Raw genomic sequence first — 1,007,726 nt, 5'->3', positions numbered from 1 at the left:
GTGTCCTAGAAGACGTTGCAAGCATAGATAACACAATACAAAAGATGGTATTTTTCTGGCATGCTACTGTGTCATGAACTACATAAAGGAAAGTTACAGGGGATTCCATTAAATAATTCTGTTCCTCGCCTCTCCAAAGTTTAATAGGAATGGCTGCACACTGAAAGTGGATGGGATTCATCGGTGTCTGATACCGAAATGGGCTGGTCGCACAGCTGCCCGGCTCCCCTTCCCTTAACTGCACTGCTGGCTCTTTCACATGCTCAGGAAGACAAATGGAATTAAACCATCTGTAAACATATTCCTCCAGCTCAGGAAGGTCAAGGGTTTTGCAAGTTTATTTCAAGAAATCAGAGGAAATTGGCCCCTTTTTCAACACAGCAGTGAACATCAAAGGCTGGCATGCTCCCCCTTAGCAGCAGGCGGGGCGGGGGGAAGCCCAGGGAAGCAGGTTTGAGGGTTATAGAGGGTACAGCATCCCTTCGATGGGGGCAAGGACCAGCGGGGAAGCCAAGCATCTCAGCTTCCCAGCTTTTATGCCTACTCGGGAGGACACAGAATTGTGTCAGCTGATCTGGCATGAAGAAAAATAACGAGTTTTCAGACTGGCTCTCAGAAGTTGAGCGTGGGGCTGACTTTTGTCAGTGCTGTCACTGGTCTTCAGACCATGGCTGGCGGTTCTTGGCCCACACACTGTGTGCTCCCCGAGGGCCCTCGCTGCTGCCCAAAGCTCAGCCACGCAGCAGCAGAATCTAAAAACATCTAACTCTAGAAAATGGTCAAAAGAGAGTGTGTTGGATTGGAAAAATGTCTGAAAACTGATGTTTCTTCTGACCACACCCAGGGGAAATCCCGGAGGGATGCCAGAACACCAGCCCCTGTGCTCCCCCCCGCCCAAGCCAGCTTCATGCCATGGTTAGCATGCTGCACCCTGGCCTTGGCATGCCAGGCAGCTCTCAGGGTGGCAGAGAGAAGGCAGCCTGACCTCCTCAGCCTGGCAATGCTTTGACCCAGAACATGGACCACAGAGCAGCCCCCAGCTGCCCAAAAGCTCTTTCCTGCTGCCAGTCTTCTAGACTAGCCAGTCCTCTTTCAAGTGCATTTTTAGCATCTTTGCTTAACCACCAGTAGAATTTGAAATTGGCCACCATATGATCATAACTCGTCTCTAGCATGCTCCCACCACATCTTAAATATTCACTAGTCATCCTTGAATCAAAAGGCATGGGCTTGGAGAGAGAAGTTAATATAAGGAGGAGATAAGTATTCTACTCATTATCTGCAAAAAGAACATCTACTTTACTCATTCCTTATGCGTAACCAGTTCAGCAGCAGAATAAGCTGATTATGAAACCTGTAGGTATTTTCTCTGGCAGGACAGAGAGACATACTACTAAATAAAAGTGGAAGGATTTCTAATTATCATTTTATTACCAAATAACTGCTCTTGGCTAGAACCTCCATGGTGGGTACAGTAGAATGCACTGATTCAGCCTGCATTGCACCAGCTAAAGTCCAGGGGAACTGCTCTGAGGGCATCTGAAGTAAAAAAATTCAGAACTGGCAGAAGTCCTGCATAGATTTACACCCATGATTAATTTTATACCACATGCTGTCCTGCTGAGATCCCAGGGATAAAGCGTGTGTATGGTCAAGTCAAGGTTTGAGCTCCAACCTAGATTTACACCAGTGTAAAGGAAAGCACTACCCAGCCCAGTATTTATGTTATTTGGGCCAAGGAAAAAATGTAGTGGCAGCTGTGAACAATTTAAAAATCAAAACCCTGATGGGAGGACCTTCATGCAGAGGTTTGGTTTGTTGTTGCAGCTGACTCTCTGCATCTCCTTTATCTTTTTTTTTCTCCTTTCAGAGATATTTGACCTTAAATGCAAAAGGATAACATGGGTCAGGAAGAGTGTTTATTATGTATGAGCTATTTTTCTTTCATGTTAGCAAAATCCTTTTGTAAAATTTGGCAGAAGTCCCTTTTACAGCTAAATTTCAGACCCATGGGTGATCTGGAATTTAACGTTATTTATGTCTCAGTATAAAAAAAGCAATGAAAAGGAAGCAAATTCAAAGAAAATAATCAGAACATAGCTGAAGTCTGGTAGCTTTACTTATTTAAACTGTTCAAGTCTATCGCCGCCCTTGTCTTCATTGACGCCGGGTAACTGTTTCAGTGGTTTGATTGCTTGCTATGTAGAAACTGGAGTATCTGTAGCAATTACACATCACACTTATTTCAAAGTTGTTTCACAGGCAAGGAGCACGAAGCACTTTACAGATTCAAAGAACTAACCTGCACGGCAGAGCTTCTACGTACAGGCATGCTGGCACTACCTGCTCACAACACTAATGCATTGATAGCGGTGCCAAGATTTTGCACAAGTGAAATCTGTTGCACCACAGCTACAGAGGGGAACACCGAGCGGGGACAAAATCCTGCTGTTACTGAGGTCCCTCTCCAACCTCTTGTCCCCCAGCTCATGTTTTTTAATTGGGCTGGGGTGACAAGCAGCCAGGCTCTGCAATCCTCACTCACTCTATGCGGTACATGGTTTCTCAGCAATTCACCTCCTGGCTCCAAGGAGCTATTTGTACTGTAGGAGTAACTGCTCAGTATGAACCAGAGCTGAAGTTCAGCCAGCTTTGTCCAGACTTACATCATTGCAGAGAAGATTGCAACGCCACCCTTCAGGAGCAAAGGCACTTTAAAGGGTTATTTGTCTTTGCTTACACCCAGAATTGTCCCAGGGACAAACACAAACCAGCTGCTTTTCAAAGCCTCCTTTACTCTCAATTAATATACACAGAAAATGGAGGTACAAGTTCTTAAAATATACAGAAAACTGGCTTGTTTCTTGACCATGTTATTTCACAGCAATCTTCCAACAAAGTTAAAGAAAAAACCACAGTTGCTCCTTAAACAAACATGCACAAGAGAAAACACGCGCAAAAACCTTGTATCGTCACAGTCAGGGGCCAGTCCTAGCCACGGGACAACCTCTGTCTGCACTTCTCCCTTGGCTGCTCCTTGTTCCAGAAGAGCTGTCTTCAAACAGACCCCACTCCCTGACTTAACAGCTCATCCCTCCAGCACACAGAACATACAGGTGACTAAACCAAGGAAGCCAGCAGCACTGCACAGCCCCTCCAAAACCCCTCCCCGGAGCTAGGGGAAGCTGTTATTATTATTGGGGTTGAGATGAGCTATCTGCGTTTTGAAGAACACATTGAAATGCACAATAGTTTTCACTTTGAGGCGTCCTCCCCCTCCAGCGTTAGCAGACATTAAATATGTGCATACTTAATGCCTTGCAAGCTCCGCAGCAATCAGGTTGGATCAGCAAAGGGAACTTGCCTTAGTAATAAAGGTGTCTGTGTAATGTCAGACCCTGGAGGTACAGCTAGGGTGACATTTTCAGAAGTATCTACATTTCTTAGACTCTTCAAGCTCCATTGAAACTCGCTTGAGGTGAATTTGGATGGAATTTAAGCTCCCAAATCTCTTTTCTATTTTAGAAGAGGTTAACTTCAGCTTCTGTCTTTAAATTTCGTAATAAATAAAAAGCAGACTCTGCTTGGAAAGTTGGGAATAGAGTAGGAGTTTGGATAGCATGATCATAAGCATAAATGAGCACATCTCCTTTGAATATTAAAAGTATCTTTAATGCGGTGCTCAAGGTCACACAGCAAATCAACGGGCAAAACTGAATCATAGCCCTAAGGGCATATTACTTACAATCAGATGCAGGAGTAATCGAGTAATTGCACAGACTTAAAAGCAGCATTACATCAACTTAACATATGGCCAGAAAGGGGCTTGGGGAGGTTCAGTGATTTGCTGAAGGGGAGAGAGAGTCAAGAGCAGGGCTGACATCAGATTTGACCAGCTAATTTCATCACACAGGTAACCTGGCACTGGAAAGTCTACAAATAATTTATCCTCCACAAAACTTCTTATTTAATGTCAGTTTTCAGCATCCACTGCTGGAAATACCAACGGCCCCCCACTTGAAGGACACATCTTACTGACTGTCGGCACTATGTTGGGAGAACCGGAGATGATAGACACTTGGTGATCTGGCTCCCACATCCAAGCTGGCACAGCAGCAGCAGCGAGTGCTGAGCAGGTATGTCCCGGTGCACGGCAGTGAGAACATGCCTCTTGGCTGCTGAGCTTCAGCATGAGCTGCTGGCCCAGCAGCGAGCTTACCAGCCCTACCTGACAACCACTTGCCTCCCATTTCAGTTGTCAAAATTATATTTATGCTGGTGCAGTATTTCCCGTTTCCTTTTTTGGATCGTTCTCTCAGTCATTTTTCCACTAAAATGATCAAGAATTTTTTTAAAACATCTAAACAGGAAGAGACCTGACCTCTCCTCCCTGAACATCATGTGCTCTCTTCTGGCAACAGAAGATCACTCCAGTGCCAACTGCTGCAGCAACTCCAGGACAAGCCGAGGGGTGGACCCCATACCTTGGGACCACACGTGGGTTCTGCTGGTGTGTACTAAACAGTGTGCACAGCTTGTCTGGAAATGTTCAGTAGTCTTGGGGTTTCAGTCCCAAGTCCTTCCAACTGACACCCCTGCCTTCCCGCGCGTGCCCCCCTGCTCACTGCTGTGCCTGACCGTGAAGATGGATCCCGGAGTCTGGTTGGCAGCTCATGGAAGAGCCATCCCACGGCTCCGAAACCAAAGGAAAAATGCCCGTTGGCTCAGCAGGCCTGATGTTGTACCAGATACTTAATTCAGGTAGGTACTGGGCAGCTCCTCTTCTGGGCACTGTCACCCAGCACAGAATGGTTTTGGGGGTTGTTTCCACTTGCAGACTGGGGGGCATCATCCCTGCCTCCCCATCTGCAAAGGGACAGCCTCTGAAGCAGAGCCATTGTGCTCCCCACCATCCAACTGCTCCCAGTAAAGGCCCCAGGGAGGAATTTCTCCTTCAACCAGCTCTACACTTCAGGAGCCTCATCTGTGCTTGAAGCCCCTTGCCTTGAGACGACGGACGCGGGTGGCGCAGAAGCAGCAGGCACCAAGCACAGCCCCAGGAGGGCTGCAGGACCCACGGGGGCACTCAGGGTGCTGGCAGCGGGGCCCAGAGGCACTGCCCACCGCTCGGCTCCAGCCCCTTCCCCAAAGGGCGCTGCTGCCCTCAACAGACACTGCTCACCAGAGGACTTGGATGTGGCACGCTGCATTATACCATTAAAACTCTGGGCAGCTCTGAAGGCAGAGCCCAGAAGCAAACTGAAGCTGCAGCTCCCTCCCAGCTGGCAAGAACAGCCTCTTCGGGGGCACTGCGCTCAGCCACAGGGAACCAGCACCAGTGTGTGCATCCAGCCAACTGGGAGCTGGATGAATGGGAAAAAGTCAGGTTCTGCCTTCAGGAGGAGGAGAAGCTAATGCACTTCACTTCCAGGAGTATTCATAGAGCCTTAGGAAAGGAGTGCAGCAATGCTAAAGCCTCTGCCAAACCATCTAGCTGTGCGGGTGACTGCTCGGGGCTACCTGCCGGGACAGTGAGCTACCTGCCTCGCAGCCCCCGGTGCCGGCACTGCCCCTCACCGCCCTCCCAGCAGCTGCCTGGCACTGTGCTAGCCATGCCGCTCTTCTGTTGCGGCACTCTCCAAACTAGCCAGCTGCACAAGGTCTTTTACCATCTCATACCAACATACCCTTCATGCCAGTCCCTCTGCTGCCTTCTCCTCAGCCCTTCTCAGCCAGGACATGCTCTCTCTTCTTTTGCTTCTTCCTTGGCTGCTCTTTCTTCATCGGCTCTCAACCCCTTAACAGAACCAGCCACAGCTGCACCTTATCTACATCGGCCAACCCACAGCTCTATATTATCAATGCTAATTAACCCAGATTCATTACTCTACAATTCCCCCCTTTTGTTTTTAACATATCATACCTTATGTTTTTAACAATCACTCTTCGAGGGACCCCAGGCTTGCCTGGGTGAGGTTTAATTGCCAGGCTGCAGACTCAGCTTTTTCACTGGTGCAGCAAATCAAATGCTGACAAATCTGAGGGTGACAGAACAGCACAAGAGTGGAATAAATAAATAAATAAAAACCAGGTAAAAAACAAGTAGAAAAAAAAAAGTGGAAGGAAACTTGGGGCTCTGCATGTTTCTGTGCCCACACATTCCTCCTGCAGAGCGCCTGGGCCAGCTGCCTCCCAGCCTGCGCCTTAGCTGCACCGTCCTTGAGAAGCCCTAATGTGTCCAGAAATCAGATTTAATATATACACTAGTATATATTAAACATACAGGTGTGAGGGCTTGCAGCAGTTTGGTCATGCTGCAGAATTAATCTGAGTTTGGTAATAACTGCAGAAAATTAGATTTATGTTAATTTTTTAAGCATTGGGGTTTTTCTTCTAAAGAGTTGCTGTTAAGTCCCAGCACCACCGTGCAGAAGCCAACCTGGCTGACCATGCCACCCTCCCACGCCACCCCTGCCCCCACGCAGAAGGCTTCCTTTCTCCCCCACTGGCAGTAACGAGGCTCGGGCAGTGATGTGGGGCTGGTGCTGGGCAGCTCCCGCTCGCTGCAGGGATGCTACGGCCACCAGGCTGGGGTGTTTCCTCCTGGGCAGGGGAACACAGCCCAGGCCAGCCCCTGGGCCCTGCCAGCAGGCCACAGAAAATGCACTGCCTCCTCCGTGAGCCCAGAGAAGCTTTTGCTGGTTTTCTTGGTGTTTCTATGCATCTCACCTCTCTGCATGTACCCTGAGCATCCATCCTCCCACCCCACCGAAACAGGGAAGCGATGCTTTTCTGAGATGGGTGAGGCTACGTCATTTCCCCAGAACTGAACCTGGACTCTGACCTCCTGGCACGGATGGGTGGCCCTTAGCCAACAACCCCTTCTTCTTCTCCAGAGGAACAACCTGGTCTACACAAAGCACTTGTGCTGTGATAGTTGCTGTAGGTGGAAGGAACAATAAAGTGGCTCAAGTTTCATTCTCTAAGGAGAAAGCAGCAGAGTAAGTATTTTGGGACTCCTAATATTAAGGCACAGTCACTAAGTGTGACTATGTAAGATTTGTCCACGTTGACTGCTGCCATGGGCGGTAAGGAAAAAAGAAAAAGGCAATCCCAGACAAAGCAAAATGATAATGTGTTATTGGACAGAAAGATTCATGTGGTGAAAATTAATAGTAGCGAGTGGTTTGCAGCTATACCCCATCCATCTTGTCGGCTGCAGAGAGAACGACTCCTTGTATGTGCAGCACAATGTCTGACATTCAGGTCACAAGCTGTAATTTAAATTTCTCTAAGTTCTTCTTTGTTTAATGTCCTAGCGGTCTGAAAGCAGTTCAAGGAAAATCCCTGTGATTTCTCCTTCCAGCTGCTTTAAACAACTCTCTAGCTTCTGTAATTAGTAGCCTAATCAGTTAAAGCATTGAACATATAGAGCCTTCTGCTACGCTGGTCTGATAAGACACACTGTGTCCACAGCCAAGAGCGAATCTGACACAGATTGAAGGGCAGTGAGGTTCAAAATGAATTTTCCTTCCAGATAACTTTTGAAAACTGCGGGCTTTTTAGGAATGTTTTTATTAAATTATGGACCCTTTCGAAAAACCTTTGCACCCTATGAGAGCATCTTCATGTGCTGACACAGCAGGTGGAGCCAGCATGGGAACAGCTCTGTTTTCTGGACGTGAGAAGGATTGGACCCATACATACACTTTTAAAAAAGCATGATTTATAAAGTAAGTTATTGCTTTACCTTTTCCCTCTTTAGTAGTGGTGTCTGACAGGGAACTGCTCATTCACTCAGAGGGAATGGCCACTCTGGGAGCTAGCTGTTCGGAAATACAAGTCTACTACTCATATGCCCATACTGCCTTAGGTAGCTCTTCACAGACTCTGGGGCACCTAGATTAGTAAACTCTGCTATTTGTGAAGGTCCCCAGATCTGTCCTGACAGCAGTGGCTTACTTCCCGGCACACGTGGGGCACAAGCCCTGCCTCCCCTCTCAGCGTGCCCACATCCACACGACGTTCCTGTACCTATGGAGGGAGCAGGGAGAGAGCACTGTCCTGTCCAGGGAGCTGCTCTCCAGGGCGAAGGCCAGAGTTCAGAGCACGAGGTCCCTGCTCAGGGTGGGCAGATCCTGGTCTCAACATCAGAGATGCTACTAAACACAAGGAAAGAATACCACTGTCCATCCCAGGTAACACCTGCATGTGTCATTTGTTCAGATTGTCAAAACCATGCTCATTTCTGACAGCAAATAGATGCAGAAGAGTGCTGCCAGCATGGCTTCAGAGCTACACTTCACCAAGAGCTGCCCCGGTATGGGTGGTGGTGTGGCCTTGCCAGCCTGGGGCTGCACATAAATCACTTCCACCAGGAGGTTTTAAATGCTATAATTTGTTATTCAGCAAATGCATCACACTAATCGACTTCTAGTCTTTTAACCATACAGCCATTTTTTTACAGAACTGTAACAAGTTTAGAAGATGACTTGCCTGTCCCATCACCAGCCCACCCAACCCTGACCACGCATGCATTCTACCACAGCTCAGCACAATGTTCAACGAAAAAAGCACACAAAGGTAATGGTCCCTGCGCTGCCGAGCTGATTAAAGATTCAGCTCAGATGAGAGGCAGCAGAGAGTCCAGCACAGGTTCCTGTGCACCTATAAAGAGCAGTCCGATATGGTTTAGCAGAGGTCAGTACCAGACAGCTGCACGAACTCAGGCCTCCACTTGCCTCATGCTGGCAGGAACAGGACTGATGGCAAAACGTGTCCCCCTTAGAGCAAGATTTGAAACACATACAGTGTGCTCCTGCTAAATTAACTGAAGCTAATGAGAGTCTGCCGTTTGCTGCCGTGGGAGAAAGGCCACTGGATACACCTGCCAGGGAGGGTGCCGTTGGGGTCACCCCTGTGGGCTGGCAGCAGGCGATCCTCTTCAGTCACCTCTTTAGTCTCTCTGACTTTGTTGAATGACATACAAAATCTAACAATGTTTCCGAAACGCTCTCAAAGAAAAGAACAGACATAAAGATGCTGTTTATGTCTCAACAGAGGGACTGCAGGGAGCAGCTTCGCGCTGCTCCAGGTGGGTGGGTGGGTGTCCCTAGCACCAGTGGCACGCCTGGTCCCTGCCGCAAAGCCAAGCACGCTGTGACATCTAGTGGCAAGTTACCCCGAGAGCCCAGAAAAGCTGTGTTTGACAGGTCTTTCTCGCAGTCCCTGGACAGCCAGGTACAGATGTGCCTGCTTTATTGCACACCCTTCAGACACATCTTTATGCATAATTATATATTTATGCGTAGTGGCAAGTACGACAGCTGTTTCAGCTTAGGCCAAGATGTGCTGGTGAAAGGGACAGGATATCCACCTCAGCAGACAGCTTTCATCTTCCTAGCACTAGAGGCAAAGGTCCCATCCTCCTCCTGGCCCAGGTAGCCATTAAGTGAACTGCTTGGCATCACCTCCCGAGCCACAGCTGCAGCTACACAGCACACAGGAGCTACCTAGGGCTGGACACAAGCTTGGCCATTCACTATTTGATGTGGTTTCCAATCTGTGTCCCCCAGAAGCAACCAGTGCTGGTGTTTGACCAGCGCAGGTGGCCCTGCCAACACTTCCCAGAAGCCGAAGGCACGAACAGCCTGCGTGCAGCCGGAGAGGTGGAGCAGCAGCTGCAGCACCATGTAACCTTATTGCACATTCAACTCCACCTCCTTCCCATCCTTTGGCGAGGTTTATTTAATACTTCACCCTTTTTTTTCAGACTCTGTTCGATTTCATGCACCATCATCAGTGACATATTCCATATTAGCTTGAATAATGATACAGAAATTAAATCAATAGGCTTTGCCTAACAAATAGAAAGGCCCCATCATGCAAGGCCGAGCAGCATGAGTCAGGGATGTCATCTGAATTTGTGAACGAAAGGAGGAACAATTACCAAATACAAGGAGTAAAATGAGGGTTTTTTTCCTAAAAAAAGGTCAAATTTCAAGAGGATCCTTGTTCTTGTGTGAGAGTTTGGAGCTGGGAAGGAAAGCGGGAAGCTGCTTTGCAGCACATGAGCACCGGCCTCTTTGCATCACCGCCCTCTGTGCACCTGCTGCAAATGCTCTGCTCCTGCCCCGTTTCTGGAAAATGGTGGAATCAGCAGTGAGGTCTGCAGGGCCACAGCCCCAGAAAGCTGAAACCAGGTTGCCCAGAACCATTCCTGCTTCAGATACTTAAGGTTACTGAACCAAACAGAGATCCACAAGTGGTCCCCAGGCTCCAGCAGCCAGAAGACACCAGGCACCACAATGAAAACTCACTGAGCTGTCAGCAGGGTTTTTCCTTCGTGTTTTGCCTTTCATGAAGCTTTATTTTAATGCATAAACCAGCTACTTAGTTGATATTATTTATTCACTAGAGAAGCCAAGTTCCCTTCCCACACACGCATGCCTTCCAACAGCTCCAGGTCCTGCCTTTTCCCAGGAGCATCAAGGGAAATGGGAAGCAGCAGAGGAGGGATGGGTGCAGCAGGCAGCCTGTGCGCTCAGCCCATTTCACCGGTCTTACCAGACCCCGAGGACCAGGTTGCTGGCAGGTGCCAGATAACACTGACCATTGAAGTGTTCCTGGATGGTGGACTCCAGAAGCTGGAATGGCAAATTTATACTAAAAAGAAAAGCAATCCATATGAAAACACTCCCAGAACCACCTCCTCGTCTCTTAATAGCTCTCTGACCACAGGACAAGTGCTGGGGACTGGGGGGTACCTCTGCTTATGGCCAGGACTGCTGACCCCAGCAGCCCCTCACTCGGGGTCCTTTGCAGCACCCTGGCAGGTTGCCCCACCACTACCACCTCCCGAACGGGCACTGCTAGGACCTGGGCCATCCCATTGCCTGCCTCAGGCTTGTGCTTTGTGCCAGGCACTTCTATCAGCTTTCTAACCAGCTCTCACCACTGAATGCAATGACCAGGAGAGCAGACAGATGGTGGCTTGTCCTTGCCCAGCACCCCTGTGACACAGCAGCCATGAGGCAAGGTAGGTCCTTCCCTGCCACCAGATGTGGCCAGGTGTGGCATGACCAGCGGCTCAGCCCCCGCTGCCCTCCGGCAGCATCCCTCCGGGTCGCTTCCCGCCACTCTTGTTGTATTATTACTCAAGTGCGTAATATTCTTATGGTGAGTATCTGGCAACATAACCCATCCTCATCTTAGGACTTTTAGCTTGTGTCAACAATTTATTCATTTCAAAGAGACAAGGAATTTTCTACCTTTGAAAATACACCTTTTCCACCACCTGAAAGACCTGCACATACCAACGTATGGATGTTCAGCCCTGGCCTCAAATGCAGCAGACTAATTGTGTTTCTTCTCAGCTCTTGTGCTCGGCGCATTGCCAGGGTGACACAAAGCAATGAGAAATAAATTGACTCAAAACTTGGCCGGGGAGCATCAGCAAACAGAGGGTTGAAAACTCAACTTGATTTATTTTATAGAGAGGCAAAGGACAAGAAATGCAGCGTTATTTCCAGTTGTGGTCCTGGCGAACAGTCCTCAAAGCCCACGCGAGTCTGGGCAGCCCCAGCGGCCGTCTTGTCAGGGGAACATCCCTGGGAAGGGATGACATGACACCAATTCGTTTTTCGAAAATATTCACTGTAACACTTCCATCTCCTGCCCAGAGAATACAAAATGTTTTACAGGGAGCAATAAAATAAAAGCCGGCACCTGACATGCCGACACTCAACACCCTCCGACAGACCCGTCGGAGTTGCTGTAGGATTTTTTGAGCGTTACAAGCCTTTGGCTCCCGCCCAGGGCCCCAGCTCTGCCCCAGGTACCCGGTCGCTGTGCGGGAGCCACGGCGGGGCCAAGCCAGCTGAGACGGGCGGGCAGCTGCCCCCGGCCTGGCCGAGGGCTGGCGGTGCCCAAACCCCCTCCCCTCTCCGGGCAGGCGCGGGGCGCGCAGCCGAGCGCTGCCGTGGGGCTCAGCACCCGCTGCCCCGGCCAGGCCCGGCTGATGGCGGGTGCGGGCTTAGGGCAGCCGCCCCAGGGGTGTCCCCCGGCGTCTCTCCTCCCGGGTCCCTTCTGCCCTGACTGTCGGGAGGCGGCACCAGCGCCCAGGGCAGGATCCCCCCCGCCCCCCCCAGGGCTGACACACGCTGCTGCCGCGTCCCCATCGGGCGCGCAGGGACGGGGCTGCGGCGGCCGCACTGAGGGGCCCGGTGTCACCCTCCACCCCGTGCCCCCCCGGGCCCACGGGCACGGCGAGACACAGAGGTTTTGATCTAAGAAACGACACCCCACCCCCACCTCCCCGCCCACCTTTCTTGGGCGGCGCGCGGAATGTCACCACCCGTGAGAGGCGTAAGGCGGCACCGGTCCCCCCGCACACCCGCACCGGGACCCCGGGGGTCGGACCGGGCCGGCAGCCCCGTGCGGGACCCCGCGGATGGGGGACGGGGGGGTCGGGCCGGCAGCCCCGTGCGGGACCCCGCGGATGGGGGACGGGGGGGTCGGGCCGGCAGCCCCGTGCGGGACCCCGCGGATGGGGGACGGGGGGGTCGGGCCGGCAGCCCCGTGCGGGACCCGCGGCGGCAGCGCGCGCAGCTGCTACCCTCTAGAGGAGCCGCCGGTGCCCAGCGCCCAGCGCCAGCCGCCCCCAGCGGGCCCGGACCCCCGCGGGCAGGATCTGGGCAGCCATACGTGCCTGTGCGGCACCCTCAGGTGCTACAGCATTACACTGCAGATTTTGCGAAAACTACTTTTTCTTTTTTTTTTTTCCTCAATCCCAAATTACATTTACCGCTGTAAAACTTTGTTTTCCGTCTAAACGAGCCCCAGCAGAAGCAGCACATCCCCGGAGGGAACAGCCGGACCCACACCTTTCCCCTTCCATCCCCCGAAACGGCTCACGCCCAGTTTTCTGGTAATAGCGTTAAAGAAATAGAATCATCAAGGAAAGAAAATAAACCTCCTCCAACCTTCCATGGGGAAAGTGAACTGCCAGGTGTCGCTGGTCTGTGCAGAAGTTACTCCCGTGTCCCTGCAAGCGAGCGAGTCCTGCCCAGGGCGGCTGAGCTCCAACCCTCCGGCTGGGCTTTAAGCCGGACGGGCGAGATCCCACCCAGGACGGGGTGGAGAATCCTCCCCGGGAAGGAGCAGCTCGGTCACAGCTCCCCGCAGCCGCTGGTCGCATCTCGCCGGGGCTCTGACACGCCGCTCCCCCCCCCGGCACCCAGCAGCACCCACCGCCCGCAGCAGCGCCGGAGGGGTGGCTGGCACGGGCCCCGGCCGGGGCACCAATGCGGGATACGCGTAGTTTAAACCAGCTGCAGGGCGAAGGTGAACGAAGTGCACAGATGTACTCGAAGCACTGAAATTACGGCAGCGAGAAATCCGTGATAAACCGGAGTGTGGCCCAGCCGAAGGAGCTGGGTGCAGAGCAAGTCGCCACACACTGTGGTGCCCACACCACCCCTGATGCTCTGCTCTAGTTTTGCCGGAGGCTATGGGAAAAGTAAGCCAAATCTAGTGTTTTTACACTGAAACTCTTTTTACACAGTGAAGGTTACTGTCTTTAAAACAATCTATCAGATTCATCCCAGCTGGAGAAGAGGCAGCTGATCACAGGTTGAATTTATTTCGCAGCGAGCAGCACATGGGGGGAGCGTGGCCAGGTGCTGCTGCTCAGGGGCAGGGGGCTCCTACCCAAGGGGCTACAGGAAAGCAAAGGCAGGGGGGTGAGAGGCAGGCAGTGCCCACCTGAGTGCTGGGAGCTTTGGGGGTCCCTTAGGTTTTCAGGTGAGTAGAGATTAGAGGATGCTAGTAGCATATTTGTGCTTTAATGCGTTTATTGCCCACCACGTACATTTATTCAGTTTTGGATCTATCCCCTCTTCGTCTGAGACCGAGCAGCGCAGCACCAGGCAGTTCCCATCGACCCAGGCAGAGCTGCCAGTCCCTGGCTCCCACCACCACTGGCTCGCGTGGGGGAAATTTAAATTCACAAGTACAGGGGAGAGATGGAGAAACCAGGTAGCTACAACAGCAGAGATCACTGCTGTTATTGCTAGGGGACCAGAGCTGATCCCTGCTCTCTGCTTTCAGCTGCTCACAGCACATGGCAGACACCTGATGGGGCACCAGCGCTCATTAACCCTGTGCCGCACAGTGTCGCACCTGGTAACGAGGTTAAGCACTAATGAAGGAAAATCCAAAAATGTTGCAGGCCCTCGTGGCTGCCAGACATACACAGCACACTGAAATAACTCCCGAGGAGGGTTCTAGCTGCAACACACTTCTGTATCACTTGTGGAGGGAGACATCCAGACTCAGTTCCCGGTTACCCTGACCGGGATGCTGTACACTATATGATGAGAACAGAAACTAGCTTTTGACTGCTTCTGAAATAGGATGTCCAAAAGAATAGTCTTTTCTAACTCCAGAAATCAGAGGAAATGGAGACACAAGCCTCACATAGGGTGTCCTTCAGAGAAGGGGCCCACAGGACAGCGCTGCCTCTAGCTGACTGGGGGAGGCAGCGCCTGGAGAAGGCAGCGTTCCGCAGGATACTGGTACCTGCACCACTGACCCCAGTGCATGCAGTGATGCAGAAGAGAGGATCCCTTCAGAAGAGCAGCAAAACCAAAGCCAAGCTTTGCCCCACCACCCCAGACTGTCCTGCACTGGGCTGCTCACCCAGCTCTGGGCTTTCCGAGTCACATCTCCTGCACAATTAGCACTAGCATGAGGAGAGCTGGCACCGCTAACTCGCCAGGGCCGGGGCAGCAGGACACCAGTGCTGTGTCTGGCATGTTGGGACTCTTCTAGCCAGCCCCCATTTCTGCAGAGCTGGAGGGGACCGTCCCGTGGCTCTACGCCCACGTGTGATGCCTGCTCCCCAGAGGCGGCCTGACCCCGGCTTCCTTCCCAGCCTCTCTGAACTCCCGGGCCCACAGAGGAACAGCACCGCGGTATTTTTAGCCTGTTTACAAAGGCAGAGCAGGACGTTTCTGTGCCGCTTGCAGTGAGCAAGCACAAGCTGTGTAGTCGGTGGGTCAGCTGGCAGCCATCTGGGCAACGTGGAGGTGGTTTGCCAGGGTAGATGATGGCATCAGAGAAGAGAATGAGGAGCACCAGGAGAACATGACCATTTTGCCTTTCCTTTAATAAACTTTTCTTCTTCTGAGGGTCCTCCAAGTGCCAAGAGTTGCAGCCTCCTTCCATCAGCAACCTGGCTCTGCAGGAGCAGCAGCGTTGGAGCACCACAGGCTCCTGCTGCTCCCCTCTGCCATTGCTGGAGACCATGAAGCCAGAAGGAACTGCAGGGATCCAGCAGCTGGATCTTTTACATGGTCTCCAGTGAGAACATTATCCACCTTACCAATTTCTTTCTTGAACGGTGATGCTTGGGCTAAACACAGCAACCCAGGAGCAATGGCAACTGATGTCAGAAAAGCAACCAACCTTCCTCAGCTCCTCCTTGAAGTCGCCTGGCGTTTGCACACACAGGTCACATTAATGTTTTGGCCATCGGATCACATGCCAAGCCGGGTATTGTCCTCCTCTTTCTTTGCAGATCTTCCTAGGGTCACTGATGCCCTTATCCTCACATCTTAAGTACTTTTTAATTGAAGCGGTGGTGTCATGTGTGCTGTTTGCATACAGCTGTGCTTCTGTAGCCTCGGAGTCCCCACACCTCTGTGTCTGGCTGGGGTTGGGTGAGGACCCCAGGCAGGTGCCTCCTGCTTGGAGTGCAGTATGAATACCCTGAAGCTCATGCTGTAACACCAGTGAATACCACTTGCCCTTCTTCCAGCACTTACAGGCTGGTGAGTTTTTGTTCCAGTTAGCAGGTTTTGGTATGGACAAAGTTACCGATCCTTCACCAAGTGCCGCTTCAGCCCCATAACTCCCACCCGTGTTGCAAGGCAAGGGGCTGCACGTGGCTCAGCACCAGCTGGTCTTCACCATACTTCCCTGCTCCCCTGGCCTCAGGTCCTGAACCTCTCCTTAGAGCGAACAAAGGGTACCTGCAGGCTTCCAGCCAGGTACACACCAGGCCTGCTGCACTCTGCAGCTGGAGGCGGCCCAGCCCAGTCAGCCACCACATGCTTTTTTTCACAGAGTCCCGGGCAAGCCAAGAAGCAGCTGTATTGGAGCTCATGCATCTGGTGCAGGATAGAAAACACTACCCATGGCTCTGTCCCTTATATCTAGGAAAAATCTGTCCATGCTGCTTTCTGGGAGCCCAGTGTAACTTGCACGCAACTGTTTGTTCTGGAAGGTCGCCCAGGTCAAAATGAGTCAACACAAGATGTTTCATCTCAAAGCAGGGCTCGGCAGAGCCTTCCGTACTTAGCAGAGGCCAGGCTACAGGCAGCCCATAGGTACAGGCAGGGAAAGGGTGTCTTGGAAGAAGGCTTGAGCCAAGACCTGTCTCTGGTGGTGACTGCAAGACTAGAAAGGTGGGGAAATCTCAACCCAGAGAGAGCCAAATCACTCTACATTCCCTAAAGGTGATGTCTGGAGGGCCTGGCTCTAAAATAGCTGGGCAGGTCAGAAGTGCTTGGTGCTGCACAGTGATGAGCAGGAGCAGCAGGGGCTCAGCCCAGGGGAGCATCTCCCCCCACTTGCTCAGCCACCCATAGCAGAGCTCTTCCCTGCTCAGCAAGAGCCCCAGGAGCTCCTTCAGTGAGATGGTCACTGCTGGCAGAGGAGGAGCGACCCGGCTGAGCAGGGGGACAGCCTTGTCCCACTCCTGGGTACAGCTGAGCACTCCAGCCCAGGCCAGCCCTCACCTCCCTGGCACTCCCACCGGGCATGTTCAGAGCTCCATGCCAGGGCTCCGCAACACGCCCTACAGAGCTGCTGGTGTGGCAAACCCCACTGCTCCTACCCCCTGTTTCATACAGACAAGGCAGGAAAAGAAATGCCTGGGGGCCAACTCCCCACACCTAGGGTCTGTCACACCCCCGGAGAGGACCTTGTGCATGCAGCACTGCCGGGGAGCTGCACAGGGGGTAAGCATCTCTGCCTGGCCTAGGTGGGCTGCGTTAGCCCAGGGATGGGGCTGGGCACCGCTGGAGGAAAGGGCAGCAGCACCGCACAGACGGGAGGGACCCCTGCCCTCCCTGCCCTTCAGCCAGCACTGCCTCCCAGCCACCAACTGGCATTGCAGCGGTGGGCAGGGATGCAGCACACACCACTGCACGCTTCGGGTTTTGGGGATTACATATGGCTTCACCAGTCTTCGGGCAGAAAGGCAGGGACTTCCAGCTCACTGGTGCACATGACAACACTGCAAAATAGTTGTCGAGGCAAATGGTGTTCTGGAAAACCTGACAGACCAGGGGAGGAGAGCCAAGGGGTGCACCTGGCCCCCCACTGCTCCTCAGCACAGCAGATGGGTGTCTTGGTCTCTCTGCAAATCCTGGGGACCCCTGGCATGGAGCACAACCTGCCTGCCATCCAGGGAGAGGGAAAGTAGCCAGCCCCAAAGAGGCTGCTACATCTTTACTTCTCAGCCTTTCCTACCATGCAGCAGCTGGACTGGCACAAAGTTACTCATTTCAAAAGGCTCTGGCTTGTCTCCCCCTCAAAATCTTTCGGTGTGATTTATATTATGTCCCAAAATAGAAACAAATGGTTGAAAATGCAGCTTGCTGCAGGAGTTTCTTCCCTTTCCAAATGCAGCCCAGACTTCAAGGTGCAATGGAGGGGCACCAGGACCAAACACTGCTCTGAATGAGGTGTCACTCAGTGCATCGCTGGGCATCCTGCTGGGCTCCCGCATCTTGCTGAAGGATCCCCATGGCTGTGCTTGCTGCAACACCCCATGCCCCCAAAGCCTGCTGGTGCTAGGGGATGCACCCACTGGGAAGGACTGGCACACCTCCCCATCCCACACCCAGACAAAAGCAGGTCTGATACCATCCTTGGGGCTTTATTTTTTTTCTTCTCCTCTGCATAGACTCAGAAATACAAGATATCTGAAGAGTTTCCTAACTTCTTCTTTGGAAAGCCTTATCATGACATTGTTTTTAGAAGAGAACAAATGCAATAATATTACGCAGAAGAAAACGTACATTCTGCTCTACTGAATAGGGTTGCTGTCTTGATGTTAGCTTTGGTTTTAACACTATTAAGTAGAAAAACTAATAGTATCTCAGGCATGATTGAACTCAGTCACAATAACTTACAAAGCCTTTGTTATTGTACAGAAAACAATACAATTAGACTCTGAAGAATTACTTTGACAAAGTCAGAAGCTCGTCATGCCTCATTTCCCCCAGCTTTCTGTAAGTCTATCAAACATACTGTATTAAAAATAACTTTTCTCGTCTGTCAAATAACAGACGATAGTTAATGTCTGCAGAAACCTCAGCTCTAAGCCACATGACCAACAACAGCATACCAGCACAGCCCCTGGGACGAAGGTCTGTGCTTCTGGGGCACATGAAATGGCAGGAGGGAAGAGCTTTGGCCAAATGAAGTGCTAGAATGGCTGTCATAAAAGGCTCAATAGAATTAAAATACCTTTAAGAGCAGAGGTCCAGTTTGCCAAAAGCCCACTAGCTTTGGAATAAGAGATGATGTCTGTGGGTTTTGAAGTACCACCTAAATTGCATCACCCTAGTAAGGGACAGGCTGAGTTCAATCAGAAACATGCACTTTTTCATCAGAAACTATTGAAAGAGTTTCTATTTGTTGAAGCATTGTTTCCTAAAGTAAAAAGTATTTTGATATGCCATTTCTCTCAAGGTCTGTGCGTGCATGTGCATATGTTTTCCAACTAATATCAGGACTACTATTTTACAACTTATTTCTGAGAAACCCAGAATTGCAATAAACTGTGGTCCTGATTTCTGAGCTTTGTGGTATGCCCTGCACCAGAAGTGGGAATCTGTGCTTTTACAACACCCGAGGACAGAGGGATTACGCAAACCTTCCTGAGGGACAGCAAATGCCTGAGCAATGAGCTCCTTGAACGGCTTTCCTGGTTGTGCTAAGCCTTACTCATACCATCCTGAAAGGCTGTAATTTAAATTCTGGCTATTGCTTTACAGAAGAAAGAGACCATCCATCCACCTGGCAGAATTTGTGTTACTTCTGCTCCTCAGTGGATAACGTTCATGCTCAATACTCCTATGGACCAACACATCTGGTATGTACAAATGACAGAACCCTTACCATTTCCAATGGTCTGTAAGGCGTCTGGCACGATGGGCTCCACAACTCAAGCATCCAGCTCAAGGGCCTTAGTGCTCCAATGCGGAGGCATGGAGTCATGACCAGCCCACAAGAATTAAAGCTAGGAGTTTCAAAGTGGTTTGAGGACCTTGGAGAACCCCAAATCATAGCTCTTACACACAGATACAGTTCCCAGTGCCCTATTGCTCCACTGAAAGTCCCCAATGAATCTGACGACCCCTTTGCTCCATCCTGGGAAGGAGTGCATCGTGCCTCACTTGCAGCATCAATAAACTTCCAAACCGAAACATAACCTCAACCCAAAGAATAACTTGCTTCTTATTTTGAAAGAGGAACGGGGATATTCGCAATAACAGTCAAGCCCCTTGGCACCTCTGAAAGGTCTTCTTATAAAAAGCAAAGTACCTGTAGACTCAGGGAAAACATGAAATACCTCAGTTTGGTGGTTGCAGCTTCAACTTATTTTGAACACCATCTCAGTGCTGGAGAGAGGGATGCCCTGCTGGCAAGGGATCGGCAGGTTGCTGGGTAGAACTAATGCTGCAAAATCTCCTGTCTCTGCAAGATGAATGTAAGCCACATGTGGAAAAAGCTATGCGCAGCCCACTGAGCTTCTTAAAAAAAGAAATAAAATACCATATCAAGAAAGCCATTTTCAGTAACTAGAACATGTATCACTCTTGCCCTATCTGGGATGCTGCTAGCTCCCTGCTGGGGATGGGAACCACACGCTGGAGAGAAGGAACACCACGGGCACATTGCTCAGCCAGCCCCCCACCCCCCTCTGCGCTGGGCAGTGCAGGGTCCCCACCATGCCAGTGGCTGTCTGAGGGTCTGCCTGCACCCCCCTGCACCGGCTAACCCACTGCCCAGGAGGGTCTGCCCGTGCGCACCCACTTCGGTAACCCACCACCTGGGAGCCGGGAGGGTAAGACATGTGGACAGGTAGCTGGACAGATTGGGGTATTATTTTTGACATCCTAAACACCCATGCAGGTTCGAGTTCATACTTTTCTGTAAACACCAAAAATGAAGAGGAGCCCAGAACTGACCCTTGGCTCTGCCAGCTGGGGCCGATTCCCCAGACAGCGGTCACCCCAAAATCCCACGTTGCACCAACCACAGCAGCCCCGGATTTACTGACAACGTCAGGTAGAAGAAAAAAGAAAAAAAACCTTTAGGAAATGGGCTTTGTGGCAGTCGTCCTGAAGAGCTTTCCAGTTATGCTTTGGGTTGTAGGTACCGATTACATGTCAAGAAACACCGAGGCAACACTAGCGATGCTGAGATTAAGAAAGGAAATGAGAAAATCTGAAGTTCAGCACCCTGAAGGTGGGGACAGATTCTTGGACCCCAGACACTATCTTGGACCAACCTAGTGTTATTTTGATTTTTAAAATTTTCTAAAAATAAGTAAATGTTAAGGCTAATAAGAGCAATCTGCTGTTTTTATTTATTTGTTTGTTTTTAAAGACGAGACAACACAAAGACAAAAATGTGGATTTAGCCAGGGAAGAAAACTATTTCTATGGGTTTCTGCCATGCATTTGCATCTGTCAAGATCAAGAAATTTTCAGTTCCAGCCAAAGAAAACTTCATGTATATATTTTTGTCCCACAGTTGCAAGTGGCTGTTTCCATATGATTTCACTATGCAGTGTACCAGGAACCTTCCTGCAAAGCACAGGCACCAGACAAGCCTCATGGGGGGTGCAAACCACGTGTGTTCCCAGGTGATACTTGGCACCAAATCCACCTGCCTGCTCCTCCCAGGACTTTCTTACATCCTGGCAGTGCTGACGGAGCCACGCTGCAGCCCTGCCACCCCCAGCAGCGTGGCTCCCACTGGGCGCGCAGCAGACCAGTCTGCCTTTGCAGGGCACCCGGCCAGCTCTGGCAGACATTAAACGCTGCAAAATCCAGGGACCCTGGCATTTAGCTCTTGCTCTAAACTCTTCATGGTACAATTGGAGCAGCCTCTGATTTTGCGCAAATATACAGAACAGCTGGGAAGCTCAGATCTAAAGTTGAAAGCTGACCTTCCCCACATGCTAAAGGTTGGCTTGACCCAGGCTTTGGTTTGGCCTCACAGCTGGAACAAAGTCACTAATGATCATTGTGGAGTGCCAACAGAATGAGCCTGGTCAGAGCTGTGCCCTGCTTTCCTCGGGATCGCCTGCTCCTTTACACCCTCCTGCAGGCATCCGCCCTCAACCCCGGTACTGCGCTGACAGCACGGCTTTCCAGACTGAAAGGATCAAACTAGAGATTTCATGTTTCACTTGTTTTAGTCAAGCTACTCCCCACTACAGACTCTCGTATTTTTGCCCAAGTTGTTCACTAGAGTCCTTGTGAACATCAGCAACACCCAAGAACATAATGGCAAACAAACACCAGCACGAAGAAAATACAAACTGGAATAGCAGTTCCCTGTTTGACCTTACATAAAATTGGCTCCTACTGTAGTCAGTGCAGGCAAAAAGCTGAGTCGTAGATTTTATTTTATTTTTTTAACCCCTGTCCACTAAAAACTTTGGAGTTCAACTTAAAAATAACCTCAGCACTGCCTCCCAGTGCTGAGCTGCCTGCAACACTTGGTTCACAGGACACAACAATACTTTGCGCACTCAGAGATGCTCTGGAAAGGTTTAGCTCCATCATACCTGGGTTTATCCAGAGTTTCAGTATTGACTTCACTCTGAAAATCTGCCAGATCTGAAACCAAAGCTCCTTGTATTCACCTAACTAGTAATCCACACTGCTCCTAAAACCACAATGTACCAGGCTTAAGGTCCCCAAAGGTCCTTCCAGCAACACCGCAGTTCTGGAAGGAGGTTTTATTTACTGTGCGTTTCATAAGCACTGATTTCATCCTGCTATACAACACTCCCCAGGGACAGGCCAGCAGCGTGTTATCCCGTGCACTAACAACTAGTTTCTCAGAACATGAATTTTTTTCTATATTGTCTTGAGTTCTTCATGTATCGTTACCCCAAAGCTGGCATCCAAGGGTATATTCCTTTGTTTACTCCCTCAGGCTTATGTCTGGGCTTGTGCTTGCAACTGCTTGTGGTCATACAGCTTTAAAAACTACTCATGTGCCTTGAGAAGAAGCTGCTGGGCACTGCGCAGCTGACTGACACCTTCCTGTTTTAAAATGTCTACAAAACTCCAACCAAAGAAAAAGCATAAAAATGGAGAGCTAGAAATCAAATTCTAGATCAATCTGAATATTTGCAGCCCCATATACAAACCGTCAGTTCAAAACACCCGCTTGGTCCAGCGAGTGAACCAAGCAGCACAGGCAAAGGCAGGCATGCTGCTGTGCCACGGCAGCACGACACACGACCCAGCGGCATTAAAAGGAGTGCACGTGCCAAAAAAGTAGAGGCATTTCCAGTCTTTCATCAAGGCCATAGCCCTGACCTTTGATTCACACCAGTAAGGGATTGAATACACCTTTGGACTGATCTGTGAGGCGTTTCTCCCTTGCACTTTTCCAGAAGGCACCCCAGGCTCTGCTGATGGAGCCCCCAGGGTGCTTGCCGAGGCAGCGTCTCAGATGGGGCTTCCCCGGCGCCTCCATCCTCGCCCCTCTGGATCCAGCGCCTCGGAGAGAAAAGGCAGCACATTAGGACCAAGGCAAATCCATCCTCCCAGCTTTTTATTCGCCTCTGAAGCTGTACTGAAAAAGTTTCTGCACAGGAGAAGTCTGCGGGGAGTTTGTGAGCATCTCTCTGGCAAAGCGCAGGGGGCAGAGCTAGGGGCAGTGGCCCCCGCCGGGTCCCCACCATGGAGCACGGCCCAGCTCCGGCGCTTGGCAGGGTAATAAATAAATAGTGAGGCTACGCATCCCTGCAAGCGCTGCACCTTGGCGTTGCCAACCGCATTGCACTAACCGCCTGTGTGACGGCTCCCTCCTCCTCTCCCAGCCCTCCAGTTTGCAGTTTCTGCATGGCAGGTCGTGTGCTGGCCATCTCCTTTACTAGGATGCAGTTGTTTGTCATATGGGATGGGCTTTGTTCGGTTTGGATTTTTTATTTTAATTCATTTTTAACAGAGCATCCTGATCTAGGAGTGGAATGGGGCGTTTCTCCTGTGTTATGGGATTAACCTGCAGGAAGGTTTTGTGCAGAGACCACTCAAACAGAAAAGGTCTCCAGGACTTGGATTAATCAATCACCTGAGGACTATCCCCAGAGAAACCCTGCTTCAAAGGTGCTTCTCTTCCATGCTAACCACTCTCTAAGCAGTGAGAGGGACACATGAAAACCCTCTGCCATGCCCCCATTCAGCCACACGCCTGGAAAGTGTCCCCATAAGTATGCTCTTACCAGAGTATGCTGGAAGAAGTAGGGGTTTCCTCCCCATAAGAATGAAACAGCTTCACCGTGGAAGCCACTGCATACGTGCAAAAAGCAAACACCCAACAGATAGGTCGGTCCTGATGACGCTCCTTGGGAAAATCAGTCCTGGGAAAGAAAATAAATTAATGGGGAGGTAACCTGAATGGAAGTTTATTACGGACGACTGCTGGCATTACATACAGGCTTCACACACTCACCATTTCTATTTCTGGCAGCAGGTTTGGGTCTGATATCTGACAGGAACAAGCTTTGATGGTATTTGTAGAAGTTTTCTCAGCACAGAGCAACATTTTCCAGGCTGCTCCAGCACAGACATCAGCGACGCATGCACTCACCGGTACCTCAGCTGATACATCACCCAACCCCACAGATGGATGCTCCTCACCGAGCACACAGCTGCATCCTGGGGAGGTCTGGGAGCACCCGGGGACTCTTTAAAGCTGATTCCTTATGTTGTAGACTGATGCTACAAGCCTGCATCCCAATTAAGACAACTTAATTAACGTCCCCCAGTGGAAGGAAATCCAAGGAGTGGAGACGCAGCTGACGACAGGCACAGCGACTGCTCTGAGGCGGTGAGCTGCAGCATCCAGCATCCCCCCATCAGAGCCACCGCCTGATTCAGACCTGCAGAGCCACAGTAGTGCACTTCACACAACAAACTGATATGCATAGCTGATGGTTTTGGCCTCTAAGACACTTGAAGTTAGTATTGCGATGAAGAGAAAATGGTGAGTAGGCTTCCCTTTCTAGAAGTGTTTTGGGTTTAGCCAAGTGCAATCCCTGGGTATAATTGCAGGAGTATTTGGGTCACACGAGTAGCTGTTCCCCAGTCCCCCCTGCCAGGGAAAGGCCCGGAGCAGTGAGCTCATCCTGCACAGGATGGCTTGCAGACACCTCCCTGGCCACATTCAGGATGCGTGAATGACTTTTCCTTGAAGATGAGACTTCACCTGATGAAAGGCATTTAGGTTTAAAACTGATGTAAGCAGCCACCTGTAGAGTGACGGCAGACACACATAGCACAACTTGTGCAAGAGGCTGGTTTCCATCTGAGTGCCTGGTGAGCTGCATGGGGGGACACAGAGACACCCCTGAGTCCTCCAAGGGTGAAGTGGAGCTCCTCACCACCGGGCCCACCGCCCCTGGGCATCACACAGCCCTAGGACATGCTACTGCTCAGAGGAAGGAAAAAGCATCACGAGCAGTTGGGACAGAGACAGCAAAGTAACCAAATTATATCCAATTTTGTTTGCTTGAGACGTCTAATGTCACCTCTCCCTGTAGCTACGCTGGCGATGCTGCTGACCAAACCCAGGACTTCTTAATATTAAAAGGCTGTTAAATGCATTTTGTGCCACCTGCAGAGCTCTGCTTTGAGCCAGGTCTGGGGAAGCATAGTTCTCCTTCTGCTGATAAGAAAAGGTCATGAGAGTTTGAAAAGAGCAGGAACAAGCCATCAGAAGACTACTGATCATCGCCGACATGCCTGGTCCCCGCAGCAGCTTTGCTCCCAGACCCATAACGTGGCACGAGCTGCCAGCAGCAGCTCTGTGCAGCCCCTCCGCTGCGGGCAGTGCCAGCCATGGCTGCTGCCTGCTCCCAGGGCTGTGTGCCCTTGCATGCTCCCGTGGGCACCTGCCACCTCCCTGGGTGGAGGCAGCACGTGGTGCTCCCCAGAACGCAGTCCCAGCCACGGCAGCGCTGGCATGCTCCTGGCACACCGCACAAGCTCATTTTGCTTTGTTTTATTTTTAATTTGACACCTAATGAGTATCTGGCAGCCACCTACAATTTCACGGAGATATCGCAGCTGTAAAAAAAGAAAATCTGTGTCATAAAGCCAAAAAAAAAATAATATCAAGAATGAACAGTCAGGCTATTCACATAAAGGAACTCAAGTACCTCCCGTTGTCTCCCAGACATGGCCCTTAAAATGAGGCATGCTAAAAATAAAGCTGTGGCTAGGAAAAAGCAGAAAAATTGTTCCACATTCCTAGAAGCTTCCCAATTCACATCTCTGCCTTGGGACTCCTGCAAGGGCCAGAACATCAGGCCATTTCAAGATGAAGCAAATATCCTCATTCAGCAGATGCATTTAGGTAATGCTGGCATTTTAAAATTGCCCAGAATGGTAAAACAACATATTTGAACAAATAAAGCCAACGACTAGCCATTAAAGCCCCAGCAAAAATAATCTGAACCTGTCCATAGTATTGAAGGCCAAGATACAACTGTTTTTATATACCATTTAGCATCTCCCTTGTGAAGAAATTGAGCATTTGGGCATCTGGATTTCATCTGCACCCAAATAAGACCATGGGTGTGATATTTTAGCCTCAGCTGGCTGCAGCTGGTAACCATGTGTTTGGATACTGCCACTCTCTCTCAGAAACACGTACATGGATGTGCGAGCACGTGCATATTGGTATAAAAGATAAATAATGATTTAACAGCTAAGGTTAAACTTGAGTCATTCTTTTGCCCAAAGAGACAGCTTTATGAGCCAGCACGGAGGAGTATTTATTCGTAGTCAAGTAAAAAATATACAGTTTGAAGATAAGTGGCTTATCACGTAGCCAAAAGGCCTCTTACAGCATTCAAGACACACTGTCAGAGCGAGCCAAGAAACACCCTGCGCCTGCCTGCAGCAGGCAGCGCTGGGCATTGGCATCAGCATCAAGATGTGCCAACAGCCTCGAGGAAGAAGGATGTCTGATTTTTCTTTCCATGCAAAATCTAGCTGTTTCAACTGCTAGATAGCAACGTAAAGGCTTTCCCTCCCATCTCCAACTTAACAGCTAAAGCTGTCGTTTCCCAGAACAGCCCGCGCCAAGGGCGAGGTTCCACTAGCAGGGGCAGGCTATAACCAGACCAGAAATCCCCAGTTACCGCTCACGCTCAGGGCAAGGAGCAAACCTGCTCTGTCATCCGCAATATTATATACAAATACCATGATGGTAAAAGCAGCCCATATCTCTTACCCGCCTGGAGGTGGCTTCTTTCTTCCTCAAGAGAAGTGTTTAACCAAGATTTTAGGCTTAAGTATCTAAGGCAGGAGCAAACAGCGCTGTGTTACAGAATGGGGACAGATATATTGGCAGTTGTGTTTTCTTGGGTAGGTCAGATGTCCCTTCCGAGGGCTCCCTTTACAGAGAAATTAAAGTAGCAATTATGTTTTAAACCAGTCTGAAACATCCGTAGGAAGGTTTTGGTCACCTGTTGTAAGCCTATTACACCGAAACGAATACATGTCCTCCTGTGCTGTGGCTGCAACCCCCATCAGCCAGCCACCTCTGGGACACTGGTGCTTGCCACCCTCCGGACAGACCTGGTGTGGTGGCAGGGGCTGGGGTTCTACACCCATCTGATTGCTCATGTCGGTATCTCCTATTTCAGATTCATTGCTTCCAAAAAAATACAAGCCAGCACATGCTGTCATCCCAAAGTAGGGGGGATGGCAGGCATCAGCAGAGAGCCTGTGGAGAGCTGCAGGACCTAACGGCAGAGTCACAGAGGCAGCCACACAGAGGCTATCTTTCCCATTTCTTCCCAAGCAAACACTTGCTGGCAAAGGCAAGAGACCTTCAGGGAGCAACAAGCAAGAACCAAGCTACTGACCACAGCAGTCACAGCCCTCCCAGTTGTGGTACCTCTGCAGGGACCAGATGTTTCACAGCAGGGCAAGGGCAGACCTGCATTCGCTTTATTCCAGGGAACACACAGCCTGGAGCACTGACGGCTGGAAAAATGGAGTCCTGAAAAGGCCTAAGGCAAGATCTGCTAAATGAGGAGCAGGCTCAGCCCATCCACATGAAAGACCTGCCAGCACTGGGAGCTTGCAAAGGTTTGTCTCCCTGCCCCAGGATGAGCTGCTGCCCGTAACGCCTCTCCCCACTTCCTCTGCTCAGAAAAGTTTATGTTACATGTTACATTCCCAACATACAGCACCTGGAAATAGCATAGTTATTCGCAGTTCATATGAACAAAGTTTTAATACCTTTGTGGAAAAATTGTGGAGATCAATGGAGCTTCTACAGTGGAGCCCATTGAAGACAGGGTACTCACCTGATGGACAGGTAGTACTTATCAATTTTTTTTTTTTCAATCAGCTCGTTATTCTGACACCCTGAAGTTATGGATTTCCTTTAAAGTGATAACTGTCACAAAGGTTTGGTTATTTAAAATTTTGCTTTACCATAATTGTCCTGTGGAACATATGAAACTTCTGCACCAGGAGAACAGCAGACAGCCTTCCAATAAGGCTAGGAGTCTGTGCCAGCACAGGGATTTTCACGCTATTTTAAGCATTTACAAGTTGTCTCAAGCCTTAAACGATAAAAACATCAAGTAGTGAGAGTGCACTGAACTCAATATTTTGCTATTCAGCTAGCCTAGTGGGAACACGCTAGTGCAAACATTTAAATGTAAGCACCAGCTGGAGGCATTTTCTTCAGCTGCTGCTGCAAGGCATTAACTGGGTGTTAACCAGAACTGCTGGATGCACGCGAAGGCGAGACCCAGGAGCAGCTGCCCTAGAAGGAAAGGTATTAGCTGCAGCCAGGGTGCCGTTACGGGGAAGGAACACAGATCCGCTTTAATAATAGCACCAGGGCTGAAGGTGACAACAGATGACTTAAAAGGACCAACGGCAGGTTTGGCGGAAACAATGTAGAGGCTTAAGGAAGATTTTGTTAAGCCTAAATCATTAAAGAAAAGTTCTTTGGGCAGTTTCACGTCACCACCTTGCCAAGGGCAGGGTTTGGGAGGAGAGGTAAGTACAGAAGAGCCCATCAGATATCTGCGATACCTCCTGCTGCTCTTCTAGCCTTTTTACGTGCATCACATCAGGCTCACAAGTGCTTTTACTGACACCACTGGATGGATAATTCATTTGTGCGTGATAGAAACACAGACATACCAAGCACATGGGGCATCAAAGGGCATTTAGTCCTGGCTAGACCAGCTCACCCACCTGCAAACGACGCTCAGCCCATCTCAGCCCACCCCCAGGCTCGGCCGCAGCCCGGCTCTGCAGGCACCACTGCAGGTGCTGTGAGAAGCTCCGAGCTCCAGCTGGGCCAGATCTGAAGCCAATAAAATGCGTATGGGCCTGAGGAGCACCAAGTTGTGTGCGCTGTCAGGGCCACGCTGAAAAAGGCAGCGCTGCAGGCGCTCAGGCTTTCAAGGAGTGTCTACAGATAGAGATAAGAAAGTGGAACATACGTGGTGCTCGCCCGACCCACACCAGCAATTCTGCATGCTGAGGAATGACTAGTGACATGCTGGGGGGAGGCTGTGTCCTGCAGAGCCACTCCATGGGGGTGCAAGGGAGTTGGTTGATAAAAAAACCCCACAAAACAAACCAACAAACACCACCTTTTTCAAAAAATAGGGATTGGAAAATAATGTTTAAAAGATGAAGGTATGTTTTCTAGCAGTTTACCAAAGATTATCCATAGCCAAATAGCAGGGGAAGCAGAGTCCAGCGCTGAAGGAATGATTAATTTATTTTTAAAATAAGATGCTCTCAGTTTCCCAGGAGATTCTCTGAAAGGACAACATAGTGCCAAAACCTCCAGCTTTAGTTCTCATAGTCTCAGAACGACCCATTTATAAGCCTATATCAGGATAAAAATTGACAGCTCAAGAGGATCACCACGTCTCTGAAGACAGAGAACGAAAAGCCAAGAAGTTATTAGCGCCTGAAAAAGATATTCTCTTTGAGAAAAATGCTGCTGTATGCATGTGAGTAGGACATGGTAGGACAGCAGTCTCGTGTTTCTTCAGAGAACACACTCATTTCAATGATATCATGAATGATACTGTAATCGTAGTTCAAATAAATATGTAAGTGAAAAGTGTTATTTTAAAATGTCTAGTTTCGTATCTGTTGAAAGAGCCGTTAAGAAGCCTCTCTCAGAGTGCTGGGATGCTTTTGTTCCAACAACACTTCCCACCAGCGCAAGCTGTGACTGGGCAGGAGGCTTTTAAGAGCTACATTTCTTTTAGTATTTTGTTGACACCCTCCGACTCAGAAAAATCTGTTACAAATCCAACGATCCAGTAACTAAAGTGACTAGAGACCAGTGATGTGTTAATCAAACATTGCCAGGAGCAGCCAAAAGCCTCACTGTGCCATCAAATCGCATTGTCCCGTGGGTTTTTATGTGAAATGGCAAGACCTAAACACGAGAGCCCGCAAAGTGTGAAACCCAACTTTAACCTTCAACGTTGCATCTGCTCATGAAAGGTAACCCCGGTGCCAGTGCGTCCCCTTTCAAGAAGCGAAGGCTTAACCTCTCCTCCAGAGCTGCCCCCTGGGTTTATACTCATGCCACGTAGAACTTGCTGACAGCAGGAAGACGAACAGCACCACACACCGCGCTGGCCTGCACGGCCTGCCGCAGCTGCACGAGCCTTCTCTGAAGAAAAAATAAATGCATTTTTTTAAGTCACTTCAGGTTTCTGATCACACGCGCCCGAGCAGGATCATTACTGACCACACGCTGCTGTCGACCGCTGCCGCTCCTTTGCCCTGTGCCAGCGGCGGTGGGTTGGGGGCACAGCCAAGCCCCAAAGCCAGGGCCCATGGAAACGCTCCCAGATTGAGCAGGTGTCCCAGAGTACTGTCTCAGTTGGATAAAACCTAGTTTAACAAAACTTAGCAAATATATTTAAAAATTACCTTAGAACTAAGCCGAGATAGGTTCATGTCTTTAGTGGCTTCAGCCGCCCAGGAACCAACCACCACTTCTAGGAGAAAGAGCTGCCTGCAGAAGCAAGCAAAGACTAACAGGTGATCATTAACAGTGACCAAAGCAGGCTTGGATTTCCCTGCTTCAGAAGAGCAAGATCACCCTCTGCAAGTATACATAGGTGAAGGACACGCACATTTGGAGGGAGAAGCTCTTAGAACTGGGGTTATAGCGGTGACTCCTATTGCAAACGTATGGCTTGGAGTAAAACAATCAATCAAACAGACTCTTGCTCATCAAGAAACTTAAATGTAAGTATTCTTTCTGTACAAGACATTTAATCTTGCATTTTCAGTCCCATGTACCACTATTAGTCATCACCTGCAAAGGTGATGAAAACCCGGGAAGAGGCAGTGGGATTAGCTCAGGCATGTGAGGCTGGCAGCCACCAAACACACAGCCCGGCACTATCACCCTTCCGTGGTACCCACTGGGCCTGGCACCAGGAGCCTGCCAAGGTCCGTGCCATGCTCCTTCAGGCTGGCACCACAGGTTTCCTGTACAGCGCTGCCTGGGCTTCCCAGCAGAGGCCACGGCTCTCGTACCAAGGCTGTATGCCCAGGATCCAGCTTGGAACAACCATCAGCATTGGGCCTGCAGTAGCACCTGCTGCAGCTGCCAGAAGCCAGCGTGCCACAGACCAGGGTTTGTGCTCAAAGCAGAGGCAGCCACCTATGTTTTGCAGCAGGCAGCTAAGCTACTGAAGCCATGTGGGGTTTTTTTTAATATATTTTTCTTAGAAGAACCTCTTGGAGCTATTTGGAGTCACACGGGACTGCTCGAAATAGCAGGGTAGTGACTACTTGCCCTGCCTTGGCCCCTCTCAGGCGTGCAAGCTCTGCTCACACCATCCCAGCTGAGTGCTGAGACCGTCTGCGCTATTTCAGCTGAAAGAGCGCTCACCACAAAGCATCCCATGTCAGGGCCAAGCTCGGGCTTCAATATTTGCTTTAAAAACACACATGCACACATATATATATATGCATAATATGTCTATACAATATTCACTTGAAAGAACATATAAGCTCAGCTCCAATACTTATTGCAGCAGCCTAAGCCCAAAATCACTGCCCTGTTGGTATCAAAGCAAGCCAGGAGATCACACTTATGTATGCAAGACATGCTGCTGCATCGCATCCATTTCCACGGAAGCAGCACGTCAGAGCCTGAGTTAAGATACATCTCCAACAGGAAAAGGTTCGAAAAAAATATTTTATTTTTGATGAAGATGCAGAAAGTCTTCTCTTGCCATCCAAAGTGCTGCCAACTCTGGAGAAGCAGGAGGTACACACTGAGAACACAGGGGAAACTCAACAGAAAAGACTTCGCTTCCAGATTTCACAAGGAAGAACTTAAAGGAAAACATAGAATCATGGAATCATTTAGGCTGGAAAAGACCTTTAAGATCATCAAGTCCAACTGTTACCCTAACGCTGCCAAGTCCACCACGAAGTGCCAATTCTACCTGATAGAAAACCACATGGGATGAGCATCTAGCATCACTGTCACGGGCTACAGGCAAGAGGGGACTCTACCCACCCTGACTAACCGTACCCAGTTGCAGGAGGGGGGGATCACCACACCGAGGCAGCGCCCGCAGAGCCATCGGTGGGAAACGAGCCCTTACTTGTGTGTCAAGGTTAATTTGGGGTTTATTAGTTGATGCAGAGGAAATGGACACAGAGCCACAATGCAATCACAGCTCAGGAACTGTCCCCAAACAGCTTAAGATTAATCCTACACTAATTTCCCAGGCTGAGACGCTGCGGAGTGCTTTGTACTCGTATCTGTGCAAGCGGAGCCTCCCGCACGCTGCGATGTTTGCCTAAAGCTCCTCGCTCAGTCTGGCGGAGAAGCTGTTTGTATTGGCAAGTCTCCTCCCTCCTTCCCCGTGGAAGATCCCAGTCCAAGGAAGGAGAGCAGCTGAGCTCACACACCTTTTTTGAGATGCCCTGAGATCCCGTTCTCACCCATCACCGCAGAGAGCAGCAGCATTCGGTGTGAAAGACACTTATAACTGTTGCAATACACTCATAGCAGAAGCTGGAACTGATTTTTTTAAAACTGTCTCATAGCAGAACTTAGTATCTACTTGTCTGATTTTTTTTACTCCATCCTTCTCCATGTCATCGGTTTTCCTGTGGTAGCAGAATCAAACCCTAATCCATGTGGGAACTGCAGGACTGAAGTGTTTTCCTATCTCGTGTAGGTCTCAGTTTGAGTTGATAAACACCTGCAAGATGCCAGAGACAGCTGGGGGTTTAACTCCCAGGTAGTCATGGATTAACTGAGAAAAGCCAAAACAGCTACGGCCTCCAGCTGCCAGCTCTACAAATGTAGCTGCCAGTCTCGTGCAAATGATGGCTAAAGAGCCTGGCAAGCTTCTGAACTAACCCCACATATAAGTTTATAAGCAAGATGTCTCGTGCTGTTGAAATCCATCACCTTTCCCAGCTGATCAGAAGCTGCTGTCGAGCCTCCAGCGCAGGGCAGGACCCCTGGCCAGCAGGCCCTGCCTGTGGCACCCCCGCTGACACCTGGAGGGGACGCACTGGGGAAGGGGGAGCAGACTGCTTTCCAGGGGACAGTGAATGAACGGTGACTGTCCCAAAAACTGGCTGCTACTAAATACCCCATGATACTGAAAGATGAATGAATTGCCATTTTAAAATAAATAGATTTAACGGCCAGAAAAGTGATTGGCTTATTACATGTTGAACAACTGCAATTCCCCTGGTACCGACTGGCAAAGCACAGAGTCTGGCTGACCACGGGGCTTGTTTTGTTTGGGTTGTGGCTTTTTCCTCCCTTACCCTCTCCAGTGAGTACAGGTGGGCTCTACTCTTGGAGTATTTGCGCACATCATTAGCTCAGCAACATGCCCTTCATGAAAGGTAAATCCTTTACTAAAGTCTTGCTTGACCAGGGGGCAAATAAGTAACAGCAACATACTCGATGGAAAGAAGGAAAAGCAGCATCCATGAGCAGGATTGTGCTGTCCAGCCCCAGCTAAGTCCTACAGCTGGCTTCAAAACAGCAGTTCAGCATTCCCCATACCTGGGTGCAGCTCTCCAACAGTGACCTGAAAAGTCCTCTTCGTTTTACATTACTGATGTAAACCTTTGTACCTCCAACATGTCCCCTGGGAAATGGTACCGTCTGCTATCAAATTGCATCAAAAACTCTCCACAGATAGAAAGCCAGACAAAAACCTGCGATATAAAAAGTACCTGCACAGATTACATCTGAGGCAACTTGATAATTTGCATATCTGGACACACCTGGGTTCCAAAAGACTCACAACCTTTCCTACATTTAATACAGCCCCTGCCGAAAAGCGAGAACACCGTGTTACGCACAGATCGCAGGCTGACCTCCAAGCTAATAAGCAGCCACAGATCTTCATGAAGGTTTTAAATCAGATTCATCCATTGCAGAGTGTTCCTCAAGTGAAACAGAATTCCACAGAAACTAAAGACAGACCTGAGCAAAGCCTCTCAGCTTCCCCTAGAAGAGGTTACACTTCTCCAGTGTACCCACCAGCCTGAGATGCTGAAACAAAAAGTTCTTTCTAGTAAGGAAAGTGACAGACAGGTAGGTGATAGGACTGCTAGGGATTGTCCTGGAAAGAGGTGTATCTACCCAAAATGCGAAAATGCAGGATGCTCTGGTTCCTGTTGTCCTGAGCTGACTGTTAAGGACACATGGCCTCTGGCAGGACCTTGCCACAGAATTCAGGTGAAGTGAATATCTGTAATAAATTGATCACAACAGAAAAGCGATAAAGGGCTATAAACTCAAGCCAAAGTCAAATACTGCAGATGACATCGGTTCTGGAGTTAACAGCTAGTGCTGCTTCCAGGTCAGTGACACTCAGAGTACTTTATCAAGCAACAAACTGAATTTGTGGCATCCAGTTCCTCCCGTGACACCCCTCTCCTACATCTCTAATGCCACTGATCTGGGTATTAGCTCTTTGCATCTACTGGGCAAAGCCCCTCTCCTTGCATTCCCTTGCTGCCACCAGCCTCTGACCAAAACTCAGGGCCGTTCACCTTGACACCCCTCACCCTGATACAATGGTCTCCTTCAACAGAACCACCCTGTTCTGTTGGTTAAGCCTCGTGAACCCCAGTAACAAGAGACACGGAAAAGGCTACAGAAGTTGGCACCTTCTTTGCCTCAGTTTCTCAGTTCTAAGGGTTGCCCTCAGGAGAAGTGGTGGGAGCGAGGCATTCCCCACTGGAGAGGAAAACAGTTGAGGAACCCTGGAGCTGGCTGGGCACACATGATGCCATAGGACCCAACAGGCTGGCCAAAGGCAAGGGTGGAGCTGACCACTGGCAGGTCATGGCTACCAAGGATGGTTCCTGATGACAGAAGAAAAGGCAGATGTCACACTCACCCTCAGGAAGGTCTATGTGGGGTACAACAGGCTGGTCAGCTTCACCCCAGTGCCCAGAAAGGCTCCGGAGCGAGTCTTACTGGAAGACACATCCCAGCGCACAAAGCACAAGGCAGTGACTAGGAACAGCATGGCAAATTCTGCCCGACTGACCTGATGGCTTTCGGTGATACCTGGCTCTGTAGCTAACGGACGAGCGTTGGGTATTGTTCATCCTGAGTTTCGCAAGGCCTTTGGCATCATCTCCCACAGTTAACTTTAGAGCCAAACTGGTGAAATACAGAGTAATAGATGGAAAATTGGCTATAAACCCATGAACCATACTCACGCGCACTATGACAAGCAGCACAGAAACAACTCAAAATTTAATTTGCAAGTAATTTCCTTGGTTTAAGGCTTGCTCTACCTTAACATCACACAGGCTGCAGGCCCTTTACCTTCCAGGACTTGTGGATTCTACAGTCTGGCTATGAATCTTTCCTCTGTATATCCTCCACCTCAGTTGATGGAATGTATTTCATCATCTGCTTGAAATATGCTGTCGCTTTTGATGTCTCCTCCATTTGGATCTCATCATACAAACATCTGCTAGAACACTTCCCCTATTCGTTACTCACTGTGTAAGCAGTTTTGGAGGAGAAAAAAAATATGTAAATCTCCTTTATAACTACATAAAGAAAAACACTGCAGAACACTGCAATAAACCATGGCCAAAAGCTTCTCTCAATCAACACTGCTCAGCCAGAATCTAAAGGGTTGAGAGGATCAGATGTTCGTACACCACAGAGGTATCTGTCCCCACGTTAAAAATTTGCCGAGTTGCTCATCAACTCAGGCACGTTTCTGAGACCTTAAACACGCTCAGTGCACGTTTCCTTTCTGCATGGCATAGCTTTATGCTGTTCCCAAGAAAGGCACCTTCAGGAACAGAAGAGCTTTGTTGCATCCTTGGAAGAGAAACTTTCACCTACAGAACCCGTAACTGCTTATGACCCTGCCATAACGGAGCTGCCCTCGGTTATTGCCCTTTCTGCATCCAGCTCCCAGGGACCACGCGAGGAGCTGGGCCAGTCCAGGAGCTACTGCAGCCGCCCGCAGACAATTTGCCCCATGACCCCGTAAGATTAAGAAGCAGCCACGTTGCCAAGTGGACTCAACTACATACTTACAGGTTGTATAAAAACTGTCTCCCCCTCCTGCCCGCAGACACGGAGCAGCACCAGTGGCCCTGTAGCCCCAGCGATGCACCGTCCCGCGGCAGAGATGCTCGTGGTGCAGCAGACGCAGTCCTGAGCCCCCAGGCAGCCGTGCTCTGTCTGCTCCATCAGACTGGGAAGAGGAGAACCTGATCAGCTGCGCTGGTACCTCCCGCTTGCTGCAAACAAGGTGACTGCTACTACTTTTTCATGCTGCAGCTGCAAAGGCAGAAAGTGGATATGCTTACTGAACACCTGCTGATGGACCAAAACGCCTTCAGAGCAGGGAGGTTTCACTCTGGAACAAAAGGAAAATTTCATTTTTAACCCATAGTTCTAAGAAGAGGCAGGTTACAAAGATTATTAGAGATCTGCATTTCTGAGTCCAATAAAAATTCAAATATATCTGGCTGTAGAGTCTTACAGTAAAAGGATGTCAATTGCTTCATACAAACTTTTTTTTTTAAAAAAAAAAGATCCACAGATAAGATACAACTAAATGAAGCTCACACCCTGTCCCCTGAGCTTGCGCACAGGTTGCACCAGGAAGCAGCGAGTGACCCAGCTGAAATGCAAACCAGCTTCTGCAAAAGGCTACTACAGTTCACTCAAAGAAAGAAGGAATTTCTGCATTAAAAGAGAGTGACAAACAAATACACCCTCCATAAACTTGTAAAGGAAGTTGTGTCTGCTATGAGCTCATTTCCCCTACATAAAAAGAACACTGCGGGGCAAAGCTCCTCTTTGCCAGACTTGACAGATGCAACACAGAATGGAGTTTTCAGGGTTTCATTTTTGACAGTTTAAAGCAAAGATCTGTAGGTTGGATGGCTAAAAAATTTGTACAGTGAACCCTGAAGAACAGCCTCTAACACAGCAAGCTTGTCACAAGAGGCACCACCAACATGCTGCTGCGGCACAGACCTCATTCCTGACGACCTCTTGCCCATTAGGCATCAGATCAATGTAATTTGGTTCTTCCAAAACGTAAGCAAAGATCAATTCCAACAGAGAAGTAATTGCAGTTTACATGTAACATGCAGTTTATACATGGAAGTATTTTATTCAACAGGAAAATACCACTCTGAGTCACCTGTGTGCATGAATCGGCATGTGTTCTGAAGTTAATCTGGAAGGCAAAAGCTTACAGTAGCTTCACTGCATGCTTTCTTCTTCAAGACTACAAAACTAACCCTCTTTAGGGTATCAAATGTTTTTAAAAACAGGACCTGAATCTAAGAACTGTGAAGCGTAGGCTTTTATTAAAGGAGAGGAAGAAAAGAGCATGAAAACCACACCCGTCATGTTATCCTAGTACGAAGTATTATGCAACAACCCACCCAGTATCAAGTATCACAGCAATTTATGATACTGCAGCAGAACACCACACCCAGAAATCCCTACCCCAAACCCAGAAATGTAGGCGAACAATGAACAATCTCAAATTATTTATTAGGAAAGACAAAGTACTGTTTCAACATTCATACAGAACAAATGGTAATAAAACCAGGAAAACAAACCGTAGAAAGTAGGCCCATCACAGAGGAGTTGGGTTATGACAAAGTAAATGAAATCCAAACTTCATGCAAACAAGCAGTAAAGAATTATTTACAGTTTTGATGGGATGAATGACATCATTGGCCATTTTTGGGCCCCAACCAAATTACTCCATGACATATTAAAGGGATCTAATCTGTACATTCAGTAACGAGAATCTATAAAAAGAAAAATAATTTAAACAATTTACAAGAGCTGTATTACAGATGGCATAAAGGTATCATTTACAAGAGCTGTAGTAACAGGTGACACAAAGGTATTAATCAGTAATTTATGAATAAAAATTTGTAGCACGTATTTTTACATCACATCTTCAGTGTCTGACAGTAAACAAGAAAGTGGAGACATAACATGAGTGCAATGCAATAGAATAAGGCAACTTAACCAAATGGCTCTTCGGAGAACTTCCATCCCACAAGGTTTACAATTTATAAATTTGCCCATCCATTTTGCTAAATAAGTAGAACAAATATTTGAAGACAGCAATTGGTGATTACAAGGCCTGCATATGATGAGACAGCAGATGGAAAATTAGATACTCATTTGTTAATGCCAAAACTCAGGAATGTAAAAAAGTGCAGATTATCGAAAGCCCTCTATATCCTATAACATCAACACACTAATTTTCATATTCTAGATGTCAATTTAATGTCTCAAAATACTAATTCACTAGTCTTATAATTCTTTTGTAATGCACCATCTGAACTATCATACCTCCTCCCAAAGCTTGTATTTACAATGTTCTTAAATTGATGCTAGAAGAATTGTGAAATGCTAGCATTTACAGGAAAGATTAGCAACTGACACACCATAGTCCAGTTTATTTTATAGGCAAGACTCACCCAATTTAGCTTTTAAAATTCTTTTAAATGGATATTTTTGCATTTTCAACAACTTCCCCAAATGTTTACAGTAATGGCTGATTTTCTTTAAGTTTTAGCAGAGGACAAATGCCAATTGTGTTTTAGTTGATACTATTTGTTTAAACAGCCACAATAACTAAACAAGATTAAGGATAACCCTGAAATCCAGAAAGGAAAAGTCATCCATATCATAATGCACAACAGGAATGTTATGGGCCTTACACAAAGCAGCACAGGAAGCCAAACCTGCCAACAACTTGCCACATGAACAAAGTCCACATACTCAAAAAACCAAAAGGGATGCTTGAAATAAGGCCATAAAATATTTGCAAATGTTAGATTTTAAGTCTGTGAAAAGGACCAGGCCATAAATATTGTATTTAGAATCTATTTTTAACAAACAATTTAGCATTAGCAGGAATATGCAAAGTGGCACTACTGTGTTCCCCAAGCAGAAGATCTTGAAGCCAAATCTTGCTCATTAGTTTAAAAGTCCCCCATTTAAGAGAATCGTCCACTGATGTAACTGAAGTGGGCAGGATGTGGCATTCAGTTATGCAAACCTAGACTGCTCAAGCATATTCCTTTAGCACATTAACAATTACACATATATTACAGCATCTTTTGAGATGTTTTCGGAAAGTTTGTTTTTAAGAATACTTAATATGGTTTACATGTGTGAAGTAAACAAAACGAATAGAACAGGCTTCTTTAAAGAATTTTATCACAGATGACAATACTGGTAACGTACTTTAGAATGTATCAGTAAAACTTAAAGAATGTAAGCAGTGAATTATCCCTCTATACTGTGATAAGGCTTTTTTTTTTTTTCTTTATCTCCCATGGTCACGTCTGAGGATTTAATTCACCCACTTTATCCACAATGACTGTTAAGTCTGCCTCTTCTCACTGTGCGTTAAAGGGAAATGGAAAAATCAGTACAAACAAAACATTAACTGTATACGTCAAGTGTGTTCCTAGCTCTGCACTGTGACCTACAGACCTTGGTCAAATACTTTTAATGTGACCCACAGATTTCTGTTCACTTTTCAACCTCAGGAAAGCTCTGCTCTGTATTACATTCTTTAAGACTACATAATCCAAAACAAGGGTGTAGAAAGCCCTGTCGCTAGGAAAACACCGATAAGGGAAAGAACTAGTCTTGTTAGGTGCGCAAATGGACTCAGGATAAAAAGCTGACCATAACTAGATCAACAGAATTGCACTGACCTTCATCTCTGTTCTGAACTAAACTGTTTCCTTAGGACTATAGCCATCTAGTATCCAAGACTGTGAATAGTGAAAGTAATGTTGAAAATAGATTGAATGCAAATTTAGGTATTAATGTAAGTTAATGACTGAATGCACAAGACACCATCTAGTCTTCAAGAAGCACAGATTTGCTCTAAATAAGACATTTCAATTAGTTTCAAATGTTAAAATCCCACTGTTACGCTGAAACATTTAGGAATGAGAAGTTATTGCAACTTATCTGGAAGTAGGTATTTCCTGAAGACCTATACTGGATAGAGACAAAGGCTTAGTATTACAACACTTCAAGGCAATATAATTACCTTACACGTATACTACCAACAACTCAAATGAGAGTAGGAATCTCACAGTACTACTGAAGGAGTATTTAATCCATTATAAGCCAGAACGGAACTTCTGTTCTTAATACACAGGCTGAGAGCAAGTGGGATAGCGTGGTCCTGTATTGTTTCCATGTCATAACTCAAATTATGGACAGAGGTGCTGGTAGAATCACAGGTGCTGGCTCGTAGAACAAACACTACAGAGGGGGAAAGATCTTCAAGAGGCAGGTCAGATAACTGAACACCCTTTGAAAATCCTGACAGAACTACAAGAAGACAAAGAAAGTGTATCAGTGCCGCTTCCTTCAGAACTGTTAAACTTACTGAGGGTTTACTAAAAAGAATGAAAAGGTGTTTCTACTTGAACATCTGCTGGCTTCAGTGAAGAATGCTGAAAACATGTTCATTCCAGCTTGCTAAATATTCAAAATGTATTGTAGAAGTTCCCTTCTCATTCAAATTGCAGTTATCCTAAGCAGGACTAGAAAGGTGGAAGCAGTTAATAGCCATACCAACTTGGAACAGCTTCATGTAAAAATGGGACTTCTTCAGCCAGAAATAACCTGTACTTACCTGACTAAGAACCTGTGTGATCTTTCAGGAGATACTTCTACAACAAAACTGTGCGTATTACTTAGAAAGAGACCAAGCTGGAGGGATAAGATCAAGAAATGCAAAAGCATTACACCTAGATAAGGGCTACAGGGATAGGAAGCCAGAAACCTGATGTTGTTTTCCTGGCGGCTCTAGCTACACTGGATTGAAGGGATCATCTCCATGGCCAATAAAATTACCTGCCATTTCTCTGGTAAGCAACACTGGTTAGGAAACCTCATGGATGAAGTCCCAGTACCAGCAAAACTGGCATATGAAAAAATTAAAAAGGCACTCACATGGCTGATTGAGCTGAAAACAATTACACATTCAAAATGAACTTTACATTTTACTTTAGAAGACCACAAAACAACTTGCCTCTAGGGAAGTGGTTCCACTTGAGAAGACAACAGTAGCCCTGAGAAAACCTCAGATTTTCCCTACTGTAGCATATTACATTGAATCAATTCACCCTAAAGCTGCTTCAACCAGTTAGCTTTGAGGAAAAAAAACGGCAAGGGTGAACATTAAAAGAGAAAATCAGGAAAAAGCAAGTTACTTAAGTGATCTGCATAAAGGAAACAAGCCTTTTCAACCTATTTAGATGAAAAGACTTTAAGGCTTATCTTGTAACTGCTTATGATGCCTAGGATGTCTATTTGTGGTAGAGTCAATCTTTATAGACTCTAGTTCTATGTTGAGAGAAAGTGAGATGAAACCCAAAAATGAGGCTTAAATACAGGACCCCTGGGATTTAAAGTAGGGTTTGACAACTTCTCTGGCTGCTCTTGTAATGAAGTAACAATTATGCTGATAAAACTAGCAAAAGGAAGCCAATTGTTTTAGAATCTCAAGGGAAGAGGTAGGGCACACGTTTTGATTCTCACAGTAGTTTCTATACAGCACAGCTGCTCAAGAATTACTCCATTAATTTCTTCTGTAACTCTGTACAATTTACTTAAAACACATCCTAGGTCATATCAACTTCAAATGGTTTAAGTGAACCATGGTCATAAGGCAATCATCTTCTACATGCGCTTCTGGTTAAATATACAAGTAACTTCTAACTACTGCTTCAAGAGCAGCTCTCTTTCCATATCACAAAAAGAGAAGCGAAGTAGCAATAAATACAGTCTAAAGGAACTGTTTCTAATCAAACTGTAGTACATTGTCTTGAAGTACCTCACTTTGCAAGAAAAATATGCAGTTGGTTTGCAAAATTTTCAGGAGGCTGTCAAACCATTCAGAAAGCTTTTATGAAGTTTTATAACCAAATAAAGGTTACTTTCCCTAGTACCTTAAAAGGAACAGTATACAGCATTTATAAAGACATTCTCTAAAAGCCATATTCACTTATTTTCTGAAGTGCTCTGATTTAGCATTAGATCAGTTGAACTGTGAGTGTTACTCTTGTTTGGTTCTTTATGTCTAAGATGAAACATCAAATCAAGCACAATGGAAACGTAGTATGAGTACCAGGAAAAGCAACAATAAATGGAACTGCATTTGCGATTGGCATTGGGCTTAATGAACTGGCTACTCTTAAGTTACTGTACTCTTAAAAGATCACAGAATATTAAAAAACACACATTAATATGGGGCTTTGAATTTTAAGAAAACAAAGAGAAGACTGAAAATAGCACATAGAGGTTTCTAACACACTGGGTGGATGTGTCTGTGAATACAACACAGCCATGCTGTGGAGTACTTGAGCAATCAGTTTTAAAAATGCCTTAAACCCGAGGATATGAATGTGTTCTAGTCTGGTTGTTCCTCATGCACTTATAGGAAATATTTAACATTAAAATGATATCATAAAATTGGGTAGCTCTTTAGTCCACAGTCATACAGCTAATGACTGTATAATATTTTTACAGGTTTAAGATCTCATGCCCTGGCTTCAGGACTAAACTTCCTACAATAATCACAACTGTAAATTTTTAAAGTATACAGAAAACCCCAAAGATCAGTTCCAGAGTATGGATGTTATCCCAAGGCCACAATTTGATGAATGGTTCCATATTGCAAGTACACTCAATATTGGTCCATTTAGTGCTGCAATACAAACTCTGATGCTGTCCTCAACTTTGAAAAACAAACTTCCAAACCCAAAAGCAAGCTAACAACCTTCCATTTTCAACACCTAATTAGGCTCTGATCAACTCTTAAAAAATTAAGGAGAAATCACATTTTCAAATTCGTATGATGGGGCAGAATTTTTCTAAACTTCCACAGAAATGAGCCAAAGCATCAGAATTATGAGGTCCCGTATTTAGTCTATTTGATAAGGATTTCTTCAGTTCTCTCAGACTTTATGGTACCTCTACAAATAAATTCTGACATCATAAGTCATTAAGAGACAAATACCTCCCCCCCACCCCCCCCAAAACAGAAGGCATTTTGGAAGTCATGTCCTCAAACAAAAAAACACCACCACAAATCAACCCCAAAATCCGCCTTCATTAATCACTAAGTTCTTTTCCAAATCCAAAGATGGAGGTGATCTTCCCAAAATACCAGCTGCATCTTCAAACACATGAAGAGGGCAGGTGAGTATCTTCACAAAACCTTCAAAACATCACCTGCTTTATCTGCTGCTTTGGCTGATCTTTTGTGTTTCAAATCTTCCCACTGAAAATTAAAGCATTAATATTATTTCCATTACACATAAAAATGAAACCATTATTCTCATTGTGGGAAGCAAATGCCTACAGTTTCTTCATCTTGTAGACAGTACCTTCCTGTTTTTGAAGTTGTTTTCTGTAAGTACACACGGGAAATTGTGCTTATAATATAGTATAACTAATGAACGTAATTTTTCATTCACTAGTTATATACAAAACTGATAGGCTTAAAACCAAAAAAAAAAAAAAAAAAAAAGGAGTAAACCTGCAACATTTTCATGCCAAGCACTTAAAGGTTCAGCATTCCTTCTTCTGGAAGCTTGTTTTCAGAGGTTGTATTGCATATTCCAAGTTCAATACTGGCCACATGTACCAAAGAACATAACCAGTATCTCAAGTGGTTCGCTTTCCAATGCCCAGAGTGAAAACCCCTCCCTTAAAATGGCAATATTCAGTAGCTAATCACTTCTTAAAAACAGTTACAGAAAATGTGCTATTTGCATCTCCTCGACCTAGATTTAGTTCCCATTGCCGTAAACAAGTGTCATTCAGGTGGAAAATAGTTCAGTACAGTGACATCTGGTACCTCAACTGAAATTTGGCAGACCAAGAAGAGCACCAACAGCTCCAAAGTATCCCTGTTCAAAACAAATAAAAAGAGTATTTCAGGTTCAAGTAGGGTATTGCATTCTGCACTAATCACATTTCAGTGACGACAAAGCATCTGGTGGAGCAATGCTACAGGAAGAACACCATACGCTTAATACATAATCTTTCACAGTAATTTTTTAACCTTCCTGAAACAAACATTTTATCCTTCTTATCCAGCTTAACTTTAGGACATTTCACCCCAAGCCTCCCCATACACTGCAGGACTTTTAAGACACATATCAGTGGCTCCTTAAAACACTGAAATCAGGTTTGGCTTGATTTGTTTTTCCTAGAAGAACTGCATATTTTGGTTGTCAAAGGATCTTCAATATCCATAGCAACGCTATTCCTAAGGTGTAAGTAAAAAATTTCTTACACTGACTTCCCCTCATATTTTCAAAGAATTATGTTCAAGTTTCAACACCATTTCCTGGACTGTATACTTACCTGCATACAAAGAACCACGCTCTCCTTTTGGATTATATTTCCCCTCTGGGGGAGATGTTCCCCCTCCCTATAACTATGAAATAGAGAAGCATTTGGACACTACACTTGACCAAATGCAAGATTTTAAAATTAATCCAAGAAAAATCACAAGGGAGGAGAACTAACAAGGAACCGTTCTGCTGTTACTGCAGAAACTAGCACCAAGACAGGCTACTGTCAGTCTCAGGATAAGCAAGCAAGGAAAAAAGTTGTGAGAATCAACTGAAAGGGAATAGATGTAACATTGTTATCCGTAGTACTTACAAACCAACAGAGAACAAAAATTGCCAGCTCACTGCCAAGAAGCTACAAGCTTCCCAGCTGCTGCAACCTGTAATTAATACAATTCCCCGTATTTTAACCAGAGCAGGTCAACTCTCTCGGCATAACATACTGATCTAGATCGCAGCAGCTGCCCGAAAGCAGGTTAATCTCAGATCATAAAATCACTACAACAACTTCAAGGTGTATCTGTGGTGGTATGAAAGCCGTCCTTGTTAAAAGCAGTCTCCACTTCCAGGATGTTGCTCAAACTCAGTTGAGAACAATTTAAGTATTTCAAAGGGCCATGCTTTAGATTTCTCTGTAATCTTTTGAAATACAATACTTACTATTGTTTCCACCCAAACCCAAGGAAAGACTGTTGAACCTTAGCACAGAGCTTAAGATTTTCTTGTCCCTCTCCAAATACCTATAATGTGAACTGAGATACCCCAAAGCAACCTAAGTATTTCCCTGGCAGAGAAACCTGGCACCAGAGAACCAATACAGTAAAACAAACCTCTCACTTTAATGTTTACTGAGTACTTGGTGTCTCACAGTATCACACATGCAAGAGTTACTCAATACCTGTGGTTCTGATTTGTGGTAAAACAATATATACAATAAATGAACCATAGCATACCTCATGTTCTAGGAACAAGGCCTTCAGCTGCCCTTTTGACCAATAATCCAGTGCATATGCAAGAAGCTTCATTGACAAAGTATTCACACGTAAGAAATTGCCAACAAACACAACTCTGTTTATTTTCTAAAAAGAAGAGAAAACCAGCAAAGGATTAAGTCTTTTTCACTGTTTAACACAGCTTTGAAAAATTAAGCTATGAAAGAAAAGACTGTCTTGAGCAAGAAAAAAAACAACAAACAACCCACAATTAAAACATAGTTCCAAAATTTAAAACGCAGCATGCTTGGGGAAAAGGAAAAACCGTGCAACCCTCAACAACTAAGGGACTTAATTTACAGAGAAGCAGCATTTGTGTTTCAAATTAAGTGAGCATTTTCAGCAATTAAGCCAAAGAAACAGCCCAGCTAAAAGTGAAATTAAATGAAAAATACTTATATTTGGTAGAGAAGACTCAATGCCTTCATAGCCCTGTACAATGCTGCTTGATCCATATGCAACAAGGCAGCACTGTAAAGAAGCCGAAGACAGTAAGACATAACAATGTTCTTTTCATCTTCAGACCTCAACACACCTCAGCGTAACATTAAACTAAGACTTAAATACTAGACGTGAGCTGTGAATTTTAATCGTCACGTTTAAAAAAGTGAGAACTGTGTAATTTTCCCTATTCACTGAAAAAAAACCAACATTAAGTAGAAGCAACAGTAAATACTGGTTTAATGATAATGAAAGCAAGAACCAAAGACAATTTAATTGTGTTAGTGCTTAAATAAATGCCTAATTATGTTAGATGAATATTCATATCAAGTTGTTAAAAAAGCTAGTATGACAATTCAACCTGTAGTCAAATGATTAACATGCAACTGTTTTTCACCATCTTGATTAGTCCACAGTGAAGACAAGTAAACACACTGTTAAGGCATCCAAACATAACTCTGCTCTATAGCAGAAAGCCAAAATAATTAATTCCATTTTATCTTTATACATCAGTTAGATATTAGTTTGTGTATGCCTATTAACCATTTCTTATGATTTGTAGTTCTGTGACATAGTTGGAATCAGACCAAAAAAACTTGGAATAAAGCTAACTTGCACAGTTTATGAGTCCCAATTTGTACTCACTTACTCCACCCTTAAATACAAATTGCATATATTTGGCTCAGACTATTAACATGTACTTTGCATTTCACCCTCAATTTAACTCTTTTGTCACCAAGCTTTGCCATAAAGCAATAGCCAAAATTAACTTTCTCCTCCAAGACAAACATGAGAGAAAGAGAAGGAAACTGAGGGAGAACTTGCAATATTGAATTCAGAAAAATATATTAATCTGGCTCCTAAGCAAAAGAAGGGTAACTGCAGCTCACAAGGCTGTTGGTATTTCTGAGACTATCACATTCATAGATTTTAAGCACAGCTCTAAGTAGTTACCCTTAGCCTTCTCCAAGAAAGCTGTTACTAAACCTCACCTTATCCAAAGTTTTTTGATAATGAATGAGGAAATCCCTGCTGCTTAAACACCCGTATCTTCTACACCTAAATTCAGTATTCTTCCATAGGTTCTTGACTGTCCATGCTAATCGTATCAAAACTGAACGCATACTGGTTCTGTTTAGCAGGGCTTTGAGAAACAGAGGATGACAGGAAACCACCTCTGTATCAACCAGTAAGATGACAGGTGTCAAAACAATCTGAAGTCTCAAGAGCTGGTAAAAATTAAAAATGCTTAACTACAAGCAAGGCTTTCTACAAGCTTTGATCAGAGAATAATTTCAGCTTGAAGAAACTGCTGGAGGCCATCAGGTGCTACATACTGCGCAAAGCACATCTTTCAGCAACTTAAATGTTGAAGTTGTTCAAGTCACACATTTTGAAACATCAGGGCTTAACCGCTCTCATTGTGAGCATCTTTTTCGCCTTATACCAATCAGAATTCTCTCTGTTACAAGTTACATCCATGGCTTCCCACCCTTCTGCTGTGCACAGCTGTACCAGGCACCGTCTTCCCTGTAACCCTCTCTAGGTAAGTGACAACCATTCCAGGCTACAGCTTCTTCCTCAGGATTAACTTGGATCCCTCAGTGTCTGCTCATACATTAGGTACTCCAGGGCAGCACCCTGCCTTGGTAACCTGTTAGACTTGTTCTAGTTTGCTAGTGCTTCTCTTTTGGTGATGGTGGTGGCTGGGAAAGAGGGGGAAAAGTGAAGCCTAAAGTATCACCTCCTCTGACCTGCTGCCCATGTTCTTGCTAGTGCATCTCAGCACAAGGCCAGCCATCTCGACGGCACATGTACACTGCTGGCTCACGTTCAGCTCAACTGCACGCACCCTCCTCTCTTCTACAATGCTGCTCCCTAGCCAGACTGTACCCCACCTTTTGCTTTTGCTGTCAGGATGCTATCCTGGAAGATCAACAAGGTATTCTGGACTCCTTATGCCGTTGGGACAGCCTTCCACAAGATCCTGCTTCCTAAATTCCCCCCAAATCAGAGTCCTGTTCTACTCAAGCCTATCTAAAGTCTCTATTCTGCTACTTGCCTTCACTTTCCTCGGAATCTCAAACTCTATTGTTTCAAGGCTGTCACTGAAATCCCTGACCAGTTCTTCACTCATGAACTGCAGGTCCAGCACCATGCTTGCTTGGTCAGCCTGCCTAGCACTTGTGTCAGAAAACTGTCCCCAGCACACTGAGCAGTATGAATTGCTTGTGCCTGCCACATTACCCTTCCAATGGAGGTCAGGATAGTTCCTCATGAGACCCAGGACTTACAAGTCCTCTTGTATCCCATGCTGCATGTGTTTGTGTAGAGACTTAAGTCAAGCCCACAGTCATCCTGTTCCTGCAAGGGGACTTCAAGTCCTTACATCTCAACATCCTGCACTCCCCTCTCCCTCACCTGCCTGCAGGCTTTAGATTCCATTCCCTAACAAAGCTAGTTTGAAGCCCTTCTCACTAGATTACCCTCCCCATTGGCAAAGATATCTTTGTCCCACTTTTCCCAAGGCAGTCAAAATATTCTGAACCAACTTCTTCATTTCATTTGGGAATGTACTAGAAGGTTTAAAATGATACATCATTTTAGCAGACGTTTAACTGGAAACCAAATAATAAACCTATAGCTAGATCAGAAGCTTTTACCTCATTTACTGCACACATCCGGGCAATAGATCCAATGTTATTGGTGATGGTGACCAATATGGCTCTTGCAAGATCTTCTTTGCTAACAGACTCTCTCTTCTCTTTGTAGATCATATTCCCAAAACTAGAACAAGAAAAACTTCCATTAAGTACAAAGTGATTCATATGCATTTGAAGTAATTTCAGAATGTAATTTTTATGCTGTAACAGAACTTAAGTCTCACATTTGTTCTTACGGAGCTCCCGTTTTAGATCTGTATTAAATACAGCAATTTGACTACTAACACTACAACGTGCCTATTTATTCCTTCACAGGAAGCAGTCAATCTTGTTACAATAATGACCCCCAATCAAATATTTTTCTTTAGACTGACTTCCATGAAAAACCATCTACAGCAAAAAGTAGTCTTATTCTTATGCAAGGCTACACTGCAAATCTAGTCACTGTAAATTAAATCGATGCATAAGTCTGACTGGTGAATCTTCCAACTTGTCGTGCTTCCTTCCTCAATCATCATATCTATCCAATCCTCAGTTCTCGAACCAGAAGTAAACCAGAGATGAGATGAATGGTTTTAGGATGGAACGCAATCCTCAGGCAGAAACAGCTGACAGCCTGCGGTGTAGGCCAGGGGTCCTCAAACTTTTTAACCAGGGGGCTGGCGCGCGGATGAAGTGGCAGGCAGTCATCTGCGGCTGCTCGGTTCCCCCCCCAACCCCCGGGGGGGTGGGGGGTGGCCAGGGGGGGTCTGTAAATACTGGGGAGTGGATTGAGGACCCTGGGGGGGCTGTATCCAGCCCGCAGACCATAGTTTGAGGACCCCTGGTGTAGGTTATATAAATGAAGAGTTCTACATGAGAAGGACATTTCCATTACTATACACAGTAGATAATTTATTACAAGTTACAGAAGAAGAAAAAGCAAAACAAGAATCCATAGCTATGCACGATATTTTACCACTAAGGACTCTGCCATATTTAAGTCAGTTCAGAGAGCCAGAATCCTGATTATTCTAAAACTCAAGTAGTCCTTAAAGATCCTAACAGTCTTAAAAAGTAAACGAGAATAAAAAGTACCTATATACAGAGCGAGTTAAGATGTATTGACCGAAAGTGTAAAGTTTGCACATATTAAAACCTCTCAGTATATGCTCTCTCAAGAGGCTTGAGCTCAGCTGGCCAGAAAGGGAGAAGAATTAAGTTACTGTGAATTAAGACCTCTTACTACTGAATAAGAATAAAGATTTAATGAACTCTTACGCACATATTAGTTTCACTCCCAGAGTTTATTCTTCTTACATTTCTTAAGGCTAAGAAGCTGTAATATCACCAATAATCTTCCCCAACGGAAATAAAAGTTGCAGCTATGACAAAACCCCTCTGTCACTGGCAGAAAATTACATTCATTCTCATGGCACAAACTGTTTGTGTTTGACAGCCTTCATAAGTGAGAAAAGTAGATAAAACATTATGCCAGGTGTGTGTACTGACAACTATGTACCAAAAAAAAGCAGTCTTTCCAAAAATATGAAGAGATACTACGTAAGAGCAATACAAATGTCATCTTCCATTCACCTTCCCTCTGGACAACAGTCCTACTAAAAAGATTCTAGGAAGTCAAAAAGTAATCTGCTTCGTCTTTTCTCTTGTCCTGGATCCGGCTGGGATAGGGTCAGTGTTCTTCCTAGTAGCTGGTACAGTGCTGCATTTTGGATTTAGGATGAGAACAATGTCGAAAACACACTGATGTTTTAGGTGTTGCTAAGCAGTGTTTAGACTAAGTCAAGAAGTTTTCATCTCCTCACCCCACCCCACCAGCAAGGAGGCTGTGGGGCACAAGAGGCCGGGAGGTGACACAGCTGGGACAGCTGACTCCAACTGACTCAAGGGACATCCCACACCATATGACATCACGCTCAGCGTATAAACGAGGGGGAAAGGCAGCCACTGCCTGGGAACTGGCTGGACATCAGTTGGCAGGTGGTAAGCAACCGTGTTGTGCATCACTTGTTTTGTATATTCTGATTTTTTTATTGTTATTATATTTCCCCCTTCCACTTCTGTCCTATTAAACAGGTCGGGGAATGAGCGAGCAGCTGTGTGGTGTTTAGTTGCTGCCAGGTTAAACCACAACACCTCTGCACTTTGTTCTTGCCACTCCTACGATGACCTCACATTCTCTCTGACCCATGAAAGCTGTACGCGACATAAAAAAGAAATCTTGTGTGTTATCTAGCAAGCAGGCACCTGCAGCTGCATGTGGCTTTGAATCTTAAGGATAACAGAGTACATACACTTTTAGGATAAGAACTCGACTACAATAGTTTGCAAAAAGCAGTTTTATCTGCATTAATAGTTCAAGTCTTGTTTTTGAAGCCTCCCAAACCAGCAAAAGAACCAACTAAAAGATCTCTTGCTTACCTGGATGCTACAGCCCATCCTGGCAAGCCAAATCTTTCATAGTCTCCTCCATAAATATCTCGAACCAGTTTGTCAGCATGTGTGCTGTCTCCTTTGGATGCCATTTCCAGAGCTTCTTCAAAACTTTCACAGCCCGTCAACAAACTGCATAAACCAAGAAAGGTCCCTCCACCTAGACTAAGAAGAAAGAAAACTAGTTGCTTTTTCATAGGATTTCCTCACATCAAAGATTCTTACATCTGATTAACAAAATAAAACAAATAAAGCCCTCCAGCTTAGCTACCAAGCTGTCTGCCTTCTTGCTCAAGTTTCACTACACAAACAGCTGTCAATCAATTTAACATTTATATAAGTCACTTACAGGAAGAGCTAACAAATAGTTACACACTCTCACAATATAAGCTGGAAAACTTAATCAGAAAGAAACTCCCTGAACACCCACATCATGTTACTGACTCTGATCCTTGATCATTTACTTCAAGTTGTGTGGACACGTTTATTCTTATGGAGCAAGAGAAATACAAGTTTGCTGGACACATTATCAAAACTTCAGATACAACCTATAAAACTCACTACAGAGCACTTCTAGCACTCCTTGGTTGATAAATAACATACTAGTTAAATCTCCTCATTAACAGAACTACAGGAATGGACTTCAATGAATGCAGTTGTAATAAAGTAAAATACTCTTCCATACCATAGAGTGAGGGAAGGGATAGGTGCGGGGAGTCAGGGAGAGGAACCCCTTTGGAAACAGAAGGCTCATTGTTCCATAGACTAACAACTCCAACATGGGTCTTTAAGTTACCTTGTTCCAGTTACTCTTTTATAGTTGTCTTTGGAATGGACTGATAAAATACTGACTCCTGAACCAATGTTAACAACCAGCAACGGGTATGGATCATCCAGGTTAAAAGGCATCTTTTGGCATCTCTCAGGATCTGAGGCATTTTCAAAATAATAGCACTCTGCCTGGCCATTGAAGCTGACAGAGTCTATATACAATAAGCCTTTGACAAGGCAGTCAAGCTCATCCAGTTTGTGCAGCTGGAGGTTTCCAATCTGTGTTCAAAAAGAAAGACAGTGTCAATGTGTTCTAACATTGCTTAAATATACTACAAATTTATGACTAAGCTTCTTCAAGTTAGGCAGTACGAGTAATCTCAGGTGACTAATTCAGGAACTTCAATCCCACTATAAAGCCAACAAAGAATTCAGGATTAAATTCTGAATACAACAATTAGCAAGTTACTCTGACTATAAATCTAGATCTCAGACTTGAATCAGGAATAGGCAGGTGATATAAATATCTGCTGTGGTAACTCCAAAGATAACTTCTGAGATACTCAGACATTAATCCATCAAAAATTAGCAACATTTTTCATCAATCTAAGTAAAAAAAAAAAAGGTCACCAAACACCCTAGAGGCCCCACTGAGCATCATCTCAGTGAAACTTACATATCTGCACATCTTTTCAAGGTTTGTGGGTTTCCTTCCCCACCTTAGAAGTCCAACAGTCATTTCTAAGATGTCAGCAGATAAAAGCCTAAGGTAAAAACCTCAATGGCATCATACTAACTCTCCTTGCAACTTTATTAATGCTCTAAAGGTCATAAGAAGAATACAGGTCAGAAATTCTACAGGACTTCAGGGTCTTTCTCAGTTTTGCACAAGACATTTAAGCTGCCATTCTCTCATATAGCAGAAATACAGTTTAACAGGTGCCGTGGATTGCAGGAAGGCTGTAATTTCACAGCATAGTTAATCCAATTTAACTCTGGGCTTTCACAAAAAAAGTGATCATGCTCTCTCCCTTACTGCAGCAGGGGGTTCCATTAGAGTCCAAACAGGCAGCTAACCCAAAAAAAAACACCCCTGAAGTCTATCTCTGAATCAGAGGAGCTCACATTTAGAAAGCAACCCACAGTTAGATTATGAAGTTGCACAATCAGACCAGACTGCACACTACTGACTGACATCGGCACAGATTACAGCACCACCAGTCCCCTCCTCTTCCCCCAGGACCCTTCAGCTTTTCTGGCCGTGGCACAACTGTGAAGCTTCACTGTTAAGCACATATCTCTAAACAATGCACTGGACTAAATTAATGAGGATAATCCTACCCACAAACATTGAAAACCTATCATTAAAGGCGGCTTAGGAAAGAAAATCCGAAGTGACTCAAGCACCTCACTGGTTTAAGCACATCTCCCATCACAGAAAACAGATCAGAAAATAGTTAACTTCCACAAAGGCGTCCTGCATTTCGCTGCATTAATGGAAGCTTTTAATTAGCTGTTAGCAATAGATCTTTGTGTTTATGATGATGTCAGAAAGTGTATTTTTACATTATCATACTTAAGATTGAAAACCCAATGAATAAATAATAATTTTTGAGCATGCCCCTGTTTTTCAAAATACTGCTTATTTTAACTCATCATCAGCAATGCTTTTAGCATTGGCTTCAGTACAAGGAAAGACAGGCTACCTACTGTGCGAAAGTCTTCTTCAAACTTGTAAGCGCCACCACCAGTGGCACAGAGCACCGTATGTAGTGTTGAGAAGTTTTTATTTCTTCCCATTTGGATAAAAGTAGGCAAATCATGAGTTGGGAACCGAATAAAGTGCAAGTTTCCTCTTCGAGCAAAAATTGTTAAGTCTTTCAGCTCAAGGTGGACATCTCGAATGCCAGTGGATCCATAGGCTACATTGGAAGTCAGGTATTTGCGGATGCTCTTCAAGCTTTCAACTTCCTCCTGCTCCTCCTCCGCAGTGATATCAATAGGTTCAAAGTATGCAAGTTTCACCAAAGTTCCCCCAATGTCCATGCCAAACCATGGAAAAGCTGTGAAGATACAAGAATTAATTGATTAGCTTTGTTAAAGTGCAAAAGCAACACATGTAACTTAGGACTAAACCAATGCTATACTTTTTAACAAGAAAGCCATTAACAAAAAGTCCTCACAGGAACAAAGAATTAGTGCTCATCTCCATGGCATGATCTTAAATACCCCTCTGGCCACAGGTAAAAATGCAAAAATGAGCAGCTCTATTTACATATTTAAATGCTGTCACATGTGCTCAGGAAGTCCATCTAAGAACTCCCCAAATCATACTGTATTTTTCATACCAACTAAAGATTCACCCACTTTTTTTTTTTTTGATAACAAAGGATTGAAGTAACCTTCACTCCTAAAATAATAGTTTTGACATAGTTTAGCACAAAGACTGCAATGCAAACTCATGAGAAAGCAGGTGACACATTACAGCTGACAGCAGCAGGACAGGTATTCCTCCTCAGTTATCTTTTGCTCACATAACTTGCTTCATTTGAGAGGGAAGCATTAATTTATTTGCATGTATTTTAAAAACTGACAGAGTGTTAAGATGCCCAAATTATGGAGCTGAAGAGAGCTCTTCATATAACCTCTGAAGTTACAAAGGGCTCATAAAAAGTACTATTAATAAGTACACATAAGGTAAAAAATATTACTGAATCTAGGTTCTGTTTTTCTTCCTTTGTACCTTGGAAAGGAAAGGATTTCTGTAATATAGAACAATACTAAACCGCAAGCATTTTGTCTTTGTCACTTTTGTAGGATGACTGCAATTCCTAACAGGGATTCTACGGTTTATGACATCTAGAACCATGACTTGGATATGCCTTTATCAATAAATCTTCCTAACTGTGTTGTGAAACAGAAACCCAGCAACCCTACGGCAAAGGCAACATCTTCATCAGAGTTTCACCACTCATCTCTCAGAATCAGTGTTTAAAACAATTTGTAAGTTTAAGAAAATCCTGAACAGCCAGCTGGGAAGCTCATATTTTTATGTCCTACCTGACAGTATAACTTGTTAGGTTGATTATTATTATTATTTTATCTATATTCTGTAGAGTTCCAATTTATTTCTTCAGATGCAATTCATATCCTATAGAAGCATGAAACTTAGGGACAAAACCGAGAACACGTTAACATGTTCATCATGAGTAGGATGCAGTTATGTTGGATTTACATTACCAGTGGGATCTAGCCTTGAGAAGAATGGCCTACCGAAACACTTCAATGTATTTAGCCAAGGTTGGCTATGTGCCAGTTCATTTATGACATGAGTATAGAAGCTAAAAACAAAACAACACAACACACACCCCCACCCCCCCAAAAAAATCAAACCACATCAGAAGAAACTTACAATGTTGCCTCAACTCCCAGGAAAAGATGTCCAGAGAATATTGTCAGATATTGACAAAAAACAATTGACTCAGTAACCTTACTCATTTTGAAAAAAAAAAAAAATAAAAATTAAATACAAGGATAAATTCTGGGAGTAGACTCTAGCCCCAAGCAGGAATAAAGATATTCTATAAACCTCCTGTCTGTTCAATAAAGCTGAGATCTAAGCATAAGACTAAGCATAAAGTCACACACTAACTGACTTCACAACTGCATACCTGACTTCTTTGCACTGTGACTCTGGACATCAGAAAATCTGTCATGTTACTGTTTGACCACAAATAACTGATGTTCTATTAAGCAAGCTCACAAGTTTCAGCCTCTTGTCATCAACAAAGTAACAAGACCAAAACCAAAGAAGGGTGGTTGATTCACCCAACAGGCCAGAAAGTGTCTGTGGGAGTCAGTCCAACCCATTAAGCACTTAACTAGGACACAGCAAGCCAAGAACTACCTAAAATACTTGGGATTTTTCCTGCTCAGTGGACCTACTGAATACCTAGGATCTCATTTTCCATAACAAGAAAGAGGGGGAAACCTCTGAAAGTTCAACTGATGACCTTAAGGAAGACTGGCGCAAGTAATGCCTGTTTGTCAGAAGATCCACTGCATCCCATGTTAAATGACCCAAAAGGCTTTCGCAAATATAGCATTAGCCACACCTCTTAAAATCTCAAGGTTTATATATCTCGTACACCAAGTAAAAACCAGCAGCAGTTGAACTGTTAAGGGAGTTTATTCCATAATCAAAATGAGAACATATTTTATGTTGAAAAATAGGATCATGCTGTAGAACATCAGTTTTCTGGATTAACTGAGTGATCTTAACAGCAATTCAAGGATTTTGAGACTGAGGAAATAGGTCACAGTTTTCACCTCTGTAACAAACCCCAAGAAATTTCATATTTTTCTATTGAAAATTTGTCAAGATTTGGCTGGTATGTACGTTGCTCGGATTTAGTTTACAAGGTGGAGCAGTACTGACAAGCAACCGGGCCCACGTACTGTTGACTTACTCCTCATACCAGCAACCCTGAAAAAGATATTACACAAGGATTCTTGTGTACATAAGCCACTCTTGATTGATTTATATACAGGTTAAACCAGGAAAATTAAAGCCATTTTGTTTTCCAAACACAGAAGGGGATACACATATGTATATATCTGGCAAGTGCATAATCAGTTGAACTGTAGCTATGATTTTGGGACTGCAAGGATACAAGATTTACCCATGCATAAGCTACCTCTAAACATTAGAAATACCCTGACAAGTTAGAACATAATTGTACATGGATGCAGCATGGAAACCTTGTGAACTCCCCTCGTATTGCTGCAGCCTTCAAACCTGTTTTGGGTGGATCTTGGCTCAGGATCCATCCTATCCTGGATGCAGGGGGAATGATGAAAACAGCAACCCACGTGAAAGCACCAGTTCCTCTTCCAATTACTGAAAAGTGATTTCATTTGCAGGGTTGAGATTTCAGGATGGAGAACTACTTAGAAAATGCACAATGCGCTCAAGTTTCCTACAAGGCTTCCCCTCCAGAGGGCAGCCAGGCTATTTGTGGCAATGGCTGAAAACACCACTTCTCCTTTAAGTCAAGCCATACATCCATGGAACCTGTGCATCACTTTACACCACACGAGCACTCTGCTTAAAGCAATGTTACTACCCTTTGAGGCATGTTCACAGCATTAGTTTTCAATCTTACATATGCAATCTGCAGCATATACCAGCACCTGTATAGTCTCTCAAATCCATGAAAAATTTAATTCTGAGGTACTCTTGTATTTGAAAGCTGGCTTGGAACAAGACAAAAATAGCATGGTACCTTGGGCTGAAAATATACAAAATAAATATATAAATGATTCTATAAAAATTATTTTTATAGTCTTATCTGTGGGTCCTGCTTCTTTGAGTGAGAGATTTAGGAGCAGAATGACGGCAGCACAATCTTTTGAAAAAAAAAAATCCCCAGACATTAGCTTGATCCTTACAGCAGTCATAGTTAAAGAAACATGCCTGGATAAGATCAATACCAACTGCACAACCTTCATTCCAAGCTTCTAGCTCTGCAGATACCAGGTTTGAGGACTTGTGCAACTATAAGCACCATTCTGCAGCTTCAATTCCTAAGGAATTGAATGCACCTGCACTAAAATGGGCCTTTTTCTGTTCTTTATGGGGATTTGGTCATTAGATGACTTTTATTGGCTGTTCCTCTTTGTAAGTGTTCTTATTCCTAGGAATACTCTACCAAGTGATGCACAGCTCAGGTGTATTCCTGGCTGAGAATTTAACTGCTGTTCACAGAAAAAAATCCAGTGCCCCATCTTTTCAAAGTTTAGCTCCTCTATGCAGAGGTCAGCTCCAATTTGAAAAAAAGAGAAGCAGGAACTGAGCTTTTTACTCAACGAGCCCAACTGCCTTGGATAGACCACATAAAACTGCTTCAAAAACATGCATTCTGCTTTTAGGAAGTCAAGCCAGGCCCTGTTTAAGAGTACATAAAACATGTATTTTCACTATCTCAGAAGAAACAAATATGCAAAGTAGAACACAAATGGGAAGTCAAATCCCGTACGGTTTAATGTGACACACTGCACCACACTGAACTGTCTCCAACCGGAGAAGAGCAGCATCACAACGTCCAACCTCCTGAACTCCCAATCCAGATTTTCTTGCACCTCCCAGCACTGCCAGGAGCCACCGTGGTCCCTATGTAGACACAGCAACCAGGAACATGCCACGAAGACAGCTTTGAGGAATCACCTGCTCGGAGCTAAAAAACTCCATGATGTTTTAAGAGGGTTCCATAGAAATTGCTTCCTGCAATGTAGAAAAGCATTTCCCGCATGGGAGGAGTGCTGTCACAAGATGCTGTGGTCAAGGAATGATATAGCAGTTCTGCCTAGTAAGAAAACCCACGCTGACGGCTGTTGGTTGCTTTTTTAAATTATTTAGAGCTACACAGGGAGGCCTTATTCTCTTGTGTTGGCACTGCTCAAGTTAGTGGCGTACTTAGTTTCTGACAGCAATCTTAAGGTTACTTGTATCTTATCATATAAGGTCTTTATATGCCAAAAGGAAATAATTACAGTAAAAAGTCTCTCCCGTGCCAATACAAGCACAAAGGTTGAAGTATTTTCCTTTTCTATGGGTTCTGCTGCAGCACAGCAGAGGACCTTCAAAGTTCTCCACCTGGACCACATACTAGTAATTTTACTGAAAAACAGATTACTGGTAACCTCTTTCCTATCAACATAATGACACATTTGAAACAAATACCTTTAAAATATCTCTTTCTCACCGTAAAATAAAATAACAGTCTGAATCAACCCTGCATTAAATTAACAAGAACTAACCTTTGAGGAAAAGTACCTAACTCCTAACTCAAGCAGGGAGCTTTGCACCATAAAATATCCCAATAAATTCACAGCTGTCAGTGAAGCAGACAATAGGCTGCCAGATTTTGTGTCATCCTTGGAAGAAAGCTTACGTATTATTAAGACATAAGAATGTCGCACTTTGAGTATAAACACATCTTGGGGAACAACAGCCAAAGTGTGCTGCAGTTTGTGATTCTATACTGGCTTAAAATACAAGGAAAATGATCATGAAATCACGTGAAAACTTAAGAAGTTCACTTCTGCCAGCACAGCAAAAATTCTTTATGAGTGTATGCAGTGTTATCTGTTCTGATGCACAAAACTTATCTAATTTAGCTTGGTACGTAGTCTTCGGTAAGAATAGGATCAAAGTTAGTTCTGTTATCTGATTACTGACAAACAAACAAGTTAACTATACAAAAGTTATACTGAACTATTACACTGCATTTGTAAACACAGCAACTTAAACTAAATGTATCTTGTGGTTTCTCCAAATGCATTTTCCTCTATGTACATGCATACATCGTTATGTTTCCATTATTTCCCTAAAGCATCTGCATACAGCAGAGTAAAAATTAATGGTAAACTAACACCTAAATCAGCTAGCAGTCTAAGGTAGCTAACATCTAATGGGTCAAATTAAGAGAAAACACACCAAAGGCTGCTGAACTGCTAAATCAAGTGGGATTAACCCGATAGCTAGGCAGCAATGTGCCTTTGCTGTACCTACGTTACAGATATGTGTCAACAAGCCTCTACAGAGCAAAACCGCACATCAAGTGCCCTTAGCCCTGGAGACACAGGCGAGTTCCTCTAACTAGTTTTGTAACAGGTTTTTGGTTAAAATATCTGGAGTTCAGCTCAACATAGATTTGGGCTGGACAGAATTAACACCTGAATTAAATGTCATCTGACACATCTGTCTCATTCTCTCACTTCCCTCATGGGAAAACTTCTCCATCCAAACTCACCACACTTTCCCACTCGGTCATCTCTAATCACACTACGTTTACCAGTGGGAGGACAGGTAGTAATTGGCAATTACTGTAACTGCTCTTCATTAGGTTTATCACATCTACAAGTGGATACCATCTAAAGCTAATACAAGACAAATATCACTGCTTTCATCTTCTCCCTCCTTGCTCATCCTGTTAATTTTGTTGACATTTCAGCAGCAATCTCTTTGGGGATAGCTGTTTTTGTTATAGGAAGATACAGCATGCAGAGGCATAACCTAACACTGACAGATGCAAACACAGTATAAACTCTGCCTGGCAGTATTAACCCATTATTAGAAATACATTTTTCCAAGTGCACTGGAATGAGAGCCTATAACATCTGCTATAGGCTAATAATCAGCTTTCAAGGACTAATAAGAAAATACTAGCATACATAAGACAAAGCAGCAAGTTCTATGAACAGAAAAATCAGTTTAAGAGAGTCCTCAGCAACCTAAATGGATTTTTCATCAGTTTACTACACAAATCTTGCATGGGATCACTGTGTCCACAATGACTACAAGTCTGTAGAGAGAAAATAAACTTAAGATTTTCATCTTTTCTTTATACTGGTACAGCATTTTGAAAATCTCTACTATGTACTTTCACGCATTAATGCGTCTCAATTCACCTCAAGGGAAATGCAGACATTTGTTCTCAAACTATTTTTAATAAACAATTTAAAGTGGCAAACTGTAACAAGTAACATATACTGCATACTAAATACTAGATTTCTTTGCCTTTCCTTCAGCGGTCCGTTACACTCCAGAGCCAAGATGAAGGACTCCACCTCCCCTGAAGAGCACAGCATGCTGGCACTTCCCTCCTCTTGGTGCCTTGCCTTCCCCACCAACACCAAGAGCTCTCTGAATGAGCAGCTCCTCTTTCGTTTAGAGGAAGACAGCCTGTTCCTCTCTCGCAGCAGCAGTTCTGTGAGACTCTGCTCTCACATTTATCATAATCTCCACACCCAAAATAACCTTTGCAAGTTTCTCTTGAAATTGCCAGCCATTCTTCCTACAGACATTTCCTCAGAAGAGCCACCACGCAACTACTCATTGGAAGGGTCCTCCAGAGGTCATCTAGTCATACTAGCAGGAAAATTGCCAACTCTAGATGAGGTCAACTACGGTTTTTTCCAGGTAAGACCTGAAGATCTCTCAAGTTTTTCAAGAATCCTCCAAGGATGGTGACTCCACAACCTCTTCAGCTTCTACTGCAACACTAACTACTTAGTAGAAGGTTTGCCTAATTCAAATTTGTTATCCTCATTTAAAATGCCTATCACGTCCCACCACCTGCACCAGAAATTTAAATAGCCCCTTACTAGCCTCTTTCAGAACAGTCCATCTCAGAAGCCATGTTCCGTAAGTTCAGCTGCATTTCTCAGGTTTTACAACAACAAAGTAGCAACAGCACTAGTCAGGTAAAGATTTTTGAAAGGGAGGCCTGCGCAAAGCATGTCTAGACAGTTTATCCACATTAGAAATTCTGAACTTGTTAAGTGTCTTACCCTTATTGTTACTGTCATTTCTCTTATGACGGATATGGCGCTTAGTGCAATTGTGCTTTCTGTCATGATGCTAAACATCACAGATAAAAAGTACCGGTAGGCTAAAGCAATCTTCTCAATTCCAGTTTGCAGGCTCTTACAACAGTGTAACAAACTCTTGTTAAACAATGATCAACCATTTTCCCCTTTCATCAAATCTGGCTCAAGCACAACAATAAAATACTCATTTTGCCTAAGAAACGTATACCCACTCTGCAATTGTACTGAAAAGTGTCTACGACTGCCTTATCTAAATAATTTTTAACTAGACTGTCTCAAAGTGGTACTTTAAGTCCAATTCAGCTTTCACGCTGAGCATAATAAGCCAAATCACAGCAGTACAGGGCATCAAAGCCCCTGAACATCAGTGGCCTTTTCCATCCTCAGTGCTTTTGTGGGTCTGCTCCTCTTCAAATATTCAGCTGCTCTCCCACTGCAGTGCGTGCGACTAACCAAGACAGACATCTGCACAATGGGTCTGAAGTTCATTGCCTAAGTGCTATTATTTTTAAAAAATCCACTAGCTTCAAAATAGGTTAAAAAGTCAAGATGAAATAAACAATGTAGTTTGACACTGTATTCTTCCCTTCCACTGCTTGTGCAGTTCCAATTGTTACCAACTGACTCCCATCATAAAACCAACATCAAAGTTCAGGTTCAAGAACTGGAGAAGTCCAACTACAAATTTAACATATTTAATCAGTTAAAACTTCTTGATAACACTTGGCATTATTATTAGAACATGAGGTTTAAACCCACGACTACAGAAAACAAGTCTTCGAGGCCCAGCAGAGACACTCCTGAAATTAGCAGGTTTCTTGCAGCAGAAGCAGCCATACTGTCACCATTTTAAGTTGCCAAACCACTAGAACATCTTACAACCAACTGCTGCTCCAGAGTCTTGGTATCATTCCTCTAATGCTATACCAGGGGGAAAAAAATGCTGTCTGAACTGTATTCTTCATAAACATGATTACAGTCAATTCAGCAATTTCCACACCGTGGCACTAATAAGAGGTGACAGCTATAGTGTGCTCCAAGATGCGTATTTAGGGTTTTCTTAGCACACAGCACAAGAAACAAAGTATCTCCACAGCCAAACTCAGTTCCATGTTTATAGCTATTTCAAGAGCTGCGCTAGTTCCTCCTGTGTTAAATACACCTTTGCTGATGATGATCTTGTTGGGCTGCTCAAACAATATATTAAAAACACACACTTCCAATATACTCTTAGTTGTATGCTCTTCATGAGACAGGCATGTCATATGACTAACAGCAGGCCTAGCTCTTTAGGACTAGCCATCTTTTCCACGCAGTAACCCACCCTGAAATAAGTCTTCAAGTATGATGACAAAAACCAGCCTAACTCAGCAGAGTAACCCCTGCATCCCTGCCAGCTCAGGTACACCCACGCAGCCCAACAGGTGTGCTGACTTGCACAGCTGGATCTGTTACACTGGGGAAACACCACTCGTATGGAACTGGCTGTATATGATCCAATTCTCTCTTCCCACAGAAAAGCAGTGGTAGCCTCAGACATCTGGTTCAGACCCAGGTGAATACAAACATTTGCGCTCTCCGAAACAAATATGGCAGTCCGCATAATAAAATAGTACGAAATATTATTACAACTGTGCTTACTAACAGGGAGAATTCAGCACATTTTAATGAAAGACATACACCCAAGTATTATGAACTACTGTCTCTAAAAAAAATTGGAAGTTAATTAGCCCTTAAAAAATAAAACTGTAGCAACTGCAGACGCCTGCGCAGGTGCTCAGCACACCACTTAAGTGCCATCTTCGTCAAAAACAGCACCCAGCCCCAAAACACGGGTTCCGTTACTCTCTGTTCAAAGAGAAGCCCTTCCAACGCCAACACCGAGGGTCGCCCGAGCCCCGACCCTCACTGAGGAGGGGCCGCCAAGGAGCGAGCAGAGCCCCGGCAGGCAGCGGCCGAACTCAGGGCTCAGACCCGCCCGCCGCCCCCCGGCCCCGCCGCCCCCCGGCCTTACACGGCTTCTTGGCATCCTTGATCTTCATGGTGCGGCGGCGGCCCGGTTCTCCAGCCGGCTGGGGCGGGCGGGGCGCGGCGCCGCGCTCGGGGTGCGTCTCCTGCCCCTCGCCTGATGGGGCGGGAAGCGGCGGCGGCTCCGCGGGGCTGGGCCTCGGTCTCCTGATCCGCGGCTGGTGGGCGCCCGCCTCCTCGGGAGCGGCGCTGGCAGCGCCCACCGCTATGCCCGCGGCCCGGGCAGGGGCTCGTCCAGCGGCGGCATCGGCTTTCGCGCCGGGGCGGGGGGACGGGGACGGGGGCGGCGGCCTTCACGCCTGGCCCGGCGCGGCGGCTGCGGCCCGCCGCGAGGTGCCGAGCATCAGCCCCGGGGCCGCCGCGTAGCGCCGCGGAGGGCAGCCCTTCCCGCCGCCTCGGGGCACGGCAGCAGCCGGGGAGAGCGGCCCGGGACGGCCCCCGGGGGCGGAGGCGCGGGAGGAGGCCCCGCTCGGGTGCGGCCGAGGGCGCAGGGGCTGCCCGCCGCCGCCGCCGCCGCCCCTCTCGGCAGGAGGGCGACCCCGGGCCCCCCGCGGAGGCCCCAGCCGAGACGGACACGCCGGCCGGGCGCTGGACCCCCTCCTGCACAAGATGGCGGCCGGCACCGGGGAGCCGCGGCCGCGCCACACAATGGGGCCGAGGCGGCGCAGCGGCTCCTGCGCGCCCGCTCCGCCGCTGCCGCAGCGCTGCCCCCCGCCCCGTCACGGGGCGGCGCGGAGCCCGCCGGGAGCCGCAGTCCCGCCCGGCCCGCACCGCCGCGCTCTGCCTACGGCTCCCGGCGTGCCGTGCCGCCCGCCGCTCACCCCACGGCTCCCCCGCCAATCGGCGCCCGCCACCGCCGGGCGGGGGCGGGGGCCGCGCCGGGCTGAGGGGGGCGGGGGCGGCGGGCTGAGGGGACCGCGCCGGCCCGGCTTCAGGTGCCGCCCCGCCCGGCCCGCTGCCGCCACCCGGCCGCGCGTGGAAGCGGGACCCGCCAGAGCGGCCCCCACAGAGGGTCGGGGCGGGAGGCGCCTGCGCTGCCGCTGTGGGACTGGGGGGTTGCACTAAGCCTGTGCCGCCCCCGAGTGCGGCCGCTGCCTGGCTCATGAGGGGAGTACATGTACCGCCTGAATGCTCGATGTCAGCAGATTATTCGTCAAATAAAAAAGTTTGGTTTGGTTGGGGTTTTTTTCACCATTCTGTGACTGGAAGCACTCATGCAATCACACACATGAAGCGGTTTAGGAAATGGCTCTTTTTATTCGCTGCTGCTTGGACTCCCAGTAAGTGTACGGATAACTTCAGTCCTCGGCAGGTTGTTCCCTCACCCCGTGCAGACAGGCAACACTCAATGCCCGGCTGCGAGGGCTGTGGCGAGTCCCTCCGCGCTGGGGGCAGCGAGGGGCAAGCCTGCTGGGGGCACGACAGGGCAAGGCCTGGTCTCATACTGCTCACAACTCCCATTTTCCTGCAAGAAGTCCTAGTGGAGCACACAGCCACCCACACCCCGTGCCCCGCACCTTTGTGATAAAGTACCAGGTAATTCTAGATCGATTGCTGTGATCTAGGATGGATCCAAAAGCTATGGTGCAGAAGGAGGATTTGGGCATCATCTTGTCTTGGAACTGAAACCCCCTGATGTGTCTGGAGTTTTGCTGTGGCAAAAGTCTGTTGAAGCCACCCTTCACAAAGCACACAGACTAAACCCTCAACTTCCTGGGCAAGCGGTTTACTCACGAACCAGTTGTGTAGAAACAGGAACCACTGTCTCTTCACCCTCCATTCCCCTGCAGCCCCTAAACACGTACCAAAAAAACTTTTTACCTCATACCAACCGACCTTTGCTTAGTCCTGGTCACTACCTTCCTTCAGTAAAGGATTTCAAATGTCGGAGCCCAGGAAAGGACAGCGTTCACTTACAGCCCTACTACAAGGAAAGATTTCAGACGTAGACCTGTCCTCAGTCCCTGCTCAGTAGGTCCAGCAGAACTTTGCTGCCCGTGCTGGCCATCTTTGTGCACGATGAGGAGCCCAGCTGCCTCATTTTGGGGTTTTGCGGCTGCCCTGAGCACTGGTATTTGTTTCGGGTGTCATTCTAAAACCTGTCATAAAAGAATTTCTTCTTCATTTTTATCCAGAATCTTACATTTAAAAAGCCAAAATTCTTACATGGATGCCAGCTCCCATTTATCATGGTTCCCTTCTGAAATGTCTGTATTTAGAAAACTTACTCCGAAGTCTTCTCAATATTTACTTCTTGCCCTTTAAAGGAAGCTCAGAGTGTATTAACAAGGCTGCAGAACTTCTCTCTTCCTGTAAGTTACATGTGATTGTGGAAATTCCCATATGATATTCTTAAAAGAGAGGAAACGTTGGTGTGGATTTGCAGGTTTTCACTGCAATGTAGTTCACTACTGAAATTTTAAACACAAGTATTTACATACATGTTAGGCAATACAAGAATTTAGCTGCTGCCTGAAAGTTAACTTGTGCCCATTCATAAGTATGCACTGTGATCATAAAATAGAGTCTTTAATTTCCTGCCCCTCACCAGACTATGCAGTGTGGAATGTTTCGTGTAAAATGAGCTATCGGTGTCAAGCAGCCATCTCAGATGGGGCTGGGGAAAACAGATCTGCAGTGAGATTTTTCAGTACCTTAATCCTGAGGCATTTTTTCCAGCGCCTGCATTCTGATACGTTTCCCACACACCTTCTGACTCTAGAGGAAATGAAATACCATCCCTGGGAAGTGCCAGCAATAAACATACACATGCAACCCAGAAAAACAGGAAAAATATAGTCTACGGTCTGACAGCCGCCCAATGCCTGCTGCCTTGAAACGGGGACAAAACTGCCTGACCCAGCCTTTCACTGAGGAAATTATAATTCCGTCTTCCCAGCAATACAGATTTGGTGATTGCGTTCCTAGCCTCTTTCAGTCAGGGACAAAAAGTGACAAGTTCTGGATTTGAATGCACTGGATGCCCACTTTAAGCTATTCGATCTAGCAAACCCTCTTAATTCATCTCCCCAGTGTAAAAAAATGGGAATAAATAAAAGGCTCTGTGATAACTAATGAACTGAGGGCTGTTCATTTAAAATCAAGATCAGCAAATCTGAAAGTTGTTAGATACTGCTTCACAGGAAGGTGAAATGCCTTAGCTGAACATCATCAGCTAAAACAGAATATACGAAAAAACAAGCCAAGCTCAACTCCTAGATATCTTTAGTCCATTCTGAGTAGAGGTTTAGCTCAAGCTTCAACTTAGCAGAAGTTTAACACAGACCTGTGAGAGTCTCAAAACATTCCTTAATATGCAGGTCAAGTTGATTTACAGGTTGTGCGCGCTTTTAGATTGGAGTTATTTGTATTTCAGCCAGCACACTGCTTTGAATAGCCGTCCTGCTTTCAGCTGGGATAGACTTAATTTTCTTCTCAGCGGCTGGTGCGGTGCTGTGCTTTGGGTTTGGTGTGAGAACAACGTTGGTGACACACTGATGGGTTCAGTTGGTGCTGGGTGATGTTTATACTAAGTCAAGGGCTTTGCCGTTTCTCGGGCCCTGCCAGCGAGAGGGCTGGGGGGCACAAGGAACTGGGAGGGGACACGGCTGGGACAGCTGGCCCCAACTGGCCAAAGGGATGTTCCACACTGTGGGACGTGGTGCTCGGTGTATAAACCAGGGGGAGTTGGCCGGGGCTGCCGACCGCTGCTCGGGGACCGGCTGGGCATCGGTCAGCGGGGGGTGAGCGCTGGTATCGTGCATCACTTAGTTTCTTTTCTCCCTTCCCTTTGGATTGTGTTCCTCTCCCCTCCTAGCTCCTTTTCATTATAAGTAATCCGGTAACTAAAAATAAACATATCTGAAGGTGAATGTATGACTTGCTATATAAATGTGCGTATATATATATTTATATAACCAATTCCAAGTGACAGTTGTTAACAAATTCTCTAAAATACTATATACAGTGCTTGTGTGGGATGAAACCATGTGAGAGGATTCTATATGAATAATATACTTGAAGGCAAGAACTTTTTTTAAACCAGTATTACTTACAAAGATGTTTTGGGGCATGACAAACATTGGTTTATTGCTATATTAGAATCTCATTTATTTATTGGTATGACCAACTTGATTTCTCTGGGTCTTAGTGCCTTAAACCATATTCTGGTATTTACCTTATAGTAAAAATGAAAAAAAGAAGAAAAATTAAAAAAAAACACCGTCCCAAAAATTCAATGACTGCTTTACCCAGAAGAAGCTAGGGCAGTTCAAGAGATGCAAAATGTGCTGGCATATAACTAAGGAAGTTTAAGGTCCTCTATAGTAACTGTCTGTTGCGCATGCTCTTACCACATGCTAGGTGAAAGCATGATAGTATCTCATGTGTTGTAAAATCCCAATGTAAATTACTTTGTGGTATTTGGTTGCTGTAACCTTGTTCTGCATGCAAAGTATGTCTAAGGCAGGGCTAAGTCATTTGCCTGTCATTAACAACCCTCCCAGTGGATGGCCATGGCTTCAGTGGCTTGTCACTTCACAAAAATTCAGTTTCCTCAAGTGAAAATGTCATGTTTATTGTCTGCCTTGTGCAATTTCTTCTGCCTTATTTTTAAGTTCCAGATGTTTCCAAGGGTGAGGCTAGGGAATAGCCCTGTGCTAGATCAAAGCCTCTTGCCATTTTGCCAGGGTGGTGAAATCTGTGACTAATTTCTGGCTTTTTCTGTCTTTGCAGAAATTCATCCACTGTGGTAGTGCAGGATCTGGGTCTGAGCGTTGGAGACAAGGCGGTGGGGCAGGATAAAGGTGCTAATGCAGGAGGACGGGAGAGCAGCTCATGGCCAGCAGCCTGGAGTGGTGCAGGGCCCACGTTCACCTCTCTGCAGGTGATGCATGACAGAGGAGCTGCCTGGTTAAATGTTGCTGGTGGAAGATTAGCTGGAAGACTGGATGACTGAAAATGTAATGGACGGATCCCCCGTGAGTTTTGAGCTGTCCCCTGAGCACAAAAGCCGTTGACCCTATGAGACTCACATAACCCTCTTTCCTCACTTCCACACATCTCTGAGGTAGGATGTGTACTCTTCCTCCCCAGGTAAAACAAAACAGTTGTAAAAGATTATTTTTACAGAAAAGGGGTGATCCTGGTGCCATCGGGACAAGCGTCATAGACAGTAAGAGAAGGCAGTGCCATCCCAAGACTACCCTGAGCATCACTTTGAAAGCACAGAAACCCTGAGAAAGGAGAAGGTCAAAAGATCACGTACAAACAAGATGCGAAGCTATGCAAGTCTCACACTGACTTGTGTTCCTCCTTGTGAGACTGTGGGATGCCCCTGTGCATCATGGTGTAAGTTTAAGCTTCCTCATACTAATAAGCACTGCTTGTACGGGGTGTGCCCTCTGTTACGTGCCCAAGGAGGTTCTTGCTGTCTGCAGGGCTCTCTGAGGGCTGGAGGTGCTCGGAGGAACAGCTGTGCTTTCTTGCATAGACAAGAGGTATTGTGGGCTGCAAGGGGTGTGCACCTACCAGCTCGGAGTAGAGCCCTGTTGGGTAATAAACTCTGTAAGCAGCAGAATTAAGGTAGAAATAGCAGAATCATTTGTTATTCCAAAAGGTGCTAGCGCCAAAGTAACAGTGGTACCATTAACAGCGGCCTTGTGACGCTGCCGTCATGACACTGTCCCGAGACCACCGCAGGGCACAGGCACAAGCTGTCCCTATGCCAGCATGCGGAGCCATCGCAGCCATGATGCGGAGGGTTGGTACTGGGGAAGTGTCGGACACCCTTGGGTCTCACACGTGTCCTTCCGGGGCTCGCCAGGGTCATCTTTCTGCTGCTGGTTCCTGCGGATTCCTGGGATAAGCTGTAGGCTCCTGACCACAGTGACCCCGTGCCAAGCTCATGGGGATGGCAGGGGCTCCTTTCCTCACAGGGCCAATGTGAACAACACTAGGAAGCTGATGGCGTAGGATAATAAAACCTGAGAAACTGTCATTTAAAACTCTCCAGAAAATCCATCTATCACATACACAGATGCTCCTGTGGAGCAGCTGAGGAATTTGGGCTTGCCTGGTTTGGAGAAAAGGAGGCTGAGGGGCGACCCCATTGCTCGCTGCAGCTCGCTGAGGAGGGGACGTGGAGAGGGAGGTGCTGAGCTTTTCTCCCTGGGATCCAGTGACAGGACGCGTGGGGATGGTTCAAAGCTGCGCCAGGGAGGTTTAGACGGGATGTGGGGAAGCATTTCTGTACCGAGAGGGGGGTCAGACGCTGGCGCAGGTGCCCTCAGGAGCCGGCCGATGCCCCACGCCTGCCAGGGCCTGAGGCACCTGGCCAGAGCCCTCAGCAGCGGCCTCGGGCCCGGCCAGCCCTGCCCTGCCCAGGCAGGGGGCTCGGCCGTTGCTGTAGGGCCCTCCGATGGGAGCAGCCCGTGCCGTGCGGTGTGCCCTGCCCTGAGCCATGCTATCCCGTGCCGTGCCGTTCCTGCGCCCTGCCCCCCTCCCCGCCCTCCCGTGCCGTGCCCCCTCCCCGCCCTCCCGTGCCGTGCCCCCTGCCCGCTCTCCCGTGCCGTGCCCCCTGCCCGCTCTCCCGTGCCGTGCCCCCCTCCCCGCTCTCCCGTGCCGTGCCCCCTCCCCGCCCTCCCGTGCCGTTCCCCCTCCCCGCCCTCCCGTGCCGTGCCCCCTGCCCGCTCTCCCGTGCCGTGCCCCCTCCCCGCCCTCCCGTGCCGTTCCCCCTCCCCGCCCTCCCGTGCCGTGCCCCCTGCCCGCTCTCCCGTGCCGTGCCCCCTGCCCGCTCTCCCGTGCCGTGCCCCCCTCCCCGCTCTCCCGTGCCGTGCCCCCTCCCCGCCCTCCCGTGCCGTGCCCCCTCCCCGCTCTCCCGTGCCGTGCCCCCTCCCCGCCCTCCCGTGCCGTGCCCCCTCCCCGCCCTCCCGTGCCGTGCCCCCTCCCCGCCCTCCCGTGCCGTTCCCCCTCCCCGCCCTCCCGTGCCGTGCCCCGCCGTGCTGTTACAGCACCGCCGAGCGGAGCGGGCCGGGCCGCGCCCTGCGGCGCCACCTGCTGGCGGCATCCGCGCCGCTGCCTCCGCCCGCCACTGTGGCGGCGGCCCGAGGGGACAAGAGCGGCCTCCGCCGGGGACCCCGGCACGGGTGGTGGCGGCCACCCCAGCGGCGACTGTGGCCGTGCCAGGGCGGGTCTGGCCCCGGCGCGGGGCAGGGGCGGGCGGGCGGCTCAGCGCCGGCAGGGCTGGGGGTGCAGTGGGCGCCGCGGAGCCGAAGGCCGCTGCCAGCAGGACGCCATGTGAGGTCACCCGGCCGTCGGTGAAGGCTGCAGGGCACGTCCTGGGAGGCAAAAGAGATTCTGGCCCAGGTCACACGGTGCCCACCACCCAGTGGATCCAGTCTGACATCTCACTGAGCCTTAAGCCGAAGGGATTATTACTCATAAGTACCTTGGGCTGGGGAAACGAAGGCACTTCTGGGAGTCTGGCCTGCTGAGCTGTGGGGCTGGCTTGTGTCAGCTGCAGGAGGAGCTGGGCAGTAACCCCTAAGAGAGGTCACAGAGACCAGAGGAGACAGGACCCCCAGAGAACAACATAAACCCCACAGCCAACACCCTGCAAACGGCACCACCAGCCAGCCGTTCCCTGCTGACTAGGAAAACTGTAGAGCAACGTGGGGTCGGCAGCGCTCCGCACTGTTTGCCTCAGAGCGATGGCGAAGAAGCGATCCCTGCAGCGCTGTGCGCTGGAGCATGGGCAAGAGCCTTTCATCCCTGGGCTGCGGTTGCTTGAGCGGTGGCCGAGGAGCCTGCGTGCTGCGAAGCCACGAGCAATACAAACAACTGTTGTGCAAAGCCATTACTTCAGCCAGTACCTAGAAAATTTTGACCAGTTCCCGCTGGCTTTTTTAGTAGGCTCAGCTCAGTTTGCTTTAGGTGAAAATGCTACCATCTGCTACAATTATATAATTAACCTTCATAGTTCAGGCTTAACGATGCTCATTAAGGTTGAGTGTTTCTATTGGCTGGGTGCTGTCGCTAGTTTTGCATGGAATGGCAAAGGCAACTCTAAGGGCTGTAGTTCGAAGCATAATTAGCGCTATGTGAGCGCTTTGCAGGGGCATGGGTGAGGGAAGGCTAAGGAGTAGGTGGGAGCTTTGGTTTACTCTGTGCTAAGGCTGGAATGTAATGAGCAGAAAAGGCCTGTTGCACCTGGGTCACTAATAATAGCCAGCTACAGAGGCGTGGCAGCAAATTTGGAATGCATGTCAGGAGATCACACTGTCATCCACTGTTGGCTAGGTGACTTCCATTTCCTCAGCCAGACCTCCTCTGACCCCAATTCCCAATACTTCTTCATTTATTGAAGAAATTTCATTTCTTCTTTATTTCTATTATTAATTAAGTAGTGTACTTTTGCTGCAGGCCTTCCTCAAACAGTTTATAAAAAAAAAAAAAAAAAGCTGCAAATAAAGTATTTGATTGAAAAAAATGCCCAGGCTCAAAACCTATGTAGCTTAGTTCATCTGTGTGTGTAATACTCCTAAAAGATTAGGTTGTGATGCCATAAAAATAAGTAATTGCTGTTCATACTGTGTTTAACTACAGCCATTCTCTGACTAGATTTGTCCAAGAGGATCGCGTGTGGTTTCCCCCATCGTTTCCCATGAGCTACCTGACATACTCTAAAAGGTCAGACTCAACACCTCAAATACACGTAGAAATAATCTGCATCACAAGGTATGTTACAATCTTCCATAACCCAACAATTTATTTAAACTTACATCACAATGAGAATCTATTAATAAAATACATCAGTTCACACCAGTCTGCATTGCCATTTTTTAAGGGTAGGCATCTTTCTTCACTTTATATTAAAACTTTATAGAGGTAAAAACTACTGCATTGTACCCGCGGTTCTTGAAATTTATTGTAACATTAGGCAGGTTACAGAGGAACTTTCAGAGCTAATTACACTTCAGTTTACCTCACATTTTTGGCACATCTGAATGCTTTTTATTTTCTTCTTAACATAAAATAATTCTATAGCAAGTCAGAGAATCATTGACATAAAGCATCACTATCCAATGGCAAGTGCTGCCTAAAAGCGTACAAAAATTGCATCATTTGGTTACAAAATAGATATTCTTAGTTCTTTATCCCAGCGCTTAACAATGAAGTGCCATGACAGAAAAGGGCCAGGAACAGGGCCAGCCTCGCTGAGCTGTTGCTGGTCACTTTGCTGCAAGGCTTTGCTTAAATAAATCCCAGAGTGATGTGTTAATAAGATGTTGATGGCTTTGCCCGGCCAGTCAAAATCATTCCTTTTAAAGCACCCTCCAGCAGGTGCGAGGCTACGAGTAAATGTCACCTTCTCTCTCACACACGTTGCTGCTCAAGGGACAACGTGAACACTGCTTTGGGTGTTGTTCAAGAGCGGCCGTGTTTCTGCAGGCCTTGACAGTTCACTGGTACAAATTGTGCAGTAGAGCACACAGAGGGCTTGCAAGCCACTGCTTGGTCTGGATCTCTTCCGCCTGGCACCATAGCAGCTGCTTCTTCAGAAATTAAAGTGTTTTAAGCAGGAATGAAATATTAACGATAGTGGTGTGCCAGGCGCATATTTGCACAAGTCTCTTTGTGCAGTTAGTTGCGTGGATTTTTAAAACCTGTAGGTTGTGGATTTGGGTGATTTTGGTTGCACACTGCAAACACCAGCTGCTCCGAGCTTCTGATGTGATATCCAAAATAAAGAGCAGTTCACAGTACTTGCAACTAGCATTAGTTTTTCCCTGGCTCTTGAGCTGTACAGTTTCAATCAGTTTGGTACATTTAACTAGCAATTGTTTTATGTTTCACTGATCGCAGGCTCCACAAACTGATACTTATTTTGTGGGACGGCATTATATTGGCAATGTCCCTTCTGCTCAAGTTGCTCTGGAAGTAACAAAGAAATACGAATGAACTGCTGCAGTTAAGGAGAGACTGATGTAGCAGAATGCTAAGCATGTTGGAGCCTCCCGGTTGCACGATGGCTAGATGGTCACTTATCTTTAACGGGAAGCAAACATTTATGCTTGTCATGGCAGGGCTGCGTTCTGTGTAGCTTTCCCAAGCCCCAGTCAACAGCCCTGTTTGCTTGATTCCGCTTTCCTACTCACCCTTTGCCGAAGCGCCTGATCCGGAATCTTTTTTGTGAGACCAATGAGCATTCTCAAAAGGAGCTTACAGCTGCTAGGAATCATCTCTGGCTACCTCTCTTAAAGAAAGAGGAATTGAAGAAAGGACCATAGTACTTGCTATTGTAGGGAAAGAAAGAAGTTATGCTGATAATGGAACGCTTGATGGGGATGTTTGGAATAGAACAGTAAGAGAAAATTCAAGGTATCCACGGTGCTTTTTGCATGTACTTACTGACCCTGAAAGGCAGCCCTGCCAAAAACCCTCCAAAAATCAAACTCGCTCCCAGAGTCAATTTTTGCCTCACATTCACAGTGAGAATTTATCCCTGCATTGATTTCCATTTCCTGTTCAGCGCTTGCTCTGAACACAGCTCAAGTTAACGGGAGTCCTTTGGGAGACACAAGTGTAGGATACAAAGCAGTGCAGAGGGAAAAGCTTTGGCTGATTTGGTCAATCTGCACCGAACGTCAGAACAGGACAGGATGGAGCTGTGATGGCTCTCCTTGTGCAGAGAAAAGAGTGCTGCTAAGGTGGACAAATGTCGGCTGAACACCTTCACATGGATATAGTGCAACTTCTGCTCATTTAAAAAGCTGTGGAAAAGTAGCCGACTGCTCGGCACCAGCGTGTGGATGAACAGGCAGCTACAGCCCAGCTTACACCCATGGCTCAAGTGACAGTGGGAGTCAAAGCCGTTACGCTGCAGGTACGTTCTGGCACCTGCAATATTTTCGTGCGCTTTACAACCTTTGCAAGTTAAAGTGTCAAGGCATGACAAACTATGTAGCAGTGCATTCCTTATATTTCATATACAAAAAAGGGATCAAGGCTGGGAGCAAGAAGGCACAAACTTGGGAAATAACATAGCTGAGGAGTTTACACAAAGGTACTACGTCATTTATTAGGCATTACTTAGCACTTATTTCACATTTTGCCCCCAAATTTCCCAAAGCGACATATATTTCCCCACTTCCTTTCCCTTTGTCCCCTTCTTTTGGATAAAGCTGCCTGTGCTCTATAGGTACAGTTGCTGCAGAATATAATGTGAACACAGATAAACACAACATACACAGCAGAAAATGTATTATAGTATTACAATAGTCAAATAATGTAGTTAGCCTCAAGCTACGGCAGTGTCTACGTGCTATAGGGAACCAGTTCAAGAACAGCAAGCGGAGCCACTGTACAGGAACAAAACGGCGTCGGCAGTGTTAGGCAGAGCAAGGGACCGAGGGGGAGGCTTTCTCAGGGTGCCCGAGCAGGCGAGATGGCTGTCAGCCGGGGGGATCCGCTCTCTTAGGAGACCCACCCAGAGCTTCAGAGATTTCTTCAGCCTGTATCGGTTCTGTGGCGGGTCCTTGGAACACCTTTACATTTGTTCATTGTGCATACACATAAAGTCACCCCCACACTTCTCCCGTTAGGCTATGTTTTCTTTATATATTTTTTTTTAACTTTTAACTTTTGATTTTTTTTTCTTACAACTGTTAAAAAAGTTTCATGGTAAAAATAACTCACTATATGATACATATACCCAAAGTGGTGCGATACTTTATATAATAAAAGATGAAAATAGTCACTTTCCATAATAAAAATAAGTTCTATTTTTTGCTTATTTTACAATATACTTAATAATTTTCTTCTTCTTCACTCTGAAAGTAAATAGGTCCCATTTTGATAGCGCTTCTGAGTCGATTAAAGTGGCAAGAGACTGGAGAATGGCTTATAAGCATTTCGAGCAGCCGCATTCCACGTGTCTCTCCAGTTCTTCCGTGAAGGTGGAGCCATCCACGCATTGGAAGAAGTATTTCCGCCTTTTGCTCCGGAGAGGAACGCAGCACTGCCCGTTGCCACAGCTGCCGCGGCATTCCAGGCGGGGTACTTTGGAGGCAGTGGCACACGACGTGTAGCCCTGCTGCTTACGGACTACTTCTCGAATTATGTCTCCTTGGCAGAGGTTCTCTGGTAAGACAACAGAGACGTAAAGGAAAAAAAAAAATGTGGTAACTATTTTGCCAGATATTCCCCAAATGCCAGTGATCAGCCCTGTACTTGTATGATATTCAAGGCAAACAGATGGCATGAGAAGGACCTTAATCTTTTACTGCTTTGTACCTGCCATCAAAACAGAGCTTGTGTTACACAAATGTGTAATATCCGCCACAAGGCAGAGGCCAAGCAGGCCTGCTGGCTTTGATCAGCAGTTCTGGAAGTGCTTTAATGAATGCTGAGTGTTGAATCCTGCAACACTCCTGCAAAATATGAATTACTTTTACTGTGTCTGCTTCCCAGGATCAAAGGTCAGGCTGCTCTGCATGGCATTAGCAATCTGGGATACCTGCACGTGTCTGTGCTGTTCTGCAGTCACTCTGAAGCAGCCAGATACACTCTGGTGAGGCTGTATATGTGTGTAATTCGGAAAGTCTGTGATTCATTCACAGGAAAGGCACAACCTAAATAAAAATCATACAAGCCAGCTCCTTCCTTCTGTACAGCAACAAAAAAAGGCAGAAGGGATGAAATTAGACCTCACTGAGTTTCCAGCCAGTCTTTTGAGGTCAGGGCGGAAGGATTGGGCCCCTGCCCTAGCAGGCAAGTCCAGCATGATCTGTGGGATTCCCCAGGAAACCTGCCCAGCTGCATCAGAGGGAGCAAGCTGAGAATCTTTACAGCCACTTCAGATGAGCAGTACCTCCTTGGTTTGCAGGGTGGGACCTCCTTTCCCAGCACTGCAATTAACAGATTATGGCTTGCTCACGGTAAACCTTGCAACAACTTCTCCTTTAAGCATCCCATCACAAGCCTGGGAGCAGCAAACCTTACGGATTCAGGAGACAGAGAAAACTCTGCTGCACGTGTCCCCTTTTCTGTATGTTTGGATAATAGCTAGCTAGCTGTCGTGTGGTTTGTTTCTCCTCCCTGTATTGCTCTGTAGAGGCTGACTTAGCTTTATCTTCTACTATTTGCCATTTACCCCCAAATACAGGTCACATGGAAGAGACATCAAAACAAAGGTGTAAACTAGCAGACCAGCATCCTGGGCCCCAGCCAAGCGTACCTCTGTCACAATGTTCTCCGCTATAGTTAGGATCGCATTCGCAGTAGGGTTCCCCATGCTCGGAGATTTTACACTGCCCATGATTGCATTTCAAAATCCTGCAGGGATTTGAGGAATTGTTCTTCTTGTCACAATACATGCCGGTGTAGCCCTCCATGCACTTACAGGTGTAAGCCACATTGGCCACCATGCACTTGCCATGCAGACACCTGGAGAAAAACGAAGCATTTAGAGCTGGACTGTGTTCGACGTGAAAGTTCCCTTTCCCCAGGCACATTTCGTTTTGGCACTTCTGCCCATTATTTCCAGGATACTAACCCTAAACCCAGCAGTTCAGTGTCAAATGCTCTGAAGAAACTGAGTTTTTGGTGAGTGCTGGATAATGTTCAGAGAATACATTTAGAATTTGCGATCCTAAGTGATCTCTTTGGAAAACATTAGGCTCCTCCCTGAGCATGGACCAACACTTGGCATCCACACAAGACAGCTCACATTTACAGCATCAGCACATGGAACTAAGTGCCAACAATCAAGCTGCACGCCCAGGCTTCCTTAGCAGAATTACTCTACAAATAATACCAGGTGATGAAAACTTGTGTGATAAATGAAGGTGTTTGTGGAAAAGTTATGCACAGACTTATTGACAGGCAGCTGTAGTTGGGTTCACTGGCTCGTGGCCTGCAGTGAGCTTTGGTATTTTCTGAGGAGTACCACAGGGAGTGGTGTTGATCCTTAGCAAGTTCTCTGACACTATCCCTACTGCTGGGACAGGGACAGGGTTGAAATAGACTGATGACAGGCAAGAAAGCAACACTGTCCAGCCAAGGAAAAACTGCTTAGGGATTATAAACCTTTGCTATATCAGGTCCTACTTGGCATAAACCCACGTCTTTCTCTTATTTTTATTCATTTTCTTTCTGGTACTTTAAAGTTGTTCCCTGCTTATGTTGAATCCTTGTAATTTTATTTTTAAGCTTTGAACTAAAACCCATAAATAATAAAAGCAGTTTCAGTCAGGTCAAGATATGCAAAATACTGTAAGAAAGGGAGTTACAGTCTAGATGAAGCAGTATTTTCTGCCCCACTAACTACAGCTGTGCTTGGTGACTCCTGTTATCATCAACTACCTGCTCTTTATGCTTTTCCTCGCTGAGATTCATCTGTGCGTGTTGAAGCAGACACCTGCCAGAAGGCCACCATAATCCCCTGGACACAAAGGGCCTGGCTTTAAGGAGGCAACTCCAAAAGTGAATTAATGAAAGGTGGGACAGTACGCCAGCATCAAAAATATGCTTAGCTACCTTCCTTAGCAAGCGGGCTGCGCTCAAGATTGCATCACCCTCCTTAGACTATGAGAGAAACAATCCCTCATCATGTAAACATCTGGAACTCCCTTATTTTTCTCTGTCCAACCATAACAGCTTCATGTTGATGTTGGAAATTCAAGGAAACATTTGGGTCTCTGAGTGTTTCTTCACTTGGGTCTTCATACCTTTGGTCTGTAAACTCTCAGGTGCTTCTCAACACCTTCCAGCGTTCAGTACTTTGCAGAATTAGACCCAGAAGCAAGTTTAAAATGGTACCTCTGCCAAGTTAAATTTCTGCCCTTCAGAGAGTGATTATTCACTGTGTCAATTTACCTGTCAAAAGTATGTGCTTGTGGAAAGCCCCTTCCACAGACAGAAAAACCAAAGTAGCTTCTAAAACAAAAGTACTTCCATCTGCTCATGAAACAGCACCAAATTATGCAGACTGCTGGTCTGCGTTGGACTGTTTCCTTGTGTACTTGCCATCAGCAAGCTATTTATCCACTGTTTCTGATAGAGATGTGGTTATTGAGCCTTTGAACTGTGAGTGCTTTACACTCATGCTCCCTTCGCGTGCAACTTTATGCTATCCTTTAAACTTGCACTTTAAAGGGGTGTTTCGGAATGTAATATTTAAGTCATCTATTGGGGAAATTTAAAACTGTTCACATCGGTGTGCATAACGGTCTTCAGGGAGTCAGTTTGAATACTGGGTCCAATGCTGCTGTGGGCATATCCCTAAAATGCGTACGTCCTGCTCACAGGCAGCTCTGCTTTGCTCTGGGTAAGTGCAGGCACTCACCACCTCAGAGGTAAGCCATACCCGTTAACAGGAGTTTTCATATTTTAATGTGTAGAGTCACAGCTGAAAGTATGACCTGCAGTATCAACACCATAGCTCCTCCAGAACAAAGACCTCATTTGGAGAGCGAGCAACATCAGAACAAGGAGTGGAATTTGAGAGTTGCCATGGATGCTGACTCATGACTGTCAATAATTTTGTGTGGGAGCCCAGCACCTCCAAAAATAGTCAGATGTGGTTTTACAAGATGAAATGTGAAATATGCATTAGCTCTAAAGCTTCCACCCTCCCACCAGCATTCGTTTGAGCTTACTTGTGGTTAAGACATGGGTCTCCCATTTCCTGGTCACACAGGGGGCCCGTCCAGCCTGGGTGACATTCACAAATCACACTTGTTTTCTCCAGGGACCGGCAAATACCGTGCTTGCAGATGTTACAGGATTTGCAGCCAGGAAGGACTCCTAGTGACTGCTGTGGTAAATCCTTGAAATCCTGCAGCTCGTTATTGATGCGGACGTCGTGAATACATCCATGAAAACCGTTTGGTGTCTTATCTGCACCCTGGCGCAGTGAAGATAATCCAGTAGAGGTCGGGATCCCTTCAGATAAAACCAAAAAGGGAAGGTTTACTCACAGTTACAATGATAATACATAAATTATAATTGCTAATGTTTCTTTTGTCACAGCCCCTTATAATCTTTAAAGAATTAATTTACATAGGACCTTTGTGAGGCAGCACAGTCTCATTGTCCTCATTCTGGAAACGGAAAGAAACAAAAATAAAATCACTTGCTCAAGCTTACGTAAGAGGTATATGACAAAAATAACCCCACCAAAACCCAACCAGTGTTTTTTCTTTTTGGCTGATGACCATGTATTTTTGATGACCTCAGATGATGCTCCTCCTGTCTATAGTCTAATAGCAATTATCCTTCTGAGAGGTTTAAGAATATCTTTACTTGCCAGCAGGTAGCTACCACCTCTGGGAACCAGCAAGATAGTTAGGCGCTACTAGATCACAGTGTTAGGACAGGGAGTGGTAGCAGTGCACTCCATCAAAACCAATGCAGAAGAACTCTAGAGACAGGGAACAGCAGTTCAGGAGGCCAGGCCAAGTCTTTGTGGCGAGTACCTTCCACCTTGTTCAAGCGCTCGGAAGAGTTCATACGCTCAGATGGCCAGCAGATTCTTTTGGATGTTGTGTTATACCCTCCCCACTGACATCTGCTTGGGCTGTACAGCTGGTAGCATAGGCAAGTGCTTCCATTTTCAGCTGTGTAAGGCCTCTGAATTTGCTATCCATAAGTAACTCCACCGTTAAAGATGGTCTTAAAACAAAACCAGCATCTTTGTTTAACGGTGCATTAGGAGGAAAGTTGCTAGACCAGGTGATGTAGTTGGAGAGATGGACAAAAATTGTGGGCACATGAAGGCTCAGGTCTATCTTAAAGCTTAGTGCAGGTTAGGAACAATTGCTCTGGGATGATTTAATCAATTACTCTAACTAAACAGTCTGCAGTGGAAGGGCAGCTGGCATCCATGGGAATGCTATGTGCAGAGACACGGGATGTGCAGAACAGTGAAGGTTTAGAAAGAAGCAAGAAGAATTTTAATGGGCAATAAAAAAAGTCTCCTCTGAGCCCATGCCTTCTGGTATTCAATAGTCCTTCGTTCAGGTCTCAGGTTTGTCCTGTGAATGCTGTTTTGTAGGTACCTTTTGAGAATTAGTATTGATCCACAATGCTCATCCATTAACAACTTTTCCATGTGATTACTTCCCAAGCTCCCTGTGTATAAATTGCTGTGGGGTTGGTATCTTTTATGCTGTGCTAGAGGGAGAAATTGTGATGTCCTCACCAGCAGATTATCTTTGATGTGTAATGCTCTTTAATAGTCTGTGACATTCTTAATAGGAGCCAATTATAAAAGTTCAGCTCTGTACAAAGCAAGATTAGCCAGTTTTCTGATTTACAAGGGCAATATTCAGGGTTCTTTTAGAAAAGTGTTATCAAAGGGAATTATTTACAAAAGGCTTGACCAGCACCAAGTGAAGTTAAGAGTTTCTACTATTGGCTTCAATGATCTTGTTAGAAAAAGCTCAAAGACTTTCAAAGTCTATTATTGTTCTGCTGACTTTTGTATTTAGAATAGGCTGACTAAAAATTCAAGAACTCTGTGTCACTGAAAGGGACAGATTTCAACATTCAGTCCAGAATAGAGCTGAGGGCGGTTCTGGCAAAAACAAATCTGTTGGGTAGAGTACAGCCTTCATTCTGTCTCTCATATCCAGACACCTAATTAGCAGGATACTCATTATTCTGGGCATCTGTACCCCACACCACTTATCCCCTCCTTCTCCCAAAATTCACTACTGAATGTGAAAAAACTTCTTAACTGAAGTTTGGTCAATTTTAATATCTTTCTAATACTGAAGCTCTGGCTTCAGTTTCCAATAAGAAAACTATTAGCCAAGAAGTTCTAAGTCAGCTTGTGTGTTAATATGGTTTGGATGTTTTAATCTCTGTCCCAGACCCCATACCCCTCCCCCTCTCCCCCCCATTTTTAGCATTTCCAGCAGAAATACTGCTCATTTATGGTACATTTAAACCTACTGACTATTGATTTGCTTTTTTGCTGTGACTGTGACACTTCCATTGTATTCTTCAACCATGACATTTTGGTGCCAGCCAGTTCTGAAAGCTTTAGAAATTACAAACTGATTGTTCTTGCCGTGGCTGTGTAACAAACACAGAAGCAGCCTGTGCTGTGCTGAGGTTAGCTTCCTCACTCTGGCGTGCGCGGCAGTGCTGGCCGTGCAGTGGGGTGCTAGTGGGCTGAGGCGCACGAAGCAGAAGAGCAGAGGTGTGGTTTCCCGGCTCTCTGTTGAGCAAAGCAACCTCTGGCAGAGGGGGAAGGCAAACTGCTAGTCATTGCCCCCCCGGCCCTGAGATTTCTCTCTGTAGGATGGAAGATGATTTGCTTCTGAGAACACATGTCAAAATCTCAAAGTTCAGCGCAACTCACTGTACCTCCAATGTAGAGGGGTGTATTGAGGCTGACAGAGGACTGTTTCTGGAGTTTTCCTAGACTCTTGGGAGTCCCCTTGTCCACCACCAGGTTCAGAGTTTGGTTCAGCATCATGAGTTCCACACTATGAAACTGCCCATCATTTACTGTTTCCACACTAAAAATAAAATTTAAAAAAAAAAGAGAATTAGAAGGTGATGTTAACAATGAACAGTCTCTGCTGCTGTGACATCCTATGTCCCGGTGTCACACCTTGTGAGGCACAGTTCCCATTCCATGCTCCTTTATGGTCACTGTGTTCTCAACATTTCCTCCAGCGTGAGCCTCCAAGGCACAAATTTAAACACTGCTGATGCCTGTGCAGGCAGTACCTACACATATATGACACTCGACAAGACAGCTAAGCAGGGTAGTGCTACTGTAGTTGTGTTTCCCAGGGCAGAAAAGCAAGGGCGTAGTTACATGATAGATTTGCTTTGGTGACAAAAATTTTAAACCCCCCATTCCGTGCTCTCTGCAGCTTGCAGCCCCTCTGTCACACTGCTTGATGCTTATGTTGCAAGCCAGATCACTGAAATGATTTCTTCTTGTATGGTTAGTTTAAACTCGAATTATTTCACAGGGCAGGGAGGGACTGCAGTTTGGGGTAAGAGACAGCAGGGGCCTTTGAAACCAGCATTTCCTCACAGCAGAAATATCTTTTAGCTACATGCTGAGGCATGAGGACAGGCTGAGTTTCTCAAAGCCAGAGAATAAGTTCAGGAGTTTTTGGCTTACAAACGACTGGGGTACTTTGCTCGACACAATACAGTCCTACCTGAACGCAAGGAAAACTGACACATTGCTACTCCTCTTTGAGAAGCACTTACGTGTTGATTGAGGCTTGAGAATAAGGCAGCAGGAATTTTGGGGGTGGACAGGGAGCAGGTAGCTATCTGAGCAGTCAAGATATTAAATGCACCATGTATTTATTGCTCATGTGTTTTTAACACTGATTTTTCAAATGCATGAAGCCAGATAACTTAACAGCTCTTTGCTAGTCTGCACCACACACAATCTTCACCTTCAGCTCAGTCTCCCAAAAATAAAAAGGTGCAGTCATACAATTCAATTTGGATCACACCATCACTTTTTATTTTCAGGGCAGCTTCAGTTCTCAAGGCTTTATGCTGCATGTCGAAATTCTCTAAAATGGCCCAATACCTTCATGCACTCCTAAAAGCAAGGAGGGACAAGGGTGGGATTACCTGCTCTCGAGCAAAGAGGGTTTCAAATTAGGCTGGTAGTTATAGACGTGATGGGACCTTTCCACGGCTGTAGATGTAATTAAATGGTACAGCCTCTGTTCCACATGCATGCAAACACCCGTGCATAATGAGAATCTAATAGCAGTAGTGGTTACAGCTGAAATTAGACTGCGGGCTGTGTAAACTGCCCACATGCACAGTGTTGCCAACACATCTTAAGCTTGGCCTGCAAGCACCCTTTTCCAAATTCCTGCTGGCAGGATTGCTGGCTGGGTAGTGGTTCTGTTACGTACGGATAAAGACAGGAAACATCAACTGTGGGATTTAGGCATCTTGAGATACTGCTTAGCCAACAACCTGGATCTGCGATTGCTACACAAGTGGTAAATACCGTATTAAAATGTAAAAGGTTAGTTTTAAGAATGGGTTTCTGCTCATTCAAATGGCCCATAAGCTCAGCATCCTCTCTCAGCAAGTTACAAAGTCACAGGTCAGATTCCTTTCAGGTGTTTTGTAAATCCACAATGTAGATGTCTGAGCTATTTAGCCAGGTTTTCTTTATCATCAGTGGAGAGGAAGAGGCACACTTAAGAAGTGACTCATCTCTAAGGATGAATCACCTTTTAGATGTGTCCACCTCTCAACCTGGATGACGTGCTGCCCATCTTTAGCAGCCAGTCCTGCATAACTGATGTGTAAGGCCCTTGTAGCATAGAAATTGGACCCCAACTTCAGACATAAATTACTTGACTTGGAAATTACCAGAATTCAGTTGTCCCTGGAAGAAGTTTCATTTTTATAGTGTTTTACAGTAGAGCTGACATAACCAATTATACATGAACAATGTCAGGCAGAAAGTCAGCACTGCAGGCGTTTCTGAGGATGTGCTTGTTTAAGAAGAGCACACCGCTGTTTCCAAACTGAGCTAACGTGCCTCTGCCGTGCTGCTGTCCCCACAGGTTTTGGGGATTGATCACGAACACATATGCCTTTAGAAGTTCATGTAAGATTACATGGACCTTAAAATGACAGCAGTATATGAGCACCTTTACTGCGTGGCTTTACATAAAGATGAGGTAAGTTAGTTCTGCCACAGAATGGCTCCTGGGAAAGCTCTGCTGGCTGAACCGCTCATTCTGGACCTGCATGAAAGTGGCTGGGTTCCAGTTTGTGCCCATCCTCAGGTTGGCGAGAGCACCCCGGGGAGCCAGGTCTCAAGAACCTGGAGCTGATGACACTGTTTGAAATGGTTTTAAGAAAAAAACCATAAAGGCTTGACATTGTCCAAAAATCCAGATCCAGTTGATCCAGTAGATGTTCTGGCTCAAAATACTGTTACGTCAGGGCCATTGCAAGGGCAGCGAGCGGCGTGTCTGGGGTAAGAGGCTGAGGGCTTACGCTACACTCACTGCTGAAGGTGATGCAGTATGTGCATCTCAGAAAAGCAAGCCTATCACCACGGTACCCGAGTCTGCTGTATTGGGGCCCACACCTCTAGCAGACTCCTTTACGGATTACCAAAAATAAGTTTGAAAACAGCTGGTTTAAACTTTCTGTTCAGATATTCTTGATTTCTGCTAAGTATCTGCCACATTACAAGAAACAGCTGTGTTACAGCAATGTGCCGTCTGGGTGATCCCTCTGTACTCCCTGCATATCTAGCTGTTGTGTTGCAATGCTTAATTTGTATGGGTAAAGTGCTTAGACTTCCAGCTGAAAGGTGCAAGATAAATAGAAATGCATATTTGTAATTGTTAGCGGGTGCAGAAGTGCCAATGAAAAGAAGAAGTATAGCCAAACCCTGTCAGCTCTGAGAGCTGAGTATTGAGGTGGGATGGATGGCTGTGTGACAGGGAACCCTTCCCTGGTGGGATCAATATCTGAAGCTCACACACAAAACTAAATCGTTATCTGAAGAAGGCCAAGCTATGACCATTTGTCAGAGGACAACATTATCGCATCTGGCAGGGCTGGCTCTTCCCTGGGCCAGGATTTCGCAGGCATTAATCACCTACTCCTCCACTGCGTGTGCTCCTTCCAGACAGCGCCTTGACTAGCAGGCAAAGTCAGTGTGTCCTGGCGATTGAAGCAGCCACCCCAGATGGTGCTCACACCTTTCAGCATACCCAGGGCTGGGTTTTTTTCTGGAAAGGGAGTGAGAGGTCCCTTATTGTAGGTATGTGTGGATGAGTAATCCTCAGTTCTAACTCTTTCACTTTTAAACTTGGAATTAAAATGCTCCATGCCTGGGCTTTGAGAAACAAAGTAATGTACAGTCATCACCCAACACTGCAGTTTTGTAAAAGCAGATAAAGTCAAAAGAGGGAAAGCACTCATTTTCTTTTACAGAAGACACAAACATATGATAGAAAAGCTGACTGTGGACAGCTGGGATGGCAGAAAATCCCTGGCCAGGAGGTACTTGTGTTAAAGTACTTATTGCTGCTGCTGACAGAAAGACGTTAAGATGCCTTTGGATACTGGGAGAGATGGAGACAGCACTGGGGGAGAAACCAGCAGTGAGAGAAATGCTCATGAACTCTCCTCAGAGCCTCTTACGCAGCCGGGCCTTTAGGAGACTCAGCAATCGTCTGAGACAGCTGGAGACAGTGGCTTGGCTGGAGATGAAGGGAAGCAAGCCACAGGCGCTGAGCAGCGCATCACAACGCAGCTCGCAGCACAAACTTGCTGCGCTCGGCTTTTTTTCAAGGGGCCTCTTCTTGACCCAGCTCTCTGCAAGGGTTTTATTAAAATCTTAATTGAATTCTTATTGGGGATCAGGTGGCCTTACCGAGCTCTTCCTTCTGAAACAGCCTGCGGTACGTAAATACCTGCCCCGGAGTCAGGGATTTACTGCGCTTCACCGGGGCCCTGCGCGGTGCCCCGGGCCGCGCCCCGCACCCGCGCCCCGCACCCTGTGCGCAGCGCTGCGGCGGGGACACCGGCCCGCCAGGCAGCGGCCCCGCACCGTGCGGGCGGGGCAGGGCGGGGCAGGGCAGCGCCGAGCCACGGCGGGGGCGGCGGGCGGGCAGCAGGGGGCGGTGCAGCACCGCCGAGCCCAGCGGGCCGGCCCGCAGCGGGCACGGATCCCTCCGCGCGGCCCCGCCCGGCTCCTCGCCCCGCGGGCACCCCGGCTGCGGGGCCGGCGGGCACCCTGGCTCCAGCGGGCACCCTGGCTCCAGCGGGCACCCTGGCTCCAGCGGGCACCCTGGCTCTGGTCCTCGGCGGGCACCCTGGCCCCAGGCCCCGGCATACCGAGTGAGAGAACCCCGCGCGCCCATACAGCAGGTTGATTTTGGCTCGCTGCTCAGAATTTATTTACTGAAACAGATCTCGGCATGTCACACACCTGCCATCTGACCTGACCAACTCCTTCGTTTCCGCGAAGATTTTCATGCTTTGCGGTTAAATCAAGCCGTACGTCTGCCCAGAGCGGGCGGAGGGGCCGGCAGGAAGGAAGGGGCCGCAGGGCTGCTCGGCCTGAGCCAGCCGCTTGTCTCAGGGGCACCAACAAACCGCCGCCCCGCTCCGGAGATTTTTTCCAAGCTATTAAAAAAGGCAGTCACGAATTTTTAGCCAACTTCCAACTGCAGTGCTTTGGGCCACCACTACTGGGTATTACATAGTTTACAATATATTCTTATTGAAGAAAGGGAGGAATTGTTTGAAGTGTAAATATTGGGAGTGCAAGCAAGGATTTTCAGGAATTTACTAATTAAACTTGTGAAAAAGTAAGCAGTAAAAGGAATCAAAATCCCCTTCAGGACCCAGGAACAGCTGCTCGTCGCCTGCTGAGGGCCCATCTCACCAGACACTCGATGGCCGGTGCTCACAGCCCCCGCAGGACCCTCACTCCAGTCCGGTTACAGCCTGCGTGCTGGGGCACCAGCTCGGTCCCCTTCCGAGAGAAGGATCTCCCACCTCAAAGCACGCTTCCTGAGGGAGAGGCAGCAGGGCAGAGCCGGGTGCCATGGGTGGCGGGGGCACTGCTGCAGGCAGCGTCGCAGTGGCAGACCCATCGGCTGCTCCGAGCCCCTGGGCACTGGGCAGGGACAGCCACCAGCCCGCGGTACCCGGCCTCTGCCTCCCCGGCAAGGGGCATGCGCTTGCTGCTCCTCACCCAGCAGCACCCCTCGCCTTTCTCCTTTGCACTCATTTTTTCACAGCCCAGGTTACGTGCCTTGCATGATCATCACTCTCATCAAGGTTACCCTCACTGAGAGCTAGCTGGCCGTGGCGTCTCATCCCATTTAGCCAAGAAACCAAAGAGGAAAATAGTATGTGTGTGAGGAGAGCCCAGCTTCCGAAGCTCGTGACAAGGCCTGGGGTCTGGCACCTTCTGTTTCCCCTGTGCGCGGGTGGGAAGCTCAGAGCTGCCCTCACAGGGAAGGGAGGCAACTAGAGAGGGCTCTATAAAAGTCATTAAAATTTCATATTGCAGGGAGCTGGCCTCATCTGTCAGAGCAATTCCAGCAAGATGAGCCAACAGACCCATTGCACAGGGCACTGTGCACACACCATGGGCATGGCCTCCCCTGAGGGCTTAGACTCCAGAACACAAAGAAATGAAGGGAAAAGGATGTGTATTAAACATAACACCCGAGGGAATATATAAAATAACTGATTTCCACTCTCATTTTTGATCTATTTCTCTTCTCCCTGCTGTATTTTCTTTCCCCACTACTCCAGCCCCAAGCACACACAGATGTTATAAACACTGACTCCCCTTGCTCTAATATCCATGAGAGATTTAGAGCTGAGCCACTATAAATATGCCAGTGAACAGAAATGCATTAAAGGATTAAAGCATTCAATTTGAACTTGTAAAATTTGGGCTTTGGGGTTAGTTTTTTTCACTGACATATAATATACCTTTGGTGTAGACAGCAGAGAACAGCAGGACAGATAACTCAAAAACCAAAATAGCTTTAAGTATCACAGCAAACCATGTCACTGAGGAAATGTATAACCATCAATTATGCAAATGAGGACATCAATTCATTAGCTACAGTCTCCAGACTTTCCTGACCTCTGTCTTAATGGGGACATGCCTCATTTGAAGCACAGAACAAAGCAAACACAAGGATGGTAAGCGACGGGGGAGTGAAGGCCATGGGGAATACTGAACTTGGATAATCTCTGAAAACATTCAAAGTAGAAGGGAATAAGTGGAAGTACATGTCCAAGAGAGCCTAAAGAGCTTACAAGACATGAGAAGAGCAGGCACCGGAGAAAAGGTACCAAAATCAAGAAACACAAGGTGAGACCTGCAGGGAACCGCACCAAGATGTTAGCAATTTGGGAGGGGTGAAACCCATTCTGTGCCAGGCTGACTTCAGGTATCAGTGCTAATGGTTTTTCACCTTTCCAAGTTACAGTTACCCCCTGCCCTTAGTTCCAGTTGTAATCAGTCCTTGGCCTAAAATAGATTTAAACTTCTCCATGGCAACAAAGGCAAAATCATAATTGGAGTAGTGTTTGTGCTACCTCTACAATAATACATCACTTCAAGCACTCTATCTTCAGAAGCCAAATAAAAACCACATGTTGAGAAAAAAAGTATGAAAAATGCTAATGAAACACAAGACTAGGGAAATAAGAGGTGAAAGAGATATTAAAACACTCAAGTTCACTTTCAGCTTAAAATATACTCTCCTTTGTTGTGTTCAGTCCTGTTTTACATGACTCGAGCATTAGGTCTCCTAGGCTGAGAGCACTGACAGTAAGATTTTTTTCCTTGATACCTCCATTTTCATTTGCTTGGTTTTATACCTTTTCTCCTACTTACAACTCTGTAGACCACCCAAATAAACCATCTTTCTCTTCTTGGTGTTTACAGCCCTTAAACACTGGCAGCTGATTACCATATCTCCCTTAATGATCGTTTGGCCAGGCTATGCATATCTAATTTCCAGTCATAATTCAATTCCTGCAGCACCCCTGCCAACAGTGAAAGTTATTGTATTACAGACCTTCTAAAGGAAAAGCAAGAACCTTTTTTACACCACTACAACATGCAATTAACACAATGCTGACCTCTTTCCCTATATTATTCGTAAAAGGGTCAGATTCACGGCCAGGGTAAACACCCCTTGTTTGCAGCAGATTCTCACAGTGCCCCTGACATGGGCAAGAGGTCTGACACCTCCCTCCGACCCCACTGTCCAGGAGTGAAGCTGCGCTGCTCTCCTGCAGTATCATCATGTCTCTGCAGAGCTGAATACTTCATTCTGCTGAGAACTTGTTAAATGCAAGCGTAATGGCAGTAAAACCAGCCTGAATGAACTCTTCAAGTCCAAGGCCTCTCCTGAGTGACGGATCACAGTGTTCCTGCCTCCCCATCTTACTCCACCAGAACAATTTTGCACATCACGGCACACAGTGTATCGCCGTGCAATGAGCTATTGCATCTCAGTGTCTTTACTGTAACATGCATCACATAAAATAAAAAACCCAGTAAATACAGAGTATAAAACCAATCACATATAGATTCTGCAATGCTGGCAGGACTCATTAAATCAGATAGCCTTAAAGAAAATGGCACTGCAAACAGCCCAGAGGAAGGCAGTTGCTGGCAGAGCAGCGAGTGCCATGTCCTGCCCAGCACAGGGGTGGTGCTGGTGTACGGCTGGGTGGCACACACCAGCACGTGCTGCAGCACAGCCCCCTGCCCCACCAGGGCTAGGAACAGAACAGGGTTCTGGAGTTCTCTTTTTAGCATGAGCATCAAACACTATTGAATGCAGCTCTGCCATTTAACTGGGTATCAAATCTCACGTTCTGATGAGGAAATCCATCAAGTGTCTTCACAGAGTCATTTCATCAGGGGGAATACTTTACACCATCTATCCCCTTTTCAGCTCTGGAAAATATGAAGGTATCTGCTATTTAGCAGCAGGGAGCACAGCCACTACAGAATGCAATTAAAAGGCTTCCAATTAGAATGACAGAGAATGATGGGTTGTATCTGAAACTGCAGGCTAAGCCCCAAGAAAAAAAAAAGAGCTGTGTCTATTTAGAAACCTGATACATGGCCAGGAAATGAAATTGTTTCCACCTCATTTGTGGCAACACACCTCCAGTTGTATGCCTCTTCTTCCACAAAAATAAACAAAATCCACTGCTCTGACAACCAGAATAGCAGCTGCCATACCCACCTTTTCCAGCAGCGCTGGGGCATGCTGGCGAACGCAGAGCTGTGGGTCACGTTTCTCTGCTGGGAAGAAGCAGTGAAATAATTGTGCACAGAACCATGCCACACCTCTGTGATTGCCCTCGGTGCCAGCTCTGCATGCACTTCTAACAGAGGCTGTATCTATTGAATCCAGAGCCTGGCGCTTGGTATAAATGGGATATAAATCCATCACACATGGTACACATCTAAACTTTGTGTTAGTCATCATGTTTACAAGAAATTTACAGGCAGAAAAAACCCCCACTACGTTATATTAGCTTTGCCTTACAACATGCAAAACCCTCACAGTTCAAGACATGAGCCAGTCATTAGCACATAGGAAGTTTATAAAGTCATTTTGACTACGATTAGATTTATTGCAGCATTGTCTATTATGAGCATATTTCAACCTTCCTCTGGTGTAATCAGTATTAACCAACTCTGGCAATATACTGCTGGACCAATGACCTGAAAATACCATTTAAAATCCATCCGCACACCTTTCTTCCAGTTACTCGCTGGAAACAGAGTGCAGAACAAGAGTGTGTTTCCAACATACACCAAACTGATTGCTCAGAAGGTGGACTAACTTTAGCACTAATTTATGAGGGCTTGGGAGCTGCCAGGACCACTCTCATGGTTTCACTGATGCTCTCACTAGAAGAAACAGTAAGACCATGTTATGGACAGCCAAATGACTAAATCAGGTTATCTGCTGGGGTGGAAGAAATAGTTATTTCAGAATTACTTTTGGTTTGGCTGAGCATTTTTAAGGTTTGAACCGAACTGGCTAAATCTCAACGCAACTACTAAATTTAACAAACAGGTGAAAACCTTAATTTATAATGTCAGTTTCTTTTTTTCCAGCAGCAACTTTCTTTTGATGGTAGAGCTGTATTAGTCACAGTCAAATCACTGTAGAGAACAACTTTTAGTTTCACCATTAATTTTTACATAAACCCAAGACTACTTTGAACATGAAAACCAATAATATCTGCAAGGTGCTGAACTACTTCTAGAGCTCAGCAAACTTCTAAGCGCAAACATCTTCCTTCTTGATGCTCTTGAAAATCCTTAATGGTATTAACTGAATGGTTAGCACTTTCTACTGTAAAATGTTGTAACTGTGAAGGATTTGCTTTCTATCTTTAGGTGTAATCCTCTGACATGTCTGATACAGTCAGGAGAGAGAGGAGCTGCATGGGGCCAATATGTCATGAAGTTAAGACTCTAAGTAGAGGCTGACCTCAGAGTATTTTAACACATTGATTTATTTTGTGTTCCCACCTGCTTTTGTTTAGTTATGCACTATCCCTATCTCATCACCTCTCATTTCTTCTTGGGATTAATGCTTGCATCTTGCTGACTTTATTACATTTTTATTATTATTCTGTGCTGAAAGAAATCAGCATTATAGTGTTATTGCACTAAAGTTCCATGTACATATGTGTCCTGCACTCCTCTGCTTTGCGTAAGTCTTCCTAAAAGGCTGCTGATCAACAAAGCAACCAGTGGGGTTGGACACAGCATATCCACTCTGGCTTCCCTCCTATCCCCTTCAGATGGGAAAGAGCTGCCAGGAGGTAGAGGTGGAGCTGTGCAGAGGAGAAGTACACAGTGACTAAAGTAACAGGGTACAGACCAGCTAATGGGTGTCTGTTTTAGAAAATAACAAATCAAATTGCTTAACAAAATACATAGACTAGTGACAATTCACTCGTATGCTGTCCGTGCATTAAAGCCAGCACAGTCTGCTTAAAAAGTGATTTGGGAGGAGGAGGAGGACTGTCTTCTGCCATCTGCTTGAAGTTGATTTGGGTCTGCAGTAGTATTGTGATTTTTTCAAACAACAATGATAAAGGTGACAGTGATGGTGTGGATGGCCACATTCCCGATGAAAAGGATACAAATAACATCTCTGCTTTAACTTCGAGGGGTCACAATACAAGTTAATTCGAAGAATGAGTTAAAATGGCAGAAACCCTTTATGGCAGGGGAGCAGCTACTGTGTTTATTGCTTTCACAGACTGTGGCATAAGTTCTTCAAACTTCAGTGGTGCATGCTCAGGGGGAGCCAAAGCCAAGCATGCGCCTGCCCCAGTCATGGGTTTGCGGGCAAGCCAGCAGCCTGGGCACACTGGCAGCACCTGTACGTACTGGTGCAGCCTGACCTCAGTTGACAGGGGACATATGAGTGTCACTCAGACTGATAGCCCCAGATTTTGGGCCCTGAAGGTGGTGACCTGGGAGTCCGCAAATGTAACTTCTATTGCTGTCACTACTACCGGGCAAGTGGCTTTAGATAACCTGTTTAGATAACCTGTGTTCCCCTACCTGGAACACAGACACACCGATGCTGACTTGCTTTGTGAAAGGTTTTGCCACCTTCTGATAAAACATCTTACCCTGAAGCACCCTACACATAGGTATAAGGTTAGAAATAAGGCTGTGGGTTTGCAGCGCAGTGTTTCTGGGTACTCAGCTATTACGCTAAAGAGAATGAGCAGGGCAGAGGTGAGGAGAGAGGGGAGAGATGAGGAACTATCATTCTTGCAAGAGATACTTGCAAGAGATTTACAAAGAAAAAACTTTAATTCAGCTTAACAAAGTTTTGCCTGCTAAGTCCTCAGGCAGCCTAAAAGACAAACCTTTACCCTTCTTAAACTTCATCTCAACAGAAGGAAGTTTCTAAATTTCATGAAAACACATACTTGATTCCGAAAAATAATGACAAAAGTTAGATGATATTTTAAGGTCTTGGCCTTACATTTTCACACAAAAATCCAAGAAAAACTAGGGAAATGCAATGTCTGTAGTTTGACAAGAACTCACACACTTGTCTTTTTTGTCCTATTTAAATACACCAGAGCCTTTTATAAGGCAAAAAATAATTCATCTGTCCTTCACCTTGCCTCATGCAAGATGTATAAGTACATTCAAATTTTACAACTTTTACTGTGCAGGTCAGAGATTAATACTGGGTCCCTTCATTATATTTGATGCAAAACCCCTAAGGAGTACCTGAAAAAATAAGTGTGTGTGACAGAGAGAATAAAATGAATTGCAAATATGCAGAATTGTTAGGAGCTCAGTGATGTCTCACAGGAATCTCTGAAAAACAGTTTGTGCAGAGCCCATCCAGAAGTATCAAACAGCAATCCCACCAAGGACAGGCACAGCACAGGCTGCAGACTTGGCAGGTGTTAGGAAGAAAAGGACCAGTCATGTAGTGAGCTCTGCAAAGAGACTTTTGGTAAAAACTGAGTTTGACAAGCTCTAATAATGTTCCTAAGAATAATTAATGCTTTCACTCCTCCAGCACATTCCTCCCTAGAAGGCAGTGAATTAATGGTGAAGCCTCACCGGCTTTTTTGCAGATAAGCAATTGCAGCTAAAGAGAATCAGTTACACAAAAATCCCATCTCCCATATCTTTGGAAGATGTGGAAATTCTTCCATCACCAAAGCAACTGTTCAACCTCAGCACCAGAAGAGTGGAGAGAAGTCTATGAAATGTCAGTAGAGGACCAAAGTCCTTGAGCACTACTAAGTTCAATTTGGGAGCGCCATGGCCAGGAACCTGTTTTTGGACGATGGGTGCCAGTAGCCACCCGGGCTGCTCCCCAGGCCCCGCCACGGGCAGAGGCTGTGTTGGTGGAATGGCACAGGCAGTCTGCAGATGCTGCTGGGGTACAAGCCTTGTGCTGCTCCACAGCCTGGAGGGAGAAGGAAGCTCACCCTTTGGTGACCCGCAGCACATTTCTGAAACACTTTTTTCTGGGGTTTTTTTGTGCATTTCTGTACTTTGTGTGCACAGACAACCAGATTTAATTTGTCATCCCACAGTCATCACATAAGAGGCAGATACAGTAAGAATTTAAGCTCCCTGATTTCAGGCCTTTTGCTTTAACCACAAGAACATCCATCTATGCTATGCAGGAATAAGCCAAACCATGAGAACTGCATGATACAATCTATGAGAAATACCTCTAATAATGTAGCATTTTTGAAAACAGATTCTGAAATGATACTTTTAAAAGGAATTATAACGTAATCTGGGTGTAGGCTCTCCAGAAAGACAAATACAATTAATTCTTTTCCTAACTGCATCCTTTTTCACTGCTGTCAGGAAGCCTGCGTGAAAACATGATTTTACACCAATGACGCCTGCATCTTGCCCTTTACAAGGTATGACAGTCTGTATGCAACATGGCAATCTGGGAACTCTGGAGGGAATTACATCAGTAGTACATGTCAAATTTCTATTTTCCATTTCTATTAGGAAGGATTAATTTAGCATCCAGATCAATATGACTGCATAGTAGCATAAAACTTACCAGAAAAAAAAATAATTACAAGTAAGATCTTATCTCTAGTTCAAGGAACAGATGTAGGAAAAAAGGCTGAAAATAGGAAGTCTCCCTATAGAGTACAGTTACACAGATACCAGTATCAATGGCTGAATGCTGAAACTGCAGAATTTTTAAAATTTATTAATTCAAAACTTTCAGTGATTAGAGCATGGTGATAACTAAAACCAGCACATTCCTCTTCAGCTGGCATATTTAAATTAAAGTAAGGTATCTGTGTAAATGATTTACTTTATTTCAAGAACTCGCCGATGGCTCTGTACTAAGGGCTGTCATGGCATTGAAGAGTAACTCTCAACAGTGCAGAAACCAGGAGGTCAATAAAGCACTCGGAAACAGATTTCTGTTCTCATTTGTGCATCTACAGAGCAATTAAATAGAATAAAAGAAGCAACAAATAGGAATCCTACTTCACAAATGGATCTTCTGTAAGGTGTTTACTATGACATCCAAGAAACTGTTACTCTGCAGCTTACAGGTGAGGAGTTCCAATAACAGACCAGTCAGCTTTTCTTTTAAAAAGGTGAGTTCAATCATTGCATATTCATGCATTAACTTGTATTTCTTTCTAACTTAACAATAAATGGCAACGCAATTTAGGTAGTCTTCCATTGGACATTTGCTGACCTTTACCTGACTAGGATGAAAGAAAAGTTCTATGTCAACTTTAACCTTTCTATCCAAACATACCACAGGAATGAATACATGTGACATAAATCTGAATGTACAGTGAGTTAATCTTGGGCTTTTCCAGGAGTCTGCAGCTCTACTTCAATCTACTCAAAGGAGCAACTAAGATATAAGAAGAGGTCCACTCCAATAGCCAGAGATGACCTACTTTCCCAGAGTACACAAAATGCTTTTGCCCGGCACGCCAGCAGTCGGGTATTATGCCACATCCTTGCCCTCTGTCTCCTACAACAGTTTTGCGAAGCAAGGCCACCCGCACAATACACTACAATAGCGAGTTCAGAGCACGCACATCACAGGGCTGGTGCAAACCTTCACCCCGGCTGTATGCTGAGGGCGAGTTGTGCAGTGTAACACACTGTGTACTTCGTCCTTCCAGCACCCTTCCGCTAAACACTATTGAAAACTACCACCAAGTACGCCTTGCTCACTGCTGGCTTCCCAACCTGCCTGACAACAGGTTTTATCTTATCCCTACAGGATATTACCTGTATTAGCCAAGTACTTTGCTAATTTTACTGTTCTGAAGTACTGTTAATAAATCTTACAGAGACTCTGACAAAGGATTACAGATAATGTGGCTTGCCAATGACTTCCCACATCCCACCATGGGAGTACCCATATTTCATAGCCAGCAAAACATCTCAGTTACAACACAGGACCAGGTCAGTTACAGATTTCCTGCAGCTGTAGCTGGCAAAGCTCCCACCAGGCAGAATTTTAAGGCCTCCTCCTCTTTTGGCAGACTCTTCTGAGGAAAAACAAGAGCCAAAGCAGTGCTCATCTCTTCCGAGAAGTGGACCCCTTTGGAGGATAGCAGCACCTGATATTGCCTGTGAAAATTAATCTAATAGTCTTTCAACAGAGCTTCTCAAAGGCAAACAGTCCACTTTTGCTGAGACTGAGATTTAAGTGAGGCATCTAAACAAGACAACAAGGAGTAGGCAACAGGGAAAGCAAACTTTTTACCAACGGCGAGGCTAAGATTTGAATGTTACAGGTGCTCCAAGTAATCCTATTTTAATGGAAAATCGTAGAAGTTGCAGAAAAGGGTTCCCCAAATTCTTAAGGTTTAGGGAAAATGCATCACATGAATCGGCTGTTCATTTCATCAAAGTGCAAGTTAGGAGACAATGCAATTAAAAGGACAGATAAAACTCATGGGAGCCAGTACCAGGTGTAAAAGGACCTTCATTTCCCTGGAGGAAGCCTCTAAAGCATCCAAAAGGTATTAGTGACACAACTAGGAAATTATGGCCAGTGCCTGAATAACGGAAATGATTGACCACTGTCCAAGCGACTAAAGGAAATGGGGTATTTTCCATTATTTGGTGTTTTCCTGTCAAAACTCGGTGCCAAACTGGAAGTCATGCCTTAGCCAAACAGAGTTTATGCTTTAGCTAAAAGTCAAACAGGATATACAGGGAGGTCAAACCAGATCCACTCACACCTTCTACCCTTAAATCCCGCGACTGTAAGGAGAGAAGCAGGTTCCCTCCCCCTTCCTCAGCCCTTAAGGAAAACAAGTCTTTTAATCTATTTAGAGGCCCTTTTTGACATTCTTTAGCTGCAGTTTTTCTCAATCAACCTAATCTCTTCCCATCAAGCTCCATGCTAATCCCATTTTGCTCCACTCCTTAAACCAATAAAAGACTAGAGTGACATTTCAGAAAGGGCATCGTATTAAGCAGCTTCTTTCCCATCTCAACAGATCACACAGTACAAAATGTAGAGAACACGCCATTAATCTTATGGTAATGAGGTGTCAGTCTGAATGGAGACCTCCTCCTTGATCAATATGAAGGGCGCAGGAATAATGAGGACACTGCTGCTTGCCATCTCTGGCAACTTTGCCAGACGGCAGCAGATCCATAAAGTGTTGTGATGATGGCAACAGCTCTCATCACCCCACCACTCTGCCCTTGACAATGCAGAGCAAGCATCCACACCGACCTGTCACCCCTTGCACTGCCCACACGTAATGAGCTTTTGCCTATGTTCTAATTATTGGCATAAAACTGTTTAACAACTTCAGCTTTGCTCAACCATGAAATCAATTAGGATTAGCAGCCACACACAGAGAAATTTTTCACACCTATCCAGCTGGTGAAAATCACTAACAAACTACTTTCATCATTCCTACAGTGGACAAGCCATTGCTTCTCCTGGTATCAAGACTGCATTGGTATTATCTAATTTGCTTTTATACAGAAAGAATTTTTTCATTTTCTTAAACAAGTCACCATTCCCCTTAAAGAAAACTCAAGTTTTACCAAGTACTGAGAAAACTTTCCATAAAAAGTACAAGGCCCATCCTGGCTGGTGATACTTGGTGGCATCTTTTCACTTGCTCTAATAGGATGCTCCTCCTTAAAGAGCAAGGTGGGCTGGGAAATCCACCTCTTCTGCATCCACAATTGCCGTGAAACTACACTGAATCCAAAAGGGCTCATGGTGGTCACAACTGCATGTTTACACAAAAAGAACTGGAGTAACAGGGCTTTAATCAGAAGGGAGTTAACCCAGGGAGAGGGCTGCTAAAGGGGCAGGGGAAGACACGAGCAGCAATTCTCTCTTTCCTAGGGAAACACCTCTGTGCATGGGTTTCACTTTTACATTTGCTTTTCTTTCTTGTGACTAATGAATAAAACCTGTGGGTCTGGCATTTCCAAGAAGTCAGGTGTCTGAAGGTCAAATTGCCCTACAACTTACCTTTGTAATCTGTGCTTTTTCATGGTTGTGTAGTTACTACTGATATAGGTAAGAGTTCTTCCAAAAGCAGTCACCCTGTAGAGGAATTCAGCCCTTCTCCTCCTATTTGACACAGTTTAATCCTGCAGTTGCACAGTCCCTGTTCTATCTTGATTCAGTAAATTAATGCTAAATATCAACATCAAAGAAAGTGATTATTTGGAACTATTTGAAGGACGACATTCACCAGAAACTAAATCTTTACAGTAGATAAGAAAGGACAACAGTATCACAGTAGGACACAGTATCACTGGCATTGCCAAGAAATGCCAATTTTTAACCATGCAGCCTCTAGCTAAGTCTTTATTCTGATTTTCTTACCTAATTACAAGAGATACCTTGAAGTAAAATAAAACATCCTTCTCCCATGCACGTTTCTTAGAAAAATCCTGCCTCTCCATCTTTTTTGGAAATCAAGCTAAGCTTGGTACAGCTTAGCTCTTTACCTGTATACTGTGGTAGGTGGAGAATTCAGCGTGTCATAGATGAGCCTCACGTGTCCTTGGTACAACTCCAGAGCCAAAGGATCATTGTCTCCTTTGTATAATAAGATGCCATTGTCCTTGTCTGTTGCTACCTGTGAAACATTAATAACCAGGTGAAGTTGCTTGAGAATGATTGAAAAAGAAATAAACCTATATTAAAAATCAAACCAAAATAATGCATGCAATTCAAATATGATTTAATAAAACATATATATGAGTAACAACGAGAGCAAGAGCTATGAGACACAAAAAGGTCTTGGTGACATTGAGTGGGCTCTTATACAAACCAGTTGGCCTCCCACTAAGGGCTGCCTCCCTTGTTTCAAATGAGAACTAGTTTCCAGGAGGTGAAAGCTGCAATTTATATGATCCCTGTCAATAGACTGTTGCTGTATTTTTGGTGACACGTGAATATATTTTTCAGCTACTACACCAGCTTGAAGTTGAGGTTTAGAAAACCAGCTCTGGCAGTGGGAAGAGTGTGTGTCACAATTATAAGCAAACAAATTTCAGCAGGCTCTGATCTGTTCACAGACTCTGTGAACACAATGAAGGAAAGAAGGACCTGTCCCCACATCCAGCATAATCATGAGTTATGCACTCAATCCAAGTTATTAGCAAGTCACGCTGGTTTCAAATGGGACATTTAGAGAGTCAGGCAGAACAGAGTAGCCCTTGTCCCTCTAGCTTTGATGTACCTCAGGGAAAAATAATCTTGGAACACTAAATCAAAAAACAAGGACTCTGCTTTCCCAGTCTCCAGGTCTCAAATATCCCTATAGTACAAAAGAAGAAAAGAAAAACAACAAAAAAGAAGGGACAAAATGGGATTTTTGGATACAACCTTGCTGTTTACATTTGTATTTATTGAGATTTCTTGGTTATTCTTTTATAGTGGCTATTAAATGCCAAACTAAACAGTTAATTTAAAAATCTGTTTGCATTTATATGTATTTAAATACTATCCTTTTGCCCTTAAAAGTTTTTTTTCTTGAACACTTTTTAATAAGATTTCCTCTCTCTGTTCTCAATAATCAATGTATTCTAATTTTAATTCACTAGCGATTAATTACTGGATGCAAGAATAATATTCAGCCTGGGAAACAAGAAGTGAGAACATCATCTGCATGTGCTTTCTGTAATAATCAGTTTTATTATACAAGCTATGGCTGATGTAATGTGTTTTGTATACTTAAGAAGACAATGTCCACATTTTCAGCTTTAAAGTTGACCTATAGCATTTGGAGCCTTTGGGGAGCTGTATTTTAGAGTGCCCATATTTAAGAAATCTCTTTTGCGATATTAAATAAAAGGGGATTTTGAAGACAAACCAGAGCTTTGAATATACATGAACCAGCTTCATTTTCATGTGAACTGTATACTCAAGCTATTAAAGAAAAGACATAGTAATTAAGGATTTTTTTTTTCATTAGAATGAACTTTGCAGGAACTACCCTTTAAAAATCTATTCCTAATGTGGAAATTTGGTCCTCTTTCCCATGTCTTGACATCGGTATTTTAATTACAACCAAACTCCATCGAGTAAGTCTAGGATATGATTTCCAACTGTGGAATACAATCTTTTCAAACTGAGAAAATAAATGCAATAAAATAAACATACAAGGATGATTTATCTTCTCACAACTTTTGAAATGTTATGCTTCATTTGCAGGGTGAATCTAGCATAGAAATAGTCCAGATTAACAATTAGTGGCCTAAGAAAGAGATGTATCATGTCATATATGTGCTCCACACATATCTCTATTAGAAGACATACAAAGCTAGAAATTATTTCCTCATTTCCTTTGAAATATTAGGGGAAAAAAATTATGATCAGTTTAATGCTTATTTTGTGATTGCGAATGCAAATAACTTCCAAATCACTTAAAAATCATCACTTAAAAAACATGACTAAGTATCCAAAATACCTTAGATCCACAGCCACAAGATGACAGTAGGGGCATGGCACCTTTGATACCTTTTTTCCATTGCCTTCTGAACATTAGACCTCAAACCAAATTTAGGGGTACCTACAGGGCTGTAACAAAGTCCCAGGCCTTTTATGCAGTGACTATGCACAGTAAAAGAGTAAGCAAAATACTGTCTGGAAAGGCCATTTAGACCAGCCCTTTCACTAAGTCCTACTATTAAGCACTACTTTCTACAGGATGAAACACAATGCTGTAAATCAGTAAGAAGACAGGTTTCCTGAATCATCTCTAGTTACATTGCCAGCCTGCGAATAAGACAGTGGTGAGATTCTGGAGGCAGGATATGTGTCAACAAAGGCACAGTGGTGCCTTAGTTGCTCCTCAGCGTTTCAATAACGTTAGAGCAGACAACTGGCTCACAAGTTGACTCTATCTTTGTCAGCATCTTGGCCAATAGGTCCTGTTCCTTCAGAATGAAAAGATATATATACCTGTATATGTGTTATTGCTTAGAAGAGCACTAGGCTGGCAACTGATGTTCTGCATGACATACCTGGAGGGAGATGTTTGCCTGGGGGCGAATTTTGGCTGATGGCAGCTCCACATAGGAATCCTTCCCAACAAAGTTGACTGTGATGAGCTTCTCACACTTCTGCCCAGCAAAGCCAGCGAGGCAGCGGCAGACAGGCTCATGGTGCACAACAATGCACTGGGCTCCATTCTGGCACTCGTAGTTATCACATGGGCTCGTCTGGAGAAGAACCATTGGTGGAGGAGTTTCACAGAAAAGCCCACTGTAGAAGGTAAAGGAAAGAAAAAGCGGTCTTAATTATCACTATTTTTTAAGCAAGCAAACATTTTCAGATGCTGACATTATACTGCTGCTGTGGTATGGCGACTGTGAGATTCAGCTACCACGTGCCTGCTTTACTGTGTGAAAGCTATACAGCGCCGTGCTGTACAGAAATCCCCATGCTGGGTCTGAACGAGCCAGTTTGAATACTGAAAGCAATTTGTACTGCACTTTGCACTGTGATAAAAAGGGATAAATCCAGATTATTTAGCTCTGGAAAGTACAGCAGTCTGTTTAAAATAGCTTCTGTCCCTCCCTGTGCCATGCAGAGGTTCCCAGCAAAAACCTGGAGCCATTTAAGCCCTAACCTGAGATACCCCATCCTAGGCTTCGTGATTTGAGCCTACCTCTGCTGTTGTAATTGGCAAGCAAGGGGAAAATTCTGTATTTTTAGTGTTTTTTACAGCCACCTCACTTGCTTTACTGTCCATCAGAGAATGTATCATCAACAGATGGGCACCGCTAAAAAGTCTCAGAAGCAGTGCACTGGTACCACACTAGTTGCTGGGCAGTTTCCCTGAACTGGTTGTTTCTAACAGCATCAGGATTGTTAACTTTATTTTAGCTGTGTTTGTGGTGGGTAATGTCCTGGATGAGAAGAATGCAAAGGAAAGGAAGCTCTCCTGCAGTCAGAGGTAGCTGAAAACCAAGTGCCAGATCTGAGTTCTTGCAAACTGAAATCGCATTCAGATCTAGAGGAAAGTGCTGTGGTTTAATCTTAACAATAGGAGAGGCTTAGCAAAAGGCACATGTAGGAAGAAGCTCTGACTCCTGAGGCTTGGGCCATGTCACCCAGGAGCAGCGAAGGCTCAGTGCCCAGGCTGTCCTGGGTTCAGCAGGGCTGCACGCTTCACAGGTTATTTGCTAGAATGACTCAGCTACACGGAAATAACGACATCAGCACAGAAGGAACAGGGAAAAGGGAGAAAGTGCAAAAAGCTGCAGTCACCTTCCACAGCGATGTCATGTGTCAGACTAAACTGTAAAAAGTAAATGAAAAATCTTTGCCCAGTGCACCCACTGGGCCTGTGCAAACAATGGGTACTGCAAAGGGACCGGGCCAGGCTCTCTGGCTGGCTGTGCACGGTACGACCCTGCACCTATACCCCAAATTTCTTATTACAGCCACTGTCCAAACCCAACAAAACTTTTTTTTTGTACTGATGCAAGAAGATAAACTCTCTTCGCATCAAGTTCTGTGACAGCTTGAAAACGCGTAGACAGTAAAATGATGAAAAATTGGTAGTTGGTGAGTAGGGAGCACGCACCAGGCTGTGCTGCGGGAAGGGCTGCGGGCTCAGGCTCCTGCACCACCGCTCGGTTACACAGTGCTTGTCAGCACAGGGGCAGGGGGCTGTCTGGGAGAGGATTGTGGCAGACCCAGTCGTGCATTGAATAACCCGCCAGCCCAGTCCTAGAACAGTGAAACCCCACTTGTCCTGCTAGGAATTTCCTGCCATTCAGGGCGCACTTTGTGGAATAATAGCACTCTTATAAAAACAAAGCAAAAAAAAAAAATGCTAAAACCCTCACTCCTCTCTAGTAAAGCAGGTGAGACTTGGAAGCTCAGTAAATTTCTAGGCAGCCTTCTTAGATACAATTAGAATAGAAACCCAAGCCATGACCCTACATGATACCACATGTGCAAGAACAGCAAATAAAACAGCCACAACATCCTCAAGACCAATATCTTGCTTAGCCACAGCGACCAGAACCTGCTGCGTCTGTAACAGAAGGCAATGGAGATGATGGGTTTCCTTTCCACATTTTCTCATGTGCAATTTTGCACAGTGTACCACAGCTCTACCTTCAGCACTGTGTGGAATGAACTGAAACCTCTCCCTGTCCCTGTTCTCCCAACACGCACCACTCTCTGGTCTGCCTCTGGGACACACGGAGAGAGAGAGAAATACGTAACAAAATATGGATGGGCTAAATCCTGAACTGCATCAAAAGCAATGGAGTTGCTCTGTTTTTCAGTCATGTCTGTGAAGACACACACAGGGCTTTACATTATTACTTTTATAAAAGGAAAACTTGAAGAATGCCTTGAAAGATGCAAATGTTTGGGATTTGTGCCTGGGAGCAGGTCAGAAAAGCTCTCCTTTCCTCACAGCCACCATGCAGCATGGAACACCTTAACCAGCTTCCTAACTTTGCAAAAATCTGTTTGTGGGCCTTGCACATGGTGATGTGGGTATTGCAAACAAAAATCTGTTCTGGAGGAATAAGCACGAGGAGGGTGATAATTGCTGCTGGGAATTTCCAGGGCCTAAAGCACTGTCCCGCTCCAGTCCCGCAGCACTTGGGGTCAGCTGTGCTCACATACACAACCAAACTGATGTTTCCTTCTCAGCCAGAACCACCCTTTGGTACTTTCCAGCATAAATTGCGTTTCAACACTTCTCTCATTGCATTGCCCTAAACTTCCTTTATTCACTGCAAGGATGGCATTTCACAGCCAGGCTCCCCACGCCCATTCCATCACTACCTTGCTGCTCGGAGGGCAGGGAGCTGTGGTTAACTGGGACCCCTTATTGCCCAGGTGACACTTAGTGCTGTAAGTGGACACAGTTGTAGGCTGCTAAGACTATCAGCAAAGGGTTTGGGGAGTGGAGAGCAAACTACTGCCTGTCAGCCAGGTGGTAAATACCCTCTACCAGAAAAACATAATCTTGCATTGGGACAAGCCAATCTATTCATTTAGACAAATGTATCTCAAAAGTGTAATCTGGCAGGCAATACTGCTGGCAATCAATAAACCCCATTTACTTTGCTCCAAGGAGTATTTGGAGGAGTTGCACAGGGTTAGCATAGCAGGCAGCACTGGAAATGGGAGCACAGACAGCAGCAGTACAGTGAGGGGGAATAACAGCATATGGGTCTATTGGATTTGCATCGCAAGGTTTTGGTAGTGAGGGGCTACAGGGGTGGCTTCCGTGAGAAGCTGACAGAAGCTTCCCCCATGGCCGATGGAGCCGATGCCACTGGCTCCAAGATGGACCCACTGCTGGCCAAGGCCATCATCGGCAATGGTGGTAGTGCCTCTGGGAAAACGTGTTTATGACGGGGGAAAAGAGCAACAGCAGCCAGAGAGAGGAGCAAGAGTATGAGAGAGCAACAACTCTGCAGCCCCCAGGTCAGTGCAGGAGGGCAGGGGGCCCCAGGCACGGAGCAGAGACCTCCTGGCAGCCCGTGTGGAGCCTCTGGCCAGGCAGGCTGTGCCCCCAGCCCATGGAGCTCCATGGGGGAGCAGCTCACCCCGCAGCCCGGGCAGGGCCCCCCCGGGGCAGGGGGTGCCCGCAGGGGGCTGTGACCCACGGGCAGCAGCGCTGGGGCAGCTCTGGGCCGGGCCTGTGGCCCCGCGGGGAGGAGCCCGGGCTGGGGACGGGCTGGGGACGGGATGGGGACCCCCTGGGGCCAGCTGGGCCTGGGGGGCTGCACCCCGTGGGGGGACCCACTCTGGGGCAGTGCGTGAAGAACTGTGCCTGTGGGAAGGACTCATGTTGGAGAAGTTTGTGGAGAACTGTCTCCCATGGGGTGGCCCCATGCTGGGGCCAAGCAGAGGGTGAGGACCCTCCCCTGAGGGAGAAGGAGCAGCAGAGACAGCGTGTGAGGGACTGACCCCAGCCCCATTCCCCATCCCCCTGCACCTGGTGAGAAATTAAGTGAATTTCCCCAAGACGAGTCTGTTTTGCTCATGATGGTGACTGCTGAGTGATCTCCCTGTCCCTATCTCAGCCCACGAGCCTTTCACGGCATTTTGTCTCTCCCCTGCCCAGCTGAGGAGGGCAGTGCCAGAGCGGCTCTGGTGGGCACCCAGCCAGGGCCACCCCATCACAGAGGGAAATGGTTATCTTTGCTCAGTCTGTATTTCTCGAAGTAAATTTGTTCTTGGGAACATTTCTTCGTGAGCACACCTGAACCACTGGTTACAGACTGAGAGACCTTCCCTTCCAGAGCGAGACCCTTTGCTGCAGCTTCTTGGCAAACACCCACAGGCCAGCCCGTTCTGGAGGGTGAGCGCACACTTTGGAGGGATAACACCACTCAGCAAGCAATGGTCTGGATCCCCCTTTCCAAGAAAACAAGGGAATATTAATAAAAATAGCAACAACCTCATAGGAAGATAGATCACAGAAGGAAATTCTTGCCAGTTTAAGGTGGTTACTGCAGATCAGCACAGCAGTCAGACCCAGGCAGATGAGGACACAGCAGCACCACGTCCTCAACTGCCAGCCAGGCACTAAGTGGACTGTCCGACTGGAGCACTCTCCTGTTCAAAGCTGCTTTCATTAAGCGTGTCATCTCTCTCTCCAGTGCAGGGCTTCGCAGCTGGCTAGCAAACACGTCAGGAGAGCCAGCAATGGGATCAAACTAGGGTTGAGGCCACAGATGACTGTCACCCCTGGCCTAATGTCAGGTGTAATCGTTTTCCAGAGGTGACCAGCAGAAAGGAGCACTGCTGACCCAGCCTGTTAGCTTTGTTCTACCTAATGCAAATCATTTTGTTTTGTCTGTGAGCAACAAGTAGAAAGCAGGAGGAAAATCAGTGTATATAATTCTAATTTCATGGAAGTTAAAAATAATAATAATAAAAAAATCCATGCGACCCGCAACAGCCTCCACTAACAGAAAGCAAATGTTGCAAGAAGCCAGTGTGTCTGTGCTTGGTGCTGCTCTCAAAGACTCCCTACGCTCCCAGCAGAGCTTGTGCACCACCCTGCCTTGTGGAACCCCTTCAGTGGGTGGCTTTACAAATGCAGCTGTCCTGCTACTGCCATCTAGAAGTCATATGAGCAACACTGTCTGTCAAGGCCTTTTCTTTTTTAATTTAAACATTTCTTTTTTAATTAGAAATAATTAATACTATTTAGTTCCCTGGCAGTGGAGTGTGGACCACAGCCTGACTTGCATAATTTGGCCAGGTCCATTCTGCGTGGTACAATCTCATTTATTTTAATAATCACTGCAGAGTTTCTTGCAGAAACTACCCCAGTGGAGAACGCTGAAGCATCCACACAATGAAGGAACAGTGCTTTCTGTCAGGCTCAGCAGCCTTAATGTGTGCTTCCCCCCTAGAGCAACATTTATCAGGACAACACTACTGTGAGGCTGATGGCTAGAGGGAAGGTTTGAGAAGTTAGGTTTTATCCAATGGGGCTCACAAATTCTCAATAATGTTTTCATCTGCATGGGGTAAACGGATGTTATTTTGGGAAAAATACACTGAAAACTTTCCAGAATGAAAGCACATTATGGAATTGGAAAGGTTGCTGAGTGATAACGAAAGGTGCTATGTGGGGCAAAACTACACACGAACAGGGACTAGGAAATGCTAAGATAGGAAAATGGGTACAGTGCACGTTAGTACTATTGCTTTTAGGAGCTGACATCAGAGGTGCACTGTTAGGGTGCACAACCCTGTTGTGCATATGAGGCCCTACGTTATTATTACCAGAGTGCCATTTGTTCAACCGTGCAAGGATGTAAGTTTTAACACGTGGCTTTGACATACAGCATAGTGACAACCACAAAATTGTTATAGGTCTTTGCATTTATTACAACAGCATAAGCTCCAGATAACTGGCAGGTCACTCTGCACACTCACTGCTGGGAAACGATTCCTGATACTTAGCCAAAAAATTTTATTAATCAACATATTAGGTCTCCTAGTTACCTTTGTCAGACCACCCCTTGTGCTCTCTCCTGTTCATCAACACTTGCAGTCTTCAAACACTTGAAAAGTTACCTCCCTGCCACACAGCCCAGTGCCTGAGGCACGCTTCGTGAACAGCTGAGTCTATAACCCTGAACATCAGAAGGCTGAACTCTGTCAATCACCATCTTTGCAGTTGCAATGTTAAAAAGGGGGGAAAAAAATATATCAGAACCCCCTTCAGAGCAGCAGGCCTTTAAAATACTAAAGGCTGGAGTCATGGAAAGAATGATGAGCAGATCATATTTTGTTAGCAGAATTCTAATTCTGAAATCAAACAAGATCAGGGACTATTCTGCACGGAGAACACAAGGGGCTCCAGCTTGCTTCCACCTTAGCAGAGGGAGCCTGTTAGTGCTCACTGTGGTGTTTTTCTCCTAAACAGTCCTTGCTCCCTTGCATCTTGAACAGGAAATTTAGGGAGGTGGCATAGACTAGTGCAAAAAACCAGAAAGAAAATGGTTAATCCTGCTCTGCTGTTGTCAGGCAGTGGGATTACTTTGCTTGCCCAAGTCCACCTGGCACTATGAATAACTAGCTAGTAGTTGAGTTTTGGAGCCTTGTGTAGAAAGATGTTTCCTCTTCTTGGAGGACATTTAGTGGGATGAACCCCCCTCATCTAAGCAAGGGAGCAGGCTGAGCTGTTCCAGGTTCTACTCTTGAAGTCCCTGGTGTGAGATTGGCCAACTAGGGATACTGCCTACATTGCCAGCAAGGCTGCTTGGTACACAGGAAGAGACCCAGAGCAGTTTCCCACCTACCCCTGCTGCTCTGCTCAACTGTGTCGCAACTCTGATCACCTCTGCCAAACACTATGACCCTGCCTTCCTGGAGAAAACCCTCACATTCATCACTACCTAATACTGGCACGCCTTAAAAATCAGAGGACCTGCAGCAGAAGTCTCCCAGTCACTACCATCTGATGACAAGCTCAAGTTAACCTTAGACCCCAGATATGGCTTTGCAATCCCATTTCTCACCTCTAACATTTAGAAAACATTGAGCATTTACAATTCCACTGTGGGACAGCCACTTGTTGTCCTTACTGGTCATGAATTTGTAAGATCCCTAAGGCCATCAAAGGGATTGAAGCAGAGAATGAAACGTGGAGAAAAGGGTACGACTTTGAAATTCAGCGATATTTGATAGCCTGTAAATAACACGTCTGATTCTCTGAAACCACGGGCTGACATCTTGTTATGTATCAATGCCTATTCAGGGAAGGCCGTCTGCTTTGCAACAAAAATCTATGTTGAGAGGGAAAAAAAACCCCAAAACCAGCAAGGATGAAAGCAAGAAGAATGAAAACAGTTGCAGATACAAAGCAGAGAAAATGATTTCTAAGTGTTCATGCAATTTCTGCTTTGTCAAGACTGATCTTTTTAGGTATTCCTTCTTTGTCTCGTGTGTATTTCAAACACAGAAAGGTTTAGCTGGAAGGAAGCCAGTGTCCAGCCTCAGGCAATGATTAGTGAATCCATTTGGAACAGCACACTTATCTTTGACAGACAGAGAGATTTCCAGGAGTCAGATATATTGGCAGCTGTCAGAATGAGAGACTGGACATGTACAGCCCAAATCATACTGAGACCATCCACCAACAGGCACAGAGATATTGGCACAAAGTCTTCAAACTCGTGTTTTCTTGCAGCCAGGTCTGAGGGTTCATATATGCATTTCCATTATCCTTTGCCCACGCTTGTGCACGCAGAGCTTATCTCCATATAATTAATTGGGTGTATTACCTAGTGTTTTACCAGGAATGGCTGAGGCACACATACTGGCAAACGAATGCAGCACTGCACATAAGGCAAACTGCTGTTTTCAAAGCAAGAACTGTCAACCCCCTGTATTCAGTTCATTTGCTAAGACCTACTTCAGGTACAAGATTTGAAGCACTGAGCCATCTGTTCAGGCAGGACTGACAGATCGATACCATATCCAGAGGCTGATTAGCTCTGCGGACGAAAGCAGTTAAAGAAGTGCCCCAACACTACGTACAGAAGACGGTCTGGGGGAGGAGCTGACTCTCACGTACCTGAACCCCTGAGGACAGATGCAGGTGTAGCCATTGACTGCATCTACGCACACAGCTCCATGGCGACACTTATGGCCCACACAGTCATCGTCATCTATTTCACAGTGTTTTCCACTGTAACCTGGCAAGCACTCACATCTGAAATACAAGAAGATCACTGTTAATAGCTTGTTTCAACATTCACAACAATAGCACACACAGGCAGCCTTGCACCGATCTGTTTTGAGATGGAAAGGTGTTAGCAATTATTCCTGGAAACATCAAGCACAGTTCCTGCCATCAGAAAAACTCAAGTCGCTCCTGTCTGTCTGCAGCTGAGGTTCTGCAGTGTGCTTAAATTCACGCAAACCAACACCATACTACTGCTTTTCCTCAGCCAAGTCTGTGGAGAAGAGTCATCATGTAGTGGTCTACCAATTATGCTAAAGATGACGACATCGTCCCTAACCTTACAGACTCAAAGGGCAACATTCTGCAAGAGCAGTTGCTCTGATGCCTCAGACGATGATTTTGCCAGTGTCTGAACACTGCTGAGTGTCTGAGGTTGGCCCTGCGCAGCTACACAGAGCACAGCAAGGTTCCACCTTCCAAATGGAAGCAATCTGCAAGCAAGCTATAAAACTCAGCAAATCTAAAGAAAAATACCATCAGTTTTGAGACCACCACCTGTTTGCCATTCATTTGCAAGGCACAGCAAACCTTGCTGTGGCTACAGAAAGCTGCCTTTGAAGCCCGTCCTTTCCTATGGTGACAAAGGCGAAGCGTGTACCTGCTGCTATGGGGTAACACTATTCGCAGGAGCAACACAATAGGATGCATCCGAACCTGCAGACATTGGCTTTTTATTGTGTTTTATACAATTCTCAAGTTTGTTGTACGAAGGCTGCATCAGCATTTCTATTATAAGCCTCGCAGAAGTTTATAACCTGACAATAGAAAATACATCCCAAAGTCTCTGACTTGGAACAGATCTTCTGGGATTGCTCAACAGCCCTCTTTTTGAATCTATAGTGTAGACTATGTTTAGTCATGAACATGCTTTAGTCCATAAAACACGTTTTACTCCTCCCAGCTGGATGTTAGTGCACATCTGGAAAACAAAAGGCATATCACTTCAACCAAAACAAGGGAAGAGCTACAGTTAACTTCAGCAATAAAAAAAGAGGTTTGTGCTCTTGCTAGAGACTCTAGTTTGGACCCAGCATGCTTGCTACTGAGGGCTGAAAGAGGAGAGACGTTACAAAGCTGAGGCAGGCAGCATCAGGAGAGAAACTACTACTCCACCAGCCTGGCTGCCACTACCTCCTCCCTGCCAGCAGCCTGGTGGGGTAAGTGCAGGAGGAGGCTCCTTGTGGAAAGCGTCTTCAGAGGAACTGGACACATAGAAGCCGATGAGAAGAGGTATTTCCACTTTCCAGGCAGCAGTCACTGTGCTGAATTTGGTTCCGAGTGACAGTGTATTTCAGCTCCTGGCCGCTCCCCAGCAAGCTGGGTGAAAGTTGCCTGAGTGCAGCAGCAGGTCCTGTGTGTGCTAACAAGCAGTGAATGGTGCCACAGCACCAGGGCTGCAGCAACCACCTAGCTCAAGCAATGAGAAGAATATGACCTTCAATCTCTTTTTCAAAACATGGCTTGTGACTGGCTAAAAAAGGAGGAAATGGGGCAAAGTCTATTAACCTGCAGGGCGCAGGATGGATAACATTATGTAGATGCATATAATTTCTCTCTCCATCCTCCCTACAGGAGAGGCCCCCATCATGACCCTCTGCAGCCACAGGATGGTTGATGTTCCAGCTCTGCATGCCTGAATTGCTTTTTTACACCTTGGTGGCTCAGGGAATACCATGATTAACATAACGGAGATTGCAAAACAGAGCAAAAAGCCAAAAGTGCTCCTTCCCCAAACCATAAGAAGCGGGCAACATTTTCTGGCAACATTTTAGTCACACCTGCAAGCAAATAATGTCAATCAAAAGACTTTGTGGAGGGAATTGGCAGCATTTAATCCTGTTGCTTTTTATTGATCCCTGCAGTCCTAATATAAAGTGATGTAATAATGAACGATGTGCAGTTCCTTATTCAGGGCTGCCATGCATCAATTTTATGATGTGCATTGGCTATCTCAGTAATGACAGAACCACCACTTTTCTCTGCAGGGCTGCATTAAATCAGCATTTTAAGCTGTCAGGTAATAATTCCAAGGTTTAGAATAATAAAGTATATTTTATACCATGCTCCAACATCAATACAGTGAATGGAAAAACATGCTCCTTTCCTGAAATTATTTTTTTTAGAACTCATTTCATTGTGTTAAATGGTATTTTTTTTTGTTGTTTTTTGTTTTGTTTTGTTTTCTGGCATACAGAAAACTACTCTTCTTCTATAGTAACAGCACAATAAAGATGTGGAGGCTGGAAGTGAGGAAAGCCACCTGCAATTTTAGCTTAGAAAGCAAAGAGTTCTGTGCAGCCAAACACACACTGAAATAGTCCAGTTTGCTTCCAAGCTTGGCTTTTCCTTTAGAAACATGGAATTCCTTTTGCGTCAGTCATCTCTGAGCTCTTCGTGTGTCACATGTAGGCTGAAGCTACCTAAAAACACATGCGTGGAGTATAGCAGGTGAGAAACCAGCCACGTGAGTGCCTCATCCAGCCTCCTCCTAGAAACCCAAGGTGTCCCCAACCAGGGAATGATGGCATGTTAGCTCCACCCCATCCCCCCATACTGCCAGCAAGTGACTGAGTATCAGTAAAAATATGGTGCAGTAAAGAAGGTGGCAAAGAAACTTTCCTATTCAAATTGTGGTAAAGAGTAATTTATATTAGAGCAGTTATCCCTTTTCCCAGTGACCATCTGACATCAGTACAGTTGAAATCTTGTTTTCTGCTACAGCCTTGTAGTGATGGCAACATTCCTGGTATCAGAGAGAGCCTAAAAACATGTCTACTAATATTTAAAATGCTGCCTTATCCAAGGGGATTTGCATCTGCATGCACTCAATGTCTATTGTATTAAAGCTGTGAATCATAGCTTCTACTGCAGGGCCAGAATGGAGTCCTCCCCGTATCAATAAATAACTTGGCTTCCTACTTTTTTTCCCGTCCTTGTCATCTCTTCCTCCCTCTGCAGAGTTTCAGACTGACTATTGCTGACGGCAGGACAGACTGACTGGTGTCCATGCTGACGTGATGTTCTTCACTGGTGTGTCCTATGCACATACCCAGGGCACAAACCCAACAAGCGGATGGTCAGTTCAGGAACAAGCCTGAATCCTGCCGTTACCACTCCCCGCCTCTGCAAGTGGAGCGGAGGGCTAGTGCGAAAGCCTGACTCATTCTGCGCGTGGCGTCAGGCTGCACAATTACCTGCTAAATGCATGGTGCATCACAGGTCAGGAGATCACACTGCTCCAGGGATCAGCAACAGCAGAGGACCAGAAGCTGCTGTTTTTACTGAGACCCATCAGCAACCACACATGACTGCAAAATTTGCCAAGGGCTTCCAGCCCATTTCTGAATGGCTTGGTGCAACTGAAGTATGAAAGAAAAAAGCAGTATTTTGACGAAACTACGTACAGGGCTGGGCAGGCTCCTTCACCTATGAAGTCTGGCCTGCTAGAAAGCAAAATGGGACAGAAGTAGTAAAGAAATTCTAGATTTTTGTGTAGCACTCTGTGAATACTGGGAAGAATAATGCAACAAACAGTAGCAGAAAATACTTACAAGTAGTTATTTAGGCTCCCCCTCAAGGGTTAATGGCCCCGCTGTGAAGAACACTTTTCTAGCAAGCAAGCATCTTATTTACTCAAATTATTTGGGTAGCAGGTATGAAAATGCTTCCAGCAAGGGTAAAACCATTCAGGACCACAGCTGTCTCCATTCCTTCATACATCTAGCAACATACGGTAATTTGAGTTACAAGCCTTTGCCTCATAACACGGTGCCTCATAGCTACTGGATTAGCCGAATGATGGATTAACTAGGAATGAAAGCTGGAAAGAACATCAGGGACTATTTATGTACTGGTACACACCTCCTTATCCAGTCCCTGTGCATCGTTTCAGTAACTGTCTGAATCATGTAGAAGTTTCCTCTTCCTCTATAGTTGGAAACATTTCTGTCTGGAGGTTTTTCACCCAAAAGGCAGGCTTGAGTTGTACAGACTGACTGTCTAACACAGATTCTGCTCTCCTTAAGATATCTAGCAGCTCTAAAATTTTGGGTCACTTCCTTTTAACTATCCTGAAATGTTCTGTATATTATTTTGCACTATCCTTACATGCCATTGCTTCGCAGGACACAACCTGACCCCACCTGCAAGTTACCAAGAAGACCAAAGACTGCTGCCATCTCTCCCCTGTGACATGCTGGGTGTGCTGGGTGAGGGTGTCCCTTGCCAAAACCACAGCCCTCCCTCCCAGGAGGGAATCGGTGAGCATCCAGGATTGCACTGGGGCTCTGAAAACAACCTTAGGGGAAAGTGCAGAACACAGCTCACCCTGCACTGAACTCTCTTGAATTTGTCTTGCTTTCTTACTTCTTTGATTCAAAGATCTTTTCTCGACAGGCTTTTCATAGAGCTTGACTTTCCAACTGCCTGTCTCTATTTGCTAAATTGCTCTGAAATTCTCTCTTCAGACAAGTGATGAACAGTGCTACTGTGCACCTCTCAAAACACCCCAACCTCCAAATATCCAGATGTTTCACTGCCATTTAAAACACGAGGCTTTATTTTGCCCCCGCGAACAGTCAGCGTCATTCCCAGGATGCAAACGCAAACACAGACTTCACAAAACCTAACAGAAGCCAAGCGAGACGTGCCTCTGTGGCCAGCAGAAGACTGCAGCTCCCGTGTGAGAGCCATCCAGTTCAGCTGGCTGCTGCTGCTGCCCAGGAGAGGAAGCATGGGGAGAGTGGTCCCACTGCAGCCAAGGCTGGCCTCTGCCAGCGCACCCCAAGGCTGCCAGCCATCCCAGAAGACAACAGCTACAGTGGGAGTACAACAGAAAACTCCTGCCCTACAGCTTTATGCGCAGGCCACAGATTTATCCTTCCTACTCAGCAGTTAGAATGGGGACTGGATTTTAAACACTGAGCCAGCATGGGCTGAGGAGAGCCGAGTTACATCTGTTAATGTCCCTGTTATGCTGCCTGAATTGATGGATGTCCTAAGGAATGCATAAGGAACCTGTCCTTAGTTTCCGATGCAGGATCACATACTTTGCAGTAACTGCTCCAGAAGTACTCCTTTTGCCATGCTCTATCCCAGAATAATTTCTTTGCTCTGGGCGTACGTGCATTATTTTCAAGTAAACCACAGAAAGCCAGAAAAGTATGTATGGTTGTATTAAAATCAAACTGTGACATGGTCTGAAGTAATTTAGTCTTGCACTATTTGTGTTAATTTCGATGACTTTTACCCCAAACTCACTGCCAGTTCAACCCTAGTCAAGGCAATGGATGGATCTGGCCTGTGTGTGGAGACCAACACACACACATGCTTACCTGGTTCCTTTGTCAAGGGGAAGACATTTGGACTCATGTTGGCATGGATTCAGATCAGGAACACAGTGGTTAATCACCTCATCGCACAGTTCACCTGAGGCAAAAGAAAAGCAATGAAGCTATAACACTTCTTGGACAATCCTGATGCAGCTTCAACCACGATGTTCAGGGATGGCAAATCTCCCTAAATGGAGAGCGCTCGGTAGTTCAGAAGGAAGCGACAAAATTGCTTGTGAGGGCACATGAGACTTCATTAAATCGGGCTCCTTTGCCCTATAGTGACTGTACTGTTTCTGTTACATGAATTAGAAAGGCTGGTATAAAATGTACTGACATATAGACTCCACTTGGAGACAGGCTAAGGATCAAATGGGCAGTTCCTGACCCAGAACCTCTTCTATCAAAGCAAGAAAGTGACACAAAATCAAAGTGGCTCATTAGACCATAACATTTTCACACTGAAAGATATTTTAGCCATAGTTAATACTCTGCCAAAGCAGCTGATTGGACATCATTCTGGAAAAGAACAACAACCCACAAACCCTTCCCCCCAAAACCTCTGTGACTCTCAATAATAGGAACCAGCTTTAGGACTGCATGCAATTATAAAACATTCACTATTTATAAGAAATGTACTAGCTCTATTGTGCTCGCAGGAGATGATGTCTTTTCAGAAAATAATCCATCACACGTAAGCTCAGCTCAGCTGTTTCTAGGTATGGTGCGTTACGTGCCACGCACCTCCCTGGATTTGTATAAATTTTAATAATTAATAGTTTGAGAATGTTCAAACCCAGATAGTTTATTAAAATACCACCCTTCTCTGAGTCCTAAATTATTAGGTCACACTTCAGTACCCCAGGATTTGAGATGCAGCCAAAGACCACAGAAATCTTTGCCTTCCCAAGAAACCAGAAGAAACCTACCCCACACCTCCCAAAGCCTTGCAGGAAAAGCAAAGGTCAGCTGCTCTCAACATGGAAACCCCCAAAAGCTACAGTCACAAAGTCCCCTATGCAGCTTTATCAGAAGACTGCATCTACAGGGTTTCAAGGTTATGCATATTTTGTGTGCCTGTACGTGATATATACCATCACATGAGTACCAAGCCAGTGGATAGTGTGAGAAAAGAGATAATGTGGGAGGCATGGGTGGGCTGGCACTGTTTTAGCAGTATTTTTATGAAGCTGCAGCTCCACCTGCCTTGGAAGAAACTCCATTTTCAAACATCCTTACATTTCTGACTCTAGTGGCTACAGAGAAACACTTGAAAACAGAAACCAAGCAAATTACAAAGATCAAAATTCAGATGGAAAATGCAAATCAGAACTCTCCGTCTTTTACCAGCTTGTGATCTGGCAGGGATGACAGAGCACAATTTTGAGGATGACCCTGGTGGTGACAGGTATGGTTTAAGTTGTTAACACCCCCAGCTCACTCCTTCAGGTTATTTCTCCCACATCTCCAGCCTCCTGGCAGTACAAGCTAAACAGCTCTTTATTTGACTCTTCACATTAGAATAGAAGCATAATATGTGATTGCAAAAATCACTCAATTTTTTTGTTTGTTTCAAACACAGAATATCTAACATATCTGCTTTTGAGAGCTGTCAAGCACACGTGAGAAAGTGAAGCAAGAATAAAAGCCCTAGAGGCATGAGAGAGGGTACTACCAGCATAAACCGTGTATTCACGTGCCATACACATCCTCATGGCTTTTAGGGGCTGGGTTTGGCAATACCGGACAAGTCTGGCATGGCCATCAGCAGTGGACACTTTATTGTTCATAGTGTCAGTTATAAGACAACCAATTCCATCTAGAGCCAAGGAATCCCAGGAAGCCACCACTATTAAATACTCCCAAGTCTTTATATAGCCCTGCACAAATCTTGGGCAAATGCAAGGAGTGTATCCAGCTCAGGAAGGGGGGCATGCCAAGGAAATTGAATGCCGCAAATCCATGGGAACCAGGGAAACAGATCATTCACTGGACTTGAGGTTTGCCATTGTACTTTGTTAGTTCTCAAAAGCAACTAGAGACGCTCAAGTCTTACAAATATGAACACAGTTGTCATTGGGGACGGCTATTAACGCATTTTTGAGGTGGCAGAACTGGAGATAGGTCTGCTTACTAAGCAATCCGCAAATCCACAGCCCACCAACCCTCCCAAATACTAACAAAGTGATTCCCTCGGCCTTTGGGCAGACATGAACGTGAGCAGGTCAGAACTTGCCATGACGCCTGGACAACTGCCAGTTCATCATCTTGGTATTCCTCATGTCCCTTGTGTGCTACAAATCTTATGTGAGAATAAGCATGGAAAAAAGTAACTGGCTGGTGACATTAAAAGAACTCAATGATCTAAAGCTGGAAATATTTTTGGAAGACCATTTCATAACTGAATACAGTGTAGATAGATGCCTTCAACTACTCTTTCACTAAAAATGGTCAATAATTACTTTTGAAGTTTCTATTTCTTTTTTTTTGTTTGTTTTGTTTTGAAGAAAAGGAAACAGGCTTAAAAAAATAAGAACAGTTTCATTAACTCTCAAAGGAAACCATCATTCTTCTCCACAGTCTTGACAAGTGCTTAGACATCCAGTAAAAATCTCCCCAAATGTCAAATATTATGACTCACTGTGTCACTCTGAAGGCACCACTATCAAAAGGTAGGAGAATTCTAGGCTAAGTACCAAACATAGCATCCAAAAAAATTTATCATTTTTTCATGCAAAACTTGGAACATTTAAGGATCCTTCCTGTTATTTTTCTCATCTATCACTCATTAGGGAGCTCATTTGGGAATGCCTTGGAACTAGAGCAGCCTCATCTCAGGAAGAAAATTCTTCTTGATACATTATTTCAGGCCCCACCAATGTTCAGTAGACGTTGCAGAAAGCATGCCAGGGAAATAAAACACTTTCTGAAAAGCAAAACCCAAGGCACCAGCTACACAAAGACTTTCTCATATTTTATTCACTCAGAAAGTATCTGGGCCAAAAAATCTGCCCTCAGACCTGAGTGTGCAATATTCATTGGACGCTTTAATGTCAGTATCAGAGGAAAAATCTGATCCTCTTTTCTTAGAGTGACACAGGGCTACTTCTCTGTGCAGCAATTAAAGGTCTAGTCCAAATTTCTCATTGAATAGCTATGTGAACCTAAAACCAAACTGGACATTAATGTTAGGCCAACTTTTAGCAGCACTGATCTCTTTGTGGAAGGTATTTGATCATGCTAAAACAACAGAAAACTTCAGGGTAGTGCTTTCCCAATTGTAGAAAACAATCCAACCTCCCCATTTTCCTCTCTCCTATATATTCTCAAATCAGAGCTCCAATGTGGGTACACAGGGGTTTCTGAAGTGCTTATATAAAAGACAGGAAAATAACAACTATATTTCCTTTCCCGTCATTTTTTTTTTAATCCCAAATGATATTTTTGCTTTCATCAAGGCACATGTATTCTCTTTCATCAAAGATGAAGAGAACAGATCGACATGCAATGAAGAACAGGTTAAGACTGTGTCAGATTTACAAGAGAAAAACCACTTGTGCCAACAGATCCTACTTTTCATAGTAGCCAGAGGTATTAGGTCTACAACGTCCAGTGAGCGGTCTGTAGAACTGAGGTATGATATGGAGAGGGTACCTTCATAAAGGTAGGCACATCCTCAGCATTTCAAACTTCTTAAGGCTGGTGGTAATGTGCTAGTAATTAGTGCTTGTTTAGGAGAGGGAAGCATTAGACAGATGAAGGAAGCGGTCTGATCTGCTGCAAAAAATGCAACTTTCAGATTAGAATCAAGTTATACTGACAGGTGGAACAGTAACAGGTGGATCTCCCATTGCTGCTGTCCCATGCGTTAAAAAATAACTCCAAGCCTAAAAAAAATTAAATAATTAAAAAATTTTCTCCAAACACTAGAAAAGCTATCCTGCCCCTTTGAAATGGCTTCCCTTGTCCCCTTCACCAGCACTGAAAGCACAACTTTTTTTTTTTTTTTTTTTGTCTCATGCAACATTTTCCTGGTCTTATTTTTTCAGCAAAATCATTAATTTCATGGGGTTTTCCACATTCACTTTTCACAGGGCTCACTGCTTATGAAGAGCTGCCAAGAAACATGCTTAGGCTTTTCTGTAGCCTTCCACACATCTCAGAATGAAGCCAAAACAATAATAGAGCAATAAAGATGACTTTTACACACCGTTTAATAACCATCTTCCTTTTTTTCCGTTCTGTGCTGTCATGAGAGCTATTTATTTCATGCCACATTAGACTTTTAAAACCAGGACCCAAGTTACACTATTTCTCCTGAATCAGTAAAAGAGATTGCATGCAGTAACAGTATTTAACCTATTTATCTGTAAGGAAAACAGCAGTTCTGAAAAGACAGTCTAGATCACCAATTTACAACCAGTAAGTTTGATGATTTTTCTTTTGTTTGTACATCCGTTGGGTGACACTTTGTTCTCTCATTCAGAGTACTCATGAAATAATTGATAATGAAACAGAGAACATAATATCATCCTTAATGCGAGAGAACTTCCGTGGGTCCAGGAGGGCTAAAAGCAAAAATGCTGTCAGGAATTTCACAATATTACTTGAGAAAAGGAAAGTGCTTACAATGAAGAAAGGATGAAGGAAGCCTGGCCTTTACCCACGGAGAAAACTTTTACAGGCTGTGCAGGGAGAAGATATATATATTTGAGTAGTTAAACAGTATGTTGCAATTTTCTGAACATTGCCAGGTAAGTCAGAATAGAACTCTTCTCTTTATTCCTAATAAAAAAAAATACCGTACTGTTTTTCTCATAAAAGATTACTCTGTATCAAATAACTTGTATCAGAAGAAAAGGTTTTTTGTATTTTGTTTTCCTCTTCTCTCCTTTCAGTTATTAAAAAGAAGTCAGTGCCAGTTGGAAATTTCAGGAGAACACTGAACCTAAAAATGGTTGGGTGGAACAGACATAGCATGTTCCTCCAAGAAAATAATTCAGTTAGGAATGTTGTTGATGTTTGATGAAAAAGATTTGAGGCTCATCTTAGAAAATAAAAAAAAATGATTTTTTTACTTCTAAACTGTTTCAACTTGCAATGAAGAAAAGAGAAATGTGAAAATCCTTCAGAAGCAAATGCACTCAGCTGCCATGTTAGATACCAAACCATAATAAATTACCTGGAATACACAATAGCAGAACTCTTTCTGCATTATTAATGAACTTTGCTGTTGTTTGACAAACACTGCCCACAATACTTACTAGGCAAAAACCTAAAAGTTACTTTATGCTTTTTATTCTTTATTTTTCTTTTTTCTTTATTCTAATTTTAAGCATTATTGTTAATGCTTAAAACCCTCACATTTAAGTCTTCATGTATTAGGTTTTTGCCTATTAAGTGGGAACCTGAAGCTACACTCCACACTGAGATTCCCAAAGTGGCTTGTTTTTCAGAATGAAGGAGCAATTATCTCTAATCTTGAGATTAAACAAAGGGGTAATGGATTAAACAACATCTGGGTAGAGTAGTAACGATCCTTTCACTATTTCTGAATCTTGAAGGAGGAGTAAGTTTCAGATCTGTGCACTGCCAAAGTACAAAAAATAGTATTCAACATCACAAACACCACACCACCACAGTGTGTAAAACGTGAGCTAAACCAGCTTCCAGTGCTCACCTGCATATAGCATCATCCCTCAGAACCACTGTGTCTGGAATAGAACCTAATTTTGCTGGACCCCCTACATTTTTGAGCCATATTACTTCATATGGATGTTTTCCAGTTATGTGATTTGTCTGGAATCTATTAGGGATCGATTTATTTATTTACACAATCTAGTGCATCCAGTCACATCTGAGATGCTATACATTTTCTGAGACGTCCTTTCAGGGCTGGCAGTAGGACACTGGACACGCTGTAGACTCACGTGTCTGAATCTGAACTCTCATGGTCTGAACGGAGAGATGGGGAATGGGGGTTGTGGTCCATTCATAACACTTTATCTCTGCCACTCCTTCCTCCTCATGTTGGTCCCCTGCTCCAGTGTGGGCTCCCTCCCATGGGATACAGTCCTTCATGAACTTCTCCAATGTGGGTCATTCCCATGGGCTGCCGTTCTTCAAGAACTGCTCCAGCGTGGGTCCTTTCCATGGGATACAGTTCTTCAGGAACAGACTGAAGGGACACTGTTCCTGCCAGAAAAGCTGCTCCTACACGGGCACCTCCTCTCCATGGGCTGCAGCTCCTGCCAGAAGCCTGCCCCTTGCTTGGGCTTTCCATTGGCTGCAGCTTCTTGTAGGGCATATCTACCTGCTCTGGCATGAGGTGCTCTGCAGGCTGCAGTATGGGTATTGGCTCTGACATGGTCCTTCATGGGCTGCAGGGGAACAACCTGCTTCAGTGTGGTCTTCCCCATGGGCTGCGTGGACATTTCTTCTCCAGCACCTCAAGAACCTCTTCCCTCTTCTTCTTCACTGACCTTGGTGTTTGCATAGTTGCTTCTCTCATGTTTTGCCATGAGTGCTGCTGACAGGCTCAACTTCGGGCAGCGGCAGGGCTGACAGGAGCAGCTCCTCACCTCTTCTCACAGAAGCCCCCCCTACAGCCGCCCTCCTCCCCTTCTACCAAAACCTGCACGCATGAACCCGTACAGTCCTTGAACCAATAGAGGGCTCCAAAGAATACTTTATATGCAGAAAGATTTACTTATTTCCTACTGACAGTTGTGCCGTGGCCACCACCGTGCTGTCGGAGTGCTGAATACACCAATTGCCCATCGGTGGACTCAGCTCCTCCCAGCCTGATTAACTGTGCAGTACACACCACCTGCCCATAAGCAGGTGAGTAACAGGCTTGTGGTTAACGTCTCATCCCCTGAGGCTTTTCTTCACAGATTGCATTTAATGATCCAATTGAGGATGATATTCACTCCACTCATCCTTTAAGACAATAGTAGCTGATCCATTTTCTTAGAGATACACTGTGGTCCTGGTGAACAAAGAGAAATTCTCCAGTTGATCTGGTTCCCCAAACATGACACATTACATTTTGCAAATGGAAATATGACCAAAGGAAATCCTGGAGCTGAGAGCTCCAACATGACAGGACACCCATACTGAGACTAAAGACAGGCTGCAGCGCTGCCAGTTACTGTGCTATTTCCTTCTTCAGTCCCAGTACAATGAGATAAGAGAGTCCAATCTGATAGCAATGACATGTGGTTCTCTCTTAATAAAACAGGGCTGGAAATGGGCTTAGGCTCCTAAACATAGCTAAAACTTCCAGCTCTTCCAGCACTTCTCATTCATAGTTAGGCAAGTGGGAAATGTGGGTGCCTTTTTATTTTTTGCACTGAAAGCAAACATACTTCACATTTGTCGAGTAACTAAAACTGAGAAACTTCCATGTAAGGCAGAACTCCTTCAAATAAAAGGAAGAAAATATCCAGACTTTGACCACAATTTTCTCTGCTTATCTTGAGGAAGTTATGGCTAAAGTTCCAGAATTTTAGAAGAGGCAGATAGCTAAGCTTTCAGTGTTTATTAGGCAGCTAATAGCCTTGTGGAACCACAAGGCTGAACCACACTACCTAGAACCTTCCTGTTCCTATATCAAACATGTAATTAAAAAATCACAAGGGGGAAAAAACAACCTACAGTGCAATGATCAACTGCAGCGTCATTCAGCTGTCACTGGTGCCCACCTCAGGGACTGCTGCAAAACAGTCTCACAATGGTTAGCGATGGGAAACGGGTGGGAGAGCTCCAGCAGAAGAGTGTCAGCCACAAGTCACCACACAACTTCTTTCTTCCAGAGTTCGTTTGGCTTGACTAAGTGCTTGGCTTTTGCCATGCAACATTACCACAATCAGATATGCCAGAAAAAGAGACCATAATCACTAACAGTGAATAGTGTTCTGTCTAAAAGTAGCAAAACTGCAAAAAATCTCAGATACCATCTACCACAGGACACCACAAGGTCCCCTTAGGTAAAATAGAGCTTAGCCTTCTCTTCCAAACACATAAAACCAGAAATAGTTTCAAGCTTTTTTTTTGATTGAGAGAGATATTTTTTTTCCCCCTTGTGATACAAAATGCTTGCAGCTTTTTCCCAGGGAAACAAACTATTTTAAACACTTGCTCTCCTCTCTCCCTGCCATGGGATGCAATGTATTTTAGAAAAGACCTATTTTCAGTAGTAGAAGCCACTAATTTTTTATTGTTTCAGAACAAAGAGGTCTGGCTATTTGCTGAGGCTTTTTAGGATCCTTAGCAAAACCTGAAATATTTACCAGTTTTGTTGTGTGTAAGCACTACATAGTCCTGCTTCTGCCTAAAATCAAACAGATGGGAGAAAAGGAAAAATTACAGCAAACAAAACGAAATACACCAGCAAGTAAAGCATAAACCCCTTTAAAGTGTGTAGTATATGTTTGGTACAGCCTGTTTGGTCCTTTAGCTATGTTTGGACACCTCTTCAAGTGAAAGCACAGAGGACAGCGGGACGGAGGGAAGGATCTCTTTTTGGAGGTACAGAATCCTGTATTTGAATCTAGAACTATAAGCAAAGCAGTGATGGCTCTCGAGAACACCTATGACAGTAGTGAACAGAAAAAAACGAATGAAAGGGAGAAATGGTATGAATTTTGTCCTACATTTCTAAGCCACAAAGCTAGGGAGACAGTGGAATGTTTATATTGATAGCTGGAGATAGAACATGTTAAAGCCAACAAGAGAAAAACTAGAAAAAATACAAAAAAGGAAATGAATTGGGGTGACTGACCTAACTCATAGCTTTCTCTTTCGAGGTTCTTATGTATGTTTCTTTTTTAAGAGAAGGAAAACCTTCAAAGCAGTAAGAAGCAGCTGTAATCTATGAAGGGGTCCCACCAGGCTGTAAACCAGCCCACAGACTGCTCAGGCTTTACAGCTGGCTGGACTTTGGGTACACAATTTTCCTGGAGGAAATACATGTTTATAATTTAGCTTCAGGATTAAAATAACCAGTCAGGGAGAGGAAAAAAATAAGACAACAGCTGACAATAAAAGCCATCAGGACTCTGCTACACAGTGTAAGTATTGGTTTGGTTATGTAAATACAACCAACAAACATTGAAAATACTGACTTTTAAGAATGCTGAAGAAACCTGGTGGTGCAGGTAAGGGCTTGAATCTTTTTTACAGCAATCAGCCATCTGCCTATCCCCCCTTCCCAGTTTCACCTTCTTTAACTTATGCTTCATAGAATCCATTTGTATTTCCACAATGTTTTAAAGTTATTACATGGAAAGGAACTAGGAAGGATGTTACTGTGACTGTGGGTCATTTTTTGGTGTGTTGTTTTTGTGGGGTTTTTTATATGAGAGTGAAATGGAGCTGGAGTGTGGGAAATTCGTTGCCTCAGCAGTCACTTAACAAATCGGCCATTTTTTACCTACTTTGAGTAGGGGAAAAAACTGTCAAAGAATTTTAAAGGAAAACACTACAAAAACTTATTAATTGAAGAAAGATCTTTGGCTTTCACTATTCCAACCAATGAAAGCAAAATTTATGCATCATTATTGGGGATATTGTTTCCTAAAAAGGCTACAACAAGTAAAGCTAGACAGACAGAAGATAAAGCAGGAAAATACCAAGGTACGGAAAAAACCCAAACCCTGGATACTGCAACTCTGTCAATAGCCAACATTTCCAACACATGCATTTTTAATTTGCATTTCATTTAGGAACATAAGATTTACTGTCATGATTTAACTATTAGTCAACTAAACCAAGGGGGATTCTAAATATTTCTTACAGGACAACACACATAAATGTGTGTTGTAATACACAAGAGCATTTATTTCATACATGCAGTGCTTACTGTAATATCATTGCATTCTTACAAGTATTATGGCATCCAAGACCAAAAGATTGATGAGGGATTCAGATTACCTACTTCACAGTGCTACCAGAGCCTGCCTGCCTCTACAGTCAGGAAAAGAAGGAATCTGCAAGAGCTGTGCTGGGCACCTTTAACTAACAGCCTGAATGTTGCTCAAGACATCACAGATTATCAGTACAGAAACATCTAGTCTGATCTTCAGTGTAACACAGACCACTCTAGAAGTAACTTGTGTTTTAAAAAAGCATCTGCCAAGAAACCACATTTGTATCTAGAAACAACTCTTGTATAATTACAATGATAAAAATGTATGGTCTGGATTTGTTCAGCCACTAAGGTCAGCCAACGAACCTTTTAAAGAAATTTCTATTCTCCATACAAGCATTTGTGGAAAACAAACAAACAAAAGTTGAAAAAAAAAAGAAAAAGCTTGCTCTGTCTGCCTACTCTTTGTTAAGCCAGTTAAGTTTTTTCTTGAGATCTTCAACATGTATTCTCAATTCCACAATGTTTTTTTTTTTATGTTTCACCTCTAATCCTCTTTCTCACCTCTCAACTTGGTCCTTGAATTCTGAACAACAGAACTAAGTATAATATTTGGGCACAAGAAGAAGATATATTACCTACACTTTCTGTCCTGCTAGATACACCCTGCCTACGGATAGCACAGCCCTTTTAGGCAAAACACCACGCTGTGAGCTCATTGTCCCCCAGACTACTTCACAGGAAAAAGGTTACCCTGGAAAGTACCCTCCACGATCCATTCTTTGTTCATATAAATACAGATAAAATCCATGAAGCAAACACAGTTTGCTAACACAACGTTCAGCACAGCCAGCACCTGACAGGGGGGCAGGCACCTCAGTGCACAAGTCTGAGTACAGGAATAAGTATTCCCAACTCCTCCAGTGACCCGCTTTCTCTCTGAAATATTAACATTCACTATTCTTAGTACATTCAACACCATACTAAAGTAATCTACTTTTTTTTTTTTTTTTAATAGATACTGCCGTAGTAATTTCAGTATTGCTTCAGTATAAAAAGGTTTATTTGAAGACAATATACACAGAGATGCCTTGGACATCACAGGAGACTTCAGTCAAACTCTTTGGTCAATAGATCTCCCTCTTTTCAGGTCAGGCACGCATATCTTTTCAAAGTGCTCCTTCATGACTTGCCTGTTTGCTTCCATGGCATTTCCTTAGCTGCTGTTCATTCAATCAAGCAATTTCAGCTCATGTCCAATTTCTTGTGTTTGGATTCAACTCTTAGAAGACCCTCAAAACCATGGCTCAGATTTTCTTAGCTTATATGTAACTTTTGGTTTGCTGATGACTTCAGTTCTTCCAGCCATTTTCTGCTGTTCCCTGCCTTTCTGCTCTGAGAAGGCCAGGTGTATCTCTCAGGGGTATTTCAGCCCAGCCAGCTGCACTGCAGTCATCCTTCCAGGTGACTGATCAGGTTTGATGAAATATCCCTCTCCAAAATGGAGGCAAAGCAGGTTACAGCAATTCTTTTATCACAGTTCACTAAACTCTTCCCATTTTTAAGCAACACAAACTATTGCAACCCTTTAGATTTCTAATTTAAGCAACACCCCTATTTTTCAAACCTTTTTCACTTATAATTCATATTCTATTTTCCAGAAGTACTTCCTGCTCTTCTTCAAAAATGCAGTTTGTTTCAACTGTAGTCAAAGCTATTGCCTGCACTGTGATAGCAAACGCTTACTGTATGGTATATACAACAGTGTGTATCTCACATTGCAAGACTGGGGTCTAGTATTCAACAAACTCCTGCTCATAACCATAAGCACAGCATGAACAATATTCAGGTTAGGAAAAAAAAAGCGCTGGAAGTCGATTACAAATATTTCAAAACTGATTCTAAAGTATCATATGAGTTCTCTGGCCCCTAGGCAGACTGCCATTTGAGAAGAAATCCCAATCTTTCCTGCCTTTTTGGTCTGGAAAAAAAATAAAACTGCAATATGCCTGAGAAGAGGAAAGCACATTTGCATATATACTGGATTCAGTTCCCTACTAGACATGTCTTTTCTTGGCTGGGCAAATATATTTCCTCTTGTAAATGCAAAGGCTCTGCCTCCTTGTATAGAGTTTTGTTTGAAACCACCCAAGAACAGCTGACATAAATAGTGCACAAGTAAGCACAATGGGCTCAACATCCTATAAGCAAAACTCTTTACTCTGCTAAGCTGCAGTTTTTCAGTTTTTGGCAGAAAGATCATTTTAGGACTCCAATAAATGTACATTCAAGCCATAAGGCTTTTCTCAGCTAAAGATTTACATGGGCCTCCTTTGTATCAGCCACAAAAGTATTTTAAGAGTTTGGAAATTCTAGAAGCTTTCCTCCTGCCTTACTCAGCCACTCAAGCTTGATCCTCATTAAATCCCCCGACATGTAATATATTCCAGTGTACAAGAAGCCCTTCATTACTTCTCCATGCTTAGAAGGTAATAAACCCATTTCAAAGGATGGGAGCAGGAACTGTTGCAGGTGTTTCCTTACCACTCCACGCTGGGCCAGGAAGGCTGTGCTAACACAGTTTGAATAAGCCAACGGTACGCTCCAGTAACGGCTTGGGAAATGGCACTTTTAGGTTCCAGTTAGGAGGGTTTCTGCTCTCGCAGAAGGCTTAGGAAGGAATTTATCTGAAATGCAGGATGGGTGCTGGAGATACTAATTCCGTTTCTAACTCAGTTACCAACTTCTGTCACTGTGGACTTAGCAGGTGACTGCACATCTGCTGGGCTGGGCTCACTGCCATGGGTGCACACTGAAGGCTACAACTGAGCTCACGGTTTATTGTACAGCCTTTGCTTCTTCGCTTGTGAAATGGAGATAATGAATTTAAAAAGCGCATTGTCAAGCTAATTTTCTTTAATAAACGCAGACCTCTGAGATCTCAGGTGAAAGCCACACTCAAAAAGCTATTTTCCAACCATTTGAACAGAAACTTTTCTTTATTTTCCAGGATTCAGAACTGATGTATATCAAACTCAGCTCATGACTGGGAATATTTCTGCAATACATTTTGAGAATGCGCGTGCAGAAGTACAGATTTCTCTGACACCTCAGACCTATGTTTTAATGCATTCTAAAATGAAGCATCAGTATTTTGACTCAGAGAAGTGGCCATTTTTGTGACATGTATGGCAATATTGGTAGAACTAACATCTTGCCAGTAAGACATCCAGGTTGCTTTAAAATGGGACTAGTTTCCTGGTTAATTATATGCTCATGGATAAAGTAAACATGCATTTGGATCCTTCCCTTCAGGCACTGAAGGAACTCCTCATGGATTCCTGTTCTTTGGTTGTGGCCCTTTCTTACCTGTGTAATTAGGAGGGCAGAGACAGACGTAGTTGTTGATCCCATCCACACACGTCGAGTTATTCTCGCAGTCATTGTCTTCACAGTCATCTGGGTTTATTTCACACCTCTCCCCCTCATACCCAAGGAGACAAGAACAGCTTTGGAGAAAGAAAAGAATTAATAAAAAGTTAGCATGGATCTGAAAGGGCAGGAGGTTTGAGGTATAAAACTGAAATTAAAAAATATGAAAGCGCGTTGCTGGAGCCCAATTCACTGCTGCTGTGAAATACAGAGCGCTTTAATCCTATGTGTTTGGTAAAGGATGCAGCCTGATGGTTCATGGGGTCATGTAATTATTTACATGAGACATAAAAGCATCAGCAGGAGACAGCCTCTGTCGTGCTTCCCTTTGCTTTCTTTGTCAAGAACCCTCGCCTTGAACTGAAGTGAGCAACTCCAGGGCAGGAGAGTAAACACTCATCACAATATTCAAATTCTTGGCTTCTCTCTTAATGACTTTGTGAGTATGTGGATACTTGCCTACTGAGGGCTGCACAATCACAGGGCAACTTGGCAGCTTTTAGATAGTTCGCTCTCTTTAAAGAACAACGGCTTGAATTGAATTTACAGACATGAACATTTTCTTCTCATTACCACTTTGTCACTTGTCCAAACAAGAAATGTTTGGGAATGATTGCTTTTACAAGTGCAGTAAGGTTTCAGTACTTCTGCAGCTCCTCCAACATCTATTTGTAGAAGAGCTGATGATGTCTAGATAATTCAACTAAAACACAAACAAACAATGGCAGAGCTAGTAATGGTTCTGTGATGATGTGGACACTAGTGAAGAATAATTGCACTAAATATTTTATCTCACAAGACTCTGATGTATGGTCCCTAGAGGGAGTGTAAGAAACTAAGTGGTTGAAGAATGACTTCAATTTTTTTTCAATCTCCATTTCCTTTCCAGATCTAGACGTTATGGTTGCTAAGAGAACCTTTATATTTTAAACTAGCTGTAAGTGATGAAGAGGTGGAGGACACAATTTTCTTAAAGAGAGTCTAAAAACATGTGTTAAGTGCTCCAGTCATTTCAGTGGCTTCTAAGAAGCCAGCAATGATATTTGAAGTGTCAGTTTTGAACTGTCAGTATTGCTGTTCACTAGTCACAGAAAGTGTGTGCACGGAAGGGAAGGGTTGTTTCAAGTCCCAGTCCAAACTACACATTCACTCAGCTGTTCATTTCCTTTCCCATACAAGTTCTGATGGCAGAAAAGGAACTGAACAAATATAAAGCACTACTGATTGATGAGGATGAAAACCAGAAAGCACCACAGCAGTCACACTAATTGCCATCCATTGATTTCTGGAAACAGGAGAATTTCAATGCAGAGATAGCTGCAGGGTACTTTTTTCAGGTCAGATGGACAAAGTGAACATGGGGTCGTTATCCTCCTTTATGTAGGTGTCATGGAGATGAGGTTGGGAATGCTCTGGAGAAATAGGAGAACTTCAGAATCTGTGAAGAAAACTGCAGCACTTCTGGGCTGGTTGCTCTCAGCATGACATTTGCTTTTCTTCCTCCTGTGTCCATAGACTGAGCAGAGCACCAGGGCTCCCAAGTGAGGTACAGCACAGAGCTCTGCATCTACCCTCAGCAGATCCTAGGTTGGACCCTGAGGATAAGGTTAGATTCTTCATGACATGTGCAACCTCAGAAACTAAGGGAATAACAACTAGGAACAAAAAAGGGTAGGCAATGTGTCTTGAGCCACCACAACAGTAAGATCTTCTAGATGGGTACAGAACAGGCATACAGGTCACATGCTAACAGTCATCTTCACTGAGCTCTGCAGGCACCACAAAAACAGGTCATGAGAGTTAGAAAACCTTCACCATGAATAACCAAGACCAAACTGCCCAAATAAATCCAATTTAGGACACAATAAATCAATAAGAAAGATCTTATTTTCCTGTCTCAATCTCATTATTGCTAATAAAATATGTCCTCTTGCTGACCCTGCAATGATCCAGAGGATCACAGGAGGCAGATAAGAAAGAAAAGCTGGCACACTATCTTTTGTGGCAATGCAACTGTCGGGGAGGGGGTTAAAGACATCTAATTAAATACAGTGACACATTCATCATGTCTCCCCTTTTGATTACAAACCCCCATTTTCAGGGGTTTATAACTCAGCCATAAAAATATGCTCCAGGCTGCAACTTGGCATCCAAGGTCTTGGTTTGGGAGCACAAATTTTTCTCTCCATTTAAAGAAAAGCAACAAGAGTGGCTTTGTGCTGGTTATTTTTATGTGAATATAACACCATTTTCCTTCCACAAAAGGATTGGGACAGCTTGGATGTATGCAATTAAAAATGACATTATTAAATACTATCACAGAAATGGTTCAACTCAGTAGAGTTACCATCAGTAACAATACATATGGGATTGTTAACATACAATTGCTCAGTATTAGGACACATTCCATACTGAAGGAAATGTCAGCATAATTGATGACATTTGGCTACTGGTCCCTATGTATTATAGGGAGTCTTTACATTATTGCTTACATATGATTCTTGATTTTGATTTGCATTCAAAAGTGCCAAATATGAGTACTGAAATTAAAAGATAAAACATACAATTTGGGACCCGGATTGAACTGTATGTTGAAAGAGTTGCAGTTTGGGACTGTTTGTATGTATTTTCCCAGAAAAAGCTTAGAAGAAAAATGAAGTTTGCAGAGTGACTGGAAGGTCATCAAACTTGGGTTCCAGCTGACCGAGAGAGAAAATTAATTCCAGAGACAATGATGAAAACTTTGTATTGACTAAATAGTGAAGCAGTGTGAGACAGCATTTCATTTGGACCTCAGAAACAATGGAGCCATGCAGGAAAGAGCTATTTTCTAAAATGCTGTGATCACATAAAGGTCCAAATTCCCTGTTCCTCCAGTTTAGGGATTTTCTGTTGTGTTGTGTTTTCCTAAAAATAAAGAAATAAATAACTCCTCACTATGCCCATGAAGGCATAAGGGAACACAGAAATTAATGACAAAATTTTGGGGGTAAACTTTTGGAGCTGAAGTATACTAACAGTTTTGTATGATTACTATATTAATATTTTTTTTCATAAACTAATGAAAAAGTTTAGCATCTGTTTATTAAAATAGGCATACATACAGTGTATCACATTTCAAAAAAATCAACTTTTAAATAGAGATAGTAAATTCTTTCAGGAATATTACAGTTTCTCTGTAAAGGAGCTTTTTACATATACATCCCTATGGAGTAGCCTGTAAGTCTGGAAGTGCAATGTTTTTCCTTGAACTAGGCAGAATTAACACCAGGGAGTTAATCAGTTCCAGGATTTTACATTTATAGGGAACTTAAAGTTTGTGCAAAATGCTAAAGAAAATGCTCTGGAAAATGGAGGGGTTTTTATATGGAGAAAAGTTAAAATAATCCAGAGACTTCGTTTCCCAACACTGTAGGTTCTCAAAGATCAGCTGGTTGCCTGTGGCTAAGTGAAGCAGAGCTGACAGCTCTGCCTCCTTCGTCAAAGTCTCACTCACAGACATGCTAAATGTCCAGGACATGCCTGATTGACTATATATTTTTTTTTTATCAGTCTCAATAAGCACTTTTTTTGGCAACCTTTTGTCAACGAAGACAGATCAGATTAGAATAAGCAATTCAAAGGGAGGAAGAACTTAATGTTTCTAATCCTCTGAGCCTCATGATGTCACTTAACTGTTCTTTAATACAGAAGTTGCCCCTACCTGAAAAAAGAGAATGTGAATATTACTCTGAATTGAAAAAGGTGCAAGGATAAAGGATACCACGAAGGACTGAAGAACTCCAGCTGAACCTTTGCCCTTTGCTGTCCCACCAGGACCTGCTATTACAAGAAATCCGTGTGCCTCAATCCCCTGCTGCTGCAAGCCCTAGTGGGTACCAGGCACAGCAGGCGAGTCAGGCTGGAATCTCAGTCATAACTATGAATTTCCTGTCTTTGCCTCGGGACATCACCCTCTTAGCATTATTTAAAAGGTAATTTTCTTGTCTAAGGCTACAGAAACTTGAGAGTTAAACTGCTTGGCATTTCATAGGGAGAGAGCTTTGGCTTAAGTTTCCTTTTTACAAGAGTAAAGATTTGACAAGTTTGGCAGCAGAGCTTGTGTATGAATTTATTTCCCTAGGGAAGAGAATATACAGAAGATATAATTTCTTTTACAGGCCACACAACAGAAGAATCCAAGGAGGCCTCTGATGAAAAGGTTTTTGACATCCGCTTCCTCACAGCATATAATCTAAGGCAACATTTTCCCATCTTGATGAACATAATTTATATGCACGTAACTCTGACTGCTGCCATCCAACGGAGAGGAGATATCTCACCAAAAAACCTCAAGCCAACCAACCAACCAACCAACTTCAATCTCAAAATGTTTCTTTTTCTTTCCTGTTTCTGACTGTTCCATCCCCACACCACATTTCTCTACAACGTGCTAAAGCTCCACGCCCTGCTTCTCCACAGCAGCTGGGTCTATGGTCTGACTGAATTAAAAACACAGAGAGAAAACAGAGCAATGCACAAGCTGAACATTGAATTTTATAAAGCAAGATTTTGACGAGATATGGGTTTTCGGGTCTTTTATTAGACCAACTGAAACTATATAAATAACTATAAAGGCAGAAACCCTCCCTAAAAAGCCTCAAATGTTGTTAAGCAACAAAACCACCCCTGCAGTTTAATAAAGGATCTCAAAAATGACGTTAATTTGGAACTGAAGCAAAGCCTCTGAATTTGTAATTGAGACTTCATGAGAACAATGCAGAAGTAGTTTTCATTTTAGGTCATTCAGAACTTTTTACTTTCTACTATAGAAGAAAACAAAAATGCTAAAGAAAAACCTGATCTAAAATATAAGCTGAAGCCTTTCATTCTATTATTATGGATATTAAATGATTTACTAGCACATTTTTAGTATCAGCTAGATTTTTGAAAAATGAGTACTGAGTGACAAAACTCAGATATTCTAATGTGGTACAATTTTGCTTTGGCATAAGCTGGGAAAAGTTATCTAAACAGTATTACATGAGGGTGACCAGAAGGGAACCTGAACTGAAGACCACTAAACCTTTATTTCTCTCAAGCAGAAACTGAACCTGAACTTTTACTCCAGAAATTGCTGGGCCTGCTAAAACACGAATCAAGAAGAGGCATGTCAGTGGTTGGAGCAAAACCTAGGAGTTCTGTCAAGCAGCAAGACCAGTTGTGCATGCTGAGATCTGCAGAGCCTCCTCATCCTCTCCCACCACCACGCACCAGCATGACCCTACAAACACATCTCTACTCAGATGCGCTCTTCTACTCTGCTCACAGCCTTGGCAAAGGTGCTCAAGCTGAGCTCTAAACTGTACCTCATGGAGACATGGCTATGTGGTTTACTCCTGTTCTCCCTAGCTGGAAAGCTTCAGATTGTTACTCATAACAGAGCCTGACAGTGTCCCTTCATCCCCATCAACCTCCATTTCTCCATTGCAATATCATCAGTGTCCTGTATCCAGCATGTGCTATTTATCTTTCTGTAAGGGGGAGATTCTTGGGGGTGGGCGGGCACAGAGCCAGAGAGAAGCTTTGGGGCATTTCTTCCATTGTTTGCTTCCCCAGTCATCCTACCAACAGGGCAAAATGGAAGCTCTTCTGTGCTTCATTCCTACACGAGGGATTTGGGGAGTCAAAAGGAAGCCACAGTGTTTTTCTGGAAATATCAAAGGCATCCTACCACTGGTCGGGGAACAGGAGGAGGGTGCTAACCTCCCACTGCACCTGAAGTCCTGTCAGTCACCCAGACTTTCACCTGGTCCTTTCTATTTTGAAAAAATCCTATTTTCTGACATCAGATGATATGGGTTTGCTGACTTGGTTAACAAACAGTTAACCTCAGTTGGAACGGTCCTAATCACAGCTGAAACCAAACTGGAATCAAACTGAAAGAATGTACTGGTTTGACTCCCAGCTTACACCATTTATAAACCTTGCAATTCTTTGTCTCCATCCAGCTGTCATTGATAAGAAGCTATATATATCAGAGAAGACAAAACAGAAGACTCAGTAATGTGTAAAAGCTTTTAAAAGTGAGGCTTTCATATATGCAATTGAAACAACAGCATGGTGTACTTTTGTATGTATTTTGTTCAAGAAACAGCATAAATACTAAGGAGCAAATCTATGAAGGTTTCAGCAACTCTTTTTTTTTTTTTTAAATTTTCTATCAATTTTAATGACAACTAGTGGCCAAAGCCTCAAACTTGTATTTTCTTAGCTGTAGAACAGTGTCTGTGCCAGCACAAATCTCCCAGTTACCGCACGAAAATTTCTGGGCTTCTCTTGGAGTATCCCCACCTATACTGCGTCTTTCTTATATAGGAAAACTGAAATCCTTAATGTCCAGCTGCAAAAGTTATTCTCTTGCAGGCACAATGCTCAAGATGTGGCAATCTCTTCATGTCTTTTAATTGTTTCTTTAAAGCCTGCTTGTCTACAAGATTCTTCAGTATAAAAAACATTTTGCATCTGGTTGTCAAGCAACAGTTGCTTACTTTACTAATACAAGAAAGGGTCTATGTGAGTTTGAAATGCCCCAAGGAAAATTAGCATACAGATAACACAGTGCAGATCAGGGAGACCACTCAAAATAGTTCTTAAGGGTATATTCCATTATGAGAAAATAAGGAGGCCTGTTTCAGAGGAAACAACATGTCACACGAATGAAACCAGATTAATAAGTTTGTATGGCAAATAGAAGTGTCACATGCAGCAGCTTCTATAAAGTAGCTATTACAGTTCATTAATGCAAAGTAGAAACATTTAATTTTACTATCTCATTTAAAATGAGCTTTGGGTTACTACCTGAATCCATCTTTATTTGCCTCGGTGAGGTGGCAGGTCCCTCCATTCTGACATGGATTTTGAATGCACGCATTAATGGGCACACTGCAGTCTCGGCCCTATTTGGGAAAATTCAAAAGAAACAATGTTAGTAAGACTCACATCATCTGAATCAACTTCTCTTGCTCCCTCTCCCTACTGGTGGCACCATTTACAGGAGGTCTGTGGTCTTCAGACCCTTTGCATCACCTTATGTTCTTTATTGATGGTCAGACATTTTTATCATTTAGGTGAGAATCTGGGCAGGGCAACTGTTCTGACCAACGGGACTGGTGGGTACCTTGGTATCATTCCATTTTCAAGATTTTAGTTGCCTCTTTCATTTGGCTGTTTTAAAGAAACACCTGGTTTCATCATTACTCTAACACACTTTAATCTCTAATGTTAGTTATAATGAAAAGAATTAATCATGACCAAAGGTAAGTAGAAGGCCACACACAGTCAGGACAAGACCACAGTCAGCACTCATTCAACCGCATTTACCAGGTGCTCAGTTAAACACTGCAACAGTACACCATCACCATACTCATTACTACGCTTCGTCCAAACCTAAAGGGGAAAATTCGTTTTTATTGTGGGAACTGAGTTTGAATTTCTGTACAGAACACACCGAATCCTGCTTGAGATGTCATCATTGAGTCAGTCCCCTTCTTAAAGATTGCCCTAAAATATACATCAGTCCCAGCTGACCTTCATGAGCTTGAACAACCTCCACTGTTACAAACTGAGTTTTTATTGGCTCTTCAAGGCATAGAGATATTTCTCTGGTCATTATATGCTGCTGATTATAACAAGCTATTTGCAAAATCAGCAAATATATCAAAGAGCTTGGTCTTGCTTTTCAGTTACTCACACAGTAGGGTGGAGTAAAGACACCTGAAAGCCTCAATACTCAAGGGATCTGTGCAATCACAAGAAGTTCAAGAGATCGCTCTACTCTTCCTACAGAGGATCCCGTTAGCAGTGGCCCTCTGCCAGCTCACCTACTGGAAAGCTGATATATGACTGCAATCAGGATGAGAAAAATATCTCAGGAGATACATTAATTTAATCAAGGTCTCTGGGTTATTTTGCCTTGGCTTAAAAAACATTATTTACATTGTACTTTAGAGGAATAACAATGGCAAACTACTTGTACGTTTCTAAAAAAGAGGGCAGATGCCAACCCATGACATCGCTTCCTAACAGCTGTAACTTTTCTGCGTCGATATTGAACACTACCCTACCACCGCCAACTTTCCTTGCTGACAACACTCATCAGAAGTCATTCCTTTCTCCACTGAATTTTCAACAGCTTCCAACCCTTTTCAGACTGAACCTACTCAGTGTGATGTACTGGAGCAGTGGCACTCAGACAGATTCTATAGTCTCATTTTTTTATGATGGCCATGTTGCCAAAATGAAGCATCTTGATGCCTCAGCCATATGCTGCACATGGCAGCATCTATTGCTAGTTGTTTTTCCACCTAGCTTTGAGACTTTGTTGCTCCCACTTCAGATATACTATTACATTTGAATTAAGAGTGGACTTTGAGAAGCCTAACACTGTACCTGGCAGATACCTGACAACAATTTAGTTGCAGCAGGATGAATGCAGTGGGGTTAGAAAAGGCATAGAAAAGGACTACCAAAATGTTCAAGGGGATGGAGCAACTACTTTAGAAGATGATACTACAAAGGCTAGGACTCTGTAGTCTGGAGAAAAGAAAACTGATGGGGGTGATATGATTGAGGCTTACAAAATCATGGAGGTGGTGAATGCAGAATTGGTCACACGCTAAATCCCTCAGCAGTAGAGGGACACTTAGTGATGTTACAAGACAAGCTTAATACTGCTAAAAGAAAATCCTTCTTCCAAAGCATGAACTTCTGGGATGTTTTTGCCACAAGAGGTTGCAAAGTCAGACAGTATAAAAGCCATTAGACAAATTCATGTACAACAGATCCAAATCAGGTATGAAAGGCAATAGGCAGACATTGACATCTCTAGTTGGATGATTGGTGGGCATTGGGAGAACTGGAGAGGAGCGGTGGCCAGGCTTGTGTACTCTCCTCAAACAGCAAGGATTTGCTGCTGCTCCTTTGAGAGACAGAATGCTGCAGTAAATTCACTACAGCCAATTATGGCATTTCTCATGGTGTTATGTCAAGTTGTCTGAAAAGCTTATTAGGCTCTCAAGAAGGAAAAACATTCCCTACCTGTTTTTCAAAAGAACCTAGCTGCTCCCTGAACCAAGACTGCACAGCTTTGTGCATTAGAAGGGAACACATCTCTCAGAAAACCCACACCAGGATGGGCTTGATCAGTCTGTCTATGGCTGCATACCTGTTTGGGAAATCCTGCTCTTGAGCGAAGGACACATAGGCTGGTGACCTCTATCTAACCCTTGTTAATCATTGCCCGCCTCTCTCTTACCTCCCACATTGATCAGAAGTGCATGCTCAGCTCTTGACTAGTGTGCTCATTTCCAGCAATGTGCCCAGCCTGGAGGTGACAAGCCAGCAGGACAAGGAGTGTGTGGGTTCTGTGACAGCTCAAGCTACATTCATGATTTAAGTACTGTATAAAAACTAGAAACAAACTTAATTTGTCTCTGGAGTGCTTATCTTGAACTGGTGCAACCTCAATTAAGCCTAATCAAGGCATTAAAAAACCCAGGCCAGCTTCTAAGTGTGAACTTTGCTATAGAGTTCATTCAATCTGGTCTGTCTGCTCACGGTGCTAGGCTCGTCCATTCACACCATACAGTTCAGTCCTCCAAATACCACTGAAAGCTTCAGTATTTTGTCAGGTAGGACATATTGCCATCGTACTGTGAGAAGAACTGAGACACACAGTAATTATATTTCTGTCCAACACCACAGAGGAGCTTTGTTACAGAAATGGGAAAGCTGTATTTCTTGAGGCTCTGTCCCCAGCCCTCCCCTAAGAGAGGAGCACCAGCTTTGCATTTTAAAATCTGTGCAAATACAAGGAAACAGGGACATCCTTTTCCTTGGTTGAATCAGAAGAGAAACATTTTCAAAAAGCAACAGAAATACCTGGCCCCCTGCCTCACTGTGAGTTCATTCCCCCAACAGCAGTTCAGGCAGCATGCAAAGACCTCACCCAAGACCTGGCAGAGAGGGTTTCTGCTTCATCCCCGCGGCATTTGCCAAGCAGCCTGTCCTTCTCCATTTGAAATCCTGAGCCCCCAAATGTCTCTGGGAAGAATTGGGAAAGCGCCGAAGGGAAGCTCATGCAGGTTTTATTTTGGCACCATGTGGTCCGCAGCACTTCACGGATACGAGCCATGCAGCATTAACACTAATCCGCTGCCACCCTTCTGCAACATTGCCTGTGTTCTGTCCATCTGTGTTGTGAAGCCTGTGTGTTTACCATGTTATCCTAGTGAAGCTGGAAGACGTAATTTTTTGTATTTCCAAGATCACAAATACTTTTCCTGTGTTCCTGTAGTATTGACTATTTTATAGATACTTCACTAACATCAGTTACTTCTGTTTCACATGAACTCCTCATCCCTGTATCACTAAAATATTAAACCCTCTGCAGATAAGCAAAGCAGAAACCACAGCATCTGTTTTTCTGAAGGTTTTTGTCACAGTTGAACACTGTTTAAAACAGTTACATCACTTCTACTGTTGTTACTTGGATAATTTTGAATGTTCTTGTAAAAATTTAATAAAGATAAATGTTAAAATAAGAGCAAGGCATTTTCAGTCTCTCTCATGGCACATGAAATTTCTCATGACTTAGACACAGCTCTCATTTTTGTACTGAACATGGCTGAATTATTGGCTTCTTGGGCCTTAGGCACCATGGAAACCAATTAGTATGTGTTGCTGAATCAGACTTAATTACAACACTAAGTTGCTATGTGGCTTTAGGAAAATGAGAGTCTCTCTGACTCAGTTTACTCATTGTAATAAATGGGCAAACAGCACTTAATCCTTCTCTGAGGATTATCTTCTCTGAGTTGACTTTATCAGTAACACACTGAGAGCCAACAAAACAAGTACAATTTCTTGAACACAGAAGACTGTGAAAAACAAAGAATTGTGAAAGGAGAGAAGCTGCATAAAACATTGGTACTAATTAATCTACAGCAAAGCAAGGCCATTTTATTTCTGTATAAGACTGTCACTACCCAGAAGAGCCTAAAGACATTCCAGAAACATCTTTCAAATGAATAATGCAATTCTCTAGTCTCAATTTACAGTAAGACTGTTCTTACTGGAAAAATGGAATTGCTGTCAAGCATCACTAACATTAATTTATCTGTGAGTTGGGAAAAACTCTTTGAATTACATTCCCTGGAAATAACTATTGTTACAAAGGAGAATATTGTACATTTGCTTCAAGACTAAAGAGCCTTTTAATGAAGGCTGAATCAGAAAAGGAGGTGCAGACTTTGTTTCAAGGACAGGCGAGAAGACACAACTGTCTCAGCAATTCACAGAACGAGGATGAAGGTCCCTTTGTGTGCGATATTTTATTTCTAGAGCTTTTTTAAGCTGCAATAAAATTTTCTCTAGTTCAATAGGAAAGCATCAGATCCAAAACACTTTTATACATTTTCTCTCATCTTCTGTAGAAGAGGAAAGGTTTAGGTGCTGAAACAAAATTTCTGCAACTAATCAGACGACATGTACGTTCAGAGTCCAGCTGCCTTTTTAAATCTGAAGTACCTCAGCTGGTCCAGATTTTATTTGGGCTGCTCCAGCTCCATATTTCAGTGAATGAGAACAGAAACTATCCACCATGCTTAGAAAGTGTCAGTTCTTCATTTCATACTCAACAGTAATTAACCGTACTGGGCATTAGTGTATATACAAGCTGTTCCTTGGTACCGCTGTGCCAAATTCCAGCCTTTACAAGTATCCAATACTGGAAAACATTACATCATCATTAGTAAAACACCCAAGAACAAGTAGCAAAAACTAGTAAGACCCTCAGCAGGAAGAACAAAGGACAATATGATAAAAAAAGCACTCATCTGTTTTGACACCATTTCAACCACTGCAATGATTTTTTTTTTAATTAATTTTCACAAATCAGTATTGTCTATGGAGACTGAAAGCTTCATTCAAGATCACATGGCACATATTTGACCTCTGACCATTTTAATGTGTTCTTTCACCTGTTTCTAATAGGAGTGGGCACCTATTAGAGGTGGCAGCATGGAGCTTGCCACAAGCACAAGGTATAAACTCCCTGGTGTATAAAACTATCCCTGCTGACTGCAGCAGAAACATGATCCAGCCCATGATGAAGGCACCTGCAGACACGCAGAATTCTATCCAAGTTTGATGGTTTGTGAATAAGGAGACCTCTTTCCAGCCTTGTTCAATGACTACAATGTTTTAAAGCATGCTGGAAAAATGAGCTATACAAAAGAAATACTGAAGTTTATTCCTGTTGAAAACAATATACGATACATTCATAGTAAGATTTATTTAGATGGTATATGTAGAGAACAGATGGTAGCATTCATGTGTTTAGTAAAAATACTAGATGAAGACAAATGTAGTTGATAAAGACTTTAAATTAAGAACTAGGAAATTTTCATAAACAACTTAATTATCAAGCTCTAAATAACAGCTAAAGCTTTTCGGGAAATCAGAATTACCAGCTACAAAGATACTATATTGCAAACCTAGTCCTTTACCTTCCTAATCGTGGAAGGAATGTATCTGCATCCAACTCTCAGTCTCACAAACATTTATACACTTGTCTTATGGGTGTCCTGCTTAGATATTAATAAGCGGTCATTAAGGGAAAAGGCTAGGTAAATCTTCCACTTCATGCTAGGCTTGAAGGAAAATTCACAGAAAGAGAAACAGAGAAGTACACTGTGTTCCATAAGTGTGTATTCAGGAATGATATTCAAACCTACAAGTATCTGCCAGCTTTAAAATTTTAACCTCCTAATGTTAAGAAATTAAGAAAAATTGACATTTACAGCCACTCTGCTTCCACAGAGCTTGGGAAGTATTTTATTAAACACAGTCTTCTGAAAAATTCTGGCGTATGCTGATTTCTTGAGTATTAAAAGTACATCTGTGCATGCCAGTGGGACTCGTTCTTATATTCAGACCTGCAAAGGACTAATAGCAGAGTGAAGGGCTAAATGTGTGTAAACAAGTTGTGATTCCTGATACTTGTTATAAAAGAATGAGATGAGAAGAGGGGAAGAAAAAACATACAGAAATAATAGAAGACAGACACTCAGCACAGAAAAAGAATTCAGTTGGAACTCCTGAATAGATTTTTTCACTTTAGTTTTGCTTCTTTCACGCTTAGTGAAGTGAGAACTATGATCAAAGGTTTTCCTAAAGTTATGGCATACAGCTATCCAATAAGGTATAAACTGATGCTACAGTCTTTTACCTAGTGGCATCTTTACCAGTGTCTTCCTTCACCTTTTCAAACCTTTATCTCTTTGTCATAAATAGTGAAAATTGGAGAGTAAACTGAAATATTTCCAGGGCAGGAAGGGAAAGAGATGTCTCATGAACAAAGTTTTATCACATAAGCCTCAATTCCACTAGAAAATTAAGCTAGGAAGTAAGCACGAGGTATTCAGCAACTCGTCTATAATAAATATATTTAGCAGCCATAAATACAAAGGAGAAACAAGAATAATTTTGCATAACTGACCAAGGAAACACTCGCCACGAATTCAGTTACACAGCCCATACACCAAGTTAAAAGTTCATTAGGAAAAATTCTCTCAAGTGTATTTCAGAGCCTTTCATTGCAAAGAAACCCAGCATTTGCTATAATGACATTGTGAAAAGTAAAACATTTATGTGTACTGCAAAACTTAAAGCAAGTTACAAATGTTAGGACACCATTTTATGCTAATTGCGGCATGAAGGACTTGATGGATACCTCGGTGATAACTGCAAACACAGACAACTTTGTGAAAGGGATACTTCAAACAATTAGAGATGCTGCAAACTGAGTGAAGAATGAAACTAACCTTAAAATATAAAATTAATCTAAAATCCTTTTGCAAGAAGGGCTAAAAAATACGGCACTTGGAATTTACAATGGAACCATTTTAAACTCATTTCCTAATTGATTGCACTGATATTAAGAGATACGTAGACAGCTTACACACTGATATCTATATACAGCAGTCTGAAACTCTTTAGTAGATCCAAGTGATACTGTTCCCTTGTTTATGCTCTTTCTGGCCATGGACATAATGGCTAAGCCTCAATCTGGAAAAGATGTAGATGACGTTCATTGGCAAGGTCAAACAACTACAAGAGCTGGCAGGGTGTATGTTAGATCCATCTGTTTAGGCATATATACAAATTATTTGGCAAGGCATGGATAATACCACAGTAATTTTGGATCAGATTGCTTTTAGATTGCCAGGTGGAAGTTAAAAGATTTTGATCATCTGTTGTTCACAAAAATGTTGTGACTCCTCCTTCTGAATGCAGACCTTGCTGCAGACATCCATGCCTTGGATGCCTCTAGGTCAGGGCACTCACAGTGATGATGAATTAACTATTTCTCTTTAGTCATCTGCCCCAATGGGGTAATAAAAATGTACTGTCTGAGGATTGCTGTTCACAAGCCAATTAACTTAACATGAAAAAGTTATTAATGTCATCCATTTCCAGTTGTGAATAAAAGTTTTAAAATAAATTTGAACCTACCTAGACAATTCGGATTTCTTTTTTTAGTACAGTATTGATTGCACAGCTGTACTTACATTGACAAAGTTGCCTGCTGCTCACAGGTGTCATGACAAATACTATTTGCTCAATGGCATAGAAGCTAGATTATGAAAAGAAGATACATTGATATTGTTTTTGCTGCTGCCCAGCCCCCCACCCCCAGCCATTAAGTTGATTTAACTCCCTCTGAAAACTTGCAGTGTTAGTCTCTGAAGTAAAAATACAGATAATGGTTATTTATACCCCGGCATCTTCAGCACTGCACAGTTATCTTCTATGCCAGTCTAGCTTCATCTGGCACCTGATTAAACAATAATTGGGTATGGCAGCAGCACTTCTTAGTGACTTCCTTGTCCTTGTTAATAAATCACAATTGTCAATTTATACCAAATTAGGCAAACTCTGCTCTCTTAAGCCTCATTTTATTTAAATCAGAAAGATTTATGATCCTCCAGGGTATAATACACCTTCCATTACCTCTGTAGCTAGTAATCAAGAATATGCCTGTCAAAGTCATAGTGCAAGGATTCATCATATTATTTTTTAAAAACTAGTTCTCCTATGAGTATGAAAATTTAATTCTCAGTGGACATCTGAGGTTTATTTTGTAATTATATTAATTACCATGTAAATCCTGATTGTCCTTCTAAACCTCTCCTTACATATGCACTTCGGGTTTCAATGGTATTTTGGGCTTTTAATCAATGGCAGAAGATATGTCATTAATCTATCACAGAGTCAATTCACACAGCACATATCTGAACTGAGCCAAGAGTGCCAAGCTTGATGGGGCAGGTGCTCTAGAGCTTCCAAGGTTACTCGATGAACTGGCTGATGCAGACCATGGTGTGAGTGTTTTGGGAGATGTAGAAGAAAATTAGTGACACTGAAAATAGTTGATTTTGCCCAATCTTGCCTCTGTACATTAAATCCAACCCAAAACATTTGATGTAAAAAGGACATTGAATAGTTTGTATGTAGTTGCTAATTCAACCAATATTCATGAATGAGTAAAACGTTTACAGTAACTTCAAAACACTTAATGGGCCTATTTATTTCAGAAAACATGTTGCCCTGACAACGAAACTTTCCCTCTTAAGCTATCAAAAGCCGGTGCCTCTTTATTTTTAACATGAACACTGTAGAGAAAGCTATGAAGACTGGACATTTGTATAGAGAACACAATTCTTATTAATAAGAAATAAAGAAAATATAATTGTTGTATTTTAAACTTATTGCTCAAGACAATTAAACTATGCCTATTACTTAAGCTATTGAATGCAGCCTACACGAGAGAGGAGGGACACATTACATGCAGGAACCCCACGAACCCTAACATGAGACAGGACTTACGTGATTATCTCTCCAAAGAACTCACTAGATTTCTGAAATAGAGCTAAAGATTCTGGAAGAGTCACAGTCCATTTGAATAAACTTTTGCTGGTGCATTCCTGTCTGTTAAGGATGCAGGCTTTTGGTTTGGAAGAGTTCTGTACTGGTAACAGGTCTCACACCAAAGTACGTGTTGTATCAACAACAGTGCCTGGATCATCTGTTTTGCTTGTGGAAGCTCTGTAAAGCTTCCCTACAAGGCTGGCCAGCTCAGAGATACCAGCAATCCTTTCCAGCATATACCAAAACCATAATTTGACAGTGGGTTGAACCGTGTGTGACAGGTAATCCAGACAGGGAGCAACGTTTTCAGAATCAAGCATGCAAATGAATTGTTCAGACTAGTGAAGAAATCAAACATGCACACATGCCCGCTACGATAATGAGCAAGAGCACAACACATACTCCAGAGATGTTCAGTACAACGAGGGGACCCCCAGGGGGCTGTGGAGGCAGGTGCCTGCCCTGCACCAGCTCAGTGCTGGAGCCCGACACCGTCAGCAAGGGAGTGCCAAAAGCTTTGCTACAACTTTACCTACAGTGTACATGCACTTACCCCCACACAGTAACCTACTAATTCTCAAGCTGGTCTGGTATTATATCATTTCTATTAACAGGCAAGGGTTTAGTCTCACATGATAAGGTTTTCTTTTCAGCTCAGCCTGCTTACAGAAACTTCACCAGCTCCATCACCCCCCAAAGGAAAGGGGAAAATAAGGCAATTAACCTCCTAGGACAACCACTGTTCATGTTCCTGAACAACAAAAGAAACTCCAAAGCTGTATCATCAAGTATAGTCAATGCCAAGAAAGCCTCAAGGATAACAGATGACAGACAATCACAAGAAAATCTAACAATGACTTTCAGCTGTAACCAACTACTTCAACTGATTCAATTATGTGGAAATGGTGGGATGCAGAAAATTAAGAGCTGGTTAAACAGAACTTGATTAAGCAGAGTTATAGCAACCAGCAATCACCTGAAAGACAGACAAACCACAGAGGAAGAAAAATTCCTATTTAGCGTAACAGGACCAGGCAAATATAAGAACAAGAGCCTGAAATTCAGACTAAACACTAATAAAAAGTTCTCCTTTAGCCTGGGAAAAGAAAGATTGGGAGTCTTGTCTCTTAAGGCATTTAGAACTAAACCAAAAACCCAGTAGTAAAGACAAAAGGGGAATAATCTACACTGACAAAAGAATGAGTATGACAGTGCCCACCTGTGGGTATGGCTTACTGTTCACCTTAACTGCTCATCTACTTCTTCTGACGCAGCACTGAACAAACACAGCACATGCCTGAAGCTGCTCAACATCTGCTTTCTTGTTGGCCTAACAAAGATGGAAAAACTCCTTCAGAGTTCTTTATTGTTAAGAGTCCTCATTAGGGCATGCCACAATACATTACTATGTTTTTTATAGGACTTGTGGTGGGTGCACGCATGCCTCACCACCTTCAGCCAGCAACTGTGGCAGTAATCCCTCCTTAAGCCTTTCATTTTTATGCTCTTCTAGATGTAAATCTCCATTTTCTTTAGACCTACTATAACAGAAAAAGCAAAAAGAAAGAAACGCAAGTCTGACTGATGCATGGCAAGTTTTGTAGAATAAGCATATGCAGGAAAATATTGTGATTTCTGCAGTTTTTTTCTGCCCTAGGAGCATTATATGAAATTACAACCACCTACTGCTGACACTGGTGTTTGTCCTAAAAATCCATACATAAATATAGGTCTACTCATTTTACATGGCCACCCATTTACCTCTCATCCCTAAAGGCTTTCTGCTTTATTTTACTAGGAGTGGAAAATGCTTCTTCAACATTCATTAATAAGTATTTTAAGATGGTTAGAACAAACAAAAACCAAAACACCCCAGTATGCATAAACACATGCTCCAGCAGAATTTATTAGAATGAAAGCACAAGGCAGAATCACCTCACACAAACTATTTTTTTTCTGCGCTGATTTCTTCATAGGAAAACTTGGCATTGAGCTTACATTCCACTGCCTGTCCCCCCAACCCTGACACTGGGGGAGGAAAGAGGCCAAGACAAAGTAACACATGAAGGCAGAGATGTTTGCTTTCCTTTCTCACGTGGATGAGGGCAGGCTGGTTCGAGGGCTCCTTCCAGTTTCTCCTCCTTTTGCACTTCCAGCTCAGGGATTTATTTTGTGCACTGAATGGTGTATATGGGGACTTACATGCTTATGTTAATAGATCCAAAGAAACAAAAGCATGGAGTCACATTTCCAAACACTATTAGCCTAACGGTCTAGGCATGGACTCTCACACAGCTTGCATGCAGCGGCAGCCAAACTCTACACTCGGTTGCATTCATACAACCCCACCCAAAGCAGCATAACTGAGAAACTGGCCCATTGGAGTAAACTTGACGTTCTTGGCCTTGAGCTGTAAGAGCTGCCCAGAATATTTGTACATGAGGAAACACTACCCTATCTATGTTTTAAGACCAGTTCTGTGCTGAATATTCATCACACAACCATCGTTCTAGGACTCTGACAGATTATTCATGTGACGCTACAGAGGTATAGCTACATGGCAAAGCGCAAATCCAGCAACTTTCATTTCCCTGTGCTCCAAGCAAATGCAAGCCCCTGTGCACCCTCACGAACAAATGACCCAGTCAGCAGAGCCCCGAGTCATGCTAATGGTATAGGGCCCATACCGATATAACCTGCTTATGAGCCCTTATGAGCAGTCACAGCTTCTGCTTAGCTGCATCCATCCACTCAAGTGCTGGCACATCGGTTTTATCTGTGTACAAGATGAGACAGACACAAAACCCATGTGTCCCAGAGACACTCTGCTCTGAGATTCTCAAATTCTAACACTGTTTCCTGTTCCCAGGGCTCAGAACCTGGCATGGGGGGCAAGGAGGAGGAAGAGCCAAACTCGTAGCAGAACTTTGGAGCCAGCTTCCTCACTAAATATCATTCTGGCTTCATGATAATGCCTCCCACCACAAGAGTCTGGCTGCAAAGAATACCGTCTCTCCAAAGCCCAAGAGCTTTACCCAGGATTTTTGCGATTCTATCTGTCATTCTGGGTGACTGGTGAAACTGCTTGAACCCTCAAGATACTGCAGTGCTGCTAGAAAAGTCAGGACACTGGCTGAACTCAACAGGGAGGTGAATAGAGATGGATAAAATTTACAGAGTAACTCTACCACAGACATGCACCGGTACCTGTTGCTGAAGTGTGGGATATGTGCTACACTAATTATACCTCTCTTCACTTGCCACTTCAGACAGCTTTCGGTAGCAGCAGAATGCAGAGCTGACAAACACCCTGCAGCCCAACAGCTCAGGCTCCCATTTATCTGAGCAAGCAAAGAGGCTGCGGCGCTGCCTAGGCAGGTACCACATTTCATATTCCAGGTTGGCAATGGTCTTTCATTTCAGATAAAACACAGATGTATTTGAAATTCTCTTTCCCCAGTTCTACAACTATTTGGAAGAAAGAAAATTATTCTCCTTCATTTGTTGTTACCTTGGTTTTAAGGAAAAAAAATGTATGAAAGACAAAAATCAGCCAAAAAATCCCAAAGGGCATTTTCAGAATACAGCAATGGCAAAATACACGAAGTGTTGGTTTCCCTCACTTTAGTTTTTACTTCAGCTATTTCAGTAAATTCTTTCTCAATGGCTTATTGATTGCAAGTTTGATTATTCTCTTGAATTCTAACAGCCATAGACTCGATTTTACAATATCAATGGGAATGCATAAAAGCCACACACTCTGCAGGATAAATGAATTAGTACGGTACCGTTATCTATTTACCAGCCAACAGCTGCACTCTCACACACTTGCACTGCAGGTGGCCAGCAGCATTTAAAGCAGAAGAAAGCTTCATTTCTCTGCCTGTAATCATACTTCACAATCTAAACCACACATATTATTTAAATAATCTTTCAAAGAATGCTATGGAGAAGAGAGGAAAAAAGCCGCTGGATAATTACACCTATGTCTGTGTTTAATATGAAAACACAAGTTTCATAGCATTAAGAGACGTTTCCTGCCAGCACTGGTGACACCCTGGAGCTCAAGCTAGTGCAGCCTGCAGCCGCCGTAGGTGGCACTCTCACACCGCCTCCTGCCGTCTCTGGGGCTTTGTCCCCAAAGAACATCTGCAAAAGCACTGTTTCAACCATGGCTTATCTATAGCAAACACATTCATCACCCATTTTAAGGAAAGAGCAGCAGCAAAGATAGCTATCAGCACACAGCCTTCCCTGTTCCTAAGTGAGTAATCTGTATCTCTGTCCTCATCAAACACAACTGCTCGGCCCACTGGCCTCTCAGCTCAGGTGGTCCATGAGTTATCTCACTTTTAAGTTTACTCAGAGCCATCACGGGCAACATTACAAATTGCTAAAAGCCTCATAAGGTGTAAGTTCAGCAGGAAAAACATTTTTGTGATCATGAAAAATAAGAGACTGAGTCATCATCAATGTGATAGTGAAAAATAAGACTACAGGCTTTTGTGACTACAGTTAACTGGTAGAAGTTCCTGATTCCATCAGGTACCAGTATGGCAACTGGTAACTTAGGTGGCTTTCTGCTACTTGGCCTACTTTTTTTTTTTTTTCCTGGAAGACTAGCGTGAGCATAGGAAACCAAGAAAGCAGTGTGTAACTGTCTGTCCCTTTCCAGGGAACATGATAAAGCCGTCAGCTCATTTGAATGAACTTCCATTTGAAAAAAGGGTGGGTTTTTCACTTTATTGATGCACTCTTCCACACAGGATTTTTTTCAAAATCTACATCAAACAAGGAAAAACAAATGCTGAGAGGGCAGATTTAGGGCAATTTATCAAGGTCTAGGAAATAGCTTCCAGATGGATAGAGCTGTTTGGTGCTGGCTGGTGAGAAGGAAGCAAGGTATTGTTATTGAATTAGCATGAATCTCTGGCGGAGAACTGCATGGTAGATAGAGTGCTCCTTTCATATGGTTTGCATTTGGACCTGTCATATTTCATTTTTACTCAAAAACCTGTGGTAAAGACACACAGTTCTTTTTTGCTTATTAAATTTCCACCAATTCTCCCTGTGCTGTTATCCAGTCAGTATTTCTAAACTCTGCTCTAAGTGGCATGCTTGGGTCTGTTTGCTCTTTGCCATGCTTGGATGACAGCTTGGTGCTTACAAACTCACAAGTGGTTTTAGGTTTTACATTGACACAGTGAAATTAACTGAGAAAGTGCGTGAGGGAGGAGAAAAGCTGGATGCTCTATGAGATGCATAAACTGAGTCACTTGAAGAGTTTATCACACCTTTCTAAGTAAAACCATGCATAGAGGTGTAATGCACACTAGAAAGTGATTGCTAGTATAACTAAAGGATTATTCTTGATTATTCTTGTTAATAAATCCCCCCTTTGTAAACATGTCTTCCAGCAGTATAAATGCATCTATACTAGTGCATTTGCTAATACAGAAATACTGTAAAACCCAAACAAATTAACAAAACCCAAAGAACCTAAAGGCAGAAAAAAAGATATGCTCATAACCAACAAATTTCTACTTTGAATAACCTGGATAGCTATTCCATGATACCTGCCTTATAGAGTAAAACATACACACGGAGTTGTGTATTTTTCTGCTAGTTTTGAAAGCATTTACTTTTCAAGTTATCTTAACAGCCCCTAGTACCATCTGAAGAATTTAATCTAGTCTGTTAAACATCAAATTAAAATGACTGTTCTTCTATTAACCTCAGAAGATAAACAGCCACAGTTTCCCTCTTTGCAAAGACAAATCAATTGTTACCAAGTACTCAGTTTCAGTTAAATGAATTTTTGACAATGTGTTCTTTTAAGATCCTAGAAAAGTTGCTGGTTGATATGCCAATGGTAGAAGGATTTTTAATGAGAGGAAATTTCCAATAGCTTATTTGATTACTTAGGAGAGTTTTGTTATTCTTGAGTACTAGGTGTGTGGGCACTGAGGTGAAATAGAAGAAATAAGCTCTACATCTTCCCTTTTCCAGTGTTTCAGGGATCTACAATTACTCTGTTACCATCTGGGATGTATCCTAGGCAAACAGAGAGGGGAAATGGTGATATTATCAGAACCAACATAATTCCTAAATCCTACCTGAAATGTAAGACATGGATAATTGTACTTACTTCCCACATGTATGTCTGGTTTTGCCCTCCCCCCCCCCAGTAGCTCTTATTACTCTGTCTTTTATAAGCATCTGCTTCAACTGACCAAGACTCTGTAACAAATATCCAATGAGGCAAATAAAATCACAGTCTACAGGATGCAACCTACTTCTTTGGCTGTAACATCCGATCCCCCCCAGGCTATGAACAGATCATATGCCTCATTTATTACTTATACTTAATCCTTCAGCTACTGAGTATTGAGCTAGGTTTCCAGTTATATCAACTCTGAAAAAAAGCCTTGGTAGCCTTAAGCTCTCATGAGGCAGTGTTAACAATAGGAGTTATACATCATAACCGAAGAAACTGCATTACTCAATGACATGAGTTTCCAATTTTCAAATGTGTTATCAAGAAACTGACACTGCATGCTCACAATGCTTGGCATCTACAGGATTTCACATTTGCAGATCACTCCATGGACATGAGTGCTCAGAAGTTGGAGACAGCTGAGCTAGTGGTTGTGTTTGATCAGTGATCACCTTTCTGCTGATCAGTCTGTAAGATGTATGTAAACCAGCAGGTATCAACATTCTGGCACTAAATCGGCCCTTAACTCTCATCGAAACCGCCTCCTCTTTGGCTTGGCAGCCTATGAAACAGTTATCTTGTTGCTGGCAAAAGAAAATAAATTAAAAGGAAGATAAAATCAACTTGCCATTTTGTATGGATCTCTACATCACAGAATCAGAGAATGCCAAGGTTGGAAGTGACCTCTGGAGATCACCTAGTCCAACCACCCTGCTCAAAGCAAGGTCAACTAGAGCAAGTTGCTCAAAAAATCTGTATAGTCACAGCACAGAGAGAGAAAGAAATGCCTTTCCAACTGCACAGGATAAAATCTGTAGCAGGGCACAGCTGAAAGGTCACATACAACGTGCTTGAGTAAGGGATCTTTTGAGCTCCATTCCCTGTAAAATCGACTTCTCATGGTACAACAATTAAGAAAACAGAAGGGATGGGGAACGCTATTGCTTTTCATGTAGTTAATTTGTAGTCATACCTTGAAGCCAAAAGGGCAAGTACATTGATAAAACTCCACTGGATCATTGTTGCATGTCCCATTGTTCTTACACGGGTTGGAGAGGCAGGGGTTACACTTGGACATGACACTGATATCTACCAGCTCTGGAAAGGCAAAACACAGTTTATTAATAGAGACCTGGATTACAAAATTAATACTTCCCACACTCACACGTACATTTTTTCCTAATGCAGCATTCGTCCTGTATTGGCACAAACGCACATGCTGTGGGTGCGACTTTACACAACAGCATGGGATTCCCAGGGATCAGAGAAGTTTTAAGTACTTAAATCAAGTGCTAGGCAAGTCTGATGATGCTTATATTCTCCTGGACATGCAAACATCAGCTCTGAACAAACATGTTGGGAATCTCCAGAGAGTGGGCTTTCTGGATATATATATATGGCTTTCTGCAATTTTTCCTTCTCTCAGTGCTGGAAATTCTGCAATAGCAACCCCCAGGGAACTATAAAATGACATTTCTATGTTTCTATGGCTGGTAACAAGAATGAAAGTGCAGATGCAACAGGAGAAATAAAAAACATGCCTAAGAAAGATTTAGTCAGAGGCTTATGGGAATATTTAGGTGCAAAGTGTTCTACCATCCTTTATTTTAACAGAGTTCAAAACTTATTTTCTTCCTGTTCTGCCCAGAAAAATGACTATCAACATTCACCTATCTCAGGAAAATGCAACAAAGATAAATATGCAAAGATTTAAAGTAAATACATGTTACCATATTTAAACTATTGAATAATCCATGTTTTTTAACAGAACTCTTCCAGAGAAATAGTGATATTTGTGGGCGAGCAGGAAAAAGAACACAGACCAAAGAATATTAAGTATATTTGGAGTACCAAGTCAATCAGTATTATATTGTTGAGATTTTACAGAAAGCTAACTTAGACAGTTATATTTACAGTTAGAGAAATGGGGATTTTGAAATGGCTACATTTTGCATATTAATGAGTCAACAGCTCTTACACGTAAAAAAATAAACCCTAACATTTTCAAAGGGCTTAAATTATATCAGGCAGTAAAGATCCTAATACAATTTTATTTCATTTTTAAGGAAATACATTTTAAAATAACTTAAAACAGGTCCTGTGCTAATCAGAAGTGGGCACACAGCTTCCATTATTGCATGATAAATTATGAGATGGAGTAAATTGTGAAACATCCTGAAAGTGAAGAAAAGAAACTTATACTTGATGTTAGAGAGAAGGTGGAGCTCTAGAAGGTTACCAAAACTAGGGATTAAAAAAATCCCTTTCAGTCAAGGATTTGCTTTGGATCATCCTGTACGAGATATAAACCTTCATTATTAACTCTGAATGTCTGAACAGCACCAACAGGGGGTAAGAATATGACAGAAATGGTTACCAAGGAGTCTTAGCTGTAAAGCACCTGTAATGTGAATGTTATACCCTTACCCTTTACTGATGGTGGTGTTATCAGGGCCACTGATTGCAGTGTGACATGCAATAAAGAGTGAAAAACACACAAGAAATACCAAATCCAAGAAATGAAATGAAAGACTGTTGTGGTTCTCTTCTATCTTTGCATTTATGTCTGTCTAAATGCCATGCATGTTTTTAACTTGGAGTTAGGACAGCAAGACAAAATAACATCTGAATTTCTGGCACTGACTGGGTGGAATGTGACATCTCTGAGCTACTTTTGTCTTGAAGGTAGAATACATGAAGAATATATGAAGGTAGCTCCTCAGAGAGCTCATGAGACAGGCAGCAGTGCTGCTTTTCTAGATTTAGAGGTCACTACGCCAGATTTTGTTCTATTATTTATTTATTCCATAATACTCACGTACATTTTCCATTTATTCTTATGGCGTAGATCAAAGCTAATCAATGTAGGAGCTAATAAGAACGGTGTTAGTTCCTAGCAGTTAAGTAGTTCATTAGTTTGCCCTTGTGGATTTGATTTATAAATCCATATAGCAAAATGCCCTCAGCCCAGCACATTCCTTTCCTCTACTGCATAACTAGGAGGACAATTTAATAAAAAGCAGAGCTGAGTGTGCATGACTTGCACATTACATACTTTTATTTTCTTGGCTCTGCTGAGACACAACTTTCTGCGCAGTCACAGGCTAAGAACATAATTTTAACAAAAATAAGTGAAACTCGACTCTGGTTTTTTATGTAAAAGTTACTGGAGGTCACAGAGGACATCTATGGACTACACTTATAGAAGGATGTCAAGGTACCAAGCCCAGCATGGGCTCACTTCTGCAGCAATGTCTCAGGCTTTCAGGGAGATGGGGGGTTCAGCCCACCCTGAGCTCCACACTAGCAGTACTTGAGCTAGGACTGAATCTACACAGGCAGAGTACAGACATACCCTTGGACACTCCGTGTCACCCCACAGACAGTCTCATTCTGCTGACAGGCACATGTCACAGCTACAGCTCAGCGGTGAGAGGGCAAACAGGTGCAGGACAAACCCAGGCTGCACCGTGCCCTGTCACAGCCATGCACATAGCTCCAGCCCAGGGGAAACCCGCACTTGAAATCATCATAAATCCTTTTGCTTTACCATAAAAAAGCATCACTGATACACAGACGTAACAGTACAAGGCACTGGATCTTAAAGATGCACATGGGAAAAGGATTCAGTTACACTACCAAATCATGCACTGTTTTTTCAAAATGTGGGTGTTCTGATGAGAAAAGGTGAATTTTTCTAGGGCCTGGAGCTTTTCGCAGTATACTGCCACTCATCCAGACCGTTAAAAGCTTCTGCTTGTCCAAAGGCCACCTCCAAATCAACACTTTTTTCTCCTTTCCTATTCAGATAAGGCAAGCCATGGAGACAGCTGGGATAGTAGAAAACCCACCACCAGCTTTCTAGTGAACCAAACTAATATTTACATAACAAACAATACAGCTGGTTTTAATAGTCTGGATCATAGGTTTACTTATCTCAAGCCTAAGAGTTGCTTGCTTAGTTTTGAGAAAAAGAATCACAGTTTCAGAATGAAGAAGTCATCTAGCTTCCCTTTTTGGATTAATTTTCAGACCCTGTTTAATATGTAAATGTGATTATTTTCTTTGTTCCACTTTGTGTGAACAAGTACATTATTCTGTATTTTTAGTATTTAGGGTATATTTGTACTTCACATTTGAGAGACTATTAGGAAGTCTGTAGTTTTGATAATTATAGAGTTCTGTTAGTTTTGAGACTGACATTTCAAAGTAATTAAATTATAAGGTTACAGTTATTAAAGATGTATTTGAAAAGACATAAAATTCAGCTCAGGCTTGGGAACCTCTGTTCTAAACACACCTCAACACCATCATTTGTTTGTTCAGCAGTTTAATCCCAGCCTCTATAAAATCATGCTGCCAAGCAGTACTGTAAATGTGCACGGCACTCTGAGACACATAAAAACAGGCTTTATGCCCTCATTTCCATTTCTAAGAGAGGCTACTGACCCACCTTTTCCACCTTAAATATAGCTCCATCATCACATATTTGCTGGTAACCTCAGTGAACCTCCAAAACTTTTTTTACAATGAGAACATACAGGTATATCCTAACCTACATTCAGTAATAAGCAACTTTATCCATAAAAAAGTGTGCTCCTTATCACTTGTCTAACTGCTCTCTAATGCAGCATACTTCTGTCATTGACTATGCTTCATCGTTAACAGCTGCACCTCAACCCCTTCCTGAAGGAATGTACACTGTATTCAGACATTAAACATTTTCCATAATGTACAGTTTCTGATACAGAGCTGATGAGGAGAGTTTGGAGATATTCAAATAAAACTGTACTTTTGGTAAATACTTGCTTTCCAGAAGAATTCTCAGTTTCTCAGTTTTCAAGTAAATGTACATAATAACTAGGGTGCTCTATATTTTCAAAATAACTCTTATTTTACCAGAGTTTTCTTGGGTAGGTAGACGGCCAAGACCAATTTATTTGCTCAAATAAGTTCTAAAAACATCCTATATGCTAACTTGCCATTACATAATCTGGTGCGAGCTACAGGAATACTAATGCTTTTGAGGTTTGCTGGTTTTCCTTCCAGTGGTGCAGTTAACTGCACTTTGTGGAAGAACACTTGAAAATGCAACTTGAATTGTCATCATCACATTGTAATGTGATGGTTCGGAGAATGAAATCCAAAGCCAAACCCAACTCCCTCCGCATACTCACTTTAAAACAAAACAGCTTTCAAGAATATGAGAATGAAGCACTGTATATGTGGCAAAGCAAGAGGACAGACCCAAGAGCCTCCCAGCTCGCTCCTACCTTTGCACTGGAAGTGGTGAGTTGGTGTTGTAAGCAGCAGCCTGTCCACCATGGTGTCCGGCCCGCTGCAGCGGGCTATCCCTGGCTCTTTGTACCCTGCCTTCACCCACTCGGAAAGCCAGCGGAGGTTGCAGTCACAGTGCAAAGGGTTGGTACCTAGAGCCCTAGTAGTGTAAAACAATTAACAGCAGTTATTTTGACTTGCAAGCAAGACAATATCCCTGATGTCATTCAGGCACATATTATTCTACGTTTTTACAAGAATGCTTTACTTGAAAATGTTGGAAAGATCTTCTGAGTATTTAGGAAGTTTTTTAGATTTATCTCCTCCACTTTTCCCACTCTTCTCCTTTCTTCCCATCATTAGTTAGGGAGGTTGTATAAATACCGAACAACCAATCACTTTTTCAAACAATAAATCACTTTTCCAAACAATTGTGCTTGAGCAATGTCACCGGACATATTGCTTTCTAAAAATTTATCACGCTGGTTTCTTTTATTTAAGTCTTTGGCCTTCAGGAGCATAATCTAACAGTGAATTGTGTAATTTAGTTTGGATCTGATGATCATGTTAATGCCTCCTCACCATGAAACATACACAGAGGATACCCCTAATTTTGAAACTGCAACCTGGTGTCTGAGCAGCTTGTTTATGGCTTTGAAAACACATTTGCTGGTTAACCCATCACTTGAGTTAGGTCATATGGTAGAATTAGATGCATTCACATAGTGTAATTATAATTCACAGAAATTTTCATTATTCAAGGAGATCTATCCAAAAGAAAACAAAACTTATTACCTTAAATTTAGGTGCTACCTTGGCTCATTTATACTATTTTTTCTGTTAAAGAAAGTGTCTTTACAGGCAATCAGCCAATTACAAAGTCCAGACTTCAGAAAACTCTGTTTTAAAATGATTTTTGAAGGTGTGAAGAAATGCAGGTTGGAAGTCTAAATTTATTTTGCTGAAAGTAAATGTAAAGCTTTAGCTGTAAAACACCTGAATTGCCATGGGAAGAAAATTAACTAAATAAATATTAGCATACGGAAGAGATACTAAAGAAACCAGTAATTCAAATTTGGTTTTAGACTTTACTATTTCTGCATATGTTATAAACTATTTTAAGATGGCATTTTAAACTCAAGCTTCTTTCAAATAAAAACATATTAGACAGGATATTAAGATAGAAACCCCAGTAAATTTGTTGATAGATTTCTATTGGAGTGACTAATGAACCCACTGTGCCCTAGACAGATTCATAATGAGAGTTCATAGGTTCAAACCCTGTCTAGGGCTCATTCATCAAAATTAAATGTGTGGTACAGCACAGTATTAAAAAAAAGCCATCCATTCCTTCTGTAAATCCATTGCTTACAATGGAAAAAAACTACTGGGTTGACTTTTTGACCCTGTAACTGTGATCAACTGGCTCACTTGTCCAAGGTCAAACATAATCCAGCAGTGAAAGTTGGACCGAGAAATTAACTTTAGCGTTGAGTAACTACCATATATAAAAAGGGAGTGGGAGGACAATGGAAAGCTAGTAACCATGTTAATGAATTTTTGTAAACTACATTAGCTGCTGTATAGGCACTAGAAATGATTACCAATACCATTATTGTACAACTGCAGAAATTATCACATGTATCTTTCCGTTCTTTTGTTTGTGGTTTTGTTTTCGTTTTTTTCTTCATTTCTAGGAACTACAGTGAATTCTTGTGTTTTCATTCATGAGTTCTAACATACTGTCTCTACTTTTTTGCCCATTATAGCAAAGTATTTCCAGAAGGTAAAAATATCTTGTGCTGTAATAAAATACCACCACAAGCATTTTCAAAATGTTGTGCAGATATTTCTGTTCAGACCATTTTTTTTTTTGAGGCAACTTAGAATAAAGTGAATTAAAATAACGCTAGCCATGATAATGTGGATAAACAGAGGAGGGGACAGCTTATTTTTATAGGTAACTAACATAAATCTGAGTAAAGATGAGATGATTTAACAGGATTAGGAATCTGAGCTGTTGATCGAAAATATATTTGACAGAAATACCTGTTGTGCCCAGCAATACTCTAGGGAGTCCCTGGAGGGCTGAGGAGTCAGTTTATGTGTGGGCAGTGTCTGGGAAACTGAGTCAGTTACAGAGTTGTGTGTAGCAGTGAACGGAGAGGGCAGCAAATTCAGGAACTGACTTGAGCAGTCTCGGTTCTACTCCAATGGATTTGGGGTTCTTTTGAAGTATTGATATATGTGATCCTTCAGTAGTGCTGTAACATTTTTATCATTGCCCTGGACTAAACGAGTTAGTAGAGTCATGGCTTAAATAGATGACTGTATGACGGAAGTAAATAAAGCAATACATAGTAAGCAAAACTAGTGTGTGTATACCACATACAAACCTTCCGCTGTCTTTAGTGAGGTATACGAGCTACACAGTTTGTCATCATAGTTACATTACAACAATCTGATGTTTACAATGCGAAGGAAATTTGGTGAACATTTTCTTGTAGGCTTTAAACAGTTATGGAAAAAGTGATTGAAGTAGCTAGATCTCAGTTTTGTTCTTCTTATTACAGACCAATTTAAAGCTACTGCAAAAGACTCAACTAAAATCAATAGTTTTGTCAATGCTACACAAATATTTCTTTGCCATTCTAGAGGTTAATTTGATACGCTCCCTCTTCCTCTCCCCCCCACCCCCTGCCAAACTCTACTGCTGCAGAAGGCTCAGGCTGATCATCCTGCTCAACACCTTGGTAGTATCGGCTTTCTCCAGACCTAATACCTATCCTACCCTTAGCCACACAGCTTGTAAATTTATCATAAAAGTTTGTTCTCCCATACATTAGAAGTTTGATAAGTAGCAAGCCTTGTATCATTTTCAAAATTATTCCAAGAGCATGCTTTCTCCTTGAAGATCTATATATCAGGAAGAGCTCAAAATGAATTTTTCATTATGTATGACTTTGTTTGAATAAGCATAGCTTTTTCTGGAATGTGAAGAGCAAAATCACTGTTGTTGCTAAAAGTTCCAGAATCCTCTCTAAGAAACTGGAAAGCACAATTGTACTGTAAAATTCAATTGTTCAACTGTGCAAATTACACCCCAGACAGGTCTTATTTATTTTATGGATCCTATTTATTACTGTTCATTTGAGCTTTGTGTATTTTACATTTCTGGCAGCACATATATCTAAACAGATAGACTGCAGTGATTGTATTGGGCCAAAGGGGTTTTTATCACTCCCTAAGGTGAACAGTTTACCCAGGAAAATTGTATCTGCACTTCATTTAAAGTAAACCCCGAGGAAAATCCAAACAAATGGGGCATGATATGTTTATCTCTTGAGTTCTAAAAATACCCTCAGAAGCCAGATTGCCAGTATGGAAGGTGCCACAGCACTTCCAAAAGGAGGTATGGGACTTCAGCTCAGTTAGACTTTTATTCCAAAACAACACACAAAATGACTATACTGGGAAAATGAAGAAGAAATAAATTTTGTGCAAAACGAATATTTTCTCTGACTTAGATACCAAGATGTAAGCTTGAAAGAGAGAAGGTTATTCCTCAGCTGAAGTTGAAATTGCCTAAGTCGCTCACATATGATTTCTGTCCCTACCCATCTGAGATATCTTTCTTTTTTATTGCCCAGACAGAAACGGGGACAGAAAGCTGTTACACAGAAATAAGCAGTCCAAGGACATATTTGCTGTCCAGAAAATATGTAAAATATGAACTGAACCTTGTGTTCAGGTAAGTATTCTGGAGGGCATGTGTAAGGTTGTAAAGAGAGAAAGTTAGGTATAAACCTTAGGTTAAATGCACACATATCTGTCTGTATGTCTCAATGTGTGTATACATCAACTCACATGCACAAGGGCAGCATCAGAGCAGAAAATATCCGTATCAGCTTGTGAAACTAGTCACTTCACAAAATGACCAAGACGCACAATCTTCTTATTACTTGAGGACAATAATCAAGAAACATGCTACACAAAATCACTTTTTCTTTACATTCATTGTCTAATAATGTGAAGTATCACACATTATCTCAGTGAAAAAACATTTTCTGTTCACTCTTTTGGCATCAAGTGTTTCACTTCAGGTTTATATTGTAACAACTGCAGTTATTTGTCTTCACAGTTCTTTCATCAACTTAATTGCATTTAAAAATATCCTGGATCTACACCAATACAACAATAATTTCCTGAAATGTCTGAAATGTGTAATAATTTTTGCAAATTATGGAATGAAGTATTAATGCTGTGAAATGACCAATTTCCATATGATTAAATATATATGTCTGAAGTAGTGATTCATCAACAAGTTCATATACTGACAACATTTCAGTATGCAAAACATATGACACTTATTAGGCAAAGAATTCACATTTGCTTAATATTTGCTTTTTGTGGGAGGTTTCCTGTCTCACTCTCAGACCATAACACACTCTGCATTTCACACAGACAATGCTGAAAAAAAGCCTCAAGCACAAAGTCCACAGAAGAGGAAACTGTCACAGTTGCTCATTTGGTTTTCCTTAAGAAAATATTTTGGTAACTAGTAACAACAGGTTCTAGTATTTTTTTATTTCCTTTGAAGAGATGCACTATGAATATCCAGAGCATAATATGGAAAGTGAGCAGGAAAACCAGAAAAGCCATACAAACTTAAATTTGTGATAATATTTACTGTCTTATAAATCTGAAGCCATCAATCAAACAGATGAGCTCAGACAGAAGTACTTACAGGTGGGACAGGGACACCAGGTCACTGAAAGAACCTTCAGGAACACTGGAAATATCATTTCCATGGAGTGTCCTAGAAGAAGAGAGAAGCACAGTATCATCAAACATCAAACCACAGCAGTTTATCTTCTTTCCACAAGTGAAAGAATTGGTGCTTAAGACAGACATTTAATTTTGCTTCTTTGGGAGTTTCTGCATGCTTCACAACTCATGAGCTTCCATGCTTTATTACTTCTACTTCTAGATGATGGCATTTAAAATAATGATACAATCAGAATTGTTGGTGACTAATGTTTTAAATTAAAAAGGTGACATACTATTTATGCTGTTAAAAGTGTATTGATGACAAGCAGACTCGCACATATAGATGTATATTCCTTTATAGAATTCCATTAGCTGGAAACACAGAAAAAACAGAACAGGGAAAATAGGAACCGTGAAAGTTAAATTAAATATTGACTTTACAGAGATCCTAGGAGAGAACAAAGGTCCATGAGGGCATATATAGCTGCACTTTCACATTCTAGCTTCCCATTCAGTAGGAAATTCCCTTTACAGTAGGAAACACCTATTCGTGTGGTATTTTTAAAATCTGTTTCAGAAATACATTTATGCTACCAGGGAAAATGCTTGAAAATAGCTGGTATAGGGCATTATTCACCTGGCACAAAGAAACTAATGTTCTTCTAGCAGGGTTTTCAGGATCCTTGTGAAAGGGTTCTTCACTGTTTCCAGGACAATTTAAGCAGCCACTTTCTCTCTTCTCTAAGAAATACATTTATCTATTGTGTATTAGGTATGTGTTACATAGGCAAGCATAAATGGAAAGATTTTTCTTGCACCTTGTAGAGCACAATACTTGTATTCAAAGTGGCAGGCAGAAGAGTAAAAGATCATTATTTCTGATTACCTGTGGTTTTCATTGCAATTGCAACTGAAGGCCCTGCTACAAAGCAAGGCACCAGCACTAGAGGTTGTGACAGACAAATAGAGAGGAAGATCACTTCTTGCAGCACCAAGGCTATGATCAGACAGGAGAATATGCAGCAGCAAATGAGTGTGCGGGAGGGCACAGGATGCTACAGGTGACAACTGTATAAAAACTATCCAGAAAATGTACCAGAGAAGACACACCACTGTGTAAAGTTTTATTTCATAAATAAAATCAGCTATTCAGCTTCTGCATCCTCTGCCTCACTAGAAAATCATGTGGCAAAAAAAAGCACAGATAAAAATATTTATAGTTTATTCTAACTTTTCTTGTTTGCGTGTCACTGAATACTAGTTTGCTACTTCACATAGTAACAGACAGAAAGAATTTGTAAGAGCCAACAGGAGTTGATTCCACTGCATCTTACTAGCCGTTTCTTCAACAAAAGTTGGTAGAAAATGTGCAAAGGAAAAAGACATCAATATTTTAAAATTACATTTTCTTTTGCACTTCTCCCATGAGCTGGTTAAGTTATAGAAAACTGCTGTATTCTTTATATCCTCTTTCCCAGGTCCAGGAATTATTGTCAGTGCTCCAGATGTGGCAGAGGAGGGTGGAAAACAGAAACCTGCTGTGTGTCAGTTTTGTAGCAGCTCCTTCCCTCGAGTCATTTATTTTCCAATTTACCTGGTGATTTGCAGAACACAGCAATCACATCTTATTTTTCATTTCTGTGACTGTACAGATTCTCAAAATGGTGCACACTGAGTTTATTTAAAACAAACCAAACGTCTGGGGCCACAGAAATACACAACAGCTCCAGAGGAAAATGAAAGCATCTCTTTTTGCACCCTTTCTTCCCTAACACCACTATAAGCTTCACCAGGATCTACATGACGCCTTATAATTCCTAACAATTCTACCTTTACACACCCTTACACCAGCATACACACAGCAAGGAAAGCCTAACTTGCCAGGGGAAGATATACCTTTGTGCTGCCTCCTACGAGGCTGGCCCTACCGTGGGCTGTGAACTATCTGAGCATAAGCAATGTTACTACGATCACATTTCACAGCTGCTCACTGCAGCTGCACTTTCTATCTTATTGTACTGCAAAGTTTTTCTGCAGAGCATGAAATCACAAAAGCTACAGCAGAGTTATCCTGCTGGCATCTGTCTCCAGTTCCTGATGCCAGTATATTAAAAACTTCCTCTTCCAACATCCTGATTCTGAAATTTTCTTTTAATCATACCTAGATTTTGGCTATTAGTAATAATACTTGGCATATGTAAGGATGGATCTCCAAGCAATTAATCCAAACAGGAACAGGAAGGATATGAGCTCCCACACAGTAACTCCAGATAAAGCACTCACTAATTCTATACAGAATGACCAAATGACTGAGACATACCCCACAGCTATTAAATAAGTATTTTTGTTGGTATGAGGATGCAAGATCAGACCTGGTCAATAACTTGCCATCAAACGTTCCCTCCTTCAATGCAATGAGCATATTTAAATTAGCAGCCACTCATAATGACCTTAGATTCTGATCTTTTAAATTACTTAAAGACATGCAAGACTATTCTCTCTGAACTGACAGCAGAACTTGTATTTATCTTTATGTCATATCAGTTGTGTTTACACTTTGAAGAGATGCATTTCCTTTCTAGAAGTCTTGGAAACTTCTAAGAGAAGCTGGAGAATGAAAATGTCATTTGTTTGTAAGAAGGTAAAACCATCAAAAATAAAAAAGCATTTGGAATTAATGGCTTGACTACATATCTCAAACACTGAGGTATGTTTCCTGGACACAAATGCCTGCACCTTAATAAAAAAATCATGTCAGCAACATCATCACCCATGCAGCTAAAATGAAATGATGAATGCTAAAAAACTCAAAATCCATGATAATAAATAGTGGCAAGAGAATTCAACAGTGCAATAAAAATGTTTCTCCTCTTGGATCAACAACAGGAACACATTTTTATACCAACAATCCTTACAAGCAAATGGTCAAATAAAATCCTAAACATTTGGGCAGTTAAAGTACATACATTGATCATAGAATCATTTAGGTTGGAAAAGACCTTTGAGATCATCAAGTCCAGCCGTCAACCCAGGACTGCCAAGTCCATCACTAAACCATGTCCCTAAGTGCCACATACATGTCTTTTATAAACACTTCCAGAGATGGCTGTTCCACGACCTCTCTGAGCAGCCTGGTCCAGTGCCTGACCACCCTTTCCATGAAAAATTTGTTCCTAATATCCCATCTAAACCTCCCCTGGTGCAACTTGAGGCCGTTTCCTCTTGTCCTGTCACTTGTTACCTGGGCGCAGAGACCGACCCCCCCTGCCTACAGCCCCTGTCAGGCAGCTGTGGGGAGCGATAAGGCCCCCCCGGAGCCTTCTCCAGACTAAACCCCCCCAGTTCCCCCCGCCGCCCCTCCCAGCACTTGTACCCCAGCCCCTTTCCCAGCCCCGTGCCCGGCTCTGGACACGCTCCAGCCCCTCCATGTCCCTCTGGCCGTGAGGGGCCCAAACCCGAAGCCAGGGTTCGAGGGGCCAGCGGGATGTGACTCCATTCCCCACCGCTCTCCGGCCCGGCCGCCCAGCCAGCTTTGACCCCAGCGCAGAGCCCCCCGGGCAGCCATGAGCAGCCGGTGGCTGCAGGAGATGCTGTGGGAGACGGTGTCAGAGGCTTCACTAAGGCCCAGGACACACCAGCCACAGCCTCTCCCTCGCCCACCAGGCCGGGCAGCTGCTCATAGCAGGAGATTGGGTTTGTGTGTGATCTCCCTCGAAAGCGCAACTTCTAGGTATCTTCTTGTCTAAATGCTGTTAAACAGCAGAGATATGAATTTAACGTGACATGGGTCTCCTCTCAGAGCACAGAGTAACAAAACACTTGAATTCTTGGAACAAAAAAAAATTCTTCTACGTGTAATGTCACTAACTTTTTACTTCGTTTTCAGGTAAGGAAATGAATAAAACATACCCTTTTGGGCTGGGCTTTTTGGGTTGGTTTTTCTTTTACTAGCTGTTCCCAAGTCCAGCCTCCTAGCCTACTGTTTTATAACATTATGTTACTACAGATACAAAGGGGATGCTTTTTCAGTCAACAATGATCTACTCTGTAAAGGCAGAAATGTGGCTAAGAGCTTGGCTGAGCTTAGAGCCACCTCCCATCAAGCAAAAACACCTACAATGAACCCCCCAAAGGATGCCAAACCCTGCAGGAACCAATACAACCCAGGTGTCACAGGAAGACACCGTGTCACTGCTCAGTGCTCCTACGAATAGCACCTTTTACAGATTGACTGGGCAAATACAAGTAGTTGTTCTGCAACGAAAAAAAACAAAATCAAAACCCCACCAAAAAAAAAAAAAAAAAAAAAAAAAAAAAGCCAAAGAATATTTCTGTCAGGTCAAATCAGTCCAGCATCCAACAATGAAAGTATATTGCACAACTTGGTTCCAAGGTTGTGCCTGAAGAGTATTAGTGTGAGTTTTATCATCACACATATGACTATGTCTGTGTGAGCTTTGAACTGTAGTAAATAGCAATCAGCTTTTAGTAAAACTAGACTATCTCATGTTAGTAGAACATTCTGTAGCTCATTTTAACTTTTTTTTTTTCACAAACATAACACGGAAAATTTGTTTAGTGATCTAAGAAAGTATTTTTCTTTCTGGACTTTGCTTCTTAATTAAATCAGGACAAAATATCAGTAGTTACAATATCGTCACCAATAAAAATAATGTTAAAAATAATCAGTTCAGGCATACCAGAGAGTTCTAATATTTATAATTAATTTGTGTCAATCTCAGCTTTTTAACTTGTTTACATTTATCTTCTAAAAAAACCAAGCTTTGGACAAATAAACCCCCAAACCAAAAAAACCCCAACAAACCTACAATTTTTCACTGCAATAATTTTGGTGCAAAAAACTTCTGATATTGACTTTTGCTTATTAAAAAAAATCCTAAGGCTCTACATTGAAATTGCTCCCCAGCACACTTTGGCTGCCGTTATGAATAAGCCACGTGAAGACTGAGGATTAAAAGCCTGATTATGTAAACACTGATATATATTCAGGCGTAAACATAAACATGTTGACTGTGCAGTTTTCAGTTGGGCTTGTGCTGAAAAATGTAAGAGAGGGAGGACAGAACCAAGTATCTGTCAAGGATCAACTTCATCATACATCTATGATTATTCTGATTTTCAAATATGTATTTTATTTACTATAGAGGTAAAAAGTAAAGAAAACATAAGGAATTTGGCAGACACAAAAGCCTGTATGAGAAGGGTCTGCTACCTTCAAAGGCATGCACAGCCAAAGGTAATGAGACCTTTATATTCTTCCTATTTAGAAAAAAAAAACCCCAACCCACAAGGAAATTGTTTTGCTGATGTTTTCTCTTTTAAACTCCCCAAAGAATATGGATAATAAATAACTGACAATAACAGATTGCACACTGTCACTTGGAAGCCATTTTCTCTCTGGAGAATTGATTTTTAATAACAACATAGATGACACGTGGCAAAAGTTGTAGCTGATACCAGAGTTTTGTGGGTCGTCATAAATCAAATCTATTTGGAGGCTTCCAAATGCATGAAGCAGAGGCAGAAATTCCCATTTAGGCTTCATGTCACTTGTGCTACTCTGTGCAAGACAGGAAAGGCTTCTCCCTTGAAGGAGAAAGGTTTTTTTTTTTTTATTTGATTAGCACATATTTTAAAAAGCCAAAAGATAATAGCTGTTATTAAAATACTGCTCTTTGTTTCTGTCTATACATGGCCTGCGAGAACAGAAGTGAGAAGACAAATTGTAGCTGTTGGAAAGAGTGAGGCATGGTATATCTACACTGCAATTCAGGGTAGAGAGTCCCAAACTAGCTTGAGTATCAGAAGCAGGCCAGAAGACAGCTCCATATGGAATAATTTAATTGGCCATGAAACAGAATATATTAATCCGTGGCAGAATTTCAGGACCCATGTAACAGCTCAAATGTGACCATCCTAGTGCACTAGAAATCACAGTCTCAAGCCAAACTTAGAACACCAAATTCAAATCATGTACCTTCCTTGGGTTTACTAATGAAAACTGGGAACCTAAAGCTGTCTTGTAAGGAGGTTGAAACCTAGATATCTATTTTACCATTAAACAACTGCGGAAGAGCTCAGAGAAACAGCATTGCCTTATTGCTTCTGCAGTTGCAATACTGCCCATGTCAACACCTTAATGCCACACTTGGGGAGTCAACACACAGCAACCACTTCACATACAGAAACTTCTGCATGTGAATGACACCTAAGTTTTTAAAAAAATAGAAATTACTCATAAGAAGTTTCAAAGCACTCAGGACATATTATTCAGCTCCTCTGTCCTGATCTTTTAGTGTTCAAAGCTCTTTCTCCTTCAGTGGACTGAACAATTGCATCACAGATAAGCTATTTAATTTATGTGCTTCCTGTTTACTGTGCCAGTAAGGATGACCCACTTGTGTTGCTGGGCCATGGGGAGGAAGATGGTTTCTCCACCTTGCCCTGACAGCTGCACATGGTGTCACATGTCCACACAAACAACTGAGCAAACTCAACTCAAGGTTTGGTTCTGATGGGACAGATGGGGAGTGAGGGACAGTAAACACAAGACTGAAGCAGGAAGCAGAAGGTGCTTAGGAAAAGCTGGGGTGGGGGTGGGCACTGCTTACTGCAAGGAACAGGCCCACAGCCCACACTCTGTGGCAATGTAAAGAAGATGACTTTCAGAAGAGTTTGTAAACAAATTGTTCAGTCCAGAATGCTGCTGAAAGCAGCTACACTGGAAATAAAGAGTGCAGAAAAGAATTTCCACAGAAAGAAATCACACATGGACATCTCTCAGTGTGCCACCATCTCAGCGTTACTGGCGCCCAGCCTCTGGCTTGACTTCCTCATTGTTTTAGTGTGGGGACTTCTAACTTCTCTCCAGATTGCATTCTTTCCTGTAAAAATTTGCTCACAAATCTAAATTAATAGAAAATATTATAAAAATACACAAGTTTTCAGTAAAGACGCTCTTGCTGAAGCATCCAGTGGGAACTTGCACTGTAAAATATTATCAAGTTTTTACAGACCAAGAGAAAAGTCCTTTATTGTGGGGCACCCAAACATTGTTCAAATAGAAGAGACAAGCAGACTCTATGCAGTCGCTCGGAGGCCTGTTTTCCTGATAGTTCTTGTCCCTGAACTATCAGAAAAGTCATTCATCCTGCAAGTATGTAATTGGTTCTTTTCAAAGTTTAGCGTTCACCTGCTCTAGTCATTACTGGACATATTGCACCTAAATACAAGTACATTGAAGCTAATTGTGTGAAAATATTTATGACTACTGGATCAAGTGAAAGCCATCTGCTCATTAAAAACCTCCCTGCCACCAACAGCATTCTAATAAGCTGCAACTCAGCTGCACTGAAGTGGTACTTACAGCACTCGAAGAGACCTGAGCCCATTGAACGCGTGGACTGGAATACACCGGAGTCTATTGTAACTCAAGATGCTGGGAGAAGAGAGAACAGTTACAACATTGTATTTTCTTTGATTATTTCACTACTATTTCAACCACACAGAAGCATGGTAAGCCACATTCTTAAGTAACAAGACATATACTAATTGTTCAACACCAAAGATGGTGCCTGGAAAGCAATCAAAACTGTTACCAAAACGTTGGACTACTTACAGTGTCGATAACTGAGTCATGTTGCTGAAGGTGTAATTGGCCAATACGCTTATGCTGTTGTTGCTCAAATCACTGAAGAAACACACAGATAAAATATAATTTATATGTAGGAATTGAGAAATGTGGTTTTTAAAAAAATAAATAATATCTGCAAAATGCTTGAATCAATTCAAAAGTCACATACGATCAATTGATATATTTTCTAATCAACTTTGAAAAAGCTCTAAAAGCAAAGCACATCAGACTCCCCTAAAAAGCTTCAGACTCAGAAATACTAAGGCATATTTCCAGCATACAGCATTAAAAAAAATAATCAGTGAATACAAGCAAAATTTTTGAAGAGTAAATTATTAAATAATACAAGCACAGCTGAATATTTACTGTACCAGCTTGCTTTGCAATATATTATAGGCATACCATTTCCATGTGCCCTTCACATTGACAGCTACTAGAAAAAAAATATGTAATTTTTCATTTTAAAAAAGTTTTTTAGGCTCAAACAGAACATTTGTTTTTGTTGTTGCCCTCCCTTGAAAAAAAAAAAAAATTAGGGATATTTCCAAATAAAACAGTCTCTTAAAACAGAGGATTCCAGTCTCCTGGTCCATGTTGGTTTTGTCTGTGGTTGTTCTGCCTATTTGACTTGAGTATCTACACAGCTGACTCAAACAGCATTTGAAAATTTCTGATAAATAGTTCAGCCAAGAAATTTTGCTCCTGCATACTTCAGGGAGCAACTTGCTGAACAGTCTAGTTGTGTCCCGATCTGTATGACTGTTCATAGCAGAAAAACAGCTATGCAAATTTTCATTGCCTTAGCATTATAAATACTGCCTCACCTAGAACAAATTAATGCAGCCTCCTCTGTTAATGACCTTTACAGGTTCACACAGATAAATCTGCCAAGCGAAACTGTAGCAGCCTGCAAGAGTTTAGTCCTTTTGCAGAGGCTGGAGGCTCCTGCAGAGGAAGGGTCTCTGGTGCTCTCAGTCACCTCGCTCTTTCTCCACTCTTTATGAACACTTACTGGCAGCAGTGGCCACTGTGAAATTCTTTCCAAATTCAAATTACATCAGGTTTTTCTGTTTTGTGGGTTCCACACCCCCCCAAATAGTAATTATTTATGTTCCGCCTACAACACAGTGCAGAAAGTCATGTGATTTTCTTGATATGAAACCATGTGTGTCTTACATCAGTGTCAGGTGTCTGAAGGTGGACAGCCCTTTCGGCACAGCAGTCAGATGGTTTCCTTCCAGGTATCTGAAAAAAGTCAGATTTGACAGTTACACAAACATGTTAACAAGAACTCCTGTCATTCAATCTGCACCATGAATGAGGAAAATATAAAGGCAGTCACTAAGGAAATTATTTTTGATTTATTGCTTTGAAACTATAACAGTTTGTCCTTTATAAGTGAAATATCCCAGATGCAAAGCATAACAGTAGCTTTTTTTTTTTTTTTTTTTTTTTTTGAAGGCTTGGGAGCAAATAAAGGATTTCTGGCCTACAGCAAACGGAAATGGCCATTTGGTTCTTCTATGACAGTAACTGAAGAAGGGGAGAAAAATTGTATGGCTTGTGCCCTGAACGTAAAGTTACCTGTAACAAGTTTCTATAAGAATGCTGAGTGCAGACTGACCTGTTTGAACAGTTTTTGTCTTGTGCGTGTAAGTTCCTCATAGAGACAGAACTGGAAGAGGAGCTGCACCACCAGGTCTCTGTGTTGCAAAAAGTCTCACTTACTCCAGTGTCAACACAGACATCCATGACTTTGATGCCACATCCATTACAGCAATTCCTACCGTGGCATATATACCCTCCTTACCTTTCCTTTTCAAATTATGCTGGTACAGGAGGAAAATTAGGTACAAATCAAAGACCAAAGACCAAGTTCTCTTTGAATACAGGCTCCTCCTACAAGCACTAAGTGTATTTAATAAAATAGCTTATGTTTCCAGGGTGGAAGTTTGAGACACCACTGAATGTGTCTCTATTCAGACAGATGTACAGTAGGGCTAAAGTCTTTTGGGGTAATCCTGTGTCCTCACACAGGCATATAGTACCTGTATTTTTCAGTTTTTGTCCACTAAGGAACATGAACATTCAGTAAACCAAGTGAAAAATCCTGAACGAATATAATACCTTCCCAAAGTTTGCCTAGAAGAGAGCTTGGGTACTCAAGACTCCACAGCTATCTGTGGTAGCAATGGGATATGGTGATTTTCCCGCTTACTATAAAATAATAGAGACAGAGCTGGAATTCTTTCCCTTAACCTTGGGTTTTGGGTGAAACTGCATCCCTGGAAGATACAAGTCTGCAATGGAATCTGACCACTGTGGTGCCACAACACTGTCAAAGTAATCCTCCAGACATCTGCCAGAAACCATATCCACCTAGGACACAAATCCAACCTCCTCAGAAAGTACTGTGTAGGAGGAAGGCACTCCTCCCTCCACAGGTGAGGATAAAGTGTGAAATGGTATTTCCCTTCCTTACAAGATATTTTGGGGGATTTTTCCTAAGGTAGACATGGGCAAATGCAATCGACGTGGTGTGTTTTGGAAGATAATCAAGCACATCCAGAAAATGCAGCCCACAGACACCAGAACACTTAATGCGCTGCCTCTACTACTGAAAATATAATCTGATAATAATTTTAAGAATTTTTATTCCACACATACAATTGCCTTTTCTTTGGCAACAGACCTCCTTATTCTGCATTTACTATAGCAAACAACAACAATAATAGATTGTTACTGTGTTGCATGTTCCCCCTCTGCATTAACTGTAACAACACAGAGATACTTGTGTAAACTAAATCCAAGAAAATTTTCACACAAACTTTATTTTTACATTATTTAAAAATAAAATCTGTAAACACTAACAGAATTTCTTACATAATACATTTTAAAACCAACACATTTTTTTTCCCCCTCTTCTATTTCAGCACAATGCCCTCTCACCATTTTCTGCTGCTTCAGCTCTCTTTTCAACTAGATTACTCCAACTAAACTACCCCAGCCTCATGGTAACCCATTCTGCCTGTGCACAGGATCCCATCAAGGCAGAGATACTTAGCATGCGTTGGAGCTGACCCAGCTGCTGCTAGGATAAGGTTGGACAAGTGGGACTACAGGCTTTTGAATTTTTAACCAAAAGAAAAATCCTTCCCTAATGAAAAAAACCCAAACTATTGAACAAATTAATCTCTCCATTCACAAAGATCACAAGCATCGAGTGCCAGTGTTGCACAGTAAACAGTCAGCCCTTGCAAAGTAGTGGCAGCTGCTCTGCTGATGCAGATTATCACAAACCAGAGTACAGGTTAGTTACACTGCATTTACACCTCCCATGGATATTCATACTCAGCAAGTGTAAAGTCACTTGCTTCATTTTGACTAAATTTGTTATAAATTATTTTGAAAATGGAGGTCCTTAGCAAATTCACACCATAAATTGTTACGCAGAAGACCCTCAGAATTCAACCACATATGTTACTATTTAAACAGGGCAAATCATGTCTCATTTCCCCAGACATGGTCTGCTATGGGTGCAACAGGCCACTGGGAGCCTGCGCCTTCTTTTTCATCCCAGAAAGTCACAAATCTTAAACCCGTGCATAAGGGTAGGTTAAGGTTCCAGTCTTTATTCCAAATGTAAAATCCAAAGGATTTTCAAAGGAAATCAAATTCAGGTCATGTATTATGCATTTGGAAGCTATATATGATTTTCCTTTAGGAAAGGAGACTCAACTCTTGCAATGTGTTGAAATCTTCAGAAATACATTTTGAGGGTATTCTCTTGTTGATCTCAGTATGAAGCAGCCTGAAATTTGAACAAACTGATGATGGCTAGCCAAGGTTTTTCTCCCCTGTTTTGCTTTCTGGTGCAATCAAAAGTCAAAGGTGCACATTTTAATCCAGTGCTTCATTATTCAGCCTAACATAGACATGCAGACCCCTGGGGTTAAACTCCTACAGAAGATCCGCTTTAAATAGCTTTGGATTTGTACTGCAAGCTATTTGATGGTTATATAAATGTGCTAGCAGAAAGCTGCAGTACTTACACCAGTGGTATAACTTCTGAACAAACAGAATTTTACACTGAAAAATTACTGATTACATACTTTTCATCCATGCCCAAGAATAATTCACCACTGTTAAACCTTTCACCACATTATACAAAGAACAGCAGTATTTTCTAAGCAAAAGGCATTCATTTCAAAAGCACATTTAGCTGCAATGATTTTGAAATAACTAGAGCTTTTAGGGTGTAAGAGCATGCCAAGAATCAGGAGGAACTGAGGTGCAATATTTGGAGAAACCAGTTGCTGCAGGTGAACTGTTGCCCACTGCGGGCCAGGCCTCTGTCAGAGCAAGGAGGGGACGTGGGGACAGCAGCTCTGCACCTTGCTGGGCTGAAGATGACATATGGGGGCTGCAAGAGGGCTGGAAACCAGACAGAGTGAATGAAAGAATTCATGAGGGTGAAGGGGCAGAGCCCAATTACAAAACTCTGTGTATTTATGTATAAGCATACATAAATAAAAAAAACATGGGTGAAGCTACAGACCCCCTGCCCAAACAAAACAAGCCATAAACAGAATGATGTGGAGGGAATATTGTACTTTTAATTCTTTTCAAACCTTAGCCAAAGGAAGATGATGTACATGGCATCTGGTATGCAAAGAAATTCTGGCATGAATGAAAAAAATGTATGTCTAATTTTAATGTTCAGAGTCAAGTTATTAATATACAGACAGAGTCAAGAGTGGGTGTCAGCTGCCTTAACATAGATACACTGACTAGTATCCAAAACAACCACATTTGCTTCCTAAAATCTCTAGACTCTGTATTTTAAGTATCAAATTTGAAATTGGTTTTTGCTCCATGAACACTGCTGGGAATCCTGAAGTCTCAACAATGACTTGTAAGCAACAAGCAATCACCAGAGCCAAAACTGAACAAAAACCCCAAACCCATGTGTTCATGTTCTCATAAAATGCCACCAAATGCCTACCAGGAAAGGCTTCTTCTAGAACATGACTGAATGCTGCAGACAGGTAGCTGTTTGGCCAGGATGGCTGGCGCTGCGGGCCATGGCCATGCCTTGCTCCATGCCTGCACCAACCACGCCCGCTCTTGGAGCCCAGTGCCTGCAGCAGCCCTGGGGCTCATCCAGCACCTTCCACACACACTAACATCACACATAAAAAATTTAAAACTATGCATAAAAGATGACAGCTGTTCCTTTTCCAACTTGTCTATTTTTATACTGAAACCACTTGGATTGGAAGTGATATAACCAGCACAAGGTGCCAAAGCATCATGTAACGATTTGAATCACTTGGAACCTTTTTTGTACTGAAATGTCTATTCAGCCATAAAGTCAAGCTCACAGCAGCAATCTGTGCTAAGAGAAGAAATTGGAGAGAGAAATCAGTTCTTAGGCAGTAATTGAAAAGGCACAAAGCCCTTCCTTTATTTCTTTAAATACTTCATCTAGAATGTTACATTACAAAAAAAAAAAAAATAAAAATAGAATATACTTTACAATTTTATGCAGGTCTAAATTAAGTTATAGTCTAAACTTCTTAATGCAGATACCCAACATCCTAAAATTTTGAGGCAAGTTTCATTTCCTAAAAATGGTGGTCTAGAAGAGAACTGAACAGTGACAGATGAAACATCCACAAAATGTGAATTTTAAGAGCTTCAATTACAGTTTCTTGAGAAGAAACAATATTCAACTATGTATCTAGATACAAATCTGGTTCTTGAACTTTCTTAAGTTTTGGCAGATTTGGACTCTGGATTTTGCTGCATTTGTATGCACGACAACAACCTGCAGGTTTGATGCACAGGACCATGGCTGTGTTTGAGAGAAAAGTGAAGGCCCTAAAGTTAAACTTACCTTTAGTCTCTATTAGTGCTGAAGTCGCCTTTCCAATATGTACTCAAACGTCATCAGTCACAGAACACATTCTTTGATAGTATTGATACCATTTACTTTTTCTAAACCATCAGATTTGAAACACAGATCAGCTGTAACTAAAATAGCCTTCTACAGAACTACCCATTCTCTCAACGGGAGGATCTATTTTCTCAATGGGAGAATTCTCTGCGGTGAATTAAGCAGGCTGTAAAACCTTTTATGATATAGGACCGTGTAAGCCTAAGCTTTGATCCAAACTGTTTCTCTCCTTTATTATGAAACAAAAATTCACTGAAGTCTGTGTTAACGGTCAATGTGTAAAATAGCGCAGATTGCCAGAGAAGCCAAAGCACTTCCATACTCAACCAGATGATTTCCATCAGATACCTCACTTCAGTTATCCCTTTGATCAACAGCAATACAGGCATACTGAAAAATGCAACTAAATTCTTACAGTATTCTACATGTATCATAACTAACTGCTTAGAGCATATTTATCGCAACAATTTGCACGGCCCAGGTATGAGCCACCATTTTTTGTCACAAGTCAAGAGAAATCAAAAGTGCCTTTGAAGACGGATAGGAGGGTTGAGATTGGTGGTAAATACCTCCAAGCAAATGTGGCAGCAAACGTATGGGAGGCAACTGTCAAAATCATCTCGGCAACTGGACATTCAGCTGAATGAAGGTGCCATGCTAAGGCTGAGGAAGAAACAGGCAGCAAGCTAGGGGGGGGGAACAAAGAGCTACAAGTTCAGTGGGATCCCTCTGCTAGTAAGCAGGTCAGCTGCTTGTGGAAACCATTGTGCCAAGTTCTGAATGAGCTTGCAGGCTAAACGAACCTAACACTCAGAACAAAAAACACAAATGGGAGAGAGAAAGTCTGTGAGGAGAGAAAGAGAAATGGCAAAAGTAATGCAAATATTAATATATATATTAATACAAATGGAAGAAAATAATCACTAACAGTGATGTATGGATGCAGGTTTTCCCATCAGTGCTATCATATAGCTCAGTGTCATGACATTTGGAGTCTAGAGATGACATGATTAGTACATATTTATTCTAAAATACACCATGCTCATTATGTTACAGCTTATGCACACGCCATCCACATAATTGCCTCCAGTGTTTTTCCCCAGTGCAAAATATTATTTGCTGTAGGTCCATAAAAGCAGCTGGATGCTGTCAGATAAGACTTTATTAGAAATAGACTCTGGTTTTGTGAAAAAAAAAAAGAAAAAAACTAGTGTTCACACACTGAGATAATATGCAAAAGGAAAAAGAGCATGGGAAACTTAGTTCAAACAGATTTGGGGGTGGGTGGGGGGAAAGAAGAAGAAAAGGAAAGCCTAAAACACTAAACAGCAGCAAGGCTAAGTTCCAAACTAGCTCACTGCATGAACATTTTACTTCTGAACATCTGGATGAGAAAATTGTGTACGTTCAAAAAACCCAAGGCTTCTCTTTGGAACAAGCAAACAGTAGGAAAAAAAGTAGGGAGTACGTAAATATACAGCAAAGGAATTTGCAAGAAACAGCATAATATTTCCATGTTCCCAAGAAGCTGAAAGAAGGCTTGCCCATGATGATGGGGTTTTGTGAAGGAATAGCTGAGAAACAGAAATTTGTTGCATCATCATCCTTCTTAAAAAGCCAGGAGACTTAGTGATCTTTTCAACTCTATTTTAGATGGAAGCCTTCCCTGCCAAGGTAATCCCTCCTCCCAGGGGTGGTACAAACCAAACACAAGGATGTCTCCTGTCATTCCAGCCTCTAAATAAGAAGGAGATAATGGCTTTCACATGTTTTGTGTATATACACATCCAAAACAGAAACTCATGAAGAAAGTTGGAAGGAGCGAGCTTATGTCTCCAGTCCACCATGCAATAAAACATTGCTGGTGATCTTTTTTTGCTGACCTCAGGTACAGTGAAATTCGACCCAGCAAAGGGTAACATTTTCCCTATGTGCCTGTGCAAGATGTATGTTCATTTTTGCACATTGCTATTTAATACCTGTTACAATGAAAGAATTCCTGGTTTAAGACTACTTTAAGACCTCTAAAAGAATTTAAAAGAACTTCTGTGAAGGTTATATTCAGCTGTAACATATTGGTTTATCTAGATACATGGCAGTTATTTTTCTTAAACCATATTGTATAAAAACACACTGCAGTTCAATAAAAAGCACTGCAGCTAACATGCCTTGTAAATTAATATATCAATAATAGAAGTTTATAAATGTCAGACCGGTGCATTTTTAAAAATGCCACTAAAATGCTCCCCCGTATCATATCACCGTTCAGGCATCCCTGAGGGAGGGAGCTGTGGGCTGCCAGGACAAGGGGCTCTTTATGCCCTTGTCCTCTCCTTGGCATGACCTCCATCCTTGGCGACTGTGGCTTTGTGCAAGTGCCTGGCAGGAGCACGGACACCCCCGCATGCTGCCGAGAGGTCTCTGACATGAGTGTGGAAGGAGAGAAAGGCAGCATGGGTTGCGGTAACACAGGGAAAGGGTTTTTAATGTATTTGAGCTCCTGTGACTGTGGTAGCAGTGAGGAAGGTGAAGGCACCCCTGCCCTGGCAAGTGCTGCGGCCCTCTCTAGCCAAGCAAAAGCCGTGGTATCTTCTGCAGCAGATAACTTACGCACTCTCTGGTTTCAAGTGCTACACAGGTATCAACTCCTGCCACAGAAAGAAAACAGCTTTAGGAAGATACTCCAGCCTTAGGACATAGTTCAAGGGATCCAGGATCGTCCAAGGAAAATGGGGGTATTTTGGTGTGAGGAGTACAAACAGATTGAACAAGATAAATCTTTTTCACCCTGTGCCCAGAAAGCTATGGGGTTCTCCCTGCCAAGTTTCACCTGTCCTCAAAATGAGGCATGAGGTGGGGTTCCACAGGAGATGCTGTTTACCACAGCAGCAAGGACAATTCTCAAATCCAGAACAATAAAAATACTTAAGTTCACATGAGCAGCTTGGGACCCAGATGATATAGTCCTTTCTAGATTACAGGCAACATCTTTATCTTAATTGGGAAGCAGAAGGAAAACAAGTATGATTGATAAGATTTATGTATGTATTTATTTATTGACACAGTTTCCACAAAAGTGAAATTTTTAGCTTCAGTACCTGCAGCTCATCTTTTGGTATCGATTAAAATAAGGAGCTCAGTATATGTTGGTTAAGAGGAGAGTGAGATCAGGATTGAATTTTGAGACAGCTGGGACAGATTCAAGGTTATATTTGCAGAACATGAAATATTCAGAGCCAGCCAGCCCATGGCTGACTCTGTTCTGCTGACACATTTCTGGATTGAAAGCAGAAAGCCGAAGTAGAGGCTTGCACAGCCAAGAGGCTCCTACTGAAGAAGACAGTCACGTAAACTCCTATGAACTCAAACTGCTCAATTCCAGGCTATTGCCTCATTTGCCAAGAAATAGCTTAAGAAATATAGCAGTTTTCAAGAATGTGAGATTAGTTTCACTCTTTTTGTGAAAGTTATGTCGTCAGTGTATCAGATAGTATCAGTAAAACTCAATATGCAAAATTCAAACATAAGAATTCCTTAGTGTGGCAGTGGAAATCAAAGTAACATCTGTGATATCTTATTGTCAGCAAGACACATTTGAATGCAATGAAACCTGAACAAGAACAGAGCAGAAATCACCTTGCAGACTTTTTATCACTGATAGCAATATATAAGGGAGTAAAGGCCAGGACTCGGCTTTTAATTCAAACCACTATTATCCATGCTCTGGTCAACAGCATTTCAAGGATGCATTCACTAATGCAAAATTTCCATGTTAATTTAAGTTACCACATGTGCTTTCAGTACACTCCTCATTCAGCAACAAAGTCTTGGTTTTGACTACAACACTGGTAAAAACAGTGAAAACTCCTTTCTCCCCCTGTGAAGGGTGTAAAGCACAGCTAAAACCAGGACAGGTGTGTATCTCATTCATTAGCTGCCTTGTTACTAAACAGTAAAAATAGTACTAGATACTAAAAAATAGCAGAATCAGATTTTAGTTCATTACAAAATTCACTGAACATACCAACTAACTCAACCAATTACTTTCACATAGAGATGTTGATGAGATTGTAATAAGTTTCAGTAACAACTCACCTGGGATAGATTTGAATAAAGACCTAAAGGGGAAAAGCTCAGTATTTCTACTGCCAACTGTTTAAGCCAAACAGTTCCACCAGTGTATTTTATTTCCTTGGAAAGAACCAAAATCCAGTATAAAGTCATAGCGAGGGGTAGATGGAAAGACAACTAGAAAGATGGTTCTCAAGTAGGATGAATTTACTTTACAATTTAATCTAATTATCTGTTATTTTAGCCATTTCATGAGGTTTGGAGAAAAGAATTCACTGTTTGCTTCCACCACTGGCTTTCTTTTTCTTTTTTTTTAATCTCCTCCGAGGATAATTAGCTCACAGCTGTGTAAGTCAGGAACATATTTTCATCATCCTTTCAAACTGCCTGTTGTGAGCTTAGGCTTCTCAGAAGCACTATAGGATTATTTGATACTAATATATGCATTTGTTCCCTACACACAGAATTAATGGGTACAAGGATAGATAAACTCTGTTCCCATTACAGAACAATGTATTCAGTCAAGGGAAAAATAAATATAAAAATAACAGTCAAAACATATGGAAAGCACCAAAGCACAAAACACCAGTCACTAAACTCAAAGGCAAAACCCCCAAGGACCTACAAAGCTCCACTATGATGTAATTTCATGAACTTCTCATGAAAGGAGCTATGTAAAAGGTAACTCACAGCTCAGTCACGTCTTTGGGAATTCCTTTGGGCAATATCCGCAGCCCTTTGTTGCTGCAACGTACCACCGAGTCCACACAGGTACACTGGGAAGGACAAGGAGGTGAAAGCAAGCAGCTGCTTTCATCATTACCTGCAGAGGGAGAGGAATGGAGTAAGGAAGTCAGCTTTACAGCCCAAAGTCACACACTTTGAAGATAACTGCTTACAAGGACTAAGGAGAGACATCCCTGAATCCATGGTAACCACCAAAATATTCTAAAGTAGATCCAGTGTTCTAGATCAACCTGCCTTCATACAGGTTCTTTAGGCAATATGAACAACAGTTCAAAACCTGAAGAGCAATATTTTTAAATAAATATTTTTTCTTAGGAGTATCTACTTCTCTGTAATTTTGCAAATTACAGTAAAATTAGTTATGTGAATCCCAAACACTCCCCCACCCCTACTGTACCAGCTGAAACAGAGAACTTGACCAGAATACTGCCCTTAAATTCACCTAGACAGATGATATTCACTATCCACTCTGCTTTAGGAAGATTTTTTTTTTTTATTATTCAGTTTTTAGATGTTATTTTTTTACTTTTTTTGAGTCAGCCTGGCACTTCATTTATCATCTCAATTGTAAAACCTCATTGTTTTTGACAAGGATAACCAGGCATACAACAAAGAGAACAGCATACTTTTAACTGCTGATGATCCATCTGTGCACACATAAAAATATCTACTTTCTCCAAAAACGGTTTCAAAAGTCCATAAACAGCAGATTAAATACTGTAATTGAAGAACAATAGGGTTTCTGCGCAAGGAACCAAACTCTTTGAAGTTAAGAACATTAAAGCATGTATTTTCCCCAAAAGCAACAGGCTTTGTAAAACATCAGGCAAATGCATGCTATAGTCTCATGATGCATATGAAAGGAGATACTTAATGGCACATTCTCTAGATGACAGTGAGAGGAACCACGCAAGTGTTTGTGAGTGCAGGCAGCCTGAGTTCACCAGCACGGAGACACAGTGCTGCAATCCAAGAGCACACAGTCAGCTGTCATTATGTGCCTCATTTTTATTTTTTCTGAACTGATGCAAGGACTAATTGAGACAGATCTGTTGCTTTCTTCTCTCTGCTGGATGTACCCATGAGCATTGAGACTAAAGAATAAGACTGGAAATCCTGGTACAAGATAACAAAAGTACCCATAAATGTATGGGTAGGGAATAATTTATATTCAAAGGGATGGAGAAGCACAACCAGCCAACAGAAGAACACCGAAGGGGGTTGTTCTTTTTTTTTTTCCTCTCCAGCTGACCTTAATGACTGGAAATAAAATTCAAAAAATTTCATAATCCTCCAGAAAAGCACGTTTCTTCAGCATATTCAATTTTCCTGTGCTGTGTTTTACACCCTGCCACCATCTACCTTCCATTCACCACAGTTGTCTCAGTGACTATGATAGAGAAAGCTCCCAAGCATGGAATGTCATTTTGTGGACCAGGAATTTATTTTTTCCTCCCAAACTAAAAGCGAATTATTCTTTAATGACTAAACTTGGGTCTCTTGAGCTCTGAGCCCAAGCACCTGGGCCTTTTGCCAGATTGCTTGACTAGAATAGGAACAAATTTCTACTCCAAGTAGGAAACTTCTATCACTCTTAAGGTCTCTTTAGAGCTATGACTAACTGCAGCTCCAGCATATCTGGTCTTAACAGGCAATCACAGCCTACAAGTCAAGTTAGCAGTGGATTCATCAGTCAATTTTTATCCTTACTATTTTCTCTAAAATGTGCTTGATCAGAAGACAAAGAACTACCTGAAGAATAAAAGAGATGTCAGGATTATATTTTTTAAACCTATATGGACCCAGCAAAGCATTAAGCATCACTGAGACGTTTCAAATAATATCTAAGGTTTTTTTATTCCCCTGTATTCACACCTGTTATTGGTGAAACTAGACAGTATCCAAAACTAAAAGACCTGCCGAGCAAGCACCATTCCCACTGGCTTCAGAGTGATACCTAAGTGTATAAATAAGGAAGTGGGAGGAAGGGCCGGGATTATACTAGGATTATACAAAGCAGAGCATTTGTCTGTAATAAATTCATTCTTATATTTAGGTGAAGACAGTAGAAATTCAGAAACTGGAAATCAAGAATAAAAATAAACTCCTGTTAGGGAACAATGATGTTCAACTCTAGATGGCTCTTCCTCATCACTAAGCTGAAACATTTACATGGAGTATTGCTTGATAGGAAGGGAGGCTCTCACAGAGGTGCCAACATCATCATAAATCCCAAACTGAATTGGATTGTCTTACCATCACAGGTGAAGTCCTGGATATCTACATCTTGGATTGGAATATCCTTTAAGAAAAAGGGTTTCAAGCAGCGTGGATTTCCACTGACAATTCTTTTCTTCCTCAACCATTTTCCCAACCAGGCCAAATGGCAGTTACAATTAAAGGAGTTAGCCAGCAAATTGCTGAAACAAAACAAGACATAATCGCATCAAACATGAACATAAAGAAATACTTAAATAACTACAGAAATATGCTGGGTTCCAAGTCCAAGCCCTTTCCTACCATCTGTTTCGGCATGATCCTCCTCTGTTATACAGATCAGGGAAGTTCTATGCAGGTTTTGTACTAGGACTAGGGTTGCAATTAAAATATATATATGCACATGTATATATGTATAAGATTATAAACCAAAGTACTTACTGCTACAGCTATTATTTAAACATACTTACATGACTACCAGGGCTGTATTTGTAGTGGATTTCAACCCAAGCTACAGCTCACACCCAAGTCTAAACTCACCTCACACACTGCACTCACATATGCACGATCTTCAACGTGATTACTTCAGGCAATGCCATGGAAAAGTTTCGCACTGCTAGCCCTTCGCACAGACCTCCGTGTAACACCCACTACGTGTAGCCAAGCTGGCTTAGCACGAAAAAACCCAAAGCTTTTTTCTGGAGTCCTGTACTGAAATGCCTATCCATAATTTGTGTGAAACCTTATGACTAAACTTCAGATGAAGGAAAGAGGCTGATATCCCTGGTAAAAACCAAGGCTGACTATCCTATGTACAAAGACAGGGAGAATCAATAGCTTCAGTCTGAGGTTCCCTCACTGAAGAAAAACGAGCTGTCAGGGCCCCCCGTATGGAAAATGAAGTATCTAAACTAACACTGATGGAATTCTCACATCATATGTGAGTATGTCTGAGAGTCTGGTAGCACAGAAAAAAAGATAATGAGATTTCTTGAAAGCATAGTGTATCTTAAAGACAAAAAAATTCAGGCCTTAAAGAATCAGGCACTTCAAATGTAGGTATAGTTGCTGAAGTCCTTGTAAGTCTTCACTTGCAACACGCTTTTACAAACCTAAAGAAGTAGTCAAAATCACCTTAGGTTTTCAGCCAAGCAACTCCTCCAGAAAACACTACTGAAGACTAAAACATATGGCACAGTTGAGGTGTTGCAGCAGGAAAACAAACCCAAACCAATTCCTCAATTATATAGGTTCTAGGCCAACATCACATACCCACAATATGATTTACAGCTGCTCTCTGCATTGTAAGAAAACCCCATACTTCAATCACTGCACTACCCTGGAGCTCTGAGTGTGTAATTACATGTAGATCTAGCACAGGCTGTTGTACATTCTGTAGGAGGAGAAAACTCAGTATAACGTTCAATAATAAAAACAACCTATTTCATGTTGTCTAGGACTCAAAGGCAAGGCTAACTTGCTGTATAAAGGTGAGTAAACAAACAGGTTACATAGGAGCTTTCAGACAGAACGTGCAGAAAAGCACTGACAGCATTATTCTAATTCTAGTTAATATCCTTCTGAAGCGTTTTCCATTTTCTTTAATCCATAATGAGACCACATGCAGGATGCCTTGTATATTTTCCATACTGACATACTTTGGCATGAACATAGTGTTTAAACCAAATGTTTAAACCTCCAACGCTAAGTGAACCAATGCTTCAAAGGCCATTTGTTCCACTGACGGAAGAGGGTGAGATCATATTCACAGAACAACTTCCGTGACACAAATCCTTAGAATGAAATAATCCACAATTGGAAACAAACAGCAGGTGTATATAATCAGGTTTCTGGAAAAAGTGGCTCTGAATATAAAGAACATTTTGCACATCTAGAAAGCATCTTACTGGGACATATAAAAAGAACTTTCAGAAACATTTAAACGTTCAGTCTACAAAATGCTCCCATCAAAATAGTAATTATCCCTTCCTACAGGGGAGAGGTTGCTTTGACTTAATGTGCTACTGCTCACTAGCTGAGCAGCAGTAACTATCCACAAACGCCCATTTACTTCTGGGCAAACAGGTTAACATATGGCCTAAAATGTATTAAATCCCTGGATTATGATTTTTTTCTTAAGAACTAAAAAAGAAATAAGTTGTTACATACAAAATTAATAGAGAGAAAAAAAATCTACTGTTTGTTCAAATAACTCTGTGTAAAAAAGGACAAATTTACCTTGTCACACATTATACACCTGCTCCTGACACTGTATCAACACCTAAATTTTATCCTTTCTCCAACTTCAGAGCAGTGATTTTTTGCTTTAATGTAGTATGAAGTTCATACATGTCCCTACATATGTGTTCTTTCCACAGCAAGACTGTGATACAGCTTTTGGGAAAAAATGTGAGATCAAGGCTCTCTATAAAGTATCACATCAGACAAGAAATTCCCTACTTTACTTGAAAAGCAACTGTAGGTCTGGGAAGGCAAATTATTTGCAAAAGCTTCATTCTGGAATCTGGCTATTCAAGTGGAGTTCTCAAATCACAAACAGCAATGTTGGGCAGCCAAATAAAAATTCATAATTAGTAATCAGAGTTCTCACACATAAGATTGTGATTTAACCACTCAAACAGAAACAAAGGAATCAAGCTTTTAGCAAAGATGTCGTATTAACATTAAACTCAGAAGTGTTTACTCAAGGACATAGACATGTTTTCAAAATCAAAAGGGAATAGAAGTCTTGAGGAATGAAGTATGTATATCCTACCACAAACGCTTCTTAAAAATTGCAAAGAAGCCATAGAATATTAACTATTAGAATGGATTCTAGTGGCCTGTTGGAAAAACATGCTGAAACACATCTGGATATTGTTGAAATTAGGTTGAAAATATATCCTGGAATTCAGGTTAAAGCTATACTAGAATAGCTCCGTGTCATTCTGATGAACCAGTTATCATTCTGGCATTAGCTCCATGCAACTATTGTAGTAATAATTCATGGGAAATCAGTTCTGCTTGCAAATACACCCACTTGACTGTGTAAGGACTGCAACACATGACTGAATTCTCTGTATGCAGAAGTGCACTTCAAATTAGGATGCTACAGTACCTAGTTTGACTAGTAACAAATAAGAAACTGCTATTTTTTTACCAATAACTTACAAACTAGATGTTCTTCCCCTTCTGAAAACCATTAGGGCATTATTTTCAGAGCTGTCTGTGTTTCGATAATATCAATGAGGCTGACTCAGAGTAATAACAAAAGCAGCAATATTTTTTAATGCCGTAAATATGCCAAGATGAAAACTGAAACCTTAAACTTTGTATGAATTTCTGGCTCATATTAATAGATGTAAAAATAAGTAATTACAATACCCGATTAACTCACAAAGTGTGGGCTGAACAGGAAAAGCAGTCATACTATCTATCTTCAGTAGTGTTGTCATATAATATATCCACCTACAATGGAGTACTGCTAGGAAATTAACACATCTGAATTTTGCATTTATATGCAAAATACCACTATGGCCTTAAACCAATGTCTAAGGAAGTCAAAAGCACACCTTCTCCTGTCTGCAGGTCAAGCACAGAATGAAAATGTGTCACATCACAAACTTTTTCATCAAGACACAGCTAGGAACCTGCCATGACCAACATGATTATAAGTCAGTGCCAAAGCAATGCATTTTAATTAGCAGCAGCTTTAACTGCTGTTGTTAGATCCACAGCAGAAAAAAAAAAAGGAAAATGGGCCTTCTGACAAAATGTGACAAAGATGCTTCTATGCAAACAAGGTAGGGACTTTACAGACTGATTCAGAGAGTCACAGCTTTTAAGGGATCCATGGAAGGAGACAAATGTGTGAGAAGCAGGCAGGCATTGCTTGCAGCACAATAAGAACAAGCTTTCAGCGACTACCACTCTCTTTGACCAGTGACTTGAAAACAGTCAATAAAAATAATCTTGTAATTTTTATCTCTTCGTCCATCAATTTCAAGGAGGCTTTTGGGACTACAGAAAGTAAATGGAAGAAAAATCTGGGTTCTTTATGCTGCATGGAGCTAATGCCAAAATAGTGACTGATTTGCTGGTGAAAAGTTGTAACAACAAAATGAAAGTGTGAGCAACAAACCAGCTGAGATGCAACACTTCTTTCTTTCCCAAACATGATGGAGAATGCTTTCAAAATCTGAAATGCAATAGCACCAGTGGTTTATTTTGATTGGACAATTAGGGTGCATTTTCAGGGCAATTTCCATTAACAGCAACATCAGGGTCCCATTCACAGATGGAAACAAAGAGCAGACCTTCCATATCTATCATTCTGTACTTTATTACAATGGACACGCTACAAAAAGCATGTAAACATATTTAAGAAGCAAGGGAAAAACTTCAAAGAAAGATTGAGAAATATAAGAGAATTATCAGAAAAGCTTATGTCAGGATTTTCACATTCACATTCAGCAGGACTTGAGTATTTTCTCCTCTTAGGCTCCTCTGAAAATCTAAGCATTAGCTACTAGATTTCTTCTGATATTTAACTAACTGAAATCCAACTGAAATTCAGATATTGACTGAAATCCAAGAAGCCATTCTTAACAAAATTAAGACTATACTGAAACTAAAGCAACTTCAGGGAGCTAAAGTGTAATAGGCTATGCATTTGTGAATCCACAGAGATTGTTTTACATGAACTTCTGCTGTGCATTGCACTAGGTTACGACACGGCAAAACATACAGTCCCCCTGTCTGAGGCTGGCAACCTCAAAGTTTTTTCAGCCACTCAGCTGAAGCAATTCAAATATTTCTTTAAAGCACACCTTGAATCCTCCAAACCTGCGATTTCAGTAGGATGAATTTTTCTTTCCCTAAATGATATTTTCCATATATGAGCAGTAAGTAGTTTGATTTTGAAACCCATACACTGTGTTCTTAAAACAAAAGCATGGAAGAACAGCATCATAACATGTTCATACCATAAAAAGATAACTTACATTGTAGACAAAGAGACCAATGTGCTGAAGGCTCCAGGGGTGATAGTGCTGATGTGATTATCATACAGAGAAAGAAGCCTCACTGAGCTCAGTCCGGCAAAGGTGTCATTGTTTATACAGCTGATAGAATTGCTCCTCAGCATCCTGCAAAGATTAAAACAGGGAATTAGGAACTACTGGGAGAAGGTATAATTTCCAGATAGGAGGTCCTTTATCTAGGGCATCAACAGATGTTTTGGCAAGCACTGTACTCTGTTTTTATTGATTGCTGAAGTACAACATGGCTATAGGAGGGCTAGATTTGTATAAACATTGTTTCATGAATTTAAAACTCATTTCTTCCACAGAATGTTAGAGGCTGATGGGAGCTCCACATCTGAAAGTAGCATGCAATCAAAAGTGAGTAGTGGCAAACTTGAAATAAAAAGTAGTCTTAATTTAGTAAATATGAGAGTAAATGAAGACTTATTTCAGAGGCCAATTGAGAAAGACTGCCAGAAATGTGTGACAATCATAGGATGGTTTCAGTTGGGAGGGACCTTAAAGAGATCTAGTTCCACCCCTCCTGTCACGGGCAGGGACACCCTCCACCAGGGCAGGTTGCTCAGAGCCCCGTCCAGCCTGGCCTTGAGCATCCACGGGATGGGGCACCCACAGCTGCTCTGGGCAGCCTGGGCCAGCGCCTCACCACCCTCACAGTGAGGAATTTCTTCCTAATACCTAATCTAAATCTCCCCTCTTTCAGCTTAAAGCCATTCACCTTGTCCTGTCCCTACAGGCCCTTGTACAAAGCCCCTCTCCAGCTTCCTTGTAGCCCCTTCAGGCACTGGCAGGCCGCTGTAAGGTCTCCCTGGATCCTTCTCTTCTCCAGGCTGAACAACCCCAACTCTCTCAGCCTGTCTGCACAGGAGAGGTGCTCCAGCCCTCTGAGCATCTTCATGGCCCTTCTCTGGCCTTGCTCCAACAGGCCCATGTCCTTCTTATGTTGGGGGCCCCAGAGCTGGATGCAGTACTCCAGGTGGGGTGTCATAAGAGCAGAGTAGATAAGCTCGACCTGCTGGCCATTTTTCTTTTGATGCAGCCCTGAATACGGTTGGCTTTCTGGGCTGCCAGCTCACATAGCTGGGTCATGCTGAGTTTCTGGTCCACCAACAGCCCCAAGTCCTTCTCCTCAGGGCTGCTCTCGATTCATTCTCCACCCAGCCTGTATTTGTGCTTGGGACCTTGCACTTGGCCTTGTTGAACTACATAAGGTTTGCACAGGCCCACCTCTCAAGCCTGTCAAGGTCCCTCTGGATGGCATCCCTTCCCTCCAGTGTGTTGACTGCACCACACAGCTTGGGGTCATCAGCAAACTTGCTGGGAGTGCACTCGATCCCACTGTCCATCTCACTGACAAAGATGTTGAACAGTGCTGGTCCCAGTAAGGACCCCTGAGGAATGCCACTCGTCAGTGGTGTCCATTTGGACATCGAGCCATTGACCACAACTCTTTGAGTGCAACCACCCAGCCAATTCCTTATCCACTAAGTGGTTCACCCATCAAATCCATGTCTTTCTAATTTAAAGAAAGGGATGTCATGCAGGACAGTGTCACATGCTTTGCTCAAGTGCAGGTAGATGATATCACTTGCGCTTCCCTTATCCATCAATGCTGTAATGTCGTTGTAGAAGGCCACCAAATTTGTCAGGCATGATTTGCCCTTACTGAGGCCATCCTGGCTGTCACCAATCACTTCCTTATTTTCCATATGCCTCAGCATAGTTTCCAGGAGGATCTGCTCCAAGAGGTGAGGCTGACTGGCCTATAGTTCCCCAGGTCTTCCTTATTTCCCTTTTTAAAAATGGGGGTTATTTTTCCCCTTTTCCAGTCAGTGGGAACTTCACCAAACTGCCATGACTTCTCTAACATGATGGATAGTGTCTGCGCAACTTCATCTTCTGGTTCCCTCAGGACCCATGGATGCATCCGGTCCGATACTAGCTGCATTACCTCTAGTCCTGTCATGGATGTTTTTGTAATCCGCACTGCATAAGCACGGAAGGAAACAGCATCCTCAGCAGAAATCAAGGAATACTTTAGGAAAGATTTCCAGACCTATCACAAGCTCTGAAATGTTATTATAATCATTAATTGACAAGACAGAAATCAGTAACTATCCTATAAAATGGTCTTTGCTCAGTGTTTGTACCAGATGAATCAGTGCTGTGTTTTTGAAGATACATCTCTGAGTTGTTATGGTAACAATGAACTCGACGATAAAGCCCAATTAAACTGAAAGACTAGTATCTTGTTTCACTTCATAGCAAAAAAAAGGCTCATGTGTATTTGTTACGCTGCATGCCAATCAACATCTGGGTCTGTAAACATCACTACACAGCTGCAATATTCCTACTTAGGTGAAAAATTATTCAGTAATTAAAGCATACTACCAAAAATCCACCAAATATATGCAGCTCATGCTGCTGTTCCAGTGAACTGATCCTCCAAATAGAGGAGGGTTAATTCCTTGGTATCAAATTCATGCAGTGAGCAACAAAAATTCAGACTCCCTTAGAAGTCTGGATTTAAATCTCAGATTGGTATCCACCAGTTGGGTGTTTAGATGCTACATCGATAGACGCTCGAAAAACACCAAAGAGAGATTAGATATGGCTGGGAAGAAATTCACAGTGTAATCACAAACACAGTGTTGGACACCTGAATGTTACATTGCTTTTGCATTACTGTTTGCTACGTAAAGTTACTGTCACAGGCACTTCAGTCTTCAGAGTTTTGGTGTTGCAACTGGGGTGAAACTATGTCATAAAAGAGTCACAGGGCACAGAGACTTACACATGGAGTACGAAGTTGCCTGAAAGCCAGGTCAAGACCACAAGCTCTAAAATTAATAGAGTAGTAAATAAGAGAAGTAAGGCCCTTACTGGCTTAGTTGCAGTTGGAAACATTTTCTCAGTTCTGTATGTAAAGTATCAGGCAGTCATACTTCAAGATGTGGTGACTGAATTTGGATGTCAGTATGTCTTGCACAGAAATTTATTACATTTCAGGAAACATATGGTCTTTTAAAAACTGGACCATGACCTTGTCCAATGTGGCATCTTTGTAAAAGATCACAATTCTCATGTTCAAAGTCAATTAATGGACAGAAATACATGTCCCTCAAGCCAAAACCTTTGGGTTTGTATCATGGTTCGCCATGCAACGTGTGCCCTTCCTGAAGGAATACTTATCCTTACAGATCCTCATATCATGCTGTGTATATTTAGACTGCTTTATCAGCTAGGGGGAAATGTAAATCAGGTCAGCAGGATAGCTTGAATGTTAAGCATCTTTTTATTAAAAAATGCTGATTTTTGTTTAGGAGCATTGCCACAGGCTGCTTTACAGTATAAAAATTAATTTAGTATCTATAGACGGTATTTTCAAACCCCTTAGTAAAGTGCGTACATTAAATTAAAGAACAGATGGCTACAGAAAAAAATTGTTGAAGGAACAGCAAAAGAAAAGGTCTGTATTCACCATTACAGGCCAAAATTCTTGAAGTGAAACTTATTTTTACACTTGAGTAAGGACTGAAGTAATTGTGCCATGATACATTGTAACATAAGAAGTATTTGCTGCTAATGACTAAATTGCAGATTTTGAATCACATTTTGATTCCTAGGGTCTGTGTACTAACAGCATCCACACAGTCAAGTGCTTGCTTTCTGTATCAGGGAGGACTGCAAGAGAGATTTTTCATGTACAAATCATACGTATTGCCTGGCACAAGTCTGTTGCAACCAGAAGCCTAGTCCCTGACTGCTTCTCAGGATGGTGGATTGGACACCATCTTGAAGTCTTGTCTGAGATCCTTCTTCCAATATAACTTTTAACATGAAAATAAACTAGTATTAGGTACTATGAGTTTATGTACAAGTGTTAGTTCTCAGAAATAAATTACAAAGGTTGGCTAAGCACAAAAGTAATACCAAACTGATTTCTTATGCATGTGGGCTCTATGTCTCTTTCACACTCTCCCCAACCACAACCCCATTAATACTATGCCCAGACATAACTTTTATGGTACTTGGTGTGGGCAAGAAAGAGCATGCTGTGGCTAGTCCAAAGTGATGCCTGTGCTCATGGGCCACTACACCTGGTGCATAGTGAGTGGCCAGTTACCTTCTGTCAGCAGGACCTATCACAGTTTGGTTATACCTGCCTTAAAGTTGCTTAGCTATGCCTGTTTTGTTGGCAGCAGTAACTTGAGTGTTTCTTCACTCCCTACCTAATCATTTCATAAAGTTGTAGGGTATTAAAAAGCTTTTAGGCTCCTAGCCTAGGCTGAGGTTTGGTTTAAGTAGACCAACAATTCCAGTTTGGGTGGAGATGGAGTGGGATGATGGACTAATAGATAGTAAACATGTTCCTACATACCTTCTTTCCATAGAAAATAACAAAATATTAAAAGTATTAAATGATTGAAAGTGTCTAAATTTGACCCATGACAGGTTCACCATCATGTTACTCCCGAAATTCTTTAAAATTTGTTTTTTTCACAGAACTAGCAGATAAATCTCAAACCTACCCAGGACTAGAAATACATTGAAAACATCATGATAGTGATACAAGACTCCGCCTTAGAGCTCGTTGTGTAGTAACAGATATTTTAGCAGGCATTGCTGAACTTGAGCACTGCCACTCAACTTAGAGAGGAACAGAGAAAGACAAGTGTGGGCACTTACAATGTCTTTAGCCCTGTGAGGCCTCTGAACATTCGTCCATGCACTGATTCCAGTTGATTCTCTGTCAGAATCAGTTCCTGCACTCCTGAAGCTCCATCAAACGTGCCTTCTCGGATTTCCTTGATCTTATTGTTGCTTAGGTTTCTGGAAGGACACAACCAGTCACAATAATAAAATTATTAGCATTTTATTCCAAACATACGTCATCACACTGGGAGGAGGAGGATGGGAAGAATATGTGCCTTTTAGTGCTTATCTAGAGAGACATCCCTTCAGCAAGGAGAGCACACAGAAGTTCAAAAGTACACCTACTGAACTTACAAACAGCTCCTCTTCACTCATCAAAACCACAACTATATCAGATATATCAAGAGCATTGAAATTAATAGAACTACGAGGTCTTTAACAAATCATGTCATTCTTGCTTGTAAGGGTCTCAGGGATAAAATAAGTGGGGGGTTTCTAAAATCTGATTTATGTCCATGAAGTTATGGACCATGCTTGGGACTCAGTGCTCATCTGGCAAGAATTGGTTAATGCTACTACCAGTGAAACAGGTACCACACACTGAAATGCAGACCACTTTTATTTAGTGTACCAGGACATTTACTCTTTTTAAACTCAACACTGGAGTAACATCCAAAACTATGTGACTGCATGTACCTAATATAAATTTTAATATGTGCATTCATGACCTCCCAGGCACTTAAATTTAACACCACCACTCAAAATGAAATGAGTATCACTTAATTCCCAATTCACAGCTACTGCAATATACAGCATTATTTTCTAAATATTTACTCTGCCTATACAGTCTCAAGATGTTTGCTTATAGATCAACACTGGAAAACGTCAATCTACAAAGTCAAATGAAATTCTGATGAAATGCAAAATTAACCTTTTGAATATTTCATATTTGTGAAAAACCCAGTGAACAGACAATTTCTGAATGATAAAATGCCATTAGAGATGCATAAAAATAAATGGCATTGAATTATTTAAAACATTTTTATAAAAGGCCTTAAGCACGTGAAAACCTTGGGCCTCAGTCCTTCAAGCATCTCCTATGATGACCTGTATAGTTTATGATGAATAATCTTATTTATTTAAGTTTATAACAGGAAACACTATTCTTTGTTTTACTGTCTACAACAAAAAAAGAGAAAGTAAAATATATGCTCTTGCTCCCAAGAAGATGCCAAATTCCAACACTATTACTCATACTGAATAGCACATTATTCCAGAAATGATCCCAGTCCACACGCAGCATGAGTAATAGTTTCAAAATCCAATTCCAGGTGATATAAAACAAATGACAAGGTATCAGATTAACACCCGGGCTACTCTGCTGAGAAGAACAGGCGATCTTGTTGGGATAAAAGTTGACAGAAGACATGGCAACAGGACAGCTTGGCCTTAGATAGAAATAATGTGGGTCTTGCTCTTTGCAGAAGTCATCACTTAATAAAAAAAAAGTTGAGTCATGGAGATATGTTTCATGTGGGAAACTTGAGTACGCTGGTTTATGTCTGCAGAACAACTGTCAGATAGTGGGCCCTAAAGCATGTGGCCCATCACCTCTTGTGCATTCTGTGATCAGAAAGAATAGGAGTATGCCAGCAATCAGCCAAAAATAACATGAAAACATATAGAAATACTTACATGCAGATTTTGCTTTCCAGAAGTTTAGTACTTTGTGCTAACGCTCACAAGAAGAGTTTATGTTCAGTGTCAAAGCAAGTCAAGGAAGGATATTCTGACATATGCATTTAATTTTGGGGCTGAGCTATTGCTCTAGTGGAAATGTTTAGAGCTCAGCATCTCTTTTGAATGTTGGCATAAATAAATGCTCCCAGTGACCCCTTTCCCAGTAAAGATCATGCCATGATGCATATTTGCACAAAAATAAATGAAAAAATGAGTTAATGTTTGTGGTGGGAAGGGAGGGTAAGTTACTATAATAAACGAAGTCTTTGACTTTCAATTCACAGATTGCAAACTGACCTATATTTGTAGTTACAAAGCTTTATTAGTTAGTTTTTACCATCTAGAAGATATTTAGTCACATATATTAAAACATCTGTACAACTTACAGATGATTAGATACTCAAGGAAGAAGAGAGCAAATATTGGAGAAAAAGGCTGGCTGTAATTTGCAAAGAAATTGGCACCTTTATACAATCCAAACCATCTGAATTTTAATTGCTGCCAAAGAACTTCTGTAGATAGGGAGCTTCACTCATTTGAGTTAATAATGCCTGATCATTTCAACAATTTCAGTTATCCAAAAATATGCCAGCAGTTTCAGAAGAAGCCAGTTATATATATATTTCCCATGCAAAAGATCTGAAAATCCAAGATTAAATGCTATGATGAAATCAAAGTTGCAAGGCAGAGAAAAGACAAGCTTTACAATAATATAGGTAAAGATGACACTGCCCTGCAATCCCCTCTTGGGGTATTATCAAAGCAGATGTTTTGCAAGCCTGGATTTCTTTATTTGTCTTCCTTAATGAAAGCTTCCCATACCAGAATGCAACAACAACAATAAAAAAAGGTAGATGACATTCACTAAAAAAAAAAAAAAAAGTATCCTCCTTAAAGTCTGACCTACTAGAATAATAAACACAAGAAATAACATACTTTTCGGTCTAGAATTCCCAGCAAAGACAATCAACTGATACAAACCTTGAAAAATGAAAGCAGTGAAACTTTTGCCTGTTCTGCAGCTCAGAGAGCTCTACCCCATCCTTCCAGTACTAAAAGATTCTTTCATACATGATCACAGAACTTGAGAAGGATTTTTTTTTAAATCAGAAAAAAAATTTCTGACAGACTTTATAGCAAACTCCCATTATAGAAAAGCCCCATCCTCTTGCAACACTAAGCTTCTATAAGGAATTCTTCTTGAAATACTGGAAGACAGTGGAAAATAAAACGAGTCTTGAGGATCTCCCAAGTTATCTATGCCCTCTGGCAGGACCCTAATGGGAGCCTATAGTCAACCTGGTCATTCAAGAAAGGGTATTGTTTCTGTAAATACTTCCTGATTTGTCTTGGTAATAACATTTAATCCTATTTCCAGACTTTTATTTTAGGTAAGAGGTCAAAAGAAATTTTCAGCAAGCCTAGGTCTACTTTATGTGGGGCAGTGAATAGGAAATTAACAGATCTAAGAAGTTATCAAGGTGACACTGTTCACACAGCTCACTTTTCAGTCAGATTTTATTTACTTTATGGCTAAAGTTTATAATAATATTATTTCTGAGCACAGAACAAGCTGGACTCTATTCAGGTTTAACAGAACCATTCATCCTGCTGTACCTGCTGGGTCAATTTTAACATTCCAGCATGCAATTAATTCATCACTGTGTTACCAACACACCTTCCCACAAGAATGACCACCAGTGTGCAGTCCGAGTGCAAAGGCTCTGCTTGGTCTCACCTTGAACTTTGTAGTTTTATCATACAAACAGCCTGAGTGGGAGTTTCTCTAGAATATTTCCATCTGTTGGTGAAACGTTTGGAATTTTTAAGTGTATGTTAGGAGGAAAACCCCAGTGCTGTTGCATTCTTCTGCAGGATGCTGAGAAGGTTTTACAGCTTTTACCAACAGTCTAGCTGGCTTATGTAGGGTGAGTTGTTCTCAGCAGCAGGATGGCACTGAAAGTCTTAAATATTACAGACAGACAGGTATGCCCAGTGACACTCCTACATGCATTCAGGAGAGCAGAATGATGGCCTTACTGGTAAAAAGGGAGAGGCACACAATAAGCCCAAATGCTATGTACCACAACACTCTTTACAATTTAATTTCCAAAACCAAAGTCTGTTTCTATATAACAAGTGACACATGACTGCAACCTCAATTGCCATCGCAAAATTTATGCTTAGGGGAAAGAACAGCAGGTAACAGCTGTTTCCAAGGACACAAACTACTTTTACCTCCCCAAGAAACTTGACATTCTCTATTTGAAACTGACTTCTAGTCTGCAAATTTCATCATGATTCAATTTTATTTTGCATGTAAAATGTGTTAAATCTTGGGCTGACACTCTATACAATTCAACATTGGAGAAATATTTACAGACAAATTAAGCCTCCAAAGGCAATTATATACTAGAGGTGGGGTTGGCAGTACCAGCTATTGCCAAGACAGCCTGACGCTTCCTATTACAAGTCCATATTTTACGTTCACTTTGTAACTTTGGCAAGACTTAACATAATGAACTGTTAGATGTCCCTTTCAGGTTTTGAAGTAATTTTTTTTTTATTGTTCTTGTTCTCTGAGAAAAGAGTTCAGTCCCCTTTCTCCCCAGCAGTGCATGTAGTATGGCAGTTCACCTTTTATTTTGAATGTGAGCTCATTGCCAATTTTTCCTCGCAGAAACAGCTGCTGGGACCTGAGTGGGAACTGCGAGTCCCACTGATTTCATGTAGGCGCTGGGGAGTGGGCAGGCTCTGGAGCTGACATCTGGGAGCTGCAGGCTCTCCTTATGTGTCAGCATCCCACTTCAGCAGGCAAGTGCATCTCTGTGCTCCCACCGAGATAGGTACCCAGGGGGTTTTGGAGCTTAAACCTGTCTGCCATGGCCAGAAGACCCCTCCAGGCTCCCACTGCCATGGAAGTCCCCAAGCACTGGAGGGTATTTTCACTGATTAACAACTTGAGGTAGTCCCAGTGTTTGCTTCATGCTGAATTTGTTAGTTGTTGGGAGCAAAGAACTGTTCCCTTCCACAAAAGTGTCAAAACCTTACCTCTGCCAACAGTAATGTCACCCCTCATCCCTGCCTTATGCAAGATCTTGCTGTGTTGAGTGAGAAGAACTTCCACTAGCAACTTCCACTTCCTCTGCACAAAGGCAGAAACCTCCAGCTCCCTGTGCTAGGGAGCAGCAGGTCCTGGAGCCTTTCCACCTGACAGGGATAGGATACCCCAAAAAAACCAAGTCATGGAGCTGCTCCCACTCTAATGGAGCTCAGAAACACATCCTCGTATTTCTTTTGCACTTCAAGCAGATTCAAAATACTCTTTTCTAACCACCCTGAAAAATACTAGCAACATAGGTCTTGGGAGCGTGGAAGCCACTGTAATGACTTTAGCTTTCAGAAACAAGTCATCCCTTTACACTTGCAAGATCAGGTGAGGTAGTACGGTAAGAATGCAATGAAAGCAACACAGAGGTCAGGGCACTTTGCAAAACCCACTAGAGATCCCAGTAAATTACTTCTCGACCGGGTTAGATCTGTCTACAGGAATCTACATCAACCTCTTTATTCCACTGTAAAAGCACTAAAGATGGATTAAAATTTAAGTTATGAAAATAGCATTATGTATATGGGATTCTGCAGCTAATTACTGAAGTCGAATTTTTTATTTTAAAGGCACATGCAGACATGTTAACCATACAAACCAGCAGGGCAATCTTAGCAATTTAATTCCTAAGTAAAATATGGCATAACTTTACATTATGGATCTGTGACCTTCAAATTTCTATATCAAGACTTAATTTTGTTTTGCAGTAAAATGGGTTAAATCCTGGGCTGACACATAGTACAATAAGATACAGCTTAGGAGGAATATTTAAAAATGACACTCAAAAGATAATTACATATTAGAGGTGGGGTTGGCAGTACAACCTGTTGCAAAGGTGGTCTGACAGTACCCCTTTCTTTTTTATATATTTACTTTATAAAATTGGCAAGATTTAGAAGAATTTTAAAAAATAAAAGAATAAAAAATTTAAAAGAACTGTCAGGTGTCCTTTTCATGTTTAGAAGTAGATACTTTTTAGTTTTGTTTTTCTTTTTTTTTTTTAAACAAAAGAAGGAAGTGCTTCTATTCCAGGAAATAAAGCTAACCAAAATACCATTTTCCTCATATCTCAAAACTCTAATATTTTTTTATGAAAAGCCTGAAGCACTCAAATAAATTCTGAATTCAAATTTGTTAATTGGTAACTACCATGTAGGTGTTCCATTCAAAGGATACAACTTCCCTGACAAAATGTTGGGATTTAGCTGAATTCTTAGTCTTTAACAGAGATATTTATGTTTCCTACCACAATCCAAGGAGACTGCAAGACATATTTTTTGGAAGATTTGAATTTTAGACACTAATTTTACAGAGATTTTTTAATTTGGATTCTTCTTTGAATGACATCTTCCATTGTCTCATAAAACAGTGCATGACACCAAGCTACAGTGTCTGTGCCAAGTTTGGGGCTGGGCACATTTCTCTAAAGTACTTACTCTACCAGTCCCAGGCAGTATTCGGAAGTAACGTCCTTGGCTGGATGGAGAAGGGGCCCCAGAGACATCTGTGAAGGCTATAAACAAACAGCTCAAGGCAAGGCCGTGGAGTAATTGTGTGTGAGGGCTAGGAAGGGAACCTCAATAAGAAGAGTAGTTTTGTCAGTGGCTAGAGAGAAGTACAGAGAAGAGGGACAGGACACTGGCCTTCTGGTGAGGCAAAGCATGGTGAGCATAGGAACTGCACCGAATCAGGAGATGAGGAACCTAGCAAGGGGCTGGAGCAAGGGTCCAACTGAAAGCTATTATGTGAATATATAATTAAAGACTATTTACACATATACACACTGAAGCAACCCTAATATGTCCATGCCAAATCTATGACTACTTCCCTTTGGAATCTTATTAGAAAACCCGAGACTGTGATACGCCACAACACACGTACAGACACAGACAATTGATGGAGCTTGAGTGACAAAAGAACAAATGTGAGCATACATCTAGAATGCAAGTAAATTCTCCTTAAGGTCCAATTTGCAGACCTCCTCACAGTGTTTATGTTATAAATCAAAGCTACACTTAAGCATAATGTAAGATGAGGAGGTACTAATATGAAACACTCATCAAGAGGAAGGAGGAACTAATCCCTCTATCTCTGGAATTATGCTGGAGCTTTACTAGCCACTGGAACCACAATACTCTGCAAGTAGTTTCTTTGCAAATTTCCTTGACAAGGATCTGTCACTAGTCTTAAACTAAAGGACATTCAGAGAGCAATCATTCAAATGCCTATTAAGATATCCAGATTTCAGATATTCAGATTAATTTCAGAAGAAAGAGAATTACAGAGATTAAATAAACAAAAAACAAAAAAATCAAAAAACCAAACCAACAAAAAAGGTGATTTAGGCTAACAGTCCACTACTTGAAGCTCTGAACTGTTTTCTCAAGCCTAGGAAGTAATGAAATTTCCAGAAAGGTTCCTCCACCTGCTGTTTTCCTTTAACATTTGAACAGACAAGGAATATGATGAGAGAGAGTCAATATTGCCAATCAAATAACAGTAAAATTTCTTGTCCCTTATACACACTGAAAAATGGGGGTTTGATCAGCATTCTTCCTCCTTAATTTAATAGCAGCAGTAAGACTTAATGAAGACCACATGCATCATTCCTGCCACACACACAGAGCTGCTGCATTAGGGCCATTAGCAGCAGCAATCCCATCCGCTGGCATTTCCCTTCATTTTCCTTCTTGCGTGATGGAGAGGTGCCTATTATTAGCAGAAGGACACTTAGTAAAGGCCAAATAATAACATAGAAGGAAAGGGATGTTTGTTTGCTCATTTTGTTTTTCCTAGTAACTCCTTCCCTTCACAAAATGGGACTAGGAAAAAAGAAGTCTCATCTGGCTTCTTAAGGATCAAGCTACTGGGCAAGGTTATGGTTAAAATGTTGTTCCACAAAAAAACTTCCTTTTCAGAAAATCCCTTTATTCAAATTCAGAAATGTCTTCACAACCTTAGGTAGAACAAAAGAATTAGCTCAAATACAAAGTTTACCTAAAGAGCCTCTGCTTGGAGGCTGTCACTAAAAATCCATGAGACACACATTTTATGAGGTATAGGGCACAACTTCTTTTTGCCATCTGTTTGAACTCAACCTGTGCAGTTCAGTTCTCCTCACCTACCAAGAACAAAGCAGAAAGATTTTTTTTTTTGTTTCACAGGAAACAAATGCCTAAAAAATCCCCAAAACTCTGTTTCATGCTGCATTTATGCCTAACAACGCAGCCTGTCGAGGCATCCCTCGCACCTGAGTGATTGATGGGAACAGGAAGGACAGCACCATAACTTGACTACAGTAAGTATTAAATAAAATGAAAGAAATTATTTCAGCTATCACACCTCTCCAATTTTCAAAACATAAACCCTGAAGGTTTGATGAGGACAGATGCTTGCAATTTGTGTACATTTTTAATATACCATGCATTTTTCATTCTCATTTGCTGTCTACTTACATAGAAAACGGAGTGCTTCAACAATCTCAACAACTTTTTCTAAGTGCACCATAGCTACAACTTATGGTTCATTCACAAAATACTAGGCCAATACCAATGTACATAATTAATTCCCCAAGTCTGGTGGCCTGTGCTTGCACATACAACCCCCACTCCCAAACCTGCAACGCTGCACCTGAAAGTCTTGCAGAAATAAAACTAACATAAGAATCCCACTACAGTTGTCTCCAAAGCCCCTGGGATTTTACATGGGTACAAATGGCCAGGAAGCTCCAGATGGCAGAAGCCATGTGAAATGAATGCAGAACAAAATGCCTGGTTGGTTGGTTTTCGTAAATTACCTTGACTCTAGCAATAAATTCTTACTAAAAGTAAACAGTTAGATGAGACATTAGCAATAGGGCCAGAGGGTTAAAACTTTAAATAACTTCAGAAAGATCCATTTAGAAGACTATTAGGAGGTATCTAACAGATTACTCACTTTCCAAAACACAGCTCTTATTAAATACATACATTGTACAGTGCCAGGAGTCAGGCTGTGGCACAACCACGACAGGCTGTTCAACAGAATTATACAGATATAATTGAATGACTGATCTCTAAATTAACTAATTGATTCTCATCTTTAAAACAATAATGATCAAAAGAAGCTGCCATCATCTATATCTTATACTATTTTCCTTTGACTATTTGAAACAATCACACTAGTTGGAGTCACACAACACATTCAGAAGACAAAATCAATATGCTAAAATCTGTAGCCATCTCTAGCAATAAGCATACATCTGAATGAATTCTGGGACAGAATTCCCTTCAGTCTTCATAAGTCAAAGACTTTAAGAAATACAGCCTAAAGAACACCGAAATGTCAGCCTAGGGATCTTCATCTGTCTCTGTGGTTTACCTGGGCCTGTCCATCTAACAGACAACTCATTCTGTTTCCTTCAATTCACATTAAAAAAGTGATTTCAGCTATTACAGTACTAAACTAAAAAACCTCCATCCTTCTTCATAATCCAAGGCAGCATGTATTCTAACAAGCAAGTGACTCAAACTTACATTTTTCTGAGGTTGGGCAATTTCTTGAAAAGTCCGATAGCTTCCAAAACAGAAATATCGTTGTCATTCAAACGCCTGAATAGGAACAAACAAAAAGATTTGTAATACTTCACAGATGTCTATAGATATACCTCTGTGACATACAGGGCTGCCACACAGAGAACTATGACCTTTGTTAAACAAGACATTATCTGCCATCCCTCTCAGACTCCTAGAGTGAAAAGAGTTTAGCTTTGAAGGAAAGGGAACATAGAAAAGTATCTATAGTAAAAGCTTAGGATGCCTTTAAGAGTGTAATGCCAAGGGACAAGGTCAGAACTCCTCTTTCTTCCAACGCACAGGATAAGGGAATATTAAATTTGACCATTACACAGCCTCGTTTGCGTGACTAAACCTCCCTCACACATTCTGTTACGGAAGACATGCAATTGGAGATGTGGTCCATGTAAGCAGAAGGGATCTGATTTCATAACTGATTATGATAAATGATTACATAAAGTAGACTTTCCCATAAAAGTCTACTGGTCTTCAAAATTAATGCAATGGCCACTGCCTTGGCAGGCTTGGAATGCAGAATTCTTTCTCTGATTACATGTAGCTCCATTTTCCTGTGTAGAGACTTTGCAGTGTTTCTGGATGACACTCATATTTTTCTATCTTAACTTCAGATCATCAATTTTTATGGTTTAAAGAGAACACTTTAAGTATAATAAACAGAATGCTAACACAAAAGGAGAACTGTGTTTGAAGGGGCTGCTGATATAACAAAAGAACCAGATTTTTCAGTTACCAAGTAATAAACATGCTTTCTCCTACTCTCTTTAGCAGTATATGTTTATAATTTGTAAGAATCTCTAAAAGCAAGCAAATTTCATAAAATCACTTACCATACATTCAGAAAATCAGCTTAACCATACATTAGTTTTAGTGAGAGCCATTTCACCCAAGTAGCAGGCACTGCTGAGATGGAATGAGTTCCTGGTCACAGATTTAACTCTAAAGGGTTAATCCAGCTCTTAAAAATGACCAGATGCAAAGACAAAGGACTCAAAGGGAGAATGGAAAGGAACCACACAGCCTGGACCACATAACAGGTCAACACTTCAAGAAGACACACAGAGGCAGCTGATGCACAGGGCCATGGCTCCTTTCTCATTCCCACAGTTGGCATGAATGCTAAGTAAATAAGGGAGTTGTGGTGCTCCTTTGAAATAAAATTAACTTCCCCCTTTTCAAACAGGGATTAAAGTAGAAGGTGGCTTGAATTGGTTTGAGTCCCTCTTACAGCCTTTAAAAACTCGGAAACGCAACATGCCTTGCTAAGCACATCTTGGAGAGCCAGCACTTACAGATCAGTAGTATATTCAGGAAGGTGACTGGGTAGTCGGGTGAGTTTTTGGTTAGAGCAGTCTACAATTGTTCCCTCGCAGCGACACTTCTCAGGACAGACAAGGTCCATGAAACACTTCCCGGTGAATTTACTTCTGTAATCCTCTGACCCTGCAACAAAAGGAAAATGTATTCCAGCAAACAGTTCCTGATAACTGCGGCAATCGGAGATTTTATGGAATCTATACTCAACATTGCCTCCTGTCAGCTCCCCACCCCTAAACACAATTTTAATACTTGCCAAAGATTGCTGTTCAGCAATTTCTCAAATTACCCCCAAGACTAGCCTCTGTTTTTTCACTCTTCCCTTCATAGATTAATTCCTTGTCTAACAAGCCTACCTGTTGAGGTATTTTTGGAAGCACATCTAATTAGCTGCTGGAGTCTGCTTCAAATGAGCTCCAGCATAGTCACTTTTTCCCCTTTGGAACTTAGTCCAGCAACAAGGAAAAGGGATCTTATGAAAGCAGGAGCTATCTTGGTGCATTCAAATGACAAAGGATTTTTAAAGGTGTCATTAAAAAGGCCAGAATTTTCAGGCCTCGGACATAAGAGTTATTTTTGAAAGCAACCTTTTACGATAGAACCTTGTCAAATATCCAACAATTAGATACCTTTATTAGCTATGTTAAACAAACACCAAAGGAAAGTAATAGCAGTTTAAATCATTTTCATTTTAATTAAGGAACGGGTAGACCATACTTAGTGAGAAGCACTCCCTAACGTACCATTATACCATGATTGCCAGACCTCTCTGACTAGTTTTTTGACCCGTTCTAATGAAATGCTTTTCCAATTAGGCTCAGTGAACTAATACGTCCTTTTCAGGTTTGGTTTTTCTCTTTTAATAACAGCAGGTTGGAAACTTGATCTCTGTGCTTCAAGGAACCAGGAGTATTAATAACTGTGTATGCAAGCAAAGTGTTGCCAAGACCCCGCCATGCAATACCTGCCCACACACTTCATATTTCATAATGGAAGCACCAGAATTGTCTCAGGAACTTTGTCCAGTGCCCAGTGATCATAACTACCAACAAGTATTTTTTAATGTTTCCAGAGTTTTAAAAGTTGATTGAAAAGCTTTCTCAGGAATGATCTGAAAAAAGTTTAGTTTTTCAGAACCTGAAAACATCAATAAAAACTTAAACCTGAGCTGAGATTTATTTTTAGAGACTCGATGACATTCATCACCTGCTTCCCCTTCCCAGACTGATAAATACACTACTGCTCATTTTATGACTGCATACGATTTTCTGCAAGAAAAAAAAAGTCACCTAAACCCACTATTATTTTAATTTATGTTACACATTACCTCCACAGGGTGATGCAGTGAAAGCAAGCAGTTCTGCAGGCAATCTAACATTTTGATTCCACAGACACACTTCGGTTTAGTTTGGTAATTCCGAACTAGATTATGAGAAACATCACATACAGCTTTGTACATTACCACTTCTGTGGTGCTAAATACTTTGCAGGTTATCATGTTTATTGTAAATTATACATCTAAAGTGAGACTTTGCTACTGGTTTTTAGCTTGACAGCACATCACTTAAAATATTAGGACCACTGGGCATTTTAAAGTATTATAAAAATACAATTTAAGACTTTCCCCACACAGCCATCATTTAAAATCTTATCCTTTAAAAAATACACAGAATATTTCCAGTCCTAAAAATTCCAGTGTTGGTAGTCAGGCTAAAACATCAAGTGATGATCATGTTCTAGCTTGACCATAAGAACATACAGCTATTCTTTCTTAGGTCTATGAGACATTACCTTTGGTTGTTTATGATTCCTTGGAAATAATGCCAAAGATGAACAGTTATCAGGACTAGAGTTTATTAAAACTGCTATAATTACAGTACACCTTGAAAAACCCACCAAAATTTTTCAGCTATCAGAAAATGTCTCAGAAATCCCCAAATTAACCCTTGAAGAAGTACTTCTAATCTTCATTGTAAAAGCTTTCTTTGAAAGAACAATCACAAACATCGTGAAGTTACACAGGGGAAAAAATGAAGTATAATTTTTAGTCTAATGATGGATACAAGATTTATCTTCCTATGGGGAAAAAAAGATGGGAAAGCAAGTAAAATGCTTTATGAAGGAGAAGAGGGAGTATGTAACATTAGAGGGTGAAAATCAGTTTTTGGTTTTCTCTTAAGCTTTCTGGCAAAGTAAATAAAGATTATTTACCACATTATGACAGCAGTCTCACTCTTGATGGCATACAACTTCCCACATTGCATCAGCTATAAGAAGTTGATCTTGCCTGGGCATCAGCACACTGACACCACACTTGCAACAGCGTTAAGCCCTGTCAGTTCAGCAGGAGAGGAAGGGAGCAAGCATCACCTTTGTACTTTTCTTTCTCTCTCTCTTCTTCCCCTTCCTTTTTTTATTTCTTCTAAAGTGAGTTTCAGTAAGAGTTACTCCAATAGCATCTACATGCTCAGCAAGTACTTGGTTATCCATTAGACTGTGAGACAGCAGGAGTCACCTGCCAAAGACTGGATAGGATTTACTATTTGACCTGAGCCTTGAGATCACTTGGGCAGGTGGCTGCTCTATTAAGATATTCCCATCTGGGATATTGATGTGAAATTCAGCCATCTGCTTACAGAACCATTTAAGTGCGCATATCCATTCCTACACACAGGGCTTTATCAGTGTGCTGCTGCAGGGCTCTGAGGGAACATGACAGGATTCAGGACGTACAACTAGCCATCACATGCATGTAGTACTTCTTGCACACTGTAAAATCACCTGTGGACAGTTATTGAAAAGAGATGGAGGACAGGCACAGAAGAAACGCTTGGCTTCATTTTACTATTCCAGACCAACCATTTGGTCATTTTCTTATACCTGAAAGCATGTGTGCACTGTAGCTGAGAACTTTGTCAAGCTTGGCTGAATGTAAAACATGACCTGGGAGTTTCTAGTAATTTCCAAAGTTAGGAAGAATTAAGTTTGCTGTAAAATGAGTAGCCAAGGCAACAGCAAAGCCTGTGTTTAACTGAGGCAACTGTGTTTATCTGAATTGCTCATTACTCTTGATAGCATTTTCATTTCATAACCTATGTGACACCACTATCAGGTACCAGGGCATTGCAGTTCCTCAGTATCATAAAACAAACACACACCATTCTACAAAACAGCAGTATTGAGACCACATTTCCTCAAAAATTTTAGGTGCCTTTCTAATACCCACATGGAAAAATTAAGCACCCGAGACAAATACCTTTTTGTCCTATTCTTCTTTTCAAGCACTGTTTAGCAAACTGGATTTCAGTTTTTAAAACTTGGCTTTGCCTGAAGGACTTAAAAGGAGTGATGTTCTGGACAAAAAAACCAATTTGTCTCAACAGGGGCTTGAATACTGACCTGATATATTAATTCTAGAAAAGATGGATGCAGCTGCCTCAAATTTGGGACCAAAAACATGATCACAGAGATCACTTAATCTAAAACTTGGACAAAACCCCAGAAATCCCAACATTTCAAGTAACCACTAGATCACAATTCTCATAGGTTTTCAGGAAAAAAAAAGAGGTACATTGTTTGTCATAACTTCACATTGCTTGTATTAACTCTCATCAGTAATTACAGATAAAAATCTAAGTATCTTAGATGTTCTTCTTCTGATGGCTCCACAACAGATATATAACAAATTTACAAGATGAGGTACTATTTCCATACAAGAAAACTTCTGTATGAGGCTCTCAAAGTCATTCACGAATAGGTGTAATTATCTCTACTTTACATAGGGGGGAAGTTAGGCAAAAGTATGTCAAAGTTCTTATTAAGCTGTCATAGCTAAAACGGCCCGTTTGGGTACACTGACTCAGCTTTGTGCTATGTAACTATCTGATAATACTATTTTCATACAGGCCATGTTACCCATGTCATTTCAAGAGACAAAAGATAATGCTTTGCAGATTCTTCTGAAGTTCTTTTGTAGGATACTTCTTCATAATGAAATGCCAGCACGTTCAGATTGCTCAGACCAGGTCCAGAGTTACGTTAAGTAGCAGGCACCTTGTTATAGAAACAGCATCCAAAGTGTACCTCAGGTAGGAGGACTCACTGGACAGCTCATACAGAAAGATGTAGCTTAGATTATTTATAAGGTAAGATGACAAAAAATGACTTTTCATCTCTGTAGGTATGGCTGGAATCACCCTTGAATCATATTAAATCAACAGGATGCCTAACATCTTCATTCTAAGAGCAATTAAACAGATTAATTACTTAGAAATGGTTATTCTGCATGCAAGCCCTCTGGAAAGTCTGTCGCAAACATCACTAGGGCTGCCCCCTGCAGTGACCAGGAATCTGGTTAAGCAACACTTCACCTTTTCCATTTTTCCTGTGAGGAAATGGGAGTCTCTCACCTTTTGATGCTTCTGAAAACAGCAGAAGTATCCCAGCATGCCATGCGGCAGGGAGTATGCAGCCTTCCATGGTGCTTGACAGAACCATGTTCAATTTGTATTGTTCTACCACATGGTTAGATCAAGCACAAAGGAAAACCCCATGAACAGCCAGAGTCAGAGTTAGGCAGCGCCAAAGAGAGAAGAGCGTTGAGAGGAAGCAGCATGGAGAAGCACAAGCTGAAGATTCACGGAGAGCTGCTCTCCACTCCACCCATGCAAAAAGGTGCTGGATACAAGAGGTCATCCTTTACGCTACAACTGCAGGAACACCCTGGAGCACAATTGGGGTTAGTGTACAAGAACAGAGCCCAGGCGAATTCAGAGACAGAACCAATATGATAGAAAACACTACCAAAGGACTGCAACCAGCTCCTTCCAGGAAGGATGTGCAACTTCCACCACGTATTGCATGCCCAGTCTACGCTACTCTTTGTTAGGTACTTACTCTCTCCTGGTGTCTCCTTTCAGTATGAATGACATTTTGCTTTCCTCCATTTATTTAAATGCAATCTTAGAAATACCGCAGCTTATATTAACAATAGTAGATTCTGAGCTGAGGGCCAAGATCTGGCATTAAATGCTCCCCAAGCCCCCTTTGAGCCTGATTTCAGTTCCCAGAGGCTTTTCATGCTGGTGGCACTTACACTGACAGTCTGTTTTTCTTTTTTTTTTTTTTTTTGTTTGTTTGGGTTTTTTTGTTTCAACCGCACTTTACAGCAAGGTAGCACACGTGCTACTACAGACATATTAAGGCAAACAGGAGTATTTTGTTATTCTGTTTCTTCGCACAATATTTGTTGGGTTTTGTATATAATTTGCTGATGGAAGCATTCTCTATTTCCAACACTCTGCATTATTTCAAACAGCTTTACTTCTTGTAACTCATTCCTGCAACTTTGACGTATAAAGTAGGGCATTCAGTTTTGGTTTGACTGGTCCCTCTGAAATAAAACTTCCATTGACTTTAATGTCTGCAGAGCTATGCCAGTGGAGTGTGTTTTTGAAAGTCACATCCCAAATGTTCTTGCAGGCTTCATGAACAAGAGAGGAAGTGGCTGTCCTCTGCAACTGCTCAGAACATTTTGCTGGGCTTAGTGAAGGTCAATGCTTGTGCTTTAATAAAAATAAATAAATAAACCACTTTCCTTAGTAAGGGGTTTGCATTGCCCAAAGAACGAAGTCAGCATCAAGCAGATTATTCATTGTCTACATGGAGAACAATGCAAGTATTTGAGCAGAGATGACAGATAATACACAAGGGGCTCTGCTTCACCATTTTGCTATGAACCAGCATTATTATGCAGAAAGTCAACACACAATTACTCGGGAAAGTAACTCCAGAAAATAAGTACAGTATTAACTTAGTCACCTCATACTGTGGGTTTACGTACAGCAACAAAAGTAAGACAATTTGATTTACTGTCTATTTTTACAATATAATAAAGAAATGAAAACAGCTTTTTAGGGAACCTAACACAATAAACCTTCAATCCCCACAAGCTGCCAAACTAGCCAGAGTCCTAACTGATACAAAATTTAGATTATTAATTTTCTTCTGTGACTCATGCATCATGACACAAAAAGGCATTAATTTTCTTCCATGATTCATTCAAAATATGCATAATGCTGCAATCCACACCTCATTTATTTAGAAATTATACCTATAACTAGCATTCCTGCCAATAATTTTGGATGGCTCTAGTGAAGAAGGATGCAGAGTTCCGTATCCTTATTCCTACACTGGTTTAATAATGCAGCAATTCTGGCATGGGCTCTTCAAATAAATTCATCCACAGTACTCTGTTAAGCAATGAGAAGTAGTAGTTCATATCTTCCAAAGACTTTTATATTATATACTGATTTACAGTATTAAGTGGACTATCTGTCATAAACTCAGTAGTTTCACTGTCAATGAACTCTTTCAGACCTAGTAGAAACAAACGCAGTCAGAGCCCTGCAAACGTCTTCCTGAGAAACCCTTGGAGAATATTTTGAGCAAGTCTCTATTCCTCTGCTGCACTAATTAAACACCGCTCACAATAACTGCCTAAGCTAATCATCAACTACAATGAACAAGAGGTACCAGTACACAAAGAAAAGTCTGGCAAAACCCTAATTTATGTCCCCAGAATACATGAGAAGCAAAATACTCCACAGGCACATTCTAGGGCCTTTCTGCTTGTTGCAGACTATTACAAAAATGTGCAGGGATATAGCCTTCTGCTTTGGTTTTTTTTGTGTGGTTTTTTTTTCCCCTCAAGTTGAATAGGAAAAAACAGGGAAGCAAGGTATTTTGTAAATTATATTAAAAAAAATATTCCATAAGCCTTTGGAGGTACATAAATCATTCTGCACAAATGTTTGCAAAAAATGAAAAAGTTGAAAAAGGAATTATTATATCTCCAGGTATTTGCCAGTTTTCACAAAGAACCCCACCCTTTAGATATCCTGTACATCCAAGCAGCATTGTACGCTTTGCTCTTAGTATTATTTCACCTCTGGTAATCCAAAATCTGTTTGTTTATCACTCACTGAATCTGCAGTTTGCTAAGAGTTTGTATATAGGACCCTATTTTTAACTGTCCCATCAAGCTGTAACACCTCAGGTGACTGCCGCAGTCTCAGAACAGTCGATGACAATTTCTCATCCAATTGCCAACTCAAACCTTCTTGCACTGGTTTTAGCTGACTAGCTCTCTTCATGCCAATGCCTTTCCAATTATTTTCTTTATTCTATTCAAGTGATCACTACACACACAAAAAAGTACTAACTTTGCATGTCTGATAAGCATTGCTCAGCTTAATCTCAACAGACGTGATAGCAATGTGAGAGAAAACAAACTGTCATACCTTAACTTTTGAGGTATCTTCGTTACAAGAGTAATCACTCAGCTTTCTGCCATAGCTAATGAAGACACCTCCACAGGACAGCTCAGATCTCAAGTGAGGAATCTATCCATCTCCCTACTCTGCCTACATGGGGAATCTAGGACAACTGTGTTACTTGGATGCATAAGTGATATGAGTGCATCTTTGACTCAACATTCATTCCCCCTCTTTTCATTGCCTCTACTGTAATTGCAAATAAGTATGTTGGCTGGTAACAAAGCAGTTCAGATGTTTATTTTTTTTGAAGACTGCTTCAACTTAAAAGTAAAATGAGACACAGCCTTAAAATAAACTTTTTAACTGGAACATGACAATTTACTTTCTTATTAAGAGCCATACTCTGCCAAACAGACCCACCTGCTTTATGTTAAGCTTATGCTTCCTTGAGTAAAATGACTTCCATACTGCCTACGTTTCCCCTACTGCAGCGCAAGAAACCGTCATCATAGTGTTCATCAAGAGCTAGTGAAGGGTTAGGGTCACTGACACAAATATTAACATAAAGATCTGAATTGCTATCAAAGATTTACAGAAAAGGGAGGGCTACAATCAGTATACAGTACAGCCAAATTACTTTTCAACAAGAACATTTCTACAGTACAAGAGAATTCAGCTCCATTAATATTAGTCATAGCAGTTGTGTTGTGTTCTCTAATGACTTCAACTTCAGAAAAAAATAATGCAAACTCAAGCTCAAATATATTCCGTTATAGTGTATGGTGAAAACTTCAGGTTCGTAATTATGACTTCAGTCTAGGACTTAATCTGCAGGTGATTTGAGGCTGTTAGACAACCTTCCATTCAGACAGAATTATTCTTACACACAGCAAATGCATATGCATATCCTTAGTTTCTCTATATTCAGAGAGTTTCTGAAGGTACTTTTGCTGAGTCTGTCTTTTGCAGGTGGGGGGGTGGGGGAAGTAAAGCAAACAGCATTTAACTGAATAAAACCAAAACAAAACATGCAAAAAACCAACCAACCAACCAAAAATAACAAACCAAAAAACAATCCCCTCAAAACACCCGCAGAAATAAATCTGAATACAGTTAAACTTTCCAGTTGTCCAGATCATAGGCAGTGTTTCATAGTCCTTTCCCTCCCTCTACTCAAGCAAAAGCCCTGGTGAGCAGAAGTGGTGGAGCTTGGCCTCAGACAGTATTTCCTGCAAACCTGACCAGGCCTATAGCAGCCTGTGCAGGTCTGCCAATCCCCACCACTGTCACCTCCAGTGTGGACAAACCCACAAGCTGTCAGGGCTTGGTGCCTGCTCAGGCAGGAGGTGCTGGAGACCAGCACGCTAAGGGCAGGCATAATCGCAAATCCCGGAGCACATGTGTCACTGCAGCTCTTGTATGAACCAGACAGGAGCAGGTGGATATCAGTGCTTTTCATCAAACAGAAAATGCTAAGGGCAAGAATATGAATACATAACTAAATAACTGTTCACTGAAAATGGAAGGAATTTGCAAAGTTGTCATCAGTGACTGGCAAATTATGGAAACAACTGAAAAGTGTTTCAATCAGATAAAATTATGTAAGATCTGAATTAAATTCACTTGCCTTTCATGACATTTAAACACTAGCTGAGGAGTAACAAGACATTACATGTTTCATTTTGAGAGCACAAAGAGCTTAAGTAGTGTTTACATGCCACTAAGAGCAGAGAAGGGGATAACCTAGGGGGACCAATGGACAGGGAACGTGTAAACTGTAGGGACCTGGCAAAAAGCCCCGACGTGCAGCCTGTGTTCTCCTGTCTAGGAACGCTCTGTCCACTGCAGTTCTGTGCTTCTACAACTGAAACAACGCAGAGAAGAGAGAAGGAAATTTCAATTGATGACAAGCAGTAGGAACTCTGTTCTGAAGTAGACAGGTAACCCAAGAAAGGTGAATATGTATGAAGACAGAGACTGGAAAAGACACATAAAGTATTAGAAGGAAAACCGCAATTAGTAAGAAGAGTTTTTATTAAATGCCTTAGAAAATGATGAGTGAACAAAGAGCAACTACATTGCTATCTAATAAGAGGGGATAACACAGGAGACCTGACACTAGCCCTAAATATCCAAGTTCTGGATCCATATGTACTACAGAAGCTGGCTTTGATTTGAGTTGGGTTAACAAGCAGCAGCGTCCAAAAAGGACAGAATTGTACTGGCAGATGGTTCATTGTCCTCCTCCTGTTATTCCCTGTGCTTTTGATTTGCACAGTACTGTCTGGAACTGAAGTAACTAAAGTCAGTTAGATACAATGCATGCCCCAATGCAAGATGAAGCAGGAAGAAAGGGTTACTTCATGATATTTCAAATAGCAACCTTATTTCTAAGAATCAGGAGATAAAAAGCTTTTGTGATGTGTTGCTTGTAGATATAGACACTCTTCGATCATTAGCAGAAATGGTTTGTGTCAGTACAGCAGGTAGAACTTTCATTGCTTTTGAAAAACACAATATACTGAAAAACACAAACATATCACAGGGAAAATAAAAAGATACACAGCTGAATACAAGGGCAGCTCTCTGCAAAAGCTATTTCATACACAGTGTCACACAGCAATCAAGGATCCTGCCAACTCTTGAAGTGACAATACGCTACCACAGAGACAACACAATCTGCTCATAGAGTCATTTCCCTTCCTCCTGAAGCCCAGTGCTCCTTTAGAAAACAAAACTGCTGTGTAGTGAACTTAATCAAATGCTACGGGGCAGAAGATTTTTGTTGTTCTTTTTTTCCCCTATTCCTACTAAGAGTGGGAGCCTCCAGTGACCTAAGACTGGCAAATACCATTGGATCCTTACTTTGGTGTTCATAATGGAGAGATGCAGCCAAAACCAAAAATGATCAACAGAATATCACTGTTGTCACTGAAAATGACAGTATTTCACTTTTCTAAACAGGAGAGGTAATTAGTCACAGCCTATTCCACCAATTTCTTTTTCAAGAAAAAAACTTTTTTAGTCTCAGATTCTATAGCTGTGGGGAGAGAGCTGAGCAAGAGGGAGGTTTATTATTATTTTGGTGCATCACATTACATGAAAGGCAGAAAAACACTGGAAATTGTATCTATTGCAATCTGAGGCTGAAACATATTTGATAGCGTATATTCAACAGCTTTGCTTGTCTCACAGCCCCGGGCAAAAACATGCCCCTTTCCCTGCTGTTCCTTCATTTCATGCTATAATGCTTCCAATTCTCCTTTTAAAAAGAATTATGTACATTATCTACCTGTTGCACAGAATCTCTTTCTTATGGCCACTCATAACCTTTGCAGATGTGTCTCCATCATTATCAGTAAAAGCCTGAGTCATTTGGTTCAGGGAGGAAATAGCATCTAGGAAAAGTGCCTCAATAATCAAAAAGGCGGCGGCAAGTTGTTCTTGCTAAATAACTATCTAAAAGGGTGGTGGGGAGCTGGAATAAAAACTGGAGGAAACAATATGCAGAACAAAGTTTTCTAGATTTGACTTTTTTTTTTAATTATGCTGCATATTTCTGTCTTCACAATTTCACTTTATCAAATACAGTTCTATCTGGCCCATCCACATGTCTGAATGTGACATTACCTTCCTGATGTTCCTGTACCATTTCAGACTGATGAAACTTCAAATATCTCAGCTTTTCTTCCCCATTCCTGATAACCACTACTCTCTCCTATCCTTGCACAAAAAGCACTTCCCTTTCCTCTCTCTTAATTTTACTGAATCACATTTCTTTTCATGCCAGGTCCTTCCTGACAAGTCCTCTTTATGATACTTTGTAGACTCCAAATCAGAGTGGAAAACACACATCACTTCAGGATGACCTCAGGATTTTACAACTTCCAAACTGGTCATTTCCCTGACATTGAAGTATTAAGCTCACCTGAGTTTAACTACTCATGGGTGTGATCCTGATACTGGCTGTGTACCTCTGCTCCCACAGAGCTCACCCTTTCCATGCATCCTCATCACTTGCCAAAGGTCAAAGATCAGGTCATGATAAAACGCCTCACATTGCTTCCTTAACCAACCCCTCACATTCAGTGTGCTTTCCCCCACAAAATCATCTTTCTGACCACTGACATGTACTATATGTATTAAAATGAAATGAAAATATGACTACATGAAAACATCAGGATCCTGAAACAAGAACCCTTTAAGAAAAAAGATGCATATTTACAAAAGGATTAAAAATAAAAATTCTTTTCTCATACACTGAGCAAAAGATGAAAAAATAGACAGGAAGAATCCCACAGCTAACAAGGACACTGACAAGTTACTAAGCTCTGCCATCCCAGTGGGATTGTGCAGGCTCATCCCTGGATAACACAAAGCACTGCTCAACTGTCTGACTTTGAATGATGAAGATTCATACCTCACGGACTTTTCTGCAAAGAGACGTGCTGTGTTAAATCCTGGGATGAAACATCTTCTTCAAGATGAAAACATGGAAAATTCCTGCTAAATGCCATGTCTGAAGCAGCCATGATTCAAAGGGACAACTTGAGTAGAACAGGTGCCAAGGATGTCTGTTCTCTTGATTGATTTACAAACTAAGAGTCTTCTAAACCATTAGACGTTTCCCCTGTCTCATGTGAGCAGACAGTGAGTCGAGTTCAATGTATCTCATTGCCATCTGGAAACTCTACAGGCAAGGATATCTTCTCTATTGAGCTTTTGAATAGAATTAGTTTTCATCCAGCTGAAATCATTGTTCTGAAGCTGTGCAATCCCTGCTCTCCTTCATAAGTCAGGTTTATGCCTTTTCCATGTGGTTTTGATATACTCGTAGAACAGGAGACCAAGGGAAGAACAGCCTAATGCCTCAAGGAAAGGACCCCCAAGATAAGAACTCACACAAAATATTATTCTCAATATCACCAGGTACTGTGTTCTGCATTGTTGCCCTTCTTAGCTATGACCTTTCATAAATGATATCAGATGGTGTTTGCGTTATCCAATAGCCTGTACCATTGTTCAAGGCATGCATGCACATACATAACATTAATTTCTCTAGCCTATTAATAAAAGCAGAAGAAAATAACAATGGCAAATTGGGTACAGATTTATACTGATCTGTTTTTTCAGTCTACTTTCCTTTCTAAATTATATTTATGCATTTTCATTTCCAGTTTCTTTAAATACAAATATTACTGACTAATTATCTTGTTACTATGATGGACACAATCCAAAAACCTAGATAAAAGTATGTCATAATTTCAGTTCTGGTTATAAATTTTGTGGCTTGAATCACAAGTGATTGAAGACCTTAACAAGCATGCCCAAGAAAACCTCACTGCAAATGAAGTTATCTTTATTTTATTTTCCCCAGAAAGAGAAGGTTTAGCTCAGCATATTGCTTGCAGAGATACACAAAGCACAACGGCTTGTTTTGGGTTGCTGCCATTCAGTTTCATGCTGCATCCCCATCTAGAGTCATTAATCTTTTACCACCAGGAACACAATTAATCACGGTTGAGGGTTTTTTTTTTTTCAGAGGAAAAAGACAAAAATCATAGTAATTTTTATAGAAAACACTGCAAGGTACTCCATCAATAACAGTAATTTTTCTTCTCAGTACACACCAATAGATTTGCTCACCGAAACCTGCTTGTCTTTACAGTATAGAAACATGCAGTAATCTAAAATACATACAAACAATAGAAAAAAACACTTGAAGAAGCAGTCTGCTTAGTGGTGCTGTGTAAGGCAATGAATGTCCTTTTACTGATAGCTGGACAATAAAGAAAGAATGGATAGGGTTGAGAAAAAAGTGTTTACATTACTGCAGAGGTTATTATTAGGTGGAAATATTTTTCCACCTAGCCCATAACACAAGATCTTTGTCTAAACTATGATACAAGTTTTGAATCAAAACTTACTAAAAACAAATATCTTACCAACTTCGATGGTAGTTTTACTTAAATTAGTGCATGCTACATGTGGATATATATAAAAAACAATGATCTATGACAGTATGTGATTCGATGCCATCCCCTTACCCCAGCTGCATTCACATCCTAGGTCAGAAATACCCACTGCTAGTTGTATAAAAATCTCACTCATACTGTTCTCAGCCTTTTAGGTCTGAGAACTTACCTGAAACTCAGCTCTCATTAAGGTCAGTAAGAGTTCTGCCTGAATACAAATGAAGATCCATCCACCTTCTACCCCTTCAAACTATGTGATTTGCTATATGGCTTCATATACTTTTTCACTGTCTTCCTTTGACATTTATAACCTAGTAATTTTTTAAAATTAAATGTCACAAGGCTTTCTCTTTTTCTTTTCTTTGTTTTTAAGACACACAGAAGACAGCTACAGACTGCCACCCCTCCCTCTTTTTTTTTTCTTTTTTCTTTTTCTTTTTTTTTTTTTTTTATCCATAATGTAATTGGCTTTCTGGAGAACTAACTGAATTTTCCAAATTTAATTTTAAAAGATGCTCTATAATATCCATTATAGCAAACACTGTCCTGCAGATTCAATTAGTAGGCTCTCTGGACCTGCTTATTTCTGAATTGAAAGTGCAGTACAGCCTGGATAAATGAATTACCTGAGCAGCGGAACTTCTTGCTCTTGATCTGGCTGATTCGTTTGTTGGCAAGGCGACGCGGATTGCTGCATCGAGCGCCGCTGGTTTCTATCGGATTATCCTGCAGGTAATCAGCCAGCCACTTCAAATGGCAGTCGCACACAAATGGATTCTGAGCTAAATGTCTGCGAGAAGGATGGGATGTTTAATCAGAAGTGACCTGTGACACTGTACTCCATCACTGTTTTTCACAAACGCAAAACTGAAGAGTAGAGTAATTGAATAAGCTTCCAAAAACCCAGGCCTGGCGGAAACCACACAGAGCTGCACATGAATGGGAGAATTCTGTGAGTGATCACATTTCGTAGCTCATTAAGCCTGCTGCAAGTCCTTTCACAGAGGAAACAAAAATTAAGATAGCAAAGCCTCTGTTAAAGGACACAGACCTCCTGTCTACAAAGTCCAGTGTTTTCTCCTGAAAGCTTGACATGTTGCCTTTTGAAAGAAATGCACCTTTTTAGATGCACCTGACCTGAAGATCATTTTGTATCCTAAAATATATTTTCTTGGCAAGCTCAGTTTCCTAGGGATTAAAATGTGAATTAGTAAGATGCCTTGGATCTGTGGGCAAAGCCAGAAGTGATCTAGAGGTCTTTTCTCAAGAGTGAAATTGATATCTGCATATACTCATCATGCCTAATAGTAGTACCCTTCTATGCATTTTTTCCTGGAGCAAAAACTTTTACTACTGAGACTGAACCGTTCATGCAAGGTAGAACTTGACTTTATCCTTCACCAAAATTTGCACAACTTATTTCCCACACAATTGGAAAGAAGTATTATAGCATGATTTTAACTGGGTATTTAGACTTGTTGATAGAAATCTGCTGGAGTATCTTCGAGAGAAACAGCATTTCTCTGCTGCTGTTATGATTAATTCTGCTTGACAAAGTTGAGCACTATTATCAAGAGAATTTGTCAGGTCTTTCTCAGAGCCTGATTCTGATCTTAGTTAAGTTTACTTGCAACAGTCCCTCTAACTTCCAATCCCTCTTGTTTCCAAGGGAGTAGGACACGGCTCTCCTGTAACTGCAAAGACCATTTAAAAAAAAGACAGATGTTTAAATTTGGTTTGAACAGAGGTGTAAAATTATAGTCTCACAAGAACTGTGCTCTGTTACTGTTAGTGTGTTATTTCCACCTGTAGAAACTTCTTTTCTTTTCTGTTTGTGGTTATATTTATGAACGGCCACTTAACAGAATAAGTATAAAATAATACAGGGCAATGGTTGTCAAGGACTGGGAAGTGAAAGCATCCATAGCAGCAAGTGCCTGAAGAAACTAGATATTACTATTGCAGTAGAGCCATTCCTGGTGTGAAAGGTCCAAAGAACAAGCAAGCATTATAGAGATAGGATATGGGACTGTTTTTGTAGCTCTAGAAAAAAAAAAAAAAGCAGAAAATAGCACTCACTTGCAATACTAAAAATGGGAGAATGATTCAAAACATTTAATGAAAAACTGTCTTGATGTGAAGCAACAATTCCATTCTAAGTAATGGCCACCAGGAGTGCCAACAAAACCCCATGGAAACCAAGGAGAAATATTTATAACGTAAGGGTGTTGCCTATTGTTTAACTTGACAAACCTTCTATACCTCTGTAAATGAACCTCTGTGTCACCCTTGTTTACACACACACACATATATATATATATCTGTACATATATAGCATGCTGCAGCAGAAGAAAGCATGGTAGAGGTGTGGGGGGCAGGACTGTGAAGAGCAGTTATACATGATTATTCCAACGCCTTAACGGTCTGTAGCAATACCTACTGGCCTAAGGTTGCCTGAGGAGGTAGCAGGTACCCTGCTGCTAGAAAGCATCCTTATTACTTCATCTTTATATGAACTAGAACATTTAAAAACTAATTTGGCCAATGCATTTCTACTATTAAAATATATATATGTGCATGTGTATATATATATACACATTTCCATGACTACAGTATGTATATGTGTATATATATACATAATGTGCATATATATTGCAGTGTGTGTATATATGCATACACGTTTTAATAGGGAAAATGCATGTATTTACATACTACATAAACCCAGAGCCTTACATCTATATATGCGCGAACAAATATATATAAACACACATACACAATATTGGGTGAGGGGTTCTTCCTTGTTTTTCATTTTATCAGGCTGCCAGCTCCAGCTCTGAAGTATTTACTTTATTATCTTACCATTCACAGCTTTAGGATGAAACCTTCTTCTCTAAAATGTTGAGTAATTTCCATACTTTTGCTTCCAACTTTGCTTCTGATCCCTTTTTAATGCCTCCAATTCAAAGACTCTCAGAAAAATATTTAGTGGGTTTTCTTAATGGATCAAATAATACAATATATCATTCTCCTTAAGTGGAATGTCAGCTGAAATATGGTTTCAGAAGTTATGAACTATACAGCAGGACTCAGAACCAGTAAGGAGAGATACCAACTCACTAGCTCATTATAAATTGCTAGGCAATAGTTTTAATAGAATTCTGCTGTATTCATGTATTCTTAAGAGTTAAATTTACATATAATCTTCCCAAGAAACAGTATTAATTAATTGTTCTGGGAGCTTAATACACATGACATTTATGTCACTGTGGGCAGGCTGTATCAATACCTGGCTGTGCTGAATTTACACAATATTTCTTTTTTTTTTTTTGCTCCTTTTATTTCTGTCAGAAAAGGAGGGGCTACCACCTTGAGGTCTCTTCCAAATTGTCTTAACGTCAGATGCAAAGCCTTTGCAAAGACAGGCAACATCTCTGGAGGAAAAAGAGAGAGCTGTCATTTATGATATGCCTGCATACTCACAGGGTCTGGATCGATCGGAGAGGTGCAAAGAGCCCCTTGCTGATGGTCTGCAGTTTGTTGTCATAAAGAGATAGCAGTTTGAGATTATGCAGACCTTGGAACGTGTTTACTCTCAGACAGTTGATCTTATTGGCATTGAGAAGCCTGAAAACAGAGGAAAGGTTTATAATTCATTAATCTTGTAATAATCAAATAAAGATAGACTGAACTTTGGGGTTAAAACTAAAAAAAATATTAACCCAGTCAGCAAAGCCAACTCACGTTTAAAGGTCTCCATTTGCCTGTTACATTAAAAAGGTGAAAAAACCACAGTCAACACTAGTACTCTCATAGCTGTGGAATATACAAACATATAACAGTGCCAACTATCTTAAAATAGTTAAGAGAGATTATTTTTATGCCCAGCCCTCCCATTTTTTCAGAATTCTACACAAATGTTTAAAGAAGCCTACCTCAATATACATAGAAATAGCAAATATTACCCCACCTTGCTATTCCATGCACACACTCACACAAAGTCCACAATGAGAAGCACATTCGGTTTTGTGGTTTTTTTTTTTTTTCCCAATTTTCTCTGCCAGCAGCTGTCTTAAGTCTAACTGAAATACCTGGAAGTTTGACATCTTTTGATAAGTAGTGCAGGGTTAATTTGATCAAGGAAAGAAAGAAAACATGATTCTCCTCAGAGATAAGAAGAAAGAAGTGTAGGGTTTGGACTAAAACATGCGGAAAGGCAAGCTCACTGCATACCTAAGGATAGTCAAGCAGTGGGCCAGGTTGCTCAGAGGAGTTGTGCAGTCTCCATCATTGGAGGTTTTGAAGATGATATTGAACAAAGCCATGAGCATCCTGCTCTGACCTAACAAGGGGACTCTGCTTTGAACTAGGATTCTCCAGTCTCACGGCTACTGATCACCAGCGGTCCCTTCCAGCCTGCACTGTCCTACAACTCTACCAACCCACACCATTCCAGTTACAACAGGCTCCTGTGCAGTTGTGGAAAAGCAGTACAAAGACAATTTACATCCTTTTTTTTTTTTTTTTTTTTTAATACATTTTGCACATCAACACAGCAACCAGTTGGCTAATCAGTTCAGCCAGAAAATCTTGGACAGTACTTCTGCAAATTCTCTTAGATTACCCAGCCAGAGTTCTGTCATGTATAACAAGTATATACAATCCCAACAACAAGCTGGATCTCCCTCTGAGACAATCAAACCAGAGAACACTTAAAACTGTCATTGTCATCTACATATGTGGTATTTAACACTTAGAAGGAAAACAGGCAGGAAATGACCTATTCTTACAAATGCCAAAATCCATATCTTTTGACTACTATCTGCCTGAGAAAAAGGGTACATTGCAAAAAATACATGCTGTTAACTCAGTTCTCTTAGTCACAAAATTCTTGCTACTTGTCAATGAATTTGAAGGGCTTAATATTGCAATATTGTGGCTCTCCGAGAGGCACCACACTAATACTAAATCAGAAAACAAATGTGTTTATAGGTAAAAAGAAAAGACACCCTCATAGCAAGCAAATGTACCATCTTAACACACCTCTAACAGCACAGGGAGCTTCCATTTTCAAAAAGCTGCACATACACTACTACAGACATCAGGGCAACCTATCAGGGAAGAAATGCATGCATAGTAACTGCACATGATGCTCTTCTTTTGCTCCAAAAAATAACTTCAGAAGGTGCTTCCCCTGCATAGCACCCTGCATTTGCATTCCTGAAGCCTTTGGAACACTGGGCACTAATCACAGCTCTCTGCTCCTACTGCCATTTTGGCAGAGCCTCATTACTGCAGTAAATGGCTACAGTAATTGTGATACATAAAAGATGGATGCATACTTGAGTAGAGCCCTTTTCTCAAGAAGAACAGGAATGCAGTGCTTTGGATTGGGAGTGTGTCAGAGCAGAACTCACCTTTCTAGCCTATAGAAAAGTAAACTATCATTTTACCTTTTTTCTTTATATGTTTTGGAAAACAAAGTTTGACATTAGATAAGAGGAAGTCCTATGGAAGGCAATGATGGATAAATGAGGTCACATTTTTTAATTAACTAATAGCTAAAATAATTTTATGAAATCATAAGCAGCACTACTATGACCCCTCTGGAATCTGTATTTCTTTATGTGACACCTATTCCACACTCCTGTTGACTCCACTAGAAGTAACAGGGTAATTTTCATATTAGGCTAACAGGAACAGTTCCTCCCATGAATTTGACTTAGGAGATTTTTGTCTCAACAGTAAACATCAATGTTATCCCTTTCTACTTGCTTCTTACAGCCATTTGTATGTCCAAACCAAAGCAATCTTCATCCTTTCTCAATTCTCATGAATTATGCATTTCTTTTCAAGCTTGTACATTATATTTTCCATAAAGAATAGGTTAACAAGTTATCAGAAGGCAGAATTAGCCACTGACTTTTGAACAAAATCCCCAGACATGCACTTAGGCATTAAAAATCCTTGGGTTTCTACTCCCTGTCCTTGTGCACTGGTCCCAACATTATTTTTAGGTAACGCACATTAGCTTAGACTGGTTGTTCCATGACAGAGACTTGGTACCTGGAGTTACACAGGAAGAAAACAGAAAGCAATTATGTACTTTGATTTATTTGGCTAGGTTCTAATTTTTTTCTAACCTTATAGTAGTACTTTATGTTGCAAGCAGTACTTGTAACAAAGTATAAAGCAAAACAATCTCCACAGTAAGAGAATTACAACTCAACTACAGTTGTATTTGTATATGCAGACAACCAGCATGTCTTTTTGTGATGCTTAGAAAAGCACACACAACAGAGCTGTGTTGCACAGATGCCGTTCACTCCTGTGCAAAGAGTGGGCTTGAAGTTTAACCATCATTGATCCCACTTAACAAACCCTCAGAGCAAAGCTGAGCTAGAACTGCCATGAACACAGGATTCAAATTCATTCTCTGATTAGTTTCAACAAAACATGAATAAACCCAATGCTGGAAATTCGAACTTAGAACGTGACAAGTCTTCCTGGCATGAATTTTCAATGACTAGATTCATGGTGATATAATCTGTGACATTTCTGTGAGAGCCAAATACCAAAAATGAGAGAAAATGATCCTATACATAGTCACAAATACAGAGGCACACTCTCTCCCTTACATATTAGAGAAAGTAATTTGGAAAAAGAAAGTGCTTGTGCAGACTGTTTAGAAGTGGGAATTCAGGTTCTACACAGCTTTTCTGAGGTGACAACACCTATTCTGTACGTCATCTATGCATATATGTGCAGTACCTACATCTAAAGAGGACAAATAGTGTGCTCAATACTAACATAGGTGTAGCCATACTCAGGGGACCATGAGATAGACTAATGTCCTATTTCTGATCAGAATCAGTGAGAAGAGGGGAAGGGGGGAGGAGTGAAAAAATTTGAGAAAGCAGAATAAACCATCCCTAAAATTTTTTCCTCCTACTTCCTGTGAGTTACAGGATGATTCCTGCCAGAAGCATTAAGGTCTATATTCCTTTCAAAACTCTCAGTTATTTTAAACTATCCACTCTATGGATATTCTCCAACATAAATTCTAATTTTTTGCTTAATCTTTTCTCACTATCACAGCCAACCTAATGACATCTAATTATTAATTAGGTATACAAGGCTGGCCTCACATAGAGTTAAAAGTGGTTACAAGAGGGTTCTTTTTAAAAACTAGGAAGAAGAAACACTGATCTTCCTTAAACACTGAACCAGGCTGTAAAACATACTAAGGGTTCCTTTTATTGGACCCACACCAAAGGAAGAGACAATATTAAAAGCTGAGTCCTATTTTAGCAAGAATTACATGGTATTTATTCTCCTCCAATTTATGGTGAAGGTAAATTCCGCTATTTTTCCTATTTTGTTATCAGCTTGATTGGATGAGATTTACACATGACCTCCAGATGTAGTGCAGCATTCAAAAAGAGGTTAAAAATTCAAGTAGAAATAAAACCTCCTACTACCCAGAGGAATGATGGATTATTAACTCAAGTCTCCATTTTCATCCCTCTGGATATGTTATAAACATGAAGAAATCTCTTGCAAGTCCAGGACCACCACAGAATACAGGAGAATGGTTAAAGACCTTGTGGTTTACACGCCATCGAGAGTAATGAGCAGAGCAGTATTACAATTCCATGAACCCATTTCCCGAAAAAGTGAATGTGTCCACACACATTGAAATAATAATGTGTTTTTCAGCTAAGCCCTTTGAATGAGTGTGTACTGAATTGGCACTGTAATTGTATCAGATGCTCTTAAGCACCGTCTGCATAATTAAGATGGTCCCATAATTGAATTATATGCCCGAACATAATTTCAAGTGATTAACATTTAAATAACATTTTGAACTCCAAAACCGAAATGATTGAAAAAATTGGTTTTTAAGGGCAAATGGGGATGTTTATATGGCTTTTACCCTTAGAAATGTTTGTATTTTCAGCTCAGTGAGGTCAAGTAACCAAACTATCAGCAAATAACTACACAACTCAGAGAATGAAACAGCAGCCTCACAACCTTAAGAGAGGCTGGAGACTGCAGGTTGATTTCTGTTGTGACAGGATGGTCCAGAAATCATTCTAGGTACATTAATGAGCCAAAAGGAAAGTGTCAGGGAGAAAAGCTGCACAGAGCCACTGGAAAAATTCTCTTTCTTTTTCACTAGCTTTGTGTTTTGACAGTGACGACAACATGATGAGAATAAAAACGTCTGGCATCCCATGAACTGGCTGGCACATCCCACATGCCAGACTCCACTGGGGAAAAACGAGAACTCATCAGAAAAAGAAAGATATAAAACGCATAGGAGACTTACATGGAAGAGGAGAACTGGGTAACAGTTTTGTATAAGTAACAGCAGAATACAAACTCAATATACATGACTCTTATAGAATATCAATACTCAAAGACTTCACCCACATTCAAAGGCACTATAGGGAAGCAAAGAAAAGACTCTTGGCAGAAAACATTCCTTAGGATAGACAATACCTCTTAAGAAAAAGTCAAAACACTTTTTGGCATGCTTTTTGTAGCATTTTCTCTTGAAACATATAGGGAACCAAGCATCATCTTTGATTTAACACAACTTATCACATGAGAACAGCTGAAGTGCCAGTATGGAAGTATCCAGTCAAGTACTCCATCATCCCAGCAGTCAAAGACAAGGAACATCTAACGACAGAATTGTGTATGCCTCTGCTTACTTATTGGCAAAATAATTATATTAGGTTCCAGGAATGCTTTAAAATGGCCTGGAGTGTAGGGAAGCAATCTGATTGCCTCTCACTGTGTCAAGATATTTAGACATCTACTAAAATTTACATTTTCTAATGTGATGACTGACCACTGAGGAGTCTGTCAGTGCTTCAATTGATAATAACCAGCATGAAATCATCATCATGCTTGCTTGAACCAGCTTCTAATGTTTCCCCATGTTCAAGAAAATGGATGATGGTGATGACAAATTTATTCAATGTAAATTAAAATGGAAAATTCACAAGCTGATAATGAGTCAAGAAGGAAGCACAGAGCACAGTCTGATGGTCCTGTTTTGGAGGTGTTAAAGGCCTCCTTTCATTTCTGATCCAAAAGACTGCAACTCCAGTTGAACACCCTCCACAAAACAATCCTGTGGTACTAGTGTTACTACCTGTAGAATTATAAGTACATGTTGCCATAGCATCTGGGCATCTGTTATTCAAAATTCAATATTGTCCAACTTAATGGCTGCAGATAAGGTTACAGCTAATTTTAGATAACCGCGTGATAAGTCAGATGCACAAGAGAATAAACACAGTTTCTCAGCTTCCTGTGCTACCAGGAAGTTAGCTCCTCGTGTAACAACAACTAGGAGGGTTTCTATCAGGTGAGTTCAGCTTGGAGCACTGGCGTCAGACGAGCTAATAAATCACACGCTGACGTATGAACTGGCAGTTGTTGTGGCAAGTTGCATGCAGACAGGCTACAGAAGTGACACAGAAAAGGCAGATGCTGTTGCAGTCTTTCATTAGTGCTTGACTGTAATTGTGTTTCTGTGTCTGGCAGATGCTGATCCCTCACTTTAACAGCAGTTATTGAGTTTAGTAGTATTATCACAATAGCAGCCTAAATGGAGAAATCTGAAGGAAAAAAAGCTTGAGGCAAATGGCTTGAAAACAATTATAAGGCTATTAAACAGGTCTGTGCAGAGTGTATTGTGTCCCGAACTAGAAGGATGAGGGTTGTGTAGTACGTCTGCTGTAGCCAGAAATATTTTGAGTAACCCAAGGGAAAAATTCATATGTTATTTTGCTAAGAATTCAGAATCACAGAACCCAGAAATGACATAGGTTGCAAAGGAGCTCCAGAAGTCATCTGGTCTAAACCCTACTCAAAGCATGACCAATTTATAGATATTTAATGCAGATATTTGCTTTATCTGAAAAATAATTACTTAATCAGATCACAGGATAATTCAGAATGGCAGGAAGCTTGAGCAGTTTCTTGTCCTGTTAGACTGCTCAAAACAGGGTGAGCTATAAGGTCAGATCAGGTTGCTTAGAGTTCTGTTCAGTCCAGTCTTTAAAATCTTCAAGGAGAGAGAACGCACAACTTTCTGGACAGCCTGCTTCACTGCTTGACTTGTCATTGTGAAAATGTTTCCCTTCACATTTAGTCAGAAGGTCTCTTTTTTTAGTATCTGTTGTCTCTTCTCCATGAGAAAAATCAAGAAGATTTTCTACATCACTCAAAGCTCAGAAGATTGCTGGGGCAGGGGGGAGGAGAGACTACTGTGCTATAAATGACCTGGAAATGGAAAACTAATTTCTTTATTCTGACACTGATATAATGTTTGCATCACTGTTTAATGATACTTATGCATATAACTATGTAATATATACAGTACAAAAATATTTGAGCTAATGTACATTCTTTGTAATAATTTTGTATTTTTTTAATACTTTGTAAGGGTTTGTGCTTCACTGGATTTTCTTTGAGCTTCTAACAAGCTCAAAAAGTATATAATAAATAATTGGTAGATCCTATTTTAAGGTCTTAAGCACCTGGAGTCAATTTTCAATTACCAGTCAACAAAAGCACTTCAAACTTGGCAAATTTGCCACGGAGATATTTTCCAACAACCTCACCAAAGAACTATGGGAGTATCTCACTATTCATCCAAGGAGAAACAGCATACAAAGCAGTTAAAAAGGAAAAACTCTCAAAGGAAAATTTGACTGGTTGCATTTTGGGAAGACTGATAATAGCAGTTTCTGAAAGTAAACACACGATTTGTCACTTCATACAGGTCTATTTTAAATAAAGGTCAGTTGAAGTTGTAAATACTAGATCTAGTTCTAATTTTAATGTGGGTTAGGTGATTGGATCTGGAAGTATAATTTTTCACCACTTTTGAGGTTACTTTATCTGTCCATATGTCAAACTCCAGGCACCAATATGATTATTGGTCTTTTCCAACTCCAATGCTGAGTTTTCCCTAATGATCACACATTAGGAGGAGGACAACAAAGCTGTAAGCTTTTGGCTTCATTTTACGAGAGTGGAATACAACAAACCTCTGATTTCAATATATATGCACCCCAGGAGTGTATCTACTCAGAACATCCAAACAGAGTCTACCATAGAGGTACTTTCTTGCCCAGCAGGCCATGGGGATCTCAGTCATAAGATATAGGATCAACATGCCTGAGCACCTGTATGATCAGTAACTTTCCAAAGTAATTTTCCTCAAGGAAAAGGATTTATTGAAAACTGATACTTGCCAGGCACTTAAGAAATGAGATTTCATCGCCCTATATTATTTTGCTATACAATCTCTTTAAATAGTAGAGATTTTATGATACCTTCTTGTTCCAGGAAGTAGAGCACTGTGAAGCACACAGTGTATAACTGTAACAAAAAGCCCCCCACAACGTTTGTTTTAACACCGTCACAGAGAGGATAGTGTATTACTTAGACATCAAAAATACTAGTTAACAAACTTGGTGCCCCTTATCCACGGCTCACGTCTTGAGCCACCTGACTCACTGTTTCACTGCAGACTGGCTCTGCACATTTGCCCATTCGGGAGCAAGCAGAGCAACCATTCGGTTCACCTGCCACAAGGCTGCTAAAAAAGAGGGAGCTTCACACTGTTATGTTTTGCCCCCTGTGCAGTGACTGGCAGACAGTTTGGCAAAATCAAGTGTTCCTGAGCGAGCTTGTCCACATTCCAGGAAAACTGAAAGACAGGTGAGAAGGACATTTAAATATATTCCAACATCTAGATGGACCAGGGTTAGTCGAAGGGCTCCTGGACCTGAGTTCAAACTTGCCACAGCTAATGGTTACTTGAAAACTTCCACCTTAAATTGAAACTCCTTCTATTCTTTCGATATTCAAATGCAAGTTACACAAACAGTGATAATGAAACACTGTTTTACAGCTTGGATGGACTGTTGCCCCAGTGAAGTAAAAGTTTCAGTTAACTGGTAAAAAAAAATAAAAATATCAGACTTCAGTTATCCCTTTCTGGAAAACTGTAAACCATACAGCTCTAAAAATCCAAACTGACCTAAAATTCTCAGAAGACACTTGATCCAGCCTCCTTAAAAGAAGAATGTATGAGGATAGCGTACAGTAGCTTTCTAGCATCCTCTCTCCTGGCAACTTCAAATAGGATAAAGAAAATAACATGGTCCAACAAAAGCTTCTTCTCCACAGAACAGATGTGTAGTTGGGCTTCTATAATATTGTTTGCTGCTGTGTTGGTTACAGTTGCATATTTAGGAAGATATAAGATTTGTGAAATCAGCAATTTAGAAATTCAATTGTGATTATTTATATGAAGAATGTTAACTACTTACGATAGCTAATTGAAACAAAGTCTTCAGATGCAACATTTTAAATTAAAGCCATAGAGGTCAGAAAAAACCACAACACACACACTCCAACAAACCCCCCCTTGTTATCTAAGCCTGCCTGATTATTTTCTTGCCAGATACAACATAATATTGGCTTACATATCTCTGTCTTATATGACAGAAATACAGAATTCTAGTGCTAGCCAGGTTATCTAAAATTTGTTCCGATTTCTTCACTTCCCATAGACCAAAGTCAAATGGGGCAGTTGAAGATGCTGTCATGCCTGGGCTGAGCTTACTCTACAGTGCTTCTGACAGCAGTGGTACTGTCTGCAGATATAAAGCACTTCCACAAAACAATTCTGCCAGAATAAAAGCAGTATAATCTGGGCCTATACTATGACAGTATATTTAGAGAGAAGGATAATGACATTTCTGAGAAACTCTGATGAGTCTTATCCAAACCAGTAAATAATATTATCTACTCTGCAATTAAACAGTAATATTTTTTTCCTTCTAAATACAATCTCAGCGATTTTATACAGGACCCACAATGACTCCCTTTTTCTGATCATGTCCTGCTTTACCATAATGCCAGTGCATTTTCAAAAATGCTCCAGCTCAAGCTTAGGAAATTATACTGGCTACCAGGATACCTTAATCAGAGCGTTCTTATCAGTGTGTCTCCAGACTAATAAGAAGAAATCCAATCTAGTGCCCACTGAACACTAAATTAGATCTAATCATAGGGCGCTCTTCCAAACGTTCAACAGCAGGTCTAAAACCAACGAATGCCATTTATTTTTTTGGTATCCATTAAAATACTACAAGCAATCCCCTAATAGCTGTTTCAAAGCCACAATCAGAAAAGTGTGCAGACATTTGTTTGCATTTAAAACATGATCATTCAACACTCTCCTTGATAAAGCTACTTTACATTCAAACAGTACTCTGCGAATCCCATAACAGGGGATAACCTTCTTACATCTTCTCAGCTTGAGAATGTTTAAATTGTTGAGTACAATACCTTTTAATGGTTCTTTGGCATATAGATTTTTCCCCTTTAACAAAAAGGCATCACTTGACCTAAATCAGACTGGAAAACAACTGCATCTCACCTTAAATATGCCATTTATTGAAAGCCTGCAGTACATGCACACAAGGACTATAGTATAAAGGTGTTGAAACCTGCTTAAAGCTTTATGCAAAATGTTCTAGACCCACATTTTTATAGGACACAGTGAGCCATGTGTTGAGTGATTTTTTTTTTTTTCCTACTGGAAAAGATCCTTTCTGTAAAGTGTCCTGGTTAGACGGAACAACTGTGTATCACTTTGAATGTGTACCCATAAATTTTTTGGGGGGGACGGATTATGATAAGGCTCAGATTTCTTTCATATAGTTTCTTTCTCAGAGGTCAAAGTGACAAGTTAAGTTTTAGCTCTCCTTTTGCTTGCAGCATCTTCATTGTACTGAACACAACCTGAGCCTGACGACTAACATGCCAGTCACATCACTGTGTACTGAGTCCCAGCTTCAAAGTACTTTCATGCTTATTTTTCTCACATATGGCAAACTGCCTTCCCCCTAAATACACAGTTCTCGTACTGCATAGGTTGGCTGTGAAGACACTGAAGTACTAACAATCTTGTGAGTTATAAGACAGGAGAGAGGAAGGGAGCTGCCAGAACAAATATGTGCAAAAGGTGACGACAAAATAATTGGCTGTGTGCAGGAGATGAACAGCTTCCCACCATTGCAGCTCAAAGACTGTACTCTTGCTTGTCCTTCTCTAGAATACTGTGGTCCATGTTTGAAGTTAAGGTCTTATGGATAAATTACACATCTGAGTAGTCCTTCACTCAACATACAGAACAATTTCAACTATTTCATATTTTAGTTCCTTGGCTGTGCTCATGGATTTCTAATCCAAATCCATGCTTATTTTTATGTAGCACACAACTGCAGCAAAGACTGTACCCATTTCTGGTTATGTCAAGACAGTCAGAAAGGCCTAAAATAACATGTCTAAAAGCCATTTTTAAATATTATATCTTATCTAATTTATTGTTTGGAGGTGGAGGGTTGTGTGTGGTACAAACCAGAACTGCTGAATTTATCATATATCAGCTTTACTTTCCGAGTGCATCATCTATGGTGGTACTCAGAACACTAGGAATACATACTAAACTCACTTCTCTTCTGGTCCCTCTACTGACTGGCTGAAATAGCTTATTTGCTTCTCTTTGAAGGAGTTACTGGTTCCCAATGTGATTATGGAGATAAGAGTGAGTGAAATTTGCAATTTCACATTTGGCTTCAGAAATTTTTTATGCTACATTAACAAATACTGATGAGTGTACAATATCTACCTTCCCCCCGATCATGACTGACTGTCTGTTAAATCACACACAGCGTAAAATACTCAAATGCACAATATATTGTGAAGTCATTTCTCTTGCAGCTAAGCCACATTTGGCATAATAAGAATATGGAATTAAGCATGGCTCACAACAGTAAGATCTTTCATACTGCATTTTGCTTGCATGTGCATGTACTTGCAACACAGTAGCCCTCAAGGATCTACGTATTCAACCACAAATGCTAAATGTGTAAAAACAATCAGATGGCATCTCCACCCGCACATCAGCCGGTGACCAAATTTCCTTTCTTGGACTTCACCGAGCCTCTCATTTCCTCCCCACACCTAAATCCTCTGTGTCTATTATCCATTATACACACTGTGTTATAAAACTGTTGGCACCTTCTTTTTTATTTTTTTCCCCCCAGCCCTTTGCCTCCCTCTTGCCTGACACAGAAACAACAGACTAGCACATCCCTGTGAGTTTTCAGTGGAAGAGGTGATTATATTAATGTCAGAAGCTGAAAAAACAGTAAATCTAGCTAGTCTGTAAAATAAAGAAGAGGAAGGGATCATACTCACAGCAGCTGCAGAGACACAAGATCATCAAAAAGGCCCTGGGGAATCTCTGTGATCTTGTTTCCATAGAGCACTCTGAAAGATTCAGGAAGACAAAATAAATCTTAAATAACAGACCAGTTTAGTGTCCTCCCACATCTCTGCATTATCATCTTTATTGATCCTGTGCACCATGCCCAGGATCTGTGGGCATTTCATTTAACTACTGATCTCATTTTCTTCTCAGAGAGCACATGGTATTAAATGAGTCGTTATGATTCAGGCTTCGTCTGGTGTTGGAAAGCATTTTTAATGTAGAAACTGGACATCATCCAAAAACTGTATCTGAAATATTTTTCATTCTGTTGAGGGATTTTTTTTCTATCCTTTTTTAGAGATATTTTAACCATTGAATGGCATATTATATGATGCACAAACCTAGAATTCTGCTCATTGATAGTGAATTTAAAAGCCAGGGAGCATAAGCTGGCTGTAGATTAACTTTCATATAACTGAATCTCTTAAGATATAATAACTGGCATGAATGTGACACAGGCATCATTGGATAAAATATTATGGCTTCACCAGCTGCTGTTACCATTTCAACTAGGTAATATAAAGAAAGTCAGCCTTAACTGGAAATAGAGATATATTTCAGAAGCTCAAAAATAATTTACATATAGTTTAGTCATAAAAATCAGTAAACATTTAGTAACACTAACAAGATTCACTGCATATATTTATTCAAGCATAAATATATATGACCTGGTATCCATGATTCAGTTTTTAGATTAAAAATGCTTCCTTTTTTAATGGAAAAATGCACATATAGTATCCTCAGAAGTTGAACTAAAGGGAAAAACAGATAAAACCACCATTATGCTAAGATGTGTTACCTAGGGATCAGAGCAAAACCATATATGACAGGAATACATGAATTTCAATCATGGCTAAACTATTTACTCATGTCATTTCTGCAAGCTGATGAAATTTGTCAAAACCAGAAAGTGAGTTAGGACCTTATATGGGTCCTGGTAAAAGGGAAGAAGATTAGGCTCTCTCTGAAAATTTTATGCCTTACCTAAACATTTTGATAGACATCAAACTGGGAAGAACAGTATATATGTAAATTCTATGCTCTACATAGGACACAGTAAATGGTTATAAACCAGCTCATGCCAAAACTTTGTTGCTTATGTGTCACTAAACTGGTTAATTCCCTAAATTTTTAATGTGGAATAATATGCTAGCAATGAATCAAATAGCTGTATGAGGCTTGGATGGCGGCTGAAATTCTGGCTTACCCTGTCTTTCAACATTTAAAATATTATGGTGAATTGAACATACTGAAAAACAAACACTTAGCATGATGGACCATTTACAATACCCTCTGGCCTTCCCAGAGTATCGCTACTTCAGTTCACTCTTCATCAGTCATTGGAAGTATATCACCTCTGTGGGAGAGTTCCCAGATCAGCTCATTTCTGAGCCTAAATAAAATTAATCTAAATAAAATAACAGCACATAGATATGAAAATATAAACTTGAAGCTTCATTTTTCACTACTTTTATAGTTTAGCAGGAACTGAACTGCTACCCAAGAAACTAATGATATCTAGCATTATATTTTCTCTAAACAAATGTAACATAATTTCTCTTTATCTACTGCAGAGTCAGAAGGTTGGCTTTTAATCTGCTGTTACAGTCAATGTTTTCTGTGAGTATTGAATGCTAGTACCACTGATTTTTTCTAATTGTTTCCTACTTCCAGCTTCAGAAAGCACCCACAATTTCCTACTTCAAGAAATTTTCATGCAACATACATAGATTTTTATACTTTACCAAAAACTACACAGAAATGATGGCTGAACTTTGAAAGGCCTAGCAGGTCCATTTAGATAACTGTTTCAAATATGAGCTAATATTCAAGTCACTGAATTTCACTGGGCTCTAAACCAGCATCTAAAACAGCATAAAATGGCTGACTCACAGACTTCTTTCTGAGCAAAGAAACTGATGTGAGCACCTGTATCAGGAAGCAAAAGCTCTGCAAACAAAGTATTTATAAAAGGTTAAAATAGTAAGTTGATGCCCACAGAATCCCGTATATTTCCATTTCAATTTCCACTCTTTCTTAACAACATTTCTTTGGCAAGTGCATCATTTGTATACAAAGTTTAATTATAAGCTCTGTGATGTTAGATGAACATCTTCCTTAGTTTTGTGGAGTAGCAGGATCATCAATGCTGATCGATAATGCATAATACTATAGCATGTAAGATAGAGTTCAGAAGATAAGCTTTACAAAATGCCTATGGAAAGAAGTAAAAAATCCCCACTCCAGACTAAGGGGTTGTTCTGGCTGTAGAGGTAAAAACACTTATGTAAAGTAAAACTTTGAAGAGTTCAACACACACCCAGTACTGTTAGTTATGGTACCACTAAATGCAAATATCAAAATAAGACATTAATTTTTCGTTTTCTTTTAAGAGTCAGAAGGTCATAGTGCAGCATTCCACTGAATTTTAAGCCTTGGATGTGTTTATACATACTCTTTATTATTTTGAGTGAAATAAACCAGATTAAAAGAGCTTATAAAATAAAACAAAGCTTCCAATTTTTAGAAGCCATGAAAAGAAAATAAGCATTTTCAAACCTAATTGGGCTTATGTGCATGTGGCACATTAACATTCGAACAAATTAACAGCTAAACAAAAGTCAGTATGAGAGCTCAGGCACTTGTCTCTAATTCATATTCATGTTCAGCGCTACACTGAGCCAAATTAGCTAATGCCATTGTCTGCCTGCCACACCAGAGCTGGAGTCAAATGGTCCTCCAGAAAGAAGCAAAGAGGAGGGGAGGGGAGATACATAATGCATTTCATCTCATTTCTTCAGTTCCTTATTTCCATTTACTCCAATAAAAAGCACAGAAACTTTTGCTTTCCTCAGAGGTCTCACTTTTCCTGTTTAAGTCAGGAAAGGATACCCCACCAACAAACATGAATATTGGCCAGGTTCTCAGTCTAAGATGCTTTTGTTCTGAATGTACCACCTGCTGCACTCCTAACAGTACTAAACACGAGTCAGCCTGCAGAAAAGGCTGCCCAGGTTAGGTCCACCCCATTACCGCAGCCACTTTCCTCTACATCCTGTCGTTCAGCCCATCTCACTAGTGCGCACCACAATGTTTCCAGGATAGTGGCTTTGAGGAAAAAAGAAACCAAACAAAACCCCCAAACAAAAGAATAACTTTAAAAGGCCTTATAACAGGAAACTCAGCCAAGTCAATTAATGAACTTAATCTAAATCTCCACTGCTTTTACCAACAGAGATAAATTTCAGGAGATTTGCCTATGGCATTACAAGTTCTAAAAACGTATGTTCACTTGCATCCCTCATGTATGTTGCAGGACATGCAGGTGTCCTGGCTACTGTGCAAGCTTGGCACAGGCATACAACCCTCCCTAAAATTTTAGGCCCAAAATATTTTTTCTTAAAAATACACTAACAAGGTTAATATGTAATAAAAATGAGATCAGCTCATTAATTGTTGCAAATAGATAGTGAATCAGTGAATTAGAATGATATTTATTAGAACATAACAAAAGTAATTACTGTAATTCTCATTGTGTGCTCCTGATTTTTCATTTGCTTCTCAGCTTTGCTGGGACATCAAGTTAGCACAGGTCTGATAGATACCATTTACTGTCAGATGAGGATGATATTACCATACATATGCTGTACATTATTGGAGAAAGAGAAGAGAGAGCTACAGCTTAATCCTATATTCACAATGTTGATCTTAAAAGTAGCAACCAGAGACTAAGCCAAAACTGGCTGAGACACCAATTGGTGTCCTTTTGCTTACTGTTCCTTTCTTTCTCTTCTCATCAGACACGGGAGTCTCTTTTAGAAAGATGGTAACAGTTGTAAAGATGTGCAAACACAGAAGACTTTATCGCACATTAATTTTATTCTTGTCTTTTTACAAGGCAGGTATATCTAATACCAGAATGACCAGTGTGAAGAATCACGTACTGCATTTTTAACTCAAGCAAACTTTTCTCAAATGTTTTGCAGGTGGCTTTCTAACATCAGCAAGATGCTGTTACAGCACAGGTGCAGCTGAGCCGTCTGAAGGCTATATTCCTAGCAGCACACAGAGCCATCAGCTTGCTAGTTCACAGCTAAATGCTTTCAGCATGGCCACAAAACACAAGCTGCAGTTCTTCAGAAGTACTTGGCAAACTGACTCATACTTGGAGCAGTTTTCAGGCTGCCATCAACTTTCCAAACAATGGGAAGGGCAACACACGTAAAGCACAGACCCCCGGCTGCACTGCAAGCATTGGAGGAGACCCCTGGAAGAAGCACCCTATTCAGCTAAGGGTTATTATGGATCTGCAATAAGAAATTATACAAATATATAGAGTCATAATGAGCGGTTATGTTTCTTCAGCCCGATTCTGGCATGATATTTTAATATTCCCCCCCAAATGTATCTATTCCAAGACACAATTAAATAGTAAACCACCAATCAAAAAATACTAAACTTCAAGTTTTGCAGATCAACCCACCTGATGTTCTAAATAGTTAAAAGATTAAACAGTGAAAATAGTCACTGCATAGATTCATCTAGAAGCTTGGGACATACCAGACAAAGAAAGCACTGGAAGCACACATAGCAACAAGTATGTCATCTTGGGTGAGAATGTAATTAATCATGTCACAAACCTTCAGTGGCAGGGTCTTGAAACATCAAAGTCTCACAGATTCTTCACCGTCTCTATACACAATGACTTCTTGCATAATTTTAAAATTAAGGAATTTGCAAAGACTTTACTAACACATGGCCTTTCATATGCACTGAAGTTGAGCATACCACCTTCTAAGGACGTGAAACAATAATTGGTATCTTGTCTTCATTTTACAGTTCATCGGCCCACCTTACATGCAAATGTAGCTGCAATTTAGCCGCTTCGTTAAGTCAGAATAAAGATATTTTTCCCTGGAAGGTGACACAGACCTTTTTGGGGGTATGGAAGTCTAGCACAGAATCTCTTGCCCTAGACCATATGGTTTTGAGCTAAGTGTTCCCTTATTTTGGCTTGACTGAAACCTTTTTACTGAAATGTCAAAATTTGACTTTGTGCAATGTCTTTTTCAGTCCTCAGGATGGTTTTAGCTTTCCTTCAGACTGTGAAAACAATTCTTGCTAGGAAGAATTATGTTTCCCAAGCTATGTACAATGGCACAGGCTCAGTAAGTATTCAAGTTTTCAAAAGACGAGGAATTGATAGGGGTAAAAACAGCAATAAATTTCTAATATCTGAAAGAAACTTAGACATGTAATCTTTTTCCCCTGCACTATTTCATATTTCTTCAGAACAAGTTAGGTTAAATAAATCACAGTAAAACTATCTAAAGTAATTTGTTACCTTAAAATAAGTTTGGCAGTTATTGCAATAGACAGTGTTTTATTGTAGATTTCAAATCACCATGAATGACACCACATACATCATCACCCAGGAGATGATGGTCTAAATGGGACTGCTGTGTCAAAATCTGTCTCTTGTCTTTGTGCCCAGGCTGATCTAAGCTTTTAAATTGTTCACTAGCTTAATTCAGTATATGAACAAAAGCAAAGGAATTCTCCCTCTGCAGTGGTCTGAAATTTATTCATTCAGTTTAATACACTGAAGGCTTAGACTGTTTTGTCATATCTCATAAAATATCCCCAGACAGTCTGGATATGGCCTTCCAAACCTACATTTGTGGAAAGTTTACTGACCCTAAAAATAACATTTATCTTTGATACTATTAACAATAATCAAATGCTGATACAATCCTCTCACTGATATTAGACAGATTTTGAGTTGCTTAAGTGAAAAATTAATTTAATTCAGAAAGTGCACACAGCAACCTTGAAACGTGAAACTGCTCATAACTTAGCCCCCATGTTATGCACTGAGTTATTAACCACTCCAACACCAAAGTGCGATTCTAGCTCTGTAAAGTAAACACCACATACTACAAAGAACATTTCTCAAATTTTTGTTTAAAATTAAGATAACGCATTCTTTTGCAATCAACCAAATTTGCAACACTTCTCAATGCAAGGGTACTATTTGTTCCCATGTTTATACGGAAATAAGTATTGGATGGCAAGACTAATCCCTCCAACACAAAAGCCACAGCTACATTACCACAGCTTACGTACACCTGTACTGCTTACTGGTTTTTCGATTCAAATAATTCTGTTTGTTTCTCATCTTGGATATTTCATATGGTCCCGAGTACTGCAGTGTCACTACATCTCACAGCCTTCAAAGTATACACCCTTGTATCATCTCTTTGAGACAGAGAAAAACTTCCACATTTTTCAAGAGGGGAGACTTCGGTATAGATAAGCAGTTTACTTGCCCCATAGCTGTCACTGAAATTATGCATCATAACTTCTTCCTCCCAAATCCCACAGCAGCATCTTTAAAACTAAAGACCCTTTACCTCAGGCCTTGATCCACAACACCCTCCGTTCTCCACAACAGCTTTATAGCAAGCTCTCCACGACTGCGCTCGCTCAAGACCAGAGGCTGGATCTTACTGTATCTTCAGTTTTATCCATAAATATGTTTGAAGTTTGGTTCATACTAAAAATATGCTAGAGGATCTAAGACCTAGTGCCTAAATATTGAAAGGCAACTTCAGACACTATAACAGAATTAAATCCACAGAACATACAGACCCAGAGCTGACCAGTGACTCACAGTGCCACCTGCATCTGACACAACAAGGGGAAAAGAAAAAGCCAGAAACCTCTAGGAAGAAGAAAAAAGTTTTCTTGAAGATGAATGATTCTGGTTCCTTAACTGTTGTCACAAGCAGGGGTGGGGGGAAATTACATACATGTCCAAATATTTCTTGAGGAAAAAGGAGTAGCAATTCTTTGTTCCACACAGTCATTGTAAGCATTGGGAACAAAATCCCACTGAAAAATGGGCATGGAGAAAACAACATTTTTTTCCCCCCCTGTGTTTGTGTAAATGGAAAACTCTTAAGTCCCTACAAGGAAATCGCTTGCCTTTCTTTTGCTAAATGCAGAAAAAACCTAAGGTAGAAAAGGTTTATTTCAAGTGTTAAGATTTTGTGATCTGTTTGACTCCCAAAGGTGGATTTCTTGTTAGAGAAAATATATAGATTTAAAACATAAGCTTAGAACCTGCTAGCGTATGGATAACTTTAGCACTTTTAAAAGATTTACGTTTTATACATTTAAGAGGAAACTGCTCCTGTAATAAATATTTCTGTGCTTCAAAAACTATAATAAACCATTTTTTCCTTCCATCTCTACATAGGTACAATAGGCAGAGCACTCTGAGAAACAGTTCTGCCTGGAAACACTAACCTAAGTTAACTTCAGAAGAAAGTAGAGTAGCAACCCACTATATATAGGTCTCCATTAGCCAGCTATACTAACAAAGTTGGCTGTCTTCCAGATAAGCACTCTCGCTCTCTTAGACCCATAGGGAGCACTGCAATTGCATGCAAGCAGGGAGTAAAGGGAGGAGCAGAAAATGGGAATAATGCAGAGGGGGGAAAAAAAGCAACTATTTTAGGCAGTACAGCAGTACTTCATTTTTAATGGAAACAAAGTCGCTTACTTTCACTTGTGCATTAATATATTCCCGTGCTTTATTCTTGTTTTAACTCAGCTGAAAAGTCCAGCTGCTCTGTGCACAGATTAAACCCCAATGGTGTCTCATTAAAATGTACACCACCAATCACATTTGACTTACATACATGAAAAGTAAAAGTTACTCTCTGCTGAGCTGAAGCATTCTATGCAGAGCGGTGTTCCTTCAGGGCATGCAGCTGACTAAAGTTACTGGGGCCTCAGGCACCAAAAAGACTGAGCTGCTTAGAAGAGAAAACACTAGTAAAAGAACTGTCTTACTTCATTTCTACCTCCTTGTTCCCCTTTGATGGTTTCATTGGGAGGGCTGGCACTTCAAAGGAGTAATCTTCTGTTGCACTTACTCGTCCTTCTGTAGTTGACAGAACTGGACTGGTGGCTACAGCAGAGATCACACAAAAGAAGATCCTCTACTTCTCAGAAGTAGAAGCCTGAGGGACAGTTCTTCAGAGAAACCCAGATTCCACAGAACAGCAGAGAACCTTGCTCTATAAATATTCAGAAACTTGAACAACTACAGAAGCGACCAGCAGGGAAGAACCTGCCAGAGGTCTGGGTGACAGGTCATGAAACATCTGGGAACTAACTCTTGCCTAACAGACCCACCTGCAATGAACAGCAAGAGCAAAACAGAAGAGCAAGAGCAAAAAAAAAAAAAAAAAAACAGAAAGTAAAAGCCAATGGCAAGTACAATGGACAACTGAACCTAGAGGAGGCGGCTGACAGTTTCAAGGCTGAAGCTGATACTGTCCAAGAAACCATCATGTCAAAGAGAGGAGAAACAGACTGTGTGTTCCAACAGCTTTGTGTGGCTGTGGTAGAAAGAAACTGAGGTAGAGACAAACACTGAACAAAAGAAAGACTCCTCAGAGGCAGCTCCCTTAATGTGGCCTTTCTGTGCTGCAACTCACCTCTCTCTCAGCCATCTCTCTTCCCCCCTATAACCTCCTAGCTTTAACTTCAGCACTCTTTTACCCACTTGAATATAAACATATTTAAACATCACTTACAATATAATTTTGGATGACTGGGCAGAGAATACAGTCATTTCACTTGCTTCTGTGTGCAAGTCAAAACACTAAATTCCTGCTCAGTTTATACTCTCATTTCCTGTCTGTCCACTCTGATAGGTTCTGTCCCACTTTTGAGGCCACCTGGGGGTATCTGAATTAGCTATAGCTAAAGCTGAATAACTTCTGCATTAGGAAGTCAACTCCAGTAGAAATGTCTTGCCTGTCCAGCTTGCTCCTAGCCAGAAGGTTTGCCAAGAACAGAAAGCTGTAGCATTGCAGCATCAGCAGCAGTTTCATACTAAGCCAAAACCTATAGTGTTCAGTAAATGTCATTCTCTTACTGAATCGTTTCCAGGCAGCATTGAGGGATTTGACCATTTCCACAGCATGTTGAATAACACCACCCTAACTATTCAACAAAGGCTAGCAACACTTAATATATATTTCTGGCATTCTCCCAGCTGGATTCAGGGCACAAAAAAAGGCCCATCCTTCTGCATTTTGGCTCAGAAGTTCACTGCAACATATAAGTCTAGTACTGAATAATCTTCTAATATTAGCACTAGTCAACAAGTTATACAGATGTTAGAATTATCTGGTATTCAGAGAATAAAATTATGGCATCTTTTAGAAATAAACTACACTTTAAAAAATATCAAGCTGCTTTATATGAATATTAATGAGCTAAATGTTTTAAAACTGTAAAATTAACACAGGTAAATATCATTCCAGTTGAGCTACCCTCTCCCCTCAACCTGGGGCTCTTTCTAACACTCTGTTCTAGTTCATGCTCCATATGCAGCTTCTGACCTTGTATTGCTCCTTTTACCCATATTAAAAGCTCCATCGTTTTAATAGTGCTGTGGGTAGCTAGGTTGAAATATAGCTGCATTTAAATTCAACTTGGTGCTAAAACAGTTTCTGTGTTCTATAAAGATAAACAAATGGTTGTGAAGAGATCCTACCTTCCTTTTATCTCCTGTATGGAGTCACATTTTAGTCCCCTTCCAGCTTAATAAAGTAGTAATTACAGAATTATACACATTACAGAAATATAAAAATTTTCTTAAGAGCTTAAGTTCTTCCCGAACTAGTTTGAAAAAAAAGTCCTAAAAACAAATAAGCCAAAAAACTCACAAGAGAATGCAATTTCAGTTCTTTAATAAAGAAGAAAAATTCAGTATAGAAGTATTTTCCCTAACCCTTCCCTGATTAACACCACCAAATACTGCCTGAGCTATGATGAGGATTTTGTGTGCCATGAGTTGAGGGGCATGGATTAGCCTGCAGGCGCACAGGTACAGTAGAACAACAAATGCACTGATTTGAAGAAGTGAACAAGTCCATAACCTTGGGGGTATCCATATATAAAAGAATATACTAGAGATGTGTAAATAGTTCCTCCTCCTAACCTTCATGACCAATTTTTCATTTACAAAAGACCAGATGCTTCACGCACGCTGGCAATTGCACACAAACCTAAGTTCTCCCAGACAGCACATTATCATTTTTATTTCTCTTACATGAAAGCTCTCCCCAAATGCCCATTCAGTTCTATTTTCTACTTACAATGAAATGAGAGATTTCAAGCCTTTGAATGCATCAGGCGCAATGTCAGATATTTGATTCTTGCTGATGTCTCTGTAAAGAGAAGGGAAGATTAAAAAAGTATTTGTAAACAGGAATCTGAAGAAAAGATTTTAGCTGTATTAGAAGAATATACTGGGTACAAAAACAGAATTAAAAGATCATATTACCTCAGAGAAATTATGAGCTATGTAAGGACAAATTCCAGGAATGAGCAGAAAAACATCGGTCAGCACAACAGGCCATAGCCTCAGTAATTCAGCAGCTCCCCTGTTAATAAGGTCTTTCATTTTATGGACATTGAAACAAAGAGTTTTATGAATAGCTTTGAATAACTACAGTGAGGCAGCCTATCGAATAAACACAGTTGATAAAACTATGTGTTAATAAGTGCTATTAAGAATGGACATCACATTGTAACTCTGTGGGGTGGCCATCGAGCACGAGGAGCAGCCTGTGACAAAGCATAAAGGTTCTTTGGAAGAACCTCTATCACTCTTATGATGATGACATTCTTCTGACGTAAGACTTCCTGTCGCAGCGCTCTCCAAACTATCAAGCTGCGACAAGGTCTTTTACCATCTCATACCAGCATACACTACATACAGTCCCTCTGCTGCCTTCACATCATCTTGCCTCATCCAGGGCCTGCTCTCTCTTCTCTCTGCTTCTTCCTCTCTCTCTTCTTCCTCAGCTGCTCTCTCTTCATCGGCTCTCAACCACTTAACAGAACCAGCCACAGCTGCACCTTATCTACATTGGCCAACGTGCCGCCTCTGGCGCCAACCCACAGTTGTATATTATCAATTATAATTAACCCAGCTTCATTCCGCTACATTTTCCCACACTATCTCTTTTTAATACCAGTGGGAAAGGATGGGAAACAGACTACGCAGCTCCCAATCCTAACGCAGGCACCAGTGTCACCGAGGAGTTTGGCACTGTACCAGTGGTGGCTGGGTTTTAGTGGCCTAGAGGAAAGAAGCAGCATCAAATTCTACCAGGACCTTGCTCTGGTGAGGCAGGCAAGAGGAAGATTGACACAGCACTGGCAGGTCTGCCTACACCAGGGGTCCTCAAACTACGGCCCGTGGGCCATATACAGACCCCCAGGGTCCTCAATCCGCCCCCCGGTATTTACAGAATCTCCCCCCCCGCCCCCCCCGGGGGTTGGGGGGGAACCGAGCAGCTGCAGATGACTGCCTGCCACTTACTTCATCCGCGCGCCGGCCCCCTGGTTAAAAAGTTTGAGGACCCCTGGCCTAGAGCTTTCAGACACTAGGGAAAGCCTTCAAGCATCTGAATGGAAATCATGGACCTTTCTTTGAAGCCAGCAGCACTGTGGGGAACACTGAGCGCATCGTGGACCCTGTCAGGGAACCCCAGCAAGATTCCACCCTTTTCAGCCACGACGTGAGTGGAATTCAGCTACAGCCTGCTGTCATTTTCAAGGCAAAGTGTGCTCCTGGATTGGAAAACACCCTTCAATTTTAATCATAACCAATCAAGTACACAAAAATAAATATAGACTATGCCACTATTTCTTTATACATAGAGCCACATTTACTACACTTGGGACCCAGATGCTCAGAACTGGGTGCCCTATCATGACTGTCACTGCAAAGTAATCTTTCTGTCAGTCAGTTCAATCAGGTGCTTAGCTACAGGCGTAACTTTAAGCCACCTCGTTGCATTCACTGACAGTTGGTATCAGCTTGTATCAGTAGTATCAAATCTTTTCACTGATAGCTGAAGCTGGAGTAAAATGTCAGGTACATCTTCACTGTTCCTTCTCCTGGAGCACATGCTGAGGATCCCAGTCAGACTCTAAATAAACGACACATGAACAATAACGTAGGAATTGGAAAGTAAGAAGGTTTCCCATTCTATACATGTTTTGAGCTACAAATTCTGCTGGTTAAAATTTTAATGAAGTCCTCTAACTGTTTTCAAATCTAGCCACATAAAGTGGGATTTTCTTTGGTTCTTTTATAAGGCTCATGAAACAACTGCTCTGCAATCTACTGATGTTTTCTATTACAATATCCTGCCTACAAGGAGAGCATTCAATAAAGGTTTCTGGTTCTTCAGTTCAACTCACGGCAGCCAAATTTGTGACAACGAAAGCAGGAATATTTATTTTTATACTGGGTTTTGTGAAACCTATTTAGACTGCCTGGCAGCATTTGCTGTTTTTTATCTACTAATTCTTATCTAAGCAGAAGTCTGATGTGAATCTGTGCTATCTATTTATTGAGGAACATACTAAAAACTGTTACAGCCCATGAAATCATCAGTTTGATGAACAATGACAAGCATCTGTAAAGGGGCATCTAGTTTTTGAAACAAGTATTTCAGCACTATTTTATTGATTTGCTGCATTTCCACTTTTCCACCCTTTCTCTCTCCCCATGTCCGGACGCTAATGAGTGTATAACTAATGGTGCCTGAACGTGCATAAATGCCATGCTGGGTGATGACACTCACTCACTTCATGCAGATGCACTACAATCAGCATTAGAAGATAATTAGACACGTTATTTCCTTTCCATTAGAGCCCAAGCTCCACTGCTGTTGGATAAGGAGGCTCCATCTCCTTCTGACTTGACTGAGGCAATGGCATTCAATTATGTCCTTGTACTTTTGTTCCCTTCATTTGGTCTGCTTTGGTAAGATCATCTTATTCTGTGCTTGATTTACAGCAAGACAAAGAGATATGGTTTTTTCTAACCTGCACAACTAATTCGATTTACATCACATAAGGCTCATGTTCATAGTTTAGGGCATCTCTGAATCACTCAGTGGAAATGTGGCTCTTTAGCTGAAAATGTAAAAAACCTATCAGGATTCCACCCAGGCAGGGAATACATTAGTCAGCTCATACTAGTCTCCCTGCACCTTTGACAGCACAGTAGAGATCTTTCTCCAAAGGCTGTTGAACACACTTTGGAGAGTGGCTGTGCTGTTACCAGTTAGGGACATAAACTGTTTCTGACTTTGCATCAGGGGAGCAAGGATACCCTGTGAGTCACTGTAGAACATATAACTGTATGGCTTAAATGTCTTTACTGTAAAAGGTTTTGAAACAAAAGAGACTTATTTTTAGATACAGCCAAATGCAAAACTATTAATAGTATTAGATGAATATCCTCTGTTGACTAACATTATTAGAAACAGATTACTTGATTATCTTAAACATGTAAAATGGACCGTTCTCACTTGACAAGCGTACTCAGCAAAAATCCATGTCATATATGGTTTCGTTTTCAGAAGTTGCTTAACAAAAGTAGCAGTGCTACAGAGCTACTGGGAAGGCTGTGAAATCTCAATGTGTTTTCTTCTAACATATGGTAAATTAATTTGACAACATGAAATGTCACTACAAGCATCAGAGCTAGAGAGGCACAACCACATCTTTCAAAGTGGCTCCATGTACTTGGCTCTCGGTCTTGTGCTACAAACTTATTAGTTAAGAGCCTCAGAAAAGCAAAGACAAAATGAGAGGTAATGCCATAAGCTTTGGAACTCACAGGCTAGAAGTTAAAGAACTATGGTACAAGCACAACTGCTATGTAAATGGATTCAAAATGGCATGTCTGGGCTTGGACTCTTCATGCAATAATGACAACTTCTATCTCTGGAGATGAGACATATCTCCTTCAAGCCCCTCAAACCTCTTCTAAAGCCCTTGAATAATTGAGCACAGAGCTAGGTCCTGTTACATTTGCCCCAAAATCAGGGGAACCATCATCCCAGATTGTATAATTCAACTGCATATTTGAAGTCTACAGGTGCCAAATTTTCCGAGACAGATAGATTCAGCTTTACATAATTAATTGTGTGAGAAGACGTGGGCAATTATGATGAAGTCCAAGACATAAAGGACTTCAGCTCTTTTGGTAAAACTCAATCACCAAAATTACTGTCCCATCCTGGAAGCTATTAAAAAGACATTCTAAATAGCAAACTTGAGCTAGATGCAAATATGACTCTTGGATTAATATACATACATTTTCTGCTACCATCTTGACCTATTAATATCAAGGCATATAAAGATTATCTTGGACAACTGGCTCTTACTTAAAAATTAATCTCAGTTATCCATTTATTTAAGAAAACGAAACTGCATAATCTTGCAGGAAATAATCAGTAAACAATCAAAATACTGAGAGTGCTCCAAGTGAGCAGTCTATTATTCCTAACATTCTTGAATATTTATTTACAAGAAGGAGAAAAATACAATACAATTAACAATGTTATGCTAGTACTATCCTCTGAATTTTATTATTATCATTATTATTATTGTTGTTGTTGCTTCTGCTGCTGTTGCTGTTGTTCTTAATTTGTACCCTGGGTAGGGCATAATTTAATTAAATCAATAATCTTCATGCTATTGCACTGCTCACTGAAATCAAAGTGAAAGAAATTAAGAAAGGCTCATGACTTCCGTGACTTCAAACATGTCTTTCCTCTATAAGGAAAAGGATGGATAATTTTTTTGTTTTAAGAGGTTGTCCTTGGCCAAAGTATAGTTTTGTGTTAACAATACTGTCAATCTTGCACATTGAAAAGATGATGTCAATAATCTCTTCAAACAGTGGAACAAATGTTCTCAATTAAACTTTATGTAACAATAGTGATACCCAATTTAAAGCCTCACTGTCCAGCAGGAATAAAACTTTAACAAGGAGACAGGTCAATAACCAAATGGCAAAGCATCATGTTTCTTACGGGACATTCTGCAGCCTAACTGCCTATCCCAAGTTTTTCCACAAAATGCTGTCACATTAACTAAGCTTTGATACAGATCATCTGGCACAATAACTTACTATTTAACTATGAGTTCAGGTCTCAATGAGTATGCCAATTATACTCCAGAAAGCTGTTAACACAACTTGCTAATGGAATTCTGCTGTGAAATTCTAACATTAACCATTTCACATAGTAAGTGCTGCATTGGGTTGAGCAGCTAGTCAAGTTAAAGAACATTTTTTTTTGGTCAACTCCCATAAAACTAGAGTTCACCAATCATGAAAAATGAAAAGACAGTAAAACATTGCCAAAATCTAAAATTAGTCATACCTCAGAAAGAAATAAGTAGTGACTTTAATAATGAAAAAGTTACAAGTTAGATCACTGAAAAGGGATCTATCATTTTTCACTGAAATTACCGTCTTGCTATCTAATACAGTACTTCTTTAAAAATACATACAGCTATATTGAAAGTGAGACAGAAGAACAGAGACTCTGTAAGATTGATGATTTGACCTGTTAAATATTAACATCCATATTTACAGCTCTCCAGCTCTAGGAAGTTGGTAAATTTGAACTGGCAAACACATAATTTTACCCTTAAATACAAAGGTGTAGCACAAGCTCATTTCAGTCCCCCCAAAAATTAGCTATCTGATAATCCAGTGTCTTCTGTGAAATGAGCTGACCGTTTCTTATTTCCAGTAAGTATTATTCACATCAGAAAACAAGAACTGTAAAGGCACAAAGCCTGAATGACGTCTGGAGGTTACTGGTCCAGTGGTACCCATCAACATCATGATACTACAGTGAAGGAGGAGTAACTTGTTTTACCATTTTATTGTTGTACTACTGTCACAACTTGTCTCATATATCACTTAAAAATGAAAAGAAACACTGACCAGGGATTATGCCCAGGTTATCTGCATGAGAATGCTGCTACAAATTAGGATTATTTTTTTAAAATCCAAAGAGAAAACACAAGAACTATTAAGAAAAGAATTATCTGGGTGTCTACTGGTGATTAAGAAACAGAGAAAATAAGCTCCAGCAGGTTTCTTTGTTTTCTTGTAAACAATCAAACCAATTCAACATCAGGACATTGAATGCACTACAGAAAAATCCTAACTACTTCGCAAGAATACACACTCCTGCTGTGGCTGGGGCAACTAAACTGAAATGATACAAACAGATACCAGAATGAATGAGAAAAAAATATGACTTAAAATCTTTTCTGAGGAAGTAGATTTGAAGTTTGAATAGACTAGCAACTAATTAGTTCACATTGTTTATAAAAGGAAGTGAAATTACGCATTATTAAGGATTTCATGCACTGTTAGGCATCCTGAACCAAATTCCACTATTGCTTACACTTTGAAGAGATTATTTGTGCAATCCCCAGTGATTTCAACATAGAAATTGCCAATATGTTTCTAAAATAAAGACACTGAACTTGAAGCTAGAAGATCATGATTGCTCTTGCACATTGGTCTTATTAAAACTTACATTCTCTTAAGCTTCTTGTACTGAGTAAAAGCTCCAGGGGGAATGATTTTGATGAGGTTTTGTTCCAAACGTCTGAAAACAAACAAAGTAATATATGTGTTAACTACACAATTATAGGACAGGAATAACATTAAACATGATAGCAATATTTTATATAAATATAAAACAAAAGAGTTTTTATGTGAAACAGATTTTTCTTTTGAAAGCCAGTAAATGGAGAAAATTTAGAAAATAAACTTAGAGACTTAGAAAATAAAATCATCTCACTGATTACACTAAATCTGTACAGAAAAAAGTCTCAGGCTATAGAAATTTCATCTTTAAAGCTCATGGAATTAATAAAATTAGTAGACATATTTTTCTTACTACTTAATCGAGGTTAAGGTAGAAAAATCAGATGCTTTTCTTGACTAGCTGTTGTAAATAGAACATAGCTATCCAAACTAAAAGCTAAAGTTGTGAAATTTTAATAAGCAGATTAATAGTACTATCAGGGTGACTCAGGAGCAAAAATCTGTAGGAACATGCTAAAAACCAAACTTGAATTAACTGTAATATGAATCCAGATTTTTAAGTGAGGGGGAGTGTCTATGTTAAAGCAAAGCAAAAAGATCCCTGTATCTTTCCATTTTAAATACAAAATACTGAAGGTGTTCTAAAATATGGTCCAAACTACATGTAAATGCTGCTGTTTTCATTTCTAGGTTTGGTTTGAAAGAAATATTCTTTATGAAGTATCATAAATGCATGTATCACTAACATAAACCGTAAGCAGCTTTAAGATACTGCATACAGTATCCACTAAGATTAATTTCTGTTCCTTCCCAGAAGTATTTTCAAGTCTTTGTCAGCAAGTTCCCCAAATTCCTGCTAAAATGACTGTCTTCTCCTCAGATGAACCCTAAATATTAATCTCAATTAGAAATGTAAAAGTGGATCTTCATACAACTAATTAAAATTACTATGGCAGCTAAATTCCTACAATCAGAATTGGAACTAAAAGCAAAATCCAACTTTACCTAGCTTTTACTTGTTATTCAAATGTTGTGTATTTTTTCCAAAAATGTCATAAAAAGAAACAGTTTCAATAGCAAAAATCTGTGGTTGGAAATGGTTTAGAATTGAAATACAAAACCATACTGGAATGATGGAATAATTCAGTCTAGTCATTTAGAGCTGCTGCAGCAATGCAGAGGGAAGAAAAAATGTTAAAACCAGGAATGGAGATAAAATGAGATGCAGAGAAAACTAAATCATGATTTTTAAAGGATTTGGGAATAATGCAGAGTAAATGTGTAAGGTCCATCAACCCTCTGTTGTACAGTGTATTCCTCTGTTGATCTGTGCTTTCAATCCACAAAAAAAACCCCAAACCGCCCCCTTGAAAATAAGATATTTTGCCAGCTCAGTTATACTCTACGTAATGAATATTGTAAAACTTGCATAGTCAACTTGAACAGTCTATGTGCATGCACTCTTATTTCTCTAGCAGTCTATTTTAAAGGTTGTGATCAGAGTTAATTCTATCCCTAGTTTTGTGATTTGAATTAGTGTCTGAGGTTTCCTTTCCAGTTGGTCTAAATATAACGTGCTTCATTTCTGGCAAGTCCACAGCGAAATGTAAATTGCTGTAAGCTTCAGCACGCTACTATTGTTGGGTGTTTGTCACCAGAATTAGCAGTACACATACTCTTCCCATAAAGGCTTTTTGTCAGCTTGCCAGTTTGGTGTTTAATTCCTCCCAAGTATTTCTGTGCAGACACTTCTAGGAACAAAAGGGCCATGCCTGTTCAATTTCTTTGCATTATGGATGCAAATTGGGGGTTCACACATGCTGCACGTAAGCATAGCATAGCAGTCCTCACAGGGAACCTCAAATACAGTGGGGGGTGGGAAGAACATGACTCCGTTTTATTAGCACTTAAAATTCCATGGAAATTTTAGTGGCTCAAGAGTGGAAATACGTACACAGAAATTTTGCCCTCAAAGGGCAAAAAAAGCCAAAATCAGAATAGCCACAGAACCTGACTGATAAGAAAAAATGAAATTTCTAGAAAATGTGGAGAGGAATGTAGAAAGAGTTGATTCAGAGAGCTACCTTCTGAAGCAGTACTGAATTCTTCACCTTTTCCTACTAAATTTGCAGCAGATGGCCTGTACAGAAATAGATGGACAAGGCTGTTGTCATCTGCTGCTATATTTTCACCTTAACACCTTACATTTTTTTATTGTATGAAGCTCTTTGTAAATGAAGGACTAAAGGCTACACATACCACACTATGCTCATTGTACTACATTGTGCAGATGCTACCAGAGAAGCAACAAAGCAGTACTGCGTGCTCTCATCAGGGTGTGTTTGTAGGTGGATTGCAACTTGGGCACAAAATGCAGCTGGTCTTGGAACATTAAATAAAGTGCAGCATTAAATAAGCAGGTATTTTAAAAATACAAAGTACTCATTTGACTTTCATTTATTTTTTCACAAATGCATGTTACAGATTGGCAGACATAGGCTGAAAAACACAATGCAGTTATATGAAATAAATAACAGAAAACAAATTATTTGTACTAATACTTTGTGCGTTCACCTCCTCTGAGCTCATAAATGACACGTGAAGGGCAGTATAGCATTAAAAATCTCTAGGAAACACTAGGTTTTGCCAGAAGGGGTGCTGGCAATTTCTAGGTGATGAAAGCTTAATTATAAACCAGTGTTATTCATGATATAATAGGAAACTGCTGCTAGAGGTGCCATCTTCCAAATAGAGTGACAAACGGAGTTCTTATCTAGTGTTGTAATTTTTTTTCTCAAAAAAGTGAAAAGCTAATCTAAATTTTACAGCCACATTTTATTTCAGAGAAAATTACCTGGTTTACCTAGAACATGACCCCTGGAAAACTGTATTTTTCATGGTCTATCCCTGCATGCTGTGAAGTGCTGTCATACACTATAAAACTACCTGTGCTAGTGCAAAGCAACCTCAGCGAGTTCGTTTTTTTTGTGTATACCCCATGTTTAAGATTTCTCCTATCTCAGTAAAATTTTCCTCGATTTCCCTCTGGTACTTCATAATAACATCTATTTAAAAGACTCCACAAGTACAATTCAGAAAACTGATAAATTGGCCACATTCAAACCTCTCAGGGGCTTTTGTTCCTCCTTTCAGTTACCCATTTCACTGTACCATGTCACCTGCTGCCAGCTGTATCACTTAGATGAGCTGAAGCATATCTCCCCACTTCTGACACATGGCAATGCTCTGTCTGCCTCTCAAAGCTTTATTTTAGAGTCTTTGACATCAGCATCAAAGGACAAGAACAATTTCCTTTCTCTCCTCTAATATATTATCAGACATCGGAAAGTATGAGGGGCCTAATGGATTCAGATGCATTTTTCTTGTAATAACATGATGTAGGACAGGATAAAGCCCTCCTTCTTCCCACTCTCTTTGAATGACTTTGCAGCAATTAGAGTAAAAAGTAAACATATTGGAGGAAAAAAAGAGAAAAAAAAAAACCAAACAGGGGGAAACTGCCATCAAATATGAGAAACTATCCCAGAGTAAAGAGTAAGCACTTGAATTCCCATACTAATCCATCTCAAAGTTCACTGAGGTGCAAATCCTTTCATCACCTCCTCATCTGGTGCCTGTACTGCTCACACCCAGGATGGCAAAACACAAAGGATAAAAAAACTCTGCCTAATGCAGCCTTAGCAGAACCAGCCCACGCTCTCACGAGTGACGAAGCCATTTGTCTTGAAGAGTGATTCCTCCTGCAGAGTGGGGCAGACAGACGTATTAATTTAGGCCTTAACTATATCTCTCTTTCATTGAGGGAAAGAAAGAATTTGTTATTTGCGTCTCTAATGGAGCAGTTTGCTAGCAATTTTCCCATTTGAAACACCGTCTCAGCTGCTAATGTGTAATGTTTTGTCAAGCTTACCTACCCATAACATAGACAAATCACTAGCTTGGAGAAAAAGAGAGGGAGTGAAGCATCAGTACTGGTAATTCTTAGCTGTCAGATGAACAGAGCCTACAAATGAGACAGCCATGCTCTACTAACAGTGCCACTGAGCTCTTGCCTGAGACGTGTCAGAAACATCCCTTTGCATTGGGCAGCCATGAACTTCCCTGCTGGGAGACAGCGAAAGAAGTGAATGAGCCAGATTGCTCCCTGGATTGTGTCACTCTGTTCCCAGGGCTGAGGATCTTTCAGGCTTGTATCACTCAGGCAGCCAGTAACCAAAATAAATCGAGAGAGAGAAAGCATTAGATTAGATTAGTGTAGCAGTAACCTGTAGCACATTCATGGCTGGCAAGATGTACACAACCTGTGTGAAGGTTTTTGGGAAGGGCAAAATCCTCACTTTTCTCCTGTCCCATAAGCAGGGATTTGCAGGGAGCTGGTTAAGGATTGTTTGCAGGAAATAAACAGCATGCACATTCCCCACAGTGACAAAGCCAGGGCTTGGGAGAGCCATTTATAATAGGAAGGAGGAAAATTTCTATAGCACATACCAATCCAGAGAGAGACTGTTCCTCCCTGCCAAGGAGTGAGAACAACTGGATTATAAAAGCTGCTTGGACCATTATCTTACATTCCGCCTGGTCTAGTGGAAGGTGTCCCTGCCCAAGGCAGGGTTGTAGATGATCTTAACTAGATGATCTTTAAGGTCACTTCCAACCCAAACCATTCTATGCTTCTATGATTTATCTCATATTTTTGGACTTACACCTCTTATTGTACATTTTGGACTCTGATGGAGAAAAGTCCACAGATGTATTTTCAGTATTTAAGACGAATAAACCATACTTAAAATCTGGTCTTCTTACTACAAATATAGGCTAGATTTGATCCCTGTCCTGACCCAAGTCTTGCCTCTTCATTTGATAGATAAGCTTTACTCTTTACTTTTACCATGCACAACAGCTCTGGGTAACTGCACTGAAGTATTTACCCAATGGCAGCCCTGGACAGGAGGCACCCTTGGTGGAAAGGAAGGAATCCTGCCCTGCTGTGGCTGATTCTGCAGTGAAAAATGCAGAAGCCACAGTATCACCCTTTACACCACAGCACTGCAGCACCACGTAGGGCACTTCTCTGCGCAATGCAAAGCAAAAAACCTGCAGTCCTGTTGCTTCAGAAAGTGTTTACGGACCTACATGACCGAGGAATGGCCTTCTTGTTGCTCTGCCTCTCACCCCTCAGTTCTCTGACAAGTAGAAAACAAAGTGTTTTGGAATGGCAGGACGTTCAGCATTTTGAATATCTGTGCAAACTGCTTGTTTTAACAGACAGTTAAAGCCTTCAATCTTTACATCAGCCAAAGACTCTACTGCCACTATAAAAACTGGACACACATATGGTTCTCCAACACTTTTATATGGCTGCCTTTCATCGTAGTACCTGAATGATTTCCAAACAAAATTAATAATATGTATTATAAATCCCACTCATTGAGTTTGCCTCAGGAACTCGAGAGCTGAGAGCCAGTAAACTGTCTGCCTATATTAATACGAGGTGACAACTAGAGTCTCCCTTCATATTCCAATGTTTGCTGTTGATTTTCAGGGTCTAGCTGTCAAGCTCCTGCTGTAGTTTTGAAAAGGACTGCTTATTAATTATTCACTTAAGGTCAGATCTTCAGTAGACAAAATTCTATCAAGAATGAAGTGACTTTTCAACATAAATATACCTAGGAAGCTACAGAGGTAATTCTGCCCACCAAAAGACATCTTTGAGAATGAAACCAGATGTTTTGATATGTTCCCTGACAAAACGGCGTTCATCTAAAAGTTGTGCTAGTGATACTGAATCCCACAGTGAATTTAGTTTAAGCTGCCACAACTCTGTATTTGAGCAGTTGGTCAGGTATCTGCTGGTAAATGCTGAATTTGTAATGGCAGTCACATTATAAATCTACCAGCTCTGTTGTTGTATGTTAATTTTGAATCAAATGTGGTACAGACAAACAGGAAGACATCAGAAAAATCTATAGACTGGCATTTTGCAAAACAGCTTTTAGCATAACATCAATTTCTATATTAACATAAACAGCCAGAACGCAGTCATATACTGCCAGACCTCGAGGTTTCTCCATCTACCACTCAATACTCTACATTCCCAGCTGGAATTTTTGGCCCTTCTCATCACCTTTCACTGCTATTTCTCCAGCCAGTCTCATTCATTTCTTTCCTTGCTTCACTCTTGGAGTGAGCATGCAGGCATCACTGAGCATGCTGCCAGTGCTTGAGCTCCCTCTCACTGCAATGCCACAACTGCATGAACTGTTTGTGGGTTGTGCCCAGATGTAAAAGTGGGGACTTCAGGTGAGCTCCCCTGTGAGCCACCACCAGTGGGTACAAGCGGTGAGGATGTTAAAGGTTAAACAGAAGCTGTTCTAGGGCAGAATACAAAACAATGTCTCCCAGCTTTTGTTCTAGATCAGACAATTTTCCATCTCAGCAGACTGCATTGGGTCACGTGGACATGGGATCAGAGTTTGCAGAAAGAATTCCACCTGTATACAGGCATGTGGCTGTGAACATAAATGCAAGAAAAAGAGAGAATCATTAGGTTGGAGTGATTTGGCAATTTCCAACTCCATACTGCTGAAATGCAGCCTAATTGCATCCTTCATTCAATCAGTATGCACGTGTTCAGGCGCATTTGCTCTTCCAAGATGATGTGGTGTACCAAAACCAGTGGAAACATGGACTGCACTCTTGGATTTTTTAGACATCCAGTGATTCCAGTTCAGAAGGCTCTAAGGAGACAATTCCACAGGGTGCTGCATAAAGGATAAGGTTCTTGTATTTACTTCAACAATGCAGCATCTGCTCTGAGCCTCACTCAACCTTAGACCTCTGCTGAGCACTTTTTCTTATCTTTTTGATTGTTTTTTGGGGGGGTTGTTTTGGTTTTTGGTTGTGGTTGGGTTTTTTTTGTTGTTTTTTGTTTTTTGTTTTTTTAATCTGAACCTTGAAGTCTCCTCCAGAGACACACAGTTTCTACAATGTCTATTGGAAAGCAATAGTTGGCCCATAGTTATATTTCATAAATGTAAACAAGTAGGAATGTTTTTTAACAAACAAGACTCTGGATATTTGCTTTACTGAGAGTAAGTTTTTGTTCCATTAGATCCCAGAAAGACTAACCCCTTAACAAGTCACATTGCTATTTATTACTTCAGTAGGTCAGTCCTGCCACTCTCTATTGACTTCCATTTACTTCAAGAAACCTCAAGTCCAGATCACTCTCCACATTTTCCAACAATGCAAAACAACTAGCTCAGGGATCTGAGGATGTCAAGTTGGTTTGCATTATATTTATCAAGTTGCAACACAAAATTGTATTTTTAGACTTAGTGGAAATGGAAGCAGAAAAGGAAGGAAATTAATTTTTTAATCTATAATCTATTGTGAAGAGCTCCATACATCCTGTAACATCAATTTTTAACATACATTTACAAATACTGACAAGGAAAAGGTAAAACACAAGAAATAAGTAGGAAAATTAAATAGCTTTCTGGTAGCTGAAATTCTGCCTGTAATATTTGTCAACAAAACAGATTCCGTCATTTTAATATAAATATTTCTCAAATCCTTTGTTCTTTACGTATTTTTTTTTTTTAGCAAAATAAACAGAACACCATACGTAAGCCAAAAGACAAATAGTGATTCAGTAAAAAATCTGATTAGTCTATTTTATTTCTATTTTATAAGTTATGAATTTATGCTCCGTATTTTATTTTCTGTGATTCCTTCTACACTTTCAGAATTGGCCTTCAGGATGTATATACTCATTATACATTACAATGTCCTCATTTTTCTTGCCAAAATAGGAGCTTCTGCATGACATTTGTATTAGATAAAAAAAAAAAAGATATATGCCTTTTTGTTAATAACAACCATTTTTATTAATAAGGCTAAACTTCTGTTCCTGCTGGACTGATTTGATGTCTCTGGAAAAAAAAGAACACACACATAAAACCCCAAACCAAAAAAAACTAACAACTCAAAACCTACAAACCTTTTAAGGTTACTAACTCCTACACAACTTGCCTGAGTAAAATTTAACCTGCACACAACTTTTTTTTTTTTTTTTTTTAAAAAAAAAAGAAATCTCACAATTATAGAGAGGAGAGAAGGAGGTAAAAAATTATACAGCCAAAATGAAATTTATCATGTGTATGAAATCTAGGTTTATAAAACCAAAACCATCATAGGTTTATAGATGACATTAGTTACACTCAATTTTACAAATAAAAGTAAAGATGTAAGAAATAAACCTTGCCTTGATCTTACAGTAGAAACACCCTGCAGTTATAGCTTGTTTTTAAAACCCTGAAACATAAGTTCCTGTTTTCCTTAATGTGTCTTAGCACACAAAAAAACTTTTATTCTTAACATTTACCTTATATTTTCTCTACTAACTAAAATATTTTTATTATTTCTTCATTATGTTTGTGTCACCCTCATAGAATAGAAGAATTTCTACATATTTTTGGGCTGACAATAGAAACTTTTTTATATTGAATGACACAGTTTCCCTAGTGAGATCCAGAAAATAGCAGTCAGATTTGACATGTGAAGCTGTCCAGAGCCAATCTACAACAGTGAATGAAAATCATATTATATGATTAAACTACAGGAGCCAACCTGATTCCCTAGCCAGAGAACTTGCCACCAGAGGCAATTACAGAACATTTATTACAGTGTTCAAAAATACTGTGCTGGGTTCAGCTAAAGTATTTACTGGAAGCCTGGGAAAATTATTATAATTTTCTTCTAGGAGGAAGAACAAAGTTAAATGCAGAACTGTCATTCCTCTATCACCAAATTTTAGTTTCTACACACTTATATTCCTGAAAAAAGAAAACTTTTAAGTTTTTAAGTTAAGCCTTTAAGAAGCTGAGAACTTCAAAACAAATCGTTAATATACATGAAATTGTTATGGGGCAGTTAATTTATAATTTATATCATAGAATCATAGAATCATTTAGGTGTGAAAAGACCTTTAAGATCATCAGGTCCAACCACTAACCCAGCACTGAGAAGTCTGCCACTAAACCCTGTCCCTCAGCACTGCATCTATGTCTTTTTAAACACCTCCAGGGATGGTGATTCCCCCACCTCCCTGGGCAGCCTGTCCCCAGGCTTGACCACCCTTTCCATGAAGAAATCTTTCTTAATATCCAATCTAAACCTCCCCTGCTGTAACTTGAGGCCATTTCCTCTTGTCCTGTCACTTGACACCTGGGAGAAGAGACCAACCCCCACCTTGCTACAACTCCTTTCAGGTAGTTGTAGCAACAAGGTTCCCCCTAAGTTTCCTCCAGACTAAACAATCCCAGTTCCAAAGTTCTCATAAGACTTGTGCTCTAGACCCTTCACCAGCTTCATTGCTGAAAGATATAAGAACTAAATAATTTTATTACAATAAATCGATTACCAATGCTCAAGCTTTTTATAATAGCTTTTCTGACTTTATTTTAATCAGTGGAAAATTCAATATACTGGTAATTTAAATGCCCAGAATTTGTTGAGCACCTTCCTCAAATCACAAAAGCTTCATCAAGATTCAGAGCTGAATTCCCAGCTCTCCTATAATACACACTCCTACAAGTACTGAAGAACAGAGAAAGTAATTTCTTCCAAAAAGAATCATGGAAGCAACAAAAGCAACAACTTGTCTGTCTACAGGTCTGTCTGCAACACTGCCCAACACAGTGGTACCCTCATGTCAGCAGTTCTCAAAGTGATTCTCTTGCAGAAAAGTATGTTTGTTTCCATTTTGACAGAACCATGAGAAACCAACAGTTGAGTGCACTAGATTTTTCCTTAGTGCTCAGACTCTAGCATTTTTCCTGTGAGTAGAAATTGTGCACCAAAATCAAGCACTACTCATACCTAGAAAAATATCAGTTACCAATTCAGCTGTCAATACTGAGAATGACAAACCAAGTGACTCAAAACTGACCTCAAACCAAACCTAGATGCTGGTAGAAGGGCTGCCATCCTATTTTACTTTGCTCAGAAGCCAGACGGGAAGTTGTGCTTATTATATCACCAGATACGGGTGCCTAAGCATTTTTCCTTGAGGGACTATCAGCCTCTTTACACTGTCTGGAGGAATTACATCAGCATTTAAACAAAAGGTCCTAATTTCTGATTTAGATACATCCTATCCAGCATTACTCTGGGTTTATACAATTATATTTCTCTTAATCTCACTAGACAGAGAGTATTGTGAAGTAACAGTGATAAAGGAAGCTTGATATGAAAAAGCACAGGTTTGAAATCTAAGATCAGTTTAAAGGTCTAAGGATATACTTTAGATTCTGGAGTTTGATTTACAAGTCTGCAGATGACTGAGACTTGGCTTTTCAAAGTAATTAGCGTTGCACAGCACAACGTGTTCAAAGCATAGCTGCTATTGACTTTTGCTGCAGCTGTGAGTTCTCAGCTTTTCTGCATATCTCAGCTGAGTCAGCCAGAAACCGAGGATTACATCACTAGTGACTGACCACCCATGAAAAGTTTGTGCAAGTCACTTGCCCAGAATCAATTAATAAAACCACTGGCAAGAAGAGATACAACCCAATTCTCTGAACAGCATTCACAAGATTATCTTCCCCACAGTCCCCACTTCAGAATTTTCCTGTTTCTGCAACAAATAAAACAGATCCTATATACATAGACTCCACCACTACACAACCTTGATGCATCCCTAGACAACAAGAAACAAACTCACTCTTTTAACAGCAACATGAGACTATGCTGTAAATAAAGTGCATACCACAGCAAATATATACAAAAGCACTGAATGAACACTGCAGCTACAAACATGACCATTGGCATTTTCAAATTTTTTTAAAAATTTTTTTATGGTGGATTTAAAAACAAAAGCTGAAATAACTGATTCCATCACAAGGAAACTCATGTAACAAAAGTATATTGACGTCTAACTGGAACAGCAGGAGTTAAAACAGTAAATCCCTGTCTAGTTTATTAATCTCTGCATAGATGGTCACTAGTTCACAGGGACAAAGATAAGCAAATTGTTGTTGGATTTCTCCAGTACACAGTGACAAGGCAAAAAGGCTCTGGAAGATATGTGTGGTTTCTGGTGGGAAGAGATTCCTCAGCTCTATCTTTACTTGCACCCCCGTGTCCTGGCCTGACAGCCTGCCCAGCCCTGCTCCATGCCACCCAGTATTCCCAGCCCTCCTGCCACATCCCCAAAGCCCACCCTGCATGGCTTGTGTCCCAGGCTCACTACCAGAAATCTCGAGCCTTATCACCAATTATTCCTCAATTTCTCAGACTTGCAGAACTTCTACCAACCTGACTAGATTTCCTTTGTTCCCAATCTCATCATACTTTTTGTTGTTTCCTCATTTGAGTTCAGCTTTCTTTTCTAGACAGTTTCTGTACTGGGCCCAGCTAGTCTTTATTCCCTCAAGTTTCTGTCCCAACCCACAATCCAGCCCTCAGCATTAGCAATTAATCAAATCCTTCTTTTACACAACCTGAAGATCCTTCAGAAAAGCAGTGCCTAGTGCCAGTGCTGGTTGCTGCTCGGGCAGCTCAGGAGCCTGCCTGGCTCTGGGCATCCCAGCCTGAGCACCCTCCACCACGCACCCCAGGACAGACAGCAGGACAGACAGACAGACAGCCAGCCTTTGGTGTGCTCTTCCTTGTCTTCGCTCAGGAAGGTCCTGCACACGTTACAAAACAGTAGTTTCAGTAGAACAGAAATAGTAGTGCCTGCTCCACTTTTTTAAGGTGTACAGAAGGCACAGAAAAACAAGGCAGATAAAAGCTGCCCAGAATTAATATCCTAACATACAGCCTTGTTCGTGGCAATCCATAAAAAATAAAATAAAATAAGTAGATCAGTCTGAGATAGACAAACAGCATGAAAACTTCATTCTAGAGAAGGGACAGAGGAAAAGCATAGTAAGGTGGAGAAATGAGTAACGGGGAGTTACTGATCACTCTCCAGCACTGGGAGGCATCAAAAGAACCTGGCAGGCAGCATGTTGAAGCAAATAGTGTTTGAAACAATACAGACAGGGCTAGCAATGCCATTACTCCTAGTGCCCCACATCTGCAAGTGCAGGAAAGCTGTCCTTTCCCTGGCGTAAAACCAGCCAAACACTAATGACTGAGCAAGGGCAGAGCGTGCCAGAGCTCAGATCCACCCAGCCCAATGTCCTGAGCCAACAACAGCCCAAACCACATGCTGAGTGAAATCCGCTGTTGTGGCAAGCCTGTTTCTCACAACACCCTTCCAGGCTCCCACAAGCTGCAGGGTAGTGACTCTCAGAGACACAGCTGGTAGCTTTTAGATTTAACAGGTCTGTCCTGGCTTTGCTGTCTTTACAAGCTGGGCTGTCATCAGTCTGGCAGGCACTGGTTGCAAGCTTGCAATCAAGTCTGATCAGAAAAACAGATTCTTTGGAGACTTTGTCTCCTACTAGTTTGTACGTCATCCCTCCCTCCCTATATTCCTCCAAGGTCAAGTCCATTCTGCATTCACACTATGTTCCCTCTTTACCTTGCATGCATTTTCTCTCACCGTTTCTAAATAAATGCAAACTTCTCCTTTTACTGTAGATACCATTCCAATGTAGTGAAATGACTATATTGTTCATTTACCAGTAAACCATCAAGCCATATTTGTTTTGGCATTTCTTTTTCAGCAAATGCCTCCAGGTGCTTAATGAGTTTTGTTTTCATTCAAGTATTCATGCAAAACTTTTCTGTGCTTATTCTCATGTGTTTCTCTATAACAAACACTATCATTCCTCCTCTGAAAAACACAAGAGAACCACTTTACAAGCAGAGAATCTTTTATAATATTCAATACACAGTCTGTATTCCTCAGCTTCAATTTCTTGTAACTCGTTTTTCCTCAGTCAATTTGGCTGCTGATGTCAGCTTCCCCCTGAACAAGAGGCTTTATAAAAAAACATGAATTGCATGTGTAAATTCTAGCTACCTATTTTATGAAATTATGAAAAAGCAAGGCTGAGATATGGATTTCAAGTTTTCCTAAATTTCTTTATTTAATAATAAAACATTCTTGCAGTGAGGGCCTTCAGGATGATGCACCTCAGGGAGAGGTGTCATAAAGTAACACAACAGACTTCTAACTCACATGTGGAGGAGGTCAGCAGAAAGGGAAAATTAGCATCATATGATACTTGGTTTATGTTCCATGACAAGCGAGTTGCCTGTTTTGTGATAGGTTTTTATCATCAAAAACAAATTTAGGACTTGTTGGCAGCTTTGTCAGAGAAGGTTCTGCCTACCCATGTTAATGAAGAAACGCAGGAAGGCTGGGTAAAAGATCTTTAATTAATACCAAAACACAGAGTGAAATGTAGGTCACCTTTAATAACCGTGTTAGAGTAACAGCTGTGTGTTTCATTTTTGTTGAACAGTTTGTCAGTCAAGGATTCTTACTAGATACAATTTGGCTTACAAAGAAATACTGAGTTAAGGGGAAAGACAAGAACTAGAAAGCTGTATCTGAATGCAACTAATAACCAAGCAAAGGAATTTGGAAGTGCCCCAAAAGGAACTGAGGAAGGCACAGCATTTTAATACTATCATATAAATATTATGAATGGACTATAGCCTATGGGGGAAATGTATTTTAGCAGAATGATTATTTACAATGCTAGACAGAAACAGCTGAATGAAAAATACACCATTTCAAGTAATATCCTTCAGGATTCTATGTCATAGCAACCTAGTCACATAGTTTGTCGGTACCCTATATTCCATAGGAGGAACATCATTTCTAGTAAGAGTCAGACCTCCGAAAGATTACAAGGATCATATCATAGGATTACAGAGTCCAGAAAGAAGTGTTCAGGCAGCACCAATACATAGCCACATTTTGTATCAGGGGTCTGAATAAACGTCAGTCATGGGGGATAAATCCCAAGGGAAAAACCCCAACAGTACTGCTGTGTGAGAGCAAGGGATATGGGTTGCAGCACGGAAAGAGAATTTACTTGGTCCCATTGCTATAACACTACAGCAAAAGAGTATTACTCTGCCTATCATATAAAATCAAAAGACAGTCATTCGATGTGTAGATGGAACCAGACCTCTGGATGGCTTTTATATTGAATAAGCTGAGAGCAGCCTCAAACAAACTGAATTTCTGAGCAGTATGACAGACTTCTGCATAAACCAGAATGGCTATTTTGGTCAAAAGAATTTATGCCCGGAATTTTCCAGGAAAACACCGTGGCAGCTTCTTCCATCTTTCCAGAAACAATTTGCTATGTGACTATATCCTTTACTTTATATGAGAATATGTATTACTTCACCCTTGTGTATAAGGTTAACCGTTCTTTTTTACTAGTACTTTTACCAAATGTAAATACCATTTTACCAGTAGGAAAAAATGTATGTAAGTGATGTCACTTGCTAAGACTTAATCTGATAGAATCATGGAATCATTGGAAAGTTTGGGTTAGAAGGGACCTTAAAGGTCATCTAGTCCAACCACCCTGCAATGAGCAGGGATATCGTCAACTAAAGCAGGTTGCTCAAAGCCACATCCAATCTGACCTGGAATGTTTCCAGGGATGGGGCATCCACAACCTGTCTGGGCATCCTGTGCCAGTGTTTCACCACCCTCATCGTAAATTGATAGAAGTTCTTCTATTTATTTTTATATATATATCTATTCCATAAAAATGAAGTCTTCACAGGATTGATCCACAGAAAGTGAGCGATAAATATTTTGATGAGGGTTACACTCTGAAGTTCTGCAGAACTACTTCCATGTGAGGTGCCTCTGAATTGCAAAGCATATGTGTAGGATTAGAGTGATGTAAGAGGTTTATCTACAGACAAAGACTCAAATAAGTACTGCCTAAAATGCAAGACGTCTGACAGATCTAAATCATTAAATAGTGAGCTAAGAGCTTTGTATGTGTTCTATGGATCTAGAAGGTTTATAACCTCCAGGTTATGAAAGTTTCTTAAAACATTAGATGCATCTGGATTCGCTACGTCATTATCTAACTTAAAGGTTCTCCAAGCCTTCCTTCACTTTTTGCTCTCCTAAGGAGAGTTCTAAGTTGCTTTTACCACAAGTTACAGGGACTAGATTTGTGGGCTACAGCAACCAAAAAGGAGACAGGACTTGGATACTCGATGCTATTATAACCACACTAAAGGTGAACAGTTTCACTTGCTTTCTCACACTGAGGTGCACAGCTGCCAGGGGGATGCTGTAGCACACCAATCTCAGTCTTCCTGCAGATACTGCTCTCTGTGTGACTCTGGCATGGAGCCACAAAGATAATTTGATTTTTGCTAGCATCTTCAATGCTACAAAATAAAATTTTACAATTCTCCTAGCCCAACTCTAATTTCTGAGCAGGTCTGGCACAATTTTATCTTCTGCATCTTATTATTGAACCATTTCAGCCACTCTTGAAAACTTGTACTCCATCTGACAGAATCTGACACAGAACTAAACACTGAATATTCATAGTATGCCAAACACAATCTATATTTTCAGGATAACTTTAACTGACTTTCAGGCACAGAAAAACAAGTATGACATGCATATTTTGTGTGCCACAATATACCAGAAATGAACCCAAGCGATACATTCTTAACTTTGTCAGAAAGTAAGCAAGCAGGTAATGGGCATTCAGAACAGCTTGCATAAGAGTTTGTATTTCCTGTAAACATTTTTACATGCTCTACATACATTCTAAATAATGTTAATTTTAAGACGTTGTTTATTCTTTGGTTTTTTTCATTTCTAATAATTTTTTTTCTGTGAAGATGCACAATCAAGTGCAAGCCACCCCTAAACTGTTGTGCTGAGGTAGCAATCCAAACAAATTTGAGTTGATTCTTAAATTATAAAAGCAACTGATAAAGTGACTTATAAGAATGGCGGTGTAGATCAGATCACCAGCAAACAACATTGCACATCATCTTCACTGGCCGTAATCGTCACACTCCTGGCACATCACAGTGGGCCAGGCTACATATGAGCAATTCAACTCAAGCTTTATCCTACTCAATTTTGCTATGTAGCCGTATTTCTATAGCAACAAGAAGCTGAATGAGTCCAGTTGCTATACAGATACTTGAATCCACACTATGTAGACTATAATAGCTGGCTGGATCTCAGTAACCTCTGTATGACAAGCACCTAAACAGGGAAAGAAGTGATCGTCATTCCCTATGGACTAACCAAAAGCAACTTTTTTTTAATGTAACATTATTTCAGGACTACAGTAGTATGAAGTCATGACCACAAAAATAGATTCAGTTCCTAAAGGAATTACAAACCAGTCTATAAAATCACCATCTGATCTCACAACACAAAAAACTTAAAAAGTTTTAAAGAATATAATAAAATGTGCAAGAGACAGAAGGTAAAATCAGCAGGGACAATGTGTCCTGATGTCGTACTTCCGTTCATTACAAATGCATCCTACCAAGCTAACAAGAAATCCCTCCATCTCTTGGGGAATTCACCAACTAAAACCTAAACAATTCAACTAAACAACAACAACAACAAAATAAACGCCAAAACCCAAACCTGTGTATTTCCTTTTTCTGGCTGTGGAACTGTAATCCCAGTTTTGTGACATGTAAACACAATCTGAACATAATACACCAAGAACGTCATCTTGCTTTGCGGTAGGGACTTCAAACAACATCTTAATTTACATTAAAGAATGGTTTGAACCTTTGAACCCTTAAATCAAAAGAACTAAAGTGGAGGACAACTACAATATACCTGACAATTGCTCAGAACAGTTTTCAAAATGTGCCTTTCTTCCATACAGGAGGCTATGACATGGAGTAAAAATGGACACACATGGAAAAGAATGGTGCATAACATTGGCACTTACATTTCCCAGATGTCCTCTGGTAGGTTAGCTGGAATTTCTGTTAAGCCCCTTCCTCGACAATCCACTACATTGTTGCTGCAGGTGCAGGCAGATGGGCAAGTGATGGAACTGGCACTGCATGATGGAGGTTCAGACTGGGAACCTGAGACATAATGAAAACATTAAGTGTTAGTTTTGAAAAATGAGCACCTGAGATTTTAACAACAAAATACATCAGCCTCTGAGTTTTACAGATCCTTTTACTATATTAAGTAATAATTTATTTGGATTCAGTGAATCTAATGTGCTACAAATCAACTGCAGAGAAAAAGTGCAAAAGATTATTGTGTTCTTATTCTTGCTCAGTCTCGACTCTATCAATCTCTTTCTCTTGTGAATGCTTCTTTGGTCCCCTCCATGATCAACCATATCAATTTATTCAAAGTTTTAAAAATAAGCCTTAAGATCAAATAGTATTTCCAAAACTTATCTTTAACACAAACATTCCTTGAGTATTCTTCCATACTGAGAGAAGACTGTCATTAGTGATGACTTATGTTTTTGAAATGAGGTAACCTGTTATGGCATAAAGACTTGAAATATAAAGCTAGTTTTTTTCAATATAAGACAATGTTAATGGAAACACATGAAGAATTCAGAAAAATGTGAATTCAAACCTCCAAATCCTTGCTTAATCTAGTAATTCCTGTGAAAGACAATAAACTACTTACAGAGCAATGGTTTAGCATGATGACATTGCTCTATATACGTTCTAGTCAATCCATTAAATTTAAGTTTAATTGTCATTAAGTTTTTTTGAAAATGTAGCAATTATGTCAATTTTGCTCAAATGGTTATGATTCTTACGTTTAAAATTTTGATATATACATACACTTAGACACAGGAAAAATGGTTTTGCTACACTAATTGAGGTTATCAAGATGTAGCAGTTACTGACTTATTTATGGTGAGTCATATTTCTAAAGTACATATAACACAAGAAACCTCAAGTATCTTTCTGACCAGATACACAAGGCTGAATGTGAAGGCTTGTGTTGGTAAGAAGCGACAAAATCTTAATAGAAACAGGAAGAACTGGTGTCTTTCTAGACTTCAGTAGATTATAATTCCAAAACATATTTGGTTTTTTTGTTGGAAAAATTAAAACATCCTAATTGCCAAATCACAAATACACGTGAAAACACGGAAACCTATACACAAATCTGTGCATTCTTGGGGTTTGTCTTGGAAAAAGACCCATGATTCATACTTCCATAAATTATAACTGCAGGTGAACAAAAGTTCAAAAATATTTGCTTGCACGAATTTGCAATCCAGTATCATTATGGCAATTAAAATTTTATAAAAATGCAACATTCTTATGAATTTTCTCTCTTGATTTATGTCTACATATCCCTGGTGTAACCCTTAACTTTGCACAACTTCAACTTGTATGGCAAGCCTACACATTTTTAAGGACTTGTAAACAGCAATGAAAAGTCAACATCAGAAAGACATTCAGTGGCACCTCTATCATTATTTTGAAAGGCAGATACAGTTTGAAAAGATGTCAGCTGAAAACTTCTACAGGCTGACTTTACACTTGCAAAGGCACCCTCCTGGAAAGCAAAAGACAATTAGTACAAAATCATGCCTTTCATTAGAAAGGTATTGAATTCTAATGTGAATTTGCTTCTGTTTGTCTGATTTTCCCTTAGTTCATACAGGTGGTCATCCCTTTGAAATATTATTTTGTAGCCAGGGATGACAGAGCTGCCTAATATTAAAGTATGCTGTTGAGTTTCAGTATAAGAACACCATTTCAACTGGGTACAAAATGTTGCCAAATTAAAGTATTGGGTTTGAATTTTATTTTTTTTTATTGGGTCATCACCTGACTTTCTGTCAGGACAGCAGGAGAAAAATATGGCTTTCATAGCACTGTATGTTTTAAATATAGCTTTTTTTGATGACAATCAGAGCTGTAAGTGACTGTATTTTGGTAGACTAGACCTTGCAACCCCCATTCAGGCATCCAAAATTAGTATTTTCTGAGGTAGTGACCATCTTGGAAAAAAATGGATCTCACAGGACATCTATGGCATGGGTAGAAGTCAAATTCATTCTTTATGAGTGTGGGAAGCTGCTTTCATCATGAGATGATCTTAATGATCCTTTCTCATTGATAAAATACACTTATTTATAGCCCACTTTCCAACTTCTATGGCAGCTGCAGATAAGGAGTTTACCAGCAACAGACTTTTATCTCAACACAGAGCTGGTTTCAGTATTAGAGCAGCTTCACCCTACATGGAATCAAATTGGTAAAAATCTACTGTAAAAGATAGTCCAATAATGTATTTAACTTCTAAATCCTAACACATATGGCCCAAAAAATCAAACCCATATTTAACAGGCAACTTGAACTTTGACTTGTTCCAGTTTCAAAATCTTATTAGACATTGTCTTGACATAGTTTACATATAAACCCAGGTGTGTAATACAGTATTTAAGTTGCAGCTATTTGAACAACACCACCACAACTTCACTGTTTAAACATGTACATGTGTAACAGGTAGGACAAGCAGCTCTCTTGGGTCTGTCTTCTGACTACAGAAATGCAGGGCAGACATACCATCATTGCGAATTAATAGAATTCCTTCAAAACTAATGGAACTCTGCTGCATACCACCAACAGCATTGCCAGCTCTGCCTTTCACAGAGTTTCTGTAAGATTTTAACTTTATTACTTCCAAAAGTAGTTTATATTTCCTCAAAATGAGACAGGCCTCTGTTGTTTGCATAAGAACAAGAGGTTTGTTCTTACAACCTGATCACAAGTGTTTTAAATTTTCTCTTTGTCTGCCCACCCTGTGGTGCAAGTCCCAAAACAAAATGAAGAATGAGGGAAGTGCAAACGGGCTATTGCAAGCTCTTAGGGATAAGGAGAAACTATCAAACTGGGAAGAAACACTTCAGAGCAATCCTTGCTCCCTGGGAGGCAAAAAGAAAGTTGGTAGCAAGGTCAAATCTTCCACGCACCCTTTATCATCACATGTCTGATGTGCTTTCTGAGAAAGCTTTGTATGAGGGGAAATTCCATTTTGCACAGTTGTAACACTACAACATATCACTGTGGGTTAGAGAAGCAGTAGTACACTCCCTTTTCATTAGGGCACAGCATCAAAAAACATATTGCCAGTTGGAGTTTTAAGAGGCTGTTCCTGACTCTACTGCATCTAAATCAGCAGTAGGTGATTCAGTGGAACCCAGTTCATCACCTCCACATCTTGTACGATGCAGTGTTGCAGAGCACTCTAATAATAGTTTCTGCCACTTTTGACTGACATTTTGTGCTTAAGAGTAATAATACTTCTGATTCCATGCTGAATACAGGCATCTATATTTGGTGCAATTCTTTCCTCTTAATGAGCAAAAGCAGGTCTGTCCTGTGGATTTCTGAAAAATTTAATGAAATAAAAACGCTGTCCATAAATTGCTGTCATTATTAACAAATGTTTTTGGTTATGTTTTGCCTTTGCAAAGAACAAAATACTGTATTACACATGGACACTCAACAGGCATCTAGCATATATTCCATCATCTCTTACACAAACAGTCATCTGTTAAGGTAAAGTTTTCTTGAATAATGCTATAAACAGAATTTCAAATCTGATTTTGATTTAACTGCTTCAATTAAATGAGGATCCACTGTTAGCTCCATAGCAGATCTATAGTGTTAAAGCACAAAAAAATCCAAAAGCACTTAATCAGTTTATTGTTTGTATAGTTGTGGAGAGCTGGTGAAGAAAGGACTGGTCAAGAAGACAAGACTAAGGAGGCTATGGAATTTAAAGGTCTTTAAACCTAAAATTTGGGTATGATTTTTGTAGGTATGCAGAGTATAAGCATACAGATAGATCAAAGACCCCAAGGCTATACAGCCTCTAAAGAAGAATATCTGACATCTAAAAATTAATTTTCCTTTTACTGCCAATACTTCTTCAAAAGAAAAGACACAGGAAAAGCAAAAATATTTCAGATTCCCATTTGTATCTTTCACAAGTGCAGTAAACTCCTCAGCGTGGATGCAACAAAAGGAAATGGCCATAGACAAGCCAGCTGCATTTATATTCTTTCTCTTCTGAAGTTCTTACTATCTGTCATCTTGTCATTTCAGACTTTCTGTTACACAGCAGCACTAGTTCACCGTGTTAATTATATTTTTCTCTAAGAGAAAAAATCATCAAATCAATTACACATTTGGCTATTAAAAAACCAACACTAACAAAACATGGAAGCTAGGATAGGAATACGATTAACCAAAATTACTACACTTTTTGTTCCTGATGTGATGGAATGACAGCCTCAGTGATTATGGTAGTTAATATATGGCCTGACATTGGCCTGCACCACTTTATTTTACAGTGTCAGACTATGGGTTAGAGTGACAGAGGAGACTGGGGAGATACTTAGGACCCAGCAGTTTAAAGAGAAATTAAGCATTTTTTTCAAATAAGCATCTCATTGGCCTCTAGCCTTTTAAGAACAGCAAATAGGCTGATATTACAATTAGGATAGAATGGTTATGGTGTATAATTGAACAGTTCAAATCTCACAGGCATTTAAAATAAATTTTGCAATGACTAAATAAACTAAATAATCTCATTTGCATTGACACCCAATTACAGCATACTAAGTAGTGTGCTTTATTACCTCCTTACCTATCCAATTTCCAATTGCTTTACAGGCCTTTTCCACCAGGAAAATGTTAGTTATTTGTGCAAATTATTAATGGTTTTTAAGATAAATCTGACAGAATTTACCAGTTCAAAATCTGTGGTGGCTTTGAACAATTTTAAGTGTAGCAGACATGAAATTATTGATCAATAAACAAAACACTACAAGTATTGCATATCTGTGGATATATTATGAGCTTTTGTGGTTCAATTAAATAACCCATTGGAACTTCTTACAACGCTGGGACACATGAAACCAATTACTACTACATGAACTACAGTTTCCACTAAACTCAGTCTCAAAAAGACACCAAAAGCAGATACATTGCTCTTGAATGGTGTTTGCATCCCAGTATTAGAATACACTTGAGTGTGTACAGTCCTGCAGAGAGGTATGTACGGGCAAGTCAATCACAACTATCTGCAAAGTTAGCATCCCTTGTTGATGGCAAATATTCCATTGATGGAGAAAAATTTGTACAAATATGTTTATTCTACAGGAATGTGCAGCAAATGTTTTTTGTAAATATTTCCATCTATAGTTGTTCAACAGCTTTTTGCTGAACACAGCAGTAAGTATTTATGATTGGTGACTTCAGCCCCTGGCTGATGAAGTTAATACCATCAAGTTCATGGTACAAAAAAATTAGCTAGTCATGAATATTCATTATTTGGTTCAAGTTCACTGTTTTGCTGAACATTCCCAAACAGTAAATTTATCTGATAAAAATTCATGGCATACGAGCACAACTGCTCTGTAGGCAAAGCCAACACCAATGGGCTTACAAACAAATATTGAGGAATAAAAAAGGAAATAGCCAACTGCAGTGAAAGGAAGGTCTGGCATAATGAATGAAGCCTACTATATTCTACAAAAAAATATGTTACATGTGTCAAAAAATATCAGTAAAGTAACACCATTGAAAATCAGACCTTACTTCACATTGTCTTATCCTAAAGCACTAAAATTAGAATTATTTAATTAACAATAATAGTACAAAAATTGTATGGGATACTTCTAAACAAAATGGAAGCAAACAGAACAAAGAAGCAGGCTCACCTATAACAACTGAGGCTTAATAGGTAGATTTGTTCTTCTGAAGGATTAATAAAACAGAATCTTTGATACAACTTAAGTCCTTTCAAAACTATGACAAAGTTGGTTTCCTCTCAGGAAATTTATTCCAGCTACGTCTTCCATAGGAGGGATTGAAAAGTTAAGAGTTTGAATGTCTCCTATGGCCTGGGCCCAGTCTGAGCCTTTCTTTGAAGGTCTTTCTCCAGCCTTGTCAACACATGGATTACTTCCTAAAAGCAGGCAGAATTTAACTTTCTGACCACTGCACCACAAGGAAGGCTGTCAGCATGTATTTGGTTCTTGGGGTTTGTATACTATTTGTTCTTCCAAAACAGGCTAAAGACTAAAAAAAATATAATGTTGCCAGATAAGTCTTGAAAGATGTTCTTCTGCAGTTCAAATGGCATCTTGTTAACACCAATTCCACAATTGGTAACAGCAGTCTAGAAGGTGCCATATGAAGTGACATTTAAAAATAGGTCCAGAAATAATAGTGACTTATAAATATATTCAAGCTTAAAAATGAAGAGGAAGATAAATTATTTAAGTGAAAGGATGCCACCTGTACAAGGTTAAATGATAGATCATGGCCATGATCAATTGTAAGCCTATGAAAGAAGTATAGTTGTGGAATGGCCGTCTAAACAAATTATCCATTAAGGAACCTCACCTGTTTTATGATGAAGTTTAATAAAGTTACAAAAGGGATAAAAATAGTTTAAGATTATGCTTTGAGTCCCTGGGGATTGATTTGCTGGTATTGGAAAAGGGCTTTTTAAACACAATTCACTTTGTTGTTTTTAAAGTGTGCCTGCCTCCTGCTGCAGCCAACACAGGACTTGACCTGCCTCAGTACAAAAGCTGGTGTCCTTAGGAGGAGGAGGAAGATGGGATTCACTGCAGTCAGCAGCATCACAGACTGACACAGCTACGCAGGTGACGCCTGTCAGAATGCGACATTTCTACTGATAAGGACCCCCATGGGCTCCGGCCTGGTCAGGAGCTCACTCAATGGCCAGATCTGCAGTGAGGAAGCACTTTTGTCCAGATGAGCAGGCAAGGACTGATGTGAGGCGCTGCACCCTTCCCAGAGCTTCCACAGAGTTCCTTGGACCAAATTCTTTGGCATTTGGAACACGCTAAGGAATGCAAGGCAATAGTGACCTTCCTTGTCTTTCTCCTGGGACAGCCTGAGGTTGCTGCCTTTGGTCTTTTGCAAGAGACCTCTGGTATATCCAAGCTCTTTATGGTATCTGGAACTTACAGAATAAAATTCTTATGGCTCTTCTGATCTAATCACATTTGCCTACAAATACAAGGAATTAATTCAACAAGTCAGGAGATACTTTCAGTTTGGGTACGGACTGCTGGTGCAGAGGGGCAACAGGGGCCTCTGTGAGGAGAGGCAGGTCCTGCCCCGTGCCAGGCACAGCCGGTTCCCACCGGTTCCACAGCGGCCCTGCTGCAGGGCAAAGCTGGATCCCACCGGTTCCACAGCGGCCCTGCTGCAGGCCACAGCCAGTTCCCGCCAATTCTGGCCAGTTCCACAGCAGCCCTGCGGCCCTCAGTGAAGCTGGTGCTGCCTCTGTGAAAGTGTGTTTCAGAAAGGGTGAAGCGGTGCCAAGCAGTGAGGAGTGAAGAAAAAAGTGTGAGGAACAGCCCTGGGAGCAGCAAAGTCAGAGACCAAGGAGCGGGGAGAGGCTCTGGAACAGGCCTGACCTTCTCCCTAGTCCTGTTGAGGAGGGTGAGTGAGAGCAGCTGGGTGTCTGGCAGTCATGGGCAGCCCACCATGGCTGTAATGCACCTACATCACTAAATTTCACTGGCAGTAAACATTTATATGAATCTGATATTGACTGTACGCAACTTTGTATTTGCCACCTATTCATTTATGGAATTCTGCAGTCATTTTATAAGCAGCTCTATGCTTTTTTTTAATTACTCTTATTGAGTGTTGTCCTAGTTGCATCTGGGATAGAGTTAATTTTCTTCCTAGTAGCTGGTACAAGGATCCATAAACGTGTTGCCAGTTACATACACGAATCAAACAGAAAAAGTCTGCAGATTCCATACAAAGGGTCAGCCACATACTCTGAGTCAGCCCTGTTTCTTCGCGTTGAACACCGCTGCTCTGGGCGCACTAGCTCAGAACCAGGCTGTGGTACCCATCTGTGGCAGCACAGACCACCATGACGCGCATCCACTGCATACCAAAATACTACCAACCTACTAGTAATAAAACAAGCCACTGGTTTTGGACATTAACATAAACCCCAATTATGTTATTTTTCTTACAGCAAAAGTTCAAAAGCTCAGTGGCTGGATAATTATACCCCAACCTGCCATCATTAAATAAGCATTAAAGAGCTACACATACTGCTCTGGGGAAAAGCGAATTCCAGAAAAAAGGTAATTATACTAAAAAAGGTAAGACATCATTTTTGGACATTAAAACTAAGTTTGTTGTAATTTAAAGCCAATTTTCAGCTTTGGCGGTGCTTGAGTAAATACATATTTATCCCTTGGATTTGCAAGATGGTCCCCCAAATGAAAACACCTTATGTGGCAACTTACATATGAAGCAATTCAAGTACATTCTTACAGGAGAAAACAACATAACTGCTAGTGCTGGAGTAAATTTACATTTGTATTAAGACACTTAATAGAAACAGAAAACTAAACTCTGATAAACAGCGATTACTGTCTCTCCAAATGTCCTATAGGAGGAGTCATTTGAGGAGCAAGTAACAAATACACAGTATTTAAATGTTTCTTTACATGAGATGTCAGTATTAAATTTGTGGTAGCAAATTATAACAGGAAGTAAAAATTCTATCAGAGTTCAACAAAAAAATTCTAAGACCAAACTGAAAGCACAATTTTTACCAAAAGGCTTTTAAGTCATACAACACTGAATGTCCTGCACAGACTCCATTGTAAGAGGAGTTGTTGGGTCTCTTGACAGCCACAAAAAGCATGAACCTACTCAACAGTGAGAAAATATTATTTGTCTAGAATGACTCACAGGTCACTCTTTTGGAAAGAGGTCAAAGTTAGATGAAATGGTTAAGCTCACTTCTAAAAGCAATAACACAGCTGCAGAATGAGGGCATCCCGCACAGCAGAAAGTGACCATTCACCCACACAGAGAAAAAGGCCTCCTCCTCCGTCTGCTCCTCCCACTTCAGCTACCCAGCTTCCTGTGACCATTAAAACTGAGGGCCAGTAGCAGCCCTTCTCTGCATGAACAGGAATGGACTGCATGGAGAGAAACTGCCCTGCTCCCTCAGGAGCAATTGCTACCCCCCAGCACTATCAAAATCTGCATCATTAGCAAATAGTCATCCCTGCTCTTTAGTTTCCAGGGAGCACCAATCTTCTGTGCTGGCAGCACCTCCTTGTCCCATGTTGAAAGCAGCAGACCTGCTGCTAGTTATGCAAATACACTATTGCACAGTCTTTTAAATAGCAGCAGACTGGGGGGAGTTCCTCTCCCTGCACACTTTTCCTTTGGTATCTTCTGAATGTTCTCATTAAGAAACTGAGCTTGAGGAGTGCTATTTTATTCATTACTCATTGTTGGTTGTCTCCTCAATAATATGCTATGAAGTTATTAGGAAAAAAATGGAACAAGACAATTCACTGAGTTTTGTGGTCTGGGACAGAGTAACAGCTATGTTTTAAGATCATTTGACCTCACCTAAACAAACAAATCTGCTTCCTCATTACGGCTTCCAGTCTGCATTAAGCAGCAGGAAGCTAGCATATATTCCTCTTTATTATACCTCAGCTGCAGTAGCAGCGTATGAATCAGAAACTCTAGGTCTTCAACCGAGATTTGAGACGATGAACTATTTTCTTAAAATCAGTATCAGTTTATTTAGCCAGAAATCACTAGACACTTGGCTCTGCTAGTGATTTCTTACATCAATTTCAGACTGAATTTTAACTTATTTTATCCAAATTATATATCTTGATTTTCATGAGATTCTTGTAGATTCTCCAAATGGGAATGAAAGATCAAGAATCAGAGAAAATGCTTTCTAATGAAAAAAAAAAATGATTTATGGATCCAGCTTCTCTCTCTACAATGCTTGTTTAATTATTTAAGAAAACTATCTTAGGAAGGTAATTAAAAATCACATATTTTACATTTAAACTTTGCTAAATTTCATATTGCAAGGCATACAGGACAAATCAGCTCCAAATTAATGTCAGGTTTTAGAATCTGGTGCGACTTACATGAAAAAAACCATGAATTCATTAACTATCTGCTCTGTAAGTGTCTGGTCTATTCTAAGAAATTTCATTCAATCTTTATACTCCATTGTAAATGCTGTCCACTGAAGAATACCTCAAGCTACTGGCCAAAACTGTAACAAATCTGTATCAACCCGCACCTTTAAATGGGCAGCAACAGAAAAAGAGAAAAATCAACTTCCTTCCACCACCCGGTGCAATCAACTCACTGTCTCTGCCTGCTTACCTACCAGATCATCTCCTCTGCAAGCAGCCAGTTGAGAACTGATGACGTTTGAGCTGTTCTGACAGCAGCTAGCAGAGAACAGCAGCAGCTGAAGTATGCTACACATCACACTACAAGACACAATGCTCCTGAATGCTTCTGCTTTATTCTAACACGCAGTTCAGATGCATATATATTTTCTCATGTATATCCTTAGGAAACCCAGAATGATTCATATAATCGTAAAAAAATCCAAATAGGGTCACTCGGTGGGCCCTGCACAGAACACTGAAAAGACCAATGTGCTACTGATGGTATAACTTCATGAACCCACTGCATCAGTTTGCAAAGGTTTACAGCCACACTAACACAGGTGAGAAAACACATTATGACTTAACTGATCAATATGTAAATTAATTTCAACTTCAATAAGAAAAAGTAGAAGAAAAATCAAAGAGCCATAATAAAACTTACATGAGAGGAAAATGAAATAAAATTACTCTCCTAAGGAGGTCAGAGGAGGACAAGAGAGACAAATAGGCAGAGAGAGAGAGAGTCTACGTGTTTGAGACAGACAGAGTTAGAGAAGCCAATTCAACAGTGAAACATCTGAACATGGAAGGAATCTGGGTCTGATCCAAGCAAAGACTGGAAGGCTCTAAGAGGTACCGAGCGTTAGTCAGCACCCCCAGATGCTTCCCTGCTAGCTACGGGAATATAAAACAGTTCCCAAGGATCAGAGTGCACATAGTGTTTCAACTGACAAGAACTCTTTGCTTAGTATACTGTTTTCTCTTGTCACAGCAATGTAGCAGTGAATTGTAAGGTCATAGTGGAGAGAGGAGAAACGCACCTATGTGCAGCACATCAACAGGGGCACTCATCCTCTGGTGCCACACAATTCCCCCTTCTGCAACATACTGTCTTGTAGGAGACTATCTCACCAAACATCCCAGAGCTCAATAAGCAGCTGTGCAGGAGGAAATAAATGTCTGTTTGGAGATTTCTTTGGGAACAGGTGGCTTCAAGGCAAAGGTCCAGGAAGGCTGCCCTGTCAGGGGTGGCTCTGGAGGAGAGACTCTCCTATGAGGAGAGGACAGCTTCCTGAAGAAGCTGTCCAGAAGGCTCTGGTGGGTGACAGGACTGCCAGCAGTTCTCAGCACTCTCCCCCAGCGGTGAGGGGCCCTCTAGTCCCAACTCGGCTCAGTTCTATTAATGCCTTTCCACAAATGCACAAATGCAACTAGACGATATTTGAAAACCTCTCTCCAGGCAACTACACACTATTTAACCCTACAAGTTCACCTACAGTTCTGAGCCAAATGCTCATGGGCATGAACAAGTGAAACCTGGAATTGCTTTTCCACTGCTCACAATTTGCACACAAGTGCCATTTCAATTAACATTTTTATAATTTATGTGCACAAGCTGAACAACATTTTTGAAAGACTGACTCTCAGTTGACATTAAGTATGACTCAGTTTACACAGATATATCTGCACATAAGTCTGACTTCAGCAACATTATCTTGAGAGACTCTGCACCTAAAAAGAGATAAACAACACTGTGCAAAACTGGTAGCATAGTGTCCACAAGGAATCAAGCAATTTGGGTCCAGTTATGGCACCTCTCTAGCAGTGTTTCACTTCTTCTTTTTCAACTTAGGGTATTCCTTGGTATATAGCATTCGAAATTTGTTTTGAAAGGAACATTTGTCATAAAATTAGGAAAAAAACCCTATTCTTGCATAGGGTTCAAAAAATAACCAGAAGTCAGTTTTTCAAGGATGTTTTTCTTCTTTCTCCAAATTATTTTATTTTTTTTCTTTCTCCAAAATATTTGATTCTATTCTTTCTCCTTTGAAGCATGCAACAGCACAAGTTTTGAACTGGAATGTTCTAAAGAAGCCCATTTTACAGTGGAGGAAAAGCTGCGTTTTCTTTTGCTGTGATGATATTACCACTGCCATAAAAACACAAGTGCTTGAAATGCTGAGCCTATACTTAAACTGAGTAGTTCACTACATTGTATTTCAGCTCTTCATAAATACAATGCAAAGGCAGCTTTCACTGCCAGCTTGAGGTTGGTTACAGTGATTCATTTAAGCTTAAATCGTATAAAATTCCTGTGCAGAGGGACAAGTTCAGTTCACTATTCACCTCCTGTCCTGGTTTGACTTCATAGTCAAACATGAACAAATTATGCTGTAAAATCAGGAACAAGAACTGTAATAAGGAGCACAGAAGATCTATATCCTCTTTAAACTAGCTGTCCATGTAGCTTTTTGTCAAACTAGCACTCACTGAGTTCTCTGCTATATTCTACACTAAAATGAGCTCTTCAATACATTTCTTTTTCAGTGTATTTCATTTCCAAAATGATGGTTAGGAGATACAGTTGATGGGACTGTCTCACTGAAAGTTTCCTTCCTTTAATTTTTATTATTTAAAAAAAAATGCAGGAAAAACTTGAGAGTTCTATGTTCTTGGTACAACAGGCAAGTGTTTAAAACCCTTTTCTTTTTTGGAAGTCATAGTCTGCACAGAAAATTCTGATTAGATAAGTACTGTCCACATTATGTTTCTCATTTAACAATTATTATCTCCTGTCCTGATTTAAACAACTCTTTTTCCCTCACTTCACTGTATCATGAATCCAAATAGCTGAACTCATGCCCCATCTGAAACTTCATTTCATGAGAAAAAAATACTGCGGTTGCCTCTTTGGTAAAATTAGATTCTGCTAATAGCTTCATTCATTCATCCATTTATTTTATCTTTCCCCTCCCAAGACTGTCAGATTTCTAAACTTTTAGTTGAACTTCTGATGTAATTATCAGATATTCTGGGCATCATCAAATCTCCACTACTGCGTAAAAGCTGCTCAGCACTCCTGAAAATCACGTCACAAAAATCACTGCTGCACAACTTCATTTTCCATGTGCCCATAACATTTTCTGCACACACGCAGGGCTGGCTGGGCATTAATTTACCATCCATGGTATAGTTAAGGGGATCATACCCTTCTTCTCTAACTCCATTTTTTTTTTCTTTCTTTGACACATATAAGTGAAACTGCAGAAAAAAAGGCATTCCTAAAAACATTTCTACCATGAGCACTTGTACTGTGTTTCCATCAGTCAGCCCATGTACCATGAGGATAAAGCTTTAGGGCTCACAGGCTGTGAGAGATAAGGACACAACACCACAAGACTCACAGTCTATCAAGATTAGAACTCTCATCGGCTTCGTAACAAGCTCCCTGTGTTACTTAGCATTTGGCCTGCAAAACTATCTCCAGACTTCTGTCTGATTTCATCCTTATTTTTTTCCACACCATGCACCCTGCCATGTCATATCTCTTCCTTTATTTCAGAGATTTCCTTCCCCAATTTTTCCATTTTTCTCTCTCTCTTTTAGTCTTTCTTTCTTCTTCTTTTAAGGCAATGCATTTCTATCACAAAAGTGCAGTTCCAGAGACGTGATGAATAGGCCCAATATATAGGCACGTAGTTTGTGAGTTGGCCGTGTATCATCAGCCTCATTTATCAGTGCGGAAACCTGTAGAACAGCGAAGTGCACTGGCTCCTTAAGAATCCTGCTTCAGTCCCTGGGATGAAATCTGCTCCTCATGTTCTATAGCCCAATCATTTTTCAACAGAGTCAGATTAGCATTTTCTATTTCCTTTCTTTGGTATTCCAGTCAGCTATAGATCTCTTCCCTTGAGAAATACCAAATTATCCACACTTAATTGATTTCTTATGCTGGTATCATTGGCAATGCTAAAGTAGAAAAAATAATTGGAGAACTGATATGTTAACTGGAATCCAATAATTCTTATAAAGCTGAAAAAATTAACTATTTGATCTACTCCCATACAGCTTAGCAATGATAAAAACAAACAGGACTGCTAGAGAATGGCACTTAAACACAACATAGTGATTTTCCACCCATAGTTTCTATGTGAATATCAATATAGGTAGATATTGACTGATAAATAAATGAATAATTGGCATCCTTACCAGAGCAGACAAAGTCCTTTTTCTGAACCTCTGACACCAGAAAGCCCCGCAGGTTCACAGGTGCCAAGCAGAAGGTGAACTGCCCGATGGTACGCCTCTGCCGCAGCCAGTCAGACAGCCAGGCCAGGTGGCAGTCGCAGTGCAGGAAGTTGGAGTGAAGCCGCCTACAAAAGGCAGAACAACCCTGAAGTCAGCGGTAGGGTTTTAAACGTAAGACACAATGAAGTACAAGTCTGCCTGGCTCTTCGCTGCCATTCCAGTAGGATCACTGCAGGTTATTGGTTACAGCTGAGTCAGGTCTTAACTGTCTATATTGCCATGTAATATACAAATGTCCACATATAAATTAGTGTTATTATTTATAATGTCTTGGAAGAACAAAGTTAAATAATGACCTGCCTACAGGTAATCATGAGCTGGCCATTCTACACAAAAGAGCATGCAGAATTTAAGGTCCCTCCCAGTAATCACTTTGCCTGTGATTTCATATCAGAAATAACTGCATAAATGTGATATCTTTGAGGGAATTCAGAGGATGGTTTGTATAAGCACAAGGACTAGGCTGAAACACAAGGTAATAGGTGATTCTTCCCTCTTTTCTTTCCTTAGGGGGTGGGGGAAGAGACCTCACACACCAGAGGCTATTGATACCTTGTACGTTCCTGTGTTGCCTGTACAAATTCATCAATGCCTTTTTTACTGTGGCAATTTAATGCAAGTACACAGGTTCTAGACAGGAATTTTCAACTCATAACAAAGAAGGGGTCTACAACAGTGTCATGCCTCACAGCAATGCCAGGGCCATTCTTTGTAATGGAAGATGTAGCCACACAGCTCCCTTCCCAGCCTGCTTCATGCCTGGCACTAGAGATCTGCAGCATTATCACATCACGGGGGGGAGTCTGCAAAATGATGATGCGTTCAGGAAGCAATGTGGTGATTTTAATAGCTACCAAACTTTAGGTCAAAACAAAAGCCCAGGATATTAATTATTTCATTCCTTGTAACAAGTCATATATTTGCAGTGTTCTAACGAAGCTGAAATGATAAACCAGATTGAAAATCCTGTCAGAAATGGTTAGAAAAAGCATTACTCACTAATATTACAGGCATTACATTTTAAAAACCCTACACAATTGGTGTGCACAGACTTAGCCTTGTCCATTCACCGTAGAAATTAACTTTCTATCTGTGAGATCTTCATATTGCACAGCAGTAGTGCAGGTCACCAGTGGCGCCTGGGCTGACAGTCCCCAGATTTGTACGTCTAGGGTGGGCAGTCACAGTAAAAGACCACAAATCTGGAACTAGGAGTTTATCCTGTAGAGATGGAAGATGCTAGTCTCCTGGGAGCACTGTAAAACGTAATTGTTTTAGAAGAATGGTGAGAAGATCTTGTGTTTAGGGATTATGAAACTATTTAACTGACACTGCAGTAAGTTAGATTGCTAGTAAAACGTTTTGTTATTATGAACCATTAATCTGCCTGTAACACTTTTTGTTTGAAAAAAACAAATAAATACATTTACAACAAAAAGAGAACAAATGTCCAGTCAGAAATCACACTAAATAAGACTGTTCTAACTCAGACAGTAAGCATTTCATTTAAATCCCCAATGTATTATCCCTTTCCACCACAACAGTCAACAACGACACTCAAAATCATCTTTCTCCAGGAACTGAAGTGGAGCTCATCCCATGCCATTCCTTGCATCCCCCATATGGATGTAGGCAAGCAGGAGTAATTTCACAAAAGGGGGCAACTTTCCAGTTCTGTGAGTTGGGGTTATTTCCTCATTAGGTTCATATAGCTGGTTTCTGGGTCTTCCCATTTTGCTAGTGCAAACTGTCACCCCCCTGTCAGCTCGCCCGCCTCAGCAGAGCCCTACCTTGTCATTTCTTCAAGTTTTTTTGCGTGGATATTCTAAGTTTGCTTTTGAGAGGAGACTCTTTTTAGAGAGCCTATCAAGCTTAACAAAGCAGCTTATTAGAATATATTTTTGATAATTATATCAGTGAATATAGCCACAAAAAGACTTTTCACAGTACTTCATACACCAATTCCCTATGAACATGAAAAGCACTGAAGTGACTTGGTACACTTTCAGTTTACCCTTAAATAAAAAAAAAAATTAAAAGAAATTATGCAATTACCTCTCTCAGCAGTCACTCATACATGTAGAGACAACAGGACACTTACCATTAAGTAAATAGGTATGGGAGACATGCTTTAACATAAATAAAGCTGTTTCAAGCAAAGGAAAGCAGATCAATAAAAACTAATTCCTGTCACTTCCAATCACGGCTAAAAGATCAATGAAACTTAGCAACAGAAAAGACAGTTAAATAAAAAAGGTTACCACAGAACTGATTTCTTTAAAGAATTCTTCAAGTGCTTCAAACCTTAGTAGCACTTCTTTTTTTCCTGTTTGGTTTTTTGGTTTTGGGTTGTTTTGGGTTTTTTTGGTCTTTTTTTTTGTTGGTTTTTTTTGTTTGTTTGTTTTGTTTTGTTTTTCTTTCCTTCCCCTGAGATGTCATGTTCAAGTTGAATATGCTTTTTATTTTTCCTTCTCTGTTCTTTCATTTTTCCTTTATTTTTCCTTCTCTCTTCTTCTTAAATGAGAAGATTGTTTTGAAAGCCATGAAGAAAAAGCTTATTATCTACAGAACTATCACAGCAGATGCAGCTGTGGCACAGGCAGCCCCAAATGTCCTGCTAATGGATCTTGCTAGTGTGTAAAAGGGACACATCGGGAAAACACTATCCACACTGCACTGAGCCTCAGCTGGATGGGAAAAAGGGCTTGGCCCTGCTTAAGCAACATTCAGGCCAAAGATTCCCTACAAGAGCTTCTCAAAAAAACCCCCCAGCATGTCCAAGTATGAAGCTATTTGAGAAGGTGTACAAACTAATGATGATTTTTAAAGAAAACAGCAGAGTCACCAAACTATAATGAACATGGTCCACTTGGACTAAATTTGCATTAACAACCTAGAGATTAGATAGTAGGTCTTACTCAGCCATCACGCCTCAGACAGCTTTCTCCCTTTTTGCAAACTATTCACTGAGGTTGTATATTAATGCAGGAGAAAAGGTTATCAAGGGCAACAAAGCTCAGGAAACTAGAGAGAATATTAACATTTTCCTCCAAATAATACCTTTATATAAATATTTCACACAGGTGAACAATCACTGATCAGTTTTACATGTGCTCAGATGTATGTTAGTTGTTAGGGTATTACTATGCATTTACGCAAAACTTGGTTAAATCAAAACAGTATTAGCCTAAATTCTGAACAGAAGATAATCAGAAAATTCTGTGTAATATGTAGCTATGCAAATTTTTTTGTTAATAATTATAATTAATAAATTATTTATTGTGAATAGTGCTAGGATGACTTGGAGATAGAGGAAGAATTTTTAATATGAAGAATCAGCAAAAGAAATTATGAAATGCTATTTGATTCCTGTATTTATATTAATTGCTGTTTTCATGACTTTTCTGCATCTGTTGAAACAGATGGAAGGAAATACAGAAAACTAAACCATTTTACTGTATTTCCACCTGTCTATGTAAATTTTTTTTATTCTTATATTGAACTGCTAAGAAGGGTACTGCATGTTATTTGGCAGTCTTTGGAGACTGAAACATGCCACTTGATATTGATGAAACTGCCTTTACAGAACATGAGGTGAATGAATACGAACGCAAGTTTGCAAAGGTGCCCTTTTAGCCATAGACCCTAAATTAAATTTCCAGCAAATCCTTTTAGAGTGGTTCAGCATTCATGTTCTATAAAATGTGGCTCTCAGAATTCAATATAAAAGCTTCCCTTTATAAATCCTATTTATGACTTCCTTCCCTTTTCCCCCCTGCCCCCCCCTTAATTACAGCAGAGGGGGATTAGTCAGCGTAAGTCTCCAGGGAGCTATATACAAAGCCATCTCTGAAATTAAACTAAAAAGAAAATGACAGAAGGCATTGAGCTCTGGTAACAGACAAGACTGACTAATCTGAAGAAGCCAGGCAAATGTTCTAGACCACTGTGACTGAATGAGAAAAGACAAATCTCCAGGAACCTTAACCCTACACACTTTATCTTCTTTATCCCTTCTCTTGTAAAAGACAAACATCTAATATCCATTTAATTACTTACATTAAGATCCATGAATGTCACCATTAATGAAGAATGTAAATCTAAATCACAGGTTATCTTACATAGATTGACATGAGTAAGAGCCATTTTTCTTCAGTTCTGCTAACTTATTTAATATGATTTTACACAGACGTATGTGGCATCCTTGAAGCATTTTATTTTTTCAGTGTCACAGAAAATTTTCAGGCTAGCTACTATTTCACTTTCTTTGCTTTTAGGACTAAATACATCTTGTTTGGGTTTGAAATTTTTGAGGAAAAAAACCCAGAGATACTTTGTTTAAACATGACTTCTCCTGAAGTTGCATACTCCCTAAAAGAATTCAAAGGAATAATTTATTTAAATAAAATGTATTTGGTAGGCTATGCCTAAATTATACAAATGCACACAGTCTAATTTCACAGTCTTTGTTTTTGGTCTACCAAAGTTGATCAGAGCTTTTCCAGTGTAATGATGCCCAGCTATAGAAAAATGGATTTGACATAAGAGAAGCTTTTATAAAAAATACATCAATATCAGTGACATTTTGTTTCAGAAAGTATCTGGAAAAGAAGCTTTTTTCAAGTTCTTAAAAAAATTTCTTATTTCAGAAATTAGTATTCTGAATTTGAAAAGAAGAAACTGGATTTAAATACAGGATATTAACAAAATTAAATAACTTGATCCATCTGAGCAGTTTTCACAGTTTTGATGATATTCCAGCTTGGATCACATTTCACATTATGGATTTTTCCACAGGAAAAAAAATAATGCCAGTTTTGTTTCCAGGTAATTTCAAGAGCTTGATAAAACTGTGTCATACTTAACCCTGGGTAATCCCCGTGCAACCACTGCCAGGGCCCTGGGGGCCCCAGCCGTCTTCCCCACCTTGCCTGGCCTCACCAGGGGCTCCCCGGGCTGTCCCAGCCCTGCGGTGGCCCAGGACTTCCACAGAGCCCTGACGGGGCTTGCAGCCCAGCCCCCGCCCCAGCCCCCCAAAGCCGTGGGGTCCCCGCGTGGTTGGGGGCCCGTCTGAGCTGCTGCCCGCTGTCCCAGCCTGGCCTCGGCTGTCCCCGTCCCCACAGAGGTGTCTGAGGCTTCCCCTGCTGTCGGGTGTCCCTGAGGGACAGGAGATCCTGCCCTGCCCGCCATGGCCCTCCCAGGGTCAGGCTGCTCCAGCCACCGGCTCCTCAGGAGAGCAGGGTGGACTGCTCACATCGGGAAGAGACTGAAATAAGAGTATCACAAGAAAACAGATATCCAAAGAGTTGGCTTACACCATTATTATCATTGTTGTTATTAGTATCAATATCATTATTGTAATAATTCCTATTATAGTTATTATTGTTGTTGTTATTATAATATACAAAGATATTACTCACAGAGTCCTGATCTTGGGCATGTGATTGAAACTGGTAACGGGAATGCGCGTGATGTTGTTGTTGTTGAGAGTACTGTTAGGAGAGAAAAAAAAAAGAAAAAAGAGAATAATAGATTGATCAATTATTTACATGTCTTCAGGAACACACTGTTTACAGAAAGAAACTGCTAAAACTCTTGATAATAAATCTGCCAGGCTGCGAGCAATAAGACATGCTGACCAACACCTGATACAATTTGTGTCGTATCAAGGAAGATACTGCTAGGGCAAATCAACCAAGCTGTGTAAGAATGGATGAAGGTTACTATTTGCCATGTCTGAGTACCAAGGGGTACAGGAGGTGAGTTTTTATCGGCTACTGGAATGGTTCATACTTTTTGGTTAAGCTGCCATGTTGCTTGAAAACCTGGTGCAACTCAAGTGGAGGAACATCAAACTTGCACACTGCAGCATGAAAGCTTTGCACTTGAAGTGCTCACTCTCACACAAAAGGAGTTGACTTTCACAGGCTTGTTAGTGCAGCCAGCTTACACAGACAGACAGCTCAAATTGCCCTTTTGAAAACACATGGATGGATGGGTACCCTTTCTTTGGTTTCCTTATGAAAAAAATTTATGGGTAGTGGAACAGCCCATAACACAACATGTCATGACCCAGGCATGTAAGGATTTCTGCTGCTCCATCAAAGCACAGCTTAAAGGGAATATGATCTTAGCTACTGGTAGGGACCCCCTTAGCACTTCTTATGAAAAATGAACTGACTCGATTATCATCAGCTGAGCGTGCTGCTCCCATTTATGTAGCTCCTAATTATATCAATGACTCTCTAGCAAATTAGAAGCTAAAAAGTTTACCAAGATGGCACAGGAAATGGAAAACACTCCGACAGAGCATAACTGCTGTGCTCCAAGTGCATCAAACCTGCAAATACAGTAGCCCAGTTTGTCATGAGAATTGATGGTGCCAGTGATGACTCCATGTCCTGGTGTGGCCGGTCCCACCACTGGCTGCAGCTGCCATTTGAAACCCGTGGTGGCCACAGCACCATGGCATGGAGCAACTGCTGCTTTATACAAGGAGCCCAGCGCTCCACAGGGCCACTTTGGCAGGAGACAGTGCTTTTGTATGTTTGTGTATGTGTTGAAGAAAATACCTGCTGAAGCAAGCTAAAGGCGCATTACATTTCTCCAAACTATTTAGTTGTTCCGATGTTACGTATTTACATAGAACTTTTAATCAAAAGCTCTCGAAGAGTTTTACAGAAGTTAACCAGCCCTCTTGGTCATCTGCCAGTTTAAAAACATTTTTACAATTCTGCCTAGAAATCCCTTGGCAAAACCATCATTTACAACATGAGCAGATTAAAGCTAAATTAGATTATACCCTATTAAGACTGTTTTTCTGGCATGCAGGAAGACACACACGCATACTGGCAAAGCCAGGAGTTTGCAGAGTAACGTGGCTGCACACAGCCACGCTGCAGAGAGGTGTGTGAGCAGGCTCTGATGCTGGCAGCAGCGTGTTGCTGTTGCTGCTGCACTGCATCCCAGCAAGACGGAACGTGACCACTTCGTTAGCAGGATGGTAGCTGGTATTTCAGCACAGTGCTCTACCAGACGGATGCACTCTTGATCTGGAGCCAGCTTGGGAGCTGACATACCCATAGCAGCAAACTACACCAACAGAGCAAAATTACTCTTCCTTTCCAAATCTGCCAGCAGAGCAAGTTGTGTCAGTAAAAGCAAAGTTTTGGAAATCTGGAATCTGCATGTGAGATCTGTTGCCAGAGATCTATGTCAGTTAAGTCACATGTTCACACACCAGGCTGGTAAGAGCTATAGGCCTCAGTGCCTTATGGCTTATAGTATAAAATACAGTGTTCATTCCACATCCTCTGGAAAATTTGACGCTGCCAAAAATTGCACAAGAAATACATTGCTAAGTATTGGAATCAATGGGTGTACAAAATTACAGATTTGTGTATTTAATTTCTCAATATACAAAGACTCAAACACATTCTATTATAAATTCACTGGCTAAGAAGAAGAAGGAAATCCTGTCAACTTGAGAAGTAAACCTGAAGGCAAGGTCTTACAGCTATCAGCCCAGTCATTTCATCAGCTGTGTATCACAGCCTGCACGTGCCACTGCCTTACTGCGGCTTCTGCGCTGGAGGTGAACGTAATTAGTATCGCTGTACAGCTGCAGGCCTGGAAAGCTCTACCTTTGAATTCCTGCCGATGTCATGATGACAACACAAATGCCCCACTGTGGTAGTTTATACGGTGCAAAATGAACCTCTCTGTCCTACAACTGCTACTGCTGGATCACCTTATTTAGCCAGTGATGCACACTGAAGTCTTTTGTGGACAGTTAGCAAAAACACGCATGCACAACAGTTTCAGAAAGTGAACAAAACCTCCTGCAAGGGTGCATACATATACATACATCAACACACCCAGCCCTCAATATCTATATTTATTTGCTATCTGCATTTGCACATGCATGTTGGGAAGTTCCAACAAGGCTCACAAATAGAATTTCTAATTGCACCATCATTTTTTTTTCTGTAAATGTAAAAATATAATTCACCCTCTACCTCAGTTGCCTGTTACCTAAAAATGAGCTATGCACTTGGTTGGAAGATTTTAGGTATACACTGATGAATAAAAGCCACATGTAAAGCCAGCTGACAAAAATAGCTGATGCCTGTATAGGTCACACATGGCACTACGGGAGCCAAACGAAGCCATAGGAGTTCCAGGGAGACTTTCAACTGATTTCAAAAGGATGTGGATTGGATTCAGGCAGAACAGGATGTGACAAGGAGCTTCCTTCTGCATTAACTGAGGGTAGAGTGCAATTTTTCACCTGGATGAGGAAAACTGTCTGATTTGATGAATCAAAAATATTTTTAAACTTCTTAAAATATTTCTGTTTAACAGACAAAGCATTACTCCAATTGCACAGTATTTCTACTCACAAAGTATCAGATGAGAGCGGCTCAGGTTTTGCCCCTAATAAGCAAACGTTTCCCATAATTCATCAAAAATATATAACCCTCCTTCTAAGAATCGGTGCTGAATTAATATACTCCTTAAACACAAATTTCAGGGATAACTAGCAGATGGCTGTTGCGCAGATGACTTAGTAACATACTATTTCATTGATATTTAAATGTTAACCATCACGACATGAAGGCAATAAAGCATCTAAGATAACAGCAATTATTTTGGAACAAAAAAGGGCAAACACTGCAAAGGGCACTGACTGACAGTCTTACAGCCCGGTTGAAGCTGCAGGGATGTAACCCTGCTGCTCTGGCTGGGCAGAGCACACAGCTCCCACAGTAGGAACTTTTTGGTTTTCAAATGGGGACACTTTCAGGTAGAGCTGTGTGCTAGAGGCATTCTGCAAAGCCTTCTGTCACAGGTATGAAGCTTTCCCAGCAATGATTTTTTAAGAGTATGTGTCCTGAAAGGGGTAAGCACATGATACAGTGGCATTTTTAACACACAAAGAGTGTGTTAAATAAATCCTGCTCCAGTGGTCTGCTAGCTGCTCCAAGGCCATAGACTCATTTTGATCCAACTAAGATCCAAATCCATAGAAACAGATGCAGAAACACCATGAAACTGTGAGAAACAGAAAACTTCCAGAATATTCTGACTCTCCAACATCATATGGGGAAGCTTGTATTCTGCTGGGTTCTCCTCAGCCTTATACCTCCCACCTCTTCCAGAACCCAATATACCCTTCCCCTGTGAAAAGGCACTGTCCTCTCATTTAGAAGTCCTCTCCTTGCAAGCTATTCACATCCAAAATGCTGAATCAGGAAACTGAGGTTACAGACAATATTATTTATACCAGCAAACTTCCCACCTTGGGCTGTGATCCTTATCAGATCTTGCAAGCTAAGCAGAAGCAGACTGCAGCAGGTCTAAGGATCCTCCAAGGACTACTTGGAAGATGCATAACGTGGGATCAGCAATCTTCGAGGTGGTACATCCTCCACTGGAATGAACTGTCATAGTTCTACTGCCTTCAATTTACAACCCCAGAGGAACTGCTCTACTAACTCACAGCTCTGCCGGTTGCCCAAACTGGTTAGAGGCACGCATGGAGCTGCTTTCTTCCTTCTGAAGAATAAAGCTGATTTATAGCCACTACTAATCTGATATTTTTTTTAAAGGAAAGAATGCTCGTTCTGCAATCCTGTCACGATTTGAAAGCAGTTACTTTTCTCCTTCCTCAAACTTCTTGTGCAAATTTAACTACATGCAGTTGCATTTCTATTCTCTTCTGACTTGCTCCAAATTCATGTTCACCACTGTAGTTCTCCGACAGAGAGTTGTTATTCCAGACTCAATGCAACTACATTAAAATCATTAACCTGTAGAAGTTACTGTTGTGTGTGTGTTTTTAAATAATACCTATGCACTATTCTTTACCCCCTTCTCCACCCTCTCAAATAGGAATACAGGTATTCAGGACTAGATGAGAGGCAGAAAAAACACCATTATATTCCTAATGCTAGAAGAAATCATGCAACTGTTATGGAAGACACTTTGGGGAAAAAAGGAAAGGATTTAAATTTTGAACACTACTAAGAATACGAGTATTTTATTTTAAAAACTCAGGAACTCTAAGCAGCCTTTCATGTTCCTTGGAGTAATTCAGAAAGCAGAAATCCCAGGCTGTCAGATCAGTAGTGAAACACTCTCGGTTCTGTAAATTACAGAGTACACAGAGATTTTGTTTCTCTTACTTGGAATTCAATTAATGATACAATTAAGAGCATATAATGAATATCAGAATGCCTGGTGACTTATTCATCTGAAATAATAACACTTTCATTACAATTTATCTCCCTGCTCTGTTCCAGTTAAGTGCTAGACATGAACCAAAAGGATCTTCTGGCAATGATGTTAGAAAAAGTTATACAACCCAACAGAATTATCTGAAATATTAACTATTTCATGTCTTCAAATAGTACTTCAAGAAGTACATTGTAAAACAGTAGCTGTCTTAATGTTTTCCAGTCACATTTCAAGTGGAAAAACACATAGAAATTTTGAGGGTTTTGTTAAACACATAAAATTGATGGCAATACCACCTTCTACATCCCAGCCTAAAAGAAGTTAGTTTCCTATTTTATCAATGGTGAAAGGAAAACCACTATGCAAATGTCCATTTTTCTAAGTACAAGGCACTTTCATAATGTGCATACATTACTAGTTGTGCATCAGCACAATACCCACAGCGATGCTTCTTGTTTACAGTCTGAATGGATTAAAATGAAAGGGGAAGGGGAGAACATGTCGTATGCTGAAGATGCCCTTTTTTTTTTGATGGTAACAGAGACTGATTTTCTTTCACATGCCATTTCTGCAGCTGATTAGCACAAACAGCTAATCAAATTGAGAAATAATATGGTACAATATTTTTTTGGATTAACACTTTTCCCCAAGTCTTAGTAAGTACCTACCATAGTTACTAGAGGTCTGCTGTGCTAGCCATTCAGCTTTCTGAGGCACACCAGGCTGCTTTTATGTCACATTTGTCTGATCATGGGACACTCCAGCATTTGCAAAATTCTCAGTTAGAAAGAAATATTCAGACATGTTTACTGACAGGTAAATGGAGAATAAGATCTGAAAAGGCAACAGCTCATTTATTTTATTTCTGGGTTTTAATACCTTTTGCTTTTGGGCAATGGAGATGCATTACAGGCTTCTGACAGAACCCAGTCTGATAGCAGAAATCCTGCAAACAACAGTCCTCATTTGGCAGCACGTACTTCGATGAGTCTATGGGCTTCACTGCAAGTTAAACAAGAATGTTCGTTTCCTTTTCCTGCTCAAAACTTGCTCAACGCACTGCAGAAAGAAGGTGCCAAGTTACCTGACTCTGTGAGAGTGAGTTTTGTGAAGTGAGACTTTGAAACCGAGCAGAAAAGCAAACAGGCCAGGCTGGTGGGGAGCAGCCACATCAGGCACTGCAGCACGGGTAGCACTAACAAGTCTAACATTTCCTCTGTCTCCTTCAATTACGCTGCCGCTTTATCACAGTGTGCTCGTTGGCTCTGTATGTAATCCGTGTGTTGTGTGTCCACAACACCATGTAATTGGGCCTAATGCAAGATTATTATCTATGTGCATGCAATGGATAGCTACAAATGGTGCATCTGCAGGCTTGTAACATTCCCAAGAGTGAATTACTGTCATACTCCCTGATTACTGCTTCTCCTACAACTGCCATGGTTTCCAGGCTTCCTATCCGCAGTGCAACTATACATCCAGTAAATGAGACTGGAAAATTTATTAAGACTTAACCAAGGCATCTCCAAGCATCATTAAGCCTCTCATGTAAATAGTCTACTTGATAATGTTATTTCTGTTCAGAAGTGGGTGAACTGATGCAAGAAAAGATGAGCAGCTCACCCCAACTTGCCAGTGGAGCTCAGAAGGGAACACAACAGTCTGGCCCTGACAGAACGACAACTTCTCCAAGACCCCAAAGCTTTGTGAGGAGAGTGGAGTGTCGGTAACTAAAAATACCTGAAGGAAGCTTTTCACAGTGTACATATGGACTGAAGCCGTTCAATCCATGCAGGATTAGACATCTCTCCATCAGAGTTTATGCACATGAAGAAGAGGACCTTGGGATCTGTCTGAAATACTAGAAGTGAAACATGAATTTGGGTGTCTGCATTAGCAGCAAAATTTAACACTAAGAGAGGCAGAACCTTAGGCCTCTGTGTTAGCAGATCTGTATCACTTACTCTTAAACCACTCTCCAACTACATAAAATGCCATTGCAAAAGGAAAACAAATTCTATGTTTCTTGTATTCCACAAGGGTTAAGCAAAGCAGTAACAGTTTAAATTTCAGAAAGAGGAATTTGATTAGATATAGGGGAAATGTTTCTTAAAATAACAACAGGAAAAATACAAAAAAGAGCTTTTATGGGGTGTGCAGCCATCAGCAGCGGAAGCCTGTAGTAAAAAGACTAAATGAATCCCTGGCAAGAGTGGCATGGGACTTGATGGTCTTGCCCTTGGGTACGAAAATAGGTGACAACTTCAGACCCCTTCCAGCCCTTATGTACCACCTAATATGACTAACAGAAGGGGCGTTTCATCAATTCCAAAAAGTGAATCTACATCTATCTTTAGTAATAAAACCAAGACTTGAACTTTTTACAGTGCCATAATTAATGTTTGCAATTAACTTTGAAATTGTAGGGTGAAAGAAGCTATATTTTCAATAGCTGTTACGAGCTATTTTTCACACAGGTCAGAAAGAATTTGCATTAAATTAAATATTTACTGCTTCTCATGGCCTCTGATGGAAAAACAAAATGGCTTCGGCACTCCATCCCTCAGCACTGAGCACTGTCCTCACCCTTGGCTTTCAAGGCATCCAAGATTTGCTCATTTGGCAAGGTCCAACACTCAACTGGATCTCTTCAGAGTTCTGGTGAGCCCTGAGTGCCTCTTGTACTCAATTCTTTGATCTCCCCACAGACTGTTTAAGTTAAAGCCCACAACTACCATGTGGGCATATAATGAAAGCAACTGATGCTGCACTGATTAATCCATTACTCTCAACTGTTAGAAAACATAATGATCTCACAAGGGGCCTTATTCACTGACATACAGCAGTAGAGCTCTGATCTGACACCTCAAATTAGCAGCAAAAGCAATAACAGCTGGGTTTTTGTCTCAATATTTGTACCCAACTCTAAAATGAGTTGGCACTATACAAGCGCTATTTTTAAACACAATGTTAGCCCAGGCAAATAATCTTCTAAATAGTCTCCAGGTGACACGTAAAATCCACTGAAATAAATAAAAATAACTAGTTGCCAATTTGTGGTTTCTGTTCTAGTATTAGTCGTTTGCAAATGTTCTCACCACAGCAACATGAGAGGCTCTAGTGCTGTTAACTTGGGAAGCTGACATCAGAAATATGACTAGTTGCAAGGATACAGAGGAAAGAAAATGTTCTTCTTCGAAATGTACGAAAAAAAACACAAATAAGCTTAGCATGGAATTATGCACAGAACTGTCAGCAGTGTTTACTCCTTCAATTGCCTGATTCTTCCCATTCTGTGGCTGATTTTAATTTGCACATAACTGTCAGATTCAGATTTTAACTATTTAAGCCTATTATAAAGGCCAGATGTTTATGACAGGGTTTTTTTTCCCTTCAAGGACTGAGATTACTTTCAAGAACATCAGGCTTTGGGGAAACTGGGTTATTATAATAACAAGTTCTTTGTTTAAAAAGGCTGTTTTGTCACATTTCCCTATAGTGATAACTTTAGGGCATATTAACTTAAATCCTGTAATTGCTGCATTAGCTCTCCCTAGAGACTGGCTGTGCCTTGGCTGGCGTCTGGGACTGGTGAGGTCAGGAGCTCAGGAGAGGGAAAGACAGGACCCGCAGCTAAAAAAATGGTTGGGCAAGCTGTTTGGGTAAAGAGATTGGGACTAGGAATCAGTGCAAATGAGTAAAAGAGGCCAGAAAAAAATATCGTAGGGGCTTGTACAATCAAAGATTGTATTGTCATATGTACACAAGTGAGAGCAAAATTAGGGACTCCGGTGACTTTTATGTCTGGTGACTGATGCTCAAAGCTCTCTTGTGTTATCTTTAGCCCTGCATTTATGTTGTATGCGCACATACGTATCATTATGCCTGAATCTATTTACTTACACCAACATGCAAATTAATAAAATATGCTAAACCAAGATAAAGTAGAAAACAGTATAAAATAATAGAATAAAATAAAACAAGGTGCGCTAAGCCAAGATAAGGTAAAATAAAATACAATAAAGTTTATACAGTGAATAAGGGTACATAATTAATCTACGGTGTGAACTTTGTTAGATATTAAGTCAAGAACGTCATCCACATGATCTTACATGAAACATCTTACCGCTTCCCCTTTAACAAAGGCTGCTCTTCTTATATACAAAAAGAGATATCTATTTTGTGAAACAATCAAATCACCTTTATTAGGTGTACATAATACAGGTACCAGTTGCATCCTCCAATTCTTTCTAACACCTATGCTCAGTGAGAGCTGGAAAAGCTTTTTAGAGAAATTTCAATCAGCTTTTAAATCTTTTACATGACATTTTAATTCTAGGCAGAAAATACAAATTCAATTCAGCCTGAATGGAAATTTTAGTTATAAAAGCATTGGCACGATGACAAAAGAACGCAGGCTGAAATTATTCTGCTACCGCTTTATTTTTAAATTAAGGATTCTCCACTGAGTTATTTTTCTAAACTTAAAAATGGCACAAGAAACACTGCCTTTACTTTTTTCTGAATCAAGTAATTTTCTCAAGTCTTTGCCCAAAGGCTACACATTTTCAGTACACTGTATTGGGAATGACTGCTGTGGCTCTAAGTCCCAATTACATCCATAATTATCTGTAAGTATTTGAACTCAGAGAAAGAAGAGTGTTTCTGAAAACACTGAATAAATGTTTTACATCATCAGGGTGGTTTTGATGTTTCTCTATGGTACCCAATTTCTAAGGCTGGTATTATTGCCTAGAACCGTTGGGAACAAGTCCAGTTATCATGATACTTAGAGCAATGTCCACTGAAGTCTGTGCAAATCCCCTTGCTGACTTCAGCAGGGAGTGAATCTAGCCCCTGCAATCTATTTATTTAGGTGCAGATTTTCACAGGAGCCACAGCAATCAGAAATATAATTGTATTCAGTTTCAGCTAATCAAAATTTTGTTTTGGAGATTCATTTGAAAATCTCTTCTTCTACGAATTAATATAATTGAATTAATAATTATTACTTTATTAAAAATTAATTTTTAGATAGATACACTTTATTGTTGTTTGTTTGGAGGTTTTTTTAGGTGATACAGAGATGTCTCTTACTAAATATGGCTTTGGTGTTACCCAAGTGCATGCATGCGTGTCACGTACTGTAGTTTATGGATTCTGTGCTACTCCTGCAAAATCAATGGAAACTGGATTGGGTTCTTGATGCATACAGAGGCCTGAAAGCCTTCAGGAGTGTATTTATGGAAAGGATGAAAAAGAATCAACAAGACAGAGTCAGATCATACAAACCTTAAGTTTGATGCATCTGTATTTCAGCAAAATAAAACGGTTTTCCAGGTTCTTGCCCGAACAGTTGTTTCTGCTTAGTACTTTCTGACGGTAAAGCAGTCTTATAAAAATAATCCAATTCAAATAACACAGTCCAACTCTATAATTTGAAAGGAGCAAGCAAATTTTGCCATTTATTCAGGCTGAAGGCATTTCATGATGGAGATTTCCAAGGTAAAAGGTTTCAACACTCAGTCAGCTGAGTGCTGTGGTTTTCTTATAGAACTCCACCAAAAGAAATTCTAAAAAAAGAGATTAAACTTGGATCATAAAGGAAAAGTATCATTCCTCAAAACTGAGGAATACACTACAAGCTTAATGCTATAACCATATGGTTCAAGCCTCTATTTTGATAGACTTCCCTACCGTAAGGAACATACCCTTTTCATACTTGTCAGTGTAACACACCCAGGAACAGAAAAGTCATTCCAAATGGCAGACAGAAGTTGTCTTTTCGGAGCTAGAGAAAGTAACAAAAAATGGACTTGTGCATCCATTGTTAAGGGGCTATGTGACAATATTCAGTCTCTTTGGGACGGTCATTGTGCCACTTCATCAACTGCCGCAATGCGGCACTGCCTGCAGGGCTGCGGATTCCTGCAAGTCCCATGCTGGCCACTGGGACCAAAGGAGGGACAAGCTGGCAAACCCCACGCCTGCTGCAGACCGCTGCTTAAGAAGTAGAAATATAATGACGAATAGCAATGGCACCGGCAGCAGTTTAGCCTGAGCGTCTAGGTGTCAGCACAAAAGGTTTTACAAAAGCCTTTTAGGAGGCAGGCAATTGGCATCGAAGGAGATCGGGCTGCCAGAACCCCTGGTTTCCATTTCCCTCCAATAGCAGAGCTACCAGGTCCTGTGCAGGCAAAATAATGTCCCTTATTCCTCTTGCCAGAGGACCTCCCCTGATTTCAGGAGCCCAGTGTCTCAGCTGCGCCTCAGCTCCCAAGGCCACTGGCATTCCCACTGGGAGAGGGCAGCGGGAAGAGACCTTGCATAGCTCCAGCAACATGACAACGGGCTTGGTGTGGCACGGAACCGCAAAAGCAATTCTCAGCTTTTGACAGCAGAGGAAGGAATAGAAGCAAATCTTTTAAAGAGGGAACTTCACCTTTACTGCCAGAAGTACCTCCCCAAAATGCAAGAGACGCAGACCATACCTGTGGAATGACTTTATATTCTAACAGTACGTGATGCCCCTACCTGCAATTCATACATGCTGAAAATTAAGGCTAATACATAGGCTAATATAAATCCATATTAATGAAACAGAGAATGGGTGATAAACACATTCTGTAATTTAGACTTGCATGTATGAACAGTTGTTAAGGAAAAGTTACGTTTACAGAGGAAAGAAACGTTTTGAAAGGACAAAGACAACACCTAGTTCCTCGACAAGGGCAATTACATGTTTCTTGGTGAAGCTGGAAAGGGACCTGCTTTCCATCAGGATTTTTTTTTAATAATACATTAGACAGCATTTGTGTACATCACACAAGAAAAGGTCAACATGTTTAAAAACACCTACCTTTCCCATTTTTAAATTTCTCCCGAACACCACCTGCCCATGAGAAGCAGCAATACCTGCTTATATTGATGCATGCGTATGCAATACAGCTAAGAAACCATAACAATTGGAATAGCAAATACTCACAGTGTTTCACTTGCGTTCAGTCCACAGAGTGAAAAATTGCAAAATAAAATACACACAGAAAAAAATTCGAAGCACTCACGATCTGTTCAGGAATATTCTACAAGCGCAAGAAGTAGCTAAATAAAAGGAGTCAATCGTTCTCCATACATGGCTGTTTCTCTGTTACATCTGCATGCACACAAAATAAAATGTAACTGCCATTGTGGACGGTCTGTCCTAACTATTTCAGCCTAAGTATTAGCTGAAGTGCCTCACCTGATTTCTAACGCCCTAGCCGTGGATGGGAAGACAGGGTGTCTCGCAGATAAAATGGACCCAACCCTTTTAAGACATCACTGAAATTGCCCAAGGAGCCAGTAAGAAGCTTGGGTGCTTGCGGAGTGGACTACCCCCTCCCCAGAGCCCGCCCAGCCCGCAGCCTCCTCTTGCACCAAAGGGGGCTTCTCAGCGGCCTTCAAGTGTCGTCGCAGAGATGCTGCATTGCGGCAATTTATCGATCACTAGCCAAGTCCAAAGCCGAAAGCCATGAACGAGAGCTGCTTTCCCACCGTCCCTTCTCCCAACAAAGCGCTTTCCGTGACGGATACAACCTCAGATTCTAATGGCAAAACACGCAAAAACAAACCTAAACTACCAACCTGGTGAACAAAAAAACCCCAGATTGTTCAGTGCATGCCCCTACATCCCTTTATCACAGCCATCAACTGGTTTTCCACAATGTTCTCTTCTATTCTACCCTCAATAAACCCCAATCTCAGCCACAGTCTGGCACTTGCAAACCATAGATATCTCACGTCCTCTAGTACTGTGGAAAGGAAGAAGGATTCACACAATTTTTGAAAGTTAATGCCACTACTGTTCATTGTTTGCTTCAATGGCTTCATGTAGCCACCTCATTTGATGCTCTTTCAACTGACCAAGCTGTTTGCTGAGGTATCTCTAACATACTCAACATGGTATATCACAACAGAGGTTTCTGGATGACCTTACAGCCATTTAAAATTTGTTTCTAAGGATCTGCAGATGTCCTAAGCGTGGCCATCCATCACCCATACACACTAAAACAAGGCATTCAGATTATTCATCCCAAAACAGAAACTTAAGAAATGTAATTCTGCTTCAAAAGCATTGGACTAGTTAACATGAAATTGGTTCACTTATGATAATGAAATTAACATAGAAATTGTGGTTGTTTGGCTTCAAATAACTTTAAAATTGTTTCATACTTCTACCCTTAATGCAGCTTTTAAATTTTCTTTTTTCTTAAACATAGAACTGGATACGCTATGCAAAGAAAGCCTAATTTATGCTAATCATATGCCTTTCTTTTTAACTTTTTTAAAAATTGTCTTCCCTGATTTAACCATAACATACATGCTCTTTTCATCATATATACTTACACACATACATACTTACATTACATGCATAACCTTGTGAACAGCAGGTCAGAGGAAGCTTCTACCTATGCATTTTTTTCAGGTGCAGATGTAATTACCTACTTCACTCGCAAGCTATCTACATATTACTATTTTGATTTCTAGGTTATTATAGATACAATATTATTGCCCCAGTTAAAAATATTGGATAATGCTAGTAATAAGTAATGCACAGTACCCTGATCCCAGCAGCTGCAGTTTAAGGCTAAATATCTGACACAAGGCTTGAAGTAGTGGACCAACAATTCTGGTACACAAAGCTCCCATCATAATTTTACTCTCTCTTTCCAGAGAAACCAGGCTTTTCAGTCTTCTCTTGTACAAAACCTGGCTACAACACAGAGTTTTTCTCTGTGTTGTCCTACCAGCACAGCAGAAGGACAAAAGCAGCCTCTGAAAAAGACAGCTTATACCCCTGTAGGTCATAAACAATACCTTTAATTGCACACAGAAAAAAAGAAGGTAACCGTTATGTGTTTTGAAACATCTTTTAAAATCATCCATTTGTTGTGATGACTGACCCCAGAACAAGCAGGAGTTCCCGCACTCGCCACCAGTTTTGGGCCCCAGCTGGTGTCACAGAAGGGCTGAGGAGGTCCTGGTGTTTTTGATATTGATATCACGGAAACCTGTGCCACACAGGCATGCAGCTTCCTCCCCCAGCCAAACAGGCCTTATTAATGCCGAGGGGATTACATCCAGCTACCGTAGTATTGTCATCAGCTCCTCTGGAGAACAGCAAATTGCAAATTATGGCATAAAATGACTATTCATCTACCTTGAACTTGGTACTTCCCCTCAGAACTCTGCCATCACCTCAGCTTTATCTGCAAAGAGTTTTTTTTCCAATCATAACCAGAAGCTGAGAAGAAGACTAAGGTGTTGAGCCGCATGTCTGCATTAAATATACAGTTGAGTGTCCTCTGGATTAAGTCATTCACATTCATTTGACTTTCAACAGTCAAAATGCTTGTTCTACATCTTTTATATTACTGACAAAGAAACTATATTAGTCAAAGGAGAGGCAGGGCAGGTCACAAGATGAGCAGAGCATGCAAATGAAACAATTAATATCATGGGAGAGAAGGTTTGCCAGATATCTGTGTCTCCTGGAGTTTTGACTTTGGAGTCTCTCAGAGCAGTGACTGCAGCACTAACCTACACAAGCCATAAACGTGGGCTTCCTCAAAAGGCATATTGGTCAGTGATTCATGAAACTAATAATTCTAACCTGGCACTGTTCTTATCTTGACAAGTTCTGCAGCCTGCACGGCTCCAGGCTATTCTTAAAGGGAAAAAAAACCCTTCAACCTAATGGGAGCAGGAAAGGAGAAAGAGCACAGCATTCAACTGCTACATATGCTCCAGGAAGGGAAAAATCCATCTTTTCTAAATATGTAATATAATTAGGCATCCGCACCGAGGACTGATAGAAACGTTCATCAATTTGCTGGGACATGCCTGAAATATTGCAGGATTAGCAAAATCATTGATCAATGAATTTATGCAAATATATTCTCCCCATAAAGAGAGAGTTACATTACATCTGTAACAGGCATCAGTGATTTTCAGAGGCCCTCTCTTGCCCGCTCTTATTTTATCTCAGCTGGTCTTTGATATAAAGCCTGTCACCACGGTGCCATCTGGATAGTGTTCCTTTCACTCTGCTGTACTTCAAACCTCACATTTTGTAATGTTACAGAACAGAGGTTATCTCAGATTTCATTTCCATATCTTGAGCAATGACACCAGATCTCCCACCGACATGTATCAGCAACAAAAACCATTTCTTATCAAGCAACCATGAAAGCACCTCATCTTTCCTCCATCAATCCTTTATGCTAATTACGCATCTCATTTCACTAGGGTCCATTGGGGATGCAGTACCTTTCTAAAAGTTCTCCAGAAAAAGGCATTGCTGTAGGTAATTTTATGTCCAACTAATGTATATAACAGAAACCTTGTAATAAAACCAGTCAGGTCTTCAGGAGCATTTCTCTTTCCCTTGAAGACCTACAGCAATACAGGAGGCAGGAAGAATGGGAAGGTTATAAACTACAGGACAGTCTAATAAGTCATGGAGTAAAGAAAAATCGAGATGAACATTTGTCCACTGATACCTCGGTGCTCTGGGTGCACCATTTCTCAATTGCCAACCTGACTTTTGGTCTTCCTCCAGCATAACTTGATCGTCTGTGATGCAAGGCTGACACAGAAAACTGAGGATACTCTTTAGTAAAGCCATACTCCTTGTTTTCCACCTAATTTCATGTAATTAGTAGATACTTCAATTACTCATATACTGCTTACTCTCTTCAGTTTTGTTTCTACAACACGTATTATGTACATGCTGACTGATACAGTAACTAAAGGCTTTAAATTAATTTTATTTTTATATACATTTGAGCTAAAATATAACCTTGAGTTAAAAAAAACCAACAAAAAACCCCCAAAAACCCCAATCATTTTAATGTTACCATACTCAAGTATGACTAAGTAAACCAGCTATGCACAACATTTTAAATAGAAATCTAATTTTCATTATTGTGTTTAGGTATTTTGGTATCAGTTATAGGAACACAATTTACAGAGTTCAAATTTGATCCTGATTGCCTCAACTGATCATAATTTCCAGCAAAATAGAGAAGGAAATCACATTCGTGTGGCATTTTCAGGCTTTCATTAAGAAATGACATCTCATATATTTAGAATTATGTCATGACTTTCGCTCCCTGACTCTCCAGGTTGGGAATGCAAATAAAAATCTTCTATCTAGTTAAGACATGCCCAGAATAGCATTTTGCAAATAAGTAAAACTGACTATATAACTGAGTGTTCAGCATACAGAAGACAACTCTAGGAACAATTAAATCCTGGCTGCAGCACCAAAAAATAATAATAAAAAAAAATCATGTTGAGAAAAGTTGTTAAAAGTTTGCTAGGACAAAAGGTAGTGTATTATAAGCACACTCATCCATGACATCTCTATCAGAAATTGCGCAGATTACTCTTTTTTTTTTTTTTTTTTTTTTTTTTTTTGTGAAACAATCCTTTATAACAGGAATATACTGGATTGAAAAAAGGAAAGCATGAATAACAGTATTCCATTTGTAAAATGCTTGCAATGACTTGATGTCTCAGATAACGTACAAAGAGCTGGGGGGTGCAGACCGCAACTGGTCAAACTGACCATGCCGTGTCCTGCTGAACACAGCTTGGTGCCAAATCCCAGTTCGAGAGAAGCCAGCACGTGGCACTGGCAGCTCTCTGATTCTCTGGGCTTTTGTCTTGGAGCAGGAAGAGTGAGGCACAAACGTATGGACAGAAAAGGTTATATATACAAATGCTGATAGAACAATTTTAATTTCTAAGACTCCTATTGTTTTCATTTTAAGTTTTCGAGGATGAAAGGGTGGTGTGTTTTCATTTATGTTTTACAATTTGAAAAAAACCAACTTTTTTTTTGTTTTGTTTTTTTGAAGATTCAGTCTTAGGGTTCATTTGGAATTGAAGTTGCGACTTAAAATTGCTGTGAATATTTGCATGACGATACCTGCACTTCTTCAGTATTGCTTGTGAGTGAATTACCATGATTTTTCACACTAAAGCACCCAGAGTTGAATGGTGGGTTCCTGCGTGTGTCGTTTGTTGCTACAGGCTCAATGGCAGAGTCAGTGCCCATTCATTTCAAAAAGCAGGTGAAACTCAGCAAATAGGATTTTCAGGCTCAGAATTACTATGTGAAACACCTGCCACAATGAACAAGACTAACAACAAACAAAACCCAAACTCATTCCGTCTTAGCACTGTACAGTAAGAACTCGTTTGCCTTCTTTAATAGAATACTATCCACAGACCTCCTAAATGTAGCTCTCGGTAGGATAAAATCATTTGGGTTTGGGAATATTTTTTAACAGAAAATCTGCAATGAACAAAATGTGTTCAAGCTCCATTCCCTCTGGCTATCATTACAAAGCAGGATGAAACCCAGCTTTTACAATATAGAACAAGGAAAACACTACACCTAAGTTGCCAACGGTGCCTCGTGATTCTTTCCATCCTGTCCACATGGCACAACTGCCATGTCACTGCACAGTTTGAGCCACCCCAGTGAGGCAAAACAATAATAAATAAATTAATAGGGGGTTTTGCTAAATTAAATTCTGTATCTTACTGAGAAATGGATCCTAAAGACACAAGTATTGTACAGCACTTCCAGTCTAATGACAACCGCACGCTCATTCACACAGTATTACCAGTTCATCCAGTTTGACTGAGCTTGTTGAAATTAATTCCTTTTATTCGTGTATCCTAAGAGACTGAAGGTGAAATTCTGAGCTCTGAAAGAGTTTTTCTCCTATACTGCATAGTTTTGGACATTTGGAAATAAAGGTATGGACTCATTTCTAAGCTACAAAGAATATGAGCATCGTATTGCCACAAATCATAAAGAATCCTGGATTATTATTTTGGAGACTTCTTTGGTGTTGTTTTTTTTTTTTTCTTTTGTTTTGTGAAGTTTTTTTTTTTTAATAATCTTTCAGTGTGCTTACAGCTACACTAACATATTCTCAATAATACTGTTATCGCCAGTTATGGCCACAGGACATAACTAAAAATTAAGCAGAGCAGAAAACCTTCTCCTACTAAAAATGACACTTAATGAAAGTTTCACACCAATTTCCTTCAACTTTTCTGTGCGTTTCTGTTCCAACAGGTCATAAGTAACTTAGTAACCTTTGTCACCACTTTACAAATACATGTCCCTTTTACATTTTGTTTCAGTGGCTGCACATACGTTTTTGTGTCTTGGAATGCAAGAACAAACCAACTGAAATATACTTTATCATGTTACAAAAAGGGGGAAAGGAAGTATGCCAACAAGAAAAATCCCTATTTTAACAACAGGTTAGAACCAAAACCTTTATGGGAAGCCATACAGAAAATCTGACACAAAAATGAACTAAACCGGCCCCAGTGCAAAACTACCAGGAAAGGATGTGTAAGCAAGCACGTCAGTTCTGCATGCCATTTCTCAGACATTATTTTCACCTTGCTGCAGGGGCAAAGACAATCAACAAAAGGCACATCAAAGCAGTTCATACTCAACAATTTTGCAGCTTTTTAACCCAAAACTCAGTCATCAGTAGCACTTGACACCTGCATTATGGTCTACACAGGTCAGATCATAGGACCAGGAACACTTTTGGGGACATTCAAAAGATGGAAGCTCGTAAACAAAGTGATCAAAAGACAGCGTTTGTGTTGGGAGCCAAAGCTAGTGCCTTGGTCTGATCCAAGCTTCAGCTGAAGTCAGCACCTCATTGCACCAAGTCAAGTACTGAAATCAGTCACAAACTTCAGTCTTGTTTTCACCTCTGTCTCTGTGCTATTTGTTAGTACAGGAATGTATTCCTAACTCAGAAAAAGAAAAGTAGTAAATGAAAACAGCTTATTAAGGAGGAGAAATAAGTAAGGTGGACCAGGGAGTGCTCTTCATTTTGAAGGATAACCGCACAACTTCTTTCTCTTCCTACATCTACCAAAGCCCCAAGCTCCTTGCACTCATGGTTTTTTGAATTCCAGGTGAATGAAGTGCAATCCAGAAATCAAAGTGCTTTTAAAGAAAATGCTCTTTTTTATCTTTTTTCTTTTTTCTTTTGTTTTTGAGTAATGCTAAGCATTTTGTCTCTGCTCAGAGTTATCTACAGAATTTAGAATTCTGTAGACAGGCGGGTGCGCAAAGATGCAGAAATGTAAATGTTTCATACCAGAAAGTTCGCAAGATTTCAGTAAGATAAAGAAGAAATACATTTTTGATACCCTTGCAAACTGTTCACACTGATCATTAGATTAATTTTTGCCAGAATAATTAAATATTTTCTACATATTGCATTGCAGGTTAAAATATATCTGCATAAAATACATAGTGGGTTTGAAACTATGAGATTTGATTTCACTTAATATTCTTTGATGTTTCAAATCACTCTATTTTTTAACATTTAAGACTGTTTTACAGCTGAAGATATGATATTCTCTGGGGCGTTAAGCAAATTTATTTTGATAGAGCAAGTAAATGCTCAAACTTTCTTTTAAGAAAAACTTAGAAAAAATTCCGATTAGGCTGGAAGTATATATAACACATTGTGTGACTGCAAGAAAAATACCTTTAGAAATAGATACTATCAATGTATTTTCTTATCTTTTAGACTTAAGATTGATTTTTCTTGCAGCAGTATTTCTGTGTTGAAAATTAAAAATGCATTAAAGAACTGATTAGGGTGCATTTTATATATGCCCCTCTTCTCCTACCATCTTCTCTATAACTGGCATAGAATTAACCAATTAAAAGCAAAGAGGTAAATAAAGTAAATTCAACTTTTACTACAACCTGGGGAGAAGGAATACATTCCCACAAACTTTTTCAAAGCCTGCAGAACTCAGTATATTACAAAAAAGGCTCCGTTTACTGTCCAGCCTATTTTAGGGAAAGTTATAGCACAGACTACTGCCAGTGGAGGACTGATTCACTCTCTGTGGATATGGAAAATCAGTCCATCCAAAAAAAGAAAAAAAAGTCACTTTTATAGGAGTTAATGATTTTTTTCTTTCCTTCCTTTCTTTCACCACACAGTAGACTTTCCAATCTGAAACAGAAGTAAAACTTTGTAGTGGCAACACATTAATTTTTCTGAAAAGTGCTATTAATATAGGATTCAAGCAATACTCTTGATAACGTAAATTCCTAGGTAAGAAACCCTGCAGATACTTACTGTTAGCTCAATATGAACAACACACACCATCTGATTAATATCAACATCCCAGCCTGGGAGAGAGAGGGGCCAAAGGTAGCGCAGCAGGCTGTGACAGGCAAACACGCAGCGCCACCCCCCCAGGTCCCTCAGAAACCTGAAGTCGCTTCTGCTGAAACCGATGGCAAAGCTCCTTTGAGCATCAGCGTATAGTGGGTAGATCCCCTGGGGAAGAATTCCCTGTATTATCACATGTGTACTCAAAACCACCGTGGCGCGCGGCACAGCGCTGTTCGCAAAGCCCACTGCTTCGCCGGCTCTCAGAAGCCAAAAGCCATGTCTTGCTTCTGCTGCATTTCAGGTGCCCGGACTGTGTGAGGCAGGTACTTGCTTTAACCATCTACCATTTGCTGTTTCCTACCCAGAAATTTAAGGGCAGGCTTTCCAGCACTCTGAGCAGGCCTTCCCTGCTGGATTTAAGCGTATACTATTTCTGTGCTGGACCAGCATTAACTCCAGGTCAGATGTTGCCGGCTGGTGCCCCCCCCCCCCCCAGCTCCCTCTCCATTTTGGTTCAGGACCGTGTGCTTTCAGATGTATTAACACACTCTGCTTTGCAATATTAACTTTCAAGTAACAGGGAAAGCTTTGTATCAATACATATGGTCAAAACCTATGCCAGAGAGGGTGTCTAAGTGACCAAGTAACTATTAGCAATAAGAAAATTATCTGCTCAGATGCGGAGTTCTGGGTAATATTGGATTTTACATTACAATGATGGTGCTCTAAATCTAATGTGCTTTTTCTCTGTTAGAGTCCGTTTTCACTGTCAAACCCTTTTTTCCTCTTTTTCTGGTTTGCGCTGCAGCTTTAACAGCCGATGTGTAAAGTTTGTGGTACATGAAGAGCACAACGTGGTGTTATTTCAGCCCTCCGAGAAGGATCCTCCCCAAAAGCCAATGACTGCACTGAACAAGCCTGCCAAACGCCCGTCTCTCCTCCCTCTTACATACCAAACACCTTTTAAACAGCTTTTTGTCTAGGGCGATGGTCAGATATCTTGTAATATTGCTCCCCACAAACCTGTTACCCATCCACGACTCAACGTTATGCAGACCTGGCCAGCTTTCTGGCTGCAGAGCACACATCGGATGCACTTTGCATGCTGCTGAACCCCATCTGTTCCGCGCAGCAGCGAGCACGGCAATATCCCCGCTCCTCAGGAGCGGCAGCAGAGAAGTCGTCTATTGTGGTTTAATTAGCAGTAACCCCAGCCTGGGGGAAGTGCGAAATTTCACTTTGCTCCCTACACCACGGGTCTGAGGTGGGAAGGGAGGGTGCCAAGCCCCTGGCTTCACCCAGCACTGCAGCACAGGGAGAGCCGCCCCCCGCCGCCCCAGCACAGCACCAAGTCAACTCACAGGATCTCCAGGTCGCGCAGGGCTCGGAAGGCTCCATCTTCAATGCAGCTGATCTGGTTGTTGTCCAGTTGCCTGCAGAAAGGAAGGGAGAGGATGAAGGCTGGCCGGTACGGGCAGAGCTGCCTCGGAGCGCCAGGTTGGGGGCTTCCCTGTCCCCGAGGTGTCCCTCCACCCCCTCGCAGCGCCTGCTCGCCACCCGGCGCAGGGCTGCTGGCTGCCACGCTGCTCCGGCTCCGCTCGCTGCTGTCTGACAGCGCTGCACGCTACCGCACACTGAAGCCTGTCAGGTCTCAGTAAATATTAATTGCGTCTTTTTTTTTTTTTTTTTTTTTTTTTTTTTAAAGGCAGAAGGGAGTAATTTCATTACATTAGGGCATCCAATCCATTATGAGCTTTTACCGTCATGTCACTGAAACAATTTCATTAAGCTAAAGGCCTGTAAATCATTGGAGGTCACTGTGCTGCCCTCCGTGACCTCCCAGAATGCCTCTTTTTCTTTTACTGGAAGTTGGAGTCCTCTGTCCTGACAGTACTAAATCTCCAGGCTTTATCTGCCCAAGAGCTGTGAGAGTGCATAGGGAATACACCAATTCCAAATTAGACTCCACTAATCTAATTTTATAGTCTTTTTATTATTCTAAGCACCAAATGTCTGTGGTGGTTCGATGCCTCTCTGCATTGTTACTGGCCCCATCTGGTAGCCCATTCTATTGAAAGATTTCTGACTAAATACAGATTCTGCCTAACTGCATCAGGGAGGGCAAACCAGTGACAGAAAGCATTATGCACACATACACTTAAAACACTATTTTGTTTCAAAACGTGTAATTTAATATTTGGATGGTGGAGTTCTCTCATTTGTCTCCCTGCATACGCACAATTTAAACATATTTTACAATATATGTGGATACACCACTACAGCTACACTGTTTCTTTTGCTTAGAAAATTAAAGTTGTAAGTTGTAATTTAAAATTCAGTGATTATATTTTCTGACATCTGATCCCTTAGATTTTACACATAGGGAAATAAAACTATGTGCCTACCCATGGATAAGTAAAATACCTGCATTTCACAAAAAAAGAGATGCAGGCTCCTGACTCTACATTATACTGTCCTTTGCACAGCATAAACTTTAGATTTGGTGAGGCAAGGACTATTTGACCAGTGTGTGTAAAGTATCACGAACAAAGATACCAAGGTTGCATTGTAGTTTCTGGTTGGTATTAAAAAACAATACATAAGCAGAGATAGCAAACATATTACACCCATGTACTTGTACAGTTTTACCAACTTTCCAATTATTTGCTGTACCTCATTCTTGGTCTGAATAGACATTAGTCACAGATTTCTTGTTATACAATAATAAAGTACAGACAAAGCAAATATAATCTTTATGCACCCTCTTTAAAAATTGAGTTAAATCTACTAATTTTGAACATACTGAAAATATATCTATTTGACAACTATGGGAAACCTACCCTTTGCAATGTAGTCCAGTCTCCATGAACATAACTTTTTTTTTTTTTTTTCCTATCATTTAAAGTACATGAAAACCCAGATACACTATAAGGACTACTAAGAAGCTTAGCAAGTATAAAGCCCGGCAATGTTTTCTCATAGCTCTCATGACTTTGGAGAACATGCTGAATTTGTCAAAACTTCAGTGATGTCTCCTATACTGACAGATACAGGGATGCAAATTATCCAAAATGGATTTTTCTCTACCATAAGAGTTTAGGTACAGTAGATACACCTACATATATAACTATATTCATGTGTATTTATTTATGTTCTCTCTATTTCTCCCATCACCTAGCAAAGATGCTAAAAACTGTATTTTTGACTGCTGGGAGGACCAGTGGGTGCTGGGTAGCTTCTCCTGAGATCCCTGTTTAATTGTGTGGGTTGTTAAAAACTTGTTGCTGCAACAGAAAGAATGCTGCATTTCAGGAGGAATAAACTTTTTGAGTTAAATATAACACTGGTTGCACAACTACGTACTTTACACTTGGCTTTATTAAACATAAAGTTGGCATGTGCTAGCATGATGAAGAGAAAGCAGATGCAACTTGAGAATCGCCTCTCTTCTATGGGAAGTACTATATTCCCTATTTTTATTTTAGTTATACTATAATATCGATTTTTCTGCCAAATACACTAAAATAACCAAATAAACCCAGCGTGCCAGTCACAAAGCCTTCTGATTAAAGGGCTTCATAGGCAATGTATTGGCTTTTTTAAAAAACGCTACTCTTATAGATTGATTTTTGTTGAAAAAGCATCACGACAATCTTAATCATATTTCCATAGGTCCAGTCATGCTAGCGCTAACAACCTGCTTTAGCCTGTGTGATTAATCCACAGGCTCACAGCAAGGGAAACCTCTGGACGCCCAGAAGGCATGCACTTAGAAGGACAGTCCGTAAATAAGGAGAATATTCTTTAAAGCTACACCCCGATTCTGTGTGCCCCATAAACTAAACCTGTACGGCCTCTGGGAGCCATCCACATGTTTAACGCTTCTCTGTAACAGAGCTCATGTCTCCCACGCCGAAGCACTCACATCTGTGTTTAACCCTAAGCATGAGAATTTCTTCTCAAAAGGAATATAACTGTTAGTTGTCCTAAAATTAGGCGTGAGTGTTTTTAAGACCCTTCACCTCCCCATTTATTTCTCTGTGTGTAAAGACAGAAAATCTGTTTCATTACATCCGTACAGCACTGCGGCGAGCGGCTAAGCAAAGATGTGAGATCTGCGCTCGAAGTCTAAACAACATCTTCCTGCCAAGTGAACGTGTTAGTTTGAAGTCTTGAGAAAACTTCATGTAAAGCCTTACAGAGAGGCAAAGACAGGTGTTCAACACATATTTCTATACCTGTGAAGACAAAATAAAATTCCTGGGATGTGGGCTAGCAGCCACATCACATACTCAAGGTGGATGAGCTGTGCATGCAACTCTTTAACACGCAGAACAGAGAGGCCTAACATTTGTCGGGAAGAACATCTTACTTGCATAAAACTAATCATATGAAAAGAAAGTCAAAATTCAAATTTAAAAAGAAAGAGGAAAAAAAAAAAACATTACTATTTCAGCAGAGGTGACACATAAATTTCCTTGAGGAGCATGTGACGCTGCTCTCATTGCTTCACCCCTGCCCTCTGGATGAGGCATGCACGCACACCCCGGGCACCGCCGCCAGAGACAGGGATCAGCTGCGCCGGGCTTACTGGTAAATTTAAACAATGGTCTCAGCCAGCAAAAGCATTTATTCAGATCCAAATGCCATCTCTATTCTTCAGCATTCATACCCTTTCTAGAAGATATTTTTCTCCTCAATATTACGAAAAGGATGTTATGCATGTAATGGCCTAACATAACGGTGGGGAAAGGTCAGACAACACAAACTCTGATTTAAGACACAATTTTAAAATGGGCAAAGTCACTTTTAATATCCCTGCTGACTCCTGCCTTTTGAAGGAATACAGCACTAAGCTCAGACTTTTTCTATAACTACCACATGATTTAACTGCCTTGGAAGAAAATAAGGGTTCTCAGGCAGCAAAAGTGAGCCTCTGCATCTGAGAGGGGCTGCAGGATGAATGAAGCCACAATAACTGAACTGTGTGAACACAATACATATGGCACATTGTAAGAGCTACAAGCCAAGGAATGAACAGACATCACCAAACTTTGAACTTCCACATTTTTGTTGTTAGATAAAAGTTAGACCCCTAACTTTTATCTGTGTTAAGGAGTTTGGGTTAAATGCCACCTCTCTCATGCATGAGACACAAAGCACTGGACTTGGGCTGGGTGACATTGTCAGCAGGGCTCTCACCGTTATGTCAGTGAGCTGAGATCCCAGCCTGGGAAACCCAGCAGCTCGCCCGTGATTGAATTACCTCCTCTGACCTCACCTAAGAGGCTCCAGGGATCTGAGATCTCCACAGCAGGCAACTGGCAACCAGACAATACAAACAGGTACAAAGAGCAATACCAGAAGGTCTCAGAGTACAGAGCAAAATACTCGAGCAAGGAAAATGTTGTATGGGTGTATGGGATTTAGGTCAAGCGTGACACAGAAGAATGCTTATAAACGATGCAAGAATTTATAAAACTATTCGGAGAAAAAGGCATCTTTCATATGGTAGAGCTATGATACATAATGCTTTATGTATTATTATAATCTGACTCTAACCATGACTCAATAGATCGTCTCAGTTTTTACTAAAAGGCAGGAAAATTATATGACTAAATTACATTTGATTGATCATTGTCTATCTTTAAAATTGGTGTTCTAAAAAAAAACAACCTGAGACATAAATCACTTCTCTATGAAAAGAGAAGTAACACTGCATCTTAATAGATTTATATCACTGGACAGGCTATGGCTTGGCTAAGACACCACTTTTAACTGTTTAAAACACAGTTCCCCTGGTAGTATATAACTCTCGTTTATCCACTTAGATTTATACATTATCTATCATACATGAGAGTTAAATTTCAAATAACATTTGAAAGGAATAGGATTTTACAACATTGATATTCTTTTGCCATTTGAAATGATCTTTTAAACACTAAGGTTTTGAGGTTTTGCTCACAAAAATAGGGAATATTTAGTTTTCAAATACATTTGAGAGATAAAAAATTCCAGCAACAGAGCTGATAAAATTTTTATCATGCTACTAGATTTAAGATTCTTTTCTTAAAAAAAAAATATACCTCAAACTGTTCTAAAATATTAAATAATTGAATTCTTCCAGGGTGAAATTTTCCAAAACCAAAATAATCTAACCCTTTACTAACAGTAGAAGTTAAGTCATGTTTAAAACCCTATGTTTACAGTACTAACAATGTTTCTTCATAGTACACCAAGCAACCTCATGCTGTACATAAAAGCTTTCAATATTTTTTCTGCAATTACCCATACTCACATTCATGAAGAAGAGGTCCTTCAAGAATCAACTTTTCACAATAATGAGCTGTATAATCAGCATTTTGTACTTTATTTGTTTCAGTGAGGGATTTTATTTTTTTTTTCCATTTACAAACCCTACTGAGGCCACTGTAGAACTCAAGTGTTAATCTGGGTTTTAATTAGACTGCGTCAGTAGTTTAATTACTATAACCTCATTCTATATTTTGGCCAGGAACTAGTTAAATATTTGAATAAAAGCCTGTATTAACAAGTGCTGTAATAAATACTTCTCAGATTTCTGTTTCTCATATTTTACTTGTTTAGCATAAGAAGTGTTAGAATAGTTACATATTTAAGGAAGTTCTACTGTTACAGATACAAAATTACTCTCCTCTTAAAGATATCTACTGTTATAGACCCGAGATTAAGCAAAAGCCTTTTCCTTGTTAAGAAAAGACTTGCATTTAACCAGAAGTATCCGTATTAAAGGTGTTATATTATTAAAGTATTTAAAGGAATTTTCAATAACTGTTTCATGGGAAGGTAAATTTGCTGTAGCTTAGAATTGTTGTTAGAAAAAAAATGAATCTTGTTAATTACATCTCTAAAAGAACCTGTTTGGACAATATTTTTCCCAAACTCTTTCCATTTTTTTTTCTTAATACAAACTGCTGGGTCTATGCCACCACTTTCTGGTACTGTTTACACCCTGGCACTGAAGCTTTTCAATAACCTGTAAGAATTAGAGACACACTCTATAACATTTATTGTCCAGCCTCCGATCCAGTCCTCATAACTTTGAGAAAGTTAACATTTCAAAGGACAGTGACATCCATACACCTATGTAAAATTTCTCACATACCAAACTGAAGACCTTATCCTTAAATTGAATGGATAGGCACCATAAATGGTGTAAGATGGTCCTTTGAAGTTACACTAAATTCAATTATATTGAAATAATAAAAAGTTTTTTCAAAGATGCGTTTAATGCATTTTTCATGTTTAATTTTTACTCTTTATTGCTGGTTTACTAAAATTTTTCCATAAAATCTTGTTTGTATTAGAAAATTTAAAGAATTGGTCCATTACATTCACCATTAAAATAATTCTCAAGTGGAGTAAATCGGTGGTGCAAAACACAAATGACAGAGCTGCTGTGATCAAGCCGAGATCTCCCTCCGGGATTTTTACAGGTGTTCCAATTTTCCTTTTTCTTTTTCTTCCAAAAGAAATGGTATTGCCAACAGCTACGGTTGAACATCTGCATGAAATAATTGTGCACAGTCATATTCTCTGCCTTCAGTTTTCATACCCGACCTATGTTGCCAGTTTGTCAAATAAGGAGGGAGCAATGTCTGATTTGGAGGGGAAGAGTTGCTTATAAATAATTACTCCGCAAACTATTCAAAAGTATTCAGTATTTACTCTTAAGTTCTTTTATTACATTAACTCACAATTCAAAATCTTGCTGTCAAAAAACAGACATCACATTAGCATAATGCAAAACTTAAGTGGCAAATGAACATGTAGACTGCTCCTGTCTCTTCCCACAAGGATAAATACACACAAATCCAAGATTTCCTTTCAATGTCGGGGGGTTTAGAACAATTTTTTTTCTTTTTTTCTTTTTTTTTTCTTTTTTTTTAACTCTGGTTGCTGGTGTAACAAATAGTGCATACCAAGCACAGAAATGGCTGTCTCCATAGCAATTGGGGCAGGTTTTGCGGTTTCCCTAGTTACTCCTGACTGATAACCATCTGTTGTTCTCCTCTGCCATAGCCCCAAAGGGGAAAAGGGGAAGAAATAAGGAAGATAAAGTAGGTGTTAGAGAATATGAAAGTTATTTACTACAGTGGTTTTTACATTTTCAGCAGGGTTGCACTTAGTTAAAAATCTTTGGTTTATTTGTTGTTATTTTCAGTCGACAAGTATCAAATACCATATGTAAAGAAAAGTTCTAATTCCAAAATGTTACTAAACATTCACCTTATTAATAGGAGCTCATGCTAGGGAATCATATTAATAATATTAATAGCAAATCATATCATTAGGGACGTTACTAGGAAACTGTGGAAAATCTGAAACTAAGGCACTTATATATATGCAGATATTTAATCTAGTTAATCCGTAGAAATTTGTAATGCACACAGAGCACAGGGCAGAGAAGGTGCAGGTCAGCATCCACCTAGCTGCTGCAGGTAGAATCGGATCGCTAAGTAACTGCTGCTTTCCACCTTTGATCTTCAAGGATGGCTGGAAGTTACCTCTGTCCACACATCTGCGGCCACCATTTCCATCAAATCTTAACCCCTGTCCTACCCTTCAGCGTGCCTGTGGGGTGCTCTAGGGGAGACACTGGTACAGCTGGTCCGCAGGGACCAGGCTCCCTGTGCCCGCATCCCTCCTTGAGGACCGCAGCACTGCTGAACCCATGCCATGGGCAGCCCCCTGTGGTCCTGCTGCCTGAGACGCATGTCAAGATGTGTGCCATAAGCTCATGTACCATCACGGTATGTCATACCATGGTGTACCATACTGACATGGAACTAATAGCACATAAATCATGCTCATTTTGGAGGAAAACCAAACAAGCCCCCAGAGGCTTGCTGTTACAGCAGACCCATACAGCAGCATGCAACTGGGGTTTGTTTTTTTTTTTTTCCCCCTGAAAATGATTATGTCCGTATGGTCCATGTAGCAACAAATTCATTACAGAGCCAAAACTTAGCAAATAAAGACACAGAATGCTTCATCCCTTAATATTAAAATTTCTATCAGGGTCCGTTGTCAAAGACAGATGACACCTTTGTTTGGAGCGCCCAGCATTTCCAAACCATGGCTTCAGCAGGACAGGGGACTGCAAGAAACTATAGAGTGACAGCATAAGGCAGGGTTATTGCTCTGCTGGTTCTTACCCACAGTGCAGGACAGGAGACGTTCTGGACACCAATAACTACTGCTGCCCCGAGGCCACCACCAAAGGGCTGCCCTGGAGCTGGCCCTGCGCTGCCAGCAGGAGCTCAGCCAGCGCGTGGCTTGGCGAGGGAAGGGGCTACAGATGCTCGTGTGTGCTGCCAGGGTGAAGGGTGGGATGTAGCAAAGCAAGGTGGTTATTTAACAGGGCTGCTGAGGGGAAATCATATTAATTCTGGTGTCTCTTTGTTTACACATTTTTATTATTAATAATTTACTAAATTCAGCTTTGAGAGGAAAACTAGGGCTCTCATGCCTTTAAGAGGCTTAGACTTTTTCAGCAAACATGAAAATTACATGAAGAGATAGAGGCTGTAGCAGAGAGCAAATGTAATAGACCTCGGCAACTAAGCGAAGGTAAATGCGCCCAAGGGCCAGACACCAGAAGCACCTCTTTTACAGAGTTAGGAAGATGACAGAGCAAAAAGGAATCTTGACATTCAATCTCCAGACATCTGTCCCCTTTGAAATCACATATTACATTAGATTAATTCTATCACCCGCAGTTATACAATGATTTGAGAGATGTTTTCTAGCTCTTAAAACAAAAATTAGGAGGAAATAATCCCAAAAGAGTAAATGCTGTGAGTATAGTCACAGCAGAGTGTCAACCTTGTTACAGGGCTGGTAATTTTGGGCAAAAAAATAGAGTTCTTTTGTTTTAGTGACTTTTTTATTAATTACAAAATTAATATTAATACCTAGTGGATGCATACCCAAGCAATTAATGTCTTGCACTCATGAACTGTAGTATCTTAGGATAACACACCAATAATTTTTTTGAGTCAGGTTTATCCTGCTGTTTTAAAAAACTAAAAATGGCCAGTTAAAGCTGGAGAGAGAAGTAAAGTTTAGAATATCTCAGTCCCCCATTTTGGTTTGGGGGAATTTTTTTTTTTTTTAGTTTGGTTGTATCCATTTCCTCAACATCCAAGAAATGCCAAAATAATAACTAAAACCCACAGTCACTGGAGTATAGTCAAGGAACACTACATATTTCAAGACGATGCATTCATTTTAAAACACTTTGATATGGGTTTCCAGTACTGATCCTGCTTAGCACAGGCTCAGAAACTTTTATACAGTATTCCAAAGAGCAGGCTATTTCATCTTCAATACAGCTGTGGGCTCCACTTTTAGGATACATGCCACTCCAAATGATAAAAGGTGTGGGGGGGTGCTGCTTTCATTTTTTTTTTGTTTGTTTTTACCTCTTTTCTCTTATACTGATCAGGCAACAGCAACTCACCTTTGAGACATGAAATTTAAATTATTATAGTAATTTCCACTCTAAACTGGCCACTGAAGAATAACCAATGAAGAATAAGTGTTTTCAATTCCTTTAAGATGAGAAGCCACTTAGCTTAGCTACAGGTCTGCCTTGTGAGTGAACAAGAGTGTTAGCCTACATCTCTGGGCATTGTCAAAGCCAGGGATTTTGTTTATAACGCACAAATGGTCCTAAATGGCTGAGGTCCACAGGCAGCTGCAAATTCTGACTCCTCCCTCTGACTACACGTTTCTCTGCTTTGCAGGTATGTGACTTCTCATGCCTACTGAAAAAGAGCAGCAGAGCCAAGTACATCATGTAACTATGCTCCTAAGGCTGTTCCTCTCTTACTGATATAAAACAAGGCCAGCAACAGATACTATACAAATATTTGAAAGCTGTTTTCCAGTGGTTGCTTCAATGCACACGCAATGTCATCATCATCTGCTTTTAACAGTCTTTATAGCTGTCATTTTTTAGTATCATATCTCATTTTGCAAGTCAGATCTGTGGCTGACTGGTAATCAATACCAGCTAAGCACACCAGCCAGTTTAGATGAGTCGGTGCTGGGGCTGGGAGACAGACATTAGAATTCCGCCTGGGGTTTCTGAGCTTTTAAGGCATTTACATCAAACTTCATTCTCACTACTCAAGGCAATGAATTCAAGTTCCACATCCAAATTCCCACTGGAATGACTTCTTATGGTCTGACTCTATACTTCAACGCTCCAAATTTGCTTGTTCTCCCATGTGATTTCAAAAAAATACGTTAACATAATAAGTGCTTTGGATTTCTGAATTATCCACTTACCCTACAAAAAGGTGGGTTCTTGCTGTGCATTTTTATACGTTTATTTATATTTGTACTATGTTCATAAATATAGTACTCTGCACTTCTCTGGGCACTCTGTGTGTTTATATATGTAACTCCTGTAGGTACGTAAGTACATTTGCTTACTCGTATATAAGTACTTAGATATGTCCTTATATATGAGTAAGCAAATAACATTCCTGTTTTCCTGAGAAGACTGGTAAAGGCTTCAAATAAGTACTAAAATCTGTTATTTTCCTACTGTTACAAAGTGGGATATCCTCAGCAAATGCTGTGTAAAAAAGAAACCATCCTTTCCAGATCAAAGAAGATCCTTCAGTTAAAAAGCAGCCCCGAGAGTGGCTTCAGGACTGGGAGGGTGCTGGGTCAAGGAGACTAGTGATGTGAAAGCACCTTTGTCACAGAGACCCCAAAACAAGGAAATAATTTCTGTATGGAAGGGGATAAGCTGGGAGAAACTGCAGAATGCAAGACCTTTGACTAGAAGCTGCTCTGGGCCATACGCTTGTGTGCACTTAGGTTTAACCGCTGGACTTTCACCAAACAGCCTGCTCCACACTGACTGCCTTTCATTTCACATATGTGTGTAGTGTTGTCTAGCCTTGTCGTGCTATATGGTAAGGTCCATGGGGGAGGAACCTCATTTCTGTGTGCATTCAGAGCCTCATGCAAGAGTCCAGAGCACGCCAGCCTAAAGGTGACTTCTCATTATCAACACTGTTGAAGACCACTCATAGACATGGAATATCTGTTGGGCAGTTACACATGACTTTGAAGACCGCCCTTCTTTCTCCAGTAGTTGTCTATATTCAATTTAATAACCTCATGACATATTTCATAAAGACGATGTCACACAAGTTATGTCTCTGTGACTCGTGTTCTCCTCCGCCACCCACTCCTTTGCCCAAGTCTACACCAGGCCTGGACCACTAGCAAAACTCACCTGTGCTGGCAATGAAATGCCTGCACATAAGAAATGAAAACCCAAAACACTTAACAGGGCATGTACAGAACAAGAAGGGTTAGGAAATAATAACATGTTTCTAGACAGAAAAAAAAGAATTTTAAAGAAAAGTAAATCACAAGAAAACCCAGAAAAGATTGCAGGAAAGGAAAGCAAATAAATGACCTGATATAGTAAATGGGAACCAAAAAGAATGATGTGCTTAGTTATCTGGGGACTTGGTAATTAGATCAATTTTTAAATACTTTGAAAAGTGCTATGAAAATACACAGTAAACTGGATTGCAGTTGACAAAAATGCCATTTTGTTTTATTGTTTTCAAGCCAGCCAAATTCACGTCATCTGTGAAGTGTTTATCACCCAGGGTAAGGACAGCAATACATCCTGCAGATCTACGTTTACAAGCATTTTGGAACAAATGTTCCTATTTGAACACCCATATGAACCATAAGCATCCAATATATTTGGATCACTACATTCAGTTATGTTAGAAGATCTTTAATTTTCTGAACAATGTTTTACCAAATCATTGTGGCACTACTATATATCCTGCAGGAACAGGGAACAGAGCATACGTGACTACTCTTCTGCATATTCACCAGGGAGTGTTTTTTTCCACCTACATGAAACCATAGGTCTATTTCTTTTAATTCATAAAAGCAAATGGCATCAATCTATTTTTGGCATTTGTGCGATTGCTGTAGTATTCGAGTCCCTCACCCTTTAACTTATTTATGCATCCGCCCTGCAGATGCACAGCTGTCAGCAGCATAATGAGGTCTTACAAAATTTCAGGAACCGAACACAACACTTCCAGTCCCACTAACCTACATCATTTCTAAATTAAAATATGCCTCCCTGGCCTCAGGACACATACAGTATCAACGTAACCACAGAACAGGGAGAGTTTATATCAGAACTGCTGAACACCCCCCACTGCAATAGATACTTACTGACAATGTTATTGTTCTTATGAAGTAAATTTATAAAGATATAGGTAAAACATGCGTAACAGCACTAAATTTTTACCGCAGTACTTGAAAGTAAAAATATTTTCAAAACCTGTATCGGTAACCGATATCTTCACATAAGCTTAGTTCTTTGGTAGAACTTGCAAGCAGCATAACAGGTGCTGAAGTCTTTCAGCTTTCCTTCTGGATCACTATTTGCTCAGAGAGATTAACTGCTGGACAAGGAATAACTTGACCCTGGATCTGAAACGTCACAGTTTAGAAATCCTAGTACCAAGGGACAGCCATGATCTCCAAGACAACACGCATTGCAAAACCAGGACAACAGGTCACCTCCAAAGGGCTTTATTCCACCTTGCAGGAGACTTGAGTGAGGGAACTTGGAAGTCTGCCTTTATGTGTAAAAGAAGGACTTCTAATGAACAGCAGTGTAAAAGAATTAGTCCATTAAAACTGGTAAAAAACAGCATCATGAAACAACTGCATTCCCAATTTAAAAAGAAAAAAAAGATATAGAGGATGGCTTATTAGAAGATATATGATTAGCATTATTCACTAATTTTTACACCTGACATCTAACATCAGCAGGAATATTGAGAGGCAGGCTTATCTAGAGAATTTCATGGATAGACAAATAGTTATTATTACAGTTATATTTTTCTCATCAAATTACTATGTTTTAATTTTTTAAAAGAAAAATATTTCATTTTGAAATTAATAACAGCAACCTGCAGATGACCTTAGATATTGTAGATTCTTAAATATAAATGGCTACATGTCTAAACTCTTCTCAGAGTTTAGTTTTCTCAGTAGCCACTGAAGAATGATTCCACAAGCCTTACAAAACTGAAGCCATTAACAAAGAATCTTAAAAGTTAACTTAATCCATGAAATTTTCTTGCTAGGTGGTATTTTTTTATTAGTATTTTTTTTCTGACATTAGTTGATAAATATATTCCTAGAGGAGACAGCTACTTCCTCTGCCAGGACTGTCATAACAAAAAGGCAGTCATGTGCAAGAAAACTTCTACTCCCTAGTAGGATTAGGCAGCAAGTTTGGATCAAAAGAGCATACCAGTAACCTTACCTGAGCCTTTAAACAAAATTTCAGACATCTAACTCATACTAAAATGTGACAGCACTTCAATAAAGAGGCCAGAGAAAAGCCCTACCCCAAAGTTTTCCTCCTCGCAATGAAAGCAACAACTCTTTTGTAAGTAGGTAAAGCGGATACCTGCACAACTGGCTTCACAGGACATTTCTCCCATCCTTCCGTCATTCTCCTGAGAGTGCTGCTTGTCTAACTTATTGGCAAGACTTTACTGCTTATGCCCCCGCCTGAACATTAACCCTTAATTATGCCTTCCAGCTGCTCCACAAGAAGTGAGAGCACTGCACCTTTGAAAAGCAACGTGAGCTCAAGGAAGAGAGCAAAAATCCAAACAACCCCTCCACCAAAATGCTTCAGATAACTGCGAGTCCCTTTATTCCGTGAATAATTCCAGGCAAACCACTTGACCTCCTTGTAACAGTCATCTTCCTTATAAGACTGTTTTTAAAAGCAGGACCTAATCAATAGCTGATGCTGCGTATGACCTGAGCTTGAGCATATAAATTAAATACAAAATAAAGCAGGTTCAGGGGTGAAACTCATGTACAGGGCTACTGAGGGGTCACAAAAGAAAATGGAAAGAAGATGAAAAAAAGAAGGGGGGGGGGGATCAATCTCATTTCTAAAGCTAATTTTTCATACCAGAAAGATCCATTTCCCACCACACATCGTGACAAGTAATTTTTAATGTGTGTGGAAAGTACACCGTGTCACTGCATTCAGAAGTAGACTGGATGCGGTGACTCGTGTGTTGTGCACCTGAACATGCAGCAGGAATTGCTTCTGGGGATCCTAACACAAAATGTTTGCTGTAAGAAAACCTGTGCACCACGTCACTGTTTCATATAACCCGTTAGCTTATTCATTTACATGAGTTAAATTCTAGGGTTTGGTGGTTTGGTCATTTGATGTTTGTTTGGGTTTTTTTGGTTTTTTGGTTTTTTTTTTTTTTTTTTGGGGGGGGGAGGGTGTTGGTGGGTTGTTTTTTTTTTGGAAAAGCATCATTCTATATTCCAGTATTGACATATCATGACTGCCTTATAAACAATTTCTGATAGACTGGATATGGAGGCAGAATTATATAGGGAAATAATCTTGATCATTCCTGAAAGTCTCATGCTCCTTCAAAAGAACAATTAAGAAATTGTCACTTTTTCTAGTAAAACAAGAGGAAGAAGAATTCTAAATGTGAAAACAGCACCTTGGACAAGCTGTGTATGCATATTATCATAGCATTACTGTACTACTGTTCAATGATTTGGAAAAATAACTCCAAAAAGAGCTTTAAAAAAAACCACAAAAGACTGGAGCAGAGGTTACTTCCACACGAAGATAGAATTCTTTCATTTGTTTCTTTGACATTTATGGGACTACCAAAGGCTAAACAAAAGCAAAATTAGATCCCACAGGCTTTTCGTAGGAAAAAAGAGTGGAGGAAAATTATATCTGGTAGTAGAAATCAGTTGTACAAATGAGACCATCATCTAACAGCCCTTTCCAATGCTGCTGTCTCATATTCACCCCATGTCGTCTGCTCTTAAACAAAAGGGGTTTCATTCTTGCCTACCTCAAAGCTATTTTACTAAAGACATTCTCAGATTTGTACCTAGGTAATCAACTTTACACTACTCCTGTTCATCTCATAACAGACATTTGAGTGCCGGAGGATTCCCTCCGTGCTTCACGTAAGAGTTAGATCCTTATTTTACATTGGAAGACAACGCTGCAGATCCAGACACAAACATGATTTTTTTAAAAATAAAATGAGGATACTCCACAGGATCTTGTTCACATCCATGTAGGATTTAGATGGCCTGAGCTTCTTTTGAGGACACTTTCAAATGAGGCAGTGATTTAGCTGTGTAAAAGGAACTGTATAAAATCCCTTGCTGTACATACACAGTGAACATATGTTCATATAAAACCAATTTATGATGAAAAGGCTAAAAATACAATGATACCATTACAGTTTTATTTTTTTTCCTCCAAAAATGTTTTCCTTTCAAGGCATAACAATTTTGGATTGAACTGAATTGCAGGTGGCTTCATTTTCCTATGGCCACTTTATCTCCTGGAGCCACCCAACTGCAAGATAGCAAAGCCATGTAACAGACTGAATCACTGAATGAGAAACATAATCATTCCCTTCTGTGCTCTAAATGTGGCAAGAAACTATACAGGCTTTGTTGTCGTCATCGTCATTTTAAATACCCAGTTCGGCTCTCGCACAGAAAGCTGCAGCTGAGTTGAGGAGTGACAATAGCCAAGCTGCAGCCTTGCTGAGGTGGGGTCAGGGAGGGGGGACATCCATCTTATTTTGTGGTCAAGGAAGAGCGGTGCAGGAAATCCAGTCCCCCAATCAATTACTGAAATTAATTTTTGAGCCTAACTCCGTGCCTCCTGGAGAAAACAAGAATCCAGTTACTTACCTGATTTGCACCAGGTTCTCATCACTTTTCTTTAAATGAAGTTAGATTTAAAAGTGTAATTGTGTTATCCAGAAAAAGTGATGCAGTATTAATTAAGAACTGAGGGAGTTTTTTTAACTTTAAAAAGTATAACAAATCCAGGAATACTGGTGCCTATTTACAAAATGAAATATCAAAACTCAATCCCAGTGAAATGGTAAAACAACTGGAGACTCCAGAGACCCACAGCATCTCTCCCTTGAAAGCCAAAAAGCACATTGGCTCCTCAGAACCGATTCTGAGCAGCAGGTCACCACTCCCGCAGATCCCTTCACTGTAGGCAAGATCTCCATTTTGCACGGAACTGGCCTGGCCAGGCAAGTCTGGCAGCAAAGGGTGGCACTGCCATGGAACGAGAGGCACTGCCCAACTCCTGCCAAAAGACCCCTTTTCTCTCTAGCTGGAAGTCATGAGCTGCACTGACTGAAGAGCCAGGCTGCAACACAGGGGGGAGAAATTATTAAAAAAAAAACAAACAAAAAAACAACAAAAAAACCCCTACTCAAGCTATGGTTTTAACTTTGTCCAGCTGTAAAGGTCAAGAGGAGAAAACAAACTTTGTTCTGCTGGTGGACAGTATTTACAACCCCCATTTATTCATGAAGTCTGTACTAAAATGATATTGCAGTGCTGTTTTGGCTAGAGACTGCATACGCTGACCCCTCCGTGCCCAGCACAGCACCGGAATAATTCTATACAAAAGGTTTGCATTAAATGTAATGAAGCAAATGACAAAATCAATAAACCTGGAATGGTGTGGCTATCATAAAAATGATGTAAATTCAGAGTTCACAGTGGTTATGAAGCTATTTAGAATTATAATTAAAACCAGTGGTATCTTTTTTTTGTCAGAATAAAAGTTCCTTTTGACAATCATAGATTAATGCTACAGGAAATTTTCAACAAATGTATTCAAAATTAAGGTATGGCACAAAGACAGCATAAATTACACAAAGATAAACTATAGGCAGAGGAGAGCCTAAAAAATATAAAATAAAGAAAATTTGATTTTCATACTTTTTCAACTGATGTCACATCCCATTTTAATCAAGTTTTATATCAAAAGGACAGTAAGAATACCACATAGCCTGTTTTTAAATCATGGTATTTTCTGGAGTTTGTTTCTGTCAAAGAGACTTTTGTAAGACTATTAAAACAGAAAAAGGGCCAAATCTGCTATTCATTACTCTCTGTACAAAAGCAGTGCCGCAGCATGGGTGCCACATCAAAATTTATCTATGCTTTGTTAGGATAAAAGAATAATAAACCCAGAAAGCTGAAATGAGTGAGCAGACAAGTAATCTCTGGGAATATCAATAGTCACCCAGATTTTTTGTAGCAGATTTCAAACCCCATGTAACGGATCCCATTCCTTTGCCAAGCTCTGGACATGGAGCTTGTAGCCTCACTTAAAAATTTGCACCAATATCACATTTAGGCAAGTGAATTATATACAACTTAAATCTCTAGATTCCCCAAACTGATTTTTCAACCATTTTTCACCCAATCAAACAGAAAAATCACTACAAATTTTAAAAGTGACCATCAAGACTGGGGCTCTCCCACCCAAACATTGGACTTTTTCAGTCTCCTGTGCAAACAGTTTGCATCGCTGTGTCAGCTATGCTGCTTCCCTCACGGGACACAGCACATCCATGTCACTGTTCAAAACCCTCACTGATGGCCAACCTGCAGAGCTGCATTACTAATGGCTACAGAAGAAGCCCTCTTAGGCAGGAGAAGGCAATAAATTATGCAAAATACAAAGCATAAAGAAGATCAGAACAGAATTTGAAGTAGATGGAAAGGACGACTTAGGGTTGTGTGGTACACTTCATCTTTCTTGCTATCAGCATTAGGATTTTTTACAAGGATTTTATTTTTTTTACAAGGAAGGTGCATCTTTTAAATGGTGTTTGAAATATATTTCCAGAAAAGGAAAAAAAAAAAAAATTGGTGTTTAAATTTGTCTTAATTTGCAATATCTAAAAATCTATGGTTTGCCCCAAAATTAGTATTAAATACAAGATATATTGCAGTGAATATACCAAACACAGAAACAAGGTAAATCAAAACTATGGAGGTAGACAGCTCTGATTCACATCAGAAAAAGGAAAATTTAAAAAATATTAAATGCCACCAAACATATATTCTCCACTACTAAATACTGCTGGCTTATGTACTTCTATTTTATAGGTAGAGCACACTTAAGAGCTATTTCAGCTTTTATTTATCTGACATTTTACTGGAGGGAAAGCAACCTTTACAGTGAGGAAATCTGTTTCTCAGAAGTGACAGTTTGGCTTTTAATGAGTTGTCAGTGACAGATCCCTTGTGGCTAGTTGAGCCCACAACTATGGGCATCCATGAAACAAATACTTCCTGAAATGCAACTGGACAGAAAAACAGAGCTGACATCCACTGTGCTTAATTCAGATGTTTTCATTTAAAATAAAATAATAAAAAAAATAATCAGTGGTGCATTTTCAATCTGTGAAATCAATCTCAAGTAAAGTACAAGTGGTAGTTTAGCACATTCAACAGATTTAAGATCATTCTATGCTGCTTAGTCCACCTGGAGTTTTATTTATTAGCGAGAGACATGGGAAAGGGGATTACAAATCTGAAATGTATTTAAAAAATGCAAGTATAGTTTAATCACATTACGGAATATGACATACGTTCAAATACTTCATGAAATGGTTCTGGAGTTTTCCAGTATTTATCACGTGTGTTGCAGAATTTGCAGGTTATTAGTCTGCACATGTTTCTGCCATTGCTCCCCGATGCATTTGGAACCGTCCCAGGTTGCTCAGGAATAAAGCAAGGAAGCAGCATTCCTCTTATCAGCTCTTCTCACAAAATACAGGAATATCCTGCAGGTTGGGACCAAACCCTGCAGTTCACCATGTGAAGGGCTGACATAACACTACTGCCGAGCATTTGCAATAATGCACTATGCAAGGCTGAAATTAGCTCACCAGCTAGCAAGGTTACTGCTGAAGCAGCATCTTTTAGCATCAGTGGACAATGCAAAAAACCCACAAAACTTTCCCAAGAAGGTAATTTTGAATAATGACTACTCCTCACGATGTTAAGAGAGATATATGCAAAAGTTTCAGGATTGTAATGACACTTGCAAAACACTTGCAAAAATTTTCCTGACAATCATGATAAAATGGTAGAGAGCACAGCTAGTCAGGAGGCAGTACCCACATGCACCGTATTCTAGAAAAATGCAGATTTAACTCTATATTCAAGACAGTTTTCTCACCCTCAGATCCAGCACAAGGCTCTTCGGCAAGGGAAGGGGTTTAAGGGCAGCCTTCCCTCGGGACAGGGCACACACCCTTGCCCCCAAGATGCCGTACTTCAGGCTGCCAGGAAGTGCAGCTGGTGAACGCGCTGCCTACCCTTCCTACAATACAAAGAGAAAATGCTACGCCTATTCACCATAGGCAGAGAAGAAACTGTGATTAAAAGCATGCAATTTCTGAATTAAATGTAAAGTTTTAACCTTTACGTTCCTAATAGGTTTACTTTTAGCTATGGCTGCAGCAGCTACGATGGTCCTGATGGACAAAGACAGGGCAGCTGGGGACTAACGAAAACACAATTCCTCCCTACACCTGCCTGCCTGCCAGAAGCCAGGCTGCACAGCATTTCGACTTTCTTGCTTTTTTTCCCTCTGATTTTTACTGTAAGATAGACAAGAGAAGTTACTTAGAAAGATCAGGGCAGGTAGATTTTAAGGGTTACTAATTCAGAAGTGGATAAACTAGAAGACAGAAAAGCAAAAGGGTAACATGCCAAACTGTGCTCAGGCAGTACAGCCAGCAGCAGCTCCCCAAGCAAAACTGTGACACAGCCAGTCAGTCCTGCAAAGGAGGGGCACAGCTCTCAAGGGGCAAACGAAGTAACCAACTTCTCTGCCACCTTCGCGTGAGGCCAGCTGAAGAAGTGAAAACATAAAGATTACTCTATTACAAAATGTCCACTGCTGAGACTTACACTCTGCTTGGTTGGTTTTACATATCTCACCTTAAATGCATTCTGCATTGTGTAGGGAACATGCACGTGCATTTTAATCAAGCATGTATTTTTAATGATTAACTGTGAAATATATTGGCTGCTCATGGCTGCCCGGGGGGCTCTGCGCTGGGGTCAAAGCTGGCTGGGCGGCCGGGCCGGAGAGCGGTGGGGAATGGAGTCACATCCCGCTGGCGCCGGGCACTCGGGGGGTTCCCAGGGCTCAGGGCCGGGCCCGTCCCTTTAACATCTTTACCGAGGGGCTGGGCGAGGGGACGGGGCGCACCCCCAGGCGGGTTGCAGGGACACCAGGCTGGGGGACAGCTGATGTGCCGGGGGCAGCAGGCTCTGCAGAGGGACCTGGGCAGGCCGGGCCGAGGGGCCCAGCCCAGCTGGAGGAGGTTCAACAAGGCCGAGTGCCGGGTCCTGCCCCGGGGGCACGACAGCCCCCCCAGCGCTGCGGGCTGGGGCAGGGGGCTGGGAGCTGCCCGGCGGGGAAGGGGCTGGGGGGGCTGGTGGCCAGCTGGGCAGGAGCCAGCAGCGTGCCCGGGTGGCCAAGGAGGCCAGCAGCACCCTGGCTCGTAGCCGGGACAGCGTGGCCAGCAGGGCCAGGGCAGTGCCCGTCCCCCTGTGCTCGGCACTGGTGAGGCCACCCCTCAAATGTGTGCTCATTTCTGAGCCACTCACTTCAAGAGGGACATTAAGGCACTGGAGCATGTCCAGAGAAAGGTGATGGAGCTGGAGCACAAGTCTTATGAGGAGTGGCTGAGGGAACCAGGTCTGTTTAGCCTGGAGAAGAGGAGACTCTGGGATCTCGCTGCTCTCTGTGCCTACCTGACAGGGGCTGTGGGCAGGGGTGTGTGTGTGTGTGTGTCAGTGTCTTCTCCCCAGTAACATGCAATAGGACAAGAGGAAGCAGCCTCAAGTTGCACCAGGGGAGGTTTAGGTTGGGTATTAGGAAAGATTTCCTCACCAAAAGGGTGGTCAAGGCCTGGAACAGGCTGCCCAGGGTGGTGGTAGAATCACTATCCCCAGAGGTGTTTAAAAGACATATAGATGTGGTGCTCAGGGACATGGTGTAGTGGTGGACTTGGCTGTGCTGGGTTAATGATTGGACTCTGTGATCTTAAAGGGCTTTTCCAACTTAAATGATTCTATGATTCTATAATACTGTATGCTTTTTGCATTTTTTATATGGGCTAGAACAGATGGCAAAAGCTCAAACTAATAAAACTAACTCATGCTGCAGGTGATATTTCTCCGTAGAAGGTGGGAAGATGGTAACGTGTTATTTTAATCGTATAATAATGCTGCACTACAACGGAATTTCTAAGAAGGCAAATGCGATGGTCACAGAGATCTCTCTTGAATTCGTTATGGTCGCTATCACAATGAATATCAATTACAGGAGATATAAAGGAATATACTATTGGAATACACTGAGTGCAGTATGAATTTACAGATAAGGAGGAGGGAAATTATTTACAAATTTTTAAGATTGAAGTAGTACAATCTTTTCACCCCTAGAGAGTACAAAAGGCTTGTTTCTAATGAGTGTCTTCAAATAACTGTTTCATTACCTCTGACCTGTTTTGCCAGCTCTGAAAACACTCAAAAATACCAGCTGAGATCAAAGCAACCTGAAACCTGTTCCATAATAGAAGTTCATCCTTTCTTCAAATTTTCATGTATTCATATTTGAAATATACTGTGCCTTTCATGCACAACATCAAATGCAGACACATATTGTTCAGCCCATTGAAAGATACATAAGCAAATACACAAGCCAACATATGATAATCAATTCTCCTTCAGCCATTTCATTGCTTTTATTTGAGGCCAACCACTGACTTCAGTAGACTTATTCCAGATTTTACACCAAATGAGTAGAAAATCTGGCCAACAGTTTGCCTTCCTCCTTTTGTTTTATTTTACTGCAAACTGCAATAGTAACATAGAGTACTGTACATGAATATCAAGAAACTACGGCCAGGAATTTCAGAGGGCTCTGGATAATAGCTTCCCTTGAGAAACCAGACTAAAGGAGTTAAGTTTTCTAGTGCAACATTTCATTGAGATATACTGCATATTTATGTACAGCAAATAACTCACAATCACTTGCTTGATTTCTGCTAGTGAAATGGCTACACACAAATCAATCATTATTTCCTTGGGTTTCTTCATTATTTTAACTTGACAGGTACGTTTAATTATTTTTATTCTACGGCTGAATGGCAAAAATTACAAATATCCTCTGCACTGCTGTTTGTGATAGATAAAAAAATGACGCAGGCACATTTTTATGTTTTGTGTAAGTGAATGCAAAATACCCCTCAGCGTAAAGAGCAAGTTCAGCTTTTTCCAAAACCTGAATGTGCAATCTAGATGTTTAATTTTTGTAAAAGTCACATGGATCGATGCTAATAGTAGATTCATGCAGAAAAAAGTAAGAGTATCTTCCAGGAAAAGCCATTTAAGAAATAAGAAACTGAAATTAATAGTCACAAAAATATTTTACAGTACTCACATAGCTCTGATTTTTTACGTTGCACAGGTAATGCAACCACTAAGAAATTAGATGTGTACTAACTTACAGAAGTGTTAAAAGTTACATATGTGCTGACGTATTTCTACATTTTTTTAAAAAATCTAAATGCTCAATTTCTTCCTCCAAAGTAACTTTTAGGGCTATAAAGAAGGATATTACCCACAATTTCCTAAGTGGCTCCAGGATGCAAGAAAAGCGGCTTGCAGTAATTGTTCTAGTAATAAGAGCTATTATCTTACGTGTGGCTAAGAAATATTTAGACAGAAATGCAATGAGCCTGTATTATCATGACAGATGAACCTGTTAGCTTGTGTTTTTCTGAATCCCAATGCTACAAAATTCTATTTTACAGTCAAAGCCTACAAATAGTAAAAGGCAGAAGCTGAATATGCACAGAACTGAGTTCCAGTGAATGAAGAAGAAACGGCAGCAACTCCTCACACAAAAAACAGTAACTGTGTAATTTCATGTGGCACTAGCTCTGTGTGGTGTTCCAGCGGGGTATCTGCACTGTCGGGTTGGCTCCCCCTCTGCTCTGCTGCTGTGTCCCCACACATCCCCACTGCATATGTATTCATTTTCCTTTCCATGAATCATGCAGTTTCCTGGGCTGGGAGATGTTGATGTGAAAGAGCTTGACCTTATAGATAGTATGGAGACAGGACAGTTCCTACCCCTCAGCCCTGCCACCAGCACTTGCTCCTTGATGTGATCACAGAGGATGCACAGACATTTCCTTCTGTGAGCAGCTGCCCGGCCTGGTGGGCGAGGGAGAGGCTGTGGCTGGTGTGTCCTGGGCCTTAGTGAAGCCTCTGACACCGTCTCCTGCAGCCACCGGCTGCTCATGGCTGCCCGGGGGGCTCTGCGCTGGGGTCAAAGCTGGCTGGGCGGCCGGGCCGGAGAGCGGTGGGGAATGGAGTCACATCCCGCTGGCGCCGGGCACTCGGGGGGTTCCCAGGGCTCAGGGCCGGGCCCGTCCCTTTAACATCTTTACCAAAGGGGCTAGACAAGGGGATGGGGTGCGCACTCAGTGTATTTGTTGATGATGCGAAGTTGGGGTTTAGTGGTGGACTTGAAAGACCCAGTAACCCAGGTTGGACTTGATGATCTCAAAGGTCTTTTCCAACCTAAATGACTCTATGATTCTATAGACACTGACACCAAGACTGTGCACTCTGTATATATGCAAGATGTATGTTTGCACTCTCACTGCTTACACAAGAGGCTTTTCCTTCTGTCTGAACGGTGCAAGGTAGGGATGGGTGACAAAGGGGCAAAAGCTTAGGGAAATACACAGCCAGAGTCTTGCCATTTTACTTGCAGAGAGATCTCTGCTTGCTGTTAAGTCTTGGGCTATTGTTTTTCCTCACTGCAATGCTACAAAACAAAGGAATAAACTTCTGTCAAGAGATGGCAAAAGAACACAGGACAGCAGCTTGCCAGAAAGAGTAATTTTTTTAAATTTGTCCTGTGCATTTCTTATGGAGGAACGATCCCTGCAACACAAGCTTGGATATCATCATGCCTCCAAGAATCCCATTCCTACGCTGCTTTGCAATCCCCACGCAGCTCGATTGGTTATGCTCAGCTTCACAGTCCTGAAGAGAGGCACAGCAAGAGGAAGAGCTGGGAGCATCCTGCCAATAACCACAAGAAACACCTCAAAAGAATGGTTGCTACAGTTACAGGATCTTTACTTGAGTCAGCCTCTGCATATTCCTATTCTGGGAATCTGGCTGCCCTTGACAAGGTGGGCTGGCCAGGCTAATACAAGAGAAACTGCAGGAATGCCTCACCAGAGAACTCCCGTCTGAATGCCAAGATGTGATACAAGCAGGGTAAATGTGCAGCAATCCAAGAAGCGGCTCTATATATTTTTTTGACGGAAGGCCGTGGCTGACAGTGCTGAGTTAGCCAAAAGCTCAACAAGACCCCAAAACATGTACTTTAATTCTTAAAATAAGTGTGCTTACTTGGGGCTAGATTCCTGCAAAAAACATTTCCTGTTCTCTAAGTAGTAAGTAACAGAAATTGAATACAGGTGCGTGCCGCAAGCTGGCCCTCTCTCGCCCTTTCTTGTTCAATTATTTTAGGGCCACGGAGCAGCATTTATGTGTCTATTCCACAGAATGTTCAAAGTGCTAGTTTACACCAAATTTCCTTGCAAGTTCACTATTGGTAATGGACATTATGTGTTCATGAAACTTTCTAAAAGCTGTATAATTATATATATATTTTAATTAGAAATAGACTTACTAACATATTCTTTATGTGCAGATTCTTCCTTTGATTTTATAGTCAAACAGCAGAAAACACTTCATATGAAAATAATTCACACAGCTACATTTCCCCCACTCGGGAGTTTTAAAACCTCATCTTGGCAGTCTCTGCTTTGGCTTTGTCTCATGCAAAAATGTTGGCCTCCCTGAGGTTGAAAAGCTCTTCTTTAGCACAGCCCTTACACAAGCCCATTTTTCGGGGATCACTGCTTTGCTAAGGAATTACTAAAGCTTTTACCATTTAAAAGGAAAGGTATGGTGAAAACTATCCCAAAACACTACTTTCTGTAACACCTTTCTTTTTTCTTTCCTTTTATCTTAACCTTTTTTTTTTTTTTTTTTTTAAATGCCCAAAATCATACCAGTAGCAAGCCAGTTCTGCAGCCCTGGTGCTCAAGGGACGTCACCAAAGACTCTCATCACTTAGCAAACGCAGCAGCACCTCTGCCCTTAAATTCAGGAACTCTTTTTACACCATTATGCTCCAACTGGCTGCAATCTGCCACTTGGTGTTGCTTGCTGCTGTGGCCACGCTGAGATAGGGTAGTTCTCACAGGGTTTCCAAATGGCACCCACAGTAATTTATGTTAAGCCCAGAGATGGCATATTTCAGAGTTTGTGTCCAAAAGGAATTCATGCCCTGGCTTAGGCTATTGCATCAACGTCTCCACATTTTTTCCTGAGGGAAGCTTTCCAAGCTGCTGTTAAAGACAGCATTAATCTGGAGACTTTCATGTGGTCTAGCACTTGCTGTGTCCCTATTACAATATCTACAGAGCTATTACTTTTTGCCATGGCATTTAGAAACTATGTAGAAACTGGAAGAATTCGAGGCCATGTTAGATGTCAAGTGACAGAAAGAGACAATTCCATGCCAGCCCTTCCCTATGTGAATTTAAAAGATAAATTGGAAAGCCTTGGGGAGGGTAGGAGAACATGTAACTTTATTTTTAAGTCTAAAAGTCTCCAAGATCCCTCAAAAACATACTTTGTAAGGAAGAAGAACTCCGAGAGAGTACAATAAACCTGCAAAGGGATAACCATAGAAATGGCCAACTCTGTCGCTATCACATTGGCACATGTGTCGGAGAGTCACCAGGCGATCAGCAGTGCAGGTGTTTGAACAGCTGAATGGCACCGACAGGCAAAGACTCATTCTTTTCCTCTAGCTGCTCGAACACTTGTGCTCATTGGCATGGTCATTTCTGTGACTCAGAAGGGAGCAATTTGGCTGCCAAATCTAGACTGAGAATGGGAATTGGCATGCTTAAGCTTACTGCTTAAAGCTTTAAGAGCTTTAAATATTAACTTGGTTCAACTTGCATCACACCCTTACAGTTACTGCTGCAGAAATTTAGATGCCAGCAGCAAGTTGGCTCAAGATTTTGTCCCATTTTTCTCAGCAACTCATAGGCCACTACTCTGTGTCTGGAAGCAACAGTCATCTGATCTAATGAACCACTCTGGGCACAATTCATCCATTCCTTATCAAGAAAAAATTACTACAGATCTGAGTGAAAAGTTTGCTTCTTCTGGTATTTATCTGAACAATCAGTACTTGTGGCTTACATCAGCAAAACTATTCATTAGACTAGTAAGCTTTGTGCTCCTGCTGAGCCAGAGGTTGGTCTAGATGACCTCCAGAGGTCAATTCCAACCAGAATTATTCTATGATGCTGTGATAACTACAGTATTCCTGAAAGACAGAAAAGGGGGCTGCAAGGAAGCACTTCTCACACTGTATCTTTTACGTCAAAATAATAGATACTGCCTAACTTAGCAGTCACATTTTTTGGTTAAAGTTTTAGGTCCCAGCATTCCTGGAGTTCCTGTAAGCACTCCAGCCAGCCATGCCTTGATACTGGCTCATGCAAAAGTGAGACTCTGGTTCCTTCTGCACTGAGATTGGGTGTATAAATCAAAGAATACCTGTGATTTTTGTGACAGCTTGCCAGCAGCAAATGCATCTCTGAATGTAAACTTTGCTATTTTAAATTACGTTAGACAACTAATGGTGAATTACAGTAGGGAAAGCTAGATTTTCTGAAACAAAACACCATCTACTGTTGCTCTAGATTACATAACGTAAGTAAAGTTCGTGCTAACATGACAAAAGAGCGCTGTTTCTGTCTAAAATCCACAAACATCTTCCCATTATAATCTATATTCTACATTTTTTCCTGTGTCTTAAAAGCTAGGCCTGCTCACACAGGTCCTCTGATTCTCCTCCACTGAAGAACAACATTACCGTACAGACTTAGATGAGTTTAATTGGCTCCTCAATTTTTCTCATGTTTTCTCAGGCTGATGTTGAGGTAAAAAAGCCTTCACACCTGAAAAGCTAAAGTCACTGTTGAATATGAAGGAAGGAAGCAGCAAACCATTGAAGAACACAAGGTTAGCATGCTGATTGCCTGCAGAAACAGCTGCAAACGTTAGACAATGTGTAGAAGTCTTCACATTCTGTCTATCCCAAAATCTCCAAAAGCACCTTGCACAGTGCTTAGAAAGCAGGGGGCATTTCACAGGGTTGCTCCTGTGCCTATCTTTTCCAGTTTGGGGGAAGTCCTCCTTTGGTCTTTTGCAGTACTGTCTCCCTAGCACAAACCCCAGTGATGTGATAGTCCCTGCAATGCAGTATCACCAGAGAAAGTACAAGAATTGTGCTTTGCCCTTGAATGCAGATGTGGCCGTGCTTTGATACATGTTGACTGACTGCCCTTAACAGTTTCCATGCTGCTTGTAGAAAAAAAAAAATAGTCTGGACACTAAATAGGTTGTTCATTGGGGCAAGAAATGAAAACACGTGTATGTTGCAAGACTCTTTGTAGAAAAGTGCTTCTTTTTAGACCTCCTCTAGCTAATTCTTCTACAACATAAACACACAAAGGATAAATCCACACTATTTACACTATGCTGACAATATTTACCATGGTGGGGTATCAGATTCCAGCTACTGGTGTGGTAACACAGTGCTAATACTAATGGCTCTGAAATGGTTCTGAGAGTGGCTGCAAGTCTTCTCAGGAAATCCTGACTCTCTGCCAACTTGTTGGCTGTTATTTCCTTTTTCAATTCACCTTGTGTTGACTCTAACAATGCCAACGGTGCGTTAGCGTGTGGGCATGCACAGAAATATATTTCTGGTTTGTAATATATAAGAGCCTTTAGCAGCTCTGGAAATACAGAGCTGAAAGTCTTCATTTACATGTATTTCAGGCTATATGTTATAGAAAACGGCTAAGACAGACTAGCTTCATTAGTACAAACAGCAAAACCTGATTTTCTTTAATGGCTTTTAAAAGTTATTTTCATTTTTAATACAAACTGTCAAAGCATGCACAGTTAATTTCTCACATTATCTTTTCATTTTCTGATAATCGTGCCCAACTACTGTGCCTGTATGCCACGTTTTGCCCTATTTACTTCCCACCCTAGCTGTGGGACAGAGAATTTAATCAAAGTGAAATATTTCAATTTCATCCCCAAACTCTACCAGTTCTTTTCCTATGCATATCTTGCTTCAAGGCTTGGACCATGACTTTGCAGGACTACAGTGAAGGGTGGGGTAAAACCCCTACGTATACATTTTTCTTTGCCCAGGTACGTTGCAAAGTGTGCACACAAGACCAAAGCAGCATGTGAGGCCCTTGACGACAACCTGCTGCACACAGCAGGGTCCACAGCTCCCTTTTTGTGCTGCACCGAGCTAACTACATGGTACTCAAACCAATAGTAACAGGCAGATGTAACCCAGGGAGAATGTTTTTCACCACTAATATTAATGAAGTTGTCACTTACAAGTTCTTCACATCAATGATTCCTCGAAAGGCTTTTCTAGGGATTCCTTTTATCTGATTTTCACTCAGGTCTCTGAATAAGGGAAGAGAAAAAAAATACATCATATTAACAAAGAGAGCACATTTCCCAAATCTACATGAGATAACGGAACATACACATGCTCAGAAAAGTAAATGTTTCTGGATTTGTTACGCCATACAATGGTTTCAATTTTCTTCATCTCCTCTGTGGCATAAGCTGAAACGACTCTCCAACAAAACCCACCAGAATTCGTGATACAAATGATGGAACTTCCAGAAAACATCACTCAGATGTGGTCATGACACTGGCAACAATGCCATGATTCACTGTCAGAGCATCTGCAGCCAAATATTATCCCTTGAAATTGCAACCCTGTAGCGTAAATATAATTTTCTTACCATGTTCCTGTTTGTTTAATGACTGCAAAAATACTTGGCTACCCCTGCTCAGATTACAGCCTCTTATTTAAAATTAGTATTCAGGAAAAACATGACAATCATTTTCTTGTGAGTTTTGCAAATTTACAGTGAAAATATCTTGATGCACTGCATTAAAAAAGACCACTGCATTGCGTATCAATGGGAAGGAGAGCATTTCTAATGTCATTTAAAATAAACAAAACCAGCAGCAATTCATACTGTCTTCCTAGTACTTAAAACATTACAAAATCTTTCAATTTAAATCATTAGATCTGCATTGTGAGTGCAGTAGAGCAATAAGCACTGCAAGTTGCACTTTTATCTTACACAAACTGCATTCAGTTGCTTTTTCCTTTGATGTCCTATAAATGTTTCCACCTCAGCCAGTGCCAATGGAGGCAGGAAGGAGGGCATCAGGAATGGGAGGGAAACAGACACAAAATCAGAAAGTTGGGATGTTCTTGGTCTTAGGAAAAGCAGGACTCACAATGCTTTCTTTGCTGGTACCCTGTTAGCATGGAAGAGAGGGACTGATTTCACTCCAGTGCAGGGTATAAAGTGGGGGGAAGAGAAAAGTGTAAGATGACAAAAGGCAGGCAGAAGATTGAGAAAGAAAAACATAAGAAATAAGCAAATGGAGGAAATGGAAGGCACAGGGATGGCTGGACAAAAGGACAAAGAAAGGTGATGCCACAGTGCAGGATATTACACAGTGCATGGTTTGGTGTGTCTGTGTCCCTGTGTTATACAAGGCCAAGACTTTGCCCCATTTTCAGGAAGAAACTGTGGCTTTCTAATGGCTATTAAGACGGAACGGCAGTCATCTGTACTCACCACCAGATACTCTTTTCTGTAAGTACATTTTGTGTTGCAGCAAGCCTTCTTCCTAGTCTCCACCAAATTGGCTTTATCAAATGACAGGCCAGAAATCAGAGCCTGTCACAAAAGCCCACATTGACATTGTGGGTCAAGACGTGTCACGCAGGGCTTTCTTCTGCTTTCCATCAGACAGATAGAAAAAAGAGGGGACTATGTCCTTGTCATGAGACTAATTCAATTTATACCAGTCATGCAGTCTACACCAAATTCTCAAAGTAGCCACAATTGTCCATTCAGACTATCGCAAACAAAAATGTGCTGCTGGATACAAGTCTTTCTTTCAAGCCAGATTAAAATTCTTTGTGACCTTCACAATTTGTTTAACACTGATCCACACCCTGACCCTTCCTTCACCTCCCCTTTCTTTTGCCGGCAACAAAATATTAGTTCTTTAAAGACAGACCTTCAACCCAGACAAATGATCAGGCAACCCGGATGGAGAAGAGTCGAAAGTAAAGTGTATTTCAGACCTATAAAAAGAAAGTCTTATCCTGAAGACCGACTTCATGACAGGGAGTCACTTTGGTGTGACAGTGAGGCACAGCAGAGCTACGGACAACGGTAAAAACCATGACAAAATGGCTTAGGAAGGCAAAAATTAGGAAGATATGAAAGCCACACAAAGCAGAACAAAATGGGCTTGAAAAAGTAAATTGTGTGATCAATTAAAACCACACTACACCCACCAACACCTCAAGCTGCATTTGTCTAGCATTCTATTGTGCACTATTTCAAATCAGGTTTCAAAATAAATTAGGTTATTAAGCTTTTTTTTTTTTTTTTCCTAATATCATTGTGGTCTAAATGGCTAATTTATATTTTTGCTTTCTACTTTGTCTTTACGCTCAGCTCTCAGTTGCAGTCAGGCAAAACCAGACGACTTTAGGAAATTCATCCATTTTCTATGACAATCTTTTTATAAATACTATTACTATTATTTTCCATTTAGGCACTCTCCTCCAGCTAGCAATACTGCCTTTCTAAATCTCCAGGATCGTGGACTGATTTCATAAATATCTCTAGTGGTCTGAAGAACTGATGGCCTGCATGGCATTAGTGATGCAGCATGGAAGAAAATTCACAAATGCATGCTTCATTTTCCGGAACTGCTTTCTCACAATTATAATTGTCCCTTTCTGAGATGGTTAGGTATAGTGTTCCTCTCTGCTTCCTAACACTGTGCCAAACTTTCATTAGGTGCCTTTTGTAAGGAAGCACCCACCAACCAGGCTCAGCCCGGGCACTTCACAAAATTTGCTCTGAGGGAGTAGAAGGCTGTAACAAGCAACTTGTCCACGTAGTTTATCTTAAAAGTTTAAGCTTTTTGTTCCCTGCTTCTCATACCGGACGTAATGGGAATCTCTCATTGACAGTATGTAAAATAAATATTAGTTATTACTAGTAACTGCAGAAAACCAGATTAAATTAATGTGAGGCCAAAACAAAATCCTAAAAAAAAAACCAGACAGAAGAATTTTGGTATTCAAGAAAAAATAAACAATAAATCTGAAGAAAAATAAATTATAATTACTAACACATTTCCTATTTCTTAGACAGAGGTTTCAAGCCACCTATTTCTGTAATGAAAGACAAGTCCAATGCATGGGTGCATGATGGATCCTAAGGAGGAAGTCTAAAAAATTCCAGCTTTAGCGAAACATACAATTTCAAAAATCCTCACCCTAATAGACATGTTAGAGAGCTGACAAAAACACTTGACCTAAGGACAAAGTAAAATGTGCTAATATGTCAGCAGCACCCTCCTTCACAAAGCTTCCTCTGGATAGAAAGCAGGAAGCCCAACAATGGAAACACGTTCATTTGCATCTGATAAAACAGACATGTTGAGCTAAACTAATATTTTTAAATTAAATTATTCTTCCTCTTATTTTGATAAATATAGGCAAGTTTCATCCAGTTCAATGGGCCACACAGCTTTCATGCAATGTAAATGTCACCGAGATTCTGCAACCAGCCACAGCCTTGGTAAAATGCAGTCTCTTCTGGAAGTGTACCCCTGCCTCCTTCATACAGGGGTCCTGTTCGATAGAAACACACTTGAAAAGCCCTCGGCAGTAGATCACAGAGGAACAACTAGGTGAAAAGCACAGCAGGTGACGGTACTGGGTCCGTTTGACCAACAGCTTCCACAGCCAGCAGCGTGCAGTGAATGTCCCTAAGGAAACAGCACTCTCATTCCGGAGATGGGGAAACAGAGCCACAGAAATATTAAAGAACTTTGACTTCAAGTTTGCATAGATGAGAGACACAGGAGCTAACAAAATCCAGCAGCTGTGGCTCACATGCCCTCACAGCACAGCAGACCACACATTAGTCTAACCCAGATTCAAACAAGAGTTGGCACAAGTAGATAGATTTTTTAGTTTTTATTTTAATTTAGCTAAAGTGCTTTGGACACAGATTAACTCCCTCTGAAAGTCTAATATTGTTTTCTTGATCTTCAAATGTGAATTGCAAGAGTCTTACTGATAAAAGGATTGGAAAGGAAAAAAACCCACCCAAAACTGCTGACGTTTTCTAAGTGCCTCTGCAGTCTTTGCTATAATGCTGGTTTTAGCTTCCTGCTCTAACGCTGGTTTTTGCATCCTAAGTGAAATTTCAGCTATCTAAGATAGCAATAAAATACATTAAGACTATTTTTTTTCCCCGTGACAGAACATAAATCAGTTAATTGGAACACAGACCCTATGAACATTCATAAATCAAGTCTTCATTTGAACTACAGATCTAAAACATTAAAATAGCTACTTTAATACAACTTGCAAAGTTACAATGGTACTGAAAATAAGATGTATTATATGAAACCCCCCAAAATCAACACTGAGAGCATTATGCTTAGGTTGTCTCCCTTTTCAGAAACAAAAAAGCCCTTTGAGCATTTACCAGTTGTTTCCCAGATCTTTTTTGGCATACAGACTCTAAAATTTAAAAAGACTATTTTTTAACAAAGAACTTCCTGAAAAGTGCTTTATTAAGAAGTATTTATTGTGGTTGAACACTACTTTTTTATTATTTCTCCCGCTCAAATGGGCTAAAAGAGAGATTGCCATTCAGTGTTAGCCTACAAAGAACTAGACTTGCCTTTGATCTCTAAAAAGTTTAACGCAAAGACTTAAAGAACTAGTTATCAAGAGCAGATGCTTCACAGCCAAACATGTATCTTTCCCAGTATGTTATTGTATGTTGATCCCATAATAAAACTGTAAATTCACAGAGTTAACCATTAACACATGGGACCAATGTTCAACTGAAATGAAGGAAACTCCAGAATAACTAACCTGATTCCTTCAAGTACCTTCTAGCTTATTCACAATTCAGTTGCTTCTTGGAATAATAATGTAGAGCTCACACACAACTCTCTCTGTAGCAGCTGATACAAAACCATAAGACAATAAGTGGTTGATTCAAGTGTATGTGGGGCTTGAAAGTGCAAAATAAGCAATTGTTTTCCATCACCTCTTCCTGACACAAGCTTGTTTTGCTTACTTTGCAAAATAAAACTAACAGAAAGGTATGAACACTGATTTTAAGAGCCAGCTGCCACCAATGTTAAGAAATAAATACTTTGCTCACTATCTTCACTCCAGCTACAGAACGCCCAGCCAAGAAAAATGAGAATTAGTTAATCCATCTCGGTAGCCTTGTTCACATTCTTTCACCAAATAGGATTTCTGGGTTAAAAACATTTCACTCATGCATTTACCAAAATAAAATAATAATAAAAAAGAAGTTCTTGAGGTTTTGTGCATTACTGAAGTTCAGTGACTATTCTTCAAACCAAGATTACTTTACAACTGGACTAAAACCAGACTGAACTACTCTGCAAAAGGTCACATACTTAACACAAACTGGTCAGTGCAATTTGTCTCATTAGAATGAGTTTTCATTTGTACAGCATGTTACACATAAACTCTATCTTACAATGTTTTACTGAATTAAATACCACAGTTAAGGAATTAAAGAGTAACAGATGGGGGAAATTAGAGAGTATAAATCAAAGAGAATAGGTATCTCTAAGTAACACATAATAAAAGATAAGCAAGTCAGTGAAGTGGGGAATGATACAAGTCAGCTTTTTTATAGAGCAAGAGCTGGAGAGAAGGTAACTTCTACAGCCAGTGAAGAGAGAGTGCAAAGGGACCAATACTCACTATGGGAAGACTGCAAGACAAAACAGATAACATGCAAAGAGGTAGAAAGACCAAGAAAATCCATAAGGAAAAAAAGTTTACTTAATTATATCTGTAACAATTCCAGCACAGAATATTCCAGCACATTCACAGTGTCTTTTTCTTTGAACTAAAGGCTTGACATTCCCCAGGAAGCATTGCTGTCTCCCACAGTTTCTATTACAATCCACAGGTTGCAATGCCTCAAACCCTGCTTAACCTCAAGCACGGCATAACTGGGACCATCAAACCAGCAGCAGAATGGCTGCAGCACAGATTCCCTTCCAATTGCTACCATTTCTTCTTGCCCATCAATACAATTCCCCTTCAAAGTGAGCAACAACATTACAGCTAATCTGCTCACATCCTCCTATGCAGCTCCAGCCACTTACTCTCAGTAAGCAGTACAGAAGGATGCAGATGTCTCCTCTGCAGTAAGCGTGCACTTGCAGAGGCTGCTGTGCCTTAAAAATGTGTTAAGAAGACTGAGCCAAATGAGTAATCACCATGCTTGAGGTATGCAAGAAATGGAACCGAATTACTTGCATGGTAAATGTATCTGGAGGTATAAGTGCCAGTACACACAAGCTCAAGGATGCAGACATTGAAATCAGATCAACACAGACTCTGAATATATTCAACCACATTTTTCTAAATGTCTTTGTATCACATTAAGCTACCATTTACAACAAAGAACAGAAGAAGAATTTTTCCTGCTCTGTCAAAATTGTGGCAGTTTTTTAATGGTTAAAATTAATATTTGACATTTTCAAATGCTAAAAGCTATTCTTGTCTAGGAGCTATTGTCCTAATATTTCCAGAACTGTTCAATATTACGAGTTTTTCCTGTTCTATAGGTGAATTAACAAATAACTGAGTGAGCTGTTGAGGAATGCGAGATAAATTCAAGATATTTATCATTTTCCAGATCGGAAAAGCATTGACCAAATCAGCCCACTACAACAGTAATAAGAACACGCTGTGGCAAGTCTGACACTCACATCAGCACCTCTATACTCAGGAGGGGCCTTAGGCACTCGGTGAAGCAATGGCTTCTCCTTTTCTGTTAAGTAAAATACGGTATTTACCATAAAGCAGTAGCTATAGCTCTGTCTAAAAGGAAAAATGGGTACGTCTTTGCTGCCGACGGGCTACAAGGCAAGAGCTTGAGAACAATTGCGCTGCATAGCATTACTCTGTGGAACTTGGCATAGCTGCTGATTTTCTAAAAGGAAAAAAACCTCCTCCCTGATACTCCTGCAATGAAAGTATGATGTTGACAGCACCAGAGTTCTGCAAAATGAGCAGGTCCTACAGATGTTTTGTACACTGAACAATGCAAGGTGAGTGGTTTTTTGCTAAATATAATACAGCTGTCTGTCTGGCTATCAATTAATGCTCTGGGAAGCCACTGAGAAACTCTTGTTTGTTTTAAGTGAGGGAATTTAGCTCAAAATTTCCAATTAAACCAGTCCTTACTGCTGTCACACACTACTGTGCAAGTATGACTGCCAAACTTCCAGAAGATAAGCACCTCGATTTCTTTGCTGATCTGGTTTTACTGTGAGGTGATAGATGGTAACTTTATACTTCACCATTCACTCAAAGCTTCACGTAGTCTAATTAACCCAAGTCACACACATGTACCTTCATTCTGAAGAACAGGACACTGAACAGAGCCTGAGCTTAAAGATTCGGGAAGGGCGTTCACCAAGCAATCAAGAAGGGAAAAGATCTCAGAAGCAGATAATTATTTTAGCACCATCTTGTACCCTTCTCCAAAGCCAAATTAAAAGCCATCTGTTAATTAAGACCCTTCAAGGGATCCGACCTGCATTGACTTTTACAGATTCATGACTTCTGTCCTGACACAACTACAGGGATCACTCAGTATGTGATGAAGTCTTTCTAAATGTTTAAAAGTACAGAGCACACACATTTGTGCAGGCTTCGTAAGACGTTTTTAAAATTTTCTTAGTCACTTCAAACAAAAAAAAGTCCCACCCTGTTTCACTAAATTAGACACAGTGCTACTACATTTGGCTGTCAACGCACCAAACACAAAACCAGTAAAAAATAAATCTACCAGGATATCTCTTTTAAAATTTGTAAATATTTTTGCATTATTTTAAATGAACTGTAAAAATAATCTGTGTGTCAATGCCCAATTAAACGCAACATTTGTATTTATGACTTCAACAATTCTTCCTCCCGCCTCCTGCCATTTCCAAAATGCCAAGCAAATAGCGATCAGACAGCATTTACGAGACTTATTTTAAACCCACCCATCTTCAGAGAGATCAGAGTTTTCATTTTGGAAAGCTGCATCTGTTTTGTCTATTGGAACATATGCATAAAAATTAAATTTTACCTCAATATCTTTATACTCAACTTTGGATACATCCATGAGCAGGAACTAGAAAGTGACTGACAGTGGACTCAGAAGAAACACTTGAAGACAAGCACTCCTCTAGAAGTAAGGTCAAGCTTCTGACTAATAAATGACAATAAGGCTTCTTTATTTGTAGATTTTATGTAGGTTTTTAGTCCTTTACAAAATGGCAATATAATTAATCCTTCCTTTTTTATCAAGGGGACAATGAGACACAATGAGAGGCAGTATGTGGCTACAGCAAGTTACTCGAGCAGAGTGCAGGAAGAGACAAAAAAACCCCCAACCTTGAAAGTCATATATATACCTTAGGTATTCCACTTTATGCAATTTATACACTGAGTCCTACCGCGTGTGGTGAGACTGGCCTGCCAGCAGAGAAACAGCATGCACAATTCTGACTGTGTGTTTGAGAGAGATTCATTTGGATAGAAAAATCTTTTACTGTGGAATTATCCAGTACTACTACACATGTGCCACTGGATCACTGACAAAACAAAGCGATCCCAACGTGATGTTGTCCCTACACAATACCAACTTCTATGCATTCATTTCTATTACACTTCTCTCCAGCTGAGATTACAATACAGAGGCACTAATATGATTTTGTAGGAACAACATACACCTCAAACAGGTTAGAGCAAAGTCTGACATCAGTGGAAAGAAATGATTCACCCTGTGATTTTGGGGTTTTGTAAATATTGCTTGCCGCTAAGACAGTATGAATTCAAAAATTACTAACTTTAATACTTTCCAAAGCAGACATCCAGCTATATGGAGGCTCCTTCAATTTAAGTTAATTTAAAAAAAACCCCAAGTTTCATACTGTTGACCCATTTTCTGTTTTATATTTTTTTTCTGTTGAACCGTAATGGAAAGAAAATCTATGCATTTGCAAATTCTAAACATCAGTAAGCAATATTACCCTCCTCTGATCTCCACGGACAAAAACTAAGCCCCTGTTTAATCCCAGCCTGATCACTAAGCAAAAAGATATTTGTAGTTTATTGGCTGTATCTTTTAAAAAATATGGTGAGTTTTTATTTTAGGAGATAAACATGTGAAATCATACAGTTTGAAACATGAGCTCATAATCTGCACCATCACTGGATAACAGACCAACATCTGGAGGAAGACTCGCTCTTTAATGATCTTTCTTGACCTTATTCTGCCTTTGTTAATGATAAGTATTTTTACAGTGAACAATTTTTTGTAATTGACTGATCTATTCAGAAAAATACCTTCTTGACCAGTTATATTCTTGTGCACTTAACCATCACATAGCAGAATGAAAACAATGGTTATAGTAGTATTTATTTAATTGAGGCTGTGATCCTCTACTTCAGCTATGAAAATAGATTACTTTCATAGCAGTAAGTAGCAATTGCATGTGTAAAGATCTAGGCTTTATTTTTTACGAATTTCTCCTGAAAGAGGCCAATTATTTGATTTGTTTGCATGATCACTGTAGGCATTTCTCTGGCTACATAAAAGTAATAAAAATTACACAGAATCCATGGATAGTAAAAACAGCCACAGTGACATTCCATTTCTTCCAGTGAGGTAGAAATGAATTGCAAATTATTTGAATGCACTGCAGTGAGAAAAACAACATTCTGTTTATAGCTAAGCCCTAGTTAACAAGAGGCTATTATTCTGTGGTAAAAAGTGTATTGGTGTAAGAGAGGCACACTATTGCTTTAGCTGTAGTAGAAGTTTTAAAAATAAATTATAATATTAGACCAGTGATATCTATTGCAGTGATATTCAGCAGTCTGTACTCATTAATAGGTACTAAAGCCCCAGACAAAGGACCAAAGATTTTTATACATCTTGTCCCTTCTTTCTTTCATAATATTTTGGCTTCTATTTTTCTTACCACAACGTCACCTTTATGTATCTTTCCTGCTATGAATCGTTTAGTCACTGAAAGCCCCTGTGAAACACTGCAGATGTAAGGACACACACTACAGACTGGTTTGTTGCCTTAATTCATTTTTCAGTGTGGATATGACATCTAGATTTATTAGACCAAGACGTAATACCACAAAGTGGTTAACTCTATTGGGGATATTCATGCAAGATGCAACTGTTTAAGTAATACTAGTTTCTTTTTATGGTAGGCTCCACAAACCCACATGCTATTCAATTATTTCAGAGCAGGTCCACCCTGACCAACACAGCTGAATGATATCTACAACCCTCATTCTGCTACCTTATACACACATACAAGGAAAGATTCACTGAAGCATAACCAGATCATTTCTTTTTTTCAGTGACTGTTATCCAGGTAGTCGAAGCACCTTCAAGCCTCCAACTCCATCAAATGAAGAAATTTCGTCATTCAGCAGTGCTATGCTATAGAAAAAGGCATAAGAGTAGCATAAAGGTATTTAAAATACAGAAAATAAAGTATACTGTAGAGGAATGAAGCTGGGTTAATTAACAATATACAGCTGTGGGCTGGCTTCAGGGGCGGTGGGTTGGCTGATGTGGATAAGGTGTAGCTGTGGGTGGTTCCTGCTATGTAGTTAAATAGCTCTAAGGGGTATGGAAGAGGAGCAGCCAAATGGAGAGAGACCTGGAAGAAGCAGAGAGAGACAGAGAGAGCGACAATATACTACTAGAATATACATGCTAACTAATGTAACAGATAGAAACACAAACAACCTTTCAGCTAATGTGCCCACAAAAGCATAAATTCCTCAAAAAAAATATGTTAAACTTCTAATCATGTCACTCAGCCTATTGAGTGTTTTGTTATTTTAATACTTTAGTAGATCACCTAGAAGGAGCTAAAATCCTACCGAAGTCTAAGCTAAAATCAAGACAATTCACAAGAAGTAACAAGTCTCCCTACGACTTCACTGCACTTATAAACAAGCCTGGCCTCACTAAGTTACAAGCTGAGTTAAGTTCCTTGAAGTCAACCTAACACTATATTATGAAAATCTACAGGCTCTACTTTGAAAACAAATTCATTTTTTTTATCCCCAAACACCAAAAATACTCATAGGGAGATGTGGGCATGTATGAATTGTTTACAGCAAATCAAAGATTCTTGTGGTACATTTTGAGCTTTACTCCTGAAGACAACAAGGAATCAAGGGCACCACCGATTCATCAGCAAATGCCTTGCTTCAGCGATCTGCACCAGGATCTATTTGCATAAAGCCACTTCCAAAAATGAATTCAGCTTTCCTCCAACTCACTGTCAAGCACGTTGCTGAATTTCAGATTGACAATGTCAGCTCAGAAAATTAAATTAAATGTAAAAAAGCTGACCAGGGAGAGGGAGGAGGCCCTCCTGCTCGACAGACTTCAAAGGGAAGCAACAAGAAGTCTACACATTGCTGGTTCATTGTTGAAGCACTCTCAAATCAAATAATATCAAATTCCACAGTGATTTAATTTCATCAGTGCTGGGAATGATGATGATTCTCTGAAGTCCACTACAGCCATGCAAATCTCCAGGAGAAACTATACAGTAATACTTGTCTTGCAATTATCCCAAAAGTTTCTTCAATGTATGACACCTCTGTTCAAAAGCTTGCTAAAGTAGTTGAAAAAACATTAGTAAGGGGGTTTTGCCTCATATGACACAAATAGACCTATCTGATAAAAAAATATAATTAATTTCATTATAAAACTTGAAAAGTGTACATCCTGATATTATTTATGCACATCATTACTTCCAGATGTACATACACAAAACCAGTGATCAAGAGGCAGAAACTAAGAGTCAGTCAAAAAAAAAATACAATGATTTCTACATCACAGTTCCAGACACAAAGGTTTTTGTTTGGTTCCAGAAAGGAATTTGTGGTGGAATCTGATTTTATCCCAGCTCAGATGCAATCACTTTCCCTTTCTTTGAACAGTTAATTTCTGGGAAGAGAACTCTAAATACTGGGGAACTATGTCTAACTCAGAAAGTGGTTTTCTAACTACACCTATCCCACCCTGGTAAATTCATATGATTATGATATAGATTACATACAACTATAACACATATGGTTCCAATGTTGTTTCTAGCTTGCACTCTTTGCTCAGTCTTCCTAAATCATAGAACAGAAGAGTGACATAAAAGAAGAAAGGCAAAACAAATACTAAACGGTAGGGTTGGGATGCATTACCAGCACTATACCAAAGGCAATAATACAGCAGAAGCATAGTTTTATATCCATTAAATATTTTGAGTTTTCACACGTAACATACATGATTTGATTAGCAATATTACACAGGAGCCCAAGTATATTTCTCCGTATATGAAGCATATTTTGGAAGTATTAAGCACACCAAACATATGTCTTATTCAGAAGGTTCTATATTAATACAAAAATACAAACAAAACCAAGAATCTTCAGTAAATGCTGACATGCTAAAATTAGCTAGTAGAAGACAAAAATCATTGTAAGACAGAGGAGACTATTCCTTCAGCTATTCCACTGAGCCTGGTAATTAGAAATAATTTAACCATGTGAAAATCATACATTACAGGAAAACATCAGTGCCATTTTCCTGCAATAGCCCAAAACTATTCCTGATTTATATTTTAATAAGTTCTATACATTAATCCATATGCTACGTCCCTGTGGGTTTACATGATGATTTTTGTTCTGTTTGTATGGTAGACAGCACCTCTCACAGAGAAGTCAGCAAAGAATGGCCTCACTGAAATCATTCAGATGCTGACCCCAAGGTTATGGCCGTGAGACATTCAATAATCACTGCACGCTCAGCAACGACTGCTGATCAGCCCAGCACATCTGAATTCTTAAAACTGAGAAGGCCCAAATGAACATGCTCTAATTCCCTCAGTTTTAAGTCATCACCTTTATACCCACCCCGAGAAGTGCGAGAAGGGAGCAGGAAGGTGCCCAGTCCCGGCCAGCAAAGCCCACGAGCGGGAACGCTCCATGCTCTACCTGCACTGAGGGCTTTGGCGCACAACTGCTCGCCTCTGGACTAGAGGTGGCAGCATTTTTAGCAATGCCGTGGTGCCCCTGGCTAAGCAGATGGTAGCATATTTACACAGAACTAGTTCTAAGCTGACTGAATAACCTATTAATATTAAGATTTTCTTCACCTTGCACGCATCTCCTTTGGTTATCAAAGTCAGGAATTCTTTTAAAGCTGCAATACTATTTACAGAAACATTTCTCGCTTTATTGCACGGAAGCCTTAAAATGTAGATAAAAGGTAGGATGAAGCAGGAACAGCGCACTGCAGCAGTACCTGAGGGAACTTCCTTCCTTCAAAGGCCACCTGCATGTTACAGAAATAACATCCATGCCACGAGGTCAGCAGTTTGCTTATCAGAGGTAAATAACGATGTGAATCCGTGACTGAGATCTATGGTTACATTTCTAACAAGTCACACACTCTTGTAGAAACCCCTCTCCTGGCTCTGTCTGCGAGGGTTTTGGCAAAGGCCGGGCAGCACGACCCCTGCGTGCTCCACCACTCGCCCCAGCATTCATGGTGGCAGCTGCAGGCCACCCTGCTGGGAAAGGCTGAGGAACAGTTGTCCTTTTGGCTGAAACATGTAATACACTAGAAGTAGATGTGTTCACGAGTAGCCAACTGCCTTCAAAGGTAATTTTGAGAATTTCTTCAGGGTATTTTCTTCAAAACCAAAACAGGTGACCAATGACCCCTCACTATCACTGAGAAACCCTTACTTGGTAAGTTACATGCGCTCCTTCTCTGGCAAGGCTGGAATGGGTCAGGTGACTGCGAAAATACCTACTTGACTGGGTCCAGCCCCAATCCAAAAGGAAGGATTTCCAATGTGTTTGTAGGAATGAAGTCACAGAAGCCAAAGAGATTCAAGTTTTTCTGTATAATTGTTTTTCTCTGACTCGATAAGCAAATCCTGCACGGGACGCTTAGGGGCTTTCTGCACTGGGAGTTTCTGTGCATCTGAGACTTCCGCACCGCAACCGTCTTTGCTAAGATAACATAAAATTTCAAAGCACATAGTTAATGTTCAAATGGCAGCATATATTGATTCTCTGCCCATCCCCTAGTATCTTCAGTTTACCCAGAAGATTATTTTATTTAATTAACTGGGTGCTTTATTAATATAAATATTCCACTATTGATCATAAGAGAAGCTGACGCATGTTTGAGTCAGGCATACATCAGATCCATTTAATGGAGCTCCACTTAGAAGAGTAGTTGGCTCTAAATCAAGGTAAATGGTAGCAAGTGCTCCTTTGGGATGACAGGGCTTAGCTGAATCTATAACATTTTTACGGAGCTAGTTTTTTTAAAAGCAGAAAGCATATGGAAATTAGATATGAAAATGGTCTCTCCTTGCACGTATCAATTAAGCATGTCAATACCTTAATTAAATTGCTCAACTTAATGAGATTTATACCAATGAATATGTTTTATAGTTATAATAGCTTTTTTGGCTACTGTTCAAGATGTCAAATAAATTGTGAAAAGAGGATTAAAAAAGTAGTAATTGACATTCTGAACTGCTGCCAGTATTTTTTTCTCTCATTTTTTTCCTCCATTCATGTGATTTTGGAGAACATATAAATAAAGTAATGAACCCTGTAATAGCTCTGCTTTTAAAAATGTCTTTCTTTTCCAGTTCTAATCCTTCTTATCAAATTCTCTAAGTAGCACACCATTTGAATTAAGAAGCACTTCAACCTAAATGATTATAGGCCTTTTTCCCCTTTGAGGCTCACTATTATGCCTTTTCCTCCAAATAAAAATGAAGCAAAACTTTTCTGTCCAGACATGCAGTTACTATAAAAACTACCAGACTACGGTAGCATAACCCCTTCAATTGCATGGTTCTTTCCTCACCAGCAATGGGGACTTCTACTCCCATCCTGGACTTGCTTCAATTTTGTATCCACCACCTCAGGCCAAACATAACTTTCCAAAATCTAGACCACACCTGAAGAAGTTGTGCAGAATTGTCAGAAATATATTTTGGAGAAGAAGCTCTTCCAGTCCTTTGATGCTTCACAGTGCTCTGACTCGATATTGCAAGCAGCAATAAAACTAATAATAAAAGAAAAAAACCCCAAAACCTAGCCCACTACTACTAAAACATATCTCCAAAAAGACAATTATATTTAGTTTGCAAGCTGCCACCCAAGCTGGCCTCACTAGCTTCCCAGTGAAAGGCAAATCTAAGTAACATTGACCAGAAATACCTGCTGTACTGGAAATTCTAGAATAATCAATCCCAATTTTGCATGTTGCCAGCTCAGAAGTACCAAAATACACAACACAGCCTTAGAAAAAAACAGAAACAAGTGTCTCTTGCAGTCAGAAGGATGGACAATCCTCATCTAGGGGTTAAACAAAAACACTGGATGCCCCGTTTCTTGGCATAATTCCTGGCTCCATCCTAAATATGCTTTTGCAATCTTGACAAAGGTTCATCATCTGTGTCAGTGACTCAGTTCCTTAGTACATGACAAGGAACATGTGCCTTTATAGGTGAGAAATGCCTGACTCATGTAAAAATGTATAAATATTCTGAAGTGAGAGGTGTTACAAAAGTGCCTTCCTTGTAATTGCTAGCAGACTCCCCCAGCAGGTCTGCAGGTGATCAGACAACACAAAACGCCCCTTCCTGTGCCAAAAACAGACTAAGGAAAAAGTTCTGTTCAGATGCGATTCTCTCTGTCATTGCCTAGTAACAAATACAGGAAAAACTGAAGATAAAAATCATCCCAGGGGAGTTTCATATACAAAGACCCTAAGTAAAATAAAAGCATTTACTACTCTTCATCTTTCCTTTCAGATGAACAATTTACTGAATTTTATTAGAAAAAGAATGTCCAGCTCAAGCCTTTGCATAATTTAAATTTCAGGTTTCTGTATTTTACACTCCAGCTGGGAGATTTTGCCTATTTTACAGTCATTCTATGATCTGTGATGGGTTTTGTAAAAACCCTTACTAAACTGTAATTAAAAGCCAAGTATGACTTGACAGTGGTCATTCAGAACTAAGAAAAGTAGCAGCTATACACTTTTTCATGTCAAGCAACATCTTAATGTCTGGTCAGCTTCCCCAGACTCTCCCCACTCCCAAGTTGCCGATAGTATTTTAAAAAATACACTGGAACAACAGTAAGAGACATGCATTGTGCTTTGACTTCATTTCTTATCCTTATTAAATGCTTCTCTGTAATGCCAATCTAATTTTTCTCCTTTGTTGAAACACTAATTCAATTTCTTTAGCTGAATTCCATGGCAGCATCTTCTGTGACAGTGAAGGATAGACTTGATATAAATCAGTTTGTTATGTTAAATAAATAAAAAAAATATCTTAAGAGTAATGGCTGATATGTCAGGAAAAAAGGAATAATTTATATAAACCTCATCTTACCTCTGTCCACTATTCTTATAAATATATAAGATCTGAACTGATTTTCAGTTGGCTAACACAAGCAGAATTTGCTGTCTTTATAGAAATGTTTCTCACATACTGAAATACCATCATTTAAATAAAGTAAAAAATAATTTCTTATTTCATCAGGGCACCTACCCACTGTTTTCTTCATGTAGTTGAACTACAATCAATTGTTTTCTGTTGAAATGGCATTATTCCACTTAGAGCATTCAATTACACTCTGAATATCGCAGCTAATCATTTCTGTGTAGCTTCTTATCCCCATACTGTGGTAGTCAACAGGTAAGGCTAAGGGAATATCAAATGCTAATTCATCATACGTTTCTAAATTTCTATCTAATAAACCACATTTCAGGAGAAAAAAACCAAACAACATTCCAGCCAGCTGATGGCCTAAGTAAGATGTTATAATACAAAAAAAGCCAGAGCTTTTCCACCTGATTGATCTGCTGTGATCTCTCCATAAGCAGAGTCGCTTCGTTACAATACGTGTGCACGTGTCCACAGCTGCCACCATTGCACAGCTAACCAGAAACGAGGGACCACTGTGTTAGAATTGGTGTCTTACACTGTTGCTTACTTTCAAGGCCATTTCTCTGCAAATGAAGAGCAGCTTTGTGATATTCTACTTGCCTAGTTAAATGCAAAATTTGACAGATGAGCAACGTGTCATTAGATTTGTCAATAGCAGCAACAGTCTATGTGCTATGCTATTGCTGGAGGCTTTTGGCTAGGGAATGAAAAAAAATTACAACACTCACTATTTGTATATAATGCAATTCATGCTTTATAACGGAAAAAAAGTTCATTCTTTTCTTTAATGGTTGACTTTAAGCCCTAATATACTATTTTATAATAGTAATATTATAAACTGCTTCCAATTCTCTGACCATGATGAACACGCTTTTTTCTCAATATTCAGAATTGCATTTTTTTTTCTTTTGTCTGCACTGATGACATTAAATTGGTTTGTTATCTCATGGTACATACTCACTTTTATCTGTCCCTCTTTGATTTATTCCTAAATTTAATTCTCATGGTCATTCGTGAAACTGCAGATACATGGGTACTATTTTTAACTTAAATACATCATTTAAGACTAAACTTCATTTCATGCAAACATGGCTGACAGACGTGACATCTCAATATATTGCTATTAGGAGGCAGCAGTATCTATGTGATTATCAGAACTTACTTTAATTTCTAGCTTTCCTAGGGGAATGTCAAACCCAAGAAACAACGAAACACGATACAACAAATTGACAGGTTGTATGCAGCTTTTAAACAAGCATTTGTTTCCCAAGTTCTTCATCCACTAAAAATGAAAGGCAGCACTAGTTTCAGCTTAAGCAATACCATGAAGCAAAGCTGAAACCCCTGGTAATTACCAAAGTGTTCCACATTTATGAATTATGGGGGGGATTTGATTAGTTATGAGAGAGTAAATTTAATTTTTCTTCATTTTATTTGCTCTATAGCCAACTATACAGGTTTGTTATAAAATATGCTGTGTTCTGCTTGGAAAAGGATTCACAGAGAGGTACATGTATTCAAAGAAAAGAGAAACACCTAATCAAAAGAGCTAATGCAGAACCAAACCATCAGTCATCCTTAACAGGAAAGTCATATTAGACTATTTAAATGTCTGACTGATTATACCTAATCATTTGAGAGAAAGATTGTTTTTTCCTCAGTGTAACGAGACCAAAGATTTGGTAGCTGACTGCAAATCACAGAAATGACAGAATCAAAGCTGAAATACCCTAATGAGCATATTTTCTCATTACTAGAGAAGTTGTTCAGGCTTTTTCTTTGGTTTGTTTTGGTGTTTTGTTGTTTTTTTTTTAAAGTGAAAAAAGAAGTTACAGGGTTTTTTTTGACAATTTGAATGGCAGACAGGACTGCATGAAACTCACCTACTTAGATGTTACAATATTTTATACCCGTATCTCAAAGGCAGTATTCTCTGAAAAAGACAGATTGCAGGAAACCTGGTTTTGCTGTTAAGTCCAAAATACCTTGGTTCAGAAGCGTCAGAAAATATTTTCTGGGTAAGTTCTTCCAGGCCTTTGATGCTTCACAGTACTCTAACTTGCAATTGCCAGCATCAGCAATATATTAAAAAATACTAATACACCTCTGTGAAAACATATCTTCAAAAAGAAAATGATACTCATTTGCAAGCTGCTCTCACTGGCCTCCCTGGCTTCCCCATGCACCACTGCTCATACCACTCCATAACTTTGCTGCAGTAAACTTGAAATTAAGACCTCAGAATGAACAATTCAATTTTATAAACACAGAACACGGTTAATTTACTTTAAAAATAGGCTTACAACACATTCCAAAAGAAATAACTGTTCTTCAAATAAAACAGAACTACTACTTTAATTAGTTCTTACTTTCAGTTTTACAAGGTAAAGAGGTGTATCTTACTTAAATGCCGAATTATTATTAAAAATATACTTGCCAAGGGAGAATAATTAGAGAATACATATCTTGTGAATACATTTATATTTAAAATAATAAAGATGTTTCTTCAAATCTAAGTGTGCTATTATACAGAAAAGAAAGTCGCAGTAACATACAGGTTGTTAGCATATAATGCTCTATTATTCTTTCATTTACCTAGTATTCTGTAGGCTAAAAGAGAAAACCTATCACAAATATTGTCTAAAACTAAGAAAATATTTTTTATGTGTAATAGTAATAATAAATACTTTATTTTTAATCAAATCAGCTAAGATTAAATGAGCCAAGGATGCATACAGTCGATGTCTATTGGATAAGGGATTGACTTAATGCTTACAAATGTCAAAAAGAAGATTACCCACCGAGTGCCACCCCTCTGGTGTGTCTGGTCACAGGCACTACATGTAAAAGAGTTTCTCTGTGTGTAATAACTCTTGCCTACCTGTGCCAAAGTGTATTCTGCCTTACCATCACAACAGCAGCACAGCACATCGAGAACTCGGATAGCATCTCTTGCTTTCCACTTCAAATGGGAACCTTTAGCATTTAAACCAGAGTCAGAAGTACAAGGCCGAGGCCAGTACTACTCAACCTGCATTAGAGCAGTATATGTCAGGGTACCTTAAAATTCAACATGTCATTTTTTCAATGTGCAATACAGAAGTTACAAAATACTAAGATACATCTAGTAGTTATCAGAGTCCTTTTCTTCATGAGCTCCTGGTTATAAGCAGAAAAGATTTCCTTAGATCCTTCCAGCAGGTCTAAATTTAAAGAAGTTCAGCTCCTCCTGTGAGAGAAGGCATAAAAAAGTGCACCTAATTAAAAAAAGAGGTCTTTATAGCAAGTTGACCTGCCATGTTCCGCTTTGCTGGGGAAGGAGAGGTCAGCATCTGCCCTTCTTTCTGCCTCCTCAGCTTTTCTTCCACTGTGCTTACAAACCAACCAACGCTAAAGCAGACCGAACATTTTTGAAGGGCAAGGCTGTCTACCGCACTGTGATCCTAACACCAGAAACCTCCATACGCTCCAGGCCTAGTTTAAAAATAGTGTCCTTTAAGGTCCTGAGCTTTGTTGTCTTATGGGCAGCTTAGGCTTAGGCAGTTTCATCCAGCTCCCCTACACACCAGCAGTCCGCTTTCAGCAAAAGCACGTCACATCAGGAATGCCGCAAAGACTTGAAAAGTAAGAGGAAAAGATCCCCATGTCTCAGGAAAAAAGATTTTTGGAGGTGGCTGCTGGAGAACAGAACATGGGTATAGTTTGCTGCTTGGGTGGCGGCAACGTTTCTCTCCCCCTTCTGTTTGGAAAGGGAAAAATATGAGTCTGTAGGGGGTTCACAATTGCTTTTTCAGCTTGGTATAATGACAAAGGTTGGCAAGCCTCATTTCCAAAAGCAAACTTTCTTTTCTCAAGGAAACAGATGATTTTCAGGTGACTTTACATTTAAAAATAAGACTTATCCAAAATGACCTATAAAACCTCCATACTTTAGCCAATACTGCCACGGCTCAATGAAATCTCAGCTGTCAACTTTTATTGGTTTTATTTGCAACATATTATCTTAAGAAAACAACGTACTTTCTAAAGTCACAATGCCAATCATCTTTATGGTTTTAATTTGCTAGCAATGCCAGTTGTTTGAGTCTTCTAGTGATTTACCAAAAACCTATGGTTTAATTCTAAATGACTATTGCATAGCAAGGATGGAAAGGAGGGCAAGAATAATCTATTTTCTTAGGTGAATTTACCAGGACTATGGATTTATCTATTATTTTAGGCTAAACAAATTTTTGCTGAAGCTATTTTCTCTAGGCAAATATTATCCAAGTGCAGGCAGGAGACACAAACAATGAATAGAAGTTACTCAGATATGAAACTTATAACTTCATTTGTTCTCCATAATTTAAGAGCAGCTTACATTCTCATGCTTAAATCAGGTTCTTGTATCATTTCAAAGAAGATTAGACTGAGATGTTATCTAGTCAATTTTCTTTGAAGTACATGTAGCTATACATACACCATTTTTAATAAACCGAAATTAAATAAGTGAAATTTCATGTTCTGGGACACAGTAAAGAGAAATATTTCATTATATGAGAAAACAACAAAAACATCACCACCTACACACATACAAACTCTCACTGCCATGTTAATAAGAAAGTAATGGGAGTAAGGAAGAAAACCAAGAGAATTAAACATTGTATCAGGTTGAATCCAACTATGACGACCAACAAGGATTTTACTCTCAGTGACCATTACCATAGATTGAATGTCTGCAGCCTTGAATATACTTTTTTTTTTCCCCTCTCCTGTGCTTTTGTCACATATGAACCAGCCCAATTATTGCCAGTATCACTTTTAACTTAAGACACTGGGACTTCTCGTTATAAGAAACCAAACAATATAAAGGGGCTGAAGAAGTCATAGGAGGAGGAAGCAGATTTCATTTGTTTCTAAAGTTCTCCGGGTTGTAACCAGCCTTCACACCCCATCACAGAGAAATAACCAAGAGACACCGGGATGGCTCTCTTAGTCCCATGCCACACACTTGGACAGCATGTGTGTATTCCTCTCCAGTCAACTTCCCCTGCTTCCATCTCTTGTATATGTCTTTTTTAGATTTGAGTTTTGTCAGGAACTCCTTTTTCCTTCTTGTCACTTTTGCTTGAGCTTCTGCTCATTGGGGTGGACTAGTTGAACATGGAGAAGATGATCCTTGAATCAATACATTGTGCTTCTGATACACTAAACGTCCCTCGGAGCCATCTGAAACTTTTTGATTAACTGGAGTTTAAAACATTTTCATGTAAGGGTGCTCTAGAAACATTTTATTGTGTTTTATTTCTTGTTAATATCTCTTTATGACAGCAGTCAACTAAACTCATGTGACTAGGCAAAGAGTGTTTGTCCTTTTTTCTGTAGAAAATTAGAACTTTTGCCTTATGAACTTACTAACGAGAAGAGGGAGAAGAGGGAGAGAAGGGAAGAAGGGTAATGGAAAAAGTGGAATTCCAACACACTGTAAACTAAAAGTATTTCCAAAGCAGTCTTGCTGCTGTTAGTATCACTGCTTCCTTTTATCGTTCTGGAACTACGAATGCAGTGCCAGTGCAGTGGTATATCCCAACACAGCATGGAACAGGCGACGTGTTCTCATCTATGTATATGCATCATTTACTGTACTCTGCACAAAGCATTACTGGCTGCCCTTCATTACTGCTAATGGAATCTCAAGGTCAATGACCAGTCATAAATGTCCATTCTAAATAAAATGTATTGAAGACACCCTGCCCAATGTCTTTTACATAGGTTTCTGGTGAGAATAGGAGTGTCAAAAACCAGTTGACCTTTCAAGATAAAAAACACTATAAAGTGCATGGATTTAGATTTTAATCTGTTTCAATTAAGTGTACCCACTGAGATTATATATATGTCCTGTGGGCTATTCACAGTTTGTGACATGTTTTATCAATATTCACTTCTCTCCCCCATGCTTATAGTATTTCTCCCACGTGGTGGTCTCCTATCATGCATATGTATGAGGCCTCTGGTGGGAGTACTGGTATTATAACAGTGCTTTAGCATGTTGTTATTAAAAAAAGATATCTTTTCTATGTTTAGTTTGCATGTCTCTCCCTTCTCACACAGTACAGCTGTAAATCATTAAGAATAACCCCAAAATCCTCATTGGGCAGGATGAATTCATGTTTGAATGCTCGAATTCATATTAAGTAAAGGTTTTTTTACTTTTGTAGAGAAAGTAAAAACCCAACCAAAAAAACCCCCAACAAACAAACAAAAAGATTTCTGTCCCCAAACTCTTCTGCTCAGAAAGCTGCCACACTGAGTAGACTCAGAGCACGAGCAGTGATGCAGCAATGTGTCCTCTGCACTAGGCAACACGGAAACTCAGCCCGAGGTCCTAGCAAGCACTGATTTTGATGACATTCAAAATGAACTGCTAACTCAAATATTTCATAACTTTCTGTTATCATAGAGAGGAGCTGGTTTTCCAAAAGAGGGAGAAGTAGAAGGAACTGAACAAAGTTACAGGTTGCCAGGACAGAACTATATGTTGGTTTTCTCCACTTCACTGAAAATAAGTAATATGAACATAAATTTTTGTACCCAATAGAAAGTGATCTTGAATAGCTATTAGATCTTCCCTTCATAAGAAAGGAACTTTTAATAACAAGTTGGTTTTAAACTCTGAAGAAGGGAAGCAGAGGAGTGGGAAAGCACCAGATGATGGAGCATGTGAGGCCATTACAGCAAACAGCCAGTTTAAAGAACAAATGAAGAAGGGATATCTTACCAACAGCAATCACAAGATTAGGAAAAAAGACAGGTTTACAAAAAACCAAACACAAAACAAAACAAACTCATCCAATTAAGAGGCACATCCTAGAGTTACATGGGAAAACTCCCAATGCTATCTGCACTTCTGAAGGGAAGGCCAGCCCAGCTGTAAGCCATTGTTATGCTGACACATTACTTTATGTATTTATAAAAGTCCATGAGATCACACATGTAGAACTTTCTATGCTCTGACAATAGGATAAAGATACTTCTGGTATAGTTCTTTTAGCCCATTTGAAGGCCAAAGAGCAATCTGCTAGCAGAGGTTGCAACACTGGTTGTGGAATGGCTGGGAACAGGGATCCTAGCTGACAACATGGGAAAGGAAAGCTGTTAATGGACACTGAATTGAATGTAATCTTGAATTGTTCCTGAACGCTCATTTGTCAATTTCCAGCTGTTCTGAAGAAGCTTTAACTAAACAAAATAACCTCTTTCTATCATCTTCACTATAAAGATTATAAATCTTTACCCCAAGGTCGGTTACGTTACTTCAGAGAAAATAACGAAGGTCCAATTCCAGATCATGTAACAACTGGGAATTAAAGGCCCTAGCACATTTGTGCTACTTGGCTTTTAATCACAGGTATAAATACTTAATTTCATATAACACTAGTTACTTCTGCATAAACGTACTATATTCCTCTACAATACATTCAGAAGTCTGACCAGTTTGGGTGAGACTATCAGCAGTTGCATAAGGATTTATAACTTCCCCTAGAACATTAGTTATAACATAGGGATTTACAACTTTTCCAAACAAGACCGAAACTGCTTTATTTATATTGCAATCTGCAAAGGTTTTTTTAGGCTGGGAGGGTGGGTGGGGGGGTTAGGTTGTTTTTTCCCCTTCAGTGTAAGACAGAAGCTTCATTTGATAGCAGAATGTACTGGAAGATGTAAAAATTCTGAATTTAAAAATGTTTTGAAAATGTTGTTAAACATTTCATCCACTGAACGGGAGCAGGTTAACAAGAGAATACAGAAAAGTTTTCATTTGGTGAAGTAATTCTTACAAAGCAAGAACTACAGTCATACTGTATTTGTACCAGTCTGTCTACACCATAAGGGTTAATTTTGTAGGTGTTTGTTCAAGCATAGTGTTTGTTTCAAATGAGCTATAATAGCCAGATGCCAAGCTGATACAATAAACAGCCATGCCAAATCTAATGAATTAGAGAAGAAGAGAACCACATGAAGAAATTTTCACATGACATCAGGTAATGACAGGAAACAAAAATTAAGATATATTAAAATAAGTAAAAATGTCCAACATTCCAGTTGTAGAGAGATTCTAAACATGAGGACTGATATAACGCTGCCTTTATCATGCCTATAAATTTTGCTTTAGAAAGTAAAAAATTATTCATTTTAACATGGAAGCACTGGAGCTTTAAGCAAATCCATACAGCAGTAAATATTCCAGAAAAAGGTTTCATTGACAATATTAATTAAAATTTTATCATACCTTTTCTTAGAACAAAATTTTGCATTTAACTGCATTGCCATGTGATTAATGCTCGCATCAAACAGGCCTGCAGAGGTTTCTTCAATACAGGCAAGAAAAGAGCAGAAAAGGGATACCTGGGCTTATTACAGAAGCCAATACAGTTTAATGGCCAATTATATATATATATATATATTTTTTTTTAACCAGGTAAAAGTGATGTATCAGTTCAACCACGTTGCTAACAGAAGCTAAACGAACCACAAAACGATAGAAGTGTCGTGATGTGAATTGTTAACCCAGTGCAAGACAAGTCTCTATCAAGACAAGTATTAACGCTTCAGAAAAACTTACTACTCTTTCAGCCTGAGCTATCTGAAATTATTTGTGTTTTCAATCCCTGTTCCTAGAGATTAGTTAGAAGTGGGTAAGTATCTGAAAGAAACTAGCCAATGAAACAAGATATACCATATATATTGCAAGGAGCAATATATTTTTTTTCAAACATTGACTGCACGGCCATGCTGCTTGTTACAGAGGTGGCTCTGCCGAATGTTACACTGACGTATTCTGCCAGCTGGGGTTGATCCAGTATGGGCTTTCTTGACTCAACAGCCCCGCTGCTAGTGTGGCAACACTAAAAGGGACCATCATTGCCACCGCAGTAAGCAATGCTTCAAATGAAACTCAGCAGCAGGATGAACGATGACACCAACATATAACTCCCTCCTGCTTTACAAGATGCAAGCAGAACTTAAAGTGTCCCCAAACTCAATAATCTGAACTTTCCACTGTATGTTATAATGTTATTAAATGGTGACAAGATGGTTAAAATTCAGGAAGGATTGGAGCAGCTCAGTAACACTAACTCCCCTATCTTCCCTCTTTAATTGTAACATAGATGCATGTGTAAGTACACATAAATGGAGCACTAACTATTAGATTGCATATATAAACTATATATTTCAAATGCTATCATTAAAGCACAGACCATATTTGATTAATCAGTTGCAGAGGCTCTAAAAGACACCTATAACATATTCAAAATTAACATGGAACAGCTACATTTCATGAAGAAGCAACCATTATTTAGAAAAACTAACAGCTCCTTACTAACTTTGCAGGTTTAAACCTAAAGATTCTATGTTCAAATTATTACTATCATCAGATAAAAATTTTAAAAATCAAAAATAATCATACCACATTATGTGGTATTTTAAGTTCAGAATAGCTATGACTATGTCTATGTAAAAATTCAGCTCTGCTATACTGGAACCACTGGGTTATTCAGAATTTTGATTCCTGAACCATCCCCTTTGTAATCAGATTTCATGCATATGAATCATTCAGGCTTTTTCAGATTTTGTTCATATTTTATACTAAGCGATTAAAATAACATGGGTAGGAAGGATATCTGCAGTTGTAGTGGGACGAAAATGTGTATCAGTTTGGCTCATGTACTGTAAAACTATGCCCAATACGCTTTTAAAATATGTATGTATTTTCTACCTTGCAAACTTAGAAATCAACTAAAATATACTTGCCAGAATGAGGCTTCTTTTCCACAGAGTGACTGATCTCCCAGCTTTCAATGTTACCATAAAAGCCCTATGAAGTTAAGCAGTGGTTGCACAGTGCTGTATTTGAAGAAACAACCTCTTCTCTGTATTTAAGTGAACTTAGAAATATCTCATGGAAAACAGCTCGCTCACACCTCAGCATTAACAAAGTCGTGTGTCTTGCAAGAATTATTTTAAAAGCTAATACAAGGTCTGTATGAAATTTCTCTGTTAAAGATTACATAACTTAGCAAGAGAAATGGCTTTGTCCTACATGACAGCACAATATAGATGGTTTAGAAGATTAATTTGAAAATTTCAATGGAATCACTCTTTTCCATCCTAGCAAATCCATACCACAAATGTCAGCTAACAAACCTACTGTAAACCTACCTGGTTTTCTTCAAGGGAGGCAGCCAAATTACTAATGCTCCATGCAGAAGTCACTGCACTGAAATACTTTCTTAATCTGCAATACCACAACACTGATAATGAAGTATATCATTTATGGTTTTGATATTAGACGGAAGATAATAAAAAGTAAATTGCAGCACACGAAAGGAAAAATGGTATCTTCCCAAGGAGCAGATTATTTTTAAATTCAATACAGTAATAAAGGGTACTTGTGTAGCAAGCAGGCAAGTCCCTAGTAAATATAAAAAATGAGTCCTGACACAAGTCCATTTAATATTCCCTCTCTATACCTGCTCTTTCCACTAAAACTCCATTGTGCCGATCTACCTCTACTTCAATATTACCTTGTACTGAAACTACTGCCCTCGCTTCTGTCTTCCAGATAATTCTTAGGAACTGGGCACTTTGGTCATCTGCCTCTTTGCTACTAAAGAATAAAAAATAAAACATTTTTAAAAGGTGATTCCAGAAATATTAAGGTATAGGCATAATCCAATCTGTACTCTTTAGTGTTTGAGAAGGCTGCCTGGGGATGTCATGAAGGAAAATAAAGACACACTTTGTAGACCAAAGATGTGTGAGAAAGTACATTCACCTGTTTTTTGAAAAGAGGTAAAGTTCCTAAAATAAATGGCCACTCTTCCTCTGTAAAAGACTATTATATAGAAGCCACCAAGAAGTCTGCTGAAGTAGAAACTGCTGCCTTGCAAAAGCCATGATCTTTACCCACGCCAACATCCTCTGCCCTAGCACCCTTTGCTCACAGGGAACGTGAGGAAGCTACTGAATGCAAATGAGATGAATAGAAGAAAATGACCTCAAGTTCAAATTCTATAAAATACCTTTAGCTACATTTTTACAAGCTCTTCTTCCAGGCACGTTTAATTAAAATAAAAGCATGATATATGCCACTGTGCAAAGCTATTCTGATAACAAGAGTAGCTAAGAAATGACATAAAAGTTCCCCTTAAGACAGTTATTTTAGAAAGGCACACAGATTACTGCATCTGTGGCTTGTGGCCAATTTATCATATGCCTACTAATTTTTCTAACACTTCAAGCGTGTTTCAGGAAGAGTTTATGGGAAAAGATAGATAGGGCTTTCTTTCTAATCTTGGTTTCACTGAGAGACAGAAAAAGGTATTATTCATGATACCTTTTTGTTCTGAGGAAACTTTGAAAAGGCGCATCAGTACTTGAGCCTGCTGGACTTTAGCTGGTGTTTTTAGTTAGACAATATACATTTCATATATGTTGGATTTTTGTGAGTTTGCCAGGACAGGCTTGACATGACATATTATTTATTTTCTAAATAAAGAGTTTGTAGAGAGGTAGTATATGTCACGCCAGATACACCAGTATTCACTCCTTATCCAAAGGCTGTAACAAATACTAAGCACACAGGAAAATGGAAAGACCCTCAGCCTCCTTGTGGTGATAGCAAAGTACTTCATTGCCCGGTTCCCAGACATTTCAGACACCTTCTCTTTCATCTTTTTTTTGAGGGGAACATGGGAAGAAGATGGATTGTATTAACATAGATGCTATTTTTGTAGACAGAAAATAGGTTGAAAACCAAATAATTTTCATCTAAACTATTTAACTTACTAACATACTGCTTTGGGACGGTAAGCAAGCTCCTGTCTGGTTGGTAGGATGGAAACGGAGCAAAGCCATTGTGTAAATCAGCAGATTTTCTTCCAGCAGGGTTTGCAGGCCATGGGGATCCTTTCCATCTTCTCTCCCTGCAGTGGATTTTCAAGTCCTGACTTGGTGTGTCCTTTCCATATTTTGCAGTCACTGCAGGGGAGAGTTAATTCTTTGCTGCTCCCTATGCTACCTGATTATTCAAGTCCCATATCTTCAGCATGCCTTCAGGAAATCAGGCTGCACATAACAGTCCCTTCACAAACACTGCAAGAAGGATTGCTTTACGAGACTATTATGGATTGCCAACTATTAGATGTAGTTTTCCAAACAGGGGTGGCCCCTGACCCTCATAGCCCTGGCCACACAACAACCTTGCAGGCTGTCACCACCTCCTGGCAGTAACTAATGTGCTGAAGTCACAGCTGGAGTTCACAGGTTTAAGCAGCCTCCTTTGCACAACATAATGATGTCCCACAGTAACTGTAGTGATGTATTTTTTTAGAGCAATGCTTTTAATACTATGAAAAATCATTGCAAAGGCATAGGTCTGAATAACTCCCACTGAAACTTAACAAATGCAGAGGTACTAATTAATAGCACACAAATGCACAGGCTACTGCCAATCTCAGCATTAAGAATCTCTCCTTTGTGTTTTGTCAAAATTTCCAACTTGCTTTATGACGGTTCTGACCTCTGTAAATTTGCCATGATGACTGCACCTAGTTATGAGACAGTTAAGCAGATGTTTTTCTGCAGCAATTACTGTTGTGGTGAAGATGGACACAGGGCGAGGTTGGTTTTTCCAACAGCAGCAGTGCTGCTCGCCATTGCTGTCCCATCAGAGATTATTGTCCCTACTGGAATGCCACTGGGGTGGTTCAGGTAAACTCACCCAGACCTGTGCCCATTGAAACGAGCCAAGTTAGCACTGCAGTTATTTATACAGGTTAAGCTAACAGTGCTGAATCAGGCAATAGACAAATTCCATGAACAGCTTAACCCAGTGGACTCAGATGCACCCTAATGGGCATCTGGAAACAGACCTTGAGGTGAAGACTAAGCAAGGGTCATAAAATTGCTACAAAATTAGGATTTATATTTTTACAGAAATCTTAGGCAATCAGCCACGCTTATACAGCTGGTGGCTGTCTGAACACCGTTCTTGAACTCGCAGGCCAAGCTTCCCACTCTTCATCAAGACCACAAAGCAATAAAAATATTTAGAGGATGACTCCTTAGCAAAACAAGCCTTTGAGGCAGGAGATATGGATGAACTCTGATTAGCAGCATGTTACTACAGACTTAGGCAAGAATATGATCTCAACCCATTTTTCTATCTAAAAATAGCACTGAAAGGTGAAGAAACAGACTAGGTGTAAAGGGAACATAACAATCTTACCAAGTACCCTCACATTCATTACAAAGGGCTGCATACAAATCACAGAACAGAGAATCATCTCAGTCACAGGTGAGTTTGGAAGGAACCTCTGGAGACCATCTCGTTCAAACTCCCATCTCAAAGTACGGTCAACTTGAACAGGTCGCTCTGTTTCCAAGTAGCTACATTTTCTGTATTTCAGTTTGGACCCATTGCACCGGGCACCACGGAGAAGAGCCTGGCTCCCCTGTCATTACTCCCTTGCACCAGGTAATTATACACAATGATAAAACCCCCCTCTGAGCCTTCTGTTCTCCAGGCTGAACAATCCCAGCTCTCAGCCTTTTCTCTTAAGTCACATGCTCCAGTCCATCATCTTCGTGGCCTTCTGCTGGACTGTCTCCAGGAAGTTTGTGTCTCTCTTGTATAAGGTCACCCAGAACCCGACCCAGCACTCTATCACACCACTCCTTGCATCACCTGCAAGCTCACTGAGGGTGCACTGTGTCCCACCTTCCAGGTCATTAATGGAGATGTTACACAGTACTGGATCCAGTAATAACTCCTGGGGTACCACCATCAGCTGACCACTGCCAGACAGATTTCATGCTGCTGGTCACAACCCTTTGAGAGCCTGGCAGTTCAGCCAGCTTTCATGTACTTAACTTCCAGTTCTCTAGCCCATACTTCACTGGTTTGTCTGTGAGGTTGTTATGGAAGACAGTATTCTGTTACTGGTAGGAATGTCCCTTAATTTTCCTATGCCAGGACCTTTGAACTTGGGGCAAAGTTTCATAAGCTACAGTAAGAGCAAGGGCCAGCCCTCTGAGCTGATGCTGAACACAGGTGTGTGTTTTTAACCGGAACCAGAGGTCCCAGTTTCTCTCAACAACTAAAGACCAAGATATCTTTGCTGTCCTCTAATCATACGTTTTCTGCATGTATAGATCTCCATGTAGGCATCCAACTCTATCGATCAAGACAGCAACAGAGTGCTAATGCTCAAAAATTTATTGCACATGTTCTGTCAGTGACCCTGCTGATCTTGGGAATTGCCTTCTCTAAAAGCCAGATAAATTTCACACAATTTTCCAGTTTGTATGGCCTTAGGAAACATACTCTCTTAAAGCCTCAAGCAGAACTCAACATAGTACACAAGCACAGTACGTGTATAGTACTTGTGTTCCTAAACTTACTCAAGTCTGTACTCAACAAAATGTGTTGTAATACAGAGATGTTGATGCATATTCCAGGCAACATGCCAGGTCAGATTTTAATTTTAGTTAGATTTTGTCTTAGTCATTTGAAAAGTTCTTCTTCCACAAGTTCTGGTGGAGGCAAATATCAAATTTAATCCCCAAGTATGCCAGTGCCACTACCAAAACCACTCTGGAAAGCTGCTCACCTCCTACAAAACTGTTAATAAAGTTTATATCACATTGATGTAAATATACTATTAAACATCAGTTAAAATGTTATAATGGTTAAGTTACATTGATTAACTCAAAACAAGAGTGTCTTCAAAGGCCCCAAGTATTTTTAAGGAAATAGAGGCTTTTAATACAGGTTCTCTAATACTGTTGCTCTTAAAGCCTGACAGATTATTCTACAAATTGCATGTAATTAGCCTTATTAAAACCTACAGATTTTAGTAATAATAATTAATTAAATTCATTTAATTTAATTAATAATAATAGGTACACTAAAGCAGTTACATGAAGGAACTCATTACGTTAACTGTCTTTAGCACTCTTAAGTCATAACCCATACTTTTGCAGAAGATATCCTGGTCTGATACAACAATTTGAGTATGCGCAGTCCTTGTTTTGCAGGAAGACAAGAATCTGCCCACTGAGACAGTCTGTCACCAGTTTTATATCAAATCCTTTCTGCTGCAAGGCAAAACACATGTATTGAACAGGATTGAAAAACTACTCCAGCAGAATAGTCAGTTTTTAAGCACCTTCCATACTCAATGATGTTTGAGAGGAGTCAAGAATAAACATACAGAATAAAATTTCCAGAGTTCATATGCACTGAACAACGTGTGTATACATTATTAGAAATTAAGATACAAAAAGATTTTTCATGAGGAAAGGAATGCTGCCTCTCCCTCCAGCGTTTTGACAAATGAGGATCATTAGCCAGCAAGAAATCAAGAGAAACCTCTGCTCTTACAATTATTCTCTGTGCTCCCTTGGGTGTGGCAGCCTCACACAGAACATCTCAAATACAGCAGTTTTCCATTCCCCAGTATCTAAATGTAGCACTATTTCAAAGATCACCTGTGAGCTAGTTTATAACGAACCAGTGGCTTTTTACCATTATTGATAACATGCCAACAGAAAGAGGTGAATAACAAAGCCTGGTTAGAAATTCCAGCTGTGCACCACGTTTTCTTTCTTTTACATTTACCCTCCATGTCTTTCCTTTCAAACAGGAGCAAGCACTCTTTCAGCCAAAGGAGAAGAAAAATTCAGCTTTCCACCCTTCCTTTTTTGTCAGATAGCTTAGACAGCAGGCAACTAGCATCAGACATCCTCTTCTGTTTGAGAAAACCTGCCTTTCTCGGTCAGAAGAGGGAGTCATTAGTGGCTGTGCCAGGGACAGCAGTCTCTCAAGCCTCCCTCTTACAGTTGTGCCATTGACAGAAAGAAAAACAAACTTTCCAGAAAGGCAAAAACAGAGAGAAGCAGGACTAGAGAACAGCAGTTAAAAGGGTTGCCTGATGGAAGTAAAAGCTGGCTTGCCAATCCTTGCTGTAAAGCTATTTATATACTTTATCCAGCGACATACATGCAAAGGTAAAATGTGAAAGTGCTCTCTTGGAGCAGAGTAGGAGTGGCTGGTTTCACAGGCGCTGGCTTTAGCCCTCATCTCCCCACTACCACTATAATGATTTCATACAACTGACTTTCAAGATGAATTGCTTCTGATTCATGCCTTCGTGAAGTCAGAGTAAACCACTTAATTAGATTAACTGATCTAATAAGCAGGGAGCTGCATAAAGATCTTAAAGTTCCGGTTTTCCTCCCCCAGGGACATTCTTCACACCCGCACCCATAATGACAAATAAATTCTCTCAAAGATGCACACAAATCACCTTGGCAATACCTCTGTAGAGGTCTTAAAACCCTTTGGCATCAATATTCACAATTAAAAAGTAAATCCCCCAGCCAGTTACATGTATTAAAACATCGAATGTGTTTCATTGTAGGTGAAATAGATAATCCATTCCTTTAAATGAAAACAAAAGGTATTTTCTTCCCCTCCTTTCCTGTTCCCTCTCCCTTTAAAGAGTAGGATAGGGCATGCTGCTTTTTCCTTAAGAAGCACACCAGATTTCCTGTCTTAAATACACTCTATAATTAACAACCAGCAAATAATGAGTACCCAGGATATATAAGTCTATTAGAGTGCTGGCAGTGCTAAAGACTCATGCTGTTTCACTGTGGGCTCCACTTGAAGAGGTGATTTATGGAGGACATTTTTTCATTAAGTAATAGCAAATGGTTTCCACCCTCACAGTACCCAGCAATCTTCTGGGAACAGAACAGCAATATTGAATCCTTTTCTGGAGAGGCACATTTCAAGGACTTTGGCTAGAACATAAAATGACAATCACACACTGAAGGTCAGGAAAAAATAAGGGCAAATACTAACAGAGGTTAAGCATAAAGCGCTTGATTGCATAAAAACTGTCAGTTGGAGAAATAATACAGTTGCTTTGAAAACTACAAGGGTTCTAACTGTACCCTTGCAGAAATAAAAAGAGGGCCAGATTGTCACCAGGTGTCTCAAATTACCGTTACTATTGCTGTTTCTACTATAGTTATTATTACCCCTAAACAGCTAAGCCCTTATTCTCCTTAATTACTCTAAATACTTCTACCTTAAGTAAATCATATAGAAAGCTCCACTATAAAGTGACAAAGGTTCAAGTGCTGCCTGTGTGCCAGCTAATACCACAATAATATTGGTACCTAATCATTTCAATTACCGACTTCCTTCTCCCCTAGGAGTAACCATACAGAAGAACAAAATATAATTACATTGGCACTCCTGCTATTGCACATCTACTTTCTCTGCAATTCTCCAGTGCTATTTACTACAAGACTGCGCCTGCTAATAGGGATTTCTCCAGTGTACAGCCATGCCAGAGTTAAATATCATCATTATAATATCTTGCCTTCCTAGGCAACTAATTTAAAGCATTCAAATATTGTAATAATATTAAAATAAGCTCTATGATATTCATGGGAATTGCTTTTCACATATCATGGATACAGATGCTGAATTATCAGTGACAGCACACCAAACCACTGGCAGAGGTAGGAAAAGTACATTGGAGTCTTGGCTCCCAAAGATCCGACACCAATTTTCTCAATTTTTTTCTCCCCGTTGCATTAATTAAAAAATGCTGCCTACACTGAAAGGTCTCAGTTCAGGAGTCCACATCAGTACGCACATCTTAATTTTCTGAGTTGCCAAGAACACATTTTGTGGTGACTTGGTCCCACAAGACAGGAACACCAGGCAAAAAATCACTGCCATATATTAAATGCATTTAATACCCCTTTGTATTATAAGACAGGTTTTCCTTATGAATCGGTACAGTCTTACAATAAAGTATGACAACAGGACAGAACATCTTAAGTCCCTATGTAATACAAGGAGTGAGCTGAACACTGGAAAAGTAGTTTATGTCAAACACCCACCAGAGCCTTGAAAGAACCTCCCACCCTACAATACCATTGTATCATGGCAAAGGGGAGAATGAAAACAGTGTGCAGGCAATACCAACACACAGAAGCACAGTTACAAGGTTGTTCTTTGACCAAGGACATGTGCTCCTGCAGTACTCACTGGAAACACAGGCAAAGATATAGATTCATCACACTCCTGAAAGCACTATAAATTTGAAAATATTGTTGATGTGATGTGTATACACACAATTTTCTCTTAACATACATAACAGTTGGCTATGTGCTTACTTTTCCATTTAAATTCAGTTTGTAATAGCCTGAAGAGAGGAAAGCAAGTACAGAGCCCACCAATTTGTTCAATCATCATCACTTTACTACTTCTCTTAATTTCTTTCCTTCAGTACCTCATATAATGGAGAAGATTTTGCAAAAAACTACAGCTCCACTCTGGAACAAAAGCTGTTTTCTTAGAGTTCAAAAAAGCATGAATGCTTAGTTATAATAGAAGAGGGGCTCTGCTTTCTGAGCTTGGTGAAGAGGGTGAAACTGGAGGCGTTCCATATTTGCGCTCACTTTGAGAGATGACAAGCAGTTCCCCAGGGGTCTCTGAAACACATGGCAGGCAGGGCTCCCACGTGGGGCATGCCTGGGTGTTGCCTGGGAGATACAACAAATACCATGAATGTATGTATTTTGTGGATGTTCTGATCCCAAGAGCTCTTTGACCAGTTCTACACACTGAGTGTCATCTCCTGCCTTCTGGATATGATAACATAATCCTTGGAGCAGAGAAGCACTCTGCCTGTCACTGCTATAGCCGGGATTTGCTGTTGAAATCCAACAGACCCAAATCATACAAAACCCTCGGATGATTATTATAAATCTTACATGGCAGAACATGCTTTGCATAACGTATCTGTGAAAACACTCCCAAACTCTTCAGTGAGAACCTTAATCTGTCTCTCTTAAAAACACAAAAACTGCTCTGTGTGGTCCCTAATAAAAAAGGATCATATTTGTCGTTCTCTTCTGCTCATTTTCCCACTTGAAAGGAGGCATACCTTCAAAAATCCAATGGATTTTTGAATCCTACGGGAGCCAGAAAACATGCTGGCTACTATTTTTACTCACGTGAAAGCGCTGGGCTCTCTCTAACATCCCCTGTATAACACGTTACAATGTGCCATGCATACAAATCACTTCCCATGAGCAGCATCAACAATCGGCTAAAAATCACACTACAGCAATTTTAACATTAGCATTAATGTACACATACAGTTTACACATAACAATGTTTCCAAAAAATCACAGTGTTTAATAAATAAATTCTCACTTATCTAGTAAAACTTTTGTTTAATGCCACCACACTTTTCTGTCATCTCTCCACTCCTGACATTTTCTAGAAATTTGTCACCACCTGTACTTTGCCATGCATGTCAAGGGATACATTTTAGCTAACAAGCAACAAATAAACCTTCCACCTGCCCAAATTTCACCTTAACACTACAACATGCTGATGTTAAGAGGCATTTGATAATTTGCTAAAGAGAAAAAGATATAATTTTAAAATACATTAAAGTTGTCCTGCAAAATAATCAGTTGGCAAAAACAATTCTTTCAGTTTTAATACATTCATTAATATCTTGCCCTTCACAGTAATTTCTGTTAGCACAGTCTGTGCTGCTCAGAAAATCTCCCAAAAAGAAGCAAAGGAGTAGTTAGTACAACTTCATGAGAATCCATGTAGTGCTCTTCATACTCCTTAAACTGGACAACTGGAGATACAAGCAAGAGTTCAGAGTCTGCACGCCTTGTCCTACTCAGAATTGAATTCTATTAATCTTAATTACTGTAACTGATGATGTTTAAAGCTAAAGTGTAGATTATTGAGTGAAATCTCAAATGTTTCAGCAGTCCCATACTGTAATGCTATCCTTGAGTTTTAAAAAGAAGGAAGGATTTGGGGAGTTCACTTTTAGTCTGAGTTTTCAGACACCCGAGAAGCCTGGATTTCATCCTACCAAGAGTCTGCAGTATTCCTTTACTTCAAGAAATATGGAGATCCCCGCTACTAAGAACACCTTCCAAGTTGAAGATTTCCACTTACACTGTTATTATAGTACAAATACTATTTGTATTATTTAATATAAATACTAGAATTAGTAGCCAAGTTAATAAATGCTATTTGTTAGATTAATCATTAAAAAAATGCAGCTTAACTAAAGTCTGGTGGAAAATGTATTTCCGCAGAGTTCCAATAAACAGTCTGTCTTCCCAACATCCACAGCTTAAGAATTTTCCTAGTATTTAGCAATATTGCAAAGGGTAGAAGAGGACACGAGACATCATTTTGCAACTGCCACATAATTCTTCAGCATTACCACTCACAACCTGATTCTGCCTAATGTTAAAGATTAAAAGAGCAAACCCATCCATTACCACCTTCGTTCACAATTTTAAGTACTTTTACATGACACAAGTGCACATGGGCAAAAAAGTTTACTTCATTTCCACTTATGCTGGTACATAAACATTTAAGGTCTTTTTCTCCCTATTACTCCTGGGACAAAGAAAATGAAGAGTTTGATTGGGATGTATCATTTAGGAAGCATTATTTGATGAGAAATCACTAAACTGTATTTGCATATTCACAGAGGGTGGACCAGTCCCTCCAAGCAGAATGACTGCAGGTCATTTCAAAGTGGGGCACTTTCCATGGTGGTAGGAGGTATACTTTAAAACTTGCTCAAAGGGAGGTCTGATGTGCATGTCCTACTCCCTACATTAGTCATTAGTGCCCTAGCCACTTGACTTTTGCTTAAAAGGAAGAACTAGTCTGAAAAATTGTGCTAAAATGAAGTTGAATTCTTAAGCAGTTTCAAATGCCTCAATAAAGCTGGTGACTTAAAAGGCACCGTTATGGTGAGTTGACATTTGTTGACACAACTGTACACAAGAAACCGCTGGAGCCATTCTGAGGGAGTCATGTGTCATTGATCAGGTATCAGGTCTGGGAGGTGAGCCTCACTCAGCTTACAAAGATGTTTCCCCATAGAGCCGTTGACAGTGTAATGTGTCTATATGTGATTGACATATTTAATATGAAATTCAAATTATAAAATAATATAATTGTAGTTTTATTATTTAGCAGCTATATGATTAAGCTGTTCTGCTGCAAGATTCTGCAATGTATTTGGTTTCCATGTACAGTATCTGAAGAAATAATTTACACAATGCTAACAAAACAAGGATGCTGGTCTAGCAGAAGACACATTACATTTAAGACTTCCCAGCATCTCAGATATTTTTTTAGCTGTCTGGATACTAAGAATCCATCAGGTAAATAGAACTTAGTACAGTTTGGAATGGGTAGGGTTTGTCGATAAGGGAATCCACCTCACCTTGGAGCAATGCTGGGCTTAGGTACTCTCAGTTCAAGGAAATTAAAAGACAGAGCATGCTACTAAGTGCCATGAGAGGCATGGTAAAGAAAATTATAAATTCTATCAGGAAGCCAAGTAACAACATTGAAAATCATCAACATTGGTCTCTTTTTTTAGTATTCATCTGCATATTATTAACCTGAGAAACATTAGTATGAGCAAGGGGTTTAGACACAGCATCAACAGTGAAGCTGTCAATACAGCACTGACTGTCCCAGCTGACTAATGCAAACACTGTGTATGAGCTACAGGAAACCAAGAGACTGGTCACAGGAAAAGGCTGAAGATATGAGGCTTTCACCAAATCAACACAACTGACTTATAAAAATCACAAAAAAGGCTTTATTACTGTAATGGAACCGACTTGATATTCACCAGGAGCTACACTACCAAATAACCTGTACCACATTTCCAGCATGCTTAACAAGAGAACAGTAATAAATAATGACAGTGTCAGACATTTAGCTGGAGGTACAGGAATGAGTTGGTAAACTTGCAAACATTTGAATTGACCCTGAACAAGAGACAGCAAAATAAATGGCATTATTACACATAGTAAAACATGATCTGCAGCCTGTGAACTCCTGGATTAAAACCTCAAACACTTAGAGTGAGAAAACCAAATAAATATTAATAAGATAGTTTGCTTTATTGTATTAAAATACACTTAGCTTGCTCATTAACTATCAGTGGTCTAGTTATTTAATAGTGTTGCCTTGCCCATTTGTCATGCATAACAGCATTTCTTCTGTTTCATTTCCTCTTTAGTGCCCTTAGGAAGGGACACAAACAATTACTTAATAGTTTATGTCATTCTCTAAAAATTGTGTATATCTTGAGAACTAAAATCACGGTATTAAATCTATGCTGGATGATGGAACATTACTCTCAGTATGCACAAAGTTTAAAGCAATATTGAATGAAAGCTGTTGGTAGGAAAAATACAAACTACTGTCTCACAGAAGTAAGTCTTAGTCTTGATCAAATCTATCAAGTTTTATTTGTTATTTTAAGTAAAATAAAGATGCAAAATACTACAGTGATGTTGTGCTGGGAACCTGTGAGGTCGAGTACCACACGTTAGATAGGAGGACCTGTTCACTAAAGCCTTTCTTCATGGGTGGAAAAAGTCTTTTCCATACATTTACAGATCATAGAGCATACCAACAGCTGCAAAATACTGCATCCAGTTTGTCCATATAATAGCATTAAAAAAGTAATATAAAAACATCCTAAAGTAGTTGGATGCTTTGGGGATCCTTCAATATTTTTGATTTTGAAGGAAAATCTCTACAAGCCAGGTAAATAGACGGCAAATCCCATTGACACCTCACAATCAGCCTACTTCCTCTTCCAAAAATACCCCAGAAGTCCCTCACATAGAAAAAATATGGAATGTCTTAATTCAGTGCTTAGCCATACAAGAAAGGTTTTATGAAAATGAAACTGCTGAGATACAAAAAAGAATTAAGCAAAATTCTCAGTAATAAAAAGTTACTTGATTCATTTCTTTGATTTAAGCATTTCAAGTTAAAAGTCTTTACTCTTCCAAAAAGTTTTGCTTTTGTATAAACAGCAGACTGTTAAATTGTCCCTTTAACTTCATTTCTTTGTATCACTCGGTTAACTTCCAGAAAAATCTCATTAGAGATGGATTTTCCAGTAGTACAATATGGTTCAAACATTCAGCCATGCAGCGTATTTAATACAAGAGCCACCCTATTAAGCCAGATGATTAAAACATGTACATATCCACTAGATTTTATGGCAAAGCTGCTTTAAGACCTGCAGCAAAACCAGCAATGGAGTGAGACAGAGCAGTTTTAGAACATGCTTTAATGACTCCCCAAGAAAGCAACCTTCTCCGTACAGCTGGCTGAGGCCGGGCAGCCTGAGAGGATGCCTGCTGGCAGGGCTCTGGCGCTGGCCGACAGCGAAAGAAAAGACAGCAACGCCTGTTCTGGAAACAGGCATATTCCCTCCTCATTCATTACTTTGAAATTTAGGGAAGAGATGAATATTAAATCACTTCATTACTAAAGAAGGGGGGGGGGGGGAGGGGGGGGGGAAGGGCAGGGAGATGAAGAAGGATTTCAAATGCATAAAATTATACCTGCTCCAGAAACATCTAAGTTGAGGAAAAAGTTACAGAGAAATAGCAGATAATATTGTACCACAGAATACTGCAGTAATGTTGTGCTGGGAACCTGTGAGGTCAAGTAGGACACATTAGATAGGAGGACCTGCTCACTAAAGCCTTTCTTCATGGATGGAAAAAGTCTTCTCCACACATTTACAGATCATAGAGCATACCAACAGCTGCAAAATACTGCATCCAGTTTGTCCATCTAATAGCTATTACAAAAAAAAAAAAAAAAAAAAAAAAAGGCTTGTTTTATCATAGAAATGAAAATTCTTCACGGAGATGGAAAATTTATAGCTAGTAGAGAGAAAATTAACTGATACATAAGAGTCGAAATGCTACTCCAGATTCTACTAAGGATGCCCACCCCTTCCCCACAGAGCCCTGAGTGCCAGAGGAGGCAGTGAGAAGCCCAGGAGTCTCCCTCAGGGCTTCCATCTTCACTCAACGCCTCAGGCAGCAGGGGCTTCTGCATTCCCCCAGCTATTCTGTAACACAGTCACAAGAGGATAGCAGTAAGATTACATGGCGCAAGACAGCCAGAAGATAACATGAGGTGTGGAGGGGATGGAGGAGGCCTGCCCCACACACCCAGCCCAGCAGCAGGAGTGACAGTCAACCTGCAGCTGCTCCTGACAACAGCCTGGGTTTTAAACAAGCACAAATCCATGTGCTACTAATAAGGTGGAAAGATCCTGCTCTGAATGCTTTGTAATCCACACACTGGAGACATCCAAATAGTGTTATCCAAGGCGGCATTTTATAATATATTTTAGGAATAATAAAAGCCACTATGTGTTTTTCAGAAGATGGGATTACTCAAAAAAAAAAAAAAAAAAAGTTAAAAAAAAAAGTTTTACAAAAAATAACATTTTATAGTCAGGACATAACAAATAGAATTCAGACTTTCAGCTGGCTGGGCAAGCAGCGAGCTGTAGCAACTCCATTAAATAAAATCCATTAAGTACATCCTTGAACAAAAACACTCCTGGAAACACTGCTCTCTTGAATAAGCATAAGGTAATACTTTGTGTTTGCATGTAGAAGTGATATTTTCCTACTGGCAACAATACTACTGTAGAATTTCAGATTTTTATTTTTTTTTAAAGCATTTCCAAAGTTGTTTTGTTTTTTTTTTTTAAAAAAGTTATTTTCTAAAAGTCAAAGGTAGTATCTGTTCATATTTAAAATATAACTAAGCCAAAATAAATTAGGGAAAAGATGGCAAGAACTCTTTCTAATTCTAGTTACTTTTTGTGATACAGCTAAAATTTAACCCAGCAGGTGATACCATTCGCACTTCAGAATCAAGGAGCTCTTTTAACACAAGGATAATCTTTTGCATTCAGCAAAAGTTAAAAAAATAAATTAGTTTTCTGTACCAAGTACAAAGATTGACAATCTTTGCATCAATGAATAAATCCAGTTCTCACAACAACAAAAATCCCCTATCAAAAGGTATATGTATTCATGTGTATTGTTTATTCTGCAACTAACAAGAACCTGGTTGTTAACCAACTATAACGTTATGTAATATCTCTGACATCCTGTGATCAAATATCTCTGAACATGACAACAATTAAGTGATCCCAGTGGAGAACTTTTACCTTTCTCCCACTCTAGTGGGTCATTCCAAATTTTTTTTTCTGTATTTTCAAAAGAAAAAAATAAATACCATTGGTCATTATATCGTACATATGTAACTGCACTGTATATACTGAAAACTAAAGTGGCATACAAACAGGGAAAAAAAAGGAAATCTGATTTTCATGTCACTAGAGGAAGGTTGACACAGATAGGTTTGGACTTTGCTTTGCAATGGTTTTGTAAACTTAAAAAGCACCACTGTTTTGAGGAAATAACTAGCACTGCACGTGGGAGAACTGCAATGTGCACGTGGAGTTGGACTCTGCAGTGCAGCTCTTCAGGCTTGCAGGATACTGAAAGTAACAAGAAGGAAAATAACTGCTTTATGAAAAGTTGCTGCAAACTTCAGAGCAAACATAGCATTAAGTAAAAATGCAAAAGGACAAGAAAGAAAATGTGGGGCACTGTTTCTTTAAAACAGGATACAAAAGCAGACATGCTACTTGTAGCCTGTAATTTCAACATGAATATTAATATAAGTTTTGGAGAAAAAAAGAAAAAAGAAAAAAAAAAGGAATCCCAAATAGCTCCACAATGACAGATTTCTATCACTACGTAATAAAACAGGAAACTTCTTAATATATAAAAAGCATTCATGCAGTCCTTAAATAATAGGGTTTGCACATCGTGTCTACGGAAAACAGTGCAAATCGATCATGTTGTAAGACTTATACTGCCTAAGTATTAATGCTCCAATAGCCTGGGAAGTGCTGTGAGCACCACTTTGTTGCTGTTTTGAACTGAAAATTACACAAAGGAAAAAAAAGTATCACATATATGAATTTACTAGTATCAGTCATACTGCAGATGAAATCACCAACACCTAGCCAGGCTCATTAGCCTACAGAGCTCTAATACAGTATTTTAATTCTTTATATAATTTGTAGGAAGTGAATACAGTCCTTTAATTTCTTTGGTTTATGACTATTCAGTATTAGTTTATTTTAGAAAGACTGGAGCTTAGAGGTGTGCAATAAAAGGTATATTACTCATACTGCAAATTAAATCAGCCCTAGAATGCTGCTTCTGAATTTTAGCAGACATTAACTTTTAGAGCAAAGTTTGTGATTAATTCTAATTATCTTTAAAACATTAACATCATATATGGTTCAGTATAAGCATCCAATCCAGGAGCAACTAAAAATCCTGCATAAAATAACTACATCATGTTCATACCCTCATAAAAATATTTTAACATCAAGTCAATATTGCTGAAAAATTGTAGACTGAGCATAGAAATCAGGAAGATGTGGCCTTACTCTTAAAGATGTAACTTCTTTTTATGTTGCCTTGGACAAACAATGTATCACCTATGCCTTATTTAATCCTTCTCTAATAATGATCACATACGTCAATCACAAATGCTGTATGTTATACATCTAAGCCAAAAATACAGGGTAAGAAGTGTCAACGTATTTCAAGAAACACAAAAGTATCATCACCCCATGTATAAAAAAATAATGCTAGAGGAGCAGGGAATAAAGTACATTATGATTTTTAATTAAACCAGAAAATATTCATTTTTGAGATGAAAAGTGTTCATTGTAAAGACATAAATTTGAGAATAGGTGCAAAAGTACCTGGAATTCTGAGACCTCCCAAACACTGTGTTTTCTTTCATACACTCTTAAATTTACGTATACTTATGCTAACCCTTCTCAGTTTCAATGAAAAAAGGATTAAACTTCAAGTTTTCCTCCCTTGAAATAGAAGACCTGCAGAACTGAATTACTACCCCCTGAAAACAGAGATTTAATAGAACCATCAAAGGACCACAGCTGCACTATTGGATACCACTCTAATTAATATTACATAATCCATACAACACATGTGATCAATTTAGAGGTCCCAGGCGATTCTTAAGTGAATGAATGCAATTTGTAAGCTCTGATCTGTCACTTCCACTTAGAGCAGAAGTGTCTACATTTCATATTACATTGTAATGCATGCTGTAAGCCTGTATCAGAACTCCAATTACTCATATAATGATCAAGTTCCACGGACATAATTAGGAAACAGGGAAGACAGGACCTGTAAAATCATGGGATGATGGTAGAAGAAAGGTAGGGAGAAAGTTAAGAAAGCGTCAAGTCTAACCTGCTGGGAAAGGCTACAATTATTGGCCATTGGTTGGCACTTCAAGGAGGAATTTGTCAAAATCTGCTTTACTTCAGGGTTATTTTGCACGAAGTGGAAAAATGCAGCAGCTTAAGCTGTATACTTTAAAGGAAAATTAGGTGCTGAATCTGGGAAAACTTAAACTGAAAGCTTTCTGTATGTCTTATTTCCTGCACCTATTCTATTACAGCAGTGAAAAGGAAGTAGTTTCAGTCCTTTAGCAATTCATCTAGTAAACAGAAGAAATATGTATAAATTCAGTGCTGATTGGTTCTGATTGGGAAATGAACTTGCCTTACTAAAGCATAAGCAAGAGCTGCAGTTTTCACAGTAAATTTTATAAATTCCAAAATTTGAACTACTGACCTATAGCCCCATTTAGAAAGACTAAAAGGTTACGCTTAGTTAAGCTTGAAACCTGGCTCCATAGCAGAAATTGGAAAACTGCAATGTAATAGAACCGCAATCTTCCTAATAAGCTTCTCATTTCAAAAAACAGATACAACAAGAATGGCTTTGTTTTGGCAAACCTGTTAATTAAATAACAAAATAAGTGTTGAAGCACTTTTAAAGCTTACTTAGAAATTTCCCCAAAAGTATAAGGAAAGAAAGATTTTGAAATATCTAAATTTCACAGAAAAGAAACCTTACGAGCTCTTTTCCCTAGTGAATCAAATCCAAACACTACCACCAAGGAAATTTTCTAAGACTATTACTTTTTTTCCCATCCAGACTTCACATTCAAGTGACTTCTTGTTGAACTAAAGCCAATTCCAGCATAGGTCTGCGAAGGAAGACTGTGAGCTCGCAATTCTGGCTGTGGTAAGTGCACGAAAATCTCGTGCACAGGTATTAACCTTTTTTTACAAAGTATAATACTTACTTTATAAAATGCTGAAACAGTTAATGTATTTTTTTAAAAATTAACTAGTGTTGCCTATAGAATAGTAAATCTCATCCACAACTAAAATAAATCAGATTTATCATTTTATAGTAAATATATATGAAAAAATATACAATAATTACGCTCACTAAATATGGCTCCAGATAATTATTATGCTGTCTTTCCTTGAAAGAAAAAAATAAAAATGAAAGAAGGGAAGAAAACCATTTTAGCAAGTGGAAGGGAAAATCCAGGGTAGTGATGTTAGCAATGTTCCATTATGTCCTTATTTAATTCTGTAGCAAAGATCCCATTGACTTCAATGAGAGTATGATTTGACAGGAAAGAAACAAGCAGAATGAAATAGTTTGAAAAAAATGTTAATACACTGTTTTCCTTTCTCAACTCTGACAAGCTCCATTTCCTTTTTTTATTATTGTTGTTGCAGCTCCTGTACCGCAATACAGAAAGTGGTTCTCCAGCAGCCTCTGAAATGCTGGAGTTTGTGTGGAGAAAACGCATCAAGGCCCATCATGCATGGAAGATCATAATAATCAAAGTAAAAATGTATTTAGTGACAGTGTGGTTAATGTGAGTGAAGTGTAAGATTGGAAATGGAAATCTGCAGTCTGACTGGTTAATAACGACCATCACTCATAATGTTTATGCCGATCCAAATGGGAAAGCAAGAAGAGAGAAGACAAGAAAAAAATGCAATTGAAAAACTGTGTTGTGAAAGTAACAAACCTGCTGTGAAGGAAATAACTGAAATAATTACTAATTTTTAAGAACCCATCTTTCAGAGAGAAGGCATAGCATTGCACCAACTATTATACATTACATCAATTCCAACATCTCAAATACAAAAAGATTTAGGATGTTTTGTTACTCTAGAAAACGGACATTAACTACTGTGGCAACGTAGACAGCAATAGGCAGCAATTACAAAGAGAAAATGGGCACAGAAACACTTCTCTTTTCCACTACCCTGAATTATTTATTAGAAAAATCTGTCTCAAGGATGCACAAGATTTCCACAACACTGTCACAGATTTAAAATACTTTGTGTTACTCCGTGTAATGAGTTACTTCACCCCCGGGGCACGGCTGGGAGCTGCAAGCAGCCACCCCACCGCCCAAGCCCCTTGCGTCCCCACCGCCAGGCCCGTGCCATCCAGGCACCTCGCTCCGTTACGCTCCGTTCTGTTCCACAGCTAATCTTTTTACAATGAACTTAATCCAGTTAACGACAAAGAATGGTGAAATGTCAGAGTAATTGGATAACAGCCTGAGATTCTGTAATTATTTCATTATGGCAGCAGACACTGTTTGACGCGGGGGACGCCTACCAGCACCAATGGGCCGCAGCAGCCCTTGGCCGCTCCCTGCCCGCACTCCCGAGGGCGACTGGCATAACGACACCAGAGGCCTCACAGAAATTAAAACCATATTTAGGACAAATTTAATTTGTGTTATGTTTTTGTTAACTGCAAGCCAAGTAGCTCACCTACTTGGGATACCACACAGTATCCCAACAGACCTGTCTTTCCCTTGCATATTTGACAGTCTCTTCCAGCTCTGGTTCCTCAGCAGCCCTGGGACTGCCCAGTCCATCTTCCATCCTTTTTGTCCCCTTGCTCTCAGCTGTGTTCCCTCAACAAAGAGGTGAGGAACACCCTGGCTGCAGTGCCAGATGGGCTGGGAGCCAGCACGCTGCCACGGTCAGGCACCTGAGGGGAGCGGGGTGGTGGCGCAGCCTCCCCGGAGAGGAGCAGCTCTGCACGGGGACACAGCAGCCATGGCAGTGGCTGAGCAGCTTTGGGCCCCGCTCCACACCACCCAGTCTCTGAGGACAAAGGTGAGCGCACTGCCCTGTGTAGTGCTGCCCCGCAGCCGCTTAGCCACGTGAGGACATCGATACAGGAGAGTAAAGATGGCCTGGGCACAGCCTGGTATGTGAGGTCCCACCTTAGACTCACACACTTTCCTATGGCTCCTTGATCCTCCTACCAGCTTTGTCAGGAGTTCAGTTCTGGGGCAGATGGACAGCAAGAGTGTTTACGAATGGCAAACAACACTTCTATCGAGCAGGAGAGGAGTGTTGTTTCAAATGCATAGTAAACAAGCCTGTGGTATTTCCTTGGCTATCACCTAACACTGACCACGATGTCAACAGACAAAGCAGCCGCATGGCCACAGCTGCCCCTGTGCCCAAGGTCCAGCCCAAGGTCTGGCCGAAGTGATGATCCTCCTCCCATGGCCCAACAGTGACACCTTGGGGAGAGCATGGCGGGAGGAGCAGAGCCTCCCCCCTCTCCTCAGGGACCAGGAGCAGCTGAGCCCACCATCCCTAACCGACCGCTCACCTACACACCCGGCCTGTCACACCTCCACCAACCCCTAACGTGTCTGAAAATCAACTGGCACCTCTACACGCTAAGCTCTGGCTGGCCATTCCCTGCCAGCGGGTCTGGGCACCTTGCGTTCCGCTGCGGGGTGGTGCTGGCTTGCCGTGAGCTGCTGGGAGGTCACCCAGAACTGTTTCACAGCCAAAATAAGAAAAGCACACATTTGCATTTGTTAATGCCGATTTTAAACTTTGCTTACTACAGGTGTAAGATTCTTCTCACAAAAACATTTATATTTCCTTAAAAGGAAATAAGGAGCCAGGAGAGGAATTATCATGTCATTTTGGACTAAAATAATAAGATTTTACAAAGAAAAAAAATGAGACTTTTAAAAGGCTTTTTGGGGATTTAAACCTCCTTGTGAAAAACTCTGCAGTTTGTGTTAACTACAGAGCGAAAATGCAAACTTAATGGTGCACTCAACAAAGAAATAACAGCCTCCCACACGTTCGTCTTCCCTCCTCCCAGTGTACACCAGCTTCTCAACTCCCACGCTCGACTTCTTGCCTCCCTTCTGAACAACCTGCCTCCCTGACCACAGTGTCACTATTTATTTATTCATTCTTATCTTAAGGGCAAAGGGCTGGAGAGGGTTCCTGCCTGCACTGAATTATCGCCCCCACTCTCCTCCACTGTGACAGACGAAGCGAAGCTGCTTCAGCGGACGATTCATTTGGCGATGGGAATCTCCACGGTGCTGTTGAGGTTGGTGCAGGCTGGGCGGCTTGGTGGGGCAGCAGCAGCTTCTGTGGCCTCACACACATTAGAAATAAGACAATGAATGAGCAATCCCCGTTAGTTACTGGAGCTGCTTTGCTCTGTGGGTGGCCCTACCGATAAGACCTGAAAATAAACTGTAGATCTTGAACAACTATTTCAGCATACCAATGAATTGCAGAGATACTTGTGATAGCACACTGTCACCTCAAATGTTTATCTTGCATTCCTATAGATCTGATTAACAAAAATCATAGCAAATTGCTCAGGAGTAAGTTCACTTGACAACAGCAGTTTCCTTCCCTCCGACTGCATTTGTTGTCCATAGCTCAAAGCTATGTTTTTTTCAGAGGTTTGGCATAAAGCACTTCATTTTCTTTTCCTATTTTCACGTCGATACCAAATGGCTTTCAGGAGCCATTACTTTTTTCAGCTCAAACTCTTCTGGAGAATATATTTGTACAAGCACTTGAGAGAAGTGGTTCATTATAATCCTGTAACAATTTCCACACACCCCCTTCCAACACCTATTTCCTCTCCCTTATATGACTATTCTGCAATTCCCTCTCTGATGAAATACACTTTATTCTGCAGCTTCAAACCATTGACTCTTTCTAGACGAACTCATGAGATCAATACTTCAGGGAAGGTTTATGGTGCTGCTCAAGCTGCATTACGTGACATCAGATGGGATTTAAGCAGAGCACCCCTCCAAGAGCAACAACCACAGCTAGGAGACAGTGTTGCAGCTCTGCCCCTTCACAGCCATGTGAGTTGGACACAGAGGAGGTGAGCCTGACCACGGGTGCTTCTGACACACAGGGCTTAGTGAAAGGAGGAGGCCATGGCACATGATCAAGTACGAGCAAGATAAGTGCGAGTATGAAGCTACTGAAATATCGATGCTTACATACTGTAGGAAGTACCTGCTGGGTTGTGCTTCTTATTGCTGTAGCAGCAACATGCAAAAGCTTTTGCTCTTTCTGAAGATAATTTTCCTGTTTTAAGACTGCCTCTTCTATATACTTAAGGTTAGGAAGCAGAAACCAACGCAGGTAGTTGCAAAGTTTCCCAGACAGAATTAGTGATTTTATTTTGCATGAAGTAGTAATAGCAAGGAATCTCAAATCACTAATAAGAAAATTGGCTGTTTCTGAAGCATGACTCAGAAATTTGAATTACTGAACACTTCATGTAATCAGTGTAGAGGAGAGAGAATAAGGAAATCTATTTGAACTGATGTATTGATATACCTGTAGAAATCACAAATTTCAGATCTTGTTTCATTCTTAGGAAAAAGTATATCTCAGAAACAGTGACCGCATGGTTACTTGTAGCAGCAAATCAAACTGTCACAGGCAAAACCAACACCTAACACACACACACACACAGACAAGCAAGCAGATATAATCTTGCTGCTCTCTACATCTCTTCTTGTCAGCAACGCTTCTCACGTACTGCAAGAAGGAAATCCTGCTGCAGTCATGCTTGCGGTACACAGTCATCTCAGCTAATACAGCCAAAAGCAAAGCTGAATCCTTCCTGATGGAAACAATCATAATATTTTGCCTTTACATTAGGATATTTCCCACTTGAATGCAAATAAATGATGTAGTCAACAAATCAGAAGAGAAGAAGACAGGAAGATTTATGCCATGATAATGACTGGAAGAATACGTGAATGAAATGCTGAAGCTGAGTGGAACAACATCTGTCAGATAACAATCTTACAAGCTTCCTTACTAAATAAGGAAAAGACTGAACAAGACTGTATAATAATGAGGACTGGAAATTCCAAGCACTATTACGATGCATCCACTCCCCCTGTAAGTTCAGAGAATAGTTCTACAAAACAGCTTATTAAAAAGTATTTCCCTTTAATCATATATATATATATATATATGTGAGCCCATAAAGTGCGAGAAGCGTGGTGCAAACTTAGCGAGTCAACACCACAAACCACAAAAGGTCATACTTTTTTGCACATTTACATGCAAAATTTACAGTTCTTACAACAGCCAGATGACTTACTAGCCATTCACACTCAGGGTGTATTAGGGCTGCACTAACTCACGAGACTGATGTGTTGTAAACATTAGGGAGTCCCAAAAAACTACTGGTCAGGGTACAACTGAAAGTCCTGAAAACTTTCATCATTAATAACACATGATCCAAACACTATTGCATTATTAAAGCTAGGAAGAGTCATGGGATCAACAGAAAACAAATCCTAATTATCCAATACTGAATCACTAAACTCATAAGTAGTGAAAAACAAAGGCATGGATCACTCCATACACCCTAGGAATACACAAATTCAATGGTGTTTTGGAAAATTATCTTCGTGAGGTAGAGCTGCATATAAAAAACAAACTAGAAAAAGAAAGGACTCCTTGTTCCTACAGTCAATAAGAAAATACGGTTTGCCCTTAATATGCTCACCCTGTTGTCAACAAGTTTTACAGTGTTGTCAGGGCAGAGTACTGCATATTTTGAATAGAAGACAAGCGATTTAAAGTCTTAGCCAGGTAGACCATGGGAGCCACAAATCCACTGGAGCAAGATTCACGGGCAGGCTCGTGGCCTCCTGGGTGGCCTACATCTACTTTGCCAGCATTTGTGGACACTGCAGATCAAGCAACTGTGACATTGTAGAGAAGGAGAGACAGCACATGCATGCACATGTGTTTGCAGGGGTGCACAGATCCAGTCTTAAGCCTTAAGTTTTCCTTAATTGAATGGGATGAATTTTCAAATGTTTCCACGCACTTAGAAATTTAATTGGTTGTGAAATATGCTGAAGAGTTCAGAAGTGTTCTTTGACACAAATAGTTGCTTAATGTGAAAAACGTAGGCAGTATTGTATTCTACTTTTATAAAAAAATGTTAGAAGTGGTCTCTAACAAATTTTAGTGAAGATGGATCACTATTCTAAAAGGATGAAATGGACAAGGGGAAAAATAAATATAAGTAGAGGCCAGAGCCTGATATAGCTGAAGTTAAAAAGAGACCTCATTTTTCTTTCCATCCTGAACATTACAGCTGTAACAGCTTTATTACTATAGCTTTATATATGTTTACATTTTTTGCTGATTGTTGGCATTACAGCCACATCTGGTATCATTTTTCTTAACTTGCCTTATTACCATTTGTAACATGTTTCCCTTCACTCCCTGAGCCTCTCAAGGATCAATCTTGCCTTGCCATTCCACCCCATCTTGCCCTCCTACCTTCTCCTCCAAGTGTCGTACTTAAGACCTTCTTTCAAGAGGTAATGACAACATGAACATTTTTTTTTTCTTTCTTAAATAAGGAAGAATGTAAATACAAGGGCTGATTTGACAGCCTGACTGTTTGGCTGTGCTAGCTCCACTCTTATAATCCTAATTCCAACTCCCACTCTGATCTGCTAGCCAAACAACATATTTAATTATATCATGCTGGTAGTACCAGGCCCAGATAACTCTTTTGCTGGCAGCGTTTTCCTAAACTGACCCTACAGCCAATATCTCAGCTTCCACAGCTTAAAATAAATTTCAGGCTAGAGAGTACAAATTTACCACCTGGGAGACACCCCCCACCTTCACTCAGCCCTGAGTTATGGGGAAACTGCAATCCTCTGAAGCATGTCCACATCAAAAAAAAAAACTGCAGCGCCTCCTTTTCTTCTTCCACATTTCTAGTTTCAAGTAATTAACAATCTGTGACATTTGCACATTTTCACACTAATTGAGAACATACAAACCAAATGTTTATCTTCAGTGCAGTTTTAAAACCTGAGGAAATCTTCCACTCCTGCTATTATTGAAAAACAAAGTTCTGGATTTTGGGGGGGTTGGAGGAATCAAGTTTGTCATGATAACAAAATAAAGTTTACTTACAGGCTAAAAAATAATAATAAAATAAATGGTTTAAACTGTCTCAGTTAATCATAAAATATTTGTTTCACACTAGCATTTATATAGGAAAATGAAATTAAATCTTACAGAGCAAAAGGACACTTACAGAACTGCCAAAGGAACTGTCAGGGACAGAGCGTGGGGAATGTTACTGTCAAGTAGGAAACAAATTAAGTTTGGAAAAAATTATTCTTCCACTGTCCTTTTAGGCATCTAATAGACACTTATTCCATTAAGGAAAAAGGGATCTAGTTAAAGCCACTGTGTAGGAAAATAAAATCTTCTAATGCTTTCTAGCAAGACTAAAGAAAATGGAATGCTTTCTTCTGGAATGGTTGTGGCACTGCCTAAAGAGAACTGTCACTTTGGGGTGCTCTTGTAACTGTTGCAGCAGGTTGAATTTGCTGGCTGATGGAAGAAATCATAGCATCGGCATGTGAAATCAGTCATCCCAGCCTAAAACCAAGTATGGATATCACAGTGGCAGTTTGGAGCTACAGTAAAGGAAAAGGACTCCACTGTGCCTTAAGCACCGAGCAGAAGGACCCTGTTCCAAAGACATTTCATATGAAGAGGTACCCTGTCAAGGCAACAGTTGCTGAGCCCACAGAGTTTTACAAGGACTTGACTACAATGCCAACCTCCCCCATCAGCTGCCCATTACAGATAATTTACTGAGTGGAGAGTAGGGCCATAAATTAAGAAAAAAAAAACAACCCACAACTGAAAGTCTAATGGTTTTGATAATACATTTGGTTCTAGTCTATCAGAGTGTTTAAAGGTCAAATAATAGGAATATTTTTAGGGTCACTGAAAAACACAGGTGTGGTTCCTTACACAGATTTACTAAAAATGGGTTTGTTTGAGGATGTCTTGAAAGGTGGAGAGGACTCCACCTGGGGAAGCTGCAGTATCTCTTAGCATTCACATAACAATCAATGCCTACATTTTGGGTTTCCTCCTCCAAAGGGTGGTAGGTAATTCCAACGCAGGAAATTACAGATGGAGAGGTCTTTTCAGCACAGATTTGTTGACATTTAATCCCACTGGGAGTGCGCTACATGAAGTTTTAACTCTGACATTCTATTTACTCCTGCCACTTAGAGGCACTCACGGTCTTTGAAAAGACGTGTCAGAACAGGCAGGTTTTTAATTTCATTTTGACATGCAGGCTTTAAGAAAAAGAAATCATGGGAATGACATTGTCTCTGCTGGTACGTATGGTTACTAAAGTTGGACATGTGCTGCCAAAAAACCCCCAGATTTCAAAGAATGATGCTTTTTCTTCTTTACATACAACCTAATTATGATATTTGGTGAGAACTCAGCCCCAAGCATTTTCTGTTCTCCCTACAATTATGTCTGTCTAATATTTATGAAGAAACATTCTTTTGGGCACAATATATTGAACAAGAAGGTGCAAAAAGCATAGTGGTCACTTCACTTTCCGGTGCCAAGGTTTAAAAAAATTACATTTTAAGAAAATGGCAGCTGTGCCCCTATCCAAAGGTTTTGCACTGGAACAGGACTTTCAGCTTTTCCTGCTGGAACAACAAATGTTTGTAGACTCCTACAACATCTTCAGCTACCTATTTGCTTCCTTGTACCTGCGCACCTTTCACCCTAGCAGTACTGAAATGGGGGAGAGCTCAGGCTACCACTCTTGCACTGCACTGAAGTCACTTTTAACTATGTCAGTGCTCATTTTCAACTGAGGAGTTTCACCAGAAAATTGAACATTCAGAGGTCTGTTCTATAGATTTTGGTTTTGAGTAAAATATGTATGTTTACAGATAGATATTATATGTAAACTACATATAATACAAGCTGTATATTACCCTTGCTAATATGATTAAGAAAAAACCCAAGCAAGTAGAAACCCTGCATAATTATCTATTTCACACAGCCTCCAAGAATTTTCAGTGGAGAAAAGGTGGTTCTATGTAGAACTAAGAGAAATCATTTTTGATTAAAATTTTCTTTACTGCCTTTTTATCCAAAATGTGTTTTCTCTTCTCTAACTCTATAATGCTTTATTTACACAGGGATATGAAAAATCATTGGCAAGTCTACAAGAAAGTAATTATTTCAAATTAAGATAAAAATACGCATATAGCTGATTAAGAGGATATATTTCCATTTCTCCTTTCTATCCTGCATTAATTACCTGGATACCTAGAGACCAATCAGTTCTCAAGAAAACGATTAATTATTATTAGATAGAACATAAAATCACCAATACTGGGAACAAGTACATAATTTTCCACCTCTGCTGTTACAGGTAGCAAAGCCAGCCATACCATACAGGGGACACTGTGTAGCCCAGAAGATGGAAATGGATGCTAAGACCAAGATAAATACAATTGCAAGAAATGTGTTCCATTTTTCAAGGTTCAAGTTTATGGGTTTCCTGTGACAAAAGAGAGACAGTATTTTTTGTATATTTTATAATTTACTGTGTTTTAGAGTGGGCATTGGACTTCATGACCTCCAGAGGTCCATTCCATCCTAAATTATTCTATAGTTCTAATTAAGATTGTTAGACATCTTTGTCCTTTTTCCAGCTTTCTAAATTTCAACACAGACAACTGCTGTAAATTCTAACCTAAAATAAAACAGTTTTAATGTTTGTGGCAGTATAAGAACAAAGGTAAAACAAGGTTTCTAGACAGATAAAATATCATTCATTAAACCAATTATCACAGTCAGGAAAACAAGAAATTTTTTCTGACCTGAAGAAGGGTCTGCATTCTCCAAAACCTATCTACTTCTAGCTTTACCAGTTAATCTGAAAATAACAAACCTAGACGTGCCTTAAAAAACTCACATAAAGGATTTATTTCCAAGATCACACCTAAAGAAGCACAGCTGTACATGGCTGTGTTGAGCAGCTCTGGGTCAGTACAATCTCAAAACACCACAGACCAGGTGCCTCAAAGCACAGTGACAGAGCCACTAGCCCTGTTAAGAGTCAGCCCGGACTCACCTGACCTTGCATTAAAATACTGAATGTGCAAGCTCCACTTAGTTTGAAGCATCAAAAAAATCTCAGTTTAAATTGACATGGTTTCATAAGGCAGAAATTAAGAAACAAATCCAGTGAAACTTTTGAAACTACCAAGGAAATAGGGAGGCACATTTTTTCCCCTCTTCCTCCCCCCCCCCCCCCCCCCCCCCCAAATACACAACATTTAGAAAATTTAGAAAAGAAAATCCAGGGCTATCTAGTTATTATTATGCAGTGAGTATCCAAATCAGTAAAAGAGGAGAGGAAAAAGAACAGAGAGGAGGAGGGCAGCTGGGACTGTTTTCTCTATGAGGTGTTTCATGTCTCCTGCCTCGGCACAGGTGTCAACAGAGGTGGGGGAACCACAGCACTACAGCTGAACACAGTCATTCATCTTGCAATGTAAAAATGTGCACAGTTCTGACTCCTTCAAATGCCCCTCCTCCCCTTGCTTTGCAGCAGATATGCAGTGAAATTTTCTGTTTTACTTTTAACCTTTTAATGAAAATAAAAATTAAGTTTCCCCAAAAACTGCAGACACATTTCAGAAAGTCCAGTTATCAAGAAATCTAGAAGACCACTGTGGGTTAGACTAACTGTGCCAACCCTATAAAAGGCAACAGGTGTTGTAAATAAAAAAAGCTTGGCCGCAGTTCCACATGCCTTGATTATTTATTCTTATTTTCTGAATTAGTGTCTAGAGTTGGACAGATAAAGGACTGGGACAGCAGACAATATAACTGGCTAGTGGTAATGACAGCTGCTATCCATATGCTAACAGAAGGATGACTTTGTTTCTAGCAGCTGGGGCCAAAAAAGGTGTTTTTCTGTGAGTACCTAAGGATGGAGAGGTAAGAATTAGTGGTCCACTGAATAGGAAGTTTCTTTAAAGCCCTCACGGCAAAATGAGGTCAAGATGTTCAATGAGATACTGTATACAATTTCATCAGGAATATAAAGGGCGGGGTTTTTTTGGTTGGTTGGGGTGGTTTGTTGTTTGGGGTTTTTTTGTTTTTGTTGTTTTGTTTGGTTTGGGGTTTTTTTGGGGGTGGGGGGAGTCTTTCCTCTTATAGATGAAATGTTTTCAATATCTTAGTAATTGTGCACCCAGGGGAATATGAATGTTTTACTGACACAGTCCCAACCGATCATGCAATCTAAAGAGCATGCCAAGTCTGGAAGGCATATTGAACATGTTCTTTGACGATGATATCATAAAGGTTCCCGCAATGGGAAACACATGGCACCAATTCCTCACATTCCCTAACCTGTACGCATGAAGCTTCATTCAACTCTGATCACTTCCGTGACAAAAATCAAAAGACATCAGGACCTAAAATTAAGAAAATAACAAACTTGGGGCGCCTGAATTTCACACACTAATCCTGCACTGGGATACACATTTTTTCAAAAACCCAGGTGTAATCTCAACTGATGAATAGCGTTAAGTCTGAAATTCAGCATAACATTTTGAGTTCACTCCCCATGCGAAAAGGTAAGGCGTGATCTGGAGTTGTTTATTACCAAGTATGTCTCAGAAGGGATGACATTAAAGCAAACTGCTTTCTCCAATATAAACATACATATGTTCATTGAAATACTGAAAAATCTGGCAAAAGAACTGTATAAAAGCTAAGTTACCAGATGTAAGAGCTATTGTAGCTGCTACAGCTCCATGGAAGCACTTAATCATGCTGAGAAATGATGCCTCTTCCTTGTGAGCTGAAGCGCTATCTCCTTTGTCTTCCTGTGTGTTGTACACCCCCAAGAGCTATTTATCGTGTCTTCTGCTACTCATACTTGCTGCACTTTGTATGATTTCACATTCGTCTTTGACAGAATTAATGGGAATTGTGCTGTCATAGGGAGCCACACTAGATGGAGATGGAGACATATCTGAAATGGCAGAGAATGAATCCCTAACACCGATCTTTTTATTCCAAGTTGCTACATTGTGTTTTGGAAAAGCTTATTCAAAGAAAGCCAGCCATGTCTATGATGTAGAATTATAGAGTAAGGGGGAGTAAAAGTGTTTGCTGGCAGCAAAAAGGTTTGCTGGCTGCAACATATGAAAACAGCTTCCATCGATGTGGTCAGATAATAAAATTCTCTCTTCGCTTCCTGCTGAGAGAAATCACACATCACTCAGGAAACTTTCAAGCTTTTTTTTTTTGTCTCTGAAATATAAAAAATATCTTCAGACAGCATTTTTCACTATTTTGACAACAAGATATCTGATACTTCCACAGGCATCTTAGTCAAGTTGAGAAGAAAATCCTCAAGACAACTTATTTAAATAAAAACCCACTTATTTAAATAATTAAAGAAACAAAAGGGGGGGGGGGGGGAATGCACCTTAGTTCACCAACATATGAATTTTACTTTTTGATTTTGAGGAAGCAATTTCTACTTTATTTCAATGGAAGTAACGGTATCGTTATTCCCACTTTATACAGGAGATGAACAAAAATGCGGACAGATAAAGTGACTTACTCAGGAGAAAACCAGAAAAGAATAAACTAGGGATAAAACCCAAGCCATCACCATGATGATCACATGAACCAATGTTCAGTGTGCTGACCCCAGGGAATATACCAACATCTTACAATTTACAAGAAAGGAATAAACACCATTGAAAAAACAAGAAGCAAGCCCCAACTTTCCACACCTTTCTTTAACATAGAAAAAAGAATTAGTTGAAAAAAGTTTCACTTGAAATTTAACTGCAATTGGTTAGTATATACACTGTTCTCCTGTGAAGTATCATACTGTGTCATTCTAAATAAAAGCTCACTTGATTCTTAAAAATTTGTAACCCAAATGAAAGTCAAAACCAGAAAAATCACACAGCAATGTATCTCAGAATCGTCACTATCATTTAAAAAAATGTGTCATACAATTTCAGCTTGACATATGTCACCTTCTACAGGTCCAGATGTGCTGAGAACACAGCCAGTATTTCCTGAGTACTGAACATGCTTTGCAGATGTCACTAAACAATGGCCTCTTCTTCAGGGACAATTAATGATCCTGAAGAGCAAAAAAATTTTTTGATGCCTGACAGATACAGCACAAGAGAGAACCAAACCAGAACTAACCAGCACAGAGCTAATCTGCAGCGTCAGCAGATTGCAATGAAAAAGTTGCTATCTGCCACAAATTAAAATTTGTGATCTCCTGAAAACCTTGAAAACGTTCTCAGATTGCTCAGAAACCTTTAAGATATGAACCAAACGTGTATTTTTTCATATTGAGATGTATATTTTTGGCGTCACTTTGCTCCATCTGGCAGCCTCTGCTCAAAGGCTTTGGAGGACTAGGAAAGCATGTGTGGGTCCAGACAGAGGCAGAGCGGGAAAGCTCACATTGTGTCTGCCTTCAATTGCTTGGCTCTAGCCAGAGCTTTAAAGATATTTAGATCTAAATTTATATGTATATATGTACATTTAAAAAAAAAGTATGCTTTTATATAGATGCATATGAAATTATGCCTTTAGAAAAGAAATCTAAAACCTTTTTCCGAAAGCTCTGTTTTAATAAAAAATACGTATCTCTCTGCTCTTCCTTGCTAATATCAAGAAAATACAGGAGAACAAAAAAGTATGTATCCCTCTTGTGGAACTTGAACAACTCCTTTTTCCTTTCCCTTTCCTCTCTTTTCCTTCAGTTTTTTTCTTCAATGGTTTATGTATAGTTTCCCATAAGAAAGAAATTACTATGAGACAAATGCTCACCTTTGTATCTGGAAACATGTTACCAGGATGCTCGTTCTCTTAGTGTGCCCCACTGGTGGATGCTGCAGCTCCAAGCCGTTATCACTATAATTGCAGTATTTATCCCGACAAGGAGCTTCTTTACTGGCAAATCAAAATGGTGCCTAGATAATAAATACTGCAGACTTCATCTTCTAGAGATGTAGTGATTTATGACCTGTTTTCTCACATGCCTTTCACTTTAGAAACACTTGCCATGTGGTTTTACGTAACCTGACATTTTTCAGAGACTCTCCTTAACCCTTGCTTTGGTTGGTCATATCTGACAAATAAAACATGCCTCAGGGCTTTCTGCTTTGAGTAGTCATAGAAATTGATTAAAAAACATACTACAGTCATAAAAAAAAAAAATCTCTAACAGGAAAATAAAAATACCAAGTCAGAAAAATTTCCTGTTCCTCAGCTGAGCTTTGTAAGATGAGGTAGTTTTGAGAATTATTTTTTTATTAAATGAGAAAGACCGAGATCATTCTTTAGTTCCTAAATACATAAGAAAGAAAAAAAGCCCACAAAGTTTCCCCTTTTAACAGTTTCACAGAAGAAAAAAGGAAATCCGACTTTTGAAGACCCTTTGGATGCAAAGGCAAAACTGTAGGCACCATTAACTCTGATGCATGAGGCACACATTAGTGCTTCAGCCATAACAGCAGCTAATGACCCTCAATACTCTTCCTGAACCGATTGATACTGGTTCCTAATGGACAGAGGCATAAGATCTGCTCAATTTCTCTTTAAAATTTCTTTATGACAGATGGCAGAGCCCTGGTTAACGACTGATCAACAAAGCGTTTGAAAAGCCTCCTTTTTTATATATAACAACTATTTATCAAAACTTCCACGTCATTTTAACAGATTAGTACCAGCGTGGAAGCATTCTAGAAAGCTCCGTTTTACCTGGTGTGAGGGTTTCCTTTCGGTTCTTTAGAGACAAAACCCCGTGAATCCCAAGGCAAGGGATTTTTCCTGACTTTATAAATGATTTTAAGTTACCTAGTGAATAACCAACAAAATCCCACCTGAAAAATATTTAGAACAAAAGTATCTTATCAAAAACGAAAGATTTTCCCTTTCTCATATGTGATTCTTAAGTGAGAGGCTCGCATGCAGGGATTTGAACTCCCAAGGATCAGGTTCCCCTATATCAAGACTGCAGTTTGCTCTTGTTACTGAAGAGATTGGGAAGACAAATGTACGTTGTGGGATGGAAATATAGCTTCTGCTTCACGACGGCTTCTCACACTGACAGATCATAAATTGCAAATTTTAAGGAAACTAAGTGATGAACAAGACTATGCAGAATTGAAAAGATATAAATGACATCTCCAAATTGTTTTCCTCCCAACAGTTCTAATGTGAGTAGAGGTTGGTGGTGTTTTGTTTTTTTTTTTTTAAATCTCAACCTCAAGTTTTAAAATCATCCATATTTATTTATTTGTTTGATCCAGCATAATTAAAAAGTAGGTGAAAAAGTCACATATCAAATAAGGAAATACAACCAAAGTTTAAAAAAAAAAAAAATACATTAGACACCCTTACGTTAAATGAAACCTTCTACACATTGTGAATGTACGCACACCAAGTGAACGTACAAACACGAGATGGGTGACGTGAGCCCTTGTAAAGTCTGACCTCCTCACAAACCAAGCACTTCAGGAACTAGCAGAGATCTCTAGCAAAGGCAAATGGGACCGAATGTGGTTCTGCAGGGATCTTGAGGGGACCACACCATGGAAAAGCAACACTTATTGCCGTGATTAAAAACAATTTAGACACAGACAAGGCTTCATAATCATGAGCTTCTGATCCATAATACCAGAGGAATTCAAGACCAGGATCTAGCAAAGGCCGGCTGAATATGCAAACATCCCTCCCAGGATCCTGCTGGCAGCTGAGTGTGAGTTGTTATACCTGAGCATATACAGAAAAACAACGGGATTTCACTGTCAACGTATTTGGTCTAAAATGTTTCAATCAATTCCAATTCCAAGACATGTTTTTCCATAATGTTGGAATACAAAGGAATTAAACCAATGCTTCGTTTCCTTAATGCCTTGTCTAGATTTCATCTTGGATTTATTTAGCACAGGGAAATCCCATAATTTATAGTCAGCATAATAACTTCCCATGGCAAATTAAAGCACTGTTTCAAGACGTGTTCACACCTTGACATTCACATTATCTATTCACAGCATGTCTGATGAAAATGCCTGTCTATATCAAAAGATTTAGGAAGAAAGTATTTCTTTAAAGATTCAATTTATATGTTTCTATGAAAGATTGCATTTTATATTAAATTCAGTCCTTGAAATACTATAAGTACTGTATAGGCTATAGTTTCCATTCTGTAACCCCTAATATTAAATTAATATTTGTTTAGCAAAATGTCTTTAAGGTGTAAGAATTCTCAAGTCTGTAGTTCGAGCCAGCAGTCTAAAGAAAGAGTAGAACTGCAGTATAGTAGTTGGTAAATTACTTAAATAACACAATTTTAATCCCATGTCTAGCCTATTGCTCTCATGACAGTCATCAGTGGGTGTAATATAAGGAAAACTGTATTTCAATTGTACACTTTTCAGCATTAACTTTTAAATTAAACCAAAATTTTTAAATGAGATTTTTTTTCCTGCATTCCCCTTAAATTTGTTGACATTTTTAACTGACACTAGCACTTTTCAAAGCAACACTGATTTTTAAAATATTTTATAGTGATGCAGTGATATACCTGGATGATTTAGTTATAGCTACCTGATTTATCAAAATTGTCTCTATAATTATGCTATAGAACATGCCATAAATTATTAACTGGATTTAGCATTGTCATAATTTAAAAAATATAATTTGATGGGAACAATTTGCATGGAGTTATGAGACTCATTCAGACAACTGATAAGAACAAACATTAGCAGAAGACAAACTCGCTTAAAATAGTTCATTACATTAGTAAGTGCATGGCAAAAAAAAAGAGTTAGTAATCAGAACTCTGTTAGGAAAAGCAGCATATTCATTGAATGCTTTCAGATAATTCAGAAAAGAGTTAAAAAATCCCAACCCTAGTAATATCAACACATTTACAATGCATTAATAAAAATAAAACAGTGCACAACTATTCCAGGTGGTTAGACTAAAACATCTAAGATTAAGTCAAGGTGATGGAGCTGTAAGTCTGGACAAAACAAGTCACTTAAAATCACCTATGTTAGTCATATACTGAGTGGGCCTGAAAAGACGCAGGCTCCAGGAGATGCAGAAGTCCACATAATCACTGTCCAGTTTCTGGCTCCAGTAAAGAAGGCTACCAGACTGTGTAAACATGACCAAATATCACTACTCAAAGCATGGCTTCCCTCCTATGGGAAATACTATCTACACATTCATGGGACAACATTTTGACACCTTTACAAGAACTTTTCCCTTAGAGACCTAAAAGTAGCTGCACCAGACTAATAGTAGGATTAAAGAATATCTGTAGAAAAGACTAACCTCAGCCATCTTAACATAACTGGAGAGAAGCAAAGACCCTAGAATCACCAGCTGGAAGCATTCTGACTTGAATTTTCCAAAGGTAGATGGATATTGATTCCCTCAGATTCCTACAGAAACAGCTGCTTTTAAAAAATTATACAGGAATTTGAACAGGTGAAAAAAACTCTCGAGCAGAAGCCATAGAAGCAGAAATATAAGAACAGTTTGGATGTATGGAGTCAGAAAAAGCTTTAGTGACCTGAAACATCTGCCTCTTACTGTGGCCCATGGCACATCTCTAGAGAGGAACGTACAAGCCCGGCACACGTGCAGTGGTGCTTATCCAGCTAACACACAGTTGCCAGTAAGAAACATATAAGATAAATAGTCCAGTGACATCAACACTTCATTTAATTAGACGTAAGAATGAAAAGGGATTAGTGGAAACAAAGCAGATTATTTGGACAGAATTCAGAAGCTCTCTTGAAGACACTAGAGCACTCCCTGCTCTTAGTGTGTTTCCTACAATCCTAAAAACAAGAAGTGAAAATCAGTATCTGCAAAGCACAGCTAAAATTTGCTTTAAAATACACCAAATATCTGGGAGTTGGTTGTTCATTTTAAGGTGGATTTTGAGTTTATTCCCTATACCATCTTCAGTTTACTCAGAACTAACTTATGTCAGTGAGATAATCCCTATGCCAAATGAAAATGGCTGGAACCTTGGCTTTGAAAAATTTATGGCAATATGCAGCAGCTGAAGCCATGCCAAAAGGTGTATCTTTGGCTTGGATAATTAATTCTGTTTACCACCCAGCCAAAATGAATTACCATATATTCTTCCAGTGCAGCAGAATATCTTCCTTTTCCTTTTTGCACTGGTGCAAATAATAAATTTATTTCCAAAGGGATCCAGATGCAAACCTTCAACATTTCTGTAGGCAAAATAAACTACGACGTATGTTCTTCTTGGCAAATACAACATGCAAAAGGTGCCTGGAGATATGCTATACTGATTATGAGATATTATTGTGAGGTTTTATTATCCTTTTAAACAATAAAACAAGAAAAGAAACCAACATAAAAGCAAGCAGTTCTGTGCCAGATGTAAGAATTTAATGCTATCCATCCCTGACTAGCATTTGGAACATGTGCTTCAAATATGAAACTTTTGTAAGTCTCCCCAGGTGAGCAGTTGATCTTATCTTGCAATTTCTGCTTCTTTTCAAACAGCGCACAGCACAATTTAGCAGCTGAGTGATCCTAAGAAGGTTAAAGCTAAAATCAAGGGGGGGATTTTTTTTCTTAAATACCATCTTCCTGAAGTAAACATTAGATTCAGAAGAAAAATTTCACAGCAGTGTCAACTCTGAATGTTAGCAGGGAACAAAAGGGTATGGAACAGTCTGGGGCTTGGCCCCTCCCCACCCCTTCCATTCTTAAGTGATCATTCCTATGATCCTTACTGCAGTTAGCGTAAAATCTTCACTCAGTCTTAAAATCCTAGAATTTAAAAATACTTCTTGGTCACACATGGCAAGAAAGGTTTTCAAAGACGTAGTATAACCATCAATCCAAAAGACTGGGGCCAAGCTCCTCATCTTCAATAGGTCTGAATACATTTCTTGCAAACACCTAGTTCTAAAATTGGCCTTTTGAAATCTCTGAAGGAGACACATAGACAAACTGCCTGCTGTATTTATGGTGACTTTAACATCAACAAAATTATATGCAAATGCATGAGAAAAGAGCATTGCCTGGAAAATTCTTTCAGATGTACAGTGCCTTTCCTTTATTAGATTCTCTTGCATAAGGTCCACCTTGAGCACCTGCAGAAACTTTTTTTATTTTAGAATCTCAGCTTACTGGTTTTTTTGAAATGGACATGATGAAGGCAGTTAAATGAAAGTAACATATACATGAACAAGTAGCAAATCAGCTTTCACTTGTGATAAATAAATTATGAAGATGTTTGTTCTCCTCAGCTGACATCTGTAAAGGCTTAACTGCTAAAAGGAGCATTTAGCTCACTTCAGAGAAATCTGAAGTATCCTGCTACTAAATTCTGTTTTCCAACTGGTTCTTATTTACAGTAGAGTTATTAAATATTTATTATAGCAGAAGGCAAGTATTTTCAGTTGTCCTAACTCAATGTCTTTCAGTGAAGTAATAGGTTGCTTGGATTTTTAAAACGAATCTACAATGTCATTACCAAGCAAAGATACAAATGAGCCTCTACCACTTGACAAGGCCTGTATACAAAAAATACACTTGCCTGATTTTCTGACAATTTTCTGGTTGACAGCTTGCTAAAGGAGGAAGAGCAACACTACCATAATAGTTGACAGATGCTGTTTCCACTAACTACCAAATTCCTTAAACCTTTCCAAAAACACATGCAGAAACTGATCTGCTTGTCTGTCGACTTTGGATTCCAAGTGCCAGTGTTCTGATACCACTGCCCTACCGGTATACATGAGCTATTTTTAAATTATTCAAATGCACACAAACCGCCAATGACAGAAAAAAAAAACCAAAAACATTTAGCAGAACTACTTGTATTTCTATTTACAAAACTTCAAAGCAACACCTGTAGAGTCTAGAATTTATATCTAAATTGTAAGCACTGTGTTAAATTCCACTTGCCAAATAATCAAGTCTCTTCCATTTTCTGGCACCTGGTTATGGGAAAGACTGCACCATCCCATTTGTTATTCTGTGCTAATTTGTATCTTATTCACATGTTTGGTTTTTTTTTCATATTATATGGACTAGCCATAAGAGAATGAAGGGTAGAAATAATTACGTGCCTTGTCTAATACCCTTCAATTTCATAAAATGCCACAGGACACAGAAGTCATGCTCTTTAATAATTTACGCCACTTGCACAAGCTTGTTGGCAAAATCTAAAATGTTTGTCTTTAGCAAAGATTTTTTCACTGCTCATGCTTTAACCTTGAAACTGGAATGCTGGTAGATTTTTCACTGTTTATTGGGAAGCCAGGAGCAAGAATGGAACCTAAACTGTGTGCTCAAGCTTATGAGCTCTCAATGTAACTCCTTTCTAATGAGTCATTAGAATCCAGTACAGAGAGACACGATTCATCTCATCTGAACTATGTAAATGGTGGGCACTTAGGAAATAATACTGATTTTGGGGATCCTAAACAAAACAATAAACCTCTCAATTTTGAATAACTTCTGAGGTACTTGCTGACCTGAGAGTCCAGGTCTGTAAAGATCTTAATACTTTTAACAAAGAAAGAGAAGATCCTGGCCTCACTATACCAAACTTGAGATGCCCAGTGACGCTGAAATGTCATGGAAAGGCTCTGTCCTCAAAAGCTGCTCATGTCGCACGTTACTAAGATAAAAAAAAAAAAAAAAAAGCACAGCAGCTGAACATGTGGAGAGGGTGATTTTCATTAAAACCTGTCCACACAGGCAGCTGTGCTGCGAATTACTCTAGCATTGGATAGAGTAAGTTTGAAGTTTAGTTGCCTTCTCCTCAAGTCTAGGACATACACACCTACAGTACATGACACTCGCTTTGAACAAACAGGTATTTTTATTCATCTTACTCACCAACTTGATTTTTCTTCTACATCACCACCCCCTACAAAATCTCAGTAGTACCATACATGGAACTGACAGTCCGGGATAGGAAACTGTACCCCGGGGGGGGGGGGGGGGGGGGGGGGGGGGGGGGAATGTCCTCTAGGAAACATATAATATGGATGCTCTGATATTCAAAACCCAACTGACTTCTACATAGATGTTCTCTGCTGGCACATGAACCAGGACATGAGTTACCAAAAAAGTAAAAATACCCTGGAAATATGAACAAACCTAACTGTTATTCTCCACTGAAAATCACAGTGTGACTATTTTCTCATGCCATCCATTGCTAGATAAGTGGCAAACAAAAAAGAAAGAAAACAAACCAATCAAGAAATCACAGAATTTAAAATATCTTTTCCTTGTTTTCCTCTTCTCATGCTGATACTGTAAGCACATGCATGACTGCGCTGCATTTGCTTTTCAGGCTATCTGAAATCCTTTCTTCTGGGGGACTGTTAATCATGGCCCAAAGGTAAACAAGGTTTATAGGTAAAGTAGTTCCTTTGGGAAGGCAGGAAATAGTTTTTAATTTGATCTCTGGCATTCAGAGCTGGTGTGCAGACTACAGCAGAAAATAGCTCAGTGCTTACCTAAACAAGTAGTTCATAAAACACAAAAGGTCTGCGAGTCTTAACACTCCATAGCTGCTCCACAGAACCCTTTTGAAGAGTAAAATTTAGCACCTGATCTGCTCCATGTGGCTCTACTGATGTTTCACAAGAAACCCCAAAGGATATGGTCCCCCAGTTACTTTAATCATTGTTTAATTTCATTGGGCAAGACTTCAATGGTCTGGCTGCTGTAGGTAGGCAAATATTAATTTTTAAGCATTATTTATATAAGGGAGGTGGGGATAATGGCACAGGTATCTTAGGCAGCTTACATATTTCAGTCACTGACTTGGTTTAAAGCAGTCAGGGAAAAACAAATAAAATCATTTTAGGATCTATCTAGAAGTTCTGCAGATACAGCACACTTGATTGCTTAATGGCCAGTGTTACACGGTAAGATTTTGTAGGCTTCAGCTTGCCATAATCCCCCAGTGCCAACGCCACACGCATTAGGGATGCTCTCCTGTGCCAGGACTCAGCCCGCGCTTCCACATCATGAAACATGATGCTCCATAAATCCTTTATCAATCCATGCCAGTCTACTAAAAAAATATCTCCTCAATTGACAGCAGTGAAGGAAGGGAAGCTGACAACGTGTGCTTCCCACAACTGAACAGAAAAGTTCTTGAAAACACCTAGTTTACATGGGGATTTTTAAATTCCTGAGGCCTTAACCTTTTGAAAAATCTTTTGAGAGCAACAAAAGGCAGAGTAGAAGCTAACCTATAAGCAAAGAAGGCTGATCCAGGACAAAACCATATTTTCATATTTACTATAATTGACAGCTGGATGAATTACACAAATCATCTGTCTCTATCCATTTCCTTCTATCCATCAGACTGTATTTATCCATCTCTTCTGGCTGTCTTCAGCTTTAGAAAATACATACAGTACAGCTTAAATTATTAATTTTCTGTTCAGTTCCTTCTAACATCAGTTTCAGTTCATTGACCTGTATAACTCATTGATTTAACTAATGCATTATCTACAACATTATGTATTATTAACTGAGTTTGGTGTCTTAAAACATTTCCATGACAACGTATCAAAACAAAAATACTCACATTTTTCTGGCATATAAAATGATTTTTTCCTTTCAATATCATCAGAAAAAGTAAATCAGATTATTCTTGTAGCAGTAGCCTGATTAGCAACTGATACCCTAATCTCGTTCTCTCTGAATAAACTGCAAATCTCCCAGACTCTGTATTCTCCCTGCCATACATGGCATTATTTTCAGGTTTCTGCCACATTGACATACACTACTAAAAAAAATGTAAAATCTCTAAGGATACAAAATGCTTTCGCTAATTCCAAAAAGAAAGGCAAGAAGATTTCATGCAAAGACTAAATAAAAGGCTTTTTGCAGAGTCACAACAAAGACAGAAACGCCCTGAACCACTGCCAGGAAAAACTAGAAACCCTTTGCCCTCTCTCACCTAACTAGAGCAGCTCGTACCTCCAGGGAAGGGAATCCTGGCCAACATCATATTCTACGTTTTCTGCAAAGTCATCACTGAATCTAATGTGTAAGACTGCAACAGATTATACAAGAAATGAGAACATCATTAGCAAAGCTATAAAAAGCTTGAAGAATTATGTGGGGTGATGCACTCCGGTGAAAACATTAAAGCTAACGTATAGTTTGAAAAACAGTTGATATTCTGTAGCTTCACTGCCTACTCTTCCTTTCCTTTCTTGTATTAGAAAAACCCCAACATTTTGTTTCACCAAAATAGTAATTTATGTCAGTTAAACGCTTGCATGGTCTTTAGGAATAGTAAGGAGCTGAGGACATTTTGCCATACTGTGAGAGGGAAGGAAGCATCGTGCCACTGCAGGCACCACGTGCCTTCCAATAAAACCTGTGAGCATTTCACTAATTAAATACTTGTTTTGCTAACCAAGCCATTCATTTTCATCAGTCTTTCTTCCTGCTCTTTCAGGGGTTAGTGTCAATAAACTGAACTGCAAGTCTCATGGAAAAGCAAGCCAGAAGCTGGTGTGATTTTTAGAACAGCTTTGCTCATTCATTTTCGGATACCTTTCCTCAGCAATATGGAATCAATAACATCTGTCTCCAAACAAGCATCCCCTGTTGGTCTGCGGTGAAATTCCTCCATCAAAAAACAAACAAGCAAGCAAACAAAAACCATAAACCAACCAACCAACCAGACGTTTTTTGTTGGTGTTAGAATTCCGAGCCCTGTGAAATGACAGCACAGATCGGCCGAGCTCCCGCATGCTGCGAAGACAGAGCTCGATGCTGGGGCTGGTTACCCAAAATCTTCTTTTTAACACTAGACGGCAAGATTCCAATGATGTTTACAGTCCCACGGCCTTAAAAGAAAGCATGTACACTGAACTTCGATCTCTGCTGAGGATCAAAGTCCTGATGCAGCTCCTCAAAGGCAGCAAGGCAAACCTGCAGGGGCCGGTGTGCCGCCCAGGTAGGAGCCGTGCCGGCGGGATATGGTGCCCTCTGCTGATGGCCGAGCCTCCCAGCCTAACAGCATCCACTCCATTAATTGCTTTTCTAGTTGCTTCAAGCAGCCCATGGATTGCTGTCCTTATAAACCCGGGTTTAAGGGCCCAGACGAATGCCCCCGCATCGCTGGGCTGCTGCGCGCCGTGCTGCTTTCATGGTGAGAAGGATGGAGACAGCAGCAGCAATCCTCCAGGACTCCCCACCAGTCCTCCTCACTTTCAGAGGCTGCTGAGCAAAAGCAGATTAAATCAGCCCAGTTCCAACGACCAGGACAGAGCTGCCTATTTTTGGAGCAGCGCTGGCCTCCTGCAGCTATTCAGAGAAAGAACGTCCCCGACTTGCTGGTGTATCGCCACTTCTTGTCTGCCAGCAAAATGCTGGGGCTCCTTCCCCAGTAATGAACTGGGATGAAGTCTCATTGCAGTACAGCCCTGCAGACTGCTAAGGACAACTTATCAAATGCCAACCTCGTAGTTATGTTCCGCTCCTGAAATTTGGACAGACACACTGGTCACAGCCACTACTGGCACCCAGGGTGTGAATTAAAGATACCAAAAGCTGAAAGCCGTGAACCAACATTCTTTTAAGCTCTTCCTCTACCCTGCAGATAATTCTGCTTCCTGAGGCTAAACAACCAAAATGCAAATGACCACATTTACGGTATCAAACCAGCAACTTCTTCAGACCTTGTGACCTACAATGACCTGACTCCCATTTTCCAGAGCAAACTGTTCCATTACAGTAGGTTATAAAGGTTCCTATTGGCCCTGACAACAAATAATTTTTCTGATCTATTTCATTTATATATGCCCAGATTATGAAACAGAAAAGAATTTGCCAGCCACATTCCCTAAAGAACAGTTTTGACACTGACGCTGTTAAATGCTGAAAGCATTTCATCAAGTGCACTTGAACTATTAAAAATTTGATCCATACATCATTCTGGCTGGAGCCCGTGAATGGCTCCATGGTTGAAAACTGGAGTATCTCCTTTAAAATTAGGTTCTCGGAACAAATAATCCCATTTATAAATTCTTCAGTATTTGTCTTTAGGCATTTTCTAATTTGGATTAACATCTGTTCTTCACACAAATATTCACAGTATGAATTTCAGTCTAAGAATACTTCTGTAAAGCGAACACCTCTTTTTCTAATTTTCATATTAAGGCTTCTACAACATCTTGGTTGCGGTTAAGAGAGGTATTCCACATGTATCCTCTGTCACAGCCATTTTAAGAAAAAGACTGTCATACACTGTCTTGACCATTGGTATAGTTCAAAATAGGTTTCTAATATATTTTGGGTTTGCTTCTCTAACTAGAACACTTAAATATGTGAGATTATTGTATAACTATTTGTCTGTATCGTAATAAATACAGAACTTGGTTATACGCAATCTCACTCTGAACAAAACACAATGTTTATCTACCTACATTGCCTGAAAAAATTTACAGTATGTGGAACTTCACAGAGAATTATTTGCCTTGTCACACCAAGGAAAGAACTCATGCTTCTTGCAAATAACTATATGAGTTTCATTTAAAACCATGTGTATCCAAAACGGTACTTAGATTCATCTTCTATTATTTCAGGTTCTGCCAGTGAAGGAAGCAGCCTTGTTCTGTCAGAGAAAGCTCATACCCAGGTCTCACCTCACCCGTTTCAGCTCCCAACCATGAGACACTGTTTATCCCACCAAACAAAGCTCATAGCTGATGTCTGATTCAGACCTAGCTACAGACACTGCTGTACCAAACCATCACAATACAATTTACATCATTGGTTTATTCGGGTTTTTTTGTAAGGAGAAGGGCACCCCCTCCCTCTCCAGCAGTGACAGAGGCTCAGCCACACACCTGCTGGGACACCAGCACACTGAGAAGCAACTGAGCTTAGGTCACGCTGGACACTCTGTACTTGCTATATGAGTCGGTGCCCACACACTTCCATGTCGTACATCACACATTTTGGAGAAAGCTCGGTCCAATGTACCATCATTCAAATGAAACATGATATTTTCACCACCCAGTTTGTTAAAGAAAGGCTCTGAGATAAATGAAGGGTAAAATCCTTGGAAAAATAAACTCAAGTCTGTAAAATATTAGCCAATGTTTTCATAACTTTTCCAGCAACTATAGCTTCTAATAGATCAACTCTAACCATGTAAAGCTGCACGGAGAGGTCTGAGTGACAGAGATAGACATATTGCAACTTTTCCTATAATGCACAGATATCACATCCTCCAAACTTGCTGAAAAGTACTACTTCGGTTATATTTTATAGACTTGAAGGTGAACCACAATGGGAAACTTTATATCACCTTTTTCAGCTGTGTTGTTTCTAGGAAATTTATTGACTCCTGTAGTTGTGAAGGTATGAAGCAAACATATTTTTCCCACGTTAAAGCAGCTAAAAGCATCTTTTTCATGCTAGTGACTGCGATACACAGTTAAAACTGATTATTTTTTTTTCAGGCAGTTCTCACAGAGAGCTTCACAACTCACTGCAGAAATGATCTATCATCTACAGCAACTATATGAAGTTACATGCTATTTGTGTTGACTTCTCTTTTTTTTCCTAATTCAGATTTTTTTGGCACCAAGAAAGCATTTATTCTCTGCCTGCCTTGCACTGTTGACTATAGCTTCATCTTTTTCCTTCCCCTCCCTAAGTTATTACATATCCTGCACTATGTTTCCCATTATTATTATAAACGTAGAATCGTGTTTTAACAAAAATAATTTAAATTAAGTCCATGCAGATTGCAGTCCATGGCCCGCAAAAGACTGGAAAGACAAATTCAATGAAGAAAGTTGAGACTGGCTGGATGGCTAAGAGTATCAGCAAAAATAAGGTCGGTCGCTTCTATGTACTTTCCAAACTTGCAGATACCTTCTTCCATCCATCTGAAGACAGCTCTTCAGCTTGTGATAAGAAGCTCAAGAAAGAGAACATGAGAATTAAAGAGCCTGTTGCATGCAACAGTTACTGCTCACAAACCTAATGGTCCCTGTTTATCTACTGAACAAAACCACAAACCATTTATTCTATAATTCAAATAAGAAGTCACACTCTGAATATTATGCTTTGATTTCAACCACGTTTACAGTGCTTAAGATGTGGCAGGCACTGCAAATATTGTCACAAACACATGTGAACTAACACAAAGCAAATCGGACACGCATCTTACAGGGCTCTCGACATTACCTTGTCGAAGCTGAAAGACCCTGTAAAGGAGACCAGCTTCTCTGTGACAGCGAGCGACCACCTTTACCTTTGCAACATTGCTGGAGGTAGGCAATTTATTTATTATTTTTATTCCTAGAAAGTGAATATTCAGCAGCTGTCTCTTCAAATGTGGTCATTTCACACGGCACAGAAAAAACTCCCACATTTGGGGGCTTAATTTACTATCAGACTAGGATCCCTCCACATTGCCATAGAGTTCTGTGAGAAAACTCCTTCTTATGGGTAACTTTGTCAGGGACAAAACAGGACAAAAATCAAAGTGAAAGAGGAGCACCCAGGTCATCTAATCCGCAAGTATTATTTAACAGGGTGAGGACCTTAACTACTGCCAGAAAAACTCTTTCCAAGTGGCACTTGGAAGTGAGTAACAATCTTTCTTAGACTTTCAGCTTTATTTAAAATTCTAGCCTTAGACATCAAAACATTAAAACCTCTTCAGCTGTTAACACACCCAGAATACAACAAATAAACACTTTGGAAGAAAATGTTTGCAAAGATATTCAAAACAGTTTACCATTCCAGTTCTGCAGTTTAGCCCATGACCTCTTAATTCTGGCCAGCCTGAAGAATGATTTATCACTATTTAAACAGTTCCACTAACTTAAAAGTTTAGAATAGCGTAGCCCAAAACTGTGTCTTACAGAGAAAATCTTAGCAAAGCGACATCTAGCATCAGGAAGACATCAGCCTACTCTGCTTGTTCTGCTCCCTAGTAAGGGGAAGAACGTAAAGCATAAACCACTTTGCTCTCCCCTCCTGCTGCAGAATCAGTCAAATAAACCTTCTTAATGCTGAAAGGACACCCTAGCTAAAGAAAATACACTGCATAGTATTCATAGTATTCGTAGGGTACATCAGGAATGCTGAATCCCTTGCATTTCTATTCCTCTTCAAAAACCCCACGTGCTTCAGTGCGTTAACTAGTAAATTACAGAAGACCAAGCACAGGAGCAGAACAAAATCTGCCTGAAGGTTTTAATATTTTAGCAAGTTTGCTTGACTTCTTTTGCCTTAAAAAGAATTTAAGAAAAAAAGGAAACAAAAGACCTGCTTTTTCTGTTAAGAGATTGGTTTTGATTTTGTTTGGATAATAAGAATTTATAATGTTGCTGGAAGCCCCTGGAGACAGTCCTGGAGACTGAAGTCATTTATTTACTGATAGAACAAGCACAAACTATACAGGCACCTGCCCCAGGAGCCCATTAAAAGCCCCTTGGACCTGACCTGGAGAGACAACTCAGAGGTGAAACAGGGTCCCTTGCTTCCCATTCCACATGTGACTTTTCTTTTTTTCTTCTTCTTCTTTTTTTTTTTTTTTTTTTTTTTTAAGAAAGAGAGAGACTGTGTTTAAAGTAAGTTTACCATCTAGCAACAGTTCAAAGAATTCTTCAGAAACGTGACTGGAAAGTCTGCCTACTTTGAATGAAGCACCAGACCTCTTTGAGGTGACTGATGTGGCTTTAGGTCTTTGTTACTAAGCAAACAGATAACTTTAGAACCTTAAAAAAAATCAGGGGAAAAAAATAGAATATGAATTCACAGAGAGACAACCAACCCAAAAATAATAGCTACATTCATGAGAATAGCAGTTACTATTTAGATTTATGGAGTGTGATGTGCTAATGCATATAATGAAGCAGACAATCTAATGACTCAGAGTGCTAAAAAAGCAGGGGGAAATAAATCCACAGAAGTCACAAGATTGACTTTCAAGATTAATGGGGATAAGCCAAACATTCCAGATGTTCCAATCCAGTGTTCTTGTCTCTATGCTACAGAAAATCACCTTTCCCAGTGAAAAAACCACCATCTTTCTTTCAACCTGTGCTTTTGTTCCCATTACCGCTCACAAATAATCATTTCTCATCTATCTGCTTTGTCTTCCACTTATACAATCAAAATGAAGGAGCAAAGGTAGTTTGTGCATAAGACATTTTAATAAGTCTGTCTGAAAACAAAATACTATATAGTGGAGGCATCCATAATATGTAGTTTATCAAGATGAAGCAAAACAGGTGTGGTTTTTTACATAATTGCTGTTTAAATTATACGAAAATAATAGTATCAGTTCTAAAACTGCCATTGTCACCCATTTTTCTTCTGCTATGAAAACAGCAGTATCACAGCTAAGTACATGCTCTATTTACTGGACAAAATTTACTGTTCTAATTACCGGACCTGTTACAGCTAATGGAAAATAAGAGTTACTGGGATTTGCTCTGAAGAGGAAAGCTGTTCAAAAACAAGTTAACAGTGGGATATAAAAGAAACTGGGGAATCTGATGAGTCTATGACTTGCTGTTACTATGGAAATTGGTTATTATGACAAAATATTCACATTTTAATCATGTTCCCTAGAGGACTGACATTCCTAAATTAATTCTGGTTTTAAATCCAAGATTTTGTTAATTTACTAATCTAATATCAACCACAAAAAAAGTCACCTAGGAAGTCAGAGAAGAGCCATGCTTGCTCCTGCATGCTCGATACACAACGCTGAGCAGCCCAGTATCAAGTAGCACAGTTCCACTTCAGTTACTGCAAACCCTTCACCAGCCTCACCGAGCAGCTGGACTCCAGCATACCAGTATGTTGAATTTTGAGTTCCAGTTTTTCAAAAAAGAAAGGACCGTCTGCTATGTTATTACTAGTACTTTTAACTCTCCAAATAATGTGCTGTATTACCTATGCCCAGGTTTTCTAAAATGCCTTTTTGAAAAGGACTGAACAACATACTGCATGAACTGTGCAGACTTCACCTCCCACACCTCAGCGTTATCGACATGGCAAACTTCAGTGTCCAGAACATGAACTGGACACAGGATACAGCAACCTGGAAAATTAAAAAGAAAGTCACCACTTCAATACTTAATAGTTTCAAGAGATGCCTGCTTAGACTTGAGCTTCTGAGAGGGATGAAAATGAGTTCTCAATCACTGTCAAGACCATACTTTTATTTTTGACAGAAATGTAAAAATTTGGCTGCATGGCTACTTGCAAAGCCTGCATTACTCTCTCAAATTCAGTCTCTAAAATTCACCGTGATCAACTTGAAATTCATCTCCTGCCACGTTCAGTCCTTTTGTAATATGTAAAAAAAAAAAAAAAAAAAAAAAAAAAAAAAAAAAGTAAAAACTCTGAAGCTAAAAATAAGTTATATGAAAAAGCTTTTTCTAGAAAGAGTACGGTAAACAGGCTTATGTAGGAAGCAGAATCTCAGAAGTGCTTTGAGTATCTGTGATGAGCAGGGACTGGGCTTTTGCACTGAAGGAGCTTGACTGCTCCTGGAGACATCCACTGGAGAGAGGTCCTTAGGAGATGCCAGTCCCTCACACTGATTTAACACAGACCTAAATTTCAGGCAGACTTTTATGGAAAGGACTCGGGTTCTGTTCCTTTTGTATTTTGTTTCTAAATCTGCAGCTGGGAGGCCAGCCTTGCACTTGGCTATATTACACCATTTCTTCCTGAATCAGGTACCGCAAGAAGAGAGATCTCAGCGTGACCTGCCAACATGTTCCTTGGCAGTAACAACTTTTCACGGGCCCACTGAGTGATTTATAATCAAAGCCTGTTTCAGAGCTCCCCAAGAGCTGAGGAGCGCTTTTTCCAACAAATGGCACCGGACTCAGTGGCTTGGCAAAATCCATGGGTCAGGGCAGTGGCGCAGCACTTCCACAGCAGCTGCAATCACTGCCACAGGAGAGGCAGTCAGTTGGAGGAAGGAGGACAAGTTTTGTGATTTTATAGCTAATTATGCATGTGGTTACCACATTTGAAACCCCACTCAGCTTCCCACATAACGATCATTCCCTGCTACAGAAAGTCACACGCCAGCTTTAGGTCTCCCGCCTCTGTCTACCCCAGTCGGATGGAATCCGGTGACGGTGCGGAGCCAAGAATGTGCAAACAGCTTGCCTGACTCTGCTTCTCATCTCTGCATTTCAACAGAGATGCTAAGAGATAAACAACTGTGCTCTGAAACCAGGACTATGAAAATATTTTGCAAGTACAATGTCCCCAATTAAATAAAACCCTAATTCCATTTTTAAAAACCTTCAAATGCAAAATCCTGAATGGTGTTTTTCAGAAGAGCGGTAAGAAAAAGTTTAATAAGTTAGCTTCCAAATAAAATAAAGAAACCAGCCCTTTATTAAATTATATGGAAGGGGGTCAGAGATTAAAAATCCTCTGCCTCTCATTATTAGACTTGAGATGACAGATTCATTCCAGAGCACAGAAGGAAATATATTATCCCAAAACAGGATATGAAGTTCAGTCCCAGTAGATTAGTCTCTGTTAAGTAAATTTATTGTCTAATCTTTTAACTCTCCCTGCAAACTGTGGCACAAGATCCTCTTCTCTATCAGTATTAAATTCCCTTTCCTTCCCTCTTCCCTCTACAACGCGACAACCCCAAAGCTCCCCAACATTGCCCTCTGGCCTCATTCCCACTAGGACTTCGATGGTGCATGAACCTCATAGAAAAACAAGAATTGATGGCAGCAGAAGGGAAAGGACTTACAACTGCAATCTACCAACTAATAAAACCATGCTGTGCTCTGAATTGTTAGGCAGAAGAGAAAAGCTGGATAAATGTTATGCTTGCTTTAAACAACAGCAGAAAGCCTGGTGGTGAGCTGGTTTAGTGTATTTGTGTGTGTGCCTAGTAACCACTTTGTAATTTGGACACAGACATTGATGAAAACCTTCAAAAGAGCTTTATTAGTATGAGGACTTTCTGGGAAGAATTAAATGTACTATGCAAAGCTAGAAGGCACATCAAACACAGAGCAACTCTATCCCCCTTTTGTTTACCAAGGCAAAAGCAATCTTCCATACAATGATACATTTCTAATACACTGTTTAGTCTAACTTTAGACTCCATGAAATTATTCGCAAAGACAGGGATTCCCAAAAAAATTCCAGTAGAAAAAGGCAGTCTCGCCCCCATCCTCCCTTTCCCTCCCTTTAATTGCATGAAATTTAATTGTATGATTTAATTGCATGAAAGAGAGACACTATGACAAAACCAAAATAACAAGAAGAGAATGCACTTCCAGAGAGGTTCAGCGAGAAATATTTCCATATGGGCTCTCAGATGGTCCTAGCACCAAGGAGGACAGATATTTCACAAATATCACAAGTACAATATGCAATAGCCCTAACATCACGGACTGATTCAATCTGTAAGATTGCTCATGTTTTCTTCCTTTAACAGTAAATTACAGAAAGACTCCTGTCAGGTACTTAACCTCAGCCCTTCGCATGTTTTCATGTAGAAGAGCTGCAACGTACCATCTTTATGCATAGAAAGAATTGCAAAGAGCTTGCTTTCGCCAACAGAGTGTGCTGTCAGTTCATTATTAAACTGAGGGCAACACCATTAAGAGAGACAATTTTAATTGTTTTATCTGGAGATCTGTTGCAAACTCACAGTTCTATAATAAGAAGTCTAAATAGCTTTAAAACAGCTGATTTTTTTACAGCATCTGCTGCAAAATACCATTCTGGCCTACGTCTTGCATTGCTGGTGCTGCACAGTCCCGAGCTGCACAAGCGTGTCTTTGCAAACCCTTCTCTTACTAACTTTGGGGGGTTTCTGTTTCTTTTTAGACTCTGCGTACAGAAGGCATGGGAATCACAAACCCAGGTTTGTCAAGTCTTCACATTACCAATGGTTAAGATAACCATTCCTAGGTATAAAAGTATCCTTGCTTAGTCTACTTTTTCCTCATATTGACTAACTCTAAGATGGTTACGGCCTCAACTTGCACCCTACCATTTCAGTTCACTATATTTTCACAGTGTACAACACACTATTTTTTATTACTGAAATTTATTTCTAAAACAGCCACTTTGGAACAAATTCAGGCTAAAAAGAAAAAAAAAATCATTCAAGGAAAGAATCCTGTGCTATTTTCTGTATAGGTCTGGTTTTGCTTTAATCCCCAACTTCTTTTTAATGTTTCTACTGATCCTTGATAGATTTAATGTTATCTCAATGACAGACAATGAACTCTTAGCACTGCTCCCCAGAAAAAGAAAGCTCTGTATTTTTCTCATTGCACCTGAATGAAAATAAGACAACACACATACCGCAAAGCCTAAAGGTCTCCAGCCAGAAGCCTGCATAACCCATTATACATCTATTCAACTTCCCTTTCTTTGGAAATTCATTCCTCAAACAGTTACATGTTTGTAAGTAACCAAAAATAAATTTGTTTCTATTGATATAAGCCACACAGCAAGCAGCTTCCCTGTGTTTTGTGTACTCAAGCATCACTTTGAAAAGAGGCTCCAAGTCATCTGGTGAAAGAGTATATGGGGCTACAAAGTAAACTGATCTACCAGACATCTGTAAATTACTCCCAATGCAATATACAGGAGACGCTTACATCTGCACAGAAATATTTATGGGGACATACAAAAAAGGCACGCGCACACCCTGGGCAAGCTCCAGCGCTGCTGGGGTGCTCAGCTGAGCAACTTTGTCAGGATCTTCTTAGCACATTGCTGATCTCCTCCAATAAGCCTAACGCTCAGTGGAACAAGCCACATAGGCTCTATCCAGAAAAATTAACGGGTATTCACAGCACAGGAAGAACTGAACACATCTACTGTTAATGTAAATAAGATGACATTAATACAAATCTAAAGCAAGCTACCCAACTGGGCCTTTTGGGGGAAGTATACTATAAACAGGGTCTATCCCTACCCAGATGTCTCCAGCAGCACCACACAGTTCCAACTAAACTACAAAAAGGCTGAAATATTTCTTCTTGTCAGTTAAAACAGGAATACTAAGAATCATCTACATTATGTAACAGGAAAAGACAAATGAGGCCAGCAGTCCTAGGGCCTGCCTGACTTCCTCGGGACCTCCCAGAACCAAGTCCCTCAGTCCTATTTCATGGGCAGAATCTGTGAAAAGAATCATAATTTCCATTAAACACAAGCAAATTAAACTATTTTTCCCTTCTATTATAAATATTTGGCTAAACTGATCATTTATTGCAAGAATTCTCAGATTACAAGGGCGGGAGAAAGGAGAACACACATTAACACTACTTAAGTCAAAATTCAGATGCACAGTATGAGCCAAAGCCCCAGAAACCGAATGCGAGTCTCTCCATAGATTTCAGACCTGTGCTCATGTCTGATCTGTTGTATAACACACGCTAATCTACTGCTAATTTAGATGAACTATTAATACTACAACCTACCTATTCTGAGCCTTTTAAAAGGATATACATTCTATATTAAACACTAAACGATCATTCGCACATGCAGGACAAACAGTGTATGATCACTGATACTTTTACACTGTATTAAACTGTACCCTCAAATGAGCACTGCCCCATGGCTCAGAGGCGGCCAGAAATACTAAACAGCTAAACTACTGAAAGCTTTAGTCCAGCCAGGTTGAAAGGTCTCGCTCATGGGACTGGCTGCTTTCAAAGGTGATACTGGTGCCAGTAGCATCACGCTATCATACAACTTAGGTGCCTGAAATAAAGCCAGGGTCTTGATGCCACCTGCACATTACTGAAACTGAAATGGGATTTTCTGTGGAACTGTCCCCATCACCTCAAGCAAAAACAAAAAGGAAAAAACCCAAAATACTCCCCCAACAATCAAACCAAACTGCCACTCCAATGAAACCGGATTTTTAAATCACTTCTTCTACCCTTTTCATTAGACAAAACTTGATTTTAAAGCCTCCTCTTGATCTTTACCTATCATACCAGAATAACAGCAATGTTTTACAAGTGAGTGCAAATAGGTTTTAAGGTGACAAATTAACACACATGAATCTGGCCCAAATACAACAGTCACACATCTCTCCATTTAATCCCACTGGATTTTCTGAACATACAAACAAGTAAAGAAATTAATCAGAATTGCAATGCTTGGAATTATTTATTGTTCTCTACTTTAAATGCAATCAATCACTGAATTAGATACTCATTTGAATTCCAAATTACTGATATATTCTAAATGATACATACCGCACTGCCCCGATAAAATGATCACTTTATAAAGTACGACGTTTGCATGCTACGTGTGAGTGCTCAAACATGCCGTTCTAACGGTGTAACCCCCAGCGCGAGTGTTCCTTCTAATCGTGTGCCTGTGCATTTGATACTCTGACTCAATCAGTCAGAACAGATAATCATCACGTATTTGAGTAATTCTTTAAACAAAATTTCACAAAACAGATGTAGACAACTTACGGAAAAAGTGAAGTTTATTTTGGAAGTATACTCCAAAAAAGAAGCTATCATCCTACTAGGTTTGGATTAAAAAATTAAGAGTTCTGGTTTCATAATGAAAGCCAAGCATACTGAGAAGGCAAGAGAGAAATCCTTAGTGAGGATTGCTTTAGAAATCAGGTTCTGAATTCAGAAACTAATTTAAAATACACTGCATTATAAATCCAGATTCACTGGCCACTTCTCTGATTCTCTCAGAAAGAAAATGTGTAATTTCAGAAGGGTCACAACAAAAAAAGCAAAGGGAAGTATAAGGAAATCTCTTCATACAATAAAAATGGAGTGACTAATGTGGATGACTCAGTTAATTGCATGACTTTCTACGAAGCGTATTCACAAGGACAGAAATAACACTAAATCACAAGGAATAGATGGGAAAATAATTTTGGACCAGTAAAAAAAGTTATGCCAGAACAAATGTCTAGGTTTTCAGAGCAGCATCTTCTTCTGCGTACTCCCAACTAGCAAGAGTAGACATAGGGCTGCTGTCCCTCCCACTCTTCACCCAAGACCCTAGAGTCATGGGATAATTCGTTTTGGACGGGAAGCCTGCATTGTTCCTCCTCTAAACCAGGGCCAGATCTCAGCTCAGATGTGGTTGCTCATGATTTTGTCCTGTCTGGTCTGCAAAACCTCCAAGAATGGAGACTGCACCATCCGTCTGGGCAGCCTGAGGACCACTGATGTCTCCTTGGAAAACAAGTTCCTCCTTACATCCAGACACAGCGTGTAGCATACAGGACAACAAAGCATCCTGAAGATGAGCCTATTTTTGTAGCAAAATTGAGAAGTTTATTTTTAAACTCAAGACTTCACTTAGCATCTAACAGTATTTATGCTACGTTGCTTACAGACAGTTATTGTTTGCCATCTTTTGTAGGTAACAGCAAGAAAAGCTGCTCACATGAGTCTGTGGGTGCCAGATCTAAGTAAAACAATTTGGGACTGAGAACAGTTGGTGTAGTAAAAAGAGCTGAATTAGCACTGATTTGGGTCTACTTGACTTCTTCACATGGCTTAATAGATGAGTGTAAACCCCAGATCTGCTACATCTGTCCATTCCCAAGTACCCAAGAGATTTCAGTGCCATTAGGAATAGCAGAGTTCCCTGAGGAATATCATATCCTTCTCAGTCATTCAGAAACACAGACAATTCTGAACTAGCACTAAGGAGAAGGAAGCGGAAGTAAATTCAGGAGTATGTGGTTATTGCTGCAACATTATACATATGTTTATAAATCTATGTCATATATAGTTGTATATATAATAAATGTGATTAAATAGGGTTCCCGTTTCCTTTCAAACTTTTTCAAGATACTAAAATATTTGATAGCCAAATGAATTATGAAGCAGCTCTCCCTTCTTCGCCTTAGTACCTACCAACACCTGGAAGCATTTACCATTTTTGAATTAATAAATAAAATTATTAAAATACAGCAAGATACTAGAAAGCCATGACCATAATTTCACAATCCTTATAGCTATTGCATTTGGCTGCATGTACTGTGATGTGAAACAATTAAAGCATGAATTTTATCATGAATTTCCTAACAAATACAATTGCTAATTCTAGAGAAAACTATTAGAGTGGTAACTTGATTTTCTTGTCATCCCCATTCATTCTGCATTAAGCAAAAGAAAGAAAAAAAAGCAATCGATGTAATGTTTTTTTGCAGTAAGTATCTAATTGATTTTTCTGCCACTACTACAATTTACAAATAGCCCTATAGTAATTTTTTGGTTTAACTGAAAATAACACACAATCTTCCCGTAGTGATATTTTAACCACAGGGAAATTATTCAAATAGAGTGGGAATTATTTAAGTACAGTAGGAAAACAGTGCCAAATAATCTATTTTAATTTTAATGTCACTCTTGCCTCACTAGAATTTAAGAGAGCATCAGTAGGCAGTACTAATCAGGTAGTGGATGGGCTCAGCGTGCTTTCAGGTTATGTACTCTTTTAGGTTTCAAGAGACGATTTTCCTTACTAATGTAGGCGTGCATAATACAACCCTCCATCCATTTTATCTCTCTTCCAAGAAGAGCCAAAAGATTGTAGCATTGTTGATGTCTTACGAGGATTTTTGCATGAGAAGCTGGGGTAGCCTTCATGGTTACCCAACTCTACAGCAGCCGAGTGTCCATGACCAGTTAATAAACCGCTGAAGCAGTCGGTTCCTGTGTTCAGCCCTTGCAAACCAGCACCCCGCACCCACCTGCCAGCCGTGCTGCCCTGCTCCCCGGTCCTGCTGAGTGGAGCTGCCCTGCTCTCCCAAGGGTAACACTCAGTCGTCATCATCCCCCGCCACCGTTTGTCATGGTCTGAAGGACATATTTCCTGTCCTGAGCCTCAACATGAGTAACGTTCACGAAGAATGGAAATTTCTGGTCAGTGACCAGAATACAGCTCTTCAGAAAACTTCTCTCACAACCACATGAAGGAATTACCTTTCTCAACTGGCTGAGAATTATTAAGTGAATTGAACCAACAAAACATGAGGTTTTGGTCTCCATGCAGAGCAGTGCTGGTGTCTAGTTTCTTTCAATATTTATCTAGTGAGGCTATTGCCATTGCTGAAAGCGAAAAATGATACATGGGGTTTACCTCCTTGTTCTGTCACACAGCGGTCCATGACACAACGTGGGCAATACACCATCTGATCAGCAATGACTACAAATGTTGGAGGCCACCTGTTAATTAGTAACATTTATCACTTCACAGCTACCGATCTCTCTCTACTGGAGCCCCTCTGGAAGGAGCAAACTGCAGTGTTTCGCATGGAAAAGACAGATGGCGTCTTTTCGATCAGAATCAGAGGCCGGTGACTGTTTAGTTCTGCTTATTCAGCATGTCGAACACTGGACCTGCTAACCCACTGTTAGGACCTGAAGATGCCCAATTCAGGTGCTTACACTGTGGCTGTAGCAAATGTACATGTTCCAAGAGAATGATTTAAACAGATTTTGCTCCAAAAAATCTTGAAACAGTAGTCGTGAGGCATTTATGCTCACATATAAGTAAGAAGACATGCAACAGAACACGGCGCTTGATGCTGACCTGTAAAACGACCAAGTAACTGCCTGCAAGTCCAACAGAAAACCATCGGTAATTACATGAGCAGACTTGCTATCTAAGCTTGGCTTGGCCTTTGAGTTACATCATTTATTATGTCAAGAACATCAACATCTTTCTAGTTTCACATTTCTCTGCTTTTCAATTGAGGCAATAACATGAAAGAACATTGAATTTACCAAACAACTGGGGCAATCTCAAGGAAAAATGATGACTCTGAGCCTCAGGCTAACTAGAGATTTGGTTTTGTTTGTTTACCTTAAATGCATCTAAGATCCTTCTCATGATACTTTGCTATAAACAAATAAGTTTTCCAATTGCATTATGTTTACAACAAAATGTTGACCCCTTATAGCCTATAATAATTACAGTACTAATAATTACAGAACTACAATAATTACCATACTCCATCTTAACTTCTCAAATGGGTAAAAAAATATCAGCCAAGTGCAGACCACATTTGTAGAAAACACCTGATATAAAACATGTTCAGCTCTGGTTCTGCAAGGGTTTTTTTGAGAGAACCCTGGGGGTTCTGCATGCCAGATCTGCTCCTGATACACACTCGCATATGGTTGCACAAACAGCCAAGCCCGTGCAACACTGAGCAAAATGCTTCACTGGCAGCAGTGCCACAGAAGGTGAAATCACAGTGTCAAAATTACTTTCATGGTTCATATGATCTGATTTTTTATATTCAGAACCACATTTTATGTTTCCTTTAGGAAAAAAAACATGTAATTTTAAAAACATATTCCTCAAAGAAACTATTCTGGCAAACCACAGCTTTCCTGACTCAGTTTTCTTAAAACCAAAGCACTGATGTTACACCTTTTTCAGACAGCGAGACAGATAGAAAAATGCAATAAAAGAATAAAAGAGTTGTTTGTGAACACAGATCCACTTCTCTCAGGGAACACCCTTCCAACACATCTGTCGATCTACTTGCACAAGAAGGAGATCGAAACCTTCAACAGGTGCGGAGAAAAACATTTTATTAGATTAATCTGCACATTTTAGAATTTTTTTTACCACTTCTTAAACACAGGAAGGTAAAGAACTGTCCCTGAACCCTCTCTGGGATCCAATTTTTAGTTGCCTCAGCAGCCTGGTAACTGATAGTGACTGAGAGCAAAAGTTCTAAATTTTAAAACAAGGTCTGGCAGTGATTTTCAACAGCCAAGTGTGCTACAGCCAGTACTCACTTTAATTGCTATTGAAAAATCCTTGGGAAAACTACATGGACTCTGGAATAAAGTATTAGGATGTTAAAACAATTTTACTGAATGTTTCTACCCAATAAAAACACACAATTTCCCTCTTTTTAGAAAAGTTGTCTCATCAGTTCAGAGCATGTATTTTGCCAAATGCAGACTTTAATCAGAAGTCTTCCCTTTTGTTTAAGTTTAACTAACGTTGTTAATTGTCTCACTAGAAAGCAAGCATTACTGACGCCTTGCAGAGCTTGACAAGTGAAATACAGCAAATAGGCTCCTGCTCCTCAGTAGAGGATGATCAATATAAATGAAGTTTTCCCAATATTTTATTGAAAGTGTAACAGAGGAGGGGAGAAAGATGTTATTAAGGTGGAGGATTGCTGAAACAGTTACTGAACAATCAACTGTTTGCATTTCCTAAGCTAAATAACTACTGCACTTACATTTTAACAAATTCTAATTGCATGTTAATTATACCTGTCTGTTTTGCATTACCCAGTTAACATTTTCTTCATGCGCATCAGCTGAGCAGGCCATAGATGATTCATAATACTTCACCCACAAAAATCAGAGCTTACATTCAAAAACCCATATGGACATTATTCATCAACTTCCATTTCACCCCTCACTGAATGCCTAGGTTAGTGTCTTCATCTCCTCTACCTGATTAACAGCTAAATCAGCAAAGTCTAGACACACACAGCAGTTGCAGTGCTGAGAAGCTGCCCTACAGCTATGCTCTCAGTGGCTTGTTCCCTTTGATAGCAGCATGGCACCACAAGTTATCCCACCAAAGATCAGCTTATTGTATTTATATAGTCTTTCTCTTTCCAAGCCAAAGTTAAATGAAGTTGAAGGCAGCATCTACAGGACAAACCATAGTCACAGCCTTAAAGGATTAGAAGAAGCCATTGTTTTCATGTCAGACATGTTTTTATAATATAGACCATGTCTATTCTTGTTATTTCATTTTCATCATCACACCAGCTTTTCAACAGTCAGCCGACCCTTTCCCACACCACAGTTTTAAAGGCTCATAAACATTATCTTTATTATATTAAGAGAGATTCAAAAATTTTAAACCAGATGTGAAGTCACTCCTGCCAAGAGCCTACACACAGTGTGATTCAATAGGATGTGGGTGCTGTAATGTACTCAAGACAAGTCATTTTAAAACTCTGAGCCCAACTTGCTGAACAATTATTTTCATCTAGGAAAACAAAAGCTTAAAATAAACTAAGAGCTCCCATCTGCCTGGGACTACGAGTGATCTGATGACCTGGCTATGGACGCTCCTCAAAGATGCTTTCATTGACAGCATCTGTGGACACAGGCGTGATAAAGCAAACGAGTAATTTTTTTTCTTTGCTTCTGAAAGAAGCAAACAGCCTGCATCACACATCCACCAGCATCCCAGCGAAGAGAGACAACAGAAATTCCATCGCTCACTGCGGGTAGCTATAGGTTGGCCAAGTTTCTCCTTCATGCCACTAGCAGGCTCACGGGGGTTGAAATTACTGTCACATACCTAACAGCCATGAGTGCAACTGCAGATCAGCTTTTCCCAGGCCATGTGATGCTCAGATTTCCCCTGCCTCCCTCCCTGGGAGTTGCTGTAAGCTCTTTCCTTTGGCGCCGCAGCTCCTGGAGCGCTCATGGCTTTTTCTCCTCACCATTTGGAGCTAAGTCAACGTTTTTTCCCCACAATGCAAAGTTGATCCATGTGGCATCAGTATTTCTTTTTCCCATGTCCTCTAGGCAGCCGCTAGCCTTGGTTTTCTAACTTTTCACGTAAAATCTCTATGTGGTGATACCTGCAGGAGTTTTGCTGCATGTGTCTCTTGAAATTTACCACGTTCATCTGTAGGCAGGCAGCTTAATTTTTTAAACAGTTGAGAAATTTATATAAACCAAACACAGGATAGTCTCAAGAAACAGCCTTTGATCAGATAAAGATCAGGTCTGTCTTGGTTATTGGGTTGGAGTTTTGTTGTTTTTTGCCCTACTCCCATATAATCCTGTGCCCTGTTAGCAGACAGTGATCACCTATCATTGGTGTCCAGCAGAGGGGACCTGCCACAGCTGATGCATCTGGGGGGTCTCGAGACAGAGGTGCCACAGCTCTGCTCTGAGACACCTCGCTTGCATGTGCACTGGCACGAAGGGAAACTGAAGAACAAGGAGCTAATTAGTGCCTTCTGAAATTGGTAAAGACTTGAATTTTCCAAGCAACAGCGTACAAATGAGATACTAGACTAATACTGAAAAGTGATAACAATGCAGTTATTTATAGGTTATCGTAAGCAGCATTTTGTATTTCAGAAACAAAGATCAAGTACTTGCGAACCTTCTCCAAAACCAGCCAAGGTACCTGGCCCTCAGACCAGTCAGTATAACTTAAACCACTTCAACTAGGGAAGTTAAACGCATACAAAACCGTTGCAGCAGATGGTCTGCTCTGTGGAGCACCCTCCAAATATCATGTGACACCAAAAAGCAGCTTCATTTCTTATTTAAAACCAAAGTAAACAGCAGTATAAAAATCCCAATATAACAAAGTCACTGTGCAAGTAGGGATGTGCCTGGAGCAAAATTTCCTAATTTTCCTGAAAACATGCATTTTGCTCTTTGGACTAATGCCATCTCTTTTTCTGTTGGCTCTGCCCCCTCAGGGCCATGCACTACTCAGCTGAATAACTGTAAGGTTCTCACTTGCAGGCAAATAGGAAGGAGTTTAATGAATCACAACATTTTGTTCATATTTTGCTTGGAGGAAGCATTTTCCACATTTTCTCCCTCTTAGTGAAGTTCAGAGAAATTCCAACCAAACCCTGTATAACTGCTTTATTGAGACCAAAAGTTCACTGACAGATCCTAGGGTTTCCCTACCAATCAAAAAGAAAGAGAAGAGGGGGCAGGAAAAATAAATGCTTGTATGGAGAGAATTAACTAATGAGCTTGCTGAGGCTTACTTACATCCCTCCGGAGACCTATGAAGACCAAGGCTGTGAACGGTGCTTGCGCATACGTACAATCACAGCTCACATGCTGTGGAATGCTCTTTCAACTATAAAAAAATTCTTTTGAAATTCCTTCTCAGTGATACAGGATTCATTGGAACTCAAATTCCCATCGTTGTTCAATGTCAAAGAAAAAGATATGTGGGGGAAAACAGAGAAGATTTGTGCGATAGAACATCTGACTTTTGGCAGGCCTGCCAGCGAAGTAAAGGACGCAGCCCTTGCCCATCACTTTTCTCACCTCAGGTAAAGGTTGGCCAAAGGGAAATCAAGGCATGGTTAGTCACTGCGGCTGCTTCGATTCTTGGGCTGCGCCTTCTCGGTTCAAAGAAGTGCAAGGGGTTGAGGGGAGAGCTGCCATTTGTGGTCCCCTCCTCAAACAGCCATTTGGGATAAGCATGGCCGATGAGGCCAGCGTGGAGCAAAATTACAATTTGACTTCTAAACTGGGAACTAGAGTGATGGAAATAACTTTATAAAACAAAAGAATCGTTTCAACAGCAAGAGGTCCCTTACTTTGACTCCAGGGAGTTGCAAGAAAAGCTAGATGTAGTGCCAATTCCCTGACGAACTACTGTACCACCCCTGCTAACCTGGGATGGTAAGGATGCGGAGAGGTGTACTACTTAATATTTAGATATGCATTTGTTCATAGAAAATTTACTTATATTTTTCAAACTTTTGATTAAAAGTTCAGCATTGTGGGATTTTAAACAGAGAAAATTATCTTGAAGGCACATTAATTGGTAATATAAAAGGGTCTTTCATTAATCCCTAAGTAAATATTTCTCTACAGTTAAATCAGCTAGACATTCAAATACAAAGGAATGAACACACAAATAATTTCCAAGGAAAAGCTTTATAAAGCTCAATAAAAAAAAAAAAAAAAGTTCAGTTTTACTTTTCCTTCTTTTTTCCTCCTCTAATACCTTTCCTTCCAGGCAACTGCTCCTGAAAGCCCTGACGAACAATTTACTCTCATTTCCAAAAGACATCAAAAATAAAACAAGGGGATATTGGCTATTTTAGAAATAGCTCTTCTCTCCAAATTTACTAATATACTTTCAGAATAAGACCTCAGACTGAGGAAGAACAGGCTATTACAGATGTATGTGAAAAAATATAAAACCAAAGCTCTAGACAAGTAGAACAAAAGCTGCTGATGTTTATACATCATTCATATATATATATATTTTTTAAGTAGTGAGAATAAAGAAGCTAAAAGAGGTAGAGGAGCTGCCAGAAAATGTGTTACTAGCAATTTTTTTCAGGCATAGCTTTTCTTAATAAAAGCACAGTAAGGGCAAATTACATTCAGTAGCAAAGAAGATTAAAATACCAACCCTTCTTTCACATTCTTCCATCTTGCTTTTACCTCAACAGATCAAACAAACTACATTAACAGCATTATGAAGTTACTCAACAAACAAAAAGCATGAAAAAACATGTTATAAAGAAATACATTTTATATTTAGAGAACACCTTAGCATATTAGTGGGGTAAAGGAAAATCATTTTTGCAAAAAATTTGATGCAAGGAAAACTGACAAGTATAAAACAAACGTAAAAACTAACGAGATGTACAGACATCTTCAGCATAAGCCTCATCTGTCAGCTTCTTTTCTTGCTTATGGGTTGGGTTTTTTCCCTTACAAAACTTTGATCTGGTACTTCAGATTCATGATATGGATTTTATTAACCAGCAAAGCATTCTATGGCTGTTGCTTGCTCCCGTTGATGCTGTTAGGCAAGGCAGGCAAGTGTCCTGGCAGTGACCAGCAGACCTGCCTCTGCACAATCACTTAGCAGTAATTATGCTCTACAGGAAAATATGATTTTAGATTTTGTCTTCTTTTTAAGGAAAGCTTTCAAAAAGAAATACAAAGCTGAGCTCATCAGGAACAGAAAGTGTAAATTTGTTCTGGTTTTAATTGCAAATTACATTCTTCAGTTCCTTCATCTGCCCATGGAAGAAAACCTGTGCTCAGTTTCTGTGTTTTCTAGCCTGTCCCTCTTGAAGTTTGTCCAACTTCAGAAAGAGTTGCAAACAGCAGAGAAAAATAAGCCAAGTAAATTACCACTCCTATCTTTTATGCAGGAATACAAGGCAAAGCAGAAGCAAAGGCAGTGCATTTCTGTGAGTAACAGACGTAAAACCACCTCTTCTCTTGGCCATGCCTGTGCCCCTCCTGACTGACCGTGCTGTGTTAGCAAGCCAGACCCAAACTTCATTGCATTGTAGCAGTTAAACAGTAGATCCCTCATTGGTTAAGAAAATCAAGCTCATGATAAAGCCCTGTCCTTATTCTGGCCAGCCCTGAAGCCTGTCTTCCAGCTATTTCCATGTTCTCAGGCTATTCTCTATCAGAGGTGTCAGTCCCTCCAGGAGATGATCAGCATCAACTCCTGTCCCCCCACATGAGTGAGGGTATAGCAGTGTAAGCTTGGCTTCCACAGAAAGCCAGGTTACCAAAGGTAAATCAAAATCCAGCCACAGTATTACACGTATGCAATATTTTCACAAATAGGTAGTAGAAATGTCATTTTTTTAAAAAAATAATGTGACAATTAAACAATATCCTATGCAGTACAAACTGCACACGTGCACCCATGGGTGCACAGCACAGACAGGAGGTGGCTCTACACCGTGCTCCATGCTCCCCCACGTTCAGGGAAATTCTCCTCCTCCTCCATTCATCTCCCTCCCCATCCTCATCTCTCCTGCAGCACACTTCTATTAACTTCTCTGTACATCTCTAACGTGTCTTATTTAGTGGCTGGTACGCAGCCTGCTGTCACATCACCCACAGCTCACAAGACAAGACTGAAAGGGAAGGAGGCTCTGCTTCCCCAAACCCACCCGTGCACCCGGCACCGCTGCAGGGTACTATTACAGGAAACACTTGCTGGCAGTCGCAGTGTTCGATAATGCTGATTGACAAGCAGTGACAGCTCTTTTCAGAGTCTGGTGCACATGGACATGCAACAACAGTAGAATGTGATTGGGGAAGCACAGCAGCAATCACTCTTTAGACATGAGTTATCAGATAATTCTGCTGTTTCCTATGTTAGGGAGAATGTGTGAATGTGTCCTGTAATTTAGCTTTAGCTAATGTGCACCCTATCTTACTTAAACTTAAATCTTTTGAAAGCTCCTTGAAATGCGAGCAGAGGTTGCACCAGAGGTTCAAGTCACATACGGCTTTTACTGGATATGTTTTAAAAACATCTGACATCGCTGTGCCAGCGGTAGCAACAGCAAGCACAGAAATAGAAGCGTGTAAGTAAATACAGGAAGAAGGCAGAAATGTTGCAAAGGATGAAAACACAACAGTAATGGGAGCCTTCCATTACCTCCATGGAAACTAGATAACGTCACATCAGGAGGCATCGCAAAGCCTACATCCAAGGATATGATTAGAGCAGCTTCACTGAGCAACTAGGCAGGAAACCCACAAAGAGAAAAGCAAGAGTTCACTTAACCCTGAGCAGTCCGCGGTACCTGGGTAAGTGTCAGCATCATACAGTACTGACCACGGCACATTCAAATGCAATATCCCTGTTGGAACAGCAAGGATGTAGCTTAGTGGATTTTTTGTTTAATTTGAAAAGCATAAACTACAGGAAAGTAAGAAAAGAAGTTTCTTAAATTCTTAAAAAGGAGTTAAAAGAGGCTGCTGACACACTAAGCCCGTGGTGGGCAGCACAAACTATTTAAAGACACCACACTGAAGATTCGGAGAAAATATCATTTATCAAAAAGAACTTTAGAAAGACCAAGAGAAAGCCATCGCAGCTGGAAAATATAGTAGTGGATACCACACAAAAAAAGGAAATATTTTTTTCAAGAAGCATCAAAAGGTCCAAATAACACAAGAGGGATCATGAACTCCAACAGGTTAAGTATGAAAACACAGTTAGGTGGGGTTAAAAAAAAGAAAAACAAACACAAAACCAACACTCACAAAAGAACCCACAGAAGTCCTTAAAACCAGTAATATACTCTTTTATCAAAAGCCAGAACCCTGCCAGAAGGCCTAAAGGACCATGAGATTATCAAAGTATACAAGTAACATTCAGAGATAATGCCAGTACAAGACAGAAAAATTTTTCTTTGTATCCATGCTCCTGCTGAGGGAAGTTCTCCTTGCAGGCACCTCAGTTTGGGGAATGCCTCAGAAGCATCATTAGACTATGGAAGATACCAGTGAAGTGAACCATAGGATACTGTCAGGGTGAGAGGTTATCCACCTAAAATTTGAAAGGGTTTCTAGGACTAAATAAGTCAAAGCCACGCAAACAGGTCAATAGCGTTTTATTTAGAAAAAAGGAAAAAAAAAAAAAGATATTATCGGGAGTAAAGCAAAACACAGCGTAAGTCATTTTATCAATCTTTAAATCCCAGGTGTGCTTTCCACCTTCGATGTAACGTTTAGCATTGTTACACTCGCTACAGAAAGAGCTGAAAAACAGCTGGGCAAGTTCCTACTGGTAGAACTGGGAAAGGTTCAGAGAAGGGCAACAGGGAAGAAACAGCTGCCACATCAGAACGCCGAAGCGAGCCAGGACTGTTAAGAGAAGCAACTGAGAGGGGCTGCCACAGAGGCGTATGAATTCCCGTGTGACACAGCCTGCCAGGCTGCAGGCACTCACTGCTCCTTACCCAACGAGCTAGCTGCCATCAAAGCAGCAGGGCAAAACCACAGTGGCGATGGTGCTTCAAACACGGTGAAGCTGTGACACCTTCTTCCCAAACTAGATCTAGATGCAAAAGTTAACACGAATTCAGACAGACACTGGTCAAACTAATGGAAAAAATTCTCCTGGGATTATTATTAACCATCAAGACACCTGCTGCCTCCAGGAACCTGGGACACAGAAGGGCTGGAGGCTGGCAGCATACGCAGGGACTGTAGGCACTACACTGCTGCACACCCCTTCCACGTGTCCCCAAGCTCCTACCGTGACCACAGGCAGAAACATGATGATGAGCCTGACCAACCACGGATCTATTCTGATCTATTTTTACAGAACAGTCATTAAGTTAGAGTGGAGTGGCTGCTGCTGCTTTACATACTTTACTGGGAAACCTCTGAAAAGGACAAAAAAAAAAATATCTTAAAAGCATCCAAGGCCTTACCTCTCTGCTCTGAAACATTTCACACCGGAGGCTTAGTTAGCAAAGAAGTAGTGACAAAGACTGCCCTACATTACCTACTCCATCAAAGTTGGACAGAACTGTCACTTCAATGTTCCTGTGATCTTGTTGCATCACAATGAATAGCAAAATCTGTACAGAGAAACTTAATCTTTATCCCAAGCCAAGTAATTTAGCACAACTTTAAATCTATGGTTACACAGACACACCACATACTTCCTTCCATAGTTCTTAAAAAAAAGAAAAACACCCATAACACCAAAGAAAAAACCCAACAGGGCTAACCAAATATTGAGAGGAGATTCAAATAAATACATGACCCAAAAATCAACTCTCACTTGCTCAGGATTCTAGGTGTAACCCCATTGTATCCTGACTATGACTATAGGTTTAGACACAGTAGTACAAGTCCGAGTTCATACGGATAATATGCACTATATGAAACCTCAGGACAGCTAAGGTCTTCAAGGACAAAAGGTGCTTGCATTTGCAGTCCCTCTGATGCTCTCAGTAGTGTCTTCACACCACAATGAAAGGCAAGTGGGAGGAGGGAAGTCCACTCAAAGTGATTGTAAGACAAGACAGATTGACCAAGTCAGAACGAAGGGCAGTATTTCAGAGGAGAATACATCAAATGCAGTGAAGACAGCAGGACTGGCAAAGCACCTTGTACGATTTGGTAACTAAGTTCCATTGATTTTTAATGCCATCTGTGTTCCTCAGTTGTATATGAAAAACCCATGAAATACAGGAACAGAGATAAAGTTGGAAGATTCTGGGAAGAAGAAACCAAAAATTGTTGTGATAACAGGTTCAGCCAAGTAAAGCAGATTTTAAGTTCAAAGTGAAGGAGATTTAGCTTGACTACACTTGAGATACTTAAAAGAACTGGCACTTTAGATGAGAATTAACTGAAAAGCATTTGTTGAATTTTACATTTGACTTCAAAAAGAAAAAAAGTTCTAAAAATATTAAAAAGAGATGAGTTAAAAGCTCACTCAACAGATATTTCACCATACTTAAAATAAAAAATCAAAAACACCACAAAACAAACAAACCACACACACAAAAAAGAACTTCCTTTTTACACAGAGAAGTTGACCTCAGTCAACCCAATCCAGCTGGGTTTTGACTGATAATATCATTTGAATGACATCTTCCTGCAGGTTTTGTAACCCAGGATTACCGAATTATTATACTTCCAAATCAACACTGCTAACTACTTGAGTTTCACTGCCCAAAATCAATGGAAGAGTAAAACGATGACACAAAAATATCTTCCTAATATGAATGAGTATTGTGAGTTTTGGAAATATTTCTTCTCCTGTAGAAACCAACCTCGGGTGTTCACTTTTTCCTGCAACTAGTTTCTCTCACACCATATATGCAATGGAGGTGATACTACTTCTCCGTAAACATCCTTGCAGCCAGTGATTCAGGTGCAAATCGATCAGAAACTCATCTTACAAATCAATATTTACAAAAAGCTAAGCACAGTGAAGCACACAGGAAAATACAGAACTGCCAAATGAACTGGGCCGTAAGGTACATGAGAACCATGTGTGTCATTTAGTTTTCATTCCTCCTTTCTTTTGCAATTTAATTTCCTAGACTGTATGAGATGCATGAGAGGAAGTGCCAGAAACCTTACGCGCCTCTTAGGCAAGGGAGATGGAAAAATAATGATAACACACACATATTTTTCTACAGAAATGATTAAAAGTCCAAACCATAATCCAGTATTTTCTACAGATCATCTTGAAACCATTTCATCATTCCAAAGCAAAGGTGTAATTTTTCTTCCACTTAGAATTTAGGAAATTTTGAGAAAGAACATTTGTTTGTTTTACATTCAGCGGGGACTTACACCACCATTGTGTAACATGTGTACACAGCACACGCTCATTTGCACATTAACAACATACAGCGATGAGAAAATAAAGCGAGCAACTGGGAGGCTGACTGTCTTTTTTCCTAGCGACATGTTTTGCTGCTGAGAAAACAGCTCGGTCTGGCGTTAGCCCTGTCTAACCCGGGCCTGCCCAGATCTGTCAGATCAGTCAAAGGAACCGTAAAGATACCGGAGTTGAGCAGCACCAGCGGGGGACTTCTAAAGGCCACTCGCCAGACATAACAAGAGTAAATATGAAAAGTTTAATATTCCAGGAATGAACGAGGTTAAAGTTTGCAACCAGTAAATACCCAATACCTTGCCAGCCCCAGGGCTACTGCCCCCTCCCTGGAGGCTGCCTCCACGGCAGGCAGCACATTGTGCTCCCAGGAGAGACGTCTCCATCATCATACATCATCAGCATCCATACAGCCACAGGAGCCTGTAACGAGTCCCTGCTTTAACGAAACTGTGGGGCCACAAACATAACAAGGACTGACTCCTTTTTGCACCCCAAAATCCCATTTCTTTATTTGTTCCTTTCTGTCACGCTGTAGCTCTGGTGTTCCTCCAGGCATAGTGCTGGCATGGAGACTGTCACCAACATGAGGAAGAAAGGAGAAAAGGGGTTGGACCCGATGGCAGCCCCACAGCCCCTTCCAGGCTGAACAGCTCTGTGTGATCCCTTTACTTCTGATAGCCACATCCTGATTTCGTGATCTTATTGCAGTTAACAAATTGATTACCTTTCAGCTGTCCTTCAGAGCCTGGGCTCACCCTGCCTTTAACAGGTATATTTTGGCTGGTCCCACATCAGTCCAGACCCACCTCACTGCCACTACCATAAATCATTGCCACAGAACAGGAACAGGTAAGACCTGCAACAAAGCAACACCTTCAGTAGGCTTCATAGAAAATCTTCTTCACTTTTAAGCTGTTGCCCTAAGTAGTGTTCTAAGTGTGACAACTCTAAAAAGAAAAATATTATGAGAAAGAAACAAACCAAAGCTTTAAAGAAAAGCATAGCTTGGAGAAAGATACCACTGATTTAACTGATGTAGCTCTGGACAAAACCCAAAGGGACCCAGAGCTGCCAGAGGCTAATGGGAAAGCAGGATGCTAGCAGCCCACTGATGGAATTACTGTGCGCTGGACCAGCTGTGAAAGTGGCCTTCCTTGTTCATGGCCTGTTCTTCTAAGCTAAAATCTGTAATTCTCTTAATTTAAACTGAATTACAGTCTCATTCAAATACTCAAGCCCCAGATAAAGACCTTAGAGTAAGCAGAAGTTCTATAAAGATTTCCATCACTTTACATCAAGGAACTAGGAAGATTTTCTTAACAGTGAAGCCAGTCACCCTTCAATCTCAACTGACGTACAATCAGTCCACAACCTACTCCCAGCACCTCCGCCAGTCTTCAGTTAAGGAATGGATAGCAGCATTGGGTACTACTTGCTAGGGCAGAGGGTATGTCATCACTGAATGCATACAAGAGGAGAAAGGGAATCAGAAATGACAGCAATTAATGACATACGCATTTTTAAAGAGACAAAATACATTTTTAATACATTCTTAATACATTCTTTAATCTTGGTCTTTGGAAGTCTTACAGAGGATGATCTCAGAGAACAGGGAGTGGAATTCAAAGGTGCTGGCAGTCCTCTCCGAGATCTATTACCTGGGAGCCCAGTGAGATGAAACGCAGGCACTGTCTTCTAATATCACAACAAAAAAGCTTATGTGCCTGTTACAGCTGCAGTAACACAAAACAGGGTCTTGAGGAGCCTGAGGGGATTAAACTGCATGGGGCTACCACCTCCAGGGGCTAGTGACCCCAGAGGTCTCCTGGGCAGATCTAACAGGCTCTATGCCTCCCTCAGAGTTTGCCGTTAACTAGCATATCCCTCCTTACCACTGAGATACACAAAACCTGCAGTCTTACCTGTTTCAAATAAACAATTTCACAGTTACTTTTGTGAAGGTACAGCCTAGTTCAGCCACATATATAAGTACTGAGTCTTCTCAACAAAAAAAATCAAACCAACCAGATACTACAAAGATTTCTTTTGATTGCTCAGTCATATCTGTAATTCAGAAAGTATCCATCTCTATCCCTGCTTCCAAACGAACCTTCCCTAGCTAGGAACGAGCTACCCAAGCTTCTGCCTGCCATCTGTCTCAAGGCCTCCTACATATCACAAGTTACAATGACAAGCAAAGGAGTGACCACCTCGAAAGCTCCAGCTCATTACATCTTAGCCCTAATTATGGCCTATGATAATACTTCATTGAAGTCATGTTTATAGAAAAATACAGTATTTTACTAACTGAAACAACTGAGGAAAAAAACCGAAACAACTTTTATCCTCCAAAGTATCTGAAGTTCCAAGCTTGTGTTTTTCCCAGCTGTACTACCTCCCAGGCTTGTATTTTTAAACTATCACAGTTATAGCACAGTAATAGTTCACTAGGATAACATTAATCATTTGTTTTCATACATTTTTTTTTTCATTACTTTTCTAGTAGGAATACAAACATACACAACTATGGGAGAAAAAGATTTACTATATTATGCAGTCAGTGGTGCAGAAACCCGACAATAACACAAAACCAGCAGGGATCAATCTCTTTCCATGCAAACTTTAAGCATTCCAGTTTCAGGAAGCGCCCTAATCATAATCCATATAATACTGCAGGAGTACAAAAGTGACATTAGAAGGGATGTACACAGACTAGCGTTAAATTTTGGTCTAAAATATGCTGGGATATCTACCATAAAAGCAGTAACCATCAATTAGATTTACCACAAATGTCAAACATATGTTTAAACCAAGCCAAATCCTATCATAACTGTATAAAAACTTGGGAGCAAACCAGTGCAATTTTATATAAAACTTAATTCACATGACTTGCGTTGCTGTCTGCAGGAGCTTTGTAAAGGAACATCTACATTTTATAGAAAGCAAATTCCCACAATCCCAACTCTCAAGTCCCTCTCCACAGAGGAACTTTAAAAATCCACATGTTTTCTCAGACAGAACCCGTGTGTTCTGGTGCACTGGTGTTTGTAGTTTTTTTGCACTGATGCGTGTATGTGCACTTTACAGCCAGGCACTACCATATAGGAAGAGCAGCAGCTATCAATCCAGACCTAAAGCAGTATCTCAGGTTTACATACAGACATGTTGGTGTCATTACACCCACTTACACACTCACGATTGTGAGGCCACATACTACTAAATTTTACCTGTGCTTTCACTGTCTGCCAAATAGCATTTTCTCTGTGTAAAAGTGAACTAATCTGATGATGTATTATTTCAGTAATAGCACAAAACTATTGCAAAAATAGCTGACAAAATACATTAGCAATTTTATTAAGTTATTTGTGAAAAAAGTTTGAAAGTTGCGAGTCATCAACATCAGCTGCTCAATTTTCTTGTTTTAGGAAGCATTAGAAGTATTTAGTTTCCATACCATTCCCACTGCAAACCAACTATTTTCTTTCTCAGTGCCAGATCCAACATTCCTTGCAGCCTTTGAGGATTAAGTCACTTTTACTCTTTATCCCACGCATGAAAAATAAAGCCAAAATTAGTACAGCAAGCCAAGCAATCAATATTTTAGATAAAGCTTTATGAATGATGCAGGGAAGAAATAAAGTGCAAAACAGATTCCAATACTGCATTAAAATTACATTTCAAAGTTCTTGTAATTGCGTATTCATGGTTAGCAAACATTTCTCCTAGATACTCTTCCAAATCCCGTTTTGCAATCAATGTGAAATCCTGGTTTAGGAATCTCCAAAGTCCCACAAATGGGGACTTGGCTTCGTGTACTGTTTATCAAAGATAATAACAGGCACCTAATAGTTCAACAGTATCAAACGCAGGGCTGAATATATATGAGACAGACCTCTCAGAAAAAGTCTTAGTATTGATTTTATTACCATCTTTTTCACCAAATCATTTTTTCAACTTTGGCACATGTAAGCATTCAGGCTTTCAACCTTCTTATATCCATTAGAGCTTTAAAGCTTCATTTTTTCTTCCAAATGAAAGCTTTATTCATAAGTAATGATTTGAATCTTGTAACAAGAATTTTATGAAACCTCCTCCTGTTAGATTAGAATTAAGAGTACCAAATGGCTTTTAGCAATAGCTAACCTTTTCTACTCAAATGCAGAGACAGTTGTGTCTATATCTTACGGAACTAACGTATGTCACCCAGCCAGGCTGCAGCAGGATGGACATCAGACCCGAGGAGATCCTGCTCCAACACTCCTAAACTCCTGGCTGGCTTTTGCCATTTCTTTCTTCCTTCTGTGGCCACGAGTGGAAAATGACTGCCTTCGAGCTGCATTCCTGGCAAGATAGCGGGGATTAGTTCTGAAATCAAGGGCATGGGACTGCGATAACACGGTCACATACACCTGTATTGTGGGAGTCATCACATTAAGAACTCTGACTCTGGCTTCATTACTTGGTATCACAAACACTTTTCTCTATTTTTACTTGGAAATAATTGCAACTTTATAACTCTTAACTACAAGACCGTTTCAACTGCACACAAACATATGATGTTAACATAGGATCCTGCATTTCTAAAGCCTCATTAATGTGATTTACCAGAGTGCAAGCTATGTCTTGCCACTTAGCACTTATGGGTTACCATTACAAGACTGCAATAAGTGTTTATAAAAGAAGGAAAAAACCCACCTCAGAGCACGTCAGTTCTGAGGGACCACGTAGTGCTAATAATCCTTAAATTCAAATAGTTCACCCAGTGTTTTTCCATTATTATCTAAAAAAACATAGTCCAGAAACAAACCTAAACTAGTTATATAAATAGCATTTGCCAGATGAAGATCTCAAGAGCAGGCTGCACAGGAGATGCTGAGGCTGCTATTCTGCTATGAAAACCCAGTGAATGCAGCAGCTCGGCAGCTGGAAGACACCTCTGCGTCAGCTGAGAGAGTGTAATGAAGCTATTGAGCGATGTGTATTCACTGGGCTGAAAATGCAATGATTAAGTAGCTGTATCACGGCCACTGCTCACCCATGTTCATCAGTCCAAGTTGCTAAACAATTTGGGTGGGCTGACTTCAAAAGGAAATCATAAACAGATTCCCTTTTATCTGAAGAGGAGAGGCTGCTCATCTTTCCCGCCACCAAACTGAGCAACCTGCTCAGAAACAGGAGGGGAAAAAGCCTGGGACCGTGAGGGTAGCAGGTGCCAGAAGGGCTCAGACCGATTTCTGACCTTTGTCTGCTGCGGGTGACTGATAGCACGTTTTCACTGCAACAACTGTCTGAACCCTGAGTGTGTTACTGGGCTCCCTGCAAAGCACGTGTCGCCACAGGTAACTCTCGGGAGCCACACTGCTCAAGCCCCGCAAGAGACAGGCTTAAAATGTGCAAGATGAAAAGCAGCATTCTTGTACGGAGTTTAATGTAAGTATCTGGAGAAAGGGAGAAAGCAACACTTTTTTTCCCCATAAATCACCGAACCTAACTTTTTGAAATTGCCACTGCTTTAGCATGGATTATCGACTCAACAGATTTGTTGCCATATGCTCAATGAATCACTGATCCCTTTAATAAGGCAAAGGACCTGTTGGAAGCAGGAAGGGAAGAGGAAATGTACTTGCAAATCACTTTTCTCTCTCTACGTTCCTATGTAAACCTTTTATTTTTGCTCATGAACCTGTGGTTTCAGGTTTAGTGTCTTTTGCTAAGACAACTGAAGTCTTCATCGTGGTAACTACTGTCAATGAAAGCACCAACGAATGTAAAAAATTTCTTCATCCAAATGTGTTTGCATCTGATCACTGAAGAGACTAACGCTGTACAAACAACAAACACAGGCCACTGCACAGCACTTACAGGATCATCCAAACCTAACCTACCATCACCTATAAGCTTTCGGTCTTCAAGACTCATATAAAGGAAAAAAGGTCTAGAAGCATGCAAAGAGATGAGCAGCAGTTTGCAAATCCCACACTGGTACCTAGGCAGGTATTTGACCATGCGTGACTGCACTGGCATTAATACTGAAACCTTTCCCAGGGGCTGATGAAGGCGCTGCCATCACAGCCGAGCGAGGTAAGATGCGCTGCTCAAAGGAGGTGGAAAGTAATTAGAAAATTTAAAAGGCACAATACCTGCAGTGACAGTTTGATGCTTAAAAATTAAAGAAGAGTAAACTAGCTGATGAAATCTGCTTGAGGCACTGCTATAGATGATGCTGCTTTCTCAAAAGGGCTGCGAAAGCTGCCAGGAGGAGCCAGGGCAGCCCCCGCCGGCCCTGCTGCAGCGTGGCTGCTGCCTTTCCTCAGGCAGATGCTCAGCCTGCGGCTGTGGGGCCAAACCACGCAGCCAGACCCAAGTGGGCCTTACTGCTTGTCAGCCACAGAGCGCCAAAGCAGCTCCATCAATCACAACCTGCCCATTGACTCAGAGGTAATATTCTGGTATTTACATGTTTCGATGGGAGATGAGCAAACGGAAAAGAGTGAAGATGTTGCTTGCTATTACTGCAATTTCAGACATCCCGCTCTGAATTTAAGGCAGCGTACAAACTCACTTCTAGCCACTTGACTGCACGCATTTTCATTTAATCCTGAAAGGTTAATTTATTTTGCCAGAACTTCTGCAGAAAAATTCTGAAAATTATCATCTTTTTCCCCTCAGCAGAAATGCTCTGAGATTACTTGGAAAAAAAAAACATCAGTAAAAAAATGCATTGCTCCCTGAGTAATTACCATTCCCTGTACTTGTTCTATATGTGTATCCATTAAAGCGCCCAAACTCATCTGGCTATGGCAACAAAGTTTAAGAAGATATTTAGAAAAATATTTCCCTGAAGGCAGAGGTGCAAATGACCAAAACAAAGGGCTTCAGTATAAATATTTAATAAATACAAAGCCACAAAAAACAAGACTTCATTCGCCGTGTTTTTTTCTGTCAATTTGACAAAGGAAAACAAATAAACAAATACATCTTTTCAGATTTAAGTATCAAATGCTGAATCATCCAGAAAATGTACAGCAATTTACAGGATATATTTGTAACTGAAATAATCATTTTCCATCAAAATGTGAGGATTGTTTTAGGTAAGAATGTACACAGATTTCTCTCACTAATTCCATCTCCACTCAATGTTTCTTTCTCCCAATCTCCCCCAATGTACTTTTACATACTGAAAAACTCAAAATTGATTTTAATCCAAAAGAGTGCTCATCTTTAAAGTTGGTGTGAGATCAATACAGCTCACCTACTCCTGTAAATGGAAGAAGGGGAACATAAACATTTGCCACTTAGAGAAATAACACTCCTTTAATATTAAATATTTACTATTGGTATTCTAAGAGGCTTGCAAGCTGAATTGCAGTGGAAAGTATTTTTATTACTGACCAGACAATGAAATATTTTCATTGACAGATCCAATACTTGCCATTAGATATCTGTTGCAATTAAAAAATGGCCTCTCCTGTTGGTTCGTTGTGATGTGGTGTTTTATTTGTGGGTTTTTTTTCTCCTTTGTACTTTGGTGTTGTCTTTTTTACAAGTTATACAGGTTTTGTTGTTTTTTTCTTTTTTTTTTTTCCTGTTTCTGTTTTGCTTTGCTTTCCTGTGTTTTGCTTTTTTTTGTGTATGTGTTGATTTTTTTTTGCTTCAGGGTTTCTGTTTTGTATTTTGCTCTGCAGTGCCCCTTGCCTCCATATTTATACCCAACTGCGTGACACTTACTGAATGCTGGACCAGCACTACAACCTAACCCTCACGCAACATCACAACTACATCAGAGTATACTGGAGCATCAGTGCGGCTGGACACAGATGCTCAGGAGGTCTCTAGTCCAAGCTGATGCTCAGAACAAGGTCAGCTCCACAGTTCAGCCTGGTACGGAAACCCTCTAAGCTGGGGGATTCTGCTGCCCCCCCCCCCCCCCCCCCCCCCCAGGCTGTTCCACCTTAATTATCCTCATAGTGACATTTTCTGTCCCTGTATTTAGTTCACATCTTCCCCCACCTCAATTTATGACTGTTGTAGTATTACACTTGGTCTAAGTGCCCAATACAAGCCAAGAATCACCTCAATTTACTGATTATGTTGCTCTTACAGCCTTCTGCCCCACGGGGCACCCCGATTCTGCAGCAGTTCTCCAGCAGAACTGCTCCCCAGGCTGGTCCCCAGCCTGTGCTGGGCATTACACCATCCCCGGTGCAGAACTCACCAAAATCAAGGTGGACAATGTCTACTGCTCACCGCTCATCCACAGACCCAGTAAGTTCAGCACAGAAGGCAGGCAGGGTGGGCAAGCGTGATTTACTTTTGGAGGATCTGTGGTGGCCACTCTCCCAAACACATTTTCCTCTTCCACATGCCTAGAAATGCTTGAAGGAGAATGACGGCTCCTCTGATCCAGACCTGTGCAGCTCACAGTGAGCCTCCCACCCAGTCACACAAGCTCCAGACGTTGCAGACTGTCCTCCTCCCTGCCCGTCTATATACAGGAACCCTCTACCCACCCACCACCAAACACACAAGCTACCCTCCCTCTTATTTATGCCATGCCATCCTAGTTCTACCTCCCCTGGCAGACTTTGTTTCACAAAAGAAAGCAGTGCCAACCTTACACCTCACGTAGGCCAAAGGAATTGAGTCCTTATCTCCATTTGATACCTCTAACACCAGCTGCACATATAAGCTCAAACCCAGTACATCCGTAAGTTAAGAAACCTGAGATCTGGGGATGGTACACCCAGCTTAGTGTTCTGCTGGTGGTGTACTCTGCAGGCCTAGTGGGTGAACCAGAACCACAAATAAACCTCAAAGCCTTTAGATCCCTAGAATATCTTCATTCCTCATTTCTGGAAAAAGCATCACATGTTGCACTACTTTTTTTTTTTTTTTTTTTTCCCTTCTTCATCATTTTTTCTGTACCATGGACACCCACTAAGAAACAACAAGCTCAGCTGGTTGACAAGCCCCTAAGTTAAAACGCTGACACTGATTTATGAAGCAGCAAGCCGTGCAAAGAGTGAGACCATCCCCTTGTGAATTTTCTGTTAAGCCATGGAAAAATACAATTATGAGGAATATATGTTAGTAGGAAACTGTGGTCTGATGGTTCAGTTATTGCTTTTACTACAGCATGTTACCACAGCACATCATCATACGTTAAAATTTCAGCAAGAGGATCAAAGTCATATGACAATTTTTTATTTATACATTCTATTTATGCAATTAATAATCTTGATAGAACTGTTTTAGTAATCACCACAGATATTGCCATATGGACACCAGGGGATCACACGGAGAAATTTTAACCCTATAGGAAGCAGAAAACACCTTTTTGCATCTATAATGAAAACACTGAAATCTGTCTTAAGGCCATTTCATGTGGTCTGTGCAGGGGATGGCGATGGCAAAACCAACACCACAGCTTCGTGTCTCATTACAGCCAGTCGCCCACCTGAAATTAAAGGGAAATGACTATTGTTCTTCGACATCCCCAGTTGTTGGTACTTCAGTTACTGGTCAAAACGAATGCGAAAATACAGGAAAGCACAAACCTGCTATTTTTAAATGTTGCTTGGAGCTGGTTTGAGCATCAGGTGGAAGAACCCACTGAGCTCAGTAAATAAAGAGGAAAATTGTAACAACACTGCTTATGAAACTCAGCTGCTGACCTCATTTATTTGACAGGCAAACAACTACTTTTTGCACAGTTAAAAATAAATGTTGACACAGCAATGAAATTTTACCTGTATATTACACAAACATAACCTCCAGCATAGGAGATATAAAGATCAAACTAATCTGAACTTAGCAAAGGTCAACAGGTAGTAACATAGCACAAGATTGAGACAAGCTGTAGCTAGAAGCCAAGGCAGCAATGGGTAACTTTTAAATGAAGAGCTATTACTAAAAAAATACTCGGGTTTTGTTAAGAGTTTCATTAAATTTTACATCAGCTACATCAAAAGAAAGGTAAAACCAGCTGAAAAATCTTTTTCACAATTTATTTTTAAACCAGAAATATCTACAGGATGCACTGAACCAAGCAGTGGCACTTGATTCAAATTTACTTTAAAATATTTTCTCTTGGTACTAGACATCAGCAGCAGAATAGCATAAAGCTGACCCTCACAGACATTTTCCAGAAGCTTTGCAGCTCATGGGTAGCGTGGTCTAGGCACTTATGTGCATATGATCCTCAAATCTGCATGTGCTATGTTGATAGAGCCCATATAAGTATTATTTTACATACACTGCTAGACTGCATAGATATTTTAAAGATAATTTTGTTTAATGAAATAACAAAGATATGATCGTGAAATTATCTAAATAAATAATTATACACTCTTCAATTTATTTTAAATGTTAAGCATCCTAAATTAATAGGTCCTGAAATTTCAAACCACTGCAACAATTTCTTTGACCAACGCACATCTCGGCTAGTAATCCTGCAGAATCCTAATCTAATGCGTATCAAAAGGAATAAGCAGCAGAAACTGGAGGCAAGTACTAGTTCATCGCTCCTTTAAGAAGAGCAAAATTACCACAAGCAACCAGACCAAAATCAAAAGCATGTTCATATGTGTACTGGCAGTAGAAATTATCCCAATATAGATCAGGTACATTTTGTGATGGGAAGTAATTTTTAGACACTATACGTTTTTAGATATCATAAATTGAAAAAAAAAAAATAAAAACAGATGTTTCAAGTAGCATAAGGATTGATTAAAGACATATAAGGATCTCCAAGAAGAGAAATACCATTTTTCCAATAATAAATAAAAATTAATGAGACAAGCCCAGCCAGATTCTGAGAAACAACTTGCTAAAGGTATAAAATGTACAATTACATTCATTTTCATAGCGCTCAAAAGCAAGAAAACTGCCATAGAGAATTAAGGGCAAAAAGATGATAAAGATACAATAGATATGCCCCTCTGATACTTAAGGCCACAGCAGAAAAGTTAGTTATAAATAATTACACTGGAGCTCAGTGAGTTCCCACTCTGGAGCTTTTCCTTAAATGAGGTGAGAGTCAGAGGAACTGTCAGAAATGAAAGAGGCTGGGGAAGAGGCTTTACAACAACTGACAGAATTCACAGAAAAATCACCTGCAATAGGTGTCATTCAAACAGCACTTCTGACACAGTGACAAATATATTTTCTTTTCTTTTATGCTCATTATAAGCTTCAGATGTTACTCCACCCAGCTGCTATCAGGTCTTTAGCGTAAAATTTCTCCATTAACAAGTACAGAACAAGACTGACTTCAGCAGAAAACAAACCGAGGGCGACAAAGGCAAAGACAGTATTCAGAAGCAGTTTAAAGAAAATAAAATGGAGTCCTGAAATCTTCATATTTAATTGGGATTAATATGAATAGGAATTAATGGACTTAGATATTGACTTAATACAGTGCAGACCTGTTAGCACAGCTTCTATCGAGTTGTCTTACCTCAAACTAAAAAAATTATTTGAAGTAGCTAGCAAGTGTATTATTCAGGGTGACCTTGTTGTTACAGCATATTTTAATTTCTAAAAAGCTTTTTGCAAAGTCCTTTACCAAAGGCACCTACAAAGACTATGTAGTCACAGGATAAAAGGAAAAAACCTGTGTGCATTAATAAAATTAAAAAGGCAAGGCACAGAAGATGGGAATACCTAGGCAGTTTTTGCAATGACAGCTAGTTCGCAGTATGGTTCCAAAGGCACTGATGCTGGTCAATGTATTCATGAAACCGAGAGTATGTGAGGCAGCAAAGTTTGCAGATGATTCAGATTTTTTCAATGTTGTAAAAACAAGTTAATTGCAAAGGGCAGCAGGAACCCTCCTTGAATGAAGGATAGAGTGGAAGATATTTATCAAAGTTGAGCAGGGTAATGTAACCACATCCAAACCCAAGATAATGATGAGAAAACTCAGAAAGATGGAACGTTCCCTGAACAAGGACAGACAGCTGTGGACTTCTGGCTCAGAAAATAATTCAGGAGTGGATATATTGGAATTGCACGAAATATTAAGCAGAAAACAAGAACAATTTTTACCGTTTCTTGCATGAGAAGAATTAAAAGTATGTCAAATAAAATCACCAAGAAGTGCATCTGAAGCCAAAAATGTATGTTTCGATACAGCATACAGTAGCATGGTGCTTCTTGCTGGAACACCTTGTGAAGATAAAATTAAAAAATAATAATTGTTTTCAAAACCAGGAATGAAAATATTTGTGGGGGGAAAGGTATACCAATGACAATTAAAAAACAAACCCAAACGAAACCAATGAAACTTGCAGCTACTATTTGTGAGTACAGAATATCTTCAGTATCGTGCTTGTGGACACTGGTGAAGCGATGAGCCGGGTAAGCACAGTGCTCACGTGCCCATTCTGACATGCTAAACACATGGTGCTCAGCTTGCTGGACCAGAACGATCTCTGGTCTGACCAGTTGGACAATGCTTACAGTTTTGTTTGCTCAGTAAAGCCTTAGCCACACAAATCATCCCTGATAGCAGTATTTCAACAGGATCAATTCAGCAAAACAAAATAAAGTTCAAATCACTGGCTGATTACTGCATACTTTGAAATATAATTAAGGTTAATATTTCAAAGTCAGCACTTGAAAAAGATTTTCTAAGTTTCAGCTGTGTGTTTTGAATGCTTTATTCTTGAAGCAGCTATTCTTGAGACACCATTACAGTTTTGATAACAAACCAAAATACGTGAAGATTTAACCAAGCTAACACCTTTTCTGCTTATAGTTTGTATGTAACACAAAACAAAGGAAAAATCTCTAGGATTTTTCTTACTTGCAAATCACCTCCACGGTGGATTTACAAGCAAAAGAAATGCACAGCAGAGGGAAGATCACATTAAAAATTTGTTTTTTCATGATGGGATGAATTATTCTACATATTATAGAAATGAATAAAAGGTAGATTCAAGGTTGAACCGTGAATCAAAGGAGACTCACTTTCCAGCTGAAGGTCACATGGGACAGATGTTGTTACACCTTAGAACTGCACATAAATCTCATGATGTGGGAGAAAATGAGAATAAATGATTTTCCTATCAGTTTTTATTACAGCACCATTCTGATCTCTTGGATCTGAGGTGCAAAGCTATTCATCGCCACTGTAGCTTAAAAATTGTAAATTATACACCAAGACTTCAAGCAGCTAAAGATAAAAAGGGGGACAAAGATGATACTCAGATAGCAAAAGACATGCCATACCACAAGTGAAAAAGAAGACGGATCAAATGCATACAAGCACAACAGTTGAGGGACTTCTAAGGAAACAACAGATTTACACAGGTTAGTGTGACAGCAAGTATTTTTGGCATATTATTGGACATCTGCAGGCACGTTTTTATCAAGAAACATGACAAGAAAGAATTTAAAGGGCAGATGTGGGGGAGAAAAAATTAAAAGCTCAGTAGGTGTTTACAGGGAATCCAATTCCCTCCCAGTATAAAGACAGTGTAGAGGGGGGAAAAACGTTCAAAACTGAAGGAGACAAAGTCTTGCACTGGAAGCAAAGTGAATGATGGATCGCACCCTCAGTTTTGAGGACGAGTTCTGCAACTCTGAAGACAAATAGCTTCTGTATCACACACGTCCAGGGATTCCGCCTCCCTGACACAGCAAAGTGACACGTGTGAAGCAACAGACTTTGAAAATGTCCTTTGCAGCATCATCCTGGATTGACAGCAGAAAGCAAAACTGCATTCTTTAACGCTAGAAAAATTAATGATGCAATAACATACATGGAAATCTCAGTCCAAATCAGTATTTATGAATATGAACCTAAATAAAAAGTTGAATTTAGTAATAATACATGCACATAACCAGGCTTAAGAATACTGCAGGCACAGCACCCAAGTCTTCTTTGCACTCTTCTTTTGACTTTGTAACATAGACAGCCTAAATCCTGAGCATGTACTACTTACACTGCGGACTCTTTAAAGAAGTAGGTCAGTAGCCTCCAAAACAACGGTTTTAAAAACATTTTTAGATCTTTGCCTTTTTAATCGGTACCTGAAGGATATTCTCACATCCAGAATCAAAGCTGAACACAGCTTATTATACCTTCCTACAGCTTACAAAACCAAAGGACAGAGGTCTCTCTGGTTTCGTAATTAAAACTGAAAGACGAACCCTTTCTTTCTGGAGTCTCAACTCCCAGCTCCAATTTCAAACCATTTACCTTGATGTTTATTAAAATCTCAACATGTCCAAAGTATTGAATTACTCAACACTCAGCAGCTGCTTGACCTCTCTCATTTAGTCTCCTCCCTAGGTGAATACCCAAATTGAATTAAATGTTTACTAAATACATGACTCAGGGTGGAAACCTATGCCAGTTCTGAGCCTTATGCTATGAAGGATGTGGATGGTGACCAGCAAATAAGGAATGCAGTTTTCTTTACATCAACAGGCAGTGTCGTTGCAAGAAATACAAAACAATGTGCCAAATTCATGGCAGAACAACCAGAGGAGAAAATACTTCAACAGATTTACTTAGAATGTATTTAACTACCACATTGCTATGCTTTGTCCTTTTGACTTTATGTTAGCACTCTTCAGCACAGAAATGCCTGTAACTTCAATACCAAACCTTCAAGAACATATCAGCATCTTTACGTAGCCTGCTCCTGTTAAAAGTTCAGGTCCCAGTCATTTATACAGTTATTCATGCAATTAAGGCTCAAGACCTCTGCCTCAGCTTTTCTGCTTTTGTTTTAACCTTTAAAATGTAGAAATACCAGCCTCGTGACCTTGTGATTCTTGAGCACACCAGCTAAAATTTGTTCATTTCATCTACATCTACACGCTTAAACAGCAAACTTCAGAGATGATCTCAGACACACTTCCCTCCCAATACGCTGAATCAAGAAGACAAGAGTAATCCAAAGAGTTACTTTTATGTTGTATGTTCCTACAATGTGTTCATCACATAGAAAAACTCAAATCAGGAGAGCTTCCTTCTGTTTGGATTCATTTTGCTGTCTGTAAGATCCCCAGCGAGGTGCTGCATTCGGGAAGGGCTGGGCCACCCTTCAGCTGCCCTTGGCTGCTCCCCGTTAAACGCCAGGGAACACGAAGTCCCTCACAAAGCTACGTGCTTTGGCAAACCTTATTGCTTAAGGTCAGACAGTGCCCATCTATATCACACCTCTAAACCTGTACCACGATAAAATTTTTTGTTTCATTCTTCATGTATTGTTTTATGCACGTAATAATGTCCTATTTCTTTACTCTTTACATTCTCAATTGAAATATGTTACTCCACTCATTTTTTTTCCCCAGACTGGCACTTGTTTCAAGTGCAAATACGTCATCCTACCATACCCTTATCCATTCCTCCACTGCCATTAAAAAAGAACCAGTAGCTACATAAAAAATAGGCAAGAAGTAATGTGATATTACAGAGGCGGACCGAAATCTCAGACCACATGCATCTACTCTGGCAGCTAACGACAAGCTACATGCTGCCGTGTATTACGTCCTTTATTCTCTGTATAGGCCAACGGCTATTCTCAGATAAAAGCCATGGTTCTACCCAATTTTATACCCTCAGACCAAATGCAATAACTGTTCTGTCCTTTGGTTTGTGAGCATTTCATACTCACGAGGACGAAAGCCATACTTGCAGTTGTTACCCGAGTCAACATGCTTAGTTCCTTTCTCCAAATCACATTCCAAGCTAGCTTGCACTCGTCAGTAGCTTTATTTATAACACTGACTTGTAAGTCATGGCAAAAACACAGAACAGAAAATGCTACAAGAAGATAATAAAACAGACTACACGCACGCCAACTAAGTTAATTTTAACAGAAAATGGATCACTGACTTCAGAGAATTCATATGACAGCCCCTCCCAGCGAAATATTAAGCATCCATTTGGTACACAGCATCCCAAAATTCTGTAAGGAAATTCACAGCTCCAGTCACAGACCTGCTGAGATCTTCAATGTGCTTGCACATTTCCCATTGATTAAATTTAAATTAACAAAGCAATGCCATTTACCCAACATTTAACTTTTGAAGAAAGTTATATGCTACATGAATTCTGAAATAAGATTAGGAACACAGTAAATCAAGCTAACAAGAAGTTCAGTAAAACATGGACAAGAGGAAAAATCTTGGAATCATTACACAGAAGTGCAGATGCTAAAAAGCTTATACCAGAAGAGGAAAAATTAAAGACACTGACAAATTCTAATAAACAAAACAGATTTAATTCACAGAATTATAAGTCATTTGGAAGCAGCCACTATATCAGAGCATCTTTATAATCCAGACTTCAGCTCAATCCTAGTTCTATTACCAAAATTATCCAAACTGAATAAAAGGGTTTCTCCACCTCAAAATGAGTAGGAGGAAAACATTTACCTACCATTTTTCTAGTTATACTATTTCTTGAACTTCTAGTTCTCTCATTATCAGGCTGCTAGGTGGATAAGCAAGCACGGGCATTGAGAAAAATTGGCCTCCCAGAATTTCTTAAACCATGGGGAATCTGGTACAGGGAGCTGCTCTGCAAGCCCTAGCAAGGCTTCTGCTCCTGGCAGCTCACTGTCCTACGACATCTCTAAATGCAGAAACCCTTATGCTTTCTCTCACTCTCCCTGTGTCTGGAAAACAAAATATGTAAATGTGAGGCAAAGCTGGTCACAAATTTGAAAGAAGCCAGGACCACTAAATATAAAGTTGAACAAACACACCTGCATTATTTAAATAAAAACATCACCCTCTGAACTATATTAAGTCTGTCAAAATGGTGCAAGAAATAATAAAACACACGGAATTTCAGATGCTTCCATGCAGAGGAAGCATCAGTTTAGTGCGCAGCAAAAAACCAGATTCTAAAACTGTGAGATTAAATCCCCATGTATCTAACTAGCAATTTATCTTGGCATAAATCACCACACGAACGCTCTGTGTTTAATATATTATAACAATATTGAAAGGAAAGAAGTAACCCATGGGATGAGATTTCAGTATTGTGAACTGGGCTAATACAGAGGTCAACAGTTCTCAGCAGCAGTCATCACTAAAGAGATGCAAATCTATTTGCTTTCCTCTCAGATTGTATCAAAGGAATAACTTGTGCAAAAGCAGTTCCCTGCCCACAGTCAGGAACAGGAGAGGCTGACCCCGCCAGCCCTGTGAAGGTGCTGGCAAAGCAAAACCCGGCGTTACTGGGGAGGGACACGGAGCACCTACGGGCAGACAAGAAATACAAGGACATGCAAGGCAAGAGAAAGCTGCAGTCACACACAGCAATGCCAGTACCTGACCTTTAGCCATAGGCTCCTCCCGGTGCAGGGCCAAAATGCAGCAGGACAGCAAGAAGGCAGGTCCCCAGGGTGGCCAGGTAGGATCCAGGCTGCGCATCAAACCGAGCCCAGACTGCGTTTTGCCAGAGCAAAAGAGAGCACAGCTCACTGTGGCATAACGAGTGAGCCCCACGATGTTACGTACACCCTGCCACCCCACAGTGACCAAAAAAGCGTACAGGAGACATCATTAACCTGATTTGCATACACGTTTCCAAGCAAAACCAGCCAAATTAGTCTATGCTCCACAGAAAAAAGGGAAAAAAAAAAAAAAAAAAAAAAAAAAAAAAAGGTTACCATCAGGTATCTGTCTCCTCTTCTACAGCCATGGCAAATGTAACAACACACCACACCTCTCACACGCAATATTATCTAAGCTGTCTGCAAAAAACATTAGGTATCAAAGTTAAAATACTTCTACATTTGAAGCAGTGACTAACTAAGCATATGCTAGATTATCCCACAATGCTTAAAACAGAGCAACAGACAGGGAGGCTTTAGACTTGCTAAATCCTCGGCTTTTTTCATCATAAATTACGCTCCAGGACACAGGCTGTTATAAATTACCATTACCAACAGTTGCTTTTCAAGCTATAACTTTTAAATCTAACCGAGAATGGGCAAGAAGAAATCTCACATACTTAACTAAAGTATACATCCCAGATAATCCCACAAACCATTTCAGATTTGTAGAAGTCTTCTAGCAGTTTGCTGAAGTATGTTTAAGAATAACAAGGCTGAGAATGGAGTGAGAGCCAAAGGAAACCAAGCAACACCACTTCAAGTTTTCTTTTCAAGACAAGCAGCAGGCACAGTAGTAAAAAGCACCCTGCGAGCTAACAGATAAACATAATCCAGCCCAGGTTTGGAGCACGGATGCTATCTGACGTGAGAAGCACTGAGAAGTCCCAGGGTTGCCCAAATGACACTCTTCATTTGTCTAACACAGGAAGACACATCTTCATCAAATGCATGTACAAACATTTCACTGCCGAGGACCAGAACACAACCTCGTGGGCCATACCAGGCTCTCCCTGCAACACATCATCTGTTACTTGTGACTGCACCAAATAACACGGTGGGATACATTCCCCGCTGAACAGCAGGAAAGCCTTACAAAGGCCTTTAAGACCTGGGCTACTAGGGATATTTAACAGCACTTCCATCTGGCCTTACTTCACTTTTCATCTAGGTTTCATTTCACCCGAAGAGTACACGTGTCAGCCTTTCCACCGCTTCTCTCTCTTCAGGCACACACAAAAAAAGCCTAATTCAGTACCAACTGCAGTGAAGTCATAAACTGCTCCTATATAAAGCAGCCCAGAACTGAAGGTAAAAATCCACACGGAATTAAGGTGAAGGGAATTAATTCTTAAGAGCTGAAGAACACCATTTGATATAGGGAAAAGCAACATAACACAGACGTAACGCATACCTTGAATCACTTGAGTGACTTGCTCTGTGGGCATCCTTTCTGCTTCTGTTAATCCTATAGGCTAGGAACACTCTGGGGACAAAAGCCTGTTCTTTATATGTGGTCAGAAAGTACCTATGGCATAAGAAATACTATTTCTATGCAAAAACCACATAGAAATAACATCCACCTAGTAACACCAAAAATAACATACGCTGATCTATCTTGCTGGACCAAAGCACATCTTAACCACCATCTTTTCTCTTATGCTGGCCACACGCAGCTGAATCAGGAAGAGACAAAAGCAGAGCAAAGGAAGTTAGAACAAAGTCAAAGATTAGAGGATCGGTACAAAGAACTATCCTATACAAAGCGGTACAAAGATTGCAAAGATCAGAGAGCCGCAAAGTCAACAACGGAATTTTAACTTAAGAGAAAAGTGGCGAGGCACCAAAGCATTAGTAATCATGAAATAATTACAAAGTAAATTACTTTAACAAATTGCCAAGTAAATATGCAAAGCTATCAATGCATGAAATCTGTACACTCACTGTAAATAAGATGTTAGAACTTACTGGCTTTTAATTAAATTTATTCTGTAAATTTAATAAAAACCTACTCCAACAAAAATCCCACCTCTGCAAATGCGGCAGTTGGCTGGAATTCTTTAATGCTGTTTAGCAGTATAATCATAACAAATTCAATGCCTTTGCCAAACCTAAGCAAAATTGCTTGAAAGCAAATAGCACCATTTTCAACTGCAATAAACCCACGAAGAGTTAAAAATCATATGCGATGTTAGACCACCCAGTGTTAAACAACGCCTTTTTCGGGAAATGCTTGCCTAAAATCCCATCAATGCTAATACAAAGAAGGTAAAACCCAAGTCTTTATGAATTAATTTTGATGGCAACAGATTAGGACTGATTTTCCCAGGCTTGCATCAAGGTGAGGACACTCCAGCAGACAACTGGTGAGGGCCATGGAGGATGCACTCAGGTTAACGCTCTCCCCATTGAGTGAACCGTGCTCCTTTACAACATTATCAGTTTGCTCAAGAAATCTTCAACAACCACAGAATAACTCAACTCCTCCCTAAAAAGCATAAAGCCACCCTGACACAGGACCTACTTAAGCTCCCTGTCATGGGATGTATTTTATTAGGGATTTTTCCACATGTGATACTCCAAAGACAAATACAGGGCTTTGTTTGCTCGGAGGAGGAGGTCAGAAATTAAGTGCTGGCCCAAGACGTGAATTCAGGTGCACAAATAAACAGGGATCTGCGACTTGCCACAGTCCAGCCTCCTGCAAGCAGCCTGGTGACCCCTCTAGTGGGCATCTTGTGACCTTGGTGCATTGCAGGGCAGCAGTGGATGAGGATGTGGCAGGGTGTGTGTGCTGGCTGCACAAACTGAGCGTGTAAAGGGGGAGGAATAACTTGTTCACAAACATGATGCTTTTAATTTCCATAGCTGCACTTTAGTTTCAAGCTCGTTCAATGCAGCGAGAGTTCAACGCTATTTGATACCCGCATCTGGACACATCATTATCCCTATGTCAGATGATAAATTCATTTTCCAATCGATGCAGCAAGAACATGACTGCACTTTACACTCATATACTTTATAGGAAAACACATATTCGAAACCCCAGTGAAACCAGCATGGTTAAAACACAACACCCAAATATTTAGGCTGTTGTATAAGTTCAAACACAGCGAGTAGATTAAGCACTGAATTCAGAGGCAGTTGTAGATTCCTAGAGGCACATCTAGGTACATCAAAGCTGAATTGCTTTGCTATTTACTCATTTGAATTCCTGTGCTATGTAGTGTTGGCTTCATAATGCATCTTGAAGCTGTTTGCTATTTAGCAGTTTAAAAGAATTAGGACTGATTCATCAGGAGTAGGAAGAACCCCCAGCTAGACTGCATGCACCGAGACCTGCTGGTTACAGACAGCAATTCTACTGCAAGTCCCACAGCATTTGATGGCTTAAACCTTCCGTTTCAGGAGTCATGAATTCACATGAAATTCTTGGCTGTCATTTCAAGAAAGATTCCAGGAGTGGTTGGGTTTTACATGGAAAAGCTGAAAATTGAACTAAATCATGAAAAAAAAAATAAAAGGAATGAGAAATAAAGGAAAAACACATTTTATTTTCAGTGTTTGACAAGCCAATTTTATGTCAGTTCAATGAAATGGTAATTTTTCATTTTATAAAAGACTGCTTATACACAATGTGCTAGGAAATTCTGCAGCTGTTTTTCCTATCATTCTCCTTCAAATTCAGAATTCGGTTCCCTGCTAACTTTGCCTCTAAAGGGCTTTGAAATCCAACAGCACTTCGATCACGAGCTCTCTCGTCTTAAACCTTCCGTGTAGCGTAACCATCGTTTTTAGGAAGGCAGCTGCTACGATGATCAGCAGTGAGGCTGTAAACGCCGAGCCCCAGAAGCCGGTTTCAGTCCTACCTGTGACCGATGGCTCCGAGAGCGAAGAACGCTGCAAGGCTGGGCTGGCGAGAGGAGAGCTTGCTAAACAAATGTTAACAAGTGGCATTCCTCAGGGGTCAATACTGGGACCGGTGCCAATTAATATCTTTGTCAGCAACAGGGACAGGGGGATCGACAGTGGGATCGGACAGCGCACCCTCAGCAGGTTTGCTGATGCCCACAGGCTGTGTGGTGCAGTTGATGTGCTGGAGGGAAGGGATGCCATCCAGAGGGGCCTTGACAGGCTTGAGAGGTGGGTCCGTGTGAACCTCACAGAGTTAAGGCCAAGTGCAAGGTCCTGCACGTGGGGGGGTCAACCTCAAGCACAAGTACAGGCTGGGCAGACAGTGAGAGCAGCCCTGAGGAGAAGGACTGGGAGCTGTTGGTGGACCAGAAGCTCAGCATGACCCAGCCATGTGCCTGGCAGCCCAGAAAGCCAACTGGATCCTGGGCTGCATCAAAAGAAGCGCAGCCAGCAGGTTGAGCTTAGGAACTAGGTGATCTTTAAAGTCCCTTCCAACCCAAACCATTCCGTGATTCTACAAAAGTTCAAAAAACTAATCAAGGCATGAAGTACTTAATTTCAAGACAATCCCAGTGGCAGCCTGGTTACTGAGAAGCTTTACTGATAGCCAGTAAGTCAAAGAGGGGTTTATTTGTTTCTTTGTTTTGTGTATACAGCAAATAGCAATTTTGTTCTAAACATTTGGAGATGTTAGGACTGTTTCTGAGGCACACTGGGAAAAGGGAACAGAAAACAGTTGCTAAATAAAAGGCTATGAATGTAATGCCAGCAAGAATGTGCCAGAATTGCTCCTGTGATTATTTTGTGCTTAAGTCAGCAGTTGTGGAAGCTGCTGGGGTACTGAAGAGTCAGAAGACCTGCCTGACCCCCTCCCCTGGACCTTTCATGTTTTGTTACACCTATGTGAAGTGAACTTCTCTCACCTCCGTCCCAGGCTGCCCCGCATCCGTCACACGACTGCGGCACCCCCGGGGCTGCGCAGGCGTGTACACAGGTGCAGACCCCAATTCCTTTCTTATCAGGTTGCAGCACGATGATGGGCAGAAACGGGAATGTAAACAGTCGTTGGTCTCTCTCACGAGTATTCAGAGCACAATGGCATCATTCTGTCTAAAAAAACCTGCTAAATTGAACCCTTTTTCAAAATAGGTTCCAATATCAATGTTATTATAAAAACAAAAAGTAAAAAAGTAAATACTCAACATTTGTTTCACGTTAAATGGCTATCCTCACATGAAGAAAATTTTCCATTACTGTCAGTAGGAAACTTGATTAAAGGAATCAAATCCTTAGAAGACACAATTTTAATTATTTCCAATAATTAAGTGTATTTTAAAATGCAAAAGTTGTTTGTTTTAGCGGGAGAGAGACTTTTAAAACTCTTAATTTATGACCTTAAATGGAATTTACTACATGAAAAAACAGCCCCCTCATAACAACAAATACTAATACTGATGCTAAAAAAACCCCATATTTCTAAAATTAAAAATATGGTTTTAAAAGCTGTGTGGCACAAGCAAAGCCAAAGAGCCATTGGCAAAACAGAGCATGGATCACAGCAATTCCCAGCTCTTTAATAGTTGCATTTGAGGTTTTACTTCCTTTTTAATACCAGTCATTTTAATCTCCATGTATAAATTCAACAGGCAACCATGAAAAAAAATAATTAAAAAAATCCTTGCACAAACGCCAGCAGTTGTTCCTGACAGAGATAGGTTAGTGCGCTCAAACACGGGGATGTACTTTGGAGCAAGGGAAGATGTCTCTTCAGCACCGCCGAGACTTTCCAAGACAGAGACAGAGGGGAAGAAATGAAATGCAGAGTTTTTTTTTTTTTTACTATGCATTTCAGTCCTCCTGGTCTTTCCAAGTAAAGTGAAGTTTAATATTTTCTCTGGACTGCCAAGTAACTCGTGTCAGAAAACCACATGCGCTTCGACATAATAAGCAGCCTTTGCTCAAGATCTCTGCTCTGAGAAAGAATTACACCCCTCACCCACGGGCAGGGTGGTCTGTCACATTAATGCTGAAGTCTTTTTGGCAGGGCAGAGAGCATGGACGGCTGCCTGGTGCACAGATAAAAATAAAAGTAAGAATTCTGCAGCACTTCCAGCACTTCATAGCCCAAAGCTAAAAACATTAAAAAGCCCCTCCCAGAAACAAACCCTCTCATCTCTGGTGCCTGCAAACCCCCACTCGCCCCACTGAGTATCTCTAGAAATGGAACATCTTTCCTAAGCTACATGAATCCGAGTGAATGCTGAAGTCAAGATAGTATTTGTGACTGTAAAGAGAATATATAAAGCTTAAAAAATATCCAGCTGTGGAATACATCCCAAACTGTTGCCTTGCAAAATCCTGGCTCAGTTATCCCACCCTGGGAGAGCCCCTCAACTGGGAGGCTGCCAGCTCACTGGGGCTGTTCCCCACGGATCTTTGGTGATACAGATCGCCCGGGCAGGTGCTGTAGGGTCTTCCAGCTGCTCTCCCCGCTGCACTGGTACAACACAGCTCTGATGGGCCAAGGCACAAACAGCCTCCGTCCTTAGCAGGTCCCAGCTCTCAAAGGCACTGACAAACCCCAGCAGCCTGCCTGCTCCCCTGCCTGCTGCCGCTGGTCCCTGCCTGCCTGGGGAGCACCGCCAGAGTCAGGCACGTTCAGAAGATCCGTTTCTGAATGTGTGCTACCATGAAATGTTATCACATCCCCCTCAAACAAGGGCTCCAGATGAATAATGTATCTTTGTGGCATTACAACCGCTCTCAGAGGCGGAATGAAACAGGGTTGGGTTTCCTTTGCTTGCTGAACATAGAGGTGTTCGGGTTGGATTTAGTTTCAGAAGTCTAGTTCTTCCTTTGAAATAAATGGATACAAGATGCTACTTAACTATTTTTCTTTTAAAAAAAATATTGTGCTTTCTTAAAGATAAAATTAATATAAAAATCCAGTATTCATAATTGATAATATGATTCAGGATACTCAGGGGCTTGTATATATCTGGGACCTACAATGTTAAGCCTGCTTAAGAAGAAAAGCAGTTTACAGATCAGCTGTTTACAGATTCTCACTAATAAGCTGCATAATTTGGGTTTAGGTTTGTTTCTACACTTAAACAGAGGCTTCAGCCGAAATGTGGCTGTTCATATGTCTGCATCCCACCACAGAAACTGGGTGACCTCACGCCATTCTCTGAAGCAAACGATTGCAGCTTCTGTGTTGATCCCTCGCGTGAGCACAAGAGTGCTGTTGTCAAAGACACCGATGAGACTTCTTACAGAACACTGCTTCCAGTTCTTGTCACCACACTGCTCGGGAAAGAGCAGCTATGGGCCACTACAGAAAGCTGGGGAACAGGGTATTGTGTAAGGGAAAACTTAACGTGGCTGGCCTGAGTAACAGGGGCTACATGAGTTACACAGCCATCTCACACTCAACGCCAAAACAGCAGAGGGTTTCTGTTAAGAGATCAGAACGTTTATCCTAAATTTGGTGGAATGATTGAAGGAAAAAAGGAAGAGGACAGAAGAGGCAAGATTACATTCTAAGCTTACTGAAGGAGTGAGCACTCCCTAATGCTGCTGCTTTGCAATCTGCAACCACACCAGTCCTGCCAAACGCTCCATCACCTTGTGGTCCCTGACCTCTTGCAATTTTACCTTGCTCTCAACACCTGTATTTCAAGTCTCCTGCCATGTTTTTAGAGTGATGCAATAATCCGCAGCATCATCTGAATGATGAGAAAATTTCTCACAGAGAACTAGATCTTCTTACCCTGTTACACTTCCAGGCAATCAAATCGGAAACTTTGAGCATCTTCCACTCATTTACATCTCTTCACTCAGACTCAACACTTGCTTCTTGCATTTTTCAGTCAAAAGCATATAAAATTACATATTCTAATGTATCATTCACAAGTGATATTTGGAAGAAGGAGATGCAGGCAATTGCTTTATGGGACTAGAAGCTCTCTACGCCAGTTGGCTAAGAAAGCAAAGTACTCCAAAGAAAGCCCCTGCAGCAGGCTAGAGAGAATCAGCTGGGGAAGTAGGACTTCAACATCATCTGGAAAATGATTTGTCCAACCAGCTGTCCAACACACACCCCATTTGATCGGAGCTTATCAGAAACTTCCATATAAAGCAAGCCTTTGTTAAAGAAAACCACAGTGGGTTGAGTTACAAGCAACTTGGTTAGAAACCCTGAGTTCAGGATATGTTTCTGAAGCCCCAGGAAGAGTCCCAAAGGCTTGGAAACCTGCTTAGGTCACAGCAGGCCCTGGGATCCTGCAGCACCCACCTGCTGAGAATGACGCTCACTGACCCTGCCAGGACCTGGGAGTTCCCAGCTCATCAGGCATTTCAAGAAGGTATTTTTTGATCAATCTGAAACATCACTTTTTAAGTGCATTTTATGAAGTATCTATAAAAGCTTAATAAACAGCAGCTATGCACTGTATTCTGTGATTTCTGATAACTTATGGATAGCCTGGAGCCAGAGTGAGGGCTCCCCAGGAAACAATTCTAGCTGACCTCAGGGAAGCCCCTGGCTATGCTGGCTATGAGAAGCAAAACTGGAACAGGAACAGGAAAGGAGAGCACTCACCACCTCTCAACAGGAGGAACACAATCAAAAAATAACAACCTAAAAATATTTTTTAACGTGCATGTAACAGAAAATCTGTAAATGTTACTTTCAAGAGGAAGAGAGTGCCATTGCAACCATGTACTGCAGCATGGTGGACTCCTGACTCAAAGTGCAGGAGGAAGAGTTAAACTGGTCCTTCTATGAAAAAAACCCCCACATTTCGGCATTTGCATGCATAACATTTTGATGACTGCTAACATATGGATGTATAGGCACTTCAAAAAACCTGGAGTCACCATTTAAGCATTTGTCGATACACAGCTGAGGATTCTTAATATTGGTAACAATAGAAATTTTTACCTGCCACGTGCTACAGAAGGAAAAGACAAAGAGAAAAGCAAACCATTACCCTTTAGTTCTCATTACTTTTGTTGTATACTCTGACATAGGTACCTTTCTATTTAGTTGTCTTTGTTCCTCTATATTCCATGGTAAAAAAACACAGCTACACTTGTGCAGGCATCGCTGGTTGTTCACTAGCACTTTTACGAGTATTGGAAATACACATAACTTCTAAATTAAACACACTCTTTCTACAGTTAAGAAATGAAAGCTAGGAGCCCATTCTACCCTATTTCCCAGAAATATCCAGAATTTCCTAAAATATCCTCCAATATTATCAGTTAATTTTTTGCAGCCTTCTGGCCTTTATTGATCAAATAAAAAAGTTGTGCTTTCTATTCTAAAACATGTTCCAACACAATTATTCAATTCTTATATAAATCCACATATTTAAATACATGTGTAGATATATGCAATTAAGATATTCAAATATATATGATTAGTTTTATATACACATTCTTATATAATTATAATAGACAGGAAATGATAATCTAAATAACACTGTCTCATGGCTCTGTTAAATAGGAAAGGAATTATAAGCATCTCATGGAAATCACCACAATTCGTGAAATCCTAACGAGCACTGAAATTTCCTCAAATACCGCAGGAAATAAGCAGTCCAAGACAGTACTCCAGACTACTTCAACAGAAAAACCAATTTCACCGTAAGACTTCCTTCATATATATTTCCTTCTCCTTCTGTTCAAACTACGATACCAAGAAGGGATCAGAAGAGATACATATAAAAGTTTTGTTATACTTTTATCACCATTTCCAACAGAAGCACTTCTGTGCTGTGCAAATATTACTATCTGCACAAAGGCAGCTAGCACTGTTATTCAGTTAGATCCTTGGATATTTTTCATTCAACCTTTTTTGACAGAAAGCCTCTGATCTGGCCAGATGCTACAAAAATAAGCAGAGAGATCCAAATCCAAAAACCAGGTGTTTTTTTCAGCTGCTGTTTAACTGCTGTAAACACAAGCAGCTTACAGCTGGTTTTGTGTTGATTGTACTTCGGGCATCTCTTCCCAATGCTCCTAGATTCTCCAGCAGAGTCAGAAACATTTCAGCTGCTTCTTCCAACACTCCTGTTATGTTACACATTTCCCACTCCGTTGCACTGAGGACTCTGTCCAAAAACTAGCACTAATATTTCATTTTTCTGTTCTTGTATTTCTGCAAGAGAGCTCTATAACGTGTGGCCACACAAACCTCCTCCATGAAAACAGGACCCATGTCGCAGAGTCCCTTCTTCCGTCTATTTTTACAAATATTGATGCATCGAAGCAAATCATTGTGTTCTACAATGGTACCAATTCATTTTAACTTTCTCCAAGTACGTACGGAGAGATAGGATTAGACAGGGATATATTACTACAGTCTAACCAAAATATGTGAATACAGCAGAAGAAAGTTTGTACTTATTTCTCATCCTATTTTGCAGCATCTAATTGTAGAAAAGAAAAAAGATAAAACCCTTCTAGTGTGTGAATATTGATTTTCATCTATTTTTTCTTTTTTTATGCTTCTATGTAAACCTCTTCAGATTTAATTTCTTTATGTGATTTCAAAAACTGTAGCTTTCTGCAATAGAAACAATAATAAAATGATTCTGCACATAGATGAATTATTTACTCTGCATAAAGTTCCTCCAAAGAGGCTAAGAATATTGTGCTCCCGGTTCACCAGAGGAAATGACAATAAAATATTCTGAAATCATCTGCAATCATTTATGAGTAAGGTTTGCCGAAGGCCCTGTGAAGACAGCAGACATGAAGATTAAATATATCAGAAACAAGAAAGCCTCCCCTTTAAAATATGGTTTACGAAATAACAAGAGCTTCTACCCAAATTCCAGGCTTGGGACGTAAGTAGGAATACAATAAAGTTGTTTAAAGTCGGCCTCTAGCCGTGGTGGTGTCAGCTTAGTACTGTTGAGAACCCTCAACACTCGTTTATGTCAACAGGCATTAACAGCTCTCAGGCAGGATTAAGTGCTTTCACTTCTGGCCCCCACCATTCCAACCCAATTGCAGGGTGCTACGGACTGGGCTGTGGGCACACCTGGAGGAACACCATGTTCATCCCCGGGGAAGCAGAACAGCTCTGCTATCCAACACTGCAGCGCTTGCGTCCTTAAAAAAAAACACAAGCCTTCCGATGTAGAAAAGTGGGGCTCTGCACTGTCATGCTCGCCCCCCTTCTGACAGTCCTGATCTAAAACAATAGGTGCAAACATATTTTTTAATGCAAAAACATATCCTCCCCAACATAAGGACCAATGGAAAACACTTCCCATGGAGGGGGGAGCTAAAGAAGGAATCGGGGGGGGGGGCTTTCCCAGCCTGAAATGCAGTTGCTTCCCAGGTTCTGACGCTGTAACTGCTGGTCTGGGCTCCCAACTATTTCAAAACTATGCATCCCAGGCCTCTCAGAGACCTTGCCTAGACACCGCTACCAAATTTCTTGGCATAACAGAGATCAAAGTGCTTTACAACATCTGCTTACGCTCCCTTTGTGCTCCAATTCAAAGATGCTGGTCTAAATCGCTCTCAAAGCCTCTATTTAGTGTACAGTTTGACACAACTTTAAAGTGCACGTAAGTAAAACCCTACAAAAATAAAAAATCTTGACTGAAGAGTCTGTAACAGGAAAATAACCAAATCAGAGATTAAAAAGAAAAAAAAAGGGGGGGGGGGCAAAAAAAACCCCAGTCAACCCTTGGCTGAAGATCCAAGGGAAGCAATGGATTTTAAACATGCAAGAGAAAACAATCTCTTTTTATTATGGAAAATAAAACTCATGAGTTGACTAAAGAGTGTGAAATCAAATGTCAGTCAAGCAAAAGAGAATGATGCAGTGGCATTACTTCATTCCTTCCCGTTTCATAAAGAAAATGTAAATATAGAGAATTTAATTTCTGAATAGAGACATGTTCTTTTTATTGAAATGTTAAGCAGGGATTAAAGATACAATAGGTTATAACTCAATCCTTAGTTATGTCTGATTTTCTTGAAGCGTCATGGGATAGTTTGGCATGAGCATTTTTTTTTCTCGGTTACCTCCTCAAAATCAGGTTCCTTTAATCATACACAGTTTTTGTCACTCAAAATAAATTCAGTTTATTACTGTCTTTTTAATGCGACTTGAAGTACAGTTGAACAATACTCAGAAATAGTGAAAATCACAGCTCTGAATTGCTAAATGACATGTTCTCACAAAAGATCCAAGGGTGCCAGAGGCCACATATTCAAAGTCCTAATATTAAAGATAGGCATCTTAGTCATATGAGTCTTTATAGAGCTTAGTTTTCTTTCTCTGAGAAAATATTCTCAGAGGCAAAGTTATACCCTAATGCAACATCAGACATAATACGAGCCTTTTCTGTAAAAACCTGTGTATCTGAGCAGGATTTCAGGCCTGCACTGAGTTTGTATTGCTTGTCTGGCTGGTCCTGACAAATGGTACCGCCAACCATTTGTGTGCCTCCAACCCAAGTAAACACATCAACAAACGAAGTAGAAAATAGCTCCGGCGAGTTTGCTGGTACCGCAGAACATCAAACAAATCGCCCGCTTGCTGCAAACATCGACCTGTCACAGCAAATCATTTTTTTTTCCTGTTAAAATGGTCATGCAAAACACACTTTGCAATATTTCATGAGCACATCCAGGCCAGACAAAAGATGGGGGCACGGATTGAATATGGAGACTTTAATTAACTTGTCGCAGTAAGAGGAGAAGGGCTGTTGCTCCGAGACTCAGTGGGTGCAGTCCCTCTCTCAAGCTCCCAACGCAGCAAGCCAACGTGCTCCCACAGAATGGGGGGCTGTGATTAAACAAGCCACCTTCCAGTTTTTTGGTTTTTGTTTTCACTTTGGCAGCACCAGGCGCGCACAGACCCCACAGATCACCCGGCAACTTCATCTGGGCTCCACATGAGCAGGGGGAGATGTTCCCGTGCTCACCCCAGCTGCTCCAGCCCGGGATCCAGTACCGGCTCCCGCTGGCCTCCATCACAGACTGGTGCAGTGGTGGGTGAGTGTGTCTGTCCAGGTCTCTGCGTAGGGCTGGTTTTATTTTACAGCTTCATCCACAACCCTGTAAACTGGCTCCTGGAAAAACTTTCCATGAGGGAATTGTCCAACCCTGAAAACGGAACTGCAACTCGCACTCCAACCTTGCCGTTCCAATGGGAAATGAAGATTAGAGAAAGGTTTTCGGTTTCAGATGGCGATCCAGAGTAAATGAACACAAGGCTGAGTATTTGTGCCTCAGATCAACCTCCCCCCAGTCCCTGGTGGGACATACAACAGGTATGCAGCCAAACACCGCTCCTGTTAAGAATGTCATCTGCACAGAACTGCCCCGTCAGGTACACAAGAAAGGTTCAGGACCTTTAATGTCATCCGACAAACACCTGCCAGCATAATTCCCTCTGCAAAGAGACTCTCAGGAGCACCATGCGGTGCTTCCTCAGAGGGATGTACTTATCAGGCAGGTGAAGAGACCCCCAGGACCTCTCACGCCGACCACCATGGGTCCCCCCTGCCTCCCATACCCACCCACCAGCTTTAAGGAGACAGAAGCACGGCAGGACACTGCTAACCCTGGTCTGGCTGCACCTACAGAAGAGGGGTAGAGAGATGCTGCAAGAAAATTTAAGCCTCTCTTTGCTGAGCCCATGCCAGGCAGCAGCCTTGCTGGGACAGCCCTGTGCCAGGAGCCACCATGGAGCCCCAGCCCTGCACCATAAGCCACCATGAGCCAGCGCGGAGCCCCAGCCCTGCACTGGGAGCCAGCGCGGAGCCCCAGCCCTGCGCTTCCCACCACAGTCGCCTGCCCCTGGACACAGCAGCTTTCTAGGAGCTTTAACAGTTACTGTTAAAGACTGTTTCTTGTCATTGGCTTCAGTAAGCAGCTATGTTCAACTTAAATCTTGAAAAGTTCCAACCTCAGCATCATCCACTCCCAAACCTGGCACATTTGTGAACAATTCCCAAATTCAATGGTTTCCAAAAGTCAAGCCTCATAGTTACTACCTTTGGGCTCAGAAATCCTGTTAGTGAACTGAAGGCATTTGCAGGCAAAAATACCTTCTGTGACTACCACTTTCTGGTACTTCAGTTATTGCTGAAGTGGCTAAAATCAAACAAAACTCCTGTATATGTCCTACAAAGGATTGGAGCCGTTTAGCAGAGTAGGCAGCTACTTGGTGGCTTCATGATTACACCGCATTATTTGCAGATACTTTTCTCTGAAAATTAATCTTTAACTACACTAACAGTGAAAATGTTCAATAGGAAATTGCTGTCACAGGTGCGTCATTATGAACACACAATTTTGTGATCAGAATTCAGGTGGTTCTCAAGAGTTAAACGACTTTTATTATTCCACTCTATTGAGTGAAAGATAGGAGATGTCAAAAGGACAGCGGAGTAGTCAATCTGAGTAAAGCCTCAGTAAGGAACCGGAAAACCCATACATCCCAAAATTGTAAATGTGTGTACAAAGAAAACAAAAAATAGCTCGCAATAGTTCTTTGAAAGACATAGATAGCCAGGAGGAAAACCAAAGCTCCCCTCGCATCAGTAACATGTCTCTTCTAATGGTCAGGAGCACTTGCCTTGAGTATTTCCCTGCAAGTAAGAAAAACATGGAACATTCTCATCTCTATGCTAGAGGTTAGATCTAAACTACTATAATTACTAGCCCCTGACAAAGAGAACAGAATCACCAAGCTAGTATTTAGAAGGTAATAAATACACATAGAGACCCAGAAATAGTTGAACAGCATATGACCTATTACATCACCTATCAAAGACATGCAACTAAATATCCAAAGAGAAAAGGACGGTCAACTTAGACACATTTCAGGTGTTGAAAATCCAGAGTAATCCTTTGGCTGTAAGCACAGTTCTAATACGCTGTTCTAAGGACAATACTAAAAATAATCTTCAGCTTTACTTGCCACATTTTGTGAAATACTGGAAATTACAGACAAAGTAACACAGGTGGAAAACAACACCCAAAATTTTGAATAAGACGATCCTATTTTCAGTTGCTTTTCTTTTTTGAAAAACAAGCTAAAAACTTCAGAAAAAGTTATTTGACGATTTCCCAGCAAGTTGTTAGACAGAAATAATTTGCCCATGTGATGCATTCTTCTTCAACTCTTTTGATGTGAACCAGTTGGACCTGTGCAGCCAAAAGACCTGTGCACCTCCAGCAGTAACAGAACCATATGAAGAAAGAGCACATACTCCATCAGTCACATTAACAACACATTTACGTCCTGTCACGTCCCCCTCACCCCATCCAAGTTTATTCTCACACTAGAATCCAGAGCATAAAATACGAGAGAATCTCTGCCTCAGCACCAGCTTTTCTCTTTACCTTTAAACTTAGCAAATACAAGACAGAACTGAGCCTCAAAAAGCTCTCGGCGTACACGTGTTCACACATCTGTTTGGAGTTTGTCTGAGGAATGCTCTGAAGGCTGTTTGCATTGGGCAGTCTTTAGCCAAAGGATGCTAAAATGAATGGGATTTCTCCTGTGACTGATGTTTAGTTACCAGGACCCTGGTCCTTCTACTCTCCAGTGCCTGAGAGCGCTGCGGCAGCATCGGCAGGACAGGTAACATTTGCAGACAGCGAACACACTTCAGTTGCTCTTGTTCCAGGGTTCGCCGCTGTGACAGATTAACTCTTACTGTAGTTGGCAGCCATATGGAATTCAAAAGAAATGTAAAGGAAAGAACGCCTTGTGTATCGAGAGTGTTTCTGCATCTTCGGCAGAAATCTTCAAACCTGCCTTTTAGTGTATGTGACAGTTCTCTAACTAGGCCACTCATTTTAATATGTTTTCACATAACTAACACTAACTAGAAATTATGTAAAGCTCAGCTCTTCCGAATGCATGTAACATCAAAAATGTGTCAGGTAGTTCAACAACAATCTGTTAGGAATAGCAGAATCTATATATAGTTTAATATCTCCTGAGCTCAGATGCATATTAGCAGCCTGTTTTAGCTGTAACTACCACAGGATTTATCATACTGTCGTCAGAAAGTTTGCCCACTCTTTACATATTTGGAATTTTATCTGCTCTCTGATATGATGTTCAGGCAACACTGGATTTTATACACAGTGTACACTGCATCACACTTAACAATGCAAGCTGCTATAGTATGGCCTATTTCAAAGTTTAAAGAGCAAAACGTTACACATTCAGAAATGAATACTGACTTGACTTGGACTATTTTCACAGGACATCACTGCATAAATCTTGGAGCTGATTTACAGAGACATCCCTTCCACACAGCACCTATCAAAACCAACCAAAACATAAGCCTGCTTTGGTCCACACTGTTTATATTAATTTCCAGTTTGCATCACAAAAATAGATGATCTGTAATCATGGCCTGTCAACTTGGTTCAACAAAATGCATGTTTCTTTTAGCTTGTGTATACCTCCAGCATCTCTGTATACTGGTTTAATAAAACAGCAGTTAATCTGAATAAGAATGTTACCTTTCTGTCTCAAAATATTATACCCAAGTTTCGGGAATGCTTAATTTTAGAACCTATATGGATGATGAATGACACAAATATTTACAAGTTTCAAAATAAATTAAACTGGGCGGGGGTGGGTGGGAATACTTTGCAACTAGAGCTGTTTCATCTTCCTCACAGAGCTCCAGTCTGTGTTTTGGCAGGTACACACATCCCCTCCATGCAAAACCTCCTTTCCCTCGACACCATAATTTCCTGCACACTTTGAGACAGAAGATGAATGTTTATTGTAAAGCATGACCGTGATTAAGCTTTCAGTGCATTCTTCATCTGTAGTCCAGCTGGTAGAACATCTCCACTGCTCCTCTCTGCTCTGAGGAAGAAGTCTCTAGATGTTTAGAGTTTTGCAGAAAGGTGTTGGATTAAAAAGCTCAAAAGACCCTACGAAACTGAGGATCTCTGTGTGCTGCCCCTTAAGGGATAAAAAGTGAATAGTGATGTGACTCTGCCCAATCTCAGCAATTGTCTTTTACAGAAAAAAAGCATTAAAGGAAATTGAGCTTTACTTGTTCGTTATGTTTTGATATTTATTTCATAGTTGACCAAACTGCTTCTCTGAACTTTACAAACCAGTGAAATATGGTTTTATAAAGATGAAAACAAATACTTACACTTTTACCGCCTCTCACTAAAATCCTCTGAAACAGGCGCCACAGCTACATTCCCTCATGCAAAACTCAGCAAAGCACAAGGAAGCTCTGTTTCTTTTCATGCCAGTATTTACCCTACCACACCACAAACAGAACAACTTTTACAAACAACTGGTAGCGCTCAACTCTCCCGTGCACTCATCACAGGGTGGCAGTAAGGAGTATTAAAGGCAGGGTGGACCTATTTAATTATTTCAAGAAGCACAGGAGAAACAAGTCCCAGTTACAAGTCCCGGTCCAAGTTCTCAAGAAATTAGCTCATCATCCCGTCTCCCTGAATTACAAGCCTTTTACAGTCTCACACAAGTGGATTACAAATTGCACTGAAACATCAGTTTTCAAAAGCTGCATGTTTTTTAACCTGTGCTGCCCAAATATCAACCATCTACCCAGCTGTCTACACTGAGGACAAAGGGTACCCAAGAGCAAAGTGTCTCTGCTATCTCTGTGTGTCCAGCAAAACTGAAGTCCCTTCTCAAAAATCTCTCAAGTAGCTGCACATTCTCAACTTCAAATGGTTTTCTTCTAACAGTTGTGCCTGTCACACACTCTCTTTTCTCCTGCTGGTTTGGCATCCTTGCCAATTTCCACAGAGTCATGGGATGGGTGGCATTGGAAGGGACCCCTGGATCTGTAGCCCAGCACCCTGCTCAAGCCAGGGCAGCTGCAGCGTGTTGCTCAGGACTGCGTACAGTCAGGTTTGGAATACTGCCAAGGTAATCTCCATCACCTCCCTGACAACCCGTCCCAGCATTCTGTAACCCTTGTAGATAAACAGGTCTTTCTTTCGCATTTAAATGGATTTCCTTGTGTTCTATTTTGTGCCCATTGCCTCCTGTTCTGTCCCTGGGCACCACTGGCTCTGCCTTCTTTAGTCCCATTTGTGAGGTATTTATACACACTGGTAAGATCCTTGGAGCCTTCTCTGCTCCAGATGGGACGGTCTCATTTCTTGGAGCCTCTCCCCATGCATCAGACACTCCAATCCTTTAACCAACACCACAGCCCTTTGCTGGACTCATTCCACTAAGTTCATGTGTCTCCTGTACTGGGCACCTCAGCATTGGACAAAGCCCTGCAGGATAAGTCTCACCGCTGCACAAGAGTGGGTAAGGCTCACCTCCCTCAGCCCTCTGGCGATACCGGTGACTGCCTTTGCCACAAGGGCATGTTGCTGGTTTACAGTTGTCTTGTCCCCCAGGACCCTCAGGCGCTTTTCTGCACAGCTGCTCTCCACCTGGCCAGCCCCCAGCAGGTACTGGGGCAGGGGGTTACTCCTCCCCAGATGCAGAATGCTGCCAAGCGCCATAAATATGCTGGCCTGTTTCTCTAGGCTGGTGAGGTCCCTCTGAATGGTAGCAAAACCATCTGGTGTACCAACCCCTTCTCTCAGATCTGTATCTCACAGCTTTCACCTTCTGAATTTGGAAGCTAAAGAAAAATTAGATGCACAAACTAGAGGGACATTCTCTTAAAGAAACGTAAATCTGTAGTTTGTATCTCAACATATTTCCCTTCCACACTACCAGAATGTCTTTCACAGAAACGGAAGATTTCCTTAAGGTTAAATTCACTTGTATAACCACCCAACTAGAGTGTAATCACTAGCATAAGATTATGCTGAGAAGTATCCCTTCAGGTCTAGCTTCCATCTGGGATTTTTGATTTTCATTTTCCAGTTGTCTGCAGAAGGAATATCTGTTATACACAAACACGACATACATCTAGCAACACCCAGTTATTCAACTAACAGACTTCTGCTTTGCAGGGAAAGAGGTTAGTGGCAATCAATATTTACTTTATGACTGTCTACAGCATTCTCTATGCAGAACACAGACTATCAGACACGCGTTCTTGTTCCTCAATTAAGCTCTATGAACTACTCCTTTAAAAAACAGACAACTTAAAATTTCACCCATCCAGTCTTGATTTTCCCTCCCCCTCACTCCTGCCCTATTGCTAGCATCTGCTAAAGTGGTCAAATATTTCCTTTCCTGATGCTTCCCAACTTCACAAACTCCTACTGTCTGTAATCTCCAGCTACTTTCCTTACATTTGCAGCCATGCATTGCTACACATGTTCAGGCCTTACTTTTTAAGCTATCAGTTTATGCATGGATGTCTTGCAAAAAAGTTTCCACATTTGCACCCATCTGCTAAAGGGTCTACACTTACCAAGCTGGAGGTTTTCCTCCTTGTACAAGCATATACCCAAAGCTGCGGTACAGCAACATTGCAACACAACCTAAATGGACACTGGGGCAGCCCAAATCCCACTCCATAGCAGAAAGTCCTATTTAATAAGCCAGAGAAAAATTTCTCATTTAGGCAACCCATAACAGACAGCAGGATCACCAAATCACAAGTGTTTCCAGCAATACTGTAGAACTTGCAGCAGGAGTAAGCTACTGTGCTAGAATGCAGTCAACTTTTCAAAACCACTATTGCCTACAAAGTTTCTTCTCTTTTTTTCACACTGCCTTGTGTGGTTGCATAAAATCCTTCTGTGAAACTGAATCTAACACCCCTTCCATCCACCCGTTAATTAAGGAAAAACAGAAAATGTGGAAAGATTGCATTATGTTAAAGCAGAATGCACCCGTTGTATAAGAGCCTTTGGAGAATTTCCAACTCTATTGAAACTTCCCTCTTCAGAGGAAGGGGGGGGGGGGGGGGGGGGGAAGGGGGTCAGAAAAGGCCTAAATTACCTTTCTGATTATGGAAAAGCTTTACACAATTCACATCACACATTTGAAAAAAAAAAAAAAATCCTCAGAAGCTAAGCGAGGTTTCACAGGAGCCTGAAGCACTGTGAATTCATGAAAAATGAATTTAATCGTCAAAGCTGAGTCTAGGAAGAACTGTTCTACATAACAAAAAAGTTCTCAGCTGCATTATTAAAATCATTGCTTAAAAGATCAATTTATTTCAAAGGGTTGGCTCCCTGCATTAGAAGTTATCAAAGACACATGACCTAAAAGGAGTCTTTATCAAGCACAGTACCTGTCTGATATAACCGCAACTGTGTTATAATTGCAACACTTATGATCATTTTATGTATTTGTGGTTTTATTTTTATCTAAATGTAGACATAAGATGGCTGCAAAGCCTGTTAAAGACAGAAAATGACAGGACTGATAATACCAATGAGCGACTTGCCTAACTGTAATCATGTTCATATTTCTTTAAACTTTTGATACAAACCATTAGATTCCATTTAGTCCCCGTTCTAAGCCAAAAACTGTAACATGAAGCACACAAAATAAACTGTACATACCTAACAGCTTTAACCAAAATACACTCTTCAGCGGATTCAGGTAGGTTCCAGAAGACTAAGACCAAACATGAAGGTAGATCTGAAAGTGAAATATCACTCCTCCCCTTACCAGCAACAATTTCTCCCCCACATCGGAAGAAGCCTATGCTACATATGCCATACGTTCTGCACAATCCTTGTGCAAGAATGAGAATAATTAAGACTGAAGCCGATTCCTACACCTCTTCTCAGAAAGCATACAGAAAATCAAAGAATCAGAAGGTGTAAGTGCTTTGCTTCTCAGTACCACACTGCTTTCCCCCCTCACTTTTCATGTCCTGCTGATAAAAGGTCAAATTCAAAAACGAAAAAGAAAAAAGGAAAAAAAAAAAAAAAAGAGAAAGAGGGGGAAAGAGCCAAATTTAAACAACTATGCCCAACTGGAGGAAGAAATAAATGTACCACTAAAGGAAATACTATTTTTTTTCCCCCTCCTTGACTCGACCATAAGAAGATTAATGTAGATATTTGTCCTATGGATCCTGCTTATATGTAACCTACATGACCAAGAAATGCAATCTTATTTTGTAAGACCATACTGCCTTACAGTATCTACCATGTTTTCTGACTCTGCTTAAAAATAGTCACCACTCAATATGATTTATGTCTCCCCAGTTTTCTGTCTTTTAAAAGCACATCCAGCTACTAAGGCACTCGACAATGGCCTGCCCAGCGCCTTTAATATCCCACCGTCTGCATTTGCCTTTGCTGAAAAGACTGAGAGTCTACTATTTGTGAAATACTTTGATATAAATCTTTACAATGAGGTTTTGGACCTATAAATAGCAGAAGACCTCCCCTTGCTGCTTTGCTAACTGCGCTATCGCTTCCCAGTAACTATGGGAAACCAGATGAAATCTGAACTCATTCATCAAAACACAGAAAATACTCCTCCTCTCAGTTAGAGAGATTGTGCTTGTAGTATCTAATGTGCTTGGTAAACAAAATGTCATTTCCCCCTTTTACAACGTTAGATCATTTATTACACCTGCTGATAGCAAGCCAAAAACAAGAAGAAAAAAAAAAACCAGCTGCCCAATAATGACAATAAAAAAGAAGTCTCTTTCTCCTTCCATTTAGGAAACATCAGCATTGCTGAAATGGAGTAACAAGCGTTTGCCACAACAAGCCCTGCTATATATGTTGTTTAACGGGGAGTAACTATTAAGATGAAGTTTCCAATACAATACAATCTGGTTTTAATATCTGGTTTTAATATCTGGCAATAATCTGGTTTTAAAATAGAAAAGGTATATACCTGAAATGTTTGATAAATTTAAGGTTATTAATTTGGAAACGTGTGCACAAATCTCTTTATTTTGGTATTTCCATTTCTTAATAATTAGCTACCACCAAAATGCTAGGAATGCAACAATGACAGGAGACAGCAAAGTTTTTACAGAATGTGGTTTTAATTGCAATATAGGCTCTCAAATAAGTATGCAGATCTAAACATGGAAATGACAAGTGTGTTAATATCTAGTCATTTATAAAAAAAAAAATCCACCTAAGTTTGTACTGAACACCTGCATCTTCTCCAAATACTACCAGTCTGTTTCTCCTGGTTCCCTGGTAGCTACTCTCTGAATTGGAAAGTTCCAATAAAGGCTGCCTTGATTTCAACATCTGTTATCCAATTTTGCTAGCCATAATAATTGCAGTCATGCTCCAAAAATAACAAGGAAAAATGTAAGGCTAACTCCCCATCTTCACTGTGCTACTACTATGAAATACATTGCTTGGATAAGCCACTACAGACAGTGCAGTACCTTCTGTCGTGAAATACTATGGCGTAAACTAGAAACTTAAATAAACAGCTGGACTATAAAGACTTCCAGTTAAGCACAGAGAGTGCTTGAATGCTTCAGATTCACTCCTTCACTGCTCAGTGACTAAGAGTAGCAATTGCAACCAAAGGGCCAGTGATATTTTCTGCAGGGTTGGCTGTGAATATCCAGCTTTACATTCAGGAAGAGGAAAGCCTTTCATCTCCCATCTCAGCATTTAATTTATGAAGGCTGATGCAACAACCATTCAAGGTTATGCATAAATCTGGTTTCAAGATAAATGATGTCTTTGTTCAATTTAACCTCAGTATTCAACCGGGAATCACAAAACTTAAAATTTATGCAAGACCACACGTAGCCCAAGTAAACAACTCACCTTGTATTTCACCAGCTCTTGAAACACAAAGACCATTCCATAACCTATTTTTTGCAGCCAGGAGTTTTCACATGGAAGTTGGAGACAATCGGGCTTGAGGCTAATAAATCTTTCACAATTTATAACAACTTTGCAAGAAAGTGGAAGACAGAGCAGACGACTTAGTTAGCAAGACTCGGTTTGGAGACAGATTGTATAACGCAGTCCTCATCATACTTGCACAATAGTTTATTACACACCTGTTACACATACTAAGTATGGCCAAGAAGGAAAAACAAGCCAAGTAAAATTACTATGCTTGTTGCTGTTGTGGATGTCATGATGTGATGGGAAGACAAAAACATAGCAGACATAGCAAACTAAAATGTATAAAACCAGACCAATGGCAACTAGGTTGTTAGTACATCCTGGATTTGTTTCTCACACAGTTGCACTTGGCTCAAGATTTATGAAACTGTGTAAGTAAAGTAAAGGAAAAAATCACTTGGAAAAAAAGCATTTTCATTGACAGATCAGTCCTACAGTAGCGAGCATCATTCTTACATGAGTACACCCAAGCTATGTGGTTAGAAAAACAAACAGCGCATATTTGTAGCTTGTACAAGGAGCTGAGCTTTGTGTATCACTAGGAAATTATTAAGCCCCAGCAATTTTTACCTCCAGAGGGGAGTATCAGCCTTATCTGTGGGTTCAGCAGTGTTTTCTTTTTATTTGCTGCTTGTCACAATTACAAACTTTCAGTAAGGAACTGGACCACTCGTGGTAATTTAGTACCAGATACAGATCTGTGAAGCCAGATGGCAGCTCGCATTCTAAGAGCTACAAATTGCTACATTGGCATAGGAAATCAAGATAGTTATCAATTCACTACTCCTATTCCAGGTTTCCAATTCCTTCTCTATTTCTGTCTTAACTATTTAAGCCAACCTAGACCAACATCTTAGCCCATGGCTGCCAACTTTCACAGCTCAAGCTAGGGCCAAATGCAGTGATCTACGTAAGGACGGCTGTTTCAGACAATCCGAAAACGCGCTGAACACGTACTGCTGCCACTTGTAACTGGTTTGTACCCCATAGGATACTCTGTCATTTCAACTACAGTCACCAATTCAGCCTATGAATGTAAACGTTTTGTCCATCATACATACTAATGACTTGGAAAAGTTTCTGCTTCAGTAACCTTCATGTTTCTACTATCCCCAAAATAATTTTCTAAGACATTCAATGTTTCACATCGAATGCACAAATATAAGAACCGATGCCACCGTCTGTGACAAAATCTCCCATTATTTCATTGCAGCTACTATTTAGCTGAAAAACATATCTGCTGAAATTTGACCAAGTCTGATGACCTCTTCCAGCAATCAATAATCAAGGTAGAAGGAAAAGGTGGCTTGTTTGACCTTTCAAAAGTGTATCAACTCTGTTTGGCCAGGTCAGCTTTTAAAAAGCTATTTTGGTTTCCAACGCTTAGACTTGTTGCACAGATTGGACATGTCTGTGCAGTGTCTGCATTAGTCTCTTTAAATGCTCCACTAAGCAGGACAAGCTCAGAGGAGGAAATGAATTCACAACAGGAGATCCTCTAGTTGATTAACTTCACCCTCAGTGGTGGATGTCAGTCATGTTAATTGGAATCAATACACAGCAGTTAAGGGGGCACAGCGATAATCAGGCAGGGCAGGGACAGGCCCATCAGTTCTTAAAATAAGCTATCTGTTAACGACTTACAGTGGCATGTGACAAACCTTCCCTCCAAAGGAATGCAAAGCATCTCCAAAATTCCAATTTAACACACAAATAAAGATAATTTGGCAACACTTAGCTTACAATCTAGTAATAAAGGAAACAGTCATTATGAATTAAATCAATGTTAAATTGATCAAAGTAGTAAAATGAAAAATTAGGCTCCCAGAAACACTTATAGGAAATCTTTGGTCCAGCTTTTACACAGAATAAAAATGGAAGCTGAGGTCTTCAAATCCTGTCATAGGTAATTTTAATTATGCCTGGCTGCAACTTCATTGTACACCTAAAGCTGAAAGTCAATGCAGTTTCAAAAGTGGTAACACATCACAAGAAGAAAAGGGAATAAAAACCCCAAAGATTTTCTACTCTGTATATGAGAAATCACTAGGGACACCCATTTAGAACAGCCACATCCTAAGCATCTCCTTCTCTGTTCCATCTACAGTCTAGCACCATGCCTTCCTCCCACTCCGCAATCCAGCACGCTATCCTGATCTGCAAGGCCAAGACTTAAGTCTGACACACGGGTTGTTGGAACAAGACACATCTTAAGTGTTACGCCATACACAGAAAAACTTCTCGGATGGATGTCACCAAACATTCCTGAAGAAAAATACAGTCCTGCCTGGAGCACCATGAGTTAACCTTCCTTGCCACAAGGTCTGGGGTCTGGTACTGGCACACAGGTATGAAACACCCAATCTCAACCCCTGCTGCACATGTTGACGTTGAGAAGTCTGTTTCAATACAATAGTAAGACAAATAATCCACCTGTAAGAAAATGTATTGTCATTTATTTTAGAACACAAAATAGCACTGAATTTCAGCTTCACAGGACAATTTTTTATTAGCCCTTTAAACACAATGCAATACAAAAAGGAGCAAATTAACCTTTGGCCAAAGGCTTTTGTATCTTGCCTCTAGTCCTTTAGGGAGTGAAATGAATGCCAGATGTTTTATTGCAATGTCTTCATACTCTAACTACAGCAAATATCTCCAAGGCAGGATCAGGGTATTTTATTTGTTATTACAAAGGCATCAAATCATATTTAACAGATTTATATAAAATCTGTAGCCATCTACATTCCATCATCCTTCCCATTAAACTTAACCTAGCCTAACGAATTAGGTGCACAGATTAAGATCACAGGTTTTTTCCTCCTCGGACCTACACAAAGTCTTTGTGAAATCTGGTTAAGCGCTTCAAGGTGGGAGGTTTTCTGTTAGCCTCCTTAGCCATTATACAGTGTAACAAAAGGAAAGGAAATAAAGGCATCCTATACTTCACTGTCGCTATCAACTGGTCATCCCCTCCGCAAATAAACATGTTTTAGAGTCCAAAGTTGTTAAAAGAACTCTGAAGTCAAGAAAATCAACTATTTCCCCTTTAAAATCTCAGCTCTGCCTTCTGGGTTTCTGCTGTCTGTCAGTGCTAAAATATCAACCCTGCCATGCAGCAGGTCACTCCTGCCACTGTGGACGACAGTATCACGCCATCCACCACAAGCTCCCTAGGATATCAAGGGAAGGATAGACATTCAGTTTGCTAATGCAGAGAAAGCGGCTTTCTCAAGCTACCAGGCTCAAAGCTGTGTGCACGCTGCAATGAAACCTTGTTTTAAATTAATTACAAAGAGATTACTGATCTCACTCTGCAGCCTGAGAACTCTAAAAGCATCATCTCCCAGTTCACTGGGGTTAGGCATCAATTGTCTCCTCTTTCTCTAAAACTACCTATCAGAATAAGTAGCCTTCGGAGATAAACCCAGCGCATGTGAAAGCCATTCCAACCAACTGAAGGTTCTCAAGCCTATTCTTTGGAATTAAACTTCCTTCACCACTTTATGAAAAGCATCAGATCTATTGTTGAGGTTTTTGGGGTTTGTTTTTTTAAAATTATAATATTTCTTTAATTTTTGGTGCCAGTGTGTTTTTCTGAAAATGGCTCTATCTTAAGTAAGAATGTGAACACAAATGCGCCGGCTCAGCACCCATGAGGACTTCCTCAGAAAAGGGTTTCCATTCCTACGTTACACCAAGTGCTCTGGACAGAATAACCCACTACACGATCTAGTGAAAGCCCATACTCTCTTGACTTTCAGTTTCTTTGTCTACAAAAACACTAAAACTACCACACCCGACTGAATAATTTTTTAAAGTTTATGATCTTCAAAAGAAATGTACTTAATACATATCTTACCAAAAAAGGTCTGTCCACACAACAGTAATATCTGAACGCAAACCAGACATTACAGCACTGTCTTTCTTTGAGCAGCTAGCTTAATTTTATTCACGTTCCCACAACAAGTACCTCAACAACAGACACACTCATCACTTGCCAAGGGAAGACTCAGATGTCAAACCAAGAGACGTGCCTATACAGGCTATATAATAGCGCTGAATGTACAGGGTATAATATACCAACGCTGACTTGATTTCATCACCTCACTACAGTCCTAAAATTCCAGCAAACAAAGCAGATAGTTGGATACTTCTCAAGATTGCTGTTAAGTTACTGGCATTGCTGGTATGACTTTTTCCCTAGTTAAATGAAATACAAATGAAGAAATATTGGCTTCAGCAAATCATCCATTTTCGCACAAAATTCATATGGGAGAGTCTCAATATTCACACTACTTACTCCATCCTTTCAGTTTAATAACTGCCCTCATCAACTAGTAGAAGTGATCTGGTAAGTTAAAGTAGCCTGGCTGATGCTGTTAGCACTCCTTCGGGTAAAAAGAACAGTAACAACAAAAAAAGTATCCTTTCTTCCTGTAGAAAGTTAATTTATTTTCTTGTATTTGCCTAATTTAAAATCTTAATATCTTAGAATCATTAAATCATTTAGGTTGGAAAAGACCTTTAAGATGGCACTCAGGATGATCTGCCCTGTAACTTTTCATGGCACCAAAGTCAGGCTGACAGGCCTGTAGCTCCCCAGATCCTTCAGGGAAAAAAAAATACTTTCAGGCATTTCACTCTAGTAAGACCACATGCAAAACACTACATTACATCCTGTACCCTTTTTCTTTATCCCAGGAACAGGCAAAGCAAAGGACGACAATGAAGTGCAGTATGAAAATTGAAGTAGTGTGCTCTATGGTGAACATGTTGAAATCCCTACAGCAGTTATGCTGGCCAGATATAATCCTGGATGCAATTGGTACTCTATAGGCTGGTAAAAGAATCAAACGCCTTCACTTGAAAACATCTGTCTGCTCCTGTGCTAACTACTGGTGGCCACACATTTTCAAGCTGCAGAACCCACTGAATATCCATTTACATACTTCTGTGCCCAAACGTAGGCCCCCTGCCCCTCCCATGTTATTTTCTGAAAGGGCAGTCACTGCCAATACAAGTCAAACGAACTTGATATAAACTGAGTAACTCAAGAATATTTGTACGAATGAGGGTTAAACCTCCACTGAAGTCCTTAGACCCATGCCAATTCAAGCATCAAATTAACAGAAAAAAATAGAAAAGACCCTTTTTTTCCAATGGTTTTACATTAATAGTTCCAAACAATATCAGTTCAGCTAGAAACAGAGAACAAGGACGTAGTCTTGACACAGCACAGCAGTACAGATGAGTTGAATATGATATACTGTCAAATTTAATAGCTTCAGAAATAACAAATTAGAGACATAATTGGAATTTCAGATAGCTTCTGAAGCAATGCTCTTTTAAAACAAATCAAGACTAAGGGAACGTTCTGGCATTTTACTCCTCAACTTGGAATACTTGGATGAAAGAAAACATGAAACATAACATTTGTATATTTTGAGTATAGCATGTTTTTTTGTATTATTTTCATCCTTTTATCACAATTCATTTCTAGAAGAGATATTTGAACTTAAGGGATAATTGTCAACTTAACAAAAAATGGTAAGGATTCTGGTTTCACAATCACAAATGGTTTCCATCACTTGTGTCTTGTTTTGACAGCATATGCATTCTTATATTAGCTGTATCATACCTCTATGTTTTGTATCTAAACCTTAGAACTATTTCTATAGTTGCTTTCCATTAATACGAAGCATTTTATTATTACAGCAAGCCCAAGTATGAATGTTTTATGCACAACGAAGACAAGCTGGTTCCAACAAAGTACAGTTTAACCCCAACTGCACAGACCGAGTTTGCCTAGGTCAGCGTTACAGCTCTCGACCACCTGGAGAGATGTGAAGAGACTCATGGGGTAAGCAGTAACATGGCTCCTTGGGACTGGAAGAGTGAGAATTAGCTGTCATTACTGACTGCAAACATTTAAATTACCTTGGGAACTGTTAAATGCCTCTAATTGATGGATGAAGCCTGTTTCTCCCAAGGCTAGGGGCATTTGCACCTCTGGCCTATAATTGCATTGATGTTTCATTCTGCAGGAACTGAGCCTGGTACTGACATTAGGAATCACACAAAAGCATTTAACTGAAAAATTCCTACTCGCAAAACCAACCACTTGAAAAGCACCTGATGAAATAAGCAATGTTTCTTATGAAGTGAATCCATACAGTATGAGCCGTCACTAATGTAAAGTACGTTAAGCATTTAACTAAAAATTGACAAAGTTATTTTAAGTCATTTCACACAGTCAAAAGACTGCAAAGGTGAACAGGGGCAGAGTCCCCTAACAAGAGCACACTTGATCCTGATATCTCCTAGAACATTAAAAGGGCTGATTCTGGCACCATGTGAGTAAACTACCAAACACAACTTAGCGTTGCTGCTGCAAAACGCTATAACCAGGCAGTGTTTCTTCAGAGGTTCCATATAACAGAAGACTACATTTAATTCAAACTAAGGAAGCTGAAAAATCGTGATGTTCCTTTTTTTTTACTCAACAAAATGAACACAGGATTGAGGTCTAAAACTGAAAGGCACAAGAGCCTTCTCATTGAAGCAGTTGATGGGAGGGCTTACTTGAGGACTTTGGGTTTTTTTCCTAATTTATTTCCTTGAGACACAAACCATACTTTTATTGAATACATATGGTTCTCCACTCTTCATTAGAACCTCTAAATGTTATTGTAACAAAAGCAATACAGCTAAACCCAAATATGGTTTTTGTAGTTCTCTGAAATACGTGAGAAAGCAGCTCAAGTATGAAAGCTGCAAAGTACAGGATTAGCTGAGATTCAAGCACACACCATTCGCAATCTTACAGATTACAGTGCATCAGCATTACAAAGATCACATGCCCTGAATTTCTTTTTATCTCAGCATTAATGTCAGCTATATATTTTAATAACAAAGTAAATCAATCAACAGTAAAGTATTGTCAGGATTTCAGGGCTTGTCTGTTGTCTTCATTAAATCCCATCCTTAGCTCTTCTTTTGGGATTATGAAGTTTCAATTATTTTTGCCTTACCCCATATTAAGAGAAGCTAAACACAAACAACATCAACTGATGGTCCAGAATACAACAGACTCAGCCACTCCACACCAGTATCAGGTGTCCTACACCCTCTTTCTCTTCTGTCAAGATGACAAACCAAGTTTTACAGAGAGGAAACTGCAAGGGATAGTGGCCTAAAAAGAAAAAAAAAAAAAGACATACAGGCTTCTCCTCCGTCAGGTAGGTCGTATGAGTTAGACAAAACAGCCTTCAGGGAAGGGTAAGGTACCTCAAAGTAAAAAGCTGAACACGTTTCTCAAACAGGGAATGCAGCAGGAAGAAGTGATGAGGACTAGCAATATTCCATGTAAAAAGCTAATTGTGCCTGCACTGTGAGCTGGTAGGACAGAGACAGAAGAAAAGTAGCAGCAGCTCCTCAAGCTTGTCTAGTCAATGAATCCACAAATGCAGGACATCAGCAGTTAGAACACCAGTCCTAACCTCTGTTAACAATTCTTTATTAAGAACAGGAAAATTGAGAACAATGTGTCTGCAAGATAATAACAGACAGCAGTCAGTCCCCTTCCTGCACCCTGAAGAACTCTCAGGCTGGCTCCTTCATGCTGCAGGACAGTGGGGCTCCAGCGCACGCACACGCCGGGGCTCCAGCGCATGCACCGGAGCTTCAGCCCCTGCAGGGATGTGGGGGCAACACAAAGAGGATGGAGCAGCTGTCTCCCACCAAATTCAGAAATTTTCCTGCCAACACCACGAGGGCTGGGGGGTTCAATACCTGGTACAAAAGAGTGAAGCCAACGGCTGGAAACACAGACTGGAGAACTGTCAGGCAAAAAAGAACCATGCGCATGTGACAAACCCAGTTTCTACATGCTTTGGGTCTGACAAATCCTAGCTTAGACACTGTTTCGTCTCCTGTGGATTAGTGAATCAGACAAATGCTCACCCTGTGACAATGAGATCTAGTTTTGTTATCTCTAAATATTCTCCAAGTCCAGCCAGCCTGAAATAACACATATTAGGGTTGTGTTCCCTTTAACATGCACATTTTCTCTGTGAAAGATGGATTGATGGCAAAAATTGATCCAGAGCATCCTAGGACTACATCTGAAAAGTGTTTAACTCCAATACCAGGATTAGGATCCCTTACAGTCAAGACATGAATGTCTTGTAGGAGCTGCTTGGCCAAAACCACAATAATTACGCATTGTGTTTAAAGAAGGAACTAAAAGAGAAAAATGATGCTATCAAATTACTGATGCACTCATCATCCAGTCAAAACCAGATGCCTCCTCCTTACCTAGATGCAAAGGCCTGAAAGAAGGTTAAAAAAACAAAAAAAGTTTTCAGTGTGGCTTAAGTAGTCACAGAATTCTTGCATGCACATCATTATTTTATTAGCTACAGCTCAACCACAACATTAACTGTTCATGTCTCTACCTGGCTATTCATGACAACGTGCAACTAACGATTAGATTTTACTCTCTGCCTGCTTTCATTTCTGTACTCTGCTCCCACCAATTTAACAACGACAAGTTAGTTAAGAAGCAAGACACAGCAGGCTGAGCTGGACACGAAACAACCATCTACAACACTTTGAACCTGTAACAGAGGAAAATGGCTAAACGAGGTAAGTGTCATTAGAACAGCCCAAAAAGCTATTTTATTTCTTTGAGTCAGATCGTGGTTCTTAAAGCTTACAAATTTGACAAATACGGAACACATGCCCTCTCTCAAACGACTAGCAAATTTGGGCCTCCTAAATAGGAGTAGTGCTCAACAGCTGTATTCATAGAAGTCCCAAACAGCTAAACTCCGGAAAGAGTTGCACCTGCCACAAAGGTGGGCAGGTGCTGTAAATGACATTAAACCGCTGCTGAATCTAGGAGCCTACTGACAAAGGCAGCTGTTAACTCCAGGGCTTTGAAGCTTTGAATAACTTTTATATCAAACTGAAATATTTTAAATCAGATGAGTGTTGGTGGTTTTTTGGCAGAAGGCTGGGATATTTTGGGGTTTTGTTGCTTTATTTTAATTTTAATCAGCCTACAATTTATTTTTATTCAAGTACTTTATATATTTATTATTATTTAAAGGTAAAACTACTTGTATTTACAATATATTTGCCTAAGAGTAACAAGCACTTTATTTTGGAAAGATCACCACTATCAACCGCAAAGATTGAGATACAGTGAAAACTGGAAGGGTTCAGCCTTACTACTAATTGAAGTTCTTTAAATAGTTTTCTTACTCCTCCAAACACTTTCCTGGGGCAAGCAGGGGGTGGAATTTCTCATGCGATAAGTACTTCAGTATTGTAAACTTCAGGAAATTGTTACTTCCCTCTCCATTTGATGCCCAACCCTATTAGATATTGCCTTGGACTTCTTGTTTTACAGTACAATCCACTTGCAGCCAAACTGGATACATATGGCATGCAAGAACTAGGGAGAGTATTGCAATGAAAGTTTTGTGTGATGTCTTGCATTGTAAATCTGAATCCCTGACAGTGTTTAAACCTGTGAAATGCAGAGGGAATTTAAATAATGATTCAGTTATGGAAGCAGGTGGTTGTTCAACTTGCTGAATGTTCATCCTGCTGTTAACAGCTTACACATTTATACTACAGTACATGAAACAGTAAAGCACTAGAAAGAATATAAGGTGTTAACAACCACTACAAAATATTTCTGTAAGGTTACATTTCCTCCATTTCCCATCAGCATAAATTCTGACAACAAAACCCAATATTAATCCATGCATTCATTCATCTTTAGCATCTGCTTTTAATTTACACATTAATAGAAAGCAACATTTCATTATTAAGTTTTTCTTATTAGTGATTGAATCAATATTTCTGCCCCTTTGGTAGTGTCAGTTCATTAATTTCCTGAGGCTGATTAAGTTTATTCAGATATTTCAAAACGAGACCATATTCTGTTTAAACAAACAGAAAACACAGAACATGCTGCTTCACAGAGACTTCATGGCACATCTGCATCTCCTTAGTGGAATCACTTCTTCATTAGCAGCATAGCCTTCAGTTCCCATCTAATAGGCTGAGCCACATATAATCCACAAGTAATCACACCGTACTGGTGGGTACTTAAGTACACTCGTATAACCAAAGCCCATTTAATTGGAAAAACCACACAATAGCCATGGTAATAAAACGGTCCATATTCTGACACCCCAAATAATATTCTCTACCCCTTACTGAAATAAACTCTGCAAACTTCCATAGTCATAAAGTCTTTGGTAATACCAAGTAGCACATAAATTTGCAAGCCTTTCAGATAACAAACACACCAAACCACACAGGTTTATATTTATAACACAGTGTAAACACACGGGTGTTCATGCTAATGCATTTTTCATCCAAATCTGAAATTAGCAAAACTATCACAAATAGTGGAGAACAACCCTGACAGCAGCATTCCTTACTAATGCTCAGTGTGTACTGGCAAAAAGTTAACAAATATAAATAATAAAAAAAAAAAACCACACCCAAAAAAAAGGCTGACTTATTTTGCAGCCAGAAAGACTTTAGGCAGCAGCTTTACACTTAGGGGCACACAGAACCGTGCTGAAAGATATGTTTCATTGACCAAGGAAACTTTTGGGCTACCCCTAAATTCCTCTGCAGTTCCGTGAGTTAGGAAAGAAGTTTAAATACAAATTCACAATGATGAGAGGGACTGAGCACCTGATCCCTTTGGAAATCATTTGCAGCAGTTAGACCTACTGTCTTTTGCTTCTGCCAGAGATTAGAGCCCTGACAGCAAAAATTATCGTGGGAGCACCCCAGAATTCCTTCCACTGCACAAACAACCGGGTTTGCTCAGGTTCTCCGTATGGGCTGACTTTCCACTGAAGCACGGTAGGGAACACACTGGAAGTCCTGCCTCTGCTGAGCCTGGCACGGCAAACAGAAATTGTGATGCCTTAATCAGGATGGCTGAATGCTGAGGGCGGGGTGCGTGGCAGCACAGCAAAGCTGCCTCCCCACGCTGCACAGGAAGCGCAGGAGCTCCCGCAGGCAGGCAGGCCGGCCGGCCTCTTTCCCTCTCATCACAGGCTCTGCTATTAGTAACCTCCCAGGGACAGCCATCAGGTGGACACTGCATTGCATTTGGGAACATGTAGATGCCGCGGAGTATTATACTGTGATTATCTATTTACCTCTTTGTAGACAGTTTTTCACCTAGCATTCCATATTCAGGATTTCTGAGGGTTCAGTTTGGTGTGGGTTTTTGTTTGTTTGTTTGTTTTTAAAGAATTTCCCCAGATATCTAAGTGCAAGTTAAAGTAACAGAATTATTGCAGTTGTTAAGCGAAGTCAAGTGTAAACAATGAACAATATTCTTCAGTAACTTTGAAACCCAGGAAATATATGAAAGGCAGTTTATACAAACAACAGCTTCTGTAGCTGCATAAAGGGAGTGAAACAGCTGACAGAACCGTATCACTTTTGTTCTTTCAAATAATCTGTTTTGACAATGTCACAGTAGAACACATACATTAGTGATTTCTCATTTGTATCAGCTTCACTGGTGGAGAATCAGAGTTAATTTCCTATCTAAAGAAAACCACATGCGTGTTTTACCACTTCCTGCCTTTTGGAAAAGCCCAAGTCCACCTACGATTCCCAGCTCATGAACCAGCTTCACTGTTTCCTTTGGAAGATGACAGGAATCCACTAATGATGTTAATGACTACAAAGTTTTTAAAATTGAGACAATTACCTCTTTCAGTCTCTAAACAGGTAATCAGTTGTGACCAACTTTTCTCAATTTGCTAACAATCAGTAATTCTTAACTAAACATTTAAAAGCATAAGGACTTCATTTAAAAGTTTAAGTAGAATCAGTATAAAACTTAAATGACACCATCTGTTCTTAGCAGACCACATTCTTTAAGTGTTGTAACTAGAAGAGGGCTGTATAGCTCATCAAAAGATAGAAACCTGCGTGCTAAAATTAAGAAAGTCTCTTGAAATTCACATCCAGAAATAATCTGAGGCACCTTCTTAATTATTATCTACCACCAAAAGGCAATGCGTTCATTCATTTAGTGCCTATCACAGATGCCACTGAAGGGGCACAGAAAAATAAATCCCACTGGGATTACAGAGTGAGAAGAAGTACTATAAAGATGTACAGTAATAAGAAATCATGCTTTAACTCCAACTTGTTCTGTAAAATCAGAAAAGGTGTTCAAGGATTTAACTATATGAATATATAGACAATGTTTTAATAAGCTGGTAAGGTTTTCTAATAAGCTACAGTGAAAAGAAAAACATTAAAACAAAGTATTACTCTAAAAGTAAAAACTATTAATTAAGTTCAACATGATTTATTCAAGTTCCATTTTAAAAATTACCTTCATTTTTTAAAAAACAAATGAACGGTTTTCAAGATGACATTATCCTTCATGTTGACATTGCAAAGGGTGAAGGAGTTTTTCACAAAATGAAGACACTTTACAACATCAACCATACGAAGACGGACACACTAAAAATGAAAGTTGTGCACGTTTGTACTGCAATCGTAATACAAAAACATGTGGTGTATTCTATAACATCACAATTTGGTGTTTTGAAAAATAGTCCTGTATAAACCACAGTGAAAATAAACTGCAGCATGTGTCTCACACGAAGCAGTCACAAACTTGCACGCCTCCTCTATTGTGGTGAAAACTCATGTGCACGCACCACAAACAGTTCTGCTTCTACTCATAAAGATTTTACTTAAATGAGTATGGAAGTTTGAGTTCTAATACCAGCTATATGCTTGTTCTTTGTCACACTAGTCAGAGTCACTCTTCCATAATGCAGAGCACTTCCAGGAGAATACCTGGATTCCTTTTCTCTGTAGGATTTCTTTCCTTATTTACCAAATTTGTTGAAGCATGGTTTCAGGTGGAGGTGGGAATAACACAACCACACAAAATCATTCTTTGCTGAAAGTCTTTTAGAAAGACTGCCAAGCAGAGAACATAAACCACCCAGCCCTTACCTGAAATCATCACGCTAAATACTTGAACTCAGGGAGACTTTGCAGCTGATGATAGCACACAATGTCTTTATCAAAAATACAACCCCCTGGCCCATTCTTTCAGTGTTTTAGGGAGAGCTTCTGAACAGAGTAAACCACGTAAATCACAATTTAGGAGGCTGGGGTGAGAGGGGTGGAAATTGCAACCCTCCCACTGGAGCAGCAAAACATTCCTGGGTAGTTTGGGGTGATGGCAGGGCCAGGGGCTGCAGGTGCTGCCTAATTCTAGAGGCTCGGGAGGCACGTCGTTTTATAAACCTTTGCTCTCACTCTGTCATCTGTAAAATTTGTACAAAAGCCTAAGTGATTTTCAGTTCAGTGTTAGGATACACACTGCATCCTGGTCACAGCAGCTGTTATTTCTGCATAAATGGAAGATGATGACACACCTGCAACCAAGAGGTGGTTTGCTTTAGATTATGAACCTCCCTTACACTACTCCAAAACACTACTGCATTCACATGTATAAAGCTTTCCAGGAGCACAAAGTCTCAAAATCTGAATAGGTCAAAAAAATTGTGCTATAAATGTGTATTTAATATTATGGGTTTGATACTAACTTAGCCAGTTTGCGTTTTTCCAAGTTAAGCTTTCTAAGTTTCCACTGTATACTCACGCTGGAAAACCACCCGTACCAAAATTACGGAGAATACAAAATAGACATGAGTCTATTTTAAATCACTGTTACATCTACTATCATAAAGAACTACACACTTAAAATATGTTAACACCAGCACTCCATATCCACCTAATAACACTATCTTTAAGCACATCAGGGAAGCTGGAACAGGGAGAGGTTTATTAACCTCAAGTAAGCAGCACCAGCTTTACAACCAGATCTTAAAACTACAAAATCTCACAAGGAAATTATTCTCAGAAAATATGCAGACTACACAAATGTGGTACCAACGTGTTAACGAGCCATGTCCTCAACCTTCAGGTGGCAAGTCTGCACACACACATACACACAGACAGAAAAACCCAGTATCAGCAAGGTGGGGAAACTAGCAACAGCTCTTCCATGACTAAGATTCCACCCTTTTCCTGCTCTCACTAGTTATCCATGAAGTATCAGTTTCATCCCCCTATCAACAAATGCCTTCCTTGCAACCTCAGACTTGTCTTCCCACTGGACAAGAAATCAGTTCTTGCTCAGTTCACATGTTTCTTTTACAAACATGACAATCTATTACTGAACTCTTTGTAACGATCACATCAAGAAAAAAAACATTGTCATCCCCACTTTTTAAATACTTTTGATTTTCCTATGGTCCACTGTATGAAATTTGAATCATTTAATCTCTGCCTTTGTTTGCCATTGTGTACCATACAGACTTTGGGAGTTCTGAGATTGACATTTAATTCTACCAATTATTGTTGTTTCTTGGGTTTCATTCCAGTAAACCTGAAGGGATCAACTGCTACGGAATAGTATTACATTCTCATTCAGAAATGGACAAGAACAAATTTCATAGTCATTACACCATTTTCAATGGTGGTACACTTATATTCTTTACAGATGACTATTGATTTTCACTTTTATGGAGAGGAAGGCATTTCAGTTACTATCACTTCATTTGTAAAAAGGCTATAAACGAGACACAAGTAAGATGCATTGTCGAGAAAACTGCTAAAATGAGAATCAAAATGTGCTGAAATACCTGCATGTAACTATTCAGCTATGATTGTAATTAGCTGCTTTAAAATCATAGTAATGAGCTAATGGAGTAGTACTCACACAGAGGAAGTCAATGGGAATCCATTATAAAGCTAATTAAAAGACAATCTATAAGAAGAGTCATGGAGTTTTTTCTCCCTATCAGGTCACACAAACTAGTGAACATGCACTTGGAATATTTCTGCCAGCAAGGCTGGGAAGCATCACTCCCCTTGTGCCTGTAAAACCACAGTACGTTTTGCTTTAAGGGAACCTTCTACTTCACCAAGGGACAAGAAAAGATTTTGTTCTATTTTATGTATGAATAGAATGAAAATAGGAGAGGTGTAAATAAGAGTATCTAGACACACACGGCACTCATGCTCACTGGCTGAACATCTGTGCTGCACTAGCAATGAAGCTAAATGCCAAACAACTGGGTAAGTGAGAAGTTGGCCAACCCTTCCACCGTTACTTCAGCGATGCTCTTCCTCCAGCCCCAGTGGCCCGTTCATACCTCTTTGCCAGCCAGAAGGAAAACCTCAAGAAAGAAAACAATGTACAATTGTTCACAGTTTAACAATACTAACTTTACTGAAGCCTATAATTAATTATTTTAGTAATGACTTGTAATTAGCCCAGCAGATAAAGATTTATGGAAGATTCAGAAAGAAAAGTAGAAGCAAATACCTGAGAAAAATAGCATTGCTATTCTGGTGGGGGGAAGAAAAAAGAAAAAAGATGCCTAGAAGGAAAACATAACTCCTAACACACGGGTTACAGCACCAAGCAGAATGATGAATGACTGTGCTGTGCTGAAAGGGCACATGACAAGAGGATATTGTTCTCACCTGTGGACCTCTACTTCACTCAGATTTTAACGAATCCTGGTCTTTTCAGCTCACTTACAACTCTCAGCTCCTTACTCTCTGTACAAGACTTGAACATTTCTGTTCCCAGCGTTTGTAGAACTACTGTTGACTAAAAAATTTACTACTCAAGCCAGTTGACAGTATGCTGGAAACAGGAGAGATTTAGTCTGTCTTTCTATACATTCCCAACAACATCTCATTTTTCTCAGGAAATATTAATCATTTTCCAAAATCCCACAAACACAACCCCCCACCCCACTCCTTTAGCTGCAAAACACTCAAGGAGTCAAAGAATCAAACTCTGCTACACATACAAAAACACATGCTTATTGAAAGGTTTTATTTAGAGCTTTTATTATAACTGTAGTCACAGCATGAAAAGTAAGTTCAGTGTACCATCACTAACGCAAAAATTCTGTTTCAGGGTGCAATAAACACTTTACACACCTCTCCTTTAAACTGGGTTTAACAGATACATCTTCCTGCACATACCAAAGTCCTAATATCTAATGGGGATGTTTAATGTTTTGCCATTCTACTGCCCTTGACAAATACGCAGTTGTCAGATAAACCAACAAACTAGGTGTAGGTGCTTAACCAGCCTCAAAGGTTAAAGACAAAGGCTAAAGGCTGTAAAGCAAAAGCTGATTTAATCTTTTCTTTAGTTTCCAATAAGTAAAGAATTGAGTAACTACTGCATCATCAATGCAATAAAAACATCAATTTTTTATTTAAAAATATAAATCTGTGCAGCAGTATACAGTCAATTTTGTGCTATTCACAGAAGCAAGGATTTGCTTCCAGGTATTTTGCTGTATTCTAGCAGAAAAGCTGTAGCTTTGCAGCAATTTGCAGTGTTTCACACTCAGCATTTGTTGCCAGCAGTCACATTTTATTATCACAGTAGAGATTCCAATTAAAAATTGTATCCACTAAAGAAATGCTGTACATTGATGTATTTGATAGTAAAAAAATGATGCAAAGACAATCAGTAACAAATATTTGCCTGTGTCCACACAGCTAAATACCAGCAAATCCATAAATACAGCAAGTTTTCTGAATCCCAGTACAGTGCCTTGTGTTGATTCAAGTTGCTTCCTACTTCATATTCCAAGACTCGTAACTCCTAATACCTTTTACATTGGTACTGGAAGGTAAGTACACCTTCCTGGTGGAAGCCAGGCATTTTCCATAATAAACCCCGGCTTTTAGAAGGTTAGAACTCCATTAACCCTGAAAGGGTAGGTTCAGACTCCAGAAATTAAGCTTTACCAAAAAAATTCAGACTGAAACATTTCAGTTTGAGAGCTGACATAGTACGTGCAATTACAAAGCAGGTGCTAACGTGCAACTTTAAGTGATTCTTTTGAATTTAGTTTTTACTTTTTGAATAGAAAATACAGATCATTCTAAGTCATCAAATGAGACATCTTTTCTCTTACCTGGAAACAACACAGTGGCTTAATCAAAAGTGTGTGTGGTGGTGGGGGTCTTCAACCTTTACACTCATCGTTTTATGGTTTTATATTTTAAAGCTGAAGACATTTGTTTTAACCTAACTGAAGCTTTTGGAGGCAGGGAAGAAGGGGATAGAATTGAAAGACCAAGTTCTCAGTAGTGGTAATGTTAAAATATTTCCACTGCTCACGCTGAAGCAGATTTTCAACAATCTTTCACATACAACTAGAGATACTCGCAGTATAAACTGTACTTTGCAATGGCCATGCTAGTTGATTCCTTGCGCAAAGGACTTCACTTCAATGCCTACAACTCATCTAATAACAACAGACCTTCAGGTTACCAACCTACATGTGGTAGTTTTCAATTTACAGACCACTCATACAAAATATATTCATTTATTATAGATTTGCAGGATGGAACAATGATCAATATTAGATATTTTTTTTCCAAGTAAATACTGCAGTCATTTTGGATTTTATTTTTATACCCCAAAGGCCTTAACTCGGTGTTACACTGGGTAGCAATGCTAATGGCCTTAATTCTGGCAACAAACTGAGCAAAAAACCCTACAGCAAAGGCAAGTGAAAGAAAATAATCTTCAGCTAAATGTACCTGGGAAGAAAAGGAATTTATGTAATGGTGAAAAACTTTTTCCACAAAAGATTTCACCACCAGTGATGCCTGTACTACAGTCATGGCCTGGTTTCCTACCAATCATCCTCTAATTCATGTTTTACTTTCTCTTGAACATCAATCCAAACAACTGATTTGGAAAGAGGAATTTCTGGGGAACACACTGGTTCGTAGGGTCCAAATACCTGTAACAAAACCTGACAATCAATATTCCCTTCAGATTTTTCTTTTTTAAACTAATATTCACAAACACTTCCACCTACCTTAGCTTAAAAAACGATGGATTTTTAATTCAAACCATGCCAAATATTTGCCCATCGCCAAAATAATGCCACTCAAAGACTTTACATGTCAGTTCACACATTAAATATATAATGTATTTTCATGCTGCTACTGACACTTTAAATCAATAATCTGAATTTAAGTTGACTGGAATCGCTGCTTTGTCTGACACTTCTAGCATCTGGACTAGCTTTGGCAATTGAAAGAAAAAAACACAAACCACAGAACAAAAAAATATCAGAAGCAAAACCATGCGCAACATGAATATATCACTTAAGCACATCTAAAGGCAGGATCAGGTATCAATTTTTTTCTTAACAGATTTATCTCCCTTTTTCTTTCCACCATACTTTTAACTGCATATATGATGACTATGATTCAGATCAGACAGTCTGATAACTGCAAGGCAATGTTTTTAATTACTCTTAGATAACTACATTCCCAAACCTGAAATGGCATTATATATATATATACACATATCATCTTTACATGTCCTAGAATTTCTTAGTTCTCCTATGCACCAAATGGAAATGCGTCAAGACATCATTCACTTTTAGCTTCTAGTTCCATTGAAAATTTCATTAGAGGATGGGGAAACACAAAATTACTGTGTTCTTAATTAATTTTACTAAAGAAGTCATGTATCTGAGATCAAGTTTCCTGTGGACAAAGAAATATTCTCTCTTTAAAAATACCGGGGAATAAAAACATTTGCAAGATGTCCTTCTGCAATAAGAAAACCCCCAGAGACTACAGAATTAATAATCACATTTTGAAAACATTAATATCATCTCTGAATTAAAGCTCATGTGATCACATATTCACAATAGCCATCATACTAGTATCCTCCAGTTTTTGAAATGCTCTTAAACATAGCAAAGTTTTCCACATTCTGAACAACCTGCACCTCAATGCTGCAAACTGACTCAATGCTTTCAGCAGTCTGTATCCTCTACAGTCTTGAGTTTCAACATCATTCAATTTGGCATGTACTGTAGTCAAATTACTATAAACGGTAAAGCTAATGAAGCTATCGATATGAGCAATGCAAAACAAGCGTTGTGAACAGGTAGGAACTTACCCATGCATGACTGCTATTTTTCCTAATACAAAGTAATTCCAGAGCCTTTAAGCAGTTTCAAAGATTTAATCACTGAAACAACCAACTGCACTTTTATTTCTGAAGGGTGTTATTTAGGGTGGAGTTAAAAAAAAATAAATATCCATCTATCAATCTGGTATTCCAAACGATTTTGTTTTTTTTTCTGAGAACAGTCTCAAAAAGTAATTACATATACTTTCCTAGCATAATTTGGAAACACTTTATACTCAACCTCATAAAACTCTTTTCATGTTACTAAACCTGAAAAACTGCTCTATTCTGAAACCCCAGAGTTACAGTTCACTACAAACCATTTAAGCAACTGAACGAACTCAAAAATATTCTGACCTTTGCATTTTCTCGACTTGAATAATTAGTGCTTTTCTTTTGGACCTATCCACGTTACACAGTGCCTTTGAAAGGACAATGCTTTGGTCTACTTACTCAATAGGTGAGCGGTAAGTTGCTTGTGTCTGTAATCTCTCCTATCGCCACCCAAGAAAAGGCACAGATGGGTAATGCAGTACGTTACCACCTCCGCCATGTGCTAAACAAAGGATCTCTCTTTCTTCTGCCATCCTCAAACAGTAAGTGTATGACAAGGGGCTATGCCCTGTTGTTTTTTGACTTGCAGTGGTTTTGCTAAAGTGGAGAGGGGAGGATTGGGTCTGGCCAGCAGAAAACACTCTCTCTTGTGTATCTTGTCTTGGCTGCCATATTCTGGTTCAGCTGGAACCTTCCAGGGAAGGTGCTCGGCCTCCCGTAGACAAAGAAAGGCACGGCAAGACAGCACAAATCTGGAGCACAAATGCACGTTAAAACAGTCCTGAAAGGACCATCTAAATCCTCGCTAACCCCCCTGTCTAACACAAAAAGTAAACTGCAAATCTACTGTTAACGCTGACGAAGAGAAGGAAACTTTTCCAAAGGATAACAAGTTCCACGACATTTGTGGAAAGGCAGTTCTCTGACAGAACTTCTGAGGAAAAGGATCCACTCGGCTGGGAATAAGAAGTGGCAGAAGGAAAATACCTTGGTCTGAATGTGAAACGGAGCTCTGGAAATACGATGCTAGGGTATATTACTGGTTATGTCAGTGAACCTTAGTGTGACCTTCACAACATTCCAGGCCAAACGTTCAGGTCTCCTGAGCAGCTGGCATTACCAGCAGCAGCAGCAACCAGAGGGGCACACAGATCTGAAATCAGGACCACCATTTCTTCAGTTCTATAAACGGAAAGACACACATTCACCTCATTTTCTGCCTTTAACTCAATCTTGGAAACACCACTGCAGTAAAGGATAATAAATTATCATGTCTACTACAATTACTTAGATGTCTCAATAACATTTAAAAATATATTTTTTTCCTACTAAACACATTCCTCAGTTATCAAAAAGTAACCATGCATTAAAACAAAAGAAAAAAAATATCTTTTTCACAGTGAACTTGGACAATATTGCTATGCTCAGCTCCAAAAGGCGGCTTATGTTATGGCGAAGCATAGTGATGTGTGTGCATGTGCAAGTAATTTACTCAGAGTATCATACCATCTTTGCTAACCTTGTAATACTAGATTACAGCTCAAAACAGAAAGTCTGCAAATTTGCGTTCCAACACAGGGACTCCTACCAGGCTAAGGCACTCCAAGATCTAACACAGCGTTGGACTGCCAGCATTACAGTAGAGCAGCGTCCCAGGCGCTGGATGAAGGCAAGTAGGGATACCTGCCGGAGAGTGTACCAGCCCTACTACTGGAAAAATACGCAGAGTTTTACAGGCTGCAAAAGCTAGTTATGTATAGGCTGCACATTGTAAATTCTTTTGCTGGTATGGAAATTCCTACTGCTGTGTGGCCCTGAGAACTAATATGATCCCCTTTCAAAGGCCTTTCTTCAGAGTTTCCAGCTCTGACTTTTTCCTACCATCTTTCCCAGCTTTTCCGAGTTCACCTTTGCAGAGCTGCAGGACTTGAGGATGGGGTGGGGGGAAAGAAGGAAGGTGTTCTCCCAGAGTAATGCATTCCATTCATTTTATTTGGGTAATGGCACTGTAGTTTGCATTTGGGTTTAATTCCCTTCCACCTCATTTAAAATACCAATTCTTAGCCACGTCCCTACAGAAAACTTGCACTGTTTCATTGTCAATTCCCTCAACTCCTATTTCTCCTGAGCACCAAAGGGAAAAACTCTTAACTGGCTGGTTTTAATCACAGCTTTAATATTTTGTGAATTCCATCAGCTGTGTAAGGCAAACCTAATATTTTATAAAGAGCTTGGGAGAGGGTTGTCAGGTAGCAAAAATCCACTCAGTGAAAATCACATTTCTTCCTTCCCTTTCACCACCATTTTCTTCTTGCTCTCTCTGTTAGAAGGGTGATCAGTGATTTAAAAATCTGTTGTTTCATTATGGTCTTCAGACACCCCGCTTGTGCATGAGACGTGATTTCAAAATACCTTTAAGAACAAACCCCAAGAACAGAGCAGATACATTAGACACACACTCAGAAAGAGGTGCCTTTTATACAAATCCTGTGCTCAAATTCAAGCGGTTGAACAGCTGATATTTTAACATCTAAGAAGATGTTTCACTAAATTTCTACATTCTGATTCACAAATTATTCTTCCTTCTAAGACAATCTTATGCCCAAAGCAAGGTAGAGGACAGTGTGTTAGGTCCTCTGAGGACTTAATAATAACAGACTTTGAAAACCTTAGGGTTTATATGTTAAGTGGTTCACTTTTTGGGGGGTTCTGATCCTTGCTACGTAACAGCATGTTTATCCCCCATTCATACAGACAAAGTAAGAAATTTATATTACACTAAGAACCTGTCTCTGAAAAATTGCAAAGGAACTTTAACAGAAATCACATACTGACCAAAGAAACAAAAATCTAAAGAACTCCAAACCTTCATCTGAGTGTCCGTCATCATCTCAAAAGAATGAAGTTGTATTTAAAAAAACTTCAAAAACTTTAATTATCCAAGACACCACTGCTCTATTAAGTGAGGTTTCTTACTTTGATCTTTGAAAATATTAATTTTAAATTAAGTGTCTGGATATATTTTTTTTCCTACTGGTATTTTCGAATGTCATGGATGATAGATACCTCTGCAGTATTCACAATTTGACCCATATACTGAGTGTCACAAAGTAAAACCTAGGGATGCATTTCTCTTCAGGTCAATTAGTATCTGCCAGTAAATTGCTTTTTAGCCAAAAAGGCGCTCAGAGGTTAAAGAGTCTTTAGGCATTAGGAGGTCACATCTTGCCTTGAAGTCAAAAAGGAAGAAACAAAAGAGCGAGCCCCACTCAGCTGGGGTATGAAATTCTCTCCTTCCACCCCAGATAGCAGACAATTATCTCAGCCGTGTAGTGAAAAACCAGATACTTAAATCAACCCTTAAAATGAAACATACTGAAGGTGCAGTATGGCAAGTGGGCGCTGCTGCAAGCTCATTTTGAGCCCAAGACATTTCACATGGTACAATCTCAAGCCTGTTAGCATTGTCACTCTCATGCTGCCTGCCTCCTTTCTCAGAGTGGTAACACTAAAGACATTTCCAGCCACCACCACCCACCTGCTCATTTTCTGAAACAAAACATCTCAAGCTCCCTCCGCGCTGACTTGCTAATTGCCAGAGGGCAAGGGCAGGCACAGGTTTTACACTGAAGCCACAAAGAATTTCAGGCCACATTCAAACAACAAAGGGTCAGCCAGGTGTTGTCCCATACAAGAAAACAATCTTCTGGTTCTGAACTTTATCTTGTGCTCTCAAGTCCTCCCCAGGGATATTGTTTCTTTTTGATTCATTATTAAAAAAAAAAAAAAAACCCAAAACAAAAACAAAATTCAAACAAAACCCAAACCACCCATGGAAGGGAGACAGGAGACGAGAAAAGAATATGAACCAACAGAGCAGTGTTAAAACAAAGAGATTATTCTTATCTATACACCATAAATGTGAGCCAGGAAACTATAAATTCTTAAATAAAGTTTACTGTGTACCCTGAAATTCCTTTACAGAGTCAGCAGGAAGCATGTGTTCATCTATAAAGACACTTCTTTCTACAGCATATTTCTAAAGGAGGTAAAAGAATTTCTGACAGTTCTATTTATTACTTGGAGAATGATCTTCCTGACGTTCGATAACACAAAACTTTGGTATAACCTCAAAGTTCCAAATAGTAAACAAAAATTCTCCACTTGGATCCAAAAACAATCTATAGTGTATTTGCGCTGAGTGGAGTACCCTTCAGTACTAATACTTTCAGTTCAGAGATGTTACATGAAGAGTGTGTGTGTGTGTGCATGCATGTATGTAAATACAAATATACACATAGTGTATATGTATATCTGAAGGTGCAATTTACTGTCTCTACAGAGAATCACTTCTATGCAATGACTCTGTTACCATGACAGTATGAGAGAAATATTAGAGGTAATGAGTTCTGGATTGTAGATAGTCTACTTTGACAGAGATGATGATGTTACTTGCTAAGTGACTGTTGGGCAACATTTTCACATATGAAGCTTCATTTGTATGATGAAAGTAGTTCCATTAGTATCAAAAAGTAAGACTGCATTCTAATATTTTTTAAGTCTGATTTGCTCCTGATTTTGTCCAAAGATAAAACAGTGAAAGGGTATGGCTTCTACTAACTATGAATTTAGAGGTGTTAATCCTAATGATGGCAAATTTAATTTTATAATCTTTGCAAAGCATAAAAAAAAAAGAACACTGGAAAAGGCAGTATATTACATTGTAGTACAAATCACCCCATTTGATTTAGGAAAAATCCTTCATGAATTTGAGCCGTTACAGAAGGATGATAATGTGCGCTTATGTGTCATATTTGCCCATCGCACTGCAAACAAGCTGCTGCTGGATGCCAGGAGGGGGCTTAGTGTAAGTTAACACAGTCGAGCCTCCACACTAAGCTGTAGCTGAAGCAAAGCAACTAACAGGAAATTGTTCTTATGATCTCTTCCTCTTCAAAGCACCAGTCTCTCAAATCTGTTTATTGGTTCAAAGTTTAATTACCCATCTATGCGCACTCAATCTGTGCACAGCAGGGAAGACAAAACACTGTCAGGATTGCATTGAACTGTCCCAGGCTGCTGGAGAACACAAAGCCTGTTGGATGGAGTCAGCCCACATTCCTCAGCTATTCCACAGATACCTACAAACTCTTCCAACCTAGCCACCACGCTCCTCATCTTAAATCCATCATATCCATTACAATTAGAATGCCAACTGCTTATGCAACAAATGGAACCAAGGGAAAAGAGTATTTTATGCAACCATAAATTTTACTAACCTAAGAGCTCTAATATACTAATTGCCAGGTATTTAAGCTTCTGTCTCCGTTGCCCTGGAAGATTTTGCAAAGCAGCAGCTCTGATGCCTTCTCAGCAGTGGAAAGAGATATTAAGTTCAGAAATTAGCTGATAAAGTAAAAAACAATTTCATATCACTAAGAGAAATTGAGCTGAAAATAGTTGTACTGGTACAGATTAATTTGGTGGTAGACAATACTCCAATAACACAAATTTATTTCAGTGGATTAAAACATACAAAACTTTTGAAAAAAAACCAAGTAAAATCCTAAAAGTTTTTTCAAAGTGTCTGGAAAGTCATACAATTTATTTGCATGTTACAGATGAGAAATGTTTTCAAAACTACAGAGAAATTAATCTTAAAAGTAGCAGCAAAACAAATTTACTAACAGTTTTGAAAAATTTCCTGTATGCCAATGGCGAGGGTGAAAGAGCAGCAAAATCTACAGACTCAAGTTCCATAGAATTAGAAAAAATTAACTACTATTTTGATGGCATCACCTCAGATAAATAAAAAACGAACAGCATGTCCTGTATCTTATCTGCTGCTATTTTTAGGATTTCAACAGATCTGGGGACAACTACCCCGAGCAAAGATAAGGACAACTCCAAATCAAGCCCATATTTATGTAACAACACATTTCCAGGTCAAGATTAACAGAATTATTGCCCTGAGTTTATTAATTCTTAAGCTGCAAAAGGGACACCAAGGCTGTTAGCAGCTTCTCTGCAGAGATATTTCTACCTCCTACACTCATTACCTGGCTTCTGAAAAGAAAAAAAACACTAGCAGAGGGCTGTGGAAATAATTTGCTAACCTAGGTGTCTCACAAAAGTGTTTCATTTAGTACTGAAGCTCACTACTGACAGCGAAGAGATTGCTGTCTAGTTGCCCTAGTCAAGAGAGATGAAGGAAGCAAAACAAATTAATTACATAGCTCTTAGAGGCATTGATGCACCATCTGGCATAACTGCATCCCATATATAGAGCACTTATGCACATCATTGTGCATGACAAAAGTCCTATTTTTTTCAAAGACCTACTTGTAGTCTAACACTCAAGTCACCTATTTTGGGAGTTAAAGTCACCTATTTTGGGAGCTAACTCAATTCCTTGCAGAAATAAGAAAAGTAAAACTTTAGAGTAGGGAAGGAAACTTTCTTACTAGACTGCCTGTGTACTTATCAAGCAACAGATCCAGAAGGTCTTGTCCTCCCACAACCTGGTATCAGGTTTTGGGATGCCCTATGTGAGGGCAGGGAGCTGCATCAATCCTCAGAGTTAGCATTACGTCCATGAGCTTGCTAATGGAAAGAAACACAAAAAGCAACTAAAGCCAAATTAGTTGGAGGTACCTGTAGCACACACAAGAAAAGGTAACTGAATAATCAAAAGTTCAGCGAGTACTGACTCCCATGGGATGAAATCATAAATATGGTGACCACAAAAGAGCACAAATGTAGTAACACACAGTGAAGTTACACACAGTCTCAGCTGCACCACAGTGCTAAGGGTAACAGGGCTTCACCCATCCACTTACTAAAGACCAACAATCACTACAGAAAAGAAAAATACAGTTTTAAAATTTATGTGCAGTCCCTGGCTTTTTTCCCCCTTGTATCCTCAACTTATATTGTCATTTACATACACAAAACATTTTTTGCCATCACATCAAATAACCTTAAGATGTGACTGAAGCTAGTACCACGGAGCACTGGCGTACATCCCACAGAATTGAATGGATTAGTTCCCAAGGAAAAGAAGGGAACAAGGCATTAGGTCAGATGCAACAGCACACACATGGCTTTTCCTCCAATTTCCCTTTCCAGTGGCTTTCCATTTTTAAACTAAGGACCATTACTTTACTTCATGTTTTAGTTATTTTTAATCAACTCTAAATCAGTCCATTGGTGTATCAACTTTTTCCCAACTTGCAGATGCATAACACCTCATAGGTTTGATAACTGGAGACGAGCCTGGGGTACCTGAACTGTAATTATTCAACAGCCATTGCACTGGCCATAGGGCATAATGTGTGGCAGTCCTAGCGAACAACGCGCTGGAAATACGCACCAGGCTCAGTTTAAGTCCTGCTTTACCACCTGTTAAATTGCACTGATAACACGCAAGCTGAAATGAAGCTAGTATGCATTTATTCACATTTTAACCCATGGGATTTCTGATTAGCCAGCAGAGTTTTTGCATTAAACAAGAACATAAAACCCCCACAAACGTACAAATATTTTTTGAGTCTGTAGACAGCATCTTAAAGGTTTATCACCTATGTAAGCTCTCAGGGCTAATGGGAAAAAAAAAATCAAAATAGAGATAACATACTTCTGAATGCCAAGGGAGGAAAACAAGAGAGTTTTACAAATGATATCCCAGAAAGGCTGCATTCCTGTCTGAAAGACCACACCTGTGTCACTGCTCTGCTGTGCAAAAGAAACTTAGTGTAGAAAAGGTCAAGAGGCACCACACAAACACTGGAGGTAAACCAGAAGGCAATTTGCCACCTCCACTGGGTTGTAGATTTTCTAAATTCATAGCATACTTAGTCATCAATAAGGCCTGGAATAAAGACCAGACACCAGAGTGAGTCAGTGCAGATAGCATTCTTTCCCTACAGATTTCCAATTTATAAACTAAACTTAGCACCTTCGGAAAAAAACCTGATACTGCCCAGGAAAAGCAGAAAAACAGATTGAAAGACATTACAAATTATAACTTATGATTTCACTTAATCACCACTAAATTTACACTTGGCAATTTATGAGTACATTTACATATTTTTGAGCAACATGCTATAAAGATTAACTACTTTGCAAAGGAACAGCCATTCAATGTATGGCTAACTTTTCATTGCTGTTTTGGAAGGAGAGAAGTATTTTCCAGCGCCACTTTATTTAATCCAGCTATCAAAAACTTCTGCGGCAGTGCTACAATTTAAACCTTGCCAAGCTGGAACACAACTCTGGTATACTTTCAAGCAGCTTAAGAAATTGTGAAATTGCAAAAGGAGGATCTGCATTACAGAGCAATGTTAAAAAGAAAAAAAAATTCAAGGAGCAAAAATTCTCTAGAGCAGGCCATCATCTCTATTAGTAATTGAATAAATATACCAGCATATTGATACAACAGGCAAACATCTGGGTGATAATCAGCTACCTGCACAGTACAAACCCGAATTCACCAGCTTTAGAAAAGATCCTAGACTCCACTGCCTACCAGTATCTTCCCATTTTGTTCAAAAAACAGGAAATTTGGGGTGGGGCCTTGGTTTGGTTCCAACAGAAAACTACAGGCTTCTGACAGCAGGAAGTTCATAATCCTTCCTTAGGAATCCCATAGAAACCTCTATGTAGAGCCTCACAAACCAGAAGCACGTTCCCAGTCTCTTGCATTCCTGGTTCATTACCAGAGTACACTGCCAAAGAACTGTTAATTTTTTAAGACTATGATTCCCCAGTTTTGTAGCAAATCTTCCTAGAGTCCACAGCTGTGAAAATAAAAATATATAAATACGTCTGAAATATGGACGTAATTTCTCGAAGCATTGTTCCTCTCTCGCTGTCCCACGAACCCACCGACCGCGGGGAGGATTGCTGCAGCGGGCTTAGGTGTTTGGTACCTTGCAGCGGGCTTAGGTGTTTGGTACCTTTGTAATGCCTGTTTTTCCAGGGAGAAAATCCATACTCGTACTCATCTCACTTCTAACAATGCTTCCTTCTACAACTAGGAAGCCACTTGGGCAGGGTACCATGGCTGTTGGATTTTGTTTTCCTCTTCAGCCAGAAGGCTTGATAGCCAACTGTGCAAGCCAAGGACGACCCAGCTGCATACATAGTACCTCCTTTTCTGTGGGAGACATGACTTCAGATTTATTTTGGAAGGGAGTGCTCAGTTACACCAATAAAAGACATCCCGTATATTTTTTTGCTGAACCGGTTTCATTCTGACAGGTATAAACAGCAGAAGAAAGATGAGGGAAAAAGCAGAGTTTTCTTCTGTGACCCTGTGTACACAGTCTTCAGAACAGGATACAACTGCCACTTCAGTGTTTTTATGGTATTCTAGAGACTAGTCTGAATTATGAAATGACAGACTTTCATAACTTGTCACATATCCTGTTTCTCCAAGATCCTCTTCCAAAAATAACACGTCTTACCATATAACCCTGCATTGTGCTTAATTCAGCTATTACACATGATGCTTTGAATTCCCATCATTCATTTTGCAGCCTTTAACATCCGATTTGTTGAATTACTGTTCTGTACATAAGGGGTTTGCTGCAAGACTAAACACAATATGAGGGGAAAAATACATAATAAATAAGAGCTTTTTGTAATTATTTTCATTTCTGAAAGGAAAGTAACAGATAAAAGAAATAATTCAATATATTAACATGCTTATCAATTTTAAAAATACTTAAATACTGCTAAACTATATTTATTCATCCTTTGCACAATTTCTAATTTTTTTTAAAATCTCTTTTAAAGCTGTAAGCAACTACACTTTCATTAAGCTTCAAACATTTATTACATCAATTGATGTTGAACTAAAAATGTCTTGCACCGCGATTTCATCTTGGATAAATATGGATAATTAAAAATATCTGGTTAAATTTCCAATTGTACTTAGTTCATTTAAAAGGGACAGAATCTGTACTCTACTTACTTCATCATAAAGTTGCTAAAAAGTCTGGTCTACAAACAAACTCTGTACTCTCCTAAATAAACCAGCAATAAAGTAAGCTAGCTGCTGTCTGCAATGATAACAAGATGTGGTAAGTGTTCTATAAGCAAAGAAAATTTGCCCATTGGAACGTCTCCCTCCCCCCCACACCCCACCCCACCTTCCCCACCCCCTCTTTTTTCCTAACTATGCCATTTCTGGTTCTAGAAGGCCACTTGTTTGATCTAATGCACAGAAGCAGCCATCCTGTGTCCTCCACACACACCCCTTTCCCCCTCCCCACCCCACAAACATCGACCGGGTTGCCCGCAGAGGTTAGAGAGTCTCCTTCCTTGGAGATGCTCAGACCCCAGCTGGACATAGCCATAAATGCCCTGCTCTAGCTGATGCCACCTTCTGCAGCCAGGTGGGACCAGATCTCTGGGGGGGCTGCCAACTGCAGCTATTTCGTGATTCTGAACTGCTGAATTTCCTCATATCTAATAGTCTTCCCATCTTCCCATGTAACAATATTATTTCCACAACCCTCACAAAAACATTGTGTGACATGGAAAAAAGAGGTATTTCTTTTTTCTAATTTTATACTCGATTGAATATAGTAGTTTTGAAAATTAAATTCTTTCACTGTACTTGCATTCTGCAAAGGGGAATCAACAGAACATTAAGAAAATACAGAAAAGACATGGAAAAGGCAGAGAAATGTTCTGAAAAAAATAAAACCAACTACTCCAGCTGCTATGAAACATGACATATCTCAGAAATTTGTGCTAGCACAAGTCTCAGAGAGATATGATATTCTCAATCATTCCTCTTCTGTTCCTTCAGGGAAAGCTCTCTGGACCACCATGAACAATACGTCCCTCAGAAGACTTTTCTTCTTTTTAGTTAAGTAGAGCCACGCTGTATGTGTCCAGATAATGTCTTGCATCATTCCACAAAACACAAACCCACACAATAAACTCTCCAGTAGGACAATGAGAAAACATTTTGTCGTCTTTGCTTGCTCTTAGCGTATTAAGTGCAACCTAAGGCTCAAACAAACAATATCGTATCTCACTGCTCCTACCACTGGGTTGTTTGAAAAGAGGGGAAAAAATTTGCAATGTCCTACAGTCAATAATTCCCTCCACAGAGAACTGGGAGTGAAGCTCAGAATCTTGGTCCTGACTTTCAAAAAGCTCTACAAAAATCCTGTGTATCTTTAAAGTCTACATGTAATCCAAAGCGAAGCCCGTAGTCAATGTATTTTCTACTGTAACACAGTGGAGCTCTCTGATTCAGAATGAGAGCAGGATCCCCGACCATGAAACAAACTCAGGATGAACGCTGAACTGCAATCACTGCCCAATACAATGCACACTACTGCTAACATACAGGATTTAGTTGTTTAAAATATTCCTCACAAACACCTGTGCTAGACTGTTTCAAGACAGATGTTGGCAAAATAACAATTCAAAGTCTCATCCTGTTTTCTCAATAAAATGGGAAGATAAGCAGTGGGAAAGCTCTTCAAGACTGGCAGTTCAGCTCAGACTTGCCCTTTAATTTATTTCAGTAAAGTTCTTTACATGTCTATGAATTAAAAGACACTTCACAGATTTAATTTATTTCAGAAGTTTGGCCCTTCAACTTGACTTCAGAACCTATGAGCCAATAAACTGTTCCTTCATTCCAAGAGGATTTCAGTTCAAACATTTCTTAAAAATTTTATTAAAAATGAGTAACTGAGCGTAGGAAATTCCATAACTGAATACTCAGCTGAATGATAAATTTCCTTTTTATTACACTTCAGGAGGCAAAAAAGGAGTGCTGAATGCTAGCTGGACAACTTTGGCTCTAGATTCAAGTGAAGCAAAATAGTATACGTGGAAAATGAACGCGGACCCTAGCAATCTGTCAAGATGCATTTAGAGTAGCTTGACAGAGGCGGTCTGAAGAGAGGCATGTAGGCTCTGTCCTTCGTTAGCTTCTGGATCCTTGCAAACCAAGCTAGCTACAGCTACCAACCCGCTGCAGCAGGACTGCTCTGTAAAGCTGACTAACAGGCCAGCTAGTAATTCTTCTAGAAAACCAGCAGTAGTTTGGAAGGAAAGTGTAACATGAACAAAAGAATGAATGTGCACCTTCTACGAAGCACCCATTTTGTCCATAATAACTTGCTTAGAATTACAAGTCAGGCTCAGCCTTCAGAATATAATAAACAGCAACACATTTCAATGTATGTCATGCTAAAAGCATTGGAACGTGACTATCTGGGTTGGGGTGCTACACAGAACATTTCTGCCTCACTGTTGCACTCTCTCTCTAAAGCTGATGGCATTGCAGCCTGAAGCAAATATATTAAACTTTCATATCCTGACAATCTTGACCAAGCTTGTTTTTACGTTATGTATATGTGCCTGCATTAGCCAAGAATTTATCTTCCCCTTCCCAAAAATATTGGAACAGAACTGTCAGCTGTATCAAATATGCTTCTTAATCCAACTACAGTATGTCAAACACAGTTCAGCAGGTAATTATCACAGGTTAATTTATACAGTTCTACACAAAGTGGCAATTTTTTTTCTTTGCTCTGAGTCTTTTGCTGATTTGCTGCTGCACAGAATTAACAAAAGTGATAAAACCACAAAAGAAGCAAAATGTATAGACACACTAATCTGCTTAAAATTAATACTATGAAACTAGAAATAGGTACCAATATGAAGCACACTATCTGCCCATTCTGCAACATACTTTCAATATATTAATCATATTCTGAGCAATTAAAAAGAAGACTGATAATCTGGTTCAATCATTCACATTCCCACCTCAGTTTTAAGTATTCTGTTTTTTTATTTTTATAGCTTACATTTATATTCACAGTCCCAAATATACCCCTCCATACCTTGCAATGTGCAATGCTATGATCTTATGACAGAGGACTGTTTTTTTGGTGGGTTTAGTTGTTTTGGATTTGTTTGTGGGTTTGGTTTTGGTGTTGGTTTTTTTTTGGGGGGGTGGGGTGGGGGTGGGGGGTGGGGGTTTGTTTGGTTTTGTTTTGTTTTGTTTGGGGGGGGTGGGTTTACAGTAACATGAGATCTTTTTAATTCTTTATCCCCTAGAAGTTACTTAAAGCATCACTGCCTTCAGTGTTCGCTACAGTATGAGCATGAAATGCAGCGACTGAAGATCATTCCTCTTTTGCACTAGTAGCAAGAACGATGTCAGGAATCTTTCACTAGAAGACGTTTTTCACTTCCTACTCTGTACATTTGCTTGCTAAGAAGGAATTTTTGGGAGGAAATCTGAGTGCTACCACATCCCGGGATGCATATCTATCTGATGTTGTTTAGGAGAATGTAGTATTCATCTGCTGCCAGAGCTTAAGATCTCATGTCATATTTAAGGGAAACGCAAACTGCAGTTAAAAAAATGGCTAGAACATACGGCAAGAGTTTATTCCTCCAAATTATACCCCTGTTATGCCAGAAATAGTCTTTGCCTCTAACTACCCTTGCTTGGTGACCGAACAATCAAGGGAACAAGCTATCAGTGCTCGCAGCCTTTTTTGCCTGTGTGGTTTGTGATCACAGGGAGCTTGGTTCCTTGCCTAACCACCTGGAAGGGAGACTAAAACCAAACAAACATCTCCCAGAGTACAGAGATGCAAAGCTCCAATTAAGCCACTGACACGACAACTGGCAACCACTGCTCCCGGCACTCTTTAAAAGAGCAATATAGCAATTTTACAGCCAAATTCTCCCAATTAAGGAGTTTGGAGAACTTCGTCCACCTCAAAATCTCAAGTGCTGGAATAGGTGGAGAGGTTTATTTTACTAGATTAGCAGCATCTGTGTCCTGTCCAAAGCAACTGTAGCAGCTCCAAGGGCACATTTAGCATTATATATGTATATAACATCAGCTGAGCGCTCACCCTGAGCACCAGGCACGGCGATGGCAGAACAGGCGCGATGGGGAGGGGGCAGGAGGCCTCTAACAGCACTTCAGGGGTGCGTTGCAAACACCCTCATCGTTCTCAGAGACAATGGTGTCAAATACTGCGAGAGCAGTTTATGAAAAATCACTATTTTTTTCTTTTTCCTAAAACCAGCTGCATGATTTATCCTTTTTCACTTTTGCAACTCAAGATTCACTCTTCCTACGTTTTCAAGGATCATGCAACCAACAAGGGTGGAGCTGTGTGTGGGGAGTAATTAATATTCTACAGTGTAGCCAAGGTGACACTTCAAAATCCTTCAGGATGTTTTCCAGGATTCATTATAGATGTTCCTACAAGCACTATGCTAACTCCCGAGTACCGCTGTGGGTAATGAGAGTATCTGTTTCTTTATTTTCTCAATGAAGAGTCCAAGCAACCGGTGAAGAAACCAGAGCACAAAATTATAAACAGAATGACTGCTCATGGATTTCAGCACCAAGTAAAATATTTTGTATTTTTATGTTATATAGCACTGAAAAAGTTCTTACAAGAAACATCTGTCTCCTCGCTTAAAACAAACAAAATCCATTTAGAAAAGCCTGGGTTGCATAATGATTACACAAACTGAAGAATCATTTTATCAAAAGCAGAAGAACAAAACACTCAAAGAACAAGCATGGAAATTCCCCCTTTTTTGTTTTTTACATATCCTGCACAAGCCGTTTACTGAAGCTGACAGTGATTTGAGCAGTACAAGTAAGGTTGCACTCCGTGGGGACGTCCTCTTGGATTTATGCTACTAAGGCATTTTAGCTGGCACACCTGACTCCACGCACCTACTAGCACGCACTGACCAACACATACTGACACTACATTCTATGTCAGTGCCTACTTTAAGGTATTTTACATCTTTTAAACAGAATTTCTAAAAGGAATGAGCAATCCAAAGCTACCCAATGACCTAGTCCACAAGTCACATAGTCACACGGCCAAGTCATGGGAGGAGAAAGTATCTCCAACTTCTAGTGCCAGGGAAAACAGCAGAGGTGGACCAAGGAGGAACAAATGGGGGAAAAAAATGAAATGCATGATGCTTTTGCTGAATCAATTTGTTTCCTTCCCGGAGTTGAAGAACCCCCACTTTGCCCATTAAAAAAAAAAATAAAAATCATTATTTTAACACATCACAGATTTTCGGAGTGCTGCACTAACATCTACCTGCAGATCTTCTGTTGCATCCAGGCAGAAGTGATTTTATGCAAGTAGCATACAATATCCACATTATTTACTACAGAATCAAGCTATTATCTCTGCTTTATGGAATGACATCTTTGTTCACTGGAGAGTGAGGAACTACTCAGTCAAGCAGCATGGATTGGAGGTTTGGGTTGGGTTTTGATTTATTTTGGGGTCTTGTTTGGTTGGTTTTGGGTGGGTTTTTAATTTTATTTGTTTATTTATTCTTATTTTGCGGTGAGGGGGAGGCAGTGAAGGGCAGAGAGAATGGTGCTGTTCGTTTTTAATCCATAGTCCTGAAATTACATGAAGAGACAACTTTCACAACCCTTTAAAGCCTGAATGGCAAGCTTAAGAGGATTCTATGCATTTTGAGCACTGTCTCCATGTATTTGTAAACTTGGATTTCTATTGACCGAACTATGTGACTTACAGGTTTTCAGGCTACATTGAGCCTTCAGAATTGTGCTTTTTGTGACACAACTGAATTCTTGGAAGACTTAAGTGCCCTATGCATTATCCTTTGGGATATGCCTGATATTCAGCACCGATAAAGACAAACCTCAGGGACCCATCTGTTTCACAGATACTCTCGTATATTACATGATGCTGTCCTCTCACAAAAACATTACTTAGGTATGGATGCAATGCCCATTCTTCCTCCCAAAACCAGAAATCCTCCATCACAGAGCTAAAAGAAGAATATTTGAGATGTTTGTACCTAAATGTAAATAAAGGGGGGGAGAGGGGAAAAATTAAAAAAAAATGGGAGAATTATACTCTAAAATTCACTCACATCTCACAGAACTTGCTGCTTCTCCTAATGCTTGCTCTTTCCAGAAAAAATCATTCATTCAACAGATTTTTTTCATCATTTGCATCAGTTTTCTCATGTAGATTGCACGTATTAATTCTGATGGAACAATCTAAAAGACTTATGAAGCAACTCAGCAAGAATGTACATCAGAATAGCAGTTTATATGCAAATACCTAAACTGGAAAAACATAAATTGTGTTTAGAAAGTGAAAGACTTCAAAATATTTTCTTCAGGGATCACCCCTGCGGCTCTGTATGTCAAAAGTCCTAATTAACAGCTGGACACAGATAATAAAATACCACAGAATAACAAGACTTAAATCAAATAACAGTTGTGAAATAAAAGGAATGTTTACTTTGTAGCTTCTTCAATATTAGATTTATATTTGGCATCTACAAAGCATAGGTATGTGTTCAAGCATAAAACTAGCACAGGTATTAAGGGCTCCATCCTACGTACCACAGAGCTGAACTCTAGGCAAACATTTCATTTTGTGTAAAACCTAGTAATCACAAACAAAACTGTGCTTATTTTATAAAAGGTAATAGGCATTAAAAAAAATCACACAGATGTGTGAAATACACAGACTAAAGCTGGTTTAAGCCACGACATGCACTAGTGAGCCTTCTGCCAAGTTTTATTTACCAAGAACACTGCTTGTTTGATTGCCTTGGCAATGACACTGGCTAAACATGATTTTGACATTCAGGGCCAAATTTGACAGCCATTAAATTGCAAAACAAATCAGTTAATAGAAATCAGACAGGATTAGATTTATCCCAGAGACACTTTACAAACATTTGATTTCAGTTAGTGATACGTTGGTTTACTCAAGTTAGAAACAAATTTCATACCATTTACATAAATTTTCTTCTTAAAAACAGATCTATCTTTTACACATTGAAGTTGAAAAGATGCCTTCAACAAGTGGGGGATCTTTCGGAATGGGTCTGTGCTGAAAGGCGATTGGTAGAATTTTCTACTAACTAATTAGTGGCACGTCCTATTTTCTTATTGATTTATAGCTTCTGATTAGGCTGGTTGTGGAATGCATTACCAAAGAGCATCACATCTGATGTTTGTTTTATTTTGGGCTAGCCTGTTACTCATTTTCAGATACAGAGATCCTCTTAAATAGAACGTAAAATGAAGGCTGTCATAAGTATAAATTTGTGTACAATCGAGTTCTATTACATGCTTTCATTGCAGAAACAGAGGTCTTACCCCACAATTTTCCCAGCTCAACTCAGACTGCCTATTTTATGCTCTTTACGTGGTTATTATTGCAGGCACTGAAATTAAAACAAGCCTGCCTTAGCATTCAGTATAGTATTTTCAGGAGCTTCCTTTCTTCAGACTCAAATCTCTCACACACACATGCATGTCTTCCTTTCTTTGGTGAGTAATCTTTGCAAAATGCGATAGCACAACCTGGGTAATGTTTTACTATCCACTTTTGCAAATAAACTAGAGCTCCTAGACATTCCTCTTAGATTCTGGTTGTTCCAGTGAGATTCTTCTCATCATCATAGCTTTGGATGAACAAGACAAATCTTAGAGAAATCTAAGGCTATGAGAATTTACACAAACATGCCATTAACATAGCAAGCCACAAACGTCAGGGATCAACTAACATTGCCATTGTGCCAAAACAGAATAAATTAATATCTGCAAGCAAATAAGTTTTCCCGATATTAGTCATAAAGTCAAATGAGAAGTGCACAAACATTTAAAAAGGGGGGGGGGGGGGGGGGGGGGGGGAAAAGCATCCTCTGACTGTATAATCCTCAGGAGGCTTCCAGGCCACAGAATGCAGGATAACTGCATTCCTCCCATACCAAACCCTGGCCTGAAGAAATCAGGCCTGGAATCAGTTTCTGAAACTCGTTTAACAGACCTGCTTTTCCCAAACTGGAGAGAACACATTAAAATTCAAAGAAATCTTCACATGTGAAAAACAATAGATGCTCCTAATTAATCAGTCACACCCCAAAAAGGTTTTAACATCTTCCTATTTTAGAAGTATTTCTTAAACTTTTGTAGATGCTAAAATACACTCATTTCACATGCATAATACTAAAGGAACTTCTTTTCAGAAGTCATTAACTGTTAAATGGTTCATAGTTGTTTAGCTGGAAAAGAATAAACGTGCACAAATAAAACTCATCTCAAAGACAGGAATTTGAGTTCTGGAACATTACATTTTACCCAAATGCACACACAGTATGCTTCTGTCAATCGCAGAGGAAAAGCATGGTGGGGAACCATACTACACACAGGAAAATATATTTTAAAGTTTAGTGGAAGAGGGAAAGTCCATTTAGAAAAGGACTTCAGTATCTTGAAATTAACTTCTGTTTAAAAGTAAGTGAAACTTCTATATATATTTTGAGATCCTCCAAAATCCCTATAAATCATAATTTTAAAATACTAGTACATTTAAAGAAAAAAAACAACCCAAAACTCCAAAAAGCAACACCATTTGAAAGCAAACAACCCTCCAAAGAGCACATAACTGATAAGAATGTCAAAACATGGGCAAGCGGTGATACCGAAGTATCCATCAACATTCCTTTCAGAAGCAAAAAAATGCTGGTGAAATCAAGGCCGTTTCACAGAGTATTTAATTTTGCCAAATCTGACAAAAGTGGTTTATCACAATTATTGTCCATCCATTCATAGCAGTCATTTTCAAAACTATTTGTAACCTGAGCTTAGGTGTTTTCCATTTTACTAAATGCTCTCTTCTCAATAAATAAATAAATTAATAATAATAAACCAACTCAAAAGCAGCTCATCATACCTGGGAGTGATTCATGTGCATATGCATGGCCTGATGCTATGACTCCCCTTTTTCAAAGATGTCTGTGTGTACTTAAGGAATACTACAAATCGTACTTAATTGTATACGTACAAAAATGTGTGGTGGTGTTGCAGACACACAAGCCAACTAATTCACTCGTTTGGGCTTAAAGTCTGTAAATGAACAAAGTATTGCCCCCCCCAGGCCTCTCCTGGTAAGTCTGTATTTAATACTGGCTGCTACTTAGATAGTACAAATTCAACTCCGGAGAATATGAGTTTTAGTTTGCCTGATAAACCACAGTTAATAAACCTATCACTCTTGCGTCCATCTTTTAAACTGTCATATATCATGTTTGTTTCTACATAATCATCCCATATTGTTAATTGATGAAGTGCTTGCTTCATATTGGCCTAGTGAAGGCTATCTAACAGCTTTAGAAAAAAGAAATAATTTGATATTTTGCTAAATATTAATTCAAACAGACAACATGTTGAGTTTTTTCATAAGAATCTGCTTATGATTTCATTCCTTTAAAAACATTTTATTCAATTGGCAAGAATTACTACAAGCAGCTTTTTTTTTTTTTTTTTCTCTCACCATTCTTAGTTGCTCTTACAGATGGACAAATTTCTCATGCCCCTTAAGGGCTTCATCTGACCAAGTCACTGTTCAAACAAATCAAGATAAATCGCTACCATTACACAAGGCAAATTCTACTGGGCTTCCTCATCATCTTGCACTGTTTGCTTCAGCCCTTGGAGCGCGGTACGATGCCCTGCGCTTGTACCAGCGCTGCCGTCTGGAGAACTGTGCTGCAAACTACACCAGGTGTAGGCTTCATGGTTATTTTACTAGGAGGACATGAAAGTCAGTTCCCCACTGCAGCTCATTGTGTACCCCAGTAAATATCACAGGGGAACAGTGGAGGTAGTGGCCCCGTAGTCAGAACCAGCTTTCCTAAGTGCCCAGCTCAGAGACACTCCTGCCTTCTCCTGCCCATGCCTGGTGGTTTAGCACTCCCTCAGCTGCGCCAGTATGACTGCGGGGGGGCGGGGGGGTGGGGGGTGGTATTCAGCTTTAATTCACATAATCAGATTGATAGAAGAATCTGTTTTCCAGAAGGGAAAAAAAAGTCTATCGGTAACACAGATGACTTTAGCAAGGCCCACAATCAAGTGTATCAACAAAACCTGGAGAGCTCCAACCCAGCAGAAATGGGAAATCAAAAGGAAGGGGGATGATGATGTATGCAAGCAGCTTACTTGCTCTCAAGCCAACATCTCAAGAAACTGCATCCTTAGACATGAGTTGATCAGTCCCCAAATAAACCTGCAGGAAATTAGTACTCCTCCTCCTGCTGCTCACTGAACGACTTTCAAGGATCTGATTTGTGAACTTCCCCTCTATGGCGCACGCATTTCCCATCTGTGCTACGCGCAGCCTGATTCCACAAGGATTTTGCACACAAATAAATCAGAGCTATGTTTTGAAGGTAGCTTTATATTAACATATGTAAAATGCCTTGGGGAAAAAAAAAATAAATATATAATTATGTAACCGTGTGAACCACACATCCATGTATGGAGAAATCAGCCCAAATGTGCTTTCCTTGAAATGTAAAAACATTTGTCGGCAGACACCACTTTGGTGCAGAGATTGTAAGGTGAGTGAAAAGAAGAGAGGGAGAATTATATTCACCATAACTTCCTTGTCAAATCACACATACCACACCTGTGAGCACGGATCCAACACTGGATCCTCTCAGGCCACCGCATCCAACGCTTTTAGGTGGCGAGCCCAACCAGAAGAAACCTACATGCCCAAAATCAGAGTTCAAATTTTTCACCTAAGGACCCATCAAAAAGCCCAAATAAAGAACTGAATATCTATCTAAGGCTAACTTTCTGGGGTTTATCATAAGAAACATTTTATTCTTATATATTCATTTGTAAACATTGCTCGTTTTCTGTAAAACAGCATCAGTTTACCTAACGTAACAGAAACATTTGAATTCATTTTTCTACTTAGGTCTCTGTGTTAATGACGTATTTATCCTAAACAGGAACTAAAGCATCCTTTTCTTGGGGGATTGGCTTTACAAAAAATCGCAGCCACATCTCACCTCACCAGGTCCGACCTGACTGAAGGCAGCTATCCCACTGCCTCATCACTGATGACATCCGAAACGGTGCCTATCACCACAGTGTCTGTGAATACCTTATATATAGCAGATCCAAAGGAAGGTGTAATATCTGCAAAAGCAGATGGTATAAGAGGTCTGGCCAGTTGGATAAAAGCCCAGGTTTTCATACCTTAAACTCAATTGAAAGCTTGAGCAAAATGAATACAGCAGCTTTCTGAAAATGTCCACATTTGCACTTCAGCATAGTTTTTGCATGAGCAACCTTTCTTCACAGTCTGGAACAGTGCTTAGCAAGATAAATGGAGAAAGCATGTTGCCATGTAATGAAAGTAAAACCAGAATCTAGAATACAATCTGATGACTGGTATATATCATGGTTTTTTTTTTTAAAAAAGGGGGAGTGGGAGCAGAGAGAGACGCATACAGCTTCAAAGGATAAAATAGTCCCCAAAAATGTCACAGTTCAATCCATGGCAGGGAACATTTATTAAAGGAATTTTCCTGCAGCATGCTATTTGTCCTCCTACAACCTGAAATTTGGATTTGTACGTTTTCATCCACCACTTCACACTCAAAAGCCTCAAAGGAACATTCAGATTAAACAGCAGCCACAGGAGAAAACCCTTATGACCTTAAACACTATAATAGACTTCAATGTTCATCATTTGAGCTGTAAGCCTGCAGCAGGGTTCCTCAGAGTATATCAGCACACCAGTATTTCTGGCAGGAAGAGCCTCTCAAAAGCATGAAAGAACTTATCACAGAAACTGGATTATTTATTTTTTTTATAATTTTCCTTAACACTTGCAGTGGGACTGCTATCTAGAGTTAGCTATTTCAATAGAAATACTTGCTTTTTCAAGAAAAAGAAAAGGCACTTTGCGATGTGTTCATATAAACAGATTACACCAAAGAGGAGTTCTTTTACATCATGGATTTCTCCAACCACATCAATCAGCTAATTTTCCCATTTGACCAGGAAAAAAAAAAGTAAATACTCTTCTTGTATACTAAAAAAATGCTACATAACTTTGTACAGAAACTTGTTTGTAGCACCCAGAGACAACTGTTTAACATATAGCAGTCTATATGGAAGCATGATACAGCTAAATGTTCAACATAACAAATAGCTGTCAGCACTGGCTCGCCTGCACTCACACAACGGCTAAAATCAAATCTCACACTCTGAGGCTTCAGTTGGTCATCTGGAAGGTAAGCGGTATCTTTGAACCCCAATTAGACCCGACTTTTTTATTTTTCTTTTTAGTTTATTGATTTTATTAATTGAATTTACTTAATTCTTTGGGGGTTAGGTTTTTACTTCTCCTCAGTTATTACAGATTAGCCAGAACTAGTGGCAGGATAACAGCAGGGGTGTGTGTACATCACTGCTTTGAGATCATGTCTGACAATGTTTTTCCATAGATGATCAGAGTTAACTGACAGCCATAAAGAGCGGGCACCATTTCTGAATCATTTCTCCTGCCTGTAAAATAAGAATTGGACTATTCTTCATTCTACCTCTTACTGCAACTAAAGACATAACTAGTTCAAGGACGATGCAGCACTTTTTGTGCAGGTCTCTGAGGTCTCACAAACTGGTGCGGCAGTGTTCTCTGCCTGTGGCATGTGACTTGCTTCTCTTGATCAATAAAACATTTAGCTGCAGCAGCTTGGGGTTTAATTAAGTGGGATTTAAGTGAGTTGTAACAGCATGGCATATATATATATATATATATATAAAAATAAAAACTTAAATAAAGATGGTTAAATAGTATACCTCATGGTTTCAGGCACCATAAAACTACAAAGCATTCAGACAGGGAACAGTGTCTCCTGGGAGAGGGTCATCCTCATAGAACATTATTCTGTTACATTTCCTATCTCAGCATCATCTCAGCTTTTAAAAGTCATCCTGAAACATGTATTCCCTTCTTTACGAAGTGCTGTCTTCACATAGAATCACAGAACGGTTTGGGTTGGAAGGGACCTAAGAGCTCAGCTAGATCCAACTCCCCTGCAGTGGGCAGGGACACCAACTAAAGATGTCCTCTGGATCCTGCTCCCGTATTTCGATACTGCTCCCTTCAGTTATCAAATACTTCAAACATTTGCAGGCTAAAACCTTGACACTTCAATAGGATAATCTTAAACATCCAAAGTACAAACTACTTGAGCACAAAGTATCACTGTTTTTCTTTACAACGTCATTTAAACAGGTTTTCTCACTCAGTGCAGTATTCTTAAATTTCTGAAACTTAAGGAACCATAAAAATGTATAATAAGAAGAAAATTATATGTTGTATTTAATAAACACACTTTGGAAATAGGATATTTGAAAGACACCAAATTTAATTAGTTAACGGTCTCAGTGATCTAAAGAAAAAGCTGTAGAATTTTTGAAGTGGTGGCAAGCAAAGTGAGAGAGCGCCCTGCGGTCTATTTATTTTCTGAACCAACTTGAGGTCTATTCACATGTAATTTGCAAACCCAAATAACAAAAATAAACATTATTTCGTTCACAAAAATTACTTCCTAACAAAAACATAAAAAAAAAAATTACATAGCCAACCTCCAAGCTAATTAAAAAAATAAAAAAGGGGGGGGGGGGGGGGGAGGGGGGAAGGAGATACTCCGCTCTAGCTAGAGCTCTTTAACAATGGCTTCATTTCTTTGTCCCTGCACACTTTGCCATTTTCCTCACCACTTAACTTTTACCTAGGCAACCTTCATGTTTTCTGGCTTTCTGACCAACTTTTCTCTCTAGACTTCAGTATTAAGAACTTTGTGCCTTTAATCCCTGCCTCTACCCTGCTCCCACCTGCTGCTCAAAGTAGGATTTTATGCTTACTACTATATCATACCATAAACTTTTGAACTTAAGCACCAAGCGAGGCTCTATCACTAAAATGTTTAACCTACAAAGTCTTGATGTTGTAACAATGCATACAGATACTTCATTAAAATCCTTCTGCGGAAAGGCAAAGAACATTTTTCTTTTAGTTAAACCAACTATACTTGGGATTTTTAACTACTGTTGGAATTATACTACAATTTCTATCAACTTGAACGTACCTAAACAACCTGATTTTGGTTTAAAATTAAGGAAGCTTCACTGCCAAAACAGTTATCAATAATATTTTTGTAAGTTTTATCAAATTCCTTTAAAAACTTGTCACAAACAAAATAAAACACTACATATTTCATAACTCTAGTTTCTTCTCATATTACTGAAAATATTTTAAATAAGGCTTTCTGACAGAACCCTCCTTCAATATTAACTCCAGAACTGGGATATTCTGTACACAAAAGTAATGTCCTACATTTTATTAAGCACAGAAACCCTACTGCACTATGTCAACTTAGTGCTCTGCTATAACATCACTATCTCTCGAGTACCACAGCATCTTTCTGAGAAGTTTTTTAACATCTTTCATTCATTTTTGTAGCATTAGCTGAAGTTTCCGACATAAGAAGGTTATGATCCTTCCATGTCAAGAGTGAGATTTTGTAACTGTGTGGATACTTTTTCCTTAGAAACAGTGAAGTATAATTATCATATCTCTACAATAGACTTAATTCTTCCCTAGTCCCCTCTCAATATAAGGCACTGAATTGTAACATTTTCAAGATACTGGTTTCCAAGAGTCTTTCCCACTCTATACTAACCTCTTCATCTACTACAGGCAGCAGCTACCGGAAATGTAATTACCGAACAGCCTTGTATGTTTTGTAACTTGAACTGAAGAGCTCTAGTCATCTAAATTCCCCCTAACCAACCTTTAGCACAAGAAACCCTTCTAATTGGAGCCACCAAAAAAAAAGGAAAAGTCTCCTATTAAAAGGTAGACCACACAACAGAAAAGGACAACGTATGCTGAATTTGATTACAGTTATAGCATACTATTGATTTTCAACCGCTGCAGGTTTGGGGTTTGTTTATTTTTTTTAATAGATTGCAGGAATTTATAAATCCCTTAAAGGAAATTCGTAACAGTTTGTTAAACACATGCTATTTCTCTGCTATTCAGTATTTCTCTCATGATCTACAAGTTTCTTTGATTTAAAAAGATCATCCACACTTTGATCCCCAAGCAAGAGGCACATTTAAAGTCATGTATGAGAAGAAAAGAAACTGAAGATGTCACTAAGGTCTTCCTAGCAATATGATCACAAAAGACATTACACTTCAACTTAAATATGTTACAATCTGTTGCTATAACAGGGAATAATCAGCTAGTACATAGTACTAGTAGAGCACATCATGAAGGCACATACATGTGATATTTGCAGATGCAACTACAGCTACTAAGTCACTAATAGTCACTACTTACACAAGTACGTTACAAAACTTGTAGTCAGTGCAATGCTCAGGACAATCAAGATGCCATGCTCAGACCATAGGCGGCTCAATTTCATACCTGCCTGCAAAATATGACCTAAATTTATACCTTTTTCCTTGGTCTTAGCACATTTTTGTTGTGTGGAATTTCAGCAGCCAGATGAAACACAGCCTTGTAACATCTAAAAGAAATGGAGCTATGAAGTCAGGTTTCACGCCTGCAAGCACCTTCCTGACTTCACAAATTCATCAACAGCCAAACGTGCACCTTCTCAGAAGTTATACTTCAATTTACAACCCAGCTCTTCAGGAACATGAATCACCACCTTCACTTTTCTGCTTTTCCCACAATTTAACTAGATAAATGTACAGAGCTATGCAAGTGTACCACCCCCCACGTGCCCTCCAGCCATCGGATCACTTGGCTGGGGAGTTAGCGGCATTCGAGGTTCCCCTTAGCAAACCGTTTCTCTTGCTGCAGCTGCCTTTCTCAGCACCTTCAATACACAAGGCAAACGCAACTACTCAAACACCATTGCCTTCCAACATTTGCTCACTCACATGCCAACACCTCAAGGACCTCTTGATGTTTTGAGTTGCAAATTTTGTGTTGCATAATATGTAATTGTCAAATGAACTTCAATCAGCGATGTCCAAAAAGGCTTCATGGTCTTTTACAACTATGTCAGGACAATGGTAAACACGGAGAGCAACTCAATGAAAAGATGGCTGTGCGTCAGGCTGAGGCGGTGTAATCAATGCACGTTACAAATTAAACCCATCATGCCCTTAATTACTTTGCTGGGTTTTTACTGTCACTCTACATTTCAGGTTATTCTCCAACTAGCTAAAGCCTAATGACAACAGAATTTTTACATGAGCGCTTTCCAGGCTTCTCATGTTTGACAGTGCAATACTCCTTCCAAAACATAAAATATCTTGAATCTACAAAAATAAAAGGCTTGAGGAACATTCAGTTATTTTATACACTCCAAAAAGCAGCATTCTGATGTAATACAGTACAGTCTTTTAAAACTATGCTTGGCCAAAGTATTCAGTGACATAATATGGATTATTTTTTTTTTAATTGGCAATATAATATGTTAGCTCACAGAATACTTCATTTTCTTCAAAGTCCACAGACAAAAAGGAAAAGCTGTTAATTCTACTGCAGCACTTAAAAAATCTTCTGGTGTTTAGGCTCAGAACAACCATAATTACAGTGATTTTGAATAGAACAGCTCGGGCTTCCATGTCAAAACCTTTTCTCTGAACTAAAAGGACACTTAAAAAAGACTAAAATGCTTCAGCTTTTATCCAGACTGTGGGTACTGTTTTCATTTCTTTGCAACCAAAATGTCCTACAGCACCAGCTGTAACGCCTATAGCTCTACTTTAGGACAGCATCTGGTAAATAATGGTGTGTTAATATGTTGACTGACAACCAAACAAACCTCACGATCCTGGACAATTTTACTACTTCTTCATTGACAAAATAACAGGCCAGTTGATCAGACCAACAGCTCAGTCCTGACTCATGTTTTTCACTCGGAAATGACTGCCACTTGGAAAAGAACTTGTCTCCCTATAGCCTCAAACAGCAGAAACCTGAAGTAGAGCTATTTTCTCATGAACATCAGATTTAGACTGCCTTTGACACTGATCCAAAGTGATCACAAACAAAAGAGAAAAATACATTCCTCCGACGGCAGAGTAAAAGGCTCAGTGAAAATCAGACACTTGTTTTATCTTGCATGGCACTTGAATGTCAGACTTCATAGGTTCGATTCTATATAGCCATTATGGAGAGTTACACTGGAAAAGTTGTACGTTCCACACAAACTTGAATAAATGCCAATATATATCCTCTCATCCATTATGTCATCCACAACTTCAACTGTAGTACAAAGCTGGAGAACATCAGCACCTTTTTAAGAACCAGTATCTAACAAAATAGCCTAAATTTATCCTGACTAGCTTGAGTCTAACAACACATCATCTCTTCTGCACGATTACACGAGAGTAGTTCAAAGACTACAAAGAGTCTGAGACATCTCCAAAAGCACTCAACAGCACCCAGAAAAACAAAAGCAAAATAGCTAATCAGTGAGGTCAGGAAAAACTTATCTGAGATTATGATCAACTTGTAAAATGACTCCATGTAGAAACAGAGGACATCATCATGTGCCACACAGATCTCCAGATACACTTTACAGCTTTCCTTCAGCTAGAGTATTTAATCTGAAATTCAATACTGCAAGGGAAAATGCAACATAATAACAAAGATTAAAAGCTTTCATTTTCTGAGAGCTTCTTCACCCCAGAGATTACCACAGTTTAAAACTGTACACAACGTGTCATGTTTTAAATGTTTAAACTTGTCTTCTGATGATCCGTTTGTATTTTAACACGCTTCAGTGTGTTAGGTCTTAAATTTAGTAAACTGACTATTTTTCTCTATGCTGTGACACTTTATGGCTTTAGAAATATTTTGACTCTAGGAAAAGGTACGGAGAAGTAATTCCCACCCACTTTATAGAATTGCATAAAAGTGCCTTTCAGCAGACCCCATGCCCGCACCCCGTGGCAGTCCCAGGTACGCTGCTCTCCGCACGGGCAGGAAACCCCAGCAGCATGTCAGGAGCCAGCCCCACGCACACACTAAACAGAGAGATGCTTGAACACAGCAGCTGTCCGGGAAAATGAAAAATGTCTCAGCGGTACTTTCTGTTTTAGCCTGAAGAAAAATCCATAACCAAACCAGTGTTTCTCGCACGTGCATTTTACTCAGTTGTGCCCTAACTCTCCCACAGGTGTGCCCTGGAGCGCCCGTCCTCTCGCTGCCCCTTGCTGTGCACACCAGGCGCGTCGCCACCATCCACGTGCGAACCCCATGCAAGGGCAAGGTCCAGCAAGCGGTTCTAGAGCTACCAGTGACAAGCTGCAAAGGGTCATGCATTACAGCTTTTCCTGTGAGCATCCCGTGATAGCCCTTCACGCGATATAAAGCCCTGTCTCTCACAGGGTTGGATGCCAAAGTGACCAAGTTTTACAGTCGCAGCAAACCTTCACTAGGTAACTGCTCTGCTCAATCATACCAGTCTGTGCTTTAAACAGAGGTTTCAGCTGATGTTTCTACCATTCAATCTAATGCTTCGTCCAAATTTCCAAACCTGAAAATACAATTTAGAACACAGTATATAAATGGTATTCTTGGGGGGGGGGGGGGGGGGGGGGGGGGGATGGGGGGGGGGGTGGTGGTGGTGGTGGTGTGCGATGCTTTTGTGGGATTATTTTTTGTTTAATATCTGCTTATGGATTCAGGCACATCATAATAGCTGCTGGCGAATGGTAGCATTAATAACGGTAGCATTAATAAAAAGATTGTTTCCATGGAGAACAAAAAAGGTCAAATCATAATTTATTGGAAAGAATTCAACGCTATCAGTTACAACTACTACACACACACACACTGAAAAATAATAAAAAACCTGGTGCCTATGTCAACTGTTTACATTGCTTATCATCTGCAACTTGACGGGAACATCTCAGGTAAAAGCTGTCATGGAAATACATTTTTATTGCAAATGAGAAGTTGACAGGAAGATAAAGCAGGTGAAAAATAGCTAATGGAAAGAGAGCTACATGTCATGCACTCAGGAGGTGAGGTGTGCACGTAGAATTTAATTTCTGTAATTAAATGTCAGGTTGCATAAAGCAAGAATATAATTAGTTCAGCATAATTTAGTGCCATTCAGATGGAACTGGAGCCTTGTGTACTCACCAAACAATTTGTACTAAAACAACACAAGCTGTTCAAACAAATTGACATTTTTAATTCCTACTTATAACAGACCTTTATTATCAGTTTCTGAGTTAGGATGTTTATTACGAATACAAAATAATTCAAAATACTTTGGGAAGGATGAATCTAGAAAATGCCACAGCCATTTATCACAAAACCATCAGGTCAAGGTAACACTGCAATAATATGTATCCACTTATTAGGATCACCTAAAGAGAGGTAACACTATATCAAAAAAAGGCAAATAAATTCTGAACTTAATGAATCAATCATTCTTAATTGATTAAGAATTAATTCAAAATTTTCTGCACTGAAAAGAGATTTGGGTGTTTCTCTATATGGAGGTGGAAAATATACGGGAAATCTGCTGGTCTTGATAGCTTTACCTTCCTTCTTGAATTATTAAAACATCCTTTCCTTCAAGCTACTCAAGAACTGAACTTCTTAACATTTAAGCCCAAAGTATTTCTTATCAGTACTTGTAATTATTAGTAAATACTTCTGTAAGCATCCTTATGTTCACAGAAGATGCACAATGTACTAATGAGTTACTATCTGAAATCCAGAAGAAAAAACCCTTGAGTCTTCAGAGGCAAGGATTCAGCCAAGAAAAAAAACCTCTGTAACCCAAGCTGCAAGATCCACTCCTACAAAACTGAAAATGTTGTTAACTGTTGCAAAATGTGATCAAGTTACCATTAATTGTTCTTAGCTTCACTCAAAGCATTTCTGCACCAGAACATATTCCAAAATTTGCACTGACCCTACTCTAAAAAAATAATCTTATTCTTCATTGCAGTTGAAGCAAGTAGCCCTGCATTTTATGCATTTATCTCTAATTATATTCAGAACCTGAGTCATGTTGCTACCTATCTTAATCTCATTTAAGAAAAGATTAACCTTTCTTGGCTTTTCACCACATAACCAGCTCTTGAGAATTACCACGTGAGAACAGACACATGACACTCAAGCATCCTGTGCCATTAAAGCACGTTTCCAATTACTCTTATATCGCCTGTATCAGACTACATAAACTATTTACAAGAGAAAATTTCTGTATTTCATGCAATTCTAATTAGAAAATACCAAAGGATGTGTCAGAACAGTCAGTTTCTGTACAAAACAGAAAACGTTTTGATTGCCAAACACAAACTAATTACTTCAACTCTACAGTAAGGGAAGAAGCATAAACACTCCTTTAGCTGAGGAACTAAGGTTAAACCTGGCTACAATATTAAAATAATTTAAAATACATGTATAGCAAATGAGCAGTGTGGAGAGTGAACATGACTTAGCTGAATCAAGAAGAGTACTGTTCCCCTCCAGAATGATATTCCCAAAGGAGTCATTTGAATTTAGGCTTCCTATCTGACCAATACTTAGGCCCCACATATATTCATATATTTTTTAATAACCCACAAAGATTCTTAAGCTTCCCACTTCAAGACTGAGGTCATTTTTATTTTTAAACATCTACATGGGGGAAGGGTGCAAAGGAGAGTTGAGAGCTTCAAACTGGTTACACAAGCATGTTAATAAAAAGAAAGGAATTCTTCCAGAAAACAGTTTATGCACAAATGCCATAGCCTTGCATTTACAGGAAACCTACAATCACCGGAGTGTTACAGAGAGCCACCAATGGTCAGAATGTGCAATGGTATATCACGAGTGATACAGCGCACTCAGGTGATTTCATATTACAGGAAGGAACTGGTAAACCACATACTGTTAAATGCATGCAAGTCTGCTTCCTCCTCCTCACCCAGCTTCACCTATGAACCAGTTCCAGCAGCAGCACAACAATCTTCATTCTAACTGCATGTAATGGAGACACTAAACACCATGGCTTCGCAAAAAATAATTGTGAAGAAACCTCTTCTTTAGAGCTGCATATAGTCCTGGCAAGCTGAAGAGATTAAGGTATATCCATATGCTTAAAAGTGACTTGGTGATGACCAGTGAAAAGCACCTAAACACACACGCACAAAGTAAGGTAACCAGTTGTGTTTTGGATTCTCTCTCTGCCAAATACTTTCTTAAGCTAATATTGATATTTTAACCACAGCTCAAATTCTCTGACTGAAGTAAATATGCCTTTATAGTGGATTGCTTTTTCTGGACATTTGCCACTCCAGACATTATCCTTCGTTAATGGCAGAAATGGGACTAGCCCTTGTCAAGAAACTGCTTAAGAACACACATTCTGTTTTTTCTTTTTTTGAACATAGAATATGGAAAGCATTAACTTATTGAACTATACACAGCAAATATTCCTTTAAAAAGTAAACATTTGAACTTCTTTTAGTACAATTAATTCTCATCTCCAGCTATTTTTTAAAGTATTATTTTTACTTGACTTTTAATTCAGAATTTCATCTCTGCAGAGCTACCAAGCAGATCTTGTCAGATAGTTGTTTCATCATGCTACAGTGAGTGAAATGCATCATACCACTGATTTTACAACACTGTGGGAAATGATTTGTTTTCTGCACATTATGAAACTATATATCAATACTACGTACAACCTCTGTGGTTCATATACTTCATATACAGATAGTCCATGGGACTCCTTCTAGCCTTTTACTTCTCAACTTGAGCACTTCCCTTGAAAACTTATTATAAATAAGACCTGAGTCACCTAACTACATATATATTATAATATAAAGATCCATTACCTGTTTGTGGGGTTTCAGTTTTTTTTAAATAGAGCTTTTTGCATGAACAAGAGTATGTCAGCTTCACTAACTGTATGCAAACAGTGATGTTGATGCAACCATTTAATCTCCAATGATTCAGCTAAGAAAACATGCAAATACAATCACGGCTCATCTGAGGTGACATCCTAACAATGCATCAGCAAAGAAAATTAAAGAGATCATGGCTACAAGCAATTCATGGTGATGCCAAGGCAATCACAACAGCTGTTAGTAAAGCCTTGAAGGACCATTTTTCTTCAGTAGCTTTTATTACACATTAACATTAAAAAGTCTAAAAGTGAATAACAATTTTTCCTTCAGAATACAGCACAAAAGAATAGCTCATTCCTAAATTTTTTAATTAATTAGCTGTTGAGGACTCTACTGCTATTTCTTTAAAGGCAATTTGTAATATCATGCATTTCAAATATCCTTATACTCTGTTTTTTGTTATTAAAATTGGTTGACAAAGATATGTCAGAAGCAGTTCCTATGACAATCATTATGAATAAGCAGAGTCTTGAAGAGCAGACACTAAACTCTGGATGGGAGACAAACTCTTCCATCCAGTTCTGCCATGTCTCTATGATACAGAGCCAACACCGTTCATTTGAGTTCATTTTAATTACTCAATATTTATCTTTTCTCTTTGGACAGTACCTTTCTATGAGCATATGTACCACCTGGCAAGAAAGCCAAGCCATCACGTACCATATAATACAAAGTCTAAGAGAGACCAAGTGAGATCTCCGGCCAGCAGTTAACTGTCAGCTCCATTTGAACAGGTTTGTAAAGCTGTGGGTAGTTGAGTCCTACTAAAATGATGGGGATGTGCAGCTGGCAAAATCCACATGCAGAAGTTTCACCGTGTTTTCAAGATTTTTTTGCAAGCCGTCATGAACACTGAATTTTCATTAATTGTAAAACTTGCTCAAGATTCAGAACCTTCATGGAGTTAATTGTATGATTCTTTGAAAAGGGAGAGAATAAAGAAAGATGAAACTTTGCAATCCATAGGTACTCTCTAACAGCTATTAGTTAATTTCCAAAAATTTGTACTGGCTATTTAAATATCAACCAATGCACACTGCAGCATCTGTAACTATAACTGCAAGGTATTTTAAAACAAAACAAAACAAAAAAACAACAACAAAACAAACCAACCAAACCAAAACATTAGGAAGATATACACACACAGCATGGGGCTTGAATGAGAGATAATCATGCAGAGATCATTTTCCATTGTGGGATTTGGGGGTTGGTGAGTGGTTTTGTTTTGATTTGTGGTGTTTTCTGTAGTTTTCGGTTTGTTGGTTTTTTGGTGTTTTTTTTTTTTTTTAATTTGAGACAACAGTTGTAAACACAATACTGGGTAAGCAAAGTCACTAGTCACTCCTGTTCCCCTTGCATTATTTCTAAGGATTATTTCAGAACAGCCTTCTGCAAATTGCTAGCTGTCGTTTCAAAAACAATGGGAATAAACCTAATAAAACTCATTCATGTATCATTTTCTCCTTTACCTTTTGCTCCCTTCTATTCTTTCACATACAACCTGCAGTGAAGTGAAAAAATCTCAAAGTACTTCTAAATTTTGGTTCATTCAATTAGTATTTAAATTTTATAGGTGGCAAATGACAGTATTACATTCACAGTCTTCTGAGGAAAGAAAAGGCAGTTATTGAAACTATTCACACAGAGTATAGAGCTCAACAAGTAACTCAGCAAGCAGCCAAGCAACAGTTCAACACATAGAGATGACTTAAATACAAGTCCTGTTCTGCACGTCAGGCAGCCAGAACTTCCACTACATGGGAACAAGTGTCACTGTGCAACCTGCGGTCACAGGAAAGCACCACCTTCTGCATACCCCAACTTCCTAAACCCTATACTGTATTTCTGGATCTCACTACCTGAAGAAAGTCAGGGTACACCTTACAGACCTAAAATATTAAGCGATGACTGATATTTTGAAGAAGAAAAAAAAAAGGGGAGGGGGGGGAGGGAAGAAAAAAAAAGAGATTTGGTTTGTCTGCAAATAAGAGGAACTAGAAAAGGAAGTTATTCATTTACAAAACGTTTACATAAAAATTCCATAAAACAACAAAAAGTTGGATCATGTAATCAAATGGTTCTATATGATAAACAAAAAATAAACAAAAATTAGTCTTCAATGGAATAAAAATTCAGATTACAAACAAGTACTGAATTCGCATAATGGCCCAGATATCAGTCCTACCTATTTCCTAAATGCAAGCTTTCATTTCTCATTCAGAGCCAGATTCTCATTATCTAATTTTCAAGGAGACTTTCTCTTAACTCTATCCTACACATTAGTTTATCTTTAAATAAGTGTCAGGTTTTGAATTTCACTAATAACTTGGACAAAATGAAGACTTTTCTTTGTGGTTGAACTGACGCTGCAAAATCTTATGGATTATCTGAAAATTAATCTTATTATTGAATTATTTGAATTATATAATAATTGTATTCATAGAAAAAGACAAGTAGAAATATTTAGAAATGTAAAAATTTGTTATGTGCTATTCGTGACATATATCTGAATTCACAATTCAGATCTGTCAGATATTACAGACACTGCTTTTGAAATATTCACAACACCCTAACCAAGAAAAAAAATAATTTTCAGTAAAATGCAAACTCAATCAACTAAAATACATCCTTGTTGCCTGATAAAAGTAAACAAAGTTTGCTGAAGCCATTACACAGTATAAATTGTTCTTCGTACTTTATCCAAGGACAAGCAGGTTTTATATATCAATATTTCACATGTCATATAACCCAACAACTAAAGTAAATTGAATACAATCAGCTGAAGTAGCTGCTTTTCAGCTTGTGTGAGGTTATAAAGAAAAGTCCAAATCTTCTTAATGGGACTGGTCTGCATAGCTCAGCACACCAGCAGCTGAATCTCTGGGCAGAAGCTCGTATGACAGCAAACCAAAAAGTGAATTTCTCTTACACACAAAAAAAACCAAAACAAAACAAAACAAAAAAAACCCCACACAAACAAAACCAACCCCAAATAACCCCAAAGAATAAAAACAGAAACAGGAAAAAAGAAAAGCCCAGAGGAACTAGCTGCTTATTACAGCAAATTATATACTGAATATTGATCTCCCAAATACTATTACTGCTGCAAAAATCACTCATAAAATTGTGCTTGCCTATATGCCTCCCGCTAAGGCAAGTTTTGAAGGATCAAAAGAACCCCCAAACATAAAGTAGTTAAATATACCCACATGCATTTATAACTCCAATATTAGAAAAGAAACAAGCAAAACACCATTTCCTCTCCATGTGACCTGTGCCCATCCTCTCCATGCATTCATTTTGTTTGTTAGGGGATTTGTAATCTTCTCAAACCTTGAACACTGTTAAGCCACGTCCGGCAACTCTTCCTGCTGATGTGGCAGAGAACTGCCAGCAGCAGGCCAGTGCACATCCTGCCATTGCTGCTGAGTAAGAACGTGGCAATTCCCTCACTGCCGTGGTACACCCAATCCCCTCACTGCCGTGGTACACCTGTAAGAGTATCAAACAAGCAGCAGGAGCAATCTTCCATAGCAAAAAAAGAGATTTAACTATTTAAATGACAGCACCTCATGCTAACAAGAAAACTAGCTGTGTATTTGTAGAAATTACTTGTACCTAAATCAAGAAGCTTAATAGCTGTCACTTTACAAACCTTTTTCAACTATTTACCTGTTCACCTAACAAATCATTGAGAATGAACATCTATTATACCTGTAGTTTATCTGTTCTACATTCTGTTATTTCTTATATTTGAAGCAGGATTTGTGATATGGCAGTATTCCACAGCTTATAAATTGCAGTGTATTTGTGGCTAGAATTTTACATGTAGGTTACACAGCTGCCCTGTATTAAGCAAGTAGCTGTAGTTATTACCTGTCATTAGGCAGCCAAAAGTAACAAGTTCCACTTCAGGGGATCAGCCACCCCTGTTCTAGCAATTCTGTTAGACAGAAAAAACATAATGACAACTTCCCAAATGCCCCCCGCTCAGGCTCCAGGACTGCTTTTCACCCCTTCCCCTTCCAGGCACGAAGAGGAGGCAGACGCATCCTGGCCTTCTGCACCTTCTGGAGCACACCAAAATAAACAGCTTGAGCACCATACTTACCGTCCAAATAAATAACTAATAACTCTACCCTTTTATTTGGGAAAGATTTTTATTAAGTCAAAAGGTGACAGAAGTAGCAGCTTTTGTACAAGAAAGGAAGATGCACTGAACTAAGAGCTTTGAAAAACAGTCTAGGAAAAATATTTTTTTTTCCTGCTCTCCATAATCAGCAAAAGTTTGTGCATCTTTACAGTCAAAATAATTACATTTAATCAGACACTTTTGTCCGAAGGTTACAATTATCATTGATTTTCTCTGAGCCGCAAAATTAATCGCCCTGTAATGAGACAATTTTCAATTAGAAATTATTGATCTATACACAAAAGTAAGTCTAACTTAACACTTAGAGGGAATTAGTTTTTAACATACTTGGTACTTCACAAGAATGAAAAGTACCTAGAAAATGTATTCTTCCAAATTCTCAGATAGTTAATATAGACAACTTTAACAGCTGGCATCCTGCCTAAATAAGTAGAAGAAAATTGTTTGGGTTATTTGGCTAACGGGATTTTAAAAACCCCGGAAGGAAAACATACATTGGTTTCCAACAGCAAGTATTCAGAATATTTATATTACATAGCGCAACATCCCGACTCACCTCTAAGGAGCAGTCATTAACTTACCATTCCCCACTTTAACTACCCCTGGATGCCACTATTTTACACCCATCTCTGCAGTTCTTTGCTAGCGTTGAACAAGAGTCATTATTCTACACAACTGCTAGCATTTGCTTAACACTTACTAGGACAAGCTCATTTATCCTCATTGTTCAGCCAGCAGAGGCAAGATTTCACGGCCCACAGGCACTCACAGAAATGTTCTGTAACTGTGCATAACTTGTACAATTGTATCCAAATACTTCCTATTGTAATTTCAGAGGAAATGCCATCTGTCAGCTATTTCAAAAGGGCATATAGGCTAGGTGTGGGTCACAGAAGTGTGGGTCACTGGTAAGTGGCACAGACAAAACCCATTCTTGTCTGTCCCTCTCATACTTCTGCGAACAAGGGAGAAGCTGCAGGACTGGGCTTTAAATCCTGTCTGCCTTTTTAGGATAACAAAAAAACCCCACCAAACAGCTGTACGCTCTTTTCTATTTAAAGAATGACTGAAGCCTTCTGCATCACAAGTTCGCTAACAGCATAAATCCATTCTGAAGTAAAGCTGATGAGAAGTCCTCTTCCTAAAATGACTAAACATAATTCTGAGATTTAATCTCATCTCCTGTATAAATTTATATTTACTTTTCTATTTCTCTGCATAATCTCTTTTTGCAGCAAGCTAAGAGGCTTTTTTATCATACAGTCAGTATCCAAAAATGCAGTGATTACCAATGCATTCTTCTATCAGATGAAATTACAATTTAAAAAAAAAAAAACCACAACACACATTTTTGGGGAAAAAACAATATCAGACAAATCAAGTAACAGATTGTATAAAGAATGTTGATTGATGCAGATCTATATATATTCTGTAAAATTCATATAATAGACACATGACAATAACTTTACACCAAATTACGTAAAGTAAAATGGTAAATTTATCTGGTCACAAATTACATAAAAATTATGCAGTCAAAATAAATGTTGTGCACTCCTCAATCCAGAAGTGAGAGACTATGGTAACCGCACCTTCGACTTAGCATTTCTATGGTACAATCGATGCATACTTTATCTCAGAATCCAAACTAAACAGTAGAAAAAAACCAACAAATAAATATTACCAACCAAGTCAAAGTTAGGATAAAGAACACTTACAATGGAAATAGCAGAGATAAAACTCATACACCCAGCTGAAAGAATAGACTTATTTCTTACTTCTGCAAGATATAGTCTTACAAGCTTGCATCTTAACTGTGAGAGCTGGCTCCAGTATAGAACAGCGCTTTTTTTATCACCAATATAAATATTTTCCCATTCTCACATATATATTTGAGAACATTTATAAAAACAGGTTAGCTCTAAGCTGTTAATAACCAAAATTCTAACACTTTTGACACTACATATTTCTTCATTTCAGTTTTGCATTTAAAAACAAAACAACAAGCTAAAGTTATTTTAAATTTCCAAAGTAATAGGCTAATTCTTTAATCAGTCTGTTGCAACAAATGCACATTTATCTGTTTATGATTTTGCAAAGTTCAATGTTTTAAAGCTCTCTTCACAAACAAACATACTTAGGACTCCATAACTTCTTTATACACATCCAGTCAATATCCTATGAGAAGTCACCACCTTGCTCCTGACTTGAGGTCTGGAGCTTGAGGGAGTACCATGCACCATTTGAGACTACAGTCCTGGTCCTAAATGTTGCAACCACAGACATGAACCATAACTACGACAAAATGCTCCACAGGAACTCCTAATCGCCTGCAGGCAGTCAGCCCTACAAACCAAACCCAGGCAAGGGAAGTTCTACACAAAAGCCACCTCTCCTGCTCAATGTCATTTATCATCCAAACTCCTGATGTATTTCCAAAGAATTTTCCCACACTTAACCAAAACTGCCAGTCGGTTTATCTCTGATTTTACATCTACTGACAACTATTTCTCCTCTGCCACAACAGTTCTGCTTCACAAGATTTTCTCAATGTAGACTGATGAATAGCATCACATTCTCATTACCCGAACACATCGAAACAGACAAAGAAAACTATGAGCTTACTAAACTCTAATTTCACAGAACATTTACTGAGACATAGGACACAGGCTCACAAGCCTAGCTTTGCTAGCAAGAAGCCAACTGAGAAGAAAAAAAAAATACCCGAAGTGACAAGGAATTGACAAACACATGCATTTTATTCAAAGGTAGCCAAATTTTTTCCAAAGCTTTAAATGAGTCTCTTGACTCAGCTCAGCTTCTCTCAGAAAAAACATCAGAGGCTATAGCTAAGGTTTGGAACTGGGCATGTTACCTGCAGGCACAAATGGTAGCACTTATATAAATCCACTTATACAAATTACAAAAAACACTTATACAAATCCAGTGTATAATGCACAGGTGAGTTTAACATCAATGGTCTGTACGGTACAGTTGAAAGCATCGCGAACATAAACAGGAAAGCAAGTTTAAGCTCTAATATCATATCTACATATAAACATGGAAAATGTGATTTTAAAATGAACTGGTTTTAAAGCAGGCATGCTATTTTTTGTTACTGCTGTTAAGCCTATGCTCTATTGTACTTGTACTGTATATGCTCCTAGTGCAAGAAACGCACTGCATAAAGGCAGGTATGACTGAACTCCTGCCCAAATGCTCGTGTGAAGAGATTTTCAAAACATAACAGTTAAGACTAATCGATATAAAAGTTAGTAGAGTAGATAGATAAAATCAAATCTAGAATTAATAAAGAAGCTTCATTATTTCCCAAAACTCAGTCACTGATTTTATTAGAAACATATTTCAAACCTTTACTACAAAATCAGGATCACTTAGTGGGATTAAATATCAATCGGTTCAAGCCTTTGCAAAATATTACTCTACTTACTAAATTTTCTGATTGCCTGAATAAAAGACTAAAACCTGAAGCACACTTCACCGCTAATCCTAGGCCACGTTCTACATCAAAGGAAAATCAAAATTTACTCCACTAAAAAAATTCTACTGGATTGCTACAGTCTGTTTCTCCTCCTATAACTCACGTATCACTCAGAAAATATTCACATAAATTAAATACCATGTTTGATTATGTGTTGTTACTATAAAAGCAGCAGACTTTTCTCTGAATTCAACCTCACAGTCCCCACACTCAGGAGATCTTTTAATCAGCAGAGAGAAAATTCTGCATGGAATTCCATGAGACAGCTAAGAGTCATCCGAGTGCTAAATTCTCCTCCTGATCCTGTCTGTCAAAGTCATCCCCATAGCTTTTACGAACACCTTAGTAAAGTTCCATCCATTCTGTGGCAAAACGGCAGAACTTCACCAGAAGCACTTTAGCCAAGTACTATTTTGGCTTTAATCTGCATGTCTCACAGCTCACCTTAGTTTAGAATAAGGCCACTGAAAACCCACCTGAATACCTGGCAGGTCACTACAGAAAAGTGGAGGCAAATGCACTTAGATACCAAAACCTCACCAGCTTCTCTCTTTACCCCTGGCTGTCCTCTTTCTGCTGGCTGTTGGATAGCAGCCCTGATTTGGCAGCCTTAGCTACCTTGTATAGGTGGCAATACAAAAACCATACATAGCAATCCAAGTAACTGTGTGCTAAAGGGCAAGGTGCAAAGCAAAAACCAGCAACAAATCAGTCCCAGAAAAATCAAGACAAGGTTAGAAAACAAGTAAAAGTATGAAAAAAACCTAAATGTCCAAAAATATATATCTAGTGCATCCTCTTTACAGAAACACAATTCCATAACAAGTTGATTTTCCCAGCACTTAAGAACATCATCCAGGTGCAAATCACAAACTCTCTCACCATTACGAGTCTTCTACTCCATGCTCATTCAGCAGTCCTGTTCCATCAATCTCAGAACGGAATTTGGCTCTAGCCTTTCATTTTAAGGTCCTTCTTTAATATTGTCATCTTGGAGGAGCAGGGAAGGAATCTCTTCCTCATACAGTGCTCTGTGCTGAAGAGCGGTTCCTCAAAGCCACACAAGCAAAACAGTTCTCATGATTTGCAGCAACTGCCATTGAAAATTAATTATCTTTATGAGGCTTAATATGGAAGTAGGTCATGAACTGCAACAACAAGCTGTATATGTTTTCAGAAGTGATTAGAAAGAGTGAGTATTTGAAATGACTATGCCATAAAACGGCAGGGTTTCCACGAGGCAGCTGATGGACACTGACAACAAGCCTGCTGAGCAGCCGGGCTGGGAAGTACTGCGTGCTGCAGCGACAGTGACAGCAGGGTGGCTACAGTGGAGTCAGACTGTACTTAAACAAAAGCAGATTTTTCTTATTTTTAACCGGTATGCTATCTGTTTGCTATAGGTCTAGTTCTGAGCCCAGCATGCAATTTCATTAAAGGTGCAATTTCTAGCCTATCTCTCTGTGAACTACAGTCACTCCTTCCCATTCTTCCTTTTGAAACTTTTCATTCATTTCAAGCCACGTATTTTCACATCAAATAGTTCCTCAAGCACACCTCTCCCTCCAGCAGCTGAACTTTAGTAGTCTTGCTACTTTGAAGACACATTAGTCTGGAATTTTAGCCTCACTTTAATAAGTCAGCCAATAGGAAAAACATGTATGTTTTGCTATTAAAACAACATGATCCAATCTCTGACAACACAAGCCTTACCCATCAGTTCAGACAGTTCTTTACAGATAGATTTCTAGAACATTAGCTGTTACACTTCCGGCGTGTTAATTGCCAGAAGACAGACCACACAGGTCACAAAACGCAGCTGGACAGTTTTATAACTATGCTAAATTTTGACAGACAGTAAGTTATTTATGCATTTGCTTTATGATTTGTTGTGTGCTGTTAAACTGTTGCCAAAGACAAGCCTGCTAGATACATCCTTGCATTCCTCCTTAATACCTTCAGGGATCCCAAGAACCAAGTCATCTTCAAAACATGCGTGAGTACATTACATATGGAGATCTTCAAAGACAGAAGATTTCTTACCATATTCTTTGCACAACTTTCAGCAGTTGTACATTTCCTTTTCGCATCTGAGTTGATGACAGGGAACAACATGCCAGTTTTTCCAGGCACAGAAATACACTGAAAAGCTCTCTCACACCATTCACGCAGTTGTTACAGACCTAACTCTTCCTCCTATGTGAGATCAAAATATTTCACACACAGTACTACATGAAAACAATGTAATTAAAACCATACTTCAATGTCATTGTGTGCGCCAATTGTTACAGTATTCATACATTTAAACTACAAATCTTTTTTACACATCTGGGCATTTTTAAGTTTTCATCTTAATAACGCAGAAAACTTAGACCTATTAATATATACTGCCAGGTGGCTCTGTTACGTCTCCATCCTTTGAAGGCTGTCCAGCAATTCCTACCTGTTCTTCCCTTCACTTCACACCCCAAAATTTGCCTCAACCACCAGTATTTTTAGTCATTGGTTACACTGGAACACATTCATCTCCACAGCATAGCACTGCCTCATCCTCTGACTGCAGTATTAAGTGGCTAGGAGTTCTTGTGGTGGCCTCTTAATCCCTGCATTAAGATTTCTTCTGAAATACCTTTCAGATCCTGCATATCGTTCTATGCAAACAGAGTCCACAATGGAGGACACTGGTGACAATATAGAACACACCTGCATTTCATGCTCATCTATTCTGTTCATCCTTCAGGAATGAGACATGACCAAAATCCTGTTTCCAACCAAACCAGAGACTCAGATGTCACCACAGGTGAACAATCTTATTTCACTGCAGCTTCTGGCTATCACTTCTAGTTTCGCTACTTCTTTAGTGAAAAAAAATCTCATTTAAGAAATTCACATTTTTCATGAGACAACACATGAATTTCAGGCAGTAACAACAGCTTACAAGACTGCAGATATTACTTAAACCTAACCTTATAAAAATATATGAAAACCAACACAGATTCATTCTGAACACTTTTTATATATTACTTACACTTTCACAGGTTTGGGGGGTTTAAACAGCATACATGCATCAGTATTAGCACTGTGAAGACCTAAAGTGTCTCCTCCAGCCAAGCGCTTCATGTAAGCTCTCAGCTGGTCAGCAAATACTCCCTTATTTAAAACTCGGGCTGCGGCAAACACAATTCTGAGCTTCCACAGCAGATACTAAGCTCTGTGTCGTGAGTCATGGCCGATACTGCTCCCTCCCCTTGTTCTGCGCAGAGAAGTGGGAGAAGGAAAGTTCCACGTGGGAAAGAATTCCAAGATCTAGGCAGCATTTGGCAGAGAAGTCTGCAAACCTCTCCTCATTGACAGTATTATTCTTGAAACATTAACCAGTAGATGCCATGCAATTACTAAAGAAATAGGCTGGACAGATTAATTCAAACAATCAGAGTAATACAACAAAAAATAATCACTGACATGTAAATTGCAAGGCCTCACTTTTAGGGAAAGTTTTCTGTAACTTCCATATGAGTAAAGAATAGAACTGTATTTACTGAAAGTTGAAACATGTAAGGAAATGAAAAATCAGAAAGATCAACTGGAAATGTCATTAGTATTGTGCGAGGAGGAACAAGAAATAAATAAAAGAAGCCCAGTCATCAGGAAATAAATCACAGTATTAGGTAAGGCCTGACGCAGAGGCTCTTTGGAAACAGTTTGGTCAGCATTTCTTTCAGCTGCGGTTCTGGCGTAACCAGCCTTCCCCATTTCAGCTGCCCTGCCAGAAGTGCCTATGCATGTGATGGGGAAACAAGGCTGGGTAACTTAAGAGTTAACCCAGGTAAAGGGATATTATTTCCCCCCCACCCCAGTCAATTCTGGTAATCAGGCAGAGGAGCAAGTTCCACCAGCAGCTCCCAGCACCCTGATGCTCAGCAAACGCAGCCACTAAGAGTTACCGCAGGGCACAGCGGGCTGACTCAGGGCAAGGGCAGCAGGAACGCAGCCATTTAGACTAAAACTTCAGATAGGAAGAATGCCAGTGAGTCTAGAGCTCTGGCAGCTCTTTGGGATGCTTAACAGAAAGCACCCACGCATTTCATTGTTTTTCAGGGAAGTGATCCAGGAAGGGCCTGCCTAACTCCTTACGCTGTGGGTTCCTATGGTGAAACAAGCTGGCACAATCAACCCAATGTACAGCCTGTTCCTGGAGTAATTCAGAAGCAATAGAGAAATGGGGTGAGGGGTAAATTAATGGTTTTGACTGTGGCAAGAAGCATGGTCAGCCACCACCTGTCTCAGAGACCCATGGCCCAACCTCATTCTATTTATACCTTCACAAAAGAGCTGTTCCAAGATCCGTAACACTGTGGTTTGGGAAGCAACCACAGAAGTGCAAAACAAAATGCCTCTGTTTATTTAACTGAGGTGAATGAATAAAGAGGTTTGACTTGGAAAACTGCAATGTCCCAGAACCAGGAAACTTCTACTTGAGTACGCTCACAAATCACACCCACAGCAGGTCTAACCAATATAGCAGGTATTTACGACAGCTTGCCTCACACAAGAAAAATTTAATGCATGCTAGTGTATTGAGAGTAGGTTCAGTTTTCTGCTTGGCTTTTAGCCTACAGTCGTAATTAGTGTCCTTGCAGAATATTTTTATATTTGTAAAGAAAAAAAAAAGAAAAAAGAATCTTTAAAATATTTCCCCCTATTCCCTCAATATGCCACACAATTTCTTTCAATTTAGGATTCAGAAAAATCACTTCAAAACCATTTTGGAATTGCTAATACGTGAAAACTACCCTTGCTGTAGGTAAATTTTGTAAGACAAAAATCAGTGTTGTTTCATGAGAGAAATCTTTTAGTCCAAAGAAAAAGCAGCTGAGTAGCTATTAAGTCCTCAGATTCCCCCAATATCTTCATGATTTAAATGCACTTGTTCCAGCCCATTTTTCCCCATGCATTGCTTAGGATGTACATGGCAGCAGCATTAAAATGATGGCACGCTTGACACCAAAAGAGAAATCTGCTTTTTTCTTGGGTTTTTCCTTCCCCCCCCGCCCCTTCTCTTTTAAACAAAGTATGGCAACAATTTGATAGCCCAGCAGTGTTCTGCCCTCCTGAACCCTGGCAATGACCCAAAGGATTTGCACTCTACTGCTAATCAGAAGTCTGGCTGTGGCCATTTCCCATGACATAGCTGAAATTCTCCAAAACTTGCCCTTTCGACTTCACTAGCCACACCATACTGAAACTATTTGCTGTATCCTTAGGCTGTCAATCATAACACCCATTCCCCGGACTCTGCTGCAACAGCACAGCCTCCTATAGCCCACAGTGTCAGGGCTGGAAACCTTCCACACTTACTACTGACCCACAATCAGAGCAAAAACTCCCTCGGGGAAGCAGTTTCTTCTGCAGACCTGCATTTCAAACTGCAAAATTACAGCAAAAGTAGCAGGTGCCTTTACCTGATACACACTTTAAAACATTTGATTTTGAAATGTAATAAATAAATAAATATATGTATATATATATACTTTGTGCACATAGGTAAGTGAAATCTTAACATTTCTCTCTCAAGTTAAAACAACAGCCTGGCTGCCATTCCAGGCTCACCTAATAACCTATCACACATTCTCTTCAGTGGTGCACAAAAATAGCTCCGATTTATTTTCTTCTTTTGTATTAATATAAGAAACCATGGGAAAGATACAATCCATGTCATTTATGGCATAAAAAGTGGATAGTATTAGTAGCTTTGAAGAAAATTACAACAAAAATTGAAGGTGGTTAGATCACTCATTCAGGTTTTACCATTTTAAGTTCATAATATTTAAACAAGAAAATCCATGACTTTTCAAGGCAAAGGACAGCTAAACCCTTTGTTTCCTGCCTATACACTCAGAGAGTATTTAAGCACTGTATAAAATTAAGTTTTATAACTGCTGAAAAATCATCAGTACTTCAGGAACAGTATGATCACAAATCAGTATTTTTAAAATCTTCTTATTCTTCAACAATTTAAGACAAATTGAGTAGTGTCTGATTTTCCTAATGTTCCTATGGAAAACCAGAAGAAGCAATCTTTAAGCCTACGAAAGCTTTCATTCAAAAACTCCCGAGAATCTCACGAGTTAGCTGTTTATATAATAGCCCAGTAATATGACAATCCCACGGCAAATAGTAGCGTTATTGTAACACTTTAATGAAATCTACAATAGTGTGCATATTTATAATGTGTTTTGGCTGTTGCACTACACACTGTTTTCATCAAGCATTACTTTTTCTTGAATAAGTCTGAACGTCCATATTAAAAAAAGGTTTCCAAGAGCAACTCAGCATTAGCACAACATACAACATCAGTGATGGAAAAAAGTAACTCCTAAGAGAGTCAGTAAAATATATGCATACATGAAACAACCATTACATAAAGATGTTTGGCTACCTAAAACCAAACCAAACCAAAAAAATCACCAACTCTTAACACCAGTAGTGTCTAACGGTAAACTGATCCACACAAAGTTACCCAATCAAAAATATCATCCAATTATTTACAACACAAGCCATTGAAATAATTCACGTGAAAATTCCAATCAGGATACTGAGTCTTGCTCACCACATTCCAAAATTCTTTGCCTTATTACCCAATAATTAATATTTGCCAACATTACTTTAAAAATCAGTCCAAGCACTCGACTGGTAGCTTCTGAAGAAAGAGTTTTTCCATGCAAGATTTTTGTTTTCCCAAGTTATTACCTAACAGTTAGAAACGCTAAGCAGAAAATCATGTAGATTTACAGGAGATGGACTCCGCAGACACCTCAAACAAATCCCATGCTATGACACGCGATCAAATATGCAAGTATAAAGGCACCTCTGCACAGCAGAAGCATTTAAGCCCCAGCTGCTCTTCTGACTGTTTGCAACTAGGTATATTTAGAACATGGAGTCTAAGCTCTGTAAAAACATCATAATAAAAGACAATTATTTATTTTTTTTAATTGTCTGGGTTGAGGGGATTTTGTGTGGTTGGATGGGTTTTTTTAACAGTCTCTTGGTAAGAGCTTCAAAAGGACTACGTGTCTTCTCAAACTTTTATAATGATACCATTTATTGCTATTTTTTATTTCAGGTAGTTAAGAAATGCATGTTTTCATATTAGTTTACAGTGTGACCCACAAATGTGGAGCTGCAGTAAACCAGCAGGCGCTATCCCAGACTAGTAGTAATGGAAATCCGCACTACATGGAGCCTCCTGCTCAGAAATCCAGCAGGCCCCTGACCAGGCTTCTGTCGGCTATTAGTCAGTCTGAAGACACCAGAATTGCAATACTAGAATAAAACGACTGCCACAAGATCCTCCTGTGACTGACTTGTCCAGGCTGTCACACCCTGGTTCTGCCTACTGTCTTCAGGGAATGGATCGCTCTTTTGTCCTCTAATATTTTATGTCCAGGCACAAGTGAAATAAAGCTACTAATTTTCCATACTTCCATAAAATCCTGAAAAAAACCCAGCCCCAATTCCCACAAGAAGTCTCTAAATATATTTTTCAGTAAGCAGTTAGAGTCGATGATAAGTAAAAAAGACATTACCCATCTTTTTATTCAAATACCGAAGTACAATAGGGATAATCAAAGGAAATAAAAGCACTGCGCCTCAAATGCCATTTCTACATTTTCTCTTCTGAACTATAAAACGTATGACCCTATGAAATGTTAAGAAATACATAAATGCACTATTTTCAAAAAGCATCATAGTTGCATGCTAAAAACTGGGATGCATGGAATCATGAGAAGTTACTTGGTAAAAATAAGGACTCACAAAATTATCTGCAGCCCCTTAAAAGTAACCAAGTAAATAATAATTTAAGAATTAAATAATTTAGGCTAATTATGCTATCTGGAATTATTGACGATAAAAATCAACATTAATTAGAGTTTCTGAATTATCAACACTCATTTTTCAATACCTAGTCATTCATATGCTGACACAAACACAACTTGTCTAAGATCTAACCCAGGTCTGTAACAGAGATATTGAATTCTGTTAGAGGGAAATGGAAGCACAAAACAAAATTTTTGTAAATCGAGCAGAATAGTTCAAACCTCTATTTTTGTTTGGTTTCTTGTTTAAAAACAAAAAAAAAAACCCCAAAACCCACAAGAAAACAACAACAAAAACCCAAACAAGACAGTTCACATACATGCCCTGAAGAAAAGTAGAGTAGCATAGCTTTCAACCATCTTGACAATTACCCACTTCTCTTTGTGGGCAGGAGAGCTACACGGCTCTGAAACGATGCCTAGCTTCAGACTATAAATACGTAAAATGACGAGCCACTAAATAATATTAAATGGCTTTAGTCAACTCACAATCTGACTTTCTCTTTTATTTAAAAAAAAATAAATATTAAAAGAGAAAACCATTTAAGATATTTTTTCTTCTAGAATAAACCTTCCTAAAATTCAAGTACTTGTCTCATTCAGTTAACAATTAATTCACATATTACCTGTCACTGACATACCAGTCTAAACAGCATTTCTTTTGCTGACCAGCTGAGAACGCTAAAGTAATTAGTTAATCCGCATGACAAAAATGTTAGGATTTTGGAGTATTTCTTATGATTCTGTACACACATGGCTCCCACACAAACTCCGTACCTTATTTTTTAATTATTTTTAAAATTATTTAATTATTTTTTAAAAGAATTATTTAAAAAAAAAACAACACTACTTGCAAAGAAAAAAAATCTTTTGAGTTAGACATTTAATTAAAAGGATGTAATTTAGTAACTGAATTAAGTTAAGTAACTAACATAACTTGAGCCTTTCTGGAGGCACCACCAAGGAGTCATTCCCTTCAGTATCAGATGAATTGATAATCATGCGAGAAATAGTATTACATTTTCCTTAGCTGGAGCTTTACCACAAGTTTCAAAACATGCACGCTGTAACATGTTTATCTCCAAAACACCATGGAATACACTTCGTATTTTTAAATAAGCACACATGATAGTAAAGATTACAGACTCATTTGGAGACATTTGTCTTCACAGGGTCATCCCAGCTCTGATGCTTCACCATCTCATTTTACATATTGTTTGGGCCTATTTGAATCTATTCATTTTGCTTCACTTACCAGTCGCACTTGTGACATAGGCATAATTTTGTAGTCGATTAAAACGTGTCTGAAATTCAACATAACCCAGTGGACATTAAGATAACATCTCCCTTTAACCATGCTTTTAAAATAGTTGGGATTTTTATGTAATTTAAATAGACTGCTGACATGGTAGTAACATTACCTTAGAGGCTGTTTGGAAATAAATTTGAAAATTAAATCATCAGATTAAGATCAGAGAGAGAACAATCCTATTTCTGTAGTTGCAAACTGAAACTAAGTTAATATCATTTAAATTCAAAGGCTATGTTCTTAGATATCATAAGGTTGAGACCAATTTGCCCTTCTTACAAATTTTACCATCAGATACACACACAAAAATGCCACAGAGCAGAACTGTAAAACTTGGCAGCATCAGTAATGTGTGTTCTCAAAAAAAATGGATACCCACATTTTTGATATAGCCAGAAGTGCCCAGACTGCGGCCAGGAACGAAAACGGGCTAGTGGCCAACCTGCAGCTGCCATCTTTACTGCAAGACCCACAAGACTGGCTACAAATTTTATGAGCAGTACCAATCCCAAACTACATCTTTCTGGGGATCTCATAACTTTTCCTCTTGCACAAAGCAGGAAGACACAGGTCCTCCAGAAAAAAATCCTGGAAATGTCTGCTCTCATAGGAACATTTCAAGCTACCATGCCACATCCACTCCGAAAAGGCTCTCAGGAAGGAAAACTCTGAGGACATGATATAAGATCTATACCCGCCCCCCCCCCCCCCCCTTTTTTTTTCCCCCCGCTTTTTTAAAAATTTTTCTAGGAAAAACTGGGAAGCGCTTATATGTGCATATATTACATAATAATCCTAAAAGAGCCTACTACCTAAGTCATTCTGTTTTTATAAGGTGGCTTTAAGCACAGCAGAACGGGGTCACATTCAGCAAAAGGACCTAGCAAATCACCTTCTCCCACTGTGAGCTGTTGCGGAATAAAATGTAAAAATACTGAACACCAAGGTACACCCTACCTCTGAAAAGGATACCAAAGCCAATATTACAAGCAGATCCAAACAGCACAATTTAGGGTAGAAGATAGCTAAAAATTACTTTCTTTAGCAGCAGTTCATCAATTCTGGCTCCTGCTGACTTTCAAATTTTGTGGGAGTTGAAAACCCTCATCTCACACTCCCGCAAGATCCTGGTGATGAGTGCAATCTTGCACCTCTTAAGCACAGTATCTTCCAGCACCCACAAAAATCCTGTCTACTACATTTAATCTTAAATTCAGAATAGAATGGGGGAACGAGAAAAGATGGAAAAAAGACTGAGAAAAGACAGAGAGAAAAAAGAAGAAACCCACCACAATCTAGTTTCCCATCACAGTAACTACCAAACCTTGAAACAGCTAAAAGCTTCCAAACCCTAGCATTAAATACTGTAAATATATTTAACCACATATTATTTCAGGTTGTAGGGGACCTCTGGAGGTCATATGATTCAACTTCCCACTCAAAGCACAGCCAGCCTCAAAGTTAGATGAGGTTAATATGCTCCGTTCTTTCTTAAATGACAGCAAGAAAACCAGAAATATCTCCTTCTACAGTAAAAAGAAACAAATGAGCTTGCCAATATAATACTAAATATGAAATCCTTAAAAGTTAGGCACATTAGTGGGGAAAAAAACCCAACTCTTAACAACCTAGGGACTGCTGACTCACACCAAGCCACTGTCTCTATTTCTACAACCAATCTCCACAACCTGTACAGATAAAGTCCATTGTGTTTCATGGAAAGTTACTTGAAAAAAAACAGTCAAGTATCTAACTGTTGCATAATTTTAAAAGTGCAATTTAAAGTTATACAGAACTAATAAGACAATGGCTATGCAACTCAGCAGAAATTTTCAGTGTAGTCACCAATGTCTCTAGCATCTGAATACTCACTGGTAAGTGAAAGCGCTTGTTTTAGTACAAATATCTGAAATTTTCATAAATAAAAATTGCTTCCCCACAGTTTTTAACTGTGTTTTCCTTTCAGGTCACCTTATGTAAGGGACATGGCAGGCTGAAAGCCTAAAGGACAGCTTGCTTTGGCGTTCTTCCTTCCAAACTGACATTCAACCACTGGTATACACACACAGAAATAACGCTATAGAAATTCTCTGCTAACCGAGCTGCTTTCTCATTTTTGTGACAAGTCTACAGTGTCATGTTAGAGTCATAAATCCTCACTTTTCCATACATCTTGGTATGCTCAATGTGCCTTAAAGGAAGACAGATATCCTTCTCCCCTTTTAATTTCATTATTTTGAAGGAAAGGACTCTATGAAGTGAATGAAGAGATATTAAAAACCAAACTGGTTACAAGTAAGTCTCAAATTTTAAAGGTATATTATTTACACTTTCCATAAAATTGTATTAATTTACATACCCAATTTCCAAGCTTTTAACTCCAAAGTTTAAAATAACCTAGCTCGTATTTTTGGAAAGTTTGATGTGAGACACAAGGCCTGTTGTAAGTCACTGCTATCCACAGGCCAGACAATCTAGCGATCACGTCTGTGTTCATGCACTTACTTAAACACAATGAAATTGGTTTGCCTCATTAAATAGGAGCTGGAATAAGCTGCAGCTGCAGGAGAGTGAGGTGGTCCTCATTTTTAAAAACTAGCAATGACATTTGGGAAAAAGAGTAATAAGCAGTGAATAATGCCCTTCCAGCAATTGAAATACCAGTTTTGAAGATAAAATAGTGAAAAACCTGAGGCCAGTAAAAAGAAACATTGTTCGCCTTTGAAGTCCACCACCAACAGGGGCAAGTGGCTTGTTGCATTCCCCAGGCTTATGGGAAATTTGTTTCCTGTCGTGTCAGGAAAAAAAAAAACAAAAACCCAACATTATTGCTATGGTCCCTCTGGAGCCTGTAATTACTGATGCATATAAATTACACTTTATCAAAACACTTGATAAACGTTGCCTTGAAAGTCAAAACTAAACCGTCTACCTGAGCAATGTTAGTGCAGTTCTGTTCTTATTATAGGAAGGGTTAGTATAAATGGGAACGCTGTACCACACGCATTTCCCAGTCACAGAAGTCATGACAAAAAAGAACGATGGAGATCTAGTGGATAACAATTGCTTCAGGTGAGGCACTGTCTTCTGGAGCAATACTCTCCCTTGGACACCGATGTGCCACTATGTCCTCTCAATAAACCCAGTAAAATGACATTGCTAGATTTACATGTTTTATCACAGCCAATCTTATTGCAATGAAAAAATCCTGGGACTGGTATGTCAAGTGTAGTTGTTGGCAGTCACAGAAGTATTTAATATAGCAGAAGAAATATGAGGCCTCTAGAGTAAAGGAAGGGAAGTTAAATGAAGTACCTCCAACTGACCAACAAGTACCCGGTTCAAATAACGTCAAGATCAGCCACTGGAACAGCTGCCACTTCTGGAGAAAAAGCCTAAGTGCTAAAAAAAGCCTCACACAATATCCCATCAGATCTGCTCCCAGTAAGGGAATATAAGGTACGGGGTTATCTGAGCAATTCTTGGGAAAAAGTAGAATAGGATGGTATGAGCACAAGTGAGTCAAGAAAAAAAGCAGAAATCCTGTTCTAATGTTTTCAAAGATACAAGTAATATGTGCATAAGCTAGTTATAGAAAAATTAGTTTAGGGCTTGGAGACTGGTAACATTCTAGTGCATTCAGTAAAATTCTCCACTTCCAGCAGTACAAAAAAACAGATGTTGAGGCAGGACTGACCCAGTGATGATTATCAGAACTAACACAACAGGGAGTTCTATTCATGTGATTGCATGGCAGGACACAAGATTATTCTCTCAACAAAAGAAACCAACTGTATAATCATAACATTTGGTCTCGTATTGGATGCCTTCTTTTTCAACATTTCCCCCTCACAATTCACTAAGCGTTGACATTGTACCTTGCATGTAAACCACTCAAAACATTAAACTTAACATTCCTTCATATATCAATAGGGATGGAGTAAACCCGTATCAGCTGTTTCCTGAAGAAAATCTTTCATAAATACATCTCTAGTAAGAGCCCATCAGGGAGTTTAACAAAGCAAAGCAAAAGACAGGTACTTATTTCAAAATATGCTTTGTTAAATTTTCTCAATAGTATTTGCATTTTCCTTGTAGAAAATCTCAACAGCAGCAATCACTGAATAATCTCACTAAGTTCCAAAGTATTAGGTAAGGGAAACATTAAAAATCAACTCATGGACTTTTTATAACACAAGGTGCTAAACACCTTTGTTTTCAGTGTGTTTCACTGAATTCGAAAATAAAAGCATCTTAAAGGCACACCTTGTATGACATCCTCATCTTACTCATAAGACTGAGATGATAATAAATGGCCCTTGCCAATATATTCTTGTAGCACCATAACATTTAATGACTTGCAAGAGTTATTTTAATTTTGTTGCACAAATAGTTTCTACTCCTGTAAGTTTTACAATGTACTGTGCTTGGGACATGAAACTGCATCAGGCTCTAGATCAAATACCTCCTGCTTCAGCTCCACATTGACCCTTTTGACAGGCACACATATGCCTCAGGCTACAATCCCATGGCTTCTCTCAACTGACGGAGATTTGAATCATAATTAAACCCTGGATCATTTATGACTGTATTTCAAAAGCAAACCTAGTGCATTTAAAAGTAATACCAGTATTCATTTTGGTGACCTTTAAGTGTCTGAAGTACTTTAAACAGGCATGCCCTATTACCCCTGTGAAACATATTGAAAAGCTCAAGCAAGCCTAACTTAAGCTTCCCATTGTACACATTACAGACCTCAAGAAGGAAACCAAATGAGAACTGAAACTAGGAAATATTTGGTTTTGCATCATTTTACCCACAATAACCTTAACTCAGGAGGTACTTTGAATGCACAATAAATCTCTGCAGGTAAAAGAGTTCTGCTGCTGTGAAAAAGCAGGCAGCAGAGCTAGATGCCAAAAAACGGGTGATGGGAAATGGCCTTTCATTTTTAAAGTCACTGATCAAAATCAAGACTTCATGTGCAGCACTTCTAATTTAACCCTTGTTAGTACCTCTAGAATTATAATCGTGTGCCCTATTTCTGTTATGCACTCGCACACCAAAAGCAATTCTTATTCGCAACTTATTTCCAAAGTATCTGAAAGGACTTTTACAAGACAATGAAATGCAAATTGATCTTTAACCTCAGGATGACAGCCTATTATAGAATACAATGGAAGTATTTACATTATCATTATTATATTTTTCCTGTTATGCAGATAAGTCTGTGCTTCAGGTCACCAATTAAATCTGATCCTACATTCACCTTGTGTAAGGAAATGCCCTCAAATGTGAAAACAATGCTCAACACTCCTACTCTAATCCTCTGTTAAAAAAAAAGAGGGGAAATAAAAAAAGTTATATTTGTTCTGCATTTTATCCTAGTTGCAGTAATGAAAATTTATAAGTGAGTTTCCATTGCTCGTTCTAAACTGTAGGCAGGACTCTAGCAGCTCTGGGCCATTTACAAAACTGAGCTTTCAGCAAACCCCTTTTCAGCTCCTTTCAACAACCAGCCAATGGGGAAAGTACAAAAAATACTCACATATGAATTAATCAATTAAAAGTAAGTTTATAAACAAGAAAAGCAATATCCTTATAGCAATAAATTATGGGCAAGTACACCATGACGTGTGGACATTTGCAGACTAGCTCTAGTAAGCAAGGCCAAAAAGCCACGTTAACATAGCAAATGCAGTAAATCCGACTCTTGACAAACTTCGAGCACACACAGTCAGACTAACAGGGCTATTGAGTTTCCAGAAAAGAAACTGCTTATAAACTATCAGGTCAGAATACCTGCAGTACTAACAGACTTGCCGATAAAACCTAAGTATTTTCTGAGTGCCATCTACACAGCTATTCAATCCACTGTCACGTTTAGTAAAAGCAGCCCCGTGACTTTCCCACTCTGCAGAGGCCACCAGCAACAATGCCTCCCAGCCTCGCCATCCCCACAAACCAAGCCAGAGGAACCAGAATACAATGCTGTAGGGAGCTACAATACTTCAGCTGGTGCTAACAGAAGCAAAGGAACAAAGTTCTAAAGGGTAATGTCAGAAAATGGTAAGCCAGTAACGCCCACCCACAATTATTGTATTCTGAGAACTCTGTAATAGCTCTCAGTCATGTGAAAGCCATCATAACAAGAAGCTGAGTCACTGTGTTTTTCCCCCCAGTTTTAACTTGTCACTCTAAACACAGAAGTTGAAGCCTGTTAAAAAGGATGCACTTCAGAATTGGCACAGCACTCATGACCACCCTCAGAAACTGTGCTTCCAGCTATCTAGGTGATGACTAACCATGGAGTCCCGATCAAATTGTCTTTGCTATAACTCAGCTGAAGCAGCAAAACAGCCTGTGGAAACTCAGAAAAACTAATTTTTCTGAACATCTCCAGCATGTTCTCAAATATTGGTTGTAGAGAAAAGAAAAAACTCTCATTGGAATTAACATCTAATTGGATGTACTGACAACATACTGAATTTTATCAGTATTTCTTTTTTGATACTAAGAGTAAGAAGAATCTTAAGAAGCATCAGGAACTATGTACAACAGCCCTGTTGATGTAAAGTCCCAAGCTGGACTTAGTAAGTTTACAAGGCTGCTACTGGTGTTAGTAAAATAAACGAAGCATTTTCCAGTTCAAGATTGTTTTAAGCAGGAAATAACAATATAATCATTTTTAATGTTATCTACAAGACACGTGATTTGAAACTTGAATATGCTTGAGTGCTTTAAAAAATCCTACATTCAGAAAAACTGACACTCAGCAACACTGTAAGACTACCAAACCACTTAGTAGCAAATCAGTCTAACAAATTAGGAGCCTCCTGACTTCTTGAGCTAAACACCAACCAAAAGAGCATGTTACCTTTCTAAAAGCATTGGAAAAAACAGTGAAAATGAAAGTCAGCAGTTACTCAGCTAATAGAGTAAAACAACTCATCTCCAAAGCAGACTTATCCTTAATCTGCATGTGCGGTATTTCTTCTGGAAATGGATAATCCTTTTCCACAAACTACCTTAACTAGCTTCGTGATAAGATGACCTGATCACAAAAGTTGGCAATAGCTGTCTCCTTAGAAGACAGATGCCACTAAAACCCAGGATTAATATTTGCAAGGAGCATCCTTTCTTCTCCAATCATGCCTATTTCCCCTAAGAGGGGAAAGAAGACATCTGCACAGTATAATTTTACATAACTGATTTCACACAGGGGAAAAAGTAGCATTGAGGAGGGAGCTTTCTGGCTTCTTGACATGTCTTCATTTGTTTTCTACTCTCACAATAATTAAAAAAACCCGTCTATTCATATTTGTTTTAAATTAATCTTCCGCACTAATTTAGACAGGAAAAAACCTTGGACTCTCCAAACAAATCTGGTCTATTTGTATTAAATTTGCTATACACATTATTTACAACTAGAGCCAAAAAGAAGATATAAAATTACTCTAGCTTGATAAATGGTGTAAATGTCATCCAGCTATCTGCAGCATAAGCCTCTGACCTAATGCACATCTTTCTCAATCCAGAAGTGCACCCTAGAGACCAGCAAACACTTACTGTAATTATTTACTGTCTTCTAAAAAGACCTGCTGTGATCTATACACAGTAAAACTACAATTATTGGATGTGGATAAAACCACAAAAACACACTGTTACGAGCCCATGCTATTTTGTCATGGCAACGCCATAACTCAGACTCATGTAACAATTGAATTGTCAGGATCCTGCTTTAATGTAAAATGATAATGGTGCTCTAAGTCAGCAGTCTGTGAGATCTTTCTTTCTAGAAAGAGAACAAACAGAAAATAAAAAGGACACTAAGGAAATTTATGAACCGGTTGCTTTTCCAAAGACAGCTTCTGCTGACATCCATGAGATAAAAGGCTCTGAATTTGATCAGGAGTCATGATATGATACGTAGCTTGCTAAGGATCAGGCTGGAAAGGCACGTTTACAAGTGACAGTTCTAGTAAGGCTTTCAGCAGAAAATTCTTGGCACATCATACACATGTGAAACAACCTCCTAGGTACAATAAACATTTTAGCTATAAATGCATTCAAAGGAAAGCAGACTTGGTAAAATCTAATACACACTACACTTGTCAAATACAAACCAGGAGACACTGACTTACCTGAGCCAACTTCTGACTGCAGGCACAGTGCAATAAAACGACATGGTATCGCACAGTGAATCTAGAAGTAAACCTTCATATTTATGTTTAACAAGGTCAGCTTCATCAGTAAAGCAGTAACCGAACAGTTCCAGCTACTCCTGCTAGGAAATACCTAATGCATGTACTTACACAAAATTAAATATACACACTGCACAAACACTAAAATCGTAAGGAAGCAGACATATCAAGAAAAGAGAGAGCAAACAGTAACATGTAAAAATAAAACTAAAAGACAATATGGTAAACAAACAGACTACATAGGTTTTCAGTGTCTAATAAATTTATCATTAAAGCCACATTTAAGCGTGCACATCGACACAATAATACATACCTCCCACTAGTACCTTCAAAGTATATGAATTACAGGGTAAAACACTGTTTCTAAACAGTTTTAGTGTGGTTTTGACACCTAACTCAAGGAAAAGAATTGATCAATGAAGGTACTAAAGCCAGCAAAAATAATAAAAGCTTGCCTGAAAAGTCTTCAGAAACATTCAGCACATTTTGTGTATGCTTGTGTAAGCATCCTTTCTTGTTTCTAATCTACCCTTTAAAAAATAACAACAAAGGTCAAACAGATACTCAATTCCTCCTGGTACTCCTCCAGGTACTGTACTTACATTTACTTATGTGAGTCTTTTACGGAATAAATTAAATACAAACAGAAAAAACACAATTTAAATGTCATTACAAATGACAGTGGATCAGTGCAAATTAACAAAATCTCACATACTCTCTTCTTTCATCCTTCCAAAAGCAGTTGTATATGGAGGCAGATGCCAGATAATCCCTGACAACCATTAACCTAAAGGAAAAGCGATACATCTCCCTTTTCAATTTCTTTCAGTGAAGTATTACCTAATTAATGTTTCATTAGCACTTTAAAAAGCAAAGCATAATTACTGATAGTTACTGACATGTCCCTGGGAAACATCAATTTGCAATTAAGAGATACATACATCATTAGGAAACTATAATACTTATAATAAGTATCCTATGTTTTCAGGACTGAAGCTGTATGACCTCCAGCTTAGAAATCAAATAACAGCACCCAAGCTTCGTTCCTAATGTATTTACTGCAAAATGTTTTTCTCCATCTAAAACTCAGTTTGCTTCAAATCACCCGAGTTATATGGTATGACATATTGTAAACATATACCACAAAACAGTTTCCTGAACATAAAGAAACACTTTTACTGTGAAGGTGACTGACCACTGGTGCGGGTTGCCCCAGGAGGTTGTGGAACCACTATTCCTGGAGATATTTGAAAGCCATCAGACATCAGCACAAGCCTGCTCCAGCTGACACTGCTTGAGCAGGGGGTTGGCTGGACAAAGTGACTTCCAGAGGTGCCTTCCAACTGGCACTGGGTTTGCGTGGCAAGCAGTGGGGGAGCTACATGGGTGGTTTCTGTGAGAAGGTGCTAGAAACTCCCCTGTATCTGATAGAGCCAACGCCAGCCAGCTCCAAGAGAGACCTGCTGCTGGCCAAGGCTGAGTCCATCATTATCCCAGCATTCTGGGATAACCTGTTTAAGACGAAAGGAAATAAATATCTGTGCAACAATTGCAGTGGAAGAGAGGAGTGAGAATATGTAAGAGCAACAACTCTGCATACACCCAGGTCAATGAAAAAGGAGGGTGAGGAGGTGCTGCAAGCACTGCAGGAGCATGTGGAGGACCCTATGCCATAGCAGGGGGTGCCCAAAGGAGCCGTGACCTGTGGGCAGCCCACGCTGGGGAAGCTCCGGGCAGGGCCTGTGGCCCTGTGGGGAGAAACCCAGGCTGGGGCAGGGCTTGGGACCCCCCTGGGGCTGGGTAGTGTGAGGACCCTTCCCCTAAGGGGGAAGGAGCAGCAGGGGCAGTGTGTGAGGGACTGACCCCAGCCCCATTCCCCGTCCCCCTGCACTGCTGGTGGGGGTAGAGGAAATCAGGAGTGATGTTGAACTTGGGAAGAAGGGAGGGGTGGGGGGAAGGTGTTTTAAAGATTTTTTTATTTCTCATTATCTTACTCTGATTTGATTGGCCACAAATTAAAATAATTTTCCCCTAGTCGAGTCTGTTTTGCCTGTCACGGAAGCTGCTGAGAGATCTCCCTGCCCTTATCTCAATCCATGAGCCTTTTGCTGCATTTTCTCTCCTCTGCCCAGCTGAGGAGGGGAGCGATAGAGCAGCTCTGGTGGGCACCCAGAGCCCAGCCAGGGTCAACCTACCACACAACCTCAAGCATTCTGTCGTTCTGTTAGAATTGAATATTGCCCCTTTTTAAGGCTACCCACAGAATTCGTATTGTACGCTACGAGTACTTACTCACCATTTCCCCCCATCTGTCATAACCACCATTCAAAATATTCCCCTATACAAGAAAAAGCAGTCCCGCTAGTGCAGCTTTATTGACAAATCTCACTGTGCTACAAATACTTACACCACATTAACAAGCAACTTGTTATAAAGTGGCTATTGCTGATATAAGAGGCTGACCCATTTTAATAAAACAAATAATTTGTCTACAATATCTCCATTCTTTGATTTTGCTACTTTAGTCTGCTTTGAAAATAACCATAGATATATACAATAACATTAGGACACCCATAACTACAAAGTTTTAACACCTTGAGATTCAACAGGCATTATGCATGCACAGCCACGAACTGGCTCTGCCTCAGTTCAGGATCCCAGGGCTCTGCTCTCACTACAATACTCAGTTTTAGGCTGAATTCTAGATTCTGATACATTACGCTAAAAAGTAAATTACTCAATTTCAGAGTCTAATGGATACGTCCACTAATCTGATACTTTTGGTATCAGATTGCAGTATCTTTAAGTTTCCAGAACCTGCTTTGTTTTGTCAAGTGACAACTAAGACAGTTCATTAGAAGTAAATACACCCAACAAATGTTCCATGGCTATAAATTCAGTGGAGGCATTAATTCTTGCTGCAAGACTTGAGTTCAGAGCACTTTTAATTTTTCTATCCGCCAAAGGAACTTTATCTTGACTACTTAGCAGCTGGCTTTAGGTATGGAAGTTTCAACAATGAAACAAATATATTCTTACATGTTGGGGTGTTGGGGGTGGGTTGGGGCGTCCCTCTTCTGTTTTGTTTTTATATATATTTTAGGATCCCATGGACCACTAGCATACTTGGCTTTTACTGAAAAGCAGATGCACTATGATCATTTTGTACATCAGCTCTGCACACAAATGAAACTCATGATTCCAGCATGCACAAAGCTATATTTACAAATGTTGCTGATAAATTTCACAGTTGTTTTGGATATTATAAAATAATTAACTTGGAATCAAAACCTGGGTTTATAGTTATTAAATGACATGCTTTTGTTTTCTCTACTTTTTCTGTGCATTTAATCACTTGTATTAAGATTAATTTACCTTTTCCTTTATGGCTAGATATTAGTAAACTATATCTGAAACCACAAAAAAATACCTTTCTTGTTTCCATTTCTCAATTTATCAAAAGTGCCTTTTCCTTGGTTCAGTTTTCTCACTTAAAGTGCCTGCAGTTTGAATTATTAGTTACTTAATCATTTACCCCAGATAAAACATTTAAGGAGCTTTAAAACCTAGGAAATCAAGGCAACAGAACAATGGCAAACATTTCCAATAGAGAATCCAATCAAGAGTTCATTCCCCATCTGAAACTCTATTTAAACTAAAAGCAAACAAAATCCATGAGGCTCAAAGCCACTCTTTCTAGAAGAAAAGGCTCAAAACCTTACAAGAAACTAGTTTTGTGGGACATTTCACATTCCATCTAAGGTTTATTCCCCTATATATATATTCCTGCTTCTAATATCAACCAGATGTGACAACGAAGTCTAAGTAACACTGTAAAAGATACAAGGATATCCTGTAGTTCAGCATTTCGAGAGAGGCTTGGAGGAAAAAGGCAAAAGGTACCTGGAAATTAAGCAATTGACTGAGGAAGTAGTTATAATCTGAGAAGAATTCTAAATCAAATTTTATTAGTTATCAGAAAAACCTCATTTCAGTGAAAATACACACTGCTCTGACATAAGTATGCTATGGTGGCAAACAAGGAAACCATCAGGGACACAACAGCATGGCTGTCCCCAACTGTGCAAAGAGCGTGCACAGGAAACAAAAGAACCCAACATCCCCAAACAGGTTTGTTCTCTAGCTTTTCAAGCACACCACTGACAGGAAAATTTAATGTTCCACAATATTATTTTCCAGCAGCAAGAAGACTGAAAAGATTCTGCACTGAAATACATTTAAAAGTTTGTTTCTCCAGTAAAGTCACTGGCAGATTCCAGCCCAGCTGACGGAACAAAGAGAAAAATCCTCACGTCTGTTTTGCAACCTTTAACTATTCCTGAAACATTAACAGGTTTTCCCTGAAACTGGCCAGCACACAAATTCCTGCATGCTTAAGCAGGTCAGTCCATCTCCACCAAATTATATTAATGCTAATAAATATGCCCAACTTTCACATTATCAAACTTAAAATGTCACCGTCGTGCTTAGTTTAACAGTTTAAAAAAAAATGAGTTTGGATCTTCATTAACCAAGTTGTAAGCTGTTACGGTTCACTGCATCCCTGCCCAAGAGAGCAGTGGTAGGAATCACTGCTGAATTCATCTGCATTTGCTATGTGGACAAGATTATGAGCTCTTCGTTTCAACAAATAAAACAAAAATGTACATTATGGGCGTGCTGCATGGCAGTATTTAGTACTTAAGATATTGCATCATTTGAGCTGTAGCAAGCTTATACAATTGAAATACTCTGTTTTGGACTTTGTAGATCTCATCAGGATTGTAACTATTAAAAAATAATGTAATTGACTAATAGCTTAGTAGCCCAGAGTCAACAGTTTGAAAATACGGCAGCAGAAATAACACGCTTATTCTATGGAAAATTAAGATCAGTATTATCTACACTTTTCAATATTCATTTTAATTCACTCCTCAAATTCCACAAAATCCACATCATCCATACATCCATCCCTCTTTATCAATTTTTGCTTCACTTTTTTTATTCCCTTTCATCACTTTCTCAGCTATGCTTTCTTCTTGAAAGGCGAGGTCAAAGCAGTTGTGGGAGAGGAATGCAAGCATCATGCCTCTGCACTGAAGCGTTTTACCCAGAAAGCCAGTTGCGAACACAGTAGACAGGCATGGCTGGATTTAAGACAAGTCATAACAGAAGTGAGAAAGCTCAACTCAAATCTACTAGCAGTAGGACCAAGACATTAACACCCCCAAAAAATAGAAAGTAACCACCTTAGACACATATTTTAATTTTTCCTCAAAGTACATATAAAAATAAAAATGTGTGATTTTTACAAATTCTACTAGGTAGCAAATTTCTTGTTCTTACCCCGTCACTGGAAAACATGGTTCCAAGTACAGTTCAGTTGTATAACAGTTCAATTAACTAAGATATATTTACTTAAAATATGCAATATATTTATATAATATTTGTATCTTCAAAAGAAAAAAGAAAGTCACTACAGTCAAACTGTGCTAAAGTGATCTATCTAAAGCACTATTAAGCAGTAAGCAAGACTCTGAATGAATGTCAGTGAATAAAGACATGTTTCGACAGCATCCATTGGGAGGCATTACAGAATACAGTATTCATATTAATCATTCTATTTTATGTGTTTTTATTACAATTTTTATATTCTAAAAGCAAAATTGTTACTCTTGCTGTTAAGGACTATAATGTATCTTGATTATATCATGTACTAAAAAATACACACTCAGGTATTGAAAAGCATCAATTACTTTCACTCAGTTTCTTTGTGCAAGGTTCTTTAAGACAGATGCACACAAGTTATCAACACACAGCCTTCCCTCAAAACCACAAAGCACCAGAAAGCTCCTTTCAGCCTAGTGATAGCCATATACAGTGTGACCAGTCACAGGGGAAGTTTCAACGTGTTCAAGTGGATTTTGTATTAGTGGATAATGTAAACTGTATTAAAATTTTTATCTTGAAAACACCACCATCTCCTTAGACAACCAACCTACATGAAGCAACTCTTCCATGAAATAAACACATGTGGTGTCTTCTGGAGACTATATTAGGGTATCTGCAAGTACTGGCTTATGCTTTATACTCAAGAGGAGTTTCAAAATACACAATTTCAAAAACATGCAAAGAACATTAGGAAATACAGCCAAATCGCTCAGCCCTAGCAAATCCACTGAGCAAATATTTTCTAGTGCATGCAAAAGCTGCAACAAAGCTTGTAAAAACAAGTCCAACAAAGATTTCTCAAGCAGATTTTAAGATGAAAAGACAACTATAATTGTAATTATTTTTTTTAATCTCCAGAACAATGTCATTCCCTTACTTGTACAGTTTTTCATGAGCAAATCTGAACAACAAAGTTTATTACAGAAATTCTCCAAAACTGAATCAGTATCACTCACTGCACAACACTGTTCAATTTCCCTGCTTTTAAAACATATATAAAGAGGCTACCTTCTTAAAGTGTCAACTGATTCAAAAATCATTGTATTTCCACAGAAAGAAAAATTTACTGCACTGCCCAAATGTTGGGGTTGGGGTTTTTTGTGTTGCATATAGAGGTATTAAAACAATTACAAACACTTTACATGGATGTAGCAACGTTTCAGCCATCCTGTAGTAACTTTACAATCTCACTAGCTATTTCATAAGTCTTACTATCTGGTCTTCCATAAACAAACTCAAGTATATTAAAAAAACCAAAACAAAACAGTTTTACCATATACAACATCTTTCAAAAACACTGTCTGGATCAGGAGTTTAACTTGAGCAGGATCTAGGAAGCAATTCCAAACAGCTTTTCACTACTCCTTTAGAGAGGCAGACCATTCTTTACTTGGTAATAACTGTGCAGGCACCTGCTCATCCATTTTATTTCTATTCTTTTTTAAAAATGTATTTTATAAATCATCCAGTTATTGTGCTAACACCACCCTCTCCACCCCATCACCGCCCCCATGCCTTCCCCCAAAAAAGCCAAGCTCATGTTAGTCTTCTCTTGCTGTTCAAGCTGGTCTTGATGCCATCTAAACATCCTATAACACACTTTTAAAAATTTCAAGATGAAAAATTCTTCACCTCTCCTTATTTCCTCATCTTCCCGACTGTCGAGGCAGCTGCCATACTTTGCTAGTCTGCCTGGCAATGCCTTGCCTTAACAAAATAATTTTTAAAACTAAAAAAAAAAACTTGATAACAATCTATATTATGTCAACATGCTCATTTTTAGATAAGAGTATGCAATCTCTCTTCGTAGACATCTAGACTACACTAGATATAAGAAGTTGCCACTTTTCACGGTTTCTATAACTCTACATACAAAGTTGAAATAATTCACCTTTAAGTCATCATAGTGAATATATAAGAAACAGAAAAAAATTGTTGTTTCTTTTTCCCTCTGATATTTATGCTCTACTGAATTACAACTACACACATGTAAATTTAACACATCATCTTCAGAATACTTACTATCTAGCAATTCTAATATCACAAAAATTAAAACTCTCACCGCAGTCAAAACACAGACATGCAAATCCATGTAATAAGGCATACAATAGAAATACAAATCAGATTATACTTACAATCTAGTTAACTTCTGTGTGTTCTGAAAAAGCAGCTCTGGAAGAACTTGCAATTTATTCTTGTTCAGACGCCTAAACGGTTACAATTAGAATTAAAAAAAAAAATTAGATTATCTTCCAGTTTAAGCAGCTTATTCTATTACGCATAAACACATGAAGGTCCCTTTGTATTAAACCTCATGCTGTGAGCTCAGCATAGAATGCATTGTGTACATAATCCATACACAAGCCAAACAGACCATGCCATCTGTAGACCACCTGTCTACATTCTTGAGGTAGGGAGTCAGGTGAACAGTCACCACAAACTTTGAATATTTTAATATGCATTAGTATACAAATATATTTTTAAAATATTCCTCTGGATGCGTACTAATAATACTGAATCATATGGCCCCATGGTCAGCTTTCACAGCTCTGAGGAACAGTTACCGGGAAGTACCTGGGTTTTCTTGACCAACTGAGATTATTTCCAGATTAGCTATTATTTCTACAGGATATACACAGTAATTTGTTCGGTTGTTCATTTTTAGAGTTTTCTTAAAACTTCACTTTGAAAATATAAGCACTATTATAAAACGTACGCACAGGTAACCAGACATCTACATGGTGATTTGGAACAGAAACATAAAGTTTAAGATTCTTCCAGAAACATTTTAGAGAACATTTTAATGTTTTTACATTAGCCCATTTTACTCAATTACTGTGTAAAGTTTTAAACTGATGACCACAACTGGCCAATTGTAAGAAATAGGCTGTAACAAGTTACTTCAGCCTAGCCTAAGCTTTCTCTTCTTCGTAAAATGCGCAACTCATAAATAGAACTGCTTTTAGATTCTGCAAAGAAAAAAATTTTCTACAATCCTTTTCCTGTTGTCTGACAATAAATAGTTGCTTCCTTTCACAGTCCTAATGAATGTAATTTACATCATAAAGTTGACCTAATTAATTACATACACCTCCACTATTCTAAATAGGAAGCTGACTTCACATATACGTTCATATACATACCTGTATTTATGCCCCCTATGTTCCCAATCTACCTTTAAAGTTCACTTTGATAACAGATCTATTTTTGTTAAGATTTTGATCTCAGAATACGCCTAGAACTTTTGGAAATCTACTGACACTTAGCACCCAATATCCAGTTTCCAGTCTTCTTCCATACAGAGTAACTTGACTATCAGAATTCAAGATTACTTTTTTAAATTCAAGGCCTTCCTCAGACAACAAACTAATGTTGTGGGGTTTTCATACAGCAGACTTTTCATCATATGAACATGTCTTGCAAGATAAAGGGCTGACGGTGAGAGGGGAGTATTAACTTCTCTTTCTGACACCTAGAACAGATCAAAGGCTGCTTTTGCAAGCTTGCTTAGAGAGCCTAAATGTTATGCCACACGCCACATGCTCACTTAAACAGCTACAAAAAATGGTTATTCTACAGTGCTTTTACCAACTACCCAGTCACATTTCTGAGATAAACGAACAAACCAGTACATGAAACACTCAACAACAACATGAGAGATATTAAGCACTGGCTTACATTTGGGAAAATGCATGGGAAGATTTTTAACCTGATTCCCTTACCCATGTGAAATTTCACACTTTTATAACTAATTAAACTTAATCTTCACCTTGTTTAATTTAAAGGTTTATAGTAATGTGCTACTTAATCCTCAAATTCACTTTTTCAGGTAAGTATGTTTATATTCTAGAATAGTTATCTACTGAGCAGGATGAAATACAACAAAAAACATTCTTATGAAAATACAGGGCTTAGCATTCTTCAGTTCCATCCTCATTCAACAAGAGTACCACTAATTCTTGAGAAACAATAAACATGTTGAACTTGTTTATCAATTGGAATGAAAAAACTGCCAGTGAAATGCATCTCTTCCACAGTTGCCTAACATTTATTACCACATCCGATAATCATTTAAGCTCTCACAGTGTACATGCACTTATCCACTGTCAATCCTAAAGTTATCTGACTTATCTCAAAGCAACATCCAAGGAATATATTTTAAGAATATTCTTATGTCTACTTGCAAGGCTTCCACAAATGTTGACTTCATCCTCATTGTTTTAAGCCACAGAAACTAAGCAAAATCAGAATGCTTCTAGAATAAGAGGCTCCACACCAACAAGCAGACAAGACAGCCTATGTATTAACAGAAAGTTGTATTTTCAGTGTTACAGTTTGTAACTTCAGAGGTCTAACATTTACAATTTGCAGTGAAACAAACGACTTCATTGAGGAAAAAAGCTAATATAAAAAAAAATCCCTAAATTATTATCAAAATAATCCAGATGATCAAATATTATAAGTTATTTCCTATTATTTGTATGGGTTAACATTGCCCTACCTGTGATGCATAAAGAACCGAGTTCTCAGTTGCCCTTTTAAACATTCCTAAGCATTTTAAGATTTTCTCCTGACACTACCATAGTACTGTTTTTCTTTCAAATATCATATGAAGTCAAGTTCACACAAGGATGCTTTTGAAAAGCCCACATTGAGACCTACTGTTCACTAGCACTAAGTATTTCATATTGGTCTAAACGAATATTTTTAATGTTATATTGTTACAAATGACATGTTGATGTTTTTATACCGCAGCAGTAAGCAAGCAAAATCCATCTAACAAGACCAGTAACATAATGACATTCTTCCTTTGCCTTAACTCATGTAAGCTTGATTTTCAAAATAACCCATCAATAGAGGTTAGTGCTCCTGCACTGCACTGCATCTGATACTGTCTCAAAACATTATTAGTGCACAATACATGTGCCACAAACAAAGGCTGCTGCTAGTAAAGGAAGGCTACGTTAGTAATTTATAACTAAGCAAATCTGAGGTAACAAGAAGCATTTGAAGAGCCCATGACTACTGATGTCTTGGTTCAAGCTATGGGACTCTCCCAACACCCCTTCTATCACTTCCTAAGATCTACTTCAAATTGGAATCTGCCAAAAGTAATTTATACATAATTTGACTCACAGGGAAACTCTGGGAATGAACAGGGGTTTGCTTCTCTTGAACATCACCTACTGTATTTAAATAACTTCTACTGCAATACTTACCTAAACATAAGACTAGATCACCTCATATAAACTTAGACATACTTGATATAGGATACATTTAATATGCTTATATTTATTTTGTGCAAGAAAGCCACCAACAGCCTAGGAAAAAATCCCAATTACTTCTAATTTCTCTTACTTGGACTTGAAAGAAAGGCTGTTAAGAAAAGTCTCAATACAGAAGTACAGGACTGGATGTGTGTAAGTTTTGTAAAAAAGACATAGAAGTAATTAAAAATTATTTATTGAAAAGAGCAAATGTTCTGAATGGCCATTTATGAGCACTGCTTCCTCCAGTTTGACAGAGAAGTACCAAACACAAATGAGATGTAGTGGAATAGTTCCACCACACCATTTGACAAGAACTTCTGTTTATCCTCATCTATCGGTAAACTCTAGGACAGATCAGGAAACTTCCAAGTGCAAGGTGAAGCAAACATTAGAAATGCCACCACAAGGCAGGGCAAGCTCTAACATAGCTGTTGCTAAGGGGAACTTCAAAGCACAGGCTGAGCACACTTTAAGAAATCTGTTGTGCAGCAGCCCCTTCACACAGGAAAGGACCCAAAAAGCAGTATAGAAATACCCTATGCTTGCCTAAGCCTGTTACCTGTAAGAGCCTTTCACTATCATGTTACTGCCTAAATCTTAATCCTGCCAGGTGTTTAATTCTAATTAGAACTGTATTTCTGATTTCTTAACAAATACCTTGGAAAAGGTAAGGCCATATATTATTACAATAAAACAAAAATGGTCTGCAAAAAGTTCATAAACAAAGTGAGCCAAAAATCTTGTAAAATGATTTTGTGGACACTGTTCTTATGACTGCACTATATTAACAAAACCGGATTTAAAATTAGTGATTGGAAATAGAAATAACATCAAGATGTGATATCTGGAAATTGGATATAAAAGCCAAGCCATTTTTGCAACTACAACTAGCTACGTCGTGATGGAATGACACATTAGTTTTGTGAACCTGAACAGCAGACTAAAAATAAAGAAAACATAATTTATGTTTTCTCATGAGCAAAATCAGTCAGATTTTGATTGTCACACCAAATCCTTTGCACTGTTCAAACTAGGAATGCCACCTGGGACTCATAGCACACTACAACTAAAAACTCTGATCCTCTTCTTTTGTGTTAGAAACACATCCACCATACAATCAGCACATGTCTGCACACACAGCACCAACCACCACCATACCAAGGTATGTACTGAGGTACACCCAGAGGAAGGAAGTAATCTGGAGCACAGAGCCAGACAAGATCTGGTCCAGGTTATTTGACCTGGGACTGCTGGATGAGAAAGCAGCTGTTCAGTCTCTGAAGTATTTTGAACTGGATGTTTTACAGCTAATAAGACCTGCAAAGTATTCCAGGAATTCAGAGCACTGGGCGGAATGATGCATAATCATCTAATGCCACAGAACAAATGAGCTCCAGCGCTGGATCAGAAAGAAGCAACCCTGGATGTGCACAGCATGGAGTCCAGACCAATAAAACCTCCTGGAAGCTGAAGAACTGTGCAGAGAGGCTCTCCAGGAGTCATATCAGTTCTGGCAATACCTGCATTGAGTAAAACTTATTAAGTCTGATTAGACACATGCTGACTCTACAGTCAACAACCTCCACACACTTCAACTCCCTCCATCTTCCAGATTACTTTAACCACGACTATGCAGGGGAAATTAAACTTTGCAGATTCTGTTTTCTTAGTCTGTTCCTCAAGTCCCCCTAAGTGATGCATAAAAGCTGACCAACCCGCCAACCGCACACGATAGTTCTCAACATGTAAGCAATGGGCTTCCAGGAGTCCGTACATCAGTCACCTCCAAGGCATCCACACAAGCACAATGTCCTCTCGCTAGACTCAAATGCATATTCACCTATGCTTCTGTTGGAGAAAGTTTAGGGAGCAGTAAATGGTAAAGGCTAAAAAACTATTTCTGTATGCAGGAATTCACTACAGAAGTGAACTACTATTTCTTCTGAAATTATTATAAAACATTCAAAGAATCATTTAGGTTGGAAAAGACCTTTGAAATCATCAGGTCCGACCATTAACCCAGCACTGCCAAGGCCACCACTAAACTCTGTCCCTAAGTGCCACATATATGTCTTCTTTAAACACCTCCAGAGATGGTGATTCCACCACCTCCCTGGACAAGACTGGTCCAAGGCTTGACCACCCTTTCTGTGAAGAATTTGTTCCTAATCTCCAACCTAAACCTCCCCTGGTGCAACTTGAGGCCGTTTCCTCTTGTCCTGTCACTTGTTACCTGGCGCAGAGACCGACCCCCCTGCCTACAGCCCCTGTCAGGCAGCTGCGGGGAGCGATAAGGTCCCCCCGGAGCCTTCTCCAGACTAAACCCCCCAGTTCCCCCCGCCGCCCCTCCCAGCACTTGTGCCCCAGCCCCTTCCCCAGCCCCGTGCCCGGCTCTGGACACGCTCCAGCCCCTCCATGTCCCTCTGGCCGTGAGGGGCCCAAACCCGAACCCAGGGTTCGCGGGGCGGCCTCACCAGTGCCGAGCACAGGGGGACGGGCACTGCCCTGGCCCTGCTGGCCACGCTGCCCCAGCTACGAGCCAGGGTGCTGCTGGCCTCCTTGGCCACCCGGGCACGCTGCTGGCTCCTGCCCAGCTGGCCACCAGCCCCCCCAGCCCCTTCCCCGCCGGGCAGCTCCCAGCCCCCTGCCCCAGCCCGCAGCGCTGGGGGGGCTGTCGTGCCCCCGGGGCAGGACCCGGCACTCGGCCTTGTTGAACCTCCTCCAGCTGGGCTGGGCCCCTCGGCCCGGCCTGCCCAGGTCCCTCTGCAGAGCCTGCTGCCCCCGGCACATCAGCTGTCCCCCAGCCTGGTGTCCCTGCAACCCGCCTGGGGGTGCGCCCCGTCCCCTCGCCCAGCCCCTCGGTAAAGATGTTAAAGGGACGGGCCCGGCCCTGAGCCCTGGGAACCCCCCGAGTGCCCGGCGCCAGCGGGATGTGACTCCATTCCCCACCGCTCTCCGGCCCGGCCGCCCAGCCAGCTTTGACCCCAGCGCAGAGCCCCCCGGGCAGCCATGAGCAGCCGGTGGCTGCAGGAGATGCTGTGGGAGACGGTGTCAGAGGCTTCACTAAGGCCCAGGACACACCAGCCACAGCCTCTCCCTCGCCCACCAGGCCGGGCAGCTGCTCGTAGCAGGAGATTGGGGCTGTCAGGCAGGGCCTGATCCCCTGGGTGTCCTGCACGTGCCGTGTGATGGTGCTGGGGATGATCTGCTCCATCACCTTCCCGGCACCGAGGTCGGGCTGACAGGGCTCTGGTTCCCTGGATCCTCCTTCCTGCCCCTCTTGTACATGGACATCACGTTGGCTAACCTCCAGTCTGCTGGCACCTCCCCAGTCTGCCAGGGCTGCTGGTAAATGATGGGGTGGCTTGGTGAGCTCCTCCACCAAGCTCCCTCGTTGGTACACTTTTAGTAACTTAGATTGCTTAGTAAAGTGAAAAATTCAGTCCAGGGTATAAGCTTATCTAGAATTTAATTATGTCTGAATACAATATGATTTCATGGCCTTAAAATCCCTCATACTGAACCAGGCATGTAAGTGCTTCAGCTCTTCTAATGCTCTTACACAGGAATACACACTTCAGTGTATGAAGTGCTGGGGTATTGCAGAAGAACTTCTATAAAACTTTTAACATGATATATAATAATGCCTGTAACATCATATATATACATAATCTCTCTGCCCACTACAATAGTTACGGATTACAGCTTTAGGTAAGAAAACTTCATACCTGCTAAATGTGCCCATGGCTTTTTCATAAAAGAAGAGTAACTCCTCCCTTTAATGCTGCAGAAATGAAATAATGCTGATGTCTTGCTAAGATATATTTCTCAGGTTACTTCTTGACTATTATTCTGGATATTGCATGACATTATTTTCAAGGCAGACATAAAATAGACATGAAACAAAACAAATACAATGATAGACTGCCTCCAAGAAGATAACTAAATATTTCTTTGAATGAAACTGGTGAGCTACACACTGAGACTTACCTGCTGTTAACAGTCTGGTTAAAAGGGCTACTTTTCTGAAACAGTACTAAACTACTAAAAAATGGACAGGGGAAAAAAAAAAAAGAGAACTTGGATGGAGAGAAAAAGCTGCAAAAAAGACCAAGAAATCACAAAACAAAAAAAAAAAAAGAAAAAAACAAACAAAAAACAACCTTCAAATCCAAGAGACTTGCCTATTCCTGCCCAAAGATGACCAGAGTCTTCCACAGCATCATCAGGGACTGTATGTTGCAGCTAAAGTCACTCAAGATTTTTACAGGTGCTGGGCTGCAAGCTGGATTCAGGCACACAAAAGCAAGTATTTTTAACCCTTCCTCTGCTTTCTAACCTGTTAACTGTACTTCACAGGAGCAATCGGAATCGGTTACTCAGCTAATACTTAGATCTGCCAGATGCTGTTATTACAGGTATCAACTACAGTTGGAACCGGAAAGACTAAGAAGCTTACCATCAGAAGAAAAAAAAAAAAAAAAAGGTACTCCTATGAGGGCCCAAACTGTTCAGCATACTCATAGGTGACCTGAAAAGCTGGAGGTGTAAGGGATGACACAATTTGTTGGTGATACGAAGGCTGATGACAAACTCCAGAAAGAACTAATTGTATTTAGTGCCCAAATGGCAAACTGACATATGTAATTCATTACAGGTAAAACTTAACATATATTCAAGGAAACAGATTTTTAAGTTCATGCATATAACAGCAATCTCCAACCTGAAAATCACTTCCCAGGAAGCAGACCCATGAAAATATCAACTTACTGCTCTGTAGCAGTTCATAAAGCAAGTGTTAGAAATTATTAGAAGAGTAACAGATAAGATGACTATTTGTGTAAATCCATGGTGTATGCACATGTGGAGGACTGAAAACTTTTGGAATTTCCACCTCAAAAAGGATCCCATAAGGTTCAGAGAAAGATGGCAAGGATGATCAAAGCTAAAAAGTAGCTTCCATACTGGAACAACTTAGTAGACAGAGACTCCTCACGAGGAAAAGCGCAGAGGGAGAATACAGTAAAGGTCTGTATAATTATGAATCAAGGGAAGGTGATAAGAAATAGTTGTTCTCATCTTTTGTAATACCAGAAAAAAAAAACCCAACTTGGAAATAATGAATGTTGGTGGTGGTACCTTCAAAAAACAAATGGACTTAATTTCCCCAAACAACATGCAGTTAAATTGTGTAACAACTGGCCGTGTATCATTAGTTGCTAGTTTATGTGGGTATAGAAGAACAATAATTAAGAAAAAATATTAAGTAATATTCATTACAAAGGCCCAATTAATGATTGAAGTGATCTCTGCCACAATGCAATTTATGTATTTGCTTTTTCTTCCTCTGCTCTTCCTTAGAGAGTGTCAACTGGAGACATGATACTGGCTTACTCACATTTCGGGTCCAAGCTAATATGGCCACTATCTTCTGGCTTTTGGTACAGCTCTTTTTTCTGTTCAGTTTCACCAGGAAACAATTTAAATTCAATACTAGAAAATTTATTTTATACTAAACAATACAAATGTAGATTTTAAGCTTCTGTTCAAAGCATTCCTGCAGCACCTCTTTAGACTGTGAGGTTTGCCTGCTGCACAAATTCAACGGGTTCCCAATGTAAGGCTTAAAAAGCCTATTTGTACATCAAGGAGCAAAGTAAAAGATTCACAATTACAGTTGCAATCAAGAGATAGGTATATAAAGACATATGTATATGGGCAATGCATGCTTTTCCACATACCTATGCATACATTTCTATGAACATTACTTCCTTCTCATTTTGTTTCAGCCAAAGCTCTTGTGCCCCAGCTGATACCCTCATGTCTCCAAGTAAGCTCTTTTGCTCCTCCCAGTTACATCGGATGCTGACTTCGATTCTCATATAATATAAAGATACATGTCTATACTTCACAGCTTTATCATCTTACAAACTGTATTTTCTTGCTTTAGTATTCTGATGGCCTAAAATGAAGACATCAAGAATTTCTGACCTTTACAAGTCATGAGAAGTATACATGCAACATTGTCCTCCAGTTTATTGTTGTTTTCTTTACAGCAGCCACATATAGCATCAAACACACTGTTTCAACAAAGGAGAAACACTCCCTTTCACCTCCCAAAAATATTTTGCCCATATATATAACAAGTGCCAGTTTCTCCCTTTCCTCCCTCAGCCTACTTCCCATTTGAGGGTTCCTATGTCCTGAAGGCAAAAGGATAGAGGGAAACAACCTCAATGTCAATCACAGACTATCAAGGGCCCCTAAAAAAACAATGAAGTTATTAACTGTGAAATTCCTACCTTCCTGGCTCCAACCAGACTAACAGTATTTCTTCCTCTCTCTGAAGCTGGGATAGGAGAAACTTAGCTAATAAGATTCCCCTGACTATTAAAAAACAGAGTAAGAAACAACCACTGGAGCTTGGAAAGAGACAACGCTACCAGCCTAAAGGTAGGCTGAAGACTTACCAGGATCGTTCTATGAAATAAATGGAGGAAAAGACCTACACTTCACACAAGTTATTTTTTCCTTTATTATATTTTCGCTTTATTCCTTTTCTTGGCTTATGAATAACTGCTGGATAAGTAAAGAACCTTGATTTTTACAGGAAAACGTTCAAGTTGTTTTCAGGACAGAGATCATGTTTTCCTGGACAGAAAACTTTCTTTGGGGTGCTGGCTTCAGCTGCATCCCTCATGTTTACACAATTGGAAGGGTTGCATCCAGCTTGGGTACTGTTGTCTCATGAAGTTCCACTCGCAAGAAAAGCAAACAGGAGCTAAATCTAATCTATATTAAAGGCACGATCAGTATAGTTGGAAAAGAGCCTCCTTTTCTGCAAAGCTACAGTGAGGACACAGCCACTAACTACATGAGAAATTTCCTCCATGCTCTTTTCAAAGCCTCTGAGAGTCACTCACCTCCTACCCACAGAGTATTAATCCATATAAAAGCCCAATGTAAAAGCAATGCAAGTTTTATTTATTCAAACTTGGGAAATTGTGCAATTTTCCAAGGCAATTTGATTTCTCATTATGCTACTGACTTGGTTTGAAAATTTTGAATGCCATAACATCAGTAAAACATGCTTCATGCAAATGGCAAATATTCAAGGCATGAGCAGAAATCACCAGATTTACATAGCTATGGAGGAAAAAGGAAGGGACCTGGCTTCTACTAGAAGATCTCACAACAAAAAGCTCTTACACGCATCTTCACTTTCAATTGAAAATGTCTTGCAGTATTATATTTACTAACAGTATTCTTGCATATTACTGAACACACACCACCACCCAGAAATTTAAGTTGATACACAGGCTATGATATAAACTGTCAGTTTTATTACTGTCTCTCTGAATGTAGCAATTACCTAGTTTTAGCCCCATGAATGTGTGATACCCATTGGCCTCCACATTCTGTGTCTGCTTTTCTACTGAGCATCGACAGCTTTACTACCAAATCAAAGTACGGCATATTTGTCATGAAATAAATAGCACTCTGTTCGTTTCCACAGAAGTTCAACAACTTTCAAGTTTGATTTAACATCTATATTCACATTACTACCTATTATACAACTCATTCTCCAACAAAAAAAACAAACCAAAAAAATATCAAAATTACAGTGTTCCTAAATTTTTAAACCAGGTAGGTTTAAGGGAGCAGTCCTGGTATGCAGCCTTTAATATCCAGAAATTATCCAAGTAACTTTGGGTTCACTCTCCAATTTGGTCATTTATTTTATTTCACACTAAGAACATCTGGTTCTCATTTTTGGCAACAAACAAGATAGCTTTTTCTCCTTTGTTATTAAGAGCTCTATAGCATTGTCCTCGGAGAACAGCCTCAGGGAATATGATGTAGTTGAAGTAGTTACTGAGAGCTACTTTAAGGGAGAAGCGGTTACATCACAAGCTTGGGTATAACTAAGAAGCAAAAAAAATTAATTAATGCATAACAGGACACTCAGAAAGACAGGAGTTACTGAACTCTAAGGAGTTACTAAGTTTACTCTTTTAAACAGCACTGGCTTGGGAAGCAGTAAAGCAGAAGCACAGCCAATTTCATTCAATGGTTTCACCAGTAAATCCTATTAGTATCAAGAAATATGTTGTGGTCATTAATGTAACTTCTTCCTTTGCTTTGTATCACTTCCTTTCTATAAGGGAAAACATTCAAGATGCAGCAGCCATTAAAAAAAGTCAAACTCATCCATTACTTTCTGTCAGCACCTCTTTATATTACTACACTAGGAAATAAAGCCAGACAATATATAATGGAATTTCAATAAGGTTGCTAGAAGGAAGTCCAATACAACCATATTACAGGATTACGGTGTCGAATACATGAACTACTTTATTTACGTGACATGATAGTACAGAAGCTTTTCCAAAACCTGTGAGAGATACTACTCCATGTCACTAAGGGGCTGTTTTTTGAAGGAAAACTGTTTACAAAAGCTTGAGATCCTTTATTACAAACATAGCAGACTGGGTGGTCCTGGTTCACGTTTTCAAAGCTGTCAGAAGTAATAACCTTTATTAGTAACCTTTCATTAGACTTAAAAAGATTATCTACCCTCTATGAGAAGCAGGACTACATTGCTTTGTACAAAGAAGCAGCATACAAACTGGCAGCTCTATAATACCTTTTTTTTTCTTTTCCTTTTTTTTCCTTTTTTTTGTTAGAATCTCTTCATACAAAAAACCCAGACATTAAGATGGAGGGTAAAGGCAGTATGTAACCATTACACACAGATGTCCTCAGGCTAGGAAGAAGCTAATAACATAGGCACAAAAAAAAGAAGTATGAGGAACAGATCTAAGTGTCAACATTTTCCCAAAACCAACATGAAGAAACAAAAGAGGCCTAATAATTTAATGCATAAAACGTATGCATTAAAGACTGACATCAACACCTTACATCAGACAGAAATGGACAGAAGTCTTGGTACCAACTTAATTGAAGAAAGGAATAGAAAATCTTAAGTATCAGAGAGCATTTATTAATGACAATGTCAACAGCAAGTAAATCCTGTAAAACCAGACATAGCAAGCAAAAGTATACGGACAATCTCTTAACCCAGTAGCATACTTATAAAACTTATCAGTGACATTCATGCAGGATAGTAGTTTATATCTGCCTTTATCAGCCTTTAGTGTACAAGAATTTAATTTTTTCTTAACTATCATTCAAAACTAAAAAAAAAGCTTAATCAGTAAACCGTCAAACATAGAGAAGGTCTCTGCAGAAGTCATCTGTTTCTGCTCTCTTTTTTCAAATATATATATTTAAAAAATCAGGAATTCACATAAAATCTTCCTATTTTTTATATATTCTAAACCATAATACAGAATGAGAAAAAAAAAATAGTAACTTTCTCATTATTTCCCCACAGACTACATGAAAACAATAGACTTTTACCCAAGGAATAAAATCTATTGCAGTATCCCTAAAACATCCACCATTTTTAATAGTTCATCAGTTTTCATACAGGCAGTAAGAGTAAAAAAGACATGGTAAAACCATTTTCTTACACCAGAGAGTAATCTCTCCAGGTCAAGGCTGAAACCCTAAGAAGAAATCACAAAGGAAATTTTAACATTCACATCTCCATGCCATGTTGCCCCTGCTGATTAGTGTTCAAAGTTTATGTGAATCAAACTAACCATTTCCAGAAGTCAGAAATAGCTGTGAATAATTAGCAAGAAAACTTGCAAGTGTAACTATTATTGCAATTTTTACCCGAAGAAATAGAATGCTCTTCCTATTTGATCTGTTTTAATAACTCGATACCAGCCTGGCTCACCACGCCTCTCCATATACAGTAAAGAATGCTTCTGTGGTGATGTGGTGCTGCTTCCTCCCCAGGACACGTGCCAAGCAGAACTATTAAAAAAGGAAGACTAGTGGAATCATCTCTTGCCTGAAATCAAACTGGATGCCTAACAAAGGGTAAATCCTCCAAAGCCAACAGAATGAATATAAAAAAATAATTAAGTGGAACAAAAAGCACACTATACATTTGACTTAAATTTGAGAACAAAAATGCAGCTCTTGTGACTGCTTTGTCACAAGCCTGTGGGAATTACCTATAACAACTCATTCAAAAGACATTTTCTAACTAGGAAGCTACAAGGGGTAAACAGCCACAAAAATCCACTGTCATTAAAGCAGCTCTTATCTAAAAACTAGGCACACCCAATTTCTGTGATAATTACCTCTGATCCATCTCCACTTTCCCAGCAAGTTTTCAAATGCCAGGCATCAGTTTTTCTGAAGTGCAGTTCCCATATCTCTCTTGTATTCCTAATATACTGCCTCACACCTATCCTGCTCAGAACTCTCAAAAACAAAAAATAAAATTCATATGTAATATCCATAACATCTGCATGAACCCAAGAATCTTCTCTCTTCTTCCTGTGATCTTCACGCTGTAACACCCTGAGACCAAGGGGAAGATCTAGATAAGAGATCATCTCCAAGCAAATGAAAACATAATGCTAACAAAGTTAACAAGCCAACAGGAATTTGCTCTGTTCTAGATGAAAAGCTGCAGCTTCAGGTGAGATCCAGTTCAATGGACACAGTTAAAATGCAATTGTGCCAGAGGAAAAGCAAGATCAAGACTGCACTGGTCTGACCAATGACAGAAAAGCTTCAAAAACTACATATTCATATACTGTCTGAGAATCGAAAGATGTTAAGTACTTTGAATTCATCATCATTTCACTCAGGAACAAGATTATTTAAGGATTGCTGTGCTCCACAGCATGAAATTCAGCCAATAACACTTACAGTATTTCTAAGATGGCAAGCAGTATAATCCTTCTAATATGAGGAAGCTCAAAGAAGCCAAACCTTTTTGATAGAATTATTAAAGCTAAACCAAGTTTATCCAAACTATTCCAGACCAGTGATGCAGCAGTTCTTACCCAACAGTAACACAGGCCTTTAAGTATTTCCTACAGATCCTGGAGCAGATGACTGCTTAATCCTTAAGTGTTTTGCTTAAGCAAATACTCCCATAAATCTTCATCAAGTATAAAAAACAGCTAAAATCAAACAAGACACAGGAAAGAATAATGTTTAAAAACTCGGATGTAATGTTAGTGCTGATCAGCTATTCCAGCTGAATTATGGTTACATTGTAGTGGAAGTGTCGTTATTCCACTCGCTTTGTAACCATTGCTTTCAGAAGCTTAAGAATCCTGTGGTTACAGAACCTCTTGTCTACATAAATGAGACCCAAATTTGTTTTTCCATGAGCTCTTATGGGTCAGTGACCTACTATGAAAATGTTTTTGATGAAGCCAGGCTCGTTTATTTTCATGTTGTTAAAATAAACCTCTTTGTTTTGTAGCCCTGGTCAGAAGTACTAATGCAAACCAAAACCAATTCACTGAAGCATGCATCCTGCTTTCTTGCTAGCTGCCCTTTGCCTCTCTTGCACTTCTGCGTTTGGATTCCTCCTGTGCAGACCTATTGACAGAGCTGCTAATGGCTTCCTTCAGAAGAGGGGTGCCAATGTTTGGGGTTTTTTTAATATTTACAAAAGAAAAAAAAAAAGTTCACTCTTGCATCAGCAATAACAAAAGATGTCTGGCTGTCCAACAATGGCTGAGTAATACGTACCTATATAATTACATGCTACAGACAGACATAGTAAACTATAAAATTTGAGGATATTAGTGCCCTCTGGGAGTCCACAGTACATAAACACAGTTATTGGGAACTATCATTTTCCAAAATGCATATACCCAATTAGGAGGCATAACCACTATACATCCTCAAACCTACACACCTTCAAAGAATCATTGTAAATGGTTTCCCATAACTACTTTATTCACTGAATAGTCCCCAATAGCTAAGAAAGTGACAGCTACTGTATCATTTAAAAATTTATTCCAACAACAGTCCCATTTAAATAAACATTTGACTGATGGACGAGAGAGCAGGAGGGATTAATCTTTGAACTAGTTTATCGCTACTACAGGCTTAAGAATTTTTTTGCTAAATAAAGATGGTCCAGTAGAAACACAGAGCAGCAGGTAGCACAGGGGACTCACAAACTGTCAGTTGATCAAGGCATACACTTGTTCCTTTTTACCTGTTCCTTCCATTTTATCTCCAGATTGTGGACAAAAGATCTAGCTCATGCAAGGTGCTTATTAACAGTAAAAGGCAAAGGATGAAATTTCTATCGTTTATGTTTCTGCCACTCACATCAACTACTGTTCCAAAAAAAAAAAAAGTGTCTTTCCGATGTGCAAGGACACACACATTACTGAACCTACTGTTGATAGATATGGAGCAAGTTTTACCAAGCTGACCATGGATTTATTTCCTGAATCAATCTGCAGCTACTTTTTCAATCCTGCACCTTCAAGCACAGCAAACACAGAACTTTGTGGCAGACAGGTGCCATGATTTTAATACGGTAATAGAAAAGGACAAGGCAATTTTTACTTGTTTCTTGAATGATCATAAAAAAATATGAACTATTCCCAAGCATATAACCTATATGTGTGTCAAACAATAGCTCATCTGTGTACCAAGAAAATTTCACATATTTCAATACCTGAAATAATGCTTGACTAATTTCAATAAAAGCTAAATTTACGTGCTTTAAAACTGGGGAAAAAAAACCAACATCAAGGTCTGAATTGCAAATGCTTCTCATCCGAGGTAATACCATGATCAGGGTACATTACATGGATAAGCACTACTGTTTTTCAAGTATGCAATGCCCACAGAATGACAAAGTATGCCTCCAAAAAAAGCCCAAACGTATTTTTTCATATTAAAGACTTTTCCTACTCTTCTGTAAGAGTAATGTTTCCAATGATGTTTCTAAAAATTATCTGACCTTTTCAAAATGTGGTTTAAACTACTTGAAATAGAAATGCAGTCAGCTTTATTAAGACACTAAAGAGGAGACTGACTTTTTGCATAGGCAAAATGTAGACTGGGTACCTCTCAGAATTAGCAGGTTTTGCTTCTAGAAGTTGTTTCATGCTTATTACTTTTTCCACCCAAGTCTTCCTACACCAGTATTCTACTTACACTTGAAGCACTGTCTCTCCTCAAAAAACACAAGTTCTATGTGCAAGCCCCAACTGACATGAGAAGATGAACACTAATTAATCTTCAGATACTGACACATGGACATTACAGAAGTATGTGTGTGTATATATATATTGCATGCTCACTATGTGTTACATACTATGTATGTGTTACATACTATCAAGTTTAACCTTGTGTATAATATATGTTCTGAGGATTTTCGTAGCTTACCCCAAAAACACTTTCTATTTTGCCTTTGTGAAAAATAGCGTGAATTATTTAGTTTCAAAGTTATACTGCTATCCCAGCCCTGTTGTACGCCTTTCAAAGAAAATTCAGTAAATTCTTATGAGTAGCTATTGACCAAACTTGTGGCTACAGGTTTTTTTGAACACACGTTGTCCTTTCTTGTGCTTGGGACCAGACATTTTTCAGAGTTGTGAGAAATCACACTGGTATCTAAGGTGGCCGATACCTAGTTGTCTAAATGCCTCGATGGAGCGGGGCCACAGCAATCAGTAGCACACACAGCTGGACTATGCTGCAAAAGTTAACAACAAAATATTTTCAAGGAAAGGCCAAAACTGAAAAGTTGCACTAGAGAAGAAATTGACAAAATTCTAAAGGAAATTCATGTATTTTGGACTCCAAAAAATGTTAAAATGATCTTAAAGTTTTAAGTACATTTCACTTTGGGTTATGCATTTACTGGTCACACTACATATGAAAGTTGATTTATCATTACTGGACAGTGTCATGCTACTGTAGCCAAAACAAAGTAACATTTTCTTGAAAATTTAATACGAGTGACAGAATACATTATTCACTATATGAACTGAGTATGTGCATGAAATAGGCCATACTTGAGTATTTTCTTCAGTCCTTAACTGCTGCAAGAAGCTTGACTCTATATGGAAATGTATGTTTTGGAGATCTTACAACATACCTTTCCAACAAAAGTAACTTTTTGGACTAATAGTTCCAAATCCCCCTCCCCCCACAACAATTTTATATTGACTGTATGTTTGGATTCTGGAAACAGCAAGGAGTTCTTTTAGATTTAAAAAAAAATTAAAACCAAGTCTTTCGCAACCACATCTAGTGTGTCATTTACACGAACAACTAACATATCTCTAAATTACTGGCAGTAGTGTAAGAAAAAAAAAAAAAATCAGTGAAATCTTCCAGAATAACCAGTGCACACTACTGACAGATAAGTGAAGTATGTAAGCCTTATCTTGGGAACAATTATTTTGGCTGTTTGAGCCAAGAGCAGCACATAAAGCTGAATCAAAAGCAATACAAAATTAATGAGCTTCCTTCTTTCCTTCCAAGAATTAAAAGGTGAGCTGTCAGCTTGAGCCAAGGTGGGACTTGATAAGACATAGTACTTACATTCCTCCCCAATGATTTACTGAAATTTACTATTCACACTCAAGCTGTCAATATCTATTTTACTATTTCATTTTTTAATTTGTAGACACACATTCCCCCATATATATACCAAGAATTACCAAATTCTTGCTACTGGCTTTGTCCTGTGTGATTCTAAAGGTAAACTGAGGTATCGACCACACAGTTATGTAATCCACCATTTGCATCTTATATAGCAGTTTCCACCATATCTCATTAATAAAATTTGTACCCATTATTTTATCTTCTCTCTATCGTTACATTCCTTAGGGAGGCTACTAATTTTGCCTGGGGTTTTGTTAAGCAAGTCTTATAGGAAACAAGGATTCCTTATGGGTGAGTTGGCAGCACTCCTTTGAAGTCAGATACCCAGCGTGAGCTTCCTGCAGTGAAGGGCAGCTGGAAGCCCATTAAATACCTCTGTTCTAGACAGGAAAAAGCAGCAGAACTGTCCAAAGTGTCTCAGTCCCCTCGCCATGAAAAGGACAACATACCCGTAGTACCTAAACTGCAGACAGATAAATCAGTAGAAGCAAAGTAAGATTTGGAAAAGATGATAAGCAGTTTAGTTTCTTGCAACAGATGAAAACCAGAAAGCATCCAGGCCTACAACTGATTTAAAATCTGCCTAAATCAGTATCTTGTTTCCCACAGTGCCAATATGCAGATGCATACAGAGACATAAGAACAGGGCAAGAATGTATGACACTCCTCTACCAGCTTTGCTAGCTTTCAATGTTTTTCAGCTAGACTCCTTAGCTGGATGAGGGTTTTGCATATTTAGTTGCACTCAATAGATACCTCTTTCAAGAACACAGCCAACCTCCTGATGACCACCTGTGAACTTCTATTTTAGTCTTTTATGAGCTCCAACATTTCAGGATTTCCCCACACACACATGCGCTGCCATTTCCCTATTCTTCAATGCTGAACCGCCTGTACTGTATTATTTCACAGTCACTCAATCTCATAAGGTGCTTCTACAAATCTTCAGAGTGGGCATTTGGATTAAAACTGCCCATGAAGCAGTTTTCTGGAAGGCTGTATAAATATGATGAGAGATGGAGTGGCCTGGGTCTAAGTCACTCTGCTAACAGAGTTAATTTTATTATGCAGGTTATTTTACAGTTAATTCCAACAGCACGAGAGGCAAATTCATACAAGTTGCCCTTTCAAAAGGAAAGGACAAAGCCTGAGGTCTTGGCTCATAGTTTAGTCAGTTAAATAACTCACGGCAGCTCCAAAAAGTTTCATCTGGCTGGAAATGATACCAATGCTTTGAAGGACTGGTGAATCTAGGTACCAGTAAGTGGAAAGATTTCATGGAGAGCTCCAAGATTATATCCAGGGAAAAGAACGTCAGCTCCAAGAATGAGTCATAAACATCCCAGGTTTCAAGTGAAGGTGTTACCCAGTCCACAAGCAGAGAAGACTCTTTCCCCTTGGAAGAAAGGAAGCACATTCCTGCAGACTAGCTCTGCTTTGGCTACACACCAAAGACGAACAGTTCTCTGGCAAGACACGGCTGTGCGGGGAACAGCAAGTCACCCCGTTTTTACAGTACATGGAAAGATGACACAAGGCAGGAGATCATGGCACTCAAGACTAGCACTGCATGGTGCAATAAGCGTGGTGGAACAATGAGCAAGTAGAAGTAATGACAAAGACTAGTAAACCTGTAGTAATCCACTCTCAGAAAAGCAACCCAAGGCGGCACCTCTCATGTTGATGCCCAAAGAACCGCACACCACAGGAAGATGCAACATATCCCTGCAATGAATTTGTACACCACCTCAACACATGAACACTTAGAGACTCAACTTTATCCTTCACATGGACATCAGAAACCAAGAGCTTTTGTTTGGCTTTTGCCACACAGGATGAACTAGAACTCAAAGATGGCTCTCATGATGTTGCTTTGGGCCAGCCATTCTCTGAGACTAAGACAAAAGAGAGAGTTCTCCAGAGCACATACGACTTCAAGAAGATTTAGTCTTCCTCCAGACTCCTGGCTCTGAGTCTGAAGCAGGATCAAACTGTGGAACTCTTTTTGTGCAATAAGTTGATGAAGGAACTCGTCAACTCAGCTGCTCTTTGAGGGTGTTGCTGCTCCTCTACTGCTATCGGGTTGAGAAAACTACACAGATGAAGGACTTCTAATAATGTCGTCCTCACTTAAGCAGTAAAAATGACATTATGGCTGTGTGAAAGGAAAGACCCACACTCCAAAACAACACAATTCTTGAAGAAAGGAGTAATGATGTACCCATGCAAGCTGACCCAAATAGTCACTCCAAATAAATGCATAATTTTCCTACATACTTTACGAGAGATTCCTTCCGAAAAGGAAGCCTTGGCCAAACCCCAAACTAGAGAGTAAAAAGGAATGGAAGTGACTCAAATAATACTTGGAAGATTCTGCGGTACGGCATGCTCCATTCTCCATGACTGCCCCATTGACACACGGGAGTAAAACCAAAAGCACTCCTTCAGGTATGCACACCAAAAACATTCTAGCTCATCACATTGGACTTCTCACAATGTAAACAGTCACACGGACACTCATTGGAAAGGCAATGCTAAGCTTGAAAATGCAAGGTAAAAAAAAAAAAGACTACTTTTTCAGACATTGGTTATAGAATTCCTTTTTTTTTTTTTAACTAGAATAATTTCTCAGAAGATATGGGACAAACAGTATTAATAATATTAATTAAATGTTAACCCAACATGAAAAAATATTACTTGAACTTTCAGTCATCAGCCAATGCAGTAAGGAACTTCATATTGCTAGTTCACAGGTGCAGGCAGCACCAGAACTATTCTTCAAATCAGGAGAACAAGAACACACCTGAAAGTGTCACGAACTGAATTTCATTTGTTTTATATTCTTTGCCAGCTCTCACAGAGAGTAGCTGGTCTCTGTTAGAAACTGGTTTCCCCCATTTACAAAAGATCACGTCACCAACACAGGCTGTGGTCTGGGATTAGGCAGCACAGGTTCATCTGGCCCTGCCGATGGGGGGTTGCTGCAGCAGTATTTTTGCCCAGTGTGAAACAGTAACTGAAGACTTGGCAGATGCTACACCCAGTTTCTCAGGAGTGAACCGGGGATGCTACCACCTTTGGTTTGAATGCAAAGAAATGCACCCCTCTGAAATGCAAAGACACCATAGCCTCAGGGTGACTCTAGCAGCCACAACTGACCATTCCCACCCTCCGCAGATGGGGAAGGCCAACTGTGAAGAGCTGGCTTGGTAGCAGAATACAGGCAAAAGGTTATCGTTTCTCTGTCCTAAAGCAGCGCCTGTTCTTGGGGAGTTTGGTAGCAAACCTGGTACTCCACCAACTCGGGCGTGGTAGCTTGAAAAGGAAGAAGGAAGTATGCAAGTAATGAAAGTGATTACACGTCAGATCACAGGTCTAAATCCATTTTAGTGTGTCTTTGATCTCCAGCATTTCCAGATAAGCGTTTTATGATTGCCGATTTCCAATTAGATTAGATACGTTATTCATAATGTCATAGGGAAATGGAGACACAAAACAATAAAGCTTTTTTTCTGGAAGTTTATATTCAAACTGTCTTGCATACTTACAAATCTACATGGCTTCATAAACGTTTAGTGTTTGCAGTTCCAGAAAAACATCTAAACTGCACGCACTGCAAGCCTTGCCTAAACACTATAGATTTGTCCATGCTGCCAAAGATTTGCAATAAGCTTTTGTTTACAACAGCAAAGAACTGTCCAACGCTTTTATTATTTTGCCCACTACTCTGAAGCACTTAGCAATCTTTCCACTCAGCATGTTAATTATGGAAGATGCTTTTTGTATTACATGATTTATTTAAAGCCTGTTCAATCTCCATTTATGAAATCCAGATTGTGAAGCATCACATAAAAATTTATTCTTCTCCATAGCATCTTTGGTCACTTATAGCAATTTTACAGTACACTATGCCAAATAAGCATACTTTAATACCTTAATGAAGCATTTAGGAAGCTACTTACAAAGACTCAATGCACAGTAGCATCTCTGCAGTTAAAGGTAAAAAAAAAAATAATATTCTATTTTGACCTCTGTCCTAGCACCCACAAGACCAAACTCATACATGTATACGCTAGGGTTAAAATCTGGATCGTAGATTTTTCGTTGGTTTTGTTTTGGGGTGTTTTGTGTTTTGTTTTTTTTCCCCAAAAACTAATTCTTTTTCCCGACTTTGAAAAGATTTGATTTGGCCATGCTTACACATTTCACCCCCCCTCCTCTAAACAACAAAAACACATTTTTAGTGTTTTCAGATGTTGAGATCTTTTATGCTAGCTAAAGACGCTAATTTGAGTAGAAAGAACAAGCCATCAGCCAAAGTCCATTCTTTTGAAGATAATACAGTTACGTGACAATTTCTGGCAGATGGCTGTGGAAAAAGTCAGGATTGGTTGGTGTCTGATATCCTGCTTCATTTTTCACATAAATGTGTAATGTATATCTGTCTCTAGAAGAAATTTTGGTTCATCTTTTAGGCCCACTACTATGCTTCTTTGGTTTTGATCCTCTTTGCACATGAAATTTCATAATAATTTTCTCTTAAAATCATATGCTGTGTTAATAGCAAAGCATACAGGTGAAATGCTAAAATCCAAAATAAATTTGGGTATAATACATCGTGCCAGTAGAGCTTTGTGTTTGTATGGCCATACGCATGCTACTTCAAACCACAGCGGAAAAAAGAGAGAAAAAAAAACCCATGAGGAAAGAGGATGAAGGTCAGACCTTTTGCAGTTAACTATCAGGAAAAAACTGCAGAAAGCAACTAGAAAAAAAGAACTTCGGTTTCTGAAACCTTCCGTACATCAACAAGCACAGGTGTTGATCTGAAACTGTTACCCTGCTACTGGCAAGAAGGGCAGACCTATCAAAATTTACAACTGGCACTTTCAAGTTGTAGCAGAACTTTTCCATAGCTTTTTACATGCTTATTGAACAGATGCATGCTGCCCTGCAAATCCTATCACTCAACATCAATTAGTAGTATTTTTTGGAAAGAAGCACTTCAGAGCTAGAGGAAAGGTGATAGCTAGAGAAGCCCGGGAGAAGCTAACAATCCTGACAGGCGACACACCGAGGTGGTGCTAGCACCTCAGACATCCAAGTCACACTGTCACACAGGCTCTACAGCCTTTCCCCTGTTACACTGCGTATGAGCACTGCTGATTTGCCTGACACTCAACAACAGTGCAACAAGTAGAAGGCAGTACGCTCTGTGACCAATTAGATACATAGATATATATTAATGTTGTCTCTTAACTGCTTGACCTTTTACGGTCAGCTACCTCACAACTAATCTTTATGTTTTGGGATAAAACTATGGAAACTTATTGGAATAAACCCACTAGAATAATTTCTGGTTTTCCACTATGGCAAGCACCACTAGACATTCTCAAGAATTCCAAATCTTAGGATTCAGCTGGACAACTTATACTAAAACACACTGAATTTTATTAAAAGCCAATGGTTACAATTCCTGTATATTTGGGAAAGTTGAGTACAAATAGGCCAAAGTAGTAAGTGGCTTCTACCATCTACCATCACTTCATTTCTCAGCTTTGTACTGTCTGCCATTTTAACGTACTTTGCATTACGTGCTTCCTTCAACTGATATTGCCCAACTTTTATTAATTTAATATACAATTTTTACAATATCCTGCTCTATATCTAAATAATGCCTGTAGATGCTCCATTGGAATTGTGAGCATCAATCTCACACATACACACACTAATATATATATAAAAAAATCTTAAAAAAGAGAATAATCCAAGCAACTAGAGAGCCATCATCATGGTGCTTTCGGCAGCAGTGTCTAACATCTTCACCGATATTTTATTTAAAATTTATTAGATGGTTATCCAGGACATTTCAAACAAAGTTCCACTGATTTACTCAGTTAATAACAATGGACTTGCTTCAAATAGCCAAACAAGTGAAAATACATTGAGCTAAAATAATATTCACTTCAGGTTATGCCCTTTGAATGATTACCATGGGGTGGGGAGTGGAACAATATACTTCCACAGTTACTTTGAATGAAAGACCTTTCTATATGGTATTTTGCCAGAAAGAGAAATTACTCCTGTTTTTTAAAGTCTGAACCAATGCAGCTGCTTTGTTTAAAAAGAAGTAAATGATTGCTTTTGCATTCACTTCAATAGATCAAAAAAGAACATTATTCCAAAATTGAAGCAATATAAGCAATTTTTATTTGTTATTTGAAAGAAATTAAATGGAAAAAAGCCAGTTTTTTAAAATCCAGCCAGCATGCTTTCTTCATTAACATTTTGCTATGTTTGACAATACTTAATAAAATAGCTTTAATATTACCTAAAATGTTGCAATTTAGCCTTTATAAGTTATGCCAAACTTTCCACAGTTCATTCTCCAAAGCCTACTGACTCATAGCAAACCCCCCCCCAAAAAAAAAAAAAACCCTAAACCAACCAGATTTATAGTTTTGTTCTAAAAATGATTTAAGCTAAAATACCAAAAAGTTGCAAGTTTCCAGGCCTCCCTTTCATACTACATTAATTTAGGAAATATTTTAATGACAGGCAATCCTAAAAGAGAAGCAGAGATGCAGTACGTTTAACAGGCCAAGTTAAAAGTTTGCACGGAGAGGGAGGGGGGAGAAGAATAAAAAGGCTTTCAAACATCACACACTTAAAGAGACACTATTAAAGGTATCATATTTCCTAACTTTGGGTTTCACAAAATACATTATGGTCATTTGCTAACAGAGCAGGCTGTACAGAAAAACAGCAAACCGAGGTGACGCTTTCTGGTTACTAATAGCTTGCCCTTCTCCCAGATTGTTTTCAAAACTCATTTCATAGTCCAACTAAATCTATCTTTATCTAAATAGATGAGAAAGATTTATCTGTACACACACATGCACACACATAAAATGAGCTTAAAACAAGGACTTAGCAGCTAGGATAATGACTCTCAAAGGTGAGCTGTAACATGAACAAACTCTTCTACAGTATTAAGCTATGGTTAATTTTGGAAAATTAATCTGATTATATTTTTTTACTGCCCAAGAAGTGTGAAATCAATCAGATATGGCAAAACTCTTTCCTGAATGTGTTTTCTAATTGAATATAGGTAAAAATGGGTTATAAGCAGAATTTAACTCATCTCCCTTATTGCCATAAATGGAGCTTTGTAATTCAAGACAAAAATCCTGAGTAAACTGATTTTAAAAGTTCAACGCACTAGTTAAACAACTTCAATGCAAATCTGATCCTGAGATCATCTGAAACAGTTTTAGTACGGCATATGCTCAATACTCCAAACTTCCCTTGAACAATTGCTAGCGGGAACTTAACTCTTGAAACGGCTTTAGAAAATATCAATTAGAAAGCATCAAGTCCTACAACTAATGCCTTGCAGATAACCAAGTTAACATTCAAACATAAAACCCCTGCTTCTCCATTTAACAACCAGGCATTCCAAACCAGCTTGCAATTTTGTTCTAGTCACCTACCTCTAAGAAAGAATAATTCCCAGAAGTATTTCAGTATTACAGAGATTTTGTTCTGCTCCCACCATAAGTAGATAGAATTAACCTAGCTTTATGATAATGCTAACCAGTACACCCAAATAAGGAGGAGCAATTGGATATAGGATTACTTTTGTACTTTTTGATATATAAGCCTATACTCATGGAGGGCCAGTAATTTTCTATAAATTGGATTTTGGATTAAGAGATATCTTATATTCACCCTTTTCAAAAAACAATGACTTTAATGCTATCAAAAGCAAAGGAAATCCACAGCCTTTTTTCCACTAAGTCTTGCGTGATATCCTGGAATCCACTGCTATCAGTGGCATTACACAACTTTAAAGGAAATTAAGCTAATCAGAAAATTAAGTCTAAAGGCAGTTGTAGAAATACTGTGGTTCTCAAAGGAGACACCGGCAACTTCCACTAGCATGGATTTTTATATATATATATATATTTATATATATATAACCAAATATGTAAAAAATATATTATAATGTAAGACTATTATAAGCAAATTTTTTTTCACCTACAAATCAGTTTTAAGAGTTGCCCAGATAACATCCTTTTGATAATGTTATGAGGATTCTGGTGTCACTGACAGTTCTATTTTCTTGGCAAGCAACTGTACATTTTATTTCGAGCATTAGCTATCATGAAATATAAATTCAACTGTGTTTAAAAGTATACTTTAATTTAGGTAGATGCCCACCACTCTTTCTTAAAGGAAGTTAATTTTATACACATGAAATATTATGAATTACCATTAACAGCGAGGTAGAAAAAAAATGTAGATCTTCCATCAGTATATAAATAGAGATACTTACAGCCGTTCAAGTTGTTTTAGGTCCTGAAATGCTCCACGTTCTATCACACTAATCTGATTTTCTTCCAAGTGTCTGCAATTCCAAAAATATCAGTTAATTTTAAGACAACAGAATAAAAGAGCTTCCCTGCTTTTCTTCACATAGGCTACAAAATTGCTTTTCACAGAAGTACCAGTAACAGTTATAATTAAGAGATTATTATTAAAAAATCTGGACAGAATCGGTCACTAACTGGAAAATGATTCAAAAATTGCTTCCTGACCACCAGATTTAGTAAACATTTTGGTACCTGAACTTTTATAATCATAAACATGCTGAGAGGTTACACTCTTAGTATATTACTCTCGCTTTTTGTAATCTAATTGAGATAACTGACTCCTACAGCCCATAGCAAGAACCCACTCAATGTCAACATATTTTTTTGTCCAGCCTTGACGTTCTGCAAAGATTTCAGACTTGTCCCAGAGTAAACCATTTGTAAGGAATCCAAAGGAGTTGAATCCCTCCAGAAATACAGCTACGGCAGCTGTGACAACTGTATAGAGTCCCGCTGTACAACAGTGCGGGAACACAAGGGAGAAGTCCCAGGCTTCTGCTGTGTCCAACCCTGCTTTTATTCACCCCGAGACCGAGACTAGGAGAAGTTATAAGCAATGGAGAATGACTTCTCTTTGATTTACTCTGTGCAGGAAACAACTATTCATTTACATGGCAGAAATGCTCTCTGTAGGTAAAGTAGAAGCCAAGGAACAGAGACACCAATAGCCCAGCCTAAGCAGACCTTTTCCCTCTCTCAGTGCTGTGCTCCAGCACACACCCATGCTCTGCTTCTGTAAGAGCACTTAGACATGTGGACTAAATCTCCAGGCTCTCTGAACATTTTATGTGGCTTTAGCTAAAACATGGAAAGGAAGAACTTAACAGACGGTAAGTTTGGGCTCAGCCAAGACTAACTAGTGAAAAAGCACTAGTATTGCCTGTTCTTAACAGCCACTCCTCACGCTCCATCCTATGAGGATGCTCAGAGCTGTTCAGTTGGACAGTGGTTGAGAAAACAGACAGCAAGAGAGTATTCCACAGCTAAGACCACATCTGAAGATTTAAAAGAAATAAATTTGAAAAACCCAAACGTGAACCAGAGAGGCACATTCCTAAAAGCAGGGGGAGGAAAAACTGCATGAGGAAAAGGAAAAAAGGTGAAGTTATAAGGGATAAGTTAAAAGGACAAGGTGCACAAAGTGTGGTGTCAGTTTGATACTGGAAGTTTTCTTCTGTTGTACTGTTCTATCACTTGCTTGTTGTCTTCACTCTGATGTCTGAAAACAGGACTACACCACCTTTCTAGGAACTCTGGGACAGGCTTCACACTTCTGTGCTTCCCGCTATGCCCCCCTCACCCATGGGGGGAAAAAAAGTGGAAAGAATAGGGTGTCAGCAATGTAGAATAGCCAGAATCATGAAGAGACCATAAAAGTAAGCAAAGAAAAATCTGAAGGACTTCTAGAGAGCAGAAGTGCACAAAGTAAAAAAAGCTGCATCAAGTAAAACAAGGAAAACGTCAAACATCACCAGAAGGGGAACATGTAGAACAGGGAAATATGCAACAATCAACAAAAATTAGTATGTTAAACAATGAAATGGCATGTCTTGAGTTTCAGACGGTCTTCCTAAGTTGGAAGACAAAACCAATAGAATTTTTATTTTTTTGAATAGATGTATTCTGGTTTTAATCCTGACTACTTCTCCTCACTACTCAAAGGCTGAACAAACAAGTTACATAAACCTGTACTGAACACAGAACAAAAAAAATTACATAAAGACAGCAGTTGCATATTTTGCTTATTGTTAAGGGCATTCAGTGTAAATGACTGCAGCGGCATTAGGCAATGTCTGACACCATAAAAACCCAACCAAAGCAAACCAACTGCTGACATTAATGATAGTATAGTACATGTATTTTAATAGATTTCTAAAATGGTATTGACAGTTGGGATGGGAGCCAAGGAAATCTAAATGACTCCACTACTAGAGATGAGAGAAACCAGAGCAATGAAAGTCTTCCAATAGATTTGGAATGTTTTCTTCGTGTATGACCACTTGTTTGAAAGTATTAAGGTAGTAGGAAAAAAGACTTGCCCTTTCATCAGCAGGATTCAATAAATATATTGATTGAATTATCAACTAAACGGTTGTAACTTCAACAGTTGCAGTTTTAAAGACTTATCTTAGAAGATACTCCAAGGAAAACACTGACTGCAGAGGGCAGCCTTAAGAATTACAGAAAGGAATTTTCAGGGGAGTGCTGGTGACAATACTTGCGTGTTCCTTAACTTCTGACAGCTGCTTGTTTCAGAAAAAGGGGTGAACGGAGTGAGAAAACCAACCTGCCTCCGTCAGTGCTGGGACCAACTCAAGGTCAGTTTTTTATTTTAGTCACTAAAACTTGGAATTAAGTGCAACAGTTTAGTAAAATACTGCTATGAACTAGATGGCACACACAGAATGCCGTCACTATTGCATAAATGGCACTTGAGAAACAGAACTAGATAATTTTTTTTTCCAAAGTAAAATTAGAAACTGAACTTTACCATTGGTTACTGTTAACATCAATAAATACCTTTTTTCACATTTCAGAAACATTTTCAATAAAAATATCTTGGCCACTGCTTTTAAACATACAGCTCTACACATAGGTACAATTTCCCCACTGACATGGCAATGTTTCTCACGGAGAACCTCGCATCGCTACCGTAGCGCTCAGTGCCCAAATACAGGGCCAGGGAAACAGAAACCAACAGTGAACTTGAAACAAGAGCTCCAGAAACACTTAAGAACCCAGGAGCACAACCTCAACTAGCTCAGTACAGTACATTCAAAGCTATTTGGTTCTCTTGTCTGGCTTTTTTTTTTTTGCCCCCCACCCCACCCCCCATATACACCCAATTTAAAGCTATATATTTGATTTTACATATAAAATGAATGCAATTAACTTAATTTCCACAAGGCAAATACCAGATCCTCACAGTATTTCTGCAAGAGGCCTCGATATCTAGGTCTGCTTCTATGTTGATGTGAAAGGGATCTAAACTACCTGATGTAATTCAGACAGCGTTAGAGCAATTTCAAGAGGAAAAATGAAATCACTTTAAACAGAAAGAATCTCCAACTTTTCCTGAAAGGAATGAAACAGTTTCAGAAATCTGTATCTTGGTCTTTTAACCCAAGATTATTTTCTTAAGAAAAAAAAAAAAAAAACCCTCTATGTATGACTACAATAAATATCTGTGAAGTAATCCTAATTTTCATCACTAAATTAATGGTGTCATTTGAGGTTCATAGAAGAGAAAACAAGAAAAAGGGAATGACTAGTGCTATAGACTGTTTCCCCTTTTGATGTTCAAGGCTCATTTAGAAGTACAGTTAAGCACCTGATTGATCCTTCCAAATCAAGAGACAGCACCATCTAGAATTTTTTTACTACTTCAAATTAGACTAAAAAAACATCACAGGTGTCCTTGTGTCCAACTTCCACGGGTATCCTTAATCAAGTTCTGCTTCATCTTCTGCAAAAGTGCTATTAATGGGACTGTACCTTAAAGCAACCAAGTTCTGAAAGTCTTGTTTGCTAGTGTTTCAGAATAATTGATTTATGCACAAGTGATTGTAAAGTGCAGCAGAATTTTCACCACAGTGTTTATTAAAAGCCAGTGAGAAACACAAACAATCAAATAGCTCTGAAACGACATTCAGACTTTAGCATGAAAATAAAATTAACTGACTCACATCACAAACAGTTCCAGTTGCCTGGTTTAAGATACTACTAATAACTGAATAACATGCAGAAATTACTAGCATTTGATCTCTAGAATTATGGACATTCTTAGTACTAGCACCCCAAAATAGTCTTTTAAAGAAAGGTAAGTTTTGTGTTATACTCACAAGACGCGGAGATTCTTCAGTCCTGTAAAGTCCGTCTTTGTGATTCTTGTGATATTGTTTTTTTCTAGATCACTGCAGAGGAAAAAGAAACCAGCATTCAGACACTGTAACTGACATCCAAAATTCTGTTCGCAAAAAGTATCTTTACCACCCAGAGCATCTATCTATCAGCTGCGCAAATTGCACAAACTAATGCTTCCATTAAAATCTCACAAAGCAAGTCATCAATCCTGACGCATTTTTCCTCTTCCTCTGAGCACACTGCTCTCATACAAGCAGCTTCTTCCATTTTTATTTCTAGTAGTGGTGGTCATTATATGCTTCTTGCTCCCTCAAGACCACAATCTTGTAAGAGGCTAAATATATTCAAGACACAATTGGCGTAATACAGCTGAAACAGAGTACTTGGCCCATAAATGAAGATCACACTCTGAAGATCACAATACTAACCCCAAGTGAGTCTACCCTGTCACAGAAACACCTCAGCTACACAAACCTTAAGCAGAGAATGACTTAACTTTAGTCTCTTAAGCGTGGTCCTACCCAGATGATTACAAGACTTGTAAAGTTATAGAGCAGTTAAGAGGTGGTTTTTTTCAAAGATCCTAATTGGGCGGCCTCCCAATCCCAGCTTTTCGGAAATGATCGTTTTAAGAAGATACTGTTAATCACACTGACCTGTTTCCCATGTGTGTTCACCCTTTGCCAATTCCTACCTTCTGTCTTTAAACTCTCAATTTCCTAACACCTCTGTTATGCGCCAACACATTTTCATCATGTGGTCACATACCAAGTATTACCTCCTGCACACTCTTGCAGTCTGTGCTAATTTACGCTCTAAATTCAAAATTAATAAGAACTGCCAGCCTTTCCATGACAGGGAAAACCCACTGTAACCAGACCTTGAGCTGCCCACTTTTCTGCAGCTTGTCTTTGCAGTCGGTGCACCAAAAATACAGAATTTCATCTAAGTCTAAACTTACATCTTAATAGAACAGACATCAAAATAAATCACTCCACTTGGAGACAAAAATCTATGTAGTTCAAAGTCGAGTCTAATCACAAATAAAGGAACTTATAAACCAATCCTTCTTGCAAGACTGATCTTATACTTACAGAGAGCTCTCTGTACACTAACTGTGGTGCCTGCAGAGTCACAGCAAACCAAGAAAAACTCCTTTTGTTTCCCAATGTAAAGAGATTCTGTCATTTCGCAAGGTCATACCGAATACCTGCTGATGCTATAGGTCCTGGGTTGCTGTTTTCTCTCCTCTAGGCTTGCCTTCGGTAGGCATCCCTCCAGCTGTCCCAGCTGGGCATGTGCCATTGTTTGGGGGTTGGGTTTTGGGGGGATTTTTTCTGTCCAGATTGTTCTGCCTTGCCTAGTGCTGTCCAACAGGGACAAGGCAAATAGCTAATCTTTCTTCCTTATCTTCTGCCATGCTTATTTTAACATAAGCAACATGCCGCAAACTTAGAATTAACAAAAACAGATACACTCTCCATCATGTCACCACAAATTTCTTCTGAGTATCAGTTTCCCAGATACAAGAAGCCTTTTATAAAAAATACATTTTCTAATATTGAAGTAAACATTTTATGTCTACCAAAAGCTGCTAAACATAAAAAATACAAGCCTTTTGGCATACAAACTGTTACCCCAAAAAGCATTTAGTATTTTTCTACATATCATGAGATTGCAAACAATACATTCTGACAAGTTTTGTTGTCTACTGCCATCAAATGAAAACAATCTAATATGAAAAAATAGCCATGAGGCTAGACATATTTTATAGAAAAAGAGAACGTGAGATCACAAATCCAGTTTTTCCTATGCAATTGATTCTTCCCATAGTTCTTGTATAAAAGTGCACTGGGATAACCTCTTGTATTTAGAAGGTTCGTGTTCTCTCCCATTTCTAATAAAATTCAGTAACAAAAAGCAAGAATACAGTATTATTTTTAATTATATTTGGCTAGCAAGGAATACTGCAAACAAAATGTGGAAGTTCTTAAAGTGCTGAGAGCAGTTTAATCACTTGTAATCATTCATATACCATCCTACAGAGTGAAAACGTGCTTCTGGCTGGCACAGTTTCCAGAATTTTTTTATCAAACACGCACTCCCATACAAGCCTTTCAGTATGGCTGCTACTTAAGCCTGACTTTTTTCACCTTACATGGGGTCCTATCAGTAGGATAGAACTACTAAGAAACACATGAGTGTTCAGGCATAAATGATTATTTCTTTTCAATCAAGATATTATTTTTTTCTGCTGACATGAAGTAATATTTTCCTAAGGCATCGAATGAAAAAAATTGTCATGGTAACAAATTTAATTTTTCTAGTATGAACCACATTGCCAAATAAAGGCAGTTATGTATTTTGAAGTTTAAGCTTGTTAAAAGGTACCTCTTCAATATTCAGAGAAGACACAAGACTGATTTTTTTAGTGTATCTACCAACTTCTCCAAATGCTTCTAACAATGAAAACAAAAGATTTTTTTCCTAATGAGAACACTATCCTTCACTTATCAAAATTATAAGCATTTAGATGACTACAGGTAATTGTATTCAATTAACTGAGGAAATAATTCTTCATATTCCAAAATATATATAATTGTTTTCTCATGTGCATGCCCAAGATCTCAGATGCAAACAGATGTGGAATTAAGCTCCTTTTAATGTCATTTTAACATGTTGGTGCATTCACTTACTGGAATTGAAAAACTGGGGGGAAAAAAAATCAAACCAAAACAAAAACCCTACACAACTAACCACACAAAGAACTAAATTCAGTACAGTATAAGGCTTCTTCATAACTGAGGCTAGTCTGTCTGCAATGACAACGATTATGCTCATGGTTCTTACTGACAAAAACCCCAGCCTGAATTTCTACAGGTTTTGCACCAGGGACAAACCAGCTACAGTTTAAGATCTCCATCTTTTCCACAGACAACAGGAAGAACAAACACATTAAGGACTATGTAAAAAAAAACAAAAAAAAAGAAAACAAAAAAAAACCCCAAAAAACAAAAAAAAACCCCACACCCAACAACCCAAACTTTACAATTTGGACCAATAATTCTATACATTGTCCATAATGAGAATTTTTCACTGAATTCTGCCATTAAAAATAGAAGCCATATAGGCACAGAATACATAATATTTTTGCATTACCTTTTCCAAGCATTTGCATCAATCTTATAGTGAATATTTTTAAGCTATAAGCAAGACATCAGCAGGAGCCAAGCAGTATGAGAGATGCAGCAGGAGTAAGATGTTTATAATATTGAAATTTAATTCTGATAGTTATTGATAAATGCAAAAATAATACTAAAAGAATTCTTCAATCATAAAATGGTTTAAAAACAAATAAACTTTTAAGAGTTAGTTTAAGCATCTTAGCACAGGACATAAATAATAGAAGGAACATATTCTCCTGTCAGGAAACCTTTTTCTTTAGCACAGATGAGAACTAAGGATAAGGATAATGATAAGGAGATGAGGGGCGTGGGAAATCTGTTCATTTCAATTTACGAACAAGGCAGAGGGTATTCTTCCTTGACTTATGCCATATTTAAAAGAGGTCCATTAAAGGAAAAACCCACAAAACAACTACAGGGCACTTTCATCCCATGTACCAGCCATTCTTTTCCATCGGCCTTTATCGTGTTGATCGAATCATGCTTTTCTCCAAGAATACCTTTCAATCACTGCCTACATTTTTCAGATTTTCCAGCTTAACTTCCTCTTCCGTTCTCAGTTCAGTTCTTCCACTCTGGTGCATCATTAACTACTCACTGGTGCATCAGCGTGACCTGATTGCAAGAGGCATTGGAAAGCACTGACTCTGAAGTAAGCAACACATAAGTAGCTTGCATTTTACTGCATGTTGTTTCCCATTTACTTTTGATGTCAGTCCTTCAGAAGTGTCCCCTTGCCTGTACCTCAGAAGAAGTCTAGCAACACACCACGCACTACGCAGGTCAGAATTCTCCCACGCTGGTAAGAATCAGCTGAGGTATATGGGACAGCACAGTGTCCTGTTTTTCATCTGTTTTGATAAGACTTAATTCTCCGCACAACTTTACTCAGCTTGAACAACTGTATGTAGAGCTGCATTCTTATCCCATACATAACAAACTCTCTACCACACCACTGCTCCTACCCAGTCCGTAAGACCAGTCCCACACACACCAGCTCCATTCCTCTCTCCTTCCAGCCCCAAGAACACTCCTGCTGTTCAACATTCTTCCCCTGGTGAAATGTGCAGCTCCCCATTCCTTAACGAATACATATCTTGAGACAGCTTTCTCCCCTGCTCCTGCAGATGGGCACAGCCTCCATTGTATACATAACATCCATCATCCTATTAAATCCCTTCCGAAGGTTAGTATCTAGTCAAAGGTTTCCATCTCTGTAAGTAAAACTGCTTGGACAATGCTCTACAAAAACCGTTCTTGATGAAGTTCGCTTTCCTCAAACGATTCCAGACTGGTAACTGCCATCTCTGCCTCTGTTTTAGAAAGCAGTATTTACCTTCCAAACACTGGCGTGCTCCAGCATGCTCTCCCTCGAAGCTTATCTGCCATTTGAAGAAAACCAGACTGGAACCTTGATGAACCCCTATGTAAAACTTCCTCCTCCTGTTCGCAGCAGGTCTAACACTGCTGCAAAGCTGCAGATGGCCACAGGTTACCCCATTAGTCAATTAAACTTTGTGACTGCGAAGTTACTGAACTAATATGCAGACATTAGTGGTTTACAGCTGGTATTTGTGGGCAGCATAATATTTTATGTTTCCTTTATAAAGTTTGGCAGCTGATTATGGGCTCACTAGTGGGTTTCAACTACAAAAAGCTAAACCTTAACATCTAGTCTTGGTTGGCTTTCAAACACATCAGCGTTCAGAAGAACTGTTGGAAGCAAACGCAGCTCTGAAAAGAAATCATCTGGGTCAATTGCATGAGGAAAATTATACTGTAAAGATGAATTTAATTTATATTTAACTTCAAATACTTACATGCAGATACATTCATTCTACATAAGTTCTCGCTGAGCAGAATTCCTGCATTTTGCATAGTATGTCGGGCCAAGCAGATCTTAGACCTTACACAGTGCATCTCTCTCAGCCCACGTGCACACAAGCCCAGCTACTATCCTTTGTCATTTTTTATGTTCAGATAATATTGCCCCATCGTCCAAAAGCAACTATGAAAACTACATTAAGAAATAAAGGTCTCTCCTGGTGTGTCAGCAGCAAAGTTGATACCACTCACTTAAAAAGACACTGAAACTGTCATCTACACCAGCTTTGGTGAAGCTTTTGGTATTAGGTCTCTCTTGTCAATCTATTTTTATTTTTAGCCTAAAACATGCCACTACACCCACATGACAATGCAGGTGTAGTGGCACCTTCAAGCAAACAGACATGGAAATAATTGTTTCAGTGGGAATAGAAATATGATTTGGATTAGAATGGTACAAGACATCATTAAAGAGACCTTTACTCATAAACATGTCCTGCTATGTTCTAATAACAATTTAATTCAATACATATTTTGTTAGATGTTGAAGATTAAGTCACACAGAGTACATACACACTTGTTACAAACAGTGATGCTTGGAGCAACTGGAGCAAATCCTGCTTCATTGCAAGAATTCCTCTGAATTGCTTCCTCTTTCATTCTTCCTTAAAGACAACCTAGTAAATTTAAGACAGACTTTAAAATATTTTCAAGCATCAACATTCTCTGTAGCGTTCCAGTACGTAGCTTCAAAGAGCATTAGGAGTGCATGTTTCCTCCTTACATTACTTAGATTTCAGTTGATAATTACTCTCCTTAGCCACTCAACTCTTCCAAAGCATCCAGACATCATTCTTAATCTCCCCCTTCTTTCTCAGACTGTATCATGTTTATGACTTCGGAAGTGCACCCACTTGCCACTTCGCACTACAGGCTGCTGTCTTCTAGACTCACACACCTTGCAAAATATACACACTCATCTTAGGCAGCTCTGAGCCTGTATTTCTCTAATACAGAAGATCAGAACTGGGTTTGACAACACATCACCACCACAGTAAAACACAACTCTTACAAAAGAGCCAGTAACAAAGGCAATGCTGAAGTCTTGCAACAATCTTCAAATCAATAATTCAATACTTACATATAAATAAAAAAAAATCCTTATGCAAAATTCAAATCCTTTCATATAAAATGATGCAAAAATTCCAAACAACACTACTAGATTGCAGCAAGTTCCTACTACTCAGATGTCATTTTGCTGCCTGCTGAACCCCCTATGCATTATAGTCTCCAAGATAATTCAAAGCTTGGGCCCTCATCAGAGTTGTGAGTTTTGAACGTACCCAGGTGAATCCCTAACTTAATTCCTTAATGCTTCCAAGACTATAGTTTGTTGGGGTTGGTTTTAAATCAGCTGCCCATTTTGCAGCCAGCTCTGCTTGCCTCGTTATGCTTTTCCAGGCACATCGAAGCCAAAGCCAGCAGCACAAGGACCAGTTCACTCCCAGTACAGCTCACTAACGGTTTTGTTCGGGTTTTGAGCGGGTGAGGTATGGGCACTGTATGAGTTCACAGGTATACAAAAAGACTCTCGGCCTGATGGTCTTACTGCAGGTGGTGTGTTTGCCTTAAGACAAGCTTCTACTTAATGCATTTTTTTAAGTTACGCTGTTTTCTGATCTGGAAAACCACCAGACTCCAGGCCTAACCCTGTAAAGCTTTTGGTCAGAAAATAAGTCACTTCAAGTTGGTTCTCCTTCTAGAAGAAACAATTATTTCGTTTGGTTAAAGCTAGTTACTGTCAGTAAGAGTTCCAGAGCAACAACATTTCCCCCCTTTCAGAGAACCCTCAGGTGCCAACCTGGCACACACAGTGGCATTCCTAACCACAAAACTGAAGATCGCCTCTGATGTCCAAAACTTTTATAGCAGTAGCCAATTTTGCAGGTCAATGACAAACACAGGTCCTAGACGGGCAGTATTTGGGAAAATATTTATTGATCCATTCGTCTTTAGTGCAGGAAGACATGAACACAAAATGAAAAGATGTACAAAGTGAAAATAAACTGCAATCTACGTAGAAGGAAATCTAGAGCACCAGTTGCAACTTCATTCAAGTCATCAGATGTTTGTTCATTTATATTAATAGAGAATTCAATAAGAGCAGTAGAGAAATGCATACTGTATTTAGGAAAAATTAACTGCCATGCACTTCAAAAGACAGCTGTTACCCACGTTAGACAGCACTAGGATTTGTTCCTGTCCAACTGCTTTGTAAGGTAAGTATGTATTTCTAGTCATAGAACCTCAAACAAAATTTAGTTTCTGTTCCTGCTAAGTCTTCAAAGTGGCCACCACATACCAGCTCAAAACTGTACACATTTGTGTCACATGTGGGACAAACAAATCAGCATAAAACCCAATACTCTGAAAAGAATCTTAATTAAACCAATACCCCATGTAATCTACAGGGAAGGTGCGTTTCTCTTAACCTCATTTTTTGGTATTTTCCAACAAGGGATGCATAACATTTTTATGTCACACAGAACAATGCAATTACGAACTAACAAAAATACTCTTGTCCCCCAAGAACCAAACAGGTCAGGATCCAATACACCATTTAGAATTTACATCAAAAGCTAGGACTCAATTCATGAAATGTCCAGAAGTCCATGAAGAACAGAAGAAAAATAATTTCCCCACAAATTTAAGAGCAACTGTTTTGAGGATATAGCACACATTCTTTGTTAAGATTAATTTGTAATACATTCCAAAGGATTTATTTTATATGTTAAATCAACTTGGCAGTACATTCAAAATGTGGAGCTAAAATTCAAGTGATAACAATTGAATATTGATTCCTGAAACTAAAGAGTTACTGATATTTTTCATTAGCCCAATTCCTCCCAATAACTCAAGCAGCACACATTCTTGGGAAACAAAGCTTTTATTGTTTTGCCATTACACTGTTTGTGCATTTTCGCATTCAAACTGGCAACGGTCATCAAGAAAAACTTCTAGCAATATATTAGCTATAAAAGCAAGATAGGATGGTTTAGTGACAGACGGAGGTGCTCAATGCCTTCTTTGCATGAAGCCTTCAGTGACACAATACCCCAAATCTTTGTGTCTACAGACAAGGTTCAAGAAGGAGAGAAACAGCCAGCGGTGGCAGAAGATCAAGTCATCTCTTAAGAAATACTGACCCGTTCATGCCTGAGCGAACGGGCAGGATGGATCCGTTGGTGCAGAGACCTGGCTGATAAGGTGCACCCTGCTGTGACATCTCTGATACAGGTAACTATTATATTTGTCTTTAAAAACATCGAAAAGAATGATATGGCAAAGTGCAGGCTGGCCAGCCTCATTCTGGTCCCTGGAAAAGTCAGTGCAAACACTACTGGAAGCGATTTCTGGGCACACTGAAGAGGAGATGACTGAAAATAGCCAACAGATTGACCAGCGATCAACCACATTTGACCAGCTTGACTGCCTTCTATGCTGAAACATTGTGGATTAAGGGAGAACAATGTCTTTCTCTACACAAGGAACACTGTCCAGTTTTGGGCCCCTCCATCCAAGAAAGATGCCAATAAACTTGAGCAAGTCCAGTAAAATACTACTGAAATGATCAAGGGACTTGACCACATCAGCTGAGCCTGAGGAAGCTTGGCTTGTTTCATCTGCAAAAGGGCAGGCTTTGGGTGATGGATGAGCAGTCTTCCAATACGTACCGAGGGGCTACTCTGACCATGGAGCAAGGCTCTTCACTGAGGTATGCAGCAGAAGAGATAAAATGACCACAAAATGAAACAGGGGAGATTGTGGCTGTTTATAAAAAACCCCAACAAACCTGTTATTACCAGCAGAATCAAGCTGTGGAACAGGTTGCATAAAGATGTAGTCGTTTTCAAGACCCAGCTGGACAAATCCCTATGTAACCTGGTCTGAATTCCACGTTGGCCCTGCTTTGAGCCAAGGGTAGACTACAAGACCTCCTGAAGTCCCTTCCAACCTTAAAGATTTTAGGATTCTACATTTTATACAAAGAAAAAGGTAGAACATTTGTCGGTTTCTGTTCTGGGGGGAGGCGAGGGGTTCATATGAAGCTTTAAAATCTGAAGCACAAAGAAAACTACAGCAAATATTTTAAAACACAGTTGCTACAGAAACATGATTTAGTATGAAGAAACCAGGATGTGCATATTATAAAAAGTACAGTACTGTGTCATATTAGCCCAAGCATCGTTTTATTCATATAAAAAAACCCAGCCAGGGTTAACAGCCGCATATACAAAAACTTCATTTTTTTGCTTCTTTTCAATTCTGCATTTTATTTAACCATTCCTACTTAATTCCTCTAACTGTACCAAATCTTTCATAACCAGCATGCACCAGCTGGCCGTATGGATATTTGTAGCTCCATCAGTTCAGTGATATGCCAAAGACCAAGCAGTCACACAGGTAAAAATCAGACAATGTCAAACATGCTTTGGGCCATATTTTTATTCAACTATCAAATGGACAATCTCATCAGGATATGAACAGATATGTGCCTGCACTTCAATCTTTATCGCTTTTGGACTTTAAAGGTTACCCAAATGAATTTACATTCATTATTTCAATTAGTAATACCTTGTAAATCAGAGTAAAACACAACCTGTGGACTTCACAAAAATCTTCCAAGAACAATGACCATTCTTAAGAGTTAACATCATTAGTACAATTTATGGCAAACACACTTTCCCAAAATTTTAGTAATTTCTCCAGTGTGCTTAACACTAGTGTCAACAAAGGACTTCTAGAATGCAATAAATGAATTGGGAAACAAGGACTGACAAAATTTACTATTTTTCTTTTTGTTTTTTACCCTGACTCTTCTACACACTTGCCTTTTTTTATTGGTTTTTATTTTTTAATTCTATACACTATCAATCACAAGAGGCTCGGGGGGGGGGGGGGGGGGCGGGGCGTGGAAGAACTGCATATAAACCTCAGCAAAATTCATATTACTTTATTCCACAGAGACGATACCTGATGTTTGCATTTAAGTCTGCATTTCACTTAACTATGTGGTATATGACTGAATATAATGCAGTGAAAAAACTGCTACTTGTTAAGTGCTCTTTATTAACACAGACAATTTGATGCTTCAGACTTGAAATATTTCCTACCTGCCTCTGACTGCTGTCATTCTTGATGACTTAGGGAAAAGTTCTAGCAACAAATTGTTTTAGTGAAGCCCTACATGAAAATCAAGCCTTGATTTCATCTCCTTGCTCACCTTCAGACATGCACAGACTAGAAATTCTTCCCAGATCTTTTCCTGGAAATGTAATGGAGGTCCTTATGTTTTTTCTTCTGGGTTTCTTTTTGTTGTTGTTCAAGTTTTTTGTTAGTTTTTTTTTTTTTTTTTAATTTAAAAAGCATTCGCTTTCACCAACTCCATCCCTTCCAGAAGTACCACACTGAGCGTGTATTGTAGCTACTAAGGAGCAGATTAAGCCAAGAAGTGCAGTAAAAGATGCAGAATAGATTTAAAAGCAATATGAAATCTTGAAGAAATTTGTGTATTTGACTTGACCAGTTAGTATCCACATGTTACAACCACAAGCAGTTTTCTATACTCTCAAGTAGATTCCTGCCTTCCCTGTTCCGCCACCCCCAACCCCTCCACCTCCAACTTTTGGTTTTCAACAGGTCACTTGCTGGAATTGATCTCACAATATTTGTAAAATGAACACAAAACATAAGTTTTTCTAAACATGACTTGGGACACATATTTGGTGTTTCAAGTTACTGACACTACTTATGCTTATAAAACCACTTTGCACTAAGCTTACTGCATACTTAAGAACTGTCAAAGAACAACCCTGGAAAGTTAACATCAACTGAGAATAATTCATTTTCAACTTCTAAAAAAACAAAATCATAAGCAATTAGCTAAGAACCCCCTAGGACAAAAAAAAAAAAAAACTGGAAAACCACCCACCCCACCCAAAAAAAAAAATCCATAAAACATTTTTGATTGCTCCTTATCTTTTGCTGCTTTTTCATGTGTTATCTATTAAAACACAACTCCAAAGGAGCATTGGGCTGTTTCTTATTCTTTCACATTCTTATCTGAGAAACTTATATCCAGATGTGTCTTTTTGTCTCACTGTAAAGAGCCAGCCTTTGCCTTCGGGCTTTATTTCTCAATATCTATTTCCACTTCTGGAAAATTACTTTTTTTTGCTCAAGAAGTTTTCTTCCATGATTTGTGTCACCACTTTATTCTTGTCTCCAGCTTACCTCCCTACTGTATCTATTTAGGCATTTTGGAAATACAGAATTGCTTCCCTGTACTATTTCCTTACAATGAGTTCTCTTTTGCACTCCCCAGCTATATTTCTAATACACCATCCCTAACCAGCTCTACCACTTCAAGAGGATGAGGCTGCCAGCCTCTTCTCATCATGCTACAACTGCTTCAGAGAAGCTTGTGACCCAGAACTTCCCACCTCACTAGGTAATGCTGCAACTACTGCCACCCTCACCAAGAAAAAAACGTGTTTGGGTTTTTTTTGTTTTTTCTTTTTAAATGCTAATTTTGGAAAAATCTGGATGAAACAACTACTTAATATAATGCCTCCCTAGTCTGCCCAAAACTACCACACAGACAAAAAATACATTTGGGGAAAATGTGTAAGTTAAGGTCCCACTAAAGTCCAGGCAAAACGTGCTTTACAACTAACAGGAAGGTACAAGACATTTAAACTGCTTTTGGGCTACAGCTTTTTCTTGCTAAAATTCCTCAGTCATATATAAAGAATACAAGTGTTTTAATTAAACATTAGTGTTTCCATAAGTGTGGATGACCAGTACATATATGTGCAATGATTCATTTTAATGGGCTTGATATCATGTCATCATATTTGTTATATGAGCTTTATATGCTACATAAATACTAAAACAGAGAGAACGGACAATCAAGTCTTTGGTAGATGAGGATTCTGTGCTGTTTGCTATTTTCTTATTGTAAAGGGGGGAAAACAATCATTAATGCAAAACTAAATTATATTCTTACATACAGCTCTGAGTAACAATTAAAAATTTCTTTGGTCATCCATCTCTTACAAGAGAGTATGTCCCAAGGAACATAACTACAAAATTCTAAGGAAATGTCTTCCACTTCAGGATGAGCTTTTTGGAATCTCTAAAGAAAACCTGAAGTCAGGCATTTAAGTCTTTTCTACTTTGGTGCACATTGACTTGGAAAAGCTTTTTCCACAAACAAGTTTTTGTATTAAGTCAGTATTATGCAATATATGAGACTATCTACTGCTAACTCTAATAACCATTTTTGCCAGACAGACAACCGAGTGCTTCCTCAATTTTAAAACTACTGAAATATGTAAGTGCTCATTATTCACCAGCACATACCCAGAGAAAACGTCAGTGAAAACAATACAGCAGGACAGTTTGGCTTAACTGACTTAGTTTTGACTATAACCTGAGAAAGTGCAAAAGGCTCAACTCGTCGTCTGCATCTTTTAAAACCTGTAAAGGTCATTTATTAGAGTCCCAGAACAACATACACCAGTAATACCTTACAAGCTACTAATTCATTTATTTTGTACAAGTTAACTAACACATTCCTTTCTTGCCGCAGGAATAAAGGAAAAAGACCAACTGAAAAAACAGGGATTAAGAAACAGTCCTCCGAACTATTAGTATGCACAACAATGCACCTGTGCCTCTGCTTTCGGCATGTTATTTCCATAACAGTTAAATGCTTATCTTTCAAAACATTTCATGAGAATGTTCATTCACATACGCTTCCCCTCCACGCCACCCCCACCCCCCACCCCCCGTCAAGCAGCCAACCTTGACGGAATCTAGCTCTTGGAAAAAAAGTGTTTGGAGCCAGACATTAAAAAGTGTGGTTTATAGTGCTGTGATTTTGGAGATCAGGACCTCAGATTCACCAATATGAAATGTATCACCATTTCTTTTATCATGCCTAGGAGCACCCTTAGATCAAGATTTCTTTATATTAAACATTGCACAAAAAGATCCCAACAAGCTTTCAGCAAACACAAGAGAAAAGGGCTGAAGACAAGCAGATGAAACAGCACTGATGGGTACAGCAGGCACTGCTCTCAGCTCTGATGTACCCTGACTTGCATTACATGTTTTTAACTGATACAATGAAGATGAGAGTAAATTTAAAATTTTGCAAAGCAACCTTTCTTTTTATTTTTAAATGAGGACAGCTCCTCCAAAGCAAGGGCATTAAAATGGAAGGAAAAAAAAAAAAAAAAAATCAGAAACGCAGTTCATCACCATCCCCCACCACCTTCTACAAGGACGTTCACAGGCTGTTAAAATCGGTTACTGATCTCCAAATCATTAACTCCAGAGTAGTTTATCCCTCCACTTACATCGAGTCCTGGTTGAAAAAGAACCACCGAACTTCTGTCTACGTGGACAAAAACAACTGCGAAGGTACACAGAGAAAACATGCTGAAAAATTACAGGCAACTGATTTGTCTTGTTCTTTTGGGTGATTGCCTGAATGTACAGTCACAGCATAATGTCACTACAGTATCCCCGCACAACAGAAGGAGGGTTAAAGTCTCTCCAATAAAACTCCTAAATATAGCATCGCTGCTAAAAGCCTTGCTGCTCAAACTGGAACGAGCACAGGTCCACCTAGCAGCTAGTGAGGCATCAACAGTAAGAACGTTGTCTCCCAAAATTCTCAGTGTTGCTTGGACTCAAAACGCATTTCATAGGCATTTGAGGGTCTTCATTAGTAACCTGATGTAATTCCAAAAGGTGGTTTCCTCACCACAGCTGAAAGCAGGAATGTGGTTACATGGACCCACCTGCAGGAAGAACAGAGGCCTCTCCTTAGGCCATCCCTTTGACATAAGAAGTTACGAATAATTTTTGCAACAGTACACAAATTCTGAAACCAATTTAGAAAGACATTACAGATAGGTTTTGCAGGTTGCTTGATGGGAAGTCAAGACAAGACCAGCTTTACAACACTGAGTTTCCTTCCTCATTTCAGCCAAACTGATGTTTATTGAAAATGCTCCCTTCATCAGTGGAAGAATATCGCCGTCAGTTAAAATGATTTCCACCTGAGAACAAAATTAAATTAAGGTCTCAGAAAAAGCAGCAACTCACATATAGAAAGGTAAAAATCTAATTAAAAGCTCCAGAAATCTATCAATCATAAGATTAAAAACATATATTGCAGCCATCAAACAGATGGTGTAAAACTGAAATACAAGACAAATTTATTCTGAGAGACAACTGACAGACCAGATTCAGTTGGGGTGAAAAAACAAAAAAAAAAAAAGAAAAGAAAAGAAAAGGAAAAAGCTGAAAATAACTGGCAGAGAGGTAAAAATCAGTCTCTTGAAGTCTCTTTTCTACAGAGAAGGCACTCAAGCCATGCTAAATTTACTCCGAGTACAAGACCACAAACCTGTTCCCCTCACATAAATAGGTAGGTAGATCTTTTATGCATTTAGTACCGTTAGAAAAGACCGTCAGGTGCTTTCAAGGCCATTTCTCGATGGGGAAGAATAAGTTCTTGCTGTTCATGAGAGCCATACACGGTCTTAAATGATATGTCTGACTGGACAGCATTGAAAACAGATTTGAAAAGAAGCAGAGCATTATGGATCTCTGAGGAAAGACTTCAAAAATACTGACAACAGAAGAGCTTGGGCCATGTTGCAGCCCAAATATTACTAGAACCCAGCCCTTTCTTACACTGAAAATTACTTAAAAACAAACAAAAAAGTCAAATTGATATAGCCTCACTCTAGCAAACAAAACCCATTAATGAACTTACAAGGGATGGAAGTGACAACAGCAACCCCAAGCCAAAATCCATACAACAGCAATGCACTTGAATCAACAAAAAATAAGAGAAACTCCCTGTCACCCAAGAAGCAAAAAAAAGCCAAGGACAGGGCGCACACTCCACCAGCCTATCTCAAAGACTTCACAAGATGGGGCACAAAATTTACCTCTATCATGATAATGTTCTCTGAACACCACTGCTCATCTACAGATATATACATCTATATATTCTGTAATAGAAGCATATGGATAGACAATCACCTGAAGAAACCATTGCCACACATTACTCCTCACCATTCTCCATGATGTCGTCAACATCATTTTTCTTCAAAAAGCTTTGCCATTTGAAGTTCGCTTTAGTTTTCTCCCCCAAATTATCTTGATTCCTTCCTCACCTGAAGTTAGAAACTTGCTTTGTCTCAACTTGAAGAGGACAAATGGCACTGCTTTGTCTTGCAGGAGCAAAAAATAAACCAAACAGGAAAAGAAACGTTAGGGAACTGTGGGACTGTAAGACAATGGGTGTGAATGTTGAGTCCTACCACTGCCTTCATCAAAACTCCACCAGAAAGCTAAATGTTCGTATGTTAAAACTAACATATGATCTGCTAGCCCTGGAGAAGCATACTTGCTCAGAGTCACACTTTTTCTCCAGCTACAGAAGATCAGCCACTGTTGAAGGGTGTTTCAATACCAAGCCATGGAAATTCTTTACCTGATCCAGTGTCTATCCGTAGTCATAGAGAGCAAACAGGTGAAAGAACCAAGAGGTACTATGTTACTCATGAAAAACATCCATAACGTCTTCCTGAGGTTAACACAACATTTGAGATAATTCTGTGGCTATAGTATTACAAGACAGTGAGGCTTACATCAAGAGCAAAGTCGAGCAGCAGACCAGCACTTCATATAAAGCACCCAAGTGTTCCAGGTTAACTTGGAAAGAAAAAAAATCAGCCCTTCAGCCACGTTTGCTACAGCACAGCACCTCAGGGTGCTCACCTCACAAGACAAGAGGCTCCAAAACTTGCAAATTCATAATCATTCCAAATTGGAAATAGGTAGTTATGTTACCTCAGTAGCAAGATAACTTATGTTTTGTAGGTTCAAATTTAGAGAAAGAGAGGCAAGTAAGGCAAAAAGAAAAATACTAAGGAAATCAGGAATTACGGGGGGGGGGGGGGGGTGTTGGGGGGAGGTGATTTACTTCTTAACTTAATCTGTAGATTATTTTTTTTTAAATGTATCTATTTATTTCAATTGCTTGAAAAATTACTTGAGTGGCCAACTACAGCCCTCAGCCAAAGGTGAAAGAAAGCTCAACTCAAGTTCAAACTTCGGAAGATTTATCTGAACGTTACACCATCTTTAGCAGGTGTACTATGTGGGAAACAAAGAGCAACACAGTTATGACTAGGAAAGGATCCTGACATATTTCAACCTGAACTCAAAGAAAAAACATTTTCCATTAATTTGTAGTGAATCAAGTGTAAACCAACATAACTACAATATTAATCCATGGCTTCTATTCTCCATCTTTGTCCAGGAATAATTAAATCTTCTAATCAAGGAAAAATTGATTCCACTAGACCATCATCAGACAAAACGTTATTCATTTTAAAAGATCAGCTGCAGCAACAGGCAGCACATGGAAAGGAGCACCGTGGGCACCAAAAGAACTATAGCAAGAGTTCTAGAAGTGTTAATCTTCAAGTCATTTGAGCTATTAGTTCCTGGGAGGGACACATCCTCATTTAAGGCTTGTGAGCAGCCTCTCCAGTAAACAGGCTCAATTCTTAACAGGCAATGGCTGAAACTTACTCCTTGAATACCCTTATCAGAGCCAAGTTCTTTTCCCCACCATCCTTATAACTCCCCAAGCATCTTGGGAGATTTCGGGGGGAAAACCATTTTCTTTCTGCTCTGTGGAAACCGAGGAGTAACTTAGATACTAATGAAATGCACAAAACAAATCGTATCAGATGTTAACGTCCATGCAGGACAGGTTATTTTTGTTTCCAACATAACTGTGAATGGTTGAACTAAAAAACAAACAAAGAAATGCTTGGCAGTGACATCCCAAAACATTACCCATACTACTCTACTACAAAGGTCAAACAACTTCAGAACAATCAACATAGACAGTGTACAAGAAGAAATTTTATACAGATTACTGTACAAATAAAAAAGTATCAGGATTTACTTATTTTTGGCCTTGCAATCCACCTATACAGGTACGCTATACCAACTTTGATACACACTTCCCCAAACTCATGCCCACACAAATTCTGAGGGACAAAAGCAACACTTGTAATCTATATTTTAGGACTTCCCAAAAGACAACGGCTGTTCTTTAGAGGGCTAACTTTCTTTTCACTTAATTCTTTTGCATGAATCAATACTCAGCTGCCAAAGTAAGAATATGAAAGTAAATAGTCTCAGAGCAACTAATTAAAAAATTCTGCAATAAGTAGCCTGGTCTCTTTGATCTCAGACTTCGATACAAATTTGTGCAAACAAATACAGACAACAGGACAACGGCCACTATTTATTTCTGTAGCTTCCAAATTACAGCAGCTAATTTCATCCTCCGTCCTGTTTCCATCACTTCAAAACAAGATAACAAATTTAATAGTGCAAGACTGACCTTATACAAGTGCATGTCAAGCACAAGTACTCAGCTTTAAATTAGTAAAGGGACATATCCATATTAAATTAAGCAGCTCAGTCAAGTTTTCCTAGTATCAGTAGCTCTAAGAGCAAGCTCTTCAAAGCCAAAGCCATGTATGTCTACTTTCTGACACATGACCTAGGGAAAGGGGGGAAGGGAATAAATTAAAAATCTCCATGCAAGGTTTTGGAGACTATTACTACACAAACAAATGAGTGGTAATCCCTAGTGGGAAGAACTCTAGAAAAACAGAATGTCAATGTAAGAGTCAGTATAATTATATTTGCATGTGTTTAACATTGCGTTCTGCCGTAATATGGAAGCATTCAAGACAGGAGCTTAGATTTAATTTGGAGACAAAATTGAGGAAGTTGAAGACTTATTACAAGCCAGTGCAACTTCAGCAGCTACATGCACCTAGGCCAAAAACACCATAATAATATATTTGTATAACAGAAACCCCAGACCACATGAAAACTCCAGAGTAAGCAGATGACTAAGCTTCTAAATTGCACCTAAATGTGGACACACTCAATTTAGCTACTCAGACAAAGCACGGAACGGATTAGTCTTGCATACGTTATCGATTTAGCAAGGTAAAGAACTCTTCAAAGTTAAAGACAAAACAAAACAACAAATAACACTGGAGAGCTATCATAATTGACAAGATTCAAAGCCAACAAGTATAAGGTCATCAAGAACTCCAACATAGCTAAATTCTCCAAAGAAACATTTATACATATACACAGACAGGGAGATAGCTAGACACGAATGGAAGAACACCACAAAGGCTCATATATTAAAACAGAAAGCAGGTACTGACCCAGAAGACTTCTGAGCAGTTTCTCCGTAACACTTATTGCTTTCAGAGCCAAAGAACACAATGGCCAAGCAGGTGGCTTTGATCTGCTCACTGCATTTACACACCATCTCAAACTAAATTTGACTATCAGCTTTAGTAAGTGTTACAAAAATCCATGTGTGTAATATTTTACATTTATAGAAAACATTTCCACTGAAGACAATTACATAAATAATCACATATAAGAACTGAGGCACTGCTAAGCAAAGTCTGATTAAAGGAGCTTGATGAAGCAATCCTAAGGAACTTTTCAGAAAGGTTAAAGATTCAAGATTTTTATGGATGTATTTACATATTCTGAATTTCTCAACCCGTAACTTCTGCTTCCTTTATCAGCACAAAACATCTTATCAGTTGCATAGCTTACAAAAAGAAATCACTGTGCCCACCCTCAAAAGTTAACTATTCCATTATTATTTTTCTCCATAAAAGGACTATAAACTTTTTCTGGTAGGATGTTAAGCTACTTAGCAATCACGGAATGGATCAGTAAATACTAATGACAATCCACAAGGTCAGCTATATCATTCTGCTCACACACAAGGTCCTCTGTGGAACATCCATCTTGCAGTTTGAGGAAAAGTCTCAGACCTCCTTTCGTATGACATGATGGCTATTCTGAGGGTTCCTTCTCTAGAACTAAGGCAAATAGAAGTCGCTCCTGGAAGCGACAAATATTTGTTTCACCCCTTATTTTCTCCAGACTGCATAATTTCTTTGTGTAGTAGTATACAGCATTCACCTCTTTTTAGATCTTCACAAAACCTAACCGAGCAAAAGCTTCCATCTATACCACACAATTAGAAGACTATCATAGAATGTAATAACAAGGTAGACTGCAACACAAACCTAATACTACTTGCTATATTTGTAAAGCTACTATTACAGATGAATGTGTAAAAAAAAGTTTAGGATAGATTTACAATTCTGTTTCTGTGACCACTGGTTAACCTGTGGATTCCCCTCAAAACAGAAATCACAGGTACAACTCTTTACAAAAAACTACACCTTCAAAGCACTAAAAAAAAAAAAAAAAAAAAAAAAAAAAAATGCAGCAAGAAAGTAAAGAAAGCAAGCATCACATTTCTCATGAAGGACCAGTAATCAAAGCTCTGGTGATGCCCATTTCTTCAGGTGTCAGGAGATGATCAGTAGTTCATTTATTAAAACTGCTCAATACTCCCTTCCCAAAGAGCTTTCCCATTTTTTTTTTCCTTAGTGTTACACTTCCAGTTTTCCTGGGGTTTCATATTAACATGAATTTAAATAATATTTAACTTGGCTCCACTAGCCCAAACAATCTCTAACATTTATACAAACATAACTCAAAAACCTTAATGGCAAAATATTTTAAGTGGTGCCATTAGATCTCTTATTAATTAAAGCAAAAAGTTTCCAACTTGAACAGGTATGCAGAATTTTTAGCTCAAGAGAATGCATAAAGAAGCGAAGACCTTTTCATAGCACAAGACTCTAAAAAGTCACTTGGTGTGTGGCCATCAAGAAACCTGTTAAAATTATATCTCCCAAATATAAATATTTATCCAAGATTAAACACATCTTTGTCATTTCAGATACAATCTATTTGGTTTTATTTACACGTTAAACTAGTTAAAGACTACGCATCAACCCGGTGTTGGGTCATAGTCACAGGTTGCCATGGACCACAGACAAAAATTAGGTACTCTGATATATCCAGTGCTGACTGATGTTTCACTTACGAGCAGAATTTAGACTCTGAGGAATACGAAGTCTTTTTCTCTCTGCTGCTCACATTAGAAAATTCCAGTTAGTGCAATTAGAAATGTAGATTTGAAAGAACTGATACAAGCTTTAAAACACACTTGTAATAAGGACAATAGCGAACACTATAAACACAGTGACAGGCTCACGTGGACTAACAGAATGAAAAGTGAAGACAGTATTTAAAAATATGGAATGATGTGTTACTATGTGATCCTTTGTATACTACTTCCAGAATGTTTCAGCCACCGAGTACTCCAATACAAGGATTTAAACACCAAACCAAACAAACAAACCATCCAACAGGGCTACATTTCATATGTATCAGTAGTGTATCTCTGAGGTTAAGTATTCACACCGAATATTGTGAAATAGCTACTATTGTTCTTCACACAGCCATTAATCTCAAATTTAAATCTGTAAATAACAGCAAAAATTATCAGGACCCAGAGCACACTGATTACACTCTCCCTCATTCTGTTTATCACTTAACATACCAATGCCAAGCAACTTACTCTTTTGGTTTAACTGCTTACGGAAAGCAAGGGAAGTTAACATCTCTATTAAGTAAACTCTCACAAATGAAACCCAGTAACAAAACTAATTCAGGCCCCCTAAAGCTTAGGCAGTAATAAATTACCATTTTTAAGTTCTTCTCAGGTGGCCAACTAACCTTACATTTGCGAATCGTTTTAGCCTGAAATTTGTAAGTTTAGTTCTAGCCTTTGACTCTTAAAACCATGCAAACACACCCCACCAAGGAGGCATACAAAACACTGCATTACCACACGTACTTACTCTGGCTGGCTAGGAATACTACTTCGGTAGCGGTTTGTTGTGGTACTTGTTGTTTTGGGGTTGGGTTGTTGGGGGGTTTTTATGTCTCTAAATTGCCAGGTTGCTACCCATCAATTTTAGAGATACACAGTTTCACGCAGAACTTAACCTTCCCATAACGCTCACATATGAGAAGTGTTGCTCACACAGCTAGGGTTACAAGGAAGGCTGATATGGCCACAAAACATTAAAGACATTAGAACAAGGAAGCAAGAAATCTGCACAGAGCTATCATTTAAGAGCTCTCAGCACTATAAAACACATTTAGAAACATTCAAGGATGCTATAAAATTTCATTTGGGGACAGAACTCAGATTTTAAGAGTGCTCTATGCACAAAAACTTTGTTAGCTTAGTAACTCCATCTAGCCTGATTTACTAGAAGAAAAACTGCTTAAGAGTTTGCAGTTTCCCCAAGTCTATGACCCAGAAGGAAATAAAATAGGAAGTCTGGCCATACAAGCTATGGCATTTGCTTACAAGTTCAAAACCGTTTTCAGTTATCAGCCAGTCCACATCAGGCACAACTGACTGCACTGCCCTGGGGTCATCTGCAGAGCTGTGCTGAAGCTCTGCTTAACATTCCGGTCTGGACATCTTCATATCTAGCACCGGGCATTCCCTGAAGTGTGCCACATGCCATGTATTAAGCAATGTCGGAGATGCCGTCCGCTGCACCACATGAGGGCCAGAACTGTATCAGAGGCCTGAAGTTTGCCTTCGTGAGTGAAAAGTAAAGTAAAACCTCATGAGAACTTATGATACAGAAGATTTACTCTGAACAAACGCATTACATTCTCCCGTGCTGACGTTGGAAACACTCTGCAACATTGCACTACTATCATAAACCATGAAGTAAATGAAAAATTGAACAGCCAGCTTCCCTGCAGCAGTTGAAGACAGAAATTAGAGGATGCTTTAATGTGACTTCTTAGCCATTTCAATTAGTTTACGGCAGTAGTTGATTTTTCCACGGTGTTGAAGTCACCGTGTTGAGAAAGTAAGGAGAAACTGCTACCAGCCACCAGGTGAAAACATCCAGGTTTCTAATTGCATATTAAACTGGCATTTGCATTGACAACGATTATTGCTGGGAGCACTCCGGGTAGAGCCGTAAACTCCATTACAAACAAGTCACTACAAAACCCGATCAGACAGTAACTGAAACTGAAAAAAACCATGAACCTGACTATTTTTTTAAAAGCAGTAACAGCAGCAGGGCAGCTGTAACTGCTGAAAAGCTCCTCCCCTTCCCTCCTGAAAACATTAATCCGTGTCTGATCACTGAAAGTGCTGCTGTATGTGCCCTGCACTCATAGGCAGGTGTTGCCAAACTCATCCCAGGTGCTTCTACAAGTACTTGAGGAGCTCTTAAGGGTTTGTACTTACAGTCTCTCTGCGTTCCTGGGAATATCCCTCGGTACAGTTTTGAGTCCTAGTCCGTGACAATCCACGTTGGAAGCGATACATGTACATTTATGCGGGCATCCTCCCACAGGCATCCAGCTCCCAAAGCTCAAGATCGTTCCAAGGCACAAAAACGCACTTCTTCCACCAGGCGACATGGTTTCTTGATGGCTTCAGCGGGTATAAAAGTGTGTGCAAGCGGCCGGCCCTTAAAGATGAAACGCCTCTAAGAAGAAAAGGAAAAGAAAACAAGAGGCTTTTAGCACAGCCCAAGGGAGCCCACCGCTGCCATCCTCGCCGGAGCTCCAGCAAACCTTCAAAGCGCCTGAAAGGGTCACGTTAGGTGGGAGAAGGTGGGGAATTGCCTCTCGGGCTCGGCTTTCTCTCTCTTATCTGCAAACGGTACCAGAAGGCAGAGAGTTCAACAGAGCTTGAGCCAGACGCGTCCTCAGATGAAAGCGAAGCCGCGAGCGGAGGCGAACGCACACAAAACATCCATCAGCGGCGGCGACAGCCTCCCAGGCAGCCTCCCCCGCTCCGCATGGCCCCACCTGGGCCGGGCAGGTAACCCGCCGGGGGCTGGCGGCCGCGGTCTCCCCGGGCGCTCCCTGCCACCGCTCGGCTGCTGCCGCCGCGGGCCCGCGCCCCCGCGCTGGCGGCCGGCGGAGCCGGGACCGGGAGGCGGCGAGCGGAGGCGGCGGAGGCGGCGGCGCTCCCAGCCGCTGCTGCGCTGCCCGCCCGCTCCCCATTCACTGGGCATGGCAGCCGGGCGAGCGCCCGCGGCGCGGTGCCACCCCTCCCCCCTCCCAAAATATCACCCGCAGCGCCCATTGGCTGCGGGCGCCCTGACGTCACCAAACTGCTGAACTTTTGGAGCGGAGGGAGGGTGAAAGTTCGGGGCCGCGCCGGCCCCGCCGAGCGCAGCGAGGCAGCGGGCTGGGGCAGCGGGGCCGGGGCGCAGCGCAGCGAGGGACCGGGGCGAGGCAGCCGGGCCGGGGCGCGGCCCAGCGAGGCAGTGGGGCCGGGGTGCCGCGCGGTAACGCAGCGCGGCCGCGGGGGCCGGGCGGAGCGGCACCCAGCGGCCCCCCGTGCCCCGGTTGCGCCCCGCAGCCCCCACCCCGCCTGGCGCCGCGGCTCCATTGTCGGGGCGAGCCCGCCCCCTTCCCCGGTTCGGGTTTCGGCCAGGAATGTGCGGGCCGCGGCGCGGGGACCGGCGCTCGCACGTTCCCCCGCGGAGGGGACTCGGCTCCTTTTGTTCCCCGCGTTCCCACTCCCCGAGTACCCCCTGGCGGCGGCAGGAGGACGCTCAGCGCCCGCCGGGGACGCGCCGCGGGCAGCCCGGTCCGCACCGGCCCCGCTCGCCCCCCGCACCGGCCTGGCCCCTCGCTGCGGCCGCTGCTGCGCTCCCAGCCCGGGAACTCGGCCCCTGCTTGAACTCCGGCAAAAATTTTAGGGACTAAGTAAAGGGGGCTGCCTTCCCGTGGCTGTTCCAGCCTGACTCGGTTCAGTTTGAGGCGCAGAACGTTGTACCTAAAGCCTACTAAAGACAGCACGCAAAAATGCAGCACAGCCTGAAAACTTGCTGGTGTTGAGTTCTGGGAAACACACGGGTAAGGTACGTGGTAGCCCAGGAGCAGGCAGGTTCTCCCTGCAGTAGCACACACAGGGATAGAGAGGGCCTGACCCAAAACAAAACCGGTGTATGCATGTCATGAGAACCTGTTTCAAAATACCTAGTCCCTTATTTTGCAGACTTAAAAACAGATGGAAAGGCACATCTATGCATCACATACTTCAGGACACTGATAATCTGTTCTTCATCTGCATCACAGACCCTTGGTTCATGGCTATGGAGTCTAGGCTCTGCTCCTGCAGGCAGTGAATAGTTTTCCTTTTCACGGTTCCACAATGATCATGGCCAGCATTACCACGAAACTCTCAAAACCCCTCCAAAAGATTTGACAAGGCTGCGTTACATTAGGGTTCAGCTGCTTGGGTTGTGCTCAAAATTGTTCACAGAAAATAGCTGAGAATGCTAAAAATTTGGTATCTTAAGTGAAGGGCTTGTACAAAAAAAATCCCCCCTGTAAGATGCTCACCTTATGATACAGATGTACATTCCAGTGTGCAGTAGCACATTGTAAATACCTGTTCACCGTGTTTTGATTACAGAAATTTGTAATTTTCTGAGGCATTCCTGCCCACCTTGTAGCTGGTTTTGCCCAAACCAGTGAAATGTCCCCCCGTAAGGCCAGCCAAGCAGCCACCTGCCCACTGCCCTCCCTAACAAGCAGACTCAATGTTCCAGAGCATTTCCCTGCAGAGAGAAATTTACCAAAGAGCACATTCAAGAACACAAGTTAAACTTCACCTCTCCTGGTCTTTGTCTGAAAAAGCAACAGTGATTTTCTCATTTTATAGTGAATTATTTAGATGAAAAATTTCATTTTTATAGAGAGACCATTTTGATCAAGCCTTGAGATTGAACCACTTACATGACTAGACCCCAGGCGCAGTTAACTGGTCCTTGTATAGCAGTATCCAATGCGAGAATGCTCAGTGACAAATGACACAAGGTTTGAAAATGCACAGAGGGACTTGGCCGTCACCCCTTTAAGTGGCTGCTTATGCTGCTTCAGGAAAGATTAGAAAATACTATTCTCCCACCTCTCCTAAATCTACAGAAACCAAAAGTTTGGGAAGGTGTCATTCTGCCTGGATCCCCAAAGGAACCCCTCCTTTCCCAGAGCAAAAGGCAGAGGAAGATCACTTCAGCCTCCAGCATTAACAGACGAAGTAAGGCACAAAAGCCACAACTAACCCCTCTCCAGCCTTAGGTACCCAAAGCAGCAATGATAACTGTAGAAGCTTGAACCGTGTCCCTCTCCTTTAACCCTCTTGAGAGGGCAAAAGCACGGACAGCTCCAGGCATGTCATTGACACTCATCGCTATCTATTTTGAGGCAAGCACCCTCCATCAAGTGTTAGCCTACAAGACATCAGCTCTTGAACAAGGAACAGCTGGTTCAGACCAGACAAGACAGAAATTACACTGCTTCGGAAGACAAAGTACTCTGAAAGCTCTGAAGTCTCCTCCACACAGACTGAAGGTATCCATCCTTAGCTCATTCAAGCAGTGAAAATACTTTTGTTGGAACCTAACTTTCCTTGGCAGCCAGACAACATCATTCCAAAGAGAGACATTTTTTCCTGTTCTAGTTTAGTAGCAAGCAGCTTCCCAGCTACAAAGATAGCCATATGGAGAGGCACACCTTGCCTCAGGATGGCAGTACAGAAGCTGTTGGATGGTAAGTAAATATGATTGCAGGTAATGCAAACATTGTAGCCTAATGGTGGCTTTTTTTTTTTTTGTTTTTAATTACAAATGTTTAGCTGTGATGAACTTCAAATTCTAAGAAATGCTGAACTCACTCCCCAAAACCTCTTCAACACTGTCATCCATGGCAGTCAACATATTCCATGCTTCACTGCTAATCCCTCACAACAAAATTTCCCTGGAAAGGGCAAGTAAACCAGACAAAATGGCAGAAAAATAGATGAGCCAAAAGCCAAGCTTATCCTTGAATTACGTTTAATTATTGTAAAAACTAAAAGACATGTTTTCCTATGCTCCAGCTAAAATAGCTCTTAAAAGGAGATGGTCACATATTCTCAAGACATGCCACAGTGAAGCAGTGTTGACTCTGCTGTGTTTCCTTCACACATCAACCATGGCTTCTGGCTCCTGGCAATTGCTAGAAGCTGGCAAGCAAGTCACTGTTCATCTCTTAGCATGGAGCTGGCAGAGGTCAGTGCAGCATGTGTTACACAAAACTGCACAAAACAACAGATTATGGAATAATTGGAATCTATGAAGTGTTTCTTATTTTTTATTTATACTGATTTGAACAAGGGGCTTTTTAAGCTATCTAAAGCTGGACAGTTTTTATCCATACTATTTTCTGAAGTGTCAGAAGCTACCAACATTTCCATATATGTAAAACTCCTTACAAACAAGATTACTATCAAAGGTGTGCTGTCTACTCACAGGGATTTAAATCTTGCCTGCTGCTTCTGCAATAAGAAATATAGTAGCTTCTTTTTGAAAATGAGTACTACAGTGTATTTAGAACATCTTTGCATCAATTTGAAAACTAATACATAAATATTTTTATTTAATCTATTTGTTTTCAAGTAAAAGAAGAACATTTGCTAAACAGATGCTCAGAGTATATTTACATTCAAGCAGTGCTGTCACCTAAGCAGTTCTGTAGCTGCCTTCTCTCTTGAACCTGTCATCAATATCCCCACCGACTCCTCCACCACCTCCACCTTGCAGTAGCACCCTTGATACCACTTACAGTCTAGAAGAGAGCTGAGTTCTGGCAGCAGTGGAAAGGCAGGATGGACAAAAACGGATCATGGCAGCTGCTTGGGAAGAGTTAAGTGAAAGAAAATCACTTCTCTAGAAAACTTTGAACTTCCAACACCTTCACAAAACATGCAAGCACAAATGTTTTAGAGTTAATTTCAAGATAAATGACATTGTGTGGTATGTGTAACGTCACCATATTTCTTGTCAGTGTCTTCCTGGGCAGTTACGCATGCACACACACTGTGTGGCAAGTGTGACATGCCTAAGAAACATAGGACTCACTGCACTTGTGTTGTCCATGTGGCCTACACATGTGCAGTAAATCTGATGGCTCCCAAATGCTCATACTTTCTGCATGCACAATAGTCGGTTGTCTAGAGACTTGATGGGAACTGTAGCAAGGCCTGGTCAGCTGGCTGAAGTCCTGAAATCTGAAAGTTTATGGGCAAAAAATAAGACTAATTTAAGGAATCTCAACAGATGGTACTCTGGTTCAGGCAATGACAGACCCTCACAGAACCTTATGCTGCAGGACTTCCTGCACAACAGAACAAAGCCTCCACCGTCGCCAGCAGTAACTAGGAGGGTGGAGAGGACATAAGTAATTTTGATTGCTTCAAAGGCATCATGCCCTGAATCTTACCATTTGAGTCACAAGGCTCCCGAACAGCTCTAAGAGGAGCTCTCAAGCATATCCACCACATCACTTAATGGGTAGTCACATGGTCAATCTGATGTGTGCATTTTAAACATGCTAAGTTCAAACTCCGCCTAATTTTAAAGCCACTGATGCAATCATTTGGGAAGCAATGACATATACCAAGTTAAATAAAGTATCTCAGTACATTACCTAAAAAGGACATAAAGCTGACACTTGAGCACCCTGTCAATGCTAAGGAATTTGAACTTGATTTTTACTGGAAGCTCGAAATAGACTGTAGGTTTAATCTGACCAGTGTCAATATTGCTACGCTGTCCTAGCGCGTGTAGTCCAGCCCTGCAGAAGCACGGCTGGAGCCACGGCCCCATGGCGGAGGCAGCAGCAGGGCTGCCCCCTTCCCGGCAGCCCACCAGGTGCTCCCACCCTGGGGCTCACCATCCCGGGCCCACCAGGCTTTTGCAGGGGTAAGACGTGCTTTGTACATGGGGAATTTGAAGATGCATCCGCAGATATTACCAAAACTACAGTCAAAATAAACAGCAGGAAGATGATAGCGCCACAGAGAAGAAAAATAGTGTCAGCTGATGTTGAATCAGACTTTTTCACTAGAAGCTTACCCGGGCCCTCAGAAGCTTAATGGCACAACTCTCATAAACTAGTATTTTCTACTCCAGTTTCAAGAGGAAAATCAATTATCAATTAAACGGTGAATATTGGCTGGTATAAAGATATTTTCATATCAATTATTTTTGGTTTTATCTATAACGTGTTTTATTTGTATTTGCTAGGCTGAGCAAACAATGTTTTCACCTGTGTCTTTGCTTTTAAATAGTATTCTTAATGAAATAAGCATTAGCTGCTCTTAAAATAGTCAAACTATAAAATGAAAACAACCATCAAGTCTAAGACATTACTACAGGCTACTACTTGGGATGAAACATGAGAGGGATTAGAAAATCTGGCAATGGAAGCTAGTTTTATATTCCCCGCAATCATAATAAACCCATGAATGTTAGCAATCTGTACATCTTTACTCACGAATCATTCCCATTTTGAGATGGGATAATAAAGATGATGATTCCATGCAAGAAAACTAATGTCACAGCATCACCTGGCATACCACCATTCACCGCACATTATGCAAAAAGGGCAGTAACTCTGAGTGGCAAAGAACTGAAACAGAATTTCTTCCACTTAGATTGGGGCTCCCATACATAGTAATTACATAGAAGATCATGAATAAAACTTAATAAACCATCTTTTTTATCTTTTGCTTAGATTCAGGGACAGAATTGTAATTGTCCTTGAAATTAGTTTATTTGGTCAGTTTAATTCTAATAATGGATGGTACGGAATTTACCTGCTCCTTATTCTGGTTCCTAATATCCTATTGCTCAGGTGCTTCAAGTCAAACTGGGAATTACCAGAAAGCCAACTGACTAACATCAAGGAGGGATCACCCACCTTCACCATGGCTGAAAACATTTTAAATGTGTTAAAGAATTTTAAATTGTAGCTTATGAAGAAGACGGGAAAGTAGTTCCACTAAAAGCTTAGCAAATTAAATTAGGTTCTTTTGTATTAGATTTGTATCATACAACAGAAACAACCTAGAAAGCCTTCCATATTATGTTCCTTCTGTTACTTATGGTGCCACATATTCCATCAACTACAGAGTATTAACTGTTGTGTTACCTTTGTCTTATGCAGTTTACAGCCACACAGAACTTTCTGTAGCTTTTTCTACTTCATACTCAGCATTTAATTAAATACTAGAGAAAAGGAGAAAAAAACCCAAAACTAGACCTATCATTACATGCTTTTAGCGCACAAAACCTACCTAATATATATGAGCATTTTGTTCTCAAAATAAGGTCTGTAATCAGTAAGAACACAGCTTGCCCATAGCAGGCAACATGCAATCCATTTCATTCTGTTTCAAGGGCATATGGCTTCTGTAAGAAAGTACCAAATTGGTTGGAAAATCCAAATAATTTAAATATTTGTGGAATATATGAAAGACTAAGGAGGACACAACACAGCATCCTTTCAGGCTGAGGGTGTTACTTCTGATGCATGGATAGCAGATTTTGGCAATGGTTACAGGAGAGTCTGGAGAGTCAAAATGTATAATCTGTGACCTTCACCACTGTATGAAATAGTATTTCCTTAGCTTTATATTGCTTCGTTTCAGCCAAAATCTGACATTAAGCAGTTTTGAGAGATTCTGCGTAAGAGGAAATTTAGGGTTTCCTTTTTTATTATTCAGGGCATAATAATTCATAATTCATAGCTGTCTACACTGGCAATTGTTAAAAAAAAAAAACCAACAACCCAACACAGTTAAAGGGGCACGATCATAGCTACACTTTACCATCAATATTAAGACAGTCTAGAAATGCTGTTTTCATATACAAGGCATTACCAGTTTCTGGTATAAAAATGCTTTCTCTCTTTGGACTTCAACATACAGAATACTAACAGTCTTTACACATAAGCAACAATGTACAGTAGTTTCAGTGGTGGAAAATGATTAAAAGTACTACAATTTAGGAGCAAGATTAGTGGATCAATATGCTGAAGATGTACTGTTCGTAATAACACAAACTTGCAGCACAATAAATCATAATAGTTTCTTACATTTAGAGGCTACTTGCACATAGTTCCAAAACAAAAACTCACCACAAATAAATTCAGAAAGAAGTCATATCCATTTTATCACCCCAGAAAGATATTTGAGAGGTAAACAGGGAAGGTACCCAGAAAACCAAATTCAAATACAGGCTTCTAGCTCAGCCACTGAAGTGTATTAAATGCAAAAGTTTTCAAAGCAGTAGGCTCAGAGGTGAATACTCCTCTTGAAAAGAGCTAACTCCATACTTTGAGACCAAAGCAATCCTTTAGATAAAGGCTATCATCTTCATAAATAAATATTTAACATTTTCAAGATTTGACTAGTTCCTCAGCTTGGAGCCCAGATGAGAAGGATGGGGCAATATATACCTATAACCCTAAAACAGGCCTTTTCACACTGAAAAAAAATATTTAATTACCTTACACTGTCTTGGAGGATGAAGCTAACCTGAAAGTCTTGGCAGCTTTGGAGAAAATAAAGCATTCAAGGCTGCTGCTAATAACTTCTGTATTTTGATATTTTCATTGAGTATTATTTACACTTGCACATAGACTGAGCAATGCCATTGTCAGAATGTGAAATATTTCATTATCTCCACTGTGGATGGTTCACATTGCTCAGTGTGTCCAAAGAGAACAGTCTTGTTTTGAAGCATAAGTAGCTTCCTAGAATTTTGCCTTCAAAGATGCAGCAACAGAAGTATAATATCATTTACCATGTGCTGGCCTCAGAGGTTCATGTCTTCATCTATTCACAATATAGTGCTTCCCAAACCCCGACACTCAAAAGTTTTTAATAACATATCAGAAATTTAAAAGTATGTTCAACGTAAAGCTTAGGCAGCTAGATTCCCATTATGTCAACACACTAACATTAAAAAATTCTTTTGACTACAGAAAGGAAATATCTAGTGCTTAAAGCAGGAACCAGAAAACCTGGATTTTGTTTCTGTTACTTACAGGCCCTGACCTTGGCAAGTCAGCCTTCTGGCCCCCATTTACTAGTTAATAAAGATTTATAATACACACAAGGTTATATAGCAGTCTGAGCTTTACAAAACATGTTTCAAGTATTATTTTAAGTCTAAGTTAAAGTCTACATTAAATATTGAAAACTAGAAGTATTTTGTAAATATGCAATATTTTTATTAACATGAACATTTTGTGGTCTTTGACAGTAGAATTTTTCCCCCCCATTATGGATGTCTTTAATAAATATGGTAATTGAAAGCAAAGTACTAGAGAAAATTCCAAATTTCCCCTGTGTTCACGTATGTATGTATGTTGATCTGGATTGCTGTAGAATAGTATTGTTACCAGTACTCTTCAATAGCTACTCTGCATATTGTGTAAAAGGGATGGAAAGCCGAACAAGGAGAGGTCTGAAAGTGTCGTATGCCAAGTTTTGAAGTGAAAAATTTAATATTAGTTCATAAGTTGTGTGGGTTGTTTGGTTGTTTGCCCCCCCCCAAAAAAAAAACCAAAAAAACCCCAAAAACCAAACAAACGAAAAAAAACAGTTGCAGAAATTTCACAATAAAACTGTAAATGTCAGGACAATGAGCTGACCAGCAATGAGCTGACTAGCCACACCGGACAGAGAGCAAAAAGGATGTGTCTGATTTCCTCAGTCGCAGAGGTCTGTCTCACAGAGCTTCTTTCAAGCCAGCTCTTGGAAAGAAAACTGCAAAACTTCCTGATGGCTTATTACAAGGTACTTTGTGTTGACGTTTTCAAGCTTCATCTTTCACGTGCTCTAGATTACTGGACTCATTGGAATGAAAGCAGTCTTTATCCAACGTGCTTACTAACTGGAAAGCCAAACGCTGTTAATTTCATGAACTCAGTGGCTACAACAGACTCAAAAGTTACTTGACACTTGTTTGTGCTTTCAGACACAATGAACGATCTGCTCAGACTTTCAGAATTTTAGAAAAGTTAAAACATTTTAAAAGCACAAATGAAAGCCTTGAATTTTAACAACATTTCTTGTTCTAAAAAAGATGGTTATTTCTAAGCTGAACACATTATTTGCCAATCTTTCTGTTGGTTATATTTGTCTTTTCTCAAGAGAAGTCACTTGAAATTGTTGAGGAACATTGGTGTTGAAGTGCAACTTGTTTCTCTCAATCAAAAGAACAAATCTAGAAAATAATGCTTCTTTCTTTGGTGGCAAGTCTTACAATTCACCTCGGTAGTGGCGGAAAAAAAAAAGAACCTTATGTCCTCCTGCCAGCCCCTCTCAGATATGTCAGACTTGGAATTATTGCAAACATGGCTTGAGTGCATTCCGGGGTCAGAAGCTCCTAGCTATGTTCCACGGAAGCAGTCCTGGGTGTCACAGCCATACTTTTCTTACATCAAAGAAATGGAGAATGTATACAAGTACAACATAGGACAGGGGGGGAGAAAATGACAGAATGAAGTAGCAACGTTAGGAATCTAAATATCATATCCCAACAAAGGCCTAGCACGTCGGTGACACTACAAAAGACATAGTCACTGATCACTGTCAAAGCGAACCAATACCTCACGTTCAACTCATCCACTAATCCAGGAGTGTTACGATTGATCTCCAAATCCTGCAGTAGTGCGGGATGCAAAGAGGGTAGAACACCTTTCAAATTACCATATGCCATGATCCTACCTCTGCAACACTTTCAGAGAACTGCGAAAGATAGTGTGCATCTATCATGTGTCTAGTAGGCCTGATTTCAAACACATTTGTATTCATGCACAACTGACCTCATTCACTGTCATGATGGAAGAAATTGCAGATAAATCCTGAAATCATATAACTTCATATACGAATTGTCTCAGGATTTCATAATCTATTTCCCTTTTCTATCATTTTCTCTTCAAGAGGTACTGAACCATTTTATGATTCATCTTCAACAATCCCCTTCACAAATAGAATACAAATGACAAAAAAAGGCCTTAGGCAGTTAACCTTTTGATTCTTCACATTATTAGGAAAAAATTTATCAATGAATGCCAAAATACCAATTTAACCTACAGTCACTCTAAAACCTGGCTTCATATCCAGGATGATATCTAAGCTTGAGGTTTTATGCCTTAGAATAAATACCCACTATATATAATTTAAAAGAAGTCTAGTGCTATTGTAGGTTACCCTTTCAATAGAAATAATCTAATAAATTGACTTTATCATCCCCTTTCTTTAAAATGTCTTTTACTGGACCTTGTGCCTTCTTTACTGACTGTCATATATAATCATACGCCTTTAAGCATGAGGAAAAGCAAAATTCACATCACAGATGGTATGCTTGTCCAAGATGCTGTGCAGAAAGTGTATTTGTCCTTTGCCAGACCATCATCCTCACAATTAAGGGCTAAGATAGGAAATTATGTTAGTAAAGGTCATACTTCAGTTTCCATGTATGTTTAAAAATAAAAATTAAAATTTTGTCTAAAAAAGTATAAAGAAATATAAGTTAATTAATACAGTCCAGTAGATTAGAATTAGTATTTGCTGGTTACCTTAAAAGCAATATACATGCACACAACAGAATACCACAAATGAAGACATAATCCAAACAAAAACCCAAACCCAAACCATACACATGCAAAACTGCTGATACTAATACTGAAAACAATGCTGTTTGTACGGACTCAGCAGACACTTTATCAAGATCATTTTACCAAGCCATAGTTTTATTATAAAGCGACCTTTTTCCCATTACTTTTATACTGTCAATCTTAAACTCACTTTTTAATAACAGTAGTCTCTTTCATTGGATTTATGCAAATTATTTGAGAGTGACTTAATATACTTTTTTCTTCTGGTTTGGATTTTTCATTTTATTAATCCAAGTAATTTCCCAGTGAATCCAAGTAATTTCCCAGTGATTTTCTGGGTTCATTAAAAGATTCTTTAGCACTCTGAAAACTGGAGAGTAAATCTGGACTCAAGGCAACTTTGCTATTATAGAATCATTTCATCATAAAATGATTGTTATCCTAAAAAATCATAACCCAAAAACATCTATCTGTCTGTCTTGTGCTGGTTAATCAATTATTGAATTTTAAGTTTCAGTATGATTAGAATTGCTGAATGTCTGGCAAAAACCTTATTCCTCCACAATCACTGTCAAACAAACAAATATTTGCAACTTTACCAATCATGATTTTCATTTGCATTGTTAGTCTGATTTTTAGTTATTCTTCTCTCTCATTTTATCTCTGCCAATGGAAATTTTGGTAACATGCTGCAGGATTCATTGCACATGCCTCCCATACTATTATGTGTTTTAGTGAGTTCACTGATAAACAGCCAAGCTAGGATACTACACAGCTCCAGGATTACGGTTACTTGTGCCATAACAGCTTTGCCTTTATTTTGCACCAGGTGGTGAGTACAAAATACCAGCTGGTCCACTTGTTCTTGATATTTAACTATCTGAAGTAGATTGAACAGGAAACCATAATCAAGACAAGTGACTAAACAAGCATTAACCAGTTGAAGGTTTGAGGGAGCAATAGCAAGTTAGTTTTGCATCTGGGGAGAACATATAAAATATATGACCAAAAAAAAAAAGCAAATGAAGTTATTGTGTTACTGGATTATAAGATGAACTAAGCAGGTGGAAAGTATTTGCTGTAGGAAGCTTGGATTCCTGCTCGCTCTTTATCAGCTTGAGTTTACGATTAAGACTTCTCCACTATTTAGTTGTGATACAACTGCTTCCTTGTGCCAAAATGTAAGTGATTTCAGGAATTAGGACAGCATTTGTCTTTTGTAAATATGTAACGTTGACTGGGTTCAAGCCCAGGCCATCAGGTGCAAATTTACCTGGCTAGTGTGAAATTGTATGACAAGCTATTTTATGACAAGTAGCATTTCTAGAAGCAAAAACAGCCAAGAGACAGATTTAGCAAATTGGCAGACAAAAGCTTTTAAGTTCCAGTTGGAAGTCTAAACTATTCCCTTCTCAGTTTCACACAAATACATTAATTTTTTTACATAGCATTTTGAATTTGAAATCTTTGAACAAACATGCAGGGGAAAAGGCTAATTCATGGAACAGAAAAGGGTGGTGGTTTTGTTTGGTTTTTTTTTAATATCAGAACAACATAGACAGCTGGAATATTTATCTTGACTATAGCTATGACTGCCATTTCTGCTTATTTACACCTTAAGTCCATTCCTTAGAACATAGGTTGTTACTGCCCAAGTATAAAAGGGCAAGAACTCTGGCTGTTACTTTTCAATGCTGTGTTATTGGCCTCCATTCTTAAAACTAAAACATTATCTTTACTTACCTGTCCCACGTCACTTTTCCAGTTTTCAGCTAACATCAACTCTTAAAATATGTGAAAAGTACATACTAATGTCAAAATTACACTTTATGTTAGACACATTTGAATTACACAACTATACAATCTGGTTGCTATTATGGCAATGGCTTTCTCTTAAGCATGCTTTTATAGCCAAGCAAACTTTCTATGTTAAGATGACAAACTTTTCTGCAGAGCCTAGCATCCACCATCATATTTTAATACCATCAGGTTTTTGTGGTGTCAAATTTACTATGTTGCATAAAGACAACAGAAAACGTACCTTTTGTAGGCATGTATGTTTTGAGACAGCACTCAGGCAAGTTGCACAGTAAGTTTTCCCTTGCTGTGTGTTCACCTTTATCCTCACTGTTGCTCTAAGGTGCTTGCTGTTCTGCCATTTTAGGACATTCTGAGCAATGCTAGTGTGTCTCTGCATTCTCACTCACCAATCATTTGGTAATTTATCTCCTGTAGATAGGTCAACCAGCACAATCACTGCTATTACCTACTTTATAAGCTGTGTATTTAAAGCCATTATCAAGTAAAGACTCAAACCAGGTAGTCAGGGGCTCACTTACCCCTGCAAGTTTTCCTTAGTTGACATCTATTAGTGTCTGACTAAAATAAGTTGGTCTTTAATTCTGAGCTGTTGTCAGTGTATTGTTTTGTCCTGTAACATCTGTGACTTGATGGATTTTATGAAAAGAAGTTATTGAAGACTGAAACGAGATGCAGGGGGAAAAAAAGGGGGGGGGGGCGCTTCTGAAAACTGAAATAAAAGGGAAACCATTAAACCATTTTGGAGAGATATATGACTACTATAATGCCCTGCTGTACTTCATGTTTTTATTTTAGAACACATGAAATCTCTCTCAGAGAGCAAAGTTTTACTGTACCAAAGTTACAGAAAACCAGGTAAAAGTAAGGGAAAGGTCACAGCAGAATGTGCTTCTCATTGAACTAAAGCTACTGTATTTTAAAAAAGTTTTCATTAAGTTAACCATGATGATACCATGCATTGCTTCCTCGAAGGTGTATTTTCAGATTTTAAAGTCCGTTTTCCCTAAGCTATTCAGCATCGTACAGTTGGTAGGTGTTTTTTTTTTTTTAAATCTGACCTCCAGAACAGGCTTTAGGTGTTGTAACATCTGGCCCAGTCTCACATTTTGCAGGCTGCAATCTAGATGAAGAAGTTACAGAAAATAAAGACACAACAGAACAATGGGCCACCATGAATTTTCAGCATCAATGAGTTGCAGCTCTGAACCAATCTGTATGGGTTTTTTAACAGCTCCATGGCAGCTATCAGGATGCTGATAGGCTCCAAGAAATGAGTAAGGTTGAATTCAATGCAATTAGTGTTGGAACTTTCAGCTCTGAAGATAACTTTAGTGTCTTACTCTATGCTGTGGCAAAACTAAATACCAAGTAGATCATAATCCTCTGACTATACGGACCATTTGTCAACATAAACTCCCCCATGAAATAAAGTACAAATTATTCAAGTAATGTTAAGGTCAAACAACAGACTGGGGAACAAATCAGTGCCATGACAATGATATCTTAATAAGTTAGATCTAGGCAACAGAAGAAAAGACTATCTTTTTTTAAAAAAAATATTTCTTTATCATATGCTTGTCCAGATCTTCAGAAATGGTTGCTTCATGGTTGACTTAGTGTATGCAAACTTACTCATCTGTTAAATCTCATTTGTCCAAATTTAGCATTGTAATAGAGCAACTGTTTAACATTATAGAACCCTTTTGCTAGCAATGCAAAACAAGAAAAGTTACTGAAGTTGAAGCTGTAGCAACTGTAAGACTGTTAGACAGGTCTTACACAGTACAGATGCTTTTTTTTTTTTTTATGCTAGAGGAAACACTCCAGTTTTGTTTATTTCCATGGCAGAGCGCTGTACTCTTTCATGTACATCCTTTTTTAAATAGTAAATTAATCATCTATTTAAACCTGAAACATTGTACATACAGCACTGATTTTCCATATGTAAGATAATCATAATGTGCATGAAATATTAAGGGCAAGTAGAAAATAACCAAAAAAATTACAAGGGTAGGAGTACTATCCTTGCACCAAATCCAGTTACCAGTGGGGGATTAAAGAACCATCAGATTTTTGAGTTTTCACAAACAGGCACAAACACTAATGTTTTCAAAGGCTTAGAGCACAACAAAACCTCCAAAACACTTCCCTAAAGAAAAGTCAAATTACTGCTCATGTGCTTCAACTGGCAAATTTTAAGAGGCACAGAACAGCCACAGAAAAAAACCCCAACCAAACAAACAATTTTCACCAGTTATACTGAGAAGAGCATCTTCTTCTTCCCCATCCAAGGACAAGAGCAAAAAACTTGCATACACACATGCACACAGTAACACGAGAACAGTGTTGAATAAAAGCCTGCAGAAAATGGTACGATTAGTACAAGTGGCATCACCCAATCTAGTGAGACCACTTCCCCGTAACAAGGCAGGCAAAGCAGTCAGTGAGCTGTGACAACACGTCTCTTCCGCCAAGAAAGGGTCTACATATATTTTTACTTCTGCTTGCTTTTTTTTTTATATTAAAACCTAATTGAATTCCTATGATATGTTTGTTTCCAGTGAACGCCAGAAAACCCTCGTGGTGGCACGGTGAGTTCACTTCAGTGGTGAAATGAACGTTACAGCTTTTCCTCCCAGTATAATACATGAGCACAAGGACCTGGTGAATTTATTTCCATACTGAGAGCAGACACTCATGTCTTAACAAATCGTGCTCAAAGCATGCAAAGTACTTGGTACACAAAAGCTAGTAGCCAGATAACCAAGAAACAGTAATAGGTAATTGGTGAATATTCATAGAAGACTTTAGAGAGCAATAAGCTGCAGAACACGCACAGCCAGTCATCAACGCGCAACATTCCCATAGTCCACAGCTCTCTCCCTAATGATCTTTCCTGAGATCTCCTGGCACCTGAACAGGACTATGGGAATTGTTCCACTGGCCCATAGTGCTACAGTGTTCCATAATAACCTGGATACTGTGATTTAATTTGCCCCCTCTGGACAGGGGTTGGATGTGTTGACATCGATGGATCCCTCACCACCTACACTATTTTGTTACTGTAAGAGCCTTGATAGCCTTTGGAGAAAACTCAGAAAGATAAATGAAAATTGCACAGTATATTCTGTATGTACACAAATATTAAAGAGGAATCATCTAGACAGCAAGTGCACAAGACATCATAGCCAAACTCATAGATTCAGAGATTTCTTTTTACTATTCTAACCATCATCTCCCAATAAAGAAGGAACAGATGAATCCTCCCCTCAAATCTGGGCAACTGGATGAAGGCTAAATTTATAATCAACAATAAAATTACAATCAATAATGTTTGGAAACATTGTTCAACTATCTTATTTATTAATGCTTGTTTAGCCCCACCTCAAAAAGCTTTGTAGAAAGGAGAACTTTAATTGTGTAAAATAAACTTCTGAAATCATTCCTCCAATTAAATATGCATTAGAGCTGTAGAGATTTTTTCCTAACCCTAAAGTGTCTGGTGTTATAATCAAGTACAAGACTTGTTCTTGTTGAAATTTATTACATATTAAAGTCTCATTTAAAATTCTCAGGCACCCTGGCAATAATAAAACTGCTCCAAGAAGTCACAAAGAATGTTTTAAGAGAGCAGCACAGTTATGAGATGTAGCCTAAGAAGAATTTAACCATCATCAAATAAGTTAAGCTGTATACTTTATTACTTGTGTATACAGATACAGAAAATCCCAGATTTTGTAGTAGGCCTTCTGACCCTTTACATGGAATTATTGCCAAAATCTCTCTTAAGTATTCTGGATCTACTTAATACAAACATTTTGGTTGTAGTTACAGACTACTTGACTTTTTTTTCAACTCTTGGAGACACATTTTCATTAAACATCTTTAAAATTATCAAGAACTCTTACATCCACAAGATTGCCTTTATCCAGAATGTAAATACTTTTAAGAAGCAAACGAACAGTTTTTAAAAGTTGTGAGGGTTTTCATGGCATTGTGGGAGTTATTTTTGGTGGTAGTTTTTAGCTTTGTTTTTTAGCTACTGAAGTCCTATTCTACTTCGTTAGTTTCTTTAGCTTAATTTAATTACCAGTTCACTGTTCATTTGTCAAATTAAATGCATTCTTACAAATTTCTATTCAGATAATGAATACCAAAAGTATTCCTTAATATATTAAAAGTTCATTGCATCTAAATTACTTGCTTCATAAGTATGTTGGGTTTGACAACGTTAGGCTTAAACTAATGAATTCCTCCCTATGCTTTCCAAAATTGGATAACAACCACTTATGATGTCTACTGAATTGCAGAGAAAGCTATCAGCCCATTCAATACAATAACACTAACCAATATAAATCTGTACAGTTATTTAAGCACCCATCAAGATTAGCTTTCAAAGCCTCTATGGATGGAAAAAGTCTAATGTAATTTTCACTACCTATTGCTAAACTAGCTTTTAAATATTTACTGTTCTATTTATTCACTGTAAAAACCAAAGCCCATAATCAGTGTAAAATAAGGGGAAAAAAGTATCACCTGTGAGAACAGAAGTCAATACCTTAATTAGATCAACTTGTTTTCTGAATTTATGCACCCACTACCCTGATAAAGATAATTCTGATCTATTTTATTATGCTCAGTACAGACTGTTTATGGTCAGTGCTAACCACAGTGATACAATATAAGAAATTTAAGATTATTTTTCTTCATGCTATAAGACCCAAAACTATATATATAGACTAAAAGCACATGGCAGCTGGCTTTTAAAGGCTTATGGAAAGGAATGACAAGACACTAACAGTAGTAAACAACTACCACCCTTCACAGATTTTTAGCAATCCATCTGGTTACCAACAATGCTCACTGAACTTAAAAATAGTTGTTCAAAGTCCATTTCAGACCTGAGACCAACAGCTACTCTCACCACAGCAGAGGTCCCTCCCAGCTCAAGCCCATTCCCTTGCTAGCATTTTGATAAGCACAAACTCCAGGAATGAATGCAGCGTTTGATATGCTGCCAACAGCGTGTTTCTCTTCTCTGCTTACGTTTGCTAATTCCTTAGTCTTACTGCCGCAAACCTTTTTGAGACTCAGTTCACCAGACATAACTCTCCATTCTGATTTTAGAAATTACAAGGTTAGTCAATCACCCACTAAGGTACTGTTATAAAATTTCTGTTATTATGACACATTATGCAGCTATTGCTCATAGAGTGCGAGTGTGCACATACATGCCCATCTGTCTCTCAGAGCTTTGGAATCACTATGCCTTTGCAGCTCCTTTACATCTGCACAAATACTAACACAGTTCAGTCCCAAAGTACTTAGACTGTGTATCAGGAATTCAGATTTTATGTGTCATGAATTCAGATTCTACTAATCCTTTTTTTGGAACAGGAAATTTCTCAAAGTTTAGCTCTCAATATCTTCCTATCACAAGTAAAGATTATGATTTGTGCAACTGTGTGCATCCCATCTATAAAGCTCTAGCCTGCAGTCAGAAGAATGTCATGGCTCCATGAGCACAAGCTGGTTTGACTGATGTCTTCTTACACCACTCCAGCTTCGTATTGAAGAGCAACACATGTTACAATAACACAGAGCTCTTTTATACAGCCTTATATGATTTCATCATGTTCAGGGAACAACTGGTATAAAAAAAACCTGATGCTAAACTGCTTTAGTGTGTAAATGCTGTTTAAACCAAAATAATCTGTCCCGATCAAAGCTGCACAACAGTCAAGAGCCTTTTCACTTCTTACCTAGGTAGTACACCAATAAGGTTAGAGACTTATAAAAGTTGGAAGTGCCTCAAAGAAAGAAAGTGGAATAATAACATGCAGAATGACAAATTCAAGCATCACACAGCAGGAGTTTTGCACATTCATTCTCTGTAGCAACTACCACTGGAAGGAAATCTATCGTACAAGGAGAGACCTTCAGAATGACACGATTCTTACAACTGAGGATCAGAACTAAGTAACAGAAAACAGTTACTCAAAGGTTCAGATTTGGTGCTAAATCCAGGCCCAGGATTAAATTAACTGAATATATTAATGAAGGCCACATCTTCTGTAATAACAGCTCCACCAAAAACAAATCATGATGATGACGTTCTGAAAGCGAACATTTGTACTGGCTAAATATTGCCGTGAGGTAACTGCTCTTGGAAAAAATGTTGTGGTAAGGTGTTTTCTTTCAAAACACTCAAGTCAAAATAGATTAGATACATGCTACACATTCATTATTCACACACATCTTTCAGCCTAGGCTCTGATGTCTTTAGATGTATTTACTTATCCTTGTACGAAAAACTGACCAGGAGAAGGAGCTATCTATTCAGTAGGCCTTCACCTAATGATATTAAACTTGGTAGAGTAGGCGTTGGAAATTATAAGGTAACAAAAGCACTTTTTCTTGTGATTATTAGTAGTTCATTTGTATGCCTGTGAAATGAAGACTTATTTGCTTGAATACATGTTTGAATACATTATCCTGTTATTCAGAATATATGCAATGAACCCTCTGGAGGCATTCAGGTGGTGACATCTTCTTCATTTACAACTGGCCTCGCCACCATGAGTTTAACTGAAAATAAAGACACTAAGATTAATGTTGAATTCCAAGGAAGACATGAGAAATCTTGAGGTAGCTAACTAGCATGAAAGGATATCAGGCATGGAATTTATCCAGCTGTATTTAACAAGCCATTTATTAATGATTAATACACCCGAATGACCTATCATAACAGCTCAGTGTCTGTCATTGTTTTAATTTGCTGCCGTGTGATATGCATTGGAACCGGGGTATCCTGAAGCACATCCTTATGTGTCGGATTCCAAAGTGTAATGCTAAGAGATATATGAGAAATTGCTTATCTGCTTACTCTCCAGTAGACTAAAGGAAGGACAGAAAGATGTCCGAGTCACACAGCGCTGAACGTGTTTTCCAGGTGCATGTTGTGTTTTACCTCAACTTAAATGTTGGGTTTAAGACAAAACCACATTTCTCAGTGAAACAGTCACATGCCATAACTTTTCCTGAGCTCCTCCTACACTGTTTCTTAAAACCACTTCTCAAATGTTCCTCTAGAAATATCCTGAAATCACAGACTTATTGGTGAAGTGACAAGTTCTTCCAGAGCTCTCCAAGGCCCCAGGTTCTTCTATGCCTTTCACCTTACTGTCAGAACTTGGTATACCCAATATAATCTAAAACCAGGTAATTTTGGAACAAATACTTCACATAAAAAAATAATAATTAAATACTACTTTTTACCATGCTAGCTTCATCTGTGTACTGTTCACGGTTTGGCATCAGCAACTACACCACTTCTACTTACATTCCAACGAAAGCTTTTGCTTGCCCTTGAATGCTTTGCTGTTGTTCTGGGGCAATGGCATTAGCTGGCCTCCAGCTCGGTCACTGGGCTATTGACATTAAAAATTGGGCCATGCCTTTCCGTCTGCCCCATCTTTCTTCACTTGTTAGGTATACAATCCAATTGTTCGATGTGAGCAATCCTTCAGAGCAGTTGTAAAAGTTCACACTGTAATATCTCATACTCCATGAAGTGCAAGTTGTAGCACAATGAGCTGAAGTTATAGTTACAACACAGCTGAGTGTTCTACCAGAAGTTACATGCTAGACCATCAGGAACCTTATGCCACAGAGCTATCAGCAACGTGTAAAATGCCCTGAGTATTCACTGGTACCTGAAAAAAAAAAAAAAAAAAAAAAAAAGCTCTGATTTCCACCAGGGAAGAAAAGCTAAAAAACTAACAAAGATGGGTAGTTTTGGTTTGTTTATTTATTTATTTATTTATTTATGGTTGGTTGGTTGGGTTTTTTTGGTTGTTTGGTTTGATTTCTTCTTTTATCTAATTCATTTAAAGCCAAGTTCATTTAATCAAGGAGATCTCTGAAAGCTCCTCTGGTTCTTTAAATTATTCCATTGTTTGACCTTAGTTATCTCAGTAGTTCCAATTATGGCAAAGTTCCTGGATGCCATACTAACAACTCTACAAAATTATGACTGATACTGTGCAAGCAGAAGGAAGGCTTGCAGCTCTGGTAAGCCTAGGAGAAGAGACATTTTTTTTCAGCGAGCTGTAAGCATGTGTATTTTTACAGGAAAGTACTTTGTATTCTCAAAACACTTTATGGCAACCTGTCACCTTCCTAAGAGAAAATAACCATGCCATTAAAGCAGCAAATATTAGGAGAAATACTCATTCTGGTTTTGACTCTTAAACCAAAGAACTAGTCAGAGCTGAAATATATAGGACTCTTTCATACTGATTTTGGCCACCAGAAATTTGATCTGCTGATTCACTGTCATATTCCAGGATTTGGCCAACAGCTGGCTATGAAAAATGAATTCTGTCATTCTGTCTTCATGGGTTTCCAGACTTGACATATTTTTCTCCCATTTCAGATGTGAATTCTTTTGTAGACATAAATGAATGTTTGGCATAATCAAAAACGTAACTTGTATTTCTGACAAGACTTAAATATATACATGAAATCTAAAACAATTGTTACTGACAACCCATAGACATATCAGAAAGACAAGACTGGGAAACACTCCAGAAACATCCTTATGAAGTAGACAAAAAATATACATTAGAAGGATGAACGAGGTACACACATTTGCTATAGAGAGGACAAACTTGTCAGAATATTTTGACTTTCCTTTTGAAGCCAGTTATTAAGCCACTAAGGTATCAGACTTCACCCCCTAAAACAGCTAATTCAAAACCAGTCATCAAGAAGTATGTTTAAATATGAAGCGTGTTTGCATTGTCTTCAGTTTTGTTTGTTAAAAAGAACTAAAGATAGGAAATGTTTCTTATCTTGCAAATGTCTTAGCCTTAAACTACTTCTACGCATCACACCAAGTCAAAATAACTAACTGAAATTCTAAGCATCATACACTTAAAAGGCAATCCAAAATTCTCATTTTGGACAAAAAAAAACTAACAACAACAACAAAGATCCCCAAGAACAACAACAATAAAAACCACAGACCCCACACTATTTTCTTGTTAACCCATGATAGTTCTTGTTTTACTGAAAAATTATGTGATCATTTGTTATTGATGCTATTGCAGACTACTCTTAAAATAAAATTGTGCTTGGTGTTCCTTAAAAATATTTGTCCCTTCCTGCACTGAAAAACCATACTCGGTGTGCTTATAAAATCTAGGGCCAAATTATGCAATGTAAATATTTAATAGGATCATTGGTGTCATTTATGGAGAGAGATATTCTGCATATGGAATTACATCTACATTAATTCTGAAGTATATCCTTAGGAGTCCATTATATTTTAAAGGTTCAAATACAGTGGAATTTCAGCTTAAAATTAAAACCAGTTGGGTTACTATAGACTGGAAAATGCTTTTGAAGTCAATACTATCATGTGACATTGCAGGATGTGCACCAACCCTCATAAACTTCCAATGCTTTAAGATTTAAATAGATTCTAATTAATTACTAGGGAAAATAGCTTAGTTTTGGCTTTTAAAAATGTCTAGTAACACCTAAATAAGTAATGATTGATGGATGTTTCCATCAAAAAGGTTCATACAGTAGTCTGGGTAAGAAAAATTCTACCAAAAGGTTGTAGAGGAAAGTGACAGCAAGAGCTATTGCTTCAAGCTTGTGAATAGTCATCCAACTCCTACTAGTAACATTATAAATGAGTGTCTCTTCCGTCAGTAAGTATTCCATCTGAATTATGTGCTTCTAATCAAAGTAAGGAATGAAAGCACCTCCAGAAATGCTGGACCTAAAATTCCTTTGGTTCCACACCTGCTGGAACTAACAATGGGGGAATACAACAGGTGGTGACAGTGGTCCAAAATATGACAGTTAGAGGTGTTGATGTGTTCTGCATACTGTGAATATAGTTTAGTGTCTGTACCTAATCCAGATGCTTGACAACCTGCTCCACAATGAGATCCCACTTTTGTGCACGCATCTGGCAGTCTCCACTTTGTAGCAAGAAATGAAATTTGACTCTTATTCAGAAGAAACTAAACTTTCGGCTAACGCGATACATCCATACAACCTACTGCATGCAAAGTTGGTTTGTTGACTGGCACAATCCCTCCACAGATACGTCTCCACTCGTCACTTGGCTCAAACTGTTTTATTTTCAGACTAAGCCTGTGCAGCTGCCTGAGGGACAGGCTCCTCCTGCCTCACATCACGTCTGACAGATCTGCAGATAGCTTCACCAGCTGGTTAACTTCCCAGAACCAGCACTAGCTTTCCAAGATGGGTCCTGAATTAGAAGCAATGGCCATATAGGTGGCTGCACTTACATCTTAATCTAACATTTCACACCTGTTAACAGTGAGCAACAAGGAGAAGCAATCACTGCCTACTCCTCCCCTTTCTCTATTGCAGTTGAAACATAACTGTATCTGAATTACCTAAAAGGAATTCCGGTAAAAATTGGAATTTTTATTCCCCAAGCCTTACTACTATGGAATGAACATGCCTTTTAAATCCTACTGCAACAGAGACCAAGATGTACCTGCTAGATCACTGTTTGGGTTTCCCCTACGTCTTCCCCAACAACCATAGAGTGATACGGGGGTGGGGTGGGGGTGGGGGGCTGCATCTCAGTCTCCCATCCATGCACATTCTGTTGGAGAAACTTGAAGCACCTTCTGTAACAACAGTACCCATGGAGGTTTCAGAAGGCAGACTAATGCATGATTTTAGCTCATCGTTCATGATGCAGCCATTACCTGCTTTGTGCTCTTACCTGCTTTTTGTGACCTATCAGCTTTGCTGTGTTTATGGTGGGTGCAAATTCCATCATTTTTGCTGTGGAACAAGACTGCACACAGGGGGTGGGGAAGCATGAACTGCTTTTAGTTTAATAGTGGAAATGAACATGGAAAGTCATAGAAATTCAGAAACTATAGGTGGCATGAGGTATTTATAGCTCCTCCAACCCCTCTGCTATCCATTTGGCACTAATTGATGAAACCATTCATTTGGTAACATATTTTGGGCAATACCCCAAAACAGTCAAACATCTGAAGCATCTCTTGGACTCCCACTTTATGTGTGTGTTATTTGTAAGCGTTCTTTGTAATTGTTTTAGCATTTACATTTCAATATAACTGGCTAATACACTCTTCCATAAACAGGGAATAACTTTAAGATACCTAGCATTCCTGTCAGCTTCAGTGGTGAGGGGAAGTAGTAAAGTTCTCCAATCATTAAATTTCTCTGATTACTGATGAACTTGTTAATGGTACATCTTGGTTAAAAATAATAATATAAAAAGCCCCTCAAGATCATCTTGTTTCTTTCAAGCTCCCTTTCCTTTCTGAGGAACTCCCAGAAAAGCCAGCTGGCACTCACAAACTCTCACTAGTTATTTCAAGACAAATGTTTACTTCCTTTATGGAGTGTTAAAGTAGCACATCAGTGACAGTTTAATACCAGGACCAAAAGCAATTTCCTGTAGAAATCAAAAAAGTAACCTTGATTAAAACAATCAAGAACCAATTTTGAGACACTAAGTTATCAGCTAAAACAAGAAAGTCAGTCTAGAATTGAGTTCTGATTTAATTTTTCCTTAGGTATCGTGCTAAATTTCACTGAACAGAAAAATGAAGTTTCTGTTAATTAACTACTTGACAATTTTACTACTGTATTGCAGCTAAATAACACTCAGTGCTGTTTCAGAGGTCAGTGTGGTATTTTTTTTCCTTCTAACATTATGTTGTGAACAATCAATCAATCTACTCACTCTAATAGATGTAGGCTTTTTTGTTTTTCTTACTAGTCATGAAGCAATAATTTTCACCTATTGTTGCAAAGATTTCTAATGTCCTGTCCGTTACTATAATTGGGAGTCTAATTTTGAGAACCTTCTCTTAGCCATCTTTAAGCTCATTAGCTGCTACTCCAAGCCAGCTATAGGAACTTATGTTCCATGGAGATGGGGAAAAAAAGAGAGGGAAAAGAAAAAAAGGACTTTTTGAGTGTAAGACACTAACAAAGAATAGATTCTACTAAGGTATACCCAGCTTAAATATCATATCTTATAACTGATATACACATACACTGCAATCCATTTTCCCAGCTCTGACAGACTTTCCCTGTACCAGAAAGAGTAAGCCTACATCCAAAAGTAGCTGCCAAACAGTCTGATTTTATATATATTTCAAGATAATAAATTTTCGAAGTCAATAAAAGCATAAGTACTCCAAAATATTAAACCCTGAACTATTCACACTCACTGTTTCTTCTGTAGCTTTCTGACAGTTTAAGGCTAACAGTTCTGAGAAACTTTGATCCCTTGCCAATTGCTTCCTTTTCCCCCTGATACATGCCAGCTTGCTGCAACAATTTCCTTGGGCTTCCAGCACCTCCTCTTTTCTTAACTTCCTTACCTTTTCAGTTTAGGGCTTGCTTTGGGATATAAAGACACTGTATATACATATATATGCTTATATTCTTGCTCCATAGCAAAACTATTTAACCACTTTTTCTGTAGTAAATTTTTTCTTTCATGCATTTCATGTTTACAGCTGTTAGTCATGTCTTCCTCTTCTATTCACCCTGAAAATTACTTGGTTTTGATATATAGGGCAACACTAGATGTATTCCAACTGCATGCAGCAATATCATCCTTACAGTGTCACAAGTTCATCTGGAAATATTCTAATAAATGAAATAAAGATATCTGAAAATATGAAAACTTTCCTTTCATTTGTATTACTATATTGCTACTTTAAAACAATTCCAAGTAAAAATAGAATGGACCTTATTGAGTTAACTTCCCCTTTATTGCTCTCTTGTGATTTAGGATTTCTATCAACTAAGGAACCATATAAAACAAGATTAAGAGATTTGTGGGGTTTGTTTGAATGTGTTTTTTAAATAACTGAAGGTATGCCTAGATAGCTGTCTCTTACAGTCTGCTCAAGACAGTGAGAACTATATTAAATTTTTTTCTCAGCTGATCTTAATTTACCCATTTTCAGTTGACTCAGTAATCAATTCTCTTCTACTCAATACAGGCTCATCAAAATCCCAGGGACTCAGTACTGACAGGATTATGTTTAAACTTGTAGGATGTTTTAGATATTAGAACATTAAAGTAAATTCATCAGGGAGAGTTTAAGGCTTCAAAACATTGTGTGTGTGTGGTTGTTTGTTTTTTTTTTAAAAGGTATTTTGTCCATATAGAATAAATTCCAGGTACTTCACAGAAACGTGGACTACGTTACCAGCTGTGTCACTAACTACCAAAACTAGACAGTAACACATGGTTGGTAGCAAATGTTTTAAGGGCCAGCCACCAATATTTAGTGAGGGTTGACAGCATTTCAAATGTAAACCTTAACAGGGACCTAACAAGACAAAAAAAACCCCCTGACCATTATTCTAAACCTCAAATCTTGACCAACAAAGATAAGGAAATGGCCATTGTTTCAAAAAGCACCTTAATAGGATCACAAGTACAAGCACAATATTCCATTCTGAGAACTTAACAACCAGGAAGGTAACACAAGAAAACTCATCTAAATCCTCAAATAGCAACAAAAATGAATCAGAGGAATAGCAAGTTATCCTACAATCAGTTGAATAACTGACATATGTAAATAGGTAAACTTTGCTTACACTTGAGGGTGTAGGCTAATCAGCAACCAATAAATTGATTCTTAAGCACTTCTTCCTGTGGCCTCAGGACATGAACTGATCCAAGCTGAATTTTTTTTTTTTTTCAAATCTAATTAACTCATTAGCTTGAAGTATATATAAAAAAAAAACCATCACAAACAGCTGTACAGGTCACAAGAAAGCAAACATGTATGCTTTTCTAGAACTCTCCAAATTCCCTTAGATTTCAAGGATCCAAGCCTGTTAAACCCATCCATTTGCTCTCCCACTATCACATTTTATGGTGACAATTCACTTTTCATGGATTGTAGTTAAATTACGTGCTACTGGGGAACACCTAACTTTACATCCTTTAGTAAGACTATGTGGGATAGACCTTGAAAACCATAAAGCTTTGTAAACTGTAAAAGAAATTAACATTCTTGCAATACCATTTCATTCCTAGAGAACATATTTTTAGAGATAAAGAAATTGCATGAAGATAGGGGAGTATTTATTAAGATTCAGCCTGGGCATCGGACTGCAAAACTACTAAGGCACAAACTATCCTTGAGGAACTTACCTTGGACAGTAATTCCTATAGATTCTTCTCCTAGTTCAAGGATTTTGACCTTGTACAATTACGCCTACAGCCCCTAGAACTCACCTAGCTACATATTGCTCCACTAACATTGTAATTTCTTTATTTCTGTTTTTTAGAACTCTAGATAGTTCCAAGATTATTCAATATAGTAATTATTTTTATTTTCATCAACCATTTATGTACACAAATACACTTCATAAACGTGCAGCTGACAACACCTGGGATTAAGTAAAAGAACGCGGAAGAACAGTACCAAAATTCAAAATTAATCAGATATTCTTCCAGACTATAATGGCTATTCAGAAATGATGAGTCCAGATTCCTGCAGACCATTAATCAGGAATTCAGGCAAAGTAAGGGAACAATAGCTCACTTTGGAATGGTTTAGAAGTAGAAATCTGCATTTATCTAAGGAGCTTTTAAAAGTTCAAATATCCGCCAAATCTACATAAGATTTTATTAGTAGAGGCTTGCTATTGCTGACTTCCCACAGAACCTATCTTAGATAAACATTCCAGCAATGGATCTCCTGATGAGTTTAAATATTACAGTAGCCTGTCATCAAGGAAAGTCACTTAATGCCCTCCTGTTTACTAGAGTGCTTCTGAGAAAAAAACCCAAACAACCAAACAACCAACAAAAGTATAAACAAAAAGAAAAACTGGCAGCAGCTCCACAGAAAGGAGTTCAACAAGTCAAGCTGACGCCCACGTGAAAAGTAGTTTGATGCCTGGTAGAGCAGATGATGTAAACTGGCCATAAAGCACAGACTGGTTCTGAACTGTAGCTGTCCAAAAGCTTTTAGGAATTTTATTTTTTTTTTTTTTTGTTAGCCTCCCCCCCCCCCCCCCCCCCCATCAGATTTACAGTTGCAGTATTTGTGTATCACATGGCAATTCTCTAGTCACAGCAGGCAGCTTAATAAAGCTAAATCCAAAGTGTTATCCTTTTAGTCAAAACGATTTGTTAGCTCAACTGGAACAAAAATGAAAGAACATTACGGCACCTTAGCTGGACAACTCATGGCATTCAGTTGGCAGATAACAGCCAAAAGACCCAGTAGGAAAGCAAAGATTCTTTCTGTACTGGCTTGCAGAAAAGCTTGAAGTACTTAGGATTGACCAAATTCCCTATTATGCAGACCCAGTATGTGTCTTTCCCCCGTCTTGAATACGTAGCTGCTAAGGCTAATGAAAATCTGCAGTCACAGTAAACATAGCAAGGTAGAAAATGGGAAGCAAGCGCGTGCTCTAAGCAGAATGAAGGAATTAAATAATATTTTTTGCCACCGTTGTCAATGGTAACATGTCAAATGGATGGTCTATCTAATTTTTAGAGATTCACTGTGAAACAAATTACTGACAATATTTTAATATTAAATTAATGTTAAAATTTAACAGTGCTAATGGTGAATATTCCATAAGGAATGGAATATATTAAGATTAAAATTTATTCTTTATTATTGAAATTATTATTAGTTTTCAGAATATGATGTGACAGCATCCTAACTTGTAGCTATTATATTTGTACAACTACAACAGTCAATTATTTTTTTTAAAAACACTACTGCATAAGGGCAGGTTCATTTAATTAAGGGTTTTTTTTCTAGATTATGTCACTAAAAGCACTTTGGAAGTTAAAGACCACAAGCTCAAAGATTTCATACTGATACTGGTATGAATTTAGTAGAAAAACTCTTACATATATTTTTTTCAACTCAAACTATCTGTTTAAAATACTGATTTGTCTCTCTTGATAACTCATTTTTATTTATTATTAATGTGGTAATAAATGTTCAATAATTCATTCTTAGTCTGTCTCTTTATCTAACATCCAGAGTATACTATCAAAGACAAAATGAGAAAGATTGGCTAGCATTTGAAATGGCCATGTATTTTTTATGAAAATTTTTGGTGTTTGCATTTTAAGTTTAGAAAAACCTACCTGAACTTTCAGAGATAAAAGGTGGGAGCAGACCTCCCAAGTGGAACTGTGTACATTTACGCCCAGCTGAAAAAGTGAATTGAAGTTGAATAAAATAAAATAAACGCCAAATCTGCAGCTGCCCCATGTAGTTTTTACCTATGGAATCTGTGTTACACAAACTAATTTTGTATTTTCCTGGCACAGTTTCAAAGCAATTTTTCATCTGTGGCAGATAACAAAACCTTAGACTTGTAGTTCGTTCCTCCTGGGGTAATACTAAACACTGAAATTATGGTAGATGAAAAACCATCTGTTGTCCCTTAAGCAGAGCCTGGTTTTGCCATCAGAAACGGTTTAATTTGGTTATTCTGTATGAATATTTTACTTCTATATTGCAATGTTCATTCCACAAAGTTTCTTAGTGCACCATTGACATCAATTATGATCGCAATAAAATATTTTCTGAAACAGAACGATTGAGTCGAAGTTTGGCTCACCATTTGTTCAAAGTTTCAAGGCTTAGAACTTCAGAGAATATTGCCATAATGCTTTGTCACTGCCCAGAAGCAAGTCTTCCTTTTTTTGCACGAGCAAAATAGTAGAATGATTAAAACCTTTGGATAAAGAACACAAAGGTTTTGATGTCGTTTTTAATAACCTAAATACTTTTTTATTTAGCACTGCATTGGGCTTGACAGTGAAATTGCTAGCTACTTATTGACATGGTCTATCAAATCCCAAGATAAAGAATTTTGGTAATCTTTTGAAATTTCACCTGTACTACTTTATGATTTATTCTAATATGCTAATAACTAATCTGCCAAATGGCAATAATCTTCCAGATACCAAGTATCATATTTACATCTTTGCTGGAAGTACACATGTTTTCATCTGTGTGTGTCTATGTTAAATGAAATTTGATCAAATACTGCCTCAGCCGTTTCACACTGTCAGGCTTCAGTTAGTGCCATTTAAATGGGCCATAGTTCAGAGCCTTCCAGTCGTTACAACTAAGTCTCATAAGAGCATTTTTGCTTTCTATGTATCTTAAACTAATTATAAGACTGAACTGGTGTAAGCGCAGCAGCACTGAACTGTTTGACTTATGGATAATTTAAAAGATGAAACAAAGATTAGTTAATAATGCTTTTTCTTCTAGGGTAATATCAACAGATTACATGGTTTGCCACTACTTCAGTAAAGCCAATGATCTAAAGTAATGCTACTATCAATAATCAGTGGAGTACTAAATTGGCTTTTCAAAATATTGCTCACATATTTACAAAAAAACTTAAAAGCTCATAATTCACTGTTCTTTGTTTGCTGTTATGTTCCATCTATTAAGTCACTGAGTCTTCCACAGAAAAAACAGGGCTGGATATCATTCACATACAGCTATTTTACTAAAATATATTTGGTTCCTATGTAGCATCGTATGAGCGTGTGTCAGCTGTCATACAAGGCAATCACACCGTGCTGCAGCTGAGTTGTCAGACACTGTGCCCGTACAGTTCTTTTGCAAACTGCTAAGCATTTAACTTTCTATATAGGAAATTCTGTATTCGTGAAGTTATTTAGAAACCTGACTCCCTCTGGACACCTATAGACCTTCGCTGATCTCTTTAACTAGTCCCAGGTCCTCAAAGAATTTCCTCAAAGAAATTTCCCTCCCAATTGAGCCAAATATTTCAGTGTATATCTAGTCTTCTGCTGCGTTTGGCTTATACGTGGAGCCAACCCAAAGCTGTGTAACCACAGTTAGTACAACACCGAGCCCAGCGAACATGCCCAAACTCTCCGCAGAATCGATCTGAATTCAGCTCTGTAGTAACCACAGCTACACAGCTTGCATCCAGCACACCAGAGTTCATACACATCTGCTCAGAAAGCAAGCCAATGGATGTATGCACAACCATTTTCAAACTGATTTCTTAGTTCTGGCTCACCCTATGGAAGTGCCTCTATCCATTTACTATATAACTCACACTTCACATCTTCTGAATTGTGCCTAAGTACCCATGCTTAAAACCAGGTACTGTGCAAGAACCAAACATAAGGTTGCCTCTGCCAGCTGAAGACCACAATACATAAATGTATATAAAACCCTCACTGAGTTTCTCAGATAATCTCTTCATTTTGTTAACTATTTAGCAAGCTTGGATTTAGGGATAGAGATCAAATTCTACAAAACCATGAAGCAAAAATGTCAAAGTATATGGTGAACTTTTAGTACTGAAAATAGCATCAAATATCTTTAAGTTTAGCAGTATTTGCACTGAGCATGACTATACCACACCAAAATGGAGAAATGGAAAATGTAGGAGATAAGGTACCTTATTAGTCAGTTTAGTGGGAAAGCAGCAGATTCTGTGACAGCAGAATGTGTATTTTTTTACTTAGCAATTGTCACTCCCCAGTCCAAAACTAAAAAGTTAAAACATCTAAAAGAAGGACCACCAGAGAGGTTCAGAGGATGCAGTTTACTTCCCGCTACTACTCTCAGAGAAATCTAAGAAGCCAAAGACTTCTCTAGATGTGTGAGGATTTTTTTGGTTGGCTTGTTGTGTTTTGGTTGGGTTTTTGTGTGTGTGTCTTTGATTTGGTTTGGGGTTTTATTGTTTTGGGGTTTTTTTGTTGTTGTTGGTTTGGTTTTTTTTTTAAAGGAACAGCTTATATTGATAGACCAGGTGTTATTTCTGTTAAGCCATTTCCATTATCTATGGAGTTTTCCAGATTTAGAGACATTTAAGTCAGTCTTTTACAAGCGTACTACATAGGGCTGGGAGCTAAGGAAAAAACACACTGTCTTTCTTCAAGGAATTGTCATAGCATTACATGTGTCTCTTGTAAATGTATCTTTTCTCTAAGAAAAGATTTAAACAGCAGCATTAAGCATCTCCCAGAAAAGTATTTAAATAGAAAATGTGGATGCTAGGTTTTATTAAAAATGCCATCAGTGGCTGCATCTATCTTCAGGCAGGCCCAGATGCTCCAGCCCGTACAAAACATCCGTTTAAGTCAATAGCAGCTTTGAGCAGCAAACAGAAAATTAACACCTCTAATAAAGCTTGAGAGTTGTGCTTCCTGTAACTGTCATTGTGTTTCTCCCATTTTGGGTCCTCTTGAAAGCCACAGGATAGACTAAGCCATCATTCAGCTGAACCAGAAGAACACACATATAGATAACACTAATGCACAGGAAAAAATGAAGGGAATATATCGCTAAAACCTATGCCTGGCTACAGGTGGGGCCCTTGCTGAACAGGCAGAAATAAAGTAAGAAAACAGGGTTTCAAAAGCAACAGATGAACACATAAACCATAAACTAGTTGTCTTTATTGACATTATTTGCAAGAGCGACAAGAAAAGCTTCTATAGGTACAGCAGTGATAAAAGAAAGACTAGGAAAAATGCGAGCCCTCTCCAGAAGGAAACAGGAGACCTGGTTACCCAGGACCCAGAAGGTACTCAACAACTCTTTTGCCTCAGTCTTCACTGGCAAGTGCTCCAGCCACACTGCCCAAGTTGCAGAAGGCAAAGGCAGGGACTTGGAGAATGAAGAACTGCCCAGAGTTCTTCTGGGAGAAGATCAGGTTCAAGACTACCTAAGGAACCTGAAGGTGCACAAACCATGGGACCTGATGAAATGCATCCACAGGTCCTGAGGGAACTGGAAGACAGAGGTTGCTAAGCTACTATCTATCATATCTGAGAAACCATGGCAGTTAGGTAAAGTTCCCACTGACTGGAAAAGGGGAAACATAACCCTACATCAGTTGGGGCAGTCCCAAGCACAAGTACAGGCTGGGCAGACAGTGAGAGCAGCCCTGAGGAGAAGGACTGGGAGCTGTTGGTGGACCAGAAGCTCAACATGACCCAGCCATGTGCCTGGCAGCCCAGAAAGCCAACTGCATCCTGGGCTGCATCAAAAGAAGTGCAGCCAGCAGGTCAAGGGAGGCAATTCTTCCCCCTCTACTCTGATCTCGTGAGACCCCACCTGGAGTGATCCACTTCTGGGGCCCCAACACAAGAAGGACATGGACCTGTTGGAATGAGTCCAGAAGAGGGCCACAAAGGTGCTCAGAGGGTTGGAGCACCTCTCCTGTGAAGACATCCTGGAAAAGAGAAGGCTCTGGGGAGACCTTATAGTGGCTTCCCAGTACCTAAAGGGGGCTACAAGGAAGCTGGAGAGGGGCTTTTTACAAGGGCCTGTAGGGACAGGACAAGGTGAATGGCTTTAAGCTGAAAGAGGGGAGATTTAGACTAGATATAAGGAAGAAATTCTTTCCCATGAGCGTGGTGAGACACTGGCCCAGGCTGCCCAGAGCAGGTGTGGATGCCCCATCCCTGGGATGCTCAAGGCCAGGCTGGATGGGGCTGGGAGCAGCCTGGGCTGGTGGAGGGTGTCCCTGCCCAGGGAAGGGGGATTGGAACTAGATGATCTTTAAGGTCCCTTCCAACCCAAACATTCTGTGATATACAGAGGAAATGACAAAGGACTCATAGAAGAGGTTGTTTAATTCTAAGGCAGTCTGCTTTAAATTCTGTTTGCACTGTAGGCTCTGACTGATTCGTCCCATTCCTAGCTTCACACTAATTTTAGAGAGCCAACATTACAGAATTTGAAGAATCGTTGCTGAATCAATATTTGAAGTGAAAGTTAAAGCAAACTAGAATAGAACTGAAAACTAAGTAGATCTTTGCAAACCTATCCACAAGTTTGTAAGATGCAGCTGTTAACTGGTAGTACCAGGCTGTCACCACTAGATGGCGCTATCTCAGTAACAACCGAGCACCACGAGTCGGAGGTGTATGAGCAGCCGGCGGTACACACGGTGACCCCAAGTCCTTTGCTCAGTGTGTCAGATCGTGTGACACCGTTGCAAGGAGAGCTGCGACAGCACCACTGCGCAGCAAAGCCGCTTTCCAACTACTCCTGGTGGTGAAAATGGACACCCCGGGATTTAAGAGTTCCATCTGCCTTGAGCAGATTGCAATCATAGCATGACACAGAAGACTGATCTCAGCTCTGCTAATGTCTTAAACAGTGGGCTTAACCTACCTACCTATCATTCTCTGTTGCATTTAATTCATAATTTATGTGCCTCAATGTTTACTGGCAATATTATATCTTGAAGAGTGAAAGGAAGAATAACCACCGAGCCTTTACCTCACTTTACAGTAGTTCCAATGCCCAGATGAGGGTAAGCAATTAAGAGTAAGAGGTCTGATGCAGACTGGAATAAATAAATATGAAAAAGATGCTGATAAAGCTGGAATCATTAAAAAATAATAATATCCGGAGATTTCTATCCAAGTAATTACAGAGTTGGGGGAGAAATCTAAGAATACCCTTCCCTGAAAGAAATACTCATGACAAAAGTGCTGCTTGGGAATAGGAGCTTAACTACCAGAGAAAGCATTCTGAGAGCTGTTTTCTTGATGCACATTTAATATAGGGATGGCTAAATTTATATTTGATTCAACCTATCCTCAATAGTGATCATCAATCAATAGATCCTCTTCTAACTTTTAATTTAATATTTGTTATTAAAAGCAATTTCCCCCCATTTACCATGAAATCATAAAGCATTCAGTTCATATGATACTTCCCAAATTTTTAAACCCAAATATTTGGTTACCCTTGCAGAACACAGTGCAATAACATGAACAGCCCAGAGGCAACAGAGTTGCTCCCTCAGAGGCTACAAAGGCCACTTGAGAGGTCAGTACAAAACACTATAAAAAAGCAGGAGTTAGTGTGGAAAAGTTATTCTTCAACAGAGGGAGATTTTCTTTTTTTGCATGAAAATAGCATGAAGAACATCCAAATGACTTGCACCTCCAAGTGAGTTGCAAAAACATTTGTAATTGAAATGATACAAATTAACACAACTTCATCAGAAGTATAACCCTTGTATAAAATCTACTGTAAACTAATGTACCACCAGAGAATACGGATCACTGTAGAAAGCCTACTAGCTTAGCCTGGCAACCATTAAACATAGTATTAGTATGATAGAGTGCATTCTGGTTTGGAATAGATTTGATATAGTCTTAGGTTTTTCTTAAAATTCCTTATGTTTACATTGTAAGCATCTATTTCAAAGACTATGATGATCAGAAAAGCAAATGTAAAAGTTGATTTCTCTTGAGTGGTTTTGACATCATCTCACTTGATATACATAATAGACACAAAAGTTGAGAACTGAGCTGTAAATCAGAAGCAATCCATTCACTCTAAAGGTGGAAACCTCAAGATCATAAACAGCTTAAAAAAACCCCTGTAAAATTACAGTTAGGATGCTATTAAAACCTCTGAGTATGGCAGTATGGCATAACTGCAGAAAATAACTTTTTCATTGCCTAACTGTAGTGGTATTTTGCAGATGCTTTCAAACACAAAACCCCCCCCCATCAAATATGTGAAAGTTCTTCTGTCGTCTTTATGTGATATAGAAAGGTTTAACTCCACTCCATAGGTCTTTGGAATAAAACCCCATGAGATCACTGAAGCTACAAAGGAGGAGCAAATGGTCAATTTCGCTTTTTTTGATGGATTTGCCAAGTGAGGCGGAATAAGACTAATCTACAAGAACCTGAAATAAGCAAGATCACCATTTCTCTGTCATTTTCCATCTCTGCTTGAAAAAAAACACACCCAAAACCAAAAACCAACCAAAGAAAAAACAAACACGACACACAAAAAACCCTAAAAAATTTGTGAATTTCAGTGGTCAATTTACCTGGAATTTTTATTATATACTTGATTTAAATTGCTTAAAACATTTCTTCATTTTGTTCTTATGCTCTAAGATGTAGCAAATTTTGATTTAAGTATTTGCTGAGTGCTGAAATCTGCAAAGACACAGTTCTTCCATCACTTGTAAGGGACCACAGCACGTACAGACTTCAGTGAAAATTAGGATCTTCCCAACTTCCATAAATCCAAGTGCCTTCATGAGTTTCAACAACACCTGCATCTCATCAGTTCTCTGAGCAGGTAAGAAAGAACATATCTGGTTGCATCTAATGTGATTGTGCTTCAGATACGCTTTCTAAGAAATGAGCAAAGAGAAAGTTCAGCTTTCAGTAACGCAGCCCAATTCCCTTGTATTCGTTCAGTTCACTGCTGACAGTTATGTATGTTTGGTTTAGAATCTGCTTAATTTTTCAACTTTTGCTAGGAAGCCCACCTAGCACTCTCATACAGTATTTTTCTTTCTGACGGTTTTGTTATTTTATTAACTGCTATGCATTAAAGCAGCAGACTGCAAGAAAACAAATAGACACAAAGGTGAAGCACAGCCAAAATTCTGGAACACTGACTAGTTTGTTGGAGGTGATGAAGGAAGAGGGGATTGCAAATGACTCTTCTGCAGAGAAGCACAGCCATAGCTCAGTGCTGAAATCCAAGGATATTACCCAGAGCCATCAGCAGCAGACTCCTTGGAGGATCACTTGATCAGATATTTCTTCTGAATGGGAGTTACCGACACCGCAATCATCGTTACAGTGCATGTGGCAGGCAGTTCTGAAATACCTCCTTGACAACTGACCAGTGTGCACTGGGTTTCGGTCAGTGACTGAGAAAATCAATTTCAGAAAAAAAAAATATGTGGGGGATATGTGGGGATAATTTGCCCACAGAACATATCTTAAGAAAATCTTTTATATTTTACCCAATTGCTTGAACTCAGCAGCTGTTGAGAGTGTGGAACGAGTTTCTCATTCCTTTCAATATGAAAAACTAAGCTTAGCAGTTCATAAATTGCACTGCTAGTTACAGAGAAGAACTTCCTGTGATAACATTTTTAAGCTCCAATTCACATCGACTAAACCTAAAATGCTTCTAGATCAACAACATTTTTCACAGAAAGAAAATGTATGTATTTGGTTTAGGCATAAAAACATACATTGAAACGGCTAAACAGAACGTTCCGTTGTTAAACGTTGTGTGGAAGCCTAAAAGTACAAGGGCATGTAGAGATGGTGCCTCGGCTGGGAGGAGGGAAGGGGAAGGACCATCTGTCAGCACACGTGGCGAGAAGGGAGGTTATGAAAGGACTCAACTGTCTTTCCCTGGTCCCTCCCAAAAGAAGTTTCAGTTATGTGTAAACAATGGAAGCAGTCAATAAAGCTCCGTTTTATTGGCAGTTAACATCAGAATTTAACTGCAATATAATTACAATATAATTCTGTACATAAGTTCATTTTATAATAGTGAAAAGAAGATGCATCTCTGCATTGTAATGCAAAGGCACCCAGTGCAATGGCACGTTCTCAGACCTGAGAAAGACATTTAGGAGCCTATCGAGTGCATGCGATAAATCACGTAAATATTTTGATTTTCTGAGAGCAAATAAGTCAACCCAAGTTTCTTGAGATGAACTGCAATATTCAGCTACTCTAAACAGCCGTAAAGACTGGTAATTAAGTGCTCAGCATTCAGAGCACTGTGGCCAATTGGATCTATGTCTCTATTTTTGGATTTAATTTGGACTGATTTCACCAACAGTACTCCAAGAATCACTGAAGGAATTTCAGACTTCTGGAAATAAGGCTTCACAGCTGAACTTTTCAATGTTAAACTATTTTAAATGAATTCTCTATATAGGTACGAGTTAACTGCAGTAAGTCCAATGATCTACTAGCGTTATAAAGCATATCATGCCCAAGTCTTGGTACAAATTATTTTTAGACTCTCTTACTAAGAGCAGGAGGAGGGGAGCAATATCAGAGAATGCTACCGTCAGTAAGTTCCACAGAGCTACTAGCGCCTATGTATTTTTCTGTCGATTTGACTTATGTGTATTAAATGTATTCAGCCGATGCTCAAATTCTAGCAGTTAAAAACTCCATCTTTAGTGCTGCTGAAGTTTTACTGTTACACAAACGCACTCTTCTCCTGTGACATTCCTGATCAAGCTATAAATGACTATCAACTACCATAAGAAGAATTTTAGTATTTTACTGCCATTCTTGTAGTTCACAGAAACTGAGAACAAAGCAAACACTCCACATACTTTGCCTAAGTATAACTTGGGGGGTGGGCAGACAGTAAGGAGATGTATTACAACGCACCCTAATTCCAACTAAATCGTAAGGGATATATTTTTCAAGTATTTACATACATTTTTATCCACTTTGACTTTCCCCCAAAAAAGTTTGTGAGCTCAGAAAACACTTTTCTGACAATGCAACATATTTCCATTTCAGCACTCTGAAAACTACACACAACCTCTGAAGCCAATGTACCAAAGCCAAAGAAAATAACCTCTACTGTCACTTTAATTATCTGAAAAACCTCAGCTTCTTAGCATGGGAAGTGATGAGCACTGATAATAACGTGCAAAACAGTCATGAAGTCTCGCTGGTAAACACAGAAAGAATTTTTGCATTACCTTGTAGTTCATTTTTTCACCAGCTCATATTCCTACCTGCAGCATCTATTGCAGTGCAACTGATACTCGGAGGAAAAAAGTCTCTATCAGTACTCACACAGAGGCTCAGTAAATACAAATCAAACTTCATAATGGTGCAACTAGGGGCACAGAAAACAAAAGGAGAAAATTTTGCTCAATGTCTAGTACAGAAATTTAATAGCACAGTCCAAGCCCTAGCTTACTGTGTATCCAAACCAAATAAACAGTAAAAATGAAAGACAGGAGCTGTTTATGTTGAAGAATAGCTTGCTACAACATGGGACAATAAAGCCATGGGTTGTTTCTAACACTTCTACAAATGAATTTTCAACATCAGCATTCTAGCAATGCTGTAGTTGATGGATCCATACAAGAGATAACATTTTGGTATTTGCAAAACTAACGTAAGTGATGACTGTTGTACAGTGTGCAGGGAACTAAGGCCTCATAAGAAACAACTGCAAGTAATTCTTTAAAATTCCACATTATTTGTACAGTTCTCTGACTCAGCATCAAAGCTGGTATACTTGTTATCTTACATTAATAACTAAAGAAGACATAATGGAATTAAAGTATAACTCATTTAAAAGATGTACTGTTTTACCTACTGTCATACGTACATCCCTCAAGTGCAGAGCAAGAGTTTGCAAGTGAAACAAGTGAAGATGAAAGGTAGTTTCCTACATTTCAAGCCCAGTGCGCCTAACTTTTGTTTTTATATTGGTGCAAACTAAGTGACAGAATTAGCAGCAAAGGGTATTAGAATAGATGATACTTTGTTACTCCTATGAGGATAAACAGCTTTCACCGCTCCTTTTCTACACATTATACAGGGTTTGTTTTTTGGTGTGTTATTTTGTTTTGGGTTTGTTTTGGTGGGGGTGGGGTGGAGGGCAGGAAGAAGACTTGCCACAAACTACATTTTAACGCCTGGATATATGCACAGACTTGCTGTGCATTTGATAAACTAAAATGCTTACTAGAGGTTAAAAAAAGGTGTCAGTTTAAAAAAAAAATAAATCTCATGGTAAAGACCAGGCAACAGCCAATTCTCAGGCAAAAAGCAACTACTGGAGCCAGTATGATGATTTTGATTATCCAACTACTATCTGCCAGTGACATCATCTGTCTAGATTTTATTATGCCTGATAGTTATGGAAAAGCACGCACTTCTGTCTTCCAAGCAATGATTCTTGAGTATTTTAAATCAGCCCATCAAACCTAAGGTAGAAAGTTCATAGCTCTTTCTTTCCATAGTTGAAATCTATGTCGTAGTGCAGCATGAATAACTTTCAATACAGCAGCTTTCAAAATAAAACAAAAAGTAAGGAAGATTTCTATCTAACTTTCATTTAATTTGGGGATTGCAGTAATTCAAACACATTCTTCTATATCAACAAACTCTTACCTCCCTCTACCACTATTAGTCTTATCAGAAACTGAAAATGCCTGGGAATTGAGTAAGTCAACAATTATGTTGAATATTTCAGTTATGGGAATATCCCTTTACCATAGCTGGTAAATCCGTGTGGTCAGTTGTTGACTGTTTTTAGGTCAATAGCTACTTTAACTGCTGTAATAGCCCCATTATAGCCGTAAGATATACCTAGATTAAAAAAAATGAAAGCAGATGCTCTAACAGGTGTATTACTTCTTTCTCTCACTATCATCCCTGGATAAGACTGTTATGATGCTAATGGAGTCTCCTTATGACTGTAAATGGCCACCTTCTCTGAAAGCACAAGGCAACTTGTTTCATCCTGCAATGGAACTGACTAAGCTTGCTCCCACTCAATTAGAGTCAGTTACAGGAGTGGTAAATGAAATACATTTCTGTTTGCTTTTCATTAGTTTTCAGAGATTCGAGTTAATTAAATTACCAATTATCAGAATGAACAAGACTCCTAAGGCTAAGATTTTATATGAGTCATCTCACTTTCAACCCAGTGAGCCAAAAACTGTGGGGCCTACATATTGTTCCAGCTAGGAAGATAATGGAATCTGGCATCTTTGATGCCATCTTCTTCTTTATAATTATAGCACACCATTGTATTTCCCTCAACACAGCAGAAACCAAAAAGGGCAATCTTTGTTTATAGTTCCAAACCACTTCTAATAAGACCTTGAACCAGAAAGCTCTTTTATTTTTGGCAGTTAGAAGTGGTGGGGAGGGTGGGAATGGAATGTCACACTGAAAAGCTTTGCTTAAGGTACATCTACGGATTGCTTGATCCATCCTTGGGGCCCTTTTCTGCAGCAGTTCTTCCTGTTGATCTCACATCCCTCCTGTTGATACAGTACCTCCCAGAAGGCAAGTCTCCCTCCCTTCAGTTCCTTGAGGGCTCTACTCTTGGAGTTACAGTCTTCTAATTGAAGCATTTGAATTCTTTTTTTCTTCAGAGAGAGGCATGCTAACAGCTTTTGGTGCATCGTATATGAATCTCTATAAAGCCATGGAGTATCACATTTTCCCTCTTGTGCAGGATAAAAAACAGCTCCATTAAAATTTTTTTGGGGTATGTGCAGGACTCTTTACATAGATGAATTTCCTGGTTTAGTACCTAGCATGTTGTACAGACACCACGGAAAACAAGACAAGAATGTGACCAATGTTTTCCAGGTAAGAGTGCTCTTAAGACAGCAGTTGCTTTCAAAGAGAAGTAACGCAAGGAGCCATGCATCTACCTTGGCCAAACAGCCTGTTTCATTTCCTAAACATGTAATTACCCTAGAAGCGATACAGGTGAGAACATCTTAGACATTCCTCTCAAAAGCATAAATGAATGGTGGCTTAAATACTATCTTATTAACAGATATGTAGGACAAGAGGCAAAACTCTTTTCCACCACCCCCCTCCCCCAAGAGTGCTGGCCCCAGGGAAGAAACAGTTTCAATCCTATAAATTCCTCAAACCACCGAGGTGAAGAAATCCCTACCAGACATCTGCAATCACTTAGTAAAAAATGATCCGCAAGAGAACTGAGCCAAGCTGTCATGGATGATGGTCATGTAGTAGTCACATGCTACTTACCCATGACTACTTGACTGTCCAAAGAGGCTAACACGCTGCAGCCACACTTGTTGGAATACAAGTTAAAGAACTGTTCAAAGCATTTAAGAAATAAGTGAACTCCTTTCTAATTTGAGCTAGCTAAACCTAAATCAGTCATGTTATATCACTGCACAAGCAGTGCACAGACAGAAACCAGGCTTGCAATTTATTTTTTGGTCTTAACATTTGCTATTAGCACTTTCTCTTCTAAGATTCAATTGTTTACAATCATTTGGTGTTCAAAATTGGAAAAGTTGGCGTCACCTGAAATAGACATTCTATAGGACACAACATGATACATATCAGGATATTAATTTGGCAAACTAAGGTTTACTACATCTCTCTGGCACCAAGTCACAGCACTACATCTTTCTGTGGAGAAAAGACATCATGGTGAAACTGCCTATCTATCCTTTGATTTATTTAGCAACGTTCTTTCCATTGTTTTCATTGGCAATAACACAGAAGGTAAGAGTTCTGCCTCCCCACTGAATGGAGAGCTGTAAAGAAAGTAGCAAAGAATTCAAACGTTGAGCACATCCCAGAGCACTGTCATCACTGCATGACCAAGTCTTCTGATGGTCTAGATTAAACTAAAACATAGCACACCACTCCATAAAAACCCAGCATTGCCACGTTATGTCAAACTCTGTTACCCACATAACAAAAAAACCAGGAGCATCACTAGCCCTAACTGCTTCATTAAGTGCAAGCTTAATTTCAGTGGTCAATTTACAAAGTGATTCTGATTTGACACCATTGTGTTTTTCATAACTTTTTTTTAACAGGTTTCTTTTAATTTGCCTTCATTCTGTATCTTCAGACTAAACTAGTTTCACATTCAAGTTTTTAACCCCAACCACAAAGGCCAGCAGTTTTCCCTGAGATCTGATTCTCAGTCTTTTAATCCCAGCAGCTCCAGGAAAGCTACCGATCAAAATTCAAGCAGTCCCAGTCAGAAGGGTTAAAGTAAGATTAACAGATTTTTTTATTTCTTTATTTATTTATTAATTAAATATAAGAATATTTGACCAGCTTTCATTACAAATCAATTAATGGAATATTGGGATCACCCAGCTCAATACTATCACATGCATTTTATGACCATTTTTTTCAGCCAGATTTGCTAATCTTTATGAAGCATCAAGTTACTGTACTTCAAACAAAAAAATACATTTCCTAATGGTATATAAGAGTGCGCCCTCACAGAACTAGGATTGTACAAGCTTTCCCTACTGTAGAACAACTAATTTCAACACTGCTTCACTGATAGAATTTTCTAATTTCTGAAAGACAGTTAATCCAGTAAACGGGGAAATAAACCTGTTGATCTTATTATCTGCCTTATAGTTTTGGTATAATCTATATACCTGTAGTACTTAAATTATGGGTCATTTCTGTGTTTTTCACATCGTTTATATTAATGGATAGAGAATTAGCAAGCACTTCAAGGACTAGAACTGGTATTCATGTTTATTTAAGATTCAAAGCACAGGCGTTTATTAGGAGTTCACCTGGTCAGCTGCCCTGATATCTTGTATTTAGTGCATTATAACCCGAGATAAGTGATGGTAAGAAACATTGGTTTGTGCTGTAGTCTGTACGTGAACCACGCTCTATAGTTATGAAAATAATTCTCCATATACCTGAAAACTGGGAAGCACAAAGTAGACAAGCCCTTTCAGACTATGGTTCACTCTGGATCACTGCAGATTAATAAGCAATCAGCACTGCTAACCTCTTGCTCCAAGATTTCTGCAAGTGTATTGATTGTTCTGGTGACTAAGAGCTTGATGTGACCAAAGACATTATCTTTTCTGGAAGTGATTTCTCTTTATATGTCCAGACACTCCTAGTACATACGTAAAAGTCCCAGGAAGCCATGTACGTAACAGGTCACAAAGCCTGATCTGCAAGCACACTCATGTGATATGAAATAGCAAACAAAAACATACATCCTCCAAGTATTCCACAAAGCAAAAGGCTTCTTTGTGGCTGGTCAAGACAAGAAGATTATGATCACAGGCCAAATAGAATCCCTGAAGTTGCCACTGCAATGTGAAGAACTCTCGGGTATTAACCCCTTTCAAGAAAGCAAATTGCGAAGAGAAACAATCACCTCATCACTTCAGTTTCATATCTTCTGTTTTCTTTGAAGGTTTACTAGTGAGGGCTTTCATGTGTCTGGAGAACTTCAGTTTGTTTAAGTTTCCAGTCTTAATGTTTGTTTAATAGATACTATTTGTAAACTTAGAGCATTGCCATGTCCGATCTCTATTTGTATTTGTTTCTCCAGCATTTTTCCTCCCTCCTGTGTTTATTTCTGCATTGACACATCAAGGGAGGGCCTACTTTTGGCACACACTCTTGCCAAAACAAATTGGTTTATGCACAATTTCCTTTCATCAGAACTTCAACATATTAACAACTTGGTATATTGCATATAAGTGTATATCAAGATTAAAAAAAAATTATGGGAGGAAGAATGGGACACATGTTGAGACAAGAAAGATTAAAGCAAAACATTTCTCTGAATTAAAACCCTCTTAGCAGTGCAGTTGAAACTACACCCTAAGTTTTGTTCTGTCCTTAGACAAGTTCAACCTTCAACCCTTGATTAAACGATATTTACAAATAATGTGGGACCAATCCTCCTCTCCTGGGGGAACAATCAACAAGAATTTTAAAGCAAAACACTTTCTCTTTTTGGCAAGGGAGGGAGACAGTGTAGGGGGCAGCGGCTGAAAATTAAAGTTATTAGAAGAGTAGAACTAAAGCAATTAGCTGTTAACTGTCTGAAGTTTGCCTATGAACTGGGAAGTAAAACATATGGCAGCTTAAGCAAATGTACTTTGGTATATTAAATAACATTGATCCAGGTCAAAACCCTCCACAGAGTTCAGTTAAATGTGCACATTAACTTCTATGATTATTTTTCCAGATACAGATTTGCAGATGTTAACTAGAATAAACAACAAAATGAGCTTGGCACTTCACATTCAAAATTGAGATCTAATACAATATATTACGTAATCTCTATTGGACCATTTAATTGGTATTTGGCAAAAAAATCTTTGGTAAAGGGTAACTGTCAAAAACATTTTCTTTCAGATCCTGATCTAAGATAGTCCACTCTATTTTAAATTCTGTTTATTGTCAACAAGTGCTGCACAGTAAAGACGACAGGCTTCATGTCACCTAGATTATTTTGGAAGATGTACTCCTTAGTAAGTAGTAATTGCCATGTCAAATAAGCTGACACATTATGAAATCAGTGTTGTCACACAAGGTTAACCTATACCCAAGCAGATAGGAACTGCCCTCAAACATATTTGCCTACATGTTCTACCATTCCAAAGGCATCCACTGTGAACGATTAGCCAGTGCATATCAAATAGGCTATGGAGAAGCAGGCAGTTTCTATGTGGCAAGTTTACCTTGCAACATAAGTAGCTTGTACGTTATTAATAATTTTTACAACATTGATATTTACTAATCTCATATCACCAGTACTATCCTTTAAGGACAGGACATTTTGAAGAGAAGCCACAATATCATTCACATCATAGCATTAGCATTTCACGGCTGTCTGTCAAACACGTGTAGCATGCCTTTCACTGCAATGGGAGCACATTTTCCAGACATAGCAGGACAAAAAGGGGATCAGGAAAACAAAGGGATGTTGCATTGACAGGAAAGCTGACCTGTGGGCTGCTTAAAAACAACTGAAAGGTTTGCTTTCTTTTGCTAAGTGATAAGTTTATGAATTTACATATGAGTTAGCCGGATGTTTGCAGATGGGTATCTCGCCATCCCCCCCCCCCCCCCCCCTTGTTTATATTAGAACTTGTTAAGCAGAACTTGACAAGTGCTTGACCAGCGTGGAGGTTGGTTTCAGGTTCTTATTATTACTGAACTTAAATTAAAAAAAAACACAATGAAACCAAACAAGTGTCATGTCAATGAGATCTTGAAAGCAAAGACATCCAGTAACGTAAAGTGAGGAAAGTCAGTGATACAGGTACCAAATGTTGGGATGAATTTGGCTAGCTTACCTACCTCCAAGATTAAAAAACCCAAACACATCAAAGAATTTACTCTCCGCTTCTTTAGATAAATGTTTGCCTTGATCATTCAAGTGTGTGCAGGACTATTTGCTTGGATATCACTAAAGAATATTGATAGTATCCCCCACATCCCTCCTTCTTTAAACCTAAACCTATGACAATCTACAAAGTCCAACTGGACGTCTTTATGTATTGATCACGTTCCAGTCAATCAACTTCATTGTTATTTACAAAGCACCTCTACCTTCAGAAGCTACAGATGGACAACATTAATGCTTCCAAAGATTTCTTGGCAACTTTCCGGTTTTAGACAAAAATGACATTTGAATGATGGTCACACCAGTGTGCCAGAGTAAGAGGAAAGCTCAGATTATCAATATCAGCAAGATGTAAGGCAAAAGGCTATAAGCACTGTTCCTTACCACCCATGACACTGACCTTTCTCCTTTAAAAGAGAAGTCTATCTTTGTAAGACAAAGAATCAAGATGATGCATCAGCCTGTGTTTGACAAAATGTCTGAATTAAGTAGGTTCATTTAGGAATATGACCGTTTGAAAATATGGCTTAGTTTCAGATCAAAGTGATCCTACTAATTGTAATAAAGCAATTCAAGTAAAATCATTTGGCTGATACAGAAGACTCCACACAGAGCCACTGCCTCACCCTGTTTCTCCTCAGTGCTGAGGATACAGCATAGACAGATGCATTGCACTCTTCTTGCAGCATAACACAAGCCAAGTTCTTGTCATGACTTGGCAGTATTTAAGCCACAACCCCCCTTTATATGTATATCCAACGCAGGAGAAGTTAGCAGAATTAGGAGAAAAACCTTTAGAAAGATCATAGCAAGCTCAGAAAGCGACCCACCTAGCTGAAGGAAGGTTATGTAAAACCAACATTGTGAAGTAACTAACCACAAAACTGAGTTTAAATGAAATGCAGTCCTTTTTCTTTATGGAATGACTCATTCTCCTGAGATCGCAGATGACCAGCAGATCATGTAGCTACATTTCATAAACAGATCCATCCCCTTGGGCCTCACGACAGTCTTACAGGAAAATGGTCAGAGAATGGTCTAGTCAAAATCTTCACATAATTTTAAGCCAAAATTAATCTATGGATAGTTTATATCCATGTGATGTAGAATTTATACACCTCTTCTTTCCCCCTCAAATACCTGTAGGCAGCAGCCTTCACCCTCACTGTTCAAGCTTCAGTTTAGTCTCCTTAAAAACCCCTAACAAGCTTCTGTGGCAATGGGTTTACCTTGCCTGTGGGACACAGCGAGGGAGGGCAAGAGAAGATGGTTTGAAGCTGGAGAGATTTTTGAAAGGAAGCTAGACATTAATCAAACCAAACAGCTGTAGCATTTCCATCCTTTTTCAAGGAAAAAAGTTAGCTTCTCCCCACCACCAATTTTATCAATACAAATAAACCAAGGAAAATTGATGAACTACACAGGGAACACAAAATATGTCCAGTTGAAAGAAATAGAGGACTTCCACAGTGTCATCATGTATTTAAAAGAGAATAATATTAACATTTTCTTAACTTTGCTTAAGTCCCACAAATATTGGTGGTTCTCTCATTAATCCTAACAAAGGGACATTTTTTTTCCTTTTGATTTGCAAGGAAATTTAAGAGTATAATCATAACAGTGCAATATATTATATCAAAAAATCCTGTTTGATGATATCCAGTGAAATAAAAGTTATGTCCTCATTTTCTTTCCCTCATTTCTGAATAATCGTCTGTTTCTTACAGTGTTCAGATCATTGACTCTTAACATGACAAGATTGTAGCTGAATGCCTTAACAGTAAGTCTTAACAATCGCAATTTGCTTTAACCTCTTTCTCTGCAGAATTCATCCAGCCATCACGATACTGAACTGCGTGTGTTATGACAGCTATACACAGCAGCAGAGCACCCTAACCTTTTCAAGACTGCAAGGTTAGATACTAGCAAGATTAAATTAAAAAAAAAAACAAAACAGATTAAGAGATATTATAGTTCCTCCACAGGGTTTAATATTTGCAAAAGAACTACAGGTTATCCACTGCATAGCCTGAAAAAGAGGATCTGCGGAAAAAACAAGTCTTAGAGGGACTATGTTATTCTTCAAATTTTGCTGAAAAATCTGTCTGTAAAGTTCAGGTGATGCTAGCAAAACTTTCCAGACTTAGACAGGTATAATGTACAGAATTATTTTCTCATCCTGTTTCCTATTTGTAAATACTTTCTCCATGCACAAATCCACTCCTGAAACACGGAACAAACCAAAAAGCTTGCTGTGAACAAGCATGATTAGAAGATGTTAACTTTTTTTAGTAATTGCATTGTGGTACATGCAGTGTTTTTGACGCTATGTGTTGGGTGTGTCCAGTTTGGGAGAGAAATTGAAGAACCAATGATAAATTCTTAGTACAGCTCTAGAGTGAGGTACCTGTTCTGAAGTTAATACAATTCATGCTATCCTTTTATATGATCTTGTTATTTCTATCCCAAATTTTTCCCCACCCTACTGTCTCTAGGCTGTGTCTGCAGGCTCCATATTGCTGCTTATAATCTCTGCTTTCTATCGCTGTCCTGCCCATAAGGATGGCATTAATTTTGCACATGGTCAAGGCTTCAGTTTCACGAAACATAACGATCAGTACCTACCAACTCTGATGGAAAGATCTTTCCACAGACAAAGCTAAAAGGCTTTTGACCCCCCACTAACAGCAAAGGAAACTTGAAGGGAGGAAAATTCAGGAGCTGGCAGACCTAATTAGATTTTTTATAATATGGATAAGATCTTAAAAATTCATAAGCATTGGAACACTTCTGTATGATATGTTTAAGACCCCAGTCACACTTGCTATGATTAAAGAGTCTGTGAAAGAAAAAACAAACAACAACAAGAAACACAACACCACCAACAACAACAACAACAAAAAAGAGGAAAAAAGAAAAAGAAAAATCCCACCCAGGCCCCTAGAGGATCAAAAGACATCGGTCAGTCAGTGGATCTCTGGCCGTGAAAAAAAATATTTTGATCTTGCCTGATTTTGATTAAACAAGATAAAGGTTCAAAAGCTTAAAAGTTCACATGCACGAGACACTGTTGTCTCCAGACTGGCTTTCACCTACTATGCAAGAATTGTTCCAGTTCCATGGGAGTTGATCACATTAAAAAGTAATCAAGAAGAATACAGTCTGAAAAAATAAAAATAGAACTTGCCAGAAATACCAAAGATCTCCTATTTCAACAGTTACACATGCTCTAGCTTTTTAGTTTGGGGAACTGGCAAATAAGGGTTGTTAAATGTAACAGCAGCCCAATATCAGAGTTGTTAAGCTATTCTGCCATTTCCCCTGAATTTCACTTCAATGAAAGAGAGATCTGGCTGTGAAAATTAGCACAGAAGCACAGAATGCAGGGCAAGCACAGAGATATTGGTGGTGCAACACCACAAATTACTTCGGAAATATGAATGCAATGTAAGTTTTCCTTTAAAATACAGCTACTTATTTTGTATCCCATAGAAATATAGCAGATAAACAGTTATAAGCAAGGTAGGTGCTAGTGATATTGTCTTCATATTTTTCTACTCTAATCCCTTCTCCATGATCGCACATGCTTGTAAATAAGCCAGGACAGAAACAGCTGACGTAAACTTTTTGTTCAGTTCAGGATGTGGTAAACTGCTTGATCAGTTATTATACCTCAATTTTGCAATGCCAGGTTTTCAGTAACTCAGCAGCATAGCATTGAGTATTGCTTTCAGAATCTGGAAGAAGCAATTTTTGCCAGAGGATAGTAATATGACTTCATTGCTGGAAGAAAAGCTTTCATTGTTTAAGTTACTGGCAGAATTTCATAGAAGAAAATGCAGAAGATAAGCTTTCAGCAGAATTTTCCATTCAGGCACATATCCATATTTTTACCTGTCTTTGTTTTAGAAACAGCAGTTCATCTATGATTCACCTTTCAGCTCCTATAGTTTAGTTCGTTTGAGAAAAACTCACCCCATTAACGACTCAAATAATTGAAAGCTCCTAGGTGAAAAGACTCCAACCCTTTAAGATCTATACCAGATCTGTATCAGATTCAGCAAAGGAGACTGGAAATAATGTAGTGAACTGTTAAGAATAGACAGCTAGTCCTCTTGGGAAAAATAAGGATTGCTGTATCCTTAGAAAACACGTTTAATGATTCTTGAATGAAGATTCAAATGAACTGGTGCTTCTAGATGGCTCAGGAAGAGCTATGCAGAAATAATAGCTTAAGGCATCCTTGTGCACTATTTGGCTACCCTTTATAGCAGTACTAGGACCAGTCTGGGTAATAATCTTATGATTTAGCTGTACTTGCTCTAGTCCAGAAAACTAAGCTGGTTCTGAATCAGCACAGACACCACTATAGAAAGCAGAGTCAAAAGAACAACTTCAGGAGATTTAGGATGAGAACCGTGACAGATACTATAAAGGATCAAGGATGTTTTTTAAACTCAGAATTTACGTTTTAATCCAGTAATAAGAAAGAAAAGCAGCACTTGAAAATTTTATTCTAGTAACAAAAGGAAACAGCTGAGACTAGACAACCACTAGCTAAGGTCTGACAGACACCCTGGCAAACCCTTACAAAAAAAATGTAATGATACCTTTATATCAATTTAACATTGTTCTCCTGTTCAAGTTAATGTTAGAGTGACACAAGATGCCAGCATTATGTGGGGGTCCAAGGTGAGGCTGGTCTGAAATGTCGAAGTCTGTTGATGCCCTGAGGGCCCTGGCTTTCTTGAGTAGTTCTTGGTGAACCCAGTTTAATTATTTACTGAAATACAGCTTCAGTAAAAGAATCAGGCTGTAGAAGACGCTTACTTTTCTACCACTAACAGCCAAAGTTCCAGATGTACATGCAAGACAGGATTTACTAAGATTCTAATTGTATTATCATTACAGAAGTATTATTCCAACCCAAACTTCAGTCTAAATTTGAGAGCAAGAAGGTCTGGTTTTCAAAGTTTACAGGCTATGAAACATCAGCAAAGCCCTCACCTTGAAGCATGGGAAAGTTAATGCAAAAAACATGATTCTGAGTGGACTGATTTCCCCTAACTGCAATTGATAAGTTAATTGATTTAATGAACAGCACATCATCAAAAAGGGAAATACCAAGGCAAACCCAAACATGATTTAAAAAAAAAATCATTTACCCCCTCTGTTTACAATTCTCAGATTTCTTTTCAATCTCACAGACAACTGCTTGAGTCCCAGCCGCTGCCTCATGCATGACAGGGCAGATGTGAATTACCTGCGCTGTGAGCCTGCCCTTTGCTCTCTTCCCTTCCTAGCCTATCTTCCCACCAGAGGTTCGTATCCCTTCCTTCTGCCACCCATCCCCTGGATCTACCTAAAAAAAAAGGCTGCTTTTCTCTTTTGGGCTTGAGTATGTTCTGTACATTTTCATTTTACTTCTGTTGCCTGGAGTGGCTTCTTGAGGACTGCAAAAAGTTAGTCAATTGGATGTCCGTGTACACAGCTTTGTTGGGCAGGGTTATACGAGCACAGCTGGAGTGGCATTCACAGTTTAATGCCTACTAGTACAATTTTGGCTTTTATGCAGGCCCTTCTTTGCATCCTTTTCGAAGACAGACAGTAAGCAACTCCAGTATATACAGAGAAATTCAACACAACTTCACGATTTCTTTTACTTAGCTTATTACAACAAGGAACATTCCATACCATCAGTATCTGCATTATAGATACAGCCAGTTTTGTAGCTTCAGGCAGCAGCAGCCCTAGAGAACCCACCACATACCTTGAAATCTAAAACCAGACATAGTTAACCAAGGAATAAAAACCTCCTAATAGATTTCAAGCCTGATAATTTCTATAAACACGTGCTGCAACAGTGATGTCACTACTACAGCTGTCCAAACCAGAAATATAAACATAACCTTCACAAGATGACACAATAAACTAAGGTAACTCTTAAATCCAAACAATAAAAACTCACAAGCATACAACAATGTGAATTACATTTTTATCCAAGTTATAAATCTTTGGTTTCCAACCCTTAAGTCCAACTACTTTGTTTAGGTAAATTCACAAGGCATTTCGTTACCTAACCTCAATCACTCAGAACTCTATTTTGTCCCACATTCACCATTGTTGCTAAGAAACTGTTACTCAAGAGCATTCAGGACAGTGAATATCCTGCACAGATCAGACCCACTAATCCACCACTTCTGAAGACAGGACACATGAAAACTTACGAGTAGGTACACCTCTTGCTGCAAGGTCTCACTGTAGAAAGCAAAACAGAAGAGTTAGATGACAGCAGTATCTTCCTACAGTAAGAAACAGCATATAGATAGTGATTACTGTTTAATCACCAACATTGGAACTCCATAGTTCATAGTCCACAGGAGAGCCATTAAAGGAAAAGGGACCATTATATTTCCTTTTGAGACTATTCCCAGACACAGAGGTTAGAATGTTGTAACAAAGCCTAAAAGAGATTATTGGTCAATACCACAAACAGCAAACTGCTTGATGTTTCGATTAAGATTAACTTTACTACAACTCTTCCTCTCCAGCTTTTATCGCAAATGTTCTTACTACTTCAGTATACAACTGCAATTTGAAATGTTGACTCTTTTATTGCAAAATACATCTATGTAGAGACATGAAAAATAAATAGTGGATTTGAAGATGTCTTTCCTGTCCATTATAGAAAACTCAAACATATCAATCATATGAGGTTCTACATGCATCTGATTAAGTGTATAACACTTAATAACCCATTGTACACACTGTATCCATTCGGCAATTGGTACAAGTTTTTAGATTTAGTTTAGAAACGTAAATTTGTGCAAATATTTGCATTTACTAACAGTTTTGGTGGCCAAATTTGGTGAGCAAATAGAATCAAAACAGGTCAAAACCTTATTCCCTTTTGGGAATAAGTGTGTCAAATATTTTCCCAGATTAATAAACAACTGTAGCAGAATTGTCTGAAAGCTGCATTTGTTTTCCAAGATACTTTGTGATTGTCAAGAGGAGTTCCCACGACCTTTGCAGTATAGTAAGGGCACACTGCAGGTGCATCAATGCTGGTAGAGGCAAACAAAATGTATAAAACCTGCTATGGTTCAGGCATGATGGATAGTAAATTGCTAAATGCTGTCAAGACTCCAAAGGTTCCATCCATGTACACTAACAAACACTTCGCTAGTAATTTTTACTGTTAGAGACCTTGATATTTAGAAATTTAGGTTCGCAGTTCTGGATCTGTGGAAACTCAAAAGTCTGCTCTTCATGTGCCACTTAAGTGGCTACTATGTGTCCTCTCTACTCTTGTAAATCTTAAGTTACAGTAGGAGTTTTCTGCTTTACTGAGGAAGCTTTAAAGTAGTTTTTCATAAATGTGCCATTCTACAACACAAGTTTATCCAAGGATGGGACAATTTTCCTCCCAAAGTTGACAGGTAAACTCATTATCTGTAACAGGAATCTTTGATCCTAAACATTTATAGTAAAAATGGACTTAATACACCCACTTTAACAAAAAAAAAACCAAACCACAACACAAACAAAACAACCAAAACTAACCAAACAAAACAAAAAAACCCAAACAGAAAACCAAGCTCTACAGGGCAAAGTAAGTTGCAGTTGGTCAGTAAATAGTAGAACCACACACCCCTTAAAATTAACTATTTCAGGACTAAGTTTTTGCTTGTTTGCTCCCATCATACTACAACTGATTTCTTCTCCACCGGAAGATATGTCCCAAGTCTTGTTGCGAAATTGTGGTCCACTTGCTAGGATTAATTATTTATACCTAATCATTTGTTGTTTGGCTATGTATCATTCAGGGAAAATCAACAACTAGATAATTGATTAGTTACAAGCAGAACTTTTACCTTCACAGACAATATATTCTCGCCAAACCCAAAGAAAACTAATATGACATTTCAACTTCTAAAGGAACAACAAAGGGTCTTCAGCACAGACACATGTTGGAGAGGCAACATTTCGCAGTGGTGCCTTCTACTTACCAGAGAGAAACCCAGCAAGATAAGTTTTACTTTTCTCTGGAACAAGTTACAATCCATATTCTTTAGCAACGAATTGGTGAAATTAGCTATTGTCAAATAGTGGTAGATGAGGTATCAGGCAGAGTACTAAAGGCAACATTTTCCAGATGAAACAGTCCTCTAATTAGAAATAAAAAGTACTTTTTTCTTCCTTTTTCAGAAAAGACTGCTGTGAGGCAAGACAATAGAAATGGCACCATCTGCTAATAATCCAATTAGAGAATTTCAAAGCAACAGCTAAAAAAGCTAGCTGTTAGTGATTTATTTTTCTAAACATATTTTTCAATTATACCACATGGAGGTCCACATGCTTTCTAATTACATTTTACTTAGAAACTACAACAATTCACGGGATCAAGGAGAAATCACATCATGGGGTAATGCAAAACACTAGCTTCTCCCAGTTATACTTTTGTCTCCAATTGTGACAGAATATATCTATGGCTTCACCATTTTTTTTCCATATTCCCCCATGATAGGTGATAGTCACACATGTCTCAGCTGTCACTTTTAGCAGAATATTCTCAGAAATGATCCTAGATCTTTTCTTCCCATTTGATCCACGCTCTCTTCCCATTTGGTTTATGGTCAAAAATACTATCAGATGCACAAAGACAATGATAACTTGCCTCCTGTGACTAAATACTCTGAAGTGTTGTATTTAGGACACAATTGCTGCTTATCATTCAAGATTACTTCAGAGGTGGGAACTTGGGTGACACCATTTAGGTGCGTCATGTATTTATCAATGCCAGACAACTCACTGGCTTTTGGCCTTTTGCTGGAGATAGCCAAGTCTGAGATCACCAAAAAAAGAAACACTAATGTTTGAATATGTCTTCAGAAGATACTGACAACTTTGGGAAAAAGAGTTTTGCCCCAGTAACAGGAAATGCACAAATTAAATTACTTGGTCAAGGCTTCACAAGTATATCAATGATGAACATACAGAATTAAATGTATATGCTGAAGTCTTACTACCTAATACCACAGCAACTCATTCCATTATAAGTATAGATATGGCCAGTGAACTGATATTGCTACAGATGACATGAAACATAAAATAGCAGCAGTTACAAGTGCCTAAGGGCTAGAAAGAACTTATCTCGACAAGAACTGTGCTGAAACTTGATGTTTTAGTTCTCATTCAGCCTTCAGGTCATCCTGTATACCTTTTCACACCTGTCTCACAGATGCTTAAAGAACCCCATCACAGACTTATGCAGGTTGATACCACCTTCAATAGGATACAGCTGAAAACTCAACCTGGACATTTTCAGTTTCCTGAAGTCAGCTGATCAGTTTCTGCCCTTCAGTGAATACACGATGTTTTATTGCTGCAGTGGACATACTGACAACACGGAAAAGGGCCCATCGTCTCAGTTTGACATCTCCCCCCGTCATTTGATTAACTCTTTTAACAGCCAATTATTTTAAGAAAACATAAGATTTGATAAAATACAATGTGCTCCTTCATATTCCTGGTACATAACCACCCATGAATATAAGCGTCACCTACATCTAAACATAAGCACAGCCAACTCTTTCTGCCTAACTTGCACTTTTAGTCATCCGGTGTTGCATTTCTTGAAAATAAGCATACTGGAGTAGTTTCTTGTACACATTAGACACTGTTAATCAAATAGAGGGTGAAGTTTCTCAGAAATGTCTCTAATGCAGGAGCAGGCTGAGAAAGAATAGTTTGTGATGTGAGACTTCAGGTTTTACCCCATCATCAACTTGATAGCAAACAAGCATAACCCAAAGCCATCCTGCATATTTGCTTGCATATCCTCTCCTTAGAAGAAAATTACAGACACAGCATACCTTACATAAATGTCCTACATAAAATTTTATTCCAAAAATATCAATGTTACATGCACCTTTTCAGCAAGAAAGAAAAAAAAAAAGTTTGCATTGGAATTTGTTAGATAAAGCACAGTCACTTCATATAGAAAAATACCACAGTCAAATGACAACAAATTTTTCAAGGGAGCACTGGTCAATGACCTGTTAAAAGCAGTCTTGACGAAGGCTGCTCACACTGAAGAGAATTTGTGAAAAATTCCTTTTGACTTAGAATCCATCTGAATAAATAATTCAAACAAAGCTATCTACTAGCTGGAAGTAAAAAGATCTGTTGTAGGGAATTAAAATTAATGACTATGATAATAACAAACCATTCAAGTAAAGATGCTAAGCCTCCATTGCCCCATCCCACGTGCAGATTAGCTTACACTGCAGATGCTGGTAACCAGGATTCTTGACCCACAGAATCTTTTGGCAGGATTTACAATATCATGTTACAAAACCCCCCACCAAAACCCCAAACCAAACCACATGTGACAATCAGACTTGGCTTTCAGTTACACCTGCTCCAAAGGAAAATTAGATCCAAGTAGAATGTGAAGCAGCATCCTGATTTAATAAAGCCAAAGTTCTTCCAAGCTGTAGAGATTTTGATCCAAAGGTGATTTTATGGCCAAAAAAAAATATAAAAAAAAAAATCTGTTAAAAGAAGCATTTTTCTGGAAATGCTTCAATAGTTACATGTTCTCCTGTGGCAAACAGCTGCTAAGCTACAAATCATATGTCTACCATAACTGCAGTATGTCAAAAGCTTTAATTTTTCCTCTTGCTTTCCTTCCTCCAGATTAGCCTCCAGACAAAAGCACAAAACATTAACAAAAGTTTCAGCTAATGATCTTAACATGGTTTTATTAGACATTCAGAGCAAGCAAACTGCTAGCTAAATGTTTCTCTGCAACATATTGAACACCTTGTTGGTGGCATTATGTAGCCACTTGAAAAAAAAGTAGCACATGTGTTTGAAAGATAACTTGCCATGTGCACACAACAGGTTTGAGTGGTGGTGTGTTTTTTTGCTTAAAAAAAAAAGTAGAAGAGGTGATAGCTCAGTTATCCATAATAAGCATTACATTATTTTGGGCACTGAACCACCATTTGCTACTATTATGCATGTATATTCTCACAAATGAAAGAATCACAAGGTGTTTTCTGGGTCCCGTACTGTTAGAGGGTCAGAAAAGTCACTTTATTGATGTTGAGCTGTCAGTTTTTCTGTAAAAGCAGCCACTGGTAGCCACAAATAACCACTCCCTGAATACCTGACTTAACATGCCAAGCCACTTAAGTGCAATGACTTGACAACAATGTCCGAGTTCTCCTGATTTTGATAAATATAGGGCTATACTTCACTGTACAGCAGCTCTTGAAGAGGTATCAAAGGCTGCACATAGGTTACGGTTGCACAAAAAGCCACCACTAAACGCCCAGATTTGTGAGGACAACAGAAAAACCTGACAGCATTTGCTGCTCCCACTCCAAGAACAGACTCACTTGTGTTGTTCTACAGAGAAAGTTTTCCGACTTTTTTAAAACTTAGAAAGCTAAAAATGAAACTTTTGGGGGTTGATTAGTCCCCCAATGTTGCCCACTATACAGAATCTATGAACAACACTACCTTCCTTGTCAGTCAGTTCTAGTAGCCCTGCAGTGTTGTAGAGCACAAGTTTTGCAGGTAGTTTCATGAAAAATTAGAATTTAATCACAGGTGGTCTTTCTTTGTTTCTTTTTAAACTTAAGGTGCCTCACTTATGCCTGGCAGTAGCTTACAGCTGTGCCATACCAAACCAAAGGATAGCTAAGCTCATATCTTGTTTCTAACAGTAGCAAATATCAGATGCCTGAAGTGTGTCCAATGAGACTATTCATGTAGTTACAGTAGTGTAGATATTTCAAAACCATCTTTAAATTGGTTCATTTAAAGTAGCCACAGAACAAAGCTCAGTGCAGGCTAGCCTGCTGTGCGACAGTAGGCAAGTTCAGATATTAACAAACCTTGGGTTCTTCACCTCCTTGCCTGACAATATACCTTCATTGAATAACATACAACAAAAATGTTCTGCAATTACATCCAAATATTCCTGAGTTGCTAAGTAATAACTACATTTATTCAGTCAAAATCACATGCGACCTATTTACTTCATGAGCAGTCTGACCCTATGTTACTTCCCATTTCTTTCCTACTCAGATGCTCTGGGCCAGTTAATATACAGCTTCTTGCTCCTGCCACTTGCTGAAGAAAATCAAGGCTTGTCTAGATAGCATCAACACTACTGACATAGTATCAAGACTCGAAGCAAAATGACTCTGACTACTTTTTCATGTATTTCTGGATGCTCCCATGAACTTGTTTCAAGTACAGTTACAAGAAATCTTAGTTATTATGTTCTTTCACTCATGAAAAGTAAGGAAGTTTTTCATTTTTATCCTATGAATACATAAGCTAACTATTAAACCACATCCTGTATGAAGGGTTAATACATCATTAATAAATTTCAAAGTGATAAAACCAAAAACTTGTGCTCAGAGTATTTTTGCACTGTCATTGTATTAAACTTGTCCTTTTCAGCTTCCCCAAGACTGATTTCTTTCATTTGTTCCCAGGATCAAAGCATAGGCAAAAATTCCAACGGATTCTAAGACTAATTTGTTGAGATTACTGACTTCAGAGATCTTGGGTACATGCCATGATGTGCATTCATTTATAACATAAATTGATAACCTCAATTACCTACCATAGCAAACTTTTAACAGTGTCCACTTCTAATACTACGCTCTGCTGCATCAAGTAGCTAATGAGGAAAAACATGAACTGGGCAAGGCAAAAGTCTACTGGGACACGAACCGCACAAATAAGAAGTGATTTATAGGGTGGGTGGCTATACAAAATCAAGCTTGCATTACTGACAACTGCAGGAGTTCTGTGGAAACTGATGCCCTCCTAGCTGAATTTATCATTAATAAATCCTTGATGAACTCCAATGCTGTAACTGGTATGAACAAACTGTTTTCGGTTTTCAGCTTAACTTGGTCACAAAGGCTAAGGCAGAACATGAACCTGAAGTAAGCAGACTTGATCACTACATTTGGAGACACTTGGAACTGTGGAAATCAGTCCAAACCTAACAAGCTGCAGATGAGCCCTGTATGGATGAGAAGGTTGGGATATCCCAGCAAAGCCTCCTACTCCTCACAGAGTTCTAAACAAGTCACCATTTGATATATAGTACAGATACTGAATATTAAAAGTAAGTTAACTAAATTGTTGTAGTTGGAGTCCAACTCAGTCAGTCTCACACAGGGCACCAATTGTTGCAGCACAAACAAACTAGTAGGCTGCAACAAGGCTTATACTGTTGGTCAGATTCTACTGTCTGTGCTGTATCTCCTTCCTCCAGAGGCCAGACCACACTGCTCCTCCTCCAACTGACCCCAATTCACCCAAACCTCAGGGCTATTTAACCACTTAGTGGGAATGAGCTAAAGCTGCACATCATCCATGTCCATCAACCCACTGCCTCTGAGGCCAGGTCTCAGCTGCACATTATCAATGCTAATCAACCCACTGCCTGCATTCCTCTACAATTAATAAGCAGGCTGTATGGATTGAGTGGCTGACTACTGTCAGCCTTATGTCATCCATTTTCAGCTCTTCATTGTTCCTGTGGCCTTCTATTAAAACAAAACCATCCCTTTCAAGTAATTTATCCATAATGGCAGCACTTCCATCCACACCACAGTAATTAACCCCCCTATCACCTTAATGAGCCAACTAGGGCATTTTATTTGTCTTTTAATGTTTAGATTTCTTCACACAAAAATAGGAATCCATCAATTGCCTTAACTTCAACCAATGGCATGTCCCAATATATAACCACTGAAGAGATGAACATCTGACCTTATCTATTGGCAATTAATAGTGGAAGAATGTCAGGAGATCACTGATAGTAAGCTGGTACATAGAAAAGTGGAAGTGGATTGCTGAAGGCTTAAGCAATAAGTTAAGAATCAAACGAGTTACACTCAACAGAGTCCTTTTTTTCTAAATGGCCGTCAGATAACTTGATACCATTACATTCGGGAAAATAAAAGTCATCTTCAACTCAAAGTTGTGTTAAGAAGTCCTGAATCACAATAGTCCACAAAACAGTCGCCATACTTGTCTTTCTGTAACTAATGGGCAGAAAGGCTCCTCCAGAGACTGATTTAGGGAACAAGTGTAACTTAAACTGTTAATAAAAAATTGTCTAAATCAGTCTCTGTAGGAGCCCATTGTTTTTGGATGGAAACTGAATAGACTAACATCCCTTATGATGCTCCTGCTCTTGCATCGAGCTTTCTTTTGACAAAGCTGATTAAACGAACAACTGCCTTCTATGCACATCCCACATTGATCTGTATCAATTCTTGGAATGTTTAATACTGAAACATTGTATTCCTACTTATTTCTGAAAAGATTGAACTAAAAAGATATCAAACAGCAACTTTATGGGATAGCTCCCTAATCTGCATCAATTCTTCAGAAAGCAAATGCTTGCAGTTTTGTGGGTTTAATGCTTGTGGGGCCACACATTATCTGCAAGTTAGTTGAATGTATTGTGAAACAATGGTAGAAGAGGAAGCAATTCCAGAAAGATTTAACAATCGGCAAAGGTGTCTCAGCGTCCATGGTGGGAAAGGTCAGGGGCACGGTGAAAGCCTGCAGCCCCCTCACAGCAGGGGAAGGTGGCTGGGGGCAATGGCTTCCTGGGCCCCCAGCACCGCAGGGAGCCAGCCCCCAGCCCGGCTGGCACCCCTTCCCTGCAGAGCAGCACAAGGAACAGCATCACAGGCAGCTCTGCTGTGTGCCTGAAAGCTAAGGTCCTCTGATGGCGGTTTAAAGCCTGTTTACAAAACCGAGCTTGGTTTACATCACTTTTGTAGTTTAAAAGGCCCAGGCCCAGAAATAAACCCGCAGGTCAGCTCAAAGCAGTCATTAAACTGCATTTGACAGTGCTTGGGAAGATGATATCCCTTAGTACAGTATACATTAGGGAGTAACACATTTTCTCTGCTACAAATTTAACTGCTATGTGCCCCTTAATGTTTTACCTAGATTCTTCCCTCTGAAACCTATTACATTTGAAAAAGCTAAACAGAGTGGTACTCAGATTAGTCTTGCTTTGTTTGTTTCCAAATTTAACTTGTTTTTTCCATGGCAACTGTATTCCCATTCCTTGCTTGCACGTGCAGTATACAGAGATATGAGGTCACAGTGATGTTTTAAGATCAAGAAGGGTCTTCATGACATGACAGTAAGATTGCATTTGATGGACAGCTATCATTTCTGCTTATAGCACGTAGCTCAAAGGAAAAGTTGTCTTCGAGCAGTTTAATTTCAGTTTTATTCAGCTTATTTGCTGAAAAAATGAGATGTGTGATACCACAATATTTTAATGCAATCTATACATTCAGTATGTGATAAGTAAATATGTGATCACATATCACAGAATATTTAATATTCACTTCAGGCTTGGACTTCCATTTTCCATAACTAAACTATAAAGGTAAGGAAAAGCACAGCACACAAATTCCTGATGAAGATACACTTCAACTGGAGGTAAAGAATAAAAACAACATCTCCCTGCTCCCCAAACAAACCCCCAGAAAACAGCAGCACAAAGATACTGGATATTTAATATGGTTTCTTCTGCCTTGTTTGCACATTTAATGTTGAGAACCAATTTATTTTAAAATCCGGTATTTGTGAATGCTTGATCAAAAAATCATCAAATTCCACAAGAGTTTTATTTTAACATTAGTTAACTAGAGCTATACCATGTCCTGTAGGATAGACAATCAATTACAGACACTGCAGACAGCTGAGCTGCTGCTTCAGGTGGTAACTATTTCTGTGTTCACTGGGGAACACAGGCACTTCACTTCCTATTCTGAAAATTCATCACCCATTCCAAGTAAATCCTTCAAATAGACTAGGACACAAATATCGGCTTTCATTCAGAATCCTCTATTTTACAGTAGTTGAAAACTAGAAGTTTAATTTCCCATCTGTAGTGTTTACATTCAACCAACCAACCGAAATCTAGACTGCACATAGACTGTCATTATGAACTGATCCCTAATGCTTCAGTACTTGTATAAATATAAACACCATAGAATCACAGAATTGTTTATGTTGGCAGAGACCTTTACAATCACTGAGTCCGACCATTAACCCAGCACTGCCAAGTCCACCACTAAACCATGTCCTGAAGTGCCACATCTACGTGTCTTTTGAAGTACCTCCAGGGATGGTGACCAAAGCACTTCCCCAGGCAGCCTGTTCCAATGCTTGATGACCCTTTTGGTGCAGAAGTTTTTCTAATATCAAATCTAAACCTTCCCTGGTGCAACTCAAGGCTGTTTCCTCTTGTCCTGTTGTCGTAGGACTCCAGAAAAATTTAAAAAAGACAGCTTTAGCACATGCATATAGCTATGCTTCCCTATGTAACTGCAGCTATCCATTAAACTTTTGGTAACACAACATGCTTGAGGAAAAATATTTAAGAGCAAGTATTAAAAATATTAGCAAGAACTAGGACTATCAATACAGGCCTTATACGCAGTGTAAGCACAGTATTTCCCAGCTCAGTATTGAAGTTACACCCAACCTATACATGCATTCTGGTCATTCAAGTCATATCCCAAATGCCTACAATCTGAAGTACATCTTGATTTATTTCAAATAGAGGTCTGTTGAAACCTGTGTTAAAGCAACAGACCGTTCTGTACCTGAAAAAAACGGCGTAGCAAATTATGAATGGTAATTTAAATACAAATTCTCCTCTTATTCATTCTCCACTGTAAATTAATTGCTATTAATCTGAATGCCTTTCACTGATAAGTCTGCCTTATTAGTCATGTTTTAGGTCCATATTTTCAGCAGTTCTATCCCCAAGAAAAATATGTTTCTAACGGAGCTAAAGTCTATCAGCTATTAATGTCTGCCTTCTGCATTGTATTTTTAAAGCTTGCTTCACTCACCTGTAATTCCAGAAGCAAGGTGACTATATGCAAGGACAAAGGAGGAGGCAGCTCTAAGACCTAATGCAAGTTCTATGCAGGAGATCAGTTGCACATAATGAGCTAGAAAAAAATGATAATAAAAAATATCAGAAACAAACAAATTTTCTGGCAGCCCAAATATGTTAGGATCTACATGACTATACTAAAGGCTAGTATCTTCGGGACTCCTGAGGAGAGGCAGGTGCTCAACATGTAACTATTTCAAACACTTCACTTCTTTGAAGATGCCAGCCAAAGAAATTAAACCCAATGTGCTCCAATTCATTTTAATTCATATTCAGTTGGAAGAAGTATTAATTAAATAAACTTTTGCCAGTTTTCCGCATAAAAATCAAGCATATTTGATTTATTCCCCTGAAGGAAAAATAGGAATACAGTAGCTCTGTCATTACAAAGGTGTATAAGGAGTCAGCATAAGCACTCTCAAAGAAAATAAAACCTGTGGTAAACAACTGACTCAATGGATGATTCTTCCTACTCCTCCCATCACATTTAAAGTTTGCCTAAGGAAAAGCCTTAACTGGAGCTTGCTTTCAAACTGGGAAGCAACTGCCAAAACAGTTTGTGCTAAAAATTAAAAAAAAAAAAAAAAAAAAAGAAAAACGAAATGTTGGCAGTACCTTGTGTAAGTAATTTGAGATCAGGGAAGCTGTTTAATTTAAGGTACAGCCTAAGTATTACTTCAGTTAGGCAATTTATGTTATTCTAGTTGGTAGCATACTGTATTTGTGTAACACAAGAGGACAGAAGTGGAAATAATATATCCAATACCAACTCTGTGAGAGTTTTACAGTGAAAGTGTAGCTGGCCCTAGAGACTTATCCTATTCTGTCACTATAGGAAACAAAGCAACAGTCAGCAGAGCAATTGCTTCAATTTATGTGCTGTATTTCCAGAGGCATGAATCCTTTAGAATTCAAGCCAACTTTAAGCATAGTAACTCTTCCAGTTCAGGTTTCTAATACACTGAACACGAGCTAAAAAATAAATAAATAAATCAGTAATGTCATAGGTACAGTGGAATATTCATAGCTGTTCTTCTATTAGAGTTTCACATTTTGTGCTGAGAAATTTATGAATTGAAGTTCAAGCTTCATTATACTTTTCATTAATTGTCCAGCTACTGAGCAGCATTAGAAAACCTCGTAATCATAAGAGTATAACAAATTGAGAATAAGCAGAAGATAGCCAATAATTTAATTTTAGGATCATATATAGTGATATGGTTAAATTCAGAAAGATCAGATTAGGTTGTCAGTCTTCCAGAAATATGGCTAGGGAGCTGAGCAAGAAAACTAATGACAAGTGAGACAGTAGCAGGGAGATGTAGCTCAAAATACAGTACAAAAGTAATCAAAGTCATAGGTAAAACCCCTGAACTGCATTTTCCTGTTAGAAATTGAAGTATGAAGAACTTCTTAAACACATCTGTTTCTTCAAGCCTCAACTTTCTTGCAATCACTGAACATTGATATGGTACAGAGAGTGAACAAGACAGCCGGAGCATAAATTCAGATATAAAACACGCAGGGTTTCAAAAGAGCTTTTGTGCTCCAATACAGGTTTTAAAAGTCTTGTAGTCAAAGGTAGAAAAATAGTGACTAACATAACTAGATAACAGAATGCAGTACTCTTAAGGTCACACTGTCTTGCTAGTGAATTGCTTAAGGAAATGAATGTTGTCAAGGTAAGGACTCTGTGCCTTAACAGTTATGTTAATATCTTAATGTTAAATCTGCTAAGTGTGTAAAATAAACAATCTCAGCAGAAGGCATTAGGTAATGGATGCCTGCCCTAATTAACTACATGACTCACACACTTCTCCCCCCCCCAAGAAGTGATATGAGCTTTTCAATCAGCGGCTTCCAGGTCGGGTAGTTCAAGCAGCCAAATGAATCATCTCTTCATCTAAACCTGGTAATCGATTATGATTCTTCATTTACAGCTGGCTTGAATTAGTTTTTGCTTTCAAAGTTGGCATACAGCATAGCATTCAATGTCACTGAAACCCAAAGAAGCAAGACATAACCCCCTAAGTGCAGCAGTTGGCATCTGTAGATATGTAAAGATCTTATGTTGGAACAAGTCAGTGGCAACTACATTATTGTCAGATTACCCACTTAAACTGTGAAAAGCATGTGTGCGTGTCTGTGTATGTATAATGCTTTATGGCTGAGTAACAGGTTTCCTAGATTTAAGGTTTTAGCAGTCTCCTCAGTCAACATGTAATTCAGGAAATCAGAAATCTATAGATAGAGAATAAGCAAGGGTCGAGTTTGATTATGTACAATAACTTATCAGAATTATTTAATTCTTAACTAAGAAAGTAGATTAAGATTTCAAAAATGATCAGTTACTGATAAGAACATAGGTTTTGCTGAGATCTGAAAATGCTGAAGGTAACTACAGAAAAATTTGAGATTAGCAATGTTAATGCAACTGGTAACATCCAAAAGGGCCTTTATTCAAAAAGGCTTTATAGAAACATTTGGGGATGAAAAACTTTTATGAAATTAAGACTTGGGTAAAACATCCTAGTTGATCCATTGTCTTCACTTGGAATAATTACTATCCTGGGTATATGGGAACAACATGACAATATTTTATAGCATGCAAGTGTTAGCTTAGCAATGTAATTTTGCTTCTTACCCAAGTAAACAATTCAATGTCCTAAATAAACATAAAGAAGCTGTTGAATTTCACTCCAGTGTGGTAAAACCAAAGTTTGACACCTTGAAGGATGCTGCGCTCGGCAAGGTGAAAGGTGCAACCAGCCCTACTGTATGCTGCAAGTAAGTATAATTTAGTCACAGTAATAAAGGTGTATTTACAGCAAGTAAGCTGTCATATACTTCAGTACTCACTCTAAGGCTAATCACACTTGCAGGAAAATATAAAGGGAAAAAAAATATACTACCACCTTTAATAAGAGAAAGTAAATGGCCCAAGGCAATGTAATACTATGCTTTAAAGAAGAAATCACCCTAAAGGAGCTTATCCTCCAAGGTGTTTGAGGAAGACTAAGATAGCATGCCTCATTTCTGTTTTGACAGTATTTGTATAAGTCACCTCTACCTCTGCAGAATCTATCTCTATTATTATAATAAACTGCTGGATGGAGCAAGTACAATATTTTAAATCAGCCTGGTTCCAGTGGGTTTCACACAGACAGGCATCCTTTACTGGATGTTTAACACTCTTCTACTTCCAGTAGAGAAGAAGAAAACCTCACTGGATAACATTATATTGATCACCTGAAACAAACAGGCAAGGTAGAGCAGTGATGCCAGTCTATATTACAATAATACTATACCCGATTTGATTGTGTGGACCCATTAAGTCTGAAATGGAATTTAGTTGTAATGCAAGTAGCTTAACTAGAGATGTATCTACTAATTAATAAGCAGTTTTCAAACATTCTGTGAAAACATGGTTAAGTCTTATTTTTTGGCTCTGTAGGTTCCTGCCTTAATAGGAAACGAGTGAAGGACTTATCTTTCCAGAACCCTGGATGACCTGCAGTTGTATGCAGCTCAACAAATTTAACTCGGAGGGTCTGACCTACGGAGGGAGAACTTTGCTCACACAAGCATCTGGTTCAACTTTGGTTTAGTGAAACTCTTTTCCACATCTGTTTGCTCTTTGAAGGAGTGAGCAAGTATATTAGCATGTCAAAAACTTAAACGTAAACAAGCCTCTTCAACTGATAAGACATAGTTTGTTTTCATATAAAAGCTTTAACTTCACAGCATGTAGCGATTTTCTGCTGTGCCACACTGATCAAATATTACTCAGCTTGCACAAAATACTTACATACCACAACTCAAACCCCCCCCACAGCATACTGCTCAGGAAAGTTACTATTCTATGTATCTTGGATTTAGAGAGGGTAAAGATCCTGTATGCAAGAGCTTTGATCTTCCATTGTTGAAGCTCAAATTCACTTGAAACATCATTAGAATATAAAAGTCAAAGGAAAAATTTCTAATAGGTTTATATGGTATGTAATTAATGTGAAAACATCACCTGCACTGTATTCCGATTTCCTGCAAGTAATTTAATTAAGTCTAAATGATATAGCAGTGAAGGTACAGCTCAAAAAGGCATGATCCAGAAAAACCATTATCTTTGCAATCAGTCATTCACTCAGAAAGGAGTCATTACAGTTACACAGAACCTGACACTGTATTATGATTAAAACTAATCCAGCCTGAAGTGGTAATGAGGAACTACAGAAGTCTTTTTCTAATATTGTTGAAGAAGCAAGGAAGCAGGAACAGGAGAGAGAAATGACCAAGTCATTCAGTTGCGGCTCAGGTTTATGCTGGTTTAAATTGTTCAGAACCAAAGCACTAGCATCTTTACTTCCCTCGCCTCAGCTACTGACTATAACCTCAGCTGACAGACCAGTAAAAAAACCAAGTCTGCAAGTTCCATGGAAACAAGCATCCAGCTGAAAGAGAAAACACCTGCCCTTGCTGGGGAAAACCAGCTCTAGATCTGTACAAGAGTATGTCCCAAACATAGACAAAAAAGCTTATAAGCCATCAAAACATAAATATTCAGGAAATGGAGGTTCAGGAGTTTTGTTACTCTGCAAATAACATTGCTTGTATTTGTAGCTGTCAGCATTTAAAGGCACCCAGAAAAATCCCAAGAGAAAAAGAGGCCTGTGGGCAGCTGAAGCATCTTGCCCGCAGGCCAGAGAATATGAACACAATACTTGAATTGTCTTCATCAAGCATTTCTTCTGAAGTTAATACAAGAATATACATATATAACACAGGTTAAAAGCTGGTTAGGCTAACAAAGTGGAGGAGTGTATCAAGAACACATACAAGTTTCAAGGAGCTACACAGAAGAGAAACTGCAACTAGAAGTAATATGGAAACTATTAAAAAGTTAAATGGAATTAAATTTATTCAAGAAGAAATGCTACCAGTTCTACTAATCCACCCTGTCAAATTTTCATAGCAGAGGCACAAGGGGGGTTAAACAATATCTTCAACGTGAGGTCCAAAGCATGCTGAACTTCATTGTAATTTGTGGAAAGCACATCTGCTCCACCATCTCACATAGATAATACACTCTGCAGCAAAATAATGGCGCCTTTGATGCTTCTTTCACAATTACACCTGTTTCTATGGAATTTAAACTGTAGTAAGACTTCAGGTGGCAGTTTGTTGAAAATGTAGCCTAGTAGTAGTTAGTCATATAAATCAACACAAAGAAACAAGATTTAACTTCATTACCATCAGTGGGCTATCTACAAAGACTTATTAAGAGAAGCTTCCCTTTGAAATTACTGAAAACTGAGTAGCACAGAACTACACAAGCAGAACATGCTTTCCCCATCCAACTCTGAGTAATAAAAGAGAAAGAAAGAAAGGTAAAGCACAAACCTGTTACAAAACCAGTTCATTTAAAAGGTACCCAACATACAATAAATACCAAGATATTAAAAGACACTACAGTTGTAACTAAACAGTATGAGTGCAAACCTCATGAACAGAAGATATACAAAACTATGTTCATGATAAAACACAAACAAGTTTTCAGGAGAGGCTGAAATAGAGCAGTACTTGTATTCTAGTTTTAGATTACTCATAAAAGAAATGGGGAAAGCTAAGGTCCAGTTCAGGAATCAGCCTCTCCACAGAAATCTGCCCCACTATTTCCTATACAGTCTCTAGTTTCTTCACCAGGTGCCCTATATGGGGGACTTCAGGTCAGATGGCATGAATGGTTCTTCACTGTTTTGCCAGTTGAAATGTCTTGTCTGTAACCATATTGCCTTTTTCATAAGCCCTTTGCATGTAAAGCCATGCCTGTCAGAAAAGTCAAAGCCACTAATTGCCTACCTTAATACTTTATCACAGTATATTAAAAAAAAAAATAAAAAAAGAAATTCAGCTTTGCACTTGGAGAAAGACAGTGACATCCAGTGGTTCATTACTTAGTCAGTGATGTGTTTTAAAATAGCTATTTTCAGGAATATTTCTCAAGTCCTATTACTCATCTAAATAGGATCATTTAAACCTTAGCCAGATCCCAGCTGCTCAAATCAGCACACTTGATTTAAAACAGATCTGAGACATTACAAAGACATTCTGCATACCTGAGGAAAAAACAAGCTTATTGCAATCTTAATATTTCTATTCTTCAATATGATCAGTGTGAAAAAAAATATCTGTTACCACTTCAAATACAGAGCATTTGACCTCAAATGTCTAACAGAAGTTAACTACGTTCCCCTTGCTATGATCAGGAATAAATTGTTATTTAATTAACATATGCATGAAAGTTTCTTCAATTTGTAGTTCAGGTTTTATATGTGTATATATTATAGGAATAATTTAATAATATATCAATTGTCACTAAAGGAAGAGACCAAATAACCAAAAGCTTTTCACTGTGCTGCTTAATAATACTGAAAAAGACAACTTCAGTGCCGTATTTTTGACCACATGAGGAAGGGTGTGATACTCTGTCACAAGACCGTTACCATGTTGGTAGGGTTTACGAAGACCAAAAAGTTGAACAAGTAGCTTCAAAATACATATTTACATGTATTTTATGAATACAGTACTACCTGAAATGAAAATACAAGCAAAGCCATAAGCAAATACTACAAAAGCAATAAAAACTCAAGGAAATAATGTTGAAATCAACCTTTTGATAGTACTATTTCCTAGGTACACAAAGCACACTATCATGTTAAGGAGTATATGAGAATTTAGGTAAAGCACTCAATTTTAACTTTCATCAGTTTGTTGCTTTTCCCCCCATATTTTAATTTCTCTTTCACCTTATTCTTCATTAGTGAAAATCTTTGAAGTGGAACTACTGCTTCCCTTCACACTGAACTAACTAGCAGAAGAGAACACCCTGGTAGTTTCTGTTAGCAGATATATGTCTTAAGACATTCTGCAATGGGCAGACTCAGTCCACCAAAAAACTCATCCCAAGTACTGAGCAATATAACTGTTTTGCTGCTTTCCTAATACTGAACTAATCCCTAGAAGGAAGCCTGTATATTTAAAGAACAACATTTCAGTGCTGAGAACTGCTTGCATTTCTACTTGAACTGAAGGAAGCATTTACGTGCAATCGCTGCTGAGATATTTTATGGCAGTTTGTCCAAATTCACACTGACATTTTCTAGTAAACGTTGCCCAAGTTAACATGTAGGCAAGAAAATATATGTAACTTCATATCTTAGTATGACATCACAATTTGTATAGAGTGTGATGATACTGGTTTTCTGAAGAGGTACATTTGAATCTAAAAACCAAGATGAATCCACCTAAGTCTGAGTAGATTCTAGACTAAATTCAGTTAAGGTAGGACTTTGTAAAGGCTGATGTTATGTCACTCACTGTGAAGCAGTTTAAGTTCCATGGTCAGAAAGCTTTGTGCACCACACATTTCAGGCCATTCAGTAACGTAATTTGTTTGCATCATAAACACAAAGCAGCAAATATGGTTACAGGCCATCTTCACCAAGGCACGTTGTGAGATCTTGCACTCAAGATTAAATGGTTCTGTATTTTGAGAAAGAGCGTGAACATTTAACAATGAAATAAAAAAATCAATTGTGTTTAGAATTTTATAATTAAACCTAGGCTCTAAGCTGTTGATCTGCCAGGAAATCTATTAATTACTGTAACTATGTAGCAAGTGAAGTTTGGACTAAAAGCATCAGAATATTTTATCAGGCTAGGCAAATACACAGACAACATATTCAAATGATTAGACCCTTCATTTCATCTTTCCAAGTTGTACCATCTTAGGTAGTACTGCTCACTTCATTGCTTTTAGTTCTCATTTTGTTTACAAAAGTAAGTATAAAGGGAAAACAATTACACTAGAAAAAAACAAAATATCACAAAAAGGTTGGGCTCAACAGGTCAAGTCATTTTCACCCTCCCAGTCCCAGAATGAAGCTATTCAGTTCCTGTGGTTGCTGATAATGCTTGTAAACTGGTAGGCAAGCAGGCAGCTGAAAATAAAATTAGTTAGTGCATAAAGTACCAAAAACCCCCTCAAATCCAACAACTTTTAGTCTCCTAATTCTCTATATGAACAGGCAAATATCACATACCATTAACTTCAAAAACATCATTTTCTGATTCATGCAGTCTCATGTATGTTATGCAGCTCTACAATCAAAACAGGACCACTTAATTTTAAACAATATAATGTAAGTTTTCTTAAAAAAAAAAAAAAAAGCATCCATTAGTTTTACCTAATAAAGCGTTTGTTTGCCTTTTAAGGAGGATGAAGTAAAACAGATTAGCATTAAAAATAAAATCACAAGTATATACTGTTTAACCAGTAAAAGAACTGGTTAAAAGCAGTCTTAAAAATGGAAAACCTAGAACTGAAGCAAAACTAAATAGCTACAGCTCAATTCAATACTCTTTCCTATTACAAACTAGAATAGCTATACTCAAACTTAAAAAAAGTAGAGTGACACTCCACAGTCCTGGTTCCAGCTAGCTATTGTACAGTTTAATATTTCCATTATTTCCATTAGTAATAAAGCAATAGACATCAATCAATAAAAACATGACTGATTATGTTTGTTGCATTCCCACATAAAGTTGCTATGTTACCCATGTATCATATAATTTGTAACAGTAGTTTTACACCTAATAAGGGAACACATTTAGAGCTTCATTTACACCCTTTAGGAACAATTTTAGCCTGAAGATTTCATAACAGTATGTGTAAGTAATAACAGCTCTTAAAAGTAAAAAACATTTCTTGAACCATCAACTATTTATGAACTGAAATACAACTCTTATAACTAATTATTTCATATTTCCTTTTGTTTCTGTTGCTTTTTGGTTATCATAAGTACTAGAACTACATAATCCCTAGTTAGCATTTTCAAGACTACTTAGTAGATAATAAATTGATGAAACATAAACTAACAAGAAATCCAATATAAGCATAGCATCCAATGTCTTGAAACATTGTGTAAGAATAGCTAAGATAAAAAAAGGCTGGAACATAATGTACTTTACATAAACAAACATGACATACCATTAACAAAAAAGGTTAAATAAAACCCAAAGAAAAAGACCTTCCTAGAGTTTTCATAAACACTTACACAGAACACCTAAGCTTCCATATCCTTAAGGAAAGTGAAGATATTTTGTGGCAGGCCTGAAATAGGGTCCAGGTGAAAGCTAAATTGGTTTTATTAGTGAAAAAGCTAATGACCTCCGGCTTGCAAGCTGACTAAACTTTTTACTCCATTTGACTGGAAACACACAGCAACAGTGCTAAAATTATTGTCCAGAATGTAGCTGATGAGCCGTATACAATTAAATTTAATCCAAATTAAAAATAACTACCCTGTCCAACTGTTCTTTGAAAAAAAATACAAGCATGTAAATTAACTTGAAACATATCTTTTATCAAATTGAAGCTATAATACTTAATGAAATAATATTTTCTCATTAATATCGAATAACTGTTCCCTGCTTTGGTAATACTTGGGTTTGATCCGCACGAAGAGACTCCCATGGCAGTGGAAGCACGCCTGCCCACCCGCCGGGCCGGCCAGGAACCCGTAATGAAGCGGGTGGCCCGCCAGGTGGCGCTGGTGATTTGCAACAGCTGGGTCTTACAAAAGGTACGTTTACGGCAAGTAAACCGCTATTAGCGCTCGCTTTAAGACTGTGCTTGCAGGAAAAAATTAAATAATAAAAAAAAAACAACTATTCCTTTTAATGAGTGAAGGTAAGCACCCCACAACAATGTCATGCTATGCTTTGAAGGAGAAGTCACCCTTAAGAGGTTTGTTCTCCGAGGTGTTTGAGGAAGATTAAGGTAGTGTTCTTAATTTCTTGTTTTGATATTTGTTGTAGTCATTTCTACCTCTGCAGAATCTCTCTCTGTTATAATAATAAGCCACTGGATGGAGTAAGAACAATATTTTAAATCGGCCTGGCTCCATTGGGTTTCACACAGGCAAGCATCCTTTACTGGAAGTCTAATATTCTTCTACTCCACGTTCAAAGGAAAACAGGAAAAAATAAAAAAAGGACAGCAGTTGCCCAGTTCAAGTGAGTATAAGCGGCCATTATAGCATAGTCTTTTGTAGCCCTTCCCCGTCTCTCATTAATTTTGAAGGAAAGAGAATCAGAATTGCAAAAGCTGTATCGCTAGAAGCACACTGGCTATGTTAATTACCCTAATACCAGGGATCTTAAAAAGGAAGTAACTGCATCAGGGAAGTTGTGCTGTTAGCAAGTATTTAAAAATCCTGAAGTTATCATAATTTATAAGAAGTTTTAGAGAAGAGTAAACTGAGTTAATAATTGTACAATTAGGAGTATTAATGATAATGTCTATACATACCTTTCTATATCACAAAATGTGACTTCTAAATACTTATTTGATGCTGTTAGCAAAATGCTTTCCTATTGAAGAGGAATGTACCGTTTAAATACTGAATTAACCATATATTAGTTGAAGTAGGTTGAATGAAAACCTGTGTCAACTACATAAATTCATACCGTGTGTAAAAAAGCAGTGGGGGTTCTGAACCGCTGTTAAACTACAGATTGGTGAATGGATATCTGAATTTATACTGGGTGTGAAGTTAGCTATGTGTCTAGCTACCTTTTAAAGAAGGAAAAATCACAATTTATTTGAGTTACAGCATGCTTCCAGGTTCTAATACATGTTGATTTGGTCAACCTGTTATTGGATTGACTCAGCTCTCGAGCTCTCAGGTATAAAAAAATAAAAAAACCCAACTCATTGAAATTAATATAATAAAGCTTCTATCATTACCTTGTTGTTTTTAGCAAAATTTTGTAATTGTGACTTTAACCATGGATATTTGGAAAATTTGAAAGACACATCCAATTTGACCTGATATTTAAAAAAAAAAAAAAAAAAAATCGGGAAAAAGGAAAGTATAGCCTACAAGATGCTCGTAGAGTCATAAAGTAAGTTTCTACTATGTCTTGGCTGTGAATTTTTATACTGAAGAATGTATATTTTCATAATTGGACCCATTGATTACATAGATCCAGGAATCTTATTGTGAAGCTTCTGACCCTTTCAAGAAAGTAGTAAAAAATGTAACAGAGCTAAATAAAAGTAACAGTTTTCATAAGGCCCTACCTGGAAGTTTGCATTTGAAAAAGGCTTTCAAGCCTACCTGATAGCTTTTTACCAAGTAATCATGTGAAGCCACAGAAAGCCAGATAGTTAAGGCTAGATTGGTAGAGAAAAACGCAAACTGTATCTTTCTTTAGCTAAGATGACTGAAATGGTGAGATGAGGTGATTTGGATGAGGTCAGTCTCTTAATAGTTTAGAGAGGATTAGAAACAGTATGTTACTGGCTCTCAATCTGTTGCTGTCATTATTGAGCTACTTGAGTTCCTTGAAAAAGAATGTAGGTTTTAGTATTACTGCTCTTGGAATTCACAGGAATAAATTAAAACATACAGACTTGTGAATTCTGTTTAGTTGAAGGTGAAAGTATTTCATCTCAAAAAAAAAACCCAAAACGCCAGAATATTTTCATGTTTACAAACTGAAAAATGTGGCTGAATTAAATCTGGGCTTTTGTGAAGTTACACTAGCAAAGAAAGTAATGTGGCTTTAAATTGTGCAACATGTAGCGTTCCTAAATAATGAAGAATATGCCAACCCCCTACCCAACCAATCAAAAAAAAAAAAAAACCCACCCAAAAAACAAAGTAACTAGTGCTCCAAGTGTTGACTGTACTGAAACCTGGAGGAGTTGTGCCAAAATGACTTCCCTAGCCTCTCAATAGGCTGCTGTAACTCACTTGCTTTGTATAGCATTTGGGATCTTAAGCACAGCTAGTAAAACAATTGTCAGCTCATATGTTACACTGAGCAATAAGCAGGGAAAGAGTAAGAGGGCTTTTCAATGTCATTTGGTTTTATGTAGATAAGGGCTACAAACCTCCTCTTCGGGGCAGGGAACCCAACACATCTATTTGCTGTAATTACTCCATTACTTATATGGAATTCTTGCCTTCTAGCATAGATAAGCCTCGAAAAACATGCATTTACATTTTATACAGGGTCAGCAGTGCACAGATTTAATTAAGTTTAGTGATCTAAAATGTCAATAAACAGAAGTACACAAACTACACGCTTAGGAAACATTTATGCTTCAGTAACTGCTGGATTGTAGAATCTCTATAGGAAAATAGTTGTTATTGAGGTCATAAACAGGAGCAATGTTTCTAAGAGCAAATACAGTTACAGTGGCAAGCTAGGGACTAAATACAACCTAAGCTGAAAAGAAACATGAAAAGTGAGTGTTCTCATAACTAAGTGGGACGAAAGTGTTTGTCTCCATAAAGAAAAATTTACTGCAAATGATGGACTTAATGACCTCATCATTCTATATTCTTCTACAACCTCTTAAAGCAAAATCTAGCTTCAAGGCTGAGTACAACTCAAGGAATCCTGGTTAACAGACAAGCTGTAAATAGTGGTATTATGTAACTATTAGATATTACAACACTGGTGAATGATCTTACAGCATTCTGACGAGATGGTCACACCACTTGACAAATCTGTACTGCTAATAATCACAAGCGAAGTAGATGTCATCTGTAAAACACTACCCTAGGGAGTGCCAGTTCAGCTAGGAAAAGAGAACAGTTCTGAAGATATGGCATGTTTTAAATAATGAATCGGTTACCTTGTGTCTAAACTCCTAACCCTGTTCTAAAGGCATAATTGGAAATTCTAAGCTGAGGAAAATATTATGGACTTTGCTAACATATTTCATGTATTAAACATCAGCTGTTACACATGACTGTGGAACTGAAGGATGGGGGAAGCAGCAGCAGCTATTTTAACTGTTTTATGTTTTAATATGCCAGGACAACAAATAACTGATCTGCTGGAGTAATCGGGTTACATTTACAATGTATCTTACATTTTTCCAAGATGTACTCACTGTCAGGAGAATTATATGGATTTCTAAAATCACCATTATCTTTGTTTTAAAACAAGTGGGTTTAGCTGTGAGTATTTGCAGTGGTTAATCACACAGTGAAGGCAGCAGAATCAGGATTAGAGCAGGATTTTCTTCTTTCCTGTCCCGGTTTTAATCAACTTGGCCTTCTTGCCTGTCTAGACCATTCTGTATTTAATTTTTAATCCCATTACTATTGACAAGTTAGACTCATATTTTGATAGAAGAGTAGAAGTAGTATCATTTTGGCAGACGAAACAGTAGTTTTATTGGGTTTCTCTTTAGAATTTCACACTATGTGCTTATTTTCAAAGCCCCTTTTATCCTAAGACATCTATTTCTGTCCTGGTTGCTCCAAATAAGGTTGTTATCCTTGCATCTACTTACAGCCTGTTGCTTGAATTTAACCTTGCATTACTTGAAGCATGTTTCTTTAAAGGCAGAATTCACTTTTGCATGTTCTTCTGTAGTGGTTTTTGCTAGGTATGTCACATGAAATGTGAGAATAAGCCTTCCACACTCATTGATCTTGTTAGAGAAAGTGCAAAAAGATACAAATCTTGCAGAATAGGTTAAAAACTTAACCGCTGCTTAAAAGGTTAAAATTATTCAGGTTTTCTTCTGGGGAAGAGAAAATGGTACACAGACAGCTGTGCTTGGACTCTCAAATAAGCATCAGAACCGCACAGTGAAAGACTCCAGCTGATGGATTGTGCTTTTTGTTTGTGGATATTATTCAGATCTCCACTGGCTTAGATTCTCCAGGACTCACAGTTTTCCTAACACTATGAAATCCTGCCCTGGGATGACTCCCTGGTGTAGGAAGTGAAGATGAGTAGAAGCTAGAGAAAAATAAGGAGAAAAATATGAAGTGACAAGTTTAGTTGACAGCTATGCTGCAAGCATGGTAATCGAGCTCCACAGAATCTAAGGAAAGGTTTGGCTGAATAAGAAGATAGTAACATTTCCTCAGGGGCAGGCAGCCCCAGCAGTCCCTGCTGAAATGGGGATTTCCACGAGGAGGAAAGTGGGTAGTGGGAAAAAACAGACTCTTTATGGAATTCTGCTGCAAAAACCAAAAACTCTCCTGCAGAATACCGTGTGGGAGATGACCCCTCTGCTTTACAGGTTTCCTTGGTAATATGTAGGACTCCATATACTTTGACTCTCATGACTTTGTGCACTTTTTTTGAATGAGGTGCCATAGTCGGCGCCTCCGGAGCCAAGCATGCCCCTTAAACCCCCAGCCTCCTGCGCTCTGGCTAGGTATGGCTGGAGAGCCGGTAACAGCCGCCTTCCTTTTCTTATCGCAAAACTTCCCGTTGTCTCTGCTCAGACACCCTTCCACACTGCCACTACCTGCATACATACTCCATACCATACCCAGCGTAAAGGAGGAACCGCTTTTTAACGCGTATCACAGGAGTAAGATCCCCGCGGCTGCGCCGATCCCCACCCCGCCCCTCAGACGCGCACGCGCGCCGGAGCCCAACGGAAAAGGCGGGGCGGGTACAGCTGCTCTCGCGAGATCTGGCGCGGTGGCGTCGTGGAGGCGCGTTTGAACTGTGGGAGCGGCGCCGGCCGGCGGGCGGGGATAGCGGTGCGCGGCGTGGGCGCTGCGAGGGGTTCTCCTCTCCGGTAAGGGGGGGCGGGTCTTCTCTCCGGGGGGCTGGGGCTGGCTTCGTGGCCGCTTCTCTGCAGCGGCGGGGCTCCGTGTTTTGGGGGTGTGTGTGTGTGCGTGCAGGAGGGCTCCTGTCCCCCTCCCCACCTTTCGTGCTGCGGCGTCTGGGAATCCGTGGCCTCCTTCAGCCAGCGCCTGCCCGTGCCGCCTCTCCTGTGGCCCCTGAGGTGCCGCGGCGGGGGAGTGCACCCGCCCTGCGCCCCCTTCGCCCGCTGGGGTGGCAGTATGGGCAGGGGACGATGTCCTGCGAAGCCGAGCCCGAGGGTGAGTCATCGCCTGGCTGCCTCGGCAGGGCCTGGCGGGGGCGCGGCGGCCGCCGGTGGGGGGACCCGCGGTAACGGCCCGCGGGGGTTACGCAGCGAGCAGGGCGCCGCGCCGTGCGAGCCAAGCGCCGGCGGAGCCAGCCGCGGGTTTACCGGCTCCCGACTGAAAGGTCAGCTTGTAATCCGATTTTCTTTTTTTTTTGGTTTTTTTTTTCTTCTTCTTTTTCTAATATTTGCCCACCCAAGAGCGTGTTTTGTGGAAGTTGTATAGCCCTGCAGTGTTTCAGCTTGAGCGTGGAACACGGTAGGTGAAGAAATGGACTTGTTTAAGGAACTGCATTGAATTGTGATGGGAATACCTGCCTTAAGGGAAGGAAACGATCTTGCTAACGATGGTAGTGATCAGAAGACTGTGCAGGTGCTTCTGAATAAATCAGAAAGTATGTGGCCGTTAGGAATAGCTCTTTATTAGTTTTTAAATTTTTTAAATTATTATTTACATACTGTAAACCACCCTTAGGAATAGCAGTTTAACTAGAAGAACAGTCGTAGAGCGGGAGAGAAAAGTTTGCATGCCAGGAGAGCGCCTTTTGGTATCCTACCCTATTATTTTTATCAGTGAGTACTTAAATGGTTGAATACTCAAGGTCTGGACCCCTCAGCACAGAATAATGCATCATGAAATGTTTGAAGGTAGCTGGTCAAAAGTGAGTAACTCTTGTAACTCTTGGTAGACCAAATGGAGACTGATTTCTATTATTTCCACCCCCACCTGCTCACCTTACTACCAGTTTATTTTATCTTAAAACATTATTTTCAGGATGGTTTACTTGACCTAAAGTGTAACTAAATTGCAGGCAATTACTTCCCTGTATAACAATACATACGGCTTTGTGGGCAGAGCTACCTGGACTTGTCCGATCGATTTAATTCAAAACTGACAAATAAAAAATGGAGGATGTCTGTGCTCCGAAAGGCACACTTGCTGTTTCCCCTAGTAGTTGGCAAGGAATGTGTGAATAGGAAAGCTATTTCTCTTTTGCTTCATACTTCTGCTATAAAACTAAAGAAAAGCCTAAGGTCTTTTTTTTTTTTTTATGTCATCCAGCAAATGATTTATTAGGAGTTCAAAGATATTGTATGTGAAACTGGAGGAGAACATAGAAAAGATATGGATGGGGCTAGTAGGGAGCAAGATAAAAATCCCTGAACAGCCCTTAAAAATTATGTATGCTAGGAGAAGGTGACCCTGGGTGTTGCCAGTTTACTTTCCCCCAGGCCAGTTGCAGAGTATCTATCCTTTGGCAATATTGCCTGGTCTGGCTGTTTGTAAACTATCTGACAGCTGCCTCAACTAAGATTTGAATAAGATTTGCATTTCTGTGGGGTTTTAGCTTGTGATCTGCATTTTCATGAGACAGCCACAGGCCTTAAGCCATTTCTGCAAAAAGAAATGCTATGAAGGACTGTGCTATAATGGCAGTTTATGCTCATCTGGACTAGACAACTACTGCGTTTTTTTTTCTTTCTTTTAGAGGTGGAGTAGAAGAAGAAGGTCAAGAAAGACTTAAATGGACTTCTGAGGTAAAACGTTAGTTAAAAATGTTACTCAATGTAACTTAGTAAGCTAGGAGCAATCATATTGCTCTGTTGCCTCTATACCGTTTGATAAGAAAGTCAAGCTATTTTTAAAATACTGTTCATGAAGTGAAATTAGGATGGATTAATCTTTATAATGCACACCAGGAGTGGTTGCCTATATATTTGTATTGCTACATCCTACTGTTAAAATTTGATGGTTAAATGGTATACATTGTAACCGTCCTTGGATGGGTAATTGTTGACTCTTAGTTTTAGGTTTGCAAAAATCCTGTCTTTCACTGGCATATGTTAACATAAGTGTGCAAAACCAGTATTTGAAGTGTTGCAGTGGTTAATGTTGAAAAAGTGATGGTTTGGAGCCTGGCTGGGTAAAGTCTCTTTGTATGCATTAAACCTGGATAACAACAGCAAGTGACGAACAATGCAAAAACCAGAATATGATAATTTCTATCTTGTACTTCTGAAAGGAATTAGCACAGTTTTGGCATGATGTACTTCTGCATGTTAAATTTATTTTTCTTTTACAGGAAACTCCTGTAAAAAGTCCTAGTGGAGTTACCCATATTGAATAAAAGTTAGCCAAAAAAAATAATCAAAAAAACCAAAGGCTGTATGTTACAAAAATGACTCTTAAAAATAAACTTTCCTGTATTGAGCTGTGAAAGTTGCTCTTGATTAAAACCAACATCTTGCTAATTTTCATAAAAATAATGTATGTGCCAGTAAGGAATGGCAATAACTAAATTGCTTATGTAAAAAGAAAAAACACAGCAGGTCTTCAGTGAAGAACTACTTTAATCTTGAAGTTATATAGAAGTTATGAACCACCCTGGCTTGGAAAAATCAGCTGCAGATATATATATATATGTATATCTTTGTTACTGCATACCTTCTGAAAGAACTCTTGGCTTATGTTGTTCAGAAGCCTGAGTAGCTTAGCATTTTCTGTCTTAATAGGATTTTTTGCAGTGTGCTGGTTTAGTAGATTTGGGAGCAAGCAGTCATACAAGCTTATGGTTTTAATTTGACTTGCCTTTTATTTTTAAAAGTATTTTGTTTGTTTGGATTTATTTTGCCTTAACTTTTTGCAACATTTATCTTTACCTGTGTCTTTTGTTCCGATTCAAAGAAATGTGTGAATTTTCTGAAACATGTGACAAAGAGATGGTTATTTAGGTTACCTGTAGCAACTGATGTTTAAAGTGGAAAACAGTCATGAAAGACTCCATTAAACACTTAATATAAATGAATAAAAATACCTGATTTAAAATTCCATATATTTTAACAGGGCTTCTATTTCTGACTCTTGCCTTCAACTACCTTTATCTGTTTCTGTATCCCAAATAATCTTATTAGGGGTAAACTATCCTGCTAACATAGCTGCCTACATGAATCCTAAGTGTTATTTGTGTACATGAGAAATGCTATACTTAGTGTGGCTTTATTTATAATACTGGAGGAAATAGTTGGTGATAAGCATAAGTATTTTTACAAAGCTCTTTCCTAGCCTTCTCTTGTATATGGCAAGATAGCTATATACTAGATTAACTCTGGTCCTAGCGTGCTAGGAAACCAGGTTGGGTACGCAGGAGTTGTTTTGCTGCATGCTATTAGTTATGACATAGTCAGATGTTAACCAAGTTTATGGAGAAATAGTTATTATTTTACTGGTCACAGAACTGTTTGTTCATGAGCTATCTTTTTTGTCTTGTAGTAATGCAAAAATATATCCTTGAATCCTGATCAAGGAAGGAAATCAATAACTTCTTCCAGAATAACTGCTGTAACTTCAATATATTTTTTTCATCATTTTGTGTTAGCAGTATTGAAGCAACAAAAGGAAGAAACATGGAGACAGAGACCATTTTAAATCTGAAAAAACAACTGAGGGAAGCAGAGAATGAGCAAAGAAAGGCAGCACAATATGGCTTGCATTTGTTGGAGTCCCATAGTGAAGTTCAAAATCAGTTGGATCAAGCACGCCGTGAATTGACTGAGAAAACTGAGGTGATGTTTTAAACATGAAGTAGAAAAAGCAGTCAAGAACTTTGTTTTATTTTAACTATTTTCTGAATATCACAGGTGTTTGAAATCTCTTTTAGAGTTTAGTATAATTTTAATAAACCCTTTTAGTTTAAGTACTTGTAGGGAGGCCTTTTTATTTCTGCTCTGAGGTATTGGGCATAACTTTATCTAACTGGGACAGGATTTGATAGCTAATTATGCATCAAGTATTCAGTACCATGTAGAATTAATTACCCTTAACGTAAAACAAATAGTAAGTGCTAAAGTAAATTTGTTTTAGAGCATGTGTTTTGGGCATGTTTAGCAATTAACTCATGTCATGCTTGCCCTGTAAGATTTGTTATCATGTGAAGCGGTAAAAGGAATGCTAGCAGCAAGAGTGTAAAATTACTGTCTTCTGTAGTGAAGTTTTTCAATTTTCTAAATACTGAGGGATTCTGAATTTATTAGTACATTTCTTTACAGCTCAGAAAAGAGTAGTGTAGTGTTGAAATATAGAGTTATTATTTAGTCAGCTGGTTTTCTTCTTCGTAATTGTTCAAGAAAATTCTAATTGGAAAAGTCTCTTCCATTTGTCATGAACATTTTAATTTTGATACTTGTTTGGTTTCAGTCGCCCCGTGCTTCAGAAATACTGTTTCTCTTAATTTAGCCTGTTTCTGGGTGTGTATCCATTCTTTCCCTTGTGATACAGCTAAAATGTTTGAGGTTTTGTTGTAGTTTTTAGTTTGGTGTTTGTTTCTTGTTTTTAAACAGCTGGAGAGTTGAGAGTACCCTGCTGTTTTGAATGAACACTAACTTATTTCGATCAGTTTTGCTGTTGGTAAGGTTAGTGCAAGATAGGCAGCTGGAAAGCACAAGTCGTAAGGAAGGCAGGGCAGGATCATATTTTTCTGCTGACTGCCTGAGATGGTAGCTACTGTGTTGTGAAGCTGCATCCGTAGGTTGTAATCCTATGTTATAGGCTAGAACAAAGTTATGAGCTAAGCTACTGTGAATCAGATCCGTTAGTAACTGATTACAAGGGGAAAAGGAAGGAATTATGTGGTTACATACAGTAGAATAACATCTTGTGTGGGAACTATGGTTATTCAACAGATTGTTTTGAGCTTTTTAAGCTGTGGCTCTCCTCTTTGGAATCTGAGAGCCAAAGCAATTACTGTGAACACAAGTGTAAGTTTTAACAGCAGGCACAAGAAACTTTCAGAAAAATCTACTTTTTTGTAGAAGTCTGTAGATGTTTCTGCCTTTCCTGGATCTGGCCAGCACTGCTCTCCCAACCCTTTTCTGTGCACTGTCTTTGAGTTAAAATTCTTGTCCTATATATGTGAGAGCTAAAGCATGTCTTTGATACGCTGGTGTTCAGGCCACAGAGGTCAATTTCATACCTGGCAGCTTTTAGTTTTGTTACGTGCCTTTTTTTTTAATTCTGGCTTGTGTTTTAATATTATTTTATTAAAAAAAAATCCTGCATCTTTAAATTGATTTGGTTTTGGTATTTACCTCTTCTACTTTCAAGACTCTTCTTACTTTTTCTTATTAACTGTTAGCTGAATGGAAGAGTAAAATGAAGCTGCCCTTTATAATTAGCAAACATATACAATTGGGCATAGAGAAAAGCTGATTAAAAAGGAATCCTGCAGTCTGGAAGGGTTGATGGGGTTTATTAAAAACAGTAAACAATTCAGATGTTCCTACCAAACACTGAACCCAGCTGTTCTGCAGTAGGAGAACACTGGATGGGCTGTAACAGTTTTTAATATAATTGTGTCCAATGGTGGTAGAAAGGACATGTAAGCTCTTGCTAAATTTCTTTGTCACACTTGCAAAACAGGTGCCTGCACCCTTCATGTTGGGTGCAAAGAAATATACGATTTCCCTAAGGAAGGCAATATTACCCAACCAAATGAATTGTAAAACTTGAGAGCAGTTTTTGGGGGTTTTTTTGGAACATGAGTATGACAATTCCCCAATTCGGACTACAAAAAGAGGTTGAATGAGCTACAAGTTTCAGGCTTTTATTGTGTTGGTTCTGACCCTGTATTTAGTACGTTGTTCCCTAAGCATTTAGGAATATTACCTCTAGGTTTATTAGTATGTTATTTCTTTCAGAAATTTGAGCAAGACAAATACTCTCTTCAAAGAGAAATTGATCTCAAGAATCGAATGTTGGAAAGCTTGAATTTTGAATGCGAGTCCCTTAAGCAACAGCAAAATGTGCAACTGGATAAACAGAAAGAACAGCTTGCTAGAGTCTATGGACGAGAAATCAGTGACCTTAAAAACAAGGTTTGGCAACTAATAAACAGTTAAAAGGTTGCTTATAGGATTTTAAAGACTATGTATTTAACTCATAATTGCACACTTAATACCAATGAAATCTAATAAATAGTTATAATATAGAGGGGCTTGTTTAGCTGTTTTTTAACAAACATCTGCATAGTTATGTTGTGAATTACATCACACTTCAAAAGATGTTTTTAAAAGTTTACTCGTAAGGTGTATTTCTAAGACATTTTCTGTAATTAGAACAGTGTCAAAAGTATTGTGCTTTTCAAGAACTTATTATAAAATCGTACAACTTAGTTGTCAACTGTCTTTAAGTTGGAAAACCTGAAAGCAGAACTAGATGAAACCCGACTCTCGGAGAAACAATTGAGACACAAAGTGGATCATCAGAAGGAAATAATTGCTGCCAAATCAGAAGAACTACATATGATGTCTGAACGTGTACATGAGACCATGTCTTCAGAAATGCTCAGTCTTCAGATAGAACTCACTGAACTAGAAAGTGTGAAGGTGTGTGACTAATACCTAATTATTTAGAATATAGGCTAGTTAAAGATAACATCCTGTGCTTTTGCTCATTTCATTATTTCATTTTTAGATGCTTTATGTATATTGCTCCTTTATGATTGGCTTACTAGTAAGACAATATGCACAGACCGAATAATAGCCTTAACTAGATTTTAATATAACTTCAAGATAATAATTTGTATTGAAAGTAATTACTACTAACAGACCTGTTTGGTTCACTTGGGCCTGCTTTTCTAAAAATTGTTTTAAAATCTTTTTATTATGTACGTGATTTTTTTGTTGTTGTTTAGGCCAATATTGAAGAAAAGCTGAATGAGCTGCAGTACAGTAAAGAACAATTAGAACTCCTAAACAGTAACTTACATAATCAGCTGGAGCGTGTACAAGGAGAAAAAGAAGAAAGGGAAAAAGAAATTGTTTATTACTGTAATGAGTTAGAGGTATTGTCTTAATTTTACTCAACAGTGGTAGATAATCTTTGACTTCCACAAGTTGTGGTTAACTTGTCAGTGAAACACCAGGAGTTTTGTGAGAGGAGTTCTGAAGGAGGGAGGGGAAAAAGAAGTTGGGAGGGTGGGTGGGGGAAGGACATCGGCTAGTAATGTTTGGTATTGCCTGTTGCTAAATACTGTCTATATTGGCCTTTCTTTTGTGGAAGGCTGGGTATGGACACCCTTTGCATGGCAGTGTTCTGCCTCGCAGCAGGACCTTCTCACAGGTCACTGGTACAATTCTCATTTTTTATTTTAAGTTCCTACTGAATGCCTTGGAAAGCTTTGTACTGGGGAGTAGAGGATATGTGGCAAAAAAACACAGCAAGGCTAATAGTCTCAATACCACTGATCCATTGATAAATATCAAAGTTTCCCTTTAAAGATTTGAGTTGTGCTTTTGTCCTGAAGGACAAATGGAATGTTAAGCCTTTTAGTGAAACAAAATCGATTGTCTCTGTGTAGAGCTGTATGCATGGTTTAAGTACTGCAGTACAATATAATCTGTGCTGAAGGTATAGGAAATGAAAAAGAGGTAAAGCTATTTGATTCATTCATATATGCAGTACATCAGATGCTTAAGTGACTAAGATTCTCTTTGCTTTAATCCAGAAAGCTCACGAAGCTAATCAAGAGCTTCAGGTTCAGCTGGATCAGGCAGTGCAACAATCTTTGGACCCTGCAAGTAAAGGCAATTCTCTCTTTGCTGAGGTACAATTATGTCACAGATAACTGAGAATATACAGAGAAGAAATAATTCCTTGACTTTTTATTTCTTATATTGCATTGAAAATAGTAGAGTATCTGTACCTAATCTGGCCAGCATGAATCTTTATTCCTCAAATACTACTTCAGTGTTGAACTATCTAGGAACTGAGCTATGGAAAACAGTTTTTATGTGCACGCTGAGTTTGAGGACTTATAAACTTAATGGAATCACTTTAAGTTACCTGGCTATCAATATAGAAGTTGGGAGTGAGGGTTCGTGACAGTTCTGTTGCCGCTCTTAGCTCCAAGTAGTTTTGTTGAGCTGGTAAGCCTTCTTTAATGCGGAAGATAGTATGTGAAATAATAAAAAATGTTGATAAAAGCTGTCTTTTAAAAACATGCTGAAAAAGTCTGGATGTGTGAACATTTGGGAGGGTTTTAGAATAAGAGTTTAGCTGCTGTTAAATGCGTAAGAAGTTACTCTGTTTCCTGACAAAACCCAGGAAATGGGTTGAATTGGTACACAGGGTTTTTTGGGGGTTTTTTGTTGTTTGTTTTTTTTTTTTAAAAACCCTATTTGTTCTGATGCCTGTGGACAAAACTATTTGCAGCTACACTGAAGCATATGAAATGTTCTTTTACTTTATTTTGATATCAAAAGAACAAAAAAACCCCATTGTGCCTTACTGATTGGGCTTCAGCTGCTACAGCAGTCTTCAACTTTTATCTTGGAGGTTATGGTAATAGCTTATATTTTCAAATATTGTTGCTGGAAAAGCAGTATTTGTAGAATGAACGTCAGTTGTTTGGCAACATCTCCTTGTAAAACTCATCATCCAAGTGACAAGTGTTATAATTTTTGTAGTAATAATTGTTAACAATGTTCTGTAGGTGGAGGACCGTAGGGCAGAAATGGAACGACAGCTGATCAGTGTGAAAATAAAATATCAGTCACTACAAAAACAGCATGCATTCACTAGAGAACAATTGCAAAGAATGAAGGTATGACCATTACTGTAATACTCCAGGGTTTCCTTGGGGTCTGGTGAGGCAATGCTTTAGTACACAGGCAAGAGGATTTGATGATTGTTATGATGTAGTAGCCTGGGGGGAGGGAAATGGGAGAAAAAACAAGTGAGACTGTTGTGCTATTTGACTTCAACAGTAACTCGGTGTTTTTCTGTTGCTATTAGTGCTTCTACCTTATCCTAGAAGTCCAAGTTATCTGAAGGCACTGTGTTTGCTTACTGTTTTTAAATGGATAAAAGTAAAATGCAACTCTTGTCAGTCAAACTAGCATTCGATTTGTCTCAGTGATTCTCTTCTTACCTAATCCTTGTACTACATGAATCATTTACTTGTGTATTAACAGTGGTTGTCAGGAAAGAATGTAAAGGAAAGGGCAGGCTTGTACTTGGTCCTCTGATCATTGTTCCGTTTCGGCCCACCCCCCAATTTTGCTTTCTTGTTTTTATATTTGTCCATACATTTCTGGCTTTCCCCTATCTTTAGTGTGAGAAGAAGTCCTACCTTCTGTCAGAACTATTTAATTTAGACTACATTTCTATAGGATGGGAGCCTGTTGGGTAATACTGTTGAGAACTAATAGCAGTGTTGAGAACTAATAGCAGAGACTGATTTACAAGATAACGTAAAGGGGATGCTGCAAAAGTGCCAACTCTTTTTATGTTGGTCTTCTGGTTTTCCAACACAAGATTAGATGCTTTCATTTTGCAGTCTGAGAGGCGTGCTTAAACAGCAAGAGTGATGATAATGAGTAATACTTAAGATACAGGTTTGTGTTACCTAGCTTTTGTGGAGAAGTAGTTTGAAAATAATCGAAACGACATTCTTAAAGGATGGGAAAACTACCTATCCAGCAAATTAATTCTCTTTTACTAAAATCTGACCTTGAGAGCTAAAGATGGAGCTAAATACATGAGATTTGAGTGAGTAAAATGATTAAATAGACTCTTCAGAAACTTTCTTGTAATGTGAGGGTAAGTCAGTTGTACTGATTGAATAGTCATAGAAACATTCCTAATACTGAAGACATTCACCAGGAACCAAGGCAAATTGGTATCCCTGTTCTTCTATTCAATGTTTTTATTTGAATTTCAGTTTTTACTCATTTTCTCCCATAACATTTCTTTCAGTATAGATATTGGAGATGGGTAGTTTGTTGGGACAGCTATTTTGCTGAAGCTGCCATCTTAGATCTCTCCTAGGACCCTCTCTGCTTTGTGTTGCATTGCAATGCTGTGTGTGAAAGCTCAATTTATAGTTAACTGATCTTTTCAGTTAGGAGCCGATTCCCACATTATAGCTAACTGTTGTTGCAGCTTTAGTTGTTGGAATGTCTGAATGTGGTATTTGCTGATGACTTCTTAAGATCTGACTGCTGAACAGAATGTAAACAGTACTGTGAAAGTTTTACCATGTCTAGTGTATTGCCCACAGTATCCCTTCTTTTTTTTTTTTTTTTAACGTTTCTGTTCTTTGTTTTTTATGTAGATCAACTGTGACTTGCAGTTCTGACACTAAACAAGTGGGCTTTTAAATGAAAGGGGAAAAGGTTAGGTGTCCGCAGGCTTGGGAAATGTAAGAATAGTTTTAGTCAGCCAGTAGGGTTTAAAATGTTACCTCCCTTATGTCTTACAGAAGCTATGAGGAGGAGATGATTGAATATTTTTTTAGCTCTTGCCTGTGTACAGAATAATCAACATATTTTACTTCACAGGAGATTCTGTAGGGTAAATGCTCTTCTCTGGCTTTCTCTGTTCATCTGTAGTCTAATTTTTTTCAGTTGATCCCTTCTCTGTGACTCCTACAGTGTTACCTTATTCATACTGGCAAGACTGGTAAAAAGTTACCACTAACACCCTGCTAAGTCTTTCCGTTACTGCATTGCATATTGTTTCTCCAGTTGTTTAAATGTCTGATGTATCACTTCTAACTGAATGTGTTAAGGCCCTTCTGCTATGATACTATTACAGTAACAGCATCAGAAAAATTGGCTATAAATCAAGACTTCTTTGATAAACGTCTCCTTTTGTAATGTCAGGTGGTGTTCCTTTCCTTGAAAGGATGTGTTACACTGAAGGAGTAGAAGCTGAAATTCTTGGATTAATATTACAGATGGCAAACTCAGTGTTACCTGTACCTTAGAACCTGAACTGTAACAACAACAACAAAAAAGCTTTAAAAGTCATTGTTTTTCCCCCAGTGAGTTCTTGATAGATGATTTTAGCTCTGATAAGCAAGCCTGAACTGTAGTTTGGTTCTAGGTGACTCTGTGTTTACAGTTTGAATGTGAAATCTTGTGTGTGTCGTTGACAGTACGTTTTATAGGTTCCTTAGTCAACACGGAGAAAGCGATGACACCTCAGTACTACTGTTCAGTAAGTTTTCAGCTGTCCTAAAGATTTTTAGTGTTATGATGATAACTGTGAAGATTACTGAGTTTAAGCATCCAGTGTGCTTCTGTATTCAGGATTAGAATGACAAGGCTTAAGTACCCTAACCGTTCTGGGTAAGAGACTGAGATTTTCAGTCACTTAACCCAGTATTTATTGTAAAGATATTATTTTTGCCTTTTTTTCCAGATGCAAATGGCTACACTGCTACAGATGAAAGTCTCTCAGGCAGAATATGAGCAGCTGGAACGCTTACAGTCAATGGTGGAACAGAAGAACGGTGAGGTAGAAGACCTTCTTTTCAAAGTGAGACAGCTAGAAAAATTTAAGGTATGTGGTCTGTAATTCAGTGGAAAAGTCATAATCGGAAGCTAAAACATGAGAACAAAAGCAATTATGAAAGCTATCTGAAGGCCATGTTCAGGTTTGAGAAGGGTTTCGAAGGCTACTCGTACCTTAATTAGACCCAAGTTCCATTTTACAGCTGGAGAACATATGCTTCTGAGGTTCAGAGAAGCAGAAAATGCTGTATGACCCAACCCCCAGTTTGGATAAACAATTCTCACTTCACCTTCTTCTTTTATATAGTTACCGGTAGTGTTTAAATTCAGTCACTTGGTAAAAGTCCACTCTGCTATGACACCTGATTTTGTTTTATTTTTTTCTCTTGAAGGACGTAATGGTTTCATACTTCTACTGTGTGTACTTAAGCTTTATCACTTTTTAGTCTCTCAACTATATTGGATTTCTTGGATATTTGTTTCCTTAATGTGTCGTATCTTTGCAGTTGAAGCATGCTCTTTCCTAGAAAAACTGAATTGCTTAATCATCCTTGTAAAACAATCTTTTCAATCCTCTTATGCAACTTGATAGTATCTTGTCAAAGTTTTGGAAGGTGTGAAATACATGAAAACACTTGTATGCACTATTGTAATGTTACTGATGTTTGTGTGCATACAGAATGAAAAAATGTAGCCTTTCTTACGGACTGGACTCATTTGGACCTTTCTTAAATGGCTTTGGAATGTAAACTGAGGTGTATAAGCTTATGCATTAGCATTATGCTTTCCAGGATAGTGTCCTCTATTCTGCACTTAACTGAAGTGGCATAAAACTAGGCTTAACCTGTTTTAGTAAGCAACTGAGACATTTGATTGCTTTCCTAACTTGCTTGTGTATAAGCTTGATCTGCATTTATTTTTCTCTCTGCTATAAATAAGTAGTGTCAGGAAATAAAATGATTGATTCCACCATCAAAAGTATCTGTACTCAAATGACTGACAGAAGCCTATGAGATCTGTGGGACAGTACTAAATCTGAGTACTGCCTTTTCAGAAAAAAACACAAACCAAAACCCCTAGAATGTCACATGGTACTGATGTATTGTATGGAGAGTTTATTGCATTTATGGCACCTTTACTATTAACCAGTTTTCTCATCTAGAAGATGTAACTTGCTTTGAGATTCTGGCTACTGGGTAACAAGGCTTGTATTTCTTCGGGGTCTAGCTGCTGATGCTTGGAAATAAAGGCTGTAACCAATTCCTTGTGGGTTAACTAAATATCCTGTATTTTCAAGTAAAGAGGAAGATAACTGTTCTGCAATGCTATTTGGAAACCTTCTGGGGTTGAGAACTTGCTTTTAAAATTTCATTCTCTTTCAGACAATGAGAGAACTGTCAAGTTTCAGTGTTATTTGACATGTGTAACAAATGAGGAAGTACTCAGAGGATCTGAGCTCTCTTGTATGTTTAAATGTTTCTGTGATGAGTCTTCTCCATAGAAGTGTGTGGAAAACTAAGGGCTAAGCTAATGTACATCTGAAAGGCCACTATTTGACAACATGACTTTTTTTTTTTTTTGTGTGTCAGACTTTATATGAGAATATGGAAGAATCCAGACCTAGGAGTAGCCCAAAGGAAGGAGAGTCAGAAGATGGTTACTATACAGATTTACTGCTGCTGAAACTTGACAAGTCAAAGTACGTACTTAATGGTCTGAGGCCTGGATGTTCATTGTAGTCTGGTTATCTTCCAGCCACTTCTTCTTATTCTTCCTTTTTAGTCACTGTTTGTGTGTAGTCCACTGACTGCATGTGCAAATGTGCTCCTTGTCTCAGTTTGTAATGCTGTGGAACTGTCTTACCTTCATTCAGGACTGAGACCTGTTTGTCATTTTTCTTGTTCTTGCTAAAGATAGCAGCAGAACTATTTCATACTGCTGTTTCTTCTAGAAACATTGTTAATACTAGATACAAGATAAATGAGAACTTAAATTTTTTTTAAAAAATTAACCTCTAAGGGAATTGTTTGAAGCTTCTTAAAGTCTATAGGCTTGAATGTATTTCTTTTGTAAAAATAGCCAGATAATAACATTTGAAATGTTTTATTGGGACCACTTAGTTTAGATGTATTCTTTGGCTAGTGGATTCCATATCTATTAATTAGCAAGTCCATAGTGTTTTGGCCTCAGGACTGTATTTAAGCCCTCAGATGCAAATATTGCACTCGAAGCAGGAGGTAATGGTCTGCTATGGGAATTCCTGAGAAGTCTGTCACTAGCTGCTGTTGCTGTTAGGAGAAACTGGTGTGATCTGGGTACCTTAATTAAAGAGCATTGAGGAATGGTGATTCAGTGCTTATGATGTGGAAGTCAATGGCCTCTGAAACAGAGGCAAGGACATGCACTGAGTATTAAGAGAATTATTTTTGTGTTGGTTGCTTAGAGTAACACTGTAAAGCTTGCATTGTCAGTTATAGAAGTAGTTATATTAATTTATACACAGGGTAGAAAAACCCCAATGAAACAGTGAATTTTTAGGTTAGGAATGGTTCCTCAAACCAGTTATGTATAAAAACCAGTTATGTATGCATGTGTGCATTGTTCAGCATACAGCTTTGTTTTTAACAAGCATTCTGTCTCTGGTAACTAAACTCACTGCTCTAGGTCAAGTTCAAGAGAAAACTTGCCTTGTACTGGAATAGGTCTCTTTCATTTCCTACTAGTGTGTAAATATAAAAAGACTTTTATGTAAAGTCACTGAGTGCTTAGTTGATTCTGTATCTGCTGCTTTACTTAAAAAAACCCCCAACAACAAACCAGCCAAACCAAATAAATACCCTGCCACCGCACCCCCCCCCCCAAAAAAAAAAACCCCAAACCCAAAACCCAACAAGAAAAACCATTAAAAGAAACCATGTCTGAGTGACTGTATTTTCTTCCTACCCCAGGAAGGAAACAGAAACCTTGAAAAATGAACTATCCTTGCAGAGGATGAAAGCGCTGTATGAAAGCCAAAGGGTTCTGGAAGTTGAAAGGAAACTCTTTGCAATTGAGAGGCGTTTGCAAGCTTGTCAGAGTGATAATATGAACTTGCGAGTTAAGCTGGATGAGCTACAAATGAAATATGAACCTGGAGGTAAATGCTACTTTTCCATATGGGGGGAAAAAAAGTAAAAATCTGATCTTCTCAGCTTTCAAGTTGAATAACATTAGACAGGAGGACATTGAGTTCGTTCCAGATATAAACTAATTTTTAAATGGCTCTCTTTTTGATAATAACCTGGTCCAAAACCTGCTGAAGTAGTAAAAGCCCTACCTTGCTCAAGGACCTTACTTCAATATGTATACTAATACTAATTTTAGAAGACTGAAAGAGTACGAATTAGTGTTCAGAGGCTTTATAGGCTAGCTAGGTGACCATTTGAAGTAGGTGGGAACAAGTTCTCAGGAGGTGATTTTCCTAATAGTAGCAGTATCTCACAGTTGATGAGAACTACCAGCTTTGTGCATGTAGGCAGCTGATAGGAGCTTTGTCATAAGTGCGAAGCATTTAGAAGAAAAACTGTTTGATGGCTTTGGTTAATATCCTGAAGAACAGCTGATGCCTGGCTATCTGCAGAAACAAGGGAGTTGCAGCTATGGAGGAAGATAAATGGGGAACCAGATGGGTGAATTGGTTTTGGTACTTGTCCATACCTAAAGGATTTAATTTTAAAATCTTAGTTGTGGGAGCTTAACTCAGCAGGCTTTAAATGGAAATAAAATACTTAAGCATATTCATGTAGGTCAGAGCATCTATCTGAAAGCCTTAAAGGTAGAGTGGGTGGGGGAGAAAGAGATTTTTATTTCTTTTTTTTTTCTTCTTCTTCTTCAAGCTAACTTCTATTGGGGTGCTTTCTTACTGAGAACAGATTATATGAAGGGACATCCTTTAAGGGATCTAAGTTGTCTATTCAAAGATCTTTAGTCATGGGAAATGTTCTTCATTAGTTTTATTATGAACATGTTGGTGGACAAGCTAACTCCAGCTTTGCTTGTGTACAAAAAATATATTCATTTTTTCTTAGAAATTTTTAAAGACACTGAAATTAAAAAGGAGATAGAGAACATTCCAGTGGATGCTACTTCTGAATACTTGGACAGCAAAAATACTTCAGCAAGCGAAGCTGCTCTCACTCAGTCACCACTTAAGGAAGAAACAAAGATAACTTCCAAGAACTTGGAGAAAAGTGATCCTTTTCCAAAAACACGTATTCTTGAAGCACCACAAATAAATATCGCCTTTCAAGCACTGCAAAAAGTAGTTGTACCTGAAAGAGGAAGAAAGAGAGTTAAAAGTGAAGATGACAACCATGATGCCTCTACTTCATGTAGCGGGAGTGGAAGTAATTCCTTGACTTCAGCTGCCCCCAGGTCAGTGTCAGCTTCTGTCTATGGTCAAGGCAATCAGCAGAGACCTGCATCTCTTTTCTTTCGCTGCCTGAACTATGCTATCCAATTCTTTATCTGTTTCCTCAGTGTTGCATGCAGTGTAATTCCTCAGTTGCGGCTACCTACGCTGAACATCTCAATACCTTTTAGAAAGACTAAAATGATGACTAATGAAAAAGACTCTTGAAACTGTAAAATATCTGAAATAATTTTCCCATTACTTGCAAATGTTTAAGGTGTGCAGATAGCATGACGGCTTGCTTGGTTTGCTCTGACTTCAGAAATAGGAATGCTGCATTCTTGGTCCCTTCAAAGCTGCCACACACTGGTGTTACATATCAAAGTAACAAAGGCAATAGGTACCATGCTTCAGTTCGCTACCTAATTTCAGCTCTCATCAACTTTCAGACTCAGCTAAAAGCCTGAAAGTTATTTAAATTCAGTAATTCTTAACTTGAGTTGACAGAATTTGCATTGTACAGGATAATAGACAATGATGCTATTTATGTTGGCCGACAACTGACTTCTGTAAGCTGAATGCCTGATAATTAGCAAAACTACTACTAAATTAAGATCATTTTTCCCCCCGAACTGAGAAATTAAGTTACTTTTTGATAGATGTTAAATTAACTTAGACAAGTAATTAGCTCCAACCTCTTTATCTTGGTAAAAGGAATGCGGATTATTTTTTTTCAGCTGATGCTTTTGTATTCTGTTCATATTCGTAATCTTCATAAACAGGTGTTATGGAGGAGAAAAAATCTGGGATAGTCTAGATGTTTTTGAGCTTATGACTTGCTAATGTCTGCTAGTAAAAATAGTTTATTTAATCTAGAATGACAGTAGCTTCAAAGATTAAGGCGTAACACATGGAAATCTGTACAGTATATCAAAAATTAATGGCATTCAAAGGTAATTGGATTGATATTTTGACTCCCAGATCAGTAGATCAGTTAAGGTTGCATTAGATACAATTAACAGTTTTAAATAGTACAATCTTCTGAAAGAGTCTGGATGGAATATAGCAGAAATAGCTATTTCAGTACCTATGTCAAAATATGCCGGGAGTGTTACTGAGGAGGAAGGATCAGGGAGGTCAGATGTGGGTGGTGCAAGTTGAGAGGGAGGACTGGAAAATTTAGTGACGATACGTGTACAGAACATTGTCACAACACGGAAGAACAGATAGCATGTGACCTGGGTGTGAAAAGTTTTAACTTATTTCCTCATATTTCTTTTGGAAAGGAAGATACAGTGTCTGCCAGTAGGAAGTTGTTGAAAATAGTTTATGTGAACTGATGAAGGGGTAAACCTACTGGAGAGTGGGTGAGGAGGAGAAATCACTTTGATGTTTGAAAGCAAAAGGAGTGGAAAAAGTGGAAGAGGAAGATGGAGTTGTAGTTCAGAGGGGGGTTCTAATCTTCCATCTGTTGCTGTTGGTTGAAATAAGGAACAAGACATAAATCAGTAGATTTTAAAACAAACACCCCACCAACACAAGGACAAAAAACCTCCACAAAACTCCATATAAAAGCTTTTAAGCAATGGTGGTATGAACCTGTGAAAGGCAAATCAAGGCACAACGTTCTGTTCATGTTTCTGATTGTGTTAGGAACTACTAAATCCCCAGTTAATGATGTTAGGATAATGGTGAGGATTTACTTAACACCCTCATCTGTTGTGATTTATTGTGAAATAAGAAGTCACGATAAAATCTGAGTGTTTGAGAGATTGGGTTTCTAAACACTGCAAGCACCTCTGGATTTTTGTGATGGATGTGGCCAGACCCTGTGTAGGAATACAGTTAAATGCAAAGGCGCAAAAAATACTGGCAACTTGAGCAGGAATGTGCGCCTGAAAATTGAGAATTTGGGAGAGGAAAAAAAATTGGCATATGCATGATGGGTAGTTGTCAGTGTTTCACCTTGGGTTAAGTAAAATGTGATGCTGTGGCTGAAAAGGCTATTGTGGTCATTGTGGGGTTTTTTTGAACTTGAGTAGTTTTTGTGCAATAATTAGTGTAGCTCTTTCATTATCAGTCCATGAAATGTGACAACGGAAAGAGCTGAAATAACTGTGAAAGGATTGCAAACTTCATTTCTAGAAAATGATGTTTGAAAAGCTTTGTCAGCTTAAGAGATGATGTAGTAGTAGTCAGAAGTGATCTGTATGTACTTGTTTGGGTGACAGATTCACTTGTTTGAGGTCTTGCTTGCTAATGTGATTTAAGCAAGGCAGAACTAGGTAACTGAACTAACACCATAAGTATGTATCTGTAGTGCATGTGTGTATACTTACAAAAGTGTAAAGGCAGTAAACTTTGGAATACTTCATTAGGTGATGGTACTGATTAGGTTATGGTATGTTCTCAACACTCATGTACTAGTTGAGACTAAAGATCTAAATATTAAATATTTAAGTGAGTATTATTAATTATCAATTGCTATTGTAATTCAGGTAATGCGAAGGTTATAGGTAGTGATAGCTCTTGTTAGGCCAACTGGTCAATAAAAAGATACACTCCTGTATTGAAATGCTTTTCTTAACTGCTGAAACAGCAAATTCTGACCCTTGCTGCCCAACTTAGTTTGCATTCACCTTTGAGGTTGTTTGCTTTAGTTTGATCTGAAGAAAGGCTTGTGTGCCTAAGACCTTATTTGCTCTTTTATTGAGTTGGATTACATAGACCAAATCTGCCTCATTTGGACTTTGTTCAAATGCCTAGAGCCATTTGGCTCAGCAGGAGGTCTGGGTAACTAGTATTCTCTCTGGCGTTTTAGTCATGCCATTCATCCTCAGGAAGTAAAGCTCCATCTGATGAGACTAGTTGATCTTCCTCAAATGAGTAGAAGGAACCTCCATTACATCTCACTTTGGGAGTCTACAGAGTCAAAACTTGATAGAATCATGTTGTAGTTTCACGAGCATTTGTTTTTGTTGTGGTGTTGTTTTTTTTTTTTTTAAGTGGAAGTGTTTTAACTGTCATCTTTCTGAGCCATCCATTTCCCTGTGCAACTCTTCATGAAATGTGATGATGCTGTAAGGGGTGGTCTGTGAGCTGGCTTGGTATGAGGACTGTGGTGGGTTAACTTTGGCTTGCTGTCAGATGCCCACCCAGCTGCTCTCACTCCCCCACTTGAACAGGATGAGGTATCAATTGGTCATGGGCAACACAGACTTGATTTGGGGAAGATTAGTTCATAGCCATTTAAAACTAATGGGACAGTGAGAAAGGAAAAAAAAAAACCCACCACAACTTCCCCCTAACACCAGCCCCCCTTCTCGGGCTCCACTTCGGTCCCTCATTCCCAGTTTCTGCTGCCTCCTCCCTGAGTGACACAGGCGGAATAAGGTTTGCGGTTGGTTCATAGCACTCTGCTCCTGTGTTATAGCAAAGGTTAGTAGAAAAGGATTACGATATGGACTGGCTGATTTTTTTTAACTCCATGAGACTTGATTTCAGAACAAGATGCTCAGCTTTTAACTTGGGAGTCTGTTAAATGAACTCATTCATTTGTCCCTTGTTATATGTACCAGCCTGTAGACATGATCTATTACACATTAGTAAAACTTGTATTTTATAAAAAAAAAAAAAAAAATTCAGTATGGCAATGAAAACACGGTTTAGCAACTTGTAGGCTGTAGAATAATTGGTCCTGAAGCATTTGCAGACCAACTACAGGATACTCAGAATGAAAGAGTAGATTTTCTTGGATTGTCTGTTCGTTGTCGCATTAAAGCTCCATTATTTGAATTTTCAGGCATTTCTGAAATGCCATAAACTCACTGCCATAAACTAAGGTTTTTATAAGTGAAGCAAATTATGGCAATCTATTGCTGATCCAGATGAAAGCTGTAATTAACTGAAGTGTAGCTTGCATACATGGAATGGCTTATTTGTTTTATCTACACAGGTCAGTCACACCCCTGATAAATTAGGTATTTATTAGTATAGTTCTAGTCTTAGGAAGTTAGCTTATGTTATGCTGACTTGCATAAACATTTTGGTGTGTATTCAAAGCATAAAAAGATTATTGTTTTCTTTCTTCAAATAATTAATTCTAATAGCTGCTTAGTTTCATAAAAAGAATGTGATGTTTCTGATGTGAATTTGGTTTCCAGTGTTGTTACACTATATGCTAACAGAATTACCCAATACTGTAAAAGGGGAGTATTTTGTATAAATCTCATTCTGCTGCTTTGGAACATAATTTGTCAATTCAATGTTTATTTGGCCTTTCGGTTTGAGTTCTTGCTTTGTTCTGTGTTTTTATAGGGAATTCTTGTTGGAAATTTTGGCCACTAGAGTACTGGTTTTGGTGGCCTTGAACAGAGGTTGTTCTAAGGCAGAAGAGCAGAGGGTCAAATGGAGAGACTCTACCCTAGGAACAGATGCGCAGACACAAGCTCTCCATCCCTAGTTACAGCTGCCAGGGGAGCACAGGCTGAGCTGTAGACCAGAAGACAATTACTAAGAATATGCTTTTCCTCCTTCCTTGAGTAATGGGTTCTTGTTGTAACCACCAACAAATGGCTACTTGCAAGTAGCAGCACATCGAAAATGGAGGGAGCTGGGGGAAGGCTGACTATGGACAAAAAATGGTTAGTCTTCGGAATTATATGTGTGGATTTAATGCAGAGCAAAAGGTGGAGTAAACACCGCTGACCTGGAGGAGATGCTCAGCAAAGCATACTGCTCTTTAGCCTGAGACAGTGCTTATAGGAAATAATATGCAGGTTGCTTGCAGTGGATAAGAATAGTTTATTTGATAATCTGTGCGTAAAGATGAACTGAGGAGTGGGGGTGTGTGTGTGAATCTGTAGCTATGTTCCCCAAACATTTTTGTTACAGCTCCTTTTGTAGTCCTCATTTCATCTGCATCTCTCAGTATCGCAAATAGATCTCTAATAACTGGGTAGGAGCTATTCTTGTTTGGAAAAACTGCCACTGAAAGCAGCGGTAGATTGTTTTGGGCTGCTCTCTGGAGGCTCTTGACAGCACTAGAAATCCACATGGTCACTAGAGAGAATTGCTTTCGACAGGTATGGTGAGCAACTGGCATATAATTTCTGCTGGTATGTAAAGTGATGTTTAATTGGGAACTCCATTTTCCCATAACTTGTTTTGCCGTGGAAATAATTGTACTAGTCAAATGGCTGTGGGTGATTTGGTTGAGTAAATGCCATTATTTATCAATTAGTTCTAATGACACATTTGTAGTTTTTTAAGTAATTCTTAAATAATCAAAGCATCTGATGGTGCTTAGGTGTCTCGGTACTGGTTTTTAACTTCCCTCTTTAACAGCAATGTGGCAGTTGTATTCCCATTTACGTTCTTAGCAGAACTAAAACCTGTCAGTGGACAAATGATGCGGAACCTGAACATTTCTTTCAAACAACTTCTTTTCAGATATTCAGGCATTAAGATAAAGGCAGTAGCAGTGCAGAACTATGTTGGAAACCAGGGTAGTTGCATCAAGCTGTAGTCCTTTTCTTGGTGTTAAAGCAAAATTCTTGACTTCTAGCAACATAATACAAATGCGATGGACTTTTCACTTGGAGTTGTGCTTTTGTGGACTTGATCTCCTTTATGTGCATGGCACAACCACTGTTTTTCTTAGTTATTTCAAAGGCTGTTCCAACCAGCTAATGCTTCCAGTAATCTTTTTACCAAACATTTCGGCATGTGGCAGGGGGTGGGGGGAAGCCTATACTTTTAAGTGATGACATGTGAATAGGACTGATGTAAAAACACTTCATTGTCGTCTTGTTTTACCCTTAAATGCTGTTTCCTCTGTCTTTGTGTGTGGATGGTCTTGTATGCCACTTGGCTTGTTGATTTTGCTTAAAGCTCTTACTTTAGCACTGTTTTTTTATTAACTAAATATGTATTTAGAATGGTTGCTTTGCCTGTAGGTTAACAGCTGAATCCAGCTTTGAAACTACGGAAAAAGAAGATACGAAAGAAAATAATGTCACGCCTGAGAAGAAAATAAAGAAAAAATACACAACATATTATGTATGTCCTAAGCCAACTTCTGAAGTACAATGCGCTCAGCAATAGAAAGTACGTTTCTGGAAGCAACCTGAACAACTTGGAGTCCTGCTTCAGTAGGAAGTACTGAGTAAACTTGTATCACACATAGATGTACAGATTCCTCACTTAGATACTGATCTGCCTTGTTTTATGAAGAGTATGATTGCATTAATGAGTGTTGCTCTTGTGATACTCTAACTTCCCACCGGGCACCTGTTAGGTTCCCTGGCAGAATGACCTGAAGTGTTGCCTTGTCTTGAACCTTGGCCAAGTCTCTAGCCATGTGTTAATTGTTATTTGTTTGAAGCACAGTGCTATCCTAAAATATAAGAATTTGTTACAGAAGTTTCATTATATGCTAAGATAGGGATAGGGGTCAACCCTGAGCAAGACAGACTAGACAGTGTTTATGGAGAAGTCTGCTAAGTCATGTGATCCTTCTTCCAGTTCCAGGATTCAGAGTTCTTGACGCTTTTCCCCCAATGGGTAATTGTTCAACTTTCAGACTGACCTGATTGCAAAGGTGCATGTGAATTTTTTTATGCATTTTGTGGGACTGTTCTTTTGAAACTCCATAAATTCTTGTATTTTTACTAATATTTAAAATAAACCTTTCTTTCTCTTCCTTTCTAAAATGTAGTCTCTATAACATTTAAGAGAAAATATTTATTTAAAGCTGTCCATTTTTTGATTGAGAGGTAAGGTATTTTGTAAAAAGTTATGTTTAGAAAAATATTACTATTCAATAAAAGCTAAGAAATTGTAATGCGTGTGCTGTGTGGTGTTGTGTTCTTAGGAGATAAAAATTAACTTGATGGTGCTTCCTGCTGAATAATAGAGAGCATTTAAGCTAGTTCCATTGATATCTCTCCCACACTGGCATTTATATGGAAGTTTAAGGTTACTTCGTTTGATTCATTATATTACAGTTTAAGCTCCCTCTAGTGAATGGGTTAGCCGCTTTCTGAGTAAAAAACTCAGTAGTTAAGATGAAAGCTTTTTAAGGCTTCTCCTTTCAAATCCATTAAGGAAAAAAAATCTTGAGGAAGAATCTTACAACCCGGTGGGTTTTAGGTTTGACAGCTTGATACACTCTATGTTAACTTCCATTGGTGCTTTGGAATCCAAGACTCCCAACATATCTTTGTATTTAAACAGGTAAACTTCAAACTCAGGTCAGATACTGCTAGTCAGCACTGAGATAGTAAAGGTAAAAATGCTATATAAAGATTTTTTTAAAATTATTTGTCACAGCTTTGGTCAAATTGCAGTTTCATTTGGTAGCTTGCGCTGTACTAGTGGTGCTGACTGATTTTATTAATTTTTTTCTCTCCACCGCCACCAGAACACTTCTAGATTGTATACAAATGTACCTTACAAATAGAGTTTTGAGTTAAAGCATCTGTTGTAGGAACATGATGCTGAATGTTAGAGGTTTGTGGTGGGGGGCAAGGCAATCTCTTCCATACAATTTTGTCGGTAGCTTTTGGAGGAATTATGAACTACATGTCTCTTTATGAATCTGTTTAATGTACTTGTCTCCACTTTTTGGACATGTTGTTTAGAGTTGTGCCAGTTCAGAAGTGATGACTGGAGTTTTACCTATGACTATGCACGTGGGTGACATTACCTTGTCAGTCATTTATCTCAACATGCTGAACTGCAACATTCTGAGTCACGGCAGAGGTGACTAAAGATGTGGTAAAGTGAACTTAAATGAGCTTATGTGGCTTGTTGTTTTCCAGTGCAGTTTGAACTTGTTATCAGTCCATTTCCACCTAAATTTAGGCACGGCCTGTTGCCTGTTGCTGTTGAACAAAGTAATTGTAAATCCATGCATTGTAGAATCTAATTGCATCACTTCATCAATCTAAGAAATTTACTATCTATCCAAATATTGAGTCTCTTATTAATGAGGTCTCTATAAACTGAGGATATCTTATGTCTTGTTAACTTTTATTAAGATATTCCATGATATTACAGGAACTGATGTATATCCATTGAATAGTTCTTATTTTTCTTGACTTTGAAATAATACTACATTGAAGAAATCATGCTTTTCATGCTATAAAATGTTGAAGGAAACCTTTTTTTTTTTTATGCAGATGGTCAAAGTTAACTGTGCTTGCTGTCACTGTACAGTGAGATGCAAATAGCGTAAAACAACTAAAGTACCTTGTTTAATTAGAGGAAAACCTTCAGTAACTTGACATTGGATGCATGTACTTTAAATGGGAGTACCAAACTATAGATTGTCTACTAAGACAGTAATACATTGAGCTACTTGGCGTATCATATTTCTGGGTTTTTTTTTTTCTCTAAAAAATTGAATCAACTTGTTAATGCTACAAATAAAACCAGCGATATAATTTCAAATAAAAATGATTAGGAGTATCTACTTGCCCCCCAAAACTACAGTTTTACCTGTGCTGGTGTAGTTTACTTTGCATAGGTAGCCTTTATCATCTTAAATAATACACACGTGCTTACAAATCTTTTGCAGGATTACAGCTATTAGGTGCGGGAAGATGCCTGGAATTAAGGCTTTTGTTGTGCTATAACATAGTTAAGGTATTGTACTCAAAGCGTATGAAAATACTCTCCATATTTTTTTTCTACTTTTCCCTATCAATTGCTTTCCTGCAACTGTGGTCACAGATCTTGGTAGATAATAGAATGTAGAGCCAGTTCTACGCAACCGCTGTATTCTGTGTAATTTTTTATGTACAAGGGAAACGGGCATAGCTAAAAATCGGTAATTAGGTAGTCAGCATTTTACAAGAAACTCTTTTCTGGAATTGATAGCGATATTGAAGCAACAATTTTCTCCCTTCTTCTGCCTGGCCCCCCAAAAAGGTAAGTTACACCTGTAAATGCCTGAGGCAGCAAGATTTTTCTTTTGGGGAAGTGGGGAATTTTCTACTTGCCTGTAAAATTTGTGCCTTGAAAAAGACTTAAAAAAGACTGGAAGGTACATGAGTGTGATGAATCATTACCTGTCTGCTCTTTCCTGTGGAATTGTAATGTGGAATGGAGGTTATACAAATAAACCTACGAATACCTGGAATGAAAACCTCCACTGACAAAGGTAACTATTATCTGCCTTAATTCTTTAGACCTGCGTTGGGCTTTGTCCTCTGCTGTAGGAACATGGGGTTGTAGGGTTACCATGCATGCTTTACTCTGTGAATGCATTTTCCTCCTAAAGCTGAAAAAAGTTTTTGTTGCTCAGTCTATTTGTTAGAAGGTTTAGCTAAGACTTAATTCAGACACGGGTGAGGAGATCGTCTTGGTGAGCTTACAGGAAAGCGGCCGTAGGTGCTCGTAGCTGATGAGTTGTAAAAGCAACATCATGAAAGAACGAGAGGGGGAAACAACAGCAGATGTGTGCGATGCTGAGCGGGGTGTGGGGGAAGGGGCTGGCAGGTGGGAAGCAGCGGTGGCCTCAGAAGCTTTGGTTCTCAAGTCACAGCGTTGGTGGGGAGTTGGGACGGTGGGAAGGGAGGCGTGAGCTCTGAGGTGGGGACAGGGCTCTAATCTTCTTGTGTACGGTGGCATTTAGATGTCTGTGCTCTGCACAATCAGCTCTTAGATGGAAAAGATTCGGGGCATCAATTGCAAATTGGATCCAGTTTGGAGGTGAAATTTCCATGTATCATTTATTTAGATAATTTCTTCTCAAAATATACAGTTGTATTAAATTTATTAGACCCATATGATGAAGGATGTTTTTAAGTGAGTGCTAGGAAAGAACAGTTTTTCTCTGGAGTTTTGTATTACAGAGAGTCATAACGAGGAAGAGCAATATAGAACAAGAAAACAAATGGAAGTCATCACCTTTAGGTCCAACAGTGTGTAGGGAGGGGTGATGCGCTGCAGTAGGGGTTTGGAGGGGTAAGGAATTGGTTGTTGCTGGTTAGGAAGTTCTTAGTCAAAATATATAGGAAACTAAAAGGTGAAACTGTTCAGCCTCAAAATCTTTTTTTGATACCTAAACAATATAAAGTGGCTGCTCCATGGAAAAGAAAGGTTTAGGATTTTCAGATGAAGCTGGTTGTAGATGGAGATACTCTGAGATGCTCGGAATCTAGCTCACTTTAAGGAACAACATGAATTGCAGTGTTATTTTAGGGGGGAAACAACTATCTAAAAAAATAACTACCTAAATCTTTTTGCTAAACTAGACATGGTCAAGATTAGGGCAATTCAAGCAAATTGGTGGTAAATTTTAAGGTACTATTCCTCCAGAAATTACCAGAATTCCATGTGCAACAAGACAGACTGGCATTCTCTGCTTCTCATGACTGCTGGTAAGAATCAAGAACTGACATGTCATGTGTTACCAAAAATATCCTGAGGGCTGTAGCACAGCACTGTTAAGTAGTTCTGGTAAACAATGATTGCCAAGTTGACATGTAATATCCAGAGGACAGGATTATCTCATGAATTTATTGTACTGAGCAGGAGGTAAAGAAACAGTAAATTTGTTAAAAGCATTTTCTCTTATTTTTTGGTGTTTGGGGTGGGGTGGTGGGTTTCTCACGCGCCCCCCCCCCCCCCCCCCCCCCAACTCCAAAACTCCAAACTATAAGTAAAGAACCTGAATGAAGGTGACATACTTGTCTTCAATTTGGTATGTTGTCCTTAATCCAAATTTCAAACAACTTGGCTTGATCTTTGCACATCCAAAATGTCATTATTTAAGTTAGCTCACGCAGCAGCCTGTGTGAAAATAGAAGGCTGTAAACATATAATAAATTGCTTTTTGAAGTTATGCCTTTTACAACAAGTCTTGAAGCAAATGCTGCTTTGTTTAGAGAATAAAGAGAAACTACTTTTTCCTCTAAAGGTAAAATTACAGAAATAGAGGAATGTGTGCAATTTGAATGTGGCTTTATCTTCACCTCTTCTTTTTCTCATGAAAAAGTAGCTTGCTAGAAAAACAAATCCCCATGCCAGGACAGGTTAGAAGAAAGTAGGTTCTAAGATGTAGTGTCTCATAGAGTCAAATCTTTAAAATCTGGGTTTTGGTGTCCTTTAAGAAGTAAGGCCCCCTTTGTGTTTTGACCTGAACTAACCAATGTTTAGAGCTTGTTACTCTAGCTGGACTTTAAACACAACAGCCTTCCAGCTTAGATGTTAAGTTTAGGGATGGTGGTGCAGCGGAGGACTTGGGTGGTGTTGCTCATTTTTGCTTGCTTGTGTGTTACAGCCAGTATCATGCAACAGAAACACCCAGCTTGGGATTCCCCTCCCCCATGAGGCTGGGGCAGAATATCTTGAGTTGAGAAAAGAGGAAGGAAGCTCCGAACAGCAGCAAATCTCGCAGAACCCTCACAGCTGCCTCTGCCCGCCTGCTGGTCCTCAGTGAGGGCAGCTGGCAAACGGATTTTGCTTCCAGTGTTTTTATTTGTTACCCATCTGGAAGTCTACATCCTATCGATCTTGGTGTCCTTGGTGGTGGGCATCCTTTGGAGCCTCACGGATTCATGTATGATGGCAAGATGGCAGAAGACAGACAAGAAGATTGGCGTGGGTATGTAACTTGGTAAACTGCCGTTTGACTTTTGTCTTCATAACTTATGAACAGGATGTGGGCAGGTGTTTTCTCTAGTGTGATGAGCTAACACCCTCCACTTTACCATCTTGGCTTAATTGAAACGATCAATTTTGTACAAGGTTTTAATCTGTCAAACAGAATGACAAGTACATGAGTGTCGGTTCTTTTACTCTCACAGTAATGTGGCTTTTCCCATGTTGATATTTCAGAAACAGGCTGAGTAAGTAGCGTGTTGTATAATACACAGCAGCTAGAAGTTATGGGGAAGAAATGGAGGGGAAGGGGAATCCTACAGTTGCTTCTGAGAGGCTGTCAGTTGAGGTTAGCATTACAGAAAAGCTTGTATATGAGTTGGTAAGTAATGCTTTGTGGAAGGAAAGTTATCTTCCAGCATTGATTTTTCTTAATGATCGATGTTAACTTGCATAAAGGACTGAATTGCTGTTTACAAAAAAACCAACCAAACCACCAACACCACCACCCCCCCCCCCCCCGGCCTTAAAATTAGGAATCAAAGCTAAAGCACTTGAAAGAAATGTTCTGCTGAAGTTAACTGCAGGTTCTCAGTACAGAAGACAGTTAATCTTGTGCTAAAGTTTTATATTATCTACTAGCATGTAGTTATTAGTCTGGAATCCCCCAATTCTTCTAAAAGACATTTTTTATTTTAAAAAGGCCATAGTATTTTGTGATATGCATTAAAACCAAAAAACCTACCCAACTGACTTGATCAAATGAAATAAATCATCAAGGAATTGATAAGAGGAGAAGAATGTCTTCCTGTCCAACTTTCACGTGCAGCAGTGGCAGAATTTTGAAGTGGAAGTAGCCTACTCTGGTGGCAGTTTATATTACAAAATAAATGGCGTAAATATTTTCCGTTTCATTTTTACGAATAGTACAGAGTACTTAATTTTTGCACTTATTTTTGTGAAACCTATTCATTCAGGAGAAGATGACAGGATTCGTTGGATGTGGTCTTTGTATACTTATATTAGTGATGGATAAAATCTCATGGATAAAAGTGCTAGATACTAATCGGTTATTCACAGGAACAATATAAAACAAGCTTCACTTCTAGCAGCTTTTACAAGGAACATTTTGCGTCAGGGTGATTTCACGTGAGTACAAAAAAGGCTTGGTCATCTTGCGCCATGATTTTTAACATTATGGGAGCCAAATAACCTGACTTGTTGATAAATGTGATACAGGCTAGTGATTTTCTTGCATGTACCTCTGCAGTGGACCAGCCCACCGAGTTTGACCAGTGCATGTCCTCTGAAAAGGCCCTTGGTTGTGATCTCTCTCACCTGCTCAGCAGTTGGTCTGACGTGCTTTGTTTACAGGGAAGTTTTGACTCTAACTTCATAGCTGATATGGTCACTGGCTATACAAGAATTACAATCCAGTGGGGTGTTTTCATGAATACTGCAGTTGATTTCGATTGAACAGTTCGCTGCACTATTTGACTTAAAATACAACATTCAGAACATGCAGGTTTGTATAGCAGTAGTCTTTTCTACCTCTGATCTAAGAACGTTTATTTCAAATTAGTAAACTTTTAACTGAATCACTTATTGTGAACACTTTCAGTGGCTAAAAATAAATCAAGTATTAGAAAATAACATTTAATGGCTATATGTTGTTACTGTTAAGTTTAAACTGCGATAGAGACAAATTCAGGAGCTCTTAGAAACTCAGGAGGACTAGGTTTTATTTGATTTGGTAGCAGACCAGTGCTGTGGCTCTTCAAATATTGTCAGCTCTAACAACTATGGCACTCATTTTGGAGTGTGGCTTGTAGGGTGGTACCAGTGCAATAACTACTATGTGCAGGTACCACTTTCTGAAATGTGGTCTGCTACAAATATTGCTTCTCCTCTCACCCATCTCTCTGATAAGACTTGTCTCCTTCACTCTGGTTATTTGAGTTTACAGCAGAGACCAGAATCATAAGAAGTCTGATTGTTACAACTGCTCGTGTGCTACAGACACATTTGGGTTACTCATGTTACCCACTTCACTGAATACTCTAGAAATCTGTTGTATCGTGTGGATGAGGAGTCCTGAGACTTGGGAAGCTTCCTGGTGCCAACACAGTGACCTGTAACTTGTGGACTAGGGGTTAGAACTAACTGAAAGACTAAGCTGCTGTCACATAAGCATTTAGGGCACAAAGGATAGTTTTGTATCAGGAAGAGTGAAGACAAAGGTAAAATAAAATGTCAGGTTGGTTGGTTGGTTTTTTCCATTTGCAAGTTTTTAAAATTAATTTCCTGCTGCAAATTAAGAAGTCGGTTAGCACTTGACTATCTGTTGAGATAAACTTAAAGCAGCAAACAGCCACTGTTTGACTAAAATAAATTGGCAGAGTGTGAATAATGAAAAGAGACTATCGAGTGCACCAAGTAGGATATGATGCAATTGATTATCTGTATCTTTAAAGAACTTTGCTAGTGTTCAAAAGCAGACCGCAAATTTATCAAAGCTTTGATACATTTCCTATAAACAGGTAGAAGTGATATATCCAGTTTGTGAAGCAGCAGATGGACTTCTGCTTTACACTCTGACAAGTCTCAAAGATGATGCCTTTTCCTTTGTATGCATAAAAGAAGTGAAGTAAACCTGGTTAGCCACAAAGTAAGTTGCTCCAGAGCAAAGACTGTACATCCTTGCCTGTGCAGGACGAATAACGGGCCAGATAAGATTAAGCCTACTTTTGACAGAAATAATCCCTAAAGTTTTTATGGCTGTGAGGCTTAGGGTAAATATATTGAGTTTGTAAAATTTTTAGCTGGCAGGCATCAGATCTCAAGGAATCCATGACATGAGGCATTTCAAAGCTGGAAGATAACAGTAGGTCTTCAATATTGTTACCTTTACTTTGACTATACATTCCCTCTACTGGAGTTACCGTAGCCATAACAGATTGTTTTTGTTGCTCTACAAATTTTTTTAGTTGTGTCCTCCATGCCTATTGAATTTCTCCTTAAAGAAGGGTAGGTATGACTGTGCTTTCCAATGGGAAGTCTAAAACAGAAAATCATTTAATATCTAGAGTAGGTCACAGGGGAGAACAGGCACTGCAGCCCTGGTGGTATTTCCTTTAACCTGTGCTTGCTCCCCTGCATTCTAGGCCACAAGCCTATGTGTCAGTTTGACGTAAAAAGAATCTGTGCAAGCCGTGTCAGTGTGTGTGTGGTAATACTACTACCGCTTGCTGTTTCTCCCCTCATCCTCAGTAAGTCCATTTCCTGGGTTAAAAAAGGTTTTTCCTGTTAACTATAGTATTATAAGTATTTTTATACTTGTATGTAAAAAAATCACAATTGTAATGCTGCGGTCTAGTCTGTCACAAAGCAGAACAGGGAAAATTAGAACAATAATCAAATGGACTTTCCAACAGTAACAGAATGCTAGTTATGTAAGTACTCCTACATGTAACCTTTTCTTGTGGGTTGTGTTCAGTAGGGAGCGTTCCATTTCTGCTTCTGCACAATTGCTTTAAGTTAATAAATAACTACAAATTCAATAAGCTCTAGCTTATACCCAGGAGTTCCTTTTCATAGCCAAGCTGTTGGCTCACAGTCTGGTTTATTTTCCTTTATCTTGGAAACTAAATGCATTAGTTTCATCATATAATTTGGTGAGAATAGTGGGAGAATCTTTCAATCAGAATAATTTACAAAAACAAAACCAAAACCCTCAAACACACATGTACACATATGAGCACCAGTTGTCCTGACCTGTCCCCTGCCCCCCCCACAACCCCCCAAACCAACCAAATAAAAAAACCCGGCCAAACAACAACAAAAAAGCAACACCCAACCCACAACTCAACCCAAAACTAAATCAATCAGGGAAATAGTCACACCGAGGATTTAATTTTGGAAGGGTGTTCAAAGAGGCTTTTGGAAATTAAGTAAGTTTATGCTCTTAGAACTTGTAGGGAAAGTAGTGCAATTGCTAAATTTTAACTGTAGGAAACTCATGGGGTAATAAGGCTTTGGAATATGGGGTATTGACAACTATAGTCAGAAATGAAATGTTTTTTAATTATTGTAAGGATGGCTCTTGTGTCTAGGAAAATAAATATAGGCAAACTGAGGCTCCTGAGACAAAGTGTGAAAGTTGACAAGCTTTTGGAATAGTTGAGACAGCTTTTTGACCATATAGAGCTATTTTGTTCTCTGTGTTTTCAGAAATCTTTGGTTTTAAGTCTCTGATGAACGAATCTCATGTTGAATTTCTGTCTTCTATTAGAAATGTGCCTGATGCCTTCAGTTTCCACTGATGAGCAGAGTTTTAGCTTGAGAGTGCTGGGCCCAGCCTGCTTCGTTGAGCAGTAGTATGCTGAGTAGATTTGGAAAACCACACAATCCCTTGGTTATTGTTGAATGCAGGCTATGTGCCCACATTAGTATTTTACTTAATTAAGCAGGATACTCCAAGATAGCTGAAATTGAGCTTTGCACTTGGAAACCATAATCCTGATTTTACACATGAAGCTTGTTTTTAGTCTTGAAGTTTTCCCAGCATAAATGTATGCTGCTTTTATGGACGGTATAAGAAAGAAAAGTCGTGGCAGGCTTGTGGTTTGGGATGACAGTTTCCTAATAATGTGCAAGATGAAGTGTTTGGAAACTTGTTCAGTTTGGAAAAGTGTTCAGACCTTGAGGAAACTCACCTTGAGGAAAAAGTTACAAGCTGAAAAAATACTGTGCTGGCATGCAAAGTTCAAGTGTCAGACTTACTCCTGTACTTCTGAATCTGAAAATGGGTAGTTGTTGATTTGAAGTGTAAGCTGGGGGAGGAAAAGGAGTGAGTAACTTCTTTGAAACTGTAGAAAAGAATATGTTCAGCTTGAGTGTGAAGGGCTGTGACTGGCTTGTCTGATTTCATCTGCTGAGGACCTCAGAAAATTATTTTACATCTTTGTGAAATCTAAATAGATTGAGCTGTAAGGGAGGCAGAGCTGTGTTAAGAGTAGGTTGCAACCCCTGAACCCAACAAACTGTTCTAGCTGCTTGGGAAACAACAAAAGGTAAACTGCAGGAAGATGAAGGCAAAGCTGGGAAAGGAATCTCTTTATCCATGATCTTCATGAAAAGGAAAAAGCCCACGTAAATACTCTGTTCTTTATAAATACTTTTGAGAAAAATGACCTTGCTACTCTTTTCTATTGAAAAGGTAAAGAGTCAGAAACAACATCTTCATAGAACTAGTTGGGTATGTTAGAACTTCCTGGTTCTTATAATCCATATGGGCTTTTTTGTGTTTAAGAAGGAAAATAAGTAGCTCAAGTCAGCTAAAAGCTCTATCTGGCCCCAAGGTTAAGCATGTGAAGAAATCTTTATTCAATTGTTACCTGAAAGAATGGCTTGCTATCTGAGAGCTGAAGAGCTACCCTTTGCTGAGCATGGTTTGCAATAAATTAAATTGGCCTCTAAGCCACGCTGAGCTTTGGTACATCTCTGACCTGTGAAATATTCATTAGAACTGCTGCCATGTCATGTTTGTTATAAGCACACTTGCTCTATGAGATTTTTGGGGAGTTCATTACTCAGAATACTAGAACGCAAATTTTATAGGTTTCTTTCCAGAAGTCAAGAAGTCCTGTTACGACTTCATAATACTTTCACATGAGTCTGTGTGCTTGCTAAGTAATTTAACCCTTTTTTCATGAGAGGAAAATGGTAACTGAACACAAAAAGTTGATCTGTAAGGAAAGAAAGTACTACTTTTACATTAATATTCATGAAAGTAGAGCTGTAATAATTAAAAAATAAAATGGAACAGGATTCTTGCTGAGGCTATTAATTAGAAATTGTTTGAATATGCAAAACACTTCAAGAGTTAGTACATAAAAATCATTCCAAATAGTCCTGCTATTATGGTAAAGTCACATTAAGAGCAGCAAAGATAGACCTTGGAAATTTTTTTTTCAAATTTAGTTTAAATGGGAGTGTGGAAAATAGCCAAGGAAACCAACTTGAAAGTTAGCTTATTACTAAAAATGTGCCTTAATATGAAACGATGTAATGCTTGTATTTATTATAAAGAACGGGGCAGAGGCTTCACATGCAAGAAAACAGGCAGAAAAGACAAGTAGGAAGATTAGGGTAAAAAATGGTTTCAGTGTTGCAGGTCTGTGGGATTCTCCTTGCTCGCCGATCCCATCTTTTGTTAGCTTACAGCCTGAGCATGTGAATAGCAACAGTCTGATGTTGTTAAAGTGCATGAATACTGAGGACATCTAGCTTTCCAAGGAAAGGATTCTGTTAACCTGGATTACTGTGAGTTTTCTAGAGTGTTTTGTGTGTGAATGTTCCCAAACAAGGTACAAAGTGTGGTATTTTAAAATATTTTTTCTGTGTGTCATCTTCTAAATTGAGGACATACAATTTAAATTATGAAGTGTTAACTGTCTCAATCTGTGGTTGTTTGAATTTATATTTTAATAGGAATTCTACTCTGAACAAAGTTTGACTATTCATTTACCTTGTATCTTGGAATGTCAAGAGAAATGTCCTCTCCCGACATTACTCAACTTTGGAAAACAAGTTTAATGAAACAGGCTTCATAGCCATGCCTATATTCAACAGCATGCACACGTATATATCTACTGGGGGAATGTGCATATCGCACCGACAGCTCTGGCTTTAACAGATAGGTAGGAACTAAATGGAGTCATAGCCGTTCCCTTCAGCCTTCATGCTCACTTTTTGCTACTCTGATCGATGCTGGTAGATGTCTTCACTGCTGCTCTGGGTGCCTGAATGTGAGTGTGGTGGTAGAGTCAGACATGGAAGCTTCTTAGAGTAGTTGTCTTTACAGGTTGTATTTTTTTTGCTGAACAAGAAAGGGTTCTTTGGGCATAGCTTTGTGGGAATGATGGGAATCGCTTCCATCTTCCTGAGGTACAATTCAAAGCCCACTTTTGCTTGGGCAGAGTTCAGTTTGGAAATTTTTTTTTATGTTAGCAGTTTGACCTGGTACATTTTAGGCTTGCTTTCTGAAACAGTATTTCTGTTGCAGTGTACTGGCTTTCAGCTTGTCTCCCAGAGGAGCTAAACCAAACTCCTGGAATCTAAGGGCATTTTGCATTGCTGTTTTTGTTTGTTTTCTGTGTCCCCTCTGTGTGTGTGGTTGTGTCCTGCTATAAAATTATGACTGAGGTTATGGTGATCTCTAGAAAGATAAGTCTTATTCTTTGCTTATCCAGGGGGAAATTTGCTAACTGTATTCTTAATGAACTGTAAAGTCCGTATTTAGGAACAGTGCCTTAAGGCTCGAGTTCTTGTGCATTCTCTGTGCTGTTCTGGGAGAATATGACAGCATCTGTGTACAGACACACCACTGACGGGAACACCTTAGCTTGATGCTGGTTGCTGTGGAGGGGCATATGCTGTCCCAGTCTCTCCCACTAATCTTATTGCCATGATGTCAGTTGCTCCTGAGGTCAGTAATTGCTACGGGGTTTAGAGTGAATGCCGGGGTCTTTAAGCAGGCCACCTTCTGTGCCCTGAGGATACTGTCTCATTTTGTATTTATACCTGTGACAGTGAATGCCAGGGAGTAGTGTGGTAGGAAGTTATTCAGACTGATTTGAAGGGGCTATTATTTCTAATGGCTGGAGAGTTTATTTAAAAAAAACCCACAAAACCCAACCCCCCTTATTTTAAGTATCTTTCAAAAAAACCCAAACCTTTAAATAAGCACAGCTTATATAGTATTTTTGAAGAGCAAAATAAATGAAATATGTGTTTGTACGCACAAAACTGCACACACACAACACCAAAGATATCAACAGAGGGTGGAGGGAAAGGGAACCCTCTTCTAGGCTGGTGAACTCTGAGGTTATGCTCTCAATATAAGACGGTCAGAGTTTGTAAGGGAAACTATATCGGTCACAGTTGACTGAAGACATAATTTGGTATAATAGTCAAATTTTTATTCAAAAATGAGCAGATGTGATAGTTAAGCTGTCTGGTGCTGTAGATAATACATCTGGATGTAGCTGATGGTAGGTTGTTTGACCATAGAGGTTTTTGCAATGGTATATGGGAGAAAATTTCTTATCACAAAATATCTGGGTAGGTCTATAGCTTAAAACTTTGTAAAGGAATTTGTTAAACTCATCCTACCAAACAATCAGAATTCTACAGCAAAATCTTTTCATGACGTTTCCACTTACTCATTTAGAAAAGTCTTAGCTGATACAGCCACTTCCTTTGTCAGTTTGTTACTGCACTTTTCAATATATGAATTATTCTTGAATTAAGTTTCTGAGAGAGCAAAAGCAAGCTGCAAGGTGAATATATGACTCAGTAATTTGCATCTGTATTTTGAGACAAATACAACTTTAAGTAGAGCAGTTTATAGTCAACAGTAATCTTAATCTGTACATTTCAGGTAAAGAGTAAGAGCACACACAGAGTCTACTGGAAATACCTCTTTAAAGGTTGTGATAACTTAGGAGGGCTGTTTGCTATCTTCCTTTTCTTGAAATCTGTTTCAAGACTAATGAGAGGAAGCCAATCAGAACATAAGTACACATGTACTACACACACCTACTACTTAAATTGAATTTTGTGTTGAGCTAGGGCAGTTCTCTGAGGATCGGCGTGGCAGTGTTTTCAAGATTCTTTTGAAAAAAATGGCTGAATCTGGACAGCAGAGCCTTACTTGAAAGTTTTTAGTGTTTGTTTTTTTCCTCTTTTATTTTTTTTTCCCTCCCATTTTATGTTTAATGGTTCAAGCCCTGCTCTAACTAATCAGGAGGAGGAACTGGTGGAGAAGGCTTCTTCACATCAAGAAAAATAAGAACTTATTTTTGTCCTATAAGCCTCTTAATTAAATCTGAAATTCCTTCCAATTTTTTTCCAGTAATATAATTAATGTAATGATGGCAAAAGAAAGAAGAAACACAATGCATGGAATGCCTGAAAAAGTGAGGAGGATGAATCTGTTTAGCTCTACACTCCTACCTTAGGCATTGTCATGAAAGGCAATTTAATTTGAGACTTTAAACATAATTTTAACTGTTTAAGTAAAATATGTCATTAGTGTACATTTTGGCCTAGCAGAGATTAATATCCTGCTTTAGAAGCCTGGAGGAGGGAGCAAAAGTAATGCAGGAATATACTGAAGACAGGCTCAGCTTTCTAGATTGGTTTTCCCCTAGTCCATAATACTACAAGTTTTGATGCTTTGTATATGTGGATGGGTTGGGACGCTGCCATGAGAAAAAAGAGAAAACTCTGCCAGCTGATATCTTTACTGCACAACAGAGGTCATGTTTAATAGCTGGTGTACTGTTCCTGCTTCTACAATGTAATTGTGTGTTCAGCCTTACATATTTTAATTGGTTTCCCTGTGTGATACTAGCTTTTATAACCACTTCAACTGTAATGCTATTGTAAAAGTCTATAACTAAGCCCATGAAGAAACAAAATATACAGAACCAAATGCTTACCGTAGCAGCCCACATCCTGCAGCCCTAGAATGTAAGAACTAGTTAAGAACCCTAATTTCTTCAATGCTGTTTGGAACTTAGCTGTTTCCTAACCACATGTAGATATACTTCTGATTAGAACACTTCTAAAATCTTGCTGTTCCTGTGTTCTTTTCAGAATGATGAAGTACAGAAAATGATGAAACTTTCTACTGTTTCCATGTGATACAGAGTTTCACGTTAAGGTGAAACTTCTAAACCCAGGAAAGAATTCAGTTAAGTTCAGTTTTCATATGTGTCTCTGCGCCCCTTCTCACAAGTGTAGCCATAAATTTCTGTAAACAGGCCACTTAAATTCTTAGACCAGTATACTAACAATTCTGAAGCACAATGAATGTGTATATATTGAAGACCTGCATCTAAATAGTTGCTTTTAAATCCTGTGCAGAGCAGTTATGATGAATAGCTTGTTTTCATGTGTATGCTGGTTTTTTTTCAGTTTGTTTTCAGCATTGGCCATTTTCAACACCTTTGTATTATCACCAGAAAAGCAATTAATTAATGGTAATAGATGAAGCTTCTTGATGGAATTATGTTTCTATTTGTTTATTCTAGTGTATTTATCATAGTATCAGGATCTTAATAACCATGCCTGGTTTTCAGTTTAACTGCGGTATATGGCTGTATTGAAAAACAGTATTTTCAACCTTTAATTTTTCAGCTATGTACAATTTCAAAGGCACAGGAGCATCCCAACTGCCTCTACAGATTGGTGATGTGGTCCATATCTTGGAGTCCTGTGAAGGTAAGTCAGTTGTATTTGTTTCTCTGTGTGAATAACTTAATCCTTCTACTTCCCAGCAATTCCCTGTGTTACATTAATGTCCAGAATTCTTATTTGTATTAGTGGTGGCGCTCTATTTTGCGGAAGAACCTATTCATTTTGGGAGAGGAAAAATGAGAAATTTTATGGTTCATGTGGTTTTTTGGGAAGCCATTATCAAATGAGGAAGTCATTGAGGTGAACGTTGAGTTTGTGAAGTTCATGCCAGCTTGTAATATACCTGGTGGAACTTGCATTAGATTTGATTGAGGTTTTAATGGAGTCCATTTTTGCTTCTAAACTAAATATTTCTTGCTAGAAAATATTCAGCACCCTAGTCATCGAATAATATAATATGGAAATCTAGTATGTTTAAGTAGTCTGTAGGTCAGCATAACAGAAACATTTTTGAAAACCATCTGACTTGCTGAACATCCTAAGCAGCAACAGTCCGAGGCAAGTCACGTACAATAGACAGTCAATATGCTGATCCAAACTGGCCATAGTTGGTATGTGGAGGTATCTGACCAACTGACATAACTGTAAAATAAATACAAGCAGCATGCATTTGTGAAGCTGAATTCATAGTCGAAACTGTAGTGATACTGTATTTCTCCATATTAATTTGAACTGTACTGTCACAATCTTACTGAATTCTCTCCCAAGTCTGCTGAAGCTACTGAAGTTTTTATTAGTATAAAGCAACGAGGATGCAATTATTATTGCTAACTCAACAGTTAGGTATCTGCAAGTGTCATTGTAGTAGTAATTTAGTTTCAATCTGCAGTGATGTTCTTGACAAGGTAAGAGCTTAAAAAAAAATCCTTCAAGCTTTGCAAAATGTATTGTAAAATTATCTTCTCCAACCTACTTCCACCGTGTGCAAGTTACATCTTACTAACTGTAGTTATAATAAAAAGAGAAGCCAACTGCTGCATTAGGCAGTTATAGAGACAGTTCCGTGTTGAAAGACCCACTGTATGTTGTGGTCATAGGGCTGCAAAGAATCTGAGGCTGTTTGAGCCCAGCCCATTCCACTTACAGTTCTAGGTCGTTTTGCATGCAAACAACCAAGTGTTTGAGAGAAGAGCATCTCAGAAACCATTCCTCCAATGTTTTGGAGCACAGAAGCATTTTTTTTTTTTCTTTTGTTTCTAAGAGAAATTCAGTATCTCTAAGCATCAAAATTTTGATGTCACTTGTTAGACTATTAGTTAAGAGATGTGTTTCTCTAAGTTATGAGTAACTGATCTATGCCCTATCCTAAAAAATGAAAGGTCTGCATAATTCTTTAAGCCTCCATTCTAAATATATCTGCTATGAAAAAATGCGTTGGCAAACCAGAAAACCCCTCACCCTATATTATCCCTTTTAATTGCAGAAACAGCATTTCAGGTTTCTGACTCCTGCAGTATTACCTTTGTTGTCAGGTTGTCAGCTTAGCAAGTTGAGTGGTGATCTTATAAGGTTATTTTTTCTCTAAAAGTCTTTTCTGAATCCTCTGCCCTTAACATGCTGTGTCATAGTTGCTTTATGGTATAAGTCTGTCAAAGAGGGAATGGAAGGTTTTGTATAGTGCAGGTGAAGCCCACCTTTTATCAGCTATTTAAAAAAAAGTGCTGCCAGCTGCAGCTGAAGGGTAACCAACAGTAACAGTTGTTTTTTTTTCCTGTGCTCATTTTACGTGCTCTTTCAGTTTGTTTGGCATGCACAGAATATACATGTGCAGTCACAGTAAATGGGATTAAATAGATTTTACACACTTGGTTGTAAATTGGAGACTATGTGCAAATAATTCAGTTTTAGAAGTAAATTGGAATTTTATTGTTGAGAAGATACTGGGGAAAAAAAATATCCCAGTGCTGAAAAACCTGAAAAAACTATCTGTCCCAAGTCTATCTTTGAGGTCAGTGTCCTTTTAACTTTGCCTTTCTCACTATTGTTTGGGGTTTGGGATTATTGTTATTCTGCTTTGGTTGCATGGCTGAAATACCTGTGCTGCATTACAAATGGTGAGAGAAAAAGTGGTAGGGAAGACATAATATCTGTTACTGAAATTATCATCGGAAAACTTATGCTTTAAGTCATAAAATGCTTTCTTTGGGGTGAAATAGAAGTATTAAACAGAGTTGGATACTGTTGCTGTGCAGGTAGTGTTTCATGATGGAATTTGTGCACAGTGGACACAGCTTCTGCTGTAATTTAGTAAGGCTGAACTCTCCATTTTATGTTTTTGGTAGAAATTTATTGTGACTTAACTGGGGCATAGATGGAACAAAATCTGAATTAGAATTTTAATTCCCACTACTGCAATACTGCACCCTTTTCATTCAGAAAGGGTTTCTTGTTAAGAAGTCCCGTAATAGCTCTTCATTTTCTTGAGGTTCCAAATTGAACTTTACACTAGGAAGCTGGTTATTTGTGTTGGGTCCAAAAGCTATAATTCCCCATGGCAGCGACAGCTTACTCTTCTTACATTCAAGGAGGTTGGGTACGTAACAGCCACATACTGCATTGGATTAATACTACACCTAGAACACAACCAAAGAGCTTCATGCACTATCCAGTATCATGAGTGATCTTGGTTGATGGACAGATATATATGCTTGTGTTACATATTAATTACAAAACCGCTTATCCTACCTTTTTTACGTGTCGTGTGTGTGTGTTAAACTTTGTGTAAGATTATCTGTACTTACTGTGCAAGACTTGACAATAGACCATACAATCATACTTGCTAATGTGTGAGTCATGATAAATATGCTTCCTGATATTCACTTCACTTTCCTCTATGCATTTTTGAAGGAACTATTAATTTTTAGACATCCTGTGCTAGATAGTTCTTAAATGAAATACAAACTAGGACTTTGGGTTTTTTTATGCATGTGTTCTGTCATGCTAAGTGTAACATTTCTTTCTTTTAGATTGGTACAAGGGCTATCTAGTAAGACTTAAAGGATCAGAGGTAAGGTCATGTTCTTCATTCCTGTGAGTCTATTTTTAAGGAATCAACCCATGAAGCTGGGTTTTTTTCATATCCCTTACCAGTTAGTTCTATTCTGACATCTGAAGTCAGCAATCTCCATTCTCTTTCCTTTCAAGATGAATAAAATGATCAGCATTTGTCCTGGACAATGTTGGTGATGACTGGGAGAAGCAGATCAATGAAAAAAAAAGTACTGTGTCTTCAGGTGATGAAGACATCATTTGAAATAACTTTTTGAGTTAATTTGCTGCTACATGTGTCTGTTTCTGCACTTTTTTATAAGCAGTCTTTAGGCTACATTCAATATAAACAGCTCCATGAGACTTAATTTCTTAACTATCTCTCTAATGTACAAAAAGATCATGTTAATAAAAAATAGGTCAATATTCTTATACCTAAAGATGGAAAGCTACAAATGAATACTTTTCATCCTGGGTATGACAACTTCTGAGTTAAGTAGCAAGAAAATTACTTTTTATATTAAAATGCACTTTTCTAGAAGAAAGGTGTTTTTTGAAACCTGCTCTGAGTATCAGATTTTTTTAGGGAGCAGCAATGCAAAGGCATTTGAAATTACAAACTAATGCCTGTATTACAGTGAAAATGTTTTGTGAAAGTTGCTTCTCTGTAGCCTGGAAAAAGGATGTGCAAAACCTTTATAGCCACTTAAAAAGGGATATCTGGGGAGCAGAGGGACAGTTTTTGGCAGAGAATATGCCATCAGAAAAAAATCAGAACAGTCTTAAGTTGTCTATTTTTACTTTATTAGAATTTTGTATTCAGTGGCTTGTAGGTATTCACAATAACTTGCATTAACTTAGATTAATTAATTTGTGTGCATTCTCAAACTGTATGTGATAGCAAAATATTTTGGTTTCATTGTGTAAGTATTAGATGCTTGATTTACTGTTTCATTTTGTTGCTCAATGAGTGGACATCCCAAAAGACAGATAAATGAGTAATTGTTTGTGATAATTATGCATAATTGTTTTCTCCAGACTTCTACCTGGTGTCTCTGTGAGCTCCAATACGACTGCATGGTACACCTTATTTGCTTGCTTCCATTTGTAGCTCATCACATATGAGATGGAAGCCAGGCTAGTGATAAGTTGGTTCACCATAAGTTCTTGATACAGCGTAATATTTCAGTGGAAGCTACTCAAAACAGTTGATCAGCTGGTTGGCCTGCAATACTTGAGGGTGGATATAAGAGAATGGCTAACCGTCCTTCCAGCCTGTCCAATACTCCCAACTGTGTTTTAAATACTACCTTGACATTTCTTTAAACTCAAAATGTTATTGCTGGTTATTCTAATGAAAATTTTATTTTAATTGATTAAAATTTAGTCCAAAACTAAAAAAGGAAAATAGTTACCAGAAGTAACCACTTTATTTTAACTAATTCTTAAAATTGTTAAAGGCTTCAAGGTCAACATGTATGAAGTGTTTTAAGAAGTATTAGTAATTTCACATACTGAGATTTCACTACATTTCCTATTAATGGGACCTTCTTCTTATACTTGGCTTCTTCACAGACTCTTTTGAACTTAAATCTTAATGAAAAACTGTGAGAGTATAAGACATGACTGTATTTTGATTAAGGTCTAGTGCTAAAAGAAGAAACTATATAAAGCTATAAAAGCTGAAATCTAATTCAGAGAAAGGCTTTGTAAAGTACCACATATGGTTGTCGGTTATTAAATAGGGAAGAATCCAAGAAGAACCTAGTTTAATTACCAAGACTAGATTTGCAAGTTAATGTGGGTATTGTCATGGATAGGTTGTGGTCAAACATTCCTTTAGCATGACTTAAAACATTTCAGTTCCTGTAGAGCAAGGACATATCACGTTAGAACATTTTGTCAGGTGACTATTTTTTTCTACACAGGTCAATTAAAATAAATGTTGAGAATGTCATGAAATCCGCTGCCTCCTTTGCTACATCTTCCGGGGCATCTTCCTGCATGGCCCTAGGTAGTTCAGAATAAGACCATAATCTCAATTGCAGTGGTGCCCCATATACCTAGGGAAGGCTGAGAGTTTATGGCTTTACTAAGCATCTCCCTTCCTTGTGTGTTGCAAATGAAAGGCCGTTCTTTTTTTCTCAAACCAATTTTAATCTTATGCACAGTGTTCTTGACTATCATACCTCAAAGTAAACTTTCAGTTTACTATCCTGCATGTCAGTGGCCATTTTTCTAATTCATCCTGAGTCATTTTCCCTATCAGTATTTCTTTTAGTAGAGGCAATGATCCTATATCAGTGTCCCTGATAATACCTCGTTTGGTAATCAAGCTGATCTCTAAATTAGACTACATTGGTTTTCCTAGAATATGAAAGGTATGGGCTGATGCACAGAGAAAATGTTTCTTTACTGTATTCAAACTGTATGTGCTGTTTTCTGGGGGAGTAGATGAGGGGAGGGGAGTAGAAGATGGTGTTTCTTATGAATAAATGTAATTCTATGCGTTCTATGTTTGCAGGAAAGGATACAACAATACTTCTAATATTTTTCAAACAGAAATGCATCTATCTAGACAGAAAACTAGATAGCAGTTAATTTGGAGATTACAGTTTATGTTCATATTCATGGTTGTTACCTACAAGTTTTTGGAGAGTAAGTGTGGAATTCTTTTTTCCTCCTTCAGCAGGGAATATTTCCTAAATCTTTCATCCACATCAAGGAAGTTACTGTTGAAAAGAAAAGGTATTGAATTTAACTGTTTTGTTACATTAAGGATCTTGTCTGCTAAAAAAATAAGTTTTAAGGCATTTATATGCCTTAAACCAGGGGTCCTCAAACTACGGCCCGCAGGCCAGATACGGCCCCCCAGGGTCCTCAATCTGCCCCCCCCGGTATTTACAGAACGCGCACACACACACACACACCCCAAGGGGGTTGGGGGGGAAACCAAGCAGTTGTAGATGAATTCCTGCCACTTCATCTGCGCGCCGGCCCCCTGGTTAAAAAGTTTGAGGCCCCCTGCCTTAAACACAGTAACTATAATTTAAACCCATGAAAAGCAGTTAGCTTTTCTCATTTCACTGTGTTAAATTTTCTGCTTCTTTCCTAGACATATGGAAAATACAATACCCGCCGAAATTCCTTTAGTTCAAGAAGTTACCACTACTCTTTGGGAATGGGGAAGCATCTGGAAACAGCTCTATGTGGTATGACATTTTTGCATGCCATGTATGGCCTGTTAATTAGTCCTACTTATGCATATTGAGTTCTTGTTTAAATGAGTCTCTATTCTTAGATGCAGGGCAGGATATGGGGGGATTTAAGAAATTACTTTTTCATTACTGCTTAGATGGCTACTATTTCCTTCAATGGCTTTAAATTAAAAGGCTGAATTACTGCTGAGTGGTGTAATATCATGTCTTTAGTTTCAACCTTGAGTATCTTGTACACGATAATTTTTTCATAATTGTTCTTTGCAGAGCTGACAAGTTTCAAGATAGGAGTATCAAACATAACTAAGATGCATTTGAAAAAGATTCACCATGTTCTTGGGATGCTAGAAAAAAAGTTGTTCAGGGGTTACTGGGACTGTGTAGCTATTAACAATTGGCAATTTCAGGAAGTCAGACTTTTTAGTTTCAATATCTTCATTTTACATTTCTTCAAGAAAAACATTTTCTTTTCTTCAACTTGGAGAAAACCATTTTTTTCCTGTGAGCACTTTTACCAGTACATAGAAGTGCAATGAATTTGGAGGTATTAGTCAAAATGGCCGTTGTATCAGCATCTGTGTTCCTTGTAAGCAAGCAACCTATAGTTATGGTGGCCTTTCGCAAATGCTTGTAGTGCCCACAGCGTAGTACAGAACTGTAGCTGTGATTAATGATTTTTTAAAAATATCTTTTTATTTTAATTGGACCAGAAATATTTTTTTAGACCTCAACTATCCTTTATACATAACAATACCTGTCCTTGGACTACAAGACTCTGAGAGACAAAATTTGAAATAAAAGGATAGAAAGCTAATTTTTACATTTGCATAATAGTAGATATTTTGCATGTTGTAATCCTACATTAATCCCCACTGATTCTAGTAACATGTTTAACCTAAGTCTGATGGCCAAAGTCATAAAGTGTTGACTAGAAAAACCACCAAATGATGGTGAATTCTCTAGTACCTGAGTAGCCTTTCCTAATGGATAACCTGTTTCCACAGGTTGCACTCTGACTGCTCCAGGATCCCAGCCATTGCATTTTGCTTTTCACTTGGAGCAAAAAAATTCGTAAATATGGTGTAGTTTTCCCTCAACAATATCTTTTATGAAACACATCACTTGTTAGCCTTTCTCATATTAAAGTCAACAATTAAAACTTTTTCTGTTTCAGTGAATGACACTGAACTACTTTAGTGACTTCTATGTATTATTTACCTATCTCTTAAATGTGTTAATACCATAATCAATTTTTTTTCCCAGAATGCTTTTAACAGTATCTCATACAGAAGTAAATTGCTTCTGTAATGTTTTCTCTTGATAAGACTTAATTAAAGAACTTTAAACCAGCACAATTTAATAAAACAAATATTGTCATTCCCTATCCCCATACTCACTGCTTAAATTTCTTGTAATTTCTTTACGGTTGCATGGGAGAGCCTGTCCTTACAATTTGTGGCATGAGTGGAGGAAGAAAGTCAGACTCAAGAATTTGCTTAATTCTTGCTCCTGCAATCATTTAACATTAAATCTTTTTTTTTTTTTTTTCTTTTATATTTTAGGCAAATAAGAGTGAGCAGTTCCAGCAGGTGCAGTCTATGATGTATGACTTAATGGAGTGGCGGTCACAGCTTCTGTCTGGGACTTTGCCAAAAGATGAGCTCAAAGAACTCAAACAGAAAGTCACTTCCAAAATTGACTATGGTAACAAGTAAGTGGCCTACGTTGCTTAAGGGAAACACGATTTCTTGTAAAGCACCCAGCTAGAACAGAGATGATGATAAAAGTTTCCTTTTTTGCAGTTTTGTAACTCTTTAATGTGAGATGTAGACATATTAAATCTTCCTTTTCAAACTTCTCCCTGCTATTCCTGTGATAACAGTAGATACCATGTTGAAGTTTCTCATAGCAAATTGCTTTTTCAAAATATAGATATACTTGTTACTTATAGGTATATGAGCTTGTCATTGTAAAGATTTCAGGTCAGATAGCTGGCTTTTATCTACATATAGCATCAGCATGCTCGGGACCCAAAACTTGTCCATCCTTCACTAACATAGCCTACCTTTACTAGTATTATGCTACTATTTCACAAGTGGTGCTGAGAGACCTTAGTGTGGAGGACGAATTGCAAATGTCTGAAGCGTACAGAGCCTTTTCTAAAGGCGTCACACCACCCCTCTACCTTTGTGTTGTGTCCTGTGTCCGCCTCCCCAACCCTGCTGTTTTACTAGGGAATTTTCTGGCAGAACTCTGGTTCTGGTAATAGAAGTGAAACAAGCAAGGGTAGAATAGTTATCTGGCAAAACACCTTGTCTGCTTCTTGCTAATGAAAAGTCACTGCAACACAACACGTTTGGCAAAAATGAGGTTATGTGGGATTGAGTGGTGTTCCACCATCTGATAAAGGGGAAGAGAGAGTTTGGTAAACAAGCCTTCATAGTATTGGTTTTATAGGCATTGGAATCTACTTATAAACTGTATTTAGCTATTGCAAGTGACTGTGGTTACTGTGGCCTGAACACCTATATACGGCTGAAAGGCTTCAGTTACCTGTGGCTAGACACAAACAATGACTGTGAGTGTTAGGAAACTCAACATGTTCATTGTGATTTGGATCCACAGATAAACTGTATTCTTACAGAACACACCATGCTATATGGAGCTGCATGGTCACTGCAAGACAGATACTATTTTGAAATATTCCAGTCAAAGAAGCCTAGCTCTGATTAAGACAACACTAATATTTCTTTGCACTCAGGCTTTTCTTTTCACGTTCTTCTCTTCTTTCCAAATCATGAGACAGCAAGCTTCTTCCTTTAGAGGAGTAGGGGTGGAGGGGATGTTTAAAAGGACAACAGAGCATAGTAGTTGAAGAACGGGACAGGGAGGGTAAGAGCAGCATAAAAGCAGAAGGTGACAGAAAAAACCCTAGGCATCTTGGTTACAAAGGTCATATGTTAAAAGCAAAAGAGATGAAGACTTCTTGAAGTCATTGAACATGGTGAATCTATTTTATGTGATAAGCATTGAAATGTTTTGGTGACATTACTATAAATTCCTAAAACAGGTAAATACTGTACAACAGCTTGAAAAGAACATGGTGGGGTTTAGTTAAATTTTTCTTCAATTAAATATTGTTGCCTGTATTTAAACTTACTTTATTGCTTTAAAACTTGAAGCATCTCCTTGTACGTTATATTTCTAAGCTTTATTTTACAGAAGGAATTAACCCTGCCATCATGCCCTTTGTATTTTCACAGAATACTTGAGCTAGATCTCATAGTTAGAGACGAAGATGGAAATATCTTAGATCCAGATAAAACCAGTGTCATCAGCCTATTTCATGCACACGAAGAAGCCACTAATAAAATCACTGAGCGAATTAAGGAGGAAATGGTAGGAATGACTGGCCAAACTTAATGCTTCCTTTGCTAAAATGAAAATGAAAAAACAATACAAGGGTTGAAGATGTAACCTTCTACTGGAGAAGTTGGTGGAAATTTTTGCTTCTGACTTAATTAAAAGTAAAGTCACTTTAATATGTTATAAATATGGCTAAGCCTCAAGTTGAGTGAGTTGCATTTGTGCACTGGATTCAGGCTGCGGGCTAGGCTGAAAGCCTGTGTCTAAAGCCGATTCTAAATCCATTCTTGGATTCCTAAATAGAAATACATCTCTTCGTTCCATCTGTGGGCTACTCAGTAGGCCGATTCATGTAGCGAATAGTTACATACTTTAAGTTCAGGCTGCAAGCTATGACTAACCAAGGCTCTTTTTTAGAGGATCTTGTGACAACACTGCTTGCTGTATGTTGCTGCTTGTTAGTTAGTCTGATGGAGTTGAAGAATTTAAGCTCACTAAAGAGAAGCTCCATGAACTCTGCATAATTTTGTGAACACGAGTATTAGTATGCCTAAGCAAAGCTGATGAGTGCATAAATTTCATCTTTTACAATGCAGAGCAGGTGACTACACTTTCTTGACCTTTTTGGGTTTGTAAGTTACTTGGGTTTTTCACCCATGAGAAAGTAAACTGTAATAAAGCAAGTAAATCACTTGACAAAAGTTGGGCTGTTGTGACACTTCAATAATGTGAGTGAGGGCCAGAAACTTATCTGCTAGTCATGTTTGTGGTATTAAATAATGCCTTTCAGAGGAGTATACAGGGCAATGCTATTTCCTGGAAACAAGTATCTTTATCCAGATTTTCTGTGATTTTTCAAGATTAACTGTTGCACATGATAAAAATTGAAACTGCTTGTAGTATTCCACCATTTTAGCTCAAGGATCTGGCTAATGATTTTTCTTCTTCTGAGTAGTCAAAGGATCAACCAGATTATGCATCGTACTCCCGAATGTCTTCATCCCCCACCCACAGTCTATACGTCTTTGTGCGGAATTTTGTTTGCCGAATTGGAGAGGATGCAGAACTCTTTATGTCACTATATGATCCACAGAAATCAACAATTATAAGGTAAACTTTTTTTTTTAAGCTGCAAATAGCAGCAAAAGGAGCTAGCCAAAGTGAAGTAAAATAGTTGCTAACATGCTAGTAATGCAGATAATATATAAGTAAAAGGAAGAAAACCAAAAGGAAAGGGAAGTGTGTACAGATCTAGCTGTTGGTGGCTACTAAAGAATTCTAGGGTAAAGGATCCCAAATATGTTTATAGGTAATTCCTGGACTGAACATTTCAGGATTTTAAAGAAGCCTGAGACCACTTCAAAGTTAGGAGATTATCCTTGATAGGGTATGTTGTCTGGAGTAAAGTGCTGAAGCAGGGGAAGGGGACAAATTAGGAGTAATTTATAAATGCAAAGGTAGATTAAGATTCTGTTGAGTATTCCTATCAAACAGACTATGATGATGGTAATATTTCCTCCAAAAAAGGTGCCATTATGTCTTAGGTGCAAGTTATTTTTCAAAACTTACCGATGGTATTTTGTATAACATTGTTCTTGTCTTTTTAGTGTGGTATTTAAACTATCACTACAGACCATTGTCTGTTATGCAACCTTTGTTATGTACTGTGGTTTTTAATGTATTGTGAAAGGGAAGAACTTTTTAAATCACATGACAATAAGGTATTTGTCTTCAAAACAGTGAGAACTACTTGGTGAGATGGGGGAGTAAAGGATTTCCAAAGGAAATTGACATGCTCAACAATCTTAAAGTAGTATTCACAGTAAGTGTTTTCCAGTTAAACTTACTTCATATTTACAAATCGGATTGTCTCTTCTCTGTGGTCAGAATCAGGACTCCTGAAGACTGAGCAAGACAAAGGAGAAAGCAGAAGTAATCTTAGAAAAAGAGTAAGATGACCAGTCATCGAGTGCCTTAAGGCAGTGACAATGCTTCAGTGTCCTTTTTTCAAATCAATTTGCTGCCCCATAAATATACTGATGACTTGATTTACTTTTTTTTTTTTTAAATCTCCTGTACCTCTTGATTGCTACTGCTTTCTCAGTTTTATCTTACCATATATTTTCTTCAAACTTTAAACTGCCAGGTTTGTAATCCTTTATGTTGTCTCAGTTTCTTTTGTTTTGCTGTGGTTTTTGGCATTTTCTCCCCCCTGCCCGCCCTCCCCCCCCCCCCCCCCCCCCCCCCCTTAATACCACCTTGATTACCAAGGCTCAACTAGTTACTGGAGGTCTTGTTTAAATTTCACAACTTGGTTCTTACCCAAGTAATATTTCTATTCTTTTTTGTTTGTATCTTAGGATCTTGGAAATAAAGACCTTAGCAGAGACAAAATTTACTTAGTTTGTCAAATAGTCAGAGTTGGAAGGATGGATCTCAAAGACAGTAACTCAAAGAAATACACGCAAGGACTAAGGCGGCCTTTTGGAGTGGCAGGTAACTGATGTCTCCTGTGCTATATCTGAAGCAGGATCCAAGTGATACTGGCCAACCCTGGAACAAAGAATCTCTACCAAGACATGTCAGAATACCAAACAGCTATATCAACTATTTTCCATATTTGATTTTTTTTTTTAAAGTCCATAAAGACTGCACCTACCTTAACATTTTAGTTTAGATCAGAAATGTGGTTTAGAATTTAATTTCCAAGTAATTCCTACTTACTGCTACACAGTGCAAACCAAAGCACAATACTAGAGTATATTAATAGAATTCCTTGCAGATGGAATAAAACCATGTCCCGAGAGCACCACCAATGCACTCAAACCTGTATTTACAGGATTACACTAAAACTAGTCTGAAGTAATTCTCTCTTCACATGTCGTGTTCGTAGTGTGGACTTTGCACTGATGTTCTGCCCCACAAATCTAGCCTTGTTGGGCTACACTGCTTGCTAGTGAAAAATTTATAGTTATATTGAGGCACAAGAACATTAGCGTCCATCATTCATAGGTAAGAGGAGTTAGTTTGCAATGCTATTATATGTTTTGATGATTTTTCTTTTACTCTTCTAGTTATGGATATTACAGATATCATAAAAGGAAAAGCTGAAAGTGATGAAGAAAAGCAGCACTTCATTCCCTTTCACCCGTAAGATAGTCATATATATGGGTTTTTTATATGCACAAAAATATTTCTATGTGCCTTTGGCTGTACCAATCTGTTGTATGTTTTAAGAAAAAAAACAGTTTTTCCTTTCAATAATTTTATGTTTTAATAGTAATAAGTATTTAAGTATCACTTTAAAAGCATTTAAGACTTGCCAGGAATTACATAGCAAGTTAATGTACGTTTCTATGAATGTGCTCCTTCAGATAGCTGGTACCAAATCCTAATCAGTAAAACCCAAGTTAAATGGTTATACACTCTCAGAAATAAGCTTTAGAAGTATGGATAACTAGTAACTTGTGTACTTGATTCTGTTTTGAATTTGAGAAAAATCTGATAAAAAATTTGGTTTCACTTAAAAATTAGTTGATTTGTCACACATAAACTATTTTCAAAAGAAATGCCAGTTCAGCTGCCTAAAAATGTGACACTTTCAGATCAAATGCAGAAATACCAATATTCACTGGAAACATATTTATGCATTCTACATAGTGCTGCTGCTATATACTATGAAGAATAAACATAATTCCGAAAGACCCAAGTATGACACACTGGTTTATTATTTCATTCATTTACAATTGGATCCAACATACTTGTTGTGTGAGAATTTGTTTCTAGTTTCAAAAGTATTCAAAGAAAAAATAAATTCATTCATTTGTCAGGCTGTTTATCAGGGAAAGCAGAGTGGACTGGCATGTTGTTGAGTGCATTCACATTGTGCCTTCCTACAAAAAAAACTTTCATATTGTCACTGTCACAAAATGAGGTTCCTAAAGATGTTGATTGAACGTTTTTCACTTCAGTGTACACATAAGCTTAACGTGAGTGATCTGTAACTCTGGGTGAAAGACAATGAAATTACATAACATATAATAAGGTCAAGTAGTGCAAAAAGGACTCTGAGGCTGTTGGTTATCTGTGTTCTGAGTGGTGTTTGATATATTTAGCACTTAATTCCTAGTAGACATTGTTTCTCCTGCAGGGTAGTGGCAGAGAATGACTTTTTGCACAGTCTCCTAAGCAAAGTCACTGCATCAAAAGGAGACAGTGGTGGACAAGGTAAAAATATATTTATTTATTTATTTAAAGTAATGGGGGGGGGGGGGGGTGTTTGCAACATAATTTTATATTGTTTACGTTTTAGAGAAAGGCTTTCATGTTAGAGACAGAGCACCACCATGGAGGTGGATCAACTTTGTAACTGAAAGTGGAAAATCATGAGTCTGTTGCAGATTCTTAGAGGCTATTTAAATTAGCAGCTACAGTTTTAGATTATAGAGCTTTTACCTAAAGGAAGTGGTGGAAGTGAATTCTTATTACTATTATTTTGGTGGCTAGAAGATGCAATCATCTGAAGACAATTTTTTATTTTAATTTTTTTTTTACCATCAATATAATCTATTTTTTTTCTTTTAAAAGGTCTCTGGGTAACTGTGAAAATGCTTGTTGGAGATGTCATTCAAACTAGAAAGGACTACCCACATCTTGTAGACAGAACCACAGTTGTTGCTAGAAAGCTAGGATTTCCTGAAATAATCATGCCAGGTAGGAGGTACTTTGTTCTGTAATAGGAATGGATCTGTTTTCATTCTCTAGGTTAATGAGCATGAGCAGCAGCCTTACTTACTTCTGTAATGGGTAACTCAGAGGCTCTTTAGAATTCACTCTTCATGGTAAGTTTTGTTCCAGTATTAGAGGCTTACATAAAATAGTGAAATCCTTGGAAAGTATTTTCTAGTACCTAAACAGAAAAAATAAAAGCAACAGAGTGAGGGATAATCCCAGCTCTTTATACATAGCTTTCTTGTCTTGTAAGTAGATTATGGTGGATGCCTACTTGAATTTTAAATTAACCTTATTTTTATTGTAACTCATCACTGTCCTTTAATAATAAAACATCTGCGTTAACAATTGCTTGACGTTTTTATTGATGATATTTACCAATTAAAGTTACTCACTGTCTGGAGTGCTCCTTCTTTAAAAAAAAAAAAACAAAAACAAACAAAAAAAAAAACCACAAAAAACATTCCTCCCCTTCCGCATTTAAAATCTTGATACTTTTAAAAGTAATTTTGTTTGCTGGACAAAACTAAAATATGAAGCTGCCTCTAGAGAGCTGTGTATTTAGGGAAAATTCAGTAATGGCCTCATTGTCACCTCACCAGCAGGTGTCAGTGCAGGACGAGAATTGTTTCCAGTCACTTTGAGGACATTTGGTTCGTGTCACATCACATTGTAGTATCTCAGCTAAGAATAACAGAGCTGAAAATTTAAATTAAGATGGAAAAACCCCACATTTTTATCTGTTTCACTGCAGAAAATGAGATACTCTTGTGAAGTTCAGTTGACCCTATGCTCTCACAACATTTTCATTAATTTTTAACCTTTCAATTTCTCTTTCAGGAGATATAAGAAATGACATTTATATTACATTACTGTATGGAGATTTTGATAAATACAATAAAACTACTCAGAGAAATGTGGAAGTGATAATGTGTGTCTGTGATGAAGAAGGAAAAGTGATGCCAGTAAGTTTTCTTTTTCCTGCATGATGGACATAGAAATACTAGTTGCATTTTCGAAGTAAGCTTTAAGCTTCTTACAGATATTTATAAAATATCATTGCACAAAAACTTGCAGTTTCCTCACTTGTGTCATCTTCTGACATCTTGTGGGTGATAATTTTTATGATGTTTGAAGTGACGTATCTATAAGTCCTACAAATATCTTGTATAAAACTGTAACGAGAAAAAACATTGAATGACCTATTTTAGCTGTGCCAAGGAACAAATGCTGCTTCTGACAATTACTGCATTTTTACTCTTGGGTTTTTCTTGTGGAAATCCCCAGAAGAATGCAATTTGCACATTAAAATGTGAGAAGTACCATTTCTGTTACATAACAAACCCATGAATTGTGCCAGGAAGACACTGTCACTGTCCCTTGAATGAAGTACAGGGCAAAAAAGAAAAAAATAGTGACAACAAAGGAGTGGGGGGACAGTACATATGCAACATAAATATTTACAGTGTCTTTTTGCTTGTCTGTTTCCATTGTGAGCAATTTTTGTCTTTTCCTTAGGGAAATTTTTTGGGATTTTTGGCCGTTTCTTTTCTAAGCATTACCCTGTTTGTAAAATCAGTACTGTGATCATCAGGGTGAAATCATAAAGATACTTCTTGAGATAAAATAAAGATGGAGTAACTCATTGTAGTTCATGACTTGCTGAAATATGTTTATGATCTACAATTAAATGCTTAACCTAAAATGTAAATTTAAAGCTTGATTGAAGAAAATTCTAAAACCATGTAATACTTAGAGTCCACACAACAAATTGTAACCCTGGCTACAAAACACTACCTAATACCTATGGCAATACCTAACCACATGATTTGCATGTATAGAAGTTAACTGTGTTGTGAAATCAGCTTCAGCAGCCTCTGTCTATTCACAGATATTACGCTTAAAATACATATACCAGAGTATTCCTTAAGAAATTAACCTCTTGCAATGCATTAAACCTTGCATTCCAATATGATGTATGTTCAGTTCTGCAGACACAGTTTCTCCAAATACTAGGAGAAAGCAGGTTTGTCACTTTGTCTATGACCTCAAATATATGTTCCATTCATGCTTGCTTTCTGTGGGTAATAAGCCTATTTAAACAACAATTGTAAGGAGTTAATTGAAATGCTGTTAAGTGCAAGTAGTAACAAAAGTAACTGGATTTTCCCTGTAGCCCCCAAAAAATTAATGAATACCAATAAAGTTTCAAACCCATTGAATTTATATTAAATGTTTCTAATTATCCATGGGCTGAAACACGTATATGTTCACTAAACAGGAAAGTGGTTGGCTCAGTTTAGGTGTCAAACTAGTTTCATTTGAAGAGCTAGCACTAGATTTACTGTAGCAAGTACAAGGCCTTTTGTTGCAAGTTAGAGTCACAGAATACGTTCAAACAAGTTGCTGCATAAACCTTGAAAAAACTCCATTCAGGCAGGTGAGACATACATTTCCGCAGTTAAATCATCCTGAACAGACCTTACAAATCATCCTCAGGTATCAGCATCATACCCATGGTGTCACAAGGCATTCTGATGGTTGAAGCAGATTTCCAAGATTCACTGGATTTTCAGCAGGAAAATTGCACATTTGCAGTAGCTAGTGTAACCTTATATAGGGTTAGTTTCATCTGTTTCTTCAGTAGATAATTTAGTGTTCACTTTTCTCATGCACTTAAGTTTCATGTCTGACGCCTGGTGAGGTGTCAGTGATCTTGCCCCTTCGATTATCAGCATTAGCACTTATTCTACATGTACAATTTTCCACCACAGTGAGCTTAGGGAAGACAGATCTAGGCCAAGTCTCCTCACAAGCTTGCTAAACAAATGGAATTCCGTGGTTAGAACAAGTTATTTAAGTTGGTTCTTTACTAGTTCTGATAGCCATTAGAGAATGGGACATTCTAGATGCAGACAAAATGCAGGAGGGCATAACGTCAGTGCCTCTACAACATTCAGTTTGGAACATTTAGTCACTACAATGTTTAGTCATCTCTGGTATGCAGCCAAACACTTGTGACATTCTGCTGGAATAGAGTATTTTAAAGTAAATGGAGAAGTAAATAGAATAAGGTAGATTTATTTTTGCTTTGTGTTTCTTCTACTAATTGAGATGGCGCCTTGGTTACCAAAGTTCATCAATTTGAGGAGAGAAATCAAGTCTAAACTGAAAGAGGGTAGATTGAGAATAGATGTAAGGAAGAAATAATTGTGAGGACGGTGAGGTGCTGGCCCAGGCTGCCCAGAGCAGCTGTGGGTGCCCCATCCCATGGATGCTCAAGGCCAGGCTGGACGGGGCTGGGAGCAACCTGCCCTGGTGGAGGGTGTCTCTGCCCGTGGCAGGGGAGGTGGAACTTAGATGGTCTTTAAGGTCCCTTCCAACCCAAACCATTCTATGATTTTTATAGATGTTCATCACTCAGCTCTTCTTACAACCCACTGTGTAACTCCTGTAAAATACAGTTTGTGGGTAGGTCCAGTATAATTATGGGGGAATTTTATTTTCATTGCTTTCAGAAGCATGGAAAATGCTGTATCTTAATATTATTGCTTCCTCTCTGTTGGTGCTTTAATTATTTATTTTGAATGATGCCATATACAAATTCAAACCTGTTTGTTAGAGACAGGCCTTCATGCTCCATGTTATATGCTGGCTTTCGACCTGAAGCTTTTGTGTGGTGCCTCCAAGGGCTCCAAGCTGGAGCTGCGCCACCCAGCCCAAGCCGTGGAGCTTGTGAGCTGGGGAAAGGTTCGCCTTAGCGCCAAGGCCTGGGTGCCTTACAGGTGGGAGCTGTGCCTTCTGCACTGCTCCTGGCTGCCATGGCGGGTTTCTGAGGGCAAAGAGAGCGGAGCAGTGTGTGTAGCTGGAAGTGAGGGCGGGGCTGCACTGAGGTAAAGCTGCTGCCTGCAGCCAGGCCAGCATTCCCGGAGGAGACTCTCCTTCGATGGCTTGCTTCTTTCTTTGGTTTTGATGAAGTCATAAAAATTTACAGAGGTCAATGAACCACTAAGCACTGTTTCTTTCCTTCTTTTTTGTAAGAATGCTGTTTGCTTGGGAGCCGGGGACAAGCCTGTGAGTGAATATAGATCAGTCCTTTACTATCAGGTCAAACAGCCACGTTGGATGGAAACATTAAAGGTATGGCATAGATACTTTTTACTTGCTTTTTTTTCTCTTAGTTTCTTGGTACCTTACACAGAAAAGTTGCACAGCATCAGCTTTTTCAAAAAAATACTTTGGTCCTGAATACAGCTAGAAGGATAGAGCCTTACTCATACATCAGTAATTACAGAGATACGATCACTGAGGCTTATAATTTAGCCTAGAAAATTATATTAAGATTTTGTTTAGCCAAACAAATGAGGTTATCTGAGATAACCTTATGCCCTAACATGGCTCATAAAAAAATTAAGTATTGCATTTATTCTATTCTGGTGAAATGGTGGAGACGAGGAACTTCAACTGCGTCATTTTAAAAAAAGAGCTCTTGCCCCCCCCAAAAAAACCTCCATCCAAAAAAACACCCCAAACTAAACCAAAACCCTACCCCCCATACTGCGATGTTAGAGAGAAAAAAAGTCTTGGATTTCTTTAGGATATGCCAATATTTAATCTAGCTCTAATGGTTTTGATTGGAAAAGCTCCCCAGAGTAGTTTATACAAAGCATATCTCATGCTTGTTAGCAAGCAGGGTGGTTTTTATTTAAGATGACTACTGAAGGCGGTGTTGCTGTGTATGACAAGCCTGTGTTGCCGAGACTGAGCAGGACAGGAATGGAATGGGAATTCGAAACGGAAGCTTATTTGTTGTTTTGAAAACATTGACACATTCTGTTTATTCTTTACTGTACTAGTTTCTTTTTTGAATTATTCTGTAATTCAGACTTTTATACAGAATCATTAACAATAGATCAATTTGAAAAGTGTAGTTTATGTGAAGGAGTGTTATGCGGTAAGGTTTGTAAAGGGAAGTTGTGAATGAACACAAAAGAGTACAGATCTTTGAAGTTTCAGAAATATAAATTTGATCATGTAAAAATGTGGATTTTTTCTTATGCAGTTGGTCTTTTTTGTTGCCTATTTGTTATAAGTAGGCATGCTACTTTAAGAAGAAAGCACTCATGGGTTCCTGGGATTCTACTCAAGGCTTTACAAGTAATTTAATCACAAAATTTTAGACTTCTCATACCTTTTCCACCTGTTTGCATACACATAAGTCAATAACCAATTTAGTAATGTGGAAGCTTTGTAGTCCAGAGGTGTTGCATAATTCTATATGGTTTAAAAGGGTAAGACTGCAGTATGTTTATTTTCTAGTGTACAAACACCTGTGTGCTTTAACTTACTGGGATCAGTGCTTTGTTTTTTTGGTGGTGCTAGATTTTGAGCAAATTCTAACAAACAGTTGCTTACCAGCCACCATGTCTGCTACTGGGTTCAGGCTCAATAGTTTTAAGTGGTCTGTGAAAGGCATTACAGAGCCAGCAGAAATGGTGCTTATTTATTCTAAAATAGGAGTTCATTACATGTGAAACCACCTTCCACCTCTGTCTTCCATAACTCTACTGATTATTTTCTGATTTTACAAAAGGTAGCTGTCCCTATTGAAGACATGCAAAGGATACATCTGCGCTTCATGTTCAGACACAGGTCATCTCAAGAGTGTAAGTAGGGAACTTGTGCCAATTGTGAATTTTAATTCATTGATAGACAGTCTCATCTGAACGTATTATGCTTTGCAGCTAAAGATAAAGGAGAAAAGAATTTTGCAATGGCCTACATAAGACTGCTGAAGGAGGATGGAACAACTCTTCAAGATGGTATCCATGATTTGTTAATCCTAAAGGTATTGGATCATTTTTTTTCCTTTATTCTCCCATGAGGCCCCTTTTTTTCACACTGTTGTCTTTGACTGCATTGTTTATTATCTTAGTGATAGATTAATCTTACTATTCTACCAAAGGTAAATAGTATATTTATCATCTGAATGAAAAAAATATGTAACCTGTTCCAGTCAATGAACATTGCCCTAAACTTTTGCTAGAGACACATTATGTAAGCACAATAAAAAATGATTATTTTTCCCATTATTTTTACTGCAGTTTGTGTTTGGGGTTTGTTTCTCTCTCTCTCTTTCTCTCACCCACGACACCACCACCACACACACACCCCCGCCCCTCTTTGGAGAATAGTGTCTAGCAGGAACTAAGAACCAGAAATAATTTCTAATATAGAAGAAATTTTATTTTAGGTATCTCTTAGTTCACTTTTCAGTAAATTAGTTTGCTGTAACATTAATGGCTAACGAGATGCATAGAACTAAATGAAGTTGTTTAGGTAGTCCAACAAAGATTAATGGCAGCATATAGTTATTTATCTTCTCTTCATTGATATGAATATTGACGAACATTTAGACTGGAAGGAAAATAAAGATCGCGTTGTATGACACTTTGGTTAATGATGGTTATGAAATACCATCTAATTCATTCCTACATCAATCTGGTAATTTTTCCTTAAGTGACAGCATAGATGAGAAATGCTAAATGGAGTTGACCTAGTTTATATTTGGAAGAAATAGATTTTCAGACATATGTTTGCCTACTCTAATATTAAAAGCAGTAATTGTAAGCTGTACATGTTTTAAACAGTCATACATCTGGCCTCTAAAAATAATTAATTTGAAAACTGCAAAGTTTATATAGTGTACTTTATTTTCACTGCCTTCAGGCATTGATTTTTTTTTTTGAGAGAGATTTTTGATCAAAATGTCAAGTGTTTTCCCAGGTGTCTGTCTAACTTGTCTCAAAAGGAGGAAGACAAGTTTCTGTTCTGGTTCCAGAAATTCTGAAAAGTACTTGTTAAGCAACTTAATACAGTCGTAAAAGTTAGTAATGCTGTTTTGTGGTGTAAGGGTTTTGCCTTTTGTTTGTCTATGTCTCTTTACAGTAAATTTTTAACCTTACTTCTTGTTTGAGAGAAAGTAGAGACTGTGCACCTATGGTCACTGAATCAGATACAAACCCTGCCAGTTAGAAAATCATTCTACATTATGGATTTTGTAATTCCTTGTTTATGCACAATTGTAGACTCATTGTAGGTCATTAATTGAGTCAGATCTGTTGTGGTGTTGTAGCTTTAAGTGACAGAGCTTATAAAATGATTGGGGAAATTTTCTTGAGTAGTTTTGTTAAAGAAAATTCATATTCGCTAAACAGCAAACGGTATGATTTTTATTGTCTTTGTCTACAAACTGCTTTCTTGTTTAGGGAATGAATCAAAAATTGAGGCACAAAAATAGTATCTGTGAGGGTTGTGACATGAAGCTTGATGAAATAGAGGAGGGAGAAATACCTGTTTGCTCTCTGTTTCTGTACTGGTCATTCTACTGAAAAGCATAAATTCTGTGATATCTGTGTCACTTAGTTACTGCAGCATATTGTCTAATTTAAAATATAATCTTACCATGCCCTGAACTTTTATGTTAGAGGTCCAGGTCCAGAGGTATTAAGTTATAATGGGTATATCACAACACTGCTGCTATTCTTTCCCTGTTTGGTCCCATTTTCTATTCTTAAATTGTGTGCAGACATCGTGACAATGTTGTTTATATCCTGTGTATAGACTTAAAGGTGATGCTCATTAGTCTATTGTGTTCTGTGTGTATTGACATTTTAATGAGAAATCCACTTTTGTTACTCTGCCAGTGATGTCACAACTCGTATTTCCTTACTGCACCTGAAAACACATACCTTTATAATTTCATTGCAGTACTTTCCCTGCATGTTCATTGCAGCCTTTTTTGCTGATTGACTCTTGGTTTAGTTGTACAAGCCACGCTGGGAGTATCCTTTATGCTTTGGTGTATGCGCTAACGTCTGTAGAAATGTAGGGGTTTGCTTACTTTTGGAGAAAGGGCAAAGTAAGTCTAATTTTAAATCCTGCTGTGTGAAATACGTAATAAATAGTTGTTGTTTTTCAGGGGGACAGTAAAAAAATGGAGGATGCTAGTGCTTATTTGACATTACCTTCTACACGTCAACACACAGAAAATAAAGGAGCAACCATTGTCAGGAACTCAAGTATTGTAGGCGGGCTTTCAGTAAGCTCACGAGATGCATTTTATATTTCAACTCTTGTTTGTTCTACAAAGTTAACTCAGAATGGTATGTATCTTCTAAACAGGTAGAAGTTTGTGCAAATGTCTGTTTTCTAAAACAATAAATCACATTTTAAGTTTTAATTTCTGTCCATTTATTTTCTTTTAGTGGGATTACTAGGTCTCTTGAAATGGCGTATGAAGCCAGAGCTGCTTCAGGAGAACCTGGAAAAACTAAAGATTGTGGATGGAGAAGAAGTTGTGAAGGTATATCTTTATATATTTATTCTGATAATAGTCATTCTTCATGTCTCTTCATACCACGGCAGAGAAAATGCTATATAGTTTCACTAAGAAAAAGAAATGGGAGTGTCAGTTACAGTAAACATAGGAACTTAAGGAAACCTGTCAATTATATTTTCTTTAATGAGAGTCATTTGGTCTAATGCTTTTATTAAGGATAGTTTGCAAAAGTCATGAGCAAAGGCCCTCATTGGAGGGAGCAAGGAAGCAGACATCTGGATAGGGTTCTACATAGTCTCAGCCATCTTCTGCTTGTTGCTCCCAAACATCTCTGTTATTGGCTGCTTTTAGGCTGTGCAGGTTTGCAGGATTACTAGTCAAACCTGCCTGTAATAAATTTATATTTTTTTTTCTGCTTTCTGTTGTTTTATTTGGCTGGAAATTTTGTGCATGAATGGAGAATTTGATACAGAGAATAGTATTTGGAGTCATTGCTGCTTTGGTCAGGTGCTTAAGTCACAGATAAACTTTAATTTTGAGCATGCACAGAAAATTTTGTTTAAAAACTTGATGGGGTATGAAGGCAGTAATTGTAATATTTTCCACAATCACTGTTCAGCTGTTTGCTTTTGCCCATCTGAAAATTTACAATTCCTACTGCTTTCTTTAGAGTTCTTAATATTATATTACACGTTGATAGGTTGTTTTTTTTTAAAGTGTAGTATGTACACAGTGAAGTGCTTTCTTAATGTAATGAGTATAATATGGATTAAAAACCTGTTAATATTTTTGAAAATGGCAGACACTATTACATTTGTGTCACACATCAAATATAAGCATTAGACGCCTGTCTGGAGAGAGGGAGGAAAGAGAACATAATAATTTTATTTATCTTATTCATTTTTAACCAAAGAAAGATTTGGGTCTGAAGTCAGTGGGGTACTTTGATTTAAAGTGGGCTTTGAATCAGACCACAGAAGTGTGATATATGTTTTGAATGATCATATATATGTGAAAATAGCAACTACTAATCTGTATCACTAAGGAACTAGGAATGCAGTTTTAGTTATGTCATTTATACAATATTTTTAGCTTTTCCATAAGCTTTGAGCTAAATATATATTAAGTATTGCTCATGTCTGAAGATGTAGATTCCTAAAATTAAAGAAACTAAAGAAAAGAGAAATGTTTTTTGAGTTTTAAGTGATGTTTCAGTGAAGGCCTTACATTTCTAACTTCAGAGATACCAAGTCTACTATCTGAAAATTGACTTGAGAGGTTTTCAAGTTGAATTGGTTGCCAATTTGTTGTTTCATGTTCTATAGTTTCTCCAAGATACGCTGGATGCCCTGTTTAACATCATGATGGAACATTCCCACAGTAATGAGTATGACATCCTTGTCTTTGATGCACTGGTAAGAATCAGCACAGAAGGATTTTATTTGTCAAAGTGAAGAACACTATAATTTTCAATGAGCTATCAAGTCGTTTAGTTCAGGGAATTAGTCTTAAAATCTCTACATAACAGATGGAATATTACTATTTGACTGAAAAGCAAATTTCATTAAATACTCCTAAAGAGTGAATTATAAAGAAATATTTCAGCTGACTAATATTTAAATTCAAAATGCAACTTTATGAAAAATGCTAATCATGTCCATTTCTTTTCAGATATATATCATAGGACTTATTGCAGACCGTAAGTTTCAACATTTTAACACTGTTTTGGAAGCATATATCCAACAGCATTTTAGTGCAACATTAGCATACAAGTACGTTTGTTCTATCTTTTCTCTTTTTTTTTTTCTAAACTTCTACCATTGCATTAAAGGAAGTAAATCCTGCTTGTGAATTTTCTGATGTAATCAATGATTACTGTTGCTTTGCTGCTGCTGTTTGCTTAAGTAGAAACAAACCTGCCTGTGAGACACACACATGATTATAAGTAGAGTTAATTGACAAAAAGTAATTGATTTGGGGTTAAACGATTCTTTGGAATTCATTTTCTCACCTGGATTTTGCTGTGTCTGAGCATTTCACCTGTATTTTGTCAAATTTATCAAAATATACTTTGCTGTAAAGCCTCTCCCTTTATATTCTTGGCCTTAACCTGAACTGCATTGAGAACTTGAGGATGTCCTTCACCCATTTATATAGGTTTCCACATATTCTTTTTACAGCAAATAAACTCATGGGGGAAAAAAAAAAGGAACTTTCAAGTCTTCATATGCAGTTCACAGTCTGATTTTGCACCAGGAGGGAATCAGTGAAGTGAACTGGAATTTTGATATTTGTTTACATGGTCTGCTGTGAACTGGAGTCTTAGTATTTGCTACATGGTCATGCCACCGGTCAGGTGGACAGACTTTTGGTGGTGGTGTTTTTTAAATTATTTTTGGAGCTTCCAGATAATGTCCAGATGGGAAGACATGGATTCATAGAAGAGAATAAAAAATGTGGAGACATGTTTTACAGTAAATTTAATACTGGATTCCTACTTTATTTAAAACGGGTTTTGGCGTATGATTGTAGGATAAAATTGCTTTGAATATGAAGAAAGATAACATCTTCAGTTAGTGCTGATCTCGGGGAAGTGCTATAACAGAATAGATGTATTTTTGTTGTTTAACTGAAGTGTTGTTCTGGCAGCTTTATGGGGTGGCAGATTGAAGAACTTTAATTTGGGATATGAATAATGAAAGACCTTAGCTGAAGGTTTGGAGTAGTTGAGGATACCTTGTCATGTCCTGTGCTGAAACTGAATCAGTTCCAACTCAACAGGAAATGTCACATGGGTCATACATTAAAATATAAGCTTGGTAGAACTGAAAGGCAGTAGTGCACAATCAATCCTTTCTCACGTTCTAGGGAAGCTGAAGTTAACATTATTGGGCTCAGAAAGCTCAAGTACAAGCTACAATGCCCTTATTTAACCCTCCTTTAACCCTCCTTCACTCCATATGTGATAAGCACATGTAATTTCATTCTTTATATTATTGTGGGAGAAGGTTGAGTACAGAACCTCTCATGGCAGCCTTAGTTGCTTAAAATATTTCTAAGATTTACTTGACTGGGAGTTTCTGATGATTTAATCAAAGTGGCAGAGGCAAAATAATGTTTATGATCATTCCCCAGGTCTTGAGTTTTCTTGTCATCATTGGTTCCATGCACATCATGGAAGATGTACTGTGTTTCAGGAATCATTTATGAAATAAATAAATAGCTGTCTGTGGCCAAACTCACAGTTAGGAGACGTGTCCCAGAAGTAGTGTGACCATGTTATATGGTATTTTTGCCAAACCATTAGGTATTTATTCAGTTATTATTTAGTCATCCATTTGTACCTACCTTTCATAGAGTTCTGAGAGGACTTAGCATTCAAAGTTGAGGGACCTTGAATGGACTTCTGCATAAAATTGGATGATTTTTGTTCTATCTCAGTACAAAGATGTGAATTCAGAGAAGCGATAAAAAGGAGTAAATGCAAATACAATGGATGTAGTGCCCAGAAGGCTGAGAGGCTGGAAGCATGATATTTTGGTCCTGAAATGTGAGTTAGGTTAGTGCAGGGAGCTGAGGATGTATCGGAGTGAGAGAGCGCTCTTTATATATTCTGTGCAGTAGCAAGCAGTTGTTAGAGCTATTATTTGCGTGCAAGTATATTTGAAATATCATAGTGATCACTTACTAATGTTTTGTCAGTCCATGTGGTGAACTGTTAAGTTTCATCAAGAGGCAAGTGATAGTTTGGTTTTTGTTGGTTGGCTTTATTTGTTTAGGGTAAGGTATAGTTGGTTTCCATTTTTGTAGTGATGTAAGAAGCAAAACCTAGCCACCCTTATTTCAGTTTGTCTTACGGCTACATTCAGGTTCACGTTTATGTCATCATATTAGTTTCATTGCTTAAGATGAAACCATAACTGTAAATTAAGGGACTTATTTTTAGATGAGCTTTTGCACTTTTTAGCGGGTTGTGTCTTCAGCAAAAAAATGCATTTGGACACAAAGCAGGGAAGTGTTTAAATAAAATAAATATTTTAAGCAAATAATACTGTATAGCAGAATATTGTACTATTTATATGCAGTTAATTTATGCTGTGTAGTAGTGTTTAATCACTGTTTAATGTAGGTAGGCAGAAGTAACATTTTGTGTTAACTTGTGTAAGTACATTGTAAGTTTCTGCAAAAGTGCTTTCAGGGTTGTGTCAAGTCATGCTGCTCCTTTGAGATTGCTTTCTTGCTTGTGCAGTTGAGAATTTGCTCCTCATTTGTTTATACTGATGTGATTTGTGTAACATAAATGCAAAAATACATGCAGTACATTTTGGTGTGTGTGCTTGGCTAAGCATAAACAATTATTTGGTGTAGCCAAACAAGTTAGAGAAGTTAATTAAAAAAAAGAAAAAAAAAAGGAAAGAAATTATTTAAAAAATGTTTTTTAACTTCAGGAAGTTAATGACTGTTCTGAAGACTTACTTGGATACCTCCAGCCGAGGGGAGCAATGTGAACCTATCCTAAGAACTCTGAAAGCACTGGAATATATTTTCAAGTTCATTGTTAGATCAAGGACATTATTTTCACAGTAAGTACCCAGGGTATTGCCATTTAACTAGCAGTCCGATATCAGAAATGGAAGTAGACCAGAGAAACAGAAAAAAACAGATTCCAGAACAGAACTGTGTTTTTGTTTTCACGAATAAAGCATAAAAGCTGGCAACTGGCCTAAAACAGATACTGTGGAGATGTTTTTTTGAGAGGGAATGTTCAAAAATCTGCTTTCTGATTCACAGTGTAAGTTCCAGAGATGTATTTAGTAAATAAGAGCAAATTTCAAAGGGTGCCTATTCTTTGTGTCAGGTGGCTTGGACTAATGCCAATGGATAGCCAAACACTGTGACAGATGGCTTGAAGCTGGATCCCTGTCCTTGAGATCAAGGTGTCCAGCAGCTCAGACTGTGCATAGAACAATGTAATCTTCAGTAATCATTGTCCAACTGAATTTAAGAGTTTCAGATCTCCAGTTAAGGAATTTATAGGGAAGACTAAATGGACTAGTTCTGTATAGCTCAGCCAAACAGATGAGGCGTAGCACTTAAAAGTGGTATTCAATTTTAGGGAAAAGGAAGATGGAGAGAATGAGGGAGATGAAATCTGGAAGGAGAAAAACTATACTGCAGTAACTGTGTCCCCTGCTTTCTCTCCTAGTCTTTCAGGATTCTCACTATATCCCACAGACTTCATCCACATCCTCTGTTTCGTGTGCTTCATCTTTTTCCATTTATCCAAGGCTGATCTCCCCCTAGTACTTGTTCTGTTGTCCCTCTGCTAGATGGCTGAAGGAATGCCATTGCAGAAGATATGCAGTAGGAAACTCAGGACTATAAGTAGACTGAGTAGTTGGATGTTATGTTTGTGGTTGGTGGTCAGTGCAACAATGCTGCTGGCTTAGAAATATTCTTGTCTACAGGAATTTACTATTTATAGGTGCGTATAGATAAGCTAGGTGTAAAGCTATATAGGAAAGGAGATGGTGCTCATGATAACAGAATATAGCTGATAGTTCCAAAGCTTTGTTTTAATTTTTTTTAATAGATGTCATGGCAAAAGAGGGACATGTGTAGAGGATTATGGAAAATTTCTTGCATGGATGAAGGTCAGAAGGCAGGGTTTTGTTGCATGTAGAACTTTGGTCTCCGTTTTAATTCCTAGTATTAGCTGGTAGAAAAAAGGATACATTGGACCACCTGTGGTAAACTAGGTTATTGCAGTATGTTGAATATTCAAGTGATTAGGTAGCCATATCTATTCATTTTAGTTTTCCCCATAAATGTCTTAATTGGAGGTCTGAAACTCTAAATTCAGTTGGACAATTATTATAGGCAGTAATAGCTCTTGCAAATAGCAGCCTCTGGCAAAAATAACCAGTGAACAGTATCATCTGATGTGATATATCCATCTAGAGCTGTTGTGATCTAACTTTTTGCAATGAATTTCCTATTGTCAGGCTGGTCATGAAGAAGAAGAAAATACAGAAAAAAAAGGATTCGTGTATTTTTATTCGCATGAGAACAGTTAGGATTTACAATTGAAGTACTTAACTTTCAAGGGTTGAGATTAGTCTTCTTGGAGACAAATATTTTGAATTAATACTGAGAGCGATCTTTAGATCATTCTTTCATTAATTTTATGGGCTGCTTAAGAAACTAAAATGCCTTGTTGATCCTGTTGAAGCTATAGAGACGTAATGAAAGCAAAAGGGTTTTTTTCATTCCAGTCTGCTGAACCAAGGTTATGTCTTGCAGCTGTTTGTTCAGTGAGTATGTGTTGCAGAAAGGTCATGTATATTAGCCAAAGGTTTACATAATACAGACTCTGAAAACATTAAATGTTTGCTTTCCTCTTTTCATTGGCCTAAGTTTGTTTTTGGTGGTGAAATTCAGGTACACTCTTGTGTGAAGTTGTTTCCAAGCAAATAATTAGTCATCCTTTAGAACTTACTTTCAGAACGAGTGATTTTACTGGAAGTTAACACAGAAAATTGTGTCAAAATGGAAGCTACATGATGAGTCAGGTAGTAGAATTTTAATTCTACCTAGCTTAATTTAGTTCTGTTGTAAACTTAAAAAGCATGTTTAATACATGTTGTGTGACGCTTCTGCCTCCTTGCCCCATGGGTTTAGTCAAGAAAGCTTCAAATTTCCACCTGCAATAAAATAGGTTTATAAAACTTCATTTATCTTTGGAGCAATATTGTGTAGTCAATAGAAGCTGTATCAGTGCATTAGCCGAGTAACTTTAATAAACTCTGAGACTGATACAGGCACGTTGTTACAACATACAGATACTTCATGCCCATTGAAAAATAAATTTAATTACCCCCCACATGACACAATCTCCAGTATGTTAAAAAAAAATTTAATCAAAAACTAAGCTCCTAAACTAGCACTTGATAATAAATAAGATGACTTTTCTATGTAATGTGCTTGTATAGAACTTACTTTAAGATGCCTTTCACATATAAGGTTTCCTGGTATGCATTCTTTGTACAGCCATCACCATAGGAGGGATTTACCTCAAGTAGTGCACATAATGTATGCTGTATCCATGTGTATATGTATTTTTTTTCCTCTCTAGATAATGTTTTGGATATTGGGGTTCCTTTCTAATAACTGACTTGTATCTCATTGACAAATATTGACCTAAGCAGTGCAGAGGCCATGGCCTGAATAGTGTCTCTTTCGGTGTTTTCCTTCACTCAGGGTTTCTTGTCAGTCACTGGATGAGTAGCAGTTGCAGTTTGTCCATGATGTAGGCAAAAGCTCATAATAATTTACCTTTAGTTTTCCTAAGGACTGAAGCTTCAGGCTGAAAAGAAAAGCATATGACCCTGGAATACATGACTTTAAAAAGAGGAATTTTTCTCCTCTGATGGAGAATGCAGTACACCAGAGGTGCAGCATTTATTTAACAGGATTCTACACACACTTCAGGCTTCTTTTGTCACCTTGGCTTTTTGCTTGTCTTATTCTTCTTGAACTCTTGGCAGCCGTTTTGGGTAACTAATTTAACATGTGATGAGTGTGTTTTTACTGTTTATGTAAGCAGTATGTAGTATTAATAGTATGAAGAATATAGGAGAGATAATCTGCAAGATATAAGCTTTAGGACGGGGCATGAAGAAATAATGGAGCGAGCTTAATTTAAATGCACTTTTTGACTTTTAAGCATGAAGTAGGCTTTTTTCAGAAAGGAGACTAGTTAATGGGAACAGTAAAAATTGCTGTTTGAAAAAGTGTCCATAACAGCAGAAAAAAGAAACAGTGGTAATATGTGAAAGATATCCTACAGTAGCTCAGTTGCAGTGGAAAATAAAGTTTTTTTGCATATAAGTCACTTTGAAAGTGAAATGACTTTTTTTTTTTTATAAGCTCAAACCTGGGAGGTGTCATTCTTTAGAGGCTTTTTAAAAAATTGAAAATACTTACATTGTGTTCAAGCTGAAGAATTTCTACACAATATGGTGAATAGCTGATACAGCCCATTGGTGAAATATCTATGTACATAACATTGGATCAATTTATAAAATATACTTTTAAGGTAATGTTAAATCTGGTACATTTAGGACTATGAAACTTTCTGATTCTGAAAGGATAACTCGATGCATCTCTCAACAGACTATATGAAGGTAAAGAACAAACAGAATTTGAAGAATCTATGAGGAGACTCTTTGAATCCATCAACAACTTGATGAAAAGCCAACATAAAACTGCCATTTTGCTGCAGGTTGGTGTGTGCTTGGAAGCAAGTTTGTTTTGGTTTTTTTATGGTTTTGGTTTATCGGTTTCTTTTTAAATTGAAGAAAATACATTCTTAGGAAATTTATACTTCGTGCCTCTCTTGTAATTCCCCTTCATTGGGAGACAAAGGTGTCTAATAAAGTTTGAAACCTAGACCGAAAAGGTTAGGACAAGCTATTTATATAGTTTTATGAATGTAGTGAGTGAAAGAACCGAAACACAGATGCTGGAACCTTTCAAAGAATCTAATGAAGTGAAGCCTCCAGCAGGGGCTGAATGTTTAATTCTTGAGTTTCTTTAGAAAATGCAAAACTGAGATTCCACCATCTTAGTGTGAGAAGTAAACTTCATAGTATTAGCCTTTTGGCAGTGTGTTGTTTAAACAACTGAAAATAGGATTGAGGTTTCCCATTCACGTCAATCATAGTTATTATAACACTTTGGACTCTGATGTTTTAAGGAAAATAGGAAAGGGGCTATTAATATCAAATAATTGGTATGTAGTTCTGTATTACATTAAAGAAAAATATCAAGGCTTCCTATAAAGTAGGAGGCAGAAGATTTTATTGGACAGCTGCAATACTGATGCTTCATACATACTTTATTAAGAACTCTTCCTATTTATTGGGCTTGACTTTTCCTCAGCTTTTATGTTTTGATTCCTTTTGCTATGACATACTAGGAGTGGAAGCCAGTGAAAAAGTCTCTGTCTTGAAAAAATCCTCAGGTGGCTGATCTTGATGTTTATATTATCTGACACTTTCCATGGAGTGTTTACGTGCAACTGCCAAAGAGCTAAAAAAGTAAAGACTGCTTTAACTGAATAATACCACAATTATAGTACTATGTTCTAAATACATTTGAAAATCATTCAGATACTCTCTGACATTGGCAATTCTGTAGAGGCCTTCCTGGGAATAGTTCACACATTTGAAAGACACTGCATGAGAAACAGGAGAGATAGATACTACATATAATGATGTTTGTTCTTGTGGTACTTGTACTGTACTAATATGTTAAGTAATAAATAGATCTCAGAGGCTTTTATGCTTATCAGGCGAGGCATGTCATGTCACTGCATGCCTCCCAGCCTTAATTTCAAAATGGTTGTGATTGTCCACCTGTGTTTCCTCTAATAAGCAGGGCAGTATCTCCTTGAGAGTGACAAGAGACAGTTGTAGAAGACTGTTTTGCTTAACTGTTGCTGGGACACATGAATGTGTTTGCAAGCAGTGATGCTGACTCTGAAATGGCTGATGGGTGTGTCTAAAAGCAGGTGATATAGCACTAATGGCAGTATGGCATTGGATGCGCTGGTGAACATTGATTGTGCTTACTGTGATTCCCGTATTCCCATATTTAATGGTAGTTCTTAATATTACTCCTGTTTAGCAAAAATATTGTAGATCTTTGCTGATGCTCTTAAGAATAGCAGAGCCTTGAAAATACAACAGAACATCTCTCTGCAGGAATAAACAAAGAAATCTATGCTTATTTTAATGAGCATGTAAACATGTTGTGAAGACAGACTAGCTATGGAACGTATGTTAATACAAACTCTTTAAAGCACATAGCTGTTATGCTTTGCCCAGTACCATCTTAAACATGAATATTTTGGATTTCTAATGAGTACTCTCAGTTGTGAAAAAAGACAATATTTATGCATAACCATGAAGCACTGGTGGGCTTCTAAGTATCACTCTGCACCAGCTATTCTAAGTTTTCTTTTTAGTGGAAACATTTTATGCGCGATCTGAGATACTGGTTTATATCATAACTTTGCTGTTGTCCCCAGTACTGATAACAGAATACAGACATGTTTCTGCAAGAACCTGTGAAGAGCTTGCTTTACATACAGTAAATAAAACCTACTGCATTCATGCTATAAAATTCTAGTAGAAGAGGCATGGAATGAGAAATGTCCCAGAGTAAGTTTAGTTCCTGGTGTTGGAAATAAGTTTATTGGAGGAAAAAAAACCTACTAAAAGAAATCACCCTACTCCATCACAAACTCCATAGGCATGTCAGTCATAGCAGCTTTCCCAATGGACAATATGTTTTTCTGTGCCTATTGGAGGAGACTTCAGTTACAATATTTGAGACTCCTGGTCTGGTAGTTGGATATGAGTTGTTCATAACAGGCCAGAAAAATGGACATAATTCCCGCATTGGGTAAGATGGAGCAGAAGTGAGTGGAAATAGGTTCATAAGTATTTCTCTACCTGAAATCAACACAGATTTCCACCCCCCTCCAGCCCCCATATTAAATTGTGGGATGACAATGATAGATGCTGTAGTAGTACAAAGTTAGCTTTGAAGGGTAAGGGACAGGTGGTTATTCAGAGATATTACAAACATACAGGACTCTATAGGTGTTATACTTCACATACCCAGAGAGGAAAGTTCACAGAGTCTGTTGGAAAAATAGATAATCGAACTATCAAAACAGCCTTAAATCTGTCACATTTGAAAATATCATTAATGTGAATTAAAGTGGAACTTTGGTAGGGTCAGTTGAATGAATCCAAGTGGATTACACGCTGAATGTGGAACTGTGGAATGTGGAATGAATCCAAGTGGAAGACACTTTGGAGCAGAATGTTTTAGGAGCCCTGAAGAAAACTGAAGTAATTTGGTTTCTCAGGATATTGAAACTTGAAATGAACTAGTTTGCAGAGCCTTGGAATGTGAATTTTTAACCGTTATTTCACCCTTAGTTGTTCAGATATCTGTGAGATTTAGCTTAAGAAGATTTAAAGAATTCTTTTTGAAACTGGTATGTCTGTTCTCTGGTAATGATTTTTTTTTTTTTTTAAAAAGTTTGAACTCGGTATTTTAGTCAGTAGTAATTTCCCAGTCATTTTTTACTGATAGCAGTCATACTCAGACTTGTGTTGAATATTAATACAGTCAGGAAAATATTGTTTATAAAATTACATGTCATATGAAACAACCTAGTCAGAGCCAGGAGCCCTTTATTGTTTCAATTTAATTTTATCTTCTAAGTGGTATCTTACTTCCTGATCTGTTACATGCTGTATAAGTTTACAAAAATTAAAAAATTTAGCTGTTCAATCTCTTGTTCTAAAGCTGGCTGAAGTGGATAGGTGCTCTGAATGACTTCTCTGCCTGAGCTTTGAGAAGGGTAGATATCTGGTTCTGTTTTGCAGTAGTGTTTATATAAACTTTGAACAGCTGAAGACTGACTTGTTAATGTATTGTTGGTAAACTGGAAATTTACATGCCAAAACAAATTAGGCTTCCCCCCCCCTCCCTTCTGGAATTGATGAAGGTTACCTCTTTTGTTTAAAGATACAGACAGAATGCTTCTCAACTTCAAGCATTGAAGGAAGTAATTTTACTACAGTTATGATTATAATTTCAATATCCTAACTTTGCTGATGTTTGAAAGCAACCATATGAACTGGCGAGTGACCTGTTTTCAGGTCCTGGGATGTTACTTTGTAAAGAGATTGCACCTTGTAGTTGAGATTGGGAATGTTAAAAATTCACTAGTACAAGTATCAGTGTGCATATGCAGACTAAGGATTCTTCCGAAGAGATTTTTCACAGATTTTTCTTGTAATTCTGTAAAACGATAATGTCAGAATTTATACTGACTTACTGGTGCTGGCACCGATCTTCCTATATACTAGACTTAAACCTCTATAAAATTTACTTTGGCAGGGATGATGTTACAGCTCCCTTTCATTTATAAGGTGCTTCTCTGTAGCCATTTCAGATGAATTTTGTCATTTTTAGAGGTGTTTTTTCCTAAAGTCTCTACTTCTGAGGATAGACTTACTGAAATCTGGAAACTTGGAAATTTCCAGGACGTGCAAATAGTTTGGTCAAGGCAGATTCTGGGGTTGAGGCAGAGCAGGGAAGTGTTAGCACCTTCTTTCTTTTCTCTTAGACCTCAAAGGAAAAAGCATCATTTTTCTGCAGATATGTTTTGTGTCTGTGTAAAGCAACCTATGTTTCTGGGGAATAAGATTTGATGAATTATTCTAAATTTTCAGATATTTTTTTTCATAAGGTCATACTATTGATGTCTCATTAGTCTGTGAGCATGCCCTTTCATTGACAAGCTTGTGGTCTCAACCTTACATTACCAACCAAGCCCCATATTCTTTTCCAATAACTGTTCTGTCCCCCAGCTGACACGTTACATTTGAACTACAGGTAGTCTTGTCTGTTGTAAATGTCAGCTATACTCAGCTTGATCCTAGGCACTGGTTTCAGAAAGTAGTACTTCCAAGTCTATACATGCTTTCAGAAACATTCTATGACATATTCTCAAGGTCATGGAAACAAAGGAAGAATAAATTATCTGCAGTATTGAAAAGCATGAAGATGTTACATTTCTCCTCTCATTCTTTCCCACACATTTTAGACCCATTCATACTGCTGCAGTAGATTCTAAAAACTTAAAACTGTACAGAGGTGCACGGACTACTTAGAAGAGAATAAGGCTAGGAAAGTTACTGACAGTGATGCTTTGTGGTGTACAATAGGGGATGGCATAGCAGCTTCTTAAAGTTGCCTTGATAGCAAATAAAATTAGACTAAGCTGCAGAGCGCGGATGATTTCTGTGAATGTTCTTTTCATCTCAGGGGTACTTGAATTTCATGAATATGTATAATGTAATGTTGCAAAAGAAGGCAACAAAAAATAAGTTTGGTCAGGAATAAAGGTTAAAATAAATTTAATGGTATATTGTGTATGTAAGAAATAACTTTCTGAAATGCTGTGGGCTTATCTGTATCCTGCTTAAAAAATTAATCTCTAAGGTCTGAAGAACGCAGAACATCTTGTACTGCTTACTAGGAGATTTTTATGACTTCATTAAGGGCAGTGCTCAACTGCATCCATAGTGCATCATTTGAAGCAATTATTGCAAATGAAACCTGGGAGTTTAAAAGAATTCAGGAGTTATTCTTGTTATTGTACTTCATTTGGTCCTACAGATCTGCAGAGAAATGGTAACTATATCCTTCCCATTTCCTTCCTCATACAAGTGCAGAATAGGGAATATGTGGGGAGGCAGACAGCACAATAGACCAAGTATTATTGGAGTACTGCTTGAGATATTTTTGTGGCCACTGGCAGCCCTTTCCTTCAATTATCTTTCACAGTAACTATGAATTGGTGTAAAACAAAATTCAGATGCTGCTATTGTAAATTATCTTCATATAGTATTTGTGTTAAAAAACAAGAAACAAGACATTGCTGAAATAAAACTGGGACTAGGACGAGTTTCTAGGCCACCACAGGTATTTGTGCAGATGTTATAAATACTCTGTGTTTCACAGTCTTGTTTAAAAAACAAACCAACAAACAAACAAAAAAACCCCAACCCTCACACACACACACACACACACACAAAACCCCAAAAAAATCCCCACCCAAACTTTTTTCCCCAACCTGTTTCAAGGGGCTAATAATGGCTAAGATCAGTATGAGATAAAATGTTTTCCTTGAAGCAGTAATAGCTTTTAAACACTCCTTTGGGCCTCCCAGGTTTGTGTATGAATGTGGGGATGAGATCTGCAGAGGAATGACTTTATCTGAGGGCACTTTAAGTCAGCATTGAGCCAGTTTGAAATACTGCATACACCCTTGTTGCAGACTAAATTCCTGCTGTTTGGATCAAGAACTGAACAGTTGTTTGTTTTTCTTCTTTTTACAGTGGAAGCTCGTAGAAATAAAATGATAGCTTTATGGTGTTTAAAAAACCTGAATGAAAGCCAAAAAAATGCTGTGCTCTGATTGTCCTTATTCTAACCTTGTTACTCCCAATAAAGAAGAAACTAAGTTTTTAACAAGAGCTTTGCCGTGTAGAGATAGAGATGTATTGCATCTAGATAAGTTCTATTCTAAGCCACTTCCTGAGTGGCTGTTTCAACTTCATTGAAAGTTTCAATATAGAGATGGTGTGATCTTGATAACTATTGAGGAAAACAGTAGGACTGCTTTTCATTTAGTGCCAAAACCAAAAGCTTGTCAAACCATTGGCACATTAAAATTTCTGATTGGTAACTGGAAAGAAAAATTCTTCTTCCTTGTTCTTTGTAGTTTTGATTGTGTATTCATACTAACATTCTCTCCCTGCTGGTTGTGGTTTTGATGTGCTTCTCAGTTTCCTGTTGGTCTTGCCATGTTCATTACGCTCCTCACTAGAAATATTTGACTAGGCTCTATTTTTGTATGTGTTTATGCCCTCTATCATAACTGTTGTCTTACCGTCTGTGTACATACATTTTTTTGGCCTGAGCAAGCTGAAATATTGATGTTCTGGGGCAGCTAGTGTGTATTTCAAATGTTCAACTTGTGCATTTGCAATGCTCTCTCATAAAGTTTTTGTTTAGACTAATCTTTGTATGGTGGTTCAAATGATTTTCCTGTTGTTTGAAACCAAGTTATAAAATCTCAGGAAACAAATTCTAATAGTTACAGTCCCTATAAGCAAAGGACATAAAGCAGGAGTTACTATGGTTTTCAAGGTGGGCAGTAAACTCCGCTGTTCTGAGTGAAAGGAAATTGTGCAATTTCAGCATGTATTTATTGGATGACTTGTTTATTCAGTCCTGTAGCATACACCCCACCCTGTTACCTTGAAGAAAAGACAGTAAGAATCTACATAATGCATAGTTTTAGGATTTGTTCTCGCTATTTTACTAACCCAGGATGTATCCTGGGTAGAACAGGCCTGTTATGGGAAATTGAGCTATATTAGTAATACGGGATTTCACATTACTGTAACTTAGTTTTCAGCAAAATAGTAGATTACACACTAAAACTGCACAATGAAGTAAAGCTGTTATTGTTTTTTTTTTATTTTCATAACCTGGACCAAGAAGAGGGTAGTCAATCTAAAACTTTGTAAACTGATTCTCTTTACTATGGTTGGATTTATGGCAGCATGCAAATGTAATTGACGTAATTAAATATATTTTCTTCAGCTGTAAGTTTGTAATAGCAGAAGAGCTTAACTGTAGCTTTTTACTAAGAATTTTTGCACAATCAAAAATTGATGCTGTGGTCAGATTTTTAGACAGGCAAAAATGTTTTTGGCACAAAGACATTCTGGTTTTCATCTGAAATAAGATCAGAGAAAAACAGCTAATTTCTTTTCGATAAATAACTATCCCTAGATGTTGCTTCTTCTGGCAATCAGTGATTACACAGCATTTTTATGCACATTTGAACTTCCATGAAAAGGATGCAAGTGACCTACTGAAATTGGAAGGTGGGAGGGAAGGAAGAGACTGATGACCTGCTTCAGACCTATATCAATTTGGCCAAGTTCTCCTTTCTGACAAATTATGTAGCATTTTACCAAAAATACTTTTAAAATCACAAAGTCCGTTTTTCCTTGAAATTTATTACAGCTCGCAGCCAAGAAGTATGGCTTATCTTTTTGTATGTAAAGTATTTGAGAAGTACAAGCTTGTTAGTGGGAAGGTAAGTCACAGGTCACTTTGTGAATGTAAAAATCATTGTAGGCAGCTTTTAGTATCTAAAGCATAAGTAGAGAAATGAGAGGACAGTGGCCCAGCAAATGTTAAATATGTTTAACATTTTTGCTTTTTATTGCAAATATTTTACTATGTGTGCTTTCAAAAGATACTATAGAGGCTAAATACTTTCAACCTGCAAAGGAACTTTATGACAGAGTACTGCAAGTTAGTCTTTAAGGGTGTTAGCCTTAAATGTTAGTGATTATTTTGAGCCTGAAAATTACCTGCTTAAGTATCCTTCTCCATGTAAGAATAGTAACATGTGTCTCTTTCTTACCCTTGCCATCTTTTGATTATTCAACTACACTGTCAAAATACACTTCAGAAATTGTTAGGATAAGACAAACCATCAGATAGCTTAGCTTCAGGTGGTTGGTTAGGGAGATGATGCTATTTTGTCTGTTCCAGAATGTGTAGCTTTGGGGTGGATATATGACAGTTGTCCTGACTTCTGCCTCCTGTGTGGCACATTTCTGGGATGGGATTCATACAAAGTATAATCAAAGAGCTTCTGCTTTAGTCAGTGCTTGGTTTATACATTTGCATCATAATTATAGTCTTAGTGGTGTGCAAAGACTATGATCTATAAAGGGGATCTTACACCTTTCAGGGGTATACAAAGAGAATATGATCTGCTTGGTACTATTCTATTTAAGTTCTTCTGCATATCCTTACCGTAAGAGCCCTTGTGTGCCTAGTACTCTATGGTGAAATGAATATTAAAATCTGTTGTAAAATTTCAGTCTGAGGAAAGAAGTCCAAATTTATAATTTGTTTTGTGTGCATCTGTTTCAGTGGTGTGCTCTGTATTCTTTATATGCTGTATATGCAGATAAACATACAGAATTAACACAATCTATATATCAATGCAGGTTGCTGCCTTGAAGTACATACCATCAGTTCTTCATGATGTTGAAATGGTCTTTGATGCCAGGTTACTGAGGTGAGCTGCTTTTGAGCGTATAGTAGATGTATCACATGGTGTATAAAATTTATCGTTGCTGTCAACAACAAATTCTTATAGAGCAGTTTGAAGTCAACAAAGCTATGACAGCTTGTACTGATCAAGACAGGGGTGGAACTCTGGGCGTATGTTTTTAACCGGGAGTTCTCATCTGTCTTACATCGTGACAGAATTCATTATTGTGTCCTGATACTTAAGTAATAACTAGGTGAGTAAAGTGAGCAAGTGGAACAATCTATGTTTTTTTCCCTCTTCCTCTCTCCCTGCCCCTCCCTTGAATAAGCCCTATTCCAGAAAACCAAACCTGATTTTAGCAGTTTGAAATAATTATCTATCTTTATTTGACAGACAAAGATAAATTGCCTCCACCACATGCAAAAATATTGTTATTCCATTGAAAACAATGGAAAACAATAAACACTTGTAAACATGACCAAAATCTAGTTCATCCTCATCTTGTTTCTCTTGAAAGTTTTTTTTTCTAACCTGCTACTGATCTCTTGTCAATATTTGTGATATGGTAAATAAATCTAAGTCTTAAAACAAAATAGATGTTTAGAAATACGTGATCATGTGTTCTTTCTCTGTTTATTAACACATGATGAATTAATCTGTACAGTATTTATGACACTTTTCCTTTACATACAGCCAGCTGCTCTATGAATTTTACACTTGCATTCCACCAGTGAAACTACAGAAGCAGAAAGTGCAGTCCATGAAGGAAATAGTATGCAGCAACCTTTTTAAAAAACAAGGTAAATAAAATAAAATGCCTTTAAGGCTTAAAATAGGTGTGAAAATGTTGACTGATATGTTTTGTGCAATTCATGTTTGAAATTGAGTAAAACTAATACTGAGAGAGTGTGAATGCCAGAAGTCTGACCTCTGGAGAGGATTCACCTCTTTCTACAAGATGGCTGTTGTGCAAGGGGTGACTGCTAGCCTAGAGCAAGGAACAGGTGAGTCTCTGTGGAACAGTTTTCTGTGTTTTTCTTATGATGTAATGATTAGATGGGTGGAGATACATATATCCTTTCAACCCATTTGTAAGCTCAATAGTGAAATAGGAATGTGAAATGAAACCTTGTGAACACAGCTTATGTTATATAAGGCCTCTGTCTGGGCAGAGGAAAAAGTCTGATTGTGCTGTAATATAGCTCCGCTGCAATGCAGCATCTTCGTTTATGGGAATTACGAAGTTTCTTAACCTTTATCAGAACCTGGTGTCTTTCTCCACAGTCAGGAGTGATACGTGATATTGAACTGTCTTTATCGGCCTTATGCTTAATTTTCCTTCATATTATTACAGAAAGGGAATTTTTGCTAAAGGAATCCTGACAGAGAAGCCCAGTTCTAGGTGGTTGAATTCATCTTCGTTATTAAGTGTTCGATCTCCTTTCTTGTGAACTGAGTGGTTTGGTTCTCTCTTAGCATTTCAGTGTTGTGTAGAAGGCCTCCAGAACTGAAAGGCACACGAGCTACTCGGATAGTGTCCCTTTTATCAGAATTTCAGTTTCTGAAAATTTATACGCAAAGATTTTAGGAACTTGACAGTACAATAATAGGTAGCAAATAGTACTGAGCATGAGTAGAGTGAGAGGATTGCTCTACTCATCTCATTCTTCTGTGTTGCCAGAAGAGAGATGCAGTTCTGATTAGCTAGGACAGATAAAAATTCAGCTTTATTTTAAGACCTGTGTTGCATTCTATTGAGACTGAAATGTGTATTGTAAGCTATAACAATAATTAGCTGTGTCTGTTGTGTTTTGAGACCATTGTAGATTTACTGGACAAAATCAAGAAAATAACTTAGTTGGTTTTATTGTTTAGAATAAGCTAAGTAGTATTTTATCCTATATTTATGTTATTAATTTCATGGTTATCAGCAGTGATTTCTTTTTTAACTATGTGTAAGACTCAAGGTTGCTTGAATCAGTGGAACTTAAGTAGTTACAACTTGGGTATCTGCAGGCACTAGTCCAAGCTAGTAAGAGGAGATCCAACTAGTTAATTTTCAAACAGATGCAATTCTGTTTTCACAATTGTTTCCAGTAGTTTACACTATTTCTATTTTACAAGTAAAGTCTGTTATTGCACTACCAGTTGGTTTTACTGCTGCTTCTAAGATCAGAAGCGCCTGTCTTAGCTTTATCTCTGTTTCTTGTGGTGAGTAGCATTTAGACCAGATGAAAAAATATCCTCTCACAAAGCTGAAAGGCTTTTGGGTTAAAATAATGCTCTCTTTTGAGCACTTGTTGTTAATTGAATTCTATCAGTTACATTGACTATGTTTAATACTGAAGAAATTAAGTGTAAGATATGAAGGTTTTTTGGGGTGCATGTATGCATACAATCTTCTGTGCAATCTATAGGTACATAAGGTACCGGCCTAAACTCTCAGGTTACGAAAGCGTTGATTCATCTCTGGAAATCTACTGCTTTGCTATCTGCAAGAACAGTTAAAGACTTAAAGCAGCTGGGTAATTCTAATTTTGATACTAAGGATATTACTTGTTTTAATCTGACTTTTGTTAAATTTTACACTTTCAGTGTGACACATTAGACTCCAGTCAAATACCATTTTTCTGGAAGAAAATCTCAACTTTTTCTTGTTCTGTCTCAGAATTTTAGAAGATAGAGCAAAAGCAGACACTGCTGTGGAATAATAATGGTTTGATAATTTTTCTTTGAAGATACTCGTCACATTGAAATACATTGGGTATTGGTTTGTATGTCAGGAGTGTTGGTCAGGGCAACAGATCCCATGCTCTTACTTTAAAGAATAAAGCCCTAATAAAGATTCAGAAGGAAAACAGTTGAGCATACAATATCCTGTGTGCTTCACAGTTCTGCTGACTTGCATCTTACTCTGTTCAGTGACAGCTCCTTTCTTCCATATCTGTGTATGCTCCAGAAGAGAAAAGAGTAGGGTTTTGGATTCCAAGGGAGCTACTATTATAGTCATCTTAGTGTGGTGCTCATTTCATGTGTTAAACAGGCTTTTGCTTTAGCTGTGGTCTGTTAATGCAAAATGTTCTGTAAAGAATTTGCTGTTTGCAGATAAATAATAATAGATTGCTGTTTGTTTGTAAATGCAGCTTGTCTGATGTCTTGAAATATATAGCTGGTATGTCATTGGAAATGTCTGCCTTGGAATATGCTGTGAATTATGAAAAGAATATATGTTTTCAGTTTCTGTATTTTTAAAGGTAGTAATGAATAGGAAATTTTGCTAAGAGGATTTCTAATTTTGAGGAGCTTTTATTAAAACAATAAATGGTGCTTTTTGTATACTGCTGACCAGATAATCAATACATTGTAATTTTTCCCAGACACACAGTTAGTGGATTGATTTAGTCTTAGATTCTTAGATTTATGAACTGAAAAAAAAATAAAAATGTCCAAAATCCCTCTGTGCTATCAAACACTTGACAGCAAAACCAAGCAACTGAGACCATAAAGGCAGCCTATAATACCCAAACCAGTTTGCCAGCCTAGTTGCTTTGCACTGGATCCTGTGTTACTGAATAGATCGTGATCCAAACTTGCATTAGTCGTTGACAGTTAAAGTGTATGCATTTGATAATATGTAGAAATTAACAGCTTGTTTATATGCTTATTGTGATTATATATGCAAGATATATGTTAAAGTGTTTTTACTGTAGTACTTCTTATAGTAATACTTGGTATATAATTATATAATAATACTTTGATGCTGTTGTTTTTAGAGGAACCTGGGGAAATAGATTCATCATTTTTAAATTATTCCTTTAAAACAAAGGATGGCCCTCTGAAGAAGGAGTTGCCCAGAATATAGAAATCAAGTTCATTTAATTTTAATATAAATCTAAAACATGCCCAGTCTGTGTTAGCTTTATCATGACGTATTATTTTAGCAATATCTGACTTATGTCATGATATTGCTAACTAGAGAATATTCATTTAAAGATTTTGTACTTCAGTATTTTGATGGAATAGCACAATAACACTGCTTCTTGTTGTTACTGTAGAGTTTAAATGTTATACATAACTGAACCTGTCAATTTCCCTTCCCCCTCCTCCCCGCCTTCCTGGGTTGGGCAGGGCGGGAGGCAGGCATACCTTTTCACCATCCTCAGTGCAGCTCAGGGTCAAATAGAGTCTAGCAAGCATATTTTCCTTTTCATGGAATGGTGTTATGATGAAGTTGCCATTCCTCCACCGCTTTGTATGGCCAACTATGTTACTTTTGCCTCAGTGGTGTTACCTGAGTAGTTGTTGGGGTGTTTAGTCAAAGAGTTTCTCTTTTGGGTGATGATCTTTATAACTTTCCTTTCACTCAACCTGCCCTTATATTACTAATGGCAGAAAATCAACCTTGGGATAATCACAGTGTGTCTTTTATCTAACTGATATTTTATGATTATTTGCATTTATGTTTTGTTTTCATATTGCTTGGATTTAACCTTCAAGTTGTAATTACCATAGAGGAAAGTCCACAACATGTTTGAGTATATGCACTGAGAATGTGAAAAGACCAATACACGATTAATTATCTCCGACACTATAGTACTATAAAAAAGTTTCTGTACTGTGCTATTGAAATATTATGCACGGTACAAAGCAAACAAGTCCTTTTTCTTGTACATTGATGTGGTGTAAAATACAAAATTCCAAAGGTGGTTTTTTTTTTTCTCTACATTAAATAATATTGTTTTAAAATGAATTGTGTAGCAAACCAACTGTGTTTGCAGGGTGTAGACAATGCCTGATTCATTACTCCAAGCAATGAGGTGGAAGGTAATTTACAAGAATGAAAGCATATGTAGTGTTTCACATAATAGGATGCATCATGATAATTAAGCTAAGATTGCCAACAGTATCATTAACTAAAGTTCACATTTATCTAGAGCAGGTAGTATTTTTTTCTGTCATGAATATAGAATATATTTAACCAAATTGCTAATTACAATGAAGTCTATTAATTTGCATGTGTTTCAAATTATCCATTTTTCTTCCAGGCTCTAGTATTTAGTCTCTTTCCACATAGTTCATTACAGTTCCAGTTTCAATTCACTTACTTCCATTCCTGATTGCATTGTCTTTATAATTCAATTGGATATCATATATTAGTATTTCTTTTCCTTTACCCATTGATGTTCACAGCATTTTCTAAGGAAGCAGACTTGGAAAAACATGAAAGATTTGAAAAATTTGTGAAATTTGTTTTTATTAAGTAAGTTACAAATGAACCTGAAGTTGGAAGCCTTGAGGTTAAACTGAATTTACAGATACATATAATTAGACATTCAAAAGTTTTCACTGTAGACTGTCACGGGAAAGAGTGCTTTTGTCAGATAGGATGCATGGTCCTGTTGACTGCTACTGTAATTGGTCTTCAAATGCCCCACAGTGCTACAGCGCTTTTAGAAGCCTTTAAATTACATTGACAGATTTTTTTGTTGAGGCACCAATTTCTTGTTCCCACTCTGTAAATATAATACAGCTTAGAGGAATTATGGTGGTTCAGGTGTTTGAGGGGCTGAATGGTGGAAGGCTGATGCTTTCAACTGCTTGTGCACTTTCACCATAACGTTTAAGAATATTCTAACAGGATGTGTGAGCAAATGCACAGACATTTATCAGGTTTTGTCTTCAGACAATATTATGTCCTTCTTGATCAAAGGACAAGAAATCTTAACCCTAATTTTTGGCACTTTCATTCTATATCACTCAATAATTCATTATTTAAAGATATCAGAGGGAAAGAAATGATTGTCTTGTCCTGTATAAGCACCCCTAATGGGATTTCAAAGTCTCATTTACGATGTAAGAAGCTGTCTCCTGTCACATATCTTTCCCTTTGTATAGTGGGATGTAATGGATTATTCTCTCCCTCATGTGAAATTCTGTACTGGAAATACCAAAGAAAAGATATGTTAAAATTGATTCATTTCTATGTAAAACTACTTTGATGCATAACTTTTTTTTTTTTTTAGTTTTTGATTTTTAGAAAACCTATTGCTAAAATTCCCTGACCATCTCTCCATTTTTGAGAGACCACCAAATTTAGACATAGCTCTTAACAAATTACATGCAATTTTTATTGTAGTTAGTGTTCCTGAGCTTATAGTGTTTGGAGCTAGATTTTTATTCTAAAATGACCATGGGTTATTTGCCAACATTATGCTGTAATTTGTAAATCAGTTAGCCTTGGGATAATAGGCTTGGGGTTTTTTTTATTGGTGTGAAATGAATAAAAAGTACTTGAACATATAATAAAATGTCTATGTATTTACACTGCTGCTTTTGACTTTGTATTCTCTAGAGGTCCACTCCTGATTAGGAGTTTGTGCTGTAGCAGAATACTGTGAGATCTACTCCGAAGAATATAAACTCTAAGTAGGTCACACAGATGGTCTCTGGCAGGGGTGGGAATAGAGTTGCAGTCTCCTGGCTTGAAATCCAGGTCCCCTACTCACTGTGGCTGTAGACATAGCTACTGCATGTTCAGCATATGCAAACCACTTGCTGATTTTGGAAGAACAGCAGCAAGAGACATATGTTAGCAGTAGGGGTTAATTTGCCAGATGCCAGGAGAAATGCTGAGACTGTAGTAATTATTTTTTTTTCCTAACTGAAGAACTCTCTCTACCTGTCTTGTTTAAACAACAGTACAATACTTACACACAACCATCATTAGACTAGTTTCCTAACATTTATGTGTACATTACTGAGTTTTACCTGTGAAATACTTGGATTCTTTCGTTTCACTGCTTGAAAACTGTTGGTAGTTCATCTGTTGGTGATCTAGAAGAGCAAAGATTTAAGTCAGATCTGATATTTATTCATCAAGTAATGCATGTATTACTTGCATTTCTAAATTTCTGTGGTGCAGCTGAGGAAAACTGTTAATAGATTGGTCCTGTGCTATGAATATTGTGTGTGTGTGTTATTAATTATATACAGGTTAAACTATGGCATCTTTTCAAGGAGATTATAATCTTAAATACTGTAATATTAAATTTAAGCAGACCCAGTGAAATAAGTGAACTGTAATGTAGCATGTGTAACATAGCATGAAGTGAATGCAGATGGGTTGGGTAATGTTATTTTTTTGTACAGTGGAGCCTCAGCAATTTAAGATTGTCCTGCCAGACTCTTTAATGAACTTTGTCTGAAAAAACCAGGAAGATAGTGACTAGTGCCTTCATGTTCTTCAGAATTCTTCTTTTTAAAGGCCTGAATTTGTTACATAGGCTATGATATGTCAGCAAATGCAAGTTGGTGTTGTATAATGCCTATCTTTTACAAGGAATATAATGTTTAGGGTTTTGTGAATTTAGGTGTTTTGTTTCATTTTTTTTTCTTTGAAAGATCCAGCTGTATGTTCAGGGTGTGGTTTCAGTATTTGCAAGTCAGGGTCAACAAAGAAAGATTTTGAAGTGTCGGCATATAATCAGCATCAAGTCTGTAGTCTTTCTAAGTAACCCAAATAAAGATTTAGAATTAAGTGCATTGTTTTTACTTTCAGGACTGTAAGAAAAAAGTTTTGTTTAAAAAAAGTATAAGAAACACTAATTTCTGATTAAACATTTTCCAGTTTGTTTATTATTACTGGAATTGAGTTATAGATATTTGTTTTACCTGTTCTTGTAATCTTATGTTTTACTCCTACTGATACGAGTATTTAAGCCAAAGTTTCTTTTTTTTTTTTTTTTTTTGTTTTCTGTGATTGTTTTCCTGCACTGTTTTCAACACAGCTTTTCAACATTTTAAAATGTTTGAATGTAAGAAATTGTTACTGCATTTGACCCTCCCATTTTTTGCTGCTGGGAAAAAAATTGAAAATACTCATTGTTCATAAATTCCTTTTAAACAGTTCTCTATTGAAACACAAAATCTTTCCTGTGGATTCAGTCTTGATTTTTTTACTTAGCTTTGAAAATATTCATTTCAGAAATACATTCGGAGAGTAGGGTGGTTTTTTTTGCTTCCTCAGTTTGTGGTATGTGGTAGTGCCTTTAGGGGTACGTTACCTTTAAAGCATCACTTCAAATTCTGTATTCTTTTTTTGCCAGTTCTCTTCCTGTGGTATTTTGATATGGATAAGGATGGCATGTGCATATCTCTAGGTATTTATCTGCACACTTTTCTGATGGATGCATGTAGTTTAAAGCCATTTCTTCTGTTTATGGAGGAGTAGGTGACATGCTTGATATAGCTGCTGGTAACTTTTCCATAGACTTGACCCATTATGGCAGGTTTTTAGTTATATTTGTTTAAAATCTTGATATATTGAGGGAAATTTCAATCAAGTTAGGTGAACTAGTTTTAACAATGAACTTCTAAATATATGTGTAAAAACTCTGTTTACAGCTGCTTCAAGTGGAAAAGAGAGAGCAAAAACATATTACAGAAGTTGATATGAAGCTGTTACTTGAGCAAAATTTTGGTAATCAAATGAAATGTGGAAATATGCACAATATTCCATAATCCAAACACAAGACAAATGTTTGACTCTGCAGAGAATATACACTGACAGGCATTCATGGCAGGCTGGCAGACTATTATGATTGCAAGCTGGAAAAGGCACTGAATGCTTCAAGTGCTGTTTTGGCTACAGCAGCTACAGTGTTACATGTTGCTCTGGCTGCCTTCAAATACATGGCATTATTCAGCTGCCGTGAGGAGTGGAGAAACTTCAAGATCTGCCTTGAAGTTGGGAACTGGCTGTATTCTGCAGTGTTATGCTTGGTGGCTGTGGTGTGCTGTGACTGTCAATGCTGTAGCTATTGTGTATCTAACCTTACTTGCTGATGCTTGCTTTGCATGGTCAGCAGAAGCATTGCGTGTGGTCTTCAAAGGTTCCACCATTGTGTTTCTCCATCCTATGTTATTACTAGACAAAAAGTATTTTCCTCTCACAATGCTGTCAGGCTGTGTAGGTGACCTGTAGTATCTCCCCTTTCTGTGGCTCTTACCTAATCTGTGAAATTTAAATTCAGATTTAGCAATGAATAAAATATATACCATTTAAAATTCATTACTTCTAGGCTTCCAGCAAAGAGTTAAAAAACAAATATCTAAGAGGGAAGATTTTTAAAAGAAAGATGCCTACAGTTGTGAACAGATGTCCTCTGTGAAGAAGCCCGGCACTTTAATTGAGCACTGACGACCGTCAGAAGTCTCTCCTCATTGAAAAGTGTTGTTCAGTGATTTTATTTTTAAGGATTTGCTCTAAATCTGTATTCAGATGACACCTATGTCCTTATTAAATTGGTATGCCAGTTTTTGAGTGGGCATGAAGCCATCCTAACAGATGGATATGACTACAGGCATGCCAGGGAATAGAGAGTCTTGTTTCCTAAGGGAGAGAAAAGTGGTGTTAAATCTTTATTACCATTTTGGCTGCACATAGGCAGCAGTCAGGAATGAAGCCCGTCTGTGATTTTTGCTGAAGGAGACCCAAATGTCTTTTTTAATGACGTTATTGCATTAATGACAGACTTTGAATTTCACTTACCTGTTACAGAAGAAATAATGAGATATTTTCTGGAGAATAAAGTGAATAGAGGGGTTAGAAAAACCCAGCCAAACCCCAAACTGAAAACAGAAAACTGATTAATCTTATGAGAATGAATCTACCTGTCCTTATTCATGAAGGTGCTACCAGGGAACTTCTCTCTGAGAAGTGGGTTGGAATTTGGGGTTGATATGTACTTTTAACAGACCTTGACGAAATAAAAGCAAGATGCTCAGAACTGTATGTTGATGTTTTATGTGTTCAAATACCATTTGGCGAAGCATATGTTTTATTCTGGCTTCTAGAAACAAAAGCCAGTCAGAACATTTGTTTTTTTCATGGGTCTGAAAGTTAAGAAAAAATATATGTCTCTGACAATGTTATCACATCATTTATCAAGTTGAAGTGCAGGACCCAGCGCTAAGCCTTGTTGAACCTCATACAAGTGGCTCCAGCCGTTTGATGCAGCCTCTCCAGACCCCTCTGCAGAGCCTCCTGCCCCCCAGCATATCAGTACTCCTGCCTGACTTGGTGTCCTCTGCAGACTTGAGGGTGCACTCAGTAAGGAGTCTGGATCATCAAATACTACAACAGAAAATTTCACTTTGGCTCTTTATTTTCTTGATCACTGTCTTCCAGATAGTCTTTTTTTTTTTTCCACCCCTTTTCCCTAGACAAGGAGTTGTTCATGCTCAAATGAGCACTTTGCTCATTTTGCTTGCTTAACTTGTGCAATGATACATTAATATTATAATCTGGAATTTATAAACCCATTCAGAAAACTTTTCCTTGTCCCAAGATAATAGAGGAATTTCATATTTTGTAGGATGTTCTAGTGAAATGGTTTTACCAGGATTTTTTGAGATAGGAAGGCATGAGACAGTTTTATGTTAATATGAGTCCACCTGTAGGCTCAGGCTGAGACCAGGACTTGTTCACTACCAATGCTAGTCTTTTCCGGTTACTTTGATTGCATGCATTCATCAAAACATATATGAATTGCATCCTCATATGGGGTGGCTTTAAGTGATAGGGATCTTATAAAACCTAATTCATGTTCCTTTTCTAAGCCTTTTGTCTTTTGTTTATGAATAATGTCCTAGAATTACATTATCTGAGTTGTTCACTACACACAGAATAAAGTAATTATTCTGTATTGCCTTAACTAACAAGCTACATTTATCTAGCAGCCAGTCACAAAATATAGCCTTTCTCTAAACCAAAGTAATTAGCACAAAAAAATACAGTTTGCTTATAAAAATATATATTGATCAACTTTTCCATTAATTACAATTGCTGGTTTGGTTATTTAGAAAAGCAAATAATATAGCAAAGCCTAGTTAAACTACCTTTGAATTTCCATGTAGCTTTTCACTTCAACATTGTTCACATCTGAAAATGCATTGTAAATAATTGATCAGCTGCATATGTTAAGTCCTTGTAATAGATTCTGTATGTATCAAATATGGATCAAATTTTAATTTATAATGGAAAGTACAACTGGGAGTAATGAGGCTTGCAGAGTAATTAGCTCTTAAAACTGGAGATCAATTGTACATTCTGTCTCAGCTGTCCTCAGTACAACAGAAAAATTTTGTCTACACAAAAAGCTGTGCTTTTTTAATCGTTAAGAAGTATGGAATGGGTTTATGCAGAAGAAGAATTATGTCAAAGACCTATTCTTTTTACCAAAATACATGTGTGTGGTTTTTAAATGAATTACAGACAACAGTGAAAATAATACATTCTGGTAGGATAATTCTGAAACCATGGTATAGAGGAGTTTTAAATTCAGTGAAGTTTACTTCCATTCCTATTTAAGGTGTCCAGTGCAACTTGTAACTCATGACCTCCTCTACACTTCTCGGTCATTGGTTAAATGGGTATCACTGGCATGTGAAGTCAGATGGAATTTAGTGATTAATATATACATAATACCTACCTTGAAATACTACTTTTTTTTTTTTAGTACAATTTTCAAATTTAATTTAGCTGATTTGGGGGATCCCCCTTGATCAATGACTGTTCTTCACTTCTGAAATAAAGCTTGTTAAGTATAGATTTTTATTATGATTTACTATCCAGTTGCTTCCTGTAACTTTAAAACCTACCCAAAGAGAGCTTTTGTACTTGCTAGCTGTCAGACATTTCACAGGAGATGTTAATGGCTTAAATACTGAGCTGGGTATTATTTTGGAAGAGTCAGGGCAATAAATATGTTTATCCTGGCAGATGTGAAACTGGTACATGCATGAAACGTTCCATCCTCTTTGTGAGCGGTAAGAAGTGGCTGAGATGTTGTGTAATTTGATATGGCTTTGAACTTTCCTGTTAGGAACAGGCTTGTCAGCACAGCAGTCCCTCCTGATTTTTTTTTAAGTGGAAATGTTTTAAGGCACTATTTTGAAGAATATTTTTTTTTTATGAGAAAACAATTGCCAGCTAAATTTTTTACGTGCTGTTGATTAGGAATCTGTATTCCTATGACATGTAATTGTAGATTACTTACAGGTTGTATGTGTTTGTCAAAATATGCCCAGCTTCACCTTGTATTAATTACAGCAGTTATTGTGTTTATTGCAGAATGTTAGAGTAAAAGTTATGCATACTTATAAATAGTGGAGTTTTTACACAGCAGGTTTAAAGCAGAGAACTTCCGACACAAAATGTTGCCATGTATAGACGCAGATATAACTGTAGACAAGTAAGTGCAGTGACACCGCAGGTAGATGAGCTTTATTGCCTGTCATTTGGGTTAGGGTATTGCATCCACAATGCTATAGGAAAGACTGAGGGGTTTAGCTTGTGATGTATGATCTCTTCAGCATATCTTTCATGCAGTGAGAGAAACTGAAAAGGAAGACAAGGATGAGGCAGAGTGGGTATCAGAAAAGAGAAAATGATTTTTTTCATGTCCCTCAGTGCTTGCTGCATGTGTATTTCCATACAGGTTAAATGTATGTGAAGCATTTTCCCCCCCCTCTACTGATGCTGCCTAAGTGATACAGACTGCACTGATAATAAATAGGTTTCTTCCAACTATCTGTAAAGTCATGATTTTGATGTTATCTCTTCTGCTATAGGAAACCATGTTGTTTGAGTCTATGGATTGAAAAAATGACAAGCCCTAAAAATGTTGATTTACGTATATAGGTATATATGGAGAGAGGTACCTTTGTTCCTAGCTTTCTAAGACCCTCCATTTTCCAAAGATTCAAGATCCAGCAGTCTCCTGTAAATTTATTGCTCTGTGCTGGCACTTAATTATCAGTAGTTGGCTACTATCTTCTGGTTTTGAGGATTAGCAGTGCAGTGCACCAAAGTACTGCTATGCTACCCTTAATTAGCAATGTTTGCAATGAAGGATCATAGAGCCTTTCAAGTTGGAAGGAACCTGAGAATGTGTCGAGTCCAAACTCCCACTCAAAATGGGGTCAGCTATGAAGTGAGACCAGGCTGCTCTGGGCTTGCTCCAACTGGGTCTTGAAAAACTGCAAGGGCAGAGACTGGACAACCTGTTTGTTTCACTGATTGACCCGTCTTCATGAGGAAGAAGTTTTTCCTTATGTCCAGTCCGAAGTACTTGTTTCAGTTGTGAGTCCATTTCTTAATTTTGTTTGGCCCATTTTAAAATTTATTAAATTCATGTCATCTTTCTCTAACAGGCTGGAAATCCACTGCAGTTCCATCTTAATTTCTCTTTTGTAATTTCATAAGCAAGTTCCTTGCATGTATCTCACTGAGGTGATGTGCAGCTTCTATCTCAGCAGCATATGGACTGTGTGGAGAATTTAAAAGTCTGGCAAAATAACTCTTTCAGTTCAACCCTGCAGTGGGAAAGAAACAGTCATTGCTGTTTTAGAGAAGTGGGTGTTTATACCAGTAGGTTTAGCAGGTGTTTACACTAATATGTTTATTGGTTTTATCATAAACATTGTGAAATAGAACTTGGTTAGCAATACATGTTATGTCCAAAGGAAAAAATATCCTAGATATTTTTGGAGTGGTCAGAATCTTGATGAATGAATCCTGAACTGATCATACTATGAACTAATTCCTACCAAATTACCCTAAACTATCAAGGACAGTTTTCAGAGACTGCAATGAAAATGAACTAAAGTTTGTTTTCTAGCTTTTTCAAATGTAGGTAGGTAAAAATCCAATTTACAACTTGTACTTCGTTGCTGACTGAATCTATAAACCTTACTTCATTAAAAAAAATAAATACTATCACATTTCAGCAAGTTTGAAAGGTATTGCACATAACTTCTAATGTTGCTAATGATGTTTCTTAGGTTTAGTTTTTGGTCAAGAAGCTAATGGCACTGCATTTTTTGCATTTATAATTAGTTACTAGGGGTACTTCATGTAAGCAAGTCAAGAAAGAATTTGCTAACAAATCACATCTCAGTTTCAGAAAACTGTATTGATGTTTGATTTCTACAGCTGTAGACAAGTAATCTATCAGTATTGATGACTTTTGGAGGGGAGTTTGTCTCCATGGGCACAAATCCCCACAGTGCTTTAGAAGTGTTACTACCCCCTGCTAGCATGTTTTACTAAGTGCTTTTTAAATGAAGCTATTCGGCTTCTGCATCGGAGAGCTAGTCTGGGGCTTGCATTAAGTGCAGGAAGCTTATCTGTGTGCAGAATTTGTCACATGCATGAACTGTGAGCTGAGTGAAATTTCTTTTCATGCTGCTCTTTAAACAGGCTTGTGTTGAGATGTGTTCTTTTAACTCATGTTTCCCTAGTGAGTTTGTGATTTAGTCATTGAGTAAGATTGCTCTTGTAGCTTGAAACAAGGGTTACAGAAAATTGGATAAATAGGTTTTTATTCATGGTGTGGCATTACTAAAAGTAGAGACACTTTTTGAGGCAAGAAATTATTCTGCCCTTTAGATGTGATTAAAAGCTCCTGACTTTATATCACTTGGAGCTGTTACTTAAAATAAGAATGATCTGCATGGATAGCCTGTGTTGCTTGATCTGCAAAATTCAGAAATACATTATCTACTTCCCTCCCGTTCTGTTCCTCTTTCTTTCTTACCCTCCTGTCTTCCTGTTCTAGCACCCTTATTTGGGGGGAATTCTGAGCCCCTGGATTGTTTTAAAACACATTGGATACAGTTTCACCACCTCACCCTCCACTTGTTTATCAGTGAATGTGCTGTATGTCTGGGTAAAGGTGTTGTAAATCATTCCTAAAAGAAAAAATAATAAGCCACTTTTTCTTTTTTGTTTGCAGTATAAAGTTTTTTAGTGTTTTTCTATTATTTTTTCAGAAACTGTGATATGTGTTATTGATAGAAAATAATATCCAAATGGTGATACTGATATTTTTCCAAAGAGTTAAAACAGACAAGAATTTTAATCAATAAGAAATCAGTTGAGAGGAAATGAGTAAGAACTTCATCTCGCTGTTTGAGACTAGAATGCTTCTGGAGTTCTATACAAATTTTATTCTGTGATGGAACCTTTGAAGCTACATTTAGCTCTGTTCCCAGGTTATTTTCATAAATACAACAAATCTTTGAAGCATCTGCTCAGTTATTCACTCTGTTGTGCTGTACTCTTTAATTACATAGCACTTTACAAGTAAGTTGCTACTTAAATCACTCAGTGGCATGTGTCAAATCAGAAAAAAAAAAATCTTCTATATCTTTTTTCCTAGGTAGACAGTGCTTTCCTTAAAGTTATTTCAAATTTGTGCATCTCGTCCTCCCAATATTTCCTATAAGCACCTCTGTCTTAAAAAGTCAATGTACACGTGAGATTAAAATCTAGCTTACTATTTATGTCAGCTTCATTATATTTACACAAGGATGAAAGTATGCATAGCTCTCACTCTCATAGGCTTGATAGGCCTTTCATTAGAGTCTTTTCCTTGTCTGTATCCTTTTATATGTTCTTAGAAAGTATGTTTCAAAATGATGCACATAGAACAATTCTGTTGCTGTTTGTGTCTTACTTTCAGAAAAAAATAATAAGTATAGTATTTTTCTTGCATTAAAAACTTGTCACTACTCAAACATAGCTTATTTCCAGCTGCTTTGTATCTAAAGTGGATAGTTTGTCCTTAAGTGTTTGGGACAAGCAAAAGAGTCTTCAGGATTTAACTGAAACAGATTATTTTTGTCAGGAAGCTGTGTTTTTCATATATGAGAATACTGTTGACTCACAAAAATACCACGCAAGTTTAAGAGTATCCCTTAGGCATGATTGGAAAATCAAAAATTCTACCTTGGAAGGGACTGCAGCTGTTAAGGCGTATTGAGTTTCACTGTTTGGAGGAAGGTTTATTTGCAAATAGCATTTTATTTATATTTGTTAAGATAATATCATTTATTTTAGAATGCAGGGACATTCTGCTTCCTGTGATTACAAAAGAGCTGAGAGAATTACTGGAACAGAAGGGTGATCAGCAGCTCCAGCTCCAAGAGAAGAAGTACTGTGTTGAATTACTCAATAGCATCCTGGAGGTTCTGAGCTGTCAAGACCCTGTAAGTATTGATGATGATGTAGATGGTCCAAGTGTGTAGTAAGCCTGAGCTGATTAGGTAGTAAATTATTGATGCTGATGAATCTCATATAAATTTTTAATACAAGTCAGTGGCAAATTGAACTTTTCTCCCATTTTTCATAAATTTATGTTAAAGGGCAGTTGAGGTATGAAAGGTGAAGTACTGAAATCTATGCTATCTTTTTTTATTTCATAACTTTAAATAGTCAGCTGCTGTAAATCACCATAGTATTAATAAAAGCAGTAAGATTTCTTTGTTTTCTCCTAGCAAAGGTTTGGGCATTTTTATTTTTGACTGGTAAAGTTCAATGGAATACACACTGAAATTAATTAGAATATTATGACTGCAAGCTTGGTTTCAATGGTATTGATGATACCAAGCTGAGTGGTGCAGTTGACATGCCTGACAGTATGCTATTCGGAGGGACCTGGACAAGCTCAGGAAGTGTACCCATGTAAACTTCTTGAAGTTCAACAGGGCCAAGTGCAAAGTCATGCACCTGGGTTCAGGCTGGGGTATGAAGAGATTGAGAGCAGCCTTGTGGAGAAGGACTTGGGGCTACTGGTGGGTGAAAAGCTGGATGTGACCTGGCAATGTGTGCTCGCACCCAGGAAGCCAGCAGTGTCCTGGGCCGCTTCAAAACAGGTGTGGCCAGAAGGTCAAGGGAGGCAATTCTGCTTCTTCGGTCTTGTGAGGTCCTCTGTGGAATACTGTGTCCAGCTCTGGGGTCCTCAGCACAGGAAGAACATGGACCTGTTGGAGTAGGCAACATTAGGCAAATACTCAGCTGTATTTAAAATCAAATGCATTCTATCAATGAGGAGAGCATTGTCTTTAATAATAGGGGTTTTTTGGGTTTTTTTTTCACTGATCAGTGTGATGTGTATGTTTAAACAGCTGGAGAATGGAGGTTTAATGGGTGATTGTACTCTTCACAGGTTTGGACGTCAGTCTTTTAACAATCCAATGAAAATTATGTAATTTGTATAAATGGTGATGTTTAAAAGCATGTAATGCATTCTGTGCTTTTACTGCTATTGGAGGAGGTAACAAGACAAACCTTTTTGTACTACGATAAACAATGGCTTTTTAGGCAACATGTAACACATTGTCATGAAAATTGCTGAGAATTTAAAACACATACATTAAAAAAACAACAAAACAACCACACATTCACATTTGTTTAAAACAAAAGTGGCATTTTTTACAAATAGTTTCTCTTAAGGAAGGTGTAACCTGTAAACTGGAGATTCTCTGTGAGAAGTTTTTGGCCATTATCTACAGATTGTCTTTGCAATAAATACTGATGAATTTCTAATATGAGGAGAAAAGTCCCTTGGACTATGTTTAAATCCAGTAGTGGTTATCAGCACGACGATCCCTCTGGAGGCATCATATTCATAAGAAACATTGTAGAATAGTTGGGACATCAACAAAAGAAGAAGGTGCTTCTGTTGAGGAAAAAATACATACCCTGGCACACCTTCTGGCAATGCAATTGCTGAACAGGGACAAGGTATATGGCATTAAATATAAGACTTTCTTTTTTTAGGTACAACACCAAATGCATGACTTACTAGTAGTTTTTTCTTCCCTTGACAGAGAATCTGTAGAGGAATTAGAGAGGAATGAAGCTGGGTTAATTAACATTGATAATATATAGCTGTGGGCTGGTTTCAGGGGCAGTGGGTTGGTTGACATGGATAAGGTGCAGCTGTGGCTGGTTCCTGTGAAGGAGTTAAATAGCTCTAAGGCAGGGGTCCTCAAACCTTTTAACCAGGGGGCTGGTGTGTGGATGAAGTGGCAGGAATTCTTCTGCGGCTACTTGGTTTCCCCCCCCAACCCCCAGTGGGGGGGCGGGGGGGGTTCTGTAAATAGCGGGGGCCAGCTTGAGGACCCCTGCTCTAAGGGGTATGGAAGAGAGACAAGGAGAGGCCCTGGGAGAAGCAGAGAGAAGAAGGGGGCCCAGATGAGGAGAGGCTGACTGGAAGAGGAGCCTGGAGAAGGGACACAGCAGAGGCAAGAATCAGGGTGGACTGGCTTGAAGAGGATGAAGAAACAGCACGGACAGTAGATGAACTTTTGAAACCTTGTGGGGATTGGTGGCTGTGCTGGGGCAAGGTGCAGGAGCTACTTATTGAAATTAACTTGGTATGGGATGGTAAAGGCCTAGTTGCAGTCGGCTAGTTTTGATAAGTGCTGCAACAAGAATCTGTGGGTCACAGTCTCATTTTTTTAGCTATGCTAAAGACTGGTCCTGCTTCAGCACTAAAAATCTGTTTTTGAGGTGACTTACCTGAAGGAGGAAAAAAGACCAAAGGAATGTAACACCTTCCATACAGAAGTATCTAAGGCATCAAACAGTAATTTGTCTTTCAGACAGTGCAGATGTCTCTTGGGTGCAACATAGATGTTGACTTTCCAGCTGAAGTGAAAAATCTTGTTTCAAAGTTCTGACTTGCAATAGGAAACATTTTGTATTTCCATACTCATACAGGCAAATGGAAAAGGTTCACTGTATGTCCAGAATTTTATCGTAGTAGTGTTTGGGTGGTCTCCTTCAGAGTATCTTTTCAGTCTGATATAGAGAATTGTTTTGGTAATTAACCAAATTATTTTTTATGGGACTGCCCTTGAACCTTAAGATTAATGTAATTTTCTGTTGAACGTTTCATCGCCTTATCTTTTAGCATCTAAGGAAATGAATGATTTGACCCACTGGAGGAGAAAAATTCAGGCATTAGTGGCAGACTCACATTACAACATTAATTGTAAGCTTAACTCTGTCTTGAAAACACCAACATGTTGTCTATATTTCTTCTGGTTTTTTCCATCTCAATAAAGAAATTTGGGTTTGTGTTAATATTTAAAACTTTTTATGAACTTAAATTTGTTATTTTTGTATTGGATTTGTTCTGTCAAAACCACCAGAAGTAGTATATACACAAAGAACAAAAAATAAGCAGCAGTAGTTGTTCTGTGTTTTGTGTGGTCAAAATTTATATTGTGAAGGTGATCTTTGAAATTATTACAGATTTTTTGAAGAAAGTATTTTCTTTGTTAAAGAAGGTACTGTGACATTACCAGCTCTGCTCTACTGTTTTGCTCTACATTGTTTAGCGACTGGGAACATGAGAGTCATCACATCCTTGTGTTCAAACACTATTTGTCAGCTGCTGTCTAGCTGCTGGGTGCTGCAGGTAGGAAGTACATCTTTAAGAATACAGGTTTATGTTAAGGACATTTTTTTTTATGGATAGGCATTCATTGCTAGGCATCTGGGTGAGATGCTTATATTTGATTTCAAATTGCCTCTACAGCAAATAAGTTTTGGACATAGATGACATTGTTTTGATTGAATCATGCCTAAAATTAGCTTCATAGCTTGAGTCTGTGTGCTTTCAGTACCTGTAAAATATAGTAAACCTCAGACATGTAAGTTGTTGAAAAAGGCCATGGTGAAATACCTGATTTTTGTTTCTGTTTTACCTGAAAACACTTCCTTTGTTCCCCTTTACAACCTCACTGCATGAAATCTGATAGCCCTCCATAAGATGACTTTAATAACATATATCCTATAGTTTAATATTTACTGTACTAGAACAAGTTTTTATTTATAGTTTTTACATGAATAATAGTAAACTTTCTCTTTGTATCTAAAATATCACCTTGGCTGAGAATACAAGTGGAAGTGAGATGTATAATCTTTTCCTATTCTGTGTGCAAAGTCAGTAATTGGCAGCAGCTGCATTTTAAACTGATTATATTAACGAACAAGTCTGGAAGTGTTTTAGAATTGTACAGAAATTTGTAAAGCATTTGCCTAATTTATGACAGATTTTAAGACTTTAGTAAAAGAGAATTTCAAAGGAATTTAGTCAGGGAACCTGCATGTTCTTTTAGGGCCAGTTACCTTAAAGTCTTCTGCAGACAATTTTCAGTCAAAACAATGCATGATTATGAACTAAGTTTTGTTGTGTTTTTTTTTTTAAATATCTTTATCCTTTTATGTGTGCTCTTTTTTGTGTGTGTATGTCAGAGAGGGAACAAAAAGTTACAGAACTGGATACATAAGAAAGCAAGCATGCTGGATCTGGTTAGTATACAGTTCATCTTATTCACGGAGCCCATATGGTGTTGTGGTTTAGATTTGTGACCAAATCAGTGTTGATAACACACGAATAGAAATTTTAGTTATCGCTGAATAGTGCTGGCACAGTGTCCAGGCCTTCTCTGTTTCTTACCCTGCCCCATGCCAGAGTTGGGCAAAAGTTTGGGAAGGGACACAGCTGGGACAGTTGAAATGTTTTGACCAAAGAGGTGACTCTGCCAAGTACAGGCTGTGTAATATAATTTTGAAGGGGCCATTCACTTTAGTCCGTGTTTGTCACTGTCCAAATAAATGAGCACTCTGTCATGTTCTGAAGTGCGTGGTTGACTCAGAGATAATGGAATTACTCTAATTTTTGTCCCCACCCCCTAAAAGTTTAAGTAGAATGTGAAAGCTAAATCAAACACTATTACCCTGCACAGATATTTTTAAAGAGAGTGATTTTTTGTTTGGTTCGGATTTTTTGTTAAGTAATTTGTGGTCCAGTGCGTGCCATCCATCCATCAATGAATCTGAAAGTATTTGAGTTTGGAGAGAGAATTCCTATTGCTGACCTGCATACCATGTATGAATTCTGTTTCATGCCTTGGTCACCTAGCAAGTCCTTCTGAAGAGTGAAGACAAGCATACATTTTAGATGACCATATTTTATTGAATGGAATAATCAAGTTCATGTTTTCCAAGAGAACATTTTTATATGGTACAATTTGTTAATTTAGCTTCTGAAAAGTCTTATGTTTAACCAAATGGACTGCAGCCAAATGGTGGGGTTTCCAGATTTCACTAAAAACATATGTTGTCCTTGTGAAGTGAAACATGATTTAAGAAAATACAGGTTACAGTTGGTTGCTAGACTGCCTTCTGAAACTAGAAGCTGTTAGTTAAAAGCTGAACCCCTGTGTATAGGCAAGGTGTGAAAACACTATTTTTCTTGTTAGTAATGTCAGTATTGAATGCTTAATTGTTTCTTAGATTATCAAGGAGAAAGGTAGTTTCAGTTTCATAAAGAAACTGCTTAAATTCATTTGCTAACATTTCTCGGAAAAATCAAATGATTAGCAGAAAATAACTTTTGCATGCTTGAGCACATGTTATGCTTTTTCCAGGAAAGGCGTGTTGTGCACTACTTTTGAATTCAGAATAGAGCTCATATTTAATAATGGAGTCACGGCTAACTGTTAAAACAACTATGTAATGTTCTGAACTGTTACTAATAATGGCACAGCATGTACTGAAATGTGTCAGGAAGCAAAGTTAGATAGAGCCCTCATCTTTGGACTGGGGGGGCAATACACAAACTAATGAACAAGTGACTTCCCTGTGCCCAGGGACAGTGTGTAAAGTGCTACTATGTAGTTTACAGTTGTTGGCTGTTGATTATTTTTTTTTCAATATAGTGGTAATCAATATTATAAGAACAGCTATGATAAATGAATATATTTTGAATCGTAATATGTCAGGGGACCTTATGCTAGTGTGGCCCAAACGTTGATGAAGAACTTCACGTCTTCATTTCTGGCACTGTCAAGGAGCTTCTAGTTTATCTCAGTCTGGAAATAATCTAGTTTGTATGCAACAAAACCACTCAGAAGCAGTACATGGTAAATGGAAGCGATCAAGGGATTTGCCTCAAAATTTGTTCTGAACCATATTGCTGATATAGGTGTAGCCGTATAACTTTAAAGAGGCTTGTTTTATGGTTGAGATAAAGGTATGCATAATTGCTGTAGTTATGGGGAAGTTAAATATTGAAGCTTCTCAATTTCATGTTTGTATTTTCAAATTGATGAAAATAAGAAATGAAAAATTCAGGGACAGGGTTGGACTTTAAGTTGCTTCACTTTTCCTTTACTGCTTTGTTAACTGGTAACTTGATAAAATTACATATTTTGTCAGGTGGCTTGCCACAGGTCCTCTGCATTCTTTCAACAGCTGTTTGCTTGTTTGAAATAGAATGCTAAATTTTGATGGATATCTCAATGCACAGGCTAACAAATGTTCTACACTTTAAAGCAATCTTTGAAATTCTTTAAAAAATTAAATACTCAAGAATAAGAGCTGGCAAACTGCTTTTGGACAGATGTGCACAATCATAAAAATATATTACTCTATTCAAAGTTCAAGAAAGATATATGAAAAAGATTTGAAAACAAAACAGAAAATTTGTGTAGACCTCTGTAAATAAAACAACATTAATTAACAGCATACACTGAAGATGTATCAAAAATGTGCCCAGAGTGTATTTTATCTGAAGGTAATTATTTCTTGAAAGTTACTTTGACATTACTGTAATGCAAATGAGTATGGAAAGCTGCTTCTGCAACAAAGAGGCCAAAAGATTCTGCTTGTTGCTCTTCAAATGAAAAGTGTCTTTCTGATTAGAATTCTGCATAAACCTGAAGAATTTGCTTTGCTGTGTGACAAAGTGTGGTTATGTTTTACTAGAAGAAAGTGCAGTTTTATCTCAGATTTTTCAGGTGATTTGAAAAAAATAGGGGAAAATCCCCAACAGACAGAAGAATATTTGGTTAGTTATTAAAGTTGGTGTGGGGAGAGATGCACTGTAGGTTTTTATTTTTAATTTCACTGTTGCTTCCAGTGCATTTAAAATACAAAGAGCCAATGCACTGTATGGTTTTCATGTTATTTGATTGGCATAAACCTTAAAGCTCACAGTATGCATATTGGGAAGCAAAGGAGATGGAGGAGAAAGCAGCTTTGTGAGAACAAATGTGTCTTTTATGCTGCAGCTGTCAGGTGTAGTCTTTTTATAAATATGGGAGTGTACCAGAGAAATGTAAATTAAAAAAAAAAAAACCACCACCAGCAAGCAAAATATTCTGTGAATACGTTGTTCATTCATATAATATAGTAACTTTTGAAATACTGTGACAGGCAAGAAGATCATTTAAGCTTACATGTGTCATAGTCAAAGGACGCAATAAGGCTAAATGGCTAGACACGAGGAAGGTCTCTCTTGTGGGGGATTCTGGCCTGATCCAGGTTAATCAAAACAGCGGAAAGGAAGGAGACAATGTTGTATGCCTCGGGGTGGGGCAGGAAAAGAAAGTCAGAAGTTTCTCTTGGGGTGGTATTGGAGCTCAACACCTAAAATACTGTTAAGAGATCACCATGGCTTTTATAATTGTGTTCTTTCCATACCACATGTGACATTAAAGAGACTCCTTGTTTGGTGTAAACTAATTTCTTTTTTTCTATTAGAAATTTGTTTAGACTTTTTCTTTGATTGTTGCGTGCTAGTTTCCAAAGTTGTCTAGGAATCAGAATAAGGTCAATGACATTGGTGAATAGAAGGTTATACCCCTCTGCTCAGCATTTTAAAATAAATAATCAAGCATCCTTTTGCAGGCAACATGACCAGTACCTTAGCAATGGGACCAAAGAACAGACAGTCTTTAATTTGTACCCTCACAGAGCTGCAAAGTGGAATCAAGACAACTTTGTCTTCTAAAAATCATATACCTTGTGACTGCAATTAAGAATATTACTGAGGTCCAGACTGCCCTGAGGGCCATTGACAGATGTGGAGAACTATGATACAGTTTGCCTTAGCTGTCTGTCACCAGGGTATTGCTGTTAAGCTACAGGCGACACAGTTACTGGGAAAACACAAGTCCGTTGAGCGAGGGATGGGAAGTAAATATCTGAAAGAAAAAAAAAAAAAAAAAAGGTGTGTGATAGGTAGGGTGAAAGTTTGACTGTGCCACTTGAAATGAGTATTCTACTAAAATTGCAGGAACTAAGGAGCAGTGTGAGCAAGAAGAATTAGAGTTGTTCTTTAATAAGGTGGTTATGTTATACAACTTGAACTGTCAACATGGAATTACTTGGTTTCTTCTTTCTTTTACAAGAGTATGGGTTTATTACTAAAACATTTTATTTTTTTCATTTTCAGGCATCAACTTATCACCATATTCAAGAAATAATGGTACTGTTATTACGCACAGTGAACAGAACTGTTATTACAATGGGGCGAGATGATCCCTTAATTGTGAGTACTATTTTAATGTCTTTTTAATGCTTTGAAAGTAATTTTACAGTTATACTGGAAAAAATGCAGATATGGTATTGGTGGAGTCCTTGCTTGTGGACTTTTTTTAGATCTAAAATAAGAGATCTAAAGCTTTATTCTTTTTGCTTTCAGCTGTGCCACTGTAGTGTCTTCTGAAGTGTAATTGAATACTGTGAGATTTGTGCATACCTTAAAAATACAAACACTAAATATAAAGTTAATTGCTGTTTGCAAAACAAAGAAAGTTTTACAAACCTGCTTAAAGGCCATAGTTTAACACATTGAAAATAGTGTTTCTACTAATCTGAAGTAGAAGTGTCTGAGTAAAACTAAACAAACAACCAAAACATTTTCTCCATGCTTTACTTTTTGCTGGGTTATAGTTGCTATGGAACAGCTGCCATTCCTGGTTCTGTTTCTGGAGGGGCAAGATAATGCCCTGTGTGCACAGGGAAAATGTCTGGGGATGTCCTGGCGTGGTGCACTCACCTAAGATTTTTGTTGAGATGTCATGAGATGTCATGATTGAGAGTTATGTTTAAGTACCAATGCCTCAATTTATTTGGATTTAAGTACATTTCATGAAGTACCTCTTGATTTAGACTACTTGTGAGAATGTCAGCCAGTTGTGTTCAGTGGGAATTATGGAAGTCACCCTGCAGACTGTGCACTTAAAGAAGATGCATATTTGTTGTTAGTCTTTAGAGATTTACATTATTCTGCAAAATCACGAGCAGCAGGTACTTGATTGTTTCTGCTACAAAAGGTACATCGTGAGTCTTTTAAAATGTACCATGTTTCCTTGTTCATTTCTGTTGGTAAACCAAAATATGTTTTAGATCATTGCCAGTTAGAGAATGCGTGTCTCCTAATGATCGATCTCCTAATTGAGTTTTTCAGTGGAGATAGTTGCCAATAGTTGCTTCAGACTGGTGGTAGATCAGCAAGTTTCAGAAATCATATGATTTTTATCAGAACTCCAGTGTGTTATTCTTCTGTGTGTAACCCTCTGGCATGGCCGCAACTGGAGAAGGTTTTGAATGAAGACCCATTTACCTTTCAGTTCTCTAGAATGGTTGGAAATGTTTTTTTACTTGCAAAGAAAACATCATATGAATGTCATGGATGATGTAATTAATATATTAAGGAGTATTTTTGGACACTATAAAAAGTAAAGGAAGAAGCAAAGTGCAACACTAGTAATTCTGCAAAAAAAAAATCGTTATCATTAGAAAACATTAGGAAATAAGGTGGTTACAATTAAATAAAATGGTCTGGAAAGTGTGGGTGTTTTTTTCTTCTTGGTGGTTTTTTTTTTTCCTTTCTCTCATCTACTGTAATTTGTTCAACTTTTTACCCAAAAAGATTAAATCCAGTGTAATTTCAAAATGCAGATGTCTGAATGCTAATAATGCTCATAAGCACCTATGCATATATGTATATTGGGCATTTTAGAAGTTTTTCAAAGCAGATTTCCAATAAATTACAGATTTTTCTAGAGCTGAGGTAAGATTTTTCAAGAGACTGGTCTTTTAAATGTGACATGTTCATAATGAACAAAATGGTCCTTTGCATTCAGAAAGAGCTGGCAAAATGTGCTCATTTTGTGCTCTGGGTACTACCTCCAGTTCACTCAGTTAATTTGCAGGTTTGTTTTGAAACTTCTTGAGAGAGGCAAACTTACTGAAAAGCTGAATGCTAAATTTTTTAAAAATAAAGGAGATAGGATTTACAGCCTTCTGCAGTATGCTTAGGTGAGCGGAAGTTGCTAAAAGTATGGTGAACTCTGCAAGTACAGCTGGGACATATGGAATAGATGCAGACAGACTGTGTAGCTGATATTATATGGATATGAGCGACACTTCAAATTGGTCTACATCTGTTATTTACTTCCAGAGGAACAGAAGGTTACGCTTTAGACTCTTAAATTTGTTACCATGTTTCTGAAAATTGCAAATATTTTTATTATTTTCTGCTGTGTAATCTTCTAGAATTTGAAAATTGTGTGAAAACCAATGCTAATACTGTGTTATACTAATTAAAAAAATGGTTACAATTTACAAGACCTGTAATTCCTTGCAAGTTTAATGCCTTGCACCTGATAGAGTGCTAGATTTTATTTACCTAAGTTTTTTTTGCTTTCTGGCATGGATAAGCAGGTTAATTTTCATATTCAGGTGTCTTCACAATTGTCTAGCTTGTTGGCAGATAAGGATTTGAAAGGATTTTGGGTTACAGTTGCCTGTATCTTATCTTGCTGTGGTGCCATTTGAATCTAAGGGAAGGTGCTGCCTTGTGCTCAACTGGTAACAGCATGCAGTGAGCTTTGTTCATGTAATTACAGGTATGAAGCAGGCTCAGAAGGGCATAATCCCATCAGGAGAAGGTGTTAGTGATGGAAAAGTAATCTGGTTCTCTGCAACTACTGCAGAGAAGACTTAAATACAGATCCTGCCTTCACTGTGGTGTTTTGGAGGTTGAAGGCTTTAACGGCTGCTTGGTTGTTTTCACTATTAAAAAAAAAAAAAAAAAAAGCCTTGACTGTCTGTAGTTGTAGAACTGCTTCTAAACTTGTAATAAGGAGGGAGAAGTATTATCTGAAATTGGCTATTGAAGCTTCTGTGAAGTCTGGGCTTGTAGTTAAACAGTGCTGTGATGCAGTGAAGGCCTACCACAGTAAAGCTAGAAGTAAAACATATGGAAGCATGTAGAATACAGAAGTACTTTGTTTTCAGTATTGGCTTGGTCAAGTAAACAAAAATATCATAAATCCATCATACACATTTTAAAGATTTCCATTGGTATTTCCAAACTTGATTTTGTTAACAGTATCAGTTTAGCATGAGGAAAAGACTGTAGTTATATTACACAGAAAAGGTTTTAGCCAATAATTATGTAAGATGTTGTACAAATAAAAACTTTGCTGAAAAGAAAAAAGCATGCTTTGTTAATCAAACCTACTCTAGATAGCATACTTCTGTAGAAAACAATTTCTTTGGGGAAATAATGATCAGAGAAACCATTTTGCAGAGCTGCTGTGGTTGGAGAACCTGATATATTCAAATATACACATGGTCTAGCTAAAAGTTACAGGGTTTTTTATTCAGTATTCAAACTAAGATCCTTTACCTAGAGAAGAAGCTGAATGATTCCATGAAAGACCTGTTTATTCATTACCCATTTGTTTTCCTTTTCCAAAGAATAATTGTTCACTTCCTTTATAATACAAATGTTGTTATTGATTCCTGAAACCTAAGAAAAATATCTCATTTTATTGCAAAAGATAACATCATATTTAAAGAACCTAGAAATTTAAAAAATGTACATGAGATAATACATTCCATTAGGAAGATGTTTTGCATCTAAGCTAGCATAATTGCTAAATATTGTGGCTTTTTTGAAAGAACTATAGTGCACCAAACTATAAAAAGCCCTACATGAACTGCTGTTACGTGACAGAGAGAAATCAGAATTTTATGCATACATTCTGAATTTTCAAAGAAAGTTAGGTTGACCCCATAAAACAGCAATTTCAAATACAGCAATTTTGGAATATGCCATATTCTGTGCAATGTTTTATAAATAGCATACTGCAGTTGTCATTTAAATGTCTTTGAGAGAAGCCTACAATCATTTGTATGCAAGGGCTGTCAAGCAGCTTTGGGTTTGGTGATGTTTTGTTGTTGGTTTGTGGGGGTTTTGTTGGTTTTTTAGAACATGCTTGTATATATTTCTAATGTTTATTTCCTACTCTGGGAGCTGGTTTTAGGCATTACACTGTGAGTTTCTAAATCAGAGAAATTTTTATAGCCAATACTATTTTCTTCTAGAAGTCTACCAATTTCTATTGCTTTTCCAGTCTTGACATAAATCACATAGTGTGTGTGTGATAATATTTTTATTTCCTATACAAATTAATAATTAATTACTAAAATATTTTTAAATATTTAACAATAAAACAAAAAATGATTATTATATTTTCACATAGCTTAGATTCTCCAACTATGTGTTTCAAGTTTATTAAATTGTAGGGGTTTTGTGTTGCTAGGATATACAAATTTCTGTTAAATCTAAACAAAACATACAGCAACTAAGCAGCCTTACCTTCTTGCTGTGGCTGATGCTTACCATGACTGACACTTTTCCTACTGTTGCCTTATAATGTAACGAATAGTCTTTTGCCCTAATGTTGTCTTTAATTTTTTTCAAGTCTGTTGTGTGTGACCTACCGTGGAGAAGACTGGGTGTCTTCTCTCATTAAGTAGGTGCAGTTTTATGTGTTTTTATTGTGAAACTATGACGCTTACACTTTTGTAGGAATAATTTACTTCTGGCATACTTTTACTTTATTTTCTCTTAAACTATTGCATGGGGTTTGTTCGTGGTAGTCAGAGCCTCTGCAAGAAAAATGAGGGAGTTCTGTGTTTCAGATAAGCCATTTGTTTGGACCCTAAATACATATTTTAGAACTTGTCTGGCTATTGCCACTACTGCTGACTCAAAAAAAAATTTTTGTGCTGAAACAGGGAACTCTAGGAGCAACCTTTCTGAAGGACACTGCTTTAGCAGCACTGTAATTTCATATTTTCTTTCAAGAAAATCGGATGTCTTAGTGGTGAATTTGAAAACACGGAACAGAATGTAGGCTGAAAGACAAGCAAATGTTCTTAAATTGCAGCATTGGGAGCCGAAGGCTGGCTGGCCTAGGTACCTGAAGTGTTTCCCTACTGCTGTGTGTGCATATGTTAAAAAGAGAATTTCATATCCATATATGGATAACATATACTTTAGCGATTGAGAGTCAACTGAAAAATAACCAACAGGAATATGGAGACCAAAGGCTCATTTTGACTGGGAGATTAAGGATTAAAAATTGTTTACACTTCTGAATTCCATCAAGATCAGACATGAAAATATAGATCCTGTAACTATTTAAATCAGTATATTTGAGTTTTTCGGAGGTACTGATGTTTGTTCAGGTCATAAGAAAGGCTTAAAGCCTTAAACCATCTTTGGTTGGACTTCCTTAAACTAAGTAGAGATATTTCTTCTTGCATAGTTTTACTGACCCCAGGAATTGACTGGTGTTGTGTTGTGAACCAAAATACTGTGGTTTGTTTAAACTGAGTAATCTGGATCCTTTAAAAATATATTGAAAGCACCATATTCATTATGTATGCAAAACCAAAGTCAGGCAGCTTAAAATGAGCTTTTTTGTGCTTCTTAACAAAAAGAAAGACACAAAATATTGTTTTGATATAATAACAGATTACTGAAAATCACTTCACTACAGAAAAAAACCTGTCCTGGTTTTGCTAGTTAAGCCTGTTGGTGTTGATAGTTATTATACCTTTGCCACAGAGGATATTAAAATGTTACTTTAATAAACAAGAAACATTTACACACTAACAAATCCTTCATAATATCAATTATAGACACTAATGCAAGATAGGAATGCTGTTGGCATACCAGCATAAGCAGTATTTAAGTCTAATATAATGACGTGTTCTGATGTAATAATGTCTTACCTTTTTTATACCCACAAATTATTATTGAAGAGCTTTTCTGTCTCACTAAATACATCCTTTTTGCTAGTAAAAATTTATATAAGGCTTTTCTTCTGACAAGCCTCTAAAATAATGATAATTTTATGTCTGTCATTTCCATACTGACTGAACACAGAAATGTTTTTTTAAAACTATCTGTCCTTTAAAATTTGGATAAATTAACCCATGTCACATAGCATAATCTCTTCTAAATGAAGACTAGTTTTATCAAAAAACTTAATTCTTCCAGACAAAATTCTGTGCAAAACATTTTTAATGTGTTTTCAAATGTGTGATTAACCCTAAGAATTCAAGGAACACAGGTGTACAAAAAGTGTACAGATATTTTTAACTAACATTGCACAATTAATACAATATGATTTAGAAAAATAAGATCCAGGGGTTGATCTACAGAATACTCTGGCACCATTTCAACTGATTAACCAGAGTAACTTCTAAGAAAAGGTCTGCAATACATTCCACTAAATATAAAATACATTATTTGGGCCTTACAGTGTGCCCTTTATACTCACTTTGGAAAACCTTTTCCCTTCTACCCCCCATATGAAAGCTGACCACATTTTCATGAGTGAAATAGCAGTATAATCAACCCTAAATTAGGGTGCATTGGCATACCCTGTGCTAGCTGGGAACTCACTATTTTTGAAGGAAAGAAATAGCTGCATTGCCACCAGATAAATTTTTTTCAGCATATATATCTGTTTATATAATACAGATAAGTTCATTAAATACTATTTGTTTTGGTTATCAGTTTTTTGTTGTGTATCAACTTTTATCTTAAGGCCAAAAAATCACATCTTGGGATATTTTTGTATAGTGATACAGCTCTTAAATGTACAAATTAGGCAAGTAGTTTAGCAAGACAGTAGCCAAAGTGTTTGTTGCCCTCTATTCAGCAACTGTGTGCTGACATCTGAGGTATTGTGTCCAGTTTTAGGCTTCTGGGTAGGTGAAAGACATTGGCTTACTGGAGGGAGACCATCAAGATGACTGTGGGCTGCAGCACAGAACATGTGAAGAGAGGCAAAAAAAATTGGATTTGTTCAGTCTTTAAGAAGTGAAGGCTTAGGAACAAGGTCTTATTATCTGTCTAATTCTTCTTGAAGGTGTTTTTGGGTAGGGCAAGATATAATGGACACACGTTAAAACAGAAAATTCAGATTAGATGTTAGGAAAAAAAATGGTAACAGCTTGCCCCAAGAAGTTATGGATTCTTGTCTTTGGAGATACTCCGAACTCACATTCACCTAACTGGACCTTGCTTGAGCAGGGGGTTAAGACTAAAATTACTGATCCTCTCTTGTTGTACTATGATTCATTTCAGAGAAGTCTGTTAAATGGCTGGAACTTCTAAATGGTTGCTTTTTAAATTGAACCAGTACAAGGACAGAGAAAACTTAACCTGACATTCCTTTTTTCTCGTTAAATATTAGAAGACAGCAACAGAAGCATTTCAGTGGGGATGTGAAATAACTGTAATTGTCTCCTTTGAGAAGAGATTTGTTTGAACCATGTAGATTCCCCTGGATTTGTCCTTGATTGTGTGAGTTGTTTAAAGATCACCAAAGTTCTTTCATGTTGCTTAAAATAGGAAATGAAGACTGTGTGACAACTTTAGCTTTGTCTACCATTGTTTTATAAAGCAGAGATTTAAACCTTGTTATTTTTGGAAAGTTGGAAAAAAAAAAAAAAGTCTTTTCAAAGCATATGAAAATGTCCTTGGAAAAAATGAGAAAGATTCCTTTTGAAGGAAACAATTTCTTTTTGAAAATAGTATCTTCATGTGCCTTTATGCAGTGAGATGATTTCAGTAAATTAAATTCTTTTGATTTTTCAGATACTCTAATTAAACAATCTTTAGTTTTATGATTTTGTAATACCACATTTTCAGGTGTGTGGTCTCCAACCTCTTTGTGTTCCAGTGTCTTTTGAAATGTAAAAGGATCCAGAAGGAAATCAAATCCACCAGAAGCATTTTCTTTTCACCTTTTTTGATTTTCTTCTTAACTCCTTTTTCTCGGGAGCTGGATAATCAGATGGTAGCTTCTGAGGTGAAGCTGAAGCTGGATTTTGCTCTGCATGATCCAGTGTTTCCAAAATCTGATGAAATCTTCCTTCTTGTTGTCTGAAGTCGTATTCTACACTATGGAAAAACGAAGAGATTTAAGCTAGTAAGTGAGAAATTTCTTAATGTGGAAAGGATGCTTACCTCATTAGAATAATTTGTCATTGGAGCTTGGTTAAAACACAAAGGTTGCTGCTTTGAAAAAAAGTTAACCTTTTAATCTTTTCTGAGGGAAATTTTTTTCTTAATGTAAGTTAAGAACTCCAGAAATGTGGCCAAAACAATGGGACAAAAATTAAGGAGAAAAAATGAAAATGTGCTAAGATGACCTTTCAATGCATCTTACTCAATGGTCAGATTTTATACTCAGTCATACGCTTGGCATGAAATCAAAACTCTCACGTGCTTAACTTTGTTAAATGTGAATGCTTCCCACTAGGAGACTGGCTAGGATCAAAAATATATGAAATTAAGCAAGTCTGTAAGTCTTTCAGATAAGTGGTATTAGTTAACAGGAAAGCAGAATGTAACTCATTTTCTCCATGGAAGCCCATAATTATTATTGATGTCAAATAAGAGCCAAGACATTAATTAGGTAAGAGCAGATATGTGCAGAAATAAGGTTCAAAAGAATTGATGTGGACAGTGATTAAGTAGTCTGATGCAACCAGTACAGTTAAATAAAAACAAGAAAAAAAAATTGACAAGGATGCAATGCTCTATGGTTTTTCTTCATTTCAGCCATCTTTTCTGGGCAGGAGTTTGGGAGTTGTATCGGCTATGTCTGCTGTGGAGGGTTTAGCAGGCAGAGGGGAGAGTAGAAAGGAACTGGTTGTATTTTCCATAATGCAAGCTTTTTGGGAGGAAAAAGGAATCATCAGAGAGGTGCTGAGATGGCACATAAAGACCCTGAACCTGATTTGGGCACTGAGAAGAAGAAATCTGTAAAATTAGTAAATATGTATATTTTTAAACACTATTAACTGTGAGTATCTGTATGTATACAGAAATCTGTAAACATTGTTGAAGGATATCTTAAAATGAACTAGAAGCTTTTTTTTCCATGTAATAGATTTTTGGTTTTTTTTTATGAAATAAAATTACTCAGCTGGCAAAAAAAAAATAATAGGGTTATTCTAATGTAGAATAACTGGAGAGGGATCTCTGGATAAGGAGCAATACATAAGAAATATAAAAGAAGAAAGTTATATAAATGACAGATTTGACCAGTGTGTCTCAAACGTGAGTTGCCTGCTAAAACAGCAACTTAATACTTTTCAGTAGTCACAGATCACACGTGTTGGAGAAAGAAATGTTTGCTTTATACTGTATGTAAGGATAACATCTACTCATGTCCCTTTTTTCTTCCCATCTTTAAAATTTCTAATTTAATGCTGGAGAGATCATCTCTAGAGGCAAGAGTTCAAGTCATTCTTCGTTTAATACTGTCCCTTATACATGGAGATAACTTTTCAGTTGCTACTTGCATTTGTTTATTATAATACAAACATTTGTCTTACAGGATCTAGATTGAAAGTCCCAAGTCATCTCACATAAACCTGCTGGATAGTTAGTAAAGCTAAACTTAGAGCTACTATAGACCTGGTCACTGTTAGACTGAAAAACTCTCTATTACTGTACCAATCAATGTAATCCACGCTGGGATTGATGTGAGATTAGTACATTGTTTGACCCAGGCACTGCTTAAAATGCACGTGATAAAGATGGTTCAGTGACAGTAACCTCACATTCTGCTTGGATAGTGTTTGAATCACTAATAAGTTAGTTTCTTGAAGCGCAGGAAAGCAGGGAGCAGGATTAATCACTTGATTCTATAATTAATAACAGCGATACTATGTTAATGGAAAATGATACTTACGTGCACCTTTTAGGCTACATAAAACACAGGAATTGCATGGATTTGTCTAGAGTAACACCTGATAATTATTACTTTCAGAATATTGTCGAATATGTTATGAACTTCAAATATTAGTTACTCAGAATGCTTTTTTTCATAACCACATTTGTGGAACGTGTCTGTAAAGTGAAAACTATTGTGTCCTTGCTCTCTCCTGTTTTGTCACTTAAAAGTAGAAACTTTTCAGAGGAACTGTGTTCTGTTGTGTGTATTCTACTAATCGTTGCACTGTAAGTTCCAGGCACATTATAAACCACCTAGTAAATCAAAAAGGCACATTGGTGTTTTTTTAATTCCTTATTCTTTCTTTCAAATACTTGTGCTTGTTGCTCAGGATCTTCCCTATACTGAAACTGTGTAAACTAAAAATGCAGGGTAGGCGTCATAGTTAATTTTTCTGAAGAGAGGAGGCATCCCGTGATAAAGGGTTGTTTGTACATAAATTCTAGAGAGTGACCTCTGTTCTTGTATGGTCCAATAAAAACGTACAGAGACTGTTTGTCCGGAGACAATGACCAAGTAAAGACAATTTTTTTTGTCTTGGGTCTTCCTTTTTGCACAGAAGCAGTCTATGCTCTTAGACAGGTCATGTAACTTCCGGGGGTATTGAATGGACTCTGGAAAGCACTAACAACTTTGTCTCAGAGGAGATGTGACATGTCAATTACTTTGAGTTTCATTACCAGAGGTTTAGGACATGAGTACTCAGCTGAGTTGTATGTGGAACAATAGGTTCCAATGCTGTGACCAACCCTGACTTTACCTAACTACCTTGTTAAGCTTTTTAATAAATTTGGCTCATGTAGCAAATGCAGAGTAAAAAACACTTCCATGTGGATATAGTCTATTCATTATACCCATAAAAAAATTAAAGACATACTGGTTACAAACAGCTGAAGCTAATGGACTACTATATTCTTTGAAATAAAGAAAAAGTTTTCAACCTACAAGAGAAATTCTGTTATCCTATATTTTTGTAAATATAATCAAGTAACTGAAGGTGTGTGTTTTCTGCCTCATAGCTGAGGCTGCAGAGGTTAGATAATGTGTTTGTAAATTGGTGCAAGCCCTACAAAATCCCTTGCCAGGTGGACAACTTACATGTGCAGTGTAGCCAAGACTTTGTACCTGCTAGCTTTTTGGTTAATGGCTGGCAAGCCAGACTCTTACATTGTGTTTGCATAGGCATAGCATTTGAAACATGTGCAGCTTCTGGAATACAGTACTATGAAGTTTCTCGATCATAAGAGTTCAACATAAACTGCAGTTTAAATTTGGATTAACTTACACAAAAATTGCACTTTCTCAAAATAGTAACAAATAAACATTTATTGATGTGGGACGTGTGGGAGTTTTGGGTTTGTTTTCCATGTAAACATGAACTGTAGCTATAGCTTACTTGCATTTGGAGAGTTAAGTGTTTATCTTTTCCAAGATCTACACCTATTACAGAAACCCTAGCTTTTAAAATATAACACACAAAGGGAGCTTCATCATCAGAAATGGCACCAAAGGTTTTTGAAGCATGCTAGCAATAATAATGCTGTGAAAGATTAGTGGGAAATTTCTATTTTGAATCTCAGAAGTACAGTACCTCTTTCAAATAACACCAATATTAGTTGTTTTCTATGTGGGAAAACAAACCAACCACCTCACACGTCTCAGTTGGTCTTTTGTTAAAAACTGGATTTATGATTATTGAGACCTTTTATAGCTGTGAGCAAAACATTGTATTGTACATTTGTGAGAGATACAGACAAAACAAAATTGTGTGAAGAAGTACCTGTATATGATACATGCTGTGTTCTGACAGGTGCTGCAGTTGTTGAGGTCTTGACCGGTGTGATAGAAGTTACGCCTGTAACAGACAGTAGTGAATGTAACGTGTATTTATTTAACAGATCTCTGAATCTTTCGTGAATAAAACTAATTCTGTTCACCACTTCTATTATCCTTACTACAAAGTCTAGTGTCAAATTTTTTTAAAATTAGAAGATTGCTTTAAAAAACCCAAACCCTATGTTGATTGATGTTTTCATCTTGTCTTGCAGCCTTCCCATCTCATGCTGTTAAGATTCTGGTTGTGTTGGTTCTTGCATGAGTATTTGTTATGCAAACATTTAGGCATGTGACTGGTACTTAAATTTTAAAGTATGTGAATATCCATGCTTTTGGTGAATCAATCTGGTCTCTACCCCATGATTTCCATTCTTTCCCCTTTTCATGTTTCCTCACTTGAATATAAACAAGTCAGGTTTTTACTGCTGATAGTTTACAAATTTGGAGTGCTGAGAAAACAAGAAAAGTGACTTTTCTAATTAACATCAGCTAGAGTTGAATTATTTTTATAACAGAGGAGAGATGTGCATTAGAAACAGTTTGAGGTTAGTGGCTCATTACATCTGAAGGATGCATAACACTAATATTTAAGGCATTTTATTTGAATTAGGGAAGTTAATTTTGTACCAATATAATTTTCTGATTGCTTTTGGAATTCAAGTGGAGGTTCTTCACATGTGGTGTTGCGCTACCTCCACGAGTATTTGGAATGTTCAGTTTTACTGCTAGATGATTCTAGCAAGATGGATTGAAGCTTATAATTAAATCTCAGTGTGAAACTTAAAATTTATTTGGCAAAATTTTTGTTTTCAGCCATGTGGTGACTGAACAGACATGGACTATAAATATTGCTGTATAATCTGACTGTGCTTCACTGCGAGTTACTCTTTGTAATGGTCAGGTTTGCAAACATAATTGAAACTTGTCCACTCTGTCATACATAACTACGTGCAGGGGAGAAAATGTGGGTATTTTGTTCTGTAATTTTGTAAAGAACCATAGTGGGGTAATAGTGGTATGAAATACATTATAGACAAGTGACTGCTAAAACTTGATACATACTTGGATTTCCACTCCCTCCCCTTGGATCTTGCTTGTAAACCAAAATTTTGTGGTTCGGTGTTTCATAAATGTTTTTGCATTTTTGTTATCAGTATGTCTACATGGATTTTTTTTGTGCTGTGTCTAGGCTATTACAAAGTTAGTGTTAGAAAATCATGTGAGCTTTTTGGATAGAGAAAAATTACTAAGAATAACCCTCTGAGAGAGGATAGTTGGAGCTGAATTATATGGAAAACACGTTACATGGACTAAAATTATATGTGGGCACAGTGGAAAGTAACAGAAGTCTTTTTGTGCTAACAGCCAGATGGACATTATTGGTTAATGTTTCCAGATTAAAAAGGCAATCTGTACAGAGTGAAATTACAGGTTAACTTGACTTATTTTAGTTTTTAAAATGAGTTTAAATTCATGTCTGGAGTGCGAGTTGGAGAATTATTCATCAGTAATGCAAGAAGGTAATTTCAATTCCCACATAAAATACTTTGAGAAAGAAAGAATTCTTCAAAATAGGTTTAATTTTCAAGTTTTAAGAAAATTAGGATATGTAAAATTGTGGCTTCAGTTGTATCCTGAGAGTTTCTGCACAGCCACACAAACCATTCCTGTCCACAAGGGAACAAGTGCAAAGGCCTAGTGCTGCGTTGTGTGAGCAAGTCAGTGTCATGCTCTGTGCTATTTCTGGCTGGTTGAACCTGCACAAAAATCTCAAGGCAGCCCTCTTTCTGTGGTGTTTGCAGAGTTTTTGGAAATGTGGCAGATTATCAGATTTATTCCTTAACTGTAGTCAGTAAACACTATTGATACACATGATGTGATTTTAAAATTAAGGATGTAGTTTTACACACAAACCAGCTGCACATAAATGATTATTCTAGCTGCCTACCTGTGCTTAGTATAAAAGTAAATATATTGTAACATAGACTTTCTGATGTTTTAGATTTAAAAAAATTAAGTTGAATGGAACCTGTATTCTCTTGATATTTTTGAAAGATTTATTTATGGGTTTTTTTGAAGACGAAAAATTATTTGATGGATATACTTACTACGTTACCACAGACTGGTCAGGATTGGAAGGGACCTCTGGAGATCACCTAGTCCAACCCCCTGCTAAAGCTGGGTCTGCTAGAGCAGGTTGCACAGAATGGCATCCAAGGAGGTTTTAAATGTTACCCAAGAAGGAGTCTCCACACTTAGTATAAGTAGGAGCTGCTCTTAATTTTTTGGAAATTATTATAAGGATAGTCTAAAACCTGTTTAGAAATACTTAAAATTCTATTGTAACCTTGTCCTACAAAGGTGTGCAATCCTTAAACATTAGTTGCATTTATTGTATTATTCTTATTATAAATAATGCAGAAATAATTTGCATAAATAAGTTACATAATGCTTTCGGCCTTGGCAAATAGTTACTATTAAAGAATACTAAAAGACAGGTCATGCATTCTTATGATAGTGCAGAAAGCAGTCATTCCAAAATCTGAGATTCTGAAGTGAGTTCTTGCTAACAGGATTCACGGGCTCTATGTTCGTATTTTCAATCCCTTCTAAGCACCGACCTTCCGCTCTTGTGAAATCTGCCTGACATATTGAAGCTCTTGAAGTCTACCTGGTGTTGCGCCTTTTCATATTCTTCAGGCATTCCCTTTAAGCAGCGATGTTGTTTGTGACATTATGAAATGTAACTTACAATGTGGTCCCCAAATGTTTGCAGATACTGTGCTTTAGCCACTAATCCTTTTACTTGCTTATGAAGGCAGTAATAATTTATTGAACAGGAGCACGTTTTTGCTGATACAAACTCTTTCAGCAGTAGGACTGCTTTGGCAATAAATGCATATCTGACTTTGCTAGTAAGAGCTGGTTGGGTTGCTATTACACTACGTTGGTTCATTAAAGTGTTGGGGTTTGTTGTTAATAATGCATGCAGACTTTAGCTAGATGGAGACTGCCAGCTCTTGGGTGTCAGTGACTTTGTACCTGACACACCAAATCGAAATAAAAAAGGGAGTTAATAAACTGTCACACTGGGTTTAGTAAAGGCAGTGTCAGCTAAAGTCAGGTGATAGACTTGCTTCTCTACTGAGGCCCAAGTACCAGAAAAAGGGTATAAGATACCATTTTTGCAAACTCATCTTTAAATATCACAGGAAAGATTCTTTCAGTAGCAAAGGTTAAAAGAATGCTAACATCTAATTCATACTTCTGATGGATTATTAATATTAAAATGCACCATACCCTTCACTGAGGGCTCGGGATTTTTCCAGGTCTTGGATTACATTCAAAAGGACTTTAATCTTCTCCTGGTTCGATTGCAAGGATTCCTCTACAGACTGCAGCCTGCCTTGTAGGGCACAGAGTTCATCATGTGCCAAATGAATTTGATTTATTTTGCTAATCTCTTTGTTGATTTGTGGTTTTATTTCATTCCTTGGCAGATAAGACTTTATGTGAAATCCTTCTAAACAGCTGTTACACTGGGAAACATCTGACTGGGTAGAATTTCTCTCGATTTCAGTATTACATGACAGAGTAGATTTTGATGCATTACTGCTGGTCAATGACATTATTGTGTGATCATCATTTGTTAATGTTACACAGCTGGAATCTGTTTTGTGCTCTCCTGCCTGTTGATAGTCTCTGAGGAAACAAGGAGATGAACTGTGATTTGATGGAGGTGATAATGGAGTAGTTTCCTTACTGCTAGCATCTTTGCTGGCTACAAGCGGCTCAGAATCACTTTTATCTGCTTCACAAGAGTCAGAATGAGGATTACATTCACTGCAGTTAGTAGAATTGCTTAGGCAAGGGTATGCTTTTTCAGAATTAGATGACAGCATGCCGTTTTCATTATTTTCATTGCTATTTATGACAGTAGCAGAATGCAGTGAATTATTTAAATTCATGGTTGTGTCTGGAGCATCAGTGGAAACGTTGCCGTCTTTTGGGAAACTCATGTGTATGTATTCAGGCACCTGTGTAGAAACAGTTGTCTTCTCTGAGACTGAGAAATCATCTGAGTAGATAGGTCCATTGTTTTGTGCTTTTAATGGTCTTTGACTTAACTGACCATCCACTTCGCTATTCCTAAATCCATCTTCCAAATGATTAGTTATTCTTAAGTAACAGAGATCTGAAGACATAATGTCTTTTTCAGAAAGGCTGCCATTTACTTGGATAGAATTTGCAGGCTCACTTGGCATTTCTGTTAATGATTTGCTTACAGTCAGTTTTTTCTTCTTAAAAATGGGGAAGTGTTTCCTGAGGCTAGGAGATGTTTGTACAGCAATATTCCGAAGCCCCTTCTGAGCCCTGGGAAAAGATGGAGATGGATGTAGCAAAGCACTGTGATCCCTAAATATTTTGGGTTTTCCAGTTATGAATGCTATATCTTGGGCAGGATCAGCATCCAGTTCTGTCTTTGCGTTCACACCATCATCCTTGAATCGAACTTGCTGAGATTTGGTCCTGCGGTGGTGTGGCTGTCTCATAAAATCAGCTGAATCCAAACTGTTCCTTTTCAATAGCACTGGGCGCATTTTCATGCTTTGCTGGGCCATTGAATCACCATTTAAACTCTGTAAGTAACATGTTTCTTTATGACCCATTTCATTTGTCATTTGAACTCTATATTAAGATTGTTCCTAAGATACAAACAAACACCTTACTCCTGAAGAATCAAAGCTTTTCATTCTTCTTATTGTTATTATGTATACTTTTAACAGACATACTCTCTTTAGGGATGCTCCTTCAAATTGAATTGCTGATTAGACCAAATGCGAAGATAACAAAATATCACATTTAAGGAAAGACTTTTGTAGCTAGGGAATGCAGGAATCCTTGTGTTTTGAAGGTAACACGATACCTGTATTACAAAACTGCAACAGGCTGTTATGCTTACAGTTAACTAATTTAAAGGGAACACTGAGTCTGTGGCTTTCCTGATGGCTCTTAATTTGACAGTCAGCTCTTCATTAGTGATTCAGGTTCTCTTAAAATGGATCAGTCACATATGTTTTACTTGCATGTTGTCTAAACAACAAGCATTATAACTTTTGGAAGCATTCTCATTTCTGACGCATAGTTTTGCTGGTAGAATATATCTATTATTACCAAACTGAATTGCTTTCTTTAGAGACAGTTTTTCATCTTCAGCCATCTTTGTAATGTTGCAAATGAAACTAATCTTCCCAAACAGTTAAGCAAAATGTCACCACTTCTGACCAGGTGAAAAAACACCATCCAGTGGGTTTCAGTGAGAGAAGTGATTGATGTGTAGCTGTTAGTTCATGCAAATACAAGGCCAGCCATATCCAAGGGACTGTTTCTTTTGGGGAAGTTCTGTAAGTACTTTGGCATCAGCAGAGTAGTCCAGACTGAATAACCAGCAAATGCAGAATAACAGGATAATGTTTCCTGCAAGTAAAAAGACAACAGTTGTAGATGAACAAACTGCCAGACAAGGTCATTTTCTTCTGCTGTCTCCTAAGCAACTTTTCATCTCTAGTTGTTCTCTAACCATGGCAGTGAGATACTTGTATAGAAACTGAAAAAATGTTTTACAATTTGGAAGTGCCTAATGTTTTCTTCATATGAAATACAGAACACCAAATATGGATATAAAATATTCAGAGTACTTTTCCCTTTGTGATCAGTACTCATGTGCAGGCCTCAATCTGGTCCCAAAATATAGATCTTAAAACTTAAATATTCATATTTAAAAATGACTATTAAATCTTGTAATGGATGAAATGTCAAAAAAATGAACAATACAATTGTAAGTTCTTAAATTGGAGGCAAGTTGGGGTTCGAACAAAACTAAAAATTTTTTTAAGTGTTCAGATTTGAGTACAACTCTTGGTCAAGGAAAAATAAATTTATTTTGGAATGTGATTAATGCAAATAGAACCTTTTCTGGGGAGATGAAATCTCTTTCCCCTGCAATAGCAATTATTTGGGAATCAAGACTGAAATTGGCTACACATATGTGTAGTGTTCTACTCGGTTTGCATTCAGGAGACTGGCCTGTAAAGCTCTTATTTGTCACATTTGTCCAGAGCTCATAATGAAAAAATAAGTATTAGACACTTTGAGTGACCATGATAACTTAGATTTCTGAAAAACAATTAGGACAATAATATAGTCATAATGACTATGGATTGCATTAGGAAGATTGAAAGAAAGTATGAGAACATATTTTCTTATGGAGCCAGTGGTTATCACAATTTTACTTGTAAGTATTTTAGTCTTTATCAAATGTAGTATAACCACTGATCTGTTTTTTGTACTCCAAAAAATAAGTCTTCGACCAGTTTGTCACAGCTGGCACTTCAATTATGTTTATCACAGTTTTTGTCACAGAGACAGGTTATTCATAGGTTAAAGTGTAATGAGCATTGACTGCTTTCAAGTTCTTTATATTTATTCTATAAAAATAGTTTTATTGGTGAAATTTGAAGTGCTAATGAATTGTCACTCCACATGCTGATTATGGATGCATCGCCTGCATTGACTACCAGGATGGGTCTTCATAGGTTTGTGCTCAAGTGTACACATGGATGATTCCCTGAAGCTAGACAGTCATAGCCAGGCTGTTTAATGGTACATTTTACTAACTGAAGGGTTGTGCGATATTGTGTCCTCTTTCTGGAATATGAATCCATGTGCTATGATGTATTGGCCGGTGGCATGGCAGGGTATGGGAAAGGCATGAAACAATACATTGTTAATGAACATGTGATGTACTAGAGCTGCAGTAAGAAAATATAGAGGCAGTAAACATGCAAATGAAGTCTTACACTTCACCCATGTCAGTAGACAACTAAACACATGACTAGCAGTCACATAGGCCAAGGCTAATATTATTGCTTCAGTATTTATATGTCAAAATATAAGTTACCATAATAGAATTTTCTTGGCAACCTTTGCTACAAATTTGGATTCGTTATGGCTTCCTGAAAAAATAACATGTAGATGAGTCTGTTGTATATAGTTTGTTCAAATTGTCTATGCATTTTAGCTAGGACTTGTAACTCCAGATGTCTACAGTGTTAAGAATGGTTTTGCTGTTTCTTACCCGAATAATCTGTGTGATAGAGTCCTGACAAATGTTAATTCTCCTACCCAAGTAATTTCAGAATAGTTTGAGCCAGAATTCAGTATATGCAATGACTAGTAGCAGACTTTAAGTCCTGAATTTCAAAACCCACTCATCAGATGTACCTGTATGTAAAATAACTTTCCTGTATTTTTAATAAATTATGCTAAATCTGACACTAGCTGCTAGAACAGAATAGGGATAAAAGGATAAATTTATGCAAAGTGTGGGAAACATTCTATGGGATTTTTAATAATGCAACCTAGTTTGCTTTTAGGATTACAGTAATTTTTAAGACTGGGGCTAAATTTCCAGCATAGTGTTAATTTAATATTAATCCTGTTCCCTGATAATTCACTGGTGGTTTCATTACCCTTATTACTTTCATTATCTTAGTGTACCTTTTATTTAAGCATTGCACAAATGTTACCATATTAAATTTACAGGAATTGATGAGATGGGTGCAGTGGGAAAAATCTTGTTACGAAATACAGCAAACTGTTCTGTAGCTTCATGTAACATTTAAGCAATGTAATATAATTTAAGCAAAGTAATAACGCAATATTATTTTATTATTAAGTTCTAGAAGAAAATGATGGTTGGGTGATTTCACCGCAGAGAGAAAGGTTGCATACAATATCGAGGAAACAAATACATACATTAATGCCAAACTTTACTTTCATGATATGCTAGCATTAAGTAGCTTAAATCACTGTTCTGCTTGTTCACTAGAAACAAATATACACAATAAACAAGTCAAACACTTTCTGCAAATAAAGTTCCGGTGCCAAGTTCTGAATTCTCACTTCATCCACTAATTATGGAGGCTTTTTACAGTTTTGTTTGGCAATTTATCCAAATATTGCAGTAGCTTTTTCCACTTCCCATCACAGCTGCTGTGCTCCAGGCGGATGGGCTACTTTAAAAGTAATACTTGCCCAATTAAATTCACAAAGAAACTTAATACTCTGTGTTTCAAATACAAGTCAAAAGCCCTTAAGGGTTTTAGGAGGGCTCTCTACTTTGGCTGTAGAGGCATGTGAGCTAGATTCTTGCATTCTTAATTTGCAAATTGCTATTTTGATTCTGTGTAATTTTTAGCTAACTTGATATCCACAAGTCTGGGGTTCATATGAATTGTTGTAATGAAAGTTTTGATGCTGTTATTTATATTGGATTGAGCTGAAATAAAAATTACATAGATAGGAATTCTCAAATATTTAGATTGAAACCCCAAACTAATGAATTTCAGTGGGCTGCAAGTGCCTGTGTTTAGATTAACAAATCAGTGCAACCTTGCCCATTACTAAGTTTAAATAATAATATCCCTTGCCCAGAATATAATTCCTCCCTCTTTTCTGGCACAGTAATTTACAGGTCTTTTTTTGCTCATTATTTCACTTTGACTGAAGTATGAAACATTCTAAGGATCTATTTCATAGAAATGCTTTCAATATATTAATTTAACTTCTGTCACTCATAACAAAAAGCATATGTCATTTTTAAATTTATATCTTGTAATAACAACAGTTTTAGTAGGAGAAATCTATTGGGCTTTAATGTCTGTCAGGGTTCCATGATCTCACATCCAACTATCCAGCCTCTTCCTCATCCCTTCCTCGGGCAGCTCCTTCTCAGTCCCAAGGAAATACCTCTTGCTTTGGTGGTTTTGCTTAATTAACACTGTGGATTTGTCCCAATCTTTTCATTCACTGCTTTTTGAAGCAAGTGGCCTATTAGGCGCCTGGTGGGTGTGGGGATTTTTTGTTTGTTTGTTTGTTTGTTTTCATTTAATTCTTATGCTGTGAAAGCAGATTTTAATTTTGTAATCCACCACCACCACCACCACCCCCACCCCCCGCATGCTTTGCATGCACAGTTTTTCACAGTGACAGTTACTCTCCAGTGTGAACTTATTTTAGCTCCAGTGCAATTGTATTCCAGGTGTAGTAAGTGAATTGCCTGGAAAAGACGAACATGCAAAGCCTTCCGCCTCAAACACCAATCAAACTGGTTTTCAAGCCTCAAGATTACATTTTTTAATTCTTGGAAATGCACACACAATTTAGTTAGCAAGCCAGGCAGAGGAAATTTGAGCACAAGAGAGAGTTATATTTTTTAACAATTTTTTTCCATCTTTCCTTCCTTTGCCGCCTTGATTTCTTGAGGAGTGTCAAACATATTTTTGGTTTATGTTTCAGTTTAATGAGTGAAGCTTGTAGGTAGGGGAGTGCAACTGGTAAGGATAACTGAAGATTATGAGAAATTACTTGAAAAAGCATATAGCAAAAGGCAGTGGGGATTTTGGAAGAGTGTGAATGTGCGGCTGTAGTGGTTTTGGGTTTTTCTACAGTGTTTGGAAAACAATATTAGACATGGTTTTCAAATTCATTCATGTGAAGTTTGACACCTTAATTTTCTGTTTTAGTAGTTTGCTCAAAGGAAAGCAGTATTTTTCCTTGTCGTGAAATTGTGCCATATATTTGCAGTATTTTGCTTTTCTTTTATGCATGTTAAAGCAGTATTTTTTTGAAAAACAAGTTTGGACAGACCCTCTTTGATAAAGTCACTAGGCTAAAATGATTTTGTGGGGACTTTCACCAGGAAGACGATTACTATAATTTACCTTGTAGTACTTTTGAGTATCAGCACTTTAAATTTCCTGATTCACTCTAAATTTTTGCTGCTTCCTGATGATCTATCTACCCAAGGTTAAACAGCAGATAAATTCAAGCATTATAGATCCAATGACACCTGCCAGAGCTGTAATAACTGTAAGTTAATATATTCAGTGAGTAGTTTTATGTCATGTCTGATTTGTGTTTTATCCTGTATAATGTAATTTTCTATGATTTGCAGCTAGGTGGACATGTTCATTTTAGAGTCATCTTGATTTATTTAATTACGGTTTGTGTTTGATAAGAAGTTGTTTTGTATGTGGCAGAATCAGAATCATGATCCTCAGTTTCTGATAAATTTGTGTGATTGTGTTGCAAACCTCTCTGATATTTCTAAACTATTGGCAGGACAAAAGGCTGCATGTGTTACGGCTGTTCTGAACCGTGTGCTTGTTAATGGCTGGATGGCAGACTAAATGCTGCAGAGAGGACTCATTCCATATGCAAGTTTAACCCTGCTGTTCAACAAGAAAAATCAGTGACTGAAATGAAACTTTTTTGATTAACAAATATAAATTCATCTTTTAATTGCATTGGTTTGTATCAGTTTTCTTCATGTTCATTTTCTCTGTCAGACATCTTCAATAGATGTTGGCCAAGCTGTTTAATTTAGCTATATCTCTACTTTTTATAAAACTTGCGTTGGCTTTTTTCCTCAAAATGAGAGATTTTGAGGGTATATTTAGATATGCTTCTGAAATCCCTGCACTCTAAAGTGAAGCGTACATCACCAGATAGCATGAAGAGCTAGAGATAGATTTAAAACCACTGGCATTGGATGATGTTAAAAGTTATCTCTTTTCCCCTTTTCCTGCCCTTTTGTCACAATAATACAACCTTAGCTGAATTGCAAGATTCCCCTTGTCCCCAAGCCTAAATGTAAACAGTAATTTGAAGGTGACTGTCTTTGTTCTCCCTCCATCTGCAGACCTGAGTCAAGTTTAGATGCTTTGTCTTTCTTCTTTTCAGTGCAATGGAAGTTTTGGAAAACATATTGGCAAAAATACGATGAGATGGATAGCTATGTATTTTTCTTCAGAGATGTAAACTTACAACTGGAATAAAAAATACTGTATTCACTGTGGAGGCAATCTTTAAAATCTAGAAATATAAAGCAATTTAATAATTTAGTGGTTCTGTAACTCTCAAAATTCTTAATCTTAGTATCCAAATTTTTCTTTGTTCGCTATTCTCTCAAAGGTAACCTGTAAAGCAACAATTACAGTAAGTCATTCTAGGATGGATTATAATGAACATCTCACATTTTCATAACCTAGGAAACCTCAGTGGAACTTACGGTCCCATTTACTGCAAATTTCTAAGTTCAGTGAGGCCAGAAAGGAAGTCATCATGGTCCGGTGGACTGCAGAATGGTTTTTAATAGTTTGACAGTTAATAATGTAAGGTAACTTTCATGTTTATAGCAGGCTTTTGTATATTAGCATCAGGTTATTTGGGGGATTTTGAGTCTGGAGTAGAATGAAAATAACATAAGAAAGTAACTTTCAGTGGTTTCTTGATGCAAGAAGCTTTAAAGAATAAATAAGGCTCATACTTTGTTGAAAACTTCCTACCTTTTGCATCATGAAAGTATTCCGATTTTCTCATCCTAAAATGTCTATTGAGTGTTTTTTAAACATTACACATTTTCACCATTGAATTCATTACTGACATATTTTTTTAAATGCAGTTTGTAACCCTATCCAGGAGTTAGTACTGTGTCTGCCTTTGAAAAAGGTGGATGTAATTTATGTTCAGTCAACAGCTGTAGCTGCAATATGGACAATGCAATTAGGTGCTACCTTTCACCTGACACTTTCACCAATTAGTTTCAACAGTTTCCAGATCGAAGGTAACTGAAATATTAATGTTCATGGCGGTCCTTTAAGAGTCCAAGTCAGTTGTTAAAGTAGCCCCATCAAGTGCTGAACTGCCCATGAAAAACGAAATTGTGATCTATGATCATCATCATTATGTACTGACTGGACATCTTGGGCCCAGACCACTGAATTTCTCTTCAGATGCATGTTAGTAGCCACTGGGGTACAGACCATACTGTTCAGGTTAGTGTAACTATTCTGTTGGAAAGCTTTATTCCAGATTTTGTTGGGATGGCACTATTAGTTTAAGTCATATCTGAGAACTGGTTGTCAAAAGGGTTTGTGACAAAGTTCAGACAAAAACATATCCCACTCTGCAGTTACCTTAAGTACCAGTGACATTCTTTAGGATGCGGACTTAATTAGCAGCTGAATTATTTTAATAGTTGTTAATAGTAACAAACTGAACTTTGGCCCACAGATTTTTATTAGGGTCTGCAAAGAACTATCTTGAAAATTCTATGGATGCCTCGTTTCCTTTCACTTTCACATTTTCCTGTATTCATTTATTCATTATGGTGTTACTGAAGTACAGCTGTTTCTGTGATACGCTTTGGTTTGTTTCTTGGATTTAACAGCTACAATTGACTTGTGTGGTGCTTGCCACATTAATAATGTTGCTGTAAGAACAGATTGTGAGAGTCCTCAAACTTAATTCTTTTAGTTTGGTTTTTTTCAGTGTTTGCATCTGTGCTGCCAAATATCTCCTATGTTACTGGCCCGTGTTTTGGCACAATCTTAGTCCTCTTTTGCATCTGTGTACCCTGGTTTTATGCCTAGCAACTGGGAGAAGAGTTAGCTGTGGTGAGCTCCCACTGGATCCTTGAGGGTCCAGTCAAGCGCTACCGATGCAGCCTCAGATTTCTGCTCATTCAAATGTCTCTCTGGTCAGGACAGATGGGGACTGGTGAAAAAAACCCTCTGTTCTCAGGAGGTGTATTTCTAACGTAAGAAGAAACTGGGTGAGTTTCTTGGAGCTTTTAATAAACATTAAGTGTGAAAAGGAATAAAAAGCAAAATCAGAGAGAACTTTTTAGCTTCCTTTTGTGTTGTTCTACACAAAAGCTTCAGTTTTTTAAAATCTTGCATAAAAAGCCAGTACATTTACCTTTACAGGAAAAATAGTGCATGCTCCAAACCCCTACAAATTCCAGCCAAATATAACTTTAATTCCCTTGATGTGGCCTTTTTGAATATAGTGTGATGTTTTGTATTTCTGTAGTGGTTTTACTTACAATAACACAGCTAATTTTATCCTTAAAAAGTTGGATATATTTATTCAGTTAGACCTGCAGGCCTGATTTCAAAATGGCAAAATCCTGAAATGGCAAGGTTTTACTGTTTGGAAGACTTATGTAATATCTTTCTGACAGCTTAGTTAGACACTCTGAACTACACTGGTTTTTTCCTTGCCTTTTGAACATATGAAAGAAAGCAGTATCTACTGAACAGAGATGTCACCAGCTTTATGTGCTAATTTTAGCATGAAACACTGAGGTCCAATTATTTTCCAATCATGAGTTCTCTTCACCTTGAAAATGTCCAAAACTTCTTAAGGATGTCAGACTCAAATGAGACTCATGTTCTTTTTATGAAGGTAACAGTCAGAGGCAGCACATGGTGATCACAGGTATTTGTTCCTGGTAAAACCAGAGCAAGGGCAGTCTGTCATGCAGTAAGTGGCTTGGTATTCAAATCTTGATGACTTCACAAAATTTTCTTCCAGAATCTCATTGGTGCTGAAGCAAGAAGGCTTCCTCTTTTGAAAAACAAACCAACCAAAAACCAAAAAAAAAACCCACAAAAAAACCCCAACAAAAAAGCCAACCACCCTTGTAAGACTAGAAGGCAGAAGTTTTCGCAAACATATTTTAGATAGTTTGTTGCAGAAGGAAATGGATAGAAATGTACTGAAAGTTACAGATGGACTGCAAGGAGGCTTCTGCAGGGGGTATTTTCAGATGAAAATGGATGAAAGTTGCAGAGCCTTTAAAGTAAAAAGAATCCCCCAAAAGTGCAAATTTGTAGCTTACTGTGATACACAGGAAGAAGCTGGCAGAGGAATTTTTAAACGGCCTCTGTGTACAGGGGTCAATTGTTGATCACAACAAGGAGTCTTCTTGTTTGTGTCCCACAGAAGAAGGCAAAAAGCTATTTATGAAGATAAATGTGTTTATTATAAGAGATGGAATAATTCGTGAAGCACAGTTTGGTATCTAGATTTTTCTGCAGTGCACAGGTGACCTTGTGTAGTAGTATTCTATTATTTATGCTCATTGACCAGTACACGAAATATCCCATTCCGATTGTGTGCGCTGCCACAGAAGAGTTCTGTGCGTTCCTGTATGTGCTCAAACATTCCCTACTGCAGTGGTTTTAGTAATGCTGAATGAACCTCTCTTGAGCAACTAAGAAACAAACACCCAAGAAGGAGGTATGAACCAAACGCTGCTAGCAGGTTTTGTGAATGAACCACCTCAAGGTGGGGTCAGGGTGAATGGAGAGGAGGGTCTAACACAGGTAAGTAATACAGGGTAAGACATAAGCTTCTGACTGCAGAAAGGGAACGTTTCAGTGATGTAAGAGATTGTAGGATTCTATCTCTATACAGCCAGATTTTAAAATTACTTCAGGTTGGTCAAGATGCTGTGATATTTCCTGCAGCAGAAAAATGGACTTAGCTAAGCAGGTGTTAGGAATGAAAATTGTGTGCTTTGGCGATGCTTTGAGATGATGCAATGCCATTCCACATGATTTGCTGAAGATGCACTGAAAGATAAAATCACGATGATCTTATTTGTGAATATGATTTTCAGAACTGTGATACTTAAAATTCCTTTATTCTACTCTAATAAAAATAGAAGTTCAGCCATCTCCGTTGAAGAGATGATACGTTCCACTTGCTGTTTCAGAGCAAAAGGCTTCATGGATTAGAAAATGTTTCTCTCTTAATATGTCTTTTGGAGCATATATTGGAAATTGTTTATACAAGGTTTATTTTCAGGAAATAAGATGCAACAGATACTTTTAAGTGAATAAATTCAGTCACATATATATATAGTACATAAGCTGGAGTAGATCGCTTTTTGCAGTTAGTTTGTAAAGAGAAGTGTACTTAAAACTGGGAAATTTCTTTTGAAGAAATGCTTGAGTGCCTACAGGGAGATGGAAGTTATCCAATATGACAGGTTGGTGAGCTAGAAAGTGTCCAAATAGCTGGTTCATAACGCAAAATTTCAGTGCTTTTTCTTGTGTAAATCTGGTACTGTACTATTTTTGTGGTAGCTGAAAAAATACCGGGAAGTACTTGATGTTTGCCTACAAATATGCATACATATTACACCTTAGATTACTGTAAATTTATATCCAGGCTTCTTAAGAAGTTAACATATCTATATCTAAATGTAGGTATAGTTATATATGTAGCCTGTGCATAGGCAGGTGTGCACATCTGTGTGTGTGAGCAGCCCTTAGCAGTTTGATTAGATGTTCATGCAACTTACCTTTTGTTCTTTCTCTCTGGTTGTCTAGTTATAATGACTACACCTGTTATAAGAATGAAACAATATTTTTTCTGTGTAGTGAACTTAAAACCTACGCTGACATGTGGTGACAGTTTGTCACTCCCCATCACCTTTCTTCTGTGTGTCTTTGTTGAGAAGACTGCTATAGGAAATGCATGCCATGTATTTCATATGTGGACTTTGGCACCTTTGTTCTGCTATCTTCTACCTTACCTGACACTTCTGAGCTCTTGCTATTCTTCAGATGTCGGCTGCTCATATATTAACAAAAGATTCTTTGTCATATACAGGTGAGGGGTGGGAGGGGGAATTTGCTTTATTTATTTTTTTCCTTCCAGTTCCTTATCCTACTTGGTATTTCAGTCCTATTTCATAGTGTGTGTGTGTGTATGTTTGTTTTTTTCAGTAGAGTATCAACAATAACTAAAAGTAGCAATATGTGGTCATCTCATGTGTTTGTTTGAATTTTTGGACTTGTTTACTCAAAACATTAGCGCAGCTGAGGTAAAAGTTCAAAAGTGTGGTTTTGCTATCCTGGACTTCTAGAAGTTAACCTACCTTCATAATATACATGCTGAATTTCTTTGTCCCTTTACAGTGTATACCACTCCTGTTTATTTCTGAACACAAGTAGTCTGTGTCTTTTCTAAACACAGCATGAAGAGGCCAAAACTACCTGAAGTGTCTCATAGTGATTCTGTAACATAATCCCTTCCTGTCATCCCACAGGATCTAGTTTGCTGTCCTCAGAACAACAAAAATTGATGGGCTTTGTTCTTATGGCACAGAAGTACTTTCATTACAGAATTCACTTTTCAGTGCTTGGCTCAGACTAGTATTTTCAGGAATTTTCACAATATGGGCATCTTGTGTTATGCACAGACATGTAGTATTCTTTACATTCCTATGCTGGCAGTAACATGCAGTGATAACTTTCACCTTTTAAAATGCATCATGGTGTAGTTAAGTATCCAGCTAAAGCCACTACCTGCATAGAGAGGGACAAACTATAAAGGCCCAGACTCCACTTGTGAAATATTTCCATTATTTTAACTTTTGCAATGTATTATTCAAATTTGAATTCCATTCCATTACATACAGCAAAAAGTTATCTTGAGTTTCAATCATAGTGATTCAGACAAATAGAAACCATTTATTTCCTTACTAGAATTATTTTTATCTTCCTATAAGTAAAGCTCCTTTTAGGAAAAAAACCCATAATTTCTGCCTAGACATTCATACACTGAAAATGATACTTATGTATTCATTTGTGAGCTGCAGAACTCTGATTTGAATGTATATACTCCTCTCAAACTGAAATTCAAACACTAGCAAAATGGTATGGCATGCTTTGTTTCAGTCATTAATGAAAGGTTATGAGGGTGGCTGTATGCCCTTGAGAAAGATATCCATGCAGTGTGCAGGGAAACTTTGAGTATGTAACAGGAAAAATTCTGCCGTCTTCTCTAACAGTGTTCTCAAGTTTCACAAAACACTACTCTTCATTGCTGTGCTTCTGGATTTTGAAGACATCATAATGATATTCTTGTATTTTCCTAGAGTGACTATATATGTTGGGAATGCCTAGTAGCATGACACCATCTGCCCAAGTTGTGTAATTTTTCATTATGTCTATTTATGAATAAAGTTTGATCATTGCAATGTCTTGCTTGATTTCTGAAGGCAATTTTGCTTTTTCTAAGTAGGCTGCTTAGTACAGCAGTGTGGTCTAGGTGGGAATATAGGTATCATGGATAAAGTCTAGGATACCAGGCACTGTGATTCCATTTATGTGGACCACTGCATTAATGGTGTAGTATAAGTGTGGCTGAGAGGCAGAGCGTTTTTTCTTCCCACAGAGTTCCCAGCTGACCTGAAAGTGTGATTTATAGGTCAGTATTGGCTTTCAATGAACCTGTTGAGAATGTGACCACAATGACTGTGATTTGTCGTCTTGTGTCTGATGAGAAAGCCCAGAGGATACTGGGGGCAAAGAGCCTGGTGTTCTGCCTGTTTGGACAGCTGGGGGGAAATAAATGTTGTCTTTGTTCTGTGTCTCTGATATTAGTCTTCCTTGTTAAAATGGATGTGCAAACTGTACCTAGAGTGAACACTACTATTTAAAAAAAGAATATTATGTCTCTTATGTTTAGGCTTCTATACCTGATTTTTCTGGGCAGATTTGTTCTTAATTCCCCAAGAAAGAAGTTAATGCATTAGGATTTTTTAAAAACCTGTAGCTACTTTGTATCCATGCTTCTCTTATTATTTGATGGACTGTATCTTCTGTTTGCGTCTACTTGAAAGGGTGCATGATACATTCTTCATACTAGAGTTGCTGGTGAATGTGAAAGGAAGGCTATGGGGGTAATACCGCTTCTGTACTTTAAGAGCTGTTTTGCTTTTGAAATAGAGCTATGTGGGATGTATCTAAGAGATTTGAATTCCAGGCAAAAAATACTATTTCTATCCTAAACCATTTTAAAGCAGAATAAAGCATTTGCTACAGACTCTGACTTGTACACTTGAGTTTCTTTCATCATTACAGTATGTATTTACTTTGAAAAAAACAATTTTTGAGTGTATTTGCTGCAGCTCCTTTGCTTTCAGTTGGTTTCTGTATTCTGTTTTTTCAATTAATTTATTACTTCAGAGCAAGAATAATGACATGGCAAAGCTGAGTCCAAAAATATTTAGCAGTCTGCTGTGCTGCAGCTATACATAATGCCTTGTAAGCATAGTGTTTTCAGTTGTGATTCTTCAGGTTCTTCATAATTTGCCTTCTTCCCCCTTCAGTACGTGGGAGCATTCAGTAAATGTAAGGAGTCAACTGTTACTCTCATTTATATCAGAAACCTGGGCATATTGGGAGATGGTAAGAAAAGAAGCCATGCCAGGTTCTGGCTGAAACACGTTCTGCCATGGTTTCTGTGTTGTCTACAGAAATATTGAAACCTGTGTGGAAAGATTGTGCCAGACCTCATCATGGCAACAGGGCTAGAATTTAAAATCTGTGTCTTGAGACTTTTTTACCTGTATTCCTCCAGGTTGGTGAATGACATCAGAAATGCAAGTGGCAATATATTTTGTCCTCATGAGAAATATTTTGTGTACTTAGCTGAATATACCTTGGTGTATCTCTTCCCAACTGCTGGTTTTGAAAAACATTTTCAGTGTGAGGGAATTGAATTATGGCAGTTTAGAGACTGGGTTACAAGAAACTGCCTGGCAGTAACTGCTGGAGAGACTGAAATTATGCTTATTGGCTTTGGCAGGCTATATGCAGGGAATGACACTTCCCATAAGCTCCCTACTTCTGGTGTGAAAAGCTGCAGGTGAAGAAAGAATGTAGGTTGAGATAAAATGAGCTGGGGAGTCCTCTGAGAAAATCTGGTATCAATTGTGATCATGCCTACTTTTCAGTATCAGAGGAATCTTTTCTTGGGTTTTATCATTCTAACATGTAGTCTGCTAAGAGAGTCTAACGTATTGGCATGTTTTTTCTTTGAATGTTTGCAAAATGAAGCAATGATGTAATTGTCAATAAGGTTGGTAGCTTGGGTTCTTGTATGACTTGTGCTTCATTTTATCTTCAGTGTGCCATGAGCCAAAATTATCCATTCTTGAGGGGGGCTGGTGAGAAGAGCAGAGCAAGAAGGAAACCTGTTTGTTATGAGTTCCTGCTATAAATTATTTTACTTCAAAATACATCAACCTGATGATGTTGGAGAGTTCAGTGACGTATTTCAGGGAGTTATAATTAAATACGTGAGAAGTATGTGACAAAAAAGTCTGTAGGCATGCTTGTTCTCTTCCTTTGCATTTGCGAATTTTAGGTCTATTCCTTGTTGTCCGCAGTATAGGTATTAGGGAAACTCAAAGTTCAGATTTATAAGACTTACAAGAATTTGCTAAAAACACAACACTTAGTATCCTGACCAGCTGTTTAACAAACTAACAGCTTGATGATACTAATAAATAATGGGAAGTGACAACACAGGTATATTTTCTTTTGGTTGCATCTGATCTGTTGTGCAGTACTTCTCTCTTAATGCATGAGAAATGTTGCAGGTTTAGTTTCATGACCATTCTGAAAGCAATTCTTTTCAGTCATGTTTTCAGTCTGGTACAACAACTTACCCATAATTCTCTGTGTCTTTATTCTGTCATTTTATAGACCGCTTCTGTATGTTTTAATGCTTTTCAGTTCAATGTTGCTTGTGAGGTGCATAGATTATTATGTAGGACAGATGCCTTTAAAAATGAACTGTAGCATCATTATTGCCTGACTATTTTTTCTAAAGGTAGAGAAAAGTTCCTTTTGAAAGCCTTTTTGTTGTGAGGAGAGGATTTGAAAAAAGCCCACTTTAGTTAACTATTTGCAGCCTGAAAAATAACATAGCCTTACCATTGCTCTCTAAGGTTTGCTCCGCTTAGGAGCCGCAGGCATCGAATGTAAGCTTCTCTGCAGCCCATTCTTAGACAGAGATACTAATTCTAAGTTACAGCATTATTGCCATGTGTAGCATTATTTTAATATATGTATGGCTAAATATTGTTCCCTCTTCAAAGTAATAGAATGAAAAATCAATCAATTCTGGTCCCACTGCCGTAAGGCAAACTAGATTATTTTCAATTTACACTTCATTCAGATACTATTTTTTTATCTTTTTTTGATAATTGTTGCTGACTTAGAACAGGTTACAAGAGTTTAAAATCATCTGGGTACTAACAGGTATCGAGGTATGTAGGAATATGGACTGTTAAAGAAAACACGCAAACTTTGTCCCTTGGTATTTAGAAACAAAATGTGCTTATCTTCTTTGTCTAAAGTTTGTTTATTTGTCAATGCAGTAAGATGAAAAATTCTGAGTTACATAGGAACTGGGCACTCACTCAGTTGGAACCCAAACGCCTTTGATGACTGAAGTGCTGAGGGTGACATGTTAAAAACCAGGAGCATGAATTTACAGTTTCTCTATCAAGCTTGTAACTCTGTGAACGTATTGCTTTGGTATATTCAGCTTCTAATCTTGATAATGTTTACTGTCTTTTAATATTAGTTTTGGAGTGCCTATGTAAAGAAAAGGAGACTCTGCAGATAAATGTTATTATCAAGATGTCACAATGTCTGGAGTTAAGGGCTGAGATTCAGTAGCTGTGGGTCTTCTGGCACACTGCATCACTTTGCATACAGAAACAGAGGATGAAGCAATTTCTGTGCAATTGTATAATCTTAGAAGGATAAAATACGGTAAGATCATGATATTTAAAAGGAAGCCAGTACAATGGCAGAAAAAAAAAATGAGACTGCACTTTAGTATATGTTGAGATGGTGGAGAGAGTGTGATCTTAAAACATACTAAAGTAGCATGTATGTATGTATGCATGCATGTATGTCTTGCTGCAGTCATTTAGAATCAACAGGATGTTGAGCCTAGTCTGTCTTGGAATACATTCAAAAAGCAGAGCCACAATAATCTGGTTCAAAAAAAAAAAAACAAAACACCAAAGTGTAGATAAATCTTTCACTGTGTCTTGGGAAAGGCAATGCTTAACCTTGTTGAGTTTCTAAGATGACTGAACACAAAGGCATGGCAGGTCATCCTTTAATGATCCACTCATGTGGCCACTAGAGGAAAGATTAAGATCTGTGAATGTACAAAGGCCTCTGAACCTCACTGAAGAAATTAGCAGCATGTCACTTCTCTGGGTAACATGAGATGTCCTAGTGATGTCAAGGGTAAAACAAAAGCCTTTTTCTTTGCTTTTTCTCATATCAGATATTTCTCAATATCTGAATCTTGTACCTGAATTTATACTTGTTTAGATTGAAATTCTATTTTTAGCTAGCATTGTTATTTTTAGATAGTCAGAAAAGTTAATTGCTAGGCATGTTTAATAAAACTGCACCGTCCTGAGCTGTGTGACACTTGCTTGTCATTCAGTGTTGGGTATTTTGTTACTCGGTCTTTACTCAGGCTGGCATTTTGAAGAAGTCCGGAAGTTATATGTGGGAATTGAAACAAGTGTAACTCAAAACCCATATGGAAGTATTTGTATTCTCAAATTAGTTTTCCACAAGTGAAAGCAGTAAACTTCAAAGGAGACAGGAGGATAGAATACCTGTAGTAGGCTCTACAAATTAATAGAAAGTTCTGATCCTCCTATATTTTGCAATATGTGAAATCCTTAAAAAGTAGTAAGTTAATCATATAAGTAAATGCATATTGCCTTAAAATCACTTTCCTTGTGCTTTTTGGTGCTTTTCTAAGCCTAAGAATGCAGAATGGCCCATGTAATTGCAAATTTTACATAATTGTACCATTTTTAGTGAGCTGGAGAAGAAAATGGCAATCTCTGCTCTTAAGTGGCTGCATAATATGGCCTGCCCTGCTTCAGTCTCTGGAGTAAAGAACAGCTTTCTTCTTTTTTGTATCACTGGGATATTCTCTTGGGGGCTGTTGTTGTCATTCTATAATTTTATCGAAGTTACTTCCTGTTTTCTTATTATGCCATATAAGCAGTGTGTTGTCTTAGTGGCTCTGCAGTGAGGTTATTTTCATAAAATTGTACTGGCTTTTATTTTAAAGAAAAAATTCATTGTTAAAATGTCTCCTTGGGAATAGCTTCAGGTTTAAGTTGGGTAAGTAGCAGTCTGATGAAAATCTTGAAATGTATTCCTGCACTATTAACAACTTTAACTATTATAAAACATCAAGCACATAGGCGTGGTTTCTTTGTCTTTAAGACTAGAGTGGAAATGCAATTTTTCCGATGTTTTTCAGATACAGGTGAACAAGAAACCAAATGGCTACGTTGCCACAAATTTGAGCAAGGCAGGCAAACCTGCCTGTTAGAGAAGCCTGGGTTATCTTACGTTGTGGGAGCAAAACTAATTAGGTGTGCTTTTCAGTTTCTATTGTTTGATTTTTGTCTTGTGAAATTAGGGGGAAAAAAACCCAACCAATAGAAAAACCCATGGCGCTTCAAAAAAATGAAATGATAGAACCGTAAAGATCTTGAAGTGTGTAATCTGTCAATATTAATATGTTATTTTCCTGACTATAAGTCTAGAAAGCCTTATAAGGCAGGAATATAAGGTCATCTAACTGGCAGCCTAAAGGCATGTATATCCTTCTATAACAGGAATGACCTAGTTCAGTGGGAATATTCTCTCCTCCACCCCCACCTCCTTTTTTTTTTTTTTTTAATTTCATGTGTTGATAGAAATGTTTGTGTTCCTAGTATTGCTTGTTTCATGAACAGCTTCCAGAAGATCATAGGATTCACATAGTTAGGTCTGGTGCAATAATTAAGATTTCTGTTAGCAGACTATAAAGGCTTATTTTCCTATGACACTACATAGGCTTGTACATTAGGTTGTTTCTTCCTTTAGCTTGCCTTGAAATGCTGATGTGCCCCAAACCTGTGGGCAGGGGTGCACCAGTGATAAAGGAGGAAGAGCCAACACAGAGACTTGTATTTGAACAAGGGCTGGGTATTTCAGCTGCTAGCAGTGCTCAGTCTAAACTACTCTGGCAGCCCACTGTCCATACCCTACATATTTATTTTCTTCAGTTTCTTTGCCACCAGAGAACCTCTTCCCTACACAATGCTGTGACATCCTGAATAAAATGGTCTTTAATTCAGTGGAGCGCAAGTTCTTTTTCTCTGTCCTCCACAATTCTGGCAATTATATTATTGGTTTCCTGTTTCCATGCTTGATTACTCTGTTCTTCCAGAGCATCTGTGACTTGAGCTGTGCAACCTGCTAAGTCTGACCTAATGTCCTGGAACTCTTTAATTGCAGCACTGTCATTTAGATTTTTATGATAATCTGGAAGGGGTAAGGGAGTTTCACTACTATTTCTGTACTTCAGATGTGCTTCTTCTCTTAGTGCCTTATTCATTTGGCATTGACATATATACATGATATTCTTCCTTCTCTTGTAAACTCCTTTTTGTCTTTGCATTTTTTACAAATAATTTGTATTTATTACTAAAATGATATAAATATTTAAATGTTTTCTGCATTTAGTAATCTCAGAGGTCAGGACATTGTACCAAGGAGAGATTAAATAAGTCATTTTTTTCTTATGTGACTACAGTACCATGTAAAAAATGGTAAATGGCCTTGGTATACTAGTAAATGCTTTTTTGCATCATGTTTTCTAAATATAAGAAATTCTGTGGGAAAGACTGTATAGCATCTTGTGTTTCCTTGTGTTGATATCTTCCTCTGTTTTTTAAGAAAAAATAGGTTACTGAATTCCTGGCACTAAGCTGTGCAGTCTAGTAAGTTCTGGCTTAAGCTATAAAATATTATCAGTATCCTTTAAAATAAAAGCTAAGCAGAACAAGATACTTTTTTTTTTTTTTCTTCTTCTTAATAAAACATGCCTTGAAAACTGATAATGATCCAAATGGGAAATTTTATTCCAGTCCCCTTTGAAGTTAAGTAAGATCATGAGAATCACCTCTAGCTTTTCAAACTCTTTTCTTAATATTGTAAGGTTGCAAGTGTAATTCTGAGAGGGCTTTGTTGAGTAGGAATCGCACAGTAGATCACAAGATACAGGTTTAGGGAGCTGTAATGTAACATTCAGTTCAATAGGTTTACGCTAACTTAAATGAGAAAATAAATTGTTTATAAAACATACCATAATGATGTTGTCAAGAGGTTAGTCCTCTTAAAATATCTTGAAAATTCTTTCGAGTATGTGATGGTATAGCATCTACTGAATGCTTGTTCTGTCCCCCAGTTCTGTAGAGGTGATTGTGTATATATATATTCATTACTAAAGTAAAATGACAAAAAATTATTTGCTTCATAAACAGACCCTTTTGTATCATTTCAATGGAGTGGTATAATAAAGGGGATTCTACATACCATGACCCTAATAAGCTCTTATGAACAGTTTCAGTACTATAGTTCTGAAACTGCTTTTAAATTTGATAGCATTAGTATAGGAGTGTAACTAGTGTAGGTGTAAATTGCGATATTTCTAATCATAAACTTTTTTTCTGTATGTGTCATTAAATATATACTGATGGTCCCACACATTCTGTATTACTGTCACTAAAAAGAAACTTATAAAACTGTTTAGGAGACACATACATTAAATATCAGAGACAGAACAACATATGTTTTGTGTATGTTCTTTCTCTCGCACTCTGACTCATTGATCAAGTCTGCTTATATACGACTGTGATTCTGATTTTGTTTTCTGCTAGGAATGCAACTCCCTAACATGTACCTATGCTCATTATTTCTGTTTGCGAGGTTCAGGGCAAGGTGTTAGCACTCTGGTTTGTTAGCAAGACAAACTATTTCGATGAAATCCCAGTTTAGTGAGGAAAAATAAATCACTTCAAATAGCCCTGAATATTTTGGCAGTGAAGCAACACAAAGAAGTGTCTTTTTGTTATATAATTGTCATCCTCTGAAGGACTTCATATGGTCACATGACACGGCACCACAAAATACATCAATATTTGTGTTTGTTAAAATGGTGCAAAAAGTTTGAAAATCAGTCAGTGTTTGAGAAGACCTGTTGCAACACGGTGTTGTTGTATCAATACTCACCATCCATTCTCAGGAGGATTTATGTTTGGGTTGGGGTTTTCTGTGTGTGAGATGAATTTTAGAATGGGCATATAATTTGTTGTCTGAAGTATTTAATGCCAAGGAAGCAGAGGTGTCGCCTTTGAGCATCCATATGTGTGTTACAAATAACAGGAACAGGAGTTCAGTCTTGCCCTATTGCAGTTTTAGGATTCAGAGGCTCCTAGATTGCTGTCATTGAGCAACTAAGGGACAGTCACACTACTGATGGAGCATAAGCCAGAATGTTCTAGAATTCCATGTGTTCTTCTCTTCGTTGGCAAGATTGCTGCCCCAGCTTCAGAAAGCAGCTTTAGCCATCAAATTGAGAAGCTTCCCAAGCAGATAGTTTCAGAACTCTTCAGAGCACATACAAACTAAGCTAGTTCCCTAAACACTGCAGTCAAAACAAGTAATCTATTTCAAAATAAACTCCAACCATTTGTTAAATGAAGTGTTTGTGTATAATATATATATCTAACCTGTTCAAATTCTCATCGGTTTTCTTTATTAACTTGTAGCTGTGAAACACAGTGAATGTTACATATTTTCTGTCCTGTGTTTCTACAAAAGTGTATTGTACATGTATGGTTACGTATTTACCCTTAACTGTATAATGTGATTGTTCATCTCCTGTACTAATGACCTTGCTTTTTACAAGCTTATGACTGGCTTCTCTTTTCCTCATTTTAAAGAAAAAAAAAAAAAAAAAAAAGGAAGTAAAACCAATAGCTAAAATATTCCCTGATTTAGTTATATCATCCTTGTTTCCTAGTAAGAACATAATAAATTCAGCTCTTGTTGGGCTGGTGCAAAGAATTATTAAAAGTATTCCAAATTCTGCCAAAGCTGAGGTGTAATGTATTAGTATGACGCAGTCCCCCCGAAAGAGATGAGCATGTGCACAAACTATTGGTGCAGGCGATGTATATTATCTCAGTTTCTGGATTCCTTGTGATAACTGAAACTGTCAACTGGGACATCTGAGAAGTGGTACTCCTTAATGAGCCACACCTAAGAGGGATGCTTATTTGGCAGTAGTTTGCAGAATACCCACTAGCAGGTCATTCTGTAATTTTTGAAGTTTTATCCCTGCATGTTTATACATGCGTCCCCATGTGGGTTTCTTCTTTTACTGAGTATTCCCTGTGCTTTCTATATTGATCAGCTTACCCAAGATTCAATATGAAAAGCTCTGTCTTAGAATTTTATTTTTTTTATGAACTTGCTTTTTTAGCTAGTTACTCTACTGACCACGCTCCAAGATTTTTTTTCATGTTTGAAAGTGGAGCCCACTATTATGTAACTATTAAAAACCTAATATAAACTCCAATTGGGTATAACTGTAATATTTTTCATATTTCAGATATAAAACTTTTTCAATGGTTACTCCTTTGGTTTTACTTTAAAATGAAAATATGATTTCTGTTCACTTTGTCCCTCCCTGATTTCATCTGCGGCAGAGTAGCAACTGGACAGAACATGTAGGAGTTCACATAACACCTTTCCATAGCCTAGCTGGCTTTAAAAACCATATAGTATTTTTTCCCGTATCAGACTTACATAGTTAGAAAATTATATGAAGTGGTCATAAGCATGCTGTGTTATGGTAACCAAGATTTGTGTCAGTACACCTTCCTTCCTTGATGGTGAAGTCCCCATTTATCCACACTGGATGCCTTCTACATACTTTCTGTTGATGTAGTATGAATTCTTCTTAAACTCTGTGGGTAAATTCCTATATATATTGGAGCTTCTGTGTACACACATGCTTAAATCTATTTCATTTCTTCTCTTTTCCCCTACTGCAGCTGTGAAAAAGCAGAGGGCAACATTACTGTAGGGAGAGTCCCTTTGCCAGGGTAGTGTTGGTAAACAACGGAGTTGATAGGAGAGCTTCAGGGCAGTTATCTCTGCATCTCCATTTGTTTCAACCGGTGGGTTAACAGAATCTTGAGGATCTATGTGAAAGGTTCAGGATATTCTGGGATTTTTTGGTGCCCCCTCATATATTCATCATTTAGATCCTAGAAAAATCTATTTTGTCTAATTTCCTGATGAATTGGTTAAAAAATAACTTGTTTTTTAAGACAGGCTGAGCATGAGAGTTTGATTTAGAGGAAAGCATTAAGAGTTCTCCTGGCTTTATTCTCTGTGTATTTCCAGGGTATGCTGAGTATGGGTTTTGTTTACTTTTCACCACCTCAACAGACCAGAATTAGACCATAGTTAGCTTTCAACCAGCAAGAACAGTAGGTAAAACAATCTTAAACAATAAAATATGGAGGTAAAAAGAACTTTTATTCTTTGAAAGAAACTACAAATACTACAGTAGCTTATTAATTCTTACAATTTCCAGCCTGGTTTTATTGTTCTTTTTACAAATTTAAACTAATTACCAGAGTACCAAGACAGTGCCCTTAACATGGAAGGGGACAAATGACAACTGGAACGGCCAAATTAAAAGCAGTTTGGCATTAGCGCATTTCAAATGTCAAGAAAAGTATCAGACTCCTCATGTAAAAGTTTATCTGGTTGTTTCAGCTGCTAAAAAAGGAATAGTAATTTTAAATACATTTAATTTTAGTTTCTCAGCAACTTTGCTCTTATGGCTTACTTAACTACGCCTAAGTAAAAAGGCAGGCTCCAACCTAGCATATGGGTTATCTCCAGGTAAGGCACTGGTGATTTTAATCTTAGCCTAAAAGATGGCTTCATATTGGCATTTGCAAAGGTTTCATTGCTGGATTGCACATACTTTGACAACACCAGTATTTATTCCTCAACAAGAATGTCTGGTACTAAACAGAGTTAAATGTTTTTCCATTAATATCTTCTGGATTTGGTGAGGTTTTGATGGCCTGGTAACAAAAACCATTGTGTTTTTGGAAGCTCAAGCGCAGCTGTGCTGTTGTTCAAAAAGAAATGATAAAATCTTACATCATTTATAATGAAATGTATTGGTGAATTCCCTAGAGATTGCTATTAATTAATCTTAAACATACCCAGCTGGTAGATTTGTTAGTATAATGAATGCGAGTTGTTGGAAAATTATTTATATTCTTTGTAAGATCAATTTAAAAGCAAAAGAAAAGTTTCTGAAACAATATGACTTTCAGCAGTTTTAAGCAGATTTATTATGATAAAGCTTTGTTTTAACCATTCACAAATATATTGTGTTAGTCTCATCTCTAATCATGTAGTTGAAGTTTAATTTAATTTTTCTGTCTTCATTGAGTGCAGCTGAAAAGGAACAAAATCAATTAGAGTAGCTTAGTTCTGGGAATACAGGAGGTGGCTCTGTTCAGTTTTAAGAAAGTGAATCAGCATCCAAGACAATCATCTCCACAACATGTGTAACTTTAAAATATACAGCTTAGAAATAAGAGATGTTGCTGCACCTTAATGAACTTAAATCGCTCAGTTCTACGCTTTACTCTTTCACCTATCTCCCTTGCAGCTAGCATGTTTTACTTTGTAGTCCTATATAGTTGGCAATCCCATTTGAGTTGTTTTTTTGCTGTTAAATATTATACCTCTGGGCAGAGGAACAGCTCCAGCTCATCCCAGCCATGGTATCACTTCTTTCAAGTTCCCAGTTTGGTTTCCAGTCCTTTTAAATGCAAACAGCTGGCCAAGCTTTACCACAGTAAATAAACCAGGGATAATATTTTTAATCTTATTCTTCGCTTGTATTTCATATGTGTGCTTTCATTGTTTCCATGGGATACTGACGGCATAATCTTTAACAGGGGAACAAGTGCAGTGGGACCTTGGCAGGATAACCCATCCTTTGCCAACTTGACTAGCCATCTGGTTTAGAGGCAACAGGGAAATGAAATAGCACTTTGAATAAGAAATTAGTGAAATAAGCGGCCTGAAAGCACTGGGATACTGGGATACCTGGGATTCTCAGTAGATATCTTGTGTACCAGCGCAGGAAGTTTCTTCTGGCCTGTGAGGCCAGTCTGAAACCAGCTAAAGTAATTGTGGTGAAGCAATTAGTGGATTGCAGAAGAGGAGGGAAGAGATGCAGCACAAAGCTGCCTGCATCCCTGAAGGCAAGGATGGAAGATTTCGTCTTACACAGCAGAGCTCATATTGATAGTGCAGACAGAAGTGGTTAAGTAAGGAGTTGGGGGTTTTTGTGGTTGTTTTTTTTTTGCATTTTTTTTTTTTGGTGGTCTTTTTTGTAACTGTGCTCTGGACAATCTAGTTCAGATTTCAAACAATGATTGCTCATTCCAAATTATTGCCTTCTCACTTCATTGTAACTAATGTTATCCATGATTTATTTGTACGTACACCTTGACGATAAACACAATGTTAACATTGTGGGAAAAGCAGTAAATTACACAACTGTGTTTGGGCACAGACTTAAGCACAAGTTAAATCAATTACAGTAGAGTGCTTATCCTAGCTAGAGACTGTAGCAGAAATTCTGGACTGGATTTATGGCGCAAAACCAATGAAAAACCAAAACCCAACAGCAGGAAAGCATTGCAGAGAATGAAAAATGTTTTTGGAATATGCTGGTAAATCAAGACAAAGGTAAAAATAAATAAAATTCGATGGCAAAGGATATATTCCAAAAGAATCATCTTAGTTTTATGTCATACTGTAAGCCATTGTCTTACTGCTTTTATCTATGTCTGAAAAAGTCTTAAATGAAATAATTTTGAAAATGCCTTGATTGTCTACCTTGTAACATATCTTTAAATCTTACAGAGCAGCTGCTATTACAATTTAATTGTGTTATAAAATTGTCCTATATTTTTCCATCTGCTAGTCTGCTGTTTTTATAGTTGCATATCCTTTTGGCTAAATCATATGAATGTAAACAAAACAGTAGAACAAGCTAAAACAGTATAGCGTGTTTTCAGTCAGAAATCAAAAGCTGTCGGTAAGATGTAGAAGCAGGATGCCTAAGCTTTTGTTCAGTCAGCTAAAAGACAAGATGACAGAACCAATGAACTATATGAATATATAAACGGAAAATTAAAAACTCAGACCTACCAAGAGTACATGAATCTGTTGTTATAAATTAATTTAGTAAGGTGTGCTCCTTGGCAAGCTACAAGGAGTCTGTGTGGATTAGAAGCTACTTTCCATTTCAGACACACTCTACACATCCGATGAATACTCTCGGTTGTTGCATAGCAGCCTATTCTAATGTTTACATTTTTGCACTTTTACAGCTATAGAAACAGTACATTTCAGAACAGCACATGCGTTGGCAGTGGCATCTCTTTATAGAGAATAAACAGAACTACTACATTAGTAGTTCACATTTTCCTTTTTTTTCATTTCTGATAGCTATTGTTTAGTGTTTGCATATTATGATAAAGATGTTTGTGCTAACGTCTACATATGCCATGGTTCTCAAGGTTTAATGTGGTTTTCTGAGGAACTGACTTCAGACCACTGTGGTTCTTCATGATGTCACTGAGCACCTTCCATACTTTTCTGGTAATTGTGTTGCTCTTTAGCTCATGACACTAAACAGGTGTGATGACTCCATAATTCTGTGAAGGCATTTTTTGGGAGGCTTTGTCAACTGTGGGCTTGTGCTACAACATAAATATTGATGATTTTTAACATTAGATTGAAAGAGTTGATGGGTTAGCTTTTCTGTAGTTACATTAAAGACAAAGTATTTCTGATTTTCTTCCTCCAGAAAGATTTTTGCACTTCTTTCTGAACAGGGGGGTGGGGGAAAAAAAAAAAGTGTTGCCTGCAGAAATTCTTGGTCACTCTTTTTATGTGTACCATCTTTATATTTACTGTCACTAATGTATGATGAGTTTTGAAACTTCTAGGTTAACAGGAAAGGGAGTTCAGAATTAAATCTCATCTATGTAGTGTGATCACTTCATACACCACAAAAATGTTGGATCTTCTGGGTAAGATTCTTTGCCCAACACAGAAAACTGTGCATTAACCAAATGTAAACCATCGTTAGTGGATATAGGGCTACAGAGTGTCAGGATGGTGGTATATAAAGGAGTCACCTTAATTGTGAAGGTAAGTAAAATGAGAATTTCTGACATCCAATATTCTGCTAAAATGGAGATATAGAAACTACATCATCTTTGGTCTTCAGAAGTCTTTGAATTATTAGGAATTATTCATGTTTCTAATTTTTCTGCTTTTTAATGACGTACATGTGGTTATGTATTTACACTCAAGGCTCTACGTTGGTAAAGCACTCTATTAATGAGGATAAATGTTACTTAAGTGAAATAAATATCCTCCTTAGTCCTTCCAGAAGTGCACTTGCACGAAGATTACCCACCCTACAGCCACTGACATACTTCTACTAGATTAGAATCAGTGTAGCTGCATTCTACGTTATTTCTGATGCTGTTTGTTTTTCCAGCACATTTGCTTTATTTATTCTTGTGGTGCTAGTATTATCTGAAGTTACTACGGCAACCTGTCACCATCTGCTATTATAAAGTATGCTGGGATTTAGTTGCTAGGTGTTGAAGTTTGTCATCTTACTCATATGACCCTAATGTTTTTCAGATGTTTCTTTTCCTGTACATGTTGCACCCACAGCTAATATGCACTTTAACAACAGTGGAAAAGATTCTGCATTCTTTCTGCTTGACCTCAGAAAACTCTATTTGTTTTACAGAATACATCTATGATCCCTTTTGATGTATTTCATATGTAGTCGATCAAAGCAGCATTTCTTTGCCACTATTTTGCTGAGTTTATACTAAAGGCAGTCAACATTATAGTTAATTTTCTTTTCATATTAATTACCCTTTTTTAAAGTGGACGGGGAGTTCGAATGTTTCCTGAGACATTTTTTCCCCTCTCTCATTTTCATTTGACTACCTATTTACTAGTATTCCTGCTCCCAATAGATGTCTAATGTTCATACTATCAATTTCCTTATTTATTTACATATCACTTGAAAGTCTTTCAGCCAATTGTTTAATTAAAAAAATAGAACTCAGTGCTGTTTCTGTCCAAGGTTCTTTTATATTTAAATGGAAGCTAATGTGTTTAAGTTGTAAAATATATATTTTTATTAGATCTTTTCACGGTAGTGAGTGTATTCAGAGTTATTTCTGTTCATTTTTCTATTAGTATTATCTCATCAGTCGTGTTTACTTTGGTACATTTATTTTTTTATACAGTTGACCTAGTTCTAATCAACCTTTTCTGCTGTAATTTACAGAATAAATCCTAACAATCTGAAGCACAGCTTAAATGACTTTTTAGGATTCTGTCTGAAGAACTTCACCTTCTGTGCCATAACCTTTTCTATACTACTATTCAATCCCTACAGACAATGCTTGACTTAATGAATTTTTGAATCATAATCATTAGACTGTTGTGTTTGTAGGTAGTGCTTGATTCTGAATTTCTTCTGTTCATCTAGTGAGCATGCAGTCTGCAAAATGTAGTAGATCGCTCCTCTGTAGAACTTACTGTATTTTCAAGCAGTTTGTGTGCTTTTTGCACGTTCTAGTAAGAGGTACTTAAACAGCACAGGAGAATTTAAGTGAATATATAGAGCTATTTGCAGATTTGATCGCACCTCTTTATAGTTCTATATCACACTTCAGTTCCACCAGTGAGAATGGAAGTGCTGAGAGTGCATGAGTACTTCAAAGATCTGAGGCTGCATCTGAGAAGTGAATCTTTGTGGCTGGCATTTGGGGATCAGGAGGGAGGGGCAAGCTTTTAACCTATAAAGAAGCTAGCAGTTAATTTCTAATAGTTGAGGCTGCTGGCAAGAAAATTAGTAAAGATCAAACAATATTTGTGTATTTCTCTGCTTTACAGTTACATGGAAATGATGCAAGAAGTTTTTGTCGCAAACCAGCTTTACTGTCACCTTTTTTCTGTATCATTCAGTCCCACTGATGTGAATTTGACAGGTTTGGTGCGAGGTACTGACCAGCAATATCTGTTCTTTCCTTATGGCTCTCTTTGGTAATCAAGGCATATCATCTGTTCATTTTAAAATCACCATATACAGTTACTAAGAATAGGCATTCATGCTGTACCGTAATCACAGATATAGCTAGACACATTTTAGAAGTTGGTTTCAACAAAAGAGATAACCTTCTGAAAGTATCCCTTTAAGCAACATAATACGTCTTTTCAGTGCTTGTGAAGGAATGCTGCTTATTTAAAGAAGTGATTATCTAACATGAGTGTAGAAAGGCATTCTGTAGTGAATGTTTAACTACTAAAAATACAAGCTGCTTTTCATGTACAATTCTCTAACTTCTCTCAGTAATCCTTTTTTCAAAATCAAGACATCAGAAGAAAACCCCACGCAATTTCATTACTGAATCCTTTTCAATTCATTATTACTTTCAGCTATATATTTAATATCACAGAAAATATTCGTCTGATCCCTAACTGTAAAAGTAAACTACTACAGCAGGAAAACCAGCATTTCTTTTTAGAAGAGCATCAGTACCCGAGAACACACGATTCCTTACCTGAAAGCTTTCGATTTACCTGCAGAAAATGTGTCTTCTTAGCCTTAAAAAGTAGGCAAGCCTCTCACTAGCACTAATGTGGCTCCAAAAGAAGGGATAATAGGTCCTTTATATTGGAATTTTCACTGTTTATATGCAAGAAGTGTGCTGGGTCTGCTCACGTAGGAATAAATAAATTAAAAAAAAGGCAGTACAAACTGAACAGCAGCTAACATGTGAAAGTGAAAGACCTCTAGTGGTCGTAACCTGAAGTTAAAGGCGGCTGCCTTTCTCGAAGGGGTAGACAAAATGGTTGGGTACCACAAACTGCAGCTGATACTTCGGTAACGTGTGCCTTAGTTGCCGTTCTGATGTAACAGAAGTATAAAGTGAATCAGAGTTAAACAGAGAACCTGTTCAGTACCAGGTGGAAATTAAATTCTGGTCGGAGGGGCTGGTGACTCCCTTGTATCTAAACCACTAGGATGAAAAGATCCAAGTAAATCTAGAAAATTATTTTGCATGCTCCTGTACTTAATAGTCTCTTATTTTAATAAAATCCAAGTATTTAAAACAGGTTCACGTTTAAAACAACAATTATAACTTCAGCAAAATAAAAAAGCAGCAATAAGGAGGATTCTTCGCTGTCTTAAAGGGAAACTGCAAATCATTAAGCTCACTGTTAGTACTCGAGAGATAAATGTCTTTTTCACTTTCAGTGAATTACAGTGAAAACCTAGGATTATAAATAATTCTATAACTTTCAGTATTTTTACTTAGGGATTGAAAAACATAAAATATCTCCTTTTGTGGAAGTTCGAAAGAAGTTTTGAGAGTTGAAAGTAACACTATTGTACAGAAGTTTTACAGAGTTCTGTATAGCTAATTAAATGTGTTCAGAATGTAAAAAATAATTTCTTGCACTATATCTTCCTGTGGATGGTCTGTGTTTCTAGAATGATTAGACAATTTTGATGCTGGTATATTTTCTTCCTAAGAACTCCTAATGGAAGAATTCTAGACAACATCACATGCCTTTCAGAAGTCTCAAGGTAATACTGAGTTGTACTTTATATATGGTTTTCTTATCACAGCGTGTGTTTCCACACAGCGTTTCATAAATTGTGCAACGTTCTCACCAGAGTCTACCCCTTGCTAAGGGTAGTTTTTGATTGTCCTTGGTATGTTTCTTTCATCTGAGCTTGCAAAAGCTTGAATGTTATTTCAGGTTTATTCACATAAAAGGATTTATTAGTCATTCAGAGCACTTCAACTTTAGAAAGAATACAATCCAATATTTTAAGTAATCTACACATGTTGATTTCTGTCTGGTTTTCTTTCAGAGTCATTTTGTGGCATGCATGACGGCAATCTTAAACCAGATGACCAATCAGCATTATTCAGTTTACATTGAAACTTTTCAGACAAGTTCAGAACTAGTGGTGAGTACAAAATAATTCTGGAGATAAGTAGTTTGCAGTATTTTATTTCTTGTGGAAAATTCATAGTACTGTTCTGGCGTGTCTTGTCTTATTCTTCTTGGAGTGCTGTTTGTTTCTGCATGTTTTCTGCCTCTATGTCATTGTGTTGCTTCTGTCTTGTAACAGTGACTTTCGACAATAATACTGTAATCAGAAATTTGGAAAGACATAAATGTCTCTGTTGTTGACCCTAGTGCTGAGGTGATAATATAATAATAATAATTAATGGGATCTTTATGTTACAATATTCTGAGGAGAGGGAAAAAAACCCACAACAAAAAACCCCACCAAAACAAAAAAACCCGCACATACCCCCTGAAGAAAACCAACCCCACAACAAAACCAACCCTCAACTAATTGAACCTTCCCTCCCCACTTTGTACATGGTGATTAATTTCCACTTTTCGTTTTCACTATTCAGTCTATTCCTGGTCCAAATAATGTTGTATGCTAAATGCAGTAAATGCCTTATTGCTTCAGTGCATCCTTTTATGAGAGTTGTTTCTGGCATCATTTTATGATACTTGTGGTATATTCTAGCTTGTACCAGTGGTCTCTAGACCAATATTCTTGAATGTTTCAGTAGTCCTATGTCTGTCCTTTTACATTCCTGATATAACTCTGAAATAAGTCTGGGTATTGGCAAAGGTTTTGATTGCACCATCTACAGTTTGTCTATGGAGGTAATATTTTCAACTGGCAAGATTTGTCCATTTTCCTTTCTTTACTAAAGTCAAAGTGGTAGCTTTTGCAATTCTTCATGTGCTTTAGCTTACTTGAGAATGTAACAATATTTTAACATAATTTCAGCTTCCAGGCAGATTTGGTACTTGGTCCTAGAAGTTTTAGTAATCCTTAAATTACTTTAAGTTTTGCAGAGGAGAAAGAAAAGAAAAAAAAAAAAAAAAAAGACATCAATATATTCAATGGGTTTTGCTGTTTTTAAAGGCATTGGTTTGCTGTCTTCTCTTTTTTTTTCCCCCCCCCCCCCCCCCCCCCCCCCCCATACTGTAAGTATATGTCAGTGAAGATGACAAAGATTTGTTTTCAAATAGTGCTGTGGAGATCTATTCTTCACTTGGTGCTCTATGTAACATGACAAGAAAGAGTACAAACTTCACAGAGACCTGCTTGTGAGGTTTTGGTAATAGATAATGACAGCGTGGTAGTTGTTCAGACTTCTAGATGACTTGCTCAGAAGTCAAGGGTAAAGGTAAGGGTAAAACTGCCTATATGTGCTATATATGAAATAGACCTGAAATAATTGTGTTAATCTTCAAGTTCATTGTACAATCATCTCTAAATACTTCTAGGAAAATAAGTACCGTTTGTTTTGTTTGACAACTTCCTGGCAGTGCTTTAAATTTTTAATTTCAAATACTAAATTTGGACTAAATGGACTAATTAAGAAATCCTTTCTTTTTCAAATCTATTATTTTTTTATGCACAGTGAGCATATGCATTTTATGCATAGCATTTGGCTAATTAATAAAAAATTCAACAGCTTTTCTTCAAAGTACAATAACTTTTTCCGTTCATTTGTGGGTTATCTTTTCTTAAGAGCCCAATGTAATGACTTTAGCTTTCATTTGGAATCTGAGACTGTTGTTTTACAGTACTTCAGTTTCAAACTTGGGCTTACTGATGCCACCAGGAATTTGTCCATTGACTTCACTGGGAGCAAAGGGGAGCCCTCCATCTTAGTTCTTCAGTCGCAGCAGAAACATTTGAACTCTGTTGCACACTCACAGACTTCCTGTATTTTGTTCTTCTAGGACTTCTTGATGGAAACATTCATAATGTTCAAAGATCTCATTGGAAAGAATGTTTACCCTTCAGACTGGATGGCAATGAGCATGGTGCAGAACAGGTAAAATGGGTCTGGGGGATCAGTATTCATGTTCCATGTGCTTGTGAAAAGTGACTTATTTCATATTGTACAAAAAGTTTTACCATGCAGTCTAGGATGATTATATCATTCCAGTTTGGTGGATGCTGAGCAGATCATCATGTGAAATAATTTAGTGACAACACATTAAATAGCTAGCTGCCTGTGCTTTAAGTCCACTTACAATAGAAAGGCAAGAAAAGAACTATTTAACAGTAAAGCAGAAGTACATAGTTGGTCTTCATGTTGACAGTCAACAGAAGCCCAACTGTAAAAGGCCTGTTTAATCTTAAATGTTTAGTTTCTGCACAAGGTTAGAATGTCCTCACTAATATGTCAGCAAGTTCATTGTAATGCAAAAGTTACAAACAGATTTCTTTCTGAATTGGTATGGTAGCTTCGATTACTAAAAGATTGAATGATAAAGACAAATCTTTGAGCACAACACAGTGTAGGAGGTTGGATCCACAGTGCTTACCTTAGCTCGCATAATTGAGGAAATGTATTGCTATACTACAGATGATTTGGGAGATTCATCATGAGTGATTACTTCAAACTCAGGTATATTGACTCTGCAGACCAAGACAGAACCTAAGCAAAAGTTTAAATAATCAAATTTATTGTGCTACCTATTGTTTGCTCTATGAGAGCTTGCTATTAATAAGAAATCTTTATATTATGAAATTGACTGAAGGAAATGTCTTGTGGACATAAACTGCGCAGATTGTATACCTTTACCCACAGCTATAATCTGTCTGTTTTGGTGTCACCATAAATAATGGTGGGATAAACAAAGTATTGCTTGATCTGTTAAGCCACAGGACCACTTTTGTTTTGGTGTTAGGATTGCAAGTAGCTTAAGTGAAATTCCACGTCATATAGATTTTTCTGCTGCCTGAGCTCTTTTCATTTTGTCATTTCCATATCATGTGATACTGTATTGGAAAGAAAGACGTGATCTTTGTGCACCTCCACCACTGATAATGACTTTAGACAGCTCACTTGGGCAAGCATATCACAGACTGATTCCTTCAGAGTATCTTTGAAATATTACTTTTTTCAAAAGGAAGGAGATGTTCTTCCCTTAAGGTGTGAGTTCTGTTGTTTATTATGGGTATCAGTTAGAAATTAATGTTTTTGGCAACAAGGAAAGGCTAGTATATAGTGTACAGGATGGGCTGCAAGAGGATTTATTTCCTAATAACTGTTCCCAGCCATTCTGAAGTACTAATTTTTTCTTTTTGTGTCTAGTCTATAACAGAGGAAAGCAAGGGAGAGTTGGAGTGAGAATGCAAAGTAAAATACATGGCTGCTCCAAACAGTTAGTTGATTCAATTGGTTTATTTGTGGAACTTGTGGGCAATGAAGAGTTTCCTCAGTATTTGAACATGTAGAAGTTTTACAGGCACCTGCATATGTAGAAGAAATTGAACAAAAAAGTAGCCATGAGCATGTGACCACCTTAACTTGTGTGTGGTGTTGTTTTTTTATTTGCTGGGTTTCCTCCTCTTCATACTTACTGAAGTATACTTACATACTTCATGGCTGAAAGCCTCACTGAAAGACATCAGAATTTGGGAAAAATTTAATTTCATTTATATTTTTTAATTTATTTGGATGTTACCTTCTGAATTTGGGAGCTGAATTTATTCTTGCTTTATATTCTTAAAGAAACACTTTGAGTTTACATGCTGGATTGGATTATGAATGAGTATGCTTTTTCTTTTTTGAGCAAGACTTCTGTTGGTGAGTTGGGTTTTGATCACCTATACTTGTTCACCTATACTATCATTATTTTAGTTTTATAGAAATGGCACTAACATTGAGTTTTCTAGAAGTCACAAAGAGACTAATCTGAGAACTAAGTATCGAAGATGCATAGGTTCCAATTAACTTAAAGTCCACAGATGGTGTTTATTTGAAATGTCACAGTTATGTAACTTTACTCTTCCAGTTTTATAATTTTGAGAAGGAAAGAACAGAGGATACTTGATAAGTTGGTAACTGCCTGGAATTGTTTGGTCCCGAGGAGAAGATGAGCTAAGAAGATTTACAGCATTATGGTATCAAAGTTTGATATTGAATGCATCTTTTAGCTAGGATTTAAATGGCATGCTGTTAAACAAAAAGGTTTTCTTTTCTGTGTTCCGTGATTCAAAGCAAAGATTATGGTTTTAGTGGGTAGTGATGATGGCAGTGAGGACACAAGTGCCTAAACTTCACTTTCTGTCACTCATGTCCACTCATGTTCATGCAGAGAGATCACTAACCCCTCTTCTGAGGTGGGCAGATACATATATGCTGGTGGATGTGTTCATTCCAGGTAAAAATTTCTAAATTATAGTAGTTTTGCCCAACTTGTTTCTCTGTCTGAGACAGTCTTCAGCCTGTAAAGGTAAAATCCAATTCAGTGCACATTCTTACGTTGCTGCTGCTGCAGTTTGCAATTATTTTTAATGTAGCAAGGAATACTCTCAAAAAATATCAGTTTAGTACTGAAGTAACCCAACAGTCTTCTATTGCATGTAAGCCTATCAAACCTTTCATATGTAGAACTGTTTCTCTTATCTGGACAGTGCTGTTAACATCTGCGTTATGCACAAGTGTAGGATTTTTTTTATTCTATGGGGGAAGGGGAATTTCAGTCCTTGTTCAAAGAATATGCCTTTGGGGCTTGGGGGTGGTGATATGTATGTTGCCTCAGTTACTGACAACAGAAATCCCTTTGTGGTACTGTACATTTGTTGATAATGGCTCCTAATGAGTCTAAACTTTGTGGGATAATTTGGTCCAGGCAGGCTCTGTGCTCTAAACCTTATCCTGCCTGGGACAAATGAAATGAAAATATTTAAAGAACAAAGTCAGCACTAAAATGGAAAGGTTTAGAAGCTATTTAACAGTGCTTCTGTAAACACATTGCTTACCTAAATTGACTTGGCACTGTTTATAAGCTTTGATTGTGTTGCTGTTCCCAAGTTTACGTAAGGAAATGAGTTATTGATCTTACTTTCATGTCTTAATTTTATGTTATATCAACAACTGAGAGGGGAAATTTTGGTTATTAGTCTTTATAGAAATTTGGGTTGTTTTTTTTTTTTTGTTTGCTTGGGGTTTTTTGAGGGGGCTGGCATTCTATGAAATAAATCAAAGACTGATTTAGATTTCTGGGTTTATTTTATTAACATGCCATAATCCAAACCAGAGAAGTAGCAGAGAAAAAGTCACAAGGGATCAGACTGGGGTCTCTTATAATAATGAGAGAAGAAAATTAAAAAAACCAAACCACCCACAACCAAACAAAACCTGCACAAATTGCTAATGCAGCTAAGGTTTTGCATTCTTAATTCACCTGTTCTGAGCAGGAGGTTACATGCAGGCCTTTTTATGCCCTGAAGGAGGTATTTTACCTTAAGTCTTCCCCTTCTGAATTTGTAAAAATATTGGTTAGAGGCTGTAAGGCATGCCTATTGTGTAACCTAGCCAATGGCAGAATGTAGTTGGCACTTCTTCCCTATGGGCATTCAACAAAGCCTGACAGTTTTCCCCAGATAATCTCTTGTATTTTGTGCCTAGCAAGGAAAGTGGGCATTGGAGGAATATTGCTGTAGGATATACCGCAGTACAGAAATGCAAAATCAGAGTACATTTACTTAGAGGCAGAGGAAAGGGATGAGCATAACTAGTACTGCAAGTTTAATCCTGTTTGTGGGTAAAAGGTATTCCTAATAAGCAGGACACTCTAATTGCTCTTATACATAAATAAAGACAGACAGTGCATGTAGGATATTGGGGATATTTCTACTAAATGTTAGAAGTCTGGGAAAAATGAGAGAATGACTGCTTATAAGGTCCAAAGGAACGGAGAACAGACACATTCATGTCCAGGACAAACTGGTAGGTGAGTTGAAAGAATGGGGGTAGAAGCTGAATTGACTAAACTTAGTAAAGTGTTGCCTGTAGCAGGCTGAAATTATTTAACTCAAATACTTTAAATTACTATTATAAATAACATGCTGTTTGCTCTCAAAGCATGTTCTGATTCCCAAAGCCCATTTGGAGGAGGCAGAAGCTTTGTGTGCTAGACCCATTGAACTGGGACTATTCTATTAGCGACTGAGAATCAAAACGGGGGAATGAACTACTTTTGCCCCTGCCCCCTCCATTAACAGTAAGATGCAAAGAACACTTTTTTGTGGCGTGCTAGGTGGGGCAGAATGCTTTGGGAAATTGTAAAATCCTCACTGAGATCATGAGCGTATAATATCTGAGTTATTTTTGTGATCCTCCATGGTAGATTTAATTAACTTTTGTTCTAATGAAGGTTGCTTACTGCACACTTCTTACTAGTTGCTACTGCTTATATGTGCACTTTATTCCACTTACGGGACTTAGACTATTGGCTATTATCTTATTAAAAGCAGTAATTCCTGGGTACATGGCATTTGTGGGGAAATGCTTTGCTGGTTTAGGTAATACCATGTAGTCTGCTTCTTTCTCAGCTGTTCAAAATTTTAATTTAGAGGCGCATAATTCCTGCCAGGAAATTTTTGTACATTATTGTCAACATAAAGTGCATAGGGAGTCAGATTTGCTGAATAGAAGAAATGGTTAGTGGGGTTAGCAACTAAAGGGAAAGTACTCACAGCCCTTCCTTCTGTTCCTCTGGGCTTTGAAATGGTAATTGCTTAGATAGAGTTTCAAATTACTTGATCTTTTCATAATTAGCAGCTGGAATCAGTTTTGGTTGGTGTTGGGTCTCAAGTGGCTTAGTAAGCACTTTATTGTTTGGGTGTCCATCTGAGCTGTTTTTTGAATCTTGTTGACATTATATTTAGGCATTTTAAAACAAAAGGAAACAGTATTTCCCAGTACGTTTCAAGGTCAGATCCTGTTTGCTGAAAAACTAACGTGAGATAACACTGTAGGGTATTTTCTAACACCATTGGTTAGGCTTTTTCTAAAATGTTTTCATTACCTGTATATCTGAGTGTTTTCAGACATCTGTCGGAGTCAAGTGTTCCCCAGCCCTTTTTAAGCCTAACTTGAAAGGTTTAGCGCTGCAGGTATTTGGCAAAAGAGCTGGAAATGTTGCCAATTTTCTTTCATTATCCATACTCGAAATAGCTACTTATTGGCTGAGGAACTGCTTTGTAACACCCTCAAGACCTGGTTCTCATGTAGCTCACGTGTTAGAATGGCATTATCAGTTCAGCAAAATCTCATTATGGCTTCAAATCAGTGCCACCTGCATCCCCAAGCACCTCACCATCTCTCAGAGTGCCAGGAACTGTAGATCCTGTTGGTAATATTAGGCCAGCCAGCAAAATGAGGCAGAATAAGTTCCTGTTTGTCACCTAGCAAGGGACTGTTGGGGATTTCTTAAGAGAAGGACCATAGGGATTCCATACCTGAGTTTTTTTCATAGATCATGAATGACTCTGTTAAACATGACTTCTGAAAAACATGTTTTCCACGCTACACATATGCATATTTCTGCACAACTCTGCCTTTGAATCCCAAAAGTCTTTTCAGAAGTGGCTGCTTGTAGTATTAGTCTGGTGAAATTCAACAAAATGTTGCTTTGTGCATTCTGAGGAGATGGCATTTTGGAATTTGTAGTCTCAATCTTTTAGTAAGCGCACATAACAAATTCAGTGGCTGTTGGACTGCTTTTTCTTTTAAGCTTTCTGAAGAGAAAACCTGAACAGCTGGTAGTCACAATTTAAGTGTGTTTTCCAAGAATGGTGTTTATAATAGTGTTTGGAAGAGAAAAGCGAAACAAAACACAGTTGGCAGCAAGTAGGAAAACGTGCCTTTTTCAAGCAAGAAGCTTAAGTATTTATGGGAGAGATGTTACAAACTATATTGTTACTACCAACTTGCTAGATTTCATAGTATCACAGAATATCTCAAGTTGGAAGGAAGAAAAAACCCCAAATTAATCAAAATATTAGAACTGCTGCTCAGTGTTCCATCTATGTGTTGCTGGAAATGAAAGTTTGCAATATTTTCCTTATTTTAGAAATATTTGATATTTTGGTATATGTATTGATGTCAGTAGGTATTGTGACTGTTCACAGACACTAACGGATCTGACTATATTCAAGGTGCACAAATTCAACTGATGAGTGTGCAGTAATATGGTGTTCAATTTGTAACAATTGTGATGTTAAAATCAAGAATACCATTTTAATTATGAAAATAGGAAACAAAATCCTCCTTAACTTTTAATTCTTTGATTATTAATATGAAGTGGCTCTGCTGTCATAGGAAATGTAGAAGAAAACTCAGTTTTACTCTATCCAGCTATGCTTTAACAGTTTGCATAAAACATTGCCTGGCTCATTCTTTGTCTTGCAGAGAATAAAAAAAAAGAGGTGTGTATTTATTTATTTATTCCAAAGAGGGGAAAAAATAAAATACACATAGTTTAGGTTAGTTTTACTCTTGTTTTTCAAAGATGTATGGAGACTTTAGATTCTAAGGTTGGATGATGGTGTTGTGGTTTATTTGGCACAAATAAGGGAGAATTTAGATGGCTGATCTGTTGTATACAGCTGACTTCTGCCTTTGATCTCCCTTTCCTCTGGCAACTTTTGACTGGCCTTGGCATACTTGACAGAAATGCAGTTGTTTTTCTTAAGGGCTTGAATTTTCAGGGGGTCGGAATGCATTTACACCTAGGCTTATGGCATATTGTGGAACTTTAATTTTAATATATGGAGAAGTATTTAAGTATAAATGCCTGATGAAAATATTATTTTACGCATGTGTGCACAAGAGGGTAAATGAACTATTATAACAAGTTCAAACAGTTTGTATTGTTCAGTCATTGCATTAATAGTGTGATAAAAAGATGTGTCCTTGGACAGTTTGTGTTTGCTATGAGTCTGAAAGCGTCCTTGCTGAAATGCAATTTCCCTGTTAATATTAAGTCCCTTTCAGAGGCAAAGGACGTTTTATTTATTTATTTTCTTGGTGGAGTATTTGGTATTCAGTGTCTCAGTATTCTCAAATTTTTATCTCCTCTCCATTAAATCTAGGTAACTCTGTTTCCTCATCATCTTTTCCAGTCCCTACAGAAGTCAGTGTTTGTAATAGGGCAAATGGCATAAGATTCGTCCTGGGAAAATGGAATAAGGCAGATAAAGAGAAGAGGCAGTTGTTTCACTGTGGGTTGTAAATTTACTTCCATGGAGAGTTAACGCTTCCAGCTGTGGCTGCTATGTCTGACTGAGTCATTTAATGCTTTGCTGTCAGTTCTAAGCCTAGCAGAGGGCATCTCTTCCATCTGTAGGTGTTCGAGTCTCGTTGTGCCTGATGTAACCCCACTTTCCAATCACTTGCATCTTTCCAGCACCAAATACTGCAAGATGTTTATTCTGCACTAACTCTGCATGTTGCTGGTTGTTACCCATGTTGTGGAATTATCTGCTTACCAAGAATCTAAACACTTAATAATGTGGTGACTGCAGCAGGTCATCTGCTCAGCAAGATGGGCTGTTGCATATCACGGTCTTGGTACACAATGGATGCCTATTACGTTTTGATTGCAGGCATTTAGTCTTTTATCTAAAATGCAGAGAGAAAACATGCTGTGAGGTATCCCTTTCCCACTCCCACTGCAGAGGATCTTGTCTTTCTTGGTATCAGCTGCTAGGATGCTTTTACCTCTAGAGTATAAGGTCTCCTGAACTAAAAGTAAAGTATTCAGTGGAGAGAACAGCTCAACACAGCAAACCAACTTGTTTGATGTTTTCAGAACATCAGTCAGATAAACTGTTATTTTTCCAGATACAGCTTTGACTTGCATACAGAAATCTGTAAGGACCTTTGCTATGTGGCTCATTATGAAAAAAATTTTGTTTGTTTTCAGGCATTGTAATTTTAGTAAAACATTTGAGGATTAAGACAGAGTAGTATTTTCCACTCTGTAGAGCATACATGCAAACAAATAAAAAAAAAAAAAAGAGCAGATTACCCACATAAATTGCTTTAAATATGTCACTACAGAAAAGGCTGAAAATATAAATTCAGGATTCATTATTTTTTATCAGATGTTATAAATGTTATTGAGCATTCTTTCTGTGTTTTCCTTCCATATGAGTAGCTTTGGCCAACATTTCATATCTTAAGAGATTTTCAGGGAATTAAATATATACAGTATTATCATATGTAACAGTATTTTAAACACTTATTTTTATACTTTTAAACAGCAACATCACAAAATAACACTGCTGGTATATTATGCATTTGCTGTATAATGATCTTTTTTAAAAGTCATTATCTGCTGATTCAATGCAACTTATTCTGTGTTGATACAGTTTTGGCTCTACATACATAATAAGCCCCAATGAGCAGCAATTTGACAAAAGCCAGATGCATCTTTGTCTGTACCTGTAATTATAGATCGTATTCTAAGCTTCATAAAAAGCTAGGCTTCCTTAAAAGTAAAGTAATTATGTAGTCTAGACAAAAGGTATTAACTTGCTAAATATTTTTAACAAGAATATTGAGAAAATCAAAAGTACATGTAGTATGTTAAAATATAATGCAGGTATAGGGAAGGAATTTCAAATACAGAAAGCTTATGTAATGGGGGAAAGAAAAAGCAAGCCCAAATACTACATTTTACCTTTAAAGCTTTATGGTGAGATTCTGAATAAAATACAGAGCCACTTAAAAACCAAACCAAAACAAACAAACAAACACAAAACAAATAAAAAAAGAAACAAACCCTGAGACAGCATTATCCACGGGGTTATCAATTAGTTTCATGTACTTCTCCAATTTAAATCCTTTGATATATGAAATAGTAAAAGTATGTCTAGAAATACATCCTAGAAACATCCATGAAAATATGTTTACCAAACAGCTCCTCAGCATTCTTAGGTATATACAGATGAAGACAAAATGATAGGTACAAATATTACAGTAAGGGTAAATTAGTGTCAACAGATGAAAACCAAAAATCAGTGGAAGAATGGGGAAGTAATTTTGCAATATCATATCAAACGTCCTTCAAAAGTGAAGGCCATGAGAGTTTTTATTAGTACACGGCATCCTGATATAGCCATGTTAGGTCACTACATTCATGTACACCAGTTGGGTTTCAGTTTTGTATCTTATTCCCTTGATCTAGCACTAAAGGCACAATGCAATTTTTAATTTTTATTTTTTTAATTCATAATATTTCTACTGTGCAAACAATAAGCTGAAATGCACAAAGAAGGAGAATAGACTGAAAAGAGAAGATACAACATATGGAAAGTTACTGAAAATACCTTTCAAACCAAGTTACTCGTATCACAGTCCATTATGACAGCTTTCTATACAATTTGTTTCAAGCAATGAAGTTTCTTAAAGCATGCTAAACATCCCATTTTCAAAAGTTTGGCATAATTCTGTACCAAATACACAATTTTGAGAATGTATTCTGATTCCTTAAATGGGAGATAAGCAGTCTTTAAAACATGTTTTAGGTAGATGCTGAAGGAAAAGCTACATATAAAGAGACTGTTGGCAAAGTCAAGCTCTCAAATGGAAACTTGACTTGTATAGCATCAAAGCAATTGCTCATTCTTGTCTTCCTCTAGATGTTGCATTTGTACAGCTGTCAAATTAGCTCTAATACATTACAGTATGTATTATTTTTGTATGCCTGCCATAGCTATTCGAGACAAATTTTCAAATAATACTAATAAAGAAAATGAATTGTACATAATAAACAATTTATAACTGAGACAAGAGAAGCTGGTTAGCAGTTATTTTCTGACCATGCTGTTAGGATAAACTCTCTGCCTCTACGCTGAAAAAGAATTCCGGAAAATAACAATTGCTTTATCATTAGAATTCAATCTGAATGATACAAAAAAATATTCTTCAGTCTGTAGTGATACTGAATTGACACAAGGCAGAAATATGATTAAATTATACTACTTTCTTTGTACCACTGGCCATATTTTTCCAGTTACCATAGGAGTGGATTGCTTCCTAAGTGTTGCCATTATTGTGCTCTTAATAACTAGGTTTCACATAGCTACAAGGTTTCCATCTTGCATTGCCCTTCATTTTTAAATCAATGATAGCTTGCCACGTTATTAGGAGATAATTTCTGCCATTGCTTTGTAAAGATTTTCGTTATTATCTTTTCACTTATTTTCTCAGGCTTTCTCCTGCTGTTCTATTTTTGTCACTGAACTAGTAAATGTGTATTTCTAATCTCTTCTGTCACACTGATTGCTTGTCCTCTCTTCTGGGTATTTTATATCTTCCAGGTTTAGTTTATAATCACTGATCACTGTTTCAGTCATTGACAGTGATTGGCGTTTGGGATTGGGTCTGACCCACTTTGCTAGTCTCCTCTTTATTTAACATGCTGCCTCCTAGCTCTGCACACAAGAAGGAAGAGGAAGGATGACAGAAGCTTACAAGAGAATCAGTTGACTTCAGCTGCATTTCCTTAGTGCTTGCTTCACATTGAAATACCTATCAGGAGTCTTCTGCAAAGCATTTTATGAGGATGCTACTATCAAATCAACATAAATTATGTGGGAGTATTATTTTGGCTCTGCTATTCCCTGCTCCAGATTTCGTATAATTGGCACACTGGCAAGATCATCTCTATTGGAACGCAGAAAATATCTTCAAAATAATAATCAATGCATCTCCTAGGCTTTGAATGAGCTCCCCTCATACATTTCACATCTGCTGAAGTAGAGGGTTCACTGAGGAAAGTGCTGATTGATCGGCCTTTGGGGATAACAAAAAAAAAAGCCTGCCAAAGGGAAGCTGGTGTAACTGCTTACTTGAATTTGTGGACCAAATTGTCCGAAGGAAAAGCACGTAGGGTTTGTGGGAAGGAGTTCTGAGTTTTAAAAACTGTCATAGTTTTTCAGATGTGATTTTAAAACAACATATAATCCAGCATTTTAATGGTTTCTTTCAGTAAGAGCTTTCACAACTGCATAGGAAATAATATTATTTTAAAGCTTATCTCTATTTTCTGTGTCTGATTCTTCAGTAGAATTTAGTATTTGATTAATTTTTTCCACCTGTCATTACATCAGTGTAATCACAACGTTAGAACAGATGGCAAATGTGAGTTTGAGTTGATGCTTATAAATACCCAAGTGAATTAATTCAGCCTTTAGGTTGCTATCTGGGTTACTCATCTCAAAGTTGAAGAACTGAACTTCCAGATTTGAGAGCCTTGTGAGCTTGAAAAGACATTGAAGGGCATCTCGTTGCTGTTGTACCACTGATTTAAAAGAATTCATGTGTTAAGAGTCTAAGGAAAGCTCAATTCATTATTTTGGGCAGGTTTATAATTTAGTCACCTTTCTTAAAATTAAGTTGTGGACCCAGAATTGTTTTATGTCTGAAACTAGGCACAGAAAAAGACCAAAATCCACCTAAAAACAGGCAATGCCAATTTAAGTTTTTCAGGGGGGTTGAGGATTTTGGGGTTTTGTTTTGCCTTGTTTGTTTTTTGTTTTTACTGCAATCATCTCTTTGTTTTATGCTGCAAGGAGCTGATGCACTAATTCTAACTTCTTTACTAAAAATAACGTGGAGTTCCAGATCTATATTTTAGGTTTATCACCTATTTGCACTTCAAAAGCAAGGACAATGTGGAGACCTATTTTACTGTTAAATAGAGTCATCATCTTCTAAGGAATAGCCTTGAAATCCTACTTTGATTAACAGCATGTTGTTTATGACTACAGTTTTTTCTTTGTTCCCTTAGCCCCTCTCCTGTATTTTGTTTGAGGGAGAATCAGTTTGAAGTCAAATTTTTATCTTGAGGTGACACATAAATTTTCAGTTGTCTGTTTTAAATTATTTATCTATGTTACTTAAGGTATTGTTCTATCCCTATTTAGAACATACATCCAAGTATTTGAAATGAAGTACAGTTGCACAGGATTCTGTTAGTTAGGCATTCTTTCAAAGCCAAAATTTGAAAGAAATTTCTCTGACAATACGATAAATCGAAGCAGAAGCAGCAGGAAATCTGGAAAGGTAAAGGAGATAGCAGCAGTTGAACCATGGTAATTCTGTTGCTGTCCTAAGCCAGACCCTTGCCTTTTTATGCCCGGATTAAGCCCAGAGACTTTGGTCTTTGATGATCATCCATAAATCTTCAAGCCCAAGAGATTAGTATGAACTGTAAATTAGAAGCATCCGTCCTCATAAACTGAGGAAATACAAGGGAAATCATCGTAGGTATAAACATTTCAACTATTTTAGATCACAAACTGACGAGAAATTAATTCCATATTAAGTAAAAGGAAAGTTATCTAAAAGAACACATTCGTACCCCTATGTGATGATGAAAATTAAGGGAAAATGTGACAAGACAAAAAAGTTAAACAGAAAAACCGCCAAATTACATTATCTGTATGCAACATCAGGATCCTGTCCTTTGGTCACCCCATATCAGTCTAAACTGAGCAGCAATCCTGAAGTGCAGAGGAAAGGTAAGCTCCAATGACCTGTTCTACGAGCAAGGGAAATTAAGTTATATTACAGTGTGACAAGATAACTCCTTTCAGTAATTTTTCTCAATAACTTCAGAATTCAGACAGTTTGTATTGTGTTTCTCTGAGCTGTTCTGGGGCACTCTTTTGCCATCTTTTTTCTACCCACATCTTATCCATTATCTCAGTTAGAATTGATAACTGAATAATTGTGTAAGGAATGATGACTTCTCTAGTCAAATGACTTTAACTCTCTCCTCTTGGATCAATGTTTAGCTCTTTAAATGGGAATATGCTGTCAGTAATCATTAAAATGATACTTTTCTCTTCCTTTCATCAAAATCTCTCAGTGTTTTATAAATATCTGTTCAGCTTTGTACTTGTGGCTAGTTAATTAATACCCCTTTTCACTGAAAGGGGAGACTGAGGCATATAGGAATGAAATCATTTAGTCAGGACATCATGGCATGGGCAGGAGCCAGGAATAGCATTCAAGCTATTGCCTGAGTGACTTCCAGTGACAGAAATAGATACACCCTTTAGGCAAAATACAAATGCATGAAACTATTTGGAACTTGACAGCCTGGAAGTATTGCGTGCTTCCTGTAAATATATCATTCGACTATGTCAGATAAAAATATCTGTAAAAATAAAAAGGATATTCACATAAGTTAGCTTATATATAACCATATTGTATAGAACCCTGTAAATATTTTTAATTTTATCAGTGATTTTTACTGGACATTATGTACCTCAGTATTTCTCAGGTGTCCTTGGGGCTTTTTCTGTACAGCTAATGTTAAACTAGAAGCTCTTCACAAAAACTTTAAAACAACGATACCGACATACACAAGTATGTCCATATCATGAAATAGATTTGCACTAATAAATTTCATCTGTGTGTTATAATTATTTCTACTGTATCTTGCATGGTATTTCTGTGCTAAAAGACAAGGTACCTAAAAGCGTGAGGGTGTTTTAATGTAAGATGAATTATCAGCACCATACCGGATTCTGCCCAAACAGCATTTTTAGGTGACACGTTGCACTGCGTGCTGGAGTAGTGTGTAAATACACAGAAGTTTGAAAATAAAAAAAGCTTCAAAAATGGAGGACACCCCCTCCCACTCCAGGAAAGGAATTTCCGAGTGAAGGGAAATGCTACTATATGAAAGCTAGAGCTGAAAAACTTGATTACATGAATTGGCAAGAAATATACTTGGTAAATCAAAGAAGCATCTACAGCAATGTAGTTCTTCAGAAAAGATGATGTTGAAAAGGCCTTGACCCAAAACTCCTACTCAGAAGAGTAATGGGGATGCTGACAGACAGAATAACATGTGGGTGTCCGTGATTCTGCCTAGCTGTGTATTTTTTTGTGTGCTGTCTGATGTAGACCATCCTTTTTAGAATCCCCTTTTTTTTGCCAAATATTAAACTGTTTGTGTCAAGCATCAGGCAGTCTTGTAGAGATAAATGTACCCATACAAGTAAAGTGTTACGGAAGAATGTGTTTATTTTCTTGTGGGTAGTGTGGGGCAGCATTTTCCAGAATAAGACCTGATCACATAAAAGGCTGAAAAGGAAGTACAACAGCCTGTTCAGGCCAACAGAGGTGACAATTGCAGTGGATTCACAGGGTGATTCTATGATTATACAGAGGTGGTTTAGGAGAGTGGTGATAACCTGCAAGAACTGTATGGAGCATAACGAGGTTTCTTGAACTTGAGGTGATTTGATGACACTCAGATCAGACCCTTAATCCATCTGGCAGGATTAGCTGAGCTATTGTTTAAAAATTTGATCAGACTATGCCCTAGGCTATTGGAAAGAAACTCATCCAAATGTGTGGGATGATGCAGTAGGGTAGCACAGCATCCTTAGAAGTCTGTTACCCTCCAATGCCATAGTTACTGTGGTAGCTGAAAACGTGGTATCCTTTGGATCACATTAAAAAAAAAAAAAAGGGACTTTGCAAGATGTAACACCATGTATAAATTATTTGTTTCCTTGATCACACCAACAGTACAGAGGAATGTTACATGGATGGAAAGAAAATGTTGTTCTTTAGGTTATTGCAAAGAATTTGTTCCATGTGGAAAACCATAATTGTAACAAAGGATTTCAATCTAGCCAGTCCAATTGTTGCCCTAACGAAGTAGGACACTTCTTTGGACTGTTGTTTAGTCATTAAATAGGATTCCCTGTTATAAGCCTGCCAAAAGCTGAACTTTTGTCTTACCTCCCTCATTAAGGATCTGAATCTAGCCCTTGGAAATTTTGGGGGTTATTTTGGTGATCAGACTAAAATTCATGTCACTGACTATTCTGTTTCTGGTAGTGGTTTGGAAGAGGCTGCCAAGGGAACAGTATAACAGCAGAGCTGGGAAGAAGGAGCACTGCTGTGCTCTCCCAGGCTGCAGTGACCAAGGACATTCAGTACTCCTCCCTTCAGTTTGGTCTTTGATGTGTCTGGCTACTTTTACACTGGCCAGTATAAAATTCAGGCATTCACAGCATCCTGTAGAAATGAACTGCATAGCTGAGCAAGATTAGCATAAAACCTCTCTCTTTTTGCTTATTTTGAATGTGCATTCTCTTTTTGTTCAGTGCCTTCCAGTGTTTGTATGAGAAACAGTGAACAGTAAGTTTCTCATCTCCATGGTACTTACAGTTTTATAGATTCTGCCATAATCCTCCTCAGTCACATAGTGTCCCCTGACTAAAGAAACCAGATGTCAGGCACAATCCATTTAATGTGCCTAATCGTTTCTTTGTCACATTTGCTTGTTTTCTCTCTCTTTTTTTTTTTTTTTTTTTTGTTTTGGTTTTGTAATTGTTTTATTTTTTTAAATGGGAGACCAGGACATCACACAGAATCCAACACAAGGATGCAACATTGAGAGTAACGTAGGGATATCCTGTCGTCTCATAATCTTTTGCCAATAATTCTAATTATTGAGTTATTGCTCTTTCTGATGCAACTGAATACTGAGATGGTGGGGTTTTTTGTGGACCTGTTATAATTATTAGATCCTGTTGCTGTAGGTGATAGCTAGATGACAGTCATTGGTTTTTGAACAGTTAGGATTGTTTTTTCTTGTTTTCACCTCTTTCGGGTTACAGTATGTTTGCCCCCACAGTGTTTGCCATAGAAACATTTCAACTTAAAATTTTTTTACATTTTATATATGGGGCAGAGGGAAATGGATCACTTGCTTTCAAAATTGTAAATTGAATGAAACTGAATTATTTAAATAAACTTTATAAATATTTAGAGATACAATTGATTTTTGTATTACAAATGTACTGTGCTGGAAAGTTAGACAAAGAAATTAGCTTTAGAAACATGACTTACTCTTGCTGCATTAATAAAGATCATAAATAGGTGCTGCTTTTCAAGCTAGAGGGCTGATGTTTGCACTCTTCCTCTTGGAAGAAATAACTCTATATTAACTCAGCTTTGAATGTGTTTTTACAATCAACCTGAGGAGAAAGATGGGCTGAGGTGTCATCCTCCCCTCCCCACCTGTGAGAAAACCAAAAAGCTGCACAAAGCATCTTTTAATTGGGAAAATGCAGTGGCAGCTCCAAACTAATAATGTAAGTACAGGAACGCTTTCAGCTGTCAAACCATGTGGAGGCGGCAATAACTCTCTCGTAAATTATTCGGTTTTGTCAAATAGAAGGTAAAATTGTGTTTGAAAGAATTGCTGTCTGTTTTCTCCAGAATGCAATGCGGCATGTAGCAGAAGAAAAGAAATTATGTCTGAAATTTTCAACGGAGATCAAGAAACTTTTTGACAATTGTGTGCTTAAACTTTTTTTTTTTATGTATAACAGACCATAAATAACATGCCATTGCACAGAATGTCCTCTGCTGTGGTCATGTATGTGAACGTTGCTGCTTCTAGCATGTTCAGTGTTTAAATATGTTTCCATTGATAAGATATGTGGTTGGAACAGATTTCCAGAGATTACATTAATCTATCTGTATCATTGCTTTATCATTGCTTTTCTTTTCTAGGGTGTTCTTAAGAGCCATCAACAAATTTGCAGAGACAATGAACCAGAAATTTCTGGAGAATATGAATTTTGAAGTCCAAGTAAGTATTTAGGCCTTTTAGCTAAGTTGAGGTAGTCCATGCAGGTGTGGTTGTTCTGGTCTGTCACAGCCCCTTCTGGTACTTTATCAGTATCAAAATGACTGTTGATTTGAGCGTGGCAGGATTAGGTCATCTTTGATATGACATAAAAATCATACTTTGATTATTTATGATAAGGCACCCAAATGGAGTATTTTGTACCGTGATTCTCTCAGAACTGGCAAGCAGAAAGCTCTTTTTTATTTCTTAGCCAGCCAAGTGTATTCAGAAAGGCAATCTTTGACGTAATGCACGTAGCCTTTACAATGTCACTGCTGTGTATGTAGGACAGAAAGAGATTAACTTGGATTCCTAGAGTATTTAGCACTTAGTATTTATTTTTAACTTGTAGTCTTCCCTGGCAGGTCTATCTTTATTTATTTTCCCCCTTGTGTGTGTGTGGTTTTCCCTCTTTTTTTTTTTTTTTTTTTTTTTTAATTTTTATTTTTGTAGTTATTTCTGAAATAATTTTATATTAGGGTTGTTTTTTCTTTGGTTTGCTCAATATCATTCTTCATAACTATTTTGTCATTAATTTTACCATATGTTTGGCTTGCTTCAGATGAAAACGTCTGTAGTTTTCATGTTCATTAAACTGTTATTAAAACAAATGCAGTTTTAGAATCAGGATTTGTCACTAAAGGCGGCTTGGTTATGGTGTGTGCTATAGGCAGAAAACACACTAGCAAAGTACAATATGAAAAATTACTTTATTTCGCTTATATTAACTGTGATTAAGAGTAAATGTTTTTAGTTTGAAAAATGCTTCCTGATTATGAAGTTCTAATCTGTTCATTAGATCATAACTTTCTAACTAGCCATGAAGTTCAGAGAAAGTTCAGAATTCTGCCTTCTTCATTTCTTGGGGTTTATATTTTACAGTTAATCTTGCAATTTGTGATCTGTTTTAAGTGATTCTACTTTCCTGCATGTGAATATTTAGGCTTACTATGCTAAAAACTGTTTGGGTATCGGTCTCTTGGTCCTTTGCATAACATGTCTTGGTCACAGATAGCTGCAGAGCAGTCATTTCAGTGGTTATACAGGATGAGTTTGAAAGACGATAGCAAAAAGAAAGGTAAAACTTGCAATTTATATTCAGTTACAGTGGCCTCCAGTTATGAAACTTAGACATTTTTTCTCATTTTTAATTAAAAATTGTGTACCTTCAAAAAGTGTGACTTTACAGATGTGTATATGTATAATGTTAAGAATTTTGAATTGTAGGGAAAGATGTTTCTTCTGACAAACTTAAAACTTGGTTTTAGTCAATACCTCTGCTGGAAATTCACAAATCTTTGACATATGATATAACCTCTCTTAGGCTACATCAATTTATTAACAACCAATTTGTAGCCTATCGTTTCTATAATACTTGATCATTTTTACTGCAAAATGTCTCAGTAGTTTTTAAAAGCCAATAAAATATGTCTGGTGGACATCAGTATGTGTAGGTTACCAAACCCATGCAGACTACTGTGAAGACTGTATCTGCCACAATTTTATTAGGGTCTGTACTGCCTCTTTCAAACGTTAAAGCAGCAGTTGAAACCTGGAACTTTTTTCAGATTCAGTTTCCTCTAACAGTTCTGTGCATTCCAGAATGTTACCAGCTAACCAGGGATGTTACAGTTCAGCACTGAACCTTGTAGTTCAAGAGAATTTGTTAATGCTTGGTCTTTCGTTCATGACTTGTCAAATACCTGGAGGCTCTGAGTAAGCTAAACAATGTTATAGTAAATAAGTTGTGCCCTCTAAGGAATTGCAGTACCCTTGTAGTTTTCACAAGAGCCTTAAAAGTACAAGTCAGGGAGATACCTTACTTCAATGAATAAAAGCTCTGAAAACCTTCTAACAGTACCCTAAATATAGCTATTTAAAAAGCTGCTATGGGACTGAAGAAGGTCTGAATAATGCAAAGCATATTACCTAATTTTCTTAATTAAAAATTAAAATTTTGTTTCCTACTATTATCTGTACATATTCAGATCATGGATACGTGAATATTTTAATGTTCTAATGGTTCTTTTACTGTTTTTTTCATATTTACATTTTTTGAAAAAAATCCATAAATCAGTGTCTTGACACTATTCAGACTGTGAAAACTTGAATATAGAGAGGTACTTAAAACTGCAAATGTTATTAATGAAATGAGAAACTTGAAAGGTCCTTCAGTGCACTTACTTCATTTTCTGAGGATCAACTTTATCCAAATAATTTCTACCAAGAATTTTGCCTAAGTATTGTAAAACCTTTTATGGTAAGAACAGTCTGGGTCTTTCCTAAACAGACCATATTATCATTAAAGTTACAAAAATTTCCTAAATGCTCCATATTGAGGCATAATGGACAGGAACAAAGAGTGGAAATGGGGAGTAGAAGAAAGAATAGGCTCAACTAATTTTTCTAATTTCTTTTCAAGTCATAGCTGAAGTCTTTCTACTCTGCAGTATAAATCCACTTTTCTTTGTTATGTCCTTTCTGGCTGAGGAAAGTTTGGTTTGGGTGGTGTAATTTTTCGTGTGGATTGCACTTATTTGGATTGTTCTCTAATAGCACGAGTACTGAAATATTTTCTGTAGTCCAAGAAATTTTTTCTGCGTAATTAGAAAATAAGCAAATAACGAGAGAGAGAGACATGGTATATATTTTTTTAATATGAATATATCTTGGCTGTAAGCAAACGCAAGCAGTGGTTAACTCAAAGTGAATGCAAACCTTCTGTTTATGAAATAGTTCACTTTATAGCTACTGTGTAGCTATATTTCTATTTTGATTTGTATGCATATAGAAATATCAGGAATTGGAACAAAAATCTTGCCTTTGCTATTTTGATCCAGGAGGCAATTTCGAAGTAGCATAACTTTGAGTGTTGTGCAGAGCTAAACCTGATAATCCTGTGGCCAGATGGAGCCAGGGCAGCCCACCTGGCACTCCGAGCCTCGGTGTGTTTTGGTCAGGTCCCCGAGTGCCACCGGAGAGGCTGGGTACGCAGCACCAGTAGGTTCCCTTGTGACTATAACCAGTGGGCCAGATACTGATTACAGCAAGGCTGGGGTATGCTTCTGAAAATCAGAACTGAGGCAACCATGTACTGTGGAGTGTAACTTCACCTCAGCTCTTTTTCCGAACTCCAGAAAAATGGGATCTTGAAATGTGCTTCTGCTATTGCTGAGCCTGCCAGAGATTTTGGTGAGCTCGTCCAATGGGTTTTACAAATAATGTCCAGCTGTTTCACCTGGTATAAGGAATAGCAGCTGTGCATCTAAATTTAATCTGACTTTGGAAAGATGTTGTATGTCTGTGTTTTATAAGTGACTACTACAGACCTAAAGACTTCAGTAAATTATTGCATATAAAGTTTCTGTGAAATAAATGGATTTTCACTCAAAAAAATCCACACAAAAATCCAGCCCAAAATAAGAAATGTTTATTCAAGGGCCGGTGATTTAGTATGCAGAGCCTTCAGGCAATCTTGTCTCCACTTAGGAGGATGTGCACTGTTGATTTCTGGTTTCAAAGAAAAAAGGATGAGTAAAGTTCAGATCGTTACTGAGCATATGCAGCAAAAACAATGTCTCAAGACTTGGGAAGCTAAACCAGAGGCAACTATTTTAATATTCCTGATTTAAGCTATAGAAATAGAATATATTGGTATGGGGAAAATAGAGCTACATATCAGTGATTAAAAAAAAAAAAGTTACATCTTTAAGTTCTTTGTAAACAAGTGAACAATTCATACTGTATGTAGGATGGTGTTTTCAAATCTGATTATTAACAAATAGTTGAAGAAATATCTTAATTTAAAAATAATAATAAAAAAGGCAATTTAAAGCAGTGAAGTAAATCGAAGGATTTTTTCACTAGAGTGAGTGATTACATGATAAAATATAGCAAACTAATGAAACAAAACAAGTAGACTATGAAGTAATTAAGGAGCTAAAAAAGGGTATTTTAAACCTAGACAAAAACAATGAAGGCATTTTTTGTGACTCTGTTGAGACTTGTTAAATGGAGGAAAAAAGGTTCCTGGACTTTGTTTTTGTTTTGTTCTTTTCCCTTGCACTCATTATGTGATTCAGGCAGAAAGGAAAGAAGTGGTATCATTTAAAGACCTGTGAAAGGATGTGGAATATCTGATGAACAGTTGTTACAATCTTTAAAGCTATGCATAAAGTTCAAGCCATAGGTTCAGTGATGGAGCTGTTATATACTTCAAACACCAAAACTATGCACAGCACAGCAGTGATGTGTTAAATTTTCTGCCTTAGTATGTAGTAAGTTTGGTTCACTGAGTCCGTTTATGCAGAGAACACTTCTTTAAATTCCAGATTGTCATTGCCATATTTCAAATACAATATTGTCATTGCCAATTTCAAATATGGGGATCAGACAACCCATCCAGATAACTGCTTTGCAGCTGCGCTTTTGCAGCATGGTAGAACAGACACACCGTAACGTGTAAATTCTGGATTTAGGATGTATGAGTTGAGATGGGTTCTTCTGCAGACTTAAAAAACAACAACAACAACAAAACCCCATTAAAAGCTGCAAAATATATTTTGGAAAAAAATATTCCCCGAAAGTCACCTTGGTTTCTTGGGATTAATTATAACAAAAACTGTGTGGTTCATACAATATATACATTCATGTTATCCTCAATAAATGCCTGAGAAGTATATTTCATCTGTGGTAAATAGGACAATTCTGGGACTTTTCAGTACACTTCTCTTTTACCTTTTGTGGTAATTGTACCATCTCATTCAATCAAAAAATGTTACTTTATTTTGACTGAAAACTTCTGTGTTGCAAGACAAAATGTTATATGCATACCTCAAAGATAGCCCTCAGGGTGATAAATAAAAGTGAATAATGAAGGAATAACGTGACTTTCCATAAGCAGTCTAAATACCTTTAACCCCACCCCCCCAAAAATAAATATTGTTTTTTGTACACCCATTTCTATTTTATGCTGAAGAATGTCCAGCTATTTGATTTGCCATTTGATTCACAAGAATTTTTAAGGAAGCAAGTATTGGACAGTAGTGCATTTTTTAAGCCAAATATTATTTGCACATGTGGATATAGAGATCTAGGTATGAAATAAAAATTACGTTCAACTGTGAATTAATATTTTTTGGTTGTTATATAGAAATGCAATAATTAATTGACATTTTATTTACCAGACATGTCTTAACTGTCAATGGTTTCCTCACTTCTATGAATGCAGAGCTAGGAGAGAAGGTTTTGGGCTTTGGGTTTGTTGGTTCTTGGTTTTTATTGTTATTTATTGGTGGGTTTTTTTCACCAGCAGAAATCCTGTTTAAACTTGCAAGTCATCATTTTTTTCCTCTATTTTGTTTGAATGCACCATAAGCCAGTCTTCCATCAGCAGAAGAATGAAGATAACGGTGTTTAATGGTTCACTTCAAAATTTCAGTTAAATTTTCCAATGTGCATGTTACCTTTATAGAATATATGCAGACCTCGTATGGCATATTTTGCTTCTGTTAGCAGCTGATGTCATTAGCTAGATGTTACTTTTCTCTGTTGTCACTGTCAGCTCATGGCTCCATGAGGTTCTGTTTTAGAAGTCTTGCTCTGTGTAGTAAGTATTTCCATTCAGTGACTGCATGCAACTGCAGTCAGTCTGATTTAAAAAAAAAAAAAAGCTTATTTTTTCATGTTTTTCCTATCTTTCTTGCATGCACTATGCACCATTAATAATTCAGCAGGAATTAGATGTATTTTAGCATCACAAATAGAATTGTGCAACTTATTTTTTATTTTTAAATCTTCGGTTAGAAATCCCAAGATGAAAAGCTTCACTGCTTTATAAATGTACAGGGGAAAATGTGCAATACATTGGGCAAAGATATATATATATATGATAATGATAGAGATTCTAGAAAACCCCAGGAGATCATTGATAAAAGTTCATATTTAGTGCCACCTGTATTAACTGTACTAGCAATATTAGAATTGTCATATTTTTATATGTTGTATATTGTATTGTGCATTTCAAAATTATCAAACTTCAGAATTTAAAGTTTGTCTTCGATCCTTCTACCAACATGTACCTGGGTCTTCCTAGAGTAACCTATGGTAAGTAATTGACTTTTTTGATGTTCATCTGCAAATTTCTTTGGACTTTGAACTCCTTGCTCAGAATGAAAAAAAAAACAGACGACATAAATTCTAGAAAATTTTGCATACATGAAACTAATTTTCACTGGACTTGGGAAGCGTCTTATTTTAGAGGTTTGGGATGTTTTCCAAGAAGGAATGGTAGGTGTCTGGAGTAGAAGTATTTGCAAGTATTGTTCTTAATCATTGCATCATTAAGCAAGAAGCATATGACAAAACCAAGGAGGGAATAGGATTATGGCATGAAAATACTTACAAGCTAAAAACATATAAACCAAACTTTTGTTGGTTTATATAATGTGCTGTGTTTCTTCAAAGCTTCTGTAAACTTCTTTTCATTAACCTGAAAATTGTTTACCTTTGTTCTGTCCTTTTGAAGTAAATAACCATGCAAAGATATTTTGGTAGCGGTCCCAAATGATTTTCATAATTTTTTACTTTGAGATGCTTAATACTCTGTCTTCCACCCCAAAGGAAACACTACACCTGTCATGAACCAGGCTTCATACCACAGGAATAAGCCCTAAATATTGTGCTTATAACTTCCAGAATTTATGAATGAGTTGTAACTCTGAAAATTGTATTTGTTAAGACTCCACTTAAACAGAATGCAATGCTTGCTTTACTTAATTTTTAATGTTTATCCGTTTGTGAGTTATTCCGAATTTTAGCCTTCACATTCCGCTTATGATTCTGTTTAGTAATTTGTATTTTTCTAGTGTGATATTCTAACAGAAAATCCAGAATAATTTCATGAATTTGGAATTTTAAGACTGCATGATGCAGCCATGTGTGCTATCTTAGTGACTGAATTTCAATATCTGTGGTTGATCCAGTTAATGAATTTAAACCACAAGTTGCTACTAATTTGTTTAAAATTATTTGTTCTCAAAAGGCTCACAAAAATACTTAAAAAATATGTTTCTTTTAAATTATTTAGTTTTAAGTGATGAAGAAATGCATTCCAATATGTGAAAGAGAACATTACTGAATTAAAAGTCACACATGGAGAACGTCATATATCCTAGAAGTCAATGGATCATTTTTTTTATAGATGTTATTCAAAGGTTCAAAAATGTTTTTTCTAGCTAACCTAGCTCAATAGCTGTGGTAGCTACATGTAGTCTGCAATTATGCATATATGCAGAAAGTTTGTAAGTGCCATTTTTTTGACAAAATCAGAGTAATGAACCCAGTATCTGAAATGTATTATGTCTGCTGGTTTCAAGGGGCTGAGCTTGCTTTCACCATAATATCAAAAGAAAAAAATTCAACAGAACTGTCATCTTGTCTGTTTTATGAAATGCTAGGGTACATTTAATATCTGCAGTAATTTGTCAGAAATTCAAAAGTCTTCCAAAGACTTCATGTTTTTCCTACATTATCAAAGAGAATTGAGCAAAGACGTCAGTAGAGAAAACACTAGCTGAAAGGTGGGCAATGGTGCAAAACAGGCATTGGCTTCAGAGGTGGTGTGTACGAGGGAGAAGGCAACAGTGTTTACTTCTGGTAGTTATTCTGGACAATCATCCAGATCTCCTCTTTGTGAGATGGCTTGAAATTTCTTACTACATTAATTCCACATTTTCTAATATGGTGGCTGTAACATTTTCTAGGCGGAAGCCACCATTTGTTTCTGGAGGGAAAAAAAGAAAAAAAATTAAGAAAAAAAAAGAAAAAAAAGAAGGAAAAATAAAGAAGAGAAAAAGGAAAAAAGGAAAAAAAATAAAAAGAAAGAAAAAGAAGAAAAAAAGAAAGGAGTTGAGAGATCCTCTTCTTGAAGTTACCGTAGCCTTACACAGAGGGGTGTTCACAGATCTCCTCACGATGCGTGCTGAGCACCACGCTCAGCCAGCTGAGTTGCTGTGTTTGGGAGGGTTACCACACGCCAGGCCAGCCTGTGCTGCTGCTGTCAGATGCTGCATCTCAGTAGGAGTTTGCGATGAATCACTGATAACTCATTACAGAGAGGAGTCACCGCAGCTCCAGCGCACTCTTCCAGTGCTCTGTGCCTAGCTGACTACTCAGCACTGGAGTTCATGTCAACAAGCAGCAAAGCCACTAAGTATCGCACAAATTGGAGCATCAGGGTTCTGGTCCTCTCCTGTTGCTGTGGTGCTTCGGCCCTGCCACATGCTAGGTAACTGGATGTTCAGATGCAAAGCTTCTGTAAATGTTATTGTGGGCTTAAGAGAAAACAAACGAGGCCTCAGAAGTGTTTTTTGGTGGGGTTTTTTTGCATTTTTAATATCTTTTTGTATCAGCTTCTGCCATTTTTCACTATTGAGAGACTACTTTGCCTCACAGGGTTTTAAAGTTAGTTTTGGTACTTAAAAGCTTGTGAGTCTTTAATTTGGATCTGCTATTGAAATGCAAAGTATCGTATTTTTTTCAGCCGTCATAGGGTAGTCTGAGGATGAAAGGCAACTTACTTTATAAATAAGGATATTGAGTCCTTAGAGTGTGACTCTGACAAAGGTGGCATTGAACTTGGAGCTATTAAATGAATAAATAGATAGTTAACTGATGTAATAAGGCTTCATTTTTCTCCCCATAAGCTAGAATGATTTGAGAAATTATCCATTTTGCTGGTGTAATTGACATATGCAAAGTATCTTCCCTTCACACCAATATATACAGCTTCTCAAGGGACTGAAAGCTCTAAATTGGTAAAATTAATCTTTTAAAATCATTGATAAGACCTTTCAGGGCATAAATATCATTTATCCTGGGGAAAAGGCTCGGAATTAGTATTTACTACTAGTATACTGTCAAAAATTAGATATGAACATAATTTAAATGTTTGCATTAAGGGGGAAAAAGGTGCTGCCCTACTAGTGCTCATATGAAAATGTAGGTTTTAATAAGGCTGTGATTCGTTTGGGTGAACTCAGAGCATCTTTGAATGGTGTAATATGTAACATTAATAACTGTCTCCAATGAAATGCTACTGGAATCTGTGTGTCTGCACCAGGGTTAACTATGCTCCCTGGACTGTAAATACTTGGAGACAGAAACAGCCCTCCTAAGGGCTTTTAAATAAGCAAGCCTGCTAAGGAGAGCTTTAGCTGGGCCTTGAAGGGTGGGATAAATTAAATTCATATAGAGGATGTTTGAGAACTTTATGTTGTCTGGGAAATATCTGGGGTTTTGTGTGTGTCTCTGTGTGTTACTCTCTATTTTCCTGGTTATTTGTGCACAAGAGGGGCTTCCAGGTTATAAAGGCCAGAGGTCGGTTAAGTTTTTGATGAAACACTATTTCCAGGCTGTTTGGTGTGGGTTCCCAATCTAGGGCTGTATTTCAACATAAAAATTAAGAGCTCTGTAATGATGCTATATGGTTTCTTTCCATCCTGAATACATTTACCATTGCCTTTCTACTGTCCCATTGTTACCCCATGCATATTTTTAGATGCAGCTATATTTTTGAAAGAAATGTCTAAAGCTATTGCTGACTGCTTAGAAGCTTCTGAGAATAGTGTTTACTTCCTTGAATTTGTGTTTTGTAGTGGTTTCTTTTTTCCCTTTCCATCTCTAGCATGTGAGAGAAGTACTTCATTTTGGTTGTCTGGAGAACAAGTAATTTGCTTTCAGAAAGAGCGAGCTGTGCACTGGAAATACATGGGTTTTTCTTCTAGTTCAAGTACATGACTCAGTACTATTAGTAGTTATTTAGGGATGTATTTTGCCCTTGTTTCATGTAGACAGCTCTTAACAACATATATTGGAATTTCACACAAATCGTGATTGAATTAGAATCCAAAGAAGTGACAGTAGATACCTTTTGAAGTAGTTCTCAAATACAGTGTAATTACACTGGGTGCCTTTAGCTCCAGGTTGTTAAGATTCACTGGCATGTAATGTATTTCACTAGTCCTGCTATGGTTCATGGTTTAATGTTGTTAGCTATGAATTTCATATGAATCTTTTTTTTAGCAATATTTATTCAGTTGCTGTGCTATTAAGAGCAAGTGTGTAGTGGTGGTTATTAAAATTCATCTGTCTTTTCTGCTAATTGCATAATACTAATGATGTACATCTTTGCATAATACAAAAATCTTATACTGCTTGCATCATTTGGTTTTGTAAATTATTCAGCATTATGCGTAGCTTAATATTATTCCTGCTTTTCTCAAAAGTATTATAATTTCCTTATATTCGATTTACAGCTTTGGAACAACTATTTTCATTTGGCTGTGGCTTTTATTACCCAAGATTCACTACAGCTAGAAAACTTTTCCCATGCAAAATACAACAAAATCCAGAACAAGTAAGCAAAAATGTGTACTTCAGCTTATGTCTCTTATTGTGTAGTAAAATGGTGATAAAGATAATGATAACAATACCTTCTATATTTTTTCCTAGATATGGAGATATGAGACGTTTAATTGGCTTTGCTATCCGTGACATGTGGTACAAACTTGGTGAGTAGGCAAAGGAGCTTAATTGCAACTGAATCCACTGCTTGTTTCATTGAAAAAAAAATTCAGAAATTTATACTGGAATGGAATGTCCAGTGGGATGGTGTCAGTGTTAACACTGAAGGACAGCTCTTCAGCTTCGAGCATGGAACAAGCATATAGCTTATTCTGTATAGAAATCAACGTACAGAATTAATGTGCATGGTGCGCTGTATGCTTTCTTCTTCCACGTAATTTGCTGGTTTATTCATAAATACAATGTAGTGCAGCGAACCTCCCCATCTCCCTAATATACCACATCTATTGCTAAGAAACTGTCTCCAAACAGGGACATTTCCATCCCTCATGGGGTGTCAATGCCTGCTGCAGAGGCAAGAGGAATTCCCTGACTCTCCCCTTAGTGTGTTTACATTTTACTAATTACCTTTCCTCTCACCCTGCCTCGGTCAAGTAAGTTTTGCAGTGTGTGAACCTCTGACTCAGCAATGTTGCGAGGTAAACTAAGCTATGGAGAGGCATAATATTACCCTATATTATTAAACAAAGAAGCCAGCTATGATTTTCAAAACGCACTGAAAGGGATGGTTTCTTATTATCCAAACTTATTTAGACTATTTGTTTTACCCTGGAATTTTTTTTTCAGTTCTTATATTAGGATGTGTGAAATTTCTTTATGATCTCTATTAAACTTGCTAGTTTTTAGGTGTGCCAGTGTATCAGTGCTTGCCTGGAGATTTCAGATGTTTCCATCACGTTGTACATACTCCTTCTTGTCATATATACCCCTTTCAATCTTTCTTTTCTTAGATTTTTTCTTTTACTATTTTTTTGTAGAAAAAAAATTATGCATCAGTATACTCTGGTGTATCAAAAAGATGCAGTCAGGATTTTAAAGGTTTTGATACTTTTGCTGATGAAATGGTGAGCTCTCAAACATGTTTTCAGCATGGTCATTCACTTTCTAATTTAACACCATTGTTGTCCTTTTTAATACTGCTAGGTGTAAATCTGGAATTAAAATTTTTCAATTTAACTTTTGATCCTAGAACCATTAACATCTGTTTCTTAAAATAAAAGTTCAAGTTTTCATTTTACTACAAAGTACAAGAGATCTGTGTATTTGAGCTTTCCTGTTTGCATCCTACTCAGGCTGAATCTGAGAGTCCATGTCAAAGACAGTAAACACAATGGCTTTTTAAAACTGTAAGGACCTTTAACAGTTTTGTCTAGCATAATGTTGAAGACCAAAATATTGTTTTCTGATATCCACATGCATTATTACTTTATTTAAATAATATTCTTACATACCAAATGGAAAAAGTGAGACAGAGAGAATTTTTTCAAACTAATGTGCAATAATTCTTAATAAATAATGCCCCTTCCATTTATTTTCTATAATTTTCAGACTCCCTCTGTAGCTTTAATAAAAAGGAATCTGCCTGCTGAAAAGCAGTAGGACATCTGAAGTATAAACCACTTTTGATGGATAAACATACAAGATTGAAACAGGCAAATGCATGTCAAAGAATCTCATACCGTGACCTCTGTAGTGCCTTTCAAATTCTAAATAAAATTGCCATGTTCTCTAGGGCAGAGTATCTTCCTTTGTCCTTTTCAGTCATTGTAAGGTTTGAGGAAATGTTACTCATGATTTCTGACATGGAAATAACAGTTGCTGATGGCAGTATAATCTTCAAAAAGCTTTATAATTTTTTTAATTTAAAAAATATTTTTATTTATGTATTTAAAGTTGTGTGTTAAGGTCTTTTGGTTATAACTGTAATGTTAGTCTCTCAGTCGAGCAGTAAGTGTTGCTATCATTTAGCTGTAAGTTTCTTCTTTCTACTCATACTAGAGGATTGCTTGGGAAAGTCAAGATTTATAGAGGTGAATGGATAGCTACATAACACATGAATTTCTATGGTTTTCAAAAATTACAGACCTCTAAGGCCTAATACATATAAGTATTGGAAGTTACTCAGTTGTAAGATTCTTTTCAATCTTATTGACATTACTGATTTAACTAGGATTAATAAAGATTTTAAACAACATGAGTGGAAGAAAAAATAATGTTGCATAAAACTGTTGAAGTCAGTTCAGTTATGCTTAGAGTTAGTATGGCACCCATATAAAAGGAAAATCAAAATCCTTTTTAATTACAGAACAAGTGTGGTCATACCTACTTATGAGAATATTTTTTTATCTCCTTAAAAGCTTTGGGCAGTATTGACGTTCTTACACAGGTCATTGGATTTTGCTGGTGGTCTGCTCCACATAGCAAATGTTTTTCTTCCCCAAGAAACAAGCAACATTTGAAGAACATCTTGGATCTGGTTGTTTATGCAGATTTGGATTTTCGCTGGCAGCTGATGGAACAGTTGTGCTACAAGATAATTTTGTGTGGGTTTAGGAGTTGAGTTGTAATAGCTAGTGTTTCTATTATTGCTTCCAATGTTTGATGCTTTGGTTGGTTTGTTGTATTGGTTGCATTATTTTATGTTATTCAGATCTGAAAGCAAGTTACATTTTTCTCCTTCATAAGCTAGAAAGGCTACACCATGTGACATTGTTGTGTGGTGCTGTCCTACTGATAGAATTGGGGACATTCTTAGGTTTTTACTGCCTTCTACTCTCAGTATTTAAAAGACGTCAAAAGCTGAGAAACTGAAATGTTCACTGAAAATGTCAACTCAGCTGGCATATATGCTTATTTCTGGCACTGAATTCTGGCATCCTAGAATGAGACTGTATCCATTAACATGCTTTCCGTTTTTGAGAAAGAATAGAGATGAGTGACTAAGTCGTAAGACTTCATCAGCACAGATACTTTAAAACACCGCTTTAAATTATTGCAAGTCCTAAATGTTTTCCTATTAAAAATATTGGGGGTTTTTTTCTCTCCTCTCAAATACCTGATTTGTGTTTCTGTTTAAGGCCAGAATAAAATTTGCTTTATTCCGGGGATGGTTGGCCCCATCTTGGAAATGACTCTTATTCCAGAAGTTGAACTACGAAAAGCCACAATCCCAATTTTCTTTGACATGATGCTGTGTGAATATCAAAGGACAGGAGAATTCAAAAAGGTAATTAAAAATAATCTGAAAATTCATTAAAAATGTCATGTGTTCAGTTTATTTCTGGTAAATGTGTGGTGTGGGCTTTTTTTCCTAAAGAAAGTAAAATCCAAAATATTAAGAACAAAGGAATAGTTCTTTTGCAAGCGAATGTAGGCTCTCCTTAGTGATTTACTTGGACTTAAGTAAAACTTTCATCAAGACAAGAATAAAGTGCTGGAGCAGGGGCTCTGAGAGTTTGCAGGATCTTTATCAAAACTTTCAAAATTTTACTGGAAAAGATTCTGAGCAGCAGGACATGACATTATTCAGCCCTCGGTTAAATAGGAGTTAGAATTCAGTGACCTCTAGGGGTCCTTTCTAATCTAAATTTTTCATTATATCCCTTCCTTGTGACATAGATACTGATAAGCCACAACTTCCAATTTTTAATACATATCTGACAGATGTAGCAATGAAAATTTTATTGTGTATTACCAGATTTCTTAGGAAACTCTAACTTTTGTCAATATTTATTGTGGGAAAAAACACCACTGTGAAGAACTGATATTCCTAAAACATTTTCCACAGTCATTTTGAAAAGGGTTTTAAAATTACAAGTATTAAATATTTTTTGTTGATGGTGGGGGGATGGTGGGACAGGACATTTGGGAATGTGATCTGGCTTGCTGTGGCCACCTGGGCACTGAGTATCTGCCAGCTTCTTTCCTAGCTGACTTTTCCATTCTCTGCAAGCTCTTTGGGCATGGGCTCACCTTATTCTATGTTTGCATGCTGCCTTTCAGAGGAAATTTTAAATTGGAGATTCAGGCTTTGTAGTTACACAAACAATTAATTCAGAACAATCTGTGTCACGGTAACTGGCAAACAAAAAGTCATAATTTTAGACTTTCATAGGAAAGTAAATATAAATATCTTGCTCATGTACCAAGCAATGTTTAATACTTGAAATCATGTGGGGCATTTCTGTGTCGACAAAGTGTGGAACAAATGAGCAGATGGAATTTCCATTTTGGTCTGTGTTCCCCAGTGCAAAGCTTTTGGTTCAAGGCCAAGATTAAAAATCACTTTGCTTCTGTGCATCTGTTCTATGTCCTAATAGTCCTATATTTGCTGCCTTAAAAATGTTTTTTTGCTCTTGGCTTATACTTCATCTCTTGGGAGAGATGCACCGATCTGTACAGACCAAAAATCCTGAAAACTCATCAGTCATACTGGCCGACTAATAACAACAGCTTAGGAGCCTGGATGGGGCCAGACACTTAGGTCACCCTTAAATGACTTATTATGCTAATATAGATAAGTTTCAGGTGATATTTTTTCAGTGCTGGGAAGCAAAGATGTTCATTATTGCAGCTTAAACATGAGCAAAAAAAATATTTTTTATCAGATGGCACCAAAACTATTTCATAACTGAACAGCTGAGCCTCATTGGATTCTAATGTTTAACTTCAGCAACTGCAATCATTTACTAGTCAAGACTTGTAGGGTTTGTTCTCCCCTTTCCTATGGATGAAGTAATTAACATGTGTTTCTTAAACTTGCACCTGTAAGTTTGGCAATTTTGTTTTTAAAAATAGATATTTTAAAGGAAAGGCACATTAAGTTTTGTGACTTAAAATTATTACCATCTTAATTAGAAAGGGTAAAGAATTAATATGAAGAGAAAATTATTTGATACACAAACATGTAAACTCCAGCTTTTTGCAAGTGGACAATTTTCATATACAGGTTGGCATTTAGTGTTATAAAGGGTATTAAATCTTTAGTATAAAATTTTGAGAATGATAACGTTATTTCAAGACTGCCCTAGGCACTCAGGAGCCTAGAGTGACATTCAATTAAACCATAATTTTGCTGAACTTTAAAAATAAATGATTTATTTCTAATCTAATCTTCTCTAATGAGAGAAGGGGGGAAAGCACAGAGACATCTTTATTAGTTGAGTCTCTACTGGCACTGGATCTAGAGCTTGTCTGGTACCTCCCACATGATTTAATAAACTTTACCTAAAAAGCTGATTTTGTTAACCTGATGTGGTACTGTGCTGAGGCTGCTGTGTGGCACTGCTCCATCCTGGGTGTGCACACACATTATCGTGGTGTCACCTCAAGAGGTTGTCTCCTGCTTTATGCATACAATGTGTGCAATAAGGATATGAAGATATTTGAATTTATCCAGTAGGAATTGAATTTTATTTAGCTATTTCTAGGAGATCAACTAATCCCAGAGAAAACAAAATTCCACTGCTGCTTATCTCAAGAGCTATGGACTAGATATGTATACATTTAATGGAATGGAATTTATACAGAGGTGTGTGGCATACTAAGGCATTTTCTTTGCAATCCTTCCTTTTCATTTGCACATTTAACTTCCATTCACACAGAATTAATGTTATATAAGCTTGTAATTTTAAGTTTAATTGAAGATGTAGGGAGGAAATAATTAATATCTAGTAATTTTAGTTGTCAAGGCTCCGTCTGTCATTAGCTCAAAGAGCTAGGAATCTTGGAAAGGCAATTTATTGAAATTAGGTTCAGTGGCTCTGGATAGAAATTCCTGTAAATATATCCCATTCTCCTTCAGGTATAAAGGGGTGCTTATTGCCTATGTGTTGGACACATGATGTTAAAAGCATCCCATCCTCCAACTGTAGACAATCTATCTTTTCTTGAAAGGTAGGTAGGGTTGTGCATTTTATTAAGATTTCCCAAAGCAAGACACATCATCAAGCAGCCTAGTACTATTTCTTATAACTGATAATCTGAGCCCAAAAGCTAGAAGGACTTCAAAAAACCCCCCAAACAAGCAAACCTAAATAATAATAATAATAATAATAATAATAATAAATTAGCTCTGTGCAGAAGAAATGGAAACATCATTTAAACAAACATGGATTCAAGTTATGTTGTGATTTAACTTGGCTTAGGAAATATTATTTCATCTGTGTTTATATTTTTATTCAAATAAGTAATTGTGTTTGGTATTTTCAGTTTAGTATCTCTCATTGGTTCCACCAGTTGCTGAAGTTATCTGGGAAAGGTTTAATTTGCTTTCTTTTCTGGTTGTTGTCGGACTATGTCAGAAAATAGTGCTGACTGATGGTTTGTTCTTGGGTTTACCTAGTTATTGCTCGAGTTAGAAGCTAGATGTTTATTCTTAGTGAACCTATTGGAGTCTCATATCTTTCTGAGCTAACAACTGTAAAAGGTTACTAAATAAGTGAATACAGGTGTTCTTAGGAAGCTCCTCTGGCATGTGACTGATAATTGCTCTAAATATTTCTTTATTTCTTACATATTTCTTTTCATAACATATTTCTTACCCTTCATTCTTGAAATTTTATTATGCATAAGGATTTTAGAAGGATGTGAGGTCATCCCATTAGCAGAAACCAAGTTTGTATGGTTTGGTGTTCCAGACAGATCCATGTAGAAAAACCAGAGACGTTTTATGGTTTGGTATGGAAGAATGTTCAGAGATGTGGAGGTTTCTTGGATCTATTAGACAGATAAGCAAGTGGCTTAAAAGCCAAATTGGTGCCAATGACAATTAGACACACTCTGCTTAAGTTAGAGGAGAAATACTCTTTCCAGGGCTTAATTTTGGTACAGACACATCAAAACTTTTTGTTATATTTCTACCAGCTGCTTTATTTTGGTTTAAGCAACTGGCTTTTATGCAGCTTGTTGAGAAACTGCAGGAAAGATGCTTAGGAAGAGGTTTTGTTGTTCAGATCCAGCATCTGTGAAATTATTGCCTCGGAGAACTAATCAATTCCCTACCTGCTGAATAAGTACTAGGAAGGTTTCAAGAGGTGGGTGATTTTCTGCAGGTGCCTGACTTGCACCATATTCACAGATTTCTGTCCTACTGCAGTAAGTCCACGGATTTCAGCTCTAGAAAATGACCGGACTGAATGTTTTTGCTTAATATTGCCTTGTCCTGAAACTGCTGTGTACTGCTGTTTCCCATGTTACTAATACACATATATATGCTAACACACGTAGAAATTGATTCTGAGCCCTTTAAACTTCTTTTTCAGCCTGGACCAGCCAGAACGGTTTGTTTTTTTCTGTTTCCTCTATATTTCAGTGGTGACTCTTTATTTTCTATCATTGGTATAGTATGTACTGTTACACTGGCTAAGTTTGTAATTAGAATACAGATCTTTAATTTTGTAATTAGAATACTAATCTTTAATTTGTATTCTAATTACAAAAGCTATTATATAGAGCAGCAAAACCTGCAAGTAACAGGACACAGAATTGTTCTGGATCACAAAGTATTGGTACTCCTAACAAACCAAAATTCTTTATGGCCTTTAAAGAAAAAATAAGGTTCCCTGTTATTTGACACTCCTGGAAAAAAAGTATTTAGAAATAGTACTAATAAATAAATAGCCTTTTCCTTCTACTGAAATCAGAAAATGGGATTGTTGTTTCTACTGAACAATTTATAGTTTTCTCTGAGAACGTTATGAGAAGTAATCTCTCTGAAATAGAGACTGAGATCTGAACTCATTAAGTATTTTGAGGAGCAGTGTAGAGCCTATTCAATACACCATTTATTGCCAACTTCTGTTGAAATACTCGACTACGTGCCCCACAGTTCTGCTGGAGTTAGTCCTATACTGCTGTTAATGTTCCTCATATGTGTACTATACAGGTTTTCAAATTCATATTCAGCAATGACCTTTTATATGTAGGCATCTTGCTGATAATTGCAACATATTTTCCTTAGTTTTCCCCTTCATCCAGGCAGCAGAATATTTTAACTATTCTGTCTATTTAAAGCAGTGCTATTCACATTTTCATGAACATTACTTTCCTACTCAGCCGTCTTAAAATACACTATACCTGGTGCTGAGCTGGAGAAGTCGCCTCTCTACACCATTGTACAGAGTCTACGCAAATTGTATCCAAGTTCTTCTGTATCATATTGACCCCTTGTGAAGTGTTTCAATATTTCTATTTGAAGCATAGCTGCCTGGTGCTGCATTATAATCCTACAAACAATTTTGGTTTCACACATTTACAGCTGTGGTTTTGTTGTTTTCATTTGGTCTGAGACATAGGAAGTGGATGAAATTGCACCTTCTAGAGAAGAGAGGAATGTATCTGTGTTGCCTAATTTTCTGCACCTATTTTTTTCCTTTTGTGTGCGATAAGTGCAGAAGCTAGACCACTCAAGACACTGTTTCAAAGCTCCTTGAAAGAACTAATGGCCCACTTCAGCATTCTGCCTAAAGAGCAGTTTGCAGCATCTGGATGACCCAGTAGATCCAGGGCTGGATGCACGGCTTCCTGCTGTCTTTGAGTACTGGTTGAGTAATCCTGCTAGTTCTTGTGTCTCAGTACGGAATAGTAGTCATTGCTGTGAGATGAAACCTGGGAAATTCTACAGTGAATGGGTAGCAAACATATGAATATAATTTTTGCCCTATTTGAGTAATGTGTTCATATGATACTCAAAGATTTTAGTAGAAATCTTGGGGTGAGGAGGTTGAGGTCCTTTGTGACTGCATAAAGATGACATTGACAGCCACATTGGAAAAGTTTAAAAAAGCGTTGGTATTAAAAGCTTGTCATTCTGTAACTGTTCTTTTCAAGTCTATACCAAATTCTTTTCTCATATGATGATATCTGAACATGATGCAATTAGTTGGATGCAAACAAAGAATGACTTTGCATTAAGACTTTGAAATTCATGTATTGCATTTCCTTTCAGAAGACATACCCAAATGAAATGGAAGCTTAGTGAAAGTGTATGTCCAGGCTTTTGGCATTGCTAAAAGCCCAGACTATGAATCAAACCAATGAATCTTGAAATGCTTTGATAAGTTCTAACGTTTTCATATAAAAAAACAAAATGAGATGTCCAAGAATGAAATATCAAAGAAAATCATCAGGCAAGAGCCTTAGAAGCAATGAAAGTAAAGGCTAAGCACAGAACACAGTCAAACTGGTTTAGAGAACAAGACAATATTAAAAGTATTCCCACTGTAGTTAGAGCTAGAAACCAGCCAATAAATAATGGCTCTGCCTTGAAGGGGTTTTCCATTGGTGCTGTACTTATTTGTGCTGAGTTTCCAAACTGCAGGTGCAAAAAGATACCTGCTTCTTCACAACAAAATATTTGAAGCTTGGGAAAAAATATGCTAATGGACTGGCTGTTTTTTAGTGATTTTTTTTCTTTTAGCTTTTTAAAACCTGCAGCATCTTAATATTTATTTCTGCTAAACTTATTGAATTAAATTATTTTTTACCATGCAATATTTTAATTACATTAATTTTAGTTATTGTTCTGGTTTCCAAGATTGACAATAGATATATCAGATAGATTATTTTAAAACACTATATTTTTTGAACACTTCTTTTTGTTGTTGTTTCGGAAGGGCAACAATGAGTACACCCAGTAATTTGGTTCAAAATGCCTGGGTCTACACTGGACAATATTAACGGGGATATATTTTCCTTTTTCCTTGGAACCATCTCCCAAAAATTTCCAACTGACTTTAGTTACTAGGATCTTTTTCCCCTAATTTTCCATTGATATTTTCATTTTATATTGGGAAAAACAAACACACACACACAATCTTTTGTATTTCTGTTATGTTTATGATACATAAATAACAACTATTTGAGAATATATTTCAAACATGGAAATGATAATGCTTGAAGCTTCTTGGGAAGTGTGTGTGTGGGATCAACCCCAAAGAACCTATATATGTGTATTACAGTTTCTACAGTTTTAATTTCCTAGATCTGAATGCAGTCTGCATAATATATGGTAAAGACAAGGTAAACTAATTACAAACTCTAAACTGAACGTGTTGGAATGGATTAACCCTTTCAAGATCATAAAGCAGTTTCCCATACATAATGCATTGCAAAGGCTTTGGAATGACAAATTCCAGTTGTACGTTTATATTGAAGTAATACCGTAACATTTATATAATTAAGGTATGGTCCTGCAAAGTGTGCTTGGTTAAAATATAATCCAGGATGTACTTCAATTTCTTTAAGAGCTAATGGTATATTACTATGGTATATTAATGGTATATTACTGAGAAATTCTCCAGAGATGATGTGGGAGTTTATTACACTTTAAAGATGTCAAACTATTGCCACTGAAAATTTGTATGTGTATTTGTAATGACAATTTTTCAGGTTATTGTCATTTTCCCAGATAACTTTTTCCTTACCTGTGTGACAAACTTTGAAAATTGGCTTTATCTTCTTCTGAATATTGTAAATATTGTTCCCTTGCCCAATTATGTAAAACTACCTGAAGCGTACATGAGAGAGTGATACAGGGTGTAACAAAAGCAGCAAGTAAATAATATAGATAACATCTTCAGATACCCAGATTCAAGAAATTCATTACAGGAATGACCTAGCCCAGTTGTCAAGGGTGACGCTGCGAACTGGGATGTAGTGTTTCTCTGCAAGCCAAGTTTGGGATACAAGGAGACCTAGAAGCCTTGGAGTTTTAAGACATGGCTGATCAATAATAGCTAACAAGGTGTGATCAGTGGAGAAATATTAACAGTATTTAATTTTTTCTCTCTTTGTATATACACAGGCTGTATAGGTTCTTTTTCAGTTCCGGCAGGGAAAAAGGTACTTTTTGACCTTACAAGTAGAGAAATAAGGCTGCTGATGGCTCCAAATGAACTGGTGTCATAACTGTAAAGTAAAATTGAAGAAATAGTGCAGTAGAGGGGAAAGAATTGTGCTTAACTACAAAAATAGCTTGTTGTCTTTGTTTATACGCCACTGTTTTCTAATTAGGGTCTAGATCAGCCTAACAAATAGCAATTAAGTGAGGTATTGCATACCGTAGGATTGATCCTATTTTATCTGGGTGAAGGTGGTTCTATTTACTCTGAAATCCTGCATTTCAAATTAGAGATGCTCTATGAAAACCCATGATATTTAATTGTTTTTATTAAATAAAATAACTCTAAGCCTAATTCCTCAGGATATTTTATCAGTTTGTACTAAGAAACAGCTGTCTACAGATAGTTGGATGTGCGTTATTCAAGTGTTTAACCCTGGGGAATATGTGATATAACTATACAGAGATATTATTTTGATGCTGTATTGAAATATGTTTGACATTTGGATACCTGCTCCATGTTTTGATTTTTCTTTCTTTATTAGTTTGAAAATGAAATAATTTTGAAGTTGGACCATGAGGTTGAAGGAGGACGAGGTGATGAACACTACATGCAGCTGTTTGAATCCATGTAAGTACTGTGTTGGAATAACAAAGGCCTTCAGGATGTGTTTTTATCTTACTGTTTCCACTTCTCATGTTGGTAATCTCACTTAAAAATCAAACAGAATCTCAGCAGCTTATTTTAATGAAGGGACTGGAAATAACCTACTGTTTCAGTGAACCTGGTCTGAATTGTAGTTTTGCTCATTGAAATAATTTTCCTGGTTGCTTTTGAGTATTTTGTGCTGCAGCTAAATTATGAAGGAATTATACCTAACCTACATTTCTCTATCCAAGAAATTCCTGCTTGGATAACTTTCAAGCAATGATAATTAAAAATTCACCCCACTTTTTAGTCTTTCCCATTTTTCTTTATATAACCTTTCTTGGTTTTACTTCACACTGCTAAGAAGGAGGTTTTTAAGATGTCTTATTTGCTTTTCTAGTCTAGATTGAACTTTGAGATTATTCTCTGAATTTACATAAAATTACTATCCTGGATTAAGAATATTGCAGGGTGCTATGGTTTAATTAAAACATCTCTATTTCTGTATTTCTAACAGTCCCAAAGCCTATAACATCTCCTTCTCTTCTTGGCCGCCCACATTCAGTTTTAATCTTGGACTTAATGGCTATGTCTTCCCTCATGGCAGGCTGCGTGTGAGGTTTGGGGCATTGGTGGAATCCTTGCACCTCCCTCTGTGAACCTGGTCCTAGCTTTGTGCCTTAGACTGGAACAGGGAGAAAGTACATCGCTCAGCATACACTGACTCAGGCATTGATAACCTAATGGTTATTAAGTATAAAAATTCTATAGCACTTTGGCTACCTGACAAAATCGATAGTCTTTGTGACATTGAATGGGTACATTTTTACTTTCTCAAAGCCTGCTACCTTGTCTGTGTTGTATTTTTGTGTAGGGGGTGGAAATCTTTGCAAAGTCACATCCCTTACCATGTGAAGCATGAAATCTTTGCGTATGCCACAACGGAAAAAAGTTTAATTTCAGTGAAGAAATAATTTTGTAAAAAATACTGAATTACTTAACTTTTACATATTGTTATTTAATTCTTATGTGAATATTATGTGGTTATGTTCTAATTAAATAGTAAAATTTAAAAGAAATATTATTTTCATCAAATGTAATTAAAATATTAATTGTTTCTTTAGTGTCTGTTCTGTGAGGAGGCAGGTAAAATACAGAGAGGCAGGCTTGATAAAAGTGCAAGTACTGACACTTTTCAAGCACTATAAATCTATTTGAAATTGATGCACTGGCAAGGACAGATGAAGTTTTAAAAATGTCTCGTTTACTTCCTAACATGCAATGACTATGTAAACTAGGAGCAATAAAGACATTTTTCAAATTGGATTGTTTACTGTTTGGCTTCAAGCCTTAGGACAGCAAAGAGGTGACCCAGAGATGTTCAGATTAGCTCTTGGTACGACCAAAACCAGACCTGCAAATACATAGTTTTCTTGAGCCCACTGCTGCAGAGCCTAAACACTGATGCCTGCCTGAACTGTCGGTACAGTTCATCATCTTTCACACTGGGCATTCAGCTGACACAATGGACATTTATTGCAGTGCTAAACTTTCCTTGCTGCTAGTAAGTTGTTTTTTTCTGAGTTTTTTTTAACATTTGTTCTGTGTTTTTTTTCCCCAAAATATCCATATAAATCTTCCTTGCCTCAATTTAAGCCAATTATTTCTTGTTTTACCTACAGGGGACATAAAGAATAATTTGATGTTTGGGGTTTTTTGGGTTGTTGGTTTGTTTTTTGTTTTTTTTTCAGCAGCTTTTAACAAGTTTGAAAGCTGCTGTCAGGTTTCCTTCAGTGTTCTCTTTGAACCCCAGTGTTTCAGTTGATCATATGGAATGTTTTCTAGACATTTCTAGACATTTCTACAATGTCTACATCTATATTAAAAGACTACATTGTCTTGAAGATGGGAACAGTATTCGAACTATATCATTGCAAAGAGAAAATCTTCCTTCAGATCTTGCATATGAGACTCTTTGAAGTTTACCTTTTCTGAGCTGTGTAACATTGCTTGCTGGTCTTGTTTGCAGTTTACTGTTCCATTCACATACTTTTCTAGAGAACTGGTACCTGTCCAGTTAAACCCCATCTTTTGGCAGTCCAGTTAAGTAGTCCCATCAAATGTACTACCATAGCCTTTTATCTTTCTGCCTTTCCAAGTTACTTTTCTTTCTTTAAATACCCGTTTTTTTTTCCCTTGATACATTCTACAAGACTTCAAGGTTTCTGTATTTCTAAAGATGTCACTTCGTATCATCTCCAGATAATTTTTTTTGTTCCATCCTTGAAGATGTTTAACGGTACCTGTAGAGGGGCAGTTGAAGCAGAGGCTGGTGACCTGTCTGTGGGTAGGACCCTGTTGGTTGGTTGGTTAGGTTTTAACCTTCCTACCTTCACACCTTTCAAAGCAGGGATTTCAAGCCTCTGTCCTCAACTCCTTTTTCCAACTGGATAGATACCCAGTTAAATTGGTCTCCAGATTAATTCATTTGGTCATATGTTCATTAACTCATTTTCTGTGACTAACTGCGCTCCTTCGGAATTCCAATTCCCACCTGTACCCAGATAGTTAGCAGCAGTCAGTGTCTGTCATGTGTTTGTGCTCTTCTCTGCAACCAGCACTTACCCGCACTGCTTGGCTGCTGGGACTGAACTAAATAGGTTCAGCAGAAGTATAAGCACTGCCTTGTGTTTGTCCATAGTCCTCAACGTTAGCACGTGCCGTGCAGGGCTGTGCCCTGTGCTGATGAATGGATGATGAATTTCCTTAGTTTCCCACTAAGGAAAAACTGCGATAACGTGGAACAGATGAGAGGCTGTTCTCAATAGGCAGAATAGACAAGGCTACCCCGTTTTGGGAACTGGAGGAGGAGCAAGCTATATGAATACAAGTTGTGCTATGCCGCTTGTCCTCAAGCTCAGAAAATGATTTCTGGCGTGTTTCAATTACTAATACACGCAACAACAGAAAAAAGCACTTGGAAGCTTTCCGGTTCCCCATAATTGCAGTGTCCCATGTTATGCAGCTTTTTCTTGAGCTTCATTGAAAATATTTTTTATTTTAAAGCTTCTATTTTTTTCAAGCTCTGTTTAAAAATTCAGAAGTTTCTTGCTCCCTCCTAGGGGGTGGAATCTTCTGAAGTTTTATGTATATATGAAGTTTTTATTGTATAAAGCTGAGCAAGACAACTTTTAAAATCTTCCTTCTCGAGACAGGTATTCCTCTCTCCTGTTTGTTTTGTATTTCTCCTCTGTGTGTATTCCAGTTCGTCTTTTGTTAGTGACTGGAGTTATGTACTGTATCCTGGGTGAAATCTAGCAATAGCTTGTGTTTTACGTCAGTGTTTTTCTAGTTGCTTTGGAAAGAACCGTGATGTCTTGGTGACTCATGCTCATTTCACACTCAAGTAATGTTCATAGTTCTGCCTTGTTTGTTGTCAATCCAAGTTGAACCTATGGCAAAAATTCATAATATCATTTAAAAGTTGACTGTAATTCCCTTTGTTAGCATCTTATCCTCTTTCTGATACTTACATAGGTAAAATAACTTATTTTCCTGTATAGTATTCCAGTCTCCTGTATGGTTCTGAGGCTTTCTTACTTTCTCTTCCACAAATATAATGTGCTACAGCCTTTCCTGTCAGTTGTCAGCTCTTCAGACCCTTTAGTATTTATCATTTCATTTGCCATATTTGATGTCATAAGCCACATTTCAATAATTTATTTAAATATTTCAATTATTGTTTCAGCCTAGTCAAACAGCAATTAAATTATTCTCTTTTTATCTGTTAGCCTCTGCCTGTCACATCTTGTACAATGTAAATAATCTTTTAGACATGCATGTACACACTCCCTCTGTCTTGGCAAAATAACTCTGTTGGAGCTGTGCAATCAAAGGAACAAACATTAGAAGCTGTTTTTACTTTGAGTTAGAACTTTGAGACTGGGTACTGTGCTGAAGTCCCATTTGAGGCCAAAGCTTTGAGGATTTCTTTGCAGTTGAAGTTAATCTGAATATGTATTTTCTGAAGAAAGCTTAAATAATTCTGAGGAGTGAAAAATTACTTTTGCAATTAATTGAAAAATTAATTAAAACTTAATACTTTTTAATGAAAGTTTTAAAATAGTGTACTTAAAGATTAATAATAAATTATTAAATGTATTTGCATATAAATTGAGTGCTGTTAATGAAACACTAAGAGGTCACAAATTAAGAATGATATATCATTGAAACTGCTCAGCTTAAGCACACAGCATAGTTTCAGGGATAATTTTGCAATTGCTCATTTGTTTTTACTATTTTCCTGTGAGAATACATGGTGACTTTGATATGTTATTAATAGGATATGCCAAATCTACGTGTAATTACTTTGTGCATTGTGGTGGGTTGACTTTGGATACCAGGTGCTCACCTAGCTACTCTATTGCTCCCCATCTTTGGTAGGATGGAGAGGGGGGAGGATGAAAATAAGACGGAAAAGAACTCATGGGTCAAGGTAAAGGCAGTTTGAAAAAGCAAAATCAGTGTGTGGAAGCAAAGAAAAAAAAATATCTCTGTTTTCCATCAGCAGATGACGTGCAGGCACTTCCCGGGAAGCAGGGCTTTGTTATGTGTCACAGTTGCTCTGGGACAAATGTAATAATGCATCCCCCTCGTCATCCTCCCTTCTCTTAGCTTTTATTTCTGAGCAAATGTCATATGGTATGGAATATCCCTTTGGACGGTTTGGGTCAGCTGTCCTGGCTGTGTCCCTTCCCAAGATCTGGTCTACCCCCAGCCTACTGGCCTTTGGGGGTGACAGGGGTTTGAAGACAGCCTTGGTGCTGTGGAGCACTGCTCAGCAGTAGCCAACACACGGGGGGGACCAACACCTTCCTGGCTACCAAGGCAAAGCACAGCACTGTGAGGGCTGCTGTGGGGGAGCTAACTCAGCCAGACCTAATATATGCACCTACACATATATATGTGGACATATATAAGCCTATATATGAATATATATAGACATGTGAATATATATAAGAATACATGTGGATATATATATGTGAAAATATCAATATATGTGAGTATATACGTATGTATATATATAAAAAATGCAGTTTGTCAGAGAGAATCCCAATGGAAAACCAGAATGCTAAGCAGAGGAAACAAACTCTTAAGCAAAGAAAGAAAATAATCCTTAATGAGGTGCTGGTAATCATTTGATAATGTTTAAACTGCTAAGCTTTGAAACCAGGGCTATGATAGTAATGTGAAATACCTACTCCTAAATCACTTCAGCACTTTATAGAAACAGCATACACTAATACCTTGTTAATGTAAATTGGAATCCGATGATGATGTATAAAACTTATTTTCCTGTATTTTTATGAAAAGAGGGCTACCTGCTTTTTTTAATCTGCAGCAAGTTTATTGTTTGGATTTGCCTATTTCTTAAGAGCAAATGTTGAGATCTTGTTAGTGAATGTATCTTTTGACCTAAATTTTGACCTAAAATTCTAGTTTATGCTAGTTCGAACTTTCTACTCACATGTAACTGTACAAAGACAAGAAAATAATTGTTGCATGCATTTTATGTTGCACAGTTACAGAGGAAAGGGAGGTGTGATGTTCATTGCAACAGTGTGGCATTCCAGGGACTTGAGTTAGTTGCATCACTGACACGGGTTTCTCCTTTCTGAAATTGTAGGTATACCCTTGAATTTGAAGACATTTTCAAACAGGAAAAGTCAAGTTTTCATTTTTTTACTCTGATTTATATCCCATCTGTCTTCTGCATATCTAAATTACCAACCCACAAAGGGAATTTTCAGAGCATTTTGCAGTTGCTTTAGCTCTAATTCAGTATTTGCCTTCAGGTCCAAACAATTTTTCATCTAATGGGGCACTAGTTTTCACAGTATTGTAAAAACCTTCTTGTGTGTTTGCAGCCTTACAGAGTGTGCGTGTCAGTATCCTGGCATTTCTAAATTGGTTGAAAGTTTTGTCAGCCTAGTTAAAGGCCTCCTGGAGAAGCTGCTAGATTACCGAACGGTGATGAATGACGAAAGCAAGGACAATCGCATGAGCTGCACTGTGAACTTACTGGTATGTTCTCTTTTGTAATTCTTGTGTGAGAAAAGGGAAGAGCTTTAGAATCCATTTACTAACAATGAAGACAAATCCTCCTGGGGACAGTGCTCAATACTGATTTAAACTCTGAGGCATGAGATTTTCGTATTTATTTGCATGGACATAATTCATATGATATTTTTGTATGAGATTTTCATATTTATTTGCATGCATAATCAAGAAAGCAATGTCCACTCAGTTCTTTGGTTTTGTTTGTATGTTTTATCCACTTCGATTTCGTGGATAAGTAAGGAAGTCTACTGCTCATGCACCTTGACCTTTTGATAGGCTAAACATAACAGCAGGCTTTTGCCAGAGGCAAGTTTTGCATGAGGAACTAAGCCACTTGCTGCTTTAGCAACTCAACAATTATTTTCTTTGAATCTGGGATAGAAACCTGCAAGCTACACTGGCAGTAAGGTGCCAAGAAGATCTGAGTCTCTGATCTGGTTGTAGGCCACCTTGTTGGGGTTTTTTTTATTCCTATTTTGTAATGAGGATATCACATACAGAAATTCCTCCACCAGGAAATTCCTCTAAGCTGAAGAGGAACCTTTATCAACTTTAAAGGCTGGAAAAAGAACATGGTTAATATTCATTGTGCTCACATTCTCTCTGTTCCTCAGTAATCATAGAATTGCTGGACAATGTGGTATCAATTCCTGCAAGTCTTCAGGACACAATTCTTGTCATACATTCTGCACAGCCTTAGGAACTTGTATACCTACAGAAGTGTTATGATGAAAAAAATGAGCTTTATTCCTGGAATTAGCCCTTTTAGAGGTATTGCACAACAGTATTACAGATCAACTTCAATAAATACCAGCTGATTTCCTGGCCATCAAGTGTAACCAGAGCATGTATTTATAATGTTAATGCATTTGGATAACTGTATTTTCCTCTTCTAAGGCAGGAAAACTTTCACTAATGATCTCATCAGTGAACCAGAAGAAGCGTATATAGATATGTATAATAATATCACATACTAATAACTAATTAAAATATTAATTGTAGTAGTAGTGCTAGGTTTACAGTGAAGAAAGTCTGTAAATAATGCATTTATTAGGCTGCCCAAATAGAAAGAAAAGCAAAACCTCAGCATATATATTTTTATTTTGTGTTTTGATAAAAGACATTGGGAGATAACTTTTAAATGTTTGTGTCCCTAGAATTTCTACAAGGACATTAACCGTGAAGAGATGTATATCAGGTATGGCAGTTGTTCTGTTGGATCTGTTTTGGAGAGGGCAATAATATTGTTATAAATTCTTGTTTTATTGTACTTTGATGTCTGTTGTAACCCTGGCCTCATTTATATTCTTACTCGATTGTTTACTTAGCATTCAGTGATTTGGAATCTATCATATATATTCAGCAGCAGCATTTTTTTCCCCAAGAACCAACTTTTAGTTGATCAAATAATTCAATGTTTATTGTCTATTGTTCGAAATAAAGAAAATTCAGATTGATTTGAGGTTTGATGGAGGGGTGTATCATGCATTTAGAATGGCAGAAAAAAAACTTTCAAGTTTTGTAGAACTGTTCAGCCTGCCAAGTCTCTTTGAATATGCAACACTATGTGCAATGCAGAATTACTAGTAAAGCATTTTTCTGTAAGAGCTATAGCTACTCTGGCAAATTCTTTCAGATGTGACATGGCCTCTTATTGTCTCCAAGAGTTTTGCGTATGAGCTGCAGCAAGTCTTGCTGTTCAAAAGTTCACTATTTCCTGCCTCTCCTCTCATTCTGCAAAATCTGCAGAACCACCTGTGCCTCAGCCAGTGCAGGACAAAGGCCAGAATCTCAGCTAAAATAAGCACTGAAGGTGGGTCAGAGCTAAAACTGGAGCTATGAGCTGGAGTAACCAGGGAGAAACAATGCTTCCTCGGTGGGCATTGCTGAGGGGGACACGTTTTCAGTTGGGTTGACAACTGGGAATGGTAAAACCTTGTACTGCTACAGCAAGGTGTCCGAGTTCCCGTGTCAAAACTCCTGTTGTGTGTAAAAAAATGGGATGCGCTGCTTCTTTTTGGCTGCTGCAAAAGATGTGACTTGAGTCACATGATGGTAAATGGTTGTGCTGGTAGCAGCAGTGCTGCCCTCGGGATCAAGGAGAACACTGGCAACGCATAATTTCCAACAACTCCTCTGCCCTTGCATCGTCTCTCTGGGATGGTATTGTCCGTGTTCTCCTTTACCTTGCGTTACCTGTTGCGTGTGCATCTATCTACGCAAGTGTGTACATGCAATTGAGAAGTGCTACAGAGAAAGGCAGCTGTATTTACCAACAGTCTAGAGATAGTGACTCAGAGCTCTGACTTAGGCTTCCTCTTCCTCCTGGAGGGGGAGCTAACAGCAGTTCGCGGAAGGTCACCTCTTTCTCTTCCTTTTGAGCACAACGTTTCAGCATACAAAGAGAGCACAGAAACGTCTGAACAAATGCACAGAGCTTTAACCCCTCCCAGAGTGTCCTTGAAGACTCTTCGGGTAGTGACTGAGTGAAATCCATGAAGTTTCCATTGCAGAGTTTAACTAGAACTTTTTTGACACAGTATTCCCATCATGTCAATATCTAGTGTAATTCCTGTTCTCTCCTCTAACAGATATTTGTATAAATTGCGAGATCTTCATTTAGATTGTGAGAATTACACAGAAGCAGCATATACCCTTCTACTCCATACGTGGCTCTTGAAGGTTAGATTTTCTAAATTCAATACATAAATCATCTTGTGCAATTTTCAAATTTATAAAGTAAAAAGTGATTGTCTTAATCTCTGATTTACTGCATATTAGTTATCTTCCATAGGGATATTCAAGTTTCTAGTTAAAAATACTGCTGTGGTTCATACAAAATTAACATTAATTATTGAAGTGGTGTTCTTAATAGGTAATTAAAAGCTACATATTTATAAAACTAAATTGCTTCCAAATTGGTAGCAAAAATAGTTTTACTTTATAGTGAGAACATTATGTGCAAATTCTGAAGCCATTTAACTTCCAGGTCGTTTTCACTGTGCTAATTTTTTACTAAACCAAACATAACCATGATGAAAATGAAATACAATTTTTCCCAGCTACCATAGGGAAAGATCTGACTTTCTACTTTAAATAATATGAATCATTCTGCCAAGTTATGTTCGCTTTCTTTTGTAGCTGGTAGTTATTTTTTGCTACAATTAACACTTATTCTCATTGTAACTTACATTATTGATAGAAATGGTCAGTAAGATGCATTTCCATTTCAAAGGAAAATTCAAAGTCTAAATATTCTTCAGCAAAAACTTGAGATTTCTTGTGGAATTTGTTTTAGTGCAGAACCATACAAATTTGGTTTTTCACAGTGCTATTTTTCTTAAACTTAACTTTTCTGATCATACAAAAATATGAGGTATATTGTATGTATTGGTATAGGTATATGGTATAGACAAAGTTGATAATATATGCCAATATTTAAAAAAAAGTCAAAACCATATCAGTCAAGCTGACACCACTGAAATAAAATTAACTCATTTTCTCACATAGATTTTTATCTAAAATTTTTTGGGTGGTGGGCAGGAAGGAGCACAGCTTTTTAAAATGTTATATGTAGTCCTGGTTATCACATGAAATACAGCACTTGTTTGAAGAGGTAATGAAAACATTCCCAGTGCCTTACCCAGTTTCTTTGTGAAAGGGTAAAAAAGACAGGAAAAAAACCACCTCGAAGTTCCCAAGGGACCGGGCCTTGGGGGAGGAGGGGATGTGCGTGTGAAATGTTGAACTCTAAAATAATTTTGTTTTTTAACTTGTTTTTATTCTCAGTGGTCAGATGAACAGTGTGCACCCCAAGTCATGTCAACAGAGTTCCAGTGTTCACAGACCTATCGACACTTGAAAGAGAATTTGTATGAGAAGATTATAGACTACTTTGACAAAGGAAAGGTAGGTCTGTAGAGTTCTTCCCCCTGCCAAATCTCTTTTTTTACTGTGTTGCTTTGTATGGCAGTTATTTAATGAATGTGCTCTGTATAAAGTGTGTGTGTAGGAAATCCTCTTTGAAATGTGGGTCAAGTAAAAATTGTGTCCTGAATGCTTATTCACAGCATATATCAGTTCTATATGAATATACTCTTTAAATAACCGTATTCACAACGAAAGATGGCTAATGTTTATAGTGGTCACAAGCTTCTCTGTGAGGCAGTAATAAAATAATATAAAATGTTGAATGTACTTTCCTTTACTAGGAAAAGAATATGGACTACACAGACTGCATTCCAAACCATTCAGTCATTATCTCCCAAAAATCCAGACAGTCCAAAATGGACATATTTCATTCACAGAAGTCTGAGAATTGCATCCCAAACTTAAAATGTGTTAGTCTGATGCTCAGTATCTGCATTTTGTTCAGCTTTTTTTTTAAAAAAAAAATCCTAATAAAATGACAGTAGAGCTCAGATTTTTGGAAATAAAGCAAGGGACTAGAAAGCAGGGGAAAATTCTGCAGTGCTGGATAATTAGCCTTATGACCCAGTAATGCCTTTAAGTCATTATGTCTCGTTCAGCTGTAGCCAGAAGTATGAACAGGGAAGGCAATTAATTACTGCTTTTTGCAAAATAAAGGCATAACTCCCCCATGAAAGTCTGTGCTATAATTCAGAGGGTAGAAAGTATTTGCTTCACCTTCAACTGAGAAGAGGTTTTGTTGTTGGCATGTGAAAGAATTACAATGTAGGAGTCCCTACCCACTGTTTCAGAAAAATAAAATCCTCCTGATTTCTGACCTACTTAGCATTCAGGTTCCCCTCAGATCCATCAGAGAGAGTTCGCAGGCAGCTGGACAAAGCTCTGGGGTTCAGAACTATCCAGCCGAGGGTACATGGCACCATGTAAAAATGGTCATAATGCATGTGGCCACTGGTAGGGAATTATGCCTCAAAAACCCCTTTTGTCTTCTTTATTCTGAATAGAAGAGAAGACTGACAGAATTTGAGAAATACCCTCAAGAGAGGGAATTTCTCTCTGTTTTAAGACCACTTCTGTGCTGCACACTTTAAGTGCCTATAGCAGATGAGAAAAAATGTCCTAATCTTTCCTATGCAGCTCTGTAATTAAGTTGTGTGGAAAGAAACAAGCTGCTGCTCTGAGCAAGTGGCAATTTAAATCTTGTACGTTTTTAGCTGACTAGGAGAGCTGTCATATGCAAGGTTACCTATGGTTATGTATGCTTGTGTTGGTTTTAAGGACAGGCAGGTGTCAATCTCCTCCTACACAGCTCCGATGCTTGGGGTGTATTCTGGATACTTGCACCTTCATGGTTTACCCTTCTTTTTTATGTATCTGAAAGGTCAGGTGATTTTTTATTATCTTACTATAAGAATAAAGTAGGTTTACTTATTCCTTCCTATAATGAACCATAAAACACTTTTATTTTTTACATTAATCTGCTTTCCTGAAGTTTATGATTGCCTTGAGTCTTCCATTCTAAATGTGCTGTTAATAAATGACTGCAATTTAAAGAGAGCATAATCAATAAAACTGTAGTTAAAAAGTGACACATTAAAAACTTGTTTGTTGGTACTGGATTTACTTTTTGAATATGTGATTGCATTGCAGATGTGGGAAGAAGCCATATCTTTATGCAAAGAACTTGCAGAGCAATATGAAAAGGAAGTTTTCGACTATGAACTTCTAAGTCAAAACCTGGTAAGATTTGAAGACCTGCAGGTCTTCAAATTACTTCAGTTGCAGAAATTACTACTTTTGAGCTATCAAATGATAAAGCTGCTTATGAAATTGTCTACAGTTGATTTTAATTCATTTGTCAGGGTTGCTGTTTTCTTGTAGCAATCCAGTGGTAGAGATTGATAACGAACTGTTAAGGTTGTGGACATCTGAGATATTTTGAAACTTGTATAGATGAAAGAAACATTCTCAGTGCAATTTAAATACCATGTATAAAAGAAATATAACAGGGTTTTGAGGCCTTTTTACTGCTTTGGGGTAGAAAAAGCACCTGGATGTATTTTTTTCCTTGAAATTTTTCTTTCAATTTTAGGAACTCGAATCTCGACAAGCCTAAAGAATTCTGTCCTTATCAGGGACTGGGGAAGTAATATGGCACAAGGAATTAGAACTAGGTCCAAAGGCTAGAAGGAAGACTAAATATTCAATTATTCGTTTTCATTATAATTGAATTAATTAGAAAAAATCCCCAACCCACATACTTTCTTTTTTTCCTACCCCCAAGATTCCACACTTGCATGATCTTTAACAAACATTTAGGGCTCATTCAATAGATATCCCTGATTCTTCCAGAAAGAAACCTTAAGTATCAAAACCTTATGTTCCTTAACAGTGTTGTGTATAAAGACAGCTTCTTTTCCTCGCAATAAATTCTGCTTTTATCATAAACTAAAAGATAAAGAAAATATTTTTGGCAATTTCATTTAAGTTGCAGTGTTGCATGTCTCATAACAAAGCAAATAAAAACAGTAAAGCTAAATTACACTTAGTATTTTACAGAAGACGTTATTCTAAGCCCTTTACATGGCATGTCTTTAGTGTAGCACTAGGGTGAAAGTTTGAGTTGATCCATACCTCAGAAAACATTTGAGGAAGGGAGTTTTTCCAAATGTATTATTTCAGTAATGTTATCAATTGAGTGTTTAAAGTGTAGAGTGTCAAGTACAATTTTGGTGTTTGCTTTTTTCCTTTCCATGCTAGTAAATTAAGGGTTAGACTGATTCAGAGGTCAAACAATTAAAGTTGAAGCCACAAACATTTATTTAACTATGTATTATATTTGCATATCAATGTAAACAATATTTAATTGTACCACAGCAGTGTCATGTGCACAATGATTATCGGTATAGCTTATGAACCAGTAATGGATAGCTCTTGCATATCCACTGATAGCTGTAGTACTGCTGAAGAAGTTTAAAAATAAATGGGGGGACAAACCCTGAAGAGAAATAATTGCAGTTGGTTTTGCTTTCAGATTCAACAAGCAAAATTCTATGAAAACATCATGAAAATTCTGAGACCTAAACCAGACTATTTTGCTGTTGGTTATTATGGCCAAGGATTCCCCACATTTCTAAGGGTAAATATGTTTAAATTCTTACTTTTTTCATCTATTTTCATATGCTTCTAAAAATATGAGTGTACTTTAATGCAAGTGAGTTTCTGGGGATATTTGCCGTGAAATTAGTTTTGCTTGGATGCAGGACTGTCATCAAAATGTGAATTATTACTTGTAAGAATATGCATGAAATGTTTTCAGATGTGTTTAAGTCAATTCTTTCCTTAGTTTGATGGTGGAAACTAGAAGAAATATTAGGTGCATCAATATGATGTAATTTGGTATGGGTAGCTCTATTGGTACGTATTTCTCAGATGAGTCCCCACACAGGTTATTGATAACTAGTAGAATGTCATTAATTAACTTGTGTTCAAATTAGAACCAAAATTCTGTTTCACATGAGGTTGATATTTTTAGTGGACCTTATAATGAACTGACAAGAGTTTCTGATTTTTATTGCCTCTCAGCTACAATTGAAATACTTTATGAATATGGAAACAGCATATTTTTCAGACCAATGCGCTCCATAGCCAAATATTGTATGTTTAACAGTAGGAAATAGTGGATAAGTATGGTAGGGAAGAGTGCAATATAGAGCAGGTGTGTAGTGATACTGACCTGGTAGATATTCCCTGCTTACCTGATAAACAGGTTCCTGGGTTGGAGTTGACAGTTTTGTTTTCTAGCCCTTCATGGATTGTTCTATTGTGAATTTCATAGAACCATAGAATGGTTTGGGCTGGATGAATTTGTCAGTTGCTTTCTGAACTGATGCTCTCCAGAATATACTGTGGCCTCACAGTATACAACTGTGTGTGTTAGAGATGTACTGTTGCCCTTTTTTGTCATCTGATCATTTCTCTACACTAGTTCTTACAAAGAGACTGAACAGTTGTTCTTTAATCACCTTCCTTGTACCATTCATGATGTATTGTTCCTTAAAGTCTTGGTTTGTCCAAACATTGCTTCCACAGCAACCATTCCGTACCTTTTAACATCCCAGTTCCCTTGCTGCCCATTTCCTAGTTCATGAGATGGTAGGACAAGTGCACATAGTACTTGAAATGTGGATATACTATGAATTTGTTCAGTGCAATGCTGATGTTTGTTCTTTGTTTTCCTCATAATGACTGAATTTCAGATTGCTTTTTTGATCTCTAATATGCATTGAGCTGACATGTTCATACCAACTGTCTTGTCTTACTCTAAGTTTTTTTCCTCAACGGTAACAGCTAGTTAATATCTTAAGACAATTATGATAAGTTTGAACTGTTTTCATTAAACAGACCTCTATACACTGAATCTACTCTGTTTTCTTTACTTTTCTCCATTTTTTACTAGCATGGGAGAAATTAAGAATCCAAAGGGTCTGTTTCTTCAAGAAACCTGCCAAATGCAGGAATTGATGCACAACTGTCTTTTACTTATTTTTTAAAAGTTCATTGCTTTATTTTAACCACTGTAGTGCATGTCTTCAGAGCATAAAACTAACCTGAATATTTTATGTTTTCTTGTAGAAAAATATAATCTTTCCTACATACTACAATTAATGTGGTAGCTTTCCTTATACTTGAAAAGCAATGAAAGACCTCTTTCTGCCACTTTTAAAGGCCAATGTTGCCTTGAAAACATTAGGAAAATAGTGAAATGATATGCTAATATTACACCAAAGGAAACATGCACCTTTTGTTTCTGGTAATTATAGAAGTATCCTGTTAAGTGTGGCAAACTGAACCACAAATGAGCACATTGGGGGTTACTGTATTGTGAATGAGGACATTTCATCATACCAAGGAGAAGGAGCAGGCAGAGGAAAGCTGTGAAACCTGAATCCAGAATGTATTTGAAAGCAAATCCTTTTACTTGACAAACAAGAAGAAAAGGAATTTCAGTACTTTTGTTACCTTCCATTCTGATTTTATTCTGCTGTACAGGAGCATCCTCAGTGGTGGTGCCACTTTATCTTCATTCATTCCAAAGCAGGGTTTCTGGAGATTCAGTGCTGCGTTCCTGCACCTGGTCAAAATGGTGTCTTGCTTTATAGCTAATAAATATTCCAAAACCAGTAACACTCATTACAAAATTTGGAGACACCGCTGTCTTTGTACTGATGAACATGCATTTATAACTTCTGCCTCAGCATCATACAGCCCAAGAAATCAGCTGTTTATTCCTTGCAGAATAAAGTATTCATCTATCGTGGGAAGGAGTATGAGAGGAGAGAAGATTTCCAGACACAGCTGATGACTCAATTTCCCAGTGCAGAGAAGATGAACACCACCTCAGCCCCTGGAGAGGATGTGAAAAACTCTCCTGGTCAATGTATCCTCAAACACATGGGAAATCACAGAGTGAAGGCGGGTGGGGGAAACCTTGTTTTTAGCAAGAGTTTTATCTGTGTGGAGCAGTCATTTCCTAAAAAAGATGAAGGTTTATTAATGTGGCAGCTCAGTTTGCAGTTTTTCTTATATGCCCTGCATGTCTTTTTTAATTTGTTCATAAGATGTTTGCGTCTGGTTTATGTTTGTGTCTGTTTTTCTCACAGTTCTACGGAGTATGTCTCTTTCAGTCATCATAGAATCATAGAATCATTTAGGTTGGAAAAGATTAAGGCTGAGTCCAACCATAAATGTAGCCCACCACTAAACCATTTCCCTAAGTGGCATGTCAACACATCTTTTAATTACCTCCAGGGGTGGTTCCCTGGGCAGCCTGTTCCAGTGCTCGATACCCATTTCAGCGAAGTTCATATGTGGTTTTACCTTTATTTTCTTCAAATGGCAAAATGAGTGATGAACATTCAAATGTGCTGTTTAAAGCAACAAATTGGCTGTTACCTCACATTTTTAGCTGTTGTGTCTTGATATCAAATCCACGTCTTCCTTGAACATTGTTCTGACTGGCACTGCACTTGGGTACCACCTGTATTTCTTGGCAACATAAATATGTCACTCGCAGAAAGTTTCCTAGGAAATTAACTCATAAAGATTGTTGGCCACCTTTTAGAATGTTCTAAGTTATCTTTAGAAGTACTCTTCACAGTTGCTTACACACTTTATTTTCATGTTCTCCTTTAAATTATTACTGGCTGAGCAGATATGAGATCACCTTGTTGTATCAGACATATTTTTTCACTTTTTTCACGTTTTCATTATTTTCCTTTGTCAATTTTCAAGGTAACATTGTAACACTTCACTTGGTCACTTGAGTCTGTTCTGATGGAAGCTGCTGGAGGAGAAAAGGAATACTGCTTTCTCTTCACACTGTTGGGACTGAAGCAGAGTGTATTATAGACTTGTCTAAAGAAGTGCATTAAGCTTAAGAGCCAAGCCCTCATAAATCTGTCTTGTGTCTTAGCTAATTTTATTGTTTTTGAGATCATATGCTTCAGTCCTTTCTTAGAGTTTGCTTAAGTCTATTTGCAACAAACAGGAGATATGCACTACTGAGGCACTTAAGAAAAAGCTACAGAACCTTAACCAGGGGCATGAGTCTTAAATATACTGAAATATATAATATGATGTATTTACATAGAAATACAGTACTCGGATTTCAAAAATAACACTTCCATAGAAAAAGGAAATCTCAAGTAAAAGGACTGCTCAATTACAGATTTCAAAGATAAAATGGTAAACATCATGACATTATGCATACCTGAAGTGAAATAGTGAAACTGTTAATGTCAGATGTTGTTAATGTCATTTTTGTAAGTTGGCTGGGCTTTAAAATTTAGTGAATGATTCAGTGTGATAAATTCAGCTACAGATATTCGAATTCAGTAAATACTAAAAATATGCAGTTCAAAATTAATATTTATATATATATATACTAATTACTACTGGCAAAACTTGTCCTTTTTTGGCCAAGGAAGCTCCACAAATGAAACTCTGAACCCTGCAGATTTTTCATCAGGAAAATGTTATTATTATTGTTATTATTGTTATTAATTATTGGTTTTATTATTATCATCATCATTGTTACCATTATTATTATTTTAATTTCCTCATAAGCCTGCAGTATTTCATCCTGATAGTTAATACCATGCCCTTAACTTTCATAATTTCAGACATCCAGTGTTTTACAGTGCAACCAGTCCTAGAGGAGCAACCTAGATTCAAAAATAAGGCAGTACCTGACCAAATTATAAAGTGAGTAAATTCCTGTAAATAGATAATATAATAAAAATCAGTCCTTATTCCTAAACTGGCAGACAACCATTATTTTTTGAACTCAGTCATTTGCCAGTGAATCTTAGAGCTTTTACTGTCTTATTTACTGACTTCTGTATTCCCTAGGAATTTAATGAAAGAACATCTACCCATATACTACTTAAGGAACAGCATAACCAGCAACCCTGGTTACAGGGAGGGGAGGTGGAATCCATGCTTTGGGTCCAAGTTACTGAGTTTTAAATACAGCTTCTTATGCAAATGGTGGAAATAGGGCTCTTACAGGTGACTAGCAGTATGAGAGTGGTTGAGTTGAAGGTTCTTGTACAACAGAATGTTGTTACGATTTAACTTGCCAAGCGCAAAAGATATGGTGGCACAATGGCTTCCATTGGTACTATGGTCAAGATTTTGTAAAGGAGTAAAGGAAATTAATTGTCCAAAGTATTCTGAGAACAGACTGGGGAACAATTCCAAACTTGTAACCCAGTGTAGAACTGGCAGAACTTAGTACACGCTCCTAATTAATTGTTCTGACTACAAGTGTGGAAAGTGATGGTTCCTTCTAATAGTTGATGCCCAAACTGCATACAGTACCTACTGGAATATTGGCTGAATTAAGGCTTGTGAGATCTTTGGCTCCAAATCCATAATCCATCAATATATAAAGGGAGATTATAAAAAAGATGGAGAGAGACTTTTTGTCAAGGTCTGTACTGACAGGATGGAGGGCAGTGTTTTTAAATGGAGAGAGGGGAGATATAGATTGGATGTAAGGAAGACATTCTTTAGTATGAAGGTGTTGAGATACTGGAAGAAGTTGCCCAAAGGAGCTGTGGATGCCCCATCCTTGAAAGGGTTCAAGGCCCGGTTGGATGGGGCTTTGAGCAACCTGGTCTAGTGAAAGGTGGCCATGCCCACGGCAAGGCAATTGGAACGAGGTGATCTTTAAAGGTTCCTTCCAACCCAAACCATTCTGTGATGTATATGGTTGCAAACATGGTCAGTAAAAGCCGTTGCTATCACTAACACCTGAATGAAAAAATTCAAGATAGTATTTGTTAGCTTGTAACTTAAGGACAGCACATAGGTACAAGCACCATCAATTAAGGCAGGCCGTGGTTTCTCCCTGTTCTTGTCAGTGCCTTGTGAAAGCACCAGGTATGACTGTATCTCCCTAACCAAAACTGGTGTAAAAGAGGCATCTCGAGCTAAAATGTCTCTAGGTAAACTGAGGCACCTGTCTTTTTAATGCAAGACAGGCTTTGGAATGCCTCCACACTTCAACAAACAAACACTCAGACCAAAACCTTTAACAACACTTTGGCTGTCCAAAAAGAGAATGAAGATAGAAGGCTTCTTTTTGTCAGCCGGGTTCATTTCTAACTCTTCCACAGCTGGATTCAAACCAGATGTCACCTTTGTCTGCAGACTTTTCTCTACAATTTTTACTGAAATTGTGGTTGATTGAGTGGAAAAAGAAGAATCACCTCCCCATGTACCCCAAAATAAATAAAGCAGATACATAGCACAGGACTTGTACTACAAGATTAAAAAAAAACAAACAACAACCAACAAAACAAAAAAAAAACCCCAGTGAAATAAAAAAATTATGAACTGTTGTCCCAGTTTCAACTTGAATTCATTTTAAAGCCAGTAACTTGAAAGACAGCTTATAAATCTGGTCCTGTTTGACTAGTTTCAGTGCAGTGCCAGCCACATTTTGAGCTTGTAAAAGTTTTATTTAGCAGTGTTCCACGTAAGTACAATCTCTTGTCATACAGGAGCTATGTAATTGTTTGTCTCAGCTGCAGAATTCCGCCAAACTGCTGATTTCATCTGGTCTTAGAGATTTTATGAGTGTACTTTACTGTGCATTTAATTGTTAGTTACATTAGTCAATGACAATACATTTATTCTATCAACAAGCTTCAAAATACCTGTCCTTTCAGATGGAACCGTATAAAGTTATCTGACTCAGTATGGCAGTATATAACACTTTCTTTATTGATGAAGATAATCTTAGTAGCTTGGATCATAAATTATAGGTTCCTATGAACTAATACAACAGAAGTTTCCTTAGCTCAACAGTTTGGTGTCTCTCCATTTGTTTGTTTCTCTAGGCTTCCAAAACATGGCTTGGTTTTACTGTAAGATATTTCTGAGAAATATTTCTTTTCCTCTGCAAAATTAGCTTTCACTTAATATGGCTTTAAATTTAATCCATCTTTCAAAAAGAAACCAAAAATCAAAATGAAAGAATTTTCTAGGGACAGCAAAACACTAAGCCAAAAGTGTGCAAATTCTGTTCTTTCAAGTCAGCCAGTGCTAAAAGATGAGTAGATATGAGTTTTGTGGAATTATCATAGAATCATTTAGGTTGGAAAAGACCTTTGAGATCATCATGTCCAACCGTTAACCCAGCACTGCCAAGTCCACCACTAAACCCTGTCCCTAAGTGCCACATCTATATATCTTTTAAACACCTCCAGGGATGGTGATTCCTCCACCGCCCTGGGCAGCCTGTTCCAGGGCTTGACCACCCTTTCTGTGAAGAAACTTTTCCTAGTACCCAACCTAAACCTCCCCTGATGTGACTGGAGTCCGTTTCCTCTTGTCCTGTCACTTGTTCTCTGGGAAAAGAGATGAACCCCCCCATGCCTACAGGGAGCGATAAGGTCCCCCCGGAGCCTTCTCCAGACTAACCCCCCCAGTTCCCCCCGCCGCCCCTCCCAGCACTTGTGCCCCAGCCCCTTCCCCAGCCCCGTGCCCGGCTCTGGACACGCTCCAGCCCCTCCATGTCCCTCTGGCCGTGAGGGGCCCAAACCCGAACCCAGGGTTCACGGGGCGGCCTCACCAGTGCCGAGCACAGGGGGACGGGCACTGCCCTGGCCCTGCTGGCCACGCTGTCCCGGCTACGAGCCAGGGTGCTGCTGGCCTCCTTGGCCACCCGGGCACGCTGCTGGCTCCTGCCCAGCTGGCCACCAGTCCTCCCAGGCCCTTCCCCGCCGGGCAGTTCCCAGCCCCCTGCCCCAGCCCGCAGCATTGCATGGGGCTGTTGTGATCCAAGTGCAGGACCCAGCCCTGAGCCTGGTTGAACCAAAATATGTGCTCACAATGACTGAGAATGATTTATTAGCTACATGGAATAGACCATAACTTGAATTTGCAATATATTCTTTACATTGATGTCCTTCTCTACAAATATTTATATACATTTTCTTATCTATCACAAGAAATTATTATTATAATGGCTTCAAATGTTTAGTTTATTCAATACCTTTTGTTCTGCATTGTGAGCAGAATTGTTAGATGTGATTAAACTGATTTGGCATGCACCGTGGGTGAAAAAACACACCAGGTGAATATATCTGCTCTATTCAGTCAGTTATTTTTAACAAAACATACTCCTTTGGTATGCCATTATAAAGCAGGCATGCAGTGTGCCTGCCACAGCAAGAATATATGGAAGTAAAAATCTTTTCTTGACCTTCTTCTGTAGGTTTTAACATTAATCTGGAAGTTCTGAAATTTATGCCTGGAAATTATACCCCATTACAAGCTGAAGCTTAATAATTCTAAAATACTGTGTGATGACACTGATTTATAGATAAAGTAGTTGTCTCCTGAGTTCTCAGTGAAATGCTTTTTTTCTGACTAGAAAATTTGCTTTTAATTAAAAACTCAAGTGAATCAAAATGAAATATTTCACTGTGATAACAAGTTCCATAAATTTCTGAATTCTGTATTTTACAATAGTCTTTTTTTAAATCTTTTAGTTTTTATAAGTCCAACAACGTGCACCGATTCCACTACTCAAGACCAGTCAGAAAAGGATCTGTTGACCCTGAAAATGAATTTGCTGTAAGTAATTGAACGATAGGGTGATGGTTGCAGTTCCGGTAGCTGTGACTGACATTTGCTCTAGATCCTTTCTTAGTCTTGGAAGACTTGTTACAGACATCCTACCTCTAGGGTCTGGTTCCAAAAAAGAAAAAAAGCAAAATTTCTCTATTTTAGCACTATTTCTGTGCACTCAGTGATACATCACTGTGCCAGTTGCAGGTAAACATTATTTAGTTAAGTATGTTCAACACATTCGTGTTAAGCAGTAACATTTTCTGGCGCAGATTTTCATTATGAAACAAGATGACATCTAAATAAATATCAAATGATTTGCCTCTTGTAGTTTACAACACTTTTGTCAGCTGCCAGTTTGGCAATGAGAGGTGTGTGTTGTCTGCTTTCATTAGTCCCATAAAAACTTGACAGACTAGAGTGCTACCTTTGTCACATTTATTCCTATGCCTAATGGTGTACTGCTAAGAAATAGTCTTCATTGTTCAAATATTCTAGGAAATCTGCAATACCATAAATTATTTTTCCGTTTCATGCATAAAAATGTGCTAAGTTACTTTATTTTCATTTTACAGATAGCTGATATTTTATAGTTTGTCATGAAAACATCCAGTCTTTATGGCTAAAGCTGTGCTCTTGGGATATTAGTGGGAAAAGCCATTTATTTTTAAAAATTTACAATTTCAGCCATGTGTGTGCTGATTAGTAGCGTCAACAGTTTCATGTAAGGAGCTTCTCACCTTTTGTTCAGCTAAATGCTTCAGATGCAAACTTTTCTCTGACATCCCAGGTTTGCACTGCATTATTAAGACTCATGCTGCACATTGGCTTCCATTGCAAACTGTAGAGTTTTGAAACCATTTATGAATAAACCTTTAAATGGTTTTACAAAAATTAAATCGTTAATGTTTTCATTGCTGATGACAATAGATAATACGCATGGTTACTTCAGATACGTGGAAAATGGGGATAGTTGGACTATGTCTTCATTGCAATCATTGTTATGTTTCTCAGTACTGGCAGTTTAGGTCAACGGATACTGGTACAATAAGCAGCAGTAGTGTAAATGAACTAGTGGCATTTTAAAAGCCCAGCAGCTAGTCTTGTTTAAAGAGGAAAAAAAAAGGGGGGGGGCGGGGAGAGAATGCTGGCAACTTATTATTGGGCTATCACTGCTTTTCATTGCAGAAATACATTTGGGAAGTAATTGGGTAGAAGTGAGAACAGGTCATTTAGTCATAGTCATTCAATCTGTGACGGCAAAAATAGGATTAGATACTAAAAGATTCAAGGGCAATTTTCTTTTTCCTCTGCTTTGTGCAGGCTTTGTGCCTAAAAATGACCTAATCTGAAATCGGAAAAATTATTTGTGCAAATTGCTGTGCTAGATTAATTTTGCAGTGTCCTTTCATGCAAAAGTGTTCATATGTTTTCCATCTACATTCTTTTCACTCTGATATTTCAGAAGGCAGAAAAGATTAAAGTTTAAATCCTGAAGTATAATTTTCTCCCTGCTATGTTTTTTTTAATAGTCTATGTGGATTGAGAGAACATCGTTTGTTACAGCATACAAACTTCCTGGAATTTTACGATGGTTTGAGGTTGTCTCCATGTCACAGGTGTGTATCACCATGCCAAGAACCTGTAAAACTTGTATCTATATCAATCCCCATGCACAAAATAGTTTTCAAATTTATCACACTTGTTATTTATTTATTTTTATGTATACAAAGCTATTATTACTTCTGTTTTACCTTTGTATTAATAGGATCAATATATTTTACATCTAATTTATAAAGTCCTGAGAGAAATTAACAAATCTCTGTTGGTTAATATATGTGAAATTTTATAAAACCAAAAATACCTTTTAATATGTTTATAAACCTTAAAAGTCTTTTCTTTCTTTATAGACTACAATTAGTCCTTTAGAGAATGCTATTGAAACGATGTCCATGACAAATGAAAAAATTTTGATGATGATTAACCAATACCAGAATGATGAGAACCTTCCTATTAATCCACTTTCTATGCTTCTGAACGGAATTGTTGATCCAGCTGTTATGGGTGGCTTTGCTAAATATGAGAAGGTAAGAGCTTTTAAGTCAACGCAAAGAACATATTCAGATACATTATTTAATAATCCTCCCAGGTCCTTTGTTCAAACTGGCAGTGAAATGTGGGCTGGGAATATGAAAGACATAACTCCACTGATAAAGAGATCCTCATATTGTGGTGACATTTGTCTTTGAAAGCAGAAACTACAGACTGGAGTAATTGAAGCTCAAAATTAATTACTGTGTTAAGGGTTTTCATATACACGTGAGACATGGTACCCCTTTTGTAATGAAATAGGTGCTCTCACATCAAAGAATTTGATCTGAATTAAATGAATCAAGTTTATCCTACAGTAGGTCTAGAGTATTCAGATGTGGGTTATCAACTAAGCTGTCATCAGGTTTTCCCAGTAACTGCAGCCATTCTGTATAGCAGGGTTTGTTGTTAAAAAATGGCAATACAAATAAAAACTGTTCTGGTAATACAAGGAAAATGGAATGTCTTGAAGAACTGAACTGTAGAATATTTGTCTCTAAGGCTACCTTGTGAAGGTGGGGTGGGAGAGAAAGCTGGAATGTTAAAAGCTTATATAAATTTAAACTCTAAATTACTAATTATATTTTGGGGATGAAAATAAATGTGGGGGTACCCCACAGCCGTGGAGCTCAATTATTTCTGCCTGCCATTTCCTTATGGAAAACACGTGCCATGCTCAAGTAGGCTCAGCATGTCAGGTAGACTCAGAGAGTGTTGAAAAGACCCCATATATATGTGTGTGTATATACATACACGCATAAATTATATGTGGTAAGCATGGCATATTCTGGAGGAGTATGGCTTATGCTATGTTAGTCCTAAAATACCATTTTTTAGATATTTGGCAGTCACGGATATTGTTAGATACTATTTAGCTACATTCTTCTTTCATATCCGAGGGGGGGGGGGGAACCTTTGGGCAGTGAAAGGCAGTGTGTGTGCAGTTTCTGACTGCTTATCTACGACAGAGTTGAATTCCCTTATTGTGTAACACTGGCTAATGTCAGTAAGTAAGGTACTTGAATAAAACGATAATTTATCAGTGTAAATCATGATACTCCAAATTTGTGCCTTTTTCGTTTCAGTGCAAGCTTAATAAAACAGTAATCAGGTTTCATGGTAAGGGTCTCAAACTCAGAAGTGTTGGATAAAGACTGACTAAATTTGAACAAAAAAGAGCACCTCAGTTCTCAACTGATATAGTAAGGAATTATCACCAGCAGTATTTGGTTAAGGAGCATTTGTATGTCTCGTATTTGATGACCAATATCACAGTCACAACCTAGAGTCAGTGGAGTAATCACTGCATTCTTTACCTGTCAAAGCGATGGACTGATTTTTTTTTATTTTTTATCTCAGGCTTTCTTTACAGAAGAATATATCAGGGACCATCCAGAGGATCAAGAAAAGCTGAATAGACTCAAAGATCTAATTGCTTGGCAGGTAATTTCTTACTGAAAACAGTCATCTAAGGCTTCATCAGCTATTCCTTTTTTCTGTTCCTTTCTAGCAGGAGCAGGAGAACATAGCGCTTAGATGACTGTCATTTTTACTGGTTGGTTTTGGGTTTTGTTTGATTTTCGTGTTTTGTTTTGGTGTGTTTTTTTATAGTTTCCCCAAAGCAGGGAGGGTTAGAAGGTTATGAAGATTCTTATTACAAACTTCTTGTCTAGTTCTGGAATGAATTTGCGGGGTGTTTTTTGTTTTTTGGTGTGTGTTTGTTTGTTTGTTTTTTAATGGGACTCATAGTAAAATATTCTCTCAGGCTAAATCTTCCATTTTAGAGTATGTATAGTTGTAAATGACCATCTATTTATTATCCTATTTAGATATGAATAGTTTCCCTTAAGTAGGAAAAAGGACTTCAACCCTTTCAATTTTAATGTGCCTAAAAGGAAGCATGCATTCCATTACTAACACACTAAGATGACTGACAAAACAGCACAGCAATAGTTCCTTACCCTCTGATGTAGTATGTGATAAAATGTTCTTGGGGACCTAAGCAATGCTGTCCTTCAAGTTTTTTTAAAATCTGTGCCTAAACCAGAGAAATTGCTTAATTACAAAAATAACACTGTATTTCCTGAGGCATATATCATCATTATAGTATCTGTTAAGAGTTAGATGAAACACTACCCAAATCAGGGGAATTACCCATATATCTCCTTATGTCCCAGGGAAAATAGTTGACCAAAAAAGTACTTTGTAGAACACATAATTTGGTTTATCAGAACCCACATGTAGTGGGCTACATTTATGGTTAAAAGGGACAGGATTTCACACTCAGGTTGTGTATCTGGAGATAAAACTGACAGCGTGACAAGAAGTCATAAGGACTTCATGAACTTCTGGGAAAACAAGCACCTGCAAATATCAGATATTCTCTTGGGAAGTAACTCTTCCCTAGAGGTGGCTATTCACTGTTGTTGTGGGGGCGGGGGGGGGGAGGGGCAAGGGGGAGGGGGACAGTTCTTGCATTAGATGCCCTGTCCCCCGTCCCTGGAAACATTCAAGTCCAGGTTGGGTGGGCTCTGAGCAACCTGGTCTAGTTGCAGGTGTCCCAGCTCATTGCAGGGGGATGCACCAGGTGACCTGTAAAGGTCCCTTCCAACCCAATCTGTTTCATGACTCTATGATTCTATCTCTGTTTTGTAGATGAGAGACAGGAAGAATTAACCATTTATTCCCCTCTCAGCCTTGAAATGAGTCTTCCAAATAGTTTTAATGCAATTTTTTATACTATTTTCTTAATGTGTTTGAAGATTTTTCCTGTTTCATTTTGATTCATCTTAATTTGGTTATTAGTTTGAGTCACCAACCTTTACAACTTTCCTCTGCATTGTTGTCCACCACAGGCTCTGTATATGGTTGCTTTCTGACCATCAGAAGTACTCTGGATATAATGGTATACTTATACAGACCATAATACCATCTGGCCTTAGGAAATAAAATGGTAATTTATGGCTATCTATCCCTGTAAGTCCCTCTAAAGAGGACAAACAGATCTGTCTGTACTAGAAGGGCTTTAATATCATGTTTTTAAAAGTTATATTGAAATTGAGCTTCCATAAAATATGATAAAGTCAGTGCGTGGATCGATATATACAGTGTTATAGTTTTCATAGGGTCAGAACACAAAAAGGAAGCCCCAAACATTAATGCAACATCGCTCGAAGTCAATGGTAGAGCTGTTGGAAAAGGTCACAAGCAGAAGGTTGCTAAAAGTATGTTGCGTAAGTTTCATAAATCACCATCTTCAAAGACTGAAAAGTAATGCAATCTCTTTATATTTTAAAGAGAAGCAGTACAAAAGTTTCTTGTTGTGAATACATTTATTATTAATTAAACAGCATTTCTAAGTGTGCTGTCCATAATCTTTAAAGATAAAGATCCGTCTTTTTTGCTTTTGACTGGATATTATTACACTAATATAGGAGCAAACGTGATAGTAGCAATGTAATAGGAAAGGAAAACATTGTAAGGAAGGGATTATAAGAGTAGTATTACCGTCATATTCACTTAATAATTTTTTTTCTTTTTTTTTTTTTTATTTATTTGGTAAGCAAGGCATTTCTTCTGACAAAGGAGAAAGATTATTATTATTTTTAAGAAATTAGAGGGAGATATTTAATGAACAGATAGACCTTTTCCTAACCTTTTTATCAGGTGTTAATCCTTTTAGGAAGTAAGTACCCATAACTGTACTTCTCCATCCCTCGCCCCAGTTTAAAAAATTATATTATGTACCTTCTTTTAATTCTAGTAGGAAGAATCAGAGGTCTTAACCCCTTTGGCTACTTGTCACTGATCCCAGCCTAAAGGATGAGTGGCAAAAAAGAGAAGTGCAGGGGTAAAACTGAGCAAAGTCAGCCTGGTTAGTGCAAGCTGCTTCTGTTCATGGCTTGAGTTGTTCATTTTTCGTATTGAAGCATTAATTTATAAAGGAGAAAGGAAAAGGACACCTTCAGTAACCAGATACTAACATATTACATTGCTGCAGCAATTGTCGAAGTGATCACATGATTAAGCCCCCAGTAGATTGATTTGAACCTTTTCCAGTCGCTCAATCTTCCATTTGAAAGTGAAGTTAAAACTGTCTGCCTGGAGTCCACTGGGCAGGCACTTTCATAAGCGGGTGGGCCAGTAGTCTAAGAATTTTTTAAACTCTCACATGGTGTGTTTATTCTCATAAGGGATTAACATTAAAATACATTGAAGAGAGAAAGCGGTCACTATGAGGCAGCCAACATTCTTCAAAAATGGACTAAGAAAGCCAATTTTTCAAGAGCCTTTCCATCTTGTAGATTCTGCTAAAATCTGAGATCAACCAACAAATCTTTTTTTGCAAATCACAGTAGGAGTTTTGCAGTTGACTTAGCAGATACTGTAAATGGAGCTAGAGGGGTTGTCAGACTCGGTTTAATATTCTCTCTTTTTTTTTTTTTTTTTTTTTTTCCTTTTTTTTCCCTCTTTAAGATACCTTTCCTTGGGGCTGGAATTAAAATTCATGAAAGAAGAGTTTCTGATAATCTTCGTCCTTTCCATGACCGTATGGAGGAATGTTTCAAGCATTTAAAAGTCAAAGTGGAAAAACAGTATGGAGCCAGAGAATTGGTACTGCTCTCCTTTTAACCTCTGCTGCAATTTCTCTTTACTTAATACGCACCTTGTTCTTCTAAACGAAAGCACATAGTAAACTTTTGTTGCCTGTGGGTTTTCTTGTGATCTGAAGGTAGTAGGACCTGAGTTTTATAGTCAAAGAGTTGATTCATTTCTCTGACTTATCAAATATTCCTCATTCTGGAAGATTTGTAGTGTTTTATTATGTCTATTAAAAGTTGCAATTCTTTTCTGCCTTATTAAGGAAGTGAAAGCAAATTCTCATGTTTCTTCTCTTTGTAATTTTTCTTAGTGGCTTAGGGCTTTGATCTGCAATTGATGTCTCCCTGTGCTAGCCAATTCCAGCTGTGTTGTGAAGTAAAACCTACCATGTGTATAATACCATAAATATTAGTTGAGACCGAACTGCAATATATGGGAATTGAAGGATAGCTTCTAAACACAAACTCTCCAGACAATTCTTGAATAAAATAGTCTATCTGAGCTTCTGCAGGCTAGCAACAATGATGTTTTGTTTTGTGATTAAACACCAGTTGCTTTTGAAATTCTTTTATGTTGTTGCTTTGAGCATTGATAATTTTATAAATGGATTTATTTCTCTTGCCATAGAAGAAACAGCTAGTTTTGAACCTCAGTTTTGGATATTGTGTTGTGTTACACACCTATATCATGAAAATATTATATATTTATTTCAGTATGTTTTCCTTACTTTCAGTCCCATGCCACCATCCTTGCAATACTAAAGAGGCTGTAATCCACAATTAGCAATCTTGCCTAACACTTGAACCCCTCAGCACTCTTACAGATCAGCACTTAAAACCCCCACTATTTAAAACTGCCATTATACCATGTTTGACTCCCTGGTGGCTGGCCTGAGCTTTTTTATTAACAGCAAAGAAGGAGGGAAAAAAAAAAAAAAAAGAAGTTATGCTGCTGTTGTGTCTTTATTACAAGATTCTGGCCATTCAAAGGATAAGCAGCATGTAAACTCATTGCAAAACACTTCAAAATAATTCTTGCAACTACAAATTTTTCCAAGTTCTCTGCTAGATATCAGAGTCTTAGTGAGCAATGACATCAGAAGCAAAGTATCTGGGAATTTGGCATATGGAATTACACACAATTGTTTAATATTTTCTGGATAATAACAAAAACCTGTGCTTTAATATGAAATACTTTTTAAAGTTGTTCACATGTTTTTTATAGGATAGAAATTGAAGTAGGCTGGAAAAGTAGTTTATGGTATGCATACACTGGGAGATTCTCAAAAACCTCCCTCGTGTCATGACACTGTGATGAGCTAACTAGGGGGAGGCATGCCCATCCCAGGAAGTAATTGAACAGAAAAAGAGAGGTTTTAGATCCCGGAAGTCTCCCCTGAAGAAATAAAACAGTTCTAGAATTATCCAAGAAATGTGATCCTTGTCGCCACCTTGTTAACAAGAGTAACAGAAAAGCATTTGAAAATAAGTCAGATTGTTTCAGTTAACTTTGTCCCAGGCTGCAAGGCCTGAATAACCATCAACGCTAAGCTGAATACTTTCAGTGTGATAGCTAAATCTTCTTCAAGAAGATTTGGAGTGTCACGTCCTTTTCCTCCTTCCACTGCAGAAGGTGTTAACCTCAGGCTTTGCAGAGAGAGGTGCTGCGGCCTATACGGCATTGTGCAACATGGATACCCGATGACCTAGAGAATCCTCCTGTTCCTCCTGGCTAGCTATTAAAGAAATATTAATTTTCTCCAAAGGTTGCAAACATATAGTTAAAAAAGGATATATTAACATGTAAAGATGGCAGAAGCTGATGTATTGAAGATGGAGCAGGATTAGCGTCTTGGAGCAAGGACTAACTAAATCTATTTGCCCAAGCAAGTACTTCAGTGGTGTGCCTCAGGTCTGTTCAAAATAAGATCAGCAGACACTGTTTCTCTTGATTTCTTTTTCAAACATACAGTTAATTATGTCAGTTGTAGTCTACTTAGCTACTCACTGTATCATTGAGTTTGGGAGGCCTTAGAGTAAGAGTGCATGCCGACAGAAGATACAATCACAGTAATTAATGGTAGTAAACAACTGCTTTCATGCCAAATGTTAAAACACCTGTGCCATCTTCAAGACCTGATGAAAAGGGATGAATTAGGTTCACACAAAGTTGTTTGGTAGAACGTGTTTCTCCTTTCCATCCTATAGCCAGATTTTGACGACAAGAGAGTGGGACGGCCAAGATCAATGCTGAGATCCTACCGTCAGCTATCAGTTATTTCACTGACATCCATGAATTCGGACTGCAGTACTCCAAACAAAATTGCTTCAGAAAGGTTGGTTATGAATACAAAACAAATTTTCTTTCAGACCTGGTTTCTTAGTAGTTTCATGGAATGAAACTAAAAGATTTAAAAAAAGGCATTCAAGCACAAAGACCACTAGCAGTCTCTTCAGACTATGCCAACATTATTTTTAACTGTAGCTATTACTTCCTCCAGGCTTAAAGCTACAGTGTTTCAACCTTAATAGACAAAATATACTCGACTTTCACTGAAAAAAGTGGCATTTCATTTTCATAAACCAAGTATTTTAAAATGTAAATGACATTTCAAAAAATACAAAGATCCTGGGGGTTTTGCAAGTTTTTCTTTTAACTTAATTAGCATCTTTTTGCTTCTAAAAATTGGAAAGGAAGAGGACAGCCTTTACAAACTTACAAGTAAGGAGGTGGGACATACCAGTAAAGTCAGTTGTAACGTGAAATACTTTGCCTAATATGCTTTAACTGCAGCACTGGGAAACATAGAGACTTTTAAGTTTGAGAGAACATGTATAGGTATATTGACTAGCTTTTTCATCCACAAATGGTTTTGGTCACTTTGTAAATTATCCTTGGGACACTTAGGACTTCTTCCCAAACAAGGTGCATATAAAATTCATCTTGGTGGCCACTGTTCTTTAAACATCTGATCTTCCTTTTTGAGTAGTTCACTTTTAAAAATTAAATAGTCCAAAGGTGTGTAACTAACTTGGAAGTGTTTCTTCTGAAGATATCCCTGTATATTGCATGCTTGACTGTCAGTTCATTGTTTTTTTACTTAATTTTTCTGAGATGTCTAACAAAGATATGTAGTATCATACATTATGAGGTGTCCCAGGCTGCTCTTCCTGCCCCTCAGCTTCCACCCAGGACAGGAAGGCTGTAGCACACAAACATGAGCTGTGTCACATCTGCCAGCCCCACGTCTCTAGTAAAGCAGGACACCTCCTGTGGAACCAGTCAACATTTAACCAGCTCAGTCATGCACCTATTTTTAGTTCTTATGATGCTCATTTGTTTCTAGGAAGCATGGGTCAACAAATTCACCATACTACTTGATTTATCAATTTTTATGTTGCAAAATAAGTTCAGCCTCATGTTCAATAGGCTAATTACACCAGCAAAGAAGAGAATAAAGCCAGCACCTATTTAATATTTTTTATTTGGTGGGGGTTTTTGGTTTGGTTTTGGTTGTTTTTGTTTTGGTTTGGTGGTTGTTGTTGTTTTAAATGAAAAAATAGCCCATTTCTTAAACTGTAAAAACTAGAGGAAGACAGAAGGGAGATTTTTTATTTTTTTTTTTAATCACTGTGTATACACATTGTTGTCCAATATGGTGAAATAAATAGGAGGATGCATTTAAAACACGACAATAAATAGTAATACTCTGTTCTACTGTTTTCAACAACCAAAATAGCATGTTTTCTTCCAGCACCAGCACCACACATGAACTTGCCATAAGAGCTCTAACTGTTTAGTTTAGGTTCTTATGCTAATGCACAAATCTTTAAAAAGGGTTTTTCACTCCTGTTAATATTTTACATTCTTTGCAATGTTTTAAGGTGACATTATACCTCCTGAAGGCATCTTATACCTGAAGGTATCTACAGTTGCCAGCAATGGTTTGCAAGGCTGCATCGAAAGTCAAAGGAATAGATGACCTGCATTTATATTTAATGGGGAAATGACATCAGAATACCAGTGGCTTTTAAAATCCCACTCAGCAACTTGTACTTTTTTCTTTTTCTCCTGCAGCTTTGATCTGGAAGTAGTGCTACCAAAGCAAGTAAAAGCAGAATCAGAGGAGACTGCTCCGCAAATTAATCCTCACCCTGAAGTAAAGATGAGAAGGTCCAAAAAAAGAACAAAAAGAAGCAGTGTGGTGTTTGCTGATGAGAAGACAGCACCTGATATTTCTATCTCTGACATGAAATGTGTATGTCACTGAAGTAGCCTTTTATAATCCCTAAAAAAAAAGACATTACTCCTTTGCTTAGGAAAAAGATACCATAAAGAATGCCAGCTTGCCATAAAGGGGAATATGCAGGATGCAGAGATGATCTGCCCTGTCATGAATGAAACCTGCTGCAAGATGCTGAAGAGGAAACAAATCAGTGGCAAAATCAGAACATCTCCACTTGTTTATGATGACAGATAATATAGCCCTGAAACTGCAAATTCTGAAACTTGGTTAGCTTCAAATGGAGTACTGTGCTGGGAGGGTTAAGCTAGCTTTCCTGTGGAGAGGCAATTGACTGTGCTGACATTCCATGGCAGCTCCTTGCAGTCAGGGCTATTTCAAAAGTGATGAGCCTTGTACATTTTGTACCTTGTTGTGGAACATGCAGCTGTTAGGAAATTGCAAGATTGCAAACAGCGCTCCTTAAACGGTGCCAGACTGAGGTTTGGAAGCACTGGCATCTCTCGCTCCATAGATCATCTGAGTGCTTTTATTGCACTGCTAGATCATTAGAATGACTTATATAACTGACATTGAGGTTTGATGGGAGGTTTTTCTGGGGGTACTTAAATTCTCAGGAGACTTTTCTTCTTTTAGTATAAAAAGAAATAATAATAAAAATAATTGAAAGATGTCCTTTGATATACAAGCCCTATCTAAATTAAAATGCGAGGCAATAATAGAATGAAAAAAATTTGGAGGAATTGTCAAAGGCCGAGTGAATTCAGTAGAAAGCTAAGGTTCTTTTGGGAAACAAGGAGAATTTTATGGAGGACTATGATTGTCTTACACCACGTGTCCTCAAGCAAAAGAGAGATACAAAGCACAGTCATGCTCTGAGAAGCATTAATGTATAAAAATAAGCAACGCCTTTATCTTTTGGTTAGATTAGATAACACATACACCTAACTATGGGAATCTCACTGCATATTGAGTTACAGGATTTTCTTTTGCTTCAGAAAAATAGTGACAAGTCTCACAGCAGCCAAGCTGGTTATGTTAATTCAATACGGGAAAATGTTTTCAAAACTTCATTTTACTTTCTAGATCACAGTCAGAGGTGGCTGATGGTACTATTCCAAAGACACAGTAGGAGTCTCATCCTAGAGTTCCAGATTACAGAATCTCTTCTACCTATATTTTTTAGCGTAAGGTTTTTTCTATGTGGCATGAGAAATATTTATCTAGCTATAAACCATCTGCAAAATTGTTACATGTTTTTACCGGGTATGTAGTATTATATATGATACCCATTCTACTGCTTCAAGTTACTTTTATTGTTGGCTCAGAAAAAAAAACCATAAAGAAATCTGGTTAGGCATGATTGCTTATTATTTATTTTCTTCTATGCTTTTCACAAAAGATTATTTTGCTTAGATCTCTGTTGCTCATGTTGTAGTTCATCAGTAATGATATTTTTTTTTATTAAACAGCTGTCAAGGAAATATGAGTTCATGAGTGACACCAACCTCTCAGAACATGTAGTGGCACCTCAGAAAACATCTGTCCTCAAGCAGATGAGTTCTGTCAGTCGTTCTATGCCAACGATCCCAGGTAAGCTGCTTACAGTAAGCTGGGACCTCTGCAGTTCTTTATTACTACAAGAAAACAGCAGTAAAGGGTCTGTTCTAAGCAGGGCAGGTAGCTCTCTGTGTGGCTCTGTGCCAAAGATCAGAATTTAAGTGTGTGTTGAGCCTGTGAAGCTGGACTGCTGGTCCTGCTTGGTTACACTGTGCTGCCTAGTGCTAACGTGCAAATTCTGGCAGTGTTACTTGTGGAGCTCTGAATTTTGCTTCCTTTGCATAGTGCGGGCATTCCCCCTGCTTTGAAAGAGGCAGGGTTTATTCATCTCCCTGGCTTTGCAGGGTCTCACTTACAAGAAGCATGGGCTCCTGCAGTCTGCCCTCACAGCTGAGGGCAGCGTTTGAAACAGGAGGAAATGCTCTGAGCTTTGCTTTGGCAGATGCATGTCCCCAAAGGTTGCCCATAGTAGGGTTTCAACTTCTGCTTTTGACATTCAAGAGGAATCTCACAAGGCTCTCTCACGGCAAGAGGGAAGGGAAACAACATAACTGCCCAAGAGGAGACTGACAGCTGCGTGATACGGAAAAGGAAAGTGTAGCTGAAGGTGGAACTCAGTTCTGAGCCAGGATGTGAAGAGAAAATGTGCCCTATTCCAATATTCTTTACCTGCTACTTCTTCCATATCACATCCTGCTTCTTACTTTATCTGTCCCTCTCATTGTCCCTGCCTTTCCAGATGCCTGTAATGGACACTTCGCACAACCCAACAGACTGTCACAGCTCACTTCTTTTTCATGCATGCATCTGGGTTTTTTCTTCTTTGACCAGACTGGTTCATTTTTTTTTCACTCTTCAGTTTCAGTGTAATGAATTTTAGTGTTTCCCCATACTTATTTTTGTATTCTAAGGATATAGTTTAAAAATGTCTCCTTTCTAGTAACTGCAGTAGTTTGTTGCGTGGAATTCTGCTTTGTCTTACACTTTGGCTCTCCTTTTGTGGGTTTGTTTTGTGCAACCACTGTTTCTCTTTTAAAGGATTAACTCTGTCTGTCTGCCCTGTGGCACCTGATGAAATAATTGCATCACATAGGTTGAGTCAACCAGTGTTTCCTTCCACCTCAGATGGTGAGAAGAAAACCTTCAAAAAAAAGAAAGTGAACCAGCTATTTAAAACAATGGTAAGTTCTCTGGGGTGGGGGTGGGGAAGAAAGTGTTACCTCTTTAAAAGGTCTATGCTCTGAAAATTATGTCATTAAAAAAATAATCACAATTTTAATTTTTATTACTTCTCTCGTCAGAGAGAGGAGTGGATGCTCTATAGAGATGCAAAAATTTGCTTCTGCTCGTGCTCTGTGGAATGCACAGGTACAGCTGCACGTTTGAGGCAGGCTCGGCACGCAGTTCCGCGCGTGCACCACGAGAGGTCTCGTGTGACCGACTGATTTTGCTCTCATTTGCTTTCGATCACGTTTATTAGCAAAAGAGGAAAGCAATTAATTGTTTCTTGTTCGGTTTAATTACATGGGGCAGCTAGCCCTAGCATCAGGGCAAGGTCAGCACAGCATCTATAGCAAAGCGCGCACAGGGTGAGGCAGTTCTGAGGTCAGAGTTGCTTATTTGAAAGTAGAAATTGTGGCTTACCCTGGAGACGTTACTGCAGCCTAAAGCAGGTTATCTTCATTTAATGTAGGAAAACGTTCACGGATTTCTGCAGAAATTTCACAAAATTAAAACTATTATATTTAATTTGGTATTTGAAAGGAAACAATTAATATTCAGTGCAGATATGAAAATTCAAAGGTTTTAAAGTCTTTCTGTTGTTTCAGATAGTTGGAGGGTGACAGTGCACGTGCTGGTAGCTGCTGATATGCACACTGCATAAGCATTCTGTGGCACTTGTAATATTTTACATGTCAACTTTTTGCTGATCTTTCAAAACAAAGGTTGATTTTTTTAAAATATTTTTTTTTCACCCCTCTGGTGAATAGGTTTAATTTTCATCCATTAGTTTCTGCAGGTTTTTTTTTAAATATAGATGTTGCTCTATGGTCCTTAAAGGCACTCTTTAGGAAAATCTGCATTTAGATGTGTTCATAATTTTGGGATTTTTCTGGCAGGAACAAGAATAACCTGTTAATTTGAAGTCTGTAGGATTTTGCTGATATTCAGTTTATCACATACTTGTTCTGTTCAGACCCAGGAGTAACAGCTCTTCAGCATCTCATGCATTCACCTCAACCTAAAGAGCAAAGGATGAAATGTCCTTTTTTACATGTCTGAAAAAGGACTGAATAAATCTAACAATACATGTGTATAGTGCTTCACAGCGTGATTGGAATCGTGCACAGGTTTAAATGCAGGTTTAAGGTTTTGCAGGACAGACAAAATAATTGCAAATATCCAAGATTTGGTGGACATCTTTTTTTTTCTCGCCACAGCTTTAGGCCACAACCTAGTAATTAGTATACTTATTACTGAATCTAATACAGATGTCATCTTAACATATGGAACTCTGTTTGTTTTTGTGGTTTTTTTTTCCCCCAGCGCATTTCCAAAGTTCTAGAAGATGGAAAACAGTCTGTGGAGCACCATTTCAAATCTTCCTCTACAGATCTGTGATTTGTTCTATTACAAGACCACTTCTCAGCTGAAAATAATTATATACACATACATATTTTAGACGACTGTCAACTCTGAAGAAAGGCACTGATAACATAGATGGCCAACAGAGAATATGAACAATAATACTCATGGGCTCGAAGTTACTCATGATACAGGTACGGGAATAACATCTGAAGAAGATACTCCAGGACCTGGAACAGAAGTTTATCAAGCCTCTGGTTATACAGGTCAAAGGGTATCGTGTGTTCCCTGGTGACAAAACTTGCTCTTAGGAAGAAAGATGTATTAAAAGGCCGTCTGTAATGCTTACTATATAATGTAAGTCACATTCTGTTCTTTTCAAAGAGCATAGAAATCATAGTTTTGTGTAGCTTGTATAGACACGCTGCAGCTGTCTTTAAACTATTGCTGGCAGTGTAGCTAAGGCAACAGATGCCTCAGCACAAAACAGCCACTGACAATTTCCTCTGTGGCTGTAGCTGGATTTACAGTCCTCAGATCCCTGTGCTGCTCCCACCACACTGCTCTGCATCCTCAGTCTTTCTCAGGATGATGTCCATGACTGTGACACCATACACCTGAGTTATTTTCAGAACAGCGGCTATTATGTTGAAAATATGTGCAAAAGTTTATTTACATGTGTACAAATTAAATTGATATTACATCCCGCGGTATGATTTTTAAAAAAAGCTGCATTTTCTGCTGTTCATCAATAAAATGTTTAAAATTTGGTTTATTTGTCTTGAACATTTCTCCCTGAAATCTCTAGATATCATTGTATAACTAGAAATATACGATGGAATTCTAAAGTCCAAGTCTTAGACTTTCAAAATTGATTTTCTTTGTCTCTCCAACTTGTGAGGTAGAGCTGGAAGATAGTGCCTTATCAGCACACAGCTAGGCAGCACTGCAGGTCTGCATCTTGGGATCTTGTTATAACCTGTCAGTTCTTTCTAAAGGCAAGTATGTTATCCAAATATAAAGGTTTCTAAAAGGTGAGTAATCAGTTTCCTTCATTCACCCCTTTGTTTCAGACACCTACATAGGTTTATATTAATTAAATAAAATATGACCATGTATAGTGTTGTGGATGGGAGACTGGCCTTGTTGCCATTTATGTGGATATGGGAAAGACAAGGAGGTTATTGAATTCAAAAGGAACAAGCAATTGTTCCTTGCTGAGTGTTTGAATCAATGGAAAGACACTTTCAGCTTGTTCTAAGCCTAACTATGTCTATAAACACTTCTACGTTCTGCATGAATAATGTATTTAATTAATTTAGACTCTCTTTGCAACTTGTCAGTGTGAAGATGTTTCCTACAGAAATAATTAGCGATTGTTTTTTGTGAGAAGTTTGAAATAATTGTATTGGAACCAATACTGCACACCAAGAAATACTTTTCACTAGAATAACCATAGACAGCAAAACAGTCCAGTTCTGACACGAAGTACAGTGTGTGTTGGCGTGGATACTGATAGATTTTGTTTGTTTGTTTCATTTGCTTTTGACAGCAACTTAATGCTGCTTCTGTGGAAGCACTGAAGAAGAACAAGGCTTTTCTGGGACCCACCCCCCCCCTCAGTTTAACAGGAGGTTATTTGTGAGTGGGAGAAAGTGAAAAGTTGAGGGGTGCATGTTTGACATCTTACTAACCTGGGGGAAGAAAAGGGAGAGTACCCAGGCTGCTCTTCAATGTTATTTGTCCATACACTGAAGAAATATCAAAACATCACAAAATCACAAGTATTTTAAAAGAAAATGTTTGGGTTTACTGGGAAAAAGTAAGAAAAGGTTGACGTAGCAACTGTTTATTCTTTGTGAAGATACCTGTTAAAGTTGTCTTTTGCTTACTGTATCTTGCAGATATATTTTCATGTAAGAGTGGGATAAAAGAGTTTTAGCTCAAGCTGTTGTTATAAATTACAATTACCATGATTCAAAATCATAATTAAAAAAGTACAAAGAATGGAAGGGAAGGAAGAACCCAGAAACAAATACCAGGAAGGCAGGAGCACAATAGCAAAAGTTGGCAAAAGGAAGTTTGGCGCTGTGTTTAGCTAGTGGCTCAAGATACAGGCTTGTGTTTTGTTCAGATTTTAGTATAATTTTTGATGAAGAGTTTGGATTTGCACACAATTTACCAAATACCAGGAAAAATCTTATTAGTTATCCCACATCACAGATTGTCCTTTTCTTGCCAGACCAGGTTTGGATCTGTTTCAAGCTTGAAATTATGTAAATCAACTCTGTGCAGAAAAGCAAGATTAACCAAGAAAAATAACTGCCAAAACAGGCCCTATGTGGATCTGGAATTTTAAGGATGTTTGGACAACAAGGTCCAGCCATTCACAAGTTTCCAAAAACTGTGGATACTCACATTTAGTTCAAAAAAACAACATAGCATGAAGAACAAGTGATGTGCTGGGATAATAAAGTGCAAGTATGGCAATCTGGCAACAGCTGTTTAAAAATGTAAATCAGCACTGATTATTGTAATTTCTGTCAGACGCTAACCAGGCCTTTGGTTCAGTATGCAGAGGGACATCACTCGGGCGGCACAGAGCCTGTGTATTTGACATTCTTTGAGGTGAAGCACAAAGGGGAGAAATTTACTCCAGGACAGGGTCGGGCTTTGGCTGCTGTCCCAGGGAATGCATGAAGCAGGGGTGGTGTCACCTGTCACCTCAACAGTCCCGCCGCCTCGCACCCTGCAAGGTCAGAAAAGCATTTCTGGGTACAACAGTTTCATGCGCCTTCTGTATCACAGTTGGTTTCACCTCTTTCAAGATGTTTGAAATAGTCTGGGCAATAACAGTCTGGCTTTGGGGATTGCATGGCACTAAGCCGGTGGTTGCATAGTGTGAGTCTGTAATAATTTGTTTTGCATGCGGTAGGAAAGACTGCATGTGCAGCTCAGATTTTACGTGCTGAGCTGTAGAATTTAAGACGCATTTAAGCTGCATGCCATGTATGTTCAGCTGGCTAGGTGTCTGAATTTTAGGCACAGGCACCAGAGCTTTCTCTCTCATAGAGTGCAACTTGGGTGTTGGTGCAGAGTGGTCTCCTTCCTGAAGAGCCCTGTGCCAGTGCAGCCCCAGGTCTGGCCCCAGGCGGCAAACGTTAGCGTTCTGCTACATCAGGTTGTTCTGGAGCATTAACTAACGGGTATCCTGCCTGCCCTTCTTTGTGCCATGTCACAAACTGTCCAAATCCTTGTTATGAAATGATGATTTAGTATTCCTTTTTTTGTGGGGATTCCAATGCTTTTAAAATTTCAATAAAAATTAGCTGCTGTAAGCTATAGGAAGATGTTCAGAATATAAGTCAGTACAGATCAAGCTTCTGAGCAGGAAGGAGAGTTTTATTAAAGATTTTACAGACCTTAGGAATGCATTGTCTTCTTGAACTGAGAATTAATGTGTGATAGACCTGTGTATTTGTTGCAGGTACTGCTTGACATTGAACTTTCTGCCTGTAGCATGTTTTTTATTAGACAATGGAAATTGTGGTTTAGTAGAATCATGGAATGGTTTGGGTTGGATCTTAAAAGGTTGGGTTGGACCTTAAAGATCATCTAGTTCCAACCCCCGGTGGGGGTAATGTGTGCCATATTGCTTATTGTGCATGGAGTCCACAGACACATTAGGCACCATTGGATCTCGGTTTTCATTTTCCTTGTTGATATTGTTTGGTCTGGTGTTTGGCTTTTTCTCTAGTTTTTAGATTTGTTTCATCAAGTCTGTGACCTTTATTTAAAGACTACTAAGGCAGGTTTTTCACTCTGTCTTGACACACCCTGGGCTTGTTTGGGAGAGAGAGAAGACTGGATTTATTTATAATTTCAGAAGTGCAGAATTTTAAATTAACAGTTTTCCCTTTTCTGGCTTCTTCATAGCTGATAAAAGGTCACAACAAAGAATTAATGCAGACCAAGCAGTATGTTGAACTAAAAGCAGTACAACATTGTGCAAGTAGATTTTCCTGGATGTGTTACTAATGCATCACATGAACAGAAGCCTTAGTAGTGTAGAAGACTGAGAGTCTGCAATGTGTCCAGTTTCATTATGTTTAAATTAAAGCAACCTTGTGCCATCCTGGCCTCTGAAATACAGAACTCATATAATCAACATGGTGGACTATTTTTCTTTCCATATGAGATTTGAGGTACAGAGGCAGTTTGCGCCCACAATTACTAATACAAGGAAGCTGTAACAGTGGCAAATTTTCCTCAGTGTGGAGGACATCAGGTGTTTAGAATGGTAATGAGAATTTTTTTACCACCAGCTACTATATTCTACTCAGTGTTTTCAGGCAGCAGCTGTATTACTGTACAAACTAGCTGAAGAGCAGTGCCTAACCTGAACTGGCAAAGAGCAACAAACCTGCACCAAGCGCTTGTTCACAGCTCTTAGGAAAGCAGGGAACGGGTAGACAGGTTAATGCTTTTGTGTCATGTTACTACAGTTACTGAAATTTCAATGACAAAATGCATTCAGAGATTGAGTTGCTCTCTTTAACCCATTTGATATTCATGGCTTTTGTTGTTTGGCTGTTTTGCTGCTTGCTTTGTTGCTAGTGGCAATGATGGAGCAAATTCTTTCATTCAAAATTAGTTGAAATTACATGCAAGGAATCCTGCAAGAAAAAAAAAAATAAAATAGAATGATGATGGGAAACTGCTGAGAAAGTGGACTTACCTGATTGACTGGATTAGTTTGAGCATGAAGTCTCACAGCAGTTCAATAACTAATGGCTCGTAAATCACACTAGTACCATCTATACCCAGAGTCATAGTAAGATTTTATATTGTTTGCAATAATAAGCCAAAGTTTCTGCTTTGGACTAGCACAAATCCCAAGTACAATAAGTATTTTATTTATACAGATTCCGAATCAAATTTGCTTACTAATGTCATAGTATTGCAGCAGCTATATCATGTCTGCCTGATGATCAAGGGGGTTTTATTTCAGCCCCAGTTAGAGCACTGGAAGTATCTTTGCAATAATGGTGTAACTTAAATCACTAAAAGCTTGTCAAGCTCCCAGGTAGGTCTGTTCCACCTTGGTCATTGGATAAGGGCACTTTTAAAGAAGAAAAGCTGTTAAACATGTTTTTAAAATAGCAAGGTAGGACAGAAGATGATGATTTTGTTTCTTATTGTCTGGTTTCTGTTTAAGTCAGCCGAGGTCCAGGAGTTGTGTTTAAAGCCATCTAATCACATAATTTTCTACGCTAACTTGCTTTTCTGTTTTGAAAGATTTTAGGTTAACTGCCATGAAAAGACCAAAAGACTCTTCTTTGTTCCAGCTTCAGTGTAATCTATTTAATGGATGAAACATTTATCCCAGAGACTGGTTCCATATATGCTGACATCAGCGGGAATCATCTAGACCAAGGGCATTCTGTTTAAAACAACAGCACAGGTCAAATCTCCAGTGTAGGAAAATAAAAGGAATAACTTAGCCAAACACAGGATCCTTCTCATGTAGAACTCAAGAAAATTCAGCCAATTTAAAGCCAAATTGTCCTGTGCATCATCCCTTAAAAAAAAAAAAATCTGAGGAGGGAGGAAGAAGAAAGAACTTAAAGATCCTTTCCCTTATTAATTTTTGGAGGTGGGTATCTCCATCTTGTTAGGTAAATGTTTTTTTTTTTTTCCTGAGAAATATGGAAGCCTCGATGAAAAAAGCTTGCAGCCATTTCCTATCCTGGATGCCTTGGAGCAGTCACTAGTATTTACTTATATTTCCTTCCCAGAACTGACCTCCTACTTGCTCTTAGTGTTCACAGTCCTTTATAGAGGGAACATTGTAAGGAGATCAGCATTGGCAATATTTACTGCTATGGGGTGAGAAGAGTAGCTGTTCTTTATTGACTCAGCCTGCAATCTGCTATGCTGATTTGCTATCATGGTGCAGTGTGTGCTAAAGATTAACACTGTAAACGAACGATTGGCTCTGCAAACAAACCTCGGGTAGGCCATGGTTTTCATAAACTGTAAAAGGTTAGATAAATTTAATCATGGCTTTAAAGTGAGGATAGTTTGATCTGATTGGGTTTTGGATAGAATAATTCCTTTTCAGTGTAGTTTTTTGTCTTCCAGGATAGCAGAAAGCTCCACTGTGCTATCAGTCATCTTTCACGTGGCTGACCCTAGAATTAAGACAGCCACCCACCATGAGTCGGTGCTGTAACAAATACAGTTTCTGTGTTAATGATTTTTACGTGAGTGTTTGTTTGTGCTGCAGCTCCGTATGCCCCAATGTGCATGTGGGTATTCCACCTGCATTTACTAACAGGTTCATGTGAGAGGCTTGAACATACTCATTCACGGTTAACACTTCATAGGCCTTCCCATTAGCTGGAATTAGTTCAGCTGATGGTAGGTGGCTGTTGATGGTGTTACTATGTGTTTAAGTGGTGACTGATTCAAAAGGCACAGGAAAGGTGATGGGGATCAGAAAACAGTCATTTAAACTCTCCATGCCCTGGGTTGGCCAGCCAGCAGCCAAAAGAAGAGAGTTATTTAGGTAAAGTAGTAGGAATCTTGCACTGTTGTTGGAACTAGACAAAGTCTAAAAAGCTCCATGTTTGACAGATATTTTGAGGGAAGATTTTCCCCAGAATGTTTGTTCATACATTCATATACATAAGAAAACAGCCACGGAGAGAGTTGCTTTAGATGCAGCTCTTTTATCTGGGAATATTGTCTTTAATCATATAATAACGCATGTTAGGGTTGGGTACCTGGATTCTGCAAATACCGAGGAATGTGAAGTCTTCACTACACAACTGCAGTTGCTTTGACACGCTCTGCAATGCCTCAGCAGCGCTGTGACACGCTCAGTAGTACTGATGCATGATGCCTTATTGGTACAATCTTTCTAACAACGCAAGGCACAAAAACAGTTCTATTGCAGATAAGTACCGGAAAACAGAAGAGCCGAGGAAACAAACCTGAAAGAATAAGTCTCTAAACTTATGAGAACTTCTGCACAGAATTTCTCAAAGTAAATGGAGGATTCTAATATGAAAAATTAAAAATGTTTACATACCATTGGTTACTTTTTCAGATCTCAGAATTACAAATCTAGATCTATGTAATAGTTTTAAGGGGACAGTGATCATGCCGGTATAAAAACTTCTTACTGATGAATTTACCTCTAGGGCAGATCCCGACTAATTCGATACATTTTCAAAAAAGTCACTAGGGGGAGATCGGCAGTTGCAATACTTCGCCCACAGACCAGAACGCCAACCAGGTACCCGGAAAACCAAAGTGGAGCAACTGGAAGCGCAAGAATTATTAACACTGTAAATCATCCTGTTCACAAGCTAGATGATTTTAGTTTACTGCAGTTAAACCCTGATTACATTAAAGCAACCTAAAGTTTATCTATGGCTGGGTGAGTCCGTAGAGTAATTCACTGTGCTTGTACCAATTTGCTTATCAGTTCTAGTTGCTAATTAATTTTCCCCAAGTGTTTATGTTGTGCCAAGTACCAAATGGTGTAGAACACTGTGAACAAAACATTAAAGAAAGGGAAGTTATGTTTTCTGAAAAATCCTTTGTTCTACAATGTCTTTTCAATGAGATCCCCATGTAAATTGTGGAGTGAGAGGAGCTGATTTATCCATAAAAGCAAAGACCTTCATGCCAAAATCTGACTGAAAAAGAAGTATTTCATTGAAATGCACCAGAATTTAAACTTAATGGGTTTTGGAAAGGTGTACAGGTTAATTTCCTTGGTAAAAACAATTGGTGTTCATACACCACCTCGTTTGATTTTAGCACTGTTTATCTCTAGTATAAATGAACTGTTAGTGGCAAGCAGAGAAGAATAAGCAGATCATCTGAAATAGGCATTTCAGCTGCTTGGAAGTAGGTAGCAGCAGTGAGGTTGTCACAGTATGATTGATTGAAGTGTCTATATTTGTACAAATTTCCCATCATTGAGAGATGCTTCAGATTCTAACATCAGATGAATGTTGCAGAATCTCTCCATGAGTGGTTTAGACTTGAGGTATCCCTCCACTGCAGGGCTGAACGTGTCTGTGTACCTAGATGCAGCAGATCCCACGGGAGCCATAGGCAGCCAAATGGAAGTTATAGATTTCTTGCCTGCCTATGGCCTGTCATGACTAATACATAAGTCAGGGGACACCTAATCCTCTCTACCGTAGTATATGTCAGGAAGATGGTGGAAGGCCTTTGCTGAAGCAGGAGTTATGACTACTTTTATTATCGCAGTGCTCATGGTCAGAAAGCAGCTACTAGCCCTCATAATGTTTTACAGTTTTCTAAAATGCCAGTTATAAAGTTGCTTTAAAAATGCACCATGGTTTTGCTCTGAAAGACTTAAAAAGTCTAAGGGCATTCTAGCATTGCAGCATTTATGGCACAGATCCAAATGATATTGCCTTTTCTATTAATTTAATGTTCAACCTGCATTTCTAGAAATAAAGCTCAGCTCCCTTGTTTTGCAATACTGTATTTTAAATTCCCTATGCTTTTACAATGACCTTGAGATGACATTGTTTTTCCTGCTACACCTTGTTTCTTCTGATGGTGGGGTTTATTTTGTGCATATGCTGGGCAGATGATTATTGGAATAAGACATAAAGACTTCTACAAGTAATCTAATAGACATCCAAGAATATAGATCATTTGTCATTATGTGTCTTATCAATGTATACTGAACTGTTTTTGAATTCAGTGTGTGAATTGTTTGAGACAAGCTGGGTTGCTGGGTAGTCTGAGTTGTAGATGAACTCTTTTCTTTTAAAACCAGTTTTCCCCTCTTCTTTTGACCACATGAATAGCTTGTATGAACTTCTCTTCAGCAAAGTGTTGAACTGTGATAACACAACATGATTGGGGTTATACACAACGTTAATGGTGCAGCCTAAAGCTTCATATTCATTAAAAGCAGATCTCTGCACCGTGGGGCTACCTGGCAATATGTATCATGATCTGGATCAAGTGTAACCAATCGATTTAATTTCCAACCAACTAGCTAAAATACATGATGCACAGTGCTTTATGTAATTTATGCCAATTTATGCTGGCTATGTGAGGGACAAATGATATGCAGTATGTTACAAAGTCTGTCACGATGAAGTTACTACTGCAACAAAATTTTGAACCTGTTTGAATGGCTTTGCACTATATTGTACTTTGCATTACGCAGGCATGGTGCTTTTGATCTAAGTTCTCTAACATTGTCATGTTGGGAAACAGCATGATGACCTAAAGGTGTTTGTGAGGCTACCAGGTAATCATGCTTTATTTTGCTTTATCATTTCAAAGGATCCAGTTAAGGAGGCAGGTACAAGTAATTCAGCCAAAACATTACAAAAGAGTACAGAGAGCTCCCCGTATTATTCTCTACCTTTTGACTCCTGTGCTTTTGCTTCCTACTGTGTGCTGGTGTGTACACACTTCTCCCAAGTCACTGCATTTCAAAAATACTGACTGTGTAGGTTACTTCAGAGTGTAAGTGAAAATGCTGAGGAAGCCCAGTTTTAATAGAATTAATTTGAACTTTAATAACTCCAGTTTTCATACCATTATGGTTTCCTTTGTAAAAGGGCAATCAGTGTGAAGAAATATTACTGATGGCTGGAGCAGAGGGGTATGTAGGACCTGAACTAAAGAACGTATAGAGAAAAATGGTTCTGCAGAGGCTCAGCCTCAACTTTGCAGATTTTGGAGCTTCACTTAAGAAACTGAGGGGAGCGGATATTCATATAACACAAGATTTGACAACATTTTTTGGTTTCACTACAATCTGTGGTTGATCAGGTTTCCATCTGGTAGAGATGCATGCTCAGGGCTGTACAATGCTGTATTGTAGTAAAAAGAAATGCTAAAAGCACGATGCATCCTGCCTAGAAAGACCTCACCAAACCCACTGCATTTGGAAGTAACAATCACTAAACTGTGACTCCAGCATTAGTCTCCATTTTATTTCTAGAGTTTTTCAGACTTAAACATAATCTGTTAGCATAGCTTCGTCAGCATATCAGCTTTTCCCAGCCTCTTTATGCGGAAGCCTTCCCATTTTCCCTTCTCCTTCCTCCCCTTTTAGGACTGCTACCTTCTCCTTCCAGCCCTGCCAAGAACAGGAGTCTCAGTGGTGAGGACCCCAGGGCAGTATTCCTGGCTAGACTCAATTAACTCCAGTGCTGACCAGTTCTGACTGCTCAGCAATCACAGCTGGAACAAAGTTTATTCTTTCCTTGCTGGCCTTTTGCCTGCTTATGAGCATCTGCCCCAGAAATGCTATGCAGGGACATGTGTTGTAGTGATTCTCCAGCAGTGAGGTGTGCCCACAGTACTTGACAAACTGTAGCATTTTTACTGGCGTTGCTTATACTCCAGTGCTCCATAGGCAGAAGCCTGCAGTTGTCCTTGTACTCTGCTGCTCTGAAAGCACTGCTTGCCGTTCTTCACCTCAGTCCTGGTTTTACATAGTTCTGCGTGGTACTTTGCTCAGGTGCCACATCAAGGTGGGTCTGGTAGTAAAGTGTTCCCAGGCAGCTGCAGACCACAGCCAGGGGCTGACCTTGCTAAAATGCACTGCACCAAAACTTCATAAAGTTTAATCTGCAGAGGAAGTTTTACAACTTTAATCAGTTTCTGGTTGCAGAAGTAATTTTTTTTTTTTTCCTTTGTAAAGCCTGGCATATTTTCAAAGCATGTATTCACTCAGCACCCACTTCAGTGTATTTTAACTGTGACTATGCATGCACAGCACCTCAGGGAATAAGTATTTAGATGCTACTCATCAAAGCCCATGACGCAGTGAGCTGAATTTTTACTTCTTGGAATAAACAAACCCTGAGCAGTAATAATTTTGCAAGTTTTTCTTGTTTTCAAGCGAACTTTTGGCAAAAAATGTGATTTGTTGAGGGGATCAAAAATTTGTTATATTTACTTTTCACACTATATTCTGGGCCTTAGTTCATTGTAAAAGTGTTTTTACTCATTTGAGCATTCCTTAAATGTTTTTTTCTGTTGACTCTTCTATAAATAATGGGTTTTTTCCTAGCAGTATTTGCAACATTAATATTTGCAGGACTACAGATGTAATTTAAAATATATGTCTATATGTTAGTTCAGTAGGAAGCTGTAGGCAATGTTGCTCAAACAGCTTTTTGTGTTTTTGTAACTCAAATTCTTATGGAGAAAAAAAAAAAATGTCAGATAGCTTTCTTGAGGGGGGAGGTACCTGCATTATTAATTCCTGAAAAATGATTCATTATTTCTTTGAGTTTTTTTTTGTCCAAGTCACCTTTTCACAGAGGTTGTCACTTTGCAAATAAGCCAGCCCCACTATTTTCCACTTAATTTTTGTCTGTTTAATATGTAAATGCTAAGGCTAGTTAGCATTTACAAACTCCAAACTCTGTCATTCAAATTAAAATAGCAACTTGTTTGTCCATAGTTGCAGTACAAATGATTTTATGTGCGGTGCAAGCGTGCTTATTAATCATCATAGTTTTTCAGTAACAGCTGTAGATGCACTTTTCTGTGCTGGCAAATTGGCTAGCTTTGTCACTCTGTGGTCAGTATTTCAGTTGTACTTCCAGTGAAATTTTTTTCCATACCTTTCAAAGCAACAGCAGTATGAGCATGACATTGGTCAGTCACTGATACTTAGGGAGAGGGAAATCTTAGTGGTGCTGCAGCACAAAAGATTAAGTGAATTGGTGAATGTGTGGCAAAGCAAAGAAGTCTTTGGTACAGCCAGGAATTCAAATCTACAGGTCAAAACTCGTGTTATTACTGCAGAAATTATAGGACTAGAGCCATCTTAAAGGCCTTGTCATACCAGGACTTTCTTTAATTGCATGGGTTATAAAGGCTGAGAGAAGTTCCAAATGTATGTGCCTTAAAAAAAAATACACAACTATCACTTCTGTAGGGAACCACAACTGTGCTTTTAACCACAGTGTAGCCTCTCATACAGTGAAGAGCTCTCCTCATTCTGAGACAGGTGCTGGTGAGATTGCAGCTCTGCTTTTTCCTCCTTCAAAAGTACAGAGTGCCATGCAAGGCAGCAAGTGTTCTTTCAAGTCATAAAAAGGCTAGAGCTTTTTCCTTGTTATTTAATTTTAAGGAATCAACTTCTGCCACTGTAGATAAAAATGAAGTTATTGGAATTTAGCTGAAAAGACCTGTGCTGAACACTGTCTCTTTCCTGTTTGGAAATTCTGCTTAAGAGGTTTTAAGAACTCTTTGTACAAATCCTGCAGCAAAGAGGAAGCAGCAAGCAATGATTTCTCATCGCAGTTCATCAATTTAAGCTCTAAAGAAAGGTTTGATGTTTAAGCTTGAAAATTTTTTTTTCTCACAAGATTAATCCTTACTTTAGGGAGTAATTTCATTTATATCAGTAAGATTACTCACGTGAGTAACCAGTTACAGAATTTGCCTGTAGTACTGTGATTGCCTAGGGGGAAGTACAAACAACTCTGCAATTAAAATTACACAAAGAAAAGGAGGTCTGACCTTTTCTTTTTTTCTTTTCTTTTTTTTTTTTTTTAAAGTGTGTGTATATATATGCCTACTGTTTCATTGATAAGTGCCAATGGCTTTTGCATTCTGAGGTGTTACTAGCAGCAGCACAAAATGGCTTTTATAAAAGAAATACTAAATGCTAAAGCTTCTTTGTGAAAGGTAGAGAGGGAAGGATCTCTGATGAGGAGTTTTAACTTCAAGGCACCTTATGCTTTCTTTATGTGCATCACATTAGTGGAAAATTCCTTCATTCATTTAAGAAGATAAACAGTTGTAACTTTCAGGTTTGGTTGATGTGACATCAATGACTGGCTGGGACTGCCAGCATTCCGAGAGGGGTATCGTCCTCATCTGCAGCCACTCAGGGCTCCGGGGTGGAGCCTGCAGCACAAGCTGTAACATTTACAGGTGCATAAGTAGGTAGGGAAGGGCACAGGTGATGCACCTGTCTGGGGAAAGAAGCACTAGCACAGGTGTGTCATAACTTATCAGCTGCCTGTGTTAGAGCATGAGCTCCTTTGATCCACAAACACACTCTCCGCCACGCTGCAGCCCACAGTTTCCGAATATTGGCCAAGAACCTCCAGAGATGAGTATCTACTATGAGAACTTTTTCCATCCACAGAACATCCCTAGTCCACAGCGACCGAGCACCTTTGAGACGACGGATTACAACACCACTCCCAACCCCTACCTCTGGCTAAATGGACCTTCCATTACCCCACCACCGTATCTCCCAGGATCCAATGCCAGTCCCTTCATTCCTCAGTCTTATGGGATGCAAAGGCAGCTCTTGCCTAACATGCACGGCTTGGGAGGAACTGACCTTGGCTGGCTTCCTCTCCCGTCCCAAGAAGAGCTTATGAAGTTGGTTAGACCACCTTACTCCTACTCTGCACTTATTGCCATGGCTATCCACGGAGCACCTGAGAAGAGGCTGACTCTCAGCCAGATCTACCAGTACGTGGCTGACAACTTCCCGTTTTATAACAAAAGCAAAGCTGGCTGGCAGAACTCCATTCGGCACAATCTGTCTCTCAACGACTGCTTCAAGAAGGTGCCCCGAGATGAAGATGATCCAGGTATAGCTCTGTACCCCTCTTCCCCAGCACCCCCAATTAAACTTGATTAATTTAAAAAGCCTAATAGATTGTAAAGAGAAATAACACCCTAGATAAGGACATACATGTAGTAGCTCTTCTGTTTTTGTACGTCTGACCCAGAAGGCAATTATGCATAACTGAGGTCTGAATCAGCATTGCTATTAAATCCCAGCAAGGAAAGAGGTTCTTTGCTGCTCTGGGTCCTCCTGAGAACTGATCACCGTGCTGAGCACGAGGCTCAGCAAGCACAGGAGTAGGCTAACTGAGCAAGTCACATTCAAAACCCATTTGGTATAATGCATGTGACTTATGTCAAACTTAACCGGGAATTAATGGAAAGGCTGTAAGACAAACTCAGATATGTCAAAGAAATCCAGCAGCTGTAAGGAGTCTCCTCTCTCAAGAGGACAGCAGGCTGCTTTTGTTTGTTTCAAATAGCATTTTGCATGGAATCACACCTCTGCTGTTCCCAACCTCTTGGCTGATATGCTGTCAGATTGTTCCTTTATTGTTTTCTAGCAATAGCTGTTAAGAACCATTGGGAACATTTAGAAGCCATTCAATTCTGCTGCCAAAGAGGGCCAAAAGTCTGTTTTTATCCTACCCCACTGAATCTGCACATTCAGAGGACTGGTTCTATACTGAAAACCTCCTTCTCTCGCCAAAAAACCAAAACAGAACAAACCCCCCTCCCAGCAGCTCAACTTGTTATTTTACCTGTGTGAAGAGTCAGGGCTAAAGGATACAGCCCAAACCTTTACACTTTTTTCTGAATTCCACAGAATTCTGCTTTCGTGTGATTAAAAAATACGTGGTTTTTGCTCATGCAATTGTTTTGTTTCTGTGAAATGACATAAATGAGAAATGTTGTAGATGACCACTCTTTTCTGTCTCTGCATATTTTTAAACTTAAAATGTGCTTTTGTCCCCTTTGACAGGAAAAGGGAACTACTGGACCCTGGACCCAAACTGTGAAAAGATGTTTGACAATGGAAACTTTCGCAGGAAAAGGAAAAGGAAGTCTGACATTGGGGCTAGTGCTGCCACTCTTGCATCTGAGAAATCAGAGGATAGTGCCCTGAGTGGCAGCCCCAAAGCCGTAGATCATCAGGATATCTTGGAAAACTCATCACCTGGGACTGACAGTTCACCTGACAAAGGATCTCCACCTCCATCTTCCAGTAGCCCCTGCCTCAGTAACTTCCTCTCCAGTATGACTGCGTATGTTAACAGCTCTAATGCCGGGAGCCGCCCAGTGCCTTTGGGACTCAACTCTGAACCCACTGACAAAATGGGACAAAATATGGTAGGGTTTAATTCCTACTCTCCACTCTCTAATATCCCCAGTCATGGTGTGGGAGAGTGGTCCAATTCCATGCCTTCTAGCCACTTTGGCCATAGCAACTCTGTGCTCAACCAGTTTAACACCCATTTTTACAGCAGTATCAGCACAAACAACACCCTGTATTCCAGGGAAGGAACAGAGGTTTAAATGAAGGATTCTAAGACACTCAAGTATAGCTGGTTATGGGGAAATTATCTGTGGGCAAATGATTAGCATTAGCCTGTTGTCTCTGGGACCCACACTGCATGCTACCTTCTGACAGCCACAAACTTGTTACCCATTATCCTTATCACAAATGCTCCACATTTGGAAGCTCTACATAAAAAATCAGGGACCATAAGAACAAGAGTAGTGAAGAGTTCAGAGCCACCATGCCTGTAGTACTGCCAGCCATGGGCATCTACAGACATCCTTAAGAATTTACTGTTTGCCTTAGGCATGAGGCTTTTTATGGCATGATACCAATATTTCTATGCTTTTTAAAGTGCTAATAGAAATGTGGTTATATCTTTAAATATCCTTTCATGCTGATATAGACTGCGTAGCAAGTTCTTATTTGGCCAAAGCTATTCTGACACACTGAAGAATCTATAATAAAAACTACTGCATAGTGAGTAACAACCACCACTTGAATGGTGAGTGCTGTCTTTGGTTTTCTCTCATACTAGTGCATACATTGCCAAAATTTTTATCCCCTTTCAACCCCACCGGGAATACGGCTGTGAAGCAAGCTAGCATCATTATGGACACTGCAGTTATTTTGAAACTGAAGGAAAACATAACAAAATATAACGGAATTGTCTTCTGATGGTGCAGCTGGATCTTAATGTTTTCAATTCTAATTACAGGGTAATTTTTTTTTTTTTTTTTGCCTTACATATGTAAATTAATTCAAATAAAGAAAAGAGGATCTCTCCTGAATATATATATATATAATAATGTGTTTTCTGAGAAGAAAACACTTTTGTTCTATTTTAACTTTCTACATGTATCATTTCTACTGAGTAAAGAATTTGAATATTGACGTGGGGAGAGGGAAGAAGAAAGGGGATGCAGAAAGTTTAACACTCTCTGAGTTTCAGTTCCAAAGGCTGGATTTGCAAAGTACCGATTGCAGACATTGTAAAAAGTCCCTGTACTGTATTGTTTGGTTTTGTTTGTGGTTTTTTTTTTTTTTATTTTATTTTATTTTGTAAAAGTCTGTGCTTTTGTCCTTCTGTAATGTTAAAAATAATGCTTATTTTTCCTACACTCTACTGTAGCCACAAATGAAATTTTAAAATACATACAAAGTTTTTTTTAAACCAAGAATTGAATCAAGTTCCACATTTATGTAGAGTAGTTTCTCAAACTGGACAGCCTGCAGCATACACAGACAGCAATTTAACTGTTCACATCTGGGCACTGACCAGACTTTGGAATGATAGAAAACAATAATGCATTGTAATAGATACCATTTTGTCTCAATTTATTTTTAACTTTACATTGCTATAGTTTTGTTACAGGGCACCCCAGAAGCATTTTTAATAAAGCATTTGTATAGAAGAGTGTGTACCTGTGTGTGTGTGTACTATACTACTTATGTCTTTAAAAGTCTCAAAGTATGACTTGAACCCTTTGCCTGAGGGACAAGCAGTATAATAGTCACAGAAGGTCAGAGACTGAGATAGCGTATGTCTAGGCAATCAAAATTTGCGTGCCTGAGGAATATAATTGGCTGTTATTACTAAAATACTATCACTAAATAAAAATCACTCTTAGAGCTTCCCTGCTGGAGCTAAGTGGTGTCAATCACTTTAAATTTCAGAAACCAAGCTATATTTTCACAAGCCAATTGGCCAATATAACTGCAATCTTTTCTGCATTCTTATTTATTATTTTATTTTTTATGTTTAAGCTTTCCCACTGTCAAGACTGCCCTGGCTATTCATAGTTTTGTACCCACTGTAAGTTCTCACTTGGGAGTTAGAACTGACCAACATCGCTAACATTGTTGCTTAAGAAAAAAATAAAATTACCTTCTGGTGGTGTCCTTTTGCCATGACTGTAAGTTTCTCTGAAGTCAGGCACATGCTCAGGCCTGAGCTGTAACTCCTGCCCTCAGAATTTTACAGCCCTTCCATGAATCTCAGCACCATAGGTGGGCCATTATATGCCCTGCAACTCAGCAGCTCGCAACATTTATTACAGAGGAGCTTGCTTGTGTGGCAGCTGAGAAGCGCATTCAGTCGGTGCTGTTATGTCTTGCATTCAGCAGATTGTCCAGGAATAACAACAAATCGCCCAGAAATATAGTTCTTGTGGAGTATATGGCTCACAAACTGAGAGGAAATTGATTTCTTTGGAGCTGAAATGGAAAATGTACCGTTATGGACTTTTAAAGTGTGGGGAAAAAGAAGGTGCAAATTATGCTAAGAATGACGAAGTTGCTAAACAACAGCAGACAGTAAAAAGCATCTTCTTTGTCACTCACTATTTTGTTTGACTTTCATAGTTCCTGGTCCTAAATAATAAAAGGAAATCCATATAGGTATGCAAAAGGACAAGAGTTTGTGCCTCATTGCTTCCCAGAGGCTGTCAACCAAATATCACTTTTGGCTTATGCATGATGAGGTGCTGCCACAATGTCAGTTCCTTACAGACAAAGGTATGTTTTCTAGCAGGTGCCCTGACCGCAGAGGTTCACTAGCTCCCCTGCCACCATCCAGCTGGCTTGACACATCAGCTCAGTTGATGATACTGCCATTCAAGGAGGAGTGGATTGCTTACAGTGTAATCCTATTCCTCCTCAAAAGAGAACTATTTTATAACAAAACAAATTAAAAGCACTCATCTTCATCGCTATGTTTGTGTTTTTCAGAGAGAATTGGGTTTGGTAACCAGCTGTATGGATATGTTCCTGGAGCTACTGCACATCAGTCTAGCACCTGCAGGGAAACGTAACTACTATCCTTAGGTGAGCAGCAGCACTGCTCTGTCAAAGGTAATGCTCCTATTAGTGTATTTTACCAATATGTAAACTTATGACTTTTGAGGGAAAAGGATCTGGTTTGGGGGGTGGGGGGAAAGTTGTGTTGGCTTTTTTGGTTGATTTTAAGTGTGCTGTTAAAGAATCTGTTAAACTAGGACTTGTAACTAAAATATACTTTAAAAATTGCTGTTCTTTAGAGGCATATGATGCTGCTTGAAAAGATAATAAGGGCTGGAAGAACTGCAAGTAGTTTTGTCTGTAAAGACTTCTGGCTGATTATTTCATGCTTAGGGTGAGTTTTGTGTTAAAGCTAGGTACCTTCACATACCACTGTGGGCACTGTGTTCCATGACTCCACAATCACGTCTTCCTAGTTTAAGTGTTGAGTTAACTCTTAAAGGCTGTTCCCATCTTACCACACACACATCCAGCCCTGAAGTGGTTAGAATAGGTTATTACTTGCTTTCCCTCTGACATAGGAAAACTGAAAATATTAAATATTATTACGAAAACTGGCAGGCAGTGAGTCTGGACTAATGATAAACAAGTATTGAGATCCGACCTATGTCTGAGGTACACTGCCGCAGAATCCCTGGGGCAGCTTCACTGTCATTGACCTCATTAGAAACAGCTTCCCTGGGTTCGTATACCACAATTTCCTGGTTCCATGTCCTGAGTCTGCAGCAGCAGAGTCTGGGACTCTTCAGCCCTGGCTCTAGTACTAGGGAGGGTGTTGAAACCCAAATCATGTTAGCAATTTGGGGTTTCACAGCAGAGATCTGGGCAGCCAGGGATCTGGCACAGCCTCAGGGTTGGTCCGCCTAGTCATGGGATCAGCTGCAAACCCTGGAGTCCTGCAATACAAGGTGCTGCTTTAGCTGAGAACATGGAGCTTTCAGGGTCCTTTGTGCCCTAGCAATCCAGGTACAGCCCCATCTACAACTCAACAAATTTTGCGAAATATGTTATGCTGTGAACAAAATGTTTTGTAATCTACAATCCTTATGCAAAACTCTTCCCCCACAAAAGAAAAAACCCACAAAATTTAAGCAAAATGAAGCCACAACAAGTTAACATAAATTTTAGACTCGCTCACCTGCCAAATCCAAACCAGTTCGTTGATCAGATAATTGCAGACAGCCTAGGAGAAGAGCACAGAGGAGCAACATTAGATGCAAATTTTGCACTAATGATGAGGGTACAATGAGAGCTGTTAGCAGTAAGATCTGCTAAATCTTTTGTTACAGTCAATGTGCAGGAAATGTAATTAATCTTCATGGCAATTTACTCTGTGCTTCATTTTAAGAGCCAAGCTTGTTAGGGAGCATTTTTACTGGATTAGGCAAAGTAGTCAATGATCATTCTATGCTGGTATTTACTTTAATAATGGTAATGGTTTGCCTAGATTATGAATGCAGAGTTTAATATTCACTTTGAAGCTGCTGCTTCACTGCTCTGCCTGCATATGACTTTTCCAGCACTCACCACCCCTTCCTGTAGGTGATTAGTGCCTTTCGCATCCTGATAACTCTACCTGCACAGATGCTTGAGTAACCATTTCTTTCTTTGATTCAGTCAGAGTGAACCAGACTCAAGAAATATGCTACTAAGACTTGCTAACATTAACCTGAACAGTTTGAACAGTTTGTGTTGAATCAGTTTTGGGGTGATTATGATGAGAGACTTCAGTGTGCAGATGCTTCATACTTTGTGACATGCTGCAGGGCTGGGGGACAGCACCATTTCATCAGTGGCAAGTGACAGCCAGCACACACTGCCCTGTGAAACCATTTTGTAAGAGAGGAAAATTTGGTGTGGCTATTGCAAACCACAGTTGCTTTCTGGAAGCAGCAGGAGACTTCTAAATCACACACCAAAAAAAACCCTAAAATGCTGCAGCCTCTTCATGCAGTGATGAACACTCTAAATGCTCAGTAAACAATTAGAGATGAAAGTGGCTGATTGTTTACCTAGTTTTTGAAGTGTAGTACAATTTTCTTAATTCTTTGAGCGTATATGAAAAAAAATATTAAAAAAAGAAACGGCGGGACACTGCAAAATATTAAAAGAGTTTGCAAATACCTTAGGTTTCATTCATACCTGTCTTAGAAAGGAAACACCTAAGACTGTACTACTCTTACAAAGTGGAAGAAGAGTAAAACTAGACCATATGGCTTAAAGATTTGTATTTAACTGTAAGATTCTGGAATGCCTGACCTTCCAGTTGATAAACTGATGAGAGCTCAAATGTTACTTCTTGTTCAGAAATGACACTAAGAGATGTGGTGCAGGTATTTGTAAAGGAAAATCACATTCCAGTCCTGTCGGTATTTACTTCTCCAGTAAACAGCAGTGGGGACTTTGCCAGATATGTTCTGAATTACAATGCACTAACTTTTCTCTCATGACGGGATACATTATGAAATTCTTCACTGCTTAGTAGTGTCAATAGTTTCTTTGTTACTTCATGTGAAAACATGCCCAGGTGAAGAAAATAAAGAGCTTCTTCCCAGTAGGTTTGCCAGTTCATAACACTGCCCTTTTACGGCACTTTACAGCAACCCTTAGGACTGTTTCCAACGGATCTTGGACACAGCTGACCCAGACCTACATGATTTTTTGCCGAAGTACCCACACCTCAAGGTCTGTAAAGTATGAACCAAAAGCATGCTGTAAGCTTCTTGTGACCTCTAGCTTTCTCTCCTTTAAGTGCTGTCTACTGCAGGAATCTTTATTGCTGTAGTCCTGGAGGTATTGCTATTAAGTACATCTCAGCTGGTACTTGTCACACGCTAGAAACCTGCAGGGCTGTCAGTACCTGGACAGAAAGATGCTTAAGTTTTTCTTATTTATGTTGCAGATCTACTTATAAGGTGGTAAAGGACTTTCATCTACTCAAACAACCCTTCCTGAGTGGACTTGCACAATATACTGCCTGCTGATATCCTGTGCAAATTAATTTTTCAGAATACTTCTCTAAACCCAATTTTTTGCATGTCTTATGTTGGCTATATTGCAATACAAATTATGCTTTACCTCAGCTTGGTTTGGATTCTTTTTAAATTCTAAAAGTATTCATCTCCAAATCTCTTTATGGCAAACTATGGTTTTAGCCTTCTGCAGCATATGATATCCATTGCTCTTTAAGAAGCAAGGTGGCAAGTCAAGCCAACTCTAGAAGTAGCTAGTCCTAATTTCCAACCTGCATGCTACTCATTTCCTATTTAAGTTAATTGGTAAAAAACCCCCCAAAAACCAACTATTAGTTTTCTTTGACAAAGATTCCTGATAAAATCTTCTCTCATGGAGTGGTCTTGCAAAGTACCAAGAACCTGAGCTCACCTCTAAGCTGAAACTGCAGAGCTCAGCTCCTTGCCTGTATAAGGCAACACTGGGTGACTGCTGCATCTCGCCCTGGCAAAGCACTCATACTCTTTAGCGCTGGAGGCCTCTGCAGGTACACAGTAGTTTGCTGGACTGGGGCCTGAGGCAGTGATTATCTGATGGATTGTTCTCCCTGATTTTTCTTTTACAATGGTATTTTTATATACCACTTATAAAATGCTTCCCCAATCCTCGATTTTTTTCTCTGCTCAGAGAGATAAATGCTGTCTTTTGTTGGAAATGACCGTTGGATGAGCAAAAACTGAACCTGTTGCCTTCTAAGTCCTTACTAAAATCTAGTGTTGAAAATAGTACATGGAAATCACACGCTTAATTTTCTATTTGTAGCAGCAGAAACTAAATGAATGCACAGCTGAGGAACCTTTACAGGTCTCTTAAAGTACTTGTAGGGTGTGTGCATCATAGCACATTCATAATCCTATTTTACATTATTAAGAACTTACTTTCAACTTCTTTTAATCTTTTTTTTTTTTTTTTGCTCTAGCAATTTTACAGGCACCAGCTTTTTAGTCTACAATTTTATGTCTCCAGTTGACGGTAGGCATCTCATATGCTTAGCATGCCCATGAATCAAGCAGGCCATCTCACTGCTTTGATTCAGATTAGTAGCACAAAAATAAAAAATAAAACCAGAGTTGATCTGACCTTTTATCCCTCTTTTTAACATCATAAACCCAACTTTTTTAACCTATTATCATCACTGGAAAAATCAATAGAACAACTGAATAGCATCAGCCTGAGTCAGTTTTTAAGATTAGCACGAGTAAACATAAACATGCCAGGAAAAAAAAAATGTTGAGGACATGCCAAATTACACCAGCATCTTTTTGTTTCATGCCATGATTCTTACATTGTTTTCTGGAATTATTTGTATCCATTCCCATCTGTCCCTCTAATAATTCTCGTTCTTTTACTGTTGAGTTTTAGTCTCAGGTTTAGCACAGGATGGGTGACAGTTGCTAACCTGCTGCTCTTAATTCAAAGCAGCAAAGCAGTTGCTAGTACATGGGCTCTTAGATGGTGTTTGGGAAATGAGTGCTTTCTGTGCTGCACAATTGTAACACTTCTGCTAGAACAGATGTGCCCGTGTTTGTTGTAATCTCAGGGAATCACATCTCTTTGACAACCAGGGAAAAGGAGGTATTATAGGTATATATTCTTCTCCAAGTAAACAAGATGAGTGTGGGCAGATAGCGATGCAATCCTAAACTACTGGAATACTACATAAGTGAGCTCCTAATCATTTTGGTCCCAGTTAAAAACCTGTGATCCATATAACTGAATTGCCTACACTGCCCTTGCCATACCTTACTTTACCTAACAGTATTCTAGCTCCCTGGATGGATTTCCAAATTTGAGTTTAGGAGTTATGCTTATTAACATCATGTCCTTAAAATATAACATGACATTTCTTTCACCTGTTAAACATCCATTCCCTACCAGGTGCAACTATAGTTCAGTGGCAGACGAAGTGGGAACGTGAATGACTTAAATATTTTTGTGGGCATGTAGGATTGCTGTAGTAGACTGAAACAGATTGGACCTGCACTTAGCAGGGCAGCATATTCACACAACACCCAGAGTCAAAATTCACAAGGGAAAGTACAGGAGGCGGTGCAAAACCAGCTCCCTCAGCTGATACAATCACAGAATCAGGAGGCTAGGAAATTCTGCATGCATGCATTTTGCTCATAGGAAATTAATAGCTTATGCAGTGTAAGCTGAGTGCATTTTAAATGGTAATGGTTGCTAAAACAAATAGTGAAGTCTCTCTGCTGCACAGTTTCTTAATGTTGGAGGTGGTCCTTCATTTCTGCTAAATGTTTCAGAGGCAGTCTGAACGAAGCACCCTAACCCTAGGACGACAGAAACTTTCTGTACTTAATATATTTTTACATTTTTTAATATGTGCTTTCACTACAAGACAGAGACTGCCAGCAATATTCTTCAAATGTTAGGCATGCTTTGGTTAGGTAACTGCTCCAAACTGTTACTACTCCTCATATTCGATCCTTTCCAGCCAAAAATCTCTCCTGCTGCCTCATAGTTACTAGTGATGAGTTACAGTAACTAGTTCCCCTTGCTTCTGTTCCTCTGACAGATTCAAGAACACAATTAAGGTAAGTAGGCAGTAAGCAAGTGTTAGCATCAAACTCCGCATGTGTAGTTCTGAGAGGTAAACAGAGCTAAACCTTGGCATGCTGATACTTTCCATGAAGCACTGTCAGAAGCTGTGATTTAACTACATGCCACATCAAGAAAGTTTTTCTCCATGTCTGAAACTGTGTCTAAGTGACCTATGATACCAGCATGTCTAGCTGGATTAGTAACATGCTTTTACTCCTGCAAAACCACTAACTACAGCAGCAATCTGCTCAACATTGTAATGCCAAAAGTCTCATGGCAACATTAAACAGACAGCAGCTATCTCTGCATTGTCCAATACATGAATTGATATGTTTCCAGGCAGCACATTGAAAAAAAGAGGTAACATTTGTGTCATCCAGAAAAGCTTTTTATACTTGGACATTCTGCAGGCAAGTTCATCTAGGACTCAAAATTTCCCTCTTGTCAGGCTGTCCCACAAAACAATGGAGGTTATTTGGACTGCACCACAAGGAGAGGTACAGTACTGCTGAGTTTATTTCTCTTTGTTGCCTTTGTGGAGGTGTAGGTTTGTTGTGGCAGTTTCAGTAACATGGAGCAGTAGGGTAATACTGATGTGCCTTACAGCTCAGTAGCTGTTTTATGCAGTTTTTTGAACAATGTGTTCTGACATGAGCAGCTTACTGTTTGTTAGCTCATGACAAGAGTTTTGTGTATGCAAACTTGCATGCAAATCAGGTTTAATTTATTATGCTACCCTCCAATGAGAGTGGAGGGAAAAAAACTCCCCACTGTTCAGCTTCAACAATACATTTTCCTATGAATAGGGCAGCTATTAAATGATTTATGGAAAGCATGCTAAGAATGCAAGAAGTTCAAAGAAGGTGGAGGGATATCTTTTTTTCCTTGTCAGCTGGGAACCCGGTTATTTTAATGCTGATAATGCCATCACCTAACTTGTCAAACTATTGTGCCTCTAAGACATACCTGCATTTCCCTGTATCACGAGTGGGCAGATCTCTACTTCTAGGTCTTTTTTTTCTTTTTCTTTTTCTTTTTTTTTTTTTTAAATAAAAATAAGTTTAGTACAATTCTTCCATGTAAGAAAGGATGAGGGCTTTGATATTTACTCAGTCTTCCTGTTGCTTTGTAGTAGACAGCGTGGCTTCAGCTGCAATGAGGGTATTGTGAGATCCTTCCCTACCCTAGGCCGGCCACAGCTGTCAACAGCCCTATTTAGCTCAGGTCCAAGGAATCCTCCTGGAGCTGCTCTTTAATTCTGGCACTGGAAACAAGTGTTCCTTGGCCAGACTGGGGATGTCTTTGAGGTGCTCAAACTTCTCTAACCCCTGAATCTCTAACCCCATGATGATTTCCCTTCTGCAGTGAAATAAGTAGCATTTCCACAAGGTGAGGTTTTTAGGGTCTTTTCTTTGTTCAGATGATATTGCATAATTTAATAGAAAATATCTTAACTAAAAAATTCTACAGGATGAGTTAATATTAATTTTAATAAGCTGGCCTTATCACAGATCTTTGACTTAAATTGGATAAACCTACTTCAATTAGAAATAAAATGAACATTATTTTTCATTTAACTTTATTGGGTTCATTGCAATTCTATCAGATTGACAATATAAACACACATGCCAAAGGAGACATATGTCTCCACATATGGACTGAGTACCACTTGTGAAAGATGGTGAACAAACATGTCCTGCATGCAAATGTAGATATTGAAAATCACCAATTCTTGGCATGCTACATGATCCTTACTAATTTCCATCAAATGTTTAATCTCTCCCCCTCTCCATAACAGGAAATTTTTAGAGCAAAATTTGTCTGACATTTTTCTTGTCACCTAAAGAAAATTTACTGGGTTGCTACAGGGTTAGTCTTATGTGTTCTGAAACCCCATTTTTTTGATACGACTAGCATATCTAGTTAATTTTTTCTCTGAAAAATTATCTCACTTTGCACTGAAAGCCATCTCCATTCACAGGACCATGGCAGACAGAATGAAGAGTTAGAGCTCTAAAAAATGTTATGTATTGAGACTATTTCAATTTATATGTCATCTCACATATGGCCTCATTAATAAACAGGTGATGTTCACTTCTAATTTGGTCTAAACATCAAATTTATTGATCCCAGATTTGTTCTAAGGAAAAATGCAAAGCTTACAAAACCTGAACATTTTTCTGTTCTGCTTGGAAGTGGGAAATATGAACTAAGTCTGACTAGTTATGAAGCAAGATGCTCTTCAAGTCTGGACTTATCTAATCCCATCTCCATACCCCTTAAGATGATCTGTGATAACCAAGCATGCAGAGCAGTCATTCTTCTCCTGGTATACCATGTGTATCTTTCAGCAGTTTTAAACTACTTGAGTATAAAATGGATGCAGCCAAAGAGCATGAAAACCTGTAATATTCTCCCCACAAGCAAAGGCTAGGATAATGTAAGTCACCTGCAGGTTTGCTGGCAATGTGTTATTTCAGGTTTTCATATAGAATGCTATTTAAAGCAAATATTTTAAATTTATGCAATTTTTGATGTTAGTATTTATGCAAATAAATATGCAAAATGGCATGGTCTTTTATCCCCAGGCATACAGTAAGGTAGCCCTTAAAGGTTGAAAGCCCTCAGACTACTGTCAATCAGGACTCTTTTTTTTCCCTCTCTATCAAAGTGTATTTAACATTCCTAACCCTGTGCAGAAGGGGAAAAATAAGGTCATAGCTGTGGAAAAAACTGTTGATGATAACTGATAATATGAAAATGAAGCAGTCAAGCAGGCTGTGGATAGCACAGGTCAGGTCTATTTAAACAAAAGCAAAGTTAGAAATGCAGTGATAGAAACACAAAAATTCTAGAACATGAGTGAAACAGAAGCCATTAGTTGCAGTCAGATGAATCCTTTAGTATTGCTCTTATTGCCTTGTTGCCATGTGGGACAGGTGATTGCTGGAGTGGCCTGTTTTCCCCAGTAACTGCTTAAAGGGGAGGAATAACACCAACAAACATGACAGAGAAAGAGCTGACCTAAACCCTGGAGTTTAGAGCACCAACAAGCAAACAAAAAATCTGCAACTTGAGAATTTTCCAAGTTTTTGTTTTAGACACAGGAGTGACAGCAGAAATATTAACTACCTCCTATCATTTGTGCACATAAATGCAGTGGTTTCTGCATTACTTTTAGAGTTCCTTGGGATATATGGGGTGTCATAAAGCTGTTCACTTCATTACTTCATTTTAAAATGCATTTATTGAGATTTTTCATCTGCTAACTAGTTTGGGTTTGCAGATTATATTTGGAAAGGACATTTTTAATCTAAAATGACAAAAAGGTTTGACACTACATTTCAGTGGGTAGTTGCATGCACAAAACAGAGATGTCTGTGTACGGTGTGCAAAGAATTCTGCAGATATGTACAGGCTGGATTTTAGTAATGTCGGGTAAAGCAGTTAAACTAGTGTGTCTTCAAGTCCTCCTGAAGCTCTGTAAAAATTAATTTTTAAGCCCCAGTATAGTTTCCAGGTTGCATTTGTTGAACTCATTGTTTTCCTGTTAAGGAAAAAAAATGAGCCCAAAACAAAAAGCAAGGATAATATGCATTTTATCCTGTCTCCATTCACTGCTTCGCACATCCTTATAATAAGCTGCAGGATTTAATGGCAGGAGCAGTACTTTGTGGAGCAAGGGTGAGACTGAACAGGCAGGGGCTGGGTAACAACTCAGGAACTCCTTAAACTGACATGGCCACCATGGCTTCTGTCACAGTTTCACCCATGGTCTTGCATAATAATTCCAGGTAGATTCTGTATTTAGCTAAACTGCTCTATGGTACGCTTTCGTCACATATTCAAAAAAAAGAATATAAGAAAATTTTAAGCTGTTTCAAATTCTCAAAAGTTTTAGAAATAGGTCTGTTTTGAGGGAAGGGAGACAGGCTGCATTATATAACTTTCAAACATGGTCCTCCTTGCTCAGTACTTTTTCTCAAAGCTGATGAACAAAGGAGTATGATTTACACTGAATCAGGGTTCATACCTGATTTCAGAACAGCTTATACTATAGATTCACTTGGTCCTCTGGGTCTTTTGTAAGCTTTAACCATGTATTGTAGATGCACACTTGGGTTGAAAAGGAGTCACTGGCACTTTGGATTTGGCAGTTATTTTTAAGAGAATGGTATAATTACATTGATAGAACAGAGAAAATGAGCCATGTACAAATTAAAAATGAAAATTAAATACATATGTAATAAAATATAAATAATGGAACAGCCCAGGTTTAAAGGTTGCTTATGAAACTCCATCAGAGTTGGTGAAAAGGGCCAGAAGTTACTCCTGGAAGCAGGCTTTTGCTGATTGCTGGTTATTATCTTCTAGGGCAGCTGAAGCTGCATTACAAATTTAAGGTAGACTTGAGAACTACAATGAATCCATCTGCTTGTATTCCACACAGTGAAATACACCAACATCAGCTTCTGTTGCCTAGAGTTTCTGCAGTGTTCTAGAGCTTGGGAATGTGTAGTATTTCACTAATTAATATTTGTTGTAGATTAAATTTAGGTGAAGTATGTCTGCTACTGCTGCAAGAATTCTATGGATTCCAGTTCAAATGGCACTCAGAATGTGTCTCCAGATGGAGCCCATAGTACTAACTACAGCATCTAATTGAAGTCACCCTCTTCAGTCAGTGACACAGTTATTTTACTTCCACAGCTGAAAAGGAAAAAAAAAAATCCTCTTCTTTTAAATCACTCCCTAAAAAGAAAATGCACCTGAAAACCAAACAGTTTTCCATCACAGTGGTCTTGGACTACTTTTTCCAAATTTGCGCACACTTAAGGCATAGGAATAATTTGCTGGATATTATAGAGAGTGACCTACTGAGAAATCTGCCAGAAATTCCAGGTTTTAGAGTCTTTTTCATCTTGAAACACTAAGAAAGCAACTATTCACTTTTGAAATCTATTGTCGGTCTGTACTTTGCTTTTAGCAGAGTAGGCAGAAAGTATCATGAAACAATTACAATCGTTCACCATGCTCACACAATGCCCAAACAGAAGGCGATGTGGGTAGTTCAGTAAGCCTCCTGCATTCATGCAAGTAGCCGGTTGCTATGCAGAACAACTATTCCTATGAAATCTTTCAATATAATTGAAAACACCAACTTGGCTATCCTGACTAAAACAGAAGAAAGAGATGCATTATGCATCCTACCTGTCTTGCCCCAGTTTAAAAGCTTATGGAATCAATTTGAACCAGTGAGTAAACAAAGGCCAGTAACTGAGGGGAAGACTGAATCAGTTTTCCCCGTACTGTGAAAAAAGAAGTCCATTTAATAAAGCCCAACAGCCTGGTCTTTTCTCAGATACACGAGCTTTTCATTAATATCTTACAAAATTATTTGTATTTCTTTTTCTAGAGGAACTTGCTTGGCTTGTATTGAAGGGGACTGAAGTGAGAGATGGTCTGAACTTGGAAGCACAGTTCAATTAAGGTAAAGGAATGCACAGAAGTCCATTTGCCTGGTAAAACTGCAGTGAGAACAATTAATCTCTCACAGTGATTATGGATGGGCTTACAAACTTGGTGCTTTGTCTGCTTTATACTTACATTTCAACACTACTACTGTGTGTCAGAGAATAATTTTGTATGTATTAAATGCAGTCTGATATTTTCCTTTCTGTCCAGTGCCTGTTTTGCTTCCAAAGGAAGGAAAATACTTCAAAAAGTTGTCATTAGGCTTCCCTGTAAAAGATCAGATCCCTGCAAATTATGCATTTATTTCATTTTGTTGATTCAAAAACTGAGGTTTGGAATGAAGGGACATATCTGAGGTGAGGCAGTAAGTTGGCACAGCCTGCATGAATGAAGTCTGAAATTTAATGTAACAGGGTTTTTTCCTTATGCTATAGGTGTCTTTTTAAAGGTCCAGACTGGGCTGCTTTTGTGTATTCAATAAAGCAGCTTGGGAAAGTACAAGGAAATCCATCATTTTTATGCTGCTTACTGTCTAGAAAAATTCAAGATCATCAACAGCAGAAAACTAAGGTTTTCCAGTCACCAGCCTCAGTGTAGGAGCCATTGTACTTCATAGTAGTGTTCAACAAGATATAATAAAGAACTTAGAGGAGCAAGATTTTGTTCTGAATTTCTCAGAATTAGAAACAGAATAGTTCTGGGTGGGATTAATTTTCTATTAGCAGTACATAATAATGTGGTCTATATGTGTGGTACCTAGGGTTTACATGGCATCACTGGGACTAGCAGGATGGCAAGAGAAGGACTTGCTAATATTAAAGTACTGTTTCTGCTTCACTTTTGATTTGACTCAAATACGTTGAAGAGAAATGAGACTGAAAGAAATTTACAGCTGAGATGTCTAAATTTGACATGTAATGCTAACAGTCACTCTGAACACTAAGTGTTCCTTCCGGGAAAGGCAGACATGTTGTGATTTGACTAACACTCCTCTGAAGGATCATCTCAGTTTCAAAAGATTTCACAGACAGCAATTCACTAATGCTATGGATTCTGCTTAATAGTGGGTATACATTCACTTATACAATACCATTCTTCTGAAAAATTCAAAATCCATTCATTCATTTAAACCTTTTAACTTTATTATGAACCCGTATCTAAATGCTTTGCAGACCAACAATCTGATTCTCAGTGACTTTTCCAATTATGAAGGCTGTTTTAGAAAACTTGCGATTTCAAAATTGCCACATCTACTTCTGATAGTGGGACCCTATTACCCCAAAACATATCTCCCAAGACCTGCCCATTTATTTCTCCGGTTTATGAGACTAATATCCCTTCCCCTTTAGCCTGTACAGCAGTGTTGTTACAGTGACAGCTGACAGTCACAGAGGGGACAAGAAGGATATAGCATACCTGGGTTATTATGCTTGGTTAAAAATTGTAACACAATGCAGTTCCCTATACTGAAGTCAAAAGTACTAGAAGAAACATCATCATCCCGCTTCGCCCTATACTTTTTATGCTATCTACGTGATTATATCTTACAGCATGTAATTATCTCCTTGGTGCAGCCCCCTAAAGAAACAATAATCCCTCACTACCTTTCTGCAGAAAGGAGTTAACATGCATTTCCAGTGAACAGACCTACTTAAACTGAATTGTGATGGCTCTTTAAAGAATTACAACATCAGACTTTTAATTACAAAATGTGTATATGTATTTTGACCTCATTATACACACTTTTAGACTCAGCAGGAGCTGTTTTCTCTTTAACCTTCTGCTTCTGTCATTTAGTTAGAAAGCACTCTTATAGTGGACTAGAAATTAAATAGCACTGATCATTTGGTACTTATTTCTGATTAGTGCCGATACGTGCAACCTATACCTGCCATGGCATAACAGGTGCACTCTGCAAAAAATACAGTTCTTCATTCAACACATTTCACATAATAGTTGTAAGATAAAAGCAGAAGAGCTATGGAATAGCAGAACCCTGTTAGGACACCCTTCACATGTTGAAGCACATTTATAAAGAGGTTTTCCCCTGGCTGATACAAAAACAACTGCATTTGCAATTTTCCAGCGTCTATGGCATGTAGTTTGTGACTGCATGAATTCTGTTACCGTGCAATTTGTAGCACTTCTGTAAGAGAAGATCACTTAAGTAATAACAAGTGAAGACACTGTACAGTTGAATAAAATAACCTTTTATACTGCTACAAACATAAACAGCACATGAAACCTAAAAATCAAAGCACAAAAAGATATGACCACGCATATTAGTGATCTCAGAATGCAGAAAATTAGTGAAGCATACAAAACCACATACTCTTAGATATGCATTATTTTTTTCATGAAAATCTCTTTATAAATCTGTACAGTTGTGTTCTGAAATAATTTACTTCTGTATAGATTATTTTTATCAGTTTAATATTGACTGTACAACCTAAACCAATTATAAATCTAATATTTGTTTTGTTCAGTTTTACTTTATGTTTCCTTTCTTGAAATGGATTTTTCAGGAAGGCATATTTGAATTGAAATTATTGGAGGTCTTGAAAGCCTCTGACCTTTTATTTGTAATAGTATGCAAAGAAGCACGTGATATGCCATCCCCATAGGTACTGTTAATGAAAAGTAAACCTTTATGACAAGGGGTTTTATAGTGTCCAGACACAAACAGAAGAACAAACCCTTGCACACCACTGCAGCTGCAATACTGTTGTTAACTTTTGCAGGTAAACTGGATGCAAAATGTGAAAGCCACTCAGGAAAGAAAGAAAACTCAAGAGTGCAGTAATGATTCTGATTCTTGTGAAATCTAAGGTTGAAATCAAATGCAAATATGTCTCATAAACTTGCCTTTCCCGTTTGTCTGTATATGCTTTTTTTCTTTCCTGTAGGAAGGCCACAAAGACATTCAAATTCAAGTTTTCACTGGTATTTTTGGAGCAACTAAATCAAGTAATTGTAGGTTAAAAGAGACATTTTATTTCTACAAATAATTAGTTCAAATTTTTGCCCCAAGTCTTTTGAATATCCTTCCAAAAAAAAGCTTCTAGTGTATGACATTTCATTTTATGGAACTTACGAAATTATGTAAATGGTGCAAAATGTTAATGCTATGAATAAGAAAACACAATCATATTTTAGATATTCTGTTTCAATGTGTGATGCGACAGTACTGAAATTACCTTGTAAAATCCTGGGCAGTTTGTGACAATGTGAAGGAGGACCCATGCAGCAATAGCTGCTCTCTGTGGTGATGAGTTCTGAATCTGTAGAAGAAAAAAAAAAAAAAGGGGGAAGAATATCTGTGTTAATAGTCATTTAGATAGAGACATTTTCAGGGAAAAGACACAACCCAGTATATGTACAGAACAGAGAAAAACAGAAATAGTCATTCTTGTAGCTCTATCAGGAAAAAGTCATGTTCACTATACAGCATGGATATACAATAAGGCATTGAATGAAAAAATATGGAAATATATTATTCTAATCATTTATGGTTGCATCTTGTTGAGAAATCACCTAGTATTTTTTTATAAAAATATTTATATTTTGTTAAAAAAAAAGCACAATTAATATCAGTGCTATTGAAAAGCAAACCCAAGAGTTTTACCCTGATTTCATGCATGTGTAAGTCCCAGGTTCCTGCTATATCCACCTAAAATTGGTAAAAGTGAGATCAGTATCAGGCCCAAGACACAATTCTTGGGGGAAAAAAAATCATAGATCTATGTTTATAATATTTAGTGATAAAATTTACAGCCCTGTTATCTGCTAGCTATGCAAAACCAAACACTTGTACAGGTGGAGTGTGCCACATGTTTATATGTAAACAAATGGCCTAATCCTGCCTTAGGGCATTGTAATGTTATAGCACGCAAAGCTCCAGTGAGATAGCATTGGTTTTAGGGAAACCAGCAGGCACAGGAGAAAGTTAATTTTTCTAAACCACCTAGAGGCAACACAAGGTGAAGTTCCAGCCAAAGCTAAAGTTCACATATATAAACAGACTGTTTATTAGGCATCGACTGGAGCCAAGTGAACGAGTAAAGCAGAAATCTGAGCTTGCCTAAATCACCAACATGGGAGCTCTGTTTCAGGAGAACTGTATGACACTTGCATGGCCTGTTGCCATGTCGGTGCAAAACAATGCTTGCTCCACACGCCTTCCTCTGAGGTCTCGCTACTGTCAGTGACTACTTTGTGCCACTTCCCAGTAGGGAGGAGAGGGTAAGCCTCTTGGGGAATGCTGCTCTCATCTAGGAGTTACTCTCTGGCATATCCCAAACAATATGAAGAGGTGAAGGTCATAGATGGTTCTGTGTTTCTCATACTTTTCTGCAAAGTTGTTTCAGGTCATTCATTAGAAGTGGAACATAATTTATACTACACATAGCATCCTCAAACTGCATTTTTAAACATAAATAGATAATCCTTCTGGTTAACTGTTCCAGTCACAGCTAGTGAGTTTGACAATGAAATTTAAATTAAAGATTTACTGGCAGTCAGAAAGTTTTTCTTGATGTGTCTCATCTGGTGCAGAGCAAATAGAGTCAAATGAATGTTACCATTCCTGGAAAGCCAGTTTGTGAAAGCTTGACAGGCTCTCAGCAGTCTGTTTGTCTTCACTAGAGAGAAGACTGCCTTCCTGCTAGGTGTTTTGAGGTTGGTGTTGGTCAGGTGTCCATGTTGCTATACAGCAAGCCATAAGGAAATGACTGTCACTAGGGGACAGGATGACAATAGGGAACTATGAATTTGCAACCATTCTGTAGAGTGGGTTTGCTTCCTGTGCAGATCAAAGTGGCAGCTAGTAAGCCTTGTAAAGCTTGTATCAGAAGTTTTTGTGGAGGCCTTTTGTAGAAACCTTCCAATTAAAAGCCCATATTTATTGTGAAAATTAACTGCACATGTTATCAGAGTCCAAGGTAACCTAGGCCTTAATCAGAATAATAGTTCATTGTATGAAGCATCCCAAGCCTATCTTCCCTGCTATAAAGGAGTCACTTGAGTCACATGGCTAAGGTATGTGGTGTCCATGCAACAAGGTACACTGGTTTGCTATAAAGCAAGAGACAATTTCATTGTGTGGTAAAACTTAAGGTTTTTTTGATTGGGTTTGATGTGGACATTTTTTGGTGGGTTTTTTTGGTGGTTGTTGGTTGGTTGCTTTGCGTTTTTTACCCGGTATGTTTGACATCCTAGATGTAACAACATAAAGGAAACACCATCTTTAGCTCTGAAAGCTTTTCTTCTAATAGTAGCAGAAGGGACCTTTACCCAAAACTAGGACTAAAGAGAAGAAATGGGTCATGAACTGCATTTACAAACAAGTTGCAAGGCCCACTGTCTAAGGCACTGGCTTTACTAAAAATGATATCATGATGTTAGTTCCAAAGCGTACAGTTAAGTCTTCAGTGAAAAGGTTGGTGCTTTTTTTATTGTGGTTTTTGAAGGATTGGTTTTTTTGTTCTTGTTAGCATGCATGGATTTGTAGTGGAATTACTGTGTATCCGTAAGTGCTGACTTCTTCAAGGCAAATCAAAACTGGCCCAATATATGTCCAAGTTTCCAAAGTATTGATGACTCTTCTATTTGTTTTGGCTCATCTGGTCTTTTGAACTCCCTTTCATCCACCACCAATTACGGCAAGGCATAGAGGGGCAAGCCTAAAGCTAAAGTCAATATGAATTTTACTGCAACACAGAAATTACATACATGTCAACAATTCCTGAAATGGAAATAGTTGGGGTTTTTTCTAATATGTTATTCAGTTTAGGTAGGGCAGAAACAGGTCGGTCTGTCTGCAAATGTTTGAGTTCTGTGTGGGGATGCTGAAGCAAGACATTAATTTAATGATAAATAAATAAGTATTTCAGGAAAAGGACAGCCTTTCTTTGAACTGTTTAGACCTAAACAATAGATGGTGAAGCTGCTGCAGATCAGGCAGAAACTAGTTGGTGACTTCCTCCTGGTTCTTCACACTGTTATGCTTTAAAACCAAGCATCTTGCTGTTTTTATTTCAACTTTCATTTCTCCCAATTCTCCAGCCTTCAAAAAATAGATTATATTCTGCATTTGCAATTCTACTACTGATATTTTCAGTCCACAAACAAAATGCAATTGTCTTCTGAAGAGGGGAGATTTCCCACTTCCCATTCTGAAGATTTAAAAGCAGATTGCTACACTTCCACACTGAGGCCAACCAGAAACTCAAAAGACAATTCTGCATCACAAAACTGGAACTGTGAGCTAGATCCAAGGAATCACAGAGTCTTTCCTTTCTGTCTTTTCTATGTATGACTCTGAGGGAAACACATCCAGGGAGTTATTACAAAAAGATGTCACCTTTAATATTCTTTTAGCCAGATTACTACAAAATAAGCTTTTATTCTTTCTGCCATGCATGGGAACAACTCATGAGAGCTCACAAACTGACTTTGCCTCAGTAATGAGTTTGGATCATTTGCAGAGAGCAGTAGAGTAAGGACAATAAAGTGTTAGAAATAATAATATTTCAAGAATAGGTTCTTATTCAAGAACCTGTAAGCTTGCAATAGGTTTTCATCAAGTCTTCAGTAGAAAATAGGTATGTTATGCTTCAAAGTTAAAAAAAAACAACAACAAACAAACACCACTAACACACACAAAACCACCAAGAAAATTAAACAAACTAGAAATGATAGGGGAGCAAGATAATGACAAAAAAAATCAAATTATGAGGTGGTGGACTGGTGGGAAGCAAAGGATGGAGGGTGATGTGGATAGGAGAGACCTTGTGCACAATGATACAGGGCGGAAGGTGGACCACGCCAAGCATATGCACTAAAGTAAGATACTGATCTCATAAGATCATAAATTGTGTTACAGATACAGCTGGGAAATTAAACACTTGTTATTTTTGAGGAAAATCAGATCCGCAAAATGACAGTCAATCATAACTGGTTTGTATATGCACAGACACTGGAATTCCAAGAGTGCAAATGTTTTTCCTAGATCTAAGCTGTATTTCTTGTGAAAGATACCTGTAACTTTTTTCATCAGTCCTGCTAGTCTCCTATGCACTGAAGTCACTTCAAAATCAAAACATGTGCAAACTTGTGGAAGATCTAAGCTGAGTTGCTTTTACAAACACATAGATAATATATTTTTAGGTATCACTTCAAGTGCTGCTCACTTAGGGACTCAAACAGGTAGTTAAAACAGTAAAACCTATGTAAGGATAGGTTCATTCATACTGAACACGTGATATAATGAAAAGCAACCCTTTTATTAATGCTGCTTCTTTATTATTATTTTTATTTTCTCATTCATAGACACTACACTTAGTCATTGTTAACTATTATAAATAGCAAGACTCTAGATGGCTTTAAATTAAAATTGCTTCTTAGTGTTTATTGTACAGGAGCAAAATGTTACTTATATTCTCAACAGGATCTGTAAAACTCAGTTGGAGAAAGGCAGTAGATGCAGAAGCGCTCTCACAAATCATGTTTTTACATCGAATCGCTATATGCCTATAAAAGTAAAGTTTCAGCTATTCCACTGTTACAACGAGCTCTGGTCAAGGAACTGATGCAGCCTACCCAGTCTCTACTTTCAGAGTCTCCACAATACCATTTGTTCCAGCAACTCAGATTTACTTCAATGCTGTGAACAGCTCACACCATTTTACATCCTAAGTTTGCTTATAATGTATTTTTCTGTACCTGACATTACGTGATGAAGAAAGTACAGTGCCTCTTTTCTAGCCTAGATCACACTTTATGTCCTTCATGGTATCCTCCCTTGCAAATGTCACTTTTCTGTTAGGATCCCTGTATTCATTTCTAATCAGTTTGTTCTCCGGTCAGTATTTTGACTACAGCCTCTTCCAACAACCTGGATTACAGCTGCTGAGTCAGTTACTTTTGTTTGCGTGAAACCAAAATGCTGAGGTTGTGACAAAGAACATTGATACAACAGAACTAGTGGATGTTTCTTTAGGAAATGGACAGCATGGCTATGGCAGTGGAAAGGCTAAGACCTGAAGGCTATGGGAGCTGCTATGGTTTACCACAGCTTGCAGCTGTGAGAAACTCTTCCCCACACTCAGGAAGAATTACCTTCTTGCAGGAGTTTCTCTTGTTCAAAGCCTACCAGTCTGGTCTTTGGTCATAATATGTTTTGTTATCAAAAGCTTAGCAATTTTTTCTCAGTTGAAAATATGAAGATCAAATATGAGAAACTGACTAAAATGAAGAAAAAGCAACTTGGGTTGTACTAAGACGAATCATTAAATTAATAAAATTTAAAAATCTGACACAATTCTAGGTTATGACAGAAAAAGGCTGAAGCATTGCAAAGGCTGGAAAGTAAACAAGTACACACTTTTTTTTTTTTTTTTTTTTTTTTTAAGAGAGAGGGAAGGTAGAAGTCTTTCATAAGTCAGCCAGCTAAACTGAATTCCAAGAAAAATCCTCTGACCATGCTAGCAAATACATCTTTCAAATGCCAAGAAACTTGAAAGTGAGTGTAACAGCTGACCCGGATTTGTCAGGAAAAAAGTCATGCCAGACCAGTCTGTCTGCCTCCTATTTGACAGGGCACCATCACCATGTAACAGAAGCGGCAGGAGCTGTCCCGCCAGGCTTGGGGGCTACAGGTGCTGTGGGAGACACACTTCAGGCTCGGCCAGATGGAAACGTGGGCAGAGAGGTAAGGTCTCACCTGAAACACTGTGTCCATCCTTAGGCCCTATTCTGCAGTGTTAAGAGATGCTGAAGTCTCAAAATACACATATAACCCATGTCGCCCCTCATGCCTATATAAACAAGAGTAGCGGACACCTAGAATAGAGTTCCAGGAAGGTTCTGCTATCTCTGTCCCTATAGTTTCAAAGAAAAGTTAGGGCAGGCACTGCTGGCAGTGACATGGATACCATCAGTCCTGCCTTGACCCTGAGCTGAGGGTTTACTGGTGTCCCCGAGGATGGACTCGGGTCCCGCCCCAGGCACTAATGGTCCCTGCAGCCACCGGAGGCCTACAGACTTCTGAGAACAATGAGCAGGCAAACCCTACGGCCCCGCGGCACCGGTGCGCCAGCCGCGCCCCTGCCGGCTCCTCACCAGCGCCGCCACCTGCCTTCCCGCCTCCCTCCCCTCGGCGCTCCCCGCCGCCGCCAGCCTTCCCGCCCCCGGCGGGCGCGCGCCCCCTCAGCGCTCCCCGCCGCCGGCCCGGGGGCAGGGACGGAGCCCGCGGTAACGGCCCGAGCCTGGCTGCTGGGACTGCGCTACAGCGCCCCAGCCTTGCAGCGTCCCTGAGACCCCCCCCTCTAAACCCACCTTTGGCATAGCGTACGCCAAACAATAGCGTGGGTATTTAATGTGGCGGTTCCTGCCTGGAGGGGAAAAAGAGCAGGTCGGAGAGAGGAAAAGGAAAAGATATTTGTGCCGCTGGCAGGGTAATGGGTGGCAGCACACTGGGCAAATTGTTCTGAGTATCTCTCGGCTGCGTCTGGGCGCCAGTGCTGCCGCTGTTTCCTCACGTGAGCGGACGCCTGCTGCGGGCACCCTGTCCCTCACACCGCCACTGGGGACTGAGGCGAATGCCAGGGTGGCCGTACTGCACCTGCCTCACGCACCTCAGGGGGTAGCCTTGTACCCTTGTAACATTCCGCTGTTCCTACAAAATTAGTGAAACATTTGAATTATTCACTGTTCACTTTCATCGAGCAATTGTGAGCAAACCCTGCGCTTTAATGGGGTTTAAGTGGAGCTGAGCAGATCTTTTCAGGGGCAGCTGCTGCTGTGCAATTCTTCTTAAACAGAAGCGCAGTGACTGCATATCTCTGCTTTTTGGAGCTCCTGGTTTGAATTTAGATTGAAAACCTTGTGACATTATCAACCAGCTTTGTAGGTCACAGAGACAGCTCTTAAAGCTGAGAAACCAGAAATAATGGAACCCTTGTCTTATGGGAATGTCGGTGCTCTCTGTTTGCACAAGCCAGACATTTTGAAAACTTGGTAATCTGACTGCACCTAAGGACTCTGAAAGACTGTAGATATTAGTAAAGAATGTTTGGTGACCTGAAAAAAAAATCCAAAACCAAAACCCTGAACAAAAATATTCACGTTAACCCCCCCACAATTCCTCTTATTTTACAGCAGTGTCACCTACAACACTGTGGTGAGAGTAAGGTTGGAAGAGTGAGTTTTGTATTTCATTATATGGGGAAAAAGAGTCTTAAGCTATATTTCCTTCTATTGTGTAGTGTGCCTGTTCCAACATTAATTGCTAGCATGCACATTATCTCCAATATGTGATTAGATCTTAATATACTTACTAGAAGACATAAAGTTTAGTACAGTACGGTAGACATTTCTCATTTTGATGCAAGAAACCAAACTGGCATATTTTGAAATGCTGTGTTACCACAGTGTAAACTGATAGGATGGATCATATCAGCATCTGTATAACGGAAGCGCTGCAAACCATTTTCTATTGTGATGATGTGCAGCAACTAACAGTCTGTTCATCTGTGTCATAAACTGCCCTAAGATATGGTATCTAACATCAATGAAGTACTTCAGCCTCCTTTTTTTTGCCAGGGTCACTCTCTGAGACTCTGGAAGGATAGATCTCTGAATTTAAAAAAAAAAAAAAAAAAAGCCTTACATTCCATTTTAAATTCCATTAAGTTTTTGTAAAAATTTGCATTGTAAATTAGGACAAGATGCTGCTGACCTGGAAGTCTGCTACATTTCATTTCAGAAACTGTTAAATGAGAATATTTCAGACATTTTTTAAATGAGATGCAGTTTCTGAGTTCCAGGATTAGTTGTTTCACTAACACTTTTCTTCTCCAAAGTCTTAAACATGAACAAAGTTGGAGAAGCCCTTGAGAACTGGAACTTCTGTGCCAATTCACAGAACCAATGAATTCAAATGTGGCTGTATTTATACATTTATTTTTCTCTACAGTGACCCTTTATATTCAGATAGGCATAAAATTTGTTTATCGTGCAAAAAAGCAGTGGTACATGCATCAAAACAGTAACATAAGATACATTTGTTTCATGTAAATAGAAATCGTCAACCTTAATAGTGATTTAATCTCATTTGGATGGGGATATGAGGCAAAGTGGAATGTGCACACATATTGGAAGTGACATGAAAATGTTTTACGTATGTAAAGTATACCTACCTCTTCTGCGAACCTCCTTGAGTTCAGAGACTGGGGATATAATGCAGCTGCTGTAATGCTGAATACAGGCAGAGCAGGCTATGCATGTTCACAGCTGCTGGGAAGTAGTTTTTTTCAAATACAAACTGAGTTACAGCTGCTCTGGGTGGTGAGCTCCCTTTAGATGTAAGAGCAAGAGTCATTAAATAATATTTTAAGGAATGATTATGGAGATAATAAGACAATGCTGTCCAAAAGCACAGAGGTACGTGGCAAAACTCAATGCAAGAAAGTTCCTTGAGGGATTACCTTGAATTTTGCTGCTTACAGCTACACCTGTCTGTGATGGAAGAGACAGCAGACTGTGAGAAAAGCAGCTGCTTCTGAGCAGGTTGTGCTTGACTTCTGAGCTGTTTGGTTCTCCTGTATTCAAGGGCATGGGGATTTACGACACATATAGTAAGTTTTCCCTCCTAATGGTAATGATGAGGCATGGCTGAGATTTTTGAAGCAAGGAGACAAGATTCCTGAAATACTTACATGTAGATGTTGTGCCCACATTTGTTTCTCAGGGCGAATGCAGCAGCATTTTCACTGTTGGTAGCCAAAAGACTTTTTAGACTTCCTGCCAGTCCTGGGGCACTAGGCAGGCTTCCAATTCAGTCTTTATGTATGACAACTAACAGAAAACAAATCTGAGCTGCAGTTTTCATCTGTCTGTTCAGAGAAACAGAAAATAATGGAAAATATGTAAATTTCAAGAAGGTAAAATGTTTGGGGGTTACTCTTGATGTTTTTTCCTCTTTTTCAGTCATTAACACATCTTTCTTTCCCCCAAGTGAACTAAGTTTCAGCAATTTATTTCATCCCCTGCTCCCTTTAATCCTTTATTGCCTTCTCCTTTTCTCTCCCCTGTGATGAAGACACATATAGTCACACTCTAAAAGCAATCCAGCAAAGAGAGAACAAACTCTTGAGACCAAAACTTGAAAACTGGTGCTTGTAAGTTATGAAAGAATAATAATACAGGAGCCTCCAGCCTCATGGTTTTGATGGAGTAATTATTGGGAAAGAATGCAGTGGCAAAGGAAAGGCCGAGACATCACCTGAAAAACAGAAAGCTTTAATATTATGGCTTTAAAAGGAGTTTCTGTGTGTAAGACTTGAGATTTACTATGGAATTCTTTCAGAACAAGTATTTAGTTTTAATTATCAGGGTGGTATCTTGGTTAATGGCATTCTTTGAATTCTTCAGTGGCTGTGAAATGCTGAGGCCTTATTAAGGAGGAATATAGTGAAAAAGGAGCCACAGGAGATGAACACATTTCCCCAATTTTCCAAATTGAATGTTCCAAGCCTACATGTTCATGGTTTTCAACTTTAAAATATATTGTTAATTGAAAGAACACAATGAATGTTTATGGAAATTCAGTGGCGCATTTAGGGGTGTAGCCCATCTTCTCAGGTTGTGGATATGCTGCAACTAGCATTACTCTGTGCTTTGTTACAGCTGTGCAGCTCCTTGTACACACTCTCCAGCTGATCTGAGAGTACTTTTATGGGATTATCTTGGCTAGAACTACTTCATGGTTTTGTGAGTTTATCAAACAAATAAGGAGAAGATACTTCTAAGCCAGCATAAAAGTGCTGTGCTTGGAGAGACAGCAATGATTCATCTCATACTTTCAATTAACTACTTAACAATACTTGTATGACTCCAGTCTTCTTTTAGGGAATGAAGGATTCTGTGTGAAGCAAAGACCTGCTGCTACAGAGTGTAAATACCTTATTATGCTCTTGGAATACATGTACAATGTGTACATGTACATGTACAGGAAATACATGTACAATGTGTAATAAGATACACTGAGTCAGACTGGTGGTCCATCTGTCTTGGTATCCTGCCTCTAATAGTGGCTGTAAGTGGCAAGGGAAGTGTAGAAAGTCATGTATCCTTAAAGATCCTAAAGGAGCCTACATTCAATATGCAAAATACTAAACCCCCTCTAACTACATGCCTAGCTGACTCCCAGTTACTGGTAATGCAAATATAGATATAATTCAAAGCTACAGTCTTCTGGAATTAACAGATTAATCTGATTAAATGAATAAGAAATCATCTCATGTTACCCCTAACAGTAACACATTTAGTATTTGCATACGGTTTGAATGAAGATTGTCAAGGACATGCAAACTAGAGGTTGAGAAATAGTTTCTAAATAGATAGAGATCTTGAAATATAAAAGGTGGTATAGAATTGGTCTTTGCTGGCATCCAAACTGCATTTAATGCATTTGTCTATTTAGCTTCCTCCCCCCGCTCCCCAAGCTTTCATAATCCCTTCAGAAAACCATTTTAGACAGTTCATAGAGAACTTCCAGTATCACGTTCCCTTAGTCCTCAGAAAAAAACTTCTATCACACAGGAGATCTAGTTCTTATGCTATGTATACACTCAAAATAAACACCGTAAACTGAATAAATAGCTCTATAACAAACTGTAAGTGGTCACAGATGGCACTGTGGTCTTAAAAGGGGTCATGTCTGCTCTTTTTTTATTTTAATAGGTAAATACTATAGTCCATGATTTATAATTTTAAGACGGTTCAAAAGAATTTACCCACAGTGAATTCCAGTGAGAGGTAACAGCCTAAATGCTTAAAAATACCCATTCCACACAGTTACATTTTTTCCCTCCAGTGCTGTTTGTAACATTTGCATTGGAAGTCTCATGTGTTCATGTTGGAATCCAGTCTTAGAAAGAGAATTTTAAAATTAATTTTGATACTTGAAAAATACTGTGGCTTTCTATTAGGGAAAGCAGCATAAACAGAAAATTAAAAAAGGAAAAATACAGCAACAAGTTGAACCTATGTGTCTGCAGCCTTGTTTGGCTTGTTAATGTGTCCCCATCTATGCATTTAAATCTAATAAGTAATCTGCCCTCCTGCTGCCAACTTAATCTCCCTTATTTCCTTAAATATTTGCAGTTACAAAAGCAATGAAATTACAAAATTATTAAAACTCCACAACAGGTTAATTAGCATCTGTATAGGAACATTAACTACAGGTACAAATCCAATTATTTCAATAAAAAGACTATTCCTTTATCCTTATAACCAAATAAATCCTGCTCTTTTATATGCATAAATCAAGCCAGTCCTGTCCTATGGCTGCATTCTTCATTTTCTGAACTAAGGCTGTAACTAATTTGCCCAGTTGGGATTTTAGATACATGAAGCATTTAAAACCCATAGCAACTGGTGAAAACAGAGTACCTTTAAAATCCTTTAGTTGGACTTTAACTGAAAAATAAACCAGTACATAACCTATTGAAATAGCCTAATTTTTTGTGGACAAAATTTGAAACAGGCTTTTAGATTAAAGTTCTGAGCACAATAAATTCATAAATTCACTGCTCATTTGAGAAACATGCCAATTAAAAGATTAAGACATATCAGACATCTCTTAATGCCAATTAAATTATATCAGATTCCATTCCCATAAGCAGGTATTCTAGAGTAGTCAAGAGAAGGGACTCTTACCACTCCTTGGTAGAACTACTACATGTAGGGGGGGGCACCAAACCAAAACAAAGCTCTCCCTTCTTCTGTTCTTAATAACTGTTAGACTAGATTAACAAGTGCTGGAGAGTGATTGTTTGTGAAGCATTAGCTCAGCAAAACAAAGGAGCAATTATGCAATTGTCATAGCCCTCTTTCAATGCAGTATGAAATGCTCACTTACTCTTACCTGAATATCTGCTGTTTCAGAGCACAAAACAAGCTCAACACATTCAGACTCTCAGCAAGTTATTCCCACAGGCCTGCTTGGGAACGATTCGCTTTGCTGACACGCTGACTTTTTGCTAACCTCTTCACAGCCCCTGTTTCTCTGAGGGATTTTGTATTGTTTTGCTTTGAACAGAGCTCCTAGTTTAGCACATCTACTTCCTGAAAGATTCTAATTAACCCAGTAATTCTACTTGCCTACTCCGTCTCTCAGGGAATGAGTGTGTTTCAAAGGCTGTTAACCCCCTTGTTACACTGTCTTATATATGAGTTCTGGGTTTGTATACAGTAGTTGTGCTATCTATTTTGAGGAGCCTATGCTTTAGGAATATTGTGCTTTCATCAGAAAACTTCTGCAAAAGCAGTAATGTTTTGTGCAAGTTGAGACAGTAATGATACTATCCACGGAGAGCTGAACAAAGTCCTGAATTTTTCAGCTCAAGGATAGAACATTATGACATGAAAATCCAGCACAGGTATAATTAGACTAATTAGACTAAGTAAAAAAACTGAAAGCAACTCCTGTGGCATTTGGCTCACTAAATGTGGTTGTGGGATGCAGAATGAGTACAGCTGCTTTTCCCCGAAAGTGCCGGTGAGCTTTGCTAAGAACTTTCCAATATCATGTCTATAAACACAGTATGGATAATCTGTGAGAATGATGCTTGGCTTAGTAGGGTTGATGGTTTCCTTTAGACTTTTTCTGTTTATCTTTAAACTTGATTCAACCTCAGATTTTACGGAAGTCATCTTTCTATGAGAAAGGCATAAAAAATCTCTGAGGTTTCATAACATCAGCACCTTGCCAATCAAGATGGGTGTGGTGAAGCAGCCAGAGAGAAAGCACACAAGAAGTGAATTCTGATACAGAACACATAGTCATGAGCTCCTTTTGATTAGAGGGGTTTTGTTAGTTTATAGATTCTATTTAAAGCTGTGGCAGCCAAAATGAATCCAGGTTTACAGTAACACCTAGGCTGGGTGTCCTGGGCTTCCTCATCTTCCCTGAGCCAAGTCTGCTCTGGTTGCTTTTCTTGTCATTTACTTTTCTTGTAGATTTTGAGAGGAAGACTTACCAATCAGCAAGATTAAAGAGCTATTAAATGTTGAGAAAGTAACTTTCATGTGAATGTGGTTTGCTATCATCCATGTGTCCATTAGCACTTGAACTGGTTTTCCTTACCTGGAATTCAAAATCATGACTAAGCTGCTGAAAACTCTCATCTCACATGTAACTTTTGCTATTGGACTGGTGCGTTAATAGTGTGTTAGGATTCAATACATTCTCTTACTTGAAGATCTTAACCTTTTTTCCCTAGACCGTTAATACCTGAATTTAGCACTGAAACAGAGAGCTTGATGTTTAAAACATCATAAACCCACTAGAATCAGTAAATTTTTTCATAGGGCCTCACTTGTTGCAGGACTGGTCATTATACATCATTTAACATATCCCTGAGATTTAATACCAAAGGTCAAAGCTTAATCCTAAATCTTTATTCTGACCAAAGGGGATACTCCTCCAGTCTCTTTACAATGTTTGCCTGATGCCTAAGTAGCATAAGACCTAAAAGTTCATAATGAAGCTTTTTGTTCAAACTGCTTGGAGTGGGGATCAGCTTTATCAAACTACAGTTGGCTTTCTGTATATTTTTGCAAGCAATTCCTGGGTAATCTTGCAGTCTGGTGAGGCCTGATTTTCCAGCTCTTCATTCTGTGTGGGTTTTTTAAGGGAGGACAAGCTTTAGAATCTCCTTTATTATGGTCTGATCTCATAGAATAGCAACCTTTATTAATAGAATTGTGGTATTTTATTGTCCAAGTCAGTGTTTAAGATATGCCAGGGCATTGCTTTTTTAAAATGTTATATCTTAATTTTTGTACATTTTTATGATGCCTCAAGAGGCTTGTTCCTCCAGTCTTACTCTATGGAGCTATTTCACTTAGAAGAGGAACCTCCCTATGTTCAGTGGGAAATCCAAAAAAAAGTAAGATGGGTCCTGTAATTCAAAACACTATACTGGAGAAAAAGTTGTCATATAAGACATATGCTTTTTTGCAAATGCTTTATAAAAAAAGTAATAGTAACATTACTTATATTTTATTGATACTTCCGGTTTGTGTGTCTTTTTAACGTGTGAGAACGTGTAGAACAGAAGACACACATTATCATGTCTGCACCAATACTAACACGACATGGTTTATGTCACTATGCAATATATTAAAATAAAACAACTGACTGCCGATTCTATGCCAGTTGAAGATGTTTTAAGAGGAGAGGGCTTAGGTGAATTATGGGAATTTGGTTCTTGTTATAGAGGTGGTGCTTATTATTTCATTACTGCCTGACAGTGCAGTTTTATGGTTGTAAGCCATACTAGCTGAAAGAGTGCCACTGGTGAAAACAAATACATTTGATGTAAATAGTAAACACACCCTTGTATATGGTATTTGTTGCAGTGTTAAAATTTATGAATACAGTGCATTGTGTTTTCTGAGAGAGGCAAACAGGTGGAAAGATTTGGAAATTTCTGTCATTTGATAGTGAGTGTGTAAGAAGATAGAATTCTGCAAAGAGGGTAAACAAGTAGGGATGGACTCTCTGAAGACACTGAGTGGGTAGTCTGATTAGCCCTGAGAAAGGAGCTGTAGTCCTGTGCTGCTGGGTGAAGGCATCTATACTTTTTCCTTATATTGGTAGCAGGCTGCATTAGGTCTTTACCAATGAGGGTGAACACAGCTTTGCAAGAAAAGAGGCTGTGTGGAGCCTTCAGCTTTCACTTGCATGTAAAATTGTAACGTGGTTCCTAACATTTTCCCAAGCAGCAGCACATCTGAAAGCTGTGCCCAGAAAGAACAATGTGTGTTTGCAGTCTCAGCACTGAGTGGGGTTGGCTGCTGATTACATCAATCCTGGCAAATTCCAGGAGGTATATATAGTATGGCTCTGGAGTCCTGGAGCAGGAGCATGGAAATTGGCATCAGCAAATTAAGATTATGATCTCTTTTCTTGTTTAATTAATAAAGTTCTTGCTAAGCTCCCTGTAGGAAAGGCAGAGACACAGGGAAAGAAACATTTTCTTACTCAGAGCTCAGTAATTAAGGCAGAATTTCCAAATGTTCTTGTTTAAACTTAAGGGTGCAGTGCTATGAAATTCTAGGAGGTCAGCACACATTTGAGAAGGCAGAAGGGTCCAGGAGCTTGGGCATTAACAGAAAAGTCAGAAAATTTGAATTTTGATCCCTGACTTCGTAGACTATTTTCTTTAAGCAAGTCACTTTGTGTCTTTGTTTTCTTACAGTAATATGTTAGAGCTGTGCATTGCTTTCGTGGTTTGCTGAGTGTCATAACAGGATCCTGGTGTGTTCTGCTACCATATATTAAAAATAAATTAATAGATACAGAATCAGGCCCAGCTGTTGGGCACCAAAGTGTAAAGTCAGGTTGTGTGCAAAAGTTTCAGGATGATTGAATCTGTGAATGTCTCACAGCCTTTTAGAACTACTTACCTATGGAAGTTTCCAGTATCTTTTGATACTTGCAGGATGTTGTTGATTAAGATAAAATATTGTTTTGTGAATGCTTATGCGTGCAGCATATGGATTTTAGTGCACATTAAATATCGCTATGGTTAAGTTGAACTGAGGAACAGGCATGCTGCACCATGTTGTTATTTGCTGTGAAGTGATTTAACAAATGTTTGAACAGCTCTTGCTGAGTAGACCCTGTTGAAATAAGTGGTGGCATGAGAGCTGGTGTTTTGGTTGTTCACACTGGAAAAGAACAAATCAAATCATTTTCTGCCTGAGTAAAAGAAACCTTAAAAGGTAATTAATGATAAAGTTTGTGAAATTCAGCTTTGCATCTAGAGTGAGTTTTATTAAAGATGCGCATTTTTGATCTACCAGAGAAGGTGATAGGGTTTTGACTACTTCAGAAGTCAAGACAAGAAAATTGCCTTGGAGAACGGTCAGGACAGTTGCTGATCTTGATATTACTTTAAAAAATTCTTTCAGTTTCCTAAATGAGCAGTCTCTGGACCATAATTTGAGGTGGACCAGCAAAATGACTGCCACAATTGATCATTTGTAGCAGAAAAACAGCATTTCTGCAGATAGCACCATTTGTCATGGAAAGGTTCTGCTCTGCACTGACAGTAGCTTGCCAATGAGTTTTAGTAGTAATGTGGTAAGGGAAAGGAATATAGTTTATAAACAGTAATGAATGGTATTAAATGAACAGCTAGCGTTCCTGGCATAGCACAAACTCACCAAACAGGAAAAGAAAATTATAGAATATTGTAATGGTTTCTACTCCTAAAAATGGAAACCAGAGATGCAAATCCCAAAGACCCCACTTGAACTTTCTGCTTGTGGTCCAACTTCTGATAAAAACTAATTGTAAGGACAAATTTGAGAGTGGGCAGCCACTGTGACAGTGGGCAGCCAGTGATAGTGGAGTCTGAGTATTAGCTTGCAGCAAAATGCACCAAATAAAGGCCTTGAATTTTTGCATAGTGATGAAATTTTTTTGAAAGTCTAAATGTTAATCTTCATGCCTCAGTTGGTCCTCTCTAAGCATCTCATTCCCAGGACTCAGGCTTTTTTTTTTTTTGTTTGCCAAAGAAGACTCAAAAGGTTTAGTGGTGGCAAGCCCAATGAGTTGTTTGCAAGAAGTGTACCTTTGTTGTCAGCAAACCTGAAAGTCATGGAAGTGCAGAGGGACAGTGGCAATGCAGCAAATCTGTCCTCCTCAATTTAGTATGTTCCTTTGTACTGCTGTTCTCACCAGGAAAGGCAAGTGTTAGAAGAGTCTTAAGAAATGAGTTGCCTTCTTATGGAGTTCCTGGAAGGGAGAGCCAAGGTGTGATGACAGGGAGCTGTTAGTGTTTATGCTGTACTTTGGATGATAAAATAATTTAACATCTTCAATGAAACACTTATATTTTTTTCTTTGTCCCCATCTCCCCCTTTTTGCACTACAAGGTATTGCATTTGCCTGGCCTCTGAGCAGTTCCTCAGGCTTTTTGTAAAGAAGAAAACCTGTGATGGAACACAAAAAGGACTTTCTTGTATTAAGGAAAATGACATACTGAGGTATGCTTATTGCCAGTTCTTACAAGAAAGCAATCCTTTCCAGGAGAGTAAAGAGTGACTGAGATGCCTTTATTGCAAGGAATGCTATGTAACAAAACATTCAGTAAAGTTTATATTGCTGCCACCCTAACTAAGGCATGATATTTAAATGAAATAACACTACTTTTATGAGTACACACTGTAATACGAGTTATCAACCAACAAAGAGGGATTAACTGGATTCTATTTCTTCTGAAGGATAAAAGCTGTCAGATTGTGTACTGATAGCTGCAAGAGTATTCCAGGTAGCTGATTGCTTGGGAGTAAGTTGGAGGAGTGGCTGTGGGTGCAGAGGCATTGAGCTGCAGCTCCACTAGTGATGTGCAATGTGTCTTTATAGTTATTCTGCTTTGGAGGGCAAGCCATCAGAACTTCATGCTTTGAATGAATTATGTTTATCTCAGAAGCCTAGAAATAGACTTGGTCAAGGTTTCTCCATGCCTATGGCCATGCAGGCAAAGCCATGCTGGATGTTAAGGTGGGCTTGAATACAGTCAGTGAGAAAGCTTGTACTGCAAATCCCTTAATGGTATCCCACTTGGCTAGCTTAAAAATGTCTGTGTGTGCTCTTTTCTTCCTCTTTTTTGTGGTATAAGTAAATTCCAAACTGCAAACAGTGAGATTGATCTTTGACTCCATGGCTTTGACCATTGCCATCTTCAATCTGTCTTAAAGATATCTTTAGTTTTCTTTAATGTTGTCCATACAACCTTTGTTGTACATCATTTTTTGATGACTATATTTAAGATAAGTTGTTTTAATTAATACTTGGTCTTTCTAATGAGCCACAAAACTGGTCACCATTACAGTCAGTGGAGAAATCAGTAATATTAAGGTACATGGTGATGTGCATGTCTTGATGAACTTTAATAATAGTAATGTCAATAATTCTAAAAACTGGCCAGCAAATAATGAAGGGCCCCACCTTCAGGAAAAGCCGAGACATAACAAAGTGAAAAAATCAGTTGTCTTAGTTATGGTAATTATTTTGATTTAGGCTTTAAATAATAAGAGACTTGCACTTTATATATTTATTATTTCAGTTACCTATGGGCAGTAGGGAAAATGAGGCACCTCAGCAATACTGATTAAATCCAGCATTTCATGTAAGAAATGATAAAAAGCTTTCTGGGAAAAACAGCAGTAAGAAGTAGTAGAATGTTGGTGGAAATTGACTTTTATGTCTACCTCTTTCACAAACCTACAGTGTCTTAACTCAGGGAAGAAGGATCACATTTGCAGGTAAACCACTGAAGCCGTCATCTGTTTCAAGTAGCTGGGGACCTGACCTGTGAGTTCACTGGAGACTCTGTCTTCCGCTGAATCCACCTTCTGAACCAGTTGTGTTAGCTGCTATCCTACCAAGTGGTGTGAATCTGAGGGTTACTGTATGGAAGCTCCCTGGCAGGATTAGGGTAACCTCAAGGCTATTTCCTTTAACAATAATCTATGAACAGACCTTTCTTTGCAGTGAAATGTCAAGTCTTTATGAATTCAAAAAGAAGAAAGTCATAATCCTCTGTGACTCTGTATACCCAGATGTGCCTAAGTATCCTGGAAATTATTAGTTTTTCTGCTCCATAGATAGTAATGTTATTTGCTCAGCTAGTTTTGCATGATTTCCAAAACTTCATTCTGAAACAAGCAAAAGAATATTCACATTCACATTTCTTTCCTGCACAAAACATAATCAATGTTTAACTGTAATGTATAAACTCAGTGGATACCTGATTGATTAAACGTAGCAGATTCCATTCAGAAATCCTTATTTCCTTAGTGAAAACACAGCCTTATTCAGCCGTTACAAGACAGACTTAAGAGTCATGTCTACACATCTTTTAGGGACATGGTTTAGTGGTAGACTTGGTAGTGTTGGGGTAACGGTTGGACTCAATGATCTTAAGTGTCTTTTCCAATCTAAATGATTTTATGATTCTATGATAGGTGATAATGCCCTTAAAGAAGTGTAGCCGTAATCCCCCAAAAGCAGTTATTTGTGTATGTAATGATTAATTCCACAGAATGAGAACTACACTATGGTTGCACTTCCGCTGCTCACTGAAAACATCATGGGCTTGTTTTTTTTCAAGGAGGGTTGTTTATTTTTTAAGTTTACTTCTTTTTTCACCTGGGCAAACAACTTTCCTCCAAGCATCAACTTCATGTAAGATACTTTCTGCATATGACATTAAAAGATGGTAATTGTTAGTGTATTATTGAAATACCACAGTGGATAGGTACTGCCTTGACTCACATATTCCTTGCTAGGAATACAAAAGTCAAGGGCTATAAAGAATTGTGTGGCTATTGAAAGGTGCAATCCAATTACCAGTAGCCCAGCTAAGAGATTACTGATCTAAGTTTCTTTTTTGGATGCCTTGACTGACCAGTATGTTCTATCTCACTCTGCATATGAACTGAGTTTCTTATTATAGGAATGTCAAAAACAACCAGAAGTAAGTTGAATTGCCTTTGTCACTCCTACTTTGAGCCACACCGTGTTTGGGGTTCATGCTGTACAGGAATTTAAACTCTGACTGATTCTATTGCTTTCAAAAACATTATTCCTGGAGATAACAAGTGTGTGTGAGGGTGCCATACATACTCACCTTAGAAGAAAGAGTGCATTGTGTCTGCATTGCAATATGAAACAAAAAGAAAATAAGTTGAAAATCAGTTTTGCTTATCCAGCCTTGCCAGATGCACCAAGAAAGTCGCTCAGAATTTTTAAAAATCAGGGAAAATGTGAGTGCTGGGCTATTTAAATAACGGTGGTCCAGTTTTTTTTTAAAAAGGAAAAGAAAAAAAAAAGCAGAAAAGGTGGCAAAACTGTATGTCAGTATTCTCTCAAATGCTTTTAATTACCATCTTGAGAAGGACAATGAGAAAGCTGAATCTGTGGCTGAATTAAGCAGGCACTTCATTCTAGATACCTTGATATTTTATGGTACATTAGCCAGAAACATCAGGTAAGGAAAAAGAAGAGGGAGTGTGTGGATCACAGCATTTGTTACTTTCAGGTTTGAAAGAGTAACATTTACAAGGTTTAAAGTAAGTAAAGTAAGTAAAAGGAATGAATTGGAAATTGCTGCAAAAGACCCCAATTCATACACTTTTTAATCACTGTCTGTCTAGATGGCCCACTACACCACCACCCCAGTTGAATATCTCAGAATCATTAATTGATTTTATCCTCTCAATTCCTATACATTATATATATACCTATATCCTTTGATACTTATATGCACACACCTATGTATACCCATCTATATATGTAACTATATCCTCTTGTGCCTATACAATACAACTTAATTTTGCAAATGATGAACTATAGAAGTATGTAGCTTAAATGAACAAAGTCACAAAATAAATCTAGGTTTAAGTCAGCAATTGATCAGGTACTTTGATATGATGCTCCACGAGGAGGACATGCCATGCAGGACATTCCATTGGCACCCACACTTCCAGTTAGGCTGGGTCGTCTCTTCAGTAGAAATGCAGCTTTTGGGACCTGCACTGCCTTTCCAGGGTTTTGCTTAGAAATGTATTTCGCATTGCTCTTTGAGACAAATTGGTTTGGGTCGGGCTCTTTCCACAGTGGAGACAGGAGGTATTGTGTGCTGCAGTTTACGCAGACTTTTCCAGCTCTTTAAACTACCTATTTCCAACACTCTTAGCAATGTGGCCACAGCACCATGAAATACCAAACAGCTGGGAAATATTTTCAAATACACCACTAATCGTGCCTGTGTTAATTTGGACTCACATAGATGAGCTGCAGTTATTATAGCATGTATGCGCTCACAAATAATTTTTAGGGAGGGAGCTGAAGCTACAACAAATGAGGCTCAGATGCATGATCAACTGTGCAGGAAAGCATTAAGGAAGGTTTTTGCAGTGACTGAGTAGCTGCACAGCTGTGATGGTAGCAGAGGATGTCATTAATTCTATTCTCTACCCATACTACAACCTTCAGCTACCACACCAATGTTGCTTTACATCTCTCTGCAACAACTGCAGCCTGATTCCCTGGCACATGCTTTTCTAAGCAAACCCTGCAGTTCCCCTCAGAGTGCTTCACCATCACAGCCAGCTGCTATCTATCTTAGTCGCTAATCTGTGCAATAAAGCAGGCCCATTTTCCAGGCAGTGTTTACTGAAAACACAGGAGCGTGCCTGGCTCCCTTAGCCATGCTCTTTCCCTCCCGCTCCCTGGCAGGCAGTATGGCTGCGGAGGTCCGGCTGCAGGACTCCTCGACTGCCTCTGAGAGAGCGTGGAGGGAAATCACCAGCCCGTAAGACCATTATTAACCCTGACAGATTTACAGTTGCTTCCTCTGAGGTTCAGAGTTCATTATGCTTACAGCTAGTCAAAGTGGTTGGCAATAAAGCAAACAGTAACATGATTGAAATCTTTGTTATAGAGAAAACTGGTGCACTAAAGGAAAAATTTGGGATAAGAGAACACAGTGCAAGATAAAGGCTTTCCGTGATATCAGTAATCTAAAAATGAAATTTCTAAAAAAGCAGAGAAGAAATAATGAAAAGGGTCGAAACCAAATAATAAGGGATAATTATGAGGTTGATGTTACTCGCATATGGCACTGGAAAGCTGAAAAGAAGAAACTGGATCTTGCCATAGTGCTTAGTACTAGGGAATGTTCAAATGTTTAATGAAAAAGCACATTGGAAATGATAACTTCTGTGTATTTGCTGCTGTAGATTAATTATGTCTAAGACCCGTATATTGAGTAGTTTCTGGAAGGATGCACCAAGTTTTGGGAACTAGAAACCATCTGGTGCTGCCTTCAGCAGCATTTTTGTCCCTGTTGCCTGACAGCCAGGATTGTGGCAAGATAATTAGGGACTTTGCTTGAGTAAAATGTTTCTGTATTTCTTTGCAGCTTGTTCTGAACTAATCTAGCCATTCCTATCCATCTTGACAGGTGACCTGTCTTATTCTAGGGGTCAGAAAAGCTATATTCTTTTTCTTTTTCTTACTGCATGATCAGACCATTAATAGTGTGACATGTTCCAAATGGCACCCATCATCAGCATATGTCATGCTGACTGTACTTGGCCACTTTTTTTTTCTTACCTGGGACTGGAAGGGACTAGAAGTGGGCTGTATGATTATTTTATTTTATTTTTTTCTTGGTAACAGCTCCCTTACTTGCCTGGTTTTGTCACTGAAGCTCTAAGGGGCTGTTGAAGCAATATTGTAATAGGGCTATATTCAGCCTGTGAAATGTAGGGTGAGCACTCATGTTTTAAAAGAGAGATGTTTAGGAGCCTACTGAGCTCCTGTTAAAGCCAGCGGGTATCCCAGCATGTCAGTGGAAGCGAGATAAGATTTCAAGTCACATCTTGTATTCTACATGTTTTCCTGTGTGTCCAAAAATGTCAGTTGTCTCCACTCATGACTAGAGATCATGATAGCTGTTTGACTTTTTAGTCAAATAAGACAAATACACCTCTGTTCTCTCTAGTTATATATTTATTCAGTAATCAACACAACTTTGAAGTTCACAAACTTGTTCTTTGTTCTTTAAGTGTTTGACATAGAGCTTAGGAGCAGTGATCTCCAGTGGAGGTGAGAAGCCACAAAGAGGGACAACAGCCAGGAGCACTGCCAAGGCTGTTTGGCTCTACAGACCTGTTTGATGTTTTAATATCCTTGAGCAGTAGCAGGGTATTTTTGCATATGGTAGTGTGTTTGTATTTTCTATCCAATGTTTTTGGTTACAAATGAGGAGACAACGTATTTTCTACTTAACATTTTGTTTTCTTGTCAGCAGTTTAGCACAAGGAAGAATACATGTTCCAGAAAAATCTTAAAATGTGTTCAGCTGTGGCCTGCACAGCTTTATTTCTCTGTGTTGTGTTTCTTGAGCTGCAGTGTGAATACAGACTAGTGTTTTGTCAGGGTTTCAGCTCTAAACTGCCCCAGTTAGGGACTATTACAGCATTTAGACATGTCTCTGGCAACAAGGAAAAGAAAACCCACTGCCCTTCTGCATGACTGAAGGAAAAATCTGATAATCTGTTTTGATTTGCTCTAGATGTTAACAAAAAGCTCAGAGAAATCTGAATGACAGCCACAGTGAAAGCTGGTATGAAACTCCAGAATATGGGCACTTTCAGTTGAGAGTAACTAGAATAATTAATATCAGAAAAACTAAAAAGTCTGGATTTATTTACTTTACATTTACATTAAAAAAAGAGACATTGAGAAACAATATTGAGAAAAAGTATGTTTAAAATGTAATTACCTACAAAACAAGATCATCGATCTAGAAATAAACTAGTAGTACTTTACTAGAAAGAAGTTGCCAAGAAATTTATTTAATGAATTAATATTTGTACATTCTGTATTGGAAACTTATGCAAGATAGCTGAACAGTTTGTTCCTTTCTTGACAGGAGTTACAATAAAAAATGCCAAGAGCTTAGATGCGTAGGTTTTTGTATTCTCCCTAGGGGCTCTTTCAGAATTAAGAACTTTTGGCAACTATTCTTTCCTTTCTGTTTGAAACATCTTTAGAAAAATGAAATGGTAACCTTCCACTTAAAAAAAAAAAGTCTAGAATTTATTTTACCACTGTTACTGAAATGATTGTCTCTTGAACAGGACATTGGGAGAACACTCATTTAACATTTCTGTTAACCTTGGTAGTGTTTTCTTCTGTTGGTCTCTCCTATTTCTTCTTTCTCTGGTTTACAGAATAATGCACTGATAGAGTCAGAACTACATCTTTAGACAGAAGAAACTTACATTTGGGCAAAGAGAGCTACAAACTGCCCCACACCTCTGAAAATCAATTAACTGATTAAATGGTCCAATATTTGGTATTTTGATTTGGTGCAATTGATCATTTGCCCCTAATATCTGAGGAAGTCTTGGAAATGAAAAAATATACATTATAAATTATATTTTTTGTATCCAATTTAATATTTCTGAAATATGAAAAAAGCCATTTTTGTGGTTTGGCTTTTGGTTACATTCAGATTCAGAGGCATGTATGGACTTACTGTGGTTTTTTCAGAAGTTTATTTGGTTGTTAGAAGACTCTTCATTCAAAACAAAATCACAGGTACTTTCCCTGGAAAGGAGGCTATCCTCCACTTAATGGCAGTGTTTCTCATTCAAGTGGAGCATGAATCACAGGGTTTGCCCTTGCTGTAGAATGATGAAAATACAGAAAAATTCTGACAAAACTTGAAAGCAATTTGTGAAATGATTTGAAGTTTTATGAGGCATTGGAAACATTAAATATTTTGTCAGTGTTTGCTCATTAAAGATCACTACATGTTCTGAAACTTTTCTGACATGCTAAGGATCCATTGAACACTGTAAAGTCCGCTGAGGTGGTGCTCAGACACACAGCTGGCTGCTTGCTCATTGCAGACCTGGTCAAGGTGCAAGAGCAAGCTATGTGTGCAGCCTTCTCTGAGATCAGTTCTTCACAACGGTGCACCTGAAGCAAAGTTGCATGATATGCTGATATTGATGCATGCGTAGCATTTATTAGTGCAGGTAGGTGAGGAAGAGTTAAAAGAGTTTTCATTCCAGTTTCTTTGAATAGTGTGTTAGAGTAAGAATGCTCAGAGCCTTTTGTATAGTTTTGTACAGTTTGTGTTTTCTCCTGATATATGCATTATTTTAATGTCAAGCTTACAGATAAGCTCCAAGGAGAGAGTGTGGTTATTTTAGAGGAGTCAAAAAGACAGAATTTTCTTTATATCTTTTCTGTCCAAAATGGTACTTGTAAAATCAAACTGTGAAAAATGTCGATAATAGACTCTCTGTTGTTATTCAGAGGTAAAAGATAAGCCTGTTGGCAACCAGAAACCTATTTCAGCAGTTTCTGAAGTGTGTCACAGACAAGTCTGCAAAGACATTTCATAATATCACTGATAAAGATCATGTAGTATTGAACTGCTCTGCAAACATGCAAACATAGACTAAACTTGTGTCGTTGTGCATATGTATTCATCTAGATTGGTGAGCAAGTAGAAGGATAACTTTTCAAGAATTTTGTAGTAAAGTAAGAGTAGTAGTAATTAAAGTAAAATCTCGTTAACTGTATTCCAATTGTTCTTTTATTTTGGCTCTGTTTAGCATTTCAGTGCGTAACACAAGTGATATACAAGCAAAAATGTTTCGGACTGACAATACAGCAATTACATGACGGAGCAGTAAAACCCTAACATTTTCAGCTTTAAGGGTGAAGACTTGTTACTTTCTGCTGATTAACTTATTCAGTATTTTTTTAAGTCACCAAACAAGGTTTTTCTCTGAATCTAAAAATAATTATTAGTAATATAGGAGTGGATAGGATGGCGATGGGAGATGCTTTCTCAATTCAAACTGTAGCTCCAGTCTCCCAGAGCTTGTCTTTAATCCTCCTTAAAGCTTTTAAGTTACCAGCTGTCCTGCCATCTTAGAAACACAGTGACTTTCCACATTTGTGTTAATAGCACGTTGGATGTAAATCTACTTTCTAAAATGCAGGATGTAGACATTCTTTACAATGCTTCCTCTTTGGCAAGACAGAATAGACTTCCACAAGAGAGAAGAATAGGATCAAAAGGAAACAGGATAAAGCAGAGCAATAAATGGGTTGCTAAGAAAATCTAGCTTAAGTTTTAAAGTCTGAAAATAGCATATTGTACTTTTTCTTTCCCTGGCACCTTTATGAAGGGTCCTATCAACTATGCCATTTAGTCTGTGACTAGCAGTAAAGCCTGTGCCATCGTCATTAAAAATAATCAAGAATTTGGGATAGATTTCATCGAATATTTGTGGCACTTAATAAAACATAGGGTAATTGGGGTGCTTTATATTGATCAGAATTGGGTAAATCTGACAACACCCAATTAAGCTTTGTACAGGAGAGAGTAAGTGCTGTTGCCTGCATGTGATGGCACTGTGATTTATGGAAAGAGGAACACTGGTATGGAAAGAGTGTTTTGGGTGCTACCTCTGTTGTGAGCTTAGAAACAGGGATGGTTTACAGGGATCTAAGAGAAGGAAATCTTTTCCCTGCTTTTCCAGCATCCTGCATCTGATTCTTCAGCCCTGGCATCAAATTCAACTGATAGATCTTCTTTCAACAAAAGATTAGTGGAACTAATAACAGGTAAGTGTCCTTGTTGAAGTCAGATCTGAGATGCTAAATATGCCTGCCAAAATTTTCCTGGAAGACTGCAGATTTACAGTAAATGCAACACTGAAAGCAGAGGTATTATTCTCTAGTACATTTCTGCACAGGTCAGCAGATAAAGCAGATACATTATGCAAGTCAGGCAGCAGAGATAGTCTGCCTCAGAGGTACTTTATTAATTTTACAGGAATATGAATCAATGTGATTTCATGTTGAATAGACAATAAAATATTTTTTGCTCTTACTTTCAGACCCTCAGCAATCATTAAGTATGGTAAAAAGACCGTAAGGGAATTTGCTTTTTGACCCAGTATTCACCAAAAGTAGATTCTGCTAACAGTGGGAATAGTCTTAATGAGCAGTTTGCAAGATAAAGATTCATATATTTTCATTATAGGCAGATTTTGTAAGATTTTTAACTTTGTGGCCTGAATGGAAGCTTTGAGGCAGTTACTAAAAAAAAAGATAAATAGTAAGACTGGCTGTGGTACATAAGGAGATATGATGCTTTAGAGAAATGGAAGTGTGATTGGCTTCCAGGTGCTGGTGTTGAGTTTCTTCTGAATGGCATGTCATCTTGCACTTGCATGCATTTCAAGAGATCCCTTCTCCTCCTGTAAGATCAGTAGAGATGAGATGAGGTGAGCCACAGCCTTTCTGAATTGAGACAGAATGTAGATGTAAATGAAGATGATATATATCCAGCATGCTCTAACTCCTCTTCGTAGTTCCACAGTTCCAGACTATGGAGTCTGCAAAGCACACATTTGCTGTACAATGATTTGATTTTTCACCTTGTTCTGGGTGTCAGCTGGAAATATCTGTTTAGTTTGTTTGCTAATCTGTCTTTGCATAGGAAAAGGAGGAAGGGAAAGGTAAAGAGGAGATAATGCACTGCTGCTGTTGTGGAGTGTACCTCCTATAGGGTCCTAATCTCAAAGGACAAAAGGTGAGAACATCAAGCAACTTTAAGCTAACATGATAAATGCTTGGCAGTCCTCCTCCATCAGGAATCAGATGTTTCTACATAGCTGTCTCAAGATTTAACATATGGGTATGCCCCCTCTGCATAACCTTACCACATGGCTCACCCTTGATGGAGTGAAGATGTCCTGTCCTGGAAAATAATTACTTTTCCTGTTCTACCTCAGCAGGGGCTACTCATTGTCCTGGCTAATGGAAGGAATAACAAAGGTGAGTTGCTTGGACTATCATAAGAAAAATGCTATGCAACATCTGCAGAGACAGGTAGGACAGGAGCTGGGATCACATTAGATTCTCCAAGGGCTGGTACAGCACTTGACAGCTTCCAATTTGGAGCAGTTGTGCTTCACATCACTCAAAGATGTACTTTATCTAAGAAGCTATAGAGCTTTTTAGTTCTCCAGGACTCTGGCTAAGAATTGGTTGAAATCAGAAAGGATGAAGTTATAAAGTATTATTAGTTATTGTCAGAAAGTGCAATTTTCCTTGGGTATTCTTAGATAAATGTCTGTCCTTCAAGTTCATTGCTGTAGCTTCAAACTGAAGATTATTTTCATGTCTGTTTTGGTTGGCATTCTGTTTCTTCAAACCTTTGAGAAGTCTATGATTACTTATTATATACCACCTCTTACAAAGAAGGGGCTTCTTTTACAGTAAGAATCTCCCCACAAAGCTCTTTCCCAGGAAAACAAAACAAAACAAAAAAAAGTAAGTTATATTTTTCTATATTGAGTGGGGATAAGATAAGGAGGCATAAAGTAATTAAAGAAGTTGATGGTGCTCAGCTCATTCAAAAAGCCCAAACCTTCCATCATATTCTGTAGGTGCTTAGGATTAAATATTTATTTTCATTCAAAATGTTTCAGTTTGAAACTTGTCTTTCTACAGTGTCTAGTGTAGTGGCATCCTGTTACATGAGTATTAATCCTGGATTCTATACCATAGGAAATAAAAGTTATTAACAATAGTAATAATAATAGTGTTTTCAGGAGCAGAGCGCCCATGGAGCCATCCCATGACAATGGTTCATTGCAGAGTGAGAAACATGCCCACTGCTGAATTGCAAGTACAGCTATCAATAGCACCGTAGGTTAAATTTAGGTATGCATATCTGAAAGCTTTAGGTAGAATAAAAACCCAGCATTTTTTGAAAACCAGTAGTTGTATGATACTATAGAAATGGACAGGCTGATTGCACAGCCCAACATATTGCAGAGTGTGTGCGTAGTGTTACCTAAATGCTGAGTCATGTTTACTATGTGTCCATTCCTTTAAGCATTTTGTAGTAAGACCAGTCACATGCCCCTTCAAAATAAAAAATATTTGCTCTTTAAGAAGAGAATTTTTGATAAACTACTACAATAAAACTGGTCTGCAAAGGTAAAATATATTCTGTTGAAGGATCTTCAGTGCCTCTTCACTGAAATTCCAGTGTGCCCACTTTCCATGACCTGCCTTATACCTGTGTCATCTTTACAGAATATTCTGTTAGCATTGCCAAAATGGGCTCAATAAGGGAATAGGAAATTAATTTAATTTAAAACAGAAAAGCTGTGAAATCTCAAGGTGAGCTTTGTAAGAACTGTATTGCCACTAAGTCCTGGGAAAATGACTGTGTCTGCTTTGCTTGATGGGAAATTAGACATGTAGGATTTTCGCCGGAGACTTATCACAGTGCATTTGGCTTCCTGAATTTGAAGCAAACCCATACTGCAAGAGAAGATGCAGAGAATGACTGGAACAGAATCAATGACTTGGCTAAATCACTTAAACCAACATTCCTCTTTCATGTTAGAGCAAAACAATGTTATAGCTTGAGTTATAATAAATTGCTGCTTAATAAGGCCAGAAGTAAGTCATTGCTTTTCAGCTAATTCCTGTTCAGCTTCCCCATCTATAAAACACTTATTAAAGAAAGTTTAGCAGCTGTGCTGTTCTCTGAGGCATGAAAAATCTTGATTAAGGTCACTATACTGGAGTCAATGAAGCTTAAACCTTGATATACTGGGACACGGCGAAAGGACATATTAGGTTTATACTCCACAGTGTCCTGCTGACCAGTGCACAGAGAAGTGTTTGTTTTGGACGCTGAAAAGCAGCTTGCCAAACCTCCTGCCTGTAAGATAAGCACCATTTTATCTGGGTCTATCTGCAAGGTTAAGAGCAGCAAGGAAAAAGCTGTGGTCACAGAAGGGCAGGATAGTTTAAGCAACCTTTGAGGCTGAGCTTCTGGCAGTCCTGCTTTTGACAAAGAATGTGTCTGGGGGAAAAGATCACCTTTAGGTCTTTTAGACTTCACGTGTTCAATTTGAGGAATACATTTCAGCTGCCTATTATAGTAGCCATAATACTCTAAGGAAAGCTGTGCCTTGCAGTATTGAGTCACCACTGGAAATATACTTGAATGTAATGTAACTAAAAATGTTAATGCAAAGTGACTAGTGATTGATACAAGTTGATGATGTTGATGAGTCAAGTTCTATTCTGAGCCACACAGGTAAAAATCTTAATAAATTAGTTATCTGTCATGGATATAGTCTGGTCTTTCACTTACGTAACAGGACAAAGTTTTGAATACGTGATCTTTTCTCTAGTTATTACAGAATTTATTGTAAAGCGCCATATATAGACAAGTCACTGATATAAACACTAATCAGTTTAGCACAGTATTAATATTAGCATTGTAGGGCTATTTCCACTGTCAATCAGAATGGTTTTCATTAGGCCTTGGATCTTGATTTTTATCTACATCTTTTCTAAACAAGATGTCAGGTTTCTTGTAATAAATGGATGTCCTAGTTGGAGAATTTCACTCTCTGTAATGTGCAAACCCTCCCATGCTTTGGGAGAGGGAAGCTGTCATAGGTGTTAGTGACTTGAAAGATTTTTCCAAGATGCTGCAAGGAAATAACTCAGATGTGTGAAGTTTCTGATGCCACTTGTCTTCGGCAGCTGTCTTGAGGTCTAGGCTTTCCTGGGGCTGAAGCCTTTTCTGAGGCAGGGAGCATGAGGACAAGGAAGGAAGATCTGACATAGTACTAATATTTTTTTCCATTTGATTTTTCCTTTTAGATGTTTATGCAAAGAGATTATATCCTGGCCTGCTTATATCATTGTACCTGCCTCAATTTAATACATTTATGTCTAGAATGAGTAATAAATAAGACAAAGTTTTCTGGCTAAATTGAAGTTTTTTCATCCTGAAACCTAAGAAATTACCAGTTATGTCACCTGCTAGGATGTAGCTTCTGTAATTGTTAACCATTATTTTTATAGACAGATACAACTGCAAAGGCATTGCCATGAATAGGATGTAGACAAAAGTAAAAATGGCATCCAGAGCTTGAGCACTGAACACTTTTGTTATTTGCACGCAGACTGTTAGCATGTGCAGATTTTACTCCTGGTTTTGCTTTAATTACTTTAATTAGTACACATTCCCTTCCATTTTTCTGTGTCTCTTAAAAGTATTGATTACATTGTATATAAAGAGGTTTGAACAGTATCATGTGACTAAAAGGAATAAAACCTAGCACAAAGTTGGAATGCAAACTGCTACAGATACAGTGGTATTGCAGGCACAGGATTAACTGAGTTTTGATTCCTACATTTTTAATATTAATATTTTTTCCATTTATTCTTGAGTATGATATACAGGACTTTGAATTAGATTGGAAAAGTGGGGGAAAAGCTTCATGTATGGTTTGATTTTTCCTTTTACTCAGTTTTGTTTGTCAGTTCTTGCAACAAATTAAATTTATTTAATTGCTTTTCCATTTGTTTTCATTTCATACTTACCCCGGTAAGTATTATAAAATAGATTCCCACAGGAAATGATTTGCTATAAATGTTCTGATGAAAAGTATATAAAATATCTTTTATTAATTGGTAAGTGAAAACTTTTCTCCAATTATAAAATTTAAGGTTTAAAAAACCCCTGAAACATCCAGATTAATCTGGAAAAGGTTTCATCTGTAGTGTAAACCTACAACCTCTTGCTGTAATTCCCACTCATCAGCTGCTATTGCAAAATATCTTAGCAAGGAAAGAAGGGGTAGTAGCTGAAGCAAGACTACCTGGGCAAAAAACTGATTGGGAGATCGCAGTTATAGAATCAAGAATCATATAAAAACATGTTTTATGATTAATGAAGATTAGTTAATGAGTAACTGGCAAAGAACAGTTCACACCTTTGTATTGTGGTTATTTAGATGTAATTGGCTTTAGTAAAATCACATGGCTATTACATTTTATTTGTATAACCTTGTCTGATTTACTAAAAATCACTTGAGTGTGTTAACAAGTTTGTTTCTTTTTTTATTAAAGCAAAGAAGCTGACTCGTTGTTCTTAATCTATGTGTACACAGCCAGCCTCTGATTTGCATGCCAGCACTCATATTTAGGGAAAGGTTCTTAAAGAATGAGACTATATGTTTCTGGGAGTGTAAACAGCAGCAAATTCAGGCCTTTGGCATCATGCTATGCATAAATTTTTTTCTAATATATGTTCTAATAACAAATTGACTGGTGCTTTAATGTAGTGTCTTGGGGATAAGGTATAAAAAGTTCAAGGCATTATTGGTGTTAAATGTCATTCAAAAGTTGGATATTACTGCTGAAGCAATGTCAAAACGTGACATTACAACAGGAAAAATGTCTTCCTCTGGACTGTCAGCCTGCTGCGTGCTTGTGCATTTAGATTCAACCATACATTCTGAAATGCTACAGAACACTGTTCCCTGACAGCTTTTGTGGAAGACATCTGCAGTAAAAGCAAATGCTTGTGGCAGTTAGCTAGGTAACTTTTGTCCTGGCCATTCCTTTACTCTTAATGTATTTATTGTTTTGTTGCTGACATCTATTTGGTGATATGCTATTTTGACATGTACAAGTCTGCTAGATCATCTTATTTGCAAAAGTCATCAGTAGTTAAGAGATCATGATAACCTAGCAGTTCTGCAGCTGGAACTCATAAAGCATATAGTCACATTCTTATGTATTTAGTGATCCAGCTACCCTGTATTTTGGCTACAAATGAATTCCACCAAGAATGGAGTTTCCCTATCTGCTTTGAAGCAAAAGTTAAAAAAGAAAGGGAAAAAAAATTTTCAACAGATCTACTATAAAAAGATCAGACAATTCAGCTAGACAGTAATTTTTAAGTGCCCATTGCAGTAATTAAAGACACAATGCTTAAAGACACAATACAGAAGAACTTAAAAACAATTAGATTTGGTTTATGTCCTGGAAGAGAAAGCTAATATTCTAGTTCGGTTTGGCAGACGAATGAATACCCTAATTTCACTCCTTCTCTTCCCTGCCCTCTCTTCTTCTTCCCCTACTCCAAACATGGTAGAGGAACTGATAGACTTGCTTTTTGTTTTGTAATTTTATGATTAATATATTTTATTAATCAAGTGAAATAGAAGTTTTTCAAGAGAAACCAAGCTTAAATTATCTCCCAATTATAGTCTAACATGAACAGAAATTAATAGCCCAGTTCTTTAAGCCCAAATGTTCACTGGTTTCTACTAAGGATAAATTCTATTGGCTAGAATAGACTTAAATGTACCCTGTATGTAAAATGTATCTTCTGTGTTCACAGGCTCATGAACAGAGAATCATAGAATCATTCAGATTGGAAAAGACCTTTAAGATCATAAAATCCAACCGTTAACCTAATGTTCCAAAGTCCACCACTAAACCCTGTTCCTAAATGTCACACATATGTGTTTTAAACACCTCCAGGGATGGTGATTCCCCCACCTCGCTGGGCAGCCTGTCCCAAGGCTTGACCACCCTTTCGGTTAATAAATTTTTCGTTAATTTCCAACCTAAACCTCCCCTGGTGCAACTTGAGGCCGTTTCCTCTTGTCCTGTCACTTGTTACCTGGAGAAGAGACCGACCCCCCTGCCTGCAGCCCCTGTCAGGCAGCTGTGGGGAGCGATAAGGTCCCCCCGGAGCCTTCTCCAGACTAACCCCCCCAGTTCCCCCCGCCGCCCCTCCCAGCACTTGTACCCCAGCCCCTTCCCCAGCCCCGTGCCCGGCTCTGGACACGCTCCAGCCCCTCCATGTCCCTCTGGCCGTGAGGGCCCCAAACCCGAACCCAGGGTTCGAGGGGCGGCCTCACCAGTGCCGAGCACAGGGGGACGGGCACTGCCCTGGCCCTGCTGGCCACACTGTCCCGGCTACGAGCCAGGGTGCTGCTGGCCTCCTTGGCCACCCGGGCACGCTGCTGGCTCATGCCCAGCTGGCCACCAGCCCCCCCACAGGTCCTTTTCTGCCAGGCAGCTTTCCAGCCACTCTTCCCCAAGTTGTGACCCAAGTGCAGGACCCAGCACTTCTTGTTCACAGATCATCTTATTTTTCTTTTTCCTTTCCATCTTCTTTTCTTGTAGTTTGCTGTTCTTTCTTGCTATACCATTTATTTAATGTCTTGCACAGTCATCAGAACTGAAACATTTACACTGCAAAGTACTGCCACACTATTGGTCCCATATAAACAGATAGTAATATTAAATATGATAGATAATACACAAGTAGAATTGGAAATGTAAGCCACTGTGTTGAAGTGTTATGTGTTAAGAAGTAATGACACCATCTTTGCATAAAAATTATTTTTCTTTTATGATAGAATGGAAGCGTTTCTGAAGAACCTCATGTCATTCTCAGTAATCATGGGTACCAGATCATGTTTTTCCAGTTAGGGGTGTATCCAGAAATGGTAGATGGAAATCCGGAAGTTAATGCATATGTTTCACTAGTAAAAAGTAAAAATACCTGTAAAAAGCAGTACCTCCTTATTTCATCCTTCTGTGCCTTCTTTGTCCAGAGTTTATAGCTATTTACGTGAGAAAGAAAAAAGTTATTACTTCAGAAAAACAATATTCAAAGAAACAGTGTGTGGAAGAGAGCCAGACTCATTGTTTACCTACTCATCACGTGTTTTTCAGGTCTGGACTGAATTTCATAATCTTTGCAGATATCTAGAAGACAGAAATAAAAATTTAAAACTCAAGTCTCCCAAGAAGCTTTAGGAAAAGTAGAGCTAATGTTGTGAGGATTAGCAAAAAACCAAAGCCAGGACTTTGAGTATTGAAGACTGCCTTGCTTAAGATGCTTAGATGGTGATTGATTTTTCCAATTATCAGACTCCTATAAAACATGTTAAATTGTGCATCCAAACTCTTTAAACATGCAGAATAATAAAGTATTTTTTAAGTCTTGCTACTAAAGCTACACCAGTATTAGCTAGTATCAGCAACAATGAATTCACCTGCTTTAGACAAGCAAAGTGAAGCTACAGCAGGCACAGTGACATAATTGCCTTAGGTCTTTGAAACATTTTTATTAGTCCAAAAGCTAATTGACTGACCCTTTTCCATAAATGCGTTTAAGCTTTTTAGGTAACAATTCAGGCAAATAATAACAGCATTTTTGTGATCTGATATGAAAGAAGTTCTTTAGCACTAACATCAGTAAACCAGGGACAGTTTGGTTTCAGTGGGAAATGTGGCAAAATTAGCTTAAAAATTGTCAAGGAATTGCTTTCTAATCTCTCTTAACTATTTTCCTATGCTAGAGATCATAGGAACTAAAAAGAAAGAGAACTGGTATTCTGGCATTTGTATTCATCTGGGATATTTTGTTTGCAGTCATACAGATCTTCAAACATTTATGTAGAAAGAAATAACAAAACCAAATATTATTTATCATTCTAGAAGCTGAAGCTGTCACTACCTTTCATTTAATAAATACTGTTTACAATAAACTTACACCTTTAGGGTGAACCTGCAGGACAGAGGAAAACTAAAAGATAACTTGAAGAATAATGAACTTGGAGTCTGCACACACATTCATGTAAACACCAAGCTGGACTAGTCTAGTCCTTACTAGAAAACACCTGTTTCAGGCTGGAGAATGCAGTATCTGTTGGAGAGATATGAGCCTAACTACCAAGCAGGCACAATTAACAAGTCCTGCATTTTCCATCTATCAAGAAATCTATTGCCAAGGTGTCTAAAATGAGAAACTGAATTTTGTGCTTACTGTAAGTGCCATGAGAACTGAAGAGTACCTGCTCGCGCTGTTCTGTTTCTCTGACATGCCACCATTGTTTTTTTCAGCCCAGGCTACTCTCTACTACTGTACTCGTGTGGGCAAAGAGGGAAGAAGTGTGAATAAAACTGATATATCTAGGAGACCTGTTCCCAAGTAGTCCAGGGTAAAACTAATTCACCTGGTATATTTATAATTTCCACTGAATTCATTACAGAGACTGATGAAGACATGTGCATTCAGATAACTTCCTCTAAGGCTGATTTAAGAAAGCAATTTGGAAGCTAAGCTTGGGGGGGGGGGGGGGGGGGGCATAAAAAACAATGCCTAATTCAGTACAGTAAAGTATTCTGTATTATAGATTCCTATGGTAATTTGTTCTTTGTAGACTAACATGTGCAGACCTCCCCCAACGACTGTCTGTCATTTCCTCTTTTATACTCAACTCTTAAAATAATTTTCCATAATTCAGCAGCACAAATGATTTGGTCATCAGGCAGGTACATCCTTCTGTGTAACCTAGAGTATACAATAATGGAGACACAAAGAGGATTATGTTTATCATTGGTGTCTCCACTGAGTTTAATAAATTGACCTCAAGGATTTCTTCCGTTGCAGGAGGTAAAGAAACTATATATGAATAACAGGCTATTTGATCAGTAAAATGTTTTTAAAGTAGCCTGTACTTGATGGCCTCTTCAGTCTTGGATTGGTACCTCCACAGCTGCATGAACTGCATTTCTCTGATTTACTCTTTTTCCTTGGAAATATGGTCCAAGATTTCAATGTAGGGATGTGGGAATATGGAGGTTATGATTATCACCTGCAGTAATGCAGCTTTGCTGAGGACAGTAGGTCATATTTGTTAGCACTAGTTTGAGTTTAAGACCCGTTACCCCACTGAAACAGTGTCATCCTACCTTCTGGAGAGGTCTCCACAGGTAGTGTAGTGTAATTTTATTTAACTTAATCCCCTGTAATTTACACTACACAGGTAGTGTAGTATAAAAAATGCTGTAATTGTGCTGCATGGCACAAACTAGCAGAAGTGTGATGACTCTAGTTGCTTGGAGCTCTTAGGTGTAATATTGAGCTGTAAGCTGTCAGAACAGTGTGTGCTGGGTAGCTTGCTCTCAAGACAGGGGGTTGTCCCAAGGGAGCTGTTAATAACATAACTTGTAGACTAGGCCTGCTTAAGGGCTAATTAGATCTCTGGTAGGTTGTGTACTTACACCCTCTCATGTTACCCTGTAAGAAGATGAGCAAGTGAATGTGCTCGTGGCTATACGTTTATGAAGGGTGTATATATGGCACATGCACAAGGAATTCCCTAACACCTTACAGGCATTCAGCACATACTGTTGTGAGTGCTGAAATAAAGCTATGAATGATAGGAATCAGTAGGGTTAAGCTCTTGTTTTACTACTATTCTGCGAAAACTAGCAACTGGATCAAGGTTGCATTTTTATTTCTCAAAAGCATCCAAGCACCTGTCGCACAGTGTTTGTACTGTTTGTACTTCTTGCCACAAGTTGAATTTTGAATCAGAAGCCAGATGGATGGTTTCAGATCCCACTTGAATCTACACTAGGCATCCGGTCTTACAGCAGAAATACACTATTGCAAAGAAACCCAGTGCTTTAGGGGATTCTACATTATGTACAGGGTTAACAGGAAAGCAGCAGGTCTTATTTATGTGTAGTGCAGGAGTTGCCACAGCAGCAGAAATATTGTTTTCTTTCAATGATTAATGTGCTCAATAAAAGTGTAGCATCTGCTGCCAGCTTTCATTAACAAATAAATGAAAAACAAATCCACGTGGTAGGCAGTGTGTCTGGGGACAGCTTAAACAGGACTGAGCTGCTTTAGATTTCAGCTATTTTTTTTAGCACAACAGTGTGGAGCACTTTCTTGTTTATAGGCTAAACACACGGGACTGAAGTGATCTGTGTAACACACAAGAGCGGTTGCCAACCCAAAACATTCTGCAGAATGCAAAAATTCCATAGCTGCTCCCCTGGGAGTCATAGGCTACAATCTTCTTGCGTGTTGGTTTCAGTGTAAATAACAGTTAAATCATCAGAACAGACAAGCTGCCAGTAAAACTTTGAATAAAGTATTATTTAGTTCATTTTCCTTCCTTCATAATACCAGTTCAGCAGACTCAGAGCTCAGTCCTTTTTCAGGAGGCAATGTTACAGATGTAGCATTTCACATGCATTAATACAAGTAATGCATAAATGTAAGGTTGTAAATGTGTGGGGTTTTAGCTTCCTTGCAACAAAGCAGACTCTCTGAAATACAATAGATGTTTCTTTTTGGCCTTATTTTCTGTGGAAACAAAATTTATTTGATCATGTTGTCTCTCATCCACCTTTTATCCTCCTAACTTCTGAACCATATTGGCCAGTTCCACCCTCTTTGACATGAAGAAAAGGGGAAGGAGGGTCTATATACAACAGTGTCTCAACATAGGGGAAGGTCGCAGTGCCTACTTATAGACATCACAGAACCCATGTAGGAGAGAATCACTGAGTATGCCATCCTTATGCAAGTTTTGATCAACAATTTCTGGCTGAAGTGAGTCCATGAAATTTTAAGAAGCTGATTTTTCTCAGCTCTGGTACGGCTAAGACTGCTTTCCTTCGTGGAAGTTTGAGAGTGGTCACCCAAGCAGATCTCAGACTGAATGTGACTTTGCATCTGTGACAAGAACTTCACTGAATCAGTCTCAGGTTGTGTAACAATTAAAAGTATTGCTTTCAGCATTTCCGGTTGTTTCAGGCTTATTTGTATAGAAATCAAGTTCTTTTAAACAAATAAGCATAGACTATTTCCAGCAATAATGTGTCTGTCCTTCAGACACATGGAAGCCTAGAAATCTCCAGAGCAATCCGTTTATGTATTTGCAAAATGCAACTTACTAATTCATAGTGGAAATACATCACAGAACGGCAAAAATATTTCAGTACTAAAAACTAAAGTGCAAAACCATCATGACCTAAGGGAGGTGACAGAGCAATCCCTGCAGATTATATGATGAGGGACAAGGATGGCTTTGGGAATCTAAGGCATTTGTTCTAAAATTCAGTGAGTATTCTAAGCTAAATGGCAGTTCATAGAAGCTACCTGTACCTTCACCTGTACCTGTGAGCTATGCTGAAACGAAGAAAACCTTTCCTATCAATGTGAGACAGGAGACCAACTCATTGCACTGCTGTTCCCATAAAATCAGCCTCTCCCAATTCTCTTCTCTGCAAAGTATTTCCAGATAGAAGAGAATAAACTGGGTTTCAGCAATCACAAAGACTAAGCTAACATGCATCAAGAAATGTGTGCATTCCAAATAGGTGGGATTAGATTTACAGTTTTCCTGTACATGCCTTTAGTGCTCAGTACAAACTTAGTATTTATGTAGCTTGTGTGGTCGCACACTGAAGAGAATTTTGTGTTACTGAGAGCAGAACTTCTTCCTCAGTCATGGCATGCTGTAGCTATCCTCACCATGCAAATGTGATTATTTACTAATGAACAGACATCCCTCTATATTTAATTGCATCACACTTTTCAATCTTATACTCTTCCTATGGTGATTATGTTCCCTGTCTAGCGTGAGTCATCAGACTCTTCGGGTACGTACAGTGTGTGCTATGCAGAATGATGCATTAAGCAGGCGTGGCAAAGGACAGGGCAGTTCAAGTAAAAGGAAATCAAAATGTATTTTGAAAGAGAATGCACAAATACCTTAGTGTTTTATTTCCAGGGTGGTGATTAATTGCAAACTGTAAGATAAGAACATACAGGACAAATGAGAGCAATAGTCGTTTGTTGTATCGTGTAGTAGATGCACCTCTGGTTTAAGCTGGCTTTTGGTGGTATGAAGCAGAACACAGGGACTCTGGCAGCGTAAAGAGAAGTGACAGCCAGAATTCCCTCTCTCTGGTGAATGCTGAGGGCTGGCAAGCTGCACGCAGAGGACCCTGATCTCAGCATTCTGCACAGGCTGAGATTTTCTGGCACTCTCCAAGCCCATTAAAAATGTTGTCCCTATCAGGTATGATGGTGAAAATTAAAATGTGGCCTGCCCTCATGAGCATGCAGCTCATGCTGAAGTTGATCCTCCTCATTTACTTGTACTTGTTTGTGCTAGAGAACAAGTCTTGGCTTGCATGTGCATTCTGATTTTAGGGAATACAGAGTGACTGTAGTTAAACCCTCGATTCAAATGCCGGCAATGTCATCTGCCAGCTCAGGAGGTGCAGTGTGTCGTCAGACTTTGTCCAGCTTATACTTGAGCTAGACGAAAGAGCAAAAGAAACTTGGAACTCTTACCTTCTTCCTTTGTATTTATAAAATCATTGTACGCTTTGGTACAACTTGCAGTTCCAACTAAAAGCTGTAAAAGTTGCTGTGTTCCAGGTCATAAATTGGGGTGAGATGGCAGTGCTGTGTGATGAGGCTTGCACAATACCCACGCAGCTTACACCTGACTCCAGGCTTTGCTATTAATTCCTCACTTTCATGAACACAAAATTTACATCCTGTTCTTTTTGTAGTCTCTGACGAACATCTCCTATTACATGCCACAAGCAGAAATCTTTCTAGACAGTATAAAATTCCTCAAGATGTAATGCAGTGAAACAAGATCATCTCTGAAATTAGGTTTTGCATTTCCCCCATTACCCAGTGCCTCACACCACTGGAAAATGAAATGAGTTCCTGGCCTGAACGCTCCTGCTGTTATCTAACTCTCACTGTACTTCATGTAAATTATTAACATCAGCAATGATAGAAATCTTAACACATGTTAAGAAACAGGACTCCTACATAATTTTTGTTAATCTGAATTATTTTGCCCTATGATCTTTGTTTCAGAGCCTACCTTTCTCCATCTCCTTTTGCAATGTGCTTTCACATTTGGAGTGCTTTGGGCTCACATTCTGCTTTTGGCCTTTGGAGGACAGGGTAAAAAAGCTGTTTATAATCTTTTTCACCCTCCAGCAAAAGATCTTGTTCATCATATAAGCACCTTCTGTTTATTAATTAATTTTACCTAATAATACCACTAAGACTTTAACAGAAGACAGTAGACACCACTAAATGACTTAGCTGAACTCTCAGATTGGAATATATTGATATATATTAAGGAAGTCACTGAATATCTGCCTTAAGTATGAAAAGTGTCTTTTTTGTTGGCTTGCTCACTTAATGGTTTGTTTTTTTTCTGTGAATCTCAGACCCAGTGATGATCCTTTGATTTTTCTCAGGATAATAAATAATGCAATGTAGAAACTGCTAACAATGTGAACACTCCAGTTATGTAAAGCTTGGGGTTGGGGGTAGGGGGGACGTGGATGGATGTACAGTCCAAGCACTTGGAACAAAGCATAAATACAAAGGGCTGGTTTGGCTTTGCTCTGCTTCCAATGCAGGTTTGAAACACTACATAGTGACCAGAAAGCAGTTTGGATTCTCCAGCTGGGAAGGCTGAATGTGTATCCAGTCCCCAGGAAACACTGGCCTTGGTACAGCATGTGTGTTGGGGATGGAAGATAACATGACTACAGGCATGTATTTCTGCTATTTCTTTTTAGAGGATACAGTTTTAAGCTTTTCCATCTGGCAAGTGTCAAAGTGGATTTCCATCTCCCTTAACCTTGTCCAGCTTTGGGTTTTGGGGAGGAGGTATGGGGAGCCATAGCTTGCCTCTTGGCAGCCTCACTAATCCTTGCCTTTGTCCAACAGAAAATGGTTACACCTTGAATCTGACTCAGGAAGAGTCTGGAGAATCAAAGAAGCACAGGACTAAGCCCATGGTATGTGGGCTTCTCAACAGGATAAATGATGATGGTATCCAGCACCAGGTAATTCCATACCCACATTTTTTACTACTACAATGTAATTGCATATGTGGGAATGGCATCATATATGTTTCCTTTGTGTAACTGAATATTGCTAGGTACCTGGAGCAATGAAATACAGAGATCAGCTAGAATAAAAGATAGCAGAAACTTTTACAGCTGAAGTTTCCCCAGCTTCATGAAGCCGCATCAGAAGAGCTGTTCTAGCATTGCAGGTGTGAGCTAGTGATTTATTCTAAAGAGTCACAGCCTGTTACTTTTTCTCTTTTCCTTTCCCAGCTAGAAAAAAAGCTGCCAGGACTAAGCCATAGATGTGAGTGTACTCATCCTTCTCTGCAAGAAAACTGATCTCTGAATCAGAATTCCGAGACAAGTAAGTTAAATGTCAAGGCTGTAGATTGCATCTGTACAGGCCATACATTACAAGTAGTAGTGTTAAACAGTACCAGAATGAATCAGTGATCCAGGCATGTAGAAGTGTTATTAAATTCCTAGGAGTTCTGGCATTGCAGAGCTCACTTGGATTAGAGTGCAGTATAGGTCATTCATAAAAATATAGATCCTTTTTTCGGTCATTGCTAAATTTTATCTTTTCAGATGGAAGGTGATTCAGTCTGGAAGCTTTTTTGTGTTTTTTTTATTTAATATCAAATCACCTATTAAATGTGTAGAAACCCTGTAAAATCAAGAACATCAAATCAGATTGTTATTTTAAATGCAGAAATCTTACAACAGATTCCCCCAATAAACTTTAGGAGAGCAAGCCAAATTCCTACTTAGAAAGAGAAGAGGCAGTGTTATGTTCTGATAGACAAAATGAGCTTGCAAACCATCTGTTGAACAAAGAACACAAGAGTAACTCGCTATTACATTTTCTTTTGTGTTAACTGGCTAGCTGCTGAACTACACAGCATGCAGGAGATAAAATAGCTGCCACCACTTACTCGAACCCGTTTTCAAATTCTGTGGTTTGTGGAGGTCTGTGTTTCAGTATGGCTGGAATTGGTACATAGCTTCACTGAGCTCCTAGGCCAAAGGCTGAATGAAACCTGGTTTAGGATGCGGTGCAGTGCCTAATGCCCTGGATATTTTGTTGTTTCACATTGTGTTATTTCATGTTTGGAGGCAGAGGGAAAATTGATTGCTAGATGTGAGCCTAAGGCCAGTGAGTGTGGTCGTTCTTCTTCCCCTGTAGCACTGCTTATCTCCACGCAAGTCACATACACAAAGTTGTCTTTAGCAAGATCCTGAACTGATCGGGCACTAAATACATCTCACCCAAAGATGCACATACCACCAGTGCACTGTCCCCTAGGAGGGTTTAGCACTTACCCAAGTCCTGCCAGCACAAGTACTGCAATGTTTTGATGTCATCTGAATGTGCCCCATTACGACTGGCTTAGCCCAACCATATATAATTTACTGCAGGATCAAAACACAAGTGCAAAGAACAAACAATTTTGGAAGAATCAATACATTTGGGATGGATATCAAGTATGAAATCCTGATAATTGTGCAATCACTGGACACTTTTCTGATGCCAGAAGCAGTCCTTTGTGTTTCAGGTCAAATGCTCTCTCAGAAACAATCCCAACAAAACTATAGCCTGCAAAGAAATCAGGAAAAAAATTAGTTTTTATTTTGCAGTGTACTACAACTAGGAGAGAGAAAAGAAAGATGTTGAGAAGCAGACATCATAAAAGTGATGTTAGAAATTTTCTTCTTAGTACACAGGATTTATGATGAAAATAATCACACTGGTTTCAAGAATAATACCAGAAAGCATTCTCCTGGAATGAGAGTTTTATTTTAGAAAATTCAATTGAAAAAAGAAATTATCATAATATGTAGGCTACTATGAGTTATGAAGTGGTATACCAATATCAAAACTCTTATCTGACCTTGGACAGATCACTGAGAATTACAGCAGATACATTACTTTAGTAAGCTTAAAAGTATGGTATTAAGACATATGGTATGTATCAGACTTCTACATAATTTTGTAGTTGTGGTATCAGTTATATAGTAGCATGGGTGGATATTATTTCCATTCTAAAATGAGGTACCTGAGATGCAATCTTGTCTTGAACTGTTGCACAGTGATGGCAGAACTGGAGGTGGCACCAGAGTTAACTCTCAAGTTATTTCTCCTCCAAGTCTTCAGAATACACGCTAATGTTGCCATCTCTAACTCATCAGTGCTATAAAAGGCACAGGTGGTGACATGATGAATTTCCAATAAACCTGAAAAAGTATTAGGGCCTGTGATTTGGGGATTATGTACCTGGAATATAGTAACTATCTATCATCTGGGCTCAAGGGAAGAGATTAAAATGGGAAGAGGCAGAGAGAATTGTTACTAAAATGATCAAGGAATTGGAGGGTTTAATCATATCATAAAAGATACAAAGATATTTAATTAATCAAAGCAGAGGGAGTGTAAGGGCTAGTAGATAATGTTGACACAAGAACCAAAAGTTATAGGTTGACTAAGAATAAATCTGGAGTGGAGTTTTTATATAAGGTCAGTTAGAGCAAAGAAATCCTGGAGTTAGTCTTCCAAGAGAAGAAGTGAGAGGTAAAAATAATCTAAGTTTAAGATGGCATAGAATACTTTATGAAAGGACAAAATAATGCAGTGCCATAAAAGACACCTATACTCAGTTACTCAGGAGATAACCTTGCAGTCAGCGTTCGCATAATTTCTGCGTAGCATTTGAAAGCATGAAGAGAATTATTGCCTCTCACAGGCAAGACTTTCATTATCACAGAACTAGGCTATTCCTGGCCCTAGACACAGTGCCATCCCAATTCTGAACACAGTGCTCATAGTAGGTTGTGGTTAAGCAAGAACTGGCGCAGAGGGCTATGCTGATGCAGCTGCTACGGCATATGGGACATCTATCTGCAAACAGCAGTCCTGTGTCATCTGCTACTGTGAGTCATGTGGCGCCACACGGACAGCAGTAAAACAGGTGAGCTAATGGTACTGCCATGGACTTACCTTCTATTTTGCTTTTTTTTTTTTTTTTTTTTAATAATTAATGTTTACAACAACCTTAATTCTATGCTGTCGTTAGAGCCTGCTGTTGTGCTAAGGCATTATCGCTTTTTTGTAAGGCAATTCTTGAAATACCACGCTGCCCCCTTGAGGTCGGATAATACCTGTTTGGATTTTTTTTTTTCGGCCAGGTAGTGGAAAGAAAAAGATGTTTTAATAAAAATTCTTATCTTATGGAAATAAGTAAATTAGGCATGACCATTTCAAACCTGTCTGTGTTTTGGATGTTCCAAAAGGAACTGGGCATGCAAGTCCTCGCATATGTCCTTAATTTCTCCACCTGAACTCCTCAAAAAGATCTAGAGGACCATGTGCAGAAGCGCCAATGACTGGGAGCAGAAATAGGGTTGCTTGGTTACAAACATTGTTCCATTTAGATTTGAACACAGAAATAATTTGCAGCAATGGGAGAAATCACGTTTCTAGTCCTCTGGCTTTGGCCAACAGTCTTCTGGTACTATCCACAGTGGTCAGACACACAGTGACTGATAACACCCGTCACTGCGGAGATCTGGCTGCCTGATGGTTTCTTCCAGCTGCAGTGTCTCGTTTGAAAGGATGGCTTAAGAGAACTAAACGTGTCTATGTTGGCAAAATGAGCAATGCAAGTGGTTAGAACAAGTGCTGTAAAGCACAGGCAAAGTATAAACATGGAGGAAGACAGCGCGACAGAAATTGCCTCTGATAGTTTTGTGGGGGGTTTTAACATTAAAAAAAGGAAAGTTACTGGCATGATTCTGTGTAATAGTCTCTCTCAAATGAATTGTTTTAACATGAGATCAGATAGACAGTGCTGGGAATATGGTTAGGTGAACTAGGGTGCCTAATTTCTCATTTTTTATTCATTGCTCTGGGAATCAGTTTATAGTACAGCGTGTTCATCAGATACAAACAGACTGGAACAAAAGAGGAGGGAGCCAGTTGGATCCCATGTGTTTCTGTGCCACTGTAAGGCTTGGATTTGATAGGATATAAGAAGATGTTTTAGCCATCTGTCTTCTCCCCTTCTGCTCCACAGTGCCCGTGGCATTCCAAGGAGTTCCTAGAGAAGATGAATGATAGCAGCTAGAAGCAGAAGTATGCTGGGAGTGATTTCTAGTGGCAGAAAGTTTGGCAGAGCTTCTGCTGCCTTGACTAGAGGCAGAGGTTTCCGTTTGTCCATCTAGTTTTAGGATATTTGCTGCCTGTGCCTAAGGGTTCCTTTCAAGCCTCAGTTGTGCTAATGTGAGTGGGACTGAGAGCCAGTGCAGTGTCTGGTGAAGCTTCTTTCAGCCTGGCTGCCATGCTTGGCAGGTAACCCTTTGCTGGCAATGGGGATGGGAAGGGCTGGCAGTTGTAATGGCAACACCAACATGAATGCCGGCCTTTGCACTATGTATTTCCATTGCAGCTGATCAAACAGGGCAGTGCTTCTCCAGTCTGCCTGCCTTGACTAGAAAGTAGTAATTGCACTTCACTGAGCAAATATCCATGGAACGACTAATGAATGCCAATGAACATTAAAACCATCCCATTACAGGGATTAGTGTTACTAAATATAGAAGTATGTTTTCTTAATATCATATAAAAGGAAAGCCAATGCTCTTTTCTGGTATCTTCTAAAATTCCTGAAAAATAGACAATGGTCTGTGTATTTCTTTTCAAGAGTAGATATAAATACTCCTTAGCCAGTCATCTTGTATGCAAAATTTCCAGGGCCCCAGTACTGCCCTTCTTCATACCTATTTTCAAGTATTCTTGTATTCTGTCTGTAATGATTGGCACATATAATGAGTAAACGCCACTACAAATAAGAAAAAAACAAGTATATAATGAATTAGAAGTGTTTATAGCTGACTATGAAAAAGACCTTCCTTTTTTACAGCTTGCCTGGTTGAAAGCCAAACATTTACTTTCAAATGATCAAATGTTTATTTCCAGATTAGAATATACCTTATAAGGCCAGCAACCATGCAAAAAAACCAACAAAACAACCAAACCCAAAAGACCCCAAGAGCTTGACAGAGCTTTATTTCAAGTATGGAATAATGTATTTAGAAATAATTTGAAAAGAAGGAGTGCTGACACAAAGCGCCTAAGTTTCTTCTTGAAAACTAATCCTATTTACTTGTACTGTTATTTTTCCCAATTGAAACTTTTTTATGTGGAGAGAGCTTAACTGAGCACAATCTCTTTCCTTTCCCTGATGCAGAATAGGTACACAGTGTTCCTCAGACTCTTCAAGCAGCTTTCCTGACTGATATAGCATGTCCTTTCACTTGTATTGTTCGTAGCTTCTTAGAGACCTGCAGACTTAAAATACTGACATATGGCCTCATGCTTTAGGATATTGGTGCATAATTATAGCAAAATAAATGCTATAGAATAACAGATAGAGAAAAGACATGTTCAGCTGCCTCCCATCTCTCTTGTGGTGTTACTCTCCTATGTTCCCTTTTTGAAGCTCTGTTTACTGGACAGGGGAGTAATAGATATAAAGAATCATAGAATCATTGGTTGGAAAAGACTTTCAAGATCAAGTACAATTGTTAGCCCAGCACAGCCAAGTCCACCACTAAACCCTGTCCCTAAGTGCTATGTCTACACGTGTTTTCAACACCTCCAGGGATGGTGATTCCCCACCTCCCTGGGCAGCCTGTTCCAGTGCCTGACCACCCTTTTGGTGAAGAATTTTTTCCTAATCTCCAACCTAAACCTCCCCTGGTGCAACTTGAGGCCGTTTCCTCTTGTCCTGTCACTTGTTACCTGGGCGCAGAGACCGACCCCCCTGCCTACAGCCCCTGTCAGGCAGCTGTGGGGAGCGATAAGGTCCCCCCGGAGCCTTCTCCAGGCTAACCCCCCCCCCAGTTCCCCCCGCCGCCCCTCCCAGCACTTGTGCCCCAGCCCCTTCCCCAGCCCCGTGCCCGGCCCTGGACACGCTCCAGCCCCTCCATGTCCCTCTGGCCGTGAGGGCCCCAAACCCGAACCCAGGGTTCGCGGGGCGGCCTCACCAGTGCCGAGCACTGCCCTGGCCCTGCTGGCCACACTGTTTCTGATAAAAGAGGAAAGGAATTTAAGGGGGTATTGGAGCTGTAAGTCCATTTTCCTGATAGCATTGACATCCCTGTGACAGAGAAGGTGGGACACAGTGGACACAAAAAGGCACTCTGAACCCGCTGCTAGTCCCACTCCTATTGCACGATTTCTAACAGGGTAGTCTACCCTTCTCCATCACATCTGGGCTACCTCTTCATCAGTGTAGACTGCAGATTTTTTAGTGTGCAATTTGATTTTAGCAAAGAGGGGCTTCAGTCTGAAAGAAGTCCCAAAGTGTTGAGTGGGGGCAGAGGAGTTGTCCCAGGCACTAGAATGCTTTCCCGTAGTGCTGCAGTGCCCAGAGCACAGCTTGTGTACCTCTGAGATTCGAGTAGGGACAGAGACTGTAACAGACCCTGTCTAGTCCCACCCAGCTGCAGCCAGCCACGTTATGCTCAAGCTCCATTTTACAGCTAAGAAGGCTTTCACCCCTGCTATGTCTGCTGAAGTGCTCAGCCCCTCATTTGAATTTCACATACTTTCTTCTAATTTCCAGCCTTATTTTGCCTAATCATTTTTAATGTTCTCCTTGGGCTTACATGCCTTGTCTTCCTGCCTGCTGTTATTCGTAGGTGTGCTTCTCTTCCTTTCAACCTTTGCTTGCTAGGTTAAATAAGGAAGGATCTTGCAGCTCATCAGACAGTTTTTTCTAGCAGTCCTTCTCTGTTTATTGTCCCTGTGACCATGGATGTCTGGAACCATCTACAGCTATATAGTTTCCTATTTCATTAAACTAAAATTGGTGTTATATAACGTCCCACAAATTAGACTTCTTGAAACACTATTCGAGGGTCTTTTTCAATGACTTTCAGATGAGGAAAAGCTCAAAAGGGACAATGTACCACCACAGCTTATCCAAACAGTGACCTTTAGGGCTGCTGAATTGTCAAAAAAAACCAAAAAAAAGAATCTTGAACTTTTAATATAATAATACCTATTATCTGAAACAATTTCTGTAAAAACTGACAATTCTGACAAAAAAAGTGCAGCTCCAGGCTGCTGGAAAGCAGTCTGAATCTTTGGTGAACTTGTTCTGTCTGTTCAGGACTCAGCCATGCCCATAACATCTCCAGAGTAAGCAGTGTCATTCCTCTTAAGCAAACATGGTATCTGCGAGTACATAGCCATAGCATCCCAGACTGCACAAGCATACCTAATATCTGGAGTAAATATTCAGGAGCAAGAGACCTTGCCAGATACAACACACTGCTCTTTGTAATACAGATACGAAAGTTATTTTTGAAACAATAAACTGTGACGCATCCACAGTTCTGGGATAAATTTTAAGAATACTGTTGCAAACATGGCCAGAATGCAGAGCTTCTTTACAAATGGAATTTCTGGAATAAACTCAGAAATAGAACTAGAGGCATGATGAGAACTGGTAACAAATAGGCACTTTTTTAAAAAATACCTGCCCTATATTTGATGTCTCAAAGGCAGCTCAGTTCTTCAGAAATCACTTTGAGACAATGTTTATGCAGTCAGATAAATGTGTAACTTTGTGAGCCAGCTCTACTCTTGATGACATTTTGCCTGTAACCTCTCAAGCAGTGCTTTTCAGATTTTCTGTGAACCCAAGACGCTCCAAAAGAGAAAACTTGCTTAGACATCTCACATGCAAAAGCTGTTGTAGAGCTGTGGCTGAGATTCGTGCACTTTTCATACTTGCTTTATTGGTTTCCAGAAGCTCATGGAAAGTCCTGTTGTAAAGTTCCTACTTTTCCTTTCATTGTTGTCAAATTAACATTAAATAGGGACATTGCTCACACATGCTTAGTTTTAGTATCTGCTATTATTCTGGTGAAAGATGTCTGACGTGAAACCTATGCGCATGCTTAGTAGGAGCTGTAAAGTGTCTGTATATTTGTGTGCTCCGTTTCATCTATTTTATTCTGCTAACTTCCATTTGTATCTTATTTCCCTGAATAGTGTGCTACAGCCTTAACACAAGAAAGCTCGAGCTTTTGTATGCAGGAGAAATATGCAGCAGTAAACAAAAGCAGCAGCTGGGAATTCAACATCTATAAACTGTGCTGGTTGATATATTACTCTTCTTTTTAAACTGAAATTATATATAACATTCACCTCAGTGACTAGGCTCAGTTCATTTTGCCTGAAGCCGTCAGACACTGAACTCTGACGCTGTCTGATTTCAGGCTAAACAAGGTTGGTCTGGATTGGTACTAGACTGTGAAGATACAACATGACCTTGGGTGACATTGCGTACTGCTGGGTCAGAGGGCACGGGCATTCAAGAGGGACGTGCTTGGTACTGGACAAGGCGCGAGGCAAAGCGTTGTTATTAAAAATGCTGGTGAAAGTACAATTTTATCAAAAACTTATATATTCACTCTTGTTCTAAATTATAAGTAAGATCTCTTTTTCTATCCTTGCGTTTTTATACCCAGACTAGAGAAATGTATCAGAATATTAAACAAATGATATGTAAAGTATTATTGTATTATTAACTAGTAACAAGTTGTTTCTGTCTTAGAATTTGAGTGTAAACAGAAAGAAATTTGACCTTGAAGCAGCCAAATATATTTTTAATGAAATTTTCTCTAGAGATCCTCTGAGAGCAAAATTCTAATTTTCAGCACAAGTTCCTGTAAAAGCACACATCTGCAAAAATGTATGCATCTGAAAAGAAAATGTAGTGTGACTTCAGATTATCTGGGCTTGTCATATGTTTTGGTGATCTTATTGGTAGAAGTAGCATCCATAGGTATCATAGGCTTGAAAGCAGTCAGTTATTACATTACTAGAATTTCTTATGCAGCTGTTTTTATGGCTTTGTTTAAGGTAGGATATTTTACGCTGGTGTAGTCATCCTTAGATAAGTGTAATTATAGTAAGTTACACAATTTGTCATCTCAGATTCTGTTTCTTGACAATGGAACATTTTGTTTTACTTAGTTTCATACTGCTACTGTATACTCATTGCTTCTAAAGTGGCACAACTCTAACCCTTTCAGACATCCAGACACAGAGTTAACTTCTGTTGTTTTGTATGTAGACCTGGAACCCCTACTTTTCAGACAGCTGAGATGAAAATGATAAAAGACGATTTACATAGAAAATAGAAAGTATTGTATGTTCTCCCTCAAGCTGTCACAGGCGTCTTCCTAGTAAAGTCATGACAGATGTTCCTGAGGACCTTAACCACAAAAAAAAGATAGAAAGAACCAAAATGAATTTTCGCAATCCAAAAACGTTTGTCCTGGAAAGAAGTTTCTGTCTATGGAGGTAATTGGAGAAGTTGCTGAGAAGATCTTGAATAGAGAACATGCCCTATGGCTTCTTACTCATTCCTTACTCATTGCTGCACTGAGGCACAGGAGGAGTAGTTGTGAACTTCCATGTAAGTATTTTGTACATATGTAATACTGAGAAATTTGAAGTGTTGCTTTATTCCAGAAATGGCTACAAATTGTACTTCCTTATCAATAAGATCTTCGTGATGTGCATATTCAGTTATAACTTCTTACTTTAGATCAAGAAAAAGGATTAAAGAAGCATTACTTTGAACAGTAGTCCCAACTCAGCTACAATTAGGGGCCTGGGTTCATTTTCCATTGCATCAGCAGCATTTCTTACGAGGTTCTAGATGATGATATGTAAGCAGAGATCCTCTCACCAGCACAGAGGTGATGGAATCACTGCAGCCTGCAAACTTCTGGTGTTGGTAGTGTCAGGATTAGAAAGAACTCATTTGAACTGACAGTCCACAAGGCTGGAAATTAAAAGGGAAAAAAGTGTGTGTGGCATGATTGTAGTAACAATTTAAACACTTTAAGGCAGTGTTTGGAAAAGAAAACGTGTTGCGTGTAAACCCAGTACTACCAAACCTGATGTCTTTTCAGAATCTTGAAGAAATACATTATAGAAACTGCACATTTTTTTCTCTTTCTTTGCAATTGACTCTCCAAACAATTTCCCTTCTGTGATTGGGTCAGCCTTGGCTTAAGTGTCCTGGAGGACATGTAGTGGTCCTTAACTAAACCCATATAGATGACCATCTAACCATAATTTTAAGTAAGTATTTGCAGTCATACAGATAATTCATGGTACAACTTGGCATATTTGTTATTTGGACAAAATGGAACCTATTTACGTTAAGACCAAATTATCAGTTAAAAGCTTTCTGCAAGTATGAAGTTGTTCGAGCTTCATTATAGTTAAGATTTAAAGTTTTCAATTTAGGAAAATGTTTTGACAGCATGAAGGATTTATCTTTAAACGTATGTTTCAAATATTAGATCATGACGAACCATCATCTGTATGTGACCTTCTGAAGGTCACGATGAAGCAAAGGCTTTTAAGCTGTTTTGGTAACAAGCCTATCACCAACAATGGCAAAACAGGACAGCCTGAACTTACAAACATTACGTCAGACCTGTTGCTAGAGATAACATGTTTGCTAAACTTCTCAAAATGAGCTGATACCACAAGTCATCTCATTGTGATCAGACCAGCACCAGGACTATTTCCTGCTAAGACTGGCTAGCAGATTGGTATGTTACTGCTTGCCCACAATATTGAACTTACGAAGTAAAGTTATCTTTATTTTGTGTAAATAAGCACAAGCATTCTCTCCTGGAAGGACAAAAAGGTTGCTAGCAAATGCAAATAATGGAAAATACCAGTATGCTAACGATAAAGACATTCCAAATTAATCTATTTTTTATGAAATCTTATTATTACATTGATAAATGCAAAATATATACCTTTTAGTCTTGTAAAGCTGGAGAAATAAATGCTCAGAACTAGGCCAGAGCACTTGCCTGCATTTCCAGAAGGAAGTGACTTGAATTGGTTATTGGTATGTTTGTAAAAAATTGTAAGTATTAAAAATATTCCACAGATATTCATGTGGATTTTCAGGGGACTGTAACTGCAGATCGTGCTGTTACGAGCCTGTATGGCCCAACAGTGAGTCTGTGGAAACTAACAACTGAGAAAATCAAACAGCAGTCATGTTGCAAAACTTGTTCCAGTTGCTGAACAGAAAAGGATATGTTTCATTTGAGGAAAAATGTCCCTAAAAACTCCCCCTTAATGGGACAATCTCAGGCACCTCTGCGTTAACACAAGTGATACTTTCAATGTGCCTTTCCCTTGGTTTTGTTTCATAACTTGGAAGCTTTCTTAGCAAAACAAAATGTCATTTGTTGTCTAAGAAGCAAAAACCATTATTTCACATATTTCAGATATACGAAGGTGCTACGGAACAAAATCACAGGCTAGACATTAAATTTAGCACTGCTTCCAATAACACTTATGTCATTTCTCCTGCTAATGTAACGCACAGCAGCTCTCTGCGGTAATAGCAGAACAGGTTCCATTATGCAGCAAAGCAAATTAATACTCTGTGAAGGCTCAGGTCAAAATAGTTAATGGCTTGTTAGGTGCAGAAGCGATTCTGTTATGAATAGGCAATACTGCAGTATATAAGTGGAAGCCTGAACACATATTCGTATTTATTTTCAAATTTCAATTGGAGCATTTTTGAAACTATTTGTTTTTAGGATCAGCTTTATTAGTATTTCTTGTTACAAGAGAATCCCACCTACACAGAGAGCAGGTGACCTTTTATAGTAACATATGCTTAATATGTCAAATATTTTAATTAATTTCAAGTAAAGAAATGGGTCATATTATTTATCTGCAGCATAAAAATTCTAATGACCTCGTAAGAAAATTAAGATTCCGTCCAATTCTGTATTACCTAAACTTTGCTACTTATCAGTATTTGCTTTGATTGTCTTAGGGGCTGCAAACTTAACCAAAATTTTGGATAAATACCTGTGAGAGTTGGGCTAAAAACAAGACAACTATTTTTATATCACAAAGCAGAACTCCTGAGTACTTTTAGAAATTGTCAGTGAAAATGATGAAATTTTCAAATAAACTTTAATATATTCTAAGCAAAATCATACTTTCCCTGGGACTTAATGAGTCAGATTTGATTTCTGTATCTGTTTCTGCTTGTGAAGAATCGTTACAGAAGAGAGCCTTGCCAAAATTACTTAGAAGGACCATTGGCTAAATTCAGAGGGTTGAATTTGCACTTAAATCCAAACATGTGGCTCTTTTTGATTTTAAGCCAGAGGAGAGCAGAAATTAGTCATGACCTGTTGTTATGTATTCAGAATATGTTGAGCAATTATATTTTTGTTCCCAATTGTCTTGAGACTATGACAAATGGGTGAATGTGCTGTACATATGCAATTGCAGCCAACTAAAGTCTGCCTGCAGTTATTTCCCTTCACCTTCAATGAAACAAATGGATTAATACAGAAGAAACATTTTGCCTCATGCTCTCTTAATTCCTAGTTGCTAGAAATGGTACATTTAAGAAAAGTAACTAGTTTGAATTTTGCAGCCTTATAATTATTATCTGCAGCATAATATTGCCAAATCTTGTTTGGCAAAAGGTGTCAAGTTGTCAAAAATGTTGTTTGGCATAATGGAAACAGGACACTTTTCTTTTTGCTCAGGAGAACATTTTCATATTTATGGGGATTATGCACTTGCAATGAAATGATGCCACAAAGGTCTTCCATGTTTCTAAACATCAAATAATTGAATTCCCTTGTCTATGTACAAAGTAGTATTTTCCCCAGAAAAGCCCTTTCCCTATCAAAGAATAGGAAAATAACACCATCATTTTCCCCCCCTGCAACTAAGAATAATTACTGAGCAGAAATCTAGGCATATTGTCCTGGATTTATAGCCAAACTCCTTTGTGTATTACTCTGAGCCACATATTAGCACAAAGGACTACACAGCCATGAATCTTTAAAGTTGTTCCATATTGATATCACATATATATGACAATTAAGGTTGCATTTATCTGGCTGCTGCTATGATTTGAAATCTTTTCTTCTTCTGTTTCAGAATTCAGAGCAATAACGCGGTAGTCTTGCAGTAAATCCACTGGGTTGAAAGGCTTCGCTATTTCAGTTACAAACAAATTACTTGTGCATTGTCATATTAAAAAAACATTGCTGGCTCTGCAAAAAAAGACATCCTTCTCCTAAGGTTCCTCCATTTGACTGTTTGTCCAAAAATGAGTAAAAATATTCCCAAAGACAGTTGTATGTTATTTCCAAAGGCATTAGTGTTCAATCTCCACATTGTTCTTATGGTACATTTTAGTAGTCACTCACAAATACAGGTGCTAGCTTGAATTTGTCAGTCCTTATATTACTATTCATTTCCTTTGTTTAATTAAACTTTATGTTCAGAAAAGCCACAGTGTTTACTTTCAAATCTTGTCATACTACTTAATCCATTTTTCTGGTGCTAGATTTGCATTTAATTCGGGATTTGATTTGTACTCAACCTCATCATTCCAAGTGAAAGTTTATTAGGATGGATATACACAGTACTGCACATAATGAAAATGTGAGAAACAGAAAGCTAAACTGCAATGTCAACACTGGAGGAAAAAAAGACTCACAAATTGGGGTGACTCCATTTTGGAAGACCAATGTCTTTCTAAGGCCTCCTTTTCAAAAAGTGCCCCTGAAGGTTCCCTCAGTACTAAGAAGATCTGTCATTTCTTACTAATAAGACAGTCTGAAAACACGCTCGGTGCATATACAGAACTGGTGTCAAACTCCTTGACTAATTGAAAAGAAAATTAGTCTTCCACTCAGAAATGTTGTGGCTTGCTTTTCATATTTTCTACACCAAGAAAAGACGAACCATGCTAGATCTTATGTTCAATACCTTCAGGAAACACCTTTCACATTAATACAACTCTAATAAACCTTCTGAGACTGCCATCTCAGTTGCTTACAGGTATGAGAAAGTTTCTGGCATTTGGTGTTAAAAATAGGTTTTGTAAAGTAGGAAGAAGAAGAAAAAACCCTCAAAAATTATCTAGAAATTGATTCTTTCATTTAGTGAAAACTAAGACCAAAAAATGAAACGAATGAGCTTTTATGGTATTCTTAAACAGGAGGATATCTTTTTAAGAACAACTTAAATAACCAGCAGATATGGATCAGTATTTCTGTAAATAAAGTTAACTTCCTATTTCTAGCTACATGGCTAGGAGTGAAGAGAATTTCCAGCTACCTGTTTTATGCATCACTGAAATATAAAAGTAAGTAAAAGCAACTTGATTAGACACATACCTTCATGCATTAGAGAACATTTATTAGCTAGAGCACAAAATGTGCATTATTCTTCCTTAAAGATAAAAGCTTACTAGTCATTTTTTATTCTGTCCCCCCGATGCCAGTGGCTTTGCTAAATCTCAAAATTACAAGTAGCAATAATATTATTTTCTTGCCCCCCCCTTCCCATCCTTCCTGTGGTTATCTAGTAGATTTGAAGCACTAACTGGACTAAAATATCTTAAGATTACTTTGCATTAGGAATATTCACCCTTGAAAGTTATTTGTATGAAATAATACAACTAAAAAAATCACTGAAAATTAAACTTCCTGACTTGTACTCCAACCTCATCCACAATTCTTGTTGAAACAGCATTCCCACAAATTAAGCCAGTAAACCATATTGAAATGCCATATGATCACCTGTGTCACTGCATGATGCTATCCCAAGAAACGGGGCTTTCTCAAAGTGAGCGTAGTGGATCTCTGCTCTGGGATTTATACAATGCAATAAAAAATGACAAAAAACACAAATGCAAATATATTTTAAAATATAATATTAGCATTGTCAACATGACAGACTTTATTTACTGCACAGGAAAGAAAATATTCAGAATAGTGTAATTTGTTTCGGGGAATGCACAAAAAAGTTTCAACAACTAACACACAGTGTTTCTTTGCAAAATAGCCCTTTGCATGATGCTGAAGCTGAAATGGTTTTTGCCCACTGGTATCTATGTTCTTGTGAAAGAAGGTCATTAGCCTCTATTGTGACTGCTGCTTTTGGATGTCTTTGACTTTACACAAGTCAAACAATAAATAAAGGTAGTCTGTTAATATAGATTAGCAGTTAAACTGTTATTTATCGTCACATTTTATGGAGAGATTCTGTAGAGACTGTTATTACCCTTCTCTGCCTACAAAACAAGAGTCATGTATTTGTCCCAGGCAATCCATTTGCAATGAAAAAGAAATTAGAGTCTTCCTGAAGAGGTTAAGGCGTGCATGCAGAAACTGAGGTACAGTGGTGAGGAACAGTTGCTGAGTAAAAGTGCATCACAAATTCACATCATGTTATGTCTCTGAGCATATTAGATGAGGAAATAGTTGAGAAACAACAGATTTCCTCCTGCAGTTTTTGAAGTCTTCTTTTAAATGTTGTCTGGGTTCTGGATGCAGTTGATCGTGAGGAAAGTATGTAGCACATTTTCATTCCTTTGACTTTATGTAGGTAAGACAGCTATAAGAGTAAACAAAAAATCAACACCCTCTTTTATGTTTTCTTTCAAGTAGAAATAACTGAAGAAAACCTGGGATAACAGCCACCCACTTGCTGTGCCTGAATGACCTTAACAGCACGCCCTTACACTGGTTCGGGACAGGACTTCTGCAACGCACCCTAAATCAGAGCACACCTGGGAACAGGGCTGCAAGGGCCACTGCGACCACGGAAGTAGTTCCTGACTATGTACCAGGGAGGCTTCTGGTTAGAACGGAAAGAGACTCCTTATCTGAACATCCCGACTTGTGAGGATGTCAGAAATCCAGACTAAGTCTCCCATCATGCTAAAAATGGAGAGGAAAGAAGGAAAGAGAAGAGCTTATAAAAATGTAACTTTCTCCTGTGTAAAGCAGACACAGCCTTCTGCTTTCTCACCCAATCTGTCTTTCAGTCCCAGACCTAACCAAATTCCGACCAAGCCCCTTCCTTCTGCAGCCCTTCCAGGCTGCTGAGTTGTCATGTCACCCGTGGCCACACCACCGTGTTACAGACAGACCCAAATGAACCATAACACCTCTTTGAAGAAGAAGTAATCTCCATCCAAGTCATGGCCACCTCTCCCAGCCTGACTTGTCAAAGTGTATGAAAAAGCGCTCAGAGGAGGCAGCAAAGTCTGCAGGCAGCTGAATAACTCCTGGTAGTACAGCTCTACAGTGTAGCAAAAGGCGAGTAGGGAAGGGAGTGCTCTAAGCCATGTGTGAGGTAAGGTAGAAGTGGTGGCAAAGAAACTATCTAACGCTACTTCTGCTTTCCATCTCTCCAAAGGATTATATGCCTGCATTCTTCCCTTGTTATCCAGAACAAAACAATCTGCAGGACACCGGCTGGTTCCTGAGACTAACAGAGGTAAGAGCACAGTCAATTTACTACTGTGTCTTCTTTGTTTCAAAAGCAAAAAGCTTAGAAAGATTAAAATATGTTAAAAGCTTGAAGAAGTAAGGTCACGGTTCCTTTCCCAACTGATGTCTGGGTAAGTACCTCTGAAGTCTGCCGCGTTTAACTAGTGGAGAAGCACTCAGTACTTCAACATACTCATTTATTCTTTGCAGTCAACTTCAAATTCTAAAATTCATTAAATAAGACACACAAAGAAGTAAGTCCTTATCCAATGCCTTCTTACAAATATCTTTACAAAAAGTATATGAAAAAGCATCCAGGAAACATTATAGGGAAAGCAAGAAATTATAGCATAAAAATAAGGTGGCCACATTTTCCAGAAAATTCTGAAGTTCCAGGAGGATGTTTGTTTGGAGAAAGCCATTGCTGTAAGGGAGAGTAGGCCAGATCTGACTGTACTAGCCACACTGCTGGAGGTAATATAAGGTAAGAAAAATGTGAGATAAGACTTCAGCTCCTCAACAGCGTCTGAATGGTATGCTCCAGCTAACAACATCGTTCTCCCTAAAAGTTTGTTGAGTTCAATTGTGTTGCATGTACTGCAGCATGTACTCTAATTTGGAAAGAATGTCTACACACTGGCCAGGTTTGAGTGGTCATGTGTTTTTGAGACAAAACATACCAAATACAGTACTGATATTTTGTTTGCAAATGAGCCATTTTGAAATATGCCTTGCTTTTCATCTTTATAATAGCCTTCTTGTGAAGTCTGTTATTTTAATAACTGAAGTTTTTCTTTTCCCCCTTTTAGTCTTGAAAAAGACCACAATCTCCCAAGCAGTTATTTTTGTGGTAGTGCACTGTTTCAGGTTTGTGCTTACTCTTGGTTTCAGACTCCCAAAGCAGGATCTGCTGAATATCTCCTAATTCTGTTTTTGTTTAACATACAAAGCATTTGTTACTTCCTTGCATATCACACTTATACTTTAAATTGAACCTTGTCTCCAAATGCCTTCCAATGTCCCCCACAAATTTCTTGACAGTTCATCCTTTATATAGTTCATTCCTTATATATCCACCTCTATTTGTCCCTGAGGTATTCAAACATTTGTAAATAAATTCCATCTCATTTTTCAAAAATGTATCTTAATTTAATTAAACCACAAGTCCTGTACCTGACAAGATGTTGACTGAGGAATAAAATAAACAGAAATGTTTTAAGGAAAGTGATTACCTTTGTCTAAAAGTAACAAAAGGTTCAACATATTTGTGAGCTGTATGCAGTTCTACTTTTCATATTAAATTGATAGGTTGTGCAGTAATTTATTTTTTTTTATTATTGTAAAATAGGTGGTGAGGGATGTTCAGTGAAACAGTGCCCCTTGCTGGGAATTTTGTGGTGTTGTTTCTGATTACATTGGTTTTGAAAGCTCCTGTGGAGATCAGTTGCTCATTTTAATGAGTTCATAACTGGAGTGAATATTAAGCATGTTATTGCTAACAATAAGTACGTACTTGCTTATGTCACTGAATTATGTTAGTACTGCCTATAGAAAGAGGTGGGTAAGAGTGGGAATGAAAGGAAATTGTGTTTCCAGTGACATTTAGATATCCTCCATTCATAAGCAAACATGTCAGATCTGTCAAAGTGTACAGCTGTAAAACTGAGTCTCTTATGGCAGCATGGGCTGCTGCCCCGACCATGCCACAGGAATTCAACCTGCTTGTCTCACCAGCTCCCAAAAGCGTTTTATGCCTGCCAACTTGAGAGTCCAGAGCTACAGTGAGTTCTTAGCTTGCAAATCATGAGCAATAAAGACACTACAGTACAAATATTTTCTCAAATTAATTAATCCTATTGGTGACGCATAAACTGGCACAGAATGCCCTTTACATGCTGTTTTTTCAGGGAACAAAAAATAGGAAAAAATCTATGTTAATGAGAAAAGGTCTGACAATTCTAAATTTAAGCAAGGAACAATTTGTTGGGTGAGGAAGTGTGCTTTTTATATAGTTCATTTCAGATGGCAGCCATGCTTTAAAGGAGGTTTAATTTTGTCTTGGGTAGCTTGGATACATTGATGTAAAGAGGTTTGAGAAATATAAATAATTAACTTCTGCTGTCACAAAAGACAATACCTCACTCTCAATTTTTCTTACTTTCTTTACTGAGGACACAAAGGGAATTATCTCTTTTGTGAGAATGCTTTGAAAAATGCAGAATATTGGAATAAATAGATGGCCTTTCTTATACAGGAACATAATCCCTGAAAATTCTTAATTTTTTTTCCCTGAAATCCTTGGAAAAGTTTAGATCCAGAAATCAAATTCACCCCTTTTCTTTCCTGTATGTGTCACAGTGAGCCAGACTGTCATACTTACTGTTTCTGGCCCAAAATCTCATTGCTTGCACAGCTATCCACACCGTAGTATTAGAAGGAATAGTTTCAGGTGCTGTCAAATTAACATGTAAACAGTTCAGTCCAAAGTGCTTCCATTTACTGGTCACACCATTAAGGCTTAGACAAATGAATAGGAACAATAGAATTGCTAATTGTTAATACATCATATGTCTTGGCACATGTATTCCTGAGTAATGTGCATCATATTTTATGTACACCCACAAACACAATGAAAACTCTTTATTTTTCAAACCCAGCAAGATCATTTGAAATATGACCTTAAGACTCACTTGTTCTGCTGCCCATATTCAATCCATATCACAGTTAAATATGGATTTTTCCCCTCAAATACATTTTATTATTCAGTTATTTCCAATATAGCTCAGCCTTTCTTTGACTTCAAATACCCAGTAACATTTTACTGGCAGGTTACCACTACTACTGCAGTTATTCAGATTGATTCCTTCTGAAAACAATTAAATGGGTTGTTACTAGGTGTATTAACTAGGTTACTGTTCACTTCATGAGCTGCTTGCACTGTCAAAAATTTTTAGCCAGCTGACAGGTGTACAGTTTTATTTGAAGTAACTGTTTGTCACTTGTCCACTACTATATCCTGTACTTACTAGCTTATTAGCGGCAGACTTGCTAGCTCTGCAGAGAAACGAGGTGTGAATGCATCAGTGACTTGTGCTCTTACTCACAACTAAGCTTCACCTTAGACTGAAGTACACTGGTAGGTGGAAGTTTAAATTTTTTCTGCATCAGCTGTGATATTTTATTTGCTCATTTTCAGGTTGCTTATTTGCAGCCAAGTAAAATCAAATTTAGGGAGCTTTGTAAACCAAGATTTGAACTTATGTATTCCAAGAGCTGTAGAGCTGCACTACACAGAATATTAAAGATGCTTCATTGCTGCCAATTCTGCTTCCCAGCAGCAAGGAAAAAGGGATTTAATCAGATGAGACTGCCTGAACAAAGTGGTAAATCACACACTACTTTCCAACAGTGGGCAATGCCAGTCTGATTAGGCACAGTAGACTATATTCAAAGCATTTAAGAGACCTAACAGATATATATTTTATTGCATAGCAGTTGCCAACAAATCCTTGCTAATGTGATCAAAGTGTTAATGAATGCTTGGTAACATTAGCATGCAAGTTGCTTCTTGCAGTTTTTTTGAAAAGTGACCAAGGACATGCTACTGTGCTATTGCAGTAACGTTCACCTGCTGATAGACCTTTGTGTCAGAGGAACTCTTACGAAGGAAGCAATAAACCAACCTTACATGAATCATCTTGGGTCCAGCTGAGGGCTACAAAGATGATGAGGGGACTGGAGCATCTCCCTTGTGAGGGCAGGCTGAAGGAGCTGGGCCTCTTTAGCCTGGAGAAGACTGAGAGGGATCTTATCAATGCATCTAAATATCTTAAAAGCAAGTGTCATGAGGATGGGTGACCACCACTACTTCAGCAGGGGGTTGGACTAGATGATCTCCAGAGGACCTTTCCAACCCCAGTCATTCTGTGATTCTCTGATCTTTGTGGAGTAAATCGACCTCCTTACTTTGGACTACATACTTGTATTTGTGAATATTTTTATGGCACTTTTAGTCTTTTTTTTCCACTGGTACAGTTATTAAACCCAAATGTATAATGGTTAGAAGATGGACTTCTTGAGAGTAAAACCAACAAGTGGTTAATAAAGCACTGAATATCAGAGAACTGATGAGTTTTTGCTTCACTAAAGGTTATTTTATAGATATTATATATATATATTTATAGGTTTTGTTATAGGTACACAATGCACATCGCTCTGATGAGAGATGATGATTGAAATAAGTCAGCGTGGAATTTTACACTTCTAAATTCCCCTGCACTGTTTCTTATACTTTTCTTAAACATTTACATTGAAAGTTCTTCTTAAAGGAAACAGCTATAAAAAGCAGTCACTGAAGCAATATAACCTAGGTGTTATAAAAAGCTTAGGCAGTAAATTGTCGTCATTTTTCTCCAGAAAATAAATGCTCTCCTTTCTTTCAGTGGAGGCCATTTGCTCCCCTTAAGTAATAGGGGGGAGCCAGAAGAGCATGTGGCTAGTAAAAGGAGATAAAAAAGTGATGAGTACAGAGCAGTGACTCTGAAATGATCCTAAAGTTCAGTGATCACTTGCTGGTATCAGCCCTGCCAAGGTAGCTACAACCACAGCTTGTGATCATATGATAAAGCATAAAACCTGCTATGTAAATTACTGAAGGATATGTTCAGACTAATGTAATTATCTAAGCAGAGCCCTTTTAGGCTGTGATACTTATCTTCCTACTTCTTTTATTTTAGAGACACACACACAGATTTTAACTGTTCAGTTGCTGAAATGACCCAGTGCTTTAACCCTTAAAGGCCAAACTTCTTGTTTATTCAAATCTTCACTAACACAAAGCTAAAAAGAAAAATCTTGTACTTCTGTTGGAACACCATTTTTGTGCTTTCATGGATTTAGTTCCAGTTCTTCCGCTCTTTAGCAGAGCCTGGATTCTGAGACAGTGTCTTTGGGTCCCTCTAGGTCTTTCTTTTTGACCTAGGCTGGAGCCTGTGTCCTGCTCTGGGTCCAGCCCTCCACGTCAGGATAGCAGCTGGTTTCCGTAACTTTTCAAGTCAAGAGATATTTTGTGGGTTCTTGGACCATTTCCTATTTCAACCACTGGCTTTTTTAGCCTCTCTCACCTGTGCAAGAATGAGATAGGTTTGTTAGAAGTATAACTGGGCTTTGGTCATTCTTAAAAGCATTAATTATCCTGTGGCACAAGATGATGTTAATTACTTCAGTGCTGTGCGATGTTTGCTTGACTGCTACATCTCCTGCTCCTTCTGGAAAGGGTGTTTATATGAATCTTCTCTGTGCTTACTCTCTTCTCTCCCCGAGACCAGAAGCAGACAAAAGTTAGCAGAGCAAGAATCTGTTAAGTCATATTCAGTCACTATCTGTAGTCTTTGTGCAGTTCTGTTTAGAAAACAAAAATGCTAACACACCGCCTGGCACTGTAGTCTTGCCTTCTGAAGGGGGGAAAGTTGCCGGGCAGGAAATGAATGTTGCAGTGTCACAGTGAAGGGCTGTCACAACAAATAAAGGAAATTAATGACACCAGCTTAATTTCTCAAGTTTGTAAAAAAAAAAAAAAATGATCTGGTCTAATTGGGACAAAAGTCAAAATCTCAACCAAAAAAATAATGACTTGAAAGATCATGACAGAAAAAAATGGGAAAAAGTGTTTATGTCAGAATAATGAAAATATTTATATTAAAGATAGCAAGTTGAGATTGGCTTTTGAAATTTAGATTCACATGTGTTGATGCAGTTTTATGAACAGTTTATATCTAAGTCTTTGCTTTTTAACTGACCAAAGAAAGTTTATAAAAAAATTCCTGATCAGCTGTCGTGATTACCTGAAAAAAAGACATGGCTGATTCTTTTACAGCGTTTGTAATGTGCCGTAATTATTTTCAATCTACTGTGATGTTTTCAAAGCAAACCTGCTTTCACTAAATGTGCTTTTGTTTTATGTACTGCTAAATACATGTCCCATTTTACATAGCCTGCCTACCAGTAACCGGTTGTGGGCAAAGGTAGCACGGAGTTTCTCAGAAGCACATTTCAGCAATGCTTTCAGATGCAGCATATCGAGCATGCAGAGCAGAGCACATTGCAGAATACGCTCATGAAAGAATTGCTCAGGAAACCTAAAATGAGACTAGACACAAAACTGGTAAAATGAATAAAAAGGCCTGATGGCACTGTTAGGGACCTAGAAAATCTCATCTGAGGCACAGTAACATCTGCAGTTCTATAGCAAAAACCTGCAGATTCATTATAACTGTGAACAAGGAGCCTGGCCAGCAGTGAACCATTTATTTTGTAGCTGCTCATCTTTTTTATAATCTCCATTGCAAGATTATAAATTCACAAGAAAATCTCTCATGAATATAACAGGAGGGATTATGTGAATCAAATACTGAGATAAGTTTGCTCCAAAAAATTAAATATTTACACAGGTGAAGAAATTTACAATTTCATAGGCTACTTATTTAGAGTTAGCTCTTAAAATTACCAGCAACAAAAAAGCTGAAATATTTTGCAAAAATCGGCAATTAATGTCACAATAGTCTTACCATATCTGTTTTACTTAATTTCAGTATATCTTATTTAACTTTAGAAGGAAATTAATAGTGAGTTACATGTCCCAGAATTCATATTAAGGGATTATATTTTTATTAGTGATTTAATCCATAATATTAACCAATATTAACTGTAAAGAAATAATCCTGCTTTATTTTCATTCCTTCTGCAGACTGTGTGGAGGAATAATGTGAATGGATTAGGAAATTGGTGCAATACCTGTTAGGTAACATTATGTGTGAATGCCTGTAAATTCTCAAAAGTTAAACTAACCCTTTTATTTAAATATTATATCATGCTTTCAGAAGTCATACCTGTAACTGTGTGCATTGTAAGGCTTTCTCCCTTGGCAATGTAACTTTATGAAGGTTCAGGAAATGGACTTGTGTCCTGCTGAGGGATAACTAAAGCATCTGCCTGCTCTGGAGTAGGATAATTGGATTGCAGGCATTCATATAATATGCAATACCGCAGAGGATCTAGACATTCTGGATTTTACAGTATCTGTGATGAGGGTAGAAGGTACAGTGTGTAGGTATTAATTCATTCTGGATTTGCTGAAACCCAAGAAAAAGCTTTTCTTGAACCTTTTATTGATGTTAGCTGTGTGGTGACTCCAGTAGACTCCAGCAGAAAATATTGTCTGACAGAGTCGCCACAGAGCTGACGTGGTTACAGACAGCCGGGAGGCAGTTGGGATGGCGAGCATGCTGGTTTTAAACCATGACACATGCCATAACTTGTACCGATGATGACTGGAATCTGTTTCTTACCCTCCTGGAATGACATGCAGGTCTATCACATGCAGGGGAAGAAAGAGGCGAGGGCTCTGAAAGGATGCCTGGATTCATAGGACAAGTATATTGTCAGCTGTTGATATCTCTTGGCAGCTTTATTCCAAATTCCACTTTGCTAAATATATGTAGGATCTTATTTCTTGTTCATGCAATTTGCAAATGTTAGAACCTGACTTCCTTTATTTACAGCTAAACCCAGCTCTTGCATTATTTGTGGGAACTGGAAACACTGACCATTTCTTTGTGCTGTGATGCTATTTGAGTGTAATAATAATGTAGCAAATTTCTTGGGAAATGAGCATAATCAAAAAGATTGTGAAACATTTCTGTGGTTAAATGTCAGTGCTTATAGATCAGAATGCACACAAATGGGTATTATGTATAACTATAGAAATTTTGCTGCATTTAAGTGTACCTGATTTGTCATAGAACAGTTTCTCTGCGGTTCCAAAGAAATCTAGCAATGTCATAAGAGATTTCAACCATTTAGAGTTTACAGGAGAAATTATCAATTCTCAGACTAGTTTCTGGAATAGCCTTCCAAATGCTCATTTTTGTCTTTTGGAGGAGTTTTGTGTTCTTATTTCTTTTCTTTATACAATTTGATCATATATTTAAAATTCTATTTAACAGAGAAAAAATGAAAGCAATTGTATTTATATAAAATTAATCTGGACAAGACAAACCCTGAAAAGAAGCATAAGTTTAGCATTATTTTTAATTGAATTTTTAGCTATAAAGCAAGTGGGGTGAAGCAATGGGAGAAGAACCTCATTTCCCATTTTTGGAAACAGAATTGTTTTGGTTGGACAAGACCTTGAAGATCATTGAGTCCGACCGTTAACCTAACACTGCGGAGGCCACCACTAAACCCTGTCCCTAAGTGCCACACATATGTGTTTTAAACACCTCCAGGGATGGTGATTCCCCACCTCCCTGGGCAGCCTGTTCCAGTGCCTGACCACCCTTTTGGTGAAGAATTTTTTCCTAATCTCCAACCTAAACCTCCCCTGGTGCAACTTGAGGCCGTTTCCTCTTGTCCTGTCACTTGTTACCTGGAGAAGAGACCGACCCCCCTGCCTACAGCCCCTGTCAGGCAGCTGTGGGGAGCGATAAGGTCCCCCCGGAGCCTTCTCCAGACTAAACCCCCCCAGTTCCCCCCGCCGCCCCTCCCAGCACTTGTGCCCCAGCCCCTTCCCCAGCCCCGTGCCCGGCTCTGGACACACTCCAGCCGCTCCATGTCCCTCTGGCCGTGAGGGGCCCAAACCCGAACCCAGGGTTCGCGGGGCGGCCTCACCAGTGCCGAGCACAGGGGGACGGGCACTGCCCTGGCCCTGCTGGCCACGCTGTCCCGGCTACGAGCCAGGGTGCTGCTGGCCTCCTTGGCCACCCGGGCACGCTGCTGGCTCATGCCCAGCTGGCCACCAGCCCCCCCCAGGCCCTCTTCTGTCAGTGGTTGTTCACTTTACATTTCATCTTGTGTAGGAATCTCAAGAGAAATCTTAACTTTGACATGTAGAATCATTTGTTAAAGAGTATCTGCCTATTAATGCTCATCAGTGGAGTCTGAAATATTGGGAGGATGGTATTGTCATAACATAATTGTCCTGTGAGCCAGACAGCCTTCTGAGGTGTTAATGTGTCCGTTTATGCTTTGGGCAGAGCTGAAGCTTGATTAGACTGCTAAAGGTCTCTTTTGTGTCTTATTTCAACATGTTGACATGTTGATATGTTTTCACATTGACGTCCTTGTAAAACTAAGCAATAATGGTGCATACTTCATTGCTCATGATACATCCAGCAGATAAAACTAAATATTTCATCTTTTCCCCCATCTAGACCCACTAGGCCTTGTACATCATGTGTGAAGCTCATTCAGTTGGCATCTGCAGCTCAGTAACGTTAATCATGCAGCAGCAGTTTCTCTTGCTCAATGTTCCTAGGTACTAAATGCGAGAGAGACAGAGGCCGTTGCTCGCTCTTCTTTTCCTCTGCCAAGTGATGTGCATGCGGGTACCACCCCCAGAGCCTGTGATTCAGCTTACAGGTTCAGATACCAGGTCAGAAAAATGTTGAGGGTTGTATCTACTGCATTTGTACAGGTATGTTACAGTTCCTTCTCCACTTCTTACCCTATCCAGTTCCTCTCTCTCTCAATGAAAGTATTTTAAACATAAATATTTTCTTTTATTTGTGTTAGTAAGTTCTATTTTTACTCTGTTTTGCATATTTGTTTTCAAGCTAATGCGTTTGTAACTGCCCTAATTCATTTAACACAATATGGCCATTGTCAAACTGTGAGAAAACTGAGCCAGGATATGCAAATATGGGGAGGGAGATGAGGTCTTAGCTTTGATGCTAAGTAGTTGCCACAGGATGAGTGAGGCTAATAACTTGTTAACTTATGCCATAGTTATTTCAGAGCAGTCTTGTTCATATTCAAAAGACCTTTAAAGTCTAGTTGAAATAACTGATTTTGCACATTTTCTCTTCTGATAAAAGAATCTGAACAAAGTGCTAGTATTTCAGTTGACTTATGTGATTCAGAAGATAATGCAACTTCACCCATGTCTGCAGGTACAATATGGCAGCTCACCCAGGTAAATATGCGATTGCTGTGCAGACACAGCCACAGCCAGGATATATAAATGTGAGATTTTCCACAAGATAAAAGCAAAAGCCAGAGTTAAAGACCTGCAACCTACAGTTTGTTAGTCTGCAGTCCTGCAGTCCTCTAAACTTGATGCTGTTTCCTGAGTTCAGATGACAAATATTTTGTATATATATATATATATATGCACACTGTAAACACAGAAAAAACACAGCAAAGCACATTTATGTGTGACATGAGACCTAGTAATCGCTCCAACAGTACAGAGCGAGCCTACTGTGAGTAGCTTTTGTGTCCTCCATCCTCTTGCTACATCCGTTCCCCCTAGGATTACAGTGTCACTGAGTGGGAAGCTCATACAACACGCAACTAAGGCAGTGGCATGAATTATCTGACATCTATTGTAATTTTCACATTTGGTCTAAATCACCAACCTTTTCATCCAAGCACATTTACTTTTCAAAATGCTTTTTAATTGTGGGAAGGAGGGCCTCTAGTGGCTTCTTTTTTTTTTCTTTTTTTTTTTTTTTCTTCCATAGTTCTACCGTTCCAGTTTTCAGAGATTGTAACTTACTAAATTTTGTGGAATTTGTGACATGGTTGTATTTATACAGTATGAAAATCTTTGCAAAAGTCATAACTTTTTATTCCAGACAGCCAATTTATGAAAAACCTTAGTTACAGGGAAATGCTCCAGCTGATCTGCTGAGACAGGGTGTTTCAGGATCTTTTGTTTGCCTCCCACTGGCCATTTCACAAGTTATTAAAAAAGAAATCTTCTGATAATGCAATAAGAGTGATCAAGCCTGTAATTTCAAAATAATAATAGAATTTCCCTGAGCAGATTGGTATTCTTTTAGTCTTTTTAATTCTCATTTCTGTACCTCTAATGCTTATAGGGTATTTCATTGTAACAATTTATGCAAGCTGACAAATGAAAAATAATGTAGATACTTAGAATAGAAACAGCTAATAGAAGCTGCAATATCTACATTGTATCTCTAACCATTAGTTTATAGTATTAAATGAATTTAAGTGAAGAAGGGATAATTTGCAGTGTAGCAAGTTATAAATCTGATTTACTGATATCAGAATATGCCCCTATTTCTCTCTGCAGTATTTCAGGCAGTACACTCTTATTGCTATTAAAATCTAGGAAGATAAAACAGAAGCGTGGTAAGTTATCTGTAAAAATTAAGCTACTAAGCAGTGCCATCTCAAAGGGCTCAGCATTTTCAAAAAGGCAGTCTGGAATCACTGGTTTCATAGGGTCTTTAAACAGTTTCACATTTCCTTGCTTTATAAACTTACTTTCCCCATGCAGATGAGAAAAATCTTACTGAATGGCATTTGGCATGTGAAAGGATGCAGAGAAGTATACGTGACTCTGTATAAGAACTGGAAGCAGATAGATTTGTGTAGCTCCAGGTAGCTGCATGCTAATGAGTAAAGGTTCACAGTTGCTATGAAGTTCTGTGTTGTTTCAGTGGTTTTATTATGAATAGGGAACAAATATCATAATATCAGAAATCACTTATGTTGTGAAATCCAAAAAAGCATGAGGAATTCCTCAATGCTTCTTGAAAATCTTCTGCCCAACTCCTGGATGTAGCTGAGTTTCACTTTGAAAAGCCCTGCAAGACAAGTTGTGCTTCCGAATTCCATCGGCTCAGACTTTGCAAGCCCAGCAGGACTTCTGCTTTCCTCAGTAGTTCTCCCTTTCCATAATATATGGACCATAAGAAAGCAAAAATATTTGTGAATATCCCAAAGTTTTGTTAAGCATAATGTTTATGATTAACTGCCCAAACTATACCACCAAAACCTAATTGGCACTTACCATTTATCTCTTCAAAATTTCACCACCTAATCACCTGACTTTAGTAAAAAACTGAACAACAAAGATGTTGTATATGAAATAGCTGCAGGAAATATACCTTTATTTTTACTTAATTTTTACTTTTTTTTTTTTACTTAAATTTACTTAAATTTTACTTATTTTAACTTAAAAGTTATCCATACCAACTAAGCAGTTTCAACAGACAATTCCATCTGTATTAGCATTATACATGCATTTGTGTTCAATCAATGAATATGCATATCTTTAGCATCTCATTGGCATACTACATTGAAGAACTACTTAAAAGCTATAGTTTAAAAACTTTTACAACAAAAAATAACTTTCCAGGTCACTAAGAGGAGCCCTTCTGAAGTATCTACAAAGCATAATGTGTGCTGATGCTGCTTATTGTTTAAATATCTTTTTTCAGAAAACTATTTCAGAGCAACAGGAAGCACCCTGTGGATTTAATATTAGAATTTAAACTGCCCATGGAAACAAACAGACTACAAGAACATAGGAGATGTTAAAACCTGAGGTGCTCTGAGCTTGAAAAACATAGCGCTGACCAGAAGAGTGTTTACTGATCAAGCAACAAAACGAAACAGGGCTCTATATAGTGACATCCATCTTCCTCTCAGATGCCACTCTCTATTTTCTTAGTTCTTTGGCCACTGTAGGGAAAGTATTAAAAAAGATGCTTAGTTAGGCATCCTCATGTATTACCTTCTATAATCTGTTGCTGTGTAGAGTCCTCTGAAATGGAAATTAGTATCTAAAATGGAAGGCGGTGGTATGTGACCCTAAATCTGATAACGGTATGTGTACAGCAATCAGCAAACTTCAGTGTGCAAGCAAGCACTTACTAAATTATGTGCAGGATTTTACATGGTCTCAACAGCTCCTTTTTTTTTTTTTTAATGTATGCATTTAATATAATCAGTTTCTTAGAGCCACACAGACTTAATTACATTGCTGTTGTGAAATGTGGTAATGATTTTCATTCTGTAGGAACACTAGTGGGTTTAGTGTTTTCTTAATCAAGTATTATTACAACATTCTCAGAAAAGTCTGTTATGTGTAACATAATTTCTTGAAGTTTTCTGGGTGAAAAATCGGGAAGCAAAAGCATTTCACAACCCAATATACTATGTAACAAATATATATTTTAACTTGGGGTTTACTCCTCCTGCTTCTTGAGCATATATTAAGGTGAGACAATTTGCTTAGCAGTCTTTTCTAGCTGTCACATTTTGCCTCAACTAATGGGATTGTAAACGTTTCAAGACAAAGTCTGGCTTTTGCTTTACTGTTTTGAACCATGATCTGGTCAGGCTTTTTTTGACCTTCAGCATTTACCAGTTTTCATGGGTGAAAATCCTATGTGTGCTCTCAAGCTTACTAAATGCATTGTTTCTTCAGAAAATAACTGTCATAAGTTGAGGTTGTCTGATTTTTTGTGTGTGTTGGTTTGGTTTCTATTTGACTTTTCTTGCAGTCTGGATTAACATTTTTTATACTCAGGCAATGGTAAAAAAGCAGTTCCTCTTTTGTTAGAGCTTTTCACGTGAAAGTTTAATAACATGCATTGAAACTTCAAAGACTCCTAGTAGATCCACTAGGAAATTTTTATGAAAGCTAAAGCTTTCAAAGTAACAGCAAATGGTTATATTTTGATAAAAGTTTATTTCCTTGCATCTTATCTCCTAGGTATTGCAGTGTTTGTAAATATGATTTCCTTAAAAGACAGAGTCTATTAATGTTTATTAATCCACTCACTAAAATACTGTCTTTGAAGTGAATAATTTTTTTTCTACTTCCCATTAGAACAATTTATTTTAAATATTTTTGTACCCATGAGATACAATATGAGATCATAGAATCATAGAACCGTTTGGGTTGGAAGGGACCTTAAAGATCATCTAGTTTCAGCACCCCTGCCACAGGCAGATCACGGTCTCTCTTTACTTCATCTGTGAATATACAGGAAAGTAAATTTGGATACCCTTTATTTTGAAAATCCTCCTGTTAAGTGGTTGTGTATGTAATTGTTTTAT

At 39.1% G+C, this 1,007,726-nt stretch overlaps 6 protein-coding genes across 17 annotated transcripts; 3 read left to right on the top strand and 3 right to left on the bottom strand.

Moving 5' to 3' along the window:
• Positions 1 to 37,371: 37,371 nt before the first annotated feature.
• On the bottom strand, positions 37,372 to 63,684 carry PANK3 (pantothenate kinase 3). 3 transcript variants are annotated; one of them, XM_055718401.1, is made up of 8 exons: positions 62,969 to 63,684; positions 53,272 to 53,624; positions 51,587 to 51,840; positions 50,779 to 50,955; positions 48,358 to 48,481; positions 45,215 to 45,340; positions 43,760 to 43,811; positions 37,372 to 43,180 (listed from the first exon to the last, which is right to left on the bottom strand). In XM_055718401.1, exons 1-7 carry the CDS (start codon positions 62,994 to 62,996, stop codon positions 43,761 to 43,763), a joined length of 1,113 nt encoding a protein of 370 aa, XP_055574376.1. In that variant the 5' UTR covers positions 62,997 to 63,684; the 3' UTR covers positions 37,372 to 43,180; position 43,760. The 3 variants fall into 3 exon arrangements, with proteins under 3 accessions (XP_055574376.1, XP_027666119.1, XP_055574377.1); XM_027810318.2 differs by lacking the exon at positions 62,969 to 63,684 and having other exon boundaries at positions 53,268 to 53,405; XM_055718402.1 differs by lacking the exon at positions 62,969 to 63,684 and having other exon boundaries at positions 50,779 to 50,950; positions 53,268 to 53,405.
• An 8,039-nt stretch (positions 63,685 to 71,723) lies between these two features.
• SLIT3 (slit guidance ligand 3) lies at positions 71,724 to 603,291 on the bottom strand. The gene is made up of 37 exons (XM_027810336.2): positions 602,825 to 603,291; positions 602,493 to 602,736; positions 580,094 to 580,165; positions 576,155 to 576,226; positions 550,159 to 550,230; positions 332,125 to 332,196; positions 303,957 to 304,028; positions 282,544 to 282,615; positions 277,025 to 277,188; positions 262,742 to 262,883; positions 245,821 to 245,892; positions 239,545 to 239,616; positions 229,291 to 229,362; positions 217,471 to 217,614; positions 214,617 to 214,780; positions 200,714 to 200,864; positions 199,365 to 199,439; positions 190,035 to 190,178; positions 185,304 to 185,447; positions 180,340 to 180,503; positions 178,027 to 178,159; positions 168,483 to 168,551; positions 167,292 to 167,363; positions 167,040 to 167,111; positions 159,630 to 159,701; positions 154,879 to 155,042; positions 150,579 to 150,703; positions 134,257 to 134,354; positions 127,354 to 127,493; positions 114,117 to 114,210; positions 108,613 to 108,750; positions 100,556 to 100,796; positions 98,033 to 98,163; positions 81,358 to 81,512; positions 78,642 to 78,927; positions 76,220 to 76,428; positions 71,724 to 75,123 (listed from the first exon to the last, which is right to left on the bottom strand). The coding sequence occupies exons 2-37, from the start codon at positions 602,666 to 602,668 to the stop codon at positions 74,885 to 74,887; spliced, it is 4,554 nt and encodes a 1,517-aa protein (XP_027666137.1). The 5' UTR covers positions 602,669 to 602,736; positions 602,825 to 603,291; the 3' UTR covers positions 71,724 to 74,884.
• Positions 603,292 to 679,787: 76,496 nt separating this feature from the next.
• On the top strand, positions 679,788 to 702,784 carry SPDL1 (spindle apparatus coiled-coil protein 1). 8 transcript variants are annotated; one of them, XM_055718857.1, is made up of 14 exons: positions 679,788 to 679,904; positions 680,457 to 680,514; positions 681,746 to 681,794; positions 683,636 to 683,819; positions 685,950 to 686,126; positions 686,442 to 686,636; positions 686,945 to 687,094; positions 687,758 to 687,856; positions 688,745 to 688,855; positions 691,459 to 691,599; positions 693,140 to 693,249; positions 694,499 to 694,686; positions 695,618 to 695,963; positions 701,898 to 702,784. In XM_055718857.1, the coding sequence occupies exons 4-14, from the start codon at positions 683,661 to 683,663 to the stop codon at positions 702,043 to 702,045; spliced, it is 1,824 nt and encodes a 607-aa protein (XP_055574832.1). In that variant the 5' UTR covers positions 679,788 to 679,904; positions 680,457 to 680,514; positions 681,746 to 681,794; positions 683,636 to 683,660; the 3' UTR covers positions 702,046 to 702,784. The 8 variants fall into 8 exon arrangements, with proteins under 8 accessions (XP_055574832.1, XP_055574826.1, XP_055574827.1 ...); XM_055718851.1 differs by lacking the exon at positions 701,898 to 702,784 and having other exon boundaries at positions 695,618 to 701,891; XM_055718852.1 differs by lacking the exon at positions 701,898 to 702,784 and having other exon boundaries at positions 683,633 to 683,819; positions 695,618 to 701,891.
• A 4,529-nt stretch (positions 702,785 to 707,313) lies between these two features.
• DOCK2 (dedicator of cytokinesis 2) lies at positions 707,314 to 905,063 on the top strand. Of its 3 annotated transcripts, none has more exons than XM_005442667.4 (52): positions 707,316 to 707,554; positions 717,757 to 717,840; positions 720,783 to 720,823; positions 723,497 to 723,552; positions 723,920 to 724,016; positions 725,585 to 725,733; positions 727,286 to 727,421; positions 728,344 to 728,498; positions 729,129 to 729,210; positions 729,749 to 729,884; positions 730,463 to 730,538; positions 731,539 to 731,615; positions 731,976 to 732,101; positions 732,960 to 733,084; positions 736,161 to 736,259; positions 737,713 to 737,785; positions 737,864 to 737,967; positions 740,101 to 740,284; positions 740,387 to 740,484; positions 741,786 to 741,875; positions 742,132 to 742,232; positions 744,909 to 745,043; positions 748,636 to 748,744; positions 757,155 to 757,225; positions 757,895 to 758,001; positions 773,106 to 773,254; positions 781,303 to 781,398; positions 827,450 to 827,548; positions 829,363 to 829,457; positions 845,985 to 846,063; positions 856,419 to 856,519; positions 856,615 to 856,673; positions 859,605 to 859,753; positions 867,913 to 867,998; positions 873,944 to 874,100; positions 875,294 to 875,334; positions 876,728 to 876,818; positions 877,926 to 878,045; positions 879,717 to 879,806; positions 881,101 to 881,205; positions 883,365 to 883,506; positions 885,251 to 885,332; positions 889,133 to 889,217; positions 890,744 to 890,830; positions 891,122 to 891,298; positions 892,662 to 892,745; positions 895,779 to 895,916; positions 898,112 to 898,239; positions 899,982 to 900,162; positions 901,620 to 901,740; positions 902,746 to 902,888; positions 904,255 to 905,063. In XM_005442667.4, the coding sequence occupies exons 1-52, from the start codon at positions 707,512 to 707,514 to the stop codon at positions 904,327 to 904,329; spliced, it is 5,514 nt and encodes a 1,837-aa protein (XP_005442724.2). In that variant the 5' UTR covers positions 707,316 to 707,511; the 3' UTR covers positions 904,330 to 905,063. The 3 variants fall into 3 exon arrangements, with proteins under 3 accessions (XP_055573945.1, XP_005442724.2, XP_055573944.1); XM_055717969.1 differs by having other exon boundaries at positions 731,521 to 731,615; XM_055717970.1 differs by lacking the exons at positions 885,251 to 885,332; positions 889,133 to 889,217; positions 890,744 to 890,830; ... (6 more) ...; positions 902,746 to 902,888; positions 904,255 to 905,063 and adding an exon at positions 884,361 to 885,212 and having other exon boundaries at positions 707,314 to 707,554; positions 731,521 to 731,615.
• INSYN2B (inhibitory synaptic factor family member 2B) lies at positions 781,406 to 826,323 on the bottom strand. The gene is made up of 4 exons (XM_014282769.3): positions 826,128 to 826,323; positions 796,109 to 798,286; positions 792,753 to 792,827; positions 781,406 to 789,129 (listed from the first exon to the last, which is right to left on the bottom strand). The coding sequence occupies exons 2-4, from the start codon at positions 797,488 to 797,490 to the stop codon at positions 788,943 to 788,945; spliced, it is 1,644 nt and encodes a 547-aa protein (XP_014138244.1). The 5' UTR covers positions 797,491 to 798,286; positions 826,128 to 826,323; the 3' UTR covers positions 781,406 to 788,942.
• A 7,108-nt stretch (positions 905,064 to 912,171) lies between the features above and the next one.
• On the top strand, positions 912,172 to 920,858 carry FOXI1 (forkhead box I1). The gene is made up of 2 exons (XM_005442668.3): positions 912,172 to 917,942; positions 918,902 to 920,858. Exons 1-2 carry the CDS (start codon positions 917,369 to 917,371, stop codon positions 919,453 to 919,455), a joined length of 1,128 nt encoding a protein of 375 aa, XP_005442725.1. The 5' UTR covers positions 912,172 to 917,368; the 3' UTR covers positions 919,456 to 920,858.
• Positions 920,859 to 1,007,726: the final 86,868 nt, after the last annotated feature.

This window comes from Falco cherrug, chromosome 8 (genome assembly GCF_023634085.1).
Source record: "Falco cherrug isolate bFalChe1 chromosome 8, bFalChe1.pri, whole genome shotgun sequence".
Classification (NCBI taxonomy): Eukaryota; Metazoa; Chordata; class Aves; order Falconiformes; family Falconidae; genus Falco; species Falco cherrug.
The sequence above is the reverse complement of the archived record's forward strand: the minus strand, read 5'-3'. Positions and strand labels throughout refer to the sequence as shown.

Bases quoted from the DNA above. Each gene is read 5' to 3' on its own strand.
- SPDL1 (XM_055718851.1), top strand. From the start codon at position 683,661: ATGGAGACAGAGACCATTTTAAATCTGAAAAAACAACTGAGGGAAGCA. The intron at 686,637-686,944 runs GTGTGTGACTAA...GTTGTTGTTTAG, and splicing joins CTGAACTAGAAAGTGTGAAG to GCCAATATTGAAGAAAAGCT. The intron at 693,250-694,498 runs GTACGTACTTAA...TTCCTACCCCAG, and splicing joins CTGAAACTTGACAAGTCAAA to GAAGGAAACAGAAACCTTGA.
- SLIT3 (XM_027810336.2), bottom strand. From the start codon at position 602,668: ATGTCGCCTGGTGGAAGAAGTGCGTTTTTGTGCCTTGGAACGATCTTG. The intron at 159,702-167,039 runs GTAAGTACCACT...CTCTTCTTCTAG, and splicing joins CTCAGGTCTCTTCGAGTGCT to GACACTCCATGGAAATGATA. The intron at 76,429-78,641 runs GTAAGCTCAAAC...GTTTTTCTCCAG, and splicing joins GACCCATGTCTTAACCACAA to GTGTCTGCATGGCAAGTGCA.
- FOXI1 (XM_005442668.3), top strand. From the start codon at position 917,369: ATGAGCTCCTTTGATCCACAAACACACTCTCCGCCACGCTGCAGCCCA. The intron at 917,943-918,901 runs GTATAGCTCTGT...CCCCTTTGACAG, and splicing joins CCGAGATGAAGATGATCCAG to GAAAAGGGAACTACTGGACC.
- DOCK2 (XM_055717969.1), top strand. From the start codon at position 707,512: ATGATGGCAAGATGGCAGAAGACAGACAAGAAGATTGGCGTGG. The intron at 856,674-859,604 runs GTGAGTAGGCAA...TTTCTGTTTAAG, and splicing joins TGACATGTGGTACAAACTTG to GCCAGAATAAAATTTGCTTT. The intron at 890,831-891,121 runs GTGTGTATCACC...CTTTCTTTATAG, and splicing joins AGGTTGTCTCCATGTCACAG to ACTACAATTAGTCCTTTAGA.
- INSYN2B (XM_014282769.3), bottom strand. From the start codon at position 797,490: ATGACAAATGAAATGGGTCATAAAGAAACATGTTACTTACAGAGTTTA. The intron at 792,828-796,108 runs GTATGGTGCATT...TGTCTGTTACAG, and splicing joins TCCCGAGCCCTCAGTGAAGG to GCGTAACTTCTATCACACCG. The intron at 789,130-792,752 runs GTACTTCTTCAC...GTTTTTCCATAG, and splicing joins ACAGCATGTATCATATACAG to TGTAGAATACGACTTCAGAC.
- PANK3 (XM_055718401.1), bottom strand. From the start codon at position 62,996: ATGAAGATCAAGGATGCCAAGAAGCCGT. The intron at 51,841-53,271 runs GTAGGTAGCCTG...TTTTGAACACAG, and splicing joins TTGAAGAAGACTTTCGCACA to ATTGGAAACCTCCAGCTGCA. The intron at 43,812-45,214 runs GTATGCTATGGT...TGTTTTGAACAG, and splicing joins CCTTGTTCCTAGAACATGAG to GGATACTTTGGAGCTGTTGG.